Genomic DNA, 1,153,433 nt, shown 5'->3' with positions numbered 1-1,153,433 from the left:
AATGGACACAGAAAAAATCGCCTCAACAAAAGCTTGTGCTCTTTAAAAAAGCAGGAAGGGTGCAATATAGCAAGCCAAATACGCTTTAGAGGATAACTGCTCTATTTCAGCCAAAACCACAGGAACAACTGTGGCCCTCTCCCTACCCATTCCAGCAAAGTTTGGGTGGCTAGCCTAGACTTCCACTCTTTTGAGGCTGTAAATAGGCTCTCCAGTTCTCCCTCCAGGTGGTGTCAGAGGAGGCCCAGTATGCAGCCAAGGCTTTCATCCTCTCCAGCTGGTAACAAAATCCCCCCTCGTGATGTCAGTGGAGACTGTGAGGAGCCTGGATTACCACCTAAGAGTCATGAGGTGATACCAGCCCCCACCTCACTGGAGTGGTGTCAGATAGGACCTAGTGGGAGGGTGGAACAACCATCCCACCCTACAGAAACACTGAACACCACCCTTAGTGACTCAGTGAATCCTGAACGGGAATTTGAACTTTTACCTGCATCTGTAGTCCGAAAGAAGTGTCCCTCCTTTCCCGGCCAGAGCAGAAAACAGCTAAAACAGAAAGTTTAAATAATATTTCATTGTATAATACCCAAATATCCAGGTTTCAATGGGAAATAATTTATCACATCAAGAACCAGGAAGATGTCAACTAAATCTCAAAAGATCATCAATAGATGTCAACACTGAGATGATAGAAATGTGAGAATGATCTGACAAGGATTTTAAAGCCATCATCATACAACTGCTTCAACCAGTGATTACAAGAATGCGAGAAACAAATGAAACATAAGATATAAAGAAGAACCCATGGATATTTAAAAATTTTAAAATATAGTAGCTAAAACACAAGACCCAATGGATGAATTCAACAGCAGAATGGAGGGAAGAGAGCAAACAGTCAGTGAACTTGAAGACAGAACAATAGATATTACCCAATCTGAACAAAAAAATGAAAATAGACTGAAAAAGACAATGAATAGAGGCCGGGCATGGTGGCTCATGCCTGTAATCCCAGCACTTTGGGAGGCCAAGGCAGGCGAACCATCTGAGGTTGGGCGTTTGAGACCAGCCTGACCAACATGGAGAAACCTCATCTCTACTAAAAATACAAAATTAGCTGGGCATGGTGGCGCATGCCTGTAATCTCAGCTACTTGGGAGGCTGAGGCAGGAGAATCGCTTGAACCCAGGAGGCAGAGGTTGTGGTGAGCCGAGATCGTGCCACTGCACTCCAGCCTGGGCAACAGAGCGAGACTCTGTCTCAAAAAAAAAGGAATAGAGCCCAAGTGACCTGTGGGACTACAACAAAAGATCTGACGTTTGTGTCAGCAGTGTCCAGCAAAGAGAGGAGATGGGGAGCAGGGCTGGAAAAGTGCTCAAAAAATAAAGAAGAAATACTTCCCAAATGTGGCAAAAAAAAAATAATAATAATAATAAATAAATAAAATAAAATAAAATAAAATAAACCAATCACATTCCAGCAAAATATGTTACAGGTATAGTGAGATTATCCTAAAGTTATATTGAAAAGTTAAGGGAACTAAAATAGCTAAGACAATTTTGAAAAACGAGAAGAAAATGAGAATAAATACTGTACTCAATGTCAAGTCTTATTAGATAGCTACACTAATTCAGGGTGTGACATTGGCAGAGGAATGGACACTTGCATCAATGGAACTAAATACAGAACCCAGAAATAAAGTCTTTCAATGGAAGGGAAGACAACTTTTTCAACACTGCTGCAGCATTTGGACATTCGTGACTAAAGAAAATGAAACTTAATCTAAACATCACAACTTATATAAAAAGTAACTCAAAATAGATGATGGACTGTAAAATGTAAAAATCTAAGACTTTTAGAAAAAAGCTATATGAGAAAGTATTCAGGATGTAGAGCTAGGCAAAGCATACTTAGACTTGATATCAAAGAGCATGACCCCAAAAAAGAAAAAAATTGATAAATTATACTCCAGCAAAACTTTTGCTACATTAAAGATCTTGTTAAAAAGATAGACAACTAAACAAGGGAAGAAAACATTTCCAAATCACATATCCAACAAAGGACTAATGTTGAGAATATCTAAAGAACTGTCATACTACTAGTAAAAACAGAGACAATTCTAATAGGAAATCAGCAAAAGACATGAACAGACATTTTGCTGACAAGACTAAACAGATGGTAAAGAAACATATAACAATATATTTAACATTAGTAACTATTAGGAAAATCAAATTAAAATTACCATGAGATATTGCTACATACCTATCACAATAGCTAAAATAAATAAAATATTTATTTACATATTATAAATAAAATATTACTAATATATTATCAATAAAATTTGCTATATATTATTTAGTAAAATAAATATTTACAAAATGCAAAATTTACAGCCAAAAATGCTGTCAAGGATGTGGAGTAACTACATATCACTCATTCATTGCTCATGGGAGTACAAAATGTTACTCTCTAGAAAACATTTGAGCAGTTGCTTTAAAAACTTAGGCTGGGCGCAGTGGCTCATGCATGTAATCCCAGCACTTTGGGAGGCTGAGGCGGCCAGATCACCTGAGGTCAGCAGTTCAAGACCAGCCTGGCCAACATGGTGAAACCCCATCTCTACAAAAATACAAAAGTCAACAGGGCATGATGGCGTGTGGCTGTAATCCCAGCTACTCGGGAGGCTGAGGTGGGAGAATTGCTTCAACCCGGGAGGTGGAGATTGTAGTGAGCCAAGATTGCACCACTGCACTCTAGCCTGCGGGACAGTGAGATTCCGCCTCAAAATTTAAAACAAATTTAAAAAAAAATAAAAACTTGGAAGGTAACTGCTACATGACCCAGCAATTGCACTCCTGAATATTTATCCTAGAGAAATGAAAACTTATGCTCACACAAAAGGCTGAAAACAAATGTTTACAACACGTTTATTCCTAATAGTGGAAAACTGGAGACAATCCAAATGTCTTTCAACGGGTGACTAATTAAACAAATGGTAATACATACAAACTGTGGATACTCTTCAGCAATAAAAAGGAAAGAAATATTGATCGATTCAATGATCTGAATGAATGTCCAGAGAATTACATATAACACTCTCAAAATGACAAAATCATAAACATGGAATAAAGATTAGTGGTAGCCAGAGGTTAGGGTTAGGAGAAGGGGGTGGGAGAGTGGTAGATTTCGTTATGAAAGGGCAACCTAAGGAATCCCCTTGGTGACGGAAATGTTCTGTATTTTGACTGTATCAATGTCAAAATTCTGGTTGTGATATTGTAGCATAGTTTTGCAAGATGTTATCATTGAGGGAAACTGGATAAAGAGTATAGGAGACCTCTCTGTTTTATGTCTTACATGTGAATCTACAATGATCTCAAACAAAAGCTTTAATTTTTAAAAAGAAGGGATACTCTCCAACTCATTTCATTACTTTGATATCAAAACTAGACAGATTTGGGAGGCAGAAGCAGGTAGATCACTTGAGGTCAGGAGTTGGAGACCATCCTGGCTAACACGGTGAAATGTCTTCTCTACTAAAAATACAAAAAATTAGCTCGGTGTGGTGGTGGGCGCCTGTAGTCCCAGCTACTCAGGAGGCTGAGGTGGTAGAATGTCTTGAACCTGAGAGGCGGAGGTTGCAGTGAGCCGAGATCCCAGCACTGCATTCCAGCCTGGGCAACAGAGTGAGACTCTATCTCAGAAAAAAATAAAAAATAAAAAAAAATTAAAAATTAAAAAAAAGACAGAGGTAGCCTAGAAAAGAAAGTCACTGGCATGTTTAACTCACAAATATATATTAATAAACTAAATCCAGTGGTATATAAAGAAGTTGTTACACCCATGAACTTGAGCATTATTGTTAGAAAATCTATGCAATGTATTTACCATGTTAAAGTAGAAAAACAAATGAAATTTATAACATACTAGAAATACATTTGATACACTTTAACATCAATTAAAGTTTAAAGAAATCTTAATATGCTAGAAGTAAAAAGAAATGCCTGTAAGGCAAGAATTGAAGGGATGACATCATCTGTAAGTGCAAAAAAAGAGTCGTTTTGGGATACTGGAGTGAAAAAACCTTGCTCTTTTAATATATAAAGCACAGATATAGTATATAAAGAAAGAGGTAAACTATATTAGTGGCATTAAAATGTCATGAAGGGGGCAATTGGGGTGGAAAGTCTATGAAGGTTCTTTAGGGGGACAATAATGAAAAACTGACAATTACTGATCTAATAAGATAAAGTATATCTGCAAAACCCTATGATAAAGTATATACTCAACAGGGAAATTTTAGAGTCTTCTGTTTAAAATTAGAAACAAGAACAAGATGCCCACTATCACATTTCAGTCTTGAATGAGAAGACCTAACTAGTAAAATAAGACCAGAAATTAATTTAAAATTTAGAATTAAAAGCTTAAGGATGGGAAGAGAGGAAGTAAATCTTAAATTATTTAATTACTTACAGACATGATGGTCTACACCGAAAGCCCAAAATAATTTACAGGCATATTATTAGAAATAATAGGATGCCTTAGCAAAGTGACTGGATATATGATTAATATAAAAATGCAAAGTTGATTTCATTTTCATGAGCTAGTAACAGTCAACCGGCAAATTACTTTTTTAAAAGGGCATCATCATTCACAATAGCAACAAAAATTACAAAGTACCTAAGAAGATAAAGTAATATAAATGGAAGACCCATATGTATACAATTATAAAACTTTATTGAAAAAAATTTTAACAAATGGAGAGATACCACATGTTCTAATAGAAATGTACGTTATCACTCACTGCAGCCTTTTTATCACACCAGTCCCAAACTTAAAACAGCCAAAATGTCTAGCAACAGGAGAACAAATAAACAATGTTCATGAAAAGAAAGACAAGGTATCATATAAATATATTTTGTTCATAAAATAATGTATAGAGTCAACGTAACTCCAGTAAAAATTCCACAAGTCTTTTTGTGGGATTAAATATGCCAAATCTCAAATGTATACAGAAGAGCAGAGGTCCAAAATAATCATGACTGTTTTGTAGGAGAAGAATAAAGAAGCCAAGTTACGGATCTGTCTTGCCAAATATCAGGACTTAGTAAGTAGCTATCACTATCAGATACTACTACCTAAAAACCAGAATAACTAAAATTTAAAAGATATACAATATCAAGTATTACTGAGGATTTGCAGAAACTGGACCCCTTGTACATTCCATATATAAGTATAAAATGATACAACCACTTTGGAAGACTATTTGACAGTTTCTACTAATGTTAGACATTAGTGAAACATTTTCTATTTGACTATAAGACTATTTCTATAGGACCGTTTGACAGTTTCTACTGTTAAACATTAGTAGAAACATTTCCATAAATGTACATTTAACATTAGTAGAAACTGTCAAATAGTCTTAGATACAGCAATTCCACTCCTAGGTATGTATCAAAGAGAAATGTGTGCATGTGTCCTCTAATAGAAATGTACGTTATCACTCACTGCAGCCTTTTTATCACACCAGTCCCAAACTTAAAACAGCCAAAATGTCTAGCAACAGGAGAACAAATAAACAAATTGTGGAATATTTGTACAATGAACTACGTTACTCAATAAAAGATAATAAGCTACGGCTGCATGTTGCAACAATAAGTGAGTGAAGGCAGACTTAAAAGGGAATATATTGTATGCTCCCATTTATATGAAATTTAAAAACAGAAAATTTTATCTATGATGAAAACTGTCAGGATAGTAGTTATATCTGAGAGAAGGAATATAAACCTGAAAGGGGCTAAAAGAAGCCTTATGAATTAATAGAAATGTTTCATAACTTAACATAAGTGGTGGTACATGAGTGAAAGCAAATGTTAAAGTCATTAAACTGTACATTTTAGATTACTGCATCTTGTGCAGCATATGAATGTTACTCCTTGATGAAAATATTCTAAAAGCTATAAAATATAATAAAACTACAGAAATAAACAAATTGACCAATGAAACACATTAAAAACTCAGAAGTATTACCATGAATATAGAACTTTGTGTGTGTATATATACATAATATATATACACATATATGAATATGTATTTCTCCCATATATATAAGAGAGAAACAATGATCATGTGAGAAACATTTAAATAAAAGAAGTTAGAAAAAAATGTTAATCATATGGGAGAGAAAAAAATTGAAACACAATATTGGTAAAGAATATTTACCAATATTCAGAAGTGAATATTTTCTGATCTTGGAGTACAGAAATACTGGTAAGACAGAACAGAAAGTTTACAGGGTTCAGGAAAAGTAAATTGTTTAGGAAAAAAAAAAATTAATAAGCATTTAAAAAATGTAAGAAAAGTAAATTCTGACTCCATTGTCACAAAGTAGGCAATGAAGAATGAATTTGGAACTTAGAGGCAATAAATTGATAATTTTTGGAACCCGTGACCAAAAAAATATATGAAGAGATATTCAATCTCATCAGAAATCAGAGAAACAAAAATTGAAACCACAGTGAGATGTCAGGTTGCATCCAGCAGGCTGGCAAAAAATTAATGAGTTTCCTTATACAAAGATTTGAAGAGGACATGGATCAACATGATCCACATGGCTGGTGGGGAGGTAAACTGACACAATCACTTTTGAAAATGGTTTGTCATTGTTTTGTTCGGCTAAACACCTTAACACCCCGCAACCCCAGTTTAACCCAGAAGAAAACCTTTCACATGAACACCAGGTGACATGTATAAGAACATTTATTTATTTGTTTGTTTGTTTTTTTGTTTGTTGAGAGACAGAGTCTCACTCTGTCACCCAGGCTGGAGTGCAGTGGCGAGATCTTGGCTCACTGCATTCTCTGCCTCCCAGGTTCACACCATTCTCCTGCCTCAGCCTCCCGAGTAGCTGGGACTGCAGGTACCCGCTACTAGACCCAGCTAATTTTTTGTATTTTTAGTAGACACGGGGTTTCACCGTGTTAGCCAGGATGGTCTCAATCTCCTGACCTCGTGATCCACCCGTCTCGGCCTCCCAAAGTGCTGGGATTACAGGTGTGAGCTACCACGCCCGGTCAAGAACATTTATAATAGCCAAATATCTAGTCCGAAAAGCATATTGAGAGGAAAATGAATAATAAATCACAGTATGTTCACACAACAAAATATCATATCATAGTGAAAATGAGCTACAGCTACCTGAAAGAAATAGAAGATGCTCAGTGCAACATTGAGTGAATAAAGGAAGTACTGAGAAGACTACATATAATATAAAACACGTTTTATAAATTTTACAACCAAAACCAAATGCTGTGCTTTAGATATGCATATTTATGCATTTGTTAAATGTGTGCTTTGTTTAAGCAGAGAATCAACAAAATTTTTGATGCTGAAGGGGAGGCAGAGTAATGGGATCGAGAAAAGCTGATTGGTAGCTATGGGTTATTCTTGTTGCAGTTCTTGGGTTGGATAGTGAGTTCACAGCTGTTCATCACATTATTAAAATACATTTTCTGGCTGGGGTGGGAAGGTGACTTGAGCCCAGGAGTTGGAGATCATCCTGGGCACCATCGCAAGACCTCATCTCCAAACAAAAAACAGACTGGGCACGGTGGCTCACGTCTGTAATCCCAGCACTTTGGGAGGCCACGGCCGGCAGATCACTTGAGGTCAGGAGTTCGAGACCAGCCTGGCCAACATGGTGAGACCCCCATCTCTACTAAAAACACAAAAATTAGCCAGGCATGATAGGACACGCCTGTCATCCCAGCTCCTTGGGAGGCTGAGGTGGGAGGATTTCTTGAACCTGGGAGGTGGAGGTTGCAGTGAACCGAGATTGAGTCACTATGCTCCAGCCTGGGTGGCCAAGTGAGTCCGTCTCCAAAAAAAAAAAAAAAAAAAAGGAATATATAGATGTAAATAAAGATACATGTACTTCAATATATATTTATTTAAATAAACAACATAAAAATGGTTTATGGGTAAATTAAAGATGATAATGTGACATGAAGCAGGCTGATGAGTCATCAATATTACACTCCTGATGTCCATTTAGGAAAAATAAATTCTGACGAACACTTTCCTTTGGCTAAGCCAGATTACATCTGTGCATTCCAGTCAGCTTTCAAAGACATTTCTGGTTTTCTGACAAATGTTTTTTAAAAATGAGAATTTTAAGCAATTTTTAAAGAAAAGTCATAATTGTGTGTCCCGGCACCCCCAGTCAGACACATTGAGATAGTGACAAACTTCCTGAGGTGAGGTGTCTTGGTAAGAGATCTGGCGGCGGCTGGTCTTTTCCTGGATGTGCTCACAGCCTTGGTGTGAGGTATTCCTCTTCTCAGCTTTGCCTTTCCAGATTTAGCTCCATCTGTGCACATGGCCATACATTTTTTTTTTTTGTAATTGATACAGTGCCTGCTAAATATCTCATACATCTTGTTGAGAATGTCTTCACCAGTTATGTTGCCAAAAGTTCTTTTTAAGTTAGCATCTTCACAGACAACATCATTATAGATCTGATAACCTGAGATGAATAAAGCAAGCATATTATTCATGCCCTTGCCTCCAGCCATCTGTAATAGAAGGAACCAGGTCACCGCCAGTCTCTCAACCAGCTGTTTAAATATGTCTGTTGAGCACGTAAAGTGCATCATATGAAAGGGTTCTTTAACAATTGTCTTCTTTCAGCTTAGCAGCCATTTGAGACCCAAAACAGATTCAAGATTTCATCCCATGGTCTCATTTTAATGAGAGGAACCTAAGAGAGAATTGCTGTAACTAACCTTATATGAAGTTAGCTGAATACGCTTTTAAAAGTTGTTTATTTCACGGTACTTCGCATTGTATGGTCCTCATGGAGACTCATCTCTCTTCAGTTTACAAGCATTTTATTCAAAATTAACATTACTCATTTTTACATTATGGGTGTTACGTAGCTAATGATATAGACTTTCTCATGTGTCTTAGTCTTTCACCAAAATTTAAAACAGCATTTTAAATAAGCATCAAAGCACACCCTCCACTTTGGCATCAGCTGCCACCATGATGACTGATTTTGCAGGCGTGGTTGAGAGGTGCTCCCATCTGACTGTCCGGTGAGCTGTGGCCCCTTTGATGACCTCTGATCCAGTCTGATCTTCGGCATTTCCTCTGGGTTCAAGTGAAGGCTTCCAACTCCCTGTTTTTAGCCATAACTTACTGTCTTCATTTGAAAATAGAATTTTGAATGTTATTTCCCTTTTAAAAGGTAAAGAATGACACCAATTTGTGAAGAAGAAAAAAAAAAGCAAAATTTGCTGGTAAGAGGACATTATGATTTGGACAAAATCAGTGCAATAAGAAATAGATTGAAGTACTGTTGCAAGCTTGTCAACTAAACAGCTTATTATAGTCAAGACAAGAGAATTGGGCTGATTCAAGTTGGCCAGTGGCTTTCTGGTCTAATTATATGCTTTGAAAGTCACTTGATTATATAGTGAAAAGTGCATTCAACAAAAAAAAAGCAAAAACCAAACTCTACCTGTGCCAGTGTCTGTGAATGTTGATACTGCAGTCCCTGTTCTAGCGTGCCACACAGCAGCCCACACCAGCCAAGTATCATTCGTCCTTATACCCCTTTGGTTACCAGGAGGGTTAAGAGCACCAGATTTCCTAATAATTCAAAACAGCCAACATTTCCACTCATTCCTCATGAATTATCTAACATGTATAAGTTACCATCTTCTCAATTTACTTGCACATGCATGTTTCAAAATATCTTAATGTCATAAGAATTCAGATCTGCATTTCCCCAAATTGTCAGGTAAAATTAATTTTCCAGGACTATATACCACATCTATCCTGGTACTTTTAGTTACCCTTAGGTGAACTAGTATGAGATGTGCAGGATTAAAGAATCAGACTTAAAGAACTGCATATTCTTTCTAAAAAGTATCATGAAAAAAATGAACACAATGGAGATTGCAAAAGAAAAAATATTTTCAAAAGCTCTGTAAATCCTGAAGTTTAGATTCTAAAACAAGTGTATCTCATCTTATACCATGTATTATTTTTATAAATTTTAAATTTAATTTTGATAAATAAAATCAAATTTTCAATGTACTGAAGAGATCACTCTTTAAAACAATTAAATCCTTTGGTAAATCAAACCAATCACACAACACACTCACTATATTAGTTATCTCTTTTGTATAATGATATTACCATAATTCTAGGTGGCTTAGAACAAAACAATTTATCTCATAGTTTCTGTAGGTCAGGAATCAGGACACTGCTTAGCTGTATCTCCTATTGCAGGCCCCACAAGGCTGCAAGGAAGTTGTCACCAGGGCTGTGGTCTCATCAGAGAGTTGGACAGAAGCTAGATCATGTAGCTATGCATCCCTAATATAACATGGCTGAAATACAATTTCTGCTCTCCCCAAATAAATGGCTATTTCTGTATCTTCCCCAATATAGTTAATGATGACTCAGCTCTTCCAATCACTCAGACTAAAAATGTTAGAGTCATCCTTGACTCTTCCCTTCTTCTTATACCTTCCATTCAATCTGTCAGAAAACCCTATGACTCCACTTTCAAAATGTGCCCAGCATCTGAGCATTTCTCTCCACCTCCACTGATACTATCTTGATGGAAGCCATCATCACTTCTCAAGGGGATTACTGCAATAGCCTTCTAAGTGATACCTAGACCTTGCCCCTTCTATTAATGTTAGGTCTGAGAGTGATCCTGTTAAACATTAGTCATTTCTGTTCAAAACCTTCTAATAGCTTTTGATCTCACTCAGGTTAAAGCCAAGACTTTCAACATGGCTGACAATGTCCCACATTTTCTATCTTCCAACCCTCGCCTGCTCAGTTACCACTCCCACTTTCTGTCCTCCAATCACCTCCCTTGCTCCCACTGTGGGAGATCACGGGCCTCCCTGCCATGTCTTGACTCAACACAGGCTCACCCCATATGGGACCCTTCCACTGGATGTGCCTCCTTCTGCAGCTTTCTTCCCCAAGACATTCCCATTCTCCCCTCTTCTCCTTCGAGGCTTTTTCCAAGTGTTGCCATCCACCTTCTCAGGAAGGTCTTCCTCCGTCACCTTATTTTAAATTGCACCACCATTATGCCCCAAAGTCCCTGCTGTCTTCCCTGCTTTCCTTCTTTTTAGAGCACATATCACCATTCAATATCCCATAGATATTACTTATTAAAAGTTTTTGTAGGCTGGACACGGTGGCTCATGCCTGTAATCCTAGCACTTTGTAAGTGGAGGCCAAGGCAGGCGGATCACAAGGTTAGGAGTTCAAGACCAGCCTGGCCAACGTGGTGAAACCCCATCTCTACGAAAAATACAAAAATTAGCTGGGTGTGGTGGCGGGCGCCTGTAATCCCAACTACTCAGGAGGCTGAGGCAGGAAAATCGCTTGAACACACAAGGCGGAGGTTGCGTTGAGCTGAGATCGTGCCATTACACTCCAGCCTGGGAGACAAGAGCTAAACTCCATCTCAAAAAGAAAAAAAAGCTTTTGTAAATTATTTGTCTTCCATATAGAACCACATAAGGGAAAAAATTTAATTTTGTTCAGTAATGTTTATTCAACATCTAAAACTACATCTGGCTCATATTAGCTACTCAGTAGATTTTACTGAATGATGAGTAAACAGACAGCCCTACAGAACATAGTAGGATGTTTGCTAAACTAGTCAATAGTTTAACTATTTAAATAAATAGTTTTTAAATTTAAATTTAATTAAAATTTAAATAGAAAGCCAAGTAGAATTCTAACTAGGTAGGAAAATGATAGTATTATATTTATGCTTTAAACAAGGTTGCTGTGGTTGTTTTGTGGAGAATGGTTTGAAGGGGTCAAGGCATGGAGTGAGTAAACAGGTCTATTTTAGTAGTCCAGATAAGAGATGGTAGTGACTTCACCTAGGACTGTAGCAATATGGATGGTGAGAAGTCGTTAGATTTAGGATGAATGTTTAATGCTGACCAAAGGTATTGATAGTTTAGATATTGGATATAAAGAAAAGAATGAAATCAAAGATGATTCCTCAATTTATGACAAAAGATTAATGGGGAGAAATCTGTAACATGGGAGGGAAACCAGAAAACTGAGAAGTCTAAAAAAGGAAGTATTTTAAGGAAGGTGAGAATGACCAACTGTATCAGCCACGTCAATGACATGTACAGTAAGTAAAAGAACAGAGATGTGGTCTTGCAGTCTATTAAGATGAAACTAATTGGAGACCTTTGTCAATGATGTTTCAAGGATAGAGTGGTTGGAGTCAACAGTTCTATTGGAGTGGCATGAGACAGGAATATAAAAAGTGAGACAGTAATTCAGTCAAATCTCACAAAAAGTTTTTCTGTAAGATAAGCAGAAAAAATGGGGTAGTGAGTGAGTAAAACACGAGACCAAAGAAGCTTTGTTTGTTTTTTTGAGGCAGAGTCTCTCTCTGTCACCCAGGCTGGAGTGCAGTGGCGTGATCTTGAGTCACTGCAACCTCTGCCTCCCTGGTTCAAGCAATTCTCCTGCCTCAGACTCCCGAGTAGCTGGAATTACAGGCATGTGCCAATACTCCTGGCTAGTGTTTTTGTATTTTTAGTAGAGACGGGGTTTCACCATGTTGGTCTGGCTGGTATCAAACTCCTGACCTCAGGTGATCCGCCCACCTCGGCCTCTCAAAGTGCAGGGATGACAGGCATGAGCCACTGTGCCAGGCACAAAGAAGTATTTTTTAATGGAAGATATGGAAGACATGTCTGTCTGATGGCAGAATCAGGAAAAGAGAAAAAACTTATGATACAGGAGAGAAACTAAAGGAAATTGTAGAGATAAAATTATTGAAGATGGGAGGGTAAACAGGGCCCAAAGTAAAAGAGCAGGTGCTGGCTTTCCATAGAAGCAGAATGCAGCTCCCAGCACAGCGTGTGGGAAAACAAAGCTCTAGGGTGCAGGTGCAGGGTGGGCTGCCGGTACCTTTGGTGGCAAGATGAAGGATTTCTCATCTGAATGCTTCTATTCTGAGAATTGAAGAAGAGGCTTAGAGACTTAAGGAGAAAGGAAAAAAAAGTGTGAAATAGTGACAGGGAGGAGGGATGGTGGGATTTTTCCATCAGCATGGGCCATCCATGTGAATTTATGATGATATATTAAAATTTGACCAGTTGGCCTGGTTTTGTGGTTTTCTTCTGACATATTTAGAGTGCAGGTGCAGGCAACAGAGTAGGGAGATGGTTAGACAAACCCAGAGCTGGAATGTTTCTAAGCAAGTTACAAGAAGGGAGAAAGAGACCAGGGACTAGAGAATCTATGTTGCTAAGTCATGATAGTTAATATGGGTAAGAAGCAAAGTGAGGAGATGAAGGGTGAGAGGGGAGGGGAAGAATCAGTGGGTCAGTGGGCTGGAGGTCTCTGTGCTTGAAAGATGTCTGGGGCAGGGATTCTAGAGGATGTGAGCAGAGTGGTTAAGGGGTAGCAGTCAGAGAGGAGGATGCTTGAAGTCAAGGCAGCTTGCCTTGAGAGACTATTTAAAATAGAGATTCTTGAACCAAACCTTAGAGTATATGATTCTGCAGATCTGGGGTATGGCCTGATGATCTATGTTTCTCATGAGTGACCACAGTGATTGTGATACCATCTGTCCCAAGAAAGGCATTTGGGAATCAATGAGAGGTAAATACGGGAGTGCCCATAAAAGAGTATCATCACGTAGGGCTCAGATGCTGAAAAAGCATTCAGAGAAGAGGTGGGACTTGAGGACAGGGACATATTTGCTGGCCAGCTCATTAATTTCAAGGCAAACCCTTGGGGATGGACTTCTCTGGAAATAAGGATACTGGAGCACATATATCTCTTCAGGAATGGAGAGAAAAAATCAGAACAATGGATAAGAAAAATATATTAAACGATTTGCCCAGATACACTGGATGGAGAGGAAAATTACCACGTAGACACCACTTCAAAAATATTACACAGGAGTGAAAATATCTCAATGGGCATTGGGATTTTGTTCAGGCTGAAATTTTCGTGTCGGTTAAAGATCAATGTTTTCCTCTCTATGAAGTAATTTCCTCCCTCCATATTCAGATGTCATGAAACCTGTGCCATGCCTGTGGCTGTTCTGCCTTACACTGGGCTTATTATTGGGGGTGAATGCCTATACAGGACATTGAGAAAACAGAATACAGGCAGCTTTTCGCTCTCTGCCAGAGTTGAGGTTGGAAAATAATTTTTTTTTCCTGACTCTAACGATACACTTAAAAAAGAACTGCCAGTTTATCAGAAGGGCCAGGTCAATTTGAGAAAATTGTTTGGTGCAGAGTGCTGACTTAATAGTGTCTAAAAGAGGAAAGCAGCATGCCAGCAGGGCTTGAAAGAAATACACAGGTGTTGTCAATGCAGGAATGCATTAACCCTGGAGTTATCAATATTGGCCATTTGGGGCTACTATGAATAGGCATACAAAATTCCAGAAGGATGAGATAACATGAGAGACACAAAAGAAAAGTGAATAAGCCATTTGGAGATGGGACTACACTCACATTTTCTCTAACTGTGGCCAGTGCCCAAACTTTTTCAGTGATAATAGGGGACTGAACAAGGAAGGCAACAGTAAGTGGTGAAGAACTCTTAGTTTCTAAGTTCATTTCAGTCCCTGAAACTTCCTTGCTTTATAACTTGCTTTATAATAGACATTAACTTTATGTCTCATTTTCTTATCAAAAGAAGGTTGATAATCATCATATTCAGCCCATAAGTTTGTATTAAGAAATTAATGAGATAGGCTGGGCGTGGTGGCTCATGCCTGTAATCCCTGCACTTTGGGAGGCAGAGGCAGGTGGATCACGAGGTCAGGAGTTTGAGACTAGCCTGGCCAATATGGTGAAACCCCATATCTACTAATGATACAAAAATTAGCCAGATGTGAGGGCGCGCGCCTGTAGTCCCAGCTACTTGGGAGGCTGAGGTAAGAGAATCGCTTGAACCCAGAAGGCGGAGGTTGCAGTGAGCCAAGGTCGCACCACTGCACTCCAGTCTGATGGCAGAGTGAGACTTTGTCTCAAAAAAAAAAAGAAAGAAAAAGAAAAAAAAGAAGAATTTAATGAGGTAATACATAATACGCTCTTAGCCTAGAACCAGACTCATAGTAAATGTTGAACAAATGCTAAGTATTATGAGGTTATTGTTCAGTTTAGTAACACTCTCACAAATTAATCCCAAGCACATCACAGCAAATTTAACATCAGCATGGTACATTAACATGTGAAAAACAAAGAAGTATAAATAAATGGTTTATCTAAGACTTCAAGAAAAGAATGTGTTTGAGCTGGAATTCAGCAAGACCGAGAAGCATAAACAGAATGCCATTTATGAAAGAGAAGGGTTTTTTAAATATATGAAAGGTGAACAAAATATATTCCAGATTTTTTAATCCAGCAAGTATTCTTATTGTTAGCTGTAACTCGACGACTTAGAGTCCACCAACAATTGGACTTAGAGTCCACTTCTCATCTAATTCAACTTAGTAAGCATTTTTCTACTTTTACTATTATTGTGTCAAAAATTAAAGAAAACACCATAATAAAGTGGGTGGGGGGGCTCATGGGTATAAACAAAAGGGTGTGAGAGAATACAGTGGTCAGAAGTATATATAGTGGGTTCTGGGATCATAATGAAATCAGGCAACTTAACCTAAGTTTCTATTTCCTCATCTACAAAATAAGGATAATAAAGTACTTATCTCTGTATAGTTGTTGTAACGTTTAATGGGATGATAAATCAATGCATTTGCTACGGTGGTAGTGATTACTGTTAATAATGATAAATGCACGTTCTCTATCCCTGTTTTCTTCCCAACTCACTGGCTGTTTCTTCTCTGTCTCCTTGGCTGCACATTCTCTTCCTGACTTCTCTATCCACACTCCCTCTCTAAAGGATCTCATATAGGCTCATGGTTTAAAATACTGTCAATATATAGCATTGAGTCCTAAAAGGGCCTGGGCCAGGGTTAGGCAAGTGAGGCACTAGGCTCAAACTTAAAATTTCAGGGGTATCAAAAAATTTAATAATCACTATTATATAATTGATAATATTTCAATGCAATATTTGTAGAAAGACAATGAAAACCCAAAAATGCATCATTAACAAAATACCTGCATTTTAGAAAAGACAGATAGATATTATTGGTTTTTCCTTCTGCCTCAGGCCCCAGTATGGAACTGTGCTCTGTCCTGTCCTTTGAGCTACAGTATTGGGAATCCCACTGTCCACTAGAAAGCTTCCCGAGCATCTTTCAATGACATCTCAAACTCGACATGTTAAAAACAGCTACTGATTCTTCCCCACTACCACGCCCAACATGCACACATACATGCACACACACGTACATGCTGGTACACACACAGATACACACATGCACACAGACACACACGAACACACACGCACACACATGTACACAAGACACACACACGCATACATGCATGTACACATATGCACAGCGGCACACACAGGCACACACAACCACATGCATACACACAGGCACACATACATGCACACACATGTGCACATACATGCACCCACGTACACACATAAACACACATGCACACATAGGCACACACACGCACACACTGGCACATGCACATGCACACACACAACTCCTAGTTTTCTAGTCTTTCGTATCTCAGAGAATGGCTCTACTATTCACACGTGGCTAAAAAATCTAAAATTAAAATCCTTGATTCCACTTTTTCTTCACTTCCCACATCAATCTATCCTATCAATATCAATTCCAAATGTATCTTGAACCAATTTCTCACATCTCCATCACTACAAATTCAACCCAGGCCACCATTCTCAGGCTGCTGCAGTAGCATCCTTACTGGCAGTCCTGTTTCTACTCGTATCCTCTCATATAGAAGCCAGAATGACATTCTTAAAGGGTCATTCCCAGGCATAAGGTACAAATGGCTTCCCACCGTGATTAGAAATAAAACCCACACCCTGCTCCTCCCTACCTTCTGACCTCACCTTGCACCACTCTTCCCCAACTCCCCACAGTATGACAATACTGATCTTTCCCCTGTGCCTTGAATAGGAAAGAATACGGAGCATCCTCCTGCCTCGTGGGATGTGCACTTGCTGAATGCTTGTCCCCACATGCCTTACTGTTCACTCACCACTCACCCAGGTATCTGCTTAAACGCCATCTCCTGGGATTGACCTCCCTTCATCTTTCTTTTTAAATGCCAGCACCTTATCTTCCTTCCAAATTTATTCTCTCATTTTCTTTCACAGCACTTAGCATTAACTCATATGTTATATATTTCCTTATATATCTGGTAATTTTCTGTCTTCCTTGTTAATTGTATGAGAGTAGCGACGTTGTTGTATTTACTGTAACAGCCCCAGAGCATAGAATAATGACTGTCACATACATGAATACCAGAAGTGGATTTTAAATGAGGTGTTTATTGAAGCTATTTGTAACTATATAAAATTGGAAACAACTTAAAAGTTTGGTTAAATCTCAGGCTTTGTCTAAGTGAGACAAATGTTCAAAAAATATGAATTAGAGTGTATAAATGTACATTTTTAAATGATCAAAAGTAGATTAAAAACCAATATTAACAATGGTTGTCTCTGAATAAAGGAAGCAAAGATCATCATTTTCTCTCCTTTACATTTTCATGTCTCTATGTTTTCTTTTTTACTTTTAGATGTTCTTTGGTAAGTAATTTATCATTTTAAGGCTTTAGAATAGAAAAATGTATCTGATAATGAATATTACTAACGCTGTGAAAGCACAAAGTCATTTTTGGATAACTGAGTAGAACTAGTTAGGTGATTATAAAACACATCTATAATTCATAGTCACTTGTGGTATGTGTTTTTAATCAATCAAAACAGAAGAATGGATTCAGCTATTGATTGAAGAGAGTGGCAGTGTAAGAAGACAGGACAAATTTTGCTCAGGGTTACCATTTTCATGTTCTGTGAGAAAGAAAAAAGGACAGGGAGTAACTGGAAGCGATGGATCAGAATCGCTTCAGAAGGAGCAATATGTTCTTTCCAAGAGATCCCCATGTAGAGTTTCCAGATATTATACAGGATGATGAGTTAAATTTGAATTGCAAATAAATAACAGAATTCTTTAGTATCAGTATGCTCCCAGATACTGCATGAGATGTACTTAAAATAAAAATTAGTTGTTTATCAAAATTCAAATTTAATAGACATCCTGTATTTTTATTTGCTAAATCTGGCAACCCTATTACCAAGCCAGTTTTGAATGGAAAATCCTGTACCATTAGAAGAGGAGGAGAGGAAGACTAAACCTCCAGAGGCCAGGACTTCCCATTCTCTGAAATCCTTTCTACTGGGACCAGGGGGAGGTATACTGGAGATTTATTTATTTAAAAAAGTGGCCGGACACAGTGACTCATGCCTGTAATCCAGCACTTTGGGAGGCCAAGGCGAGCGAATCACCTGAGGTTGGGAGTTCGAGACCAGCCTGACCAAGATGGAGAAACCCCGTCTCTCCTAAAAATACAAAATTAGCTGGGCATGGTGGCATATGCCGGTAATCCCAACTACTCGGGAGACTGAGGCAGGAGAATCACTTGAACTCAGGAGGCAGAGGTGTGAGCCGAGACCACACCACTGCACTCTAGCCTGGACGACAGAGCGAGACTCCATCTCAAAAAAAAAAAAAAAAGTATGACCACCTACCCTGTGTTGGGCATGTACTGTAGATAATGTGGAGAAGAAGAAGAACATGATCCTGCTCTCAAGGGACTTATACTGTAAGTATGAGACAAGGACTCTGGAACTACACTCTGACTGTAATACAATCAACTTATACATGATGTGCTTGATGCCATTACATGCAGATCAAAATCAGGCAAAATAAATGATGCTGTTTGGCATAATAATATATGTTAGAAAATATAAAGAAATGGAAGTGAACAATAAACATAAAATTCAGGAGGCAGCTACCTCTGGAAAGGCAGAGAAAGGGATTCATTTATGCCAGAAAAGAAAGGGCCTTCCACATTATTAGTAATGTTTTCTCTCTCAAGTTGTGTGATGGGAACAGAATTTTCTGTTAAACTATCATGCTTTATAATTGCAATGTGTATTACGTTGCATGTTATTTACTTTTAGGTATAATTTATAGTAGACTATACAAATGTTAAGTGGATGGCTTGGTGAATTTTCACCTATATGCATATCCATATCATCTTCCTTTTGTATCAAATATTTCACAATACAAAAGAAAACTAATTTCGAGTTTATCCATTTTATTTTTGTTTGTTTGTTTGGTTTTTGTGTTTTTTTGTTGTTGTTGTTGAAACAGAGTCTTGCTCTGTCGCCCAGGCTGGAGTGCAGTGGTGCAGTCTTGGCTCACTGCAACCTCTGCCTCCTGGGTTCAAGCGATTCTTCTGCCTCAGCCTCCTGAGTAGCTGGGACTACAAGTGCATGCCACCACGCCCGGTTAATTTTTGTATTTTTAGTAGAGATGGAGTCTCACCATGTTGTCCAGGCTGGTCTTGAACTCCTGACCTCATGATCTGCCCACCTCGGCCTTGCAAAGTGCTGGGATTACAGGTGTGAGACACCACACACGGTCTTGAATTTTTTTTAACCAAGGTTGTAGTTAAAAAATGGTCAATCCGTTAGCATTTCATCCTTTGATCAAAGACAGTGGCTGCTCCAAAAGGAAATCCAATATTTCTGTTAAAATGCCAATGTCGTTTAAGGGTTAAAAACTTAAGAGTGACTTTCTCAGAAAGGAAACCTTTTTCATCCTAAAATTTAAAAGTTGCTTACAAAATACATCATTTAAAGAATGATCTTTCTCCAAGATGGATGTGCCATGTGTTGCGGGAAGGCTCCACAGCAGCCCACACGAGGAGGAGCACTCGAGTCGCAGAAGCCAATGGCTTTTGCAAGGACTATTGAATTTCCATTTCCTCCCACATGTTTCGTACACCCTCTGTGGATGGGCAGACAGGCTTTCTAAATCTCACATCATTCTTAATCAAACACATAGCCATTTAAAAAAAAATACCTACCCATTTCGAGGATACTAAATCCAGCATAAACCTAATTTTTGATATTTTAATGTTTCCTGAGGAAAAGTTAACTAAACTTAACCCCAAATCTTCCATGTATATTGAACTTAGATGGCATAATTATCATAATTGTGCTAGTTCACCTGAAAAATAGGCCGTAACTTGAGCACTCTGACAGCCAACAAGACTCGAAGACAGTCATGGGCTGAGCGATGTGGAGGTGTTGGCAGCCACTGGAGGTTATGCAATGTACAGAATCAGTAGGAAGAAAGTGTAAGTTACTCATGTTTCCAGCGAAATGGTTGTCACCATATGTCAATTGATTCTACATACACAGAAGCCCATCCAACTTTGGAAATTTTTATCATGGAGAAAAAAAGATGTTTTTGTCCGAATGCAGAAGAATGAAACGTTTCTGCTTTATCCTACCACATTGAAACAGGGGCAGACCACCAGGGGGCTTTAAAATCATGTGCTACTCATACCTTTAATTTAGAAAATTTTCATGTACATCTTTTCCTATGAAATGAAGCAGCTTAAATATTTAAGCTGTAATTTCTAAATATCATGAGTTCAAGCTCATGTTTCTTTGTATCCTAGAAAACCACTTTTAACATTCTGTGTGCTCAATAGCAGAGATATGGAATCAATCCAAGTGGTCATCAATGGATGATTGGACAAAGAAAATGTGGTATATTTGCACAATGGACTACTATTCAGTCATAAAAAAGAACAAAATTATGTGCAGCAACATGGATGGAAATGTAGGCCATCATCTTGAGTGAAACCAGCCAGACACTGAAAGTCAAATATTGCATGTTCTCACTCATAAGTGAGTGCCACAAAATGTGTATACCTTCACTTAGAGCTTGGGATGATAGACAATGGAGACTTGGAAGGGTGAGGAGGTGGGAGGGGAGTAGATGATAAGAAATTACTTAATGGGTACATTGTACGTTATTTGGGTGATGGATACACTAAAAGTCCTGACTTGAGCACTACATAATCTATGTATGGATCAAATTGCACCTGTACATCATAAATTTACAACAACAACAAAAACGGGGGCTTAGTAAATATCTTGTTAATCCATCAAGACTGCACTTGTAAATGCTGTCTGCTGAGGGATAAAACTTTGGTCCTATATTTTCTCAAAGAAAAAACACAGGGCAAGGTATTAGGGCACAAGAAAGGAAGCTGACTTGTACTGTCAGAAACAGGCGCCGCGGCAGGCATTTTTCTACTCCTTGCAATTAATTCACACAAGCACAATATGAGATCGGCATTATTCCATTTGCTGTCCTTCTTATGACTCTTGTTTTAGCTGGTAAATACATAGATGTTCAGGCAGCTTGTTAATTATTCCAGGCCACATAACCACTAAATTGACAGGATGCAAACCATGAATTTCTGGCTCCAAATCTCAAGCCTCTGTTTGGTTTGTTTTGTTTTTTCCCACTAAAATGCTTCCTATTTACTATCTGTTTATATCAAACAGCCTGCATCAGAAGACTAACCTAAAATTATATTCTTCTCTGGTTTCACCCAGATAGGTTAAGATTGAGAGATGGTGTGGTTTTATTGCTAGGTTTTAGGATTTCTATATTACGATAAGGTCCTTCATGTTCAACTGTGAAAAGGGACTTCACACAGATCCAACCATCCAGGGCTCAGAGACTTAATTATGAGGCCTGCTCTGTCTGGGATGGATGTCTCAGGAAGAGAGTGCCCAGGTTTTAGATGAGGTTCCGATCCTGGTTGATGGATTTTGCCAAGGTAATGAAGACAGCTATTAAGATAGAGGACTGATTTTATCTGTCTCTTTGCCAGGGGTGAAGATGATTGTTGATCATTAAAACATGAGGCAAAGCAGGGAAAAGACATTAACCCAGGATCACAAAATCTCATCCATAAGAGTTGATCTGCTTAGTGATGCATCTGGCTTACATGCAGTCTTCAGAGATGTCAGAAAGTGCCTGGAAGTAGGGACTGGTCCAAGGAATTTGCTCAGAGAGTAAGTTACATGCGATTAGACCCAAATGGCATGACTGAGTCAGACTTAGGCAGGTCAGAAAGAGTCTTCCTACTTCAAAAGATGAGGACTGCTAAGAAGCCCTATGCCCATCTTTTCCCCTCCTGATGTATGAAATTAGTTGCATTACATCTTCATTTGTTTGTGTTGGAGTCTATCTTTTCCCATTAGGTCTGTTCGAAAACATAATTATCTTGTGAGAGACAGTACGCTAAGTTCCTCACAACGAGAGGAGGATGAGTTTGCCAGATCTTTTCCCCCAACTGAAGGGACAGTCCTCAGATCGTAAAAGTGAAGAAAATGACAGGGGTTAGTGCCTGCCGGTAAACAACTGATTTCCCTGACTTTCCCATTTTATTTAGGGTAGCACCGAATAACAGGTTCTTGGTGCTGGTGGTTGTTGTTGCGATCAAGTTAGCAGCCTAACAGAGCACGCCCCATTGTAATGGAGCATAGCCCTGCATATTGGAGGACACTGGGACCTTGGAATAGGGCTGGGAAGAAGTGTTTCTAGACAAACGGGCTTTTCAACAGAGTCCCTATCACCCTGGGAGCCAGCTCTAGTGAACCCCAAAAGTATCCCTGCTGCCATGTGGTACGTCTGCATCCAGGTACCAATAGTGAAGAGAAATGGTGGTTACACCAGACTCCTCTCTCCTGTACCCTCACGGCTGCTTCTCTGCTCCAGAGAATAACATGTTCTATTACCTCACTTGGAAAAATCTAAAGATCGTGAAGGTCACCACAAATTAAATTAACCTTGGATACACTCTCCAAAAATTGCATTTTTTTCAACTGCAGGATCACGGAATTTTAGAGCAGAAAAGAACCTCAGAGATTACCTGGTCCAGCTGTTCTCATTTCACAAATGAGGTAACCAGCAAAATATTTTAGACCTGTACCAGTCTTCTGACCTTTCAACAGAAATACACACATAAAATTTGTATGTCCTGTTTTAAACTTCTTAGAGAAAAAACAGACAGGGAAGATAAAAGTCCTACATATCCTTACAGAAAAAAAAATAAGTACAAAAAATCATTGTGTCTCAACCAACATTCTATTTTGCATAGAGAAAATCATAACAAAAAGGACTATTAATGCTAAATGCTTGTTTTTCCTAGGCATTTTAGAGCACACTGACACACAGGTCACATGAGTCTCAGCCTTCCGATGGGTTATTCGGATTTGATTCAGGGTCTGAATCAAGCTGATTCAAGGTGTAACATGACTTTGCATTTTGCTTAAGAAACCAAGTGCCTCAGTTATAGCAATGGAAGGATTTGTTCTGCTATCTTATTCTGATTTCCAATCATTGATTCAAGCAAAATAACTACTGTCTTCTCTCTCTTCCCCCTACTCTGGATATATATAAATCTCTCTGTCCACGGATATATATAAACCTATAGCACAGAGACGTGGAGATTTCTGGGTTCACATGGTAGCAAATAAGAAATGCATAAGAGGTTTGCTCACAACTTCCTATTCAAATACCAAGAATATCAAGCAAAGTATGATTCTAATTATACCATAAAATATAACTCTTTTTCTGTGTATATATATAGCCATCAATCCTGTAATCTTATATTAGTCATACCAGAACAGGTTACATAGGTTATACGTGATAACAAATAAATTCAAAACTCAGCAATTGAACACAATAAAGATTTATCACTCACCAAATTAATATCCAGATTGTGCAGCCTTCTTTCATCTTGTAACTGCACCAGCTTGGACACATGGCCTCCAAGATTTCAGTGGCAGAGGAAGAAAGCACTGAAAGGGGCACATGGCTTTAAACTGCCTTGGTCCATAAATGACCCATGTCATTTTCATACACTGTTCATTAGCTAGGGTTAGTCATACAGGATGGACTCAAGTGCAAGAAGATTTGGAAATGAAGGGGAGGACATAGAAATATGGTGAGCACTACTATCTCTGCCACCAACCTTTTAACCACAAACCTGGAGGATCAGAGACTAAGAATCACTCCCACTAACAATCCCTAAGCCTGTGTTCACCAGCCCCACTAACCAACAAAACATATTGTTTTTCTGTGATTCATCTTGCTATCGTGTAACTTATGAATGAAATTTTAAAGTAAATTATCACAACATATCCTACATTTTAAAAGTGGGGGTTGAATGCTGTGGCTCATGTCTATAATCCCAGCACTTTGGGAGGCCGAGGCAGGTGGATCACCTGAGGTCAGGAGTTCAAGACCAGACTAGCCAGCATGGCGAAACCCCATCTGTACTTAAAATACAAAAATTAGCTGGGTGTGGTAGTGGGCACCTATAATCCCAGCTACTCAGGAGGTTGAGGCAGGAGAATCACTTGAACCCGGGAGGCGGAGGTTGCAGTGAGCCAAGATCATGCCACTGCACTCCAGCCTGGGCAACAAGAGCAAAACTCCATCTCAAAGCAACAACAACAACAACAACAACATAAAAGTGGGGAAAGGGAATAGAAAAAAATAATAAAACTAGTTAAAAATTTTGAATATATACGTGGCCAAGCAAGAGATAAAGTATAAATAAATGTTATATCCCTATTTCTGCAGCTGTCTCCCAGGCTGTAATTGGTTTAATGCTTTTCTTCCCCTATTTTCTATTCTAAGTTCCCATTGCCCTCAGCCAACAGCAAAGAAGGTTAGGGTTTTATATCTGGTAGGGAGAACTAACACTTTATTTCCAGAATTTCTGAGCCCCTTGATGGTCCTTCCTGGGTTTTGTTAGACATCAATTAACTTTTCCTCCGTACTTAGCAACACTAAGAATCGCCCAGAGGATCGCCTTTTCTCCTGTCATGTTCTGCTTGCTACCATTGTGTAGGGGCAACCCTATTTCTCCTTGATAATCACAATGAATTAGTGCAATTAACATGGCAACCTCATATATTCTATATTCCTGGTGCATCATAGGAGCCCTATATGGACAGGTAGCAGTTTTCAACATTGAATTTAAGGGAATGTTTGTGATAATACACGGTGACAACATTTATCCCTTAGAAACTAAGATCTCTAAACCAGCAAACTGCCAAGGTGCTCAGGAAAAGGAAGTAAAAGTTTTTCAAGAATAGTATGAAGTGCCTTTTGGAGGCCGAGGCAGGTGGATCACGAGGTCAGGAGTTTGAGATCAGCCTGGCCAACATGGTGAAACCCTGTCTCTACTAAAAACATAAAAATTAGTTGGGTGTGGTGGTGTACGCCTGTAATCCCAGCTACTCGGGATGCTGAGGCAAGAGAATTGCTTGAACCTGGGAGGCGGAGGTTGCAGCGAGCTGAGATCATGCCACTGTACTCCATCCTGAGCAACAAAGCAAGACCGTCTCAGAAAAAAAAAAAAAAAAAGAATAGTATGAAGTACTACTGTAATGTTTATCCCTTGGCTGCACAACCCTTGTATTCTGGCTACAGAAAAAATCAGACACTGTATTGGCCACTAAAACTGAACATACTAGATCTTGGAGGATAGTTCCCCAACTCTAAAAAGAATCTCTTGTTCAGCATTTACTGAAATTTCAAAAAGTCATTATAATTTTACTAAGGACAGTTGTTTATATGGAAAATGTGCCTGGTAAGATCCATGAAATCTGCATGCATCAGCCCGGTGCATTATTTTTTTCTCTGCAAAATTAGTTCCATGGAGAAAAAGTTAGGAGCTCTGCTTGGTATGTAGAGATCTGGAAAGAATATTCATATGGTTTGCATGTTTGTCCCTTCCAAATCTCATGCTGAAATATAATTCTCAGTGTTGAAGGTGGGACCTGCTGGGAGGTAATTGGATCTTGGAGGCAGATCCTTCATGGATGGTTTAGCAGCATCCCCTTGGTGATAGTGAGTTCTTGCACTAGTTCACATGAGAAAGATCTTGTTGTCTGAAAGTGAGTGGCACCTCCCCCCACTCTCTCTTGCTCCCACTCTCACCATGTGACATGCTGGCTCCTTGAGGAGGCCTCACCAGAAGCAGATGGCAGCACCATGCTTCCTGTACAGCCTGCAGAACCATGAGCCAATTAAACCTCTTTTCTATATGAATTACCCAGCCTCGAGTATTTCTTCATAGCAATGCAAAAACAGCCTAATACAAACATCACTCTCATCTTTAAAAACACACACACACAAAGTCTGACAAACAGTAACTTTATGACAATCTATAAGGAATCTGAGGTTGCAAGGCAACCAAACAGTATGAACTATTAAAAAAAAAAAAAAAAAAGACATGTGCTTCAAGGGAAAGATGAAAAATACACATTTGCTTACTTGAGGAAGACACAACTGAAGATTAGTGAGAATAATTTGGATAGAATTGTTAACAAAACTAAAAATAATGACAGATACCAAATCACAGATCTAAGAAGCTCAGAGCATACAAAAAGATTATATATATGTTTAAAACCACTCTATATTCAAAGTGCTAAAAAAAAATAAGAGAGAAAATCTTCAAGGCAACCAAAGAAAAAACACGTTATCTAAAGAAAAACAAAGAGAAGAATTACAAGGGACCTTGTCAGAAACCATGAAACCCACAAGACGACGGAGCAACATCTTTACAGCACTTAAAGAAAAGGAAAAAACCTCCCAACTCAGAATTCTTTCTTAAATTTTATTTTCCTATTATGGGGAAGGGGGAGGGATAGCATTAGGAGATATACCTAATGTAAACGACGAGTTAATGGGTGCAGCACGCCAACATGGCACATGTATACATATGTAACAAACCTGCACGTTGTGCACATGTACCCTAGAACTTAAAGTATAATAAAAAATATATTTTTAATTCATATATAATAATCGTGCATATTTATGGGGTACATGGTGATGTCTGGATATATACAATGTGTAGTGACCAGATACATGTAATTACCATATCCATCATCTCAAACATTCATTATTTCTTTTTGTTGGGAATATTCAATATCCTCTGTCTAGCCATTTGAAGCTATGTATTATTAACTATAGTCATCCTACAATGGTATAAAATACTGGAATTTGAAAGCCACAATTCTATATGCAGGAACCTATATATTTCAAAACTAAAGGAGAAATAAAGATTTTTCTCAGACAAAACCTGAGAAAATTCACTGCCATCAAATCTGCACTACAAAAAAGTTTTTAAAAGGTTCTAAAGCAGATGATACCAAGAAAAAAAAATTTGGATTCACACAAAGAAGTCGTGTCAGAAATGAGGTAAATTAAGATTCAAATAAATTTTATTTTCCATATTTTTATTTCTCCAAAAATAACATTTAAAGCAATAATAGTAGCAATGTGCTGTGTTTTTATAAAATACAAAAAAGCAAAATATATGAAAAAACACATGGATGGGAGAGAGAAATTGGGAATACACTATTATAAGGTCCTTAACTACGCATGAAGCAGCACAACAATATTTGAAGACAGATGCTGATGAAGGTGTAGATTATAAAGCCTATAGCAAACACTGAAAAATCTTTAAAGAGAAATATAAATAATACTTTATTTTATTTTAAATGCAATCATAACGTATCATAAAGAATGTTCCCTTAACCCCAAAAAGGCCAAAAAGAAAAAAATATATTTTTATAAAAACATAGCAAGATGGTATATCTAATGACAAAATAATTATACTAAATATAAATAGTCTAAAAACACCAATCAAAAGATTATTATGTTGGATGTTTTTATAGAAAGCATGACTTAACCGTATGCTGTCTATAAGAAACTCACTTAAACTATAAAGATATAAATTGGCTAAAGAAAAAAGATAGAAAAAGACATGCCATGCAAATTCTAATCAAATAAAGCTGAAATATAAGAAAAAAATAGACTTCAGGGGAAGGAATATTATTAGAGGTAAAGAATGATATTACATAATAATGGAGTTGTTTCCCTAAGAACATTTATTAATTCGAAATATATATGCACCTAACAACAGAGTATCAAAATACATAAAGCAAAAACTGACATAACTGAAAGTAGAAATACAGAAATCCACATTTATAGTCGGAGAGTTCATACACCAATAGGCAAATATCCAGAAGCTGTTTTTACCTAGTAAGGCTGTAAGTACACCTTCACTACCTAGACTCAGAGTTCTGTTTACCCTCTACTGAGACTTGATTTGGTACTTAGGGATCTTAACATTTTATTACATCAGTGGTATCATAAAACCTGGAAAATAAAAAGTAGCAGGAACCTAAAATACCCTAGTAAATCACATGCCAAAAGGTATGAGATAATTTTCTAAAAATTTAGGAGCTTACATGTCCAGTAAAATCGTAGTATTTAAGTGGTCAAGTACATGTTAGGATTTCAGCAACACACTGAACTGGACAGTAGTGGCTAAGTGTGTGAGCACCAAAGTCAGAATACATGGGTTTAAGTCTTGGCCCCACTCCTACTAGCTGCGTGTCTTTGAGCAAGTTCTTCACCTCTCTGTGCCTCAGCTTCCTCACTGTAAAATGGTACTTGTAATGGTAAGTTTAATGACATCTACCTTGTGTTTTCTTTACATGTGTTTTATAATCAAACTCCAATATAATCTAAGATATTACTTCCTTGAAGAAAGATTGAGGTACCTTAACTTTTATGGAACCAAATTATAAAAAGTTGGAATTTTGTACTGGACAAATATACATCACCAAAAGCATCTCATTATTTGAAAAGAATAGGAGTGAGACTAAACTTTTTAAAAAGACTGCAACAACTAAACTCTTAGAACAGCAGTTTTTGAAGCGTGGTCCACAAGCAGCTGGTGATCCCCACAATTCTTCAGGAGGCTTGTGAGGTTGAAACTATTTTATAATAAGAGAAAAAACACTATTTACCTTTTCCACTGTACTGGCCTTTGTATTGATAGTGCAACAGCGATGGTGGGTAAAACTGCTGGTATGTTTGCATGAATCAAGACCATAGCACCAAACTGAATTGGCAGTCATTGTATTCTTCACTCCTATGCACGAAAAGAAAAAGAAAGTTGTTTCCCTCACAAATATCCACAAAGAAGCAATAAAAAGTGTTCATTTGATTTGTTCATGAGTACCTCTTTCTAATATTCAGTGTGACGAATGAAAACAACCCATAAAGTACAGCTATGTACTAAAGTTCCACAGTTGTCTCAACAAAAAGCACCATAGCAATTGCTGGAGCTGTGAGCTGATCTAGTCACTTTTCTCCTTGAATACTATTTTGATTTGAAAGAACAGCTGACAGACAACACAAGAACCATGGTTTTCCAGACTTGGATATTTGACAGACATTTTCTTGAAAATAAGCAAAGTGAGACAGGGACTTCAAGGAAAACAACTGACAGTATTTGTTGCCAGTGATAAAATTAAAGTTCTTGACTAAAAATTAGAATTTTGTAAAACTTGTTTCCATCATCATGAGCATGACAGTTTCCAAATACTTGAAAAGAAAAAAAAAAAGCCTTTTTTGAGACTAGTGAGATATAACACATATTTGGAAGATCTACATAGCTGAGTGAGCTACTGTTTCCCAATCTACCAATACATGATGTTACAAAATAATGCATGGGTGAAAGATCCACGCAAATTTCAGCTACAATAGTAAAATTTCAGTAACAGCATAAAAGGTTCATTAGTATGGTTTCAGATTCCACATTGCAACTAACCTTTAAGAAATTACCACTTCTCAAGTTTCTATATGGTATCAAAGAAGAATATTCACAAAAATGAAAAAGCTACTAAAATAATCCTTCCTTTTCCTACTGCACAGCTTCACAACTTAAATGAAACTAGCATATTGCAATAGATTAAATGCAGAGGCAGATATGAGAATTTGGCTGACTTCTATTAACCCAGACATTAAAGAAGTTTCCAAAATGTAAGACAATACCAATTCTTACTAATTTTTTCTTTTTGCAAAATGGTTACTTATTAAAACTTTTAATTTTTGTTTAACATGGAGTATGTTTATTATTGCTATTTTTAAAATAATAAATACTTTTTAAACTTTTTCGTTTTAATTTCAAATATGGTAAATTCTAAATGTATATGCGCCTAACAGCAGAGTATTTGAAAAATCTGTGAAAATAATACTCAAATTTGGTAACTATTCAAAATTAAACACTGACTGATGAAACACATATAAACAAAGGCTCTTTGAGTTCTTGATAATTTTTAAAAGCATAAAGGGTTCTTAAGTCCAAAATATTTCTCCATCACTGTCTTAGACGGTTAGGTTATAGAAGGAAAAGCTATTTGAAATAAACAATCAGGGACACTTTTTGAAAGAGTATACAAATTTTTTATTTTCTTCTCCCTTTTTATTTTGCCACCGAAACAGTTGGGCAGAAAAATAAAGGTCTGATTGGAACCCAGGGACTAAATTGTAGTGATCAGAACCATTTGTTCAGATCAAACAATGACAGTAACAACAATGACATTTGACAGACACTTGTTTTCAGTCTTCCCTGCAGCTAAGAGTGGCCATATGACACAGGTCTCATCAAAGAGGACATAACTGGAAATCGGCCAAGAGGTTTCTGAGAAATATTTTCTTTTAATAAGAAAGACAAGCCTGCAAGAAGAGTCTGCTAGTGAAGGCTCTGCCTTCCATGTGCTGTCAGGGTTTGATGTCAGCAACTGTGCTTTCTCTCCTATAACCATCAAGGAGCAAGTATGAGGAAGACTCAACACACTGGGATCTTAGAGCACAGTGTTTGAAGAAATGTCAGTCAGTCCTCAATGATGACCTTGGGCTTCTGAACCACCCTTGGAACCACCAACTCTAGCCATCTTGTTATGTTACAGATTCAAATATCTTTGTTAGTTGAGGCACTGTTATTGGTCATTCTCTAATATGTCACAGATATAGACCTCTATGTTACCGAGATGAAAGACAGCACTTAGAAGGTACCAGCTTTCCCTCTGAAAGGTTAAAGTGAGATATATAGATTTGTTAAAAGAACTGAAAGGTAGTACTAAGAAGGTAATACCTTTTTCTTTGAAAAATTAGAATCAGATATATGTGAAGGGGTAGAGCAAGATGGCAGAATAGATCAACTTCAGTGACTGTCCCCTTGCAGAAACGTCAATTTGAACAAGTATCCACAAGGGAAAATAGATCCATAAGAGCTAAGGAAACCAGATGAAAGATCACAGTTCCTGGTTGCAGCAAAATAATAATTTAAAAATACACATTAAGGAGAATAGAAAGGACAGTTTCACATTACCTGCATCACTCTTCCCCAACCCTGGTCAGCACAGTGTGGAAAGAAACACTGTCCACTTGGGGGAAAAAAGAGGAAAGTGAGCACAGAACTTTGTCTTGGACCCCAACACTGGGCCCATGACAGTAAAACTCAGCACCAGGAAGACACCGATAGCCGCACACTCCAGGCCAGTACCCACAGACTAAGCCTGCAGACCTTCCCTGGTGCCAATCAGGACCATGCAGCCCCAGGCTTCAGGCTTGCATAACAGACTTGATTCCAGGCCCATACCACCACTGGGCCTACTTCAGCAGTCCCAGGCTTTGGGAGGTCTCAGCAGCCCTGGGCTTCAGGTGCACAGTGGGCCTGAGGTGGACCTTAGGCTTCTAGTGTGCCCCAGCACTACATTGGCCTCCGGGGAACCTGGGCTTTGGTCCCACCCCAGTGCTGCCCACCACAGTGGCCCTGAGCTTCTGGGATAACCCAGTGCCACATTTACCACAGCAGCCCAAGTCCTGTGGATCACACAATACGGTCTGCCCAGAATCTCGGAACAGGCTGACTGTTGCATTTTCTGAGACAAAGTCAGTCTGTGACTGGAATTAGTACCTACTTCTTCAAATCTGCAGACAATAACACATGACCGCAGGGATCAAGAACAATCAGGGACACATGATATCACCAAAGGGATGAAATAAAGTGCCAGTGACTGACCTTAAAGAAATGAGGATGTACAAAATGCCTGATTAAAAATTAAAAATAACTAACAAAGCTCAGCAAACATCAAGAAAATGTAGAGACACAGTTCAACAAAATAAGGAAACCTGTGTGATCAGAATAAGAAATTTAATAGAAAGATTGAAATAATAGTAATTTAAAAATCAAACAGAAAACCTGGAAGTAAAAAATACACTGATCAAAATGAAATGGACACCATCAACAGCATAATCAATCAAGCAAAATAAAGAATGTGTGAACTCAAAGACAGGTTATTTGAAAATACACATTCAAAGGAAAAAAGATAAAAAAGAATGAAAAGGAATGAATAAATATATAGTATATATGGAACAGGATCAAAAGAGCAATTCTGAGTCATAGAAGTTAAAGAAGGAGAAGAAAAAGATAAAGGGGCTGAAAGTTTAATTAAACAGTAGGCCAGGTGTAGTGGCTCATGCCTGTAATCCCAGCACTTTGGGAGGCTGAGGTGGGTGGATCACCTGAGGTCAGGAGTTTGAGATCTGTCAGGCCAACATGGCAAAATCCCATCTCTATTAAAAATACAAAAATTAGCCTTGTGTGGTGGCTCCCAGCTAATCGGGAGGATGAGGCAGGAGAATTGCTTGAACCTGGAAGGCAGAGGTTGCAGTGAGTCGAGATTACAACACTGCACTCCAGCCTGGGTGACACAGCAAGACTCCATGTCAAAAGGAAAAAAAGAGAGAGAGAGAGAAAGAGAGGAAGGAAGGAAGGAAGGAAGGAAGGAAGGAAGGAAGGAAGGAAGGAAGGAAGGAAGGAAGGAAGGAAGGTAGGAAGGAAGGAAAGAAGGGAGGGAGGGAGGGAGGGAGGGAGGGAGGGAGAGAGGGAGGGAGGGAGGGAGGGAGGGAGAGAGGGAGGGAGGGAGGGAGGGAGGTGAGAGGAGGAACACATTACAAAAAATAATGTAAAAATAAAGGAGACATTACACTACATTACAAAAAATAAAGGATACAAAAGACAAAGGATCAAAAGAGACAACTGTGAACAATTACGTACAAATCGAATAACATAGAAGAAATGGATAAATTCCTTGACAACCTACCAAGACTGTATTATGTAGAAACAGACAATATTAACACATTAATAATGAGTAAGGAGATTGACTCACAGAAATAGGAAAAACAATCCTAAAATCAGTGTGGAACCACAAAAGATCCCAAATAGTCAAAGCAATCTTGAGCAAAAAGGACAAAGCTGGAGGCATCACACTACCTGACTTCAAAATATACCGCAAACCTACAGTAACCAAAGCAGTATAATACTGGTTTAAAAATAGATATATAGACCAATGAAACAGAATACAGAGCCCAAAAATATATCCTTGCACTGATGGTCAATTGATTTTCAACAAAGGTGCCAAGAACACAATGGGAAAAGAACAGTCTCTTCAATAAATGGTGTTGGAACAACTAAATATCTATATACAGAAGAATGAAATTAGACTCTTATCTCACAACATATACAAATATCAACTCAAATGGATTAAAGACTTCAATGTAAGATCTGAACTAAGAAACTACTAGAAGAAAACATAGGAGAATAGCTCCATGATATTGGTCTGGGCAGTGATTTTTTGAATATAACCCCAAAAGACTGGGCAACAAAAGCAAAAATAGATAAATGAGTTAACATAAAACTAAAAGGCTTCTACACAGTAAAGGAATTAATCAACAGATTGAAGAAACAACCTACGGAATGGGAGAAAATATTTTCAGAGCATACACCTGATGAAGGGTTAGTGTCCAAAATTTATAAGGAACTCAAACAACTTAATAGCAATAAAACAAATAACCCAATTAAAAATTGGGCAAATAACCTGAATACACATTTCTCAAAATAAGACATACAAATATCCAATGGGTTTATGGAAAAAATGCTCAAATCACTAATCATCTTTATCAAAAAGACAAAAGATAACAAGTATTGGAGAGGATGTAGAGAAAAGGGAACCCTCACACATATTGGTAGGAATGTAAATTAATGCAGCCATTATGGAAAACTGTGTAGAGCTTCCTCAAAAAATCAAAAATAGAACTACCATATCTAGCAATCCCACTATTAGATATAGTAAATATATCCAAAGAAAATGAAATTAGTGTGCCTATTTCTCTACTACTATGTTTATTGAAGCATTATTCATAGTAGCCAAGAAATGTTGTCCACCTAAGTGTCCATCAAAGGATGACTGGATAGAGAAAACATGGTATATATACACATATTTTTTCCTTCTTTATTCTTTATTTCCTTCTTCTTTTTTTTTTCCTTATTTATTCAGCCATAAAAAGAAGGAAATCCTGTCATTTGCAACAACATGAATGAACCTGGAGGATGTTACGTCAAGAGAAATAAGCCAGGCACAGAAAGACAAATACCACATGGTCTCACTCATGTGGAATCTAAAAAAGCTGATCTCCTAGAAGCAGAGAATAGAATAGTGGTTACTATTACCAAAGTCTGAAGAAGTTGGCAGAGAAGGAGGGGGAATTGACCCAAGGATACAACATTTCAGTTAGATAGGAGGAGTAATCTCAAGATATCTATTGTACCACATGATGACTACAGTTAACAATATATTGTATTTTTGAAAAATGCTTGGAGAGTGAATATGAAGTGTTCTCACCACAGAAATGGTAACCTATGTGAGGTAATGCATATGTTGATTAGCTAAATTTAGTCATTCCGTAAGTATATATAATTCAAACTATCATGTTGTATACAATAAATATATAATAATTGTATTCATCAATTTAAATAATAATACAATTTAAAACAAAAAATAAATTAAATAGAATAAAAATAAAAGTGGATGTAGTAACTTTTTGTCCATTTTGTTAGAGATGAAGACTGGAGAAAAGCCACATGAAAGGACTTGATACCAAGTATTACAGATCTTGAAGAGCCACTGCAGGGCCTATACATGCACTGGAAAAGTTTTTAATCCCCAGGGAAAAAAAAGTTCAAGATAAGTCATTTTCTCTCAAATCTGCCATAGAATCATGAGTAAATGATGTTGGTATTTTGATTGGCTTCCCACTCTGCTTCAATACTGTCTTCCCACCTTTTCTTGATTATGACAATTTTGTGAGAGCCAACCATGTAAGTTTGCTGATAATGAAAATGACCAACTGGCAGCTCTTATGTGTCTCTTGACAAAGGTGTTTGCTGAGCCCTGGTCTCATGAGTGAGAGACAGAATTGAGGAGAACCCTGGTCTTGGGTATCATTGAAATTCACAAAATTACAGCAAGCATCACAGCCTCCCACATTACCCACATTACCTGTGTGGGTAAATGGTACAAGGCGTTATTTCTCAGATTATCTATTAGTCCAACTTCAGTGAGATTTTGGCAGGACAAGATCAAATGAAATTAAAGAAATACAGTTTTTTGATAAAAATAATTACAGTAAAACTAAGACTTTTAGCTCAATTTTCTTCTCTGTGTGAAGAAGAACACACACATGTAGGCACTCGAGGAAACAGGAGAAACGAGAAATTCAGAACATTTCTTTCTCCTCTTCCAAACTCATTCTTTACAACCCTTCCTTCTTAATATGAATCACTACATTTTTAATCCTTTTATTAGTGGTTTTTCCTATGTAATGTCTCATCTGTGGAAACCTTTCACCAATTTCCCCAATTCCTAATCCTCCTCCAGAATCAGGTCCATGTCTCTTTCCAAGGAAGCCTTTCCTGACCCTCCACAGTAAGTCACAGTTCCTCCTTTAGTGCTCACAGGACCCCATGCTTAGCTTTCACACCACTTAGAATATTTGTCATGAAGCAATGCATTCTGTAATGTGTTGGTTAATGTGTGACTCACAGAATGAAATCCCAGGAGGGTAAGAACACTGTCTTATTTACCACTGAATCCTAATATCCTTCACATAGTAGACACTTAATAAATGCTTAGTAAAATCTTGAGTGTGAATGCAAGCTCTCGACAAAATTAAATCCTGTATGGGGAACATCTATATCCCAGAATGGGATATAGCAAATAAATATTATACTAAAATATATAATACAGTAAATGCATACATTAAATATTCATTTATTGCATATTTGAGTCTTATATCAATCTTAGAAAACAAGTAGGACAGGTATCAGATAAAATTCTCAATTTTTAAGTAATGAAATATACTCAGAGGGGGTGCGATTTGCCCAAGTACACATCCCATAATAAGTGGAGGCCAAGCTCACACTGAAGTCTTCTCCACCACTCTTTCTAATGACCTGAGCTCTAAAGAGAGGATACCTGGCATGCCAAAGGAGCCTATGCTTCCAAAGTATCTACTAAACTGAAAAAACTCATCCTAAGCATCTTCAGTGTCTGATCCAGAAGCAGGTATCAGTGCAACTTGGTTTCTTCATCACTGTGGCAGAGGCTGCTATTTCCTATCTAGTATTCCTTTTCCTATCTAGTATTCCTTCTCCCTGTCTTCAAGATAGGACTACCATTAAAATAATAATGGATTCATGGAAAATCTGTTTTTCTCTGGCTGCCAGAGAAAAACAGTGATATATCTATAACAGTGAAATATATATGTGAGATATATATTTCAGTGAAATATATATATAATATAATATATATGAAATGGTGAAATATATATAAGTGAGATATATATTTCACTTATATCTCACCATGACCAGTGAGATATAAGTGAAAGTGATACGTGAGCATTCCCAGGAATCTGCTTAAAGAGAGCTGACTCAGCTGGGAAGAGGTCCCTTTTGTCCTAAAATGCAGGCATGATGACCAGCAGCTGTGTAAGACAATGAGGGGAGTTTAAGGATGAAATGATGTGCTAAGGATGATAGAACAGCACTAGGGTCCATGCAGACTAGTCATCCCTGATGACTGTGGGAGCTGAGCCACCACTTCAGCCCGAAGTGTCTATCCACAAGATTTCTGTTGTGTGAAAGAGAAATACACTTCTAACTTATTTAAATTTCTGTTACTATTTTTATGCAGCTAAACATAACCTTCATTGACATGATCATTTCCAAAGCCATGGGAAAAGGTGATAATAGGGCCCACCATTATTTTTTTGATACTCCAAGTGAGAATCTGAGAAAATGTACAATTTCATAAGATGTATTTTAAAGCCATATCTTGAGATTTTGAATTGCAAATATTGCAACATGTCAGCATCACTAAATGCATGTGACGTATGCCATTTTGGAACTCATGAGAGTAAGATGGATAAGATAATTTGGGGCCACGTTGGTCTGTTTCAAACTCTTTATCAGCAGCATTTTTGGGAGAGACTCTTTAGCAGAATAGTAAGACGTAGAATGTTTAAAGACTTCATTTGTAAATCTATGAATACAGAATTTTAAAGCAATAAGGTGCCTTACAAATCACTTAGTTCATCTTTATTTTACAAGTTAAAAAAAACTAAGGAATAGTTATTATAAGGAGAATTTTAACTACTTTCTCCCTGCTTTACTTTGAGCTCCTCCAAACTCACAAACAAACATAGAAGGAAAAGCTGCAAATTTAATTGATCAAGAGTCCAAGTCATTGATGTGGCCCTTTCTCTGACACATGTTGCCACTATCCACTAATGGCCAAGGTCATTAGAGGTCACTGTGAACTATTCCACCACCTGCCTCTTCTATATACCTTGGTAGGTAAATTACACAAGGCCTGGCCCAACAGGGAAGATCCAGAGACTATCTCTTCCTTCCTTCTTTCTGATGAGGCTATTTGTTAATGAATTTGGAACTACTCTCTACTTTTGGGTGGTGTGGCCTGAATGCACACCTGACTACTGGTGTGTAACAGCTTCCTCCACCACGGATCATCTTGAAGGCAGTAAGTTCCCAAAGTTTCCACTTAGAAGTATGGCAATGTAGATGGTGCCCACGTAGGACCCCAGCTCAAACTTCATCTCCTAACCCAGCTTTTACCAGAAATATTGGGTGCAGGCTTAGCACCTTGATTCTCATTGGGCAGCTGTCTTGAGTGTAGCTCCTAAGACTACTGTGTGCCTCTTGCATGTGCAACTTCTCTTCACACCACATTGACATACCAGACACCACCACAGGCCATTGTTGCAATCCCCTTATGGTCCACTAGCACCATCAACTAGTGCGTGTGTGTATGTGTGTGTGTGCATGTGTGTAGCATGATTTTCAGGTTTCAGTTAATGGGCCAGGGATGGGGGGAGAGTGAAACGGTACAGCAAGAAAACAATAATAATAATAAAAATATACAAACAACACAAAATAACATTTAATAGTAGACATTAATATTCTTTAAAGTCTCTCAGTCATAATCATAACTAGGGATTTGTTTTATCTGCCCCTGCTTGTGTTATTTGGATATTCTCTTACCACACTATGCCTCTCAATATCAGAAAATATGCTCATGCCTGTAATTCCAGCACTTTGGGAGGTCAAGGCAGGTGGATCACCTGAGGTCAGGAGGTCAAGACCAGCCTGGTCAACAGGGTGAAATCCCATCTCTACTAAAAATAGAAAAATTAGCTGGGTGTGGTGGTGTATGCCTATAGTCCCAGCTACTAGGGAGGCTAAGGCAGAAGAATCGCCTACACTTTGGAGGCAGAGGTTGCAGTGAGCCGAGATCACACCACTGCACTCCAACCTGGGTGACAGAGCGAGACTCAGTCTCAAAAAACAAACAAACCAAAAATAGAAAACACACAGGTCACATTCTCTTACTGCTGTGCAATGACACTGAAGTTCAGTAATAGAAAAGCTTAGAGGGAGACCTAATCTACTTGGAAATTTTAAAATACTGCCTAAATAAGAAATAAAAAGAGAAATTATGAACTACAGTTGACCCTTGAACCACGTAAGTTTGAACTACACAGATTCATTTATATGCAGATTTTCTTCTGTCTCTGCCACCCGAGACAGCAAGATCAATCCCTCTTCCTTCTCAGCCTACTCAACATGAGGACAAGGATGAAGAATTTTATGATGATCCACTTCCACTTAATAAATAGGAAATATATTTTCTTTATAGTTTTCTTAATAACATTTTCTTTTCTCTAGCTCACTTTGTCTTAAGAATACAGTATGGAATACAAATGACATATAAAATATGTGTTGATGACTATTTATGTCATTGCTAAGGCTTCCAGCCAACAGTAGGCTATCAGTTCTTTGGGGGGAGTAAAAAGTTATATGTGAATTTTCAACTGTGCAGGGGTCAGTTCCCCTAATCCTTGCATTGTTCAAGGATCAACTGTATTTAGAAAAACCTATGAGTAGCAGCCAAAGCAGCATTCACAAGAATATTTATAACCACACAATGAACTTTTCAGAAAACGTAATAAAAATGTATACACTGGCATTCAACTCAAGAAGCAAGAAAGTTAACAACAAAATAACATGTAAAAAGTGGAAGGAATCAATGGAAATAGAAGAGTCAAATGAGTACATTTAATTAAAGAACACGTGATAAAAGCACAAGCAGTTTCTTTGGAAAGTCCAATAAAATAGAGCTGTTTCAGAAAAAAGAGAAAACATAAATAAGCAGGATAAGAATGGGAAAAATGCCTGAACTACTAGTAGGAAGAAATGCTTAAAATACAGGAAAATATTGGATACAAATGTATAGCAATAGATTTGACAATTTACATGAAATAAACCATTTTCTACGAAAGTATAAATTGTCAAAATTTACTCAAGAGGCAAGGAAACCCAAGTACACCATTATTCATGGAAGAAATAATAAATTAGCCAAAAATACATATTTAAAACCAAACAAATAGTAATTATACACCAGAATCAGGCAGGTTCTACCAATCAATCTAGGAAAAGAAGTTTTTCTATTAATGAAACTTTGTTAAAAATATACCAAAAGGGATAGAAAACTTCAAACAAGCACAAGATAAACTAATTCCATCTTTGAGATGCAAATATATATGCACAATATAGATACAAAAAATATTTTAAAAATTAGCACATCCACTCTAGCATGTACTATGACAGTGTTTTTCCTGCCGAACACATTTCTTTCTCACCACCAACCCCTAAACTTCTTTCTGTAATGCTACTTTCTTTAAGGAATTGTTCTTCCCCTATTCTGGAAGAGCCCACACTACTTCTGCTCAACCATGGAGTAGACATGTGACCTAAACCAGACGAATAAGATTCTCTCTGCTTGAAATTTAGTTCTTGAAAACATCATAAGGTGGTCACTTCTTCTCAAGCTTGGCGTTTGGCTGGTGGGGACCCACACAGGTTCGACACGCGTATCAAGAAGTATTATTTCTGTTTGGGGCCCATCTACCCTGGCCACGGCATGATGTTTGTCCGCAACGATTGCAAGGTGTTCAGATTTTGTAAATCTAAACGGCATAAAAAAGTTAAAAAAGAAGCACAATCCTTGCAAAGTTAGGCAGACCAAGGCATTCCGGAAAGCAGCTGGTAAAGAGCTTACAGTGGATAATTCATTTGAATTTGAAAAAGGTAGAAATGAAATGAACCTATCAAATTCAGTGAGAGCTATGGAATAAAACCACTGATGCAATGAAGAGAGTTGAAGAGATCAAACAGAAACGCCAAGTTAAATTTATAATGAACAGATTGAAGAAAAATAAAGAGCTACAGAAAGTCCAGGATATCAAAGTCGTCAAGCAAAACATCCATCTTATCCGAGTCCCTCTTGCAGGCAAAGGGAAGCAGCTGGAAGAGAAAATGGTACAGCAGTTACAACCAGATGTGGACATGAAGATGCTTCTTAAACATCTCTGTAACCATTTCTTGATGTACTTTTGAAAATGTCCTTTGGAGACTTGGAATCTAACATCCGTAATATCTGATGTTTTGCAGATAGTAATGTAGGAAAGATACATTTTAATCACTTTTCATTTAAGGGATCTTATGTAAAAAATAAACCAATAATTTAGTAGTTCCAAGTCTCCAAAGGACATTGATTTACATAAGTACATCTATCAGTGAAGATTTCACGTGAAAATTCTACTTATAACTATAGAAGTGAATTGTGGATGTTAAATGGTTATGCCATTTGGATAATGGTAGTAGACAGCATTTGTATAATAATGAATGGCAAAAATTCATGGCCAGTGATGTGTAAAATAAAATATTCTTTGCAGTAAAATATTCCCTTTATTAATGTTACAGAAGGGGGGATAAAACAAGGAACTAACAATTTGTATGACAGCATCAAATATTATTGTGATTTTAGAATTTCCTGTTTTGGTTTATTTGCATCTTAGAAGAGCATAATGACATTGCTTGATGAAGCCTAATTATGCTGGACTGTTTTGACCTGGTTTAACCCTTCTGATAGGTAGTTGTGGATGCTGGGGATGAGAACTGAATAATCTTTGCCTGGAATGCCATTACACTCTAGAATTTCCACTTCAGAGAATGCTCGGTTCTAACCTGTGATTCCTGGTAGAACAAACTTTATTTTTCTAGCCTAGCAATGATCTAGAAGCAGATGAATCCCAGTGCCTTTTAAAACTTTATTATGTGGTTTTCCTTTAAAAAGCTCCTAATTGTTTTTGGAAAGTAGAATTTATGGGTACAACATTCTGTTCATTATTTGGACATAAAATGAAACCATTTTAAAAGTAAAAAAAGAAGAAGAAAACATCATAAGGTAATAAAGGTAATTGGAGGAATATGATATGATGGTGTCGTAGGAGCAACGCGATCTGCTAGTTTCTGCTGCTCGGCTCCTCCAAGCAGTCTTGGTTCTCCTTGCGCTTCCATTGTTCAGCTCTTTGTTTCTTCAGAATATCCCCACTATATTTTCAACACACTCCTCTTTTATTGCTATTAAATGCTATTAGTCATTATTTGCCACTAGAGAAATTCAATTCAAATGATTAGAATAGCTAGAAATAGCGATTTACTTACCTGGGCAGAATAGCGTTTTACCTACCTGGGTATATTAACCTGGTAGAAAAAGTATGCAATACCAATAGAAGCAAAAAAAAAGCACTAACGTTTAATGCTTCATCTTTAAAAAAGAAAACTCTTAGTAAAAACTAAAACTAGAAGGCGTTTTCCTTAACTTAAGGATATTTGCCAGAAAACATCATAACTTGGTGGTGACATTTAAAGTAACTTCATGAAAGTCAGGATAAGGCAGCTACCTTCTATCAGTCCTACTACTCAACATTGTCCTAGAGGCCCTGGCCAGAGCCTCTAGGTGCCACTGAGGTAAGAAAAATCAAGACAGAAACAAAATTATCTGCAATTCTTTTAATAACCTTGTAACTAAAGTAATGTCTTCAGAATCATTTAGTACACGATCTTTACCCTAATTGTTGAGGGGCAGATAGGGATAGAGATTATCATTTGATTTTACAAAAAGAAAAAATGCAGTAATATTTTATTTGCAAATAAGATTAATTTTGGGGGGGAGCAGAAAAGATACCAAGTCTTTCCATGACTGCAAAGCCATGATGGAAAAAAAAATGGTGAAAGGTAAGTTTCAAAGGAATTTTTTCTTTTTCGGGGGCTTCAGAAGAAAGGGATGCAAGAAAGCGAAGCCGGCAAATGTCGTCCCAATTTTCCCTTTTGAGCAAGAAAAGAGACAGATATATAAGATAAATGAGGATAAAATTGAGGACAGAGAGGTCTTATGTCTCCTGTTTCCCATCTGCGGCTCTAGGCAGAGTCCAATTCATAGGTTACCTGTATGAGGCCATTCTCACATTGCTATAAAGAAATGCCAGAGACTGGGTAATTTATAAAGAAGAGAGGTTTAATTGGCTCATGGTTCTACAGGCTTTAGAGAAAGCCTGGAGCCACTGTCTGTTCAGCTTCTGGGGAGGCTTCAGGAAACCTACAATCATGGCAGAAGGTGAAGGGCGGGCGGGCACGTTATGCGGCTAAAGCAGGAGCAAGGGAAAGGAAAAGGGGAGGCGCCACACACTTTTAAACAACCAGATCTCGCGAGAACTCGCTGTCATGAGGCTAATACCAAGAGGATGGTACCAAACCATTCAATAGAAATCTGCTCCCATGATCGAATCACTTCCCACCAGACCCCGCCTCCAACATTAGGGATTATAATTGAACATGAGATAGAAATGAGGACACAGATCCAAACCATATCATTACCCAAAACCATAACGGATTAAAACACATTAAAGTGAATTGGAGATACATGCAGAGTGAGGCATTGATAGTTTTCACAGGCCACCATCAACTCCTATCCGGTAGGACACTAGATTCAGAGGCTGGGAACCTGACACCTGAGAGCAGAGGCTGGGAGGGACTATCAAGCCAGAGGGTCAGGCAGAGAATGAGGCTGAGACTCAGGGGTGCAGCCAGCAAGAACTGAAGGAATCGCATGTTGAGAGGTCAGGGGCAGAGGGACTGGGGCCTGTGGGAAGGGGTGAGTATGACCACTGCATCCAGAAGCATTAATAAAGTGAAAAAAAAAAATGAGCTGTAAATTCAGCATCCAGAAACTACAGTACTGAAATCCATCAGAGCAAAGATGTCACCACAGAGAAGACAGAATAAGAGCATTACACCCATCTAAATCCTCCTTCTCATCACCACCACTAAGACAGGGCAATTTTCCTCATATACCCTGACCCTATCTTGGTGAAATTAAAAGGGAACAGGCCAGCTCTCCATTTTGTTTCTTTCCCTGGAGAGACTGAGAACACACTAAAGAGACTACTTCAATTGTTAGATTGGAATACATGACACTGACTGTTTTGTTGTTGTTGTTTGTTTGTTTGTTTGTTTTTGAGACACAGTCTTACTTTGTTGCCCAGGCTGGAGTGCAATGGCACGAGCTCGGCTCACGCAACCTCCACCTCCAGAGTTCAAGCGATTCTCCTGCCTCAGCCTCCCAAGTAGCTGGGATTACAGGAGCCAGCCAGCACACTTGGCTAATTTTTGTATTTTTAGTAGAGAGAGATGGGGTTTCACCATATTTGCCAGGCTGGTCTCGCACTCCTGACCTCAAGTGATCCACCCACCTCGGCCTCCCAAAGCGCTGGAATTTCAGGTGTGAGCCACCGTGCATGGCTGACACTGACTGTTTAATGTTAACTTTTAAATGTTTTTGCTGCTAACTAGCAAGCCAGAAAACCAGATCAATTCTACACACAATAAATAAATTACATTTCCTGTCAAAATAAGTGGCAAGATAATATAAATGTTATAAACCTGGGTCAGTCTACCAAAGAACTACAAGATGATCAACTGGAAAATTGTCTTAAAACAAAGAAGAGAATCAAGTAAGGTGGCCAGATAGGTCTACATATAAAAATCAGAAGTTTTACAATATATTAGAAATAACCAATTAGAAATATAATTTTTTTAAAAAGATCCCATTCATAACATACTCTCCTTACGAGATGTGCCATATCGTATTTAAAAAACAATAAAATATTACTTTAGAGTGTGAGAGAAAACCTAAATAAATGAGACATTGCATGATCTTGGGTGTGAAGATTTTATTTTTAACGTCAAATTTCCAAAACGATTTTTCACTTGAAATTGACAAAATGAGCCTAAAGTTTGTTTGGAAGATTAGTCAATAAAATGCACTTCTTCTCCAGAGTAATGACTAGGAATTTCTACCACCACAGGGAAAGGAGCTACGTATGCCCTCCCATCCCAGCTGACTTTCCAGCCCACCTGTCTCGCCCACCCTCTGGACTCAGCACCTGTCCCTCAGTCCTGCCAAGTCAAGCAGATAACAGTGACCTTGGGCAAGGTTAAACTAATAAACCTCTCTGAGCCTCAATTTCCTCATTTACAAGATAAGGTCACCCAGGTTGCTGGACAAATAATTGAATGAAATATAATTCCATAATTTCAATGTCTGGTGAGATCTCTGGCAAATAATGTGTACTAAATAAATAGATATAACGTTGTAATTATTGTTATTAGTCCCATTATTACTACTATTATTTGGTCAATATTGTTAGGTCTTGCAATAAAAAAGGATTTACTAAAAATAAGATTAAAAATAGAGCTTGTAAAAGACACGAGTTGTAGATTTAATTATAAAAATTTAAACTTCCTATACAGCAAAGAGCATCATAAACAAGGTTAATTCACAGAAAAAAATCTGTGACACATACAAAACATGAAGTCTGCTACCTTAGATATATATTTTTAAAGTCATACAAATTAATAGAAAAAAGATAAAATGTAAAGAGAAAAATGGACAAAAGATCTAAAATGGTAGCCGAGCGTGGTGGCTCACAACTGTAATCACAGCACTTTGGGAGGCCAAGGTGAATAGATCACTTGAGATCAGGAGTTCAAGACCACCCTGGCCAGCATGGTGAAACCCATCTCTACTAAAAGTACAAGAATTAGCTGGGCATGGTGGTGGTGCATGCCTATAATCCCAGCTACTCGGGAGGCCGAGGCAGGAGAATCGCTTGAACCCCAGAGATGGAGGCTACAGTAAGCTGAGATCACGCCCCTGCACTCCAGCCTGGGCGACAGAGCAAGACTCCATCTCGGAAAAAAAAAAAAAAGAAAAGAAAAATCTAAAACGGCAATTCACACAAAAAAAAGAAAAGAAAAGAAAAGAAAAAGGCCAAAAGCCAATGAAGATAGCTTTAGTCTCAATAAGACTCAAAGTACAAATAAAAATGATAATCATGTTCACATACATTTGGCAAACATTATAAAAAAGTTGAACTGGGAATATATCCAATTTGCTTTGGGTAGAATATATTTATGTTCTTTGCAATCGCTTTCTGGTATAGGTAAGTTTTCCTGCTAAACCTTTTCTGGTGTGGTTCATTCCCTGGGATACAACTAAGGCCTCTGGGGCAACTCACCCATATCTTGACACAGGTACTTTGATACCTGGTCAGTTGAGTGTCACCAATTCAGACCATTTAAGAAGTCATTGAAAAAGAAAATGGAAAGTTTCTGAAATCTTACTGCTCATATATGAAAAAAATTCTATATAATTCTAAAAAACATTTTAATAATTCTAAAAAATTTGCAAAACATTGCCAAGAATGAGCTGTGAATCTGAAAGAACATTTTCTAAACTATTAATACAACTTTAAAACTTTAAAATTAGACTTGCCACAGGAAAGACTAGACTATCTTTCTATTCTCTCTGTAAAAATACTAGAAAATTGTCCTACAAAGAGGTAATCACAGAGAATACAGATTAAAAATACGGGAAAGAAATATTAGAGGTGTATCAGGCATTAGATAGTCATGTCGCTGAATATTTGAATATCATCTCTGAATACTAGGACAGGAAAATGTGGAGTGGGGAATTCAACCAGTGCTGCTTTGGGCAAGGAGGTTCAGTCCTCTTTTTCCAAATCTGACTCATTTTTCCACCTACATTTTGAGTGCTAGCATTTAGACTGCCATGACTAGCAAATGGTTCCATGATAAAGGAGCCAAGAACCCAGGTTCTTTGTCTTGGTATTACATCAGAGGGGCAAGAGGGAACCTCAGACCGCATTGGCCTAAAAGAACACCAAGAACACAGGGCCAGCTACCGAAGCAGATGAAGAGTGTACATTTCCTGTGAATGTCACCTTGGCATTGGGCCCTTTGAATTCAGGAATCCAATTATATTGATGCTCAGTACATCCTAACATATTTAGTAGTCCTGAAGGCCATTCTTCTAGTAAAAGAAAGAGAAATTGAGCTGCTAGCCATAAAAAAGGATGAGTTTGTGTCCTTTATAGGGACATGGATGCAGCTGGAAATCATCATTCTCAGCAAGAACAGAAAACCAAATACCGCATGTTCTCACTCCTAGGTGGGAATTGAAAAATGAGAACACTTGGACCCAGGAAGGGGAACATCACACACCGGGGCCTATTGTGCGGAGGGGACAGCGGGGAGGGATAGCATTAGGAGATATACCTAATGTAAATGACAAGTTAGTGGGTGCAGCACACCAACATGGCACATGTATACATATGTAACAAACCTGCACGTTGTGCACATGTACCCTAGAACTTAAAGTATAATAATAAAAAAAAGAAAAAAGAAACTGAGCTAGTAATTTCAGTTTAGCCTAGTCTTTGGCCAGGAAGTTCAGCCAAATCACTTTGGAAGCCATGACGGTTTGTCACTTGAGATGCAGGACATCAAAGAGAGTTCACTTACAACACATCAGAGTGAAAATGCTATTTGCTGCCCAACTGCCAGCAGAGGAGGTGCATTCGAGACTTTAACAGGATTGGAAAAGAAGCTTGCCACACACAATCTATCTTTGCCAATTGTCTTCACGGTTTTTTTCCACAGCTAAGAGACGAGTACCCAGCCTCTTCAAACCCCTTGTAGCTCAATAAATAACATATAAACCAGTAAGGCAGACAGTCCATTTCATTCCCAGGTTATCTGAGGATGCCTATATTTTTATATGTGGGATGAATACAGGAGGATATGATGTTTAGAACTTTTTATTTTGAAATAATTATAGACTTATAGGAAGTTGCAAAAATAGTACATGGAGTCTCATGCCTTCTTCATCCAACTTCCCCTAATAGTGACATTGCAAATAACCGTAGTATAATTAGGATTGCCAGATAAAATATAAGATATACAGTTAAATTTGAATTTCAGATAACAAATAACTATTTAGTAGAAATGTGTCCTGATATTACTTGTTGTTTATTTAAAGCTAAATTTAACTAGGTGTGCTGTATTTTTATTTGCTGAACCTGGCAACCCTAAGATAATGTAAAAACCGGGAAACTGATGTTGGTACAGTATTGATAACAAGACTACAGATCTCATTCAGTTTTCATCATTTTTACATTGGTTCATTTATATAGTTATATATAGTTGTGCGATTTTTTTAAATTTCGAAAACAAAACGTCTGAGAACTTTGCAATGCAGAGCCCACCACAGCCACACCTAATCACTGCTTGATCTGCCATGGAATTGATAATTCACTCAAACCTGGCCAAAGTTACAGGCTATGAACAGCAGAACTGGTGGGAACCCACAGATTTGGGGTTTGCTCTAGCCTAAAGATCTCAATTAGCTTTCCACAGCCTGAGGAAGGTCATCCACTTGAATGGCCTTTGTTTTTATTGTCCCTAGACTGTAATTTCCTGTGAACAGCCACTTTCATGCTTTGTAACAAGAAGATGAGTCCAATTCCTTTGCTTGGGCTGCAATTTATAATCTGCAATCCACAATTCGATATGCAATCTCTTCGCTTTCTTTGTGAGCAGTGGTGCTCAAAATAAGAAAACAAAGTCCCGTGGAGAAAACAAATCCAACCTCACCCTGTCTCAGCCATGCTAACCAGGCAGCTTTCGTCAAGGACCCATGGTCGGAGGCACCATGGGCATCTGCTGTCAGAATCACCAGACAAAGCAAGCAAAGGACTTGCTCCATTGTGAGACATATCCCCCCAGCCCCATGACCTCCGCCAGGCTATTTCAGCCACCTTGGCCTCTCCGAAAGAGCATACTTTAAATGCAAGGGGTGTTGCTTGCCTCTTGAAGAGTTAAAGAAAGAAGATTTTTATTAAAGATACGCAACACTGGCTGGGCACGATGGCTCACGCCTATAATCCCAGCACTTTGGGAGGCCGAGGTGGGCAGATCACCTGAGGTTGGGAGTTCGAGACCAGCCTGACCAACACGGAGAAATCCCATCTCTATTAAAAATACAAAATTAGCTGGGTGTGGTGGCACGTGCCTGTAATCTCAGCTACTCGGGAGGCTGGGGCAGGAGAATCGTTTGAACCCAGAGGCGGAGGTTGCAGTAAGCCGAGATCCCACCATTGCTCTCCAGCCTGGGCACCAAGAGTGAAACTCCGTCTCAAAAAAAAAAAAAAAAAAAAAAAAAAAAAAAAAAAAAAGATATACAACACCAAAATAGTATCCTGAGACACAAGAGAATAAATCCGCAGGAACGTTGATTCGTCTGTGGCTAGGGAGACCAGACAGATCATTGACCTGTACCTAGATTCTTCTCCTGTGTGGAGAAGATTCCTTAGAGTTATTCCCCAGACAGCTACAAACCAATGACCACCTTTTCCTAGGTTCCCATTGAAAAGGGAGGGAAATGAGAATTCAGTGATGTGTTTTTCATAGTTAACTATTTCAATTTAAAGGAGTGACTTTTATTCTACATTATGTTCATTTTGGTTTTTAGTAACAAAATGTCCTGTCTGTTATGAAATGATAGCAACAGTAAGGTTTTCTGTCCTTTGTTGTTCTTCTTTGGCAAAGAAAATGTTAATGTATCTGTCATTTATAGCCACAATAGTTCTATGAGACACACAACCTCCAAAGCTCAGCGGCTTATAAAAATAACCATGTGTTTCTTGGGCACGTCTAGGATTGGCTGGGACACCCCTTTACCACGTGCATCTCAATATCCCGGGTCCACTGGGCTATCTGTGCATCCTCTCCCCACGACAGTGGCAGAGAGAGAAAGAGCCAGCCTAAACATTCCGTTGATCAAAGCCAACGACATGGTTGAGCCCAAAGCCAATGGATGGAGAAATACACTCCACCCTTTATGGGGCTAAGATTGTGAACGTGTAGCGATGCTACAGGGGTGGAGAATGTTGTTGTGACTAATAGTCCAGTCTATCACATGTCAGTAATTACATCAGCTCCCATTTTCTCTTGGTATTTGCTGATCCAGAGAAAGACAGTCGTTTCAGCATCACAGCTTCAAAGGATATCTTTGGCCAGCGGAATAAAAAGCTAACCTAATAAACAGTGGTTTAGAAAAACCAGAAATAGGAGCCATGAGATTGGAATACATCATCATCAATACTATGGGTCCTCATTAGGCAGTGACTGTCCCAGCTGTGAGTGTTCTGTGCTTGCATCTCTCCTTTTGCAAAATATGATCATCTGGGGGCAATCTACAATGACTGTACTGCATCTGTCACATTTTTAAGGCATCTTTGAGATAGTGGTTAGGTGTTTCATTTTGTTGGAACTATAGGAATCAAATTTACTATCCAGAATTCTGTGTGAGATCATAGATCATAGATTAATTCACCTGCCCAGCCTTCTCTGCACACCTGCAATGGATCTCATTTCCATCCAAGGACTTTAATATTATTAGTTCATTATTAATTCATCATCCAAATTGCCACTTAATGACAGATTATACTCCAACGTTTTTTTTTTTTTTTTCCTTTTTTGAGATGGAGTCTCTGTCGCCCAGGCTGGAGTGCAGTGGCATGATCTCAGCTCACTGCAACCTCCACCTCCTGGGTTCAAGTGATTCTCTTGCCTCACCCTCCCAAGTAGCTGGGACTACAGACATGCACTACCATGCCTGGCTGATTTTTGTATTTGTTAGTAGACACAGGGTTTCACCATATTGGCCAGGCTGGTCTCGAACTCCTGACCTCGTGATCCACACGCCTTGGCCTCCCGGAGTGCTGGGATTACAGGCGTAAGCCACTGCACCCGAGTGATACTCCAACTGTTTTTGAGCTTGTTCAGGTTCAGTTTTGCCAATGAAATGTTCAGTGCCTTGTTTTTAATTTTTTTAATTAAAAAAAATACCCTGGAAATCATCATCATGGCCTTAAGTCAAAAATTTTAATAAACAAACATTGACAATTCCAACCGACAGTTAAAACATCTTGAAAATTATCTGCTCGCTTATATTATCATCCCAGCAGAACGAGGGTGTCTGTAATAGTCAACAAAGACAAATGACTTCCACTTTGTTCCGGGTCCTGTCTCTGACTTGTGGCGCTAGAGTGGGCAAGTTGCTTAATTCCGGTGTCTCTCTGGTTCCACATTTACAAACTGGGGGTGGGGATGGGATGGAAATCTGTGTTTGCACATGTTTTGAAGCTCTTTGGAAGAAAAATGATACAAACCTGGAAAGCATCTTACAGTCCTAGGAAGAAAGTGCTGAAGTCTCAGCACAAAGCCAGAGGAGAACAGCTGCCTCTCAGCAGAGATCTAAATATCTTGTTTCTCCTTTCTCAGAAGAAAGCACTGAACATACAGCCACCTGTTTCCTGGCCAGGATGCTGGGTGCAATTGCACACAAGGGAGACAAAGCCCTTTTGTTTTCTAACCGGCTGCATTTGCCGGCAGGTCTGTTAGAGTTCTACAAAACAGCGTGTCACACAGCTTGGTGCTGCGTGGCTGGACTCCCTGGTTTCTCTATTTTAGAACATCCAGGGGTTTGTGTCCCCTTTCAGAAAAGGTCATTTGGACATAATAACATTTGCCACCTTCACCAAGGCTCAATTCAAAGAGGAGTTGGCTCAGTTTGCATCAAAAAAAAAAAAACCTTTGAGGAACTGGGAAAGAGATGGAGAGAGGAGGCAGAGTGGAAGGGAGTGGGGAGCCCTATCATGGTAAGTTTCTGGGCACTAGGGGTTTTTGTTCTGTTTTTCTTCATCAACAGGTGAATTTAGTTCCTCTTATCAGGTGGAACATCATGTAAATATCAAGTCGCTCAAGGTGCTCAGCTGAAGAGGCTGGTGGTACTCCCAGATGCCTAGTCTTCGAGGAGAGAAGAAATGGCACCTTCTCCCAAGAAAGATGAACAGGAGGGAGTGGAAAGTCTCCAGCCTCACAAAAGACAGAAAAGAAGCAGCAGCAAGTGCATCATAATTCTGCAATCTGGGAAATAGACAAGGGAATGGTAAGTGCCTTTCTCATGGTCATATGGAAGCTGAATCCCAGCCAGCAGAGGTCCAAGCCAGGAAGCCACAGGACTGATGTCACGTGGGCTCTTGAGTCTCCAGAATCAGAGGCTTGGAGTATGCCTAGAAGTCTTTGCCTAAAGAAGACTGGGCACATTTGTTTCAGCAAAAACCTAGAACCACAGATATTTCACTCAAGCCCCGTTAGCCAAACTGCTGCCCCTATCTGAACCCAGACAGAAGAGTGGATGTTATTCTCTGATAGCATCAAACAGAGTCTCTTGGATTAGAAACACCCAGGCATGGTGTAAGCCAGGGCTGTGCCAATGAACACAGGTGGTTTAAGCAAACAATCTGTATATTCTACTTTGAAAATCTCCCTCAACACGATCCCTTAGCCCAAGGCTTTCCTCACCCTTTCTAACAGCAAGGAGCTAAATGGGTATCTTTCAGACAAGATACTAGAAGAGTCTTCTCTTAAATGAAAAAATTAAGATACTGAGATTGAGAATTCCCTAAGGAAACAGACTCCCCACCTCCCAGCCCATCCTACAACGTGCCTGCAAATGGGCAACCACCCCACCTGTATCAGCTTTTTAGCGTGACAATTTTAAAACATACGAACGCACAGGGAGGCTCACCAGATGCTGAGGCATAATTTGTAATAAGAAAATAGCAGGAGTCAAAACATACCAAGAGTAAAAAGGAAATTTGGAGAAAACATATACTCAGGGGGAAAAAATAACAACCTCGCAAGCGATTGTTTTTCCATAAACCACTAGGGAAAATGTAGATTGTTTGGTAGACTGTATTGGAAAAACTGGTTTACCATTTTGAGAATTTGAAGTTGGATCACTGCCTAATGCTACAAATAAGGGGAGACGCTAGAAGAATTAAAGGCCTAAAATTGGAAAGTAAAGCTATCATGTTGATATCATAAAACATAAAAGACTACCCCCATGAATTAGGAGCAGGGAGAAACTTATTTAAACAAAATTCAGAAACCATACCTTGAACAAAATATGAAATAAATTGATAACATCCAAAATAGAAATTTCTGTTTAATGGAGGATGCTAAAGATGGTGACCGTGGGAGAAGATATTTTCAATTTCTAAACCCAGTAATGGTGTCTAGAATAGAAAGGGAACTCCTTCAAATGAGCAAGAAGAGAACGGAAACCCCCTACACCCTGTCTCCTACTCAATGACGTCTCTGTAGCAAGAAAACACTTTCCCTCCTGTGCCATCAATGTCACCTTCACTACTGGGTCATTCCCATCAGCAGATGCACATCCTCTCATTTGTTCCGGTTTTAAAACACCCTTTCTTGACCCCGCTTCAACTCAATACTTCTACTTCCCTGCCAGGTGCGGTGGCCCACGCCTGTAATCCCAGCACTTTGGGAGGTTGAGGCGGGCAGATCACAAGGTCAGGAGTTCGAGATCAGCCTGGGCAATATGATGAAACCCCGTCTCTACTAAAACTACAAAAATTAGCCAGGTGTGGTGATGGACATCTGTAATCCCAGCTACTCAGGAGGCTGAGGCAGGAGAATCACTTGAACCTGGGAGGCAGAGGTTGCAGTGAGCCAAGGTTGCACCACTGTACGCCAGCCTGGGCAACAGAGTGAGACTCCATCTTTAAAAAAAAAAAAATTCTACTTCCTTTCACAGAAACACCCCTCAAAATAGCTGTCCACACTCCATGTTTTTAACTGCTCTCATTCCCTTCTTAAGTTCTTACCATGTAACATTTGATTAATGCAAGAGGATACCTGTGAATGATGAAGCATAATAATAAAATGAACACCAATGAAGCTTCTACTCCACTTAAAACTTGGAACACCACCAATTTCATTGCATTAACCTGTGTGTTCCTTCTCTACCCCATCACTCTGCCTTTTCTTCTCACAGTGATAAAGCCACTACCTTATATTTTGTGTTTATCATTCCCTGCCGTTGTATCCCACCTATCTGTATTCCTAAACAATACACATTAAAACTGAGGGGGCTCAGGTTGTGTTAGCTTTTCCTCCATGCTTTGAAGTCATTTTGTATTCAACATGTCCAGAAACTCCTAACCTTTTCCTTCACACTTCCCCCAGTCTCCTCAATCTTGCAACGTCACCCTTCTAGCTGCTCACAGAATTACTTTTTTCACTTATGACTCCTCTATCTTGTCAAACATATCCATATCAGTAAGTCCTGTGGGTCCTCACTTCAAAATATACTCAGCATCCAACCACGCTTCACTGCCACTGCTGTCGCCTGGGTTCAAGCTACCATCGTCTCTCATCTGGATTATTGAAAATTCCACTGATCCGCACGCCTGCTTCACCCTTGCCCTTGCCCCCGCCTTCGCCTGTAGTTTACTCTCCATATAGCAACCAGAGTGATAATCTGGAACTCCACGTCAGAGCACCTTAACCCTTACAACTCAGCACTCTGTAGCGGCTTCGGTCTTAGGCAGAGTGGGAATCTACAAGGTCCTATGTCGCACCCTGGACAGTTCTTACATCCCGCACACAGCTCTCCTGCTGTTTCCCGAGGGTCGCTCCCTCTAACCATCTGGTTCCTTGAACAAGCCAGTGCACTCCTGTCTCCGGGCCTTTCTTTGCTCATGTTGTGTTTTGTCTTACTTGGGAGGCCTTTTTCCTTGCACATGCCCTCTTCCTCGATGGCTGGCTCTCTCTCTCACCTCCTTCTCTTCTTAAATATCATTTTATCGGGAAGACCTCCTCCACTGCTGTTTAAAATAGTACTTTTATGCCCACCAGCACACTCTATCCCATTCTCCAGCTTTATTCTTCTCCATAAACACTTATCACATTCTGACATACTGTAACTTTTGCTTGTTTCTTTATTGCCTAGCTTCTCTCACTAAAATATAAGCTCCTTGAAGGCAAAGGTTTTTGTCTGTATTGTTTAGTGCTCTATCCCCAGCAATGCCTAGAAAATACTAGGTTCAACAAACATTTATTGAATGAATGAATGGATGTAAATAATCTCCTCACTTCCCTCACTTTTGCCAGCTACCATTATCCCATCCCCAACTGCATAACATAGCTCCTCTTACCTATCCCTAAACAAACTCCAGCTCAAGTCAAAAGTATGCCCACGACAGAGCCCCAGTGACTTTTAATGGTAATTACAGGCTCTCTCTCTCTCTGCCTTTCCTCAGAGCCACAGGAGATGTGCTCCAAATTTTTGCCTATTTCTCCCTAACATCCCTGAAGGCTGTATCGTAGCTTTAGAATGTGTTCTTGCACACTGAAGGTAAAATGCTATTTCTCCAAAAGTCAATATCTATTTGTCTTCGATCACTGACATAAGGCCATTGTTGATTATAAGGATATTAAAGCCTGAAGCCTAAAGGCCTACGGGTGAAACATTCAATTTGTCAGTTTTATTTTGTTATTTTAAGAGTCTGTGTGACAGACATATTTGGGCTTAACAGTACACTTAGGAAAATAAAAAGCAAAAGGTCAGATTCCATTTACTATCTATCCTCCCTCTTTCTTGGAAAAATCTCACATTAAATCAGAAAAACCTAAATTACATGAAGTTTACAAAATTAATTGCCTCATGAATAAATGGATTTATTATTTAAGATGCTGAGGAGCACATTTCATTATTCAGTATCCTTGGAACAAAATATTTGAAATGTGGGATGAAAAATTTTCAAGCTGCTTCACTAAAATGAGGCAGACCAAAAAGAACATTCACATATTAACATAAAACATTCATCAGGAGATCAGCCGGCAATGTGATGAAGAGAAGGGGCTACATTTTTTAATTGCTAATCACTCCCATTAAATGTGCAGCTTGTGGCCATTCTTACCGTACTGTACTGTGGAACTCACCTCAGATCATGAAGCCTATATTTAAAGATTTTTATAAACTATGCACTAGAAAGAACTAGAACCTTTTAGAAGTTCTCTCAATGGTGAGGAAGATATGCATGACCAAACATCTTAAAAACCAATTCGTTTCATTACCTGTTTGGTTCAAGAATTGGAGTTCAATATTTCTGTAACTCACAAGTTTCTCACAAATACAGCAACCAAGAAACACTGTTTTCAATTTTTAACAGTCTTGCCCAATTCGTATTTCCTGGCTTATCTCTGAACTCCCCTCATCTGCTCTCCCTAAGCCTGTTTATGAGGCACTGTTTTATCAAGGTCAAATTCCATAGGCAAGTCATTGGCTTCATCGTTTGTCTCATAACATTTTCAATAAATGTTAGACCCTTAGGGTCTTCAAGACAATGTGACATGTATATATATATATAAAGTTTACTTTAGAGAAAAATAGCAGGGGCTTCACATCTCACTGGTTTTAGAACTAAGTATCATGAAGGGAAAAAGTCTTAAAATAATAGGATTTCCAATCTGGAAGGAACATTTTGATTTTTCCAGCTAACCCCTTCCTTTAATAAATAAACTCAGAGAGGTAAAGTGATTTTCTTGGTGTCAAACCGTCAGTTCATTGCTGTGCTAGAGTTGGAGCTGAGGTGTTTGACTTCCAGTCCTTGGTTTTTATCATCATTTTTTGAAGTGGTGATCTGCATAATTTACCAATGTTTTCCTTATCCCTGCATTCAGTCAGGCATCAAATCTTCAATGTATTTATTTTCTGGTCTTTCTTCCCCAGTGCTGGAGCCACGGCCTGCTCCAGCCTGACTGTCCCCTCCTGGATGCTTCAGGGTTCCTCTGCCCGGCTGTCCTGCCACAGACCCCCTCATACCAGCTGCTTCTCCAGGAGGCTGAGAAATTACTCCAGCTAAAAGAACAACTCAGATCATACCTGCTTAAAAACTTCATTTGGCTTCCTATTGTCTCTAAAATCAAGTCCAAGCTCTTTGCCCTCTTGTACAATGTTTTTTGCAGTTGTCTGGATCTCCAGCTCTCCCTATGCCATCCCCACGAACTCTACTTCAGTCTTAGGGAGTATTTCATGTTCCTTTCCCCTGCCCACCATGGTTTTTGACATTCCTTATTGAATTAGCCCGTTCTCACACTGCTATGAAGAAATACCTGAGGTTGAGTAATTTATAAAGAAAAGAGGTTTCACTGACTCACATTCCACATGGCTGTGAAGACCTCAGGAAACTTACAACCATGACAGAAGGCACCTCTTCACAGGGCAGCAGGAAAGAGAATGAGTACAAGCAGGGGAGATGCCAGACGATTATAAAACCATCAGATCTCATGAGAATTCACTCACTATCACAACAACAGCATGAGAGAAACCGCCATGATTCAATTACCTCCCACCAGCTCCTCCCACGACATGTGGGGATTATGAGAATTACAACTCAAGATGAGATTTGGGTGGGGACACAGCCAAACCATATCACTTATCCATCTGGAAATACATCCTGTTTGTTTGATTACTGGGAAATCCGTAGTCATCCTTAAACAGTAATTCACTTCCTCTTAGCTTTTGTAACACTTTGGGAATGTGTCAAGCCCACCTTGGTTCCTTCAGTAATCTCTGCTGGTCCCCAGTCCCTCTCTCCAGTGTGGCTTGCTGGACCACACTTAACTTGCCCTGCCCACTGTGTTAGCGTTAGCTCAGACCTGGCTGTGCCTCCTAGGGTGGTTTTGCCTGTCCAAGACTCAGAATGTTTGGTTTGATTCTCACAGCAGTCTTTTTTCCTAACATTGGGTCTCTATAATGAATCATGAGTTATGACCTCACTTGTTCTCCACCCAAGACTCTGACCATTTGCACCCAACAATGACTTCTTACATTAGGAATCTGCCCCCAAAGGCAGCTCACAGCAGGCAGGACCCATTGACCCAGGAAGATAGACAGTAAAAAGATGTATGTAGAACTTCTCATTCCGTAATGATGCAAAGTGCTTGCATGTTTGTTTACTTTTTTAGACAGTGAATTACTTAAAGTCAGAGACAATGTCTTCTTAATCTTTAAATGACAATGTCTAAAACAGTGCCTGACATAGAGTGGGCATTCAATAAATATATGAATGGGTGCAATTGATAATGATAACACTAGACTCCAGTGAAGTGAACAGAAAGTTAGATGGGAAGTCATTACATTCTTGGACCAAAGAAGTTCAGTCTGAAGAATACATGGTGTAATATTTATGATTTAGATAACAGAAATCAGATTCAGATAATAATTTATTTTATTATAATAAAATGCAATACAGTTGACCCTGAACAAGAGGTTAGGGACACCCACTGCCTGTGCAGTTGAAAATCCATGGATAACTTTTGACTCCCTAAAAGCTTAATTACTGATCACCTACTGTTGACTAGAAGCCTTACTCATAACATAGTCAACTAATATACATTTTATATTTATGTGTATTATATACTGTACTCTAATAAAAAGTAAGCTGAAGAAAAGAATATGTTATTAAGAAAATCAGAGAGAAGAGAAAATATATTTACTAGTCATTAAGAAGAAGTGGATCATCATAAAGGTCTTCATCTTCATCATCTTCACATTCAGTAGGCTGAGGAGGAAGAGGTGTGGTTGGTCTTGCTGTCTCAGGGGTGGCAGAGGCAGAACAAAATCTATGTGCTAGTGGACCCACACAGTTCTAACCCACATTGTTCAAGGATCCACTGTATTTACAAGAATAGACCATTGAGTTGCAAGCTCATTTCATCTGTCTGAATCAGCTAGGTTATGCTGTGGTGACTAAACCCCAAATCTCAGTGGCTTAAAGCAACAAAGATTTCCCACTCATTTTGCACAGCTCATGCGGGTAGATAAGGGAGCTCTGTTTATCAGAGTCACTTTGGGACTCAGTATGATGAAGGCTTTATCTTAAAAAGTGTTTTCATGATGGCTGGAAAGTCGTGGACCAGTGATTTCCACCCAAACCCATTTGCTAAAACCAGTTCCATGACTATGACTCACTTCAAAGATTGCAATCCTAATGCACTGAAAGGAAAGGGAAGCTGGATAGCAATTAAGCAGTCATGTCTACCACATTCCACCCCACGGGTCATTACATACTCAGTTCTTCCTTCTTTGTGCAGAACACACTTGCCTTGTCACGTCTCTGCTCCAGCACTGCACGGTGGGTAAATGTGTGTTGGCAGCAGGGAAGGGAGTGAGAGCTTATCTTTTCAGTTCATAGGAATTACATCTGACCTGACATAGAAACAAATGTTTATTACCCACCTGTGTTAGTTTCTTAGGGCTGCTGTGACAAAGTACCACAAACTGAGTGACTCAAAACAACAGATATGTATTGTCTCACTGTTCGGGACACCAGACAGCTGAAATCAAGGGTCAGCAGGGCCACATGCTCTCTGAAGCTTAGAGGGAGAATCCTCCCTTCTCCCTCCCTGGCTCTGGTGGTTTTCCAGTGAGCCTCAGCATTCCTTGGCTTGCAGCCCCAGCACTTTAATCTCTGCTTTTATTGTCACATGACATTCTTCCCTTGCATCTGTCTCTTCTACTCTTCTTATAAGGACACCAGTCATTGGATTAGGACCACCCTAATTCAGTATGGCCTCATCACAACTTGATTACATCTGCACAGAACTTATTTCCAAACAAGGTCACATTCACAGGCACCAGGGATTAGAATTTCAACATATCTTTTTACTGGACACAATTCAACTGATAACACCTTCCACCTTCTGCTCCCCAATATAACCCCTCATACAGGCACTGTTGAATTTTGAACTCTGTGCCATGACTGGACAAGACTTTTGTGTTGATTCCCTTAGGAATGATATTTATGTATTCTGTATGAATGAAGGAGATTGAGCCAAACATTTGGTGTCTAGAATGGTAGGCTATGGTAGATATTAGAGATCCCTACCAATATTTCCAGTTGTCTTCCATCCAATCAAACAATAGGAATAGACCTCCCTGCTCCCATGAAACCAGATGTAACCATGAAACTTGCTTTAAGCCAATGTAATGTGAGAAGAAGTGATATATTTTATTTCTGGATAGTAAAATTTAAGAAGCAAGGTGTAATTTTCCACTTTTCCTTTATCTTCCACGTTGGCAGGTAACTTTCCAGATTGTGAAAGTTATGGAATAAAAGTCCTTATGTGAAGACAGCATTAAGAATCCTGCCAAACTGACTTGCACTGAACATGTAGCATGAGTAATAAATGAATCCTGATAACAGTAAGACACTGAGTTGTACACGTATACACCCTATGACACAGCAGTTTCATACATACATCAGAAAGATTCTTGCACATGTTCATTAAGGAAACATGTACAAGTATTTTAGTTAATAGTATTATTTGCAGCAATAAAAGACAATTGGTTCAAATGCTCACCAATTGTAGGTTGAAATGAATAAAAAACTTTTATATACATAAACTGAACAACATATAGCAATGAAAATGAATGGATTATAAGCACAAATATCAATATGGGTAATTTTTAAAACATCATATTAAGCAGTTATAGAAAAACTACATAGGTTTGATTGCAATTCTATAATTCAGTCAGAATTAATCAATATATTGTATAGGGATATAAAAATGTATAGTAACAGTGGAAAAAACCAGGGAACAAAATTCAGCTAATTACTACCTCTGGTGGATATGAAGTATAGTGCAATTGAAGAATGCACACAGAGAGCTCCTACAGTATGATCATTCATTTTCTAACATTGTTTGCAGGCACATGATATTTGTTTTATTGTTGGTCTTTAAACCCCACATATATGCTTTTATGTACTTTTTGCAATCTATATTTCACAACTGTTTAAAAGAAAGCAAATCTTAGGTATATATAAAATGTATTATATATAATTATATTAATAATATAATTATTATATATTATAACTGTATATATAACTGCTTAATATATATTATATATTATATAATATGTATTATATATTAAATATATATTATATATTATATAAAATAAAATTATATATTATATATTATATATAATTATACATATTATATATATAAAGCACATTATAGAATGCCCTTGTAGAAGTTGATCGATAGAAGTTAGTTTATAGAAGTTAACTTCTTACAATGTTAATTCATGGTTAAGGAAGTAATTCCATGGTTATTTTTTTCTGTAAAATGTAGTATAATTTTTTGCATAGATAATTATTTTCTCACATCTCACTCTCTGCATCTCTCAGCTTTATTAAAGCAGGGCTGGCCTTTCACTTTGTAAATTTTTGTCCCTTTCCCTTTATGGGATTAAGGAGGAAAAATAGAAAATCACAACTATATGAAGGCTTCTTTTGGGAAAGGGGAATTTTCTTCCCATGCTAGTAAAGCAGCTACTCGATCAGCATATGTCCATTTTGTATCTTTATATGTTTTTATTATTTTAATGGTTTTTATTTAAAATGTTTACAATACTTCCTTGTAGCAAGATCAAAATTAATATCTAATCACCTTCCACAATAATGTTTTAGAACTTTTTAATTTTCATATCTTTCCTGTTGAATTTTAATTATCATATCCTCCCCTGCTCTTTTTAGGAATATTGGTTCACTCCATTTTTAAACTCTATAAATTATATGGACAATGCTAGTATAGATTTACTTATAGGTTTGACAATTCCTTTGCACCCATACTCCTTGGATCTCAGAAAATTCTTCCTCAGAATTTTGATTTCTTTGATTTCTTCCTAAAGCATCATTTGGAATTTCCTTTAGTGAGGGTCTGTCAGTGGTAAACTCAATACATTTTTCTATTTTTGAAAATGTTTTCATTTTGCACTAGGTCCTAAAAGAGATTTCCCGGGCATGTAATTTGAGATTAGTAGTTATTTTCACTTAGCACACTGAAGATATTAATCCATTCTTTTCAAGATTCCATTGTTACTGTACAGAACACTTCTAGCAGTCTATTTCCGTTATCTGTCTTTTCTCCCCATCTGCTTTTATGTTCCTCTCTTTGTCTTTGGTGTTTCATTATAAATCACGAGCTTTTCTTTATTTATTCTCCTGTGTGCATATTGTTCTGGAAATTTTTCAGCTATTGACGTTTCAGATTTTGCCCTTCTGTCATTCTCGCTATTTCCTCCTTTGATGAGATGCCTGTTAGATATTCTCACTCTGTCCTCCATAACTCTTAACCTCTTTTTTTAGACAGTGTTTCCCTCTGTTGCTGAGGCTGGAGTGCACTGACATGATCTTGGCTCACTGCAGCTTCCACCTACTGGGTTCAAGTGATTCCTGTGCCTCAACCTCCTGAGGAGTTGGGACTACAGGCACGTGCCACCATGCCTGGCTAATTTTTGTGTGTGTGCATTTTTAGTAGAGATGGGGTTTCACCATGTTGGCCAGGCTGGTCTCAAAATCCTGACCTCAAGTGATCCACCAGCCTTGGCCTCCCAAAGTGCTGGGATTATAGGCATGAGCCCATGTGCTTGGCCAACCTCTATTTCATATTTGTATTTCTTTTTCTCTCCCTGCTGCATTCTGGGTAAGTCCTTCAGAGCTGTCTTTTATTTCACTGATTGTTTTTTAGCTGTATCTAATATAATAATTGAATGTCTTACTTCAACAATATTTTTAAAATTTTTATTTTGTTATTTTTCCAATCCACCTCCTCATTTTGTAAAGCCTTTTGTTTCTTGCTTATTTTCATAATGCAATCTTGTATTTCTTTAGATATTTTATACATAATTTATATTCTGTGTTTGTTAGTTCCAATATCCAAAGTCTTTGAGACCTAAATGTTTTATATCCCTCTTATGCTGTTTGCCTGTATGTTTGTTGATGAATGACTGTGAGGTAATATTCGGTTGATTTTGTCCATGGAAACCTTAGACGCCTTCTCTCCAAAAGGATCTGTGTTTTCTTCTGCCCAGGCTCTAGGAGAGCATCACTGAGTTACGATCACTTCAGCTTCCTTCTAAGGTTTCAGGGTTAATGTGGAATTCTCTATTTTAGCTCCCCTGTTTTGCTGCTGGCCCAAAGATTAGACTCCTAGTCACAGGGATGACATTGAAATTATCCCTAAAATAATTCATCATTTAAGCCGGGCATGGTGACATGCCCCTGTGGTCTCAGCTACCCCAGAGGTGGAGGCAGGAGGACCACTTAAGTTCAGGAGCTTGTGCTATGATTGTTCCTGTGAATAGTGACTGTATTCCAGCCTGGGCAATATAGTGAGACCCCATATCTTTTTATAAAAACTGTTTAGTTTTGTTTATGGCTTATATCTTCTTTCTCTGGTTAACTCATTTTTTGTTGGGGAAAGTAGGGAACTTTAGAGATGTCTTTAATTTCTTGTAAGCCCCGCAATGAATTAAAAATTGTGGGTTTCTTTTTTGTTTTCTGTTTGTTGTTGTTTTTAGCCCAACAGTTCTCCACAGCAGAGTTTATTCCACTATACTGCTCTCTAAATGTGTTCAGTTTGACTTACTTTTCAACTCTGAAAAATAAAAGAGAAAGCTAGTTTATTTTGCTTAACTTACAAGTATGAGAAAAGCTCATAAATTTCTTGAGTTTTATACCCAAGAGTATAAAATCCAACATGATTGGATTTTTCAGGGGCTATTTAATACCTGCCCTTTGAGCACTAAGATAATCTGAGGGCTGGGCACTTTTCCTGGGGACACAAGATTAGCAGTGATCTAAGCCCCATTAATGTTGGGAAAACATAACATAACAATGTGGTTTAAAATCACAATTTCTAACATTATGACTACCTGTTTTTCTGTCATCACTCACAGATATTGAGACCTTCAACAATAAAAAGTATAGAACTTTTTTTGCTTGCCCTCCCTCCTGTAATTATGCTTTCCAACATCACTTTGGCAAACCCAAATTATAACGAGATGGCAAAAATCTTGAGAGTTCAAACACTACATTAGGCTTGAGGTTCAAGAGATTTTTCTAACTAAGGAAAAAGGACAGCTTCTTTGATTAGTTGTGTGTGTTATATTTATTAACTTGCAAGTCCTCCAGAGCCTTTCCTTGACTTTGAAGAGCATGGAGAGTGGAGTCTGCTCCTCTTCTGAGTGGAGTGTGAGTGAATTTTCCGGAGTGCTTTAGTCCTACCAAATGTACTCCAGTCTTCAATCCACATCATTTTCAGAGCCACTTACTCTGTCCCTCTTCCCTAAATTGGAATCTTTCCTGTGTTCCATGACCATTTAGAGAGACACTCAATTTATAGCTCTCTTTGGTGGCGTTAGCTGCTATTACCAAGGGCAGCATAAGATTTCAAAGATTTAGTGGCATGTTCAGGGCGGATGCCAGAAAAGTTTTTGGAGTAGCTCAAGTTTGTAATTTTAGATTTCCCTTCCTCCCCTGTATTTCTCTCCTCTCCTCTCACCAGGCCTCAACAGTGTAGGCACCTGAGTCCATCAATGGTGTCAGACTCCACCTAGGTAGTACACATGCTCCCCAAATATTTCTTCTTCCTCTCCACCAAACACTCAGTCTTTCCATGCGCAGAGGTGGTATCCCAGAAGAGATGGCATTTGAACTGGATGTTGAAGGATGATTTGGTGTCTGCCAGTGACACTAGGGTAAGGGCCAAAACAGATGGACCTGAATTCACTTAGCAATTACTTTACCCCCATGTGGAAATAACTGATAGCTTTTAAGTTTCCAAAAGTTTTTTTTTTTTCATTTTAAAACTGGGTGCTCCTTACGCTTAATAACTCTTTTGTCAATAGGATTTCAGGATACATGGAAATATTTTGCTTTTTTCCCACTCCTTCACATCCTTCTCCACTACTCTGTTACACAAAATAGGATGGATGGATGGATGTATGGATGGATGGATGGATGGATGGATGGTTAGATAGACAGATAGATAGATAGATAGATAGATAGATAGATAGATAGATACATACATACATACATAGATCTGTAGATATAGATTTAAAAAGAAAAGGAGAAGAATACTGAAAATATTTTAACTAGGTATACCAATGATACTATAATTTAACACAACCTAGAAAATGGAAAGTAAGCAGAAGACCATCAATGACAGCACTTACAACTGGCAGGGCAGGGAGGTGGCTGGGCTATTATAAATTACTCTGACAATAGGCTAAGCTAGGACTTGAATACTAGGTTATAAATGGTTTTCCCTCATGCAGAGGCTATTTCATTATAAATTCAGAAATTGCACTTCTGCACTCATTCTGCCTTGATAAACATTCAGAATCAGAGTGATCTGTCAGAGGGATCAAGGTACATTATTTACTAAGTTGAGAGAGGTCAAAGTCAAATAGATTCATTCTTTAGAAATTACCATCTAAAACAGAGGAGCAAGAGCATGGAATGGTGAACTTTTGTTTATAATATTTAAAAAATCAGCTGAAATATCTTATCTCTCACACTGGGGATCGATGAGATTCATTGATATCCCATCAATGAGTAATTATACTTCCATTAAAAAGAAAATTTAAAAACATATACCCAAATATGGGAGAGGTGCAAAGTAGTTAAACAAAACAGGTTATAGAAACATGTGTGCCCAGACTTTAAAAACAATTCAGAGAAACCTATGAAGAGAGGCTTCCCTTACATTTATTTTACAATGCAGGTATGTGTCCTTAATTCCTAATTAAAACAAGATTTGTATATAAAAGAAAAATTAGTTTTTATTTTGTATTATGATCTTTGCATGTGTTTACATGACAATAAAGACATGCAAAAATCATAGTACATGATGATCAAGTGTGGTTACTTGACTAGAATGCAAGCTAGAATTAACATTTGAAAAAATATAATCCATCACATTAACAGACAGAGAAAAATGGCATGATTATCTCACAGATAAAGAAATTTGTGCATATGACAAATTCCACATGCATTCACGCATGCCGGGAATAGAAGAAAAAAAACTCTTATCAAATTAGGAATCTATGGGAATTCCTAAACCTAATAAAGGACATCTACCAAAAACCTAGAACAAAGATCAGCTTAATGCTAAAATGTTGAAAGCAGTCCCGTTAATTAAAAAACGTAAGCAGAGGCTGAGCGCGGTGGCTCACGTCTGTAATCCCAGCACTTTGGGAGGCCGAGGAGGGCATATCACTTGAGGTCAGGAGTTCAAGACCAGCCTGACCAACATGGTGCAAGCCCATCTCTACTTAAAATACAAAAATTAGCTGGGCGTGGTGGTGGGCACCTGTAATCCCAGCTACTCAGGAGGCTGAGGCAAGAGAATCGCTTGAGCCTGAGAGGCAGAGGTTTCAGTGAGCAGGGATCATACCACTGCATTCCTGCCTGGGCAACAGAGTGAGACTCTGTCTCAAAAATAAATAAATAAATAAAGCAAAAGACAAAGACGTCCTCTTCAACAAAATGCTAACGGACCTAGTAGTACAATAAGAAAACAAATAAAAGATATTAAGATCAGAAATAAACAAAACTAATATTTTTACAGATTAAATTATGGTTTATATAGAAAGTCCTAAACAGCACTACAGAAGTCAACTGTTAATAACAAAACCTAAAAATTTAAAGATCAATGTTAACTGCACTGCATTTCTATACTACATCAATAGTCAGGAAATGTAATTTTTAGTTTGTCATACACAAAAGCAAGAAAAAATTTGAAATAAACCTAACCAAAGATATGTAAAGCATTTATGAAAACAATTTTAACTTTGTTACATTTTCTTTTATTCTTTACATATGCATTTAAAACATTCCTTAGTAAAATATTTCATAAAATGTTTTAAATTATTATAAAATTACTGTCTATTAAAGCTGTTATAAATAAACTTACAAAAATATATAGGTAACAAAATTTTATTTGGAACAAACATATTCATTTAAGAATGTGATCATGTAAATTATATCTGTTTATACACAGAAGTCTGGAATTATGTAAACAAAAATTTTACCTGTTATTTTTCTACCTAATTTTTTCACAAAAATGTGTTATTTACTATATGGCAGACACTATTTTTTATAAGTACTTTACAGATATTAATTCAGGTAATCTTTATAACAACTCCATGAGATACATACCATGATACCCATTTTACAGATGACTCAACTGAGGTCCAAATTAATTGATTTGCACAAGGTCACACAATTATCAGATGGTAGAACCAGGATTTTTTTTTTTATTGTACTTTAAGTTCTAGGGTACATGTGCACAACGTGCAGGTTTGTTACATACGTATACATGTGCTATGTTGGTGTGCTGTACCCATTAACTCGTCATTTACATTAGGTATATCTCCTAACGCTATTCTTCCCCCCTCCCCTGTCCCCACAATAGGGCCCGGTGAGTGATGTTCCCCTTCCTGTGTCCAAGTGATCTCATTGTAGAACCAGCATTTAAACCCAGAAAATTTGACTCCAGAGTCTTAACCACTTACATTAGACTATGGTTTGTGTGGTCATTTTTTATTTCTTCTTTATACTTTGTAAAACCATAAATTTCATAATGAACACATTTCACAAATAAAATCAGATTAAGCCAATCCATTTTGTAAAGCAAACTAATGCATATTTTGGCTTTGCTGTGGGATAGGAAATTTACATAAACATAACATGACAGAAGAAGATGCACAAAAAGCCAATATACTCATTCTGTATTGTATAATTTATATTGCAGCATTAGGTTCTGTATGTTTAAATACTTCCAATGATGCTGCTTCCACAGACTCAAAACATAAGCTGATGTTACATTTTAATTCCCTTTTGTTGTAATTCCATCTTGGTTCTTCCCAAGAAGATATCTGGAGCAAGGAGCCTGTTTAAACTTACTGTATCCTTCCTTCCCTACTAATGTTGGTAACTTCCCAGCAAAACTGTCAGATTTCTTTTTTTTTTTTTTTTTTTTTTTTTTTTTTGAGACAGAGTCTCGCTCTGTCACCCAGGCTGGAGTACTGTGGCCGGATCTCAGCTCACTGCAAGCTCCGCCTTCCGGGTTCACGCCATTCTCCTGCCTCAGCCTCCTGAGTAGCTGGGACTACAGGCGCCCGCCACCTCACCCGGCTAGTTTTTTGTATTTTTTAGTAGAGACAGGGTTTCACCGTGTTAGCCAGGATGGTCTCGATCTCCTGACCTCGTGATCCGCCCGTCTCGGCCTCCCAAAGTGCTGGGATTACAGGCTTGAGCCACCGCGCCCGGCCTGTCAGATTTCTTTACCAGGTTACAAGTAAATTGACTACAGCACTGAAATCTTCAGTTAAAACAGTTAAGATGACCTTCTTTCCAGGTCACCTTAATGCTAAGTGGGAGAACTGAGAGTTTCAAGTCCTAACTGAATAGCTCTACAGATGAGCCTGACAGCACCACAAATTTGGCCTTGATCCAATGCCTGCTAGAGAATTAGAGGCCTCCTGTTAACTCACATAATCTTTAGCTCACTTCCTAGATTTCATACACGTTTTAGTGAATTCTATAATGTGCCAAGGACAGTGCTAGACACCAAAAATATTACAGCAAAAAACCATGGTTCCCTGCCGGGTGCGTTGGCTCATGCCTGTAATCCCAGCCCTTTCAGAAGCTGAGGCGAGGTGGGTTCGCCTCAGGGCCAGGAGTTCAAGACCAGCCTGGCCAACATGGCAAAACCCTGTCTCTACTAAAAATAGTTTAAAAAAATTTTTTTTTAAGACCATGGTCCCTGCCCTCAATAGTAGAAGGAAATGATGGCCCTCTAATTCTGAGATAATAAACTCAAATGCCTACCAGGCCAAGAAGATGGCATGCGTAAGGTTCTAAGGGAGACGGGGAGATTGGAGAGAAATGAATTCAGCAGGCACCAGGTAAGGTGACTGCCATTATTCATCTCCAGCAAATTGGTTTCATGCTAGAATTTCTAAATTTCTAATTTTTCAAAGGAAGCCAGATATTCATATTTTATAAGAAATGTCCCAATTCTTTAATGACAGCAAGCTATTCAAATTTATTTTTTAATAATATCATATAACTCAACAAAATGCATCTTAGGGACAGCTAGGCCCTATGGGCCATGAATTCACAACAACCTCTACTTGGTTTTGTGCCCTTTCACCAAAGAACTTGGTATGTCTCTCTAGGTTCAAATTTCAATAATCTCTCCGATGTCAATCCAGACAAGCTCCCAGGACTCTGGGCCCCCAGATGGTTTCCAGAGGCAACAGGTAAATGCTGCTACCTCCTCCTCATTTCAAAGTATAAGATGCACACACGTACAGTTCTTCGCTTGTTGACAAGATCCTGCATAATCCAGATATCTCACTGACCTTGACTTTTGACACTTTCCCTATTCACACTTCACCTTCCTGCAAAGAAGCCATTCTCAGCTCATGGTCTTTGGATAAAATCATCTTCTGCCTGGAATATTTCCTCTCCCCAAACCTGATTAAGTCCTACCCATCCCTTAGATCACAACTCAAATATCTATTCTTTAAGAAAGCCTGATCACAGCTCAAATGTCTATTCTTTATGAAAGCCTGATCACGCTCAAATGTCTCTTCTTTACAAAAGCTTTTCCTAGCTCCCCAGGATAGATCATGTTGCCCTATAACACAAATCCTGCTAGCCAGGTGTAGGGTTCAAGGGATTTCCAGACTGATCAAGGAGAAGGATGTGAGAGCAATGCATGACAAGCTTTATTGGGCAGAATTGCAAGAGAGTGAAAGTCTCCCATGGCATGAGACTGTCCTGAGACTCACAGCGAAGGGGCCACCAGCCAGGGAGGAGGGCAAGTGAATTCCCAGGGGAAAGGGGATGGGAGAGGGGACTTACTAGATGGTGTTGCTTACCAGTGCAGCAGGGAGTTTCTGAGTCAGAGAGCTCCTAAGGGCAGTAGCAGCTTGGGGTCTCATGGCCACAGGATCTAGTTTCTCAATGGCAAGCAGAAGATCGGTTTCATGGGGTGTGCAAAAGAGGCAGAGTCTATCCAGCTAAAAATCTGCTTGTTGTGTGTTATGTTTAAAACAACTTGATGTATTACAATTTGAGTTTGGCACCAGAAAGCTTTTGAGATAATTAGTCTCACCCTCAGGTGAAGAAACAAACAACTTAGGAGCCAATTCACAGAGGGCATTGTTGACTCGTTGATTAATAGTGGGCAGGGCCACTGATTGTCTAATTGACCTAATTAGGCCACTGACCTAATTGCCTCCCAAAGTTTCCATCTACACATACTATCCCACTGGGGATTAGAGCTTCAAGTCCACTGATAGGCCCAGTAATGGTTGTGGCTAAAGAGTTTAAATGTATTTCTATGTAAATGATACCAAAAGAGTCCAGATTCCTGAAAGTCTTATGTCGAATCACTCATTCTATGACAACCTAAAGCAGTCACATGGATAGGGTCATAGAAAGACACGAGACTCCAAAGTCAAAGGCCTTTGAGAAGTTCAGACAGGGTGACAACTTCACAAAATAGTTTGTCTCCTCTAGTCCAGACTCGTCATTTCACAGCTGATTCCAGACACATAGCCACAGAAGAGAAGACTCTACTAAACACAGAAAGTTGCTCCAGAGAGGAGGGCTGTACTTCTGTCTGTTCCAGTCATTTTACGTCGATCAGGGAGGAGACAGCTACTCTTCTTAGGTCGTAAGAGGAAGCAGACTAGAACAATTCTAGTTCTAAGGCTACAGAGAGAAAGTGAAGAGAATCACAAAACACTGAGCCTTAAGCTGCCTTAAAATCTAAAGCTAACCTGAACAGTTCGGTTTTCAGAGTTACAAGGAAGAGACAGCTATCTATCTAAAAATATTAGAAAGATAGAGATGATTGATTGATAGATAATAGATCAATAGATAGGTAGATAATTGATTTATTTACCTGCATCTATACACTCATACATACCAAAGATTTTTTTTTTCCTTTTGCCCAGTTTTGTTGTTTACTTACTGTTTTAGTCAGCTCAGTCTGCTATAATAGAATACCATAGACTTAAACAGCAGAAATTTATTTCTCACAGGTCTGGAAGCTGGAAGTCTGAGATCAGGGTGCTGGAATGATCAGATTTCTAGCAAAAGCCCTCTTCCTGGTTGACAGAGGCTGTCTTCCCGTTGTGTCTTCATGTGGCAGTGAAAGAGATCATCTGTCTCATGTCTCTTCCAATAAGTACACTAATCCCATCCGGGAGGGTTCACCCTCTGACCTAATTGCCTCCCAAAGTTTCCACCTACACATACTATCCCACTGGGGATTAGAGCTTCAACATACAAATTCTGGGGGGACACAAACATTCAGTCCATAGAACTTGCCAAATATCCAAGCCCCAAAAACTGCACCTGCTGCAACCCCCAAAAGAATAGCATGGGATCATCAGAAGGCAGTGACCAGAATCCAGAGTCTGTCAGTCGAGCAGCTAATGCCCGTAAGTTTCGTACATCCTTGGTGGGGGTAGCCATCTCTCCTGGGTCATTGGTGATCTCTGACTATTCACTTTACTTCCTGAAGCAACACTTCTCAAAATTTAACATGCATTAGGGTCTGATGGGGAGCCTGTTAGACCTGCCATTCTCAAAGTTCTGTGGACTCTGAGGCAGGAGGTTTGAGAACCTTACCTTGGAAATATTGTCCTAAAACATAACTGGGTCAACCCTTGCCCCTCACTGTCACATGATTAGACTCAGGAGTCTCTCTGGGTTCATCTCTAAATTAAGTCTCTTGGAAGAGAAACCAAGGTTGCAACCTCCAGTGTAGCTATGAGAGAATATTGCACCAAACCCAAAAGCCATGTGGCAGCAGGTACAAATGCCTGATGCTGTTTTACTCTATGTTACCAGAGTGCCATTAAGTGGTCTTATCACTGGCTGTACATCACATAGGCAGGCCAAAGGCTAAGCTTCTCTACTCAGTAATAATCTGTGTTGCTATGGGATGCTTATGAATCATTGCTGATCCAGGGGAGTCTAAATTCTCTCTTCCAGGAAGAGATATAAGGGTTGCAAGGACTATTTTACTTTTTACCTTGTACACTTTCCCTTCAAACACTTTAAATTGAGGAATGAAAAATAATCCAGAAAAAGGTAAGTCAGGAGGTTATGGCCACACTTTTATATCTCACATATTAAAGTATTGATTGTTTCCTGTCTTATTACACTATCTGAGGTGATAGAGAATAAGATCATTTTAGGGCAATTATAATAAGAAGAATGCATTACTAATCATGAAACATTATATCTCTTATTCATCAAATTAAGTCATGCATTCACCCACTTCATTTCCTAGACATTTATGTAAACAGTAAAGGAGGAAGGTGCTTTTCAGGCAGCCAAGGCATAGCTCAATTCATAACAATATTTGTGAATTCTTCTTGTATTTTTCTGCATGAGCTAGGCCAACAGACTCATGACCTCAAGAAGCTATACGCCTTTGTTTTAAAACTATAAATGTGGCATTTATTTCTCTCCTCTGTCAAAAACAAAGAAGATGCACAAGCTCTAAAAATGGTAACATTGAATAATTTGATTTCTTGCCTAATTGATGAAAACATTTTCTTTAAACTTGGAGAAGAAATTAAGTGGTTGTGGTAGATAACAGAAACTAAGCAGACACTTACTAAATGTGCTAACAAACGCTTTAGATACAGGGATAAAGGCCCATATTCAGAGTTGGTTAGACAATCATAAAAATAGAAATAAGAATAGAGTGGTTCTTCAATTACCTAATGTTGGTTTTTGCATTTCACTACAAGTTTTCATTCAGCATTTCTTTTCTAAGGTGCAATTCACTAAATAATGTGATATTAATTAGGCACAGTGATAGCCCAGGGAGTGAATTTCCATTTCCTCATTATCAAGCAAGTGCTATCTCCTATGGGCAGTAAGTCATCAACCCCAACATATCATTAGCTTCATCATTTTAGCAAATCAGTTCTGGCTAATAGCTTAAAATTGGTTAAATGGGATGTTCTTTGACATGCAGCCCTGGGAGTGATGAGAAAATAATGGGTCTCTTCTTTAGGCAGAAGAATAATTAGTAATAAGGAGGTGCCCAAGTTCAATTAATTAATGATTTTCCAACACAGTGAATGATACATTAGAATAGTCTAGTTCAGGATTGATCTGTAGCAAAATGAATAAGCAAACCTAAGCAGAAGGATACTCATTAGCTGTTTGTTTGTTTTTTTCTATTTAGTCCAGCCCCAAGGCATTTGTCAATTAAAAATCTTTCCTACCAGAGAAAGCAAGAATGAAAATTCTCTCTGGCTAAAGAGGTGGGTATTTAGACCTTTATAGAGTTTGCAAATTACACAGATTTATTACTACATATATTTTGTCAATAAAATCCACCCTATAAATGTTATATCAAGAGGCATCCTAACCATTTTGAAACACTTGGTTGGGGATTTTTTGTGTGGGTCAGCTGGCAAAGAAGTTGACTTCCATATGTACTTCCCCAGTTAAGGGTATTCCCTCCACCAAAACCATGAGAGCTGACTTAGCGGAAGGCAAGAGTTGACCATAGAAACCTGGTCACTCTTCATCTGAGCATCTCAGCGTCACCAGTTTCTTTGTGTGTGTGTAGATATGGCCTCCTTATTTTCTATAAAGGAGAGAAGTAGGCAGAAGAAGCTGTTTTGAAGATTAAGATTAATGGCATGTATGCCAAATATTTGGACTTCCTGGAAGAAAGATGCTATGGGCCAGTTGTCCCGAAGCCCGGTTCACTGTTAAGAGCATCTGAGAGCTTCTTACAAATAAATTCCCCAGTCCAGAGCTTCTCAGACTTTAATGTGTATAACAACCCCAGGGGACTTTTGTTAAGCTTCAGATTATGCTTCTTTAGGTTTGGGTTGGAGCTTTTGATTCTGTACTTCTGATAAGCTCCCAAGTGATGTTGATGCTGCTGGCCCATGGTTTGGGAATCACTGCTGTTAGCCTTGTTTTGAAATACAATCATTCTTGTGAAAGTGCTTTATAAATGGTAATGCATTACCTTAATTGAAGAATTATAATAAACAGGGATTGTGTTACTAAAATAACCATATTACAGTCCATTTTAGATATGATGTAATATGCATAATATGGCCCTCAAAATGTTTTCTTTTTTCTCTTAATTTGTTAGTTCTTTAAAATCCAATCTATTAGCAAATTCTGTCAGTGACTTTCTGCGACCTGCTCCTTTGATTCAACATCAACTTTGTAAGATTCATTCCTGTTGTGCAGAGCTGCAGGTCATTCACAGAAAAATTATATTTCAATATAAAAACATTAATTTAAATGTCATAATATCACACCCTACACAAACATAAACTCTAGATTGATATTTTTAAACAAAATGTGGGGCCGGGCACAGTGGCTCACGCCTGTAATCCCAACACTTTGGGAGCCTGAGGCAGGCAGATCACAAGATCAGGAGATCGAGACCAGACTGACCCACATAGTGAAACCCCATCTCTACTAAAAATACAAAAAATTAGCCGGGTGTGGTTGTGGGCGCCTGTAATCCCAGCTACTCAGGAGGCTGAGGCAGGAGAATGGCGTGAACCCGGGAGACAGAGGTTGCAATGAGCCGAGATCGTGCCATTGCACTTCAGCCTGGGCGACAGTGAGAAACTACATCTCAAAAAAAAAGGAAAAGAAACAAAATGTGGAAAAAACTTGTCACTCAGAAATATAGAAGAATGTTTTTATAGCTCCAAAATAGGGAAGGGTTTCTTAACAAGACCAGAAAGCACAAATTAAAAGGACAGCACTGTTGGAATTGAACATACAGCAATTTAAATTGTCAGCTGTGATTTAAGGAAAATAAAATTGAGACAAGTGACAATAGTTGCAGTATATATGGCAAAGATTAGTATCTAAAATTCACAAAGAACTCTTACAAACTTCTAAGAAAATGAATGATACAATAGAAAAATGGTTTTGAAGAACAGGTAAATCACATAGGAAAAAAAAAAAAAACTAAATTGCTAGTAAACAGCCAAAGGAGCTCGACCACACTTGGGTAATCAGGAAAAAAAAAAAGTGAGAACATTAAGCTACCATTTCATACTCATTTGATTGGCAACAATTTTAGTCTAAGAATATAAAATGTTGGTAAGAACATCCCTTTTAATGGTGTGGCTATAAATTGGGAATATCATTTTGGAGATCAATCTTGCAATGTCTAGTAAAGCTATGTTGCTCTCCACTCCACTGTTCTACTTCTAGATAGGAAGACTTGTAAATGATTGTTCATTGCAATATTATTTGTATTTAAAAAACAAGATAAGGACAACTATAGTGACAAAAAAAGAACTTATTTACTTGCAAGATAAGAAAAGACAGGTAAGTCAACAAATTGAGTATTTCTCTGGTGGCAGCGGGGAGGCAAAAAGAAGATTCATGGAGGCTAATGACAGATGGAAGCTTGCACTGTGGATAAGGTACAATGACTACATATCCATGCAGAGTTCATTAAAATAAATTAGTAGTAAATGTTGAAAGAGAAAAACATCGTTCAGTATCTGAAACCAAGAAGCAGACAGCTAGGGTGGTCAAATAGCTCATCAAACAAACTTCTCATCTCATAGGGAAAGTTCTTTGGGACGAGTTCGCGTTGAGTAGTAATGGTTACAGAAGCAGGACTGGGTTGGTGTTAGTCTAAGAAGCATGGATTATGTTGGCTACAGAAGCATGCCTTTTGTTAGTTACAGATGTGGGAATAGACATCAGCCTTAGAAGCATATTAACTGGAGTGAATCTGATGCCGATTCCTGGACTTTCAAAGCACGAGGCTGTCACTGATTGGCAGCTTTCAGAGGCTGTATTCACTGAAGTGAGTTGTCATTGATTTAATAAAGAGATTTAAAAACAATGCTGCTGTTTATTTAATATCATAGCTACAGACCTATAACTGATTAATAGATTTAAAACCAGTGCCAATGTTCATTTATTACTTCTTTTTCTTTTCCTTTTTTCTTTTTTTTTTTTTTTTTTTTTGAAATGGAGTCTTGCTCAGGATGGAATGCAGTGGCAATCTTGGCTCACTGCAGCTTCTGCCTCCCAGGTTCAAGCGATTCTCCTGCCTCAGCCTCTAGAGTAGTTGGGACTACAGGTTTGCGCCATCATGCCTGGCTAATTTTTGTATTTTTAGTAGAGGTAGGGTTTCACCATGTTGGCCAGGCTGGTCTCAAACTCCTGACCCCAAATGATCCCCCCACCTCGGCCTCCCTAAGTGCTGGGATTACAGGCGTGAGCCACCTTGCTCGGCCAGTGAAACAGCATTTGGTTTGATATCACCTAAGAAAGGATTGCTGCGGGTACAAAGTTCTTCTTTTATACTTGCATAGGAAAAAATTGGAGATCAAATACATGCTCATCAACAGAAGAATAAACTGTAGTACATTCATATGAAGTATTCTATAGTTGTTAAACCAAACTGAATCCAAATATGTCACAGAAATAAATATCTAAAACAGAATCTCTAGTAAAGAATGAAAACTGGAGAATATAACATGTGGTCTAATATTCGTGTATTTTTTTAGAAAACAGTAAAGTATTGTGTTTATGTGTGTGTGTTTGTAGATTGTCAAATGAGAAAAACATGGACCAGATACACACTAAATTCACAATTACGTCTAACTTGGGCAGGTGGGAAATAGATAGAATCAGGAAAAGAAAAAGAACTTGGAGGAAAATATGAGTTTGGGGGGTATGAGTTTGGGGGGTAATTCATTGTTCTGTGTTTCTGTATGTGGCACATTTCTCTCAAACAAAACCTAAGCTTTCAGTGATTGTTCTACCTTTCTCATGAACAACTAATTATCTTTTAAAAATCTTTCTAAAACCGTGAATTGTCCTGCCTGTAACACAAACGTAAAACAGATTAAGTCTGTACTACTGATCTAAAGCCACGGATAAAGGATTTTTTTGTTTGTTTTTGAGACGGGAGTCTCGCTCTGCCGCCCAGGCTGGAGTGAGCGGCGCCATCTTGGCTCACTGCAAGCTCCGCCTCCCGGGTTCCCGCCATTCTCCTGCCTCAGCCTCCCGAGTAGCTGGGACTACAGGCGCCGCCACCGCGCCCGGCTAGTTTTTTGTATGTTTAGTAGAGACGGGGTTTCACCGTGTTAGCCAGGATGGTCTCGATCTCCTGACCTCGTGATCCGCCCACCTTGGCCTCCCAAAGTGCTGGGATGACAGGCGTGAGCCACTGCGTCCAGCCAAATAACGGATGTTTTAACAAGAAAGATGACCTCATTCCCTTAGTATTTTAGCTCCGTCAAATTTTGACTGGTGCCATTCTCCTCAGCTGCCGTGATTTCCAATTTAGTTGTGATAAACAGTCTTCTCTGAAAGTTTCCTTGACAGGATTTCTCTTTGAAAAAACAGAAGTTGCCGAAGGGAAAAGACCAGGAGTATAAATAAGCCCCTGCCTTCTTGACTGAAATTTTTACTGAGATAATTATAGAATAGATCTGCATACAGTTAGAAGAAATAATACATAGAGATCCCATATGCACTTTATTTTATTTTATTTTATTTTTTATTTTTATTTTAAAAGGGTTTTTTTTTTGAGATGGAGTCTCGCTCTGTCACCCAGGCTAGAGTGCAGTGGCAGGATCTCTGCTCACTGCAACCTCCACCTCCCGGGTTCAAGCGATTCTTGTGCTTCAGCCTCTGGAGTAGCTGGGATTACAGGCACCCGCCACCACGCCCGGCTAATTTTTATATTTTTAGTAGAGACGGGGTTTCGCTATGTTGGCCAGGCTAATCTCAAACTCCTGACCTCAGGTGATCCACCTGCCTCAGCCTCCCAAAGTGCCAGGATTCAGGCGTGAGCCACCGCGCCCGGCCCCCATATGCTTTAACTAGTTTCCTCCAAGGGTAAAATTTTGCAGAGCTATAGTATAACATCACAACCATATTGGCATTGATACAACCCACTGACCTTCCAGCTGTCCCACTCTTACCTGTACAGTAAGTCCTCACTTAACGTGGCATACAGTTTCTTGAAAACTGCAACTTTAAGTGAAACAAAGTATAATAAAACCAATTTTACCTTAGGCTAATTGATACAAACAAGAGTTAAATTCCTACAGTACATTTCTCGTCCCAAAAACATGATCAAACTTCTAAATAAAGACCTAAAACACTCCTAATTAGTATTAAGCACTGGAAAAAAATGTGAACTATACACACATTTAAGACAGATGAATAAAAACAAGTAAGATAATTGGTTACCCAATTTTTGGTGGATTTGTGAATGATGGTGGCTGTCTGGTGGTGAGTTCAAAGAATAAATGTTTGTAAAGCAAACATTTTCTGGGGCACCTCCCACCACCTTGCAGGCCAAAAGCAATTACCTATATGGCCGCTTTTGTCAGGCATAATTTATTGTCATGCATTTGGATGATTATCACAGACTTTATGAAATTTTATTTTATGATAATTTGTATGCATTCATTCATTTTCCAACCTGCTTATTTCAGTTAAGGGTTATTGGTGGCTGGAGCCCATCCAGGGAGCTCAGGTCACAGGGCAGGAACCAACCCTGGATGGGATGCATCCCAGGGTGCACTCACACACACCCACACTGACTCACACCACTGGAACCATGTAGACATACCAATGAACCTAACAAGCACAGCTTTGGAACGTAGGAGGAAACCAAGGCACACAGAGAAAACCCACAGAGGCATGCGGAGAACCTGCAAACTCAACACAGACAGGCCCTCGCCAGCAATCTGTTTTTTTATCAATGTCATAACAAAATGACATTGAATGAAACAATGTTACTGGAAACCTACTGTACTCATGACTCTGTGTGTGTGTGCGCGTGCACGCACGTGTGTGTGAATCAGGTACTATCTACTTTTATCACACATATGCTCATACATCCACCGGCACAGTCAAGATACTGATAAGTTCCAACATGACAAGTATCCCTCGTGTTGCACTTTTATAACCCAACCCAAGTCCCTCCTAACTCCCCTCGCCACCCCTAACCTTTCTAAGGTTTGTTATTTCAAGACTGCTTTACATAAATGGAATCACACAGTATGAAACATTTGCAGATTCACTTTTTCATTCAACATAATTCTCTAAAGATTCATCCATCCTTGTGTGTATCAACAGTTTGTTCCTTTTTATTGCTGAGTTTCATTACTGGGTTATTCCATGGATGTACCACAGGTTGTTTAACCATTTACCCATAGAAGGACCTCTGAGCTATTTCCAGTTTTTAGATATTATGAATAAAGCTGCTGTGAACATTTGTGTACAGGTTTTTGTGTGAACCTAAATTTTTATTTCTCTGAGTTAAATACTTAAGAATACAATTGCTGGGCCATATGGTAATTGCATCTTTAGCTGGGTAAGAGCTGTGAAACTGTTTTCCAAAGTGCCTGTATCATTCTTCCCAGGAATGCAAAAGCTCCATTTTTTTCTGCATCCCTGCTAGGTTTGGTTTTGTCACTATTTTTTAATCTTAGTCATTCCAATAGCTGTGTATTGACAACTCATTGTGGTTTAATTTGCATTATCGTGATGTCTGTTGATGTTGAACTTCTTTTTATGTGCTTATTTTCTATCTGTATATTCTCTTTGGTGAAATAGCTGTTTATGTGTCTTGCCCATTTTCTAACTGGGTTTTTCTTAAGGTTGAGTTTTGAGGTTCTTTCTATATTCTAAATACTAGTCCTTTGATGGATATGTGATTTGCAAAGTATTTTCTCTCGGTCTGCAACCTGTCTTTTCATCTTTTTCACATATGTTCCACAGATAACAAGCTTTCAGTTTTAATGAGACCCAATTTATCTACTTTTCCTTTTATGGATCGTGCTTTTGTTGTCAAGTCTAAGATCTCTTTGCCTAGCCCTAGATCCTGAAGATTTTTCTCCTTTTTAAAAAAAGTTTCATAGTTTTACATTTAAGTCCATGATCCATTTTGAGTAAATGTAAAAGTATTTACACTGAGATTCCATTTTTTTTAAAAACAGTATTTCCTCTACATACACACACCCTAAAACCTTAAATTTAAATAGAGGTTATAACTCAATCAAAGCAGCAAAGAGTCAAATAGTTTCTTTTCATTGTAGAGATTACATTACCAGATAATAAATACCACTTTTTACCTTTCCTCTAGTTCTGACATTTTTTGTTTTGTTTTGTTTTCTTGTTTGTTTGGTTGGTTGGTTGGTTTTTTGAGACGGAGTCTCGCTCTGTCTCCCGGGCTGGAGTGCAGTGGCCGGATCTCAGCTCACTGCAAGCTCCGCCTCCCGGGTTCACGCCATTCTCCTGCCTCAGCCTCCCGAGTAGCTGGGACTACAGGCGCCGCCACCGCGCCCGGCTAGTTTTTTGTATTTTTAGTAGAGACGGGGTTTCACCGCGTTAGCCAGGATGGTCTCGATCTCCTGACCTCGTGATCCACCCGCCCCGGCCTCCCAAAGTGCTGGGATTACAGGCGTGAGCCCCCGCGCCCGGCCTAGTTCTGACATCCTAAAAACCCTCCAATGGGTGAAACAGGAAATATAATAGCAGCCCTCTTGCTTTGGATTTCCGCTTTATATTGAATTAGGGCCTGAACACTCCTTGCGTTAGGCACCATACACCCACACTCTAGAGAAAGCCCAGTGGCTCTTTACTCCTTCCATAGGCACATCCTGGACACTCCCGCTGCCAGGCGCTGGCAGAGATGAAGGTTCAGCTTCTGGCCTCGACGGGGCTTATAGTCTCCGACAGGGAACAGTCAGGGCCCTGAGGATCGGAATACAGGGAGCTGCCTGACAAAAATGAAGTTGAGAAACCTTCGAGACAGGAGGGCCTCGCTCTTTGGTGGGGAGCAGGAGAAGTTTCCCCGGCGGGGAGGAGGGGGTGAGGTGAAAGATCAAATCAGCCTGAATGTGGAATGCCAAGCAAAGGGAAACAAGACAAAAATTCAAAATCTTTGGAAAAACATGGCATGGCTGGAAGAATGGCTGAAAAATGGAAAGAAATGGTGTCGCAGAGGCTCTGGGTGGGGAGTGACACCCATGGAGGTAGGTTGGAGCAGATGACTGTGAGTCTCTCTCTCTCTCTCTCTCTCTCTCTCTCTCATTAACAAAAAGCTTCAGGTCCGCTTTTTCTTTCTTTTTTTTTTTTTTTAAGGTATTAGGTCAGTGCAAAAGTAATTATGGTTTTAAAAGTAGCGGCCAAACCGCAATTACTTTTGCACCCACCAAATACCTTAGGCATACTAATTATATTGAGGCACTTATTTGGATTTAATAAAAGAGAGCGAGGCTAATTGAGACTGTGTAATTGTACAGCCACAGCACATCAGGAGCACTAGACTGGAGTCGGGAAACCAAGGCTAGACTTCCAGGCTGGCTACGAATCTGAAGAAAACACTATTTGGTCACAGGTTCAGGGTTTACAGATGGAGTTAAAATGCCTCTATGGTGTGAGGCTTCATCCATCATTAAACATGGAGTAAGTGGATGGGACTCTTCTAGTCACCCAGTTATCAAAAATAAATACAGTATCATTATCAACAATATGATCATTAAATTGGTGTGATTTTTACCATATAATGAGTATATCAAACACATAAAAATATTATTTTACTCTTTTTAATCCAACAAACAAATTTGCTTTCTTGGATTAAAAAATAAGTACAATAATTGGAGTATAAAATTTTGCTGGTGGTTAGCCAATACTGCTTCACTCAGGTACACATTTACTCTGGTGATTTTTTAAAATTCTGATTAAATATTATGGAAGCTTGTTTATCTTGAACTTATATCGGTACTTTTTTGAACGTATTGGTTGATTCTGTATAAAACAAACAAATTGTTTCCACCTCTGAGGAAAAAGTCACACAGAAAGTGTGATTTGAGGCCAGGCACGGTGGCTCACTCCCATAATCTCACCACTTTTGGAAGCTGAGGCGAGTGGATCACCTGAGGTTAGGAGTTCAAGACCAGTCTGGCCAAAATGGTGAAACCCCATCTGTACTAAAAATATAATAACAAAAAAATCAACCAGGCGTGGTGGCATGAGCCTTTAATCCCAGCTACTCAGGAGGCTGAGGTAGGAGAATCGTTTGAATCTGGGAGGTGAAGTTTGCAGTGAGCTGAGATCGCGCCACTGCACTCCAGCCCGGGGGACAGAATGAGACTCTGTCTCAAAAAAAAAAAAAAAAAAGGAAAGTGTGATTTGAGGCTTTCTAGAAGGTTTTGTCTCTCCCAAATCTTTTCACAAACCTTGCTTACACCCCAATCCAACCCGTCTTCAACTTGCCCCAGCATGAGGTATTAGATCTCAGGGCAACGTGCTTCCAGAGACCCCTCACTCAGTGTTACATCTGATTTAAGCCGGAAAGCGTGAGCATGTAAAAATTCACCAGTTCCCACTAAACCTGAGGTAATTATTCTCATATGAATTGAGGGAGGGGGTTGAGACATTGTAGGAAATTAGAGTTTTGGGAAGAAGGCTAAAGAACCCCAACATGTATTTTTTAAATTCCAAAATATATTTTCTTACTTCAGATTGAGTCTAACACCAAACCTGAGAATTAATTCAATTCACAAGCCAGAGTTAGCTAAACACTAATACTCATACACAAGACTTGCCCTCCACAGACATCTGGATTCAAATCTCCACTCTGTCACTTACTAGTAGATGCAAATAACTTTATCTCTTGGCACTCTTTCATCTTTAGTAAAATAAGGACAATAGTAGAACCTGTCTTATAGGAGTTTGATGAGCACTAAATAAGATAATTTAAATAAAATTTCTGATACACTATGAGGGATCAATAATGGTCAGACTCAGATTAGAAGAATCAGGAAGGGCTCCTGAGAAGAAGTGATGCCTGAATCACATCTTGAACTCTGAAGCAGATTATGCATATGAAGGTCAAAGAACAAGGATGTTCAGGCCTGAGCTTTGCTTTGAATCAGAGGGAAGCATGGGAAGCTGTGGGAAGTAAAGGAGAAGGAAAAGGGGAGGCTAGACCAGGGGAAAGGAAAGCTGGAGATGTGAATGTTCAACATGCTTGCAGCAGAAAGCTCATCTCTGGTAGGACCAAGAAGTTAGAGCTTTCATCCTAAATCTTTGTGGGGTGTCACTAAAGCATTTTAAGTAAGGAAGAAAAATCATCTAATTTGCTTTTGGAACTGTAGTTGGGCAGCCAGATAGAGAATGAATAAGAAGGACAAGTGGAGTCCAAGGTCTTAATCAGGAGACTGATGGGGTACTTCAGGTGAAGGATCATGTTCCCAGCTAAAGCACTGAATTAGTAAGACTCAGGGACTGGCTGAAGGTGGGGAGTGAGGCAGATGATGGAATTTAAGAAGATTCCGGATCGCTGGTTTGGATGACTAAGGTGGATGATGGCATGATCAACTGAAACTGGAAACACAAAATAGGTTTGGGTCAGGGAAAGGGAGAGGTAACAAATCTAGTTTGGTACATGCCTGGTTGTGGAAGCTGTGAAACATACTAATGAAGCTGTTCAACCGGAAGTTGAATATAAGGGTCCGAAACTTAGGATATTGATGCAAAAATGTAGAAGTTTGACACCATGCAAGGTCACACCAGGAGTATATATAACATGACAATACTACACAGGAATAAAAATGTAGAGAAAGACAAGCAGAGAAGTTGGAGTACAAGGAGAATGAGCATGAATTCATTGAGGTGGAGATGTTAATTTATTTGAGATGTTTGTAATCACAAATCAAAGTACTAGACATTGATATAGATTTATAGATGTATAGGTATCTCTACACGCATACTGCAGCAAATTTTAACATCACCTCAGGTCAGTGAGGAATGAACAACAACTTAAAGTTGGAAAACTCAGATAATCATATGACTAAATGTGGTAAACTAAATATGGCATGAAGAACTTACTCTTCTGGGATTTGTAGGAAGTGCTGGTCAATGGATATGCCATTTAGGAGGTTATCAGTGATCAGTGATTTAGGAGATTACTCTGTGATCTTATACACCAAGTTCACCTAAGGTTTTAGATTTAAGGTTTTAGGTTTTAGCACCGTGTATAATTCTTGCTTTCTGATACCTAAGACAGCATTGCGTGTAAAAAAGCCATTAGTGCCTACTCATGCCCCATGTTAATAATATCTGCAAGATCATGTCTATTTCAAACTCTACTGCATTTTCCAAGGGGAGACACCATCTCCAAATGCAATGGATGCTTTTACAAAGAGGATTCTCAGAACGGAGAACACTCCACGGAGCTACTAGTGGGAGACACGCATTCCCCTTTCTCGTGTAAGTGTGTAGCAGGCTGAGAGACTGTGCGATAACTGAATGAATTGATCCAGGATTTTTTACTCCTTAGCTCAGCTAGATCTGCATTCTTGTCTCACGACCAGGAAAAATTAGGCACACAGACATCCAAGAGTGAGTAGAGTAGAATTTATTAAGTGAAAAGGAAAGCACTCAGCAAAAAGATGGGTCCTGAAAGCAGGTTGCTGGTTGCCCCCTTCACAGTTGAATACAAAGGTTTCTATATTCCACTGATGGGGCTGGGTCCCCTGCTTGTGTAAGGCATGAATTCCTCGGAGCTCTACTCCATCCTTCCAGTGCACATGCAGGTCCTTAGTCTGAGCCACTCTATATTGATTTATTTCCCTTACAGAGCGTGTATTAATGGATAGAATTTTTCACCACAGGCAGGTTTAGGCAAGCCCCCTGTGCAGGTTCCCTTATCTGCACAAAACATCTGGTGCAGACACGTGTGGGGCAGGTCAGAGATTCTCTGGGGACCCTCCCCTCTCTGCCTAGGAGAGTTCTCTGCCTCCTGCCTCTATCAAAATGACAGAGTGATAAATGGCCTTGAGCTCCACTATTCCTTTAAAAAGCCCCCTAAGCCCAAGTGTTTCCATTTTTCAAAAAACATTTGGAGGGGAGACAAAGAGAAAAATGACTAGGAACATGAGTTTTGAAATCAAACAGACTTGGATTTGAAATCCTTGCTCTACCTCATAACATTTGCTACTGTTGATTGAGTGCCTACTAGGCTGGGTACTAGTCAGAATGCTTCATATTCACTAATTAAATTGTTTTTTTGGTTTGTGTGTGGTTTTTTTTTTTTTGAGACAGGATTTTATTCTGTTGCCCAGGTTGGAGTGTGGTAGCAGTCACCACAGCCTCAACCTCCCAGTCTCAATTGATCCCCCTGCCTCAGCCTGCTGAGTACCTGGGACTACAGATGCATACCTGGATAGATTTTTTTTTTTTTTTTTTTTTTGTTTGTTTGTTTGTTTGTAGGGACGTAGTCTACCTATATTGCCCAGGCTGATCGTGAACTCCTGGGATCAAGTCATCCTCCTGCCCCAGCCTCCCAAACTGTGGGGATTACAGACATGAGCCACTACACCTGGTTTCACTTATTAAATCTTTACAATAAACCTGGGGGCAAGAACGGGACATGGATGGTTAAGTTAATTACTCATAGCCACAAACCGAGTGCCTGAGCAGGGATTGAAATCCAGATAGTTCAGTTCCACAACCAGCACTCTTAATCACAACATTTTTCTGCCAGGCTATCCATGAGACTGGTGAAGGCACACACTCTTTGAGATTCCATTTTCTCATACCTAGTGAGCCTATCTGATACAGTTATATTGAACATAAATAATCCACATAAAACACATAGTACAGTGCCTAGAATATGATAAGAACTCAATAGATCATAGCTATATTTTATTTTATTATTTCCTTTTAAAAAGGTGTATTCAGTATTAAGAGGGAAAGGCTAAAATGAACAATGCAAAAATAGGTCAAATTCAACCCTTTGCCCCAACCCTAGTAAGGACAAGTACACTTGGTTTTTATATCTCGATATCTCAAGGCTTTAGATTTATAGATGTTCATGTTCCTGTCTCAAGAGCACCTTGCTTTATCCATCAAAACCTGGTGGCAGATTAACTGAGTGTGAATGATCTATCTCAAACAGAACTTGAGCTTCAAACTAGAAGCAAAAGCAAGAAATAAATTTTTAAATTGTGAAAAGCATTCAGATGATCTAATATGCTATTCAAAGCAGTGCTTGAGAGAAGACGTCTCACTGTTGGCTAATCTCCTCTTGTTTTTGAGACAGAATACCTTGCATTTAGTACCTTGTATTCGCAAATACGCATCTGCATTGATATACCCATCACAGGTCAATGTATGCAAACCTAAATTTTAGATACAGCGACAACTGTATGCAAGTCTATAAGGAAAGACCCCAAACCATGTTTCCTCCTGACGTGTAAAGTGGTTTTGATGTATTTTCCTGTTTATGAATGTATTAGAGCCAATCATGTCTCACCTCGAAAACTGTGCATTTTTTAACCCTATTTCAGATTACCTTTCCCAAGTGGCAGTGAGAATTTGTATTCATTCAATTCAATACAACAAGTATTATAATTTAAAAGTCTGCTACAGGCCAGCAATGTGCTACACATTCCCCAGGCAGATAAAAGGAAAAACCCTGCAGATTACCGGTAAGTCCAATTTCTGAACCATGGATGTGAGGGTGAAGAGCCTCGATGCAATTGTTAAAGAAGGGCTGAGGCTACATCAGTTTGGATGAGAGTAACACTGAGGAAGAGAATTCCCACCAGTGTGCACTGCCCCTTCATCAGATGTGTTGTCATTTGACTCCAAAAGCTCAGCTTCCCCAGGTAACGTGAGGCAGTCATGTGCCTGGAAAGCCTGGATTCTGGGGCTCAAGTCTGCCTCCTGTAAAGACTCTACTGTAAGCTCTGCGTGCCACTGAGCCTGGCAGAGCAGGCCCTCAGACATCATGAGCCTGGATTCAAATGGCCACCTCTAAAGGTTAGTCAGTCGTGGCATTTGTTCCATGAACGGTGATTTGAAATGTTCCATCTGCAGGACAGTAACAAGAAAGTCAGTCAGCGGGAAACAATAATAAAATCAGGTCTGAACTTTCATAGGTGAGTAGGCAACTGGGGGACACCAAAGTGGGAACATTCAGTAAGCAGCGGGGTATATGGTCAGGAGCTAGGTCTTGACTAGAAATCCTAATTCAGGAGTTATCAATTTAATTGAAGGCTTGGACATAGATAAGAAGAGAAGAGAGCTGAAGTGAAACCCAGGGAACTACCACATCTGAGGGTCAGGAGAAATGAGAGAAGCTCCTGGAGGAGAGTGAGAAGTAGGAAGTAGGCATTTAAATGTGGAAAAGTCTTGAGATAATCCTGTTCTGAAAATATAGCAAAGTAGATCACTTGAAAGCTTTCTGTTACAAAACACTTGGATAAGAGATATAAAATATATCAAAAAAATTCTAATGCATAGCTGAGCCTCTAATAAATTAAGGAAAATTCAAATACAGAAATAGGAGCCAGATGTGGTGGCTCACACCTTTAATCCCAGCAATTCAGGGGGCTAAGACAGGAAGATCACTTGAGGCCAGGAGTTGGAGATCAGCCTAGCCAACTTAGCAAGACATCATCTCTCAAATATTTTTTAATTAGCCAGGCATGGTAGCATGTGCCTGTAGTTCCAACTATTTGGGAGGCTGAGGTAGGAGGATCACAGGAGCCAAGGAGGTCGAGGCTGCCGTGAGCTTTGATCATGTCGCTGCACTCCAGCCTGGGTGACAGAGTAGGACTCCGCTCTAAATTAAAATAAAAAAGCAACAAATAAAAAAGATAAAAATGAGCAGAGTGAACAAGCGGCAACGGTTCTCTGCCGCGAAGACATTTCTATTCATCTCAGGCACCGAGCAGTTTGGATATTAACTGCCCCAAGGAGATTGGAGAGAAGGCTTTGGACTTTGGCAAGGCATAGAGTTGAAACAGAGACTCTCGTATGAAGCTATAACATTTTATTTTTTTTCTGTGTTTGAAGTTTTCCACAATGAAACGTTATTTTTAAATAAGAAATGGGCACCAGAAGTGAAACCCTAATGTAAAGTATGAATTTTGAGTGATGACGATGTATTGATGTAGGTTCATCAGTTGTAAGAAATGTAGCATTCTCTGCAGATGGCAGGATGGATGCTGACAGTGGAGAAGTCTGTGCATGTGTAGGGAAAGGGTGATGTGGAAACTCTGTACTTTTTGCTCAATTTTGCTGTGGACCTAAAGTTGATCTAAAACTATGAAGTCTAGAGAACAAAAGGAGAAAAAAGAAATGAAGTCCTGGGGTTCCTGGCAGAAGCAGATGCAAACCTCTCCAGAAGACAGATGCAGGCAGCACAGAATTCTCCACGTACGGGGTACTCGCAGTGGTGAAATCATGGATACGAACAAGCAAGCGGCATGAAAATCAACACACACAACAACCAGTGAAATTAGAGCCTCAGAACTCGCAAAAACTAAGTACTTACGAAAGTGTAGAAGTGTTTCATGTTATAAAAGATAAATCAAATCATAAGAAAGGAACTATTGGCTTTTTAAGGGGCGGGGGGAAGCATATTTTAAAGGAAATGACCAAAACTTCCAGAAATTAAAAACTCAGTGAGGGAAAAAATAAATAAATAAATAAATAAACCAAAAACCAATCACAATGAGGCTGGGCATGGTGGCTCACACTTACAATTCCAGCACTTTGGGAGGCCAGGGTAAGAGGATCACTAGAGCCCAGGAGTTTGAGACCAGCCTGGGCAACATAAGTGAGGCCCATCGCCCATCTCTCTACAAAATAATAATAATAATAATAATTAGCTAGCATGGTGGCATGTGCCTGTAGTCCCAGCTACTCAGGAGGCTGCAGTGGGAGGATTTCTTGAGCCCAGGAGGTTGAGGCTGCAGGAAGCCAAGGTCATGCCACTGTACTCCAGCCTGGGTGTCAGAGCAAGACCTTGTCTCTAAATAAATATATATAAAATAAAATAAACTATCGTGAGTGAAAAAGCAGATTAGACACAACCAAACAGATAGTTTTTACACCTTAAAAATGAAAGATCTATAGTTTATCCAGAAAATAGCACAGGGAAAAAAAGATACAGAATGCAGAAAGGAAGAATAGCAGTAAGAATTTTTATATAATGCAGAGGGGAGCAGAACTTAGTACAACCAATTTGTTTTTTGTTGATGGTGTTTGGTTGTTGTTTTTGTTTTTGAGACAGAGTCTCACTCTGTTGCCCAGGCTGGAGTGCAATGGCGTGATCTCGGCTCACTGCAACCTCTATCTCCTGGGTTCAAGCAATTCTTCTGTCTCAGCCTACCAAGTAGCTGGGGTTACAGGCCCCCGCTACCATGCCTGGCTAGTTTTTGTTTTAGTAGAGATGGGGTTTACACCATGTTGGCCAGGCTGGTCTTGAACTCCTGATCTCAGGTGAACCGCCCGTCTTGGCCTCCCAAAGTGCTGGGATTACAGGCGTGAGCCACTGTGTCTGGACAACAATTTCTTATACAATCTGCTTAAAATACCCACCACTCTCTTCAAATCTCCTCTTCTACCCTCACCTTCTGACTTGCATCAGACATTTGCCCCATCATAGAGAAAATACACTCTAGGTTCCTGATCCTCTCTTTAAAGAAATGCACCAGATCCAGCATTTATAATTTATTCTTTCCTTCTCTCATCTAAAGCAAATATCACCTGAACCTATCCCCTCTCACATCGACAACAAGTAACTACATCAATTATTCCCTCTCCTCTGGCAATAGCCTCTTCCTCGTTCCTTGTTCATTTGCATCAGCATATATAGACATGATCTTCGTCCTATCTAGCCATGATCTGACTTTTCTCTTTACAGTCACAGCCAAGATTCTCCCAGTTTTAGTTTACTCTTAGGAGTTCTCATTTGTTTAATTGCAACTATTTCTTGCTGAGATTATTAATAAACTTCCATTTATCTGATTCAAGGAAACATTTCTCAGTTCTTATTTTGAACTCTGTGACATTTGGCAACATTACTCATTTCGTATTTTGATCTGGTTCTTTTATCCCATGGAGTAATATTTTTTCAACATATTTTGGTTCTAAGTAGTTCTAATATGTGAATAAAATTTTATTAAATCGTAACACTTCAAATAAACCTAGAATTACCATCAATGTACACTGAAATGTGTATCAGTGTATACTACGGTGGTTTGCAAACCTAAAGAAGTGATTAAAGCATTTTCTTCAAATGAAAATTTATGCAGAAGTTTGATAGTCATTCATTCATTAATTTTTTCATTTACTAATTTATTAAGTACCTACTCAGTATGTACTCAATGTTCTAGTCAATGAAAGTACAATTATGAAAAAGTCACTTATTGACACACACACACGTACAAACCCATATATATTTGTCTCAAGGGCTCAGTCCTTGCATTCCTTTCCTTATTTTTTTTTTTTTTTTGAGATGGAGCCTTGCTCTGTCACCCAGGCTGGAGTGTAATGGTGCAATCTTGGCTCACTGCAACCTCTGCCTCCCGGTTCAAGCAATTCTCCTGCCTCAGCCTCCTGAGTAGCTGGGATTACAGGTATGCACCACCACATCCAGTTGATTTTTGTATTTTTAGTAGAGAGGGGGTGTCACCATGTTGATCAGGCTGGTCTCATTCTCCTGACCTCATGATCCGCCCACCTTGGCCCCCCAAAGTGCTGGGATTACAGGCCTGAGCCCCGCGCCTGGCCCCTGTTCTTTATCTAAACTAATGAACCTGATGAGCTCATCTAGCCTCAAGACTTTAAAATAAATGCCTTCCAAATACTAATGAAACTTCAATTTTTATCTTTAACCCAGACTTCTCCCTGAACTTTAGATTCCTATATCCAATTGCATCTTAGATGCCTGTCCTTAAATGTGTAATAGGCAACTCAAATTTACCATGTTCAAAGTCAAACTTTTGGGCCGGGTGCGGTGGCTCATGCCTGTAATCCCAACACTTTGGGAGGCCAAGCGGGGGTGGATCACCTGAGGTCAGGAGTTCGAGACCAGCCTGGCTAACATGGTGAAACCCCCTCTCTACTAAAAATACAAAAATTAGCCAGGCATGATGGTAGGCGCCTGTAATCCAAGCTATTGGGGAGGCTGAGGTAGGATAATCACTTGAACCCGGGAGGCGGAGATTGCAGTGAGCCGAGATTGTACCACTGCACTCCAGCCTGGGCAACAGAGTGAGACTTGGTCAAAAAAAAAAAAAAAAAAAAAGGCCTGGCATGGTGGCTCACACCTGCAATCCCAGCACTTTGGGAGGCTGAGGTGGACAGATCACGAGGTCAAGAGATCGAAGCCATCCTGGCCAACACGGTGAAAACCCATCTCACTAAAAATACAAATTTGCTGGGCATGGTGGCAGGTGCCTGTAGTCCCAGCTACTCAGGGGACTGAGGCAGGAGAACTGCTTGAACCTGGGAGGCAGAGGTTGCAGTGAGCAGAGATCACGCCACTGCACTCTAGCCTCTGTGTGACAGAGTGAGACTCCATATCAAAAAAAAAAAAAAAAGATTGTCCAGGACTCTCCTGCCTGAGAGGTTGCGAGGCATTGTTGAGGACTAACCTGGGATCAGAGACAATGGCATCAATTTGAACAATGTTGGGGTTTTCCTCAGAAATCCTTAGCAACATGGATATAGGAGCAGAGATGACAAACTGGTGGGATTGGTCCTCAGGATTGGGGATTGAGCAAAGGAGGGTGGAAGATCAAAGAGATGAGAGTGGTTGAACTGATAAACCATCAGATCTAGAAAAACAAATGAAGATTAAAAAATTTTTACTAACTGGGAGGAAGAAAAGAGGTACTATGGAATTAAAATTTGCATGAGGCTGAAGAACAGACGGTGGGAAATGAGACTGAAAGAGTTGGATATTTGTGAGATTGTCATCAGAAAACATGATGTTGCAGTTCAGATTTTCAGTGATGAGAAAACTCTGGACAGTGATGGAATACAGGGAGTCTTCAGTGAACCCCTTCATCCTTAAGATCCTTCATCTCCAATACTCACCAGAGATGGGGGATCTTGAGGCTGAAGGGGTTCACTGTCTGCAAAGATATTTGATAAGTCATTTAGTTCCAATACACACATTCACATGAGTATTGGCAGGGCCAGAAGAATGGAGACAATTGCTGCTAGGCCAGACAAGCGTGAAAGGATGAGTCAGGGATCAGGAATGGCCAAGCTATTTGGGAGTGCCTGTACAGAAAGAGAAGGTTGCAATATTTACGTGCAATCAAGAGTGTTAAGCATAGTGGGTTATTTGGCCTCAAAGATTGGAATGAAATCTTGTGTACAATCGCTCATTGCCAGCACGCGCTGAAGTCCACGTTTCTGTCAGAGGCCCACTGAGACCTTCCAAATGGAATTTTTGTCAAAAGATGTCTTGCGGTCTTGGCACAGGTTCAGGGACTGGTCCGGACAAACAGGTGAAAGGAAATTGGAGAACCTACTGTGTACCAAACAGTATACTGAGTACTTTGCATAAATTTTCTCATTTAATCCTGCCAACAGTCCTGCTATGAGATAACTATTATTATTGCCTCCGACTGAGAAACAAAAGGAAGCTGAAGCTACTACAATTAAGGGTCCAGGCTTTGAACCAATACCTTTCTATGGGAAAGCATAATACTTTTTCCACTGTACAATATAAGATTCAGGCGATTTAGAGGAACTGATGCCTCCCTCCCCCACATCCATGAATGGGTCCTGACTGGCTTAAGGTAACCCTCATCACCCCTTCACCTCAACCAGTGACTGGCTCCAGGATTGACATGAGTGTGGCTCCAGAAGCTGCTGGCAGGCAGCAGGGGAGCCTGCTTTGATCCCAGAGATAACAGCAGCAAGGGGAATTGAGATGGATCGAGAAAAAGGAGGTCTTGGCCTTTCTTGAGTCTACATCTCTTCCATTATGTGAGCCAATAAACTCTCTTTTGTGATTAATCCAGGTTTGATCGGGATTCCAAACTGATTGAATACCAAAGTACGAAATGTAAGCATTTGCAAACAAACCAAGGCCTTCAGGAAACATGTAAAGAGCAAAACCTGCTTGGAGTACACACCCACCTCCCTTTCAGCGTCTCATTCTTGGTTTCCCATCTGCCTCCTCTGATAATGTCTAAAGATTCTCTAGGTGGTCCTATTCCTGTCTCAGGAATAGGGACATATGCATAAAAAACCTAGCAGTCCTCTTGTTTTCACCTTTGCCAAGCTGCTTCTCCCTAGACACTCACTCTTAGAAGTCTCAGAGTCAAACCAAGAAGAATTCAGGAGTTTCTCTTTGGCCCTGAGCTGACTGCTCGGCAATAGACTCACATCTCTCTGAAAATGTAAGCTTATCACACTGACATAGAGGTTGCTTATTTAGAAGAAGAAGAATAAAGGCAATAATAAAGCTGAAATATGGCCTGGAATAGGGTACATAAGTTAGCTTCATTTGGTGCAATATGTGCTTAAATGCACTGTGTTAATCTTAGATTTAAAGGGAAGGAAGAAAATGCAGGAAAAAGAATCGGGAATTTCTCTAGAAGAATGTTTTTAATCTTGCATGACATTTCTTTTTAAAATCGATACACTAAGGAAGGCTTTTAAATATTCTAAATACTTTATCGCATTTTTGAAAATGTCTATAAATACAGAAATACTCCTACCCCAAATTTTTATTTTCAGAAAGAAAAAGATCACAAAACTGGGTCAGTATTTGTTACTGATTCTTATATTACCTGCCAGATCATCAGAATGTGGGAGCCGTGTTCTGTTTAGTTCCTGGGTTAAGACACAGAGTCCCTCCCTTAAACTTCCTTGTAGTACAATAGAGTGAGTCATTGGGCCTAAACTACATATAACCTTTAGCAACGAAAGAATTATGATAACAAAGAGAGAATTATCTAGTAGGTCAGGAGTTGACTGGCAGATAGCAGATGGAGATCATTTAATTTTAAGGAGATAAACTTGAGCTAATACTTGAAAGAGGGGAATATGACTGGACAAACAGAAGGAAGGCATCTGAAAAGCTGTCACCTTGAGAGGTCGTTCCAGAGGTCCTGGAGGTGGAGGCAGAAATAGGTGTTATTATCCAGTCTCTGCATTGTCCCTCATACCTAGTGCTCTTTTTAAGCCTTCCTATGTCCACCACTCTTGCACACAGCATCTTTTTCTAATGTGCAGACAACCAGCTGACCATCCCGAACTCTACACTGGCCCCTGGTCATATAATCCATTCAAGCAACATCACAGAGAGTGCAGGAGAAGCATCATAAAGGTGACAAAGTGACAAGAGCCCCGAGGCTCTGACACTTAGTAATATAAATATTTATGAAGCTAATAAGGACAGAGATGTACTGATTTGGATAACAAGGTGTCCTGAAAGGAATGACAAAACCAGTTTTCAAAAACGGGGTTCCCCAGAGCCTCCCAAAGCCGCAGAGATGTGCTCAGGCAGCAGACCATGCTGACGACAGCCTGCGTGAAATGCAGGGGCTAGGGAGCCGGCTATTTTTATCATCCTATATTGTTTATAGTTGGCAAACGCTTGATATTGTGTGAGAGTCTCCTCACAGAATTTATGAATCATTTTCCCCAGTCACAATTCTGAAACGAACATGCTCCTACGCGTTTGTGCCAGACAGAAATTTCATTAGAAGTTTATCCTCAGGGTGTGTGCTTTAGACCAGTTTTTTTTTTTACAGGCTCAGATTTGATGTCAGAACCCTGAGTTCTGGTCTCTGCCTCATCTCTTGCTAGCTTATAACAGAGCTGTATCCGATTCTCTGTCTCCCTAGGCAGCAAGAGCATCTGTCCCACTCAAAAGAGCAGCAACAGTCCTAGAGAAAGGAACTCCATTTCTCTCTCATTGTATATACTCTCCATGTGTTTAAATATTTACAAAACACACACACACACACACACACACACACACACATATCAATGGAAACACAAAAAGCAGACCTAAGTTCATTATCAAAATCCTGGCTATGAACTTCCATTTTCTTTCCTGGAAAACATTTTTTGGGGATCTTTTGAACTCTAATGGAAATGTGGTGAAATTCACAATTGCAGTATGTTTTAAGCTGCCTAAGTTTTCTTTGCCTGAAGGCTGATTATCTACTTACTAAGATGTGTCTGACCCCAGATGATGAGAAAAAAAGTACATTAAGTCATTTCTTGTTTTATTTAAGTATTTATCGAACAGTTACCATTTTCATCAAACGCCTTTAGAGCATTTGATGAGCATTTCAAATCTGCAAGTTTTATCTTCTTTGTACAGATGGGATGACTCTACACAGAGTGGTTGAGATAAGCTGACTCACTCCTGTGCCAATCCCTTGACTAAAGTCCTCAAAAAAAAAAAAAAAAAACACCCAGATGGAGTTCCAGATTTTGTCTACAGAAAATAGTTCTGTTGCTACAGACAAAGCCTCAGCATTAAAAATGCCAAACTCTCCCATTCTCTAAAACTCTATATCATTTTTTGTTTTCTGGGTTTAGGTATGACTAACACCTAACATTCACAAAGAGACCAAATAGACGTAGACAGGAATATAGATTAGTTTTAGATGCAGATATGTATGCACAGAAAAGTAAGAGAAAGAATGTACAGCAAAATTGCAATCACCGGATTATCGCTGGGGAATCTCTGCGTGTTGTCATCGGCTTGTGTTTCCTACCTTTTGCTTTTTCTGCTTTTATATCATTTCAGTAAATATATAATTCAGGACATATAATAACATTTTTTACAGTGCTTCCACTTTTCCTTTCCTTCCTGTGCCTTCCTGAACAATGCATCCTCAAGCTATTTATGGAGGTAGAGCAAGACAGGCTTATAGGGATGGGACGGGCCATCGTGCCTCAAAGCAGGTATCAAAGCTCATGTGGGGTGAAGAGGACATGCATGCAGGAGGGATGCCTGGCATGGCGTGTGGGAACCCAAGTGGTAAAGAGGCTGTCCAAGAGGTGGGGTGGCATGGGATGAGGAGTCAGTGTGCTAGCAAGATGAGAAGGGCATGTCTACAGGGGCAGCCTAGTACTGGGAATCAGAGACCAAGCAAGGTAAGGAGTGTGTCTACACCAGGGGGCATGATCAGTGTGAGTTGGAGGGTGTTAGGAGGGCATCCACACACAAGGGAAGCCTGTCATGAGTTGGGGTCCAGGCAGAATGAAAAGGGTGATCATGTCTAGGTGAAGCCTGACAGTGCATGAAAGCCCAAGGAGCTAAGAAAATGCCCATGAGGATAGATGGGAGGCAGGTGGCAGCATAGAACTGGGTGTCAGAAACTAAGTGGGGAGAGAAGGCCTCTATGTAGGTTGTTCTATTTGTCCCTGTCAACCACATAATGTCTTGATAATGCTAATATTTCAGCCTCTTGATTATTTCTCCCAAAAAAAGAGAAAAGATATTTGGGCCCATGTCAACATGACATTGATGACACTGAAAAGAAAGAAAATCTGCCCCTAAAGTCGTTTTGTGTTATAAAAAAAATTGTTTAAGTCATTTGGAAAAAAAGTCAGTCTGTCACTGTTCATCCAATTTTGCCAGTCACAGACTCTCCCTTGTCTTCCTGGGCTTGAAGCAAAGCCTCCCCAGCTGTGTCTATGTGATGAGGCCAGAGAACATGGCTGTATTACTCTTGGCATTCATGCTCAGGCAGAACAAAGGCAATTTGAATGCCTGATGCACCCCCACAGGGCTCTAACAAAGGGGTTAGGCTTTGGAAAAGGGTAAAAATTCAGCAGACACAAGACAAGCATGCTATCCCACCTTGATTCTCACGCCCACTGTAGATACTAATGATTGGGCATTAAATACTCCTTCCCACCAGGAACCCATGCCTCAGAATCTTTTTCAACACAGGACTCCAAATCCCCATTACCAATCAGTAGAAGTTGCTACAAAAGATGAAATATATTTGCCAATCTTGATATAAAAATAATTGAAATTTTTGCTTGATATGAGCTAAATCATATACTGGGGAAAAGAAAATGCAGCAAGATATCAAAATTCACTCAAGATCTATGGGAAAGAGCAAGATGGAGACTGGCAACTGTGGAAACATTTTCAAATCCTAGAATTTGTAGGGGGTAACTTGTCAAATTCAACATTAGCCCTCTGCAGCCCCAAGAAACTCTGTAAGCAACCATTTAGCTTACCTTGCAGGACTATAATAATCAAGGTAATCAGAATCACCTGAAAGCTTCACAGCATGTCAAGAGCAAGACCCACACCACTCTCCCAGAAGCACATGGACCTTTTCTAAAACCAATTAGTGGATAGCCACGCAACACCCAATGAGTGAGCTGCTTCTAGTACAACCGTTTCTTTCAAAGCCTTAGGGAGGCACAGAAGCATCCAGGAGGTTTGAAGGAAGGAAAAGTATAAATCACACAATTTCTCCTTGCAAAATGCCAGAGAATGCATGTTAATAACATTCAAGCTTTGAGTAATCATGGTAATAGCTACCATTTATGGAGAACTTCTAATGGCCTGGGTACTTTAGGAGCATTGGGTCATTTAATACACAATAAACCTTGACGTAGGTAGTTTTAGCTCCATTTTATAAATAAAGCACTACAGCTTACAGCCATAGGAAATTGCTCAAGGTCACACAGAACTGGGATTCAAACTCATTTGGGCTTGCCTGGTTCAGAAGCCTGGGTCCTTAACTTTATGTAAAATTGTTCCTCTACCCCACACAAACATGCAATAAAGAGAAAGGATATTTCGAAGAAAGCAAATGCAGATGACATTTGGAAGATTAAAACTCCATTGCTCACAAAATTGGGCATTTCCCCAGAAGGTCTTTCTTCTCCATTGGAAATCAAATATTCGTTCACGAGAGCCTGTCAGTTGGACAAAGAGAATGACACACACTGTCTTTAAGAAGGAAAATGCTTTCCTGGGGGAATAGAAAGAATCTGTAGCCCACTATAGCATCTGAGAGGTAGGAAAAGTGAAGAAAACTTCAGGATACACTCTCACCTTCTGCTGACTGTCAGAGGCAGCATGGTAACCAGAGCTCCCAAGAGCTATGGGAGAAGTAGTCAGATGGGCTCTTCAACTGACTTAAAATTAATCACAGAAATCTAACAGAGGGGGCAATAGGAGAATAAAACTGCATGTTGACAAGAACAAAGGAATAAACATCACTGTAAGTCTAATGCAACTTCTGACAGATGCAAACCAAAGGCATGATCAGTCATGCTGTGTTACCCCGTGATTCCAAAATGAGAGAGATTTAAATGGCATTATGTTATTGGGTAGACTTAAGTAAAGACAAGAGCCGAAAATACAACTATAAGAAAGAGGAATGAGCAAAGTAACAAGAAGGGAACTGAGTCATTAGGGACAAAGATGGCTAACAGTCCAAGAAGAGAGAGTCAAGGGAGGGCCATTAGAAGTAACACACGATAGCTAATAATGAGGATATAGAAGACAGCATAGTCTACTTAGGAAGGAAAAGGTAGATTGGAGAAAAAAGTAAAGAAGGGGTGGGGGCTGCTATGGCTTTAATGCAGCCACACGTCAAAGAGGAGCTGGTCAGAGTGAAGACTGCAGAGACCCTGTGTAGCAGCAGGGCTTTAAATATTTCAAGATACTATAAATTTAGTGTTTCTTTCAAGAAACATTTTAAGTGCTTTACAAATAATAATTCGTTTGATCCTCATAATAATTCAATGTTATAAGATAGGAAGTATTATTAATCCAATTTTACAGATGAGAAAATTGAAAGAGAGTTGAACTGACTTGCCAAGATCACACAGGTAGAACATGGTGAAGGTAAGAGTTGTGCGCTGGCAGTTGGGGGCAAAGATAAATAATTTAAAAGAAATGACTTGTTTATTACAAAAGAAGACAAAAGGAAGCAACAAAGGAATAAAGAACAAATGGGGCAAATAAAAACCAAATTGCAATGTGGTTGACCTAAATATAATTATGTTAAGAATTACAATTACATTGAAATGCATTAAACATTCCAATTAAAAAAGAAAAAATATTCAGACTGGACAAAACCACCAAAGCCCAATAATATTCTGCTTACAAGATACCTTTTAATTAATTTTAAATAAGGATACCCTTCAATTAAAAGAATGGAAAAATATACAGCATTAAGACTTTACTCAAAAGACAGTTGGTGTGACTATACTGATAACAAAGTACACATTAAGTCAAGAAGTACTACAGTAGAGAAAGAGGGGTACAACAAAGCGATAAAAGGATCATGACATGAAGCTACAGTCCTAAAACTGTACGCACCCAATAACACAAATTCTAAATATAAAGAGCAAAAATTCACAAATAGAAAGAGGCAAATTCAAAATGGTAGTGGGAAATGTAAACACACTTCTTTCAAAAGCATAGAAAACATAGACAGAATATCAGTAAGGATAGAGGAGATTTCAAACATAAAAATAATCAAACTGGCCTACCTGAAATTAATAAAACACTATATCTAACAGCAGAATATGTACCTTTTTGAAGTACATAAGGAATATACAACAAAATAGATTATAAAATGCCATAAAGGAAGTCACAACACATCTTAAAGGATAAAAATAACAGAGTATGTTTTGTGACCAGGGGAGAATTAAGTTAAAAATAAATAACAGAAAGATAACTATAAAAATCTCCAAATATTTAAAAATAAAATAACACTCTTAAAAATAATTAATGGATCAAGAAAAAAATACAATGGAAATTGGAAAATGTTCTGAAGTAATAATGAAAATTCAACACAGCAAAATAGTGTCAAACAATTAAGACAGTATTTAGAGGAAAAATTTATAGGTTTAGATCATATATTTAAAAAGAGTAAGGTTTAAAATCAAAAACTAAGATTTTATCATTAGAAGCAAGAATGAAAGATCAGCAAATGAAGCCCAAATAAAATATGATAAAGAACATAATAAAGAATAATAAAGATAAAAACAAAAATTTATGAAATAGGAAGCAGAAGCAGAATGATTTTTAAACTGGTTTTTCAATAAGAAAAATATAATTGATAAACACTGAGCAACACTGATCAAGAAAAAAAGAAGGTAAATCTAGCAATATCAAGAATTAAAGAATTATCTATAAATCTTATAGACATTTAGAAAATAAATATTATGAGCAATTTTATACCAATAAATTTGACTTCTTAGATAAAATGGTTAAATGTCTTGGAAAACAAAACTTGCTAAAATTAACACAAGAAAAAGTAGAAAATTTGAATTGTCTAACATCTGTTAATAAAATTGAACTTATGATTTAAAACCTTCCCACAAAGAAAACTACAGCTTGAGATGGCTTCACTAGTGAGTTCCACCAAGCTGTTAATGAAGAAATGATACCAAATTTATACTAACTCTTTCAGAGAATAGAGAGAAAATTCCCCAATTCATTTTATTATTAGCAAAGATAAACAATATACTAATTTTAAAAACTCTAAACAGTTAAAAATTCAAATCCAGAAACTATGAAATGGATGAGAAATTGTTAGCAAGTGGGGTAGCTCCAGGTGTGTGCTGCCAGTTTAACACATGAAAGTCATTCGATGTGATTAATTTCATTAGTCTAATAAATATGAAAAATCCTATAACCATCTCAGTATGCAAAACAAGTATTTAATAAAATTTAACAACCATGTAAGATAAAAACTTCCAGAAAACTAGAAATATAAGGAAAACGTATTCACTTAATAAAGTGGTAAAATATTATACGTATTCTTCCTATAGTCAGGAACAAGATAATCATCACATCTATTCAACTTTATTATTATTCCAAGACAGTAGAATAAAACAAAAATAAATAATAAATAAAGGGAAGAAAGTGTAGTAGGTTGAATAATAACAACCCACAGATATTGAGTCCTAATCCCTTGGACTTGAAGAGCCATACCTATGGGTAAGGTGGTTCTCTTCCGCCAAGGGCAATTCCCTGAGAGGGACTCAGCTGAGAGCTATCAGCTACCGACCAACCTATCAGCTGGGGAAGTAAGAACTTCAGTTCTTAAAGGGGGATCTGGAGAGTGGACGACCAGCTTCCACCCTTCCCTACCAGGTCAGACTGACAACAGGCTGTTTCCAGAAGTCCCCTTGAAATCTATTAAATTGTTTGCAGGTGGTTTAATAGTTTAGAAGAAAACAAAGCTTATTCCATATATATTTTACATTAGAAATGTACAAATAAATTAGGACTTTAACAAAAATCTTTTGTATTTTTAATAATGGTTATATCCTTAAATGATCTGTGTATGCTAAAATGGCTGGGTGAATCTCATTGTCTTGGTTAGCATTCAATTACTAGATCCAGGGCATCTTGGCTAATACATTTTCAGGTCACTGGCATATAGTGTCTTATGTTGTTTCATTTATATTTTTCTCATTATTATTTTGGTGCGTTGCATCACCAAATGACAAAAAGGAATTATTGGCTCAAACATGGTGCACTGATGCATGAAAGAAGTGATGAAAACAGAACCTAATTACGACTAAGAATAACAATAAATATTAAGAAGGAAAAGAATTCCAGTACAATGTGTATTCTGAGACAAATCAGGATTTTGCAGCAGCTGATAAACATATGAGCAGGAAATATAATAATGAATAGACAAAAACTGCATTTCTTTGGGTATTTGCTTCTAGTGCTTCTAGTGTGTTGCTGTTATACTTTGTCAAATATTGGCAGAAAACCACTGAAAAAGTGTGTATCAATTTGCAAAGACAGTCCCCTAACTTGTAAACCAACGCGGTTGTCCTGGAAGAATGGTAAATAATGCTTTTCAGTACAAAAATAATGAGGTTAGTCACTAAAAGTAAGGAAGAGAACAAATCCACGTCATCATTTCTAAGTTGCATTTCTTACAGCAAAAATAGGACAAGTTACATGACTGCCAAAAGTCTTATAAAATAGGAGCAGAGTTTATGAAATGATGCTCAAAGAAGATGCAAAACATGCTATTGGCACAAATCCTTTCTGAAATGGAACATCAAGCAAAGAAATGGCCTCCAATGGGGAGGAACTGTCACGTATGTGTGTGCAAGAAAATAATTTGCTCCGGCCAGGTGCGGTGGCTCACACCTGTAATCCCAGCACTTTGGGAGGCTAAGGCAGGGGGACTGCTTGAGGTCAGGAGTTCAAGACCAGCCTGACCAACATGGTGAAACGCTGTCTCTACTGAAAATACCAAAAAAAAACGTTAGCCAAGCCTGGTGGAACATGCCTGTAATTCCAGCTACTTGGGAGGCTGAGGCAGGAGAACTGCTTGAACCTGGGAGGCAGAGGTTGCAGTCAGCCGAGATCGTGCCACTGCATTCCAGCCTGGGTAACAGAGTGAGACTCCATCTCAAGGAAAAGAAAAGTTTGCTTTGTGAATGATGCACAAAGCATGAATCACACTTGGCAAATGTACAATACACATAAGAGGGATACTTCTATCTATTTATTAGTTAAAATCAATACTATCTAAAAATAGCAGCAATTATTCATTGGCCTGATTTTTAATTTGGAAAGATGCATGTTGGCATCATTACTAACAGAGTACCAATCTCCAGCATGGAAAAGTAAGCTTCCTGAATGGGAACCCCTAAATGCCAATCTTTACACTGCTTTATTCACAGGTGATAGTTGGGGGTCAATGATGTGCCTCTGGACTTTGATTCAGTGTTGAAGAAAATAGTGAAAACTGTTGAAGCACTTGTTTTTCCTTAGTGTACATGTTTGAACATGCTGGGCAAAGAAATGGACAGCAAGGATAAGACCCTGCCATCCACAGAGGAAAAAAACTCACATGAACAATAGGAGTTTCTGAAGTTAGCAGAGAAATAAGAAAACATTTCGTTATGACACAGCAATTGTAGTAAAGACTATTTCTCTGATTTCAAGTGACTTAATTGAAGAGGTTAACTCAGCAATACATGCAGGGTCATAAATAATCTGCATGTATCCCATGAGGACTCAAGTGTCATGATTTTAATCAAGATTTATGGCTGGGAGCAGTGGCTCACGCCTGTAATCCCAGCACTTTGGGAGGCTGAGTCCTGCACATCACTTGAGGTCAGGAGTTGGAGACCAGCCTGGCCAACATGGTTTAACCCCGTCTGTACTAAAAATACAAAAATTAGCTGGGCATGGTGGCAGGCACCTGTAACCCCAGCTACTCCAGAGGCTGAGGCAGGAAAATTGCTTGAACCCGGGAGGTGGAGGTTGCAGTGAGCCAAGATCGCACCACTGCACTCCAGTCTAGGAAACAGAGTGAGACTCCGTCTTAAGAAAGAAAAAAGAGATTTATAGGAAGTCCATCTAATGAATTAAGTAGCTGAATTGCTAAGAATTCAACTGTCTCAATAATTGATATTTTCTTTCACTCATTAGAGGAGGAAATTAACCATGGATCATGAAAAGCTGTAAAATCACATCCAACTATTTGAACAAAATATTTTTTAATGTCCAGGACAATTGTAAGTTAGCAATGAGTTCATTAGTAATCTATGTTCCACTGTCTCCCAAGTTATACTTTAGAATCTTCCAGCATTTCATTGTGTCCGCTTCTGAGCACCAACCAAGCCACCAAACACCTACCACCATTCTAGATAATTTATCATTGTGAATTAAGCATTTCTAATTTGTAGAAATAAAAAGTAGAAAAGAAGTTGGCTTGGAATCCACTCTATGGCTCAAGTTATCCACCCTCTAGCTGGATACAATTACTTTGTTCAAAGTTGAAAATGTCATCCCACTCAAAGATTCAGTGAGATTATATTTATTTTATTTCTCTATTTTTAAAGTATTTTAAATATCATTATTTAGATTTTAATATTTTATTTTAAAATTATTTTAAATGAATATTTTTAAATATTATCATTTACTTATATTCCAAATTTGTGATTTTTTAAAAAACATATTTCCCTGAAGTAGTGGTCTATATTTGCTTTAAATTGGCTTGTGTTTGCCAAACAAGAGGTTCCCCACTGTTGGAAGTGATGCTGGAATTATGACGTAAAGGCAGCCATCTTGAAAAAGACCAACCCCAGCCAAGAACAAAAGCCAGAACAAGCTCCTTCCCTCCCATGTGAGTTCAGCTGTATAAATGACCAAGGATACTGCTGGGCACATCATAGGTGCTGAAAAGAAAATCTGTAACTGCCACCTCCTCTCATTCCTAGCACTAATTATCTATCTGGTTTTATTAGAGTTATAAGTGAGATAGAGAACATTTCATTCCTTATTCTAAGGAGATACTTTGCATGGAGCCAATAGTACATGGATCCATAAAAGGCAGAAAACACATCACCTCAATAAGAAGATTCTTTAGTTGATCAAATATCCCATTTTCATTTCCTTCCTGGGTATATGGGAGACTATACTTTCCAACTTCTAAGAAGTGAAACAGGACCGGGCATTGAGATGTGGGTGGAAGTGCTGCGTAACAAAGCCTTTGCATCAATCTCTAGTCTTGTTAGTTGTCTTTTATTTTCTCTTCTCCTGGTTTTAAGGGGCATTTATCGAGGTTTCTATGTATCTGTTATCCCAAGTCATATAGAGAGCACTGGGCATGAAGTATAAACAATAAATTACCCTTGGCTCTGTTTAAAACTCAGATTTGTCTTGTTACTCATAGTGACAAGAGGCAGACAAACGCCGAGTCTGATAGGGGCATGTACCCTGTGGAGCCTCACCTCCAAGCCAAAGACAGTTTAAAGCCTGAACACCAAGCCACAAGTTAAATCCTCCGACCAGACTGACAACTTGTCTTCCTGTTTGGCATGCTTTCCTACAGTTGATCCCCACCCGTCGCCTATTTTACATATACCTACCCTCTGCTGATTGGTTTGCTACACTGTCATGCCCACCTTTGAGTGGTGCCTTCACTGTAACCTTTTTTGCATACTTACAAACAAATCAGCATGCACTCCCCAACCTGTGCCTATAAAGACCCCCGACTCAATTGGTAGAGGGGGAGGCGGCCTGACTTCAGGGAACAGACAACCGGACTTTGGGGAAGATGGCCTGCCCTTCCTGTCCCCTCTCCAACTCCCCTCTCTGCTGAGAACCATCTTCATTGCTCAGTGAAATTCTCTGTCTTCGGCCAGGCCCGGTGGCTCACGCCTGTAATCCTAGCAATTTGGGAGGCCAAGGCAGGCAGATCACCAGAGGTTAGGAGTTCAAGACCAACATGGAGAAACCCTGTCTCTACCAAAAATACAAAATTAGCCAGGCATGGTGGCACATGCCTATAATCCTAGCTACTCAGGAGGCTGAGGCAGGAGAATCGCTTGAACCCAGTAGGTGGAGGTTGTGGTGAGCCGAGACTGTGCCACTGCACTCCAGCCTGGGCGACCAGAGAACAAGAGTGAAACTGCATCCCCCCTAAAAAAAACTTATCTGACTTCATCATCCTTCAATCATCCACGTGATTGCATTCTTCTTGGACACCAGACAGGAGCTCAAGACTCCCAAAAGTGCGGGTACCCAGAAAGGCTGTCACACCAGCCCTTTGCCCTCGCTGGTGGATGGCAGCTGTCATTGGGCCAGCTGAGCTGCTCACACACCGCCGTCTGCAGACGGTGGAACTGAAGGAGCACTGTAACAGTTGCTCACACTCCGCCATCTGCAGACGGTGGAACTGAAGGAGCACTGTAACAGCTGCTAGCACACCGCTGTCTGCAGACGGTGGAACTGAAGGAGCACTGTAACAGCTGCTCACACACCGCCGTCTGCAGACAGTAGAACTAAAGGAGCACTGTAGCACCCCCTCTAGGGCTTCGGGATCACGGGCACCCTTGCCTGGGTGACACAGCATTCCCCTTCAGGCAATATGTCTGGTCTGGCCCAAGCCCTGCACAGAGCTCACTCCTGTGTCAGCGTCCAGAGCAGCCAGCCAGATCCTGCACTTGCCCGCTCATGTGCTCCTTCCCGCAAGGGGTTGAGCACGGTGGGCTGAGTAGACGGGGTGCCTCTTCTGTGAGTCCAGAGAAGGGGCTGAGAAAAATCCTGTATCATGTGGATGGTGGAAATCTACCTTTCCCTAATTATCTTCTTTTGAATCTGCCAGCAAGTTACTTTTTTCTCCAGCTAGGTTCGAGATTCCTTGAATTTCAATTTCCTTATCTATCATATGAAAATGGAAATATTATATAAATACCACTTGAAGCAGCATGGCAGCAAGGAAGGAGCTTGGTCTTGGGCATCAGACAAACTGGCTTCAAACTCCAGTTCATAAGTTCACTCACATTTATTCAACCACAATTTACTGTTTAGAATGGCAGTATGCTAGATGCCAGCTGGGAGGATACAGAGCCACAGGCCATGGTTTCTACTGCTCTCAAGGACTGGTATCTGAGCCTTGTTACCTTCTGCCTTCTTAGCCTACTCCTACCTCCTTTGGAAAGGGCCATCACTACTTATATCTCAGGTCTCCACATAAATTCACTTCCAAGGGAAACGCTGACATTGTCTTAGGAGACAGAATAGAGGCCCATCCTATATGCTCTCTCATAAGAGCAATGGGAAGTCCTGTTAATTTTACCCACCAAAGCTGTCCATTTTCCTCTGTCTCTAGCACCAGCCCTCTGGCCCACATGACTTTCATCTCTTGCCTGGACTTCTATAGTGGTCTCCTAACTATTCTCTCCCCATTCTCTTTTGTTCCTCAAATCTATGGGCTCCCCTAGAGCCAGATAGATCTTTTCAAAAATCAAACATGATCTAATTCCTGTTATTCAGTATGCCACAGTAAGTCTTCACCCATAAAATCTTTCACTGTATTCCCATTGCTCCTAGGAGACAGATCAGAAGCCTTCATGTGACAAAATGCCTGGCTTTAAACATTGCCTCTCCTATCTGCGCCAGCCACACTGACTTCCTTTCTTTTCTCCAAGAAAAGAAAGCCTTCTGCAAGGGGCTTTTTTAATGCAGTATTCAGTCTGCCTAATAGGCTCTCACCATCTACCTCTTCAACTGGCTTTAATCCTCTTTCAATCATCACTTCCTGGAGGAAGGTTTCCCTGAGATCCATTCCCCCAGTATAGGTTCACATAGCCCATGTACCTCTCCTTAGCATTGATCTCTATTGTAATTTTACCTTTTATTTTAAAAAATTGTGTAATTCTTTAATGCATGTCTTTCCTCCCCGCACTCTCATTCTACTTCCGTGTTAAGCTCTGTGGGGTCAAGGACTGTGTCTTTGCTTTTGTTCACTTCAGCTCCTGACAGTGTAGGAGCTCAATATTTGACTAATCAAATAGAAGCAGCTGAAACATTTTTAAGCGCAGTTGGGGTCTGAGGCAGGTAGGATGCCATCAGATTTATTTGGGCTACAGTGGATTGGAGGGTTGAGACTAGAGCAAGAAGGAATGGAGACTGATCCAGATGTTATTACTACAATGAGAGATGATGATAGCTTGTTTGGGAGATGGTAGTGACAGCTAAGAGAAGTGTATGGATTTGATAGCTATTTAGGATCAAAAAATGACAGCACTTGGTCATGGCTTAGGCTATGAGAGAGTGTCAGAGAGGGAGGAATCAAGGATGATGATTTCTAGGACCCTGAGCAATTCGATGGAAGGGGTGTCAAACTTTAAGTCAGAAGACCTTGAAATAGGTCCAGCCTAAAGATAGGTTTCTTTGGGAAGGGGACCTAGAGAAGGTTCTGGGGTTGTCCGTGGACTTACTGGAGTATTTCTAGAGTCAGGTTTAGTATTTTTGCAAGAGATCATTTTTGAGTCCCAGCATAAGGGCACTCAAAATTTATGGCAAGGTCACTATCTGATTTTTTTAAACACCTGATGATTTGCAAAACTGCTCAGAGTCTTAGCAAACAATGCAAATGAGCCTTCAGCTCAGGGTGCCAGCATTTCTTGCCTTAACTACTTTTACATGGAAATTGTATTAATCTTGCACCAACTTATTTGAACAGCTTACTGTTGTCGAGGGCTGTATTCCCAACTCATTCTCCAACTTAAGACTGGGATATTAGATGATTAAGAAGTTTCTGATCCTTCTGTTCCCTTGATGTTTTGATAACAATAATATCTGCTTCTAAAAAGAATAAGCTAAGGTGACCTTGTTTGTAGTATGAGCCCATTGAGATCTGACTCATTTCCTTTCTAATAAACCCAAAGAGCTTCCCACTTATCCACTTAGTTTTTCACTGGTTCTCTCAGCTCATCATTTTAGAGACCAAAAAAATAAAAGGTACATAATGTTTTGTTGGTACAAGGAAAATTTTTGAGACATGTACCCTGTACTCCCACAAGAATTTTGAAATAAAGATGGCTGATTTAGAGTAAAGCTAATTAAAATGAGATTATCTGCTGGTAAAAATAATCGCAGAGATGAGCTGTCAGCATGCAATTGATGAGGCCTGGAATTAATCTCAAGGATGAAATGAGGGACTGTATTAGTTTCCTAGAGTTGTCATAAGTGTCATAAGCTGGGTGACTTAAACAATGGAAATTTATTCTCTCAGAGTCGTGTGTAGTCTGACATCAAGGTGTCAGCAGGATGGGTTCCTTCTGAGGCCTGCAAAGTTTGTTCCATGCCCCCTCCTAGCTTGTGGAGTTTACTGGCAATCCTTGGCATTCCTTGATTTGGAGATCAGCTCACCCTAATCTCTGCCTTCATCTTCACAAAGTGTTCTCCTGCGTGCATATTTGTCTCTGTGTCCAACTTCCCCCTTTTTTATAAGGGCATGGTTGGACTGCGTTAAGATTATTATCTTAACTTGATCATCAGCAAAGACCCTATTCCCAAATAAGGTCGCATTCACAGGCACTAGGGGTCAGGCTTTAACATGTTTTGGGAGGACACCATTCAGCCCCTAACAGGGTAGTAAAGTTTAGTAGGCCAGACGGTAATTCATTGTATCCAGAGTGCCTTACCTGAAGAAAACCTTTGTGAACACAGCAAAATTCAGCCTAGAAAATCAAGGAAAGGTCAACCAGAAAGAAAACATTTGGCAGCAGTGAGGGAGGGGCTTGGGTCAGTGGACTACGTGGAGGATTTTCTAACTTTGTAAGTAGTGGAAGCATTTTTTTTTCCTAATGAAATCTTGAGCAAAACCCCGAATAAATAAAACAAATATAGGTAGAGCTGTTCTAGTGGCACTGTAGGTAGAAGGCCCGGAATTCCATCCACTGAACCTCCTCTCACCCATCAAGGGTAGGTACTCTGTCCCTTTGACAAGTGTATTTAATTAACAGTGGACTCACAGACAAAACTCTCAGAATATGTCACTGACCCAGTCAACTCCTCTTTTTCTGAATACATGTTCACTAAGAAATCTTTTGATTATAACATGTTTAACACAGTCAATGTCTTTGCAGGAAGAGATTGTCCTGAGAAGACAATTCGTGTGTCTAGTCTCTTTAACAATTACATTTCTGCTTACAGAGTAGTATATTGTTTTGGCTTATATGTCAATTTCACATGTATTTATCTATCTTAGTGTCAGTGCCCCAAAGCCCTTTCACCTCTTGGTGCTGTGGTCAGGGCTGCAAAGCAGAGAAACAGACTCTGAAGGCCTCATGAGGCCATAGCAGCCCAGGAGACCTGGCTTTAGTTGCCAGTCAGGCCCCGAACATGACCTCACTGCTCCCCTCCAAATTCCTCCAATTATTAAACTGTATACGATTGAGGCATCCCAATATCTACTCCAGCATCTTTTCATTTAAAACGCTTTTTGTTGTTTTAAACCAATATTTCTCAACCTCAACACTGACATTTTGAGTCAGATACTTCTTTGTTGGGGAAGGAAATAGCCTATACATTGTAGGGTGTTCAGCAACATCCTTGACCCCTACACGCTAGCTACCAGGAGCACCACCCAAGTTGTGACAACCAAAAATACCTCCAGACATTTCCAAATGTCTTCTGAGTGGGTACCACCCCCGATTGAAAACCGCTATTCTGAATGCGGACTCTAGAACCAGGGAAATTATTGCTAACATTGTCTCCAGGGGAGACGGTAGGCTCGAAGGAGAGTTGACCAATATCTGCCACAGATTGCTGGACTTTTTCGCCATGTAACTTCAGTCCTGTGAGGTGTTTCATCTCATTTACCAAAGGGGAAATGTTACTGAAATACCGAGGGTTCAGTCTAGGTCCTGCCACTCACCGCACAGAAAGCTAATCACTGAGATGAGTATTGCCAAGGAAGACAGTTTTAATCGGGTGGTGCAGCAGCCAAGGAGATGGGAGCTCAGTCTCAAATCTATCTCCCTGACCAACTACAAGTAGGGGTTTATATACCAGGGAAGAAATGTAACAGTGTGTAAGAAAACACTGAGGAAGTGAAGGCATCTGGTGCCCTGATCTGGTGAGTTTGAGTTTCAGTTCTTTGATTTTTGTTTGTTTGTTTGTTTTGATGGAGTCTTGCTCTGTCTCCCAGGCTGGAGTCCAATGGTGTGATCTTGGCTCACTGCAACCTCTGCCTGTTGAGTTCAAGCAATTCTCCCTGCCTCAACCTCCTGAGTAGCTGAGACTATCGGCACCTGCCACCATGCCTGACTAATTTTGGTATTTTTAGTAGAGATGGTGTTTCACCTTGTTGGCCAGGTTGGTCTCAAACTCCTGACCTCAGGTGATCTGCCCGTCTCAGCCTCCCAAAATGCTGAGATTACAGGTGTGAACCACTGCACCTGGCCCTTTGATACTTTTTTTTGAGAGGCCTGATGATCCTTTCCTGAGGAAGGCACTCAGATAAAGCAAATATAAGTTTCAAGCTTTAACAGCAGAAAGATCAATTTCTATGATTATCAAAAAGAAAAGTCTATAGAACTATTGGATCAGTTTCATAAATACCCCTCTGGAAAGTGTTACAATATGTGTAAGGGCTGTTTGTTGCCAGAATAAGAAACAGAATATTCACCATTCTTCTACCTATAATGGTCAGAGTAGGCTTCCCTACTCTAGAGGTTTCACATCTAAACTGGATATTGAAGTAAAAAGAGAAGTTTCTAGGCAGTCAAAATAGAAGAGAGGAATGCAAGCAAAAAGGACAGCTAGCGTAAAATACACGGGCCCAAACTTTAACTACTTCCAAAGATAGTTTGATTACTCCTGCCAATTTCAAACAAATCATTCAATTGATCTTTTTTAATGGAATTTTTAAAAAGTCATTCCTAAACAGTATGCCATCTAGCCCTGTGTATTTTCCACATAAAATGGGAGACAAAGTATTATGAATGAGAAGGCATCACTGATACAGTTACTATAAACACAGACTCATCTTCATAGATAAAAGTTGACCCAGGGGTTCCCTAGGCCTTGGAAGGAATTTTTTTTAATGTTGGAATGCCCTAACACCATAAAATGTATGTTTTTAAAAATCACAGTATAGCAATTTTTCTTTTTTCTTTTATATGTCCAAAGCTATACATATTTTACATCTACAGTTCAATGAGTTTGGAGATAAGTATACACCATTGAAACAATCACCACCATCAAGGCCATGGATGCATCCATCCCCTTCCAAAGTTTCCTCCCACTCCATTTCTTTATTTATTGTGAGAACACTTAACATAAGATCTAGCCTCCTAGCAAATTTTAAGGATACAGTTCAGCACTGTTAACTACAGGCACTCTACTGTCTATTTGATTTTCAGAATTTGTCTTTCATAACTGAAATGTACCTTTTGACCATTATCTCCCCATTTCTCCCAACTCCAAGCCCCTGATGACTATGGTCCGACTCTCTGTTTCTATGAGTCTATTTTAGATTCCGTATATAAGTGAGATCCTACGGTATTTGTTTTTCTGTTCCCAGCTTTTTTCACTTAGCATTATGTCCTCCAGGTCCATCTACATTGTTGCAAATGGCAAAATTTTCTCTTTATTGGTTCCATTGTATGTATATATCACATTTTGTTTAGTCATTTGTCCATTGATTCACATTTAGGTTGTTTCCATATCTTGGCTACTGTGAACAGTGCTGCAATAAACATGGAAATGCAGGTATCTCTATAAGATTCTGATGCCAGTTTTTTAGATAGATACTCAGGAGTAGGATTGCTGGATCATATGGTAGTTCTATTTTTAATTTTTTGAGGAACTCCCATACTGTCCATAAAGACTGCCAACTTACATTTCTAGAAAGAATGTACCAGGGTTTCCTTTTCTCCACATCCTTATCAACACTTCTCTTCTTTTAAAAAAAAAGATAATAGCTATTATTACAGATGTAAAGTGATATTTCTTTATGGTTTTGATTTGCATTTCTCTGATAATTAGTATGCTGAGCACCTTTTTATATACCTGTTGGCCACTGTGTCTGTTCAAGTCCTTTGCCCATTTTTAATAGGGATTTTGTTTTTATGATATTGAATTGCAGGAGTTTCTTACATATTTTGGACATTAACACCTTATCAGGAAACATCTTAAGAGTTTTATGAATACTGACTTTAAGGTGTCTTCCTTAATCTAACTGGACTTACTGTTTATTAAAAACATCTGAAAGAATGTATTGTGATCTTCACATGGTATAAGGGAATCTCATTACCTTTTTGCAGTGAAAATCTTAATCAGGGACAAATGAGCTTTCCACTGCAGTTTTAATAAGATAGAAAATAATATCTAGTTTCTGCCTTAGTATGTCTATGGAGCTGGCAATCAAAATGGGACTTCAAGATATTGATTACAATCAAGACTGTGTGCCAGTAATACTGCATATAAGCCATCCTGTCATAAATTTTCTATTCAGGGATGCAAACAACTGCTGCTATTTTTTCTAGAGTACAGCTCCAGAGTGCACAGTGGAAGCACTAACATAAGAATTCCAGAGTCTGGTAGAGTGACCCAGTGCTCTCTTACACTTCCATGCTGCCAACCATCCACAAAGCAGGACCTAACTCTGTAGACTCAGTTCCAGTTCAGAGAGCTGGGCTGAAATACCACCTTTTAGCTAATTTTCTGTGAGAGTCTACATGACAGGACCCCTTTTTGACATTCAAGATGGAGAAGACATAGGCAAGAAGAATGGGCACCAAACAGTTATTTTGAAATTTATCTTTTATTGCCCTATTACATATCAGTAGGAAAGATGAGAGATTGAAAGGAAAGGTTATTCAGGCAACTAGGGCTTTTGAGTACATCGTGAGTTGTAAACTTTATAGATATACTTCTGATTTTTCTAGCTCAGCACTTTTCTAGGAGTGGAAAGAACCTAAATATCATAGTTCTATGCCCAAAAGGAATGAGATTTCTTAACTTCATGTGCAATGTTGGATATAAACTTTGTAAGCGCCATATCTTTCATAAATAAATAATATTTAATTTAGTTGAAATTGAAAAGAAACCATAAAACCCAAGTTTTGCTTTATTTGCTGAAAACCTTAGAAATAAAAATGATGTTGATCTTTTGATAATTAAGCCATGAGGCAGTCATAATTTTTTGTTGTACAGGTTAAGAGAGAATTTTGGAGAGCTCTTCCCAGAGTGAACTTAGACTGCAAAAGCTCAGCATCATCCTCAGAAAGAAAGCCTGGGCCAATCACAACCCTGAGGTATGAAACTCTGTACATGTTGAGGCATAAAGCCACATTATATCAACCCAGCACCAATGTAACAATTAATTCAGACAAAACATTAAAAATAAAAGTTAAGCAGATTGTTTCATTCTTTGAAGACAAAATAAGTAGCTCAGTGAATTATTCATATTAGCTAGTGGCAGGTACATTGTTCTACGCTTGAATTCTCAATAGCTTTGCTGATGATCATAATATCACCTAGTATACCCTCCTTTATCCCCTTTAGGGTCTTCCCCAAAGACAAAGACTTTTATGATGTTCAGCACCTGACACATTGTTTTCCAGTTCCCAATTCAGGACACAAAAGATCTTGCTTTAAATACCACTGTTCAAATGGTCCATTCAGTCTATGTGCATCTCTCTTCTACTAAAAATTTAATTAATCCAGATGCTTAGGTAATTTAACATTTCTAAACTGCGTTACTTCTTATTCCTGTTTACATACCAGGACTTACAAAGGCTCTGCCCTAGAAACAATTTTTCTCTTTGGTATCCTGGAAAGAGAAAGTTCCAATTCAGTCTTCAGCAGCATAACTCCCTTACTGAAGTTCTTTTTTTAGTGAAGGAGCTGTCCAGTGCTGAAATCTTGAAAGCCTTCACCCAACAATATTGAGTTTTAAATATAAATCTAAAGTTTATTCATTTGATTCCCCCTCCCCCATCTCAGTATTACACTCTGGTCCCATTTTTAATTCTTCTCCATCAATCTCTACTTATTCAATGACCTGGCCTGAAATAATTTCTACATGAAAAAGTCAAGTCAGACAAATTTTGGCCTTTTGATTTTTTTTTTGGGGGGGGGCCTTTGCATCCTGTCCATAAACCTCATCTTAGGTTTATAAAACTATGTGTAAGTGAGAGAGCAGAGTTTACTGAAGTTCACGTAGTGACAGAGTATCCTAACTATTTTATGTTTTTAATTCTTCTCTGTTTTAAGTGAAGAATAAATAACTGGGAAAGACCATTATTGTGATGGTAGGAGACTTAGTTTCTTGTCCCATCTACTTGTTAGGTTTGGGAGACTGCACAAGTTATTTAACTTTATTATCTAGGTTTCCTGATTAATACATAAAAAAGAAGGGACTTATAGTTATTTTTAAGGATCTTTCTTGCTTTTTACTATTTTATGAACCCATGAACTTCTTCAGCAGCATCCTATCAAATATTGGTTGATGATTAAAACAAATTGCTGGGAATATTTTCAATCTTTTTAACCAGTGACTTATCTGACATACAAAACACATTATTATTTTTATTCCTGTCTTATAATTTTATTTCAACCAATGGCATCTTGTCAACTAAACTTTATGGGGTATAACTCCACAAATCCTATTGATCAGAGAGAGAATTTTTCTATAAAGCAAAATTTGGATCTTTTCATCCCTCATGTATGAAACATCCTATAAATTTGACAAAGCATAATTGCAATTGAAAGGAGCCTATTTGGCAGATTTTACTGGATGCTGAGAATCTGAAATCATTATACCCCAATCAATAGATAAATAGAAGCTTCATTTTTAAGCTACTGATGAGAAAAATATCATTAGAAACTATTCTGGTTTAAAGAAATGAAGTTACTATTTTTCAGTCTTACCCACATGTTTCAGAAAATCATAAATCAGAAGAAAATAAGAAATACCACTTTATGCATTTGGAGTATATGTAAAAATTCAGTGTCATTTTTATATTCCTTAGAAAAGAATTTTTACTCTCAGGTTTAAATCTATGTTGCTGATTTGTTATTAGTTAGCTACAATAATAAAGACACCAAGAGAATATCTACCATATAGAATATAGTGCACAAATGCTAGAAAGTCCAAGTTTTGCAATCATCATGATTTTTCTGATTACTACTTAGGGTCTTTGGGGCTTAAACCCACAAATTTAATAGTGGTTTTTAAAGATTTCAACTGCACCCAATAAATACTTCTAATAGGATTTTCCCCATAACCTGACAAAGCTACTTCATTTGAAAGTGAAAGCAAGTTTCATTTTAAGAATGTTTTTACAAATGAACAAACGGAAAGGTTGTAAGAATCAATAAAACATTTTTGGAAAAAAAAAGAGAAATAGTGAGTCTACTATGGTATATACTAAATTTCTTTTTCTTTTTCTTTTTTATTTTTCTGTAGGCTACTGGAGTACAGATAGTGTTTGGTTACATAAGTAAGTTATGTGGTGGTGATTTGTGATTTGTGAGATTTGGTGCACCCATCAACCGAGTAGTATATACTGTATCCTATTTGTAGTCCTTTATCCTTTACCTCCCTCCCACCCTCCTAGGTCCTCAAAATCCATTGTATCATTCTTATGCCTTTGTGTCCTCATAACTTAGCTCCCACAGATCAGTGAGAACATATGATGTTTGATTTTCCATTCCTGAGTTACTTTACTTAGAATAATAATCTCCAGTCTCATCCAGGTCACTGCAAATGCTGTTAATTCATTCCTTTTTATGGCTGTGTAGTGTTCCATTGTATATATATATGCCACAGTTTCTTTACCTACTCGTTGATTGATGGGCATTTGGGTTGGTTCCACGATTTCACAATTGTGAATTGTGCTGCTATAAACATGCGTGTGCAAGTATATTTTTCCTATAACGACATCTTTTCCTCTGGGTAGATACTCAGTAGTGGGATTGCTGGATCCAATTGTAGTTCTACTTTTAGTTCTTCAAGGAATCTCCACACTGTTTTCCATAGTGGCTGTACTAGTTTACATTCCCACCAGCAGAGTAGAAGTGTACCCTGTTCACCACATCCACACCAACATCTACTGTTTTTTGATTTTTTGATTATGGCCATTCTTGCAGGAGTGAGGTGGTATCGCATTGTGGTTTTGATTTACATTTCCCTAATCATTAGTGATGTTGAGTATTTTTTCATATGTTTGTTGGCCATTTGTATACCTTCTTTTGAGAATTGTCTATTCATGTACTTAGCCCACTTTCTGATGGGATTTTTTTTTCTTGCTGATTTATTTGAGTTCATTGTAGATTCTGGATATTAGTGCTTTGTCTGATGTATAGATTGTGAAGATTTTCTCCCACTCTGTAGGTTGTCTGTTTATTCTTCTGACTGTTCCTTTTGCTGTGAAAAAGCTTTTTAACTTAAATATATTCCAGCTATTTATCTTTGTTTTTATTGCATTTGCTTTTGGGTTCTTGGTCATGAAATCCTTCCCTAAGCCAATGTCTAGAGGGTTTTTCCAGTGTTATCTTCTAGAATTTTTATAATTTCAGGTCTTATATTTAAGTCCTTAATCCATCTTGAGTTAATTTTTGTATAAGGTGAGAGATGAGGTTACAGTTTCATTCTCCTACATGTGGCTAGCCAATTATCCCAGCACCATTTGTTGAAGAGTGTCCTTTCCTCACTTTATGTTTTTGTTTGCTTTGTTGAAGATCATTTGGCTGTAAGTATTTGGGTTTATTTCTGGGTTCTCTATTCTGTTCCATTGGTCTATGTACCTCTTTTTATACTGGTACCATACTGTTTGGGTGACTATAGCCTTACAGTGTAGTTTGATATCAGGTAATGTGATGTCCCAGATTTGTTCTTTTGCTTAGGTTTGCTTTGGGTGTGTAGGCTGTTTTTTTGGTTCCATATGAATTTTAGGATTTTTTTTTCTAATTCTGTGAAGAATAATATTTCAATGGGGATTGCATTGAATTTGTAGATTGCTTTTGACAGTGTGGTCATTTTCACGATATTGATTTTACCCATCCATGAGCATGGGATGTGTTTCCATTTGTTTGTGTCATCTATGATTTCTTTCAGCAGTGTTTTGTAGTTTTCCTTGTAGAGGTCTTTCATCTCCTTGGTTAGGTATATTCCCAAGCATTTTATGTTTTTTGCAGCTATTGTAGAAGGAGTTAAATTCTTGATTTGATTCTCCACTTGGTTGCTGTTGGTGTATAGAAGAGTTACTTATTTGTGTACATTAATTTTGCATCCAGGAATTTTGCTGTGTTCTTTTATCAGTTGTAGGAGCTTTCTGGGGAAGTCTTTAGGGTTTTCGAGGTAAACTATCATATCATCAGCAAACAGTGACAGTTTGACTTCCTCTTTATCTATTTATATGCTCTTTATTTCTTTCTCTTGTCTGATTGCTCTGGCTAGGATTTCCAGTACTATATTAAAGAGGAGTGGTGAGAGTAGGAGTCCTTGTCTTGTTCCACTTCTCAGAGGGAATGCTTTTGACTTTTCCCCATTCAGTATTCTGTTGGCTGTGGGTTTGTCGTAGATGGTTTTTATTACATTGAGGTATGTCCCTTGTATTCTGATTTTGCTGAACGTTTTAATCATAAAGGGATGCTGGATTTTGTCAAATGATTTTTCCATATCTATTGACATGACCATGTGACTTTTGTTTTTAATTCTGTTTATGTGATATATCACATTTATTGACTTGTGTATGTTGAACCATACCTGCATCCATGGTATGAAATCCACTTGATTATGGTAAATTATCCTTTTGACATGTTGTTGGATTCAGTTAACTAGTATTTTGTTAAAGATTTTAGCATCTATGTTCATCGGGGATACCAGTCTGTACTTTTCTTTTTTGGTTATGTTCTTTCCTAGTTTTAGCATTAGGGTGATTCTGGCTTCATAGAATGAATTAAGGAGAGTTCCCTCTTTCTCTGTCTTGTGGAATAGTGTCAATAGGATTGGTACAAATTCTTCTTTGAATGTCTGGTAGAATTCTGCTGCAAATCCATCTGGTCCTAGACTTTTTTTGTTGATAATTTTTAAATTATCATTTCAATCTCACTGCTTGTTATTGGTCTGTTCAGGGTATCTAATTCTTCCTGATTTAAGCTAGGAAGGTTGTATTTTTCCAGGAATGTATCCATCTCATCTAGGTTTTCTAGTTTATGCATGTAAATGTGTTCATACTGGCCTCAAATTATCTTCTATATTTCTGTGGTGTCAGCTGTAAAATCTCTCATTTCATTTCTCATTGTGGTTATTTGGATTTTCTCTCTTCTTTTCTTCATTAATCTTGCTAATGGTCTATCAATTTTATTTATCTTTTTGAAGAACCAGCTTTTTGTTTCATTTATCTTTTGCAATTTTTTTGTTTCAATTCATTTAATTCTGCTCTGATATTGGTTAGTTCTTTTCTTCTGCTGGGTTTTGGCTTGGTTTGTTCTTGTTTCTCTAGGTCCTTAAAGTGTGACCTTAGATTGTCAGTTTGTGCTCTTTTAGTCTTTTTGATATAGGCGTTTAGGGCTATAAACTTTCCTCTTAGCATCACCTTTGCTGTATCTCAGAGGTTTTGATAGGTTGTGTCACTATTGTCATTATGTTTGAATAATTTTTTATTTCCATCTTGATTTTGTTTCGACCCAAGGATCATTCAGGAGCAGATTATTTAAGCTCCATGTATTTGCATGGTTTTGAAGGTTCCATTTGGAGTTGATTTACAATTTTATTCCACTGTGGTCTAAGAGAGTGCTTGGCATAATTTCAATTTTCTTTAATTTATTGAGGCTCTTTTGTGGCCTATCATATGGTCTATCTTGGAGAACGTTCCACATGCTGTTGAATAGAATGTATATTCTGCTGTTGTTGGATGGAATGTTTTGCATATATCCATTAAGTCCATTTGTTGCAAGGCATAGTTTAAGTCCATTGTTTCTTTGTTGACGTTCTGTCTTGATGACCTCTCCAGTGCTGTCAGTGGAGGACTGAAGTCCCCCACTATTATTGTGTTGCTGTCTATCTTGTTTCTCAGGTCTACTAGTAATAGTTTTATAAATTTGGGAGCTCCAGTGTTAGGTGCATATATGTTTAGGATTGTGATATTTTCCTGTTGGACAAGGCCTTTTATCATTATATAATGTCCCTCTTTGTCTCTTTTAACTGCTGTTGCTTTAAAGTTTGTTTTGTCTGATGTAAGAATAGCAACCCTTGCTTGCTTTTGGTGTCCATTTACATGAAATATCTTTTTCCACCCCTTTAAGTTTATGTGAGTCCTTATGTGTTAGGTGACTCTCTTGAAGGCAGCAGATAGTTGATTGGTGAGTTCTCATCCATTCTGCTGTTCTGGGTCTTTTAAGTGGAGCATTTAGGTCATTTACTTTCAATGTTAGTATTGAGGTTTGAGGTACCATTGCATACATCATGCTATTTGTTGCCTGGGTACTTTGGGTTTTTTTGTTTGTTTGTTTTCTGTCTCTGTTTTTTAACTTCTATTTTTGTTTTATAGTTCCTGTGAGATTTATGCTTTAAAGAGGTCCCGTTTTGATGTGTTTCCAGGATTTGTTTCAAGATTTAGAGCTCCTTCTAGCAGTTCTTGTAGTGGTGGCTTGGTAGTGACTAATTGTCTCAGCATTTGTTTGTCTGAAAAAGACTGTATCTGTCCTTCATAAATGATGCTTAGTTTCATTGGATACAAAATTCTTGGCTGATAATTGTTTTGCTTGAAAAGGCTGAAGATAGGACCCCAATCCTTTCTAGCTTGTAGGGTTTCTGCTGAGAAATCTGCTGTTAATCTGATAGGCTTTCCTTTATAGGTTACCTGGTGCTTTTGTCTCACAGCTCTTAAGGTTCTTTCCTTCATCTTAACTTTAGGTAACCTGATGACAATGTGCCGAGGCAATGATCTTTTTGCAATGGATTTTCCAGGTGTTCTTTGTGCTTCTTGTATTTGGATGTCTAGGTCTCTAGCAAGGCTGGGGAAGGTTTCCTCGATTATTCCTCCAAATATGTTTTCCAAACTTTTAGATTTCTCTTCTTCCTCAGGAACACCAATTATTCTTAGGTTTGGTCATTTAACATAATCCAAGACTTCTTGGCAGCTTTGTTCATATTTTCTTATTCTTTTTTCTTTGTCTTTCTTGGATTGGGTTAATTCTAAGACCTTGTCTTCAAGTTCTGAATTTCTTTCTTCTACTTGTTCAATTCTATTGTTGAGACTTTCCAGAGCATTTTCCATTTCTATAAGTGTGTCCAGTGTTTCCTAAACTTTTGGATTTTTATTTTTGCTATCTATTTCATTGAATATTTCTCCCTTCACTTCTTGTATCATTTTTTGGATTTCCTTGCATTGGGCTTTGCCTTTCTCTGGTCCCTCCCTGATTAGCTTAATAACTAACCTCCTGAATTCTTTTTCAGGTAAATCAGGGATTTCTTCTTGGTTCGAATCCATTGCCAGTGAGGTACTGTGACTTTTTCAGGGTGTTGAAGAGCCTTGTTTTGTCATATTACCAGAGTTGGTACTCTGGTTCTTTCTCATTTGGGTTGGCTCTGTCAGAGGGAAGGTCTAAGTCTGAAGGCTGTTGTTCAGATTATTTTGTCCCACCAGGTGTTCCCTTGATGTAGTCCTCTCCCCCTTTTCCTATGGATGTGGTTTCCTGAGGGCCAAGCTGTAGTTATTGTTTTCTCTCTTCTGGGTCTAGCCACCCAGCAAGTCTACCAGGCTCTGGGCTGGCATTGGGGGTTCTCTGCACAGAGTCCTGTGATATGAACTGTCTATGGATCTCTCAGCCATGGATACCAGCACCTGTTCCAGTGGAGGTAGCAGGGGGGTGAAACGGACTCTGTGAGGGTTCTTAGCTTAGGTGGTTTAATGCTCTATTTTTGTACTGGTTGGCCTCCTGCAGGGAGGTGCCACTTTCCAGACAGCATCAGCTGTGGTAGTACAGAGAGGAACCGGTGTTAAGCAGGGACCCAGAACTCCCAAGAGTCTATGACCTTGGTGTTCAGATACCAGGATGGGTAGGGAAGGTCCATCAGATGAGGGCAGGGCTAGGTGTGTCTGAGCTCAGACTCTCCTTAGGTGGGTCTTACTGTGGCTGCTGTGAAGGATGGGGGTGAGGTTCCCAGGTTAATGGAGTTATGTTCTTAAGAAGATTATGGCTGCCTATGCTGAGTCATGCAGGTCGTCAGGGAAGTAGGGGAAAGCTGGCAGTCACAGCCCTCACCCAGCTCCTACACAATGTAAAAGCTCGGTCTTACTCCACCGTGCCCCCTCTAACAGTACTGAGTCTGCTTCCAGGCAGTGGGCGAGCAGAGCTGAGAACTTGCCCCAGGCTACCCACCTCCCACCTGTGAGTCTGCATGTAGAGTCTGCATCCCTGTACAGTCTGCATGCCCGATTCATGCCCTCCTTTGAGTTTCTGGCCAGGAGGCTTCTTGACCAGTTCAAATTGTTACAAAGTTCAGCTGGAGAGTTCCTTCTCCCTGTGGCACTTTCCCCACGCTTCTGGCTGCCCTCTCAAAGCATCCCTGTGGAGTCAGGCAGGAATGGCCTGCTTGGGGACCCAGTGAGCTCATGGGGCCATTCCTGCTGCTTCCTCTACCCCTGTATTTTGCTCAACTCTCTAAATTGATTCAGCTCCAGGTAAGGTCAGAATCTTCTCCCGTAAAGTTGACCTTCAGTTTCCCCAGTGCAGGGGTATGTGTTCAGGGGCAGAGGATCTCCTTTCCCACTTCCACGTTTTGGGCATTCATAGTATTTGGGGTGTTTCCCAGGTCCTGCAGGAGCAAACCACTTCCTTCAGAGGGTCTGTGGGTTCTTTTGAGTTTCCTGCTTTATTCCTGCAGTTGTTCTGGAGGTAAACCTCACGATGTGAGCCTCCACACGCTGCTCTGAGTTGGAATTGCAATCTAGTCCTGCTTCCCATCTACCATCTTGTCCCTGTTTCTCCAGTATATACCAAAAATCTATAATGCTCTAACTAATGTTAAGAATGTGGTATGAGTACTTTTTTTTATGTTATTATGATTTCAGTACTTTTGGGGGAACAGGTGGTGTTTGATTACATGGATAAGTTCTTTAGGTGTGATTTCTGAGATTTTGGTGCACCCCTCACCCAAGCAGTGTACATTGCACCCAATATATAGTCTTTTATTCCTCACCCCCCTCCCACCCTTCTCCCCAAGTCCCCAGAGCACATTATATCATTCTTGTGCCTTTGTGTTTTCATAGCTTTGCTCCCACTTATCAATGAGAACATACGATGTGTGGTTTTTCCATTCCTGAGTTACTTCACTTAGAATAATGGTCTTCAGCTCCATCCAGGTTGCTGCGAATGCCATGGTGTGCTGCTATAAACATACCTGTGCAAGGTCTTCTTCATATAATGAATTCTTTTCCTCTAGGCAGATACCCAGTAGTAGGGTGTGGTTATCTTTACGATGTTACACAATGATTTGTTGACCAGAATTCAGCATTATACTCTTCCTAAGGGTATTAACATTTGTTTTCAAAGAACACACCTGAAAATAAAATTTCACTTTAATCCTTAATCACACTCATGCACACACACGCGCACACACACGCACACACACACACGATTAATCACTCTTGTATTCTCTCTTCCACATATGAGAAAAATGAGGTTTACCTCGAGGAAAATATTATGAAACTGTGATTCCAAGTCCCTTCGTCAAGCAGAAAAGCATGAAATGTCTTTCAGGTGACTTTAATTTATATTCAGCTTTCTTCTTTACAATACTACACACTCTCTCATTTTGTTTTACAATTCTTTTAATATATTTTCTAATAAAGAAGCTCAGATCTCTTTTTTTCCATTAATAGACATTTCTTCATTTAAATATCTGCCTGTTCTTTTCTTCCCTCTCAAACATGATCTTTTATATAAAAGTGGGTCACAGAAAACTGTTAATGTCAAGTCATGCAAGATCCATTAAACCACCTTCCGGAGTTTAGGAAGCAATAGATAACATTACCAGGAATCCATTTCAGGTAGAAAACACTCCTATTTCTAGTGTACTTCCCTAAGAAAATGATTCTATTAGAAAAAAATAGGTAATGTTAAATATTGCACTTGTTTTCAATGGCTTAAAAATCCCAAAATTTTAGGCTCCCTAAAGATCAAACAAAAGTAAAACTGTATTATATTGTATGTTATCTGATTAACAGTTTTGCAAACTGCCTTTTTAAAACTCTTTAGACCCAGAACGGTATGAGAAAACACAGCATGCATTAAACTTGGAGTTGGAAAATCTAATTTTGATCTCTGATCTGCCCCCAACACACTGTGGTGGGATACGCACTATCTATCGGCTGCACTTTCCTCTCTGCAAAGTGTGGGGTATAAACCAGAGGATCATTTAGGCCCATATAACTCTGTGACATTTCTACAGTTCTCACCAGTTCATTCAATCTCTACACATTTACTGAGTTCTCATCTTGTGCCAGGGGCTGGGGAAATAACAGATGACAGGGTGTATATAGCCATGACCACTCAAGAGCCCAGGGGGACAGACCAGCAGGTGAATCAATATGAACATATTCTGAGATGTGGCTGTATCTGCCAAGTATTATCACCTGGCTTCTATCACTCTCCTCACTTTCTTGCCACACAAATATGCACCTCCATCCACACCCATGTATACACACTCCAGCAGTCTCCCTACCAAAAGAAAAAATAGCTATTAATCCAAGTCAGTGAATAAACATCCACCATATCCTAATTTCATGTGGATAAAGGGTGTCTGAGTGGCTCAATTCTTTGGTATGACCTAGTTGTTAGAAATGTGAACCGATGGCTGAAAACTTTGCATTACGATTATGGAAATAAAAGCAGTTTTAAAATTAAGGGGAGTTGTATATGAAAAAATAAAGACATTTCAGTTGTAACCAAGTCTGGAAGGACATAACCATGTCGCACTAACATGTACCCTCCATTAGTTGCTTCTGCAGTCTGAAATTATTGCTTTGGTTTAAAGTATTAGCCACTGTTACAAGGTAAATCTTCATGGTGTAGATTATATTCTGTGCCTTTTCCAGTCATTAAATGTTTAATGTGAATTAGCTTCTCTGATTCTGTTTTACAGCAAAATGAGAGTAAAATGCTGCTGAAACTGTTCAAATCCCTCTGCTATATGTGAGAGCTGTGGGAGCTGATCTTGGCAGAGGTTCTGGAAAGGGGCTGGACTTAGGACTAAGCTAGGCTAAGGGCTGTGGAAAGTGGAGCCAAGAGAGAACCAAAGATGGTATTTGAGGCAAAGTCAAAGCTGAGACTCAAGAATAGGGCCCTAATGAAATATTAATCCAGAAGGTCAGAAACCATGAGACAAGGCAAGGTGCCAAATCCAGAAAGAAATGCAGCATGGGATTAATAAATTAAAATCAGGGAGGGAGGAGAAATTGGCCCAAAACTTACAGAAATGTCTCAAATATGAGTTAGAGAATCTTTTAATGGAAGTTGAGCTCTTCTGTATGAGATAAAAGGATGAAATATATCAGCAAAGTCTTGCATACAAAGTCATCTGGTCTAGTGCCAAATCCTATCACCCACTATTGAGATGGTACAGGAACATCTGTTGTCTCCTTTTGCCTTTGGTTTCTTTCCTTCCTTCCTTCCTTCCTTCCTTCCTTCCTTCCTTCCTTCCTTCCTTTCTCTCTTTCTCTCTTTCTCCCTTTCTCTCTCTCTCTCTCTCTCTCTTTTTTTTTGATAGAGTTTCACTCTTGTCACCCAGGCTGGAGTGCAGTGGCATGATCTCGACTCACTGCAGCCTCCGCCTTCTGATTTCAAGTGATTCTCCTGCCTCGGTCTCCCGAGTAGCTGGGATTACAGGCGCATGCCACCATGCCCAGCTAATTTTTTTGTATTCTTAGTATAGACGGGGTTTCACCATGTCGGCCAGGCTGGTCTCAAACTCCTGACCTCGTGATCCACTCACATAGGCCTCCCAAAGTGCTGGGATAACAGGCATGAGCCACCATGCCCATCCTGGTCTCATTTCCTACCAGTGCTAGATCTCCACCTTCCACACAAGTCCGCAGAGGAAACAGTCAGGATGGGGACATAGGTTTTAGAGACTGATGGAGCGACTGGCTTAGTAAAATGGCATTTGTTTACCACTCGTTGATCCCCCAAACATCAGAGACGCTGCTGAGTCGAACCCGCCCGAGTGCTGGACTCTTGCTTTCTTTTCCCAAATCGCACCACACTCATGAGATGTCATTAGTAGTGATGTTTTATCTGTCTTCACCTCTACCTAAAAATGTTCCAGGAGGACACGATCTCTCTGTCTGATCTAATGAGTCCCTCACGTCTATCAGAATCTGGCCCTTAATACATGTTTGTGGAAGGTGTTAATGAAAAGAACAGCCTTGTTCATTTTACAGATCAACCACCTAGATTTGATCTACAATGAATAACCACCCAAATCTCTCCAAACATAGGTTTCATCCTGAAGCCACTTTGCCAAGATTAGATACCAGTTCAGGATAAATGTATTAGGTTGTTGCAAAAGTAACTGCAGTTTTGGCTGGTCGCAGTGGCTCACGCCTGTAATCCCAGCACTTTGGGAAGCCAAGGCAGGTGGATCACCAGAGGTCAGGAGTTCAAGACCAGCCTGACCAACATGGTGAAATCCTGTCTCTACTTAAAATACAAAAAATTAGCTGGGCATGGTGGCGCACACCAGTAATCCCAGCTATTCAGGAGGCTGAGGCAGGAGAATCGCTTGAAACCAACAGGGAGGCAGAGGCTGCAGTGAGCCAGGATGGCAGCATTGCACCCCAGCCTGGGCGACAAAAGTGAAACTCCACCTCAAAAAACAAACAAACAAAAAAAAGTAATTGCGGTTTTTGCCATTACTTTCAATGGCAAAGCTGCAATTACTTTTGCACCAACATAATATTTACTTAATAAAATCTCTTTGGCACAGTCATTAAAAAGAACAAAATCATATCCTTTGCAGCAACATGGACGCAGCTGGAGGCCATTATCTTAAGCAAATTAATGCAGGAACAAAACACCAGGTACCTCATGTTCTGACTTGTAAGTGGGAGTTAAACATTGGGTACTCATGGACATAAAGATGGAAGCAAGAAAAACTGGGGACTGCAAGAGGGAGAGCAGGGAGTCGGGTAAGGGATGAAAGACTACCTACTAGATACTATGCTCACTACCTGGATGACAGGATCAGTTGTAACCCAAACCTCAGAGTCATTCAATATACCTATGTAACAACCTGCATGTGTACCCCCTGAATCTAAAATAAAAGTTGAAATTATTCGTTTAAAAAAAGAAAAAGAAAAGTGAGTCAACTTGGCTGGGCACAGTGGCTCACGCCTGTAATCCCAGCACTTTGGGAGGCCAAGGTGGGTGGATCACGAGGTCAGGAGATTGAGACCATCCTGGCGAACACGGTGAAACCCTGTCTCCACTAAAAATACAAAAAAAATTAGCCGGGCGTGGTGGCTGGTGCCTGTTATCCCAGCTACTCGGGAGGCTGAGGCAGGAGAATGGCGGGAACCCAGGAGGCGGAGCTTGCAGTGAGCCGAGATTGGACCACTGCACTCCAGCCTGGGCCACAGAGCAAGACTCCATCTCAAAATAAATAAATAAATAAATAAATAAATAGGTGAAAAATAAAAATGAGTCAGCTTGACACATCTGGATGAGAGCAGTCAGTCAAGTGATTATGATTAAACCAGATCAAACTTTGTTAGGAGGAGGGGGCATTTAGCGGTTTGCCCTGAGGTGATAGTTTATGATTTAGCTGTGGAGGGATTTCCCTCCCAAGCTGAGCATGACTGACACTGAATTGCATGGGTATGGGACCCTTCTAAGAGACCCTGAGGATGTTTGCCTGATATACCCCAATAGGACTGAACTGGAAGGTATTTATGGTAAACAGAATAGAGCTCCCCAAAGATGTCCATGTCCTAATCCCTGGAACCTGTGAATATGTCCTCTTACATGTCGGAAGGGACTCAAAAAATGTGATTAAGATGAGGACCTTGGGATGAGGAGATTACTCTGTATTATCTGGATAGTTCCAATCTAATCACCTGAGTCCTTAGAGGGGAGAATCTTTTTTAGCTGAGTCAGACAGAGATGTGCTGATGGAAACAGGCTCAGGGAGAGGCAATGTAAAAAGGACTTGACCCATTATTCCTGGCTTTGAAGATGGAGGAAGGGGCCAGGAGCCAAGAACTGTGGGCGGCTTCTGGAAGGTGGAAAAGCCAAGGAAACAGATTCTCCCCTAGAGCCTCCGGAAGGAAGCCCTACTGACACCTTGATTTTAGTCCAGTGGGCCCATATTTGAACTTCTGACCTCTTTGCATTGTTTTAAGATACTAATTTTTGGTAACTTGTTATAGCAGGAAAAGAAAACGAATACGGCATTGTCTATGCCAACATCATCTCTTTGTTGTCTATTGCTACTTTGTTTGACACATTTTGTGTAAATAATAAAGCCATAATGTTGGGTTAGCTCCCTAAAATTTTTTTAAGTAAATAAATAAAAGCTCTTTGGGTTTAAGACACATATCCATTTGAGGAGCCTTGCAGCATGAACCAGAAGTTTTCTTTACTAGAGGATAATTTATTTTGTTTTTCTGCCCTGCTAGAATCACTTTCTGTTTACATTCTTTTCTATATTAGCACACAGCTTTATAATGGGAGAAAAGATAAGCAAACAAGGGCCTGAAAAGATTATGAGAAAGCAGTTTTGCTTTGGGTTTTACCTGCTCAGATGGCAATAGACACTTCAGATTAAACTCTGCCTGGAAATTTAAGCTCATTAGTGTTCCATAAGGCAAAAGAGACCTCAACAGAAGTGATTAAAAAAAAAAAAAAAAAAAAAAACAGAATTGGTAAAAATGAGCTATAGAGGAAAAAGAACGCAAGCACTTTTTTCCTCTGAAGGATGTCCCTTGGCGACAGACATGGGTGTTTTCCAATGTCATTTAGAAAGATTTCAATAAATCTTTTAAAAATTGTTTTAAAGTTTTGGGGTATACAGTGTTAAATTCTCGGCCACCTTGAAAAACTCACCATTCAGAATAATATAATCCCCAGGGTTGCAGATGGCAAGTTGTCCACCTAATTCCAAGGCTCTCCCGCTCCTTTCTCATAAACACTGACACTGGCCACAACAAAGGGACAAGTACAGAAGGTAAGTAGATAGAGTCCTCCTATGGAAGTGGCGTAGCTCTGGTGAGTTGGAAGCAAAATTCCTGTGTTTTAGTCCTGTACTCACTAAGGTACAACAGTTTCTGTACTCAATAAGCACTTTCCGTACTCACTAAGGTAACAGCAGTTTCACCTGCAATGCCTATCTACACAAAAGTGATTCCTCTAATGTTCTATTTTCCCCCAACAGGCTTATCCTGTTGGTTACAGCATCTTCTCTGACCTCCGCCCCAGGATCCAAAGAGTCATCAAGTTCCCTACATCAGCCTGAATGTCTATAGAGGGCAAGTGATAAGCAGAGTCCTGGCTCTGGCCCATTCATGGTGGTAATCTCCCCAGTTTCCAAATGCATAGGGATGTAAAGGATGGACTTGGCAAATGGCAGAGTTCCTTAAGTATGAAATAAGAGCTGTCATTAGGAAAAGCCAAGAAGCCACCCAAACTGTCCCTTCCTCTCTCCCACCAAGACTGTGGTGATACCATGTTCTGAGCAGAATGGCAGATTGGTGCCACCCTCAAAGTCATAAAGCTTGCAATGGTGGTGGACCTCATCATTTCCCCCACTTAATTCCATAGTCTGGCCCCTTAAATAAACAGATGGGTCATGGTGGAACATGGTAGGCATCCACAAACTTAATCAAGAAGTAGCCCAGGCCGGGCACAGTGGCTCACGCCTGTAATCCCAGCACTTTGCAAGGCCGAGGTGGGTGGATCACAAGGTCAGGAGTTCAAGACCAGCCTGGCCAAAATGGTGAAACCCTGTCTCTACTAAAAATACAAAAAATTAGCTATGCATGGTGGCAGGCGCCTGTAATCCCAAAGCTGAGGCAGAGAATGGCTTGAACCCAGGAGGCGGAGGTTGCAGTGAGCCAAGATCGTGCCACTGCAGTCCAGCCTTGGTGACAGAGCAAGACTCCGTCTCAAAAAACAGAAGTAGCCCAAGTGTGGCTTCTGTGCTGGAAATGTTATCCTTTCTAGAACAAATCAGCACAGCATCTCACATGGGATGTGTTTGCTGATCTGGTAATTCCATTCTGTTCAATACCCCATCAGGAAGGAGGATCAGGAGCAGTTTACATTCCTAGCCTTGTCCCAGGGCTATTAACACCCCTGTTTTCTTAATAATATTGTCTGAAGAGAGATTTTTTTTTTGTCCACACATTCCACAGAGCAGCACACTGGCTCACTATGTTGATAACATCATGTTCATTGGATGGGATAGGCAGAAAGTTGCAGGTTCCCCAGATGTACTAAGACAAATACAATCCAGAGAGTGGAAGATAAACCTACAAAGATTCAGAGACCTCCCACATTCATGAGTTTTTGGGGATCCAGTGGTCTGGGGCATGCCAGGATATTTTCTCCTCCAAGATAAAGAATGAGTACTACATCTTGCACCTCCTACCACTAAGAAAGAAGTACAATTCTTGGGAGGCTTTTTCGGATTTTCAGGTAGCATATACCAAACTCGAGAATAGTACTCCAGCTCACTGATTAGTAGATTCAGAAATCTGACCATTTTAAATGGAGCCCAGAGCAAGAGAGTCCTGCAACAGGGCCAGAAGATCCCATGGTGTTTGTGGTATCTGGTAGATAAAGACACTGAATTGGGGATCTGGCAACTCCCATGGGAGAATTTCAGGGTGTACTCCTAGGATGTTGGACCACTTGAAAATCATCTTCTGGAAGACTAAGGGGTCCTTTCCTAGAGACTGAGCTCTGACTTTAGATCATCAAGTGGCCATGCAGCCAGAATTTCCCATCATGAGCTGAGCTATCAGACCAATCAAGTCATAAAATCAGGGGGCACAGCACCAATCCTTTGTACAATGGAGGAGGAACACCTAGGATTTGGCACAAGCAGGACCATCAGGCACAAGTAAACTGCATAAACCAGTGACCAGGTTCCAAAATTTCCTACCCGGTTGTATCAGTGCCTCTCTGTCAACATTCACCTATGTCCTAATGCTGTCATGAGAGACACGAAGTGAACTTAGTGTTGGGAGACGGAGGCTGGATGGCCCTCGGGGGCTGACCCACAGGGTGCCAGACTTTGGGATATAGCAGACAGAGCTTGGCATGACTTATTACTCTAGACTGTAGAATCCTGGAAAAGAGCTACCATGCAGCCCACGCCTGGTCGACTGGAGGACCACCTTAGTGGAAGGGGGACAATCAGGGCCTCTGGCCTGCCATGTGCACAAGCATAACAATTGCTTTTGTTTAACATGTGGATGGACTATTTGATCCATTTCAACCAGGCATTTGCATCTTGGTATGCTGTCTTAATTGCCAAAGTTTAAGTTTTTAACTTTTATGATCTTCTAGTAAAATGAATGTTTCCTTTAGCACCTATTTGTATTAGTTTTTAAGCCAGAGAAAGCCAAATACCATTTTACATTTAACAATGCTTTTTGTATGATTTTTATAGTAGATATGCTAAATTTTACCTTTATATTAGTGTGTTATTAATGTTAAACTTAATTTTAATAAAACCTTGTAGACATATTTATCTAATTTTTAATGTTTGACCATAAGGTAACATTTTATAGACTCTTTTTAACCTTTTATAATTTTTTTTAAAGAGCAGGTTGGTGCTTTAAGAAAAACCATTGCGTTTTTACTTTAATGTCCAGTTCACAGGAAAACTGGATGATACCTTTTTAACTTTAGCTAATATGTTTACACACAGAATTTTCTTTACAATTGTTTTAAAACTTGCTTAAACTTTCAAAACAATAATTTTTTCAACCGTTTAATGTAGGTAAAAATCCACATTCTTATGCCTCCTTATAATCTTCTTACCAAAGGTATATATTACTTTCCTTATACACCTTGCACAGAAACTGTTTCTTCAATAGTACTCAGGAGGCCTTATTACTTTTAAATTATACAACATTTTTTGCATAAAATTTTTTATAACATTGTTTCTTTCATGACTTTCGCAGACAATTCTTCCACATGTCTCAACTTTCTGACTTATTACAAACATTTCTTTCTTTAAACAACCAGTTAATTTATTTCAGGACAAGAATTTACCATATAACACTCTTTTTACATAAATTCTGCCTCTCCCCGTTTTTCTTTTTTTTTTTGAAGGTAACCATTCTTTTTTTTTTTTTTTAAAGCTAACTTTCTTTATGTCTGTGGACTAGACTGTCTAAGGCCACAAGATTAGAAGTTACTATAATACATGTTACACTGTTAACTTTTAGCAAACTTTACTTTTGTTGAAAACCTTGTAAGTTTGGCATTTCAATTATCCTTTGCTATTAATAAGACCTTGTTTAGTCTAAATTAACTTAGAATTGGTATAGATGGCTTCTTTTTTTTTTTTTTTTTTTTTCCTTGTCTGTTAGCAAAGCAGCTGCTGCTACAGATTGAATGCATCTGGGCCATCCACGGGTTACTGGGTTAAGGATTTGTGATAGGAAAGCCTCAATGCTTTCAGGATACGCCCTTGTTTACAGTGACAACAAAGCATTATTAGAGTATTACAGGGTTACAGAGAATACCTTTAATTATCAATTATAGGTTTTAAATTTACCTTGGCTTTTAAAGGAATAGGGTATACTGTTTTTTTCTTAACTACTTGTATATTTCTCTCTTTCTCTTTTCTTGACTCCTTGTCTCTCTATCTCTTCCTCTCTGTCTTTTCCTCTCTCTCTTTGCCTCTTTTTCTTTCTGTCTCTTTCCTCTCTCTCTGCTGGTCTTTCCTCGCCTCTGCCAGCCGCTTATGCTGCCGTTCTCTTAACTACTGTGGAGTGGAGGGGAGGGGGTCTAAAACCAGCTGTAATTGTCTGTGTACGGAAACTGGTCTGGGTGCCCTGGCTTACAGGTTACCTTGTGTCATACCTTTGAAACAAGGGACCTGTCCAGGCTTCCTTCTGATGGCCAACCCATCTCTAATGCTGGCCATCTATTTCACACAAAGTTCTAAGTTTTCCTGGTGCCATAGTAACACCATAATCTCCTTTAAATCCTTTCTAGAAATTTTTCAACATAGTTCCTGGTGGGGTGGGCTTACTTTGTGCCTCACCCATGTCTCCTCGAGACAAAACACCATGCTCACACCACATACACACTACAAAACAAAGAACGGGTAAAAAGGGCACACACACACTTTTACAGTTTATGTCAAACCAGAATCAAAACCAAAATCAGAGTATCAGGAAATCCAAGCCAGGTCAAAACCAAAACCAAAGTATCAAGCAATCCAAGTCAAGTCAAAAACAAAAACCAAAGTGCCGGTACAGACATGCCGTGGGTGATCAGGCCACGCTTCCACTCAAATGGATTGGGCAAGTTCCCAAGACCAGTCCTGTCAAGCATTCAAACCAAGTCAAAACCAAAAACCAAAACCAAAGTGCCGATAAAGGCACGCCATGGGTGATCAGGCCATGTTTCCATTCAAATGGAGTGGGCAAGTTCCAAAGACTAGTCTTACAAAGTTTTAGATGTCCGGACTCCAAGTGCCAGTTCCTTCCTGGTGTTCAGCCACTGCATTGATCCTCCACGGGGGCCTGCCACGCACTGCTCTGGCGAGGTGCCCACTGGAGCAAATGCCTACCCGGGAGCTCTCTCAGGATCCGTGTCACTCGGGCTGGCTGGAGTCTCCCACAGGGATGTTCCACAGGGCAGGCTAAAGTCGCCTAAGGAGCTGCCTGGACCATCCGCCAATCACCTCACTTCCCGGTCAGGAAAACAAGAAATGTAGCAGGATGAGCCACAGACAAAACTCAGACACCGAGATAGTGAAGGGAGTGGCTTTAATCAGCTGGGAGCCTCGGCAGGCTAGCGTCTTAAAATCTGAGCTCGTCAGGTGCTCAACTTCTGTCCTTTTTAAGGGCTCACAACTCTAAGGGGGTCCACATGAGAGGGTCGTGATCGATTGAGCAAGCCAGGGGGTAGGTGACAGGAGCTGCAAGCACCGGTGGTCAGAGTGAAACAGAGCAGAACGGGAGGTTTCACAACATCCTTCCATACAATGTCTGGAATCTACAGATAACATCAGTTGCTAGGTCAGGGGTCGAATTTTAACTACCAGGCTTAGGTCAGGCAGGCCCAGGCCTGGTTTCTGGTCTGGTTCCTAGGCACTGGGCTACCCGCCTTTAGTTTCGCTTCTCTTTCCTTTTCTGAGTATAAAACAATATGAGAGGGTCTCTCTTTTCCCTCAGCAGGACTGCCCTCAGATTCCTGGAATCACTCTGAGCACAAATTCAGACAACTGGGTATTTTCCTCCCCCAGCCCCACACCTGGTTGTGAACAGGAGGGTTACCTAGGCCTATGGCGAACTCTGTGACCGTGGAACAGAACAGGGAGACTCTGGGATGGAGGCCCATGTCTACACATGGAAACAGCCTGAACTCATGGCTCCCAAACACCAGTCGTCCATACAAATATGTTAACAGTCTCAAGAAGGGAAAGGCAAGTTATCATTTCTTTTGAAAATTATATACCTAAAAAAGAAACTCTTTCACCAGAGGAAATTGATATATCAATATAACTGTGATTGCTGCCAAGGAGGAAAATTAGCCAAAAAATACTTGTTTTTCAAAGACTTTGCTGTCAAAGACAATGGGGTAAATACAGAGTATATGCTGACATGTCTTTTACTGAACTGATCCAAAAAAATAAAAATGAAACAGAAAAGCAGACAAGGGGACCTTTTATGTCAGATGGAAACAGTTCCTCTTTGTCCCAGAAGCAACACTGGCAATGAGTTGGGTGATTTGAATCCCTCTTTTTTAGGGCCAAGCGCCTATGGACACTGTAAACAATGAGATCGTTCTGCAGAAGGTCTAGCAGTTATCTCTAATTTGCTCACTTCTCTTTTCTCAAAATCTTTCAGTTTCCTTATCTCTAAAATAAACCACTCTGGCTATTTTCTATTTAGGAAGTAGGAGGGGGAAAGATGGCTTTTCTTTATTTATTTGATGATTTATATACCGTGTGCTTCCAGAAGAACCTCAGGCCAGCTCACAGTTTTAACACACAGCACAAAGGCACAACAGGTCATTTAAACAAAGAGAAAAAGGAGTGCATGGAAAAGGAGAGGAAATAATTGGCGCTAGTAGATGCCACAGCAGGACAAATTCCTGCTGTATTACTCCATTTTCACACTGCTATAAAGACATACCCAAATGCTCATGGATAGGAAGAATCAATATCGTGAAAATGCATACTGCCCAAAGTAATGTATAGATTCAATGCTATCCCCATCAAGCTACCATTGACTTTCTTCAAGAATTAGAAAAAACTACTTTAAATTTCATATGGAACCAGAAAAGAGCCCGCATTGCCAAGACAATCCTAAGCAAAAAGAACAAAGCAAGAGGCATCACACTACCTCACTTTATACTACAAGGCTACAGTAACAAAAACAGCGTGGTACTGGTACTAAAGCAAGTATATAGGCCAATGGAACAGAACAGAGGCCTCAGAAATAATACCACACATCTACAACCATCTGATCTTTGACAAACCTGACAAAAACAAGCAATGGGGAAAGGATTCCCTATTTAATAAATGGTGTTGGGAAAATTGGCAGCCATATGCAGAAAACTGAAACTGAATCCCTTCCTTACACCTTATACAAAAATTAACTCAAGATGGATTAAAGACTTAAACATAAAACATAAAAACCCTAGAAGAAAACCTAGGCAATACCATTCAGGACATAGGCATGGGCAAAGACTTCATAACTAAAACACCAAAAGCAATGGCAAAAGTCAAAATTGACAAATGGGATCTAATTAAACTAAAGAGCTTCTGCACAGCAAAAGATACTGTCGTCAGAGTGAACAGGAAACCTACAGAATGGGAGAAAAATTTTACAATCTATCCATCTGACAAAGGGCTAATATCTAGAATCTACAAGGAACTTAAACAATTGTACAAGAAAAAAACAACCCCATCAAAAAGTGTGTGAAGGATATAAACAGATGCTTCTTAAAAGAAGACATTTATGTGGCCAACACACATATGAAAAAAAGCTCATCATCACTGGTTACTAGAGAAATGCAAATCAAAACCACAATGAGATACCATCTCACGCCAATTAGAATGGCAATCATTAAAAACTGAGGAAACGATAGATGCTAGAGAGGATGCGGAGAAATAGGAAAGCTATTACACTGTTGGTGGGAGTGTAAATTAGTTTAACCATTGTGGAAGATAGTGTGGCGATTCCTCAAGGATCTAGAACCAGAAATACCATTTAACCCAGCAATCCCATTACTGGGTATATACCCAAAGGATTATAAATCATTCTACTATAAAGTGACATGCACATATGTTTACTGTAGCACTATTCACAATAGCAAAGACTTGGAAGCAACCCAAATGCCCATCAATGATAGACTGGATAAAGAAAATGTGGCACGTATACACCACGGAATACTATGCAGCCACAAAAAAGGATGAGTTCATGTCCTTTGCAGGGACATGGATGAAACTGGAAACCATCATCTTCAGCAAACACAGGGACAGAAAACCAAACACTGCATGTTCTCACTCATAAGTGAGAGTTGAACACTGAGAACACATGGACACAGGGAGGGAAGCATCACACACCAGGGCCTGTCAGGGGGTGGGGAAAGGGGAGAGGGATAGCATTAGGCGAAATACCTAATGTAGATGGTGGGTTGATGGGTGCAGCAAACCACCATGGCACGTGTATACCAATGTAACAAACCTGCACGTTCTGCACATGTATCCCAGAACTTAAAGTATAATTTTAAAAAAAGAAAAAAAGGAAAAGAAAAATAAAAAGAAACACTGACCACAGGCTAATTCTGGCCGGTTTATAGAGGCTACACACTTCAGTCTTCACATCCTTGCTTCACCTTTTGATGTCAAAGGCTTCATTATAATACATTTAAATGTTAAGTCTCCACCCCAAAGTAACCATAGGACACACAGCATATAACATACATGTTTGTTCAACACACAAGAATAAGGACTCCACTCATGAATACTCATGGGTCCTCCTGTAACCTGTTAAATGTGTGTGTTTATCCTACCTGTTCAACATAAACCCCCGGGCCACCCTCTAATCCCTCAAAGTGCCTATTTCTGGCTTCAGCTGGAGACATCCTTCCCAGCCTGGAGAAACGGCCATGTTGTAGGCTGTAACCCTTTATAAGAAATAGTCTCCTAGGCCGGGCACGGTGGTTCATGCCTGTAATCCCAGCACTTTGGGAGGCTGAGGTAGGTGGATCCCTTGAGGTCAGGAGTTCAAGACCAGCCTGGCCGACATGGTGAAATCCTGTCTTTACTAAAAATACAAATATAGCCAGGGGTGGTGGTAGGCACATGTAATCTCAGCTACTCAGGAGGCTGAGGCAGGGGAATCACTTGAACCCAGGAGATGGAGGTTACAGTGAGCCGAGATCGTGCCACTGTACTCCAGCCTGGGTGACAGAGCAAGACTCTGTCTCAAAAACAAAAAAGAAAGAAAGAAAGAGAAATAGTCTCCTTCCAAATTTATAGATCTCGTGATTTTTCAGTTAACAATAGGATTAACACCCCACCAGTCACAGGCATGAGCTAAGGGAGAGGGCTAGAACCACAGCAATGGCTGTTGTGGGAGTCCAGGGTACCTGCTCATGCAGCTTGCCCATGCCCTGTGGTCCTGCTCATGCTCGATACCAAATGGACCACATCATCTTATAATATATTGTTGCTGGACCCACTCCCCCTTGTGACTTCATGGGCCTGGTAGGATTTAGTTCCTGACAAGCAATTCTGGCCACATGGTCATTTGGTGTCCACAGTCAGGGTTAGTTTTCCATCTCTAGGGCCCAGCAGCAGGCCGGGAGTTGTTCTTCAGAAGGGCGTGTAATTCTCTTTGGGAGATGGTGTAGCCACGTTCCAGAACTCTGAGAGCCTGCACTGTGATGCTGTCTCTGAGGCTTGCCACAGACTCTACACAGTGTCTTTTTCCATCTCTGATACATGGATGGCCCTGTCATTAGAACTGCGTGATCACAGCCTGGACCTGCCCTGGCTCTATACTCAAAGCTGCCACCTTTGTATCATCCAGCGTGGTGTGGATTGTACGACCTTTAAAACGCAAAGAGGCCCACCAGGTGTTCTACTCACTGCTTCTTGATAAGAAATGCAAGGTTTAATTATTTATCTTCTAGTTTAGAGGGAATATTCCAACGTACCTGGGAACCCCAGGTACCTAAAAATGGAACCAATATGGCCACCCCCTCAATCTTAAAAGATTTCTCTCCCACTCTCTGGAGTGCATGTATCTTACAAGGGCCTCCAGCATGTTAGCCACCTCTTGCTCATCCAGACTGGTTGACATCCTCTTTTTCATATAGCGGATGTCCAGATGAACAAGGTCTGTATTGCAGAGGGCAGGAGAGTGAGCACAGTCATGGTACGAACTGTAAATATACACACATATACTGTATAATATACTTATATATAGTGGTCATTCCATTAGATCTGAAATTATTTCAGATTGTCTTTTATAAGTGGGACAAAAATAAATGCACTGGACACATAATAGCCACAAAGTACCAGAGGCTGCATTAACCTGATCCAGTGGAGGTGCCACATTCAGAATGACAGCTTGGATTGGGGCTACAGCTTGGTTGGGCTTGCAGGGTCCATCTAGCTTCCACAGGGCCAGACTGATGAATTCAGCAGAGATATGGTGGGCATCACCCTTGCATCCTTTACATCCTGAAGGTTGATACTAATCTCTTCCATCCCTCCCCCACCCAACACCGGAAGGAGATACGGTTTTAATTTACTTTCTTAACCAGGGACAGTAGTTTTAAAGGCCTCCACTTGCCTTTTGTCACTAAGAAAGCGCTTAGTGAAGATCCCATAAGTCCTTAACAAACCCATGGGGAGCTCCAGAGCCCACTGGTGCCCATCAGAATAGCCCCATGTTGGGCCAAAATAGCCCCTGTGTCATTCAGTCACCTGATACAGGCGGCCCTCGGAAGGGGGAGTCTCAGGCAAGGCAGGTCCAGGTAGCTGAGCAGACCCGGAGAGAGCTGACAGCTGAAGGGTGAGTGCTAACCACGCTCCCCGCAGCTGGGACAACAAGCCCTATTGGAGAGGGAATCCGGGCGAAGTCGTTCCCTGTCTGGCCCGTGTCCTAGGAGCCAAGCTGCTCTGGAATCCCATATTGGGGGGCATCTTCCTGGCCATGGGGCAGCTTGGTGGAAGGGCCACTTGTAAATTTCATCCACAACAACCGCTAAAAGTGTGGTAACCAGCTGCAGAATCCGCCGCATCCCTTCACCTAACACTGTTCAGTGAATCACCAGCCGGGCACTGTTTGCGGCTCTGTGCGTGAGTTACTTCTTTGATTCTCACGGCACCCAACAGAGGGGCTACCCTCACTCGCTCCCTGTTACACAGCAGGAAAGTGAGGCCTAGAAAGTGGAAGTAACTTGCCTAAGGTCAGGCAGCTAATAAAGGTGGGGCTGGGATGCCTTTCCTCTTACGGCTTTTGTAGCATCATATTAATTAAATTTTTCTGCAAAGCCCAAAAGTGAAGGAGCAAACGCACGGTGAAGCAGGAAATAACTTTATATTGCCTTGTATTTGCTTGCTGGTTGATAATGGAAATAACTAGTTCTGCTTTATCATTTTCATTATTTTCATTATCAGTTATTCTTCATATTTTCTAATGTTTAAGAAGGGCCCTGAATCTTTTCTTATTATCATTATTCAATTAGAAACTATGTCCCAGTTTCTATCCCTCAATAAATCCTGGAGTGGTGTCTGTTGAGAACGTGTATGGGTGAGAGAATGACAGCCTCTCATTCTAAAAATACACTGAAGCAGGAGAAATAGGCTGTGCGTTAATTTTTTTTTTCTCTAAAGCAGCTCAAGATGGCACCTCTCAGCTCATTAATTCTCGAAACAGCCCTATGAAGATGGGCACCAAGGAGATTTCCCATGTTTCAGAATAAAAAGGAGGTAAGTGGATGGAGGAAAAGAAATTGAAACACCAGGAAGAGCTTATCTTATTAGAAACGAAGCGTCTGCCAGTGCAGGAGCTAAAATCAGATCTTAATTCAAACCTGTAGTCAGGAAACGATTCCTCTATTCTATGGGACAAGTAGAAAGGGCATGGAAGAAGTATTCTCAGAGCTAACTTGTTTTTAATCTAGAGAGGAGAATTTGTGGCTACACAGGTATTCATTATATCATTATCTGTACTTTTCTGTGTGTTTTGAAACTTTTAATACAAAAAAAAACTTAAAGAAATCTGAAAAAAAAGAGATATGAAGGGAAGGAGGAAGGGAAGAAAAAAGAAGGAAGGACGGAATTATTTTTTCAACACACACGTTTCTTTTTCCTGAAAGGAGAAAACAATTTTCTGAATCAATTTATAAAAATAAGCAACCCCAGCTTTTCTTCCTCTACCACCTTCCAAATTTAAAAACAAACATGAAAAGCAGCATCCCCAAAAGCAGAGTAATAAACTTTAAGAAAGGCCGGGCACGGTGGCTCATGCCTGTAATCCCAGCACTTTGGGAGGCCGAGGTAGGTGGATCACGAGGTCAGGACTTCGAGACCAGCCTGGCCAACATGGTGAAAACCCATCTCTACTAAAAGTAAATAAATAAATAAATACAAAAATTAGCTGGGCATTGTGGCAGGTGCCTGTAATCCCAGCTACTTGGGAGTCTAAGGCAGGAAAATCGCTTAAACCCAGGAGGCAGAGGTTGCAGTGAGCCGAGATCATGCCATTGCACTCCAGCCTGGGCGACAAGAGCATGACTTGGTCTTAAAACATAAAAATAAAAATATAAACTTTAAGCATAACCTTGACCTGATCTTCTTGTTAAGTAGTTTCTTCTTAATAAGGACACTAAACTTATCAACAACAAAGCAGTGGTGGATATTGTACATTTGGGTGGCATGATGACACCGTAAAGCAAAGGCAGTATGGCATGATGGGAAGAAGGGCCTTTGGCTCCAAAGAGACCTGTCAGATGTGCAGCTCTATCATTTACTAGTGGTGTGGCTTGGACAAGTCATTTAATCTCTCAGCACTTTACTTTTCTCATCTGCAATATGAGGATAAGAAAATCTAGCTCCCAGATTGTGCTTAGGACTACATGAGATGATTTGCTATAGTGCCTGGCATAAGCATTAGCAAACCCTCCTGCCTACCCACTCCTTTACTACTAAACAGGCTTAATAAGAGAGTTTTTTCTGCATAAGAAGCAGAGCTCTTCAGGTCATTTTCAGGTGCAGCACTTGTTACATGAACTCTTCTCTGAAAATGAGCCAGGATGGCTTATTCCCGTAAGTCTCATTGGCCGTGTCCAGGAATAGCCAGGCATCTCTCTTCAAGGGTGACAATGGAAGAAGCAAGGTACACACTATGCCCTGACTCTCTAACAAGCCTCTAATTTAATTTGCTTGTCTCTGGGCCTATTTATTGTCTCTGATCTGGTGGTCCCTGAAGCAGCTCTAATGAGGCTTTCACACGCTCCAGACTCCTGAAATTTGGGAGGCAATTGCAGGTAAAGAAAAGTTGGGTAGGGAGAGAGCATATTCACAGACTCGGAATGAAAAGGACAAAGAAACACTCTGGGAGTGTGATCAGAGGCTGCCTTCCTCAGAGTGGAACTCAGCACACAGTGGACTTTCCCTCTGACAGTATTTTGCACGCCCTGCAGAGGCCAGGTTTGCTGTGGACAGAATTGGAGAGAGTAAGCCCCAGTATCTGGAGGCAGGGTAGAAAGACAGATTTTGTGTAGAGCCAAAAGGCTCAGAAATACCCCTGGAGAAAAAGACAAAAGCTTTGTTAAACATGCTGCCTGTTCCACTGTCTCTGTTATGAATGGCCTCTACTCTCCATGGAAAGGAGAAAAGCCACTTTACCTAAAGCAGATTCCACTCACATGGCTCTCACCAGTCCTCACTGCCTAGCAAATTGAGCATGAACAGCTCAGACTTGTTCAATATCACCTCAATTCTGTCTTTTCAACCTTGTCTCCAATCAAAATCCTCTTCCCCAAGACAGAAGAGGATCTTGAGTGGAGACGAGTTTCAAAAGACAGAATTAATAAAAGATAGACTAATTGGGTTTGGTGCCAATACTGCTTACCTCTAAAACATCCTATTGTTTTCCTGAATAGGAATTATGAAAGGGTCAAAACCATTTTCATAAACATAGTAAGATAACATCTGACTTTTTAACTTTCTTTCTCTCACAAGTGTAACAGTGTTTTCCAGAGGTTATATGATATATTCAGAATTATCTGAAAAGACCATTCAAATACTCCTCTCTTTTCTAACAACGTATCTCTGTGAGGGTGAACTTTCTTCCTGCTCTTCAACCAAAGCAACATACTGTAACAGACTGAAGGCAGAAGCGGAATCCAGCAGTCTTCTGCTGAGCCAGACAATAAAGAGATTTGCAAAAATGTAAAGCAACACCATGCTTCTCTAGGAATTTTTTTTTTTTTTTGGTTTGGGAAGATTAGCTATTTTTCATTTATAAATGTTATTTATGCTAGCATTTAATGAATTTATTGCTGCTATTTTAAATAAATAAATGAACATTTAATGTTTTTAATTTTAACATAGTAAGAATTAATAGGGCCGGGCACAGTGGCTCACACCTGTAATCCCAGCACTGTGGGAGGCCGAGGCGGGTGGATCATCTGAGGTTGGGAGTTCAAGACCAGCCTGACCAACCTGGAGAAACCCCGTCTCTACTAAAAATACAAAAAATTAGCTGGGCATGGTGGCGCATGCCTATAATATCAGCTACTCGGGAGGCTGAGGCAGGAGAATTGCTTGAACCTGACAGGTGGAGGTTGCAGTGAGCTGAGACCGTGCCACTACACCCCAGCCTGGGCAACAAGAGTGAAATTCCGTCTCAAAAAAAAAAAAAAAGAATTAATAGCTATGACTCATATAATAGCTATGACTTTAGAGTCTGTGGTTATTTTTAAATGTGTAGATGTCCTAAGACCAAAAACAACTGAGAACAACTTCTCTAGCCCTAAACATTTAGCACTTCCAAATTTTTTCTGCAAGATGAGGTCTCCCTTTCTAGGTAGCTCCCTTGAACATAATATAAAAAAAATATGCTGCATGCCCTTGCGTGACCATGTCTGGCCTATTAAAAATGCTTTGTCTCAACCAATCAGTAATGCAGATCATACTTAAGTAATTTCTTCTTTTCTGCAGTGGCAGGGAAGCCAGCCTACCTCGGGTTCTGCCCCTTTATGCTTCTCAGGGTGAACCAGACACTTCACTATTCCCTCAAACTGCAGGGGACACCTCAGGCTCATAGTTTGAAGGAGAAAGCACCACTCCCAACCTTCCCCATAGCTAGGAAATGAGACCGGGGGCTGTGGCTCACACCTGTAATCCCAGCACTTTGGGAAGCCAAAGCAGGTGGATTGCTCGAGCCAAGGAGTTCGAGACTAGCCTGGGCAACATTGGTGAAACCCCATCTCTACCAAAAACAATTTTTAATTAGCTGGGCATGGTGGCACATGCCTGTAGTTCCAGCTCCTCAAGAGGCTGAGGTTGGAGGATTGCTTGGGCCTGGGAGGTCAAGGCTGTAGTGAACTATGATGGCACCACTACATCACTACACTCCAATCTGGGTATCAGAGTGAGACCCTGTCTTTAAAAAAAACAAAACAAACAAACAAACAAAAAAAGCCTTCCACAGCTAAGGAATAGTGACTTTGACTTTGTCCAACAGCTGTCTCCAAAATTATCTTCCCTCTTCCAACAACTCTCAATTATTTCACATCCACAAACTGGTGACAAGTTTAAGAACACTGTGACTGGCCGGGCGCGGTGGCTCAAGCCTGTAATCCCAGCACTTTGGGAGGCCGAGACGGGCGGATCACGAGGTCAGGAGATCGAGACCATCCTGGCTAACATGGTGAAACCCCGTCTCTACTAAAAAATACAAAAAACTAGCCGGGCGAGGTGGCAGGTGCCTGTAGTCCCAGCTACTCGGGAGGCTGAGGCAGGAGAATGGCGTAAACCCGGGAGGCGGAGCTTGCAGTGAGCTGAGATCCGGCCACTGCACTCCAGCCTGGACCACAAAGCGAGACTCCGTCTCAAAAAAAAAAAAAAAAAGAACACTGTGACTTCTCAACCCTAAAATCTCCTTCTTCTGAACCACTATAATATATAGCTTACATTTCTCTTATGGTTTTAAAATCTGATTTGTTTACAGTTGTTTACAGTCACATATACACCTTACCCAAATAGAATGTAAGCTACTTGAGGGTCTGATTTTTGCATCTTCTAATCTCTAGAACTTAAAAAAAGCAATACTGATTACACATTGGTAGAATTGCTAGAGGCTAATTCTAATTCCCGAAAGGAGATGATCACAAGAGACAATTACTCTCACATGGAGTTCTTCCAAGTTTTTCCGACACTTACTATTTTAGAGTTCTTCCATGTTATTGGTTAAAAAAAAAAAAAGGGGGGAACAATGCCACATCAGAGACTGCCAAGGATGAGTGCTCCATCCTCATCGCTTAAATAAGGATCTCCAATGAGGCTGTGGTGTGATTGAGGAATATCATGAGCCTGTTCCAGTGGATGTGGCTGCAAGTTCAAGACAAATTGACTGCACCCACTTCTACCACCCTTCAAAGCATCCCAGAGACAGCGTCACCACCCTTTCCACACACAGACGTGGGCATTCACAGAATCATACAGCATGTGTGTAAATAGGGCCTCTAGATATCTTCTGGCCTCATTTGCAAATGAGTTCTATGTGTGCTGCTCAAATCCCTGGGTTAGCTAAGGTAGGAACACTCTGTGACTCCTCTGTGCCTCCCAGGCCAGGGCCCTTTCAACTGCACTGATTACACAGGTGTCTGGCTATGATACAGTCATATATCCTGACAGACACGTGGATCAAGTCTGAATAGGAAGATGTCAACTTAAATGACAAACAGAGAGAGGCTTTCCAAAAGAAATTTATTTGGAAATAGAGTGTTGCAATGGAAATATCTGTGCCACAGTAAATTAGGTGTGTATTCAGTATTCAAGGAGATAAAAGCAGACAAATATTTTTAAAGAACAAAATGAGAAGAACTACATAATTATGTTTAAATAATTATCCTTGGCTACAAAGATCAAAAGCTCAATAGCGGCCAGGTGCAGTGGCTCACACTTGTAATCCCAGCACTTTGGGAGGCCAAGGTGGGCGGATCACAAGGTCAGGAGTTGGAGACCAGCCTGGCCAATATGGTAAAACCTCATCTCTACTAAAAATATAAAAATTAGCTAGGAGTGGTGGCGGGCACCTGTAGTCCCAGCTACTTGGGAGGCTGAGGCAGAAGAGTCGCTTGAACCCAGGAGGCGGAGGTTGCAGTGAGCTGAGATCATGCCACTGCACTCCAGCCTGGGCAAGAAAGTGAGACTGTATCTCAAAAAAAAAAAAAAAAAATCAGTAGCATAGGTGATACCAGTCTGAAGTTAGACAGGCAGTTGCTGGAAAAATGACCCTACAGAGTAGTTTTCGTGTAAGCTTATGATGGCCTTTGTGCAAGGCTGTGGTTTTTGTAGTCTTTTTTGCTGTCAGGCATGCAGGCATGAGAGCCCTCTCTTCATGACCTTCCTCGACTCTGTTTGTCAGGGTTTTCTTAACATTAGTGGCTTCATTTTGGTTCTGATAACTTTTGCAAAGAGAAACTTCAAAGGAAAATTTGTAGAGGGAAGGATGGTAGGGAGAAGGGAAAAGGAAACTGGAAATAAAATATAACTATGGGCACAAAAAAAACTAAAAATACATTTACTTTTTAAAAAGAAACAAAACAAAAACAAAATTCTGCCATTGCTCATTCTTTTTCCATTCATTTTCTGTTGCTGCACAGCAAACTTCCACCAATAGCGGCTTAAAATAAGTCTCACTGATTATCTCCATCCTGTAGGTCAGAAGGCCAGGCAGGGCTCAGCCAGCTTCTCAGCTCGGGTCTCGAGAGGCTATCATTGAGGTATCCAATGGGCTGTGCCCATACTTGGAATTCAGTGTCCTTCCTGCAGCTCATTCAGATTCTTGGCAGAATTCAGTTCTTTGTGGTCGTAGGACTCATACCAACTTTATTTCTTAAGGCCAACAAGAGACTATCTCTACTGCTTTGACTCTCTCTCTGACTTCAGAAAGTGCCCAGTGCCACCTCTCTTAAGGACTCATCTGATTAGGGAAGGTCCACCTAGAATAATCTCATTTTTTATTAATCCAAAATCAAGTGATGGGTAACCTAATCACAGAGTCACATCTCATATCTTCATTAGCTCCACCCACACTTAAGGAGAGGGGACTATACAAGGTGTGTACACTGGGGGTAGGATTTTGGAGGGCCATAGTACAATTCTGCTCACCATCATCTGCCCTCTGGCCCAGCGATTTAGGTTTCTCCCAAATACAACAGACATTCACTTCCTACCAAGGTTCCCAAGAGTCTTATTCTATTTATAGCAACAGTTCAAAGTCCAAAACCTGGGTTTGCTTTTCCATGTCTATGGTCCAAATGTTGGTGTCCTCCCAAAATTCATATATTGAAAACCTAATCACCAATGAGATGATATTAGGAGGTGAGCCCTTTCGTAAGTGATGAAGTCTTGAATCCTCATGAATGGGATTAGTGCTCTTATAAAACAGTTCCCAGAGACCTCACTTGCCATGCCAGGTAACAGCAAGAAGGTGTCATCTTGTCATCTTGCTGAACCGGAAAGAGGACCCTTACCAGACACCCAGTCTGCCAGAAATTTGATTTTGGACTTCCCCGCCTCCAGAAGGGTGAGAAATAAATATCTGTTCTTTATAAACTTTCCAGTTGATGATATTTTGTGATAGCAGCCAAATGGACTAAGACAGCCACTTATGGATTTTCTAAAAACGAAAGTAACAATTCTAGGCCACCTGTCAGTTAAACAAAAGTAGATTTATTATTTTTAAACAAGAAATCACTTGTTAGGAATCCCATGCCTGTCCTCAAAGACTGCTCCTGGTTTGCAGACCAGCAGTGGTTTCCCCACCTCTGCACCATCATTAGAGGCATCGAATTGGTGGGAGCACTAGGAAGGGGACTTCAGAAGCTGAGCAACAGAAGTCTCTGGCCCTGCGGTTCCACCACCTGCTTTGGTTTCATAACGTGAGAAACTAAAAGGATGTCATTTCAAACGGTTTCTGGCCGCTTATTCATTGATTAATCTAAGCTTGTGACACAATAGTTCCTCCAGTTCTTAGCATGCAAGAAGAGGGTGGCAGGTAAGTGAGCCAGACAACTGGTTACACTTAAGGCAGCAGAGACAGCCTGGGATTGTCTGCTGCCATTTGCGACCAGTTCAGATTCACGGCAGGCATGGGAGAGAAAAGGGAGTTAATGGGAAAAATACTTTCCTGTGGTTTATCTTCTGCAGACAATGTCTCATTAACTCTCTGGACTTCATCAGTATTTCTTCCTTAAGTATTATTGCATATGGAAGTTTGGAAGATCGACCTAATTTCTTTTCAAGCAATAACTTTCTGATTATTTTTTGTTTTAATTTTCATGGCTGCTATTAAATACATATTTTTTTTTTTTCGGATGGAGTCCTGCTCTGTTGCCCAGGCTGGAGTGCAGCGGCACAATCTCAGCTCACTGCAACTTCTACCTCCCAGGTTCAAGCAATTCTCCTGCCTCAGACTCCTGAGCAGCTGGGATTGCAGGCTCCTGCTACCATGCCTGGCTAATTTTTGTATTTTTAGCAGAGACGAGGTTTCACCATGTTGGCCAGGTTGATCTCAAATTCCCAACCTTAAGCGATCCACCTGCCTCGGCCTCCCAACGTGCTGGGACGACCTAGATTTGGTATATATCTTTGAAAAGAAGTATCAAGTATCACTCATATTCTGCATTTTCTTTTGTCTGTGTAATCTGTCAAAAACTGAGAGTTTATATTATCTACCACAACTATTGTGCTATTACCAATTTTTACTTATATTTACAAAGATACTTACTGGCTTTTTACACTACAAAACTCTGCTATTTGATTTGTAAAATGTCATGATTTTAAAAGCCTCATTGAGGGCTGAACCCCTCATTTTCAATAGCCCTCTTGACTATTTCATATTCTTACTTAGTATTTTAACTGGTGAACTTTTGATCATCATTTCCTTTTGAAGTTTTGAGTTAGTTCATTTTAGCTATGCCTTCTTTAGATGGCACATTGCTAGATGTCTGTTTTTAAGTTCATTCTGAGGAATTTTTTCTTCAATAGGTGAGTTTGCTTCCTTCTACTGTTAAATCAGATTCATTTTGTCATTCATTTCATCTTTTATATTTGTAATCACTGCTTTTTGGATTTTTTGTTTTTGTTTACATTATTCTATTTTTCTTTGCTTTTTCTATAGGATTTTGATAGTTTTATAAGCTGCTGGGTTCTCTGTGGGCTTGGCTTTCTAAATTTAAGTTTTATGTCTGAAGTTGTATGACTAAGTACTTCAACTTCTGACATAGGAGGAAAAGCAAATAAATAACACAAAATTGAGGGGGTGGTTTTCTTTGGGGGTGTGCAGTAGGGTGGCATAGAGTGGAACACATAGGTAAATGCAAATTATAGATATTTGTTCAATATCCTAAGTTGGGTGGTGGGCTCCAGGCATTCATTATACTCATGCTTGCGCTTTTTTTTTTGAGATAGAGTCTTGCTCTGTAGCCCAGGCTGGAGTGCAGCGGTGCAGTCTCAGCTCACTGCAACCTCCGCCTCCCAGGTTCAACCAATTCTCCTTTCTGAGCCTCCCGAGTAGCTGGGACTACAGGCGCACACCACCACACCCAGCTAACTTTCTGTATTTTAATAGAGATGGGGTTTCACCATGTTGCCCAGGCTGGTCACGAATTCCTGAGCTCAGGCAATCCGCCTGCCTCCGCCTCCCAAAGTGCTGGGATTACAGGCGTGATATACTCATGCTTTAAACTTACATACATTTCATTTATATTCTCATGTATATGTCAAATATTATTTTAAAGAATGAAAATATAATTGTCAATTTCATAAGTATTGACTTCTTCCAAAGCTTTTAATGTTTTTGTCCCTATCGGCACCCTCTTCCCTATCTCAGCATACTAGTTTTTCTCGTTATACTCTTGACTTCTTACCCTGTCTGTTTGGGGTAAACCACTATTTTGATAATGTTGCTTTTAGTCAAAGACTACCAAAAGCAAAATGACATGCACGCAATGATTTCAACAATCCTAAACAAGCAAAACCGTATAAAGCATGTAAACAAGGACTACAGAATAAGATACAAAATGAAAATATTTTATGTTAGTGTTGTGAGATTATACATTACAATTTTTCCCTGGAATTGTTCTTTGCTACCTCATCATTCAAATTAAAATGTCAACAAGAAGCAGTAACTATAGCCATGTAGCCTACTTACCTGTACCATGATGAAAATATCCCACTACAAAATTTTTTGTATTTGTATATTATGTTATATTCAAAAGTGTTTCAGATTTTCAAAAGAAAGTTAGAAACAGTCTCTTTAGATGAATGGTTTTGGCAGATTACGAAAGCCTAAAATTGTTGGCAAACTTGAACCTAAAAAAAGTAATTTGATGCTAATTAGCTATTTAAACATGCAGAAGATAACTGAAGTGAGAGAAAGGAATGAAAAAGAAAGTCAGCCTTATCTGAATAGTAACAACACACAGGAAAATAGAATAATTTGGAGCTGGAGAATTAAAATAGTCCTTGTCTCCTCACAGAACAAAAGGAAAAAATACTCTGAAGTCTTTGATGCAATGGTGTGGAAAATTTATGTTTGAAAAAGCTGCCTGTTTGAAAAATTGCATTTTTAAAATTAGTTCAGATTTTAGCCGTTAACTTCAAACTAGCATAAGAGTGTTCCTACATGCAGCAGATTCAATTCGAGGCTAAAGGAAAAGCACCTGACATTTTAGTGAGCCTACGCGGTCTGTCATGGATAAACCTGTAAGTGCCTTTAGGATTTCTGAGGTGTGATAAACAGCTCTGGACCTCAGAGGCTAAGGTTGAATCAGAGCTGAAAGTGGACTTTGCTGATCAAACCTCCGTCAGCGACAGCAAATGTTACACAGACGTTGAGACCACTGGGAGAGCTGAGTGCTTGTGACTGACATTATTTTTATCTGAACCCCCTCTCCAAATACCAGTGGGTCCCTGGGGTTGCCAAAATAACTTAAATGCTCTTTATAGGAAAAGCTTAGGTCATTTTTGTCAATGTGTTCAACTTGCCAGATTCTTTGAAAGCACCAATTCTTGTCTTCAGTGTCATAATGAAGAATCACTTCTAAGCATTTCTAAATAACAATCATCATGTTACTACATCCAAAAAGTTGTTTAAAGCATGTACTTCAGAATAGTCATATTTAAATTCTTCCTTTGACTTCATGTCCCATTGCACATGGAAATGAAAGCTGCCATGAGACACGGAATTGGAGGAGTTTCTGGGAGAATTGGAGGGTAAGGGGTTGACTCTGGCAGTTTCTGGGTATCACTTTCATCTCTCACCATCAGCAAGGAGCGTAAGTAACCCATGGCAGCCTGCTCTGAGAAGACACCATGCAGTGTCTTCATGTCCTGGGCCGCAGTGGGAGCTGTGGGCTTGTGATTCCCCTCCACCCAGTTCACCAAAGCTCAGGGACCAGCCCCAGATGATCTACAGCCACCACGATTCTCTTCCCATGAGCCAGGCTCCATGTTCTCCAGCCACAGAGGGTCAGCACTGCTTTCAGGTGCATGATAGACTCATGGGAAGTGTTGGTGGCCTCCCAGAAAAACACACCACCCTCTTCACTGACAGCAAAGGACCAGGCATAACCAGCATAGATCTGGGGACCCCATCCCAGGAAAGCCAAACCGCTTGGAGGTGGTGGACCATCTCGTTTTTCTGCTCCACATGGTCCAGCCAGCAGTAGTCACCAAAGCATCAGAAGAAGATGTGCTTCTGGGAGTCCAAGACCAGCATGTGGTTAGCTCTACAGGCCACATCTGCACCACCACGTGTGGTACTGGCAGAATCTGCTAATCTTTCTTCTTCTCCATGAAGACAGCCACTCACCTGGACATCAGCTCCCAGCTGGACTCTGTCCACAGCAGTGAGGATATGAACTTCTCATCGTGAGTTGTGTCCCAGGTAACCATATTCAGGGCTCCCTGAGGAACAAAGTTTGTTTTTTTGTTTTTTGTTTTGTTTTTGTTTTCTTGTTCTTGCTGTCCATCATCCTACTGAATTCAGCCCCCTGGGCCATTTTGGTGAATGGCTGGCCTCGTATATCTTCTGCGCAGGGCTAGGAACTGCATCTATCTGACGACCAAGCTCCACCTTCTGCAGCCTGGCAAAAGGCTCTCCAAAGGCAAATGCAGAATCCACTTCCTGCAACACCAGGGTGTGGTTCCACCCACATGCTGCTGACATAGTAGCCCCAGGACTAGGACCCTCTATAAGTCTGGGGGCTTCAGCTTTCTTGGTATCACCATGTTTCAGCTGCCCCTTTTCATTTCAACTCCAACTTCACAGATTCCCTTCTGCGGTAATATGTGGGCTGTAGAAAGCACATGTACCCTACTCAAACCACTGCCTGTACCTGGACCCCCAACAGGAATCCAGTTCTATGAGACACCCACAAATTCTGACTGGGGGTCGTCATTGTGTAAGTACTTTTTCAACCAATCAAGTCCCAGCCAGTTGCTCCCAAAATCAAGGCTGCCATTTGCACTTAGAACCTTCACATTTGCTGCACTCCTTGGTATGTTTGTCTCCATGAGGATGGCAGCTGCGCCTCCCACCTCGTTAGCCACCTGGTCTGCCATGCTGGGTGCTTGCCCCTGCAGGGACCACCTCACGTTCCAAGCTTTCCTTCTCATGCAGCTGCTTGCCACTGCTGCTGCTGCAGCACTTTGTCCTTGCATTGTTAATAATCACCTCCCTTGCCACCAAAGGGTTTATGATGCTTGCAATAATACACAGCTGTGATGGTACAATAATACACAGCTGTGATGAAAACAGACACATAGACCAATGGAACAGAATAGAGAACCCAGAAATAAAGATGCACACCTACAGCCATCTAATTTTTGACAAAGTCAAAAAAAAAAAAAAAGGAATGGGGAAAGTACTTCCTCTTCAATAAACAGTGCTGGGATAGCAGGCTAGTCATATGCAGAAGAATGAAATTGGACCCTTACCTGTCACCATATGCAAAAATTAACTCAAGATGAATTAAAGATTTAAATGTACAACCTCAAACTATAAAAATCCTAGAAGAAAACCTAGGAAATGCCATTCTGGAAGGAATTTATGACTAAGTCATCAAAAGCAATTGCAACAAAAATAAAATTGACAAGTGGGACCTAACTCAAGAACTTCTGCACAGCAAAAGAATTTATCAACGGAGTAAACATACAACTTGCAGAATGGGAGAAAATATTCATAAACTACACATCTGACAAAAATCTAACATCCAAAATATTTAAGGAACTTAATCAATTGAACAAGCAAAAAACAATCCCATTAAAAAATGGACAAAAGACATGAACAGAAACTTCTCAAAATAAGACATACAAGTGGCTAACAAATACATGAAAAAATGCTCCACATCACTCATCACCAGGGAAATGCAAATCAAAACCACAATGAGATACTACCTTATGCCAGTCAGAATGGCTATTATTAAAAGTTAAAAAACCACAGATGTTGGCATGGCTGCAGAGAAAAACAAGTGCTTATACACTGTTGGTGGGAATGTAAATTAATTCAGCCACTGTGAAAAGCAGTTTGTAGATTTCTCAAAGGACTTAGAACTACCATTCGACCCAACAATCCCATTACTGGGTATATGCCCCAAAGAAAAGAAATCATTCTCCCAAAAAGACACACACACGAACATGTCCATCACGGCACCATTCGCAATAGCAGACATGGAATCAATCTAGGTGCCCATCTATGACAGACTGGAAAAAGAAAATGTGGTAGGTATATACTCATGTAGTTTGGATATTTGTCCCCACTCAAATCTTATGTTGAAATGTAATCTCCAGTGTTGGAGGTAGGGCCTGGTTGGAGATACTTGGTTTATGGTGATGGATCTCTTATGGCTTGGTGTTGTCCTTGCAACAGCAAGTGAGTTCTCATGAGATATGGTTGTTTAAGTGTGGGGCACATCACCCACTCTCTTTCTTGCTCCTACCAAGTGAAGTGCCTGCTCTTGCTTCACCTTCTGCCATGAGTAAAAGCTCCCTGAGGCCTCCTCGGAAGCCTAGCAGATGGGAGTGCCATGCTTGTACAGCTTGCAGAACCATGAGCCAATTAAACCTCTTTTCTTAATAAATTACCCAGTCTCAGGTATTTCTTTATAGCAATACAAGAATGGCCTAAAACATATACCATAGAATACTATGCAGCCATAAAAAGAATGAAATCATAACCTTTGCAGCAACATGGATGCAGCCTGGAGGCCATTATCCTAAGCAAACAAGAACAGACAGAAGAATGGAAAACTACATACCTCGTGTTCTCATGTATAAGTGAGAGCTTAATATTGGGTACTTATTGACATGAAGATGGCAACAGTAGACACTGGGGTCTGCTAGAGCGGGAGGAGAAGGAAGGGGGGCAAAAGTTGAAAAACTAACCATTGGGAACTATGCTGAGTTCCTGGGTAACAGGATCTTTCATCCTCAAACCTTAGCATTATGAAATACACTCAAGTAACAAAACCGTACATGTAACCACTGAATCTAGAATGAAAGTTCAGGGCTCACGCCTGTAATCCCAGCACTTTGGGAGGCCAAGGCAGGTGGATCACCTGAGGTGAGAAATTCGAGACTAGCCTGGCCAACACGGTGAAACCCTGTCTCTACTAAAAGTACAAAAAATAAAAAAATTTAAAAAATCAGCTGGGCATGGTGGTGCACGCCTATAGTTCCAGCTATTTGAGAGGCTGAGGCAGGAGAATTGCTTGAACCTGGGAGGTAGAGGTTGCAGTGAGCCAAGATCATGCCAATGAACTCTAGCCTGGGTTACAAGAGTAAAACCCCATCTAAAAAAATTAAATTAAATTAAAACGTTGAAAAAAAAATTGTACGACAAAATAAAATAATACACAGCTCTGGTACAGATGAATTTCTCATCAGGTACAGTCATAGTAGTCTAAAAACCCTAATTTGGGTCAATTTGTCATTGGAGAAAGTGAAAGTAGTTTATATTAATAAAAGAAGCTACAAGCTACCTCCCACGTGTTCTGCAGACCATGGAATTGTATGAAGCTCCTTTAAAAGCAACATGAGTATATCCAGATATAGTTTGATGAGGCAGTAAGACCACTGCCATCAATTACTTAAAGAAAGTCTGTCTGGTGACAGTCATACCAAGCCCCTGAATCCACTTTAATGGTGGAAGTGGACACACAGGCTTAGGGAGTTCAAGTCCTTTATGAGTAACATTCACTTATCATACATGGAATGCAAAATGATGCATTTTTTTTCTTTCAAAAAAGTAAAAGATGACTGAAGCTGCATTTTTGTAAGACTCTCTGAGGTCCTCTTTTATGAGTGATTCAACTTGTCCTGTATGCTTTGAAAGCAGATTTATTCTCTTAACGTTTAACTAAAATATTTACTCATAGTTTACTTACCAACCCTACAAAAGAGTAGTTAACTTGGGCTGCTTGCACTTCCTGCTTGCCTGGCTTCTGAACTTCCTGGGCCCAGAGCAGGCCATGCCATTGGCCAAGCTTGGCTACGGGGGGCTCCCCTGACTTCCTGCTAAGCTGGCCTGGAGTCCCTGGTGTACAGAGATGCCTGAAACACCCTGGAGGCAACGAGGCAGCCCCAGACTCATGCTCCATCTGGCCATGGCACAGTGATGGCCTCCACAGGACCCCTGCCACTAGCCCTCAATCACCTTCTTTGCTGTGGCAGCTGACAAAGCTGAAATGGCTACTCCTTCTGAGCCAAGTGCATTGCCCATTTACATTTTTTAATTGTTGAATAATATTCTTCTATAGATATACTTTTCTTTTTTCCTTTTGCTAGTTGATGAGTATTTGGGTTGTTTCCACTTTGGGTTACTACGGATAGTGCTGCTATGAGCTTTCACATGAGTCTTTGTGTGGACATAGGTTTCCATTTATTCTGGGTACCTATCTGGGAGTGAAGCTGCTGAGTCATATGATAATTCTACATATGGCACTCTGAGAAACTACCAAATTCCTTAACAAAGTGGCTGCATTCGTTTGCATTTCTGTAGGCAATGTCTGGAGGGTCCCTATTCCCCCTCTCCTTGTCATCACTTGTTATTGTCTATCGTTTGATTACAGCCACTCTAGTGAGTATGAAGTTGTATTGCATTGTGATGCTGGTATGGATGTCCGTAATGACTAATGATATGGTACATATTGGAATAGCATATTTTCCTTGGAGAAAGGCTATTGAAATCCACTTTACATTTTAAATAGTTTATATTTTGTTAATGAGCACTATGAAATGTTTTTGTCTGAATAGAAGTTCATGAGCAGATTTATCATTTGCACATATGTTTTGCTTGTGGTGACTTTTCCTTTCATTTTGAAAGATAAATACACAAACGGATAACAACCAGTCTACATATAAAAAGAGAACTCTGAACACAACCTACAACAATCAGTCTGGACTGTCTAGTCTTGATTAGTAACCGACAGCTGATTTAATTTTTGCCTTTACCTCCAACTTAGGACCAAACTGAGAAGGCCAAACATTCACTCTTACCAGGAAAATAGAATATTCGGCTTCTGCTGAGCCCTCCTGAAGCTTCCCCATGTCAAGAGCCTCCAAGACATCTGGAGTCTTGCCTGTTTTTCCACTCTGGAGTTCTCCCACTCCTCTGCTTGCCTTTGAGTCTCCAACAAACACAAGTGATGGTGGCTAATTCCCATGCTAGGGCAAAGCTGGGATACACAGCTTTTCTCATTTTCATTTGTGTGGCCTCCAATTATTTCCACTGCTATTATGGAGGTCCCACTGAGGTATCTGCTGCATTGTCCTCTGCCTTGGACCCTATAGATTGACCAGCACCCACCAAGGCATCTTGTGTCTTCTGTTCACGGCTGCCAGATCAGCACTGATGTGATACATGAGCACTGGTTCTGAATTCTCTGTCTTTGCACCGAGTTCCTTAGGTATCTATTCTGCATTTGGTAGAATAAATACCTGGTTTTGGTTATTGGTTCCTACTTTTTTTACATTCTTGGTGGAATCTGGTCTTCCTGTTTATTCATTTTGCTGTCTCTATGTTACTGTTTTGTTTTGTGCCATCCAAAAGTGTTGTCACAAGGAGAAGAATGAGAGGGTGGAACATAGTCATAAGCCCTCGAAAGCTGTTGTTCAAGCCAGTCTCACACACCAGCGAATTTGTAGTTCTCACTGGTCAGACATCCATTTGGACACATTTTGCTATGGGTCGCCAATGAAACTGGATGAAGTTCTCCTTTCTACTTCCTTCTTAGTTCTGTGCATTGTGATTGCGATCCAGAGAGTTATTTTATTTTATTTATTTATTTTTGGCTTTCCACCTGCTGGCAGAACAGATTTTTGTGTCTTCATTTGGAAGTCACCAACTGTCAGGATGAGGACCCAAGACATGAGGTGCATAAGCATTACGCTCCTACTGCCTGTCACCAGCTCTCATGGGGCTAAGTCTGAATCCTCTCTGCTTCCCAGAAAAACTCCTCCTCCTTGTGTGTACTTTCATTACAATGCTCATTCTTGTGCCGGCCTTTCTAAATAGCGTTACTTCATCAAGAACCGGGCCTTCCATGACCATTCTGGGGAACATTTGCTTTGAACATCATTGCTCATTTGAGAGATTCCTTAAGAAAGAAAAGGAATAAGATTTCTCGGGCCCAATGAGCAGCACATTTTGGTTGGTGTGCAGAAGCTTTCAAATGCTATTCTGAATCAAGAACCGTTTCATTAAAACTTCTCTGGCCAAACCTAAGACACAATTTGACACACTTAAGCAACTACAAACTATTAGGTTGGTGCAAAAACAATTGTGATTTTTGCAAAAGCCACAATTGCTTTTGCACCAACCTAATAGATTCATTTTCTTAGTAAACTCTCTCCCACTTTCTTGCCCTCCAGTTGACCCTTATATCCAGATGTCCCTCTTCCCCTTTCTCATCCTAATCTCTCTCCTTCTGCACCTTCATCCTATTCTCCTTCTATTTCTCATTCAGATCCCAAACCCTCCCCAACAACTCTCCTAAAACTCCAAATGACCAGTTGCCTCTGAAGTTTCTTCTGTTCCATAAACAGGTTTTGCCAGCAACTGTAGAATTTAAGCCTAGGACCCAGCTGGATCAAGAACTACAATTAAAGATTTTTCTTTTTTTTTTTTTTTTTGAGACAGAGTCTCGCTCTGTCGCCCGGGCTGGAGTGCAGTGGCTGGATCTCAGCTCACTGCAAGCTCCGCCTCCCGGGTTCACGCCATTCTCCTGCCTCAGCCTCCCGAGTAGCTGGGACTACAGGCGCCCACCACCCCGCCCGGCTAATTTTTTGTATTTTTTAGTAGAGACGGGGTTTCACCGTGTTAACCAGGATGGTCTCAATCTCCTGACCTCGTGATCCGCCCGTCTCGGCCTCCCAAAGTGCTGGGATTACAGGCTTGAGCCACCGCGCCCGGCCAATTAAAGATTTTTCTAAACCCAGAGAAGTTTAGCAAGCTCCAGAGGAGACCAGCAAATATCCATAGAAGATTATAGAATCCTTCTGAGTGCAGGAGGCTCAGGGTAACCTGATGCTGTAGACCAGATGTTTCTGTCCCCTCCAATTCATATGTTGGAATCAAATCTCTTAAGTGATGTATCTGGAGGTGGAGCCTCGGGAGACAATTAGGTCACGAAGATAGAGACCTCATGCATGGATTGGTGTCCCTATAAAAGGGACTCCAAGATGGCTCCCTCATAGCTTCTGTAATGTGAGGACACAGCAAAAAAGACAGCTGTTTCTGGCTGGGCGCAGTGGCTCACACCTCTAATCCCAGCACTTTGGGAGGCTGAGTAGGCAGATCATGAGGTCAGGAGATCGAGACCATCCTGGCTAACATGGTGAAACCCCATCTCTACTAAAAATACAAAAACTTAGCCGGGTGTGGTGGCAGGTGCCTGTAATCCTAGCTACTCAGGAGGCTGAAGCAGGATAATTGCTTGAACCTGGGAGGCAGAGGTTGCAGTGAACTGAGATCGTGCCGCTGTACTGCAGCCTGGGCAACAGAGCGAGACACCATCTCAAAAAAAAGAAAAGATGGCTGTTTCTGAACCAGGAAACCAGCCCTCACCCGACCACTTGACCTCAGACTTCGCTATCTGTAGAACTGTGAGAAACACATTTCTGTCACGTACAAGCTACCCGGTCCATAGTATTCTGTTCTGGCAACCCAGATGAGCGAACACACCTGACACATCAACTGGCACTCATAACTTTTGGAACCTCTGATGCTAAAACCTTGAGGTCAAAAGGTGATTATCTGACGACTTGGAAATGAATCTGCATGATCTGTCTTTCCACAATAAGCCTGAGAGTCAAAAAAAAAAAAAGTCAAAGTGTCCTAAAAGTGTCCTTCATTCACGCCTAGGCGGCCTCTGTGCAGGTCAGTTGGCCTGGATGGGGCCTGCAGCATCACATGCACACGGCTTTTGTGCAGCTGGAGCCTCCAGAGCCCACTGTGGAGGCAGACAGTGAGGCGGCCTGCAGCCTGGACTTCCCAGGGGTGGTGTTTGGGGGCTCCGATTCCGTTAAATTCTGTGCGGTCATTTCTGTGTTTAGAAAGGCCAGTGGAAAGTGACTGATGTTGGTGACTCATTCTCCTTTTCCAGCTCCTGCTTAATGTCTGGAGACACAGGCATTTCCAGTGCTGGCTCTGGTACAGCTGCTGCCTGCTCCGGAACCAGAGTCACCTGCAGCCCGGGGCCTCCCACACATCGATCCAGCACCACGGCCAGCTCCGGAGCCAAAGCCCTCTGGCCCGGGTCCTGGGACTGCGAAGCCGCAGCCCAGCGAGGCGTTGCCTGACATCGTGGTGTCTGTTGCCCCCACTCGCCTCAACCCTGGAGCTGGAAGAGGCTCCCCCGGAGAGGCGACGGCCAACGGGGCTCCGGCCAGCAGGCCTGGCGCTGCTTTCGGTCCTGGGTGCAGCGAGAGCCGCGGGGGCGGAGAGCAGGGCTGGCGGGCCGGCCCCGAGCCTCGCTGAAGAGCTTCCCGCGGGCCAGGCTGGGTCCCAGCGCGACCTGAACAACGCCTGCTTCTCGCAAGCCGCCACCGGGCTGTGGGCGCGAACTCCACCCGCTCGCCCTCTCCACGTCCCCGCCCGGGCTGCCGTTGACGGGGACGGACGGGGCGGGATTCCAGCAACTCCTCCTCCTGCTCCAGGACGTGGTCTCTTCCTCCAGCGACTGGGACCTGCCCTCAGCTGAGCATCTGAGCTGGGGGCCTCTGATGTGCTGCCCAGGACGGGCCCTTCCTGGCTGGCAGGCCAGTGGGGATGTATTTTCCAAAGGGCACAGGCCCAGGCAGGACCTCGCAGCTGCGCCTGGGGGTCACCATTGCTCTATCCTGCCCAAGGACTTATTTATACTGTTATTCCTTCAAATTTCTATAACTTTTAAATAAAGAATTTGGCTTTTTAATTAAAACTCTCATGCCTTCTTTAACGCCCTAATGTCAGATGGAATTGTTGAGGCTATCATGAAAATCTCCAACAGTTTCCTCCTTTTGTTGTGGATGTTTCCATGAATGAATTGTGATCTGATCAATTGTTACTGTAAACCTTTCAGATTTAGGACAGATTCCTCTCCCAGCACCTGGGGATCTCTGTTCTCTCTGTATCGAGGACAAAGACTAGCTAGAAGGAATCTCAAACCTCCTTTACAAATGCAAAAACAGATGTGCTTTCTATGTGCTTTGCCAAACATAGAGACAGGAGCCATTGAGACATGATGCAAACAGCTTCTTCTGAGTCAGGAGAAAAGAAAAATAAGAAATATGAACAACCACAGTAGGTCCAGCAACCTTTCCACAGAGCCAGGCACTCAGGAGCCACCTGTCATGTCTTAGGCCATTTTGTTCCTACGAGAACCCCACTGAGACTCATCTTACTACTCCACTTTTCAGAGGTGCAAGTTGAGGCTCAGAAAGCTCCAGTGGCATCCCTAGACACAGCTAGTAGGTGGTAGGGTGTGCCGTGAAAGAAACAGACACTCGCCTGCTCAACAGCTGCTCCAGGTGTAGCAGGATGAGCCGCAGACAAAACCCCTCAGACACCCAGTTAAAGAAGGAAGGGCTTTATTCGGCTGGGGAGCTTTGGCAAGACTCACATCTCCAACAACCAAGCTCCCTGAGTGAGCAATTCCTGTCCCTTTTAAGGGCTCACAACTCTAAGGGGGTCTGCGTGAGAGGGTCGTGATCAATTGAGCAAGCAGGGGGTATATGACTGGGGGCTGCATGCACTGGTAATCAGAATGGGACAGAACAGGACAGGGATCTTCACAGTGCTTTTCTATACAATGTCTGGAATCTATAGATAACATAACCGATTAGGTCAGGGGTCGATATTTAACTACCAGGCCCAGGGTGTGGCGCCAGGCTGTCTGCCTATGGATTTCGTTTCTGCCTTTTAGTTTTTACTTCTTCTTTCTTTGGGGGCAAAAATTGGGCATAAGACAATATGAGGGGTTGTCTCCTCCCTTACAAGAACTGTAGGACAGTGGTGAAGTCCCACTATGAGTGTAGGAAACTCCTGAAGGAGGGGACAATTTGACCCTAGAAGGTTGGAACCAGGGACTCCACCAGCCTCTCCCTTGTGCCTGGCTGCGGGGTCCCTCCGCATAGTACAGATCTCCCCAGGTTCAGGGTACACTCATTTTCATACTAGGGAGCACTAGGAAGGACACAGTGACAGCATCATGAGCCACCAGGGAATTGGGATCTGGAGATCAGACTAGGAAGCCTCAGCCCTTCAGGGACTTGTGCATGTGGAGGACATGGGTGTTCATGGTGAAAAAGGTTTTAGACTTTCAATGTAAAATTTGATGGTGGGGGGGAAGATATTCATTAAATCATTAATAGCTTCAAGGCATCATCACAGTATTTTGGCAACTGTGGAGCAATTAATAGCCTTATGAAGAACCTGCATTAATAGCCTGTATGAAGAGCACTATCCAAGTGAGTCCTCAAAAAAAACCACACTCATTGTATAGATGAGAAGACACAGACTTTTGGATGTCAAATGGCTGCTCAACAGCACGACTCAGAACAGAGAATCATCCACAAGGGGGGTTGTGTTAAATTCCCTCTAAACTACCTGAGGCCAAGCCCGCTCCTGCCATAGAGGAGGGGAGCCTTTCCTCTCCTTGTCAGAGACAGCGCACAGGGCAAGACACTCTAGAAGAACTCTTTGGACTTAAAGCAACATAATTTTTCTTCCTTTAGCATTAAAGGGAGTCTTGAGAAACAACGAAAACAATCCCACACCTGGCAAAAGAGAAAATGTCAGGAGACTCCAGGGAGAATGCTCATCAGAGAACCTAGGGGATCTGAGCAGTTGGCTCAGGGAAAAGAAACTCCAAGCAGATATTAAACAAATGGAAGACAACAAACACATCCATTGGGAAACTTGGGAGTGAAAGGAACAATGTGATTGTATTTGCCACACAGACACCAGCTTGGCAAAATATTAAGAGAATGTTAACATCCAGGGGAGGCTGGATGCAGGGAACCAGCTGCCTTCAGGGACTGCTGGTGGCAATGTACCTGCTATAGCCCTTTTGGAAAGTTATCAGACTGTAGCTATACAAATTTGACATATGCGTATTCTGGAGGGAGTTAGTATATGTTATGGGATGAATTGTGTTCCCTCCCACAAATTCATATGTTCATGCTCTAACACTCAGTGCCTCAGAATCTGACTGTTATTTGGACATATGCTCCTTAAAGAGGTAATTAACATGGCCAGGTGCGGTTACGACTCACTCACACCTATAATCTCAGCACTTTGAAAGGCCGAGGCAGGTGGATCACCTCAGGTCGGTTCAAGACTAGCCTGACCAACATGGTAAAACTCCGTCTCTACTAAAAGTACAAAAAATCAGCCAGGTGTGGTGGCACGTGCCTGTAATCCCAGCTACTTGGGAGGCTGAGGCAGGAAAATCGCTTGAACCTGGGAGACAGAAGTTGCAGTGAGCCGAGATCGCACCACTGCACTCCAGCCTGGGCAATACAGCGAGACTCAATCTCAAAAAAAAAAAAAAAATGAGGTAATTAACATAAAGTGGGTTCATTGGGGTGGGCCCTAATCCACTCTGACTGCAGTCCTTATAAGAAGAGGGAGCAAGCACACAGGGAGGCACAAGAGAAGACCTTGTGAGCACAGAAACAGAAGACAGCTGTTTACAAGCAAGGGAGAGAGGCCTCAGAGAAATCACGCCAGCCAAGAGTCTGATGTCAAATTTCTAGCCTCCGGAATTGTGAGAAACTAAATTTCTGTTGTTAAAGCCCTTCAGTCTGTAATACTGTGTCATGGGAGCTCTAGCAAACTGTTGCAGCCTCTTCAGATACACATAAAATGTTCCCTGCAGCCCAGTGGGTCTCTGTGTTCTGTGAGACAACACATGGCAGACAAACGAATAGAATGGCTTCACCCACTCTTTGTGTACAAGTCCCCCTTTTGTACAAAAAAAAAAAAAAAAAACTCCCTAGTAAGACTGATGGTTTGTTTTTGTTTTTTTGAGACAGAGTCTCACTCTGTCACCCAGGCTGGAGTGCACTGGCATGATCTTGGATCACTGCCACCTCTGTCTCCTGGGTTCAAGTGATTCTCCTGCCTCAGCCTCCTGAGTAGCTGGGACTGCAGGTGCATACCACCACACTCAGCTAATTTTTGTATTTTTTGTAGAGGCAGGGTTTCACCACATTAGCCAGGCTAGTCTCAAACTCCTGACCTCAAGTAATCTGCCAGCCTTGGCCTCCCATAGTGCTGAGATTACAGGCATGAGCCACCCCCACGCCCAACCCAGCCCTGGCCAAGACTGATGGCTTTTGTTTTTTGTTTTTTTGTTTTTTTTGAGACGGAGTCTCCCTCTGTCTCCCAGGCTGGAGTACAGTTGCACGATTTTGGCTCACTGCAACCTTCATCTCCTGATTTAAGAGATTCTCCTGCCTCAGCCTCCTGAGTAGCTGGGATTACAGGCACCCGCCACTACGCCCAGCTAATTTTTGCATTTTTAGTAGATTCGGGGTTTCACCATGTTGGCCAGGCTGCTCTCAAACTCCTGACCTCGGGCAATCTGCCCACTGAGATTACAGGCATGAGCCACCACACCCAGCCTAGATTGATGGTTTTTAAGGTTTAGAGAAGGTCTACCGAGGCAATGGAGCTTTGTGCTACACGAGTGAGTTGCGGTGGATAGATAAAACAATAAAAACAGTGACAACATGCAAAAGATACTCGTGGTCTAGTGTAAAGTGCCTGCAAAAGATACTCATGGTCTAGTGTAAAGTGCCTGCAAAAGATACTCATGGTCTAGTGTAAAGTGCCATATGGTCAGGCTTTCGTGAGGACTCTTCTGAGTTGCAGACTTCAGACTTCAGGTATTACCCTCACCTGGCAGAGAGGGAGGAGGGAGCTCTCTGGGGTTCCTTTTATAAAGCCAGTAATGCCAACCATGAGGGTTCTATCGTCAGGCTAATTACCACTCGCCTCCTGATACCATTACATTAAAGATCACAAAGTCAACATTTTTTTAGATTCAGGGGTACACGTGCAGGTTTGTTACATGGGTGTATTGCATGATGCTGAGGTTTGGGCTTCTAATAATCCTGTTGCCCAAATAGTGAAGATAGTACCTTACAGATAGTTTTTCAACCCTCGCTCTCCTCCTTTCCTCCCTCTTTTCAGGATCTCTAGCATCTGTTGTTCTCACGTTTGTGTCCATGTATACCCAATGCTTATCTCCTGCTTAGAAATAAGAACATGCAGTATTTAGTTTTTTGTTTCTGTGTTAATTCACTTAGGATAGTGGCCTCCAGCTGCATCCACGTTGCCGCAAAAGACACGATTTTATTCTTTTATGGCTGCGTACTATTCCATGGAGTATACGTATGACATTTTCTTTAGCCAGTCCACCATTGATGGGCACCTAGGTGGATTCCATGTCTTTGCTATTGTGGATAGTGCTGTGATAAACATACGCGTACATGTGTCTTTCTGGTAGAGCTATTTATTTTCCTCCGAGTATATACCCAGTAATGGGATTGCTAGGTCAAGTGGTAATTCTATTTTTAGGTCGTTAAGGAATCTCCAAACTGCTTTCCACAGAGGCGAAACTAATTTATACCCCGATCAGTAGTGTATAGAATTCCCTTTTCTCCACAACCTCATGAACATCTGTTATTTTTTGACTTTTAAAAAAAAGTTTATTTTAGGTTTGGGGGTACCTGTTAAGGTTTGTTAAATAGGTAAACTTGTGTCATGGGGGTTTGTCGTACAGATTATCTCATTACTCAGGTATTAAGCCAGTACCCAATAGTTATCTTTTCTGCTCCTCTCCCATCTCCCAGTCTCCACCCTCCAAGTAGGCCCCCGTTTCTATTATTCCGTTCTTGTGTTCATGAGTTCTCATCATTTAGCTCCTACTTTTACAAGTGAGAACATGCAGTGTTTGGTTGTCTGCTCCTGTGTTAGTTTGCTAAGGATAATAGCTTCCAGCTCCATCCATGTACCCTCAAAATACATGATCTTGTTCTTTTATGGCTGCATGGTGTTTCATGGTGTATAAGTACCACATTTTCTTTATCCAATCTGTCATTGATGGGCATTTAGGTTAACTCCATGTCTCTGCTATTGTGAATAGTGCTGCAGTGAACTTTTGCACACCTGTGTCTTTGTGGTGGAATGACTTCTGTTCATCCGGGTATATACTCAGTAATGGGATTGCTGAGTTGAATGGTATAATAATTCTGCTTTTAGCTTCTTGAGGAAACTCCATACTGTTTTCCACAGTGGTTGAGCTAGTTTACACTCCCATCAAGAGTGTGTAAGTGTTCCCTTTTCTCTGCAACCTCGTCATCATTGGTTATTTTTTGACTTTTTAATAATAGCTGTTTTGACTGATGTGAAGGTGTATTTCATTGTGATTTTGATTTCCTTTTCTCTGGTGATTAGTGGCAGTGACAATTTTTTCTTATGTTTGGTGAGTGCTTGTATGTCTTCTTTTGAGAAGTGTCTGCTCATGTCCTTCCCCCACTTTTTAATGACGTTATTATTCTTTTTTTTTATTATACTTTAAGTTCTAGGGTACATGTGCATAACATGCAGGTTTCTTACATATGTATACTTGTGCCATGTTGGTGTGCTGCACCCATCAACTCGTCAGCACCCGACGTTATTATTCTTGTTGATTTAAGTTCTTTATAGATTCTGAATATTAGTGATTTATCAGATGTGTAGTTTGTGCACATTTTCTCCCATTCTGTAGGTTGTCTGTTTACTCTGTTGATAGTTTCTTTTGCTGGGCAAAATCTCCTTGGTTTAATTATGTCTCAATTGTCAATTTTTGTCTTTTTGCATTTGCTCTTGAGGACTGAGTCATAAATTCTTTGCCTAGGCCAATGTCTAGAAGAGTATTTCCTAGGTTTTCTTTTAGAATTGTTATAGTTTGAGGTCTTACATTTAAGTCTTCAATCCATCTTCAGTTTAATTTTGTATATGAGAGGCAGGGGTCCAATTTCATTATTCTGCATATGGTTAGCCAGTTTTCCCAGCACTATTTAATAGGGTATCCTTTGCCCGTTGTTTATGTTTGTGGACTCTGAGGAAGATTAATTGCCTGTAGACATGTGGCTTTGTTTCAGGGGTCTCTATCCTGTTAGTCTATGTGTCTATTTTTGTACCAGTATCATGATGACTTGGTAACGGTAGCTCTGTAGTACAGTTTGAAGTTGGATAATGTGATGCCTCCAGCTTTATTCTTTTTGCTTACGATTGCTTGAGCTATTTGGCTCTCTTCTGATTCCATATGAATTTTAGAATAGATTTTTCTAATTCTGTAAAAAATGGTGCTGGTAATTTAGCAGAAATAGCATTGAATCTGTAGATTGCTTTGGGCAGTATGGACATTTTAACAATATTGATCCTTCCAACCCATGAGCATGGAATGCTTCCTTATCCATTTGTTTGTTTCATCTACATTTTTTCTCATCAGTGTTTTGTAGTTATCCTTGTGGAGGTACTTCACCTCCTTGGATAAATGTATTTCTAAGTATTTTACTAGGTTGGTGCAAAATTAATTGCTGTTTCTGCCATTGAAAGTAGTGGCAAAAAACACAATTACTTTTGCACAAACATAGTATTTTTGTGTGGCCATTATGAATGAGATTGAGCTCTGAATTTGGTTCTCAGCTTGAGCACTGTTGGTGTGGAAATGCAATTTATTTTTGTACATTAGTTTTGTACCATGAAACTTTACTGAAGTTATTTATCAGGTCTAGGAATCTTTGGGCAGAATCTTTAGGGTTTTCTAGGTATAAGATCATGTCATCAGCTAACAGAGATTTGACTCCTCCTATTTCAATGTGGATGCCTTTTATTTATTTCACTTGACTGCTATATTGAATAGGAGTGGTGAGAATGGAGAATTTGCTGCTGTTGGGGTCTCGGTTGGAGATGGGTGTATTATAGTTTGCTAAGTCTGCCGTAACAAAGTATCACAATCTGGATAGCTTGAACAAAAGAAATTGTATTGTCTCACAGCTCTGGAGGGTACAAGACTAAGAGCAATGTATAGGCAGGGCTGGTTCCTTCTGTTTCATGCCTCTACCCTAACTTCTGGTAGTTTGCTATCTTTGGCATTATTTGGCCTGCAAGTAAATCACCCAATCTCTGCCTTGATAGTCACATGGCATTGTCTCTGTGTGTTTGTCTCCAAATTTCCCCTTTTTATAAGGACACTAGTCATATTGAATTAGGAGCCCACCTTACCCAAGCATTGCCTCATCTTAACAGTTATTACATTAAAAACTTGTGTCTACAATGACTCTATTTCCAAAGAAAGTCACATTCTAAAGTACTCAGGATTAGGACTTCTACATACGCACTTTGGGGAGACACAATTCAGTTCATAACTCTTGGGAGCTTTGCTTCCAATATGACATTGATCTCCCCAAACCCATTTGAGGTGCCTTCTCTCTGGGACTGTGAGGCTGAATCCACTAATGTCAAGAAGTAGGGCTGGCTGCTATGGCTGATGCTGTTCTGCTGATGTTCTGTAGGTGCAGAGGCAATGGAGTTGGGAGTCAAGAGGCTCAGTTGGGAGGATACAGTGGTGGCTGTACCTGCACCGTTGCATTTGAACTGTGCCTGAGCTCTTGGTGACCTAGACTCCCTGGGTTCCTTCCTGTTCTCCTAGCTTTATTTGCCAATGTGTCTCCAAATTTGTGAGCTATCTGATGACTTTCCTGAAAGTCCTGTTTCACTCCCATTAGTCAGAGTTGGTTTCCATTGTTTATAACCAATACACTTGTCAAGTACACATGCTTCATCATATTTTATATGTTTGGGGTTCATCCTATATTTAAAAATAAGACAATAATTCAATGGCATAAGTTCAGGAAATTCTGTAATTGGATCTTTAATTTTGAACAGCCAATACAATGAGGAGATTCCATTGTATTGGAATGGGTTGTGCTCCTAATTGAGTTTAAGGTAAATAACTTCTGCCTGAGCAAATAAGTCCTATGGTATGATTAAGTAATATACATCACTGAATTCAATTCCAACTGACTTCATTTTCAGATAAAGTTATTGAATGAATGTGACTTACTTTCAATTTTTTCTTCTTCTTAGAACTGGAAAATACTTTCAATTCCTTTTGCTTAAAAAATTTGTCTCCTCAGCAATTATTAATTTAAATTTCAAATCTTATATTCAAATGCACCTGCTCTTGACAAATAGCCAATATTTTATTTTAAACAATTTTTATTATAAAAAGGCAGTTTTATTTAGAAAGACCAACATGATTGTAAGCTAACTTGAATAGCTGGATTTTACAAGAAAGGATTTGATGGTGGCTCATGCCTGTAATCCTAGCACTTTGCGAGGCCGAGGCAGGTGGATCACCTGAGGTCAGGAGTTCAAGAACAGCCTGGCCAACATGGCAAAACCCCATCTCTACTGAAAATACAAAAATTAGCTAGGCATGGTGGCAGATCCCTATAATCACAGCTACTTACGAGGCTGAGACAGGAGAATCACTTGAACCTGGGGGTGGAGGTTGTGGTGAGCTGATTTCACCACTTCACTCCAGCCTGGACGAAAGAGCGAAACTCTGTTTCTAAAAAAAAAGACAAAAACAAACAAACAAAAAAAACAAAAAGGAAAAAAAGGACCTGAAAATTTCCTTTTTGATGTCCTCCAAGACTCGGACTCCATTTATTTGCACCTTTTTAACTTTTTCTTGCCTTAAACCTCTAACTTCAGACTGGAATTAAGCAGAAACATGTTTCTAGTGTTTAAAATTTAAGTTTCTTCATATATAGAAAAAAAGGTTAAAGGTTATGGTTGGTAAAAATTAAAACTGGCACATGAAATTCCTATAGTATTTCAAAATGAGGTCTTATTTTTATTTATTCATTATTCATTTTTCATAGATAACCCTAAGAAGCATTGAGTCTGGCTTATTAGAAGCATTTATAATTGTAATGCAATTATTAAAACATTTACTAAATTTATGTTAAAACACCTTTTTCTCCCACACAGAAAATCCACTGTTTAAGAATTATGATACTATTCCTTAGTGAGATGGATGAGGGAAGGGAAAACATAATCTTATTAATTGTTTTTTTCATGATACTTTATGAGGTAAGGAATTTATAAAATGAAACAATAACAATTATATTTTACATCAGTTTTGTGACATGAATCAGTTGTGTTTATAGATTCAAACCAAGGCTTGAAAAAAACTCAGGAGTTAAGGGGCTGATAACCTCATAAACTGTAAACTGTGTTAACAGCAATCAATTGTGCTCCCTCAGTTCAAAGGGCATTTGATTATACTCTGCACTGTCAGGGCCACTCGCATCGGAGCTCATCTTGGAACGATAAACAAGGCAGATCTGCAATGTACACCAGAAAGTGACAAGACACACCTGTCACTACAAGTTTTGAGACAAAACCGTAGGCACTTGCAGACAGCTGTGTCATCCGTGAGTGAGTCTGCTTGAAGGTTCAGCAACAGGCGAGAAGAAACACCCCCAGTCAGTTCAGACTACTGAGACCGGAGGCCCATGTGCAAAAGGACCTTACACGTCATGGCCAGAGTTTGAACTCCGCTAAAGGCTAGGAGGAACCATCGAACAATTGTATGAAAAGGTGAATATCATTTTCATAATTGTTTCAGATCAGTTATGGGTTGTGGAGAATATAATGGAGAAAGTCAAACACATATTAGGAAAACATGGTAAGAAGCAATATTGTAATTCTAACAAGAAATGACGAACTAAGCAGCAATAAGAATAGAGAGAAAAGGATACATTTGAGAAATAGGACAGAGGTAAATCTAGAGGACCTCCTGTTTGGTTTGAATATGGAGAATAGAGCAAAGAGTTTGGGAATTAGGGGAACACTGATGATGGTAATGGGATTCAGGATCACACTACCATAAAATTCGGCACCTTGGTATTTGAGAAAATAGCAGAAGCAGGAACATCACTTTCACTTCCCCCTCGCCTTCTCCCCTGAAGCTGGTGACAAAACCTAGGAAGATCATTCTCTGACCTTTTCCCACCCTTCTCCCCTGAAGCAGGTCATAAGACTCACATTCAACAGGTGCTCTCTCTAGACCCAGAGGAAAGGAACATCCTCATCTCTGAAGGCACAGGGACACAAAAAAGAATCGGAACAAACAGGTCTTGCTAAGTTCCCCCCAGTTTGTTACCATTAGATCATACTTTTGGAGCCAAACATTCTTCACAGCTATCCACTTCTTCATCAAACCTAGCATGAAAAAGCCACTGGTTGCCCTGGCGTGGTGGCTCACACCTGTAATCCCGGCACTTTGGGAGGCCAAGGCAGGCAGATCATTTGAGGCCAGGAGATTGTGACCAGACTGGCCAACATGGAGAAACTCCGTCTCTACTAAAAATACAAAACTTAGCAAGGTATGGTGGTGCACGCCTGTAATCCCAGCTACTCAGGTGACTGAGGTACAAGAATCGCTTAAACCTGGGAGGCGGAGGTTACAGTGAGCTGGGATCACACCACTGCACTCCAGCCTGGGCGACAGAGTGAGACTCTGTCTCAAAAAGAAAAATAAAGCCACTGGTTTACCTGTGTCTTTGAGTCTTCATTTCTTTATGAAGTTTCTCATGTCACATAAAATATATATTAAGTAAATTTATATGCTTTTCTCTTGTTAATCTGCCTTTTGTTATAGAGGCCTCAGCCATAAACCTGTCAAAGGGTGAGGAAAAGATTTCCCCAATCCCTGCAGTGGTGCAATTTATCACATACAAGAGATTGTCAATAAGATTATCATCAATGGATGAATGGATAAAGAAAATGTGGTATATATACACACCGGCTACGCAGCCTTTAAAAAGAAGAAAAACCTATCATTTGTGATAACATGAATAGACCTGAAGGACATTTGCTAAGTGAAATCAGCCTGACATAAAAGGACAAATACTGCATAATCTCATGTACATGTGGAATCCAAAAATGTTGATCTCATAGAAACAGAGTAGAAAGGCAGTTACTAGAGGCTGGGGTTGGGGGAAGGACGGGGAAAGCAAAGATGTTGATCACAAAATACAAAGTTTCAGTTAGACTGCAGGAGTAAGTTTTAGTGATCTATGATACTGCATAGTAACCACAGTTAATAATAATGAATTGTATATTTCAAAGCTACTAAAATAATACATTGTTAATATTCCTACCACAAAAGAAAAGTTGGTGAGATAATGGATATGATAATTTACTTGATTTAATCTTTTTTACAATGTATACATAGATGAAAAAAATCACATTGTACCTTATATTTAAATTAAATATATTTATATTTAATATTTATATTCACAATCATTATTTGTGAATTAAATAAATAAAATTTCTTTTTTAAAAAGATTAGCAATAGATTTGTCAGCAGAAGCCTTTCAGATATGAAGGCAGTGGGATAATATGTTCAAAGTGATGAAAGACAAAACTGTCAAACAAGAAACCTCTATCTGCAGAACTGTACTTCAAAAATGAGGAAGAAATTTAGACATTCCCAAACAAAAGCTGAGTGTGTTCATTACTAGTAGACCTGCCCTGTAAGAAAGGAGTTGAAATAAATGGATGATAGACAACAACTCAATGACAAATGAAGATATTAAGATCTCTAGTAAAGATAAATCTATAAGCAAACATAAAAGCCAGTAATTTTGGCTTGTAATTTTGGTTCGTAACTCCACTTTTTATTTTCTACAGGATTTAAAAGCCAAGTGCATAAAAATTATTTTAGTTCTATGTTATTGGGCACACAGTGTATACAAAGATGTAATTTGTCACACCAATAACAAAAGAGGGGACAGAGCTATATAGCAGCAGTTTTTGTAGGCAATTTAAATTAACTAGGTATCAATTCAAATTAGGCTGTTAAAAACTTTAGAATATTACATTTAATTCCCATAGTAACTATAAAGGAGTCATAGAATACACAAAAGAGGAAATAAAAAAGAAATCAGGTTCATGCCTGTTATCCCAGCACTTTAGGAGGCCAAGGCAGGTGATTCACCTGAGGTCAGGAGTCCAAGACCAGCCTGACCAATGTGACAAAACTCCGTATCTACCAAAAATACAAAAAATTAGCCGGGCATGGTGGTATGCACCTGTAATCCCAGGTACTTGCGAAGCTGAGACAGGAGAATCGTTTGGACCCAGGAGGTGGAGTTGCAGTGAGCAGAGATGGTGCCACTGCACTCCAGCCTGTGTGACAGAGCAAGACTCCGTCTCAAAATTAAAAAAAAAAAAAAGAAAAAATCAGAACATGTTACACAAAAGTCAACTGAAAACAAAAGTAGGCAGCAATTTAAAAAATAACAGGCAGGCCAGGCACCGTGACTCATGCCTGTAATCCCAGCACTTTGGGAGGCTGAGGTGGGCAGATCATGAGGTCAGGAGATCGAGACCATCCTGGCTGACATGGTGAAACCTCATCTCTACTGAAAATACAAAAAATTAGCCAGGTGTGGTGGTGGGTGCCTGTAGTCCCAGCTACTCAGGAGGCTGAGGCAGGAAAATGGCATGAACCCAGCAGGCAGAGGTTGCAGTGAGCCAAGATCATGCCACTGCACTCCAGCCTGGGCAACAGTGCAAGACTCCATCTCAAAAAAATAAAATAAAAATAATAATAATAATAATAACAGGCAAAGAATCTATAAGACATACAGAAAATAAATAGTAAAATAGCAGAAGAAAACATTTTCTCATCAGTAACTATTTTAAATGTTAATGGATTAAACTCTCCAGTTGAAAGCCAGAGACTGGCAGAATGGATACAAAAATATGATTCAACTATATGCTGTCTACAAGAGACTCACTTGAGGTCTAAAGACACAAATAGGTTTAAAGGATAGAAAAAGATACTCATGTATATATTTTCATGTAACCAAAAGAAAGCAGGAGTGGCTATATTAATATCAGAAAAAAACAGAACTTAACTCAAAAAATGGTTGCAAGGGTCAAAGAATAATATTACATATTAATAAAGGAATCAATTGATCATTTTAAACATATATGCCACAAACTACAGAACCCCCAAATCTGTGAAAGAAATATTTACAGAACTGAAGTGAGAAATAAACAGAGTTCTACAATAATCGTTGGAGACTTCAATAACCTACTTTAAACAATAGATAAAATGATAAGACAGTTCAATAAAAATATAGAGGACTTGAACAACACTTAGAAAATACCTTGAAACGAATAAAAACACAACATACCCAAACTTGTGGGATGCAATGAAAGCAGTGGTAAAAGGAAAATTTACAGTTATAAATTTATGCATTAAAGTAAAAGAAAGATTTTAAATTAACAACCTAATTTGTTAGGTCCATACACCAATTGGACCTGATAGACATACACAGTAGTTTATAACAGCAGATTATATCTTTTTCTCAAGTGCACCTGGAACATTCTCCAGGATGGACCATAGATAAAAGGACAAAACAAGTCAATACATTCTAAAAGACTGAAGTCATATAAATAAAATTTAAAAGATTGAAATCATAAAACTAGAAATCAGTAACAGAAAGAAAATCAAAAAGTTCACAAATATGTGGAAATTAAACAACATACTTTTTAAAAAAAAATTTTTGTTATACTTTAAGTTCTAAGATACATGTGTACAACGTGCAGGTTTGTTACATATGCATACATGTGCCATGCTGGTGTGCTGCACCCATTAACTTGTCATTTACATAGGTATATCTCCCAATGCTATCCGTACCCTCTTCCTCCACCCCACAACAGGCCCCAGTGTCTGATGTTCCCCTTCCTGTGTCCAAGTGTTCTCATAGTTCAATTCCTACCTATGAGTGAGAACATGCAGTGTTTGATTTTCTGTTCTTGCTATAGTTTGCTGAGAATGATGGTTTCCAGCTGCATCCATGTCCCTACAAAGGACATGAATTCATCCTTTTTTATTGCTGCATAGTATTCCATGGTGTATATGTGCCATATTTTCTTAATCCAGTCTGTCACTGATGGACATTTGGGTTGGTTCCAAGTCTTTGCTATTGTGAATAGTGCCGCAATAAACACACATGTGCAAGTGTCTTTATAGCAGCATGATTTATAATGCTTTGGGTATATCCCCAGTAATGGGATGACTGGGTCAAATGGTATTTCTAGTTCTAGATCCTTGAGGAATCGCCACACTGTCTTCCACAATGGTTGAACTAGTTTACAGTCCCACCAACAGTGTAAAAGTGTTCCTATTTCTCCACATCCTCTCCAGCACCTGCTGTTTTCTGACTTTTTAATGATCGCCATTCTAACTGGTATGAGATGGTATCTCATTGTGGTTTTGATTTGCATTTCTCTGATGGCCAGTGATGATGAGCATTTTTTCATGTGTCTGTTGGCTGCATAAATGTCTTCTTTTGAGAAGTGTCTGTTCATATCCTTTGCCCACTTTTTGATGGGGTTGTTAACAACACACTTTTAAACAACCAAGTGGTCACAGAAGAAATCAGAAGGGAAATTAGAAAATACTTTGAAACAAATGAAAACACAACATACCAAAACTTATGAAATGCAATGAAAGCAGTGATAAAAGGGAAATGTACAGCTATAAATTCATGCATTAAAGTAGAAGACAGATCTCAAATTAGCAACCTAATTTTCACCATAAAGATCTAGAAAAGGAAGAGCAAACTTTACTCAAAGCTAGCAAAAGGAAGGAAAAATAAAGAATAGAGTGAGATTAACAAAATAGAGGTTAAAAATCAATAAAGGCTGGGCGTGGTGGCTCACTCCTGTAATCCCAGCACCTTGGGAGGTCGAGGCAGGCACATCACCTGAAGTCAGGAGTTCAAGACCAGCCTGGCCAACATGGCAAAATCCTGTCTCTGCTAAAAGTAGAAAAATTAGCTGGGTGTGGTGCCGGGCACCTGTAATCCCAGCTACTCAGGAGGCTGAGGAAGGAGAATCACTTGAACCTGGGAGGCGGAAGTTGCAGTGAGCTGAGATCACGCTACTGCACTCCAGTCTGCGTGACAAGACTGAGGCTCCATCTTAAAAAATATATATACATACACACACACACACACACACACACCACACATATATATACACACACACACATATATATATACAGATAGATAGATAATCAATGAAACCACAAGGTGGTTCTTTGAAAAGATCAACAAAATTAACAAATGTTAGCTAGATTGACTGATAAAAAAGAGGACTGAAATTATTAAAATTGGAAATAAAAGTGATATAAAGTTTACTACCACTCTTACAGAAATAAAGATTACAAGAGAGTACTAGTAACAATTGTATGCCAACAAATTAGTTAAACTAATTTTGCCGGGCATGGTGGCATGTGCCTGTAATCCCAGGTACATTTTCTATAGCAGAGACAGGAAGTCACAGTGAGGCACACAGATGAGCTGAGACAGTTATTAGACAGTTACTTGCTAAAGCTAGTACAGTCTTAATGGACACATTCCTAGAAGTACACAATCTACCAAAACCAAATAATGAAGAAATAGAAAGTATGAATTGATCTATAACTAGTAAAGAAATTGAGTCAGGACCACAAACCTCTCAACAAGGAAAAGTCTTGGGCCAGATGGCTTCACCTAAGAATTCTGCCTAACATTTAAAGAAGAATTAAAATCAATTCTTCTCAAACTTCTTAAACAATTGAAGACAAAGGCCAGTTCCTAACTCATTCTCTGAAGCCAGCATTACTCTCATACTAAAGCCAGAGAAAGATAATATCGGAAAAGAAAGCTACAGATCAGTATCTTAATAAATACTGATGTAAAAATCCTCAGCAAAATACTAGCAAACAGAATACAGAAGCATATTAAAAGAATTATACACCATGATCAAGTGAGATTTATTCCAGGAATGCATGGAGAACAACCAATGTAATACAGCACATTGACAGAATGAGGGGAAAAAAGCCCAGCCATCTCAATTGATGCAGAAAAGCATTTGACAACATTCAACACCCTTTCATGATTAAAACACTCAATAAACCTGAAATTAAAGGTAACTTCCCTAACATGATAAAGGTCATATGTTAAAAACTCACCGCTCACATCATACTCCATGGTGGAAGCTTTTCTGCTAGATGAGGAAAAGACAAGAACACACGCTTTTGCCATTTATATTACACATAATATTGGAAGTTTTAGGCAGAGCAATTGGACAAAAACGGAAATAAAAAACATCAAAACTGGAAAGGAAGAAGAAAAGTTATCTTTGTAGCTGACATGATTTTACATGTTGAAAACTCTAAAGACTTCACAAAATATTCATTAGAGCTAATAAATTCAGTTGCAAATACAACTGAGCAAATACAAAATAAGTTGCAAAATACAAATTCAACACACCAAAAATCAGTTGCATTTCTGTATATAACAATAAGCAATATTAAAAGGAAATTAGAAAACAATTCCATTTACAGTAACACCAAAATAAATAAAATACTCAGGAATAAATTTAACCAAGAAATCAAAAGACTTGTACAATGAAAATTACAAAACACTATTGAAAGGAATCAAACAAATTAATGAATTGAAAGATATTCCCTGTTCATAAACTGGAAAACTTCATATTGTTAAGATGACAATACTACCCAAAGCAGTCTACAGATTCAATGTAATTCCTATCAAAAAGCCAATGTTATTTTGCAGAAACAGAAAAACCCATCCTAAAATTCACATAGAATCTCAAGAGACCTCTAAAAGCTAAAACAATCTTGAAAAGGAGGAACAAATTAGAGGAGGCTCAACTCCTGATTTCAAAACTTATTGCAGAGCTATAGTGATCAAAAGAAAGCTGTTCTGGCATAAGGACAGACATATAGACTGATGAAATACAGCCCAGAAATAAACCTTCATGTAGATAGTCAACTGATTGTCAACAATGGTGCAAAGCCCATTCAATTGGGAAAGGCTCATCTTTGGAATAAATGATGCTGCAAAAAAATGAAGTTAGACCTTTACCTTACAACACATACAAAAATTAATCTAAAATAGATCAAAGTCCTGGCCGGGCACAGAGGTTCATGCCTGTAATCCCAGCACTTTGGGAGGCTGAGTGGGCAGATCATGAGGTCAGGAGATCGAGACCATACTGGCTAACACAGTGAAACCCCATCTCTACTAACAGTACAAAAAAATTAGCTGGGCGTGGTGGTGTGCAACTGTTGTCCCAGCTACTCTGGAGGCTAAGGCAGGAGAATGGCATGAACCCAGGAGGCAGAGTTAGCAGTGAGCAGAGATCGTACCACTGTACTCCAGCCTGGGCGACAGAGCAAGACTCCTTCTCAAAAAATAAATAAATAAATAAAAGAGATCAAAGCCCTAAATGTAAGAGCTAAAACTATGAAACGTCGAGAAGATTAACATTCAGAACACACAAAGTACTCATAAAACTGAACAAACACAACCAAAACCAAGTAATTCAAAAATGGACAAAATACTTATATAGGTATTTCTCCAAAGAAGATACACAAATGGTAAGTAAGCACATGAAAAGATGTTCACCATCACTAGCTGTTAGGGAAATGATAACCAAAACCACAATGAAGTTCCATTTCAGACACATAAGGATGACTATTATCCTGAAAAAAAAAAAAAATAACAAGTGCTTGCAAGGATGTGGTGAAACTGGAACACTCGTGCGTTGCTGTTGGGAGTAGAAAGTGGTGCAGACGCTGTGGAAAACTGGCAGTTCCTTAAAAGTTTCACAGAGAATTAAGTTAGACTGTATGATCCAGCAATTCCACTTCTAGGTATACACCCAAAAGAACTGAAAGCAGTGGCTCAAACAGATACTTGCACAGTAATGTTCACAGCAATGTTACTCGCAATACCAAATAGGTGGAAATCCAAATGTCCATTAACAGGTGAGTAGATAAAAGAATGTGATTTATACATACAATGGAAAATTATTCAGTCTTTAAAATGAATGAAATCCAGATACATGCTACACTATAAATGAACCTGAAAACAGCGTATTAAGTGAAGTAAGCCAGACACAATAGGACCCATACTGCATGATTCCCATTTCACAGAGTACCTAGAACAGGAAAATTCATAGAGACACAAAGTAAAATGATGGTTACCAGGAGCTGGAAGGAGGGGGTCATGGGCAGTTTTTCTTAATGGGTACAGAGTTTCTGTTTCAAATGATGAACAAGTTCTGGAAATGAATAGTGGTGGTGGTTGCACAACATTGTAGATGTACTTAATGCTCCTGAATTATTAGGAGCATTATTAAAAACTTTTAAAGTGGTAAATGTTATGTATATTTTACCACAATAAAAAGAAAGAAAATATTTTAAGAAGGGATGTTTATTATCTGCACCAAAATGCCAATTGACATTTCAGACAACCAGTTGATTTTCTTTTTTCATTGCTTCTTCCTCCTTTTTTCTCCTCCTCCTAGCTCCCTCCCCCATCCCCATCCCCTTTCCCTCCTTCCTTCCCCTTCCTCCTCCTCTCCTTCTCCCCCTCCTCCTCTTCTTCTTCTCCTCCCCCCCATCCTTCTTCACCTCCCCTTCCTCCTCCTCTTCCTCCTCCTCCTTTTTGTAGAGACAGGAGTCTCCCTGTGTTGCCCAGGCTGGTATTAAACTCCTGGCCTCAAGCAATCCTCCTGCCTCAGCCTCCCAAAGTGGTCGGATTACAGGTGTGAGTCACCACACCCAGCCTTGATTTTCTTAATCAAATCAGATAAACCATCATTCATTTTATTTTTAAAAATATGTCAATAGCCTGAATAGTCAGGGATATAGTTTGGATATCTGTTCCCTCCAAACCTCATGTTGAAATTTGATCCCCAAATTTGGAGGTGGGGTCTTCTGGGAGCTGTTGCATCACGGAGGCAGATCCCTCGTGAAAGGCTTGAGGCTATCGTCGCCATATTTAGTGATTTCTTGCTCTATCAGCTACTGCAAGAACTGATCATCAAAAAGAGACTAGCGCCTTCCTACTCTCTTGCTCCCTCTCTTGCCATGTGACATCCTGGCTTCTCTTTGCCTTCCACCATGAGTAGAAGCAGTTTGAAGCCCTGACAAGAAGCAGATGCTGGGGCCATGCTTCTCATACAGCCTACAGAACTATGTCAAGTAAATCTCTTTTCTTTATACATTATCCAGCTCCAGGTATTCCTTTATATAAAGCAACACAAAAAAGACTAAGCAAGTCAGTTTATTCAAAATACTTGATCCAGTATTTCTGTGTACACAAAGTCTGCATGTGCCAGCAAAATGCCACCAAGATCCAGGGACAAATATCTCCCAATAAGATGACTATCAATGGCCTATACCACTGTAGGACTTCAATCTCAAATAGGCATATCCTACATTTTGCAGTTTCTACAGAACCACTGACAAATCACAGCTCAAGTGTCGGGAGCTTCAGATGACAACTCTTCATGTGATACGATACGGAGAGACTCCTTTCAAGCTGTTCCCTCCTGCCAGCCTCATCTCATGGTCAACATTTTGTACCTTTTGAGGTGTTCTGAGGCCATGTACCTTTCGAGCTCCATTCGAGCGCCTCATGCTTCCTAAGTGTATGTAATTGTTTTATTAAGGCATGAGTATTAACTATCACATGGCACCAATCAGGTACCTAAGGACTCAGGCAAGTGTGATATGTTTCCAAGAGGTAGAAACATGGAGAAACAAAGAAGTCCCATGGGAGAGCCCTGCTGGGAAAGGCGTCAGTTACAAGGAACATGAGAAAGTACCTATGACAAACTTTGCCTTAAATAAAAAGAATCAAAATTCAAGTGCTTGTTCTACCTCTTATTGGCTTTATGAAAATGAGCAACATGGCTGGGCACAGTGGCTCACACCTATAATCCCAGCACTTTGGGAAGCCAAGGCAGGTGGATCATCTGAGGTCAGGAGTTCGTGAGCAGCCTGGCCAACATGGTGAAATCCTGTCTCTAGTAAAAATACAAAAAAATTAGCTGGGTGTCATGGTGGGCACCTGTAATCCCAGCTGCTCGAGAGACTGAGGCATGAGAATCACTTGAACCCAGGAGGCGGAGGTTGTAGTGAGCCAAGATCACACCACTGCACTCCAACCTGGGTGGCAGAGCCAAACTTCATCTCAAAAAAAAGAAAGAAAAGAAAAAATGAGCAGCATCTTCAACTTTGAGATGAAAATAACCTTAGAGGTCTCAGTTCAACCTCAGATTCATTGTAGACGTACCCTCTTCAGCATTCCTGATGGAATGAATTCATTCTCAAAAACTAGGAGCCTACTGGTGCCACACGGTCTTCCAGGGGCTGACAGCTCAACAGTGAACAAAACAAAGTTCCTGCTCTCATGCAGGGTATAGTCTACTAGGGGAGAAAATAAAAACTAGCCAGTAAATACTTAACATATCAGAGAGCGACAAGTATAGAGTGGAAAAAGTGATAAATGATGGAGAATGACAGTGCTAAGCTGAGCAGAGACAGGAAGTCGCAGTGAGGCACACAGATGAGCTGAGACAGTTATTAAGACAGTTCCTTGCTAAAGCTAGTCGTCTTAAATTGTTCACATGGATTAACTTCATTTTTTTTTTTTTTTTTTTGAGACAGCGTCTCTCGCTCTGTCGCCCGGGCTGGAGTGCAGTGGCACAATCTCGGCTCACTGCAACCTCTACCTCCCAGGTTCAAGCAATTTTCCTGCCTCAGCCTCCCGAGTAGCTGGGATTACTGGCACACACCACCACGCCTGGCTAATTTTTGTATTTTTAGTAGAGACAGGGTTTTGCCATGTTGGCCAGGCTGGTCTTAAACCCTTGACCACAGGTGATCTGCCTGCCTTGGCCTCCCAAAGTGTTGGGATTACAGGCATGAGCCACCAGGCCTGGCCAACTTCTTTAATTGTGTTTACTCATCATCCATCTCTCTGAAGGTGGATCATTTCAGGTAGAGGGAACCTGAATTGAGCCAAAGACCCTGCAGTAAGGAAATATCTTGACATGTCTGAGGAATGGCCATGGAGCAAAAGAAAGGGAAGATTTACAGAGCTATGGCCAGAGAAGTGGCAGAGTCAGATCCCACAGTGCCCTGAGGGCCATTGTTGGACACTGGAGTCCTCTGAGTGAAAATGATGCATTTGGAGGGTTGCAAGCAGAAAAGGCACATGAATTGCCCAAGGTTTTGGAAAGACCCCTCTGGTTGTTGGAGGGAGAATGGTACTTGAGGTGAGTGTATTCATTTTCTATTGCTGCTATATAACAAGTGACCGAAGAGGTAGTAGCTTAAAACAATACAAATTCGTTACCCGACAGTTCTAAAAGTTAAAGTTTTGACATGGATCTCACTGCACTGCAGTTAGGGTGTAGGCAGGGACATGTTCCTTTCTGAGTGCTCTACAGGGAAATCCATTTCCTTTCCTTTCCTAGCTCCCAAAAGCCACCTGCATGCCTGGCTACTGTGCCCTTCCTCCATCTGCAGATAAAACAATGGTGGGTGGAGTCCTGACCTCTCACCATTCTGACCCTCTCTTCTGCCTTCTTCCACTTTTAAGGACTCATGTGATTACACTGGAGCAGGCCAAATCATCCAGAATAACCTACCCATCTCAAGGCCTTTACCTCAATCACTTCTGCAAAGTCCCTTTGCCATGTAAGAAAACATACTCACAAGTTCCAGGGATTGTAAGCTATTTCAAGAGCGCAGGGAACTATTGCCTTGAATAATTATCTGAGACATTTATTCTTGAATAATGCACATTCTGCATCCTATATCTATATTACTTCATTTAAATTGTATAAAAACAGTTCCAGGTGGGTATAACCATCATCCCTGCTTTATAGCTGATGAATCTGAAAGTTACAGCTTTTCTAAAATCACACAGCTTCTATGCAAAAGAGCTGGACTTTGCACCCAGACCTGTTTAAAGTATCCCCATGCTTTTTTCTTTGCTTTTTTAAGAGACAGGGGCTCACTATGTTGCCTAGGCTGGTCTCCAACTCTTGGGCTCAAGCAATCCTCCCGCCTCAGCCTTCTGAGTAGCTGGAACTACAGGGGCAAGCCACTGTGCTAAGCTCCCCACGCCGTTTCTACTGCACGATGCCACTGCGATAATAGAAGCAAGAACAAAAGGTAGTAAATTTTTTAAAGGTTTTTTAAATCTGTTGGGATAGAAGAGGTAGGGAAGGCAGGAAAGCCTAGAATTCTTCTGCCATGAGTTGATGCTCCAGCAAGGTTGTAAAGAACAATTTAAGAGCCCTGCAAAGAAATTAACCTGACTTCCCAGCACACTAGACTTCAGACAATTCTATCATGTTTACAGTCATTATCTGCAAGAATCATTGTTATTCACATTAATGCCCTCATAGTAACAGACCACAGAATTAAAGCTTTCTGGACAGCAAGCCAGACATGAAACAAAAATGGGGAATGAAAATATATATAAATACATATTTTCCTTTGACCTATTTCTAACGAGCTATTTATTGGTTATTTCAATAGAAAACTCAATTAAGGATTTTCTTCCCCCACAGACTTTCCATTTTTTTCTTTCTGCCTAACATACCCTTTGACTCTAATTCACTCTTGTTTAATGCATTCAGGCTTCAGTGCTCCCCAAATGAGATCAAATAATGCCTCAATCACTCATTTTCAGAGCCTTCCTAATTAGGACACTTATCTCCTCTCCACAGAAATGCACCATTAGTGCGCTGGTTTCTTTTCCCATCCAGGAGGCAACACAGGTGAGTTTGTGGGCAGTCTGGCCAGAGCTCCAGTTAGATGGCCCCCCAGGTGCAGAGCAACGCAGTGTTCTTGTTTGGAGGACTAGGGAGGGGGCATTGTGGTTTTTCTTTTGCATGACATTGCTTATGCTGTAAGCATACAGTAAAGTTTATGAAAAAGCCCTACCTGTTGCTGCTCTTCAATTTACCTATTTCTACTATACAGAGAATGTGGGGTAAAGGAAGATCTCTAAATCTCAGGGACAGGGGTTCTGTAGTTTGAAAAATCACTATGGGCCGGGCGCGGTGGCTCACGCCTGTAATCCCAGCACTTTGGGAGGCCGAGGCAGATGGATCATGAGGTCAGAAGATCGAGACCATCCTGGCTAATATGGTGAAACCCCCGTCTCTACTAAACATACAAAAAATTAGCCGGGCGTGGTGGCGGGTGCCTGTAGTCCCAGCTACTCAGGAGGCTGAGGAAGGAGAATGGCGTGAACCCGTGAGGCGGAGCTTGCAGTGAGCTGAGACAGCACCACGGCACTCCAGCACAGGCGACAGAGTGAGACTATGTCTCAAAAAAGAAAAGAAAAAAGAAACATCACTATGGATGATTGTGAGAGCCCTTCACTCCTGCTGTAAAGTAATTACCATTCTTGAAAATTAGAGGCTAACTTGATTGAATTCATGGAGATGGGTTCTTTGAGGATTTCTTTCGGGGAGCAAGGGGTCATGATGCAGCATCTCCCTGATGCTGTTACGGAAACAACTTGCAAAGTTTCCCCATCACAGCCAGGGAGGTGCATGGTGTTCCCAGAGCTATCAGAGTGGCCATGCAGAAGCCTGCAGCTCTGTCCCCCTGAATGGCTTCCTTCCTTGATCACGGAAGACACCCCCGATGCTCCAGGTAGGCAGAAATACTGACTCACTACCTTCTCCCCAAAGTAAACTCAGTCTTGAGAAAGACATCAGTCTTCCAAGTTGGACTTAGACCAAACCCTTCTAAAAGGTCTCAACTTTCAGTTCTAAGAAAATGAAAAGCTACAACCTAACAGAAATCTAAGCAACAGAAAAGCTCAACTTTTTGTGTCTTAAAAGAAGTCCTAAGCCCACAACTCACTGGAATACAATGGACTGGTTCTGCTCTGCTCTTCTCTTGTTCGCTGGACTTGAAGAAGGGGGAGAAATGGTAATTGTCTCATGGAGCCTGTGCTTTAAAGGACAGAACTATGTCATCTTAGGTCTGGCAGGAGCCAGTAACAGGCTGCATGTATTAACATATTTTAGTTAAAGGAGATTCCTTCCTAGAGGGACAGCCAGTGGAAAGATGCTTTAACTTTGCATTTTTAATATATGACTGGTTTCCATGGAGACCAAGGTAAAGCTGCTACACAGATTTTTCTTGGAGCAGCCAGGGTGACATCATTATGCCTGAGGGGTACTCTTCCTGCCTCCTTTTCCCTCTACTGCCCTTGTTGCGACTCTCCCAGGGGACAACAGGCACTTTGCTGGAAGCTGAGAATGCAGACACCACTGGAGCAGGGCCAGCCACATAATTTGTGGGACCCAGGGCAAAATGAAAAAGCAGGCTCCCTGTTCAGAAAGGAGGACAAAAGTGCTGTTAAAGGTGCTAAAATAAAAGGCTTTCCCTTTCCTTCCACAGTCTCTCTCTCACTTGTCATGATGCTTTTTCTTTGCAATTGAATTTTGTTGTAAGTAGAACAAAATTGAAATTTCAAATTAAACAGAAGATTCTACTATTCACCTTTATAGAATGCCAGTTTCATGTGGGAACATAAGAGCACTTAATTAAGGCAGAATTGCAGAAATTACCCAATTTCTATTTTATGGCTCGTACATACATAGTTATTTTGTCTTACCAGGATGGTGGTAATGCTGCACAAAGCCAACTCAGCTGTCTCTTTTCCACCTATTGATTGTGCACATATTCTACCAATGCACTCTATCTTCAACTACTGATGATTAAGGAAGAACTGAAAGGAAAAGGAACAGTGGGTTTCTCTACATTTCCTTTTCCTTCCATGTCCCCATTGTTAGCACAAGTGTTTGACTAACACTGGGAAATAACGCAAGCAAGTAAGAACATGATGGGGCTCCCTCGTCATGCTTGTTTCTTAAAGCTCAATTGCCTTTCTACATTGGAAGTAAATTCTGGTCCAAACAGAAAGTGTGGCCTTTTGGGACACTGAGTCATGGACCTTCACACTGTCAGAAAAAAAGGAAACTTCAAAAGAAAAAGTTTAAACAGTGGCCCAAGATGGCTTCAGTTGGGCACATGAGTAATAAAACCTAGGCCTACAAACTAATGCTAACCTCTTGCCTGTATAAGTGAAACCAGTCCATTTTTTCATAGAACTAATATTTATGGTTTTTTAAATACAAATAGAAATTGACCCCATCCTAGAAAGCTTGAAAGTTACACTTGTCTTATCTGAGCTCCTTTCATAGGACGCTGACCATCAGGCTTTCCAGATGGCATCAAAGAACTGAAACTTACCAGCTCACCACATCCAGACAATGGGATGCCAGACCTCACACCCATCATGATGGCCTAACTGACTACCTGCTTCCCATTGACCAACTCCTCTTCCTTATCTCTCCCTAATTCCTGTTTCCCCTACATAGTTACTTTCCTTCCTCATTCTACAAACCCCTAATTTTAGTCAGTTAGACAGATCTGAGATTTATCCCCATCTCCTAGCTGATGTCACCTGCATTAAAGCCTTTCTTTCCTAGAAATATGGCCAGACACTGTGGCTCTTGTCTGTAATCTCAGTCATTTGGGAGGCCAAGGCAGGAGGATGGCTTGAGTTCAGGAGTTCAAGGCTGCAGTGAGCTACAATTGCACCACTGCACTCCAGCCTGGGTGACAGAGTGAGATCCCATTAAAGAAAAGAAAAGAAAAGAAAAACAGAGAAAGAGAGAGAAAAAAGAAAGAAAGAAAGAAAGAAAGAAAGAAAGAAAGAAAGAGAGAGAGGGAGGGAGGGAGGGAGGGAGGGAGGGAGGGAGGGAGGGAGAGAGAAAAAGAAAGAAAGAAAGAAAAAGAAAGAAAGAAAAAAAGAAAGAAAGAAGAAAAGCAGAAAAGAAAAGGAAGGGAAAAGAAAAGAAGGAAGGGAAAAGGAAGGAAGGAAGGAGGGAAGGAAGGAAGGGACAGAGGCAGGGAGGGAGGGAGGGAGGGAGGGAGGGAGGGAGGGAGGGAGGGAGGGAGGAAAGAAGGAGACTCAGTGTCTCAGTGACTTTCTGCGAGACAAGCAATCAGAGGTTGGCCGAACCCCCAGCAATCGGCCATGTAATTGGAGTTTATTAACTATTTCACTGGCAGATACTGGTTGTAATCCTGTTTATCAGATGTAGAACAAAGACTGGATGAAATCAATCACCCTCCACCAGACCCTAAAATGCCTACACAATCATTAACTTTCTCCCTACCCACTCAACCACATAGTTACCTTATTTTATGTGTATAGTCACTGAGCACCGATCAGAATCACAAGAACATAGCTGTGGTTCCGCCACCCACCTTCTGTGCTCCACATATCCCCCTGTTAGAAAACGTCATATGTACACTGTGCCTCATTTAACCTACTTCAGCACACAGTTTCAGCCTCTACTGAGTCTGTGCTCTCAGGTTGAAGTCCTCAAACTCCACTCAGAACAGAAGTGTGATTTCTCTAAGTTCTGGCGTGTTATTCGACTTTAGGTGGAAACTTTTGCCTTGTACTCACTTTGAGTCTCATGAACCGCCATGCTGCATAAGTCAATTGGGGTTCTATGCTCGCACAGTATTGCAAATGCTATAGGCTCACATGGTGGCATACAACAGTGGACATGTGTATTATGAATCTGTCCTTGGTTCATGCTCCACTGTCCCATCAGACTGCACTTACAAAACACACATTCAAAGATAAAACGGTAAAGAATTTCAAGACGGTGTCAGCAGATCATTAAACTCCACTGGTAGAGCTCTTCAGGGCACCTGGCCTTGTTTGACTAGACCAGCCCATGCAAACAGCCCTGAGTTGGGTGATCTGGGCTGTAATTTTGATTCTTCCCCTCACACTTTATAAAGTACCTAATGAAAACTCAGTTTCCTCCTCTGTAATATTAAGGTAGAACATTAGCTCCAAGCTGCCTTGATGTAAAATCTATGCTTCTGGACTGATGGCCAACCCAAGCCTGAGAACTGGTTTAAATGGCTCAGCACAGAGAAACTGAAGGAACCAATGACCTGCACACCGTTTCACCAGCTAGACATCGAAGGACTTGACCCACACTTACGCATTCTCTCCCACAACTCCCAGTACAACTCAGTGTGGCAAACTTGCCAGATATAAGAACCCTCTGGAATATTTGTAGCATCCTGAGCCCCCTTCCCTCACTCCCTATTCTCCTAGGATCACGTTCAATAGCTATTCTTATTCTTAGGCAAATTTCAGAAAGCTGGTCTTCTAATTTAAAAACTCTTGCAGTAAGCAATAGAAAGTTATTGAAAAGACATCTGTTTTAACCAAAACTGATATCTCATCTAACCCAGAGACTGTGATCATTCACTTTGGCATTCGTAGGACCCCCTCGATCTGTGTGATGTGTCGGGCAAAAGAAGACAGGCTCAGGGTGGGCAAAGTCACAGTGGCAGAAATGAGGATCACTTATTTGCAGAACAGGAAGGTGACCACCTGCCTCAAGAGGGAGTTCAAGGTGAAGAAAAACCTTGAACTGCAGTCACAGAGTACGTATCAAACCATGCTGTCACCCAAACTAGCCTCTGGCATTAGCAGTTTAAAAGCCTGGAAAGGAAAGTTGTAATTTCAATTGAAACAAAACTCAAGCGAACTTTCTTACAGGTAAACCTGCTACACGGTCTAATTGCTCAATTTCTTTTCCCCTCTTCTTCACCTACAGTGCAGGCAAAAGCTGCTCTGTCTAAAACTGTCAGGTCGATTCAGGCAAAATTTAAGATCTTCAATGAAGCCAAGTCAGTAAAGTGAGTTGTTTAGTTCCCACGTCTAAAGACTGAGGTTGGTTGACTGAATGTTTCACTATGAAACCAACTGTAGAGACCTCATGCAGACACAGCCTAAGATTTTTCTTTGTTACTACGGGTAATGCCTCTGAAATACTGAAACCTATCTCTAAGAAATCAATATTGAAAAATGAAAAGAACAGTGATGGAGTAGAAAGCATTCCCCAACACACAGTGCCTGATTGAAGTACAGATAGACTTGGAACTCGATCAGCGCTTGAAACAGGATCTGTGGCTACCCAGCAACCCCAGCTAATGATTCTATCTGAAGTCATGTCACAGAAACCACTGTAAGAATACTTCCTACCAACTCGGCAATAGAGATGGTGTTTGTTCCTTACATGAAAAAGAGCTGTGCTGTCCAAGACCCAAGTGTGTGTTGTGTGAGTTAAGAAATGGGCGGGTGGTTGGCTGGGTGCAGTGGCTCACGCCTGTAATCCCTGCACTTTAGGAGGCCTAGGTGGGCAGATCACCTGAGGTCAGGAGTTCGAGACCAGCCTGGCTAAGATGGTGAAACCTTGTCTCTACTAAAAATACAAAAATGAGCTGAGTGTGGTGTGTGGTGGCGGGTGCTTGTAATCCCAGCTACTCTGGAGGCTGAGGCAGGAGAATCACTTGAACCCAGGAGGCAGAGGTTGCAGTGAGCTAAGATCACGCCATTGCACTCCAGCCTGGGCGACAGAGCGAGACTCCATAAGACAGGAGAATTGCTTGAACCCGGGAGGCGGAGGAGGTTGCCGTGAGTTGATATCATGCCGTTGGACTTCAGCCTGGGTGACAAGAGCAAGACTTCCTCTCAAAAAAAAAGAAAAAAAAAAAAAGAAATGGGTGGGTGGGTCATTGAAGAAAAAAACAATGCAGAGAGGGAGGGAGAAAAAAGACTCCCTAAGCAAACTTGGTGTGTCTGTGTGCATCGTGAGGATAAAACTCATGAAGATACAACTCACCCGATGAAATTCTAATTGCTATTATTAGCACAGCTTTACCTTTTACATAGAATGGCAACTCCTTTTGCACCTCTGTGTTTTTTCCTAGAGAAGAGAAAATTAGCAGTTTGCTATCAGAACTACAGCTGCAGCAGTTTTGGTCATTCATGCCATAAGGTTTGACCTTCATTCACCTACGTACCGACTAAAAGCTGAAATGTATGGGAAGCAGGAACTCACAATAAAAAAAGAAGCTTATTTGTATAGCTTGGCTTTATTACATTCTCCAAAGAATGAAAGTTATTATCTCACTAAATTTCTGCAGTTTGGTTTTAGTATTAAATATTAAATAAATATTATTAATTTACAAATACTGATTTTGGCAGAAACTTGCGCAGCCTCAGACTTAGCTTACAGTAAAATCTGCTGATTTTGCTATGAGTTTGTTCTTTTGGAGAATAATGTTACGTTACTGCATTTATTCTATTTCTGGGCTTCTAGTAGCAGCTTCAATCCTTAAAATAATTAAAGTTTAAAGTGTCCTGCCAACAGCTGTAGGATGATATCCCCCACTCAACGCTTGAATTTCACCTCAAGTTCTAACACAGTTTCCTAACCCTGACACTGCTCTTTTGACAATACAGGTGGCTCAATGTTTTAACAAATAAATATTAAGCACTTATTATGTGGCAGGTGCTGTTTTAAAACACTCAATCCTTTAAACAAAGGATAAACAAATTAGATAAAGTCTGTTTCATTCAGTGAAGTGAAATAAACAAGCAAAAACATTGGTTACTTTCAGATAGTCACCAGTGCTCTGATAAAAGTAATATAGGATGATACCTTCAGTGATTCTCAAACATGTTCACATAATAATAATATGCATAAAAATTGATAGTGGGCCAGGCGCAGTGGCTCACACCTGTAACCCTAGCACTTTGGGAGGCTGAGGCATGAGGATCACCTGAGGTCAGGAGTTCGAGACCAGCCTGACCAACATGGTGAAACCCCATCTCTACTAAAATTATGAAAATTAGGTGGGTGTGGTGGTAGGTAGCTGTAATCTCAGCTACTCAGTAGGCTGAGACAAGATAATTGCTTGAACCTGGGAGACAGAGGCTGTGGTGAGCCGAGATTGTGCCACTGCACTCCAGCCTGGGCGACAGAGCAAGACTCCATCTCAATCAATCAATCAATCAATCAATATTGATAATGTCCACAGAGTGCTGGAGTAAAGACATAGGCTGTGGGTAGCAGCTACCCCAGGCCTTCCTTAGGGTGAAGAGGTTACTATGGCAGCATCCTTTTTTCCCACCAACAACACACCAACGTACAAGGTGCTCTGGCTGGAAAGCTCTGCTACAGCAGTAACTAAGCTCTGTTAGATAGAACCGTCAAGGAATGCCTTTCTGAGGAGGTGACACTTGAACTAAAACCCAAATGACTGTTAAAAGATTAGCAAGATCATGCCCGCTGAACGGTATCAGACCAATTACATTGAGACAGAAGTGTTTGCAGCAGAGAAAGAGTTTAATGCTCACAGGGTAGCCAAGAAAGGAGATGGGAGGAGGCCAGGTGCGGTGGCTCACGCCTGTAATCCCAGCACTTCGGGAGGTCAAGGCAGGCAGGTCACAAGGTCAGGAGTTCAACACCAGCCTGCCCAACCAGGTGAAACCCCATCTATACTAAAGATACAAAAAATTAACCAGGTGTGGTGATGCATGCCTGTAACCCCAGCTACTCAGGAGGCTGAGGAAGGAGAATCACTTGAACTCAGGAGGTAGAGGTTGCAGTGAGCCGAGATCGTGCCATTGCACTCTGGCCTGGGTGACAGAGTGAGACTCTGTTGAAAGAAAGAGAGAAAGAAAGAAAGAGAGAGAAAGAGAGAGAGAGATGGAAGGAGGGGAGGGGAGGAGGGAGACAGGAGGAAACCCTCAAACCCATCTCCCTAAGGAGTTCTGGACTGGGGTTTTTAAGGGAATTATAGAAGGCAAGAGGCTGGAAATTTGGGGTTGATTGGTTGGGATAAGGCAGATGAAATCATCAGGATGTGGAAACCGCATCCTTTGGTGAGTCCACTTCTCATGGGGTCCTTCAGACCAGCTGCCATTAGTGTCGCTGGTATGCAGGACCTGAAGGAATATCTCAAAGGGAAAACCTAATATTTTGTAATGTTCAAAATGTTACCTATAGAGCAGTTAAGGGGAACTACAATCTAGGGTCTATGTGATTCTAAGACAATAGGCACCAAACTGCTCTGAGGGAGCAGTTCAGAGAGCAGGCTGGCCTCACGATGAATGTTGAGTGTGCTGCAAGCTGGGTTTATTTTCATTCCCTCTGCCTCCCACCTGCTCCTTCCCTGATTAATTTCATAAAGCATATAGGCATGGTGTCATAATGAGAAGATGCCTATGATCTGTGGGTCCTGGGGGAAGAGCATCCCAGGCAAAGGAAAGAGCACATGCGAAAGGCCTGAGGCAGGAAAGCACTTGGCATGTTTGGGGATAGCAAGAGGCAGAATGGAAGGTGAGGAAGGGAGACAGGGTCAGAGGCCAGCTCACCCAGGGACCCATAAGCCTTGCAAGGACGTGGGCTTGATCAGAATTGTAACCGGGAGCCGCGGGAAGGTTTTCTTCAGGAGACTGACATGATCTGATTTACTTTTTTTTTGAAACGGAGTCTCGCTCTGTCACCCAGGCTGGAGTGCAGTGGCATAATCTCAGCTCACTGCAACCTCTGCCTCCCGGGTTCAAGCAATTATCTGCCTCAGCCTCCCGATTAGCTGGGGTTACAGGCACCCACCACCACACCTGGCTAATTTTTTTGTACTTTTAGTAGAGACACGGTTTCACCAAGTTGTCCAGGCTGGTCTTGAACTCCTGACCTCATGATCCACCTGCCTCAGCCTCCCAAAGTGCTGGGATTACAGGCGTGAGCCACCACACCCAGACGATCTGATTTACATTTTAAAGGGTCGCTCTTGCTGCTGTGTGGAGATGATTCCAAAGGAAGAAATGGAAGCTGGGAGGCCAGTTAGTGAAATAGAATACTCCAGGCAGATTACCTGGCTTTTCATCCTGCCTTGGCTACACAACTTACCTAAGGAACTGGGTCTATGTTTTACAATCTACAGAATGGAGACAATAATTGACTTAAATGTCCAAGAGACATTGTTAGAATCAAATGAAATGATACAAGTGAGAGGACTTTGAAAAATACAAAATGTTTTATGCATCTAAGGATTAAGCCACCCATTTCTAATCTCATATCCGTAAACTGCCCTAAAACACCACATCTGACACTACTTCTTGCTCTATGCCCTTTCAGCTCCCTACTCATTAATTCTTTTGGAGGTGCCATGATGTACTATAACAGAAAACACAGGTTATGGTATATAGTATGGTGCTATAAATGCATAACCACAAAACAGTCCCAATTTGCATTGCTTGAAATATATGTTTCTCTGAAGACGACTAGTATTTGGTGATCTGTTCTCCAAATAGAAACTGTTTGGATGACCCCTCCAAATAGAAACTGTTTGGATGACCGAAAACACCGTTCTGGAAAACACACACATGCATACACACACACACACACACACACATACACACACACACTCATTGCATACACACATTAATATGTACAGAACTTTCTTAGAGGTCAGAAAACATTTCAATTAAGAAATCAGATGACTGGTCTCTTAACCAAAATCCACCTGTGTAAAGAAACAATGTGGCAATCAGAAAGAAGTTCATGAGGACTTTTCCTGGTTCTGCGTCTAAACCACGCTCAAGGTTCACTCATCTGCAAATGTATTCATTCAACCAGCATTAAGTCAGTGCCCATTTTGTTCAGTTTTCTCATTTAACTTCCATAGCACCCTGTGAGTAATTATCATTTCGCCTGTTTGACAGGTGAAAAAACTAAGGCTCTGAGGAGCAAATGACTTACCAAAGTACTACTAGTTAGTGGTAGCAGAGAGCGAACCCAAAGCACGACTCCAGTGTGCAACTCTTGGGGCTCAGAGACCACTCCAAAAGGAAGGCCTGAGAAGTCGCCTCAGAAGCAAATGTTTTTCTCTGACCTTCCCCTGCCTTCCTGTTTCTGGCCCCTACAGCTTCCCCAGAGTTAGCCATCAAAACTAAAATCCCTCTTCCCCAAGGCAGGTCACAGAAACCAGAACTGCTTTTCTCCAAAGCCAGCCATAAAACCTAAAAATATTACTCTAACTGTCCCTCTGTCATTCTATGTAAAAAAAAACTGACCATGAAGAAATGATCTGACCTACCTTACCTGACTGTAGGTCACAAGACCCCCATTCCAGAAAGGGTCCTGCCCCACAGCCAGAAGGAAGGAATGCCTGCTCAGAGAGGCCCGCCCTCTCTCATTCTATTCCAGCATAGAACAGGGTCACATCTAATGCACCCACAGACAAGCCCTTGTGTTTACTGCATTGCTTTCAGTCCATTTCACCAGCATATAAGAGACCATGTGGATGATACATGCTTTCCCCTGTAGTTTCAACTCAAAGACATCATTTCTCAAAATAAATCTAGACAGGCCTTGCTAGGTTTCCCTACTCACTCTATTAGCATTAGATCATTCCCTCTTTATCCAATCATATTTCTATGTGGCTGTTCATACTATGTTGAAACTAAGCATAAAAATGGACACTATTGGTCAGGCACGGTGGCTCACACCTGTAATCCCAGCACTTTGGGAGGCCGAGGCAGACAGATTACGAGGTCAGGAGATTGAGACCATCCTGGCTAACATGGTGAAACCCCATCTCTACTAAAAATACAAAAAAAAAAAAAAATAGCCGGGAGCGGCAGCATGCGCCTGTAGTCCCAGCTACTCAGGAGGCTGAGGCAGGAGAATGGCGTGAACCCAGGAGATGGAGTTTGCAGGGAGCTGAGATCGCGCCACTGCACTCCAGCCTGGGTGACAGAGCAAGACTCTGTCTCAGAAAAAAAAAAAAAGACACTGTTCCCCGTTTTTTGGTCTTCATTCTGAAGGCTCCCATGTATACATACTACATAAATGTGTATGCCGTTTCTCCTTTGAATCTGCCTTTTGCAAGTTGATTTTTCACCAAACTTTGAGACCTTTCAGGGCACCTTGGCCCCCCTCATCCCTCTCTGTGGTCTAGACTGTGAGGTCATTCACTGCGTCTTCTAACTGCTGCTGGTGAGGTTTGGAAGGCAGTGGGAAGGCATGCAAAACTGCATTTGAAAAGAAAGGACAAATTCAGTCCAGACAAAAACTAAGAGAAAAGAGTCAGTCTTTGGAAAACATCGTTGTCTATTTCTCCTCCAATGTGCAGAGAGGTAACTGTAAAGAATCTGAAAATGAATCAAACACACTTGCTCAGCAATAAAGAAAATGTAATTTACTTTATATCTCCTTCACTCTCATTGCAAGTGAGGGGACATGGGAGCAGCTTAGCGAAACAATCCCGTACAATTTAGTTGGAAATGGTGGGTGGATATTAACACAACCCTCTCAGGACGGAGAAGAAGCTGCTAGCTCAACCTCCACCTCCGCCTCCTGGAGCCTGTCCAGGCTCATGCTGCCCTATCCGGATATCTAGAGTGAGCAGCCCACAGGCACAGAGCCAAATCCAGAAGTAAGTAAAGTTCAACTTGAGCGCAGGAGAGGACTGGAAATTCACTCAGAGGGAGGCCTCAGTGGCTTATTACGGCCTAACACATGAGGCCTCAGCAAACCGTCTTTCTCCATGGTCTTTGTGCTCTCTCAGGACTCAGAGCCTTTAGGAAAATGTCCTGCTGGACCCATGTAAGAAAGAAGGACTGCTCAGCATTGCTGAGCCTTGAGAAAAACTCTGAGAACACGCCTCCTGTAAGCGGCTTTAGACGGTGTCTTTGATCTATAGCCTTCCAGTAGCCCACAAGCCAGTAACCTACAAGCGAGTTGTGCTGGAGACGCCCGTTCAGGGTGATAATTCCAGGATTATACAACCCTCACAGTCTTTCCTAACATCTGCCTAACTCTGCCTATATAGTGCCCTTCTTCTGTTCTTTAGAAAACAGAATAATTTTCCTTCCCTCCCCTCCTCCGCCTCCTCTCTCCTTCCTCTGTCTCCTTTTCCCTCTCTCTTTCACACACACACACGCACCCATTGGTGTTGCAAGCCCTTCAATCTGTCCTCCTCCAAATCCAGGACACCCAATTAAATTCCTACAGGCTGGGCGCGGTGACTCACACCTGTAATCCCAGCACTTTGGGAGGCCGAGGCGGGCGAATTATGAGGTCAAGAGATGGAGACCATCCTGGCTAACACGGTGAAACCCCATTTCTACTAAAAAAATACAAAAAATTAGCCGGGCGAGGTGGCGGACGCCTGTAGTCCCAGCTACTTGGGAAGCTGAGGCAGGAGAATGGCGTGAACCCAGAAGGCGGAGCGTGCAGTGAGCTGAGATCACACCACTGCACTCCAGCCTGGGAGACAGTGAGACTCCATCTCAAAAAAATAATAATAATGATAAAAAATAATAAACAATAAATAAAAATAAATTCTTCCAAAGAAGAAGAGAAAAACAGCAAACCATCTCCATTAACTTTCTTCACTCCTAGATTGCACGTGCAGGTATCTTGTAAACCCACATGCCCTCAGAGACAGCATTCATGACTCTGGGCCTGCCAGGAGAGTGATTCCAGCGCTTTAGAAGGCTAGGGCAAGGCTGTCTTTGGAAGTTCACCACACTAACTTCTTGCCTCTGACACGCCTTTCATTGCTAGTACTCAAAGAGGCATTGCAAAGTAAAAATAACTCTGAAGACCTGAGAGGTTGGTAACTTGCCTACTTTGCAGCAATGTGCTGGCCTGGGGATTCACAATCTCTGCTTCTTTCCCAGGTCATTTAAAGGGACACATCTCTCGATGAGAAGATGTACCGTTCATCATGTCACCCGAGACAATCATGGCAGGGCAGTGAGTCCTGTGTATTTGTGTCACTTGTGTGGCAAACATTTCTGGATAATGGATACGATGCCCGGCACTCCTGCCCACCCTCTCTCCATCTATTCCAGCATAGAACAGGGTCACATCTAATGCACCTACAGAAAAGCTCTTGTGTTTAATGTGCTGCTTTCAGTCCATTTGACCAGCATGTAAGAGCCCATTTGGATGATACATGCTTTCCCCTCTACTCTCCGTTCAAAGACATCATTTCTCTAAATAAAGTTTCAATCAGGACAGTGTGCCCCTAGCTACTCGGACACTGTTCCTCGGGCCCTTCTACTTACCCACACCTCTCACCCTGCTTAGCTGACCCTTCCATTCATTTAGCCAGTCATTCCAAGCAGCATTTTATGGGCACTTCCTGTGTGGTAAACGCTAGGCATACCCTGGGCCATGAAAACGAATTATCTCTGCCCACCAGAATGCCAGAGCCTAGCTGGGGAGACGAGTACGAAGCTGTCATAATAACATGACACCTGTGAAAGAAGAAGGTCTCTGGAGACGCTATAGCAGTACAGTGATGGAGAAATTAACAACGTGAGTCAGGAAAAGCCTCTCAGAGAAGGTGATAAGAGAAATGGTATTTACTATGAGACTGAGAAAAGCACAGATGCTTACCAGGTGGAAACAGAGAGGGAATAAGGAATCAACACTGATCAATAACGATGGGGTCAGGCACTGGACACTCACCTAGTAGTTCCAGCATCAGATGAAGCCTCACTCCAAGTCCTTAAGACACTTGGCTTAGTCTCTGTACATTGAGAACCATGCACCTGCCCTTTCTGGGAACCTCTGGTTTAATTAAACTGGAAACCAGTACTCGGCGGAGAGGAGCGGCTTGCTCATCATCATCCCATGAGCGGTGCGTCTTGTTTTTTGTTCTCACTGACTCCACTTCCAAATAAAATAAACCCTTTCTTAAAGCATTCTGATTCTTCATGTTAAAGCTTCCCTTGCCAAAAGAAAAGCATCCAAATGGCAAACACTTGTAGGAAACAATAGAGAGGCCTCACCTCAGCCAGCAATGTGTGTAAGCCATTACTAAATCTCACAGCAGCAATCACACTGGCACAGGCAGAAATAAGGAAAACTTAAATGTCATAAATATGGCTCTTTCTTTTTAGAATTGCTAGTACATGTTCAGTAGTAGCCAACTCATATCATTTAGGAAAACGATATTAGTTCTATCATTTAGGAAAATGACAACTGAATATTATTATTCAATAATTCAATAGATAGAATACCCATGGCTGGAGAGTCAAGATCTAGAACAGTCTCAACATTGACTCCACATGAAAATCCCCAGGGAAGCTCTTTCTGTAAGACTGAACGCTGCAGGCCAGGCGCAGAGGCTCGTGCCTGTAATCCCAGCACTTTGGGAGGCCGAGGCAGGTGGATCACCCGAGATCTGGAGTTCGAGACCAGCCTGGCCAACATGGTGAAACCCTGTCTCTACTAAAAACACAAAAATCAGCTGGGTATGGCGGCACGTGCCTGCAATCCCAGCTACTCAGAACGCAGAGGCAGGAGAATCGCTTGAACCCAGGAGGCGGATGTTGCAGTGAGCCAAGATCATGGCACTGCACTCCACTCTGTCTCACAAAAAAAAAAAAAAAAAGGAATCAATGCTGCAAAGCAATGAAAACCTGTGTCTGGAGGTGGAGCCTGGGAATCTCCCCAGGTAGACCCAGCCTTCAGGCAAGGGGAGAGCCATGAGTCTTAGAGGACCTGGCCCAGGAGGAAGAAGACCAGCAAGGCCCTGGTCGTGGGATGACAGTGAGCAAACCACTCCTCTCTGCTAGGTACCGGTTTCCTGATCTGTAAAATAAGGAGAAATCTGGTTGTTTACAAGATTTTTGTATGAGTCACGGGAGGGAGTTTGGATAGAAATGCTTTATAACTATCAAGAATCCCTTAGAGAAAAGGAAATGGTGTCAATGAATAGCAACCCCTCTAATTGAAGTACTGGGTTATGGGGACATAAAGATTGATATTTCTAGTAGTTGCTTATCTCAAATGCCTTGGAGGGAAATGGTATATTCATAAAAATGAGCAACATGGAGGAGCATGTCTGTGGAGGTGAGTTACCAACCTTGATTTTCACGTGTTAATTTTGAGATGCAGGTAGAGAGGTCCACAAGAAAGGCAGTTGAACAGGCAGAACATAGCTTGAGAGAAATTAGGACTAAAAGTACAGACTGGGTAAATATCTGTGTATAATTTGGGTGACACTGATACTTGCAACCCACAAATCTGCTGCCTAGGCCGGGCGGGGTGGCTCACGCCTGTAATTCCAACACTTTGAGAGGCCGAGGTGGCTGAATCATGAGGTCAAGGGATAGAGACCATCCTGGCCAACATGGTGAAACCTGGTCTCCACTAAAAATACAAAAAATTAGCCAGGCATGGTGGCGCGCACCTGTAGTCCCAGCTACTCTGGAGGCTGAGGCAGGAGAATGGCTGAATGCAGGAGGCGGGGGTTGCAATGAGCTGAGATTGCACCACTGCACTATAGCCTGGGCGACAGAGTGAGACTCTGTCTCAAAAAAAAAAAAAGGGGGGGGCCGGGCTCACACCTGTAATCCAGGCACTTTGGGAGGCTGAGGTGAGCAGCTCATGAGGTCAGGAGATCGAGACCATCCTGGCTAACATGGTGAAACTCCATCTCTACTAAAAATACAAAAACAAAATTAGCCAGGCGCAGTGGTGGGTGCCTGTAGTCCCAGCTACTTGGGAGGCTGAGGCAGGAGAATGGCGTGAACCCGGAAGGCAGAGCTTACAGTGAGCTGAGATCGTGCCACATGCACTCCAGCCTGGGTGACAGAGTGAGACTCCATCTCAAAAAAAAAAAAAAAAAAAAAAAAAAAAATTCTGCTGCCTAAATGTCTTCTGAGCCTTCCAGACTCTCCTTTAATAGTTCAGTTAAAATGGCTCCAATTTCCATGTGCAGTCCATTTGAGATCAACTGTCCTGGACCTTGACTCTCCAGCCACGGGTAGAATATTCTATCTATTGAATTCTTAAATAATGATATTCAACGAATATTATATTCTATGGGAAACCCAGTGCTCCCATTAAGATTTCTGTAGATTCCCAGAACATTAGGGGTGTGGAGTGCAGTTTCTGTTTATTACAGCTTTTCCTTCCACTAAATCTTCTATGTCCTTTCTAATTGGTTTGTACTGACTCCCCAAAGCCCTACGAACACAATGTCCCACCCACACTTTTTTTTTTTTTTTTTTTCTGAGACAGAGTCTTGCTCTGTCACCAGGCTGGAGTGCATTGTCTCGATCTCAGCTCACTGCAAGCTCCGCCTCCTGGCCTTAGCCTCCTGAGTAGCTGGGACTACAGCCCCGCTAGTTTTTGTATTTTAGCACAGATGGGGTTTTACCATGTTGACCAGGATGGTCTCCATCTCCTGACCTCGTGATCCACCCGCCTCGGCCTCCCAAAGTGCTGGGATTACAGGCAGGAGCCACCGTGCCTGGCCCTGTCCCAACTTCCATTAGGTTTGGCAGTAACGGCAGAAGATAAAACCAAGACCAGGAACAACTTCACCTTGGCAGCTGGACATCCCACCCCACCCCAACCTTGGAAAGTTTCTCCTTGAATGGATTTCTCTGCAGTCCTCATCTGCTTCCCTGTTTGTAGTTCCCTTTCCCTACCCTGCCTGCACACTCTGCTCAGAGCTCTCTCATTCTCTACATGTTTCTGCTTTTGCTTTCAGTCCTACTTCCTGAATTGCCCACGGGATCTCAAAATTCTTCTCCCTTTATCATGTAGATGAAGTCAGTTCTATCTTGTACTTTATGTCACCCAAATAGGTTGTGTCAAGGAGGCGTTTCACTTTTTGTCCATGAAAGGTCCTCTCAAGCTGCATCAGCTCATATTCTTAAACAATAGAAATATCTACCCATAAAACAAGTTTTGCTGCTTCTGCAGATGACAAAACCAGCCGCGGTTATCTTGGAAAAGACATATTTCCTTCCTGCTACAAAAAGAGAAGGCTGCCATATTAACAATTGCAATAGCAATCTTTTTTTAAGCATATTCCATGGATGAGGGAAGAAAGAATTGTGGTATGTCTTACAGGCATTCTACTGTTTGACTCTCACAACAAATCCATTTTACAGACAAGAAAACTAGAGTTCAGAGAGATTAGGCAATTTACCCAGGGTGACACAATGCTTGACGGAGACTCAAAGCCTACCATGCCATTCTTCAATGACTACAGCCTCACCACCGCACTCAGTGTGTGCTGACAAACGTTTAACAACCGGCTCTACAAAGACAAAATCCTTGCATTGTACAGTGCCAATTCCCACAGTGACAACATGCCTACCAAGACCAATTTCAAGTTACCAATGTGACATCACTGAACACAGAACTGGGAAGGGATAGACAGCAGCACATCTTTAGAGAGTAATTCTGCTGTACAGATAAAATACAATAGACAAAAAACCCAAGAGCATAGATCACAATAAAACATAGTCCAATCACTAGAAAGTGATGAGTTTGGCCTGGCACAGTGGGATTACACATCCGTAATCCCAGCACTTTGGGAGGCTGAGGTGGGTGGATCACCTGAGGTCAGGAGTTCAAGACCAGCCTGGCCAACATGGCAAAACCCCATCTCTACTAAAAATACAAAAATTAGCCAGGCGTGGTGGTGGGCTCCTGTAATCCCAGCTACTCAGGAGACTGAGGCACGGAGAATTGCTTGAATCCAGGAAGCGGAGACTGCAGTGAGCCGAGATCACACAACTGCACTCCAGCCTGGGCAAGGGAGCAAGACCCCGTCTCAAAAATAAAAATAAATAAAAATTTAAAAAGTGATGTTTTACATATTTATTACCTGTTGTAATATGTTAAATAACATAAACATATATAAATAATACGTAAAGACTATAAGTTTAAGCAATTTTACTTTTTTATCATGGCTGGGTTTCATAACCAATTTGCAAAATTCCTGAAAATTTAACAATTGTTTCCAGCAAGCCAATATAAGCCATCTCTAGCACACATACAACTGCTCCTTGAGTGTGCCATAAATATGATCCAGACTTAGAGGAATTAGGGAAGGAAATAACATCAAGACGGAAAGAGAATTAGAAACGTGTTCCATGAAGAGGGCAAAAAAATTCAAGAAGCTGGGGGCTGGAGATTGGGAAGGATAAATATTTTCTTAAGCAATGTGATAGTGTTTGGAGTTTAGATACATTTGTCATGAGTTCAGAATTCAATTCAACAGATAAAATGGTTAGGGGGCACCATGGCGTTGGTTGTTATTGATCATCTTAAAGTTATAAACAAAACAGGAGCCTAATGATATGTTACAAAGAAAAAAACCCATGAAATCATAATGAATGTCAGTACTCTGGGTTTAGGAAATAAATGCTGGCTTGGTTTGGGGAGCTAAGTTTTTTGTTTTTGTTTTTGTTTTTTTACTTTATTTTAGGTTTGGGAGTACATGTGAAGGTTTGTTACATAGGTAAACACGTGTCATGGGGGTTTGCTGGAGAGAGCATTTCATCAGCCAGGTATTAAGCCCAGTACCCAATAGTGATCTTTGCTGCTCCTCTCCCTTCTCCCCCTCTCCATCCTCGAGTGGGATGCTGTTTCCTTCTTTGTGCTTGTAAGTTCTTATCATTTAGCCCCCACTTATAAGTAAGAACAGGCAATATTTGAGAGCTAGATATCTTAATGCACTCCAAATATCTTTTTATTATTAATTTTAAAATATTTTCCTATTGGAACAATACTCTGAGGATTTCACGCAGACTAAAGATCATCTTCCAAGACTTTTGGCGTCACTCCCATCTGGTGTAGGGGCGGAAGCAAGGCACCCCATATGCCATTCCTGCTGTCAGAGAATGGGGAACAGACCAAGAGAGACTAGCACTGTCTAGTTTGGAGACCTGAGCCCTGGATTCCAGCCTCTGTTTCTTCACTTGTTGACTTTTTGATTTGGGGACAAGTAAATTGACCTTTTTCAGCCTCAGTTGACATGCCCCCCAAATACTGATCATCCCGACTGGCCTGTCTGGCTATTTATCCGCATGATAGTGATGATGATGGTAATCGAAGCTAAAGTACCTGGAATCCAACTCACTTTGAGAAATACTGCCTGAGCACATAACTTCTGGTCAGGAACCAGGGCTAAAATCATAAGCAACAGAGACACAATCTCCACCTGTAAGGAATGTTCAGGGGATTGGTAAAGCAAAGGGTGTTTAGAGAAGCACACGTCTGTGTCCTTTTGTGATTTGCTGTTCACGAATATTCTTTGGCAAAACCAAAAATTTAAAAATAACCCATGGACCTCCAGAACTCGCAGGATTTTCTACACAGCCTCCTCAAATCCGTTCACTGTGACGCCACCATCAGACTGGATGAGCTGTGTTTATATAATTAAAAGAAAGGGACAGAGTTACACTGAGATAACGATTTTCATAATAAAAAAGACCCATCATTAGTACCAGCTTCAAAGCCAAGACAACTTCTCCTTCTTGACAATTTTTTTTATTTTAAGAAACTAAATAGATGGTTTCATCACAAATAGACAGCATATAGAAGATAATTATATGGTGAAATAAAGCCAAGATAAATGCCTGAAAGTTTTTTTCATCCTTCCTTATATGGCTGTTGTTGACAACGTTAGTTTTAAGTTGGACCCAGGGTATTTCACCTTGAATGTCTGGCTTTCATTTGCATAACAATAAGTTCTGGCTATTGTACACTCTGTCCAAAAATCTAAAACTCTATTATTACTGGCTTAATGGCCTGTGTAACCTAATTTAAAATAGGAAAGTGAACTTCAGGTTTTCTCTCTTCAGTTTACTGTGAAGTAGGTATTAGCATATCATTGTCTTCTTGCTATCCTTCATCACTTACTGTGTCTCCAAGTGAGTTTGCCACATCATGAGTTTGATTCAAAGATACTTGATGAGAATGGCTTAGAAGGACACAAGGGAACACAGTAGACTGTAGATAGTGAGGACATGGGCTTTCGGAGGCACAGAAATTTGCATTTCAATCTAGGTTCTACATTTCACTGATGACTCAATGTGACCTTGAGCATGAAGGCAGATATATCTGACCTTCAGTTGCCTCGTCTGTAAAATGGGACAGTGACTGCAGTAGACAGCCTCTGTGGGAGCTGCCCTCTCTGCAAACACAGGGGTATGGGTCCCAAGGGGTCATGACTGTACCAAGTAATCTTCCCACCTGTATTATGTATTAGTCTGTTTTCACACTGCTGTAAAGAACTGCCTGAGACTGGGTAATTTATAAAGGCAAGAGGTTTAATGGACTCACAATTCAGCATAGCTGGGGAGGCCTCAGGAAACTTACAATCATGGCACAAGGTGAAGGGGAAGCAAGGCAGCCTCTTCACAGGGCGGCAGGAAGGAGAATGAATGCAGGAAGAACTACCAAATGCTTATAAAACCATCATATCTCAAGAGAATTCACTCACTATCATGAGAACAGCATGGGGGAAACGGCCCCCATGATCCAATTACCTCCACCTGGTCTCTCCCTTGATGCATGGGGATTATGGGGATTATAATACAAGATAGATTTGTGTAGGGACACAAAGCCTAAGCATATCACCACCCATATGCTACAACCCGACTCAGCCCGAGGTGACACCTGGCCCAATATAAGACAACTCAATTCTCTTTCCTGGAAATTGGATGTTTGTACAGAAAGGCAGAAACCTGAGAATCTTTGCTGCAAAATAATAATAATAATAATAATAATGCAAACACAGATAGGGTTTACTGTGCACCAAGCACTGTTCTAAGCACTCTTTTCTATTAACTTGTTTACATCCTCAGAACACATCTATGTACAATGTACTAGTAATATTATCACCTTTGCTTGCAGATGAGGAAACTGGGACCAGAAAGCTGGAATTGAAGTCATATTCATAGTAACCTTTTGGGGATAAGATGTACAAAGTCCTGCTGCTCAGGTCCCTGGGGCTGCCCAGGCTCTAACCCTTCCTGAATCTTGTGGTCCAGCTGTTAGGATTCTATGGGAGACCTCAATGCTCCCTGAAAAAACACCTCTGGCTAAAGTTGGCCAGAGTCAAGTTGTTTGTAAACATATAAGGCTGTGTGCAAACAAAAATGATAAAATATTTATGAATGCAATACTAACCACTATGGTTTTTAGAAATAGCTTAGGTAAAGCTGCTAACAAGGGGCCTAGCATAGGTACAGGAGAGATTCTAGAAAAATTTTAGCACTGAACCATTACAACTATCCAAGGTCCTCTAGTCCCCATACTGTAGACCATTGGGTTATAGCTATAGCTATAATACCACTAATAATAATCATTGTTGAAAGATTCCTCTGTGCTTGGCCCTGTGCTCTGCCTGCATTATCTCATTTGATTCCTACAAAGCCTCTCTAAGGCAAGCACTTTCCTTCTCTCTATTTTATATGTGGAAAAACACTATTCTGGTTCCCTTCATCACTCCCCTTCCTCACCCCTGAATGGAAGCAGGGTCTAACTTAGTATGATAATAGCGAGAGAGTCTGTGAATGTTAATGTCTGTGAGGATCTGACCAACATCAGCAAGAAAAGTTGGCTTATCTTGCAGATGCTATAATTTACAGAATGGAAAAGCCCTAAGGCCACTCTGACCTACAGTATCTGAATCTAGAAATACTGGTCATCAAGATGGGAAGCACCTGCTAGAGGGAGCTGGGACTCTGAGGTGCAAAGAATGGACCAAGGAAGAGAAAAGATCAGAGGAGGAAGGCAGGGAGAGAAGGGGCTCCCCAGTACTGTTGAAGTCCAGTCTGGGGACTTGATCGGGAAAGAAGGGAAATCCCATGGATGCTGAGGCACCCATCATCGTCAAAGCCAAGATGGTTTCCTAACTGATCATGAACAAGACCTCTGAGACACTATGGGCAGTGTTAGGGGTTTCCATACAAATGAGGACACTTTAGCCGAGAGATGTGCAGTGATCTTCTCACAGTCACACAGCCAGAGTTGGTAGAGGGAGAATTGGAACCCAGGCTGCCTGATTCTGGAGTCCATGTTCCTCACCCACTATTCCACATTGTACCCTCTTCAGCTAGAGGTTGTTCTGGGTTTCACACCTTGGAGCTTTATTTGACCTGCATTTGTTCACATCAATCCCCAAAACCTTTTTAAAATTCCTTCAAAGTCATGCTCAAATGCCACCTTTTCCAGAATCTCCAACCTCAGCAACACTCTCTCATCCTGACCCCAAAATGTCTGTGCCCTCCCCCAAAATTCATATGTTACAATCCTAACTACCAAAGCAATGGCACTAGGAGGTAGGGTCTTTAGGAGGTAATTAGGTCTTGAGGACGGAGACCTCATGAATGGGATTGGTGTCCTTAATAAAGAGACCCCAAAGAGGCCCTTCCACCATGTGAGGACACGGAGAGAAGGCATCATCTATGAACCAGAAATCGAGCCCCCACCAAACACCAACTCTACCGGTACCTTGATCTTGGATTTCCCAGTCTCTAAAAGTGAGAAATAAATGTCTGTTGTTTATAAGCCACCCAGTTTAGGATACTTTTGTTAATTTTCTACTTTTTATTTTTTTGTAGAGATGGAGTCTTGCCATGTTGCCCAGGCTAGTCTCAAACTTCTGGGCTCAAGGGATCCCCAAGCTCGGGCTCCTGAGCAGCTGGGACTTTGGGTATGCCACCACAGCTAGCTAAGGTATTTTTGTTATAGCAGCCCAAACTGCCTAAGACATCCCACAGCACTTTACCTCCCTAAACCTCACAAAATGAATTCTGCTTGCCATGAGAGCTGGGTGGATGTGTCTCATCTCCCCTACTAATCGAGGTCCTCAAGGGCAGAGGTATTTTATACATTTTCTACTTCCCCCGACTCTATCCCAACACACACACCACCACTGTCACCACCAGGACAGTGCCCTGCGCTTGGCACTCAAGAAATAGGTATTGAAGGAAGGCAGATATTTGGAGATTTCAAACAACCACAAACACACCCCAGGCTCAGAGAAAATGTCCAGGTCAGTATCTGCTCCCGCTCCGTCCCTCAAGGCCAGAAGGCCAGCAGGAGTCTTGGAGTCAACTGTTTCTGGAAACTTCTTCCAAAGATAGTGATATGGTATCTTGTAAGTTATCTGTTGACTCTTTATATGTGAACAGTTAATTTGTTGTCTCATTCAAACGCACACACAGAGAGACCAGAAGGAAGCTCCTGTGGTGGAATCGATTGAATTTACCACATTTACTCTGGTAATTTCCCCTGAAGCCCGTTTGATACAGGAAATGCTTTTCTAACCACAGGTGCCTCTCAGCTCCCTGTCCCCAAGCTTCAAGCTGTGCCCAGGGCCCCCTGGTGGTAACACAGCCAGCAGTCGCCCCTGAGGAGCCACCTTCCATGTGGCTGCACCGCAGCTCCTCAAGTTCCACACGCTGAGCATCGGCCTGGGAGCAAACTACCGACTTTGGGAGGTGAAATATCTTACAGAAGGAGTGTGGGAGAAGAAAAGGCATTGTAAGTAAAGACCATCTTAGAACCCGTTTACTCAAACCACCACAGATTAGTGCCAGTGAGTGGTGAGGATGGAGCCTTTAAGAGAAACATCCATAAAGCCTGATTGAAAACAAGCTGGGGAGGCAGCCTGGGCTTCAGCTGACACCTTTGTGTTGCTGTTAAATTTACACACCCATTTGTAGGGGTAATTGCAAAATAACAGAGGAGCTAAGAAGTGGTACCTGCTTTCTCCCTAGTGATCAGGTCTTGCTTTTCTTTGTTGTTTGTTTGTTTGTTTGTTTGTTTGTTTTTGAGACGGAGTCTCCTTCTGTCACCCAGGCTGGAGTGCAGTGGCACGATCTCAGCTCACTGCAACCTCTGCCTCCAGGGTTCAAGCGATTCTCCTGCCTCAGCTGCCTGGGTAGCTGGGATTACAGGCATGCACCACCACACCTGGCTAATTTCTTTTTTCTTTTTTTTGTATTTTTAATAGAGATGGGGTTTTACCATGTTGACCAGGCTGGTCTCAAACTCCTGACCTCAGGTGATCCTCCTGCCTCAGCCTTCCAAAGTGCTGGGATTACAGGTGTGAGCCACCACGCCCAGCCAGGTCTTCCATTTTACAAAAGCGAATAACCCAGGTGCAAGTCAGGGCTGGCCTGTCAGGCAAGTGGGCTCATTCTGCTCACCCTGCAAACCTCCCTAGTTCACAGACTCAACATGAAATATTTGCTCCTGTGGAAGCTGTTTTCTAAGAGCTTAAGGAAACATTTCCGTGTACAAAGTTCCTACATTAGATTGCATGATTGTGCTTTTCTCCCACTTACTTGACAGCTCTCTCATCCTCCTATGTGCTTAGAAGGTGAGCTGCCCTTTGCAACTCACACAGGTGTTAGCCTGTGCTTAGTCCACAGGCTCCACATAAGCCAGCTCTGTATTTCTCTTTTTTTTTTTTTTTTCATTTTTAGACACAAGGTCTTGCTCTGTTGCCTGGCTAGAGTGCAGTGGTGCGATCATAGTTCACTGCAGCCTTGAACTCTTGGGCTCACGTGATCATCCCACCTCAGTCTTCCAAGTAGCTAGGATTATAGGCACGGGTCACCATGCCTGGTTAATTTTCAGAAAATTTCTTGTAGAGATAGGGTCTCATTATGTTGTCCAGGCTGGAGTGCAGTGACAGGATCATAGTTCACTGCAGCCTCGAATTCCTGGGCTCAAGCAATCCTCCTACCTCAGCCTCCTGAATCCAGGTCTCTATTTCATATCTCTTTTGTGCTCTATCCAAAAAGTCACTCCAAAGCCCAGTAGCTGGAATTTTACTTCCTTGAAAATTTTTAGACCCCCATCTCAGAACTACCTAGAAACCACCTCTGGCTGTGCCTGGTGGCTCATGCCTGCAATCCCAACACTTTGGGAGGCCCAGGCAGGCAGATCACCTGAGGTAAGGAGTTTGAGACCAGCCTGGCCAACATGGTGAAATACCGTCGCTACTAAAAATTAAAAAAAAAAAAAAAAAATTAGCCAGGCGTGGTGGCAGGGACCCGTAATCCCAGCTACTCTGGAAACTGAAGCAGGAGAATCACTTGAACCTGGGAAGCAGAGGTTGCAGTGAGCCGAGATTATGCCATTGCACTCCAGCCTGGGTGACAGAGCGAGACTCCGTCTCAAAAAAAAAAAAAAAAAAAGAAGAAGAAGAAGGAGACAGAGAAAGAGAGAGAGGCAGAGAAGAGAAGAGAAGAGAAGAGAAGAGAAGAGAAGAGAAGAGAAGAGAAGAGAAGAGAACTACCTCCCAAACCTAGGATTAGCTGTTGTAACGGTTCTGAGTAAATGCTCTAAAATATACGTTTATTCGTATTGACTATCTGCCTTGTGCCTAGCCCTCTGCTAAGAAGGAAGGCAAACCTAGGTGCAATGATGATGGCAGATGATTCAAGTCAGCCCGCAAGGAAGGGCTAAGCTATAGGTTGTACGGGCTGCAGGATCCAGAAGAGAAAGACAAATAAATGAAGCCAAGTAACAGGGATGCGTAGAGAGAAGATTGGACTTGAGCAGAAACTAGAAGAATGGATAGGCTGTAGATATGCAAAATAGCATGAGGAAAGAGCATTCTAGATAAGGGAAGCCTCAAAGGTGGGAATGAGCCCAGTGAGCTCATGCTGCAGGAGACCCCAAAGAGAACGTTGCCCATCACAGGGAATAAGCTCTGGAAAAGGAACAACATGGTGGAGGACCGTGAAAGGATCTTGAAAACGTGCTTAGTGATTTAAAACTGACACACGGACTTTTCAAAGATTCCTCATCTCTCTACCCAAGTGGGCTAGCTCTGTTTACATTTTTAAATATGCTTTTTACTTAAATACTGCACGCCTCACTGAAGCTTTGGCAAACACGTCTTGAGTGTCAGCTGTGCCAGGGCCCTGAATGGGGCTAGAGAATTGTAGATGAAACTCCTGACCACACCCTCGAGGAGTTCTCATGTGTATGAAGAGGCTCACATCCACATAGTTATACGTAGTGGTTGTCTCTAGGTGGTAGAATTTGGGTGGCTTTTGTTTTCTTGTTTGTAATTTTCTAATTTTTTTCCAACTTTCTTCAAAGAGAAAAGATTATATTTTTATAAAATTAACAATAATGTCAGCTGGGCATGATGGCTCACACCTGTAATCCCAGCACTTTGGGAGGGTGAGGCAGGTGGATCACTTGAGGTCAGGAGTTCGAGACCAGCTTGGCCAACATGATGAAACCCTGTCTCTACTAAAAATACAAAAATTAGCCAGGTGTGCTGGCAGGTGCCTATAATCCCAGCTACTTGGGAGGCTGAGGCAGTAGAACCCTTTGAACCCAGGAGGCAGAGGTTTCAGTGAGCTGAGACCATGCCATTGCACTCCAGCCTGGGTGACAGAGCAAGACTCCATCTCAAAAAAAAAATAATAAATAAAATAAAACAACAATAACAGTAATGTCTATGTGAAAATCTGATGTGACATATAGGGTGGAGTTTAAAAACGGGGTGCTTGGGGAAAGGGATGCTATCTCCCTTGTGTCAAGAAAAAATAATAAAAGCTAAAAAACAAAACCAAACCATTCTCCAGATTATTTTCAAATAAACTCATAGAGAGATACTATATAAGATAGTTCTGAAGTTACACAAAAGAAAACGACAAGGGAAGATGTTCTAAATACACTAAACATACTGTTGGAGACAGTGCCCCAGGGACCAGCCCTCTGATGTATATAACTCTCAAGGCCTTTAATAAAAGGTCCTCTGAGAAGGTGGCATTTATTTAAAGCCAGGGACTCAGTGCTAGTTCCCTTTCTTCTCTTAGTAGCTCTGGGAGTGCCTGTCAAGAACAGCTTGAACCAGGGTTCCCTCCATTCATGCAGTTTTCTACCACGGTCCATGAGCAGACAGCTCTTTAAATCACATCTGCCAAGGTCAGCCAGGCAACACCAGTCTCAAAGGCAGAAGCAATCTTCAGAGAATACCTAATGTTCCCTCAGGTCTGTTACCTGCTCCTTTCACCATTTCCTCTCACTTGCCCTTTCATATGTAACAGATGAGAGGGATCAGAGCTTCCGGTTCAAAGTTGAACTGCTTCAGCTCACTCTGGCTTCTCCCTCTGCTGACTGTGACCCGGAGCTACTTACTAACCTCTCTAAGTCTGCTAAGACACATTTTCACCTTTTGTAAAATGGGCATGTGGATAAAAGGATGGATGGATGGATGGATGGACGGATGAATAGATGGATGGATATAGAGATAGGTGGGTAGCATTTTGGGAGGCTGAGGCAGGTGGATCACTTGAGGTCAGGAGTTCAAGACCACCCTGGCCAACATGGTGAAACCCCCATCTCTACTAAAACTACAAAAATTAGTTGGGTGTGGTGGTGGGTGCCTGTAATCCCAGCTACTCAGGAGGCTGAGGCATGAGAATTGCTTGAACCTAGGAGGCAGAGGTTGCAGTAAGCTGAGATCACACCACTGTACTCCAGCCTGGGTGACAGAGTGAAATTCTGTCTCAAAAATAAATAAATAAATAAATAAATAAATAAGAGATAGGTAAGTAGATAGATTATAGATAGATAGATGATAGATAAAAATTGATCTTCCTAACTAGCTTCCTGCTTCCAGTGCTACCCTCAATCTCATTTTCAATTTAATCAGAATTATACTTTCCTATGCTTTTTTAAAAAATCAAATAATTCTACAAGTCCTCTCACAAAACAATAGCATTCCCCAGTCATTCCTTTACCATCCTACTTCCCCCTCTCTGAAAACAGCCACCTTCAATTTGTTTAATTAATCCATTGTATTTACCTCCATATCTCTGAATAAATTATTACTAGTCAGTTTTTGGCATTATCTATTGATTTGCTGCTGTGGAGAAGGAGGCTGTGGCTTTTGTTCTCTGACTATGCACCTCCTAGTTACCCTATCTTCACAATCCACTAATTTTGATTTAATAATCAGGATTTACATTATTATTACTCTGTAAACCAGTGGTTTTTCTCTCTGGCTCAGCAATGCCCGTAAGAGAAAATTTGAAGTGTGGGGCAGCATTTTGGTTTGTCAGAGTATTGGGTTAGGAGGAGAAACTGGATCCGTGGCGTCTAGTGGGTGAGCATCAGGGATGCTATAAACTCTGCAATATGCAGAACATTGCTGCACAAAATATTCCCCAAATATCAATAAGTCCTCCTGAGAAGCAGTGAACACTATTTACTGCTAATCCATGCAGTATACAATGGTTACCTTTCTTTCTTGGGCAATGTTTTCTTTCCCTGGAGTTAACAACTGCCTTGATGTTTTCATTTTTATCCTCTGACAGCTTTCATAATCATCTCTTTGTTCCTCAGTATTCTGATATTTCACAATGTATGTTAGTATGTTTTCATCCACAGTGTTGGGCATTCAGAGAACCCTTTCAATCTGAAGGTTTCTGTACTTTAGTTCTGGATTATTTTCCAAAACTGTTTCTTGATTTTTTTTTTCCATCTCTTTTCCATGACTCTTTGATTAATTCATGTTATGTAAGTTTTGGAATTCTTGGTGCTCACATTTTCATAATTTTTTTCTTTTTTTCTTTAACTTTTTTTTTTTTTTTGACAGAGTTCGCTCTGTCACCCAGGCTGGAGTGCAGTGGTGCAATCTCGGCTCACTGTAACCTCCACCTCCCAGGTTCAAGCAATTCTCATGCCTCAGCCTCCCAAGTAGCTAGGACTACAGGTGCACACCACCACACATGGCTAATTTTTGTATTTTTGGTAGAGATGAGGTTTCGCTATAATGGTCAGGCTGGTCTCAAACTCCTGGCCTCAAGTGATCTGCCTGCCTCAGCCTCCCAAAGTGCTGGGATTATAGGTGTGAGCTACTGCACACAGCCTAATCTTTTTGTTTGCTACATTTCCAGGAAGATTTCCTCAGTTTTTCCTTTGAATCATTCTACTGAGTTGATTTTTGTTTTGTTGTGATGTTTTTAATCACAGCTATGGCGGTGGGTATAGGTCCCAGGATCTTTTTGTTTTCTAAATGTTTCTAATTTCTAGCATTCTATCCCTGATCCATAGATGCATTATCTTCTTTTATCTTTTCAGGGAAATTAGTATAAATAACTTTTTGTCTGATTTTGCATTTTCTTTTTCTTATAGGGAAATCTCCTCCATGATACTTTGTTCTGTTTGTGCATTTGTTTGGCTTTAATAATTTATATTATAATATAAAAAATGGAGCCCAAATGTCTGGTGATCCTTGGCAGTCTGTGAATAGTTAAGTGAGGTGCTAAAAAGCTGGCTAACTGTGCACATAACTATAGACCTCCCCACAAGGTGATCTATTCAGACTATTTCTTTGGGAATCCTCATGTCAGTATCTGAACTTCTTTTCTTAGACTAGTACAGTTTCCCCAGAAAAAGTTTTTCTAATATCCTGCCTGAGGGTTATAAGTTTTGCTGTCAACTTTCTAAGAACTCATATGCTATGTAAACTTTCATTTAATTTGCCTGTTTTTATTCTGGTACCTCTTCTCCCACTGTGCCTGGGTAACTCTAGAGACCCTCAGTTTTTACCCCTTCAAAGAATGAATCTTCAGTCTTCTGAAGAGGGCAGGAAGGACAGTCACCAGCTGCATGGAATGACAGAATCAATTTGCAAGTCATTTGCTTCTTAAACTGACCATCAACCAATGCTTCAACATTCACCTCGACCTCATTTCCAGAGGCACCTGATCTTGGTGATCCCTGAGCCTTTGCAAGAGCTTTGGAGGGGAGGGTATCTACAGAACAAATCAGAATCTCTCCTTCTCCCATTGTCACCTTATACCTGACAAGTTAGGTTCTTTGTTGGAGCTGACAAATCAGACACCACTCATCCATCTGTTTTTCAGCTTCTAAATTAGTGTTGCCATCATGTCCTCTTTAATTCTCATTGTACTTACGAGTTTTACCATTTTATTTAAATTTGTTAATGGTCATTTTAGTAGGGTGTTGGGGAGAAGCGAGAGTAATGGAAAAATGGACGCACTGTCATCTTGCAAGTCCTATGATTCGGTCCTTACACAGCAGCCAGACTGATATTTTTAAAATTCATATTAGATCCTATTACTACCTGGAACCCAAATTGTCAATGGCCTTTCATTATCATTACAATGTATTTCAAACTCTCTCTGGCTTACAGTTTACAAAACTCTACATTACCTGGGCTCTGACAAATCTTTGGCCTCATTTTCTACCCCCTTGCTTCTTTTTCACTAGATCCTAGTCGCTTTGGCCTTTGTTACTCACGCCACGCCTATTCCCACCTCAGAGCCTTTGCACTTACTGTTCTCCCTGTTGGGAAGCTTCTACCCCCAGGTCTTCCAGCAGGCTAATTTTTTTTTTTTTTTTTTTTTTTTTGAGATGAAGTCTCACTCTGTTGCCCAGGCTGGAGTGCACTGGCATGATCTTGGCTCACTGCAACCCCCACCTCCTGGGTTCAAGTGGTTCTACTGCCTCAGCCTCCCGAGTAGCGGGGACTATAGGCATGTGTCACCACGCCCAGCTAGTTTTTTGTATTTTTAGTAGAGATGGGGTTTCACCATGTTAGCCAGTATGGTCTCGATCTCCTGACCTTGTAATCCGCCCGCCTCGGCCTCCCAAAGTGCTGGGATTACAGGTATGAGCCACCACACCTAGCCCTAGCAGGCTAATTTTTTGTCATCAAATCTCAGTGTAAATGTTACCTCCTCAAAAAGACTTTCCATGATCACTCAATCTAAAAGAACCAGCCAGTCACTTACCACCATATTATCTTGTTTCATTCTCTGCACAGGCTTGTGCATGATTTGATATCATTCTTTTTCATTTGTTTGTTTGCTGTGTTTATTATAAGAATGTAAGGTTGGTGAGAGCAGGGACATTACTTTCTTATTCACTTTATCTTAGTGCATAGAATAATTCTTGTATTAGTCAAGGTTGTCAGAGAAACAGAACCAATAAGCTACATGTGTGTGTGTACAGAAAGAGAGATTAGTTATAAGAAACTGGCTCACGTGATTATGAAGGCTGAGAAGTCCAGACCCAGGAGAGCTGATGGCGACAGTTCCAGTCAGAACCTGAGTCAGAAGGCAGGAGAAGACTGACATCCCAGCTGGAAGACAATCAGACACAGAGAAAGGATTCTTCTTATTTGGGCTTTTGTTCCATGTAGGCTTTCAACGGCTTAGAAAAGGTCCATCCACATCAGGGGGAATAATTTACTTTCCTCAGTCTATCTATTCAAATGGTAATCCCACTTACTGGGTACAATGTTTATTATTTGAGTGATGGATACCCTAAAAACCCTGATTTCACCACTCTGCAATCTATGCATACAACAAAATTATACTTGTACATCATACATTTATAGAAATGTAAAAATAAAAATTAAATTAAAATGTTAAAAATGTTAATTTCACCCAGAAACTCCCTCAGAAAAACATCAATATTTGGTTAGAATATTGTCTAATCGGCCAGGTGCGGTGGCTTATGCCTGTAATCCCAGGACTTTGGGAGGCCAAGGCAGGTGGATCACGAGGTCAGGAGATCGAGACCATCCTGGCTAACACAGTGAAACCCTGTCTCTACCAAAAATACAAAAAATTAGCCAAGTGTGGTGGCACATGCCTGTAGTCCCAGCTGCTCTGGAGGCTGAGGCAGGAGAATCACTTGAACACAGAAGGTGGAGCTTGCAGTGAGCCGAGATTGCACTACTGCACTCCAGCTTGGGCAACAGAGCAAGACTCTGTCTCAAAAAAAATACATATATATATATATACACACACACACACACACACACACACACATATATATTAGACTATTGTCTAACCAAATATCTGAATATTGTCTAACCAAATATCTGAGTACCCTGTGGTCCAATCAAGTTGACACATAAAATTAACAATTATACTGCCTGACATTGTTCAATAAGTGTTTGTTGAAAGAACAAACAAATAAGTAGGGAGAGAGGGCAAGATGGCCAACTAGACACAGCCAGGTGGAAGAGCTGCCACCAAGGGACTGGGTTGACTGGCACACTCCTAAAAGACCTTCAGAGGGAAGGCACTGAGAATGAACTGGGGCTACAGGGGAGGACACAGAAGCTGGGCTGAAGCAGGGGGAAACTGGGAACACTGCATGGGGCTACCATGCACTGGGACTCACTCCTGGCCCCAACAACTCTGGGGGAATGAGTGAGTTGAACTGGCAAGGAGCAGCCCCCTCTCACCACGGGCCTCTGGAATCCCAGCAGAAGATCCCTGGACCACCACGGACACTCGAGTTGGCAGGGAGAGCTGCTTAGAGAAGTGGTAGGAGCAGCACAGTAGCTGAAATCGAGCCCAGAGGGTTTGCTGTGGGAGTATGTGTAGCACAACACAGCCAGGGACACCCATCTCCCTTGGCTCAATTTGCACTCATAGGAGACTTTAACCCTAAGGGAACTGTCAGACCTAAACTCTGCATGGTGGTCTTGCATATCAAATGGGGCCAGTCTGATCTGAACCTGGCCTCCCCCAGGGTCCCGGCCTGGCCATGCCTGCTTGCAAGGCAGCCTCAGGTTCCCTGGGAACTCACATCATAACTTCTGTGCAGGCAGATCCTGCCTGTCCGGTGGACAGCTCCACCAAGGTGGCCCCTATGGCTACTCACCAGCCCACTTGCTCCCTCCCCACACTGCAGCCTTCCCCCGGATCCATGGCAAACCCCCACATCACTTTGCCAGCACATGCGTTCACAGGAAAGTTTTGCCTTCCTTGCCCCACCAGTGCACCTGGGTGCATGCAACCTGCCCTGCCACTGCTGCAGCAGGAGTACACTCCACCCTCACCTCCCCTAACCTGACTGCCATTGCAATTGGAGCCTTGGTGGGCACAGAGTCAGACAGCCCCACCCCCACCAGCACCCTGCCCTTCTGCAAACGCCGCCGCAGGAGCGAAACTAGACGTAGAGAACAGTGCACCCTCCCCAACCCTGAGTGACCACCCCTGCCTATGGCACACAGAGAAAACACACAGACCTGTGCCTGCCAGCACCCTGCCCCCATGCTCACACCACCACCAGCACGACCATGTGCACAGCTGCCATCAGACCCTCCCAACCCCCACAGCCATGCTGCCTCTGCCATAGTGAATGCACCCATGGAGGCAGGCACCCTGGCAGCCACTAGCACCCTGCCAGAGCCATCAAGCATGCACCCCACCATACTGTCACTGCAGGCACATGCAACAAGGATGGATCCCATTGCTACCACATTGCAAAATGCTTTGGCTGACACCATCCATCACAGTGTAGTGCCCAGCAGTCTAGAAGTGCCTCAGCACCCCCAGTCCAGTGAATTCCTAACCTCAAGGAGCCAGAGAACAAAGTTGGGGCCTGCTACAAGTCCCTCAGAGTTAGAGCACACAGTCCAGGAGTTGGGAGCTGAGCACTGGCCTTCTAAAATCTTCCAGAAATGAAGCCAGTCAGCTAAATCCACCTTATACCACAATCAAACCCTCAAGGTCCTCAAATAGGATAAAAGGGGGAAAATCCCACCCGAAGATCAGCAACTTCAAAGACTGAAGAAACATCAGCCCACAAAGATGACAAAGAACCAGTGCAGAAACCCTGACAACTAAAAAGCCAGAGTGCCGTCTTTCCTCCAAATGACCACACCACGGCTCTGGCAAGCGTCCTGAACCAGGCTGAGATGGCTGAAATGACAGAAATGTTAACAGAATTGAGCATATAGATCGGAACAGAGATCATTGAGCTTCAGGAAAATGTTGAAACCCCATCCAAGGAAGCTAAGAATCACAATAAAATGATACAAGAGCTGACAGACAGAATTAGCCCATAAAGAAAAGAATGTAACTGACCTGATAGAGCTGAAAAACACACTACAAGAATTTCATAATGCAAACAAAGTATTAATAGCAGAACAGACCAACCTGAGGAAAGAATCTCAGAGCTTGGAAACTGGCTTTCTGATAACACAGTGAGGAAAGAATAGAGAAAAAAGAATAAAAAGGAATGAACAAAAGCTCCAAGAAATATGGGATTATGTAAAGAGACCAAATATATGACTCATAGGTGTCCCTGAAAGAGATGGGGAGAGTGTAAGTAGCTTGGGAAACGTATTTTAGGATATCATCCATAAGAACTTCCCCAAACTAGGTAGAGAGGCCAACATCCAAATTCAGGAAATGCAGAGAACCCCAGTAAGATATTTCACAAGAAGATTATCCCCCAAGATACATAATCATTAGATTCTCCAAGGTCAAAAAGAAAGAAAAAATGTTAAAGACAGAGAAAGACAGAAAGGTCAGATCACCTACAAAGAGAAGCCCATCAGACTAACAGCAGACCTCTCAGCAGAAACTCTATAAGCCAGAAAAGATTGAGGGCCAATATTCAATATTCTTAAAGAAAAGAAATGCTGGCCGGGCGCGGTGGCTCAAGCCTGTAATCCCAGCACTTTGGGAGGCCGAGACGGGCGGATCACGAGGTCAGGAGATCGAGACCATCCTGGCTAACACAATTAAACCCCGTCTCTACTAAAAATACAAAAAAATTAGCCGGGCGAGGTGGCGGGCGCCTGTAGTCCCAGCTGCTCGGGAGGCTGAGGCAGGAGAATGGCGTAAACCCGGGAGGCGGAGCTTGCAGTGAGCTGAGATAGCGCCACTGCACTCCAGCCTGGGCGACAGAGCGAGACTCCGTCTCAAAAAAAAAAAAAGAAAAGAAATGCTAACTTGGAATTTTATATTTGGTCAAACTAAGCTTTATAAGTGGAGAAATAGTGATCCTTTTCAGTCAAACAAATGCCTAGGGAATTCGTTACCAGAATACCTGCCTTATAAGAGCTCTTGAAGGAAGCTCTAACTATGGAAAGACCATTACCAGCAACTATAAAAACACACTTAAATACATGACTAGTGACACTATGAAGCAACCACATATATGAGTCTGCGTAAAAACCAGCTAACATCATAATGACAGAATCAAATCCACACATATCAATACTAACCTTGAATGTAAACATCAATGAATCCAGGAGTTGGCATTCTGAAAAAAATAAAAGAGACTACTAGCTAGACTAATAAACAAGAAAAGAGGGAAGATCCAAATAAACACAATTAGAAATGACAAAAGGGATATTATCACTAACTCCACAGAAATACAAATAATCATCAGAGAATATTATGAACACCTCTATGTACATAAACTAGAAAATCTAGAAGAAGTGGATAAATTTGTGAACACATACACACACCTTCCCTAGACTGAGCCAGGAAGAAACTGAATCCCTGAACAGAGTAATAATGCATTTTGAAATAGAATCAGTAATAAACAGCCTACTACTCAAAAAAGCCCAGAACCAGACAAATTCACAGCTAAATTCTACCAGATGCACAAAGAAGAGTTGGTACTGTTTTTTGTTTTGTTTTGTTTTGTTTTGTTGTTTTTTGTTTTTGTTTTTGGTTTTTTGTTTTGTTTTGTTTTGTTTGTTTGTTTTGAGACGGAGTCTCAATCTGTCACCCAGGCTGGAGTATAGTGGCATGATCTTAGCTCACTGCAACCTCCACCTCCCAGGTTCAAGCAATTCTCCTGCTTCAGCATCCCGAGTAGCTGGGACTACAGGCATGCACCATCACACTCAGCTAATTTTTGTATTTTTAGTAGAGACGGGGTTTCGCCATGTTGGCCAGGCTGGCCAGGCCAGGAGTTAAAGAACTCCTCACCTCAGGTGATTCACCCACCTCGACCTCCAAAAGTGCTGGGATTACGGGCGTAAGACACCGTTCCCAGCTGAGCTGGTACCACTTCTACTGAAACTATTCTTAAAAAGTTGAGGAGAAAGGATTCCTCCTTAACTCATGCTATGAGGCCAGCATCATCCTTATACCAAAACCTGACAGAGACACAACAAAAAAAGAAAATTTCAGGTCAATATCCATGATGAACACTGATGCAAAAATCCTCAACAAAATACTGATTAATCAAATCCAGCAGTACATCAAAAAGCTTATCCATCATGATCAAATAGGCTTTATCCCAAGGATGCAAGGTTGGTTCAACATATGCAAATCAATAAATGTGATTCATCACATATACAGAACCAAAGACAAAAACTACATGATTATTTCAATAGATGCAGAAAAGGCGTTTCAATAAAATTCAACACTCCTTTCTGTTAAAATCTGTCAATAAACTAGGTATTGAAGTAACATACCTCAAAATAATAAGAGCCATCTATGACAAACCCACAGCCAACATCATACTAAATGGGCAAAAGCTGGGATCATTCTCCTTGAAAACCAGCAAGGATGCACTCTCTCACCACTTCTATTCAACATGATTTTTGGAAGTCCCGGTCAGAGCAATCAGGCAAGAAAAAGAAATAAAGGGCATCCAAATAGGAAGAGAGAAGTCAAAATATCCCTGTTTGCAGGCAACATGATCCTATATCTAGAAAACCCCATCATCTCGGCCTAAAAGCTCCTTAAGCTGATAAACAATTTCAGCAAATTCTCAAGAGACAAAATCAATGTACAAAACTCACTAGCATTCCTATACACCAACAACAGTTAAGCCAAGAGGCAAATCAGGAATACAATTCCATTCATAATTGCCAGCAAAGAATAAAATACCTAGGAATACAGCTAACCAGGAAGGTGAAAGACAAGGAGTGATAAGGAGAACTACAAAACACTCCTCAAGGAAATAAGAGATGACACAAACAAATGAAAAAACATTCCATGCTCATGGATAGGAAGAATCAATATCATTAAAATGGCCATACTGCCCAAAGAAATTTATAGATTCAATGTTATTTCTATCAAACTACCAATGACATTCTTCACAGAACTAGAAAAAACTATTTTAAAATTCACATGGAACCAAAAAAAAAAAAAGAGCTCGAATAACCAAGGCAATCCTTAGCAAGAAGAACAAAGCTGGAGGCATCATGCTACCTGACTTCAAACTATACTACAGGGGTATAGTATTCAAAACAACATGGTACTGGTACAAAAACAGATACATAGAACAATGGAACAGAATAGCGAGTCAAGATATAAGGCTGCAGGCTGGGTGCGGTGGCTCACACCTGTAATCCCAGCACTTTGGGAGGCTGAGGTGGGTGGATCACCTGAGGTCGGGAGTTCAAATCCAGCCTGACCAACATGGAGAAACCCCATCTCTACTAAAAACACAAAATTAGCTGGGTGTTGTAGTGCATACCTGTAATCCCAGCTACTCAGGAGGCTGAGGCAGGAGAATTGCTTGAAGCCAGGAGACAGAGGTTGCGGTGAGTGGAGATTGCACCATTACACTCCAGCCTGGGCAACAAGAGTGAAACACCGTCTCAAGAAGAAGGAAAAGACAAGACAAAACAAGACAAGAGAAGAGAAGGAAAGAAAGAAAAAGAGAAAGAAAAGAAAAGAAAAAAGAGAAAGAAAGGAAGGAAGGAAGAAAGAAAAGAAAAGAAGAAAAGGAAAAGAAAAGAAAGAGGGAGAGAGGAAGGGAGGCAGGGAGGGAGGGCAGGCAGGCAGGCAGGCAGCACATCTTTATCTGATCTTTGACAAAGCTGACAACAACAAGCAATGGGGAAAGGATTTCCTATTCAGTAAATGGTGCTGGGATAATTGGCTAGCCATATGGAGAAGATTAAAACTTGACCCCTTTCTTACACCTCAAGATGGATCAAAGACTTAAATGTAAAATCCAAGACTACAAAAACCCTGGAAGACAACCTAGGCGATACTATCCTGGCCATAGAAATGGGTGAAGATTTCATGACCAAGATGCTAAAAGCAACAGCAACAAAAGCAAAAATTGACAAATGGGATCTAATTAAACTAAAGAGCTTCTGCACAGCAAAAGAAACTATCAATAGGGTAAACAAACAACCTACAGAATGGGAGAAAATTTTTGCAAGCACGCATCTGACAAAGGTCTAATATCCAGCATCCATAAGGCTCTTAAATTAACAAGAGAAAAACAACCCCATTAAAAAGTGGGCAAAGGACATGAACAGACACTTCTCAAAAAAGATACACATGTGGCTAAGAAATATATGAATAAAAGCTCAACATCACTGATTATTAAAGAAATGCAAATCAAAACCACAGTGAGATACCATCTCACGCCAGTCAGAATGTCTATTATTAAAAAGTCAAAAAAAACCAAACAAACAGATGCTGGCAAGGTTGCAGAGAAAAAGGAATGCTTATGAACTATTGGTGGGAGTGTAAATTAGTTTAACCACTGTGGAAAACAGTGTGGCACTTCCTCAAAGACCTAAAAACAGATTCCCCATTTGACCCAGCCATCTCATTACTGGGTATATATCCAAAGGAATATAAGTCATTCCATTATAAAGACACATGTACACATATGTTCATTGCAGCATTAATCACAATAGCAAAGACATGAAATTCACCTAAATGTCGATGGTAGACTGCATAAAGAAAATGGGGTACATATATGCCATGGAATACTATGCAGCCATAAAAAATGAGATCATGTCCTTTGCAAGAATATAAATGGAGCTGGAGGCCATTATCCTTAGCAAACTAATGGAGGAACAGAAAACCAAATGCCACATATTCTCACTTGTAAGTGGGAGCTAAGTGATGAAAATACATGGACACATAGGGGAGAACAACATACACTGGGGCCTACTGGAGGGTGGAGGGTGGGAGGAGGTAGAGGATCAGGAAAAATAACTAATAGGTACTAGGATTAATACCTGGGTGATGAAATTATCTGTACAACAAACCCCCATGACACGAGTTTACCCATGTAACAAACCTACACAAGTACCAGTGAACTTAAAATAATATTTTTTTAAAAAAGAAAGGAAGAACAAATCAATAAATTCCCTGATTTTAACAGTGGTAGACCCTCTTCAGGTATACTTGAAAGTGGATGGAGTCTGTTTCCTTGTGCCTCCACACACCCTACCCACACACACGATGCTTCCACCGAGTATCCCCAGCTGCTTGCAAACTTAGCTCTAAACCTCTGCTTGGCATCAGGGCTAAGACCAGTCTTCTCCCAGCTTCACAACCCCTGCCTTGGCACTGTCATCATGCCACGCTCTTCCGAACATGCTCCAGAACCTGGCTTAGTTAGAGTCTGCTCCTTTTGGCTCAGTAATCCCCTGCCCACACTAGGTAGGGCCCACAGCAATGGAGAGGAGCATGTGGAGGAAGGGCTTGGTACCTCTGAGTTTCAACAGGGGCCTTCTGCAGGGATGGAAGGAAATCTGACAATAGAGGTTTAGAATGACTGAAAATGTCACCTCTGTGCTGTTGTGGGACTTTCAACAGCCCATCCCCACAGCCCTTCCTTGAACCACCACCATAAGCATCTCCCTCCATGATCCATGGGTAAGGGCACATCTAGGACAGCCTCTAATTGACAGGGCAACTCCCTCCTACGATGCTTTCCAACTGATGTGTTACCTATCAGTTCCTTTCTTCAAGCATCTATGTATACAATTCCAACTCCTCAGGCCGTGCCAGCACTGATCAAAGCACTACCATCTAGTTATAGTAGTGACACTGTAGAAGAAATCAAACAGCATCTCCAGCTGCAAGATTGTAACTCTTCATAACTCTTCGGTTCAGCAGGATACAACCTATCACCGATGCAGCGGTTGGTACTTATGTGCTGAGTATTTAATTTATTAACCCACTGTGGCTGAGTGGGGAGAATGGAAGGTTCTGGAGTATGGAGAGAACATCTTGCATGTGGTTAGTGTATCTAAGAAACATGTATTGAAATAATTGGTGACTCAATAATCTTTTCATGCTTTAAATCTGAGTCCAAGGTACCCTCTGTAAGGAAGCTAAAATTCTAGCATTATGTTTCCTGATGTGGAAATATTCCTTCCTGAAGACCCTGGAATTCACACGTGATGGTTTTCTACAGAGGACACCTGTCCTTAAACCTCCTAGGAATAAAGGTCTTTGAGAACCTCCTCCATTGTGCCTTCTACCTTTAGTAGTGCTTTACCCACACCCCCAGCACAGCATTTGCTCCAGTGCTTTCTGGTGAGGTGTCTATTTCTTTGCCTTCCCTGCTAGATGACTAGCTCCTAAGAACACAGGCTATGCCTTATTAACTGTAATCTCCCAAATAAATGCTCAAGAACTCATAACCAATGGCTACAGTGAATCCAGGCAATAACCATAATAAAACCGAGAAGAATCAGATTTCTTGGCCATCCAGAAAGTAGTAGAGAGTCCACTATGTTGTTCATTCTTAGCAATAAGTAGCTATTAAGAAACCTTAGTAGTCATGTGCTAGGCAATGAATGGAAAATTAAAATAGCAATTGTCAGACACAGTGTGTTTTATGAAAAGTTGCTTCAGAATGCATTCAGGCAATTATGGGGATGGAAACACACTGGGGCAGTCACAATTTCAGTGAAGTTTTCTCCTCTGTTCTAGCCTTCCCAGTAGCAATCCTAAGCCACACATTTGAAAGGCTTACAACCATTCCTTTTCTTTTTTTTTTGAGATGGAGTCTCTCTCAGTCTGCCAGGCTGGAGTACAGTGGCAGGATCTCAGCTCCCTGCAACCGCCACCTCCAGGGTTCAAGAAATTCTCCTGCCTCAGTCTCCCAAGTAGCCGGGATTACAGGCATTCACCACCATGCCCGGCTAATTTTTAGAGACAGGGTTTTGCCATGTTCGCCAGGCTGGTCTCAAACTCCTGACCTCAGGTGATCCACCTGCCTCGGCCTCCCAAAGTGCTGGGATTACAGGCTGAGCCACCGCACCCAGACAAAACCATTTCATTATCTCTTCTCACCCTTCCCCTAACCCCCCATAACACAAAACTAATTAGAAGGTATCATCCTCACCTTAGCAACATCAGATATTGTGCAATGGTTGCAGTGTACTTTCCGGTGACTGCACTTATATCCCACTGGGTGCAGAATGAATTCATTTTCAGCCTCTCCCAGATAACTCCTGATTCGGGGCACTCTTTATTCAGCTGCCAGAAGTAATAGTGCTTTTTATTTTAGGAATTTAAGAAGTTTCTTCTTTTAACATCCTCACATTTCACAAATAAATTGCTGAAGGACATTTAAAAAGAATGTCCTATTTTCTCAGCTATTTATTTCCTGCAGCACCTACTTTTTCAGACCTGAAGACTTAATGGCATTCAATCATTCGATATACATCCAATCAAGCTCAAAATCCATGGCAGTCTTAGAAAGGTGCAATTTACCAGCCCCTATCTTGGACCTGGAGTTTACAAATATATAGAATCTTATCTTGTTAAGACAGCTGAGGAGTTTCAAAGGAAAGGTGGAACTTGATATCTAGTCTGCATTTGTGAATCCTACCTGTAAGGACAGTCTCTCTCCTGGGTTGCCGATAAGGCTTTGCCTTGTATTTTGATAAGAAAACGAGAGTACCGGACTTGAACATAAGGGTGATGGTGAAGACTCCTCCTCAGAAAGCCATCTTCAGCCAAGCATGCCTTCCTAAAGTTAGCCAAGGCCAAGCAAGGTGCATTTCAATTTACAAAGAACGGAAGTGGAAACAGTGTAAAAGAGGGTGCCAGCCAGGTGCACATGGTGGCCCACAAGCAGATGAGGAGTCAGACTCTTCCACCTTGCTACTTGTTACTGCTCTTCAGTATCCATACATAGAAAGCGTAGAAGTCACAGATTCTTTTTAAAAACTCTGCTATTTGTTTCATGTCAGACTCCCCAGAACATTTCAGTTAAGTATGACAGCAAAACTTGCTGCTCTTTGCCTCTCCTTTAACCTTTACTCACTGGTGCTAATAAATTCAAAAATAGCCAAAAGGTGAGCTGGAAAAAGAAAACTGAGGACAAAAAAGAGAGTTCAAATCAGAATAGCTGGTTCCTCGGCCCTTGTAAAACTTATTCTCTCAATGAGTGCAGATGCCAAATGACTCTAGACTCATTAACTGAGTGCACGTTGCTGACATCTTCCCTTAGAAAACTCCACTAACATTTCAAACAGTGATGCCCATGAATCTGCACAGGATACTTCTTGTCTTTTCTCAAAGAAAGACACCACTCACGCCTGTAATCCCAGCACTTTGGGAGGCCAAAGCTGGTGCATCACGAGGTCAGGAGATCGAGACCATCCTGGCTAACACGGTGAACCCCGTCTCTACTAAAAATACAAAAAAATTAGCTGAGCTTAGTGTTGGGCGCCTGTAGTCCCTGAGGCAGGAGAATGGCATGAACCTGGGAGGCAGAACTTGCAGTGAGCCAAGATCGTGCCACTGCTCTCCAGCCTGGGTGACAGAATAAGACTGTCTCCAAAAAAAAAAAAAAAATCATTTTTAATCAAGCAAATCTTCTAAAGTCAACCTGAGCCATCCCAGTGTGGATTTCATCATTGACCAAATTTTTCTAACCAACGTAGAGGAGAATAAGCAGGGGAACCGAGGAGAATAAGCAGGGGAACCAAGGAGAACAATCTCTGCCTCCTGTATTTTCATGAAATTAGAGCATCAGTCTCTTTACGTGCTGTTCAGAGATACCCAAAATGACCAGAAGTAGTTTGTTTGCAGAGAAAGATATACTTATCGTGGCCGGGGGGAGGTAAGGGAGAGCTCTCCTTGCAGAACATGCAATTTAAAGGCTAGTTTGCTGCTTGATACACAGAGGACAATCACTCAATAAATGCTATTGACTGACAAATAACCTGAAAAGCAGTCTGAATGCTCCTGGAATTAATGATCTCTTATCTCCCTTCAGCCTGTTTTTATGTTGGCATTTGAAGCATCATCCTCAGGCCTCTGTTTTAAACAAGTCACTTTGGATTCTTCTAGAGCTTTAAGATGCCTTTTAATTTCATGGACCTTAAAGATTTAGGGTCAGACCACCAAAGATGATGAATGTGAATGGAGGAGCCATGGCTTCTATGATTTTTAAATAATCTTTCTTCAAATTGGGCTGACAGTCACTGAGTACACAGAGAACTAAGTCATCTTTCTCCTAGCTACAACTGATGTTCTGGCTGCCCTGGTAAATAGAAGATTCCAGAAAGCATAGACTGATACCCATTTCCTCTTCTCATAGGTGCCTCTACCTGCAGTTTTGACCTGTCACCTCTTAATTTGTAGATGTATTGCGTGATGTCACCAGAAAAGCAACATTACAGCAACTTCCCCTCTTTTACATGTTAAGGTAAATTCTGTCTTTGTGAACTTTCTTGGATGTATGAAAATGTGGTAATAAGTGACAGGAGGGATGTTAAAAGGCATCAAAGCGAGCTGAGTTTATTTACATGGGAAACAGCAGATAATTTTGGGTCAATGAGTATAGACTAGAGACAGAAGGTAAGATGGCAAAAAAAAAAAGAAAGAAAGAAAAAGAAAAAGGAGAGCCACCAGAACAGAGTTGGAAAGAGTTTCGAAAGGGGAAACAGCCCGGGCGCAGTGGCTCATACCTGTAATCCCAGCACTTTGGGAGGCCAAGGTGGGCAGATCACAAGGTCAGGAGTTTGAGACCAGCCTGGCCAACATAGTGAAACCCCGTCTCTACTAAAGATACAAAAAATCAGCCAAGCATGGTGGTGCACGCCTGTAATCCCAGCTACCCTGGAGGCTGAGGCAGGAGAATCGCTTGAACCTGGGAGGCGGAGGTTGCAGTGAGCTGAGATCGGGCCATTGCACTCCAGCCTGGGTGACAGGGTGAGACTCTGTCTCAAAAAATAAAAGGTTGGCGGGGGGGGGGGTGTGGCACTGAGTTCAAATAAGGGAGGAAGAAACTACAAGAGTAACTGTCATGTTCGTGAGTTACTCACAAAGACAGGCAAGTGGGAAAAGATTTTAATAAGCTTGCTCCGTATTGAGAATGATCTAGGGAATTATTCATAGTATTAAAATTGCTTTTCAAAACTCGCTGCTGAATGTCAGGTTGCTGCTCTTGTGAATGCCACACTGTGCTAAGCCTGGGCCACCAGGGAGCTCAGCTTTATAGGAATTAGACAGGTTGTCACAGTTTTGCCCAATTCTATACTCTACAGGTGGAAATGTATGTAAATGCATCATGTTGTTTTACTTGTCTCCACATTGCTTGCTAAGAAGTTCCTCCTTAAAACATAGCGCCACAGAATCTGAGAGCTGGGCAGGACTTCAGAGTGAATAAAAGCAGGCTGAATGCTCAACCCTAATGAACTTAATTTAAAAAAAAGAAAAAGTAAAATCTTTTGTGATTTCTAAAGGTTTTGTTAATTTTAGAACTTGGGATGTACTTGATACAGTTCTTTTTATAATAAACTATTTAAATTCTCACACTCTCAAGTTATTGATTGATATCCTTTTTTGGTAACAGCTTTACTGAGATATAATTCACATACTATACAATTTACCCATTTAAAGTATACAATTAAGTGATTTTTTTAGTATATTCACAGAGTTGTGCAAGCATTACCACAATTTTAGAATATTTTCATCACTCCAAAAGAAACCTCATACTGTTTCACTATCACCTCTGAACCCTGCTATCAGCCTTTTCCATAGCCAACCACTAATCTGTCTTCTGTCTCCATAGAAAACCTGTTCTAGACATTCACACAAATACAATGATAATTTGTGGTCTTTCATGACTGACTTCTTTCACTGAGCATCGTGTTTTCAAGATGTATTCATGTCGTAGTACGTATCAGTGATTTTTATGGACCCTTTTTAGCCACATGGTATTCCATTGTACAGATCTACCACATTTGCTTTATTCTTTCATCAGCTGATGGTCACTTGGGTTGTTTCCAAATTTGGCTGTTTCAGCTATTATAAGTCATGCTGCTATGAACATTCAGGTATAAATTTTCATGTGGACATATGTTTTTATTCCTCCTGGATATATACCTGGAATTGCAGAGTCATTGAGTGACTCTCTGTTTAACATTTTGAGGAGCTGTCACATTGTTTTCCAAAGTGGCTGCACCATTTCCCATTTCCACCAGCAACATCTGAGGGTTCCAATTTCCCCATATCCTCACCAACACTTGTTTGTATCTGACTTTTTTGTTACAGCCACTCTAGTGTGTATGAAGTGATTCATTGCGGTTTTGATTTGTATTTCCATGATGACTAATGGTGTCAAGCATCTTTTTATGTGCTACTAGCCATTTGTTGAAATAACAGAGAAATCTCTGTTCATGTGTCTGTCCATTATTTGAGTTGGTTCTCTTTTTATTCTTGAGTGGTATGAGATTTTTACATGTGCTAGATACAACTCCCTTATCAGATATATGACTTTCAAAAATTGGCTCCCATACCATGGGTTTTTCTTTTATATTATTTTATTTTATTTTGAGATGGAGTCTCACTTTGTCACCCAGGCAGGCATGATCTCGGCTCACTGCAACCTCCACCACCCGGGTTCAAGTGATTCTCCCACCTCAGCCTCCCAAGTAGCTGGGACTACAAGCGCATGCCACTGAACCTGGTTAATTTTTGTATTTTTAGTAGAGACAGGGTTTCCCCATGTTGGCCAGGCTGGTCTCAAACTCCTGACCTCATGATTTGCCTGCCTCAGCCTCCCAAAGTGTTGGGATTATGGGCATGAGCCACCGTGCCTGGTGGGATGTCTTTTCAACTTCTTGATGGCATCCTTTGGAGTATGAAAGGTTTTAATATTGATGAAACCCAATTGATAATTTTTTTAATTGATTGTTTGTGCTTTTGCTCTATTTAGCCATTGCCAAATTGGGGGTCTTGAAGATTTACTTCTATGTTCTCTTTTAAGAGTTGCATAATTTTAGCTCTTACAGCTAGGTCTTTGATCCATTTTGAATTAATGTTTGTACCCAGTGTGAGGCAAGGGTCCAACTTCATTGTTTTGCATGTGGATGGCCAATTGCCCTACCATCATTTGTTGAAAAGACTATTCTTTCCTTATTGAATGGTCTTGGCACCCTTGTTGAACATCAATTACCTATAGATGCGTTGGTTTAATTTCTGGTCTCTCAATTCTACTCAATTATGGCAGTACTCTCTTGATTAACATTAGTTTATAATAAGTTTGAAATCAGGAAGTGTGAGTTCTCCTACTTTGTTCTTTTTCAAGATTATTTTAGCTATTCTGAGTCCCTTGCAGTTCTGAAATTTAGACTCGGTATGTCAATTTCTACAACAAAGCCAGCAGGAATTGTGTTAAATCTGTAGATCAATTTTGAGAGGACTTTCATCTTAACAATATCCCAGTCTATGGCAATGGAATCTCTTTCAATTTATTGAAATCTTATTCAATTTATTTCAACAATGTTTTGTAGTTTCCAGAGCATAGAAGCTTTGCACTTCTTTGTTAAATTTATTCCTAAGCATTTTATTCTTTTTTATGCTATTATAAATGTAATTGTTTTACTTTCCATTTAAGATTGTTTGTTGCAGGTATATAGAAATATAATTAATGTTTATATATTGATATTATATTCTGAAATCTTGATGAACTCATGCATTAGTTTTTAAAGTGTTTTAGAGGATTTCTTAAAATTTTCTACATACATAATTAGGTTGTCTGAGACTAGAGACAGTTTTGTTTCTTTCTTCCCTATGTGGATGCCATTTATTTCATTTTCATGATGAATTGCCTGGCTAGAACCTCCAGCACAATGTTAAATAGAAATGATGAGAACAATATATCTCTGTGGGTTTTTGTGGATGTCCTTTAGCAGGTTGAGGAAGTTCCTTCTATTACTAATTTGTTGACTGTTTTTATCAAGAAATCATGTTGGAGTTTGTCAAATACTTTATTGAGATGATCGCACAGTTTTTGTTTTTTATCACATCGATATGGTATATTACATTAATTGATTGCAAATGTTAAACCAACCCTGCATCCTTAGGATAAATCTTACTTCTCCATGTGCTTAGTTCTTTCTGTATGTTGCTGTTTTTTCTAGAATTTTCTTGAGGATGTTTGCCTCTATATTCATAAGAGATACTGGTCTACGGTTTTCTTTTCTTTCAATGTCTTTGGCTTGGCATTATAGTGATACAAGACTCATAGAATGAACTGGGAAATGTTCCCTCCTATTCTACTTTTTGGAAGAGTCTGTGAAGAATTGATATTAACTCTTCTTTAAGTGTTTGACAGTGATCCATTCATTTTCTTATTCATAAATATTTGTCCAGGGCCTCCTAGGTACAAGGCACTGTTCTATACACTAGGGATACAGTAGTAAATAAGTTCCCACTCTCGGAAGGCTAACATTTTTGCCAATTTTGAGGGTTTTGTTTCAATACCTGAAACTTGAATATTTAGTTTATTTCTGCCCTTCCCTACATTAACTTAAGATTTAATAACAACAAAAGAAGTAGAACATAAGGACATAGATAAATTTAGTATTCTGATTCCCATGGGCTCCATTCAGGATGTAGCATAAAATGAACTCTCTCGCTCTCTTTTTCCTCTCTTCCCACCCCACACATACTCATTTTCTTTTTCCCTCTCTCTCCCTCTCGCTCTTTCTCTCCTTCCTAATTCTAAGCTCTACCTCCTGATCACTGCCCTGCCTCCCTGTTGACACTTACTCTTGCAATCTAATACAGGATTTTTAAAAATATATGAGTACCTTACCTAAAATAATCCCTGCTACTGTGTAAACTAGCAAATGTGTCGTCTTCCTTAGACTTCTCAGTCTTTGAGAAGTGATGAGGATGGCAGGTTCTATGGCACAGGGGAGGCACTCCTGGGTGTGCGTGGAGTGTCGAGGGCTTTCTTTATCACTCTAATCACAGCATCATGACAGTTTCTACCACAGGCAGGACTTGTTCTGACCCTCCCTGTAAAGTTTTCCCCCAGGGGTTATAGGAAAGTTTGTATTCAAAACAAGACGTCTGTATCTCTGCCACAGATTCTGGAGATGGTCAATGCTCCCTGAAATGGCTGAAAGGAACCTTTCAAACCGCGTCCCCAGCAAAAGAACATGATTTTTCCCCATATAAGACGCAGCAGAGAATTCAACCCCGGACACCCACAGTATCCCCTTTGACAGGTTGATTTAATGCTCAAGGAAGATTCTTCTAGACAGTATTATCATCAGTGACTGAGGACAGAAACTTTAGAAGCCGACTCTAAGGAAGAAGCGAATCTCTACAGAATTGACAACTTACTCTTCTAGTGATCACAACCATAGAGCCGGTACAATTCCTTCTCTGGTAATACATTCATTCACAGCCTTCAACAGACATTTGGTGACCACTTACCCTATATCTAGGACTGTGTCAAATAATTATGAAGCTAAGTAAGAAAAGACTCTATTCTCTAAGACTCTGAACTCGTGGGGAATTCCCAGTCCAGTGTAGCATAGGGGACAAAGTACTTGCTCCCAGTTCAAACTCCTCATGCTACCAGAGGACCTGGACAAAAAAACCTTGTAATGGCCTGAGGTTATGAGTTACATTTAAAGTTTCAATACAATGTAATTAACATCATAACATAAACAGGAACATTCCAGGAAGTGTCCACAGATCCCAGAATTCCATAATCAAGTGAATAAATGCCTATGAGCACCTCTTTGTGCCAGGGACTATGCCAAGTGTTAAAACACGACATTGAATAAGACACAATCCTTTGCCTTTGAAAGGGGTACATTTAGTTCAGTAACTCAAATAAGAGAGCAACTCTGTGAAAAGTGATAAACTTCTGAAAGAACCAAAGAAAACTATAAACCACAAGGATTACTGTTACAAAATACACTAAAGCCCTTGTAAGGCACAACTTACTAATTAACAATGTTTTACAAAGACTCAAGGTCCCTGGCAATCTTCAAATCAAGTGTCAGATTACTCTCTTAATTGATTTGTTTTGTTTTGTTTTTCAGACAGTGTCTCACTCTGTCACCCAGGCTGGAATACAGTGGCACAATCTCGGCTCACTGCAACCTCCACCTCCCAGGTTCAAGCAATTCTCCCGCCCCAGCCTCCCAAGTAGCTGGGACTACAGGCCCATGCCACCACACCTGGATAACTTCTGTATTTTTAGTAGAGATAGGGTTTTACCATGTTGCCCAGGCTGGTCTCGAACTCCTCACCTCAGATGATCCACCTGCCTTGGCCTCTCAAAGTGCTGGAATTACAGGTGTGAGCCACTGCAACTGGCTGATCTGTGTCTTTTTAACTGAAAACATGACTAGAATGATACCTTTCCTGGATCTTGGTATCATAAACCATTTAATATCTTTAATAAGGCAGAAAGCAATGTAAAATAAAATCCCCTCTAGGTCAAAATGCATACTTAGCATAGATTTGTGTGGGTTTTTTTCTGATTTCCACTATTAGTTCCAACATTTGCCTTGTACCCACTCTGTAGCAATTGTACTGCAGAGCTGAGGGCTTTATAAGAGGAAGGAAAACAGCCCCGTGATGAGGTCCCAGCCTTGGAGCAGCTCTGGATCCTGCTCCGGGAGTTTATGGTCTAGGATGGGAGTGAAGACACACTACAATATTTTAGGTAGAAAGTGAAGTCCTGATGAAACCCTGTTAGGGCACAAAATTAACAAAGGAAGAAATAAGCTATGACCCAAACCATATTTTTTCTCTTTTTTTTTTTTTTTTTTTGGTGTGTGTCAGAGTCTCACTCTGTCACCCAGGCTGGCGTGTGCAATGGTGCAGTCACAACTCACTGCAGCCCTGAACTCCTGGGATCAAGCGATCCTCCCATCTCAGCCTCCTGAGTAGCTAGCACTACAGGTGTGCACCAACATGGCCAGCTAATGTTTATATCTTTTGCCGAGACAGAATCTCACTATGTTGCCCAGGCTTGTCTCAAACTCCTAGCGTCAAGCAATCCTCCTGCCTCAGCCTCCCAAAGTACTGGGATTCCAGGCATCAGCCTTGTGTCCGGCCCCCTATGATTAGCATATGTTTAGTCATGTATTCTTATTAGTTGAGAACCCCATCTCCTATATCAGAAGACTACATGAAAAAAAGAAGATACTAAGACATACAAGATAAGCTACCAGGGATAGATACACACGTTCTTAGGGCTGCTGGCAGGATTATCCATCTGGGCTCAAGCCAAGCACAAGCTTGGCACAGAGGGACTCCGAAAGGCATCTGGACCAGAAACCACATCCTCGTAAGGTGGCAGTTCACCATTTAGGTGAAAGTAGAGGGGAAAATGTCAACAATGCTAATGATCATTTCAAATGTACAAAGTGCCACTGCTCACCACCCTCCCTTGTTCAATCCCACACACCCCTCGCCCCAGCCACACTGGGACCTTCTGGCTCCTGGATGTGACTAAGTTCTACTTCAGGGTCTCCACATATGCTGCACCCTCAAGTGGAATATTCTTTCCCCTTCTCTCCCTAGGTAATGGCTACTCAACTGTCAGATGTTAGTTTAAATGCAACTTTTCAAAGCTCCTTTCTCTGAGTCTTTATTCTACCAAAAAGTGGCTCTGTTGGCCTCTCTCATGGCATCTTACATACATTTTCTTCAGAGCATTTTTTGCAATCTGTGGTTATGTATTTGTATTTAGATTTTAATCTGTCCCCACTACTAGACTACCTCAGTGAGGGTGGGAATTACATCTGTTCACCACTGTATACCCAGTGCCTACCACATAGTAAGGTGCAAAAACTACATGATCCTAAATGGATTTCAGGTTTGAGAGAGATTTTCATAGGTCAGAGCTAAGACCAATGGAAAGAAGACTGTACCAACACTACAAATAAGAAATTCTTATTTCCTTATTAGCATCATAATCAATATTAAATTTGTAATATAAATTAATTATAATGTATTTCTAAATTATATGCCCTAATCATTATGCTAAGTAAGGGACTTGCCATCCCAATAACTAATGAGATCTCAGACACCAACAGGGTTTGAGAGGAAGCAAGGTGATCCCCTTGATTCTGAAAACAAGGGGGTGTTGGGCACTGCCTATATATCAGCTACTTTGCTAGATGTTGAAGATACAAAAATAAATAAGAAAATATTGATGATCCCAAGGAGCTCCTCTTTGGTGATCATTCTTTGTTGTTGTTTTTTGTTTGTTTGTTTTGAGATGGAGTTTCGCTCTTGTTGCCCAGGCTGGAGTACAATGGCATGATTTCAGCTCACCACAACCTCCACCTCCCGTGTTCAAGCGATTCTCCTGCCTCAGCCTCCTGAGTAGCTGGGATTACAGGCATGCGCCACCATGCCTGGATAATTTTGTATTTTTAGTAGAGACGGGGTTTCTCCATGTTAGTCAGGCTGGTCTCGAACTCCCGACCTCAGGTAATCCACCCACCTCAGCCTCCCAAAGTGAGGGGATTACCAGTGTGAGCCACTGCACCCAGCCAGTGACCATTCTTAAAGAAAACATTTAGACTAGAAGATCTACAATAATGTAGACAGAAATTTGTTGATCAGATTATAGAAGTCACCTAGCAAACTCCATTGAGACTGACCTGCAGATAGGTCCACGGTGATGGTGCAATGAGAACCTTGAAACAGCATCTTCTCGGCTCCCTCGTGCCTGTCCAGCAACAGCACTTTAGGTGGCATGAGTTGATAGATGATCTCTGAATTGAATAAAAGGCATGCATCTGGAAGTAGAGATGGCCCCAGATGAAGCAATTCTGTGAGGAGACCTCAGAGATACAAGACAGTCCTTGCCTTCCCCATGAAGAGAGGGTTCCAGAAAGAGTGTATTAGTATGTAGGGGCTGTTATAACAAAGCACCGTAGCCTGGTGGACTTAAGCAACAGACATTTGTCTTCTCATTATTCTGGAGGGTAGAAGAGTGAGATCAAGGTGTTGGCAGGGTTGCTTTCTTCTGAGACCTTTCTCCTTAACTTGCAAAGGGTCATTTTTTTTCCCTGTGTCTTCATATGGTCTTCCTTCTATATGTGTTCATGTCCTCATCTCCCCTTCTAAAAAGGATACCAGTCATATTGAAATAAGACCCCATCCTAATGACCTCACTTAACCTTAATTACCTCTTTGAAGACCGTGTCTCCAAATGTAGTCATTTTATGAAGTAATAACCCCTAGTAAGGGATTGGGACTTCGACATATGAATTTGTGGGGGAACACAATTTAGCCCATAGCAGCAAAGAAGCAGAATATTGAAGACAAATTGCCCTTATTTCACAATTTTCACGTTAAAATCAACTTAGTCCCCTCTCCTTAGTCCTGTCCCTATTAAAATGCCACTGCCCAGAAAAGACAAACAAAGAAACCTGAAGCAGCAATGAGCTCATACTTACATTCACTAGGAAGGTGGGACACATTAAGCCAGTAGCTCCCAATGCCTGACTCATCAAAAGAAGATCTTAGGATCAATTTTTGTAATCTAGATTACTGGGCCCCATCATGTTACCAAAATGTCAGGGGTTCAGTCTAGGTCCTGCTGCTTGCCACACAGTAAGCCAACCAATCACTAACACAATGAGTATTTCTGAAGAAGAAGGCTTTAATTGGGTGCTGTAGCCAAGGAGATGGGAGATGAGTCTCAATAAAATTAGGAGTTTATATAGCAGGGAAGAAATGTAACCATGCAGGAAAACAGGAAATAGATAGAAGTTAGAACAAGGAGTTGGTCAACAGGAAGCAGGTAGTCAGTTAGGCAATCATGAAGGATGAGGGGTCTGTCATCTCATCATCCAGATGCAGTGATCTGGTAAGTTTCAGTTCCTTGATACTATCTGAGAGGCTGAATAGTTGGTTTCCTGAGAAAGGAACTCAGATAAGACAAATGCAACTTTCTCAAGTTTCAAGACTAGGAGTGCCAATTTCCATGTTTATTCAAAAGAAACCATAAAAATCAGTTCGATGGAGGCCGGGCGCAGTGGCTCACACCTGTAATCCCAGCACTTTGGGAGGCCGAGGTGGGCAGATCATGAGATCAGGAGATCGAGACCACGGTGAAACCCTGTCTCTACTAAAAATACAAAAAATTAGCCAGGCGCGGTTGTGGGTGCCTGTAGTCCCACCCACACGGGAGGCTGAGGCAGGATAATGGTGTGAACCCAGGAGGCGGAGCTTGCAATGAGCTGAGATCACGCCACTGCACTCCAGCCTGGGTGACAGAGCAAGACTCTGTCTCAAAAAAAAAAAAAAAAATCAGTTTGATGGGACAACTGGGTCAGTTTCAGTCATAAACCAATGAATTCGAAATATCTAGTGAATCTGTATTTCTCTAAATCTCCTTGAATGTTTCTAGTAATTAGTAAGGTTTGAGAACCACTGCTTTTGACTTTCTGGCAAAATTAATAATTGTTTTCATGGAAAAAAAGTGTGTCTTGCCACTTCCGTATTACTTCTCTCCCATCCCCCTACTCCTACTAAGAAAATTCTGCATAAGTAAGATATAAATATTTGGATTGAGCTTTACCAATAAGCTTGCAAATAAAGTTAAGACAAAAACTTAAAGAATTTACATGCATTCATCCAATCATTTATTAGAATAATTTAGCCACCAACTGTTGGCGAGTACTTGCCACATGCCAGGCTGGACGCCTCATGCTGGGGATGGTTTGGTGGACACAATGTGGTCCCTGCCTTTGGTCCAGCTCTTGTATGTTTCTGTACATAAAGTATCCTGCTTTCAGAGGAGGCAATGGGATTCTTCAGCTTCTGGCTGCTGTCTGAGGTTTAGACTCATCAAGGTGAGGAATGTATTTGTTGCCAGGCTGGAGTGGGGAGCTTCTCCTGAGGGTTGTGGCCCAATTGGAAAGCCAGCCACAAATCATGCTTAGATTGATAGTGCTCTTAAAAATAAATTATCTCCTGGTCTTATGCTGCTGATGGTGTTGTCAAGAAGGACATTAATCCTATGCTCCCTTTAATCACATGCCAGTGTTGCGTACAAGCCAACTGAGACAAAAAATTTACCTACACAGCTGGATACAGCAAACTGTTTAAATGACAGCCCTGGCTCAAACAGCTTTTCCAGGGTGTGTGTGTGTGTGTGTGTGTGAGAGAGAGAGACAGAGACAGAGACAGAGACAGACAGAGAAAAAGAGAGAGATTCTCACTGGCATTTGCACATACATTTCCAAATCAGTACTAAGGGTAACCAATAGGCCTGGCCTGTTGGCCCAAGCCTAATAGTAAGGACATGGCATTTAACCGAGATTAATTCCCCTGCTTGGTCTCTGGCTATTCAAAGATAGCTCCAGTGTCCAGACTGTAGCAATCTTTGCTCCTTTCTGAATAATTGACAGACTAAATATAATTGTGCCAATAGCCAAGGACACTAAGATATTCTTGATTCTTAAAGACACCAAGCAAGTGTGAAGGGGATGATGAAACACAAATTAGCCTCATCTAGGATACTGCTCTTTAGGCCGGACTTCCTATTGGTTAGTTAGGAGAAAGCAGATTGCCTTGTGGTTTGAGACCTGATATCCAGTCCTGTTGGTGCCTCCAATGAGGCACCTCCTCCAATGAGGAGATTCTTTGGAACTAAACAAATGGCACTTGCTCACTCTTATCTTGACCTCATGTTTATTCCTCAGCTCTTCCCTTGTCATGCAAAGTGGATCCTATTTTTCTAGGACTATATTCCAACCTGCATCTGCTTCAGAACCAAGTAAGTCTCTCACATTCCCCCTCCACCCCTTGCAGTAGTTTTTCTTGCCTCTCTAATGTGCATATCCCCTTCAATTATATGACTGGACCAAGAAAAATCTACTTAGCCTTAAGCCAATGACTCCAGATGATCATAAACAAACAGCAGAAATGCTAAGGTCATCCCTGCATTGGCCAAGAGCTCTTTATTTTTTGCATACTCAATGAAGCAGAGAAAACTGGATTCAAGCCTGGGAGAATGTGAGTGTGACTACTGTTCATTGATGATCAGCTACTGCTCTGTTTTCAATAAAAGGGTGGGTCTCTTCTCTCTGACCCTAGTTTGATTCAAATACTTTTATGCTCTAGTTCAGCAATTTGAATGAATGTCAGCTCCCATATCTGGGGAGAGAATTGGGGCCTGAGATAGATTAGGATATTCAGCTCTCAACTTACCCCAGCAAATTCTGACAATACTGTACCATCAGACGTAAGCCATTTTATTTTATTTTATTTTATTTTATTTTTTTTAATTTTTTTTTTTTTGAGACGGAGTCTCGCTCTGTCGCCCAGGCTGGAGTGCAGTGGCCGGATCTCAGCTCACTGCAAGCTCCGCCTCCCGGGTTTACGCCATTCTCCTTTCTCAGCCTCCCGAGTAGCTGGGACTACAGGCGCCCGCCACCTTGCCCGGCTAGTTTTTTGTATTTTTTAGTAGAGACGGGGTTTCACCGTGTTAGCCAGGATGGTCTCGATCCCCTGACCTCGTGATCCGCCCGTCTCGGCCTCCCAAAGTGCTGGGATTACAGGCTTGAGCCACCGCGCCCGGCCGACGTAAGCCATTTTAAATTCCCACTTATTCTCTGCAGAACCTGACTCTCAACAGTAAATTACAGGAATAAAGAGCCATCCTCTGGAGGTAGGAAGTGGGAGATTAATAACAAACAGAGAGCATAAAGACTAGTTAAATTTATTTATGTTTAATCTAAGTGTTCCTTTTATTATCAGATTTGGGACTCAGGAGAATAAGGAGGTCAAAGAGGTAGAGAGAATACACGTGGCTGAGATTATATAATACCTTTCTAACACAGTGATAAAAGTGTCATAGACTCCCTGACATTTAATACCCTGAAGGACAGCTAGCAATCTTAAGGACTAAACAGCTTAGGAAATTTCCTTTAGAGATAAAGAGTATGTCCTCAATCAAAGGCCTCTGGACTCGGTCACTCCTTCACATTTTATGATGACATAGGATGATTTGCTTACAAACTGAGAAAACAAACCATGTCCGCAAGTGCCAGCTACGAGGCACAACGGGGAAAACAAATCTACCTATATTGGCCATTTGAAATGAAATAAAACCTTTCTGATTAAGGTTGGCGGATTTCTTTCCTTGTTTTCATCACAAAGAAAAGAGAAATGGAAAGGAGGGAAGAAAGGCAAAGCCCACCGCTCTTTGAAATATAGATCACAAGGCCCACAGGACCATATTTTTCTTGGATATATACATTTTTATACAATTAAGCGTTCCTGGAGTTGGGCTCTGTTAGGAAATATATCCAACAACCTGATCGCTAGCCAGAAACCATAGAGTGAATCTTGACGAAGCTGACCCACATATTTCCAAGGTACCTTTAAAATACATCTTTTTAAAGATGATCAGTTCTTCTGGTGATTCACCTAGCTGGGCAGTGGTCCAACTTCACTGTCTAATGTCTTTTTCCATGAACAGTTTCTCAGCAGTGGTCAGGGGAGCAGCACTGACCACTTGATGCTCCACTTGAGTTTAGGACATAGAAAGCCACAAGAGAATGTTACCGCCACCTCTACAACCAGAACAAGTAAGTGATAAGGTCTTTAAGAGGATACCATTTTTCAGCTCCTCGGAGAGCTGAGATTATAAAGTAACCTATTGAATTAAACTCATGCTACTCCAAAGAGAGAGAAACATACAAGTTTTTCATTCCCAACGTAGGCCAAAAGTGGACATAATCTCCAAAGGGGGAAGAACCTGACAGGTTTCATCAACATTTCAAAACCTCTTCTCAAGCTAAATTGATTGAAAAATGCCTATTAGGACTGGGCACGGTGGCTCACGCCTGTAATCCCAGCACCTTAGGAGGCCCAGGCGGGTGGATCACAAGGTCAGGAGATCGAGACCATCCTGGTTAACACGGTGAAACCCCGTCTCCACTAAAAATACAAAAAATTAGCGGGGTGTGGTGGCGGGCGCCTATAGTCCCAGCTACTCAGGAGGCTGAGGCAGGAGAACGGCGTGAACCCGGGAGGCGGAGCTTGCAGTGAGCCCAGATCGTGCCACTGAACTCCGGCCTGTGCAACAGAATGAGACTCCGTCTCAAAAAAAAAAAAAAAAAAAAAAAAAACCTATTAGATGGCCAGGAACAATAGTTCATGCCTATAATCCCAGTACTTTGGAAGACTGAGGTGGGAGAATCACTAGAGGCCAGGAGTTCAAGAACAGCCTGGGCAAGATAACAGACCTGTCTCTACAAAAAATAAAAAAAATAGCTGGGTGTGGTGATGTGTGCCTACAGTCCCAGCTACTCAGAAGGCTAAGGCAGGAGGATCCCTTGAGTCTAGGAGTTTGAGGTTACGGTGAACTATGATCGTGCCACTGAGGTTACGGTGAACTATGATCGTGCCACTGAGGTTACGGTGAACTATGATCGTGCCACTGAGGTTACGGTGAACTATGATCGTGCCACTGAGGTTACGGTGAACTATGATCGTGCCACTGAGGTTACGGTGAACTATGATCGTGCCACTGAGGTTACGGTGAACTATGATCGTGCCACTGAGGTTACGGTGAACTATGATCGTGCCACTGAGGTTACGGTGAACTATGATCGTGCCACTGCACTGCAGCCTTGGTGACAGAGAGACCTTGTCTCTAAAATAAAATTTTTAAAACACTATAAGTAACTTAACAATTATTTATAAATAATTAATCATGACTAGTGTTTAGCATGTTATATGCTAAACTTCATATATTAGGCCTTCTAACTCTTGAATCAAATATTGCCACTGAAAAACTTTTTTAATACATAAATAACCCAAAGCTTAGCAGAAGTGAAATAATTTGCTCAGAAACTATTTTACGAAGCCTTTAGCCCAGACCAGGCTACTCTTCCACTGCTGTTCGTGATCAGAATGAAAATCAGGAGGTGCTTACATTGCTAAAAGTTTCTGAATATCTGAGGCAGATTTTCTTTTAAGTCCCAAGGAATCATTGTGACATTCCCCTTGAAATGCAAAAGCCTGAAGTTTTAAAACACATGCATGCTTTCAATTTAACTGCCCAAATCATCTGAATTGATTATGAAACCAGCCCAATATCCCTATAGAACTGAAGTTTATAGGTTAAAAAAAAATAAACATAGAAATGGACCCCTCTGGTCTTAAAACTTGAGAAACCTACATTTGTCTTATCTGAGTTCCTTTGTTAGGAAACCCACCATCAGGCCTCCCAGATAGTATCAAAGAACTGAAGCTTATTAGATCACCACATCTGGACAAGGAGACGCCAGACCCCTCCCTAATTCCTGTTCACCTACACATAGTTCCTGTTGACCAAGTCCTCTTCCTTACCCCTCTCTAATTCTGTTCTCCAACGTGTAGTTAAATTCCTTCACTATTGTGTAAACCCCTAATTTTAGTCAGTTGCAGAGATGCATTTGAGACTGATTTCCCATCTTTTTGGCTGCAGCAATCAATTAAAGTCTTTTTCCTTGGCAATACTCGTCATCTCAGTGATTGGCTTTATTATTATTTTAATCTATTCATTTTTTTATTTTGAGGCTGGGCTATGAGACTGGCTGATTCTTGGATTTTTGGTAGAGACAGGGTTTCACCATGTTGCTCAGGCTTGTCTTGAACTTCTGGGCTCAAGTGATTCACCTGTCCCAGCCACCCAAAGTGCTGGAATTAAAGGTGTGAGCCACTGCGGTCAGCCCCAGTGATTGGCTTTCTGTGCAAAGAGCAATAAGGCCTAGATCGAACCCCCAACATTTTGTTAACAGTTATTTAAATTCTCAAAGGAATTGTGCAGGGAAATTCAAGTTATGCAAAGACTAAACGTTGCTTGAAATAAACATTTAGATGCCTAAGCCCCTCATTGCATAATCACTCTTGACTTTTTTTCCCTTAGGTGGTATATCTATGAAATTATTATAAAAGATATTATAAAAGTTAGAATTTAAAATGTAAATATTTATTCCATGCATGCTTTGTTCAGGAATGTTACAATGATTTAAAACTAGAATAAGCTACATCATCAATGGTATTTAACACACTACTTATAAAGGCTTAATATTTAGAATTCGACCCAATTTCTATTTCAACACACCAGACTGAGGTGGTATCACTTTCCCTTCTCATTTAAACAAGTTGTAAGAAAGGCTGTTCAAATGGAAAAACATACTTCCTAACATAGATAAAAGAGTATTCTGCGTCTCAGCCAGCCACGGTGGTGGCTCATGCCTGTAATCCCAGCACTTTGGGAGGCCGAGGCATAGGTCACCTGAGGTCAGGAGTTCGAGACCAGCCTGACTAACATGGTGAAACCCTGTCTGTACCAAAAATGCAAAAAATAGCCGGGCATGGTGGCATGCCCCTGTAATCCCAGCTACTCAGGAGGCTGAAGTGGCAGAATTGCTTGAACCCGGGAGGCAGAGGCTGCAGTGAACTGAGATCTTATCACTACACTCCAGCCTGAGCGACAGTACAAGACCCTGTCTCAAAAAAAAAGAGAGAAAAGTATTCTGTGTCTCTGAAACTGTTGTGGTTATTTCATAGCTACATATTTCCATTAGTTTCATACCTGTTTCCCGTTCTTTGCTGAGAAACACGGACTCAGAGTGTGACCACACTGGACCAATCCGGCTCCACTTTTAGGTCACAATGTTGTAGTTGGTTTTCAGTTGTCATGGACCACAGATTGAAGGTCACATAGCCTGAGCATGCCCAGAGGAACCAAGTGTGCAACCACAGGGGAAACCTAAGAGCTCAGACTGAGGGGAAGGGACTGAATTCAGACTGGATACAACACGGTAGGATCTAGGGTCTAATTAGATCAAACTCTGGCATCACCCCATGGCAGGATCCAGACAGATCCTACCTCCCAGCATCATCTCATTGCAAGATCCAATCAGATCACATCTCATCACCTTATGCTTATAAAACCAACCCAGACCCCAGCTCAGGGAGACAGATTTGAGCACGTCCTCCTGTCTGCTTGCCAGGCGACTCGCAGTAAAGCTCTTCTTTTCTCAAAAGCTGGTTCAATGGTATTAGCCTCTCTGCATCTTGGTCAGTGAGCTCATTTACTCAGTAATGAGAGGACTTAACTAAGAGTTACTCAGAGCATGAGCCATCCCTGCCATGAACTACCTAGAAAGATGATGTTGATGGCAATGACGATGATGATGGATAATTATGAAATAGTCACTAAGTGGCTGGCACAGCAGCTCATGCCTGTAATCCCAGCACCTTGGGAGGCCGAGGCAGGCAGATCACTTGAGGCCAGGAGTTTGAGACAAGCCTAGGAAACATGGCAGAACCGTGCCTCTACTAACAATATCAAAATTATCTGGGTGTGGTGGTGGACGCCTGTAGTCCCAGCTATCTGGGAGGCTGAGGCACTAGAATTGCTTGAACCCAAGGGGCAAAGGTTGTAGTGAGCTGAGATCACACCACTGCACTCCAGCCTGGGTGACAGAGTGAGACTGTGTCTCAAAGAAATAAATAATAAAAGTAAATAAATAAATATATAAATATTCACTAAGTGTTTTATGTTAGATTATCTGGTTTAAAAGTCACAACAGCTTTCTAACAAGGATATTATTATTGTTGTTATTCCAACTTCATAGATGAGGAAACAGTAAAAAGATCTAAAGTGCCTTGCCCAGGACCACATAGCTAGAGAGGATTAATACCTAGAGGCAAACTCAATAATCTGATTCCAAAGCCATGTCCTTTGCTCTATTGTGCCTCTGAGCCACTAGAGCTTACCATGTTATACAAAGTCTCTTGAACTCCTAGTCATAACTTGTTAAACGAGACCTTTCGTCTACTGGCTTAAGATTCTGGATTCTTACAAATTCCACCCATGGAAATAAAGTGTGTGGGTTCATAAAATGCATTGGAATACCCCTCACTTCTCCACCATGTCAATGTATTAATTAGCACATGCTTATAGAATGGTGGCAGCCCTTAGCTGGATGCTAAGGAATGCTCCTACTTCAGGTTTTTAGTATCTGTTTAAAAATACTCATTTTACTGGGCCAGGCACGGTGGCTCATGCCTGTAATCCCAGCACTTCGGAAGGCCAAGGCGGATTACTTGAGGTCAGGAGTTTTGAGACCAGCCTGACCAACATGGTGAAGCCCCATCTCTACTAAAAATACAAAAATTTGCCAGGCGTGGTGGTGCATGCCTATAATCCCAGCTACTCAGGAAGCTGAGGTGGGAGAACCACTTGAATCCAGGAGGCGGAGATTGCAGTGAGCTGAGATTGTATCACTGCACTCCAGACTGGGCAAAAGAGCAAGACTCTGTCTTACAAAATAGTAATAAAAAGAAATATTCATTTTACTATTATTCTATAAATTAGAAGTCACTTAGAGATACTTTTTGAAGCAAGTTCTTGTCATCAAAGCAACCCTCAGACACTCGGATCTTCAATGTTAGAATTTTTAAAAACATGACCATGTTCTTTTACAAAAAATCATGCTCAAACGGTTATCAACTGATGTCTGATCTCAATTCATACAGCCAACTACCCTAAACTGCCCCATTGTGGATTATTGTTAAGCAAACCCCAGATATTAAATCATCTCATGTGTAAATAACTCAGCGTGTGTTAACAACTTCAGGAAAAAATTCCACAGAACCAGAATCTCATTATTATACTTCAAAAAAAAGTATTAACTTGTTACTATCAAATATTCAGTTAGCATTCAATTTCTCTGAGTGTGTCCAAACTTTTTTATATACTTTGAGTATCATGTTGTTCTTTACGGTAATTAAAGGTTATCATTTCCCAAAGTGTCTTCTTTGAGATATTAATTGATGTTATGCAATTTTTAAGAAACATCTTGTGGGCCAATGAATTTAGAGAACACTGCAGGAAAACAGAGTTAAACAGATTACTCACTGCAGGAGCTTCTTAAGCCTTCGATACATTGGTGCGCACTGAGACCTTCAACAGACGCACTTGGTCTGCAGCTCTTCCCAAATCAGTTTGAACATAAATATTTTTTTCTGAAACACACCTTAGAAAACATTGCCATGGGCAAGTCACTTGATTTTTGTCTCAGTTTTCTTTTCCTTGTGTGAAATTTAATGGGGTTCGTTTTGTCCTCCTAGAAATCTTAATGGAGACCAGTTTCACCTGTACACAGCCTAAAGTCTGTTAATGAAGGGATTGGTTCAGAACAACGGTTACAGTGTTAGCATGTGAGTAGAGCAATGGCCACCATATTTTCTGCAAATAAAAGTTTAGTACATGTTGGATTGATACATGGTTGGAATACATGACTTAGCAAAAATGCAGAATATTTAAACCAGTGCTGTTCTTAGAATTAAGCATGTGTGTTCAGGCTTTTGGATAAAATGAAGCTGTTCTTTACCAGGGAAACAGCCCATTCTTGCTGTGCAACAACTTGCATAGTGACTATGCTTTCCAAAAACTGATAGAACATATTGTATGAAATGGGATTTTTATATCACAAGGGGCTAGAAGTAAGCGATCTGAGAAAAATAGATTTAATTCCAAAAAAAAAGAAATGTCTAGGACATTTTATCGGTTTATAGAAATAACAAGGTAAAACATTTGAAATTAGGAGTCTCCAAGAGGTTTGAGATGTGCTGTCTTTGAATGAGAAATGGCCGCATAGACTTACCTAGTTCAGACACTGGATTTTCAGTTTCTCTTGAGGTACATGTTCTATGTATAGCACTCACTCCATAATCCTAAAACCGATACCATAGAGGAAAAAGTGGCTCAATTTATGTTTCAAAATGAAAGCAGCTATACTGGCAGAGGACAATTATTTCCCATCTCCTAGCAATGAGGACAAGGGAGAAAATGGAAGGCTGAAATCGTATTATATTAGGATTGCACTCAGTTGGCCCAGGTGACCCTAATGTTTCTGTAATATCCCCAGGATCATACCCTCCACCAGGGCTAGTCTTTCAAATGCCCCCTATCTTTTAATCTAAAGCAGTCACCATGCCTATGTAATGAGATGATGCATATCTACCAAGGACGTTTCCAAAGCCTGTATCTTTTAGGACAGTCATATGAGTGCAGTAGCCCAGGGGTTATGTGTGCTTTCAGGATTTTACTTAGCTAACTTGCTTTCACTTGGGCAGAAACAGCAATCAAATCAAAATGAGTGATGCTAATTGGGAGGCTGGTTGATTTCTTTTCTTTTTTTTTTTTTTTTTTGCATCAACTGCTCTGAGAGCAAAGTTAGAAAAGTTTGTTTTCGCTGGCAGGCGTCGGGAACATGAGTGCAATTACCACCCTCTCATTTTCCAAGCTAAGGCTATAAAGAGTGAAGAATGACAACGTTTTCTTCTACTGCGGCCAAATTTTTTGAATTGCTGGTCTGTGCGAATGTCTCTGTTGCCTCTGGTTACGGACCGGGCACCTGTATTGAGGCATTAGCTCCAGAAACCTGTGGGTACTGGGTTTGGCTACAGAGGTACAGTCAGGCCCTCGACCTTCAGGGGTTTGCCGTCTAACTGGGGAGAGATGGCTAAATTATCAATCATGGAGTGTGTGGTCTCCTTTCTTTCCAACTTTTTATTATGAAAAATGTCAACAGTCAGAAAAGCTAAAGGAATATACTGAGCACCGACATACTCATCCAGTTAGATTAAAAAACTAACAGCTGCCATTAGTTGCTTTATTGCTGTGTGTGTGTGATATTTTTGAACAACTTGAAAGTTGCAGAGATCACGACACTTAAAACCCCTAAATAATTCAGCCACATCTCTTAAAAATGAGAACATTCTCCTATCTAACCAGAGTACTACTATTATATCTAAGCAAATGTATAACTCCCTAATACCACTTAATATCCCATGTATATTCAAGTATCCTAACTTGTCCCCAAAACATCTTTTGGTACTGTGTTGTTCTAACCAGAATGCAATTAAGGTTTATACATTAGATTTGGTTGTCATGTTTCTTTAGTATCTTTTTTTTTTTTTTTTTTTTTTTTTTTTTTTTTCCTGGAGACAAGAGTTTCGCTCTGTTGCCCAGGCTGGAGTGCAAAGGCGTGATCTCGGCTCACTGCAACCTCTGCCTCCTGGGTTCAAGCGATTCTCCTGCCTCAGCCTCCCGAGCCGCTGGCATTACAAGCACCCACCACCACTCCTGGCTAGTTTTTGCATTTTTAGTACAGACAGCATTCTGTCATGGTAGCCAGGCTGGTGTCGAACTTCTGACCTCAAGTGATCCACCTGCCTCAGCCCCCCAAAATTGCTGGGATTACGGGCGTGAGCCACCGCACTCAGCCTCTTTAGTACCTTTTAATCTCAAACAGTCACCACTCCTCTTCTGTCAGGACACCGGCGCCCTGACTTTCGGAAGTGCTCAGGCCAGTTACAGAATGCCCTACTTTATAGATCTGCTTCATTGCCCCTCATGGTGTCCGTTAATGTTTTCCTCTTTCAATGTTTCCTATAAACCAGAAATTATGTTGAAAGTCTTGATTAACCAGATTAAACATGTTTGACAAGAAAACTTAAGTGCAAATATGAGACAGTGCAGCAGTTTTAGAAAACAATCTGGAAGCTCCTCAAAATACGAAGCATGGAGTTCCCACCTGATCCGGCAGTTCTGCTCCGAGATATACACCCAAGAAAAATGAAAACGTGTCCAAACAAAAACTTGGAACAAGTGTTCATAGCAACATTATTGATAACAGCCAAAAACTGGAAAACAGCTCAACTGTCCATTAAATAATAGATTTTTTTTTAATGTGGCATATTCACTGGTGCGATGGCTTATGCCTGTAATCCCATCACTTTGGGAGGCCGAGGCGGGTGGATCACTTGAGGTCAGGAGTTTGAGACCAGCCTGGCCAACATGGTGAAATCCTGTCTCTACTAAAAATACAAAAATTTACTGGGCATAGTGGCACACACCTGTAATCCCAGCTACTCGGGAAGCTGAGGCATGAGAATTGCTTAACCCAGGAGGCAAATGTTGCAGTGAACCAAGATCACACCACTGCACTCCAGCCTAAGTGAAAGAGTTAGACTCTGTCTCAAAAAAAAAAAAAAGATAAAATGTGGCCTATTTATACAATGGAATGCTATACAAGGAATAAAGTGCTGGTATCTTGAGGAACCCTGAAAACTTCCTGGGTGAAAGAAGCCAGTGACAAAAGACCACATATTAATAATATATGATTCTACTTATATAAAATGTTCATAATAAGAAAATACGCAGAAAAGAAAGTAGATTTGTGGCTGCCCAGGGCTGGGGGTGGGAGGAGGGAGATAGAGAAATGACTGCTCATGGCTATGGGGCTTCTTTTGGGGGTGATGAAAATGTTCTAAAATTAGATTCTGGTGGTCATACAACTCTGTGAATATAAAAAGCCTTTGAATTGTATCTTTAAATGGGTGGATTGTGTGATGTATGAATTATACCTAAATAAATCTGTCAGAAGAAAAAGAAAATGTTCATAGATGCTGCTGTGCATTTTGTAGGGTGTCACATCAAGAGGCTCCCAAGTTCACACCATCCCGTTTAATGATGCTCAACCTCTTAGTTGAGACGGTGACCCCAGATCTCTCCAGACGAAAGGTTTGCTTTCCATTTGTACAGAGCGAGCAATCTGTGGGGTGACAGATTGTAAGCACACGAACAGCCTGCTCCCAGCATCTTCCCACCTCATGCTTTAGCAGACACTGCTAAGTCTGGTAAGACACTGCTAAGACTGACAAGTCTTACCGGAATCAATCATTTCACGGGGACTACAGAACGGCCAACACTTCTTCTTACAGATTCAAAAGCTCAGATGGTTTGACAGACTTTCCAGAGTCACTAGACAGGATGGTAACAGAACAGGGACTAGAGCCCAGCGCTCCCTTTTCTAGCCCACTCCTGGTGCCACTGCCTTAGGCTGTAATTCACCTGTGTATAAAGAGCTTCCGCTGCACTGAGGGGCAGGAACGTGCTGAATAAGGAGTATTTGAGTAAGGAGTATTTCAAGGATCTGGCAGCAAAATTATTGCCTCGCAACCTGGAGGAAATCCAGAAAGACTTCCTGGATGAGGTTGAGCTGTTGCTGTAGGCCTTGAAGGTTAATTAAGAAAACACAGGAGGATTCCAGCTGTAGCAGAAGCAAAGAGTCCCGGCAGGGGAAAAACACTGTCAGTGAACAGGGGAGTTGGAATCAGTTATAACCTAGCACTAAAGGGCATGAGCTCTAGAGCCAAACTGTCAGGATTTGAGCACCAGCTCTGCCACTTACTACAATAACCTCTCAGTACCCTGATTCCTTGGTTATGAAAAGGGGATCACGACCTCATGGGGTTTTTATAATAATTAAATCAGTTTGAAAACAGTTCCTAGCAACAGTAAGTTATCAAAAATATTGGTTATCTTTACATTGCACAAAATGTTTGCATGGCAATTTGCAAAGAATAGGAGTGCTATAGAAGTTAACGACAGCCAACTGCCTTTCCTTCTGGAAACATGGCATTACCCCTGCTCAGTAAGCCCCCTTGGGGACTGCTACTGCAAGAGGCAAAGTGGGTTTTAGGGAAATCAGTCAGGATTGAAACCAGGATATCTGGGTTGCAATCTCCCATCTGCCACCAACCACTGAGTGATGTAGAGTGAGTCCCCTGTCTTCTCTGAGCCTGTCTCTACAGTGTAAAATGGAGAGGTTGGACTAGTACATGTTCAACTACCCTTCTGCCTCTGACTTCTGACATGTGATTCTAAGAGTCTTCAGTGGGTATTTCAGCTCCTGCGTCCTGCTCAGGGCTGCTAGGTTATGTAGAGTTGGCTCCTAGAACTCTAAGGCATTACTTCTCTGAAGTCAGAGTTGGTACATCTCAGAGCATCCAAGGTTACTTCCATTTATCCATTTATCCATTTTTCAGAGGGAGTAGATTCTTGCCTCTGTTTGCGCAGATTAGTTCTCTAATCCCCACATATTCCACATTGACCATACTCAAGTCCTATAGTCAGTCCTGTGTACAGAAAAACTTGGTCCTCTATACACATGGGTTTCTTGTCCGTGAATACTGTATTTTTGATCCAAGCTTCATTGAAAAAAATCCACTTATAAGTAGACCCATGAAGTTCAAACCCATGTTGTTCAAGAGTCAACTATAGTTTTAAAAGACTCACCTGAATTAATCAATTCCACAGTGAGTACATAATTTTTTATAGTTACTATTATTGTGAGTCGTAAGTAGCTCGTTGTGTCAATGTCGTAAAAGTTATGCTTTCTTTCATTGTTTTCTACTTTTTAGTCTATCTGCAACTTATAAATAAGCATGTTGGCTAGAAAGCAGAATTCGTGGGGAAAAAAATGTAAATCTTTGTTTGCACAAAGGTTTCTTTCATGCTCATAAGTACACAGCATGAAGCACATCTAAACATGTAAGTTGTATTTATGATTGAGAAATAATCACGTGAAAAACAGAATTCTGGTGTGTCCTCAACTCCACATTCCATATATAATATTTTCCTTCTTTGCATTTTCTGAGACATAGCAGTCAATCAGCAAAGATAACTGATTGACTGATATTATACTCTATAGTGGAGAAAGGGGGCTGTAAACATTTCCAAGCTGGCCCATCCTCCCCGCTCCTCCCCTCAAGACAGGATCTTGTTCTGCCAGCCTGGATGGAGTACAGTGACCCAATCACAGCTCACTGCAGCCATGATCTCCCAGGCTCAAGTAATCCTCCCACCCCAGCCTCCCAAGTAGCTGAGACTACGGGTACATGCCACCATGTCTGGCTAACTTTTATTTTTTTGTACAGATGGGGTCTCCCTATGTTCTCCAGGCTGGTTTCCAACTCCTGGGCTCCAGCGATCTTCCTGCCTTCACCTCCGAAAGTCTCCACCAGCTCTGTCTCCAGGCTGGAGTGCAGTGGCGCTATCTTGGCTCACTGCAAGCTCTAACCCCCTGGTTCAAGTGATTCGCCTGCCTTAGCCTCCCAAGTAGCTGGGGTTACAGGCACGTGCCACCACACCCAGCTAATTTTTGTATTTTTAGTAGAGATGGGATTTCACCATGTTGACCAGGATAGTCTCGATCTCCTGACCTTATGATCCACCTGCCTCGGCCTCCCAAAGTGCTGGGATTACAGGCGTGAGCCACCATGCCCAGCATATATATATCATGAAATCCCATCTCTACTAAAAATACAAAAATTAGCCAGGCATGGTGGTAGGTGCCTGTAACCCCAGCTACTTGGGAAGCTGAGGCAGGATAATTGCTTGAACCCAGGAGACAGAGGCTGCAGTGAGCCAAGATCACACCACCGCACTCCAGGCTGGGCAACAGAGCGAGACCCTGTCTCAAAAAAAAAAAAAGAAAAGAAAAAAATATATATACACACACACACACACACATCTACAAATTCCTTGACACTTTTCCTTTCAAGAAGTAGAACTTAATTACTCTCCCTTTTAAGTGTAGGCTGGATTTCGTGATTCACTTCTAATGAACAAAACAAAGCAGAGGCGTCTGGGCATGGTGGCCCACACCAGTCATCCCAGTGTGGGGAGGCCAAGGCAGGAGGATGGCTTAAGGCCAGATATTTGAAACCAGCCTAGGCGAGGTAGCAAGACCTCATCTCTACAAAAATAAAAATGTAAAAAGTATTAAAAATTAGCAAAAAGCAGAAGTGAAGGCATACAATTTTAGGGACTAGATCACAAAATGCACCACAGTTTTTTCCTCGCTCTCTCTTGAATCTCTCAGTCTGAGTGGAAGTAGCTGACATATTGTGAGCAGCCCTATGGCAAGGCCCACATAATGAGGAACTGAGGCCTCCAGCCGACAGCCATGTACAGGAACCCTTGCAGAGCAAATCCTCCAGCCACAGGTAAGCCTTGAGATGACGGCATTCCCAGCCAACATCTTGACCACAGCCTAATGAAAGACCCTGAGCCAGAACCACCCAGCTAAGCCATTCTCACGTTCCTGACCTTTAGAAACTTTACAAGAAGACAAATGATTGGTGTTGTAAACCACTAAGTTTTGAAGTGATTTGTTATGCAGCAATAGTAACTAATACAGATGCATAAATGAATAGAAAATGTGTTGCACATTTATGTACCCAAAGAATGTTAATATCCAAACATCTTTTTTAAGTTCTCCAATTTATTCCTTTTCTGGTTGTGTCAGTAAACACACAATCCCATGGGTAATTTTGTGGTAGAGCTGTCAAAATAACAAGAAAAATATATTGAAATATATGATCTGATTAAGATCAAGTAAGACACGTGAGAAGTCTAGCAAACTAGAGGGAAAACCCTGAAAAGTCACATTGGCATGAGACAAAATTCTCTGTCTTGTCTTCTCCACACTCATGCATAAGCTGTGAGTCCTCTTTTCCTCCTCTTTATAGGGAATAAAGTTGCTTCCCCTGCTCCTTCCTTTTTGCTTAGAAGAAAAAAAAAAAAAAAAAAAAAAAAAGCTGTAGATTTTTAGCAGCAGCAACCTGCTCTAAAGTAAGCCATGTTGTCTAGGAGAAACAGGAACATTTCAATCAGGGCTAAGATGATTTCCTTAAGGATAAAGGGCCCAATATATCTCAAATGGAATTTTCCAGGAAAGGAACATATTGTGAGTCTAGCTCCCAAGTTAGTCCGCTGGCTAATACACTGAGAAGCCAGGGTTACTGGTTGTATCTTTCCAAACCAGCATGGTTAGTTTGGTGGGTTTCAACATGGCATAAATAAATCCAAACTTCTGAGTTTAGTAATCACAGTATTAGAGGTGACACTGACTGCTTCAACAACAAAATGCACCCCAAAATGTAGAATGACTCTCAACATAATACAAGTTTATTTCTCACGAACATAAAGTCCAAAACACACATTCTTGATCAGTAGGAGGCGCTTATCTGAGCCAGGCACCCAGACCCTTCCATCTTGTGACAGACATATGGCTTCCCATCTGCTGTCTTTGTTCACATGGAAACAGAGAAGGCACACAAAGAATTGCAAGGTAGAGAGTCTGTGGGTCAGGCCGTGAAGTCACAGGCATCACTTCTGCTCAGATTTTATTGTCTAAGCCTCAGTCACTTGGGTTCCCGACCACAAAGATCACTGGTAAGCACAGGAAGAAGGGAAGACAGATGCTTGAACAGTTAGCCTGTCTCTGCCACAGTAAATGGCACCACTTACTCCTGCATGGCCACAGATAACCTCCTCAGCCGTCTCCCTTCCAGAGCCCATTCCATTCTTACCTATACCCCTAACCCAAGACAGATTGAACCTCCTTCCTCTCTGCTCCAGGGAACCTTGCACCCATCTTATCTCCATCATATTAATTATTGCTCAATTGCCATCATTTATGGGACTGTCATTCTACTACTGTGTTAGCATCTGGAGAGCAGAGAGCATGTCTTTTCCTCTGTATATCATGGTGTCTGGCAAAGAGTAGACACTCATTTTAAGAGATAAGCTGATAGATTGAAGGATGAATAAAGTGTTACTCAAAATGAGTCCAGGTAAAATAATATAGATAATTTTGTGTTAAGACTACTCTTTGATAGAACACAAGGTTGGGCCCAAAGGCTCATGCCTATAATCCCAGCATTTTGAGAGGCCAAGGAGAGAGGATCACTTGAGCCTGGGAGTTCAAGACCGGCCTAGGCAACATAGTGAGACCTTGCTTCTACAAAAGAAAAAAAAATTAGCCAGGCATGGTGACAAGTACCAACTACTTGGGAGACTGAGTTGAGAAGATCACTTGAGCCCAGGAGTTTGATGTTACAGTGAGTTACAATCATGTCACTGCACTCTACCTAGGTGACAGAGCAAGAGCTTGTTTCAACACCATGTGAAAGGGAAATATAAGAAATAACAGAGCCATGCTATATTCAAAAACAAGGGCAGCTCTTCTGGTTCCATCTCCTATCTGTGAAGTGCCAAGACAAAAACAAGAATTCTAGCATTTATGACAGTCTGGTCATGGGCCATGCAAACTCTCACTTCAACACTCATGTTTTTAGGGTATCTAGGATGTACTGCCAGGGACCATAACAGGGTGAAAGTTGGACCTGGGCCAGGCACGGTGGCTCACGCCTGTAATCCCAGCACTTTGGGAGACCAAGGGGGGCAGATCACGAGGTCAGGAGATCAAGACCATCCTGGCTAACACAGTGAAACCCCATCTCAACTAAAAATACAAAAACAAAATTAGCCGGGTGTGGTGGTAGGCTCCTGTAGTCCCAGCTGCTCGGGAGGCTGAGGCAGGAGAATGCCGTGAACCTGGGAAGTGGAGCTGGCAGTGAGCTGAGATCATGCCACTGCACTCCAGCCTGGGCGACAGAGCTTGACTCCGTCTCAAAAAAAGAAAGAAAGAAAAAAAGTTGGACCTGTAGGGGAAATGACAGGAAGGCAGACTCAGTCATAATTGAAGAAAGGAAAGGACATGGAGCAGACATCAGATGCTCTGAAGTTCTAGTGTTGTCCCTGGCCTTGACTAGTGGTACATCCTTGGATAAATCATTTAATCTTTCCATGCCTCAGATTTCTTGCCAGGGAATGAATGAAGTTGGATTAATTGGCCTTCCGTATCTAGAATCCTAAGACTCCTCGAACTGGAGCTTGCGAACAAGCTACCTTAGGAGGCCAGTAGCTCCCCATCACTGAAAGTATTTGAGCAAAGATGAGATTACCTTAATAACCATGACAGCCTCCTTTATTCCGTGCTTACTATGTTTCTGGAAGTATGCTAAGCACTTCTTTTTTTTTTTTTTGCATGCTTCCTCTTAAAAATACTATGGAGTAGGTACTAATATCAACCACACTCTGTCTCAAAAAAAAAAAAAAAAATTCTGAAGTCATAAAGCAAAAGAGTGACAAAGGTGGGCAGGCGGGAACTACTCAGCAGTGTAGAACAGGCCCTAGAAGCAAGGATTATTCCCGAGTCATCTGAACTCAGACTCACAGGCATCACGGACTGGCCAGTCCTGCCCCGGCTCAAGCCCTGATACTAGGGGGGCCAGGCTGGGCGGGGGCGGGTGGGGGATGACCCTTGCAAAACAGCCTCTACCCTGTGCAACAGTTTACAATTCAGCAGACAGTGTTTTAAGATATGTCCAGGTAAGGAAACTGTTTATAGAAGTCAAGTCACTTCCTGAAAGTCATTCTGCTGCCCAGTGGTGGTGCCAGGATTTGAGCCCTGACTAGTGTCTTGTTGTGTGTCCGTGTGCTGCACTTCTGTGCTTGAGTTAAAGGTCTGACTGGATGGCCTCATAAGGACAAACTTCCTTTTTTTTTTTTTTTTCTGATATGGAGTCTCATTCGGTCGCCCAGGTGGAGTACAGTGGCACAATCTTGGCTCACTGCAACCTCTACCTCCTGGGTTCAAGCCATCCTCCTGCCTAAGCCTCCTAGGTAGCTGGGACAACAGGCACATGCCACCATGCCCAGCTAATTTTTGTAGTTTTAGTAGAAAGGGGGTTTCACCATGCTGCCCACGCTGGTCTCGAACTCCTGACCTCAGATGATCTGCCCGCCTTGGCCTCCCAAATTGCTGGAATTACAGGCGTGAGCCACCCCACCTGGCTGGGACACTACTTACTTATGGAAACTACATGTTAAGAAATTGAGGGACTGGCCTGGAAGGGGAAAGGGGAAACTCCTGAGCAAACCAATCTCTCCTATTTTTACGATCTTAGCATGTATAATTGCATGCTGGTCATCAGGCACGGCTCCCATGGGCCTAAGCAAGCTTTCTGAGCTGGGAGGAGGAAAGTAAATCAAAGTGTTCTGCCCAGCAACAGCATGTGGGACACCGAGGCTCAGCTGAGCTGAAGCAAATAGAAGACTTGAAATGGCTTTATTTAGTAGGGGTTTGTTTAGTAGTAGTTGTTGTTTAATTTTGTTTCAGTTTGGCTTTTTGAGACGAAGTCTCACTCTGTTGCCCAGGCTGGAGTGTAGTGGTGGTGCTATCACAGCTCACTGCAGCCTTGACCTCGTGGGCTCAAGGGATCCTCCTGCCTCAGCCTCTCGTGTAGCTGGGGCCTGACTAGTTGGCCAGCCATATCCCTCTAATATTTATTTATTTATTTATTTAGGAAGAGACAGGTCTTCCCATGTTGGCCAGGCTGGTCTCAAACTCCTGAGCTCAAGTGCTCCTCTCACCTCAGCCTCACAAAGTGCTGGGATTACAGGCCTGAGCCACAGCAACTGGCCTTGTTTTGTTTCAGTGACTAAAACTGCCTTTTGAGGGAGCTACAGAGGCAATATAGCAGCTTGGAACCCAGGAAGCTTCCTTGGTCTTGTGTTTCTAAGGCTCCCAGGCATGTTGTAAGCAACTGCTCCTGATGGAGGGCTGGCGTGTGAAGAGCTAGGTTCTGGAGCTAGACCGCCTGGACTTCTGTCTTGATCATGTGCTTTTGGGAACATGACCTATCCTGTCAGTGCCTCACCCTCTTCACAGGCAAAGTAGAAACAATGACAGCAGCTGCCACGTCGGGGTTACTATGATGATGGATGTCATGACTTAGAACACATAAGGTGCCGACAGCAGCGGCTGGCGCGTAATGGATACTTAACGGAGCCATTCCTTTCAGGGTCAATGGGGTGATGACGATTTTATTTTTTTCTTTGTTTTTTTGTTTTATTGTTTGTTTGTTTGTTTGTTTGTTTGTTTTCAATTTAAGACCAAGGACTCAAAAAAATTCAGGCCAGACGCAGTGGCTCACGCCTATAATCCCAGCACTTTGGGAGGCTGAGGCGGGTGGATCACTGGAGGTCAGAAGTTCAAAACCAGCCTGGCCAACATGCAGAAACCCCATCTCTACTAAAAATACAAAAATTAGCCAGGCATGGTGGCGCACGCCTGTAATCCCAGCTACTCGGGAAACTGAGGCGGGAGGATCGCTTGAACTCAGGAGCCGGAGGTTGCAGTGAGCTGGGATCATGCCTCTGTACTCCTACACCCCAACCTGGGGGACAGAGCAAGACTCTGTCTCAAAAAAAAAAAAAAAAAATTCTGAAGTCATAAAGCAAAAGAGTGACAAAGGTGGGCAGGCGGGAACTACTCAGCAGTGTAGAACAGGCCCTAGAAGCAAGGATTATTCCCGAGTCATCTGAACTCAGACTCACAGGCATCACGGACTGGCCAGTCCTGCCCCGGCTCAAGCCCTGATACTAGGGGGGCCAGGCTGGGCGGGGGCGGGTGGGGGATGGCCCTTGCAAAACAGCCTCTACCCTGTGCAACAGTTTACAATTCAGCAGACAGTGTTTTAAGATATGTCCAATTGGATATATGGCATCGCTGTGGAAATTGTTTTTATTACCTTATGGAACTACAAGAAAGCCTAGGGATGTATTAATACGTGTAGGGTTGACAGGCCCATAACTATAAAGTAATGGCAGGCATTATCCATATATATTCATGGAAGTGGGAGTCCAGGGGCAGACACAGAACGTTCCCAGAGGGAGCTGACCCACTTTATTATTTTTATGTAGGTTCAGATATTATTTATTTCTCGGGTACAGCATAAAATGATACTTTATTCCATCAACTATAACCCAGGCACACACAGTCATTCCATTTCCCAAAGGAATACAAGCAAATAAACCTTTAGGCAGCAGACGGAAATGCATTTTCTCTCCTCTCCCTGCCTTCTTTTGAGGAACAGAATTAGCAGGTCTACCTAGAGTACACTCCTCTCTTGAACCACATCCTCAGTCCCCAAAGGGGACAGTGAGATCTGCCCCCAGAGGTAGTTCAAAGCTGGGGGCACTTTCATTTGTTAGGATCTATCCCAGCTACTCGGGAGGCTGAGGCAGGAGGATCACTTGAGGCCAGGAGTTTGAGAGCAGCCTGGACAACATAGTGAGACCCTGTCTCTACAAAAAAAAAAAATTTAAATTAGCCAAATGTGGTAGGGTCATGCCTGTAGTCCCAGCTACTCAGGAGGCTGAGGTGGGAGGATTGCTTGAGCCCAGGAGTTTGAAGTTACAGTGAGCAATGATGGCATCCCTGCCCTCCATCCTGGGCGACAGACCAAGAGCCTAGTCCTAAAAAAAATTTTTTTATTTTAAAATTTTTTAATCTTTAAAAATTAAAAATCTTAAATTTTTCTTTAAGATTTATAAGAGGACTCAATAAAGGCTGTGCTGGCATAACATCACACTACTGAATTCTTTGAGAACTCACTGGAGATGATTATTTTGCATGACATAACCGAACATCGTAATGGCTGGCTTAATTACTTAGATGTCGGTCTGTGTGCTTTTGGTGTCGTAAGTACAAAGCTTTAAAATGTTAGTTTTAGGGTCAGGAGCGGTGGCTCATGCCTGTAATCCCAGCACTTTGGGAGGCCGAGGTGGGCGGATCACCTGAGGTCAGGAGTTTGAAACCAGCCTGCCCAACATGGTGAAACCCCATCTCTACTAAAAATACAGAAATTAGCCAGGCATGGTGGCAGGCATCTGTAATTCCAGCTACTGGGGGGGCTGAGGCAGGAGAATTGCTTGAACCCAGGAGGCAGAGTTTGCAGTGAGCTGACACCGCACCATTGCTCTCCAGACTGGGTGACAAGAGCAAAACTCCGTCTCAAAAAAAAAAAAAAAGAAATGTTACTTTTAAAACAAAGTACTAGCTCATCTCTGAGCAGTACTGTTTAAGTAGGCAAGAGCCCCTGGAGGTAGCCTGAACTTTTTATACCCCTAGCTGAGGGGACAGAACAGAAATGATATGACATTTACAGAAACCCTTTGTGGCCTGGCCTCATTGGAATTTTTTCTCTTGTTAAATAAAGATCATTTGTTTTTATTGATTAAAAACAAAATAATTCATGTGATGGGTTCAAGAAAACAAATTATTTCCCTTATGGACAATGTAGGTCAGGACTAGAAGCAAACAAGGATCTATGACCCCTGGCACATCTCAGCACTCAAGCAAAAACTCAAAGAAAACAATGATACTGATGGCCACATCATGCACGGTGCTCACACAAGGATGCCAAGAGGCTTAATATGTGTTCCTTACCTGGACGCTTTTCACTGGGTCAGATACCCAGACGTCTTAGTCTGATAGGCATCCTCTGCTAATGCATTTTAAATGATTGAATCAATAATTCGATGGGCCACTTTTTATAAGATACTACGATACCCTATGAAGCACTATTAAAATATTCATATTTCTGCACACCAGATGTGGCCCGATTGTTCATAACCAATATTGGTTCTCTGGCAAGAGGACCAAAGACAGCCCTCTAAGATATTCCTCACTGATACTCCATTTTTCAGTGGCTAGAGAGACATGAGTAGGAAGCAAAGCTGGGTTCCTGCACCCCTGATCTTGGTGCCAGCACAGTGCCGCTGCTGGCAGGTTCCCGGGCACCATCTGAGACCAACCCCACTGTGAGGCTAAAGGAGGCTGATCAGAACAGTGGTCCTCCACCTCCTCCCTGACTTCCCAAGTCATCTTCTATTTATGTGGAATTATTCCCATAACTGGGGCCAGATGATCCCACCCTGGAAAGACTGGGGAAGTTCCCAGAATGCTGACGTGAAACCAGTTTTCCCAATGTTTCTGCTGTTCCCAGGTCACAAGCCTTTGGGCAAAAATCTCCCAGGCTTGAGAGATTTCAGTCCAGCCTGGATCACCTCCCAACTTCCTCCATCCCAGAGGGAAATTAAAACACCCGTCTACTGTTGATGAGGAGTCCCCTCAGGCCCTAAAGTTTAGGAAGAAGAATCCCTATCTTGTCTTCTTCACTGTCATCCCAGCACATCAGTTACTTAAAACAATCCGATTTCAAGAACTGACAGACCTTCGTTTCTGGACATGCCGAAAACAAGCAAATTCCACAGGACCGGCTTCAGGGTGGCAGAATGGAAGGAGTAAAAGCCAACCACAGGGTCAGGTGCAGTGGCTCAGGCCTGTAATCCCAGCTCTTTGGGAGGCTGAGGTGGGCAGATCACCTGAGGTCAGGAGTTCAAGACCAGCCTGGTCAACACGGTGAAACCCTGTTTCTATTAAAAACACAAAATATTAGCCAGGCATGGTGGTGGGCGCTGGTAGTCCCAGCTACCTGGGAGGCTGAGGCAGGAGAATCACTTGAACCCAGGAGGCGGAAGTTGTGGTGAGCCAAGATCGCACTACTGCACTCCAGCCTGGGTGGCGAGTGAAACTCCGTCTCAAACAACAACAACAACAACAAAGCCAGCCGTGGGATCTGTAGCACAGCTCTCACTTCCACCGTTAGCTCAGCCAGGACTGGCGAGGGAGTTCCCACTGGAGAATCTTATCCTCTGTTCCTTAGCTGTTTAGATGTATAAAGCCAAAGGGCTTTGCACCTAATTAGGGTTTCGGAGCTTTGTTTTTCTCTCATCTAATTACATTCGCCCTGTGGGGAAGAGCCTCTGTCCAGGAGGCAGCCCTCTGAAAATGTCTCAGCCCAACAAAAGGCGCGAGAAGGTGAACAGCTCATCTCCCCACCAGCGTGGTGAGATGCAGAACCAGGCCACGGCTCCTTCTTGCTCCTCTCCTTTCATTATCTCTAACTCCCATGTCAGCCCTCAAGCAGTCTTCTGCTTTGTCACCCTTGGCAAGGTGGGGAATGTTCTCTCAACCTGCAGCTTTCTCCTTCGAGAGCACAACCTCTTAGCAGCTGGCAATCAACCCCTGTGCTCGGGGCCTTCCAGCCAGACCTTCCGCAGTGCACCCTGGTGGGGGGTAAATTATCCCGAGCTTGGAAAATGTGACTGAAATCACCTCCAAGGAAAGGGTTTTCACAGAAGATGTTTCCTCACCTTCAGTTACAGCTCAATTCAACTGACCATTTCCCACTCTAGATCTCAAAAGAAATTTTGGTTTTGCTTCTGGGTTTGGGCCCAGGTGATAATGAAATGTACTTAGGAAGCCGGGCCTAATAAAGCAGCGTAGCCCTCAGAGGGGCATGGCTGACTTGGCTAAGAGTAGGACAGGGTGTGGGGTTGAGGAATCCATGGGGACTCAGGGCATCCTATCGCAGACACAGGAGCTGACCCAGCCACAGGGTCACAGGACAGAGTGCTACCAGCCTGTGTCACCACAGTCTCTGTGCAGAGTCCAGAGTTCACAAAAGAGATAAATGGACATTTGCTGACTGGGGTAACTCAGCATCTATTCACCCTATTTCTGGGAAAAGCCTCAATTTACATGTGGGAATGCACCACCCCCTTATTGTTATAGGAGTTATTCAGAAATTATTTTAGGCAGACAGAGAGGAAAAGAGGTCCTTGGGAAGTTTTTGTTTCTTTTAAAGCAGATCCAGAAACCTTTCTTGTCTAACAGGAGAGCCCCAACTCTAAGAGCCACCAGCAAGCTTTGACATGCAAATGCAGGCCATTAGACACTGGGTCCACCCAAATATGGAGATTCCAGCCCTTTTCTTCCTGGCCCCAACAGGTGCCTGGCAAGATGGCTGCCCCCACATATCCCTACGTGTTTAGAACATCATGGCGCCCTGCATTTGCATCTTAAAAGGCTAGAGTGGGAGTTTTTTCGCAGGCTATGTGAATGACATGCCTGATCAAATCAATCCTCTGAGTTCTATGCAAGTCAGACACCGCCTCCTCCAGTCTCCTCATGTAACTAGCCACTTACACCACAGACACCCCCTTCCCCCCATGCCCCCCTCCCCCCTAGGGTTTTCTCTCTGTTCAAATCCCCTCTCCCTCTCTGTACAGGGAAGCTGTTTTCTTCTTCCTTCCTTCTTTCTTGTATATTAAACTTTTCACTCCTTAAAACCACTCCAGGTGTGTCCGTGTCGTTTTGTCCAAATGTGTGCTAGACCAAGAACCCTGGTGTTCCTCCAGTCATCTGAGCCATATCATTATCTCATTCTATTTTTGATAGCACTAACCACCACCATACCCTGCTCCATCAGAGCACTCATCCTCCCGAGCTCTGTGAATGGCTCAGGATGCACGAGTGAGAGAAAAATGTAGCCAAGTGAGGAGGCAGAGAGAAACTGCCTCCTGGTAACACTGTGTACGCCCCTGGATCAAGCTGTGCCTGAACGCAGTTTATTCTGAACTTTTACAATAAGTGCTCTTTTTATTTAAATCATTTTGGATTGGGTTTTTGTTGACTTGTAAGCAAAAGCACACTATGATAAAAGGGGATACAAGACAAGTATCACAAATCCAGAAATGGGGAGGGCCCAACCCCAGAGCCCAGACCAGTCAGGGAAGTGAAGAAACAGACAGCATCTGAGACGCCTGTGCCCAGTATCCAGGGGCTGGGTCCATGATCTTTGAGCCTTAATATGCAGGAGATCCCTGTGGGGAACTTTATAACATCGTAGATTCCCACTCATCCCCGCAGCCAATTCTGATCCTTAAGTCTGGAAGGGGAACCAGAGGTCTGGTTTTTAACCAATATCCAGGCAATTTGGAAGCAGATAACGCAGATAATACTTTGAGAAACACTTCCCTACACTCTGAGCTGGGAGTTAAAGGACAGGGTTCCAGCCTCTGCAGTGAGGCAGTGGCAAGAGCTCCGTGGGCGGGAAGAATATTAGACCAGAGCTTAGAACAGGACTGCAGAAGCAAGCATGGAATGGAAGCGCATCTGGTGATTTGTCAGACACCGCCTCCTCCTGCAGATCACAGGCAATGATTTTTGGAAACTCATCACACAACAGTTTGAAGCAGCGGGAACAGTGATTTGATCCAAAGTGCCATGTGAACACGTCTGAGTCTACAAATGCTTTCATAGGTCAATCTAAGCTGTTCCTCCCAACCAACTTGCCTAGCAATGAGAGATTAGGAAATTAAAACTCAGAGTGTCTAAATAGCATGCACAAAGCCACACAGCTCACTGCTTCAGTAGCCAAGACCTGGGTCCCGGTCTGTCTGACACCGAACCCCACACTTTTCAAATAATTCTCCCTTCCACTGGGGGAAGGGCTGGGTCTCAGGAAAAGTCTAAGGGACACACAGTGTAGGGATCAGTGAGACCCTGCTCAGCAGGCCCAGATGAGGGAAGGGGGTGTTCTACCTGACTGCGTAGGAAGGCAGGGCCATTTTATTTTATTTTATTTTATTTTATTTTATTTTATTTTATTTTTTCACTTTTTACCATGATATGCAATTACCTTGGTCTAGCACACATTTGGAGAGACAAACTTCTCACACGAAGAGGTTTCAAGTGGATACTCACAAAACATAAGCTCGTGCAATAGGAACAGTAGGTGGCTATGAAATCATTACAGCAGTACAATAGGTACCAAAATTTATTTTATGCAGTTATGATTTAATACTGCCTCTTTACATTTGTTTATATTTCTCTTGACTGTGAATGATACCATGTACAGTCTGTAAGTATGTGTATAAGTTTAGATAAATTTCAACTTTATATAATAAATATATGTATATCTTGTGGTACTATATGATAAAATAGACTAGCATCCACATATATTTTGTGTATTCATCACATACCTAATTTTTTTCTTAATTTCTTTTTCAATATTTCTAGACTATACAGTCAATCTATGAGGTTTTTTCGAATTGTCACAAATCTTCAAAAAATGTTTCCAATGTATTTATTTTTTAAAACCTGTTTATAAAGGAGCCCACACAATTGAGAACCATGTTGTTCAAGGGTCAACTGTATAATCAATTAAAAAAGCACAAGGCTGAGTGCAGTGGCTCACACTTGTAATCCCAGCACTTTGGGAGGCCGAAGCAGGTAGATCGCTTGAGTCCAAGAATTCGAGACCAGCCTGGGCAACACAGAGAGAGTCTGTCTCTACAGAAAATACAAAAATTAGCCAGGTGTGGTGGTGCGCTACTCGGGAGGCTGATGCGAGAGAATTGCTTGAGTTGGAGGCAGAGGTTGCAGTGAGCAGAGATCACGCCACTACACTCAAGCCTGGAAGACAGAGTGAGAACTTGTCTCCAAAAAAAAAAAAAAAAGTACAACTCAATAAAAATGAGCAAATACTAAAAAATAATTCCTAGGGAAAAATGGCTAATAAACCTATAGGAATATGAGAAAACATTAGTCATCAATGAAACACAAAAGTAAATGAGATGCAATTTCAACCCCTCAAATTGGCAAAAGTTTAAAAGCCTGACCATATGGAGCAATGAGAGATCTTGTGTATTGTTGGGAGGGTAAAATTGTGCAGTTGCTCTGGAGAACAATTTGATCTTATCTAGTGATTTGAAGATGCGCATCTTCTGCAATCCACCAATTCTACTCCTCAGTACATACCCTAAAAAATTATCACACAGACCACCATGAGACACGCACAAGAGTCATTGTACTATTGTTAATATCAATGAGTGGTTCATCTATAAAATGGAGATAAGATTAATACCTACTTCATAGAATTGTTGCAAGAAATAAATGAGTTAAGACATGTAAAGTCTTTTTTTTTTTATTATACTTTAAGTTCTAGGGTACATGTGCACAATGTGCAGGTTTGTTACATATGTATACATGTGCCATGTTGGTGTGCTGCACCCCTTAACTCGTCATTTACATTAGGTATATCTCCTAATATCCAGAATCTATAAAGAACTCAATCAAATTTACAAGAAAAAAACAAACAACCCCATCAAAAAGTGGGCAAAAGATATGAACAGACACTTCTCAAAAGAAGACATTCATACAGCCAACAGATACATGAAAAAATGCTCATCATCACTCGCCATCAGAGAAATGCAAATCAAGACCACAATGAGATACCATCTCACACCAGTTAGAATGGCAATCATTAAAAAATCAGGAAACAACAGGTGCTGGAGAGGATGCAGAGAAATAGGAACACTTTTACACTGTTGGTGGGACTGTAAACTGGTTCAACCATTGTGGAAAACAGTGCAGCGATTCCTCAAGGATCTAGAACTAGAAATACCATTTGACCCAGCCATCCCATTACTGGGTGTATACCCAAAGGATTATAAGTCATGCTGCTATAAAGACACATGCACACATATGTTTATTGTAGCACTATTCACAATAGCAAAGACTTGGAATCAACCCAAATGTCCATCAATGACAGACTGGATAAAGAAAATGTGGCACATATACACCATGGAATACTATGCAGCCATAAAAAAAGGATGAGTTCGTGTCCTTTGTAGGGACATGGATGCAGCTGGAAACCATCATTCTCAGCAAACTATCGCAAGAACAGAAAACCAAATACTGCATGTTCTCACTCATAGGTGGGAATTGAACAATGAGATCACTTGGACACTGGAAGGGGATCATCACACACCGGGTCCTATTGTGGGGGCGGGGGAAGGATAGCATTAGGCAGGGCCATTTTAACTTTGCAGCCTCATCAACTCATCTGGCTCAGGAAATCCCAGCCCAGCTTGGGTATGCAGAGTAGAAGACGACAGGAGCACCCTTGGAAGTGAGGACTAAGCTACGATTTTTTTTTTTACAAATTCCCTATCTAAAGGGTCTGGGGAGTGATGCCCTACAAACCATAAATTCTCATCAGATGGATTTTATTTAACCCTATATATTGTGACTTACTTTCCAACCTGACTCTGTCATAACATTATGACACAAAGAAGAAAATCAAAATATTTTACCCCAAAACATGGGGTTTTTTGTACATATCTTGAAATGGCCCTGTCCTTTGTGGGGGAAAATTTGTATCTGTAAAGAATCTGTTAACATAGCTAGATATTTTTCTTCCAGGCCCTCCCAATCCTAAAGAGATTAACTAAAAGTCTAGCAGTTTTTTGTTGTTGTTGAGTCACAGTCTGACTCTGTCACCCAGGCTGGAGTGCAATGACATGATCTCGGCTCACCACAACCTCCGCCTCCTGGGTTCAAGCAATTCTTCTTCCTCAGCCTCCTGAGTAGCTGGGACTACAAGCGGCTGCAACCATGCCTGGCTAATTTTTATATTTTTAGTAGAGATGGAGTTTCGCCATATTGGCCAGGCTGGTCTCGAACTCCTGAGGTTGTGATCCACACCCACCTGTGCTGGGATTACATGCGTGAGCCACCATGCCTGGCCAAGTCTAGCACCTTTTAAAGATCTGAATAGGAAACATTTGTCATCTATTGTCTCTGAGGACAGCCACTATAAGACGTCAAAAGAACCTTGGTCTCCACCATCTTTTATCTTAACTTGAACATTTCCTTTCTATGGATCCCAGGTCTTTAGACAAACTCACTGAAATTTACCTATAGCCTGGGGGCACCCCTCTGCTCCCTCTTTGGTCCCGCCTTTCTGGACCAAACCAATGTTGTTTTTTTTTTTTTTTTTTTTTTTGAAACGGAGTCTCGCTCTGTCGCCCAGGCTGGAGTGTAGTGGGGCACAATCTAAGCTCACTGCAAGCTCCGCCTCCCGGGTTCACGCCATTCTCCTGCCTCCGCCTCCGGAGTAGCTGGGACTACAAGCACCCGCCACCTCGCCCGGCTAATTTTTTGTATTTTTTAGTAGAGACGGGGTTTCACCATATTAGCCAGGATGGTCTCCATCTCCTGACCTCGTGATCCGCCCGCCTCGGCCTCCCAAAGTGCTGGGATTATAGGCGTGAACCACTGCGCCCAGCCCCAATGTATTTCTTAAATATACTTGATTGATATCTCATGCTTTTCTAAAATGCATAAAAGCAAGCTGCACCCCCACCACCATGGACACATGTTCTCAGGACCTCCTGAGGGCTATGGCAAGGGCCATGGTCACTCATATTTGGCTCAGAATACATCTCTTCATATATTTTACTGAGTTTGACTCTTAGTTTACAGGAGCAATGGAAATGATTTTCTTTGATCACAGTGTCAGTTCCTGACATTGGGATGCGCCCATCTGTGCTGTTGACTATTCCCTCGGAATCAGAGAGGGAGACAGCTCCCAGTGTGGTTGGAAGTCACCCCGATCCCCAACAACACAGTGCAGCAGGCCCCGGCTGCGTGCCCATTCCGTTCAGGACAAGTTTTTTGGAGCATCTATGCTGGGCCAAGCCCCGGGCTAGGCCCGTCGGATACTGAGGTGAAATAGAGACAGTTGCTGCCTTTGAAGGGTGTGATTTTCTGGTGGGGAGAAAGGAAGAGGCCCATGAAAAGTTGTGCCTATGGAAGGTAAGAAGGGGCACAACCGCCATGGCAGAGGAGGGGAGTCACAGAGGAGGGGCATTCAGCCCGCTGGGAGGTCCCAGGACTTTCGTGGAGGATCAGTCCCCAAACTGACTGTGACAGGGAGCAATACTCAGATAACAGCAGAGGCCAGAATAAGAAAGAGTCTGTGAGTGAGCAGAATTCCCTCCAGGGTTGTGAGGGGAGCCGACTTCGGATGAGGGCATTTCATTCTTCTCTGAAAGGCAGCTGAGAACTGGTCAGCCTCACTCCCTTGCTGAGACCAATAGCAATCCCTGATGACCTCCCCGCAGGGCCAGCAGGTGCCCCATCCACACCTTGTCCCCTGTCCCTACCTGGAAGCTCCAAACAGGACCCCTCCTGTCTCTTGTTGATAGAACATTGATAAGGAAATAGGACTGAGTTATAAGCTTCTTTCCATGTCAAATATTTAAAGGCAATATAATGTTCATGTTTAAATAATATTTCATGTGTAAACAATCCCTTATTGTTAAGTAGATGGGTTCCAATTTTGAACTACTATAATCTGTGTATGTGTCCTTGATTAAATCCTTAAGAGAAATCCCTAGAAACATTATCTTAGGGTCAAATGGCTTGGCTATTCTTTAAACTGCTGATATACATGGGAAATTGCCTTCCAGGAAGGTTATAACAATTTGCCTCGTCCCCAGCAGCAACAGACTTTACAAAGTACACAGTATCTAATATTTAACTTTGATAAAGATAAGCTTCTGCCTTCTTTTTCACTTAAAATGCTGTGTCCCACCCACTTTTCAGTGTCTCTTCACATGGACAAGACAGTTGGCAAATGCTCACACTTCAGAGCCTGCAAAGCACCTTTATATACTTTTAATCCTCCTGACAACTGTGAGAGATGGAGCTTACTTTATCATCTGCGTTTGCAAATGAGGCCCCGAGAAGTTGAGTGATTTCTGTAAGGTCTCAGAGCAAATAGACACTAGTAATGAGATAAAACCCAAGGGCCCTTATCTTTGGAGCCCAGTGTTCCTTCCACATAGGTGGTTCTCCACCCAGGCTGCCCAGGAGAATGTGGAATCTCCAGAAGTTCTGACTTAACTGGCCTGGTGTGGATGTCTGTGATGGGTGAACATTCCCAGACCCTTTTGAGAACCTGACAACCCACTTCCCAGAAAAAGGGATGCCCAAAGGCACAACAAAATAATTGTCCTGAGTGGGTCTCACCGAATCAAATGAACCCTTTAAATCTGGATCTAGAGGTCAGAGCCTGAGAACGTTAGAGATGCGAAAGAGATTCAGTGCCAGAGAAATGCTCCTACTGGTTTTGAAGATGGATGGCACCCTGTGTCAACAACCCGAGAGTGGCCTTGAGGAGCTGAGAGCACCCCAGACTGACAAACAGCAAGAAGAATATGGGGACCTCAGTCCTACAACCACAGGAACTGAATTCTACCAACAACCAGTGAGCTCGGAAAGAGGACTTGGAGCCCCAGATGAGAAGCAACGCTGGCTACCCCTGATCTCAGCCCTGTGAGATCCTCAACAGACAATCCAGCCATGCAGTGCCCAAACTTCTGACCTATAGAAACCCTGAGATAGTAAATGGACATTGTTCTAAATCACCAAGTCTGTGGTGCTTTGTTACACAGCCATAGGAAGTGAATCGACCTGATGTATCTGAGCACATACTAGGTCATCATTAAGATGACTCTTTGAGGGGAAAAATTATTTTTCAAAATGTTTCTGCCCTACCTTCCATGAGCATCTGGTGATGGATGAACACACACACATAAAGATAGACTGTATTTAGGTGGGCATGGTGGTGCATGCCTGTGGTCCCAGCTACTGAGGAGGCTGAAAGAGGAGGGTCACTAGGACCCAGGAGTTCAAGGCTGCAATGAAGCTGTGATTGAACCATTGCACTCAAACTTGGGCAACAGAGCAAGACACCAGCTCTAAAAAAAAAAAAAAACCAACCTGCTGAATAAGATTAGAACTTGCTCTGCTTCTACAAGACCACTGTCACATGACCACTGACAAACAAGAAGACTGTGAGCTAGTCTCTGCAGGAAGCAGAGGCCTGGGCAGCTCTGGGTGTAAGGATGGGAGTGCTCTGGGGGCAGAAGAGACAGGCCTGGGGCAGAGACACCTCAGGGCATTTTCAGAAAACAGCCAAAGCAAACGTTCCAGCTTGCCCAGGTAGATGGCAAGTCAATGGGAAATAATTCCAGAAAGGTAGGGAAAGGTGGAATTCTGGAGAGCATTGAACCTGAGATTGGGAGTCTGGACATCTTTCCATGTGCATCAGGAAGTCATGGAAAATTCACAGACTGGAGTGGCTTTGGCAAAGGTGGGATTTAGGAAGACTGATCAGGGCACGGGATAGACCCATGGATGAATAGCCTTCTGGTGGGTTTGTCCCTGTGGTTTTCTGTGCTGAAGAGGTGGGAATGTGCTGGGTGAGTGAGCTGTGCATTTGTGTCCCTGCCCCACCTCATTTCCCACGTCGTGGATTTGTTGGCTCATCTGTAGTGTGCTGCCTGAAGAAACACTCCATTCACTCAGCTTGTTTCTAACCCAAAATACTCTGCAGGGCCCATCCTCTTGTCCTTGCCTAGGGATGCCTTCCACCTTAGCACTAGTGGGCTAAATGATGACTGCCTTGCTGTCCCAGCACCACCAATCAAAGGGAACACATCACCACTGGGGCCAGTACAGCCCAAGTGACAAACTCTATTCCCTTCTTTCTCTCCATCCCGTGGACCCTGGATTTGTTAAGCGGAAGACACTTTCTCATGGTTCAACATCACTTAGTCTGCTCAACTGCTTCTGCAGGCTGACTCAGCCAGAGACCCTTGATATCTGGGCAAAAGTGCATATAACTTTTAAAAAGATTACTACTGCTTTTAATATTCCATCTGTCTTGAGTCAGACCACCACCAAGGGCAGATCAGAGTTAATATTATAAATAAAAGTCCTGCCATCAACCTGTAGGGTTTATGACTAGCATCCGTCCACTCCAGAGCTATGAGAACCGGTGGAACTGGATCTAAGGTTTTGAGTTGGCTCTTCTGCATGGAAATTTGATGCAAACACTCTAATTTATTGGCCCTAAAGGGCTTTGGCAAGTCATTTTGGCAAGTCACCCACTGAACACAGAGTGAAATTTGCAGACGTTTCCCCTCTGCTGGAACAGTGGCGTTCTCGGCACGTACAGGGAAGTTCTGCCCCCTTCCAGCCAGGTGAGCTAGGGGATTTTCTCTACCCTTTCTGAACCTCAGTTTTCTCATCCATAAGATGGGAATAAAAACACGGTCCTGGATATATGTCTCATGCTAGGCACCGAGGCAGGGTACTCTCTACCCTGAACGCCTTGCTATTGACCCATCACCAGTAAGGCATGCATTCATTGCACAGAAACTTAGGCATATGCCTACCAACAAGCCCGATGTTCTGTGAGGCCTGACCCGTGTGAGGATGCACTTCCATCTGTGTGAATGGATTCAGGAGACCCGCCCTCACTCTCAGGACTGAGGGCATTGGTGCGCCCATGTGGCTGAATATTGGAATCAGCTGGAGAGATTCTATAAATTACCGGTCCCATTCCACCCCTGAGATTTTGATTTCATTGCAGCCTGGTCGTTGGGATTTTTAAAACTCTCCCTAGGAATTCCATCGTGCAGCTAAGTTTGCAACTACACGGACCAGGTCAGTGGTGCGGTCAGCATGGTGATAATTGGGCTCATGAACCCATGGCCTCAGCTTCATCAGGAGACCTGCTGTAAGTATTGGCCCAACAGGAGGGAAAGGAGCTGAGTCAGATGATCCCACTGAGGGGCACGCGCAAATGAAAAAACAGGAACCCAGCCGTGAAACTGGGCCTGAGTGTTGGAGATGCCACCACAGAGACCCTGGTCTTAGCAATCCAGACTTTTCCCCGGTAGAAGGGAGAGGCAAAGATTATCCTGGCAGGGACTGTGTAAGGCCTTTCAAGGTTGACCGTCCATCTCAGCCTGCTCTGTTTCCCTCCTTCCCTGCAGAACAGCCTTTCACCTGAATGCTCCAGGCTTTTGGTTAACAACCCGTGGTCTTTTATACCCATTCATACTCAAAATCAGGAGGAATTCCTTGAAGTGGTTAAAATGCAAAAGTGATATTTAGAAGCCCTGTAAATGAAACAACAATCCAACAAAAAATTCCCAACACTTTAAGTAGGTGCTTTTCAGGCAGAGCCTTTAAATTGGCACTGTCCCAGAAGCTTCTGGAATCGTGTGTGTGCGCGCGTGTGTGTATGTGTGTGTGCGTGCGTGTGTGTGTAGAGGAACAGATGAAGCACCAACCATAAAGTAGCCTACTTCAGGTCTGGCACCTGTTTTCACTGCTGTCATGCCCTCTTCACTGAGATCCTGACTTAAATATGTACACATATGAATGCTGATTTCTTAGCATGAATTTTAACTCAGCTGCTGCTCGATCATCAATGATTCCCGATTCCCAATTCCCATCAGAGTGAATGGCCCCCTCCTGGTCTCTGCAGTCAGTCCTCCGAAGCTGCTCAGCTGCACCCCTGGGAGCTGAGGGGCCAACTCTGACTCCCAAGGAGGTGACCCCTGTCTCCCTTCCAGGGCCGGAGAAGCAACATCACACGCACACTGCCTTTGGAACATGTGATTAAGCTTTTGGCTGCCAGTAGCCTGACAGCTTCCAGCAGCTTTGTCTGCCACTGTGTCCGCTTCTCTGTGCCAAAGTCGCTGAAACAAAGGGACTGCAGATGTTTCTCTGAAATCCTTCCGATTCTCCAGGACAGAGGAAAGCACTACATTGGTGGGGGTTGGGGGGGCAGGGGGGTGATGGACTGTGGGAAACCTGCACGATGGGCATGAAACAATAAAAATGAAGCTGATTTTCTTCATAGCATTTGCTGCCATGGAGATACATTTGTTTTTGTGTCCCTCTCACTGGACTGTAAACTCTTTGAAAGCAAGGACTTGGCTTATTGCTGTATTCCAAGAGCCTGACGCAGTGCCTGGCACATGGTAGACACTCAATAGATGTTTGAGATATGAAGGGAGAGAGGCGGAAAAGGAGGCAGGGAGGGAAGGAGGCAGGAAGGAGGTAGGGAGGGAGGGAAGGAGGGAGAGAAGGAGGGAGGAAGGGAGGAAGGGAGGGAGGGAGGGAGGGAGGGAGGAAGGAAGGAAGGAAGGAAGGAAGGAAGGAAGGAAGGAAGGAAGGAAGGAAGGAAGGAAGGAAGGAAGGCAGGCAGGCAGGCAGGCAGGCAGGCAGGCAGGCAGGCAGACTGTGGAATTGGATAGACTTGGCTTTAAATCCTTTCTGTAGCAACTCTAACTGTGTAAAAATACATAAGTGAGTCATTTCTTTTCTTTGACTCTCTTTCTTCATCATAGTACCAATTAACAGGGCTGGGGTAAAGAGAGTGATATATGTAAGGTTGCTAGCACTATTGGCAATCAAAACATGAGAGCTACTTATTTACATTATGAGTATTATTACTACTGATATTATTAGTTCTGGACATTACTAATGATGTGAGCACTGGCCTTTCATGAGAGCTTACTGGATAAGGAACATTTACCATCTTGTCTCTGCTCATTATGCTAAGGTTCCTTCTTTATCCAACAACACTTTCTTCTGTTTTCCCAGTTTAGTGAAAGGATTAATCTTTTCACTCTTCCCGCTTTGTTTCCCCTAATACGTGTCCCATCCTTCCTCATGAGATGGGTATCTCAGCAATTGAGCCTGCCCCACCACATATTTGACCCTGATCCAAGACCCTCATTTCTGGGAATGAACCTCAGATCAGCCATGATAGAGGATAGCCTGGTTTTATCCTTTTTGCTTCTGACCAGGATTCAATAACTCTCATAAAATTTTCCCCAGCCTGTTCAGTGGAATTGTCAAAGCATAATTTTCAAAAAGTGAAAACATGATTCTTATATAAGCCTATAGGGAGTGCGTATAAAGATCTGTTTACTTCACAAAAGAAAGAACCAGAGGATGGTAAAGCTGTTTGAAAAGAGAACTGGAAGGAGAAAGATTTGGATAGACCATCAGAAACAGCATGCTGACATAAGTTTGCTAATTTGGAAACCTCACTCATTAATGTCCTGTAGAGCAATAAAATCTTTTTACAGGACAAAAATCATTTGCATCTCTACCAGACAAAAATTAACATGTAACTTGGCAGAGTCTGGGCCCTAATCAATAGTAAATAGTAAGTCAAACAAAAGTACATTCCCTTAGAGAGTTAAAAAAAGCTTTGGTGGTCTGTTAGGCAACCTTCCAGTATGGCATTAGAAAGACGTACAGTCATCCTATTTTTACTTGCAAGTTTGGGATACATTTTTTTGAGATAGAATTTTGCCCTTATTGGTCAGGCTGGAATGCAGTGGCGTGATCTCAGCTCACTGCAACCTCCATCTCCCCAGTCCAAGCAATTCTCCTGCCTCAGCCTTCCCAGCAGCTGGGATTACAGGTGCATGCCACCACACCTGGCTAATTTTTGTATTTTTCAGTAGACATGGGATTTTGCCATGTTGGCCAGGCTGGTCTCAAACTCCTCACCTCAAGTGATCTGCCCATCTTGGCCTCTCAAAGTGTTGGGATTACAGGCATGAGCCACCATGCCTGGCCAAGTTTGGGATACATTTTTAAAATAAAATTGGTCCCCCTCAGCCTGGTGGATGTCCCTGCTGTATGTAAAAATACTATTATGTTCTAGATGCCTTATGCCGTCAATTCTCAATGGCCAGAAGAGGGCATCTGCCCAGATCAGCTCAGGTATCTATCCCGGGTCCCATCGCCTGTGCCCCGGGTAGCATATCAGGTACACAGGGCTGTTTCTTCTCTGCTATTGGTAGAGCAGCTTTTCCAAGAAAGGGATAGGCTGGAATGGAAGAAAAGAGTCCACAGAGGAAGGAAGCATAACAGAAAGAGAATTGCTTTCCTTTCAGTTGTGGGAGCGCCAGTTTAATGCCTCTTTTCCACATTTGCCCAGCAGAGGAAATGTTTGAGCTGAATGACAGAAAACCTAGGGCAGCCTTTTTGGTGCCTCCTGACAATCTCAGAAGCAGGCTGGCATCCCACCCAGATACGGCAGAGCAAGTGAGCCCACCTAGGTGGGAATCCCTACCCTCCTAATCCTGCAGGTTCACCTGCACAATCTTGTGTAGACCTTATACTTAAACCATCATTTAGACAGTTATATGAAATGGGGTATTTTCTGGAGAAACGGACAATGAATGGGTTTTTTTTGTTTTGTTTTTTTTGTTTTTGGCAGAGTCTCACACTGTCGCCCAGGCTGCAGTGCAGTGGTGCAATCTCAGCTCACTGCAACCTCTGCCTCCTGGGTTCAAGTGATTCGCCTGTCTCAGCCTCCCAAGTAGCTGAGATCACAGGCATGCACCACCACACCTGGCTAATTTTTATATTTTTAGTAGAGACAGGGTTTCACCATGTTGGCCAGGCTGGTCTCAAACCTCTGACCTCCAGGTAATCTGCCCACCGTGGCCTCCCAAAGTGCTGGGATTACAGGCATGAGCCACCGTGCCCGGCCAGGGATTTCTAAGTCCACTTGGCTCTCTCCCCTTTGGGCCTCAATGGGCAGCATTTTATCTGTAGCCTTTTTATCTTATAATAGTTTAGCCAATGGATCTATTTTGAGTAAGGACATGTACAAATCCTTTTGTGATTCCAGGAGGAGATGAGAAGTACAAAGTGCAATTATAAAATTATCATTGTCACCATTATCTCCAATCAGCACATCATTTACAGTGACAGTTCTAAGAGCTTTATATGGGAAAAGTGTAATCTATTGCAAATAGAGGGCCATCATTACTGCCCTTAGGCTCCCTTTAGGATTAGGGATGCAGGTTTTCATTTAGACCCTGCGGTCTCCTGGAGAGGGCAGGGAGCACCATCTCCATTCGTTGAAAGAAAGAAATGTAAACATTATGAGATGAGACTAGGGCGATGACTCCCTGTTCTTGAGACAACCAGTCGATTCAGTGTCAAAGAAAAACACAATAAGCTTTGATGCCTTGCTCTTAACCCACAAAATCAGTAGAGCCACAGAAAGAACACGGAGCAAAATGAAGAAACAGTTTAGTTCCTGTAAGGATCCTTTCATACCTACGCATTGCTTAATCCAGATGACTGATTTTTCAAAGAATCTCTTGACATATCTGATTTGAAAGCACACAAACTAGGTGACTACTTCACACCTCATCTCTTGGCTCTAGGACCATATTGGGATCAGGCTTCCGGATCAGGTTCTTTGCAGATCAGAAATGGCATAGGTGAGTGTGCCAGGGGTCAGACTAACCTAAGCACACATCCAGATTCTGCCTTTTTTTTTTTTTTTTTAAAGCTGTGTGGGAAAATCTCTTTTCTACTGACATGATTTGGCTGTTTCCCCACCCAAATCTCATGTTGAATTGTAATCCCCAGTGTTGGAGGTGTAGCCTGATGGGAGGTGATCAGATCATGGGGGTGGTTTCTAATGGTTTAGCACCATCTCCCTAGTGCTGTCTCATGATAGAGTGCTCACGAGATCTGGTTGTTTAAAAGTCTATAACACCCCCACTTTAGCTCTCTTCGTCTTTCTCCAGCCATGTAAGACGTGCCTCCTTCCCCTTCACCTTCTGCCATGATTGTCAATTTCCCGAGGCCTCCCAAGCCATGCTTCCTGTATGGCCTGTGGAACTGAGTCAATTAAACCTCTTTTTTTTTTTTCCTTTTTGAGATGGAGTCTCGCTCTGTCACTCAGGCTTGAGTGCAGTGTATTGGCTCACTGCAACCTCTATCTCTCGGGTTCAAGCAATTCTCCTGCCTCAGCCTCCTGAGTAGCTAGGACTACAGGTGCGCACCACCACACCCAACTTGTGTGTGTGTGTGTGTGTGTGTGTGTGTGTGTGTGTGTGTGTGTGTCTATTTTAGTAGAGACGGGGTTTCGCCATGTTTGCCAGGCTGGTCTCTAACTCCCGACCTCATGGTTCGCCTGCCTCAGCCTCCTAAAGTGCTGGGATTACAGGCATGAGCCACCATGCCCGGCCCACCTCTTTTCTTTATAAGTTACCTGGTCTCAGGCAGTTCTTTATAGCAATGCGAGAACAGACTAATACAACTACTTTGAGTTTCACCTTTCCTTCTTTGGAAAAATATCTCCATTGAAGTGTTATGGTGAAGATTCAATGAAATTAAATGATAAAATATATGTAAAGGGCTTAGCAATAATCCAATGGATGATAAGCAGTCACAAAGTGGTAGCTATCAGTATAGTCAGCCTCTAAGAAGAGAGCACATGCTTATTTTCAAGAAGAATTATGCAGAAAGGGCCACTTTCAGTCTACCATCCCTCCAAATTCCTTGAAGGAAGGATGATATGAGCAGTAAGGGAAGCAAAGAGAGTGGGCATGAAATACTATAGGTCCTGCTAGTAATGAAGTCCCTCTGTGTGTGCCCATATCAATACTTTAAACTTACACATTCATGAGATGCACTGTGTTTATTAGGATGTGCATGTGCCTCCCTAAGAAGCTGAGAGTTCCTGAGAGACAGAGATGGGGTCTTATTCATCTTCTCTCCACAGGTCCTGGCTTACTACCTGGCATTTATTGGGTAATGAATGTCTGTTGAATGCATGGGCAAAGAAAGGTAGGAAAGGTATGAAGGAGAAGATGGAGGTCCCAACCAGTAGAAATCTCAGCCATTCTGCCTGGACTCCATGTCATCTCCCTGCTATTAGGCCCATCAGAATGTAAGCACAAATGCCTAGAGAATGACAAGCTTCTTTGGGACTCTGCTGACCAGACATGACATAAGGCTGGACAGCTCCTGGGGAACCTCCAAGAGCTGGCTCCAGGCAAAGTGACTAATCCTAGGAGCTGCTGGCTTGGCTGTCTCTCTCCCTTCCTTATTTCCAATATTGGTCAGCTCCTGCTCTGAAATAGCAATTGATTTTCAGACATGAGTTGATAGAGCCATGATTTTCTAATACTGTTCCAAAGGGGCTAAAGTACCTCCGAGGAGCAGTGCAGGCTAGGATCAAACTCTCCCTACCTTCCACTCCACTCCCTACCTTGCCCCTTCACCTTTGCCCACTTTCTATGTCCTCAGGCACAGCAGCTTCTACATTATCGATGACAAATTCTGGTCATCCACCTATGGTTGCATTAGGAAAAGAGTGCTGCTACTTTCATTTTCTTTTCTAACCACTGCCCTAGAAGAATAACACCTCACATTCTCTGGTAGACTGAAGCCCGTAGCTGCAATGATGCTCAGAAAACCAGGCTTCTATTCATTGGCCACTTGCTGCACTTTCTGTCCCTCGATCCTTGCAAGGTACCTTTGAGATAGGCAGAAAAATCCCCATTTACAAGTGAGAAAACCAAGCCAGAAGAGATTCAGTTTATTTCGGGCTCAAATGTACTTCCAATAGCTTATAGCCTCTATATCTAGTGTTTGAACCCAGGTCTGAAACAAATAGGAATGAGAAGCAGGGGAAAAGAGGAACAGAAATTCTTTTCTATGAAACAATTGTTTATGCAGCCAGCATTTGTTAAAATCCAGTTTGTGCCTATGGACACAATCTTTGAATTTGCTTTGTTTCCTGATGAATAGCTTGCAAGCTATTCAAATAACTTGGAAGCTTCCTTTAAAAGGAACATCAGGAGGTGATTTTTGACTAACCATAGGTGTACTTTCTGAGCCGAATAGATTTGCAAATAAGAAAATGAGAGGACGTGAGCTTGAGGAAAATGATAGTCATTCCAACCTCACCTGCTTGCTGACGACCTCCACATGATTTCAACAATGATTTCAAATATTTCACTTTAAGTCAGTATGACTTAAATATGAAATTGACTCTCCCTAAAGCTCCCCTAAGGCCTAAACAGTCATCATTACCATAGCTGTGACAGGGAGACTTGAATTTATAATCTATTGGCCATTCACAGCATAGTGATAAACCTAGCTCATGATTTCTTTGCAATAGAAGTGCACTTTTTCATCATATTCCCTTCACAACTTACTCACCAGATCAGACTTTGAGCTCTCCTCCTGGCTTAGCCTGGATCATTTGAAATGGTCATCTATTGGCCAGGCGCGGTGACTCACGCCTGTAATCCCAGCACTTTGGGAGGCTGAGGCAGGCAGATCATGAGGTCAGGAGATCTAGACCATCCTGGCTAACACAGGGAAACCCCGTCTCTACTAAAAATACAAAAAATTAGTCGGGCGTGGTGGCGGCGCCTGTAGTCCCAGCTACTCAGGAGGCTGAGGCAGGAGAATGGCGGGAACCCGGAAGGCGGAGCTTGCAGTGAGCCAAGATCGCGCCACTGCACTCCAGCCTGGGCCACAGAGCGAGACTCTGTCTCAAACCGAAAAAACAAAAGACAGAAAAAGAAACAGTCATCTATCCTTTGGCCCCAATACCTCACCTAAAGTCTATGAACAATAAGATGATTTTCTTTTTTGTTTAATATAATAAGACATTAGATATTTCCCCTGATACGGGGCTCAATCTTTTTCTTTTTAAAGCAATATTTCTCAAAGTACACTTTTTTTCAAAGTACATTTCACAGAACTTAAGTTTCACTAAGTACTTCACTAACAGAAGAATCTGTGATCTAATAAATTTGGAAAATACTGAGAATTAGAGCCCCGTCTTAGATATGTACTGTAGCCACTCAGCTCATTACAGATGACATAAACATTGCAATGTTCACCCAGCTTTTGAATGATGTCTATTAACGTCACCCAGATGAGTATTCCATGGAATGTACATTGGGAAAACCTACTATTCAAAAAAATTCTGGAGCATGAAAACTATTAATAATAAACCCATTCATAAAATCACACCAAATATCCGAAATCATGCCAAAAATCTGCTAGAAATGGGTTGAATTGCCCACTTCAGAGACGAGGTGATTCTTTTGTAATAACGAGTATTGTTAAGTGAATACTTCTTATCTCATTGAATCCCAAGGACTATCTCACAAGGTAAGTATAACTCTTTTCATTACACATGACAAACAAGGCTCAGAGAGGTTAAGTATCTTGCCTAAGGTCACAAAACTGCAGAGCAACAAAACTAGAATTTTGAATCTAAGCTCAAAGGGTCACCAAACCGAATTTGGGTCCACTCACCCAGCACATCAAAGTCAAGCACTGATATCGGCATTGGTGACACAGAAGTTGAGGCATTTATCGCAGGCAGCAAGCAAGGAGTATCAGGCAGCTAATGCTTAAGACCTAATCTCCCTGATGGCTTACGTGTAAGGGTTTTTTAAAGGTGGGAAGGCAGAGGTTGCAGGCAAGGTCATATAATACATGGAGGCTACATATTGGTTTGGCCAAAAAAGGCAAAACATCTCAAAGTGAGGGCCCAAAGGATAGGTGACCATTAGATGAATTCAAAGATTTTCTGATTTGAGATGAGGTGTGGTGGCTCACACCTGTAATCTCAGCACTTTGGGAGGCCGAGGCGGGTGGATAAGTTGAGGCCAGGAGTTTGATACCAGCCAGACCAACATGGCAAAACACCATCTCTACTAAAAATACAAAAATTAGCTGGGCGTGGTGGTGCACACTGTAATCCCAGCTACTCAGGAGGCTGAAGCATAAGAATCGCTTGAACCTAGGAAGCAGAGGGTGCAATGAGCTGAGATCGTGCCACTGCACTCCAGCCTGGGCAGCAGTGAGACTCTTTCTCAAACAAACAAAAACCCAAAGATTTTCTGATTTGTGATTGGTTAAGCTTTGGCTACAAACTTGGGGTCAGCAGAAAGGAACATCTGCTCCGGCCTGTGAGCGTGACTTCCTCCAGGTCCCTCAGGAAGAAATTTACAACAAAGAAGAGTTGTCAGAGTTCAGTCCTCAGTTCCTCCTTATCTGAGATCTACATGTCAACAGGTGGTATTTTCCATTTAGCAGGTCTGGGTTTCTACAAAACAACTCAGGGACATATATTAAGATGTTATCTCTAGTTTCTATAGGAAAACAAACATTTTGTGGCTCTAATTTTCTTGGCTATTGTTTTAAGGTATTAATGCCTTCTTACTTATCAGCGTGCTCATCTACTTCTTGAGGCTAGCCAGGTGGCTGGAATTTTCCTTGAAGGGACTCAAGACTTTCCTTTATTTTTCATGCCTTAAATGGGTCTGTTCTCCCTCTTCAAAGCTCAGGCTCTTAAGGACTATGCTATTGTTGGATTTTTCATATTGGAGAAGACCTTCCCTCCTACTCAAGAACATCCCTTCTTCAGACAGCCTGGCTGGGTCTTCATCCTGGGAGAGCTCATGAAACACAAACCAGATCTTGGCCCTCACATGTGTCTAGGCAGAGCTGAGCCTGGGCAGCACCAACCGTACCCCCGGTTTTACATCCCCCAAGCAACCCAGAGTCAAGATCCATGCTCAGCTCCCTCCCATCAAAGTGCTAGTGATGAAGGATGGGGATCAAGTCAGCAAACTCCAGAAACGGTCTTAGACTAGGAATCAAGCCTTGAGATCCCATCACACACCAGACTCGTTCCCCGATTAGAGCTGCTGAATCCTTTTACTCTCACTGCACTCATACTTAGGTTTCTTCCCTCCAGCCTCCTAACCCCAGAGGAGGCTGAGCCATGATACCCATTGTCAAGCAATAAATATTTAAGGAACCCCTGCGATATGTCAAGCACCATCATAGGTTCTGGGACAAGTGAATGTGACTGGGAAAGTCCCTCCCCTCTCAGAGGTTCTTTTCAAGTTGGAGGACAGAAAATACAGAAATATAGAGCCTAACATAACAAGAGGGGGTAATAAACACTTTGAAGAAAAATGAAGTGGAATAAGAGGGTGGGGTTGCCATAGGGTTCTCCGCGCAGTCTTCTATGGGAAGCCCACTTGTTTGTGCAGAGAGATCTGAATAAAGTGAGGGAGCAGCAAACAAAAGACGTCTGAAAGGAAGGCTATGGGCCCTCCATAAGTGCGCTCTGGTCTGCACACAGGGCAATGGGCATGTACTTTCCTATGATTAAGACCCAGAGTATGTACGATATTACTGCAATAGACCCTGAGGCTGACTTAGCATGTTTCACAGCATCTGAGTTGCTCTGCCGGAGGAAAGTACACGTGATGGGCATTCATTTACTTCCCCTAGCAGACAGAGTCTCTGCCTTTGTCCTTCCTACAAGATTCCCTAGGAAGCCAGGGCGCAGTGGCTCACACCTGTAATCCCAGCAATTTGGGAGGCCGAGGCGGGTGGATCACAAGGTCAGGAGTTCAAGACCAGCTTGGCCAACATGGTGAAACCCCGTCTCTACTAAAAATACACAAATTAGCTGGGCATGGTGACGCGTGCCTGTAATCCCAGCTACTCAGGAGGCTGAGGCAGGAGAATTACTTGAACAGGGACCTGGGAGGTGGAGGTCGCAGTGAGCCAAGATCACACCACTGCATTCCAGCTTGGGCTACAGAGCGGGACTCTGTCTCATAAATGAATGAATGAATGAATGAATGATTCCCTAGGAAGCTGACTCCCACTGAATGTGCCACTCAGGAGTCCCTGCTCTCTAGATTACGGGTGAGTTTGGTCAATGTAGGGCCCCAGCAGAAATGTTGAAAGTAAGAGCAAATATGTAGTTAGCCATTCTTTTTTTTCTTTTTTTCTGAGACAGTCTCGCTCTGTCGCCCAGGCTGGAGTGCAGTGGTGCGATCTTGGCTCACTGCAAACTCCACCTCCCAGGTTCACGCCATTCTCCTGCCTCAGCCTCCCGAGTAGCTGGGACAACAGGCACCCACCACCACACCCGGAGATTTCTTTGTATTTTTAGTGGAGACGGGGTTTCACCGTGTTAGCCAGGATGGTCTCGATCTCCTGACCTCGTGATCCACCTGCCTCAGCCTCCCAAAGTACTGGGATTACAGGCGTGAGCCACCACACCCGGCCTTGTTAACCAGTCTTTAAAATAACAATGGGTGCATCCTTCTCTGGCCTCAGTTCCTGTGGGGAAGCTCTGGTGCCAGTCCCTGGGTGCTTCACCATTTTTAGTTAGTTCCTTAACCTTGTAAACAGACCCTACATTAAACTCTTCCTAGTTAACCCTTTGAGAGTGAAACCATTTCCTGCCAGGACCCTGACAGAAAGAACCCACAGCCAACTGCTGGGTGTGCGGCAGACCTAGTGCATGGCTCCACACTGCCATCTTGGGGGCTGGCACAGGCTGGCACCAAGTCTGGGGAAGGGAGCTGGGGCTGGAGGTGTGGAGGCGAGGACCATGCATAGTTGCTTCCTGATCAGCTTTTTATTTGATTGAGAGTGAGGCAGGGAAGACTAGAGGGAAACTTGCAGTGGAATTTAGGGCTGAGGCTGCTATTCTTTTGCTCCTTGTAACTTCCTACAGTGTTGTCAGCATCCACATCCTTCTCTGTGGGGTTGGTCTCAGAGCCAGGTTACCTCGTCTTAGGTCCAGTGGCACCCTGACTGGCCTGGTGTCCTCGAACAAGTTACCTAACTTCTCTGTACCTCAGTCCCTCAGCTGTAAAATTTTAAAAAAAGAGTAAGAATAGTTACTCTATAGCATTGATTTGAAGATTGAATGAGTTAGTATGTACACAACGTTTAGAAGCAGTGCCTGATACGTAAAAGGCTCTCAACAAACACTATCCTTTACTGATATCCTGTGTGTCTGTATCAGAGTTGGGGGGCGTGGGGGGACAGAAAGAAATGGGAGAAGGGAAACAGATGGGCAAATGATCTCTAAATTCTCTCTGGCACTAACACAATTCTTTATTATGTGTTTTGTCTGGCTCTTTATGTTGATAGCTGTTCCAGAGGCAATCAATACCTATTAGTTGGCTTTATTCTTATTTTTCTGTCTGATCTTGCAGGGGAGCAAACTGAGGCAAAGCATGAACTTACTTCTCAGGAAATTAACCATTATGTTGGCAATCACTGTGATTATTTGAATGGCAGCATCTGGACAAATGTAGTCACCTGAAGTACAGAAGAGAGATTTCTCCTGGTTAAAACGAAGCTCTCTTTATTTGCTTCTGCTAATTAAAAAATCAGAGCTAAAGATACTTAAACACTACAGTTAAAATGCCATGGCTGTCTATTGGCTTAATGAATTCTCTTATGAAATCAACTCTAAAATGTTATCCATTGTAAATCATGAAACACAGTTTTTCTTATTCTCTTTTGAGCTTTACAGTTCATCTTAAAGATCAGTGTTTACGTTCTCTTCTGTAGGTTGTACAATAACCTTTGGCCAGAAGAAATAAAAGTCTGGCTTTCTGACTTACAGGTGTGTTCCCTTTAACAGAAAAGGAAAATATGTCCTCTTTAAAATTGATGATCATTGGTCACCTCAACTTTATTGAAGTTCACTTCTGACCTCTTTAGATGTAGTTCTCTACATAAAACTGCCTACCAGAATTCTCCATCTGAATGCTTCCTCCACAAACAATATTTTCAGAACTAAAATCATCATCTTTCCTTCCAAATGTGTTCTATGTCCCCAGGGCTCTCCATGTGTAGAGCTGAGACCATTTGCCACTCGGTTTCCTCATCCAATTAATTACAAGTCCCAACAATTTTCTTTCTTTTTTTTTTAGACAGAGTTCTTGCTTTGTCACCAGGCTGGAGTGCGGTGGTGCGATCTCAGCTCACTATAACCTCTGCTGCCTGGGTTCAAGCTATTCTCCTGCCTCAGCTTCCCAAGTAGCTGGGACTATAAGCGCGTGCCACCACGCCCAGTTAATTTTTGTATTTTTAGTAGAGACAGAGTTTCACCGTATTGGCCAGGATGATCTCAATCTCCTGACCTTGTGATCCGCCCACCTTGGCCTCCCAAAGTGCTGGGATTACAGGCGTGAGCCACCATACCTGGCCCAATTTTGCCTTTTTAACATCCCTCAGCTCTTCAAATCCGTTTTCTCTTCTCTAACACCTCCTCCATTCCCCAGCTCATAGTGAACTCTTAAATAGATTACTACAATCACCTCCCAAATGGTCTTCCTGGCTCCATCAGCCTTGTGACCTTCAAGTTCATTCTCCACATGGATGCCAGAGTAACTTTCTAAAATGAAAATCTGACCATGTTCCTCTCTTGCCTAAATCCATCGATGGCTGCTGTTAGGAGCAAGTCTAAACTCCCAACCTGGAACATCAGGTCTTTGTGCTCTGGTCACTGCTTCTCTACCTCACCTGCAACCAGCACCACTCCCACATTCATATTCTGCTCACCATGGATCGACATGAACAGAATGTGGGTGTTTCAGTCCCCAAGACGACACGGGGCATTTTCAATCATCTGCTGCTGTGTAATAACCACCCTGCAAACTGACCACATAATTTAATTTTGCCAGGGTTCCTTCCTTGGGCTGTGTTCAGTGAAAGGGTTTACTGAGCTGGCAGGTCCAAGATGGCCTCACTCATAGGACTGGCTGTTGATGGGAGCCTTGATGCTTTGGGGCTGACCCCTTATCCTCCAGTAGGTTGGAGCTGCTTACGGTGGTTTCAGGCAGCATTTGAAGACAGTAAAAGCAGAAGCTCCAAGGCTTCTTACGTTCTAGCCTTGAAAGTCACATTAACTTTGCTTCCTTCATAATTTTTGGCAAATCAAGTTGCAAGACCTGCCCAGGTTAGGGTAAAGAGGCTCCTTCTCTTGATGAAAGGAGTAGTGAAGTCACATTGCATGTCCTTGCAAAGGGACATGCAGATCATAGTAGGAAGAATATGTGTCTGTATTTTGCGATCTGTACCATGGGCGTAAACTAAATGTTTTCCAAAAGGAATGGGGCAAAACCAAAAGGACTTTGACCACTCCTTTGGCCCCGAGTAAATCCAGGAAGCCTAAGAGTATGACTATCCTGAGGTAGAGAGTCACATGCCAGATAAGAAGGACTTGGGCTCTCCACTTACAAGAAGAGAGCATGGTTATATTTATAATCACCATTCCCAACATGCTGTGAGTGCAGGCAGCTACCAGGAGGACAAAGGAAATAACCAGGACAACCATCCACTCTCTAAATCTGTTAATTCAATCACACGGAACACTTCTATTTAAAATTCCTGAGGGTTAAGATGTAAGAATGCTTATCAAAGTAAATGCTGTTCACTTTTTTTTTTTTTTTTTTTTTTGAGACAGGGTCTCGCTCCAGTTGCCCAAACTTGAGTGCAGTGGTACAATCTCGGCTCACTGCAAGCTCTGCCTCCTGGGTTCAAGAGATTCTCCCACCTCAGCCTCCTGAGTAGCTGGGATTACAGGTGTGTGCCACCACGCCTGGCTAATTTTTGTATTTGTGGTAGAGATTGGGTTTCACCATGTTGGCCAGGTTGGTCTCGAACTCCTGACCTCAGATGATCAGCCTGCCTCGGCCTCCCAAAGTTCTGGGACTACAGGAGCAAGCCACCATCCCTGGCCTTGCTGTTCATATTTCTAGAGTGTCGGGCCTAGATCTCTATCCATCAGAAACAATAATATCAATAACAACAACAGCAACATGATGATGGGGCAATTTCTTTTTTTTTTTTTTTTTTTTTTTTTTTTTTTGAGACGGAGTCTTGCTCTGTCGCCCAGGCTGGAGTGCACTGGCGCCATCTCGGCTCACTGCAAGCTCTGCCTCCCAGGTTCACACCATTCTCCTGCCTCAGCCTCCCAAGTATCTGGGACTACAAGCACCCACCACCATGCCCAGCTAATTTTTTGTAGTTTTTAGTAGAGATGAGGTTTCACCATGTTAGCCAGGATGGTCTCAATCTCCTGACCTTGTGATCCACCCACCTCGGCCTCCCAAAGTGCTGGGATTACAGGCGTTAGCCACCGTGCCTGGCCAATGATGGGGCAATTTCTGAATAGCACCATGTATTTTATCGATACATGTCCATTGCAGAAAATCCAGGTGACTCCAAAGAAGAAAATAAATGTCTTCCACAATCCTGTAGCCCAGAGCTAACTAACTACTATGAAGAACCCAGCGTGGTTTTAACTAATGAACCAAAAGATGCTCATCAAAGGCTCTCAGCTTTCCTGAGTTCCAACAGGAAACATCCAGCATCTCTGGTCTCTCCAAGGCTGCAGTTGTCTTTGCCCACAGTGTCTGATTTATGTCAGGGAAAGAATCGACCTGAGAGCCAAGGCCAGGACTCAGGACGACCAAGACGTACTGGACAAGGAGTGAACAAACCCATCCAAGGACACTCAAGGACAAATCAAACACATGAATGCAGGGGAAACCTGCTCATGGTCTGTTTTGCTGCTCAGCGTGGCTGGGAGGCACAGTGGAAGATCATGCAGCCCACCCATGGGACTCTGCCGGAGCCTGAGCGCTCTCTGCTGCCCACAGGCTAGGGGTAGGACAGTTGGGATGGATCCATGCCTTCCAGCTAGACTGTGGGTCCCCTCAGTCTTGGGCATGGTGACAGCCCAGCATCAGACAGAGGTCAACTAGAAAAGTTAATAAATGCTGTCAGATTTGTAGACCCCAGGAAAATGTAAACTGCCAATCATGGAGGGAAAAAATCTCTCAATGATCTTACCTTTATATGAGTCTCTTGCTGCCTGGAAATTGAGACTTCCTTGGGGATAATGTGGTCATAGGATTGGTGAAGGTGGAAGGGAGGCAACCTCCGAAGGCAGGCCCTCTGCTCACCTGAGACAGGGAGGGCAGGAGGTAGGTGTCTGTGGGGGCTGGGCAGGAGGATGGGAGTGGAGCTTCCAGATGTTCCACTTTTATTCTCATTAGATAATAATGAATGGGTGATTTCCCTAGTCACTGCAGTGTGAGGAAATCTACAAAAGTAATTTCCCAATACACTTTATAGATAGGTGAACACCATGAAGCACAACTGCAGTGGGTTATAAAAAATGGCCTTTCAAGTTGAGCAATAAATTCGTTCAAGCAGCCATTCTGAAGGACAAACGTGGCTCTGTATTTAAGAGGGTCATTCCGGCACTTCTCTAGCCACTGGGTTGACAATGACTCACCAAAGCCTCTGGGAGCCACCACAGGACGCCCAGAGCGTATGTTTTAAAGCTGAACACCAAATTGCAGACTTCGGGAGTTAAGTGAGCTGACTGGTTTTTATTGTTTTGCTGCTTTTAACATTACAGTAACTGTTATAGGTTCCAGCAGGCTAAGTGGGTGGAAGTGAGTTTGGTTTCATTTAGTCTCTCTAAAGAGAAAGCAAGTCAGTAGACTAATACCTAATAAAAGCAAAGCTGCCAACAATTGAAATTGCTTGGGCTGCTCTGTGTGCACCACTTGCATGGGTGTGGGTGCCAGTGTGTGCATGTGCGTGTGTGTATGTGTGTGCATGTGCATGTGTGTTGGGATAGAGTGATAAGAAAATGGGAAATAATAAGAATGTTCAGTCCATAGCCTTTCATTATGAAAGGGTGAGCTGTAATAAATACTATTGCCACATTTAGCCAAAACTACTTCAGCTAAAGGTGGTATGTTCATAACATCCTGTGATTACTTTGTTCTTCATCTTTTATATTCTTCCTAGATGGGCTCAGAACATGCAAGAATTAAGCACACATCATATTTTCCAGTGATAATGCTACCAGCAAATTCTGTTGTTTGTATCAGCATCAGCCATGTTTATATTACTAAACTAGTGCTTTGTTTTGTCAATTCAGCAAGAAATTAGACCAAATGGTGGCTTAATGATGCATTGATTTGGCTATCAATTTTTCACTTTTCTGCAAAATATGTAATACGTTATTAAATTGAATTTTGCTGATGCCACGGTTGTTCTTATCTCAATTGTCTTAAAAGTCATTTAATTTTTTTTCCTTTGGCCTTCATTATTCAAATTTTAACTTCAGTTCTCAAGATCCTATTTGATGGAAGAGATGGAGTCCATTACTAAGGACTCCATTGTGCACCATCATGCCAGAGTTGTGAAATAGATCTTTTAAAGGAAATTTACTGTTATTTTTTCTATTTAAGAGCTTCCACTCCAGTTGAGCATATAAGAAAATTATACCAGGAGAATACAGTAAACTCTATGAGACAAGCTATAAACATGTAGCATTGTGATTAGGGCTGGTTCTCCTTCTAGAAACATGGGAGGATTGCAACCTCATACCATCCTGGGAGTTAGGGAGAGCCATATGACTCATTTGGCCAATAAACTATGAGCAGAATGACATGTCACTTCGAGCAGAAGCTTTGAGAATCAGAGAGATTCATACATTTTCCATGTGCTGTAGCCCTGATACCCTACGCCTAGGTCCCAAGTGACCATGACAGGCACAGCTCCCTGTTGAGCCATGGAGATTTGGAGAATGGCTGTTAACACAGCATCATCTAGCCCATCCTGACTAATCCAATATGAACATGTATAATAAAGAATTCTATCAATGCTGAGGGAAGATGATTAGTTAAGATCCTAGGTTGCAAGTCTCAAAACCTCTTCTAAGGATTGTAGACAGGAAATTAAATAACTCCTAATCCCTAGAGTTCCCAGTCTTCTACCATCCCATCCTAATACGACAGAAGTAATTCCTGAGTTGCTTCTGAAACCAGAGCTTCCCTCAGAACTCTTAGCCTGCCAGATTGCTTCTTGGAGAGCCCTCACTCACTTTTCTCCTTCTGCTATTGCTGCTGATTCATTCCAGCTTTTAAAAATTCATCTTTATCCGGGAACCTCACTTCCAGAAAAGTCATACAGGGGTTTCCAGGAGGCTACATGAGCACCCATATTTCTCTAGCCACATTCATTAGACCATTGCAACAGAGAAGAGAAGCCTCAATAATTACTATGACATGGCATGTTAGAATACCAAGTAAATTGCATTTGTAAGATGTGATTTTCTGTTGGTGTTCACTTCTACTCTACTGACATTTGGTAAGTATTATTGATTGACTAATTAACTAATGTGGTCATTAGTCTTCAAAAAGAAAGACTCTCTATAAAAACGGAGGGATGACCTTTTTCTGGCATTTAATACGTAAGAAATTGCCTCAGATAGAAACCAGAGTTGCCTAATTACTATCAGCACAGGAGAAAAGGATTAATGTGCCTTCCTAGTAACAGGTTTTTAGAAAGTCAAATGTAAACAAGCTGGTCTATTTGTGTGTGTGCATGTGGTGGCGGGGAGGGAAGAAGAAAGGGAGAGGGAAAGAAAGAGAAATAAGAACCAAATTTATTATACTGTACTCATGGGGAAAATTGTTCCCAAGACCCTAACAGAAGAGCAAAGTGCCACTGTCAACAGCCTCAGTAGTGTTAGGGTTGCTTTTATTTATTTTTCCTTTTTTTTTTTTTTTGACAGAGTCTCACACTGTCACCTGGGCTGGAGTGCATTGGCGCAATCTCGACTCACTGCAACCTCTGCCTCTCAGGTTCAAGTAATTCTCCTGCCTCAGCCTTCCAAGTAGCTGGGATTACAGGTGTCTGCCACCATGCCTAGCTAATTTTTTTGTATGTTTAGTAGAGACGAGTTTTCACTATGTTGGCCAAGCTGGTCTCAAACTCCTGACCTGGTGATCCGCCCACCTCAGCCTCCCAAAGTGCTGGGATTATAGGCATGAGCCACCCCGCCTGACCAGGATTGCTTTTATAGCCATTTTCCTGGTGCCCACTGTAGGAACAATGTCATTTAACCCTTGGGATTATTCTGTGCTAAATCTGGATGATGACTAATCTTCAATACAGATATTCTCAGCTGAGAAGAGCAACTAGCAAATTCATAAATTAAGTGCTTGCTTTCTTTTCGTCAAATATAAACGTTTGTTAAAAGATATTATTTTGCTTTAAATTTTTTCTCTTGGAAATAAACAGATGTTTGAATTCCCACAGCGCTGCTTGAGCCTCACACCATGTCATCCTGCCAGGCACCCAGATCCAGTTCTAGAGTTTCACACGATCATGAGTGTTGGTTAATAAGTCAATGTGAACTGGGCGGGATATTTTGCAGGAGTGCCACAGTGTTCTCCCTTTAATCACATACACTCCCTGCTTTTATTGGAAAGTGTACAGTGATGTCAGAGTGCCCCAGAATGGAGCTAGTTGGAAGACTGCCATCATAGGGATGCCTTAGTGAACTAATAAGGTTTTCATTTCTGGCTCTCAACCTTGTAGATGCAAAAGTTGGTTTATCAACATGTGAGAAAGGATGAATCTTTCTGGAGGTGATGTCATCACACTCACTAAGCACACAGAGAATAATGTATGGAATCTGAGTGCCATGTTATCAAATTATACTGAGACTCTTGCAGTCACACGGGCTGATATGCAACCATTGTCACGCCTAGTACAGACTCTCCCTGCAGATGAAATTATATGGCATGCTAAATTACAATCAGAACAATGTTTGGTGAGCCAAAACTACAATGAGGGAAGCTAATTGGATGAATTTATAAAAATATGCCTCAGCCAAAATAGCTTAATGCAGTCTCCCTTATCAAAAGAATAATCTTGCCTAAAGGGATAGTAATAGACACTAGGAATGACTTCTGTACTTTGGACAGTAGACCTGCAGGGCCCATTAGGCCTCAATGAAGTCTTATGCAAGACCAGAAGCCAATTTACCATTTTAAGGTGATTCTCCATGTTTCTGCTCTAACTGTGCTTTACAATACTCAAAACACTGAATCAGGATGTTCCCTGGAGGTCAGGGAGCTGTCCGTGGTCCTGAGCAGCTCTCGGCAACCCAAAGATCCTACTGACTCCTCATCAGACTTCTTTCTCACTGGAATTTTACACCTGGGCTGTTAACAACAGGCCAGGTCAAATTCAAGTGAGAGAGAAAAGCTCATTATTAAGGGTAAAATCCAAAACATTATGCATAAAGATATGTATGCACAATTTTTATACATAAAGATTTCATAAAACTAAAAGATCAGGAAATGAAAAGAGCTATAGAAAGAAAAATGATGGTAAATGAGACATTAATTTACCCTTCTAATCTCATATCACAGCAAAAGGTAATCAAAGAATCTATATGAGGTCCAAAAAATACACAAAAATTATGTAGCAAAGCCTATAGCCTGAAAAAGTAAACATTGAAATTTATATGTCCATAAAATGTTTACAAAATTGAGTACATATTACACACACCACCCCAAAAAAATCTAAGCAAAGTAGAGAATGTAGAAATGCTACAGATTATATTCTCTGATTATGACACAACAAAACTAGAAATTACAGCATGGAAATTTAAAAGCTTTCTCTTAAATAATTCTATGTCAAAAAGAAATCCAGGCCAGGTACAGTGGCTCACGCCTGTAACTCCAGTACTTTGGGAGGCCAAAGCGGGCAGGTCACTTGAGGTCAAGAGTTCAACACCAGCCTTGCCAACATGGTGACACCCTGTCTCTACTAAAAATACAAAAATTAGCTGGGCCTGGTGGCGCATGCCTGTAATCCCAGCTACTCAGGAGGCTGAGGCAGGAGAATTCCTGGAACCCAGAGGATGGAGGTTGCAGTGAGCCGAGATTGCACCACTGCACTCCAGCCTAGGTGACACGGCAAGACTCTGTCAAAAAAAAAAAAAAGAAGAGGAAGAAGAAGAAGCAGAAGCAGAAGCAGAAGAAGAAGAAGAAGAAGAAGAAGAAGAAGAAGAAGAAGAAGAAGAAGAAGAAGAAGAGGAGGAGGAGGAGGAGGAGGAGGAGCAGGAGGAGGAGGAAAAGGAAGAAGAAGAGGAAGAAGAAGGAGGAGGAGGAGAGGAGGAAGAGGAGGAGGAAGAAGAGGAGGAGGAGGAAGAGGAGGAAGAGGAGGAAGAGGAGGAGGAAGAAGAAGAAGAAGAAGAAGAAGAAGAAGAAGAAGAAGAAGAAGCAGCAGCAGCAGCAGCAGCAGCAGGAGGAGGAGGAGGGAGGAGGAGGAGGAGATCAAACAAAATTTCCAGAATATGTGGAAAACAGTGACAATAAAAATATTACATATGTGCAATCCCAGCATTTTGAGATATCAGGGTGGGAGGATCGCTTGAGGCCAGGAGTTCGAGACCAGCCTGGACCACATAGGGAGACTCCATCTCCACGAAAAAAAATTTTTTTAAATAGCCAGGTATAGTGGTACTTCCTGTAATCCCAGCTACCTGGAAGGCTAAGGTGGGAGAATCACCTGACCTCAGGAGTTCAAGTCTTTAGCAAGCCATGATCATATCACTGCACTCCAGCCTTCGCAACAGAGTAAGATCCTGTCTCCAAAAAAAAAAAAAAAAAAAAAAAAAAAAAAAAAAAAAAAATCACATGTGGGAAATAGCTATAGCACAATAAAAATGAATATACTAAGTATTTACAACAAAAAAGCTAGTAAAGGTTGAACAACTATCCCTAGGAAAGTAGAAATAATGTGTTAATAAATATGAAAGCAGGCTAGGCACAGTGACTCACATCTGTAACCCCTCAGTTTGGGAGGCCGAGGGCAGATCACCTGAGGTCAGGAGTTCCAGACCAGCCTGGCCAACATGGTAAAATCTTGTCTCTACTACAAATACAAAAACTAACCAGGCATGGTTGTGTACACCTGTAATTCCAGCTACTTGGGAGGCTGATGCAGGAGAATCTCTTGAACCCAGGAGGCTGAGGTTGCAGTGAGTCAAAATTATGCCACTGTGCTCCAAGTGGGGCAACAGACTGACACTCCATCTCAAAATAAATAAATAAGAAAGCAGAAAGTAATAAATTAGAAAACAGAAACATAGAACTAATTTATAAATCAAAGCACTATGCCTGAAAAGAGGGAGAAAACTTCTGAATTAAGGAAGGGAAGAGATGGTTGGAGAGGAGATGGGAGAAGGCAGAGATAATTTAAGGAGCAAAAGCATGTGGAGAAGCAAAGCCACTGGAAGATGAACAGGGCTCTGAAAGAAATGCTTGATTGCTATCTTTTCAAATGACTGTAGTTCCCAGTGACCTCATTTTTCTCCTCCCTGGAAGTCTGAGGGGCAATTCACTTATCTCCTCCTCTCCCCTACACTCCTCACCCCACACTCAAAACCAGTCTATGCTCCTCTCATTCTCATATGACAGATTTCAGATGGCATTCTTATTTCCCTGATTTCTTTTTGAGATAGCTTGCATTTCTCTCCTCTATATAAAACCACCATTTATCAAACGCCTACACGGACCAAGCAGGCCGTAAGGGCTTCACAGATAGTTTCACTAAACTCATGCCAAAACTTTCGGGCTTTTTTTTCTTTTTCTTTATCTTTTTTTTTTTTTTCTGGAGACGGAGTCTTGCTGTCGCCCAGGCTGGAGTGCAGTGGCCCGATCTTGGCTCACAGAAAGCTCCGCCTCCCGGGTTCAGGCCATTCTCCTGCCTCAGCCTCCCGAGGAGCTGGGACTACAGGCGGCCGCCACTGTGCCCAGCTAATTTTTTGTATTTTCAGTAGAGACGGGGTTTCACCGTGGTCTCGATTTCCTGAACTCCTGATCCGCCCACCTCGGCCTCCCAAAGTGCTGGGATTACAGGCGTGAGCCACTGCGCCTGGCCACACTTTCAGGCTTTATACCTACCTTATAGATAAAGAAATTGAAGCTTACAGAGTTTAAGTAATGTTTCCAAAGCCTCGTGGCTAGTAATTCAAACCTAATTTCTGCCTACTCCAAAGTCTACTTTTCCTCATGATACTATACTGCCTCTCCATGGATAAAGACAGCGATCACACATTAATAAAATTTGCACAAAGTTGGCAAACTGTTGGAAGGGAAGGTTAAGATGATTAATAAAATCAAAAGCCAGATGATCTCAACAACCTGAAATAACTGGCTGACAACCAACTTGAATAACTCCCTGCTGGAGAAGTTCAAAGTACTATTTTGGGTTTTAAAAAACAGTTTGGCCGGGCGCGGTGGCTCATGCCTGTCATCCCAGCACTTTGGGAGGCCGAGGCGGGCAGATCATGAGGTCAGGAGTTCAAGACCAGCCTGGCCAATATGGTGAAATCCAGTCTCTACTAAAAATAAAAAATTAGCCAGGTGTGGTGACATGCACATGTAGTACCAGCTACTCGGGAGGCTGAGGCAGGAGAATCACTTGAACCTGGGAGGTGGAGGTTGCAGTGAGCTGAGACTGTACCACTGCACTCCAGCCTTGGCGACAGTGTGAGACTCCATCTAAAAATACAAATAAAATAAAAACTAAAAGTTTGATATATTCAGAATCAGGAGGTCTGTTGGGTGCAATTCATTTGAAAACTTCCTCAGCGTTTTAGTGGTCTGTATGGTCCCTCTATCTGTCAGGGTCCTAGCAGAAAATTGTTGTACTCTCAAAGGGTTAAGTAGAAAGAGTTTGATGAAGGGTCTCTTACCAGGGTTAAGGGAACTACTAGGGTTTGGGTATTTGACCATTCCAAACTCATGTTGAAATGTGATCCCATTGTTGGAGGCGGGGCCTAAGGGGAGGTGTTGTGGGCATGAGTGAGGACCTCTCATGAATGTCTTGGTGCCACCCTTGGTGATGAGTGAGTTCTCGCTCTCTCTCTCTCTCCTCTTTTTTTGAGTGAGTTTCGCTCTTGTTGCCCAGACTGGAGTGCAATGGTGCAATCTTGGCTCACTGCAACCTCCACCTCCAAGGTTCAACCCATTCTCCTGTCTCAGCCTCCTGAATAGCTGGGATTACGGGTGCCCACCAATATGCCCGGCTAATTTTTGTATTTTTAGTAGAGATGGGGTTTCACCATGTTGGTCAGGCTGGTCTCAAACTCCTGACCTCAGGTGATTCGCCCGCCTTGGCCTCCCAAAGTGCTGGGACTACAGGTGTGAGCCACCGTGCTCACCTAGTTCTAGCTCTCTGAATTTCCACAAGAGCTGGTTGTTAACAAGAGCCTGGCACAAACCCCTTCCTCTCTCACAACATGATCTCTGCACATGCCAGCTTCCCTTCCCCTTCTGCCATGCGTAGAAACAGCCTAAAGCCCTCACCAGAGGCAGATGGTGGCACCATGCTTCTTGCACACCTTCAGAATTGTGAACCAAATAAACCTCTCTTCTTTAAAATTACCCAGCCTCTGGTATTCCTTTATAACAACACACACACACACACACACACACACACACACACACACACACACACACACACACACAAGCAGACTAAAATGGGAACTAATTAGAAATAGTGAAGACCCCAGGGACTGGCACCAAGGCTCCCCAACAGAAACTGAAGCCACGGATAGAAGGACACACTCATTGTTATTTTTTTCTAATGGTTAAGTAATTATTTGCTCTTAATTTCACAATTTCTGCCAAGGCCTCCCATGGACCAAACTCAACTGGAATCTAAAAAGCAGAGAACCTGAGTGGTATATTCAGTAGAAGTCAGCTTCCTAGGGAACCTTGCAGGAAGGATGAAGGTAGAGAATCTGGTGGTGAAGCAAATGCCCATCACACGCACTTTACTCCAACAGAGCGACTCAGATGCTATGAAACAATGGTAATTCAGTCTCAGGGTCTGATTGCAGTAACGTACAATCCAGGTTTTAATCACCAGAAATCACATCCTATTGTCTTCTGCACAGACCCAAACACACTTGGAGGTCATGTTCAATATGAATACCTCACAGAGAAGGAAATTTACACACAAGAAGTACATGCAGAGAAAGCCAGCTGGCATGTCGACCATTCAAAAACTCAGGGTATTTAGGATAAAAAAGACTCAGGAAGACAAGTATGAAGCATAATCTGTGGCGTTCCACACAGCAGACATTAGACACATACAGGAGAGTTGTTGGAAAGCGGAATTTATCTTCATATAAATAATACTGAGCTAGATCTTAAATCTCAATATTTCAGATCTCTAGAACTATCCGTCAGTGAAATGGATTGCCAACAGAAAGAGCAATACCATGTCACTTAAGAATACAATCATGGACGAGGCTGCCACCTGCTGTTGGGGGCCACTGCAGAAGAAATTCCAGAACACTGGGCTGTAGAGCATCTCACTTTCCTTACGGCTCTAAGTTTCTGAATCAGTGACCTGGCGTCAGTACCATATACACCAAGACCCACTTACACAGATGACCGTTCTTCACATTAGGCCCATGGAGACAGGGGTAAAATTCTGAATTTGCTCAGATACCTTCTCTGGTACTAACATCTACGCATTACACAATTCATCTCTTCATACTTAATCTTTGAAGTTTGCTACTTCTCAGACAGACTAATGAGTAATGACCAAATATCCTGAAGCTTAGAATGCTTCTAACTCCTCTCAAAACAGAATATTCATCAAAACAGAGCAGTTGTGCACTTAATTTTAGGCCTTGTCTAATGCCTCCTTTCTTGGCAGTAATTGTGGCCAGAATAGCTCTTTCCAGGGACAGAGAAAGGACCTTTTGAAAGGATAGGGTCTCTAGATAGAAAAGCAAATGCCTCATTCCAGAAGGTCTTCAAGAAAAAAAGGCTGTGGTGATAACAAAGATAACTGAATATAATCTATTCTGTTAAAAAAAAAAGTTTATGAAATAGTATATGTGTGTATACAGTCCATAAAAAGCTGAATATATATATGTATATATATATACACACACACACACATACACACACACATTCAAATAAATAATAGTTATCTCTAACTAGAGGAATTCTAGTTGCCTTATATTTTCTTCTTTTTCCTTACTTTATTTTCTACAATAAACATGTATTCTTAACAAGAAAAGTATTTTCTGGTGTGCTTTTTAATTTTCTTTGTTTAACTGAGAGTGAGGCTACATAACTACATGGCTAGGAACATTTTTAGAAAACTTGGCTGCTCTGGAAAATTGACATATCCTGATTTCTTCCATAGCTTGGATCTTGACCTACAGGGAAATATAAAAATGTTGACTTGAACCTGAGGGGTGCCATTTTCACTGCTGAAGCAGTTTCATGGATCATGAATTGGAGAAATGACTTCAGCAACATGGGTGTTAAAAACCGAAAGCACAAGTGACCTACAACAGATGATGGAGAACAAAGAGCAAGCCGGGAAAAGCAGTGGCCTTTAATACACACGCGATTAATTACCCTTTGAAAGGAAGCAACACTCCACTCTGCTCCCCAAACTCCCGTATGCAACTATAAACTTACAATGGCTCATTTCAGAGAACCCAAGGGCACCAAGTGATATGCCAGGGGCAGGGTAGAGGGAGTGGTCAGTCCCCATGGATGCAAGAAAGCACTGTCTGCAGAAAACTGAAAAACAGTCATGACACTGAGTAAAACTGTGTCTGCTTTTGAAAAACCACTATACATCAGCAATGCTACCCGCCCTTGGTACATGGCCAAGGGCACCATAAAAGCCCCAGTGGAGAATTTGCTGATGGAACAAGGGAGTTTCTGCTCCAGTCTTCAAGAAAGTATGATTTTTGGTATACACTTCTATTCCCCCTCTTACTTTGGTATATTTTCCTCCCTCTCTTCTCTTCTTCTGTCTATTTTTGTTTGTTTGTTGGGTGGCAGGAAGAATATACATTCCTTTAACTAGAAATAGAGTCAATGGGGTCACCTGTGTTCCAAAAACCTGAAAAAGGGCTGATTTGAGACTGGACAACTTCTGTTGATTTGTTCCTTTCATTAGCACAACATTCCATTTTAACTGGATTTTAGGGTCATATTGCTTTCTTTTCTATTTAAAGAGTTTGCCCCCCAAGTCCGGGCACGGTGACCCATGCCTGTAATCCCAGCACTTTGGGAGGTTGAGGTGGGCGGATCACGAGGTCAAGACACCAAGACCATCTGGCCAATGTGGTGAAACACCATCTCTACTAAAAATACAAAAATTAGCTGGGTATGGTGGCCCTCACCTGTAGTCCCAGCTACTCAGGAAGCTGAAGCGGGAGAACTGCTTGAACCCGGAAGGTGGATGTTGCAGTGAGCCGAGATTGCGCCACTGCACTCCAGCCTGGCGACAGAGCGAGACTTTGTCTCAAAAAAAAAACAGTTGCCCCTCAAATTTCCTCTGTTCTTTGAAAACCTAGTCGTCTTCTTCTTTTTTCACTCCTATATTTATATGCAACTTTTCTATAAATATTGGGGTTTGATCACCCAAGGACAAATGCTTTTGAGATAAATTTTACTTATTATATGCTGTATATTATTTTTCCAGGTATCTTATAATGTTTTTATGCCATTGTGCTATTAGAATTGTATCATCTTGATATTGCAAGGCTAAGTAATTCTCTGTTGCATCTCTGATTATATAAAGTTAATATGCCTACAGATTCCATAGGGCCTGAAATGCCTTCAAAATTGCAGACTCTCCCTTTTCATTCATATGATATTTTTAGTTTTGAAATTCTTTTCAGGTAGAGTTGAAAACCAAGTACAGAGGAAACATCCAGAGGAACAATCCTATTCTTACAATCCTATCGTTTTAGTTCGACTGGATATATCTCATTTTAACGACAACGAAACTGAGACAGAAAGAGTACTTTTGGTTTGTAGACTCATATCAACCCCAGAATTTACACACCACACAAACAGCAGCAGGAAAGGCCAAGGCATTGAAAATGCTAGAACATGGTTCCAGTAGGACCAGTGTTAAATCATTTTTTAAGAGTAAACTTTATTATTATTATTATTATTATTATTATTATTATTTTTGAGACAGAGTCTTGCTCTGTTGCCCAGACTGTAGTGCAGTGGCATGATCTTGGCTCACTGCAACCTTCACCTCCCAGGTTCAAGAGATTCTCCTGCCTTAGCCTCCCGAGTAGCTGGGATTACAGGCGCCTGCCACCACACCCGGCTAATTTTTGTATTTTTAGTAGAGACCAGGTTTTGCCATGTTGACCAGGCTGGTCTTGAACTGCTGACCTCAGGTGATCCGCCCACTTTGGCCTCTCAAAGTGCTGGGATTACAGGCATGAGCCACCATGCCCCGGCAAGAGTAAACTTTTATAGCACTTTTTTCTTCTGGTATTCTTTAAAGATAATGAGCTAGAATCTCCGTAGTATCGAATGTATTATCAGGTAGTAATGGAAGGTCCTGAAGGGAAGCACAGTCACACTGGAGACATCTAGTGCTCTGAACATGCCTCTTTCAGGTTAACTTATTTATAAAAAATAGCTGTACCATGGGAGCCATATTTTTTCAACAAAGTTATTTAGTACAGTTACATTGTGTGAATTTTTATCAGAGTAGCGAATCACTTAAATGGACAAAACTTCCGATTAATCACAGAAACAAAGAGCGTTTCAAAGATAATCCCCCTTTGACATCATTATGGTTCTTTACATAGCCATATAGAAGTACCTACAAATAAGAATTATTGTTATCATATATGCAGAGAGTAAAATGGTGGGGGTTACCAGAAGCTGGAGGGTGAGGGGATTAGAGAGACATTGGTCAAAGGATACCAAATTTCAGCTAGACAGGAGGAGTAAGTTCAAGAGATCCCTTGTACATCATGGTGACTATAGTTAATAATGATATGTTGTATGCTTGAAAATTGCCAAGACAGTAGAATTTTAAGCATTCACATTTTTTATACTGTCACAATTTATTCTTACAATAATTCTGGGAGGTAAGTGTTGTTAAGCGATTTAATGGTTGAGAAGAACGAGGCATTTTTACCCACGGAAATGCACTTCAATAATAATGGTTAATATTTGCTTTACCTTAAACAGTCTAGTATGAAGTATATTTTATATAATTTGACAAAGCTACTCACCACTAAACATAACCTAGTGACCTACAAAAACATAATGATGTGTTCACAATATGGGTTTACTGAGAGAACATCTTTAGCCCTAGAGAGAAGTTCTCTTTTTTTTTTTTTTTTTTTTTTTTTTTTTTTTTTTGTTGAGACGGAGGAGTCTCGCTCTGTCGCCGGGGCTGGAGTGCAGTGGCCGGATCTCAGCTCACTGCAAGCTCCGCCTCCCGGGTTCCCGCCATTCTCCGGCCTCAGCCTCCCGAGTAGCTGGGACTACAGGCGCCCGCCACCACGCCCGGATAATTTTTTGTATTTTTAGTAGAGACGGGGTTTCACCGTGTTAGCCAGGATGGTCTCGATCTCCTGACCTCGTGATCCGCCCGTCTCGGCCTCCCAAAGTGCTAGGATTACAGGCTTGAGCCACCGCGCCCGGCCGAGAGAAGTTCTCTTATTCACGCTTATCAAACACTCCTTATATAGGACTAGTTTACTTCCAATAAAGAGACTTCACATAGGCATTTAAAAGTGACTTTCCCAAAAGTTACAAAGCAGATCGACAACCAATATTGGAACACAATACACGCCTCCGTACCTCTTATCCACTCTGTAAGCACTCAGAGGAGTCCTGTTTATTTAAAAATTGTGAAACTGTTTTTTTGTTGTTTTTTTGTTTTTGAGATGAAGCCTCGCTCTTGTCCCTCAGGCTGGAGTGCAATGGCGCAATCTCAGCTCACTGCAACCTCCGCCTCCCGGTTCAAGCAATTCTCCTGCCTCAGCCTCCCGAGTAGCTGGGATTACAGGCGCTTGCAACCACACCCAGCTAATGTTTGTATTTTTAGTAGAGACGGGGTTTCACCATGTTGGCCAGGCTGGTCTCAAACTCCTGATCTCAGTTGATCCACCTGCCCCAGCCTCCCAAAGTGCTGGGATTATGGGCATGAGCCACCATGCACGGCCTAAAACTACTTTTAAAAAACTTTGGACATAGTGCCTTAAATTTGTGATTTATATAAATATCTCTTCTATTTTCATAAACGTTACTAGGAAGTAAAGTTCCAGGACACACGAAGAAATCCTCATATAAGTTTCTTAAATCTACGATGGCAGAGGCTACTAGTTGCTTCCCAGTATCCATTCTCTCATGTTTCTTACTAACACGAACCTGAGTTTAGCTGGGCACATGGACATCTGGAATAAAGGACTTATTTCCTAAGATCTCTCACAGTCAGGTGAGGGCCTATGAATAAGTTCCGACTAAAGACATGTAAGCAGAAGTGTTGAAAGAGATTTCCAGGAAGTCTCCTTTACGGATTTGGCTTATCTAGGAAAAGTAGTCTTTTTCCCTTTGGCCTTCCTCATCTTCCTTGAAAACTGCAAGGAAGTCTGTGACGTCTGGAACCCTAACAGCTATTATGAACCCTGAGGTGACCACAGGGAGTAAAGCCACATACTAGGGAGGATATAAGATAGAAGGAACCTGATTCCCTGGTGACTATGAAAGTGTCCTCCTAACCCTGGACTACCTATGTCAAGACTTATTTTATGAGACCCAGAGATAACAGTCTGTTCTGGGAGGCAGAGGTAGAGATTCTGTTATATACAGCCAGCTAACAAATACAACCGTCACCCAAATACAGCTCCCCACCATACTCACCACAGGAAAACTGAACTGATAGGCTATCCCTACAAAAGTCCCTGCCCTAAAAAATGACAAACAGAAAATTAAAGAAGCAGACCTGTAATCCCAGACTTTGGCAGATCACTTGGGCCAGGAGTTCGAGACCAGCCTGGCCAACATGGTGAAACCTGATTCTACTAAAAATGCAAAAATTTCCAGACGTGGTGATGCACGCCTATAATCCCAGTTACTCAGGAGGCTGAGGCAGGAGAATCGCTTGAACCCAGTAGGTGGAGGTCGCAGTAAGCCAAGATGGCACCACTACACTACACCCTGGGTATGAGCAGGAGAAAATTATCAAACTGGAATAGGAAGTCCCCCTCTGTCAATGGTTGATTTAGTGGTCTCAGATCAGTTCACTGACACAGAACAACTAAAAACCCTGGCCAAAAATTAAAAAAAAAAAAAAAAAACTAATTGTTTAAAGGTTTCAGAAACATATGAAGATAGTGAGAATTTGGAGGGGCTAACATCCAGAAGAGGAAGGAATCCAGAAAGTCACATCAAGTGTCCAGGGCCACTTTAAATCTCATTATAACTGGTGATTCCAAAAGTAAAAGCAGCAGCCAAGAAGCAAAGGAACAGAGCAGAGGTATTGGCAATTTCACAGAGCTAAAAACATGAGAATTAGAGTTCAGGGGCCCCTGATGAGGAAAGTCCTGATAAACACCTCAAGATTTTTACTGGAACCCCAAAGAGCTATACCTGGAATAAAGTTCAACTTCAAACAGCCTCTATTCCTGATTCTGATCCTACCTTAGCCTAGTTGATTGACTGATGAATAAGTAGTCAATCGAAAGAGAGAGAGAGAAATTAAGCAGAAGAAATAGATCCCTGGAGCTTCATATATTAGAATTATAAGACTGGCCAAGGAATTAAAGTACAAGACGGTAAATTTTGGCAGAAAACTAAAGAATCAAATGGATTTTCTATAACTGAAAATTTCAATGACTAAAATTAAGATATTACCAGATAGGTTTAACAGAAAATTGCATAAAGTTGGCAAGAAAACAAGTAAACTTGGATACAGGACAGAAGTAGAATAAAAGCACTGAGAAGCAAAGAATGCAAAATTTAGAAAAGAGCTTAAGAGACACATCAGGCATGATAAAAAGGTTTAACAAAGTATAATCGAACTTTCCTAGCTCTATTCACAGAAAGGGCCCAGGAGCAGCGACACCTCAACAGCAATGAGTACACATGCTACCTAGAACTTGGTTTCTAAAAACCATCCTCCTCGAAAGGGAAACAGAGCTCATTGAAGAAACGGTAATTTCAAAGCAAGAGCAGAGAAAGTGTAAGATAAGCCCAGAATATCTTTTTGTACAAGAAAGTAAGAAAATGCTCAAAGAATGATGGAGACATGACCAAAAAAAAGCAGAGAAGCCAACTTGAAAAGATTCCAACAAGCCAAATATGGGACAATTTGAACATCAGAATAAATAACAATAACAGAATTGTAACCCATTGAATAAAGTAGGAATTCATGACACCATATTAATATAAATAATTAAATATATTGAAATGTTTTAAGGGGAATGAGGTATTTATGTAGCCTTAAGGTATCTTCTCCCAAATTATGTATTACTTACAAAGGGAAAAAGTGCAGCTTGGCAGGTGAGAATCTTGGCAGAACCACTTTAATCAAGAGGTTTAGTTGAGCATTATCAGTAAGAGTAAATCAAAATCATGATCCACTTGATAGACACAATGAGAAAATAAAGCATCACTTCTGTGACACCCCTACAAAAATTGTATCTAATAATGAAGAAATATTAGGAAAAAACCAAATTGAGAGACATTCTACAAATAAATTGTCCTGTAATCTTCAAAAATTTCAAGGTTATAAAAGTCGAGAAAAATAGACAATCTTTTCCAAACTAAAGGGAACTAAAGAGGCATGAAATCTAAATGCTTAATTCTGGATTTCATCTTTTTGATATAAAGAACATTATTGAGACTATTGATGAAATTTGAGTGGGGTCTGAAGATTCATTGGTAGCAGTAAGCTCAAGTTAATTTCCTCACTTTGATCATTGTACTCTGATTTTGTAGAATTTCTAATCAACAGGTAATATGAATTAAACTAATCAAGAGTGATAGGGCATTATATCAGCCACTTATCAATAAACATTTCAGAGAAAAAAATTTACTTGTATTGTTATTGCAATTTTCTGTAAGTTTGAGGTTGCCCCCTCTAAAACAGTAAGAATTTTCCAAAGCAAACAAAAGATATCAAGCCACAGATTCAACGTGCTATCAACTCCATGCATGATGAGTGCATTAAGAAAATTCCTACCTAGGTACATCGCAATAAAACCTGACCTCAGAGTTTCTAGCTCTCAAGACAAATTCCTCCCATCCTGCCACTAACAGATTTCTCCAAACATCTCTGCACCTCAGAGTGCAAATACAATGAAACATTTCACTCTATCAAGGCCTTCCTCCTTTGTTGCTTCAATAGTTTTTATGAAAGGAACTTCCATTTTATTCAAAGTACCTCCAAACCTGCAATCCTAAGGTCCGGCAACTCAATCCCAAAAATCCACTGTAGATGCCCAAAGGCTGGGGTGTTTAGTCTTCAACATTTTTGCCTTTATGGCTCCCAGTCAAGATAGAGCTGCACCAAGTCAAATTCCATTCCTCACCACAGATGATTTTTTTCCACTTTAAGATCAGAACTATACAACCTTCTTGCTTTGTGTCAGCATGCTGTTGCACCCATGGGCAAATTCTTAGGTAAGACGAAAACACAGCCCCAAGGGCAGGTAGTAATTTTTTCAGAAAAAGGTAAAGCAATCATTTATCTCAGTCTGCCCAGGACAGTCCCAATTTATATATGTATATTCTCCCAATCAGTAGGCTGTCTTTTCATTTTGTTGATTATTTCATTTAATTTTTTATTATTTATTTATTTTGTAGTGACAGATCTCATTATGTTGCCCAGGGTGATCCTTGATCTCCTGGCCTCAAGTGACCCTCCAATCTTGGCCTCCCAAAGTGCTGGGATTACAGATGTGAACTACCACAACCAGCCAATGCGCAGAAAGTTTTCAGTTGGATGTAGTCTGATGTAGTCTCACCTATTCATCCTTGTTGTTGTTGCCTGAGCTTTTGGTGTGATATCCAAAAATATCATTGCCAAGATCAATATCAAGAAACTTTCCCCCCATGTTTCTTATAGAAATTTTATGGTTTCAGATTTTTCATCCTTTTTGAGTTTATTTTTGTGTATGATGTAAGATGAGGGTCCAGTCTCCCCAGTGGTGGATGTCCAATTTTCACACCACCATTTATGGAAGAGATTATTCTTTCTCCATTGTGTTTTCTTGACGTCCTTGTCAAAAACTAGTTGATTTTTATATGCTTGGGTTTATTTCTGGGCTCTCTATTCTGTTTCATTGCTTTATGTCTGTATTTTCATGCCAGTGCCACAGTGTTTTGATTACTATAGCTTTATTAATATAATTTGAAATCAGAATGTGTAATGCCTATAACTTTGTTTTTCACTCTAAAGATTTTGTTTGTTTGTTTGGGCCATTTCAGGTCTTTTGTGGTTTCATATGAATTTTAGAATAACTTTTTCTATTTCTGTGAAAAATGCCATTGACATTTTGACAGGGATTGTGTTGAATCTATATTGCTTTGGATAGTATGGACACTTTAACACTATTAATTCTCCCAATCCATGAACATGAAATATCTTTCCATTCACTTGTGTCTTCTTCAATTTCTTTCATCACTGTTTTAGTTTTCACTGTGCAGATCTTTCACTTCGCTGGTTAAATTTATTCCTAGAATTTCATTCTTCTTGATATTAGAGTAAATCAAATTGTTTTCTTTATTTCTATAAGTTATTTCTTATAATACTGATACTTCTCAGGCCTCTGGGCCCAAGCCTGCACATATACATCCAGATGGCCTGAAGTAACTGAAGAATCACAAAAGAAGTGAAAATGTCCGGTTCCTGCCTTAACTGATGACACTACCTTGTGAAATTCCTTCTCCTGGCTCAGAAGCTCCCCTGCTGAGCACCTTGTGACCACCACCCCCCCCCCCCCGACTGCCCCACCTGCCAGAGAACCCCCTTTGACTGAGATCTTCCACTACCCACTCAAATCCTATACAACAGCCCCACCCCTATCTCCCTTCACTGACTTCTTTTTCGGACTCAGCCCGCCTGCACCCACATGAAATAAACAGCAATGTTGCTCACACAAAGCCTGTTGGTGGACTCTCTTCACACGGATGCATATGACGATACTAACACTATTATTATTTTGATTTGTCAGATGGAAAAGTGAGGCTTGAAGAGGTTAAAAATAACTTTTCCAAGGTCACAGAGCTAATCATCACAATTAAAACTCAGCTCTAGTATGTGAACAAAGATTTTTTTTATACCAAACCAAAATCATTTGTTTCTACTCCACTATTCTGTCATGGTGAGTTTTAGGTGCTAATGGGAAAAGGTGCTCTATGATGGTGTCCAATAGACAATTAAAATTCAAATCTGGAAATGAAATCTGGACTGAAGATTTTTTTAAAAATTAACCCTCATCACATGCAGTCAGTTGTAGAAATCTTTAGCATGGCTGAAATTTTTCATATTAAGAAAAGACTAGAACTTGGCCAGGTGTGGTGGCTCACACCTGTAATCCCAGCACTTTGGGAGGCTGAGGTGGGTGGATCACCTAAGGTCTGGAGTTCGAGACCAGCTGACCAACATGGTGAAACCCTATCTCTACTAAAAATACAAAAAATTATCCAGGCATGGTTGCACATGCCTGTAATACCAGCTACTTGGGAGGCTGAGGTAGGAGAATCGCTTGAACCCGGGAGGTAGAGGTTGCAGCGAGCCGAGATCATGCCATTGCACTGCAGTTTGGGCAAAAAGAGCAAAACTCTGAAGAAAGAGAGAAAGAGAGAGGGAGAGAGAAAGAAGGAGAGAAGGAGAGAGAGAGAGAAGGTGAAAGAGAGAGAGAGAGAAGGAGAGAGAAGCAGAGAAAAGAGAGAGACAGAAAGAAAAAAGAAAAGAAAAGAAAAGGAGAAAAGAAAAGAAAACAATGAACAAACAAACGAACTAGAAATCGAGCAGGAAACTGGGAGGACGTATTGCTTAATGGGAGGGCCAAAGAAAGTAAGTTAGGGCAAGAGGCCAAGGTATGCCAGAGACCCAGGACAAAACACAGTGCAGAGTGATGTCACAGAGCCAAATGGGAGTGTAATCTATGGCAAGCCCTCCCAAGTATGTGTGGGTGAAATGTAATTAAATTCAGAATCTCTCAACCCCAAAATTTTCCACAAAGGAAGCAGAGAAACAAAACAGTTCATTATTGAATAAGCATTAAACCAGAATGTGATGTGCACTATAGGCAATCCACAAAGACAGAAAGAAATCTCACCTTTTTTGTTGTTGTTGTTTGTTTGTTTGTTTTGAGACGGAGTCTCACTCTGCCCAGGCTGGAGTGCAGTGCCGCGATCTTGGCTCACTGCAAGCTCCGCCTCCCGTGTTCATGCCATTCTCCTGCCTCAGCCTCCTGAGTAACTGAGACTACAGGCGCCCACCACCACGTCTGGCTAATTTTTTGTATTTTTAGTAGAGATGGGGTTTCACCGTGTTAGCCAGGATGGTCTCGATCTCCTGACCTCGTGATCTGCCTGCCTCGGCCTCCCAAAGTGCTGGGATTACAGGCGTGAGCCACCACGCCTGGCCAATCTCACTCTTTTATACAGCCAAGCAGAAACAACCTATTACATACATGTTCTCAAAATAAACAATAACTAGTCCTCAAGCAAGACGAATTGACAGCACCATTTGTCACACATAGTTTATCCTTGATTAACCTGGCAATTGGGGTGACTATCTATGTTGGTTAATTTGCTTTATACAAAGGAAAATAAATGTTTCATATCTTTGTCACAGGAGGTAGTTTTGAAAGTTGGAACAAGGCACCCACTATCACCCAAGCTAGGCGTCTACACTTCCACAGAACCTGGGAGACAGGGGTGCTATTTCCTTTCTTCCTTGATGTTTAAATTCCAAAGAGATGGTTTCCATGTCTTTGAGAAAGACCTTACTCCTGGAACATAAAGCTGACAAAAAGGGCTAGCTAGTTTTCCAAAGGGTTTATATGCATTTCAAAGACAGGAGGGAGAATTTATAATGACAAGTTTTCTGAAGTAAATGCTCTAAGAAAAGGAAGGAGAGAGGCGTGGAAGGAGAGAAGTTCCTTTTCTTATTTTCAACAGGAAAAAAATAAGCCACTTATTTTTCATTTGCATTTGCATTTACATATGAATAGACACCTCCATGCATTCAATCAAGATTGAAACTGAAGTTTTTTTGTTTTGTTCTGTTTTGTTTTTAAGATTAAGCAATGCAATGGGTTGAGGAGTGAGAATATGAGAGATATCAAGGACAGAGAGCCACAGTACTTTGCAATAAGTTTAATCAGAAAGAAAAATAGAGAGATGAGATATATGCTAGAGTATAATGTTTGTAGCACAGACCCAACCAGGTTTATTTGCTAAGGGCGTGGAGGTAGTGGAAAGGACAAGTTTCAAAGACCAGGAAGAGAGAGGCTACCAATGATGGTGAAGAGTTTTGGAGGAAGAAAGAAGATGGATAGTCAAGAGCTGGGTGGAGGGGTTCATCTTGGCCAGGAGGACCCCTTCCTCCAAGTACAGGCGATGGGAAATAAAGGATGAAAGGAAGGATGGGGATGTATAGGTTTGAAGGAAATGGTAGAGGAAGTAGAGAAAGTTTGTATTTAATGGTTTCTACAGTCTCTAGGGAACTGGAGACAAAGAGATCCATTAAGTGGAGAATCATAGTTCTTCAACAAATCTAGGGGAAGGCAGTGTGGTACCTTTCGTTTATGAGCCAAAGAGATGTGAGTGAGTCCAGATTGATATAATAGCATTGTGAGACTGAAATTAGATGATTATAATATGCTCTCTTAGTTGTCTTAGACCACCATAACAAAATACATAGGGTGAGTTAAGCAGTCTTCAAACTTACTTCACAGCTCTGGGGGCTAGAAATCCAAGATTAGGGTGCTAGTATGATCTGGTTCTGGTGAGGACTCTCTTTCTGCTTTGCAGACAGATGCCTTCCTGCTGTGTCATGGCATGGCAGAGAATGACAGCCTCTCATGTCTCTTCTTATAAGGGCACCAATCCCATTCATGAAGGCAGAGCCCTCATGACCTAATGACCTCCCAAAGGCCCTGCCTCCAAATACCATCACATTGGAGATTATGGCATCAACATATGAATTTTGGGGGTTCACATTCAGTCCATAGCATATGCCCAACACCTAGCAAGCAGCAGTCAGCCAGTAAATAGTAACTGTTAATATAACCCAAAGTCAGACAAGCACATGCTAGAGCCAAGACTAGACTCACTGTCCTCTCCTCTGTGCCAGGCTACCTTTTGCCATCTGGGTGACCCAGGCAACTTGTTTACTCTCTGGGTCTCAGTCTCTTGCAAAATTAGAGGATTAACTTTGTCGGTCTAAGTTCCTTAATCCCTTTGCGTCTTTGGCATTGGAGTAGGAATCCATCAGTCAACTGGCATCCAGAACCACTGCAAGAGGGCATGCTGGGGCTCATCAGTCCACAGAATGGAACAAGGAACCAGTAACGAGGAAACCTTGACACAGAAGCAAACTTCGTCAGCAGTTCAGTCCAACAAACTTTGTTGATAACCTACTGTATTCTAGGTACTGTGCTGGGAAATTGCTGTACATCATCTCATTTAATCCTCTTATCCACCTAGATTAGGTTTCATAGTACCCATTTGACAGATGAGGAAATTGAGTCTCCAAAATCATGCAACTTTCCCAAAGTCATGCAGCTAGAACAAGCGGGACCAGGATTTAAACTCAGATATATTTGACTGTAGAATTCAAGATATGTTCACCACTTCAGGCCCAGGAAAGTTTCTTATCTTGTGTCTCTCTGCAGAAAAATCAATCGGTCAAAGTCAAATTAGGGGCTATAAGTGACTCCAGAGGATGGAAAAACACCTATAATAGGCTAGTGCTCTTAATGTGTTAAATTGTAAGAAAAAAATCGAGAAAGACTTTGAAATTTAGTAGGCATCCTAACCATCTCATCCATCTGGGTTATTCCTGCCTTTCATTGTGAATGACCAGACTATTGTACAGCCCTGTGGAAACAGAAGTTACCTGTAGAAACATATTAGTAATCAAATAATTTCTGCCATACAAAGATAAATTCTGTCCCAAGGAAGTTCAATTGGCTTCCCTCCCTCAAGTGGAAGAAGACAGGTTTTTTTTTTTTGTTTTTTTTATGTGCTTTAATGTAAATACATTCAGCATGCTTAATAATAGACTATAATTGCGTCTGCTGTTTGGATTCTCCTTTGAACAATTTGTAACAATTTTCTGGTTCCCTCATTAATTAACAAGTTACATGAAATCTTTCATGTGGGTCCATTTTATATTTGTATGAGAGTCAGATTGTATCCTTTTTTTTTTTTTTTTTTGAGATGGAGTCTCACTGTGTCACCCAGGCTGGAATGCAGTGGTGCAGTCTCGACTCACTGCAACCTCCACCTCCCAGGCTCAAGCAATTCTCTGCCTCAGCCTTCCGAGTAGCTGGGGTCACAGGCGCCCGCCACCATGCCTGGCTAATTTTTGTATTTTTAGTAGAGATGGGGTTTCACCATGTTGGCCAGGCTGGTCTCAAACTCCTGACCTCAGGTGATCCACCCACCTCGGCCTCCCAGAGTGCTGGGATTACAGGTATAAGCCACCACGCCAGGCCTGTATCCTCTTTTAAAATCAATGTGTTCTCATCTTTGGTTGTTCCCAGTTTCAAATAGTCCCATAAGAAGAGATATCTAGCCTTTCCGGGTCATCATCTCTTCCTGTCACAGAAAGTACCCTGCCTGCCCTTAACCTAAGGCATCGCATTGTATGCCTGTATCAAAATAACTCATGTACCCCATAAATATACACACCTGCTATGTATCCATATAAGTTCTTTTAAGTTAAATTTTAAAAACACATGAAAAAAAAAAAAAGACTAAGCCATGGCATGATGCTCATGTTACTGGAAAGAAGGAGAAGATGGAATAGAGGAGGTAAGCCTGACTCTTTTCCCCCGGTGGAGTGCAAAAAGGAACCCGGAAGTAGAGAAAGAACAAGGTCAGACATAAGCAGTCTCCTTTCCTTAGGTCCCTAAGATTTGAACCTCACCTGGCGATGGGGCTGAGGAAATGGTGAGGTAGCTAGAAAAGCATCCAAGAAAACCAGTCTGTTTCCCTGCTCGTGGGTGGAAAGATACTAGCCTCTTCTGGAAACCTCACATTCAGCCTCACAAATGCGCAAGAGCAGGATTCTGGCGGGGAGCTGACTAGGGAGCTGACTAGAGAGCTTCCCGGGGTCTCCTCCAGGTTTCCACATGGTGAGCAGACGAGCCGGAAGTCTGCCATGAGGGGATGCGGAAGTGCTGTGGGTCACCCGACAAAATACCGGATGCCAGGTAAGTTTGAATTTCAGATAAACCACAAATAATAACAATTATTACTGTTATTATTTTAGAGACAAGGTTTTGCTCTATCGACGCAGGCTGGAGTGCAGTGGCGCAATCACACCTCACTATAATCTCTAACTTCTGGGCTGAAGTGATCATCTCACCTCGGCCTTCCAGAGGCAAACAATTTTTCAATATTCGTTTAGCTGCATGCTTATGCTAAAAATTATTTGGCGTTTATCTAAAATTCAAATTTAACTGGTTGTCCTGTATTTTATTTGCTAAATCTGGCAACTCCCAGAGGCTCCACAGCCTCCTCCCTCCTGGCTCCACCATCACGGGTGTCCCAGAAACACACCCAGACACCATCCGGGAGAGGGACTGAGAGCAGATCTGAAAGTCCATGTTATCCTAACAGGATCATCCAAAAAGGAAGAGAGTTTGTTCAGTAATTAGCAAGTTTAAAGTTACTGTTCCCACCCCCTCCTGCAGGTAGGGATTCCTGTAAAAGATTAATTGGATTAGGTGTAAAGAAATCAAGAAGCTGTTTTCCTTTGCACATCTAAACAGTATGGGTGTTAAAGTTTTGACCCTTGCTACGCTGGCTAGAAGAGATGTTTGGGGTAGGTGTATGGATAGGTCCTAAAACACAGGGCCAGGAGAGTGCCCGTCCCCTCCTGAGAGAAGTACTAGAGGTTGCAGCTACATCCAGAGGCTGGGAGCAAATGGCACATGCCCATCCCTACTTGTACCTGTGAGGGTAACTGGAAAGCATGTGGCTCCCCAACTTCCTATGGTAAATGGTGAGAATTTGGGCTTTGTTTTATATTCATTGCTTTTGCTTATGGCACGTCCAGAAAACCACAGGGAAGTTCTACAAACGACTAATGGAGCAATTAAATTATATCCAGCAACTAAAATTTCCCTTAGACAAAAGCACCTGAGCTTCTCTCTCCTGGAAAGAATTACACTTTCTACTTCACAACACTTTTATGAAGATTAATAAATTGATGTTTTCAAAGGTGGTTGAGAACTCTGGGTGGCAGTGTCTACATTGACTGTTTTAGAAATTTATGATAATTTGCATTACTACAGTACTTACTTTTAGACTCAAAAAAACCAGAGTCATGTCCTATGTGGTTAGCACCTTGCCACATGTGGCTATTGAGCACTTAAAATGTAGCTAGTCTGAGGAACTGAATTTTCAGTTTTATTTAATTTTAATTAATTAAAAGTTCAATAATAGCCCCATGGAGCCAGTGGCTACATATTATACAATGCAGCATTAGAACAATAACAAAATAGGAGCATTTAATATTTTAAGGGTCCAGCCCATGGTAAGGTTCTAGAAATAATCATTGCAATGACACATGATTATTATACATATTTTAAACATCTAGACAGAGTTTCCCCAACTGATTTTGCAAATAGCACTTTTCCCTCAGGAAATATTAAGTTTAATAAAACGTTTGATTAAACCAAATTAAGCAGGACTTGTCAGATCCTTTAATATTAATATGCATTATGCATATTATGCATATTTAAACATAAGACATAATATGCAGGCTTTTTCAATGTTTCTTCCAAACTTATTTATTCCCAGAACCTCTTTTAGCCACAGAGGGCCTGTTAACATCTCCTGAAACTTGTGTTTTGGACGTCTTCTTAAAGACAGTTTGGGAAATGCTGGTGTGGAGAAAAGTGATGCAATAAAATTAAAATCTTGAACCTAACAGTACTACTTTAGAAATAAGCCTATGTCAGCATTAGGAGTTGATGCTATTCATTACTTTGTGGTTGATAACCTTTTTGTATCACTTTTTTTTTTTTTTTTTTTTTTTTTGAGAGAGTCTGGCTCTGTTACCCAGGCTGGAGCACAGTGGCGCCATCTCGGTTCACTGCAACCTCCACCTCCAGGGTTCAAGCAATTCTCCTGCCTCACTCTCCCGAGTAGCTAGGATTACAGGTGTGTGCCACCATGCCTGGCTAATTTTTTGTATTTTTAGTACAGATGGGGTTTCACCGTGTTGGCCAGGATGGTCTCGATCTCCTGACCTCATGATCTGCCTGCCTCGGCCTCCCAAAGTACTGGGATTCCAGGCGTTAGCCACCATGCCCGGTCTTTCTATCACTATTCTTACCCCATTCATTGAACCTAAACTGGCCTACATATATTCTGTTGTGGCAATCACTAAGAAAAGTTTCCACAATAGTGTCTAAAACTGTTGTTTTTAACTTATTCTTAAGCATTGGAGCACATTTTAAAAATGTATTCTTACAGAAAATTTGACAATTTCTATACATAATAGATTATGACAGTTATCTTATAAGTATATTTTAGACCTATATATTTACAATGACTTGTAATCACGATAATTAATGAAAATAATAATAACAAAAATTTCAAGTTGGGGGCTATGGACATTAAAAGCCATCTTACATCTTTCTCAGCATATAATTGATTTTGGTGTTTTGTTTTAGTTGTAAAAGTATTAAAAGGTTACCACTTATATGTAGAAGTAATTGAATGTGATAACAGGGCTTTTGTGTATTTTGTTTTGTTTTCTTAGTAGCTGTTTTGCAATTACAGGATACTCTTAGGTTACACATATTTAGCAGAAAAAATTTTTACCTAAAAACTAATTTAAGCTTTCCACTTCTAGCTAAGATACAGTAATATTGACCAGATTTATCTTTAGTAAACAACAACAAAACAGGCAAAGTATATGAAACAATGTCTTTCAGATATTTGACATCAACCAGTACAGGAGAATGATACCTGAGAGGGGCTCCTACAGGTTGAGTCCTACAATCGTCCCAACTTACTGCCCGGAGAGCGTTCTCAGGGTACAACCCAGAGAAGGCAATATCAGTGGAGCCCAGCAGCCTCCCAGACATCAAGAGACAGAACTGGGAGTCCGGCATGCCAAGACAGTGACAATTCACAGGGCAGAGTGCCAAGAAGAGAGAACTGAACAGAGAAAAAATTGAGGAGATCTGCAGAGGATTCCCCCTTGATTGTTTAGCACAGTACTGATACTAATGAGCACATTTGTGTGAGAAAACTACCCAAGGAGTTCACATGGGGCTGGAACTTGTGTTTCCCCAGCCAGAATAGAAAAATCTCATAATTCATGGAACATTGGGTATATCGGTAGGAAAGTTTTGCCTCAATAGAGGGATAAAATTAGCCCTAAAGACTGCTCTGATGCCCCCTAGTGAAAGCAAGCCTCACAAGAATCAATGTTTCTAATTAACTGTATCCAAGAACAAAGCCCAAAAATTTCATAGAAACACAAAAATATTCAGTGCTTAAAAAGGTAACAATTCAAAATGTTTAGCATCCAATCAAAAATTACCAGACATGCAAAGTAGCAGGAAAGTACAACTTTTGAGGAGAAAAATTAATCAATAGAAATAGACCCCAAAATGGCAAAGATGATAGAATTGGTAGGCAAAGCGTGTCAGAACAGTCATTAAAACTATTTCCCTATGTTCAAAAAGGTAGAAGAAAGATGGAGCATGCTAAGTAGTCATGAAAGCTATAAAGATATGTCTTAAGAAGACCCAGATTGAAAGTACAAAATCTGAGATGAAAAATACACTAGAGGGATTAATGACAGATTAGATATTGCAGAGGAAAGATTAGTCAACCTAAAGACATAGCAGTAGAAACTATGTAAAATGAAACACAGCAGGGAAATGACTTAAAAAATGAACACAGGCCGGGCGCGGTGGCTCAAGCCTGTAATCCCAGCACTTTGGGAGGCCGAGACGGGCGGATCACGAGGTCAGGAGATCGAGACCATCCTGGCTAACACAATGAAACCCCATCTCTACTAAAAAATACAAAAAATTAGCCGGGCGTGGTGGTGGCGCCTGTAGTCCCAGCTACTTGGGAGGCTGAGGCAGGAGAATGGCGTAAACCTGGGAGGCGGAGCTTGCAGTGAGCCGAGATCTGGCCACTGCACTCCAGCCCGGGCAACAGAGTGAGACTCCATCTCAAAAAAAAAAAAAAAAAAAAAAATTGAACACAGCATCAGGACAACTTTAAGGGGCCTGATATGTGTATAATTAGAATCTTTAAGAGGTAAGTAGGAGTAATGAAATAAACATTGGAAGAAATAACCAAAATCTTTCCAAATTTGATGCAAACCATCAACTCACAAACCTAAGAAAGTAAAAAAACAAAAACGCCAAAAACCAAACACCAGAAATGTCAAGAAAACTACACTAGTACACATCATAATCAAATTGCTTAAAACAGTGTTACAGAGAAAAATCTCTTGGGAATCCGAGGCGGGTGGATCACGAGGTCAAGAGATGGAGACCATCCTGGCCAACATGGTGAAACCCCGTCTCTACTAAAAATACAAAAATTAGCTGGGTGTGGTGGTGCGTACCTGTAGTCCCAGATTTTTGGGAGGCTGAGGCAGGAGAATTGCTTGAACCTGGGAGGTGGAGGTTGCAGTGAGCCAAGATTGTGCCACTGCACTCCAGCCTGGCAATAGAGGGAGACTTCGTCTCAAAGAAAAAAAAAAGAGAGAGAGAGACAAATCTTACCAGCAGCCTGTGAACCAGGAAGTGAAAGTCCAGCACAAGCTCAAGACAGTGGAGTCAGCATTGCTCCACCTAGGAAGCCCCTTCCTCTTCTCCAGAGACTCCAGAATTTGCTTCACCTCCTCAAAACCTTTCTTCTTACTTGGTTGGGAGGCATTTGACCATAGCAACTGTATCACTCAAGGTCAACCAGAAGCAGAAGCATTAAGAGATTTTTTAGAAGATAGAAATAGAGATATAGATACCGGTGTTAGAGATATACAAATGATAGAGATAGACGAGAGAAACAGAGATGAGATTTTTTAGAAGATAGAAATATAGAGATGAGATGAAAACAGAGATAGAGATGGTAGAGGCAGAGATCATAGAGATAGAAATAGACATATACAGGGTTTTGTTAGAGGTAAGTTGTCAGAATCAAAATGGAGTCGCTTATGTTAAGATAACCTTGACAAATAGAGTCAGGGAAGGACAAGAAGAGAGGATTCTCATGCTTACATGCCTGCTAACAGAAACGACTACCAAAAACAATAAAAACTACAACTTTGCACAAAGGCTGTCACAACCTTACATTAAAAATACTCCTGCAAGGACATCTGCCTAGTGACTGCCTATACACTCTCGGACTGGCATCACCCTTGCTATTGTTCTTTGTAGCCCAGGATAATTATTTCAAAACAATTATGTAATCCTCCTTATTTTTTCCTGTAAAAATCTTTGTCTTCCTTTAACCTCCCTGAATACCAACATAGTTTACTGTTGCATGCATATTTCCTTTGCAGTGCTTTATTCCCAAATAAGTATCTTTTAGAGAGCTTCTCTCTGTTATTTAGGTTGACAGAGGTATTTAACCTTAAGCAATTGTAGGAGCTGGTTAAGTCATCTCTGAAAAGCTGTTTTTGTGTCTGAGGGAAGTTGACGTCTATAGGGTAGGCAGTTGAGAAATGTGTTAGGCTGTTCTTGCATTGCTATAAAGAAATACCTAAGACTGGGTAATTTATAAAGAAAAGAGGTTTAAATGGTTCATGCTTCTGTAGGCTGCACAGGAAATACAGCTCCAGCATCGGCTTCTGGGGAGGCCTCTGGAAGCCAGAGTCATGGCAGACAAAACGGGAGCTTACATGGTGCATGGTGAAACTAGGAGCAAGAGGAAGGGGGGAAGGGCCACACACTTTTAACCAGATTTTGCAAGAACTCACTACGGTGAGAATAGCACCAAGGGGATGGTGCTAAACCATTCATGAGAATTCTACCCCCACGATTCAGTCACCTCCCACCAGGCCCCATCTCCAATACCAGGGATTACAATGCAACATCAGATTTGGGTGGGGCAAATATACAAACTATTAATATATCAGAAAGGAAATATGGATATTAAAAGAGAAAGAGCAGGCCAGGCACAGTGGCTCACACCTAATCCCAGCACTTTGGGAGGCTGAGGCAGGTGGATAGGGAGGTCAGGCATTCAAGACCAGCCTGGCCAAGATGGTGAAACCCCGTCTCTACTAAAAATACAAAAAAATTAGCCAGGCATGGTGGCAGGCACCTGTAATCCCAGCTACTTGGGATTACAGGAGAATCGCTTGAACCCGGGAGGCAGAGGTTGCAGTGAGCCAACATAGCACTACTGTACTCCAGCCTGGGTGACAGAGCGAGACTCCATCTCAAAAAAAAAAAAAAAAAAAAAAGAGGAAGAGCAATATAAAACCACAATTATGAGCTGAGCTGGAGCCCACAAAAGTGGACTGAAGCCCTTTTCAGTTCTTGTTGCATCTGACCTTGATGGTGACCTTGATGTCCTGCAGTAACCAACACCATCCCAGAGCTAAACACATACTCAGGAGTGGGAGAAGCTGAGGCAGGCTTGGGAGGGTGGAGCAGTTGCAGGCCTGACCCCTGCCTCATGTGAACACAAGGTGAGCCAGAAGATGAGTGACAAGGTGTGTGAGCTACACAATGGCTTCAACTTCCCTTGCTCCCCACAAATCTCCTGGAAGAATCGGTTTTGTGGCCCATCCCAACCGAAAACCAATAGGAAAGGTAATTTTGGGAAATGTAATTCAACCAAGCTAAACCAACACATTAAAAAACCATCACAGCAACTGAAATAGTATTTGTGGGATAGCAGAGAATTTCCATTACCCATGTTCTTTCTTCTCCCAATTAGCATTGACAATCAAAAATGTGTCTGTGGGTGGTCTATCCAAGTTTATCACATAATGAATTGTTTTACAATCACCTTTCCCTGTATTTGGAAATCCTGCCAGAACACTGTGATGAATTCTCCACGTACACATAGCTCAAGATGCTTTTTAATGGAGAGGGAATAAAGAGACTTACAGAAGAATACAAACCCACTAAATAATGCTAAAGAAAGATTCCATCTGTAGAGAACTTCCCCTCAATATCCAAGGTCACGAGGAAAGAGGTGAGGGTATCTGCTCTAAGAAAGAACAAGGTTGACCAACTGCAGAATGAGCCAGAATAGAACGGGATAGTTAATGAATTTGAATTTTAGTTGCCTTAAAAGGATGATGAGCCAAGCATGAGCTCTTGAGGTTAATGTAGTCTGATGCAGGAAAGACCTCAGTGGTAACAAATTTTTTTCCTAGGGATGGCCCAGAGGTCATTTTCCATTGTGAGACAGGTAAGACCTGGAAATGGCTTAATTAGGACCCAAAGTGTTTTAGTGGTGCTCAAAACTGGTGAAAGCAGCGGCCAGAATCCTTCATAGACACAGTGGCAAAGGGACTCCATTTGTGAGAACCAGACCAACTTCAATTGATCTCCAGTGGATGCACGTGTAGAGCCATGCCTGGTGGTCTGAAGGGAGAAAAGCAGCATCTGTCAATGGAACACCTGATGAAGACAGGCCTGCAGCAGAGAACAGCTGGCAGCAGAAGGGGCTGGGGGACTTCTCTTTAAGAGCTGGGTTTCTGGAAGCCAAGTAGGAAACAAACGCACCACCACCACCACCATCACCTTCGTTGAAGGGGTAGGCAGCACTGTAACAATAAGGGCTGCAAGTTCTAAGTGTTCAGAAAATTGTTTAGAAGCCATAAAGATGGAACAAAGGCTGGGTGCAGTGGCTCATACCTGCAATCCCAGCACTTTAGAGACTGAGGCAGGTGGATCACTTGAGCCCAGGAGTTTGAGACCAGCCTGAGCAACATAAGAAGATCCCCTCTATAAATATACATATATTTATATATGTAAATATATGTATATTTGCATAAATCTATAAATATATAAATATGTATATTTGTATACATCTATATTTATGTATATTTGAATACATATTTATATGTGTATATAAATACATATTATATATTATGTTTATGTTTATTATATATTATGTTTATAATATATAATATGTAAATATATATTTTTATATATTTATATATAAAAATATAAATATATAAATCTATTATGTATTTATATATTTATATATTATATATTTTATATTATATATTGTATTATATATTATATACTATATATAATATATAATTTATACATATAATTTACATATATGTATAATTGCATATGTATATATGTAAATTATATGTGTGTGATTTACATATGTGGTATATAAATATATATTTATATTTATATATAATATATATTTATATATTATATATAAATTAGGCATGGTGGTACATGACTGTAGTCCCTACAGGCTGAGGTGGTACACATCTGTAGCACCTGAACCTCCTGAGTAGCTGAGGGACTATAGGGAGTCCCGTATTGCCCCAATTGTTCATCCCTCCTTAAATCTATAATTTCTACTGTGTAAATTTGCAGTTCCTTCCACTCAAGATGTAAACTGCCCTCACTCATAACATCTGGCTTGGCCATGTAACTCCCTCCTACCTCAGCCTCCCGAGTAGCTGAGGGACTCCCTGCTGAGGTAGGAGGATCGCTTGAGCCCTGGAGGTTGAGGCTGCAATGAGCTGTGGTCACATCACTGCACCACAACCTGGGTGACAGAGAGAGACCCTATCTCAAAAAAAAAAAATAGGTGGTCCAAGACATATATTGGGTCATTCAAGGGTCATTGAGTTCACAAGAGATGCAAGGAACATTGAGGATTTTGTGCTACTGGATTAAAGGAGAGTTCTACTTTCTCTACCTTAAATTCTGAATATACATGCATTTTCAATTTCTTATTTCCAAGGGATTCAGGGACTCAGATTTCTCCTCCGCTTCCTGATCCCTGTAATAATAACAGACATACCCTTTCCATCCTTGGCAACAGTCCTCTGAAGTGATCAAGGAGGTGGGATTTTTGGAACACTCAAGCTGATAAAAGCAGCCTGGGGATGGAGGCGTGCTGAGGATCACTGTGTGATGGAATAGGCCTGGGTCATCACACGGCATCAATCAAGAATCACAGGCAGCCCGCGTCTTAAGTACCATTATGGACTAGAGACCTGCACTTAAGCTATGCAATGAGCTTTCTGCCTGTTCACATAATTGCCTTTGCCCAGAAAGGACTAATGGTTTCTCAGGATGAAGAAACTGTAGTAAGATGTGAGATGCCCATTTATGGCTAATTGAAGATTAATGAGCTTTTAGTGCCATTTACCAAGTGTTAAATCGCAAACAGGTAATTTCTAGGCAGAACCACATCAGGTCTCGGATTTCAATTCTCCAGGGGAGGTGTGTGATTGTGGGCAGCCACAGCTTTTCACTGCTCACGCAAATCCCACAGAGTTGCAAAATGTGAGGACCGAGTATTCTTTTGTTTACTTTCTGTGTGTAAAACTACAATTGGCCTTCGATATTCTTATATGTGGCTTATGCAAGAATGTCAAATGTTACGAATTATCAAAAGCAGTCTTCATCGGCACAGAGAGCTGGTAATCTGTATACGAAGCCTCCTAATGAATCTATGATGCTGGTAATTCACTGTCACCTTGAAACTGTCCTACATCCCCATTTTCCCAATTCTGCCCTCCAGCAAGTATAAAAAGTTGCTTTTGATCATGAATTTACTAGCAGTGGTAGATTGGACTATTGCCCCCGATTTTTCATCCCTCCTTAAATCTATCATTTCTACCACGTAAATTTGCAGTTCTGCTTAAGATGTAAACTGCCCCAACTCATAACATCAGGCTTAGCCGTGTCACTCCTCTGCCTAAGTGAATGGAGGCAAAAGTGATGGTTTAGCTGGTTCTGTGCATAAACTTTCAGAGGCTACAATGTATTTTCCTTTTCCCTCTAGGGCTTCTGCCATTTCCAGAAGAACACGCCCTAGCTGGCCTGCTAGTTCAAGGGCAATGCAAGACACGAGGAGCAGAGATGGACCCGACGCGTGGCTGACAGCTAACCTCAGCTGCACCAAGTATAGATCAGCCCACGCAGCTGGCTCACAGCTCCTGACCAAAAAGTAAGACAGCTGTTTTAAGCCACTGAATTTTGGGATGGGTCGTAAAGCAGAGCTAACTGATTATTGATTGAACCTCTGTGATATTCTAGCCATGGGTTAGGAGCAGGGCATACCGAGACGTGCAAAACCTAAGTCTTTGCCTCCAGGAAGGGCCAGTCTCACCGGGACATTGTGTCACTTCCCAGTGGGGTACTTCTGACTGGAAGGAGGGTGCAGAGGGCCGGGCTTCCAGACTCGTTTCCAGCATCACTTTATTTCACGAGTTCAGTGTCAGTAACGTAAATGATGACTGTCATGGTGCCAATAGAGAAATCTAGTGAAGAGGTTATGGGAATTCTTACTAAATTTGAGCTTTTGTCCAAACTCCAGCAGCTGCTTTTTCAAATATTTTTTTTCATTTGCCAAAACAAAGTCATTGAAAGATCCTTATAAACCTGTGGTTCTCAAAAAGCTGCCAAAGAATCCCAGGGGGCAGTGAGTGACTTTATTTGGAAATTCAGAATCCTCAGGGATTCCGATTCGGTCTGTCTGGGATGCGAGACTAGAATCGGCATTTTTTTCATGCTTCACTCTTCTCCCTTTACCCAGCAAAACTGTGATGCTGTAAGTCTGCAGGCCACTGTTTGAGAAATTCTGCTCAAAATGGCAAGCTTCCTGGGGATGGTTACCATGGAAATGGACACGAATCTACGGGGGACCTCATCCTGGATTTGTTGGCAGAGCTCTTTGGCTTGTCCCTTCATTTCTGCAACCTTGTTTCCTGATCCCCGCCTCTTGACTTGATCGGCCTGGACTCTAGATATTTCTCTGAACTTAGTAGGTGCCTGCTGTGGTTTGACTCTCTGTCGTCCCAAACCTCGCGTTGAAATTTGATCCCAGTGCTGGAGGTAGGGCCTTATGGGAGGTGTTTGGGTCATGAGGACAGATCCGTCATGAAGAGATTGATGCCCAGGGTGGGGCATGGAGTGGAGTGAGCTCTCACTCCATTAGTTCCCAGGAGAACTAGTTATGAAAACAGAGCCCAAACCAGGCATGGTGGCTCATGCCTGTAATCCCAGCACTTTGGGAGGCCAAGGCAGGTGGATCACGAAGTCTGGCGATCAAGACCATCTTGGCTAACACAGTGAAACGCCGTCTCTACTAAAAATACAAAAATTAGCCAGGCGTGATGGTGCGCACCTGTAGTCCCAGCTACTTGGAAGGCTGAGGCAGGAGAATTGCTTGAATCTGGGAGGTGGAGGTTGCAGCGAGCCAAGATCACGCCACTGCACTCCAGCCTGGGCGATAGTGAATTAAATTTAAAAAAAAAAAAAAAGAGCCTGGCACCTTCCTGCTCTCTCTTGCTTCCTGTCTTGCCATGTGATCTCTGCACGCACCTGCTCCCCTTTGTCTTCCTCTATGAGTGGAAGCAGCCTGAGGCTTTCACCAGAAGCCCAGTCTTCCAGCCACCAGAATTGTGAGCCAGATAAACCACTTTTTAAAATAAATTACCCAGCCTCAAGTATTCCTTTATAGCCACACAAAAGGACTAAGACAATGCCCAACCGATGTTTTTTAAATGAATTAATGAGCTTGTCACCATCTGGATCCAGATGCCTGCCTGTCTGTCCTTGAGCACTGACTGCTCTAGATCTGAGCACTGGCCTGATGCTGTGAGCTGGCTGCCCTGATCTGTCTCGAAGTTCTGGACCATCCTCATTTCTTCCTCCTCCACCCCACATCCACCCCGCTTGTCTTTCTCTGGTTCCCTAATACTCAGGGCTGACTTTCTGAGCTTCATGTTCATCGGGATCTACAGCCAATGGGACATCAGCTGCCAGACCAGCATCTCTGCTATTATTGAGACTGGTCTGAACTCTCAAAGCTTCAACGTAAGGGGGAAGAAAGGTGGAAGGTTTCCATCTATAAATAAGAACTGGCCACCTGTGAATACACTGAGGCAAAACAGAATCAAATGCCATCCCAGAAATGTCACAGTCAGGGCGCAGCAGCCATGTTTACAATGCAGATCTAAATCATTTAGAATTATTGAAGTCTAGTCCAGAATATGGTGCTGCTGGCTTTTTAATAGGGATCAATAAATAATTTCAGCACATAGTGAAATTAAAACTCTGCATTGCCATCTGGAACTTGGTGTTCATATGCTGATTAGAAACCAACTAGCTGATGTAATTCTATTTCTCACAATATCCCTGAGCACAAAGGAATTTTTTCAAAGAAGACACACAAGAGAGAATGAGGTTCAAGTCTGGTCTGCGTGTTTAGGAGCTGCTCTCAGAGAACAGGAATTCGTTTTGTTTTGTTTTGTTTTTCTAAATGGAAGTCTCTGTTTAGTGACCCCTCCAACCTTGGGATTCTGCCTTTTTTAGATGCTGCGTAACATTAATTATCACTTAAACTCATTGTAACTTGGGGACAAATAAAAGGAGGTTATGGAGTGACATCTTTTACCCAGTAAACACATGGCCAAAGGGCTGCATGTAAATTCATTTGCAGTAGGTCAAGTGACAGGTTTGGTTTTGTTTTTGAGACAGAATCTCGCTCTGTCACCCAGGTTGGAGTGCAGTGGTGCAATCTTGGCTCACTGCAACCTCCACCTCCTAGGTTTAAGTGACTCTCTTGCCTGAGCCTCCCGAGTAACTGGCATTATAGGCACCCACCACCATTCCCACCTAATTTTTGTATTTTTAGTAGAAACAGGGTTTCATCATGTTGGCCAGGCTGATCTCAAACCCCTGACCTCAGATGATCCACCTGTCTCAGCCTCCCAAAGTGCTGGGATTACAGGCATGAGCCACTTCCCCTCGCCTCATGACAGTTTTAATTCAATCACAAAGGTTGGCATTTAGAGGAATCCTATGACAGATTCTTTTGTAAAATCAAAAATTGCCTTAAAATATATAGATGATAATAAAAGTTTCATATGGATGCACACAACACATTCCTGTACCTCTCTAAAGGCACATGTAAGTTTTTATTTGTTCTAGCATTTCTATGTAACTCTGTTATACCTCTGGCTAGTCTATTCACTCTTTTAGAATGGGCCTTCCTGATCATTGAATTCTGTCAGCAGCTGTCTCATGCTGTGAACAAAGCAGGCACTTGTTTTTGTTAAATGAGTATCTGGAGGGTGCAATTTATTTTGTTTAATGTGGCAGCCAGGTGACATATGCCTCTCTTTGAAGATGACACCACCTGGAAACTTAAATCAACTTTTAAAAGAGTGTAAACTTCTGTTCAAGAATGACAGATCGATTGATGGTATTATCTAAAATGACATTGCCCAGAATTTTTTAGGACAGCTAGCATTGTCTCATATATATACACACATATATATATACACACATATATATATGTGTGTATATATATATGTGTATATATATGTGTGTATATGTGTGTGTGTATATATATGTATATATATGTGTGTGTGTGTATATATATATGTTTGGTATTTTTTAGACAGTCTCACCTTGTCGCCCAGGCTGGAGTGCAGTGGCGCGATCTGGGCTCACTGCAACTTCCATCTCCCAGGTTCAAGTGATTCTCCTGCCTCAGCCCAGTAGCTGGGATTATAGGTACACACCACTATGCCTGGCTAATTTTTGTATTTTTAGTAGAGACAGGGTTTCACCATGTTAGACAGGCTGGTCTCGAACTCCTGACCTCAGGTGATCCACCGGCCTCAGCCTCCCAAAGTGTTGGGATTATAGGCGTGAGCCACTGCACTCAGCCTCTCTCTTATACATTAATCTCCCTCAATGCCGTTGTCAGAAAAGGAATTCAGTGGTACATAGACCAAGGGTAGGAGGGCAGAAGATGGGGAGAAGTGGTACCCTGACAGAGCTAATGGTCTGTCCTGGTGGGAACTGATCCACACGGTTAGTAACCATCCCCCAAGCCAGACTGGAAGTCAGGGCAAAGCCCCCATTTCATTAAAATCCCAGCCCCCAGGTGACAATTACGGAAACGAAAAGTTAATGATTCCAAATGGAGCTGTTTCTCCTACGTGAACTTATTACTTCAAAAAAGCATTTCAAAATATTTTTGAGAACACAAAAACAAAAGAATTAGAATGAGTGGGTCTTTAAATGTGAAATGACCTTGTTAACATAATTCATGCCTTCGGTGTACATTTTGAACACCTATCATGGGCTTGCCTATAAATCATTCCCAATCTGTGCCCTGGTGAAGCTCACATCCTGGTCAGGAGGAGAATCCAGTGGACAAGTCAGTGCCCTGTGCGATAATAAATCAGTAACATATGTGTACCAATGCAAGGGCGTGGCAGGGAGGATGAAGCATGTTTTGCAGAATGTGGAGAAACAGCAGAAAGGAAGCAGTAGCTGATGTCACTCTTGGTGGAGTGGACATGTCGGCGCCCATCTGTACCCCTCAGATCCCTTTGACCATGTCTAGCACCTCATTCTTGGGGTTCATATTTCTGCTTCTAATGCTACATGTCTCTGGCTCTTTCAGAGCACCGTCCTCAGACTGTGCAGGCAAAGCAACCCCAGCACAGACAGCTGCAAGTACCTGGGAGTTTTAGGATACCCTGCCCCCCAACTGCAAGCCAATGACTGATGGAGTACAAGAAGCATGAAGGTCCAGATCCCTGCCTCAGGGTGGAACAACTCCAGGCCATCGCTTACTCCAGAGCCCCTGCAGGATCAGGCTGCCACCATTCTTCATGGGCCTTCACCTAAAATGCCACCCTTGTTTGGCTCCTTTCCTTTCCCTGTCCTGACTCCTCCACTCTCTTACTATTTTCTCCTAGGAGCATTTCCTTCTTCAATCCCTTGCACGTGCCTTCTCACCTCAGAGTACGTTGTAGGCCACTGGTCTAAGGCACATGAGGAGATTTTTCAGGAGAACATGGAGAAAATAAGGGTGTTCCAGCCAGAAGGAAAAGCACTTGCAAAGGCTTGGGGGCATGAAAGAATTCGAAATGGTGGACTGTGGCCTGGGCATGGGTTGAGTTGGGGGGGGGGGGCAGGTTGGATAAAATAAGAATAAGCAGAACCCTATTGTGAAGAACCCTGTGTACCATGTTCAGAAGTTTCTACTCTAGCTCACAGGCAGTGGGAAGCCAAGGGGGTTTGTAAGCAGGAGACAGAAATAAAAAGGGATGAATTTAGATCTAAGATTTAGACAGATGTCTTTGGTCTGTTACAGACTCAATGTTTGTGTACCCCTAAATCTCTGAGTTGAAGCCCTAACCCCTAATGTGATGGTATTTGGACATGGGACCATTGAGAGGCAACTAGGGTTAAATGAGGTCACGAGGATGGGCCCCTATGATGGGATTAGTGTCCTTTTAAGGAGAGACCCAAGAGGGCTTGTTCTCTTTTTCTCTCTGCCAAGTGAGACCACTGTAAAAAGGCAGCCATCTGCAAGCCAGGAAGCGAGCCCTCACCAGAATCCAACCATAATGGCACTCTGATCTTGAATTTCTAGCCTCCAGAACTGTGAGAAATACATGTCTGTTATTTAAATCACCCAGTCTATGGCAGCCTGAGTTGACCAATATAGCCTTTTGCATCTAAACATGTTTTCCATGCCTACATTTTGAGATTTAAATAGTATAGCCATTATGTAAGTCAGTCTTGTATTTCCTCAAATCTAACAGGCACTTTTAACCTTCAGATCTGACGGTTTCATGTGACTTATAACCCAAGTATAAAATGTGTGGGGTTTTTTTTTTCCCCAAAAACCTATTTAATCAATAATGACTTGTGAGATGAGTCAGACACAAACTACAGATAAAATTTCAGCGTCAGTGGCTCAGCTTGGATAGTGTGTGGATATGACTTATCCTAGAGACTACTTTATATTAGCTTTTAAGGCACTTTTCAGTCCTCATAGTAGATGGTTAACTGAATATACATTGTAGTGACTGAAGATTCCTTTTTCCTTTTCTGAGATGGAGTCTTGCTCTGTTGCCCAGGCTGGAGTGCAGTGGCGTGATCTCGGCTCATTGCAACCTCTGCCTCCTAAGTTCAAGCAAATTCTCCTGCCTCAGCCTCCTGAGTAGCTGGAATTACAGGTGTACACCACCACACCTGGCTAGTTTTTGTATTTTTAGTAGAGAAGGGTTTCACCATGTTGACCAGGCTGGTCTCGAACTCCTGACCTCAGGTGATCCGCCCACCTCGGCCTCCCAAAGTGCTGGGATTATAGGCGTGAGCCACCGTGCCCAGGCAGGAAGATTCCTTTTTGTTGAAATTATTTTAAATCACAGACAGGAAAAAACTTCCCTAACCTTAAACCTCATACTATTCCTTGAGAAATGTATCCCGTTTAAAAGAAGGGTGAAATGAAGCATCAAGGACTTAAAAGGAGGTGAGGGTATTAGTAGACTTTTCTCTAAATCACAGGCAAAGCATTCTAACAAATACGGAAAGAAAGACACTAGTATTACATGAAATATTTTTACTTAGCTGACCTTTCTAGTTGAATTTTGAGTGTGAGCAGTGGGGTTAGTTTGATTTTTGTTTTTTGTTTTTTTTTTTGAGATGGAGTCTTGCTCTGTCACCCAGGCTAGAGTGCAGTGGCGAGATCTCGGCTCACTGCAAGCTCCATCTCCCCAGTTGACGCCATTCTCCTGCCTCAGCCTCCCCAGTAGCTGGGACTACAGGCACCCGCCACCACGCCCAGGTAATTTTTTTTATTTTTAGTAGGTTTCACCGTGTTAGCCAGGATGGTCTCAATCTCCTGACCTCATGATCCGCCCTGCTCAGCCTCCCAAAATGCTGGGATTCCAGGCGTGAGCCACCGTGCCTGGCTGAGCAGTAGAGTTCTTAATAAAATGTTCACAATATGCACACTATTTTTTTTTTTTTTTTTTTGAGACAAAATCTTGCTCTGTTGCCAGGCTGGAGTGCAGTGGCACGATCTCAGCTCATTGCAACCTATGACTCCCTAGTTCAAGCAATTCTCCTGCCTCAGCCTCCCGAGTAGCTGGGATTACAGGCACGTGCCACCACACCCAGCTAATTTTTGTATTTTTAGTAGAGACAGGGTTTCACCATGTTGGCCAGGATGGTCTATGATCTCCTGATGTCGTGATCTGCCTGCCGCGGCCTCCCAAAGTGCTGAGATTACAGGCATGAGACACTGTGCCGGGCCATGCATGCCAATTTTACACAACCCAAAATAAGGCTGAACAAGGAAGCTCAGGAAGCCAACCAATGCATAGCCCAAACTTTTTCGTTAAATGAGTAAACTCTGGCATGAGGTGTGTCACTTGATATAAACACCAGCAAGTATAGGAGGAATCTGGGCTGCGGTCCCACCTGAGGCCAAAGGGACCACATGGCCATGATGAAAGTGAGGGAGAAGAGATCTGTCGAGATTTAATTCTCAAAAATGAATGATCACCAAAGACTCCGAGGTCATAAAAAGCAAGGAAAGACTAAGGAACTGTCAGATGCCAGAGGGGCCTGCAGAGACATGATGTCTACATGTAACATGGCATCCTGGATCAGATCCTGGAACAAAAGAGGTTACAAATGGGAAAACTGGTAAAATCTAAATAAAGTCTATGGTTCAGTTAATAACAACGGACCAATGTCGGTTTCTTAATTTTGACAGCTGCATCACCACGGTAATTCAGGATGTTAACAACAGAGAAAACTGGATGAGGGAGTATATAAGAATTCTCTGTACATCTTCACACCATGTCTATACATCGTAAGTTATTCTGAAATAATAAAAAGTTGACTTTGAAAACACTGATAAGTAGCAGGAGAGGGAAAAGAATACATTCCCTCATCCGGCTGTTGGGAAACACAGAAACTTGCTCCATTCATTCATCTGTCTGTGCATTTATTTAATAACGTCCATGTACTCGGTACTGTTATGGGACTGTAAAAACAGCACTGAATAGGCCGGGCACGGTGACTCACACCTGTTATCCCAGCACTTTGGGAGGCCGAGGTGGGCAGATTACCTGAGGTCAGGAGTTCAAGACCAGCCTGGCCTACATAGTGAAACCCCGTCTCTGCCAAATATACAAAAAATTAGCCGGGCGTGGTGGTGGGCGCCTGTAATCCCAGCTTCTCAGAAGGTTGATGCAGGAGAACTGCTTGAACCCAGGAGGTGGAGGTTGCAGTGAGCCGAAATCGTGCTACCGCACTCCAGCCTGGGAGACAGAAAACAACAAAAACAGAAAAAATCAGCACTGACTAAAGCACAACTTTTACTCTCTTGGAGTTCTAATTATTATTATATTCACCTTGTTGTTCTATCAAAGATTGCTAATGATCACCTAGGCACTGATAACTGTAACTCCTGTCTTGAAATACTTCACCCTGCCTAGCTCTCTTTTTAAATTTCTGCCTTGGAAATATTTCTGGTGCATAATATATAGAGCATAATACATGCTAGTCAATGTGCTAAGGTTTTACTGCATTAACTTTTTTTTTAAGAAAATTTGCTCTGTCATCCAGATTGGAATGCAGTGGTGCAATCATAGCTCACTGCAGCCTTGAACTCCCGGGCTCGAGTGATCATTCCACCTCAGCCTCCCAATGAGCTGGACTACACCATGCCCTGCTAATGTTTTCTTAATTTTGTTTTGAGACAGGATCCCACTATGTTGTCCAGGCTAGTCTTGAACTCTTGGCCTCCGGAATCAAACATAATGAAATATTATTCAGCCTTAAAAAGAATGAGAATTTGATACCTCATGGATGAACACTGGTAGATGACACTATGCTAAGTGAAATAGGCCAGTCACAAAAGGACAAAGATTGGATGATTCCACTGTTGTGATGGACCAAGAGTAGTCACATTTACAGGGAGAGAAGGTAGAATAAAGGTTACCGGGGGACTAGGGAATTGTTTATTTTTCAGCATATTCATACTTTTTATTATTTATTTATTTATTTTTGAGACAGAGTCTGTGTTGCCCAGGCTGGGGTGCAGTGATTGCAATCTCGGCTCACTGCAACCTCTACCTCCTAGGTTCAAGCAATTCTCCTACCTCAGCCTCCCAAGTAGCTGGGATTACAGGTGTGCGCTATCATGCCTAATTTTTGTATTTTTAGTAGAGATGGGGTTTCACCATATTGGCCAGGCTGGTCTTGAACTCGTGGCCTCAAATGATCTGCCAGCCTTGGCCTCCAAAAGTGCTGGGATTACAGGCATGAGCCACCATACCCGGCCCATATCCACACTTTAGAATACTGCTCAGCAATAAAAAAAAGGAACAAAGTATTACTCAAAAGCATAGATGAGCTCAAAAACATTACTGCTAAGTGAAAGAAGTCGAAATCAAAAGACTCAGACTATATAATTCCATCTGTATGAACTTCTAGAAAGGCAAAAGTATAGAGACAGAAGATCAGTGGTTGCCCTTGGCTGGGGCTTGCAAAAGATTGATTGCAAAGAATTACAATGAAACTTTATAGGGAGAAGGAGCTCTTCAGTATTTTGATTGCAGTAGAAGTTACATGACTGCACACAAGTATCAGAAGTCATCTAACTGGGCCGGGCACAGTGGCCTATGCCTGTAATCCCACTTCTTGGGGAGGCCGAGGTGGGTGGGTAGCTTGAGGACAGGAGTTCAAGACCAACCTGGCCAATATGGCAAAACCCTATCTCTACTAAAAATACAAAAAATTAGCTGGGTGTGGTGGCACAGCATGTAATCCTAGCTACTTGGGAGGCTGAGACACAAGAACCACTTGAACCCGGGAGGCGGAGGTTGCAGTGAGCTGTGATGGCACTGCTGCACTCCAGCCTAGGCCACAGAGCAAGTCTCTGTGTAAAAAAAAAAAAAAAAAAATTAAGGCATTGAACTGTATACCTGTAATTAGTAAATTTTATTGTATGTAAATTATATCTCAATAAAACTATTTTAAAATTATAAAATTTGGCTGGGCATGGTGGCTCACGCCTATAATCCCAGCACTTTGGGAGGTGAGTCGGGTGGATCACCTGAGGTCAGGAGTTTGAGACCAGCCTGGCCAACATGGTGAAACCCTTTCTCTACTAAAAAATACAAAAATTGGCTGGGCGTGGTGGCACTCACCTGTAATCCCAGCTACTCAGGACTCTGAGGCAGATGCGCCTGTAATCCCAGCTACTCGGGAGGTTGAGGCAGCAGAATGTCTTGAACCTGGGAAGCAGAGGTTGCAGTGAGCCGAGATCACGCCCCTGCACTCCAACCTGGGCAACAGAGCGAGACTCTGTCTAAAAAAAAAAAAATTATAAAACTTAAAAAAATAATGTTAATGATAACAGAAGTTTGAGAATCAGAGATAAACTGTTTGTGTAATGATTTTAAAAACAGGTGCCCAATTTTTTTATGGTTCAGTTTCTAAAACAAGAATTATTCACCTGTAAGTCATTTGACCAATGGAGAGATAATTTTTTAGCACTCTTTCCAATTACTAGCGTGTGTTTTCTTTGTCCTAAATCATGTTTAACACATCATTTATACTAAAAAAGCTAATTAAAACAATTATGGCATACTTCTAATAATGTTAAAAATGAGTAACAATACTTAACCTAAAAGGGTAAATTTATAATAGTACAATTTCAAGTTTCAGAAACCAGAGAGGGAAGAATATTTCAGGACTGGAAAGATTCCTGCCATTCCTTAAATCATATTCCTCAGCATCCATTCATTAACAAATATTAAAGACCTGCTACACTTCAAACGCTTTCTATATGCTTCTGATCCATCAATGAGCAGAAAACACAGATATGTATCAGTTAGGTTAGATGAACTATTGCACAGTCTCAGCGGCTTCTAGCACAATAGTTCATTTCTGACCCATGGGACCTGATCATTGCTGGTTAACGACAGCTCTGCGACAGATTGTCATCCTTCTGGGACCCAGCCTGGTGGAGTAGCCATTGTCTGCAACTCTGAATAAACACATCGTAGTTCATTCACACTTTGGAATACTATTCAGCAATGAAAAGGAACAAGGTGTCAAACTCAAAAATGGGTGAACTCAAAAATACTACTGCTGAGTGACATAAGTCAAATGCAGAAGGCGTTATGGCAGGATAAAGAACATGGTAAACCACATGCTGGCTCCTGTAACTTCTGCCTACAAATGACAATGCTTTTGCTTACATGTCAGCAGTCAGACCTGGTCATGTGGCCATGTCCAAGGCCAGTGGGTGGGGAAAGAATAATCCTACTGAGAGGGTCAGAGTATGCATTTGAATAATAGCGCAGTTTACTGGTTTCCTATACATAACAACATAGAAGGAAATAAGGGTCATAGAAAAAAAGAATAGGGCATGCAGGATTGGAATGCAATGATATGGAGCAGGACATGGGGTTAAACAGTTCTCAGTTCTTCAAACCCTGAGAAGATTTGAAGGAGGTGAGGGAGTTGGCTAAGCAAAATATGAGGAAAGAGCATTCGAAGAAGATGGAACATCGAGAGCAAAGGCCTTGGAATAAGATCGTGCCTGAGATGTTGGAGGAACGGTAAGGAAGCTGGGTGGCTGGAGTAGGTTAGGATCATGTAGTAGCTACTCCTCCTACTGGAGGTAATCACAGCAATGGGGTGGGACAAACAAAGAGGACTTTGTCATCATCATAAGAACTTTAGTTTTTACGCTGAGTGAAATGAGCTAGTACAGGGTTCTGAGCAGAGGCTTATTATCTAAGTCACCTCTTAAAAGATCACTCTGGGATGGGCACAGTGGCTCACGCCTGTAAGTAATCCCAGCACTTCGGGAGGCCGAGGCAGGCAGATCACAAGGTCAAGAGATCGAGACCATCCTGGCCAACATGGTGAAAACCCATCTGTACTAAAACTACAAAAATTAGCTGGGTGCGGTGGTGGGCGCCTGTAGTCCCAGCTACTCGGGAGACTGAGGCAGGAGAATCGCTTGAACCCGGGAGGGGGAGGTTGCAGTGAGATCTCGCCACTGCACTCCAGCCTAGTGACAGAGTGAGACTCTGTCTCAAAAACAAACAAACAAAAAACATTAGCTTAGGCTGTGTGCGGTGCCTCACATCTGTAATCCCAACACTTTTGGGAGGCCAAGGTGGGCAGATGCCTTGAGTCCAGGAGTTTGAGACCAGCCTAGCAACATGGTGAAACCCTGCCTCTACAAAAAATACGAAATAATTAGCTGAGCATGCTGGTGCCTGCCTGTGGTTCCAGCTACTCCAGAGGCTGAGGTGGGAGGATCGTTTGAGCCCAGGGAGGTGGGAGTTGCAGTGAGCAGAGATGGTGCCACTGCACACCAGCCTGGGTGACAGAGGGAGACCCTGTCTAAAAAAAAAAAACTCTGGCTATTATACTGGGGACAAAGGGAAGCAGCAGGGAGACCAATTAGGAGGCCATCACAAGAATCCATGCAAATGTCAACGGTGATTCAGACCAGGGAGACAGCTGAGAGAGTGGTGAGAAGTGGTCAAATTCTGGATATTTTTAAAGGTCAAGTCCATGGCATTTCATGACAAATCGGATGTGGGTGTGAGAGAAAAATAGAGACAACGATGACTCTAAGGATTTTGTTTGTTCGTTTATTTGCTTACTTGGGTAACTGAAAAAACAAAGTTGGCTTAAGGACCTGAAAACATTTCTCAGAGACGACACCAAAATGTCCCGTAAGTACATGAAAAGATGCTGAACATCACGAACCTTCAGGGAAATGCAAATCAAAACCACAATGAGATGGCACCTTATACATGTCAGGATGGCTATTATAAAAGACAAGCCATAAGAAGGGTTGGTGAGGATGTGGAGAAACGCGAACACTTGTAAGCTGTTAGATGAAACAAACTCGTACCCCATTATGAAAAACAATATGGAGCTTCCTCCAAAAATTACAAATAGAACTATCATAAGATCCACCAATCCCACTCTTGATATATATCCACAGGAAACAACATCAATATCTCAAAGAAATATCTGTACTCCTGTGTCCATGGCAGCACTATTCACAATAGCCAAGGTATAGAATCAACTTGTCTGTCAACAGATTAATACAGAAAATGGAGTATATATATGCAACAGAATAATATTCAGCCTTAAAAGAAGAAAATCCTATCATTTGACACAACATAGATGAGCCTGGAGCACAGTATGCTCAGTGAAATAAAGAGTCAGAGAAAGACAAATACTGGGTGACCTCACTCATTTGGAATCTAAAAAAAGTCACACTCAGAAGCAGAGATTAGAGATGTGGTTGCCAGGGGCTGGGGAGTGAGAGAAATGGAGAGAGGTTGGTCAAGTGGTACAAACTTTCAGATAGAAGATGAATTAAGTTCTGGAAATCTAACGTACAGCATGGTGTCTATGGTTACCGATTATTGTATACTTGAGATTTGCTAAGAGAGAGCAGATCTTAAATGTTCTCACCACACACAGACACACACACAAGGTATTCGTACACCAAAAAGTATCTGAGACAGGCCTCGATCAATTTAGAGGTTCATTTTGCCAAGGTTGAGGATGCACTGGCAAAAAGAAACACAAGTTACCGTGCAATCTGTGGCCCATGTATTTTCCAAAGAGAGTTTTGAAGATTTCAATATTTAAAGGGGAAAGAGCAGCAGGAGGGGAAAAAGGAAAGAAAAGATAGATAGCGAGATAAGTGGTTATATTCTTGTGAAACTTTCATTAGTGCTTACTGAATTCACATGTAACATGTGAAAGGAGGGTGTAGAGGAATAGTCAACTATGCATTCTTGTCACCCTCAGTAAATCTGCATTTTACATAAGATAAAAATACACAAAGAGAAAGAAGTCAAATATGCATTTGTAAAGATAAACTCTTATTTATTTTACATTGTCAGGGTGATCTGCTTTGGTTGTGTCCCCACCTAAATCTCATCTTGAATTCCCACATGTTGTGGGAGGGAGCTGGTGGAAGGTGATTGAATCATGGGGGCAGGTCTTTCCCATGCTGTTACCCTGATAGTGAATAAGTCTCAAGAGATCTGATGGTTTTAAAAAGAGGATTTCCCCTGCACAAATTTTCTCTTAGCCTGCTGCCATCCATGTAAGACGTGACTTGCTCCTCCTTGCCTTCTGCCATGATTGTGAGGCTTCCCCAGCCACGTGGACCGGTAGGTCCAATTAAACCTCTTTCTTTTGTAAATTGCCCAGTCTCAGGTGTGTCTTTATCAGCAGCATGAAAGTGAACTAATACACAGGGTGAGGGAAGCCACCTGGAGAGGTATGTGGCCTTCTATCCTGCAGCTATGAGTTTAGGAACAAAAGGAAAGCAGTTTTGGTTTTTGCTGCTGTTGTAGTTGTTTTTTGCATGACTCAGCTCCCAAACTTAACGTTTCCCTTCGGCCTAGGGGGTTTGAGGTCCCAGAGATTTTATCTTCCTTTCACATAACCATAGAAGGCAAGGGATCTCTTAACTCACTTGATTATGGTAATCATTTCACAATATATAAACAAATCACATTGTACCCCTTAAATGTATATAATTGTATTTGCCAGTTATAGCTCAATAAAGCTGGGGGAGAAGAGATTTATCAAAAACACATTAACAAAAGGCATTGCTGTAACTGAGGTGGGGAAAGCTGCAGGTAAAGTGGGCTTGGTGTAAGATGGGAGATCAGGGGTTGAATTTAAAACATTGTAAGCCTGAAAAGTCTGTGGGATACATAGGCAGATTCCCAGTGCACCTTGGATGAAGTCCGTCTCATCTCCGCTTCTCCCGTGTCACAGAATGTCCTCTGGAGCCAGAGTCAGCAGATCCAGGTGGTGATGCTGGCCTCACCACAAAGAAGTGGGGAGGTCACTAGTGTACTCCATCTCTCCTCATCTGTGCAGTGGGTCAGTAAAACATGCCAACAGAGTTATTCTGAGCATTCTGTGACATAAGTATATGGCAGAGCTTTGCCAATTAAAACATAGGACAGAAAATGGCCTGGCTGCCGCCGCTGCTGCTGCGGTTCACAGTAATGATCTCATCAAAGAGGTCAGCTGGCTGCTTTGGGATAAAACACAACAAAAAAGTGGATCACATTCTCCTAGAGTCTCACGATCCCAGGTATCCAGAAACACAATTTGGAAACACTGAAGTTATTTAATTTTTCTTCCTTTGATGTGCTAATTTTTCATTCCAGCCTACTCCACTCTGGGCAATTCCCTGTAGAATTCCTTGAGCAACATGAGCTCTTTTGCTGACTCAGATAAAATTGGACATTACGTAAGGTCCTGCGACCCTTACCTGGAAGCTATCCCAGCTGGCTGCTGGGGTTGAGTCAGACCCTTAGGACCAGGCTGACCCTGAGACCTGGCGACTGCCGAGCTCCCTGTTCAGTGTCTGGAGAGCAGCGAGCACAGGTGGGAGCCGGACCCTGCGCGGTTTGGAGCAGCGGGACACTCACTTTGAGACAGACAGGCCTGGAAGTGAGCAGCCACTTTCCACTTCACTATGTGGCATATGATGGATGTTCAGCAACAAATATCAGCCTCCCGTCTTCTCCGGGCCCCGCCCCTGGCTCAGGCGAGTGGTGAGTTTCTGCCAATCCTCTCTGATTTTGGGCTCACGGGAGTATAGTGCGGAGCAGCACGTGACTGCTTTCCAGCTGTCAGCCCCAACACACCCCAAATCCTCTTCATTTCTCTGGCAAAACATTTTGACTCTGTCATACATGGGTTACCTGGATTCTTTTTCAAGCAATTCAGCAGGATTTCATAGAGCCTCTTGGTGAGGGGATGCTCATACATTTCCTGTTGAAGCATCACATAATTCTGCCCACTGTTTTATTTAAAAAACCACCTAACTCAAGTCTCCAGGGATTTCCTTTCCTCCCGGTAGCCTGGGGTTTGGTGAACTCCTCAGGCTACCCACACTTTGGGCTGTGTTCTTCCTCCATTTCCCTAGATGTGCAGCCAACAGTTATAACTGGACAGTTGCAGACACGGCCTGTGTATTGATATTGACATTTATAGCAGGTTATTGCAGGTGTTTGTAAGACAGCCTTAATTATAAGCTTCTCATTAGGATCTTAGCGTCTAAGAGAAAAAATATTTTCATGTATTTTTTTTTTCTTTCTCCAAATCCAGTGAGGGTGAATCATGGCTACTTAGAGAATCCAAAGTTGAAAATCGAGATAAAATATTGCAGTTTAGACCAGGCATGGTGGCTCACACCTGTAATCCCAGCGCTTTGGGAGGCTGAGGAGGGTGGATCACCTGAGGTCAGGAGTTTGAGACCAGCATGGGCAACATGGCAAGACCCGGTTTCTACCAGAAGTATAAACAATTAGCTGGGTGTGGTGGTACAAGCCTGTAATCTCAGCTACTTGGGAGGCTGAGGTGAGAGAATCACCTGAGTGAGCCTGGGGAAGTCAAGGCTGCAGTGAGCCATGTTCACGCCACTGCACTCCAGCCTGGGTGATGGGAGTGAGATCCTGTCTCAAAAAAAAAAAAAAAAAAAAAAAAAAAAAGATGCAGTTTAGGCAACATATTGTCCTAATGAAGCCCTTGCATCATCACTATCCTTATAATGCACACTTACAAAATGTAAAAGGGGAAAATGCCTCCTTTTTGCTTATTCCATTAAGGATGTAATAACCCTAATGGCCTTTCATTAACAGCATGTTCTCCAAATGCATCGCATCTGGACACTCCCGAGGGGCTCTGGAATGGATTTACTGCTTTCTCTGAAAACTAGGACATGGCCTATTTCATACAATATTATTTGATTCAAACACATAAAAATAAAAAATAACTTCTAGTGCTAAAAGTCAGCTACCCTGATGTACGGTTTTGCTCCCCGAGTGACGAGATGGGAACAACACATAGATTTGCTTGTGTTCTCTTGTGTGACTGAAGAAGGGTAGAGCTGTAGGTTTTTATTTCACACAACCCAGGAGATGGCTCCTATTTTCACAGGATCGACCTGGATGGCACAAAACTTATGGCCTGGCTCCTATCCTTGGTCCATCTCTTACTCTAGCCACTGCTACAGCAAGCAGCTTCGAGCAGATGGGACCTTCCCACACCGCCCCTCTGCTGCAGCATCTCTCTTGCTTTTTGACACCACAGCACGGAACACCTGCAGCAAGCAGCCCAGCATTCACGCAAGCGTCATCCCAACGCACAAGAGAATGAGTGCCCCAAGAGCACCCCTTGAAGAACTGGAGCTGGAAACTGATGAATCGAGGCTCCCTCTGTCTTTCAGGCGCACAGGCAGTCCATTCTGAGGTGCATTCCGTGGCTCATTAGGAGCCCCTGGGCAGTCATGCCCCAGCTGCCTAGAGGAGTGACCAAGCTGAGACTGTACTCTTATTCGCCTTCCCTCCTTCCCTGTGCCACCCTTGCCAATCCCTCAATCTTGTTTTCTGGGAACACTTTCCCAACTTAGAAAATTCTGGAGGCCAATTAAGGCAGTAAGCCAGGGAAATGTGTTATGTAACCCTGTGATGAACTCACAAGAGATACTTGGATACTTGGAGAAGTCCATATCCTGTGTCTAGGTGAGACCACAGCTAAGTCACTGACTGAAGGAACTTTGTATTAAAAAAGAAAAAAAACTTAGAAAAATGAAATTCCAAAATCACCATTAGTAATTCTCTTAGGTATTCAGATATTCATCGAAATTTTCCTGAATGCAAAGGAGGAGATACAGAGGTCTGAATGTTGGATGTAAGAACTCACATCTGCAATTGCAGGAGCCAAAGAATAAGCTTAATGGATCTAGATTCTGTGATTTTATTCTTTTCAGAAGTGCTAGTTCAGTTTCAGAAAAGTTCAGTGCCATTTTTTTCTTTTACATTTGTCTCCATCAAGTTTATGACAAGTAGATCCAACGATTTACTCTCGATCAGAAATACTGGAAATTTACTCTCAATTTCAGTCCTTTAGCTGATTGGTATTCTTTAAACATAATGAAGGGGAAAAGGAAATATATCTTAAAACATTTTTTTAAAGTGTGAAACAATTCAGGTCTTACAAAAAACACAGAAAATGATAAATTATGTGGTATACCACCAAGATCAAACAGCTATTAATATTTTATCTTATTTGCTTCAAACCCATCTTTTCAGTAAACAAGCGTGCTATTTATTTAGTAAACAAAATATCACAGTCCAGCTCCTGCCTCACCCAGTGTGCATCACCCTCTCTTTCCCCCCATCCCTGGACATAACTCTATTAAAAAATTAGTGTGTATCGGCTGGGCGTGGTGGCTCACACCTGTAATCCCAGCACTTTAGGAGGCCAAGGCAGGTGATCACCTGAGGTCAGGAGTTCGAGTGGCCAACATGGTGATACCCCGTCTCTACTAAAAATACAAAAACTAGCTGGGCGTGGTGGTGGGTGCCTCTAATCCTAGCTACTGGAGAAGCTGAGGCAGGAGAATTGTTTGAACATGGGAGTCGGAGGTTACAGTGAGCCGAGACTGCGCCACTGCACTCCAGCCTGGGTGACAGGGTAAGACTCCATCTCGGAAAAAAAAAAAAAAATTAGTGTGTATCATCCCCACATCTACTTTCCTACTTCTTCTGCATAAATATACACCCATAAACAATATGTATTAGTCATCTGCATTCTAGCTTTTTTTTGTTGCTGTTAAGAAGTCTAGTTGAAGTTCTTGGTAAATAACCTTTCAATCATCTGACATATAATATTGTAAAGAGAGAGGCCGATTTTTATTAATGCCTCATCAAAAGTAAGTTTTTCACCAGGAATATGCTTGTGAATGCAACATTAACATTTATAAATGTACCATTCGTCAGTTTTCTTTCCTCATGGGAATAGCGAAAAAAAAAAATAGAATTCATGAGAACTCCTGTGCTTCTTTGGCACAGACTTACAGCAATACAATAAATAGCAAGCACACCTATGTGTGAAGTCTTATTTTGTACACCTCAACTATCAAAAACAAACTTGATCAACTATGCTGGAGGAAAGACCGAGTATCTTTCTCTTCTCTCCATGGAAAATGATATTACAAAATTGTCATCACATATTGAGGCCAGCAAAGAGAATATAGCCCGATGACACAGGAAATGACATTTCTCAAAAGAAGACATACAAATGGCCAATAGGTATATATATAAAAAAAAAAAGTTCAACATCACTAGTCATCGAAGAAAGGCAAATTAAAACCGCAATAATATATCACCACATACCTGTTAGAATGGCTATTATCAAAAAGACGAAAGATAGCAAGTGTTGGAGAGGATATGGAGACAATTTTTATTTATAAGTTTATATAGTTATTTATATTTCAACACTATTGCTAGAAATATAAATGACTATGGAAAACAGTATGGGGATACCTCAAAAAATTAAAAATAGAACTGCCATGATACAATCATCCCATTACTGGGTATCTACCCAAAGGAAATGAAATCAGTATGTTGAAGAGAGATCTGCATTCCCATGCTCATTGCAGCAGTATTCACAATAGCCAAGATATGGAAGCAACGTAAGTGTCCAGCAACAAATGAGTGGATAAAGACAATGTGGGATGTACAGCATATATACACAGTGGAATGCTATTCAGCCTTTAAAAAAAAAAAAAAAGGGAAATTCTGTCATTTGTGACAACATGGATGAACCTGGAGGATTTTATGCTAAGTCAGATAAGCCAAGCACTGAAAGACAAATACCACATGATCTCATTTATGTGTTGTAACCAAACCCAGGTTCAGGTACTCACCAAAAGTCAAACATGAGATACAAGAGTTGGTGGCTGGGTGTGGTGACTCATGCCTGTAATCCCAGCGCTTTGGGAGGCTGAGGCGGGTGGATCACTTGAGGTCAGGAGTTCGAGACCAGCCTGACCAACATGATGAAACCCCATCTCCACTAAAAATACAAAATTAGTCAAGCATGGTTGCACGTGCCTGTAATCCCAGATGCTTGGGAGGCTGAGGTAGGAGAATTGCTTGAACCTGGGAGGTGGAGGTTGCAGCAAGCCAAGAGATCAGATCTCGCCATTGCACTCCAGCCTGGGCAGCAACAAGAACTAAACTCCATCTCCCCCCACCCCCCAAAAAAAAGCGTTGGTGGGACAAAAGCCAGGTTTATTCACAGAGCTAGTAAACCAAGAAGATACTAGCATCCTAAATTGCTGTCTTAAGTCAGGACAAATTACAGTCTCTTTTTATGTTAAGGGCAGAGGAAAGAGGAGGGGCTTGGGATCAATAGGTGACTGTTGACTACAGACATCTGGGTGCCAGTAAGGGTCCTAGAAGATGGGGAAAGTCTTAGCTTTTAGTCAGGTCACATGCTCCTATAAGTCTTTTTATTTTATTTTTTAAATAGGATCTTGGTCTGTCACTCAGGCTGGAATGCAGTGGCATGATCATAGCTCACTGCAGCCTCAGGTTCCTGGGCTCAAGCAAATCCTCCTGCCTCAGTCCCAGTGGCTGGGACTATAGTTACACACCACATTGTGTGGCTAATTTTTCCATTTTTTTTGTAAATATGGGGTCTCACTATGTTGCCCAGACTCGTCTTGAACTGAACTCAAGTGATACTCCCACCCAAAGTGCTGGGAGTATAGGTGTGACCCACTGTGCCCCACTCCTATAAATCTTTAAAAAAACATAGTTTACATACTTCTCCTTTAATCTCAGATGGTTGTTTTTGTGTTTTATCTCAGTGCTCTAAAATTATCCCAGCCTATGTGCCAGAATGGGTGAAGACCACTTAAACAAAAATGGAGTTAGTTATGTTCTTTTGCTGTTTTGCTGTTATATTGAAAGGACACAAAGATAGATGTGTACCCGCCCCCCTCGCTACACCCTTTGTTCTGCTCTCTAATCTTTGCACATACCAGAGATTTTGTTTTGCACATACCAGAGATTTCGTAAGTTCTGTGAGTATCTGTTTTTCTGCACGTACCAGAGATTTTGTAAGTTCTGAGGCAAGGTCACAAGACGTGTTTAAGTAAGATAAACTCTTGCTGCCATAAACCTGCTCTCCCGCCTCAAAGGTTGAACCAAAATATCAGAAATGGCGGGAACCAATCATAGTTAGCCAAATCGCCTTGTTCAAACACTAGCCAATCATATATCTGATTTGTATAATAACTCTATGCCCACTTTTCTTAGACTATATAACACTGCTCGGAGCTCAGTGGGGGAGCTCTCCTGCCCGTCTCGTTTCGCGAGCGAGAGTTCCAGGTTCGAACCTGTAATAAAGATCCGTGCTGCTTAGCTTTGACTCTGGACTCTGGTGGTCTTCTTCTGGGAATAAACGGTCTGGGCATAACAATATAATTGAAATCTAAAAATGTCGATTGCATGGAAACAGAGTAGAGTGGTGGTTACCAGGGGCTGGGTGGTTGGGGAGATGTTGGTTAACGAATACAAAATTTCAGTGAAATAGAAAAAATAAGTTCAAGAAGTCTGTCATAAAGCATGGTGGCTCTGATTAATAACAATATATTAGGCTGGGCACGGTGGCTCACACCTGTAATCCCAGCACTTTGGGAGGCAAAGGAGGGCAGATCACCTGAGGTCAGGAGTTCGAGACCAACCTGGCCAACACGGCAAAACCAGGTCTCTACTAAGAAAAAAAAAATACAAAAATTATCCAGGCATGATGGCACATGTCTGTAATCCCCATTACTCGGGAGGCTGAGGCAAGAGAATCGCTTGAACTTGGGAGGTGGAGGTTGTAGTGAGCAGAGATCGGGCCACTGCACTCCACCCTGGGTGACAGAGTAAGACTCCGTCTCAAAAATAAAAAAAAAAAGCCAACATATCGTATTCTTAAAAATTGCTAAGAGAGTAGATTTTAAATGTTTGAACTACAAAAACATGAAAAGTATGTGAGGCAAGGCATATGTTAATTAGCTCGATTTAATAACCATTCTACTATGTATACATATTTCAAAACAACATGTTGTCAACAATATACATAATTTTAATTTGTCCGTTGAAAATAAATTTTTTTAAATGCAGGAAAAATTGTAGAGGTTTATATTTCCTGGATTTGGTGATGTTGTGGCTTTTCTCCCCCCAGCTTTTTGAAACTTTTGGTTTGTTGTGATTTCTTGTCTCTTTCTAAATAAATATTCACTTTACTGACAGATTTTGTATCCATACTTTTGTATTCTTTGTCTTTTAAATGGCTTCCTAAATGGTAAACATCATCAGGCCCTCAAGATGTGCTCCACCCGCTTTGAACTGTAAAACCCCTGGGGACCCTAACCTGAACAGCTCCCACCCTCCCCAGCACTCTGGAGCTGGCTGTGCCCACAGGCTTTCTGCAAACGCCCCAGGCACCGAAAGGAAGGAAGCCAAACGCTCCACGCTGCTGGGTATCTGACTCCTGGAGCCGCAGCTCCCACGACTTTGCAAAGGGCATGCGCCACGCAGGGCATGTACCCCAAGCACTAGGCGTTACTCGCTGCTCTCTTGGCTTTCGAAAACGAGACAGCAGGAAGTGATGGCAAGCACTGCGGTCATCGAATGTGGATGAACTGAAAATTTGTTAACCAAATGGAAGCACTCCGGGGAGTGAAAGTGGGGGCACTATTCTTTTTTTTTTTAAGTCGGGATCTCACTCTGTGGTCTCAGCTGGGATGTAATGATGTGATCAGGGCTCATCGCAGCCTGGACCTCCCAGCTCAGGTGATTCTCCCACTTCAGCCTCCTAAGTAGCTGGGACTGCAGGTGTGTAACACCATACCCAGCTAATTTTTTGTATTTTTTGTAGAGACGGGGTTTCAACCATGTTGCCCAGACTAGTCTCAAGCTCCTAGACTCAAGTGATCCGGATGCCTAGATCCCCCGCCAAAATGTTGGGGTTACCAGCGTGAGCCACTTTGCCTTGCCTTCATTTGCCAGATTGTCCCAGGGAAGTGACCTTGGCTGAAACCCTGGCTCTGCTTCTTCTGGCCGTGGGGCCAGAAGTGAATTACCAAATCTGCCTGGGCTTGTGTCCTCACCCCAAAAAATGGCAATAAGAACTACCTCACAGGCCAGGTACGGTGGTGCACACCTGTAATCCCAGCAATTTGGGAGGCCAAGGCATGAGGATTGCTTGAGCTCAGGAGTTTGAGACCAGCCTGGGCAACATAGTGAGACCCCACCTCTACAAAAATCAAATTAGATGGGCATGGTGTCTCATGCCTATAGTCCCAGATACTTGGGAAGCTGAGGTAGGAGGATCATTTGAGCCCAGGAAGGTGGAGGCTACACTGAGCTATGATCACTCCACTGTACTCCAGCCTGGGTGACAGAGCCAGATCCTGTCTCTGAAGAAAACGAAAAAAAGAAAAGAAAAAGAACTACGTCAGTATTTTGTTAAAGGTTAAGGTTAGATTACCTAGATATAGCCTCTCTTTCTCTCCACATATATCTGTGTATCTATCTATATACACATATATATTTAGAGCTATGTATATATACACAGAGATAGGTATAGCTGTAGCTAGATCTATATAAATATATATATAGATATAGAGCTATCTCTTTACGTATGGATATATATATTTATGTATCAATCCGTAATTCATAAACTTGGATATGCACAAAATACCACATTTTCTCTAAACCAGCTTAATTTTTATTTCAAACGCCCCTTCACAGGAGGCTGGGAGGATGCTTGAACTCAGTCTTTTTGAGGTATCTCACTGCCTCCTCCAAGATACACTACAAACTCCCACACTCTGTCAAGCTCTGCACAGGAGTTACCTTGGAGAGCCTGTTGTCCTGGGAGCCTGACCCGGGAGTCCTAGGGGTCTCTGCTGCTTCCATGTGGACATCAAGTCAAGGGGCCTCTTTCCCAGGCTGCCCAGACACACTGTGCTGCAGCTTTTCCTTGGTATGTTGTCTCCCTAGTGACTCTGCGGTGACCCGTCTGGGGACCTAGGATCCTCATTTTTTTAGTGTGGAAGAAATCCTTTCTTCACATTCAGCTAAGACATTCTATCAAAGCCTGAGAATCTGCTTCCTTTTCATTTCTCTTAAAAAATCATATACATTCTAGGTTGGGCACGGTGGCTCACGCCTGTAATCCCAGCACTTTGGGAGGCCGAGGTGGGAGGATCACAAGGTCAGAAGATCGAGACCATCCTGGCCAACATGGTGAAACTGTCTCTACTAAAATACAAAAAATTAGCCCAGTGTGGTGGTGCATGCCTGTAGTCCCAGCTACTTGGGAAACTGAGGCAAGGGAATTGCTTGAACCCTGGAGGTGGAGGTTGCAGTGAGCCGAGACCATGCCACTGCACTCCAGTCTGGCGACAATGTGAGAGTCCACCTCAAAAATAAATAAATCAATAAATAAATTCATATACATTCTACTAAGGGCTTTGGTCCTGAAAATCTCAAAACCAGTGAGAACTGCAGTTGAGTTTTGCTTTCTACCCTGCCACATCTCTCCTTGCAGTGCATGAGCAATTGGGTTGGCCAAAGGGAGAAACATGGGGAAAACAAACTTTCACAATACTGCACTGGCCATACAGCACCTGCCATAAAGAAGGGGTTCGGTAAGTGCTTGGCCCTTTTCCTGGAAATGATACCATAATCACCAGGATATACTGATCCAGCCGGAACCACTGGCAGCCTTTACATGGGCAGAAGTGAAATGAGCAAAACATTATGGTGAAGCAATAAGACTGAACATTTCTGGGAGAAGCAGTTGAAAAGAATAACTTCTGGACAAAACAGTGAACACCTGGTAAGTCACCCATTAAGCAGGACAGGAAGAGAAGCAGAATTACTGACAAATAAAGAGCTAACAAAACGTTTCTTCCAGAAATCTGGGGGAAGAGAGTAAAGAGAATAGCTGAAGTCCACAGAATAGCCACTAATAGCAAAGAAGATAACTTAGAGCTCAACCACTCAACATCGTCCCCACCCCATTTTACAAGTAATGAGGCTACAGCTGAAAGCACTTGCGCAAAACCAGTAACACATTAAGTTTAGCTGCAAGATTCCTAACTCCACCAATTGGTTTTTTACTCTAATTACAATATGTTGTCTTTTTATGCCTGAAAATAGAGGATTGAAAAAGTCAGTTGGACCAGGGTTAAGATTTTGACTCTCTCACTTACTCTGTAACCTAGAGTCTCTTCTTTAGCTCTAGCCTCTACTTCTTCTGTAACATAGGACTAAGAATTCTTGTGTAAGAGTCTGGGTTGTTGTGAAGATTAAATGAGGTACTGAAGGACCCAGTACAGTGTCAGCACATTGTAGCTGCTTGTTTTAGAGTGGCAATATTAAGATTCTTTCCAGTTCTTCCAGTATGATTCATTTTGATAAACTAAAAGTCTTCATGAGAAATATCCCATTTGCTTTTTTTTTTTTTTTAAAGAACACATATCCAAGATTTTATTTAACCTTTAATTAATGAGGGAACCAATAATATGTTAAAACCAACACAAAGGAAAATCTAGAGGACACGTAGGCAAGGAGGAATGCAAATAAATGCAAAACTGGCCACTTTCATGGCACCGTAATTGGTTGTGTCTACACCTGACATGTATCCATTCCCACAGTGTTATAAAGAAATACCTGAGACTGGGTAATTTTTAAGAAAAGAGGCTTAATTGACTCACAGTTCTGCATGGCTGGGGAAGCCTCAGGAAACTTACAATCGTGGCAGAAGGCACCTCTTCACAGGGCCACAGGAAAGCGAGAATGAGTGCAAGCAGGGGGATTGCCAGACACTTATAAAACCATCCGATCTCGTGAGACCCACCCACTATCACGAAACAGCTTAGGGGAACTGCCCCCATGATCCGATGACCTCCACCTGGTCCTGCCCTTGACACGTGGGGATAATGGGGATTAGAATTCAAAGTGAGATTTGGGTGGGGACGCAGAGCTAAACCATATCAAGATGCATCATTCGTTATTTTCTTTTATTGTTAACAGCTTTATTGAGAGATAATTCACATACCTGTTATAAGTATATATGCAATAATTTACCTGTTGTAATTGTACAATTAAATGGGTTTTTTTTGGTGTGTCTTTGAGATGGAGTCTCGCTCTGTCACCCCGGCTGGAGTGCAGTGGCACGATCTCAGCTCACTGCAACCTCTGCGTCCCGGGTTCAAGGGATTCTCCTACCCCAGCCTCCTGAGTAGCTGGGACTACAGGCACGTGTCACCAGGCCCGGCTAATTTTTGTATTTTTAGAAGAGATGGAGTTTCACCATGTTGGTCAGGCTGGTCTCAAACTCCTGACCTCATGATCCACCCACCTCGGCCTCTCAAAGTGCTAGGATTACAGGCGTGAGCCACCGTAGCCAGACAATTCAATGGTTTTTAATGTATTTACACAGTAGTGCAACCATCACCACAATCAATTTTGAATCTTTTCATGACGCCAAAAGGAAACTCTGCCTTTTAACCATAACTCTTAACCTCCCACTTCTACTCTCACCTCCAGCCATAGTCAGCCCCTAGTCTATTTCCTGTTTCTGTAGATTTTCTCTCCTGGACATTACATGTAAATGGAATTGTACAATATGTGGTCTTTTGTGGCTGGCTTCTTTCACTTGGCATACTGTTTTCAAGGTTCGTACTTGTTGGAGCATGTATCAGTGCTTCATTTCTTTTTATATTTGAGTGCTATTCTACTATGTGGTTCATTTTAAAATACTGACTGTGCATTTAGTGGGCTTTCATGAGAAGCAAAATATGGAGAACTCTTTTTTTTTTTTTGAGACGGGGTCTGGCTCTGTTGCCCAGGCTGTGGAGTACAGTGGTGTGACTTCGGCTCACTGCAAGCTCCACCTCTCAGGTTCACGCCATTCTCCTGCCTCAGCTTTCCGTGTAGCTGGGATTACAGGCACCCACCACCACGCCCAGCTAATCTTTTTGTATTTTTAGTAGAGACGGGCTTTCACGTGTTCACCAGGATGGTCTCCATCTCCTGACCTTGTGATCCACCCACCTCGGCCTCCCACAGTGCTGGGATTACAGGCGTGAGCCACCGCACCCAGTCAAAATATGGAGAACTCTGAGATCTAATAGATTAGAGCTTTCAGTTTCTCTCCAGGAGAGCAGATTCCTGATACAAATATCAGTTTCTGCATCCAAGCCATGAGGTTCAGTACTTTTGTCTTCTGGCTCTTTGTTTGAAATTTATATTTGCTTTCATACAGCTTAGCACAACCCGGCTAAAAGTAAATCCCACTCAGGCCACTGGCCAGTTTTCCATGGTGGCAGGCCCCGTGGACTCTTCTAGGAACTGCATGTCTGGAAAAACAACATAAAACAAAGGAGTCTCTAGAGAACATCAGTCAAATATTATAGTTTGATATGGTGACCTGAGGTCTGATCTGGGGGCATGTGCTTAGAAATATCAAAAAAAAGTAGGCAGCTTCAGTTCCTCTCACCCTCTCGGCTGTTCCCAGCAAGCTGTGGATGAGTTAAGTTTGCCTCCCCACCTTCCCACTCACCCATTGTCTGCCCTTTTACCTGCTAGCACTTGGTGTCCTTCAGGGCTGTTGCCACTCCTTCCAATGAGGGAACATCTGACCAAACTACTGAATTAATAAGAAATTGCTGATTCGGCAGGAACTTTATATTTCCAGAGAGGAGGTCAAGGAAAGGGCCATATGATTTGTAGACAGAATCTCTAACAGAATCTCTGAAGCCTTTTCCTTCAAAAATAAGTGCATAATCTTTTTTTCTTTCTTTCTTTTTTTTTTTTTTTGGAGACAGAGACTCACCCTATTGCCCAGCCCAGGCTGGAGTCCAGAGGCAGGATTTCGGCTCACCACAACCTCTGCCTCCCAGGTTCAAGTGATTCTCCTGCCTCAGGATCCTGAGTAGCTGGGATTACAGGCACCCACCGTCACGTCGTGCTAATTTTTGTATTTTCAGTAGAGATGGGGTTTCACCATGTTGGCCAGGCTGGTCTCGAATTCCTGACCTCAAGTGATCCACCTGCCTCAGCCTCCCAAAGTGCTGGGATTACAGGTGTGAACCACTGTGCCCAGCCCCAAGTGCATAATCTTAGTTCAGACACAACTGAGATCAGAATTCTGCTTGCTCCTTTTAATTCACCCATTCATCCATCCATGCATCCATCCATCCATCCATCCATGCATCCATCCATCCATCTATCCATCCAACACACATTTATTCAATACCAGTTTGGTCAATCTTTAAGCCTAGTGTTAGGTAGAAGGGAGCAATCTGGGCTGAAAACTTTTTCACAAATTGTATTTAAATTATGTATTTGCATCTTGTGGTAGTGTTTTAACTTTTTCTTCCTTAAGGACAAGGACTGTATTCATTCCTATGAATATATAGATGATGATTACATAATATTCTTGATCATAGAGATACTTGAATAAATGACCACATATATGTTTGGTAGTCAGCCTAGTGCTCGTCTGTTGGTGGTGTGGATAAGGAAGGCTCACTGGGAACCAGGGATATCTCCAAGTGGTAATAGACTACAGAAGCCAAGCTGACCATAGTCTGTTAGCACACTTTATTACACCTGCTGGAGCTAAATGAAAAGGAATGCAGTTCAACGATGGCCCTTCACGATGACCATTGTTTGCTTTTGTCCTGTGAAAGTCAACTTCTTCCCTCTGAAGGCTGCTTGATTCCTAGACTGACACTGGAGAGGAAAGCAGTAACTTTGGAAAAGTCACGGTGACACTTCCTAGTAAGAGGACGCTTTGGAGAGCTAAGAATCAGTACGGCAATGCAGGAGAAAGAGGTGACGTGCTCCCCAAAAAGCAGTTCGAGGAAGTAATTATGTGCATCAAAGTTATAGACAACTATCCGTGCCATTTTAACATGGATCAACTTTATTGAGAAATAGTTTACATTTGATAAAAAGTATCATTTTAAATGTACCTGGTGAGTTTCATGACATGTACTCCTGTGAATAACTGTCGCCATGCCCAAAAAACTCGCTAGTGGCCGGGCGAGGTGGCTCAAGCCTGTAATCCCAGCACTTTGGGAGGCCGAGATGGGCGGATCACGAGGTCAGGAGATCGAGACCATCCTGGCTAACACGGTGAAACCCCGTCTCTACTAAAAAAATACAAAAAACTAGCCGGGCGCGGTGGCGGCGCCTGTAGTCCCAGCTACTTGGGAGGCTGAGGCAGGAGAATGGCGGGAACCCGGGAGGCGGAGCTTGCAGTGAGTGGAGATCGTGCCACTGCACTGCAGCCTGGGCGACAGAGCGAGACTCTGTCTCAAAACAAAACAACAACAACAACAACAAACTCACTTGTGATTTTTTTGTAGGCAATTTCCTCTCACCTCCCATCCCCACTAGCACTCATCTCAGTCACTATCAGTGTTTTGTCTTTTCTAGAATTTCACATAAATTGAATCATCAAGCATGCCCTTTTTTGGGTCGGTTGCTTTAGCTCAGCATGTTTTTGAAATTGGTCCATGTTACCGTGTGTGTCAGTAGCGTGTTCGTTTCTATTGCTGAACAGGATCTCATTTTATGAATGTTTCACTATTTGTGATGCATCCTATTTGGGATCCATTCACTTGTTGGTGAACACTGGAATGCCCAGTTTCTGGCTATAACAAATATGGCTTCTATAAGCATTGTGTACGGGTGGTTTTGTGGACATGTGATTTTATTTCACTTGGGTAAAATACCTAGGAGTGGAAAGGCTGGGTTGTGTGGTAGGTGTACATTAATGAGGAATTTCTAGTTTTCCAAAGTGGTTTGACCATTTTTTCTTTGTGCCTTTTTGAAAACACTGTTCATATTATGAAGTCTTATAGGGCAATTAAAAATATAGGATAAATTTTTTTTTTTTTTCTCTTGAAGGGAAGACTCTGGGCTATAACCACAGACAGACTGGTAACAGGCAGCAGACGTGGCAAAGGTCACAGATCCTCCATATGCTGGACATAATGGTCTTTGCCAAACAGTTGAAAGTCTTGGCCATGAAATGCTGCTTTTCATCACTGAGTAGACACTACTGGAAAAGCAAGCAGGAACCAGAGCTCCAGAGACTTGGGTGCAAACATTACCATGAAAATAGCACAAAGAGACTTTGTGTGTTTATTTCGTGTCAAATTTGATGGAAATTTTTCTCATTCAAGAAAAATCCAACTGTCACTACCCTTGCTCATTATTGCAAATTGGCGTAGGAGCCCCCTACACTTTTTACTGTTTTATCTCTAAGTGACAGGTTAAGACCATGCTGCTTTCTGCCTTGCTACACTCCAGCCACTGTTTGTCCTGAGAGATTTCCATGGTCATGTTCTGTTAATCCAAGGGGTGGTTTTTTACTCCATTTTATTTGGCCTTGCTCAGAGACAAGTGTTGTAATAAATAGCTTGGGAGGCAGCTCACTGGTCACATAGCTCTGATGTGGACTCACCTGAGTTTCTATTGGCAGCCCTGGGTTTTCATCTCTTTAAAACAAGTGGAGAGTACAGTCAGCTCATAAGCTGATGTGGTTCTTCATAGCATTCTTCTGGAAGCACCCAACATCCAGCTTTCAAGGAGACAGTTCATTATCTCTTTCAAAGAATGTTTCACCTAACAGACATTCCTAGCATTTGGTCATTGCTTGTCATCAGTAGAGAAGTTTACTAGGAGAAATGTCAGGATACCCAGCTCTAGAAGTTCTACTCAAAAGCAGAGGAAGGGCCTGGTGACCTCTTCGGGTCTGTGGTCACGACACAAAGCTGTAAAGGGTGAATACAAGTCACTTGGTTTGTCCAGGCTCTACCAGTTGTTTGCTGGGTGACAGCCCGTGGAGAATGGTTATAAAGAGTTTGGATTTCCAAGTCAAATACATGTTGATCAAATCCCAACTGGGCCGCTGCCTCCGTTCCTTCATCTCTAATGTAGGAATAATAGCTTATTAATGAGTTGTGAGCATTAAAAGGGACAGTACATGTAAAGCATTTATTATACTGCCTAGAAAAACAGCCCCTCCCTCCTTGTTATATTTGTTTCAATTACCCTAAATATGACATTGCTCAACTAGTGTTGAGCATTTCTAGAGCTAATGTACTGTGCCTCAAAATTTACAGAATTTTTCATCTTTCAGTTCAAGGTTAGACCTCACAGTAGCAGTAGTAAATTACAGTGGTAATAACTTGAAAATATTTTAATTAACAAAATCTACAAAATATTTGTTGTACCTTGCAGGATGTATAAGAGTTAAAGAGAATAAGTTAAACATTCAACAAGAATCAGTTCCAGGTGATGAGGTGTTGTGAGAGACAGAATGTGGCTGACGGGGAACTTTTCCTTATGGTCAAGATTCAGGAAAAGAAGCAACAAGTGTTAACAGTGAAACAGCAAAAGGACTAACATAACTAATTCCATTTCCGTTTAAGAGGCCTTGACCCATTTCTGCACGTAGGTTAGGATGCTTTTAGAGCACAAAAGCAGCAACCATGTAGTTTTTGAAACTAACTGCGATTAAAGCATGTAAACAACCACGTTCTGTTAAAGACTTACAGGAGCAAGCAGGCTTGGCTGCTGTCACATGGGAGACCATTACTCAAAGACAAAGATGTTTCATAAACCTCCCCCCCAAACCCTTGCTGGCAGCCAGATGTCTGTGGTTGTTGGCCCCCCAGCCTGTCCCCCTTACCTAAACCTAGAAGACCAAAAAAAAAGCCTGCATTTGTCTCCTATGTGTAGAGATCCCATTCTACCTCATCTTAGAGTGAATTGTTTACACAGCTATCTCCCAATAGACTTTCTTGAAAGTGAGTACATACATCTCAATTAATGCCGATTCTATTAAATACATTTTTATTTTGGTTTCTAAGAACTTTCTGTGTTATGCAAACACAAAGGGGTTATGCAAACACAATGAAAGGAAGATCATGACAAAGAATCAGAAAAAGCTTTTTGAAGGAGAACATTTCATACAGTCATAGACAACTTAGGCTAAAAGGGACTTGGATAATAACGGTGATGTCCTAATTTTGCAGATGAGAGGGAGGAACGCACTGATAGCTAGGAGGGAGTGGGTCTGGATCTCAGACTTCCAGGTTTGGTTTCCTTTCCAAGTCTGAATCCTTTCAGGCAGAGACGTGGCAAGCAAACCCAAGGAGATGAAGGAGGCAAAATGGCACAGATGTTTCAAAGCAAAGGGACCATCCAGGAAATGAAGATTACTTTAGTTACCAGGGAAGAAACGTGTATATGTCATGGGGGAAGGGAAGAGAAAATGCACGTATGTGGCACAGCCCTATGTGGTGCGGTCATGTGAAGGAAGCTGTATGAAGAAGTTGGTGGGACCCTGAAGAATGAAAGGGCTATGGGTAAGCAGGAAGGAAGGGGAGGAAGATACAGGGTACAGAAGGATGAAAAGCTCATGGTGGTCAAGAAAGTTGTAAATGGTGGTAGATACTATAATGGGTCACACAGATATGCACAAAAGAAAAGGCCAGAACACACAAAGTCTCAAAAGGTTAAGCTGTGAAATTTATAATTTTGAATAATACTGAGACATTCAAGATTCTTGAGCTTGAGTGATAGGATAAAAAAGAAACAGTATAAATTGATAGTTATCAAATTTAAGATGACAAAGGTATTTTAAATTTCTACTTTATTCCCAATATAGATCACTGTCATAAAGCTTTCTGATGATCTAAAGCTGGTTAAAAATGAAGACCTTGTATAGGCACATTACTTTAGGACATTAAGCTAAGTGAATTATATTGATCATAATCTGCTAAGACAATTTTTTTCTTTAAATAGTCAAACTAATAAGAGATTTCACAGTAACCACATATTAGTAGAACTGGAGGATTCTTGCTTTTGCTAAGCCTTGGGAAATGGTTTATAATCATTTGATAAGTTGATGAAGTATTAGCAAGCAAGATGGTAAAAGAAATAAAATATACAATCATTGTATAAAGTTCCAGAAACACTTTATTTAAAAATGGAGTTGTAAATGCATAACAAAATAACATAAGTAATAAATGTAACAAAAATAAATAAGGAGGATAATGTATTCATACAAAATAAAAATAACATAGTAAAAGGCCAAATGTTTATAATTGAACCAAACTGTGTAAACACTTAAACAAGAATGTAAGCAGATTCTAATATTTTCCTAAACTCCTTACCTTCTACTTCCATGTGGATATAATCAGTACCCAAATATTAAATAAAAGAGGGAGCAATGCTGATTATTTTGTCCAACTTTTTCTTCAAATGGATTGACCCTGTTTTAATGTTTCGTTTATTCCTTCAAAGCATTTGTATCTTTCCATTTATGTTCTTTAAAACCTTTTTTCAGTCTTCCTTTATTAGACAGAATGGGGAATTTAGCTTTACAAGGAGAATAGTTCATTTACCTTTTTTTTTTTGAATTTAAAGAAAAATAGGGGATCCATTATACTTTTGTTTTTACATCTCTATAAAAAGTTTTTTGCATCTTTATTAATTGATCCAACAATACAGGATTTTAAAAATCCTGTAAAGTCTTGAAGTGTATAGAGTTACTTTGTTTCTTAAAACAAATATAGCACAGGATTATTGTGGAAATATTAAAGACCATTTCATAAAAGTTGCAGTTTAACCTTAATAGACTGATGGGGTCAAGGGGGAAAATCCAGGTCTACTAATAATATTTAACTGAATTAAGATACACTCCAATTATAGTGTTCTGGAAACACAAAGGTAATTACTTTCCTTTTTTTTTTTTTAAAGTTATCCAAATGTCAACTTACTGGAAAGAGAAAAAACAAGTTTAAAGAAGAAATTTTTCATAGGCTTCTTGTTTAGTAGCACAGGCCAAAGGCCTTTGTCGTCGTCGTCTTGCAGGGTCCTTATAAATGTGTAAGACAGACAGGATTTACTATTGAGTCCTACAGGGAAACACACAGAAGCAATTCATTGCTTGGGAGTGAAACTATCAACTAATCTTATGACTACTGGTTCTCCAAGTCCCCTAATGAAGAAAATTTTAACCTCATGATCATTTCAAGAGAATTTTTTTTTCAACTGTCACATATAAACTTGGTAACACAGGACCAATATACATGTTCTGAGTTTTAAAAATATACTCCACCTAAACTATCTGTCTAGTTTAATCTTTCTAGTTATCATTTAACCTAAAATGAGAGACCAAATCTTATTTCCATTAAAAAAATGAAAAAAAGTGCCAAATTGATCTTTTTGAAAGTGGAGTAAAACACTGTGGGGTTAAAACAAATACAGTATTATCAATCTCCTATGTACAAAAAAGACGGTTAGTCCTTATTGATATATAGATATGTCCACCTACCACTCCCAGCAAATCTTAGTGCAAACATAATAGTTAATTTCCGTAAACCCCAAGACAATTTATGTATCAACAAAGTTATATAAATCACATCTATGTTGGAAAATTTTAGGACACAGAGTGACTGTTGTGGAAGGTCTGCTTTACTGTGGAGAGTACTTCTGTCATTGTGTCCAATGGTAATGAGTACTAATATAAATCCTATTATTAAGAAGCAAATAGAATGGTTTAACAAATCTGTACAGATGAAGAAGTCCATTTCAGGGAGCAGCTTGGCACAGGAGACACAGGGTTTCAGAAATGTTGGCTATTTAGTTTGCTTGTAGGTCACAGCATGGCTTAAAAAAAAGAAAAAAGATCTATGAAGGGAAAGGGTGTAATCATAAAATTCAATTTGAAAATCATAAAACCACAAAAGGTGACACTGCCACAATCTGCTTTTTCCTATTTGTGCATCAAGTGGTTATCTAAATGGTTTGAAAGGATTGATATACTACATTGTAAGCCAAAAATAAATAAATAAAATTAAGAAGACAGGGATTCCAAGATTGTAGCTGACCAAGCTGTCTTGTTTTGTGTACGTCAACACTATGCTGCTTCCAATATTCCTAGTCATTCCACAGGTAATGATTTTTCAACACTCAAGAGAAAGTCATTCATGTACTGTAACATCTTCCTCTTCCCCATCGGGGTTGAATCTATTGAAATGTATACTGAAATCAGCCTCAGATTCAGCATTCTCAAATTCAGCTGAGACTGAAATAGCAGCAGGATGAAGAGCCCTAGCTTCTGGTTGGCCAAGTGTTGGTGTCTGACCCGGGCTGCTATGGTTATTCACAGGGCTGGACTTCTGTTTTGGTGGAGATGGCAACATAGCACTGGGAAATCCCATGTTGTTCAGAGCCTCCAAAGTTCCATCAGGATCAATCATAGCGTTGATTGCTAAAGGGAGGGAAAAGGGAATAATTCTAGATGCAGTTACATTCATGTATAAACACTGTTGATGATTTGGATAATACTTAAACTATCAGCGCGTATGTGATCTTAAATGTGGCTAATCTTCCAATATTATATTTAAAACTCCATTCTTAGTTATTCTGTAGTTGTACTGTAAATTACCCAGCCCTGAATACTTTCTCTGGGTCCTTTGATGTGTCACTTACGGGCATTTCAGAGACTTGTAAGTCTGGTATTTGAAGATGTAGAATTCAAGAAAAATCTTGTTGAAATTTGTCTTCATTATTGTGAGAGGATAGAAAAAATACTGAATATGATTTTTAATAAATATCTAAACCCTATTTATCACTCAGATAACTGAGGAATTAGCTGCTAAGTCAGGGTTCAGAGTAACCTCAAGGCTAGAGAGGCCAGAAGAACATCAGCATACTTTGAATACTACCACAGAATATGTCATTTAGCCTGGCCAGAGTGCTAGGGTATCAGCTGTATATACCACTGAGATACAGGGGTTCCCTCAGAGCCTACAGACTAATATTGCAGGGCAGTTTGCAAAGCCAAACAAACTTGCTGCCTGTATGGGAGGAGTCAGTTAAAGATCAGCTTTCAATCCAAAAGATCTTTGGGTTGACATGGAAAGTTCACAGGCTGTGATTTTCAGTTTGGCACTGGGCAGAGTAGGGAGTTGGGAGAAGGAAGTAACACAGATGTAAGAATCATGTCGAAGGTACTTTTAAAAGTATACCCCCAGTCTACCAGCTAAGAAGCACTGTGTTAGCAAGCCACTTTTACTCATGGGGTGTATCATAACCCTTAGGTATGCTGGGGCTGAATAAAGGTTAAAAATCATTTTGATAGGATCCACATATGTACCTATGATTATTCAATAGATAAAGACTCAGTAGAATCAGCAGTCGACTATGGAACCTGCTTGTTGTACCACTGGGGACTTCTAGGTCAAGAGATACACAGGCATTAATGTACAATCCAGCTCTGACACAAACCAAACAACGTCCCTTTCACAGTTTAGAGGGCAGTCTCTTTCATTTTCTCCTCTCCTTTCTCTTCTGGTCTCTATGGCCAATATGTACTCATTTCTTGTTAACTAAGCAACTATTATTTCTATTAGAATGTAAGTTTGTTTCAGGTTACATACACCACCAACATAATTTAAGAATTGTCAAATCACACAAATAATGCTAATTAACACAACTTTATTATATATTTTTCACGTATTATTTAATACATAAAAAATGTCAATTAGTTTATGACATCTAGCCTATTGTCAAACCTATGAACTAAAATATGCCCCACATATATCTTTATTATATTTTTAATTTTTACACTGGGTTTAAAAAATTCCTTTTTATGAGTAATGTGAATGTATAGAACTCTATATTTTATGTATGTCATTACATTTAATCAAATAATATGCTAACAATAAGAATATTTTAAGAAATACCACTTAGAAGGCACTTATTCTAAATTATTAGCTCTCTATACTTAATTCAGTAGTCTATTTACCTTGTAGCTGTTTTTCTACTCTTTTCAGTTCCTGTAAGATAGAAGAAATCTCCTGCAGGGAAAGCAATAACAAAAATTAGCCTCTACTTTAGCTAAATGGTATCCGTTTACAAGCAATGAATTTCACTCTCATTTTATTTGGAACACTTAATATTATCTACATGGTACTTATTACATTAATAGCAACATGATATGAAATAATTATATCTACTAAACAAGATTCAAACTAAAATATTTAAATTACAATGAAATAGAATGATTTTTCAGTGAGATGATTGTAGCAGATGAAAAGTTTAAAGTCATTTACTACTATTTAAGCAAAGTTTTTTTTTTTTTTTTTTTTTTTTTGAGACTGAGTCTCACTGTTGCCCAGACTGGAGTGCAATGGTGCAATCTTGGCTCACTGTAACCTCCTCCTCCCAGGTTCAAGTAATTCTCTTGCCTCAGTCCCCCAAGGAGCTGGGATGATAGGCGCCTGCCACAATGCCTGGCTAGTTTTTGTACTTTTAGTAGAGACAGGGTTTTGCCATATTGGCCAGGCTGGTCTTGAACTCCTGACCTCAAGTGATCCACCCTCCTTGGCCTGACAAAGTGCTGGGATTACAGGCGTGAGCCACTCTGCCCGGCCGCAAAGATTTTTAAAAATTCTTATTAATCAACCTTGCAGTGACTATGTAAAAATGCCTTCAAATTATCTTTGTAAAAACATATAAACTGCAACCTCAATATTATAATTGTATTCTGAGCAATGAAAATCTCTACAAATTCTTTTAAAAAGATAAGTATTACATTAAGTAAATGGAAACAACTTATGTCAACTTAATATTTTCAAGTTAAATTTGGTTCTCTTTAAAAATTTCATGTTTCTAATGTTTAATTATTACAAGAAGAATATATACTAGTAAGAAACACAAAAGGCTCCTCCTTCATACCCTCTGCAACTCTGAAACAATCAACATTTTAAACCTGTGAGTCAGTAGAAGCAATACAATTTCCCAAAAGTTTGCATTTATATATTCTTTTGAAAAAGCAAATCAACGAATAGCTCAAAAATAAGGGTATTTTCCTTAAAATAAAACTCTACTAAAATGTTTTGATCTTCAAGAAAAATTACTATACCATGCTTGAGGTTTTCACAATAGGGACTTCACTTTCGGCTCTTAATTTGCTTTCTATGTCATCCCAATTCCGATCTTTGTCTTTAAATAATATTCTATAAATCAAAAAACATAAGCATATAACTTTTTATATTTTAAAAACTTATTACTTTTTTGTTAATGATACCAAAACAACGTATCTTTTCAAAGGTACATGAAGAAAAAAAACCCAACCATTGCATAAATTGAGAATTAAAATACTAAGCCAACAATACCAATTAATGAATGTGTATGAGCTCCAATTGAATGCTTATTAATACATGAATACATTTTTTACTGTTTATCTTATTCTTTATTGAAAACAAAATATAAAACAAATGTAAAGATGTTATGACCTCAAAACTTTAATATTTATAATTTACAATACAGTAATGCCCTCTTATCTACGGTTTCTCTTTCCAAGGTTTTAGTTAGTGGCAGTCAAGCGTAGTCCGAAACTATTACAGTATTTCGGGAGAGGCAGAGGGAGAGAGAGAAAAAGACCACATTCACATAACTTTTTTTTACAGTATACTGTTATAAATCTTCTATTTTATTATTAGTTACCATGGTTAATCTCTTAATGCGCCTAATTTATAAATTAAACTTTATCATAGGCATGTATGTGTAGGAAAAAACACAGTATATTAGGTTTTAGAACTATCTGTGGTGTCAGGCATCCATTGGGTGTCTTGGAACAACATGTATCACCTGATTATAAGGAGAAACGACTGTGTAACTGTCACTTATAAAAAAAATGCAATTTTGTTCAGAGAGAATATATGAAGTATAGGAATAAGTGAGATAAACAGATTGAATTAGGTATAAACAATTGTGTCTGTAAAGACTTCTTTATATAGGAATAAGCACCTTATTGATCAAGAAAAGTGTGTATATTATTTTAAAGACTGAAAATTGGGAGTACTTACTGTGCTTTTCTTTAAAAATTGTTAATACGTGTTAGTATATTTGTACATAATAACCTATTAGGAATTAGGATGCTATTCTTTTGATAAAAACAATTGCCGATAAAGATAATTATTCTATCATTACCCTAACATCAAATAACTTATAAAATAAAGGACCACAACATTTTGATGTGTCTTCCAAATGTGGGACATTTTTCTCTCTAACACTTTAGAATCTATCAGACATGATTCAGCAGTTTTAGAAAGATGTAAAATACTAGCTACTTTTTTGGTTTCTTTTAAAATTTCTTCAGTACGTCTGGAAATCTAGTGTAAACACTATAAATCTCATGTAAATTTATTACTACTGGAAGCTGAACAGCATTTAAGCAGTAAACTAAGTGAATATTTGTGCTGGTATTTCTTCAAAGATCAACGTACCAGACTTACCTTATGTAAAATCACGAAATTCATTAACATCACATCGAGTCTGGAACATTTGCTTAACGTGACAATGGGTCTAGAATCTGGTATAAGAATATTCTTATTGCCTACTTATTAAATTTTCTAAACTCAAAAAAAATAAACACCCTTGCCAGCCATCTTTTCTAAACTATTACGTTCTTATAAAAGAGTCCTTGCAGCATTAGGACTGATGGAGAATAAGGAAATAATGACTATTTCATGGACCAACTTAGAACTTTAATGGACTTACACAATAAAGAAAGTTTCTGTTTAGCCACACAGTGCTAAAAATTCAGTGAATTTTTCCAGAGGATGGCTACTGAGTATAGTGTTTGTGGATCTAAAACTGTTAAACCATAGACATTTCACCTTTGGTGAAAATGGGTTAGAATAGTTACCTATGGTCCCTGAAAAAAAAATGCGCCACTGAAGAAATAAAAGGTTTATTTTAAAATACAGTTTGTTGGCCAGGCACAGTGGCTCATGCCTGTAATCCTAGCACTTTAGGAAGGCAAACTGGGTGGATCACTTGCTGCCAGGAGTTCGAGACCAGCCTGCGCAACATGGCGAGACCTCGTCTCTATAAAAAATACAAAAAAATTAGCCAGGTGTGGCGCAGATGCCTGTAGTCCTAGCTTCTAAGAAGGCTGAGGTGGGAGGATCACTTGTGCCCAGGGAGGTCAAGTCTGCACTGAGTGAGTGAGCTGTGATCATGCCACTGTACTCTAGCCCGTCTCAGAAAAAAAACAAAAACAAAAAACAACAAAAAAACAAAACACAAAAAACAATTTGTAAATATAATGGTACAGATCTAAGAAGTCAAACTTGCCTTTTTTTTTTTTTTTTTTTTTGAGACGGAGTCTCGCTTTGTCCCCCAGGCTGGAGTGCAGTGGGTGTGATCTCGGCTCACTGCAAGCTCCGCCTCCCGGGTTCACGCCATTCTCCTGCCTCAGCCTCCTGAGTAGCTGGGACTAGAGGCGCCGCCACCTCGCCCGGCTAATTTTTTGTATTTTTAGTACAGACGGGGTTTCACCGTGGTCTCGATCTCCTGACCTTGTGATCCGCCTGCCTCGGCCTCCCAAAGTGCTGGGATTACAGGCGTAAGCCACCGTGCCCGGCCCAAACTCGCCATTTTGACATTATGAAATAAACTTTAATGTAATATTTAAATACTAGAGAATCAGAAAATTAGACCAAGAAATTAGTTTAGACCAGGCTATAATGATCAGAACTTGTTTTTGTTCAAAGGTCCTTATCAGTTTTAAACTGAAAAATCATAGCTTTCAAAGTCATATTCAGATTACATTATGGATTTAAAATAAGCTAAACTTCAGCATGAAAATACATAAAATTCCAAAGCTCATTTCATTCAATAATTTAAGAATTAAGTTAGGATACTTTTTGATAAAGCCATTGGTTTTAGGGAAAGAAACAAACAGAAGTCTCAGGCTCCTATCCTACGAGCCAGAACCAATTCTCTAGTACTAGCCATTAAAACATGCAAACGCCGAGTTGTGCATTGATGGCCTACCAATGCAAGGCCGAGCGACACAACCTAAGGGTTGCGAATTGATGGCCTACCAATGCAAAGCTGTGTGACACAACCTAAGGGGGTCATTTTCACATGGAATGCGATGAGAATGCTGTACATACAACAGGAGTTCCTATATAAATATTTAACAATTGATTCAGCAGACAGTGTTCATACAATGTAAATATGCGTGCCTCTAGGATGAACCCCAGTAGACATCTGAGGTTATAACTCCTGACACAAAGCTTAAAGACCAGTTGATGCTCAAACTACCCTGGCACTTTTCATGCAGAAGGCCCAGGTCTCTACCCCTTAGGTTTGGTTATCACAACTCAGGTCTACCTTTGAACAATATCTTCTTCCCAAAGCCTTCTCTAATCATCCTAGGTGAAAGTGATCCTTTCTTTGCCTTTATATCTCTAACTGAGCACTAATCTGTTTTATGCTATCTTGTACAATAGTTGATTTTATATGCGCCTCACCTTGCCAATTATACTGGAAACGCTTTAATAATAGAAATGGTTTTATCCTCATTACCTTCCATAAAACCTGCCATAGTGTCCAAACTCAACGCTCAAACTGAAGGCAATTCCAATACATTAAACATTCTGTATTTATGTATAACTTTATTGAGGCATTTTTCTGCATCTTTTTTTAAACTTCATAAATTCTGTCACTTTCTGAGACAATACAGTTTATCAATCCATCAGCAATGTGTTCTTTGTTTTCAATTTTAGTTCAATGTCAAAGCTATAAAAAATATTTTTCTTTGGGGGAAGACTACAGAACGTAGGAAAACTGCTCTGTGGTAAGGAAGAGAATGGTACAGGGCAGGTAATCTGTGAACATCTGCTGAATAAATGAATGAGTGGTTAAGAATCCAGTTATCAGGGACGACGACCTATACTTCAGCAGGTAGGATGAAAAAAACATGGTGTACTTGTTTATAGGTGAGGAGACTCCAGGGTTTTCCAGTTACAAGCCACATGACCATACAAGACTCTCATAATTTTTTTATGGGTAACACTGGTGTATCAAGAGGACCCATATTGGATATATTAGCTTCCTAAGGTTTATAATGATAAAATCCAAACTACTTAACAAATTCTGCCAAAACAGATTCATCCTCATCTCTCTAGTGTCATCTCTCACCATACTCTGGCCCTTTCACTTCACGTAATTTTTGACTAACTCCTCTCCTCATCATTCAGGACTTAAACTGCATGGCAATTTCTCTAAGAGCCCTTCTCTGAATTTCCAAAGTGCCCTTGCTATGGGCTTCCATAGTAACCATCATGTATTTCCCTTAACACACTGAACTGTAATTACCTGTTTACCTGCCTTCTACACTAAAATGTGAGGACATCAAAAACAGTGCTAGACAAATAACATATAATCAAAAATCATTCAATGAATGAATGAGTCTGGAGACTTTATTCCCACATAATATGATCTTAACCAATGTTTATTTCATTTATTTATTTCTTTGGTTAATAATCCTTCCATAATGCCCCAGGTCTAGAAAATAATTTTAGTGGAACTAAAATAAAAATGATAACAATTATATATTACATTTAACTACAATGAATGCTTGAGCCAAATCTGAGGCATGAACCATGGTATTAATAAGCAGCTGTGTGATTGAGGCCTACAGATTTGTTTATTCATGTGTAATAACTAATAAGTTTAAAATTTTTTTTCCCTACAAATTTCAGTTAGGCTTTACCCCAGGGAATGGTGGACTTCATTTGTCTCTGGTCATAGGATATATTAGCAAATCATAGGTGAATGAGTTGCACAGTGAAGGAGATTCTTTTACTTGTGAAAGAAGTAAACCTGGGAATGATGGAGTCACAAGGGGAAAACATGTACTATATCTTACATAAGACAATAATAGGGTGCTAATTACTTAATCACTGAGTGTGAGTAAAAGAAAAACAATGGACTCATTTATAAGCCCTATCAGGATTTATAAAATGTGGTATTTATAAACAGCATGCAACTACTTTAATTTCTCTAAAATCAGTTATAACCCTTAAAATTTCTTAGTTAATAAGGTTCCAGTTTATACCTGAAACTAATATTGTTCTTATACTTTTTATCTCATCAATATAAGCAGTGATTTTAGTATTAAGAAAAAGTTAATGCAGGTAATTGGGCTTCAAGTGGAAACAGAAAATGTGAGTAGTAAAATACAGGGAAAATCAAGTGAAATAATGAAATTAAGTCAAATCGTGTTGATAGCAGAAATAGCTAACTTAATACAAGCTGATTGGTTTACATGGTATAGAATGTAAATTCCATGAGAACAGGGGTCTTTGTTTTGTCAATGTCTAATTATAAAGTGACTAGAATGTACTTAATACTTATTTGTTAATAAGTAAATATTAAAATATTATTCTGTAAAAATTAAGTCTGTTTAAAATTCATAAGAATATATAGGATTTGATAAAGGTAAATTCTCTTCAAAAAAAAACAATGGATAGGTATGTAATGGCAGTCATTAAAAACACTTTCGACATTATTTATATGTACAAGGTACTCCTTACGAAACGCCAAACATTAAATGTTCTATTGCTTTTTTTTTGAGATAGGGTCTTGCTCTGTTGCCCTGGCTGCGGTGCACTGGCACGATCACAGCTCACTGTAACTCTGAACTCATGAGCTCCAGTGATCCTCCCATTTCAGCCTCTCAAGTAGCTGGGACTATAGGCATGTGCCACCATGCCCAATCAATTTTTTTTTTTTTTTTTTCATCTCACTATATTGCCCAGGTTGGTCTCCAAGTCCTAGGCTCAAGTGATCCATCTGCCTTGGTCTCCCAAAGTGCTAGGATTACCAAGCATGAGCCACTGCACCCAGACTCAGCTGTTTTTTCACTAGACAGCATGCCTCATATTCCAATCAAATATGGAGGGGTCTGTCAATACATTTCACTCATACTCTTTGGGAAAAGTAAAGATCTAATTAAGAGAAAAGATCAAGGTACAAAAGCAAATAAAATATGATCATATTTGTATAAACCTTTGAGAAATGAACCCAGAATGGGGAAACACACCACTATTAGATATAATATACATTTTTTCTGGAAGATTTATATTTTTTAACCATGTTCATGTATTACTTTTTCTAAAAAGACACACATTTTAAAATAAATAGAAAAACGGGACAAGACAGTGCAGAGTACATTATTTTTAACATAAGGAATTTTAAATTAATATTCTTTTAGGAGGCAATAAAATGAAGAGAAGTTCTCGTACACCTTTAAGATTTTTTTTTTTTTTTTTTTGAGACAGAGTCTTGCTCTGTTGCCCAGGCTGGAGTGTAGTGGTATGATCTCGGCTCACTGCAAGCTCTGCCTCCCGGGTTCATGCCATTCTCCTGCCTCAGCATCCTGAGTAGCTGGGACTACAGGTGCCTGCCACCATGCCCAGCTAATTTTTTTGTATTTTTAGTAGAGACAGGGTTTCACCATGTGAGCCAGGATGGTCTCCATCTCCTGACCTCGTGATCCACCCACCTTGGCCTCCCAAAGTTCTGGGATTATAGGTGTGAGCCACCACGCCCGGCCACCTTTAAGACATTTTTAAGATACAGGCTCAAGATAACTTAAAACACATTGTTTTAAGCTAAACAGACTGTTTTTAAGAATACTTTAAGTTTTAAATGGTGTTTTTGAAATTATTTTTGAAAAAATTTAATGGCTTCTTGGTACTCATCAAACGCTGATAAAATATATTATTTCAATATATAAGCAATATAGAATTATATTTGTGTGGAATATTACAATTCACAAACCATGTTCAAATACTGTTTCATTACATTTTAAATTTTAATTATAGGAATCAGAAATAAGCAATAGCAGCATGGATTTCTGAAGTACTGTTAAATAAAATCTGTAAGTCTATTTATGTTTTGAATTAGTAATAAATTTAAAGTTATAAAGTAGTACTGGATAGATTTTTACTTTGGGACAAATTTTTCCAAAGGTAAACACATTCATTCTGACGATACATTTTTAGCCTTGAGAAAAAGCAACAAAAAGCAAAGTGAGGTGATATTAAAGTTAAAAAAACATAAGCTATATGTATATGTACCTGATCTTTCCAGCTGTCTTATCTATAGATTGTCTTATCTTCTTAGAGAACTGAAAGACAGATGACAGCAGCAGATTATCTCCCATGACCTGCAACAGCCAAAGAAAAAAGTAGATATTAAAATATTACCCCTGTATTGTATAACTACTGGGATCACCAGTCATAAGTCACTATAGTTAGGGGCAGTTAGTATTCATGCTTATTTTAATTATAAACCAATGAAGAATATAATTAATACGTAACTAAAATGAGAAAGTGAAAGAAACACTATTAGCAAAGGAGTTCTTTTATTAAATAGCTTGTCAAGTTTCCATGTTATTTTGGTCTTATCAGTTTCCAAACACAATCCATTTTATCCTCAGTTTATCGTCAGTTACTATCATGATCCTGTCTCTCTTACTTCCGCCTGAAGTATAAAAGAGAAGATACAAGTAACTTAGAGTACTAAGTTTATTATTTATTCTTTCACCAAGTAATGTGAATACAGAAATCAAGAAGAGTACAATCCTTGTTCTCCAGCAAAGAGTCTAGTGGGAAAGATACATTTTTAAAAATTTACTCAAAATAGTAAGTTTTTATACGGGGTGTTGGTATTACTCCAGCTGAGATGCATGGGCAAAACCAGGGGTCACCAACCTCTGTAAAGAGCCAGAGGGTGAAGGTTTAGTCTTTGAGGGACATAGGGTCTCTGCCACAATTCCTCAAGTCTGCCTTTGCAGTGTGAAAGCAGCCATAGATAATGAGCAAATCATGCATGTGGACATAGCTGTGTTGGAACAAAACTTTTACAAAACAAGTGGCAGGCTGGATTTGGCCTATGGGCTGAAGTTTGCCAAGCCCTAGGCCAAATCATGAAAGGCAAAGCTAATGAAGCATGGTAGAAAAAGGACAAAATGTGAGTCTAGATCTGGTTTTCAAAATCAGCTCCTTATATTGTCAGTACTGTATCTGGCGTCTGAAAGAAAACAGAAGATAAGGCCCTAGATGGCAAAAAGGTTTAAAGATCACTGGGGGAGATGATGGTAATATACAGGGAATACGATTACACGTTTTATCAGAAAGCCTAAGGTCTACAAAACAAGAAGAGACGTTCAGATAAATTTTGAGATTCGGTGCTGTAAGAATTCTAATGAGGCCGGGCACAGAGGCTCACGCCTGTAATCCCAGCACTTTGGGAGGCTGGGGCGGGTGGATCACAAGGTCAGGAGATCGAGACTATCCTAGCAAACATGGTGAAACCCCATCTCTACTAAAAATACAAAAATTAGCTGCCCATGGTGGTAGATGCCTGTAGTCCCAGCTACCTGGGAGGCTGAGGCAGGAGAATTGCTGGAACCTGGGAGGCAGAGGTTGCAGTGGGTGGAGAGAGCGCCACTGCCCTCCAGCCTGGCGACAAAGCGAGACTCCCTCTCAAAATAAAAAAATAATAATAATTCTAACGAAAGAGAGTTCATTGATGAGTGGCATAAATAAGGAAGTGATCATGGAAAAATGTGAACTAACTTCAGAATGACAAGGATTTGAATTTAGTGGGCAATAAAATGTTACTTAGGTTGTGAAAAGTAACATTGTCAAGGAAAGGATAAATAAGCAAAATGGTTTTTGTGGGCCTTAAGAAAACAATCAAATAAAGATGGAAGACATATACAAATTAGGAAGGCATGAGAAAGGGCAGGAGAGTCTAAGGAAAGATTGCAACACAGAATAGGATATTTCTCTTTTCTTTGCTCATGAAGTTTAGCTTGTTGTCACAAAGCATTAAATAAATTCCTGATATCAACCTTGAGATAACTATCAATGTAGATGTTTCCATTCTCTTTAAAAACATAAACTTCTTCCACATAGTTTTATTACGTTTGGAGAAATTTGTCTTCCTAGACATCAGGACAGAATGAGTAGAATAAGATTAGAGAATGGGCCCTTTTCCTCACACCAAGAACAAATCAACTATTAGGCCAGGACAGATCAAGTATGCTTTAAAACTTTTTAGTATACGTCAATTGTAACTTTCAGGCTAGTTGCATACTTTTCCACCAGGTAGATCTTTTTCTACTCAGTACCATGAGAAACATACATATTCTTACATAATAATCTCAAGATCCTATTCCTAAATCCAGGGATCCACAAATATTAATCTATCATCAATCTCTTCTTGTCAACTGTTTCTTTCTACACTTTTCCTGTACCTAGCCCTTAAGCATATACCACCTCTGTGTGTTGTTCCTAAATCACCTCTTTCCATAGTAGTATTTGAAATAACCACTCTTTGATGAAGGAACTCCTTTATATCCTTGAATTTTTTATTACTCTGTAATTGTTCAATCTGGGAATATACCAGTTTATACATTCACTTTTCAGCTGATGTAAACAGTTTCCAAGTTTTTGGTATTGTCAACAATGTTACTATAAATGTAACTTCTACTGTCAATAGGAAGGGGTTTTTCTTGTACATACACTAGCAAAATTGCTAGGTCATGTGATGTCTTTATTTTCAACTTTAGGAGATAGTGTCAAACTGTTTTCCAAAGCCACAGCACCAACTTAACCTCCACCAACCACACATAAGAAAGCCTATGTATCTACATTTCCTCCAGTACTTAACATTTTAAGACTTTTTAACGTGCCAACAATTGAAGGATTATAATCTCACTGTAGTCTTGACATGCATTTTTCTGAACACTCGTTAAGTTAAACATCCCTTTATGTTTTCTAGGCCTTCAATATTTTCTCTTTTTTTTGTCATTTTTTTTTTTTTTTTCGGAGACAGAGTCTCACCCTGTCACCCAGGCTGGAGTGCAGTGGTGTGGGTTCAGCTCACTGCAACCTCTGCCTCCCAGGTTCAAGCGATTCTCCTGCTTCACCCTCCTGAGTAGCTGGGATTACAGGCACGTGCCACCATGCCTGGCTAATTTTCGTATTTTTAGTAGAGAAGGAGTTTCCCCACGTTGGCCAGGCTGGTCTGAAACTCCTGACCTCAAGTGATCTGCCCGCCTCGGTATTTTCTCTTTGGTGAAATGTTGTTCATGTCTTTTGCAGATTTTTCTATTGTGTTTTTTAATTGATTGGAGGGAGTCCTTTATATATACTGTATACTAATCTTCATAGGCTTTATGTTTTGCAAAAGTTTGTAACTTGTATTTCTACCTTCTTTATTATTTATAAAGAAAAAGTCCTTAATTTTAATATACTCAAATGTATCAATTTTCTAACGCCAAAACTTTTTGTTTCTCTTAAGAAATCACTCCCTAGTACAATATTGAAAGAAATTTGTCTGTATTTTTTAAGTAAAAGTTTTACAGTTTTTCTTGCATTATTTAATAACTAAATTCGTTTGGAGTTAATTATTTGTATATGATGTGATGTCATGGTGAAATTTCATTGCATTTATTAAGGAGAATCACTTTTTCCCCAGCCCTACTTACTGAATGGTTCCTCCTATTCTCACTTACGGAACATGCTTCTTCTGCCGTATGTTAAAATTTATAGTTTACTTACTTCATCCCTGCTCCAGGTTCTCCGCCTTGTGATTGTTAAGTGATCAGGAGGCTCTGCTGCTTGAGGTCTTGGATCACCAGATCGACCGTTGTTTCCTTCTGGTGTTTTAGAATGAACTAATGGAGGAATCTTTCGGAAGTTGAGGCTTTCATCAAAAACACGATCAACCAACTAACGGGACAAAAGCAAACCTTTATGAGAACACAGTAATTTGAAAAAGTACCAATACTGGCATTACAATTTTTATGATTAGACAGAAGTTATTCCATTCTCAAGTAGTAACAGAGGCATGACATCTTCAATAAACCAATTACTCTTTCTTTTTATAAGCACTTCAAAGGTATTTCCTTTATAAAATCGAGGTTCATCTACATAGGTTTTATTTTCAAAATCTAAAATATGTAACTATGTTAAATTTAATTCTTCCATGGATAAGATTTTCTCCAAATGGAAAACAGACGGTAAATAGAAAAAAAGCTGAGCCACGTAGATGGACAATGAGTTTCATTTTACACACATTGCCTTACCAGTATAAAATAATGTTTCTTTTTCTTTTAGTTTCCTATCTTGTTTTTCCTTTTTTTCCTCCCCAAATCCAGGTGTCAAATTTCTTCACAAGATACATAAATTGCAAATTCCAATTAAGTTTACAAAAGGAAAATATTTTTTTAAACCACAAAATAAATATTTTGGTCTTAGTCAAATAAACTTTTAACAATGCTACAGAAATTCACATTCTAATAAAAATGATATACTGCCATCTACAGTGCAAATCACAGACATACAATGCTAAGTAACTCGGGTTTACTGAAGAGGGAATCAACCTAGTACAATATTCTGAAATAAAACAAACAAAAAAAAATGAAATTTATTCAATGGAATGTTTAAGTAATTTTACTGGGTCTGAGTGAATGTATAATCATGTTAGGTAAAATTTAGTTAGAAAGCTGAGAAAATAATATCTTCATCATTTTAAATGTACCAGAAGAATTGTGTATGTCTTGCCACCAGGACGATCCTTAAGGTTTTCATCAATAACGATGATTTCATATACAATTACATTTGATCAATGTGGTAACAAAACTCTACACAGATTGATGAAGTATCATTTAATAAGTTAAACAACACATTGAAGGAAAACAAACAAAAAAGTGACCATTAAAGAATCAGATTAAAGAATAAATGTGACAAAAAGCAAACGAAGAAAATAGTATTAGCACAGTTTACCACAATTAAATTTGTCAGAAAGGCTAGCCATTTTTGCCTACTATTTAGGATTATCTTGTAAAATTGAAGAAACAGAACAATTAGTATCAGGGGCTGGCAAACTTTTATGCACAAAGAGACAGATAATAAAAGTTCAGGCTTTGTAGCCATACAATCTTTCTCTCAACTACTCAGTTCTGCCCCTGTAGCAAAGACACAGCCATAGATGAGAGTTAAACAAATGAGTGTGGCTGTGTTCTCATAAAACTATTTATGAACACCAAAATTTGAATTTCATGTAATTTTCATGTGGCAAACTAGTGTTCTTTAGATGTTTTTTCCTGCCATTCAAAAATGTAAAAATCATTCCTAGTTCTTTGGTCTGCATTAAAACTGGCAGCAAGGCCAGTCTGCCAATCTCCAAACACAGAAGTTCATTCTTTTAAATGCCAATCCTTTGCTTACATAGCTGTCCCAGATCAAAACAGCCAACATGGCCAAAGAGTACCACTAATTTTGTATTATATGTTAAAGGCGCTGTCTGGAGCAATGTTATGCAAATGGCGCCTTCTGGAGTTGTACTGTAAGAGGCCCTGATATTGATATTGGATGGGTAATAGTCTATATATGCTAACTTGTATTCCAGACTTTATAAAAATGTTCTGAATATGTATTTGTATGTGTGTATATTACATACATATTTCAATTTTTCAAAATATCTTTAAGTATATGGGTATTTATCAAAAGAATTATTAAAGCAGTGAAACTGTAGGATTTTTCTCTTTCTTTGTTATCGGAGTATCTTCTAGATAACTAGCAATGAAAATACTTTTAATTGGAGCATTTTCATAGTCAAACTTTATAGAAACTTTATACAATCATTTATCAAATTTTGGGTTGCTTTTCAAGGTACCATTTATATTCACGTTTCAAGTGAACCTATGGACCAAGAATTAGCAGGCAAAATGCTGTTTCTAAAGAATTTTCCAGCTTCATGTTAATAGTAGACCAAATGTTAGCCTTCACTAGTTTTGTTACAAAAACATAAAATAAACTGTTAAAGCAAAGTTGGAAAATGCAGAGCTTCATGCAAACAGGGAGGGTGGACATAACTAAAATAAACTAAGCAAAAAGCTAAAAGCAAAAGAAATAAAGAAAAGAAAGAACCTTATGCATTTCTCCATGAAGATCTCCTACCTCTTCTCTAGTGTCTATGGCAGAGCCAGGGGTGGTGGCAGCAGTGCTTACTGTGGTACTAGGGGCAGTGCCTGATGAAGTCACTGAATCTATCTCTCCTGCTACATCGTTGATCTCCCGAGCAATGAGAGCAAGATCTTGGCTGATCCTGGTAATAATTTTAGAAAAGAAGTTTAATCCCTTTTAAATAAACAGCTCTAGAAACAATCATTTTTGAGATAATCAGTCATGTAAGTTGTATATCTAATTAAATATTTGTACCCCAAATTAACTATTAACTATTTTATAGTTAATATAATCAAACTCTTAAACCTTAATTCCAAAATTAAGATTGATGAAACTAAACTCCAAATAACCTACAAGACATCACCTTGATAAATGTACTTTAAATACCCTTGAGTAGAGATATGCCCTTAACATACACTGTTAGTGTTAATGACTAGCATTAATATATCACAGGGGTTCTTAAACTTGGGGAATAATGGATAGAATTCAAGGAGTTCATGAACTTAAATGAGAAAAAACAATTACAATATCATTTTCACTAACCTCTAAGTGACGTTTAGCATTTCTTTCAATTATAAATACAGGCAACAAACCACAGTGGTATTAGCAATACTGGTGATTTTTGTCATCAACAGAGATCACATTATAGTTGCTACAGGTATCTTAAAACATCATTTACAGTCATCACTACTTCAAAATTAGTGAAGTCATTAAACACACAACAATAACATTTTATTTAATGTTAATAAAGAACCATAAATTACTCTACTACTTTCAAACATTTTCATAACTGAATTTCAATATAATTGGATTTCTTTGTAATTCTTTTATGTTCACACCTCAGAAGGGCTCTACAAGCTTCACAAGATGGCCAAAGGGGTCTACAGTACCAAGAAATTAAGAACTCCGCACTCTTCAGTAGAGCACTTCACACTGTGCACAGCACCTTCTAGTACATGTTATGTCACTGCACAGCACCTTCTAGTACATGTTATGTCACTGCACAGCACCTTCTAGTACATGTTATGTCACTGCACAGCACCTTCTAGTACATGTTATGTCACTGCACAGCACCTTCTAGTACATGTTATGTCACTGCACAGCACCTTCTAGTACATGTTATGTCACTGCACAGCACCTTCTAGTACATGTTATGTCACTGCACAGCACCTTCTAGTACATGTTATGTCACTGCACAGCACCTTCTAGTACATGTTATGTCACTGCACAGCACTTTCTAGTACATGTTATGTCACTTGAGGCCCACCAAGTTCTTTTGTGGTAGGATTTATCTGACTTTATCACAATCTCAGAGAACCTGAATGGCTTGCTCATGATCACATATTTAGACGTAGCTAAGGCAGGACCGGATCCAAGCTTTAGTGCTCATTTCCATAAAGCCATTTGTATTTTTACCTACATGGACTGAAGAACTAAGTAACTGTTACCAGTGATAATCAAAGGGGAAAACAGATTTTTCTTTTAGATTTTTTTTTTAAGAGGGAGAAACTTACAAAACCTACCACTGATATTCCTGTTTTTTGAGAAACATTTCGTTTCAGTAAGATATTAACGTTTTCCAAGTTGCATCCACTGCCCATAAACTCAATGTGGCTATTTCCACAGAAAAGGTTTTGGAATGACAGAATATTATTAAAAGTATATGTGAAAGTTTCTGCAACTTCAAAATCCAAAGGAAATAAAAAGTAACTTAAAAAAAAAAGAAAGAGCCTAGGAGGTCTGGCTATATTGCCCAGGCTGGTCTCGAACTCCTGAGTTCAAGCAGTCCTCCGACCTCAGCCTCCCAAATAGCTAAGATTACAGACATGTGCCTGGCTTAAAGTAACGTTTTTTTTAACTTACGAAAAATGTAAGTTTGAAAGACTTTCAAGCACATTAGTAATTACATAAAAATTTAGATTTAAAAAGAGAACTAGGTTGAAGTTATGGACCAACAGAAGCAATTTATGGTCAATATATAAACTTTGTAAGAAATGACAGTTAATTCCTCATTTATTTATCAACACAAAAAGGTAGGAAAAACACCAACAAATATTTACTGATTCCTTATTATGTGCCAGGCACTGTGCTAAGTCTTAAATACTACAACAATGAAGAAGCAGAAAGGGTCCTTGTCCTCATGAAGCTTAGAATAAATAGAAGGCACCCTTATAATATAATGAGTACATTACAAAGCAGCTTCATATTCCTCAACTCATTTAATTCCCACCACCACTCTGTAAGAGAAGTATTAATCATCTTGTTTTCCAGATAAGGAAAATGAGACACAGAAGAAGACGTGACCATTTTTTTGGCCAAGGTCACAAATAGTTAAGTGCCATAAATCTTTTCACTATGCCATGCTATATCTCACATGATCGCTCCATATATAATTTTTAAAAACATATTAACTGTTGATGTGATTCTTTTGAAAATGTGTTTAAAGTGTTCCCTTATATAATATAGCAAATCCTTGCAATTCCCCAAAATAAATGAACTAAGATGAGAAACAGAATAATGAAGCTTAATGAGATAAAATACAGATAAGCATCAGTGTATCCAAAACACTATTTTTCATTAAAGTTTTTTTATGCAGATGATCTGTACAATGAAGTTTCTAATATTTGTGGAAAATAGTATAAATTAATTAGAAAAAACATGGACAACAGCAATCTCCACATGTGATACGGTAAAATATGTATTAAAATGAGCAATTCTCAATGTATACACAACATATATTGTTGATTTGAAAACCTAATTGATATTTTAACATTTAATTCCACTTTATTACAAAATTTAGATAAGAAAATAGCACCAAAGGAACAAAACAGAAACTAAGGGTTCAGTTCTCTAACATTAGTCCAGTCTTTATGTTTTCCCGAGTGTCAGAACCACTGACTCAGTTTCAACAATTCTGTAGAAGTATGCATTATTTAAGAAAAAAAGGTGAGATAACATGATAAATGTACTTTAAGTCACAAAGTTTGTAATTTTTCTATGTAAACTATCTCAGTCATAACACTTTTTTTTCACTGAAAGGCTGTACACTGGCAAAAATAATTGTACATTTTGGGTATATTGGAAGATTAAAGGATATATTAAAAACTACAGTTCTCGTGATATGCATACCCAACTAAACATACAATCTTTGCAAGATTATATATCATTACAACCACAATAGAAACAAACTATCATACTTTACTGATTTAAACTGCCAACAAAATATTGTTTTAAATTAGCTATTTAAAAATTTGCCTTATTTATTATTATTTTTTGAGATGGACTCTCACTCTGTTGCCAGGCTGGAGTGCAGTGGTACGATCTCAGCTCACTGCAACCTCTGCCTCCTGGGTTCAAGCGATTCTCCTGCCTCAGCCTCCAGAGTAGCCAGGATTACAGGCATGCGCCACCACGCCCAGCTAATTTTTGTATTTTTAGAAGAGATGGAGTTTTACCATGCTGAACAGGATGGTCTTGATCTCTTGACCTTGTGATCTGCCCATCTTGGTCTCCCAAAGTGCTGGGATTACAGGCGTGAACCACTGTGCCCAGCCAAAAATTTGCCCTACTTTTTAATAGCACATTAGTTTTCAAAAGTTTTTACATGTAAAACTTTCCAGAGGATACACACATGAACCACTGGAATTAAGTTTCCTTTGACATTACTGGAAAAAAGCAACTGGTTGGCTATTCATGAAGTATACTAGCTTTAGAATCCTAAAACCAAAGCTAATGACAGCAAGTCAAACCTCCTGTTACTTTAACATTGGCTAAGAGATCATAACTGTAATGACTCAGCTTTTAAGAAATAATTTAGTCTAGTTTGTAAATGACCAGAAGTGTTAAAATGTAAAAAGAGTTTAAGGACAGACATTTAAGGGTCGTTGCAGAAAAGCTCATGATTTCCACACAATCTAGAAGAGTTTAGTAAGAAAAAAAAAGTTTTGTAAGACGAAAAAGGGCTAGCCAATTTTCCCAGCACCGTTTATTAAATAGGGAATCCTTTCCCCATTTCTTGTTTCTGTCAGGTTTGTCAAAGATCAGATGGCTGTAGATGTGTGGAAAACAGTGCGGCGATTCCTCAAGGATCTAGAACTAGAAATATCATTTGACCCAGCCATCCCATTACTGGGGATATACCCAAAGGATTATAAATCATGCTGCTATAAAGACACATGCACACGTATGTTTATTGCGGCACTATTCACAATAGCAAAGACTTGGAATCAACCCAAATGTCCATCGGTGACAGACTGGATTAAGAAAATGTGGCACATATACATCATGGAATACTATGCAGCCACAAAAAAGGATGAGTTTGTGTCCTTTGTAGGACATCGATGCAGCTGGAAACCATCTTCTTAGCAAACTATCGCAAGAACAGACAACCAAACACCGCATGTTCTCACTCATAGGTGGGAAATGAACAATGAGATCACTTGGACACAGGAAGGGGAACATCACACACCAGGGCCTATTGTGGGGAGGGGGGAGGGAAGGGATAGCATTAGGAGATATACCTAATGTAAATGATGAGTTAATGGGTGCAGCACACCAACATGGCACATGTATACATATGTAACAGACCTGCATGTTGTGCACATGTACACTAGAACTTAAATTAAAAAAAAAAAAAAAGAGGAAAAAGGGGATATCAACTGAAAGGTACTCAGGAAAGCTGGAAAAAGAAAATATAAGGAAAAAAAGTCTAAGGTCAATTATTCTAAGTGAAGTAACTCAGGAATGGAAAATCAAACACCACATGTTCTCACTTGTAAGTGGGAGCTAAGCTATGAGGATGCAAAGTTGTAAGAATGACAGGAATTAGCTTTTAATCCTTGTATCAATTATGAACCCGTTTAGAACATAGGCTCTGTGTTTCAGGTTTTTTTTGGCCTCCCCAACAGTGGCAAATATGGTCAGCGATTCATAAAAAATATGATTGATAATAGGATGCACCAGGGAAACTTTGAATCTGAATAGAGATCATGGTAATGAGATACGGGAAGAACAGAGAAGAAATTAGTGGTCCCTCTCCCTCCCAACTCCTTGCAATGGTATAAAAGCCAGTCAGCCAAATAATAAAGAGCCGTATTATTTTTGCTGAGTCAAGGATCCTGTATCGGGCCCCAAAACTTCAAAGGTAAGTATAAAGTAAAAATTCATAAGCATGTGGCTAAAAAGTTTTTTATTTCCATAGGTAAAAACAAATGTTGTTTCATTAAGGATTTGGTTTAGCTTGCATTTTTCCTTCTAAGTGATTAGCTCACTCACGCTCTCCCCTGCACCTCAAATAGAACAAGTATAGTGGTTTAAGGTTTACAAGGCACGGGAAGGAAAAAAAAAAAAACCTGAGATATTAGCAAATTCACTTCATTTCATTTAAAATTCTCATTGCTTATACAACGCAGGAAAAAGTACACTTGTAAGAGACCCTGTAATAGCACACAGAGGGGGTAAAAAGTCAAGCTAGAAGTACATGAATGCTGGCACCAACTGGACCTATAAAATAGGACATATAAGGTTTTTACTTTGTGTATGAGCAAAAAGTTCTAGATGTTCCCTAACCAGTAAAGACCAACTGTGAATCCCCTGTCTAGAGGCAATCCAGATGGAATGCTCAGTATCACTGGCTACGCAGCACGAACGCTTAGTAAGGTCAAATAGATACTTGGAAATTCTATCTCAAATAAAAGACAGAATTCTTATTACTACACTGCCTACAAATAAAAATACAGTACTTGTTTTTGGCATACAAAAAAGTACCCAGATGAGGCTTTAATGTGATAAGGCTGTAATTTTAAAAAATGTACATGCCTTGTAAATACTTATAACTACATTTTCCCCTGAAGGCTTTTCCTGGTTTTGGCCCATCATTCAAGATTATTTTTCTCAGCAGTTAAAAGCAATGAACATAACCACATTTATGCGATTCTGTCATTAACTGGATCTCTTCTTTCTTTTTTATTAGACAGCACCTAATTTTAATACAGCCTCTGGCTTGTGGTAAAGCCACATCTGATCTTCAGTTCTTCTTGACATGCCTTTCATACAGATGTGTTACCATTGTAAACAGCTCAAGCTGATCCTAAGAAATTCACCTAAGGTTTCCTAGAAATGTCATTCACATGAGTTCTGTATTTTAAACCATGACTTTGAAAATGAGCTATGTAAAAATCTTTAGAGTTTGACTTAAAAATTTTCAAATTGGAATCTTAAGCATTTAAACTATTCACGGCCTACTGATAATGAGCTAGATTTCTTTTAAAAAACAAAAGAGGCCAGGCACAGTGGCTCACACCTGTAATCTCAGCACTTTGGGAGGCTGAGGCAGGTGGATCACTTGAGGTCAGGAGTTCAAGACCAGTCTGGCCAACATGGTGAAACCCTGTCTCTATTAAAAATACAAAAATCAGCCAGGCATGGTGGCGGCGCCTGTAGTCCCAGCTACTCGGGAGGCTGAGGCAGGAGAATCCTTTGAACCTGGGAGGTGGAAGTTGCAGTGAGCCATGATCACGCCACTATACCGAAGCCTGCGCAAAAGAATGTGAGACTCTGTCTCAAAAAAAAAAAAAAAAAAAGAAGAAGAAAAAAATCCAACAAAACAACAACAAAAAACAAAGGAGACACAGACAAATTTGGGAAGACTCCAGGCATTATTTATTCAACAAAATTTATTTGGTATCAGTTGGGCGTGGTGGCTTACCCCTGTAATCCTAGCACTTTGGGAAGCCGATGTGGGCGGATCACCTGAGGTCAGGAGTTCGAGACCAGTCTGGCCAACACGGTGAAACCCCATCTCCACTAAAAATACAAAAAAATTAGCCAGGCGTGGTGGTATGCACCTGTAATCCCAGCTACTCGGGATGCTGAGGCACGAGAATTGCTTGAACCTGGGAGGCAGAGGTGGCAGTGAGCTGATATCGTGCCACTATACTCCAGCCTGTGTGACAGAGTGAGACTGTCTCAAAATAAAATAATTTTAAAAATTTATTTGGTATTTACAAAGCAATGGTTATGAATGATTTCATGATCTCACTGTACAATAAAGAATAAAAAGTTCAGTCAAGAGGCTTAAAGATTAATTTATGTATCGATTAACTCACATATTTGACTTACATATCAACTATAAGGAAGGTTCACAAAAAAGTCTCCTAATGAAAAGGAAAGATCTTTCTCTTCCATTAGTGGAAACTGTCAGTTAATTTATTAGACGTTAGTGGCATTGTGATTCAATAATAGAAGACCTTAACGAAAAAAATTTGGCAAACCCCATTCTTTATGCAACAAAAGTATGGAGAACTGGGACAGAGTTACTCTGAGCCACAAAAGGTTTAGGATGGGATAATAATGAATTGAAATTGGAGGTTTCTTTTGGGCAGCAAGAGCAATTTAATGAGTGACCTGATTACAAAAGCAGAGTTCGAACAAAGTACATGGAGTCTACTAGCTATCAAGAGACAGGGATTTAATTTTTTTTAAGGCACCTCAAATTATTGTCAATGAAATGTTTATCACTACAGATAAGTTACATTTGGTAAAATGTAGAAAGATTCTAGTCTCGAAACTAGACTTATGAATGTGCTTCAAATAAGCAGAGAAAGTCGCAAATAAAGAGGTAATTAAGAGGGTAACTTTGCAGGTTTTAGCAAACCCACGCTATCTCCACCAATGACAAAATCAGTAAGTTAAAAGAAGATGGTCTGATGTCATCTGACAGGAAAGTACTTAATAAACAAGACTCGAGATAGCCAGAATATTTTTAGAAACCCGGGTAGAGACTATGAGCAAGGAATAATGAAGTTTTAGGAAATGTGGGAAACTACAGAGAAATTGAAGAATCATTGTCATCTGAACCTATGGGCAGATGATTTATTTCCCTACTCTTGCTCTTTGGATCTGAGTAGCCCAACAAAATAACAGGGCCTAGACTTTAGATATTATGAATCAATAAATTATGTCTTAAAACTGACTTAGCAGATATGCCTTATTCCTTGATTAAGGTAGTTTTCATTTCCATAATATTTTCTCCAAAACAAAAAACATTTTGGTATTATCAAAGCTCACCTCCACTCACAACTCCAAATGTAGTATATCCTTCAATTATATTATAATTAAAGACTTGTTAGCTAAATTGCAATACACAGAAAAGCATTATATTACCTTATATACAATAAGAAAACCCATACCATTTAATTCTGACAACTAAATTGGTTCCTACCAACAAAACAAACAATAAAAGCACAAAGCTTTTAATAATGTATTAAAATTACAAGTAATTTGGTTTTTTACTGTTAAGATTACCACTCATTCATAACTGTAACTGCAAATATTTTAGGCTTGAAAAACATAAACCATAGTCCTATTTTAAAATGTTTTCAAAGAATTTGATCAGTATTCTTTTTACTTGAATTTCACTAATAAAATTATGTGTAAAAGACTCAGTAATAATAAAAGCTTTTTGTCTTACAATGCCAAGTGAGTTTCATTTGGGGTCAACAAACCAGGGAATGGGACTGATAGGTGTTCTGTGATACATTTATTTTTTTTTAGACAGAGTCTCACTCTGTCACCCTGGCTGGAGTACAGTGGTGCGATCTCGGCTCACTGCAACCTCTGCTTCCCGAGTTTCAACAATTCTCCTGCCTCAGCCACCCGAGTAGCTGGGATTACAGGCACCCACCACCACACCCAGCTAATTTTTGTATTTTTAGTAGAGATGGGGTTTCACCATGTTGCCCAGGCTGGTCTCGAACTCCTGACCTCAGGCGATCTGCCCGCCTTGGTCTCCCAAGTGCTGGGATTACAAACGTGAGCCACCGCGCCCAGCCGACACATCTATTTAATGATCACTTTAATATTAAAAAATAAGCCACTTACATACCACTGTTTTTACTAAGAGGACAAAAACATTTGTAATAATTAAGTTTGGACTGAAAATCTGAACAAAGCATTGGCTAGGATTCTTAAGCACAAATAAGGTAAGCCTAGCATTTTATAAACTGTAGGAATGTAATGCTGATTCTGAAATTCCAAGTATATCTGGATTCTCATAAATTTAAATATGTGAGATCTACAGAAAATTGAAAACTCCAAATAAAGTTCTAACTATAATCATAAACCACTGTTTTCTCTGTATCCCTCTTAAATATAACTAACATTTATTGACTACTGACTATATGTCAAGCACTAGGTTAAGTATTTGCATCAACTTGTCACCTCTCTCAGGTTGGCACCATTAAGTCCATTTTCCAGATGAGATCACTAGAGCACAGTTAACTCACCCAGGGTCACAGACCTTGTGGTCGAGTTGGGTTTGAATCTCAGAACAAGAATATGGTCTGAGTCCACAGTCCATATTCTTCACCATTCAGCTACACTGCATCCCTGTCACTGAGGTTATCTCAGAGTTCAGCTGCATTTGCAGCTCCCTCACCATTCCCTGGTGACACCATTTACTGGCTCCAAGTATTTACTCTTTGCGAATGACTCTACATCGATGAGTCTAGCTCTCACGGCTTCCTGTTTCACAGCCACGGTTCAACTGTCTGCTAGATTTTTTCACAGGGCTATCCTTTAGGCATCTTGGTGTCAGTATGACCAAAATACAACCTATCTTCTTTTTCCATACCTTCTGGGTTCCCTACTCTCACCAATCTCCCATCTGATCAACCATGGAACCATTTTAAATTCTGCCTTACTATTCCAGCAACCATCAAAAGCTAGGCCTCTTGTGCCACACAGCCAAGTTGTGGATGCACAGGGAAAGTTCTTGAAGTAAACTAAAAGTGCTACTCTAGTGAACACAGGGATGATGTGAAAGCAAAACAGCCTAAATAGCCTAATGCTGATATGGACAAAGTCTGAGTGTCCGGATAGAAGATCAAAACAGCCACAACATTCCCTTAAGCCAAACGAATCCAGAGCAAAACCCGAACTCTCTTCAACTCTGTGAATGCTGACAGAGGTGAGGAAACTGCAAAAGAAAAGTTTGCAGAGGTCGGTTCATGAGGCTTGAGGAACAAAACCATCCCCTTAACATAAAAGTGCACAGAGAAGCAGCAAGTGCTGATACAGAAGCTGTAGCAAGTTATCCAGAAGATCTAGCTGAGATAACCGATTAAGGTGGTTATAATAACAACTGGTTTTCAATGTTGATAAAACAGCCTTTTATTGGAAGAAGATGCCATCTAGGACTTTCATAGCCAGAGAGAAGACAATGCCCAGCTTCAAAGCTTCGAAGGACAGGCTGACTCTCTTGTTAGGGGTTAATGTAGCTGGTGACTTTATGTTGGAAGCCAACGCTCATTTTCCATTCCAAAAGTCATAGGGCCCTTAAGAATTATGCTAAATCTACTCTGCTTGTGCTCTACACATGGAACAATAAAGCCTGGATTACGGCATATTTAACAGTGTGGTTTACTAAATATTTTAAGCCCACTGTTGAGACAAACTGCTCAGAAAAAAAAGATTACTTGCAAAATATTACTGCTCATGGACAATGTACCTGGCTACCTAAGAGCTCTGACTGAGATGTACAAGGGGATTAGTGTTGTTTTCATGCCTGCTAATATCCATTCTGCAGCCCATGGATCAAGGAGTCATTTTGACTTTTTGTTGTTGTTGAGGTAGAGTCTCGCTCTGTCCCAGGCTGAAGTGCGGTGGCACAATCTCGGCTCACTGCAATCTCCGCCTCCCAGATTCAAACGATTCTTCTGCCTCAGCCTCCCGAGTAGCTGGGATTACAGGCGCATACCACCGTGCCCAGATAATTTTTTTCTATTTCTAGTAGAGATGGGGTTTCACTGTGTTAGCCAGGATGGTCTTGATCTCCTGACCTCGTGATCTGCCTGCCTCGGCCTCCCAAAGTGCTGGGATTACAGGTGTGAGCCACTGCGCCTGGCCCATTTTTGTCTTCTAAGCAGAAAATGTATTCCTTTATTTAAGAAATACATTTTGCAAGACTATAGCTGTCATAGGTAATGATTCCTCTAATATATCTGGAGAAAGTAAACTGAAAATCTTTTGGAAAGGATTCACCATTCTATATGCCATTAAGGACATTAGTGATTCATAGAGGAGGTAAAAATATCAAGATTAACAGGAGTTTGGAAGAAACTGATTCCAACCCTCATAGATGACTTTGAGGGTTCAAGACTTCAGTGGAGGAAGTCACTGTAGATATGGTGGAAACAGCAAGAGCACTAGAAGGACTAGAGGTACAAGTGGAGCCTGAATATGGGACTGGATTGTTGCAATCTCATGATAAAACATTAACAGATGAGAAGCTGCTTCTTCTGGATGGGAAAAGAAAGTGGTATCTTGCAATAGAATCTACTCCTGGTGAAGCTGTTGTGAGCACTATTGACTTGACAACAAAGGATTCAGAATATTACATAAACTCAGTTGATAAGCCGGAGGCAGGGTCCGGGAGGACTGACTGCAGTTTCGAAAGAAGCTCTACTCTGGGTAAAACGCTATCAAGCAGCATTGCATTGCTACAAGGAAATCTTTCATCAAAGGAAGAGTCAATCAATGTGGCAGACTTCACTGCTGTCTTATTTTAATTAAGAAATCGCAGCCAGGCACGGTGGCTCACGCTTGTAATCCCGGCACTTTGGGAGGCCGAGGTGGGAGGATCATGAGGTCAGGAGAGCAAGACCATCCTGGCTATCACGGTAAAATCTCGTCTCTACTAAAAATACAAAAAAATTAGCTGGGCATGGTGGCGGTCACCTGTAGTCCCAGCTACTCGGGAGGCTGAGGCAGGAGAATGGCGTGAACACGGGAGGCAGAGCTTGCAGTGAGCCGAGATCGTGCCACTGCACTCCAGCCTGGGCGACAGAGTGAGACTCTGTCTCAAAAAAAAAACAAGAAATCGCCACAGTCACCCCAGCCTTCAGCAACCACCACCCTCAAATAAGTCAGCAGTCATCAGCAGGGATGTAAGACCCCATGCCAACAAAAAGCTGATGACTTACTAAAGGCTCAGATGATCACTGGTGTTTTTAGCACTAAAATATTTACTTGTTTAGGTATATACACTTTTTTAAGAAGCAGTGTTACTGCACACAGTATAGTGTGAACATAATTTTTATATGCACTAGGAAACAAAAAAAATTATGTGACTTACTTTATTGAGATATTTGCCTTACTATAGTGGTCTGAAACCAAACCTGCACTATCTTTGAGGTGTTACTGTAGATAATCATCCAGTATAATTTTTTGGTTAAATATATTTCATTTGGTCATCTGTAAAGCTGGTATTATAGCTCTATTTACCCTAATATTCATGAAAGTCTGCATCATGTCTTATATTCCTATTAGATGGAAGTTAATATCTGTATTCATAACAGAGAAACTGAGGCAGGAGCTAACAAAGCACATGCATCAGGGATACCTGAAAGAAACTTTCCCTCGTCAAACTGAAGACCAAATATGCCATATCTCGCTTATATACTTTATATTCTAAATGGAGCTTGCTTTTGTGCTTTAAATTTAAATGCAGGTAAACAGTTACTATGTAAGATTAACAAAGTGCTGATCAAGTGAAATAGTCCTAAATTCTAAACAGAAAGAGTATGCTAAAGCATAAAACATTTTTATAATACATTAAAACTCACTATTATATTTTTCAAATAAAAGTGTCTTTACTACTCTTCAAATATTGCTCTTAGCACAGGAGTCTTCTAGGTGACAGTAGTAGTTCATGTAAATAAATAAAATTATTTCTCATATTCTACTTAGTTTGTGATTCACAGCCATTTGAAAATGAATTTTCTCACGCTAAGCAAACTTATCACTGCCCTATAGAAAATTACATATCAACATTTCCTTCCATATTTTGTATTTTTCCTTCTTCCTTCCACTACCCTCCTTTTTTCTCCATATAAAATAAAACAAAAAAACCCCACTTCTCTAGCTTTGAGATATATGTCTGGAAAGTGTATCTTGAAAAATTAAAATCCCAAAGTCAAGTTTTATTAGCATAGTGCTACTGACAAACTAGAGGGATAAGGCATGAACATCACTGGAGGTTAAATAGCCTGGCCTTAAAGTCCTGCCATAGATAATAAAAAGTACACATTGATAATAGTAACACTATGCACATAGCAAAATAGAACCAAGTGAAAATACAGTGTATAACCCTTATTCCCTCTTCTGTTTGTATTACAACTATTTTTTTATTTGAGGGTAGGGAAGTGTATTTGGCTCAGAAGAAGGGTTTTAGTCTTTCTAGTTTGGGGTAGAGGGAGCTTGAGAGAGGAGGCCTCCTGCCAGGAGGCATCTAGACATACAGGCACCACTGGATCTTTATATGGACGTCTTTTTCAAGGGAAGGGGAAATATGATGAGACAAGAGTAAGACCTGTGGTTGCTAGCTGAGCCTGGAAGTACAAAAAATGTGTCAAGTTGCTCTCTCTACAAGCATTTTGTCGGCCCATAATGATCCATGGATGCCAAAGCACATATATGCCTTTCCTCTAACTAGAACAACTGGCTTAAAATGCTTCAGTAATTACTCTACTAAAAAGCTATTTGTATGTTAAAGCAAAAATGTTTCAAGCAGCACAATGAGATTAGAAAGGCATGTTTTCTCCAAGAATAAAAGCAATGACAAGTGAATAGTCTTTAAAAATAAAAAACTAAACATCAAACCAATGAGCCAGAAAAAACACAATTCACAGAAGTCAATGAAATAAAGAAAAAAAAGATGAACATTAAGATAGAGTAAAATTTTGTTGTTTTTTAAAACCATCTATGAAATATTATGTATAAACTCTTTAATAATGTTCTCAAGTATACAACTTGAAGATTAAGGTCTTAAAGACAGAAGTAAGCTTAGTATGTACACAGTGAAAATGTTTAGGTAACAAATGGTATAGTGCAATAAAATTTAACATCTCACAAACTTTAAACAAAAAATCCTTATATTTTAAGTACTATAACATCTGCTTGAGTATAATCTCTCTTCAAAGTTCAGCCATAGTAAGTTATTAATTATGTTATTAATTAAAAATCATCTGCAGCATAAATTTTATTTTTTGTACATAATCTAAATCTAAAAGTTACTATAGACATATTTATTTAATCTTCAAAATAATCATATTTTGTTTTACTTACTAAAGGGTTGAACTGACCATACTTAATGAGCTCATAAAAGTATGAGTGAAAATCTGCTTACCCTAATTCTCTCCAGAGAGCATTAGCCACATCTCTAACACGTATACTATTACATCTTTGGAAGTTTAAAGGAAAGTAATCCATAAATTGCCTGCACAGTTCTTAATTATGTAGATCTGATACTGCCTCCCTTTCAAAGTTATACTTACTTATCACCATCTATAAAAGAAACTCTTAAAAAGGGAGGAGAGGGGAGAGAGAAAAGGTCAAAATAAATCAGTTCTACAATATGTTAGTGGCACAGGTATAGAAAAAAAAGGAAAAAAGTTGGATAGAGAGTAATACTACTGACTAAACAGAGTTCACAGTTATCTGTGGATTTCAGTTCTTAGACTACTAGTACAAATGAAGTACAAGCTAAACTCTGTTACCAAGTTGTAACGTTCTTAGAAATTTTCAGTTCTTAAAGGTAAGTTCTGAAAACCAACCTGGCTATCTCTTCTCGATGAGCAGTCCAATCTCGGATGTAGTCTTCCTGCTCTTTAATCCGGTGCTTGAATGAAGAACTAGTAGGCATTGCTGATCCAGCGCTCTGCAAGCGAGTGGTTTTCAGGGCTGGAGAAGTACGTAGACGGGTATGTTTAGGGGAATTACGGTTTGATCCAAATTCATCTTCTGAGGTGGAAGCATAATCAGTAGGAAAGCGCCTCCATCTTGAATTTACTAAATTAGTTTAATTATTAAAAAAAGAATTATTATGTTATCATTTAAAGGAGGTAAAAGTCATGACTTCAAAACACCATGAGAGCGCACACACAGCACAATTTTCAAAAACTGACATACACATACCTCACAAAAACCATAAGTCTACTACTCCTTAGAGATAGAAACATTACACTTTGGTGAATTAAAAACAATGAAGAATCAAAAACATCGAAAGACCATGTTTTCCATAGTGTGGTGAATAAACATTCAGATGAAAAATTTCACTAATGATAAACAACTAAGCAAGCTCTATCCATCGATGTTTAACTGGAGCACTTTTCAATTGCAAATATTTCTTATTTGAGTGAAAATATGAATTTTTCCAAAAAAAAAAAGACAGTAACAACATCAACGACAACAAAAATAAAAACAAGGGAAAAGATTTCCTCATGCCACATGGACTTTCAACATGGAGATGGTAAAAACTCTCTTTTCCCAACACACAGACGTGCATAATTCCGGCTGTGGAAATTATGCCTTTATGGCAGAAAAAAAAACATTACCTCTGTCATTCAACATCCTGTTACGCTATGGTTGGAAAAAATCTTTTTACATGGTAAAAAACACAACAAAGCATCTTCAGTACAACTCTCTGCTGCTTTGACACTGAAAGCATATGGTGAAAATAGACAATGGCATAAAATCTACAAAAAGCAAAACTCTACAAGCTTTTGTCACAACCATTGACATTGAAGGCACAGGAGATACTGTGAAGAGTCACATTAAAGAAAGTGGCAATCACTTTCTTATTTACAGTTAGTAAAGACATTTAAAAAAATGGCATTGCTGAAACATTTAAAAAATCAGAAGACAAAGCAGACACTTTACTACTGTTAATATGAGAATCAAACATACAAATAATTTGTGAAGCATCAATAGAGGTAAAAAAGAGAAATAAAGGCTAATTCCTGGTAAACTTCACAAGGGTAGGAACCATGTCTGTTTAATCCAGTAACGTATATCTAGCACTTAGCTGAGTGTTGGCTAGCAAATTTTTAACAAATATTTTGGAAAAAATGTAAGACTTCCTGGATATAAACACTTACTTTTCCGAAACCTAGTGAAAAGCATTAAATGTTATCGGCATTTTAAAGTAATAAAACCTTAGCATCTTTTTCCTTTTCAATAGAAACTGACCCTAAGCTGCATAGAACCCAGAATTTCCTCCACTTGAATTTTATGCCTTTTATATCTTTTCCTCCAAAAAGTACATTTTTACCTGGGGATCTCTAAGGCTGAGCTTGCTCTCAGATAAAACTGGCATACATTGCCACCAGAACTGGCTTAAGAAACAGAGAACTCTATAATGAGGAATATGCCATAAATTAGAGCCTATCGATCTGTCCTCGTTCACACCCCTATCTGGAGATCCTGATGTTTGGAACGACATTCATTCATAGATATGAGAGAATGAACATATGCAGAAAGTTCATGGCTCTCTGTAAAAGTGTATGCAAATGCATATACTAGGTAATTAGTCATAGATTTTTTTTGAGGAGCTTAAACATAATTTCTGATTTTAACACTGTAAGATAATTTATTAACATAGATACTACTTTTACCATGGTGATAATGTACTCATTTCTAGATATAAAAACTTCCATGAGTTGAAGTGATCCTGAGACTTGAAACCAATTTTAGGAAAAGTTTAGGAACAAGAGTAGAGAGGTTTAGAAAGAATTAGAAATATGGCAGGCAAAATCAGAAATACTGTAAACAAATCTGTACTTCTCAAAAAAGTGTTTCATTAAATGCTAAATGTGTGTTTTTTTGCTATCTTACAATAGTGTTCATAAGGAAAAAAAAATCCATTGTTACATCAAATTTCCTGATTTTTGATTAGGCAACTATGGTCACCATACATATGATTGGAAACTAGAGAGAAGAGAAAAGCAATTAACAAAGAGCTTTAATAAACTGGAGAACATATGAAAACATAAGTATGATAAAACTAAGACAGTTAATTTCGAGGTAACTTAGAAAGAATGGCATCGATGGCTGACTACATGAAAGCAGAATGAGAGACTGAGTGCCAAGTACTGTTAATATATGTTAAATGTCAGGTGACCACATATAAGCAGAGCCATGCTAGAATTAACTTTAAATAGTCTGAGCTTAGGATCAAAAAGCAATTACATTTTGAGGAAAAAAGTAAGAGAAAAACTTCCTTTTCACAAACTTTCCATCTCTTTTCATAGGTTGGTCTACCTAGAAGTCAGTAAGAATAGTAAAGCTACTAATAATATCTTTTAAAAGCAATCAGAGGCCGGGTGCGGTGGCTCACGCCTGTAATCCCAGCACTTTGGGACACTGAGGCGGGCGGATCACAAGGGCAGGAGGTTGGGACCCTCCTGGCCAACATGGCGAAACCCCATCTCTACTAAAAATACAAAAATGAGCCAGGCGTGGTGGTGCATGCCTGTAATCCCAGCTACATGGGAGGCTAAGGCAGGAGAATCACATGAACCCAGGAGTCAGAGGTTGCAGTAAGCTGAGATTGCACCACTGACTCTGGCCTGGTGACAGAGCCAGACTCCGTCTCAAACACAAAAAGAAAAGCAATCAAAAGAATACAGCATATTTTAAAAAGTAAAAGGTAACATCTTTAGGTACGTTCTTTTAAAATCAAGGAGGAAACTGGATAAAATAATCAGCATATAGCACAGAAATAAAAATGTGATTAAAAATTATTAAGTAATTAAGAGCTCCCTTTGCCAGTGGAAAACATATCACACACGGTGTACTATGAAGAAAAGCTCGTTACCTCTGGACACACTGAGTCTGTGTAACAACGAACAGCAGAGCAGAGACTGAGTGAAATGATGGCTACTGGTGGAGAAGGAACTGGGAAAGGGAGTTCAATGCAAGGCCCTTTAACCTATTATTTCTCAAAGAATTAATTTCAAAACTTTTTGCTTTCTTAACATTTGCTTCCAAACTATACCAGCTACCCAACTTTTTTTTTTCCCTAAATTCTCTACCACCCGCTAATTAACACCAAAGAAACTTCAAGTTAAAATATTTTAACTTTTCCCCCATCTACTTATTTCATAGAATTTTGGAACCGAATGACCTTTGACATGAGTCTAAATTCTTCCATTTACAGAGAAGAAACAGGCCCAGAGAGGTCTTACCTTGCTAAAATCACAGTATAAGCCAGGTCTATGGACTCCCAGACTTCAAAACTAATTCTCTGAGATTCCAAGTGTTGTATACATTCTACACTTTTGTTTCCAGTAAGTTTTTTTTTTGAGATGGAGTGTCCCTCTGTCACCTGGGCTGGAGGGCAATGGCGCCATCTCGGCTCACTGAAACCTCCACCTCCCAGGTTCAAGCGATTCTCCTGCCCTCAGCCTCCAGAGTAGCTGGAATTATAGGCACCCGCCACCATGTCTGGCGAATTTTTGTATTGTTAATAGAGACGGGGTTTCACCATGTTGGCCAGGCTGATCTCGAACTCCTGACCTCAGGTAAACTACCTGCGTCAGCCTCCCAAAGTCCTAGGATTATAGGCATGAGCCACCGTGCCCAGTCAAGTTGTTTTAAAAAGACAATCTAAATTTCTGATGTAATGATAGTTTTTCTAATTTCTGATTTCTACCTGTGTTGAAGAAAAACTTTTTCTTTCTCTTGAATTTTATTCAGCTTAAGTAACAATTTATAAAAATAAATTAGATTTTCTTAATATATTATTAGGCTCATTTGATGGGTTGATATTACTAAGGCATTTAAAGGTGTTTGAAATGCCAATCTCTAAGAGACTTATTGGTTAGTAAAGGCCTAGACAGCATATATATTAAAATGAAAGTTCCAAGATGGGCTTGATTAAGCTCGTAGCTAGAGCTACAGCATTCATTACAAAATTTAGTTTTTAATTATAAAATAGGCAACATTCCCTCTTGTGTTGTAGTACTAAACTACTATATTCACTACAAAAACATACTATCATTTATGATGTCTAGAGAATTAAAAAGGAAAAAAAGAGTTGTTAGTATCGTATTTCTGTGACTGTTCCAATTTCTTTGTTGGCATTAAAACGTGCAACTATAGATTTTGCAAACACACTTCAGAAAACACACATTGCATCTTCATACTATATCAGAATATTTTAGTGGAAAATTACCACAAACATGTTTTGCATGTATATTTATGAGCATGCAGCAATAAGATCAGTTGGGGAGAAAAACTGCTGACAATGCTGTTTTGTCCTTTGACCTGGAGAAAGAGTTAATTCAAGCCATGCATGTCCAACATTTAATTTCTACTGCCTATAAACTGTGAAGATTAGAATTAAAAAGGGACAGCAAACAGTCTAAAAAAATTTTTAAGGATATTAACATAATGTTTTTATTTTCTAAAATGTGCACTTAAAACATAATGAAAACCAAGGGCTTTATTTTGATAGTTCAAGGTCTTTAAATTTAAATATATCTTGCCAAAATAAATCTGGATATCTCAGTTACAACTAAGTATCAAGAATCACTGAAGGAGGCCAGGTGCCTGTAATCCCAGCACTTTGGGAGGCTGAGACAGGAGGACAGATCAGCCTAACCAATATGGTGAAACCTCATCTCTACTAAAAATACAAAAAATTAGCCGGGCCTGGTGGCACACGCCTGTAATCCCAGCTACTTGGGAGGTTGAGGCAGGAGAATCACTTGAATCCGGGAGGCAGAGGTTGCAGTGAGCTGAGATCATGCCATTACACTCCAGCCTGGGCAGCAAGAGCAAGACTCTGTCTCAAACAAACAAACAAACAAACAAACAAAAAAATCATTGAAGGAATGTTTTGGGGGAAAAAAAACTAGTTAAACTCCTAGAAGCAAATTGCAAATTACATCAGAGAAACATAACAGAACTCTTCTCTTAATGCTAAATCTGAGATTTCCAATCTTCTATTTTTATTACACGTTACTTTTAAAAAACTCTCTCTCTTTTTTTTTTTTTTTTTTTTTAATGGAGACAGGGTCTCACTTGTCCCAGGCTGGAATGAAGTAGTGTCATCACAGCTCACTGAAGCCTTGAACTCCTGGGCTCAAGTAATCCTCCAACTTTGCCCTCCCCTAAAACACTGGGATTACAAGCAGGAAACACTGTGCTGGCCTAAAACTATTTTAAAAACATCATCTAAAATATGGAATTGGAAACATTACAGAATTATTTTTACATATCCAATTGGGACAATATCAAAGGTGCTAAGTTCAGATTATTTCCAAGGTCTTTAAAGTTTATACCGTGCACAGCAACACTGATCAGTATGATTTAACATTCTTTTAAGTCATGTTTCAAAAGATAAAAATTTTCTTTTTTTTTTTTTCCATTCAAAATAGTATAATTATCTTAAACAGAAATGTTATAATATCAAAGGCACCTAAATTAGCAAAATCAAACAGGTATGTTTGTTTGTTTGTTTGATGACCTTCTCCATACAGCTATTATAGTATGTTCACACTGAATGAAAGATCCTGGCTACTGTCCTAGATAAGATGTAATACTATAAATGGGTACCTTGAGAGAATCTGAATATACAATCCCAGATTACAATGTGGCTTTATGCTCATAAGGTGGAACAGAGAATATAAACTGGGTAAAACATCAGAATTGCAAAGATTTTAGTAAACAATACCAAAACCTTTATATGGTATATTGACCTTGCATATACTCCTGATAATAATCCAGTAGATTCCAGCTGTCTTCTGGAAGCTTGCATACAAGTAAACACTCAAACTATTTCTTAGAGCTAGAATAAATATGGCAGAACAACAACAGGCTGGGGATTAAAAGCCTTTGATTCTCATTCCGCCCCTGCCACAGCCATGTGCCCAGGGCAGGTTATTTCCTCTCTTGGCCTCAGTTCCCTTAAGGGAATAACTCTTCTAACTCTTAAATTCCATGATTCTCATTATTTAATATACTGCTAGTAAGTATGAAAAGACCAAAATCATATACTTCAATTTGTCCTAGGGAATTTCATATACAATTCAAGGTTATTTTTGGACACAGAAAACTGAATATTTATCAAGTTCTGTATTCAAAGAAGCAGAAAATGAAATGTAGCTTTATATATAGCATCTTACAGTTGTTTCTTAGACTTGCTGAAGTAATCATATTTAGCTTGGATCTCAAGCCTTATCCTAAATATCAAGGAATAAAACCACATCATGTGTTAAGAGGTACTCCAAGCTACCTGGTAACACAGAAATTATGTTAAGACAGGAAAATACACACATATCTTAATGGAGATGAGGTGATAAAACACGGAGTATAGCAGAAGAAATTTCTTCAGGAAATGCAGCAGAGATGAAATGTGAATTGAAGAAGTAGAGCCATAAGCAACAACAGAATGAAAAAAAAAACCAAAATAGTTAGTTTTAAAATATTTGGCAATAAATTTATGAACCACCAACCAAAGCTTCAAGTGTGGAAATGAGGACTGGGGTAATAAGGAAAATGTTGTCTAATTTTTTTTTGGAATCATGATTATATGTTATCCAGCTTCAGCCTACATCCATTTCTACCATAGACAGTGACCATCATTAGCAAACCCACTGACCAGCAGAGAGAGAGAGGTGAATGGAGTGGAGGAAAGCAGCAGTGAAAAGAGGAAGAAAAGTGAAAACAGTATCATATGCAAAGTACCGTTCCTTTAGGGTCTTGTAGGATATAGTGTGGTAGATGTAAACCAATCAAAAATAAAAAGATGAAATTTCCTATCAACTTCCCCTCCACTTTTAACTCAAGACTTAGGGCTCACTGAGATGTCTGCCTACTGAAAATCATCACGCATCTGCAAGCCTGTTATAACAGCTGGCCTCCCACACTGGCCTTTGCAGCCACGCCCACATAGGAGGCTCATTATGAAGTAATGAGAACAGGCTTACAGGATACAAACAAATATCCACCTCATGACTCTTTGGTCACACATGTCTCTCAATGGCTTCAGCTCTGAACACAAAGTATGTAAGCAAACAAATATAACAACATCAGTTAAATTCTGGTGGAGAGTAAGTAGTTTTTGTAGTTATTATATTCAATTACACCTAATTACTAGAGTTAAACAATGTAACAGCACTTTTTGAGATAATGCTCATAACCAGTTAAATTTCTACAGCCCAGTTTGGCCAATATATGCTGAGTGATTCCCCATGAATCCATCTTCTTCCACTGAAATAAATTAAGGGTTAGTTTTCACCTGCTCCAACTATAAACAGATTTAACTTTAAAAAGTATAGGTAAAGTATGTGAGACATTTCAAAATAGGTAGGGAAAAAAAAGAACAAAACATTGATTATTTAACTCTGAAAGAAGTAATAAAGCATACGCTGCTTTTCTTCAAGTTCTTAAGGGCTTTGAAATACGTGAGGATATTTAAAGGTTAAACACGCTTTTAGAAGCACAATGTTAATTCCTATACTTTAAACCAGATAATGCCAGATAATCTAATTTTGACACACACACATCCAAATATATCACCAACTGGAGAATTAAAACTCCTAAATCAGTTCAATGAATTCCTAATTTTGAAATCACTATTTTGCCCCAGGACTTTAATTGGAAGTATATATAACTTCTGACTTTTCCATTTACTATGCTACATAAAACTATTTCATGGAACCTCCCCCGCCACCTCATATATCATAACTTTTGTTTTGAACGAGTATCTTGGGAAGACAACTAGACACTTTTTTTTTTTTAAAAAGGAACCCCAAAATATACAACATGCTAATGCTATTAGAAATCTGGATCCAATTTACCTGAAGCAGAGCCATGAGCTGAGGTCATACTTTTGACCTTGGAGTCTGAGAGTCGAGAGATACTGTTAGCTCTAATTCTAGGAGAAAATTTATCTGATGGTACTAATCTGGCTCCACTTCTAATGATGGCTTCTGCGGTCCTCGAAGAGGCACTACTTCTAGAAATTGTTGCTTCAGAGTCACTACGAGCTGACAGTGAGCCAAGTCGTGTTCTACGAGGCTGAGCCAATAAATCAATCCGAGAGATGTTACGCCTTCCTGTGGGAGGTTTTGATGTAGAACTTGTTGTGGATACTTCAGAAGCAACAGATGCTTTGTCAGCATCGGCAAGTTCACTGTCTGAAGCTTCACCAAGTCGTGCTCTGCGCAAGAGGGAAGTCCTGGTAGGTCGTGGCCTTGGAAGGGTGGTCGATTTACTGGATGAACCAGATACTACCGGAGAAGTCTTAGATTTCGTTACTTTACTTCCTTCCAGTTTGGAATGTACATGCTCATCAGCTGAGGTAAGTGGAGTCCGTCCATGAGGTTTACAGGAGTAAGTTTCTTGATCAGATGACATAATATCAGAGATGGCAGAATGAGGTACACTAGAGGTTTGATCATCATCGGTTAGGTCTACCGAAGGCTGTCTTATTCTCCCACTGGATTGAACAAATTTACGACCATCTGCTCTTGAACCCACATCTGTGGAACGACTTTTTGTTTTCTTTTCCATTTTTTCCCTAGTACCTGAAGATGACGATTTTGTAACATCTTTGGAAGGAGAACCTGTGGAACACCTATCTTTATAGAGGCTAGTGAAACTCTTTCGCTTTTGGGTTGATTTTCTTTCAGTTTCTCCAGTAACCAGACTGATTGTACTAGCTGTATCTACATCAGATTCTGGTGAAATAGAATTGTCTCTATTATAACTGGGAGTGTCTGGTCCTTCATCAGTTTTATTATCTTCACGTAGTTTAGCTTCTAGAAAAGCCATGACTGCTTCTGTGTCTTTTAGAATAAGGGTTGTGTCCATACTAGAATCAGGATCTAAAGACTCACTTCTTTCTCGTATTCTACTTGCAGATGTTAATGCTAAAGAAGAAGGAGTAGAGGAAGTCTGTTTATTTATATGAGGAATAAGTTCTATGGGTATGTTTGGGCTGGGTTTTTCTATAGTGAAGCTCCCTTGTCGCACTAATGACTTGGAGGATTCCTTCTTGTCTCCTCCCTTTGGAGTCTGACTTTTCAGAATTTCCTCAGCTTTTCTTCTTTTGCTCTCACTTTGTGCCACTCTGTCTCCTTTGCCTGTAGAATGTCCTGAATTTTTTTCTGGAGGTTGTGATTCTTGTTTAAAAGGTTCCTCCCTACATTTATCTGTCTGACCTGAAACATTTTTGGAAGACAATTTAGTAGGTGTCCACTGAGCCTCCTCCCTTTGTTCTTGTTGTTGAAGTTTTGCTAATGTTTGCTTTACCAAAGAAGTTTCCTTATCAGGTTCATTTTTCTCCTTTCCAGGAGCAGAGCTGCCTAAGTGAAGTAGGGTTTTATTATCTCCACCAGTTTTGAGAGTCTCTCCATTTACTGCCCTGTTCATTTTACTCAAGGGTCTGTCGGCATCTTGTTTATCTTTCTGGTATACCTGTGTAGGTGCTTCTTTCTCCTGAAGTTCTGTGTCTTGTTTTTCTCCTATCTCTGACCTCTGTGTTATAACCTTTGCTCTGTGGCTCTCAAGAGACTTTTCTTCATTTGGAAGCTGGGGAAGAGTTCGTCTCCTTCTCTCTCCCTGGCTAGCCAAGGAAGTTGCAGAGCCAGTACTTCTCACTGTCATGCCAGACTCACTGATCTCTGTCTCTATAAAATAAAAACCACAAAGAAGGAATTGGCTAAGACAAAAAAATAAAAATAAAAGGAGCACCCTACAGTTGTCTGTCAGTATCCACAAAGACTGGTTCCAGACCCCTTCTTCCCCCAGGATACCAAATTCCAAGGATGCTTAAGTACCTTATATAAAGTGATGTAGTATTTGTATATAACCTACTCACACCCTCCCATATACTTTAAATCATGTCTAGATTATTTATAATACCTATTACAATGTAAAAGCTATGTAAATAGTTGTTAATACTGTATTGCTTAGTGAATAAGTACAAAAAATAAAGTCTATACATGTTCGGTGGGGACGCGATCATTTCTTTTTCCCTCTCAAATATTTTCAGTCCTCAGGTGAATTCACAGATGCAAAACTCACTAATACAAAACCTATGGATGCAGAGGGCCAGCTATATTACATTACATTTTGAGATGTAATTAAAAATGACTTAGCCTAAAAAACAAGTGAGCCAGCATTGTGACTAAGTAGTTTAAAAAGTAAGTACAATTTCAAGCTGCACAAAAAAGCAATTCCTAGAGGAGTCAGGAAGACCAATTGTATGAGATGAAAATTAGAGTCATCTGATCATTTTTCTCCTTTCATATATTTAATTTTCTATTTATTAATTGACAAAAATTATGTATCTGTGTGGTGTATAACATGATGTTTGGATACACGTATGCCATTATGGAATGGCTAAGTCAAGGTAACTAACATATCTATTACCTCGCATACTTATCCTTTTTGTGGTGAGAACATTTAAGATCTACTTTCAGTTATTTCAAATATACAATGCATTGTTACTAACTACAGTCATAATGGTATATAAGGGTCATCTGATCTTAAACCTAAATATATTGCTCTTCTTTCCTCTTAATGTGTTTTATAGAAGGAAAGTTCACTGTGTTCATTCTTGCTTTTGTAACCTTCCATCCTTGAGGTTTGCTCAAAAAGCCAGAATCTAACTATTGTAGATGTATACAGAGAATGTCAAATAAACATTGTTTATTTTCTGTATTTTCAACTGCACAGTAGAGAAGAACAAAATATATAGTTTTTAAAAAGTATTATCTACTTCAAAGAATGACACTTTTGGATTTCCTAAGTAAAATGAAAAACACAGAGCTTTAACATTTCAAAAAAATCTATAGCTGATTACAAGAATTTTAAAAATTATAAGTATGAAATAGCAGAATTTTCATAGGACACAGCAAAATTTTATACATTGAGGAAGTTTTAAATTATAGTCTTCTGGTTATTAATGCCACATATGGAAATACAAAATCCCTTTCTTTTTTTTCAAGTAGAAGCCGATGAGAAAATATATATTTTGATTTTTCCATGAGAGAATCTGAGAATATTTAAGGATTTTCCTGACTGTTAAAAATGGAATGTATTTCTGAGAAAAAGGAGACATCTTTTCAGGGAAATATAAATTAACATATAAAGCTTCCTAATCCCTTAGGGATAAATGGAGAAAAGATACTAGATACAGCTTCCGTGGGTCTTTTTTTTCTCTTTATAATCCTAAAAGTTCAGCATTTAAATATCGTATCAATACAATGGTTATGATGGAGGAAAATCCTTACTGAACTGATAGATTTAACTTTAATTTAGTCATTAATCATGTTATATCTTGTTTTGTTTTTTCTTTCATATGTCTTATCTCCTTAGTACTAACTGAAGCATCTAGAATGTAATGGCTACTTTACCCTTTTGTATTTTTCTAGTATTTCTCATACTGCCCCCTCCTCATATACATTCAATATGTTTAACAAAAACATTTTACGATTTAAGTGGATTTATCAAGCTTATGTAAATAAGTTCATTTAAATATGATGAATAGAAATGAGATCATGAAAGCTAAGTGGTCTATTATTTTTTATAACAAGGGTAGAACTTTGCTTTTCACAGATAATACTTAATAATTTTATAACAGATTCTTTGGTAAATTTATCTAGCCTTCCGTCTGGTTTCTTTGTTTCCTAAACACAGGGTATATGAAGCAAATGACTCTGTTCCCTCAAAAGAATTTTTGGTAATACTATCAATAACTTCTAGATTCTAATATAAATAAATGATGTAGCTTTTCTAGTACACTGCTATGTAGCTTCCTCAAATACTTGTAATACTTACAAAATTCTTAAAACAGATTTTTGGGGTGCCACAAGCCTGAGACAAAACAAATTTCCATTTGCAACCAGAACAAAATTAAGAAAACAGATAAAAACCACGTACAAAACCTCATCGAGGGTCTTTTTGTTTTTTAACTGTAAATGGGTATTTATTTTTCAACTTGGATAAGTTTTTTATTTTGATTTTTTATTGTAAGTTGACAATGTATATTTGTATATGTTTATCGTGTATAAAATGTTGACCATAAATACAATGTGAAATAATTAAATCAAGCTACTTAGCATATTCATCACCTCAAAGAGTAAACATTTTTTGTGATGAGAACATCTAAAAGGTGCAATACTACATTATTAACTATATTCACCAGGCTGTGCTGTAGACCTCAGGAAAAAACAAGCTGCTTCCTCCTGTCTAGCTGAGATTTTGTACCTTTTGACCACCATCTCCTCATCCCCTTTCAGGGTCTTAACTAATGAACAAAATGCAATAATGAAATCCTTGAAGGCAAACAATTTCATTTTGTTTAAATAAATTTCATTTTGTTTGTAATAAAAATCATACTACATAGATTTGTAAGATTATTAATTTCTTTTTCATTAAATGTATCACATGAAGTAGGCACTCAATAAATACCTGTTGTATTTATGAATGAAATCATTTAGACCTGTCTTCAACTTATTTTTAAATTTTAACTTATATATACAATATATATATGCTTCATCTACATATGTAATATATATACACACATATATATTATGCTTCATCTACAAATTATTTCCTTATCTTCAGTTAAGATTATACTTTAATGAGAGCTGCATCATTAGTCAAAATCATATCTTAAGATATCAGCATATCAGAAAGAGTAGGAAGAATTTTTATTTAAAAGTAAAAACACAAAATTTAAAAACCATTCTTATTTTCAACAGCAGAAATTTACAACTAAAAGGAAAAGTGCCTTGGAATGAACTATTAAATCCAAGCTGGTGTCTGTTCACCTGTCCTTAGAAGTCTCAACTTATGAAGTCCACAGAATTTCTCAAAAAACAGTTTTATCACTTTGAATTTGTCCCCTGCTTAATATCCCTCAAAATATACAATATCTAATAAAAATCAGCGTTTTACTTATAAAATAAATTCATGTATCAGCATGAGAATATGTGAACTGTTTATTTAGGTTTAACTTCCTTCTTACTATATAGATTTGGCTTGTTTTTATAATAACAACTGATATATGATTCACAAAAAACAGAAGGAAAGAGTAAGAGAAAGAGAGAGAAATGGCGAAAGAGAAGAAAAAAGGGATAAAGAATGAAAGGGAGGAGGAATGAAAGAGAGAAAGAGAAAGAATACCATTCTCTAAAGGAAGAGGTGCAGAAAATTCCATTATCCTTTCTTCTTGATCATGCCTTGTATGATTGGCAGCCAAACTAGCCCACTGTGACACCCAACGCTTGCTTCCAGATGAAGATGTGCCTTCCTAAAGGGGAAAAATAAGAAAACGAAATCATGCAGCCTGGTCATATCTGAGTCTCATGAAAGACAATTTCATTTAGTCACAGTAACTTGTCATACAAACCCATAAGTAAACCTCACCTTGCTATATTATCATTTATTACATTTTCTCTTACATAAAATAAAAATTCTCTAGAAAATAAAGATTTTCTCTGAAAACAAACTATGTTACTAAATGAAACTGTTTTGTTAAATTCTCAATGAAAAATCTCTAGAGAAGCCAAGGCTTCATATGAAAACTGTAATGACAACTAGGGAGTGGAAAGCTATGACGGAAACTTTATTTTGAACTAGTCAAAACAAATATTTCATTGAAAGTGTCAGATTTGGGCCGGGCATGGTGGCTGACGCCTGTAATCCAAGTACTTTGGGAGGCTGAGGTGGGCAGATAACGAGGTCAGGAAATTGAGACCATCCTAGCCAACGTGGTGAAACCCTGTCTCTACTAAAAACACAAAAATTAGTTGGGCATGGTGGCGCATGCCTACAATCCCAGCTACTCGGGAGGCTGAGGCAGATGAATGGCATGAAACCAGGAGGTGGAGGTTGCAGTGAGCTGAGATCACGCCACTGCACTCCAGCCTGGCAACAGAGCGAGACTTTGTCTCAAAAAGAAAAAAAAAGTGCCAGGTTTGATAGATTAATAATGACAAGCTAAACACTGAAGAAGTGAAGACTTCAAATAGATAAATCACTACATGATTTCAAGAATAGTATGTAAGAATAGTAAGTATAGGCCAGGTGTGGTGGCTCATGCCTGTAATCCCAGCATTTTACGAGGCCAAGGCGGGTAGACCACCTGAGGTCAGGAGTTCAAGACCATCCTGGCCAACACGGTGAAACCCTGTCTCTACTAAAAACACAAAAATTAGCCGGGCGTGGTGGCATGCACCTGTAGTCCCAGCTACTTGTGAGGGTGAGGCAGGGGAATCTCGTGAACCCGGGAGGCGGAGGTTGCAGTGAGTTGAGATTGTGCCACTGCACTCCAGCCTGGGTGACAGAGCGAGACTCTGCCTCAAAAAAAAAAAAAAGAAAAAAAAAAAAAGAATAGTAGGTATAGAGAATGACACACATACAGTGAAGCCTCCTAAGGATACTAAAGCCTGCTGCATCCTTAATCCCACCCAAGGTTTTCTGTTACCTGCCCACATTTCTGAGTAGTGAAGGTGGTACCAGAGCCATGTGGACCATGTTAAGAATACCAACAGTATGAGTGTCACTGACACACGCTTATGTAAAACCATTCTGTGAAGTATTCTAAATGGCCTGTTAGGTAATTCCTACAGAAGAACTTACTAGGGCTATAGCTTTTGCTTGGCAGGGGTTCAGGGAATAGAGAAGAGAGAAGAGAGTCTATTTAAATTCACATTTACCAAAACCATTCCTGGGTTACTCAGAATGGCAACATATTGCCTCAAATAACTATCACCTGCTTTCAATAAGTAAATTACACATCTCATAAAACAGGAACCAGAATTAAAATTCTCCCAATCATGGGGAAATAATGAGCCCTAAAATACAGTAATTGCTTTGACAGTTTTCAGGAAGTAGACCATATAAAGAAACAATTTTAACATTAATAAACAAACATATAGGTCTATTTACCTGTATGTAAAAAACAAATCTTATTTATACTTAATACAAATGTTAACATTTTATTTATATTTTCTTTATTTATACCTTAAGATTTTCTTTTATATTTCATTTTTTTTCTTTTATTTTCCATTTTATATTAATTTATATTTGTATGTTTAATTAGCTTATTTCCTGAGAGACACTATAGCATGAGTGAGAGAATGAAAGCTTCCATTTAATGCTAGTTCTTATTATCTGAGTAAATAATAATTAATACTTCTGCCTTAGATACTTTTTTTTACATTTCTTTTTGACACATCAATGTGGTATGAAATTCTTTTTTTTTTTGAGACGGAGTCTCGCTCTGTCGCCCAGGCTGGAGTGCAGTGGCCGGATCTCAGCTCACTGCAAGCCCTGCCTCCCGGGTTTACGCCATTCTCCTGCCTCAGCCTCCTGAGTAGCTGGGACTACAGGCGCCCGCCACCTTGCCCGGCTAATTTTTTTGTATTTTTTTTAAGTAGAGATGGGGTTTCACCGTGTTAGCCAGGATGGTCTCGATCTCCTGACCTCGTGATCCGCCCATCTCGGCCTCCCAAAGTGCTGGGATTACAGGCTTGAGCCACCACGCCCGGCTGTATGAAATTCTAATATCATTTCTGATAAAGGTAAAAAACATTTGTTAAGTGCATAAATCTCAGGCAAGTAATACGCTGGATGCTTTATATACTTCATTAAATTCTCTGTAAATAGATTTTATCAAAAATGCCATTTGTGTAGATGAGAAAACAGAAGATAAGGGAGAAGTGACTGATTCAAAAGCTCTGAGCTAAAAGTGGCAGCTCTGGGTCAGATCTTTCTAGCTCTACTATACATACTGACTATAATTATCATAACCAAGCAATCCTTAATTAGTTTCATATTATTGTAAGTATATCCTGGGCTGTACTGTATTTGCAGTTACTGAGGTATATAAATTGTATCTATTAGGCAGTGCCCCAGTGCATGTTTCCTGGTATGATATATAGGAAACATATACTTCCAAGAAACCATAAGCAGCATATGTTTCTTGTTTTATCTCATAATGCCAATCAGAACTATGAGCATATAGCTCATTAACTGCTTACTGAAACATAGTATTTTCCTCATTGACAAAATAATATTTTTAAAACTTAATAAAAATTAAAGTTGAATTATTATAAAATTGCTTTAGGCTTTCATTAGAAAATAAATTTGTAAAAATTTAGTTCTTAGAAGCATTTTATAAGGAGATACATTAATTGCTTAAAATAATGTAATTTACAAATGATAAGAATTCAGGCTGGGTGCGGTGGCTCACGCCTATAATCCTCACAATTTGGGAGGCTGAGGTGGGTGGATCACTTGAGGTCAGGAGTTCGAGACTAGCCTGACCAACATGGTGAAACCCTGTCTCTACTAAAAATACGAAATTAGCCGGGCATGGCAGTGCACATCTATAATCACAGCTACTTGGGAGGCTGATGCAGGATAATCACTTGAACTCAGACGGCAGAGGTTGCAGTGAGCCGAGATCGTGCCATTGCACTCCAGCCTGGGCAACAGAGTAAAACTCCGTCTTGGACCAAAAAAAAAAAAAAAAAAAAAAATAGAATTTATACTTTATGCATACAATAGGTACACAGAACAGATGTATACCTCTGAGTGGTGAAATCCAGATGTAGTTAGTGGTTTTCTTTCTTCCATTACTGCTGCAGCGGAACTGAGAGCCCAATCTTTTATTAGATCTTTATGTTTTTCATTGATAATAGGCCTATTATAATCCTGATTGTCATCTACTCCAAACACCTAGAGGGAAAAATTATTTTATAAATGAAAATGAAAAGTCTGAGCACAAGATTAATATGTGAATAATATAATTAACTTCAGAGGCAAATAAAAATATTCTAAATTAATTTTAATAGTTAATTTCAAAACTAAGGAAAACTTCTTGAATGACAGTAACAGCTAATTGTGATAGCTGGAAAGGAAAGCAGGCAGACACAGCTTATGTGAAAGTAATTATCCTTTTTCCTTTTCTCTTTTTTTTTTTTTAGACAGAGTTTCACTCTTGCTGCCCAGGCTAGAATACAATGGCCTGATCTCGGCTCACTGCAAACTCCGCCTCCAGGGTTCAAGCGATTCTCCTGCCTCTGCCTCCCAAGCAGCTGGGATTACAGGCGTGCGCCACCACACCTGGCTAATTTTGTATTTTTAGTAAAGACAAGGTTTTTCCATGTTGGTCAGGCTGGTCTCAAACTCCAAACCTCAGGTGATCCGCCCACCTTGGCCTCCCAAACTGCTGGGATTACAGGCGTGAGCCAACGCGCCCGGCTGAAAGTAACTATCCTTTTTTTTAACATTTAGCAAATGTCCTGTTTGATTAAAAAAAAAGAAATATTCAAGACATATTTTACTTGTTAAAAGATGTAATACGCTGGGCGCGGTGGCACACACCTGTAATCCCAGCATTTTGGGAGGCCGAGGTGAGCAGATCACTTGAGGTCAGGAGTTCCAGACCAGCCTGGCCAACATGGTGAAACCCCGTTTCTACTAAAAATACAACAATTAGCTGGTACCACGCGCTTGTAGTCCCAGCTACTTGGGAGGCTGAGGCAAGAAAATAGCTTGAACCCAGGAGGCAGAGGTTACAGTGAGCTGACATCAGGCCAATGCATTCCAGCCTGGGCGAAAAAGTGAGACCCTGTTTAAAAAAAAAAAAAAAAGATTTAATAATGTTGTTAAACACTACAATAATGCAAAGAGTTAGAAATAAGAGTATCTCTTCCGTTTCTTTTCAGCTTCTTTGCTCTATTATTTTTGTGATACCTGTTGGAAAACTATGAACATGTGGCTCATTTTATCTGTTCCTTCCCCATCAGTGTTTACCATTTACATATCTGAGTTACAGTTACACATATAATTTTCTAAGATGCCATTTTATTATATAATTGCAACATAGTGGATAGCATAATTTTCAAACTGTATTTGCCTAACAATCACTTAAAGACCTTTGTTTGAAATGCAGATTCCAGGCGTATTCAAAATTAACTGCTTAAAAAAGCAAGTTGTCAATGTCCAACACTTTTGAAAAGTTCTAAATACAAAGACAAACAATGGTGTGCTTCTCTTTTACGGGCAGGACCTAAGTCTTACTCATTTCCTGGCACATAATAGGCCCTGGATGTCGTAGAACAGATTGGAAAAATTTTAGGCATATAAATTTTAACATTCTATTCTGCTATTAAATCTCCACTTTGTTCCCAATTTTTATTCTTTATAGTTATTGTTTGTGGCTCTGATTATTACAATCTAGAAAAATATCATGTGTTTGAATGAGCAATTTGCAGACAGGATCTTTAGGATATAACCAGAGAGCCTTCACTTTCTATAAGGAGAAACTACCTCAGGCTCAACTGTTTTCTGGCATAAAGTTTTAATGGTCTTATAGTACAGCTATCTGATAAGCTCTGAAGTTCACATTTAGTGAAACAGATATCAGACTTTCTCATTCATTAAAACTTGAAAATTTTACCACTAGATGGCCTTATTACTTAATATTTAATTCTAACATAACCATAATTATCAAGAATTATGATTTAATATTCCTTGAACTCCTCAATATTTAAATTATCTTTGCTTTAGGAGCAAATTACACATTATTTTAAATCAAATATGAATTTTAATACATGGAAGCACAGTGTACACAAGGTAAAAAACAAAAACTGCTTAGTTTTGCTTAACATTAGGGTGACTTAACAGCAGTGAAAAAACCAGAGTATAACCTGTGTCCTCTACCTTTATCCCCCACGTGCACAGAAAGCAAATTATAGCTATTCAAGTTATTTGTGTCCATCTTTAAAAATGTTAATCATTCCTAACTCAAGTCATTGAACTCCAATTTTACTGGTTTATTTCCTTATTTTATAATTACTAACAAAAATCTAACTCAAGTTTGAAAGTAAAAATAACCACATAAGTACTTGCATTTTTGCATCTCTTTGACATGTGATTTAGAAATTACCTTGAGTGATTTTCTGATTAATATTTAATTCTAATCAACACTAAAAACTTGATTTCCTCAAACATCTAAGTACCAGCAGTTTCAAATAAAATATCATGAACCTCTCTAAATCACTTCTGACACCACTTTGAAATGACAACAAAAAACACACACAGAACTAATCCTGTGAGGAAGTGGAGCTGAAGTTAGACAGAAAATACTTGGATGACGCTCAACAGATTCCTTTTAAAGCATATAGAGACAGCTATACATACATTATTAAGTAACAATTATTTCTTCTCCAAACAAGTGGTAGGGCCTGACCTATTACGCTGTGGGGAAAGAAGCCTTCAAGTTTCACATCTGTTTTGATAATGTTTTGAAAAATTAATGATAGCAATGACTACCAGTCCAGATTGAAATCCGTATCTATTCGTTTCTTCGTCTAAGAAGAAAAACATCCACTTGTGACAACTTTTATGTGAAAACAAAGACATAAATTTTATACTGTCTATATACTTAAAGTTAGTGTACTTTTCACACTTATAAAAGATACCTACAATCTGAAAAAAAAGGGCTGATAATTGTACAGAACTTGAGAGCTCCTCAAAACCAAGATCAAGTATACTAGGTTCTCTCACTTTTCATTCTAGATTCTGGTCCTAGGTGATTTCACCTAGGAACATGCAAGGCTTCACTTCAATTACCAACTATAGATGTTGCTTACTGTCATCCCGCCTGCTGGAAGGGGCTCAAAGATATTTCTTTTTTTTTTTTTTTTTGAGATGGAGTCTTGCTCTGTTGCCCAGGCTGGAGTGCAGTGGTGCGATCTCGCCTCACTGCAAGCTCCACCTCCTGGGTTCCCGCCATTCTCCTGCCTCAGTCTCCCAAGTAGCTGGGGTTACAGGCGCCCACCACCAGGTCTGGCTAATTTTTTGTATTTTTAGTAGAGACAGGGTTTCACTGTGTTAGCCAGGATGGTCTCGATCTCCTGACCTCGGGATCCGCCCGCCTCGGCCTCCCAAAGTGCTGGGATTACAGGCGTGAGCCATGACGCCTGGCCTCAAAGGTATTTCAAACACAGTATCTCAGCTCTAGGCTCATGATTCTCTTCTCTGGTCTGGTCTCAATCAAAATCCCAAATATGTGATAGTACAAAATCCAGGTCTTTCATTCAGCTAGAACTTCTGTAGGCTAGAAGTCCACAGTGGGGAAGGAGATGAGATACCTAATATTTATGCTTGCACCCCAAGTTTGTCAGTCTCTAATTCTTCCAGAGTAGGATCAAAGGCAGGAAAATAGGACAGGAGTAGAAAACTTCTTTGTGAACTTGCACTTGCCCGCAGAGCTGTCTGGGCTTGGCAGACAGACAACTCGTTTGTACTGGGGGTAGGAAGTGGGTTTCACATGTTCTCTCCTACAGTTCCCCCGATCTGAGTAGACACATCTCTATTTGTGGAATGAGCCGTGACCCCTCCCCCATGGCCTCTAGGTTTGGGGTAAAAAGGCAGTACCTCCCTCCCTTTCCCACTCCAACAACATGAAACAATCTTTTCTTCTGAATACATTTGTGGATTTGGCATTTCACATCCAAAGCTCCGTGGCTACTGTAAACAATTTTAACAACCTGTTACTGAGGAATGGCACTTACTCTCCGCAGGCAGGCTACTCGGCCAGTCACTGCAGGGGATTACAAAATCTATGACGGTCTTTGCTTTTGAGGAGGTTAGGTCTAATAAAGGAGCTTATAAAAAGAAGAGGATGTCACCTGAAAGAACCATGCAGGAATATTCTGTAATTAAAACCAAATATCCATAAGAACCAAACTAGATTTTTAGATTTTAGTTTTAAGTTTAAAGAGACTAAACATTCTCCAGATAACGAACTCGTACAATACAAACCAAACCTATGAAAAGTTTGATTCTGATTTTTTTCACTAGCATATTATGATCATAGTCATTATTATTTAAAAGCTCAGTCTGTGCAAAGAAAGTCCACAGTGTCCAATTCTGAAATCAGAATGGTGAGGATGGGGGATACAGGGTCAATTTTCGTGGTGATAAATATCCTACCTACTGAATATTTGCAGAGAGGTCAAAATTTACATTTAGTAACATCAGATACAGGAAGCTTGCTGATTGTGACAGAAAACAGAGATCACTGTGCACGAAGAGAAGTGCCGTGGGGTAAGATGTAGGCACAGAAATATAGTAATACAACATAGAGCAAAACAATTCAATAGCAATAGTGCTAATTTATTAGCTTAAAAAATATCCAAATTAGTTGGAATTCAGAATTCATCTTTCCACAGAAATGAGAAATATAATGGCAGATTAAATACCTCACTTCTACAGTCTTATTTTAAAGTAACAACAGAATAATAGTATTGCATTAGTATATCAATCACATCAAGGTGTCCAAGTAAAAATGTAGTCAAGTTTCAACCTCAGATAACCAGAACATCTTTCTCCTCAATGAGCAAATGAGCAAAGACTTCTTGGGTAAGGAGAACAGGGTCTCTGTTAGATCAAACCAACAGTAGAGGTTCCCATGGCCCATGAAAATAATTTAACACATAATTACTTTAAGAATTATGCAGAATTCTAGCCACTAGGGTCAAAGAACTAAATCAGGATGATTTAAGAGGAGAATTTATTTTTGTAACTGTCCATGAAAATCTAATTTTACTTTTAAAAAGAAAAATCCCTTAAAATTCAATGGAATAAACTATTCTGAATATGAAACACTGTGATTTTTATCGCATATTTGTAATCAACTTTTACATGTAAAATTCAGACAGAATTATTAGAAGAGCACAGAAAGGGAGCCAGGAGAGACATTTTATCATTTATCCTGGTACACAAATAAATAGAAGTACACACACATTCAGAGCAGTGTTACAACAGCCAAAGGAAGAAGCCACACAATTATCCATCTGCGGATGAATGGATGAAGAAAATGTGGTTTATGCACACAGTAAGATATTTATTCAGCCATAAAAAGGAATGAGCAGGGCGTGGTGGCTCATGCCTCACTTTGGGAGGTCGAGGTGGGTGGATCACCTGAGGTGAGGAGTTTGAGACCGGCCTAGCCAACATGGCGAAACCCCCTCTCTACTAAAAATACAAAAATTAGCCGGGCGTGGTGGCATATGCCTGCAGTCCCAGCTACTAGCGGGGCTGAGACAGGAGAATCGCTTGAGCCCGGGAGGTGGAGGTTACAGTGAGCTGAGATCACGCCACTGCACTCTAGCCTGGGCAGCAGAACAAGACCCTGTCTCAAAAAATAAACAAAAAAAAAAATTAAAAAAAAAAAAAAAAGAATGAAGAGCTGATACAGGTTACAACACATGTGAACCTTGAAAACATTATTCCAGGTGAAAGTAGTTGGTCACAAAAGGCCATATATAGTATGATTCCATTTATATAAAATGTGCAGAATAAGCAAATCCATAGAGACAAAAAGTGTGGGTACCAGGAGGCCGGGAGAGGAAGGAATGGGAAATGGCTGCTTAATGATGAAGAGATTTTGTTTCGCAGTGATGAAAATGCCCTGAAATTAAGATAGTGCTGATGGTTGCACTCCCTTGTGAATGTACTAAAAGCCACTGTATTGTACACTTTAAATGGCTAAAACAGTTAATTTTATATTATACGAATTTTACCTCATATTTTCTTTAAATGGGACTCTATGTTTTGTTTTTTTTTTTTTTTGGGACAGGGTCTCATTCTGTTGCCCAGGCTGGAGTGCAGTGGTGTGATCTCAGCTCACTGCAACCTCCACCTCCCGGGTTCAAGCGATTCTCCTGCCTCAGCCTCCCGAGTAGCGGGGATTACAGGCTCATGTCAGATGCTCTGCTATATTTTTTGTATTTTTAGTAGAGACGGGGTTTCACTGTGTTAGCCAGGATGGTCTTGATCTCCTGACCTTGTGATCTGCCTGCCTCAGCCTCCCAAAGTGCTGGGATTACAGGCGTCAGCCACCGCACCCAGCCTCTATCTTCTTCCTTTGCTCCTCTGTCTGGGTGAAAACATGTTCTTAAATCTTTGTCTTCCCTCTTAACCTAACTTGTGTCCCTGATTCTCCCCACTCCTTAGAAGTCTTACATCCATAATCTCTTCCCTCCCATCCCTTCCTACATCTTTCTCAATTTGCTCTTTATTTAATATCTTCAAATTATACTTAGATCTCATTTAATGCCTCTAAAATTAAAATGTCCAATTTCTCTTCTCTTTATGGTTCATTCCCTTGTCATGCATTTCCTCTTATAGTCTCTACAAGCTGGCTGTTCATCAATAATCATATTTCTCTTTCCTTGCCAAGCAGATTTTCCAGCTGGAAGCTGCCAGGTAGGTATTGCTAGGAACTCAAAGGTAAGTCTAGTTTTTTTATCACAGCATCTCCCCAAAATTTATACATTTCTTTTTCTTCTAAGACTATCTATCTATCTATCTATCTATCTATCTATCTATCTATCTATCTATCCATCCATCTATCTATCTTTGCAGCTTTCATACTTAATATTACAAAGCTAAGTTTATAATACATAGAAGGTTTTAAACTATGTATTTTAACAAGTTATTTTGGAATCAAGATATAAACTAGTTTCAGCATATAAAAATGCAGAAAAATTTCTTTGTGGGGCCCCGGTTGGATTTAATCAATCTATAAATTCATTGAAATAAATTAGCCAATATACAATGAATCATATACAAATGCTAACAAATGAAAAAGCAGGTCACAAATTTTTCTTTCTCATTCATTCACATTCAAAAGATATTTATTGAGTGTCTATTACATGCCAGACACTGTTCTAGACACAAGGGATACAGATGTGAACAAGACAAATAACATCATCTTAGAGTAGACAAACAGAAAATAAACCAGATGGAAGTGAGTTCTATAAAGAAAACAGAACACGGTAATCTGATGGAGAGATATAAGCAGTGAATGATGGAGCTACTTTAAATACAGTGGTGGGTAAAAGCCACTTCAAAGTGAATTATGACATGAGTATAGAGTTTCCATTTTACAAGACAAAAAATTACAGAGATGGATGGTGGTGATGGTTGTGCAACATCATAAATGTATTTAATAACACTAAACTCTACACTTAAAAATTGTTAAGATGATAAATTTTATGTTATATATATTTTCCACAATAAAAAGATGGAAGGAATAAATAAAATGAATTATGAGAAGCTAGGCATGCCAAAAACACAAGGAAGAACTTATTAGATTGAGGGCACAGTAAGTGGAAAGTTCCTCAAAGAGGAAAATAAACAGAATTTCATACAACAAGAGAGAAAGGAAAATGAGGGCAAACCTATTATGTTAGGCCTGTGACTGAATAAAAGGTGAGGGTTCCCTCGTGAAGCTTTGGAAATTAACATCGCAGAAGAGGGTTTCTTATACCTAGGAAGGAGGCGGCAGAGGTCAAGAAGGTTTGGGGAGAATTGATCAGAGGAACCAAAAGTAAACTTTCCTGGTATAAATTAAAAAGAAAAAGTTCTCAATATAGAAAAAATTGCTCAGTCAAAAATAAAAATGCTGACTCTTTTATCAAAGTCTTCTCCTGTTGTCCAAGGCTCTTATTTGATCTTCTACTCCTTGAGTTCCCATGCACATCTAATTTTCTATTTGAGTGGACTTTGGACATCCTGCCTTTCTCTGAGTTCTATGTGGCACTGTCTACATAGATTTTGATTCTAGTTTATCATCATTTCCTTGGGTCTTACTTGGATCTCATCTTAAATCTTGCTGTGACTTTCAGGGTTTGGAATATTTTCCCAGGGTCCAGGTCCTCAGCACCGACTTTCTTGAGCTGTTTGACTCACTTCTGTAAAGGTTCTTCCTCCCGTGTTTCTAGTTTTGTTACAGGTCTCCTGGCTCTAGATTCTTCCCTACCAACTGTTGCCTATAGAACCAGCAGTGACCAGGCCCTATGAGGGAAGAAAAGACGCTAATAAGAGGCTATGTGGGGGAGATATATTGACACAATGAACAAGAATCAAAACTCGGGACAAGAAAAGTATCTGGCAGAGTTGTCTATGGTATGAAATTGATGAGAAGAAATATCGCTTTTAAGAAGATAGTTCCTCAAGCCCTCCACAATGATCAAGATTTTTTCTTGTTCATTTAATGTTTAGCTTTCTGTTCTTACCGCAAGTTTCTCCTATTTAGCTTAGGAGGCTAGGAAGTAACCCTGACGAGGTCCTCCTCTTGCCTCAGTGGTTATCTCTTTTGATGGAAGAGTGGAGAGAAGAAACTGGTACTGTGATGGGAAGGTAGTTATCAGAGAGGCCAAAGGAGAGAGGGTTGGGAGAGATATTACTACTATGAGAGATAAATGCCTTTAGGCGGTCAACAGCACTTTCTTATAGTGTATTTCCATGTAAACTTAGATGTAAAACTTAAGAGGTCTTTACCAATATCAGGTATTTGTGTTAACATTTTAAAGGTGAATTTGATGACATGCATAAAATAAGGTGATCTATTGACAGAGACAGCCCCAAAATACAAACCCAAATGCTGTAATCTCATAACCTGGCGACAGAAAAAGAGGGTAGCTCACTATCTTTTAACTACTACCAGTACAGAAAAATAAGGAGACAGCAGTTTAATTTGGTCATCTCTTTAAAGAAACCCTATTTCAATGTTACACAACTCTTCCCAAGGTAAGATGCGAATACATGGTTTGCTCATCTTCTTTAGACCAAGAATAACAATGTATTTTGGAGAAAAACTGAAAAGGCATATTCTGTGCTCATCATAGTTAACATCATTGTATCATGTGATACTGTTGCTTACTGGCTTCTCTTCACTCTGCTTTTGATTCCAAGGTGCTACATATTCCTTTGGTTTTCTCTTATTCCTGTTTGATACTTTCCACTTTCCTTTGTTCACTTTTCTCCTTTGTCCATCAATGTTGGTGTTGCTGAGATTTTCATACTTTAGTTCCTCTCACCCTACACGTTTTCTCTGATTGATCTCATCTCATATTTTGTATTCAATTACTGCTATGGTTTGGATGTGGTTTGTCCCTGCCAAAACTCATGTAGAAGTTTAATTGAAAGTGTGACAGTGTTGGGAGGTGAGGCCTATGGGAGGTGTTTGTGTCAAAAAGGCAGATCTCTCATGAACATATTAATGCTGTCTTGTGAGTTCGTGTTCTCATGGGAATGGATTTGTTCCCTTCATAGTAGACTGTTATAAAGTGAGGCAGCCCCTCGTTTTGCCTTTTTGCGTATGTCCACTTCTCCTCTGACTTTCTCTACCATGTTTTGACCCAGCATGTAGCCCTTAACATAAGCCAGCCATATGTGCAGCTATGCTCTAGAATGTCCCAGCCTGCAGAATTGTGAGCTAAATAAACCTCTTTTCTTTATAAGCTACCCAGTCTCAGATATAGTAACACAACACATACTAAGACAGCTGCCCTCTATTGTCTAATAATTCCCAGATTCCAAGATCTGGGCTATTTTTAGCCCAGACCTCTTACCTAAGATCTAGGCATTAGCTGATTGACTACTGGACATGACAGCAGCTTTTAGATTGCCTTCTGTGCTTCTGGCATTTCCAGTGTTCAATCCATACTTCACATTTCTGACAGTGACTTGACCATATCATTGCCCTACTTAAATGTTTTCAATGATTCCCCACTGCCTTTGGCATTAAAGTCCTTAGTATGATATATAAGGAACTTCAACACCAAGTCCAATCTCATCTCTTCAAAAGTAACTTGGTCCTCTGAACAAGTCATGTGTGCTCCTGTGCTTTCGAATAGGCTGTTCCATATTTCCGGAAAACTCTACCTAGCATGCCTGTTATGGGATTAATTACATATGTTTCACCACTAGCTCAGCTGGCAATATTTATTGAGGACATTTTATATGCTGACACTAGGTTCCTACAGTGATGGAGTTTACATTTGTTTGTGTCTCTCTCCAATGGGAGTGGGGAGGCAAATGAATAAACAGTGAACTAGTGAAGCAGTAATAAAGTTTATGATTAAAGTGAAACAAGTGGATGACAGTGACTACTTTTTTTTTTTTTTCACTGGATGACTAAAGACTTCTCTGAGGAAGGAATGTTCTCTGAGGCAGACCTGAGATCTCCTTTTGGAAGCTACTGGTAGCTTTCCTCCAACAACTTTATTTTTAAAGTCTTGGTTTTTGTCTGTGTATATCTATTCCAGTACACAGCCATTTCTTGAGGGAAAGAGCTCAGTCTTTTCATTATGACTCACCCTCTCCTAGACACAAAGCCTGACACATAGTTAATGTTGCATTAAAGTTGCTAAATAAACGAATCAATGAAATAGAACACATCTCAAATGATGACGTGAAAAAGAAGAGTTAGACCACATGAACGTTTCCAGGACAAAAGAGCATTTAAGTTCAGACAAACAACAGCTGATGGCCCCAACTTCCATCCCACACACCCAAACTTCAAAATGGAGAAACTGGATGACAACACTCGTCCAGGCAACTTGATATGATGCCTGTATCTACTCCTATCCTCCCAAAGTGCTTTTTCTGCCTTCCTTCTGGCTGTTGTTGGTCTTTGTTTTCTTCATACCCACAGGTTACTTCATCTAACTCAGGCATATGATTCCTGGTTCTACGCTTTTGTTTTCCCAGAGCCTGACTGTAATTAGCCCGAATATGGCTTTGAGCTTTATGTGGATTCAAGCTAATGGAATCTTAGCTTTTTTTCTTTGGTAGTCACAAGATAATGTAGTGAGCTTTGTTCTTCCCAGCAATATGGTCTCAGCTTCATTTTCTGGTTTATACAAACTAAGAAAGTCTTTGAACTATGTACCTGGGCACCTACTATCATTACTCCTTTAAATGACTCCTGCTCTAAAGCCTTGGGTTTCTCGATCCATAGTGAGACCATATAATTTGCTGTCAAAATGGACTCTGAGAATAAAAAATGATGCTTATGACAATTGTAGGCAACAGGTGTAAACCAGGTTTTGTGGCCACCCTCTCTATCCAGCAGTTTCCGAAGAGTTTCATCTGCTACAATGACTTCTTTCTTGGCTTTCTGCTATCCTGGTCAAGCTAGGTCCTCACACTGTCACTTCCACTGTGGTTTTATATTTGACTCTTTCAGTGCTGAAAGAACATTCTGGGATTTGTTAATACTTGATGTAGAGATTCAAATGTGGAAACTCCTAATAACAGTAATGATAAAGTAACACTTATACAGCAATATAATAAGATGGGTATTGTGATAAGCCTTTTATATGTTTTATTGAATTCTTTTTATAATCTAGTGATACCTCCTCTGTTTCAGAGATAAAAGAAACTGAGGCTTAAAGAGGTTACTTTACCCAAGGGCACACACTAGCACATGCAAAGTTTATATTTAATCCCAGATCTGTCTGCTTACAAGTGTTCATGTTCTTAAATTGCACGCGCTCTCTGTCTGTCTGTCTGTCTCTCTATCTATATATATAATCCTTCACTGCAAAATAATCTTTTAATGGGAAAACATCAGCCATTATGATCAGTCATTAAGAAACATTAGATGTTTCTTAAACACTATACTTCTCTTATTAACAACTATAACATTGCTCACCTATTTCCCAGACAATGGGTCTCCAAAAGTTTGGAGTTGAGCAGCCCAGTGGTAAACTTTAAGCATGTACTCCACAATAAATGTATGCTTAGAAATTATACATACTCTTTTACAGTGTAGTAAGAGATTTTATACACTATAGGACACAATCCAAAATAAAAATTAAAAATATGAAAATAAAAGTAAACATAAGCTTTAATATTTTTCCTGCATCCCAAAGGGTTATCTTAGCTTGCCCTCCTCCCTGAGAGGCCATTCCAGAAACTTATCATCTAAATAAGTGCATCTCAAATGTTAATGTGCACGTTAGTCAACTGGAGATCTCATTTGTAATGTAGATTTTGACTTGGTATATATAGGATGGGCCTGAGAAACTGCATTTCTAACAAGCTTCCAAGTAATATTTATGCTGCTAACCCATGGAGCAGATTTGAGTAACAAGAATTTAAACAAAAGATTAATGTTAAGCCAAACGGATACTGCTATTTTTCAAGAGGTAATATCAGGTTGGTGCAAAAGTCACTGCGGTTCTTGCCATTGAAAGTAATGGCAAAAACCGCAGTGACTTTTTCAACTACCTTGGTAGCGGATTCTAAAGTCAACCTTTCATGACCATTGGCAAAACCGAGAAAAATTACTTTTTAAACCATGCAACAATCCTTACACATACTAACCAGTAATATCAAAGAACATACTTGAAATGTAGATAACCATCATGACTGGGCATATACTTGGCTAAACCAGTAAACTAAATCATAACCAACTGATTTTGTTTTCATATACTTCTATCACCAATGACAGCAGTGAATACAAATTAAGAAAAAATACAGACAAAGAACAAAGCTAAAATATGGATTTTCATCTGCTTCCAACATGAAATCAGTAGGCGGGAAATCTGTGGTTAACTGTCATTGGCTAATATCTACATTTATGTTAACAGAGTTACAGCAATGTTTGTTGGTTGGTTGCTTCTTTTTATTTTTAAAATAAATGCAAAGCAAGAACGTCCAAAGCATAATATTTTTAAAACCTATCTTTAATTTACACAAATTTAAAAGGTCCAAACCTTTTAAATGTACAGAGCTTTATGTATGAAACTCAGGCAAATGCAGAGTATCAGCAAATAAAATCACAAAGCATGTTGGTCTTACTGTTAGTCTTGCAGTTCCCTAACAAAACCCTAAAATTCACAAACCACTGACTTCATGACAACATCTCATGCTGACTCTCCAATAATTTCCACCAGTCAAATACACCGCACAACGACTAAGATCACACTCAAATTTCAGTTATTTACCTTGTCAATCATTTTTCTTGCTTCCACTTCCTCACTGTTGGGATTCTCTAACTCAATGGTATAAGTACCCTTGTCACTTTGGTCATCATCATTATCCTTTTCAGAAGTAGCAGAAGTTGCTTGATTTTTTAACATTTTATCCATCTCCTGGCTTGGTCTGTGCCCAAGACTCCCTGAACTTCTTAACAATGCAGTTTGTAGGAAGGGTATTGACACCGATGGCTCCTCTGATTTCTGTTTTAACAATTTCCCATGTGGAACACCATGCCCCCCTCTGTGATGCGCAGAGCTAGTCTGTAAAGACAAAGAAACCACTTTGGCATCTGCTGTTGGAGATTTTGCTTTCTCAAGTTTTGTATGTGGTGGTGAATATGTAGTTTCCTGACACAAGATTCCCGCACTTTGAGTAAAAGAATATGACCTTCTTTTTCTGGGATTGTCTTCATCAAAGAATGCAATCATAAAAGCAGTTTGACTTACAACAGCTTGGTCTTGATGCTTTTCAGTAGCCTGGACCTTCTGTAGCTTTTTGTGTTCTGAATGGTGGCGTCTTAAGTGTTCCTCAAGAGTTGCACGTTTGCTACAGCGCCTGTGAGCCCCAGCATTCTCTGAATCACTCTGCGTACCATCATCATGTTTATTTCCTGGATACAAAAAGAAACCAAACAATAGAGAAGGAAAAAATCCCATGTAGAAATTTAGAAGCATACACAAAAGTGCTATTTGTTTTGTTCCCCTCCTCCTTTTCAATCCAAAGTCATATGTTCTCTTCAGTAACAGGCTCTGCAAACTTGCTCAATTGCAATGGTTACATTCAAATTTATCAACTAACAATGAGGTCCTTTATAAATGACTGAATAGGATCGCCTTTCTTTCTGCAAATTTTATAATGTTTCATCAATGTCTTAATAGATAATCAATGCTCTATTTCTGTGATATTTGTATTCCTAACATCAATAAACATTAATTCTGCCTTCAAATTATACACACTATTTAGCAATAAAAAATTTGACTCTAGCATTAGAGATGAAAAAAGACAAGAAAAAGGGTAACGTCACTGAAATGCTTACTGTTACACAGGAAATGAGAACACAAGTATCGTAAAAATGTGATGAATCTTAAGCTTCACTGATGTTCAATACTTTCAGAAGCTCAGCATATTTTTTCCTTTTTATTAAAAAGATTCAAATTTGTAGTCCCCAATAATTATTGCACAATTTTTTCCAAATATCTTTCCAGTAATGAGAATTTTTGAAAACTGTATTTGCATTAGAAACCCTAGTGGCTTCAAAGAGTTAAATAAAGCATGCTGAGAGGTCTATCAATGCAAAGGGTCATCTATGAAATCTCCACCTAGATCTAAGGACCCACTGGGCAAACAGCATGGTGCTAAATATTACCAGATATCTTCCCCATGAAGCATATCAGGTTAGAATATATTTGAATTTTGAAAGATCACCTCTTTAACAAAGGTTATTCTATTTTAGAGCAAGTAAAAGCCACTAAATAGTTAGCCTTCATGGTTCTGTTAGGTTTTGGATGTGATGACACAAAAATTACCTTTTTTTCTGATTTAAAATTCTCATTAACTAAGTAATAAGTATATGATAAAAATAATCAAATGATATTGTATTATTATAGTACGAAATTATTAGAAAGTTGAGTTATTCTATGCATGTTTTAAATGGAATCACAAATCAGAGCTTAAATTAATTTAAACTTCTTTAGCTATAAATGAATTTAGTCAACAAGATACATTCTAATGCTTCCAGGACTAAATCTGATTTTTACATTTACCTGGGCTACAAATTTTAATGTGAACGCCCACTGAATAATATGGTTCCAAACAAAATTATGATCAGACCTGAAAGACCTGGGGGGTGGGAGAAGCAAACAACCTATGTCTAGGGAAAAAGTTGAGTGTTAATGTTTCTAGGTTGTTCCTAATGAATTTAGAGATTACTAACTGGTCCCAATGATTTAGCACAGAAGCACTAGTTATAAAAATGTGGTGCATAAAAGGAATGAGAAGACACAGAAGAGAGAACTACAGAACACACAGAAAAGGGTCACGTATTGGAAAAGTAACAGGCAATGGAAACAAAGGGAGTAAGATCAAAAGGAAGGTGATTTGGAGATCACGTCTATCAAAGTAATAGTGATTAATACTATAAAAATCATATATGACAACAAATCTGAAGATCTTTCTTCAAATTGTTGACTATTCAAAATGCAATCTGAAAAGAAAAAATGAGATTAATTAATGAAATCCCTGCCTCAGGTAATTAAGCTAGGAATAACAGATAGCAGATGAAGGGCAAGCCCAAACAAACTCACTAGTTCAAATACAGACTTCATTAAAAACACTGGATTTTACAACCTATTTCATTGTTGTATTGGCTCTATTGAAAAGGAATCCAGTTTCTAAGAGCTGAAGATAACTAAACTCCAATATTTGCTGCACCATAAGAACAAAGAATAGATCCTGCACATACTGAACAATCTTAATGAAAATACCATCTTCACAGAATTTAATTCTGATTCTAATACATAAAATTTGGCACTTAGTGGTGTCAGGCCCTTTCAAGTATCTTTCCTATAACTTGTAGTTCAAAACTTTTCTTATAAATTAGTCATTCTCTTTTTTGGAAAATTACCATGCCCTCTTGTATTTTGTTGGTGTTATACAAGTCAATATCTCATCGCAGTTGCAATTTTCTGTTTCTACTCAATAAAAAGGTCACTAGCAAACAGTCCTCACCAAGTTCTTTTCTTTCCTTTGCTTATCATTAGCCATGCCTAAGTATGTTGAAGTCCTTTTAATATTTTTAGGGTAGGTTAGCTATAACAAGTTAGTGGTGTGGCCACAAGAAGTGGCAACTCTCCTAAAGGGTCAAAGTGTATGGGCTTTATTTTCCTCACTATCCCAAAGCCCCTGCACTTCACTCTTGTAGGAGCAAAGTTTTTGTTTTAGTTTTGTTTTGCCTACTTTCAATTCTTTGATCTAAACAGTTGCTGAAAACCTAATTTTTGTAAAATTTTTATTATTTGCTATAATTACACTTATTTAGAGTCCTGCTATATACTCTTTTATATCCTAAATCATGGAATATTGTTATCTAATGATGGAAGCTCTGACTTTTGGAGAAAGTCACATGTCATTTATACACATGTCCAGAAAAGTAAAATGAATCTATCTTGGATCAAAAATGAGTATTATTCACAAAAACACTACCTTGAATGGCTTGTAAAATGGTCTGAAGGCAAATCTAAAAGAAGAGTTCTCACACTGCCACCATACTGGAATATATGTCTACCTATAAATCAACTTTGAAGGACAACAGTAATATGATTACATAATTTCTAGTAAGGGCTTAAAATATCTAATCATTAAAATACAGATATAGTATACATGTGGACATTAATCCTTCTATTTGGAATTAGGTCCACAAATGGGTCTTGTGAGGAGAGAATGTTTTAAAATAATGGCTTAAAAATAATAGCCAGTACAGAAAAAAGTTATAATGACTAAGTTACAATATAAATGGGTTTAATAAAGATATTTTTAAAATGATTATCTTTTAAAAGGATATTTTACCTCAGTTTTTGTTTATTAAGAGTGGTTTTAAAAAGTCTAAGTTATTTCTAAATTCTCAAGGTTCAGCTACCTCTTATACTGTACTAGGATATCAATATTATTTATCCATTTCATATAAACAGCCTATTTATTTGTGACTGTTAACCTATATAAATATAAATAAAATGTCTCAACTATGTATTGTCTAGAAGTAAAAGGTCACAGTCATGTCTAAAAAACACATATGCCAGGTAACTGCTGATAACTATAATTAAATATTGTAATAGGCTCCAACAAATAATTAGGTAATCACATCATCTCACTGTCCTGAAATGTCTTAGAAGCAAATCAGAAATAAGTATGCAAATACTATTTCTTCATTACTTGATCAGAATGCCAGGACATAAGATATAGATTAAATCAGGGCCAGTCTTGTCATTGACAGAGAAATCACCCATTGCTTATTCAAATTAGTACCTATCACATGCTCGAGTACTAGATGAAGTGTTAGGAGTACAAAAACTCCTAAGATAGTAACAGAATGCTCAGATAAACATGTAATCACAATTTGTTCTAAATCATTTTCCTTATAGATAGCTTATTAAATAAAAGTAAGACAGAGTAACATAAATCTATATTCAATTAATTCTAAAATAAACTTAATTGGCAAAACCAATGAGAAAAAACTGATCAGCTGATACATCAATGTACAAATATCAAATTTTACTAATTTTGGCTAAGTTCTATACAAACAAAGTATATATAACTATTTCAAAAATGAACATTCAACCCTAATGTTCATAAAGTCCTAATATTAAAAAAAATATAAACTTGATTAACAGATCCTACCAAATATTTCTAAACCAAAAACCTTTGTTTTATGAGTAACCACTGAGAATACTTTGAAGCACTCCCTTCAGTGATGTGACTGTATTATCCAAGTGGAACATTTGGCTCATACCAACTTAAAATGTCTTTCAGAATCTAGGTATTAATGATAATAGAGAACAGAATTGAACACAGCTTTTCCTTAAATCAAGAAAATGATGGAACTCATCTGCTAGGGAATCCTACTGGTGAACTTAACAAATTTTGTATTTCTAGAAGAAAAAGAAACATGTTTTACAGCATAAATATAAGTTCATAAAACCAATCTGGTTTTGTCAAGAAAATGAAGAAAGACTAATTTGAGCGAGGAAGTTGGACATGGGTGGTGTGGCTTCCTCTTGAGTTTTAAAATTAAATATAACCTTTGAAAAAAGCAGAATGTTTTCTACCATGTAAATATCTACTAGTAGTATAGTAACTGCAGACTGGATTTTCTTTATCATAAAATAGGAAGTTCTGAATGATCAAATCACTTTACCTTTCAACCTTTTCAAGTACACTGGAACATCACTTTTAATGCTTTTAGAATCCTCTTCTGTTCTTTCCCATAGCATTTGAGGAGGGTTGTTTTGTGCTAGCCAGTCAGCGACTTTGTTTTCGGGCGCCATCATTCCTGTTTGAATCCCCGGCAAGTCCTGAGTTCCAGGAGAAGACTTCTTGGACTTGTGGCGCTGATCAGAAGTAAACTTTGTCACATGGTCTCTAATAGTTACCTTCCCTGGGGTACTGTCATCAAATTCAATGGTAAATGAAGCATGCCCTGCACCTGTTATATGGGAACTTGGTGTGTCTTTTGTTGGGATTTCATGAATAGTGCTTTCTGTTATTTGTGATGGTTGCTGGAATTCTTTTGTAGGGATTTCAAAATAACTTGGTTCCCTACAGAAAGGAAAAAGTACTTCTTCATTTGCAGCTGCAGATTGTTCCTCAACTTGCTTGGCATCTATGCTGCACCCTAATGAGAAAAATAAGAGAAAATTCAAAATATTTGATTGCTTCTGGCACTTGAAGGAGTCTGGTAATGGCCATGTGTACTACTCCGTGAGAACTAGAAGGCAGATCACAGTCTGGATGAAAACCAATGGCATTTATATTACAGAACAAATGTCATAGAGAAAAAAGAATCTTGATTATAAACATGCTATTTGATTACCAACAGGGGATGCAAGATAAGCAGCAGCAATGGCAAATGAGAGCAAAGCAGGTAAGAAATGGATCTTGCATGGCTAAGTCCATATTTTTTCCAACTTGGATCTAGAATTCATTAAGGTCCAAAAGAATTAAAATAAAATGTAGATGGAGATGCATGTTCAATGTATACATAAAAAGTGACAGAAAAACTATGAACTTCCTTCTCAAGTCACCAAGATGAGATATGTAGCACATGTAGTGCTTCAAAGGAGAACAGGTACTCAAATGAGAATATAAACATGAAGTAAATATGTAAGTGATCTTCTGGAAGTAATGATTCCACTTACCATTCTTCACCACTACATTCAGAAACATTACTTTCAGAATGACAAAGATATTGCTGAAGTGCGATCCTTGCAAGAAGATACAAACTTTTTATAAAGACTAAAACATGTGGTTTGCAATCCAAGCAGCAGTGTGAAAGAAATAAGGTTAAAATGGGAAATTCAGTTTCCAGACAATGACTCTGGAAGAAAATCAGTTTACTTTTCTATACAGCAGAATATGCAAAAGTGTCAAAAATTCTTGGAGGAAAGCTGAATTGTAAACCTCAGATTAACATTAGTTGGCAGAAGGAGCAAGTAACTCTGGAACACTATCACTACTCTTCTATCGCCTCAGAGTCTAATACAACAGTCTAAAAACAGATGCATTTATGAATAAAATACATGAATAAAATGCATTTATGAATAAATGAAAATGACAACTAAAATGTTTTTGGCATGTTATTAGGTAGTGCAAATGCAAAAGAAAAAAATTAAAGATGATATTGTCCTGTTGTTGAAGAAGCAAAGCATGTCCATTATCAAGATGAAGAGCAAGTTCAAATGAGATATATTTCCCTAAAGCTTGAAAATAAACTCTGCTTTTAAACAGATTAATAGAAAAATCATTTACAGACAATTTATTAGGAAAACAAGGCAATACAGGGAGACCAGGCTGTTTCCAAACATTTTCTAAGTAAGTGAAGCATCTGATCTTTTGAAACATCTTTTCAAAGATTAAATTTTAGTGGGATCTGTCAGGTACTATAATTGGTTTCTTGACAGCAGTCTGAATATGAAATAATAAGAAACCTGACTGCTTTTAGGTTACAGAAGAATGATATAGTAACATCCCTTTTCGTAATCAAATGTGTGGGGTAGGGCACTGAAGACAACAAACTCCATTTTCACAATAAACATAGTAATAATAAAGTGTCAAAAAAATCTAAATAGAAGGCAAGGAGAACATGTAATATGAAAGATTATAATTTTCACTGTAAAAAATTACCCTTTTAAAATCTACTCAGTTTTCCTATCACTGAACATGAAAGAATAGTATTGGAAAAACTCTACATTATCAGAGAAATAATCATACATTTATATGACACGACCTAAAGTTTTAAAAAAGTTTGATTAAATAAAGAGTTAATTTATCTTTTTCTTAAAAATAAAATGTTCAGCTGGACTTTTGAGTGTTTACTCTGAAGTCATGTTAGTTAAAATTTCCATTAGAATAAAATATTAACTACTCCTCATATATTAATAGTTCATTAATGTTATTTTTCTATTTTTTCAGACAGTGATTTTTTTTAACTATGTACAATGTACTGTACTTGATCATAAACTTGTTCATAAACCTGTCCTCTCTCCCTCCCCCCATACAGACATATACATATAGTTTGTTTTTGCTTTGCTCATCCTTCAGGTGACAGAACAAGGTTAAGATGGTAGTTTCTAATACCACTACACAGAGAGCCAAGTCAAACTGACCCACTACACAGGGAGCCAAATAAAATTGATGTGGCTCAGCTATGAAGCAAGTAACACAAAAAAGCTGGCCAGGGATATAGCACTTATCAACCACTTGTTGCTCATGATTCAAAGGAATATTATCTCAATTTTCCTCCCTTGCAAAAAAAGTTCACATGCTAACATTGACATGTTTCAACATGTTTCATGCATTAAGACAGCTGAGATCAACAACTGCACTGCATTGTTTTGGAGGTTACCATTCCCAAGTTAGTACTACTTCAAACTCGCACTTACTCAAAGCTAGAAACTTGAGACTTACACAAGTTAATAACTAATTCATCTAGAAATCAAGCACCTAACCATGTCACGCAGCACAACAGAGTGGAAAGGCAGCATGTTATGATCTGATGATCACAACCAGGCAGCCGGTTTCGTGCAAAGCCCAGACAAGATCTGAAATCACATAAATCTTATCTCTAATCAGTCTGCAATCCTCATTTTCCTCATCATAAAGTGAGAAAACACTATCTTCCCGTAAGATTGTTGTGAAGATTTAGTGGGATGAGTATTAAGTGAGATCATGTAAGTTACCCAGAACAAAGCAGATATGCAAATAAATGCTTCTCCCTCAACTTTCAAAAACAGCTGAGAATCAGGAAGACAAAAAGCTAATACCAAAATCTAACTTTAAAAAACCCAAGACAGATATGACAATGCCTATCCTTAAGTATTCATAAACTTTACTAACAGTTAAGATCTTCACTGAGAGATTTTTACTATTTACTCAGATCACATGTAGCAAATCTTGGGCAGGGTACAAAAAGTGAGGATTAAGGACAGACAGACTGCACCAAGTGGTAGAGATAAGATGAAAAACAAGAGCAGACAAATGGCCCCAAAAACATGGTAGTCCAGTACCATTCAGTACATAGGGCAAACAGTCTTATATACTACAGTCTCCTGAGGACATTATTGTAAGGCAATGTCAGTATTATTATATTATTAATATAATTGAGTATTGATATCGATATTGCTCTTGATATACATGAATAATAATAGTGATACTGATATTGATGATTAATGATGATTCTGAGTCATAAGAAGAAGTTTTAAATTATACTGAACCTTCTCTGCTTAAGAAGGTGGTAATGGCCGGGCGCGGTGGCTCAAGCCTGTAATCCCAGCACTTTGGGAGGCCGAGACGGGCGGATCACGAGGTCAGGAGATCGAGACCATCCTGGCTAACATGGTGAAACCCCGTCTCTACTAAAAAGTACAAAAAACTAGCCGGGCGAGATGGCGAGCGCCTGTAGTCCCAGCTACTCGGGAGGCTGAGCCAGGAGAATGGCGTAAACCCGGGAGGTGGAGCTTGCAGTGAGCAGAGATCCGGCCACCGCACTCCAGCCTGGGTGACAGAGCGAGACTCCGTCTCAAAAAAAAAAAAAAAAAAAAAAAAAGGTGGTAATATGGGTAATGAATTTAATAGAAACTTAGGAAATGGTTAAACTTTAAAAAAAACTATCAACTGTAAAAGTAAAGTTCAATTATCTGGAAAATTCATTATGTGGAAAGACTCATTTCCCTAAAGATGATAAAAACAGATGAGGTGTGGTTCAACTACACTTGAGAAGTACCTAATAGAAAAACTATGAGGAGTCTTCTAATCAACACAGGAAAATAAAGCACCTTTCCTCCCTCAGAACACTGACAGGACATATTCTGGAATTTAGAAATTTAACATTCATCTATCTTCAAAACTCATTTTGTTATACCAAATTAAACTAAATAATAGAGTAAATACTTGTTTAGACTAATATTATATTATTAACCTCAATTACTACATTTAAAAAATTATTTAATGACTATGCTGTAATTAATTCCATATATCTACACCAGAAAAGCAATTGGTGATAATCTGCTTATGTTCTTAAGGTACTTTATGACTGTGTTACCTTAACACAATGTATTATAAGGGATACTTATACTTCATCCAGAATAAATGTTCTTTTCATTCTTCTGTACTAAATTCAATGAAATATTAAACTTATTTGAGATGACAAGGACTATAATTATAACAGCTCATTCTGCTTAAGACATCCATCCAACCTAGTCTGTTCAAGTATGTCAAATTAAGAAGACCTGAGAAGCTCCTTTTGCTTAGAAGGAGCTACGACTTGAACATTTCCAAATTTAGTTTCACTGGATTAAAAATCAATATAAGAGAGCCAAAAATCTACGATGCCCAGTTGTACATGCCATTTCAAAATGTGTGCAACAGTCAAAGGCCTTTAATTATAACCTAAATTAATTGTTGAGACCAAGTTAGGAGGTAGAAAAGCATAGCTGTAAATAAATTGAGGACAAATTTTCTGTCTTAATACGATTAAAAATAGTCACACATTTCTGAGAACGAAATTGCTCTAAAGTAAATATCTGCTTAAACCAGGGCTTTTCAAACCATATGGCAAGTCTTCCAGAGTTTCTGGATATATATGAACCCTCAGAGAGGGACGTTAAAAATTACTAGGTAGCAAACACACTATTATACTTTCTGGAATGTAACTCTAAAAATTAATAACTAAGAAGCAAATCCCTTTTTGCTTTCACTAAGAGTATGCTTACAGGGTAAATTATGAAACTAATCACGTATACTCCACAATTTGAAACTTAAAAAAGAACGTTTAAATTTTTAAAAATACCTTAATTTCAAAATGATCAAATTAAAGAACACTTGATATACATTTCAAATCCGATTCTACAATTTCTGCTGGCGTCAAATTATTTCAAGACAGTAATCTATTTCCCTCATCCTATAGTTTAAAAAGCTGCAAATGATAAACCTGAAACAGTAATATCCTCATACTAACATAAGAAAGCAAGTGAGAGTCTCTTAAGGCTATTACTAATCAGACAGGGCACTTTAAGGAATTTGACACAAGACATAAATCACTGAATTATTACTCAAAAAGAATGCCAAGATTATGAGACAGCTTTTGTTCATCGAGCAGAAAGAGCACACAAGCTGAGAATTCAGTTACATTCATAGAGATGAAAGTACTGCTGGATGCTTCACATTTGAAATTTATTTTATTATGCTGAGCTATGAGGGATCAATTTGTATGGCTATTTGATTTTGGAGTGTTTAAGTATCTGTACCCTATGAAGTATACGCTTTTAGAGTGGTTGTGTTTACAAGAATAATGATGGCTGAAATATTAAAACTTCTGCTTAAGAGCATGGACTCTGGAGTCAGGCAATCTAAGTTCAAATCCCAGCTCCATTATTTGTAGTTGGGTGACTCTGACAAGTAAATTAATTTCAGTATGCCTTAGTTTCTTTATCTACAAAATCACAGTAACTACACCTTTAAATACTCCTGTGATGATTAAATAATTAAATGCATACAAAGCACGTAGAAGAATGTCTGGATAAAGTAAACACTACTGCAGTGTTAGCTATTACTGTAAATCATGGTTATGCCTGCTGTATAAAGATTACATATACACTTCATTGTATGTTAGAAGTTATGTGCTTCAGATTTCAAAAGCTGTTTTGTGTGTGACAGGGGAGGGCTAAAAATGTTAATGGCAAGATAAAAATTAGTGATTTTCAGAGTTCGGTGATAATTCTATTCAGCTATGTTTTCTTAATCACCTAATTGGGAAATCTTTTCCCCTCTCAGTAATAGGTGGCTCTAGGGCACAATGACAGTATATTATGTGGTACTTGAATAAGACATGTATAGTTTAGTTGTGGGGAGGAGGCATACACACAACATACTGAATGAAACTGTAAGGTATTGATGATAAATATACAGACATCATTTAGAATGTATCTCTTTATCATCTAATGTATGTGTGTATTTATGTTTGTGGGAAAAGAGCAGGCAGGAATTAGCATAATTTATGGGGGATGCACTGGGAGAGAACACTCAAACAACTGGTAATGGGACGTAAACACTCAAACAACTGGTAAAGCGACCATGGAAATTGGGACAAAATTAGAAAACTTTGACATAGAAAACTTAGTTTAAAATCTATTTGGCAGGCAAAAGACAGTCATTGTAGTTTCTTAAGCAAAGAAAATAAAGAGCAATTTAAATGTACTATACAAAATAAACTGCAGGAGGGTTGAAACCAGGAGGTTGGTAGCCCAATCATGACTCAGGACGGGGGGCAGTGTGGGGAAAGCAACAGACCTACAGACCTAAGGATTACACAAACAAGGTGAAGGGAAGGGAACACACAAAATTTACAAATAAAGCAGACATCCTTGGTTTTCTTTCCATATCCTTTCCCTGTTCTTTCCTCCTCAAAGGACTCCAAAAGTCTCTGATATCCACTCTTTCCCGACACAGATCATGTGGCTTGGGGGAAAACTAACACCACACACAGCTTCAAGGTGGGCAAGACTGGTTTAAGGATAATCTAACTTGCCTTGCCAGGGACTGGTTCAGAAATAAGCAGGTGACCCTCTCCTGAACCTGTGAGAGGTCAATGAGATGAGAGAGATGTTGAGAACTTTTGCCAAAGTTCTTCCAAATTCTGGAAGGTCTTCTGGAAGTAACATTTTCGCTTTTCTGTTGCATGTGATCAAAGCAGCATGTACCCCTTGCTGCTACTGGCAGGCAGCCTATGAGAGTGAGGGTAAACTCCTCAGTCTGCAACCACTATGAAGAGCAAGACTGAGAGGCAGAGAGAAGCTAGCTAGCTGATGACGACATTGCTGAGATGCTGAAGTAAACAACCCTGATGGGGTTCAGTTATGTGAGCCAGGAAATTTCTTTCCTGTTTGTCTCAGGCAGCATTTGTTATTTACATCTGAAAGCGTGCAAAGTAATACTGTTTCTGCGCATGGGCATGATGAAAACTGCTGGTGACAGAAACAAATAAAGCTGGGATGGGAATTTATTTGCAAAGTTGACAAATTCGGCCTTGGGCACCGTAAGATCAAGTTGACAATGCTTGCTTTCTTAGACTTGTATCCATTAGAGCATACCTAAAGAACCAATGTTCTCATTCTCCAGCTAAGAAAAATGTACTATTTATTTTGTAGAATTAGGGTGAAAAGTAGAAAATTGAAAAGAGTTCTCATGAAATTTATCCTTGTTTCAGAGCCAGACTTAGTCTTCCATACTGAGCCCAGGTGCCTGTTTAAGTACAGGATTTTAAGATCCAGTTCTGGATCCTTATCTGCTGTTATCTCAAAAACTGGCTGCTCCATCTTTCTGTTCTCATGTCTTTGCAAGGTCCTTATGTGGCAACTGACACCTCCATTTATTTCCTGGAAGTCTTGATTTTCTGGTTTATGGACTGAACCACTCCATTAACAGTATCAGAAATATCAAACATACATTACTTGACTATTACTCTGAGAATCTGACCCAGAACTATTTTTTCATGCTGGCTGCCAAACTCAACTAATCCTGTTGCTGCCATTTCTCATCACAATGAGCACACTGAGGTTTTGAAGAACTTGTAATTTCATATCACATTTCTGAACAAAGTGGAAATTGCTCAATTAAAAATATGACTAAGCTGGACATGAAATGGTGTGTGCCATAATCTCAGCTCCTCAGGAGGCTGAGGTGGGAAGATGGCTTAAGTCCAGGAGTTCAAGACTAGCCTGGGCAACACAGTGCGATCCCATCTCAAAGAATAAATTAACTAATTTATTTTAAAAATATGATTACATGCTGGGGATCTAATAAAACACAAAATTAGTGCCTACTATTTTGGTCTAATTGATATATTTTAATAATTATTCTTATATACTTAAAATGCCTAGTTACATCATTAATCTGCTTTCCAAATCTTAACTTCTCCTTTCAACTGTAAAAAATATTTTAAAGGTGCTTTATAAAGATATTAAAATTAATACTTTGCTTATAATCACTCATAATTTTAAATTTTACATTAAAATAACAAGGCCATTAAAACATTCATCAATTAAAAAACATCAAATTATAGAATACTAGAGCATCTCTTTTCATGGTAGACAGCTGTTTGCTTAGATTACATATGCTTCCCAAAATATCCATTTAATGTCACAGTGATTGAGATTTTTTACCTGATGTTCCAGCTTCATGATTTTTTTCTTCAGGTTTGCCATTTGTCTTGAAAGCTCTTTTTTCATCCACCTCATCATCCCCCCACCATGACGGTTGCCCATATAATGGAGTACCACGGGGCATGGCAGAAATATCTGGAAAGAGGTGGGAAAAATCTGTCTAGAGCAGATGAAACAGAAAAAAATACGCTTTCGCAGAATGCTAGAACTGCCTGGTTGATTACTTAAATTAAAAAGCAAAGTACAGTCTTGATAGCTAAAATGTAATCTATCCTGAATAGCTTTGTATTTGTGATAAGATCTTATCCAATGTTGGACATAACTAAATAAATACTATTTCCACTGGGTGGTATCTAAGTCAAACAACGTGCTACATATCCCAGTAGCTTTTTCTTCAAGTGTTATGACTTGTTTGGTATATAACTGAACCACTTGTAACAAATGGCATTTTACTTGAATTTAGACAGAAAGTGACCTCAGAAGAACAAGTTTGTTGAAACTAGGCAATAATTAACTAGGGAAGAACAAAACCAGTCTGATCAGAAATGGCTCGTTAAGGTTAAATGTAAAAGACAAAGCTAAAGTAAATGTTGGCATGAGCACCCATTTTCTAATTTTTTTCAAGCCCAAGGGCACACAAACTAGTTCTTAACAGAACTAACATATTTTTGTTTGAGCAAATGTAGTAATACCTATCCATTTAAAAACTTGTTTCTGTTTGAATGGGATTATTTATGTGAGGCATTTTATAACATTCCGAGAATTATAAATTATTATATGATGATACAGCTACATTTGATTTTTAAAAATTTCCTTTTAATTCATTTTTGTTGTTATGCTGCAGAAGAAAATGCAGACGAACATGAAATAATAAAAATACTGTAAGGTAACCCTCGGAATCTGTAGGTATTCGGCATCCATGGGTTCAATTAGCTGCAGATGAAAAATGCTTTGGGGAAAAAAATTCCACTAAGTTCCAAAATGCAAGACTTAAATTTGCCTTATGCCAAGTACTACTACACAAATGAAGTGATGTGTATGCATTGTATTAGGTATTAAAGTGATCTAGAGATGATTTAAAGTATACAGGAGGAGACGTGCATAAGTTATGTGCAAATACTACACCATGTTACATAAGGAACTTCAGTATCATGAATTCTGGTATTCATGGGAGTTTTGTCCTGAAACCAGCCCCCATGGATACTGGAGGATGACTATATTTACTTCCCTTAAACATTTAAACATATTAAGCACACCTATATACAACTGCCATATATAATTATGTGTTTTATAATGTTTCCTAATGAAAGCACTGGCAGCATTAAAACACACTCTGAAATTATCACTATTATACATTATTTTTATATGGACATGGCCAACTTTCTGAGAACAAAGCATGCAGTGTCTTCAAGATCAAGTATAAAGACGGTCTTCAGAGAGAGGCCAGCTTACCCATGGCTTTCTCCTCGGATTTCAGTGCTTCGGTAGCTTTGTGCTGCACTTCAATGGCAGCGTCTGCTCCCTTTGAATCTATGCTTTTGGCACTTGCAGATTTGGATAATTCTGATTCTGAAGATTTTTGCGACAACTGAAGCTGAATGGTAAACTTCTCATGCTGTAAAACATTTAAAAATGGAAGTGAAACATCAAGAAGTAAAATCAACCATAGTGAATAGTAGATTTGCAAAAGAAGTTAAGTAAAAACTGTTACCTTAAGAGCTTCTTCGGGGACCCTCATTTCTCCTTGTACTACAGTGAAAAGATTTGTATGTAAACGGGGCTAAGGAAGAATATAACCTCAAATTTCTTGTAATTGAGCTAAAAATGATCATCAAATGTAATTTGGAAATTGTTCTATTTCAACAGGCAATTACAGCAGAATTATTATATTTCCCCTGAATAGTTAAATCTTAAAATATGCTCACAAATATAAACATTTTCATTTAAACATACTAAAAACCTTAAGATCCAGCAAGTTTTCTACTTTTAAGTAAAGGTGGCCCTCAAGAAGCAAACAACTGGGCAATTAATCAGAGCACAGAGACATTTTCAATTTTCACTAACAATAATAGAACCACAATGAAGAAAATTATGTGAAAACATATACATAAGAAAACATGCATCAAATTATATTGATAGCTAATCACAAAAACGTAAGGAAATATCTCATCGAGGATTAATCAACAGCAATTCCTAAAAGAATTTGATTACTCAAACTTCATAAGCATTGATAAAAATATAGTTCACTTTGCAAGTACAAAAGAAATGCTATAATTAGGGTCCTTACAGCGACCACAGCCATGACTGTTCCCCATGAACTGCAATCAAGGTCATATTACATTATCAAACAATGGATTCTATACCAAGATTAGATTAGAACCAAGTGCTAGATATAATGAATGCCTTCATTATTAAGCCAAAAAGAACAATGCCTCTGTATATTAAAAAGATCTATTCACTAAAGAGTAGAGGTCACATTTCCCACCATTACTTAACTCTGTAATGAAAGGACTTTTATAACCATGTACTAAATTCTATTCTTTGCCAGTTCAGAGCACTTATGACTTCAAGGGTAGAAAGCTGTAACTATCATGACTACTTGGGGAGAAAAAGATGACTTCCCAAGCATAAGGGAAGTGGGAAACTTGTGAGTATTTACTCTAGGTTTCTACTTGTTAAAATAATAAAAATTCAGAATTGTAAATATACAGAGTTTTGGGAAATATTCTGTTCAATTCCATTAATCCTTCCGTTTCATAAATACAGAACTTGGGCAGTGGACGGACAGAAACCAAAACAAGAGTCTAGTCAACCGAATCCCAGGCCAGGGCTCTCCTATTAATCTACATTGCTTTTTCCCATAGCCTTGAAATATTAAAATTTTCCTTTTTGTCACATTCATACACTGGCATATATTTGCTGGTACATATGGAAATACACATCTCATAACTAAGTATATTTAATAAAAGATAATGTCTAAATTGCAAACATATGGAATCAATCTAAATGCCCATCAACTGATAAGTGGATTAAGAAAATGTGGTATATATATATACCGTGGAATACTACTCAGCCATAAAAAAGAATGAAATAGTGTCTTTTGCAGCAACTTGTATGGAACTGAAGGCTATTACTCGAAGTAAAGTAACTCAGGAATCAAAAACCCAAATACCGCATGTCCTCACTTCCAAGTGGGACCTAAGCTATGGGTACACAAAGGCATATAGAGTGGTATAATAGACACTGGATAATCAGAAGTGGGGAAGTCGGAAGCGGGATGAGGGATGAAAAACTACCTGTTGAGGTACAATGTATACTACTCAGGTGGCAGGTGCACTAAAATCCCAGACTTCACCACTGTACAATTCATCCATGTATCCAAAACCTCACTTGTACCCCTAAAGCTATTGAAATTTCTTTAAAAAGACAAAAAATGTGATTAAGCTATTATAAGAAAAAACCTAGAGTTTGGTAAGTATACATACATTCACATATTTATATAATATATAATATGAATTTTATATAAACACGTATATATAATGTAGAAAAACACTGGCACGACTACTGCAGATATTATTGAAGTTTTTCATTCTCTTCTGAAAATTGCTCTTTATCTAATGTCGTTACAGATGTGAGTTCCCTGAAGCAATATTATGGTAAAAACTTTGCTTTAAATATAATAATAATATGGTCTAGTAACTTTGTTTTATCCCCCAAAAACTCATAAACAGCTAGAGAAAATTCATAGCATTCCTACTTTTTTTTTTTTTTATGGGAAAAGGCATTAAAAACTGACAATCATTACCGTTTTTTCCATGGAAAACACAAGTGATTTCAGCCTGTTGTGAGGGTTTTCGGGTGCTTCAGGCTTACCTCCTGGGAGTGCCCAAAGGCCATCTCCCAGGGCCCATCTAAGGTATCCTCTTTAAACCTAGACACGCTTCAGGTCATGGAGAGCTTGAGAGGAGTCATCCTTCTAAAGTTCAAACATTTTACCTTCCAAAAAGGTTTCTGTGTGTGGAAACGAAGAAGACCTCAAGAAGCCTCATTTGGGTCATTAACTCATCCGGGAACTCTGGCGTAACGGTGAGATCTGGAGACTGCTCTAGCCCCAGCTTTTGACAAACTGAGGTACAATAACTTATGGTATCAGTAAGCTATAAAAAGTTTGAATTCTTATTTATTAAAAATCATAATTTGATAGGTTATTTCCCCATTTCTTTATATAAGACTATGACTGCTATTCTAAGCCATCCCCCTGTATTGACCTAAGTCAATTTATTCAAGAAATGTTTATCTAAAAGTAGGACTGTGGACACTCCCCTGAACACTAGTAATGTGTTCTTAGATATGGTTCCTCCCACTCTTTTATTTTAATGACAAGATTAAAAACAGAGCAAAATTTTAAACAGCGTTAGTCATTCCAAGGAGTATGACCTAAAATATGAAGTGTCAGATATCACTGTAAACATGTCTTTCAAAAATCATGTCAGATAAGTAAGAATACTTGAATAAAATTATTTTATACAAGGAAAGATCAGAAAAACCTATTTTTCAAAACTAATATATTTTATACATGTGATTTTAAAAAAAATGTAATAAGGCTATCCCTAGAAATTCTTGAGTTACCCAAAACTGTTTCCTTTTCATTAAAAATATGGAAATTTTCCCTCATTTAACAATAATTGATAATAAAACATACAATTATGCTAAATTAGAGTCCACAGAGTATTAGTAAGGTACGTCCTAGGAGACAATAAGAGTTTAAAAGAAAGTTAAGAGCAGGAAATTTTCTAAGGAGAAAATTTTATCTATTTGTTTAATTTTGCCTATACCTTCAGAAAAATGTATCATTTTATTTTAGGAGATGACTATCTTTCCAACTTGTACAAGACCCTGTTCTTTAAAAACACAGTTTTCAAACAACTGATTTAAACTTCTCTATCACTTCATTCTTTCATCCAAAAAACCTCATTTCCATAAATTTTAAAAATTTAGTTCTTTTAAGCTTTGAGAAATGTCCTCTATTTTTGAAATTTGAAAAATATTAACATGTCCATGTTTTGTTATGGATATCAACCACATAAATAAGGAAAAATCTTAACTTCTCTTAATGAAAGTGCTTAATTTTTGCTTACGTTTAACTTCCCCTTGATCATTTCAGCAGCCATTATCTGGACAGCCCACCAAACAGTGGTACATATAGTGCGGGAAGTACAGATTAATTATAGTTTTAGACGCTATGACATGTGTTGGAGTTTTCTTTAACCTGGTTTCCAATATGATTAACCCAGTCATTTTGTGGGCCATTATGCAGGAATATAAAACTTCTTTGGGAAAATATATAAATCACAATTTTAAAATACAAGGTACTGGGTTCTTACTTATGATGACTTATACTATTAAAATGATGAGGCGGTGGATCTTGTGATTCAAGATATTTAAGTAATGTGTAAATAATTTCCCATGAAATGTGGAAACCATACTGTACTCTGCTTTTCCTCCTAGCACATTAGTGGTTTCTTCTTAGTCTCTTTTACTGGTTCCTAATCTCACCCATCTCTTAATATTGGGAATGTACCAGGTGTCAGTCCTTGAACCTCTTATCAATCTATATTCAGTCCCTTAATGATCTCATTCAGTCTTATGGTTTTAAATATTATTTATATAATAAAAATCCCCATTCACATCTTTAGCTTCTACTTCACCCCTGTATACAACCTTACATTCAACATGCCCCAAATCAACTTCTTAAACTTCTGGATAAGATGGAGTAAAAAGAATTGGATTTATTCTCCTACATTAAACAACTAAAAGATGGGTAAAACACATGACACAATGTTTTACAAGACAATTGGCTTCAGGCAACAAAAGACAATGATCTCTGAGAGAAGGGCAACAAAGCAAGAGTCCAATCACTGCCCGAACTCACTGCCCTGTGAAAGTTTCTAGGTCACACTGCGAGGAAGAATAATCCAGACAGAGCCTGGCAGACTCCCTGAGTTGTGGTGGAAATGAAGTCAACAGTCCAAGCAAATCAACATTACCGGAATTCACAGGACTGAGTACTGAAGAGAAGCCTGCACAGAAAGAGAATTCCAGACATATTCAGTCTCTGGAAAACAATATTAGAGATAATAGTACCCAGTGCCCACACAGGGCCAGGAGTACTACCTACTCCCAACAGCCAGACTGTAAAACCTCATGCATGATTCATGAGTCACTGGGTAGAGCACAAGTCAGCAAACTTTTTCTGTAAAGGGCCAGATAGTAAATCTTTCAGGTTTTTCAGGCCATATGATCTCTGCTTCAGCTACTCAACTCTGCAGTGCAAAACAGCCTGAGGGCCAGATTTGGTCAATGAGTTTACTGACCCCCTCCCATAGAACATACAGAAAGGTCTTGCCTCAGTTGTTGGTAATAATTAGCCCAGAATAATCTTAGAAGCCTAATAAATCTTAAAGACCCAAAGTGATAAAACTGTTTCCAAGTAACTTGTATTCCAGAACAATGCTCAAATAATATTGATACAAATACTAAAATATGCATATAACACTCAGCAAAGTAAATTCACAATGCCTGCCATCCAATAAAAAATTACTGTGAGTGTAAAAATTAATCAATGGAAATCAACCCAGAAGAGATGAACAAACTTTAAAATAAATAATGGTGGAGATTTTTTCTAAATTTGATTGAAACTATAAAGCCACAAGATTTTAGAAGGTCAACAAACCCCAAGAGGGTAATAAAAAGCAACAAACAAAAAGAAGAAAGAAGGAAGAAAAAAGAAAGAAGAAAGCTACACCAAGACACATCATAATCAAACAGTTCAAAGCCAGGGACAAAGGAAAATAATGTGAGTGAGAATACAGTGGAGCAACATCTTTAAAGTGCTAAAAATAAGAAAAAGCCAACCCAGAATTCCATACCCAGCAATAATATCTTTTTTTTTTTTTTTTTTTTGAGATACAGTCTCACTCTTTTGCCCAGGCTGGAGTGCAATGGCGTGATCTTGGCTCACTGCAACCTCTGTCTTCTGGGTTCAAGCGATTCTCCTGCCTCAGCCTCCCGAGTAGCTGGGATTACAGGCGCGTGCCGCCACACCTGGCTAATTTTTGTATTTTTAGTAGAGATGGGGTTTCACCATGTTTGCCAGGCTGATCTCAAACCCCCAACTTCATGATCCGCCCGCCTCGACCTCCCAAAGTGCTGGAATTATAGGCATGAGCCACCGTGCCCAACCAATAATATCTTTCAATAACTAAGGTGAAACACTTTTCTAGACATATAAAAGCTGACAGAATTCATCACCAGCAAAGCCATAGTATAAGAAATGTTGAAGGAAGTCCGACAGGTAGAAACAAACTGACATATGAAAATATGGATCTATACAAAGGGATGAAGAGTACCAGAAACTGAAGCTTCATGGGTATAAGACATAAGTACAAAGGGTATAAAAAATGTATTTCAAAATACATATTTTAATTATTTAAACTTCTTTAAATGACAATTGACTTTTTACTAATAACAATGTAGTATGAGTAGGACAAAAGAAAGTATACTGCTTTTTCTTTTTTTTTTTTGAGACAGAGTCTCACTCTGTTGCCCAGGCTGGAGTGCAGTGGCGCAATCTCCACTCACTGCAAGCTCCGCCTCCCGGGTTCACGCCATTCTCCTGCCTCAGCCTCCCGTGTAGCTGGGACTAGAGGCGCCCGCCACAACGCCTGGCAATTTTTCGTATTTTTAGTACAGACGGGGGTTTCACCGTGTTAGCCAGGATGGTCTTGATCTCCTGACCTCGTGATCCGCCCGCCTCGGCCTCCCAAAGTTCTGGGATTACAGGCGTGAGCCACCATGCTCAGCCCCAAAAGTATTTGTAACGTCCTTGCATAATATGTAAAGTGGTATAAATGTCACTTGAAGATAAAACTTGAAATTAAAGACTAATTTTAAGTCCTAAAGCTACCACTAAAACAACAACAAAAAATTATTGCTAATAAGCCAACAAAGGAGATAAAATGAAATAATAAAAACTATTCAAATAACTCAAATGAAATCAGAAATGGAGAAAAAGAAAACATAAAACTAATGGGCCAAACAGCATACAAATTTCAAGATGATACATTTAAACCTAACCACAGCAATTATCACATTAAATGTGAATGGCCTAAATCACCAAATAAAGGCAGAAATTATCATATCAGATAAAAAAGTAAGAACTACATGCTGCCTACTTTATATGTAAAGACAAACAGGGTAAAAGTTAAAAAATGTAAATAGACAAAAGAAAGCTAGAACAACTATGATATTAAGACAAACCAGATTTCAGAGCAAAGAATCTTATTATGGATAAAGTAGATCATTTCATAGCGATACAGGGGGATAATTCATCAAGAGAACATAATAATCCCAGTTGTCTATACAACTAATAAAAGAGCTGCAAGTGACAAAGCAAAAAGTTCTGCAAGAAGGAGGGGCTAACTTGGAATTATAGCCTGAGATTTCAATACCCCCTTCTCATTAATTGAAAGAGTAAGAAGACAATAGATCAGTAAAATACAGCAGACCTGAACACCCACCAAGCCAACCTGGCCTAACTAACATTTATAGAACATTCCAACCCCCAAAGAGCAGAATGCATATCCTTTTTAAGTACATATGGAACATTTACCAAGATAGAACATATTCTGGGTCACAGAACAAGTCTCAATGAATTCAAAAGGATTTGAGACATACAAAGAATGTTCTCTGCGCAAAATGGAATTAGAAATCAGTAACAGAAATATAGCGGAAAACTCCCCAAATATTTGGAAACTAAACAAACATATCTATGACTCAAAGAAAAAATCAAAAGGGAAATTAGAAACATTAAAGTAGAAATTGGGGTAAAATTGATAGCTCTAAACACCAGAACGAGAAAAGAAAGGTCTCAACTGAATGGCCTCAGCTCCTATCTAGGAGAAAGTTTAGAATAAAGATAACAGAAATCAAATAGAAAACAGAAAAATTGTGAAAACATGGTTAAGCCTAAAGCTGGTATTTTGAGATGATTCTTCCCATATTCTCCACAAAACCTGCTCTGCTACTGAGTTCTCTATCAGTTATTAAAATGATGCCTTCCTCTTTCATATTGCTTAGGCCTAAATTCTGGTTCATCCTTGATTCTTTCTCTTACTCTACATCCAATCTAATCAGAAAATTTTATTGGCTCCATCTTCAAAATACACACTGAATCATTTCTACCTCCAGATATATCACCCTGGTCCAGACCTCCTTTATTGTTCACCAGAACTACTGCAGTAGCCTCCTAACTGGTCTCTCTTTTCATACGCCTGCCCACTTCACCCTTAGTTTTCTTTGAACAAGAGTAGCCAGAGGATCTTTTTACACATATGTCATTTATCACTCCTCTGATAAAAAAAAAAAAACAAACCTCCAAAGACTACCCATTTCACTCAGAATAAGTCAAAATCCGTATAATATCCTATGACAACTGATATATTCTGACCCCTAATATATGCAAGTTCTTTGCTGGCTCCGACCACGCTGGCTTTTCAACGCTATCCTCCAATACGTCGAACGTGTCTCTGCTTCAAGCCCTGTGCACTGTACGCTCATCTGTTTGCAGGACAGTTTCTCCACATGTCCACATGGCTAACTTCTTTACTTTCTCCGCATCGTTGCCCCAGTGCTGGCTTCTCACTGAGGTCTTCATGAATATTCTTTTCAAAACTCTAACTTCCCACTTAGCAACACTAGCGCTCTGCCTCCCCCTTTCACACGCTTTTCCACAGAACTTACCATCCTCTAATACCCTCACTCTTAGTGTGTGTTGTCAGTCCCTTCAATCCCATTAAAGTGTAGGCTACAGGAGGACAGTGACTATGATCTATGTTATTCACCATTATATTCCCCCAAACCACTGGGACTATGCCTGGAACATAAGGGACATTTAATAAATAATTAGAAAATGAATAAACTTAGGTTTCCTTATCAGCCTCATTTTTGGCTACCTGAAGATGACCACTTTCTGGTTTTTCTTGATTACTGCAGCATTTTAGTACTCCTCATGAGTTTACTGTCATTTTTAAAGCTTGTATATTTCACTGAGTATGTGTTTCTCCAAATCATTTATTTCTCCAGTTAGAAAAGAGACTTATGTTGCCTAATTCTAGTCTCAATCCATGTTAAATTGCTCCTTCTAGTGCTGTAGCATTTTATTTTATTTTATTTATTTGAGACAGAGTTTCGCTCTGTCAACCAGGCTGGAATGCAGTGGCACAATCTCGTCTCACTGCAACCTCCGCCTCCAAGGTGAAGCAATTCTCCCTGCCTCAGCCTCCCAAGTGGCTGGGATTACAGGTGCCCGCCACCACGCCCAGCTGATTTTTGTATTTTTCGGTAGCGATGGGATTTCGCCGTGTTAGCCAGGCTGGTCTTGAACCCCTAACCTCAGGTGATCCACCTGCTTTGGCCTCACAAAGTGCTGGGATTACAGGTGTGAGCTACCGTGACCGGCCTGCTGTAGCATTTTAATTAAAATCGTTTTTCACTCCAAAGTATAGCAGTTTATAGATTGCCTATTAAGATTAATTTTAATTAGAATAAAGTACAAAAATGTCTTCTAACTAGTATAGCTAAATACAGACACAAGTAAATAAAATCTGCTTTTAAAATTACATATATAATATGATTTCTGCCACTATAACAGATCCTATTTTAAAATAATAAAATTATATGAGCCTCCTCTGGGCATCCAGACAGTAGTTATGGCTCAACATTAAGTGTACAACCCTAAGAAAGTCTTTGGGACAAAACATTTGTCCCAACAATTTTAGACAGACATATTATGACCTGGTATGTAAGAGAAAAATGTCAGTTTGCTGTTAAGAAAATGGTATACTATGTATAAAAGCATGAGGTTTCTTCCTCAATAGTTTCTTCTTGATATAAAATTCAAAGTTAACTTTACAGAGTTTTACTAAAACTTGAATTTCCTAGTATTTTCTCATGATTCAAAACAGTTGATGCCAAATGGATTAAAGGAGGTACCTAAATTCAAAATACACTTCTATTTGTTCTTGATGAAACTTAGGCTGGTAGAAAATGACAACCATTCATTAAGGCTTTAATGCTAATTCTTAATTATTTCACTGACGCATATTTTTTTAAAGACTTAAAATATACACAAGTATTACTATTTAATGGTTTGGCTTTTTGTATATTCCTTTGGCTCTATAAGCGTGAACATTATAAGGTATGCTACAAAACTTTCTTAGATTTAAACTTTAAAAAGTTGTAATATTATTTTTTGTAATTTTTTTGGGTTTTTTTTTTTGAGATGGAGTCTCGCTTTGTTGCCCAGGCTAGACTGCAGTAGCGCGATCTTGGCAAACTACAACCTCTGCCTCCTGGGTTCAAGCAATTCTCCTGCCTCAGCCTCTGGAGTAGCTGGGATTACAGGTGCGTGCCACCATGAACGGCTATTTTTTTTTTTTTTTTTGAGACGGAGTCTCGCTCTGTCGCCCAGGCTGGAGTGCAGTGGCCGGATCTCAGCTCACTGCAAGCTCCGCCTCCCGGGTTCACGCCATTCTCCTGCCTCAGCCTCCCGAGTAGCTGGGACTACAGGCGCCCGCCACCTCGCCCGGCTAGTTTTTTGTATTTTTTAGTAGAGACGGAGTTTCACCGGGTTAGCCAGGATGGTCTCGATCTCCTGACCTCATGATCCGCCCGTCTCGGCCTCCCAAAGTGCTGGGATTACAGGCTTGAGCCACCGTGCCCGGCCAAGAACGGCTATTTTTAAATTTTTTTTTGTATTTTTAGTAGAGACAGGGTTTCACCATGTTGATCAGGCTGGTCTCAAACTCCTGACCTCATGATCCACCCGCCCGGCCTCCTGAAGTGCTGGGATTACAAGTTTGAGCCACAGGACCTAGCCTATTTTTCATAAATTTCAAGGAACAATTTCATATAGTGTTAATACATTTACTTTGGACATCAACTCTATTTAGCTGAGACTACACTTTTTCTGCTACAGTGACAAAAGTCCATCCAAATTGCTATGCTTAATACATTCTTTATTACCAAAGTCCCAATAAAAGTAGTAATTCAAAAAAACTAAAACTCAAAAAAAAAATTCAGCATAATATGGAATAGCTGTATTTTAATTAAATGTACATAAGTCCTTTTTACAAAGCTTCTTGCCTACTATGAATGGAAATGTCTTCCTTCTTCTGCAATCATGCTCCTTCCCTTCACTAGAGATTCTTCACGCTACCCCATGCAATTTAATACAATCATGTTCTTGTTCAATTATTAGATTCCTAATTTTAAACATAAGAATTTTAAGTACACACTAAATGCATATTGTGGATTAATCAGAGAGTGTAGGTCTTTAGAAGACACAGGATATTGAAAAGTTTGTATTTAATAGGCAATATAGCTGTGATGCATAAAACAGTAACGGGAGAGATGGAAGGAAAAGTAGGTTTAAATTCTTACATTCATCCCAGGAGGCTGATTCATGCATCATGTTCTACCTGAAAGCAATCCCTAGGCCGGACTAAAATTAAACATTCCCCTGTCCTCTCCCCAGTTACATTCTTTGATGCTCAAATTATATATGCAATAGCACTTCAGTGAGACTGCTGCTGAAACTATATAAATAGAGAGAGAGAAAAAAAAAACAAAAAAACAAACGCTGAGTCCACCAACTTTTCCAGGATTATTTTTAGGAACAGGCATAATAACTAAAAATACATATGTATTTTAGTATAGGAAGGCACCCAATAAATAGAAATTCTGGCATATCTATATTGTGAATTGTGTTTCAAAAATGTTAATTTACACCACAGTAAACATATTTGAATAAACTTAATAAGTACATAAAACCATTTAAGGATATCATATCCAAATCTCAGCTTATCTTCAAGTTTCAAGGTGATATAAGTCTGTTCCGGAATCCTTACATCATTCACAAAAGTCTACAAGGAAACAAAAAAAGATGTTAGGTTACATATGAGGTATTAATTCTTACATTTTAGATAAGCAAATTCTCAAATCTGAGAGTTAAAAGTACGTATCATATGGTGGCTAATATAGCCTGAGTATCATAAGATGTGCCATGCAGCCTGTAGGATGAGAAATGATTTTATACTAAGCCTTTTATCTCTATTACTGGTAACACACAAAGAACCCAGTGCTGCCAAGATGAATTTAGGCATTTAGAATAGTTCCTAAAAATGGTGCCAAGAAAAGCTCCTATACTAAAGCTGGCAAACCGTAAAGGGTAAAATATTTAACTGTTAATATACCATCAGGGTTTGCTCGACCCAATTTTAGATTTTTGAGAAATTCTGACTATGTGTAAGCACTGACATTTCACTACTTTTAGTTTTGGAATTATTATAAAGAAGAAGAAGAAAATTTACTTTAAGAAAATAGAACAAAACTGAATTCAGTTTGCAAGTGTCATATGGGTCCTTTGGATCCTTTTAGGAATCTGAGATACATTATAAGGTTTCAGTGATCTTATTTTTCCGATATGTTGAAATTCTGCTATTTTATCATCCTAGTAACTATTTAATCTTTACTCATCAATTATTCCTAACAACGCTAAAAGTGACCCAAATAATAAGACAAAATAACAGAAGTAATAACCAACAAAAAATGTCGTAAGCCACATTTACTATTCTTTCTTCTCTCTCTCTCTCTCTCTCTCTCTCTCTCTCTCTTTCTTTCAGGGTCGCAGTGGTGCGATCATGGTGCACTGCAGCCTTGATTTTCCAGACTCAGGTGATTTTCCTACTTCAGCCTCCTGAGTAGCTGGGACTACAGGTGCATGCCACCATGCCCAGCTAATTTTTGTGTATTTTTTTTGTAGAGACAGGGTCTCCCTATGTTGTTCAGGCTGATCTCAAACTCCTGGGCTCAAATGATATGCCCATTTTGGCCTCCCAAAATGCTGGGATTATAGGTGTGAGCCACCATGCCTGGCCAAATTATATTTTCTAGTGGGCACATAAAAAAGGAAACAAGATAGAGGTGAGATTAGTTTTAATAATATATTATACATTTCACCTAATATATCCAAAACAGTACCATTTCAGCAAATTATCAATATAAAAACTAACAAGATAGTTCACATTCTTTTTTTTCCTTTTTTTGGTACTACATCTTTAAAATTTAGACTACTCCACATTTCAAGGGCTCAACAGGCACCCATGGTTAGTGGCTACTGTAGTGAAAAGCACAGACCTAGAAATATGATGCAATAGTGAAATAAATCACTATTTCATCATTCTTTAGTTATCTTACTGCAGTGGCCAAAATATTCATCATCTTTCCAAGAAGATATAAAAGACATCTGGAGCTACAATCTTAATACATTTTGGGGTTTCTTTTTTCACCTATTAAAGAGCACAGTTGAAAATTCAGAATTTCTGATTTAACATTCATAAAGGCAAAGAGAAGAAAACAGACAGGAAGATATTTCATAATTATAAGATAAACACAAGAGAGTGGGATTCTAGACTACGATAATGATGATAAAGCTGACAGCATAAGCAAAATTAGTAGACTCTGTGTCTTCAGATGAAGACAGTCACAGACACATTTTCTCTAATGCAAGAATCAATGAGAAAGAATGTTTCCACGGAAAAAAAAGAAATTTTCATCCAGTTAGTCATTCAGTAAGAATCATGCAGTATTTTTAAAAAAGAATACGAATGATTTTGGGTTTTGTGGGGATTTTGGCGGTTTCGTTTTTGGGGTTCTTTCTGAGACAGGGTCTCGCTCTGTCACCCAAGACGGAGTGCAGTGGCACGGACCATATCTCATTCTGAAGCCTCGACCTCCCAGGCTCAGGTGATTCTCCCACCTCAGCCTCCTCGGTAGCTGGGACTAGAGGCTGGTGCCACCATACCCTGCTAATATTTAAATTTTTTGTAGATGGGGTCTCACTATGTCGTCCAGGCTGGTCTTGAATTCCCGGGCTCAAGCAATCCTCCCGCAGTGGCCTCCCAAAGTGCTGGGATTACAGGCATAAGCCACTGTGGCCAGCCTCATTTTAAAAGAAGTGTCATATTTTACAAGCAATACTGACAGCCTTCTTTCTTTTTTTCACATCTGTGTTCCAATACTTATTTGACATAGTATGTAAGTGGACATATTCTCAACACAAGTATCTATACAAAGGTCACTAGAAGGAAAGAGATGATGTAGACATAAAATTACTGGATTGAGCTTCTAATTATTGTTTATAAATCTAAAAATAACAAATGTTTTGCAGTTATGGAGGAAAAAAAGATGGCTATCCTATTAACAAAATTATAAGCTGTTAAGGTTTTTTTTTTTTTGAGACGGAGTCTTGCTCTTGTCGCCCAGGCTGGAGTGCAGTGCGGATCTCAGCTCACTACAACCTCCGCCTCCCAGGTTTCAGCCACTCTACTGCCTCAGCCTCCCAAGTAGCTGGGATTACAGGCGCCCGCCACCAAGCCCGGCTAATTTTTGTATTTTTAGTAGAGATGGGGTTTCACCAGGTTGGCCAGACTGGTCTCAAACTCCTGACCTCAGGTGATTCACCTACCTCGGCCTCCCAAAGTGCTGGGACTACAGGCATGAGCCACTGCACCCAGCCAAAGTTTTTAAAACACTGTGTTTTGACCATGCAAGAACAAGAAGAACCAGAAATAATACACTAGAATCAACTGAAGACACACAGTACTTGAGATCTGGAATCAGCATTTATAAGACGGATATATGTTCCAGGTGAATACATGTCAAATGATGAGCAGTTAGTCGCATTCAAACAACACTGCCCATTTTGGGTAGTATATACCTTTAAACACCAGGGAAACATGGAAGAAAATTTGAGTATGTCATGTCTAATTTTTTATTAAAATTTCAAGTTGTTTTAATTACCCTTTTATTCTTAATTTTGTAAATTATTTGTACAATGTTTTTATTCTTTTGTAAATTATTTATACAATATGTTTTTATTCTTTTGTAAATTATTTGTACAATATATTTTTATTCTTTTGTAAATTATTTGTACGTATGTTTTTATAAAAAGGGTCCACTGGATACAGATGCTAAATGGTGATGACTATCTTTACTGGCTTACTTAGAGTTAAGGCCCTAGAATTTCCTCTAGATTTATAGAATACAGAACAAAAGTATGCTTAACTGCCTGTGCAGACATCAAATAAACACCCAACAAGTTTTTCTTTGATAAACTGAAATTTTAAAAATTACTTTATTCTTTCCTTTTTAATTCCAATTTTCCTTTTTAATTACTTTATTCTTTCCTTTTTAATTCCATTTTTATCATCTTCTCGATTACTAGATTTGAGATGGCCATAATAGCTTATTTGAGAAAACTGCCCTTCCATGGTGAGGAAGTGACAGTAAAATACATAAATGGATTAGGTTATTAAATCCTCAAATTCCTATGCATAAATAGCTCTTTGTAATATGCCATAAAATAACAGTTTTAAGTCTACAAAAGAAATTAGAAAAAGTTACAATCTTAGTTTCAAGCATATATATGGAGATAGTGGAATATCATGAAGACTCTAGATTGTATCTTAGAATGAGTTATGAGTTGTCCTAAATCACAAGCTTCCAACATGTTTTACAGAAAGGTTGAAACTGGAATACAAAGAAAATTCAAAGGCTTCTGAGACATAAACTCTAACTTCAGGTTCATTTCCAAAATGAAGATTTCAGAGTGTTTTCAAACTTATGTCTTGAGTTTACCAAAGTATTCGGAGGATACAGTCATGCATTGCTTAACAACGGGGAAACATTCTGAGAAACGCATCACAAAGTGATTTACTTCACTGTACGAACATTACAGAGTTTACGGTACTTCCACTAACCTAGATAATATAGCCTACTACACACCCAGGCTGTGTTGTATATCCCATTGCGCCTAGGGTACAAACCTATACAATACAGCATGTTACTATACTGAATATTGTATGCAATTGTAACACAGACAGGAATTTTTCTGCTCCATTATAATCTTATGGGACCACTGCTGTGTATGTGGTCTCCCATTATGGGATGCATGATTGTAATTACAAAACAGGAGAAATGAGGAAAATGATGAAAAAGGATGAAAGAAAATGTTAATTTACTAATGTCTGCTAGGCAAAAGATAAACAACTAGATACAGTATTGAAGAGGAGTGCTACAGCTCTGAAGTTCTGAGCCAATTTTATTTGAAACTATCTCTAATAACCGAAAACACCACATTCATTCAAAAGGCCTACGATGACCTAGAAGATCCATTTAAGTTTAAGACTGCATAACTCTCTTAAATATTAAACACCTGTTGCATGTTGAACATGTGTACTCGGCACTTTCAGAGATGAAGAAACATATAATTTTAACATGCTGCCATTTATGACAGAACTATTCCCTAAAGTCTAAAAAGGCTTAGGAAATATGAGCCAGACAGAGTTTCAGTTCACAAAAATGCAAGTGAAAACATCTGTGAGGAAACAGTCTCCTGAAGGTCTAAAATCACCATTGGAAGAGAGAAAATTTCAAAGAGCAAGAGGAAAAATCATTTAACTACAACAAATTTTAATAGCTTAGATACGGAAAAAAAATGAGTTTTGTTTCTTTGTCAGTGCCATTTGAACACACCTCTACCTGGTGGTGAGGAAAATGAGGCAAAGAGAATGAAGTAATCATCAAGAGCTTGGAGTACGGAAGTGGCAATGTTGGGATTCGAACTCAGCTCTCTGAACTACAAATCCTATGAGCATTCCACATCAAGAAAGATTAGGTGCCCAAGCTAAACCAGCTCCCCAAATTCCTCCATTCAAACCACTAACCCCACAGAAGCAAACCAAACTTAAATAAATACCTATTTAATTTACATACAACTAAATGACATAATTGATAGTATAAAATCATATAGCCAGCACACATTACATTGATGATCTGGGAAAGTGAACAGAGTACAACCACCTCAATCTCTGTGCCACCTACAAAAGCCTCCTTTCCTTCCCTAACCTTTCCTTTCAACCTTTAGTGAAGACCATTCTCTACTCTATACCACACAGGTCTGATGCTGGCAGGAACTCTAGTGTGCAAAGGGGACACAGTGTGGCTGGAACACAGACTGCTGATGGGGGCAGTACAGCAACAAATGGCAGGCTTGGAATGGCACAGGAAGGGTGTGGCAGAGGCCATGGTGGCTACCAGAGAACTGAAGGCAAACAGGGGTTCCCAAAGAAAGAGAACCTTCAATGGGCTTGCAGGAAAATGGCCCATGAAAATATCAGCAACAGAACCGACTGCAGCTTTCTCAGGCAGAACAACCTCATTTCCGGCGGCAATTCCATAAATTGTAGATCTAGGTCCCTTGGGAGTGTGTTCTGGGATAGGGTGAAAGGGGACAGCAGTGCAAATGATCATCTTTACGTTGAATTTAGTTGGTAAGTGATTTTTCTAAACAGTAACAGTGAATTCTTTGAAAAGTGTATGGGCTACAGGGTGCTAACCTTGTCTTTGCTGCTTTTCTTACCATGATAAAAATAACTTACACTTACTGAATGCTTACTATGTACTATTGTGTTTAAAATTATTAGCTTATTTATATCTTCACAACATACACAACACACTCACACAACCTGTGAGTACCATTTTATTATTTCTATTTTTAAAAAATTGAGGAATAGGGAACTTAGGTAACTTGTCCAAGGTGACGTCAAAGCTGGGTCCATAACCACTACACTGTGTCCCCTACCTCCAAAATTTATACTTTTAACCTGATACTTAAAGTTCTAGAATAACATGGATAAGAATAGTAAATAGTCTGTGAATAATAGTCTACAAGTTCTCTTATGACTAAAATGCATGACAGTTGGTACTTCCTAGACTTTTGACATGCTTTGGCGGCTAAAGGCCTTTATGGCATGTTTCTTAGGCTGTCATTTGGGTAACAGTATATTTGTAATTTATGTAATGCTTTAAAGTTCTACACTAAGCACACACTCAAATGTACTGTTACATTTAATCCTTATAACAACACTACAGAACAGGAATTATTTCATCCCTTAATAGCTGAAGCAAGATTCTGCACTGCATCTTTGCTTTCATAAACTTCAACTCGTAACACATTCACACACTTTGGAAGGGAGTATATATGAGGAAACTGAATTTCAGAGAGATTAAGTGATTTGTCCCAGGTTACACTGCTGATAAATAACATATCTGAGTTTCAAATCCTGGTACTGATTTCTAACTCAAAATGCAGATGTTGCTCTCCAGGAGTTAGTATCTTTCACAATATTATTGAGTATAATCAAATTATAAGAAAGATATCATTCATATTTCACCTGATTATTTTTGGAACCAATGCCAAGTAATTTCCATATTTGATCATAGTCTTTTAAAAGACTAAAATGCTGATGTAATTCCCACTTACTATTTTCCAAAATAATAATGTAAAGACATACAGACTACCACTGTTCATCTGTCGTCAAGATGAAACTTTCTAGACTTAAAGACAATATAACATTGTTAAAATAATCCACACATAGAAGTTAAAATTTTTCACTATAAATTCTTCAAGTAGAAAATTAATTCAATTCCACTCAAAGCAGATGGACTGGGTCCGTGCACTGTGCAGAACTCTCTGCTGGGCACTGTGTTCACGGGAGCAGAAGGCACAGGAACTTATTCAGCAGCTCCTAATTCAGCACAGCTACAGAGGTATAAAAGTAGATTTAATACCAGGCTCATCAAGCACACAAAGGCTTATGGGTGTGAAGAAGGAAGACAGAAATTCTAGCAAAGAGGAGTTGAGAATCAAAATTGCTAACATTCATGCCTAATGTTACAACAGTTTCTACCTACTTTGCCCATCTCTGTTAATTTTAACCCTTTCAACATGTCAACATCAGCAGGTTAAAATTCCTAAGTAAACGGGCCTCTGTTTCATCTCTTCAAAAAGAAGTCGAATTTGAGCTTTACTTTAAAAAATGTGTACAACTTTTATGAATGGCAAGGGAGATGGGAGAAATAGTAGACTGAAGAAAATCTAACAAGTTATTTGAAGAAAGACATAGTATAGCAGGAAGACTGCTGTTTTGGAAGAAGAGCAAGGGAAAATGTAATGATGGAGCATCAATCTGAAAAGGAGAATAATGCCAAATGTGAGAGTTCTCAAGGCAGACATGAAGAACGTACACTTAACTTTATGTGCTTTGAGAAAAAAAAAAGGCTTGAATAAAACAAAGAAAAAAAAAAGTCTTGAATAAAACCAACAGAAAAACATGCCTACAAAAAATTTGTATTTATCTCAAAGAATAAATATAAAAGTCCTTCAGTAGCAGGTCAATTCAGAATTGGTAAAAAAAAATGTATTACCATATTTGCCACATTTCTGCATATTCTTGTATACAATGTTTGATGCACATTTGAAAAGCATGAGTAGCCTGAAGCAGTTGGGATACACTTATTTCTGTTAAATTCACTTCAAGAATTTCAATAGCACAGACATGAACACCACAGTATTTGCTTGTGTTTGCAGAACCATAAGAAAATGAAGAAACTGAAATAAGAGAAATAATTCAATACTTTAGCATTCTTTTTAGTTTGTGGCTACTTATATTATGCCAAATTTAGAAAGACCAAATGAAGAAATAAGAAAAAATTCACTTCAGTAACACAAAAATATATTCAAAGTATGAATTCCAAGAATAATGAACACTGGTGTTTAGATAATGTACTGTATTTGTGAAGGCAAATGGTTGTGTTTCACCTTTTTTACTCTAGCAGAGAAAGCTGTCTACTCTCCGGCACCTTTCCATCTTTCTTTTCTTTTTTGTTTTTTTTTTTTTTTTTGAGACGCAGTCTCACTCTGTCACCCAGGCTGGAGTGCAGTGGTGCCATCTTGGCTCACTGCAACCTCTGCCTCCTGGGTTCAAGTGACTCCCCTGTCTCAGCCTCCTGAGAAGCTGGAACTACAGGCGTGCACTACTACGCCCAGCTAACTTTTGTAGTTTTAGTAGAAACGGGTTTCACCATGTTGGCCAGGATGGTCTTGAACTCCTGACCTCAGGTGATCTCCCCACCTTGGCCTCCCAAAGTGCTGGGATTATAGGTGTGAGCCACCGCGCCTGGCTCCATCTTTATTTTCTAAAGTTAACCACTACGTCTCTGTCCTTAAGAGTACTTTTTTGCATTCTTACTGCCATGACTTTGTACCGTTTTCCCTCATATAAATTACAGCCATATAGTGAAGTCCAGCTTAGGTTCCAGCTTCTTAAAGAAGTCTTCTTTAGCCATCACAGACAATGACAACCACCTTCTGGACTCATCTGCTTATACAGTTTCTTTGGAATATGGGCTAGTTTCATATTCTACTGGATGGCCCCCAAAGTGCTATGTACCTGATAAGCATTTAAAAATAAAATACAAATTAAAGATAAAGAAAATGTAGCTAGGAAATGTAATCTGATTTTTCTTCTTACAATATTAAACAAATGTTCAAAGACAACAAAAAATAAACCCTTAACTTACCCCATTTAGACTGCCCAAATCTTTCACTAAATGTTCATCCGTAGAGGCATCATAGTTGATGACAGCATGTTGCTTATCCACACTACGAGACTGAAAGAAATTTTTTAAGTTAATAAATACAAGAAAATACTAGAATAAATACCAGTCACATTTTGGCTAGATACTAGCATTAAGAGAACAGTAAATATACAGAAATATCAAAGTTAATGTGGATTAAATGATATTAAAATAGTGCCACTATACAACAAAAATTTCTAGCATCACTCCCCAAAGAGGAAAGCATTGAATTTGAAAGATATTCTTTTCTACTAAATTCACATGTTCTACTATTGAGAATTTACATCAGCTGACTTTGTTGAATGTATTAATTTTTTAAAATTTAAAACAGCTATAGAGAAATCATGTGAATTATAATTTTACCATGTTTTATATATCTTATTGTAAAAAAATTTACCTTGTAGGATTTTCTTCTTTCAAAACTAAAAATGAGCATAAACTATATAAAGAGTCCAAAGACTTAGAGGAAAAGGGACACACTATGATATGTTTCAGAGCAGAATTATCTTCACTTAAAATATGGGTTCTAAAGCTGGAATTCACGGGACAGCTCTAAGAGGGAAAAGGACTGGAAGTCAAAAAAAAGTATTTTAATGGCAAACTGTGGTTTTTGAAAATTGCTTTTAAGTTTCTTTTAAAGTTTTCTCTGTCTTTCTCTAAGCTCTGGTGCAGATGGAAGCACCCGAAAGAAGAACTATAAGCCTGTGGAAGCTGGTATTGAAAGGAAATATCATTATAGTCACAGAAGAAACAGTCTGTGAGCCAATGAATTGGAACTTGATCACCGTGTATTACGGGGTTACTGTGTGAACCCTGGTATACTAAAAGCAAAGGGAGTATCAAAAATGGGGAACAGACATGACTTCCAGTTTCTGGTTCAACATGCAAAGAATTTGAAGTCATCACTCCCATCTTCCTAGTAAGAAAAATGTTGAACAAACTGAAAACCAAAAACTCATCTTAACTTTTATCAGAGACTTGAGGTCACAAGGCAAACGATCACCCTGAAAAGTAGAGAGACAAGCAAATACAGAGAGAATCACAGCTTGCCAGGAGCAGAAGCCACCGTGAGACACAGCAACCAGTAGGCCAACTTAAAGGTGAAGTGATTAATTGCTGAAGACTTGAGGGTGGACCAACTTGAGATTTTAAAAAACTCCTGCATTAAATCTAAAAATTACTTAAAATTCATTTTTGCCTTGTTTTAAATTTTTTTTTTCTTCTGGTTAAGCTAATGAAATACTAAATTCAGTTCTTAAGTTGGTAAGAAGCAACATAGCACCACTCAGCAAAATAATTTCACCACATTGTTGATTTATCAAGTTGATCTAGTCTAAGGATAAAACCTCCAAATGTTGTAAGAGAAGTGAGATTTCAAGTACATGTAGGCTCTCAATAAATACTTAATGGATCCTCATAAATAATCTGTCTCTGAGGAAAAGAGTACACAGAAAAAGGGCAGAAATCCTTTGGACAATGGACTGAAATTCAAAGAAAAAAATCAAATTAGAGTTGAGAAAAGGTAAATTCCAAAGTAAAGAGAAACGTTACTATTAGATACAAGAATAAAGGAGTCGAACGGCTGCTCATGGAGCCAGAGAATGGTGGCTTTCAAAGGAGTGTGATAAACACAGATCAGGGATATTGAGAAAAAATGATTTGGGGAGGATACTTAGGACAGGCTGCTTCGCTACGTCTACAACTTGTTTGAAATCTGGAATATCCTTAATCTACAGTGTACCCTGCCCTCCAACTGCTTATGGTGAACACTGACAGTACATAAACACCTACAGCAAGAGATAGAGCACTCTTACGACAAGAGAACAACAGAGTCCACTGAGTCGAGTGAGACGCCATTACAACTCCGGGGATTAGGGAGTGAGGAGTGGGCCTGTTATGTGGGATCCCAAGAATACATCGTTTGTTTGTTTAATAAAGACAGTAACAACTTTTCAAGAAGAGTAGTCAGGAACTCAAGGCAAAGAAGATCAGTTTAGTATTCACAGAATAAGACAATCCCATTTGTGTAACTATTTTTTAAACTAAGCAGCCAATGAAAAAAAAAATCCTATGTTTTTAGTTATCATGAAATGTATATAAAGTATCAATGTGTTTCAGCACCCACCACAGGAATTAAGCAGAAGACCAAGATTACAGAACATAATATGTAGTGACTGGGTCAAGGAAAACTGAGGGAACAGGAAGAGTATATAATGGATATCTAACCACTTAAGCATTAATCTGTTTTCATTTCTACATAATCAAATTCACATTTCCTCTAAATTAAGCTGAACCAGAAGGTGCATGACAACTTGATGTTCACAACCCATTTGGATATTTCAATGAAAATTTAATAAAAATCCCTCAGAAATATGTAATTTAAATCCTAACAGACTGCTAACTTCATCACGTTTCTGATACTAACGGGAAAATCTTAGCTGATCTGAGCGTAAAACTGCAAAGACAGACAATTTTGACCAGGCCTTTTTTCCTGTTAAACTTCTGGCCAAGAATGAAAGACTCTAGTCCCTGTCGTTTTATAGCAGGGGTGTCCAGTCTTTTGGGTTCCCTGGGCCACAATGGAAGAAGAAGAACTGTCTTGGGCCACACATAAAATACACTAACAAGAGCTGATGAACTAAAAAAAAAAAAAAATTACAAAAAAAAACTCATAATATTTTAAGCAACTTTATGAATTTGTGTTGGGCCACATTCAAAGCCATCCTGGGCCCAGGCTGGATGAGCTTGTTTTATAGTGTTTTCCCTGAAGACTATGCCTCCTCCGTCTGATTCTAACTCCTAGAGACCCTCTTCCTGAGGCTGTGTACTCTTGAGGATCTATTTTACTTGGAGTAACTTATGGTAACTTTTATACTATCTGTATGTATCACATAACATCACATTGTATACCCTAAATATACACAATAAAATTTGCTTTTAAAAATAGTCAACAATTTTTACTTATGCTTGAACTCCTGGCAGGCATCATAATGAACATCTCTAAAAGTGCTGAAACTAATTTCCTTTATCACTGAAGTATCAGTGATCAAAATTCAGTTTTACTCCATGCTGTGCTGATTTTTGCAATGTCTTATTTTAAAAGTGTATAATGTGAAACTTTCCACTTACTAATAAACTTCCTTATTCTGAGAACTTACTTTTCAAAATAGAATCCTCAAGACTTAGAACTTTTTTTTAGATGGTTCAAGGGGACAAAAAATTAATTAGAATGATAGCTGGAGCTAAAAGGAGAGAAAGTTCAAATCTAAATAGCACTGTTTTCTAAAGGAGTAGAAAAAGATTATATACCAATCTCAAGTTTTGAATAAACACATATAGAGAAGGCTGACAAAATTACCTGCAACATGAGCTCACAGTCATCTCTTCCAACAAAAATCATTTCTCGCGGCAGCCTGTGGCGAGTGCCTCCACTGCTCACCAAAAACCAGGATGTTAAGCTCATTTTCTGCTTAGCTTCTAAGTCTTTGGCAAAGCTACGTCATCCTGAAGAGAAACATGAAGAAAAATATACATTCAGATATTTTCAGCTTTAGTGGGCTATTCACCAAACACTGGAAGGCCTAAGAATAGAACTGCATTCATTCACATTTATACTAAATGAACTGTCCACAGGTTCCAGGAAATATACACATATATACTAAATTCTCATCAGTGAAGTAAGCCCACAGAATTGACTAAGAGTACAATTAAAAAGGAAGAGATTAAAGTAATAAGTAGGTTATAGTTTTCATACTTCTGAAAGCCTTTTAGCATAGTTTATAAAGGTCTATAATCCTCAAGTAAATGCTCATGTTAGCATCATGTTAGCATCAGAAAAACAGCAATACTGTACCAATAAATGTCTTAGGTATAAATGGTTTGAGAAAGACACAATGAATTCAGTGAGTATATATGATACCTGATTAAGAACTACGTTGACCAAATAAACTGCTCCTTTGTCTACCAAGTGTAAACTACAGAATGCAATTTCAATTTCTTTTTCCTCACGTGTACTTTATTTTCTTAATACATTTTCCTAGGGCAGCAATTCTGAAACATTCTGTTCTTGGGACTCTTTTAAACTCTTTAAAAAATGAACTCTAAAGAGCATTTGTCTACATGAGCAATACACACACATACATATATATATATTTTACATATTAGAAATGAAACTGGTATTTATTAATTCATTTAAAATAACAATAATCCAATTTCATTTTAAAATTACTAACATTTCTATGACAAAGTAACCATATTTTCCAAAACAAAAATAAGAAAGGTAGCACTATTTTACATTTTTCAAATCTCTTTAATGTCTACCTTAAAAAAATAAAACCTGATATCAGCTTTGAATTTAATCCATTGCCATATACTGCTTAATTTAATGATATATAAAGAAAACTTGGCTTCATACAAACAAGCAGGTGGAAAAGGGAGAGGTATTTTAATACGCTTTTCAAATAATTGTAATTATTTAGTAATTTCTTTGATACTACATAAAAATTATACAAGCAGTAGTTTCTTGAAGGTTATTTGCAATATGGAATCTGAAACCATATTAATGAACTTTTCACACAATTTTATATAAAAATCCATCTCATGGCTGGGCGGGTGGCTCATGCCTATAATCCCAGCACTTTGGGAGGCCGAAGTGGGCAGATCACCTGAGGTCAGGAGCTCAAGACCAGCCTGACCAACATGGAGAAATCCCGTCTCTACTAAAAATACAAAATTAGCTGGGCGTAGTGGCGTGAGCCTATAATCCCAGCTACTTGGGAGGCTGAGGCAGGGGAATCACTTGAACCCGGGAGGCAGAGGTTGCTGTGAGCTGCAATGGTGCCACTGCACTTCAGTCTGGGTGACAGGGCAAGACTCCGTCTCAAAAAAAAAAAAAAAAAAAAAAAAAAAGAAAGAAAAGATAGACAAATAGATCAATGGACCAAACACATGGATAAAACTGAAACCTGGTTAGTAGTTTCTTCAGTAGCCAAGGCACATGATTCAACTCAGGTTCCTCTAAATGGTGGGAAAGGAGCCTTTGAGTTTCCAACTTGTATAGAATATGACCAAGGTCTTAACCAGATGTGATAGCAGGTACATTTCTTTCCAGAATTTCTGGATTAGTCAAATAGACATGGGTTTTAGAGTATACTTCCTGAGTTAGATTACCAGTCCCTCATGCTTTCTAAATGACTGCAAAAATATATGCATTATGTTTCTGCATTTCAGGTATCCCACCTGTAAGAAAAAAAAAAAAAAAAAGCCAAGAAGATATCATCTAAAGATGCAATTGACAGAAATCATCTGAAGTGACTATTTTGGAACTCTGGCATATAGTAAAAGAGGGTGATAAATGTCACGGAATTTCCATCTTTCATGGTAGCAGCTATCACTCATTCCACAGCCACAACCCCAACAGCTCCATGAAGCAGCCTGGAGACAGCCTCCTGCATTCCTAGTGTGGCTTCCTGGAGCCAAGGTACACAAAAAGGACCTAGTCTTCCAAATACTGGATTGCATGATCTCATTGCTGCTTTTGATTACTGAGGAACCAACACAACAGCAGGCCACCAGTACTTTAATACCCACAGGTCTAAGAAACTTCCAAGGAATTTATTATATAAAGACAATGTATGTGTGTTTTGTTTTTCTTTCTCCTTTTTGAGGTCAGATTTTTTTTTTTTTTTTTTTTTTTTGAGACGGAGTCTTGCTCTGTCACCCAGGCTGGAGTGCAGTGGCCGGATCTCAGCTCACTGCAAGCTCCTCCTCTCGGGTTCACGCCATTCTCCTGCCTCAGCCTCCCGAGTAGCTGGGACTACAGGCACCCGCCACTTCGCCCGGCTAGTTTTTTGTATTTTTTAGTAGAGACGGGGTTTCACCGTATTAGCCAGGATGGTCTCGATCTCCTGACCTCATGATCCGCCCGTCTCGGCCTCCCAAAGTGCTGGGATTACAGGCTTGAGCCACCGCGCCCGGCCCGAGGTCAGATATTTAAAGCAATATTTATTAGGTCAATAGCTGACCACAGAGGAAACACAAGAAACTTCAGTGCCCACATATAACAAAAACTACACACCTTGCAAAAACTGTTTACAAAAGTCACAAACAGATAATCACTTCAACCCTGAACAAGTAAGATTCAGCAATCCCTGGAGAGTGCAAGAATTACATTTCTGGATGTACTACAACATAATTTTTAAAAGGTCTAGTTCCCACCAGGCATGGTAACCGATGTATGTAATCTCACCACTTTGGAAGGTGGAGGAGGGAGGATTCCTTGAGCCCAGGAATTCAAGACCAGCTTGGGTAACATAATAAGACCTCACATCTATGAAAAATTAAAAAAAAAACAGCTGCGCATGGTGGCATCCAAGAGGTTGAAGCTGCAGTGAGCCATGATCAAGCTCTGCACTCCAGTCTGGACAAAAGAGTGAAACACTGCCTCAAAACAAATGAATAAATAAAAATAAGATAAAAAGTACAGTTCTCAAAAAATAAAAAATAACATAACGAAAATAAAGAAACAACAAAAAAGATTTGATAGAATCTCTCCTGTTAACGCCCATTGTAGTTATTAGTCGAAGGTGTTACATCAACTATCTACTGTCTTAAATATGTTGAATGAGCTAAAGAAAACCATCAACAAAAAAATTAGCAAAACAGCGTATGAGAAAAATGAGAATATCAGTAGGAAGACAGAAATTATGAAAAGGAACCAAACAAATTCTGGAGCTGAAAAGCAGAATAACTGAAGAAAAACTCATTAGAGGGGCTCAAAAGCAGATATGAGCAGGAGTTAGAAAGGTTCAGTGAACCTGAAGATAAGAACACTGAGGTTGTTTTATCTTCAATATGAGAAGTAGAAAAACAAATGAAGTAAAATGAACAGAGCCTGAGGCACCAGCAGGATATCATCAAACATACTAACATATACATTATAGGTGTCCCAGAAGGAAATATGACAGAAAAGTATTTGAAGTCTTAATGGAAAAATACTTCCAAAATAAATCAATACATACATCCTAGAAGCTCAATAAACTACCAGCAGATAAACTCAAAGAGCTCTACACAAAAAACATTACAATCAAATTGTCAGAACCTAAAGAAATAGAAAGAATTTTGAAAACAGTGACATAAGTGACTCTTCATGTACAATGGAGCCTCAGCAAGATATACAGCAGATTTCTTCTCAGAAACTATGGAGACTAGAAAGCAGTGGGATTGACAGTGGGAAAGGAGAAGAAAAAAAGACTGTCAACCAAGAATTTTATACCCAGCAATACTGTCTTTCAAGCATATATATATATATATATATATATATATATATATATATATATGTTTTAAAGCAAGCAGAAATTAAGATATTTCTAGTGAAACAATAGCTGACAGTTTTTGGTTTTTTTTTGTCAGCACAGTGCCCTACAAAAAATGTGAAAGACATTCCGGCTGCAATGAAAGGACACTAGACAGTAACTTAAAACTGTGATAAAAATTTTTAAAACCACCGATAAAGGTGTCTATAAAGGTAAATGTAAATCCACTGTTTTCATACTTTTCATATGGTTTGTAACTTCTGTTTTTCCTATATGGTTTAATAAGCAAATTCATAAAGCAATAATTATAATCTGTTACTGGAAAGGGAATGTATAAAGGTGTAATTTGTGACAATTATAATATTACAGGGGAGGAACGGAGATGTACACAAATGAAATATTTGTATACTCTTGAAACTAAATTGATATATTCAAACTAGGCTTATAAGTTTAAGATATTAATTGGAATTGCCAAGGTAACCACTAAGAAAATACATTAAAAATATACAGTAAAAGAAAGAAAAGGGAAATCAAAATGATACACCACAAAAAGTTAAATATTTAAAAAGACAATAATAAAGGAATAAAAGAAAAAAACACATAACATACAGAAGACAAACAGATCAATGACAGAATTAAAACCATCTTTATGCTGAGTGTGGTGGCTCATGCCTGTAATTCCAGCACTTCATTTAAAGTGATTAATAATATAACTAAAGCAAACCCCCAAATTTTTCCATTTTTCCATATCAGCAATCCTCACTGTCTTTTCTTCTTCTTCTTCTTTTTTTTTTTTTTTTTTTTTTTTTTTTTTTTTTTTTTACTGAGACAAGATCTGGCTCTGTATTGCTCAGGCTGGAGTTTGGTGGAAATATCTCAGCTCACTGCACCCTCCAACTCCCAAGCTCAAGCTCCGGACTCCCACCTTACCCTCTTGAGTAACAGGGACTACAGGTGTGCACCACCACACCCAGCTAATTTTTGTATTTTTTGTAGAGACGGGGTTTTGCCATGTTGCCCAGGCTGGTCATGAATTCATGAGTTCAAGCAATCCACCTGCTTCAGCCTCTCAAAGTGCTGAGCTTACAGGTGTGAGCCACCATGCCTGGCCTTCAGTGTCTCTTCTAATACTGTAGTACTTATTCTTGAAAGCGGACTAGCCATAATACAAAATTTTATCAGTCTCTATCTTCTGTGCTTATTAATTTAAGCATTTAGGAAATCTCAAAGAGTATGAGAAGGTACAAAACTAACAGATTTGCTTTTCAATAAGTTTATTCCCATTCCCCCAGGGCACAGTTAGCCATTCTTGTCTCTGTAATCCCACAATATTTTGTTCAAACATTTATTATGCTAGAATTTAAACTATGATTTTTTGCATTAATAATTATATACTGTAACAATATGATTACACCTCAAGTTGATGAGCTCTTTGAAGGCAGCACAACTGTCTTCCTCCATCCTCCCTTCTTTCAACAGCTATTGAGAAGCCTGCAGAATCCAGGCACTTTTGAGGATCAAGGACACACAAAGATAAAACAAAAAAATCTTGCCTCAAGGAACTCACTACTGCAGGGAACGGTAGTTAGTAGATGCCACGACAGAGATAAGCCTAGGGTGTTACTAGAACAACAGGAGGTTGTCATTACTCCGGACATGGATGGTGACAGTAGGGATGGTATCATTCTAAATCAGCACAGAGTTGAAATACAGAAACATTTTTTCATCACTGTATCCCTTGAGCCTACCCCAATGTTTCATCTACAGTGAGCATTTGACAAGCTATTTTCAATGAATGAGTAGCTTTGGACCAGCTACAAGTCTTGAAGTGAGGATAACCTAGAAATCTCCAGGGGCAGGAGGTGAAATTAATCATCTAACCTTCGACAGCAATTAAATCTAGCCATTAAATCCTAGTTATAGTCCTCTTCGGTTGTCTCTTTCTTATTCTTTATCTTTCTGTCACATAAAGCTGTTTTCACCAGCGATCTGAGAAAAGTTTAAAGCTCAGACACTTGGGTGTCAGACAGATGTGAACACTGGCCCAGTATCATAGTTCCATTTACGTGGAACTATCATTACATTTACATTTAAAGCTATCATTAACTTTAAAAACTGACTTTCCTGCTAAATCAGAGTTCTTTTCATGATTTAATGGACTAAAATGTTAATAATCTAAGTTTTACATTCTAAATAAACATGAAACAAAGAAAAACTCTGCAGTTATTGAGCAGAGCACACAGGTTTCAAAAATATGTACATTTTACAGCAAATACTTTAGGCTGGGCGCGGTGGCTCACGCCTGTAATCCCAGCACTTTGGGAGGCTGAGGCAGGCGGATCACGAGGTCAGGAGATCAAGACCATCCTGGCTAACACGGTGAAACCCTGTCTATACTAAAAATACAAAAAATTAGCTGGCACGGTGGCGGGCGCCTGTAGTCCCAGCTAACTGGAAGGCTGAGGCAGGAGAATGGTGTGAACCTGGGAGGTGGAGCTTGCAGTGAGCTGAGACCTTGCCACTGTGCACTCCAGCAGGGGAGACAGAGCGAGACTCCATTTCAAAACATAGATATATATATAAATATAAATATAAATATAATATTTACATAAAAATTAATATATAATATATATATTTAAAACGTTGTTCCTAGTCACATATCATTTAAATTGAGGAACGATGGCAAGAGGGGTCTGAATGATGTTAATTACTATAATACTTAAGTCAAGACAGGCAATAATAAACAGTGCACTTGATATATGACAGCATTACAAGAGAACTACAAAATAGTGCACCACATCACCCATAAAAAGAAACTGGTTTACTCAGATTATTAAGCCTCAGAAAAAATCATTGTTATATAAATGACAGTCAATGTATACAATCACTTGAGCTAAAACACATGTTAAGGGCAGTCTATCCTTATGCCCTGGCAATTGGCTGGCTGATTCATCACCAGATGGCTTTACAGAGAATAAACCTCCTCTTACCCCACAACTCCTGCTATTGCAGAGAAAGAAATAGCTGGCCTCACCTTAGGACTCTGAGTCTACACAGTAGAAAATGCTTTCCTTTAGTCTATGCATTTCTCATTTTAATAAGATACTATCTACTTAGGCATCCATGTGACAACTTTTCTTTTGGTACTAACAGGCATGAAAGGGTGACAATAATCTCCATGGGGTTGGCCCAGGACCTAGCTTTGTTTCCTGAAAGAATAAATTGTAGGAGAAAGAAGATCTGGTTTTCTTAATAAAATCAATGAAAATATAAACAAAGGGGGGGTAAAAGTGATAAACTTTACCTTACAAAATTGTAATCTGAACCAGCAGTAAAGCTTACCAACTAAAATAAACACACTAAGGGTTTGCATCAACTGGCATCTGTAATTTTGCCATGTCTTTTTACTCCATCATACAAAGTATCTAAAAGATACAATTTTAAACAAATGTATAAATTCAGGAATCCTATTTCACATTTTCACCCCTAAAAAGTCCCTAATAGAAAATATATCCTCAACACCAGAGGTCTGTCTTTTGATGCCATGTACTTCTGAAAATGAAGGAAATAATTTGGGGTGGCATTTCAACTAAGGATTCATTATCAAATAAAGTCCAAACATATGTCATAATAACTCAGGATCAAAAAAATGCAAATCATGTATTATAAAAGCAAATGATTTTATTCATAATTGGTAGCATTTATTGATGACTTAATATGAGTCAGGCACTGTTCTAAGAATTTCACATATATGTGTGTATACACACATAATTGTTTTTAGCTTCAAGTTTTAGAAAATGGACATAAACATTATATACTGATTATACATGAGAACCCCATTTTATAGAGTACTATAAAATAAAACCCAGTTTGTTTCTTCATTCACAAGTCGTAAGCACCATAAGATACTGGGGAAAGAGAGTGGATCAATATAGAAAAATTTCTAATCTCATAGAAACAAAATAAACAAATAGCTAAATAAATGAATAAGAAAACTTCAGGGGCGGTGGGAAGAAAGAAACATGAAAAAGCAAAGAGGACAGGATAACTCAGGTGGTGCTGTTTCGGCTGGGGTGGTCTAGGGAAATATCTTTGCAAAACTAACGTGTGCTTAGAACCCATTCGAAAATTCAGCTCTGCTGTATAATTAATTTGATCTGGCACACAGGATGAAATACACTCTTGGAAAAAAATTCATTTATTTTAAATCTCCACCCTTATTTATATAGCTACTCCAAAAGAATAAATCCACAGCTGTGCTTTTTTTGGATACTTACCAAGATACTTGTTTCATGCTCATGTGAACAAACTCATTACTGGGAAAATTTCTGCTTTCATATGCTCATGATTATTCTGGAATGACTACTCTAAATTTTACCTTTATCATCTGCCATATATATTATTAATTCTTTTGTAAAAGGCAATTAAAGCAAATAGGTATAAAGAAAAAATATCAGCTGCAACTTAAATCTGAAATAGCATTAAAACTAAAAAAAAAAAACACAAAAAAAACCACACTTCTCACAAAAATAAGTGAAGATGACATTCCAAATACCAAGCCATTCTGTGTCTGAGTTTATTACATATTTTTAACAGAAGACTTAGATTTGACAGGAAAAGCTAGCAAGCCAGAGATTTATAAAAGATTTCTTCATAAAAAACCATTCAATAAAATGCTTAAAAGAAAATACCTAAGAAAAAATAAGTTATACTTTTCCATAAATTATCTAGGCATTAATAATTCTTGCTAGGTTTTCCTTGCCAATTTATGAAAAATGTTAAGTATGACTTGTTTGCTTTTGTAAAACTGTACTACCCTTAATAAAGCATAATTGTGTTGCTTTACACCAAAAAATCAATTAAGACTTAGATTCAGACATTTATCAAGTACCTCCTTTGTGCCAGTAACTGTGCTAACTGCTTCTATTAATACTTGCATTCTTTCATTTAACTCCCAAAACAAGCATTCAAGAAACATTTTTCCCTTAAGAAAACTAAAGTTAAAGGCTTATTCAAGGTTACAAATCTAGTATAAACACCTAGATTCAAATCTGGACCTTCAGCTACCAAATACGGGGCTTTTCCCACAAATCACTATCTCCTTTGTATTTTTCTTAAATATACCTTAAAATGATGCAGGTGATTATGCTAGTCTCGGATATGGCTACAGTTGGAGTATGACTGACAAGGAATATATTTTAACTTAACAAGAAGTTCTCTGACACTCTGTTTGGGCAATAAATGCTGACAGTTCATGTAAATTTCCGCCTACTTTCAATCTTCTCAGCTTCCTGTTTGGCCACCAGCAGGCTCCAAAATTCTCTCCTTGAGAAGTTCCCAGACAAGAAAGAACCAATCAGTTATTAAAAACAAAAACCAAAAATCAGCGGACCAAAAATCAGCGGATCAATCTAGAGAAATGAGGCAAATTTAGTAAACTGGGGTACAGCATGGATTAGAAACCTAGAATCTGAAAGAATAGTAAACTATCTGCAGGTTCACTAAATAACTATAAATCTGAAAAACTGCCAGATCATAGAGCACTAGGAGCAGGAAAAGACATACAAAGCCATTTCAAAGAGCTGAAACTGTCTACAGGAGGGAGTGACACTGGGAAGAAAGCAGTCTGAGTTTAGGGTCTGTAAGACCCTGAAAGCCAAATGCTTTGATTCACTGTTCTTAGCTCACTCATGACAACCATTTCTCTGTCATGTGCCTGTAATTAATTTTAGCATATCGCTAATTCTTGTGCCGTTTAAAAACAGTTTCTGTTCATCTTCAATACCTTTTCTGATTCACTATACATTAACTATCTGGGAGGTGGGTACAAATCATTTCCATCGCAGCTTCAGTATAACATATGAAAACTGAATGGAAACTTCAAAGTGTAGAAAACTGAAAAGTCTCAGGGTCTATTTTAAGCAAGAATGTATTTAGTGAATATATCACTAACACACTTTACTGTATAACAGTAAGTTGCTAATTACTAGCCTAAATTATGCAGTTTTTATTTTTATCTTCATGTTAAATTATAATTTTTATAAGTATCTCTATACCAGCATTGTGCAACAGACTGTGATGATGGAAATGTTCCTGTTCAATACATTAGCCACAAGCCATATATTAACTATTGAGCACTTGAAATATGGCTAATACAACTAAAAAGATGAATTTTAAATTTCATTTAATTTTAATTAATTTAAATTTACATATTCATACGTGGCTAGTGGTACTCTAGCTAGTTCAGTTCTCAAACCAACAAATGACACTATTATTTACCTTAAGGATGGCTTTCGTTAAATATCTCATACTTACCGTATATAAACATGCAGAATGGCTGATAAAATAATACATGCGGAAAAGAAAAATTTAATCAAAAGAAAATTAAGTGCTCTTGTATTTTAATTTAATTAAGAGAGTATCACTATAGGCCAGGCATGGTGGTTCACACCTGTAATCCCAGCACTTTGGGAGGCCGAGGAGGGTGGGTCACCCTGAGGTTAGGAGTTCGAGACCAACCTGGCTAATATGGTGAAACCCCATCTCTACTAAAAATATAAAAAATCAGCTGGATGTGGTGGCGGGTGCCTGTAATCTCTGCTACTGGCGGTGCTAAGGCAGAAGAATTGCTTGAGCCTGGCAGGTGGAGGTTGCAGTGGGCCGAGATTGCGCCACTGCACTCCAGCCTGGGCAACAGAGCGAGACTCCATCTCAAAAAAGATAGCATCATTATGACTTTCATACACATTAGAAAATTATATAAACAATCGGGTCTATCTTCTGTCTAAAATTTTTAAATATTCATTGCACTGGCAAGACTGTTCTTTCATATACTGTAATTCTTAGGCTACGGATGTTTAAAGTGATTAGGTTTATCTTTACCAGAGGTATGTACATACCTAGGGCTATTACATACCTCTACGCCATGAGGTATGTAATAGTTCAATGGAATTTCTTTGTAGTTTGATTGAGAAGGTGAAATACAAGAATTCTCTTAAGGGAGGGAATTGCTAGGCATAGCCAGCCTAAAGAATACTGAACCCTGGGAGGCCGAGGTGGGAGGATTGCTTGAGCCTAGGAATTCAGGACCAACCTACGCAACAAAGTGACACCCTGTCTCTACAAAAAATTAAAAAAAAAAAAATTGCCAGGTGTGGTGATGCACCTGTAGTGCCAGCTACAAGGGAGGCTGATGCAGAAAGATTGCTTGGGCCCAGGAGGTCAAGGACACAGTGAGCCAAGATTGTGCCATTGTACTCTAGCCTGGGCAACACAGTGAACTGTCTTAGAAAAAATAAAAATAAAAAAAAAAAGAATATTGATATATTTCATTTAGAGAAGAGCTTCTGCAATTTTGAGGGTAAAAAGAAGCTAACATGGATAAAAAATTATTGGCATTAATAGTCAACAAGTGGAAGTAACCCAAAACCTAATGGTAGATACATTTTTTAAAAGTATAAGGCCGGGCGCGGTGGCTCAAGCCTGTAATCCCAGCACTTTGGGAGGCCGAGACGGGCGGATCACGAGGTCAGGAGATTGAGACCATCCTGGCTAACCCGGTGAAACCCCGTCTCTACTAAAAAATACAAAAAACTAGCCAGGCGAGGTGGCGGGCACCTGTAGTCCCAGCTACTCGGGAGGCTGAGGCAGGAGAATGGCGTGAACCCGGGAGGCGGAGCTTGCAGTGAGCTGAGATCCGGCCACTGCACTCCAGCCTGGGCGACAGAGCGAGACTCCATCTCAAAAAAAAAAAAAGAGTATAATTTTCCTCATTATGTTTAAATTTTCTTATAGTAAACGTACTAGAGTGTATGGTGTATATACATGTATTAAAGAAAAACTCAAATCACCTAATCAGAAAGTAATTTTATAACAGAACTCAGTCCACATATTAGTAAATTTGAATTTCTGAAGTCAAAGTAATTTTTAGAATTTGAACTATGGTGTTAATAGTTCATGGTTGAAAATGTCCTCCTAATTGTTAAATCTAATGATCTCTAGTATTGCTATCTTAAATTACCTCTCAATATCTTTGACCATTCTTGCCTTCTACAAACATCACTCTGGTTTCCTCTCACTTCTGTGGGCACTCCTCAATCTCTTTTAAAGTGTCTAGTTTTTCTTTAAACTCTGTTTTTAGGAGGTTACTCCCCTGTACATAATCCCTTTGGGACTTCTTTGAAAACCCTGGGCTTCCAATATTGCTTATTATAATGTCACACATATAATGTCAAGTCAAAACGTTTTTTACAAGATCCAGACCTTCCCTCTAACTGCTTACTAGTCATTTTCAGTTCAAGGTCCTCAGATTTAATTTTTAAAAAACAGAACGCTTTCATCTAAAGAAATATGCCTTTTTTCCTGTTCTCCCTGTCTTAGTGAATGGCATCACCAACTGCCCAGATATCTTATCTCCCACTCCCACTTTATTTAGGTAAGTCATTATGTCCCTTTGATTCCACCTCCTAAATATCTTTCTTGGTGCCTTTCCTCTTATTCCACTGGTACTTACCAATAAATTACTGCAGAACTCTTTTACCTGAATCCCTTGTCTCTAACCTCCCACTCTCCAAATCCTTCCTCTATCCAGCTATCAAAAGTACATTTATAAAAGTAAATCTAATAATTTCACTCCCCAATTTTCAATAGCTCCCTGTAGAGTTCAAGATAGAATTCAAACTCTGTAGTTTTGAGTAAAAAGCCCTGTTAGCTCCCCATGTTACTCTGCCCCTCCCTTGTGTTCCATGTTCAACTGAATTTGAAAGTGAAAGCTCTGTGCAGTCCCAAGACCTTTCATAGTGAGCTTCTCAGCAACCACTTCCCCCAGGAAAACACCCATAGAATTCCCAGCCTCCCAATTCTCACCACCTATGCTGCCCTTCACATACACCTACAGCAACTCCTAAACTTCTTCGTACAAAATATACTTGTTTTTGTCTATTTTCCCTTATAAACTGAGTTGCTTGAGTAAAGTGACTATTAGTAATCCTGGTATCTCTTGTACCTTGTATGGATGCCTGAAACTTTAGTAAATGTTCAGCAAACATTAATAGGTAGTAGTGGCACAATACAAACTTGTTCTGGTGAAGTTTTATCAAGAGGCCAATAGCCATATTAGAAATCTGACATAAAATTCATTGGGAATTTTCTGATTACTTAGTAATATGAATACAATCTGGTCGACCGTGGTGATGGCTCACCCTGTAATTCCAGCACTGCGGGAGGCCGAGGAGGGTGGACCACCTGAAGTCAGAAGTTTGAGACCAGCCTGGCCAACATGGTGAAACCCCGTCTCTGGTAAAAATACAAAATTAACCAGGTGTGGTGGCACATGCCTGTAATCCCAGCTACTCAGGAGGCTGAGGCAGGATAATTACTTGAACTTGGGAGGTGGATGTTGCAGTGAGCTGAGATCGCACCACTGCACTCCAGCCTGGGCAACAAGAAACTCTGTCTCAAAAAAAAAAAAAGAACACAATCCATTTAATATAAAATAAATCAGACTAGAATTGCAATAAGCAATTCATAGGATCAGTTTCAATATTCATCTCCTCACTTTGAAAGTTAAGCCGTTCACCACCACTGTGAGATGTTCTACCTTATTTCCTCAGAAGAACACCCTTGGTTAAGGAGATCACCTTAAGCTAATGGCTCTTAGACCTAGAATCACTTGTGGAGATTTGTACACACAAGCACACTTTTATGTGTGTATGTATTTATCAATGTCTAGGCTTCATACTTGAAGACTTCAACCTTATAATCATAATATAACTGGTAAGGTATAGGTATCTGTATTTTTTTTTTAATTCTGTAGACACTACTGTGCACAGTTTAAGAGGCACTGATTTATGTATTTATTTATTTTATTTTATTTTTTTGAGACAGAGTTTTTGCTCTCTTGCCCAGGCTGGAGTGCAATGGTGCGGTCTCAGCTCACTGCTACCTCTGCCTGCTGTGTTCAAGTGATTTTCCTGCCTCAGCCTCCCAAGTAGCTGGGATGTCAAGTGCCTGCCACCTTGCCTGGCTAATTTTTGTATTTTTAGTAGAGACGAGGTTTCACCATGTTGGCCAGGCTGGTCCTGACCTCTTAACCTCAGGTGATTCTCCCACTTCATCCTTCCAAAGTGCTAGGATTACAGGTGTGAGCCACCACACCCAGCCAGAAGCACTAATTTCAACAACAAAGTGCTTAATATTCCATTTTCACACTATGAAAACAAAGTTCAAAGTTTTAATAATATCTAAATGAACAGGGAATTGCAGAAGGCAAATTTTATTTTGTGTAGGAGGGTACCTCTGAACACAAAAATGAAAAGTTAATGAAACACAACTTTTTGCATGAATTATTTAGAAGTACTAAGGAATATGAATATTTTGAATCGCAGATTCAGTTCAGGCCAACTGGTGCAAACTACAGGTTTGCTCCCCATTAAGACTACAGAACTGGCCGGGCGCGGTGGCTCAAGCCTGTAATCCCAGCACTTTGGGAGGCCGAGACGGGCGGATCACAAGGTCAGGAGATCGAGACCATCCTGGCTAACACAGTGAAACCCCGTCTCTACTAAAAATACAAAAGAACTTAGCCGGGCGAGGTGGCAGGCGCCTGTAGTCCCAGCTACTCGGGAGGCTGAGGCAGGAGAATGGCGTGAACCCGGGAGGCGGAGCTTGCAGTGAGCTGAGATCCGGCCACTGCACTCCAGCCTGGGTGACAGAGCGAGACTCCGTCTCAAAAAAAAAAAAAAAAAAAAAAAAAAAAAAAAAAAAAAAAGACTACAGAACTAGAAAGTGCAAAAAACCAGGCACTAATAATTTAATTGCCTTATAAAACAATGTTAACAACATCCCTTCCTTTACCAAAATGCCACTACAACTGAAATGACTGCTTTGTGAATGAAAACATAAGAATGCTTCACCTTCTATAAAGGTATTTTAAAATATAAAAGAAGGTAATGATATGATGACAGCTATAAAGAAATTATCCTAACTATATCAAGAAAATGTAGGCCGGGAGTGGTGGCTGACGCCTGTACTCCCAGCACTTTGGGAGGCCGAGGCGGGTGGATCACCTGAGGTCAGGAGTTTGAGACTAGCCTGACAACATGGAGAAAACTTGTCTCTACTAAAAATACAAAAATTAGCCAGGCGTGCGGCGGGTGCCTGTGATCCCAGCTAATGGGGTGGTTGAAGCAGGAGAATCCCTTGAAACCGGGATGCAGAGGTTGCAGTGAGCCGAGATGGCGGCACTGCACTCCAGCCTGGGCGACAAGAGCAAAACTCCATCTCATTAAAAAAAACCAAAAAACCAAAAAAACCCCAAAAGTATATTTTCTAATCTCTCAAATAGACTCCTTCAGCTTGGACTGCATGGGCTGACAATACGGGAGGTAGGCAGAGTGGGCTATGAAGCTGACTAGGAAGATCAAAAAAAAAAGAAACAGAAAAGATATTACAGCACAGGAAAAGCATAATGTACTGATTTAGAACGCAGACTGGAGGAGGTGACTACAAATTGGGCCCAAGAACAAGAGAGAAAGGAAAGTCAAACATCAGAAATCTTAGTGGCAAGAGCAGACATCTGAGAGGTAGATGAAAGCAAATGGTTGTCAACACAGCATTCTTTGATGAACGATTCCTACCCCTCATCTTATTATATTTGAAGGGCAGGGGATGTTAATTTGGAATCAACCCAATATCCACTAGGAAAAGGTGCCAGATTCTAGTGATGAGTTATGTGCTTTTTTTTTTTTTTTTTTTTTTGAGACGGAGTCTCGCTCTGTCGCCCAGGCTGGAGTGCAGTGGCGCGATCTCAGCTCACTGCAAGCTCCGCCTCCCGGGTTCACGCCATTCTCCTGCCTCAGCCTCCCGAGTAGCTGGGACTACAGGCGCCGCCACCGCGCCCCGCTAATTTTTGTATTTTTAGTAGAGATGGGGTTTACTGTGTTAGCCAGGATGGTCTCAATCTCTTGACCTCGTGATTCGCCTGCCTCAGCCTCCCGAAGGGCTGGGATTAAAGGCGTGAGCAACCGCGCCCGGCCAATGAGTTATGCTCTAAATGTTACTCACAATAAACACTAGACCTGCTGCTTCTAGATACCAAACGGTCCCATCCCCTTGTCCCCAGCGTATGGTACCCTCCCTAAAGCTCTAAATTTTACTTTAATTACCTTTCACCAAGTTGGATTCTATTTGTTCCTACCTCTCCAATTTATAAATTTTGAACTTTTTTTCCCCCCTCCGAGATGGAGTTTTGCTCTGTCACCCAGGCTGGAGTGCAATGGCACCATCTCGGCTCACTGCAACCTTCCCCTCCCGTGTTCAAGTGATTCTCCCACCTCAGCCTCCCAAGTTAGCTGAGATTACAGGCATGCACCACCACGCCCAGCTAATTTTGTATTTTTAGTAGAGACGGGGTTTCTCCATGTTGGTCAGGCGGTCTTGAACTCTGGACCTCAGGTGATCTGCCTGCCTCGGCCTCCCAAACTGCTAGGATTACAGGCATGAGCCACTGTGCCCGGCCCTAAATTTTGAATTACTGATTCTTTATAGTAGATCCTTAACATTGCGGAATTTGTTGTACACCACTTAGAATCATAGGGTAAAGGCTAAGTGAGGTGGCTCATGCCTATCATTTCAGTGCTTTGGGAGGCCGAGACAGGAGGATCGCTTGAGCCCAGGAGTTTGGGGCTGCAGTAGGCTACGATTATGCCACTGCACTCCAGCCTGGGCGACAGAGTGAGAGGGAGGGAGTGAGAAAGGAAGGAAGGAGTCATAGGGTAAAACTTCAAGCAAGGGCTCTTATTTTTTACTAAATGGCCCAACATATAATTCCTTATGTAAGTAAAGAAGGGTAGGGGGATAGTGGAAGTGGAATGTAGTAAGATATAAAATTTAGAACGAATAATTTACTCCTGGATTAGATACTAAAGGGTAGAACCTCTGGATTAGAGAAACAACATAAGCTTCACTAAATAGCTCTTTAGCTTAAAAAACAGAAACAAAATTCAACTTACCATATTTATTTATTTATTTATTTATTTATTTATTTATTTATTTGAGACGGAGTCTTACTCTGTCACCCCGGCTGGAGTGCAGTGGGGTGATCTCAGCTCACTGCAACCTCCGCCTCCTGGGTTCAAGCGATTCTCCTGCCTCAGCCTCCTAAATAGCTGGGACTACAGCTGCGTGCCACCAGGCCTGGCTCATTTTGTATTTTTTTTTAAAGTAGAGACAGGGTTTCACCATGATGGCGAGGCTGGTCTCGAACTCCTGATCTCGTGATCCACCTGCCTCAGCCTCCCAAAGTATTGGGATTACAGGCAGGAGCCACCACGCCCGGTCATCATTCCTCTTTAAAAGTAGATACCACACACACACACACACACACACACACACACACACACACACACACGCCCTACCCCCGAAAGGAATAACTCAATGTCATCTGTGTCAATGTAGTTAGCTAGCTGTTTACAGAAACACCTACTTCACCAAAACTACTGGAGTGAAAAACAGTATGTTCATTTTTTAACTGTCTTTTTTAATATAACAGTGATAGGTTGGAAAATATTTCAATAGTACATTCAGAAAATGTAAAACTGAAACATAATTAGCCTCAATTAATTTAAGAGTACTTTAGTCAGACACACACAAATGCTAATATCTGCAATTTACTTTGAAATGCATCAAAATACAAGATACACTGATAAATGGAATGATGAATAAACGGCTAGTTATGTGATAAAACTGGTACTGTGTTACTGGTAGAATCAACATGGTGAGTATATGAGTGGTCACTGTCAAATTCTTTCAACTTTCCTGTATATCTGAGAATTTCCATTTTAAAAAAAGAAAAAATCTAGAATAACCACCCCACCAAAACAGAGAGCTCCTTGCATCTCACACTCACCCTCAAAAATGTATCTCCCAATTTAATTCTAGTGAAAAGAGGAAATTAAAAAACAAATAGTTTAGAAAGTAAAAACTTTGGGCCAGGCGTCGTGGCTCACACTTGTAATCCCAGCACTTTGGAAGTCTTGGGCACGCAGATAGCTTGAGCTCAGGAACTTGAGACCAGCCTGGGCAACACGGTGAAACCCCATCTTTACCCAAAATATGAAAAAATTAACTGCGCGTGGGGGCGCGTGCCCTGTATTCCCAATTACTTGGGGAACTCAGGCAGGAGGATCACTTGAGCCCAAGAGATCCAGGCTGCAGTGAGCCGAGATCCCCCCTACTGCACTCCAGTCTGGAGGACAAAGTGAAACAAAAGAAAAAAAAGAAAAAAAAGATAGTAAAAAGAAAAAAGAAAAAAAAAGAAAGTAAAAACTCTGGGGAGTTATACAATAAACTGACACAGCAGGCTATATATGACTAAACACATTCAAAAAAACATTATCAATTAACACATTTGTATGTAAAAATTCAAATCACAAATACGACAGGCATGAATTTAATAAAATTTTGGGTAGTGAGATTATTTCATAAGAAAAAGGAAATGAGAAATTTGATTATACACATGTTAAAATCTTTGTTGGGTAAAAATAACAAATTTAAAGGGCAATGACAATCTGGGAAAAATTTTTTACAGTATCTATTACACAAAAGCTGTTACAAGTGAGGGTAGCAGGGTGATACAACAGAAGTATGGTGATCCTAGAATCTGTCACAAGTGAATATAATGATGGACAATCCTTTAGAAAAACAAGCAAAAGGAACATACACAAGCAATTCAGATCAGAAATACAATGGCCAATAAGCATATTTTTTTAAAATGTTAAGTGTTACCAGTAAGAGAAATTTAAATAAGAGTTTTTTTGGTTATTGTTTATCAAAGTGGCAAAACTGTCCAGATTGGGTGGCTCATGCCTGTAATCCCACCACTTTGGGAGGCTGAGACAGGATGACTGCTAGAGCCCAGGAGTTTGAGACCAGCCTAGGTAATAAAATGAGACCTTGTCTCTGTGAAAAATAAAAAAAAACTTGGCCAGTGTGGTGGGTGGCTCACGCCTGTAATCCCAGCACTTTGGGAGGCTGAGGTGAGCAGATCATGAGGTCAGGAGTTCGAGACCAGCCTGACCAACATGGTGAAACCCCATCTCTACTAAAAATACAAAAATTAGCCAGGTGTGGTGGTGTGCGCCTGTAATCCCAGCTACTCAGGAGGCTGAAGCAGGAGAATCGCTTGAACCTGGGAGGCAGAAGTTGCAGTGAGCCGAGATCGCGCCATTGCAATCCAGCCTGGGCAACAGAGCGAGACTCCGTCTCAAATAAAATAAAATAAAATAAAATAAAATAAAATAACTTAGATGTGCATGGTGGCCCATGCCTACAGTCCCAGCTACCTGGGAGGCTGAGTGGGTAGGATCCCTTGACTCCAGGAGGTAAAGGCTGTAGCAAACCATGATCACACCACTCCACTCTAGCCTGGGCAACAGAGCAGGACCTTGCCTCAAAAAAAAGAAAAAAGAAAGCAAATTTTTAAAAAGATATGCAATATTCAGCACTGATGAAGGGTTGAAGGAACACACAGTTTCATATGCCAGTGGTAGAAGAATAAACTGATATAAACTGGAGGGGGTAATTTTATTGAAGTTAGAAAAGGTTTAATTAGTAGAATTCTGCATTTGTATCTGCATTGTATTTTAACCATAATTTGTTGAAATCAAAGAAAAACATTGATTTGCACAGAAATTCAGAGTTAGAAATGTCCATTACAGTGTTGTTTATTTTATTATTATTTTTTTTTTTGAGACAGAGTCTCTCTCTGCTGCCCAGGCTGGAGTGCAGTGGAGCAATCTTAGCTCACTGCAACTTCTGCCTCCTGGAATCAAGCAATTCGCCTGCTCAGCCTCCCGAGTAGCTGGGATTACAGGTGTGCACCACCAAGCCCAGCTAATTTTCGTATTTTTAGTAGAGACGGGGTTTCCCCATGTTGGCCAGGCTGGTTTTGAACTCTTGACCTCAAGTGATCTGCCAGTCTTGGCCTCCCAAAGTGCTGGGATACAGGCATGAGCCACTGCGCCCGGCCTGTTGTTTACAATTTTAAAAATATCTTTAATTTTCATACATTGTATGTAAGTAGATGATATGTTTCAGAAGACAGACTCTATACCACCATTAAAAGTTGGAGCCAAAAAGTTTAACTTCATGATAAAATGTTACCAAATTAAACTGGAATAGATAAGATTATATAACACGGCTACTGGCTAGTGGGATTATAATAGTACTTAATGGTAGAAAAACTTGTTTTCTAAATTTTCTGCCATGTATTAGGATTAGATTTTTAATATAAAAAAGTATTAAAAAATAAAAGGGCCTTCAATTTGCAATGCATTATATGCATTTCTTTTTATCCGGGGAGAAGTATGTAATGACCAACCATAGCAAATCATATTATATAAGGTTTGCAAGATACCTAAATGTTGTGCAGGTATAGCCCCACTGCCTCCAAAAGCTGACTGCAGAAAGTCCTGTATTTGCGATGCTCCTTTTTCACCAAAATAAGTATTTTGCACTTAACCCCTATTATCATCAAGGGGACTCATTTCTCCTACCCTCCTGTTTCCTCAAATCAGTTTCTAGCTGGCTGCCAACCGTTCAAAACCCCTAACCAGTCCCTAAGCTTTGAATGTGCACTTTTTCTATTCCGTGTAACGTGACAAACCAGTACTGAGTTGAACACCTTCCAGAAAAAAGTTGGTTAAAAGAAGAAAGTCTTCCTGGCTGGCCTAGGGAAAAACCGTAAGCAAGTCTTTTACATTGCTCACTTTTCCACCTAAAGTCTCTTTATCTGGACAGTTTAGAATTAAAGGATGAATTCAGGATTGGGGAAAAAAGCTATTATCTTAAAACTTGTTTTTTGTTTTTTTTTTGAGATGGAGTCTCACCCTGTTGCCCAGGCTGGAGTACGGTGATGTAATCCTGGCTCACTACAACCTCCTTCTCTTGGGCTCAAGCGATTCTCCTTCCTCAGCCTCCTGAGTAGCTGGGATTACAGGCCTGCGCCACCACCCCTGGCTAATTTTTGTATTTTTGGTAGAGACAGGGTTTCACCATGTTGGCCAGGCTGGTCTCGAACTCCTGACCTCAGGTGTTCCACCCGCCTCGGCCTCCCGAAGTGCTGAGATGACAGGTGTGAGTCACTGCGCCCGGCCTGGTTGTTTTTATCCTCTTTCTAGCATCAAGCCCTTTCCTCTACCCTCAAGAATATTATAAAATGATGTGCAAATCTGCCTATGGGGATAGAATGCAGAGGAAGTAAAAAAAACATTCCTACAGACTCAAAATGAAAAATATTTTTATTTGCCAACATACATAGTTCTTCAAATCTAACACCATCAAGTTGGTACCACACTTGGGGCAGTAAGGGAAGGAGACCCCTACCTGCAGTTATACCTTTCATTTGGCTTTTACATCCACCTCATTTGGCTACCACAATAAAGCTCTGAGGTAGCTGGCCTATCACTAGCTTCCTGAAAAATTCTTCCCATGCAACAGCATCGCTTCTCCTGTTCAAACATAGAGGCAGCAGCAGCGGCCATACCCATCCATGTAGGAAACAGCATTGGCCTCTTCATGAGTAACACTTTGTTCAGGGCTTTAGATTTCGTAGTTTCCCGGGAAGAATAACTGAACATTCATGTTGATAAACCAGATGGAAGAAAGGAAATTGCTTTCTCAGAGACCATTCAGAAAGAAAGAGGATACTGCCTGATCTCTTAGGAAGTATTTAGGTGATTAAAGGTGATACAGGTCACTCCTTATCTCTAAAAATACTTCCTTTACTTGGCTTGTGGGACAATATACTCTTCAGTTTCCTCACACCTCACTGGCCACTTTTCAATCCTCCTCGATGGCACCTTCTCTTTTGCTCAGCTTTCCATGTGGAAAGTACAAGTTCTCAATTTCTGGATCTCTTCTCCGTCTAACTCCCTACCCAAGAGATCCCTTTAAGTCTACTGGTGATGCTTAACATTTAACTATCTTCAGTCCAAACCTCTCCTCTGAATTCTTGACTCACATCTCCAACTGCCTACCTGAGGTGTCCTCTTGGGTGTTTAACAGACACTTCAAACTAACATGTCCAAAACGTTTGACTCTCTAAAGCCAGAACCTAATAACTTTCACTAATGCCACTACTGTCGCTCTACTCTAAACCATTAACGTCTCTTAAACCAGATCATTCCAGTCATTTCCTCGCTTATCTCATGGTTCCCAGTGGCTTAAAGAATACCCAGAGCCATTCTTTAAAAATATAAACCATCTTTTGGGCTGTGCTCAAAATCCTCCAATGAACACTCACAGTACTTAAAATCAACCAATAAAATCTCTATGCAACCTCATTTCCTCCTATAAGCACCTTTTCCTCACTCACCTTCAGCCACAGTGTTCTCCAAATTCACTTATCCCGTTCCTGCCTCAAAACCACTGCACCAGAGTAGAATACTCTCCACTCAGATACCTACAGGCTTGCTTCCTTACCTAATGCAAGCTCTCTGCTAAATGTCACCTCAGAAAGAGGGATTCCCTAACCACTCTAAAACAGTTCTCAAGGTGTAGCATAGTGGATAAAGAGGCTATTTTTTTGTGTCATATAGGGGACACAAAATATATATTTATATTTGCTTGAGGTGAAGAAAAATTCATGGCCAGGCATGTTGGTTCATGCCTGTAATACTAGAACTTTGGGAGGCTGAGGAAAGAGGATCACTTAAGCTCAGGAGTTCAAGACCAGCCTTGGCAACATAGTGAGACCTCATCTCTACAAGAAATTAGCTGGGCATGGTGGCACATACTTTAGTCCCAGCTACTCAACAGGCTGAGGTGGGAGGATCGCTTAAGCCCAGCAGGTCGAGGCTGCAATGAGCTGTGATCCTGCCACTGCATCCCAGCCTAGGTGACAGAACAAGACTCTGTCTCAAAAAAAAAAAGAAAAAAAAAAAAAAGGTCACTGAAGAATACGTAAGAAATAATAAAAATAGCTACTTACTGGATTGGCAAAAGTGGTAACTCAGCAGATAAGATGTGGGGTGAAGAGGTTTTTCATATTATTTCTTTTCAACATATTATTTGAAAACTACCTGAATGAACACTTGAAAATAAATTTAAAAGAGCAGTCCTCCATCACTATCTCTTTACCTTGATTAATTTTTCTTCATCGCATCTATCCTTACGTGACTTTATATCATAAAAGAATTATCCATATCCTCCACTATATTGTAAACTTCATCTAATTCCTTTACTACTGGAGGATATAATGGTTTTCTCTTTAATTTAAAAAACAAAAGAAGGTCAGGTGCCGTGGCTCACACCAGTAATCCCAGCACTTTGTGAGGCCTAGGCAGTGGATCATGAGGTCAGGAGATCAAGATCATCCTGGCCAACATGCTGAAACCTTGTCTTTACTAAAATACAAAAAATTAGCCAGGCATGCCTGTAGTCCCAGCTACTCGGGAGGCTGAGGCAGGCGAATAGCTTGAATCCAGGAGGCGGACGTTGCAGTAAGCCGAGACTGCGCCACTGCACTCCAGCCTGGAGACAGAGCAAGACTCCGTCTCAAAAAAACAAAAACAAAAACAAACAAACAAAAAACCCCAAAAAACAAACAAACAAAAGCCATCCAAATGGTTTTCATTATTTTTGTGTCACCTTTCTTCCCAGCATCTTTTATTTACGTAACATGTATTCTATTTATAAATGTGCATGGCTTCGTCCTTGGCTATATTAAGTATATGGCCAGGATGAAGACATAAGAGTTTCGCCTGTTAAATTTATAAATGTCAAAAAGCCAGGAAGGAAAGCTAATCCCTTGGATGAACGAATCATGATTCAAGAAGATCCCAAGTTTTAACTATGGCTACGTTCACGGAGATGAAATTTAATAGGGTGCAATGGTAAAATACTGCTTTAAAAACATCATCAGTGTGTATATACACAATGGGAGAGATCTAGCTACGTGTAAAAATGTTGATTTATGTTGACTACGTCAGTGGTTTCCAGACCAATTTTCTAGAAAACAAAGTAAGAATCAACATAAGGCTGCCAACTTTTTATTGGTTAATTAGGAACACTAAAAGAAAACAAAACCCCATGACCAACATCAAAAGACACTTAACACCTATCATTAACAGGTGTTACTAACACTATCATTTAATAAAGGCCATTTATGAACATTAGAAAAGGAGAATAAAATCTCAAAAAATAATCCCTTGAATTACATAACTATAACTTGAGAAGCCATGTAACGTTTCTCTCTCTCTCTGTTTTTTTGCTTTGAATTAGCAGAGATTACTGTTGTTAAAGAGTTGATACAATTTTAGACTTTAAACACAAGTGTGTATGGCTTGAAATAAGAAAAGGGACAATTTCACTGCACTTTGCATTCAGACCCTAACTGCAGAATTAAATATGGAAACAAGCTCAGAACACAAAGAATGGCACTGACAGAACTGATTGAATCCAACTTAGAGATGTGAGGGATGGCAAAGGAAATTACATGAAGTTGGAGGTGTTGTTAACATTTAGACAAGAGAAAATCTAGTTAATACACTGAGAAAAACCTTACTTCATCTTACTTCTAAAGACTGAATTGCAACCAATGGGAAGAAGTTATATAGTAAAAGTAGCTACTAGCTCAATTTAAGTAAGATCTTCCTATTACACTTTTTGGAAGCTAAACAGGCTTTTCTATGTCCAGGGAAGGGTTTGTGGAGAAGTTGGACCTAATAACATCTCAGAGATATTAGTAGTGGGTGGCACATTGTATGAGCTGACTTCTAAAGTTCCCTTGAATTCTAAAATTGTATGAACCAGAGTAAGGAAACAAGTGGTACTCTTTAACTTACTAAGATGAGTAGAAAGAATTTTGGCTTTAGCCAGAAAGACAAAGGTTCAATTATAGGCCCTATCAGTTAGGAATGTGTAACACAGAGGCAAAGTTATTCACTAACTTTATGCTTCAAATTTTTTCAATGTGTAAAACTAATACCTTAATTTAGAAATTTGTTGCATAAATTAAATACACACACATCACAGACACACTTCCTGGCACTTAGGAGATGTTCAATATTTAGTAGGTATTATTCAAGTATTCAATAAATATTGTGTTTCAAAGGGTAATATTTTCTATATCATTTATTAATTATGGATATACCTAAAAAATGACTTGTTCTCTGCTATGTGTCATTTGTTTTTCAGACCTCAACAATGCATGCTTGGGATTCTTCTCCACTTCTATACTTTGTCACAATCCCTGTTTGTATGTAAGTAGATTTTATGAGGTTTTCTTTAACTTTGCTTTTGCTGTTTTGTTTCTGCACCTTTATTTGATCCAAAAGTGGGCTTTACTGGTAACACACATTGGCTATGTCACTGGCTTTGGCTAAAACATTTCTGCTAAACTGTACAATATATCCAGTTTAATCAACCACACTACCAGACAGATGTTTTTTCTCTCTCACAATGGCTAACTCACTGCTGAACAATCCTTCATGAAATATTTGAGTAAGTAAATCAAAACCTAGGGTATTTGATTAGAAATTTTGGTTATTAATGAGATAAAGATGGTCTGATATTTCTTCCCATCAAAAGTATCCCATTTCTTAATGAAACAGATCAATATTGAATGCTTCAGTCAATATTATCTACTCACCAAGCATTCTTCAAATGGCATGTAACTGCTCTTTTGTTATACTTCCAGAATAATTTGCAACTGTACAGATATTTTAGTTAGCAATTAAATATCAGGTTGTCTGTCAGATACTTAGTTGAAAAGTACACTGCTTAACATCCCAGTGTTTGGGACAGATAAGAAAGAAAAGTCTTTACATATTAATTAGTATAGAAAAAATATTTTTCAGGAATAGAATTTTGTGGAATAAAAAAATTTTGACAAAAAAACTTAAGCATATACAATATTTAGTACTAGATGAGCATTATCTAATTGCAATCAGATACAATAATAAAACTAGTTCTTTTTTTCAGTAGATAAAAAGGAACAAGAAACTGATACTTAGAACAAATCAAACAAATCACGAAGCACAGAATTTTAAAAAGTACCATAGCAGCATTAATATGCAGAATGTATGCTAAGGTTTACAGTATAAATTTCACTATTCTAATGTTAAAATAGGGAACAGGCAGATTATTTCCATACAAAATAATCTCAGAACACAATGAAATTTACCAGTAAAATACATTTAAAGCATGATTGAATATAATTCCACACACTGAAATTTAGTTACACATTTTTTAAAGTTGAAATTTAAGATAAATAATAAATCCTTTAAAGAAGTCTATTAAAATGCAACATAAAATTAAACGATTAAAATTATAAGGCAAGAAAAGAGCACTTTATGGCAAAATCAACCCAATAAAAAACAAAGTCAATATATCTTAAAATGTAAATTCTAGTTTAAGTTGAAAGTAATCACTAATAACTCATTAATGATTACAACTCATTAACTGTGGTAAAATAAACATCACAGGCTCTTGTTATGCAGAAATTTTATTTTTAACACAGCCTATAGAGTTGATCATCATATTATTATAAAATACTATTGATTTTCAAGAAATAATACTAAAACCTACCATTAAGTAGTAGGGAAAACACTGCAACACTTCGTTTTTATGAAAAGCACATGTTAGGACATCTTTCCTCATTTAGTAAGTTACTTTATACAACTAAAGGTCCATTTCAGAAGAATTACTACTTTTACATCGCAGAGGCAAGAACTTGATTAATAACGGTGAGAATCAAGTTCAGTGATAGTCACAGCCTGCTCAAGGAGAGCGTAAAGAAGCTTTCCATACATTTTCACAGGGTAAAAGGGCTGGGGGGACACAGGAAAGATCACTCTGCAGAATGGACCTTGAGTTTCATTTGGCTCTGCCTTCCATTAACAGTCTGGCTTGGGCAGACAAGTCAGTTAACTTTCTGAGTTTTAGTGTCTTCCTCTGTCAAGTGCACTTGGGCTCTTCCGTGTTACCTACAAAGTTAGGAAGAGCTAAAGGCAGCCCTAGTTTTACTTTTTAAAAAATAATGACAGAAAAATACGTAACTTGCTATTCATCAGTGTACTGTTTCCAGAGCTGAATTCCTAAGTCTCTGAAGCATACCCAGCTAGGGTTATACCAGTGAAGATCCAGATACTATAGTCAAAATGTCACTCTCTCCTCTCCCATTATTCCTCCACCTGCTCCTCCCCATCCTGCGTTATCCTCTCTTCTGGTGTGTTTTAAGAAGCAACGCCAGCAAACGGCTGTATCCATTGTAAACTTGAGGATGAAATCGTTTTAAAAGATGCATTTTCAATCAAATGTATCATCTGCTTCGCCAAATTCCTCCCAAATGGCTAAATTTTCATTAATACAATAAAAATGAGGTAACAACTTCGGAAACAGAAATGACCTGGGCCAGTTGTTTTGTTTGTTCTACTTGCTTAAAAAATAAAACGGAAAGATGTATCTATTCCCTCAGGAACATAAATGCATTACCCGCCCATTGAAAAAACAATTCTGCTGGTTCATTTCCCTGACACAACAGCTTCGTTGTCAGGCCCTCTCCAGCCCAGGCTCCAATGTCACCTAGTAATTTTATATTGATCACCTTGGCAGTGCTTGGACTCCAGCAGGCATAGTCCCTGTCTCCCTTACATTCCTCAAAAATAAATTAAATAAATAAATAAAACTCTACGAAACGCCACTGAACAGAGATTCTGTGACTTAGTAGACAAATCCCACGTCTTCCCGCCCTGTGTTAGGCAGCTGCAAATGTTATTTTTTCATCGCTTGCATAAAATGGAAGCGAAACGTACCAAAACCCTATATTTGAATCCTAGGACAATGAAGCCGACAGGAAGCCACTCTCTCCTCCCCCGGGTTTACTACGGAGCCAGAGCCTCCGCGGGGTGCAGTCGCCTGGCAGGGTGCATGACAGCGCGTCTTCCACGCCCTCCCAACGCGTCCAAAAGGCTCCTCGCCTGACCTCGCCAACGGCCTCACACCTCAAAACCAACCACACAAAAGGGATCGGCCCGCGGAACTGCTCCAATCGGGGAAAAATCCCTTCCCCAGCGACAGCGCAGCCATTCCCTCCAATGCTCCGCCCGCACCCCTCGCAAACTGCTACGGCGGAAGGGGGAGGGCTGCACAAAGCCAGGAGAAAGCTGAAAATGAGTCAATGCACTTAGGGGACGCGGAGGCGGCGGCAAGGGACTCGGGAAAGCCGGGGGGCCGCAGGACTGGAGCTCCCGAGGGCGGCGGGTGGGGGATGGGAAGGGTGGTCCCGTCCAGACCCCGGTCCTGGGCGGGCAGAGGGTGGGGGTGGCGGCGCCGCGCGGAGCATCCGGGAAGCGCCCCCTTCGCGGTCCAGCCCCGCAGCCCCGCACCCCCGCCCCGCGGCGGGCCGCGCCCGAGTCCTCGCTGCAAACCCGAGGAGCAGGACGTGGAAAAGCAGCCGCGGCGGCGGCTGCGGCGCCTACACCGAGCAGCCGATCGCATCACTTACCCCTCACAGTGGCGAGAGGGACCGGACGGGGGAGGCGGGGCGCGTCGCGTCCCGTGAGTCTCTCGCACGCCGTCCTCCCCCCACCTCGTCGTCGTCGCCGCCGCTGTTGTCGTCGCTGCCGCTGCGGTCGAGCTCCGGGGCCCTCAGCTCCGCTGGGCAATAACGTTATTCCACACACGCCCCACACATAGCGGTAACGGCAAAGAGCGGCTGCCTAGTGCGCAGGCGCCTCGGGAAAGGGCGAGGAGCCGGACCCTATCCCCTCCTCCTGCCCAGTTCCAACGATTCCTTACTGCGCAGGCGCCAGACACAGACAATGAAAAGGGGTTGTGCGAGGGTCTCACCCACACGTTTTTCCAGCTTGCCCACTGCGCAGGCGTGCCCCGAAAGACCAGCTAGAACAATGAAGAGGACCTCGGAGTTAGGTGGGACCGCAACCAACAAGGACTACAGTTCCCAGCGGGCAGAGCGCCAACTCCAAGTGGAGGTCCGGTTACTGGGCATGCTAGGAGTTGTAGTGTCGGCCGCCTTTACAATTTAGGCTGTTTGGAGGATTTAGAGCTTCTATTTCTTGAGGATTTATTCGACCGTTAAAAAAAATACCGCAACCGAAGCAGGGTTCAGAGGTTCCTCTCTGCGTCCTTGAGTAACCTAGGGATCAACTGCTGCATATTAGCAAATTCGAAGCGTCAAGGCCTTCAGTGAACCCTTTCTGTCATTTGGGGTGGTCCAGGCGGCAGAAGAGCGGGATGGAGGCGGGACTAAACCAGGCTGGGCTGGAGGAAAAGGGCGGGGCCTGCAAGCCTGTCTCTTGGCAACAGGCTCTGGCAGCCCAACCGTCCGAGCTAGCGCTTGGTGCGCAGTGGTCTCTGGGAATTGTAGTGTAGCTGGAAGGCTCTAAAGATTGTCGAGCTTGGAGGCGCTGAACATGAGGACTACAACTCCCGAGGTCCAACGCGAGGGCCAGTGGGTGGGAAGAGCCCCCACGAGCTTCGTGCGGGATTCTAGGCTCCCCTGTGACAGCCGCGGCAGGAAGCAGGCCGGCGCTCCGCGGCCACAGGCCTGCTGTTTTCGGAAGGGAGAAAGCTGGACATTTCCCCACGTAACTCCCAGCTCTGGGCCTAGAGTGTGTGCATGGCGAAGTCCCCGGAGAACTCTACCCTGGAGGAGATTCTGGGGCAGTATCAACGGAGTCTCCGGGGTGAGTTGCTCCAAACCTCTGTCCCTAGCCCCGAGGTGCCCAGGGCCTAGTGGGCGGAAGCGGACCAGGTGCGTCTCCTAACACCTGGGTCTGCCCCATCCAGGCTACAGAGGAGCAAGATGGATGTTTGCTGTGGTCTTCTGAGGAGGATGAAGTAGTTTGATTTAGTTTTTACAGTTAAGCAACGATGTTTCCTCAGATTCCCTTAGTTACCTGAATCAACTCCTTGATCTTGGCATCCTTCTCAACCAGCGACAGCAGAGACTCTTGGATAGCTCTATGTCATTTTTGCCCAGTTCCCATACTTTGTTGTTTAATCCAATAAAAGTCTGATGCACAGTTTTTACACATTTAAATTATGGCATAGTGGATTGAATGTGATTTATAGGATCCGTGGGGGGAAACACTAATAATTATTTTAATCACAACAGCCCCCATTTAATTGGTCTAGGCTATTTGCATACAGTAAATCATCTGCAGCTTACAACAGTTGTATGAATATTTTACACATGGGGAAATCGAAGCTCAGAGAGGTTGAATTACAGGCCACAGCCCACACAGCTGGTTAGTTGCAGAGCCAGGTATTATCAGGCTTGTCTGTCTTCAAAGCCTATCTAATCAAGCCATAACTACTATTATCAAAACCTTATTAATTCAGATTGTCTTACCACATTACCCTATGAGCAAGTATCTGTACAAGTAATGTCTGTATTTATTTTCTTTTAAGCTCTGTTGGACTTAATGTCTGTACTTTTAGATGGCGCTGTCACCTTGGACAATATATATGACATCTAGAAATTTCGATTCTCTTATAATGGAAGTTATGGAATTGTCCATAGGGTTATTGTGGGGAGCAAATGAAATAATCCCATAAAGCAGCGATTTTAAGACTCCTTAAAATGTTTACCTATAGTAAGAAATAAATTTTATATGGGACATATGTGTACATATAAACTATAAGTTTCAGTGAAGAATTTTTATTCTACTAAATATAATAAACTCTGCTTTCTATTCTGTTGCATTTTCATAACCCTCTAAGTCATGACTGTTTAGGACATTTGGAATACTAAGTTATGAAGCATATGTTGTTCTGCATAATATGCCTACTATGTGTCAGTGCCTCCTACTATGTGTTAAGCATACCAGGTGCTAGACAGGCAGTAAGAAACAAGACAAAGTTCCTATCCCCATGGAGCTTCTAGATTACTTGGGGAGAAAGACAACAAAAAATTGTAGATTACTATCATAGAAAATAAGGGTAAACATCACTGCTTACTAGACAAGCACTCATTAAATGTTAGTTGTTATTTATACTTGTTACTTAGAGCAAAGTGAAGGTTTTTCAATATTAGAAAGTTTACCTTTCCATGACTCTAGATTTTATAAGGGTTACTATGCATTGTTACATCGGTCAATTGTGTTACAAACTGTCAACATTCTCAGCATTCAAACTGCAGGAGTAAAAAAATTGGTTTTAATGAACACCTTCCTCAAGCTACTGATGTTTCAAGAGCTGTTAGATACAAAATAAACACTTGTAACTTTTCATTTGGAAGCAAGAAAAATACTGTGCACAATGATATGAGTAATTTTAATTTTTAAGATTGGCAAACATTTTTTGTTTTCATTGAAAGTTTTTCCTGATGCTTCTCTTCCTTTGACCTTATTTTAAGCCTTTATATAATTGTTGGAGGCTATTTAACATTAGGCATTTTAACGCAGTAAAGGGGTTCCTTTTAAATTAATGTTATAGTAATATGTTTAATACTAGTGGTACTGCTTTCAATAATTACAGAATGAAGAGTTTTCATTCAAGGATAATACATTTTAAAATTAGTTTGAAATAAAATTTAAATTTAGTGTGATAACAATATAAGGTAGTGGAAACGTTTCACCAGGAGCGAATACAAGGGATAGAAAAAGTTAAACAACTTTTAAAAAATACATAGTCATAATTTTAACAGTGAATCGAGAAATGTAACCTGAAATGTTTATGGGCTTTTCAGGACATATCATTTATTTAGTAGCACTTTTATTTTTGTATGTTAGCTTGTATAACAGCTTCTGGAAGGAAACAAAGCAGAATTAACCCTGAACTTGAGTACAGTCAGAAGTTCTTCACAAATATAAATTGCCGTTTTTGAGTAGTATAATGTCATTTATTTATTTATTTATTTATTTAGAGATGGAGTCTCGCTCTGTCATCCAGACTGGAGTGCAGTGGTGCCATCTTGGCTCACTGCAGCCTCTGCCTCCTGGGTTCAAGCAACTCTCCTGCCTCAGCCTCCCAAGTAGCTGGGATTACGGGCATGCGCCACCATGCCTGGCTAATTTTTGTATTTTTGGTAGAGACTGGGTTTCGCCATGTTGGTCAGGCTGCTCTGGAACTCCTGACCTCAAGTGATCCGCCCACTATAGCCTCCCAAAGACTGGGATTACAGGCGTGAGCCACCGCGCCTGGCCGATAATTCCCTTTAAAGTAAAATATTCTGTTTCTTAATAAACAATGCTGGAGTTATGTGGAAATTCCTTATTTTGAGTGTGCCTAATAATTTAAGAATTGTATTACTATGTAGTAAGATAAAATGCAGTTTAAAGTTCTATGCCTTAATTTGTTTTGGTTTTGTTGGTTTGTTTGGTTTTGTCTACCCACCATTACTTCCCCAAAATGCCTTGCATAGTTTATGATTAATGGAAACTTAATAAACAGTCTGGTCTTTCCTCACCGGTTATTCCTCTGGCTTGTAAGTAACTGCACATGTAGTCACTACTAATATCCCTTCATTTGATATTTAGCTAGGAAGTAGCTGCATAAAAATGCAAAATGCTTTTCCTATTTTCCGTGATTGTACTTCCATTTTAAAAAAATCTTTTCCTTATTTCTTTAATATTGGTACTATTATGGCATATCAATAATTTGAAGTTCTAATGTGAAAACTGAGTCAGCGTTTACTTTCTTGTTTTTAAAATGAGGTCGGGCGCGGTGGCTCACGCCTGTAATCCCAGCACTTTGGGAGGCTGAGGCGGGTGGATCACCTGATGTCTGGAGTTCGAGACGAGCCTGAGCAATATGGAGAAACCCTGTCTCCACTAAAAATGCAAAATTAGCCGGGTGTGGTGGCGGGCGCCTGTAATCCCAGCTACTCCGGATGCTGAGGCAGTAGAATTGCTTGAACCTGGGAGGCGGAGGTTGCGGTGGGCGGAGGTTGAGCCACTGCACTCCAGCCTGGGCAACAAGAGTGAAACTCTATCTCAAAAAAAAAAAAAAAGAAAAAAAAAAGGTCTTTTCCGCATTTTTAAAATTTTGGTACTATTATGGTATATCAAGAATTTGAAGTTGTAATGTGAAAACTGAGTCAGCATTTACTTTCTTGCTTTTAAAATGAGATCCTTGCCTCATTTTGACCCTGATGATCTTGGAGCAGCTCCACGTTCACCTTTCATCCATTCCCTTAACACTTTTCAGTGATTTGCTCTTTGAGTTCTCTAAAGATACCTCTTGCTTTGGGTCGCCTATGCCCTTTTACAAGAAATTGGAGACGTTTTATGATTCTTCTTCAAAACGAGAGTTCTGGCAGAAAAACCGGAAGGTTTTGTTGCCCCCACGTATCTGTTGTATTATTTCCTACATAGTAAATGGTCTGAAAGTTTCCAGTGTGGTTAAAAGTGGATATATACTGGGTATCCTGGGAACCACAGAATTTAATCTGGAACAGGGAGTGATTTGGGAGGTCTCTTGGCAGTATGGTTAGGTGTTCATTTATTCTATGGGTAGTTATAATTCAACACCCACAGAATGGCCGAGAACTACATTTGTAAGTGGGCAAGATAGCACATGCCCCTTCTCTAAATTCAACACATCATTGTATAAAGCCAAGAGGTATGAAATAAACTATTTCACAGCCAAGAAAGGGTGAAAAAAGCCCCAATCACAGGCAATCCAGGCTCTATTTTAAGTACTGCACACTTGAGTGAAAGGAGAAAAATTGCTAGAAATGCAGTATCCTAGCCTTAATAGCGGAATCATGTCTCATCTCTTGCTACAGCATTGGGAATAGGTAACAGTTTTATCAACATCACCTATATACATGACTCACCTATTCGCCTAATTCCTAGCCACCTTTGGTTGGGTGAGTATAAGGAAAAATGAAACAGACTTCTTGTATGACAGGAACTCATAATTTTGTATATACATTTTGCGTTTTGGTTTTACCCTTTCAACATTTTGGTGTTTCAGCCTTTAGATAAACTTGTGGCAAGAGTGTGGTGGAGTCAGAGGAGAGGATGTGGAACTAGAAGCCAGGTCACTGAACTAACTTTTGCTTTGCTGACAACCATCTGTGTAACCTTAGGCAAGTGAAAGCAACTGTTCTTGGATTCCCATTTCCTCATCTGTAAAATGAAAAGTTTGGACTGGATGTGAGAATTATTGCCTTTAGGTGCCAAGCAAATGATCAAAAGGTATGATGGAGTCAGTGCAAGACATTAGAGAAATGATGAGGCTTATGGCCAAATTGGGCAATTTCTGCTTTTTCTCAAAACATTTCAGTTTCTTTCTTGCTCCCTCCCTCTTTGCTTCCTTTTTTTTTTTCTTCTCTCTTTTTCCCTCTTTTCCTCCCTCTTTTCTTCCAAGAAGGAAGCCAAGCGAAACACACCCAGAGCCTGACTCCCCTTTAGACACCACTCTCTGACGCTTTGATCGTTAATGTTCTTCCCTTTAGCACTTGGTTGGATCAGATGAATGATAAGGGCTGTGTTTTTGTCTTATGGAAATGAGAGTAAGGAGTTGAACCAGGTACACAGAAAGTGAGCGGATGAATATGGAAGAGAATATACAATCTCGGGGATGGGCTTTATCTTTATGAATTGATGTAGTTCAAGAAAACCAAAGATAAGGTTGACTTTCTATGTTTTTCTTGTATATAATTAGCACATCTATCCAAATCCTGCAAAGTGGCTCACAATTGTAGAAGGGCTGTGTTAGTCTTACTGGCCAACAATTTGGTCAGTGTATTCGCCAGCAGTGATATCATCTGGCTGTCTTAAGAAAACGTGTGTAACTCAAATAAATGTTCGTGTTTTCTCAAAAAACTTGTATTTCTTTTTTCTTCTTTTTTGTTTTTCTCAAATGTTTTCTGGATTTTTAAATATTGTTTGCCGTAAACACTATATATGAATATATACACATAAACATGAGGGGTTTTTTGCCAATAAAATTCAAATTACACATATTCATTTTTTGTTTTATATACTCATGTGGCTTTTCTCTCTCTCTCTTTTTTTTTTTAATCTCGGCTTACCACAACCTCCACCTCCCGGTTTCAAGCGATTCTCCTGCCTCAGCCTCCCCAGTAGCTGGGTTACAGGCACGTGCCAACACGCTCGGCTAATTTTGTATTTTTAGTAGAGATGGGGTTTCTCCATGTTGGTCAGGCTGGTCTCGAAGCTTCCAACCTCAGGTGATCCACCTGCCTTGGCCTCCCAAAGTGCTGGGATTATAGGCATGAGCCACGGTGCCCGGCTTTTTTTTTCTTTTGAGACAGGGTCTTATTCTGTTGCCCAAGCTGGAGTGCAGTGACGTGATCTTGGTTCACTGCAACTTCTGCCTCCTGAGTTCAAGCAATTCTCCTGCCTCAGCCTCCCAAGTAGCTGTGATTACAGGTGCCACCACCACGCCTGGCTAATTTTTTTCATTTTTAGTAGACACAGGGTTTTACCATGTTGCCCAGGATGGTCTCGAACTCCTGGCCTCAAGTGATCCACCTGTCTTGGCCTCCCAAAGTGCTGGGATTACAGGCCTGAGCCATTGTACCTGGCCTCATGTGGCTTTTCTTAGTACTTTTAACTTTATGATCTTTTATTTTACTAGAACTTAAAAGTACAATCTCAAGTTTTCTTTCCTACTACTGATGAGATAAAATTGACAAAAGACAGGATTTAGCAATCAGAAAAGAAAGGAATGTTCTATAAGTAAATAGTTATCCCTGGAATAATCTAAATCAAAGCTATGTTTCAGTGTTAGGAGATTATAAGGGTACTTTTGCATGTTCTTTGTCAGAAATAGGAATAGGGTAAGTTTTTTTCAAACTGTTGAGATATGGGGAGTAATAATATTCTCTCTTGGGATGTTTAAAGACATCCCAAGATATTGCCAGTTTGTGCTAAGGTTTTCACCGTTTTACTTGATGATAACTCTTCTCAGAGTCCAAAAGTAGACAAGGTAGCTAGAAATGCCCTTGTGCACTGCCTAAAGCAACCCTGATGATGGCGGAACTTCAAAAAAGCCCACTGGATACTTAAAGGGATGGCCTGAGGGCAAATATTGCTTTTAGGCCCTGAAACAAAATTAAGCTAAATATGAATTCTGAGCTCTAGCTTCTGATGGATGTAACATCTATTCCTGACACCGGATCAGGTGTGTCCCATCGCGGCACTGTCGGTCTCAGGCTGTGCCCTCCCTACCAGCGCTCCTGTGGCAGAATAGCTCACTGTCACGCTCATTTTCCATCAAGAGGCGGCAACACTTACAATGTAGTAATGTGGTCAGTGTGATAGCAAGTCTCCCCTCAACACTGAAAACTCTTGTTTTATTGATCTTGTTTCATTGACTTGAAAACTGTCTTGTTTAATTGATCTGGTTTTATTGATTTTTTTTTATTGTCACAATTGGGGGTGGAGATGAGTGCTGCTGGCCTCTAGTAGGCAGAAGCCAGGGATGCTATTAAACTGACACAACACAGCCCCTTCCAACAGAGAATTATCAGGTCCAAAATGTCAATAGTGCTGAGGTTGAGAAATCATGATCTAGAAGTACAGGTTTTGCTCGTAGACCTTGCTCTGCAAGAATCCTACTTTACAGTAATTACAAGTAAGGATATACAGATTGTATTTGCTGGTGATTTTACCTATGTTCTTTGCCAGCCTAGCTAGGTTTACTCCTTTTATCACTGGAAAGTGACAGGTGCATCAGTCCTCCCCGCTGGTGCCAAAGAAATACCAGGTGGATCCCTCAGCATGCATATAGCCAATCTCCTGGATTTGCCACCACCCATATATCTTTAATGATCTTCCAGATGTTGCTTTCTTAAGATGTTTACATTCTTTATCAGATTATCTTTTACCCCTGGCGCCAAGCACTTTAGCATATTTTCAGATATCAGAGTCTTAGGATAGTATTTTCTTTGAGATTTAAACAAAAAAAAATTCTACATAGTACTTGTAATCTCTTTCACAGTTGTAATTGCCTTTCACAAAGCTGACTTTGTCTGATTTTTTGCTTCTGCTGTTTATATCTTGGTAGTGCTACTTGTTGGTTCCTTCATAAACAGTGACAGCAATCTTCTGAACTAGGCTGAGGCCCAGTCAAGTGTGGACAGACATATGTATCTCTTATCTCACTGTGGTTTCATTTTTCTGCGTGTCTGCCCTAATCTAAGCTTGTACTGGGAGCTGCAGTGCATCTCGTGTCTCGGCCTAGGGAGGAATAGTTCATTGCATATTTTCTCAGAGACAGCTGGGCGCTTCGCAGGGAGTGGTCCCCCCTCCCTGTCACCAGGGCAATCTCTTTCACATCCCCCAGGACAGATGGAGAATGAAGAAATTAATAATTCACAGTGTGTATATAAGTGGTGATTCGTCCTAGACTGAAATGTACTTGCATTTTGTTCAAAAACATCTTGATGAAGAGAGGCCCAATGGTGAACTAAGAGTTAGAACATAGGAAGTAGGGAAACTCTACTAAGAAAATGGACAAGACAGGCCAGGCAGGGTGGCTCACGTCTGTAATCCCAGCACTTTGGGAGGCTGAGGCGGACGGATCACCTGAGGTCAGGAGTTTGAGACCAGCCTGACCAACATGGAGAAACCCTGTCTCTACCAAAAATACAAAATTACCCCGGTGTGGTGGTGCATGCCTGTAATCCCAGCTACTCGGGAGTCTGAGGCAGGAGAATCCATTGAACCTGGGAGGCGGAGGTTGCAGTGAGCCGAGATTGTGCCATTGCACTCCAGCCTGGGCAACAAGAGTGAAACTCTGTCTCAAAAAAAAAAAAAAAAAAAGAAAAAAGAAAATGGACAAGACAGACTGAAATTAGCCAGCAGCCATTAGCTCAGGTACCGTTTAAGTGCTCATTGTACTGATTGATGTTTGGATAGTGCATTAGCAGAAATATTATTTACTTGCACTTACTTTCATGTGATCTGTAGGACTCGGGGTCCTGTTTGTGTCTATAGTCATAGTTAAGTTTATAGTCAGTTCCTGGTTGGTGCTGGGGAAAAGAAATCAGGATGCATTCATCGTGAAATACCCTTACTCTCCTCTCAGGAGAGAAGAGGAAATGAGCGTGTTCTCTCTCTTGGTTAGAAACAGATAAAACTGTGTCCCATTAGCAATTGGATAGGAAACGATAACTGGAACCTTCTGTCTAATCTGGTTTCCTTAAATGTACGGAGCAGATAACCATCTGGGGAGTAGTGCTCTTAGTAAGGGTTATGGGGGCTTCAGTTGCAATGGCTCCAGTTGAAGAGCCGTGGGATTTTCATCTGTCCTGAATCATCTGAGTGTTATTCTTCTTCAGATTAACTGGGTTTATCTGTTACAGTATATAATTATGTTGCTTTGTTATATATTTGAAAAGCACTTAGCATGTTTTGAAATGTAGCGCTGAAGTGACTTTAAAATGTCAACTCTGTAGTTTTAGTTTTAGGGCACAGTTCTTGCAAATTCCTGCTTTTCCTCTCTGTCTCTAGTACCTCTGAAGTCAGTAGTTGCAAACAAACAACCTTAAAGCCTTTTGTATCACTTTTCTTTGGGATAGTTGTTGAATTCAATAGTTCATTATTTCACATAATATTGTGTTCATAGTACAATTTAACATGTAGTCTTTGAATGTTATAAATTCTAAAAGATTAAACAAGAATATTAGGAAAGGAATGAAAAGTGCCCTTAAAATGCTGCCCTAGGCTGGGCACGGTGGCTCACTCTTATAATCCCAGCACTTTGGGAGGCCAGGGTGGGCGGATAACCTGAGGTCAGGAATTCAAGACCAGCATGGCCAACACGGTGAAACTAAAATACACAAATTAGCTGGGTGTGGTGGCAGGTGCCTGTAATCCCAGCTACTCAGGAGGCTAACGCAGGAAAATCGCTTGAACCTGGGCGGTGGAGCCAGCCTGGGGACAACAGTGAGACCCCCTCTCAAAAAAAAAAAAAAAAAAAAAAGAAAGGAAATATACATAATAGGAATTCCAGGAATCTTATGGATTCTTCTTTTTAAGGTCCCGGTCACCGGGCGTGGTGGCTTATGCCTGTAATCCCAACACTTTTGGAGGCTGAGACGGGCGGATCACCTGAGGTTGGGAGTTTGAGACCAGCCTGACCAACATGGAGAAACCCCGTCTCTACCAAAAAAATGCAAAATTAGTCGGGTGTGGTGACAGGTGCCTGTAATCCCAGGTACTCGGGAGGCTGAGGCAGGAGAATCGCTTGAGGTTGTGGTGAGCTGAGATTGCACCACTGCACTCCAGCCTGGGCAGCAAGAGTGAAACTCCCTCTCAAGAAAAAAAAAAAAGTCCCAGTGAACTGTGGGCACAATGTAACACTTACACGCTTAGGCTGAGTTACTCTCTGTACTAGGCAGTCATGTGCATAGGTTCCTTTGTGTGTTCATGGTAATTGTTCAAATCTTGGATCCTTGGCGATCCTTAGAGCCACTCAATACTTCTGCCCCAATTTCTCAATTTCAGCCATTACACAATCAGTTATCCAAGGGATACACTTGGCATACAGACAGTCCATCATTGACTGCACTAAGTCCAATTTGACTTGTATGGAAAAGTTGATAAAGTTGGTATCAACGAGGATGTGGTAAGGTGGACCCAGCTGTGTATTATATTGGAAAAATAAGCAGGAAGGGTGTTGGGGAACTTCTCTTTCCTTTAACGTGCTGGGATCTTTCTTTTCTTTCTCTTTAGGTTTTACTCTGTCCTTTTCTTTAAGCTTCCGATCTCTGAGACTAAGCATTCACTTCATGGTTGCATAGTTCCTTTTTTTTTTTTTTTTTTTTTTTTGCTTCCTCATGGTGATGCCACACTCCTGTTTCATCCATAATCACCAACGGTGCAATACTTTTACCTGGTATACATTTTTATGTTAGTCAAACTGTCTCTGTCCTTTCTAATAGATTCAATAAAGATAAGTGTTTTATTCGTGGATTTAAGGGCATAAATCTGAAGCTACATGAACTGAATTGCTTATCATGTAACACTTGATTTTCCTTTTGCATGACCAAATCTCTTTTCTACTCTATTTTCTAATACTAAGTTATTGTAAAATTGTCACGGTTTCATATATTCCCAAAACCAGGAATGTGTCTTATCTGAACTTCCTTAAACTCATGATGAGTCAGAGGAGGCCAGTCTTCATTAGTAATCAGCACCAAATTCATTTCAAAGAAAGATCTGTGTGGACATAGGATTGGTATGGAGAAAAATATGGTGATAAATTAACTGTGTCTCTTGTGTAGTTGAGTAATAGAATTTCATTGTCGAACCCTGACCTGAGATACATGTTTTCTTTTATCAAAGTAGAAAATGAGTTGCTGTAAGTAAAGAAACTGTATTAGATATTGTGTAACATGGAGATTTTTTTTTTCTATTAAGTACTAATATTGCTTTTGTTTCTGTTCCAAACTTTGAAATCAATGCACTTGGAGAAAATGGAAACTACTTTTCAAGGTCCTACAGAATAGATGTTTATGAATATATTTTCATGCATGATTGGTAATGAATCAGGTCTCTTTCATGCCATTGCAGTTAGAGGGCCTCTGGTGCTAGAGTCCTCTGGAGGACTGGGCTGTCGGAGTGGGGGCAGTGGGGTGCGTGCGGGGAGGGCTTTTCTCTTTCTTCACGGGGTCTCAGGGCCTCTCGTTTCCTCTCCACGTATGCTCTTCCCAGGTCTCTCCAGCAGGGTAGCCAGGTATCTTACATAGGGCTCCCAAAAGCAAACATTCCAAGAGGAAGCAGGAGCTGCCAGTCCTTTTAAAGACGAGGCCTGGGTCTGACATGGTGTGACTTTTATTGCATTCTATTGGTTAATGCAGATTACGGGCCCCGTCAGTTTCAGATCAGAAGACAACAAGGGAATGAGGCTGGGTTCCTTGGAGGCTATTTGTTTTTTTTGAAACAGAGTCTCGCTCTATTGCCAGGCTGGAGTGCAGTGGTGTGATCTCGGCTCACTGCAACCCCTTGGAGGCTATTTTTAGAGATGAACTATCACAGTAATATACCTTAAAAATGCTTCATTTTAGACAGTTTTTGTGTGTTGTAGGGGTGGTCAGTTGCGCTAACCAAGAATCTATGAGGTGTGGTTAGCCAGCAGTATATCAGAAGAGCTGTACTACCGGGGCTGCCACTCTAAGCACTTCAGCTATGCAAATTTTGATCAAAACTAAGCCAGACATGTGGATGTTTCTTGGTGGGGGAGGAATTTCCTGTCCCCAGGGACAATGAGGTTTCCCTAGGTTGGAACTGGGTGTGATGCAGCCCCTCTTGCTGGCTCTTCCCACATCCCCACTGCTCCTCCCGTCCTCCTCTGTCTCCAGGTTGGTAGAGGAGTCAGGCATGAGGGGAAGGAGAGCACTTCCCTTAGCAAGTTATCGTTTAATGGGAGCTGGTGGGAAGAGTTCTATCATTTAATACTCCTTGCTGGTGGTGCTATATGTAGTGAAATCAACTGCGACAGTGATAGGGACCTTAGAGATCATCAAGTCCTACCTCTACACCATGAAGTTAATCTTCTCTCACCATCTCTGGCACATCCCTCAGCAAGCTAGAAACAGAACTCTGCGTTTTTTCCATAAAGTATGAGAAATAATGATTTCACCTTTAAAAACTGCCTTCTTGAGCAAGTGTCCATTTGGTCACCCAGATTTCATTGGTCCTAACTTTCATCAGGTTGTTCTTGCAGAACGTGCCAGTAGAAGCATTCACCAACTGAAATGTGCCCTGAAAGAAGGTGATGTCACTATTGGAGGAGATGCACCAAATCTTTCTTTTAGCACCAGTGTGGGAAATGAGGATGCCAGGACAGCCTGGCCCGAATTACAACAGAGCCATGCTGGTGAGTATGAAAGTCAGTCCTAGCCTGAATGATGCATAGTGAATTTTTTAAACTCCGTAGAATAATAAGTCCTTTCATTCTTCGTTCTGCTGCTATGATGTTATTCCTGAAACACAAATCAGATAATTTAATTCCCTTGCTTAATCTTTTTTTCTTTGACTTCCCAATGCCTATAGGCGAAAGTCCGAAATTCTTAGTTACAAAATAACAGTGTTTTCCTAAGATAGCTCCAACCTGCCTCTTTGGCTCATCTTTGTGTACTTCTCATGTTAATCATCCATCTCACAACTCATATTCTAGTTATAATGACCTCCTCGCTATGCTTTTATGCTTTGACATGTGCAGTGCCTTCTAATTGGAATTTTTCTTATCCTTTTCTGCTTGGTGAACTCCTTCCTGTTCGTCCTTGCAGTGTTATCTCCTCTGTGAAAACAAGCACAATTAGGTGCTTCCTCTTCTTGTAGCACAGTGCACAGCTCTAGGTCTACATACAAACTTATTTTATATCAGTGTCTCTGTCTTCATTGCTAGATTCTTAGCACTTAAGGGGTAGAAATTCTTTTTTTTTTTTTTTTCTGATGTTGGTCTTTGTATCCCCAGTTGATAGCAGAATTCTTGATGCATAATATATATTTCAGCAATTTTTATTAGTTGGAAAGATGGATGGGTGGTAAGAAACCATGGATCTCAAATAAGGTTAATAACCCCTCTGCTTTTGCTCTATAGTTAATCAGCTCAAAGATTTGTTGCGCCGACAAGCAGATAAGGAAAGTGAAGTATCTCCATCAAGAAGAAAAATGTCCCCTTTGGTAAGTATCAGCTTTTCCAACTTGACAAAGCATTCCTATGTTTTACTGTACTGTGTCATTTTGTAGTACATGTTGCAGAAAAAATTTAAGCATGGCATGCTAATAGTGAAAAACATTAAAAGTAATTCTTTTCCCTCTGATGATTTTGGCTGAAAAAATAGATTTCCATGGCAGAGGGAATCTTGATATTTTTAATTTATTATTCACTTGGAAAATGGGAGCAAGGGAATAGTTGGGAGAATTTATTTTGCAACTGTTAGCAAAATATGTAATACAAATATATAATATATAATAAATTAATATAAATTATATAAGTCAAAGGAGAATATATGTAAAAGATAAACTAATGATTTTAGTAATTTCTTTTTTAGAGGGCCATATCTATCATCCATCATTTTTAGAAGTTACTTAATTATAATTGTAGCCCACCTTTGTAATATTTAAAAATTTTGAATGTCAAAATAATACATTTTGTTTTTAATTAATTAATTTTTTTGAGAGGGAGTCTCATTCTGTCGCTCAGGCTGGAGTACAGTGGCACGATCTTGGCTCACTACAACCTCTGCCTCCCCGGTTCAAGTGATTCTCCTGCCTCAGCCTCCCTAGTAGTTGGGATTACAGATGTGCACTACCACACCAGGCTAATTTTTTGTATTTTTAGTAGAGATGGGGTTTCACCGTATTGGCTAGGCTGGTCTCAAACTCTGAACCTCAGGTAATCCACCTGCCTCGGCCTTCCAAAGTACTGGGATTACAGGCATGAGCCACCACACCCGGCCTCAAAATAATACGTTTTAATATGTAATGTTCTTCTATATGTTAAAATATATGGTTATAAAATTGTATGATATATAAGAAGTGGTGCTGTATTTCTTCTGAGGCTGTTTTTTATTGCTTTGACAGAGTATATTATTCCTGATTAAAGCATTTTATATGCTAAAGGCTGAGATAGATGTGAGTGAAAGAACTCTGAACCAGATTTAAGTGGCCAAAATAATAGTCAAGGGCTTAGTTCTATCTAAGATCTATCACATACTCTCTAGGATATTGTGCCTGTCTCACGGAGTTTTTGGAATAACAAGATAAGGTTACATACTTAAAATTCTTTAGAAACCTATGAAGTGTTACACAAACATAACATGTCAGAGCAGCAACCTCGCATTTTCAATGTGTTTTATAGTTCAATACAATGCCTATATGCTGAAAAGTATGGAGACATGTTACTTTCTTTTCTTCACCACTGAAATGTCAGAATATCACTCCCATAAGAACACTTCATTCCAGGCTGACACAAACTTTTAAGCTTAATTCTAACTTTAGAGAAATGTACTTCATATGCATATTCAATATTTATAGATATAGATTTTATAATTTTAATAAAACATCTCATTATTTAATGAATTTATTACTATTGACGTCTGGTTTCTAGCATGCTCTTAAGCACACACTGGTGGAATGCTTTTAAGTCTACCTAGATGCAGTTGCTTTTTCTGTTGAATACTCAGACATGCTTATTCGTTTTTTAAAGCATGAGCAAGTGATATTATGGAGCTTATTGAATCCAGGCAGGCTGGAAGACCTTCATTAAGAGAATCAGTTTAGTACATACAGAGTACACTTTAAAATATACAAGTCTATTTATATGGAGCTGTGTAAAAGAATGGAACTTAGACTCTAAATGTATATAGCCTACATGTAATAATTATAAACCATAATAGTAATAATTAGCTTTTAAAGATTATACCCTTAGAATGCACTTTCATAGCCAGTATAACGTATTAGAAATACATGCATATATTGAGAGTAAAACTGAGGCACTATTGAGATGGAAAAGAAGTTATTACTTACTGTCTTAAAATGTAGATATCCAAACTAAAGCCCTTTAAAGTAGACACAAATGATTTCAGGTGAACGTTTTTCATACAATATTAGCTTGAGCTTTTTATTTTTCACATTGACTTCCTGCTGTATACTCATAGTAGTAATTTATATTTGCTTACCTTCTGAACCTATTTCTATTAATGGAGGATGATTCTAATTGTTTGATTTCTACTCATGACAGATAATTCATTTAATGAGAGTTACTTTGGTTTTTAAATATCTTCAATACACCAAAAAGCAGAGCTCTATTTTATTTTATTCTGCCATGGTAGCTGGTGCTTGGTTATCGTTTACAATTTCTGCTGTGCTGAGAAAGAGAACAGCTGAGAAGCAGACACTGTGTCTCATTTCAAGCTTTCCTCTGGGTTTGTTTAACTGGGTGACCCTTGTTTTCCCTTTTCCTGATTTCCTCATCCTTTTAAAAAAAAATCATGTGATGTGTATATGATTTTACAAACTATATCACAGTCACTTTAAGATAAGGTAAGATATACATTAGCAGTAAGTTCCAGGAATGCTACAGAGCTAAAATAACATTAGTGTTTTTTTTGAAATCTCTTCATTGGACCCCTCAACGAAAAAAGTAGTCAAACTACTTCAGGGCTCTACTCCTGGAGGTTCTATGCTCCAGAGCGGCATACGCTTGAATTGCCTTCAATACTAGAGTCAAAAATCGAAAACTATGTTTTGCTAATGTATCCTTTTTGAGATGGAATTTTATCGCATTGACACAGGCTTGGCATCAAAGAGTTCCTAAAGAATCTCTCCCTCACGGAGCTGCTGCAGTTTTAGCTAGCAAATCCTCTTCCATGGCAGTTTCTTGGAGAGAGTTGTCCCTTGTATCTCAGCATTACTGAATGGAATGTTGTTTTTCCAATTTGTTAAAATCGTTCATTCCAAGCCAGTTATACTACTGCTACCCCAGCATTTTTCCATTCACTATATGTGCTTTTTATAACCACTTTCACCATCCATCTTAAAAAACAAAATGATATTCACGTCCGTGAATCTTGTGTATTTGTGGAATTTATAGGATAGAGAAGCAAGTATTTGTGTTAGTCCATTCTCGTGTTGCTATAAATAAATACCTGAGGCTGGGTCATTTATTTGAAAAAGAGGTTTAATCAGCTCATGGTTCTGCAGGCTGTATAGGAAGTGTGGGACTGGCATCTCATTCTGGTGAGGGCCTCAGGATTCTGCAGGCTGTATGGGAAGTGTGGGACTGGCATCTCATTCTGGTGAGGGCCTCAGGAGACTTTCAGCCGTGGTGGAAGGTGGAAGGGGAGAAGGGCTCTGCAGGCTGTATGGGAAGTGTGGGACTGGCATCTCATTCTAGTGAGGGCCTCAGGAAACTTTCAGTCATGGTGGAAGGTAGAAGGGGAACAGGCTTTTCATGTGGTGAGAGCCAGAGCAAGAAGTGAGGAGAGGTGTCACATTCTTTTAAACAACCAGATCTCACCAAAACTCAGAGCAAGAACTCATTATCATGAGGATAGCACCAGCACCGAGGTATTCATCCATTCATCATGACCTAAACACCTCCCACCAGGCCCCACCTCCAATGCTGGGGGCTGCATTTCAACATGAGGTTTGTGGGGGATAAGCATCCGAACTATATCAAGACTGTAAGCTACATTGCGATCAATTATATGTTTATATCACATCAATGCACAATTGAGTATGGAGAAGGTAACAACTGATTCTTTGCTAAATCCAAACATGCTTAATTTTGCTTTTTAAAAATTATATATGTATGTATGTATGTATTTATTTATTTATTTATTTTTGTCATAGAGGTCATTAGAACATGAGGAAACCAATATGCCTACTATGCACAACCTTGTTCCTATTATTAATGACCAGTCTCAATATATTCATCATTTAGAGGCAGAAGTTAAGTTCTGCAAGGTAAGTTTCTCATTAAGAATTTAAAACTAAATAAATTAAAGCTTATATTAACTATACATTGTATACAAATTTGCTACTATAAATCTTCATGTTTGTAGCAAGGCAATGACAATTGCTATTCTTACATGATTGAGAGACTGATGTGTCACAAGAGCTTGTCAGACTTGGGAATGATGCTCTTGACCATACCATTTCTGATTGCTTGATTTCGCAGTAGTTCATTACTATGTCTAATGATTTCATAATATGCTCTCATATTTCAGAAGTTTTCCTTCTCACCCCACTTGCTGTAACCCAGCAAATGGCAAATGCTTTGGAATACAAATAGCAATCATTCTCCCGCACTTGTCAACCTGTTGGGGCAGGGGTACAATAATCAGGGATTCTAAACTGGCAAGACCAGTGCTTCTCCACTGTCAGTATTAGGCTCTTACTTTGACTTTGAATGAGAATGGTTCATAGGGTACTGACAGTAGTGATCAAGAAACCAAACACATCATATATAGCTTGTGACACTAGAGGGTTATATGCTCAACTGTGTGCAGTTTACTAATGTCATTAATGCTAATAGAGCCTTTTCATCTCCCCAAAGTATGTCGTGTTTTACTTCTTTTCTTTCTCTCCCTCTTTCTTTCTTTCTAGTTTCAGTGTATTAGATTGTACAATATTTTTATAGGAATTACTGATATCTCTTGTATCATGTTTTTACATATAGTGTATGATATTATGTATTATATTGTTGACATTTTAGGATGATGCAAGGCCAGTATGTAACTTAAGGAGGCTTTAGATGTTTCACTCTCCTGATTTTACCAGGGAATTTCTGATCTTAACATGTAATTTCCTGTTCTTGGAGGACACAGTCATTAATATACAGGTGGTCTTGGATTACCAGTAAAGCTGAAATAATATCCTAGGAACTATTTCATTAACAAGACTCTATTAATCCCTAAGATGTTGTGGATAAAACTTGAAAGATATAAAGCAGAATGTATTTACCATCTACTTGAGAAGACAGAACTATTCCCTATTAACACCATAAGCAGCACATTAGAGAATATAGTATAGGCCTTTACTTCTTGGTATAAGCTATAATTATAATAAGAGAAGAAAGTTAGGAAAAGCTAATGTCTTTGGGAATGTTTTTATGGGAGAGAGAGATCTTGAACCGGTCTTTTTTTTTTTCAATTTTTAAAATTTTACTTTATGCTCTAGGGTACATGTGCAAAACGTGCAGGTTTGTTACATATGTATACATGTGCCATGTTGGTGTGCTGCACCCATTAACTCGTCATTTACATTAGGTATATCTCCTAATGCTATCCCTCCCCTCACCCCCCACCCCACAACAGGCCCCGGTGTGTGATGTTCCCCTTCCTGTGTCCAAGAGTTCTCATTGTTCTCCATATCCTCATTAGCATTTGGTGTTGTCAGTGTTTTAGAGTTTAGCTGTTCTAATAGATGTGTAGTGGAACTTCATTGCTGTTTTAGTTTCAATTTCCTGATCACAAATGACGCTGAGCATCTTTTCATGTGCCTATATTCCACCTATATCACATCTTTGAGTGAGGTGTCTGTTCAGGTCGTTCACCCATTTTTAAAATCAGGTTGTTCGTTTTTTTATTGTTGAGTTTTAACAATTCTTGTTGTATTTTGGATGCCAATCCTTTATCAGATATGTCTTTTTCAAGTATTTTCTCCCAGTCTTTGACTTGGCATTTACTTCTCTTAACAGTGTCTTTCAATGAGCAGAAATTTTTAATTTTAATGAAGTTTAACTTACCAATTTTTTCTTTCATAGATTGTACTTTTAACTTTGCATTTAAAAATTTATTACCAAATCCAAGTTCACTATATTTTCTCCTTTCTTCTTCTAGGTATTTTATAATTGCTTATTTTACATTTAGATCATGTTTGAAGGACAGTTGTCCATATTTTGGGGTCTGTTTCTGGGCTATCCTGTTCCATTGATTTACTTGTCAATTCTTTTGCCAGTATCACTCTATCTTGATTACTGTAGCTTTATATTAAGTCTTGAAGTTGGGTAATCTCAGGACTCCAATTTTATTCTTCTTCAATATTGTGATGAGTATTCTGGGACTTTTTTGTCTCCCTGTAAACTTTAGAATCAGTTTGTTGATATCCACAAAATAGGATTTGGATTGGAATTGTGTTGGATCTATTGATCAAGTTGGGAATAACTGGCATTTTGATACTATTGAATATTCCTATCCATGAACATGGAATATCTCTATTTACTTAGATCTTCTTTGATTACTTTAATCAGTGTTATGGTTTTCCTCAAATAGATCTTCTACAAATTTTGTGAGATTTATACCTATTTTATTTTATTTTATTTTATTTTTGAGACACAGTCTCGCTCTGTCATCCAGGCTGGAGTGCAATGGTGCAGTCTCGGCTCACTACAACCTCTGCCTCCTGGGTTCAAACAATTCTTCTGCCTCAGCCTCCTGAGTAGCTGGGACTACAGGCATGCGCCACCACACCTGGCTAATTTTTGTTATTTAGTAGAGATGGGGTTTCACTACGTTGGCCAGGTTGGTCTCGAACTCCTGACCTCATGTTCCACCCGCCTCGGCCTCCTAAAGTGCTGGGATTACAGGCATGAGGAACTGTGCCCAGCTACCTATTTCATTTTTTAGTGTAAATGGTATTATGTATTTAATTTCAAATTCCAATGATTTATTGCTAATATAGAAGAAAACAATTGACTTTGTGTATTGACCTTGTATTCTGCAACCTTGGTCTAAGTCACTTATTAGTTCCAGCATTTTTTGTTGATTCTTTGGGATTTTCCTCATCAACAAGCATATTATCTGCAAACAAAGACAGTGTTATTTTCTCCTTTCCAATATGTTTAGATTTTGTGTTTTTTACATTTTTCATTTATTTTTCTTAATTAATTGTTTTGAGATAGGGTCTTGCTCTGTTGTACAGGCTGGAGTGCAGTGGCATGATCATGGCTCACTGTAGCCTTGACATCCTGGGCTCAAGTGATCCTCCTACCCCAGCCTCCCTGGTGGCTGGGACCACAGATGCACACCATCATGCTTGGCTATTGTTTTATTATTATTACTTTTTGTAGAGTTGAGGTCTCATCATGTTGCTCAGGCTGGTCTTGAACTCCTGGGCTCAAACAGTCCTGCTACGTAGGCTTCCCAAGGTGTTGAGATTATAGGCTTTAGTAAATGTGCCCAGCCAGATTTTATTTTTTTAATTGTCTTATTGCATTAGCTAAGACTTTTGGAATGATGTTGAATGGTTGTGAGAGGGGCCATCTTTACCTTGTTCTTGATCTTAGTGGGAAACTGCTTTCTTACCATAAGGTATGTTAGCTATAGGTTATTTGTAGATGTTCTTTATCAAGTTAAGAGTGTTTCCCTCTATTCCTAGTTACTGAGAGTATAGATGCCTCTCGACTTACAATGGGATTGTGTCCTGATAAACTCATTGTAAATTGAAAACGCATTTAATATACTATAGAATATTGGTTGTTTACGCCTGTGATTGCACGGCTAACTGGGAGCTACAGCTCACTGCCACTGCTGCTGCCCAGCATCATGAGAGAATATTATACTGCATATTGCTAGCTTGGGAAAATATCAAAATTTGAAACTTGAATTATGGTTTCTACTGAATGCATATTGCTTTTGCAGCATAATAAAGTCAAAAAAATCATAAGTCAAACCATCGCAACTGAGGGACCATCTGTGTTTATCATAGATGGCTGCCGCATTTTGTCAAATGCTTTTCCTGCATCTACGGTTAAAATTATGATTTTTCTTCTCTACATTGTTGATGTGACATTAACTGATCCTCAAATGTCGAACCAATGTTGTGTAATTAGAATAAATCTTACTTTATCCTGGTGTAGAATTCTTTTTTACATTGTTGGATTTGATTTGCCAGTATTTTGTTGAGGATTTTTTCATCTACGTTCATTAGAGATATCGATCTGTAATTTTCCACTTGTTTTCACTTGGTTTGGGTATTAGGTTAATGCTGGCCTCATAAAATAAGTTAGCAAATACTTCCTCTTGAATTTTATGAAATACGTTATAGATAATTGGTATAATTTCTTTCTTAAATATTTGGTACAATTCACTAGTGAACTTATCTGGACCTGGTGCTTTCTGTTTTGAAAGGTTGCTAATTGTTGATTTAATTTTCTTGATAAATATAGGTTTATTCAGATTATTCTTCCCTCTGTGAGTTTTCATGGATTGTGTCTTATAAAGAATTGGTGCGTTTCATCTAGGTGACTAAATTCATGATCATGGAGTTGTTCATGGTATTTCTTTGTTATCCTGTTTTTTAAACATTTCTTTATTATCCTTTTAATGTTCATGGGATCAGTAGTGATAGCCCCGTTTTCACTTCTGATCTTAGTACATGATAGAATCTAATTGGTATTTTCTCTTTTTTTTTCTTAGTTAACTTGTATAGAGTCTTATCAATTTTATTCATCTTTTCAAAGACCCAACTTTTGATTTTGTTGTTTTTCTCTAGTGATTTTCTATTTTTAATTTCATTCTTTCACTCTGATTTTTACTATATGTTCTTTTCTGCTTACTCTGGAATTAATTTGCTGTTGGTTTTCCAACTTCTAAAGTAGAAGCTTAGATTATTTATTTGAAGTCTTTCTTCTTTTCTAATTTTTTTGCACTCCTTTTGCTGCATCCTTTTAATAAGTACATAGCTTTTTATCAGTTGTATTTTAATTTTTACTTAGTTGAAAATATTTCTAAATGGATTTTGATACGTCTTGGATTCATGTGTGTCATTTAGAAGAGTGTTGTGTCATCGTCAGGTATTTGGGGAGTTTCGCAGCTGTCGTTCTGTTACTGATTTCTGGTTTAATTCCATTGTTGTCTGACCGCATACTTTCCGATTCCTTTAAATTCGTGAAGGTTTCTACATTGTAGTCTGCCCGGGTGAATGTTCTGTGTGAGCCTGAAGAAAACATGTGTACTGCTGGTCTTGAATGAAGTAGTCTGTAAATGTCACTTAGATCCAGTTGATTGATGCTGGTGTTCATTTCCATTGTGTCCTTTGTGATTTTTATCATTTCTGACAGGGGATGTTGAAATTTCCAACTGTAATAGTGGATTCATCTGTTTTCCTTTGCCTCATACATTTTGATACCCTTTTATTAAGCACGTATGCATTAAGACTTGTTACATCTTCTTGGTGAATTGACCTCTTTATCATTATGTAATGTACCTCTGTATCCCTGATCATTTTCATTGGTCTGAAATCTGCTTTGTCTAAAATTAATATTGCTACTCCAACTTTCTATTGATTAGTGTTAACATGATATGTTTTTTTCATTCATTTATTTTTAATCTATCTGTGTCTTTGTATTTATAGTTGGCTTCTTTTTTTGTTTTGAGGTTTTTTTTTTTTTTGGTTAGAGATGGGGTCTCACTATATTGCTCAGGCTGGTCTTGAACTCCTGGGCTCAAGGGATCCTCCAACCTCAGCCTCCCAAGTAATGGGATTACAGATGTGAGCCACCTTGCCCGGCTATTATAGGCTTCTTGTAGACAACATATAGTTTGTTGTTCTTCTTTTTTTTTTTTTTCGAGACGGAGTCTCGCTCTGTCGCCCAGGCTGGAGTGCAGTGGCGCGATCTCAGCTCACTGCAAGCTCCGCCTCCCGGGTTCACGCCATTCTCCTGCCTCAGCCTCCCGAGTAGCTGGGACTACAGGCGCCCACAACCGCGCCCGGCTAATTTTTTGTATTTTTAGTAGAGACGGGGTTTCACCGTGGTCTCGATCTCCTGACCTTGTGATCCGCCCGCCTCGGCCTCCCAAAGTGCTGGGATTACAGGTGTGAGCCACCGCGCCCGGCCTGTTCTTCTTTTTTTAACCACTCTGACAGTCTCTATCTTTTACTTGGTATATTCAGACCATTATATTTAAAGATATTATTGTTATGATTGGATCAATGTATAACATATTTGTTACTATTATTTTCATTGTCTTTATTTTTTGTTTCTTTAAAAAATTTTCACACTTTTTCTGTCTTCTCTGGCTTTTTTTTTTTTTTAAAGAGATAGAGCCTTGCCCTGTTACCTAGGCAATGATGTAACCAAAGCTCACTATAGCCTAGAACTCTTGGGCTCAAGCAGTCCTCCCACCTCCTCCCTGCCGAGTAGCTTGGACTACAGACTTGCGCCACTATGGCTGGCTAATTTTTATGTTTTTTGCAGAGATGGAGTCTCACTATGTTGCCCAGGCTGGTGTCAAACTCCTGGCCTCAAGTGATCTTCCCACCTCAGCCTTCCAAAGTGCTGCACTTACCAGGTGTGAGCCACTGCACCTGTCCCTTCTGTAACTTTGATTGAGCATTTTATATGATTGCATATTATTTTTTATATTTGGAGACAGAGTCTCTCTCAGTTGCCCAGACTGCAGTGCAGTGACACCATCTTGGCCCACTGCAACCTCTGCCTCTTGGGTTCAATCAATTCTTGTGCCTCAGCCTTCCTAGTAGCTAGGACTACAGGCGTGAGCCACCACAACCAGCTAATTTTTGCATGATTGCATTTTTCTCCTGTCTTAACATATCAGTTGATCAACTGTACTTCTTCGTCTTTTTTTTTTCTTTACTGGTTGCCTTAGAGTTTGCAGTAAATATTTATAACTAACTTTACTTTCAAGTAACCCTGTGCCACTTCTTGAATAGTACAAATTCCTTATGACAGAATTCCCAAGCCCTCTCTCATCCTTTATAATATTTCTGTCATTAATTTCAGTTATCTATAAACTACAATTACTACAAACACTATTGCAATTATGATGTTGAACACAAAGTGTCATCTGTCAAATAAATTAATAAGAAAATATTTTCTATCCACTTACTCCTATTTTAATACTCTTTTTTTCTTTATGTAGATGGCAGTTTCTCACCTTATCATCTTTTCTCCTTTCTGAAGAACTTTTTTAACGTTTCTTGTGAGGCATATATGCTAGCAATAAATTCCATCAATTCTTGTTGGTCTAAGAAAATATTTTTCTTTCTCTTTTGAAAGTTAATCTTGCTGAATCCAGAATTCTAGGTTGGTGTTTTTTTTTTTTTTTTTAAACACTTTAAATATTAGATTCATTTTATTCTCTTCCTGTTTGCATGGCTTCTGAAAAGTATTCCCAGGTAATTCTTATCCTTCCTTCTTTATAGGTAAGGTTTTTGTTTTTTTGTTTGTTTGATTTTTGTTTTATTATTATTATTATTTGAGACTGAGTCTCGCACTGTCACACAGGCTGGAGTATAGTGGCGAGGTCTTGGCTCGCTGCAATCTCGGCCTCCCGAGTTCAAGCAATTCTCATGCCTCAGCCTCCTGAATAGCTGGGATTACAGGTGCCCACCACCATGCCTGGCTAATTTTTGTATTTTTAGTAGAGACAGGGTTTCACCATGTTAGCCAGGCTGGTCTTGAACTCCTGACGCTCATGTGATCTGCCTGCCTCGGCCTCCCAAGGCATACATTCCCTGTATGCTGGGAACACAGGCATGAACCACCGCGCCCAGCCTGATTTTGGGGTTTTGTTTGTTTGTTTGTTTACTTTAGCTTATTTTAAGATTTTTCTCTTTGTCTTTGATTTTCTGCAGTATGAATATGATATTCTTCAGTGTATTTTGTGGTGGTATTTATCCTGCTTGGTGTTCTGTGAGCTTCCTAGATCTGTGGTTTGGTGCCTGTCATTAATTCAGGAAATTTTTCAGTCATTATTGACTGAAATATTTCTTCTTTTCCTTTTTTGTGTTCCTGTGGTATGTATGTATTTATTACACCATTTGTAATTGTACTGTAGTTCTCATATAATTTTTCTGTCTTCAGTTTTTTTCCTTATTGCATTTCTTTTTTGGAAATTCTTATTCACAATTCTTAAAGTTTACTAATGCATTCCTCAGCTACGTCCAATCTACTGATGAGCCTTTCAAAGGCATTCTTCATGTCTGTTAATAGTTTTTTTATTTTGAGCATTTTCTTTTCATCTTTTTCATAGAGTTTCCATCTCTCCACTTATATTACTCTGCTGTTCTTGCATATAGTCTATTTTCTCTATTAGAGACCTTAGCATAGTAACCATAATTATTTTATTTATTTATTTATTTATTTATTTATTTAGAGGCTCAAGTGCAGTGGCGTGATCTCGGCTCACTGCAACCTCTGCCTCCTGGGTTCAAGCGATTCTCCTGCCTCAGCCTCCCAAGTAGCTGGGATTACATGCATGCACCGCCACCCCTGGCGAATTTTTTTTGCATTGTTAGTAGAGGTGGGGTTTCACTATGATGGTCAGGCTGGTCTTGAACACCTTGGTCAGGTGATCCTCCCACTTGGCCTCCTAAAGTGCTTGGGATTACAGGCGTGAGCCACCGTGCCTGGCCTTAATTGTAATTATTTTAAATTCCTGGTCTGATAATTTTAACATCTCTGCTTTATCTGAGACTGTTTCTGATGCTTGTTAAATCCTTTCAAACTGTGTTTCAGTCTTTTAGCATGTCTTGTAATTGTTTGATGAATGCTGGCCATGACATATTTGGTAAAAGGAACTGAGATAAGTAGGCCTTTAGCATGAGCTTTTATGTTTATCTGGCTAGAAGCTAGGCTGTGTTTGCTGTCACTATACATGTCAGAGGCTGAAATTTCCTTCCATGTCCTGGTCTTGTCTCTTCTGTTGTCTCTTCATTACCCTAGTGAATTCTTCCTAAATATAGTCTGAGATATGCAGTTCTTTCTGTTGAATTTCTCTGTTAGTATACAGGAGCCCTAGTGATGTGGTCGTTAGATGTGGGAGTAGAGGGAAGCGTTCAATAGGCCTATGACTAGATCTGAGTCTTTTAATAAGCCTTTGCCTTGGGCTGTGACATTCACAAGTGCTTCTCAGTCTCCCCTGCCCTTTAAGGTAGACGGGAAGGCTAGAGGAAGCTGGAGGCCCCTTCTCCCACACTGAATGCAAGAGGGGGCTGGAGCTGGATTTCTTTATTTAGGCCAGTTAGGTGACGGCAGCCCCCCAGTCAGTTCGGCTCCGGTAAAGTCGTTTCCCTCGAGTCAGGCCTGTGACAAGGAACACAACGTGCTGAGCATATTTCAAACTGGCTGCTTTTCTTCTTTCTTTAGGTTGCATAAGGGGATTTTTCTCTAGTTTTTACTGTGAAAATCTGGCACTGTCCTGGAGATAAAACTGGGGAAGCAGGGCAGTCCTCCTATGACTGGGTCTTCCTGGAATTTATTTATTTATTTATTTTGAGATGGAGTCTTGCTCTGTCACCCAGGCTGGAGGGCAGTGGCGTGATCTCGGCTCGCTGAAACCTCGACCTCCCAGGATCAAGCCATTCTCCTGCCTCAGCCTCCGAGTGGCTGGGACTACAGGCGCCGCCACCACACCCGGCTAGTTTTTGTATTTTTAGTAGAGATGGGGTTTCATCATATTGGCCAGGCTGGTCTTGAACCCCTGACCTTGTACTCCGCCCACCTTGGCCTCCGAAAGTGCTGGGATTACAGCCCTAAGCCACTGCGCCCAGCCCGGAATTTTTAACTCTCAAACTTGTTGACACTGAGCTTCCAGCAAGTCATCAATTACAGTTTAGATTTTCTACCTCCTGCAGAGGTTTCTGATTTCCTCCTGTAAATTCTGTGTCTCAGCGACCACTCGTCTCGTCAATTTTGGGGCAGCAGTTTTCCCTGTGACTTCAATTATCTGATGAATCTAAGAAGAGTTGTTGATTTCCAGTTTGTTCAACGTTTTTCCTGTTGTGAAGATGGGAGTGAGCTGTTCCAAGCTCATTACATTCCAGACTGAAAAATGAAAGTCCATAATATTTTTTTAATTTCAGCTTTTAGTATAGCTTTGGGTTTAAAAATAATAATAATTGAGGGGAATTTTCACATGTTGTACAATAGCTTGTGATTACACTAGTAATGAATATTAGGTTACGTATTATATGATTGATATATTGATGTTATTGAATTGTTTTTCCAGCGACTGAGGTCCACTCAATAGCTATTCTAATTATTGTTGACCTGTAATTTCTTATGTTACATCCTGTAATTTTAATTGTTATTGATTTGTTAATTCTTTACATTACATCCTGTGAGGCCAAGGAAATACTCTTTCAGAATTCTCCATGAAATGTTTTACTATAATTCTCTCCTATCTGGCTACCATTTCATAGGTAATCATCACGCCTGTCTATGCGTTTCTGTCTCAGAGCCTCCCTCTATTTAATCTTCCATCAGTTTTTAACAAGTTGATGGTATTTGATCATTAGTCATAATATGTCTTAACTCATTTTTCAGAGTCTACTTCTTTAAAATCTCTTGGATAACTCTTTTAATTAAGACTTTTCTTTGAGCCTTGATTCCTTGGAGAAAAGGAAATTGTCAGAAACGACACACTTTTGTGATATGCCACCAGCAGGCCCATTACTATATACCTTAGCCTTCTCTTTGGTATCTAGCTAATATTTAGGTTGCCTTGTTTGTCTAAATATAATTATATTTCAGGAAAAGGAGAACATAAGTCTTCCATACTTTATATCATGCTGGTCCTCTAATCAACAAATAAAAACACTGCTTAATAATGCTTAATGTATTTGATGTTGCTTATTATAGGAGGAACTCTCTGGATTGAAAAATAAAATACAAGCAGTTGTGCTTGAAAATGAAAGCCTCCAGCAAGAGCTGAAATCTCAAAGACAGGAGGAGACACTAAGGGAACAAACACTTCTGGATGCATCTGTGAGCATTCTTTTAAAAAATCATACATTTTATTTAGTGTGAATATTCCCTTCTGCCCTCTCTCCCCGCCTTCTTACCTGCTTAGTTTTTCTCCTTGAAGTGTGGCCAAAGTACTATGTTAGTATTTGTTTGAGACCTCAAATACCAGATTTCACTGTGGTAGAATGAATTCTCAAGTGAAATGATCTTGTAATATTTGCTATGGTTTCCTGAGCGTACCATTTCTGCCTTACCATATGGAAAGAGCAGGTCTGAAAGCAGGAAACGTGTTATACAGGAAGGACTTTGCTGAGTCTAGAAACCATTCAGAACCTTAGCTTAGATTTGTGCTGGATTTCTCTAAATTGTCCTTGATATCTGAAATCTGAGAAGCCTAATTAGCAGCATGATATAGCAGAAAGAACATTGGCCTTAGGGTCCAAGAATCAAAATGTTAGTCTTCCCATTGTCCCTAAGAAGGCTGGTGTTTAGCAAGTAATTTTAGAAGGCTTTACATAGCTTAATCCCGTATGTCCTTTATTTCTTTATTGTTATTTTGAGAAGATTCACATATACCAGGAGTTTTCAATGCAAATTCCTGGACTCCAGGCCCTGTGAGTCTGATTCACTTGGTCTGGTTGGCCCCTGGGAATCTAAACTTTTATCAAGTTGCCTAAGTGATTCTAATGTCAGTGGCCCAGAGTTTGAAGAACGTTGGGTCAGATTATCCCTATAATTCTGTGACAGAGAATTATTGTGGTGACTTTTAAATGGTGCTTAAACCACTTTCTTATGGCTTATCAGAGTACTTTTGTCTTAAACTTTTTAAAACTGTTTTTCTGTAAGATATAGTCACAGCTGCTTCTGCTTTTTGAGACAAATGCAACTTTCCACGCGGAAGTTTTCATGCTTGCCTATTCCAGCTTCACTTTGCAGTTTACTTTGGTGGTTTGGACTTTGTCGTCATTAGTAAATCAGCTGTTAAGAAAACATGAAAGTCTTGATGTTTGACTGAGATATCCTCTAATTTTCGTTTTTGAAGTCTTTTTTTTTTTTTTTTAACCTGAATTGATAGCTTGTTTTTAATCCTGGAGTTGTATATGTTAGAGTCTGCTATTGAGAAGTATAGGAGTATATTAACTCTGATAAATGAAGTGGGCTAATTAGTATTTCAGTTTAATTTTCTGCAGTTGCATTTAAGTTTGTGATCAATTCTCTTCTCCTCACTATATAACTTTTTCCTGAAGATTTATATAATTATTAATGGTAAAAATTCCATCTTAGTTGCTTATTATTTTAATGTCAATTTGAAGAAGATATCACCATATATGAAATATTTAGAAGTAGCTTATTTTAAAAATATTCATTTGCTTTTCTTCCAAATATGTAGTCACTTAGCAAGCAGTGATTCAATTATTCATAGTCTTCAGTATTTATATAACGGCCAAGAAGTGGAAGAAAGGGAAGTGAAGTGAGAAAGGAAATTAGGCAGACGAGTGAATCAGAGGGCAAGAGAAATGAGTAATGCAAAAGGGGAAGGAAATGATGGTAAGAGCACACATGCCTTGCTGCATGAGCAAAGAAAATGTGCTAAACAAAACTACAGTCAGAATCATAGGAAGGATAAGGTTTTAGAGAGGTTTTGTTGTTTTTTTAAACATTCATGTGAGCTAAATGTAATGCAGATATTGAAATGATTACTGCAGATATGCCAGATGACCTTGATATCTATTTTAATGTTAGTCTCCTGTTATTTGTTGTTGTCGAATTGTTACCCCCACATTTTACCTGAGTAAGTGAATTGAAACATTTCAAGGCCAGATACAGCGTCTTATGCATGCAATTTCAGCAGTTTGGAAGGATGATCATGTGAGTGGATGGATCACTTGAGCCCAAGAGTTCCAGACCAGCCTGGGCAACATAGTGAGATTCCATCTCTCCAAAAAATAAAAAAAATAAAAAAAATTGCCAAGCATGCTGGTGCACACCTGTGGTCCCAGCTACTTTGGAGACTGAGGTCAAAGGATCCCAGGAGGTCAAGGCTGCAGTGAGCCCTGATCACGCCACTGCACCCCAGCCTTGGCAACAGTGAGTGAGACCTTGCCTCAATAAAAACAAGATGAACAAAAAACAAGACATTTCAGCAACACGTGCATTGTGCTGTGGCAGAAGTTATAACATGAATAAAAGTGTTTAGGATATCTTAAATATAAAAAAAGTCAAGAAATACCTTCTTTTGGGGGGATGGGGTTTTTGTAATGAGTCAATTAAAATATTGATGCTAAATCTTCCCTTGCTGTATTTAAATTTGCTGATTTCACCATAGATTTTCAGTGTTTCATAATGCCTTTTAAAAAAGATAATTGAAACATTTATATGGTTTATTAGTCAGGGTTCTCTCAAAGGACAGAACTAATAGGATAGATATGTATAAAGGGGAGTTTACTAAGTAGTATTAACTCACATAATCACAAAGTCCCACAATAGGCCGTCTGCAAGCTGAGGAGCAAGGGAAGCCAGTCCGAGTCTCCAAGCTGAAGAACCTGGAGTCTGATGTACAAGGACAGGAAGCATCCAGCACGGGAGAAAGATGTAGGCTGGGAGGCTAAGCCAGTCTAGCCTTTTCACGTTTTTCTGCCTGCTTTGTATTTGCTGGCAGCTGATTAGATGGTGCTCACCCAGATTAAGGGTGGGTCTGCCTTCCCCAGCCCACTGACTCAAATGTTAATCTCCTTTGGCAGCACCCTCACAGACATACCCAGGATCTATCCTTTGCATCCTTCAATCCAATTAAGTTGACAGTCAGTATTAACCATCACATACAGTAATAACTAACGTTTATTGATGACTACATGGTTATGATGTGCCAGGCACTGCATCAAACACTTTATTTACATTATATTACTTCAGATTTGCGATAGCCACACAAGGCGGGTGTTATTATCTCTGTTTTCAGAGGCGTAAATTAAGGTACACAACTGTTAAGTAACCTAAGTAATTGGCCTAATGTCACAGAGCTAGATAATGGCAAAGCAGGGACTCAAACCCAGGACTGTCTAAATCTCTAAATACACCCAGTAGAACCTTACATTATACGGCTTTTCTGCGTAAATTAGGAAGAGCTCGTCGACAGTGAACCAAACCATCTTTGTTTGCAGAGGATAGAAGTTTTCCCTGGCAGAAAAGAGAAGAACCTCCTTTTTATTGTCTCCTGCTTGTAGCCCTGGACCTGGATGGTAGCCTGCAAGACTTTCAACTTTTGGTCTAGTTTTTGACCTAGAAGTTAAAGAAGCAAGCCATTCAAAGTATATTTCATTGCTGTCCTGATTTTTCATCACTTTCCCTTCTCATAAAATATTTCCTCATGGAAAGCTTTTCTCTAGAGTTCACAAAATCACAATAATACAAAAACAAGTTATTTATTCGACATTTTGTCATGTGTCCTCCTTTAAAGATCTAGGATTTTTTTTTTTAAGGAGAAAATTTCTGGGCCAATTTTTTTTCATGTTTGTTTTCATCCCCTCTCTTACCACCACCCCCCACCCCGTCCAGTTAAGAAATCAAAGGTCTTGAATGATCTTCAGGGATTTAACGTACTTAGATTTAAAAAAAAAAATCTTGGTTAAGGAGCATTCAAGTTTTTTAAAGCTATGTGTGAAAGAACAAAATATCCATTAGACTAGCACTTCTTTCCAAAGAATGATAATATTTTATATCGTAAGTCAGCAATCTGTGGTCTCCATGCTTCCTCCAGTTTCTCCATAGAACATTAGTACCACCCTCCTTCACTGATCTCAAAAACAACTTTAAATGCAATAATATCTTAGGGGATTTGGCCCTGCCTGGAGAATCAAGTGCAGACTCATTCCATGGTGTGGTATACTCTCAAGTCCCTTACTTGATTCTGTAGCTTCATCTTCTGACATTCATCACCTTATATTTTGACCTCTAGTAATGTTGAATTGTCTAAGACCTCCCTGCAGGCACCATGCTCTTCCATACCCCTGTGACATTTGTCGTGAGGTTCTCTCTTCTTAGAATGCCCTTTCCATCTAGCTTACCCTTACTTATCCTTCAACGTATCACACCAGTGTCAATTTTTTTCTAGAAAACCTTCCTTGGATTGCTGGGTGCCCTTAGTATCCCTCCTGTGTTTTGGCAGAGGCCCCTGTGCACACCTTTAGCCTAGCACTCACATTATTATATTGAAAGGACCTGCCTAGCTGTGTGTCTCCCTTATTAAACTGTAAACTCCTTGGAGCTAAGATTGATGTTGCTCATTTTTGTCCTCCAAGCTCTTAGCACAGTGTCTGAACACCGTAGGTGTTACACAAATGTTTGCACTAAACTGAACTTCCAGAAGAATATGAAATAGAATTCAGAGTACTACTTTAGGTGAATGTAGTTTACCACATTCTAGCATGATGTGACACTGCAGTATAGTTCAGTGTTTGGGGACCTGTCCTCTCTTGTGACTACTACCATATCCTTTGGCCCTTAGCAAGTGTTCAATAATTATTTGTTGGATTAAATTAATATAAGTATTTTAATCCTTCTTGTGCACATGAATTCCCCAGATCGTTGGGCTGCTTACTACATTGAATGTTGAGAGGGTGACAGAGGTTGCAACTAACAATGGGTACACTAAATTCAACTCAGGCATGTTTGGTTTGTTTGATAAATTTTGAGCCAGTATTTAATAATGTTTCATATGAAGTACCAGGTATCTGGTAATATGAATTTTCACTCCCACATGGCGATGATTGACTGGAATTGAGTAGCGACTGCTTCCTTGGGATAGTACACCTTTCTGTGGCTTGTCACAGTGCCTACTCTTCTTCCTTTTTGAATCCCTGGCATGCAGGCTGCATGTCAACTCTGTTTATCACTGCACATGCACTGTTTCTTTTTACTAAAGATAAATATTTATCTTTCGGAAAGGCAGAAGATCAGAATAATATAGGACATTGAAGGGAAAAAACTGTTCCTTTTTCTCATAACGCTTCTGACACCAAATGTTTGGGACTGTTGTCTCCTACACCTGGCCATTCTCCATTTCTCTGTCGATACCAACTAGGTGTCCAGTGATTCAATTCAATTCTGACACTCACTACACAGTTAGTATCAGACCCACAGGTAAAGGGCTCAGTCCCACATGACTACCTGCTACTTTAGATACCAACTGCAAATAGTAGGTCTGTTGGTTATCCACAATTCTGTCTGATTTGTTTGTAAATTGGGGGTTCCTACAATAATTTGTGATAATTTTCTATAATGGCTCGCAAAATTCAGGGAAACACTCTACTTGCTATTACTGTTTTATTATTATATAAAGGATATAAATGAACAGCCAATTGAAGAGGCACAGGTCCAGGCTGGTCCCAGGTAGAAGAGCTTCTGTCTGTGGAGTTTGGGTACACCACCCTCTTGGCATGTGGATGCATTCACCAATGCAGAAATTCTCTGAACTTCATCATATAAGATTTTTATGGAGGTTTTATTACATAGGCATGATTGGTTAAATCACTGGCTGTTGGTGATTAAGTCAATCTCCAGTCCTTTCCCCGCTTGAGGTGGGAGAGTGGGGCCACAAGTTCTAATCTTCTAATCATGGACTCCAGCCACCAGTCATCTTAATAGCATACCAAAAGATACTCTTATCACCATGGAGATCCTGTAGTGTAGAAGCATATGCTTTTTCTCTAGATAAGAATCGGTATTCACAACCATATACAACGAAGAGTCACACTTCCAAGAAGAAAGCCAATGTCCCACTTCAGCATCAAATCTAAGACACTGCATTTCGCTTTCTCTGTACCAATGTCATAATTTGTTTGTTAATCTCTTGGTTTTATTTCAAAAACGAAACTATATTTAGAGAGGAAACAAATTCTACCAGCTGCTGTTGGATGCAAAAGATCTTTTTCTTTCTTGAATGGTTTATATTTGGACAGAGAAAGGTACATATTTGAACCATATGTGAATTCAATGTAATGTATTAGCTTTGATTGTGCCAGAGTTCCTAGAGGGCTCCAGAAATCAAAGGATGTGGCTGGTCACCCTAATTTTGGAGACTTGAATGCCTTTGTTCATAGTAGGAATCCAGAACAGAACGTAGCAACTTCTGTTCCTCATGATTTCATATACTCCGTCCATAATCATCTGTCCTAATTCCAGATGCTAGTTTGCTTTACCCTATGGTAGCAAAATCAGTCAGTTTTCATTTTCTCAGGAAGAGAGGAGACTACTGGCAGGAGGAAGTGGAAGGCAGAGTAGAATGATAAAACCATGTGTGTGAAACATGGCTGCTTAGCCCAGTACTAGCAATCGCAATCATTTTGCTCTCTCTCTTCCATGTCTATTAAGTGAGAGTTTGGCTTGGTTGATTTCTAAGATCTTTTCTATGTCTGACAGGGAGTAATCTTATCAAATTATTGAATTAGGCCTATGGTTGTGAATACTCTTTCAGCTGGCATTTTATACCCTAATGTTAGATACTCAGTTTTTATTGGGGAGCATGAATTTGGGTTATGAGGCAAATAAATAGTTGCTCTTAATGCCTGGAAACAGATTGAAATGCAGTGTTATAGATCTTACAACATTTTCCTACAGAGGTTAAAAATATTCAGAGATTCCTGGATTTTAGTCACATGAAGTTTTGTGCTTATGCCTTTTTCTCAATTTTGCACATATAACCAAAGAATAAATGAATGACTCTAAATTAATGACTCTAGAAGGTTTCTAGACATAGTACCTTATTGGATCTTGATGCACATTAGGCTGAAAAAACTAAGCTAAAGTAGAGAGTTTTGTGATTTTCCAACATCAGTTAACTAGTGATCAGCAGCGTAGGGTCTTAAATCTATGTTTTTTGTCTCTAAATGTCATGTCTTTTGATTTAAGATTTTTGGCCATATAGATTATGAAAAAGAAATGTTAAATTAAACAGTGGAACCACTCTATTTCTTATTTATAGTTTGAGAAAGATTGACTCTCCTGGAATTTAATTCTCAATGTCTAAATTTAAGATCAAGATTTCTAATAACGTTTTATTTAAAAAAAAAAAGAATCGGTATTCTATTGGTAAAGTATGCATGTTTATTTAAAGTTGAATTCAGTTGCAATTACTGGCACATTTTGTTTTAGGGAAACGTGCAGAATTCTTGGATTACAACAGGTGAAGATTCTGGGGTGGGTGAAACTGCCAAAAGACCATTTTCCCATGACAATGCAGATATTGGCAAAGCTGCATCTGCTGGTGAGCAGCTAGAACTGGTGAGTATTTGGGTGCTTTTCTCTTATACATCTTTTTTCTTTTTCTCTTTTGTACTTTTTTTTATTCTGGTAAAATATATATAACAAAATTTACTATTATAACCATTTTAAGTGTGCAGTTTATCTGTAATAACTACGTTCATAATGTTAATCTTACCGTTATCTGTTTTCAGAAGTTTTTGATCATCTCAAAAAGAAACTCTGTACCTATTAAATAATATCTCCATTCCCCTCCCTGCCAACCCCTGGTAACCTCTATTCAACTTTCTGTCTTTATAAATTTGCCTATTTCAGATATCTGATATAAGTGGAATTAAACAATACTTGTCTTTTTGTGTCTGGCTTATTTCCCTTAGCATAATATTTTCAAGGTTCTTTTTGTTGTAGCATGTGTCAAAATTTCTTTTCAAGACTGAATAATATTCCATTGTATGTATATTACCAAACTTTATCCATTCATCTATTGACTGACATTGGGGTTGTTTCTTTTGACTGTTATGAATATTTCTTCTGTGAACATTGGCATACAAGTATCTGTTTGAGACCCTGTTTCAACTATTTTAAGGATATACCCAGAAATAGACTTGTTGGATCAAATGGTTATTCTTCATTCTTTTTTCTTTCTGCTCCTCAGACTTGATCATTTTAATTGTCATTTCTTAAAGTTCACCAATTCTTTTTTCTGCCTACTCAAATTTGCTCTTTAACACCTTTAGTAGATTTTTTGTTTCAGTTGTTATACTTCTTAGCTCCACAATTTCTGTTTGGTTTCTTTTTATAATGTGTTTTCCTGATTTTCTTTAGTTGTTTGTCCATGTTTGTCTCTTGGCTTTTTGAGTGTATTTAAGACAGTCATTTAAAAGTCTTTCCCAGTAAGTCTGATGTCTGTGGTTTCTCAAGCATAGTTTCTGTCAGCTTATTCCATTCCTTTGAGTGAGCATGTTTTCCTGTTTCCTTGTATTCCTCGTTATTTTGTTGTTGAAAATTGAGCATTTCACTATCATGTGATTACTCTGGAAATCTTTAACTCCTTCTTTCCTAGGATTTGCTGTCTTATTTTACTATTGAAGGCTGTAGTAGTCCTTTTGTGTTGAGACTTTTTCAAACTATTTTTGCGAAGACTATTCCATGTCATGTGTGATTATTGAAGTCTGCGTTCTATTAGCTCATGTTCAGCTAATGTTTGACAGGGATTTCCTTGAATTCCCAGAGCTGAAAACAAATACCCCCCACTCCCCTCCAAAGGTGGAGGCGAGGTGGGGAGAGAGAGAGAGAACAGCCCACCTCTCCCAGTGTTTTCAGATTGGCTCTGTGCTGGGACATTCTTTTCCCATTTAACCAGGCTTGCTCTGAGCCTAGGGATCAGCCATAGGTGAAAGCTTACGGTCTTCTCAGAATGTTTCCGAGTGTGTATCTTTCCTAGGCATACTGTGACTTTGTAAATTCCCCTGTACACACAGCTGCTTTTGAATGTCCTAATTTCCCAAGGTGTCAAAAACAATTCTATTTTAAGACCAAATAATACTTTTCAATCCTTTGATGTATTTAACAGAACTTTATTCTTCTTTTGGTAACCTGAAGTTTTCTTTGCATTAAATGTGACATGTCAGAGTTGATCAACAATGATGAAAGTGTGAGATTAGCACTGTAAATGGAATGTTCCAGAGGAAGATACAGTGAATCATAGTTCAGGTTCTCGTTATCGTCCACAGATGTTACTAGTTTTCTAAAGGTTCTTTCTGTCCAGTCGCCCTCCCCTGTCTTAGTCCCTAATCCAAGCTTCATTCTACTTGGGAAAGAGTACCCTTCTTCAAAAAAGAAAATTGGAAAGACTAAGTAAATTATATCTTTTTTTCCTTCCCTGAGTAATTTACAGTAGCTATTTAATGCCCGTAGGATAAAGACCAATGTCTCAAGTCATCCACAATTTCTGTCAAACTAACGTTCGAGACTAGTTTCACACTCTTCTCCTGTCTTTTGTTTTTTGTTTCTTTTTGAGATGGAGTCTTGCTCTGTCACCCAGGCTGGAGTGCAGTGGTGCCATCTCAGCTCACCACAACCTCCGCCTCCCGGGTTCAAGCAATTCTTCTGCCTTAGCCTCCAAAGTAGCTGGGACTACAGGCGTGCTCCACCATGCCCGGCTAATTTTTGTATTTTTAGGAAAGAGACAGGGTTTCAATATGTTGGCCAGGCTGGTCTTGAACTCCTGACCTCGTAATCCACCCACCTTGACCTCCCAAAGTGCTGGGCTTACAGGCGTGAGCCACTGCGCCCAGCCTCACTCTTCTCCTGTTACAAATCTTATCTGTAGGCATGCAGACCATTCTCCAGTTGCTACTTCATAAATTTATAATCCACTTTCATTTCTCTTTGAAGAACTGGCTTTGGTTTATGCAGCCCTCCCTCCCCAAAATGTTCCCTTCTTACTCTCTACCTATTGAAATGTTTCCAGCCTTCAGGGTGTAGTTGAAATGCCCTCCCACATTCTGCTTTCCGGAATAGCGTGCCTTCTCTCTTCCCTTTTCTGCATTAGAATTCCTTTCTCTTTCATGCCTCCCCCTAGCACTGTGTTTATGATTGTTGGAGACTCATCTATTTTCTCTGTTTGTGACAAAGGTCCATTTCTGCATTTGTGTGCTCTACGTCACAGATGTTTTTCACTTTTTTCAAGGGTTTCATCCTTGCACTTTTCTTTCTCTTGTATCTTTTCCCTCTCAGTGGTTTATTCTTTTTATTTAATTTAGTGTTTTGAGACGGGGTCTAGCTCTGTCATCCAGGCTGGAGTGCAGTGGTGCAATCTCAGCTCACTGCAACCTCCGTCTCCTGGGTTCAAGCAATTCTCCTGCCTCAGCCACCCGAGTAGCTGAGACTACAGTCATGCGCTACCACACCTGGCTAATTTTTGTATTTTTGGCAGAGATGGGGTTTCGCCATGCTGCCCAATCTAGTCTCAAACTCCCGGCCTCAAGTGATCCACGGTCCTCAGCCTTGCAAACTGCTGGGATTGCAGGTTTGAGCCACCACGCCCGGCCAATGCTTTATTCTTAGCAGAGTGCATTCTTTAATAGCTCCCATAAAGCAAACAAACCCAAAATATATTCTCCTGACCCTACATTCACTTCCAACTATCACCTTTCATCTTTGTTCTCCTTTTCATACCAAAATGTTTCCAAGCAGTTGTCTATGTTTATGTCTCCACTTCTTTCCCTCCCATTCTTGTTTCAGTATGCTTCAGTTGAGTTTCGCCCCCTATAGTCCACCCCAACTGCTCTTCTTCCAGCTATCAGTTCTCATTGCTATAAACCTTGTAGCCGCTCTGTGTAACGTGGACATTGGTTGACTATACCCTCCTCCTTTATATTTTCTAATGACACAATTTAACATAACATTCAGTAAAGTACACAAAACAAAAATTTACAGCTCAATGATTTATCTGTAAATGAACACCTATGTAATTATCACCACTTTATGCTTCCTGCTGGTTACTGCTCCTTCGTGCCTTTAAAGCTAATCACTATCCTGAGTTTTCTGAAAAATACCCAAGTATGCATCCTTAAACATTTTAAGTTCTCTTTTTTCAATGTTATGTAAGTGGAATTGTAGAGTATGTATTCTTTTGTATCTGGCTTCTTCTGTCCACCATTATATTTGTTAGATTCATCCATGTTGTCGCATTGGCTGAACTTTGTTCATTTTCTTTGGTGGGTCTGCTATATGAACATATGACTTTATCCATCCACTGTCAGGGAACATTTGTGTTGTTTCCGGTTTGCAGCTATTGTGAGCAGTGTCGCTATGAACATTCTTTCATCTACTGGTGTGTGTTACACAAATTTAGGCTGCATATGTATGTTGGAGTGGAATTTTTGGTCTCAGGATATGTCTGTGTTCAACTTGAGTAGGTAATGACAACCTTCCAAGGGGGTTTTATCAGTTTACACTTCTACCAGTAGTATATGAGTGATACGTTTGCTCCATGTCCTTACTGACCATATAGTATTGTCGATTTTTCTGGTGAACTTAGAGTGCTGTCTTGTGATTTTCATTTGCATTCCCCTAACTACTAGTGTGATTGAGTATCGTTTCATATATTTATTGTCCATTTGATGCCTCTTTTGTGAGCCACCTATTCAGATATCCTTATTATTTTTTATTGAGGTATGTATCTGACATATTTATTTAGGGAGTTCTTTATATATTCTTGATGCAAGCCCTTTGTCAGTATATGTATTATAAATATATATTCCCACTCTGTGGCTTCGCTCGTAACTCTCTTGATAGTTTGCATGTTGCTTGCTTTGATGGCTAGAACTTCAGCCATTTGTTTTCCTTGATTATGTAGTTGTTTTCTATGTCCTTTTAAAAAGTTTTTTTTCCAACCACAGTCATGAAGATATTCTCCTACATAATCTTCTGGAAATTACAGTTTCTTTTTTTTTTTTTTTTTAAGACGGAGTCTCACTCTGTTGCCCAGGCTGGAGTGCAGTGGTGCGATTTCGGCTCACTGCAACCTCCACCTTCCTGGTTCAGGCAATTCCTCTGTCTCAGCCTCCCGAGTAGCTAGCATTACAGGCACATGCCACCAAGCCCAGCTAATGTTTTTTGTATTTTTAGTAGAGACGGAGTTTCACCATGTTGGCCAGATTGGTCTCGAACTCCTGACCTTAGGCAATCCACCTGCCTTGGCCTCCCAAAGTGCTGGGATTACAGGCATGAGCCACCGTACCCTCCCCTGCCTTTTTTTTTTATTTTTATTTTTTGAGATGAAGTTTCGCTCTTTTTGCCCAGGCTGGAGTGCAATGGCACGATCTCAGCTCACTGCAACCTCCGCCTCCCGGATTCAAACGATTTTCCTGCCTCAGCGTCCCATGTAGCTGGGATTACAGGCACACGCCACCATGCCCAGCTAACTTTGCATTTTTAGTGGAGACTGGGTTTCACCATGTTGGCCGGGCTGGTCTTGAACTCCTGACCTCAAGTGATCCACCCTCCTCGGCCTCCCACAGTGCTGGGATTACAGGTGTGAGCTACTGCTCCTGGCCTACGGTTCCACTTTTTGCATTTAGATCTGCAACCTACCTGGAATTTATTTTTGTATATGGGGTCATAGTTTGTTCTTTTCCTATGTATTTATACGTCCAAGTGCCATTTCTTGGAAAGGTAGTCCTTTGCCTTTACGATAGTACCTTTCTCATAAATAAGTTGTCCATATATATTTGGGTCTGTTACTGGACTGTGTTTTAGTTCATTGTGCTAATACTATACTATCTTGATTGTTAGCCTGATATCTGGCAGACCAAGTCTTCCAACATTGTTCTTTATCCTTTGGCCTTTAGTATTTCCAAATACAGTTCAGAATTGTGAAGTTCCAAAAGTCATTTTGGGATTTTGATTGAGATGACTTTAAATTATAAATTATAGGTCATTTGAGAATTAACGTTTTATGATATTATCTAATCCTTGTAAACTGCATATCACTCCACTTATTTGAGTCATCTTTAATTTTTGTCAATAACCTTTCATAGTCTTCTGAGTAAAGGTTTCATACATCTTTAATTAGAATTATTCCTTTTTATTTTTTATGCTATCATAAATGATACATATTTTCCAAATTTTTATTTTCTAACCCCTCATTGCCAGTATAGAGAAAACACATGAGTTTTATATTTTGATTGAATGTCACTTTCTTTTGACTAGTGTTAGCATGGTATATCTTTTCCCTCCTTTCACTTTTAACTTATTTGTATCTTTATATTTGAATTGGGTTTTTATAGAAAGCATATAGTGGGGTTTTGCTTTTTTATCCAATCTGACAATATTTGCTTTTTTTTTTTTTTTTTTTTTTTCCTGAGGCAGAGTTTCGCTTTTGTTGCCCAGGCTGGAGTGCAGCGGCACAATCTTGGCTCACTGCAACCTCTGCCTCCCGGGTTCAAGCGATTCTCCTGTCTAGCCTCCCAGTTAGCTGGAATTATAGGCACATGCTACCATGCTTGGCTAATTTTTGTATTTTTAGTAGAGACGGGGTTTCATCATATTGGTCAGGCTGGTCTCAAACTCCTAACCTCAGGTGATCCACTTGCCTCGGTCTCCCACAGTGCTGGGATTACAGGTGTGAGTCACTGTGCCTGGCCATATTTGCTTTTTAATTTGGGTATCTACACCACTGACATTTATTGTGATTATTTATACAACTCAGTTTAAACACACCATCTTGCTATTTGGCTTCTTCTTTACCCATCTCTTATTTATTCCTCTTTACCTCTTTTTCTGTCTTCTTTGAATTATTATTATTATTATTATTTGAGACGGAGTCTCACTTTGTTGCCCAGGCTGGGGTGCAATGGCATGGTCTTGGCTCATAGCAACCTCTGCCTCCCAGGTTCAAGCAATTCTCCTGTCTTAGCCTCCTGAGTAGCTAGGACTACAGGCGCTTGCCACCACACCCAGCTAATTTTTGTTTTTTTTTTAGTAGAGATGGGGTTTCACTGTGTTGGCCAGGCTGGTCTTGAACTCTTGACCTCATGATCCACCCACCTCGGCCTGCCAAAGTGCTGGGATTACAGGTGTGAGCCACTGTGCCCAGCCATGAATTAATTATTTTTTATGATTCCCTTTTGCTTTTTTTGTTATTGGTCTGAAAAAAAATCTTTAGTACCAGTATTCACTTGATTGCTCACTTCAGAAACCCGGGATTGTTTTTGGTGTATTTTTCTCCCCTATATCTATTCTGTCATAAAATTCTGTCAGTTTTTCTCTTAAATATCTCTGTACTAAATCCTTTCTTTTTAATTCCTACTGCTTGATTGCTTTTGTTCATGTGCTTATCTCTTACCTATGTATTTGTAATTACTGGTTTCCCTTTCTTCACACTTCAATTATGATTTAAGACTCAATTCTGATAAAAAGTTTTCAGTGGCCCTCCAGTGTTTCTTCTAGGGGGAAAGTACAGGAGACATGTGTACCAAATAAAAGTCTTGATATTTTTATTCTTCTTGTGGCCCACCTTTACCTACTTTACCCATCTCCAACCACCCCTCCACCTCGCATTTTACATTCTAGTGATACTGATCGACTTACTGTTCAAACATATAGCATGGTTCCTTCAGCCTCTGTGCCTTCTGCTCTACTGGAAATTATCCTTCACGACTTAACATTTCCTCTGTGAGGCCTTCTTTACTTCTCTTTGGCTGAATTAGGAGTTCCTGCCTCTCTAAATTTTTCAATTTCCATATACTTCACTAGAGCAATTTATGAACAGTTGACCCTTGAATAATATGGGTTTGTATTGTGTGGGTTCACTTATATGTGTATTTTTTTCAAGAAATATATCAGAAATTTTTTTGAGATTTGTGGCAGTTTGAAAAAACTTGCAGATGAACCATGTAGCCTAGAAATATGAAAAAATTAAGAAAGAGGTATGTCATAAATGAATAAAATATATGTAGCTAATAGTCTGTTTTATCATCTACTACCATAAAATATACAAATCTATTATAGAAAGTTAAAATTTATCAAAACCTATGAACACTATCACTTACAGACTGTACATGGAGTCATTCTCAGTCAGGAGGAATGCAAAAAAACATAAAGATGCAGTATTAAATTATAACAGCATAAAGTTAAATGTAGCACATACTGTACTACTATAATAACTTCATAACCATCTCCTATTGCTATTGTGGTGAGTTCAGGTGTTTCAATTGTCTGCTTAAAATACCATGTGACACTAGTTATCTCTGTGTAAACAGTTTGTCTCTTCAGTAAATTGCATATTACAGTAAAAAGTGATCTCTTGGCAGTTCTCGTGTAGTTTTCATCATGTTTAGTGTGATACTGTAAACCTTGAATAACACCATGAGGCCCATGCAAAGTGCCGCTAGTGATGCTGGAAGCGCTCCCAAGAAGCAATGTCATGACATTACAGGAAAAAGTTACATTGCTTGATACGTTCCATAGATTGAAGTCAGCAGCTGTGGTTGCCCCATTTCTAGATAAACTAATCCAATATGAGGACCATTGTACAAAAAGAAAAGAAAATTTGTGAAACCATCACTGCAGCCGTGCCAACACGTACAAAAACTTTATACTTTTGCCCAATGCCTTTTTATCTGTCATGGAAAATGCAAGTTTTATGTGGGTACAGGATTTCTGAAGAAAAGCATACCTGTAGACTCTAATATAATTTGAGAAGAAAAAAAGAAGTCATTTTATGACAACTTAAAAAAATAAGGAAAGTAAAGGATGTAAAGCTGGAGAATTTAACACCAGCAAAGGATGGTTTGATAATTTTAGAAAGAGATTTGGCTTTAAAAATGTCAAGATAACAAGAGAAGCAGCTTCTGTTGACCAAGAGGCAGCAGACAAGTTTCAAGATGCCATTATGAAAATTATTTAGGAGAGGCTGGGTGTGGTGGCTCACACTTGTAATTCCAGCACTTTGGGAGGCTGAGGTGGGTGGATCACCTGAGGTCAGGAGTTCAAGACCAGCCTGGCCAACATGGAGAAACCCTGTCCCTACTGAAAATACAAAAATTAGCTAGGCATGGTATCATGTGCCTGTAATCCCAGCTTCTCGGGAGGCTGAGGCACGAGAATCACTTGAACCCAGGAGGTGGAGGTTGCAGTGAGCCAGGATCGCACCAATGCATTCGAGCTTGGGTGACAGAGTGAGACTCTGTCTCAAAAAAAAAAAAAAAAAAAAAGGAAGAAAATTATTTAGGAGAAATGATATCTACCTGAATAGGTTTTTAATGCAGATGTAAGTGCTCTATTCTGAGGGGGAAAAAAATGTCACAAAGGACTTTTATTAGTATGGAAGAGAAGTGAGCACCAGGATTTGATGCAGGAAGGGATAAGCTAACTCTATTGTTTTGTAAAATGTACTCAGGTTTATGATCAGGACTGCCCTTATCTACAGAGCTCCTAACTCATGAGACTTGAAGGGAAAAGATAAACACCAACTGTTAGTCTTTTGGTTGTGCCACAAGAAGGCCTGGACAATAAGAAACCTTTTTCTACACTGGTTCCACTGATACTTTGTCCCTGAAGTTAGGAAGTACCTTGCCAGTAAGAGACTGCCTTTTAAAGTTTCTTGATATTGTACAATGACTCTGGCCACCCAGAACCCCACGAGTTCAACACTAAAGGCATCAAAGTGGTCTCCTTGCCTGCAAACACGGTGTCTCTAATTCAGCCTCAAGATCCAGGGAGTCATAAGTATCTTTAAGGCTCATTACACACGGATACTCTATGGAAAGGATTTTCAACACAATGGAAGGGAACCCCAGTAGCAAGAACATCATGAAAGTGTGAGAGAATTACAGCATTGAAAATGCCATCATTGTTATAGAAAAAGCCACGAAAGTCATCAAACCCATAACAATGAATTCCTGCTGGAGAAAACTTTGTCCAAATGTGGTGCATGACTTTACAAGATTTACAGCAGTCGGTCAAGAAAATCATGAAAGAGATTGTGGATGTGGTGGAAAAGGTTGGGAGTGAAGGGTTTCAAGATAGGGATCTTGGAGAAATTTGAGAGCTAATAGACACCACACAAAGGAATTAACAGAAGATGACTTGATGGAGATGAGTGCTTCTGAACCAGTGCCAGAAAATGAGGAAGAAGACATAGAAGAAGCAGTGCCAGAAAGCAAATTGACATGAGATAATCTGGCAGAAGGGTTCTGATTATTCAAGACTGCTTTTGACTTCTTTTATGACATGGACCCTTCTATGATATAGGCACTGGAACTAAAGCAAATGGAAGAAGGGTTGATATTGTGTAGAAACAATTTTAGAGAAAAAGAAAGAGCATAACAAAGTGAGACAGAAATTACCACGTGTTTCCATAAAATTAAGTTCACCTGCCTCTCCTGCCTTCCCTCCCAACTCCTCCATCCCCGAGAAGACGAGATCACCCCGTCCTTTTCCTCCTCCAACTCGGCCTACTCTGTGAAGATGGTAGGGTGAAGGCCTTTATGATGATCCACCTCCACTTAATGAAGAAAATACCACTTTCTTTGCCTTCTGATTTTCCTAATAACGTTATCTTTTCTCTAGATTACTTTCTTGTAATAATACAGTATATAATATACATAGCATACAAAATATGTGTTGTTTATATTATTGGTAAGTCTTCTAGTCAATAGTAGGCTATTAGTAATTAAGTTTTGTGGGAGTCAAAGTTATACATGGGGCCAGGCTCAGGGTCTCATGCCTGTAACCCCAGCACTTTGGGAAGCTGAGGCGGGCAGATCACTTGAGCCCACGAGTTTGAGACCAGCCTGGCCAACATGGTGAAACCCCATCTCTACTAAAAATACAAAAATTAGCCAGGCATGGTGGCATACACCTGTAATCCCAGCTACTTGGGTGGCTGAGGCACAAGAATAGCTTCAATCCAGCATGTGGAGGTTGCAGTGAGCCGAGATTATGCCACTGCACTCCAGCCTTGGCGACAGAGTGAGACTCTGTCTCAAAAAAAAAAAAAAGAAATTATACATGGATTTCCAACTGTACAGGGGTCAATGCCCCTAACCTCCATGTTATTTAAGGGTCAACTGTAATTGAAATTCTTCATTTTTCTATTCCTTTCTGGGATATTTTATAAGTTCCTTGAAGTCCAAGCCACCGTCATCTTAGATACACAATAAATATTTGTTGAATGAAAGAATAACCGGATACCAAGAGGCTTGTAGGAGTTAGTCTATCATCATGTGATTTAAAACTTTACTTTTGATCATTCATCTAGCACATATTTATTGTATGTCAAATATTCAACAGCCACAATGAAGGAGTCTAATAAGATCTGATCTTTGCCCTAATGGACCTTATGGGTTACAACTGTTTTTTTCCCAGAGTCACACTTTTAGGGATAAGACCTGATATATGCAATTTTGAAAGAAAAAGAAAATCAATTTTATGACTCAGCAGTTCTTTGCAGGCATTCACACAATAAAAATAGAAAATTTGGGGTGGACTAGGAAAATATTTTCTAGGAAGACATGTTTCCCCCACCTTGGGTAAAAAGGAAAAATTGAACTTAATATTAAAAATTAAAGTTTATGGGTGGGCACAGTGGCTCATACCTGTAATCCCAGCACTTTGGGAGGCCGAGGCTGGCAGATCATGAGGTCAGGAGATCGAGGCCATCCTGGCTAACACGGTGAAACCCTGTCTCTACTAAAGATACAAAAGAGCCTGTAATCCCAGCACTTTGGGAGGCCGAGACGGGTGGATCACGAGGTCGGGAGATCGAGACCATCCTGGCTAACACGGTGAAACCCCGTCTCTACTAAAAATACAAAAAACTAGCCGGGCGAGGTAGCGGGCGCCTGTAGTCCCAGCTACTTGGGAGGCTGAGGCAGGAGAATGGCGTGAACCCAGGAGGCGGAGCTTGCAGTGAGCTGAGATCCGGCCACTACACTCCAGCCTGGGCGACAGAGCGAGACTCCGTCTCAAAAAAAAAAAAAAAAGAAAAAAAAGATACAAAAGAATTAGCCGGGTGCGGTGGCGGGCACCTGTAGTCCCAGCTACTGGGGAGGCTGAGGCAGGAGAATGGCATGAACCCGGGAGGCAGAGCTTGCAGTGAGCCGAGATTGCACCACTGCACTCCAGCCTGAGCAACAGAGTGAAACTCCATCTCAAAAAAAAAAATTAAAGTTTACTTATAAAACACAGGACATGGAGAAAAATATACTTTTATTTTTCTTTTCTATAGGAGAAGCTAAAACTTACTTATGAGGAAAAATACGAAATTCAGGAATCCCAACTGAAGTTTTTGAGGTAAAGTGAAATCTTCCATTTATAGTCATACCAAAAGCATAATGATCTTAAAATATATTTGAATGTTTGCTGAACTTCTAGTTTTAGTCATTATCAAACTTACTTGCTGACATTTTATATATAATTTAAAAACTTTCCTCAGATTATTAAAGGATAAAATGGCCTAAAATTGAGTTATTTTTCAAATCACATTCCTATTTCTTCATCAGTTGTAAAATACTTGTGTTTTCTCATAAAAATAAGAATCGTGGCTGGGCCTGGTGGCTCACGCCTGTAATCCCAGCACTTTGGGAGGCCGAGGCAGACGAATCATGAGGTCAAGAGATTGAGACCATCCTGGCTAACATGGTGAAACCTTGTCTCTACTAAAAATACAAAAATTATCTGGGCGTGGTGGCACACACCTGTAGTCCCAGCTACCTGGGAGGCTGAGGCAGGAGAATTGCTGAAACCCGGGATCACTTGAAACAGGAGGTTGCAGTGAGCTGAGACCGTGCCACTGCATTCCAGCCTGGTTACACAGTGAGACTCCGTATCAAAAAAAAAAAAAAAAAGAATCACTAACTCACTAACTGCTCTTATAGAAATTATGATATTCAAGTAAAATAATAATGAAAAGAAAGCACTTTAGTTTTCAAATTATTAGTATTTTTCTCTGTAGATAGTCTTCATCTAATTTTAAAATTGTAATGATAATATAATAGTTTGAGTATTTGTATGCGTCATGAATTTGAGTGTATATGATGAATCTTCACATAGTTTTTATAGAATCTATTTATTAGAGATCCCAGTAAGACCTATATATTATAGATTAACCATTAGTGATTTACATATAATGAGTAGAAAAAGACAGCAGGAATTAATGTTTTTGTTGTTAAAGATTATTTTTAAATAGTGGTAATGAAGTATTTTTAAATCAAATAAACTTTCAAATACTGTTTATCATTTTATTTTAATAAGTCCAATTTGAAATAAATTTTAAAATCTTCCAGGCCATATCTATCTAGAGACATAACTAGAGTAATACTAAGAGCCAGAACTCAGCCGGTTGCAGTGGCTCATGCATGTAATCCCAGCACTTTGGGAAGCCAAGGCGGGTGGATCATTTGAGGTCAAGAGTTCGAGACCAGCCTGGCCGATATGGTGAAACCCTGTCTCTACTAAAAATATAAAAATTAGCTGGGTGTGGTGGCACACACCTGTAGTCCCAGCTACTCAGCAGGCTGAGGCAGGCTCACATGAACCCAGGAGGTGGAGGTTGCAGTCAGCTAAGACCACGCCACTGCACTCCAGCCTGGGTAACAGAGGGATACTCCATCTAAAAAAAAAAAAAAAAAAAGCCAGAACTCATGGCTTTCATTGAACGTGCTTGTTTATTTTTTAAATATTCTTATGTTTTTCATAGATTACCCTGATTAGTTTTAGGATTTCTCTAGAGATTTCGACTTTTTGTTTTTACAAAGAAACATAACATTTAAAAATTACTCTAATTTTTGCTTTCTTGCTTTTTGTCCTACTTTATTTTATTTTGATTTTTTTAATGACTTGATTCTTCAGTTTTTAAAGTGATATGTTTCTAGATCATTGTACTTAGGGGAATGTGACTTATTTTGTCTCATTCAGAATCCAGATATTTCATCTTTAATTACATTAAAATACCGACTTGCAATGAACTAGACTTTGTTCTCCGAATCCTTCTGTTTCTTCATTTTCTTTTACTATAATTTAAGATTCTTTAAAGAGGCATTTTCTTAAATAAAATCAGTCTTCTTTTCAACTTTCTCTTTTGCCATTGCCAGTAACCAAATCTACTTGAGTATTTTGAGTTTGGACCTGACCGAAATTAGTAATGGGGACCCTTTGAGTTTGGAATGTGCTTCCCAAGTTCTTTTTATAAAGCCTTTGAAAGTCAGACATTCTCTACATGGTATTGAAAAAGAAAACTTACCACGTTGGTGTTATTATTTTGGGGATAGGGTAGAAGCGGCTCCTTTTTTCCCCTCAACTTTGGAATGCCATTAGATTAGCTTTTTTTTTTAACCCTTAGATTGCCTGTGGGTCTTTTCTGCCTCTCCTGGGTTGCTTGACAACCCCCGAAATCTCAACAATTGTCTGACAGCCAGGCTGTTGACTTCTTCTCTGTGACAGGGAGCCAGTTATGATGGCCATAGCCCCTGAGCACGGAGACTCTGACAGTGACAGTAGGGAGTAGACAGAGATGGAGATAAAGTTCCTGCCTTCAGTAGTCTCATTTTTCAGCTTGAAAGTTTTGTTTTGTTTTTTTTTAAATAAAAATAATAATAATAAAAACACAACAATGGTACAAGAGCCACCTAGGCAAGGAAGCTCAGTCGCCAAGTTGACTTTAGCGCAGCTTTACTAGGATAAGGTAGGAAAATACAACCCATGCACAAGTCATTTAATCCTTAAAAAGTCACCTTGAAGAAAACCTCATCCAGAGGTGAGCTGATAAAGTAAAAACAAACAAAAACTGCACCCACACCCGCACTCACACCTCCCCACCACCCCCAGCCCTTTCTTTAGCAGCCTGTGTTTCTAGCTAATGGCTACTACCCCTGAAATCTTATGACTGGCAAGTTCTATGTAACTTCCTTCTGTAACTTACTTTCTTTTGAAACAGATCTTTGTAGAAGTTTGTTGTTAGATAATTATCTATCTAATGTTTTCCTTCTGAAGAAAAATGGGCAGTAATAAACTAGTCAAGGATAAAAATCCATGTTTTTTTATGTGAACTTTTAAGGTACTCTAAAAATTTTAAGAGGTTAATGCTTGAAAGAGGTTATTTTCGTCACCTCAAGTATGTTGCCTTGTATTACCCCACCTCTTTTTTAAGAAAAACTATTTGGGATTTATATTTGGAGTTTTATTTTTGTTTTGTGGTTAATATAGCATTAATGGAGGTTGGATCCTGGAACAAGAGAGCCAGTATTGGGCAGACTCTAATCTAATATTAAAATCTTACAAGAACCTGAGCTAATTATTTAATATATTCAAATCTCGTCATATTCAACGTGTCAATTACAATCACCACACCAAAAGTTTCAGGGTCATGGTAAAAGTTAATAAGGTATTGGATGTAAACTAAAGCATCAGGTGAATGCCCATAAATGATAGTAGTAGTTAACATTATGATGATTCATTTTAAAGTCACGTAATTTTACCTGGCCATTTTCTAGAATTTTTTCCCCCTCTTTTTAGGAAAGACTTAGCTGAATATCAGAGAACTTGTGAAGATCTTAAAGAGCAACTAAAGCATAAAGAGTTTCTTCTGGCTGCTAATACTTCCAACCGGGTTGCTGGTCTTTGTTTGAAATGTGCTCAGCACGAAGCTGTTCTTTCCCAGACCCATAATAACGTTCACATGCAGACCATTGAAAGACTGATGAAGTAAGTATGCTTCTACATACGGAGTCTTTGGCAATATGGAAAATTCTGCCTTTAAAGGAGCATTGTGTTATTTTAGCCCTATGCTAAATCACATGTGATTATTGTTAATCTTCAAATACAATGGATTTTAAAAGGTTCCTTCATTGTAGTTTCCTTGAAGACAAATGGGTAGGTTCTGCCTTGTCACCATGTCGCTTTGAACAGAAACCCTGTCACTTTGAACAGATAATAGTATCTCTTGGTTTCAGTCCATCTTCAAGTGAGAGAATTGAACTAGACAGTCTTTACAATTCTGTCCGGTTCTGTGAATCTATAATTACAAATTGAATACTATTCTTAACAAAAGTGAGTGTAATAGAAATTCCTTTGGTTTTGCCATATCTTGAATTTTTCTGCTGTACTTCAGATGGAATGAGTTATTACCACGTCTTTCTCGTGTGTCTGTTGTAAGGAATATTATGAGGACCCACTGTGTCCCACTATTGATATTTGAGGGTTAACTGAGAACAAGTTACAGATGACCTTTTGTGTTGTCAAAGTTTTCATCTAAACTGAGTGAAACAATTCTCTATGTACATCTGTTTTGTTCTGTTTTCACTATTCCAGAGGGAACCTTTTCCTGTGAAAATTGTATTCAGTAGAAATTGAGAATTATTATGTAATGTGGAACCCAGTGGCAGTTTATAGTGTATGTTCTTCTATGCCCCCTACTTTTCTGTGTGCTCAATGTCACCTCTCTCTGTCTGCTACGCTCACTTAAATAACCCCAGATCACTTCCTTTTAGAAGAAGTCTCTCACCAGCCCTGCCCCATTTTGTCCTCAACTGACTTAGGTTCCTTTCTTCTGTGATTTTACAATATATTGTGTACACCTGGAGGCAGCAATTGTGTTTTGTTTATTTCCATAGCCTTTGTTCCTAGCAGAGTGTCTGGCTGGCAGTAGGCACCCAGTAAATGTTCGCTGTTCATGTGACAAGGCATTTTGGCATTGACTGCTCCACAGTCAGAGATCCTCCTGCTGGAACTGCTGTGGAGAGGTGGCATGACTGTGGTCATTAAGGTCAGACCGATTTTGCTCCATGTCCTGACCTTCAACAAATTACTTTTCTTCTCTGAGCCTGGAGTCTTCTGTTGTTTGGAGGAATAATACCTGCTTCTTGAGATTTAAGATCTTTTTGGGATTTTTACTAAGGCAGGTTAGCCTGTGACCAGAAGTACTGCTTTTGAAACTGACTGCTTGGGTTCATGTTCTGATTCTACTGCCAACTCACCATGGAACCTTGCAAAAGTTACTTAGCCTTTTTGTGCCTCAATTTTCTCATTTTTAAAATGGTGACGTAAGTACCTAACTCATAGAGTTACCTTGAGGGGTCACTAGAGAAAACCTATGTAGTGCTTAAAACACTTCCTGACATATAGTAAGTGCTCAATAAATATTAAAACCATTCTGTACCTTCCATACTCCCAAGAATGATCAATATGTCTTGTAGCTGTGGTTTCCACACATGGCTAACCCCCTGGGGTCGGGGGCAGGTTGCTGTTGATTTTGAGTTGGGGTCTCACTCTGTTGCCACGGCTGGAATATAATGGCACGATCATAGCTCACTGCAACTTTGAACTTCTGTGCTCAAGTGATCCTCCCGCCTTGGCCTCCTGGGTAACTGCAGACATGTGCCGCCACACCCAGCTAATTAATTTTTTTTTTTTTTGGTAGAGATGGAGTCTCACTATGTTGCCCAGGCTGTTCTTGAACTCCTGGCTTCAAGTGATCCTCCTACCTCAATTTCCCAAAGTATTGAGATTATAGGCATAAGCCACCACACCTGACCTAACCTACTGATTGTTATATGAACAGAATTTCCAGTGTGGACTGGCTGGTAGCTTTTTTGTTTGTTTGTTTGTTCGTTTGGTTTTTGTTTTTTTTGAGACAGAGTCTCTCTCTGTTGCCAGGCTGGAGTACAGTGGTGCAATCTTGGCTGTCTGCAACCTGTTTCTTGGGTTCAAGTGATTTTCCTGCCTCAGCCTCCCAAGTAGCTGAGACTATAGGCACCCACCACCATGCCTGGCTGATTTTTGTATTTTTAGTAAAGACAGGGTTTCACCGTGTTGGCCAGGATGGTCTCGCTCTCTTGACCTCGTGATTCGTCTGCCTCGACCTCCCAAAGTGCTGGAATTATAGGTGTGAGCCACCACGCCTGACCCGACCAGTAGTTTTTATGATCTATACTGCTTGGTTCTGTTTTTGTTAAGTATTTTAAGTATTAAATATGTTGTTAATTTATTCATATATGCTCAATATAACTATTAAATATGTATTAACTATTTTCAGATACAACTAACAAATGTAGTAAACATTTATTGTATGTCAAGGACTGTGCTAGGCAATTTAAGAACATAATTTTTAAAAATCTTAAAGCATTCATGAGGTAGATATTATTACCCTCGTTTTAAAGGTAGGGAAATTGGGGTTCAGATAAGTTAAAAATTTGCCTGTTTATATTTGAAAAACAAGAACAGAACTGTACCTTACAAAAATAAATTCACGGTGGTTTTGAAGGTTCAGATATAATTCAGACTATAAAAGCATTAGAAATAAATATAAAAAATATCTTATAGTTGTGGGTTATAGTACTAAGGATGACATGAAAAGTGGAAATCATAAGGGAAAAAAGATACATTTGTTTCTATTAAAAAATAAATTCCCTTACAATAAAACATTACATATTCAGTTAAAAGGCTGAGAAAAAAATATTTGAACTATACATGACAAAAGACCGATAGAATAAATTTCCTTTGAAACAAACAAAAAGGACAAGCTGCCTAGTTGCAAAGTAGGTAAAGAATAGAAATCAGTGAGCAACAAAAGAGGAAGGTGTCAGCATATCAGAATGTATTTATTCTGTTAGTATTTGAGGAAATACAATCAAAAAATAAAAAACCAATCCATCAGACTGACAAAATAGAACAAGATTGATAATTTCAAGAGTTGGTGAGGTTATGAGTAAGCAAGTATTTTGATATTCTGCTGGTGGGTTCATAAATTGGTGGAAATACTTTGGAAGTAAATTAGTACTGTCCATTAATATTCAAATTGTGCATTTCACTTTTCAAAGTCTACCCTCAAGAAAAAAAACTCATGTACATGCATAATGGGGTATGTATAGGGAATGCTTTTTGCAGCATTGTTTATAATTATATGAACAACTTAAATATCGTTCAAAGGAGAGTAACTAAACATGGTTTAGATAAACTATGACATTTTGTGCATAGTATGAAAAACGGAAGTAGTTCTATGTATATTAATGTTGTACCATCTCCAAAATACATTGTTGCAGGAAAACAAAACAAAATGGCTAAAGATACATCCAGTATGAAACCTTTTGTATTTTTTAAGTCCATATACAACTATACTACATTTTTCCCCTTCAAGGTTCATAGATATGCACAGAAAAATATTTGAAAGAGTAAGCACCAAATATTTAATAGAGATTACCACTAGAGAGGTGGACAAAGGCAATGAAGTTGAAAGGGTGTCAAATAGGCCTTTAAAAATATTGGTAACTAATTTTGCAAGGAGAATATAGTTTAAAAATTAATTTTAGAAAGAAGAAAGCATATTAAAAGTTGCACATAAAAAGAGCCAGAGCTTAAAACTAGGTAGTCTAGCAAAACTAATAAGCCAGGCACAGTGGTTTATGCCTGTAATCCCAGCATTTTGGTAGCCTGATGCAGGAGGATCGTCAGGCCAGGAATTGGAGACCAGTCTGAGCAACATAGTGAAACCCTGTCTCTACAAAAAATTTAGAAATTAAAAAAGAAAAAACCATAACCAACAAATAACAGGTTATTATGTTGCCTTTTATATTATCCTTCTAGATTATGAAAAAATATTTTTAAAGGAAGCTGTAATGTTTCGGTTACTTCTAAGCCTGGCAGTCATTCAGAAATTAAGATTCTTGATCAGTTATGTATTCCTTTGTCTCTATCCTAAATTTAAGCTCGTAGCCTCTTGAAGTAAATGTCAATCTACTTAGTTCAATTTTCTGCCTTGTTAGCAGAATATCATTGTCTCATGTTCTGCATTAATATCGGAAAGGATATTAAACCTATTAACACTGAATGGTTTCTGCTTTTATTGTCAATTAATTCTTTTTCTGTATCGTTCTCTTGGCCTAAGCTGGTGTTCAGTTTCTTTAAACTTACTAATGCAGAGTGCTGAATATTGAGTCCTATGCTAACTTTGAAGAGTGTCCAGCACCTTTTGGGTTTGGATTTCTAGTTTTATGTATAGTTAGAAGCCTGACCCCTCCGTAAACTGTTATCATATTACCTGGATGACTTTAACATAGAATGTTTAAAAATGATACCTTAAATATGATAAATCAAAAGTTTCCTTGTAAATGTGGTATTGTGACAGCAGCTTTCAGCTCCTTTGTTGCATCCTTTAGCATTTACTATTTTGAATATATATTCTTGACACAAGAATGGTTTGATGGCCAGGCATGGTGGCTCACACCTGTAATCCCAGCACTTTGGGAGGCTGAGGCAGGTGGATCACTTGAGGTCAGGAGTTCGAGACCAGCCTGGCCAACATGGTGAAACCCCATCTCTACTAAAAATGCAAAAATAGCTGGACATGGTGGTGCACACCTGTAATCCCAGTTACCTGGGAGGCTGAGGCAGGAGAATTGCTTGAACCCGGGAGGCGGAGGTTGCAGTGAGCCAAGATTGTGCCATTGCACTCCAGCCTGGGCAACAGAGGAAGACCCTGTCTCCAAAAAAAAAAAAAAAAAAGAAAGAAAGAATGGCTTGTACAGTTGACAGGGAGGAGATCAGGCATGACTTGGAGACCAGGCCACCCATATGTTTCTGGTGGTTTCTGGTTTCTTAGGACTCAAGGACGTTTTGGAGAATATACTTAACAACTGTCAATGACACTGGATATATTTTTTATGTTGACTTGAAGTCTTCATATTGTTTATGACCTTTCGCCTTTCACTTGGCCTCTTTATGCCATAAGGGAGCTAAGAGTAACAGTAACCTCTTTTTCTTGCTTAATGATCAAAATACCTTCACATGGTAATGAAGATGGAACTGCTTAAATTCTTTTCTGTAGCTCATAGTACCTTGGAGAAGTTTCATGGTACTTTTCAAAAAAGAGAAACGATTCCAAGGGTACTTTTCTGGGGCTTTAATCCAGCTTGTGATTTTGGAGTGGATCGTTGGCCATGCTCTGCATAGTTGGCTTTAAAAGACGACAGCAGGAACTTCCCAGAATTGAGGAACAAAGAAATGTTGTAGTCAGCCTTCTAGACTTTCTTTGTAAAAACGGCATAGTAACACTTATTAGTGATGCCTACTAATGCTTAAAATTAATGGTAACTGGAGTAATTTAGAAATTATAAGACATTTCTTAGCCACTCCACATTTCAAGATGAAGCTCATGCATATACATTAGACCAACTCTTTTGCTTAAACACTTGGCTGAGATTGTTAAGGGACTTTCTCAGTCCTTTTGGCCCCGATTGCTGCGCTAAGGTTCTTAAATATTACATGCTCATTAGTGCATGTAAGTGCACGCTTTTCACCCCAGAACACTCGGGATCTTTACGTCATCTTTCTGCCTCAGCTGCTCTTTCATCTGGATCATGGAACGTTGCAGGGTTAACATGGTGTTGCTGGCTTTGCTTCAAGAAGCTCCTTGATTACATTGATCGCCACATCCACAAGGTGTTTCCAAGCACAAGCACTCACAGAACGTTTGCTATGGAAGATGGTAATTTGGAGAACTGCCCTTTCCCTTTCACACTGATATGCCATGTGTATCTGTACGGCTTCCCACTGTGAGAGCCTCATTCAGGTGTGGCTCTGGGCCGGTCCTGTGGACTGCGGGATCTGGAGCAGGACTGTAGCTAACTGGGCAGTTACCCTGGGTGGCTGGAATCGGCTGTTTCTGAAAGGCAGATTATATAAGTAGCACTGTCAGACCCAGGGGATAAGTGTGGGGCTAAAAAGGGAAAGCTCAGACAAGATGAAGCCAGATGGACACAGGAATGGAGCAGGAAGCAAGGTCTTGTGTTGAGGAGAGGGGACTGCCAGCCCAGGGCTCTTTCGAAAAAAATTATTTGTGGGGTTGCTTGCTGCTATTTGGTATGTGGACTGGCTGAGTCAAAACCAAACCAAACCAAAACCAAGATTTAGTAACACCTGAGTGGATGATTAGATAATCCTAAATTGCCAAAATGACTACCTACCTGCAAGCTTCCCAGGTGGGCTCAAAGCTACCTTGAAGCATGCGTTGCATTTGCCTTACAGAAAGGTGGAGTGTGTCAGCCCAGCGGTTACACGGAGTTTGAGTGTAATCGTTTTGTGGTCTCACTGTCGAATGATGGGCTTAACAAGCTATCTGTATATTGGAGTTTTATCTTTGATAATTTTCTGTGGTTCCATAGTCTAAATTTGGTGAGTTAATATTCTGAAACACTTTTGAACCAGAGCAACTGAACTCTAGTTTCTGATTCAAAATAGGTAATGTTTTCAGTTTAGATCATGAAATATTAGAACTGAGAGGGAGCTTTACTTCACGTCTTTTGACACCATCCTATAGCAGACTCTTTCTTCATTTATTTGTTTTCTTATTGCTTATTCTGTTGAGCATCTACTGTGTGACAAACACTACTCCTGACAAGAGCATATTCTGAAAAGAGATAAAATCTATTAGACATAAGTTTCCCATAAGCAGCAGGTTTGTTAGATTTTTATCCTGTTGTGGATCTGTCTGTTTGCGTACTTACAAACATGGAGCTTTTTTGACCATTCTTTTTTTTTTTTTAAATGGAGTCTCACTCTGTCGCCTAGGCTAGAGTGCAATGGCACGATCTCAGCTCACTGCAACTTCCACCTCCCAGGTTCAAGCAATTCTTGTGCCTCAGCCTCCCGAGTAGCTGGGGCTACAGGTGTGCACTACCACAGCCAGCTAATTTTTGTATTTTTAATTGAGACAGAATTTCAGCATGTTGGTCAGGCTGGTTTGGAACTCCTGCTCTCAAGTGATCCGCCCACCTCGGACTCCCAAAGTGCTGGGATTACAGGCGTGAGCCACTGCGCCCGGCCTTTTTTGTTCATTCTTTTTCTTTGGAACTTTGGCTTTGGTGATTGCATGGTATCAGAAACAGATAAGAATCTCATTGAATAGTTACTTTTGCTCTTCATTAAGTCTTAGTGATTTAAGAAAGGTGACTGTAAGATGCCTATATTGACTTGCTGTCCTTACAGAGTGAATTTTTCTTTTCTTCTAGAATCATAGGTCCTAACTGGATTGCATATCCTTGATGAAGCTAGACCCCTTTTATGTTATAGAACTTTTATGGAAATATAAATAGATACATACTCAATTTTGCTGGTGTTTATTTTTTTACTTAACTAGGATAATTTAATCTTGCCTTCATTCTTCCACTTTTTTACATAGTAACTGTGTTTGATTATATTCAATTAAAACAATTTACTTCTTTTTTCATTTCCTTGGAAGAAAAATTACTTTTACCAATTTAAAACAAATCAGGAAATTCTAAAGTGAAGATCACTCTGCTTCCATGAATTTTATATTTGTAGCAATTTATTCTTTTTTAAATAAAAAAGACTTTTATGAAACTGCTAATAATTGTAACTTTGTTCAGTGTTACATGTTTCTTCAAATGTGGCTGCTTTCCAAATACCACAAATAGTTTATTTTACCTTTAAGAGATGTTTTAAATTGAATCATTGGTTAATCCTGAAAGTGATTCAAGCAGAGTTTATAATCCTCTAAACTATGACTCTTTAAAACTTGCTAATTTAAAAAAAAATCATAGTTGGATCTTTTCTCATAGTTTAAGAACTTGGCAATGAAAAGGAAACTGCAAGCATTTATTTCAACTGATTTTGAAACCGTGGTTTAGTCTTCAACTCTTTAACAAAATGGGGAATACCATATGTAACAGTCCAACATACATTTTTTGCTTTTTGTGTCTTGAAAGTTTCCTGCCTCACTTTCTCTTTGGCGTACTGGATATTTTTATTCAGTCGATAAATTGCAAATATCCTAGAATATTTTATATGAGACTTATTTAATCTATGAGATTGTATCCTTGCTATTTTACATGCCAGAGCATTTTGGCATTTGGTTCACTTCTACCCTCAATAAACAGCTTAGGATAAAGTACTTCTGAGAATTGCTGAAGAGGGGTGGGTCTTGGCAATGATCAAACCCAGTGGGATAAGATTGTGTTAAATTGTGAATATTATATGCGTAACCAGGAGATTTGAGGAGTTCAGCAGTACTAATCATTGAACAACAAGTGTTCATAAGTAACTGAAAGAATGTAATTGAAAGAGAAGCACAAAAAAGAGGATTGTGGAGAAAGATAAAACGGAAAGGACATTTATTTGTTCAAGTAAATGAGAGGAGAATCTGCTGCATGGACAAAGCCTCAGTCCTTTCTTAAAATGTTGACTGCTACTTTGATTTACAATTCCTACCTTCCCTACTTTGCTGCATTTTTCCTTTCAGCACCTCCCCCCCACCTTTTTTTTTAATAATTTTATTTTTTATTATACTTTAAGTTCTGGGATACATGTGCAGAATGTGCGGGCTTATTACATAGGTAAACACATGCCATGGTGGTTTGCTGCACCCATCAACCCATCATCTACATTAGGTATTTCTCCTAATGCTATCCCTCCCCCAGCCCCCACCCCCCAACAGGCCCTGGTGTGTGATATTCCCCTCCCTGTATCCATGTGTTCTCATTGTTCAACTCCCACTTATGAGTGAGAACATGTGGTGTTTGGTTTTCTGTTCCTGTGTTAGTTTGCTGAGAGTGATGGTTTCCAGCTTCATCCATGCCCTGCAAAGGACATGAACTCATCCTTTTTTATGGCTGCGTAGTATTCCATGGTGTATATGGGCCACATTTTCTTTATCTAGTCTCTCATTGATGGGCATTTGGTTGGTTCCAGTCTTTGCTATTGTGAATAGTGCTGCAATACGTTTTATAATTTTATTTCATATCTCTCTTCTGATACCCTCCACCACTCCTGTTTCCTTTTGAGAACTGATGCTAAAGACAGTCTATTCTAGTGGTTCTCTACTAGAAGCAATTTTTCTCCCCTGCTGCAGAGACACTGGAAAATTTCTGAAAACAGTTTTGCTTGTCACAACTGGGGAGAAGGGCACTACTATTAACCAAAAGGTGAAGTCAGAAATGTGAAATGGCCTACAGTGCAGAGGAGAGCACCCACAACAAAACCCTAGTCTACCCATTTATTACCTCTTTTTTTTCTCCTGAGAAGTCACCACTATCAGGAAGTTGGGGTGAATTATCTCCCTGGAAGTTTTCTTTTTTTTTTTTTTCCAGGTCAACATTTATTCATTCTGATGAATTCTGTCACACATATTTAGCATTAAACAGAAGCAAACTGTAAACCACCAAATATTGGAAGAGAGGTATTTACTTTTCTTGGTTTTTCATTAAAACGGCAAGAATGCTATAAAGACTCCCTATTCACAATAGCAAAGACTTGGAATCAACCCAAATGTCCATCAGTGACAGACTGGATTAAGAAAATGTGGCACATATACACCATGGAATACTATGCAGCCATCAAAAAGGATGAGTTTGTGTCCTTTGTAGGGACATGGATGCAGCTGGAAACCATCATTCTCAGCAAACTATCGCAAGAACAGAAAACCAAACACCACATGTTCTCACTCATAGGTGGGAAATGAACAGTGAGATCACTTGGACTCAGGAAGGGGAACATCACACACCGGGGCCTATTATGGGGAGCGGGGAGGGGGGAGGGATTGCATTGGGAGTTATACCTGATGTAAAGGACGAGTTGATGGGTGCTGACAAGTTGATGGGTGCAGCACACCAACATGGCACAAGTATACATATGTAACAAACCTGCACGTTATGCACATGTACCCTAGAACTTAAAGTATAATAATAAAAAAAATGAAAGACATCAGACCACAGACAGCATTCTATGTCTTATAATGGCCAAACCTTTTGAAACTAGTAAAACGTACAAATTTAAGGGAGCCTCCCCCCAACGTTTAAAAAACTAATTTGCTCTTTTCTGGGCTTTCCCCTGCAGCTATCTCCACAATAGATGATTGTCCCACACAGATGCAGTCCTGCCACGAAGGCTCTTGGCCTTTCCGGCTGCTCTGCCTGCCGCTCGCCAAGTGAGGACAGAGGGTCTTTCTCTGGGGTGTGCTTTATTTAATATGTGCTCAGCCGGCCTACTCTGGCTCTTCTAATACATATTAATGCCTTTTCCTCCCTGACTTATGAAGACATGATCATTTGATCATTTCTTGTTCTGAATGTTCTTTTTGTGCGGACAGAGAAAGAGATGACCTGATGTCTGCACTGGTTTCCGTAAGGAGCAGCTTGGCAGATACGCAGCAGAGAGAAGCAAGTGCTTATGAACAGGTGAAACAAGTTTTGCAAATATCTGAGGAAGCCAATTTTGAAAAAACCAAGGCAAGTCTAATAAGATGCAAATAAAAGCGTCTTTTTTTTTTCTTTTTTCTTCTGAGTATTTATTTGGTTATTCTTCTGTAACTAAACTCTGTTTTTCAAACACACAAAGTGAATTATCAATCTGTTAATGTTGACTTTTCTGAATTAAACAAATTTGCTATTTGGAGAATTCTTATTCCTCGGCAAATACTGTTGTATCACTGTTCAGAGAATGTAGTACAGTATAATACTTTGAGAGACCTATATGCTTAATCTTTTTATTTGCTGATAATTTGCAATGCTGCAAAAATCTTAACACCCAGGCATTAGTTTATTTATGTTCATATATGATTAAAGACAAATGTTTTTCCTCAATAATTGGTAAGTTTTGAGAAAATCCAAATACACCAAAGATAATAATATGTACATATTTAGTAGCATTTCTTTCTTTCTTTTTTTTTTTTTTTGGAGATGGAGTCTTGCCTTGTCACCCAGGCTGGAGTGCAATAGCATGATTTCCGTTCACAGCAACCTCTGCCTCCTGGATTCAAGTGATTCTCCTGCCTCAGCCTCCCACGTAACTGGGATTACAGGCATGGGCCATCATGCCCAGCTAATTTTTGTATTTTTAGCCGAGATGGAGTTTCACTATGTTAGCCAGGCTGGTCTCGAACTCATGACCTCAGGTGATCTGCCCACCTCGTCCTCCCAAAGTGCTGAGATTACAGGCGTGAGCTACCACGCCTGGTCTTAGTAGCATCTTTGAGTCTGGACTTACTGTAAGGTAACTCAAACATACCTAAGGAGAATAACAGTTTATACTTAGTGATCAGATGGTGTTAAAGGCAGTTTGAAGAATAGGAGGTTACTGTTGATTCATTACTGTATTTGGGGGCCACACTGTAATCCATTAAAGTTGCATGTATTTTCCCTAGACACACTAGCATACAATTCAAGTTCTTAATGGCCACATGTAGCGAATATTGGACAGTGCAGATATAGAGCATTTTCATTATCATGAAAAGTTTTGTTGGATAGCACTGGTCTAAACCATATACTAATCTCAGTGTTTTATTAAAATGTTAGGGCTACATTACTGAGTATATGCCCAGAGGAATAGAAATCATTCTGCCACAAAGACACATGCACGTGAATGTTGATTGCAGCAACCTTCGCAATAGCAAATGTAAACGATGGAATTGATGAAATCAACCTAAATTGACGGAATCAATTCTAAATTGATGGAATCAATCTAAATGTTCATCACTGACAGATTATATAAAGAAAATATGGAACATAGACACCATGGAATAGTATGTAGCCGTAAAAAGAATGAGATCAGATCTTTTGCAGGAACATGCATGGAGCCAGAAGCAATTATTCTTAGCAAACTAATGCAGGGACAGAAAGCCAAATACTACATATTCTTACTGATAAGTGGGAGCTAAATGATAAGAACTTAGGAGCACAAAGTAGGAAACCACAGATAGTGGCATCTCCTTGAAGATATAGGGTTGGGGGAGGGAGAGGAGCAGAAGAGATCACTACTGGGTACTGGGCTTAATACCTGGGTGATAAAATAATCTGCGTAACAAACCCCTGTGACATGAGTTTACCTATATAACAAACCTTCACATGTACCCCCGAACCTGAAATAGAAGTTAAAACAAAATTAGGGCTATTCAATTCTGCATTAAGCCTCTTGTCAGCCATTGCTATGTCCATTTGTCTTTATACAGTTCATCCATAACTCTTCCCATTTGACCCTCATGCCTTCTGAAACTTAGGTTCAGTTATAACCAAACTCCCCACCATATTGTTTCCTCAAACTCTCCTGTTTCTTCATTTGTTCTGAGCTCTAGCTGTCCCTCGATATCATGACTTTCAAAACCTTCCGCGAATGCCATTGTGTCAGTCAAGTCATCTCATGTGAATGTGACGGAGGAAACCGCAGTTCCTTCACTCCCGACTGCCATTTCCAGGGCTTTGTTTTGACACTTACTCTCAGGTCCTATTCCTCTTTGAAATTAAGCTACCACTCTGTGTTAATCTGTTTTGCATTGCTATGAAGAAAGAGTGGAAACTGGGTAATTTGTAAAGAGAAGTAAGTGGTTTATTTTGGCTCATGTTGTGCAGGCTGCATACGAAGCATGGGACCAACATATGCTTCTGGTAAGGCCTCAGGAAGCTTTCACTCTGACAGCAGGCAGAGGGGAGCAAGCCTCACAAGGGAGCAGGACTGAGCGCAGAGGAGAGGGGCCAGGCTCTTTCTAACCATCAGACCTCAGGATAACTAATAGGGCACCAAGCCATTCATGATGGATCCACCCCCATAACCCAAACACCTCCCACCAGGCCCCACCTCCAACACTGGAAGTCACATTTCAACACGAGAGATTTGGAGCGGACAGGTATCCAAACCATATCACACTCCTCTTTGAAATCAGTGTTGTCTCTCTTCTCCCTAATCAATAATATTTCTCAATCGAGAAGGTGCTCTTTGACCCTTTCTATTTTATTTTAGTTTTATTTTTATTATCATTTTTTTGAGACAGAGTTTCATTCCAGCCCAGGCTGGAGTGCAATGGCACCATCTTGGCTCACTGTAACCTCAGTCTCCTGGGATCAAGTGATTCTCCCACCTCAGCCTCCCAAGTAGCTGGGACTACAGGCATGCACCACCATGCCCGGATAATTTTGTATTTTTAGTAGAGACGAGGTTTCACCATGTTGGCCAGGCTGGTTTCGAACTCCTGAGCTCAGGTGATGCACCCACCTTGGCCTCCCAAAGTGCTGGGACTACAGGCGTGAGCCACCGCGCCTGGCCCCTTTTTAAAAGTTTTAACATCTGACCCTTTTCCTCTTCATTCTGTCTCTTTTGTCATCCTTAAATGTTTGAATTTCCATGTTGTTGATACACAAAACACTAATACTCTTCAGCTTCCTTAACTCTACTACCTCCCCTACTTCTACGCCAACCTCCCGCATGAACTGAAGTGCCCCTAAGATCTCAAACTCTGAAACCACACTCTCTGACTAGAGCCTTCCCTCTTCTTTCCTCCCTGTCAAAGTTAAATCTGCTCCATGTCTTCATCTTCGCCTCTAGTTCTTCAGCATTCTTTTTATCTCTCATTTTATCTGTTGTGTCCAGGCTGGTCTTCTTTTCTTCCCATTTAAATATAAATTTTACAATCTCAAACTGAACTCACATATTCACTCTCTCAAATCTGCTGCCCCTTCTGTATTCTCTTACTGGATGGCACTTTTATCCACTAACATGCTCTGATCAGAAAACTGGATTGCACACTGTCCTTCACCCGTAACTTTTAACCAGTCACTAAGTACAGATCTGAGTTTCTAATGTTTTCTTGAATTCTTTCCCTCATTAACACTTTTCTTATGGAAGCTGAGTAATCTCTGGATTTATCTACTACACTTCTTCCTAGCTTGCCTCCCTCCTTCGTTCCACTCCCTACACTGCAGCCAGAAGCGATCTTTCTTAAAGACACATTTGATCATGTGACTCTGATTTAAAATCCTTCGGTGAATTTTCACTACCTTCAAGACAGTCTCCACATTCTTTCCCATGCCCGTGGTCTGTCATAATGTGGCTCCCTTTTGTCCTCCAAGGCTGCTGCTGCTTTCCTCCTCTCACACCCTATCCCCCAGTACACTCAGCTGTCGTCAAAGGCAGGAGCGTTTAGGGAGTGAACATGGGCTTACTAGAGTTAGCCAGACCTAGATTCAACTTGTGGCCCCACCATTCACTCGCTATGTGACCTTGGACAAATTACTTTAACTTCTCCGTGCCCCAGTCCTTCCTCATCTGTAAAACGGAGAAATATGTGACTCGTAGAATTGTGAATGAGGACTGCATTTTAAAATGTATATTGGTTATCTTATACAAACCCAGGCAGGCACAAAATATTTTCTCAATAAATAGTGGTAGTGGTGAGAACCCTGCTGATTATCCCATCCTCTCTCTAGCCTCTGAGTCTTTGTATGTGCCATACACATTCTTCTCCACTCCACTGCCTGTATATTTCTCTAGCCTTACCTGTCTTAGCCCACATGGTACTCCCTCTAGGAAACCTCTGATCTCCCCTGCCTAGATTTGATGTACCCCTAATACGCCTTTATAGCAGGGTTTTCAACCTTGGCGCTATTGACATTTTGGGCTACGTAGCTCTTTGTTTTGGATGCTGTTCTGCACATTGTAGGATGTTTAGAAGCATTCCTGGCCTCTACCTGCTCAATTCCAGTAACTTACCCTCCTCCCCCAAGTTGTGACAACCGAAAATGTCTCCAGACATTGCCAAATGTCCTTTGGAGGGCAAATTTGCCCCCATTTGAGAACCACTACTTATTAGAGCATTTATCAAAATGTATTATTATTGCTTATTTGTCCGTATCCTTCATTAAACTTTTTAAAAAAAATTTCAGCTTTTATTTTCGATACAGGGGTACGTGTGTAGGATTGTTACATGGTGGACCCAGGTATTGAGCATAGTGCCCAGTAGGTACTTTTCCAGCCCATGCCCCCCTCTCTCCAACCCCAAGTTGTCTGCAGTGTCTGTTGCTCCCATGCTTATGTCCGTGTGTGCACGACGTTTAGCTCCCATTTATAAATGAGAGCATATGGTGTTTGGTTTTCTGTTACTGCATTAATTTGCTTAGGATTATGGCTTCCAGCTACATCCATGTCACTGCAAAGCACGTGATTTCATTCTTTTTTATGGATGTATACATTCCCTGGTATATATGTACCATGTTTTCTTTATCCAGTCTGCCATTGATGGGCACCTGGATTGATTCTATGTCTTTTTTTTTTTTTTTTTTTTGGAGACGAAATCTTGCTCTGTCGCCCAAGCTAGAGTGCAGTGGAGTGATCTTGGTTAACTGTATCCTCCGCCTCCAGGATTCAAGTGATTCTTCTGTCTCAGCCTCCCGAGTAGCTGGGATTACAGGTGTGCACCATCACGCCAGGCTGATTTCTGTATTTTTAGTGAAGACGAAGTTTTGCCATGTTGGCCAGGCTGGTATTGAACCCTTGACATCAAGTGATCCCCCCGCCTCGGCTTCCCAAAGTGCTGGGATTACAGGTGTGAGCCACCATGCCCAGCCTCCATGTCTTTGCTGTTGTGAACAATGCAGTGATGAACATTTGAGTTGATGTATCTTTTTGGTTTAATGATATATATCCCTTTGGGTATATACCCAGGAATGGGATTGCTGTGTTGAATGGTAGCTCTATAGTAAGTTCTTGGAGAAATCTCTGTTAAACTTTAAAATTGTCACCAAGCCAAGGGCTTGCTTCCCTATGCACATAGAAGCCAATGCTATGGCCCTGGCTTTTGAGAAAAGAAAAGGCTTTCTTGCAAGTTGACTGGCAAGGAGGTAAGAGGCCACACTCAAATCTGTCTCCTCATTCTGCAGCAAGATCAGGAAGATTGGTCTCAGAGGCATTTCTGAGTAGCCCCAGGTGATACCGGTGCAGCCAGTCTGCCAGGCTGGTGGTATTCACAATGAGGAGGTTAAACATCTCATGTACCCCACAAATATATGCATCTACTATGGACTCAACAAAAATGTAAAATAAAATAAAAACAATTAGGAGGTTAAAGCTTTTTCCCATTGCACATGCCTGGACTACATGACTTGCAATTTTGGCTCAGTGCTATCTGTAACAACTTAAACAATGGTTAATCAGTTTGCGCTAGTCCCTTGGTTACGGAATTTCTCCATCCTGATCACCATTAAATCCATAGCATCTTGCATAGATCTCAGCACATAATAAATTGGTACTGAGTAAATATCCACTGAAGAAGGAAATTGCAACTCAGTTCTCACTAGCACTCTACAATTCCTTTATTCTTATCTTTCCAGCTTACCTACTTTGCCAGCAAAAGTACCCAGTGAAAATTAGGCCCAATCACACCTTTTTTTTTTTTTTTTTTTTGATGACTAGTTTGAGCCTTCGAAGCATTGCTGAAGGAAGTCATTTAAGAAAGCCACTTAATAGCTGGGCGCGGTGGCTCATGCCTGTAATCCCAGCACTTTGGGAGGCTGAGGTGGGCGGATCACGAGGTCAAGAGATCGAGACCATCCTGGCCAACATGGTGAAACCCCGTCTCTACTAAAATTCCAAAAATTAGCTGGGCGTGGTGGCATGTGCCTGTGGTCCCAGCTACTTGGGAGGCTGAGGCAGGAGAATCGCTTAAACCCGGGAGGCGGAGGTTGCAGTGAGCTGAGATCATGCCCCTGCACTCCAGTCTGGCAACAGAGTGAGACTCCATCTTAAAAAAAAATCTACTTAATGAATTCCACTGAAGAGTAATCCTAGTCACCTTCAGTGGTTGTAGGTACTATTGAACAATTCTTTTCTCTGCAGTTGAAAACCTTATATGCTCCAGCCAGGAACTCCACTTTCCGCACTTCCAACTCCACTGCTGGCACCTGACTTTCATCAGATGACCTGCTTCACACTTGACTAAGGACCAACTGACAAGAGCCTCCTCAGCATCTTCTCATCCCTCGAATGCCTCCTCTCCTTATTTCTCCTTTCTTTTCTGGCCCTGTTATCTCCCAAGATGAACATCTTTCTCCCCATTTTTGATGTCTCCCACTTCTGTGTCATCACATTTTTCTGGCGTCCTTTATCCTTTCCTCTTCACTGTTTTTTCCTCTCATCCTGCCCACAGCCTTCATTTAAGTAAACAAAAAGCAGCTTTGCTGTGATCATCTTTCACTCCGTTTATTACTGTCCATTCCTCATTTCACTGGCAGACATCTCACAACAGTTGTCCACCCTGGTAGTTTTCCTTTCACTTCTGAGCACATCGCAGCCAGGCTTTGAACGAACTGTAGCCTGATTTCATGTTGCTGAAGTGCTCACTTAATGATCACTGGTCACTTCCTGATTGCCAAACCCAGTGACCTCATCTCAATCCTCACTGGACTCAAACTCTTTAGATTTGGAACCCTGTTAACTCTCCTGTCATAACATACCATCTCTTTCCCTTGATTTAGCTGATACATTACTCTCATGGGTCCACATTGTACCATTCTTGTCCACTCTTAAGTCTCTTTTAACTTGTTTCTTGTTTTCCACAAGTCTGAAGTGTGGATGTTCCTCAGAGTTAGTTCCCAGCCCTCCTCCCATGTTGCCTTGACTTCCTGGGATTCATTTCTCCTCACGTGGCCAAATATTACCAGTGAATATGCCCACATTATGCCTTTAGCTTTAACTACTCTCCTGAGCCCCAGCCCTAGTGTTTTACAGCTACTAGATCTTTTTTATGGATGACACACTGCTGGCGTCTGAAACTCTACACAACCAAACTGTTCATTGGCTCCGCCTTCCCATCTACCACTCCTTTTCCTTCTACCATTTTCTCTGTGATCGTCTTCAAACGAAGGCAGCACCATCTTGACCGCAGCCCTGGCTTGCATTCTTTAAAACATCTTGGTTCTTCGCTATGCTTGCTCTTGACATTCCATCAGTTCCCAAGCTCGCTCGCTCTCTCTCTTCAGAGCCAAATTTCTATTTAACTATGCATACCTTTTCATTCTTACACCACTGCCCTGGTTCAAGTCTTCACATCTTCACATGCTCTTTTTTTTTTTTCGGAGACGGGGTCTCACTCTGTCACCAAGGCTTGGTGGTGTGATCGTATCTCACTACAGCCTTGCACTCCTGAGCTCAACTGATTCTCCCTCCTCGGCCCCCCCAAAGTGCTGGGATCACAGGTGTGAGCCACCGTGCCCAGTGGTATACTTCACGTATTCTTATACCAAGTATGCGGACAGTTACACTAGCTTTCTAATTGGTTTCCCTCAAATTTCATCTAATTCCAGCATACTTTTCACAGTGCTTGCATAACATTTGTAATTCCTGAGTTATAAATCTCCCTGTTTAGGTAGCTCCCCTCTTGCAGTAGAATAAAAGGCAAATCTGGCCCCACTCCAACTTGGCTCGTCTTCTCTTTCGCTCTCTACTCTTTCACTCTCTACTCTTTCACTCTCTTCTCTTTCACTCTCTTCTCTTTCACTCTCTACTCTTTCACTCTCTTCTCTTTCACTCTCTACTCTTTCACTCTCTACTCTTTCTCTACTCTTTCGCTCTCTACTCTTTCGCTCTCTACTCTTTCGCTCTCTACTCTTTCACTCTCTTCTCTTTCACTCTCTACTCTTTCACTCTACTCTTTCACTCTCTACTCTTTCACTCTGCTCTTTCGTACCAGCTTCACTGTGGCCAGAACATGACCTACATTTGGCCATTTGCATTCATTTGCTCAAGGTGTATTTTTCTGCCTTGTATTAATCTGTGAAATATCTATTCCATCAATGAGGCTCAATTCCAGTGGCAGTCTTCCCAGAAGTTTTCCCCAGCCCCTTCTTGTTTGAATTAACTTCTTTTTCCTCTATATTCCTGTTGATGTGGTGTATAATTTTGGTAGTTGTTTACACAGCTTTCTCTACCAGAAGACCTTGAAATCAGGTCTGTGACATCTATCATTGTATTTCACACATGACCATTTACGTCTTAATTAACAATAAATGTTTGTTGAATGGAAGTCAATTATTATTAATGTGAAGTTTTGTAATTAATTTTTTTTTAAAATGTAATAGCTGAGAGCAAGCAACGCTATTGTTCGTTAGGAATCTGTAGCATTTTCAGTAAATTAGTAATAATGAATGCAAAGACAAAATGTATTGCAAGTCTAGTAGTTTTTATCTGGAAGGTATGTTAAAACACATTAGAATTTTTGCTTTCTGAGTGTATTAAAAAGTCAGATGGCATACATATTTTAATTTAAAACCCTACTACTTACTGAGCGATGAAATGGTTACTTGGTTTAGTTCCTTGATGTTTGTTGCCATCTAGTGTGACATTTGGGTATCACATGCTAAGTAGAAGGAATTACATATTTAACATTCATAGTGGCAGTGAAAATGCCTAAGAAAATAAATACATAACTTGAGAAGTGTATAATGCCATGCATAGATTCTTGTGTGGAACTATCTTGGATAAACTCCCTACTCTTCCACTTTCTAGGTCTCTGCTTTGGGCAAGTTACTGAATATCTTGAAGTGCCAGTTTCTTCAATTGAGTGATAAGAACCAATTAAAATGTATTTAGAGGGTTAAATAATCCATATATGCCACTTAGCAAAGTATCTGGCACATAGTAGGTGCTCAATAAATGTTTTTGTTTGAAAATGGAAGTTGTCTCAATTGGTGATAATTTTAAAAGAGGAAAAAAATTCACCTGGGACTAAATAGAAAAAGTAGAGGCTTTTGCAGTGACACCTTGATAAAGCTACAAGACACCTTGATAAAGCTACGAGAAGCAGATAAAAAGGTTAACCATGCCTTAGGCCTGCCTGCTTGTGTTGGGAAGGGAAATTGTTGAGAGGTATGTGGAATGGCCTGAAGGTACAGGCTGTGGCATGAAGTTACCATAAGCATATCTATAATGACATAACCCTCTAAGGAAAAAAAATTTTTTTTTCTTTTTTACTCATAACAACTTGAGCAAAGTATTTATTTCAAATTTGCTAAGACCTATCCTGCCACATACCTTCATGGGTAAGTGGTGTGAACTTTTTTAAAAAGTTAATTATTATGTATACATAATAATTGTACCTATTTATGGATTACATGTGATATTCTGAATATTAGTTTTTAAAACAGCAACCTGGTAGGTTGAACAAATATTTACAAAGACTTTTTTCCCCCTTTTGAAATATCCAAGTTATTCTGTTTCTTGGATTACAGGGAGTCAGAAAGGCAGGAATTAGAAACCTGGATTAAAAATAAAATCAGAAAAGCACTGAGTTGTAGTCACAAGTATAGAAAACAAAACTTCTTGATAGGCATGTTATCTGTCACAAAACAAAAACAAAGTATTAAGTATCTTGAAAAATGGTACATAGGGATAGACTGGTAAATTTCTGGTTAGCAAGGGTTTATAAATTAAAATCAATAGTTTGCATTATTTGTAAGTTAGATGCTTGAAATGTGTTAATCTTTTTAATTTTGTGGGCTTTATTATTACGTAAAAATAAAAATGTTTATAAGCCTTAAAGTTCATGTTCACAGGTGTGAGCTGTATAATTTCATAAGATCTTAATTCCTTAGTTATGAATTATTCTGTCACAAAGATTTCTTGAAAACTAACCCTAGCAGTTGGGAAGGACTTTTATATGGTCCACAATAGGTCTCCTGTTTTAAAATTTTAGTTGACTAGATATAAATTTTGTTTTTGAAAATGTTTTGACTGCCTAAGATAGTAGTGCCTACCCTTTGGTTTAATAAAACCAGGACTGGGAATATCAAGTCCAATAAACTGTGTTTGAAAAAAAAAGTTAATATGTCAACATAGAATGACCACCGCTAAAGAAATTTCCCAGAAAAGAAAATGTACCTTCAGGAATGAGTCTGCTGGATGGGGGGGAATGTATAATTCCCCAACTTCCTGAGACCTACAGCCATTTCCACCAAGGAAAGGGCTGTGTTCAGGGAAGGGAGAGAAGCCAGGACTTGGGAACTACTGAGAGAAATAACAGCCGCAGGCCCCAAATTAACTTTGTCACCTGTAAAGATCTATCATTTAATGGCAATTGCCCATGTATAGCATTCAGTTACTATAAAGATCCATCATTTGATGGTAGTTGACTTTTTACTGACTTAGCCTTTGAGAAGTCGGTTACTATGTCTTTACTGAATGGTTATTGGGGTACTCAATCGACAGGGATTCTGGAAAATAGGAGAAGAAACTCTAGAATTAAGAGAAAGCTTTAATGGAAATAGTGTATAAATATTTGTTTACTACACCCAAATCTTTTAGTATGTGCGGTCCAGTTGAGTTATCTTTAGAAAGAATAAATCATTTTTCTGATTCCAAGTGTTACTACGCTTTTCTATTTTCTTCATTGTGACGGAGCATATATGTTAAAATCAAAGCAAATAAAAGTAAAAGCTATTTTTTGTTTGTTTGTTTGTTTTTGAGACGAAGTCTCGCTCTGTCACTCAGGCTGGAGTGCAGTAGTGTGATCTCGGCTCACTGCAAGCTCTGCCTCCCGGGTTCATGCCATTCTCCTGCCTCAGCCTCCCGAGTAGCTGGGACTACAGGCACCCACCACCACGCCTGGCTAGTTTTTTGTATTTTTAGTAGAGACGGAGTTTCACCGTGTTAGCCAGGATGGTGTCAATCTCCTGACCTCGTGATCCGCCTGCCTTGGCCTCCCAAAGTGCTGGGATTAAAGGCGTGAGCCACCGCGCCTAGCCTTAAAAGCTATTTGATAATATGGAATTGTTGGTTACACGCTAAGAGACGTCAATAACCAGTTTTTTGTTTGTTTGTTTTGTGTGTTTTTTGGGGACCAAGTCACGCTCTGTTGCCCAGGCTGGAGTGCAATGGCGCCATCTCGGCTCACTGCAACCTCCGCCTCCTGGGCTTAAGCAATTCTCCTGCCTCAGCCTCCCTAGTAGCTGGGACTACAGGCATGCACCACCATGCTCAGCTATTTTTCGTATTTTAGTAGAGACGGGGTTTCACCATGTTGGCCAGGCTGGTCTCAACCTCCTGACCTCAAGCAATCCACCCGCCTCAGCCTTCCAAAGTGCTGGGATTACAGGCATGAGCCACTGCGCCCGGCCAATAACCAGGTTTTAACCTAATATTTGTAATCAGTGTTGTGTTGCTCATTACTCATCCTCAACCATTGGTGGTGGCTAGTCCTAATACAGAGAAGACCATCCACAAAACCAAGGCCTTAGCAGTGGTTTTGTTTACATGATTTTACAGCTTCTCACTTTGTGCTTTTCGCTGTATCATCCTATCTTGGCATTACACCTCTTATCGTGCCAGGATTATTTACTGTTGCTTGTTCCTTAGTTGATTGAGTTCTTTGAATTGATTCTGTAGGTGCCTTTCATGGTAGCCTGGTTTTAGATCTTCAGTCTCTTCCGCTGTTCCTATACTTAATGATGTTGACTCCTGAGTTTTTGTTCAATTGAAAACTTTCTGATTGGATATATTGGTTTATATTAAGTAAGCATTTTGTCTATTCATACCAGTAGTATTCATTATATCAGGGAGAGTTATGAACATTTACTAGATTCATGTGAAAAATTTCTCAAGAGCAATTACATTTCGAATCACAAAAGTAACTAATTCATATTTCAAGCTCCAAGGGCTTAAATTATAGAAAAAGTATGCCTTTTCATTTATTTTAATATCTAATTTAAAATTTCCTTTTCCAGGCATTCTCAGCTGGAATTTGGACTTGGGACTAACTCCCTAGAAGAATCATTTTTACTCATTGCATTTGTTTATTAGTTAATCTGAGACAATTGAATTTTACCTTTACATTTTATGCCTGGGAGCATAGAAACTTTTCAGAAAGACCAAAAGAAATCAGAGTTTAATGCTTTCCAGATGAAAAGAGGAAAATTCACATATCCTAGATATTTATTGTCTGAATTTATTACAGCTTTCACCAGAGGGAAGCATAACTATGCATAAAACTTACAGTGCTTACTGAGGCCATTTCAGTCTCCATTAAAATCAAATGTGACTATGAAATTTATAATCACGTAGCATGTGAGTTATATGAGACCTGGGGTTCTTTCTACCATTTCAGGAGAAAAGAGAGGTTGTGTAAGGTGGATATCGTACATAAGGGCCACTGGAATAAGACTATAAGATGCTATAGTACCTTACTTTTATTAGGATTTTTAAAAATTGGGATTTTACTATGCAATCTATGTATGTAACTAAATTACATTTGTACCCCATACATTTATACAAAAAAAGACCTCTCCAAATTGGGATTTTTGAAGTCATATTTTATTATTGGGTGTTATAAATAAAGATATGGTAAAAGTGGCCAAAATGAAGTTAGAGAGTTTTTATTTCTGGAAATGCAGAGTGGGAAATTTACAGTAAAGGACAGTTATGAACTTTACCAGAAATGGAAGATCCTCATAAAACTAAGTAGTGAATACTGTCTTGAGTCTTTCCATTTAACTTATGATTATTACATAATTTTTACTTCAGTTGTATGTTTAAGGGGAGTGAACTAAATTTTCTCTTGGTTATATTTAAGGAAACTTGATTATTATATAGTATTAAACAAAAGATGCCTGTGTGTAATGATATATTCAACATTTCATTGTAGTATTTTGATCTATCATTTGAAGTATTCCAATAATTTTTATCCATGAGCAAATAAGAAATGAGTTAAGTTGGATGCTTATGTATTTCTTGTAGTAGAAACATGATATGTAATTGAAAATATTCGAGCGCTTAGTTTTCCTGGTTCCCTTTTTTAAAATTCTGACTCATCTGTGGCCTTCATCAAGGTTCATTACCTGAATTTTGTCATTGATTAATTAATATGGCTTTAATCATGAAAACTGAACTATGTCAATACATGTAACATTTGGATACTCTCTTAGGTCAATAAGTGGTATTGATAAACAAATACAAAATTATTCTAATAGGCTTTATAGTGAATGTTAACTATTTTAAATATACTTAAAGCTTAATTATCTCATTTTCCCCATATTTTTTCCAAATTCTAAACTCCTCTTTCAATCTCTTCTATCCTGGCAGGCTTTAATCCAGTGTGACCAGTTGAGGAAGGAGCTGGAGAGGCAGGCGGAGCGACTTGAAAAAGAACTTGCATCTCAGCAAGAGAAAAGGGCCATTGAGAAAGACATGATGAAAAAGGAAATAACGAAAGAAAGGGAGTCCATGGGATCAAAGGTACTTAAGGACTCTGCTGTTATCCACATTGCAGAAGAAAGGTTTTTTACGATGCCACTGATGATTCCTTAGGCTGGAGTTCTTGAATGAACCTTAAATTTTAAAATTGTTATTATGTAAGTAGTTAAATTTCTTATAATTTAGAGTTCATAAAAATGTTTTATCATTTCATATATTTCTCAATAGTTTGTGTTGATCTTTTCAGATAAAATAATCAGTTAAATTCCATAAAATGAAATTACAAAATTTACTGTAAATCCTGCCATTCTGTTGGATTCCCTCTGTCATGTTTCCCAGAGGCATGCTATGAAGATACCCAGATTTTATTTCAACCTTGGCTAAATCAAGGAGAGATGACTCCCCTGCTTTATCTCCTACCCCTAAATTAAACCTGCAGAAGATGAAAACACTTGTAAGAAACTGAGTAACCAAGAAAAAGTGATTATGCACTCTGTCTGAAATCAGTTCTGACAAATTACGTGATGAATAATGATGGTAACCAGATGAAGAGAGAAATTTAAGACGAAAGGAACAGATAGCATGAAATGAGCAGTCTTTGAAAAAGAGTTCACAAACTAGAATACAGAGTTGAGTGGGACCTAGCTTTAAAATTGCTGACTAGACTCGAATTGAGCAAGTTGTGGTCCATCAAGTAACCAAAACAACTGCGTTACATGTTTGTTTTGAAAAGTGGACTCACAGCTTGTACTCTAAATTCTATGTTGTTATAAGATTCCAATGTATGATAATTAACTCATTCAATCAATATATACTGAGAATGTACTGTGTGCAAAGCAATGTGGAGGCCTAAAGATATGTATAGAGAAAAATCACAACTTCTGCCCTGTGAGTTTTAAGTCTTAATAAGAGTAAACTCAGGCATTTTCTGTAAATGTCCTTGTCTTCTTATCCATTTTTTAAAATTGTGTCTGTCAAAACCCTACTACCTACCTTCTCTGCCCTGGATTGGTGATCTCAGCTGGTAAAAATCGCACAGCCTTGCAGATGACACAGCTGTAGACTCCAGGTCTTCGGTGTCCATGGTTCTTTCAGTGCTTTCTAGCAGTCCTCTTATGCCTTCCTCTCTCTTCTTCATTCCACACTCAACAGATATTAACTGGGGGAGCTGGGAATGTTGTAGTCACAGGAACAATGCAGTTTCCTCATGAAGCTTACAAACTCATAGGAGAAGTAGACATTACGCAAATATTTTCATAAGTGAGTTTTCGATCATCATTGCAATAAAGCCATAAGGTTCAGTTTAGGATACCGTGGACATGTGTAACAGAAATCTGACCTCGTCTAGGCAGTCACGAAAGACTTTCCTGAGAAAGAGATGTTGAAAATGAGACCTGAAAGCATTGATGAGTGGTCAGGTGAAGAGGGGAAGAGGGTTTCAGGCCCAGGAAAATAACATACCCAAGACTCTGGACCTGGAAAGGATCGCACTTTCTAGGAATTTGGAGAAGGCCCTGATGGCTGGAGCATAGAGAGAGAGGAGCAGAGTAGTGGGAATGAGTTTGGAGACTTACGTTGGGATGGAATCATGAATGGCTTTAAAATCCATATGAAGGATTTCAGTTTTGTCGAAAAAGGGATGGAAAGCCATTGAATGGCTTTAAATTTGTCAGTGTCACGATGCCATTTATATTTGAGAAAAATCATTTTGTCAATGGATTGGAAGGAAAAGCAGAATCGATGCCTGGAGATCAGCTGGAGGTGATTCTCGTAGTCCAGGTCTGGAAGTGGTTATTGCAGTCCCGGTCTGGAGGTGATTTTCACGGTCCCGGTCTGGACATCACTTGTCTTCTCAAATTCTCTATAATACCACTTTTCCTCTTATTCTCAGCAGAGAGCCTTACTTCCCTAACACAGAAAATTAAAGCCACTGGGTGATGACCACCTCAACTATTTATCTTCCCCATGCCTTAAAATAAATTTTCACCTGTATTCCAACCCAGTCTGAATGGCAAAGGCCTCTTCCTAATCCTTTCCGCTTCCCATGGACGCCGTTTCCTTCACCCCCTCGAACTCATTCCATTTGTTCCCTCCACTTTTCTGAATCAATCTTTCCTTCACTACAGTCTCTTTCTTATCCTCAGGAAAATACTTTCAAATGTCTCTTACTGTTGAAAGAAACAATCTTTCTTCTAATCTGTGGTTCTTAATTTTTGCTACACAAGAAGTTCTAAAAATCTGATTGTCCAAACAGTACCCCAAGCCCATTACATCAAAATGTCTGAGAGTAGCATCCAGGTGTCAGTATGTTTGAAACCCACCCAGGTGATTCCAACGTGCAGCCAAAGTTGGAAACCACTTCAGTAATTCCATCTCCCTCTTTGACTCGTTCTCTTAATAGTTGAGTTTCTTGAAAGATTTGTCCATACATGTTGTCTTTATTTTGTCACCTCTCACTTACTTCAACTTCCATGCCACAGCCAATGAAATTACCATTGCTATGTTCACTGAAGATCTGTTTGTGCTATATTTACTGATTTTTTTTCAGTTTTATTCTCCTTAAAAGATTCTCTTTCCTTTTATGATTTCTTTGAATTCAAATTCTTGATTTGGGAGAATGATGATTTGTGCTTTTTACATTACTCTGAGTTTAAAGTGCCTTTGAGGCAATAAAGAAGACACATCCAGAAAGCAGCTTGATAGGAGGTTCTAGAGTTGAGCAGGGAGCTAAAGATTTAGGTGTCTTTAGCAGTACTGTGGCTTGAGTTCCATGTATATATAGCCTTAGGACCTAAAGCTTCAGGACTAAAGCTATTTGATTTCTAAATCCTTAACTGTACACTGAGCTCCCAAACCAGCTTTACTTTCTACCTTCCCTATCTCAGTGGACCAACTGTTTATCCAGTTATCCAGCACAGAAATCTTGTCACCCTTTTCTCCCCCATCTTTCTCACCCCACACATCTCATCATCACCAGGCTCTAAGACTTAGGCCCCTGAGCATTTACATTGCCCTGTATCTCCGTCCTACTGCTACCCATATCTCATCCTTGGCTGGTTCCTGTAGCCCCTGTGGTGTCCTTGCCTGCAGTCTCACCTCCTTCCTATCTGTTCTCCAAACCGCTGCTGGGACGATCTTTCTCAACATGTCAGGCTCTTGCTTTGAAATCCTTTCACGTCTCCCTGCAACCTTGGATAAAATTTAGAATCCTTTATCATAGCATGAAGACTCTACAATATTCTTCCTCTCTTTGGCTCTCAAGTCTTATGTTCCTTCATTTTTCTTCTTTGCACCCTCACCACACTGACCTACTTGTACTTCCCCAAGCATGCACATATGCCTATCTTCCATACTGTTTTTTTCAGTGCAGGATTTTGCGTATGCTTTGCCCCCTGCCTAGAGGAATCCTCCTCTGCCCTCTTTCACTGATTCTTCAGAGTTGTTTGTTTGTATTTGAGACAGGGTCTCACTCTGTCACCCAGGCTGGAGCTCAGTGGGGTAATCACGGCTCACTTAGCCTCAACCTCTTGAGCTCAGGTAATCTTCCCACCTCAGCTTTCCAGGTGGCTGGGACTACATAGGCGTGCCACCATGCCTGGCTAATTTTTTTGTGTTTTTTGTAGAGAGGTTTTTGCAATGTTGCCCAGGCTGATCTCGAAATCCTGGGCTCAAGCAATCCACCCTCCTTGGCCACTCAAAGTGCTGGGATTGCAGGCGTGAGCACTGCGCCTGCCCAAGAGTTTTTCTTGGTACCATCTCCTCTCAGCGCCTCCCATAACTGAATTGGGATGGTCTCCTGTGGGTTCCCATAACTCAATTCATTACAAATTCATGTTGAATAGTTTGCTTCCCCTAGTTCAGTGAGTCCCTTGCATGTAACATCCTCAATGCCTGGCACATTCCTCTCATATAAAATGTGCTCAGTATATATTAGATGAATGAAGGAATGAATTACAAGGAAAAGAAAAAAGTCCCTATGCCATTGAGAAGTTATGACTAAAATGCTGAGAGTTCAGAGGATCAGAACTGATTGTCTGCCAGAGATCGTGGAAGGCTTTGTGGAAAAGATGGCATTTTAATTGAGCTTCCAAGAATAGATGAGATTTAGAAACACAGAGTATGGGGGAAGGAACGCCACCTGTAACCAACATGAATAAGACATGGAAAGGAGATGAAGTTGCGAATTGAGTGTTGTGTAAGAGAGAATGGTATCAATAGCAAACACCAGCTATTGTTCACACCTAGGAAATTTGTATTTTTTGGTTGTTTGCTGGAAACCATTTGCCTTGCTGAGTAGTTCTACTGTGTAGAAGTACATTGATGAGAATTCCTGATAAGAAAGGAAAAATGAAGGCTGAAGTATGCCTGGCAATGTTCCAGGTACCTTCATATGTAACAACCTCTCTCTTATGCTGACAGTTGTTTCATGAATAAAGGTGGTGACAGAAATGCAGCACAGTTTTTATTTATCATTTATTTATTTTTAACTTTTAGATTCAAGAGAGTACATGTGCAGGTTTTTTACTTGGTTATATTGCATGTTGCTGAGGTTTGGTTTACAAATTATCTTGTCACTCCCTACATGAACAGAGTACCCAATAGTTAGTTTTTCAACCCCTGCCCCGCTCCCTGCCTCTCCTCTCCAGTCATGCCCAGTTTCTGTTGTTGCTATCTTTATATCCGTGAGTACCTAATGCTTAGCTCCCACTTGTAAGTGAGAACATGCAGTATTTGATTTTCTGTTCCTGCGTTAATTCACTTCACACTATGGCCTCCAGTTTCATCCATGTTCCTGCCAAAGACCTGATTCCATTTTTTATGGCCGCGTAGTATTCAGTGGTGTATATGTACCACATTTTCTTTATCCAGTCCATTCTTGGTGGGCACCTAGGTTGATTCCATGTCTTTGCTCTTGTGAATGGTGCTGCAGTGAACATGTGAGTACATTTGTGTCTTTTTGGTAAGACAATTTGTTTTCTTTTGAATATATATCCAGTAATGGGATTGCTGGTAGAATGGTAGTTCTCAGTTATTTGAGAAATTTCCAAACTGCTTTCCACTGTGGCTGAACTAATGTATATTCCACCAACAGAGCAGAAGTGTCCTTTTCTCTGTGGCTTCTCCACGGTCTGTTGTTTTTTGACTTTTGAATAACAGCCATTCTGACTGGTGTGAAATGGGATCTCATTGTGGTTTTGATTTGCATTTCTGTGATGGTTAGTGTATTAGTCTCTTCTTGCACTGCTATAAAGAAATACCTGAAACTGGGTGATTTATAAAGAAAAGAGGTTTAATTGGTTGATGGTTCTGCAGGCTGAACAGGAAGAATGGCTGGGGAGGCCTCAGGAAACTTATGGTCATGGTGGAAGGGAAGCAGGCATGTCTTCTGTGGTTGGAGCAGGAGGAAGAGAGAGCAAGGGGAGGTGCTACACACTTTTAAACAGCCACATCTTGTAAGAACTCACTATCATGAGAACAGCAAGGGGGAAACCCGCCCCTACGATTCAATCACCTCCTACCAGGCCCCCCCTCCAACAATGGGGACTACAATGTGATGTGAGATTTGGGCTGGGCAGAAGTCGAAACCATATCATTCATGAGTGATCTTGAGCACTTTTTCATATGTTTGTTGGCCATTTGTGTGTCTTCTTTTGAGAAATGTCTGTTCATGTCTTTTGTTCATTTTTTAATGGGGTTGTTTTCTGCTCTTTCAATTGTTTACTTTTTTTTTTTTTTTTTTTTGAGATGGAGTCTCGCTCTGTCGCCCAGGCTGGAGTGCAGTGGCGCGATCTCGGCTCACTGCAAACTCCACCTCCCGGGTTCACACCATTCTCCTGCCTCAGCCTCCCGAGTAGCTGGGACTATAGGCGCCCGCCACCACGCCCGGCTAATTTTTTGTATTTTCGGTAGAGACGGGGTTTCACCGTGTTAGCCAGGATGGTCTCGATCTCCTGACCTCGTGATCCACCTGCCTCGGCCTCCCAAAGTGCTGGGATGACAGGCGTGAGCCACCGCACCCGGCCAATTGTTTACTTTCTTTATGGATTCTGGATATTAGACCTTTGTGTGATACATAATTTGTGACTATTTTCTCCCGTTCTGTAGGTTGTCTGTTTACTCTGTTGATAGTTTCTTTTGCTGTGTAGAAGCTCTTCAGTGTAATTAGGTTCCACTTGTCAATTTGTGGGTTTTGTTGCAATTGCTTTTGAGAAGTTAGTCATCAGTTCTTTCCCAAGGTCCATGTAGGACTGAGTGTTGTATAAGAGAGAATGGTATCAATAGCAAACAGCAAACCTAGCAAACACCAGAATATGGTGAAGGGTAAGAGCCCAGTTTCGTTCTTCTGCATATGGCTAGCCAGCTATCCCAGCACCATTTATTGACTAGGGAATCCTTTCCCCATTGCACATTTTTGTCAAGTTTGTCGAAGATCAGATGGTTGTATGTGTGTGACTTTATTTCTAGGTCTGTATTCAATACCACACATTTCTGAGCTAGAGTCATTGAAGATGCTTTTGTCCCTAGGAAGCCCTGACATTTGTCTCAAGGTCCTGCTCTAAATAAAGATGTGTGAATAAAGAGCTGACAGTGGTCCTAGCACTGAGGTTCCAACTCTCATCAGGAAATGGCAGAAAATGGTTTTGAAGTAAAAGGATTTAGAGTTGAACCCAGCTTGACCTTTCTGTGACCTTGAACAATTCACTTAACCTCTCTAAGTTTCAGAGGAGTAAATGAAGTTAATACATCAAGAATTGATAGAATTAAGTCAGATAATGTTTAGAAAATATCTAATATAATGTCTGACTTACCATGGGCATTTAATAAATTTTAGCTTGTGGCTATTGTTTTAGAGAAAGAGAGAAGGAGCCTTATTGGATAGAATTCTTGGCCCTTCATGTTAGTAAAAGCAGACAGACTTTTATATAAAGCCCAGCTTTACCTTTTACTTATTAGTTTGAATGAACTTGAGCAAGTTACTTAGTTTTCTGGATCTCATTTTTTCAAATAAAATTAATTCGATATAATTCCTTCTCTAGGGGATTTATTTTTTATTTATTTATTAGAGACAGGGTCTCACTGTATCACATAGGCTGGAATGCAGTGGTGTGATCATAGCTCATCATATCTTCCAACTACCTGGCTCAAGCAATCCCCCTGCCTCAGCTTCCTGAGTAGCTAAGACTACAGGCATGTGCCACCGTGCCCGGCTAATTAAAAAATAATTGTAGAAATGGGGTCTCATTATGTTGCCCAGGCTGGTCTTGAATTCCTGGCAGTCCTCCTGCCTCAACCTCCAAAAGCTGTAGGATTCCAAGCATGAGCCACGCTGCCCGGCCTTTCTAAGGGGATTTAAAGAGAGAATGCATATCACACTGCCTGGCACAAGAACATAATGACTAACCAATTAATTATAACATTGTAAGTGCTAGGTAGTTAAAGTTAGTGCTAGAACAAGAACCTCTGCTTTCCTAACAGTAGGAATACTTGTGAAACTTACAGATTTTCTTTCTTTCTGTTTTGTTTTGTTTTTTTTTAATTCCTCCCTTACTTTTCTTTTTTAAAAAAATTCCATTTGTGTGGGAAACTGTAGGAGAACAGATGCCTTCTACCTAGACAGGTTTGAATCATTCCCCATCAACGGTACTTGCTGTGAGTTTGTGTGTTATCTTCATTAATGGTCCTTGGTTGCACTGAGCACTCAGCTTTGTTAGTTCATTCAGTCATTGATCATTTATTTATTGAGCACCCCCTGAGGTCCACACATTTTCTCAATTGCTTTCCTTGACAGTATCCATTGTTAAAATCCTTAATTCTTATCTCTTGCATAGGGAGTAGAGCTTCATACCATGTTCAATACACTAGGGACTGCTCTGCAGAAATTTCCATCAACCTCTCCCAACCTGGGTGTCCTTGTCTCTTCCTTGCCCCTGTCAAAGTTTAAAGGACTTACCTGATGTCAACGTCCTGGACATCCAGCAGTGTTGCAGCTGTGTCTGTGTTACTTCTGGCTCTGCAACAGATGTGGATGGAGAAGCTCCTGCCGTGTAATGTTGACTTCCAGATGGTGGGCGTGGGGAAAAAGAAGGTGTGACAACAGGAGGGGAGACCTCAGAAAGTGCGCGACAGGAGGTAGCAGACAGGTAGTGGGCAAAGTAAGGAAATGACGGGTGGCAGAGGGAGGAATCCTAAGGAACGGGAGAGATTTGTGACATGCCTTAGAAGAGAAATTGACTAGAATTTATAATTAGCAAAATAAAAGTATATTTACTTCAAAAACCATACGATGTTAAGATGTTTACCGTCAGTTATATATGTCCACATAAATAAGTAAAATATGATTTTTAGTAGCTGGTAATTGAAGTTTGTTGCTGTCATATGGTTCCAGAAAAGCTATAATTACACATTCATGATATGTGTACTCGTGAACTCAAAATTTTAAATTAAGAAATTAAATTGATATTTTTGATTTGTTATATTTAACTTCTTTTCAACCTTAGGTTTATATTGTAATGTGCTCAAGAATATTTTTTTAGTTTGTTATTAGTAAAACTAATTGTATGTGAAAATTAGATTTGTAGACAATCCTTTGATGATAGGGACATCTAAACAACCATAAGTCAAATATACAATTCTCCACTACCTTCAGAAAAGTTAATTAATATATCTGCCTAAATTATTTTCATAGGGTAAACTTTAGCTAGTTCTGTAGTTCAAAGGCAGACACCTGTCTTTCTTTGATTGATCTAAGGGTCTTAATTTACTACAACTTTGGTTCAATGTTGATTTTTATTTTTATCATAGAATTTTAGTAATTGATTTAAGTTATAAAACTGAATTCACACCCATGTCAGCATACAATGGTGAATTTCAAACATCATTATTTAAAATGTGGGACCAGTTCTTGTTTTAACAGATAAAAATTGATAGATATTCCTATATATTTTGCTGCTTCTACGTTTTAAAAACTGCCAGTACAGTAAGAAATTAAGAGCCTAGAAGAGCGACTTCCTGGAAAAGAACAAAACGTAATTGGAAACCAAAAGCTATAAAAGATAAATCTAAGATCTAGAAAGCATTTCTAATCTTGAGAAGAAAAACTGAGAACCTAATATCCATGGAGTCCATTGGAAAGCCATTTATTCTAATAATTTATTCATCAAATATTCGGTACCTCTTGAGGAACTTCTACTCTAATGAAGAAGCAGACAACTAAAAACAGTGGGATGAGTACTGTGGTCGAGGTACACAGAGGTCGTGGTGTGACGGAGGTATATATACTGAGATTGTAGGAGCACATGCCATAGTGATATTCCAAATATTAATCTCTACAGTGTGGGAAATAGTGAGAGTGGACACAGGCTACAAACAACAGGCATGACTGTCCCAGTGCACACTAGCTGAATATCAACCCTGAACATGGGAAGGGTCACCTATTTTGTGCTGGAAACTGGAGTCAAGGAAGACTTCCTAGAGGAGAGGAGATAATGGCTGAGCTGAAACCTATAGGAGAAATGAGGGAGAACTAGATAATAGGGGGTCGGTTGGGATTTTACCAACAAAGGGCACTGCACAGAGCCTTGTCTTTGTTGGTTTTGGGGGAAGGGTAGTGGGACCCACAGCAGACCAGTTGCTCTCTGTAAAGAACTTCCTCCCTAACTCTCCCCATCTGTCCTTTTATACCCTCCATGTGGAAGAAGGGTTTAAGAGTTGTCTGCTTCTGTATCTCCTCTGAATGTATCTGTGGCACGCTGTTTCATAACTTAATTGGGTGTTTGATATCTGTCACCTTAGGGTTTCAACCAACACCTTGATTTTATCACCTTGTTATACATTTTTCAAACTAAGGTTAGAGATCAAGGGGGATGAATAGGAGAGAAGTACATATTTCAGTTCACTGGGCATAGGTGAATAGAGGAAGGAGAAAAATGAACATACCCAATCCACAGAGAAATGGCTCACAGAGCCCAGTGACTATGCTGAGATGCTATTAATTCAAGAAAGTTTTGGTATTTGTTTTGTCAAATGACATTATTGTTTAGGACTTTTATTTTCCCTTACAGATGTTGATCTTGTCTCAGAATATTGCCCAACTGGAGGCCCAGGTGGAAAAGGTTACAAAGGAAAAGATTTCAGCTATTAATCAACTAGAGGAAATTCAAAGCCAGCTTGCTTCTCGGGAAATGGATGTCACAAAGGTACAGAAAGAGATTTTAGTGTAATTGTTACTTAAGGAAATATTTTCTTTGAAAAATGTTTTCCTAATGTACAAAGCTCTTACTGTTATCAGGAGGAAGTTTGGAGTAGAAAAGTTTTGTGATTTCAAGAATAATAAAAGGCCACCTAACAGTTACTCAGCAAACATTCAGTTACTGTATGCAGCCCCTTAATGGGTATTGCATGTACAAGGATGAATTAGACACACGTCACGGCCTTGAAGAGCTTAAGGGTTGAGTGGCGGAGACAGACTTACAAATAAATAAGAGTTATATTACTTCAATTATTGAATATTTGATAAATCTCATTTTTCTAAATTAATTAGCAGTGCCTTGTTTTTACCATAGATAGCATAGGGTTGGTGTTTACAATAATTGCCAAAGACATATATTTACAACTTAAAAGGTGTGCTTGACATAAAAAATCTTCCACTTCCTACTCCTTTTCAGACTTGGTCATTAAAATAAAGATTCTAATACTACATGATCTTATTGTATTGGTGCTTAAATTTATACTTGAAAATACTACATTGTCTGTGCTATGGGCGTCACTGGTTCGTGAATCAAGAACTAAAATGTTTAATGGTCTTTACTGGCAATGATTAAGATACATATTGTAAGAAATACTAGTAGTCCATCTAGATTTCAATAGTTAATTGCTTTAAAACAAAGAAACTAATAAAATCAATTTATTTTTTACCACTAAATATATAGATAATTTGCTTAAAATACTCCTTCCATGTTGCCTTTTATTCCTCAATGTATTTTCCAAAATTTTGACATATTTGTAATGCCATTGTTGCTCTGTAATTCAGTAATTAAAATTAATTTTAACATATATTAGGAAAGGGAGCCATTTTCCCCTTTTTCTTGAGTTTCTAGAATTCTCCATTTGCTTTTTAAAATTCCTATTAGCTAATGTACAAGTGTAAGAAGCTCAAATTTTTGTGTGGAGATAGGGTGGAAGTGAAGGAATTAGTTCAGAAGGATGGGAGTGCTTAACCTAGATTTACAGGTGAAAGCTACGCTGAGACAGTTTTCAGTTGTTAATAGAGAGGCAGCTTTCTGTTGAAATCCGTACAGCAGAGAGAGAGTTCTCTGTCTCAAGAACTAGCTGAAAGGACATATGAGTGCATCAGAAGAGTGATTAGACTAAATCGCCTTGAAGTTGCTTCCAACGTGGAGATAATGTAGTTCTGGTTCAATTTAATGTGCTAATTTATTTGAAAAAGAATTTCAGTGTTGTGGATAAACGTAGCAAATGCTGAACTGAAAGTAGTAAAGCAGGGAACCGTAGGAGTAAAATGAAGGGATAAAATAATTTTAAATGTAACCTGATGCTTAAACAGTTTTTACCTAACAAGTTTGTATTGGTGTTGGGTTTTAAACATCATGGTTGTATAATCATTATCTTCTGACATTATCAATTCAGGGTTTTATTCCATTTTATTCATAGAAATAAATAGTAATAGTGAACAAATGGGAAAGAAAATAAAATATGGCTCCTCTCATTTTTTTTCCTGTCACTCTGAATTTGTAATTTTTATTTAGGTTTAAAATGAATAGTTTTTATAAATTTATAATTTTTGAAATGGGAAGAATAAACTCTCGTACACTGAAGGCATTTGAACTTTCAACAGAATTTTTAATAAGTTCGTTATTGTTCTAGCTTTCTGAGGGCCACTGGGGAGAAGCCTGTTGACTTTTTCTTCTGTCTTGTCACCATAGCTTTTAAACGTAGATTATTTTTAAAGTTACTTTTTAGGTTCTGTTTTGTTTATTTGGAGACAGGATCTTGTTGTATTGCGCAGGCTGAAGTGCAGTAGCTATTCACAGACACTAGCACAGTACATCGCAGTCCTGAGCTCCTGGGCTCAAGCCATCCCTCCGCCTCAGCCTCCAGAGGAACTGGGACTACAGGCATGCGCCACTATGCCCAGCTTAAATGCATATAGGTTTTATACCTTAGTCTGTTCTGATACCTCAGTAATGATGAAACTGATTTCTAAAGTTTCCAAAATCGTTATTTTTGGAGAAATACCAAATACTTGAAAAGTTTCAAGAAAGCATAACCATGAGATAATATATTAAGAGCCATATATTTGTAAATTAGAAGCCAGCTTAGCTGACTTCTACATTCACTGAACTTTCCATAGGTTCTCAGTTCTCTCAAAAGGCCCATAATCTGCTTGTTTAGATTTATCTGCTAATAACACCTTTCAAATATATTTCCGTGTCTGTAGCAGCCCTAGATTGGAAAAAATAAATAAAACAAAGTTCTTAGTGTTAAGTATAGAGGATGATACGCAACACTTTTAAGATACTATGTATGTTCATTATTGATGCTATATTACAATTATTTCCTTTTATATTGAATGTTACAGTCGTAAGTGCATAGTCTGCTTAGTTCCAGTCTATGGCTTTTGCCAGAAAATCTTCCTTAACTTGAATACCTGGCATTGTGTATGATAAGATGACATCTGCAAGCCTTGCAGTCAATAGTGGATACTACAGACCTAAATATCAATAGTATGTCTATCAGCAGACAAAAATTCCTGTATACGTTTCCTTTTAAAGAGCATAACTGATGAAATCTTTAAAAGAAAACTTTGTCATATAGAGTGAATGTTTAACTGTATCAATGTGAATGAATAATAACATAGCTTAACATTTTAACTGCTAACTTTACCTATTTAAGGGTTAGATGATAGTGCATTTTGGTTGATAATATGCAATTGAAACCGTTATATAAAATAATCTTGGGCACATTACTTAAATTCCTTAGTTATGCATTTATTTATCTATAATTTCAAGTTGTTAGAATTAATAATCCCTGGTGTTGCTTCTGAATCTTAACAGTCTACGTTGAGTATTCTAGTAGAAAATGGCATTCTTAGAAAAGTTTTGTTGTATTTTATCCATATGACCTCTAGGGGGCACCAAAGGATCTAATTGCAGGCATTGCCTGGAAGATTCCAGCAGGTAATCATCCAGTTTTTACAATCTAACAGGTGTGTGGAGAAATGCGCTATCAGCTGAATAAAGCCAACATGGAGAAGGATGAGGCAGAAAAGGAGCACAGAGAGTTCAGAGCAAAAACTAACAGGGATCTTGAAATTAAAGATCAGGTAAGAGAGGACACAGCATAATTGCAGCAATTATAGATATGAGTAACATTCTTTCTCAAGTTGATGTTGTTTTATTCCTAAGTTATTTATTTGTATTGTTTCTAACTAATGGGATGATCCAGTTTATACTGTTAGGAGAATTTCTTTTATAGTTGCCTAAAATTATCACCTTTCACATGAAATGGTGAGAATACAACAGCAGGCATACACAATTCCAATCTGACAGGTCATAAATATACATTTGGATATGTGTATCTATTACTTACAAAAGTAAAAAGAAATGTTCTAATGCACAGTTTGAACCTAAAATATACATACATAAAGTTCTTGAAAGATGCCAACTTGAATCCAATTTTAAATGAAAAAGTTTAAAATTCGTAAGATGAGATGAGTTGATATGTAAATATGTCAATCAAATTGATTGTTGGCAGAGTGAAACCAGTTTTAACTGAGATAACCATGAATACGTTTGTTCATGAAGCCTAAATACGGTGACATTAGAAATGTTAGTGGATAAAAGCTGCGTACTTTAATTTCAGTTTGAACAGATGTTTTATGTTATATCTTTATTGAGATGAAGTAGATACTCGAATTTTAGTTGACAACATGGTTAAAGTTTTTAGAGAGGCAGTTCTAATAGGCTGACTTTTGATTTTCTATTTTTGTGTTACAGTACAGGACCTTGAAGGTTTTCATTCTTTATGTTCAATGAAAGCAGGTTGTTTATTCAATGAAAATACTAAGACTGGGTTCTTAGGGTCAATAGTTTAAAATAATTGTTTTAGAATTTAGAAGGACGTTGCTCCAAATAAATTTTTTTCAAATATGTTTCTAGTTCGAGGTTTTTCATCATATTTTCCAACATATTTTCTCTTTTGAGCCAATGAAGTCTTTACAACAAATGACGCAAAGACAATTGGGAAAAGTATTGAAAACAAAAGTGATAATGAAGATTAGTACAAAAAGCTTTTCAAGCTGAAATCCTTAGTACTAAATTAAAATCTTGGCAACCAAAGTAAAATTCTGCATTTGAACCACTATATTTGGTGTTGTGGTAATGGGTTTTAAATTTTCAGAAGACTTTTAATTATTAACATGTGCAAATAATGAAACATTTTATTTCATCCAGTTGGGGGCGTGCCTGATAGTGGAATGGAAAATGCTTTCTATCAGGGACTGAAGGCCTAGGTCTACTGAGTTTATCACAGATAACTTTTCTTTCCTAATATATTGTAATTTTTTTAAAGGAATCATATTGGCATACTTTTGGTCTTTTGTATTATTTGAGAGCATTTTGACAGCATAATATTTTGGACTAACTGGAAAAATACGTCAGGAAAGAGTCTCAGTTATTTAAAATTCCATTATAATTTTCTAGAGGAAAAAAAACCCATCAGGAACAATAAGAGTATAATATCACTTGTAAAGGAATAACTTGTTTAGAAGCATTTGCAATATTAGAAGTATTTGCAGTATTAAATCTCATTTTAATTAATCCGTGATGGTATGGAGGCTAAAGTTGCCGGATTTACAAGGAGCAGTTTTCATTTGTAAACATTTTCTGATAATAGTAGTTTTCTGACAATAGTAGTTTTCATAATGACATTTAGTGGGTTGTTTTTAGATAGAGACTGCCTTTTTAGGAGAGTCACAGCTTTAGGAATAAGACCTCTGAACAGTTACAAGATGTTTGTGATGTGATGTGATGTGATGTGCTTGTTACCGTTTTTTTCCCGACAGAATGTGAGGAAATCTTATAGGTCCTCTTTTAACTATTTTGTATTGAACAGACAGTTTCAGAAAAGAAAGTAGTGGTGTCTCATTCCATGGATGATTTGGAGGAGCAAAGCAGCAATTGTTCTTTGGTCTTTCAGCCATGACCTGACCTTCTGTCTGTGAGACCAAAGAACTACTTTGCTTGGCCACCATCTGCACTCAAGAGAGAAATTTACATTTAACTTTTAAAAGCGGGGCATGTTGAGCATTTATCTGAAATGCCTACAATAATAGAAAGTAGATTAAATGTTGAAGTGTTGTGCATCTTACAATTCCGCATCACAAGCAGGCTATCTGTAGGTTTGCAAACAAGGTGTTCTTCATAAATATAGTCATTTTATTCATGTTTTAGTTCATCTGACCACTTGATACATTTTTTAAGTAGATGGGAAACTGTGAGATTGGAATGTGTGAGAACAAGAGCCTTTTTGATGTATACAAAATAGGGCAAATGGTTGACCACCAAAATAATTTTCCTTGTGACCTGAGCCTTGGCTCTGGCATAATTAGAAGGAAAGGTTAGGAGAGTAACAATGGCAGCCTCTTCCACCCACTTTCTTCTTTTCTTCGTTATATTGTGTCAGGAACCGATGGGCGGGTTATCCTTCCCATCAACTCCTTTGTATCTCTTCAGCTTAGATAATTCCTGTCAGCCTCAGAGGATGCTTCTTGCACCAGAAAAAAAAAGGCATTTGGTATGAAGGAGAATGTGAAATATGCACTGTGATTTTTATTAGAAAATTTTTTAGGCAATGGTTATACACACACTCGATCAGGGGAATTTAAAAGCATATATGAGGGTACAGGGAATATTGTAATGGGTCCTCACATTTCCATCACCTACACTCATCATTTTTCCAATCCTCTTCCACAATCCTATTCCATCTATCTTACTTTTTTTCTCTCCACTTCTGTCCTCATCGTCACCTTCATCTTCTTTGTCGTGTTTTTTCTGTTCCACCTTCTCGTCTTCATCCTCTTCCTCTTTGTTTCTGTCTTCTTCCTCTACCTCTTTTTCTTCTTTTGCAGAAGTATTTTAAATGGATCTCAGACCTTATGTTATTGTACTCATAAATACCCATGTGGATCTATGAAGGATATTTTTACATACTATGTCATTATCATACCTACCAATGTTAACAATACTTCTTTAATATCAAATAACACCCAGCCTATATTCACATTTCTTTGTCTCAAAAATGTTTCTTTTACAGTTGGTTTATTCAAATTAGGAAAACAAGTATGTTTTTGTGTGTTAGAATGATCTGGTGTTACCCTTTTTAATAGGAAATAAACAGAACTCTTAGTAAAATTTCATCTTTCTTTGTTGTTGTCTGTTACATTTTGTACATAATATTTTGTGCTTTATTTTTATAAAATGGCTCATTATCATTCTAAAGAGGCATAAATTAATCCTACAGCAAACTATTTGAAGGAAATGGCTACCACGCGGCATTCCTGATAATCACATCCCAAAAGGAGCTTCCTAGCATCTGAAACCCCAAATTCCTCATTAATTTCAGTGCCTTGTATTTAAGATTTGGAAATGTTGCAGGAAGCGCTAACGTTGCCCAGATGAGCTGACCTGAAATCAGTGATGCATACATAGAGTTTTTTGTCAACTTCCCTTTTGGTAAATGAATCTCAGAAAATGATTCTTTATAGCCCCTAACCTTTGATTAGGACCCAGTGCAAAGTGAAAATACAGGACCCTTTTGTTCAGAAAGCAGGAAAGAAGTGATAGTAAAAAGAACTAAAATATAAAATATTTTCCTTTCTTCTTCAGTCTGTCTGTCCTTGCCCCTCCTCCCTCACCAACCCAGGCTGGACATGCCTCTTTTTATTTGCTATTTGATGTTAGGCTTCTTCAGCATAGGGATGATAGTTATGGGGGAGTGCAGACCCCACAGGTGCCCATGACGGGCTGTGCACATGTGGCCTGTCAGCTTCTGGGTTCTTCTTTTCTCTAGCCACAGGATCTATACTATGTCCCAGCATAGAGCAGGGGCTCATTCTCCCCCGCCCTGCCCCCGCAAGGAAGTCAGACAGGCGACCCCTGAGAGACTGCAGTCTCCATACTGCAACACATTTGCTGTTTGCATCAGGGATGGATAAGAGGCTCTGCACAGAATCCACTGAGTGTGCTGTGGTACTGCCAGCTTGGGGCAGGAATTCTTACCTCCCTGTCCGGCTCTAAGATGCCAGGGATGGGCACACTTGACTCAGTCCTCTCTAAACACACATTCAGGATTCTGCCAGGGGCAAAAGACACAGCAGAACACACACCTCCCCCAGTGACATGCCCTGGTCCCACCCTGGGTGGAGGACCCCACCCCAGCAGCAGGGCAGGGCGGGATAAAGGAAGCTAGAGAGGAGTATATTTCTGAGAGCTGCCTAGGGCTGCACTGAGGCAGTGGAAAGATGAGACCAGATATAGGAGTTCAGTCTCCATTGTTCCATCAGAGTACACCTACAAAACACAATTCTAGGGGGGCAGTGGCTCACACCTGTAATCCCAGCGCTTTGGGAGGCCGAGGTGGGCAGATCACCCGAGGTCGGGAGTTTGAGACCGGCCTGACCAACATGGAGAAACCCTGTCTCTACTAAAAATACAAAAAAAACCCAAAACAAACAAACAAAAAAAACTAGCTGGGCATGATGGTGCATGCCTGTAATCCCAGCTACTCAGGAGGGTGAGGCAGGAGAATCGCTTGAACCTGGAGGCAGAGGTTGCGGTGAGCCGAGATCGTGCCATTGCACTCCAGCCTGGGCAACAAGAGTCAAACTCTGTTTCGGAAAACAAAAACAAAAAAAAACACAATTCTAAGATAAAATTGCTGATAATTTCAAGACATTGACCACAGAGTGTTAAACTAAGTGCCCTTTGAAACAGCACGTGTGACTGCACTGGTCACGTGCCCAAGAAACTGCCATGACCAGGGGGTTGGGCAAATGGAGATTTTGCATACTATTATATGTGTATATACTCCACTTACATATACAGGCACATATGCATATTCAATATGCTAATGTGCCCAGTATTCATAAAAATGTGTTAGCCAACTACAGCTCATAGGTCAAATCTGGCCTACTATCTATGTTACAAATAAAGTTTTATTGGAACTCGGCCATATCTACTCATTTGTATATTGCCTATTGCTACTTCCTGCAATAACAGCAGACTTGAGGAGTTGTGGTAGAGACCATATAGCCCACAAAGCCTGAAATATTTACTGTCTGACCCTTTACAGAAAAAGTTGCCAATCCCTACCTTGAGTATAGAAATACAACTGTATTTTTTAAGTTTCCTCTGAGTTACTAGGATGCTGAGCTTTGAGTTTGAAGACCCATGTGTCTTAAATAATAATAATGGTTTTAGAGTATTTTGCAGTACAACAAATGTGCCACATCTTTGGTCTCTTAAAAATCTAATGGCATTACCAAGTGAGTGTATCACTGATAATCATGGCATTCTCTTATTAGTGTCATATGACTTACTAGGAGCTTGGATGGGAGTGTAAATACAGTATTATTTTATATTTGATATTTACAATTTTGTTTTTAGGTTGGTTCTTATTTTTCTGAGATAAGGCTGATATAGAAAGCTTTTTTTTTTTTTTTTTTACTGGTATTGTATAAATTATAATTTTGGAGTTGTGGCTACTATTTAGTAGAAAACATCAAGTTTGAAATGACTTTAATGGAGCAATCAAAGCAAATATTTAGGGTGGGGTATCTCTACAAAACAAATAGATCCAAAAATTTTGGCCGGAAAAATGAGGGCAAAAAAGGATTTGAGGGTTGCTCATATCTACAGCAGTGATTCAGCACTTGGACACTGACATGAAGGATGGAGTATAGCGACACAGAAATTATCACCTAAATTCAGTTGAATTAACTAGACTGTTGGAAGAAGTGCATCTATATTGTATGGCTTTGTGTAAGGAGAAGAAGGCCTGCCTCCAAGCACCTAAAAGTCAGTCCTTTTTTCTTTCTTTCTTTTTTTTTTTTTTTTTTTGAGACGGAGTCTCATACTGTCGCCCAGGCTGGAGTGCAGTGGTGAGATCTTGGCTCACTGCAACCTCTGCCTCCCAGGTTCTAGCAATTCTCCTGTCTCAGCCTCCCGAGTAGCTGGGACTATGGGAGCACGCCACCATGCCCGGCTATTTTGTTGTTGTTGTTGTTGTTGTTTTTTAGTAGGGACAGGGTTTTACCATGTTGCCCAGGCTGGTCTTGAACTCTTGAGCTCAGGCAATCCACCTGCCTCGGCTTCCCAAAGTGCTGGGATTACAGACGTGAGCCACCACTCCCGGCCTAAGTCAGTCCTTTTTAAAGTTAGAGAAATATAAAAGCAATAAAGAAAAGTTGAAGAATTGTACCTTTTGCTTAGAGAAGACTTCAGCATTGCTTTACGTCTTCAAGGATTTGACAGATTATTTCAAGGAAAAAGTTAAACACCTGATTTGAGTCTTCAATATGGACAGAACAAGAACAAAGGGATTTAACTACAGCAACTACAAATCACAATAGCCTGAGACAAGAATTTTCTGACAGTAAGAAGATTGAAATTGCTGCAACAGGCCATGGAACCTTTTCCCTGGAATTTTTAGTTTTAAATAGTAGCAGCAATATGATTTACCCAAAGACCCAGCTTATGGACCTCTGAGGTCCAGTCTTCTATTTGATTCTGGAAGCGTCCTAGAAAGACATTGTTGTGTCTTTTAAAAGTGGATAACAGCAGTGTTAGTCTTTTCTACTTGAAACCTAGCACTTACAGATTAAAGTAAAATCCTCTTCCGTTCTATTCTCTGCTTTGTGTCTGTAAAGCTATGTACTCTTTTTCAGAAGGTTTTTGGGGAATATGCTAAGATAATGGATGACTTCTCAAGAGCCAGACTTCAGAAACTTATCCAAGTACCACCTGCAGTCTCACTTCTCCCTCTACAAAATGACTGGGAGAAGGGCCATTTGGGCCTGCCTTTGGTACATGTAATCACTCGGTCCTGGTGATGACAGAGTTGCTCTCCAGTATTCTTCACACCCTCTTTCAGTCTGTAGGCTTAGCACATTCTTGTCCCTGCTCCTCACGAAGACAACAGCAGTTCCAGAGGGCTTGGCTTACCCAGACCAGTATGCTAGACACTGTGGGGGTAATAACTAGGAGACCCAGATCCTACCCGTAGGGAGTTTATATTCTAGTTGAGGAGTCAGAGTACACATTCGAACATGCCTTAAGAATACTTGCAAAGCAGCATATCGACAAGTGCAAATTAATGTAGTGTGAACTTCATGCTGGCTACAGCCCATGAGAGGGAGAATCTGGTTCCATGTGTGTGATGCAATAAAGCTTTTTTATAGCATCTTCTCCTAAGTATGCCCTAAAGCATTGTTCAGCATACTTAGATAAATTTGTGTTCTTATCACAGCCTAACCAAGAATTCTGAGAAAATTCTTCAGCCTCACATATGTCTAATAAATCAGCCTCTTTTGTTCTTGTCCTGGATGATGCTTGAATGGGAGAAGTAGGATTTATTGGATTATGCAAATAATTTAAAATATGTTCATTTAATAAAAGTCTAAGTTATTGATTGAACTTATTTTTCTAAAACACTGTGCTGAATTACTTTCTTCATTTAAAATCATCACGTTTTGGTAAAATCACAAAATTAGCAGTAAAAAATATAATTCAATTTTTCTGTCTAAAGGAGCAGTTCCAAATCAATCCAGCGAATAATACCGAGTTGGAGATCATTGGGGCATTTAATATTTAGTCACTTTGTTAATGATTTAGGCAGTTGTTAGTTCTGAGGCTGTGTAAGTATACCTCATTCATACACTGTGTTTTCAATTAACATGCTCAAAAAAGAGTCTATTAATTTCTACTTGTCATTTGATTTTCCAACAAAGATGATAATGCTATTCAACGTAATAATTTTTTAAAAAAAATCAAATGTATAAGCAGAGACATTACATCTGAAAATAGCAATTTAGGTATATTTAGAAGATAAGAGTACAAATAGCAAACAAAACCAGCTTTCTTAGAAGTAATATGCCTTATAGGAGAAACATTAAGAAATAAATGTTTGCCTTTGGATGGGAGTAGAAAACTGTACACTGGACTCTAAGAATATTCCTGTGTGCCCTGAAGAAATATAATGTTTGCTCTATTTTCAGTTTCAGTGGATGACATGTATTTTGGTTCTTTGAACATTTTTTTTCATGCTTGTTTTGACTGTAAAAGTTGACTCACCAGCCAACTGCCAACTTTGCAAAGTGCCTTCTCAGGTACCAACTCTGCAGTCTGGTAGCTACCAGGTAGTGGCAGTTCTTTGAATGCATCCCTGCAGGCCGACAAGCTGGGAGACTTTAGAGATAAGACAACTACATATGCTTGCTTTTTTCTTATAGTCCAGAAATATTAGTACCAATATCCAATATGAATATTACTAATTACTACATATGTATACATTTAAAAACATTTATTATATAAACATAACCACATTAACAGAAGCCAGTAATTCCATCACCCAACAGTGCAAATTGTTTTTATTTTTCTGTTTTACCTTCCACTTTGTGTACATATGCATCTATAATATTTGCAAATATAAATAGATTCTAGTTTTGGTTTTTGCATTTTTCATTTAACATTATCTTAACCATTTTTTCTGTGTTGCTCCTTATTCTTCATAGTGATCACTTTACTGTGGCCATTTACATGTACTTTTAAGGGAAAATGATAGTAAGTTAGACTTTGAGAACAGCCACTATGACAGATTTAGAGCCCTTTTGCCCTAAACTTCGTATGTTGCTTTAATTCAATAACCATATATTATGTGCACTCTACTTGGCTATAATCAATTTCTGTCAGAAAGGAGTATGTAAGCCAGGTATGCCAATAAATATACGTCAAAGAGAACATAGTAACTATCAGCAAAATGCAGAGGGCATGGGAATTTGGGAGGGAAAGAGAACATCCTTGCAGGATGGTTAGAATGTTGCCCAGGACCAGACATGGTGGCTCATGCCTGTAATCCCAGCACTTTAGGAGGTCAAGGCGAGCAGATCACTTGAGGTCAGGAGTTCATGACCAGCCTGGCCAATGTGGTGAAACCCCGCATCTACTAAAAATACAGGAATTAGCCGGGCATGGTGGTGTGTGTCTGTAATCCCAGCTACTCGGGAGACTGAGGAAGGAGAATTGCTTGAACCCAGGAAGCGGAGATTGCAGTGAGCTGAGATTGCACCACTGCCCTCCAGCCTGGGCAACAGAGCAAGACTCCATCTCGAAAAAAAAAAAAAAAAAAAAAAAAAGAATGTTGCCCAGCATGGATAAAAGAAGAAATTCATTTGGTTAGAAGTTTCAACATGGCAGCTTGAGCAAAGGAATGGGGGTGAGAAAGGAGGGTGCATTCAAAAACATATGTGTCTTTTGATTCCATAGCATTTTTGTATAACTGACCTCCATATTTCAAGTGCCACTTCTCTGCTGTAATAGATTGCCCATAGAAAAAAGGTTTCAGTAATACTCAGAATCCCAATATAATTGTCTACTTATAATATACCGCATGCCCTGCAGTCAGGTATAGAAGTCATGTTATCATTTGGGAATGGATGCATATGTATTTCATTTGGTTTGTAGTAGTTTTTACATAATGGAAAAATCTTAAGATTTTTCAAATTTCAGATAACATAAATAAAATGGCATTTTATTTACAGTGTTACAGTCATATAGGATTGTTTTTGTAGAAATAAAGAATTGACAATTATCTTGATTTGTGGAAGATTAGCACATGACTGTTGATGAAAGGTGAAACACAGATCATACAGGGCACTACTTTGCCTAAGGACTGTGAGTGCAAAGACTTGACTTTCTGATTTGGCTTTTCCAGCTAACTTCCTGAGCAAGCCTCTTGGAGCCTCAGTTTATTTCCCAGTGAAGTGAGAAGCTTTGGACAAGTGGTAGCAAAGGTTTTTCTCTAACTCTAAATTCTTACGTTTCTAGAAACACAGGAAATATTTCTTTGCTCCTCTTGTGAATTCAGTATTCATAAAATCAATAGAAATTGCATGGAGCCTCAAGTTTTCTTCTGTATTTTCCAGTTATTCACTCTCATTTTATAAACATGACACTTTTGTTAAGATTATAAAAATGAATTTTGACTGTCATCTGTAGTTTTAAATATTTTCGTTATGATTGGTAATAGAACAATAAATGTCCAGCTTTGTAAAGAGTTAAGTTTACTTACAAGACAGACATCATCTAATTTGCAACAAGGATTAAAACCCCACTCTAAATTAAAATTTCAGTGCTATTGGAAGGATTTGAGGCACCAGCAAAGTGTCAAAGGTAGTATTGTGGGGGAGTAGCCAGCTTTTACAAGACCTGTGAAAGTAAATCTCTTCGGCCAGCGTTTCTCAGGTATGTGAACTTATGATGATCAGGAATACATTGGTGGATTCCCGCTGGAGAAAGCATTAATAGTTAATGCTTTCACTTTCTGTTTTCACTTGGTGCCCTCATAAATGCAAGCATGCAATGAAAAGCTGTGGCAGTTCTGGACACAGATGACCTAGAATATGATCATCTTAAGATTTTGCTGTGGGGGTTCTTTTTAAAATAAATCATCAAAATGAAACCAGAAACAATTTTGCAATTGTCTTAGAAGTTTTACAGATCCCCGGCATGTTTTCCTGACCCTCACTGGAGTTCAGTGTGAGACAGAACACCCTACACAGAGATTCCTGATCGAACTCTAGGCTGCTCATGAGTGTTAATGAATTGCAAGGTGTTTAGAGCTTTCATATTACTCTTCTTAACAGATGGTCAAGTTAATTTAACTCTTTTTGGTGTTAACATCTGTACTTCAGTGGATTTGTTACACTTACATTTAGGAAAAAGACAAGAACGCCGCAGGGTCTTTATTTCTGGTCTGCCTTCTGCCATCCCTGAAAATTTCTGGAGTTCCCTATAGGAATGGAAAATTCTTCTTTGTATAAAATCTCTCTACTTATAACTGAAGTCCTGATACCTTCTCTCTCTCTCTCTCTCTCTCTCTCTCTCTCTCTTTCTCTCTTTCTCTCTCACACCCTCTTTCCCTGGCAATAAATTATACAAGTAGTAGTATTAGCCTTTCTTCATGAGTCAAGCTGTCAATGAAAGTTCCCATTAAAGTGCAAGGGGATGCTCATATCTTTATAGAAAGTGTGGCTGCCAAGGAAACAAGGGAGGTAAAAATAAACTTTTAAGGAGATCTTAAGATGGAAGAGAAAGAATTGTTCTACTCGAAAGATCATTGCAAATGCTACCTTTTCTGTTGGACTCTTCTCTCTTTCTTTCTTTATTATTGTTATTTTTGGATTTGGGGCTTCACCCTGCTGTCTAGGCTGGAGTGTGGTGGCTCGATCTCGGCTCATTGCAGGCTTCCCCTCCTGGGTTCCAGTGATCCTCCTGCCTCCACCTCCCGAGTAGCTGGGACCACAGGTGCATGCCACCATACCCGGCTAATTCTTTTTGTATTTTTTGTAGAGACCAGGTCTTGCCATGTTTCCCAGGCTGGTTTTGAACTCCTGAGCTCAAGCCATCCCTCCATCTCTGCCTGCCGAAGTGCTGGGATTACAAGCCTGGGCCACTGCACCTGGTGTGGACTCTTCTTTAGCTTGCTTAGAATATTCTGCAAAGAAATCTGAATTCACTCATATGGAGAGGTGATTGTCATATCCTAGTTTGCATTAGAAACTTAAGGTGTCATTTTCAACTAAATTTATCATAGAACTGTAGGAGGATCAGTGTTTCTTCTCTAATTTACTGAAGGTCCACTATGTGTATAGCAACTTAAGCTATGCAAGGTTTTATATAATAAGCACCAGACATGTTTCATTTTAAAGGCGGCATCAACACAGACTAACAAATGGATCAAATATCTGTATCTATTTTAAATCCATATGTAGATATATATCTTTCTATATATCCTATTAATCTATAACCTTAATGTGACTTACTGATGATTTTTCTTGAGCAGAACATGAAGTTTGAAGTATCTCAGTGCTGAATTTGACATACCATAGACTTATTTCAATGGCTAGGAGAGCAAGAAAGATGCTAGGATTATCCTTAGTTATAAAAACAAGAAGAGAAAAGAAAAGTAGCTGGTTGTAGGGGGGAGTGGGGACGTGGGAAGAGAAAATGGGAGAGATTTTAGAGGAAGACATTCTAAAGGCATTTATACTAAGAAGAATTGGACTTTTTTTTTCCCCCTGTTTACACTGCTTCACCTTAAACAATAACTCAGAAGAGGCAAACATGACCGCATATCCATCAATATAATAATACATCAGGATTTTCAGAAGGGAACCACGATAATGGATTTTAAAAAACTATTACTGGTATGAAAATCCTTTTTCCCTACAACCACTGCTGATTGTCGAGAATAACTTCATGAGAGACATGGTGGCTTATTCCCGTCATCTGAGCACTTCAGGAGGCTCAAAGCAGGAGGATCGTTGAGCTCAGGAGTTTGAGACAGCCTAGCCAACATGGTGTGACCCTGTCTCTACAAAAAAAAAAATCCAAAAATTACCCAGGTGTGGTGTCATGTGCCTGTAGTTCCAGCTACATGGGAGGCTGAGGTGGGAGGATCACTCACACCCAGAAGGTCAAGGCTGCAATAAATTGTGTTCACGCCACCGCACTCCAGCCTGGGTGACAGAGCGAGACCCTGTCTGAAAAGTAATAATATATAATAATAACTTTATGTACCTTGGCATTTTTCAGAAGATGCTTCTTATCCACATAGCAATGGAATTTATGAAAGTAACTTTTGGCGGTGGCTCACACTTGTAATCCCAACACTTTGGGAGGCCGAGGTGGGTGGATCATGAGGTCAGGAGATTGAGACCATCCTGACGAATACGGTGAAACACCATCTCTACTAAAAATACACAAAATTAGCCAGGCGTGGTGGCACGCGCCTGTAGTCCCAGCTACCCGGGAGGCTGAGGCAGGAGAATCACTTGAACCTGGAAGACAGAGCTTGCAGTGAGCTGAGGTCATGCCACTGTACTCCAGCCTGGGCAATGGAGCGAGACTCCATCTCAAAAAAACAAGAAAATAAAAATAAAAGGAAGTAACTTTTGTCTTTAGTCTTTCCTATTTCAATGGCCTGGAAGGAAGGGCCTCACATAATAAAGAGCAATGGCTTGGTGGGCACCAAGGGTCAAAAAGACTTTAATAACTTAGTCCACCCCTCCATTCTGTAGATGATTAGACTGTGAGTCAGCTGGGAGTAATTACCTTATTTCCATGCAGCCATTTATTTAACTAATAGTTAGTGATAACCTATTATGTGTTACAAACACATAGGCACGGGGATTGCAATGAAAAATATAAATCTATTTACTGCTCTTAACAACTCTTATAGTCTGGTGAGGAAGGTAAATGTGCTGGGGGTTCAGCGAAGGGTGTGGCCTACTGTGGTGGGAGAGGGTCCAGAAAGATTTTACACATTTACAGCCAATTGATTTTCAGCAAGGGTAATAAAACTCAATAGAGAGCAAACAGACTTTTCAGTAAATGGTGCTGGGAAAACCTAATACCCACATGTAAAAGAAAGAACTTGGGTTCCTACCTCATAGTGTAGACAAAAATTAACTCAAAATGGATGAAAGACTAAATGTAACAGCTAAACTTATCAAACTCTTAGCAGAAAACATAGGCATACATCTTACTGACTTTGGATTAGGTAATGATTTCGTAGGTATGACACCAAAAGCACAAAGAACAATAGAAAAAAATCGATAAATTGAATGTCACCAAAATTAAAACTTTTGACCTTTAAAGAACATTATCAAGAAAAAAGACAACCCACAGAAAGGGAGAAAATTTTTGGTAACTCCTGTATCTGATAAGGAACTTGTATCTAGGATATGTAAGGTACACTTACAATTAATAATAAAAAGACACCCCAATTTTTAAATGGGCAAAAGACCCTAATAGGGCTTTTTAAAAGAAGATATGTTAATAATAACTGCATTATTAACAAATGATTAATAAACATGTGAAAAGACGCTCAACATCCCTAGCTATCAGGAAAATGCAAACCAAAACCAAGATGAGAAAGCATTTTACATCTACTTTGGATAAGTATAATAAAAAAGACAGATAATAACAAGCATTGGTGAGGATGTAGAGGAACTGGAACTCCCCCATACGTTGCTGGTAGAATTTAAAGTCATACAGGCTGAAAAACATTCTGGCAGTTTCTCAAAATGTTCAACATAGAGATACCATGTGATCTAGCAATTCCAGTCCTAGGTCTATACTCAACAGAAATCAAAACATGCTACTCAAAAACTTCTACACGGATGTTCATAGCAGCATTATTCATAGTAGCCCCAAACTGACAACACCCCAAATGTCTATCAACTGATGAATGGGTAAATAAAATGTGGGGTGTGTGTATATACATACTTATTACATGGCAGTAAAAAAGAATGAAGTAATGATACATTCTACAGCATGATAGACTCACAATTGAAAACATCATGTCAGGTGAAAGAAGCCAGTCACAAAAGACAACATATTGTATGACTCAATTTATATGAAATGTTTAGAATGGGAGAATCTATAGAGACAGAAAGATTAGTGATTGTCCAAGTCTGAAATTGGGGACAAACGGGAGGGACTCCTGAGGGCCATGGAGTTTCTTTTGGGGTAATAAAATGTTCTAAAATCGATTGTGGTAATAGTTGCACAACTCCATGAATGTACTAAAAACCATTCAATTGTATACTTTAGGTGGGTGAATTCTATGGTGTGTGGATGATGTTAATAAAGCTGTTATTTTAGAAAAAAATATATATCATCCGAGTCATATTTTAGCCCAGTCTGGAGGGAGCACGAGAGTGGGAAGTGAAGGCCATTCCAGCAAATGGGACAGAGTCACAAAGGCACTGTTCTGTGTGTACCTGGAGGGCACGAGGGGTGCAACAGATGAGGAGGGAAAGACAGAGCCCCACAAAACTGAAATGATGTGCCAGAAGTGGCTGTAAGGTCCTTAAAGTCCGGGTCTTAGCTTACCTTTCATCGTGTGTCCGGTACTCAGCATAGAGGAGACCTACTGCAGATATTTATCTGTTGATTGAGTGAATGCATAGTGAGCTAAGAACAAACCTTAAGTACTTAGTGATAGTACCTAAATGAGATGACTGGGCTTCTCACTCCTAGGTCAGTCTTTGTTGTGCTATGTCTGATGGAAAATTTTAGAATCAAGATGAGAATAACTCCTTTTATAATGATATTCATGTATTAGCAGTTATATGTGTTGAAAATGCTTGATCAGTCTTTTTTATATTTAGTTGTTCTAGTACGTATGTAATGGTATCTCATTGTGGTTTTAATTTTTATTTCCCTAGTGATGAATGGTACTGAGCATTTTTTTCAGATGCTTTTCTTCTGTCCGTATATCTTCTTCACATATATCTACTGCTACCGTCTAGTTCAAGGTACTGTCATCTTCAGCTGTGTTATTGCAACAGTCTCTCTTTTTTTTTTTTTTTTTTTTTGAGATGGTGTTTCGCTCTGTCGCCCAGGCTGGAGTGCAGTGGCGTGATCTCGGCGCACTGCAAACTCCGCCTCCCGGGTTCACACCATTCTCCTGCCTTGGCCTCCCAAGTATCTGCGACTACAGGCACCTGCCACTACACCTGGCTAATTTTTTTTAAATTGTATTTTTAGTAGAGATGAGGTTTCACTGTGTTAGCCAGGATGATCTCGATCTCCTGACCTCATGACCTGCCCACTTTGGCCTCCCAAAGTGCTGGGATTACAGGCATGAGCCACCACGCCTGGCCAGCAACAGTCTCTTAACTAGGGTTCCCTGCTTCTCACTATCTAGCCCCTTCACAGCATAAGGGCCAGAGAAATTCTGTTAAACCTATGTCAGCCGGCCAAGGTGACTCACTCCTGTAATCCCAGCACTTTGGGAGGCTGAGGCAGTTGGATCAGGAGGTCAGGAGTTCAAGACCAGCCTGGCCAAGATAGTGAAACCCTGTCTCTACTAAAAATATAAAAATTAGCCAGGCGCAGTGGCAGGTGCCTATAGTCCCAGCTACTCGGGAGGCTGAGGCAGGAGAATCGCTTGAACCTGGGTGGCGGAGATTGCAGTAAGCCGAGATCGTGCCGCTGCACTCCAGCCTGGGCAATAGAGTGAGACTCCATCTCAAAAAAATAAAAAATAAAAAATAAAAAATAAACAACCTATGTCCAATCTTGTCACCCTTCTGAAACTATCCAGTGGTTCCTACCTCAGTAACAGTCAAAGGCAAAGTCTAACAGTGACCTCCAAGGTGCTAACCAGTCTGCCCCCACAACCACTTCAGAGCCTTTGGACTCACTCTTCTCTTCGCCGGCTTCTCTGGGCTATCCTGTGGATCACAAGATTAACCCTTCAAGTCATCGCTGAAATAATCTCTGTGAGACTTTCCTGACTACCTTGTTTTACGTTGTAAACCAGTTTCCAAGTGCTCCTGCCCCCTTTCTGCTTCATTTTACTCCATATCTTACTCATTTGTTTATCATCATCTTTCCTTATCACAACATTAGCTTCATAAAGTTATGCCCTCTTTAGTTCATACTCAGCACATTCGCAAAAGCAAAATGTGAATTGCATTGCATTGCTCTTCCATTTAGCAGTTTAGAATGGCTTCCCATTTGCATTTAGAAACACGAATCCAAACTCCTTTCTACAGTTTACAAGGCCCTGCATACTCTCCCCACTGCCTGTCTTTCCACCCTCTTCTTTTTTTTTTTTTTTTTTGAGACGGAGTCTCGCTCTGTCGCCCAGGCTGGAGTGCAGTGGCCGGATCTCAGCTCACTGCAAGCTCCGCCTTCCGGGTTTACGCCATTCTCCTGCCTCAGCCTCCCGAGTAGCTGGGACTACAGGCGCCCGCCACCTCGCCCGGCTAGTTTTTTGTATTTTTTTTAGTAGAGATGGGGTTTCACCGTGTTAGCCAGGATGGTCTCGATCTCCTGACCTCGTGATCCGCCCATCTCGGCCTTCCAAAGTGCTGGGATTACAGGCTTGAGCCACCGCGCCTGGCCTCCACCCTCTTCTCATGCACCCTTCCTCTGTCCATGCACTGGAGCCTCTGTGGTTTGCCTTTAGCCTCTCAGACATGCCACGGCCATTGGACAAACATCTTCCACATATATTCTTTCCCACTCTTCCTTTGCTTAACCAGCTCCTTTTCTTTCTTTTGGTTTCCAATTCCATGTCTCTATTTCACTGGCTACTAATGTATACTCTGTTATTCTCTCACAGCGCCTCATTCCCCTCCATCATGAAGCTTATTATAAGTTTTTTATTATTTTATTGTTCATTTGCTTTTAAACAATCAGTTTCTTCCATTAGAATGTAAGTTGTTTGAGGACAGAGACTTTTACTTGTCTTACTCTCTTTTGTATTCTGGTGCTCCAGTGCCCTGATTGCAGTTAGGGTCACAGTAATTGGATGGATAGGTGGGTGAAGAGATGGCCAAGTGACTGCCTCAAGTAAATTTCTCATTTTACTACCCACTACTTGCTGAACCTGAACAGGTTACTGAAAATGTGCAAGCTTCAGTTTTCCTCTTTGTAAAATGAGGATAGATAACAATTCCTACCTTATAGGATTTTGTAAAATTTTAGGTCATCTATGTTAACCTCATAGTACAATGCATGCCAGATAATAATTGCTCAATACATACTGATAATTACTAGTTTTACTAATGTTGTGATTCTTACCTTTTCCACCTTCATCTTTGTCCCATCCGTGTCGCATTTTACCACATTCCTTTCCAGAGTCGCGATGATTACTGAACATGAGACTGCGGTACGAACCGCGCAGTGCATGGCGGTGGAGGTATTGCCTAAGCTTACGTTCATCTAGCATCAGAGCCAACTAGCATTTACCTTGTTGTTTATCGAACATGTCTCATTGTACATTCTTACTGAGCTTAAAATTCAGTTAAAACCCCTCATGGCACGTATCTACTGACCTACAACTGGGCAGTGAGTATAGACATTTGCATTTACCTGTCTGGAACTTGGTCATTTTCATTTGGGCCTGTTGTGTCAGCTTGTCCAAGCTCTCTTGGAACTTCTTTTCAACATCTTGCCATAATAAATTATTCCTTTCAGGTTTATGTCACAGACACACTTGGTTAGCACATCGGTGGCATCCTCATTAAAGTTAGTGGTCTAAATAGTATAGCACAGAAAGCATCGCAGAGCCTATGACCTATAGCTTCCTTATAATTTGATATTTGCTGTTCTGTCTTCCATATGATTTGTTCTAATTGATGTTTAAGAACCAGGTCATGTTTGTTTTTCTGTTTAAGAACCAGACCATTGCCTTCTTCAAAATAATTCTAGTCAATTAAAAAAATTATTTTTATGCCTGCTATGTATAAGTAGTTTGCTTAGATAGCGATGAGCCATGTGACAGAAGCTTGCATTGATGGCAGGTAATGAAGAAATCGGGCGCGGATGGCTGAGAACTCAAAGTGCCTTTGTAAATATGGAGCAGATTTGTAGTTCGGCAGGATATAAACCCGTGCTGGGAAACTCCCAATGAGAGGGCAAAACTGAAATGGGTCTGCCTGAAACTCCGTTTGGTTCATCTAGATAACCTGGATAAATGGGCTAAATTGGAAATTTGGGTCTTTAAAATCATTTTTTGAGATTTTCCCTATTCATTCTATTGACTTACTCTCCATTTCAAAGTGTTTTGTCCTAATCATTTACCCTATATCTCTCTGTTCTATGCCTATTTTATTTTTCTTTATGAAAATGGGTGAAAGCAGGAATTATGCTAGTTTTCTAATTATCACAGCATGTAAATTCAGTAATGTATATGAAAGTGTTTTATAAACTATGAAAAGCTGTATACATACATAGGAATAGAATGGATGGTCAGTAAATTGAAGAGATGAGTTTACCCCTTTGTATGTGGAAGCTGTTAATTTGAAAGAACACACTCAAAATATTAGCTAAAAATCTACTTCACATTTTGGTGCTGCTTGCTAAAATTAGTTAGAAAGTATAGGTTATTTTTGAGTTAAAACCAAATTCAATAAATTCTTAAGTTCCTCAAATAGAATTTTACAGAAATATTTACATAACCCACAGCTAAAGTGAGTTTTCTAAAAACTCCCCATAAGGTGAGATCACGTACACCATGTCTCAGTACAGAAGGATTTTTTTTTTCAATCAGTTATGTCTCTATAAATAAAACTAGTTTTGTTGTTAAAATTGCTGTTTCCTCTTCACATAAGAACATTTCATTAATTTTGGTGAAAACCTTCCAACAAAATAAGGTTAAATTGTCCAGTTTTCCAGTGGAAGAGGAATTATTTTGCGTCACCAACAAGCAGAGTAACAGCTTAAAGGTAAGTTGAACACAGACATGCTGTTTGGGTGGTCAGAATATTTTGCATCCAAGCATAAATGTTAGTAAGAGCCTAAAGGTGAGAATGCTTTAGGTATGTTTTTGGTAATACTTTACCTCTCCTGCTCTCTTTAGGATTTGGGAGCCAGAGCATTGATACTGATGTTCTCTGTAATTAGGTACACCAAGGAGTAACAGAAACTGGGTAGCTAGGTAGGTAGGAGAGGTGACCTCAGCTAGAGCCGGTGTGTTTGTGTAGGCAAGAAGAGGAGCTGTATTCCATGGTCTAAAGTGTTAAGTGATCCAGAGTACAAGAATATGACTTCCTTTTCTCAGTTATTTGAAGTTCATTTAGTGAAAAATTAAAATACCGTTTCCTACAAAACAAAATCATTTAGTTTGAAATAGAAGGCTGGGAGACCTTTAATGGGTACAACAAATATTTGAGGTTTTCTTGGTTTGAGAGAAAATAAACATTTTCTTTTGTCCTAGCACCTATACCAGACAGTAATATTGACAAAAACCAAACCTAAGAAAATGCATTTTTTTCCCTCTAAATTAAGAAATAATATGTATGGCTTTAAGATGCTGCTTAAAAAAAAAAAGAGTAAGTCTTAACATTTGTTCTACTTGTCAGAGATTGACAGAATAAAGAGAATAAAAGAGCAAAACGTAAAAGTTCTTGTTGATTAACAGTTGTCTGAGGAGAAACAGATGATATGTTTTCTTTATTGCATTGAAAAGTTAATTATTGCCAATAGAAGCTTATTTATGCTTGTAACTGAGTTAGCATTGTGGCTTGGCATTATTCCACATTTGAAGGGAAATGGGTATCGGCGAAGAGTCTGGAGCTTGAGTTCTAGTACAGTTCAGTGGGCTTAGTGAGTGGTTTAATTTCACTGGGGTCCCACGTTCCCACCTGTAAAGGGAGGGGATAGATTAAGATGATGACTGAGGTGTCATGTATCCCTAACTGCATGTTTTTTTCCTAAAGGCCTATTTTGTTTTTTATGGAACAAAATATTTTATGTTCGCATGGCAGTTTACTCCCAAATGTTTTTGGGACCATTTAGATAGGAGGACACTTTAGAAAAAAAGATAAGCAGCACAGTATTTAAAGAACAGGAATTATATTTGCTAAATAAATACTGTGCATCAAAGTCTTAAAAGTTAGGTACAAAATAACCCAAAAGTTTCATTGTATATTCCCTTTAGCAATCAGAATATTTGATTATTTTCTAGAGAGTTTCTATAAGAGTACCATTTAGTATAGGAGTTTTAATTTGTGATATTAGAAAAAAAAATGTGTGCACCATCTAAGAGACAAAATAGTTTTGCCAAAAATTTCCTATTGTTCTGGTTAAGAATAAATGGGCCAGTTTCTTTTACACAATAATTTTTAGTACCAGATACCATATCTAAAAAACTATATTTACTATGGCAATAGTAGCAGACTAATTATCTAGCTTTCTTTGGAAATTGTGGCTTTTGTAGTTGTCAGTACTTTTATATCTACACTAAAAAGTTTTTGGCTTTGAAAAGTATGCCTGCATATATGTTGGTTTTCCTGTAATTTTAGTATCTGAGAAAGTATTACATCTGAAGCATATGTAGAAGTATAGAAAATTGTTGAAAATTCCATATTGAAATGACCTTTAGGCTGCTATTCATTTAAGGTAATAGTGTCAATTTTGAACAAACTTTTTTAAAAAACTGTTTTTTCAATTTAGGATTATGAATGGCATCCTTGTCGGTTTTTAGGTATTTTTAACCTCATGATGAGAACCTGAGTGCATTGTAAATACATTTAATAATGAAAAAGATATTTTGTAAACTTGAAGTCAATAATACATTAACTTCTTGCATTTAAATTGACTTATGAAGTTTTCTTAAGGCAAAACTGGTTATAAGTTTACTAATAGCAATATTTTCAGTTCATTTAAGTTTATTTTACTTTTATAGATAGTGAAAGCATCTTTGTCTTATTTGAAAGTGCCTGTCATTCTTATTGATTAAAACTGCTTTAGTGTGGTTTTTATGTTTAGTCTTGCTTTTTACTTGTGTTTAGCCATATTGCTATACATAGGGAATGGTGCAGGAGCTACGCCACTGTAATTAGTAGTGGGCAATGTGACCAGGTTTTTTTAATCTTGTATTTCAGTATAATTTCAATGCAATTACTCTATTGAGTAATTAATAGCTTTAATGTTTAGACAGAAGTAAATATAATTAGCCCAAAATATAACAACAACATGTGAAAATGATGTTTGGACTTCACTTAGTATGAATCCTGAAGCCCTAATATTAATACTTATAATTTTCTGTTGTAAATTTTTATGAAAACTAAATAAGAGTAATATAAGAATTTCTGTTATTTACTGTAGCCCAGATGATTGTAAACTTGAGGAGGAAATGATGTAACTTAGATGTATCATTGGACTTGCACTTCTTTTTTATCAAAATGATAGAGAATCAATTAATATTTTAATAGTTATGAAATAAAATAAAGTGAAGAGTGAAATAGCTTGGATATTATTCATATATAGTATATATAGTGTGTATATGTGTGTGCATATATGTATATGTAGATATCTATAAAATTATCTGGCCATCTGGATTCATATATATATATATATTTAAAATGTCTGGCACATTGCACATAGCAGGCACATAGTGTGTGCTCAGAAATATTTATTGTATTGAATTGAGAGCTTGGGAAGGAATAGTTTAAGGGAATAAATTAACAGTTTGCTTTCCTAAACTGGAATTATTTTATTATATTTTATTTTTGCTTTGGATGATTTTCTCAGTTGGCAAAAAAAAACTATTTTCAAATGGTAATAAAAGTCAATAACTGTAATGAATATTCTTTTTATTACGCTTTGATGTGTCTTCCTGCATTTTGGGTAACTGTTTAAAGATTATTTTTCTTTGGTAATTCTTTTATCTACCAGCTTTTGTACTTTTTAGATTTTTTGTTTTTATTGGCCATTGGAAAGACTGCTTTTTCTATATGGAGATGTCCCACCAGAAAAGATGTTTTCCTGTTTTTTTGCAGTTCATTTTGAAAGAAACAACTCCAAGTTTATTTTTCATTTGAATACCGCTAGTATAGCAAGAAAAAATCCTTCTGAAGTGCTTTCAAAAGGATTAGGTCAGGGTTAGGTGTAATTTTTTTTTTTTTTTTTACATTAAGTAAATTTAGAGTTGCTATTTAAAAAAATTGTGCCAATTTGTTAACAAACACAGGTCAAAGGCACCTTTACACTGGTGACTCTCACCTGAGAAATAATGGGTGTTCTTCACCAGCTACCCTCTTTCTGCTTTTCTACCTAGGATCATGGCTTGATCGCAGGGAAGAAAAGCAGGAGTCTCAGTTTCTTCCTGGTACTTTTGTTTACTAATGTACCAAGGGCTATTTTATTAAATAGCATTATAAGTCAACTTGAATATATTACATATATTTAATATATGCATCTATATATAATATTAATATATATCTTAAAATAGATGCATATATCTAAATATTATATGTAAATATACATGTATATAAAATTAGTCTTATATATTAACATTTTAAGTGGAAAATAATTTTTTCTTTCATTAAATTGGAATGTCCAGTACATGGCTGACATAATTGTCTTCTAGAAAATGAGAAGCCAGCTAGACACATTGGCTCATGCCTGTAATCCCAACACTTTGGGAGGTCAAGGCAGGAGGATCTCTTGAGCCCAGAAGTTCAAGACCAGCCTGGGCAACATGACAAAACCCCATCTCTACAAAAAAAAAATACAAAAATTAGCCCGGCATGGTGACACACACGTATAGTCCCAGCTACTTGGGAGACTAAGGCACGAGAATCTCTTGAGCTGGAGAGGTTGAGGCTGCAGTGAGCTATAATCTCACCAGCCTGGGTGACGCTAAGACAATGAGACCCTGTCTCAAAAGAAAACAAAAAGAAGAGAAAAGAAAAGAAGGGCCAAACTGTTACTTTTTTGAGCCTTTCTTTCTTTAGAAATCATAACATTTGGGTGGTCATAGCATATTAAAGGATTCCTTTTATAGGTATACCAAGCAAAGGAATATAGGTCTACATTAGTCTTTTTAGTTATGTTCTCTCCACAACATTATGAGACCATCATATTTAAATGTCCCAATACAGCATTTTGTAGTATGTGCAGTAGAATAGATGCCATAGGATTACCAGCTTTGCAGAACAAGGAACTGCCAAGTATCCAAAATGTTTTGAGTTTATTAACTTCATTAACATAGCTCTTGTGATGCGGCTCCGAACAAAACAAACATTCTCTTGGATGCTACTTCCTTTAGGTGGATTTGTAAGTGATTGAGCACCACTCCCGGGATGTTTTTCCTACAGATACAGTAAACATTGTAGTCCTCCAGTAGTCAGGTACTAAAAACAGTCAGCCCCCAGCTGAGTGAGGGGGAAGAGCGCTATTAGGAAGCCGCTTTCAAAATCTTTACAGTGATATCAGACCCTTGATATTTGTAGGGACAAATCTAAGATCTTCACAAGCGGAGGCAAAAACAATGAATTTCTCCTAGTAAGTGTAGTAAGGTATAACGGGTCCCTTCCGTCTCCAGAATGTTTATAAACATAGAATAAAAATTATTTGTGAAGCCAGTGAAATAAATCCTACCAGTAAGATAAACTCAGTGTATTTCATCGCAGTGGTGTGACATTTCAGGAGGGGGTTATGTTCCAAGTTCAACCTAAAAGGTTAAATATTGCATGTGATCAAAATTACTTTAAAACATCTCATCCGTTCCTCATAATTTAATAGTCTACATGGATTTGTCTATACTGATTTTATATGCATTTAGAGCCATATATTCCTGCCACATTGGAGACATTCATACCCTATCTCAAAGATTTTAACCCATATCATTTTACTTTCATTGTTGGGATAGATTGCTATTTAATCAAATGGGGAGTCGATAAACAAGTTGACTTGTGTTTGGCAATGTTTGTGCTTTGTATGAAAAATATACCTGTTTCGTAGACGAAATTACCACATAGTGTTGTCGGATGGTCATACTATGAAAGGTACACATGTACCGTGACCCACCAAGGGCTCAGTGGATTCATGTCTCACTCTTCGTGCTCACCCCAAGGCATTCACTCATTAAGTTGAATGGTGGGTGGAGTCACCCATACTTCTTCCATTTATCTCTTTCTGTTACATGTTGCAGCTATACTACATGTTCCTATTGCAGTAACTGTGAACCATCTGATTTTATGATCATAATGTTTGAAGACAAGGATGAAATGTACCACATAGCAGGGTGATAAGAGATTGCATCTCTTGGGGGCCATTTGCATCAAACTCAAGAGCAGAAACAGGGGGCCTTAAAAGTAAGAAATGAAGGATACAACCTGGGCAAGGGACAGGTGTGCTTCTGAAGTGGTAGGTTCTTTAACATTGTAATTGATGGCTGTCTTTTACAGTTCAGCTCTTGATACATTTTCTGGTATTGAACCAATGCAAAACTTATTGTCAGACAATTTTAAAACTCCACACCATTGACAGCTGATAACTAGTGTGGTCAACAATTAGGAGATTTATATATTTGACTCCTTCATTATTTTAAGACTTTTCTATTTATTTCAACATTGTCTTCTTTCACTTTACCTCTTTTTACTCACAATTTTGGGTTGTCTTTATCCATTTCAATCTGTAATCTGAATCTACCTCTCCCAGTTACTCTTGGTGATATTCACAATACCTTAACAACTCTTTTGCAATGTATCATTTGAAAAATGTATCACCTCTCTTTTATAGCTTTACAACAATCACATCTTATTTCAGATTTTTCCCTCATCCAGGGCTATCTTAATGTTCCTTTACAACTTTTATGTCTGCTCCTAGCATCAGCAGACATAAAAAGTCAAGATCTCTATCTATGTATGCAAATATGTCAGCATACAATACCTTGAACATTGTTAATGTTTTAGTCATTTAGAACACTGAAAAAGCATGATAGGATTGGGGCAAAAAAGGCCCTATATTATTTTAAAGAAAAAAAATTGCAGATTTAACAAATGGCCTGATATTTTGTTTATGATGATCAGAAACTTACATTCATAGGAATGCAAAGCAAGTTTTTTTTTCACTTTTAGCAAACATAAAGTCTTTATTAAACCTGTCCAAAAAAGTAGAGCTATCACCTGAACTCATTTTTGTAAACTGACCACAGAGTTGTAGTGATTCTTTTGCCACGGAATCTCCTGGCATGACAGAACAGTGGTGTAAACTTGGCTTAGTCAAAAAGTCTGCTTTATTGTCACAATGTAATACAGTCAGCTTTATATCAGATGTCTTAAATTCTTCTCTTCTTTAGACACATACTTTTAGAAAGGCACTTCTTTCCTGCCATAGTTCCATTTCATCTGTTTTGAACACTTGTTTTGGCTGAGAGCTACGTTAGCTCTGAGGAAGTGCTTCTGAATTTAAGTGATCAGTTGATGCTACTTCTGTTAACATTATGCAAAGAAAAAAGAAGTTTCTTAAAATTCCTTCAAGAATATTTGCTTAGAGTAAGGATTGATTAAATAGCCACATTGGAAGCAATTGGAAAACTGAAAATTCCACAAAAATGTTGCATATTTTGTTGGGAAGGCTGAGGGTTAAGTTGCATGTTGATTCTTAGGCTGGCATGGAGTTCATCATGTTGTAAAAGGTGTAGACAGTGGGACCTGAGGCTAAACAAATCCAAACCTCAGGACGTCTTCAAGTCACTAGCCCTAAAGTCTCCAGGAGAAATGCTTTCTCAGAGTGAACCAGGCCCAGGGCTTTGCACATTGAGATCCTTGTGTTTGGTAGCATGATATTTGATCCGTGTCATCTGAGCTGTATCTTCTCCAGTTGTCTCTGTGCTATTTGTGTCTTCCACCTATGTCACATTATAGGCCAAGAGGTTTTAGAAGGCAGACTGTGTCATTTCCTCTTTATTTTCTGTTAGATCTAGGATTGTTTAGGGAGACAATATGGTGTAGTAGAAAGATTATAGGACTTGAAATCAGACGAACTCCGTTTTGAATCTCAGCTCTGCCACTGTATAATCTTATGTAAGTTACTTAACATCTGTGAGCTTCAGTTTTCTCATCTGTAAAACAGGAATAGGATACTTATTTTTATGTGGTTGTCATGAACACAGAATGGAATTTTAAAATATAAAATGCTAAGACAGTGCCTGGTACATGGTAAGCACTCAAAAATGTTAATGGGTATCAGTGTTACTATTAAGTCCACAATAAAAGCATTAAGTCAGTGTTATGTGCAATCAACAATGGTAACCGTGAACAGGATTTCTAGAATGGTATCAGCAACCTTCTACATCTTCCACAGTGAAGAGGACAATCATTTTTGGCTGTTTCCAAAATGAGTTACTATTTATAATATCCTTTTGTTCACATAGGCTGGTTCCCCAAGTGTCTAGCTTGGAAAATGAGTCTTAGAAATACATTTGGCTATATTCTAGACCGGTGCTATGCCAAAAAATTTTCTGTGATGATGAAAATATTTTAAACCCGCACTTTCCAATATGGTAGCCATGGAATCACCATGTGGATACCAAGCACTTATACTGTGATTAATGAAGTAAGGAACTAAATTCTTTATTTTAATTAGCTTAAATTTAAGTAGCCAAAGCTAGCTAGTGCAGCTGTAGACAAAAATTTACTAATGATTTGACAAAATCAATCTTAACATCTGTAAGTTAATAAAAGTATGAACTGGTAAATACTAAATTTCCAACGAGTACATTTTTTTTTACACACACAGAACTTTATATAAATGATTATTTTCTCCCAAGTGATAGGTTATATGTTTCAAAATTCAGTATTATGTACTACCTTGCTTTTGGAAATATATTCTTTGAATTCATCCATTGGCTTCTGAGTGATAAATTCACATTGTCAAAATTTGTCAGCCTCAAATCTACCAGTTCCTTCTTTTGACTTGTGAGGGTTTTTGGATCTAGTCTTCTTACTGTACTGTAATTTTTTTTCTCCCCATTCTCATCTTCTCTTACACAAACAAGTCACCCTATATTAAAGATGGAAAAATAATTTTTAAGTCACATAATGTTTAGTAGCAGGAATAAATCACTACCATTGAGGTATTATAGTTTATGCTTCTTTTCTTTCCAGGCAAAATTATCCTTTTGAATTAAGATGTTGTATAATGTTTCAAATAGGTTTTACATTCATTTCTTTGGATATTTTTTCTTAGGAAATCAGGAAAAATGTATAGTAGAATTTCTTTTAATGAAACTTTTTATTTGATTCTATTAATTTATGTAAAAATATATTTTAATTATCTGAAGTATAGAATGCTTCTCAAATTGTAGGATTGTGAAATCAATTTTATAGATTGAAGCAGGAAATTTTTTTTTAAAGAAGTGGAATTGGCCAGGCATAGTGGCTAATGCCTATAATCCCAACACTTTGAGAGTCTGAGGTGGGAGGATTGCTTGAACTCAGGAGTTTGAACCAGCCTGGGCCATATAGCGATACTTTGTCTCCACTAACAATTTTTAAAAAATTATCTGGGTATGGTGATGCATGCCTGTAGTCCCAGCTACTTGGGAGCCTGAGGTGGGAGGATCACTTTAGCCCAGGAGGTCACAGATGCAGTGAGCTGTGATCACACTACTGCACTCCAGCCTGGGTGCCAGAGTGTCTCAAAAAAATAAATAAATAAATAATAAATATGTAAGATAAGATAAAAGAAGTAGAATAAAATAAGATGGAATAGGAAATGTCAGAGTGTGTGACACATCATAAGAGTTAATATTGTTTCATGAAATGCTTCTTACATTTATATGTGTGTGTGTCTCTGAATTGTGATTTAAAATGAATTTTTTACTATGGATCTTGGCCAAAAAAATGTTTGAAAGCAACTGCATAATTTATTGTATGGTGTGGTGAAGGCAGTGAAGTTAGAAGATCTGGTTCAAGGCTTGGGTGTACTGCTTTAGACAATTTTCAATGTCTTTGACCCAAAATTTCTTATATGTATAAACAAAGATACCTGCCCTGTAGGTTTCATGCAATTGTTTCAAAGATCAAATAAAATTCTAAGGTCATGTATAGTTGTAACACTCCTTGTTCCTTTCAAGTAATAATTTTATACTGACAAAACTCAGTGGCTTGCACCAACAATCATGTATGTTTGTATTTATGAGTCTGCAGGTCAAGTAAGATTTGGCTGATCTGTGCTCTATTTGACTGGGTGTTTCTGCCTCAGGTTGTGGGTTGTGCGTTGTCTGGGCTATGGTTGGGGTTTGGGTTTGATCTCCATGTATTCTTTCTGCGGGCTAAGCTGAAGGGGCAGCGGCTACCCAGTGCATACACTTCTCTTGGTTAATCACCAGAACATGAGCTAAACATAAACATATTTATGATTTTTGCTTACCTTATGGCCATGCAAATTCCACTGGCCAAATGAAATCATATGGCTAAGCCCAGAGTCCCTGGGGAGACGTAATGTATTCCACTCTCAGTGGAAGAGAGATGGGAGTGAATATTTGCTGAACAACAGTCTAAATAAACTATCATATTACCCCCAAACTATTAAACCCACACGTTTATTAACTGCCTCATTCTTAAATATAAAAGGATAGCCAAGTATTACCCTGTATTTGAGGAAAACCTACACCATAATGGAGAGTCCAAATCAGATAAACAAGAAAGGAACCTGGAGGAAACTGAGGCAACATATAATGAGCAAAGGAAAACATTTAAATACTGTATATTCTAATAGGTAAGATATTATATTCATAGATTAAAATTAGCATGCTATGTCAAAAAGTGTCAATAAAAAGAAATAGCTCATAGAAATACAAAAGGAGTAGAAAATTTTCTTAACATTCAAAATGAGGTGTCATCAGTCAAAGAAATCTTTCAGAAGTTACAATCAGAAGACAGAGATGGAAAAATATAAGAAAATGAGATAATCAATCCAACAACTAATGTCCTGGAGCTAAAGTGTATGGCATCAAAATATTTTAAAATAGTAGAAGAAAACATTCTCAAAGTGAAAAAAAAATAAGCCTTCAGATTGAAAAGGACTCACTGAAAACTCTGCACAAAGAATGAAAAACAGCTCCATTCCAGGATTCAGCATTGCAAAATTTCAAAATGACAAGGAAAAAGAGATGACTGTAAAAGTTTCCAGAAAGAAAAAAATATAAATCATAGACCAGGTACTAAGAATCAGAATGGTACAGGGTTTTTCAGTTGTACTATTAGGATCTAGAAGACAGTGAAATAGTTATTAAAAATCCTGAATGAAAACTAATTTCAAAATAGAGTTTTATACCCAGCCAAACAATCAAGTGTATGCATACAGTAATAGCATTTTCTGGCATGTGAATACTCAAAAATGTGTTTTTCGTGTACTTTTTCTTATGAAAGCTACCTGGAGATAGCTTTCATACCAAAAAAGGGAATAAATTGAGAAACATGATGACTTATGACCCAGAAAACAAAGAACTCTAAAAGAGTATGGAGAAGGCTTGACACAAGATAGAGATCAACCAGGCCATACATAAGGTGCCAAGAGGGATATATCCAGAAAATTTTTTTTAAAAGAACTTATACTTTATCTAATATGTTTGGTTATTTGAAAAAAATACTGTTGATGGTTGTTTAACAGATATGTTTGAATATTTGGGGAAAAATGTCAGTTATCTAGAAAAACAAACTATTAAAAAACTAGGCAATTAATTCTAGAAATAATAAAATGATATGTAAGAAAGTTAATTTAAACAAGAGAATGCTTTTCTCAGTAGTGAGCAAATTTTTCATAATCATTATAATGTAAATGAACTACTGACTAATGCTTTAACCAAAATCATTATATGGGAGCATGAGGTGGGTATGTAGGGTGGGTGGTACGAGACCTAAATTGTCACCCTTCTTCCCATAAGAAAGGTCTAATATTGAAAACTTAAGAAATAGCAATATAAGTTTGTCTTTTAAAAATATGAAGATAAACATCAGAAGAGCTAATAGTGTGTGCCATTGGAGATTAGGTTTGAAATAGGGAAGGTAGGTCATGGGCACTGCTGTTCCTTGTTATGAGCCATTTAGTACTATGTGACTTAAATTAGGTACATTACTTTGACGGGCAAATTTAATCAACAATAAAAATAAAGTTACATATGCCCATGATTAAGAAAAAAACTTCCTACAATGTGGAGGGATATAAATGAACAGCATCAAGTCTCCCCTTTTCCACATTTGATCCCCAGTACTGTTTTCTAGCAGTGATCACTTTTAATAGTTTCTACTTTGAGTTGTTCTGGTGGTTATAGTCATGACTTGAAAGATATCTTTTGATAAGGTGTAAAGCTAGCTGGACCTGCCTTTGCCCAGTTAGCCAAAAGATGGCCACATCAAACTGCACTGTAGACATGCAGGTTAATAGTGTGCTTTGAGAGTAATGTACGATTGGCCTATGGCTATGGTTGGTCTTTCATCCCCAAGCTACTATATACAGCCAGGGAAGCAGCTCTGACCTAGTTGGGTGAGGCAAAGGGTTATCCTGCCAGTGGGAGCATGGCATTTCTGGCAAGAGATTTCTCTTCTAACGGTCGGACTTGGTGCCATGGCAGATTTTCCTGACTCAGGGAGTAAGTGTTGAGCCCTGGTCCAGCTGGTTAGATTATTTGTTGATTTTGATTATCTGCACCAATAAGCTCTTTCGCTGGCATGGATAATCAGAAGCAGGCAGTGATTTTCCATCTTCCTAACAAAAATGCATTTCACATTTTGAAATTACAATAGATGAAGTTTTATTCAGTTTTCACCAAAATACCGCTTTATTGAGAAGGGGGAAGTTTTATGAATTGAGGACTCTTTAGAGAGAGTCATATATTCTTAGGTGGGTCATTTTTTCTTACCACTTTTCTGTTCTTGAAAGACAAAGGGAAAAATCAGTAATAATGATATTCGCTGTCTTTTATTCAGCTTTTACTGTGTGCTAGGCACTCTGCTAAGAATTCTCAGCCTAATTTAATCTTCACAACAGCTTTAGGAGCTTGTTATCACTCCGATTTTGGAAGGAAGAAACTATATAATAGTCTAATGACTTGTCCAAGGTCACAGAAAAGTGCCAGAGCTGTGTCTGGAGCCCTGATCTGTGATGGCTGTTAGACCCATGTTCTTTACCTCTGTGTTTGGACTGTCCTGCAATGCAACCCTTGACTTTTTATTCCATGAGAAAAAGAAAGCAGCTAATTTTACTTAAAATCTAATTCCAGTGTAAGGTACATACGTTGTTATTGTTGCATAGTGCTTACAAAAATTGTATCTTTTCTTTTTAAAAAAAAAGTTTGGAATTTTATACATTTTCTGTTTCTGTCATTCTTTTGTCTTCTCTCAATTCAAAATTCTGGAGTCATCTTTGGTCTTCCGATTCCGCTCCTTTTACTTCCATAAAATCAACATATTCTCTTTGTATTTCTGTTTTAAGTCCTTCCACTCCTCATGTCTGGAATACTGCAATTATCTTTTCATGGTCTTCCTTCTGCCATTCTTTGCCACCGTAAATTGATTGTACACATTGATCCAGTTTTCTCAAGCTCAGCCTCTGTCATATTGCATACCTGTTTAAACCATTAATGTCACCCTATGATCTATAAGAAAAAGGTAGTGTTATTAATCTACAATTAAAGAGCTTTCATGTGATCGAAAGTATCACTCCAGAGCTTTTGTGCCCTCACTTCTTTCTCACTTTTCTTGTTCATGCTAATATATCCCTCATCTGGCTACTGAGGCATGAATTTTCTCTATAACTCAGTTGGTGTTTTTATATGCTTTGCATTTTGATAGTCTTCTTGTGTATATATGTCTCATTTACCCAGATGAATTATAAACTACTGAATTTAGAGATGGGAACTCTGAATTCATCATATTATTTAGTATAGTTTCTTGCATATAGGACTGTGTAAGAAAATTAATGAATTAATTTTTGAAGTTTTAAAGTTAGCATATCTTTCCAATTCTATAGTTCTTTGCTTTTGTTAATTTTATAAAGGTTAAACAATACACATTTAATACTCTTTATTTATTTTTATCTCTTTAATTATATTTAATTATGAAATTGGGAATATATGGGTTTAACTTTAATAACACAATATTTTAAAGAAACAAGTCAGTTTAACTTAGTATTTCAATTGAAAGATACAGAAAATCTACACTGAATGAAAATGATATAATTATTTCATAGTTTTTCAAATAAACCCATATTTGAGAACTGTACTAAGTTATTATATTGTTGGTTAATGTATGGTTTTGATGGAGATAAGCTGAATATTTATACTGTTATGAATACAAGAAAAAGTGTAAGTGAATTATTTAATTTATCCTACATGATGTATTAAATGCAGTTGGAGGTTGTTCAGAATATTGAATAAGGACATGAGAAAATTTGGAAGTTTATTTAAATACTAAGTTTAAATCCCTCTACTTACACATAATTTTGTTTTCCAAAAGGAGGTTGCATTTTTTCTGTATCAAATTTGTTTCTTGCTTTCTGCTGAATTTGAAAATATTTCTGCCCTTTCTTTTTTTTTTTTCTTGTTTTAATAGCCTAAATATTTTTAAAGGTTCATCTTTTATTTTCTTTGACTTAATTTTACAGATGTTCTATTGATAAATAAATATTTCTACTTTAATATATAAATTATTTAAAATTATGGCCTATATAAGGTATTTTTGCTTTGAAATATTTGAGTTTCAGTAAGATAAGGATAATTTCACCCTGAAACCAAAAAATAAACCTTCATATATTTTCATATTTATTAGTCTTAGAGTGTTCTTGTTGACTTTTAAAATTACAAATTTAAATGGAAATATTATTTTAGCTCAGAAATCTCATACACTCTCAATGCTTAAATTTCTCATGCTGTTTTTTTTCCTGGATTATTTTTTCCAAGTAATATTGAACATCATAATCATGCCATTTTTTACACCTCACAATTTTCTAAAAATCTCTTAAATTATTTATTTTACCTTTAATTTGGGTTTCAAAACACCCAAATGGAGCCATAAATTTATCTTTTAGAATAAAAAGTACATACTTGATGTAAATCACTGCATGTGTCTGATTGAATCTCACACAAAAATGTTACATTTTAAAGGTAGTCACATTTTAAGTAAATATTACTTTTTAAAGGGAATAACTCTTAGAGTGAAAGTGCAATTATCCAATTTGACTGCTCTCATTTAATCATTTCAGTTTTAAAATTAGACTTCATTTTACAATCCAAAATAAAATCTTACTCATGTGCATTTTTGGATGTGCTAATTCCTTTTGTCATAAAATGGAAGCTAGCCTAAATTTTCTAATAATTTTTTATCACATTGAAATTCATGGCAAAAAACTAAAAATGAGCTAATTTTGAATTCAAGTGCATGTATTTTATATGGATGCTTTTCCCCTTCTCTCTACCTAAGGAAATAGAGAAATTGAGAATAGAACTGGGTGAAAGCAAACAACACTTGGAACAGGAGCAGCAGAAGGCAGCCCGGGCCAGAGAGGAGTGCCTGAGACTAACAGAACTGCTGGGCGAATCCGAGCACCAACTGCACCTCACCAGGTACTCCCTAATCCCATTATGCGCCATAGCACCGATTTCATTCCACTGATTTTTGCCACAGGCTTCCAAACAGTTGTTAGAGTTAGTCTTAGTCATTCAATTCACACATAGCTTTCAGGCATATTAAGAAAAGTGGAGATGTGGTAAGCAAAACACCCAGACATGTGAATGATAAGTGTGGCAGGGAATTACTGATAGATTACAAAACCTTTCATCTACAATGCTCAAATATTTAGGTGATTCTCTATCAATATAAGCAAAATGACATATTTCTCCTACCACCACTACTACCTCTTCTGCTAATTCTACGTCTAATAAAAATCTTGAACTGAAGGATGTGAGGAATTTATTTAGGAAAATAATAAATACTCTCGGTGAGAGAGACAAAGTAAATAAATTGTAAGATGCAAATTGAAATGGAACTGATACGAAATAAGGAATCTGCATCCTAAGGAGGTGTAAAATTTCGAGATGAAATAGATTGGCACTGCTCATGTTCAAATCATTATTATAACTGGGCTTACACCATTGAGATTTTAGATTACTTTGTTTCCATCATGAGATTTTGTGATGTGATCATCATTGTCATCAACTTTAGTAAATATGTAGCTCAGCCCTAAATTACATTAAGACTCTTTAGGTTGTAAGCATTGTGAATTTGCTGCATTGGAAAAACATACACACACACACACACACAAATACACACATAGAAAGAAAAATTCAAACAGAGAGAGTAGATATTTCACTTTATCATATGTGGTTTCTTTTCACTTTGAGTTTTATTACGATTTTTCAGTGTTCACATCAAGCCTTTGGGGTTGCTCAGTTCTTAGAGTTTTTCAGTTTTTAGAGAGAACTTTGTTTAAATAAACATGTAAGTTTATGATATTTGGTTTGGTTTATAAATTAGAAAAACACTGGTCTTCCAATCATAGTAATATGTTGAATTTAAACTATGAAAGGGGACTGATCCCTTTTACATTAAATATGACAATGTAATTCTGAGCACGGTATGCTAACAGATGGAGAAAAGCACCACTTGAACAGCCTGCATTTGGAGAAAAAAATATTCTAGAGGTTGGTGAACCTCCCAAAGTTTTGGGTGAGTGTTAAGATGCCTCTGGTTCTGTTAAAATCAAACCTTGTACGAAACATTTTGTTATGATAATATTCCAAATGATTTTACATCTTCCCTTTTAAACAATAAAAGAAAGAGGAAAGAAAGAGAAAGCAAAGAAAGAAAATACATTATTTATACACGTATGGTATCTAGAAAAAAATCCTAATAGATGAAACATATGAGAAAAAAATTGCTTAATATTGCAGAATAATAACTGTTCTTTTAATGCTCATTTAAAGTATTGTCATTGTAGAACTGAGAACCTAATGTTAGCATAATTCCTGTGGTTATTTAATCTTACAAGCTTCAGAATTGAGCTTCATCATGGTAATGTTAATAGTTTTTCTCTTCTGTCAGACTTCTATTCAGAACCAACCATTTGTGTGCTAAGCACTGCTAAACCTCAGAACTAGGACGGCTTTTAACGTCTCAGTGTGGCTGGGCTTCAGTAAATAAATATTAATGCTGGTTTTGCCCCTTTTGCCATTCTGTCTTATTCAGAGAGTTAATTTCTGAAGTCAGAGTCCATAGAGAGTTTTCCCGTGTAGTATCAATTTGTAGTGTTTGACAAGATCAATTTCTTGCAAGTAGAGCATATTAAGATGCAGCAACTGCTGAAAATGGACGAGTGGTAACTAATTCCTTTGTTCTTAAGAAAAACGGTTTTGCTTGGTTCCATAGAAAGCTTTTTTTTGTTGTTGAGCTTTATTTAAACCAATTCTACAAAAATTTAAGCGTAGTTTTACAGGAAATAAAAATTATTTTCTAAGTACGGTACTCTTTTGTAAGCATTTTATGCTGAGTCTGTGTTCATGTTTTATAAAATCCACATTCATAAATTTAAAGATGACAATTAGAAATGCAAGGAACTGTGTATATCTCCCCTTTGCACTGGCAATGTGACTTGGTTGTTGGGCTATTTCTGCTATATAGCACTTTTTTGTCTTTTTGTTTTTTGTTTTTTGTTTTTTAAGTTTGCCACCCCTCACCATGCTTTATTGATTCAGTATACTCAGGTGTGTGACTGAGAAATGTTGTGTCGTTCTTTTTCAGTGTAGATCAGCTGAAATACATAACTCCCACACAGATAACACCTTACCACACAGTCTCAACTTAAACACTTCAAATGGCATATTCTAAACAAAGTTTAAAATTGAATATGAAAACCATGTTTAAAGTAATGATGAAATGAGGATCCAAATCTTTAGAGGCAAAGAAAATTCAAAAAGTGTAGTAGAAATCTGTACATCAACCTAAAAGAAAAATAGCCTACCACTTTTTTGGTGTTTCTCCTTATTGGATTTTAAAATAGTAAATGGAGGCCAAGCGCAGTGCTCACACCTGTAAATCTAACACTTTGGGAAGCCAAGACAGGGGAATCACTTGAGGCTAAGAGTTCGAGATCATCCTGAGCAACACAAGGAGACCCCATCTCTACAAAAAACAAAAAATATTAGGCAGGCATGGTGGTGCACCTATAGACCCAGCTATTTAGGAGGCTGAGGATGGAGGATCACTTGAGCCCTGAGGTTCAAGGCTGCTGTGAGCTATGATTGCACCGCTCCACTCCAACTTAGGTGACACAGTAAGACCTTGTCTCAAAAAAAAAAAAAAAAAAGGAAAATAGAAATTTAGCATTAATTAAAGGACCCAAATGGGTGAGTATAACATTCACTTAGTCAACAAATATTTATTGAGCACCTACTATACTTTGCTTGGTCCTAGGCATAGAGAGAAAAAATAAAACTCAGTTTCTGCCCTTAGATTGCTCATACTCTAGTAAAGAAGCCACATCTGTATATTCAAATATAATGGAGTGTGACAACAGTGCAATGATAAAAGTGATGATTACCACAGGAGCACATAGGGAGGAGGTCTGGCCCAGTCTGCACCAGAGGTGAAGGCAATAGTCAAGGAAAGCTGATATCAGGGAAAGCTGACAGTGAGAAAGGGATAGTCAGGGAGGTGGAGATATTTGGCAGCAATCTTGATTAGTGAGTTCATGAGTAAGAATTCTGAAAGTGGAAAAAGGTGGGTTGGGGACCCCAGGTAGAGAGACCAATAAATACAGAGACATAAAGATGGGAGAAAACATAACTCTACTATCAGATTAGGTGATTGGTAGGAGATAAGACTGGAAAGGGGAAGCAGGGACCAGCAGAAGAGCCTTAGGGGCCATCTCCGGAGTTTCGCCCATTCTCAGTTGCTCTTGATGCATTTTAAGCAGGGGTGTCAACGTGATTGAATTTCTGGGTTGGGAGCTTGACTCAGAGAACAGTGTGGATAGTGAGCTTTGAGAGTTGATCTAGGAGACAGAAAGACCAGTTAGCCCAAGGTCAGCAATTGCAGCCAGTGGGCCAAGTCTGACCTATCGTCTGTTTTTGTGTGACCATTAACCAAGGATGGTTTTTATATTTTTAAGTGGATGAAAAAAAGGGAAAACAATATTTTTTGACACATGAAGATTATACATCCATAAGTAAAATTTTATTAGAAAACGCCACCATTATCCTTCATTTATTATGTATTTCTCTACCACACTTGGGTTGAATATGGTCCTCAAAGCCTAAAATATCTACTATCTGTCCCTTTACAGAAAAAGTGTACCAGCTTCTCAGTTAGGAGGCTGTTAGTTCAAGTAAGAAGTCAAGAGGGCTTGAATAATGACAAGATTCAAATATGTATTTAAAGAAGGTAATTGAAGAGCTTTGTGAAAAATGGATGGGTTGAGAAGAGATGACTGGCAGGGACCCCAATTAGAATATAAGCACCATAGTCCAGAGGGAGAGTAATGAAGCCCTTGGCTATGGCTGTCCTGTGAAGTGGAAAGGAAGTCGCATCTTTAGGAGGTATTTGGAGTCATGAATAAGAGAGGACAGAATTAAAGGTGGCTGTAAGTTTTCTAACCCAAGTTGACTAGAGGATCTGTTAAGCCAACTGAGGAACTTAAAAGAGGTAGCTGAGGAAAAGAATACCTTTTATTGTGCAACCCCAGTGGAGATGTCCAATGTTGGCTTGGTGTGAGGAGAAAGGTCATGACTAGAGGCTTAGATCTGGATCCCCTTTTACATAAATGTATTCATTGTAGCTAAGGGAGTGGTTAAAAGCACATAGAAAGGACCATGTTTTAAAGTACAATGGAAGAACAGCCACCAGCCAGTAAGACTGAAATGGGGTCTTTGGATGTATAAGAAAAGAATAAAGAAGAATGATTCAAAGAGTATTTTTTGGGGGGTGGGGGGTGGTAACAATTAAAACCGTATGCTTTCCCAGACAGCCTAGGATTGAAGAAACTTGAATTATAGTATCTTCTCTAGGCATTCACTCCAGGATTTCTTTGCAACTTTTGAGAAATTACTTTAACTCTTTGGGCCTGCTTATGTACCTATAAAATGAGGTGGGACTAGATGATTTATAAGTTTCCTTCTAGTTCTGATAATCAATGATTCAATCATGATTTAAGAGAACCCATTATTAACTTCCTATTTCTAGACGTTAGGCATTTAAATTGCTTGGACGATCTTTTGTTTAAGTTATTTTCTTAGTTTGAAGTTTAGAAAGTTCATTGAAATGACCCTCAGACCCACCACTTAAATTCATTGTAACTTAGGTTCTGCTGACCTCTCACAAAGGTTATCAAAATTGTCTCAACACTCTTCCAGTCTCTTTTGCTGACCATTGCCCAGTGAATATTCATGAGCCTCTGCCTTGACTCTGTTACTTACTATACTCCGAAAACCTTCCATGGTGCTGCTCTATTAGAGAAAGGCAAATGACAGCATGGCATGCGAGGTCATCCTGATAGGCTCTCAACCTTCCAGTCTTATTTCATCCAAGATGAAACCCTCTTACCTGCTGATTTCCAGACAAATGTAAGTACACACAGCTCCCCTTGCACTTTTGGAGGGCTTTTCCTCCCATTTGCTGTTCTCTATACCTAGAATACCCCTCTGACCTTCTCTAACGCTATTACTAAGCGCTACCAAGGTCTCCCTGAAATCCTGATTTTTCTTCTTACCAAGGTCTCCCTGAAATCCTGATTTTTCTACCTAGGCCTCCAAATTGATTCTTGTCAGAGGGAGCACTTCTCCCCTTGAATCCTTCTTCCCACTTTGAGCTGATGACATTTGAGCAAATGAATTACTCGAAGGAGGAAAAAGCAAAATCTGGGAAAAAAAAAAGAATTAATATTTGGAAGTTTTTTGTGTACTTGCTATTTTTTGCTTCTGGAATGTGTTATTCTTCAAGTAGGAGAGGTCTTATCAGTATTACATTTCCAAGAGCTCCTAGCTCGCCACTTTACAAAGAGTTGGAGCTCAATAAGTCATTAATAAAAATGGCGAATATATTCCAAATGTATGACTATTCTTTCAAGCTCAGTACTGCTATACAAACAAATATCTTCTCACATATATCAGAAGAAAAAGTATAAGAAGGTGATAAGGCTAAATTTTTTTTATTGGGAATTTTACTTGTCCCTATGATACTGTATTATGATTTTGTAATCACTTTTTATTTTTAACTTTGCATAAATATATATGTTTAAGTATATCAGAATGCAATGATAATCATTCTAACAATGCAAGTAGGTTTAGTAAACTGCACCAGGCCTCTCACTTACATGTACGTGTTTAAAAACCACACACACACACACACACACACACACACACACACACACACACTCTTAAACTAGACTTCCCCGTAATTAAAAGATGACAGTGGAAGTCATGTGCTGTAGTGCACACCTGCAGTGCTAGAAATTTGGGAGGCTGAGGTAGGAGGGTCACTTGAGCCCAGGAGTTCAAGGCCAGCCTGGGTAACATAGCATGACCACATCTCTGGGAAAAAAAGAAAAAGATGACAGTGTTTGAAACAAGTGCCTCGTAAGCATGAACGCTAAACATATCTAGCCTAGCATGTATGAAAACAAAGCAAGGTTGCTTTCTTCCAGTTATTACTGTTAATATTACTCAAACAACTTCTTCCTTTTCCATAACAGACTTTCAGGTACATTTAAAATTGTTCATCCATTTATTCGCCCATTCTACATGAAGCATTTTCTGTCGTAAGACGCTGTGCTAGGGATGATGGGAGATAGAAATATAAAGTGGACTCAGCTACTGCCCTTTAGAAGCTTACAGGCTAGCAGGGAAGAGAAGAAAAGACATGAGTAGATCGGGTGTGGTGGCTCACGCCTGTAATCCCAGGACTTTGGGAGGCTGAGGTGGGCAGGTCACTTGAACCCCAGGAGTTTGAGACCAGCTTGGGCAATGTGGCAAAACCCCATCTCCACAAAAAATACAAACATTAGCTGGGCATGGTGGTGCGTGCCTGTAGTCCCAGCTGCTCTGGAGGCTGAGGTGGGAGGATGGCTTGAGCCCAGGAGGTCAAGGCTGCAGTAAGCTGTGATGGCACCGCTGCACTCCAGCCTGGGCAACAGAGCAAGACTTTGTCTCTAAAGTTAAAGCAAAAAGAAAGAAAAAGAAAATACGGCCGGGCGCGGTGGCTCAAGCCTGTAATCCCAGCACTTTGGGAGGCCGAGACGGGCGGATCACGAGGTCAGGAGATCGAGACCATCCTGGCTAACATGGTGAAACACCGTCTCTACTAAAAAATACAAAAAACTAGCCGGGCGAGGTGGCGGGCGCCTGTAGTCCCAGCTACTTGGGAGGCTGAGGCAGGAGAATGGCGTGAACCCGGGAGGCGGAGCTTGCAGTGAGCTGAGATCCAGCCACTGCACTCCAGCCTGGGTGACAGAGCAAGACTCCGTCTCAAAAAAAAAAAAAAAAAAAGAAAAATAAAATACACATGTAGTTGGTAAGATAAATGATAAGATCTAGAAGGGAGGTTCTAGAAAAGGATTACAGGGAGAGAAACAGATTACTTCTTATTGATTTTGGTAGGATTTGGATGTAGGAAAATGGGAATGAAGGGCGTTCCGTGTAGGGGAATTGATGGGATTTGGGAGGTGCGCATGTACGCATAAGAGTAAGTTAAGTACAGGACACACAACGATCATACAGACACCTAACGGTATCACCTCGGAGTAAGAATATATTCATCTTAGGCCAGGCATGGTGGCTCACGCCAGTAATCCCAGCACTTTGGGAGGCCGAGGCGGGCAGATCACGTGAGGTCAAGAGTTTGAGACCAGCCTGACCAACATGGAGAAACCCCGTCTGTACTAAAAATGCAACATTAGCCAGGCATGGTGGCACAAGCCTGTAATCCCAGCTACTCGGGAGGCTGAGGCTCGAGAAGCGCTTGAGCCCGGGAGGCAGAGGTTGCAGTGAGCTGAGTTCGCACCATTGCACTCCAGCCTGGGCAACGAGTGAAACTCCGTCCCAAAAACAACAACAACAACAACAACAATATATTGATCTTAGTATCTGTGTGGTACCATGCTACATGTAGCAACTCTTTAAAAAATAGAGTTATAGCTAACAGCAGTGGCTAACATTTGCTGAGCCTCTACTATTCCAGGAACCAACCTGAGAGCTTCTCATATAATCCTATCAATAGCTCTATAAGGTACAGATTCTTATTTTCTCTAATTTACAGCTGAGGCAACTAAGGCACAGAGAAGGAAAGGAATCATCTAAGGTTACACAGCTGATATGTTATCGAAGCAGATTTTGAAACCCAGTAATTTGCCTGCAAAGCTTGTACCCTTATCCATTAAGCTGTGATTCTATGTAAATTACTAGAGAAATGGATTAATGCAATTGTTCTGAAAAAGACAACTTAGAAAATCAGTAACATTAATTTATAATAGAAATAAATGTTAGCTGCTTCTGGCCGGGCATGGTGGCTCACGCCTGTAATCAATCCCAGCACATTGGGAGGCCGAGACGGGCAGATCACGAGGTCAGGAGATCGAGACCATCGTGGCTAACATGGTGAAAACCCATCTCCAGTAAAAACACAAAAAGTTAGCTGCGCATAATGGTCCGCGTTCGTAGTCCCAGCCACTCGGGAGGCTGAGGCAGGAGAATCTCTTGAACCCGGGAGGCGGAGGTTGCAGTGAGCTGAGATTGCACCACTGCACTCCAGCCTGGGCGATAGAGTGAGACTCCATTTCAAAAAAGAAAGAGAGAGAGAGAGGGAGAAAGAAAAAGAAAGAAAGAGAAAGAAAGAAAGAAAAGAAAGAAAGAGAGAAAGGAAAGGAAAGGAAGAAGGAAAGAAAGGAAGAAGAATGGAAAGAAGTGTTAGCTGCTCCCTTATGCGTGATGCATGACGGTGAATTTTGGCTTGAATTTTTCCTAAGAAACCTAGTTTCCTTTGGCCTATTATTTGCCATTGTCATTTAAACATGTTATAATGCAATTGTCATTCTCCTTTACTTCCTTACTTAATTTTCACGCAAGAAGAAAGAGAGGCTTTTATTAAAAAGTAGAAATTTTTCAAGTATTTGTTTTTGACATGTCCAAATAGATAAAGAGCTATAGGATTCAAATTCCTCTCATACGACTACCATTTACACACACGTGGTCGGGTTAATTTACGATATGGCTGAAGAAAGCAACCACTTCTTAACATTTATGTGACTCTTATTAACTGCTTACTGAGACATTCTTTTCCATACCTTTTGCCCATGTACTGAAACACATTTTTTTTAAATCCTGCATTTTTTTTTTCTTGTATCTGATCTTTAGGGGAACTACTGCAGGAAGCTTTCTTTTGTTTATTATCCAGAGAATTTAGAACTCGGATTGCCCTAAGTACAAAATCTTAAAAATTCTTATTTCTCCTTTTATATAAATGATCTTTTTACTAATGTATATGTACTTCAAAGAATTTCTCAGAGCAGGAATCTAAGTGAGAGTCCACCAAACAGGTATTATACTGTGACCTACTTTTGTGATCCAAATGGGAAGATCTGGCCTGTGACCTAGAGAGACAGCAGCTCGACCTATAGGATTTGTATCTTTTTGAAAGTGAGAAAAGGGTATAGCAGAGGAGTCACTAGGTTACCCTATTACGATGGATAGATCATGTGGGGAGAGTGATAGAGGCTGCCTTGCCAGGGCTTTCAGTTTCCACATAGTAACTAGTACAGATTTTTTTTTTTTTTAATTTGAAGCAAGAGTCTTGCTGTGTTGCCCAGCCTGCAGTGTAGTGGTGTGGTCTCAGCTCACTGCAACCTCTGCCTCCCAGGTCCAAGCAATTCTCGTGTGTCAGCCTCCCAAGTAGCTGGGATTACAGGTAGGCAGCACCATGCCCAGCTAAGTTTTGTATTTTTAATAGAGACAGGGTTTCACCGTGGTGGCCAGGCTGGTCTCGAACTCCTGACCTCTGGCGATCTGCCTCAGCCTCCCAAAGTGCTAGGATTACAGGTGTGAGCCACTGTGTCCAGCCTCTAGTACAGATATTTTCTTGAAGTTAATTGTTTGACTTCCCAGCCTGTCAATACAAGTCAGGACTTTTAGGGTTAATTGAAATCCAAAAAGGATAAAGTGATAAATTTTTATAACGAGACCATGTACAATCCAGGTGCAGCTGGCCTCAGTGTTTCCTGGAGCCAGCATGCTATCATATTCTCACTTTCCAGAACAGGGCTCAATTTCTATCTGAATTTTGCTCATTCTTTCAGATTCTTCCATACCATGGAGTAAAACATCCTTCATTCTGAAATTGATGATAAAGGAAATACCCTTGATCTCAAACTGTAAGAATGTGACTTCCTGGCTCCTTCACTTCCAATTTCAAAACCTTTGGTTAGGATCATCCTTGGGCGCACCCACGCACTTTTGGGTGCTGTGGCTGGTAGCCCCTTCAAAACCACATAGAATAAGGAAAGAAAGTTGTACTAAGTAAGGGGAGGTGCTCTTACTAGGGGAAGGGTGTCAGGGGTCCTGGGTGAGTAAAACACCAAATGTCTGCCCTGTTGCCCCTTGTTGTCTTTTTAAAAATATAATCCCTGGTCAGGTGCCGTGGCTCACGCCTGTAATCCTAGCATTTTGGGAGGCCAAGGTGGGAGGATCACTTGAGGCCAGAAGTTCAAGACCAGCCTGAGCAACATATCAAGACCCCAGCTCTACCAAAAAAAAAAAAAAAAAAAAAATTAAAAAAATTGGCCAGGCATGGTGGTGCATGCCTGCAGTCCTAGCTATTGGGGAGGCTACATGGTGGTGCGTGCCTGAGTCCTGGCTACTTGGGAAGACTGCTCGAGCCTGGGAGTTTAAGGCTGCAGTGAGCTTTGATTGCCATCGCACTCCAGCCTGGACAACAGAGTGAGACTCTGTCTCAATAATAATAATAATAATAATGATAATAAATGAATAAAAATGCAATCCCTGATTTTTCATCTAAGAAATGGTTTGAAGTGGAGAGAGGGGAGCGAAGAGCACATTTTTGTCCATGTACATTGGAACGTGATACTCTCCACTGTCAACATGTGATAGATCCAAAGAGACATCATCAGTTCTTCACAACAGGTTCTCCTTGTTGTTTTACTTAGAAAACTCTTAGAATATAAAAAGAAAGATGCACGGCTAAATCTCCAGCATGCACATATACTGTGCTTGGTCTCTGCAGTAGTGCTGTTCCAGCTGTGGCCCATGATGGGCTGCTTGTTAGTGTCTATGACAAGATAAGTACTGAAATCTATAGAAGTCTTTGGCAAATTTTATATCAATTTTTAATTGCCACAATTTTCAAGTGCATGATCAGTGAGCTTTTTTTTTTTTCTGGTATCTTTTAAATTTTTTCTAGTAATTCATTTTTATTGTGTTTTAGAAAACTATTTGCAAAAGATTCGAAATTAAAACAAATATGCTGATCATTTACCACAAGAAGCTTGAGATGCTATGCTTCTCACTGCTTCCAGCAAACCTAAGAAAAAACAGTCCTCTATAGATGAGGAAGCCGAGCCTCTAAAGGTGAAGCTTGAGGTTGGGCATCCAGGAGGGAGGAGAGTGGGCAGGGGATGAAGGGCCAAAGCTTGTTTCAAACTGAGATAGAAATACTTTCGGTGTTGTACAATCTCAGCACCCAGACCAGGAACCAGGGCTCTTTGATCTCTGTGCCCCCAGCACCAAGTTAGGCACTGAGTGTTTAGCAGGTTTTCTATAAACATTGAATAAAGTTGCCTCTGCTCTTTATTGTTGGGAAAATGTAAAAAAAAAAAAGGGGTGGGGGCGGTGGGGAACTGCACTCATCTTAAGATAACAACAAACTTAGGTCAAAAAGCCAAACTCATTCTCTGTTTATTTGAAGAGGATCTTATAACACTGATATATATTCTTGCTATTTTACAGTGAACTTTTATCTTTTTTTTTCTCCTGAGTTTTATTCAAGAATTTTTAGCCTAAAGTTTCCATTTCAAAGTTAAGCTCAGTTTTTTTCTTGTACTCCTTTCATGAATAAATTAAGCAGAGAATGTGTCAAAAATAATTTTAAATGGATATATGTGCAACCAACATCTTCAAGGCTTGAAATAGATGGCCTTGGTGCTGTTTGAAATTGCGTCCTCTTTTCCTTCCCCACCCGGTATCAGATAAAACAGGCTGTCAGAGAGCCAGGAAAGAAAAGGCATTTCATTTTGCTCTGGTGGACGCCGCACCGCCTGAGCCTGCTCTGCTCCACCTGTTTGAAGGGCTAAGAACCCTGGTCTCAGTGTGGCCCGGGGCGGGAGAGGTTCGAAAGTCAGGCACTGCCAGGAAATGTGTGTTTGCAGGTTCTGCTTAACGTTCCCTGGCTCGCTCCTCTCAGTTCTGTGAAGCCCAAATGTGAATGCAATGAAAATCTCCACTGGGGATGCACTCATCTCCCCTGCCACATAGGCCCACAGCCTGGAGCATGGTGGCAGCGGCAGCCAACTCATTTCCTGAAGAAGCCCAGAGGAAGCCGAGAATGTATTGCCCACACCACTTGCCTGACTCAACAACAATGAGCATCAGGTTCAATGAAAATAGGAAAGAAAAAGCAAAAACAGAGAATTGTTCTCATAGTAGCCCTAAGCCAGAGTATGTCTCTAAAAGAAAGTTCTGCTCTCCAATATTATTTTGAAATAAAAGGAATATAACAAAAGCCCATCAACTTGATGTTTAATTTCTTTTGGTGAATTTCTAAAATTAATTAACATATATATATATATTTTAGAGGCGCAGTCTCGCTGTATTGCCCAGCCTGGCTTCCAACTCCTGGGCTCAAGGCGAACCTCCCACCTGAGCCTTTCAAGTAGCTGGGATGACACGTGTGTGCCACTGTGCCCGGCTTTGATACTTAGTTTCTTCTCAAACACCTCCTCCTAGTGAACGTGTTCTTTACATCAGTTATTCGGCATTACTTCCCTTAATGTTTCCGTAATACCCACAAAGTATGTGGTGGTTTGTTGATTGATACATCTTGGAATTAAAACTCATTTTAAGGATCCTGAGCAAGTGAGAGGCTTGGGGAATATTCAGTCTCCTCAGTGCCCTCTCCCAAGCCATGTCTCATGGGAGACCAGGGCCCGCTTCAAGTAAACACATTGTCATTATGCTGCAACTCTGTTAGAGCCGCCAAGCAAAGGATGCAGTCAATCTCGGGAGCTCAGAGTAGGCACCAAACAGGTCAGAAAATGTTTGGAAGCAGCTTGCCATCTAGCTGAGCTAAGACTCTGTTCCACCTTGGCTCTATGTGGCCTCTCCCCAGCAGGCAGGGTTGCCTGTGATAGGGCTGAGCATCTCCTGCCTTGACCAAGCCATGGTGGGTAGGGAGGGAGAGCCACAGGCTGCTTGGGTTTCAGAGTATCAACGGGGTTCCTTCCCCAGGGTGGGCACCCGTGAATAAACAGGGCATCCCTTTGACACCCTTCCTGTGTCTAACTTCAATAAGCCTATTCCTGACCAGGAGATTCACCAAAAGAATGAACCCAGTGTTGAGGAAATAACCATTAGAACCATATGAACAAAAGAGGTAAACAAAATAAAGAGCAAGTCTCTATTGGAATGTATGCAGGAGATGGGGGTGATAGGTGATCAAGGTGAAGCATTCACCGTGGGTTTGGGCAGTGGTTTGGGCAGTGTTCCAGATTTGCCCTTTGCCCAGTGGCTCATCTGAAGTGTGGTTCACCAGGCTGGACGTTGCTTGATCTTGACACTTGTCCTAGTTCTATTTCTGATTTTTTTTTGTCACCTTGGGGAAAATCCCCTATTGTACTTGATTTCCTGCAGACCTTAACTGTGATTTTATGAGGATATATATGAGTATGCAAAACCTTTTTAACTCATTCAACGTTTTGTAAATCTGAAGTATTGTTTTTCTTTTCAGGCACTCCAATGCTTTTAATATGAGTTCGGGTAAAAAATGAGTAGTCAGTGTATTGATCAGTCTAGAAAACTTTAGAGCAATTAAGGGCATGATCACCTGACTGAAGCTCTTTATGGCAAGGCTATGGTGCTGAAAAATTTGGGGCACAGAGTAATATATTGTTAAATATATTATTTCTGACTTTCTACATCTTAAATGATCCTCTTTGTCTTTAGAGGGCAAACTCTCTTGCCATTCCTGATATTAACTCTTTGTCAAAACAATATCTAATGGAAGCAGCTCTGTAACCTAGGGGCTCTTTCAGTTCTGCTTTGTGGCACTGATGGCAGCTCTCTATTCTTAACCTATTTCTGAAGTCAGGCATTTATTCGGAATCATTCACTATTGAATTAGTTAACGATGTTTGGTTTGAGGAAAGATGGTAATGATATTAAGGAATGATAAAATCCATCTACAGTGAACATCGAGACCAAGTCAGAACTGTGGAGGAACCCCAATTCAGATCCTGCACTCAAACTGATTTGCACAAAGAATTATCTGTTAAAAGTGGGAAAAAGAATGGCAGCATGAGACAACTCATGTAACTAATAAACTTTTTAGATGCTGTTTCATATGTTTGCTTTTCATTAAATGCAGGAATGGTTGCGACTATGTTGTTGTGATTCAGTCAACATTTATTCCTATCTGTTTTTCATATACAAAGGCTGAGGGATGCCAGAAAATAAACTGTTAACGGAGAATTAACTTCTTTGGCATGCTTTCATACTTATCTTCCAAATTAAAGAAAATGAAATGGGCAGAAACAGAGTGTAGATTACCTCCTTTTTGTCAAAAATGGTGGGAATTTGAAAATTAATAATAAAAAAGGGAACAGATGCAGTAACATGCCAGAGGGAGATTAATGTGGAGAGTAAAATCTGTGAGCAACAAAACTGAAGCAAACTGAATCAGTGGGAGGTGGTTGTACAATCAAAATCAGGATAAAAGAGAAATTACAAACAACCCTGCACTTGTCAAAGTAGTAGTAATGAAATCCTGACTCTGCCAGCAGTGAGAACCTGTGTTAGCACTTTGGGGTAAGGATGGTAGCCGGGTGCCAGGTAGGAGGGCAGTGTTAGGTTGCTGGGCAGCAGCCATCTTGTGTAGAACAGATGGCACCGAAAGCTGGCAGGGGAGGGGCTCCTTAGCAGAACTAATCAGACAGTAACAGATAGGGCAGCTGGGAAGACTGACCACAGCGAGGGAGTCTGCGGGATAGCCGAGTGCCATGATGTTTGCAGTGGTGTGCCCATTGGTCTGAGATAAGACCTTGCAATGTCTTTCCCATCTACAGAAGAATGGAAACTTTGTTCAAAAAGGAAAATTGAGTTGAACTGTGTCAAACTTGGAGGGTGGGGGTGGGCATTGGGGTAGTGACTGAGAAAGGAAGAATTGTCCATCTCTGAATTTGTCCTGTGAGTTTTCAGTCCCAGCTACCATGGAACCTTGATTTTTGCTGTTTGTATGGTTCTGCCAATCTAACGTAGACAGTGTGGCACATGGAATGATCACTTTATACATTTTATGCATCAAAGAGTTTGCAGTATCAAAGCTATAGTTAAAATTAGAAAAGGTTTTTTGATATGCTTTCTACCACATATGTCTTTCACAAAATGAAAAACTAAAAAGAACCATGTGATACATGCATTCCTACTTAATAATTTTTCATAAGCTCATTTAAGCTGTGTTTGATTCAGTCACTTGCCCTTCTTTTTTCCCCCATGTAACTGTCAGTTGAACATCAAAATATAAGCATAATTCAGAGCCAAAAACCTTAAAACAAAAATCAAACCAAATCATTCTGCAAATAAAAGAGAAAACTGACCTGTTAAAATTTGATAACTTATTAAGGAGTCATGGTTCTTGAAGTATAGAGTTGGGACATTTTATTAAAATGATGACTTTAACAAAGAAATGCAGATCTCCTACATCTGCCTTTGAACTTGTCTATTTCTTTTTCTACAGAAGGTTTATAGCTTGGCTCAATTCATTCATTTGGGAGGGGGAGGGGAACCTTACAGGATTTGAAATAGGTGGTATAACATAGCCATATGCTATTTATGCAGCAGTTTCTGCAATAAATCTAATTTGGTGCTGTCAAAAAATTAGACTTATTTGATATAGCAGCACATTAGTAAATGATTGTGGCAGATTTAAAGTTGTCATTTAGTCTCTCCTTACTCTTAACAGAATCTCGCAAATCCATTTTCCCCCTTGATCAACTCTATGAAAATATCCCAGTTCTTTGTCCTGCAGCCCTGAAAATATTTCCACATCTGAAAGAAGGTCTTGCCTTAAGGTAATTGAGGAAGGGGGTGGAAAAATGAATATCCTCTGTTGTTAAAAGACTTCATAAATATATAGGCAGAAAAAAAATAAACCAGAGATAATTACAGTATTTTCATCATTTGCAGTTCTTAGAAAAGCGGAACTGCAAGTCTCATTCAGAATGTAGATAAATTAAGGTCAGTTCTTTATTAAGGAGTTTAAATATTTTACCTTCCATCCTACGTCCATATGCTGTTTTAGGAAAACTGATATTAAAGAATGTGAGTGACATCAGCTCTTCGTCTTCACCTAGCAGTGCCCTTAGAAACGGCTCTACTCTTCGGTAGTGTAACCTGGCAACATTGCTTCAATGCCTCTTTTTCTTTTTTTTTTTTTTTGCCCTGTAAAATTTGTGTTTCCGGTGTTAGTATCAAACTATCTAAACTTTTTCCTAGTTTTTCTGTTTGAAAGATAAGATAAGCAATTACGCATTAAGCAGGTAAATATTAACAATATTCTCTGAATTCCTAAATCAGTCCATTTATAAAAGTAATGATTTCATTTCCCTTTTCTTTTTCTTGCGTGTTTATGGAAGAGAAAAGTGTATGTGTGTATCGCATTTATGCGTCTGTGTGTGACTGGAAGTGATGTTAAAACTGATTGTTTTTCATTTGTTTATGTTCGTATCGTACAAATTATCCAAAAGAAGGCTACTAGTGTGTTTTTGAAACGCAGTTTACTTAGAGTGAAGAGTTCCTTCACGGTGATTTAAGCAGCCTCTATTAAACTAGCATCTTGCAAATGCTTCTTTCTTTTATATAGCAAATCAGACCATGGAAGTGATCAAATTACCAGGATTCTTTCAATGCTATTCAGAAGCAGGGATCCAGGTGACCAAACTACTGTCAAGCACAGATTACACTAAAGGAAAAAATATCCAGAAAAGCTTTAACAAACTTGCTGGGTAAACTTAAGCAATATTTTTGAAATTTCCTCCACATGAAGAGAAATTATTTAGAAATGAGGTTTTAGGAAGATGAAGAAGAAAACACCCCCTAGAATTCATATTTTGAGTATAAAATCCATATATTAAATTACATTGTATATTACATGAGAATGATTTATATGACACTGGGTATTTTGAAAGTCAGCAATAAAATTGAAATTATAGCTAAGAAGCATGTCTCAGTACTTAGATTTTAACCTATCCTTTTGGTTTTGGTTTTGTTTTTAATTTAGCCTCACAATTTTTAAAAATATGTCTGAAAAACTGCTTTGATAAAATCCTTTTTATAAATTATAAATGTTTAATCAGAACTTTAAGATTTAAATTTTAAATTCCATGTTTTCTCCACTGCTTTTGTTAATAAAATTGACATTCAATTTTATATCAATAAAAAATATTTAATTTTTATTTTTTCTAAAAATTTAGAAAATTTTACAGACTTGTTTGATTTTACTTGATACAAGCATCTGCCATAAGATTAAATCTTAGGATAATCTTTCAAAATATAAAAGCAGCCTTGTGAATGAAGTGCCATTTAGGTTCACATTTAAGTTCACATTTATAACGGTGTTACTTTTTGCCATGTATTTTCTCCTAAAAAATGATCTTCCATTTTCTGATAAGAAATTTGAATTGAGTCATTGGTTTGCCCTTTTCCTAAAGAATATGATATCTAAAATACTAGTAAATAATTCAACATTGAGTGATTTCGTGTCTAATTTATGAAGGGAGAGTAAATACTTGATAGCTATCGTTGCCACAAAATAAATTCAATTGAGAGTGTAATTTTCACCTAATTTCTATGAGTTTATTTTTTTCACAGAACTAGACTATTGATACAACTTCTATTTCTTTAGATAGATTATGTGTTTGTTTGGCAGCATATATTTAAACTTTATTGAAATGGAACTTTGTTTTTTAAATGATGGAATTTATAATATACATGAATTGATTTGTATATTATGGGTTAAGTTTTTCAAAGCAGTAATGGAGCTGTGTGTTAATATATAGCTTATAATTGAAATGGTACATATTTGTACATTTTAAGCCTTTCAGTGTAAAATTTCTTAATTGGAATACTCTCTCCCTTGGCTAATTCATTAGTGAAAATATTTATTCCTCAAGTTAATGCTATCTAGTATGATGCAATTTTTACATAGTGTAAACTTGTTTATGATATTTTGATTTCACTTTAAAACTTTTATTTTGCTTCTTATACATATAGTTCACATTCAATATAATGAGAAGTGCAGACACACATGAAGAAAATACTTATCAGCTGTCTGGTTTTACAAATGATCATTAAAACACCATGTCTTACTACTTTGACTCCAAATTATTGTCTTCCTGAACCCAAAAGTAATTTTCACAAGTACATTACACAACAGAACTTCATCTTCTGCTGGTTAGCAGTAGAGGATTTAAATCCATGCCGACAGTTCATTTGACAATGACCTTGAGGGGCTTTGCTTCTTGAAGAAGAAAGCAGAAGCTTGCGGTAAACAAAGTTCACTTCTGACAGATGGATTGAATGACAGAAAGGTTGCGAGTGCCAGAATAGCCCTGGCAGAGGAGGAAATGTTCAGTGGAATCCAACAGGAGAGGAGGTGTGAACAGGTGCAGGGTTGCTGACGGAAGGGGAACCAGATGGAAGGAGCCAGAGCCAGTTTATTTAAAGGAAAAGGCAGAAAACATTGAAAGGCTGTGCGATCAGTGGCTAAAAGTGTTCATAGAGGAAGGTAAAAATTCACAAAGCAAAACTGCACAGTGGGGTAGCTAACACTTAGCATAATGGTAGTAATTTGTGAGTTTAGTTTGGAAGTTGCAATTGAAATACATTCATCTTGGCTCTTGACACCATCAAGTATAGATATTTGAAAGTTGTTTATTTTTTTTAAGTTTCTAAGCTTTTTAAAATCCATCCATTAATTTAATTTTTTCCAGCCAGAAGCTCCATTATGATAATACTAAAATTGTGTCGTCAGCTAGGAAAGAAAAAAATTTAAAGTGAAGGTTAACGTTCCATTCAAATTTATCTTGTGATGCCTCAGTTTTGTTCACATATGGGAAGCAAATGCATGCACTGTTGGGTGACATCTGTAATATCTAAGAAATTTGCAGTGTTAGAATAGATGCTGTTGGTTGCTTTTGTTGTTTTGGATCTCTGTTCATTTTGTTAAGTCCGGTTTGATTGTTTCAGTAGGAATAATGCTCTTTAAAATACACATTTGCCTGCCACAATCTGCAGGTGAATTTCTGCTGCTGAGGTTGACCTGATTTTCATTGACTTTCAGTGACCTGCCTTTGGGCAGACACCTGCAAACCCAAGTACGATTTACAAAAAGAACAGTATACATACAGTGAAGCAAGAAATGAGGACTTTCTTGTTTTCTAAGACCGATTAAAATGTAACTTTCTCCTCTGCAAACCAAAGATATCCCTGCTAATACTCTGTGTGGCCAATTCGTACATACCACTTATGCGGGCTCTTGTCTACCACAGTTTTCCTTGAAAATTTTACTACATTACATTTCTGACAAAGAGACGCCAATAGAGGAGGAGCTATTAAGAAGCTATCACCAGGAAACATGATGAAAATGCACAATTATTTTGAGGTTTTAAAGATCTCGTAAATAATCCACAAAAGTTTCTGCACACTGTTCACAGAAATTAAAGACACAAAGCAAATGAGTACTGTATTGACATGCCTGGTTTCAGAACTGGCCGGATCAAATAGGTTATGTTTGATTAAGGCTGGATGTTTTGGGATGTTCTGAGTTTACAGAGAATGTCTGTGATCTGTGGCATGCTTTTGTCGGTAAATACAAAGAACTGAAATTAGATTAGCAGTTATAGAAGATGTTGATTTACTCCTATGCTGTATATCAAGATCATCAATTTTGGTCTTTTTTTTTTTAAATCTGGATGAGGCAATATACAACTATATTTTGAAGGAAAAATGGTAAGTGATTTCTTCTAGTAAATGGAAGTTAATGACCTGTATTTTAAAATCATCTGCAAAATGTACTTTTTTCTCCCACTTGTTAAGGAATTCTTCTTATTAATAACTTCTTATCTAATAACTTCATATTAATTATCTAATAACTTATTAATCTAAAATTTTATGTAAAATTGATGGAGTAGCCTTGCTTTGGTTATAGTATACTGATTTTGCCATCTCTTCCATCATAATTACCAAATTTATTTATATAATAATGCTACCAGCATGGTGCTGCTTTGTAAAATAGTAACATAAAACTCAGCTGAACTATGGGATTCAAACTGAAAGGCAGTAAAAAGAAACTGCAATGATCAGTGTCATCATTTGACAGTCGTATCACAAATTAAATTGCAAACTTCTTACAGGTAGAACCAATAGCTTCCCAGAAATATGTAAATTTAGTTGTGCCTAGTAAAGTGTCTTATGTGGTACGAGTCTTTAATTTTCTTGAATGAAGGGATAACAAGTTGATTGCTGTTAAACAGGTGTTCAGTCAACATTTATTGAGCACATGTTCTGTTCTAGCTACACTAGGCATTATGTAAATTTTCCAAATAAAGAGTCCATGATCCTTTTTCACAAGTATCTTACAACCTACCAGACAAGGTGTATGTAATTACATATACACATACGTGTGTGTGTGTGTAAAATCTAGAAAATAGTATATAAAGTTATAAACTTTCTGTGACTCATGATCATCTTAAATGAATTAATGAAACTCCCATCTAGCCCAACACTTATAATGTGTGAGAACATTGAGAGAAGCTAAGTGATTTGCCTAGTACCAACAGTGGGTGAGTGACAGCAAAAAGTGGAGTGAATTTCCTTTCACTGAGTCTAGTGCTCTTCCTGCATCCCACGTTATACTTCTTTGTTCTCATTGATGATATGACTTGTCTGAGAAACCCCATTAAAATCCTTCAGTGCAAGACTTTCACAGCCTGTTTTGGAAAGGAAAAAAAAAAATTAATTTTGGATTTTGGCACACGGTTACTGGTTCTTGAAACAAACAAAACACAAAGGTTCTTTAGCTTGCAAACAGTAATTACCAAGTTCACTTCTTGGAACTTTTTTTTTTTTTTTTGCTGGAGTCTCACTCTGTTGCCCAGGCTGGAGTGCCGTGGCGCGATCTCAGTTTACTGCAACCTCCGCCTCCCGGGTTCAAGTGATCCTCCTGCCTCTCCCTCCCGAGTAGTTGGGATCACAGGCGTGCGCTGTCACACTCGGCTAATTTTTGTGATTTTAGTGGAGACGAGATTTCACCATATTGGCCAGGCTGATCTCAAGCTCCTGACTGGGCTCAAGTGATCACCCGCCTCAGCCTCCCAAAGTGCTGGGATTGCAGGAGTCAGCCATGGCACCCAGTTACCCTGCTTCTTGGAACTACTTCTGGGAGGGGTAGTGAAGATAACCTCCCGCATACATGCTGCTTACCCTGTGATAGGCACATTCTATACCCTAACTCACTTAATCCCCACGTAACCCTTCCAGGTAGATTCTGCCATAAACCCCATTTGACCGATAAGAAAACTGAGGTATTCAGAGGTTAGTACCTTGACCCAGGTCACAGTGCTACTAAGTGGTGCAGTAGGGACTTAAGCCGAGGCAGTTAGGCTCCCACCTATGATTTTATCCGTTACACTATATTGCCTCTGATGGTGGATGTTGTGAAAAATAACTTCTGTCTCCAGTTCCTTTTGGAAAGTTGTATTCAACAGGCTAAACCAGGTTTCTTGACAGTAAGGGCTTCTCAGCACTTTTAATATGTTAGTGCACACTGTGAGTCTCTTAGAAAGGAATTTAGGTTTCAGGGTTTCCCAAATTTATATGACTTACGGAAGTTTTTCTATCAAATCTCCACACATCTTCCAGGAATCAGGTTTTTAGGAATACACTTGGGGAAAAACTGAACTGAATTAATTTGTAGTAGGACTGCTGCAAACTATCATACGGGGTTATTCGTTATTGTATCTCATCAGTATTGTATCATCGTTATTGTATCTCATCATTATTCGTTATTGTATCTCTGCAACACCCTACTCCATCCCGCCCTGCCCTGCAACTTCACTTTCATTAGAACACAGATGGCTCATGGAAAGAGTAGATAGGTTGGTAACTTTCAATTTTCGTTTAGTCATTTCTCTAAAATGGGAGTGTGGGGTGGGGAAGCATCTTTGACCAGACTTCAAGAGTAGCCAGACAGCTGTGCCAGAGTCATGTTCCAAGTTCTTCCATATCTTACTGTCCCAACTTTGCCTTTATGTGATAATTCTATTTATTTTAAATTATGTGTTTATTCTAGAAAACAAATTTGACAATTACATAACTAGATTGCCAGTCAGTTCATTGAAGTCAGACGCCTTTTAAAGCATGACTCTTTGAATGAGATTTCATAGAATCGGATGGTATTGTGGTTGCTCTCCTGTATAAACGTTTTAGACAATCTCCTGCCAGGAATTATTGGCACAGATTTGAAGTATGGGCCCCGAAGTCAGACTCTGCACTAGATTTTATTTTCCTTCAACCCACGATATGGCAATATTCCTCCCTTTTATGTGTATTCTTTCCTGTGTTAGGAAGAAATAGAGCAACTCATGGGCAGTAAGCTCTGGAAGTCGAGAAGTTTAGCACTCATAATGTGCTAATTTTTCTGTAAATACACTTGGAGGTGCCTATAAATTATAATTATGTCAAGCAGTTTCTACTGGTGAGGTTTTCTATAAATAACCGTCTTGTAACGATAACGACTGGAATTGTGATTCTCATGAAGACTTACTATGTGTGGTCCTAGCTTTCCCACCCCCCCCCCACCCCCCGCTCTCTGGGTTCTCAAATTACATTTCCTTCAACAAATCAACTCCAGCAATTTTTATAAAAGTTTGAAACCATTCACTGGCTTATTTGTATTCCTCAAGGTGCAGAAAATGTTTGGGAATAAGCGAAAACTACAAAGGCAACAGATTAACTCCCCAGGCAGTGGGATAGCTTCCTAAACTGGCTGACACATTGATTGACAGGCTAATACGACTGCAAGGTCCTCTCGATGAACTTTGAAACTAGTCGTTTCTTACTAGAAACAAGTAATGAATGATACAAGGATGATTCCTAGAGATTGAGTAAAGAAATCCACGGGGAAACATTTCAGAGAATCTATTCGCCATTTAAAAATTATAGAAAGACTATCCAATGATGAAGATTTTCCAATTTTATTTACATTCACTTATTAGGAAGGAGTCTGCGACCCAGGTACATAACCGAACATTTTTAAAATAATTTGCCAGCTTGGCTGTATGGATTAACTTTTTCATAATGCTTTGTAATTTAATTTTAAATGTGAATATGTATTTTGGGAGTTGCTTCAAACCAAATCAGATTTGCAAAAAAAAAAAAAAAAAAAAACAAGGATCGTTTTGGTATATTATGGTGACTACTTCAGCTTCTGTTGTTCTTAGTGTTCTATCAGAATTCTTCTCCTTTGTTTCTCCTTTCAAATAATAGGTGAGTGGCTGAATTAAATGAGAAATTTATCAAGGTTAAAAAGGGTCATTTTAATAGTTTTTGAAAATTATGAGTTTTGATATCTTCATGAGGCACTTATGTTTAGTAGTTTTGGGCACCTGGTTATTTTTATTTGTGGAATCAGGATTTAAAATGCTGCTTTGCTATAGGGTGGTAGACAAAGGAGTGGCACTCGGACCAGTGCTGTCCAATAGAAATACAGAGGGAGCCACAAAATGTAAACTACACATGTCATTTAAAATTTTCAAATAACCACATTTTAAAAAGTAAAAGGGGGCCAGGCGCAGTGGCTCACAGCTGTAATTCCAAGACTTTAGGAGGCTGAGGCGGGCAGATCATTTGAGGTCAGGAGTTCGAGACCAGCCTGGCCAACGTGCGGAAACCTTGTCTCTGCTAAAAATACAAAAAAATTAGCCAGGCATGATGGCGCACAACTGTAGTCACAGCTACTCAGGAGGCTGAGACAGGAGAATTGCATGAACCCAGGAGGCAGAGGTTGCAGTGAGCTGGGCAACAGGCAAAACTCTGTCTCAATTAAAAAAAAAACAAAAAAGCAAAAGGAAACAGGTGAAATTAATTTTAATAACATAGTTTATTTAACCCAATGTATAGAAAATAGTATTATTTCAACATGTGATTTATATAACATATTATTAATGACATATTTTAAATTTTTTTCCTAAGTCTTCACACCCCTTTGTGTATTTTGCACTTACAGCATGTCTTGATCCGACCTAGCCATATTTCAAGTGCTTACTAGCCCCACGTGGCCAGTGGCTGCCACTCCAGATGTCACAACCTTACACTTTTGTTTCTCACTTTTCCAGCTTTCCCACGATGCCCATCAGAGATGCAGTTAGATTCCCATGAGCTTAAACCCTGAATTGTTTCTACAAAAATAGGAACCATTTTATTAAAACAAGAAAATCATGTCATCTTTTTCTTGAATTTTGGAGGCAGTAGCCAGTACTCATATTGATTAGTCTTTTTCTGAAGAACTGCCACTTTGCGGAGGAGGAGGAAGACAGAGGAAGCTACCGCTTACTGGCCATTACTTGAAGAGCAGATGAACGATTAAATGTACAAGCATCACATTATAATAAGTTCTTCTATATCTTACTGTCCCGTCTTTGCCTTTATATGTTGAAGAGTTGTTGAAAATAAATTCGACAATTAAATAGCTAGATTTAATTGTTAACTAGGATTAACAATCTGTTGTTAATCTGTTAACTGGATTTAGACAGTTTAGGAACCTTTCAAATGGTGATCTGGGCTGGACATTGCCAGTTGCCTTATGTGGAGCTTCTCACATAATCCTGATAATATCATTTGTTTAATGAGAAAAGTGAGGCTTAGACTGAGATGAGGGTCCGCCTTGACGTGACACACCTAGCACACGGGGGAGCCCGGGCTGGAGCCCAGCCCTGTGTGTGCAGTGCTGGCCTATGCTGCCTCCCACTGTGGAGCTTATGTCAGTAAATCAAGGAAAATTTTTATTCTTTCCTCATGGCTGTCTTTGAGATAATTATATTGATTGTTCCAGTTTGAGTAGTCATCTTCTAGGAAATAGTAAGGATGACAATAATAATAAGTACTATTACTATTTTTTAACTTACTATATGTCCGTGCTGTACTAACAGTATTTTATACGTAATATCCTCATAGTCCTATGAGGAGAGGTGCTGTTACTAACCTTATTTTTCATTCAAGAAAACTGAGTCGTAGGTTATGTGACTTCCTTAGAGCAGGAGTTCCCAACCTGGGGCCACCTGAGCTCCACCTCCTGTCAGAGCAGCAGCACTGAATTCCGGTTGGGGCACTAACCCTATTGTAAACTGCGCATTTGAGGGATCTAGGTTGTGCGCTCCTTATGAGAATCTAATGCCTGATGATCCGTCACTGTCTCCCATCACCCCCGATGGAACTGTCTAGTTGCAGGAAAACGAGCTCAAGGCTCCCACTGATTCTACATTATGGTGAGTGCTATAATTATTTCATTATATGTTACAGTGTAATAATAATAGAAATAAAGCACACAATAAATGGAATGCAGTTGAATCATCCCCACACCCCCACTCTGGTCCATGGAAAAATTATTTTCCACAAAACCAGTCATTGGTGCCAAAAAGGTTGGGAACCACTGACTTAGGGCACACAGCTAGTAAATGGAGGAACTGTGACTTTGATGGTAAGTCTAGCAGACACCAAAGCCTGTTCTCTAAACTTCTGCCTCCTTATGTACAGGTGCCCTGCTGGCAGTGGAGCTTACATGCGAAGGGATAAAGGCTGAAAGTATCCTGTTGTTTTTAGGGGTATTTTAGGATTTCAGTTGCTTATACTTATTTTCTCAGAGCACAAAGTCCTCTGGTTTGAATATACTCAGGGCAGGCTACCTTGTGGAAATTAGTTTGAAGATAGATTTAGAAGGCTGGAAGAAGCAGGTCTCCAGGAATGGAAAGGGCAGCTCTGTAGCTACAGGAATGGTGAGGATGAATACTAAGAAATGGCTAGAGGAAGAGAAAGATCCAGCAGATACAGGTTATTGAAGCAGAGGAAATAATTAAGGATGTAGATAAGAATAGTTTCAAGCAAGTACTACAAAGTCAAATAGAAATAATGTTAAATCATAAAATGACTAAAAGTCAAAATGTTTTGTTGAAGAAAGTGACTTAATTATTGTATCAAGAACAAGAATTTTCTTATTTAGAAGAGTGAGAATAGTGGAGTAGGAATCAGAAAATTTGGGCTCGGGTTGGTTTTTTTCTTCTGTAAATATAGTGCTTTTTACCTCTAGAATTGTGTGCAAAGATGGAGAGGTTACAGAGTTCTCAATCAAACTTTAAAAATGGACTACAGTGGTCTTGTTGCCAAGTCAAGGTTACTAGTCCATAGAATACAGCTGTAATTTCTGTATACATGCCTGTTGGATGTTTGACCAAAGGCACACCGTCTCAGCAATAATGAAAATTCTACTATGTTTATTACAGAAGTTCCCCACTTACTCAAACTTAGACTTCTTTTTCTTTTCGTTCTGAGACAGAGTCTTACTCTGTCTCCCAGGCTGGAGTACAGTGGCACAATCTTGGCTCACCGCAACCTCCGCCTCCCAGATTCAAGCGATTCCCCTGTCTCAGCCTCCTGAGTAACTGGGATTACAGACGCGCACACCACACCTGGCTACTTTTTGTATTTTTAGTAGAGATGGGGTTTCACCATGTTGGCCAGGCTGGTCTGGAACTCCTGATCTCAGGTGATCTGCCCGCCTTGGCCTCCCAAAGTGTTGGGATTACCAGTGTTAGCCAGCACGCCTGGCCCAAACTTAGACTTCTGGCTAGTTTGAAATATAGCTGTAAATTGAGGCATACATTTAAAAGCGCTTTTAAGAAGCAAGTAACGATCACAAAGCCCTTGCACTTGTCTGTGCAGCATCTGTGGAACTATCATGACATACTTCTAGATGTTAAAAAGCAAAAAGGGAAAAAATTAAAAACAAAACAAAAAGCATGGCAGCAAATCACAGCAAACCAACCAATAAAAAATTATAAGAAGACCAGTATGCTTTTGGTTCTTTAGAATAACATCTGAGACCTTTCTTGCAATGAATATTATTGAGTGCCTTCTGTTTCTAGCCACTCTATTAAGCACTTAAAGATCTGGCAATGAGCAATGATCCATAGGCGCTCACTAGCAGAAGGAATAGCGACAGTACGTAGGCCTGCCTTGTTTTAAATTATGAACGTTGTTTATTAAGGAGAGCTTATTGTATTTGGTATAGTTTGCTTAAGAAAACAGAGACATAATTAACACATTTTAGACATATTTCTACTGCAAATGGTCAGAATTCTATGGATCTAATACCTGGAAAATTCTCGTATGTGGAACATATTCTCAACATTCTAGATAAATGATGCATTACTCTGTCATACTCATGAGATAAAATATAATAAAAATATATAAATATAATTCTTACTATTATACATATTTCTGAATAAATTTTATAGCCACAAGGGAGCCAACATGTTCCCCATTTAATAAGATGTCCTAGAAATTAATTTGTAAAACATTTTAATAATAGAAACTTTTCAGTTAATTATGCTACAATTTGATAATAATGAATTTCCATTGACATATTATAGAAATGCCACTAGAATGCATATTGATCCTGCTGATACCTGATTTGAAGTTACTCATCAGAGGGATTAGTTACTGGGAATTTGTAGATCAAGTGATATTTTTCAGAGATGAAAGCCAAGAATGCATCAAAGTCATTAGTTCATACAGACAAATTGAAATGGAAAACATGAATTTTTGAAAATATGAAGATACAAAGGCAAAATCATGATCAAATTTATTTTAGGTAGTAGCGTATTTGTCCTTATCATTTAATCGGGCACCGAGTGTTGTACAGTAGGATATGGTGGTGCTTTACTCTCTCAGGATCTTTGCCCCATGCAATCACTTAATGCATCGGGCACCCTGAGCTATTGAAAACATTTGAAGACTGAGAAGTAATGAAGTGTGCATTATCAAATGCACTGAGGCTGTTCAGTCTCAGTATCTACCTGTGGTATCTACCATATCTAAAGAAACTATTATAGAAATTGCTCTTACTATTGCTGTAGTAATAAGTGTTTTCTCTGATTCTAATGTTGTCCCTTCCCCATCTGTTCCCCACACTGCAGCCAGAGTGATCTTTCTAAAGCATGAGTGTGATCACAACACTCCGCTGCTTAAAACCCTACATTGGCTCCCTATTTCCCTCAGGACGAGGGCCTTAAAAATAGCTTCATGTTCTGGCTCCTGCCTACATCTCCAAGTCTCATCTTTCTTCAGTAATCTCCCCTCCACCAACTGCGCACTGCTGCCCCACAGCATATATCCTCCAGCATCCAGCCATGTCAAAACCGTTCGCAGCATTCTCGGGGCGCCTGGTTCTCTCTCCACCCTGAGTCTTTGCACAAACTGTCCACTTCACTTGTAATAATCTTCTTTATGTTCTTTGTATAGCAGGTTACTACTCATATTTTAAGCTTCTGATTTTTTTTAAGTTTCCTGAAATCCTTCCTCCCTGTCCCCAGCCACTCCCCACTTCCTATCCTTTCCACCTGTATAATGGTAGGAATTTAGCCCTACTTTAATATTTACTATACCATGAGTTGTTTTTTCCCCCCAAAACTTGTTTATTTTGTTCACTAGACCATAGACTCTTTGGGGCCGTGGTCTACATCTTGCACACTGATGCATCCCCATACTTTTGTGCTTGGCACAAAGTAGTTGCTTAAGTATTTGTTGAATGGATGCGCAATCCACTGTTTGATTAAACAAACCCCATGTGAGGCAGTGCCATGGAATGGGAAGAACACTGGACTTGGAGTGAGAAGACAGAATTGGATTCCAGCTTTGCTACTTACTAATACTGCATGGCTTTGAGAAACATCTCTTAATTCCCTGAGTTTGAGACGCTTTATCTATCAAACAGGAATATCTGTTCCATCTCCCTGCCCCATAGAGATGTTATGAAGAATAGCGAGGTTGATGCATTTGAATGTGCCTTTTAAAATAGAAAGTACAGACATGCAAAGGATGATGCGATAGTAACTGGAGTTGATAGTAAGAGTCTGCGGTTTTGTTTTAAAAGTTAATGGGATTGTGCATATGTAATAGAAACAGGCAATAGCTAGTCTACTGTACTGTCTTTTGCCTTGAAGGTAAGTTTTCAAATTATTTTGGAGATACTGTAAGAACATTTTTGGAGGGAAAATTATTTTTAGAGATGTTTCTGTTAAATATTTCCTTCCTTTTGTGTATATTCCCTTGAAAGAAGTTGACCTCCTTTCTGTTTCTGCTTTCTTCCCTAGACATGACTCATTCTCTGATCTGATAACTCATCTTTCAACATTGTGCTTGAAGTTCTGACATACTTTGCAGTGAAGAAAATAGAAGTAATTTACTCCAGGAAATATGTATGATGCCATTAAGTCTTTTGCATACTTAAGGAAGTAGAGATTCCAGAATCTCATTCCTGTGTTTTCCTTTCTGTTTCTTCTCAGTAGTTCTACATTTGCTCAAATAAGAGAATATAGCCCCTGTTAGCTGTAAATAAGCATAGAATTTTGGGTTCTTCTCAAACATGGAAGACATCATGCTGTCTACCAATTTTATTATTGTTTTTGTTTTGTTTTATTGCCGATAATAATAATAATAATAAATTCTTGGCAAAAATAGGGATTATCTTATCACATTCTCTGACTGTAGTCAGGAGACAGGGTGATATTTACCCCTGTGAGGATACTTAGTACTTTCCGTCTTTTAGTAGTTGATCATTCATTCATTTGTTTATTCATTCATCAAATGTTCATTGACCACACAACTGGATACCAGGCACTATTCCGGATTCTGGGGATAAATTAGTGAGCAAAATGAAGGTTCCTGTTCTCCATGGACTCAATTTTGATGCACATTCCAGATTGATGCACACGTCTCATCTTTTCTAGAGTCTGTGGCCACTTGAGGCAGGAGATGTGTTTGTGGTACCTTTCAATGTTTTTGCAAAGCTGAATATATGTCTTTAAGAAGGACACAACTAATTGATGGTGTCATTGTAGGAGAAAGTAATCTAATAGCTTAGAGGACAGCAGGGAAAGAAGAAGGAGAACTAGTTGCTTGGGATTTGGCTGTTAAGATGGATAATATGGCTATTAAATGGCACACTCCCATAGAGATAATTGAAATAGAAACTTGTTATCCTTTCACCCTTCTCTCATTTCTCTACATCCCTGATAAAAGAAGAGATTGAAGCATAGTGATTCACCGTGGAGTCAGAGAGCCCTGGATTTCCTGACTATAACCTTTAAGAACTAAAGAACATGAACATACTGTATAACCTCTCTAGGCCCCCATTTTCTTACCTATAAAGTGCAGATACTAAGAGAACCTACTTTCTATGGTTGGTATGAGGATTACATAAAAGAATGCATGTAAGGACCTTAGCTTATGTGTAAACATTAGTAATTGGTAGCGTCTTAAAATGATTAGTCCTTTAAGGTTGGATTTTTTGTTCTGCTTGAATGAAGAACCCCAGGATTAAAGGATGAAAGTTATTTGTCTATAGTCACACAGGTGATAAGGTGGTGGATGCCATACTCTGACCGTCTAGCTCTGTGAGTTTTGGCTGTACTCCATTGCCTCTCAAGGTGCCATCTTCCCAGAGCACAAAGAGAATAAACTCAAAAAGTACCTATACATTTGTTTAAAAAACAAGGCAAAACAAAACAAAAGTATAAGCAAATATTTAATTCTAGTTGCTAGTAGATTTGCTTTCCATAGATTATTAATTTTGAAACTACTTTCTGTGTATTCCAAGTTTGAACAAACAGATAAGTATGTTGAGGATAATAGGAACCAAGTTTCTTACTACTGAGGAAAAAATCACAATTATGGAAAAAAGGGAGATAAGGTTCTGTGTATGTTGTTGGCTTGTAATTGGAAAGACCAGTATGAATGTGTATGCATATATTCATATAGGATACAGATAAACATTTATATTTATATTCACATTTATCAACTTATATGTATATTCATATCCAGACTTAGTCCACCAAGGTGACCTAGAAGCAATGATTTTGCAGTAGCAATGAGCACCACCTAGTGACAGATCCTGGTTTCTAAATACCATTCTCCATTAAAGGCACAAAAAGAGCTGCTTGTTCAAATGCTGATTCCAAGACTGGTACAAGGACATTACAAGACGATCCTGCAACATTTTGTGGAGATAGAAAGTCACAAGAATAATAGAGATATGTCACATAGGAACCACCTTGAAAGGGTTCCCACTGGCAAAATTCAGGATAAATTGAGCATAAAAATAATCATCATAATGGATTATAACCCACTGAATATGATATGAACCCATGACTTCATGCTGATATTAATGAATTAATAAATGATAGAGAAGGGAAAGCTCTTTCTTATACTACAATGTTAACTAAAAAATAGAGAAAGAATGATGGAGCAAAAAAGTCACTTTTGGATGTAAAACTATTAGGTGAGAGCTCGCTGAAGAATAGGATGTTTGCGTAGTCTCGGCATCTCCCAACAAATTACCTCTTACTTATTAGGTTGGAGCAAAAGTAATTGTGATTTTTGCCATTGAAGGTAATTACTTTTGCACCAACCTGATACAAAGAGGAAACATAATTTTACGGTAGAGAAGCCTGCGAGAGCTCACCTAACTACTGTTTTGCTGAGTCTGACTTGTACCAGCTCATGAGAGCCAGTTATGTGTATTTCTTCCCAACTTGGTATTCAGGGATGTCACTTCGGTAGCTTAAAATAGAGCATGGTGGAAGTGTCTACACTGAAAATTGGTAAATACTACAAAAGAGGGATTTCCTGTCCCCCTGGAGGCCAGTCATTGAATATCATCTGGTACACCAGTGATGTTAATCAAGCTATCAAAGCTAATAGCACCAATATTGGGACAAATGTACATTTTCTGTCTAAACTCACATCAGTACCCAGCACCTCCCTGCCCCTTCTGTCTGTATTCCTTAATGATTTTCAGCCAATAAGCATGTTATAAATTCTCACAAGTTTTTTCATACCTAGATGCTACTATCACAAAGCTCAATATTTTATCTTAAAAGGGAAACACCTTTTAACCAAAAGAGTTGTATGTCTCACACTGGAACTTTAGACATCAGTAAAAAGGTGAATAGGAACATGGAAGGTGGGATTGGTGCCCCAACCCCACAACTACCCAGTCCTTGTTCCCAGACTTGAGCCTTTCATTGTTTCTGTCCCAGGGTCATTGTTGAGCTAAATTTAACGTCATTAGAAAATATACTTTAAAAAATCTGTTTAACAAATCATTTTTGCTCTGTGACATGAACATTTTTTAAATTGCAAGATTTAAAATAATAAATGATATGAAAAAGTTGAGTATCAAAAATATAAGGTTAATGCTTCAGTCCCATTTCTAAAAAATGGGATGGTAAATATCATTGTGACTATTTTCAGAAAATGCAATCAACCAGAACTATAATTGGTAAAAACGAGTGACTATGCCTCCATGTATATGTAGTCTGTATTTGAGGCCTAGCCAGTCCTTGTTCACTCCTTTTAATTCTGAATTTTTGTGAAGAAAACATTGACATGGCCCACACATGCCTGGATTGCAGGTGATGTGAATAACTTGGAGAATAAAGGTGGATGTTCCTATTCTAGATCATTTGCTCCTTTAATTAATTAATTAATTAATTAATTTTTTGAGACAGGGTCTCACTCTGTCACCCAGGCTAGAGTGCAGTGGTGCAGTTATGGCTCACTGTAACCTCTACCTCCCTGGGCTCAAGTGATCCTTCTGTATCAGCTTCTTGAGAGCTGGCATTACAGGCACACAACACCACATTTGGCTAATTTTTGTACATTTTTTTGTAGAGATGGGATTGCACCAGGTGCCCAGGCTTGTCTTGAACTCCTGGGCTCAACGCTCAAGTGATCCACCTGCCTCAGCTTCCCAAAGTGCTGGGATTACAGGTGTGAGCCACTGATTTGCTCCTTTTAAAAATCGGCTTTATTGGGGTAAATTTAAGTATAATAAAATATCACCAATTTCTAACTGTGCAGGTAAAGATGGTTTGACAAATATATAGAATTGTGGAAAGATCATAGTCATAACGTAGAAGAACATTTGTATCAACCTAAAACGTGTCCTTGTGCCCTTTTGCTCCCTGGTACCCCTCTCCTACTTCCAAATCCTGGCAACACGGATCTACTTTCTGTCCCTTAGTGTTTACTTTTCTTGAATGGCCTGTGAATGACATCATAATATATGTCTTTGGTGTCTGGCTTTTTAAACTACGTGTACTACTTTTGAGGTTCAACCAAGTGCTGTATGTAGCATTGTTCCTTTTTATTTCTACTCTTCCTAGCCATGGTAAGACTATACCACAGTTTATCCGTTAAACAGTTGATGGACATTTAAGTTGTTTCTGGTTTTGAGTGATTGTGAATAAATATTTCAGCTCCATAACTAACAAGAAATTCTTTTTTACTCAGTGTTTTGAGTGGGAATTACAGCAAACCAATTGGAGAGACTGGCTTGACTCTCCTTCACCAGGCTCTCACACCCAGCTGGATTTGACTCGCATTTTGTTATGCTTTGGTAAATTTTCCCCCTTGTACCTTTCTTACCAAGTATTTTACCATCTACTTTCTCTTTGGCCACGTTGAACTCCCTGCTAGGGGCAAGGAGCATGTCTTCTTTGTTTGACCCGGTGCCTAGCAGAGTGCCTTTCACATAAGAGAGGTATGATACCTCTTTAATGCATTGATTTACGTTCTTCTCTAGTCGTTCCCTGAATGCCTAAGTGCTTTTGACAATTTTTTGAATCCATTATTGTATTACCTCTCGAGCAGGTGTGGCCAATCTTTTGGCTTTCCTGGGCCACACTGGAAGAGGAAGCATTGTGGGCCACACATAAAAGACATTAACACTAATGGCAGCTGATGCGCTAAAAAGGAAAAAAACAAAAAGGCCCGTGCATAAATCTCATAATGTTTTAAGGAAGTTTATGAATTTGTGTTGGGCCGCATTCAAAACCATCGAGGCCGCAAGCTGAGTAAGCTGTCCAGCTGGCGGCCCAGGACAGCTTTGCATGAAGCCCCATACAAACTGTAAACTTCCTTAAAACATTATGAGATTTTGTGTGTGTGTAATGCTCTTTTCTTTTCTTTTCTTTTTTTCAGCTCATCAGCAATCATTACTGTTAGTTTCAGTGTATTTTATGTGTGGCCCAAGACAATTCTCCCAGTGTGACCCAGGGAAGCCAAAAGATTGCATACCCGAGCTCCAGAGTATTATAAAATTGGTTTCCCTAGATAAAAATATTTTAATCCTACCTCTGCCTTTAAATCATTTGCTGTACAACCTATAAGCAGACTTCAAATTCTTTGTGACCCTTGGGGATTTTTTAGTAGGTTTTTTTTTTTTCCAACTGTAAATTGAGAGGGTTTGATGAAACACATTTGAGGTTCCCTTTTAGTTCTAACATTCTGGGAATTTATAAAAAGCCTACCAAGTCAGAAAGAACCTGCAAGAGGGGAGAGAAGGCAACATAGGAAAGTGGAAGGGGAAAGGAGGTTGGAAAGCAAGACTGTATCATGTTTCTAGGCAATGAAACATAATGTATAGTTTCCCAAATAGAGGGAAAGTTGGGGAAGGATTCAAGAAACATCAGTTGATGTGTAACTCAACACTTGTTTGTAGAAGTCTGTTAACTTGTTTTATTTTATAGAAAGGACTGCAATTATGACAGTTCTTTTCTATAGTCAATTTATTTTTTATTTTTATTTATTTATTTTGAGACAGAATCTCACTCTATCACCCAGGCTGGAGTACAGTGGCACAATCTCTGCTCCCTGCATCCTCCACCTCTTAGGTTCAAGTGATTCTACGGCCTCAGCCTCCCAAGTAGCTGGGATTACAGGCGTGCACCACCACTCCCAGCTAATTTTTGTATTTTTAGTAGAGATAGGGTTTTGCCCTGTTGGCCAGGTTGATCTCTAACTCCTGGCCTTAAGTGATCCACCCGCCTCGGCCTCCCAAAATGCTGAGATCACAGATGTGAGCCACCGCGCCTGGCCTATAGTCAATTTAGAATATCGGTAATTAGGCAGCCTATTCTGAAAACTGATGGTGAGATTGACAACCCCTTTACACTGGGGAACTGTAAGTACCAGTTTGTGATGGGTAGTTTCAGTTATGACTATTATCCTCATATAATTATTAGTAGTGCCCCTCTCACTCCCAGATGGGTATTGGTGTTGGAGAATGCATTTATGTCACCCAATTGTTAGGGGTTGCAGAGCCCCAGGTTTCTATCTCTGTCTCCTGCCCCAGCGGGGGGTCTGACCTGGGGATGGTTAGAGTCCACAGGGCTTTTTTTAAGCTGATTACTTTAGCAGCATGGTCTCCAACTGGCCGAGCCATTAGAACCATTCTCTTCCAAGCAACTTTTTCTAACATGTCTGAAAAGTTTTTGCCTCCTCATGTAAGACTTAAGCAGATTCTCCAGCTACACATAAAGATAGCAGCCTTCCTTTCCCCTATGACAAGAGTATCACAACATCCAATCCTGAAATATTCACTGCCCACTTTCTGTGTGCCAAGCACTGAGCTGGGCCGAGGGTATAGAGACAAAGATGACAAAGGAAGTAGGCATGTAAAACAATAACTAAAGTGTGATACATACTATCTTTGTACATTGTACACAACATATATTGAGGTCATTGCGGGAAGAATAGTTAATTCAGGAGGGAGGAAGGAGAGGGGAAGAATTTTGAGCTAGGCCTGAAGGGGGTAGTGGTATGTATACATCTTACAGGGGGATTGAGTGGGCAGGTGGCGGAGCTTTCCGGGAAGAGGAAGAGACATATGCAGGGATCCATGACCAGAAAATACATGGTGTGACTGGGGAGGCAAAACGTAGCCTAGTCTGACTGTCCATTTGTTGTATATACTAGTTTGGAACTGAGTGCGACGTAAGACCGTGGACCACATCCCGGGGGGAGGAGGTGTTATTAGAAGTACCAGACAGGACCTTATTTCACATTTAGCATGGACCCCCGATGATTCCATTTGAGTGAGGTGTGGGTGTATTTTCATTCCAGAATTTTACACTACAACATTACCACATGCATTGACCAATTTTAATACAGGCTTTCCTTATGTTGCTTTATAATTAGAAGCCAGTGAATTGAAGTTCCACAGCGGTACATAGACTAGTAGTGATAGCTTTATGGAATTGTTTATTTTTAGTTTGGCAAAGGCTAAGCAGTAAATATCTCAATTAGTAAACTAAAGCAGCATGGATGAGAAATGCCCACAAGGAGATCAGGAGTTAGAAATAACTAAGTCAGTTAATTGAAGGAAACCCTCATATCACTTACCCCATATTTAGAGTTTGAAGAACCATCCTAATATGTGTGTGTGTGCGTGTGTGTGTGTGCGGGGGGCGGGACATGTACATGCACACACACATTGTCAGTATCCACGGTGCTGCCAGCATTGAAGTCCTTTGCATTCCCCAGATTCTAATTGTTTAGGAAGTTTCTCTCTTTGGAGCCACTGTGCTTGGTTATTGACCCAGTGGGATAGGTCAGTGTCCTATCACAGTACGATGGGATGTTGTCTGACTACAGAAGCTTTTCATCCTGCAATTTCTTTCACTGTGACCCACGAGGGATTTTCTTATGAAGTGCTGGGGGAAGTTATTCATATTCATATTCGTATTTATATTCACATTATATGGCCTGATGTGTGAAGATATTTAGTGAAAACATGCATGTGGCACTGCAGAATCATTTACTCGCCTCTAGATAGAGGCTCCTGCATTATGTTTAAGATTCCATTTTAAGTTTCGAGTGAAAACAGAAGTGGTCTACAAAGCTTAGTTTTAAGAATTTAAGTTTTGTTTAAGGATCGAATCATGCTGTTCCTAGAGTTCCAGTATCTCTAGGAAATATTGACCACTCAGAAGATGAAAGATTCATTGGTAGTGTAAAACATTAAGAATGTTAGAGAAAAAAGGTTTGTGTTTTAAAGTTACAAAGTACCGTTATTTAGTTGTTATGATTTTTTGACACTGCATACTGTAGTCCATTTGCATTCATGACACATATTTAACATTGTATGGAAGGTTGTTTGGATTTTCCCTCTAAAGTGGGGGAGGGTCAATAGAAAGGTCATTGTCTTCTTAGGCTTAACAATTTACTACCTATCAGCTCTCTCTGGTCTATAGGGGACATGATGGGGGTTTGTGCATCTGCAGATTAAATTTCTGTATGTCTCCTCTCTGTTTTGCAGACAAGAAAAAGATAGCATTCAGCAGAGCTTTAGCAAGGAAGCAAAGGCCCAAGCCCTTCAGGCCCAGCAAAGAGAGCAGGAGCTGACACAGAAGATACAGCAAATGGAGGCCCAGCATGACAAAACTGGTAGGTGGTAGGGAAAGATTAGAGCCTGGGCACTCGCTCACAAGCCAGGCCCACGCCTTACTGTGAAATGACATCAGGAACACCTGTAACCTTTGGCTGGCCGAAGGGAGCAGATGCTAACTACACCGGAGATTCTGAATTACATATTAGTTAGCGTTTAAAAGAGAAAATGGAAAGTATTGCCCACTGTCTGTTGATTTCAGAGTGCTGCTCTCACATCTGTTGCACCATCTGGATTATGAGTTTATTTACCTGTGTTCAAGAAACGTAAAGCTGAGAGAGACCACAACAAAGTAGAAAAACAAAGGGCTTGTTTTTGGCTGGGTTTTCAGGCACACATGTTATATAAAGAAAATAGCATCAGAAGCTCTGCGGGAAATGCTCTGAGCTTACAGTTAGAGTCTCCTGAATAGCATTGAACAGTTCCCACAGTACACACATTATAGCTACTCTAAAAGCCTAATGAGTTTGCTTCAGCATCCAAACTGGAGAAAAGCTTTAGCCATTAATCGGTTCTTAATTCACTGTCGCAGCTGGATGTAATTCAGTGGCTCCAAATTGATATGTTCCTTTATTTAATCTTTGCAGCTTCGAACATTTTTAGCATTTGTATGATTTCCCCACCTCCCCCAACCCAATCTAGAGTGATGTTTAATCCTTTGCATTCTTCAAGTTCTCACAACTGCTGTTAAAATTCACTAATACAAGGCATTGACCACAGCTGGCAACTTGGCTAAAAATTGCCATCTTTCATCACATTGGCACTATTCTGCAGACTGAGTTGGCCAGTAACTCTTTACCTTTAATTTGAAAGTAAAATGCACTTTGAAAATAGACAGTTTGATTTGTTCAGTCAGAGCATTATGTAGTTTCTTTCACTTTTGAGTTGTGTGTTCACAGACAGTGTTAGTCAAAACAAGACAGTGTCAGTCATTATAATTCCACGCCACATACTCCACACTGATTGTACTATTAAAACAAAAGTTTAATTGATCCTGTCTCTTCCAGAAAAAATGTTGCTTAATTTTAGTGCCTTGATTTATTTTGATTTGTATGCTGTATGCTTTTTGCCAATCATTGGCTAAAATTGAAAAGAAATAAAGGACTCTTAAAACTTATGCTTAGAGGTAATTTTCATATGATTTAATGCATTAATATATTGTATTTGATGGTACGGTAAAAATTATTTCTTATCCTATAGGTGAAAAATTGCTAACATGCAAGCCTTTAAATAATCTATTTACTTATGAAGAGGCAAATGTCATATTGACTCACATAATTCCCTCTAGCACTTTCAGTAGAGATTTTCTTCTAACAGCATTTGGCCAGAAGAAACGAAAATTCACCAGGTTTAGTAGATGTTTCTCCACTAAAAACAAAAAGAGGAAATTGGAGGATAAATTATTGTTCGCCCCCACTGCTAGCATGATCCTAGTGATCAGAGTCTTGGGCAGAATCTCAGCACTAGATGAGAGTGTATTTAACTGTTAAAACCACCTTAAGAACATTTCCTTTTGTACACACACACAAAATCACACCGTTTTCAATTTCTTTGACCAGATCTCCATCGAAGCTCATGCTGTTGACAATGAAATTGAAATTCTAAAGAAAATACACATTTTTACCTTCACAATTAGAGAAGTGTATGCAAGATTGGGGGGGGTGGTGGTGGTAGTAAACCATGTGTGCAAATATGAAACAAAGCATGAATTACAGTGTAGAAGAGAATTCCTCGATGATTTTAGTTTTGAATTATCTGGTTGTGAGAATTTTTGACACTCTGTTTATAGTAAAATTGTCAAAATTAAAATATAATATCTTGCATATTACAAAGATATAAGTATCTATGCTTCCACTTGAGGTATCTGACACTTTATTAACATGTCAAAATGTTACACCAAGCTGGTCTGATAAAACATGTTTCTGGTGTATACTTATGTTGAAAATAAACGACTCCTAAGATTGAGTGTCTTTCCAGATGATAAGTCCTTTGACTTAGGACATTGAAGGTGATGTAGTGGCTTATTGGAAATGTGTAGGGGTCTAAGCACTTTACCACTCTGTGTATGGAAGCACTGCAGAGCGACAACCATAAACATCTTATGTTGGTGGGGGTTTATTGTTATTTCTAGAAAATGAACAGTATTTGTTGCTGACCTCCCAGAATACATTTTTGACAAAGTTAAAGGAAGAATGCTGTACATTAGCCAAGAAACTGGAACAAATCTCTCAAAAAACCAGGTAGGTGATGTTATAGAATACTTTCAAGAGCACTGTTTATGTGATTACTCTAATTTTTCCTTAAAAAACAGCATTTACACTGTTTTATAATGTCAAAATTAAGTATCTGCTGATGTTTTCTTTGAAAATATTTTCTACATATGGACATTTTCTTAATTGTCCATACACTTTTATGTTTTTTCATGATGATGTGTGTACTATTATTTGACATTTTAATGTTTAGAATTGAAAACTGAAATTTCAGGAAAGAAAATATGGTAATAACATAAAGATGCAGATAAATCAAGCAGTTATAAAATCTTACATTGGTATGGTTAACACATTTTAATCTATTGTTACAATTCACCATGAACACAAAAGCTATCTTTAGGTTAAATGATAACAGATGAAATGTGCATATATAAAAATGAAAGTAGATGGTACTTTGAAATAAACACACCAAAACTATTCTTCTCTTCCCTAAAATTGTTATATTTTAATAGAACAGCCATCATTCATTTTATAGGCATACTACTCTTTTATAAATCCATTGATTGGAATCTTAATGACTTTTTTCTACACACTTTCTAGTCAGATTATCTCAATGAATAAATTATTTTATATTTTAAACTGCAAGAAGCCTGACTCCTCATCTCAGCTCCGACAGTAACTGAATCATCTTGGACAAATGTATTTGACGTACTTGGACTATAGTTTCTTCTTTTGTCAATGAATAACATTGGACAGAATCACTTGAAATTGAACTATAGAAGGCAATATTCACATAACTGATACGATGTCAAATATTACTTTATATGATAATGAAAAAATAGCCTGTGTGTCTTCTCTTCTGTATTTTTCTGAAACTTACGTAGATCTATTGAGAGCAGGAAATATGTCTCAGCAAACAAACTGCTCACCTAGATGTTTCATTCGGAAAGGATTTCCGGGAGGATCAGGGCATATCTGATCACTCTGAGCTCCATCTTGGGATCCTGCATCAACAATCTGTCTTAGCTGATAGAATCCCCATCCCTGAATCTTTTGGGGAATCAGAGGGCTCGTGCATCCAACTCTCCCTGCTCACAGGAAGGCAGAGGCTCCTGTAACCACCAAGAATGTACTCTGACATGCGCACCTTCCTAGCACATACTAAGATTGTATTTTGGTAGGGGAAAACCTAGGTGCCAAAATACCAGATATTTCAAGGAGATTTGACCATGAAAACTAAATGATTTGGTCATGAAAGAGACCCATAAAATATCTACAGTAGCTATTCTTAACCAGAAATACTTGATTTGCACCACATAGGTCCAAAAGTAATTTGTTAGAAGCAAACAAACCAGATTATATCATTTAGGGATAAAATGATACTAATCTGGGTTTTATATAAATGTGTTAGGTCTAAAATTGGTTTGTGAATGATGACTGATCTTGCTCTCCAAGGAAACGTAATTAGGGAAATTTATTATATAAAAGAGACAAAAAGGTGCTTGGTATGTATTATTTAATTCTCACCACAACTTGAGACAGAAATTATTATCTTCCAGATAAGGAAACCAAAACTGTTTAAATAACTGGTGAGTGGGAGAGCTAGGGTTCTAACCTAGATATTTCTGGTTCCAAAGTATATGTTCTTTCTTACAGTAATTATAGTATTTTACATTTATTGCTAAAGAAAATTCAAGTCATAGTAGTTATGATGAGAAAGTTTGGGAAGGAAAAATTAACCTTTAAATTTCCGTAGAGAAGTAAGCGTCCTTGGCATGTAACAGTTAACTTACTCTTTGCCCCTAGGCCCTCTTTTTCCTCCTCTAGATCTGTCGTCTTGGCCTGTACTGGTCTAACTCAGCACCTCTACTGCTTCTCCTGCTTCTCATTCCTCCAGCTCCTGAACACTGCTTTGTAAATTGGATGTATTCTTTTATATCTGACACATAGGTGGCACTTAATGAATAAATGATGAATGAATGAAACAAATAGGTGTGGTGCTATTCGCACCTCCTGATCTGACTTTTGATGCCAGTCTGTTCCATTGTGGATGACTGGCAGTGTGCAGTAAAGAACACGTGGCAATTCAGAGGAACTAGATTTGAATCTCACTCTCCCACTTGGAGCTTTGTAACCTTGGGTGCATGGCCTCATCTCCCCAAACCCCAGCTTCTCCTTCTGTAAAAACATTTCCAAAGCCACGCTGCAGGACTGTTATGGGAATTGGAATTATATATGTAGATACACGTACATACACGTTATCAAGTGCCTAGCACAATGCCGGACACATTGTAATACACACTAGCTGCTGTTGTTTTCACAATAGCATTTTTAAGGGTCTTGACTGGAATTTGGGTATCACTTGACATAGCTGTTGTCTTTGCCGGGGAAAGTCTGACTGTCATTTGCTGATGGACAGAAGTCTATGCCACAGTGAAAGCCTTTTTAAAACAGTCAGATCAGGAAAATGTGGATCTAGTTGTATTTTGTAACTCTAATGAATTAAAACAGGCACCTACTCTAACTTTACAATTTGTCTCAACCAAGGCCTGGCAAGTAGTAAACACTTGATAAATTGTTACTTCCTAGTTTTAAAACTCTTAAGCGCCCCTAAAACTTACGAAAAGTGCATTTTGTGCACCTCACAAGAGAGTAGTGAATAGGACAAATTGTGATTTTAGGGTTGTTTGTTCTTAATTTCTTTTAGTTCCGGTTTCATTTCTCCCTGGCTTCCTACTCTGACATTTTCAATAACTCATTCATGTTAAATTTAACATTCCATGTTGATGTTACCTTCTGCTTTGAAACCACCTACAAAACTTGAAGGGCTCAAACTGCTTCTTTTAAAATACAAGTTATTAATGTAGTAAACCCTGAAGAAGCCCTCCAGGAGTGTGCCTCTGCATACCCCATGCCAAACTATTGGGCTAAATAATTTTCCCTGTGCTTTGAGGTAAGGAAAATCTTGGAGTTTCCAAAGTTTTGTCATTGTGGAAACTCAGTCTCCAACTTTATATTTATCCAATCTGTATGGTAATTTTGGTCCAGCTTTTCCTCAGAGTATTGCAGTAAAATTTTTCTTGAAAGTAAGTGTATTTATTTTGTATTGAACAATAATTAAGACATATTTTTCCCTCTTCTGTTACTAGCAACATTACTCTAAGAGTCTTATGTTATTCAAAATGCCAACTAAACAAGCGGATTCCTACCATTTAAAACAGGTCTAGTCATTTGACTGGAGCCCACGCGGAATGACGGGAAAGCTGGCCGCGCGGGCTCGGTGGGCACGTACGCCCTTGCTCTGCCCCAGCCTCATGCTAGGCTGCTCCGTTGCTCTGTGAAAACGTTTTGAAATGGTACCTGCTTGTGTGGGTCTGTTGCATGTGTTTTCTCCCCAAGTAGATCGTAAGTCGCATTGTGGCAGTGATGACTGCTTCTGTTTTCTGGAAGCCTCCATAGTGATTAGCACAGTAGTTTGCGCCCTGAGTGTACTCCACACTGCACGTAGTGGTGTCTGTAACCCTGGCATTTGTGAATGGCACGTCCCATTTTAAACTTAAAGTGAACTGCCGATTCTGTGCATTTTATATAGCTTGTTTTTGACCATCAGGCAAGAGAATTAATTCCATTTTGCTTTTAATTGGCACCAGGCAGACATTCTGGCTGATTTTAGTCGAGGCTCACATAAACTTTCGCTCTCCTTCCTTCTGTATTCCCCAGTACTCTGAGAGCTTGTTACAGTTATGGGGTTGTTTTTTGAGGGAGGTACACGGAGCTATTTAAATAGCTTTGGTACAACTGTGATTTTTCTTTATCAAAGTGAAGGAAGCGTTCTCTCTCCCCACGCACTTAGATGAATCAGCAGTGAAACGTTGCAGTGCGGTTTGCAGTGCTATCTAACACCTGGCCTGGGAGAGCTTGGAAGGATTGGGTGCTGGCAAGGAGTGAGCCTCTGCCAGCCACAGAGTGGAGAGAAGTGTGTGCTAGGTTTTAGCTTCCACCACTTGCACATTGAAAAGAACCGGATAGAGCGTAGAACCAGGGTCTATGTGGATTTGCTGCTTTCTTTTCTGTCATTGCCACTTTCTGGGTTGTGAGGCTTGTGGACTGATGTCTAACACTGCCCATTGTGTATTTGTGATTTGCGTTTTGTAATTAAGAGGAACAATGGGAGTCCATGGGGTCTCGTTATATATAATGGTTGGTTTAATTTGTTTCACTTCTATCTTGTTAATTGTAAATTGATCATTAAGATTTGAATTCTAATCTGTCACCAGGGTTGTGAGTATTGAGGCTAGAGCAATGATCCTGGTTTTAATCACTGATGATGAGAAACAAATTTTATAATTTTGGTACATATTGCAGTTCATATATTTTAACACTATACTTTATGGTGTTATAAATATTGTTAAATGACTTTTAGTGTAGTTTTACTGTGTGGACTATAATGTATAAATTATATTACTGTTTTGGCAACAGTAGGTATCCAACTGTGTGAGTTTAATTGAGGTGAAGAACACACACCCGGTTGAACTGTTTTTTTCCTTTGCATGTTTACATGACGTTAGGTTGGGATACTATAAAAATTATATTTTCTACAAGAGGAGACTGATATTGGCCTCTGCTAATTGTTACCAAAAGTCAAACTAGAACCTAAAAGAATAAAAAATTCAGATATTATATTTCCCTTTGAAAGCAATTATTTTAATCTGAATTGTAGTAGTAAAATATATTTCATGCAAATGCAATTATACAATATAACTGGTATATAAAAATACAGGGGAAAGTTCATGCTTCTGCAAAGCCAGAAATTGCCTAAATTTTCTGTGAAAATGAATTAGAGTCAATTATCCTTTTATATGACACAGGATACTCGTGCCAGAAATGTATCTCCAAACTAACAGAAAACTTGTTAAGTTTACTCTTTGAGCTTTGCAGACTACTGTTCTAGGAATATATCGTGAACTCCAGACAGAAAAAGGATGGCGTGCAGGCATATATGTCAAATTTTTATTGAGAAATGGAAGTTGGTAGGCAAATTACAATTATAAATAAAGAAAAAAACAAAAATATGCGAAGCAGAAAAAAAGATGGTTGCAATAACACACTTGATAGTGATATGTTCTTTATAAATAACATTTGTATTTTTGTGGTTATGTAAGACATCCTCAATGCAGGGAATTTGGAAAATACAAAGAAGAATTAAGGAAAATTTCCTGCCACTACCATCTAGAGATAACTATTCTTACCTCTGACATATTTCCCTTCAGTCATTTTTCATGTGTATGTATGTGTACATTTATATTGTAATTGAGATTACACTGTGTATACAGTTTTGCATCTGCTTTTTCATTTGATATCTAATGAACATTTTTCTATATCAGTAAATACTCTGAAAACAGAACTTTATTAAATGATTTGCATGGATAAGAATTATTAGGCTCTTAAGATGCTTCTAATTTTTAATCATTATGACTAATAATACAACAAAAACTTTGTACCTAAGTCTAAATTTTTGATTGTTTCCTTAATTGCTAGTCCAAGACTATGAATCCTTTTAAGGGTATTAATGTGTTTTACCTTGCTTAAGTACTACACTAACTTCTAATCACTGTATATGTAGCCATATTAGTAAATAACATTACAAAGAAGTGAGATTTTTAAAAAAAGGATGAGAAGCAATATTGCGCAGTGGGTGGAACGACCCCTTTAGAGGTGGACTGAGTAGTATTTGTATCTGGGCTTGCCTACTTGGATGACCTTAGGCAAGTCATTAAACTTCATATTTAACCTCACAGAGAAAAGAAAATAAACCCTTACAAGTATCTTATAGGATTAATTGAGATCATGAATGTAAAGGATGGATTTCACTATTTGTTATACAGTGGCATGCAGTAAATATTTGGTGGTAGTATCTGGTTTTGTTGTGCTATATTTTGAATAATAGTGAAATTGAATATGTTATAAATAGTATTGATCATTTATGTTTCTTCTGTAGATATTTTAAATATTTCTTATACTTTTCATTGGAATTTTGATGGAGAGTGCAGTTAGTGTTTCATTAAATGATGCTTTTAATGTTTGTCTTATTTTGTAAATAATTTCCTGTTGTTTACATTGATTTTAATTAATAAGCTTTATTTTTTAGAGCAGTTTTATTTTCATAGCACAACTGGACAGAAAGTACAGAATTCCCATATATTCCCTGTTCCTTCCACACACAACCTCCCCCACCAGTGACATCTACATTTTGTTTTATTATGATTTTGTTTCAAAATCAGAATTTTTAAAAAATAAAATACATAACTATTTTACAAATTTAGAAAGATGAAAAAAGAACAGAGAAAACATTCCTGATCCTACCATCCAGAAATAATCAGTATTAATAGTTGGTATACATGTCAAAATATTTTTCTAAATTATAAAATGAAATCACATCATACATGCTGACTTTTAATGTTTTCTCTTTTTAACAAATATGTCACAGTTTTAGATCAATAAATATCACTTATAAATAGCCGCATTATCAGATTAATAAGTAACATAACCAGGCTCCTGTGGATAGATTTCTTGGTTAAGTTTCCAGATTATGGGTTGCAAAGAAAGGTTGTTTCTAGAAGCAGTGCTACAATGAATACTCTCACACAAACCTAGGATATATTTTAAATATATGATTTTTTTATGTGTAAAAGTTTTGTATTTTTGTATTGTAAAATCTATTTTTTTCTTTGTGATTTTTCTTTTTAAAAGTGCCTTTTGCTTGGAAAGTGCCTGAGAAAAGATCAGTGTTCTGCATTTTTTTCTAATCTGGTTTAAGGATTTTTTTTTTCTTCTTTTGGAATTTATTTTAGTGCATGGTATGATAGGAGATACGAATCTTGGAAGGGATACCAGATCAAAAATTTATTATAACTGCCTCTAAATTCTTTTGTATTGTATGTGATTCTGAAAGGAGAAACATAAGCCATTATTAACTCCTTTTGGACTATTTCAAATATGGGTAGATTCTTATTAGGAGAAGCAAATGTAGATTGAACACTTGATCTGAACTTGAAAATGAGATAATCCATGCTCTCATACAGAATCTGGTAGGAAAGACAAGGCACAGAGCACAATTTAAAAGAATAAATTATAAGCTAATGTATGCATAAAGGCTAGAGGTAGCTTCAAAAAACGTGCTGACATATTGAGAACTGCAAGGTATTAATCAGGGCAAGCTTCCCGTGGGATGACATTTGAACCAAGATGAAAACAAAATGAAGAATGAGGTGAACTCAAAGCAAGAGTTTTTGCCCCATACACGTGAGCAGCCTGGTCCTTGGGATTAACAATTTGTAAAGTAAAATTTCCCTTAGCAAATCCAAATCCTTTCCTGACCAGGAAGAAAAGGCTATCTTGCCTACTGGAAGAATCCTTTCTTTGAAGGGAATTAATTTTATGTCAGGAGTCTTCAGGAAACAAACCAATTATTAACCTGAAAACGACTCATAATATACAAGAGTTTTAAACTCTCCATTCTAACTGATTAGGCATTAGGGCGTGAGGAGATGGTGGCAGTAGGCAGAAATTTAGAGTTTACTTAATACAAGGAAAGGAATATAATTTTTCTTGGATAAACATCTTTCTGATCTTCAAATTTTGAGACTTGGATTGTCATTTAAGACACGAACAACAGGATATTGCCATTTTGCTCAGGAGAGGTCAATCTTTTTTCTATTAAGACCTTCAGTGGATTGGAGGAAGCCCGCCGAGGTGGAGGGCAATCCGCTTTTCTCAAAGTCTACTAATTTAAATGTTAATATCATCTAAAAAACACCCTCACAGAAATGTCCAGAATAATGTCTGGTCAAATGTCTGGGCACCATGGCCCAACTAAGTTGACACATAAAATTAACCATTAAAGAACTATTTTTATTTTAACCGTGTGCCATTCAGCTGGTTATGCTAATTAAAAGAAACTCTGTGATAGAAATTAGGCCTAGGGTTTCTTCTTTGACAGCATAGTGTTTGGCCTATAACAAGCACTCAGTAAGTATTTGTTAAATAAATGATAGTCTTTTAAGAAAGAGATTTGATCATTATCATTTTTGTCTTGTTCCTTAGGGAAGCCATTTCTATTAGAATAAGTTGTTATTCCTTTTTCTGTCTAACACGTGAGTCTCTACAATGTATCTTGCCATTTCTGAAATATTTTCTTTTGCAAAGGATGTCGTTTTCATTACACTATTATGTTTAAGTATGGAGTTTAAGATAATGTTAAGGTTATAGAATAACAATATGCCCTAGTAATAAGAACCTTTAACATCTATTATTTTTGTGTATTTCTCTAGATCTGAAATTGCTCAACTCAGTCAAGAAAAAAGGTATACCTATGATAAATTGGGAAAGTTACAGAGAAGAAATGAAGAATTGGAGGAACAGTGTGTCCAGCATGGGAGAGTACATGAGATAATGAAGCAAAGGTAATCAAGGCTTCACGATCAACTCACGTGTCGCGTATTGCGTGTGTTTGGTTTACACGCAGAAGGGGGGCTGCTGCAGAATAAGTAGGATTCGTCATCATGATGCCGCTCCGGACATGCCCAAAATGTGATACTTTTATTTTACGTGTTTCTGCTTCCTTAATTTACATTGTTCTTATCACATAGAAAGAGGGGAGTACATCCTCTTTTTGTCGGTCTCTGAAGACATAGAATTAGATTTAACATGGAAGAATGGAGGAAAGCCATTTTCCTTTAAGACGTAAGTTAGTAATATTGCAATATGGAGGAATTTCAAATCATCTTTCCTAGAAATTAGGTTTTATATGCTTTTTGTAAGGTTAAGCACATAGTAGGTCTAAAGAGGTTAAACATCTTATCAGAGGTTGCACTAATAGCATTGCTAGAGTCAGAACTTGGCTACAAACAAAACCTTTGCTTCTTTCTAGTGGCGTTACTTTGAGCAAGTCACTTAAGTTCTCTGAGTGACTGTTTCTTCACCTATATATTGGCACTGATCATATCTACTTTGCATTTTGATAGAAAGATCGAATATAATATAGTAAAGCACATGGCTCATACAGGCCACCCACTAAATGTCATCAATGATTATTCTCTTTTTCTTGATGAAGAAATTCAGCTCAGAGAGGCTAATAGGTTTGCTCAAAGTGACAGATGGAATAAGTGGTAGAGTTCAGACTTGAATCTTGATCTTTTGACTCCAAATCCTTTCCTTTTTGTGCAGTATTGGGGATTTTTTTTTTTTTTTGGCAATAAGCACAGCCTCTTATTATTTTTTATCCATGTGCCATTTCTCATTTCTGTGTGATAATGGATTCCCTGGGGAGAAAATAATCTCAGTATTTCACAGCAGACAGTGAATAGGTTTCTGTGGACTTGGACTTCCACGTGACAACCGCATGCTCAATGATAGCAGTCACCCTTCCAGGGGACACAGTTCGCGTGGCCTCCAGCTCTGTATCCCCACACCAGTTCCCAGTCATCCCTGCCTTCTCTGTTTCAAAAACAGTTCTTGATATAATTGAAGGAAATGAAAATATTTATAGACTCCTTGTATTTTTTAAATGTAAAGTAACATATTAGCCTGGGGAGGGGGGAGGTATTTTTATGTTGATTACTTGCTTTATTGAATGGAAGACAGGCAGTCAGATAATGGCACTGCTTGTCAGTCATCAAAATACCAAAATATGCATATATTTGCAAAGTAATAATTATTCATTCACTATTAAAATATTTACTTAAGCCCAGGCACTTCTGTAGGCCAGGGGTCTGCAAACGTTTTCTGTAAAGGGCCAGAGAGTAAATATTTTGGACTTTGCAGGCCACACATGGTCTCTGTGGCATAGTCTTCCTTGTTTTGTGTTTTTTACAACCCTTTGAAAAAGTAAAGACCATTATTAGCTAGAGGACCAACGAAATGAGCCAGCGAATTTGGCCATTGGGCCAGCCTTTGCCCCAGTCCTGTGCACCTGGGGCAGCTTTCCATTTATTTTCTTACATTTGTGTATTGCTTTAGAGTTCTCAGAATGCTCTCACACTTGTTACCTTATGTACCTTGAAGCAGCCTTGAAAGTAGCTGTATTTATCATCTCCATTTCCAGATGGAGAACTAAGCCTAAGAAAGACAAACGTGCCGAATGAAGGTCAGGTAGCAAATTATGATTCATTCATTCAACATTGATTGATTGATTGAGTGAGTGATTGCTACTATGTGTCACATTTTCTACCACATGCTGGAATAAAATAGCAAAGTAGATATAGTTCCCACTGTAATGGAGCTTACATCCTTATAGAGAAGATGGATGTTAGCAAAAGAATTTCACAACTGTCTAATTAATTATAGTTGACCCTTAAACAACACAGATGTGAACTGTCTGGGCCCACTTACACACAGATTCTTTTCAATAAATTTATTGGAAAATTTTTTGGAGATTTGCAACAATTTGAAAAAACCTGCAGATAAACCATGTAGCCTAGAAATAATGAAAAGAAGTTTTAAATTTAGGTATGTCATGAATACATAAAATATCTGTAGATACTGGTCTTTATCATTTACTACCATAAAATATATGCAACTCTATTATAAAAAGTTAAAATTTATCAAAACTTACACACACAAACACAGATCATACATGGTACCATTTGCAATTGAGAGAAATGTAAAATGTAAAGATGCGGTATTAAATCATAACTGCATGAAATTAACTGTAGTACACACTGTACTACTGTGATAATTTTGTAACCACCTCCTGTTGCTATTGCGAGGAGCTCAAGTATTGTAGTATCCACTGAAAACCCTGTGTGTACTAAATCATCTGCATGTGAACAGTTTCTCTCTCCACTAAATTGCTTATTGCAATAACAAGTGATCTATTGCAGTTCTTGTGCATTTTTCATCATGTTTACTGCAATACCATAAACCTTGAATAACACTGTGGGACCCATACGAAATGCGGCTACTGATGTTGGAAGTACTTTCAAGAAGCAGAGAAAAGTCATGACATTACAAGCAAAAGTTGCAGTGCTTGATGTGTAGCTTAGATTGAAGTTTGCAGCTGCAGCTGCCGTCATTTCAGATGATTCATCTTGTAAACAGACAGTATAAACTTATCGCATCAATATATAACAGTGCAGTACTGTAAAGGTATTTTCTCTTATGATTTTCTTAATATTTTCTCTAGCTTACTTTATTGTAAGAATATAGTATATAATACATATACAAATATGTGTTAATCAACCGTTTATGTTATCAGTAAAGCTTCTGGTCAACAGTAGGTTGTTGGTAGTTGAATTTGAGAGGAGTCAAAGTTATGCATGGATTTTTGACTGTACAGGGCGTTGACGCTCCTAACCCCCATGTTGCTCAAGGGCCAACTGTGCAATCATGACCAGTTCTATGAAAGAGAAATACATTTGGTGGTACAAGAACATTTAATAACGGGACTTGTTTTTTAAAAAATTATTTGTAAGAGAATATCTCACTCTGTTGCCCAGGCTGAAGTGTAACCTTGAACTCCTGGGCTCAAGTGATCCTCCCTCCTCAACCTCCCAAGTAGGTAGGGCTACAGGTACATACCACCATGCCCTGCTAATTTTTTTTTTTTTTTTTGAGACAGAATCTTACTCTGTCACCCAGGCTGGAGTGCAGTGGCACAATCTTTCGGCTCACTGCAACCTCCATCTCCTGGGTTCAAGCGATTCTCCTGCCTCAGCCTCTCAAGTAGCTGGGACTACAGGCACGTGCCACCATGCCCAGCTAATTTTTGTATTTTTAGTAGAGACAGGGTTTCACCATGTTGGCCAGGATGGTCTCGATCTCTTGACCTTATGATCCACCTACCTCGGCCTCCCACAGTGCTGGGATTACAGGCATGAGCCACTGCGCCTGGCCCTTTTTTTGTTTTTGTTTTTGAGACAGAGTCTCACTGTGTCATCCAGGCTGGAGTGCAGTGGCACGATCTCAGCTCACTGCTACCTCCGCCTCTGAGGTTCAAGCGAGTCTCCCGCCTCAGCCTCCAGAGTAGCTGGGATTACAGGTGCCCGCCACCACGCCCAACTAGTTTTTGTATTTTTTAGTAGAGACAGGGTTTCACCATGCTGGCCAGGCTCATCTCGAACTCCTGACGTCAGGTGATACCCTTACCTCGGCCTCCTCTGGGATTACAGGCATGAACCACTATGCCTGGCCTAATTTTTAAAACTTTTTGTAGATACTAGGTCTTGCTATGTTGTCCAGTCTGATCTTGAACTCCTCACCTCAAAGCATTCTCCCACCTCAGCCTTCCAAATCTCTGGGATTACAGGTGTGAGCCACTGTCCCTAGCAGGGCACTTAACGTTGATTAAGAAAAACTTCAATGGAACATGACATTTCAATCGGTAAGCAGTGGGGTTAGATGATTAGCCTTTTAGATCAGGAATTGGCAAACTATCTTGCTGTCTCCTAAAAAATTTTACTGACTCCTGTTCTAGAGAAGGAAAATCTATAAAATGGAAGTTTCTAAGATAAGAAAGCATAGTACTTGAAGAACACCAAGAACTGTGTGTCTAACATAAAGGGAAAAAGAAAGTGTGGCATACAATGAGGTTAGAGAGGTAGGCAAGGGCTGGACCTAAAGGCAGGGTCTTTATTTTTTTATTTATGTTTTATTTTTATTATTATTACTATTTTTTTTTTTTTTTTTTGAGACGGAGTCTTGCTCTGTCACCCAGACTGGAGTGCAGTGGCAAGATCTCGGCTCACTGCAAGCTCCGCCTCCCGGGTTCACGCCATTCTCCTGCCTCAGCCTCCTGAGTAGCTGGGACTACAGGCGCCCGCCATCACGCCTGGCTAATTTTTTGTATTTTTAGTAGAGACGAGGTTTCACCATGTTGACCAGGATGGTCTGGATCTCCTGACCTCGTGATCCGCCCACCTTGGCCTCTCAAAGTGCTGGGAGTACAGGCGTGAGCCACGGTGCCCAGCCAGTCTTTATGTTTTTATCATGGACCTTTTATTTTGTCTTGTTACTAATGGGAAGAAAATGAGGCCAAGGTGGGTGGATCACGAGGTCAGGAGTTTGAGACCAGCCTGGCCAACATGGTGAAACCCCGTCTCTACTAAAAATACAAAAAGTAGGCCGGGTGCAGTGGCTCAAGCCTGTAATCTCAGCACTTTGGGAGGCCGAGACGGGCGGATCACCAGGTCAGGAGATCGAGACCATCCTGGCTAACACGGTGAATCCCCGTCTCTACTAAAAAATACAAAAAACTAGCCGGGCAAGGTGGCGGGCGCCTGTAGTCCCAGCTACTCGGGAGGCTGAGGCAGGAGAATGGCATGAACCTAGGAGGCAGAGCTTGCAGTGAGCCGAGATTGCGTCACTGCACTCCAGCCTGGGCGACAGAGCGAGACACCATCTCAAAAAAAAAAAAAAAAAAAAAAACAAAAAGTAGCTGTGCATGGTGGTGAGTGCCTGTAATCTCAGCTACTTGGGAGGCTGAGGCAGGAGAATCTCTTGAACCCTGGAGGCAGAGGTTGCACTGAGCCAAGATGGTGTCATTGCACTCCAACCTGGGTGATAGAGCAAGACTTTGTCTAAACAAACAAACAAAAAATAATTAGGGAGCTTTTGGATGATTGCTCCCAATTAGGCAGCAATGATGATGCTTGGACTGGAGTGCTAATATTGGTGACAGAAATAAACATTGGTGAAATGTATAGGAAGTAGAACCAGCAGGAGTTACTTGACTGGCAGTGCTGGGTGGAGAAGAGGAGCATGTCAAGGATGACACCCATATTTCTGACATGCAGTGGGTGCCTAGTGCTGCTACTTACTGAGAACTAGGGACCACTCTAAAGAAGCAGGTTTGTGGCTGAGATGGCCTGGGTTTGGGATGAGATCAGGCGTTACGTTTTGGCCATGAATTTAATGTGCAAATGCATTGTTCAAATGGATAGGTTGAATAGCAGTGGATGTAAGGATCTGAGCTCAGGAGAGAGGTCTGGACTGGAGACAGAAATTTCCTCTGGCCTATAGAGGATATTTGTAACCTTGGGAGTAAATGAAGTCACCTAGAGTGAAAAAATAGAGTAAGAAGAAAGGAGGGCTTACTGACTCCTAAAGAACACTAACATTTTTAAAGGAAACGTAGAGGTTGGCAACAGGAACTGACGGAAAGCACCCTGAGAAATAAGTGGAGACTGAAGAGCAGGTTCTGATGCATGCTGGAGGATGGAGATGCCTCGGGAAAGAGGAAGTCCTCTACCAGATGTGCCCAGTGATTACGGAAGACTGAAAATGGCGCGGTCATCACTGGTGACCTTAACCAAAACAGGTTTAGTTGAAGAGTCGGTGCAGAAACAAGATGACAGTGGATTGAAAAGTTAGCAAACATAAACCACTTGTTCAGGAAATTTGGCTGCAAGGGAAAGCGAGAAGTAAGAGACACCAGTGGTGGGAATGTATTGGGAGGGGCATTTTGGAGCAAGGAACATTTTATTTTAAGTTGGAGTAGATGTGAGTGCATTAAATTTTGATTGTAAAGATCATTCAAGTTATAAAAATGAAGAAAGTTAAATTTTCAACTGGTGGTTTGGAACCCCCAGTGTTCACAAAGGCAGTCCAGGGAATTCACATTAAAGATAGCAGTGCCTTTTTTTTTTTTCTGTTATTTAAAAGTAAGTATCAATTCACATATTTCTCCATAGAAGATAGAGCTGTGTGAAAATCCCCCAGTGTATTCAGAGTGGACAAGCCCCAGAGCCAGTGGAGCCCTGCTGAGCACCTGCGTCCTCTCATCTGGGTGTTCACTGTCACCAACTCCCAGTAATCCCAGGTGTTTCATCAATTACACAGTTGTACAGGAGTTTTCCCCACTTTTGTTTAAATTATATCCATAAAAACCATTGTCTAAAAACACAGCTTCTGACTGTAACAATCTAGTAATGAGTTTAAAATAGGTAATTCTTCTATAAACTAGATTCAGGATGATCTTTACCAAATCCGTAAGTTCTGTGTTTGTGACAGAAATCTGATTCTTCAAAAGCCAGTGTTAAAAATACAAAATATAATATTGATTTGTATGTAATTAGACATTTTAATTCAGGGAATTAACACTATTTACTATTTTCAGAAAAGTGCTTGAAAATAGAAGCCTGAAATCTTAATCTTAATCTCATAATTTAAAAACAAAGAGAGTCCTTTGCAGGAACATGAATGGAACTGGAGGCTATTATTCTTCAAACTAGTGCAGGAGCAGAAAACCAGATACTGTGTGTTCTCATTGTAAGTGGGAGCTAAATGATGAGAACACATGGACACGTAGAGGGAACAGAAGATACAGGGGCCTGCCGGAGGGGAGGAGTGGAAGAAGGGAGGGGATCAGGACAAATAACTAATGGGTACTCGGCTTCATACTAGGGTGACAGTTAGAATCTCTTCACACTCTCCCATGATGCACATTTACCTCTATAACATACTGCAGATATACCCCTGAACTTAAAAGTTTAAAAAAATGGGAAAATTTTAAAAAGAAAGCTGTAATAGTAGCAGTTGAATTTTACATTCAAAAATCAAACATTTCAAAACAGATCATGAAATTGTTTTTGTTATTGATTTTATAACATGGATTTAATTTCAAATCTATGTTTTAGAGTATCTTGTGGTGTGAAGACATGTTATTAGCCAATGGTGCCTTTTTCTTTCATAATTAATTCGCTATGGATTTAATTTATGTAAATGAAATAGTGGCTTATTTATTGCACAGGAAAATTAAAATTTTATTTTACAAAATTCAAACTTATGCTTATTTTAAATTTAATGCTTTTACTTAAAAAGTTCCTCTTTATTATATATAGTAGTGAGATGATTTAATAAATTGCATGTGTTTCTGTGAAAGGGGTTTGAGAGGCAAAAGAAATTTGGAGATGCTGAGGTAGACAAAGTGCGGCGTATAAGGTTCCTGAGAAGAGAGGTGGGTTGGGACACCAAGCGCTGAGCAGAAAATGATAGTGAACTGGGCAAAGGGTCACCTGCCCCGTTGCCATCGCAGCAGCTGTAGCAGAAGAGATGGTATGAGCTGATAAATGCAGGCTTATGGATACGGTGCTGGAAAGGTAACCTGAGGCCAGACTTAGTTTATTCCGTGTTTATTGGGCATCTGTTTTTTACCATTCACTGTGCTAGGTCTGGAGACACAAAGATGTAAAAGATACACTCTGCCTGGGAGAACTGCATGAACTCGGAGGGTGGAGGTTGCAGTGAGCTGAGATCGCACCACTGCACTCCAGCCTGGGCAACAGAGTGCAACTCTGTCTCAAAAAAAAGAGATACACTCTGCCTCACTCCCGTGGCTGCAGACTTCCTCTCTGTTTGGGCTGGCCTAAGTATTGCAATTCTGCAGTGCAGAGTAGCCACGGCAGCACCTGCCATCTCCTGGGAGGTCACTCCCAGCTGCTGCCATGCCTCCAGAAACGGAGATGCAAGGAGAAAGGCTCTCCTGAGGAACCAGCCTCCCTTGGCAAGCTAGACAGGAGTTGGCTGCCCTGAAAGTGTGTATCTGTTTCAATCTCCTGTTCTCTGTTATATATAAACCTAAAGGTCTGTTACAGAGATTTGGGTGTATGGTCAAAAACTTCCACTGCTCCTGGGGAAATGTCTTGAGTTGTTCATCCTTTGCTTAGAAAAGTGATCAAGGTGTAGACCCAAACTCCCGGGTAGTGATGAGCAGAAGACTCACCCCGAGTTATAGGTGTTTTTATCAGTTCTTACGGACAGTTTCAAAATCTATTAAGTAAAAAATTTAAAAGTACTGAAATTTGGTTTCTATAAGCCAAAAGAACTTACTGAGAATGCTAATGCAATATTCTACTGGCCGCCTCCACACCCAGCAGAGCTTGTGCGACGTAGCCTGAGCGCTGCTCGTTTGACTAGTGATGATTTGCGGAAAGGATTCTATTACTATGTTATCAGCGTTGTTCCGGGGCCGTCTTCATTTTCAAATGCTGCTCTTCTTGCTTACTTTAGCTTCATCACAATAATTTAGTTTGTTTTGGATTGTTTTGTTAACCCCCTACAGTGCAGTATTGCATACTTGCATCAGCAGTGTAATGGTTTCCTAATAACTACGTTTTAAGTCCCGTATGACTTGTAATTCAGAAATGAATCACCCATTATCTGTTTTGCTAAAGCAGATATATGATCCCCACCTCCTGCCACCACCTCACCAATTTGCTGTAGAGAGGCACTCCTTTGATTTGCTGCTTGCAAATCTTTGTTTTTAAATAACTGCTATTAAGAGCAAATTAACAAAATTAGATTTATATGCCATTATTTTATAATATAAAATTATACTCTTATGAAGAAATGGTAAGAGATGTATATGTTGCTAGAAAAGAATCTTATTACATCTTGTTTGTTTTGAAATGTTCCTGTTATCCCTAGAGTTTGTTTCACTGGACCATTGACATGTTTGGATTAGGGAGGCTGTCTCACCTGAGGGGTCTAACTACAGACAATCTGAGAGGATCCACATAGAAGAAAGCAGGAAGCTGCGAATACTGGAAATCACTTAGGAAAGTTTATCCTTTTTCAAATTATTCAAAAATTATAAGCCAATTGGGGTTCAAGCCATCCCTTTATAATAAACCAGTTGTATGCATTGAGAACTCCCTGAGAGGACTGGAAGACACGTTTGTGTATACTGTAGTGGGAAGGCCAGATCAGACTGCTGCCCTCCCAATAAGTTGGGAGCTTTGCCACTCTGTGGGAGTTAGAATTTTGATCTGGGAATGGATAATGAGTGATTTAAAGCGGGCTGTGCAGTTCCCTTAGCCGGGACAAGGCAGCTGCTGGGACTGATTACCAGGGAGAACATTAAATGGGAAAAGGAGGCAACAAAACAAAGTTGGGACAATGCCAAAGAAACTATAAGTTACACTTTTGCCTAGGATAGGCCCACTGCCCGGGAAGAAGAAAAAAACACCCTTTGATGTATTCATCAAATATTTACTGAGTGTTTATACACTGCTGATGTGCTTGGGATACATCAGAGGACATGTAGACAGCCTTGTCCTTATGGAACTTACATTCTTTGAGCTACCTTCAAGATCTAGTCCTTTGTTTTTAAGACCTAAAGCCAAAAGTAGAGAGAGAGTCTGCATCATACTTAACAGCATCCATCCTAAAACCGAATTCTCTGGACTCTCCTCAGTTTACTTCTTTGAGGCTGCTTTGTAGCTCCATGAGCTAATTCCTTAATCTTAAACTTCATCTTCCTCACTTTCTTGATCTCCAAAATACTACCTTGTAGGGTTGTGAAAATTGCCTAAAATAATCCCTGAAAAGGTCTTTAGAATAGTTCCTGGCACAACGTTAGTGCTCAACAAATGTTTCACATTGCTATTCATTCATATCCTTCACTCAACATATTTATTAGACCGTTAATACATGCTGAGCTCTGTTCTGGATTCTGGGATTGCGTCAGGAACTTCAGAGACTTAGATTCTAAATGGTTGTTTATTTATATTATAGGTTAAATTGACTCTTGTGAGTTAGTCTGTGAACCAAAATACCATGTTTACATAATGTTATTTCTAAAGCAAAATGCCTTTTGAATTTTCAACAACTGATTTATGGAACGACATTTTGGACCACAACTTGGGGTATGCCTATGATGTTCTAAGTGTTTGTGAACATGTGAATGTGTGTGTCGTGTGTGTGTGTGTGTGTGTGTTTGTGTGTCCTCTATTTGGTGGTGAAAGTTTTCAGTCTGAGCCCCAAATAAAATTTCAAGAGAGATACATCTATCTGGCTGCTTTTTTAAAATCATATTTTCAGCATAGTTAGGAATAAGAAACACTCCAAAAATTTTTTTTACACAAATTTTAGGTTCACAACAAAATTGAAAGGAAGGTACAAAGATTTCCCATATACCTCATACATGCATAGCCTCCCCCATTATCAGTATCCCCCACCAGAGTGGTATAATTTTTACAATTGATAAGCCTTCATTGGGACATCATAATCACCCAAAGGCCATAGTTGATGTTAGGGTTCAGCCTTGGTTTTGTACATTCTATGGTTTTGGACAAACATATGATATATATCTATTATTGAACATGCTCTGTATGATATCATATCATACATATCATGATATATGATATATCATCTATATATCATGATATGATATCATACAGAGCATGTTCACTGTCCTACAAATCATCTGTACTCTGCCTATTCATCCCTCCCTGACCCCATGCCCTGGCAACCACTGGTCTTTTTACTGTGTCCTTAGGTTTGCCTTTTTCAGAATTCTCTATAGTAGGAATCATATGGTATGTAGCTTTTTCAGATTGGGTTCTTTCACTTTGTAATGTGCATTTCAGTTTCTTCCATGTATTTTCATGGTTTGATAGCTCATTTCTTCTTAGTGTTGAATAGTACTTCAGTGTCTGGATGTACCACAATTTATTTATCTATTCACCTACTGACAGACATCTTGGTCACTTCCAAGTTTTAGTCATTTTAACGAAAGCTGCTTATAAACATCCATGTGCAAGTTTTAGTGTGGATGTCTTCAACTTTCGGGGGAAGTCCCGAAGAGTATGATTGCTGATCTGTATGTTAAGAATATGTTTAGTTTCGTTAAAAACCACCAAACTGTTTTCCAAAGTAGCTGTTTCATTTTGCATTCCCACCAGCAGTGAATGAGAGTTCCTGTTGCTCCACATCCCAACCAGCATTTGGTGGTGTCAGTGTTCTAGACGTTGGCTATTCTAATAGGTGTGTAATGGTATCTTGTTGTTTTAATTTGCATTTCCCTGATGACATATGATGTGGAGCATCTTTTTTTATGCTGATTTACCATCTGTATATCTTATTTGGTGAGGGCTCTGTTAAGGTCTTTGACCATTTTTCAATCAGGTTTTATCTTCTTACTGTTGAGTTTTTAGAGTTCTTTTAATAACTTAAATAACAGTCCTTTTATCAGTTGTGTCCTTTGCAAATATTTGCTCCCAGCATGTGGCTTGTCTTCTCCTTCTCCTGATACTGTGTTTTGCAGAACAGAAGTTTTTAATTTTAATAAAATCCAGTTTATCAATTTTTTTTTTGAGCAGTGGCAAGGTTTATTGTGAAGAACAAAAGAACAAAGCTTCCACAGCATGGAAGGGGCCCCAGGTGGTTTGCCCCAACTTTTTTCATGGATCATACCTTTGTTGTTGTAGCTATAAAGTTATTGTCATACCTGTGGTCACCTAGATTTTCTGATACGTTATTTTCTATGAATTTTATAGTTCTGTGTTTTACAGTTAAATCTGTGATCCATTTCAAGTTATGTTTTGTAAAGGGTGTAAAGTCTGTGTCTAGATTCATTCTTTTTTTGCATATGGATATCTAGTTGTTTTAGAGCTGCTTGTTAAAAACTCTATCTTTGCTCTATTGTACTACTTTTGCTGTTTGTCAAAGATCAGTTAACTACATTTATCTGAGAGGAACACTCTTTTTAAATTCCCAATTGTAACTTCATTAAGTCTTTAGGAACAGAAAAATAAAAGGCTAGCAGAGTTTAACTTCTACTTCTGGGAGGGAAAATTTTATGTTAGTACTAGGAAATAACTAATGCCTGTTTGGAGGCAAAAATTCTGACAAACCATTTATAACCTGCCAATTTTAATATTTTTATAATATTTGTTATTTTTGCTTTTTCTACAATTAACTCTGGATAATACAAAAATATTCAATTAATAATGCTTGCTACACACGTTAGCATTGTACAAAGAACCACAAGAGGCTATGACTATTAAACATCTATCTTTAGAAAGGCCTTTTGCCAAAAGACAGAATAGGTAAATTTCTGTTCTTATATTAGAGGGGAGAAAAGGTGCATTTCAGTGCTGAAAGTCCCTGAAAAATTTCTTCCATATATCCAATGTAAACCTCTTTTAGTCAATTCACTCTCTAAAGCTGATTTTCTCTCTTTGGTTTATCTTTTTGGTAGATCTAGAACTTCTGATTAGAATTTTCATTATCTTAACTCTTAGACTTAAAATTTAACTTAGAACTTTTAAGTTAAATCGGATTTTTCATTTCTGTAGTTGTGTTTGTTGCTTTGCCTTAGACTCTATAATTTTAAACACTGAATTTTAAATTTGAAAACCTAAACTAGATTGCCTGGCTTTTGCTTTATTTTGCACCTTCTAACTTATTAATATATCCCTATATTTATTAACATGCATTCAGCACTAGGTACAAAAGGAAAAAAGACATATTTACCCATTAGAAGCTTCTAATCCAGTGCAAGAGGTATACAGTAATCATATAGGTGTTATAGACTATGGTAAGAATAAACCCAGGATGCTGTGTGTGCCCATCAGACTGGCATGTCACCCAGGTTTAGAGGTACAGGGCACAATTCTTTTGAGAAATAATATCTATCGTGAAATCCTAAAATGACATGGAAGAATTCTTTTTTTTTTTTTGTTTTTCGTAACGGAGTCTTGCTCTGTTGCCCAGGCTGGAGTGCAGTGGCACGATCTCGGCTCACTGCAAGCTCCGCCTCCCGGGTTCACGCCATTCTCCTGCCTCAGCCTCCCGAGTAGCTGGGACTACAGGTGCCTGCCACCACACCTGGCTAGTTTTTTTGTATTTTTTTTTTTTTTTTTTGAGACGGAGTCTTGCTCTGTCACCCAGGCTGGAGTGCAGTGGCCGGATCTCAGCTCACTGCAAGCTCCGCCTCCCGGGTTTACGCCATTCTCCTGCCTCAGCCTCCCGAGTAGCTGGGACTACAGGCGCCCGCCACCTCGCCCGGCTATTTTTTTGTATTTTTTAGTAGAGACAGGGTTTCACCATGTTAGCCAGGATGGTCTCAATCTCCTGACCTCGTGATCTGCCTGCCTCAACCTCCCAAAGTGCTGGGATTATAGGTGTGAGCCACCGCGCCAGCTATGACATGGAAAAATTGTTAACAGGAAAAAAGGTGTACATGTTTGAAGATCTTGGGGGTCAAGGAGAACATGGTCTCTTCAAGAACTCACTATTGCTTTAAAACATAAAGGGAGAAGGACAATAAATGAGGCAGAGACAGTAAGCGGGGGTTTAATCTTCCTATTGTCTTTCTGTTCTTCTGGGACTCCAGTTATGCATTAGAAAGACTATGTGATGATGTCCTACATTTGATGTTGTCCCACAGTTCTTGGATGTACTGTTCTAGTCTCTTCCCCACCCCCATCCTCAACTTCTTTCTCTCTTCTTTTTATTTCATTTTGGATAATTTTTATTGGTCAATCTTCAAATTTAATGATTTTTTTTCCCTCTGCTGAGTCCATTCTGCTGATAGACCCATCATGGGAATTCTTTATTTCTGATGTTGTATTCTTTGTTTTTTCATTTGTAGCATTTCTGTTTCACTCTCATCACGGCCTGTGGTGGGGCTGGGGGTGGGGTTTCCAGCCATTTCCACAGTGTTAGATACAGTGGTTTGCTGGAGCTAAATATTAAACTTTTAGAAATGTGTGAGCCATTTGACATCACATTGATAGTTTAAAATTGGCCATGGCAGAAGTAGGTACACTACAGAAATTTTCAGACACTATGAATCAGGACTTATTTTTCCCCAGAAAGCTGTTTTTTTGTTTGTTTGTTTGTTTTGTTTTGTTTTTGAGACGGAGTCTCGCTCTGTCGCCCAGGCTGGAGTGCAGTAGCACGATCTCGGCTCACTGCAAGCTCCGCCTCCTGGGTTCATGCCATTCTCCTGCCTCAGCCTCCTGAGTAGCTGGGATTACAGGCACCCGCCACCATGCTTGGCTAATTTTTTTTTTGTATTTTTAATAGAGATGGAGTTTCACTATGTTAGCCAGGATGGTCTGGATTTCCTGACCTCGTGATCTGCCCACCTCGGCCTCCCAAAGTGCTGGGCTTACAGGCATGAGCCACCGTGCCCGTCCAGAAAGCTGTTTTTTAAACATTTAGCATCACACCACTGATGGATTTTGCTTTTGCCCTCCCTCAGTGACAGTTCACATTTTTCCTAGGATCAGGGCAACAGGTTTCCACCCATTTCCCAGAGGAAGACAGCTTTTGCCTCTCACCTTCCCCTGGACACAGTGGGCCTTTTCCTGAGAAGGTTTCTTGCCGCTCCCCCAGGAGCTTGAGGCTTTTGCTTCATGTAAAAAAATAGAGTCTAGTCAGTGGGCAGTGGGAGTGCTCATGTCCCATCTCAGAGTGGGGAAGCTGCCCGCGGGTTTTTTGCCCCGCCTCCAGTCTTTCCTGTGTGCATCCAGTGGGAGGAAGGCTGTGGAAAAGTTCAATAATGAGTGCAGGTTTCTCTTGTCCTCTTGTGTTTGGGGCTCCCAGGGTTCCAGGCTGGCACACTAGCCCACACTCTAAGAACCCACTAAAATGTTGGCTGCTTTCCTTTAATCTACTTTTACAGTGGCCTTTTCCCCTTTCCATTTCCCCTTTCCATGCCATGCCAAAGATAAAACGGTTCAATTGTTCTGTCTTCAGAGAGACATGTCACCTTTTGGAATTTACATCAGCTAGTTACCTTGCACCTCAGCTGTCTGATTGGCTCAAGAAAAAAATATGATTTTGAAGATTATCTGGCTTTTGCTCATTGTTAGAGTGGGAGTGATTGTGTGTATGTGTGTGCGTGTGCGTGTGTGTGTGTGCGCGCGCACACGCCTTCCTACCTCCTAGTAGGAGGTAGGCCCCTCAGAAGTTAGACCTGGAAGTCTTTCTCTTGAACCATGTAAAAATGTTTAGGATTTCTTCTGAGCACTCTGAGAGGGTCCTTTGAAGGCTTTTAAACAGGGGAAAAACGTTTCTGTGATGTTAGCGTTTTCAGTACCATGAGGCTTTTCTCATCCTTGGTGAGCCGGAGTGGCTCCTGATAACTTTCTGCTGATCGTGGCCTATCTTTAACTTTGAAGTTGGTTTCTGATCTCTGAGTTTATTGACATTTTTACCAGTGATTTTGCTTGCATTATCCAACTACTTCCATTCGTATGACATTCCTCTGGTTTGTATCTTTCCATTTCTGTTTTAAGATATGTTAACTAACCAAGTGAGTGACTTCAATGAAGATTCTGCCAATTCCTTCATTCCTACTGTCTTAGAACCTGCACAAGGATTGAATACGAATGCTTATTTTGGTTGCAGTCCCTGGGCAGTGAGAGTGAGGGTACGGAAGGTGAGGTGTGGAAGAATGGAAAACAATGTGTGGTAATGTGTTACAATACTGGTGACTGCTGCTGCTTTTATTTTTACGTTATTTTATTTTTTATTTTTTGAGACAGGGTCTCACTCTGTCACCCAGGCTGGGGTGCAGTCGTGCGATCGTGGCTCACTGCAGCCTCAACCTCCTGGGTTTAAGCGATCCTCCCACCTCAGCCTCCCAGGCAGCTGGGACCTCAGGTGCATGTCACCGCACCCAGTTTACCATTTTAGATTTAATCATGTGGCCGGCTGCAGTGGCTCATGCCTGTAATCTCAGCACTTCGAGAGGCCAAGGCAGGTGGATCATCTGAGGTCAGGAGTTCAAGACCAGCCTGGCCAACATGGTGAAACCCCATCTCTACTAAAAATACAAAAAATTAGCCAGGTGGGATGGTGGGTGCCTGTAATCCCAGCTACTCCAGAGGCTGAGACAGGAGAAACAGTTGAAGCCAGGAGGCAGAGGTTGCAGTGAGCCAAGATCACGCCACTGTACCCCAGCCTGAGCAACAAGAGTGAGACTTCGTCACACACACACACGCATGCACACACACACACACACGCATGCACGCATGCACACACACACACGCATGCACGCATGCACACACACACGCATGCACGCATGCACACACACACACGCATGCGCGCACACACACACACACGCATGCGCACACACACACACACACGCATGCACGCATGCACACACACACACATCCCCAGCCTGAGCAACAAGAGTGAGACTTCGTCACACACACACACACACACACGCATGCACACACACACACACACGCATGCGCACACACACACACACGCATGCACGCATGCACACACACACACACATCCCCAGCCTGAGCAACAAGAGTGAGACTTCGTCACACACACACACACACACACACACACGCATGCACACACACACACACACACGCACGCATGCACACACACACATCAGTGGAGCTGTTCTGTAGAGATAGTAGTATTGCCTTCTGTTTCTAGAGGGGGAAATTGAGGCTCTGAGAAGTTATATAACTTCCCCAGCATCACATAGCTAATATGTGGCATTGTTAGTCTAGGAATGCAGGAGTATCTGAGGTCAGAGCCCATGCTTTTAACTACTGTACTGCAGTGCCTACCTGAGTTTCCCCAGCAAGCCAGCATCTCAGCGGGGCTTGGACTACAAGCCGCCTGACTCCCAGTCCACGAAGCTCTCTGGCAGATTTTCCCATCCCAACTTGGTAGTGACAGTGTTTGTTACATCTAAGAGTCAAATTCTTTCTCTACTAGGGGCCTTTCAGGCTAATGTGCCTTAGAAAGCTTCCCAGGTTATAGCAAGACTAAATGAGCTTTTAAAAAGACTTTTTAATTGCTAATGGAGCATATGGTGCATAATGGTTAAGAATATGCAGTTTCCAGAGCTTTCTGCCTGGGTTCTAATGCCAGTCCCACCACCGAACCTGCTGTTGACCTTGCGCAAGTTACTTCACCCCTCAGTGAGTCAGTGTCTTCATCCACAGGAGAGAAAAACAGAAAAGTTCCCACCTCGTAGGGTTATGAGACTTAAATGAGCTTAGAGCTTGCCTGGCGTGTACAAAATAATGTATGTTTTTGTTAAATAAAATAAGTTCTTCGGTTTTATTCTGCAATTCAAACTTAATAGTATATCGTTATTAAATTAGAAAAAAAAAAACAAAGGAAAAGAAGAACATTAAATAGCAGGTCTTCCTTTGAAGCTAAATAAGCTCTGCTGCTAGGCAGGACCCCACTATTGTCTCAGGAAACGCTCAATTTCAGGCTGCGTTTCAGAGGTTTGGTTCCAAGGCAGACCCTTTTCACCTGACTTGGGAAGGGCAGTTCAATTTGCCTGTCAGAAAGCCTGTGGATCAGTTCCAGGAAGAATTCCAGGAATTCTGGGAAATGGATGGAAGGCATTGACATGGGGTGGGAGCTATGTGTAAGGCCCTGTAGGCAGCAGTGTTCCAGTTGTGCACTTTTGATGTTGCACAAAAGATTGAAATCTAGACTCAATCAAACATGATGAATTAACTGCTTTGTGGGATACCATGGCTTTTTGACATTTCTTTGGTAATGTTGAACAAAATAACTTCTGAGGTGATTGCATAAGGAAAGCAGTGCCTTTAGTGCTTTTGAAAAGTGTCTTCCTGTGTTGAGCTGAATGTGCATATTTAAGGGGGAAAAGCAATTTTGTGTATTGTTTTGGCCATGTGTAGCATGCAGTCTGCTGGCGGTGGGAATTTAGCAGATTAAAGTAAATGTTTGGTTTTGTGATCATATCTTGATGATATTTAGTGATATTTTCTGGACTTTTGTTTTCTAGAAATTAATTGGTTTAAAATTTTTCCATTATCCATAAAATAATTTATTTTGTATATGAACATGGGCAGAACCATTTTCTCCTTCTTATCTATGGAAAATATTCAGCTTTAAGGAGCGGGTATTTTTTTTTTTTTTTTGCCAAGTTTTCTTTTTATTTATTTATTTATTTATTTATTTATTTATTTATTATTATTATACTTTAAGTTGTAGGGTACATGTGCACAACGTGCAGGTTTGTTACATATGTATACTTGTGCCATGTTGGTGTGCTGCACCCATCAGCTCGTCATTTACATCAGGTATAACTCCCAATGCAATCCCTCCCCCCTCCCCCCTCCCCATGATAGGCCCCGGTGTGTGATGTTCCCCTTCCTGAGTCCAAGTGATCTCATTGTTCAGTTCCCACCTATGAGTGAGAACATGCGGTGTTTGGTTTTCTGTTCTTGTGATAGTTTGCTAAGAATGATGGTTTCCAGCTGCATCCATGTCCCTACAAAGGACACAAACTCATCCTTTTTGATGGCTGCATAGTATTCCATGGTGTATATGTGCCACATTTTCTTAATCCAGTCTGTCACTGATGGACATTTGGGTTGATTCCAAGTCTTTGCTATTGTGAATAGTGCCGCAATAAACATACGTGTGCATGTGTCTTTATAGCAGCATGATTTATAATCCTTTGGGTATATACCCAGTAATGGGATGGCTGGGTCATATGGTACATCTAGTTCTAGATCCTTGAGGAATCGCCATACTGTTTTCCATAATGGTTGAACTAGTTTACAATCCCACCAACAGTGTAAAAGTGTTCCTATTTCTCCACGTCCTCTCCAGCACCTGTTGTTTCCTGACTTTTTAATGATCGCCATTCTAACTGGTGTGAGATGGTATCTCATTGTGGTTTTGATTTGCATTTCTCTGATGGCCAGTGATGATGAGCATTTTTTCATGTGTCTGTTGGCTGTATGAATGTCTTCTTTTGAGAAATGTCTGTTCATCTCCTTTGCCCACTTTTTGATGGGGTTGTTTGTTTTTTTCTTGTAAATTTGAGTTCTTTGTAGGTTCTGGATATTAGCCCTTTGTCAGATGAGTAGATTGCAAAAATTTTCTCCCATTCTGTAGGTTGCCTGTTCACTCTGATGGTAGTTTCTTTTGCTGTGCAGAAGCTTTTTAGTTTAATTAGATCTCATTTGTCAATTTTGGCTTTTGCTGCCATTGCTTTTGGTGTTTTAGACATGAAGTCTTTGCCCATGCCTATGTCCTGAATGGTACTACCTAGGTTTTCCTCTAGGGTTTTTATGGTATTAGGTCTAACATTTAAGTCTCTAATCCATCTTGAATTAATTTTCATATAAGGAGTAAGGAAAGGATCCAGTTTCAGCTTTCTACTTATGGCTAGCCAATTTTCCCAGCACCATTTATTAAATAGGGAATCCTTTCCCCATTTCTTGTTTCTCTCAGGTTTGTCAAAGATCAGATGGCTGTAGATGTGTGGTATTATTTCTGAGGACTCTGTTCTGTTCCATTGGTCTATATCTCTGTTTTGGTACCAGTACCATGCTGTTTTGGTTACTGTAGCCTTGTAGTATAGTTTGAAGTCAGGTAGCGTGATGCCTCCAGCTTTGTTCTTTTGACTTAGGATTGTCTTGGAGATGCGGGCTCTTTTTTGGTTCCATATGAACTTTAAAGCAGTTTTTTCCAATTCTGTGAAGAAACTCATTGGTAGCTTGATGGGGATGGCATTGAATCTATAAATAACCTTGGGCAGTATGGCCATTTTCACGATATTGATTCTTCCTATCCATGAGCATGGTATGTTCTTCCATTTGTTTGTGTCCTCTTTTATTTCACTGAGCAGTGGTTTGTAGTTCTCCTTGAAGAGGTCCTTTACATCCCTTGTAAGTTGGATTCCTAGGTATTTGATTCTCTTTGAAGCAATTGTGAATGGAAGTTCATTCCTGATTTGGCTCTCTGTTTGTCTGTTACTGGTGTATAAGAATGCTTGTGATTTTTGCACATTAATTTTGTATCCTGAGACTTTGCTGAAGTTGCTTATCAGCTTAAGGAGATTTTGGGCTGAGACAATGGGGTTTTCTAAATATACAATCATGTCATCTGCAAACAGGGACAATTTGACTTCTTCTTTTCCTAACTGAACCAGGAAGAAGTTGAATCCCTGAATAGACCAATAGCAGGCTCTGAAATTGAGGCAATAATTAATAGCCTACCAACCAAAAAAAGTCCAGGACCAGATGGATTCACAGCTGAATTCTACCAGAGGTACAAGGAGGAGTTGGTACCATTCCTTCTGAAACTATTCCAATCAATAGAAAGAGAGGGAATCCTCCCTAACTCATTTTATGAGGCCAACATCATCCTGATACCAAAGCCTGGCAGAGACACAACAAAAAAAGAGAATTTTAGACCAATATCCCTGATGAACATCGATGCAAAAATCCTCAATAAAATACTGGCAAACCAGATTCAGCAACACATCAAAAAGCTTATCCACCATGATCAAGTGGGCTTCATCCCTGGGATGCAAGGCTGGTTCAACATTCGCAAATCAATAAACATAATCCAGCATATAAACAGAACCAAAGACAAGAACCACATGATTATCTCAATAGATGCAGAAAAGGCTTTTGACAAAATTCAACAGCCCTTCATGCTAAAAACGCTCAATAAATTCGGTATTGATGGAACGTACCTCAAAATAATAAGAGCTATTTATGACAAACCCACAGCCAATATCATACTGAATGGGCAAAAACTGGAAAAATTCCCTTTGAAAACTGGCACAAGACAGGGATGCCCTTTCTCACCACTCCTATTCAACATAGTGTTGGAAGTTCTGGCTAGGGCAATTAGGCAAGAGAAGGAGCGGGTATTTGAAAGGCATTTTGTATGAATATAGAAAAACAGCATTAAAGTGGCTTTTGAGTCACTCTTTTCCACTAAATGTAAATTGTAATATTTCTATGTTAGGCAAATGTGTCATTAAAAGAAAGTAGGCATCCATCTAGCTGATGTATTGCTGACCCTGGCTGCTAAGTGAAGCTCACACAGTCTTCTGCAAATGTGGGTACGGGGGACGGATGGGTATTAAGATGCCAAATGTGCTGTTCATGCTGAATTGTTTTCTAACCAGCCCATGCTACTTCTCTGCTATTTCTTTATCTTTTTCTTTGTCTGATACACCCCTCAATTTTACATTACTTTCCTGCTCTCTTTTCACAGTCCTGTTGCTTTGGTTCTTCATTTCTAGAATACCCACTTCATTTCTAGAAGGAAATCTGGTCAGAATGTATACTCTTCTACAGTAAAATGGTAAATGGTGTGCCTAGGAGTAGCATTTTATTCAAATTCATATGGCTAGACTTTGTTATCTAAAATCTGAGATGTGCTAATTAGGGAACAGAGAATTTTAATCAAAAATCTAGTTGTCAGAAAACTCTAGGTTTGTTAAAAAATATATATGTAAATATAGGTACAGATATATCATACAGACTTTGAACTATCTTAGCATTGGGATTGTTTTATATGAGTCAGATCAGAACATAGGAAGAGTCACAACTGTCATTGATCATAATTTATGACCCTTTCTAGACTTTCTGAATGTTGTTATAGAAAGAAATGTCTTATATTGAGCTTGATTCTTTAGCATCATAGAAATTCATTCAGGAAAGTTTGATGAATAACAGAAGAAATCCTTATTCACTGGCCCAAAGCTTAGTTTATACTCAGTGCTGTTATAACATCTGCATGTGTGTCTGCATTAGTACTGTCAGTTTTCCATGGCAAAAAGAGACTCTTTAAAGATGGAAATTATTATAATAAGACTTTGTATTTTTATAAAGTACCTCTAATTGGTAGCATTCAAAATGAATTCATGTTGGTTAATAATGAGGCGTAAACTTTGCTGTATACGTGAATAGTTCATCATATTACACCAACAGGTGATTTTTACATCGATATCAACAGTGTTTCTTGAGATTGAGGAACTGTGGAAAGGATTTTAGTAGAAGGGTGGCGATTTGCGGCAGATGTGTATCTGCACCTCTGGTCTCACTGGTTGTAGTGGAACAATAAAAGTGTAGCAACCGTCTGGGTGGCAAGATGGCTAAGGTCGGCTCCCGCCTGTGACAGTAAGAATGGAGGAGATTTGTTTGACGTCCTAGACTCCGGATTATAAGAAGGAGACATGTCAAGCAGTAACTACGTGGCATGTGGCTGTGATGCGTGTGCAGCCAGCCTCCTGGTGTGGCCTTCCCAAAGACAGGGAAGCGTTCCATTCAAGTGTGTCTCAGCACTTGCATGACACAATGCCGCTGGATTTGACGTCAGTTCTGCCTTCAGGGAAAAGCCCTGATTTTCATAGGTAACCTAATCTGTAGGAAAAAAGAACATCAAAAAAAAAATATATATATAGCCACAAAAGTTCTTTCCACTCGTATGTGGATCTTTCCAGTTTTTTCAGACAGAACCCGAACGACAGCCTCGCAGTCACAGAATCTTCCAACACTGAAAGTTAAAGCTGATTTCTTCGTCATGGAGAAAAGCTTACAAACCTTTTCAGACTACTTTAGGACCAATTCTTGGAACCACATCTTCTTCCTGATTTAAATGTTTGGCTGTGTACCTCCAGCTAGAGCTATTAGAGTTTTTGCTGATTTGCTTGGCATATCTCCAGCAAAATAGTCCATTAAAATTCAAATCCTTTCCCAATAATTGAGACAATCAATTTACATTAAACAAGGCACAAATATAATTTTATGTACAATTTAAATTCTATAGAAAATAATCAGTATGCAATACAGAGGGACACTTATTTTGATGCAAAGAGATGTTTTTATAGTCTGCATTAAACAAATCTTTCATATTTTCAAAATAGTGCCCTCATTATCTTTGCGTAGAGGAGCTCTATTGTGTTTTATTTTAATGTAGGAACAAGTGTGTGTCCGTGGCTGCATGTTTGATAAGCAATGTAACTTTCTCTCCGTGACATGTAAAGGGAAAGGCTTGAGATAGAATAAGGAAGGTACTTGCTTGCTATTTAACTTGGAATAATTCTTACAAAAAGGGCAAAGAGGATGCGTGGAGCTTTTATTGCCTTTGTACCAGCATTAATGAAATGGGCATCGTTTGTTCGTCTTCACCCTTTTAGGACAGACCAGGTAGTTGTTGCTCTGCCAGAGGTTGTGTTAGGTCCTAGGCAGATCACTTAATGGGACTTGGGAAGGATGCATAGGATGGGGGGCCATGTGCACGCACATAATTGTGTGCCGTAGTGCAGAAGGTTCCTGGGAAAGTTTTAAACCCCCAGCAAGTAACCTCGCAAGGCAGCTAGCCTCCACCAATGTGCCTGAATCCTCCACAGTTCTCATTTGTAAGCTCTGAATGAGACCGGTATTGTCGGTCAGGAAATCTAGAACGCTGGAGAAATATTATTAGGAGGAATATAGTAAAAATAATGACAAGATCGAAAACAAATCCTGTCAGAGCCCAAGAATAAATTTGGCTTCCGCTTGCTGTGTCTGTCTGTTTCCATAACGGTCCAGAATAGAAACCGGATGTTTAAAATCTCTCTCCTTTTCACATGCTCTCCTCCCCTCCTGTCTTCCTTCCTCTTCAGTATTAGCAGACTTACTATTTTTATTATTTTTTATTTATATTCCTAGTTTTCAATATTTGCCATTTGTGTGGATAACACATTAATTTTTAATGAAATATTTTCAGACTCTTGGAACTCTTGGAATAGCTGAATCATAAAAAAAAAAACTTGAAATGGATATAGATTCCAGGGCAGCACACAAACTGAATATTACACTTGTTTTAGTCTTCCCACTGACAAATGACAAATGGTTATTCGAAAGGATCATGTGTACTTAGATTTAAACTTCTTATGTTTCTATATGAGACTAGTTTGTATAATTTTTGTGGCACAGAAGGTAATTCAGACACCATTTTAATTAATAATTAAAATGAAAGAAACAGCAAAACAATATGTTAGGTAGTGAGCTCCAATAATTTTCTTTTTATCTAGAAATACTTATTTTTGACAAGCCACATTGCTAGTAAGGGAATTCAGATGTGATTTAGATTAAGTCTTAGGCTTAGCTTTATTTTAGTTCTGTTGTAGAACTAAAGTTGTTGTTTTTGTTTGTTTGTTTGCTTGTTTTGGGGGTTTTTTTTGTTTGTTTTTTTGAGATGGAGTCTCTTTCTGTTGCCCAGGCTGGATTGCAGTGGCATGATCTTGGCTCACTGCAGCCTTCACCTCCCGGGTTCAAACGAATCTTCTACCTCAGCCTCCTGAGTAGCTGGGACTACAGGCACACGCTGCCACGCCCAGCTGATTATATTTTAGTAGAAACGGTTTCACCATGTTGCCCAGGCTGGTCTCAGGCTGTTCTCAAACTCCTGAGCTCAGGCAGTCCGCCTGTCTCAGCCTCCCAAAATGCTAGGATTACAGGCGTGAGCCACCACGCCAGGCCAGTTCTAAAGATTTTAAAGTGGCATTTGTTTCTTTGGGTAATTTATTTCCGCCAATCAATAATTGTTGTTAGTGAAATTAAAGTTAATACTGGATATTATTTAATTTTATACTACATGCCTTTCCCAGAAATGCAACTTTGTAATCTACTTTGGAACTGTAAATTAGTAAGAATAGTTTCTTCTAAAAGTTTGTTTGTTGTTATAGCTAGCATGGACATTTAAGATATAACATCTTTTAGATCTTTTCTTATTCTCAAATTATAAGGATTTCAATTTCTATTTTATGTTGGTAAGTTATATCTTATTTTAATCATTTATATATGTGGTTACTTTTGTATTTTCTTCCTTTTAAATTAAAATTCCTAAAAAAGTTTACTTATCTCAAGTAAATTTACTTATTCTCAACATTAATAACAAATATATATTTTTCCAAATGTTATTTTCTAATGTATTTCTAAAGACTAATAAATGTTTAAGGAGCTCTGCCTGCCTTATATGACCCAAGTTATATAGAATGGCATTTTATAGAATCAGAAGAGACTTGAAAGATTATCTAGTCCAACTTAATCTCTCATCATCTACTCCCAGCCTCCATACCCATCCCCATCCCCAGCACCACATTTTATAGATAAGAAAACGGAAGCCCAAAGAATCCAGGTCATGACTCGAATCTGTTTTCTGACATCAGGTCTAGTGTTTCTACTATACCCACTCAATAACTTACATGCTTCCAGAAATAGGGAGGTGGACTAGTACTAATGATGAAAGGAAAATATAAAATGGACATAAATAATCAGATGTTTACCAGAAGCTATTTTGTCCAGTGACCTTGAGAACAGAAGTTGGATGGTTAATCGAAAGGTCAAAAAATACATGACAGGTGATGTATATGTGGGGCTAAGACATATTTTTTGTGTGTAAGGATCACCTGATTTGGCATGCCATGTCATTTGCCCTGGATAAACAACGCCCAAAATACATCTTTTATTGCACCCAATTTTGATTTCTCCAAACCAAATGAGGACGTGAAGACACTTGGGAAACAGCCTTCATGCAGAATTTCCTGTTTTAATGGCCTTGCCCACCAAGTCTTTTACATTTATTTCAGGCACACCTAATTGGACAAACTTTTTGTGTGTGGGGGGGTGGAAATTCAGCTCTGTTGAATGTTTCTAAATCATTCCACTGTGTTTTCATAGAATCAGCAACTCTTTTTTTTAACACTCATATTTCTGAATTCATCAACGATGGAATTACGTTTATGTAAGCAGCACACATAGGCTTGGGAAGAAACACGGCTGACTTTAGGAAGTAGAGCACAACTGGCGGGAACATGAGCACCCATTTATGCTGGAGAGCAGCAGTCATTGGCCATAGTACTGAGTGTGCCGTGGACATCTTTCATGTGTTTGACAGAGGGAAAAGGAAAGGGTTTGCTGTTGGATGATCAGGGTAAGTGGTGCTCCATTTGGAGAGCTTCTCCTGTCCTTTGGAAGGAACTACCTGAGTCAGACAAGTACAGATGTACAACATAAGAACTGGTTAAGAAGAATCTGCATTGCATTCTCCATGAACTGCCTTTCCTCCTTCTTTTTTTAAGACAGGGTCTCACTCTCTTGCCCAGGCCAGAGTGCAGTGGCATTATCTCTGCTTACTGCAGCCTTAACATCCTGGGCTCAATTGATCCTTCCACTTCAGCCTCCCGAGTAGCTGGGACTATAGGCATGCACCACCATGCCAGCTAATTTTTGTATTTTTTATAGAGACAGGGTCTCACTTTGTTGCCCAGGCTGGTCTCGAACTCCTGGGCTCAAGCCATCTGCCCACCTTGGCCTCCAATTGGGATTATAGGCATGAGCCACTGCACCTGACCAATTTTTTTCTTTGTGTCAGAGAAAGGCCAACTTGGAGGCAGAAGAAAGGGAACTTTATCTGTTCCCTTTCTGCTTTCTCTGTTCCTGGCTTAAGAACATCAGCCTCACCCCACCCAGAAGCTGGGCCAGTGGAGCTTTTATATACTGAGCAAACCATCCATAGCTACGTGGCAATAAAAGCAGTGGACACTGTTCAGCCTGGAGAATATACCTCATGTACGGGTTGTCAGGCGACCTGCTGCCCAGTTGGGGCTGCCTGGGGCTGCAGCCTGCTTTCTCAGATGGGGAGCTGATCTACTCCTTGCATAAAAGTCATGGAAGAACTACTTTCTTAGAAGACTGAATGGCTGAAAATACAAATAACTTCAAATGGGTTTGGGAAACTCTTGGATTAAGAACCCATGCTTGGCCAGGCACGGTGTCTCACGTCTGTAATCCCAGCACTTTGGGAGGCTGAGGCGGGCGGATCGCCTGAGTTCGAGTTCGAGACCAGCCTGGCCAACGTGGCAAAACTGTCTCTACTAAAAATACAAAAATGACCCAGGCACCGTGGCACGTGTCTGTAAGCCCAGCTACTCCCAAGGCTGAGACGGGAGAATCACTTGAATTCAGGAGGCAGAGGTTGCAGTGAGCCGAGATCGCGCCACGGCACTCCAGTCTGGGAGACAGAGCAAGACTTCATCTCAAAAACAAAACAAAACCATGCCTCATTCTTAAAAGACATTATGAATGCATTAAGACTCATTGCTAAATGAGGAATACACAAATCAATAGGTAATGGACAACTATTCTCTCTCTAAATTGGGCGAATATAATCCTTCCACTTTTCCTTTTATTTTGGGGGGAGGAAGGGGATCTGAGCATCCATTCTATTTTTCTTCCTTAATTAGGTCTTAGTATCTATCAAGATGGTGATACATACACTGTCTTAAATAACTGCCTGCTTACTCCTTTGCTACACTGCTGTGACCCAAAGGGGTGGGGCAGCACTGTTGCAAATGTGTTTTATAGACAATCCGCCCTTCACAGATAGTCTTTGAAAAAAGGATTGCATGATATCTTAGTTTTGGGACATACTGCATAAGCTATCTACTTTTTAGAGAGTCAAAATGTACATTAGGATATTAAAAGCATTGATAAGTCTTCAGAATTATTAACTATTTTTAAAATTTAAGTTATAGTTAAAATAATATAAATAAAAATATTTGTAAACATTTAAAACTTTACAAGAAAGGTAAGAAGATATGGCGTGAAGAGCTTCAAACTTCCCTGGGGGGTGGTTGTTGGAGACATGTCACCTAAGTAAGCGTGTAAATGGCTCCCTGTGGCATTTCTTAGAGGAGCTAGTTTCTGTGTGGCCTTGTGATCATCTTTCACCCTTCCTGTCCCAGCCGTGGCTTTTATTTTGGCTTTATTTCCCTGATACCATAGTGTGTAGCAGGATTCCCGAGTCCTTGCTTCCTAACTCACGGGCCAGGGGAGCTGCTCGTGGCTGTAGCTGCTGCAGACGCCCGCATTGCTGAACAATGGGAGGTGCCATCCACAGGCGAAGCTTGAGGTGTGGCTCATCCAGGCTCCTGGGACCTTGTCAAGGCGCAGATTCAGAGAGAAACAGGTCCTCCAGGGCTTGGTTATGTCCGTTACTAAATCTGGCTGTAGCAAACAAGGAGAGTAAACATCTTTTCTTTATAGTTCATGGGCTCTGAAAAGGGATTTTCTGTTGTTCTGTTCTTCCTTCTCAGGAATCTAGAATCGTGTGTGAATAGAAGTAGAGAGGTGGTTGGTGTTTGTTCGTGTATTTGTTTTATTTATAGTTCTTTCACTACACATACATACATTCTTCAGATATGTATTGCGTTCTAACAATGGTAGCAGGGGTCTGTGGTAGGCTTCGGGGTTGAAAAGATATGTAACACTTAACCCTTGTCTCTGAGAATTCACAGTCCGGGTGCTCTTGCCTGGAAGACCTTTTCCTCCCCTGCCTAGAGACCTCTTATTGCCCAAGACCAGGTCAGCTGTCACCTCCAGTACAGCCTTCCTGAACGCCACTCTCTGTGTTACTCAGTACTTCATTCAGACAGCAGTTTGCTCAAACGTACAGGACATGATAATTATTCTTTGACTGTCCGACTTGTTTAGACTGTGAACTCCTGAAGGACAGGAACCATACTCTGGTCATCTTTGTACCTCTTGCCTGTAATTCAGATCCTGGCCCTTAGAAGGCATTTACTAAATGAATTTATAGTCCCTTTTTATCTTCTTTTTTAAAATCATCATATTTATATCATCCTTTTTATCTCCTAAAATTGTAGAAGGATAAAAACGAGACAAAAGCAGAACTTGATGTGTATGTGTAACATTTAAAAAATATTTTATAACCTCTCATGTATATCTTCACGTTTGGAAAACCTACTCAATATATGTGTGTCTAATTACTATTATTAAGTAATAAAAATCTATAGTTTTATTGTATAATGATGCACATCCAGTGGACACTCAATAAGTATTAATCACACTATTAACTATGCTTTGATCTCATTAGAACAGGAATGGCTCCCTTGCTCTAGTTAGGCTATTTAACAACTCGTTGTGTTATTAGTTGATCCTTGTTTTTCAAGGTTTGTAGGTCATGTTTAATGGAGCGACTTGCTAAGGTTGTTAGCAGTTACATAAATGACTCTGACTTCACAAATTTTATGATAGCCATTTGGAATGAATTACATATTTTCCAAGCTTTTGATTTCCGCAGCGGCTGATACATTAAAGAATAATTGGTAAGTTGCAAAATTTGTGACAGTTTTGTTTTTAAAAAATCAGCTAAATTTGGCTTTTTACATATTGCTAGTGATTTCTGTATCATAGATGAAGGAGATAGCATAGACTTGAGGCTGGGAAACACGTTTCTTCTTTCACATAGCCAGGCAGAACAGCCCTTGGAAGACGATCCTTGGAAACACATTATCATTTCTTGTTCAAACCAAATATACTTAACTTCTGTATCTCTTCCACTTTAAAATCATTATTTTTGTGACCGATGTCTGGAAGTGCCCCAGTTTTTCCACATGGCCCTTAACACAGAGTGTTAGTGTTGCATTTCGTAGTTCTCATTTTGAATTATGCCACTGTATTCACTAGCAGGGTTACCTCCTGTTAGGCCCGACTGGACCATGGAGTCCTGGACTCCTTTTGGCTTTTTGCCTAGAGTAGGGAGGCCTCAGTGACTGCAAATGTGGCAATTCAGACAGTCCCTTGGCCCTTTCCCCTTAAGTCCACACTCCCATCTTGGGATTCTGTCTTCTCCACTTCAATAAATGGCTCCAAGGAAGAGCTTGAAAATGTGTTTGGATCTGATTGCCAAATTTCTCACCAGAACTATTCTTTCAGGGTGGGATTTTTGAGGTTGGGTAGGGGCAGGGTTAAAAACATGAGCTTTCTCTAGAGGCCAACATTCCCTGATTCTAGGCAGTCAGTCAGTCCTTTTCCCATGGTAAATGTCTCTGTTTTCTAGCTCTCAGAGCACTGTATTCACGGCACTCAGTGTCCTCTCATTAGATTGTGAGGTCGTCAGTGTGAACCATGTGTTATCAATCTCTGAGGTCCCAGTATATGAAACTGTATTGAATTAATGAATGATTCTGTAGGAACAGACGTTGTTTTCATTTAAAAGTTCTTAGATAGTGGTTAGGATTAATATAGGCTGATTCCATATGTGTCCTCAGTTCTTTCCAGCACGCCATTAGGGTTTGAACTCCCCTGGCTTCATTAGCTATTTTGCAACTCCTTTAAGCTACTGTATAGTTTGGTTCTTTTGAAACAGAAACCAGCGAAAAATACAAAAGTGATTGAATACCTATTACATGATAGGAATTCTGCAGACCTTGGAGATAATGGAAGATGAATCAGTCACTGACTTCCAGGGATTCTCGTCTGGTGGGAAAGCAGGTATTCTAGCCTTGCCAGCCCCTATTTTAGCAGAGATATGTGTGGACAGCATAGGGTATGTATGACCTGTTTGTGTTTGTTCGTTTGTTTTGTTATATAACCTGTTTTTTTGCTTGTTTGTTTGTTTTGAGACAGAGTCTTGCTCTGTTGCCCAGGCTAGGAGTACAGTGGTGTGATCTTGGCTCACTGCAACCTCTGCCTCTCGGGTTCAAGCGATTCTCCTGCCTCAGCCTCCCGAGTAGCTGGGATTATAGGTGTGTGTCACCACACCTGGCGAATATTTGTATTTTTAGTAGAGACGGGGTTTCACCATGTTGGTCAGGCTGGTCTCGAACCCCTGACCTCAGGTGATCCTTCCGCCTTGGCCTCCCAAAACGCTGGGATTACAGGCATTAGGATTAATATAGCATTTAATTCTAAAATGCTGCTGAAATGACTTGTTGAAAAAAAAGTTTATTGATATGACAAAATGTTCAAAATATATCCCCTAAGGGGAAATAGGATAAAAGTAGTATACTTTATTTCATCTTTTGCACACACAGAAGGTATATAGTTATAGATCTCTAGATGGATATGTACCCCAAATGTAACATCTTCTTCATACTCTAGCTTGTGTATCTCACACATGTAGACTCAAATTTTGCCCCATGTCAGTTTGTACCTAGAACTCAGCATCTCCTTGAGTTTCCCAAAAGATTTCATAGGCACACGTGTACTGCTGATCAGCGTAGATTTCACTGAAGATATTATAAGAAGATGGAAAACATTCATGCTATATACCTCCCTTAGAAACAACATAACAATCTCCCTTAATACTTAGTTCTCCCCTCCGTAGTCCTTTCCTGGTTGCATTCCCAACTTGGAACTTTTTTTTTTCCTATCTCCCAGTTTCCTTAACCCTATAACTTTCTAATTCTTTGCCTTCTCATATTTCTAGGAGCCAGACATTCCTCACCCCCTTCTATTATGCAGAACCATCCAGTTCTGCCACAACTCTTGCCTTAAATGTACATATTCAGAGTAGCCTGCATCTTGAGTAAGCACACATTGTACACACATGCATACGGACACTTACATATATATACTAAAGGAAATTTAAGCCAGGCCCAATGGCTCACGCCTGTAATCCCAGCACTTTGGGAGACCAAGTTGGGTGGCTCACTTGATCTCACAAGTTCAAGATCAGCTTAGACAACATAGAGAAACCCCGTCTCTACAAAAAAAGAAATACAAAAATCAGCCAGCTTGGTGGTGCATGCCTGTAATCCCAGCTACTCAGGAGGCTGAGGTGGGAGGATTGTTTGAGCCCAGGAGGCAGAGGTTGCAGTGAGCCGAGATCACTGCCACTGCACTCCAGCCTGGACAATAGAGCCAGACTTTGTCTCAAAAAGTAAAATAAAAAGTTGACTGTGGCCTGCTAAAGTAATTTTGTGACCCACTAAAGGGTCATGACCCATAATTAAAAAACCCTTCCATCAAAGACCCTTTAGCAACCACACAGCTGCTGAATAAAATTGTCTCCCTCTTGTTACTTCTCGTTACACCTGCGTGTGCATGCTCATGCATTTCCATGTGTGCACACACACAGAGACAAGAGGCCACACACTGGAAAGGAATACAGGCGTGCTCTCTGGGATTACTGGTGTGCCTCTTCCACTGCACTTTCTGACCATTTCTAAGTTTTCTGCACTAAGCATGTGTTACTTTGTAAAAGGAAATGCAAACAGTAACAGGCTCAGTTGAGGTTTTTCATCTTCCCCTTTTCACTACCTCCCCTAGTAACCCTTGCAAACAGAGTTAGACTCCTCTCTCTCTCTCTCCATCGTGCCTTTTTCACTTCTCCCCACCCCTGAGATGATCTTTTTTTTTTCTTGAGACAGTAGCTGGCTCTGTTACCCAAGCTGGAGTGCAGTGGTGAATCACAGCTTACTGCAGCCTCAAACTCCTGGCCTCTAGGGATCCTTCTCCCTCAGCTTTTTGAGTGGCTGACACTGTAAGTGTGCACTATCACACCTGGCTCTCTCTCTCTCTCTATATATATATATAAAAATAATTTTTTTTTTTTTTAGAAATGGGGTCCTACTGTGTTGCCCAGGTTGGTTTTGAACTCCTAGACTCAAGTGATCCTCCTGCCTCACCCTCCCAAAGTACTGGGATTACAGGTGTGAACCACCGTGCCCAGCCTGCAACGAGATTCTTATACTGAAATGCATAGATGGGCTGTGAACCTTCAGAAAATGTGTATAAAACTTAATGTTTACTCATTTCTTTTCTGAGAAGCAGATCCAATTATTCCGTGAGGGCTTCTGTTGTGCTGGGCAAGGTTCTAGGTCTGATCCTTTAGCAGCCTCTCAAAACACTGAGGAACTAAGTGACTCCCCTCACTCTGTTGCTTTCCTTCTTTGTACTGTGAGTGCCACGAGGCAAGGACTTCATCTGTCTTGCTTATCACTGGTTTCCTGCTGCCCGGTACAGTGACTGGAACATAGTAGGCACTCACAAAGTGTAGTGTTCTGAATGACTAGGCATTATGAGGTAGAAAATACATTGATCTTATGACTCTCCTTTTCCGGAGTTGATGAGATATCATGATGTTATTTGAGGGTGCATGAAGTAATCAAAAGTATTCTAGGACTCTGGGAATTCAGACTGGGGATCGCAAAATTTGGAGCAGGTTTCGATTGGCACTCAGGTGGGCATCTGTCTCCCTGTCCCACCAGCTGTACTCTGCAGTCACTTGTAAATTACCCTCTTCTTGGTGGGCTTGAGGCCCCAACCCAAGACTGCAGAGTCAGTGCAACATAAAAGTCCAGGTCTCCTGATTCGGAGTCGAGACTATGGCAGCACTCCTGAGCTTGACTTTCCCTTGGCTTCGTTTAGTATGGTTCATTTTGTTTTTGAAGGTAGTTTGTTCCACAGAAACCAGACAGGGTGCTGTTTAAATAGTAGGCTGATGTCTCAATGTAACATATTGGCCCACTGAGCTCTACAAGAGTGTGAATCACAAACCCGCCTCTGTACATTTCTGATACAGTGTGAATGTTCTGGATGTAAGAAAATCCCGTTACGAATGATCAGGTTATCTCATTTTGCCATCAATCGTTATCTTGAAATGTTAAGTTGATAGAATAACTGCTGTTCCTGGCTAAATAGTTTCTCTCAACTGCAGCAAAATATTTTTAAAATCAGGTAATTCAGCCACTAATCCAAATTTTATTTGGTTTATTTTCTTCAGACTGTGTATATAATACTGGGACTGAGTGTTTAAAGTTCAGCTCAGTGTGTAGTATTCCTGTGATAATTTCAGCACATAAAATAAGATGTTTACAAAAGCCAACCTGAGACCGATATTCTCCAGCAGTTTAGCAGCAAATTCCTACTCTGGGTATATAACAATCATTGGGATCTTTCTGTTGGCTTTACATAAACTCAGATTAGTAGTAAAATCTAAGTACCATCCCATTTGGCAAACTCTTAACTTCAAGCAGTCACAAATTTGCTTCTGATTGTGCTTTTCATTCGCACCTAGCTCAGATTTTTGCCTGATGCTTTTTTAAATCCTCTAATTTACATACTGTGGTAAATTTAAAATGAGAACAGATGAATGCTGCTAAACTTTTCTATTTCACTGATGAATATGGTATTTTGCTTTAACTATCTAGCTGTTATATATTCAATGACCTTTAAAACATGAAATAGATACTTCTTTTCATATATACTGTGCAAGATGAATTATTAGTATTGTCTTCCTTTGAAACTATGAAACTGAGACACAGAGGCCAAGCAGAGCATCTGGGAACTGATTTCCATAGGACTAAAATCAGAGTTTCCTATTCCCGGGACTCACACCCAGTCAGCTGGTCAGAGAGGCCTGGTTCACTCACGTTTGGTTATCTTGGAAGTGTGGGAGGTAATGCATCTACTCTGAACGCACTTCTTTCCTTACCCTACAGCCCCAGCACACCACAGTCTACATCACTGTACCCGATTGGGCATGTTGGAACAAGTACGAGTAAGGGAAGAGGTCACAGTTTTTGAGTGGCTAATAGGAATTTGGCTGCAGCTAAGAATATGTTATCTCACATATTGTTGTTAATAATAATAATAATTATCGTGTTCTCCAAAGGAGCTAAAGGAGAGTTGGAGAAGTTAAATTATTCAACAACTGAGATATCTAAAGCCCGTGCTCTGTACTATCTTCTGTTTGTCCCTGTTATCTTGTTTAGTGAGCAGCATAGCATTTTGCAAGAGTGGGCCATTCACCTGCTCAGGATTTCAGTCAGCGTAACAAATGTGCCATCCACTGTGGTGGGTGTCTGGGGTAATCAGAGAAAACTTCCCAGATACGGTGGAAATAAACTGCTTGACAAAATGAATAGAATCTACCATCACATAATTTTCTAACTGTTCATTTGTTTTCAACAACCAAAATCACTATTAATTTTGAAACTATATACACTACTTAGGATTAAAATGCCGTAATTCACAAGACAAGAAAAATCTAGGGCACATTTTAAAAGAAAAGTGTAATTTTGAAAGGAGGAAGTCTATTTCAGAATGAAGAAATGAAAACTTTTGAAATCTTTAACAAAAAATTCCTAGGGAATTTTGAAGTTTTATTTTGCCCTAACATGAAAAAAGTAGGCCAGTTGCTCAACATTAATTGCTTTACTTCCATCTATCTTTATTTGCATTTGTATTTTTTGAGATGGAATCTCGCTGTGTTGCCCAGGCTAGGGTGCAGTGGTGCTGTGTCAGCTCACTGCAATCTCCGCCTCCTGGGTTGGAGGAATTCTCCTGCCTCAGCCTCCCAAGTAGCTGGGATTACAGGTGTCGGCTACCATGCCCAGCTAATTTTTGTTTTTTTAATAGAGTTGGGTTTCACCATGTTGGCCAGGCTGGTCTCAAACTCTTGACCTCAAGTGATCCGCCTGCCTTGGCCTCCCAACGTGCAGGGATTACAGGCGAGAGCCACCACGCCTGGCCTACTTCCATCTATCTTGATCACTCTTGATCATGCTGAGAGACTAGAGGCTCTGAAATTTAATAAATGACCCTAATTCAAAATACCTTACTCCAAATTCAGCTTGATAGAAAGCCAAACTGTTGTCAATATATCTCACTTTTACGAAACCCAACATACATATTTACAAAATAGATTAGTTAAGTAGTCATTCTTCACTTAGCAACATAATTCATTGTAGTAAGTTCCCCTTGTAATGCATATAAATGTGATTTAGTTTATTAGAACCCTGTGTAAGTGCAAAGTACATTTGATAATGTTATTCAACAAATTAGTTTCTCATTTATCCAAATATTTGGTTGGGCATTGTTGTGGCCCCTAAGGAAGCAAACAAGTGGGTCAGGACGGCCTCTGGATCGGAGGGATGCGTGTTCCAGGAGCAAGGACTGTTGGTGTGGGCTGATCGCTGGTCTACAGGCTATGGGAGCTCGGAGCATGGACCCAGTCAGTTCCGTCTCCCTCATCCTAGTTTTCTGGATCTTCCAACTCCTTATTCATCGAATGAACCAGGAGCATGCAGAATTTATCTTGGTGGAAAGCCTTTCTTCTCAGTTTTCTCTCCCTGTTTTGGTTTACTGAACAGGGAAGCCTGACATAATTAGGTCTGAGAAGAGTCATCCGGTTCTGCTCTCATCCTTGATCCTGCCCTGGTTGGCAGGGAAATTCTCTTATTAATTCTGTGGCTGGCTTGGGTCATGCAGATGACCCAGGGCCACTGAGCTGTTCAGGTTGTCAAAAGCTAAATGACGTGGGACCCTTCTGGGGATTAGTTTAATGAAGCTGCACAAATATAGTCAGATGACAAATTTGGAGATGAAGTGGCAGAGTAAATAGTATTTTTAAAAAATGCATGTCTCTGAATGTAATAGTAAACCTGTACGGGAGGCTCTGCTTAGAGAGAAATTAGAGTGAGCTATTAGCTATGCCTATGTGTTTATTTTCATGTAAATACATCAAGAAAGCTAGATTTTCTTGCTTTTATTTTTATGCCAATATGCCTAGGTTAAAGTGGGTCATTCCCAGCATTTAAAAAGGGGGTAGAGGGAGGGCAATTTACTTGGTTTTGGTAAAGGGGTTGGGGATTATTTTATATTTTATTTATGGGGCAATCTTCCATCTTTATCTCTTCATTCTTACTGTGCTTTTCCTGGACCTTGTAATCTGATCATACTTAACTTTCTTTTGTAGAATTGGGGTGGAATACCTAGAGTTCAGCTTGAAAATCTTTTGGTAGATGCTATATCTTTAATAAATGTTAAATACAGGCATCACACTTTTAAAGAACATTTGTTTTTTAAGGGTCTTTGTGCATTCATCTGAGGAAAAAGCAACCAAATCTGTTTTATTCAAATTCCAAATTCTAGGGGAGCAGATTGTCACAGAATACACAGTGATAAACTTCCAAAAAGGAAAATGGGCGGAAGATCGTAGGTATTTATCACGCATGCTAGAAACATTAATGCTTTGTGAGGAATCAACAGATCTTCCATTCTCTTTTGGTTGAGTGCACCTTATTTTGTAAAGAATTAATTTATTGATTATTTCCTATTTTTTTCTTTAAGGAAAAATCTTATAAATATTCATATTCAGAATAGCATGTGTCTATTCTGTTGATCCTGAAGCCATAAAAGAAGTTTCATTCTCAGTGTCATATCGACAATGAAAATTATCACAAAACCAAAAATAATTCATGTAAATGTCCGCATTGTTTCATCATTGGTTTTAGATCCAAAGCATCATTCTTTCTGTTTAAAGTGGCCATTCGGAACTGAATGTTTTAAATGACTTATAGGAGCCCTGTAGAAAATATACAGAAAGAATTCACCTTTTAAGTAAAAATATATTTGCTTTGCTTGGCCTGTCAGTTTCCGTATTTGCAGTGGCTTCCCATTATTGACTAGCATCACGCATTGAGGATTAGGCTTTCAAATGCCGTGTATTTACTTCTGAACTTCTCTGCTGGTAACAGTCTGTGCATACGTGACATTTGTGATGCTGATGGTTGATTTCAAAGTATGGTATCTAAGTCCAATTTTTCATGCATTTTATGAAGCTTTTGTCCTTAACACATTGATTTAAGTCGCTCAAAATTGATTCTTAAAAGAGAGATCATTTCTATGTTTACATAATTGCAACCTCAAGCATACTTTGCAGATTTTAGCTGCCACTCTCCAATCCCTCTGTTAAGTGGTTATCAAGGGTGGTTATTACCATATACAATATGAGGAAACCAGGAGACAGGGATTTTATTGACTTACACTGTAAGACAGCATTGCTGCTAGTCTGTTAATATGCGTTTTCTTCTCTTTTCTAAACAGATTTTAAAATTTGGCTATAATATGCAAGGCATCACTCTCTGTCAGAAATTTAATTGTCAGGTGTCCTGGTATGGAGAGAGGTCCTGCAGAAACCTTCAGGACCCATCCCAAAATGAAGAAGACACAAGATACAGTTATATTCTGTCCTCCTCTTGACTTCTGTGGGGGTCAGAGTGAGTTACTAGTGTTCTCGTGAAGACATCTGACTATTCAGCACACACAATCTTAAGGTCTTTGCTGTAAGAAGCTCAACCATCCTTTAGCCTCCCTGGCCAGGGATCCTGGCCTCTGCTTTTGTGTTGCAAGAATTCTTGGTTCTGGCCCTTTCCTTGATTCCCTAATTTCCACAGTTTGACAGCACTGAATGTTGTGTTAAACTTCTTGCTACCATGTAAAAATTTCCTGACACCGCTTGCAATAATTGTTATTATATAATATATAATTATGTAAGATGTAACAACTATATAATAATCATCATTGTAATTCTTATCACTGTTGTAGCAGCAGCTTAGAGGGTGCTTGCTGTATACCAGCTCCTCTTCTAAGCACTTACCTTTTAAACCCACTGAATTTTCATAACCACCACGTGAAGAGAGTACTAGCAATATCCCCATTTTAGCAATGAGGAAATTGAGGCACAGTGAGGTTAAGTAACTGGCTGAAGGTCACACAGCTACTATGCGATAGATGCCGAACTTGAACCTGGGCAGTGTTGCTGCCCATTCTGGGAAGAAGGGATGCTGATTTGAAGAATCTTAGCAATACTTTAGCTCCCATAATAGTAAAAATTTTTAGAAGCTCTTCCTGTGATTACAATCAGATGTGGCATTGTTTTATATTCCCATTCTCTGTGATCTCTAAATGGCATTCCTGCCACTAAACTGCCACTGTTTTCCTACAAGGGACATCTGATCAGTTTCTGAATTGAGTCCCAGGATACGTGCCTTAAGCTATTGCATGAATCTCCTCTATGTAGGAAATTCTTGTGTTCTGATAGATGGAGAAAAATGTGGTGGAGATAGTAAAATATTATCAGTTTCAAATGTGTTTATGTTACCTTAAATTTGAGGCAGATTATGGACAGTGAGAAGAAAAAGAAGAGGAGCAATAATTTGAAATAGAAGAGTGACAGAAAGGACAATTTGGTAGAGCCCTTCCTTCCCGTAATGAAAAAAGTAGTCCCTAGTTATTGACAGTTCACTCAGACGTTACTGTACTTTACAGTCGTCTTTCAAGGTTTCCAATTTATGACTGGGGAGGTGGAGGCTCGGAGGGAGGAAGTGTGGCCACAGCTGCACAGGCCTAGGAGGGAAAGCTAGAATTTAAATAGGTTTGCCTGACTCAAAAGCTTGTGCTGTCACTGAAAGACCATAGTATCTTTCTGCCTCTAAAGAGAAGATGGTCCTGTTGGACCTGGAAAATCAGTGGCTAACATGGGGCTTTTCAAGATGCAATAAGATGGAGGAGGCCGGAGGTTCAGCACATGCTACCAGAAACAAGTCACTGAAGAATGGAGGCATATTACAGAGAGGCTTGGGGGTGGGGGGTAGAAAAATTGTACCTAAAATGAAAGAAAACACAACCTTTTGAGTGAGTGGGAATGGAAGGTGATACTAAAATATTTAGAAAGCTAAAAAGTTTTTGTTTTTTAAGAGACAGGGTCTTACTCTGTTGCCCAGCTTGGAGCGCAGTGGCACAATCAGAGCTCATGGCAGCCTTAACTCCTGTGCTGAAGTGATCGTCCCACTTCAGCCTCCTGAACAGCTGGGACTACAGGCGCACCAACACCCTCAACACCGAAAAATGTTTTTATGTTTTCGGGCGATGAGGTCTCACTACATTGCCCAGTCTGGTGTTGAACTCCTGGCCTTAAATGATCCTCCTGCCCAGGCCTCAAGAAGCTAGTAAGTTTCTCCTCAGTTTGCACATGCTTCTGAGTATGCTAATGCTTTTTTTTTATTACCACTCAGTGGTAATAAATGGTGATGTGGTAATTCCAAGCTGTTTAGGAAAATTTGTACTACCAAATGTCACTGTCACTCAAGGGATTATTGCATATAGGTCTTATTTTGTTTCTTCTTTTTTAAGGCTTTCTCTGCCTTTCTCCCTTCTGTTACCATGGCAGTATTAATGTTATTGATCTGAGTAGAACATGATGTTATTCATCAGTGTGACATACATTAGATTTGTAAAGAATCTATGTATTAGAGCAATTTATCAGGTGTTAATAATTCTCATACATTGTTTTATTTTTTGGTCACCCAATAAGAAGCCTCTATTGAGATAAAGAGGCATGATTTTTTCTCACAAAATGGATGATTTCTTATTTTAAACACAAAGTGTGTGTAGCGAGCACTACTTTCTCTAGGACGATCTATGGGAGGATTCCGGTGGCAAGTTGGTCAGCCTTCCCTGAGGTGACCCGCGGGAATGGAATTGGTGCCAGCAGGGAACAGTCATGCACAGGCCACCCAACTCACAACGTGACTGATCACTACGCCAGCCATGTCAAAACTGGACATTTCCTGTTCGCAGAGAGTTGAAGCAGGTCCATCTTGAAGAACATCTGACTGGACATTTAAAAATGGATAAAGATGATTCAGAGGACAAAAAGCCCAATTTTCCATTTTCACGAGCTATAGGTAGAGCAGCCCTAGGTGACGAGAACAAAGTGTGACCGAAGCATGTTTATTATTAAGAAAGAGATGGAAATACTGGAGATGGGCATTGGCTTAAGTCTATTTCAGTAATGTTGTGGTCACACCAGTAAGTCCCCAGCTTCCCTCTCCCCTGTGTAGCTTTTTCTCCTTTTTCTATTTGTTGCACCTGTGACGGCAGCGTGTTAGGCCTGTTCGGTTTCTCAGGTGGTGGAAGTCTGTGGCCTCTTAGCTTGTGCCTCCCAGCACACCTGAAGAAAACCACAATTCCCAGAGAGGCACTGATGCTTGTATCTTATTGCTTAATTATTATACCTATTTAATGCTACTTAGAACATTGTCAGCTGTTGAGAAAAGGTAATTATCACTAGTCAAATGAAAAACACTTTTTTGGCTGCCTTACGGATACACATTTTACTGGTACCTTGATACATAATGAAGCCTGATAGCAAAACTTTTGCTTGTCTCTTCTTCAAGCCACAGCTGTTTCCCTGCTAAATTCATCCCATCTGTCTTCCCTTCCGTAAAGCTGTAGGCAGTATAGCATAAGTACAGAAGCAGTTCAGTGCTATTTTGGATAAACATAGCTGAAATTTGAATCTTTGCCATTTGCGATGCACACATTTTGTTTTACTGCTGTAAAGAGAGCTGTCAAAATACAACTACATGGATAATTTACTAAAATGCAGTCAAATATAAGGTTGATCAGAGGGAGAGTACATTGGGTCACTCTGACTATTGCAGTCTGTGCTCGGAGAGGTGTCACTGGCCTCGAGGTCCCCGTGGATTCTGTTTGGGGAGAGTGAGCACGTGAAGTCTCGCTTTAACCCTGCAGCATGGTTTTGAGGAGTCACCAGTTCCCTTCACTGTGCCTGTGGCGTGACTTTCAGAGTCTTTCAGAGGCTTCAGAAGTCCATTTTCTTCATCTTCAAAAACTGTGCACTGACGAGAGACGTTTTTCTCTTTCTTGGCACAGCCAGACGGGGCTGAGCTACACGACCGTTCTGCTGAGTTCCGACATTTGTTTCATTGGAGCCTTTGTTACCACTGAGGCGGTCTGTTTCGTTCTCATCCCATTCCTTATTTCTGGACAATTGGTGCATCTAAGTGTACCATGGCACATTTTTACAACTCAATACCAGACAGTGCTTTAGAGTCGAGGGACAGGTTTTCTTGAATGAATTCCTCTTCTGAATTCTAGGAAGATTCACCTGGCCCACAGCCCTCACACACATATTTACTGCTTTTCCCCATGTGCAAAGGTCTTTTCCAAGCCCAAAAGGGTCATGACCTCTTTGAGGGCAAGGGCTAATACCTAATATATTTTGGTAGCCGCTGTGGTCAGAGCTCATAAGAGGTACTTGGACTTCAGGTAAGTGAAACACAACATCTTTGGGATGAGATCTTATCCCACTGGTTCTTTACTCTAAGATTTCACTTTATCTTACCCTCTCTCCACCACTTCTCAACCCTGCATCAGTGTAGCACAGAGGGAATGAAGGGGGCTGCAGGAAAGGTGTGGAGGCCAGGCCAAGGCTTGGGCCCACTACTTTCTGCCCGTCCCCATTTGCCAGAACTCAGTCACCTGGCTCACCCAGCTGCAGGAACTGGGATGCATGACCTAGAAGAGGAGGAACCTGTGGAGTGGTGAGCTCCAGTGTTCTTGTCCCTATCATCCCTGCCTCTAAAAATAACCCTTCCTAAACAAATGATAGCAAAAGTCATCTCGTGCATATAAAGACATGACAGAAAGCAATATCTTTTTAGGTAAGGGGCTGTGTGGCTATGAAGGTAGGGACAGTAACCAGTGAGGTTTCGCTCCTAACACTGTCATACACACATCTTTTTCACAAATGTCATCTTGCTAACGACTCTGCAACCTCCTCGGAGTGCAATCTTGGCTGTCTTTTTCTCCACTGTATCCCAGCGCCCAGTAAAGAAGACATCGTAGGTGCTCAGAAAATACTTGCTGAGCAAAAATGAATGCAGTGAATGCATGAATAGTAGAACAAATTTACATTACATTTTTTTTCACATTATCTTAAAATTCCTACCTTTGGTACAGCCAGAAGACACCGGCATCTATGTGTGCATTGCGCTTCAACAGCTTTAGCAAAATCACAGTGCTGTCGGGTCTCCAGCTGCTGCCCGTGAAATTGTTTCCCTAGAAGGTCCCCAAGGCCTTTTCTGCACCAAGGCATTTGCCTTCTCTCATCTAGTTTTCTTTTGGCAAAGAAAAAAAAAACCCTAGGCTCTTGGGAAGATAAAAAAAAGTATATGACTGCCACACATGCAACCAACTCTCTGCTTCAACCAAAGGTGGAAATGGTTTTGTCAGCGGTTCTTTGAAAGCTGTTTATTTTAAAAGATAAATAAGTCTTTCCCCTTACCCTGTGAGGACATCTGATCCAGGGCCAACAGGAGCTTTCAAAACACAGTCAAGTCCACTGATGCTGTTCTTAAAAATACATTCTTTCATTCAACAGCCGCATGTGTTGGACCCTGTGCTGGATGCTATGGGTACCAGCAGGATTCAGTCCTGACTCTCAAGGAGCTAACATTTTAGTGCAGGAGGCAGACAGTCATAGTGCACTGTGGTAAGAGCCATGTGTAGGGTACAGAAGAAGGAACAGGTAAGCATGAGGAGACCAAGAGGGGCTCTGTAAAGTGGCGACACTTGATGGCTAGGGAGAGGCAGTGTATGCAGAGGAGATTAAGGCCCTTTCTCTTCCGATATTTTTTTGGATTGCACACTTTAGAAAACGATTTTAGACTTAAGACCCAAAATGAGAAGAAGCACATGACTTCTGGCTGACAGCCCTGACATCCCCAATATGAGGGCATGATTCTGTGCCTTGCTGGACCTCCTGACTGCCCAGCCAGCCAGCCGGGGCTGCTCCTGTGTCTGTCCAGCCCCAAGACCAACCTGACAGAGCCGCTTCCTATAATGCCTAATGTAGCACAACCCACTCACAGTATGGGTCTAAAGCCAGATTTTTATCTTGGGAGGGAAAAAATAATATATGTGACAAAAATGTTATCCATGGTAATATTACTCATTAAATTCACCATATGATTAGTTTTTTGAGTTTTTCAGTAATCCACTGACATCTTTGCCCCGTCTTTGTGACAAGTCCAGAGCCTGTGCCTTTGACTCTGTTTGCATAGGTGGTACTCCGACATCTTTGATAGGGAGGGTAATGAGACCGTTCTGCCAATAGGGCACATGGCCACATAGACCGTTTAAATAATGAAATCTCTTGGCAATACCTATCCAAGGGGTGGATGTGAACTCTCGGTGTTCCTGTGAGAGCCAGCAGGGGTAGGTGCCACTGGCTAGAGAGAAGGCTGAAAATAGCCCCTCATTCAGAGCCTTGTGTAGAAAGTTGGGTTGTTGTGCTCATGTCCTCTTGACCCAAAATTGTTAACATGGTTGGATGAAATAGTGTTCCTAGACAGGAACAGAAGTGGCTATCAAAATTAACATGGCCCTGTTTGACACCTGATCCTAAAAGTGATATTTATTTTTGTAAATTACAGTTGGAAGCTTGTGGTGGCATTGATGGTGCTTTTTCTGAATGTTGTACACTTAGGTTTTCCAGTTACACGAATTGTTTTGGGGGAGCTTATACATCTGTTCCCATCCTCTAGGGTGGGCTAGTTGCTATGTTATGAACCTTAACCTTTGCATATACCTCTGTTTTACATGGGAGGTCACAACTTGGTAATTCTATCTGATATTCAAGCAGATTATTACAAGTGCTCAGAAGACTAATATAGTTAGCATTTGATTTGAAAGGGACAAAGACCAATTAATAGTTTTCTGAAACTATACTTAATATTTCATCAGGCAAGTAAGGTTGCTGCCACTTAGTTAACTGGGATGCCAAGGAATTGCTAAAAGAATCAAATTAGTACACATTATTACACATATTTACACACATTGAACTATTTCAAACCAGTATTGCTGGAATAAAGACAAAATAATACTGTGTATTTACATAACACCATAACACCTTTCATCAGAAAAATCTCAAGCCTTCGCAAACGAACTGAGCTGCACAACACCCTGTGAGGTGTGTAGGAAGTAAGGTAGAACAATAAACAAGAAGTTGATGAAGGGAAAAGGCAGGCAGGCAAGCGTGCTTGCATAGGGTGAGCGAGACTCCTGCTGGATGACCCACTGCATTCAGGTCCTGGTCGCCCCATCCTGAGGACACCTAGATTGAAAGCTCCAGTACCTGTCACAGCTGATTATAGACTTGAGTATTCTTCCAGGTGTTGTTTTTCCATTCTAATGTCTGCATTTGCATTGAATTGACTGGACAGAGATACCGCATTCCTCCTCTAGGGGGCTGTAACAGTGACTCCCAGTGTGACTGATCATTTGATCATTCTTTCACTTTCCCTAGGGCCGACTAAATACAGTTTCCTTTCTTTTTCCTTAGCCAGATTTTTTTTTACTAAAGTGTGACAGTTTATTCTCTAGAAATGCCTAGAGATGGCTGGGTACATGCTAGTCCCTGGGAAAGGCACGGGTGAGTCATGGTCTCTTTTGGGAGGGTCAGGGCTGGTGGGAACAAATTCATGCCCAGGCCTGCCTCAGTGGCTGCCATGCCCAACGCCTCCCATGACAGGTCTGGCCTGGCACCGTGACCAGAGAGAGCTGACCAGGCCTTCTGTGGAGCATCTGAGACAGGCCTGGAGCTGGAGGCAGTAGCGTGCCAGGAGAACCAATGTGAACACAGGAATAGCAACAGGCCAATGGGAGTCGTGAATTTTGCTGTTAGAATTTTGGAAGAGCATACATTAACATCTTTAAATCAATTTTGAATGGACTCTTCTATTGGATATTCAAAAAGTTTAGTCCTGAAACTTAGTACTCATTCAGTTATCCCATGCAAAGGATTTATTCACCTCATCCTTTGAGAAAAAGAACTTTCTGTATGTTAGTCTTTCACACAGCCTCTGTTTCAGCTTCACCTTTCAGATTTTCCGATAATTTAGGTGTCACAGATACCCACGATAGGATCATTTTTCAGACACTATAATTTAAATGTCTCTGAAATGTAATAAATAGAGCTTTGTCTGGGTTTTGGAAATAATATTTTCTTCCCAAACAGCTGTTCATTTGTATTAACAGTTTTTTCTGTCTCTAACAGAGAGGCAGCATTTCTTTTTTATGTTTAATCTCATCTGCCTTTTCATCATGTTAACTGTGTTCAGTCTATTGTCGTGGTATTATTTTAATATCCTGGCGTACCACAGGCAGATGACTAGCATGACCTCAGGGCTTTCTGAAGACAAGATACCCCTCATTTTTCCATAGCCTGTTCTAGGGCCGACTATCACTCTCTCTCTTAGTGGGGTTGGCTAATTTCATTACCTATTCAATTCTTCTGAGAACATTCTGGTAAAAGCATTGCAGTAGCAATGCAGTAGGAGCAAGTCTTTGCTCCTGTATTTAACTGGCAAAGCAAAGGACTTTGGTTTTCATTTTGGGGGCCCAAGTTAACACCCAAAGGATGGCAATTTGTGAGGCTGTGATAAAGATGGTGAGAACTGGCATTTGATATATAGCAACATTTGATTTATTTGATATCTGTGATCTTCTAACAACCTTGTGACGTAGGTAGAAGAATTATTGTTAAAATTAAATTTTACTTTGAAGAAATTCAGGCCCAGAGAGGCTAAATGTCGCAGATTCCCGTGGCTGGTAGGCTGGGCCTCATACCCTTTCCTACTTAATGCCTCTGAGACTCATCGAAGAGTAGTTAACAGTGCGGGTTCTGAACCCAGACAGTTTAAGTTCGAATCCCGTCTCTACTATTTCTGTGCTATGCGATTTGAGGGCAAGCTCCTTAACATGGGTGTCAACTTCTTCCTTTCTAAAATTGTAACAGTTGTGTTACCTGTGTCACAGTCTTCTCTCAAGGACTGAATGAGTCATTACACAGACATGTTAAGAACAGTGCAGGGCACATAGTAAGTACTCAACAAACATTAGCCAGGTGAATTGTTTCCAGTGTCCAGCACAGGAAGCAGCCCGTAATAGGAAATCAGCCTGTGTTATGCCTGGGAGGTGATATTCCACAGGTCCTATTCAGTATAGACAAGCTGACTAAGGAAGGCGCTCAAGTCCGGCAGGGAAAGTTCATTCTGCCCGTACTGTTAGCAGAGTTAGAATATAACAATACTTCTGTTTTTGCGGTACAACCCAGGACTATTCCAGCCTATTAAATTAATGAGAGGCAAATAATTGACAGTGTCTGCCATTGGGGAACCGGGTCTCACTCTGGGTGGAGCAGTTAATATGCAGGTCTCCACTCTGGAGGGATAGGAGTGCCGCTTCCACATGTTGCATTCCAGAATCCTTTCTAGATGCCTTCAAGATTTATACCCTTAAAATTGGAAACCTGTGGGGCGCCTTGTGCCCAGACAGCACTAAATTCCAAGTAACGCATCTCCATTCACAACCTATTGTGTGCAGACCCTCCTGGACACTGCTGTTGACCGTTGACTGATTATGTGATCAAAGATTGGTGAATCTGGAAGCCCTGGAGGGGTAGCAAAGGCTTTCATTTTTTTGTTTGTCTTTTTACATCCTGTTCCATGTTCCACTTTGAACTGGATTGAAGTCAGCAGTGAAATCAGGAGTGTGGAAGCTGTGGTACCAGAGGAGAAAACCAGTGAGAGAGACTTGGCTTATGGCAATCAGTCCAGCTCCAGTCAGATTAAGGAGACACCAGTGAGGGAGTGAACAGAATGATAGAGAACAACCCAGCTGAGATTCCAGCATCCTTGTCTTCTGTCATCAGATACAAGAGGAGAGTTCACAAGAGAAGCCCAGTGGCTTCATTCAGAGAGAGTTGTCTGGTTAAGCACATATGTACGCCACAAATCCACATTTGAGTTCCACCGGTTTACATTTCTTCATGTCAGCATCTGATCAGGAACCTTCAAATGTTCTAGCCTCCTGTGCAAATAATTTTGATTTGGAAGCCTTCTCTGGATAGTTCACTTTTTCTGAAAGACTATTCTCTTGATAAGAAATTTCTGACAATTTTAGTGATGTTAAATCAGATTCCACATATATAATGACAGCTTTGTTGGTGTGTATTCATGTGTGAAACATTGAAACACATGTCATGTCCTGCCATCTTATAAAGAACAGTGCCTTAATGTTTAACTATGCTGTAGGGAGCACCCAGCATTCATACACATGTATGAGTGTGTGTCAACATACATAGGATGATTGAACCATGAACTCTGTAAAGTTTGGTAGCATACACAGAAATTTAGTAAGGAAAGGATTTTTGTGCTACAAAACTTCCTTGTCAAATGCCCAGTAGCTTTAGATGAGTTCCACCCAAGAACATTGTTGTATGGACAAAAGAGAACAGGATTTTCCAGCCATTGCTACAATAATAGGTTTAGAAGACAGATCTGCAATCGTGTTCCAGCTTTACCACTTAGTACCCGTGTGAAGTTAGGCAAGATATTGTAGCATCTTCCAGCCTCAGTTTCCCAGTCCATAAAATGAGGATCATAATATTATCAATAATATCTTCTTCAAAGGGTTGGTGTTAATTTTTTTTTTTTTTTTTTTTTTTTTTTTTTGAGACAGTCAGCTCTGTCACCCAGGCTGAAGTGCAGTGGTGTGATTTTGGCTCACTGCAACCTCCACCTCCTGGGTTCAAGCAGTTCCCCTGTCTCAGTGTCCCAAGTAGCTGGAACTACAGACGTCCACCACCACGCTCAGCTAATTTTTGTATTTTTAGTAGAGATGGCGTTTCACCATATTGGTCAGGCTGGTCTCGAACTCCTGACTTCAGGTGATCCACCCGCGTCGGCCTCCCAAAGTCCTGGGATTACAGGAGTGAGCCACCATGCCCGGCCTGATGTTAAGATTTTAAAATGGGGCCAGGTGCAATGGCTCATACCTGTAACTTGGTGCTTTGGGAGACCAAGGTGGGAGGATCACTTGAGCCCAGGAGTTTGAGGCTGCAGTGAGCTGTGATCACGCCAGTGCACTCCAGCCTGCATGACAGAGGAAGACCCTGTCTCTAAAAACATTAATTAATACAAATAAAATGGCTGAAAAAGCATTTAGCACAGTAACTGCACATAGAAAGGGCTCAATACATGTTGTTTATTGCTTTTGCTATTTTTATTACTGAATCACAATGACCTCATTCATTAGATAGAAGAAATACTTCCTACGTAACAGAGCTGGGTGTCAGAGTTGACTGAGCTAATGTATGTGAAAAGCACTTTGTATATGCTCTGAAGCACCCTGTGAAAATAATGGTTGTATGTTTATTTACTGAGGATCTACTAAGCACCAGTCACTTTATATACTCTCCAATTCTCACAACAATCTTGTGAGAGATATAGTATTATTTTATATGGCAAATGGGGAAACAGGCTTACAAGGATTTGCTTAGGATCATGCTCAGATTTCGACCCAGATCTGTTTTATTTTAAATTCAGATTCATCCTTCTACATAGCCACATATCAATAATGATAACCTTGAGAATTGCTAATAATAGTTTCTTGACTTTATTAATGGTTGAATTGGACTCATATTATCTATTTTAGGCTGATTTGTCATTTTTTTGAGTAGTATAGCATCCGATGCTTGCTTTTTTTGTTAAAATGTATGATTTTGATGAAATGCACTTAATACATCCTCACTCACAAATTGTGTATGTAGCTACCTACAAAAAATATTTGTAGCACTAAGTCCTTGGCTATGAAGGCAGTTCCAAATAAAAGAACATGTCAGCAGAGTCCTAGGCAATGGCAGTGCGGTTGAAATACACATGCTGTCCTCAAGGTGAATAATTTGAAGGGCATATTTTTTGAATGGATAAATTCTGATTTTTATTATAATTTTCAATGCTTTTTCAGTCACTCCTCATGTTTTTACATTTTAGTTACATGAATTTTCATTCATATTGTGGATTACAAGTAAACTGAATTTACAATTTGATGCCCCTGCCTGCATACTAATGATAACTAGCTTATTGCTCACCAGCTCACAGTGATCTGCTCAGATTGGCATATTGGACCCCGGGCATATTCATGAGGTAATGTATCTGCCTGCGAGTGCATGTGTGCATCTGGAACCTAGCGTATTGTAGGGAGATAGGCATGGCCTTTTCGGTGTGGTCCCTTCCTAGCTACAGGGCTTTGTGAACGTGTTCTTTTTTTTTTTTTTTTTTAATCTTCTAAGCCTCAGTCTCCTCATCTATTAAATTGGAATAATGATACCCATCTCTCAGAGTTTCTTGGCAAGTAAAGGGTACTTCAGATAATGTGCACCATACTCAAAACATGTAACTTCCCTTTCCACCCTTCTTTGTTACAAAAAACAAACAAGTATAGCAACAGTAGAATATTTGCTTTGCTTTTTCACTGGATCATAGTTCCACACACATGAAAAACCATGTCTGGTTAACCAACACAAGGTCTAAACAGATTTACAAGGGGATCAGATGCTTCCCCTTTCACCTGCCTGAGATGAAGGCACCAATGAGGCTGTCCCATGTGTGCAGTGCCTTCTGCCCAGATGTGGCACAAGTGCTCCAGCTGCCCCTGACGGGACTGGGGCCTCAGAATCCCCTTTGCTCTGCCTTTTGGGTTTTTGCCCCTAAAGCATCCTGGTCATCATCACTCACATGTGCTTACCAGGTTTCCCTTCTAGTTCAGAGGAAACCCATACTTTTCACCTGTGTCTTTTTGATCCCTGGCATTTTTCTAATGCCCCCACTTTTCCCAACTGCTCTTAGTTACAAATGGCCAGATTTCAGTCATTAGGAGAGTAGGAATTTTTTTCTTTTTCTTTTCCTTTTTCTTTTTTTTTTTTTTTTTTTTTTGCAGCCTGTCTCACTGGGGGCTGGATTCCAAGGAAGCAGCCCGTGCACTCACAGGCCAGGAGAGCCAGGATTTCAACGGTGTCAACAATCTTTGCTCATCATACCAAAAAAGCGCTGTGTCGGTGCCGACTCATTAGCATACAGCCGTGCTGTGCTTGCTAACAAAGCAGGCTCTGGGTATCTGCTAGTTTCTCAGCTTGTCTGTCTTCCTTGACCGAAAAGAGGAGAAGAAATAGATTCAGGCAAGGGTGCTGTCCCCCTCCTGTGGCAAGAAAGCATCACAAGGATTCCCAGAGAGAGCGAGCTTTGAAGTGGTGTTAAAGTCACCATCCTTGGGAGAAAGGAGACTGTCCACCCTTTGTTTTTCTGATCTTCTTTTATAGCATCAACAAGCAAAAGAAAAATCGCTATGTTCTCCAGTTAAAAATGATCGAGCCCTGCATGCTTCCTGGTCGTCTCTTTCGTTGTTGTTGTTGTTGTTGTTGTTGTTGTTGGAGTGCATAAGAAGAAATATCTGTATAGGCAGAGGTACACAAGCATGCTCTCCCCTCGGTCTGTCTCTCTATCCCTCTTTTGTTGGGGGGATGGAGGGAAGAAGAAACGTACAAGCAGATGTGCTGCTAGATCTACAGGCTTCTGCCAGCCATATGGCATCTTAAGGAAAGATGGTTGGAGCGTCTGGATTAGCAGAGTCGGGATGGGAAGCCATGTGTCGTGTTGGTACAGGCAGTTGTTTGAGCTCTCTCTAAATGGCTTCAGGAGATTGTGTAATGGAACAAATGGTCCTGCGAGCCCAGGAACAGCCTTGCCGCTGCTGGAGAGGCAATTGGCCCTCGGGCGGGTACTGCTTCCCTTTTTCCCCCAGTATTATGTATTCTTCATTTAATGTTCTTCGAACTCTGAGACTTGACTCGGAACTTTTCAACTTATTACGTTCGTGGGTTCTGTCTGCTCTGTGTCTGCCTGAACTCTACTCTCTCCCTAATCTGGTAATTAATAATGCCCCAGTCCTCTTCTGTGCCCTCTCCCTCGGCCCTCCACAGGGGGTCTGGGCTCAGCAGGCCAGCCTTTCGTGCCTCTTGACAAAGGCCTTTTCGGAGGAGGCTGCTCTGCTATTAGGGGTTGGGGAGTGGAGGGAGGATGTATCCACCCATCAGAATTCCCGGAAGCTTCAGGAGATGGAAAATCTTCCATTTCTTAATGAGTAAACTGAGAGCGTTATGTGGTCCCAGGTGTTAAGCACATGAGAAATATGTACCGTCACTATTTTGGACCTCATGTGTGGCATTTAAAAAATTATTCTAATTTCATACTAGTGAAAGCATTGAACTATTAGGTCACACGTGCCATTTACTCAGCAATTGGAGACCTCAGGACTCTACTCTCTAATACATAATTTAAATACTGTATTAATATACTGTAAATTGGAGAATTGAAACACTGTGAGGCTGGCAACACATGGGCAGTATTTCAACTGTGGTCAGGTTCTCAGGCCATTCTTACTTGGGGAGGCTGGAGGTGAAAGGAGCAGTGAGACCTCACAGCTAGAACAGATCTGGTGAGTTTCTTCTCTTAGGAAGGCTCTTTGGACATTTCAGCTGCGTATTAGGGCAAACAGATCTTGTTTTGTTGGTGTTTCAGGGTCATTGCATATGCAGTGCAGTGTCTGTAGCTGCTAAAATAGTTAGGTCTGCCTCCTCCCTGGGATAGATAACAACGCCTGAGGCTCCAGGTGTATCATACGTTGTGCTTAATGGAAGATAAAATGGCTAGTTGACTCAGTCAAAGAACCCGTCCATTTATCTGACTAAATCATCAAACCAGTTTGAATTAAGTCATCAGTTTGAGTCCCTGAGAGTAGCTGGTCAGTACCTGGTGGGCGTTTTTGTTTGGTTGTCTGTTTCTAAGTCCAGGACTGGAGAAAGAGGTCAGTACCTGGTTTGTGCTGCACGCCATGGGGGCAGAGTGCCCTTCTTCCTTTCTCACAGGCAATGACCCCAACTGCCCAGGACCCCAACAACGGGAGCAGGTAAGAAGTGCAGCTTCCAGGTTAAAAATCAGTTCACCTGTGGTCAGCTGTGTCCAGGCATCCAGGTTAAAAATCAGTTCACCTACGGTCAGCTGCGTCCAGGTTAAAAATGAGTTGCCTGTGGTCAACTGTGGGAGATAGGAAGCTGTCATGCCTATTGCAGCTTCCCTCAAAGGTACTTTGAGCAATGAAAATACATTCTCATTTATTTGCTGTGGAACAATGCAAAGCCTTCCCCAAAAAAAGAAATGAAACCTGGAGAATGTGTGACTGAACTCTAGTAGGAGAAAAGGACACAAGTCTAGAAATCTCAAGTGTCTTCAAACTGTTATTATTTGTATGGACTTGTGACTCCAGCAAACAACTTTTACTATCTTAAACAAGGTCATCTGAAAATCATTTGAAGATTGTTACCAAATTCCTTCGTAAATATTTTCTACAAGCATAAATGTCAACCAGAAATTTCAGATAAGGTACTATTTCTCCTGTGTGAATTCTTTGTGTTTAAAATTCATCTCATATACATAGGTTTTAAAACACGTTTTTAAATTTTCAGAGCTCATTTCATGCTGAACATGTTAAGTGCTAGGATATTCTTACTTTGTCTTCCGAGTTTAGGATCTGTGCGGGGGTGAGGGGGGTATCTGTAGAAAGCATAATTTTGATTGTTATCCACCAATTGGAAGAAATCACTACTTTAATCCCTTTTACCTTCCAAGTGTACATGGTCCCAAATTTGTCAGTCTTAGAATTTCTTGAAACAATGCAATTAAACTGCAACATATTTCCTAACATTCTTAATTAAGACAGTGACTGAAAAATGTAGATTAACAGAAGTTACTGTTTTTATCAACATATTTTCTCTCTCTTTCCCGCCACCATCACATCCCCCTCCCCCCACCCCTTTTTGCTTTAAATGTCTGATGTCAGTTTCATCCACATGTACATTATGCACATGGCACTGAAGAAACAAAGTAAAAAATTCTCTTTTAATTCTGAGCTGCATGCCCAGCGCCACATGCACTGTCTGTTACATGTCGCTTCTTATGAGGTTCATGCTGGGAAGTTTCTTTTTAAAGGCGAAGTGTTTCTGAAGGAAAGAGTTCAGGTTGGGCAGATTGTGTTAGAAAAATCTTACTGTCTCCGAGTGGAATTAATATACTGATTATTCTGTGCAGGCTCAAACTGGCAGCGTGTGCAAAAGTTCAAGAGTGTCTGGGAATTGAAATATGGAGGAGAAAGCGGGAGAGTGAGCAGAGACAAAGAATTGGAAGTAGGGCTCAGAAGTGAAACTAAACGGTAACTTTGTAAAGAGGGGAAGGGAATTCAAGTATGAACAACTGTCATGAAGCAGTACTGACTGAAAATATTTTTATGGATTCAGGAAGCCCCATTTTCCATGGCACTTTTTAGGAGTGGTCTTAAAAATGAGTTTGGTTATTGGAGAAGAGTTGACGGGGGCGGTGGGAGGGGGGCAGAAATACTTCTCTGAGTTCTGAAGGTCCTTGCCAGTTTCAATTAAGTCACATGAGAAGCTTAATCACTAACATAGAAATGTCAACGGGTTGCAGTATTTCTTTGACCTGTTAGCCAAGATTTTTTTTTCCTGTTTATTAAAATTTGAGTCCTCCATGATCACTGACAAACAATGATTCATTTGTTTACAAATAAGGAATTAAAAGGTAAGAAAAGCAAATGCAATCACGCAGCACCTTTCCCATCGCGGGGAAATCAACCTTTTTACTCATTGCCTCTCAGGGGAAAGAACTTGGGACGTGAGCATGGAGTTAATGAAGCTTTCACCCATCTCCTCCTCTCAACCGTCATCCCGGTTTAATCCTCTCCTTCTGCCAAAGTCCAGAGGCCCTGCGAGCCCCCGCGGAGTCGCCTGAGCCAGATGCTCCGCACCCAGCCTCCCCAAGCCCCGGCCGGCTGTCCTCCAGGTGCGGGCTCCGGGCCCTCTCGCGCGGCTTCGCTGCTCGGCGGAGCCCGGGCCTAGTATCCAGAGGCGAAGCAATCGGGAGGTCTGGGTGGGCAGGGAGGCCGAGAGGACCATGCACCGCCCGGTGGCGCTGAGACCTGGCTGCCTAGGCCACCCTGCCCGGCGAGGGAGAGGGATATCTCCTGCCTGGAGCGCTCCGCGGTGGCCCGAGAGCAGGTGCTGGCGTGCGGGAGGCGCACGTGGAGCCCTGCGGTCTGTTCCACCTGCAGAGGCAGAATTGCCCAGCGTGGGGTGGAAGGCGGGCTGGGAGCTCCCGGGATGCGGCGTGGCAGCGGAGGGCTCGGCTAGATGCGCTCCTCGGACTGGCTAAGTAAAGGAGGAGGCTCCTCCTGAGCGTGCACAGCCGCTCCTAACTCCCTCAACGGAGTTTCACTCAACTCCGAGACTGCAGCATTTTATTGGCAGCATTTAGAATGGGGGAAAAATCTACCTTCTGTTTAGCAGTTGCTCTTTTCTGAAGCAGAAAATATCTCTAGGGATGACATAGTAATAGGGGACCCCATTGCCATGTGGGTCAGGGATTGGGAGAATGTCCGGATCCTGCCAATGCACCTCTGTAAAAGGTGGCATTCAGCCTGGGAGGAGAGGAGCTGGCAGGGCAGGCCCCTCCCAGACACGCACAGGCCCTAAGCCCTGTCCTAGAGTCCCTCTCCTGTTGTCATTTGCTATCAGGGCAGTTCTCCTGCCACTAACCCTTGCTTCTCCCAACACAGCCAAGAGACAGGCATATAGCAGTGAATACTGTCTGGATGATTTCGCATGTCTGGGTCTGGGGTCTTTCTATTGCCTGCAGGGGTTTCCTAGTCTACCCAGCAGGCGCTCACCAGGAGTGGGGGCTGTGACTGGGACCCATGGCCTGTGCTGTGAGGGGTGAGGGGCCACTGTGTACTGTCACCGGGAGCAGCCCCGAAGAAGGCCCCTGCTCCCGCTTCCTTACAGCTGGCTCTTCCTCAGGAAATCTTAATGTGGGAAGGATGTGTGTGGGACTCCATAAGCAACACTAACCCAGTCCTGGGGAGAGACAAAGCTCTTGCCCTCTATCAGACCATCCTCGGAGATCTCTGGGGCCTCTGAGTTGAATCCCAGGCCCTCCCCTGCTTTCGCGAGGATGCAAGGCTTGTGCACATAGAGGGTTTCTGATTGGAACACCTAAAAGTTGATTGATGACAGAGAGATGGTGCTAAACTGGCATATTCCAATCTTGGTATTTGTTCTTTGTCACCTTCCTCAAGGCTCAAGGTGCTTTTTGGGCTAAAATGGGGCATTCTGTGAATGTGTGCTACTTTTGAAAAATAGAGGAAGGAGTGTTGGAAGCCTAGACTGGTTCTCTTGCCACTCCTCAAAAAGCAAAATTTTGCAGCCCAAATATTAAAAATTGACTCTGCATATTCCTTCTCCCCCACAGTGGCACACAACTGGGCAGGCTCCATCTCGTCTGCTGCTGGAGCCCACTAGAAACCAAATGAGCCCTCCAGCAGGCCTAATCACTCTGATCTGTCATGGACCTTCTAGCTGGAAGAGTTATGCCATCATATTATCCCAACACTCACCACTGTGTGGAGGACCCCCTTTTACTAAATGATTTATTGCTCTTTGCAGAATTCCTTTGGCTGCAGATTTTATTTCTGAGTCACTGTGTTCAGCTCAATTGGTCGCCTTCAGTTACCGTGGCAACCAGCAGATGGGGTTCTTTGACAAGGGTCAGCGGGGAGGCTGCCTTGGTTTAGACAGAAGAGGAGCTAAATAAAAAGCTTTCAGCATTGACAGTTCTGTAGTGGATGGCCAGGAGTTGTTATCAGATTACTTGCATTAAAACCTAATTAAGATGTGTGCCAATAAGTGAGCTGTAGTGATTGAATCTGGTTACTTAGCTGCCGTGGGCCCAATCTTATTCCATCACACCTCTGTGGCTAGTTTGACTATCCCAAGAATGGTCAGATATGAGGGAAATTGAGGAAGATCTCACCACAGTGTGGAACGTGACATACTCTGGGACCACAACAGGAGGGTTTTAGTCTCTGGGAGCACCAGGAAGACCCCATTCAAACAGAAACTTCCTGAAAACACAGCAGTGTGTCCCCCAAACCCAAGATGGCAATTGAACAGGACCTCCATGCGTCTGATAGTTCCATGTCTTCCGTTAAGACTATTGGTGATTTAATTGCAAATAGCATTCAACAAAAAAAAAAACTGGCCTGTAATCATTCTGGGTTAAAGAAGTCTAAATAGAGACATGCCAACTAAGTATGAAGGATCTTTTCTGGAGTGGGAAGAAAGGAACATTATTGGGCCAGTCAACAAGATTAGAATCCAATTCAGTAGGTTGGATGAAACTATTAGGTCAATATAAAATTGACTGTAGTTGTTAATATACTGTGGTTCTCTAAGAGAATACCTTTATCCTTAGGAAATACACACTGTAGCATATAAGATAAAAGGGCAATGGTGCATGCAGCTTACTGTCAACTGGTTCTGTACACACACACACACACACACACACACACACACACACACGGAGAGAAGGGAGAGCATAATAAATCAGATGGGGCAAAACTATTACAATAGGTGAGTTTGGATAAAGGGTATGTTGGTATTCTCTAATATTCTTGCAACTTTTTATAAGTTTGACATTATTTCCAAATAAACCAGTTTTTAAGGACGGCTTTAGGGTGAGGTAGGGTATGGTGTGCATGGCAGTGTGGGTTTTCCTGCTGGTGCTTCTTTATGGCCTTGAGCTACATGCAGCATAGATATTACTCTGCAAAGATTCTGATTTTCAACCATTTCCATTCCTCTGTCCCATTTCCTTTGCACAGTGGGGCTATCCTCACCATGACTCTGTTCTTGCTTGAGACAAAGCTGATTAAGGTAACTCTTGCTTCAGGCAGATGGTCTTCTAGGTTCTTCAAAGTCTAAGATTCATAACGTGTCAACTGCTGTCACTCTTGTTTCATGGTGTCAGGATCCTTTATTCATGCTCAGTCTTCCAAAGGTGTTACAAACTCAGCCTTGGTTAGATAGCACTTGTATTTTAAGAAGGTTACAAGGTAGTGATACAACAGATCTAATGGACCTAAGATGAAACTCTGCCTCCTTTTTGGTAGAAGCACTGTTTTAAGAAGTTGGTCTTTGACGAGCTTCGGTGACATTGTCAGAGGCTTTAGGGTCCTGTCGGAGGCAGCAGTGCTGGAGCTTGAAGAGCTGAAAGTGTCCCCTTGGCCATGGGCCCATTCACTGGGTATTCACTGGGGGCCTCTGTGGCACTGTGGGTTTCCCAACATGGCCTTCCAAGCTTCTGGCCTTTTTTGCATCCTTCGTGCCAACACCAGTCTATGGATGAGATCAATTGTGTCTCAAAGTGTGGTTTCCAGAGTACGGTCCTCAAACTGTTACTGGTCTGGGATGAGGCAAGAACTGAAATTGCGTCAGAAATTTTCCAAGCAATCAAACACTGCTTCTTCCTTTTTCTTGTACTCCACAAAACCATTAGACTGCAATAGATTGGAAATTTTAAAAGAATTAAAATCAAATTGGGTTCTCCTCACTGAGCTCACTGGAGAAGCCCTGGCCTAGGGATTTCTCTCTCCTCTGGCCCCCAGGCCTCGGAAAAGGAGCTGGTGTCAGCTGCGCCCGGAAGATTGCCCCGCGCGTTCTGTCTCTCAGGGTCCTTCCCTGAAATTCTTATGTTTCACATGGAATAGAAGAACGTCGGGCCTTTCAAAGAAGGATTTTGAGATGCTGCAAAGCTCACTGGATTTGGAGTCAACAGATGTGGGCTGTAGCGCCAGATTTACTACAGACAGGCTGCCTGACCTCGGGCAAGTCACTTATACTTTCTTGGTTTCACCATAATGGGCTGAACTGAGTGTTCTCCAAGGTGCCTCTCAGCCCTAACATAATATGATTCTTTTGATGAGAAGAGCAGGATTTGATCTCCCCCATCACTTGGGGGCATCCCCAAGGAGCCCCCTGTTCTTCCTCTGCAGGCAGCCAAGGCTAATTAGGAATCTGAGAGAATGAGCCAGGAAAGGGGCAGTACAGGACATACATGCTCTTCATTGAAGGTGGTTACCCCATCCTGTACTGCACGATCCTCAGGAAAATTCCTCTATTGAAACCATTATCGAACAGGATAGATTTAGGCAAAGGAAATGTAAACAGCAAACCAGCCACTAAAAGTGCCTTAATGTGACGCCTGTAATCCCAGCACTTTGGGAGGCTGAGGTGGGCGGATCATGAGGTTAAGAGATCAAGACCATCCTGGCCAACGTGGTGAAACCCCATCTCTACTAAAAATACAAAAAAAAAAAAATTAGCTGGGCATGGTGGCGTGCACCTGTAGTCCCAGCTACTTGGGAGGCTGAGGCAGAAGAATCGTTTATTTGAACCCGGGAGGCAGAGGTTGCAGTGAGCCAAGATTGTGCCACTGCACTCCAGCCTGGCCACAGAGTGAGACTGTCTCAAAAAAAAAAAAAAAAAAAAAAAAAAAAAAAAAAAAGTGCCGTAATGTTCTGAGCGAGAGTAATGGGCTAGAGCGTGTTCCAGAAGCCTCAGCACACTGCTTGTTCTCGCTGATAGGACCTCGTTCATGAGATGGAATTATGTAAAATGCCACAGCAATGGTTAAGTGTTAGAACAAAGTAATACAACTTTACATTAACATGGTTTATTCACTAGAATTAATGACCTAGAGCAGTAATCGTGTTTTCAAAACTTCAGCTTGCTGACTAGGTGTATTGCTATGTAAATAGCTAGCGATATTTGAAGATAGGAACACAGTAAAATCTGTAAAGTAATAGGATTGTAGAAATATGGAGCTGGAAGAGAATGTAGTCATCTAGCCCCGAGGCTGGCAAACTTTAAAAGGTCAGGTAATAAATATTGTAGGCTCCATGGCCATATGGTCTCTGTCGCAGCTACTCGGCCGTTATGGTGCAAAAGCAGCCATAGACCAAACGTGAATGAATGGGCATGGCTGAGTTTCAATGAAAGTTTATTTAGGGGCACTGCAAGTTGAATTTCATGCAGTGTTCACATATTATACTCCTTTTGATTTTTAAAAAATCATTTTAAAATGTAAAAATCACTCTCAATTGGCAGATCATACAGAAACAGGCAGTGGCCTGCAGTCTGAAGTGTGCTGACCTCACTTCTAGTTTTCTCCTCTCATTTCACATGTGAGGAAACTGAGATTCAAAGTGATCACAGGATTTACTTAAGTTCTCATGACTGATGCCAGAGTATTTTAGGAGCAGACTAGGAGAGTTTTCATATAGACAGTTGGTTGTTTTGATGATGAAAATTGAAGCCACACAAAGATTATTCTCCAGAAGAACTCATTTTGTATATGTGATTAATACTGTGAATTAGAATGTACCAGTAGTTCTCATGCTTAAGTATTCATCAGAGTCATCCAGAGGGCCTTATTAAAACGCATGCTGCTGGGCCCCACCCTCAGAGCTGATGGTTCAGAAGGTCTGGAGATTACTTACATTCTTAGTTTTACAAATGGAGAACCTGAGGTTGAGAGAGACATTCAGTTTCGGGCTTAAGGTAAAATAGCTAGCTTGTGATAGGGTTTTGAACCCATGTCCCCCATTTCCAAGTTCAGCACTCATAAGATTAGGATTAGAGCTACAGGTAATCATCAAGCAGAGAGGCAGGACTGGAGTTTTGTTTAGAGAGATCCTTCTAGTCTAGCTGTTGTGGGGAGTATGGATTACAGGGGGCCGTGTGGAAGCACACAACTCTATGAGAAGGCTGTGCAGGAACCTGGATGTGAAGTGCTGGCAGCTGGACTTCAAGAGTGAAGGTCATGGAATGGATGGGTGGGATGGATGGGTGGATGGATGAGTGGGATGGATGAGTGGGATGGATGGTGGGATGGATGGATGGATGGATGGTGGGATGGGTGGATGGATGGGATGTGTGGATGGATAGGTGGGATGGGTGGATGGGTGGGAAGGGTGGATGGATAGGATGGATGGGTGGATGGGTGGGATGGATGGGTGGGTAGGATGGATGGGTGGGACGGATGGATGGGCAGGACGGATTAGTGGGATGGATGGATTGGTGGGATGGATGGATCGGTGGGATGGATGGATCGGTGGGATGGATGGATGAGTGGGATGGATGAATGGGGGATGGGTGGATGGATGGGATGTGTGGATGAATAGGTGGGATGGGTGGATGGGTGGGAAGGGTGGATGGATGGGATGGATGGGTGGGATGGATGGGTGGGTGGGATGGATGGGCAGGACGGATGGATGGGCAGGATGGATTAGTGGGATGGATGGATCAGTGGGATGGATGGATCGGTGGGATGGATGGATCGGTGGGATGAATGGATGAGTGGGATGGATGGATGAGTGGGATGGATGAATGGGGGATGGGTGGATGGGTGGGATGGATGGATGGGTGGGATGGATGAATGGATGAGTGGGATGGATGGATGAGTGGGGTGGATGGATGAGTGGGATGGATGGGTGGATGGGTGGATGGATGGATGGGTGGGATGGATGGATAAGTGGGATGGATGGATGGGGGATGGATGGGTGGGTGGGATGGATGGATGGATGGATGGATGGATGCATGGATGAGTGGGATGGATGGATGGGTGGGGTGGGATGGGATGGGATGGGAGAGGTTCAGAAGGCCTAAAGGGCTCATCTATGGAACCAGGAGACTGAGCCGTGGGGATGGTGACTAGGGGTGGTCCCACCCACATGAGAGGGTCACAGAGAGAGGAGCATTGAGAGATGACTCCACTGTGTCAGGTGGCGAGTTTGAAGCGGGCTTGGAAATGCAGGGAAGAGGCCCGAGGCTGAGATCAAGTGCTCAGGATCCTTGTCCTCTCCACTTGGAGTCATGAGTGTAGATTTTAAAAATCATGCAGGCAGAACGTTTCCAGTCAGGAGGGTGCTGACCCCAGCCCTGGGTCACACCAGCATTTGAAGGTCTGATGGAGGAGGAAGAGGTGCCTGAGACGATGGGACCAAAGGGGAGTGAGAGACCAGGACAGAGTCTAAGAAGGAGAGTGATGAGTCACACTGTGGGCCTTACTCTGTGGCCTTGGTGGCTTAGGTAATCCTGGCTCTGCCTTACCTTGTGTGCGCTTGGGCAAACGATCACTTCTCTGCACCTTGCTTCTCTCATGCATAAAATGCAGATGATAAATTAATGCATAGTATTGTTATGAGGATTAAATTAGTTAAGGAATGTAAAATGCTTACAATGTGGGCATTTAGTAAATGCCCAGTAAACATTAGAGGAGGCCGCTGGGAGGAGTAGAAAAGTGAGTGCATATTTTACAGTTCATGTATTTGCACCTTTGAAATCCATATGTTGTTTGAAAAATGTTCTTCATTTCCATGAGGAGGACGCCACTCCCAGGGAAATAGTCTAAGCACTTTGAGAACACTTATCTAAGAGAAAGGACAATCTTTGCTGTAGTCAGAGGGACCACAGGGAGGAGGCTCTGGTCTGAAAACATTTCAGAACAAAAGATTTTACCATTACCACCAAAACCAAAACCAAAACAAAATCCAAAACAACAACAACAACTAAAACCTTCCACTGTAGTCTGTAGGTAGCTCCCAGGGGGAATTGTCCAGTGAAGCAAAAAACTCTCATTGAAAAACATATACGCATGAGGATACGGGCCCCCTCTGGGGAAGGAAGGGGCTGGCCTGGAGAAGAAATCCATTGGTAGTGGCCCTGTGGGGCTGGTGCTAGGTTCCCAAGTGTTCATTTGGTTATTATACCTCATAACTTATTTATACAGTGCATATATTTTGTATGTATCACATACAACATAAAAAAATTTAAATATATGTATTCACTTGCTTTCACAGTATTCATAGCAAATGAGTGTCTGAAGCATAGGACCAGAGCTGGCAGCTTGCACTGCTTCTGTTTTGCATAAGATATTTTCCCCAGCCCACTCAGCTCTATAAAGTTGTTTTGTATTTCACCACTTGCTCCATCTTATCTTGAAGCCTTGCATATTTTTTTAAATGCTGGTTCTGATCATGCTTGCAGGGTGTGGCTCAGAGGATCGCTGTTGGACCAATGGAGATCTGTCTGGGCCCAGCACACTTATGAGTCCCCTGTGATTTCATCAGCATCTGCCTTTAGAAACCTGGGCGTGTTTGTTCCCATGGTAACTGCTGCCCCTGACACGCCCGAAATTCCTGGCGATGCCCTTGTGTGGAAGGGGAGCCCGTGATGCCCATTCTACCCCTGCATAGGGCAGCTGCTTTTCTCCACCAGGGTCCCCAGTCCTGCCCAGGCAGGGGTGGCAGTTGTACATCTGCAGATCCTGAAGGACATGGACCCTGTGCCTGAGACGGCCACACTAGCCTGGGTGCGGGCTCCCTCAAGTGTCCTTCCTCATGGACCTGCGGGCCCTACCCTGTGTTGTAAGGGCCGGGGAGCACGGGGGCTTCCTGGGAGGAGGACCGGCTTCCTGCCCCTGATGGGGCCCGGCCACAGCTCCCAGGGCTCCATGACAGCACAGTGAAGATACCAGCCACATCCTGGGGGCCCTGGATGCAATCCCTGCCTGTTGTAAAGATGAGATAAAGGCGGGGGGAAAGAAGGGTCTGAATTAGGGGTTGAGCTCTGAAATCTGGCAATTCTGTGTTTCCTGCCGCATGGAGGGTGTGTGGTTCGCAGGCCGCGGGGCGCTTCTGCCAGCGGGGGCTGGTGCCTAAACACACTCCGCAGACCCCATGATGGCAAAAGCCCCTCGCCCTGTTCATGACTTAATGCCTCCTAGAAGAAAAGGCTAAAACCAAGAAACACAGAACAAGAAATTGCACCCTCAAAGCGACAGTTGCTCTGAGACTGGAACGCTGAAAGAGGTTTCCAGGCCGGTGGCGATGGTGATGGGGGTGAAGGTCGCAGGTGGAGGGCACGGGGCGGCGGCTGCGGAGCCGGGGGAGGAGGCGGCGGGTGCCCGGGTCTTCCTCGGAGCGCGCCCCCTGGGCTGGGCGGCTGTCCCTGCCTCCCACCGGCGCCCTGGTCCCCGCAGCAGCTTCCCCGCCGCCACCCCGCTGCCTCGTCCCCTTTCTCAGCAAACAGCGGTGCCCGCTACGTGGGGGATCCTGGAGGCTGCTGAGCAGGAGCGCCCTCCTCGACCCGCCCCTGCTCCTGCCTCCACTCTTGCCTCGGGGGGGAGGGTCTCAATCTTCTGCCTAAGGCGCCCTCCTCCCTCGGGAAGTCCGCTGTCCTCTGCCGTGAAGATTGCCCCTCTCTCCTCCAGGGCCTCCTCCCCAGCGGCTCCCACCCTCCGCACCCCATCTTGCGACCTCCCCGCCAGCCCAGCCCCTCACCAGAAGAGCCTCTCTCTCTTCCAGCCCCTGAAATCTGGCTTCTGCCCCAGCCAGGGGCCTGTGCAGGGCGCTTCGCCACCAGGTGGCATTTCCCACAAACCGGCCACTCTGCCCTGACCCCTCTCCTCCCTGGACCTCCATCTCCCAGTTTTCCTCCCTCCAGGATCCCACTCTCAGTGTCTTGCCAGATTCCTGTCCGCTGCCAGCCCTTGAATACCGCGGTTCCTAAACCCCTATCCTGGGGCGAGCCCTGCCCTCTCACTGTAGAAGAGCTTCTCAGCCAGGGGGTCTTGCGGGCCGGATGTCTGCATTTTTAACAAACTCCCCACACTGACAATCTGTGCCAACCCTTCCCAGGCAAATCTTGCCCCCGCGTTCATGGCCTCACCTCCCAGCAGGTTTGGCCCACTCCGCTAGAGCTCCAGCTCGGCCCTTCTTAAGCCCCAAGCTGCATAACTGCCTGGTGGGAGCGTGTTCCACAGGTACCTCGGACTCGCCCTGACCCCAGAACTTCTTTTCTACTCCAGGCCGGTCCCTCCTGCCATCCTCTGTCTGGTAAATGGCACTGCCATTGCCTGCAGGACGAAGTCCATACTTGTTTTTTTGGCTACAGAGTCCAGCGTCACCTCCCTCTGAGCAGCCTGCAGCCTCTGGTCCAGCCACACTGCACAGCTTGCAGTTTCCAGATAGGCAGTGGCCTTTGCACTGCCGGCCCCACATGGGAAGGCCCCGCCCCTGGCCCTGGCCAGAACAGCACCCACTCATCCTTTCCCATCCCAGCTTGTCCGCTGAGTGACTTTGAATGAATAATTCATGTTGCCTGTGCCTCTGTTTCCTCATCCTTAAAGTGGCATAATAATTAGTTCCTGCCTCATGGAATTGTGAGTGCCAAACAGTAAGTCCAGTGCCGGACATAGTAAGTGCTCAGCATATGATGATGATGAGCCACGTCTAAGCAGGCGCAAGCCCGCCCAGGCTTCTCATCTGCAATATTGGCCATTTCTCTTCATGCCTCAGTGTCCTGTTTGAGTTGAGCATGTTTTTTTACAAGTGAGTCTCCTCCATTGGCCAGGAACCGTCCGAGAGCTGGGAGCATTTGTCATTCTTGATGGACTCCCAGGACCTAAATTAGTACTTGACCCTTAAGAGGTGTTGGCTGGGTGCGGTGGCTCATGCCTGCCATCCCAGCACTTTGGGAGGCAGAAGTGGGCGGATCATGAGGTCAGGAGTTCGAGACCAGCCTGGCCAACATAGTGAAACCCCCGTCCCTACTAAAAATATAAAAATTAGACGGGTGTGGTGGCATGCACCTGTTGTCCCAGCTACTTGGGAGACTGAGGCAGGAGAATTGCTTGAACCCAGGAGGCAGAGGTTGCAGTGAGTCAAAATTATGCCACTGCACTCCAGCCTGGGTGACAGAGCCAGACTCCATCTCAAAACAAAACAAAACAAGGTGTTTACCAAGGGTTGGTTCATTTAGTGAATTAAGTGAGTTAACCACCATTAACAATGGTTAAGGACACCTGGGCACTGGCTGGATTTGACTCCAAGCTCTACCGATTACTTGTGTGACTTTGTGCAAGTTAATCAACATCTCAGCTTGTTTTCTCATCTGTCAAATGGGGATGATACTAGCATGTACCTCCCAGGACTGTAGTGAACTTTTAATTAAGATAATTATTGAATGTAATAGGTAGTTTATTGATTAATCAATTAAATTTACATAGGTCATTGTGGCTCAGTGAGCCCAGGGGCTCAGTAGGTGTTAGCAGTCATCAGAGGTGCTATTTGAAACTGTGGGTGGATGAAGAGGTGAACTCAGGACCACGAATATGAGAGAGCAGTAACCACCATGGAAAAGAAAAGAGAGCCTAAGTGTCTAGGACACCCCAAGCAATCTCTTCTGAATGACAGCAATGAGACATCCATTAACAGAGGGGTAGGCTGGTTTGTGCAGGGTTGGAGGCTCTTCCAAAAATAAACAACTTTAAAAAAATCTCCCCCGGGTGCGGTGGCTCACACCTTTAATCCCAGCACTCAGGGAGGCTGAGGTGGGTGGAGCACGAGGTCAGGAGTTCAAGACCAGCCTGGCCAAGATGGTGAAACCCTGTCTCTACTAAAAATACAAAAATTAGCTGGGCACGGTGGCAGGAGCCTATAATCCCAGCTACTTGGGAGACTAAGGCAGGAGAATCGCTTGAACCAGGGCTGCATAGGTTGCAGTGAGCCAAGATTGAGCCACTGTACCCCAGCCTGAGCGACAGAGTGAGACTCCATAAAAAAAAAAAAAAAAAAAAAGTCTCGAGCCGGGTGCGGTGGCTCACGCCTGTAATCCCAGCACTTTGGGAGGCCGAGGCGAGGGAGTTCAAGACCAGCCTGACCAACATGAAGAAACCCCATCTCTACTAAAAATACAAAATTAGCTGAGCGTGGTGGTGGATTGCTGTAGTCTCAGCTACTGGGGACACTGAGACAGGGGAATTGCTTGAACCCAGGAGGAGGTTGCAGTGAGCCGAGATCGTGCCATTGTACTCCAGACTGGGCAACAAGAGCACACCTCTGTCTCCAAAAAAAAAAAAACTCTTTTCCCAGTATTTGTAATATAGGGAGTCTTCAAGTTGGTTTAAAAATGGAGTCAATGGGAATCCATCCTCAGCTCTTAGCTGTGAAGGGAGGGCTGTCCCTCCTCAGGGATCTCACTCCTCACAGCAGGGGTGCTTCTGTGGAAACCTGGTCAGCTGGTCCCCTGCTGTCCTGCGGGGCTCACACCCAGGCACTTGATTCAGCGGGTCTGGGTGGTGTCTCCTTCCTCCTCCCCACCCCAGTAATCTCTATAGCTTTCCCAGGGCCCCAGGTTGCAAAGCACTCTGGACTAAGCCTCCTCCAGGTTCTGAGGGCTCCATAGGAGGAAGGTCTAGGCCGGAACCGGCCTAGAACCCCCGTCGCTGAAGGTGGAGCCAGGGTGGCCTGCCATGCCCGGCGTTTATGCTGTGAGAGCGGCTCTGGCCCTGCCCATTGCCCTGGATGGGCTGCCATCCCTTTTTAGGAGTTCAAAACCACATACCGAACCCATTGGTCCAAAGGACCATCATCCTGTTTGATCCTAGCACAGGGCAAGGGGCCACATGGACAGTGGCTGCTCGTGGCACCTTCTTGCTATGCAGTCATGTCGTGGTGTCATTTGTCACGTTTCTGTTCCATTATTTTCAAGCAAGCAGGAAGCCACGGGGCTACCACCTCAGTTGCTCTTAGCCAGTGGCTCTCTCCACAGGTAGGCCTTCATCGGAGGGGAAAAGCCACCTTAGGGTTCTAGAGCTCAAGGGCTAGTGATGTATTTCACCTGCTGATTTAAATACGAAGCATCGGATTGTCTGCTTCTCAAGGAAAAGAGCTGTTACCATCTCTGTCTCTTCAACGGGACCCACTCCTGGGCCCTACAGCAGGGCAGGTGCTCAGATGAATCGTGGCCGCCGGCCTGTGTCAGAGGGTCGGCCTAGGCAGGTTCCCCAGCCCGCTGGCCCGGGACGTCCTCCTCTCTCCCGGCCACTCGCTGCTAAGGACAGCCCGGGCTCCCGGGGCCATGCAGGAGAGCTTCTGTGATCTGCTCCAGGGCGGTGGCTTTGAGAGTAGCTCCCAGGAAAGGCTGCCTCAGCCCCAGCGTGATGGGGACGGGTAGGGGCGGATGAGGCTTCCCAAAGCAGCTATGGCCTTAGGTATCGCCAGAAGGAACCTACTTTTCCTCCAAGATCAGAGGGAAGGATGGGGTAGGATGAGGTGGGATGGGATGGGATGGGATGGGATGGGATGGGGTAGGGTGTTGGAGCATCACCATGTATGTATGTCACACACACAGGGAAACACTCCTACTTGGATGGAAGATCTTTGCTGTTCTGTTGAGGCCAGCCTGATCCTGGAGGCAGGGCAAGGCTAGGCTGTTGTCCAGGCTTGAAAGAGGCGCCAGGGCGTCCCTGGGTCCTTACACTTTCCCCAGAACCTGCGGGCAGCAGGAGGCCCTTGGCTGGGTAGGGAGGGGCGGCGGTGGTGCGGATCGTGGGCGAGGCCACTCGGAGGCGCCCAGCCTGGGGGGCGGGGCTTCCTGGGAGCATGCGCAGTGCCGGCTCTGCCCGGGCTGGGGCCTAGACTGCCGCCCCCGCCTCCCCGGCACAGGTAGGGCACCCCACAGACCGGGCAACGCTGGGCATGGCTGAAAACGGGGAGTCCCGGTGCGTTCTGGGGAAGGGCCAGGGCTGGGGGCTCGGGCCCCTTGACCAAAGCCTCCAGCCCAGCCCAGCGGAGGCTGAGAAGGGCGGTGGGGCAGGGCCGGAGTAGCCGTGGGGAAATGGGAGGGCGCGGGCCGAGCAGCGCTGCGCGGGAGGAAGGTGCCACCATCGCCGGGTTTCCCAGAGGGCAGTGGTTCCTGTGCCCGCATGTGCGGCCTTTTCTGTGAAGGAACCTATCCCAAGGCCCAAACATGTGGCCGTGTCAGTGTTTGGTTGTGCTCGGAGCCCCAGGAGAAGCCGAACTGAGGGCAGCCAGAGGCCGGTGTCCGCAGAACGGCCCCCGAGGTCTTCGGCTCATGGGCCTGGAGTTTGAAATGCACCTTGAGCTTTAATGGCCTTTTCCTTGTGCGACTCCGAGTTAACGTGGCTGCTGGTGCTTTTGACGGGTGAGGACGTGAGGCAGGCCACACATCTCGCTGCTTTCCAGAACACTCTGGGTCGTCGTTCAATTCCCAGTTTAATCCAAAGCCAGCAGTTCCGTGAGCGAGTGTGCTGCTGGCTGTAGGAAGCCGACTGTGGACAGATGAGGATAATGGTCTGAGTGAATTAGCACGTCTGGAGAGGAGCGCCCATCAGCAGAATGACAAATTTAGGATCTTTAAAGACATCTGGTCAGCGATGCCGGAGCTCGTGATTGACTGAGTGATTAATAATGGAAAACCCTTACTTCAGTGTTTCCACGGCCCTCACCCACGTCCCCAGCCGGGGCGGCCGTCCGCTCAGCCTGCCAGAGACCTCGCCAGCTGAACAATGGCGGCAGTTGGGCCCTCATCTTTGACCTGTACTTGTTAGTTCAAAGTTTCCTTTTTTCTTCTAGTTACCCCACTTATCTGCGTGTTTTCTCATTGATAGTGTACTGAGATGGCTCCCAGTTCCCACGCACATTTGCTAGAATGTTACCTTCACACAGTGCTTACCAAGGGCCCACTGCTAGCCAGAGCCTGGCACCTCAGGGTCACCTTGGGCGTCCTGCTTATGGTTCCCTAGCAGGGGCTTCCCTCAGATACACACAGCCCCTGGGCCTGTTGAAAGGCTGACGTTATCCCTCTTTAATTCTGCGGTGGATTTTTCTTCAGGCTAAGGCAGCTGGATAAGCACAGCCAGGCCACAGCCCAGCAGCTGGTGCAGCTCCTCAACAAGCAGAACCAGCTTCTCCTGGAAAGGCAGAGCCTGTCGGAAGAGGTGGACCGGCTGCGGACCCAGGTACTGTGCAGAACGCGGCGCAGGTGGGAGTCCTTGGGCGGGCTCAGCCCACCTAAGAACACGCGGGAGTCTACAGGTGGGCCTTTTATGCAGCTCAACAGGCCGGCTTTCCCACGGATCACATCGGTTAGCAGTAAGCTGGGAGGGAGGTCCTGACGACTGTGCCGGGCAGTGCAGGACCCAGAGAAGCGGAGCCATGCGCCCGTCCTGGTGAGGGGGTTAAAGTCTGTCAGGTGAACAGACCCAGGCCCGCGAATGAACGAACCACACCAAGTGCCAAGCTGCGCTGTGCAGGCCGCGGAGGGTGCGAGAGCAGGGAGAAGCGGGAGGACGGCCGTGGCCGGCAGAACAGGCTTTTTGGAGGAGGGTGGCCTTGAGCTGCCTCTGGAGGTCGTGTATGGTTTGAATTGGTTGAGGAAAGAGGTGTTCTCAATTAGCAAAGTCGTCTTGAATGGAATGCAGGCATCTTGTCCTAAATTAGCTGATTACTGGGCTACTATCTGGAGTGCTTGCAGAGCACCCGGCAGTGTCACACAGCATGCATTAATTCCCTTTACCCTTGAACAACCCGGCGGTGCTGACATTATTGTCTCCATGTTTTAGATAGGGAAACCAAGGCCCAGACAAGCATTACAGCTGGTAGGTAGGGACACCACAAATGGAACCGGAGCCTGACTCCACAGCCCAGGCTTTCCCCATTCAGGTGAGATCCAGGGCCACCAGCAGGGAAAAGGGAGGAAGGAAAGTGTCTGGTGAGTTTTGAACGCGGTATGAAACCTCTTGTTTTCTAAATCGCTTCTCTGCCTGTTAGAGAGGCTGTGCATTTTGCCCCATCAAGCAGTTTGTTAGGATAATGAGGCGGTCCTGGGCTGACCACGGCCTCCGCCTTTCATTAGGATTGCACCCAGGTGCTCTGTGAGTGCCCTGGGGACTTCAGGCAATACACGCTTGGAGTGATGAATAGGAAAAATGCATCTGGAAATGGAAACGAAGAGGAGTCTCATTCTCCTTACAAAATGACCCTGTGCTCAAGGAACCTGTAAGTACTGTCTTTTCCCACTCAGCCCAAAATCCCTCTGCAAAACATGTGTTCACAGGCAGTAAATGAGCACAGCCAGGCGCCAGGGAGCTAAGGCCTGGAGGTGGAAACGCCTGTGTGTCCCCATGCAGTCCCGGGACTGCTCACCGGGACCGTGGGGGGAGCAGGCCGCTCAAAGTCCTAGCCACAGCCGCACTGCCACTGCTAAGCTAGGAGGCGAGGCCTCGCCCGGCGTGCTCCACAGCAGGGTCCTGGAACCCGAATTTCGCCAAGCTGGTGGGGTGATTCTGGAGGACACTACATTTTGAAAACCTTCGAAGTGTTTGGAGCTGGAAAGAACAGAGAATTATTCCAGTCTGTGTCACTATGCTGAAGCCCCCACCCCCGCTTCGGACAAGTAACTTAAGCCTTTTTCCAGCCTCAGTTTCTCCTCTGCACAGTGGGCATGGTGCACGCCTGGCTTCACCGGCTATGGGTGTGCTGAGTGCAGGCGGGATGCCCCACAGGCCCTGGGGCACACAGGCTGGACATGTGAGGGTGTTTCCTTTCTCCCTCATCTTCAGAGGGTCCTGGGAGAGGTTCAGGGAAGGCAGAGGCCTGCAGAGCAGCAGCCGTAGGACCAGCGCCACTCCCCTGTCCTCTGCTTTCAGGATGACCCCCTCATCCTCCACCAGACCCAGCTCAGAACCCAGCCCTGTGGGCAGGTCCCCAGGGAGGGCCCCAGCGGCATCTGCTTTAGGCCTGGCTAGCCAAAGGTCAGGGCCACTGGGGCCACTAGGTCTCCTGGCAGGTGACTAGGCTCTTGCCACATAGGAGGGAGGGACCGTGACTCCTGGCATGCGTGAATCTTTGGCCTCTAAAGCCAAGAGCTCGGTCAGACCTCAGGTTGTGGGGAGTCTTCCATGGAAGCTGAAGCACACGGGCAGCTTCCTTTGGGCTCTGGACTAGGTCAGGAGAACGTGGGCTTTGCCTTTTAACTCCCCATCTGCCTGCTTTACAGCACACTTAGATCTTAACATGGATCACCGATGCTTAGAAGCCTCTTCCAGGGCTTTAAAAATCTGGTTATGCCAAGTGAGTTGCAAAATTTTCACAAAATGCATTTAAAAAACCCCGAACCTCAAAAAATCCTCAGAAAAACTAGCAGGTCTTTCTTCTTTTGCCTGAAGCAACAGCAATGATTTGCCCATCCTGTGCTATCCGATACTGGCCCATCTGGCTCATCTCTAAAGCGGCCTTTCAGATTCAAATATTACACTTGGAGTTATTTTAATATGAACATGACAAAAGAAATTTGGTAGAGGGAATGTTGGCTTTCAGTTGCAAATACTAGTGGTCAGAGAGGAGGCAGGGATCCAGGTTTGGAAGCGCTCTGCGGAATATCTAAACCCAGAGCCCGCTTTTTCTGGCTGAGCCTGGCCTTCACCTCTAGGTAGGGGCTGTCAGTGGGCTTCAGCCCCTGCAATGCCTTTTTGTCACGGAACCAGCTTGTGAGTGAGGCTTCTGCTGAGCCGTGATGTAAGCGAGGCTGCTGTAGGTTCAAGCAGGTATTTTGGAGGAGGTGCCGCCTGCGGGCTCTGGAGTGCTCAGCCAGCCTGTCTGTGTTCCTGGAGTGGCCTGCAGGTCCAGATCCTGGGCAGCTGAGGGTAGAGCTGTCCTCATGTCCGGGTTAGAGATGGTTTAACTAAAGGCTTCCATTTTCTCAGCCTGGATAAGTTAAGCTTAACTTAATTTTGCATGTCTAACTCTAAACATCTCTGTCCACTTAATACCCAGAAGAGAATGGGTCGGGCAGCGGTTCCAAAGCAAAGTCCATCCCTTTCCTTCACTCCCTGTCCTGGGTCCTGAGCCCTGCTGCCCCTGGTGGTGGGGCTCAGGCTGGCCTGTGGCCTCTGACAGCAAGTGTCTAGCCTGTTAGCAGGCTTCATTATTCTAACTTGTTTCTGCTTGAATTCTGAAATACTCAAAACGACATGGCTGGCAGAGGGAGCCCCTGGTAGTGGTATCTGCCACATGGATGCTTTTGGCCACGAGACCTGCCACCCTTCCCGCTCCCCTCCCCGGGGCCGTCTGCGGTGCGCAGGGCTCAGGCCACTGGCTACAGCTCTCGGCTCATGGCTTGGCTTGTGCTTTGTTTTGTTTTGTTTTGTTTTTTGAGACGGAGTCTCGCTCCATCACCTAGACTGGACTGGAGTACAGTGGTGCTCTCTCTGCTCACTACAACCTCTGCCTCCCAGGTTCAAGTGATTCTCCTGCCTCAGGCTCCCAAGTAGTTGGGTTTACAGGCGCCCACCACCATGCCCAGCTAATTTTTTGGTATTTTTAGTAGAAACAGAGTGTCACCGTGTTGGCCAGACTGGTCTCGAACTCCTGACCTCAGATGATCCGCCCACCTCAGCCTCCTTTTAAAGGGCTGGGATTACAGGTGTGAGCCACTGCGCCCGGCTGTGTTTCTTTTGAGATGAGTTTTGTTCTTGTAACCCAGGCTGGAGTGCAATGGCATGGTCTTGGCTCACTGCAACCTCCGCCTCCTGGGTTCAAGCGATTCTCCTGCCTCATCCTCTCAAGTAGCTGGGATTACAGGCGCCCACCACCACACCAGGCTAATTTTGTGTTTTTAGTAAATACTGGGTTTCTCCATGTTGGCCAGGCTGGTCTCGAACTCCTGACCTCAGGTGATCTGCCCCCCTTTGCCTCCCAAAGTGCTGGCATTACAGGCGTGAGCCACTGTGCCCGGCCTCTTGGCTTGTTCTTAGTTTTGGGTGACTACAAATAATGGCATCATTGATCTCCTGCCTCACCCGGGGGAAACAACTTCAAGAAAATGGCTTTTAAATGTCATGAAATGGCTCGCTCTTCTCCTTGTGGAGAACAGACATTGAAGCATTTGGCCAGCTTTGCCTAGACGCAGTTCCCCGCACTCTATTGCGAGAGGGTCAGGGCCTCCAGGGACACACTCTGGCCTGTGTTTTGTTTGAAACTGGGTAGTCACACTCTCACCTCTTGTTGAGAGGCGGCCCTGGCTGGGGGAGGCTGAAACCTTGGTGGGGGCCGGGAGGGAGGGGATTCGGGGTGAGGTCAGTGGGTCCTGGGGGAGTTTGGGCAGGGCCTGACAGCTTGGAGCAGGGTCAGGGGTCTGCAACCTAGCGCCGGGGGCTCTAACATCTGGCTAGGAAGGTTGGAGCCGGCTGGTGAGGAAATAGGAGTCTTGGGGAGAATGGCATCTGGGAGAGGGGAAAACAGAAATTATCTGTCCACTTAGAGGATGGTCTCAACCATCAAGCTGATTTTCTGTGTCTGCGTGCTTATTTGGTAATGAATACGTCTCAGCTGACTTGCATTTTCTGATGGCCGTCGTATCCTAAGTAGGCTGTTTGGTTCTGTCTGCAGTGTTCAGTCTGGGGAGTGATTCCCTTTTAGTCCCCTCATATGAATCACTTACAGTTTAGAAAACAGAGTCGGAAACTGACTTGTCAGTGGTTAATCAGTTGGCCCTATGACTTTTAAGCATTCTTGGCAGTGAATTTACTTTCTAATTTGATTTAAACTTGTGCATGGATCCAGCAGCCATATGTGATTATATTCAAGATCATCGACATTATCTCATTATACCAAAGGACTCATAGAAGAGAGCCGAAAACAAGCAGGGGACGCAGAGACACAGAAGATGATGAAGGAGGAAAGGCCCATTGCGACTGCAAGCAAAGGGAGAAGGGAGGCTCTAGAAAAGTGACAGCTCCAGGGGACCAACACTCCCTGCTGGGGAGGCCTGCCTGCAAGGCAGAGCTGCTGCAGGCTGCCCATGTTAGGCCTTGGAGGTGTCACTTAATTTACTGTGGTCCTTCCAGGAGCCCTGGGGGCCTCGCCCAGCTGACTTAGGAGCTACCACAAAGTTAGCTACCTGTAAGACAGATGGTGCTTGAATAGAACAGCAAATACACTGAATAAAATAAATTAAAAAGCCTCCTCCTGAACCAAGATTTTTTGGAAAGAATTCTAAATAGATGAAAACAAACAATTTGATTTCAACCAAATTGTTGTTTTTTTGTTTTTATCCTGATTTTCACCCGAATTGTCAGTCTCAAAAATAAACACTGATACATTCCCAGAAAATATTTTTCAAATAAAAACTGACTCTGTTAAAGTTTGCCCTGATTCTTTCAAAACTGTGTACAAGACACTGTCAACCAAAGTGACTTGCATATTTTTTTAAATAAACTTGAACATATGCAGCTAAAATGTCATTAACTCCCTGCTGCCTGAGTGTGTTTAAAGAATGACACGAGGCCCCGGGTGCTGCGTGTCTAACATGAGCATCTCGCGACCTTCGGCGAAACTTCCCCAAACACCTCCAGCAGCAGAGAGTCAAACTTCGTGTTTTTTTGACTGAGCACCCTGTGTCTAATACTGAAAAGCGCGCAGGGCTTCATTTTAGCCAGACTTGCTCTTCCGTTAGCAGTTCACTTTGTCCAAGAGAGAGTACTTTCAGAATGAGAATCATGGGAGAAAAGTGCATTGAATTTTATATTCCTTCAGATACATTTGCTCTACTTATTGCTTCCTGAGTCAGACATTACATTTTGCAATATAAATTCACAATCAAGATTTTAAAGGGAGCTAAATATTTTAATCCAATTAGACAAGTGAACAAAACACTGAATATTACATGTAGTGTAGATCAGTGGTTCTTGCCTTTAAAAGACTGTAATTCCGTCACATTACAACCCCAAATGTCAGTGTTGTCTTTATTTTTAACACTTTCAAACATGAGGCAGCCAGAGGCTCCACTCTCTGCTGTTGGTGACACTGTCTGTCCTTTGGGAATTCTTAAAATCTATTTACCATGGAAACATGGTTCATATAAAACACAGACCTGCCTGTGTGGAGAGGAAGTTCTGATGACTCAGGGGACTTGAGAAAGCTGGAAGATGACAAACTCAGACCCCATGGTTAGGAAGGAACCCCTGGGCTTGGGTGCACCCTGGGGAGGCGAGCGGCACCTCAGAGCCAGGACCTCCACCCCAGCCTCCTGTGTGCTGGGGCCTCCCTCTCCCCCTCAAGTCCAGCTAGAGATGCTGTCTTATGGAAGTCCCACTTCGTGTCTGCAAGGCGGCCTTCTCTGTGGCTGCCTTACCATTTCTCTGGTTTCTACGGCCCCGTTCCTTTCTCGGAGCCCAGAAGCAGCAAAGCCAAGGCCTGCAGTGGAAGGAGGGCTTTGAACTCTGACTGCCGTGTGGCTGTTGTTGTCAGAGGCCCAGCTGGGCAGCCAGGAGGGAAGAGTGGCCGCTGCCCTGGGATGGTTTTAATCATGAGCTCCTGCCCTGCTCTGCAGCTGACAGGGCAAGGTTCCTGGACAGGCCTGACCTGGAGGGGATGAGGCCCTCAGCGAGAACCTCAGTCACTGTGCTGGGGACAGCAGGGCCGCGGGGGCCTGAAGGTGGCCGACCGCCCCTCAGCTCTGTAGAGGAATACTCCCTTCTAACAGGTGGGCGGTCCTGCTCGAAGGCTGTGCTTCCACAAGGTTCTGCCCAGCATGCTGAGGGCACCTCCTCACTGCACTGGTGGCAAGCCAGAGCTCACGTGGCTTATTTCATCCAGGTTTCCTGCCCAGTTTGGCAGGTTAATTCCGTAGATATCAAACTGGCTCCCCCTCATCTGCTAGAGCAAGCGGGAGAGTCCTGCATGGGAGTCTGGACTTTGAGGTCAAACTGCCTGGGTTCGAATCTCAGCTCTGCGTCGCCTCAGAGACATGTGTTAGCTTCCATGTCACTTGATTTCTGGCAGAGAAAAAGAAAAAAGAACCAGCTTCCCTTTAAAAGGAAGTGCCTGATATCACCCAGAGCCCAGCACGGATGGTTATGAAACCAGCAGGATTAGTGCTGAGATCATTGTGGGTTTGAAAGGGCCATTTGAGATAAATAACCATTTTGTACATAGAAAAATAAGGCTCAGAGAAATGAAGTGAATGGAATTGGGAAGTGGCTGGGCAGGGAAATGAACTTCTTCTCAGGCCACAGGATGTGTGGATGGGGGCAGGTACCCGAGCGGGTGCGGGCGGAGCCGGGCCTGGCTGGAACAGCTGCCGAGCCCTAGCTCTGGCGCCCAGAACACGAGGCGGAGGCGGGAGGCGAGCCACCAAGCGAGGCAGGGGCTGCCCTGGAGCTCTGTCAACTCAGGGCCAGCTTTGAAATGCCCCAGATGGAGATGGGGGAGGGGTCTGCCCTCTCCAGTTACAAATGGATGCTTTATTGCCAGACACACAAGGAACCAGGACCATGTTTTGACTTGGCCAAACAGAGGCAGCACGCCAGTGACAGAGCAGATAGCGGGGGGGAGGGGATGTTACCTTCAGAAGGGCTGGCTAGAGCCACCCACAGAGAGAATGAAGTGGGAAGCCCGGGCAGGTCTCCCGTGAGCAGGGGCGAGGGGTGCCACCATCTCCCCGGGCTGCCACTTCTGGCCTCTCTGGCTGGCTTGGGAACAAAGCAGCAGAAAAGGCTGGCTGGACCCCACAGCGTGGTTGCCCGGGGAACAGTTCAGGTCACCCAGAGCAACTCATTTCTTACACTCAGAACTTAACAAACTTCAGAAATGAACGAGGCAGGGTTTGTGGAGAGAAGACTAAAACGAGAACAAAGAAAATGGGTTAGCAGCTGTGTGCCCGCAGCTGGGGGTGCATTTCCGCCACCTGTGGACAGCACGGCAGGGGAGCCGTGGCCAGTGTGCTGCGGGGCAGCCACAGGAGGGCCACAGCAGGGCCATGATGACAAATGGAAGGGGCAGAAGGATGGGAGACACTGGCTGAGGGCTCAGGTCCCGCTGGCATACGCACGCGCTGCTTTCCTGGACAGCGAGACCACGGCCACTGCGGTGCTGACGGCAGGACCTTCTGGAAATAAGCATCATGGATATCCCTAACGGCAGATAAGCCAGATGTGGGCAGAACTACGACTTCTGTCTCGGGACATGCTGCAGGGTCAGAGGAGTGTGTGGTACCGAAGAGTCAGCAAACGGAGGCGACAAAACGGTGAGCTCCTAGGATAGATTATCCAGCCCCCCAGTGCTGACTGAACGCTCTCCATGGGCCAGGCACGGCTGCAGGCACGGGGGCTTGCGCAGCGGACGGTGAGTTTGACAGTGTGAAAGTGGGGATGGGTAGAGAGCTTCTCACCTGAGCCGCATGAAATTCAAAGCCCATGCAGACGGTCACGGCCGGTCTGCCGCAGGAAGGAATCAGGCTGACTTCTATTAGTTCCTGGTGAGGCCCACACATCTGTGTCACTCCCGTGCAGGCCCACGGAATGAGGAGGTCACCTGAGTGCCAGCAGCGAACAGCTCCGATACTGACAAATTGCTAGGTGGCCTGGGAGCCCATAGGCATTATGTAGACTCACCATGAGAATTGCCTGTTTCCTGGAGCTTATCAGAAAATTCCGCAACACGTTTTACTTTTATTTCAGGTTTTCACGCCTGTTCTGTATTGTGTGTGGGGGGGTGTGTTTTCTACCCAAAATTCAATTTTTTTTCATTTTTTTTTTTTAAGAGACACGGTCACGCTTTGTCACCCACGCTGCAGTGCGGTGGCATGATCATAGCTCACTGCAGCCTTGAGTTCTGGGCTACAACAATCCTCCTGCATCAGCCTTTTGAGTCCCTGGGACTACAGGTGTGCACCACCACACGTGGCTAATTTGTACAATTTTTCTGTAGAGATGAGGTCTTGCTCTGTTGCCCAGGCTGGTCTCCAACTCCTGGACTCAAGCGATCCTATTGCCTCAGCCTCCCAAAGCGCTGGGATTACAGGTGTAAGCCATTGTGCTAAGCTGAGAGTTGGGCTGTTTTTCTTTTGAAGTGTTATCTGTTGGGATTTATGCTTACCCTTTTTGTATTCAGAGTCATCCTAGCATTTCTAAGGTTAGGAAGCCACTGTGTCAAGAGCGAGGCCACCAGGCCACCTGCCCTACGTGGCCAGTCCATGGAGCAGGGGTGGAGGGCCATTCAAACCAGTCATTTAGCAGGACTGTGCTGGGTCAGTTCGATCCGCTGGCCTGGAAGGCAGGTCAGCTTGGTGCAAACCATGTGTCTGACGATCAGATTGCATTGGTGGCAGTCTCTGCTGTGAGTATCGCACAGAGGATAGAAGGGAGTCCCCTCTGCAATGGCACGGCTCTAGGGCATAGCGCACGGGGTGGACTCCCCATGGGCCACTCAGAAAGGGCCTGGAGAACAAGGCACCCTGTGGGCCCAGGAACTAGTTCACCTGGCTCCACAGGCTGCGAGGGCTGTGCGCATCGGATGGCAGGTTTACCAGGAGGAGTGAGGCCTCCTGCCAGAGCCCCACCTGCATTCAGCCCGAGGCCAGGCCCCCCAGCTACTCTAACTACCCTGCTGAGACCCCCCCACTACTCACAGACCTGTTCAAGAAAAAGCTGTCCTCAGGGCCTCTCACACACTGGGAAATCTACTTGAAATGGAAACATTACTTTTTCTCATTTCTTGTAAAAGGCAACGGGCTGATGTTCGTATATTTCTCTTGAATGCAGATTCGGTTTCACTCATTGTCCTGTCTTGGAAATCCCCACATAATGACGGCTTAAAGTAGGTTGACAGAGTCCTCCCTTGGAGTCTAGCTTGGAAAATCCTCACTGGGGAGGAGCAGGCCCACTTCTCTTTTTGGCAGATGGTTCCTAACTACGGAGGGACCAGATTGGGCGCCTGGCCCTGCAGTGCGTGCCAGTGTAACTGATGCGGAAACCGGGATTTGGAAAACACCGTCTTGGCTTTCCCTGGACTTTACACTCTAGAGGGCGAGGACTGTGGCCCAGTCACCTTCCCACACAGTGCAGAGCAGAAACTCCAGCCATGTTGTGTGGAACAGAACCCTTTCCAGTGGCTTCTGACTCTAGTTCCTGATGTAGTTTAAACTAATTTGGGCAGCCATGGCAGCAGAGGCCAGGAACAGTATTCAATACTTTCTGAACTTGCGATTCTCCCTCAACCCAATTCGCATGAAGCAGCTTCGGAACATTTGTATCTGTGTAAAACTGAGAGACCTCAGTACACCCAGTCCCCTCTTCCAACACATGGGAGGTTCGAGGTTTCCATGTGAAAATACTTTTTATATGTGACAATAAATCATTTGCAGCTATAAATCTGGAGATGTTTCAGCTTGTTTTGTTTCAGGAGGAATTTCTTAGGGGCACTTGGCCTACACCCTGTTTTTCTTCTAGAATTACCTGCTGTAAGGTCTGAAAAATTTTCAGTAAACAGATTCTGGCACAAATCAATGTGTCCTTTCCTGGAGAGGAGAAGAGATGGCTCTCTGGCCATGTCCTAACACCAGCCTGTCCTTATTTAAGAGGCACGAGTGTGTGTAGTCTAGGTTGTTTTCAAATTTAACCCATTAAACCAGTTAACCTTATTTCGTATGTGACAAGGGCTTTGATGTGGACAAGATGAGGCACAAACTTTTCATATAATTTCCACATTTTTAGCAACAGGTTTTTTTTCTCCAACAGTTTTCATCATAAAAGGTGACTAAACCAGCAAATGAGAAGACAAATCACATTGAAGAACATGAGCTATTGAAACTTACTTTTTATTATTTTTTCCAGTTACCCAGCATGCCACAATCTGATTGCTGACCTGGATGGAACAGAGTGAAATAAATGATTTACAAAGAGATATTTACATTCATCTGATTTAGATTGAATATGCCACAACGCACCACGACCTTCCCCGGGTGACACCGCCTCAGCCTGTAGGGGCTGGTCCTCCTCAGCACGTGCGCCATCCCTGCACGCAGCCGGGCTGGAGCTGGAGTCTGACTCCAGATGAGCAGAGCTCCTGGTGTATGTTTTCAGAAATGGCTTGAAGTTACGTGTTTCAATCTGCTCATTCGTATGCTAGGTTATACATATGATTTTCAATAAATGAACTTTTTAAAGACTTGAGTTGTAATGTTTCCTTTTTATCTTGTAGTGATGAACAAAACACACCAAAAAGGCACATATTTTAACTAGGCCAAAGTATATTAAGGACCAAACTTTTTTTCCTGCCATTCATTTTTCTTTTCATGATCTATATATCATCCTTCACCTTTAATCAATGTCCCATCAGACTCCATTTTATTTATTGTCCTAATTTGTGTACAATCAATCAATCAGGAGACACCAGGAAGCACTATGCATTACTCTTTCCATTCTGTTAACGAAAACAGACAAAAAAGCATCTTTGGCTCGGTGGTGTCAGATTTTTTTTCTTCAATATGCAGTATTTGAGAGGAGCCTAAAAACGTACTTAGTGAAATTAGAAAATTTACTTAGAGTATATCAAATATCTGTACACAGATAATTATTTGTCTAAAATAGTATTTCTACTATACATAGTTAAGCCCTCAAATGCTTTAAAGTAATAAAAATGGACACTGGACATACTGTGTTGTATCTGGGAATGACAAACACTAAAGGCAAGGCTGCAGTTGGGACAGGTCCCTGACCTTCGGCTACCCTGCTTGGCCAGCGAGCCGTCATCCTCATCCCCATCTCAACACAGAGCGGATGTCACCACACGCTCAGCCTTGCCTCTCAGAAGTGGTGTGGACTAGGCTTTGGAGGCGGTGGCATGATCTACACACACAGACCATTCGAATCTCTTGAGCGTGTAAAAGGCTCAAGCCTGAAACAGTAGAACTTCTATTCAGATTCAGAAGTTTTTCATCAAATGTGCTAGACATAAAGGCTGTCACATAAGATATTTTAATTGTCCTTAATTCTGTTTTAGATATACTGTGAATAAATTATACAATATTCTAAAAATAGCACCTTTAAAGAATTATAGAGGTCACTTTATTTTAGCCTCCTGGATCTGTCAACCCCAGTGGTTTTGAGAGAAGAGCACATGTGAGAATGCTCTCAAATTTGGCTGTGTGACGTACACATACGCGCTTGACTCACTCTGGTCCCAAAAGCCATTCCTCTGTCTGGCTTCATCACAGGAGCAAAGCCAAGTTTCTACAATAGTAGCTTTATGAGGTAAAATCAGAAAAAGGCCCCATCCAGAATGATTCAACGTGAAGTCAGACTGCAGTCCAGCCGTCCTACCCATCTACATCACCCGTGTCGAAGTTTGTTAATTTGCCATGACGTGTTAGAAATACACTCTAAGAAAGGAAGTATGCAGAGCAGTACATTATCAGGAAGACATTAATGACAAGCTACATTCCTTCAGATTCTGGGTCCAAACCATGTGTTGTATAGATGATGAGGGTCTGAATGTCTCCAAGGTCTGAGACCTCCTCCATCCCTGGCTTCACAGAACATCCGTCCTAAATCCAGTGCTGAGAGTCAGCGTCTCCCCTCGGAAGCAGCCCTTCATCAAAGTTTGCGTAACCGCACTACTACCATTCCACTGAAGTAAAAATGATCCCCTATGTGTGTGGGAGCTACAAGGAATTTGTATATTTTCCTGTCACATTTTATACAAGGTAGGTTAATACCAGCTGGGGCTATTAAAAATCTGTTTTCATTAAAGAAGATTTAATTTGGGGGGATTATAGAACCACATCCAACAACAATAAACAGAGAAGTAGCAGATTGACATAGTGCTTTATTTAAGCTGTCTGCACGAAGGAAAATCATGTTCATCCCTATCATATACGTGTAAAAATACTAAGGATGTACAGTGTACAAAAACAGTTTCTCCTAGTTATTTCACATCCTCGTGGGCCATATACTTAAGGAAATAGACAGTTTTAGTATGACCAACAGTAAGAGTAATACAGTTTCTTGGGTTTATAGTTGCATCTGCTTAAAATCCTTAACCAGATGACTAGATCTTGCACAGATCTAATGAAAGAACTAGCAAGGTCAAGAAATGTCACAAACTATAAAGCTACAGGGAGGTAATTCAATTACCAATTTAGAGGTTTTCTTTTTATTTAAATAAATACTTTACATTTCATGCTTGCCTGTAATGCACTACCAGGAGCAAGATGAGGAAATTCTACTGTGGACAGTACAAACAGTAGCAGCAAAGTGTGTACGTTGAGGTGTAATATAGAGACCCTGCAGTTAGTAAGGAAGGCCCTTACTTTTGTCCTCTAGGAGAAGCAAGTGGCCCCTGCAAGAACAGTCAGCTTGAAGAAGCTGGAAATCAGGGATGGGAAATGGAAAACAATACTTGAATAATGCTATGTAATTAGTGTAGAAAGCAAAGCTGAGCGTGACCCTGCCAACAATCCAAGCAGAAATAGCCAATTTCCTCCAAGATGGCTGCATTACGACAAGAAGTCAAGCTTCATGACAGTTAGTATGGGCTGGAGTCTGCAAAGTATGAACTGTATTCTCACAGAATGATTCCAGGTTTCAGGGTGTTCCACCTGCCAGAACCCAAAACTACAACTATGGGCGACACAAGGGAAGTTTTAGAAATCTCCCTGTACACACATTTCTGGTTTTCTATTATTCCTCCATGGCAGCTGACAGATCTGGAAGTGAAAATAGGGGATTCTCAAAATCAAAGCCAAGAAGACACCTTGTGTGACCCCAGTGGAGTCTCAGAGGCTGGAATGGAAGTGACTGAGCCCCAGGCGTGGCTGGGGACTGAGAGCCAGTGTGAGGAGTGGCCCGACTGGGGCAATGTCAGTGCCAGTCATTACACTTTAGCAAGTGTCCTTGGCCAAGGTCACGGGAATCACTTTAAGATCTGGGGGAAAAAACCAAAACAACACAAAGCTATGTGCTTAGTGTACGGCGCCATGCTTTCCCTCCAGAGGAGTGAGTGCTCTGAACATCAGCCAGTCTCAGCTTTCTGCTCCTCCTCTCACCTGTTTCTTTCTTATATAATGGATGCAAGACAACTTAAAGAACATACCTTCTAGTCTACTTTTTTGTCAAAATGAAACATTCAACATAATTCCAAGTGAAAAAAAAATTAACTGTGTGTAAGTAAGAATGAACTACCATTTACTGTAACTTCCTACTCAATACTAAGGATGAACTTCACTCAGGTAGAAATATGAAAAATAAGGATAACATTGATGTCTGAATATGTCTTAGCTGCCTTAGTAAAATGCCCTTTAACCCCCGTCAGTCCCAGTGGCCCACCCACTGCCAGCAGTGGTTTCATAGCTATAAATCCACACTTCCAGCGTCAAGAGGCTAAGACATCTGCATATGAATATGATTCATCCTACTTAGAAAGTCACTTGCTCTTTCATACAACGCAATCATAATACTGCATCACGCTGTCGTCTTCCATTTGGGAGCTGTCAGAGAGTTTAACTAAAATCCATTTCCATGATCACTCCACGGAGTGGGTGGCCTTCTGCTTGCCGCAAGAATGGCCCCAGCCCCTAGGACTTCATAGGCTGCTTTGGAAATTGTCAGCTCCTAGCACCAAAGGGTTTAATCTGAAGATCATCATTAATGAAGGAGAAAGATGAGGTTTGCATACATGCCCCCTTTCAGTGAGAAATGTTGGAATCTGGGGACATGAGTATATACAGAAAAAGAAAAGCTGGAGGTGTTCTCTTTTTTTGTTGTTTTTTCCCTGATGGCTTAATTCAGTGATAAATGTACCATGATCCCAAGAAACACACCAGGTTCTTAGCCTTCACTGCCCACTTCCTAAATCCTCAAGATGTGTTCATTTTGCCATGTAAAGATCATTTCTTATCATCACTCAGGTCTCAATTTTCTTCATTACTTTTTGTTGCCAGGTCATCATCATGTTTCAATTCTTCAATGAGCAAACGTCAACAGCTATTTGTTTCATTAACCCCTTGGCATGGATAGTTGGGGATTTTCTCATTTTCAGTACCAAGGGGTTAAATGACAGCATCTCTTCTCCCAAAGCCAAATTCTAACCAATATATTCCATTTCAGAGCCTTATCGTTTTTTAACAGAGGAGAAAAAGTGCATGATTCTCATCAGCGTGTACAATCCTTGCACATGGGTCAAAAGAAACTGCAGTAAGTCTATTTTATATAGGTTGGAGCTGCGTTTGCTGACATGACATACAATTCTCATCACTAAAAAATAAATACTACTGCAATATAAACAAAATCATAAAAGGACATTCAAAGTTTTAACATCTGAGAAAAAGCTAATTCACGTAGAACTGAAAGTAAAAAATTAAATAAGGCAAACACCTGTTTACCTTGGTGTACAAATTTTGGTGAAAAGCAGTATCATTATACCTGTCTACATTCTTCAGCCATCAGAGGTGATAAATGTCAAGAAGGAAAAAAGGTTTCCAAGCACGGGGGAAAGATGCTCTCTGGCGCAAACTGTTTCATAAGACCCTGTAAGTGACCTTGGCTGTGCATGTGCCTTCGTTTCTTGGTAGAACAGTGTTCACTGGCTCATGATTGCCCGGGAGTCTCGACATCCACATGTGATATGGGCTTCTTCTACAGTATCCACCAGGAATTTAAAAATATATATATATATATCTATATATCCCAACAGTTGTTCAGTCCTTCTACCAAATGCTTCCTAATCAATTCCAGCCACAGCTTAGTGATATATACCTACTTCACGCATGGATCTGATGTGCTTTACATATGCACGCCACCACCCTTCCACAATTGCTTGTTCTGAATTGATAAACTATATCTTCTTAGTCTAGTTAGATTTTCTCTTCTAGAAAGTTAAAAAATGTACCTAGAATCAGTGTATCTCATTTAGCCTTCACTGAGGGAAAAACTCAAAGATCAAAAGATGACAATTGGTGCACAAATGAACAATGGTGGGCTCATGACTTCCAAAGGCTGGAAAATTACTTCTGAAAGTTGCTATAATAGTAAGACAGTAGCAGCAACAGCATGAGACCTTAGACTGAGATACAATTTCATGCAAAAACAAAAACTGGAGTGTATTTGCGTGTATGTGTGTTTTCATGAGGGTGAAAGGTGGCGAGGGGTGAAGACCCTTGGCTGGTCTGGGATGTCGGAAGGTGCCCCTGCTATGTGTAAGAGCTAGGACTGGTGATGTCCAGGAATCATTTTCAGTAATAAATTGAAGATGACAGTGAAGTAGCAGAATGAGAGAGACTTATTCTCGTCCACTTGCAGAGTAGGAAAACTGAGGGAAATGCGGCCGCCTCTCATTGTCCATGCAGTCCATACCATCCTCATCATCTGTGGGCAGGAAACAGCTATTTTAATTTTACATTTATTTTTTGCAACATTATCTCTGGTCTATGTTTTGTAAACTCTGAACATAGGAAAGATGAACAGAGGCAATAGCTCCTATAAACTTGTGTTTATCGATAAGCTATACAGTGATTACACTTCCAAAATCATCTGATTTTCATAAATACATAGTCTATGAAGAAATAATACTGTAGAATCATCTCTAAGACATCAAAATTTCAAGACTCAACTCAATGAAACAGTGAAAACAATGGTATTGAAGAAAACAGAGTGTTTAAGAAGGAGCAGTCTTCAGTAACCTTTCATTTCATGTAACCACATATATCAAAATTGCAAGTCAGTGAAACCCACAGCATCCAAAGTCTGTACAGAATCCATCATCAAATGTCTTCAAGTGCTTGTATTTTTTCTTTGTGAGGCTTTAAGTGCAATTGTAAAATAAAGCTTCCTATGAAATGTTATTCAACATCTAACATCTGGCTTAACTCACCTTTCCCAATTGCCCTATGTGAAAACTTGAGCATGAAGGGGCTAAGTGAAAGAAAAAGAGGGAAAGATGTCAACGTCTGAGGCCTGGCTCATCAGGAAACAACCGAAGAGACTTGAAAGGCATCAAAACAGGCCGCTTACAATCACAGTGTTCCTCCTCTCAGCTTTCCTGGTTTTCTCTATTTCAAAGATCACAGATGATCAGCACCCTCTTCTCCTAAGTGTCCTGTGATGACAGTCCTGTGCTGTCGGAAGCTCTTCCTGATAATGTGGCCACACGGTCAGCCACTCAGTCAACATGCACTCCCACACATCTGCTCTGGGCTGAGCACCCATCAGGCCCATGGACCGCAGAACTCTGAACAAAGTTCCCAAGGACCCCCTGGACTCACAGTCTCCTGGGGGAGGTGCTCCACTTTAAATCCCCCGTGCTCTCCTCTAAGCTTAATTATATGCTGTCCTGCAATGGAAATCAGTGAATCTTTCCAATACTCAACCCTTTTCTCTTCAAGCAAAATAATTCAGTTTCCTCAAACCCATATAGGAAGTACATTACCAATTTTTTTTTTAAATATTCTAACCTCTCCAGGGAGCATCAGCTGGACGTGGGTGTAAACAAAGAAAGCATATAGGCCAGATCCCACTGCACTGAGGCTCTGACTCTGTCACCCTGAAGAGGAGGATGCTCGGCCTTTGTCTGAAGAATAAACACTTCCATTCTTGTCTCACTGTTTTTCTTTTCTGTATCCCATTCTTAATGCAGAAGATTCTAAGAAATGGGATTCAAGCTGGCATTAGCCCAAATGTTTGACCTCTAATGTATCAGAAGATATCCTTGCATTAGGTAAGATTTGGGGCTCCCTGCTCTGTGGAAGACACTGAACTCGGAGGCCCTCTCTCCTTCAGCAAACAGACCACTGGAACTGCAGTCGGCATTGCTAGAAGGTATTGAGGTTTGAGGAAATCTCTACCTCCTTATAAAGTTATTGGTTCCAATATTTGTACCAAGCAAGTCACATGCATCTTTTAGATCAAATACCTTCAGCAGTTTTTTTAGCTACAGTAGAAACGGAAGGAGCTGGGAATGATGGTGTATCCGTGGTTGAGCCACAGAGTATAAACACTCTCTAGAGAATACAGGCAGCTAAAACCTTCATGTTCAGATTCTGACATGTGCCAATCACATTTCAAATAAACAATTTTCCTCACCAACAGCTTTATTTTGCTCAGTGTTTCTGCACAGCAAACATGCAGCTGGCTCTGGACAGCAGTGGGGAGCCTGGTGCTTGTCCTGCTCAGCCAGGAAGGGCAGGAGAGCTGCCTGGGCTCCTGGGGCCATGACCAGGACTCACTCTAGCCCGGCGAGGTTCAGCATCCAGGTTAGCCAGACGCTCCACAGGGGCAGGTGCTGGACACTCTTTTGGAAGAGGAGGGACTCTTGCTGGGTGTCAGCTAAGAATTGAGAGACAGCCTTCACTCTCACTTCAGTAACACATTCCTCGCAATTCTGAATCTAGGAAATTTCACAGATACCCTGAGGGCTCCAATCCTTGATATTCTTTAAAGCCAATGATCCCCCTCCATCATTCCAGCCCTTTTCTGTTGGCAGGCTTGGTAACAATGAGGTGTGAACATCTGATCATGGCCCTAAAAGAGTTGAGAGCCTGGGCAGGATGGTGGGAGGGGAGCTGGAGGAAGTGGCAGCTGACTCTGAGTCGGAGCCTGTCAATGTACACAAGTTAGTTCCTGCTGTGAGAGGCTGTGCATAGGGAACAGTGATGATAATGAGCATGAACTATGTTTTTCAAAAACACTTATCTGGAAAAAGAAGACCATGATCAACTCTACATGAGGAACATCAGTTGCCTGATTTTCTTAGAACATTTAACAAACGTCATTATATGGCAGTAAAAGTGACCAGATCTCAAAGAAACCCTCTTTTTCTGTAAGGGGAAGGCAGAGGACCATCAATGGCAATAACGAAAGATGACACATTCCCAAATCTGTTCCATTATTAATGCCAGTGAGGACAATCTGGCATGTCACTGCAGCTGTTTGTAGAAAATGGGACATTTTGCCTTTCTAACTGCTGATGTGTTCTGAACAGTAACTGTACTCTGTTTTATACAAGCAAGGTGGCAAGTGGGAAGACAACTGCTAACGACGGTGCTACCCTGGACTTGCACCAATGAAACTTCTGTGTGTTAGCAGTTAGGGAGCTGCAATGGTTTCTTACCAATTAAACTATTCAAAGCAGCAAGAAAAAGGTTATGTTCAATGTAATCACCGTTTTAAGGTTTCACTGATTCTCATTTTTATCTGCCCCTTAAGGGAATCTAGGATGGATCCAGGAACTGTCAAACTAAAAACACCGCCCCTTTGCCCTAGAAGAACCTGCAGTTCACCACCATCGAGGCTGCTCCCCTAAGACAGGAAGCCCAGGGCCCCGTGGCCCCCAGTGCGGAGCGCTGCGCGGTGCCGAGCCACACACACACACACACACACACACACACACACACACCCACCCACACCCACACCCACACACCCACACACACACACACACACACACACACACCCCCACACACACACACACACACACACACACAGACACACACACACACACACACACACACAGACACACACACACACACACACACACACACACACACAGCAGGAGCGGCTGCTGAACAGAGGTGCCTACAGATGCGTCGATGCTGGTCTTTGCCTGGGCACACTCTGCTGAGCTCTGTCGTCTGACTTTCCTTTCTACAGCGGTCCTGAATTGGGAAAAACACAGGAAGTCCACAGCGCCCTCCCCACCCCTCAATTGTGGGGTGCCCTGTCAGACACAGATGACACTGCTGGGCTCTCGTTGCCATACTGTCCGGGGCCCAGGGGCAGGGCAGGACCACACCCCATTTCTGACACCCACAAAAGCCAGACTTTTCTTTAAAGACAGAGTCTTGCACTGTTGCCCAGACTGGAGGGCAGGGTTGTGATCTCAGCTCACTGCAGCTTCTGCCTCCTGGGTTCAAGCGATTCTCCTGCCTCAGCCTCCCGAGTAGCTGGAATCACATGCATGCGGCCCCACGCCTGGCTAATTTTTGTATTTTTTTGTAGAGAGGGGGTTTCACCATGTTGGCCAGGCTCGTCGTCTCAGGCTCCTCCTGACCTCAGGTGAGGCGTGCACCACTGTGCCTAGACAAAAAGCCAGACTTCCGTGGGCCGACAATTGCAGGCGGATTTTGATAACCATCTTGGAAGTTACTACAATGTACAGGCTTCGTAGGTATCTCTGTCTCAATCTAGAAGTGAACCTATGATCATTTAAAGACACCAAGGTTGTAGGGCTTTTACAGCATGACCCATGTCTGAAAGGACATATGTTATTTAATAATGGAGTTGCTGTTAGTGGTAAAATATGACATGCCAGGAAAAACATTCTTGATGGCTTTTATATTGCTGATTAATGAAGCCAAGGAACTAGGTTCAAATTATGTTCTAGAAACTGTGCTGGGGGACTTCTAACACTTTCTAACATTTCAGTCTCATTTTAGAAGTCCTAGAAATTGAGCAATAAAATGCAAACTAACGACAAATTCTCATCAGGACAAGTGCCCCGTGGGTGTGGTGTAAGGAATAAGGCAGGTAAGATGAATTTCGCAGAGATTCTGGTCCTTGAAAGCTAGGGCTTTGAAATTCAAGTCAATCATGAAAAAATAACTAAGAGGCATATACAACAGTTTCTAATTGACCTTATTTGTAACCAAATCCATTTTGATTTGCTCTGGTCTTTCCAGTCCCACATTTCCGAGCACAGCATTAGTTGGCCCTGTCCGCCGGCCCTCCACTATGCCAGCCCTCCACTACGCCGCTCCTGCAGCCAGGTGCTCGCTGGGTCGGGCCTATCGTCCCCCGAAATGGACTGGACCACAGCACACAGTAATACTATGGACTAACCAATCTGGTGCTTGAGCAGAATTGAAAATAGGGTGATTCAAATTTGCAGAACTCTCAGTGCCTCTCCTAAATTTCTCAGGCACACAGGAGGACAAAAACAGGCCACCGAGAGAGTATCAGCCCTGCTCCCCGCTTTTGCAGAGGACAAAGTGACCGGCCATCGCCCAGAGCTGTAAGGGGCAGAGGCAGGACATAAGACGGGTTCCCCAGGTCTGAGTCCTGGGCTTTTTCAGCCTCACTCTGGGTCCCAAATTGGGATTTCACTTTTAGCTTTCTGAAGTAAAATATCTACTCCTGATATGTTAGAGCCTTCCTATTTCTACGACTTCCAAAATAACGTCTTTACTTGCTCTAAAGAGTATGCAAATGCCAAATGCTCTATTTAAGAGCAGAAACTTTCTCAAAGAGGCTGAGACTGAGGACAGAGGACTGTCAGGACCTCCCCAGTGTCTGCTTTGGCTATTCAGAGGGGAGGCAAACCCGGTGTCCTCCCAGCTCTGAAGTTCCTGGGCCCTCACCATATTCTGTTTATTTATGCACCTATCAAGTATTATTGAATATGCACACTGTGCCAGGCATCTAACCAGGAGCTTGGGCTAACAACGAATGAGACAAACTAGATCCTTCCTCTCCAACCCACTGCACATTAGCGGTAGAAAGAGACACTAAGCAAACAAACAGAAAAATACCAGCAAGGAAAGGTGCCAGTGTAGAGAATGAAGGGTGGGAGGGAGTGTTGTCAGACTGATGTTCTTCAGACTAGGAGGTCAAAGAAGGTTCTCTGATGGAATGACATGCAAGCTTAGAGCTGAAGGACAAGAAGGAGCCGTCCATGTAAGATCAGGGAAGAAGAGCATTCCAGGCATGGACACCATAAATACCGTACCCAGAGCCTGAGGCATGGTGACCTGTGGCATGTTCGAGGTGTGGCTGGAACCCAGGGACAGTGGAGGAAGATGGAGCAGGAAGAGGTCAGAGAGGTGGACAGAGCCCAGATCAGTCAGTGCTGTGCAAACCAGTGTGAGCAAATTGGATTTAGAGTGCAATGGAATGGCACTGGAAGGTTTTAAGCAGAGGAATGGTGTGGTCTGATTACAGTTAGGATTATATCCAAATGAAAGGGCCTAGCAAAGGCTCTATGGCAGGAACTGCCCATGGGTGGATCCAAAAACTCACTGGTGTTACCCAGCATTTTGGACAATTCTAATGCCACAGTCCATGCTGGGGACAGAGGCCAAGGCCTATGCCCATTATTTCTACTCAGCCCTGAGCGACTTGCCCATGACTCCACAGGCTTTCCAACACTGTCTGTCAGTGACTCTTAGTGATTCTAAAATTCTAGCAATGGCACAAGACTGAGTGGAAACTCTGCCTCACCACAGGATAGACCATCAGTAGCTCACTTCAATGTATTGGTATTTCACAACTTAGACTAGACATCGGTCAAGTTGGTAAGCCCTGCTCCCTGACTATGGCTGATCCAACTTCAGGACCTGGAGCACCTTAACTTTATGTGAATCTAAAGAAAGAAAAGCACACACACACAATTATATCTTCACTTTCAGGGTGTTCACAGTCCCCTTGTCGCCAGACCATGGTCCCCATATTAAGACCTCTTGGCCCATATGACCCCTTGTTTGCCTCTTGACAGGAGAATCTGTCACCTGTGACCATGTTGGGCACAGCATTAGCCTCCAACCTCCCCTCTCCCGGACACTGAGTCCACATCAGCACTATTGATGAATCTGCCTCCGAAAAAGGAATGAGAAGAGAAGACATATAGGAAAGGAATCGAAAAGAAAAGGAGAGAAAAACTATGATGTGAACCAAAAAATGTGTGACTTGAAGCATCCTTGCAGCCCTCCAAATATTGCCCCGAAACGCAATCGTATTCGCATTCCTAAGTTAGTGATGATACACACAGACCTCTGTCAGCATGAAAATGTTTATCAATTATGTCTGATCACCTTTTCCCTCATTACAGCTCCACTGATTTATGGAATTTCTCTAAGTGTGAGACATACTAATGTATATGAATTGACTTGAAGTGGTACATGAACACATAGTTTTCATAAATATGTAATTTATATGTATTCAAAAGAACCAGCAAACTAAATTATGTCCTCACAGATAATGCTATTTAAGAGAGAGCTAAGTAAAAAGGAGTGACTCTAAGTGAATTTTAAAACTATTAAGTAAGTAGGAGGCCAGAATTGGCAAAATTCTGAAGGTGATGTGGGAATGAACGAAGTCTAGGAAAGAGGGGAGTCTCTATTTCACAGTCCTTTCAGTTGGTGTCAAAAGAATCTATTGGAGAACAGTAAGGAAGGGCTAGTCTGTAATTTCATCTACAATTTCTCTCTATATAATTTATCCTACCCAGAAAAGCATTTCTTGCAGTCCTTTGATATTACCTGTCTTTTGATATTTCCACTGGGAACTCAATGTTCTTAAATTCAATTCAATATGCAATATTCTTAAATAGAATGGAGTAAGTCACTGTGGAATTTGATCTTGAAAATATCAGATGAGTTTTTAGAAGACTGTTTTCTTCAATTACATTAGAAGAAATTATATTAGAAATTTATCAATTGCCTTCTAAATTTACTTACATTTTTCAGGTGGTGTTATTGTAATAGTCTGAGCTGTAAATTCTTCATCAAAATATCTAGTATCTGTCTCAGATGTTACTTGAGGTTTAAAAGGAGGTACAAGCTGTAAAAAGAAAGAAAAAGAGTTTTATTAACTGATTTCAATTCAGGAAAATTCCTTTCTGGGAAAAATGCAGAGAGCATGTAGTTAAATGAACAGAACAAAAGTCTACAATGCTGAGTCGCTGTGTAAGGGGGACATGGTATTTGGCTTCCCAGTCAATAGTCTAAACAAACCGGTGGGTAATTGGTGGTTCTGTATAAAATGTAATGGATCACGAAAAACAACAAAGGAAAACCACAGAATAGGACGGGAGAGGGATATTGAAAAATCTGTCCTGGTTTTTTCCCCCAATAACAAACATACATGCAAAACCATATTGACAGGGAGCAGTGTGCCAGGACGTGGGCTCCTCTCCGGGCAGCCTCTTTCTAGTACTAGCTGAAGAAGGTATTAACAAAGATACAACTTAATAATACAGCTACCACCAGGGTACGGATGAGAGTGCTGCCTTTCCCTTCGTAAAGAACTACAACTTTGGACTTTGCCAAGAATTTGCTGATAGGAAGTGGGCATCGATGCCCGCCCCGCTCTGGAAAAGGGTTTCTTGGCAGCCCCTGCAGTTACACGCAAATTTTTGCCCACAGCTTTCATCAGATCCTCAAAGGGGACCACACCCCAGAAGAGATTAAGAGTAGCTCCTCTGGGATTGACAGGGCAGGAATCATCTCATTCAAGTTGCACCTGTGGCAGGCATGGGGGTGGGGGAGGCGGGGGTGGAAGAAAGTCTTGGGGAACCGGAGGTCTCAGGAGCCGGAGCCCTGTGAACCTCTGCTGGTTGGGAGGGAGAAGAAACTAACATGAGGCTTCTGCGTCTCGGGGCTCTAGCCTTCAGGGATAGGTGGAACCCACAGGTTCCTTCTAGCACAGGATGCCCAGAGCCAGAGCATTAGGGTCAGAGTATGTGCTCTGCAGAGCATCATTCAGAACAGGGGATGCTGCTTTAGAATACGGTTCTCATGGGGATAGGAACATGGCAAACAGAATGACAGAAATCAGCATGTTTTATACAAATTTTACAGAAACAAATACACAATTGGCTTGAGATCAGTGCATTTTCCCACTCTTTCTGTCACCAAATTTATGTTAAATAATAAGGCGAAATCTTTAAACTATTCTCTAGACAGAACTATATTTTTAAGAATGGTGGGATGAGCAGAATTAAAAGCAGGTTTTCAAAATAAAGGACCACATTTCAGTTTATGGTGCATGCTACAAAGCATTCTTAATCTCTTCTTTTTAAAATTCTTTGTTTGCCCCCAGCACACAGCTATTCTAAGGTCTTCATGACTGTCAAGCTTTGAGGATGAACCAACTCTACATTCCACTGATCAGCTGGTAATGGCTACTAATCCCTGACCTGAAACAAACTCCTCTGCTAGTGGTAAGCAGAGCCTGCCATGGTGCCAGACCAAGTTTCTTTCTAGCTGCTCTGCTGGCTCCCTGGACATGAGCAAGCAGGTCACTCCACTGCTAGAAACCCTCCCTCTGAGTCTCGGGCTACGCGCACTGTCTTCACCGGCATCACATATCACTGCTAGAAACCCTCCCTCTGAGTCTCGGGCTACGCGCACTGTCTTCAGCGGCACCACATATCACTGCTAGAAACCCTCCCTCTGAGTCTCGGGCTACGTGCACTGTCTTCACCGGCACCTCGTATCACTGCTAGAAACCCTCCCTCTGAGTCTCGGGCTACGCGCACTGTCTTCACCGGCACCACATATCACTGCTAGAAACCCTCCCTCTGAGTCTCGGGCTACGCGCACTGTCTTCACCGGCACCACATATCACTGCTAGAAACCCTCCCTCTGAGTCTCGGGCTACGCGCACTGTCTTCAGCGGCACCACATATCACTGCTAGAAACCCTCCCTCTGAGTCTCGGGCTACGCGCACTGTCTTCAGCGGCACCACATATCACTGCTAGAAACCCTCCCTCTGAGTCTCGGGCTACGCGCACTGTCTTCAGCGGCACCACATATCACTGCTAGAAACCCTCCCTCTGAGTCTCGGGCTACGCGCACTGTCTTCAGCGGCACCACATATCACTGCTAGAAACCCTCCCTCTGAGTCTCGGGCTACGCGCACTGTCTTCACCGGCACCACATATCACTGCTAGAAACCCTCCCTCTGAGTCTCGGGCTACGCGCACTGTCTTCACCGGCACCACATATCACAGGCACGTGCACGGGGAACACCAGAGGCAACAGAGGCTGGAACGCTTTTTGTTTGTTTGTTTTTTAAGAAAACCCAGGGGTAACTGCCCCTGTCTGACAGGAAACTGGAAGACTGGAATTCTGGTTGGGTTTTTCTGATTTACTATTCTACAGATGTTCACAAAATAGGTCTTTATCCATCCAATCAAAAGTTAACCACAAGAAATTCCTGTGGCTGGAATCGGCTTCTCTTGGGCACTAGGAGTAGGTTTTGCTGACCTCTGCTCCCCCCTTTTCATCTGGTTCTTTGTGATGTCAGAAATTTAAATTTGCCTTCAAGTTAGGGGAAACTTGTCCTTTTAGATGGGAGAATGATCATCTGTAACTTTAACAAACTGAAACCTATCTTAACACTTTTCAAAAGATTACAGGAGAGCTTAAAATAGTCTCTGTTTCAAATGCCACATGTACTGAGGACTTTCCTGACCACCTTCTTATATTAAACAGCTATCCTCCCCTTCACTTTCTATCTTCACATTGCCTTTTCTTCGAGACTTTGCAACATCTGATACACAGGCACGTATACCACATATGATATACGTAGATTTGTTTGTTACTGTCAATGTCATCATCAATAAAATAAGTTCCACGAGGGCAAGGACTTTAAAAAAAGTTTATTGATGAGTAATTAACATACACTAAACAGCCCACGTTAAGAATATACAACTTGGGCTGGGTGTGGCAGTGTGTGCCTGTAGTCCCAGCTACTTGGGAGGCTGAGGTGGAAGGATCACTTCAGCCCAGGAGGCAGAGGTTGCAGTGAGCCAAGATTATGCCATTGCACTTCAACCTAGCCTGGGCAAAAGAGTAAAACCCTCTCAAAAAAAAAAAAAGAAAAAAAGAAAAAAGAAAAACAGGCAGCTGATATGTTTTGACATATGTATATACCCATGAAACTGTCACCAAAATCAACATGGTGAAAACATCTACCACTTTAAACGTCGTCTCGTGCCCATGTGTGCTTCCATCCTCCCACCCCTGCAGGCCAACATCTACCGCTTTAAACGTCGTCTCGTGCCCATGTGTGCTTCCATCCTCCCACCCCTGCAGGCCAACATCTACCACTTTAAACGTCGTCTCGTGCCCATGTGTGCTTCCATCCTCCCATCCCCTGCAGGCCATGACTGGCATACTTTCTGCCGTAACTGACTTGCTTGTATGTTTAAGAATTTTATGCAGATGAATCATATAGTATGTACCCTTTGTCTGTCTCGTTCATTTAGCATGATTACTTTGATATTCATGCATGTCACCGCAGGTATCAATAGTTTGCCCACTTTGCTGGGTCATATTTCAGTACACAGATGTATCACGATTGACCCACTCATCTGTCAATGAACATCGGGGCTGTTTCCAGTTTGGGGCACTTACAAACAAAATTGTTATTAACTTTTACGTCCAAGTCTTTGTGTAGACATATGATTTAATTTAGGACAAATACTAAGGAGTGGAATGGCTGGGCCATATGGTAGGTATACATTTGACTTTTCCAGAAACTGTCAAATTGTTTTCCTTTATGTTAAAAAACAATTCTAATTCCTAATTCACTCAGAGCGTTTCATTTTTTGTTTAAATAAATTTTTAAAAGGATGAATTTTTCTTGATTTTTTTTTTGCATCATTTGATATAATCATTTCCTTCTTACTCTGTTAATAGGTGAACTATAGTGATTGGTTTTGAATGTTATATTCCTAGAATATATTCCTAGATATTCCTTATATTCTATTCTTATATTCAATCTTATATTCCTAGAATAGACCACACTGGTAGTGGTTCTTTGTATCTATTGTTAGATTTAATTTGCTAAAATTAAATTAAACATTTCAGCATATATGTTCATTAAGAATATTGGTCTATAGCATTCTTTTAAAAATCTTTTTGCAGGCCAGGCGTGGTGGCTCAGGCCTGTAATCCCAGCACTTAGGCCGAGGCAGGCAGATCACGAGGTCAGGAGATCGAGACCATCCTGGCTAACACGGTGAAATCTCCGTCTCTACTAAAAATACAAAAAATTAGCCGGGCGGGTATGGTGGCGAGCGCCTGTAGTCCCAGCTACTCAGGAAAATGGCGTGAACCCGGGAGGCAGAGCTTGCCATGAGCTGAGATGGATGGTGCCACTGCACTCCAGTCTGGGCAACAGAGTCTGAGACTGTCTGAGACAGACTCTGTCTCAAAAAAAAAAAAAAAAAAAAATCTCTTTGCATACTGATGTCAAGTTAGTACCTGCCTCACAGAATGAACTGAGAAATATTCTCTCATCTTCAATTTTCTGGAATAATTTGTATAGAATTGATAATATTCCTTAAATGTTTGGTAGACTTCATTGGTGAAAATATGTGGGTCTGGTGTCTTTGTCAGAAGGATCTTAACCACAATTATAATTTCTTTAGTAGGTACAAGGCTATCCATGATATCTATTTCTTCTTGGTAATTTGTATCTTTCAAGATATGTGTCCATTTTAGCCAAAGAGTTGAATTTATTGGCATAAAGTTATACATGTTTCTATATTATCCACTTAATACCAATATAATCTGTAGCAGTGTCAACGTTTATTATTTGTCTTCTCACTTTTCTATTCAGTCAGGTGAGAAATACATCCATTTTAATGATCTTCTCAAAAGCCCAGTTTTTCTTTCATCAATTTTCTCTATGATTTTTTGTTTCTGTTTCATCGATTGCTATCCCAATCTTTATTTCCTTTGTTCTGTTTACACTGCATTTAATTTGTTCTTGTTTTTATAATTCCTTTTTTGTCTTTCTTAGAGACAAAATCTGACTCTGTCACCCAGGCTGGAGTATAGTGGTGTGATCATAGTTCACTGAAGCTTCAAACTCCTGGCCTCAAGCAATCCTCCTGCCTCAGCCTCCTGAGTAGCTATGACCACAGGTGCGCACCAGTATGCCCAGCTAATATTTTATTATTCAGAGATGGGATCTCACTATGTTGTCCAGACTAGTCTAGAACTCCTCTACCTTGGCCTTCAAAAGTACTGAGTATAGTTGTGAGCTACTGTGCCCAGTCCTAGTTTCTTAACATAGAAGCTAAGGTCATTAATCTTACACTTTTCTTCTTTTCTAATATTTAAAAATATCTTTTAGTACTATAAATTTTATTTAGTACTATAAAGTATTGCTTTAGCTGTATATCACAGCTAAACATGTTGTGTTTTCATTTTCAGTCCATTCAAAACACTTTCTAATTTCCCTTTGATTTCTTCTTTGATCCATGGATTATTTAGTATTTAGTTTCCAAGAACTTGGGGATTTTCCATATATCTTTCTGTGTCTTTTTAATTTCATTTCCTTCAAAGAGAATATGTTTTACAGTAGCTAAATCCTTTAAAATTCATGGAGTTGTTTTGCTCAACATAGGGTAGACTGTGGTAAATGATCTGTGACCTTGAGAAAAATAAGTGTTCTTATGTTGTTGGGTAGCATGTTTCATAAATGTCAATTAGATCAAGCTGATTGATAGTATTGCCCAAGCTGTCTATAATCTTACCAATTTCTCTCCAATTGCTGTATCAATTATTTGAAGATGGGTATTGAAACGTCTAATAGTAATTGTAAATTTGTCTATTTTTCCTTATAGTTATATTAGTTTTTGCTTCATATATTTTGAAGTTTTGTTATTAGATGCATAACTAAGATGGTTAATACTTCTTGATGAAATGACTCCCTTAATTATTATGAAATAATCCTCCTTTTCTCCAGCAATATTACTTGCTTTGAAATCTACTTCGTATGATTTAATATAGCACTCTAGTTTTCTTTTGATTAGGGTGAGCATAGTATATAATTTTCTGTTCTATTACTTCTAATCTACTTATATCTCACATTTAAAATTGATTTCTTATAAGCAGCATATAGGTAGTTCTTGCTTTTTACCAAGTCTAATCTCTGTCTTTCAATTGTGGTGTTTAGAACATTTACATTTAATGTGATTATTGATATAATTAAGATTAAATTTACCATCTTGCTATTTGTTTCCCACTTGTCTCATCTGGAACTTTGTGTTGCACTAATGTGGTATTCCCAACCCCTAAAACAGTCTTTGCCACATAGTAGCATTCAACAATATTTGCAGAATAAATGAATCAATCATTAAATCTTGGAGTGGAGTAAGATGTCAGTGAGCACGTAGCATATCTTTTTAGAGATTAGGAAATTAAAGCTGACACTGGTTAAATGGCTTGCCAAAAATTATACAAATAAGAACTGGAGTGGCAAAAACCTAGGTCTCTTGATCTCAAGGTCTTTCTACTGTAGCATTTACAATGTGAAGGCTTTGAATGAAAACTACTTTCGCTTTTGATTGTTTCTCTACAAATTAGTCAGTCAAGATATTCATTCTGGGAAGCATTATTCCCCCTTCCACTCCCCCTGTCCCTGAAGGTGAAGACAACTCAGTGTAATATAAACATTTGTAGAGGAAGCAAAGACCCTACATTATGTATATGGGGAACGTTGTGGGGTAGGGCTTGTAAAAGACTGCCTCAGTACGGTTGGGCATGGTGGCTCACGCCTGTAATCCCAGCACTTTGGGAGTCTGAGGCAGGCAGATCAGGAGTTTCAGACCAGACTGGCCAACATAGTGAAACTCCATCTCTATTAAAAATATAAAGATTAGTTGGGTGTAGTGGCACATGCCTGTAGTCCCAGCTACTTGGGAGGCTGAGGCAGGAGAATCGCTGGAACCTGGGAGGCAGAGGTTGCAGTGAGCTGAGATTGTGCCATTGCACCCCAGCCTGGGTGACAGAGCAAGACTCCAACAAAAAAAAAGAAAAAAAAAAAATTGCCACAGTACTTGAACAGAAGCAGTCCCGTAAAAATCATCAGGATGCCCCAACTTTAGATTTCATTACAAATTTCTAGAATATATAATATTCCTGAGTAGTCTTCATAAAGTTTATGGAAAATGTGTATTATGAAAAAACCATGCACAGATTTCAAAAAATTTCTGCACCAAAATTAACTCACACTAACTTGTTGTAACATGTCTGTACAGGATCAAGTTTGAGGCACTAAGAAGGATAAGACGTCAGTTTGGAAAGAGCCCCTGTAAGAGCAACATGAATTCTAAAATCAAAGCAAGAACAAACATTAAATTCGTGGTGAAGCTTGGGTGGAAGAATGATTAAATCACTGATGCTTTATGAAAAGTTATGGGAAGTATGCCCCAAATAAATCAGCAGTCTAAAAATGGGTAACTTATTTTATAAAGGGACAAGACAATGTGGAAGATGAAGCCCGCAGCGACAGACCATCCACATCAATTTGCAAGGGAAAAATTAATCTCGTTTGTGCCCTAATTCAAGACGACCAGTGATTAACAGCAGAAACAATAGCCAATACCATAGACATCTCATCTGGTTCCGCTTACAGAATTCTGACTGAAAAATTTAAGTTGAGCAAACTTTCCACTCGGTGGGGGCCAAAACCGTTGCATCCAGATCGGCCGTAGACAAGAGCAGAACTTTCAATGGAAATTTTAAACAAGTGAAATAAAGATCCTGAAGCATGTCTTTGAAGAATTGTAACGGGAGTTGAAACATGGTTCTATCAGTATAATCCTCAAGATAAAGAAATGGGTATGAAGAAGTGGCAATGGTCCAGTCAAAGCAATATTGGACAGGTCAAGGGCAAAGGTCATGGCAATAGTCTTTTGGGTGCTCAAGGCATTTTGCTTATTGACTTTCTGGAGGGCCAGAGAATGATAACACCTGGAGAAAGTTAGCCAAAGCTTTAGCAGAAAAACTTCCAGGAAAGCTTCACCAGAGAGTCCTCCTCCACCCGCATAATGCTCCTGCTTAATTCCTCTCATTAAACAGTGGTACTTTCATGAGCTTTCATGGGAAACCATTAGGCATCCACCTTACAGTCCTGATTTGGCTCCTTCTGACTTATTTTTCCCCTAAACTTAAAAAAGCTTTTAAAGAGAACTAGTTTTTCTTCACTTAAAGACTGCACTGACATATAGGTAAATTACCAGGACGTTCAGCTCTTTAGGGATGAACTAACTAGCTGGTATCATGGCTTACAAAAGTATCTTGAACTTGATGGAGCTTATGTTGAGAAATAAAGTTTATATTTTCTGTTTTTCTCTTTTAATACCATTTTCCATGAACTTTTTGAAGTCCCCTCATATTTACTTTAAATAATAGCTGAACGAATTTCAAATATTATATTATTATAGGTTGAAATGTGTCCCTCCAAAATTAGTATGTTTAAGCCCTAACCCCAAGTACCTCAAAATGTGACTCTATCTGGAGATAAGGCCTTTAAAAAAGTAACTGCATTAAAATGAGATATAAGGGTGTGTCTTAACTCAATCTGGTATCTTTACAAGAAGAGGAAATTTGGACACACAAGTAGACACACTAAGGAAAAACCACATGAAGACACAGGGAGAAGACGGCCTTCTGCAAGCCAAGGAACGACACCTCAGAAGAAACTAACCCTGCCTGTACCTTGATCTTGGACTTTAGCCAGAAATGTGAGAAAACGAATTTCTGTTGTTTAAACCACCCAGTCTGTGGTATTTTGTTATAGCAGCCCTAGCACATTAATACATTAATTTCCTATTTCAGCTTTAAACCAGAATCTTCATCTCTTCTTTTTCTCTAACCACATTTCTCAAAACATTTCTGTATCAACAGAATGTAAATTCCCATTTAGAAAGGATAGTCATAAATATTTCTGTAAATCTCAGCTACTTTTATGGATCAACTCAATGAATAGCTATAGTGTCATTAACTGCAAACAACGTATTTTTCTGACAAATGCACTAAACTTGAAACAAATCTTTATTTGAAAAACAATTTGCTTTCAGAAAATGTGCTATCCAGTGATCTTAAACAAGACAATAAAGTTTCTGGGTTCAAGACATCAATTTCATTTCACTGGAAATATGCAACTTGAAGTCCATATGGTGACAGCAAAGTTGAAGCACCCTAGATCCTTTCCACACTGATCTTTTATCAAACTTTAAATGTTATGAAATCACTCTACCATTTACTATCTTCCTAAAAGTGTCAATGAAAGAACAGAGAGAATTTTCTGAAGGTTGTTAGAGTAAGTCACATTTGGTATTCCTGGTATGGCTGGAATGACCACACGAGGGTATATAGGAACACCAAGGTCTCTGAAGGTAAGGGACTCCACAGACCTTTCTTAGCAACAGGTCGCGTGCTACTATCAGATATCTATATTCTTTCTTCTATTGTTCCTTCCAGGTGCTTAAGAAATAGAGTGGAGAACTTGAAACTTTCTGGGGCAGCTGATGTAGACAGTGATTATGGTATCTTAATTGCCTTAACAACTGTGGTTATTTCCACCACTTTGTGTTGGCTTATAGGGTTCAAAATCAGCGAAAATAGATGTTTGCTGTAAAGAATTGCCAACACTATTGCATGTTTAGATCTCCCAGAGATAGTAATCTGGTGCTGTAATTTTCACTTCTCTGAAACAACATGAGAAAGTAGTCAATCACAGGTGGAGATTCTGGCTTATTTAATTTCTATTAAATACTGGCTTCACGCTTTGTGTATATGTAGGTGTGCACGTAGTGGAAAAGCAGGAGTATAAAAGAGGATTTATTTCTAACAAAACTAATGGATATATGGCATACATTATTTAGTTACATTGTATGCTAAGCTGTGCCATACCAGTGAATTCTTCTTGACATAAAACTAGACACGATAATTATATTTCATTTTTACAAAACTACACAGTAATAATTGAAGCTCAAGCTGTTAATCTTGTGCCTATATAAAATGTACCAAGGGGCCCAAGGTATATAACAAATTAATATACCACTATTGTATCATCATAGACCTGCCAAAATGAGTACTTTAGCTATAAAAGACATTAAATGTTTAATTAATACACCTGCTTTCCTTGCTGGAATTCTGAAGCATTTGTTAACACATGATATGGATGATTTGCATTACTTTAAAAAGTAATCCCCAGAAATTGGAACTTGTATTTTCTTTTCGGTGATACATTTTTCTCATTCAAAAATAACTTCATAAGCACTCATCCTACTGATTGTAGGTCTATGCACAGGTGATGTTATTCACAAATATCTATAGCTATGATACATTATTTGAAGATCTGTTATACCTGGAGAGGATTCACCTATAAATTACAATAAAAGAGCTCTCATTAGTGAAACACTGGGAGCCTTTTTAAAAGGCATGAGAGGGGAACAAAAATACTTTGCATTAGTAGTGTTTCTGGACAAGTTGCATCTATTCTAACTATCGGAACTTCACTAAGAGCCTAGTGAAACAATCTACTTTCTCCCTTCTTCAGCTGATTTTATAGGCACTGTCCAACATCAGCAGTGTGGCAGCCATTAATCACTATTTCTCATGAGAAATATTCAAGAACATGAGCAAAAGTTGAATAAGTATGTAAACTGGGGAGAAATGACATAAAGGCAATTTCCAACTTACAAGCTAATTTTGTTATAAAAGCCTATATAGGGAAGGCTGGGCACAGTGGCTCACATCTATAATTCCAACAATTTGGGAGGCCAAGATGGGCAGATCACTTGAGGCCAGGAGTTCAAGACTAGCCTGAGTAACACAGAGAGACTCCATCTCTACAAAAAAAAATTTTTTAATTACCCAGGTATGGTAGCACATGCCTGTGATCCCAGCTACTTGGGAGGCTGAGGTGGAAGGCTGAGGGTGAAGTGAGCTGTGATTGCACCACTGCACTCCCCTGGGTGACAGAGAGAGACCCTGGCTCAAAAATTAAAAAAAGAAAAGAAAAAAAGAAAAATGCAGCCTACATATAAACTGGAAAAAACTTGGGACCTGTTTCAATAGATACACACACATACACACAAACGCTATATAATGTAGGTAGGTAACTACGCAGTAACATTAAGGTCTATTAAACCAGAAATATATAAAAATATAATACTAAAGCTTCTAACAAGTATCTATTATTTTTAGAGAGAAATTCATATTATATTTCTGTAAAGATGATGTAACCAAGACCCCCCCCCTCTCTCTGTCCAGGTTCTAGCACTGACAGCCCCAGCCACTCTCTTAACACCACATCAGATGAATGCTGGAGAGACCCAGTGGCAGGGAGCGTTTGGGTTGGGGGATGAATTTGTGGTGAGAAGGAAAGACAGGGGCTTTAAAAGCTGAGGAGGAAGAGGTAGAAGTTCAATTTCAGGCACGGGGCAGGCAGCAATTTCTATGTTCGGCAAGAAAGCTACTGGGGAAAAGAACCCTTATTTATCCGGAGCTACTATGCCCAGACGCTACTATGCCCAGAAGCTCTGGCTCCAAACAGGGGTAAAAGAATAGCAAGGGGGGCAGATGAGGTTCTAAACACACACACACACACACACACACACACCCCTTTCAGAACCCCAATTGGATATCCAAGGCTTCCCTTGCAGGTGTGTACTGGGCAGCTAAACATCAGAACAGGAACAGGCAAAGAAATCACAAGGAGTACTTCCTGTTAGCCTGGTAAACTCTCAAACAGGACTTTAAATGATCTGAAATACTCTATTCCCTAAAAAGAAAAAATAAGTATGTTTTTTGAGCATCTCTTCAATGTGTCTTTAAACAAATGAAAAAATAGTCACATTGAAAATAATCTTACAGATCTAGTCCAATCCCCTCATTTTAAGATGAAAACACTGAGGCCCTAAATATTCACACTAAAGTCATCCTAAAGCATCACAGTATTAACTACCGCCCAATTAATTTTAACCCAATCCTAACTGCAGCCTCTGTAACAGGTCCTTTACTCTTAAAATCTGGGTCAGGCAACCTCTGAAATACTTCTATCACCTCTGAAACACAACCCACATCACATGAAAATGTAAATCGCCTGCTTATTTATGTCTCTTCTACTAAACTGTAAGCAACTTGAAGACAGGGACTTTATCTTAGCTATCTTTGCAATGCTAGCTGTTGGCATAATACTTACCACAAACTACAGTTTGTGGTCACTTAATGACAGGGATCTCTTCTGAGAAATGCATGTTAGGTGATTGTGTCATTGTCAAACATCATGGAGTGTACTTATATACAAGCCTTGATGGTGTAACCTACAATACACCTAGGCCATATGGGATGGCCTTCTGCCCCTAGGCTACAGCCCTGTACATGCTACAGTGCTGAATACGGTAGGCAACTGTAACACAATGGTAAGCATTTGTGTATCTAAATGTAGAAAAAGTACGGTAAAAATATGCTATTATAATCTTATGGAACCACTGTGGTATATGCGGTGTGTTGACTGAAGCATCGTCATGTTGTGCATGACTTAACAGATAAGCACTAAATATTTAGTGAGTAAACACAGTAAAATCTTCACAGGAGGTTCTTTGGTGTTTCGGCCATTGATGCCTACTCACCAGGCATCAGCCTCTGCTGACTCCTGAACCATGCATGCACAGGGCAGCCTCCAAGCTCCCTAGTGAAGTCTAAAAGGCATTGTCAAAAGGTAATGAAATTACACGTTCTCTAAAAAGAGGTCTGAATTTGTGACTGAGAATTGGGACAAAAGAGAAGGGGAACAGCCACGAATTATGTTTTGGCTGCACTGAACTAACCATAACATTCACTGGTAATTCGCACTGTTTAAATAAGCTCTCTCACACAAGCTCTTTAGAATGTTGCACAAATGTGAACCTGTGAGATATTTCCTTGCATGAATACAAAACATTGCTGTGTCACATGAAGAAAAGGTGTACATCTGGCATGCAATAATGCATAATTAAGAACAAATACTCAGTTTCACTTCCAGTCATGGTCAAGCAGCTCCGACTGGATTAACCCTCCTGCATGTAACTGTAACCTCAGGAAAAAAACATGAAAACAATCTAAGGGTTCTGGGAAGCAACTGAAAACAGGTAGGTATTAAAGGGGAGGTGGGCATTAGGAATAAGGAATGGTACCAAATGAATTTCTCATTTTTATGGCTTTTGGCCTGAAGGTGGGCCCCAGCTTATGCCATTTAGGGTAAAAATCTTAAATCAGACACCCACAGTTCTACTGCCATGAACGATCAGAGGACAGAGCTTGAACAAGTACAGCAGCTTTAAAGTGAGGGAGGTGAAATTCCAGAAAAGAGGCAGCCAAAGAGAAAAAGCCCTAAACCCTCAGTATAAAGTCTGCCCAAATCTCTGCTGACTCCTAAACTACACATGCACAGGGCAGGCTCCAAGCTCCCTCGTGAAGTCTAAATAAACAAACCTGAAATCTTAACCCACTGGAAAAAAGAAAGCATTTGCAGTTTGAGTTCATCCATGATGACTGGCCTAGGAAAATACAAAATTCAGTATCTTTGCTGCAACCTAACCGAATTCAGAGGCACAACATACCAGTCACAATGCCCAGGATCCATTCCAAAATGACTCAGCATTAAAAAAAAAAAAAAGAAACAGAACCCATACACTAGAAAAAGATACCAAAGGAAACTGATGCTCTGATGATCTCATGTTGAAATTAGTAGACAAAGATTTTAAAGCGACTTTATAATTACCTTCAGTGACGTAAAGTAAAATATGTTCATGAGTAAAAAGGTTGAAAATCTCAGCAGAGACACAGAAACTATTAGGAAAAGGACCAAATGGAAAAACCTAAAATAAAAAAAATAAATAAAATATCTGAAATAAGAAATTCTCCCTATGGGCTTAGAGCACACTGGAGATTATGTAAGAGTCAGTACACTTGATATACCAGCAGAGATTATTATCCAATTTGAATAGCACAGGAAAATAATATGAAAAAACAAACAGAACTTTATACGTTTTGGACAACTTCCAAAAGTGAGAAGAAAGAAAGAGAGAGAGAGAATTAAGGGGAGAGGGGAGGGGAGGGGAGAGGGGAGGGGAGGGGGGAGGGGAGAGGGGAGGGGGGAGGGGGGAGGGGAGAGGGGAGGGGGGAGGGGAGAGGGGGGAGGGGAGGGGAGGGGGAGGGGAGGGGGGAGGAGGAGGGAGGAGGAGAGGGGAGGAGGAGAGGGGAGGAGGAGAGAGGAGGAGGGAGGAGGAGGAGGAGGAGAGATAGATAATAAGACAGAAAATATATTTCAAGAAATAATAGCTAAAAGTTTTCCAAAGTTAAAGAAGGATATGCAAGAAATTTAAAAAGCTCAGGCAACTCCAAGCAGAATAAATAGAAAACCTCACCTAAACACATTATAGTCAGAAGGCTTAGAACCAGAGTCTGTCACGGTTCCGTGAGAGAAGCAGAACTACTCTGTGTGTGTGTAAAGACATTACAGGGAATTGAATTTACCTGATTGTGGGAGCTAGTTGTGTTGTCTCTGTAAGGCTGTTGTCTCCAAGTTCACTGCTGGGGTTTGATGTCCACAGGACAGTAAGTCGAGAAGGGAAGATACAAGCAAAGCCAGGAAAGATGAAATGAAATCTAGAAGCACAAGCTGGAGCCCAGGAGGATACACTGAAACCCGTGTTAATTCGTACTGCCTGACCTTGCTGGTGTGGATATCCTGCAAAAGCTGGGACCCTCATCATGGAACTAAACACACACCCCAGCCCAGAAGGAGGCTCCACGGATAACAGGATGCAGGAGGAGGTGGAGCTGATGCAGGCCTGACCACTGTCACGTGACAATAAGATGGTCTAGGAGACAACATGAATGAGCTACAAAATGGCTGTTCCTTCACGTCTATCCTCCAGATCTCCTGTGAGAATCTTAAATAGCAAAGGGAATCCTGGGAAATGTGGCTCAGTCTAGTCAACTGACATATTACAAAGCCATCACACAAACAAAAATATCTTGAAAACAGTCAGTGAAATATACCACGTAACTTGCAAGGAAGAAATACTTAAATATGTACTCACTAAACTATCAACTCACAATTTTATATTCAGTAAAAATATCCTTTAAGAATGAAGGCAAAATAAAGACATCATCCCATAAAAGAAAACAAATTTTTTTGCCAGCTGCACTACAAAAAATGGTTAAAAAAGAAAAAAAGACTGAACGGGAATTATTCCAGAAGAAAAAATGTATCTTCAAGAAAAAAATGAAGAAATGAAAGTGTTCTGAAATTAGACAGTGGTGATGGTTGCGCAATCCTGTCAAGACCCTAAAAACCATGGAAGTGTATACTTTAAAGGGTGAATTATCTCAATAAAAAATTAACAAAACAACAACATTGGAAATAGCAAATATCTAAGAAAATAATAAATACTAAGAGTCCTAACTTAGAATCTGGGACAGATATGAAGATTAATCTTCAAATAGAAACACAGATGTTTAATGAATAAACCAAAACACTTAAAATTAATATAGTAAGGTCTGGAAGATTCACTTAGGCCCTTTCAGAGGAGACATTATTTCATTGAGGGCTCTCTGTGCCTTGCACATGACAGATAAAAATATTACTTAATCAGTTGCCATCCCATTGAAATGAGTATCAACCAAGTGACCAAAATAAACTATAAAGTACCTAAATTACTCTCTAGAGGCAAGATTTTTCTTCTTTTCTGAAGGAAATCTCTGAAGGATAAGTAGGAATGCAGTAAGTATTAAGATCCATTTCACCATAAGCCAAACATTCTAAATCAATCTTCCTGGAATACCTCTTAAATCTTTTCTGTTTTAAGTTGTGCTTTATATAATACTTATATAATTATGTTTTATAATCATTATAATTTTTTCTTTCAAGGAACAAAGCTTTAGCAGTCAGCGTAAAATTGAGCTTTGGGATTTTCAACCTCAGCTGGGCCTCCAGCAATCTATACCTCTTCATTGGTCCCTACTTGGGTTTCTCTCTAGCTCCCTCTGAGCCTCTCCCTAAATGTGACAGTCACTGTCTTAAAATTTCTAATATCAACCATAAAACATTCTTCTCACTCTTAATAAGAAGGCAGAACTTCTGCCATAAAGATGGTGGGACTTATACCTATAGTCCCAGCTATTCGGGAGGATCCCGTAAGGCCAGGAATTCGAGGCTGCAGTGATCTGTGATCCTGCCACTGCACTCCAGCCTGGGCATTACAACAAGACCCCATCTCTTAAAACACACACATACACACACACACAGAGAGAGAGAGAGAGAGACAGAAATTGAGGCCTTCATTCAGGAACTACCATAACTTTCTGACTAAATGCTTATAAACACATCTGCTCTGGTGGGCATCTTACTTCTTTCCAATTGATGTCACTACAAGGGTATCCCACCTTTCTATAGGTTAGCTACGCTTCAGAGACCTTACATCTTTTTCTGTATTTATTCACTTTACATCTCACTATCTGTATGTTTTTATCTTAAATATTACTTTTTTCTATGTAGCTCCAATTTTACACTCCCTTTTGGATCATTCCCCTGAGTATGAAATAAATATCACCCATTCTATGTGTTCCCTTTAGCTACTGCTCCTTCTTTCTTTACTCTTCAATTTTCTCTATTCTTTAAATTTTAGGTTGAGTGGCACACATGTAGGTTTGTTATATAGGAAAACTGCGTGTCTTGGGTGGGGTTTGGTGTACGTGTCGTTCCATCACCCAGATAATAAGCACAGTACCTGATAGGTAGTTTTTTGATCTTCACCTTCCTCCTGCCCTCCACCCTCAAGTAGGCCCTGGTGTCTGCTCTTCCTCTCTTTGTGTTGATATGTACTCAATGTTTAGCTCCCACTTATAAGTGAGAACATGCAGGATTTTTTCTGTTCCTGTGTTAGTTTGCTTAGGCTTATGGCCTCCAGCTCCATCTGTTTTGCTGCAAAGGACATGATCATGTTCTTTTTGATGACTGCATAGTATTCCATGGCATACCTGTACTACATTCTTTATTCAATCTGTAATTGATGGGCATTTAGGTTGATTCCACGTCTTAGGTATTATGAACAGTGTTGTAATGAACATATGTGTGCACGTGTCTTTACGGCAGAATTTACATTCCCAATAACAGGACTGCTGAGTCAAATGGTAATTCTGCTTTGAGATATTGCCAAACTGCTTTCCACAGCGGCTGAGCTCATCTACATTTGCACCAGCAGTGTATAAGTGTTCCCATTTCTCACAACCCTGCATCTGTTATTTTTTGACTTTGTAATGAAGGCCATTCTGACTGGTGTGAGATGGTATCTCACAATGATTTTAATTTACATTTCTCTAATGATTAGTGATGTTAGGCATTTTTTCATATGCCTGTTGGCCACATGTATGTCTTCTTTGGGGAAGTGTCTGTTCATGTCCCTTTCCCACTTTGGAATGGAGGGTTTTTTTGTTTTTTTTTTTTTGTATATTTGTTTAAATTCCTTATAGATTCTATAAATTCCTTATAAATTTCTATAAATTCCTTATAGATTCTGAATATTAGACCTTTGTCAGATGCATAGTTCGCAACTATTTTCTCCCATTCTGCAGAGGTCTGTTTACTCTGTTGATAGTCTCTTTTGCTGTGCAGAAGCTCTTTAATTAGGTCAAGTTTTGTTTTTGTTGCAATTGCTTTTGGAGTCTTTGTCATTAAGTCTTTGCCAAGTTCTATGTCCAGAATGGTATTTCCTAGGTTATCTTATATGGTATTTTTTATGATTTTAGGTTTTACATTTAAGTCTTTAATCTATCTTGAGTTGATTTTTTGTATATGGTATAAGGAAGGGGTCCAGTTTCCACCTTCTGCATATGGTTAGACAGTTATTGCAATATCATTTATTGAAGAGGGAGTCCTTTCCCTATTGCTTCTTATTGTTGACTTTGTCAAACATCAGATGGCTGTAACTGTGTGACATTTCTGGGCTATTTTTTCTGTCCCACTGGTCTATGTGTCTGTTTTTGTACCATTACCATGCTGTTTTGGTTACTATAGCCTGTAGTATAGTTCGAAGTTGGGTAATGTAATGTCTCTGGCTTTGCTCTCTTTGCTTAGTATTGCCTTAGCTATTCGGAATTCTTTTTTGGGTCCACATGGATTTAAAAATAGTTTATTAATTTATTTTTTTTTCTAATTTTGTGAAGACTGTCATTGGTAGTTTGAATAGGAATAGCACTGAATCTGTAAATTGCTGTGGACAGTACGGCCATTTCAACAATATTGATTCTTCCTATCCATGAGCATGGAATGTTTTTCCATTTGTTTGTGTCATCTCTGATTTCTTTGAGCAGTGTTATGTAGTTTTCATTGTAAAGATCTTTCACTTGCCTGGTCAGTTGTATTCCTAGGTATTTTATTCTTTTTGTGGCTACTGTGAATAGGATTGCATTATCGATTTTGCTGTCAGCTTAGATGTTGTTGGTGCCTAGGAATCCTGATTTTTGTACATTGATTTTGTATTCTGATATATTGCTTATGTTAATTTGTCAATTTTTGTTAAGTTGTTTATTGGATTATAGAGCTTTTGGGCAGAGAGGATCGGGTTGTTTAGGTATAGAACCATACTGTCTGCAAACATGGATGGTTTAACTTCAGCAAATTTTAAAAACCTGAAATCATACCAACCATACTCTCAGACCACAGCGCAATAAAAACAGAAATCAACACTAAGAAACTCTCTCAAAACCATATAATTACATGGACATTAAACACCGTGTTCCTGAATTACTTTTAGGTAAATAATGAAATTAAGGCAGAAACCAAGAAATTCTTTGAAACGAATGAGAACAAAGATACAACATACCAGAATCTCTGGGACACAGCTAAGGCAGTGTTAAGAAGAAGTTGATAGCACTAAATGACCACATAAAAAGTTAGAAAGATCTCAAATTAACAATATAACATCACAGCTAGAAGAACTAGAGAAACAAGAGCAAAGCAACCCCAAAGCTAGCAGAAGACAAGAAATGACCAAAATCAGAGCGGAACTGAAGGAAATTGAAATGCAGAAAAAGTACAAAAGATGAACAAATCCAGGAGTTTTTTGAAAGAATTAACAAAATAGACTGCTAGCTAGAATAACTGAAAAAGAAAGATGATCTGAATAAACACAATCAGAAATGACAAAGTGGACATTACTACTCTTCAATTTTCTTGAGTAGCCTAAGGTTGGTGTTCTATTTCTTTTAACTTCCACTTGAATTAAAAATTAAAAAAGAACTATTTTAAGCATTAGGAATAGAAAATAAGATAATCAAGTCTAATGGATGTTAACATTGGACCATATGTATTTTCAAACATGTTTTTTTCAGATGTAAAATAGTTACTGCTAAATACTAATTTCTTCCTACTCATTGATGTTCATTCTATCTATCTATCTATCTATCTATCTATCTATCTATCTATCTATCTATCTATCTATCTATTTTTTGAGACGAGGCCTCGTTCTGTCACCCAAGCTGGAGAGGCAGTAGCGTGGTCACAGATCATTGCAGCCTTGATCTCCTAGGCTCAACTGATCCTCCCACCTCAGCCTCCTGAGTGGCTGAGACTAACAGTCTTGCACCACCATGCCCGGCTAATTTTTTGTGATTTTTAGTAAAGGTGGGGTTTTGCCATTGGTCTTGAACTCCTGGGCTCGAGGAAACCTCCTACCTTGGCCTCCCAAAATGCTGGGATCACAGGAATGAGTCACTGCACCTGGAAAGGTTCAACCATTTTAACCTGTGAGAATGGCAATCACCTATGATTCAAGCAAATATTGTCCTGAAGTTACTTCATATCATTTGCATGCAATTTTTTATACTTTTCTCCCATATATATATTTGGTCATAAATACAATGCTTTTTATGGTGCATTTTCAGTTTTTGTAGTATGGTATTCTATAAATATCCTCAGTAATTTGTTTTTCTGTGTTTGTTTTTAGAGATTTATCAATATTGATACTTATAAATTTGAGTTACTCGTTTTTTTATTCTTGAATAGTATTCTACCATAAGAAAAAACTGCTCTGAGTCTGTATTATCATTTTGAGTACTCTCATCTTAATATTAAATATCCAATATATAAACATGAGATGGCTTTCCATTCATTTATGTCTTCTTTTCTTTCTTTCAGTAATGTTTCGTAGTTGGCAGTGTACAAGTCTTGCGCCTCCCAGGTTAAATTTATTCCCAAGACATTTTTTGATGCTATTTTGAATGAAATTGATCTTCCTAAGTTCCTTTTTACATTGTTGATAGCTAGTATATAGAAATACAATGTATTTTCTAGCTTGCTTTTGCATGCTGCAACTTTACTGAATGTATTAATTCTAAGAGAGCCACAAGTGTGGCATGTGTGTGTGTGTGTTTTAGGGTTGTCTACATACAAGATCATGTCACCTATTAGTAGGGGTAGTTTTATTTCTTCCTTTCAAATTTTATTGCTTTTTATTTCTCTTATTTAACTCCTCTGGCTACAGCTTCCAATGTCACATTAAACAGAAGTGTTGAAAGTGGGTATCTTTGTTTTCTTCCTTATCTCAGGGAAAAAAATTTCAGTCTTTCACCAATGAATATAATGTGAGCTGAGGGTTTTCCAAACTATTGAAATGATCCCTTAAACGACAGTCTTTCCAAGAGTTTTTAATATATGACCTTTATCATGTTGTGGCAGTTTCCTTCTATTCCTAGTTTTGTGTGTGAGTGTGTGTGTGTGTGTGTTTTTATCATAAACCAGTGTTGAATTTTGTCAAATGCTGCCCATCAGTTGAAATGATCATGCAGGTTTTCTCCTTCATTCTATTAATGTGGGACATTACACTGATTAATTTTTATACGTTGAAACATCCTTGCATTCCTGGAATAAATCTACTTGGTTAAGGTGTACAATCCTTTAATTATACTGCTGAATGGTTTGCAAGTATTTTGTTAAGAAAGTTTGCATCTGTATTCATTAGGGACACTGGTCTGTAGTTTTCTTTTCTTAAAATGCCTCCGGTTTTGACATCAGGATAATAGAGCAAGTGAGAGAGTGTTCACTCCTCTTCAAATTTTTTGAAGAGTTTGAGAAGGACTGGCATTAATTTTTCTTTAAGTGTTGAATAGACTTCCCCAGTAAAGCCATCTGGCCCTGGGCTTTTCTTTGCTGCGAGGTTTATGATTAGTGATTTGATTTCTTTAAGAGTTATGGGGTCTATTTGGATTTTCAATGTATTCTTAAGTCTTTTTGGTGATTTGTGTATTTCCAGAAATGTGTCCATTTCATCTAGGTTACTCAGCTTGGTGGCATATGGTTCTTCAGAGTATTCTCTTATAACCCTTTCTATTTCTCTAAAGTCAGTAGTAATATCCTTTTTTTCATTTCTGATTCAGTATTTCATTTTTCTCTTTTTCCTCCTTAGTCAATCCATTTAAAGTTTTGTCAGTTTTGTTGATTTTTTCAAATAACCAGCTTTTGGTTTCAGTCACTATTCTCCATTGCTTTTCAATTATCGATTTCATTTATTTCTGTTGTAATCTTTACACCAATAAATTGGTTAACCAAAATAATGAAGAGGTAAAACTACCAAAAAGATATAATAATACTACAATTTTGGTACATCTAAACATGGAACTAAAAAAAGGTCAAAACTGATAGAACTATAAACAGAAATAGTCAACGCCAGAATTATAGTTGAATGTTTCGCTTCTCTCTTAGTAACTGATAAGAGCAAGCCATTAAGCTATCAGTAAGGAGGCAGAAGACTTAACACTATTAACCAACCAATTCTATCATTGACATTTATAGAATATTCTACACAAGAACAAAGTACCCATTCTCTTCAAGTGCATATGATTCAACAGTATAAACTATATATATATTTGAAATGGAGTCTCGCTCTGTCACCCAGGCTGTAGTGCAGTGGTGCCATCTCGGCTCACTGCAAGCTCCGCCTTCCAGGTTCACGCCATTCTCCTGCCTCAGCCTCCCAGAGTAGCTGGGACTACAGGCGCCGCCACCTCGCCCGGCTAATTTTTTGTATTTTTAGTAGAGATGGGTTTCAATGTGTTAGGCCAGGATGGTCTCGATCTCCTGACCTCATGATCTGCCCACCTCTTAAATAAATCAATAAATTTAAAAGATCTGAAATTATACAAAATACATCGTCTAATAATAGCAGAAGTAAAACAGTCATCAAAAACAGAAAGACAGCTGAAGTATCTGCAAATATTGTACATCAAACAAAACACTGCAGTAATTCATAGGGTTAAAGAAGCAACTGCCAAAAAAATTTAAGCATTTTGAAATAAAGTTAAATCAAAATACAACATATCAAAATTTACAGGATGCAGATAAAGCAGTGTTGGGAGGTAAATATATAGCAACATATGACTCTATCATAAAAGAATTCAAATCACGAACACAACTTAATAAACAAAAATAAATAAATAAAAAGCAGAAAATATAGAAAAAACAGAAAAATAAAACAGAAACAAAAATAAATGAACATAAAGTCTAGTTCTTTGAAAATAATAAAATCACTTAATTCCAATAAATCCAGCAATGACATAAAATTTTCAAATTCCTTGAACTACACACAGACTACCAAATCTCATTTAAAAAAAAAAAAAAGGATAACTATAATTACCCTACATCCATTAAAGAAACTGACTTTCTTTCGTTCTGACCCAGAAGGCCTCACAGGAGAATTCTGTCAAACATTTAAAGAAGAAATACATCAAGTCTATGCAATCTCTTCCATAAACCAGAAGAGAAGGGAACACCACTCATTTTATGTGTCCAGCATTATTGTGATTCTAAACTCAGACGTATAAGAAAAGTATAACACAGCATCTCTAATGAACATAGATGCAAAATCCTCAAAATAGTAACAAATCAAATTTAGCAATATATAAAAAAGATAATATTCTGTGACTGTTTTCTTCTAGATATGCAAGATTAATGTAATACTAAAAAATCAATGTGATACACTGTATTAACCAATTAAAATAGAAATAAACATAAACATAAATCCAGAAGCCATTTATAATAAAAGTGCTCAAAACACAGGGAATATTGGAAAATTTTGTCAACCCAAGAGATGGCATGTATTAAAAACCTACAACTAATGTAATACTCAATGGGGGATGCAATGTTTAATCTCACCATTTTGAAACAGCATGGTTCCAGTAATCCTGATCAGTGTAATAAGGTTAAAAAAAAATACAATAAAACTCAGAGTGGAAATAGATGAAATAATCATCTATGCAGACTATATCCTTAAATTAAAAAAAAATGGGTACTAAAATTAGTAAGTTAGTTGAGCTGGCTAAACTATCCAAAGACATATAAAACCTCCACTGGAGGGCTATTTACCTCAGTGTCTTTTACCCAGTACTTATGTACATGTTCAACCAAAAATTACATAGCATACTAAAAGACGAAAAGAAAAAAGTTTAAAGCACAAGCATCAGAACCAGATACAGATATGGAATTATTAGACTAGGAATTTACAGCATCTATGATCAATATACCAAGGGTTTTAATGGAAAAAAGTGGACTACATGTAAAAACAAATGGGTAATGTAGGCAGAGTTATGGAAACTCTAAGAAGGAATAAAAAGGGAATGCTACAAATAAAAAAATTACAACAGAAATTAAGAATGCCTTTGAAGGACTTATTTAAATAGACTGAACATGGCCAAAGAAACAATCAGTGAGCCTGAAAAATTATCAATATAAATTTCCAAAAATGAAACACAAACAGAAGAAAACAATGAAAAGGCAGAACATTCAGAAACTTTAGGATAGTTACAAAAGGTAAAATACATTTGCAATGAAAATATCAAAATAGGAAGAGAGAAAGGAACTGAAAAAATATTTTAAGCAGTAATGACTCAGGATGATTTTTCAAAATTAAGGACAGTCTCCAAATCATAGATCCAGGAAGCTCAGAGAAAAGCAAACACAGGCTGGGGGCAGTGGCTCACGCCTGTAATCCCAGCACTTTGGGAGGCCAAGGCGGGCCTCCCAAAGTGGTCAGGAGTTCGAGTGGTCAGGAGTGGTCAGGAGTTCAAGACCAGCCTGGCCAACATGGTGAAACCCCGCCTCTACTAAAAAAAATACAAAAATTAGCCGGGCTTGGTGGCAGGTGCCTGTAATCCCAGCTACTCAGAGGGCTGAGGCAGTGAGTCGCTTGAACCCGGGAGGCGGAGGTTGCAGTGAGCCGAGATCAAGCCACTGCACTCCAGCCTGGTTGACAGAGTGCGACTCCGTCTAAAAAAAAAAAGAAAGAAAGAAAAAGCAAACATAAATACCTAAAGTCTACACCCGGACACATCATTATTTGAACTGCAGAAAAATCAGAGACAAAGATAAAATCTTGAAAGAAGCCAGAAAACAACAACAAACAACCTTACTTAAAAAGGAACAAAGAATTAAATTGGATTTCTCTTTAGAAATCGTGCAAACAAGACTAAAGTGGAGTGAAATATTTAACAGCATTGAAAGAAAAACCCACCAACCTTAGAATTCTGTATCCAGCAAAATCATCCTTCAAAAGTCAAGGAAAAACAAAGAATTTCTCAGACAAAAACTGAGGCAATCTGTTGCCAGTAGACTGCCCTGAGGGAAATGTCAAAAGAAGTTTATCAAAAAGAAGGAATATAGGCCAGGTGTGGTGGCTCACATCTATAATATCAGCACTTTGGAAGGCCAAGGTGGGAGGATCCCTTAAGCCCAGGAGTTCAAGACCAGCTTGGGCAACATAGTGAGTGAGACCTTGTCTCTACAAAAAAATAAACAAAATTAGCCATGCGTGGTGGCCTATGCTTTCAGTCCCAGCTCTGTGGGAGGCTGAGGTGAGAGGGTTGCTTGAGTCCAGGAATTTGAGGCTGAAGTGAGCTGAACACTCCAGCCTGGGCAACAGAGCAAGACTCTGTCTCCAAAAAAAAAAAGGAAAATAATATAGGTTACAAATTTGTATCTATGTGAAGAAAGGAAGAATATTAGAAAAGGAATAAATAAAAGTAACATAAAATTCTGTTCTTACTATTCTTAATCTAAGATAACAGTTTGCTCAAAATAATGATAGCAACAATGTATTTTTTGATTACAGCTCATGGGTAAGTGAAATTTATGACAGCAGTGTTGTAAGGGATAGGCAGGAGGATCAGGGAATACTGTTATATGGCACTTGTACTATCTGTGAAATGTTACAGTGCTATTTAAAAGAGGACTTGAATTAGTTATAAATGTATACTTCAAACTCAAGGGCTGGCAGTTAAAAACAGTTTAAAAAGTATAATTTACTCAATTAATATGCTATGAGAGGGAAAAATGTTGTCTTATACAATGCTCAATTAAACCAGAGAAGGCAGAATAAAAATGGGATACACACACAGAAAGAAACAGCAAGCGCAATGAATAAAAAACTGTAAGAAATATGGTAGATATTAATCCAACTGTATCAATCATCATTTTTAATGTCAGCAGTCTAAAGACATCAGCTAAAAGACAGAGACTGTCAGAGTAGATTAAAAAAAACAAGATCTAACTATATGGTCTACAAGAAACCCACTTTCAAAATAAAGACACTGCTAGATTAAAAGTAAAGGGATGGAAAAAGATAGGCACACACAGTAATTTAAAGAAAGTGGGAGGAGCTATGTTAATTTAAGACAAAGTAGGGCAAGGAAAACTATCAGAGATAAAGAGGGGCATTACATAATGGTATCCGGGCCAATTCTCCAAGAGAACGTAACGCTTCTTAATGTGTATGTGTCCAGCAACAGAATTAAAATATGTGAGGCAAAAACTGATAGAACTGGAAGGAGAAACAGATGACACTACTATTATAGTTGGACACATCAACATGTCTCCCCAGTCAGTTAAGGACATAACTGAACTAAACAGCACCATCAATCAGCTGGATTTAATATCAACATTTGTGGAATATTTTATCCAAGAAAAGCAGAATACACAGCTCTTCTCACACAGAACATTCATCATGATAGACCATGTTCTGGGCCATAAAATGCACCTTTAACAAATTTTTAAAAATCATGTAAAAGTATGGTCTCAGACCACAGTGAAATTAAACTGGAAATCAGTAACAGAAAGATAGTTGGAAAGCTCCAAAATACCTGTAGACTAAACAATACATTTCTAAACAACATACATATTAAATAATTCAATAAAACTTAATACTATTTCTAACTAAATGAAAATAAAACATCAAAATTTGTGAGATACAGTTAAAATAATGCTTCGAGGAAAATTTATAGCATTGAATGCACAAATTAGAAAAGATCTAAAACAAATAATCTAAGCTTTCAGGTTAGAAAACTAGAAAAAGAGCAAATTAAATCCAAAGTAAGGAGAAGAAAAGATATAATTAAAATTAGAGCAGAAATCAATGAAACTGAGAACAGAAAATCAGTGGAGAAAAACTAACAACAGCAAAAGCCAGATCTCTGTAAATATCAATGAACTGATAAACCTCTAGACATGTTAAATAAGTGTATTTCTATCAGCTGCCTTGCATTAAAATTTTTAATATGTTTTAAAAATTTCAATAGCTTTAGGGGTCCAGTGGTTTTTAGTTACATAGATGAATTGTACAGTGGTCAGCTCTGGGCTTTAGTGTACCTACCACCCAAACAGTGTACGTTGTACCCAGCAGGTGACTTTTCTTCCCTCGCCTCCCTCTTCCATCCTCCCCTCATTCTGAGCCCCCACTGTCCACTCTACTACTCTGTAGACCTCTGCATACACATAGCTTAGCTCCAACTTCTAAGTGAGAACATGCAGTATTTGATTTTCTGATCCTGAGTTACCTCATTTAGGATAATGGCCTTCAGTTCCATCTAAGTGCTGCAAAATACATTATTTTGTTCTTTTTTATGGCTAGTGATATTCCAAGGTGTGTTTGTGTGTGTGTGTGCATTCCATTTCCTTTATCCACTCACTGGTTAATGAGGACTTACGTTGATTAGCTATCTTTGCAATTGTGAATTGTGCTGCAATAAACATATGAGTAAATGTATCCTTTTGTATAGAATGACTTCCTTTCCTTTGCGTAGATACCTACTAGTGGAATTCCTGGATCGAATGGTACATCTACCAGTAGTTCTTTGAGAAATCTCCATACTGTTTTCCATAGAGGTTGTATTAATTTACATTCCCACCAACAGCATGTAATCATTCTATTTTTACTGCATCTACATTAACATCTATTGTTTTTTGACTTTTTAAAAATGACCATTCTGATTGGGGTAAAATAGTATCTCATTGTGGTTTTATTTTGTAGTTTCCTGAGGATTTGTAGGGATGTTGAACATTTTTTCCTATGTTTACTGACCACTTGCATATATCTTCTTTTGAGAAATGTGTATTCATGTTGTTTGCCCACTTTTTAATGGAATTATTTGACTTTTTTGTTGCTGATTTGAGTTCCTTATAGATTCTGAGTATTAGTCCTTTTTCAGAAGTAAAGTTTGCAAATATTTCCTCCCAATTTGTAGGTTGTCTATTTACTTTGTTGATGATTTCTTTTGCCGTGGAGAAGCTTGTGAGTTTAATTAAGCCCCATTTATTTATTTTTGTTTTTACTGTATTTGCTTTTGGGGACTTAAGTCACGAATTCTTTGCCTAGGTAAATCTCCGGAAGAATTTTTCACAGGTTTTCTTCTAGAATTTTTTATGGCTTCAAGTCTTATATTTATGTCTCCAATCCATCTTGAGTTAATTCTTGCATTTTTAATAGTGTTTGTTTTGTGTATGTAGATGCTGTTATTTGGTGCAAATAAATATGTTTCATCATTTATGCTACAAATGATCTACTAATCACATTTAATATCTGAAATCTACTTAGCCCCAAATTATTATTGTTGCCTCTGTTTACTTTTTGTGTCATTTGATTAAGCTTCTCCTCATTATTTTTTCCAGTTTGCTGTGTAATTTTATTCTAGGTGAGATTTTGTAAGGAAAATCTAGTTGTATTTCCTAACCCAATTTGAAGGCTTTTAAAGCTTTACCTGTATACATTTCATGCCAGAAATAACACTGGTTTTGACAGCTGTTTGTGTTTTTATATCCTAAGTACAATGCCTCATGACCAAAAGAAGACACTAATTAGAAGGGCTAGCCAGCAGAATGTCTAGCAGATATTTGGAACACATCTTTCTTTGACCCAAAGTTTAAAAGTGGGCCATTATTTGATTGTGATAAGGAAAATATCAAATAGAAACCTATTTTCAGCCTTTTATTTCTCTTCCATTGGTGCATCTGTTCTACTCCTCTGGCCCTGCTTCACTTGTAAAAGCAGTAGCTTACAATCATTAACCTCTGCGTAACTGCCATCAATCACCAAGCTCTTCAGGCTGAATATCTCAACCAGAAAGTAGAAAGTCACGACTCAGAAAAGTTCCACTTCAACTTTGGCATGATGCTTCACAAATGATCTTGATACACTTTGCAAAAATGTGTCCCCAAACCAACTTCCATTATTGACCATGAATATTTTCCAGCACTCAATCCCAACCTTCCACGTTCTCATTGCTTCCCTCCTTCCTGACTCCCCTTTCAAATCTTCTCTTCCCTCTCTCCTATCCATTTCCTTAGCCCTCTCCTCCTTAATCATTTCCACAGCTCTAATTAAACTCTGAATTTCCAGACATACATACTTCCATTCTCACTCCCAAAAGTTAGTGCTATATTTCTAGCCATTAGACAACTCTATCTGAAATTAATTACCAAAACCAACTATAATCCTCTTCCTTAAACTTTCTCCCAGTATTTTCCCCAGTATTGCTAGACTTAAAATAGGAGTCCTCAATTTCTTTATAATTTCTGTGGAATTCACACTTCCTTTCCCTTCGTTGCCTGTGTTCTCCTTTATTAAGGGCTCTGTCACTTAACACTGTATTACTGCAGTAGTCTCTTAATGAGATTCCCTTTTCCAGACTCTTCTCCCTACGAGTCTATTCCAACAAAACTTGAAAAAAATCCAGTTACCGCATGTCATTTCCTTACTTCAGCATCTACAGTTCTGGTAAGTAGATCAAGCAAACATACGAGGTCAACTTTCAAGAAGCCGCACTGTATTCACGGGCCACCTGTCCGCTGTTTACATCCAGATTCTATCCACCACAGATTCCAGTTCCTCCAGTCAGCATATCTTCATGCACTTCTCTTGTTACTACTTTATTTTTTTCTCACATTGTTTTCCCATTCTGAAATGTCACATTTCCTTCGTTTCCCAATCCTGTATTCCTTCAAACACATTTTCCCATGAAGGTTTCCAAACCCAGGGAGGTGGAAGTGGAGTTAAAGGAGCCTTATAGTAAAGAAAATCAAGAAAACAATGATGGCAGATAGAAGCATAGTCTATATAAAGGAATGGAGAGTGCTAATAATGGTTAATGTGTAGCATTTTCAACCACTTTAAAATATAATTATCTAAAGCAAAATCTAATTACCATTACCATGTATTGTGGTGTTTATTAACATATGTGAAAGTAAACTGTAAGCAAATAATAGCCTAAAGAATAGGAGGAAATAGAAATACGCTCTTGTATGTAAATTGGTTATGACTGAAGGTAGACTAAGTTAAACATGTGTACTGCAAACTCTAGAAACAACCTCCAAACAATAAAACAGACATACAATGAGACAATAGCAGTGATAAAATGGAACCATAAAATATTCAACAAATCCAAAAGAAGGCAAAGAGAAAAAAAGCAACAAAGAAAAAAATAAACAAACAGCAAGATGGTATATTTAAACCCAACTATGTCATTAAGTGCATTAAATGAAAATGGGCTACACATTACATTAAGTCATAGTTTCTAACGAATAAGAAAAAAAACAAGAATCGACTACATGCTGTCTAAAAGAATATCCACTTAAATATAATTGGCATAGGATAAAGGTATAATGATGGGAAAAGATATATTACACAAAAGCAAAAGAAAGGTGGAGTACTTATATTAATATCAGATGAAGTAGATTTCAAAACAAAGATTGCTGCTGTCTATACAGAAGAACATTTCCTAAGGATAAGGAGGTAAAGATGAGTGCAGTGATGTATGCCTGCAATCCCAGCTACTTGAAAGGCTGAGGCAAGAGGACTGCTTGAGCCCAGGAGTTCAAATTCAACCTGGACAAAATAGCAAGACCCACATCTCTTAAAAAAAAAAAAAAAGAAAAAGAAAAAAAAAGATGAGGTAAATTCACCAAGAAAACAATTCTTAATCTATATATGTATGCAACTAACAATGGGGCTTCAAAATACATGAGGCAAAACCTAAAAGATAAAGTTCACGATTACAGTTGACAATATCAACAATCCTTTTTCAGAAACCAATAGAACAAGTAGGCAGAAAACCAGTAAGAATATAGAAGACATGAACAATACTACTAGCTGTCTTGACCTGATGAACACTAGTAGAACAATTTATGCAATAAAAGCAGAATACAGCTGACCCTTGAACAACATGAGTTGGAACTGCATAGGCCCACTTACACCCGAATTTTCTTCTGCCTCTGCCACCTCTTGAGACAGCCAAGTCCAATCCCTCGTCTTCCTACTCCTCCTCAGCCTACTTAACATGAAGACAATGAAGAGGAAGACCTTTATGATAATCCACTTCCACTTCATGAATAGTAAATATATTTTTTCTCCCTTATTTTATTAATAATATTCCTTTCCTGTAGCTTACTATATTATAAAAATACAGTATATAATACACATAACATACAAAATATGTGTTAACTGTTCATTAAAGCTTCTGGTCAACAGTAGGCTACTAGTAGTTAAGTTTCTGGGGAGTGAAAAGTTACTGGGTTGAGCATGGTGCCCCTAACTCCCGCATTGTTCAAGGGTCAATGTAGAGATTCTTTCAAGTATATATAGAATATACAGCAGCGTAAGTCATTTTCTGGGCCATAAAACAAATCTTCCAAAGTGTAAAACAATTAAAATCATATAAACTGTGTTCTCCAACCACAAGAGAATTAAGCTAGGAATCAGTAACAGAAAGATAACTGAAAAATCCATATATTTGGAAATTATGGAATTACGGAAAATTGGAAATATTTGGAAATTGGAAATTAATCAACACACTTACAAATAACCCTTAAGAAGGAATCACAAGGGGAATTAAAACTCTTTTGAAATAAAAACACAGCACATCAAAATGTGCAAAGCATGACTAACAGTCCTTAGAGAGAAACTTCACTTAGATGACAAATTCCCTGAAAGACACAAAGAGCAAAATTCATCTGAGTAACAACAGATAACCACAACAGCCCTGCAACTATTAAATAAATTGAATTCACAGTGAAAAACTTACCAACAAAGACAAAACTCCAGGTCTAGGGAGAGCTTCACTGGTAAATCCCACCAAATATTTTGTTAATAAATAATACAAATCCCACAAAAACAATTCTATAAAATCAAAGAGAAAAGAGAAGTACTTCTCCTTTTGTTTTCAAAAAGCAAACATGATCCTGCAGTGAAAATTATACAAAGACATTTCAGGAAAAGAAGATGACATAGTAATATCGCTCAGGACTTCAGGATACAAATAGCCTTAGAAATACAATGTGCCAATGCTCGCAATATATAACAACACGTCATGAACAAGTGGGTTTTTCAACAGAATGCAAGGTTCACTCAACTTTGGAAAATCAATGTTAATTCACCATTTTAATAGGACATAAAAGAGAAAAGTCATATGAGCATTGCAGTAAGTGCAGAAAAAGCTTTAATAAAACTCAATACCCATTCATGATTTTAAAAACTCTCAGTAACCTAGGTCTAGAACTGCCTCAATCTGATAAAGGAGGTGTAAAACACCTATATTAACATCATGTTTTTATAACATATTATATTCAAATAATTCTGGGCTTAGAGAAGACTTACAAAAATATAGCACACATAGTTACCATATACCCTTTACCCACCTTCCTCTAATGTTAGTATCTTATATAGCCACAGTATGAATATCAAAACAAAGAAATTAACATCAGTACAATACTATTAACTAAACTACCAACTTTATTTCGATTTCACCAGTTTTTCTACCAATGCCCCTGCCTAGTCCAGGACCCAACCCAGGATCCCACATTGCAATTAAGTCTATCATGCCACCTTAGTTTCTCCAATCTATGAGAGTTCCATCATCATTCTTTGTCTATCACGAGGTTGACACTTTTGAAGTTATCAGGCCAGGTATTTTGAGGAATGTCCTGCCATGTGAGTTTTTCAGGTTTCCTCACGATTATATTGAGGTTATGCATCTCGGAGGAGAGCACTTCAAAAGTGATGTGCCGTTCTCAGAGCATCTTATCATGGGTTCCATGAAGTCAGTATCTTACTTACTGGTGATGTTAACCGTGATCACTTGGTTAAAACTGTGTTTTCCAGATCTCTCCACTGTAAAGTTAGTCATTTTACCTTTGTAAATGATAAATATTCACAGGGAGATATCTTGAGAGTATGGAAATATCCTCTTTCCTAAACTTTTGCTTACTAATTTTAGCATTCATAGGTGAATCCTGAATGAGCAATTTTCACTCAGGAGTTTTAATGGTAATTTCCTACTTTCCTCACCTCTTTTACATTAATTGGAATTCATCTGTAAGGAAGACATGTCCCTCTCAACACTTTATTTATTTAGACAATCAATCACTTATTTATGCAATATAGACTCATGATTACATATTTTATCCTTTGGATCATAAACTAACACTATATATTTTATTACTGAAATTGTTTCAGCTTTTGCCAGAGGACTCTTCAGGTTTGGGTACTTTCTATGTCTTGCCCTTTTTTTTTTTTTTTTTTTTTTTTAAGGCTCCCTCCTTACTTTCTGACATCACAAAATTCTCCAGGCTCATCTTTTTTTCTTCCCCCATAATAGTGCTGAAATCAGTCACACCCTCAAGGAGCCTTGATTCCTTTTATTGGAGAATAATATTTAGAAACCCAGATCTGGCTGCTAGATGTGCTCATTAACATCATATTTAATGGTGAAAGGGGCTTTTCTCCCTAAGACTAGAAACAAAGTCAGGATGCTCACTCTTACCACTATTCACATTATATTGAGGGTCTTAGCCAATACAGAAAGGCAAAAGAAGAAGAAAATGCATACAGATTAGAAATGAAGTAAAACTTTATTTACAGAAGATATGATTGTCTGTGCAGAGAATTGTAAGTAATCTACAAAAAAGGTTACTACAACTAATTCTTGCAAGCCTGCAGGAGAAAAGGTCAGTATGAAAAAACCAACTGTATTTCTATATAGTGGCAGCAAAACAAAGTGAAAATGAAATTCTAAATATCATTTCCCTTGGAAGACATGAAACACTTAAGGATAAACCTAACAAAATTTGTGTAAGACTTAAACATTGAAAATTACAAAACATTACTGAGAGAAATTAAAGATGACCTAAATAAATGGAGATAAATTGCATTCATGGATCTGAAGACTCATTGTTAAGATGTCAGCTCTCCCTAAATCTATCTACAGATTCAACACAGTCTCACACAAAATCTTAGCAGACTGACAGAGTGTAAAATTTATGTAGAAATCTATATAGACATTAATCTAGATAAATTCATGCTACAAAACACCCTGCTAGAGAATCTTAAAGCTTGAAGGTACTTAAAGAATCGTATCTTTTGCGTGAGTAAATGACCTGTCCATGTCCACAAAGAAAGCAAGAAGCAAATCCAGGACCAGGATCCAACTTTGTTCTTTCATGTTTTGATACTGTGCTCTTTAGAGTGGAACATCACGCTACTTGTAATTCAGATTACTTCACTTTTTACTTTGCCTAGGAAGAGATTCAGACCTCCTCAACAGATGCCAGAATCTCTAGATGTGCCATCACCTCTTGATGTGCAGCAATAAGTAGAAAAATAGCCAATAATTATGTGATAATAAATTAACAAGAATAAATTTACCAAAACTTATTAATAAAAATGTAACAATAATCCCTGATCTTAGGAATTAATTGACTTTTACAATAAATTACACATTTTAAAGATATAAGGACTCCATAAAAATGTTTTATTTTATAAATGATTTAGTAATTTACACTGAAACACTGAAATTTTAACTGAATTCATTAAAACAGCTACTAACGTCAGGCTGGTTCTCAAAATTAATTTCGTGTTCATCTGTGATATGATACAAACCCAAATAGACTCAATCACATTTTCCTTTCAGAAAGAAACTGAAATTTAAAAGTGCTGCTATAATAAAGTTGCTCCTTCAAGTATGTATGGGGCTGCAGAGAACACCAGAGCCTCGGGGGTCACGCAGGATGCCGTGAGTAAGCCTGTAGATGGCATCAATCCACGACCAATCTATTATTTACAGAAACAGTCATTTTTTGGTTGTGCTTCTTTATGCAAGATATTTAACACTTCTGCTCAAATTAAGTGGCACCCATTTAAAAAAAATAATTATAACAACTTGAAGGAATTTATCTACATACGTCATCAGAAGTTGTTTTGGCAGCTCCTCCTCCCTGCCAGAGCTGCTGGCTCCCCTAATTCCATTCCCACATGGTAGCTGCTGGCTGTCTTACTATCACCTTTACACTGGGCGTGTCTAGCCCAGTGGAGCTGAGACAGGATAGGCCTTGCTTCCTTACTGGTACACTGGTTGGGCTCTCAGAGCTTTCTCCAGGTGGGGCCAAACTCTTATTTAACATGAATAGCTGAACACTGAGATAAGGAAACTTTGTAGCTAATCTTATTGTCCTCACAGGACTAAGGAGGTCCATATTTTGGCCCTTCTTTGAATTTACAGGGCCACATTGGTACCCCAACCACTGTCTCTTAAAGAAATGGTTCTTTTCCTCTTCTTTTTTTTGGAGTAAGTCCTCCTAGAAGAGGGTGTCTAGAAGGGATGATATTTAGTTGTAGCTTATTATTAGCTATTTATTAAAAATAAAACCATGCATGATTTCTGGGAGACACAGCAAGCCCTCATCTCTTCCAGGTTTTTTTGTTGTGTACTGACACGATGAAAACAGTGCACAGCTCATTAGGGGCATTCCTATATATGCATGCAACTCATAAGGAACATCCTCAGTGAGACAAAGTGGATGTAAAATTGTCTATAAGAAGATAATAAACATTTAGCACATTTAAGAATGCTCAAATGCTTCTCATCAAAGTTGTGAAGGATTCAGTACTTAACATGGTACTTTAGACATAGAAGAAACTCAGGATATGTGAGTTGAATCGAGTAGAGGTGTCTAACATGAGGCACCTATTTTAAATTCCTAGTTACAAGAAACAGATCGAAAATCACCACACTCCCAGTGACCAATAACATAATACAGACATGAAGTGCTTGTGTTACTTCCTCCTAACTCATCTAATTCATATGACATAATTCTATCTTTACCTTAAGGCTTAACGGAGAAGAACACCTGGCACATAATAGACCCGAAATAAATGTTGTTGACTAATAAATGTTTCAGAGAAAAATATGAAATGTTGGAATAAACTGAAAGGGATGAACTAAAAATAATTACAGAAAAATTTGGAGTAAATTATTGAATGAAAAATATTTCATAGTAAAAATTTTATATAAGCATCTGAAAATCAAAATATCAAAATCAATGAATGTACTAACAATATCTGAGGTGGTTTAAAAAAAAAAAAAGCGGGTAGCGGGGGACAGACATAATAATATCCCGTTCCTGAACTCAAGCAAAAATTGCAGTATTTAAAACAAGAAGGGTGGGTGCAGTGGTTCACATAATCCCAGCACTTTGGGAGGCCAAGGAGGGAGGATTGTTTGAGCCCAGGAATTCAATATCATACCAGGCAACATGGCAAAACCTACAAAAAGTACCAAAAAATTAGGCAGGTATGGTAACTCACACCTGCAGTTCGAGTTACTTGGGAGGCTGAGGTGAGAGGTAGAGGCTGCTGAGCTGTGATTGTGCCACTGCACTCCAGCCTGGCCAACAGAGACCTTGCCTCAAAAAATACATAAATAAATAAAAACAAGTAATAAGCAGATCACAATAAAACTAAACATATATAATTAGTAGTATTCTTTTTTTTTTTTTTTTTTTTTAAGCGATTGGGTCTCACTCTGTCATCCAGGCTGGAGTACAGTGGTGTAATCATAGCTCACTGCAGCCTCAACCTCAACCTCCTGGGCTCAAGCGATTCTCCTGCCTGCCTTAGCAGCCTCCTCAGGAGTGTGCCACCACGCCCAACTGATTTTTTTATTTTTCTTGTAGAGATGGGGTCTCACTGTGTTGCCCATGCTGGTCTCAAACTCCTGGCCTCAAGTGATCCTCCCACCTCAGCCTTCCAAAGTGCTGGGATTACAGGCATGAGCCACCATGCCTGGCCTAGCAGTATTCATTTTGTGGGCAATAAAGTTCTGTTTCAAATGACAGAAAAGTCCAAAATAAGACATTGTGTTTACTACTTCATTAAATATTAAAAACAAATTTCTTTAAATTCCTTTTAAAACAAAGATTTGTATAAATGAATCTGAAGTGTTTAAAATTAAAGACATAAGGGCAAATTAAAAATTTTTAACTAGTTTTTTAAAGAAAAAATAATACTGGGTATCTTTTTTAAAATTAAAGAAATAACGAGAGGCAAACTAACAAATTATTATGGGAAAAAATAGAAAAATAAATTCTGTGATCATATTGAGTAAAATTTCAAGAGGCATTTAGGGAGTCAAAATTATAAGTAAAATTTTGTGCACAGAAGTTCAGTAATCACTTAAATGTCGGTAAAATGGAAAGTATCATTACATCATTAACTTTTAATCACTTAAAGTATTTTTACTATAAATTCATTTTAGCAGTGCAGCCAAAATATATACACACTATGCCATAAAGATATCTTACCTTTTTATCATATACATCTTGCCAGTTTACTCCAGAAAAGAAACTGTGTCTCATAATTTCTTTTGCATCATCTGGTCCTCCACCAAGGCTATGAGAACAGAAATAAAATTAAGTACAAAACATTTACATAAGCTCAAAGCATAACAAAAAAAAAAAGGTTTTGTGAAAGTGTAATTTTCTGCACAATAAATAGTTCTTGGGATAAACAGCTCTAAAAGTAAACAGCTTTTGCTGTAAGTTCTATTTTTCCTAATATGGTTATAAGAACTAGCTTCAGAAGAGTATAGTATTTGGAAAAGAGCAGAGGCTTTGGAGATAGATCTGGAAGAAGCAACCATCTCTGGCACTTATGAGATGTGTGACAACAGAAAAGAGGCTTAACCTCAGTTTTCTAATCTGCAGAGTGAGGAATAATAATATTTGCTGGTGGGTCACTGCAATGGTTAGAAACAACATAGGAATGTTGTTTGGCTGTGTCCCCACCCAAATCTCATCTTGAACTGTAGCTCCCATAATCCCCATGTGTCATGGGAGGGACCAGGTGGGAGGTAACTGAATCATGGGGGCGGGTTTTTCCCATGCTGTTCTCATGAGAGTCAGTAAGTCTCATGAGATCTGATGGTTTTACAAAGGGCGGTTCCCCTGCACATGCTCTTGGGTGCCGCCATGTAAGATGTGCCTCTGCTTCTCCTTCACCTTCTACTATGATTGTGAGGCCTCCCTAGCCAAGTGGAACTGTGAGTCCAATAAACCCCTTTTTCTTTATAAATTATGCAGTCTCAGGTATTTCTTCATAGCAGTATGAAAATGGATTAATAATAGGTAAGGAAATTCTGGTGTTTTCTGGCTTATTCAATTTAATATAGTACATATTACTAAGAATAAAGGAACTAAAAGTGAGAAATAGAAAGAACAGGAGGAAATGAGGGAAAAAGAACAAGAAAAGGAAGAGAAAATAAACCTATATATCTGAATTTAATATAGTTGGCTTTATTTGGACTTGTTCATTATTAGAAATGATATGTACCGGTAAGTGCTTAACAACCAGCTCTCTGTGAGCAATCATGCATTTATACAAATATAATTTTTTTTTTTTTTCCAAGGGCATAGTAGATACCAGGTGCTCAGAGCAGAGCAGCCATGGAGCTGCTGAGACCGAACCTTGCCTGACCTAGCCACAACCACACCCCAGACATAAAAATTTAAATTTTACTGATATAAAGAATGCAAAACAAAATTTACAAAGATCATAGAATATACAATGTTGTGTATTGTAAATTAGTCACCTGATTCTCACAGAAAACTTGTTAATTTTTGTTGTACTCCAAAGCCACTAATGGATGCAACTTACGATTAGTTTCAACATGAATACTGGTTGACATTTCGTTTATGCTAAAGTCAAAGCTGAAAGTGATACAATGGAGACTTCAGAACTTCACTTGTCAGTTATGTGAGTGACTTCTTTGCTAAATGGTTAATAACTTTGGGACAGTGGAAGAAGACTCACTTTTTGGTGCTATTTACAATGTAACGAATATGGACACAACAAACTTTTAAATTTAATCTGCATTATTAACATTTTCTCTTAAGTCTAAACAATCAACAAGACCGTAAGTCCAGCCCCAACTCATACTATTTGCCAATTCTGGTGATATAAATTCTCCCACCGTGGCCAATTTTGAGCTACCAGTAAGATGTCACTGAACACGTAGGCAGAAAGAGACGCATCGTAGAAAACCATTATATATTATGTCCATAGAGATACAGCAGACATAACTAATCTCAAAAATACAGATAACAGTGAAACTTAACAAATTAAGGAGTAATGAGTTTTGAGTATCTATGACCTTTGCTTTTCCTATTCTTAACTAGTAAATTTATATAATTTTTAATAATGACCATAATCTACAACCAGCTCACAAAATTGGTGAAAATTTCACAGTTGGTTCTTGAGAGCCGGTATATGCTAACTCCAACACACCACTGGGTTGGAAGAAAACCAAGTAGGTCACAGAAAACAAATACAGATGCTCCTAAACTTAACGATGGGTTATGTCTAGATAAACCCACATTTCAACTTAAGATGGGTTTATCTGGATGCAATTCCATCATTAGTTGAGGAGCATACTAAATACGCATCACTTTTGCACCATGATAAAGTCAAAAAATTGTCAAGCCGTCGTAGGTTGGAAATCATTTATAATTATACAATTCTAATGACTTCTGGTTATTAGATCTAAGAAACACATGACTGGGAAGAACCTAGGATCCTTTGACACACAGTCAAAATGGAAAACAGTCAACTGATACCTGAGTATCTTTAGTGATGATAAATGATTCACATCAGCTGGGTCTCCAACTCCCAGATCCTTATAAAATTCTCTAAATGAACTACACCCCAGAGATGGGACTTGTAGGTTTGATCATAATAGTGCTGTTTGATGTTTGCATTTGGAATTTTCAGACTGGTAGTTCTGTATTCAGTGAGAGCTCAGCATTTCAGACCCTGCCCTCTTTTTCATTCTATTTCAATTGTGTAGGGTTTCTTCCCCAGGAGACTGCAAACTCCTTTGAAGACAAGGAGAGTGCTGGATTATCCAAAAGGCATTCTAAGCTTGTGCTTAGGGAACCAGAGAAGCAAAAGCACCAAAACACGTTTCTGAAAAGCATTTAATATTTTCAAGCATGCATCAACATAGTCTGCATGAGAAACATCAAAGCTCCATGGCATTTTCTTACACTTATGTTATAGTTTATTTCAATACTGTTTTCATTTGAATTGTACTTGAGATGGGAGTTGGAGTGGAGAATCATAATCATTTTGTAAATAAAATGTTTTAATCCAGCTTTAGTTATCCATTTTTGTAACTCCTCAAGTTTTCTAGCAATACTTTGGTTTTGAACATAGCCAGCATTTATTCTATATTTATCAAATACATGTAAAACTAAAATATCAGCTATGAATACTATGCAAAGTCTGAGAATACAATCAGACTTCCATTTTAGAAGCTAGGAGAAATTCTTTAACACACTTCCTCAATGTGTGAAACTGTCAAAAATTTCAGTGTCAATGACTCTCTAATATACAATTTAAGACTTCAAAAATAATAACAAAATATGCTTTGAAGTAAGATATTTATGTCTAGAATACTAAACTCCAGTATCAGAATGCCAAACTAAATCCTCAGCTACTATGAATTCCTTTACTATTAGGAACATCACAGAATTCACATTTTCCTAATGTTACTGAATACATGAGGTCATGTTTTTCCTATCAACTCTGCATAGGAAGATAAAGGAGGGGCTAACAGAATGAACATAAAGGATGGAGAGTAAGAAATAAAAGCAAAATGATAGTTGACCCTTGGATAGCACTAACAGCAATTCAATAAGACATACCAGAAAAATTCCAGTAGTATTTAAAATAGCTGTGTAGAAAAAATGAAGAGTTGTATTATAATGCTATCATTACTTATGTTTCCAAAGACTTCAAGATCCTTGTTAGTTTCCTTTTCTTTCTGCCCCTGAAACTGAGGTTCCCTAAGATTCTGTCCTGAGGCCCTCTTCTCCTTATCCACTACCCTCGCCACTACTAACTTGGCTCTAGCTACCTCCTAGATATAGTTATGGCTCCCAATCCATATAGTCAGTTACTGTGTTTTTTTAAGCATTGATTCTATTATTTCCAGCTGCTCACTTGACATTTCCATCTTGGTTTTATATAGAAACTTCAGACTCAGTGTACCCAAAGTTATTATCAACATCTACCCCCATCAAGTCTCGTTGGTTTGCATACCCTGTCTGTTAATCACCCTAGCTGGAAACCTCAGAGGGATTCCTGACTCCTCCTACTTCCTCACAGTTTCTAGTTAATCATAACCTCTATCACTTGTGTACTACTGCTTCAGGTAGGACTCCATCTATTATCTGAACAATTCCATAAATATTCTTTAAAAAAAAAAAAAAAAGACAGGGACTCACTCTATTGCCCAGGCTGGAGTGCAATGGTGTCAACTTGGCTCACTGCAGTCTCGACCTCCTGGGCTCCAGCCATTCTCCCACCTCAGCCTCCCAAGTAGCTGGGACTACAGCATGTGCCACCTCACCCAGCATTTCTTTTTTAACAGAGATGAATCTTGCTATGTTGCCCAGATTGGTCCCTGAACTCCCAACCTCAAGTGATCTTCCTGCCTCGGTCTCCCAAAGTGCTGGGATTACAGGCGTAAGCCACTGTGCCCGGCCCAATAAACACTTTTAACTGCTCTGCCTGCCCCTGGATCCTCACTCATCTAATCTGTCCATGACAAAGATGCCAGAGTTACCTTTTCATGACACAAATCTGATTATACTATCCCTTGCTCTAAATACTTAAGCACTATCTCATCCTCTTCTGAATAAAGATTAAATATTTTCTAAGAAACCTAAGATCCTTATTATCTAATATCAGCTTCATTTCCCAATGTTACCCAACTCATATTCTACACTCTAGTCACTGAGCTTCTCAAATGCCATGTTCTTTTGCAATCCTAGCTAAACTCTACATGTAAATTTCTGTGCTTGAGTGCCAATGCAAATTCGAACTCCTTTCTGATTCAGCTCAAGTCCCCTAATCCCCTAGACAAAGCCAATAATTTCAACAGTACTTTGTATGTAGTTTGACCTGAGCATCTGTGAGTACATGTTTTGTGCCCCAGATTATTCTATGAACGTCTAGAGCAGAGACTGGTTCATCTCACTCATCCTTGTATCCCCTGTTTTTGCTGCAGCAGTGGAGGGGTTGACACATCTATTATAAAAGAAATTATTAGATCGTTGAAAATACTGCATCTTCTCATTAGATCAATAACAACCTCCTGGTGAACAAACAGGAATTATTCTATTAATACATACCAGGCGGCTAACGTTCTAAGAATTTGCCTCACATTCATTCAGTAGTTCCTAAGTACTGACTATGTGCTATTCACAGAGTGGGCTGACAAATTAAAAAAAAAGAAAAAAGAATGAGACATACACATGAAAACCACAAGTAAATTTTGTTCTACTAGCCATTTATATAGAGGGCCACAAAGTAAAGGGTGGTCAAAGTTGCCTGCCAGAATAAGAAAAGGATGAGATAAAAATTCACTGCCTTGAATACCAAGCCAAATATTAGACCAAAAAATCAAATAGATAAAAGTTGGCTGGACACGGTGGCTCACGCCTGTAATCCCAGCACTTTGGAAAGCCGAGGTGGGTGGAACACGAGGTCAGGAGATGGAGACCATCCTGGCCAACATGGTGAAACCCCGTCTCTACTTAAATACAAAAAAAAAAAATAGCCAGGTGTGGTGGTGTGCACCTGTACTCCCAGCTACTCAGGAGGTCAGGAGGCTGAGGCAGGGGAATTGCTTGAACCCAGGAGGCGGAGGTTGCAGCGGGTCAAGATCGTGCCACTGCACTCCAGCCCAGATGACAGAGCGAGACCACCTCTCAAAAAAAAAAAAAGAAAAAAGAAAAAGAAAAAAAAAAGATAAGTCACTACTCTGTTTAAAGGTTACCTATCACCAGGTGCTGCTCCTTACTTAATTGTAAAAGAATGCTATTAAACGGAACACATTTCAAAACTTGAACTAAGAAATTGTTGCATTGTAAATAAGATACATACGAAATACCAAATAGGCACCGAGAAACTTGATTTCTACTCTTGGTCTGCACGAATGTTCTGAGAGACCTTGAATAAATCACCTAACCCTCTCTGGGCCTTTGTTTTCAACTCAATGAAATGGAAATGAGAATAGTATCTCCCCTATCCACCCACTGAAAAAGCCAGGGAGTTAATGTATGTGAAAGTGCTCTGAAAAAGAAAACAAAATCACTTTACACATATAAATAATGTCTGTAGCTAGGATTACAAAATGATTCTTGAATAATTCTTCACAAAGCAAAAAGACAGTATCTCTTTTATTATGTTTGCTTATTTCTGCTGAAGATAAAGTCATGCTCCTTATAAGGTTAAAAGCTAGAAGAATGCAATGAAAACCATTTCTAAGATAGAGTTAAAAATCCAACTTTTTGGCATTCACTCATTAATCCAGTCAGTATATACATATACATATACATATATATATGAGCATCAACCATAAATAAAACATTTTCATAAAACCCTATGTGAGGTATTATAAAAGATTCAACAATATGTGAAATCATCTATGCTTCAAATGAGTAGACTCAGAGAAATACTGATATGCATAGATACCTAGATGGGAAGGCAGATATATACATATACAAACACACATATTAAGAGACATTTTGAAAATTAATAGTCATTTCACATGATTTATGAATTTATAAACATGAATGAATGTATAAACATGCATACAAAATACTGTAGTTCACTGAACAAAGCAGCAAGAGCCATAGGATTCTTCAAGTCATAGCCATAGCTACAAAAACAGAAATACAAAGTGTGTACAGTTTTTTTGCCATCAACCCTTTCAGCTATGCATAGAAAAGACTATTTTCAAATGACAAAAAAGCAGTTAGAGGCCGGATGTGGTGGCTCACGCCTGTAATTCCAGCACTTTGGGAGGCCGAGGCGGGTGGATAACTTGAGGTCAGGAGTTCAAGACCAGCCTGGCCAACTTAGCAAAACCCCATCTCTACTAAAAAGACAAAAATTAGCCAGGTGTGGTGGGGGTGCTTGTAGTTCCAGCTACTCAGGAGGCTGAAGCAGGAGAATCACTTGAACCTGGGAAGCGGAGGGTGCAGTGAGCCAAGATCGCGCCACTGCACTCCAGCCTGGGTGGCAGAGTGATACTCCGTTTCAAAAAAAAAAAAAAAAAAAGCAATTAGATATGTTAACACAGGCTGCGGGTGAGAGGAGAGTATTGAAAAATAGGTCTATTCCTTTTATAAGAAATACAAAGGCCCAGAGACTGAAAGAAAAGGGATTCTCCTATCCCCACAAGATCAAGTAACAGAGCAATTAACAAATTTTCACTCATAATATGGATAATGAAACTCTCAAAATCCTTATTTGGTAAATCTGCATAAAAGTTCCAAGTTAGGAAAGAGTCGAGAAAAATTTTTAAATGTTCTATATTATGCAGTTAAAAATAAGTCAGGATCTCAGTGGGAAGATGTCTACACCAAATACATTGCTTCTTGGAGTTAGTTATATTTGAATTAATTTCCATATCTCAATTTTTAACCACATTCATCAGTAATTCGCTGAGCGTCAAGGCTTACCGTTTATTTGGATCCTTTATCAAGAGCCCTGAAAGCAATGATTTTGCATCTGAAGAGAGTGTTCGAGGAAACTTAATGTCTTCCATTAATATTAATTCAAAAAGTTTCTCATGGTCCTGGTTGTAGAAAGGTAACCTCCCACACATCATTTCATACATGACAACCCCTAGGCCCCACCAGTCTACTGCTCGGCCATAGTCATTATCTTCTAACACCTAAAAGTGAAATCAGTAAAAAGATTAATTATTATATGTTAACTTTTAAAGCATTATTCATAAAACATAAGATTTTTATATAAAAATGAATCTTAACTTTCAAAGCCTAGGTAGTCTATTCTGAGATCTTGACATTTAAACTGTGAAGCATCCTACAAAAAACACAAATCACATCAAATATGTGGAACATTCAATATATATCCAGAAATGGCCAGTGTACAAAAAAAGGGGCAGGTCGTACAAAAAAAAAATCCCAAGTACATGAATATACATAAGGATCAAATGAAAAACGTTAGCTAGCATATTTACATATTTTTTCTTAGGCCTAGTGACTTTTTCATTCTGGTTCCACCCATGTGGACTTTAAGTAACAACTCAGAGCTAGGGTGTGCTGATTATAGAGCATATAACATGCACTACACATTCTTGCTTTAAGAAGAACTAAGTAATACAAATTAAACAGTGAAAGACAGTAGTAAACAAAGGCAATGTAATGGAGAAGTCTACAGGGCAAGACAATCATTAAGTTTGAAAACCTTTGGAGGTCCCTGTATGTTTCAACTCTTTCTGGAACTATTTAATTGACAAAGTGAATATAATAGCTTATGGTATGAGGTGTAATAAACTTTAATAGCCACAGCTTTGTACCTCACAACAAAAATTTGTTACAGCAAAAAAATGGACTTAATATCTGTGTGGTATATGTCCTTAAATTTTTCCCAAAATATATTACAGGCAAAATAAATTTAGTTAGAAAAGATATAAAAGTATCCGTTTGCCTATGTTGGAGCAATGTGTTCAAATGGGAACATGGTAACTTACCATTTGCCCCAGGAAAAATTTGGTTTTATCTTTTTATCAGATTTGTTCTTCATCCAATGGAATATTCCTCATCCATATGCAACTTTGAATATTTTATTTTAAAACTGTATTTGATAATCTTAAAGCTTACTTTATTTGATCCTCTCAGCTTTGGAAAACCAGATCAGGAAAACCACATATATGAATTTATCAATTTAAAAACACTTACAACCGATTACAAAAGAGAACATTTGATAAGGACAAAGTAGTACTTGTGTTCCAAACTTCCTTGGTTCAAATTAAATATTTTCTGGAAGATTACTCTTACATGACTTTTATTTAAAATTTATCAATAATCTCACAGAATTACAGGTGATATTTTTGACAGTTACATTATGATTACCTAAAAATACTACGAAAGGCACTTTGGTAGGGTATTTAAAGACAAAGGATATAATTTATAAGAAAAAATATGTTACTTAAAAGATCTATTCAGTAAGCATTTCTATTATGAAAAGATTTTTAATTCAATTATATCAATGTTTGCTTTACGGCTAAAAAACTGAAAACTTCACTGGTAGGATATGAACACAAGTTTAGATCCTATGCTTTTCTAGAATGTTTTGTAAATCACAAACTAACAAAAACATTTTCTGGAAGAACAACAAATTCTAGTTTTCATCATTAGCCTAAAGAATGTATTTTTACTTGTTTGAAATGAGTAATCTGAGAACAAATAGAAAACAAAAAAATAACCTGAAAAAGCAGAAGAAATTCTACTTACATATTTATGTTAAAGGAAATGCTGCATATATTATTTTAAAATACCAGTGACTTCTGATGATTCAAGGATCTATCTCATGGCCAATTAGTAGAATGCACTGTTTGTGGGCCTTTATCTAACTGACACAAGATTTTAACTAATAACAACAAAAAAATTTAAATCTAAGTAACCTTTAACTGCATTCCTACAACACCAATAAAACAGTGGCATATATGGAAAGGAGCCAAATGTGGTTTTTAACCTCTTTTTTTCATAAAACCATAAAAAGCATAAAAGCTGGATTAACTGCCTCCCGAACCCACATTTCACCAGCCGGGTTCTCATCCCCAGCTGGCAAAACTGGCAATCCTTTATTTTTTTTTAAATACCTGGTTTGCAGCCAGAAGGGAAAGTGAGTACATAAAAAAAAGGGATTTTTATTTTTGAAGAGAAATAAGCAACTGAAAAATAAAATTGCATTGTAAAAAAATCTGTTTGATAAAATAAATTTTATTTAGCTTTGTAAAATGAATATTGATTCTTAAAATAAGTGATTTTGCCTCTGAACATACGTGCTTTAATTGATCTACAGATACATAATGCTATAATTAGAACTGTTTGCCGTATCACTTTGTATTAAATAAAACTGACGTAACGTATTGTCTTCCTGACATGTAAACTTAAGCAATGCTGAGGAGAAAACACCCTAACAACTAAAATCCCTCTTTACCTAAGAGATTTCACTATCAGTTAGAAAGATTTTTGTTCAAATCCTATCTCCAAACAGCTATAAGATGAAACATATATAAATAAAAATAATTACACTATCTTATATGTGGATATATATGTTCCCACTATTCAAACAATATCTTTTCTCTTTCCTGAGTCTACATTATTTCAAAACACAATACTTTTAAATACTCTGGAAATCCCACAGTCAAATTAACCAATTTGAATCCAATAACCTCTTTCAGATTATTTTAAGAAGACAATTTTTCTCCCTCTACTCAAAGCACTTATTATTCTATAAATACGTAACATATACAATTTACATTTTTTTAACTTAAGGATTGCAAAGTCTTTCTGGCTACCTCTGAGAATTTTTTTTTCTAGCTAAAAGGCTAATTTATTTCATGGTTATTGTGAGGGCTGGCTGAAAGGTATGATAAACAGTGGTATAACGGACAGGTACAACAACGGTAGAGCATATTTCAACTTCATTAAAAGATAATTTCTCATACAATTTGGATATAAATACAGATCAAAATATGCTCCTGAAAAATCCAATGAAAGATTTATCTTGAAGAAATAAACTTGCATCTCTTTTCCATAAAACCAACGTTACTGACTTAAATGAAACCCAAACTTTAAATAGGAAAGCAGACATTTGGTATTTCCTCTACCCCTACAGTCCTTTATAACCACAGATGTAGTTGTACTTTATACCTACCTTCAACACAAATGCCCAAACAGAGATGAAAGAGGGGATTTGGAACATTAAAAAAAAATGCAATTGTTACAGACTGATGAGTGGTCACATCAAATGAAAACTCAAACAGAGCACAAACTCTAGAAAATAAGGCTTTATTTCTAATAGGAGCCAGAAATTGCTTTACTTTCTGATATGATAAAACCTAAGACTCAAGGAGGTTACAGCAGATACAAACTAACATTAAATACCCTGGAAATATCTGATCAATATTTGATGAAGACACTTACATTTACAAAACAGCCAGGTGAGTTAATAACAATTCAAGAACTAATGTGTTTTAATTTCAAAGAATGATATTGAATGAGAAACTACATATTTTTAAATGATACTATCAATTCAAGTTTCCAATGTAAATATTTATTTGGCTAATGGGCCTTTTAAAAAAAAAATCTATTCATTCCAATATTCTTTTACCAGGAGGATTTACTAGGAGGTTAAAGGAACACCTCCCTCAGCCTACCCACCAGGCCACACAATGCACCCAAGGCAAGCAATTATAAGGAGGCTATGTATGCCCTGGAGTGGCTTACTGCTCAATCAATAATCCTGACAGAACAGATGGGGGAAAAAATTAAACATCTAAACAAACTGTCTGCACACCTATGTTGTGAAAGTAAACTGCGAACTTGGATGAACCAATTTACCACTAATTCAAAAAAAAAAGTTTTTTCCAGTAGTCTTACATTTCAGGTAACTGATAGATGTGTGTTTTATACCTAAACACACATCTGTATCATTTATCATTTATGGGAGCCCTTCATATATTCTTAACATCACAGGTATGGGCTAAGAAAAAAAGACCTATAAATCTTCTCATTCAGATTTTAAAGTGAACTGCAGTTTCAGGAAAAGTATCCATTTCAATACATAAGATTATAAATTCTACAGTTGCTTGGTATTTTCTTCATAAATACATATTTTATAACTATTTCTCAACTGCTTTAATAATTTTTAAGCGACAGCAACTGTCAATGCCATTTGCTATGAATTGTATGAAGGCTGTATGCTTTATGGCCACCTCTCCTAGCACACACAAATACTTGTACACGGTTAACATCGTACTTTCAAAAGCAAACTCTGGCTAGCACAGGAAAAATCCTACGACAAGAGAAAGGCTAAATGGATACAATAATGATGATTAGATCATACTTACACATATCTTCCAAGAGATTTCTATACTTCTTTTTTATTCTGAAGCAATAGACATTATGGGATTCCAAGAAACTGAGCCTTTATAACCCAAGTAACAATAGCCATTGTAAAATACTATAGGTAATCACTAGTGTTCCCAGTTAGGGTTAGTTTTGTATATGTTCTCATGGTACAGAGAATTTAAAATTAAACTTTGTGCTTAAACTAGAATCATACCAAAGTACTGAATGCAAATATTCTGTTAAAGCCAAAAGACCATATAACATTGAAAAGAAGTTAGGGCAAAAAATAGCTACTTTAAGAACTGACAGACCTCTAAGTAAGTACAAGATGCCACTTATAAACATTGAGAGGCGTTAATTCCATTTTAGTTCATATTTAAACAATGTCTAATTATGAGATAAAATGGAATGGCTTGTAATATTACCCAGAAAATCATATAAAATAGCAACATACTATAGAAAGAAATTAAATATATTCAACTAAACAGTAAGCCAACTCATATGAGAGTTAGAAGTTCTTAAATATGAATTCTAACTATAGAGCAGACAACTTCTATCTGAACTCATCCCTCTACTCCTTTAATGTTCCCTTTAATCATGGTGATGAGATCTTTTCTGAATTACCAGGAATATTAAGGTTTTCAAAATTACCCCAGGTGGATAGATATCATATGAATTATTAACAGGTAAATAAAATGCTAGGGTTGTCCACAATTTTAGAAAGGCTACTAAAACAACTCTTTCTTTTCACAGAAAGCATAGAGATTCTAAGACTAGCTTTACAATCTGCTGGAATATAGTAGAACTTTGTGCAAAGACTAATCAGAATGTAACTACATGTGCTACTATTTTTACCTACAGATTAAATGTGCAAACATATGTAACTAGCCTCATACATTTCTCTTCAGACCTCCTAAAAACAATATTGGCAGCTCCCACAAAATGACATATTTTACATTTATTCTTTGTTGGATTTAAAATAAAGAAAATTCTATTTAGTACATTTCGAGAAAGTTAGCTTCTAAACATTTCCCACACCTGCAACACTAGTCCACGCCCTGGCACCTCCTTTATTACCTTTTCTGGAAGTTAATCTATATCTTTGATTTTTAATTTATATACAATTTAATCTCCATTTGTACTATGACCTAAAACGATGACTTTGAGCAAATCTTTGTATCAAAATAGTTATCAAAATATTCTCATCTATTTCAGCTATTTTAAAAATGTTACATTATGTTACATTATATGTAAGATATTAAAGACAGTAGGTTTCAAAGAAAAAAATCTGGAAAATTAGAGCAAGTGAAATGTTTTCTAAGAATGGGATTCTAAAAAACTAAAAAGAATGCATCAAATACTGCTTCAGTAACTGGAAAAACAAATCATTTTACATTTAGATGAAATAAAATTATATACATTTTTTTCTCAATAGCAACCACAGCTAGATATTATATATTTCCCAACAATCAAGTCATTTTTTGCAATCTTTGTTAGTTCTAACTCGATTATCAAATAATTTTTATTTTTACACTATTACAGAAGTGCATTTCTCTAGGTTTCCAAAACCACCTTATTCAACCTTCCCCATCTGTCACCATCTGCTTCTTTTTAGCATGTACTTTTTGTGTGATCACATAAGCATGTGAAAACTAACTAACATTCAGATGATTATCTGCTGGTACATTTGAGGACTGGGCATAATAAAAGTGAACTGCCAAAACGCACTTAACACTTTTAATTTTGTTGGGTCTTGCATGTAAGCTACATTTGATTTTCAAACTGTTTTACAGTTGGAAAGTTGATCAGGTACTGCTAACTCAAGAGCAAAGCTGAGACTCTAAATAATTAGCACTGCATAAAATGGTTTGGATTCAATAGAAGCCAAATCAAATAATAAAATTTAACAGTAAGAGTTTATATGTGATTTCTAATTTCTTTTATAATTTCTAGGTGTGAAAATACAGCACAGATTATAAAAACAAAATCCCCTCAAGATATCATATGATCCATAATTTACTATAAGTTTATTTCCTTCTAATGTACAAAAGAGCAAAGGTACATTCATTTAAAGCTACACATGCAAATGCAGTTTTCAGGACGTAGCACACTAAATGCATAGTGCATATGCCAGCTAGAACTGAACCTCTGTAACCTGTTAAAAACACAAAACAAAACAAAAACTAGCCTTTTCTACATTAACAGTATTGTTAAATTCTTCCCAAGCTGGAAAACTGCATTGTAAGCTGCATCCTTCCTCAAAAGAGATAACAGAACAATACCTTAAAAATATTTTTTTCAACAAATGGCACATTTATACTGTAAGTTTTATGTTTTCCTCATTTGCCACAAGAAACAAATTAAGTTCACTTAAACCTAAGTTTATTTTAAAACCTGCCATGTATCTGACATTGAACATTTAATAAACTGGCTTTAAACTGATTTTTAACACTCTTTGTGAAGTATCTTCAAAATACCCTTCACCCGTCTTCATACCAGATTAAAAAAACATAAAAGGTGAAGGAACACTATTGCTAGGTGAAGTATAGGTTGCAGCAAGATTCCTACATAATGTGTAAACAAATCTTCTGTAAAGACAGAAGGGATAATGTTGACAGTGAGTCATTCACAAGAGAAGCAGTAGTCAAGAATGTATTACAGATTTGATACACAACTACTACTCCTAATATTGTCACAAAAAGCCCAGCATTAATAATGGTAATGTACTAGAAATTTCAAGGACCAAAAAAAGTGAGAGACACCATCTGAGGTAAAAAGAAGAGGCTGGCTTCAGCTCCTGCCAATCCCTCCCTAACACTGACCATGTAAATCTGATCACAGTATCGCCTTGCTCTCAATTCACAAGTGATTTTCCCTAGCCCACAGGATCAAATCTAAAACTCTGTTACATTTCAATCCCTATCTATGTGTCCAGCCTCCTCTCCTGCTTCCCCTTTTCCGCTGCCGGACCCTCCCTGCAGGCTTAAGCACGTTTCCTCTTCCTTCCACTCCACTGTATGGAACTAGTAAAACAGTTATTTTCTTGCACAGTAATAACTGTTTTCCATAACTTATCACCTTAGTAAACAGCAAGCCACTTGAGGGCAAAAGACATTTTCTACCATCATTGTATTCCCAGTACCTAAGGTAATGCCTGATACTTAAAAAATATTCAATAAATAATTATTTGATGAATGAATGAGTGTTCTTCAGTAAAATGGTGCCACTGAAGACCAGAATAAAGGAATTAATTCTTATTTTTTAAGGGTAAACACAGTCAGAGTTTAAAAACGCAAGATGTGACACGACATTTAAAATATAAAAGCTACAATTTCATGTTGTTTCAAGATTTCTCATACTCAAATAATAACAACAATAATCATTCTTCCCTATAAAAACATGGTGTCAAGATTTTAATTATGAATCACTGTGTATCAACCAAGGATGGGTATATAAACTGTTTTTAAAGATCAGACTTTTGAAGTATTAAAAAAGGTATACATAAATGTTTTCTTGTCTTTAAAGAGAAACTCATAATTTTGTGGGAACTATAAACTTTCCATACAGAAACAAGTGTACTCTTCTTGCATTAAATTCTTAATTTGTTCTTCAGCTAATGACATTGCGTAGGAAATAATATCTTTGTTTCTCAGATCATCTGCTTCTTAAATGAGATGTATTCATCTTCTTTAGAAATAATTTACCCTAATTGTGACACAACTAATTTTGTTATTCTAAATATGGCATATCTTTTTCCATAGCAAATTTATAGCAGGGGTAACTGAACTCCAGAGAAACAAATAATTTTTTTGTGACATTTATAAAAACAATTCTATTCTAGAAAATATTTTATTTGAATAAACAAGAAACAGTGTTACTAAAGTTTTACCTAATTCAACCACAAAAATAGAGAATTCTAAACTACAGATTTTTAAAGAGAGAAAATTATATTTTTGGCAAGAAAATAGTAGGAAATTTATTGTATTTTAAATAGTAGCACTTATTTACAATAATTTAACATTGTTGAAATGTAAATGTAATCCCTAGTTGAAAAGAACTATTAGAATAATAGACTAGCATGAGTTACTATATGTATAAGGAATGCGAGCATCATTGGGGATTTTACTTCCTAATTTCTTTTGATTACATTTTCCTGTTGGGCAGGAAATTTACAAAGTATTCATTTAAAAATTATGATTATTTATATTTGTAAGTGGTCTTCAAATTAGGATTTTTTGAGGCCAGGACATATGTAGTTTAAAAAGTAAAAGTGGGCTTTATAGTCAGACAAACTAATTAGAATCTTCATTACACTTCCACCACTTCCCGGTTGTGTACAGATAACATTTAAACATTCTGATCTCATGTTCCCTCACCTTTAAAAAAAATTGTATTTGCTACCTATCATCAAAGATTATTCCAAATGTTAAATGAAATAGATGTAATGCACTTACACAGCATGTGGCACATAGTAGATGCTCATTAAATAGTTACCCTCACACATCAAGTATTAACACCTCCCTATTTGCCTATAGCCACAAAAACTGTATTGGAGTTTGAGGGGAAATGGAGCACTAGCTCCTCTCTTTGGAAAGCTCTTCCCTTTTACCTTTGCGATAGGTACCATCTCTTTCCATCAACCATCACTTTCCCTGAACATACTGTCTGTGAAAGATGTTATTTTCCAAAGATGGCTGTGGCAGTATCTCCCATCTCACATGCTCTTCTGCAACGTAAAGGTGTGGTCTCTGTCTCCACCACTTAAACGTGTGCAGGCTTACAACTGCTTCGGGGAGTAAGGGTATGACAGAAATGATGTTGTGTGACTTCCGAAAATAGGCCATAAAAGGAGATGCATAAACAAATGTTCAGAGCAGCAGCATTATTCACAGTAGCCAAAAAATGGATGCAACCCAATGTACATCAGCTGCTGAACAAATAAACGAAATGTGGTTTATCCATACAATGGAATATTATCCAGCCATAAAAAGGAATGAAATAACAATAATATGCTAAAAATGGGAAAGAAGCCAGTCACAGAAGACTCCATACTGTATGATCCCATTTGTATGAAATGTCTACAACAGGCAAATCTATAGAGACAAAAAGTACATCAGTGGTTGCCTACGGGGGAAGGAAGAATGAGGAGCTAATGGGTATGGGGTTTCTTGCTGGAGTGATGAAAATATTCTGGAATTGGACAGTGGTGATAGTTCTACAACTCTGTGAACGTACTAAAAATCACCAAAGTGTGTATTTTAAAGAATAAGTTTTATGGTACATAAATTGTACTCCAATTATAAAAATATCTGTGAAATCAAACTTTTAAAAAGTTAATAGTCTTGATGGTTTACTAGGTGGAAACAAAGGCACCATGCAGCTTCTAACGTGTTCCCCAGGACATTTGCTTTTAGCGCTCAGAGCCAAAGAAGTCTGACTGCATTGAAATTGTCATTATGAGGAAGTCCAGACCCATGGACAGAAGGGCTACATATAAGTGCTCCTGCCAACAGCCCAAATAAGTTACTAGTGGACGGCCGGCAGAACTGTCAGACATGTGAGTGAAGATGCTTCCGGATGACTCCAGTCTCCAGCCATAGAATCCTGCTCTCACTGTAAAGTCTTTCAGGCTGAGACCTCATACGTAGTGGAGCAGAAATTAGCTGTCCTTGCTGTGCCCATCTGCATTCCTGATTCACAAAATCCATTATTTTATAGAAAATGGTTGTTTTCCACTGATAAATACTAGGGTGGTTTGTTACACAGCATTAGTAACTGGAACACCATCTACAACAGCCACACCACACCCTTACATTTAATCGTGCTTTTTTTTTTTTGTTTATGAAACTTAAGACATTATGTTATTTCTTTTTTTATTTTCATTGTCTCCCTCCACTGAAAGCTAAGTTCCCTGAGACTAGGATCCTTTTCTGTCTTGCGCCTGTAACCCCATTATCCAGAAAAGTACCTGATATACAGCAGATATACAATAAATATCTGTTGAATAAACAAATTAATAAATTATTGTGGAACCCTTAGCACAGGGAGGTTACCACTTTGGAGCTTCCTTTGACATAAATTCCAAAATGTAGCTACTGTCATTTCAATAATTTTCCCAATAAAATAATTTTAAATAAACCCACAATACTATAAATTAAAAATCACTGTTGTTTCTAAGGAAAGTCCAAGATGGTTTATAAAAATATAAATATTCTTGCTGAAATCAATTATTCTATTTTAATAAATGAATCAAAATGGGTATAGCCAAGATAAAATGGATATGGCCAAGATATAAAAATTGATTTAATCGACTTTAGTTAGTACCTTTGTGCTTATAGTTTATAAAATTAATTTCAATATATTCTTGGTCCTACAATATCCCATTATAGCAAATTAAGAACAAAAAAATTTTGATTCAGGTTGAAATATAGATAAAAGTAGTAGACACTAGAGTTAACTTTTAATGCTTAAATGGTTTACTTTACAAAACATTATGTCAATGTTACTTTCCTATTAGTGGAGCCGAAGCCTACCTCTGGTGCCAGATATTCTGGAGTGCCACAGAACGTCTTCATGGTGGCTGCATCTGTGATCCCTTCTTTGCAAAGTCCAAAATCTGTAATTTTTATGTGGCCATCTTTATCCAGCATTAGATTCTCCAACTGTGTATTAAGAAAAATGATATAATTTGTTCTACAGTCTTCAGCAACAGGAAAATACCATTTTGAAAAACTACTGAATGCTGAGTAAGGTATTTTTGAAACAGGACATAGTTGTTGTAGCTAATAGAACTTTCAGTACTTACAAACCCTGTTGTTTCACGTGTAAAAAGAAACATGTTTTATCAAACACTTCAGGATGATAAAATTTTCTATTTTTAAACCAACAGGAATGAGTGATACTGCTTTAAGAGCCATTATTTTGTAAGTTCTGAAAATTAAAGCCTAGTCAACTTTTCAAAGTAGACATCAATCCTCTCTTTTTTAAAAAAAGAAAATGTGATCTAAACAATCCCAAAGAGATGAGCATCCTCTTCTAGATATTTACAGATGGTTTTCAACAATTTCTCCTGGGAATCTATTGCTATTATAAAATATTCACTTACAGAAATGTTTTTTGGTGGTGCTTGTAAATCAAACCTAAATCTTATTTTGTAAGGTAAGGCGATATCCTCTTTTGCAGTTCTTTGTAATTAAGAAATACCAACCCTTTTAAACATAAAAAGAAAAAGAACATCAAAGTCAAACATTCAACAGTTAATAAAAATATATAGCATAAATGTTATAAAGTTGGACTCTCTTTGAATCCATTAATTCAAAACACCAAAGAAATCTTAAAGATTTAACCAAGTAACAGGATCATGTGGCTCAAGCGGAAAATTATGAAACGTAAAAGAGGAGGAATTTGTGCAAAGCCAACACAATTAGAAATAACAATGTAATCAGCCAGTTCCCCTTGAGCTAATGTGAACCTAAGATTATGATTATCATCACACAAAGATACAGATGAGTTCTGAGTTGGATCATACAGCCTTATGTATTCAGGGCCCATAAAACTTTGCCTACTCATGTAGATACAACCTAAAGGTATTTCTTTGGTCATACAGAAAAAATATATAAAATGTGAAAAGTATATTAACAGGATAAATGGTAGTTAACTTTCATTTAAGGAATAGATTCTTATTCTACTCCTTAATGTGATGACATTTGAAAGAATGTACCTCGACTCTGACGTTAATATCGAATTTAAAACAGATCTCCACTTAAGAACATAAACAGATTATCAGTCATATAAAATATGTTATCATACTCTCTGCCATATTGTCAAATGTCTTATAAACCAGACACTAACTACAGTTAGGCAAGTTGTGTTCACTGAAGCAAAGATCAGAATAAACAAAAGTCCTTTTTTATAGTACTTCAATGTGTTATGTAACTAAACCAAACGCTTGATACACATTTCATGTATACCATATCTCACAGAGGTAAGTCTGGCTTCAATTTTTTTCTACAGAAAGCTGAATGAACCCTAAATATACTGCTGAACCTTTTTAAAAAAAATTTTTTTTTTGAGACAGAGTCTCTGCCACCCAAACTGGAGTGCAGTGGTGTGATCACCTGAGCCTCCTGAATGGCTGGGAACACAGGCACGTGCCACCATGCCTAGCTAATTTCTTAATTTTTTATAGTGACGAGGTCTCACTTTGCTGCCCAAGTTGGTCTCGACCTCCTGGGTTCAAGTAATCCACACACCTCAGCCTCTCAAAGTTCTGGGATTACAGGCATGAGCCACCATGCCTGACCAAATCAAAATTTTTTATTTTATCCAAACTCAGTTATCTTGCATCTTCCTAATATTTCTCTACCATCCAGAACCTATAAATCAAGCCCAATTTGCACAAATGACAGTAAGTCTTGTATACCGAAACCAATCAGAAACATCAAGAGTCTTCATCTCTCCTATTTTCTCTTTCTGCCTTGGTCTGTCTCTTCTCAGCCTCTGGTTTCTCTCTTTTTTCCACCTCTTTCAAACAACCTCTCTTCTTCCTCCCTCCCACTTCGCCATATTGAGAAACGTTAAGTATATACTAAAGCTTCTGTTGTTTTACTGAATAAAAATGTATATGCCCTGTTATTAATTTTTAAAAATATGCTTAATATATAAATATAGCACATAAAATGCTGAAGATCTTTAGTGAATACTCTTTTACTAATACAATACCTTAACAATTCTTGTAAAAATTCCAAATAATACATAATATTGAACAAAATGTGAATGTACTTTCTACACCGTTCCATCCCCGTTAGTTTGGTGTGTAATCTCCTCACATGCTCTGTGTGCATGGGCAAGTCTTCATGAAAACACGACAGACAGGATGCACTATTTCTCCACATTTTCTCAAAGTTATTTCTGAAGTGGCTGGATACAGAAAGACCAAAATGTATAAACACTGCTTTTTAAGACCAAGCTCTGTGTGTGTATGTGTGTGTAAAATTCTGACTTGCATCTAATTCTGTAACCTCGTATTTCATCTCTGAGCCTCAGATCATGGTTGTGAGATGAAGAATGAAATGAGATGCAAGGATAGGTTTGGGTAAGGAATAGGCTGAGGGTGACCAACTCCCAGTTTGCCCAGAAACAAGGGGTTTCTCAGAATGCAGGACATGTAAGTGCTAAAACTGGGCTGTCCTGGGGAAACCAAGACGGCTAGTTACCCTACTTGTTTTACAAAATAGCTTTTAAAAACGTTACAATGACATAGTAAGAAGTAAGATAAGCCTAAGGGATGATTGTGAGAGATGCAGTAAGGGTCATGGCCATGGGGAACGGTAGTACACTGTCTGGGAGGCAGTGGAGAGGAAAATGGATAAGACTATGGGTTTAAGTCAGAGGGTTCATATTAAAATTTGAGCTTTAACCCTTATTCACTGTGTGACCTTGGGTATATTATTAATTTCTACATGCTTCAATTTCATCTATAAAACAAAAGTAAATAACAGTAACAATCCAACGTGATAGTTTTGAAAATTAAATGAGACGTTAAAGGCAAACTTAACATCCTATAAAAACTGAATAAATGAACTGATCTTTCCCTAAAACATGGTTTATTTGTAAATTGTCATGATGTGGGCTCTTCTAAACAACACTGTATTTTAAAGAAAACAACAAACTTCAAGAGTGGAACCCCATAAAACATTTCTGTCAGCCAAATGACTGTATTAAAAATATTTTTCCATATGCAATAATTTATTTTAAGTAACAAAACACAGGCTGGGCACAGTGGCTCATGCCTGTAATCCCAACAATTTGGGAGGCTGAGGCAGGCAGATTGCTTGAGCTCAGGAGTTTGAGACCAGCCTGGGTAACATGGTGAAACCCCGTATCTACCAATAATAGAAAAAACTAACTGTGCGTGATGGCATGTGCTTGTGGTGCAAGCTACTCTGGAGGCTGAAGCGGGAGGCTCACTTGAGCCCCAGGCGTGTGGGGAGGTTGTTATATGCAGAGATGGTGCCACTGTACTCCAGCCTGGGTGACAGAGTGAAATCTTGTCTCAAAAAAACAAAACACAAATGTTTTATAATTTTCTTTCTTTCTTTTTTTTTGTTTTTGAGACAGGGTCTCGCTCTGTTGCCTAGGCTGGAATGCAGTGGCACAATCACTGCTCACTGTAGCCTCAACCTCCCAGGCTCAATTGATCCTCCCGCCTCAGCCTCCTGAGTACACAGGCATGCACCACTACCATGCCCCGCTAGTTTCTGTTTCTTTCTTTCTTTCTTTTTCTAAGAGATGGTATTTTGCCACGTTGCCCAGGCTGGTCCCGAACTCCTGGGTTCAAACAGTCGGCCCACTCTGCCTCCCAAAGTGCTGGGATTACAAGCTTGAGCTACTGTGCCCAGCCTCATAATTTCTCAGTTATTTTGAAGAAGTGTCCACATTCTTCTATCAATTATTTTGTGTTCTCTCACCACCCTAAAATGTCATTTTGCTGAGCATGAATAACTAAAACTTGTCCACCAAAAATATGAAATAGAGACGCATTAGCTTAAAAAACAATATCCCCAAATCTAATCTTGTATAAAGATAAATCAGGAGATAATAAAATGTCCAGTTCTGTTATACAATACATGATAATTTTACTCAATATGCATTAACAGAGTTTCTGTAAAATACAGGAACCATTAGCAGGGTGATTCGTAAACCTGCAGACTGCACAGAAAGTCTTTCCAAAGCGTATCAATGGCCTAGATATATCAGTAACATCTGGAAATCACTGTGTTGGTTCATTTAACACTAACATAATGTAAGCAGTGTTTACATTATTTACAGTAGTCATACATTTTTAGGAATCTTTCTACTGTTTAAAGGAGGAAGAAAAAAATTTACAAATGATCTTTCTTTAGTCTTCTAAATCACTTTCCTGTTTCCCTTTGTTAGCCACATAATATGTAATGCATATTGTCACTGACTGCTCAGGTACTCTAAATTTATGAAACTTTACATGCATCTGTGTGATATTCACAGTCAATCTTAGTTTCCAAGATGTAGAGTAGGGCAGCATGCTTATGCTTATGGATGCATCCACTAACAAAAGTAGTGATGAAGTCAAATATGAAATCATAAGAAACAAGACTGTATATTAAATATCTAAGTAGTGCTTACTATTTCTATCAGAGGGTTGTTATCTAAAAGTTCATGTTTTTGAGGAGAGAAAAAAAATCAGACATAGAATTTGTCTGATTTTTTCTCAAATTCTCATAGACGAATTCCTCATAGAATTTCCACCAAAAAAAATGGCAACATTTTTGGTCCAGCTGAAGTGGACAGGCATTATTTGACAGAAGGTCTGGATTCAGTGCATATATGAAGAAATGATAGATTTTAAAACCTTTTTTCCTGGGCTCAGTGGGCACAAAATTGTAACAAAAATTACTATGTTTCCTCCTGTTCTTGCTGATGGCTAGCATACAATTAAACTTTAAAAATCCTAGCTGTCTTAATACAATGCTTCCCAACCTTTTACATTTCACAGTAAAATACAGATTGAAAGTGGTGGGGCATACCAGGTTCACTGGACAAGATGCTTGAAACCAGAACTCGCTGGCCTGGAGGCCTCTCTGCCAAGGCTCAGTTGTGACCTGTTTGTAGCGCCCAATCTGAGAAGCTATGCTTGAATGTAGGCCAGACTAAATATTTCAAAGTTTAAAAACACCATACATATGGTATCATTTTAATTAAATGACTGACATTGTGATTAACCAAAGGAATGAAAATAGCAGTTCCTGAGGGCTCCGATGACTACTGCAGCAATAGCAATAAACAATTCCTGTCACTCACTCTTAACACCGCATCTGAGCCCACATACATCAAACTCAGTTTTAGGCACCAAGACTCACTCAGGCCCAAGAAGGCAGTAAGGAATTCCTACTCGAAAATTGCAGTTTTAAGTTTAGGGGCATCCAGTGCCAAAATGTCACAAGCTGACCTGCAGAAACTGAATGACCATGGAATGAGGAAAGTGTGCTGAAATTCCGAAAGAGAAACGTTTCTTCACTTCAACCTCTTAATCCAGAAAAGGACTCATCATGTAAATCGACCCCAAATAGGTTGCCAGGCTATTTACAAATTTATTATGAATAAGGAACATAGTTGAATACCAGTACAATTTGATTGTAGAAGTGGAAGGAATGAAGAGCAGTGGCTTAAGATTTCTATATAGGAGGAATCCAGTGACCGTCTGGTTAGCAGTGGGAGCTGGGGAAAGTGTCTTGAGACTCAGCAAGCAAAGCAAGGATGCTTTTCCCATCCAAACTGCATTTATTTGAGGTGAACATGAAGGAGCTGACGAGGTCGAGGAGGGCTATGGTAAAACTCCCTGAAGTCACCCCTTCGTGCCATTACTAAGTGTTAGAAAGTATCTAAATTTGTTTGGTGCTTTCTCATATTAATACCGTAAATGGTTAACTATTCTCACATTAGGTGGGAAACAAGATTAAGTGTTCTACAAATAGGATATAGCAACAAGTTATGTATTATTTTCTCCCATAAACTAGCGAGAAATTAATTCTTAATGAATTCCAGTATCGTTATATTCACCTTTGCAAATGACCCTGTTCAGCCTACGCTGTGCTTAGATGGCCATGGTCATTGGTTGTATTTGTAAAATAAGCTAAGCAGAAAAGAAGATTTTAACATACAATTTGCACTACTGAAGAAGTCTTTGAAGAGATTTCTTCGAATTTTTAGGCAATCATGAAGCAACAGAAGTTTTCCTTAAGTAATCACAAGGAATTTGGGTCCTTAATAAAAATAAAACTTCATTACATGATGTGTATTGACAAATTAAATGAACTTACTTTCTAAAGTACAACGAAGCTTTCAATAATTTTTCTGTTGCTATAAACACTAATTTATTAGGAAACAGGAACTGATAAAAATATCTTAAGTTAACCTGCACATAAAAGAAGGCTTTGTCTCCATTGCTGAATGAGACAGTGGCAAACGGGTATGGATTTACTTGAGAAGTGCTGCTACTGCAGGCATAGCAATTGGATTTGCATTTGAACAAAGTCAAAGTTATTAGTAATGAGAACAGAGACAAATCTGAGACTGATCAAAGTGAGTACCTAAATCAGTTCGTGATAATGTTCTTTAATACATCTGGTATAAATATATTTGAAACACTCATTCTCTTACCTTCTGCAGTTTAATTTGCAGTTTAGGCTTACAAAGATTCCCAAAGTTAATCCACTGCATCCCCCCATATGCATCCCCCCACTATAATTTCATTTCAACTCTAGAAGTCAGAATGATATAGTGACAAGAACACTCAATAAGGAGCTAGGATTCAAGAGTTCCAAAAATTCTTACTGCTATCAACTTAGGTCATTACTTTTAGTAAGTCATTTACTAGGCCTCTAGGTTTGAAGGACATCACCTATAAATTAAAGACCAGCTCGAAATTTCTGTGATCTTACCTAAAATACATCATTGTATTATAAATAATCATGTTACTATGGATACAAATCCATACTATGGATACAAATAACATTTGTGTAAGTTTTGGATGTTTGATTTCTTATGTTACATGGATTTTTCTAGGTGTACCTTTACAGTTTCTGTCCTATGCTAAATATATACTTAGATCTTTAAGTTGAGGCTATTTTTTTTTTTTAAGAAATAAACTCAGGGAGCAGAGACCACTTAATTGTCAAGTAAACTTGGTGAATTGTGCATTTGGTAACTAATTGACTGATATTCATATATAAAGTAAGTACTTTATATTACAGTTCAACAAATATTTTATATTACAGTTTAACAAATTTAGTCTAATTCCATCATCAGAAAGAATGGGGCAGTGGAACTCACTTAATGAGCTTCAATATACCAATATGTTGGCTGGGCACGGCGGCTCATGCCTAATCCCAGCACTTTGGAAGGTTGAGGCGGGCGGATCACGAGGTCAGGAGATCAAGACTAGCCAACTCGGTGAAACCCCGTCTCTACTAAAAATACAAAAATTAGCTGGGCGTGGTGGCATGTGCCTATAATCCCAGCTACTCAGGAGGCTGAGGCAGGAGAATCGCCAGAACCAGGGAGTTGGAGGTTGCAGTGAGCCAAGATGGCACCACTGCACTCCAGCCTGGTAACAGAGCAAGACTCCATCCCAACAACAACAACAAAAATACATACACACACACACCCCCCCCAATATGTTGATTCATTTGATCAGAAATGATTAAAGAAATACTGACCAAGACCATAATCGATACTGCAATGAAATGAATATTCTCTTCTTTAGCAGTCTTTAAGCTAATAATTCAATCTTTTGAATTTAAGCCTTCTGGATGTTACCTATTACTTTAAAATTGTTCTAATTGCCCTAAATCTAAGCATCCCTGTTTCTATCCTTCCCCATTTCACCCCTACATATAAGATTCATAAAACACGTAGTGGGAATGCGAGAAGTGGACTCAGGAAGAGCAGAGCTAACTACTTCTAAGTATATTTGGAAAGTTAACACATATTTTGTCATACCACATAACTAATTCCTTCAAAAAAATCGATATTTAAGACATTTAGACAGTATAGGATTATCTGGCCATGCAGATAACACAAATGCTGAATTCTGCCATATTCCTACTTATAAAAAGGTTCAGGCTAAATACAATCAAACTACTAATTTGTATTAATCTGTAGCCTGTTTTGGCACTTAGACATTTCTGGTCATCTCTGATCTAGATGTTTTATAGGTACATAGTTCAGTTTTTCCTATAACAACATCTTATAGCTTCTATATACCTCATTTCAAACAAAACAGAATTTCATAAAAGCCTCATGTAACTTCTGTTTCTACCAATCATTATGTTACATGAAATAGTATTTGATCAATAAGGCAATTCTGTGTCAAATTTTATATACGATTTGCTTGTTACAAAAGTAAGACTGTAACATCTAGAATTTATTCAAAATGTGTCCTGGCACAAATTCCTTTAATGTAGTCAACCTAATTCATAACACTGTCATGAGAATTACTATTACCTTGTATGAGTTACTCCAGGGATCAACAAATGACAACCTGTGGACTAAACTGAGCCCATCGCCTATTTCATTTACTGGAACATAGCCAAACATATTCATTTACATATTATCTGAGGCTGCTTTTACCCTACACTGATGGAGTTGAGTAGTTTGCAAAAGAGATGATATGAACATCAAAGCCTAAATTATTTTATCTGCCCTTTACAGAAAGTTTGCCAATCCCGAGCTATCCTAAGGGTCTCATCATAATGGAACTCAGAGCAGTCAAGACACTATTACCAACAGAACAAATAGAGTGCTTTCATAAATAAAAAACTAGGCACATTAATAATGGTTATTATGTTAAAACGCTTCAGGTATTTAAAACCACCCAAAGTCAATGTTAAAATCAAAATGAATATGTTCCTTCCAATAGTCTTACTATGCTTCTTCATAAAACATTTCTGTAAACATAATAAAACTTGTTTTAAATGTAACTTGTAACGTTATTTGACTTAATCATGTTTAACATTTTTATTTGATCAGAGAGCAGTCGAGTAGAAATTATTTTGCAAATCAAAAACTCACACATAAATCAACCACATACATGTTAGTGAATAAAATTTCCTCCAAATGTAGTGAACTAAATTTTTAAACATAGTGCTTTTTTCCCAACTAAAAGCTGCTTTTCTCAAAACTGTATCACTTTGTAATTACTTTATGTTTGTCCCTATAGTCTCTGCAAAAAAAATTTTTGATTCCTTTTTTTTTTACCTTGAGATCACGGTACACGATCTTTCCGGAATGTAGATAGTCCAAGGCAGAGACAATTTCTGCACCATAGAAACGTGTGCGGTCCTCAGAGAACACCCGCTCTCTCGACAAATGGAAAAACAGCTGCAGGGTAAACAGCAGGGACAGGATTGTAATAATTACTGATTTAGTGGGGGAAATTAACGCAAACATAAAACACCTCTCATCACCATATTGTGATGATAGATAGTGTACTCTCAGTGGACACTGAGCATTCCTAGACAGCAGCTGGCTTATCTTTTCCAGGTTTCCAAGGGGAAACTGCGAGCTGTTAAATCAGCGTTTTAATCAATATACCAATCTTGTTTAAGGCATTCTGCTTGCTACCCATTTAACCTTCAGTTACCAGAGGAAAAAAGTATGCATCATCAGATTGCAATTTCCCTCTCACTATACTGTTGCTTCACTCTTCAAGGATTAGGTATTGAGACATTACTAAAATAAATGAACACAAGCATAGACATATTTTCTACTTAATTATTTGATTTCAAAGACAAGACTGCCAATTTGCTGAAACTGATTTACGTGAACTTGTTATATTCCACAATTTTTGATTCATCATAGTATCTCTAGAAATATTTTCAAAGTCAAAGTCAAATTATTATTGAGAAACTTTAAGGTTTTATGTTTTTAATTTATTTTGGTAATGCCCAAAAGGAACTGAGAAACATCCATTATTCTCATCACGGTTCTCAATGTATGTTCTATTTTCAGTAATAATTAGCTACAATGCCAATCCTTTCTCATGCAATCACTTAAAACTATAAGCCCATCCATTTCCTAGTTAACTACTTAAAACATATACCATTCGACAGTCCACAAACATTCACTGGGTGCTTACTGTGACCAAGCACCCAGCTCTCCAACAGGCCACTTCTTCATTAAAGAAACTATAAATATTATCTCTCAATTGGACAACATACATAAAGAAAGACCAGGTTTCAGGCACTAGGAACTGACTATCAATCTTAGTTGTTGAAACATGCTTAGAACAACGAAAGATCATTCACAGTGCTGAGTAAATTGTCAGGTATCACAGTATTAATAGATACACAATACATGTCTGTGAAAAAAATGAACCAGTCAATGCACTCTTGACTGCAAGATCAGAAACTATTCCCTTACATGGATCATTGACTCATAATGTTTCTACAATATTGATGAAAATTATGGTTAACTAAGATTTGTTCTGCACACACCAAGTCATTATTTCAGGTAACATAAAACAGGTTCCCTACAAATTTATTCTTCCCCATTCCCACCCTCACCTTCGCTTAACAGCGTATTATTAAGATAAGCTTTATGCATGACCCACTGGCATAGCAAACAGAGAGAGAGAGAGAGAGAGAGAGAGAGAGAGAGAGAGAGAGAAGATCTCATCTATAGCCCCAAAAAGTGTAGCACAACAATAATTATATTAAAACTAAAATATTTTTGCAGTCTCTAAACTTTAATGCTTCCTACTATATTACTGTATTTTATCAAATCTCATATGCTACCAATTGGGATTGCATCATCATTTTATAAAACACCAAGGAAAAAAAGGTTGTCAGTTAAAACTATAACACATGATCTATTCTAAAAGGCATTCTGGGCCGGGCGCAGTGGCTCAAGCCTGTAATCCCAGCACTTTGGGAGGCCGAGGCGGGTGGATCACGAGGTCAGGAGATCGAGACTATCCTGGCTAACATGGTGAAACCCCGTCTCTACTAAAAATACAGAAAACTAGCCGGGCGTGGTGGCGGGCACCTGTAGTCTCAGCTACTTGGGAGGCTGAGGCGGGAGAATGGCATGAACCCGGGAGGCGGAGCTTGCAGTGAGCCGAGATCACGCCACTGCACTCCAGCCTGGGAGACACAGCGAGACTCCGTCTCAAAAAAAAAAAAAAAAAAAAAAAAGGCATTCTGATTACAGAAATTTTAAGTATGTCTTCCAAATAATCAATATAGTATGTGAAAAATCAAATCATTTATACAATTACTCAGGGATAGTTTTCAAAATTCATTCATTTTATATATTTAGACATACACTATCCATTACCAGCCTAACAAGGATAGAAAGTAGAAGGAGCCACGTTTTCCAGGTTAAAATAATTTCTGCCATGCAAAATATCACTAACTTTGATGAAAAGATTGTGTGATCTCTATGTGGAGTTGTGGTAGACTTCTAACGAGATGAAAATAGTAATTAGGTTTCTAAATTTTCTTAAAAGAATGTCAAGTCCACTATCTACTCATTTAACTTTACAAAAAATATGGATCCTCCCTAAATCAATATAATATATGCAAGATTCTAGATCTTTATTTAGACTATGTATCTTCAATGTGTCTGCCAGCCAATTTCTATAAAAATATCAGCTAAAAATTATATTTAAGGGAAAGAATTTACTTCACAGTCTGCTATCTGATGTGTACCCTTACTACTTTATGGAACTTATTCTTAAGATAACCAACAACCTCTTAATCACCAAATCCAATAATCTATTTACAGTCTGCACTGCTTCTTCCAATTCTGAAGCTTAGGACATCACCTACTGCCCTCTTTCTTGAAACACGTTTGGGCTTTGGTAATACGACTCTCTCCTGATTTGCCTCCTCACTTTCTGGATAATCCTTCTCGGTTTCTACTTTGGCTCTCAATCAACTTTTCAATTCAGCATTCATTTAGTGAGTATCAATTATTTTAAAGTCACTGCTGGGCACTGGAAAAGAAAAAGAGGGAATACAATGATAAGAGGAATCTCTTATGTTTACAAGCATTGATTGTGGTAACGTTCTCATGAGTATACACTTAACTCCACATTCATCAAGTTGTTTCCATTAAATATATATAGCATTTTGTATATCAATCATAACTCAACAAAGTGGTTTAAACAAAAGACATAATTCCTGCCATTAAGCAATACGAATGAAGAGGACACAGGTATTGATTTTAAAAAAAAAAAGAGGGTTGTGATAAATTTCATAACTCAGATATTAAAAGTACTTTGAAGGCAAAGAGGGATTAATCTATGCTGGCATCATGTGAGGAGACTTGATAGATAAGAAAAAGCTTTACTTAAGTTTTGAAGAATGGGTTTTTCATAAATGGAAAAGTTAAGGGAAAAATCCCCAAAAAAGTGCTCTTCAAGTTTTATTCATTTGTATTTCCAACACAGCCTAGGACAGTACCTGCACATAGTAGGTGATTAATAAAAATTTAGAAAGCATTAATACTAAAGAGGAAAAACAGCAATGGCAAGAAAATACATGTAGGGAACACATGTATACAAAAAACAATATACAGTCAGATAAATAATAGGATTTCCGGGAAAAAAAAGATGAGATCAGACTGGTTAGGATCTTTACTAACATGATATAAGCAAGAATTTTTTTTCTGTAGATGAGAAGTATGAAAGAATTTTAGGTTAAAAATTAGCATAATTTGGTTCCACATACACAAATCAATGAATGTAATTCATAACATAAACAGAACACAAAAAACACATGACACAGAAAAGGCCTTCAATAAAATTCAACATCGCTTCATGTTAAAAACTCTCAATAAACTAGATATCGAAGGAACATACATCAAAATAATAAGAGCTACTTATGACAAACCCACAGCAAATATCACACTGAATGGGCAAAAGCCAGAAGCATTCTCCTTGAAAACCAGCACAAGACAAAGATGCCCTCTCTCACCACTCCTACTCAACATAGTTATAGAAATGCTGCCAGGGCAATCGGGCAAGAGAAAAAAATAAAGAGCATTCAAATAGGAAGAGAGGAAGTAAAACTGTCTTTGTTTGCAGATGACATGATCCTATATCTAGAAAATCCCATCCTCTCAGCCCAAAAGCTTAAGTTGATAAGCAAATTCAGCAAAGGCTGAGGATAGAAAATCAATGTGCAAAAGTCATAAGCATTCCTATACACCAACAACAGAGAACCAAATCATGGATGAACTCCCATTCACAAGTGCCACAAAGAGAATAAAATACCTAGAAATATAGCTAACAAGGGAAGTGGAGGACCTCTTCAAGGAGAACTACAAACTACGGCTCAAGGAAGTAAGAGAGAACACAGACAAAGGGAAAACATTCCAGGCTAATGAATACAAAGAATCAATATTGGGAAAATGGCCATACTGACCAAAGTAATTTACAGATTCAATGCTATTCACAATAAACTACAATTGAAATTCTTCACATAATTATAAAAAACTATTTTAAAATTCATATGGAACCAAAAAAGAACCCGTAGAGCCAAGACAATCCTAAGCAAAAAGAACAAAGCTGGAGCCATCACACTACCTGACTTCAAACTATATTACAAGGCTACAGTAACCAAAACAGCATGGTACTGGTAACAAAAACAGACACATAAACCAATGGAACAGAACAGAGAACTCAGAAATAAGACCAAGTATCTACAACCATTTGATTTTTAACAAATCTGACACAAATAAGCAATAGGAAAGGACTCCCTATTGACTGATTCATTGATTGACTGACTGAGACAGAGTCTTGCCCTGTCACCCACGCTGGAGTGCAGTGGCATGATCTCAGCTCACAGAAACCTCTACCTTGCAAGTTCAAGCGATTCTCCTGCCTCAGCCTCCTAAGTAGCTGAGATTTATGGGCATGTGCTACCATAGTGGGCTAATTTTTGTATTTTTAGTAGAGATGGGATTTCACCATGTTGGCCAGGCTGGTCTCAAACTCCTGACCTCAAGTGATCTGCCCACCTCAGCCTCTCAAAGTGCTGGGATTACAGGCATGAGCCACCGCATCTGGCCAGGACTCTCTATTTAATAAATGGTGCTGGGAGAACTAGCTAGCCATGTATAAAAAACTGAAACTCCCCTTACTTATACTTTATACAAAAATTAACTCAAGATGGATTAAAGACAAATGTAAAACCCCAAACTATAAAAACCCTAGAATAAAATCTAGGTAATACCATTCAGGACAAAGATATGGGCAATATTTCATGACGAAAACATCAAAAGCAATTGCAACAAAAGCAAAAATTGACAAATGGGATCTAATTAAACTAAAGAGCTTCTGCACAGCAAAAGAAACTACCATCAGAGTGAACAGACAACCTACAGAATGGAAGAAAATTTTTGCAACCTAGCCATCTGACAAAGGTCTAATATCCAGAGTCTACAAGGAACTTAAACAAATTTACAAGAAAAGAACAACCCCATTCAAAACTGGGCAAAGGACATGAACAGACACTTCTCAAAAGAGGACATTTATGTGACCAACAAACACATGAAAAAAAGCTCGACATCACTGATGATTAGAGGATGCAAACAAAAACCAAAATGAGATACCATCTCACACTAGTCAGAATGGTGATTATTAAAAAGTCATGAAACGGATAGATGCCGGCAGGGCTACAGAGAGATGGGAACGCTTTTATGCTGTTGGTGAGAATGTAAATGAGTTCAACCATTGTGGAAGACAAGTGTGGCAATTCCTCAAAGACCTAGAACCAGAAATACCCTTTGACCCAGCAATTTCATTACTGGGTATATACCCAAAGGAATACAAATCATTCTACTACAAAGATACATGCATGCATATGTTCATTGCAGCACTATTCACAATAGCAAAGTCATGGAATCAACCCAAGTGCCCATCAATGATAGATGGATAAAGAAAATGTAGTACATATAATCCATGGAATACTATGCAGCCATAAAAAGGAATGAGCTCATGTCCTCTGCAGGGACATGAATGGAGCTGGAAGCCATTATCCTCAGCAAACTAACGCAGGAACAGAAAACCAAACACTGCATGTTCTCACTCATAAGTGGGAGCTGAACAATGAGAACACATGGTCACAGGGAGAACAATACCACACATTAGGGCTTTGTGGGGCGGAGCCAGGGGAGGGAGATCATCAGGAAAAATGGCTAATGCATGCTGGGCTTAATACTTAGGTGATGGGTTGATAGGTGCAGCAAACCACCATGGCACACATTTACCTATGTAACAAACCTGCACATCCTGCACATGTACCCTGGAACTTAAAAATAAAATGAAATAATTAGCATAATTTTAAAAAGGCAATTCAGGTGAAAATGAGAGAATCAACTAAAAATGCCTGAGACTACAGCCTGCTAAACAATTTTTAAACTACAACAAAAAAGTTACTGACACCACTGTTGTGAAAAGCTGCAGACACAATGAGAGAAAACCGTACCAATCTTTAAGGACATCACTGTCTGGTTACAAGAGCCAGATACATAAACTTTTCTACTGAAATTAAGGTAATTATTATAAAGTAGAGAAGACACTTAAAGAATAAGCACGTTTGGAAATATCAGAAGTTATATTTGAGCTCGCAGAGAGCTTCTGAGGGACATCAGCTAAGGTAGTAGTAACAGACATATAAGGAGAATCAATATGCCAGAGGGAACTAGCTTTTACCACTTGGGTCAAGGGAGAAATCAACAATGTTGAGGTTTTTCTATGGCTGACTGAGTAGATGCTGATATAAAGGAAAAGAATGGGAATGGGGACAGAGGAGCAATGGGTTTTATTTTGACATGCTGATATCTAAATAGGCATTTGATAACACAGCTTTGCAAGGTCATGAAGGTAGATATGGGAATCATTCATAGAAAGGAGACTGTTAAGACTAAGAAAGCAAAGAATAGTCTAGGAATTCAGTAAAAACTGAAAAGATAAGTGAAGGCAGAATCTTAGGGTACTACTATACATAGGACAGAAAAAAGAAGCAAAACAGGACATTGACGTGGAATACTAAGAGATGTAAAAAAAGGAAGCAAGAATACAAGAAGTGAAGGGAAAATAAAGTTTCAGAAAGACAGGAACATTTGCTGAACTTAGGAATTAGGTCATCTGTTCCTTTTCAAAGGTAAGTTGTCATATTTAGGTGGGCTGAAAAGAGAATGTGAAGGCAGAAATAATACACCATTCCTTTAGAAAAAACTGAATGAGGTGAGCTAGGGTATTATTGAACCAGAAGGTTTTGGTGCAACATACTGAATAGCGCCTTCAAGAAAAAGGTTTGTCTAAAGAAACTGACCTATATAACTACAATTCATATGGAATAGGCACACAAATTAAAGACCAAAGAAATAACGAAGCAAGGAACAGGTTATTTTAGGTTATAAAATTTAATACCGAATACTTGAACATGACAATATATGATAAGGTATATGGGAAAATGACTAATAAACAGTGCAACAACAATTAACTCTGAAGAAGCATAAAATGTAATTTTCACCTCATATCATAACAAAATTCGTATGTATTAGTCAAACATAAAATTAAAAACTAGAAAACATGTATAAGTAGTTATGAAGTCTCAAGATGAAGAATAATTTTCTAAGCATAAAAGAAATGGAAGAAACAGACTTTTCGCTTTTCCCCAAGATGGTGGATTGGAGGCTTTCTGCATGCCTCAGCCACTTGGACATAGCAAGATAAAGATAACTCTGTGAGCTTTAATTCAAGAAGGGAAACAGGAATGTACTGAAATCATGAAGTACACGTCAGATCCCAGAGAGGAGAAGGCTTGCAAATAGCCCCAGTGATGGCATCCAGCTGATAAACGTGAAGTGAAGTCCCAGTGCATGAGAGAGGCAGGGAGCCTCCCTCTGTGACTCACCCTTCCACTGGGGATCCAAGCAACCCAGGCCAAAGGAGAGCACTTCATTTCTCTCAATCCTGGAGCTTACCTGGGGAGTGGCTTGGAGTCACCGTGAGGGGAAAAGCTGCAGGCATTTTCCCAGACCCGGGAAAAAGAGCAGGACAATGTTTTTAATTTGGGCACATAAAAAGTCAGCCATTCCTTGATGACCCAGCAGTGTGGCTGCACAGGCATGTTAGTCTTGGACCAGAGATTAAAACACCTGCTCTGGAGTGGGATAGGGGCTTCACAGCCAAAACTGGAAAGTGCCCCAACAATAGGGCTAGAATTGTGCTTTCCCAAGTTGCAAGCCTGGGGCAGCAGGAGAGCTGCTAAAGCTGCAGTTTCTCCTGGGCTGCAAAACTTGCAGTCACGACCAGGTTGGCAACCTGGAACAGATTTGCATGTGCCATTGCTGGGTACCCCACTCTGTTCTCCTGAGATCATGGTGCAGTAGGGCCCTTTCTGCTACATCTCCAAGCTTATCTCCGGCATCCAGAGTAACCGTTTGCCTAGTTCAGCAGCCTAAGCCACGGCACTCCTCCTGGACACAGGTTATGGTAAAGCAGAGCTCTCTCTGCTCCATACCCAGGAAGATCTCTAGGCATGCAGAGTACCTCCTTGCCTGCTTCTGGAGTTCAAGTCACCCCACCCCCTCCTATGCAGAGATCTTGGTGCAGGGGGCCTCTGCTCCATGCTCTAGGTATCTCGAGCACCTACTCTCCTGGACTAGAAGTTTAGACCATCCCCTATCCCTGTGCAGAGAACTTGGGGCTGAGGAAGTTTCCCAGCTACACTACTAGGCACATCTCTGGGCCCTTGGTGGCCACCTACTGAATTCTCCATTGGCACTAGTGCCTGTGTCTGTCATCAGGGGACCTGTACGTGGACCTGTCAGGTCTGGCCCTGCCATTCCTGCCCTCTGCCAACCCCCCAACCCTGGGGCTGGGCAGTGAGCTCAGACTATGGTACATTCCATGAATTGGCCATTGCCTATGGCAACAAAGAGCTTCTGCCAGTGAACAAGTATCAACGTATACACTAAGCCATGCTGGCTGCAGTTGGCTCTTACCTCTAAGTGCCATCTACAGGCTTGCAGGTTAAATGCCACAGCCCAAAATAAAATTGGCCAAAAGAAGCACAGACAACTAAAGAAACAAAGTCAAAGACCCTACCCAGAATTCTCTATGGTCACATCCTGAAGGGAGGGGAAGAAAAGGGAAAGGAGAAAAATATATAATAAAATTACAGGGAAAGAAAGGAAAGAAAAAAATCCTACCCGCATGAAAATAATTACAAAGTTACAAGTGTTAGGGTCTCCAGATAAGAAAAAAGCAGCATAAGAATTCCAGCACTATGAAAAATCTGAATGTAGTGATACCACCAAAGGATCACACTAGCTCTTCAGAAATGGTCTCTAACCAAAATGGAAACTGAGAAATGACAGATAAAGAATTCAAAGTATGGACTGCAAGTAAGCCAAATGAGATCCAAGACGAGGCTGAATATCAACCAAAAAATACTTCTAAAGTAATCCAGGAAATGAAGGAAGAAATAAGCATCTTTAAGAGAAATCAATCAGACTTTCTGGAATTGAAAAAAATCACATAAGGAATTTCAAAATACAACTGAAAGTTTTAACAACAGACTGGACCAAGCAGAAGAAAGACTTGCAGAGCCTGAAGACCAGTATTTCAAACTAATCCAGTCAGACAAAAATGAAGAAAAAATAATTTTAGAAAATGAATAAAGCATTCAAGAAATAAGGGATTACAAAAAGTGATAAAACTTACAAATTACTGGTATTTCTGAGAAAGAAGAAGAAAAAGTAAACAATGAGGAAAATATATTTGAGGAAACAACTCAAGAAAACTTTGGTAATCTTGTTAGGGAGGCAGATATCCAGATACAAGAAATCCAGAGTACAACTGTGAGATACTATACAAAATAAACATCACCAAGGCACACTGTCACCAGACTGTCCAAGGTCAACACTAAAGAAAAAAAAAAAATCTTAAAGGCAGCTAGAGAAAAAGGGCAGATCAAAGGGAATGCCATTAGGCCTACAGTCAACTTCTTAGCAGAAACCTTACCAGCCAGGAGAGATTGGAGGCCTATTTTTAGCATTCTTAAAAAAAAAAAAGAAAGAAAGAAAAAGAAAGAAAGAAATTCCAACCAAGAATTTCGTATCTTGCCAATCTAAGCTTCATAAGTGAAGGAGAAGTAAAATCTTTTCCAGACAAACAAGCACTAAGGGAATTTGTTACGACTAGATCAGCCTTATGAGAGATCCTTAAGAGAGTTCTAAATATGGAAACAAAAGAAAAATAAATGCTACCACAAAAATGCATTGAAGTATATAGCCCACAGACTGTATAAAGCAACCACACACTGGAAAGTATAAAGCAACCAGCGAATAACTTCATGATAGGATCAAAACATCACATAACAGTATTAGCTTTGAATGTAAATGGTCTAAACACCTCACTTAAAAGACACAGAGTGGCATGTTGGATAAAAAAACAAGACTCATCCCATCTGGCTGTCTTCAAGAGACCCATCTTATACATAATGACACCCATAGGCTCAAAGTAAAGGTTTGGAGAAAGAGCTACCACACAAATGGAAAACAAAAAAGAGCAGGAATCACTATTCTTTCATCTGATAAAACAGACTTCAAACTAACAGCAGTAAATTAAAAAAAAAAAAAGACAAAGAAGAGTATTACGTAATGATAAAGGGTTCAATTCAACAAGAAGACTTAACTATCACACATATATCTATCTTCTCTCTATATATATATCTTCCATATATGTATATATCTTCCATATATACATATCTCACATGTATGTATGCACCCAATATTGGAGCACCCAGAGTCATAAAACAAGCACTATTAGATCTACAAAAAGACATAAATAGCAACACAATAATAGTGGGGGAGTTCAGCACCCCACTAGCATTAGTGAGATCGAGGCAGAAAACTTACACATTCTGGACTTAAACTCAACGCTTGACCAACTGAATCTGAAAAAGATCTACAGAATACTCTCTCCATCAACCACAGAATATATATTCTTCTCATGTGCACATGGAACAATACTCCAAGACTGACCACATGCTCATCCTTAATTTAAGTCTCAAAAAAGTTAAAAAGAAAAGAAAAGAAAAAACAACAACCCTGAAATCATACTAACTATACTCTTGGACCATAGTGGAATAAAAACAGAAATCAACACCAAGAAGATATCTCAAAACCATGCAGTTACATGAAAATTAAACATCTTGCTCCTGAATGTCTTTTGGGTAAACAACAAAATCAAGGCAGAAATAAAAATGTTATTTGAAATAAATGAAAATAGGTACACAACACACCAAAATTCAAGAGATGCAGCAAAAGCAGTGTTAAGAGGAAAGCTGAAAGCACTAAATGCCTACCTCAAAATAGAAAGTTCTCAAATTAATACTCTAACATCACATCTAGAGGAACCAGGAAAACAAGAACAAACTAACCCATAAGCTAGCAGAAGAAAAGAAATAACTAAACTCAGAGCAGGATGGAATGAAATTAAGACCTAAAAATACACATAATGAAGTGATGAAGCCAAAAGTTGGTTCGTTGAAAGGATAAGGAACATTGCTAGACTGCTAGTGAGATTAACAAAGGAAAAGAGAAGGTACAACTAACCACAATCAGAAATGACAAAGATTACATTACAACTGATCCCACAGAAATACGAAAGGTCCTCAGAGGCTACATGTCTACACAAACGAACAAGAAAATCTAGAGGAAATGGATAAATTCCTGGAAACACACAATATCCCAAGACTGAATGAGGAAGAAATTGAAACACTGTGCTGACCAATATCGAGTTCCAAAATTGAAATAGTAATAAAAAAACCTACCAGCCAAAAAAGTCCCAAACAAGACGGATTCACAGCTGAATTCTATTCGAGGTACAAAGAAGAGTTGGTAAAAATTCTACTGAAACTATTCCAAAAATATCATTTTACAAAGCCAGTAACATCCTGATACCAAAACCTGGCAAAGACACAAGAAAGAAAATCACAGGACAATATCCCTGATGAACATAGGTGCAAAAATCCTCAACAAAATACTAGGAAACTGAATTGAAGAACACGTCAAAAAGTTAATTCACCATGATTAAGTAGGTGTCACTCCTGGGATGCAAAGGTGGTTCAACATATACAAATCAATAAATGTGATTCACCACATAAACCAAATTAGTTTTCAATAAAATCCAACATCACTTTATGATAAAAACCCTCAACAAACTAGGCATCAAAGGAACATACCTGAAAATAACAAATGCCATCTATGACAAACCCACAGGCAACATCATACTAACAGGCAAAAACTGGAAGCATTCCCCTTGAGAACTGGAACAAGATATGGATGCCCACTCTCACCACTCCTATTCAACATAGTACTGGAAAGTGCTAGCCAGAGCAAATCAGGCAAAAGAAAGAAATAAAAAGGCATCCTAATGAGAAAAGAAAAAGTCTAACTATCTCTCTTTACTGATAATGATTCAATACTCAGGAAACCCTAAGGCCTCCACCAAAAGACTATTAGAACTGATAAATGATTTTTGCAAGTTTTCAGGAGAGAAAATCAATGTGCAATCAGCAGCATTTCTGTATACTGGTAACATCCAAGCTGAGAGCCAAATCATTTACAATAGCCACACACACAAAAAAATATCCAGGAAGACATCTAACCAATAAGGTAAAAGATCATTACAAGGAGGACTACAAAACACCATTAAAACACCATTAAAAGAAATCATAGATGACACAAACAAATGGAAAAACATTCCATGTTCATGGATTGGAAGAATTAGTATCAGTAAAATAGCCATATTTGCCTGCCCAAAGCAATCTACAGATTCAAGGCTATGCCTATCAAACTACCAACATCATTTTTCACAGAACTGGCAAAAAAAAAAAAAAAAAAACTATGCTAAAATTCACAAGAAACCAAAAAAGAGCCAGAATAGCCAAAGCAATCCTAAGCAAAAAGAAGAAAGCTGGAGGCATCACATTACCTGACTTCAAACTATACTGTAAGGCTACAGTAACCAAAACAGCATGGCACTGTACAAGAAAACAGACACAAAGGCCAATGGAACAGAAATAAAGCCACCCACCTACAATCATCTAATCTTTGGCAAGGCTGATAAATATAAGCAATGGGGAAAGGACTCCTTATTCAATAAACGGTGCTTCGACGGCTGGTGAGCCATATGCAGAGGAATGAAACTGAACCCCTATCTTTTACCATACACAAAAATTAATTCAATATTCATTAAAGATTTAAATGTAAAACCTCAAACTGTAAGAATCCCAGAAGAAAATCTAAGAAACACCATTCTAGACATCGGCATTGGAAAATATTATATGACTAAGTCCTCAATAGCAATTGAACAAAACCAAACATTGACAAGTGAGACCTAATTACACTAAAGAGCATCTGTACAGCAAAAGAAACTATCAACAGGGTAAACCTACAGAATGGGATAAAATATTCATAAACTATCTGACAAAGGTCTAATATCCAAAATGTATAAGAAAGTTAAACAATTGAACAAGCTAAACACAAGTAACCCAATAAAAAATGAGCAAATGACATGAACAGACATTTCTCAAAAGAAGACACACATGCAGCCACCAAACATGAAAAAATGCTGCACAACAGTAATCTTCAGGGAAATATAAATCAAAACCACAATGAGATATCATCTCATACCAGTCAGAATGGTTATTAATATATCAAACAATAATCAGTCTAATAGTACAATAACATGTTGATAAGGCTGCAGAGAAAAGGGAATGCTTGTAACACTGTTGGTGGGAATGTACATTAAGTCAGCCACTATGAAAACCAATCTTGAAATTTCTCAAAGAACTTAAAATGAAGCTACCATTTGACCCAGCAAACACATTACTGAGTGTGTAACCAAAAGAAAACAAATTGTTCTGTCAAGTAGACACATGGACTTCCATGTTCCTCACAGAACTATTCACAATAGCAAAGACATGGATAGACTGGATTAAGAAAATGTGGTATATATATATGCCATGGAATACTACACAGTCATAAAAAGAACAAAATCCCGTCCTTTGCAGCAACATGGATGCAGCTGGAGGCCATTATCTGAAGTGAATTAACACAGGAACAGAAAATCAAATACTGCTTGCTCTCACTTATAAGTGGGAGCTAAATGGACATAAATATGGTAACTATAGAAACTGGAAACTACTAGAGGAGGGGAGGAAAAGGGTGGAAAAACTAACTGTTGGGTACTATGCTCAGTACCTGGTCATGGGATCATTTGTATGCCAAACCTCAGCATCATAGCTGTATACCCAGGTAACAAACCTGTACATGTAGCTTCTTGAATTTAAAATAAAAGTTGAAAAATATAAAAAAGAAATGGAATAATAGAGGGAAAATCCAGTAGATTTAGCCATATAAAGTAGCAAAGATAGAAATAAAATGGAGTATTTATAACATGTGACAAAGCTCATATCCTTAATATAAAAAAATTAAAAGACTAAAACACAAGAAAATGGGTAAAGGTATAATTAACCTGAGAGGGCTACACATTTTTAATGTATATGAACATAGGCCACCTTATAATAATCAATGCAACAGAGACAAAACTTAAAAAACAACAATTTTAAATCCATGAAATATTTGCATTGTCAGTGAAAGTGAAGTGAGATAAGCATCTTTATACACCGTTGGCTGGTATGTAAACAGATACTCTTTTCAAAACAATCTGGCAATAGATAGCAAGATAATTTTTAAAGTTCAGTAGTTGCTCTCCTAGAAATTTCCTTAAACAAAAAATGAAAATATACGCTGGGTGCAGTGGCTCACACCTCTAATCCTAGCACTTTGGGAGGCCGAGACAGGCGGATTGCCTGAGCTCAAGAGTTCAAAACCAGCCTGGGCAACATAGTGAAACATGTTTCTACTAAAAATACACAAAAATAGCTGGGCGTGGTGGTGGGTGCCATAATCCCAGCTACTCAGGAGGCTGAGGCACAAGAATTGGTTGAACCCGGGAGGTGGAGGTTGCAGTGAGCTGGGATTACACCACTGCACTCCAGCCTAAGTGACAGAGCAACACTCTGTCTCAAAAATACATACATACATACAAACAAACATACATACACACATAAAAATATAGAAGCCATCTTCTACACAATGATATTCTTTTCAGAAGTATATATAGAGAGAAAAATGTGAAAATAGCCTTCCAACCATGTTGAAGAAAAATTAGATTTTTATCTCACAATATAGTACGATAAATTTCAGATTTTTTTATATTTTAAATTTCAAATTTTTTATATTTTTTAGTTAACTACTAGTTAAAAATCAGAATATATGAGTGAAAAGTCAATGGGACTGAACTTACCCAACTGCCCTAAACATTTGATAGGCATATCTAAAACAGAAAATGAGAACTGAGCAAATATATAATAGAACACTCATTAGATACTGGACAACAGAAAGTGCATGATGATGGTCCCTGTTACAACAGAAACAAATGAGGTGAGCCATATGATTATCCTCCTTTTGTCTGGGGGCACTTTCTGACACATTATTCAGGAAGAAAAATCATAAACCTAATTCAAGGGTTTCACTGCTAAAAAGATAAACATCAGATTTTCAGGATGATGAGGTAGATGCCATTTGCAGGACAGAACACTAGCGAGGAGGAAGCTATACAGAATCTGCACAGTTGAGTCTGCTGTTGAATACTAAGCAGTGCATGTGTGGGGTTAAACTTTATGAAAACAAGCAGAGAAGGAATGGAAAGCTGTATACATGTAATAGTTCCTAAAGCTCACATAGAGCTGAGAGACATTCAATTTCTATGCAGTCAGAGGAGAGTCATTACTGAACTCTTAGGCATTCAGTATATATCTCAAAAGAGTCAGAGTGAAACCTGAACTTACACGAACAAAACTAACATCAAGACTGAAATATCAATCATATTTGTAAATACTGCCTTCCAGAATAAAAACTAACACTCTGACAGAAGAAAACAAAATTCAGTAACTCATGTAAAACTCAAATTATCTAATCAATGGAAGAGAATCACAAGCCAAAAATAAATCCATGCCTATATGGTCAACAAACATTTGACAAGGGTACCAAAAATACATAAGGGAGAAAGAACAATCTCTTCAATAAATAGTTGTAGGAAAACTGGATATACACATGCAAAAGAATGAAACTGGAGCCTTATCTTTCATCATATTGAAAAACCAACTCAAAATTGATTAAAAACTTACACGTAAGACCTGAAAGTAGAAAACTTCTAGAAGAAAACATACCAAAAAAAAACCTCCTTGATATTGGTCTTGGCAATTATCTCCTGGATATGACACCAAAAGCACAAGCAACAAAGGCAGAGAGAAATAGGTGTGACTACTATTTATCTCTGCTTGTGTGAAGCAAATAAAACAATCAACAGAGTCAAAAACCTATGGAATGGGAGAAAATACTTGCAAATAATATATCTGATAAGAGGTCAATATCCCAAATATATACAAAACTTGGCTGGGCACGGTGGCTGACGTCTGTAATCCCAACACTTTGGGAGGCTGAGGAGGGGGGATCATGAGGTCAGGAGTTTGAGACCAGCCTGACCAACACAGTGAAACCCTGTTTCTAGTAAAAATATAAAAATCAGCCGGGTGTGGTGGCGGCGCCTGTAATTCCAGCTGCTCGGGAAGCTGAGGCATGAGAATCGCTTGCACCCGGCAGGCAGAGATTGCAGTGAGCCGAGATCGCACCACTGCATTCCAGCCTAGGCAACAACAGCAAAACTCCATCTCAAAAAAAAAAAAGAAAAGAAAAGAAAAAAGAAAAAAATCTGATCAAAAAATAGGCAAAGGACCTGAATATACTTTTCAAAGAAAATATATGAGTGCCCAAGAGATACACGAAAAGGTGCTCAAGACAGATCATTAGTCATCAGAGAAACGCAAATCAAAACCACAATGAGATATTACCACACACCTGTTAGGATGGCTATTATAAAAAAGATGAGATAGCAAGTGTTGGTAAGGATGTGGAGAAAAGGGAACCCTTGTGCACTGTTGGTGGAAATGTAAATTGGTATAGCCATTATGGAAAACAGTATGGAGGCTCCACAAGAAATGAAAAATAGAACTATCATATAATCCCACAATCTCACGTCTAGATATATATCTATCTGAAGGAAATGACATTAATATTTCAAATAGATATTTGCACTCCCACATACACTGTAGCATTTTTCACTGAAATTAAGGCAGGACTGCAGGTATCTCTATTCCAAGAATGGAAACACTCTCTCTATATATAGATTTCTTGGATACGAAGAAGAAACATCTATCAGCAGATAAATGGATAATGAAAATGTTGTATATTTATACAATGGAATACTCTTCAGCCATAAAAAGAAGGAAGTCCTACCATTTGTGACAACATGGGTGAACCTTGAGGGCATTATGTTAAATAAGATAAGTCAGAGATGACAAATACTGTATGATCCACTTATATGTGGAATCTAAAAGAGTCAAACTCACAGAAACAGAAAGTAGAATGATGGTTGCCAGGAGCTGGGGTAGGGAAGGTAAGTAAAATGGAGAGATACTGGTCAAATGGTACAAACTTCCAGTTATGAATAAGTTCTGGGGATCTAATGTACAGCATCGTGACTATAGTTAATGATACTGTACTGTATATTTAAAATTTGCTAAGAGAGTAGGTCTTAGGTATTCTCATCACACATAGCGAAACCTGTTTCTACTAAAAACACACAAAAATAGCTGGGCGTGGTGGTGGGTGCCATAATCCCAGCTACTCAGGAGGCTGAGGCACGAGAATTAGTTGAACCCGGGAGGTGGAGGTTGCAGTGAGCTGGGATTACACACACACACACAAAGGTAAATGATAGGTAACAGATGTATTCACTAATTCAATTGTGGCAATCCTTTCAAAATACATACATGCATCAAATCACTACACTGTATACCTAAAATTTATACAATTTTATTTGTTCATTATACCTCAATAAAGATGAGAAAAAATTTAAAAAAAAACCCAAGAACAAGTGATTTAACATCCAATCAACATTTACTAAACACGACAAGATGCAAGAAAATATGACCTATAACCAAGAGAAAAATCAGTCATTAGAAACATACCTAAAAATGATAGAGATGATGGAATTAATAGATACTGACTTTAAAATAGTACATGAACATAAAAAAGAGATAAAGGGAAACAGAAACAAATGAGACTGTAGAGACTAAAAAAAAATCTAAAATAAAAGATTCACTAGATGGAATTAACAGATTTGACACTGAAAGAGAAAGGACTTAGGAATGTGGAATCATAGCAAAATAATCGATATTAATTATAACCATGAAAAAAAAAGCCTCAGTGACCTGTTGGACAGTATCAAGGAATCTAACACATGTGTAATATAAATTACTGAAAGGAGAAAGACATTTGAAAAAGAATGCCCGAAATTTTCTAAAATTGGATAAATAACTAAATGCACAGATCTGCAGTTGCCCAGGAGAAAAGGGAAATGAATAAGGTGATAGATATAGTTACTCCAGCTTGCTACCTGGAAACAATGTCCAGGCTGTAACACAGGGAGAGGAAAAGAAAACGAAACAAAAAGAGCCTATGAGGATCCTCGATTTAATGATACAGAGTTCAGAGACTGGGGAGACCAAGGTATCTATAATTCATGAGACACGTAACTAGAAAGAAGACAGTACCAAAGACAGAGCTCAAGAGATCTACAATGGATTGCCTTGGAGTCTCATTGAGCAGCACCTGTATGTGGGGAAAATACTAAGGCTAGGGAAAGAGCCACTGAAAAAGACTAGATGAAACAATCACTCAGCTCACACAGAGGTAAAAATATTTCATGTTCTCACACAGCAAAATAGAAAGATCTCCTAAACACTATGGCATCTAATAGAGTTTTAAAAATATACCGCCTCCTTAGTGCAGCCATGTTAGTGCTAGAGCTAAGGATATTCCGGACCAGTCTTACTAAGCTTAAAAGCAAGCACTGATAGGCTCATACTGTTTATACATAAGAATAATGCCTAAATATATTTTTTAATCACCAAATTTCCAGCATCCAACAATGTAAAATTCAATGTCTGGCATCCAATAAAAAATTAAAGGACATAAAAAGAAAGAGGAAAATAACCTATAATCAGGAGAATAATCAATGAATAAAAACAGACTGAAAAAATGACACATAAGATATAATTAGAAAAATATCATGATAAAATAGCTGCTGAAAATATAAAAGTTCAAAAGGTAGAGGGAAGCACAGTAAGATGAAGATGAAAAAAAAAAAAGTCCCAAATCAAATTTCAAGGGATGAAAATGTCTGAAATAAAAAATATACTAGATGTTACTAGACACTGGAGAAGAAAGTATTAGTAAACTTAAAGATACAGGGGGAAAAAAAAAACAAAATTAAAGACAGAGAAAAGACTGAAAGAAATGAAGAGACCATTAGTAAACAGTGGGATAACATGAAGATATCTAATATGTATATAAGTAGAGTCTCAGGATGGAACAAGAGAAATGAGTAACAAAATACTTAAAGAATGATGTTCAAAAATTTTCCAAATTGAATGAAAACTATATGCTTACAGATCCATGAGGCTTAAAACACCCTAAGCCTGGCCGGGCGCAGTGGCTCACGCCTGTAATCCCAGCACTTTGGGAGGCCGAGGCAGGTGGATCACGAGGTCAGGAGATAGAGGCCATCCTGGCTAACACGGTGAAACCCCGTTTCTACTAAAAATACAAAAAATTAGCTGGGTGTGGTGGCGGACACCTGTAGTCCCAGCTACTTGGGAGGCTGAGGCAGAAGAATTGCATGAACCCAGGAGGTGGAGCTTGCAGTGAGCCGAGATCCCCCATTGCACTCCAGCCTGGACAACAGAGCTAGACTCCGTCTCAAAAACAAACAAACAACAACAACAACAAAAACACCCTAAGCCAATGAACTGTGAAGGAAACCATGCCAAGGCACATCATAATCAATAGCTGAAAGGAAAAAGCTTAACAGTGACCACAGAAAAAAAGACACATGAAGCATCAAGGAACAAATCAGACTTCTTGACAGAAACTGTATAAGCCAGAAGAAAGTACAATGATATCTTTATAGTAATGAAACGTAAAAATGGCAAATTAGAATTTTATACATAGCTAAATGTCTTTCCAAAAATGAGAGGAAAATAAAGCCATTATCAGACATGCATGTTAGAGAACTCACCACCAGAGACACTGAACTAGAAATTGTTCAAGAAAATGTTTCAGAATGAAGGAAAATGTTCAGCCTAGGCGACAGAGTGAGACTCTGGGTCTATATAAATAACCATATGATCATCTCAATGGAGGCACAAAAACCTTTAAAGAAAAGTCAAGGTCCACTGATAGTAAAATCTTCTAGGAATAGGAGAGAACTTAACCTAATAAAAGGTATATATGAAAAACTTATGACTAATATCACACTTAATAATAAAAGATTGAATCTTTTCCGAGATAGAGAACAAAAACACAATGTTCACTACTTCTGTTCAACACTGTACTAGCAGTCACAGGCAGTGAAAGACACATAGACAAATAGACAATTAAACAGACAAATATATACAAGCCATACAAACTAGAATGGAAGTAAAACTGCCATTATTCACAAAGAGCAAGACTATCTACATAGACATTTCAAAGAAATTTAGAAAAGGGTTTCTAGAACTAATAAGTGAGCTTAGAAAGGCCATGGAATACAAGGTCAATACATAAAATCTAACTATATTCTTATATGCTAACAACAAACAAGTGTAAATGGGAAAAAATGGGAATATGTAAAGAATAAATGAAAAATTATACAAACCTATACACTGTAACTACAGTGCTTCAACAGACATTAGAGAAATCCATAAGCAAACAGAGTGTGTGTCTGTGAATTAGAAGACTCAATATTTTTAAATAGATTTACTGATTAAATGCAATCATAATCAAAGTTACAGCAGGCTTTTTTGTAAAAATTAACATGACAATAAATTTATATGAAAATGCAGAGGACACAGAAGAGTCAAAACAATTCTGAAAAAAGAACAAAGTTTTTCTCTATTTCAAAATACATCCCCAAAGCTACAATTATCAAGTTAGCATGGTACTGATGTAAAGAGAGACTCAAAGATCAATTAAACAGGATAGACAGTGCACAAACAGACCCATATGTGTGACAAACTGATTTTCAACAGAGGTACCCAAGTCATACAATCAGGAAAAAATGGTTTTGACCCAAGTTATACAATCAGGAAAAAACAGTCTTTTTATTCTGAGACAGGGTCTTGCTGTGTTGTCCAGTCTGCAATGCAGTGGTATGACCATGGATCACTGCAGCATCAACCTCCTGGGCTCAAGCAATGCCCCCAATTCTGCCTTGTACCACCAGGCTGGGCTAATTTTTTAAATTTTTTATTTTGTAGAGACAGGGTCTTGCTGTGTTGCCCAGGCTGGTCTGAAACTCCTGGACATAAGTGGTCTTTCTGCCTCAGCCTCCCAAAGTGCTGGGATTACAAGTATAAGCCACCATGTCTGACTAAAGGACAGCCCTTTCAATGAAAGATAGTGAAAGAACAAGATTTCTGTATGTGAGGGGGGGGAATGAACCTCAACTCTTAGCTCACAGCATACCTAAAAATTAAAATGGATCTCAGACCTATACATGTAATAGGTACAACTTAAAAAGTTTTAGAAGAAAATACAGTCATGCACTGCTTAATGATGGGGATACATTCTGAGAAATGTGCAATTAGACCAATTCATCATTGTGCCAACATCATAGGGTTTATTACATAAACCTAAATGGCATCGCCTACTACTTCTAGGTACAGAACTGTACAGCATGTTACTGTACTGAAGACTCCAGGCAGGTGTAACACAATGATATCTGTATATCTAAACACATCTAGAAAAGTACAGTAAAAATAGGATATAGAAGATTTAAAAATGACACACTTGTCTACTGCACTTATAATACTATGAATGAAACTTGCAGGACTGGAAGCTGCTTTGAGTGAGTGGTCAGTGCATATGAAGGCCTAGGTGATTACTGCAGACTTTATGAACACTGTATACTGTATAAAATAATTTATGAAAATTATTTTTCTTTCTTCAGTAATGAGTTAACCTTTGCTTTCTATAACTTTTTCACTTTATAAACTGTTAAATTTTTAAAAACACCTTGACTCTTTTATAACAGTTTAAAATATGAACACACTGTACAGCTATACAAAAATATTGTTTCTTTACATTCTTTATAAACATTTTTCTATTTTTTTTTAACATTTCAACTTTTGGTTAAAAATGAAAACACAGCATATACATTAGCCTAAACCTACACAGAGTCAGGATCATCAACATCACTGTCTTTCACCTCCACATCTTGTCCCACTGGAAGGTCTTTAGAAGCAGGCATCAAGTTGTCATCTCCTATGCTAACAATGCCTTCCTTTTGGAATATCACCTGAAGGACCCACCTGATGCTGTTTTACAGTTACCTATTTTTTAAAAATAAGCAAAAGTAATACACTTTTAAAAAACAATGGAAAGTATTAATATATAAAATACATAAAGAAGTAACACAGTCATGTACTATCACGATCAAGTATTATGTACATAACTGCATGTGCTATATTTCTATACAACTGGCAGGACAGGTTTGATTACACCAGCATCACCAAAACATGTGAATCATGCACTGCTGTATGACTTACAACATTTACATCACTAGGCAATATGAATTTTTCAGCTACATTATAATCTTATGGGATTGTCATATATATGGCCCACTGTTGACAGAAACTTGTTATATAGCATGTGACACATAAATAGGAGAAAGATGTGTGACCTGGGGTATACAAACATTTCTTGGACAGTACACAAAATAGTGAAAACCATAAAAGGCAAGAATTGATCAATGAGACATCAAAATTAAAAACTTCTGTTCCTCAAAAGACATCACTGAGAAAATGAAAAGGCAAGCTACACTCTGGAAGAAACCATTTGTAATACAAATATTTGGCAAACTATTTGTAACCAGAATATCCAAAGAACTCTTATAATTCAGTAAGAAGATGTACAACCAAAACAGGTGAAATATTTGAATAGACAGGTCACGCAAGTATATGCAAATGGCAAAAAGTATGAGTAAAGACATTTACTATCATTAGTCATAAGATCAATGCAATTTAAAACCACAGTAACATACTTCTACATACTCACTAGAATGACTGAAATGAAAAACATTGACCACAGCAAGCACTGGTGAGGATGCAGAACACCTAAAATTCTCATTACACTAACGCTAAGAATGTAAAATGACACAACAGTTTTAAATTTTTGTAAAATGTAAGCATATGCTTACCATAAACCCAACAATCATACTCTTCAGTATTAATTAAAGAGAAAAGACACAGGCCTATCAGCTTTTTTCATATTAGGCAATGACTGGAATTAATCCAAATGTACATCACCAGTGGAAGAGATTAACAAATGGTGGTATAGCTGTGCAAAGGATAATGACTTCATAATAAAAGAAATAAATGAGAAATGCAACAAAGTTAATAATCTCAAAAACATTACGCAGAATGAAAGCAGCAGATATGAGAGTATATATTGTATGAGTTCATTTCTGTGACATTTTTTAAAAGATGAATCAAATCTTTAGTGTCTGAAAGCAGATCAGTGGTTACCTAGGGCCATGTGTGGATGTACTCCAGGTACAGGGAAGACTGACTGCAAAGAGGCATGGCAGAATGTTTTGAGGCAATGAGAATGTTCTATATTTTTATTGTGATGGGGGCTACATGCATATATATGTTTATCAGACATAATATAATCATATACTTAAAATGAGTTCATTTCATTATATGTAAATTATACTTAAGTTGACTAAAAAATGAAAACAACCTAGATGTTCGATGATTTGGTAAGGTTTTAATAAATTAAAGCATATCTACATAATTAGTAGGCAACAAGTATATATTTTAAAACAATAAAACTGAAAATATTTATACAGTATAAAAAGAAGAAATATATTAACATGGTATTAGCAATTATTTCTAGATGGTAAGATGTACAGTGGTTTTTATCTTCTCTTTTATACCTCAAAAATTTTAATTATTTAGTATCCATTCCCCAGAATACTAAGCATTTTTTTTTCTTTTTTTTTTTTGGTGACAGGGTCTCACTCTGTTGCCAAGGCTGAAGTGCAGTGGCATAATGATGGCTTACTGCAGCCTCAACCTCTTGGGCTCAATCTTCCCACCTCAGTCTCTCGAGCAGCTGGGAGCACAGGCACTGGCTACCACACCAGGCTAATTTTTAACTATTTTGGTAGATACAGGGTCTCCCTATGTTGCTCAGGCTGGTCTTGAACTCTTGGGTTCAAGTGATCCTCCTGCCTGGGCCTCCCAAAGTGCTGGGCATGAGCCACTGGGCCTGGCCTATGTATGCCCTTCTTAAATGCAGAGATCATCTGTCTTTCTCATATAGTATACTAAGCACATAGCACAGTGCCTGCCTCGAGGACAGCAGCATTCAATAAGCACTTTTTTGACAGAATTAAAATAATCTTTTTGACTTTTTGAAGTTCTCTGTAATGAACGTACATTATCACTTTTGTAATAGAAAAAAAATTATTCAAAGATTTCAAATAAATGTACTAATAATTAATGTACTGACTTATGCTTATTATAAATTTAATACTCTATTTTTTTTCTTGGCAAAGGCATAGAAAAATGAGAAAATTATAACAGTACACTATATCTTTGCATCTTCAGCACCATGCCTAGTATATGACACATTATATTCTTCATAAATACGTATTGCAAATAATAAAATTAAATTCAGAAATACTTCTCAAAAAATTATAAGAAAAATCATCCTTAAGGTTTTTGAGGTAAAATATTTTCATCAGAAGTATTAAAAAACATATATAATAGTTGAATAATCTTGTCTTTGTTCAAAAAGGAAAGTGAGTTATTTGCTGCTAAAATAGGGAGCTTATCTTTCTCAAGTTAAGTTCCTTTATAAAGGCAGAGACTACATAGCTTTTTTCTTTTATTGTTAAGCTTAGCCATGCTATAGGAATACAGTAATGTAAATGCATTAACTCAAACTACTAAATATACAAGCGTATGTCATCATTCTATTAGGAAGAAATTTTCTCCATAACTCTCTCTCATAATAGCCTAACAGGAACTGCACTAGAGTGCAGCTGAACTCCCACAGTTTAGAAGTGGACAGGTATTCAACCCATCCTTGCAAAAAGATGACTGCATGTATAGCCATGCGCTAAAGTCTCATTCTCAACAGGCTTTTCTCATCAGAGCACAGGAAGTTCCTTCCCACATACCCTTCAAATGTCAATCTAACACTAATTCCTCAAAGAGAACTGAATTTATAGTAGGTTCTCCATTATTCTCTCTCATACTACAGAACTCTGTTGCCATTGTATTTATTGGGTTTATTTTATTATTTTATAGTATGCATCTCCTTCTAGAAATCATGACTGTTTTATTCATCTTAGCGAACTCTATGACTCAGACACAGTAAGCATTTAATACATACTTTTGAGTGAATGAACTAATCTTATTTGGAGAACATATCTGTCCTTCAAGATTTAGTTCAAATGTACCTTTCCTCCTAAAATCTCCTGTATAGGAGAACATTTGTGGGGATGTTCATTATTTTTATTGTGGTGATGATTTCAAGGATCAAAAGTTATCAAACTGTACACTTTATGAGAAAATTATTTATAATTTGTTATTACACTCAGTAAAATTGTTTTAAAGAAAGGGAGACATCTCAAGACAAAATGTAGATTTTCTCACACAAACAAAAACTAACAGAAGTTATGGCTATCAGACCTGCACTACAAAAACAAATGCTAAAGGAAGTTTTTATGCAAAAGGAAAATATAGTAGATGAAAATGTATACCTACACAAAGGAAAACAGAGTGCTTAAAATGACTACTTTATGAATATAAAACATTTGTTCGTATTACAAATTATTTTAAAGATAATTGCTTAAAGCAAAAGCAGTGTATTATAAAGGTTAAAAAATACATAGAAGTAAAATGTCTGAGAACAGCTGCACAAAAGAAGGCAGGGAAACACATGTATGCCTTTTAAGGTTCAGATAGAAGGTAAGAAAATAGACGTATGCTATTATAAGGTTCTTACAAGTAAAGTGACAGCATATTGTTTGAAAGTCTACTGTGATGAGAAAAGATACATATTCTGAACCCTAAAGCTACCACCGTAAGAACAGAACAAAGAAGCAGAGCTAATCAAACTAAGATTATTTAAACTCATCAAATTACGAATAGAAATTCTTCAACTTAATAAAGAGCATCTACAAAAACTCTATAGCTAACATCATGGTTAATGGTGACAGTATGAATGCTTTTGCCCTAAAATTAAGTATAAAGCAAGGATATTTGCTCTCATCCTGCTCTTTAATACTGTTCTAAAGGTCCTGGATAGCTTAATAAGGTAAGGAAATGTACGCATATTAGAAAATAGGAGTAAAACTGTCTTTGTTCTCACCTGACATGATCATCTACACAGAGAAATCCAATATATTTACAACAAAAGACTACTAAAACTAATATTAGAATGGCTAACAAGTAAACATCAACTGGATGTCTATATATTAGCAAGAATCAATTACAAATTGAAATTTTTAACAATGACTGATAAACCGTTTATAACACAAAAACATAAAATAATTACAAAGTATCCCTAAGGATAAATTTTAAAAACTTTCAAGACCTGTACACTAAAAACTACATAATATTGTTGAAAGAAATTAAAGACTTAAATAATGGTAAAACATATGCCATATTTATGAATCAGAAGACAACACTGTGAAACTGTCAATTCTCCCCAAATTGATCAACAGATTTAACACAATCACAATTAAAATGCAGTAGGCTTTTATGTAGAATTCAACAAGCTTATTCTATAATTGATGTGGAAATGCAAAGGAAATTGGATAGCAAAACCAATTTTAAAAAAGAATAACAAAATTGAAAGATTCTAGCTGCCCGACTGTAACACTTATTCTAAAGTAAGTGTGTGGCATAGTGAAGATAGTGTGGCACAGGTTTCAGGATAAAGATATAGACCAATACAACAGAATGCAGAGTCCAGAAATCAACCCACACATACATGATTGATTTCTGACAAGGGTACCAAATCATTCAATGGGAGAAAGACAGTCTTTTCAACTAATATGCTGGAACAATTAGATATAATTTTGCAAGAAACAAATGAAACATGACCCTTACATAGCAGTATACATTAAAATTAACTTGAAGTGGACCATAGACCTAAATGCAAGTGTTAAAACTATTAACACTTCTAGAAGAAAGCATAAAAGAAAATCTCCCCGACCTGCCGCCACCCAACAGGTCTAGCTTTGACTTTAGAAAAAAATCTTAACAAACTTGAGTTAGAAAAAGATGTTTTAAAAATAAAATGTATAAATCATACGAGAAAATAACAAATTGTGTTTCCTCTAATTTAAAAGTCTGTCCTTCATACTGCTTGGAAAGCCTATCAGTGATTTTCAGGTTGAGAGTGATGCAAGAGCATTGACAATAAAGAGACATGCGAGGCTCTGTTGTGATAGAAACATTCTAGATCATGATTGTGGTGATGGGAAACTACTTTATACAGCTGTCAAAACTCACTAAATTGTACAGTCAAAATTGATTAATTTTACTGAAGGCAAACTATGCATTAAAATGCTGATTACAATAGATTACAACAAAAATATATTTTGGAAAAATTCCCCACTATGAAAAGACAAACTATAAAATGGGAGAAAATATTTATAAAACATATATATGATGAAGCACTTACATGAAATAAAGAAATCTGACAACTCAATATTAAGACAACAACATAATTTTTAAAATAGACAAAATATTTTAACAGATACTTCAAAAAAGATGATGTTTAAATGGCAAATCAGAACAAGAAAAGAAGTTCAATACCATCAGTTATTTGAAAAATTCAAATTGAAGCCACAAAATACCACTATACATCTACCAGAACGAGTAAAATTTTAAGACTATCATGCCAAGTGTGGTGATATTGTCAAGTAACATCCTGGGAATGCAAAATGGTACAGCTGATTTTGAAAAGAGTCTGCAGTTTTTAATGAAGTTGATCATAACAAATGACACAGAAATTGCATTTCTATGTATTTACCCAAGAATATTAAAAATACATATTCACACAGATTTGTACTGGAATATTCACGAGCTTTTATTCTAATAGGCCCAAACTGCAAAGAACCCAAACATCTATCCAGTGGCAACTACATAAACATACGACTGTACATCATACAATGGAGCAAAGCCATAAAAAGAAACAAACTACTGATATATGGAACAGTATCTATAAATTTTAAAAGTATTATGCTAAGTGAAAAATGGAGAACACAAAAGCCTATAAGTATGTTTTTAAATTACAGTTTCTCATATTTAAATACTGTTTTGTGTCACTGTCCTGTTTTTCCTCCTCAAGGATTCCAATTATACATACGTAGCTTCTTCTGTTTTCCCTCCCTTAAAATACCCACTCTGTGGTAAGCCAGCCTTTGTATAAGAAGTCTGACTACCCTGAGATGGCCGTGCTCTGCCATAATCACATGGAAAGGAATCATGTAAATAGACAGATGCCTGGTAGGCCCCTGCAGTTTCAGCCACTTGATCTGAGATTTTAGATTTGTAAGCAAGCATGTTACATGTTCAGGCTTGTCACATCTCCTAAGAACTATATTCGGTGCATTCAATTACATTTAATGCAGTGAGACACTGGTTTAACAATTCATTCTTTTAAAATGTCTTTGAATTATAAAATTATATACTAAAAATGCTTCCCAACTTTATATTGCCCTAATTTAGACGCTAATGTAAATATTGTAATGCATCCTTCTTGACTTGGGAATTTTGAAAAAGCATTGTGTGAAAGACAGGATTCTGATATAACCTACATAATATATTAATAACTAAAATAGTTGGCAAAGAAATTAGCTTGTCAGACACCTGACAATAAAGATGTTTATATACCTGAAAACTACGTAAAATTTTAAAAATCACTATGAATATGAAATGATAATTAAATTAATTTAAAAATCACCCAGATCACACTTCCGTAAATTAGTAAGGAGAACTAGAATGCTGACTACTGGTGCTTTTGTCTTATGTGAATTTAAAATGAGATAATTTTGGTTCACTGATAACAAAATGGCAGCCAAATGAGAAATCTGAATAACCATGAGAATCTCAAGAAAGGCATGAAACTGAAAGCCATATTGCAAAAAAATCAAATACACGTTTTCAAAGAAATTAATATAGAGTTTACAACAAACTAAGTATGGACAAAAAACAGTAGCACACAACTGAAACTGTTAGCCTCATTACAACCTACATAAAGAAAATAGAGGAATGTGAAGAATTTATCAGATGAATAGCATTTCTACACAATGATTTTCCTTTACTCCCCTAATGAATCTTTAACTTCAGGAAATTTCAGACTTGAGAGAGAACTGCAGAGGTCCAACAAATAAGCCTGAAATAAATGAAGCTAAGAATAAGATTTTGGAAACAAGTCCTAAGTACAGATTCCTAAACCAAAGGAAACAAAAACACCTCCTTAGTCAATTTTGTCCACTTTATTCTCCCAGGATATTTTTCTGCTTCCCATGTAAATTTAGTAACATTTAAGGAATAAAAAGAGAGCTGCTTGGATGTATTAGCAGTATGATTGGTCATATTACTAGACAGATATTACAATCAGTTCTACAAATGCCCCCACCGAAATTGCACTGAACTCACTCTTACAACCTTGTTCTACTGGGCTCCAAGCCAACCCTTGTATATTCTGTACTACAGCCAAGGTGCATACCTTGGACCAACCCAGAAAAGAAAGAATCCCGGGTAGTCTCTCGAGGAACTATTAGATGTCAAATCCAATGGGCAATTCTCAGTTATCATCGTACAGGATTTCATATACTCTGTTGTACCTAATCTCTCCTTAACTTCTAAGGCTTCTCTTGTCTGGCTCCTCCTGCCCAGGATCCTCCTTAGGCTTCTCTTGCATCTGCACCTGTGGACTAAAGTCTCACTGCATCTATAGCTGTGTCCATAGCGTGTCTTACTCTGGCATTTCCAGGCACCATTCTTGGCCACTGATGTTCTAACTGTACATACTTTCCTCACATTGGGTATTTCCTCACTTCCTGGGTTTTATCATTGCTCATGATGCCTATTTGTATCTCTGACTTAACTCTCCCCACTCCTTGGTTGCCACACTAGGTGCTTCAAATATAGCAGGATCTGCATAAGAACTCATTCTTCTTCCTGCGTTCTCTATTTTTATAAATACTCCAGTATCCACAATTCCCCAAGCAGCAAACAGGAAATCGTATGATACTTCTCCGTGTATTTATTCATTAAATCCTGGTGATTCTAACACCTAAATATTACTAGAATTTGATTCCTTCTAACACTGCCTCAATTAATAACCTTATCTGTTTATTTTTTTTTTTTATTTATTTTTCTGAGATGGAGTTTTGCTCCTGTTGCCCAGGCTGGAGTGCAATGGCACAATCTGGGCTCATTGCAACCTCTGCCTCCTAGGTTCAAGCAATTCTCCTGCCTCAGCCTCCTGAGTAGCTGGGATTACAGGCATGCACCACCAGGCCTGACTAATTTTGTATTTTTAGTAGAGACGGGGTTTCTCTATGTTGGTCAGGCTGGTCTCAAACTCCTGACCTCAGGTGATCCACCCACCTCAGCCTCCCAAAGTGCTGGGATTACAGGCATGAGCCACCACGTGCGATGACCTTATCATTTTTATAACTGAATTACTGAAAACCTTCTAACTACAGCAGCCTCCCAAGTATTTTCCTTGCTTCCACTTTTGTCCTCTCTACTTCAAGCTTTATACTGCTAAGCATTCTTTCTAAACATTTCCCCAAAGAAATTCTTCCATGATGCTCCACTGCCTTCATCTACATGACTTGCGAGTGAAGATCTGTCTTAATGTGATTCTGACTACCTGTGCAGACTCTCTGGCTTTCCTCTGCAGAACTCTATCCATTATCCATACTGTGCTGTATTCGGGGAGTGGGAGAACCTGTCTGCTCCTGTGTACTCTACACATGCCATTTTACCTGTGTAGGAATGCTCTCCTTCCCAACCTTAGTGATATAACGTGTAGTTATTCTTACGTCTTAGCTTAGCAACCACTTTTTAAGAAGAGTTTCCTACTCTGGCACCCTTTGCCTTCCTTTCCTCTGCTCCTTGAGATTCATTAAAGTGCTCATTTTCCCCATGCACAGTAACCAGTATTATCAGAGCAATCATGTCACTGCAGCGTATACAAGTATTTTCTCATCTATCTCCCCAGTTAGTCACTCATCAAAGGAAAATACTAGGTTTTCCTTACTTATGAATCTTTGAGGTCTAGCCCACAGAAGTTGATCATTAAATATTTAATAGATGAATGAACTATAATATACTAGATTATAAAGCTAATCATAAAGTATCAAAAATAATCAAATCATTCCCAAACATTCCTTAGAATGGTATTACACTGGAGACCGACATACTGTCGTCTCTTGACATAGGTAAACCCAGGACGGTTTTCTGTCTTTGGTACAAGAATACAGTCTTTTTTCTTTTCTTTTGAGACAGGGTTTCACTCTGTTGCCCACACTGGAGTGCAGTAACACAACCATGGCTCCCTATAACCCTGAGTTCCTGGGCTCAAGTGAACTTCCCACCTCAGCTTTCCTGATTAATTTACTAGGACTACAGGCACACATCACCATGCATGGCTAACTTTTTTTTTTTTTGACATGGGATCTCACTATGTTGGCCAGGCTGGTCTCAAACTCCTGGCCCCAAGCAATCCTCCTGTCTCAGCTGCCCAAAGCACCAGAATTACAGGCATGAGCCACCAGGCCTGGCCAGAATATAGTTTCTCTAAATGAACACCTGCAGTTACAATGCACTCAATGACATTTTATGAAAGCTTTGTATTTTAAAACACCAGAGTTTATATTCCATGAAGCTCTATGCATAGAAAGTAGGAAGTAACAAGGAGTAAAGCATAGCAAATTTATATCTCTCATCCTAAGGTCACTCTGTAAATATACTCATCGAGAAGAAGAGCAGAATAATCACATCATTTAAATCAACTTATCTATCTCAGCTATACCTTATTGAGCCCACTTCTTTGAATTCACATAAATTACATGCAACTATGATGAAATTCCATTGTACCAATACGACTGTAAGAAGTTAAGGTTGATTTTTCACAGCCAACAATTCTCTTACAATCCACTTCCATCAAGAAGTTTTAGTGCTCTAAATACAGTCATGCATCACTGAACAACTGGAATATGGCCTGAGAAATTTGCTGGTAGGCAATGATATGGTTTGGCTGTGTCCCCACCCAAATCTCATCTTGAACTGCAGTTTCCATAATCCCCATGTGTTGTGGGAGGGACCCAGTGGAAGGTAATTGAATCACAGGACTGGTTACCTCCATGCTGTTCTGCTGACAGTGAGTGAGTTCTGATGAAATCTGACGGTTTTATAAGGGGCTTTTCCACCTTTGCTTGGCACTTCTCTCTCCTGCTTCCATGTGAAGAAGGACATGTTGGCTTCCCCTTCCACCACGATTGTGGGTTTCCTAAGGCCTCTCCAGCCCTGCAGAACTGAGTCAATTAAACTTCTTTCCTTTATAAATTACCCAGTCTCGGGCAGTTCATAGCAGCATGAGAACAGAGAACAGACTAACACAGTATGTTGGTACCATGGAGAGTGTGGTGCTGCTGTAAAGATACCCAAATATGTAAAAGCGGCTTTCCAACCAGGTAACAGGCAAGGTTGGAACAGTCTGGAGGGCTCAAAAGAAGACAGAAAAATGTGAGAAAGTTTGGAACTTCCTAGAGACTTGCTGAATAGCTTTGACCAAAATGCTGACAGTGATATGGACAATGAAGTCCAGGCTGAGGTGGTCTCAGATGGAGACGAGGAACTTACTGGTAAGTGGAGTAAAGGTGACTCTTGCTATGCTTTACCAAAGAGAATGGTAGCATTTTGCCTCTGCCCTAGAGATCTGTGGAACTTTGAACTTGAAGGAAATGATTTGGGGTATCTGGCGGAAGAAATTTCTAAGTGGCAAAGCACTGAAGAGAATGCAGAGAAGTAAAGTTTGGAAAATTTGCAGCCTGACAATACAATAGAAAAGGAAAACCCATTTTGGGGGTCGAAATTCAAGCTCACTTAAATTTTGCATAAGTAACAATTTGCATAAGTAACAAGGAGCCAGATGTTAATCACCAAGACAAAGGGGAAAATGTCTTCAGGGCATTTCAGAGACCTTTGCAGCAGCCCCTCCCATCATAGGCTCAGAGGCATAGGAGGGAAAAATAGTTTTGTGGGCCAGGGCCAAGGCCCAAAAGTAGGGCCCCACTACTGCACTGTCCCATGTGCAGCCTTGGGACATGGTGCCCTGCATCCCAACTGCTTCAGTCCCAACTGTGGCTAAAAGAGGCCAATGTACAGCTCAGGCCATTGCTTCAGAGGGTGCAAGCCCCAAGCATTGGCAGCTTCCATGTGGTGTTGGTCCTGCTGGTGTGCAGAAGACAAGAATTAAGGTTTGGGAACCTCCACCTAGATTTCAGAGGATGTGTGGAAACAACTGGATGACCAGTCTGCTGCAGGGGCAAAGTCCTCATGGAGAACCTCTGCTAGGGCACTGCAGAAAGGAAATGTGGTGTTGGGGCCCCCACACAAAGTCCCCACTGGGGCACTGCCTAGTGGAGCTCTGAGAAGAGGGCCACTGTCCTCCAGACCCCAGAACGGTCATCTACTGACAGCTTGCACCATGCACCTGGAAAAGCCACAGACACTCAACACCAGCCCATGAAAGTAGCTGGGAGGAGGGCTGTACCCTGTGAAGCCACAGGAGTGGTGCTGCTCAAGGTCATAGGAGCCCACCTCCTGTATCAGCATGATCTGGATGTGAGACATGGAGTTAAAGGAGATTATTTTGGAATTTCAAGGTTTAATGACTGCCCTGTTGGATTTGACTTGCATGGGATCTGTAGCTCCTTTGTTCTGGCCAATTTCTCCCATCTGGAGTGGGTGTATTTACCCAATGCCTGTACCCCCATGGTATCTAGGAAGTAACTAACTTGCTTTTGACTTTACAGGCTCATAGTCAGAAGAGACTTGCCTTGTCTCAGATGAGACTTTGAACTTGGACTTCTGGGATATTGATGAAATGAATTAAGATTTTAAGGGGCTGTTGGAAAGGCATGATTGTGCTTTGAAATGTGAGGATATGAGATTTGGGAGGGGCCAGGAGCAGAATGATATAGTTTGGCTGTGTCCCCACTCAAATCTCATCTTGAATTGTAGCTCCCATAATCCCCATGTCATGGGAGGGCCCTCGCAGGAGGTAATGTAATCATGGGGGTGGTTACCACCACGCTATTTCTATGATAGTGAGCGAGTTCTCACAAGATCTGATGGTTTTATAAGGAGCTTTTCCCCCTTTGCTCAGCACTTCTTCCTGTCACCATGTGAAGGAGGACACGTTTGCTTCCCCTTCCGCCATGATTATAAGTTTCCTGAGGACTCCCCAGCCCTGCGGACCTTTGAGTCAATTAAACCTCTTTCCTTTATAAATTACCCAGTCTGGGGCAGATTTTTTTGTAGTGTGAGAACTAATACAGGCAATTTCATCATTGTGTGAACATCATAGAGTGATTTACACAAACCTAGATGACATAGCCTACTACACACCTGGGCTATATGGTATTATAGCCTATGGCTCCTAGGCTACAAACCTGTGCATGTTTGTCTTATGGGACGACCACTGTGCTATCCATCACTGACTGCAACATTGCTACGTGGCATGTGACTAATATTGACAAACACATAAAAATCACAAGCATAATCAAGAGCATGCTAAACCCCTAACTCAAATTATAATTCAAGGTAAACTTTCTAGAGCACAGACTAAAGCAGCTCATCTTAGGGCAAAAACTTGATATAAAAAGATTTGAGTGTGCTGCCATTTGGGTATTATGAACTTACCAGAGCTTGCTTACAAAAGGCCAATATTCTCAGGCTCAAGTCCTTAGATGCCACACAGATACTATCCCACTGGCTAAGTCGTGGTATTTGTGTGGATTGTGCTAGTGTGAAGTGTTTATGTGTGTTTATTGTTTCCCTTACTTTAATCCTCTCTATTTCAATCCTATTTCAAAAATATAACTACTATGTTTAATACTCTTTCTATAGCAACTAAGTTATCTGCATTTTTTTTTTTTTTTTTTTTTTTTGAGACAGAGTCTTGCTCTGTCACCCAGGCTGGAGTGATCTTGGCTTACTGTACCCTCCGCCTCCTGAGTTCAAGCAATTCTCCTACCTCAGCCTCCCAAGGAGCTGGGATTACAAGCACCCACCACCACACCCGGCTAATTTTTTGTATTTTTAGTAGAGATGGGGTTTCATCATGTTGGCCAGGCTGGTCTCGAACTCCTGACCACTCCTGACCACTCGAACTCCTGACCACTTTGGGAGGCCCACCTCAGCCTCCCAAAGTGCTGGGATTACAGGCGTAAGCCACCAGGCCTGGTCGTTTTCTGCATTTTTATAAGGCATCCCTGGGCAGAATAAATGGCAAGGTGAACCCAAAGCAAAACCAACATTAAAAAAGTTGCCACAAGGATAAACACATTAAGCATAGATTTCCTCCCCAGCCGTGATAAATCAAGAATTGAAATAATCCTACTATACTCCAAGAACTAAATAACTATTTTAAAATATATCTAATAATCTAAAAAAATAAAAAATTACGAGGTTAAATACACACAATTCTATTTCCTACTAAAGTTATTAAATATAGATAACTTTTTATTTTCTCTCTCTCTGTGTGTGTGTGTGTGTGTGTGTGTGTGTGTGTACCAACACTGTAATTACCTACGCATGTTAAAACTATATACCACATACAGGGAGGCTGAGGTGGGCACTTGAGGCCAGGAGTTCAAGACTAGCCTGGCCAACATGGCCAAACCCCGTTTCTACTAAAAATACAAAAATCAGCCAGGTGTGGTGGCACACACCTATAATCCCAGCTACCCAGGAGACTGAGGCACGGGGATCGCTTGAGCCCAGGAGGCAGAAGTTGCAGTGAGCCAAGATCGCACCACTGTACTCCAGACTGGATGATGGAGTGAGACCCTGGAGAATCAGTTCACTTGCTTCAAAATATTAAATAATATAGTACTTATCTACAGCCCAATCCAAAAGAGAAATTCTGAAGAAAAAAAAAAAGACATGCTAAACAAGAAAAATAATGTAGGAATACTAATGCTAAAGAAAATCATCTGGCTAATCTGAAAATCTGCTTTTAGTGTAAAATTTTTTCAATAATCATCAATTAATTCATCTCAAAAGTCTCTGGGTTTAGAAAAGAAGTGCAGATGCGAGGTAGCACCCTCTAGGAAGCTTTCCTTCATTCCATCAAAGTCCCACAATCTATCTATTATGATAGAAGTGATAATTATTTCACACTCAGTATTATTTTTGTACCCTATCTTTCTCCAGTAGATTATAAAGTCTTTCAGGGCAAGATCTATATTTAATTCAGATTTCTATGCCCTAGATATCTACCAGAGTGCCTTCCACAAAGACTTAATACATATGTATTTTATAAATACAAAGATATCCTCTCCTAAATTTACACTTTCAGCTTTTTTAACAAAACAAACTGTATACTACCTCACTTTCTATTTTTCTTCCTAATCCTCAGTAGTTCCTGTTGTACCACTTTTAGCTAACTTCTCTTATCCCTAATCCCTGAGGGAATGTTCATCCATTTGTTCACTTATTCATTCAAATAATCCAATGAATATTTGTCAAGCACCAACTATGTACAAGTAGTGAATAAGATGCTAGAGTTATACCGTGAACAAGCCTCTTAGGAAGTTAACACTTTGGTGGGAAAGATAGACAAGTAAATAGGTAATTGTAAAACAATGTGAAAATTGTTACTATAGACATGAATACATAATACTGTTTAAAAAATAGAGACACTTAAGAGTGTTTTTCCAAGTTTTTGTCTGCGGACTGTTTTATCTGTCTTATTGTTTCCCTTGGTCATCCATTCATCCCTCCGTTTGTCTGTCTACTTTCAACTATTAGATAATACATATATGTGGCATAAAACACAAAAGATACAGAAAAATACAAAAATGAAAAGTCTTCCTCCATCTTATCCCCAGCCACTCAGTTGATTTTCCCAAAGACAAGCACCAATATCCAGTGAATAATTTCAGAGATACTCGATGCATAGACAAACATATATACACATGTTCACGATCTAATTTTACTTTATTTTAACACAACAGAAGTATGCTTTTTACTCTGTCTGCACCTAGTTTTTTTTAACTTCTATAAATGCCCATATTGAGCTGTCTCATCATTGTTTTAGATGGATATAGAGATTCCACTGCATCAATGTAACTTTATTTAAGCAGACTCCTTACTGAATGCTCATTTAAAGTACTACAATGCTGCAATGAGTATACTTATTTATATATCATTCTGTGGTGCATCTGTATGTCTGCAGGACAAATTCTTAGAAATGAAATTGCTGAGTCCAAGTATAAGTGCATTTTAAAATTTTGATAGATACTGACATAGAGGTTTCATCAATTTCATTTCCACCTTCATAACTTAAATTATAATCTTTAAGGGAATGGCTGCCAAAACTGCATCCACAGTTCTGACTATTCACTCTCCATCATAGTTCCACATACATATTACTTTAAAAGTTAAGGAAAAACTTTTTCAAAACCAAATGTATAAGGTTAACATGTTCTTCGTAACTGCACTGTATCTGCTAAGGCTCCCAAATTCCAACCAAAAATCACTTTTCATTGTACCTTTTTGTTTCTACCAAGATCTAATTAATTGGTCATTAAGATGTAACAATATGGCCAGGTACGATGGCTCACGTCTGTAATCCCAGCCCTGTGAAAGGCTGAGGTGGGTGCATCATTTGAGGCCAACAGTTCAAGACCAGCCTAGGCAACATGGCAAAACTCTATCTCTACAAAAAAAAATACAGAAATTAGCCAAGCATGGTGATGTGTGCCTGTAGTCCCAGCTACACAGGAGGCTGTGATGGGAGGATTGCTTAAGCTTAGGAGGTGGAGGTTGCAGTGAGCAGAGATGGCACCACTGCAATCTAGTCTGAATGACAGAGAAAGACCCCATCTCAAAAAAAAAGATGTACCAATCCTACAGGTTCACAACATCCATTTTCTTCATATTTTCTCAGACATCTTACTGCAAGGGCCCAGTTCTGTATGCCTGGGTTATTATTATCTAATTATCTTGTCCTATCACCCACCAGTGATTCTCCCCATTCCATCCTCTCTGCCTGAAACAAGTTCTCGATTCAGTTCCCTGGGTGAAATCTCACTAAGCCTACCCTAAGTGCTAGATCATCCACAAAGCATTTTCTTTTATGACTTTATTAGAACTTAAGTCTTTCACTACATTCTAATTTGTAATACACTAAGGAAATTTACATACTCCTTCACAGCAAGGATAATATCTTAACACATTTTCATAAACCCATACTGCCTAGGCACTCAAAACGTGTTTACCAAATTAATGAATTAAGTTTTGGGTTTTGATTTTTTTTTTTTTTTTTTTTGAGACAAGGTATTGCTCTGTCACCCAGGCTGGAGTGCAGTGGCATGACCACGGCTCACTGCAGCCTTGACCTCCCAGGCTCAAGTGATCTTCCCGCCTCAGCTCCTGAGTAGCTGGGAGTACAGCAGCTGCGAGTGTACCACCATGTCCAGGTAATTTTTTAATTTTTTGTAGAGACAGGCTCCCACTAAGTTGCCCAGGCTGGTCTCAAACTCCTGAGCTCAAGTAATCCACCTGCCTCAGCCTCCCCAAGTGCTGGGATTACAAGTCTGAGCCACCATGCAAGCCCTGAGTGAATGAAGTTTTGCAACAAACAAATTCCTGCAAATCAGATAATTCTACAGGAAAAAAATTCCCTAAAGGATATTTAATTATTTATTTTGGAAAATAAGAATATTTTAACTTCATGAGACACAGACCTTATTTAACAACTAAATTTATTTCAGAAAGTCCACAATAAAAATATTTCCAGTTAGTCTTTCCAGTAAATTTACTTTTCCCTCACATTGACTGTGATCAAAACCAAGGAAAAGAAAGGAAAAGGAATAAAGGAATGAGTGAAATGTGCTAATAAAAATTATAAAATTTATCTCCAAAATTGTAAGATATTGTCAGTCTCTTAAATATAGTCATGGTAGACCGGGCGTGGTGGCTCACACCTGTAATCCCAGAACTTTGGGAGGCTGAGGCAGACGGATCACGAGGTCAGGAGATCAAGACCATCCTGGCTAACACAGTGAAACCCCATCTCTACCAAAAATACAAAAATTAGCGGGGCGTGGTGGTGCGCCCCTGTAGTCTCAGCTATTCAGGGGGCTGAGACAGGAGAATCGCTTGAACCCGGGAGGCAGAGGTGGTAGTAAGCTTAGATTGCGCTGCTGCACTCCAGCCTGGCAACAGAGCGAAACTCTGTCTCAAAAAAAAAAAAAGCCTGTAATCCCAGCACTTTGGGAGGCCGAGACGGGCGGATCACGAGGTCAGGAGATCGAGACCATCCTAGCTAACACGGTGAAACCCCGTCTCTACTAAAAAACACAAAAAATTAGCCGGGCGTGGCAGTGGGCGCCTGCAGTCCCAGCTACTCGGGAGGCTGAGGCAGGAGAATGACGTGAATCCGGGAGAAGGAGCTTGCAGTGAGCCAAGATCGCGCACTACACTGCAGCCTGGGCGACAGAGCGAGACTACGTCTCAAAAAAAAAAATATATATATATATATACACACACACAAACACACACACACACACACACACACACACACACACACACACACACAGAGCCTGGGCGACAGAGTGAGACTACGTCTCAAAAAAAAAAAAAAAATATATATATACACACACACACACACACACACACACACATATATATTTAAATATATATTTAAATATATATATTTTAAAATATATATAGTCATAGTACTCTAACTACTGTAAACAAGAAGAGAAAACTCAGCCATAATGTGCCCATGGACTATTGTTCCACTGAGTTTAGAATATGGGTAAAATAACTTTTCACAATGTTTGCAGCCTACTTGAAAAGAAACTTTGTAAAACATAATAAATCTCTATTTCTGGTTTTCAAAATCTAATAACATGATTTCAAAAATCATACTTCTGTTAAAACGTTTTACATTTAAAAACACAGGAAAAAGAATATGATTATGCTTTCCAACATATAAATGTAGTTATATAAAAACAATCATTACATCTCATCAGAAATAATTTCCTCCCATCCATTCAATAGTATTAAGAGCTACACAAATTCCTATCAAGAAATGGAGAACTACTATATTAAACTTGCATTTTAAGTAATGTTTTTAAAATAATGAAAACACTACCATGCAAATACTGGATTTACTTATTGACTCACCTCGCCCCCATTAACATATTCCATCACAAAACACAAACGGTCTTTTGTCTGGAAGGAATATTTCAAGGACTTGAAATAAAAAAAAAAGAAAAAATGTTATATTATAACCCTGTATTCTTATAATAATAATTGTACTAAAAGTAGAACACTTAGAAATAGTAAGCACGATTGATGAAAAGAATTGTTATTGTTTCTTAAGAGTTTATTTACTACTTAAAAGTGCTTAAGAGTTTATGAGAAACATAAAACAAATGTTTAGTTCACAATAGGTATTATTACAATAAAAATTAAAATTAAAATTTCAAGTAAAAGTAAACATAATTGCAACAAGCACTTCTCAATCTAATGTGCCATTGATTTGAAGCTGCGTTAGTACTCGAGGTGCTCATCCATGCAACCTCACAGCATGGCCAACAAATTGCGCTAGTTGAAGTTCCTTAGGAATCTAGCTACAGTTGTTATACTCAGGTTTCTAATACAATGACATCACTTTTTGCATATTGACTGCATAACAGAACCCAACCCAACAGAGTTGGTTTATATAATTTTGTAGGTTATATATAGGTTATTAAAAAATACCAAAAGGCTATCTTATTACACTAGACAATAAATACACCAAAAAAGGTAGCAAAGTAAGTCTAGGTATCTACTGACAGCTCTGAAAATGTCTATTTCAGATATTCCAAATAGTGCAAAGGGTTCCACTTTTGAAAGCCTAGCTATTATTTTTTAATCTCAATATAGTTCATTGGAACCAGGAAAATACAGAAACTTTACCAATTATCCCTATATTACAAGGAATCTAAGAACAGAACTAAAAAATCCAGTTTCTTTCAAAACAACTACATTGTAGGCATATCATATAATCACAGTTTATTCTTTGTCTCATGAAAAAAACATAGCATGGCTTATCCCCCCTCTAATGTATTTAGCATTCCCATATTTCTTAAAGTACTCTATCCCTCAAAGAAGTCTCATTTCTATAAAATATTTTCAATAAACATTTCTGCCTTTCATATTTGAAGAAATGCTTCTGATCATTAAAATATTTATCAGAAGCCAATAAAACAAACATAAAATCTTTACACTTAAGAAATTTTTAAAAATCTGTCATCTCCTCAATAGTCTCCTTAAAACGCCAGAGGTAATCTATTAATTCTATGGTTTGTTTTTGTTTTTAAAGGCAAGAGATTCGTGGGAGAAAAAAAATTCTCAAAAAAGTAATAAATGCATAATGGGAAGAATTATCAATGCATACATACTGTAAAAATCCATACATTCTAATAAGTTATAGGAAATTTGACTTACAGTCTTTCCACAAAGAAAATGGGATATCTAAATGAATAGTATTTTTCACAATTTAATTTCTAACACAAAATTCCTTAAATTTCAAATGTTATGATTATAACATCTGTCCTCTAGTCACTTACTGTTAAAAAGGGATGTCTAGTGTTCTTTAATACTCTGCTTTCAGTAAGAGTGTGTGCCACTTCATCCTACAAAAGAAAAAAAAGCAAACCTTCAATATATGTTTTGAGAGCACCGATAATAATAATTTCACTATTTCTCTAAAATTGTAAGCGGTTAAGCCCAGAGATTGAAAAGGATTTTAAAACACAGTGGCATGCTTCCTTTACCACTCAGCATTCTCTCCACCAAAATACAAAAAAACTCAAATTAATGATTTAATTAATATGGCTGTATAAGTTCATATAAATTCAATCATACTTAATCAAACTATATCAAGAATGTTATAAAAATCAGCCAGAAAATTATCAGGGAGAATTTATCAACTAATATTTCAGCATGAGGTAATTTAATATCTCCATGTTTGTAATACATTTTATTCAGGGGGATGAAAGGATATATTTCACAATAAATATAGAATCTAAAAGTCTCCTACTTTAAAGAAATTCGTTATTAGAACACAGAATACACAAGCAATATTTAGTTCTAAATTACACATTTTAGAAATAGAAAGGAACAGAGTATAAAAATATATACCTTTCTGCTTGTGGCTTTTTGCTTTTTTATTTTGTTTTTTAGAGACAAGTTCTTGCTCTGTTGCCCAGGATGGAGTACACTGGTACAATCATAGCTCACTCTAACCTTGAACTCCTGGACTCAAGCATTCCTTCTGCCTCAGCCTCCTGAGTAGCTGGGATTACAGATGTGAGGCGCCATGCCCAGCCTTATGCACTTCCTTATTTTTTTAGAGATAGGGTCTTGCTATGTTGCCCAGGCTGAGCTCAAATTCCTGAGGATCAAGCAATCCTCCAGCTTCAGACTCCCAAGTAGCTGAGACTACGGGATTTTTTTCCTTTGGTTGCAGGGGGGCGGGTGTTACACTTTTTTTTTTTAATTCCAATAGGTTTTTGGGAAACAGGTGGTGTTTGGTTATAGGAATAAGTTCTTTAGTGGTGATTTCTGAGATTTCGGTGCACCCATCACCTGAGAAGCATACACCATACCCAATGTGTAGTCTTTTATCCCTCACCCGGCTTCCATCCTTTCCCCCAACTCCCCGAAGTCCACTGTATCTTTCTTATGCTTTTTCGTCCTCATAGCTTAGCTCCAGAGAATACAAGTTTAATGTGCATCTTTTTTTTTTTTTTTTTGAGACGGAGTCTCACTCTGTCGCCCAGGCTGGAGTGCAGTGGCGGGATCTCGGCTCACTGCAAGCTCCGTCTCCCGGGTTTACGCCATTCTCCTGCCTCAGCCTCCCGAGTAGCTGGGACTACAGGCGCCCGCCACCTCGCCCGGCTAGTTTTTTTTAGTAGAGACAGGGTTTCACCGTGTTAGCCAGGATGGTCTCGATCTCCTGACCTCGTGATCCGCCCGTCTCGGCCTCCCAAAGTGTTGGGATTACAGGCTTCAGCCACTGCGCCCGGCCAATGTGCCTCTTTTTTTAAAAAAAAAAAAAAAAGAAAAAGAAAAAAAGGCTCACAATCCTCCTACTGTAGGTGATCATTTTAAAATGTAAGTATATTTCAAACCAAAAATAAACTAAGAATGTTTTCCCCAACTTTGGGCATAATCTCATATTGCTATCAAAAGCAAACTAGTGTTTTCTCCAACATATGGAGAACTGGAGTTAATGTTTCATATTTCAGAAGTAACACTATCTTAAAGAAGAAACGAAAGGAAGATAACTGCTGAAGCTAACAGAGCATCTCTGTTCTTCAATTTTGGCAAGATCTTAAAGCCCTTGCTGAATCAATTTCTTAACACTATCAGAAAATCAAAATTAGATATAAGAAAGACATGAAAAGCAAAACATCAGGACACTGCATTATATTTGTTATCGTTATAAAAATATTTGACCTTAAACTCAAAAGATAGTAACTACATTAATCAAAGAAGCTAAGATCCTACAACCATTCCAGGAAGGTCACATCAATTGTGTCTGAACAGAAAGTATAATTAACAACAAGTGAAGGAAAGTATAAACATGAAATCATCTCAGTCTTAGTTGTTTTATAGGAGTCAGTTTTAAGTGCTCAATTTGAAAGCCACTGTCATATCTTACTATAGTTCGTAAGTTAATTAGAGTAGCAAACATTGCAAAACAAAATAAATCAGAAGCAGAAATGACACGAGAACTTACTGATTTCCAAATATACTGTGCCTAACATGATGGTAAGCATACAGCAGATACTTAATACATGTCTATTGAACTGAATTGTGTATCATAGGAAAGAATTCCAAGATGTCAAGTGTGCAAGAGTTCATTCATCCATTCATCCGTCCAGCCATCCAGCCACCCACCCAACTCCTTCAACACATGTGCAACGAGTATCTTCTGGGTATTCATCTGCATATCAGAGACAGGACACTGAAAAAACAGACAAAATTCGCTGCTCTCATGGAGCTTCAATTCTACCTACATGGTGATCAGTGTTAACGGGAAAAACCAGAGAAGGGGATACTACTGTCAGTGAGCATCACAGAGGGAGTATGAAATACATGATTAAGCATTATACAAGTGGCTATTTTGTGATATACTGAACCAAGTCCATTCACTTAAAAAAAAACAACTGCTGATGTGCACTCACTAATTGCTAAGAAAAGTGCTGGTATAAAGTAACTTAATAAAAAGATAAGATTCCATTGCTCATGGAGTTCACAGGCTAGTGGAAAACACAAACAAGTAAATTATCCAACTTAAACAATTACTCCTTCTGATAAGTGGTATTAAGGAAAAAGTGGAGGTTATCCACTATTGTCAATGGGGCTGTAAGGGAAAACCAATGCTATTGGAAGAGTGTAAGTTGGGTATTGTGATGGTGTGGGACATGGAGAAAGTGATGGGGTGTGGGTGACATGTTTGTAAAAGTCTATTCATGTTCTTCTAAGAAGGATCAATTAGGAAAGTATTACAGTACCCCAAGAGAGAAGTGAGGATGGCTTGGACTACTATGGTGGCAGCAGGAACAAGAAAAAGGGGATAGTTTTGAGATATCAAGTTAACAGTAATAATATAAAAGTTATATGCCTCCAACATGAGAGTAAATCATAGAAATTTGTATAGGCAGTTCAGAAAGAAATTCAGAAGATAACATTTACATGTTATGGTTTAAGATGTTAAGTAATCTGGGTCAATAAATTAGGAAAAGACTAAGGAAAAGTATGTATGAAATTTATTTGGAAGTAGAAAAGATATTCTAGTGCCTTGAAAAATGTCAGTGAGGTATTACATTCTATTTTGTTAAAACAGCCTTATCACACATAATAGTTATTTCTCTAAATCACTTAGTAAGTTTCATAAGGGAAGACTTTTTTACCCCCTAAATTTGTAATCTGACCACATGCAAGGAACCACGTAAAGACGTATGGAGGCAAAAGCAAAAACAGTATTTCTTTGTTATGAGAATGGAACTGGAATGAACACCATGTACATATCAAAATGTATTTTGTAACATATTTTACAGCTGATCAGATTAGAATTTCTTCCCATTAATGCACATTTAATGGTACTGTATTTCACATACTAATTAGTTGCTGCTATGAAGATAAGGTATGCGCAAGCTAAAAAGTAAACACAGATGCCAATAATTTTTAATTACAGTTAAAAGCAACATGTCAAAACAAAAAGTTAAAAATAATAGTAGTAAAACAGTGACTAAAACAATGTGATGCCTTTCAAAAAATCCATTTGTTGATCATAATTATAAAGAGTTCTAGCAATGCTTGGGTATACAATTTTTTTTTTCATGGAAAAGCTTTTGAAATACAAATTTACATATATTATCCATGATAAAATACTATATAACGAACTTTTAAATCTAATTTCTTTCATGGAAAGAAGCATTAGGGGAAATGGGATTTTATTTCTTGAGGCAGAGGAATAGTCTTCCTTTTAATATTTATTTTCCCGATCCTCTCCAATTTATCATTCACCCTCTACTACACATGATCTAAAGTTCTCCTTTCATTTGACCCTCTCAATGTTTTGTGGTAGTTAGGTTATTTGAGGGAATGAGGTATAGGAGATGGCAAAGAGGAGGAGAAAAAGAAAATTTCTACTCTTAATTATCAAGAACACCATGAGTGTCATCTCCTTTAATCCCTGCACCAACTGATTCCACATCTAAGTTCAACATTAAAGGTCATTTCTACTGCAAAAAACTGCCTCCCATCTTCAAACAACCTACTATCTACTTCACTAGGTACTCTGCTCACATTATTTTCTCCCAAATTGACCACAAATCTAGTTGAAATCAAGACACATTCTGTCTAAACCATTTCCTTCATCCACCCAGAGCTATACTTGAGACCTAGAGGAAGACAGGAATCAGGTGGGAGAAACAGGAGGAAGAGGGTAGAGAAGTGTTACTTTGGCACATATTTTTTGATACATAATAGTTGTATACATTTCGGAGTTGTTTTATGTTGTTTTGACACATTTCACATGTGTAATGACCAAATCAGGGTAATGGGGATATTCATCACCTCAAACCTTTAACTTTTCTTTATGCTGGAGACATTCAAATTCTTCTCTTCCAGCTATTTTTAAATACACCGTAGATGGTTGTTAACTATAGTCACCCTACTGAACTATCTAACACTAGGTCTTATTAGAACTGTACTTCTGTACCTATTAATCAACTTCATCTCCCCATCCCTCTGCCATTCCCAGCCTCTAGGAACAACCAATCTACTGTCTACCTTGATGCAATCCCATTTTTTAGCTCCCACATAAGAACAAGAATGTGCAATACTTGTCTTTCTGTGCCTGGCTTATTTAACATAATGGGTTCCATTTCCATCAATGTTGCTGCAAGTGACACGATTACATTCTTTTTATGGCTAAATAATATTCCACTCTGTATGTTTATCACATTTATCCTTTCAGTCACTGATGGGCACTTAGGTTGATCACATATTTTGGCTGTTGTGAACAGTGCTGCAATAAACCTAAGCGTGTAGATGTCTCCTCGATATCATGATTTTGTTTTGGATATATATATGGTAGTTCTATTTTTAGTTTTTGAGGAACTTTCATATAGTTTTCTACAGCTGCTATACTGATTTACATTTCCACCAACAGCATAGGAGAGTTCATTTTAGCATCCGTGATTTTTTGGTTTTTTTGGATAAAAGTCATTGTAACTGGGGTGAGATGATGATATGCTCAGGTCCCCACCCAAGTCTCGTCTTGAATTGTAATCCTCATAATCCCTAAATGTTGAGGGAGAGACCTTCTGGGAGGTGACTGGATCAGGGGGGCAGTGTCCCCCAGGCTGTTCTTGTGACAGTGAGTGAATTCTCAGGAGATCTGATGGTGTTGTAAGTGTCTGACAGTTTCTCCTTCACGCACTCGCTCTTTCTTCGCCTGACACCACGTAAGACATGCCTCTTCCCCCTTCCACCATGACTGTACGTTTCCTGAGGCCTCCCCGGCCATGCAGAACTGTGAGTCAATTAAACCTCTTTTCTATATAAACTACCCAGTCTTGGGCAGTTCTTTATAGCAGTGTGAGAATGAACTAATACAGATGATATCACATTGTGGTTTTGATTTGCATTTCCCTGATGATATGACACACTTTTACAAATTAAACTACAATGATTACCAGTGATTATTATTTACTTTTCCACTGTCTCAACAAGCCATATGTTAGCAACCTATACTTTTTTTTCCCCACCAGAGGAGAGATGTCACACTTATCAAGCTCTAAATTTTGGATTCTAACTTTTGTTTCTTGAAAACTTGAGTACTGGCCCAGATAATGACTTCTAATACTTCTTCCATTCACCAACTGTCAGACTGTTTTCTGTTCCTTGATTTCTATTCCTTTTTTCGAAGACTTCTCACCTTGATGGAGAAGATGAAAGCACCACTGTTCTTTGTTAACTACAAACATTATTACACCTTTCTCGAGCATTGTGTTTGATACTTTGTTCTTGATGCTCCTGTTCCAAATATTCCTTAGACGGAGGGCTACATGAACTCCTTTGACTTCCATCATGATATAATCACTTTGGACTCCAGTCTTTCTTCTGACTCTCTCATTCACAGTATTGGGACAAGTTCACCTCTACCCTCTTAACTCTGTAGTTCACATCTAAAGATAAATTTACACAAACATATTGACTAACACTATTAGAATCTCCCACCAATCTCAGTTGAATCTTCTGAGGCCTCTTTCATCCACTGCTACTTAGGTCATTTTTCATTTTCTCAGGATGGCTGTTTCAAATATTTCCCAGGCCTTCTCCCTTGCCTGGTATGTATACTTAAATGTACACACTAACCCTTACCTAGTCAAGCTACTAAGCTAAGACTAGAACCCAGGTCTGTGCTGACTTCCAAGCACAGAAGCTTTTCATTTATTTGTCTCTCTTTATCTCAACCTCACTCGTTCCCACTTTCAAAATGCGATCTTACTTCTTACTGAGAAGAGAAGCCATAAACATAACATTTAACACATTTGATCCCTCCTTCCTCCTGAAAACAGGTTCTTCTCTTGGGTCCCAGGACATCCTAATCTCTTCATTTTCCTCCTCTTCAGTGACTGTCTTTCCTCAGTCTCAACTGCTGTGTCCTTTGCTCTGAAACCCTTATTCTGTAAGCATCTCCAGGGCTCAGTCCTCAGAATTCTCTTCACTGGGTACACTCTTCCTCTGGTGAACTCATTCAGACTATGGCTCTAATACAGGATATATGCTGACAGACTACCAAATTTATACCTCAAATTTAGACTTCTTTCCTAAACTCAAGAAATGCCTATTTGGCATGGATGTATAATCAATGACATAAACTGGAGTATCTAACGAAAACAGCAAATCTGACATGTCTAAAACCTAATTCCAAATCTCCCTTCAAAAAGTTTCTTCTGCAATCAACTTCATTGCAGTGAATGGCAACACCGTGCTTTCAGTTGCTTAGACCAAACGTCTTAACAAAGATCTCCAACTCCTTTTTTCTTCCACCCATACTCTACATTCAATCTGTCAGGCAATCCTGTTGGTTCTTCATCAAAATACACCCAAGATCTCATTATCATCACTACCTCCACTGCTACTACCCTAGTACAAGCCACTATCATCAATTATCTAGATTACTGCTGTAATTCGCAAACTATCTGCTTCCAATCCACAGTCTATTGTCAACACTGCAGCCAAAATGATACTGAAAACTAGGTTGTGTAACTACACAGCATAAAAATTTCCAAAGGCTTCCCACTTGATTTACAGTAAAACCCAATATCCTTACAAACAATCCTATACCATTCTTGTTCCACACCATGCTAGACTCCTAGCTATTCAAAGAATATGTTAGAATGTGCTAAGTAAGCTCCCTTCCTCAGGGCCTTCTCAATTGCTATTTCCCCCTGCTGGAACATTCTTCCTTCAAAATATCTAAAGGACTTGCTTCCTGATCTCCTTCAAAAGCTTGCTGAAATTTCACCTTTCACTGAGCCCTTCCATAATCATTCTATTTAAAACTGCATTAAGTCCCAAAAATCACTACCATCATTATTCCTTATTTCCCTACTCCAGTTTTCTCTGTAGTGTGGATTAGTTTCTTACATACTCTATGGTTTATTTATTTATCACGTGTATTATTTATTCTCTAATTCCTGACTTGAATATAATTTCCCACAGGAGAGGAGTTTGTCAGTTGTATTCTTTCAAATGGTCCCAGTGCCTAGAGCAGTACCTAGCAAATAACTAGGTGTTCGACATATATTTATTGAAATAATGAGTGAATGAACTAGTAAATAATGAATGATCTTGTTACATGCTGCTGAAGAAAAGAAGCTACACGAACTGCATGAAATAATTCTAGAACATAAATCAATGAAATCATACTCCCAATAGAACAATGACAGTTGATGAAGGTATAGCAGATCAAACCATTATCTGCTTCTTACAATAAACTACAATCATTGATGCAATGTTTAATATGCAGGTTCAAAAGATTATGAAAGAAGAGAACAAAGTAACTGGCTGATCACGTTAAGAGATTTTGGTTAAGATTCACCAGTAAGAACTTAAGAGTCCAAGGAAAAAGAGATGCCAGTAATCAAGCAAACGCATTGGGCTGTTATTTTAATGGCAGAAAAAGGGTAACACATCAGGTCTGGGTTGCCCAAACTCTACATATTCCCAGAAAAGTCAGTCTTCAGAATTGGCCCTTGGCCAACTCCTGGGAAATGAATTCTGAGCCTCTGAAATATTCTGCCTGGTCAGCGTATTTTTGTATGCTGGAGTTCTTGGGCCACATGGTACCAGTTTGACTAGATAGTTTATGCTAACAACAGGATGCATGTTTAACACTTCGTGCCTGATTTTGCTCTGAGAGGTTGGAATCTGAGCATCTCAGGGCAGTCATGCAGCTACTGCTTGCCTATGTGACTGACTTCCAATAAAAACCCTGGACACCAAGGCTCAGGTAAGCTTCTTTAGTTGACAACACTTCACAGCTGGGAGAAGTAAGTGCATCTGTGATAGTTAATTTTATGTGTCAACTTGACTGGATTAAGGAATACCTAGAGAACTGGTAAAGCATTACTAATAGATGTGCCTGTGTTTCCAGAGGAGACTGGAATGTGAATTGATGGACTGAGTGAGGAATATTCACCCACAATGTTAGCAGACAACATCCAATCAACTAGGGACCCAAATAGGGACTAAAAAAGCAAAGAAAAGGTGCTCTCCTGGAACTGGACACTCTTCTTCTCCTGTCCTTGGACACCAGAACTCTAGGCTCTCTGACATTTGGACTCCAGGATTTATACCAGCAACTCCATAGTTTCCCACCAAAACCCAGGTTCCCAGCCTCAGAGTAAGAATTACACTATCAGCTTCCCAGGTTCTGAGGTTTTGGAACTTGGACTGAGATACGTTACCAGCATCCCAAGGTCTCCAGCTTCCAGATGGCCTGTCTGGGGAATTTTCAGCCTCCATGATCACATAAGCCAATTTCTCAGTGAATCCTCTCTCATATATGTATATGTATCTGATTGGGTCTCTCTGGAGACCCTTGACTTCACCACATCATCCATGTGACTCCACTGGAAGAAGATACCTTAAAGCTTGCACTTGGTTTCTCCAGGATTTTGCTCCATGTGGTTTTCCGTTTGCTGATTTTAATCTGTACCTTTTCACTATCATAAATAATAACCATGAGTCTTTTCTGAGTCTTGTGAGTCATGACTCACTGAGCCTGAGAGTGGTCTTAGGGACAGCTGACACAGTTGGCATCATAAGTAGGACTCATTAAAGCATGGCAAAAACATTGTTTCGAAAAAGGAAGAATGACAGGGCAGACAATGATAAACTGTGATGCCTAAATGGGTATACAGTCACCAATGGCATGAGACGGCAGCTGCACTGTGCTAAGTTACTACATATAGAAGTTGTCAATGGAATTTAGAAATGACACACCAAAATCTCAAGGACTTAGATCACTGGATACACAAAGAAATGCAAAATGATGAGAAACAAGCTAAATACACAATCCACTGGTAACCTGTATTTTTTTCCCCACATGTAAGATTTTTATTCCAATTTGATTTGCATTTCAAAGGAAATTATAAAATGTATCCACTTTTTTTTAAAGACAAAAATTTAATTATAAAACATGATAAACTTCCAGGTTAAAATTAGGCTGCTTGGAATAAGAAACTCTTAAATCACCATTTTCCACCTCCACACCAAGAATAACCATCTAATCAACCATACTGTAACAGCAAGAGAGCACTGAGACTTGAGTAAATAGGAAAACTAAAGAGCTCTTCCAGCCCCAGACCATGAACATTTTTATGCCTTCTTATAGTGAACGGCAACCACATCATCACCAAAAGTTAAGTCATAACCATTTCACCATACTTAACTTCTCTTATAAAATATGTTTCTTTGTCATCCCATTTCTGTATGTGAATGAGTTTGTCTCTATCCAGACTAACAAACTTGCAGTTTCTGTCATCTGTAGTGGTTTTATCAAACTCTTCTCCCAGATGGAAACTAACTTCTGTGTTCTTGAACATACTTCGAATCCTGATCACCACCTTTTGTCTCCTTCTTGACTGATAATTACTGTTGGTTTGTTCACATTTCCCACCTGCCTAGTGACAAAGCCCATGCCTAGAGCCTTCTTCATGTACTCATCAAAGTTCTGTCGGCCAGCTTCCAAGTATTACAGAAAGCCTCCTCCATCCTTGCCCTTTCCCCACTTTAGAGACAGAAGTGAGGAGCTTCTGGTCTTATTGCCACTGCAGTCTGTTTTTTTTTTTTTCTTTGAGAGGGAGTCTCGCTCTGTCTCCCAGGCTGGAGTGCAGTGGCATGATCTCGGATCACTGCAACCTCTCCCTCCCGGGTTCCAGTGATTCTCCTGCCTCAGCCCCTCAAGTAGCTGGGATTACAGGCGCACGCCACCAAGCCAAGCTAGTTTTCTGTATTTTTAGTAGAGACAGAGTTTCACCATGTTGGCCAGGCTGGTCTCAAACTCCTGGACTTGAGTGATCCACCCGTCTTGGCCTCCCAATGTGCTGGGATTACAAATGTGAGCCACTGCGCCTGGCCCAGTGTACCATATTTTAAAACAGCTAAAATGAAAGTAAAAGAGAGTGTTAAGGAAATCCTGATGCTCAAAAAGCTCAGATTTTGGTTAAGCTGAGTTATGACTGTTAGCCTCCAGGATACAACCCAGTGGAAAATTATGCTGGAAAAAAAAACAGACAGCATTTCTATGGCCTTTGACTACCAGGAACATTGTCCAAATGGTGGGTGACAAAACCATGATACTACTGGAAGCAGGGATTATGTGTGAAGGAGCTATCTCGCCTTGTGAATTGGTATTCATCGGGTTCCTGAAAAACAATTAAGAAAATAGATAGTGAGAGTGACTAACTTGGAAGCAGTATCTTTGATTCTGAATGTTGCAGAATGAAGAAGTCTACTTGGGATTGATGCAGGAACCACAACTTACTACTGAACAATCATAGATGGTTGTACACGATCCAAACACACAACAGATTGTTCCTAAAGGGACAGCTAGTCGGGTGGACTGGGTAAAAGCCATTGTAAAATTTGTTTATCCTGAAAAGGGAAATGGTCCTTCCCCTCCTTTAAATGCCAAGTGGCACTCCATACATGACATAGCTGATAAGCTGCATACGCAAACCATGCTGGATTAACTTCATGGTCATCAAGATGTTTGTTCATCCTTAATATGCCCTTTAGATCATGGTAAATACTGTGACTAAAAGGGCCCCTCTATGACGGCATCTGATATAACTGCTGCAAAATCTATCAATGATCCAAGAAATGTGTTGGATTTGTTGTCTCAGCTTCTTACTATGGGTCTTACAGATGCTAAGAAAATAAGACTGAATCACAAGTGAATGGGTAAAGACAAAACAGACAGTCAAGGAAGTCCCAAGCAGGATGAAATTTTAAACGGTTACTAAGAGATGGGATGAATAAAATGGACACTGATGTTAACACAAAGGTCTTAATGCTGCATTATCAGAAGTTAGGCTTACCAATGGGAGCTCCTCTTAGTCCCCCAACACTGAAGGGCCCTAAACAAACACACTCTATGTACCCTAATTTCAAGCAATGCACCAAGCTGGGAGGCAAAAATGACAATGAAGAACCTCAGTTCAAATCATCAGAGGTGATGGGCTACCAAATTAATCAGGATGAGGACTGACACAGAACCAGGGTTTTTTTTTTTAAAGTAATCTCCAAGTAGGAACTGAAGGCCATAAGCACACCTGTAGGTACAATAGAAGGTAAAAAGGAAAGCTTCCAGGGGTTCCTGACACAAAATTCAGTGCCTCTGATTCCAAAACCTATTGGTAAAGTCCTAGCAGGGGCAATAATTAGAAAGACAGGATATGAAGATGAAATGGTTGACAGGATTAAATTAAAATTTGGATGAAAATTAGTATGTTTGAATGAATCATGTGAAGTACTTGCATCCACATTACCTGAGTATGTTTTGGGGAAGGATATTATTCTGACCAGGGAAAGCTTCAGCTACTATACTGCAGAAAGCTTGCTAGTTTTCCCTTCAGTCAGAACATGCTAAATGAGAATCTATGGAACTTCCCCAGCTCACATAGGTTGTTAATTTGAAACAGTATCATGGTTGACCAAAAGAGATTTAGCACATTAATTAACAACACGTTCAACACTGGAGTGCTATTACCAACAAATTCTCTGTGTCGTGCATGAAAAAGGTGAATGGCTCATGAAAACTCACAGCAGATAATCAAGACTTGAATAATGTAGTGTCATCTACAGCATCAGCAGTCTCTGACATGGTTTCAGAAGTTCTCAAAATAAAACAACCTAAAAGAGACATACTCAGCCAGACATAGTGGCTCACACCTGTAATCCCAGCACTTTGGGAGGCCAAGGCAGGAGGATCACTTGAGTCCAGGAGTTCGAGACTAGCCTGGGTAACAAAGTGAGACCCTGTTTAAATTTAAAAAAAAGAGAGAGAGAGAGAGAGACTGATTGTTGTGCCAATACTTTTTCTTGGTCCCAATCTCAGGAAAAAACCAACTGCACTTTGCCTTCAAGTGGGAATGATCCCAATTTACACTTACGGCACTGCTACAGGTTTATCTGCATTCATCAGCTTACTATTATAATTTGTTTTGAAGGGATTTTGACTTGATACAGGTCCAGAATACAATAATATACTACAGTGATGACATGATGACAGTACCGGAAACCTAAGAACAAGCTAGGGCTGACCTGAAAATAGTGGTGGCTCACAGGAATACCACAGGCTAGAGGATAAATCCAGCAAATACCCCAGGGTCTACCAAACTGAAATTCTTACGAATAACCTGGGCAGGAACCACCCATAACATTCTACAGGCAACTAAAATTAAATAGCTGTTATTACATAACCATGAAAGTAAGCAAGAAGCATCCACTGCACCTGGTTTGTTTGAGTTTTGCAGAAGAAAAATTCTGTATCTGGGGACTAGTGCTAAATTCAATCCGTAAAACTACCTGAAAGGACACACATGAATGGAGACCTAAACAACAGCAGGCTATTATCTAAGTTGCAGTGGATCAATTAATGCCTTTGGGTCCTTATGATACACACTCAGATATGATTTTAGAAGTATCTGCAACTCATACTTAAACAGACTGGAGCTTATGGCAAAAAGCTCATGAATGCTGTCCAGCAGCAACCACTGGGATCGTGGGCCAGACAAGAAAGTATAGAACACATCATTAGAGAGATGATAAAAGAGAACACATCATTAGAGAGACGATGCTACTGGGCATTAACTGAAACTGTCTTTATGACTAAAGGATATAACATAATCTTAAAACTTAAAATACCCATGTCTTGGGTAATGTCAGAGAAACACTCTAACGAGTACCTATAACAAAATGAAAATGGCTTAACAGGAATGTGCTAAGGAATGCAAGAAGATACTTACCATATTTGATAGAAGAAAACCTTTTTTTTTTTTTTTTAAAGACAGGGTCTCACTTTGTATCACCCACTCTGAATACAGTGGGGGCAATCACAACTCACTGCAGTCTTGACCTCCCAGGCTCAAGCAATCTCACATCTCAGCCAACTGAGTAGCTAGTATTACCAGGTGCATGCCACCACACCTGGATAATTTGTATTTTTTGTAGAGATGAGGGTCTCACTATGTTGCCCAGGCTGAGTCTGAACTCCTAGACTCAAGCGATTCTCCTGCCTTGGCCTCCCAAAGTGCTGAGATTATAGCCATGAGTCATCACACTTGGCCTCCTCTTTTCTTCTAGACCAACTTTGGAACCATCTGTGAAGCTACCAGATCCTATTGCCACATCCTACTTTTCAAATGTTAGTGTCTCACAAAGAGCTCTCACTGACCACCAAAAAGTGGTTTGTTTTACAGATGATGGCAGTTCAAAGGTGATCAGCCAACATCCTGTTTGGAAGGCTGTCACACTATGACTGACTGGTGTGAAACTGATCGAAGAACAAATCAGCTCAAAGGGCTCAGTTGTACACTGTTTTCCTTGCAATGATGGAAGAACTAAACAAACATAACCCTGATGTGTGGATGTACACCCATGAATGGGCTGTGGCCATTTGCCTGGCCATATGGTCAGGCTGATAGGCAGTGAAAAACTAGACTATTAAATGCATGTGCCAGGCATGGTGGCTCATGCCTGTAATCCCAGCACTTTGGGAGGCTGAGGCAGGTGGATCACCTGAGGTCAGGAGTTTGAGACCAGCCTGACCAACATGGTGAAACCCCGTCTCTACTAAACACAAAAAGTTAGCCAGGTGTGGTGAATGCCTGTAATCTCAGCTACTTGGGAGGCTGAGGCAGGAGAATCTCTTGAACCTGGGAGGCGGAGGTCGCAGTGAGCTGAGTTTGTGTCACTGCATTCCAGCCTGGGCAACAAGAGCGAAACCCCATCTCAAAATAGATAAATAAATAAAATAAATAATAAATGGATGGATTATTAATAGGAGAATCTCTTGAACCTGGGAGGTGGAGGTTGCAGTGAGCTGAGTTTGCGTCACTGCATTCCAGCCTGGGCAACAAGAGCGAAACCCCATCTCAAAATAGATAAATAAATAAAATAAATAATAAATGGATGGATTACTAATGAGGCATGGCTCTATGAGAAGCATTATGGGAATTTAAGGAGTGAATTAAAGTAGGACATGCTGATGGTCATCAAAACAACTTCTTTCAGGATCAGGAGATGATTGGAACCAGCAAGTGGATGTCCCAGCATGCTTGTCTGAGGTGGCTATCTGGGTCCCCAAAATGAGTAGATATGGGAGATATGCAGCAATGCAGAGATGGGCTGGCCAGTGATGTATTCCTCTTGTACCCTCTGATGCACAAAATTCCAGAAAGAGCCATCCTGTCTGCCAGAAAGGGAGAGAGAGACTGCAGATGACTATGGCATATATTCCCAAGAAAAAAGTCCCCCCACTCCCATACATAGTTGGCAAGTACACTACACTGAGCTACTGCCACTATCCCCAGGAGACTATAAATGGTCATTCTTGGAAAGAGACATTTACACTGGATTGAGCTTTGCATAACCAATGGTAGATACAAAAGCTCAAAATACTGTAAGATGACTGGAACAGAAGGTACTGCGCCCCCACCAAGTTACATGTCTTCAGACCAAAGAACATACTTTATAGCCCATACTATCCAAAAACAAGCAAAGAGGTTATCGTATCAAATAGACGTATCATGTCAGATATCATCCTCAGAGTAACAGTCTAATAGAGAATAGGAATGGGAAATAGAAACATTTGTTGGCTAAACAAATGTATGCTTCACAAATGTATGCTCACACTCAACCTGAGGATGGCTAAAGGAAGGTCCCCGCTCCATAGATTCCTCCACTTTTCTGGACATGGGGAAGAAGGGGTGGAGGAGCATGATGTTATCACTACAGAATTCTTAGCTACATCACCTCAACTTTCCTTTCTCCTACATAATGCAGTGGTCCTGGGAGTGGCAAGACAATTGTGGATGCCCAAAGCAGGAATGATCCCTAAGCAAGAAACTCTAATTAGACTTTCAACCATTATTCCAGAACTCCTAAGGGCCTAATGGGATGGACTGTGCCTTCACCCCATGTGGAGCTGACAGTGAATGCAGCTGCACTGCCTAGTAGTGAAGAGAGTCCTCTAGCTCGGTAACCATGCAATTCAACTCTGAAAGAGTATGAAGGCACTGGGGAAGAGGCACTTAGTAGACTACTATTACTGTAGGCAATCTGATTCAGATATCCCTTCCAAAGGTGGAAAAGTTCACATTTCTGGGTACCTGACTGTATTCATTTCCTGTGGCCTCTATAACAAAATACCACCAAAACTTGATGGCTTAAAACAACAAAAAATTGGCCATGCGCGGTGGCTCACACCTGTAATCCCAGCACTTTGGGAGGCTGAGGTGGGCAGATGACCTGAGGTCAGGAGTTTGAGACCAGGCTGACCAACATGGAGAAACCCCATCTCTACTAAAAATACAAAATTAGCCAGGCCCGGTGGCACATGCCTGTAATCCCAGCTACTCAGGAGGCTGAGGCAGCAGAATCCCTTGAATCCAGGAGGCAGAGGTTGCAGTGAGCCGAGATCGTGCCATTGAACTCCAGCCTGGGCAATAAGAGCGAAACTCCATTTCAAAAAACAAAACAAAACAAAACAAAAAAATCACAAAAAATTTCTCATAGTTCTGGAGACCAGAAGTACAAAATCAAGACTGGCAGAGACATGATCCCTCCAGAGGCTCTGAAGAAGAATCCATTCCATGCCTTTCTCTTAGTTTCTGGAAGCTGCTGGCAGTCCTTGACATTTCCTGGCTTGAAGCTGCATCACTCCAACCTCTGCCACCTTTATGTCACCTTCTCCTCTGTGTAGGTGAAATCTCTATCTGCATCACTCCAACAAGGATGCTTCTCATTAGATTTAGGTCCCTCCCAGATAATCGAGGATGATCTACTTAAGATTCTTAACTTAATTTTATCTGCATAACTATATATGCATATACCCTTTTTCCAAATACAGCAAGAGTTCATAGATTCCAGGGAATAGGATGTGAACATACTATTTTAGGGGCTACCACTCAACCCACTATAGTTCATTCCATCCTAACATTCACCCCATCCCAATATCCCCAAAAGTCTCAAAAGTCTCAACCAATACAGTATCAAGTCTAAGTCCAAAATCTCATTTAAGTATCATCAGCTCACAAGTCCCAAGTGTTATCATCCAATCAGGAATGGGTGAGACTCTGTACATAATCCATCCTGGGACAAAATTCCTCTAAATCTGTGGACTTCTCACACTAGAAAACAAGTTATCTGCTTCCAAAACACAATGGTAGAAAGGCCTAGGATAGATATTCCAATTCAGAAAGGGAGAAGATGGAAGAAATAAAAACATCACTGATTCCAAGCAAGTTCTAAACCCAGCAGGGGAAATTCGATTTCAAGGTCTATAACTAATCCTCAGTAATTTGCATTTCTATCCTCTAGGCCCATGGTGGCTCCATCAACTTCTGCCTTTGCAACCCTGGTGGCTCCATCACCCTCTGTCTCTGGCCGCCAATTCATTCTTGTTGTTTTGTTTTGTTTTTTTTAAACTATAACATGCTTTCAGCTGACATCCATCAACTATACCATTTCTTTTACAATGACAGGGTTTTTAACATTTTCCGTCTGTTCTGTAACCATACTTGAGTCTTCGGTGCTTTGTCTTTTGATAAATTCTAAAAACTGAACACTAATTTGGTGTTTGCGATGGTATAAGTAAATGAATATTATTCATGGGACAACCAAATAGCATGGTCAGACCTGTAATGAAGGAAAGGTTACACTGCATCAATAGACCTGGGCTTCTCAAGAAACAATGTTTCATGTCTCAACCAAATAGCCTTTTTTTTCTCCCCCATACAGGCATACTTCAGGTTTCGTTCCAGACCACCACAATAAGAGTATTGCAATAAAACAAGTCACACTAACTTTGTGGTGTCCCAGTGCATATAAAAGTTATGTTTACACTACACTATACTGTAGTCTATTAAGTGTGTAACAGCACTATGTCTAAAGAAATGTACATACCTTAATTTAAAAATACTTGATTGCCAAAAAAGGCGAAGGGTCATCTGAGCCCTCAGCAAGTCGTTATCTTTTTGCTGGCAGAAGGTCTTGTCTTGATGCTGATGGCTGCTGAGTGATCAGGGTGGCAGTTGCCAAAGGTGAGAGTGACTGTGGCAATTTCTTTTTTTTCTTTTTTTTTTTTTTTTTTTTGAGACGAAGTCTTGCTCTGTCACCCAGTGGCACGATCTTGGCATTCAAGCAATTCTCAAGCCTCAGTCTCCCAAGTAGCTGGGATTACAGGCACCCGAAATCACACCCAGCTAATTTTTGTATTTTTAGTAGAGACAGGGTTTCACCATGTTGGCCAGGCTAGTCTTGAACTCCTGACCTCAAGTTATCTGCCTACCTTGGCCTCCCAAAGTGTTGGGATTACAGGCATGAGCCACCATGCCCGGTGTGGCAATTTCTTAAAATGAGAAAACAATGAAGTTTACCATATTGGCTTTTTCTTCCAAGAAAAGTTTCTCTTTCTCATGCCATGCTGCTTACCCACAACAAAACTTTCTTCACAATTGGAGTCAATCCTTTCACAACCTGCCACTGCTTTATCAACTAACTTTATGTAAGATTCTAAATCCTTTGCTGTTATTTCAGCAATGCCCGTGGCATCTTCTCAAAGAGTAGATTCTATCTCAAGAAACCAGTTTATTTGCTCAACCATAAGAAGCAAATCCTCATTTGTTCATGTTTTATCATGGACCTGATAAAATTCAGTCCTATCTTCAGGCCCCACTGCTAATTCTAGTTCTCTTGCTATTTCTACCACATCGGCAGTTACTTCCTCCACTGGAGTCTTGAACTCCTCAAACTCATCCACGAAGATTGGAATCAACTTCTTACAAACTCCTATTAATGTTGATATTCTGACCTCCTTCCATGAAGCCTGAATGTTTTTCAAGACATCTAGAATGGTGAATCTTTCCCAGAAGGATTTCAATTAACTTTCCCCAGATCTATCAGCAGAGGAATTACTATCTATGGCAGTAATTACTATCTATTACAAAATGTATTTCTTAAATAATAAGACTTGAAAGTTGAAATAATGGGTTGCAGAATGGACATTGATAATGAGCTGCAGAACTGACACTGGGTCAGCAGGCATAAAAACAACATTCATCTCCTTGTATATCTCCATCAGAGCTTTTGCATAACTGGTGCATTGTCAATGAGCAGTAATATTTAAAAAGGAATCTTTTTTTCTGAGAAAGTCTCCACAGTGGGCCTAAAATATTCAGTAAAACATACTGTAAGCAGATATGTTTGTCATCCAAGCTTTGTTGCTTTACTGATAGAGAACAGGCAGTGCAGAGTTACCATAATTCTTAAGGGCCCTAGGATTTTTGAAATGGTAAAGGAGCAATGGCTTCAACTTAAAGTCACCAACTGCATAGCCACTACTGAGAGAGTCAATCTGCCCTTGGAAGCTTTAAAGCCAGGCACTAACTTCTCCTTTCTAAGGAAGTCCTAGGTTCATCTACGAGGAAAATCTGTGGTTTTGTGTAGTCATCTTTACCAATTATTTAGCTAGATCTCTGGATAACTTGCTGCAGCTTCTGTGTCAGCACTTGTGGTTTCACATTGCACTTTTATGCTATAGAGATGGTGTCTTTCCTTAAACCTCACACACCAACCTTTCCTAGCTTCCAACTGTTCTTCTGCAGCTTCCTCACCTCTCTCACCCTTCACAGAATTGGGAGAATTAAGGCCTTGCTCTGGATTAGGCTTTGGCTTAAGGGAATGTTGCAGCTGGTTTGATCTCCTATCAAGACCACTCGAACTTTTTCCATATCAGTAAAGAGTCTGTTTTGCTTGTTTATCATCAAATACAAGGGATCCCTAATAAGATTATCGAAGACTTCTCATCAGAAACACTGAAGGCCAGAAGGCGACTGGTTGATACATTCAAAGTGCTGAAGGAAAAAAAGTAAAGCAAGAATCCAGCAAAACTATCTTTCAAAAATGAGGGAGGTATTAAGACAGTCCTAGGTAAACAGAAACTGAGGGAGTTCATTAGCACTGGACCTGTCATACAAGAAAAGCTATAGTGAGTCCCTTCAGGTTTAAATATAAACCTGTGACTTTAGACAGTCACTTAAAGCCAGATGAAGAATTAAAGATCTGGTAAAGCTAAATACATAAAAATTATAAAAGCTAGTATTACTGTAAGTTTGTGTTGTAATACCACTTTTTGAGTTCTACATGATTAAAGAGACTCACGCATTAAAAAATTAGTTGTCTCGTTTTTGGACACACAATGCATAAAGATGCAATTTAAAGACACCACCAATTGAAAGGAGTGAGTACAGAATTGTAAAGAAGTAGAGTTTTTGAGGGTTAGTAAAGTTCAGGTGGTATAAATTCAAATTAGAGTACTATAACTTCCACCAATTGAAAGGAGTGAGTACAGAATTGTAAAGAAGTAGAGTTTTTGAGGGTTAGTAAAGTTCAGGTGGTATAAATACAAACTAGAGTACTGTAACTTCAGGATATTAAATATAATCTATACAAAGAAAATAGCTACAGAATATACACAACAGGAAATGAGAAGAGAATTAAAATGTTTCACTCAAAAATCAATTAAACACAAAAGAAGGCATTTATGTAGAATCAATTAAACACAAAAGGACAAAAAGCAATGAGGCATATAGAAAATAAATAGCAAAAAGACAGAAGTAAGTCCTTATCAGGACTCACTTTAAATGTAAATGGATTAAACTCTCCAATCAAAAGAAAGAGACTGGGAAAGTCGATTAAACAAACAAACAAAAAGCATGATCCAACTCCATGCTGTCTCCAAAAGCCACAAACAGGGTAAAAGTGAAAGAGAAAAAAACAAATTTTCCATGAAAATATAGCAGTTCCCCTTATCAGTGGAGGATATGTTTCAAGATCCCAGTAGATGCCTAAAACCATGGATAGTACCAAATTCTATAAAGTCATTCCTTGATATCCATGGGAGATTGGTTTCAAAATCCCCCTGCAGATAATAAAATCCACAGAAGCTCAAGTCCCTAATATCAAATAGCATAGTATTTGCATATAATCTATGCACATCTTCCCATATTATTTTTGAGCATTTTAAATCCACATTGGTTGAATCCATGGATGTAGAATACGGAGCGCCAACTGCATATACCATGTTTTTTTCCTATACATACTACGTATGATAAAGTTTAATTTGTAAATTAGGCACATCCTTTATAAATGGATATTAAAGTAGATTAACAGCTACTATTAAAAGTAAATTAACAACAAAATAAAACAGAAAAATTATAACAATATATTGTGATAAAAGTTATTGTGATGTATGTGGTCCCTCTCTCAAAATATCTTATTTTACTATACTCATCTATATTTAGGCTGTGGTTGATTCAGGATAACTTAAACTATGAAAAGCAAAACTGCAGCTAAAGGGGGTTATACCATAGTAACCAAAAGAGAAAACGGGTAGCTATATTAATATCAGACAAAACAGACTTCAAATGAAAAGGCCAGAAAAGACCAAAAAATATTATTAATAAAAGAGTTAATAGAGCAAGATATAACAATTATAAACACTTACATACCTAAAAACAAGACCATCAAAATATATGAGGCAAAAACTGAAAGAACTGTAGAAAGCAATGACCATTGTACATTAATAGTTGGAGATTTCAACACCCTACACTCTCAATAATGAATACAACAACCAGACAGAAATAAGTAAAGCAACAGAAGACTTCAACAACTCAATGAAGCAATTAAATCTAAGAGATATACACAAAATGCTCTATTAAAGACACACAAAATCCTCTACCTAACAACAGACTCTACAGTATTTTCAAGTGCACAGGGGACATTCTCCAGGATAGACCATATGTTGGATTACAAATTAAGTCTCAACAAACTTTAAAAGACAAATACAAAGTATCTTCTCCAACTACAACATGAAGTTAGAATAATATAAAGAAAACAAGAAAATTCCCAAATTTGTAGAAATTAAACAACAGACACAATCAATGACAAAGGAAATTAGAAATACTTTGAGACGAATGAAACACAAACATGACAGACTAAAATTTATAGGATGCCGCAAAAGCAGTGCTAAGTGAGAAATTTAAAGCCATAAATGCTTAAACTAAATAAGAGAGATCACAAATCAACAATCTAACTTTATAACTTAAGGAACTAGGAAAAAAATAAACTAAACCCAAAGCAAGCAGAAGGAAAAAATAAATAAATAAAGATTAAAGCAAAGACAGATAAAATAGAGAAAAATCAACAAAGTCAAAAGTTGGTTCTTTGAAAAGATTAACAAAACTGATAAACCTTTAGCTTAATTGACTAAGAATGTATAAGGAATGAGGAAAATAGAAAATCACCATTAGAACACAACAGTAATAAATTATTATGGGCAAAATCCACTGATATGGATGTTAAAATTAGTACATAAAAGTTTAAGAAAAAATACGTTATTTATATAGTCTCAGAGTATTTCCTCTAAGATACTACTTAGTTTTGAATGGAAAAATAGCAACTTTAAAGTGAAGAAACACAGTAGACACCACTGTAGTCAAGCAATCAAAGTTAACATCACCAGTAAAAAGGTATCAACATCATTTCTTCCCTGATATGTTGCTCTGAGAAGGGCAGGCACACCAGGAACCAAATCCCAGGTGTTGTCACACCCCACATCTTCATAGTGTTAATCATTTTGCTATAAATGAGCATATTTTCTTTCAAGAAATGATAAACAGATTTGTTGGGAGAAAGCAGCAGGGTACTACATCAATCAGAATAGTCTATCATTTGTGAAATATACCCAATTCTGTAGGGTTACTCAGAAAAGTTAAGTAGTGAGATAAGACAGTGTCTAATAGGATATTCCCCAGTCTGATGAATAGAAATTAAATAGTGGGATACAAGTGTGGCTAGTATATAAAAGAAAAAAACAGAATGGAACAGATATTTACTGATGCTTGATACACAGTAGGTAGTAATAATACACAGTAGATATTAAATAATTATAGCAAAAATTTATAACAATACCATATTTTAATTTCATTTGATTTGTAATTTAATTTGTTAAGTTTATTTAATAGTGATGGCATGTACTATTACATTTATCTATTCATTTAACCCTGAAAATAACCATATGAGGCAGGTACTACTATTAGCCCCACTCTATAGATAAGAAAATAAAGGCATGAAAAGTTGGATCACTTACTAAGCGGCAAAACCTACCCGACATTATACTACCTCCCAGAAAATATCACTTAATTAATAATAAGTGCCAGCTAGGATGTTAAATACCTTACATATCCTAATCCTCAAAATATTCCTGTCCAGAGGTTTTATTATATCAATTTAAATGAAAAAAAACTAAGGCTCTGATTGGCTGCCCAACACACTGCAAGGTATTTAGCACATTTGGCTTCTACCTGGTAACTGTCAGAAGTATCCCTCCTCCTCAGTTACTGTGATAAGTGAATACGTGCCCCCCGTGAACATTTCCAAATGCCCCTAAGACAGCAGTACTTCCCCAAAGTACTGCTTTAAAAAGTACTGGTTGTTAAAGACTATTAGGTGAGATGTGAACCTAGGTGTGTATGACTCCAAAGTCAATGTTCTTTCCAATAGGGCTACTGACTTGTAAAGGAGTTGATGTCAAAACAAATGTACAAAGATGGGGAAACAAAGTTTCACAAAGTGTATGGGGCAATACACTCCAGATGAGGAAGCTATAGTTGCAAATAACTGGAAGTTAAAATAGTCCATAAAGTATAACAGTAATTTATGTCATTTGTTGAATTAAGTAAGACATAAAGCAATTTGTAAAGTATATCTCCTGAGGGAATTGGGATTTTGTTCAGAACTCTGAGTGAGAACTGACATCATTAACATGCTATTTATTTAAAAACGTCTAAGCTGAATAAAGGTATGGGGGTGGGAAGTAAGTCTTCCTAAAATAATTTAATTTCACCATTCTAGTATTTTCAAATCTATTTAGTATGTTTTTCCATTCGGTGTTATATAAGCTTTAGAATTTATTAGTAAAAATCATCTACACTACTCTAGTCAATCTTAATAAGAAATTCAGGACAATAGGGGAAAACATTAAAAAGCAACCCTAGTATAATTATGATATAGACCACAAAACATTCTCCCAAACACGCAAACATAAACATTTCTATTTCCTTAAGAGAACAGCTTTAGTATGTAATACACAGATACTATAAATGTCTGAAAACTTGTAAAATTACAAATATGAATACACAAAAATTACTGTAGCAGTAGTCTACAACCATATTTTGGTTGTTTAATGGAACTTGCATACATTAGCATGTAAATTCATGAGCCCACAAACACATGTACACTGCAAACAAAAATTTAGTGATCAACTTTAATAATCAGTTACCTTTGCAATAATGACTTCTTTCTTCAGAATCTTCATAGCATAATATTTTCCACTTGCCTTCTCTCGAACCAAAATAACTTTCCCAAAAGTGCCTTTACCTAGTAGTTTCAAATAGTCAAAATCATTCATTGTCTGAAAAATACAAATTAAAAAAATATAATATGAAGTATTTGATGCAATTTATTTGTTAGCATATAAGTATGTGTTTGCAATATCCACTCAAAAACAAATTTTACCAATTTATAAGTACATTTAAATGAAAAAGAATCAGACTGGCATTGGCTGTCTCATTAGCAACCATGGATGCTGAAAATAATTTAAGCAGTTCTCAGATGTTGGAGAAAATGATTTTGAAACTAGAATTCCTCAGCCAAATTATCAGTTATGTAAAAGGGCAAAGGAGGAAAAAAATTATTTTCACTCATTTTTAAGGACTCAAGTTTTCAAGGATTTAGTAGTGCTGCTACCCCCAGAAAATGTGATAATCAAAAATGTTCCACACAAACATTTCCAAATATGCCTAAAAAAGCAATGCTTTGGAAGGAGCTATCTGAGAGTTTACTCTAGCAAAATAAAGATAAAATCCAAGACAGAGAGAAATATAGGATATATTTATAAGAAATGTGGAGAACTTCGTATACTTCAGTTAAAATAAATCAAAGAAAGCAGTTGTTATTCCTGAGAGAGTACTTGATGCAATTCAGAACAGCAAGGCAGGGAGCTCTAAGAAGAATATCTTTAATTAATCTGCCTGTTTTCAGTTTCACTTCTCCTTCTTAAGTCAGGTAATTCTGAGGATTTTGCCAATCACATGTGCACTTGTTCTCTACAGTCTCCTCTGTGTACTCTTTTCCCGCTCTGCTCTATCAACATTCTTCCAGAAACTTACAAACTTTTGAAAGCACTGGTGCCCTAAAGCCCCTCCCCAACCCAGCTTTTCATTTTTGTGGACTTGCCTCCTTTTGAAATTCTTTTACTTTCATATTAATAGGTTTTTGAACAGAAGAAAAGGTGATTGTACATGATCAGTTTACTTAAATTTAAACTCAGTTTAGAGGTTTATAAATATAAAAACAAGTATTTGGGTTTTATCTTGAAATTACAAGTCATTGAAAATTTTAGTGCCTTTTATAACTTTTTTTTTCTGTTTATCATTTATCTAAAGTAAACGTGAGAAATGTTCCAAATTAATGGCTTCAGCTTCTACCTTAACTTAAAAAAAAGCAAGTTAACCCAAAAGAATTAGAAGAAAATGATAAAAATCAGAGCAGAAATCCATTAAATTTTTAAAAGAAAAACAGTAGAGAAAAAAATCAGTGAAACCAAAAGCTAGTTCTAAAACATCAGTAAGAATTGATAGGCCTCTGGCCACGTTGGTCAGAAAAATAAAGAGAGAAGACACAAATTACCAATATCAGGAATGACAGAGGTAGCATCACTACAGATTTTACAGATATTAAAAGAAACTAAGAGAATATAAATGGCATTTTGACAATAAAATTGACACCTTTGATGAAATGAACAAATTGCTAGAAAGTCTCAAGCTATGAAAGCTCACCTAAGAAGAAACAGATAATTTGATAACCCCATATTTATTAAGAAAAACTGCGTTTGTGGTTAAACACCTTTCATCAAAGAAAACTCCAGGCCCAGATGGTTTCACTGGTGAATTCTACAGACATTTAAAGAATAAATAACACCAATTTTATACAAACTCTTCCTGAAAATTAAAATGAGGAATATTTCTCATTCATTCTGAGACAAGCATCATCCTGATACTGAGATAGGAGCGTGGCAGGTCTGGTTTCGTAAGATGCAGGACACAAAGACCCTGCTGGAAAAACAGGATATGGTAAAGAAGCCAGTCGAAACCCACCAAAACCAAGATGGCTATGAAAGTACCTTCTGGTTGTCCCCAGTGCTCATTATACATTAATTATAATATATTATCTTGCCAAAGGAACCTCCCATCAGTGCCATGACAGTTTACAAATGCCATGGCATCTCGGGAAGTTACCCTGTACGGTCTGAAAAGGGGGGAAACTGTCAGTTCTGGGAATTCCCTGCCCCTTCACCAGAAAATCTACCCCTTGTTTAGCACATAATTAAAAAATAACCACAAAAATAGCCAACCAGTCAACCAGTAGCCTTCAGGGCTGCTCTGCCTATGGAGTAGTCACCTTTTATTCTTTTACTTTCTTAATAAACTTGCTTTCACTTTATTCTGTTGCTTGCTCTTGAATTCCTTCTTGTGTGAAGCCAAGAACCCATGTGGTCTCCCAGGCTGAAAGCCAATTTTTTAACAATACCAAAATTAGAGGAAAATAATGCAAGAAAACCACATCCCAGTATCTCTCATGTATCATATATACAAATTCTTAAAATTTTAGAAATTAATGCCTACATTTACTTTCAACATTTTTTGCTGTTCATAATTTTGATAATTTTCCCCAAATGTCAAATTACAGTGTCTTACATTCAATAATATCTCTAGTTCAAAGGAAAACATAAAGTAGCAAAGAGACAGCAGGGAAAATAACAAGATATATTAATTCAACTAAAAATCAAACATGTAGCTCTAAATATCAAATATAGTAAATCAGCTAGTGTCATTTGAACAAATAATAGGTAATATTAGATAGATTTAATTGCATTAATAGAATGGAAAAAATCAAGGAATACTACATAACAAGCTATTTATGCTAGGTAGTCTGCAAAGATGGCTGCCACAAATTCCAATTTCTCCCTGTATGCACATTCTATTCTTCCATAAAGGGGTGGAGTCAACTTTCTCTCTCCCTGGGCTATCTCTGTATCTTGCTTTGAACACATAATATGATCAAACTGATACTATGCCAGTAACAGACAAAGCCGTTAAGCCTGGCAGTTTATGCGTTCTCTCTCGGAAAGCTCTAGGAAGTCAGCTCTAATGCTGTTAGTTAGTCCACGTTATCCTGGAGAGAGAGGCCATATGGAGAGACCTTGGAAGAAAAATTACCACTCCAAGAGAGAGGCCAAGTGGAGGAGAACCAACACACCACAACCAACAGTCAGCACCAAGGCCCCAGACACGTAAGGATTGTTGGATTTTCCAGCCCACCCATGTATCAGCTGTAGGCAGCTGCCTGAGAGCCATGCATGCAAGAACAACAGAATGGCCCAAACTACAAAATCATGAGATATTTACATGGCTATTGTTTTAAGACATTAAATTTTGAGGTAGTTTGTTCCACAGTGTGAGGGTTAATACCGAGTGTCAATTTGATTGTATTGAAAGATGCAAAATAGTGATCCTGGGTGTATCTGTGAGGGTGCTGCCAAAGGAGATTAACATTTCAGTCAGTGGGCTGGGAAAGGCAGACCCACCTTAACCCGGGTGGGCACCATCTAATCAGCTGCCAGTGTGGCTAGAATATAAAACAGGCATAAAAATGTGAAAACACTAGACTGGCTTAGCCTCCCAGCCTACATCTTTCTGCCGTGCTGGATGCTTCCTGCTCTCGACTCCAAGTTCTTCAGCACTGGGACTCAAACTGGCTTCCTTGCTCCTCAGCTTGCAGATGGCCTACTGTGGGACCTTGTGACTGTGTGAGTTTAATACTCCTTAATAAACTCCATATATATATATATACACACACACACACACACATACACACACACACACACACACACACACACACACACACACATATATACACTATTAGTTCTGTCCCTCTAGAGAACCCTGACTAATACATATGGCAAGTAACTCAGAAACATTATCTTCATAACCAGGCCAGAGTGTCAATTTATTGCTCAAAGTTTCACTTGGACAGTATGTTCCTCATTTTTTATTTAAAAGCACTAGAAAATAATACTTGCTGTGCCCTATTACTAAAGAGCATAGAAAATGAAACTGAATTATTGGGGAGGTAAAAATTAGAAAACAATTTGTAAAATCCTTTATGACATTTTCAGATGAAAGGCAATATTTAATTATAAAATTTTACTATATTTTGTAAGAACTGCAATTCTTGACTGGGTGTGGTGGCTCAATTTGAAAGGCCACGGCAGGGGAATCACTTGAGGGCATGAGTTTGAGACCAGCCTGGGCAACATGGCAAAACCCTGTCTCTACAAAAAAATACAAAAATTAGCCAAGTGCGGTGTCAGGTGCCTGTAGTTCCAGCTACTTGGGAGGCTGAGTTGGGAGGATCACCTGAGCCTGTGAGGTCAAGGCTGCAGTAAGTCATGACTGTGCCTCTGCACTCTAGCCTACGTGATAGGAGTGAGACCTTGTCTCAAATAAAAATAAATAAATAGTAGTAAAATTGCAATTCTTAGGGCAATGAGGTTAAAAAAGAAAAAAGTATGACAGCCTTCACTTTGAACTTCACAGCTTGTCAGTTTGACTCTCAATCTTTTTTTAGAAAAAGGGAATTAAGGGAACTTACATAGAAATTATGATTAGTTAAAAAGCACTGTATGTGATAAAATCAGAAACAGATTTCACATCTATTTTGAGAAAACTTGAGGAAATTAAAAAGGTAAGGTATCTTTGCTATCAAATGCTCATGTTCAGAATGGTACACACAATAATTGTGTAGTCTTTACAAATGAAATGTAAGCTATTACAAAATGTTTTGTTCTTCTGAATGTTATGGAAAAAGATACAGTAAGTCTTTAATGAAAAAAACAGGAGTATGAATACTCTCCAGAAAAAAAAAAATCCTCCTCCAAAGCCTGATCTTAAGAATTTATTGGGGAAATATTTTACAGTTATACTCTTCCCTTTACATGTTTACATGGCTGTTTTAGGTTAAGAGATATAGGGGTGGCCGGGCGCGGTGGCTCAAGCCTGTAATCCCAGCACTTTGGGAGGCCGAGACGGGCGGATCACGAGGTCGGGAGATCGAGACCATCCTGGTTAACACGGTGAAACCCCGTCTCTACTAAAAAATACAAAAAACTAGCCGGGCGAGGTGGCGGGCGCCTGTAGTCCCAGCTACTCGGGAGGCTGAGGCAGGAGAATGGCGTGAACCCGGGAGGCGGAGCTTGCAGTGAGCTGAGATCCGGCCACTGCACTCCAGCCTGGGTGACAGCGCGAGACTCCGTCTCAAAAAAAAAAAAAAAAAAAAAGAGATATAGGGGTATACATAACAAGTGCTTAATAAATGTGTTCAAATCAGGCACGCCAGAATATAAGACATTGTCTAGACCACAGATTAGATTAAAAATAAACATATAATCAATGAGGAACATAAAGAACTTTTAAGAATACCACAGTATTAGCATATTTGGTCAAAAAAGATAAATTCCAGATACATTTACAAAGTAACAGCAAAACCAAGTAGGTAAAAAGAGAACAGCTCTGATGAAGTTCACTCCTCTGCCTCCATCTCTGCCCACTTCTTCTGGTGCTCTTTCTCATGAGAAGAGGTGGGGCTAATGTTATTAGTTAACTTCTACATTGGTTATATCACTTCTCCCTTTTAAATAAGCAGATTCATGCAGTGTGAAATCATGAGATTTCAGCAGGTCTGGCCATTGTCTTTTTTTCCTTCTCTTTTTCTCTGGATACTAGCCACTGGTATGAGTTACTGCAGCCAGGAATTAGGTGATACAATCCCAAGAACTGGAGTCAAACTTAATGGGAAAGCAGAAGGCACTGCTTATACTTTAAATGTAAATCATGAGATTACAGCCAGTTGATCCCAGAGAGGCCTATGCTAGTCAGTTAAAAATTAAGCAGAACTTTGACTCTCACTTGGCTTTTTATCCTTTGATGCTGTGCCCCTTCACGTACTTGACAAGGCATACGAGAATGGTAGCTTGGCTGACCAAGATTAGGAGACTTCTGGGTTCTCTAATCAAATTCCTTTGAAACACTATCTTTTAATTAAAACATAGAACCACATTTTCTTTTAATTCAAACACAGAAGAGCACTTAAATCTGTCTGTGAGGCCCTTGCCTCTCTATCTACTACCCAACATCCTTCCTTTCCAAGTGAGTTTTTAACTGGCAGAGCAGACACTGTGGCGACAAACTACCACTAAGGGAGGTAATGAACCCTATTTCATGCAAGAAATAGCAGTCTGACGACTCTCACCATAGTTACCATAATCAGTACCTATTTTTTAAATCCTATGCCATTTGACAAAAATTAAAGAAGGAAATATATCCTATAAATTATTAGAACAATATTCTTATTTCAGAATGTGTGGTTAAAGTATTAAAAATAATCCAAACTTCTGCAATTCTTTGCATGATGATTGATATACATAAGGGTATAGTTCTAGAATCATTTATGTTATGAAAATGACAGTAATATTTTACCACTTGAGGCTAAGTCATTAGGACCATTATGGAGTTAGTAGTGGTACAAATGTTCTATTTCTGCACTAACTTCTGCAGTAATTTAGAACTATTTTAAATTATTTCAAAAAAGATAACAGAACTTCAAACATTTAAGATCTTTTAATTGTATACTGTAACACGTCAACATACAGCTTCTTTCTTTTTCTTGGTTCATGTATCTTGAGCCTCTCTAATCTCTATAATTGTTATGCTTATAATGAAGTTATATTAGAAACAAAATTATGCAGATATTCTCTTATGATTATACTGTTTCTCAAAATATTATGAAAAACTGTCCTTATATGACATTTGGATATTAGTTAATTTCAATTTATAATAAAGCTTGTAAACTCTTGGAAAAATCAGTAGAACTTTAGTATTACAACATAGTGCTAGAAACTGAGGACTTTAGATCTTACTGCCTGGGTTTAAGTACTGGTTCCCACCCTGTGTGTAATTATGGGGAAAATTTCCTAATCCTTCCATCCTTTATTTCCCTTAACTATAAAATGGGAAGAATCATAATGGTACTCAACTTATAGTTGAAGTTCAAAATGAAAAAAAAATGTTTAAAGTATTTATGTAATATGTGCTCAATAAATATTAGCTATTAAAGTTAGCTACTATTCCTTGTCCACATAAAGATTAACCATAAAAATCACTCTAAAACAGATTCTCTTAGAATTTTTTACTCCAACTGAGTCTCCAAAAATAAAAACTCGTAGAAGTATTTTGAATTTGAGGTTCAATTACTTAACCATATCTGATTTATACTATTCTTGATTTCATTTCATTTTAAATGAAATAATTTACATATGTACAAAAGAAGCTTTCTTAACTCTGAGTAGGTAGGTGAGTGTAGCTAGACTTTGTTTTTCTTTTTGCAATGACAGAGGAACAAGGCAGGTTAAACTGACATAAAAGAAAAGAGTGAAAATTCAGTTCAACAAACAAATAGAGAAGAAATCTGCAATGAAGACAGAAAGGGATCTCAGACATTTGGCCCAGATGAAGTATAGAATGTTATTCTTATTCACATAAGGAAAGGATAATTAACTTTATGTTGTGACTGTATAACTTCACCAAGTCCACAAGTTTAACGTGGAAAAGGGAGGATATGAACTCAGGCAGTCTATCTCCAAAGGGTTCTTAATCACTGTGCTAATACCAAATTTCATGGATAATACCTTGAAAATTTGTATTTTCTTACCTGAAGATTAATTAACAATCTATTAAACCAAATATATTCTAAAGTTATAAACGGCAAGCTTATCTCAACACCTCTATCTTTAGATTAATCATGAAAATATCATTTTTATAATAAGGAAATTGCTTTTCAATTTTCTATAGCAATGAAAAACAAAATTTATATTTCTCATAAAAATATAAATTGGTACTTATTATGCTGGAGCACTGAGAGAAGGAAAAGTCTATTTCCCTACTGGCTCAGAAGCAGCCATTAAATAAGAGTTATTATTTCCAAGACTGTTCACTTTCCTGCTGACTTTACTATGACTGAGGGCACCAATCAGGAAGTACACCTGAGCCATTATTGCTCATGCTTTTCAGGCGAATATGAAATGCAAAGTGGAAAGGAACAAATCATCAGGGAAAACATTTTATTACAAAGTTTCTAAAACTGTATTAAAAATAATAAGGAACAAAGCAAATTATAAAGCAGTATGATGGCACATCAGTCACACATGTGCCCTATCAGCATTCAGCGCTAAAGTGCTGAATCACTGAAACGATGTTCTCCCTGAAACGATGTTCACCTACTTGGTTTTAAACAACAACAAGTATTTCAGATTCGTGTGAATGAAACCCACCAATACATTTATGTATCATAAGAAAATTGGCTGACATCTTTCTGCAAATGGTAGTTTTTAGTATGTTTCTTCCAGACAAATGAATGCTGTGCTGGGAATAAGTTATTATTTTCTACCTTTCTTTTATGATGGGTTGTAGAAGCATCCATCTCTTCCTCTCCTATATTATCAATTTGTGAAGTTGGACTACAATTCATTCTCTCCTCTTCTTGCCTCTGCAGTCTGTCCGCTACAGCCTGGATAGCTTCTGTCCATTCTTCCCTACAAAAATGAGTAAAATGTCCCATTAATAGATGATGGCAAATGATTTAAATATTTTCCTTTTATAAAATATGAAATAAATACAAATGAAATCTATTTGGAGATCAAACACACACAACACACATAAGCACACACTCCCGCCATCACCCCAAAATGAAAATAGTCCTAAGAGCGTTTCACTACAGGCCTAAAGTCTGTAGTAGCATTTTGTGGAAGTATGTTAAAGAAAAAAAGAGAAGAAAAAAACTGTTGAAAACTCGAGTTAAAATCATTTACATGAACAGTTACATTTTATTTGTCTGTTTATATCTATCCTACTTTTTTTTTTTGGAAACAGTCTCACTCCGCTGCCCAGGCTGGAGTTCAATGGCATGATCTCAGCTCACTGCAACCTCCACCTCCTGGGTCTAAGCAATTCTCCTGTCTCAGCCTTCTGAGTAGCCAGGATTACAGGTGTGTGCCACAGTGCCCGGCTAATTTTTGTATTTTTAGTAGAGACGGGGTTTCACCACGTTGGCCAGGCTGGTCTCGAACTCCTGACCTCAAGTGATCCTTCCACCTCGGCCTCCCAAAGTGCTGGGATTACAGGCGTGAGCCACCGCAACTGGCCAATCCTAACTATTGAGTTGACCCCCTAAAAGTTTGCTGCAGTTTTTTGCTTAGCTATTTTAAGTCCATCATTGACATCCTCAAGATTTTTATCAGGTCCAACAGACATTCCAAGGAAAGGTTTCAAAGCCAAAACCTTTAATTGTTTCCAGATTATAGTAAATTTCTAAGGAAAAAAAAAAAGGATTCAGCTTGTAGTTTGAACAATCAGTCTCAGGAGCACTTATGTCAATTATTTTTAGACATTTGGCTATCAGACCAAGGATCATTATTTTTCCAAATAAATTTTAAAATCAGCTTGTCTACTTCTTAAAGTCTATTTGGATTTTGACTAGAATTGCATTAAATCTATAGATAAATTTTGGGAAAACTAATATCTTAATCATTTAAATCTTCTAATCCATGAACATGGTATAGCTCTACATTTATATAGGTCTTTAATTTCCCAATGCAATGTTTGTAATTTTCTGTGTAAAGATCTTTCACATCTTTAACTGAATTTATTCCTACATACAATCATGCACCACATAACAATGTTTCAGTCAATGATGGACTGCATACACAATGGTGGTCCCCTAAGATTATTACACTGTATTTTACTGTACCTTTCCTATGCTTATATGTTTAGATACATGAATACTTACAATTGCATTACAATTGCCTATAGTATTCAGTACAGTAACGTGTAACAGGCTACACCACATAGCCTAGGTATGGGGTGGGCTACACCATCTAGGTTTGTCCAAGTAATATGTTTACACAATGTTGCCTAATGACATGTTTCTCAAAACATATCACTGTCATTGACACAAGACTGTTCTTTTATGCTATTGTTGAGGGTTTTATTTCACTTTCTAATTGTTCTTGTTAGTATTTAAAAATACAATTGATTTTTGTATACTGACTTTGTATACTGCAACTTTACTAAATTCATTTATTAGTTCTAGTAGCTCTTATTTTTCTGCATTTTCTACACATGCAATCATGTGGTATGCAAACAAGAGCAGCTTCACTTGTTTCCAATCCGTACGCTTTTTACATCTTTTTCTTGCTTTATTTCCCTAGATCAGACCTGCAGTACAAAGTTAAATTAAGGTAAAGAGAGCAGCATACATGCTTTGTTTCACAAGTTAGTATTTAACATTGAGTTTTCACCCCCCTTGAATATGATGTAAGTTGTAGTTCTTTTATACATACATTTATTTAATCAACTGAGTAAGTTCTGTTCTATTTCTAGCCATCTGCATACTCTTAATGAAAGTTTGTTGAATTTTTGTCAAAAGCAGGTCAAGTGTGGTGGCTCATGCCTGTGATCCCAGCACTTTGGGAGGCTAAGGCGGGTGGATTACCTGAGGTCAGGAGTTCAAGATCAGCCTGGCCCACATGGAGAAACCCAGTCTCTACCAAAAATACAAAAATTAGCTGGGCGTGCTGGCAGGAGCCTGTAATTCCAACTACTCGGGAGCCCAAGACATGAGAATCGCTTGAACCTGGGAAATGGAGGTTGCAGTGAGCTGAAATCACACCATGGCACTCCAGCGAGGGTGACAGAGCAAGACTCTGTCTCAAAAAAAAGAAAAAGAAAAAGAAAATAAAACTCTCAAATGCAATATCTCTATAAAATGATCACGCAGATTTTTACCTTTATCATATTAATACGGTGAAATTAGCTTAATAGTTTTCAGATGTTAACACAACTTTGAATTCTTGGGATAAGCTCCATTTGATCACATAACTTAAGCTTCTATCCTTTTTACCTATTGTTTAATTTGTTGATACTTTGTTAAGAAATTTTGCATATGTTCACAAGTGTACTGGGCTATAGTTGTCTTTTCTTAAAATAGTTCTGTCTGATTTCTGAAATGAGGGTGACAGTGGCCTTATAAAATAAGTTGAGAAGTATTCCCTTCTCATTATTTTCTGAAACAGCTTGTAGAGGATTGGTCAAATTACTTCCTTAAATGTTTGACAGAACTCACCGACAAGGCTGTCTGGGTTTGAACCTTTGAGGAAAGGTTCTTAATTACTAATTCACTTCCATTCATTGATACTGGGTTTTCTAATGTTTTCTTGGGTCAGTGTCAGTAATTTGTGTCTTCCTTCTTTTTCTTTTTCCTTTAACAATACCCCAAAACGTTTTTCAATTCTATTTTTTTTCAAAGAAGTAGTTTTGGTTTTATTAATTATTGTCTACTATTTCTCTGTTTCCTATTTCACTAATTTCTGAATGCTATTGTTTCCGTTTTCTTTGGGTTTATTTTTCTGGTTTCTTAAGACAGAAGCTTAACAATGTAAGAACTTTCTTCTTTTCAAATACAGGTATTTAAGGCTATAAATTTCCTTCTAAGCACTCATTTAGCTACACCCCACAAATTTTGATATGTATTATTTTCATTACTGTCCTTGAAAATTACTTTCTAATGGCTCTTGTGAGGTTTTTGACCCAATGATTATAAAAATTATGTTAATTTCCAGTAATTGGCATCTATTGTCTTAATGCTGATTTCTAATTAATTCTACTGTGATTATAGTACACTGTATAACTTTCATCTTCCAAAACGTACTCAGAATCATTTATGACCAAGAATATGTTTATACACACACACACACACACACACACACACACACACACACACTTTAAGTTCTGGGGTACACATGCAGAATGTGCAGTTTTCTTACATATGTATACACGTGCCATGGTAGTTTGCTGAACCCATCAAACCATCACCTATATTAGGTATTTCTGCTACTGCTATCCCTCCCCTAGCCCCCCATATCCCGACAGGCCCCAGTGTGTGATGTTCCCCTCCCTATGTCCATGTGTTCATTGTTCAACTCCCACTTATGAGTGAGAACATGTGATGTTTAGTTTTCTGTTCTTGTGATAGTTTGCTGAGAATGATGGTTTCCAGCTTCATCCATGTCCCTGCAAAGAACATGAACTCATCCTTCTTATGGCTGCATAGTATTTCATGGTGTTTATGTGCCACACTTTCTTTATCCAGTCTATCACTGATGGACATTTGGTTTGGCTCCAAATCTTTGCTACTGTGAATAGTGCCACAATAAACATACTTGTGCATGTGTCTTTATAGTAGAATGATTTCTAATCCTTTGGGTATACGCCCAGTAATGGGACTGCTGGGACAAATGGTATTTCCAGTTCTAGATCCTTGAGGAATTGCCACACTGTCTTCCACAATGGTTGAACTAATTTACACTTCCACCAACAGTGTAAAAGCTTTCCTATTTCTCCACATCCTCGCCAGCATCTGTTGTTTCCTGACTTTTTAATGATTGCCATTTCTAACTGGTGTGAGATGGCATCTGATTGTGTTTTGATTTGCATTTCTCTAATGACCAGCGATGATGAGCATTTTTTTCATGTTTGTTGGCTGCATAAACGTCTTTTGAGAAGTGTCTGTTCATATCCTTTGCCCACTTTGTGATGGTTTTTTTTTTCTTACAAATTTAAGTTCTTTGTAGGTTGTGGATATTAGCCCTTTGTCAGATAGAAAGATGGCAAAATTTTCTCCCATTCTGTAGGTTGCCTGTTCACTCTGATGACAGTTTATTTCGCTGTGCAGCAGCTCTTTAGTTTAATTAGATCCCATTTGTCAATTTTGGCTTTTGTTGCCATCGCTTTTGGTGTTTTAGACATGAAGTCTTTGCCCATGCCTATGTCCTGAATGGTATTCCCTGGGTTTTTTCATACTATTTTTATGGTTTTAGGTCTTACGTTTAAGTCTTTAATCCATCTTGGGTTGACTTTTGTATAAGGTGTCAGTAAGGGGTCCAGTTTCAGTTTTCTGTATATGCCTAGCCAGTTTTCCCAATACCAATTATTAAATAGGGAATCCTTTCCCCATTGCTTTTTGTCAGGTTTGTCAAAGATCAGATGGCTGTAGATGTGTGGTGTTATTTCTGAGGACTCTGTTCTGTTCCATTGGTCTATATCTCTGTTTTGGTACCAGTAGCATGCTGTTTTTGTTACTGTAGCCTTGTAGTATAGGTAGAAGTGAGGTAGCGTGATGCCTCCAGCTTTGTTCTTTTTGCTTAGGATTGTCTTGGCTATGCGGATTTTTTGGTTCCATATGAAGTTTAAAGTATTTTTTCCAATTCTGTGAAAAAAGTCAATATTAGCTTGATGTTGATAGCACTGAACCTATAAATTAATTTGGGCAGTATGACCATTTTCATGATACTGATTCTTCTTATCTATGACCATGAAATGTTTTTCCATTTGTTTGTGTCCTCTCTTATTTCCTTGAGCAGTGGTTTGTAGTTCTCCTTGAAGAGGTCCTTCACATACCTTGTAATTTGGATTCCTAGGTATTTTATTCTCTTTGTAGCAATTGTGAATGGGAGTTCACTCATGATTTGGCTCTCTGTTTATTATTGGTGGATAGAATGCTTGTGATTTTTGCACATTGATTTTGTATCCTTAGACATTGCTGAAATTGCTTATCAGCTTAATGAGATTTGGGGCTGAGACAATGGGATTTTCTAAACATACAATCACGTAATCTGCAAACGAGAAAATTTGACTTTCTCTCTTCCTAATTGAATACCCTTTATTTCTTTCTCTTGCCTGATTGCCCTGACCAGAACTTTCAATACCATGTTGAACAGGAGTGGTGAGAGAGGGCATCCTTGTCTTGTGCCGGTTTTCAAAGGGAATGCTTCCAGTTTTTGCCCATTCAGTATGATATTTGCTGTGAGTCTGTCATAAATAGCTCTTATTATTTTGAGATACATTCCATCGATACTTAGTTTATTGAGAGTTTTTAGCATGAAGGGGAGTTGAAATTTGTTGAAAGCCTTTTCCGCATCTATTGAGATAATCATGTGGTTTTTGTCATTGGTTCTGTTTATGTCATGGATTACATTTATTGATTTGTGTATGCTGCACTGGTCTTGCACCCCAGGGATGAAGCCGACTTGATCGTGGGGATAAGCTTTTTGACGTGCTGCTGGATGCAGTTTGCCAGCATTTCATTGAGGATTTTTGCATCGATGTTCATCAGGGATACTGTCCTGACATTTTCTTTTTCTGTGTGTCTCTGCCAGGCTTCACCAAGGTTAAAATGAAGGAAGAAATGTTGAGGGCAGCCAGAGAGAAAGGTCGGGTTTCCCACAAAGGGAAGCCCATCAGACTAACAACGGATCTCTCTGCAGAAACCCTACAAGCCAGAAGAGAGTGGGGGCCCATACTCAACATCCGTAAAGAAAATATATATATATTTTTTTGAGACGGAGTCTCACTGTTGCTCAGGCTGGAGTGTAGTGGTGCAATCTTGGCTCACTGCAACCTCTGCCTCCTGGGTTGAAGCGATTGTCTGCCTCAGCTTCTTGAGTAGCTGGGAGTACAGGCGTCTCTCACCATGCTTGGCTAACTTTTTTGTATTTAGTAACATTTCGCCATGTTGACCAGGCTAATCTCGAACTCCTGACCGCAGGTGATCCACCTGCCTCAGACTCCCAAAGTGCTGGGATTACAGGCAAGAAAAGAATTTTCAACCCAGAATTTCATATCCAGCCAAACTAAGTTTCCTAAGTGAAGGAGAAATAAAATGCTTTACAGACAAGCAAATGCTGAGAGATTCTGTCACCACCATGCCTGCCTTACAAGAGCTCCTGAAGGAGGCATTAAACACGCAAAGGAACAAGCGATACCAGCCACTGCAAAAATATGCCAAATTGAAAAGACCATCGACTCTATGAAGAAACTGCATCAACTAACAGGCAAAATAACCAGCTAGCATCGTAATGACAGGATCAAATTCACATGTAACAATATTAACCTTAAATGTAAACGGGCTAAATGCCCCAATTAAAGGACACAGACTGGCATATTGGATAAAGAGTCAAGACCTATCAATGTGCTGTATTCAGGAGACCCACCTCTCATGCAAAGACACACACAGGCTCAAAATAAAGGGATGGAGAAATATTTACCAAGCAAACAGAAACCACAAAAAAGCAGGAGTTGCAATCTTAATCTCTGATAAAACAGACTTTAGACCAACAAAGATCATAAGAGACAAAGGCATTGCATAATTGTAAAGGGATCACTGCAACAAGAAGAGCTAATTATCCTAAATATATATGCATCCAACACAGGAGCACCCAGATTCATAAAGCAAGTTCTTAGAGACCTACAAAGAGACTTACACTCCCACACAATAATAGTGGAGACTTTAACACCCTACTGTCAATATTAGACAGATCAACGAGACAGAACTCAGCTCTGGACCAAGGGGACCTGACAGACATCTACAGAACTCTCCACCCCAAATCAACAGAATATACATTCTTCTCAGTGCCTCATCACACTTATTCTAAAACTGACTACGTAATTGGAAGTAAAATACTCCTCAGCAAATGCAAAAGAATGAAAACCGGAAGTCTCCCAGACCACAGTGCAATCAAATTAGAACTCAGGGCTAAGAAACTCACTCAAAACCACACAACGACATGGAAATTGAACAACCTGCTCCTGAATGACTACTGGGTACATAACGAAATGAAGGCAGAAATAAAGATGTTCTTTGAAACCAATGAGAATGAAGACACAATGTAATAGAATCTCTGGGACACATTTAAAGCAGTGTGTAAAGGGAAATTGATAGTACTAAATGCCCACAAGAGAAAGCAGGAAAGATCTAAAATTGACACCCTAACATCACAATTAAAAGAACTAGAGAAGCAAAGGCAAACACATACAAAGGCTAGGAGAAGGCAAGAAATAACTAAGATCAGAGCAGAACTGAAAGAAATAGAGACATGAAAAAACCCTTCAAAGAAAAAAAACCAATGAATCCAGCAGCTGGGTTTTTTTAAAGGATCAACAAAATAGATCTAGCCAGACTAATACAGAAGAAAAGACAGAAGAATCAAATAGACACAATAAAAAATGATAAAGGAGATACCACCAGAGATCCCACAGAAATATAAACTACCATCAGAGAATACTATAAACATGTCTATGCAAATAAACTAGAAAATATAGAAGAAATCGATAAATTCCTGGACGCATACACCCGCCCAAGACTAAACCAGAAAGAAGTTGAATCCCTGAAGAGACCAACAACAAGTTCTGAAATTGAGGCAACAATTAATAGCCTACCAACCAGGAAAAGTCCAGGACCAGACGGATTCACAGCTGAATTCTACCAGAGGTATGAAGAGGAGCTAGTACCATTCCTTCTGAAATTATTCCAAACAACAGAAAAGGAGGGAATCCTCCCACACTCATTTTATGAGGCCAGCATTATCCTGATAAGAGTATGCTCCAATCTGATCAATGTACCATGTTTACTTGAAAATAATGTCTCTTCTGCCACTTTTGAGTGTAGCGTTCTATAAATATTAGGTATACCAAGGTGGTTGATAGTGTTATTCTATGCCTTAGCTAATTTTTTGTGTAGCTGCTCTACCAAGTGCTGCGAATTTTTAAATCTCCAAATATGGTTGTGGAATTGCCCATTTTTATCTCTTTAATTCTGTTATATGTGTTGATGACTGCTATATCATCCTGTTCAACAGACATTTTTCTCATTATAAAGTATCACAGTAATCTACGGTAATACATTTAATTTGAAATGATATAATACAGCAATCCATCCTTCTTATGCTTACTGTTTCCATGATCGATCTTTTTCAATCTATTTATTTTCAACCTATATCTTTATCTTTTTCTCCTTTCCTGCCTCTTTTTAAAATTACTTTACATTTTTTCAAAGTTCCATTTTAATTTTCCTGTTGGCTTTTCAGTCATCTTTTTTGCAATTACTTTTATATATATCCTTAGCTTTACATGGTCCACTTATGTAATATATGCCAGAATAATTTTTTTTCTAATTCCATTTCTCCTCCAATTAGCCTGGTAGCCGTCTAGTTGTAACTGAAATTATAATATTTAAATTTGACTTCAAAAAGTCTAATATGTCCATACTTTTAACTTGTACCAGAAAATAAAGCAACCTCACAAAAAATTAACCCCATTTTTGTCAGGACCTCAATTTACGTTATTACATCAGATATTTTTCATTTATATAATTAAAGCACAACATAAATTATTTAAAAATCAATGTTTATTTTTATTGATTGATTTAAGCATTTTGCTTTTCATTCTATTCTGTATTTATCCTTCAATCAGAGATTATTCTTATTGTGTCTAAAGAATACTAGGACGGGGGGGCGCCCAAGATGACCGAATAGGAACAGCTCCAGCCTCCAGCTCCCAGTGTGAGCGACACAGAAGACGGGTGATTTTTGCATTTTCAACTGAGGCACAGACCGACACCTCACACCTCACACGGCTGGGTACATCTCTGAGACGAAGCTTTCAGAGCAAGAATCAGACAGCAACACTCGTTGTTCAGCAATATTCTATCTTCTGCAGCCTCCACTGCTCATACCCAGGCAAACAGGGTCTGGAGTGGACCCCAAGCAAACTCCAACAGACCTGCAGCTGAACGTCCTGACCGTTAGAAGGAAAACAAACAAACAGAAAGGACATCCACACCAAAACCCAATCAATACGTCACCATCATCAAAGACCAAAGGCAGATAAAACCACAAAGATGGGGAAAAAGCAGTGCAGAAAAGCTGGAAATTCAAAAAATCAGAGCACATCTCCCCCTCCAAAGGAATGCAGCTCATCGCCAGCAACGGAACAAAGCTGGACGGAGAATGACTTTGACGAGTTGAGAGAACAAGGCTTCAGTCGATCAAACTTCTCAGAGCTAAAGGAGGAACTACTTACCCAGCACAAACAAACTAAAAACCTTGAAAAAAGAATGGATGAATGGATAACTAGAATAATCAATGCAGAGAAGACCATAAAAGAACTCATAGAGATGAAAACCATGACACGAGAACTACGCGACAAATGCACAAGTTTCACTAACCCACTTGATCAACTGGAAGAAAATCAGTGATTGAAGATCAAACGAATGAAATGAAGCAAGAAGAGAGGTCGAGAGAAAAAAGAGGAAAAAGAAATGAACAAAGCCTCCAAGAAATATGGGATTATGTGAAAAGACCAAATCTACGTCTGATTAGTGTGCCTGAAAGTGATGGGGAAAATGGAACCAAGTTGGAAAACACTCTGCAGGATATCATCCAGGAGAATCTCCCCAACCTAGTAAGGTAGGCCAACATCCTAATTCAGGAAATACAGAGAATGCCACAAAGATACTCCTCAAGAAGAGCAACTCCAAGACACATAGTTGTCAGATTCACCAAAGTTGAAATGAAGGAAAAAATGTTAGTTAAGGGCAGCCAGAGAGAAAGGTCGGGTTACCCATAAAGGGAAGCCCATCAGACTAACAGCAGATCTCTCGGCAGAAACTCTACAAGCCAGAAGAGTGGGGGCCAATATTCAACATTCTTAAAGAAAAGAATTTTCAACTCAGAATTTCATATCCAGCCAAACTGAGTTTCATAAGTGAAGGAAAAATAAAATCCTTTACAGACAAGCCAATGCTGAGAGATTTTGTCACCATCAGGCCTGCCCTACAAGAGATCCTGAAGGAAGCACTAAACATGGAAAGGAACAACAGGTACCAGCCATTGCAAAAACATGCCAAAATGTAAAGACCATCGATGCTAGGAAGACACTCCATCAACTAACGAGCAAAATAACCATAGTATCATGATGACAGGATCAAGTTCACACATAACAATAGTAACCTTAAATGTAAATGGACTAAATGGTCCAATTAAAAGACATAGACAGGCAAATTGGATAAAGAGTCAAGACCCATCAGTGTGCTGTATTCAGGAGACCCATCTCACATGCAGAGACACAAATAGGCTCAAAATAAAAGGATGGAGGAAGATCTACCAAGTAAATGGAAAAAAAAAAAAGAAGCAGGGATTGCAATCCTAGTCTCTGATAAAGCAGACTTTAAACCATCAAAGATCAAAAGAGACAAAGAAGGCCAACACATAATGGTAAAGGGATCAATTCATCAGGAAGAGCTAACTGTCCTAAATATATATGCACCCAATACAGGAGCACCCAGATTCATAAACCAAGTCCTTAGGGACCTACAAAGAGACTTAGACTCACACACAATAATAATGGGAGACTTTAACACCCCATTGTCGACATTAGACAGATCAATGAGACAGAAAGTTAACAAGGATATCCAGGAATTGAACTCAACTCTGCACCGAGAGGGCCTGATAGACATCTACAGAACTCTCCACCCCAAATCAACAGAATATACATTCTTCTCAGTACCACATCACACTTATTCCAAAGTTGACCACATAGTGGGAAGTAAAGTACTCCTCAGCAAATGTAAAAGAACAGAAATTTTAACAAACTGTCTCTCAGACCACAGTGCAATCAAACTAGAACTCAGGACTAAGAAACTCAATCAAAACTGCTCAACTACATGAAAACTGAACAACCTCCTCCTGAATAACTACTAGGTACATAATGAAATGAAGGCAGAAATAAAGACGTTCTTTGAAACCAACAAGAATAAAGACACAACATACCAGAATCTCTCAGACACATTTAAAGCAGTGTATAGAGGGAAATGTATAGCACTAACTGTCCACAAGAGAAAGCAGGAAAGATCTAAAATTGACACCCTAACATCACAATTAAAAGAACTAGAGAAGCAAGAGCAAACACATTCAAAAGCTAGCAGAAGGCAAGAAATAACTAAGATCAGAGCAGAACTGAAGGAGATAGAGACACAAAAAATCCTCCAAAAAATCAATGAATCCAGGAGCTGGTTTTCTGAAAAGAGTAACAAAATTGATAGACCGCTAGCAAGACTAATAAAGAAGAAAAGAGAGAAGAACCAAATAGACGCAATAAAAAAAATGATAAAGGCGATATCACCAGTGACCCCACAGAAATACAAACTACTATCAGAGAATACTATAAACACCTCTACGCAAATAAACTAGAAAACCTAGAAGAAATGGATAATTTCCTTGACACTTACACTCTCCCAAGACTAAACCAGGAAGAAATTGAATCCCTGAATAGACCAATAGCAGGCTCTGAAATTGAGGCAATAATTAACAGCCTACCAACCAAAAAAATCCAGGACCAGACGGATTCACAGCCGAATTCTACCAGAGGTACGAGGAGGAGCTGGTACCATTCCTTCTGAAACTATTCCAATGAATAGGAAAAGAGGGAATCCTCCCTAACTCATTTTATGAGGCCAACATCATCCTGATACCAAAGCCTGGCAGAGATGCAACAAAAAAAAGAGAATTTTAAACCAATATCCCTGATGAACATTGATGCAAAAATCCTCAATAAAATACTGGCAAACTGAATCCAGCAGCACAGCAAAAAGCTTATCCACCATGATCAAGTGGGCTTCATCCCTGGGATGCAAGGCTGGTTCAGCATACACAAATCAATAAACGTAATCCAGCATGTGAAAAGAAGCAAAGACAAAAACCACATGATTATCTCAATAGAGGCAGAAAAGGCCTTTGACAAAATTCAACAGCCCTTCATGCTAAAAACTCTCAATAAATTCGGTATTGATGGAACGTATCTCAAAATAGTAAGAGCTATTTACGAAAAACCCACAGCCAATATCATATTGAATGGGCAAAAACTGGAAGCATTCCCTTTGAAAACTGGCACAAGACAGGGATGCCCTCTCTCACCATTCCTATTCAACATAATGTTGGAAGTTCTGGCGAGGGCAATCAGGCAAGAGAAAGAAATAAAGCATATTCAGTTAGGAAAAGAAGAAGTCAAATTGTCCCTGTTTGCAGATGACATTATTGTATATTTAGAAAACCCCATTGTCTCAGCCCAAAATCTCCTTAAGCTGATAAGAAACTTCAGCAAAGTCTCAGGACACAAAATCAATGTGCAAAAATCACAAGCATTCTTTTACACCAGTAACAGACAAACAGAGAGCCAAATCATGAATGAACTCCCATTCACAATTGCTTCAAAGAGAATAAAATACCTAGGAATCCAGCTTACAAGGGATGTAAAGGACCTCTTCAAGGAGAACTACAAACCACTGCTCAGTAAAATACAAGAGGACACAAACAAATGCAAGAACATACCATGCTCATGGATAGGAAGGATCAATATTGTGAAAATGGCCATACTGCCCAAGGTGATTTATAGATTCAATGCCATCCCTATTAAGCTACCAATGACTCTCTTCACAAAATTGGAAAAAAACTGCTTGTTCATATGGAACCAAAAAAGAGCCCGCATTGTCAAGACAATCCTAAGTCAAAAGAACAAAGCTGGAGGCATCACGCTACCTGACTTCAAACTATACTACAAGGCTACAGTAACCAAAACAGCATGGTACTGGTACCAAAACAGAGAGAGAGAGAGAGAGACCAATGGAACAGAACAGAGCCCTCAGAAAGAATACCACACATCTACAGCCATCTGATCTTTGATAAACCTGACAAAAACAAGAAATGGGGAAAGGATTCCCTATTTAATAAATGGTGCTGGGAAAATTGGCTAGCCATAAGTAGAAAGCTGAAACTGGATCCTTTCCTTACTCCTTATACGAAAATTAATTCAAGATGGATTAGAGACTTAAATGTTAGACCTAAAACCATAAAAACCCTACAAGAAAACCTAGGTAATACCATTCAGGACATAGGCATGGGCAAGGACTTCATGTCTAAAACACCAAAAGCAACGGCAACATAAGCCAAAATTGACAAACGGGATCTAATTAAACTGAAGAGCTTCTGCACAGCAAAGGAAACTACCATCAGAGTCAACAGGCAACCTACAGAACGGGAGAAAATTTTTGCAATCTACTCATCTGGCAAAGGGCTAACATCCAGAACCTACAAAGAACTCAAACAAATTTACAAGAAAAAAACAACCCCATCAAAAAGTGGGCAAAGGATATGAACAGACATTTCTCAAGACATTCATACAGCCAACAGATACATGAAAAAATGCTCATCATCACTTGCCATCAGATAAATGCAAATCAAAACCACAATGAGATAGCATCTGACACCAGTTAGAATGGCAATCATTAAAAACATCAGGAAACAACAGGTGCTGGAGAGGATGTGGAGAAATAGGAACACTTTTACACTGTTGGTGGGATTGTAAACTAGTTCAACCATTGTGGAAAACAGTGTGGTGATTCCTCAAGGATCTAGAACTAGAAATACCATGTGACCCAGCCATCCCATTACTGGGTATACACCCAAAGGATTATAAGTCATGCTGCTATAAAGACACATGCACACGTATGTTTATTGTGGCACTATTCACAATAACAAAGACTTGGAATCAACCCAAATATCCATCAGTGACAGACTGGATTAAGCAAATGTGGCACATATACACCATGGAATACTATGCAGCCATAAAAAAAGGATGAGTTCGTGTCCTTTGTAGGGACATGGATGCAGCTGGAAACCATCATTCTCAGCAAACTATCGCAAGAACAGAAAACCAAACACCACATGTTCTCACTCACAGGTGGGAATTGAACAATCAGATCACCTGGACACAGGAGGGGAACATCACATACCGGGGCCTATTGTGGGGAGGCAGGAAGTGGGAGGGATAGCATTAGGAGATATACCTAATGTAAATGACGAGTTAATGGGTGCAGCACACCAACATGGCACATGTATGCATATGTAACAAACCTGCACGTTGTGCACAAGTACCCTAGAACTTAAAGTATAATAATAATAATTTAAAAAAAAATACTAGGTTAGTTATTTCAGGTGTGCTAGTGAGAAATCCTATCAAATTTTGGCAGCGGGGCGAGTGAGGGGAGTAGAGACAGAATCTCACTATGTTGCCCAGGCTGGTCTTGAGCTCCTGGGCCCAAGTGATCTTCCTGCCTCAGCCTCCAAGGTGTTGGGATTATAGGCATGAGACACAATGCCCAGCCTCTATCAACTGTTTACTGAAAATATTTTCATTTTACTTTTATTCATGGAAAAAAGTTGTTTCTTAGCATTCACTTTCTTTCAGAACTTTGGGGATATCATTTCATCATCTTTGGAAATATTCCATTATCATTCCATTATTTGGGAACATCATTCCATTATATTTCATTATTATTCCATCCCACATATTGATACATTACCTTTTGGTCTAGGTGTTGCTGCTCTGAAAGCAAAGTACATTTTTTCTCTATCTATATTGGGGATTTTCACACTCTGTTTTTGAATAGTCTAATGAGATTAGGGATTTGCTTCATATTTTTCCTACTTGAGATTTATAGGACTTTTGAAACTATGGTTTGACATCTTTAGCCATTTTTTAAAAATTTCAATCATATTTTCAAATACTTTTTGCTCTATTCTCTCCTCTCCTTCTGAAGCTCCAATTATATATATGTAAGACATTCTCACTACATTCTTTTTATCTTACATTCTATTCTTACTTTTATTTTCTATCCTCTTATCTTTGCATGTTTCATTATAAACGTTCTGACGTAGTTTTGAGTTCACTAATTGTCTCTAATGTGAGGTCTACTTTGCCATTAAAGCCGTCTGCTAGAACTCACAATTCCAAATGTTTTGTTTTCAATTTTAGAATTTCTATGGGGTTCTTTCTTTTTAATTTTACCTTGATTACAAATCAAAGCTATTATCCATTTGTTTCTTTTTTATACTTTCCCTCTGCAGAATCACCCAATCTTAATATACTTGAACATACTAATTAATGCATAGTTCTTTTATCTAGAGTTCCTATGAATATAATTCTATTGTCTGTTTTTCCCTCTGTTATTTTGGCCACATTGTGTTGAATTTTCGTGTACTCATTTTTTAACAAGTCCTGGACGTAGCACATGAAAATTGAGGTAATGTGAGGTCTAGGAAGACACAATATTCTGTTAGAGAGAATTTACATTTGCTTTTAGCAAGCTCCTAGAAAACTAGCAAAGTTGAATCACCTTCACTCAATTTCAGGACTGAAATAATTTATAATTATATGTCAATCCTCTCAAAGCAAATCTATTTCCAGTTTACTCTTTCTTATAGGGCACAGTCCTTTAAGCTATCAATACCAAAATGTAGTGGTTTACCATGTCTCCTCTTTGGTAGATCCTAGATTCCAAAATATCACTCCTAGCTCTGGGAGCTACTCAAAAGGTCTCCATCTCCAATACTACTTCAAGAACTAACAGGTAACCCAAAGGGAAAAGTAGGTTCATTCTCTGGGTTTCTTTTCTCAATAAAGTTTTGGCCCCATAAATCTTAGCCTTATCAGCTCTCTGGTGCCTTTTTAAAAAACAAAAACTAAAGTCTTTTCCAGCTTTACTCATGGTAGTTAGCTGGACTACTGACCCAAATTACCTAATTCATCATAATTCATGATACTTAAACTATAACCCTACACCATTTGATGAGGATGGAGGGGTATGGGGGGTAATTCCTGCAAAAGAGTATCAGGTCAAAGTACCTGACTAACTGAAAGTGGGCATTCAATCTTCTAATTCCTAAGTAATGTGTAAAAATGTAATTAATTTGAAAAACATAATGGAGACCCCTATGAAAGAAGTACATTAATATTTTAAAAGTACATATACTACTTACGCAAAAATCAAACAATTTTCACCAACTGATTATTCATTTACTAATAAATATTTAATTAAATGTCTAATACATGTGTGCTCCTAAAGTTTAAATAAGGAATGGCTTAGGAAGAACTTACAGTCTGATGGGGGGGGCCTTGGTATTATGAGGAAGTATAATAAAATGTTATGGGTAAAATGATACAATTATACACTGAGTACAGTGGTGTTCTAACAATAATAATAGTTTGTGATGGGGACCCAAAGAGAAAGGTAATTCTTGAATGTAGATGTGCAAAATGAATTGGTACTGACCAGGATGAGCAAGAGACAAGCAAAGGATATGAGGTGTTCCTAGCAGTAGGGGCAAAAGGGCAAGAAGGAAAGAGCTACAGGTAATGTAAGAGCACAGTATAGCATTAGTACCTGGGAAACAACAAAGAGTTCAATGTATCTGGAACACGGTGGGGGCGAGGTATATGTGTACGCGTGTACATGTGTCTCTGTATGTGAGTGTGAGTATAGTGGCCATGGCTGTGATAGTGAAGGTAGTTAGCTGTAAGAGAGAAAAATAATCTTTGTTTATATTGTGGATGGTCATGTGCAGCATAATAAAGTACATATACAAATCATATTTAACAGTAAATAAGTGAAGTGTATCCAATAAAATAAGGAAAAAAGGTATATGTGCTATCATCAAAATTATTAAACATTGCTTAAAAACACAGAGAAATAACACATAAAACTATCAGAAATGAAGAGATAAAATTGTTATTGTCTGCAGACACTAGATCTACAAAAGAATAAATGTTCTGGGTTACTTAACCCCAAAGGTGATGGTATTAGGAAGTGGGCCTTTGTGAGGTCATGATAGAACTCATAAATTAAAATAGAGCATTTATAGAAAAGTCCTCAGAGAGTTCCTTTGACACTTTTACTAGGTGACAATACAGGGAAAAGACACCTTCTATGAACCGTGAAGAGGGCCCTCCACAGACACTGAATTTGCCAACACCTTGAACTTAAATACCTGGCCTCCAGAACTGTCAGAAATAAATTTCTATGGTTTATAAGCTACTCAGTTTATGATATTTTGTTGTAGCAGCCCAAAGGGACTAAGGCAAATACCATTTACAAAAGCATCAAAAAGAATAAAATACTTTAGGAATAAAGTTAACCAAGAAGGTGAAAGATTTGTACCCTGAAAACTACAAAACATTGCTGAAAGAAATGAAAGGAGACACAAATAAATGGAAAGATATCCCATGTTCATGCACTGGAAGGTTTAATATTGTTAAGATGTCAATACCGCAAAGTAAGCTACATATTCAATGCAATCCTTTTCAAAATCCTATAGCATTTTTGCAGAAACAGAAAAAACAATCCTAAAATTCATATGGAAACCATAAAGAATCCCAAATAGCTGAAAAAATCTTGAGAAAGCAAAAAGCTGAGGGCTTCATACTTCCTGACTTCAAAATGCATTCTAAAGCTTCAGTAATTAAAACAGTTTGGTACTGGCATAAAGACATATAGACTAATGGAACAGAACAGAGAGCCCAGGTAATAAAACCATATATATATGGTCAAATGATCTTTGACAAGAGTGCCATGACTAACACAATGTGGAAATATATTGGTGCTGGGAAAACTGAGTATCAACATGCAAAAGAATAAAAGTGGAGCCTTATTTTACACACACAAAACGAACTCAAAATGGATCAAAGAATAAATATAAGACATGAAATTACAACCTCCTAGGAAAAAACCACAGGAGAAAAGTTTCATAACTTGGTCCTTAGAAATGATTTCTTGATGCTGACAAAAGCAATAAGAGATGAGTAGAACTACATCAAAATAAAAAGCTTCTGCACAGCAAACAACAGAACAAAACAGCAAACAACAGAACAAAACAGCAAACTACAGAATGAGAGAATGTATTTCCAAACCATATGTCTGATAAGGACTTAATATTCAAAATGTATAAGGAACTCCTACAACTCAATAGCGAAAACAAAAAACAGAAACACAAGTAAAAACTTGGCAAAAGACTTGAATAGACATTTCTTCAAAGAAGACATACAAATGATACACAGGTATTTGAAAAATGCTTAGCATTATGAATTATCAGGTAAGTTCAAATCAAAAGCACGATGAAATATCACCTTACACCTGCTAGGATGGCTGTTATTTTTAAAAAACAACAACATAAAAAATAAATAAGTATCAGCAAAGATGTGGAGAAATTACAACCTTGTACACCATTGTTGGGAATGTAAAATCACGTAGATGCTATAGAAAACAGTATGGAGATTCTTCAAAAAATTAAAAGTAGAACTACCATATGAACCAGCAATCACATTTCTGGATATTTATTCGAACAAAGTTAAATGAGGAACTTAAATAAATATCCGCCCTCTCATACTCATTGTTGCATTATTCACAATAGACAAGAGGTGGAAGCAACCTAAATATCCATCAGCAGATGAATGAATAAAGAAAATGTATTGGCCAGGAGTGTGGCTCATGCCTGTAATTCCAGCCGAGGGAGGAGGATTGCTTGAGGCCGGGAGTTCCAGACAAACCCTGGCAACATAGAGAAACCTTGTCTCTACAAAAAAAAAAAAAAAAAAAATTAAATTAGTTGCATGTGCAGCTGTAGTCTCAGCTACTGGGGAGGCTAAGCTGGGAGGATCCCTTGGCCCCAAGTTCCAGGCTGCAGTAAGCCATGATCACACCACTGCACTCCAGCCTGGGTGACAGAGCAAGACCCTGTCTCAAGAGAAGAAAGAAGGCAAATGTGTTACATACATACAATGGAATATTATTCAGCCTTAAAAAAGAAGAAAATCCTCTACTATGCTGCAACATGGATTAACTCTGAAGACATTATACTAAGTGAAATAAGACAGTAACAGGACAAACACTGTATGATTCCACTTATGTGACGTGTCTAAAGTGTCAAATTCACAGAAGCAGAAAGTAGAACGGTGGTTTCCAGGGGCTGGGGATAGGGGAATGGAGAGCTGTTGTTCAATGGGAACAGAGGTTCAGTCATGCCAGATGAAAACGTTCTAGAGATCTGCTGTACAACAATATGCACATAGTTAACAATACTCTATTATACCCTTCCAAATGGAAGAGGATTTCACATTGTGTAATTTTTTACCATAATTTTTTAAAAGAACGCACTAACGTAGCTAAGACCATTTTTATTAAAAAAGAAAAAAAAGGGATATGTTGCTATATTAACAGTTAAAAATTTTATAAAGTTTATCTAATTAAAGCCATGTGGTGTTAATGCTAGAATACAGAAAGGTCAAAGGGGAAAAAAATACTAAATCCTAAAAGCCCAAATATGTATATGTGTTATCCACAATCAGTGAGAAAAAAGTGGATTATCTAATGAATGGAGATGAGACGATGGGCTTGCCATTGAGAAAAAAATAAGAGTCCAACCTTATATCATGTACTGAAATAAATGTAAGATAGGTAAGAGATATACATTTAGTTTACGACAGGTAAAAATTTTAGACTGGGCAGAATACTAAAAACAGAGAGTTTTTTCTAACTCACACTAACCCTAAGTCTTCAATGATATCTAGAGTCATATAGAATTTCCAAACACCAGATTCTAGAGGTATACAGAAATGCACAAACTAATGGCAAATATAAGTATGTTGTTTTTCATTTGTACTAAATACTGTTTTTTCTTATAGTTATAAATGCAAATGAAAACTGATGGTTCAGAATAGTATATTATTACAGGAATAGCAGAGGACTTTAGAGTCTTAAGATCTGACAGAAATCCAGCTTTGTAAACACAAATGGCAAAACGAATTGTGCTTCAATAGATGTTAAAAATCCACTAAGAATAACATTTTCAAAGAATATATATTGACATGGGAAAAGTTCCATTCATCCAGCCGGTCAATAAATACTGTGTTGGGCCATGGACTATGTGTTAAGACTTTTTAAATGAGCAAGGAAGCCATGATCTTTGCTATCAAGAATCTTAAAGTTTAGTGAGAAAGGCAAACAAGGATTACAGTTATAATATACTTGATAGAAAAGGTACAAAGGAAAATATCTAAGTACCTAGCAGGGGAACCTGCCTAGTCTATAAGAGTCAGAGGTTTTGTAGGAAAAATAACATTTTAAGTTCAGAACTGAAAAGATACATAGGAATTAGCCCAACTTAGTGGCTATGGATTATGGGTGGACATATCAACAAACTGAAAGCTCAGTATTAATTATCAAGGGAGAAAAGGCCCAGGACCAATGGTGGGGAGGGGAGGGTGTACAGGGAGGGGAGGGTACGCGGGGAGGGGTGGAGCTCGGGGACCCATACCCAGAACGGTATATATACTAAAGGCCTAATAACATCTGCACAGAATAAGATTGGAAGTACACAAAAGAAAATATTATCAATGCTTAACTCTTTTCTATATTTCTTAATCAATCATACATTACCATTTACTCTACTGATCAAAAGGGTTATTAAAATAATACTTTACCATTGTGCTTTTATTAAAATTTTAGACAAGACTGTTAAAACTTAATGTATTCATTTGGCAAATAAGGCTAATAAGACTTAACTTCACAAAGCTGCTGATTAGGATCAAATATAACATGTACAGGATAACGGTTTTGTGACTGTGGTCGCTGGACCTGGACCTAACTCAGTATCAGAGTGAGCGGATATAGAATTGGGAAGTAGTTGTAAAAACTGATAGATCAGGAGGATAAAAACGTGGACCCGATGAAGTTGATGAGTTGGTTACTACAGTGTTGTCACTACCCACTTTAGCAATAATGACAGTCAATGTTAATTAATCCTCCCTCCCGCTCCTTAGACCCAATCTCAGAATCCTTAGCAACCTACTGCTCCAGGCAGCCACTTGCAATTAATTTAGAATGGCATGTTAATTGCAATCTTTTGCTATCACTAGCCTCAGAATTGCAAGTATGAATACAATCATACAATTTTTTAAAAAAGGTAGTTTGGCTATAAAAATGTCTCTCCTTTTTGAGACAGAGTCTCGCTCTGTCACCCAGGCTGGAGTGCAGTGGTGCGATCTCGGCTCACTGCAAGCTCCATCTCCCGGGTTCATGCCATTCTCCTGCCTCTGCCTCCTGAGTAGCTGGGGCTACAGGCGCCCACCACCATGCCCAGCTGATTTGTTTTGTATTTTTTTAGTAGAGACGGGGTTTCACCGTGTTAGCCAGGATGGTCTTGATCTCCTGACCTCATGATCCACCCGCCTTGACCTCCCAGAGTGCTGGGATTACAGGCGTGAGCCACCGTGCCAGGCCAAAAATGTCTTTTTAAATGTATATTTTAACATTTAAATGTTCTGTTTCTCTGAAAGTATATCTTCTAGCATGCCCAGAGGTTCTGATGTATTAAATATTATTTTGTAAGCCACCGTTATTCATGTATTATGCCAGAAACAAGAATTTAGAGACTATAGCATTTAAAAAATATATTTACATATATTTACAAATAATAAAGTCAGACACAAATACATTAGATGGAGTGTTGCTTTTTCACAAATGTTGCTTTTTCACAAATGTTGCTTTTTCACAAAATGAAAACAAATGAATTTCTTACCTTTCCTCTGGAGTATCTACATGAAATGTTCTCTCTATAACAGTGGTCCACTGGAGACATCTGATTATAAATGTGTTTGGCTTTGGTCGTTCTGTTTTCATTAATTGGCATTCTAAGAATAAAATAAAATGTTTCTTTAAATATGGATATATTTAAACCAAGAAGTAAATAATTGAGAACTACAGAGCTCTATTTTAAACAAAACCCAGTGTGAACTCACAGCTTTCTATGGATCTCCACTCAGTATTATTCACAACCTGACCTTAGTCTTCCTTTCCAATCCTTCACCCATTCTGGCCACATTAACCACCTCAACTGGACTACATAATTTTCCCCAAACACATCTTACCCTTTCCTCTATTTATGCCTTTGCTCCAGCTGTTCTTGTTATCTGAAATACTTCCCCCACTTATTTTATCTCTATCCATATGCATCGCCTGCAGTCACAATAATTCTGATCCTTGAAGGTCCAGATCAAACATTATTCCTTCCATGAAACCTTCCATAACACCTGGCCCTAGATTGGCCATTTCATCCTCTCAATTCTCATTACTTATTACCATATCCCTCATTTGTCACTTACCATAGACTATCTTACAGTATTACTTATCATTTTAAGAAAATTACAAATATCACTTATCCTTACCTAGATTATAAGCCCTTTGACAATATAAACTGCCTGCAACTCTTACTATCCACAGCCCCGAGAGCTAGTCAGTCTAAATGTGATTAAATTCTGTTAGTGAATAACTAGGAAGATGTCAAAGAACATGAGCCTAAAAGTATGGATTCTGACACTGGTGTGCCTGGATTCAATTATATTTTCATACCATTAACTATACAAACTTGGACAAATTAATTTAACTCTCTAGTCTTCAACAGTTAAGTGGGAAACAGTATCTACATCATAGAATTGACGTAGGAATAATAAACTCATGTAATATTAGCATAATATGAGACCTGTAAGCTTTCGACAAACATTAACTATTATTTGGCATATATCTGAGCTGGGTTTTAAAGGATAAGTGGTATTGGACACCAAGAAAAAAATAGGGTAGAGTTGTCTGCTGACTCTGCTCTTTTCAAAGAAATTAATTTATCTCCATTGAAAACTTCAAGTCTTTTCTCAGTGCTTATCTGCTGTGTCCTATCTCCATCATTAGCAACTATCAACCACCATTTCTGTCTTTACAGTTCCAATTCATTACTCAGATTAGCTGTGGTTTTTTCTTTTTCTTTCTTTTTTTTTGAGACAGAGTCTCGCTCTAGTCACCCAGGTTGGAGTGCAGTGGCGCAATCTCAGCTCACTGCAACCTCCGCCTGCTGGGTTCAAGTGATTGTCATGCCTCAGCCATCCAAGTAGCTGTGATTACAGGCATGCACCACCACATCCAGCTAATTTTTCTAATTTTACTAGAGACGGGGTTTCACCATGTTGGCCAGGCTGATCTCGAACTCCTGACCTCCAGTGATCCACCCGCCTCGGCCCCCCAAAGTGCTGGGATTACAGGCTTGACCCACCGTGCCCAGTCCCAGATTAGCTCTTTACTGGCCCTTTACACGGAGAGAAATCATTCACCCAAGGGTCTCTGCTCAGTTTTCTTTTCTAACAGTTTTCATGTTTTCAGTAATCATCTCTCACTTTACCAGTATCAAAACCCAAGCTTTTTTCACCACGGAGTTCTACTTTAACACACACATGTCTAAATACGTAGTGAATATGTCTACCTGGTTGAATTACTGGACCACCCCTGAAACCAAACTCAGTATTTTCCCCCTAAAATGCATTTCTCCTCCCGGTTTGCATAATTTTTCCATCACCTAGGCTGAAAGATAAAGTGATCTTCCTTTTTTATACTATTTGTCATTACAGATGCTCCTTGACTTATGACTGTGTTACATTCCAATAAATCCACTGAAAGTCAAAAATACTGTGAGGAAAAATGCATTTAATACACCTAGACTACCCAAGATCATAGGTTAGCCTAACCTACTTTAAACACGCTCAGAACACTCACATTAGCCTAGAGCTAGACAAAATCACCTAACACAAAGCCTGTTTTGTAGTACAGTATTGAATACTACACATAGATGGATGTTTTGTCGACATGATGAGATGTGAAAACACAAAAAATAAGAGCATCCAGAAAAATGCTGGCAACACAGTACACTGTAGAGTATCTACTGTGCATGTTGTGATCCCGTGGCTGACTGCGAGCTATGGTTTGCTGCTGCTGCCCAGCATCACTAGGGAGTATCACACAGCAAATTACTAGCCCAGGAAAAGACAAAAATACAAAATTTGAAATACAGTTTCCACTGAGTGTGTATTGCTGTCAGGAGCATGGTAAAGTAAAAGACATCATTACACTGAACTACTGTAAGTGGGAGACTATTCATAACCGGTTTTCCACTGCTGTAATTCTAGTTCAGATTCTCCGTGCCCAATGCCTAAACCTCCCAGCTGCCCTAAAACCAGATTCTTCCTGTTTAGAGATGCTGAGTGACTATAGAAGCTAAAGACCGAAACTGTGCTCTGGGAGACATCTGAACATGTCCGAACGTGAACTCTTGATCTCTCTCATCCCTGCTCCTCCTTCTGCCAACCTCTACTATGGTTTTCTCTAGCTCACACGACACCTCCATCCTTTCAATTGCCCAGGCTGAAAACCCAAGAATCCCCTTCAAGTCCTCTCTTCTCTGACATCACATTCACTCCTGCAAATCCTGGTGTTTCTACTTTAAAAACATAACCTGCTTCTGATAACTTCTCACCACCTCCACTACCTCAGACTAAGCCATCACTGTCTCTCACCTGATGATTCCAAAAACCTTAGAATAGCTTTCCCCTGCCCCTCACTGCGGTCTGTTCTCAATACAGCAGCCAGAAATCTTCTTAAAATGAAGATCTGCAAAAAAGTTCTGCAGTGTTTCAGTTCACTAAGAATAGAAGAGTAGGCCTTTAAGTGATCAGCAGGTGTCCTATGTGATCTGACCCTCCCACCAACCCTACTCAAGTTTCTGACCTACTTCCCTAGTACTCTCTTTTCAGGCTGCTCTGCCAGCCACCCTGGCTTCCCTGCATTTCCTCAACAATGCACTACACTCTTTCTGCTTTAGAACTTTTTGCCCTCTGCCTAGCACTCTTCCCACCCCACACATCCACACAGCTGCCTACCTTAAACATCCTATTTAATACTGCAATCTGCACCCCTTACCTAGGACTCTCCCTCCATCTTCTCTTACCTGCTCTATTTTTTATTTTCCATAGCATGTTACTGTTTTCTAACATTTGATATGAAGTTTTTTAGTATCTTTTTTGCTTACTGTCTTTTCAACTAGATTGTAAGCTCCATTCACATATTCTTAGCACTTGGAACTATGCCAGACACACAGTACTCAATAAATATTTTCCAAATGAATGAATTCTGGTAGTAATAATCCAACAAAGAAGGTAATTTTGATGCTACCAAATGATAATTTCTAAAGCAATGTTCCTACAGAAGCAAGAAGGGATTAAATTTGCTAGACAAGTAAAGGGGTAGCTCTAATCAGGAGTATAAATAGTTTAGTAATGAAATAAGAGAGAAGATATAAGGGCCCAAAAGCAATTAGGAGTACAGAAGCAAGTAAAAGCTGGTAGAAATTATTTTCTCACTGCTTCTGTTTTTTTTTTTTCAATGAATTAGGATATAAAGCCATCGGGAATAGGTTGCAAAAGGATTCATTGGGCTTTGAAGAAAAAAAGATATGAAATAGCACTCTGGGAAAACCAAAGTACAGACAGACTAGGGAAATCTACCATGACGGCCAAGAAGGATGAAGGACCAACCTGAATTTAATAATGAAGAATTTAAAGTAGTAACAGAGATCATGGTTTGTGTATTTTCTCTCAAATATATTCAGCTGCATGTGTACAGGTGAGGAACACAGAGTAATGAATTTAAGCAAGGCTGTATTTTAACCAAGTAAGTTTGTCAAAGCAAGAAAACAGAAAAGAATTGAGAATCCAAGGCAAGGGAGCAAGGCAAGGGAGTAATTACGATAATCAACTAAGAAATTTAAAAAGGGTATGGAGGAAAGTGAGAACCTGGGGATGTGCAAAATAATGAAAAGGTGGTAGAATCAACAGGTCACAAAATCTATTATATCACAATTCAACTCTGTATAGCAGCATTACATACTTTTTGAAATATAAAAGTTAAAAAATACAAAATATAGTATTCCATAAAAATAAGCAAAAACAGTGTTCATTTGAAAGATGTAAGTTTTAAAATACCAAAGACATTATACTAATTTGTACTAATAAAGAGCCAACCAATTCCTATGACTGACTCTGCCCATCAGTCTGATTCTCTTTGAAGCCAACTGTTACTCCCCATATCCTTCTTTTCAAAAGTTCTATTAAATTTCCAGCCAGTAGTTCACGAGCTAACTTACTTAAAAGTTAGGAAATGTGTGCACAGTTCTTCTTATAGCATGTAGGACAGTGATAGGACATAGGAGTATATAATAAATACTTGATGACTGGGCAACTGATTGGCTTTAAATGTAAAGAATGGAGGACAGACACTTAAATGAGAGGCGTGCCCAAGAGAAATACTATGGGGTACAGAGAAATACAGCACAGAAGCAAAGAAAGAATGCCCAGTTTGAGGTTCACTATTTCAGTTTTACTTCAGATTCCCATTATGGTGATATAAGGTAATTAAGATAATGGACTTTGCAATCAGAATAAGAAATTCAAATCCAGGCTCTAACACAATCAGCGGTGTGATCCTTTTGAAAGTACTTTACATCTAAGCCCTCAAGTTCATCATCTTTAAAAGCACTATCATGAATTAAAAGCACATTTTCAACACCATATCTAAATGAAGTTTAAATGCTATAATTTAAAGAACTTCTCAACACCAGACTTTTAGGAGCTAAAGTGCCGTTATCAGATTCCAAATATCAATTACCATAATTTATAAGGCTGCTGAAAACAATAAAAGACATTACTTTAACTACCATTCTCAAGCAGATCACTGAAAAGGAATGGCTTAGAAAAGAATAAAATTCTTGTATTTATGTATGCAGTGGTTTGGAAAAATATTAAAAGAGTAACATAATGACTAAGTAGTTATGCACAACTTGACTGTTTTTACTAAATTTGCTAAGTATCCATGAACCAAATGATATATATGAAATGTCAGTTATGGGCCAGGCACTATGCAAAATGCTGGGCACACAAAAATGAATAGGAAACTCTATGAGCTCATAGCACACACCATACTACTAATCACTCTACCCATGTAATTATAAAGTACTATTTCATTTATGATATAAAGGATTTGATCAGGTCCTCTGAACCCTCTAGTCCAACAAAAATAATGTTACGTGTAATTAAAAATAAATAGTATAATAGAAATAAACCTGGATTTTATAGATCTCAGTATGAAATACTCTACAAACACATTCAATCTGTATACCAAGATATTCAAGTGGTAGTTGGATGACTACCAAGAGAATATCACAATGTCTTATGGTTTGTTGCTGTACAAAACAAATATAATTTAAAAGCTGAATCCAAATTCAAAAAAGTTAAAACTCTAAATTACCATGTTAAAACCAGTGATCAAGTAAATAGAAAAACTTCTGAGTTCTTGCATGTTCACAATAAGGAATCAGAAACACATGATTCTTAAAGGAAATGGTGGTTAATACATGGATTAGCCAATACTTCTTTAAAAGAGTATTTTCCTTTTATTCCCAAAGCAAGGTAGGGCAATTTAAATTTTAAAAATCAGAAGTAGAGTTCTTTGTAGATTCTGGATATTAGCCCTTTGTCATATGAATAAATTGCAAAAATTTTTTCCCATTAAGTTGCCTGTTCACTCTGATGACAGTTTCTTTTGCTGTGCAGAAGCTCTTTAGTTTAATCAGATCCCATTTGTCAATTCTGGCTTTTGTTGCCACAGCTTTTGGTGTTTTAGACATGAAGTCCTTGCCCATGCCTATGTCCTGAATGGTATTGCCTAGTTTTCTTGTAGGGTTTTTATGGTTTTAGGTCTAACATTTAAGTCTCTAATCCATCTTGAATTAATTTTCATATAAGGAGTAAGGAAAGGATCCAGTTTCAGCTTTCTACTTATGGCTAGCCAATTTTCCCAGCACCATTTATTAAATAGGGAATCCTTTCCCCATTTCTTGTTTTTGTCAGGTTTATCAAAGATCAGATGGCTGTAGATGTGTGGTATTCTTTCTGAGGGCTCTGTTCTGTTCCATTGGTCTCTCTCTCTGTTTTGGTACCAGTACCATGCTGTTTTGATTACTGTAGCCTTGTAGTATAGTTTGAAGTCAGATAGCGTGATGCCTCCAGCTTTGTTCTTTTGACTTAGGATTGTCTTGACAATGTGGGCTCTTTTTTGGTTCCATGTGAACTTTAGTTTTTTCCAATTCTGTGAACAAAGTCATTGGTAGCTTGATGGGGATGACATTGAATCTATAAACTACCTTGGGCAGTATGGCCATTTTCATGATATTGATTCTTCCTATCCATGAGCATGGTATGTTCTTCCATTTGTTTGTGTCCTCTTTTATTTCGTTGAGCAGTGGTTTATAGTTCTCCTTGAAGAGGTCCTTCACATCCCTTGTAAGTTGGATTCCTAGGTATTTTATTCTCTTTGAAGCAATTGTGAATGGGAGTTGATCCATGATTTGGCACTCTGTTTGTCTGTTATTGGTGTATAAGAATGCTTGTGATTTTTGCACATTGATTTTGTATCCTGAGACTTTGCTGAAGTTGCTTATCAGCTTAAGGAGATTTTGGGCTGAGACAATGGGGTTTCCTACAAAACAATCATGTCATCTGCAAACAGGGACAATTTGACTTCCTCTTTTCCTAATTGAATACCCTTTATATCTTTCTTCCACCTGATGGCCCTGGCCATAATTACCAACACTATGTTGAATAGGAGTGGTGAGAGAGGGCATCCCTGTCTTGTGCCAGTTTTCAAAGGGAATGCTTCCAGTTTTTGCCCATTCAATATGATATTGGCTGTGGGTTTGTCATAAATAGCTCTTATTATTTTGAGATACGTTCCATCAATACCAAATTTATTGAGAGTTTTTAGCATGAAGGGCTGTTGAATTTTGTCAAAGGCCTTTTCTGCCTCTATTGAGATAATCATGTGGTTTTTGTCTTTGGTTCTGTTTATATGCCGGATTATGTTTATTGATTTGTGTATGCTGAACCAGCCTTGCATCCCAGGGATGAAGCCCACTTGATCATGGTGGGTAAGCTTTTTGATGTGTTGCTAGATTCGGTTTGCCAGTATTTTACTGAGGATTTTTGCATCGATGTTCATCAGGGATATTGGTTTAAAATTCTCTTTTTTTGTTGCATCTCTGCCAGGCTTTGGTATCAGGATGATGCTGGCCTCAAAAAATGAGTTAGAGAGGATTCCCTCTTTTTCTATTCATTGGAATAGTTTCAGAAGGAATGGTACCAGCTCCTCCTCGTACCTCTGGTAGAATTCGGCTGTGAATCCGTCTGGTCCTAGACTTTTTTTGGTTGGTAGGCTATTAATTATTGCCTCAATTTCAGAGTCTGTTATTGGTCTATTCAGAGATTCAACTTCTTCCTGGATTAGTCTTGGTAGGGTGTATGTGTCGAGCAATTTATCCATTTCTTCTAGATTTTCTAGTTTATTTGCGTAGAGGTGTTTACAGTATTCTCTGATAGTAGTTTGTATTTCTGTGGGATCTCTGGTGATATCGACTTTATCATTTTTTATTGCGTCTATTTGATTCTTCTCTCTTTTCTTCTTTATTAGTCTTGCTAGCGGTCTATCAATTTTGTTGATCTTTTCAAAAAACCAGCTCCTGGATTCACTGATTTTTTGGAGGATTTTTTGTGTCTCTATCTCCTTCAGTTCTGCTCTGATCTTAGTTATTTCTTGCCTTCTGCTAGCTTTTGAATGTGTTTGCTCTTGCTTCTCTAGTTCTTTTAATTGTGATGTTAGGGTGTCAATTTTAGATCTTTCCTGCTTTCTCTTGTGGACAGTTAGTGCTATACATTTCTCTCTACACACTGCTTTAAATGTGTCTCAGAGATTCTGGTATGTTGTGTCTTTATTCTTGTTGGTTTCAAAGAACGTCTTTATTTCTGCCTTCATTTCGTTATGTACCCAGTAGTCATTCAGGAGGAGGTTGTTCAGTTTCCATGTAGTTGAGCAGTTTTGATTGAGTATCTTAATCCTGAGTTCTAGTTTGATTGCACTGTGGTCTGACAGTTTGTTAAAATCTCTGTTCTTTTATATTTGCTGAGGAGTGCTTTACTTCCCATTATGTGGCAACTTTGGAATAAGTGTGATGTGGTACTGAGAAGAATGTATATTCTGTTGATTTGGGGTGGAGAGTTCTGTAGATGTCTATTAGGTCCGCTTGGTGTAGAGCTGAGTTCATTTCCTGGATGTCCTTGTTAACTTTCTGTCTCATTGATCTGTCTAATGTCGACAGTGGGGTGTTAAAGTCTCCCATTATTATTATGTGTGAGTCTAAGTCTCTTTGTACGTCTCTAAGGACTTGGTTTATGAATCTGGGTGCTCCTGTACTGGGTGCATATATATTTAGGAGAGTTAGCTCTTCTTGTTGAATTGATCCCTTTACCATTATGTAATGGCCTTTTTTGTCTCTTTTGATCTTTGTTGGTTTAAAGTCTGCTTTATCAGAGACTAGGATTGCAACCCCTGCCTGTTTTTGTTTTCCATTTGCTTGGCAGATCTTCCTCCATCCCTTTATTTTGAGCCTATGTGTGTCTCTGCACGTGAGATGGGTTTCCTGAATACAGCACACTTATGGGTCTTGACTCTTTATCCAATTTGCCAGTCTGTGTCTTTTAATTGGAGCATTTAGCCCATTTACATTATTATGTGTGAATTTGATCCTGACATTTACAAGAAAAAAACAACCCCATCAACAAGTGGGCAAAGGATATGAACAGACACTTCTCAAAAGAAGACATTTATGCAGCCAATAGACACATGAAAAAATGCTCATCATCACTGGCCATCAGAGAAATGCAAATCAAAACCACAGTAAGATACCATCTCACACCAGTTAGAATGGTGATCATTAAAAAGTCAGGAAACAACAGGTGCTGGAGAGGATGTGGAGAAATAGGAACACTTTTACACTGTTGGTGGGACTGTAAATGAGTTCAACCATTGTGGAAGACAGTGTGGCGATTCCTCAGGGATCTAGAACTAGAAATACCATTTCACGCAGCCATCCCATTACTGGGTATATACCCAAAGGATTATAACTCACACAGATGTAAAGACACATGCACACGTACGTTTATTGCAGCACTACTCACAATAGCAAAGACTTGGAACCAACCCAAATGTCCAACAATGATAGACTGGATTAAGAAAATGTGGCACCTATACACCATAGAATACTATGCAGCCATAAAAAATGATGAGTTCATGTCCTTTTCAGGGACATGGATGAAGCTGGAAACCATCATTCTCAGCAAACTATTGCAAGGAGAAAAAACAAACACCGCATGTTCTCACTCATAGGTGGGAATTGAACAATGAGATCACTTGGACACAGGAAGGGGAACATCAGACACTGGGGCCTATTTTGGGGTGGGGGGAAGGGAGGAGGGATAGCATTAGGAGATATACCTAATGTAAACGATCAGTTAATGGGTGCAGCACACCAACATGGCACATGTATACATATGTAACAAACCTGCACATTGTGCACATGTACCCTAGAACTTAAAGTATAATAAAAAAATATTTTGCATATATAGGGTTAAATAAAATAAATTATTAAAATTTTAAAAAATAAATAATCAGAAGTAGAAACTTTGGATAGAGATTCTAAGAACTATTAACCAACTGATTATCAGTAAAGTAAATGTGCTTATACAAAATGCCAGGTAGCTAACTTTTATTATAACATACTTCTCAGTGTTATTTGTTACACCGTTACTTGTATTAGATAGTTATACACTAGTTAAACTCTCCTGAGCAACATGAACCACAAACTGAATTTTAAATGTTCTGCTTACTTTACACCATTCTGAGCCACAGATGACAAAGTTTGTTCAAAGCTGTAATTACTCTGCAAACCTGAAAGCCAATTAGAAAGACTGCAACATGTCAGATCAAGAAATACATACACCAAAGAAAATTTTTAGAGATCATCTGTTTGGATTTTATTAAAATGTTTAAAAGTTTCATTTCAACCAACCTCTTTAGCCATTTAAACACTAATTTTATTCTTTCTAAAATAACATCCAATGTGAAAAACAAAGGCATAATAATAGATTCCATTTTTCATTAAATCACAGAATGAAATAATGCTGGCTGTGAGTTACGATGACTATAAATCAAGTTTATTGTTCAGGTCTTAAAATTGTGATACACCATGGAGGTTCTTTGAATGGGACAAAAAGCATTTCTATCTTTTGTTTAATGTTTTCACTCTCTAGGGGCAAAAAAGCGTAATACCTATTTAGGATTCAATACATCAACCTTTAAGAGATTCATTTAATCCACTGAGCGAAGGTGACTCAGGTTAGGCAGGTGTCCTGGTAGAGAGCAATTCCAGCAGCAGATAACTGTGGAGCGATCACTACATTCCAGGCACTGCACAAAGAGTGGTGTACAAATGTTACTCATTTAATCCAAAGGAAAAATCTAAAAGGTGTTATTACCTTCCAATTTATAAATGAGCAAATTTAAAAGACTCAGGCAATCTAAATAACTTGCCCCAAAACACACAACTGTGAGTCATTATATAAGGATTTATTCCAAGTCTATCTCAATCCCAATCCCATGCTCTTCTGAAGAGAATATACTGCTAGGAAAAGTGCCTTAAAAATCAGTAATCATCTATCAAAGCCACAGTACTGTCTTGTTCCCTCTTCTATACCTTCTCTATACCTTCCCTGTGCTTGGCCCTTCTCCCATCTATGACACATTTTCTCATATAAGGAAATCCAGGATAAGTTTCAATTGATAATAATGTTTGAGCTGGTGAGGGCTCCAATGTGTTTGTCTCTGGTTCTCTCCACCGTATAGGGATGGACAGAATGAGGATTATCTCCTAGCAGGATGCTGATCCTTGATATCTCGTTTCTCCAAGTAGGAGTAATGAGAGGTGGTTTAGAATGAGAAGCTGAAGGGAAAGAAAGTGGTAAGGATAGCAGAAAGGAAGGCAAGAGAGCCTTTGGGCTCTTTCGCTGCTGGCTCTCACATTCTCCAATACCAATGAAGTTAATGATTAAAAAAATGTTCAACTACTAATAATGGAAAAGTGATCTGCAGACTCACATCAATCCAACTCCACATTGCTAGTTATTTCTGTCTGAACCATTTGCTTATTTATCACCCAGACTCAACATATCTCTCTCCACATAAGCCAACAGGATAGAAGACAAAGTTATTACATTTGATTCCATAATACAAGGGGTTCAACAAATAATGGGAGTAAGATTGGATTAGTAACATTACATTTCCCTCTAGAAGATGTTTTTCACTTTATCATCCACATTCCAAATTGTGACATTTTAATTATCATAAACCACCACTTTGGAATTAACATGAAATACTATTTATGAACTTGAGTTGAATTTTAAGTCACGATATGTTAATGTGAACTTCTCCTAACACATTTTTCTTTTTTGAATATGGTCACTACAAATACTATAATTTACCAAAAGCACATTTACAGAGCCAGTATTTTCCCCATCAATATTTCTCTATCTTGTTTACCTACCGAATACTGCCTCTAATTAAACAAATACACACCTCAAGAATCTTCTAGAACAACTGTTCTTTGCATACTTTTTGCCTACCTGAAATTACAAATAAACATACTGTGGTCATTTTGAGACAACAGTTAAAATATAAAAACGACATAAATCATTTACTAAAAGAATTATAAGAGGCATGCAAAAATCTAGTGGACTCAAGGAATTAGGCATGTTGGTTTTTTGGCTTTGATTTTAATTTTTCCAGTATAATAGCCATGGACTTTTTTAAAAGGTAGTAAAATATACATGACATAAAATGCACCATTTTAACCATTTTAAGTACACAGCTTGGTGACATTAGTAAATTCACATTGTTGTGTGGGCAAGTTGGCTTTCAAACATATTTCTTGATTTACTTTCACTGTATAAATCATCCATGCTTAATACAGAAAACCCCATAAATAAGTATAAGCAAAATAAAAATATTCATAATCCTACCATTCAGGTATAACCATTATTAGTGTTTGAATACATACATTTTTAGACCTTTCCTAAGCACTTTTTAAAAATAAAAATGAAACCATGATTGATGATATTATATGTTTTTGGGTATTTTCCATTTCAGTAAATAAAGATCTACATCATTATATTTAACAGTGGCATAAAACTCCATTGTACTCATACACCAGAATAAGCAGTTTATTTATAGTCATAATGCATGAAACAGAAGTAAATCATTCAGACGTACACAGGATATCTAACCATTCATTACATAACATGCTACTGAATAACATGGTAAAATCTGAAAAATAATTATGAGTTTGTTTGTTTGTTTGTTTTGAGACAGAGTCTCACTCTTTCACCAGGCTGGAGTGCAGTGGCACGATCTCAGCTCACTGCAACCTCTGCCTCCTGGGTTCAAGAAATTCTCCTGCCTCAGCCTTCTGAGTAGCTGAGACTACAGGTGTGCACCACTAGGCCCAGCTAATTTTTGTGTTTTCAGGAGGGACGGGGTTTCATCATGTTGGCCAGGATGGTCTCAGTTTCTTGACCTCGTGATCTGCCCACCGCAGCCTTCCAAAATGTTGGGATTACAGGCGTGAGCCAACGTGCCCGGTCTATTTTTAAGAAAAGCTATTTATATTTGAAACATGATGAACTGGGATTTAATAACAAAATATTTAAACAATCCAACAAGAATGTACATTAGATTGAAAATTCCCTTAGGGGAAGGTCCATACTATTTGATTTCTGGTACTATGCCTAAACAGGGCTGGTCTCAAATAAATAAACAAACAGAATGACTAATACATTGCCCCAATTTATCTGTGCCTTGGCTAACTGAAATCACATGTTAAAAAACAGCTAAAAGATAATCTACCCCTAATAAAATAATTAATTCAGGCAAAAATCACCAATGGTAAAATCATTTGGTAAATAAAAATTAAGACTAAATATTGCATAGTGCCAACATGTCAAACCACAGATTATCTGGTAACCACAAGAGGAAAACTTAAGTTTATAATGAAGAGACGACGCGGTCACTACCATAACCCAGTGAACAACGATAGCATTACTAATAGCTGGTCAACCAAATACTAGGTACCTCTAGACATAACGCAATATGAAGTACACAGACTCACCAAGGAAACAATCTTGATAAAAATTCTGAATATGAATCTGATGGAATCCTTAGATCTAACTTCATTTTACAGTAAATACAGAGGTAGAGGAAAAGTTAAATGACACCTTGCAGAAACAATCAGAGAATTCCAGAAGAGAGAACTTTCATAGGATAAATGACGTAGTCTCTTTAATAACTGAATGTACCCAAAAGTGGGGTGAGGAGGGTATTCTAATACTCTGCTGGACTACTAGGGACTTAAAAGATTTATAAAAACCAAATGCAATGCGTGGTCCTCCTTAATACATTTTGGTCTAAACCAGTTTCAGGCAACAAGTGGGAAATCTGAATATGAATTTGTACTCGGTAATACTAAAGATTAGTTTTATTAGATATGACTATGATACAACTTTTTAAAAAATTTTAAATTCATGAAGTACATGTGCAGGTTTGATTCATGAGTATATTTTATAAAGCTGAGATATGGGCTTCTAGTGAACTCATCACCCAAATAAAGAACATAGTACTCAACAGGTAGTTTTCTGGTCCTTGTCCCACCCTTCCCCTTTTTGGAGTCCCCAGGGTCTATTATTTCCACCTTTATGTCCATATGTACCCACTGTATAGCTCCCACTTACAAGTAACTTACAACTTAAATGCCTCGAGATTTCCATCTGTACCAACGAGACAATTTCTACTCACATAACTTCAAAGTAGCTTATCAGTGCTTACATACCACAGTGAAATAAACAATAAACATATACAAAGACCAAGATGCAGATCCAAAGTCACTTTGTTTTTTTTTTGTTTTTTTGTTTTTTTGAGATGGAGTCTTGCTTTGTCACCCAGGATGGAGTGCAGTGGCACAATCTCGGCTCACTGCAACCTCTGCCTACCGGGTTCAAGCGATTCTCCTGACTCAGCCTCCTGAGTAACTGGGATTACAGGTGCATGCCACCACGCCTGGCTAATTTTTTGTATTTTTAGTAGAGACGGGGTTTCACTGTGTTGGACAGGCTGATCTCAAACTCCTGACCTCAGGTGATCAGCCCGCCTCTGCTTCCCAAAATGCTGTGATTACAGGCATGAGCCACCACGCCCAGCCTCAAAGTCACTCTTTAAAGCACTTGTATTAAATGCTGCTCCTCTTCCCCCTAATTGCCCCATTCCTCTCCTTCATTTTGCTGGTAAATCACTCAAAATAATCTACAAAGCTGGCCATTGTTACCTATGCCTTAACCAATTAGCTAAATTCTGGTTTCTACCACTCTACTGAAGTCTCTTTTTCATCAGATACATTTTCTTGTTCTCATTTTCATTTCTTTGCAGCATTTGATGTTCTTGGCTCTCTATCCTTTGAGTCCTTTTTCCTTGACTTCCATGACACTGACTTGCCTGGTTTTACTACCATCCTATACCATTCATTAGTTTTTCTTAGGGCCTCTACTTCCAAATGGAGTTGCCCTCTTAGGCTCAGACCTTTCTGTTATGTTTTTATTTTTCACATTTTTTTCCATAGTAAATCTAGACATTAATTACACAATATTTGTTAGGTACCCACAGCATATCAGCCAGTAACCTAGGCATTGAATAGTGATCTCGTTGGAAAGCACTCTCTAACTTCTTTAAACTGTAAGGGGAAAGTATAGATGTGTTTTACTTGCGTTCAGGAATTCTGACTCCAAATAAGGTAACCTGGCTTTGAAAGATGGTTCCAACCACAGACATAAAGAAGCCTCTTGGGTATTTACTACAGCAACAACAACAACAACAACAAAAACACTTCATTTTAAAATCTGGTTTGATAGCAAGCTATATGAACTAAAGTAAAAGAATCAGTTTATTCACTGATCTCTAGAAGAATAAGGGGGAAAATCTCATCTTAAATCTCTGCCAATTTAAATCAGTAGGAAAACTTTGCTTTCTATTATATCTTTCTCCAAAATTTATTTTTTAAATAGTAACTACTAAATAATTATCTTAGCATATTATCAATTGCTTCACTACATTAAGATTTCACATACGTTATTTCTCAATTAATCCTCTCAGTTGAGTTCTAAAGTATGGTCATTTCCAGTTCAAAATTTTTTTAAAAAGAAGCTATTTAATGTTTAAATCACTTATTCAAAATCATCAAGCCATTAATGTGGTAAAACTGAGTCTCAAATCCAGGTTTTCTAGCTCCAAATTCATGTCCCTTTTTGTATCACATACTGTTTTTAGGATGTTGGTTGTTAATGAAAGGAAGTAAAGTTTTCTTTCTTTCTAATAACCTTCACACAGATGACTCTCGGAAAACACAGGTCTGAACTGCGCAGTTCCACTTACACATGGATTTTTTTCAATAATAGTACACCAAGTGTGCCTGTCTCTCCTGCCTTCCCCTTCCACCTGCTCCACATCTCTTCATCTCCGCCACCCAAGACAGGAAGACCAACGCCTTCTCTCTCCTCCTCCTGCTCCACATCTCTTCATCTCCGCCACCCAAGACAGGAAGACCAACGCCTTCTCTCTCCTCCTCCTGCTCCACATCTCTTCATCTCCGCCACCCAAGACAGGAAGACCAACGCCTTCTCTCTCCTCCTCCTGCTCCACATCTCTTCATCTCCGCCACCCAAGACAGGAAGACCAACGCCTTCTCTCTCCTCCTCCTGCTCCACATCTCTTCATCTCCGCCACCCAAGACAGGAAGACCAACGCCTTCTCTCTCCTCCTCCTGCTCCACATCTCTTCATCTCCGCCACCCAAGACAGGAAGACCAACGCCTTCTCTCTCCTCCTCCTGCTCCACATCTCTTCATCTCTGCCACCCAAGACAGGAAGACTAACGCCTTCTTTCTCCTCCTCCTCTGCCTACTCAGCATGAAGACAATGAGGATGAAGACCCGCTTCCACTTAATGAACAGCAAATGTGTTTTCTCTTCCTTATGACTTTCTTAATAGCATTTTTCTAGCTTACATTATAAGAATATGGTATATAGTACATGTAATACACAAAATATGTATCAATTAACTGTTTAGGTTATTGGTAAAGCTTCTGGGCAACAGTAAGATATTGGCAGCTAAGTTTGGGGGTGTCAAAAGTTAGAACATGGATGTTTGACTACACAAGGGTAAACTTTGCACTGTTCAAGGGTCAACTGTATTTCACTTTCTAGTTTTATGCAAATAAATTGATACAAACAGGTGACAGAGAACTGAAATATGTTTTCTCCCAAAGAAAACTGACCAATCTTTTATTTAGTATTCATGCATTTAAAAATAGCTGCCATCTTCACTGACATAATATTTAAAAGCACCAACAAGCCCTGATCACATGATAAGACAAAGTTCTGTAAGTGACAGATAAGCTGTCAAGTATTATTATACTGCTTCAGGACTTCTTTATAGAAGTTTTATTTGAATAATGTCTTTCTGTCAATACCAGATTATTGGAACAAGGCTGAGAGCACATTTAAAGTGCTCATTGGCCAAAATGTTAAAAACCTAACATGAATTAACATGTAACTAAAGTTGCCAGGAGTCTAATATCGGAATTTGTTCAGGCTTGTCAGTCTAAGCCAACTTTGCTGATTCCTTAGTCATAATAAAATAATCTGTCGATAAAAATAAAGACTCATCAATAAGTAAAGAATAGAGATGGAACTTCCTAGAGGCACAGAAATATCCAACAATTTATGAGGCAAACAGTAAATCTGTAAATAATAGTTTAACACAAATATTGTAATAAAATGTTCCACAGGACTAAGGTGAAGTTCAAAGGAAACAATGCATATGGAATAATGCTGTAAAGAGTATTAGATGTTTATTTTTAATTATCTTATAAGAACACCCTACAGAGACAGAAACTTTATCAGTGTGCTTTTGGAAGCAATAACTGTTGCTGGTTGGATGATTCAGTTATCATGAACTATTCTGGCAGGTTTCAAAAGCAGTGCCATTTTAAAACATTAAAAATGTCTAAAAATGCAACCATAGTAATAGATTCTGAGTGCATGGGTTGGGGGGTGAGGGAGAAAGACAATGACAAATTGGTCCAAAAGGACACTGAGACTTCATAGTTGGAAGACTATTGTGCTGACAATTAGTAACAGAGGAAGCAGAGCACAAAACAAATGAATGAAAAAAGCTGAACTTGCAATGAAAGACCTTATTATAGTTCAGAAACATTATTGTAATAAAGGGGCAATGTACTCTCCTCTATAAAACTTCCAAACAGGCACCCTAGTCTCTTTTCTCTTCCCCTGCATTTCATTTTTTCATTAGCATCTGCTTGATTATGTATTATTTCCAATCCAAAAGAACGCCTCTATATCTTTCCTAAATTCCAAGGCTTGAAGGTCCTTCCTCCCAACGCGGCCTTAGGCCTCATTTAACTTTACTCAAAGTATAATAAATGCTTTTAAATTAAAATAAAGATAAAGGGGTGAAAAAATCAGAAAGCCAGTAATTTAGCATGTATCAACTCAGAGGAGGCAACAAAACACGTCCCTCAAGTTCAATTTGTTAAAAATGCAATGATTATATAACTTACGGCAAATATTCAGATGATTCTGCCTCTTAAGAAAATCAGTGTCTCCCCTATGGCTTCTATGACTTAGTTGGAAAAGCAAGGCTGAAATTTTCACATACTAGTGAATCATCTACATTAAGGTGCTGTGTCCCTAAATGGAATTATCCAAAAGCTCTCAAATACATCTTCATGTACTAGTCAAGAATGACAAGATCTGATCCACGATACGGATAGAAAGACTAGTCTAGAGGCATGGAAAACCCATATCTTCCGAATTGCCCACACTAGAAAACCTCTCACCTCAAGGCCCTAATGTAAGGTAGTCAGAGATCCTTTAGTTAAGTAGGAACATGGAAAAAGAACTGGTCTGGAAACTTGAAAGCTGCGGGTTTATCTCCCAGCTCCATCTCTGAAAGAATTGCTTACCACTGGGAAATTCCATGAGCCTAGTTTCTCCAGCTATAAAATAGACTGTTTGTCCTCCAAGGATGTTAGTAAGACTAAATATATCTTACTAATACACACATGTATGTGTATGTATGTACATATATGTATGTATGTATGTATGTATGTATGTATGTATGTATGTATGTAAAGTACGAGGCAGAAGGTACTCAACGAGTGGTAATTTATTACTATACTACTCCTCAATATACTCAATATTTCAAGAAATTATTATCTGCTGCTGATAGGCAAACCACTGAATTTAGAAGAAAGGACTTTAGAGATCCTTCACTCTAACTCCCTCACCCTACAGATGACAAAATTCTGAGTCCCAGGATGGTTAAGTGACTGGCTCAACATTACATAATAAAACTCTATCAAATTTATCAGCCACCCATCTACCACATCTATATTTGTTCCTTTGCTCTAGCAGAAAGAAGTATCGCTATTATATATAATACAACTCTTGACAACAATGAGGGTCCACTATTAACCCACTGGGTGACACTCGGCATAGCACAAAAGTTCCGTGGGTGCTGACTATGTATTACGTGAAGAGAGGTGTCATCTCTGAACCCCATATATGACTAAACACATTCAAACCAGGCGTTAGATTAGAGTTCAAATCACAGTTCTGCCATGTACTTGCTTTGAGGTTCTGGGAAAGTTTTTTGGTCTCTCTAGGTCTCAGATTCATTATCTAGTTTTTTTTTCCTTTAAGTAATATTTATTACATGTTTTTCATGTGATGACAAAATGCAATTACACAAATAAAACACCCTGTAAAAAGCAGGCTCTTTAAAAATGTTAATTTTCTTCCCTTACTTCCTTAATTGCCCTCCTAATTTCTGATGTATTAATTATAAAATGGGATTAAAACACCAAATATAATGGGCAAACAATCATCTTTCTAATTACAATTTCAAAAACTAATTACACACAATCCTCTTTCTAGAAACTAAACATTTAAGTTTAAAATGAAACACTAAAAAAAAAAAAATCAACAAATAAATCAAGTAGTTACCTACATTCAACTTAACCAAAATAATCCATACATTTAATAAGGTCATTAAAAAAATACAGTAAATACACTGCAGTTGCCTTATCATCCACAGGCTGCAGGCAGTGATCCTTCTACTCCACCCTCCACCTCCCATCCACACTGCTCCAACTTCCCTACATAAAACAAGGCAAATTTTAAAAATTAAATATATAAAGAGATAATGTACCCCTTTCCAAGCTTTCTAAATTTTAAAATTTAGCTTAAATTTTAAAAACTCTGTAGGTAGGATTTTAAAATGGAGTGTTTGTCAGTAAAATTATTTTATATTCTACTAGGAGAGAAGATGAACAACAATGTTACTACAGAAACTACAAATAAAACACAAGATAAGCTAACACACAGGGTAGCTACTGCCTAACTGTGGCCCCGAGAAAACAATGTCTGACATGATTAGGGCATTCTGCTAAGTATTTCAAATGCCATATTTATTCCTATTACTTATTCTTTTTCCTCATTTGACATTTTTCACTCTATACAGGGATAAGGAAATAACATACCATCTGGAGCTTTCATTCATTTCTGAGGATTTCATACCCACTTACTTCGACAAGATGAAAAGAAATTCAGCCAAAGTTTCTCAGAAATAATTTTTCAAATTAATGCTATTCTTGTTACCTAGAAAGTAACTTTATCTTTTGAAATATTACCATTTCTCCAATCTATCTCAATTTCCAAAGAAGCTTTTCTTGATGATCCCATCTTTAATGATACCTCTTTTTCCTAAATTGTAACTGCATATATTAATAGCAAAACTCACTTCAGAACTTAGCCGCAAAACATCTCAAAATACCAATTCCTAGGGTCTGTGGCATATTTTTGCTACTAGACTATAAATTCTTCAAAGCCAAGGGCTAGATCTTGTATCTATGGAATAAGAAAATGAACACAAAACTCTAGGTTCACTCTGTTAGACATGGGTTCATGCTGTGGGCTCTGCCACTTGCCAAATAGTGGCCTAAGCAAGTCATATAACCACTCTGAGTTTCTTTAAAATGGGGAGCATAATACGTACCTCACAATGTTGTGGTGAAGATAAAATGAGAAAACATATGTGAAAGGGCTTGATACATAGTAACGCTCAAAGAAAGGTTGGTTTCCTTATTTCCCTCTTTTTTCCCCTCAGTACCACGTGCAATGTTGAGAACACAATAACCCTCAATAAAAACTTTCTAAATATTCATTAGAATTTAGACTTCCTAAAAAGTATATTTAAACATTAATTTTGACGACTCCTATGTTTCCATTTTGTGTTACTTTAATTCAAACACATACACACAAGGTAGAAATCTTCAAAATACAATAGGTGCAAATGGTTGTTATTGGAGATGAGTAGAAAAGAAAATCAAGGAAGAAGTCAGAAGTACTTAAAAAATAATTGAGTGATACTAATGATATGTAGAGTGTTCCCTTACTTAAGCACCTATCAACAAGTAAGAGTTGATTGCTGACCTTCGGAAAAGTTGAGTGAGAGAGAAAAGGGGGAAGGCAGATACAGAGGAAAAGAAGTAGGGAAAAAGAATGGAATAAAGGAAGGTGGTCATGCTGGAATCTCTTCTATGTCCTCAATATAAACTACTGAACCTGGTAACTACCTGCCTGTCTTCCTTTAAAAACAATCTCCATTGCATCCTCCACCTTTCATAAAAGCAATAATCTAGGAAGCAAATTACCTTTAATTTTTCCTCCAATGGATGGGATCCTCTTCAACCAGTCAGAAAAATACTGAAGGATTTTATTACTTTAAGAGAAAAACAACTTCTGACTAAAAAGGGAATAGCAATAGTCGCACGGGTCTTTCTCAGCCTGCAGCAGCTTTGTCTTCCAATGCCCAGGGTTTCAAGAATTTGGTCTATACCCCGTTCCTCTTGCCCTCACCCCAAACTCTTCACTCTGATCCAATGGTGTGAGATCTTATTTATTTATTTTTTTTTTTAGCAATCAATATATGTTAATTGAACACTCTTTTTTTGTATTAACGTTTTTTACATTTTTTTATTATACTTTAAGTTGTGGGGTACACGTGCAGAACGTGCAGGTTGGCTACATAGGTATACACGGGCCATGGTGGTTTGCTGTATCCATCGACCTGTCATCTACATTAGGTATTTCTCCTAATGCTATCCCTCCCCTAACCCCTTACCCCTCAACAAGCCCTGGTGTGTGATGTTCCCCTCCCTGTGTCCATGTGTTCTCATTGTTCAACTCCCACTTATGAGTGAGAACATGCAGTGTTTGGTTTTCTGTTCCTGTGACAGTTTGCTCAGAATGATGATTTCCAGCTTCATCCATGTCCCTGCAAAGGACATGAACTCATCCTTTTTTATGGCTGCACAGTATTCCATGGTGTATATGTACCACACTTTATCCAGTCTATCATTGATGGGCATTTGGGTTGGTTCCAAGTCTTTGCTATTGTGAATAGTGCTGCAATAAACATACGTGTGCATGTGTCTTTATAGCAGAATGATTTATAATCCTTTGGGTGTATACCCAGTAATGGAATTGCTGGGTCAAATGGTATTTCTAGTTCTAGGTCCTTGAGGAATCGTCACACTGTCTTCCACAATGGTTGAACTAATTTACTTCCACAATGGTTGAACTAATTTACTTACACCAACAGTGTAAAAGCATTCCTATTTCTCCACATCCTCTTCAGCATCTGTTGTTTCCTGACTTTTTAATGATCACCATTCCAACTGGTATGAGATGGTATCTCATTGTGTTTTGATTTGCATTTCTCTAATGACCAGTGATGACGAGCTTTTGTTCATATGTTCGTTGGCCACATAAATGTCTTCTTTTGAGTAGTGTCTGTTCACATCCTTTGCCCACTTTTTGATGGGGTTGTTTTCTTCTTGTAAAATTGTTTAAGTTCCTTGTAGATTCTGGATATTAGCCCTTTGACAGATAGACAGATTGCAAAAATTTTCTCCCATTCTGTAGGCTGCCTGTTCACTCTAATGATAGTTTCTTTTGCTGTACAGAAGCTTTCTAGTTTAATTAAATCCCATTTGTGAATTTTGGTTTTTGTTGCCATTGCTTTTGGTGTTTTAGACATGAATTATTTGCCCATGCCTATGTCCTGAATGGTATTGCCTAGGTTTTCTTCCAAGGTTTTTATGGTTTTATAGTTTTAGGGTTTTTATGGTTTTTTGGTCTCATGTTTAAGTCTTTAATCCATCTTGAGTTAATTTTTGTATAAAGTGTAAGGAAGGGGTCCAGTTTCAGTTTTCTGCATATGGCTAGCCAGTTTTCCCAACACCATTTATTAAATAGACAGTCCTTTCCCCATTGCTTGTTTTTGTTGGGTTTGTCAAAGATCAGATGGCTGTAGATGTGTGGTGTTATTTCTGAGGCCTCTGTTCTGTTCCATTGGTCTACATCTCTGTCTTGGTACCAGTACCATGCTGTTTTGGTTACTGTAACCTTGTAGTATAGTTTGAAGTCAAGTAGCATGATGCCTCCAGCTTTGTTCTTTTCACTTAGGATTGCTTTGGCTATATGGGCTCTTTCTTGGCATTCCCTTTGAAAACCAGCACAAGACAAGGATGCCCTCTCTCACCACTCCTATTCAACATAGTATTGGAAGTGCTGGCTTCCAATCAGGAAAGATAAAGAAATAAAGGGTATTCAAATAGGAAGAGAGGAAGTCAAATTATCTCTGTTTGCAGATGACATGCTTGTATATTCAGAAAACCCCATCATCTCAGCCCCAAATCTCCTTAAGCTGATAAGCAACTTCAGCAAAGTCTCAGGATACAAAATCAATGTGCAACAATCACAAACATTCCTATACACCAATAACAGACAAACAGAGAGCCAAATCATGAGTGAACTCCCATTCATAATTGCTACAGAGAACAAAATACCTACGAATACAACTTACAAGGGATGTGAAGGACCTCTTCATGGAGAACTACAAACCACTGCCCAAGGAAGTAAGAGAGGACACAAACAAATGGAAAAACATTCCATGCTCATGGATAGGAAGAATCAAGATCGTGAAAATGGCCATACTGCCCAAAGTAATTTATAGGTTCAATGCTATCCCCATCAAGCTACCATTGACTTTCTTCACAGAATTAAGGTGTTACTTCTTTAGCCATAGTGACATCTTCTTTTTTGGTCAGAAGAAGGCCGTGAGCAGGGTTTGGGAATGTACCTCACTTTGTTTAGTCGTAAGAAAGAATAGCCCTGACTAATCAAAGTCCTAGGCATTAAATGAAACTAGAAATTTTCCTTCAACCAAACAATAGCATTTGGCCTCAACTGCAAGAGATTGTTGTAAGCAAGTTCTCTAAAACCTTTAAGACTTTTTAAAGAAAGCTCAGTAAAGTGGTTTCCTCCTCACTCCAACGTAATTTAGCTAAAGAAGGAAGAATGATTGCCAGTTAATTTAGCAAACGTTACTAACTACCTTCTATCTTATGTTAATACTATTTGGATAGCATTTTACAATGTACAAATTGTTTTCAAATATATATATATTTTTTGAGTCAAAGTCTTGTTCTGTTGCCAAGGCTGGGGTACAGTGGCACGGACTTGGCTCACTGCAACTTCTACTTCCCGGGTTCAAGCAATTCTCCTGCTTCAGCCCAGTAGCTGGGACTGTAGGCGTGCCCCACCAAGCCCGGCTAATTTTTTTATTTTTAGTAGAGACAGTGGTTTCATCATGTTGGCCAGGCTGGTCTCAAACTCCTGACCTGAAGTGATCCACCCACCTTAGCCTCCCAAAGTTCTAGGATTACAGGCATGAGCCACACCACCCGGCTATATGATCTCACTTGCTCCTCACTGTAAGCCTGTAAAGAAGGTATTATTAGCTTCATTGTTCAAAGATGAGCAAAATGAAAATTAGAGAAGTTATGTGATTTGCCAAAGATCACATAGCTAGTAAAGCAGCAGAACCAAGTCCCAAAGTCAGGTCTTCTGACTACGAATCCAATGATGTTCCAGTATACCAGATATTGTAATAAATGCTGTGAGTTTTTTAAAATGAGTATACATGGTCACTGTCTTCTACAAGTTTACCATTCCCTTTGATTCTAAATAAGCTTCCACATTTATTCTTATATTCTGATGACAGAGGCTCAGCAAGTAAAGACTGTAACTAAAAAGATTAGCTTGGGAATACAAATCAGGAAAGGGCTGGGAGATCATGGAAGCTACCAGAGAAGAGGAAGCAGGCTCTAAAACAGAAATCTGATCAGGTCACCTGTAGTGTTATAAGGAAGGAACTATTAAAATAGTGAGATTATTTAATAAGAAACTCAGATGACACACACGGAAAGCTATGATTATAAAGGACTTAACACTGATGAAATCTGTCAGAGATGCAGAGGGCTGCTTTCACCCTAGCAGCTGGATTTGAAACTCTTGACTGCTGCAATCATTTCCATTAAGATGGGATACACTTTTTCTGTTTTTTTTTCTTTCCACATTTGTTGGGTAATGCAAGGAAAAGGTAGGAAAGAATGAACATTTTGTTGAATTTCTGTTCTTTTCAAATTGGAGTATGATTTGAATTGGAGCCTGAAGGAAATATGTGACATTGTTACATTATAATTTTCTTAAAAATGATCTCATTTTAAAATAATTTTTACAAAGGTTTTCTCCATTCCCAATTCTAAACTTGGTTTAAGGTTAAATTCTGCAAATACATGAACATAACCCCACCTATGAAAATAGAAGCGAGAAGCAAAATTTGATTACATTTACGGTAATTCACTTTTTAAGATAAGGCAACTATTCCTTACAGTGGGATACACCGGTTAACAGACATAACTTTCCATTTGTCTAAAAATTTGATAGCATAAAGAAAAAACAAGTATCTAAGGTGACAGATTTATCAATTACCTTGATTTCATTATATGAATATATCAAATAATCACATGTACCTGAAAATATGTACATCTAATACGTATCAATTAAAAATGTTTTTTAAATAAAGTAAATCAAGAAAAAAAAGAAAGCACCAAATCAAATGATTAAATGATCTAAAAATCATTAAAAAACACAGGGTTAGGAATTTTGTATGTAATTAAACCGGACTAGAATATAGCACTGTATGTCAAAAAGAAAATGTATAGAACATTAAAAAGTAACAGAAAAAAAAGAATAAAAGGATACAAGGTATAAACATAGTTATTATTTGGGCAAGCGTTTAAATTGCGGATATATATTAAAAAATAATTCAGCTTCTCCTTGTCAAAAATGGAGAACATCTGAAATTTTTCTAAGCAAAAAGAATGGTATTTGCAAAGGAACTTTTTTTGGAGATGAATCTATCCTATGTATTGCTTCCAAATATTCCAGAAAAGATAATATTTGAAGGTAAGAGCTTGATTAGGAGACTTAACATAATCCAGTAAGGAAGTGATGAAGAACTGAGCTAGGATGGTGGCAGAGAGACTGAAAAGGATGAGGACTAAATAGTATCTTGCTGACTGACTCACGGCCTCTTTGTTTAAGGATGTATCCCCTCCACTGCACACTATAACCAGATAGGTCCTTTTAAAAAAAAAAATGAATACTGATTTGGAAACCAGATGTTCACAAATTTCATCATATTGAAATTCAAGACTTTCCATAATCTGATTACTAACTCTCTAACCTGAGCTTTTATTTCCCTCCAACATAAATTCTCCATCCATCTAGGATATTGCCTATACTATTCACAAAACAAGCTACTCCTTAATACTTGCCTTCATTTGTTTGCTTTTGTTGTTAACCTCACTGAGAATGTCCTCTGTCTTCCAAAAACATAATCAAATCCTCTTCTTCAGGGCTCATGTCAACCCCATCTCATGAGTAAATTCTTAGCCACCCTCGCTAACACTTACCTATTGCTTCTCTCAACTTCTATGGCAGCTACTTTCTACAGAATTCATTTTGGCAATTAATCTCATTTTTCCTCCCATTGCTATATGTTCTATGTGAATGTCTTCCATAGTCAATGACAAATTCTCACATATACAAATTTTATTATATACTCCTTTCACTATCAGGTATGGGTATAACGATCAATCAACACTTCAAAAGTGAATTATTCTGATCTCTCATAATTCATGTACATTTATATAGTATATACTTACATAGCTTATAGCTTTTCTAGAATTACAAGGTTACTATTCTAGGTTGTATTATCTGTTACACAAGACTAAGAATCAAGTCGTAAGTTTTTCCTCTATCCTCATGTATTAGAAGCATTAATAGGAATCAACTGATTTTTCTACATATTTAAAATCTCTGTAAATAATATTTATTCAAAGATTTTTTTTTTTTTTAAAGGCACAGGGTCTCTCTATGTTGCCCAGGCTGGTCTCAAATGATCCTCCCACCTTAGCCACCCAAGTAGCTGGGATGAGATAAAGATGTTCGTTAGTAGGTTTAAGTCTCATAATTTCCTTACTTTCAAAGAGAGAAAAGTAGGTTAGAGAGTAAATATTTTGGTCATGCACAGTGGCTCACGCCTATAATCCTAGCACTTTGGGAGGCCGAGGTGTGGATCACTTGATGAGCCCAGGAGTTCAAGACCAGCCTGAACAAAATGGTGAAACCCTGTCTCTATAAAAAATTGGCCAGGTGAGGTGGCACGCAGCTGTAGTCCCCACTACTCAGGAGGCTGAGGTGAGAGATCACTTAAGCTTGGGAGATTGAGGCTAGAGAGAGCTGTAATTGTGCCACTGTACTCCAGCCTGAGTGACAGAGTGAGATCTTGTCTTAAAAAAAACAAAAAAGTTAAAGAAGAAAGAAAAAAAGTAAATATTTCATTTCGTCTTTTAAAATTGGGCTTACAAATGCAGAATGACCTATATTTTAAGAAGGGACTGAAGAAAGGTTTCAGAGAAGAAAAGAATATTGTCAGGGTGGGGCAATATTTGCAGCATAGAATAAGGTAGAACTCTAGGAGAGGCTTCTTACGACACAGGCTGGCACTTCTCCCATCCCACCACAGAGAGTAAGAAGGAATGCATCAGAAGTAGGATAAGCCCCAGACATACGGGCAAATGCACATGTCCTCCATGTGGGAACTATTCCCACTTTGGCACTGAGCAAGCTAGTAAACTCAACAGAAGTTCACATAAATTGTCAAAATGTTAGCAAGACCATGACTCCAGGATAGACAAACTGTTTTACTCAAAGTAAAATAAAATGCAGCCCTGAGACAACGTATGTATCCTGTATTATCTTTTAAAGTGCATGTTTCTTGTGTATAGATTATCTCAATCCACAATCCTCAGAAATCCATCAAACACTAATTTTGATTAAAGACGTACTATGCTTGAAAACCCTTGTTTTTACTTACATTTCTGTAGCATTACATTGGCACCTACACATGAATAGTTCGTATGTGATCCACCCAAAGAAGGGTGAACATCAAATACTGCTATCCACATTCTGTAGGGCTTGTGGAGTTTCCATTCTCCACGCCAAGATATCTAGTAATTTAAGTGTTGGAAATGGGACCCAAAATCAGGTCTCATCACTGTAAATCTACGGAAAATGTCATAATATGGGGGTGGGGGAGGGGAGTAATATTTAAATGATAGTCAAGACATGTGAGTTTTATTCTTTTTTTTTTTTTGAGACGGAGTCTCGCTCTGTCGCCGGGGCTGGAGCGCAGTGGCCGGATCTCAGCTCACTGCAAGCTCCGCCTCCCGGGTTTTACGCCATTCTCCTGCCTCAGCCTCCTGTGTAGCTGGGACTACAGGCGCCCGCCACCTCGCCCGGCTAGTTTTTTTTTTTTTTTTTTGTATTTTTTTAGTAGAGACGGGGTTTCACCGTGTTCGCCAGGATGGGTGAGTTTTATTCTTGATACTTAACTACCACTACCTAGTAAGGCAACCTTAAAAAGATCACTGAATTTCTAAAGGCTTCATTTTTCTCATCTAAAAAAGGAGAAATCTGGACTAGATGTTTCACACTTAAAAACAGTTATTAAGTCATAAAATACAGGCACTAGGAGATATGAGATAAGTAAGACTAAGTTCTTTCCCCTAAAATAACTTGCTGGTCAGTGAATGACACATGCACAGGAACAAGATAACCAAGAAACAACGTGTTAACAACAGAAGACAATAGATTTAAGAAGGGCAGAGAGGAGTAATTTAGCAAGGAATAGGGACGGGAATTAAAATCTGAATTAAGTCTTAGAAGACAGAAAATTATCCAGGCAAACAGAGGACCAAAGGACATTCCAATCAAAGGGAACAGCATAAACAAAGCCTCAGAGTGGAAAAGCAGCATAGGTTGTAAAGGGAATTATAAACAGTTCAGTATTGTTGATACAGAATTGTAGAGCAGAAGAGAGATGTTGCAAGAGTTGAAAGTAGAGGCAGATTGAAGAGATCTATGATGTATTAAGGAAGCTTAACTTTATCCAGTAGGCAATGATGATCCAAGGCAGGGCTTTCACAGGGGAATGGCATAGTTATGATATAATTTTAGAAAGATCACTTTGATACCCATGTGAAGAAAGAGTATGAGTGGTACAAACTAGAAATAGAGAAGCTAGTTAAGAATCTACAGCAGATATGATGAGGCCTCATTCTGGGGTGATTACAGAAAAGGATAATAGGTTCAAGAAATATGCAAAATCAGCAGGATTAGAAATGGATTGGGACTGGGGTAAAGATGTGAAGGAGAAAAAAAGGCATGGAAAGCATCCATGTTTTTGATCAGGCAGAGACAGAACTCAGATACTGAGTATAAAGGAAGAAACGGACAAAACTATCTTGAGTTTAGCTTAGGACACACCCGGTCAAAAAATATCTAAGTATAGATGTCCAGCAGCCAATTGAACAGAGTAACCTAATGCTCAGGAGAGAGGCCTAGTCTAGAAATTTAAGTGTGGGAGTAAGCTGCAGAGAAGGTTGTAACTGAAATCCCAAAAGTCAAGGTGTCCGCGCAAGGGAAGGTACAAAGTGTGAAGGGTCTTCCACCAGAACCCTGATAAATACCAGAATTGTGCATTAGCCTAAGGGGTGGGGGGGAACAGGAGAGAGGTATACCCCAGAACACAGCGGTGAGAGTGGTCACTCCAAGAAGGAGACGTATATCAACAGTATAAAATGCAGCCCAGATACAAATCCAGGAAAAATAAGAACTGAAAAATGTCTACTAGACTTACTGACAGGGTTCATGACATGATCTCCCAAAAGACAGCACCTTAGCATTTGAGAAAACAGCAAAAGCAGGAAGGTCATTCTTACCCTCCTCTCATCCTTCTCACCTGAGACAGGTCATAAAACTTGGCAATAATTTTTTTACCTTCCCCTGAAATAAGTCATAAGATCCCCATATGAGAGATACCCACCCTATACCCAGAGGAAAGGAATATCCTTATTTCTGAAGAAACAGGGACAGAGAAAAGAATCTGACAAACAAGACTTACTAAGTTTCCTTCAGTTTATTACCATTATAATGCCTTAGTCACTGTGACTATCCACCTCTTCATCAACCCTAAGCATAAAAATACACAAGTTTGGCCAGGCATGGTGGCTCACTCCTGTAATTCCAGCACTTTGGGAAGCTGAAGCAGGTGGATTACCTGAGGTCAGGAGTTTGAGACCAGCCTGGCCAACATGGTGAAACCCCATCTCTACTAAAAAAAAAAAAAATACAAAAATTAGCCAGGCATGGTGGTGTGTGCCTGTAATCCCAGCTACTTGGGAGGCCCCGGGCGACAGAGTGAGACTGTCTTAAAAAACAAAACAAAACAGTTTATGTGTGTTTGTTTGGGTCTTCAATTCCAAAGGCTGCATTGTCACATAAAAGTTTTATTATTGAAATTTTATATTATTCTCTTGTTAATCTTCCTTTTGTTATAGGAGCCTCAGCCATGAACCTAAAATGGGAAGAAAAGATATTTCTCTTCCCCTACATTAGCAATTAACTGGTCACTCAATAATTTATTATAAGTAGTTTCAATCAAGTGAGTAAGGGAGGAAGCTAGACTGCAGTGAGATACAAAGTGAAAACAATGAGTATAAGACTAGCTTTTTGAAAAACTTAAATCAGGAGGGAAGCAATTCAAAATTTAATTAAGATTGAAAGTTCTCAAGCCCCTTACATTTCTCATACTCCGTTTTTTTCCATATAGATAAAAAGCCTATTTTTGTAAAATTTCATTAAAACCCATATTGATTAAATATGAAATAATATCTTTATTTATCAGAAAAACAAGGGACTCGAACTGTAGCTAGCAAAGGGATATATATGTATATACGTATATACATATATGTACATATACGTGTGTGTGTGTGTGTATATATATAAAACATTTCCCAACATATCTTAGAAATACCTTGTAAAATTATCTTTTTAACAATGTACTAAAGGGGGCTAGGGCAAAGGGAAAAGCAATGGTGAAGTAACCCTCTCTTGCACCAACTGTTCCTTCTTTAATTCCTCATAAAGACATTCTTCATTGCCCTCTGCCTGGAATACCCTTCTTCTCTGTTTTAATTTGCTTAACTCCTACTCATTCTTCAAGGACCTGCTCAAAGTCCACCTCAGAGAATCACAGAATGTCAGGGACAAAAAGGGCCTTACAAATCCACTGAATCCAAATGTGTCTAACATGCTGATGAAGAAACTAAATAAAGATCAAAGTTTCAGAGAATAACCTGCCCAAGGTCCTATTACTTGTAGCTTAAGGCCAGGGTGGAATTTGAACTTCTTCAACTAGTACCCATTTCAGTAGACCCATTACTTCCTCACGTAATTGTTATTTACAGAATTTAAGACTGCAGTAAGTCAAGCGTTAGTGATAATCAATTTTTAAAAATTTATTTAGTGTAAGATCCATGTTACTAATACTTTTGAAAACTAAGGAGCTGACCTACAACTTACTTGTTAGTTTGAGTCAACTACCTACAGCTACTTGATTATACAAGATTACAGATGTCAAATAATATTTATTTCATGGATAAATAAGCTGATTGTCAGTCACTAAATAGGATCCTTCCCCAAGAGTGCAGCATTTATTTCAGCCTCTGCCAGTGGAAGTGTTGGAGCAGATGTTGGCAGACTGTGACATACAGTATGTCTTTAAAACTCGTTGGGGTGTGAAATTTCATAAGGTCAAAAAATGCTGCATTTTGATCAGCAGATACAAGAATTCTGTACTTTTATAAATTATTTCAGAAAAACCAATAACATTTGCTAGTAAAATAGATAAACTAAAAAGCTACACTGGTTTTAGGTAGGGCATTGAGATAATATATGCTGCTTATGTTCTAAAAGCTAATTTCTATCACTTTAAAGCAAATGCTCACCCAAAAAGTCTTTAAAATGAAAATGTGTTCTTAAGTCAATACAAAATACAATATATTATTTCAGTTGACAATAGGGTTTAAAAAATAATTTTCTATTGAAAGAAAGCCATTATTATCTAATGAGCATTTTGGTGGAAAAGAAGATGTTTTTCTTAACTAACACACATACTTCACAGTGATCTCACTTAAAAAAATATCTATATAAGAATCCACTGATATAAACAGAAAAAGGTTTTTTTTTTTTTAAGTTAGTATCCATATCATTCAAATGACTTCACAAATCTTTTAACCCTTTGGTTGTTTTATCTTTTTCTTAAAAAAAAAAAAATACAGTAGCCATTCTAACCCACTAACAAGGGCTAACCTGAATAAAACAATAGGAGTAAAAAAAGATCAGGGCTTTTATAATGGTAAAATGAAATTTGTAATATTCAAAGACTTATTTTCTTGAATTTTTTTGTTATATTATTGCACTTTTTAGCTTCAAATATCCCTTATATTTTTTTCCCCCAAATGTGGCTAATAGATAACATATAACCAAAATCAAAATTAAGGATATTGTCTCATTAAGATTTTAGCTTATTAATACAGACTAGCCAGATCTTAACACAAGTTTATTTAACTTAACGTAATTTAAAACACTTTAGCAAAGTGTTTTAACACTTTAACAAAGAACACTTTAACAAAGAAAGATTCTCTCATTGATTAATTAGTAAATTTGAAAAGTCGGAAGAGCCTGGTAATAACATAACAATAATAATCATTGTCATTATCATTGTCATGTTTCAGTTTATTTTGTGCTATGTTCATGCAAATACAAAATTTCTAAGTAAGTTTTAAACATTTTTGTTAGATATTTTTAAGGAAGAAAAATTTAACTACGAACATAAAATCTACCCAGAAGATGATTTCTAACATAAATCACCTGTTTCTCATCACACAATCAAAAGAGCTAAGATTATGACAGGAAACTGATTAAAATGCATTAAGTACCACAACATCTTATAACCATGCTAAATCTAACAACCAAGTTCAAAGGTCCTTGTTTTTATTTTATAAAGAAAAACTTGAAGTATATATTTGGGGAATTATATTTATCACATTCAAGTTCTACATAGAAATATTACATTCTATTGCATTGTATAAGACCAAATATTATCGATAACCTCTATGGTAAGGAACTGAAATTCTATCAAAGCTGAAAATTTCTCTATTAAATATAAACCCAAACTTTTTCACAGGTTTCTCATATATCTTAAGATATTTGACACATAAAATCATAAAAATAAATAAATACAAGGTGAATCAACAATTATAATTAACTTACTTGCCACTGAAAAGTTGTTGAGGGGATAAGGTAAATCCACATCTTGAGGTTTCTCTTTATATCCTATGAATGAGCCATCTGTCTTCAAAAGGAAATATCTTGGCCTCCAGTTTTTTATATATTCTCCTACATGAGGAAAGCACGCATGTTAATGCTGAAAAAAATGAACAGCAGCTTTTATGCAAAAAATAAATTATGGTACAATATATGTCCTACAACACTGGCCTCCAAAAATTTAGTTACGCAATTTTCTTTTAACTTAGCTTACAAAAGAAAATACATAAGCCTACAATTAAGATTCAATAAAAACCCAAACATGCTTTGTTTTTAATGATTTCACACTTTGATAATTCATTTGCACCATTATTCCTTCAGAGAATCATCTGAGTACACATTTTGTTCAGTTTTTCATTTTATCAGATGGTTGTCAGAGCATATTTTCAGCTGCTTTACAAAGCCTTGGTAAATCATCCACACAATATCAATGAATTTCCATTAAAAACACTTATCATAAGAGGGGCAAGAAATAGATGTTTCTCTTCCACTAATTGTGCCTTTTTTTTCAAAAAAGAAAGAAAGAAGTCTATTTCCATTAATAAATCTAGACTATAACTTGTTTAAGCAACATTTTATTGTTCTTCATAGAAAAATAACCTTTTTGCAATGCTGTACTTAAGAAAACGAAAGCACATGGGTTAACAGGGCTTTAAACGATATGCAAACACACACACAAACATAATAACTATTAATATATGGTACAGTGTCAAGTACATAATAGTCAATAAATGTATACTTTATTAGAACTTAATATAAGATACCACCTAGCCACCAAAATACACATTTTTAGCAACCACATTACCATTTGCTTACCTACTAAAGGACAACTTCTAATTTTAAGCAACAGAGGTGCTCCATGATGCTACAAGAGCTAGAAGGCTATCTGGTATTGATTCAGTTCTCTACTGGTTATTTCTACCTGCTGATTAAATCTCAAATGCTTAGGCAAAGAATTACCAAAAAATTGAAAACAGTTCAATTTTCCCTATAAATCAGCTTCTTCCTGTGACCCAAACTCAAACCCAACATCTGACGGCTCCCCTCATCACAGGTCAATACTGCCATCAAAAGTCTCTCTGATTGAGCCCAATCTAATTGAACCCTTATTATATTATATCTACCCTTCTGTTAAAACTGTTTTTCCCCACTCCGCTCATTCCCCACTTCCATCCTAATGTATCTATCACCTCCAGATTAATCTTGTGTGTACCACTTTATCACTTTTCTGCTCAAAATATCCTGTGACTCCTTACTACTTAAAGTACAGTCTCTTACCATAAAGTGTAATCCAAATATTTTACTATAAAAGGCACTCTCGCCCCAACATGTAATTCAGATGTGGAATCATTCCTCTCAATCAGCAATTCTTAAACTTCTTATCTTAGAACCTCTTTATACCCTTAAATATTACTTACAGCACCAACAAATTTTGTAGATTTTTATCTATGTTTACTGTATTTGAAATTGAAAAGATTTTATAAATTTTTACTTCATTTGAAAATAAATTTATTACATATAACAAATAATACATTTTTATAAAAAATAACTATTTTCTAAAAAAAAAAAGAAAGAAAAACGCAAAGACTGGCACTGCTTTCCATTTTTACAAATCTATTTAATGTCTGGCTTAATAGAAGACAGCTGAATTTTCTTAACTGTTCCTGCCTTCAAACTGTTGCAGTATGTTGTTTTGGTTTAAATTTAGGGGGAAAAATCTGGTTCAAACAGATATGAAGCTGAAAAAGGGAAAAATATTCAGATAGTTATGGATATCATTCTTTGATACTACACCAGAATTCAACAAGGGATAATTTCTAAAAGGTTAGTTGCAACGTAGAATTTGAAACTTTATCAATGAACTTTCTGTACTGTTATGTGAAAATCCATTGATCTATATTGGACTTTGAATGAATCTTTAACACTGTATATAATTTTATAACATTATGCATTGGTCACATAGAAAACACTGGCTTATCGTGCTATGCTGATCTTCCTAATGTTGACACATTTCATTATACAATCACATTTGTTATCAATACCAGTCTCACGAAAAAAGTAAACATTGGAAAGCTGACAAGCTCATGACAACAGATCTGTTTTCCCAAATTTAATCTTTGCTTAAAAGCTCAATTTCCATCAGTGACAGCATATACTGTCAGTTGTTTTCCTTGCAGTGATAATTCTCTACATGCCCAAGCTGGTACCTACCACTTAATGCTCACTCATGATTTATTAAACAAATGAATAGAGGATATGTAGATCAGTGTCTTCCACATAAGTATGTAAGGGCAAAAATTTAAAGAAAAAAGAAAAAAAAGTGATGCCCCTCTTCACTTCATTTTACTGAAAAAATACGGCCGTAATATTAATAAGCACATGACTTAATAAGCCAAATTTATAGAACTAGAATGCCTAATACACAATTACCATGTTGAAAAATAAAATAATTCCTAATTGCTCTTATTTTTCCATTTCATTTATTCCTATATAAAATTCAAAATCATTAGGTATTAATTCTCCAATTAATGACATATTTAGACTTCAAATGTTCTACAGCAATAAGAGATTTATACTGGTACAATATGCTTTAACTCTGTCAAGGTAAATAACAATAGTTTAATAATTATACCAAAGATAAAATGAATCAAATCCATTTGAAAAATATAAAAGAAAACACGGAGTAATACCATTTATTCTTATTTTAAAATAGTACTGAACACACTTATTCAAGAAATGTAAAATTAAAAGAAATCAATCTTTCAATTCTAAGCATAATTTTCCTCTATGTACATCCTCAGATGAAAAACACAAAAACGTCATTATATAAATCTTATATCTTTTTTATTAAGCCAATTTTTTAATTTTTAAAATATTTTCTGTGATCTATAGCAGGACTTCTGGTTGCCAAAAAGCTATTTAAAAATAAATGTATTATGCATCCTTTAAACATAATACAGTATGCCAAAAGAGTGATATACTCACTCACATAGAAAAAAAATTTAAAGGTAAAAATTTCCCTTCTTGCTTAAAAAAAGTATTATTTCTCACAAACTTTCAAATAATTTTAAGTTGAGTCAGTTAATCAACAATTATACTGTCATACTAAGCCAGAAACAGATCTCAAACATTCAATGAAGACTCCTGAATCTATTTTCTTGTCATTTTTCATCTATAATATGAATGAATTTTCTGAGAAGATGCTTAGAATGCATTCATTATTAATTTGTTACAGAGGCTGGACCAAAAAAAAAAAAAAAAGACAACTTAATAGAGCTTAATTCAAGTATTATACCAGGTTTCAGGTGCCTAACTGTTCAAAAAGGAACTGAACACTTTCGTCTCTAGCTCAGAAGTTGAGGCAGTGAGAGTTCAGATGAGGCACGTGTTGTCAGGATGTTCTAAAATATGGACAGAAAGTCCTAGCTTTTATGAGGCTAAGTACCCAGAACAAAGTACCCTCCCTGCCACCAATCCTTTTAAGACGGACTGCTAAAAGTCAATCTTATATTTTAAACACAGAATTTGCATCTAAGTTTACACATGATGCATTAAACCCAAATTGCATTGTACTTTTATGTTTATGGTCCATAGGTTTCAACTAATTTAAAACACAACCTGGTTATATGGAAAGTCTTGCCAAAAAAGAAGGATTTATGATGTGCCAAGTATCCCAAAGAGATTGTTCTATCGACATCCAATATACATCTAAATAGTAATGGATAGTCAAGATAAACCTTCAGCATGCACTGCAGTCACAACTGGTTAAGACTTTCAACCCAACCTCTTCTACTTTATATATATATATGTATCTTAATGGGTGCTTCCACTTCCTTCTCACACTCTTTGGCTGGAAGCTATATCTATGTTGAAGTATGCTGTTATCAATACCAAAACAAATACGTTTCCCAACAAGGATTCTGGTATACTGGCTTCTGGTAGTGAGCTGAATGGTGGACCATTGGTTGATGTATATACCCTAAACCCAGGACCTGTGAATATTACCTTATGGTAAAAAAAAGAATGAATATTACCTTATATGGCAACACACGTGATTAACGATTAAGGATTCTGAGAAGAGGGGCTTCCCCTGGAGAATTACCTGGGTAGGCCCTAAATCCAATTACAAACGTCCTTTTAAGAGTAAATTGAACACACAGAGAAAAGGAAGGGGGAATGTGGCCACAGAAGCAAAAATCGGAACTATGGGCCAAAAGCCAAGGAGCACCTGGAGCCACCAGAAGCAAGAAGAGAAGATGAGTGGGTTCTCCCCTGGAGGCTTCTCAGGGAGTGTGAACCTGCTGACACCTTGATTTGTAACTTCTGGCCTCCAGAATTGTGGCAGAATAAATTTCTGTTGTTTTATGCCACGCACTTTTTATTAATTTGTGACAGCAGTCCTAGGAAATACAGCTCCTAAAACTATGACCAATGGCTTTCTAACAGAGCCAAAAACTACTACTTATTCATCCTTCTTGGCATAGGACATGTACAGATTCACAGTTAGTACCTTCTGAATGCAAAGAGGAAAATCCACATCACTATTTTAAATGGTACAGAATCCTATTTGTGAATTATGAGGGCGGAAGAAACTGTTTGCTAGAATTCATGATTTTACTTAGTCCTAATTAACTTCAGATTCTGGACCTTTGCCACCTTTCTTACTTCACTTAATAACGTATTTCCTGTAGTTTGTTAAAACAAACGATCTCAATGGTTTTGAGTAAAATTTGGCCACAGAAAACATCCTGAATTTGCACAGCTGAGTAAAAATACTGCATTATTTTGGAACTCAGGCTTAGTCTTTTTTTTTTTTTTTTTTTTTTTAGACAGAGTCTTGCTCTGTCACCAGGCTGGAGTGCAGTGGTACGATCTTGGATCACTGCAACCTCTGCCTCCCAGGTTCAAGCGATTCTCCTGCCTCAGCCTCCCAAGTAGCTGGGATTACAGGTGCACACCACCACAACCACCCATTTTTTGTATTTTTAGTAGAGACGAGGTTTCACCATGTTGGCCCGGATGGTCTCGATCCCTTGACCTCGTGATCCACCCGCCTCAGCATCCCAAAGTGGTGGCGTGAGTCACTGCGCCTGGCCAGGCTTAGTCTTTAATAACAACCTGACATGGGACCTTGTATGAGTTTAGATTCATGCTCACTTTCCACCTAAAAGATCTGAATAGGATATTCAAATAGATCGTCTTTATCATGGATTATAAACATTCAAACCAGAGCTCACCAATAAAGTTTACAGTGTTCACTTCCTACCATTCACCTGATAACAAAAAACTGTATTTTTACTTAATAATCTTCAACCTAAATTAGTCCATATGTAAAGATTTTATTTCATTGTTCATCAACACTCTACTGAGAATCACATTTTGATTTTTTAAAAGCTGAAGTCTTAAGTGCCAAAGCAGAAGCCAAAAGTGTATGTCTCTGGACTAAACAGTGATTGATTAAAATGTGCAAATAGTCTCTCATCTAGACTGACTAAGGAATATCTAGATTTGTTCAGACATGCGAATGGAAAGACTCTCAGAAATAATTCAGACTGGTGACCTCACAAACAGATCATGTTGATGAATATTTGATTTCATTTTAAGGCTACATTGTGTTCCAGAACCTAGTTCTAATTCTAACTTCATGAAAGGTAGAAAGATGTGAGGTGAGCTGGGTACTGGTTGAGAATACTGAAGAAATACTCATCTCTACCTTCAACTGTCATGGACTATGCTGAAAACACAATCAGGTAGATTCACTGAGATGTAATTAAACAAATATAGATACAATCCAATTGAAAAGAAATCTATAAAACCATAGCACTGTTTTTCACAAATCCCATAAAATTCATTTGAAATTCATTTAGTCCATTTAGAATTCAACTAGAAACAACACAATCACCATTTTAAAAATATGCTTCTTACCTAAGATAAAATGCAAAAAAAAAAATCAAGACCCTAATTACCAAGAGTTGTTTAGCAAACAAAAATTCTAATTTTCCGATACAGGTGCTAGCTTTTTAAGATACCACTCATACTTGTTGTAACAGGCTTCAAAGCTAATCACTGCATAAGGAAGACGGTGGGAGCCTCCTCACATGTATGTCAGAAATAGATGTTACTGTTTTATCATAAAGCTAAAACAAGTATAAGCTTAGCTTTCCTCAGAATGCTGTATTTTAAATATTTAATTTTCATGTTTAATCACAATCAAAGTCACAAAGTTTTTACCATGTATGATTATTTGTCCTTATACATCTCTGAGGAAAAAAAAATGTATAGTTTTACGATGTATGATTATTTGTCCTTATCCATCTCTGAGGAAAAAAATGTATAGATTACATCTATACTTAATGCCTATGTTAATGAAAAAATCACCTCTTTCGCAATCTTTATTATTTACAGAGGGAGAGAGTCATAGAATTTATGCAAAAAAAAAAAAAAAAGAAGAAGAAGTTGGCCATACTGTCAATGTGAAAAGCATGTGGTCACATTTTCAGAACAAAATAAATTTTAATTTAAACAAATGCTATGTTGTGTAACAAAAGGTACAACAAATTGTCGTGATCAATATGAGGTCAACAAACTTCTCAAATTACCCTTCAGTTTTTTTCCCACTCAAGCTCATCATTAAAATGCTCTAGGTAGAACAATGTAATGGTTAAGAGAAAGGATTCTGGAGTCACACAGCTTGGGTCTGAATCCTAATCATATCATTTATTAGACGCATGAACCTAACCTCTCCACATCTCAGTGTCCTCATTTGAAAAAACAGAAATCATAGTTTTTATCCACCGAAAGGGTTTTTGTAAGGACATAATGTAAAAGCCCTTAGAACATTACCTGGCATATTTGAAGTATTTGATTTGTTCGTTATCAAATGATACTAACACCACTTATAATGTAATTTATAATCCATCTACAAACCACACATTAAATTTTCTACTAATCATGATTGCACTTATTCAGAAGTATTTACATAAATGAGGCAACAATTAATTTTTTAAAAAGTCTCTTTGGCTAGTGTCAGATATATAAAACATGTATCTTATGTAAAGAAATGAAGAGGTTCTCCAACATCTAAACACAGTATTAACTTGACTAATACTTTTACTTCTTTTGGATATCAGAGGGGTAAACTAGTCTTCCAAAGAAAAGAGCAAAAGTCAGATTCTTCTGAATTTTTATAAATGATACACACAAATGTACAATACCATAAAAATATAAACATTTTATGATTTTCAAAGAGCAGCTTTAAATCAAAAAAAGGCAGTTTTCAGTAAAAATAAATGTACATGCTTTAAGAAACTATCTTTGGCAATATTCCTTAAATAAAAGTCTTCATAAGTCAATTTTTACCTAAGACAAAAACAGATATAATGTTAATTTCAGCATAAAATCTATTTAATTTCATAATTCACAATTTAGTAAATATTTAGTTGCTTGTTGACAGACACCAAATTTTCACATATGAACTACCTAAAAGAATATGGCAAAATCTTTTCTACTAATGGATTTCATAATATTAGCACAAAAAATACTGACTATCTAGTCCATAATTATGCGATATATCTTATCAGTAATCAATTATAGTTACTGAAGAAATGCATGATGATAAATATAAAACATTTGCAGTCTTTAAAATTACCAACTACAGTTTTATACAGAGGAGTACAATTAGCTCTAAGTGGAAGCTTATTCATGTCTCTTGGGGAGTCAAAGAAATGTGCTTCTCACTCAACTTATCATAACCTTATTTTATTGACGTCTTAAAAATAATCATGGGCCAGGCGTGGTTGCTCACTCCTGTAATCCCAGCACTTTGGGAGGCTGAGGCAGGCAGATCACTTGAGGCCAGCAGTTAGAGACCAACCTGGCCAACATGGCAAGACCATCTCTACTAAAAATATAAAAATTTGCCGGGCGTGATGGCAACCGCTTATAATCCCAGCTACTCGGGAGGCTGAGGCAGGAGAATCGCTTGAACCCAGGAAGCAGAGGTTGCAGTGAGCCAAGATCACGCCACTGCACTCCAACCTCACTAACACAGTGAGACTCTGCAAAAAAAAAAAAAAAAATCCTGAGGAATTTTGTTTCTATTATCTACATTGCAATCAACTAGTAAGTTTTCAACTGCACAGGGACAATATGAAATGTAACTTTTTAAATAAAAGTGGGTCAGGCACGGTGGCTCACGCCTGTAATCCTGGTACTTTGTGAGGCCGAGGCAGGTGGATCACCTGAGGTAGGGAGTTCGAGACCAGCCTGGCCAACCTGGGGAAACCCCATCTCTACTAAAAATACAAATATCAGCTGGGCGTAGTCGCCGGTGCCTGTAATCCCAGCTACTTGGGAGGCTGAGTAATGAGAATCGCTTGAACCCAGGAGGCGGATGTTGTAGTGAGCCGAGATCACGCCACTGCACTCCTGCCTGGGAGACAAGAGAGAGACTCTGTCTCATAAAAAATAAAAATAAATAAAGTGATTTTGCATATTATAGGTACTTATTCAATATATATTGATTAGCTTTTCCAACTCCTGAAAACCTGAATTTTTAGGTTATCATTTATCTTTTACTGAGTCTTGAAACACGTTCTTTCCTTGCCCTCAGGCAACTTAGAGTGTTAAATTCTATTCTGATGTCTACACAATGTCTTCGACCGCTTGTCATCAAGCAGCTTTGGGTGTGTGTTGATGCTCTGTGAAAACTGAGCAGTGTCTAAGCATTATGAACCCCTGCCCAGCTTGCTCATTTTAAGGTGCTGCTGCTCAAGAGCACCTAGATCAAAAAAGCCACTTTAAACATCTTCACTTAGATTTAAGGAAAACAGGCGAATAGTTATTCAATCAAAAACACTCAGTGAGTGTCAAAATATATACAAGCACTAAGAAGGCAGCAATAAACGATACAAGCATAGTCCCAGCCCTGGTGGAGCTTAAGTCTAGAAGGCAGCTGTGAGAGGTGGAGAAGAAAAGGGGATGAGTTGACTGACTAAAATTTTAAGTGAAAATTTCTCCCATTTCTTTAACCATTCTTAGTGATCCGTAATGTCATACTAGCGGATGGCAACAGCCCCTATTCCTTGGCATTTCTAAATAGCATCTCAGGTGGATTCAGAAAAAGGCAGTCGATGATATTTGTTGGTTTGACATATAACTGTGGGGAAAGGACTGGGAAGAATATCGGCGTAGGTTTCTTCAGTTTGCTGCTATGTTGATTCCAAGATGAGGCACTGCACCCATTCCTCCTTGAAGCCTCATGGTAACACAAGCAAAAGCATGGTAATAGGTTTATGATGCTTTCATCTAGAATAATAAATAACACATCTTTACGTTTCAGGTTTTAAGATATTGCCCATTCTTGTCTTTCTCACCGATTTCCGCATAATACTGATTAATAAGGTCAGATTTTTAAACACCTGAATTTCTCTTTATGGTTATTTCACCCAGGTGAAATCTGGGTCATTGAGATGTTTGTCTGCTCTTGGACTGGTCAATGTTGCCACTGCAACTGGCCACATGGAAGGTGTTTACAATTTTTGTGATTTTGTGTTGTGCTTCCAAGATGCCTTAAAGGCTTTCCAGATGTACCCACATTCCTCTGCTTTGCCACATATGTTCCTTCATGATTATTTTGAAAAGTATATTATAGTCAAGAAATTCTTATTCTAATGCATAATGCATGAACCTGTCATTTTTACATTAAGTATAGTTTTCACTTGATCTTAGCCAAAAGTCCAAGAAGCAATATTATAAAGTATAGTTTTCATATCTGCTTCCTAAAGAAAGCTGGTGTCCATGTTTTGCTTTGAAGCTGATGAGATGATGGGAAAAATACCTATGCATTGCATACCAACCAAAAGATGTTAGAATGCCAACTTCTCTAAGATCTCAGTATGGCTGGTTTGTTAGTACTTTTAACTGCTTTACAATTTTCTTTGGTTTTCCAGAAAACTGCATCATTACCATCTACCCTTAAGTATTCTGGTATTTGTTTCATGATATCCAGTAAATTGGTTAATCAAATCCTTGTTCCAGTTGTTTTTAGGAAACATTATCTTTTTAACCAAAGTGATGCTTTTAAATTATTCTCTTAAACACAGTAACATCTTAATAGAGTTATAGTACCCAGTTTTACTCTAAGAGAAAAGCAAGGTGAGTAAGGAAGGCACAGGGGCGTTGGGTGGAGACACAGAGAACAAAGCGTGCCCACGGACTAGCCAACAGAAAGCATCCTGGCAATTTAATGAAGAATAAACCGTGACTGTAGTTTATCCAGCAGTAGATATGTTGTGGAGAATTACTCAATCTGTACTCAGCTTTCTGCTGGGTTAAATGTGAGCTAAATTATTATTTTGCTTACATTTACACCCTTGTAGGTTGTGAAAGCAGAGCTTTCTTTTTAAAAAATCTGTTTTCTGCATTATAGCAAAGTTTCCAGTTCCACACACCGGATTTAACACAAAGTCATTCTTACACTATTTTCAAAAAGTATAGTCGCAGAATTTTAAACTATTATAAATATAGACCAATTTAAAAAGATAATTTCATCAGAAACTTTAAAACTTCCTTATTGTAAATATTTCCCATTTTACCACCTATACTATCTAAATATAATATCATACATGGTATATACACTGCAGTAAATAACCTTAGTGAATACCAGATGTGGAAGCAGTGAGTCCATAACGCAAGCAACTACCACAAAGGTGGGCAATAACCATTAATTCAATGACTAAATAAACCTACCATCATTTGAAATAAAGACTATACTCCTGTCAGAAAAGCTCTCTCAAACAGAGAAGTCTCTCTATAACACAACCTCGTATGGCTCAATCCACTCTTCTGTTAGAACACACCTGATGGATATGACAAGTAACAATAATGGTGCCTCACTACAGCAGTAACTGGAGGTTTGCAGAGAAGGCAGGGTGTAGTGCTTGCGTATCAGGAGGTGGCCTGTGCCATCTGAAAAAACTCTCAGGTGGTTCAACCCACCCATCCCACTCCTATACTAACATCAATGCTCTACAGAATAAAAACTAATAGGATTTTATCTTAGACTCTTGCCAATGAGTTTTTCCTCTACTAAAAGTCTAGTAGTATGGACCCTAAAATGACATTGCATCAAACCGAGAGCTTCACTATTCTGAGGATGAATCCATGCCCTTCAAAACTCCTCTCTTCCCTCCTTTGTTTTCCTTAGACAATGTACTGACTGAGACTTTTGCCACAGCATGTTAAGTGGTGAAAGGAAGAAGTGGTAAGAACAAGGAAGAAAAGGAAATGAATGTCCTCAGTCAGGCACTGTGTTCAGGCTTCACTTACAGAGCCCTCTTCACGCAACACTGAGAGACTGGTGCTGCAGTATTCTCACTTTTCACGGTTAGCCGTGCTGAGGCTCTGAGACACTGGCACAAGCTAGTAAAGGACAGAGTTAAGATTCCAACAGTGGTTGGGAGTGCACACTCTCAAGCCAGACTGCCTAGGTTCAAATGCCAGTTCTGTCACTCACTAGTTGTGTGAGTGAGAGACAGTGAATGCCATTGAACCTCTCTGGGTCTCAGCTTCCTCTTCTGGAAAATGGGGACAATAATAATGGAGAAATAAAGTTTGTAAAGCATGTAGAACAACATCTGGCTCACAGCAAGCATTATGTAAGCATTTAACTGAATAAAACATCTCAGAGTGAGGCTAAGGAAACCAATCAAAGAAGAAAGGAGATTTAGTGAGTACGTAATATGCACAATATGTAAGACTACACAAAAGTAACTAGAGTGTTTAAAATAAAATGGAATTTATTTAATTTGTCTAGACTATCACTATTGCACATTAGCTGAGCAAAGGAGGTATTGATTTTTTGTGGATAAAATTTATATTTTTGCTATTCACTTTGCTTATGTCCTGTCCTCATCCCTCATTATTACTAAGAATAATGAACTGAGTGTCACTTATGTTTAACTAATTGAAATATCTAGTGAAAAACTGACAATACAACTGTCACAGAAATCATCTTTCTTAATTCAACAACAAGTAACCATAGGGCAGACAAATCAAAAGCCTTCTACTGAATTTACTACTAAACGTTTCAATGTTTCTTTCAAATTATAAGAAAGTTACTCCATACAGAAAGAAAAAAGGACACACCTCATTACTCCGTTTTTTTTTTTTTTAATTTTAGATTCAGAAGGTACATGTGCAGGTCTGTTACATGGTTATACAGCATGATACTGAACACCTCATTATTTTGACATCAGGCCTTCCCCACTCTTCCTTTCTTATTACAAAAATTAATCATCATTTAATCCCCAATACTCTGAATTCAAAGAAGTGTCAAGCCACACATCAATATTAGGCCTTTACCTCTATTTTAAAAACGTATGCTTTTATAAGTGCACAGGAATAACAGTATATTTCAACTTCTAGTATATTTATATATAGCCATTGCATATACAGCAAAGTAAATTACTCTTGATTCATATTATATTTGAAAGATGCGATTATGCTTAAGTTTTTAAAACTGAAGAAATCTATGCTTCCATTTTAATGAATACTGCTCTATATTCAAAAGTGTGGTTTCAAATAATTTTGAATACTAGAATACCTGCTATCAAAGACAGAAAAAGTAAAACACACTCGCCAAGTAAAATCATCTTAACTTTTCTAGGTAATTTTCTTATACTCTCTTTGAACCCACCTAATTGGACAATTTGTGGCCAGTCATGTTAACATTTTCTTAGAATAGAACCGAATGTGTTTAAATGATATCGTCGAATTGAAGGGCATGGATATATCTAACATTTTAAAAGTACAGAACAAATCAAAGAAATGCAACCACAAATCAAACACTATTCAATTACTCAAATAAATAATTTTGAGCACTCCCCAAAGAAAGCTTATAGATAATATCAATAGAAAAGCTGCTCCTCAATGTTAAAAATGAATTTACTTACCTTGGCCCTCTGAGGGCAGTATTACCTAACACATAGACAGAAATTTCAGAAAACAATCTTTACCTATCATTCTAATAAAAACAAAATTTTTAAAATGAAATGGGCATATTTGCTCATTATATATACATATTTCTTTCCTCATCATTATCTGTACCTCAATAAGCATAATAATGCTGTTTTCAAATGTTTCCAGTGACTCTGAAAGGAAAGATTTTCTTAAAACCAAGGCATCAGGAAGGAAAATGCATGGAAGCATCAGTATCATTGAAGTCATCCAAAATACAATAAAATTAAAAAGTATGTAAGAATTTTACATTGCATAAATATTCTAAGTTCCTATTTTGCTCTCTGTAGAATAGTTTGTTTTTAAAAACTGCAGGACATCAAAATATACAATCTTTCAGTAATGACAAAGTAATTTGAGGAGAATAACAATTTAGTTCCAAAGTGTCTTATTAAAAGCAGTTAATACCAATACACTCGTTTGTTACAAATCACTCATTTATTAACGAAATATAATGCAAATGACAAATTGTGGAGTTGAAGCACCCACTGAGTTTTCATAACTGATTCTTACACTAAGAATCTTTATGTAGCATAAGAATTATCCATTCTAGAATCTAAATCAATCAGCGTACACTGGGTGTTTTATTCCTTTTGTTATTTCACAGAAAGGAAAAGTTTTCTAGCATTCACTTATCAAAGTTTTTTTCTGATATACAAAACACTGAGTAACTAACCCTATATAATCCAGTGGCATGATAGACCTTCAGTTTAAGAATATAGAAAGTGCTAATTTTCATGTCAGAGTTTTACATATAAGTTAATTAGTAAGTATCCAACTTTCCAGGTTCCACCACTTCTCCCACATAGAAAAAGAAAAAAACAAAACCTAGCATTAAAAGAAAAAAAAAAAGAGCCTCTATTGAAGGAAGACAGAAATTATTACAAGCAGGTAAACAGCAAATTTACTTTCAAACAGCAAGATCTCACATGGATGACACTGATTGCCATTTAGTAAAAATGTGTTTTTTTAGGTTTTGTATTTACTTTTTCAAAAAAGTCCTTGCTTCTATAATTTAAAGTATAGTTCTCCACTCAGGAACTATGCCATTATCTAGCAAAACTTTGAGTAAATTAGATTTTTTAAATTTGAACTACTAGAATTAAACAGTTTTATTCTTTTTAAAGTATATATTATGGATATTTTAAGATCAAAACAATCTAAATTAAATTTCATATCCTTTTTTACTAAAACAAAAGGTAAAAGGAACTAGCTTAACAGTTGAAAATACTACAAATTCAGGGAAGGGAAAGAAGGTCATTTGATAAAATTCTTTTCTATAATAAATATATATACTTACATTTAAATATCTCTTCAAAAAGATGCCAGGAAACAACAGCTGCTGTTCTATGCATTCTTGCTTAAAAGTATAAAATTACGAACTTTGATGTGTTCCAGTCTCAAGCAAATAAATAAATTGCTTGGCAAAAAAAACAGACAAATTTCACAATTTATGCTTTTCCTGCCTTTGTATCTTAATCATCTTCTGTTCTAAAAAGCGCTATCATGTTTACTCACATCTTTAATCAGACTTTTTTGAACTAACACACATTAAAAAATTTAAGCCAAAACATTTAGCAAGATGCCTCAAAGAATATGTCAGACAGTGAAATACTCTGTTTTCAACACACTGGCCAATATTTTTAAAAATTACTATTCATGCAGTATTTTGACGAGCCACAATTCAAATATACATTAAAGCTAGAAGTTTCTGAAGTTTTCTGAATTATCCTGAAGACATACCAAGTACGGTTCACTTATTTGTGAAAATGTTCTCACAGTTTCATCCTCATTTATGATACATTTCATAGGCTATGGATATTTCCACTTCTTTGCTACTGTAAGTTTTTTTTTTAATAAAAAACAACAAAAATTATTTGTTTATAAATTTAGACTGTAACACTTAACTATCTGTCTAGAAATATTGGCATCCATCACCATGTGCCATTAAACATTAAAATATCCTTATATGAAGCTACTAGCACTCCATTCAAAAGTGAGGGTTATTTTTCTAGTATAATCAATTTATTCTTTTAAATCAAAATAGAAGTTCTTAGTCACTATACCCAGTCCTATGAATGACTCTTAAATACTAAATTAGGTAGCTCTCCCAGGTACAACATCCCTTGACTCATCATCCAGAATTATTAAGTAATATTTGCTAGCGTGAATGCCAGATGAAAACAACAGTTCGAAAAGAAAAATGTGAAGAACCACCACCTACATCTGTATGGGAATTAATCATACTCGAGTTTACTGACTTCCTCATGTCGACCAAAGCCATATCCTCTTTACTTCTCTAAGAAAACACTTTTGCTTATCTCAGCACTTTCATCCCTATGTGAGCTTGATTAGTTTCTTCATCTGCAAAATAAAGAGTTGTGACAATCAAATAATGCTTTAAACCTCCATGAAGAGAAGAAATGTTATTTTTAGCTATGTGTTCCAAAGTCTCGTTTTAAAGATAATAACCCAAATACAGCTTAAGCATTGTCCATAGCAGAGAAAAATTCAGCTCCAAAATAAGTTGAGGTTACTTTTTTAAGTAGAAAAATAATTTTGTAGATTTAAAATGTGAAATCAGCTGGCCAAGCACAGTGGCTCACGCCTGTAATCCCAGCACTTTGGGAGGCCAAGGCGGGTGGATCACAAAGTCAGGAGTTACAGACAAGCCTGGCCAACAAAGCGAAACCTTGTCTCTACCAAAAATACAAAAATTAGCCAGGTGTGGTGGCACGTGCCTATAGTCCCAGCTACTCGGGAGGCTGAGGCAGGAGAATCGCTTGAACCCCTTGAACCCAGCAGGTGGAGGTTGCAGTGAGCTGAGACCATGCCATAGCACTCCAGCCTGGGTGACAGAGTGAGACTCTGTCTCAAAAACAAACAAACAAAAGAACAAAATATGAAATCATCATCACTAAGTAACCACTAATACCATACATCCAAAATACTTTTATCCAACTGTTTTTTTTTTCTTTAATTTCCCTACATATTTATAAAACAATCATAAATCCCTAAATAAACATAAGGTTCCAAGAAACAACCTTCTATCTGTGACCATTCTCTCAAACAGCTCTACAGCTTGGTATTCTTATTCTATAACAGTCAAAGCATTACGTAAATTCTCCAATTGTAATAGCTACAGAGCTCCAGACTTGCACATAACACCTAATAAAAATACTAACAGCTACTACTGAATTCATTCAAGACATTCTAAATATATTATCTCATTCTGTCTTCACAAGATCCTTGAATAGCACTTATTGTTTCCTTCTTTCAAAAGATGAAGAAATTCACATTTAAAGAGTTTAAGTGACTATGAGTAAATTCACTCATCTAAGTTAAGTGATATTTAAATCTGGTCTTTGTAACTTCAAAGACATTCTGCCTTTAATATTTCAATCACCTTAACATGTATACTTTCCTGTACTACTAAGATTTGGCAAATGGCTCTGAAAGAATTAGAAGTAACATATGATTAATAAAGCAGAGACCTGCAAGTTTGCTTGTGTATAGAAGTTGGTATAAGCTTGCTTTTCCCAGTCACTCATTAATATCCTGACCACTGGCAAACCATACTCTCTCACTTTAATAACAAACACCTTCTACTTAAAAACTGGCATACTACTTGCCTCCAAACTTAGTAGGGATATTAGGATTGACTATGAAACTATAAATACATGGACATAATCCTACACACAAATATGGATATATTCATGGCCACCTATATAAAAGAAATAAATACATGAGACAAAGGAGAGGTCAGGGTGGCTGATGATTTTCTATGCCTTTTCAGCAAACACGGATTAGTCACTTGAGTAAAAACTGACGGTGAGAGAGAAAGTTTTTCTAGATAGACCTGACCTCTATTTCTTTATGAAAAGTAGAAAATAACAGATAACCTTCCTTTAATCCCTTCAGAGAGACATTACTCTGGACACAAAGCTCCGTCAGTACATTGGCCTTTCAACCACGCTTTAGGCAATTTCTGCTTGATAATTATGCAACAGAACCTTAAATGTTTTAAGAAGGCATGAGTTCCAAAAGTCAAAATAAGCACTTTTTAATTCTCCACACACATTTTTTTTGAAATATAAGTCCACATTGGGCAGAAAAAAGAAAAAAGGAGAAAAGTCAAGAGTTTCTCTTTTTTGTTTTCTAGTTATTCTATTCATATTGATTGGTTTTGAAATGTTACAAAAATTTTTGTGTTCTAGAAAATAAGTAATGTGGAAGTTTTACCTAAGGTTACTGTTTCTTCTCAATTATTTAAAGTGAAAGTAATAAACCAGACATTTAAGTAAACATACTCACTTCCATCTAAATATAAATGTTATCATAGCATTTGAAAACATTCCAGATATATCAAATCTCTAACACCTAATTATTAGACAAGAATGTATCAGAAGGAAATATACAACCAACTCATTAATGCTTGATAAAAATGCACGCTTGCCATTTATAGAATCCATGACAACCATGAGAAAGGTATGTACTGATCAAAAAGGCCAGGTTACTATATAACTTTGTTTCACAACTAAGGACATTTAAGTTCAAAGTATTATGGAATTACTTACAAAATAAACTGGGTACTCTCTACCTCACCCCTAGTGGTAGGCTATAAAACAAATCGATTCACTTTAAAATAGTTTATGTGCTGACTAGTGTTAAAACGTTCATGTATGCATTAAGATCATACCAAATCACCTGACTGATTTCTTAATCAAAAGCTCCTCTTGTCAGTTAGCAGTTCACACCTAACATTAGCCAAATAGGTTATCTACCATCAACACGGAGAAATAAGAAAGTTTGTATTGCCATTTAAAGAAGTTGCTTTCTAAAACTAGACATGAATAAGGGAGAGAAGAGGAAGTATTAAACCCCTAAACTAATTAACAAAATAAGGGAGGGGGGATGCAGGAAAACAATGATAATTAGTATGTACCCCTGGTTAACCAAATCCACACATACATTCATTCTGTATATGCACAAACATCAGCAGCATCATAAACCGTCTCAAGTTCTAGCCATTATTCAGTTCGACATCTGCACATGTTTATGCGTCTCTCCAAACAACCTCTTGAACACCCTGCTGGAGCTGTCATTTTTTTCTTCTCCCTATCTGGCAGATGGCAAGTCAACAATCGGCATCAACAGCAGCCGAATATCTCCCCCTCCATCCTACCCCCCTAAACAGACACAATAATAACTTCTTTGTGCTTCCCCACAATGCAGCTGCTTAAACCATTTCGCTACAAGGCTGCTTTGCCTTAATAAAAAAAAAAAAAAAAAAATCCCTTCTGTCAAGTCTAAAAAGCAGCATAATGTTAAGCAAGCTAAAGCCACAGCACAGCTGCAAACGGGCAGACACATTGACAGCTCCTCCCTTAACAAAGCCCTGTGAATTGAAGGGGGTTCATCTGAGGCTCACACAGTAATTAGTATAAAAAAGTCCGACAGCCTCTATTATGCTAAGGGAAAAAAAAAACTGGACAGAACTGGGCTGCTGTTTTGCGTCAAGAGTTCTGCTGCAGAGTAGATAAATCATGTTGGGTTTTTTCCTCTCTTTTTAAAGACAGTAATAAGGAGGATGAGAGAAGCTAATTTGAAAACTTGGACACAGTAATTGTACCATATGGTGAGCATTTATCCTTTCTGAAATGCACGCTAACAGTCACTTACATGCACACTGCTTTGTTTTACAGTTGTTATTCTCTCTACCATATTCATAAAATGGATTTGAATATGTGATACTCAAGAGAAGTTGTGTGTAATTAGCAATAGAACTGCCTAGGTTTAATTTATTGGCCTTGCACTGCAATCTAGTAAAATGCAAAACAAAATTAAACAATGTGTCCACTTTGTAAAAATATTTTTTCTTTAACTCAACAAAAAACTAATGAACACAGGTTCACTGGAGTGTTTCTAAGTTAAGGTACAGTATATTTTGAAAATTCCAACAGAATAAACTATAGCTGTTGATAAGATTTCTACTGGCCAATTTCGAAGATTATGCCACCATAAGAATAATTTTTCAGAAAGATCACCTGGTTTAATTTCGTATTTCACTGAAGCAGATGTAACTCTTCCTCATATATATCAGTAAACCTAGATGCAACAGAATTTCCTTGCATGTGTCCTAAAAATTTGAGGACAAGAAATTCTGTCATTTATTAAATAATTATTAAGTACTATGTGCCAAGCACCTATATGGCACAGGGAGGAGAATATAGAACAGTTTTCATCTTTTTTAAAATCTAAACATAAATTGACTGATTTTGTCTACTTCAAAATTCTATAAAAATCTGTCTACTATTTGAAGAAAGACTTTAATAACACTAGTAGTATGCTGGTCATCATGACACAATATATATCAAAATGACATTTTTCTGAGAGAAAAGTCATATAGGGAACAAGATTAGTTTAATTAGAAGTAAATTCACTGTAATGACATCTGTGTGCCCCTTTTAGGTAAAATATTCTGTGTTTCCTCAATATAAACTATGTTCTAAAACTGACATACTCAACTAGAACTCATATGAACCCTTAAATTTCAAGTGGAGTAAAATCACTGGTCTGAATTTCTACAGCTTCCATGTGACCACAAGTATCCTTCTGATCAATATTTTGGGGACATGAAAAAGCAAAATATTTTAAGGTATTATTAGTTCAAGACAGAACTAAGCGTCCCTACTAAAGCTTGAAGTAATCTGTCTTTAGAAGAAAGACTGTGACTCCACTCAGGAAATTGGGCATAATTACATTAAGAAGGAATGGTTTCATCCAAAAAGTACCAGTAATAATTTTCTATAATAAATCTCCATTTTGGCTTAACAGAAATAAACTTTGTCACCCACTACTAGTATAGTGGCTTCCCTCTATGCTACTGGTATTGGGCCATATGACCAATTTACACCTTGGATAAAAATATTCACTTTTGTATACAGATTTACAGTTTACTAAATATTTTTAAATACTAACATGGGTCTTAAAAGTTCATTATACTGGGTTGACTTTGGTTTTGACATAGACAGATGTTTTGATTAAGAAATATGTGACCAACGACACAAGTCTGATTCTGCATACTTTGAATCCTACTGTATTAACAACGTCATGATACTATCTGGTGTTAAACAAAAAATGGGATCATTCATTCTCTACAAAGTAGGGGGAGATCATTCTTTTTCTAAAAATTTTCAGAAAAACATTACATAATAACTCTTCTTGTTAAATGAGGGAAAGAAAAAAGTATTTTTAGAAGAGAAAAATTTCATTATTTTGAAAACAGGTTCAAAGGTGTTACCAAATGACTTATCTTTTTATCACATATGAATAAAAAGTCATTCTTTGGCCTTTTGGCTAAGATCAAGTGTAAAAAGTCATTCTTAGTGGAGAAAAAAAATTGTTTCCATTTAGGAAAATCAAGTTGAGGATATGTCTGTAAGCTGAATACTCCATTTAGTGATAATACTTAGGGTAAATGGGATGTGAATATAAGATCTGAAAATTTAACAGAATAATGATGGCTTTGACTTCAGGAAAGGTATTGTTACAGCATTTGATCAAAAGTTTTTCTTAGTTAAATCTGTCAACAAATTCTGAACTACCTGAAACCATTTTGATTATATCAATGACAACACTGCAGAAAAATCTGTCTATAAGGAAAAAATTAAGACTTTTAAAAGCTTCTAATAAGGAATATTTGCCAAGAATACATGATTTTTAAGAAGAATCCTTCTTCATATAATCACAATTCTGATATCCTTTACCTAAGGGAGAATGGGGATAATTAAATTAGAACAAAGCTGTAAGAAAATGTTGATAGATAAGAATTACAGAACCAAATGATCCTGGTGGGTCCGGTAAACATATTTTAATTAACCTACGTTGCATCTTTTAAGAGCTCATATGTGCCGCAAAAGTAACAAGTTGCTGTTTTCTTATTAAATGTGAATAGTTCCTCATAAGGTCTAGCAGGTACCAAATACAATTTAATTTATAATGCATGGGGTACTATTAAATACTTGCAAATATTAAGTCAAAGACTGACATACCACTAAGAAAATAATGCAGTGGTCTATTGATACACTAACAATGATGGCAAAACCTAATCCAAGACTTTGAGACGCAAAAAACCTAACATATGGATATGGACTTCCTCAGCAGAAATTCAAGTAATGCATAGTTTAAAACAAACTCTTCATGTCTATAATAAACACAAATCAAGCAATGAGAATACCTAATATAGAATTTCAAATTCAGAAAGACAAGAAATTAAAAATGAATGATTACTTCATATTTTATAACGATGATGTGGAAAAAAGAATGAAAAGAGGAGAGGTCATGTCTAGAATAGCATTCAGAAGTAGGCCTCAGCCAAATATTTACCCCTGATTCTTGTCTTTAACCCTAGTGCTCTATTAGAGCTCTTTCAGTTACCAGGAACAAAGATCCACTGAAGCTAATACAAGAAAAAAATGGGTCATTCTAATAATGCTAACATTTCATCCAAAGAATATAGAGTAGCCCTTTTGCAAGTTAGATCTGGAAGGTGATTAAATCATTTTCTTTTATCTTGTTAAGGGATTGTGTCAAGTCTGGTTTCTGTCTCTGGTCTCTTTCCCATTCGCCTCCCAGGCCTGGATGGATCTCAGTCTGTCTGCTCCATCTTCCACACTCTACCCACCAGCTCCTGAGCTTACTCAGAAGTTTTGTTCCTTCATAAACTCAGCTTGCTGCTACCTCTTACAGGCAATGCTACCCATGACACATAATACATTAAAGAATGTGGTTTAGTGTTACTTTAGAAATGTTTAAGTAACTTCCATATAATTTCGATTTGTATTAAAGTCTTTTAGTTACTATTATTGTATACTAGGTAATAGAAATGTCTTCCCAAGAAGAGTCATGCCCAGTGGCTTTTAAATTGTGGGTCATGATTTTTAATTTTCAAGGACTAGGTAGTATCAAAAATACTGGAAGCACTGGCAGACTTCACCTAATAAATAGGCTGGGTTCCAATGGTCATTACTTTGTCAGAGATTTAAAATTCAGTTTATCATTTTAAAAAATTATAATACAAATGGTAACTAGTTCCTACATGTCATTAGTTGAAAAAGCACTGTATATCTAAATACTACTTGATACTTTAATAATTTGCTTTCATTCTCCTTACTTCGTATGAGTGAGATAAGTCAGACAGTAATATTACCATCAGTATTCTATGCTCAAGAGTTTCAAAGCTATAAGCACCTGATTAAAGAATGAGACATTGAGCATCCTATCATTGGATGGCCACATATGAAAGATGTTATCAAAGAAATTTGAGTTTTGAGTTAAAGGTGTTATCAAATTGTCCCATAGGTTACTTTTGATACCAGGATTCTAGTATACTGGAGATTTTACAGATTAGGAAACCAAGATTTCAAGTTAAGAGATATGTTATGGAACCAGTTCTTTTGACTTCAAGTACAGCTAATTCCGATCATAAAACATACGTTCTACATTATACTTGTAAGAAATCCTGGAATCTAAAATCCCTTTTAATAGTACTTTTATTTTTAAAATAAATTATAAGTTAGAATCCAGTTATGCTGAATATGCAACATTTCTATGATTACACCTATTAAAGTATGGGAATAAGAGTAAGGTCAAAGAGAGCTACATTCATTTTACATTGGATGCTATGCATAAGAAAACAGAGGACCTTTCCTCTTCAGTTAGAGGTAGCAATTGCTTCTAAAACACCACCCAAGGCTTAGTTGAGATGGTCTCTTACCACTTGTTTAGAATGGAATCTGATCTTTAGCTGAAGCGATTATGAACAGGAGGTAAGAAAATCCCCATGTCTTATAACCATTTCCAACATATACACAACTGGGGACATGGGTGTCCATAAGTCAATGATTGTATGTATTCTCTGTATTGTTGTTTACATAGGAGATGAAAATTGGAAACATCAAGTGAGACATGTAGTGTATTTTTAATTTATAATTATTAAATCTTCACTTTAAAGCATTAAAATAAAAAAAAAAAGCTATCTAAAGCCACAAACATTTTACCTATCTACTGCTTTGTTGTTTTTTTCAGACAGTTGCGCTCTGTCACCCAGGCTGGAGTGCAGTGGCATGATCTTGGCTCACTGCGATCTCTGCCTCCTGGATTAAAGTGATTCTCCTGCCTCAGCCTCCCAAGTAGCTGGGATTACAGGCACCTGCCACCACACCTGACTAATATTTTTTTTTTTTTTGGTATTTTTTTTTAGTAGAGACAGGGTTTCACCATGTTAGCCAGGATAGTCTCGATCTCCTGACCTCGTGATCTGCCTGCCTCAGCCTCCCAAAGTGCTGGGATTACAGGCATGAGCCACTGCGCCCAGCCTCAGCTTCAATTATGAAGAGTAAATGCTAGCAAAATGAATTGATGAAGTTTTTTCTTTTAAAATATTCTATCTAATATTTTGCATGTCCAAAACACTAGGTAAGTTCCACCTATATTTAGGTGTTGTGGAAGTTCAACAAACTGGATTTCATATATGCACAAAACAAGTCATAATCCAATTATTTTCATGGGATAAGTCATTCCCTAAGAGAATGACTCATTAGGGAAATTATTCAAGTAATGAATCTAACTACCAGCAAAGAAGATATATAGGTATGCAGTTGTATTCATTTAAACATTCCACCTTTTTCTAAGTATCACGTATGCCAAGACAGTAACTGCAAAAACATTTGCAAGCTGCATGTGGAATGTGGCAAAATTCCTTTTCAAAAAAACCAACAGTGTTTAAATCCTATCCAACTCTCAGAGACTTTTCTTATTTCATAATGCTCCCTACTCCAACTCCCCAAGATTACTCTAATTTATTCATGCTATAACTCTGCTAACTTTGTTTTTTTGTATCAATTCCCTAATAAAACATTCCAAATTGTTCTCATTATTTTTTATTCATCTCATCAAGTTCCACACCGAGTCTTCCACCAATTGGAGTCACACCCCAACTTCTCACTCCTCAGCTCAACTTTAGTTTTCTTGACTACCAATTCCAATTCCTAAGAAATGAGAAGTACATTTTGAGTAAATTAAATTACGTACTCAAATCACTGTTGAGTGTATCAGTGAAGGTAATGCTGGCTGCTGAGAGAGGTAAATCATGACAACCTAGTGCTTTACTACAATCAAAGTTTGTTTCTGGCACACCTAAGGTCAAAACAAATGTTTCCTTTCAATGGTAGTGGTTGAAGGACCTAGACTCCTCCCTTTTAAAGGCTCTTCCATCTCCTTGGTTTCATGACTGCCATCAGAAGGGAAAGGAGAAAGAACACTGAACACAGATGTTTATGACCCAAGCCTAGAGGAGGCATGCATTAATTCTGCTCACATATGAGTGGTCAGAACTCAAGTCTTATGGCCACATCTGACTTCAAGACAGCTGCGAAAAACAGTCTAGATTGGTGCTAGGGCAGAGTAGGTGCAGTATGTGCAAATGGATTTGGCCAATCTCTGCTACACTGAACATCTCTTGTAGGTTCTTAAATACTTATTTAATAACCTTGGTGTTAAGAGAGACATGTAAGAAATGAAAGCAACTCTGTATTTAAAAATGGTGGCCAGGCGCAGTGGCTCACACCTGTAATCCCAGCACTTTGGGAGGCCATGGTGGGCAGATCACCTGAGGTCAGGAGGTTGAGACCAGCCTGACCCCATCTCTACTAAAAATACAAAATGGGCCAGGCATGGTGGCACATGCCTGTAATCCCAGCTACTCAGGAGGCTGAGGCAAGAGAATCACTTGAACCCGGGAGGTGAAGGGTGCAGTGAGCCAAGACTATGCCATCGCACTCCAGCCTGGGCAACAAGAACAAAACTCCAACTCAAAAAAAAAATTAAAAATAACAATGGTTAAAATGGTAAATTTTATGTTACATACATTTTGCCAAAATAAAAAGGATCTTAAAATCTTTTTGATGAGACCAAAAGAACTGGTGAAAAAAATATATATATATAAAAAGTTCTAAATCAAACATGAGCAAATGTCAAAATATAATTAAAAACTAAGTATAATATAATCTTCATGTGTTTTATCAATACTACATAGTGTTCTATTTTTATCATAAATAGGATCTCAGCCTGACTTGGCCTGTCTGCTCTGGTCTAAAAGATGTGAGGAGAAAAAGACAGACTTGTTAATATCACAATATTATCTTAAACCAGTAATTTGAAAGAAGAGATTTCCTCAAATATTAGTATCTTAAAATTATAAAGTAGATAAATATTAAGCATTAATGCAATTTGGAGCCAATCAAAATGCAATAATCTCTTGTCCTTTTCCTTTTATTTTTTACGTATTCCCAGATGGTTCAACTATTCCGAAAAGCTCACAGTATACTCTTGGGAAAATGAGTATGTAAACCATTCTTTTAAAGTACTTGCCACACCATATTCCATTGGCAAATGGGGCTAATGCTGGAGCTCAGAGAGCAATACTCCAAAATATGGCACTTCAGCATGCAAAGTGTTTTGCACTAAAGGACACTGGAAGGCATCAGAAGCAGCCTCAGAACCCAGATCTCTCTCGTCTTCTCCTGCCCTCCTGCCTCTTGCCCCTCATTCTCCCCGGCAAAGCAAGAATTCCTCCTCACCAAAACAGGTAATAAAAACTAGACTCTCTTCTCCAAAGCCAGCCATAAAAACTACAATTACTACTCTAACCTTCACCTCACCTTTCTGTCTAGGAACTGGCCTAGACAGAAATTCTGTCTAGAAATTCTCGGCCGGGCGCGGTGGCTCAAGCCTGTAATCCCAGCACTTTGGGAGGCCGAGGCGGGTGGATCACGAGGTCAGGAGATCGAGACTATCCTGGCTAACACAGTGAAACCCCGTCTCTACTAAAAATACAAAAAAAAAAACTAGCCGGGCGTGGCGGCGGGCGCCTGTAGTCTCAGCTACTCGGGAGGCTGAGGCAGGAGAATGGCGGGAACCCGGGAGGCGGAGCTTACAGTGAGCCGAGATCACGCCACTGCACTCCAGCCTGGGAGACACAGCGAGACTCCGTCTCAAAAAAAAAAAAAAAAAAAAAAGAAATTCTCTGACCTACCCTTGTCCACTAACATAGGTCATAGGACCCTCATTCCAGAGGGGTGCTGTCCCATAACTGGGAGGAAGAAACATTACACGAGAGAGGCCAAGAAGAATCCGGACAGACAGGTCCTGGTGAGTTTTTACATGCAGTCTATTCATGTTAGATCATAATCTTTTTGTCCAGTCCTATTTCTACGTAACTGTCCGTTTTTCACTGAACCTAAGCATTGAAAAATGGATAGCTGTCCCATATCTTTGGGGTCTTCACTCTGAAGGCTCCTGTGTCACGTAAAACTATAATTAAATAGATTCGTTACGCTTTTCTCTTATTAATCTGTATTTTGTTATAGGAGCATTGGCCATAACCCTTATGATGGTGAGGAAAGGGAGCATTCCCCTTCCACCACTATACTACCAAATATAAACTAGTACTGCCTTTATAATTCTTATATTTTCTTACTGTTTTTTACATAATGGAGAGAAAAAGAAGTTAATAATCCTGGGAAATTTACCATGCCAATGTAATCCTACCTACTTTTAGAAGGTATCAAAATATTTGTAGAATTAAAGAATGTCACTGCTAAAAGGAAACAAATTTGTATAATATTAGATAACACTTCTGTTGCTCCCAGACAAGGCACATCAGAGGTGAGATTACCCTGCAGATAACTTTTTTAAGAAAGGATAAAAGTAACCTAGGTATTATAATTTTCTAGATAACTTTTAAGTCACATAAGCATTTTGATAATTTTCAATTTTTATAGCAGATTTAAATTTCTACATATTATATAATAAAATCTCTAAAGGAGCCAAGCATAAGATATTCCAAATAATTTCCAAACACATTTTGGTTATGAATACATTTTAATTTTACAGTCATTAAAATTTACACAGCTTAGTAGAGGTCACAGCAGGTGTTACGTTATTCTCACGAACAAAAGTTTAACATTAAGAACAATTCATATGTTTTGACACATCTGCTATATTCGTGTTGCAAGGACTAGACTGTGAGCTTAAGGTTTTATTATATTATGCTTACATTTGAACTGGTTATCATAAAAAAGAAACATTATACTATAAGACTTCAGAGAAAAAGATATACATTAAAACAGCAACAACCTAAATGTACTTTATAATATAAAGTTCCATTAAAGCAGCTCCATCTAAATTTTCACACTTCTAAATATTCTGTGCATGCTTCTGAGGACATGCATATGAATAAAATGCTAAGGGGAAAACAACATAATTGCCAAATTTTATAAAAGGCATTTCCCCCATCACAAAACTTCACCATTTCTAGTGATCATCACACCCCGAGACCAAAGCATGACGTTAAAGAAGGCCCTTACAATACACATAGAAAGTCAACAACTTCCTTCAGACGAAGAAGAACAAATTCTAAACTAGAGAACCCTGGATGAGAATGACCTGCCCAATCCCCACTGAAAAAGATGGAAAATTTTTTCCTAAATGGAGAGAATCACGTAACAATTCATGTCTTCAGTAAAACATCAACTAACTCAGAAAAAGAAATACCATGGCAAATTACACCTCAAATATTATGTTAGACATGCGCAATATAAAAACAACTATCACCGTAAGAAACTTGTCTAGGAAGCAATTAATCTTTCTCAAGAAATGCAGTAAGTCTGGTCACCCATTTTCAAAATTATCAAGGCCACTTTTCATTTAAACATTAAGATTTATTATTTTCATTTAAAATGTTCAAGGTGAAATTGTTAATATGTGTTTTAATATATTTGTTTATAAGTAATAATAAGGTCTGAAAAACAATTTATAGAAATGACTGTTTTTCAGACCTTATAAATCATAAATACTTTTCCCAGCTCACACAGGCCCTTTATCTGAGGGATTATTACAAAGCAACTAAAAACTCAATCACAATATAACGAAAATAATGTTAGCTGGCATAGGAGTGTGTTTTGAAGTGCTTTCTGAATACCTCAGTCTCACACTCAAATCAGGAGCATCTGTCCACCAACTGTCAAGATAACGTCTAGCCTAAGAGTTTTCCTGAATTCATCACTATTCATAGATGCCTGTTGTCACTATTCAGAAAAAGAAGAAAGAAAGTGCCATACTTTCGAAGCTATTTTCTTTTTCTATATGTCCTAGTAGAGGCGAATATAGAATTTATCACTTTGAAGCCAATGTAGTCTGAATCAGCCGGCCCTCCATCTCCAGATCTAAGAATGCAAGTTAAATGTTCTCTAGAAATTATAGATAATTCACTATATCACATTAATACTTCTCACTTATATTACTACTGATTCAAGGATCTGACCCCAAGACTCAAAGCCTTTACCTCACCATTACTTTCACAACTACAAAGTACAATCCAGCCACCAACCCCTATGGAAAATGGCACAATCAAGAATAAAGTGTTTCCACTGAGGCCAAGCACTGTGGTTCATGCATATAATCTCAGCATTCTGGGAGGCCAAGGCGGGAGGGCTTGAGGACATGACATGAGGTAGAGCCTGTCTCTACAAAAACCACAAAAAAAATTAGCCAAGAATAGTGGAGCCTGCCAGCAGTTCCAGCTACTTGGGAGTCTGAGGTGGAAGATCATCTGAGCACAGGAAGCGGAAGATACAGTAAGTCACAATGCACCCGTGCACTCCAGCCTGAGTAATACCTGTCTGGGGAAAAAAAGGTGTTTTCATTGGCTTCGTTTTAGATGCTGCTGCAAAATTCAAGTTAAAGCTGTCTCTCTCAAGAAACTTCATTTAAAATGAATTCCTATGAAATTTACATCCTTATTTTCCGAGTCAGATACAACAAATTTAATTTTATAACAAACATATAAATAATCCTCAAGTTACTCAGAAATGCTTTACTAACCCACTGTAACAATGCTGTGTGATACAGGAGAGGAAAACAAGACCCTCATCTCCACAGTCCTCAAAAGAAAAAGTTACACCAAACAAACAAATGAGATAATACAAAGTAGGCCAAAATCTAGAAAAATTGAGGAGAAAAGGAAAAAACAAAGAATCCAGAAAAAGGTAAGACTACCCATTACTGAGTGTGCAGTTGTACCATTTTCTGCTTTACGTACTTATTAGTTCAGTCAGTAATATCTCTATTTTTAATTCCTTAAACCTACATACATCAGAGAACTATTAGGTGAGCAAATCAGTAATAAAGACCAAAAACTGAGAATCAATAAGGAAGTTAGTGTCCAAAGACATATTTTTTTCAAATGCAAAAGGAATTTTTTTCTACATTATAAGACTTATGGTATCTTAATGTTTATTGATTTCCATAATAATTTAAGAGAATGAGTCTTAAGTTTTCATGTAAATATGACTTACCATGTTACTTAATACAAATGCATCCATCTTCTAGGATCCAGACCTACCAGTTCTAATTTCATTTTCTGGAAAACTACATTTTTACCAAGGATTAAGGGGGTTCTAATACAGGTGGACTATCGCCTTCCCTTTAAGAAATACTAACTTAAGAGCTGAGTATCTCCTGGGAGAAAAAACTGAATTTTAAATTAAAATTATTCTTAAATCATTCAAATCTCTGGCCAAAAAAATACATATCCGTTTCTGAGGGAAAAAAAGATGAAGAAAAGGCAACTACTGTTATAAAATATCCTACGGTATAGAAGGAAAATCAGGTACACAAGAAACAAAAGTAGGGTTGGGCACAGTGGCTCACACCTATAATCCCAGAACTTTGGGAGGCTGAGGCAGAAGGATCACCTGAGGCCAGGAGTCCAAGACCAGTCTGGGCAACATAGCAAGACCTTGTCTAGACAAAAAAAAAAAAAAATTTAAATTGGCCTGGCATGATGATGCACGCCCGTACTTCCGCGAGGTTCGCTCGAGTCCAGCAGTTTGAGGATGCAGTGAGCTACGACAGGGCCACTGCATTGCAGCCTCAGAGACAGAGCAAGGCCTTGTCTTTGAAGAAAAAAAAAAAAAAAAAGAGAAAGAAATGAAACTGCAACAAGGGCAGTAAGAAAAGTTCTGGAAAGTGCTGACAGTTTCAGAGGGAAGAGTTTACTTTCAAATGGTGACAAGGGAAGACAACATAAAAAAGATGAAACTTGAGCTATAACTTGAAGGGTTGATGAGTAGGACTTCCCCAGTGACTAGAGTGAGTGAGGTAGTCCATGGGGGTACCATGCAATCTGCAAAGATGCAGAAAAAAAAATTATAACACCACTCTCCAGGAATATGTGACTAATCTAGCAGGATAACAGAACAGAACTCAGCCGTTTGTGTGTCTCTACTTCAGAGACAAGAATAATATACTTCAACAGTAACACTGCTCACTGCATAAGGAGATTTGCAAGGGTTAAGGGTCAGGGCATAACCACCCAAATAAAGTCCTTGTGACAACTAAATAAGATAAAATATGTTTCAGATCATTACATTCCTTTTGAAGGTCACTTTGACTATTTCAATACACAGTTCAAATATATTTAATTCTTCCAAAACACCATTGCCAAGAAAAATTAGTGAAAGTGATAACTGGCTTATATAATTTGGCTGATTTAATGAAAAAAATACATATGCCACATATACGTGGCTAACAGATGTCAGAGTTGATTCAAAATGGATAAGCAATATATATGTTGTTACAATTTTCAAAGTAATAGCTAAAAGTACGCACAGAAAGGTGTTTATGCACATTCACTCATTTATCTGGCACTTCATAGAATAGGAAAGCTATTGACCTTTTTAAAAGGTTAGTTCTCATAAATGCCTAGTGCAGGCAGATCTGGAATTTAATACTTCCAACATTAATGTCTAGTGTGCTGGTGGGTACTACTCATCTTTTCAAATCTGTTTTAATTATTCTGTTGCTGGGCATTATAACGGATCTTAAGTTTGATAAATTTAGAGTTCCAACTGGAGGATAACCCACGCCCCAATATGTAAGCCAAATCCATTTCAATTATTTATGAAAGGCAGATAATAACAGAACAAGACTGATTATTTAGGTATTAAAGGATGTATAAGTAAATTCCAGTGATAAAATCTGGGAAAATTATCAGGATGAAGAGTCAGGTGTTTTTTAACCTGTCGGAAAAAATTGTGGGGTTAATATTATTTGATCTACCTACTAAATGTAAAAATATTTTACACCTATAAAGTGAACTCAATGCAGGGAACAACCTAAAATATGGCAAATATTTAACATGGTTGTTTGGTAATATTTAAGTTCAGTTTCTATAACTTACAACAGTAAATTCTCAAAAGAAGTTATCAATTTTCCTGAAAATCTTAGTCTGTAGCTTCTCAACTTATCAACCAACATTCTCTTTTTCAACCCAAGAGAAAGTTCTTTATCTACGAACAAGCACTCAGTCCCACAGCCATGACAGTTGTCAAAATAACAGGAAGAAAAATGGACCAAGGATATATAAAGCTGAAAATGGGTCAGAATGCTCAAATTAAGAATCAAATTTATATTTTTATTTTTCTTGCTTTTTCTTACAAGCCAGGGCATCCTCATAAAAAAAGCAGGTAAGAATATGGCAAGAATAGGGATACAAAGTAAAAAGAAACTTGTTTTCCCAAACATCTGGCATCCTTCAACAAACTCTAGCAATGAAAAGTCAAAGCAAAGCAGATAAGATTCTGCCAATCACCTTCTACTTAGGCAGTGGCAATAGGTGGCCTAGCCAAGGCTCCCTGCCTGAGCTGAGAAGAGGGATGTCAGTATTGTGGTAAAGCCTACCTCCTTGGTCTTCAACAGATTCCTTCCATACCCCTAGGTTATGACAGAAAATGAGCAATTCACACAAATATAAATGTGAACCATTAACATTTAAAAGGAGCCTAACCTACATAATAAGTGCTGAGGCTGAATACACACTGTGGGTCAAAATCAGGACAAGGCAGCTTGACTTAGCATCTGTTAAGGGAAGAAAAATAAAGGGCAGACAAAAGACAACATTTAATCCTAGGGTCAGCCTTCATAAACCAGCCTACAATACCAAAAGTAAGTTAGTTGGTTGATTGATTGAGACAGGGTCTTGCTCTGTTGCCCAGGCTAGAGTGTGATGGTACAATCTCAACACAGCCTCGACCTCCCGGTTCAAGCAATCCTCCAAAGTATCTGGGATTTCAGGCATGCACTACCATGCGTAGCTAATTTTGTTCACTTTTTGTGGAGACAGTGTCTTGCTATGTTGCCCAGGAAGGTCTAGAACTCCTGGCCTCAAGTGATCCTCCCACCTCAGCCTCCCAAAGTGCAGTGGTGTGAGCCACTGCTTCCAGCCCCAAAAGTTTATTATTATAAGGACTCTCACTCTTCAAATTTATAGGTTGAAATCCCAAAACTGAAAACCCTATTCTTGCAACAATAACTTGGGGTATTTAGAACTCATGAAACCAAGTGTCACATCCTCTTTCTTAAGTCTACAGAAAAGGAACCTCCACCCTTAGAGTTCAAAGTCTTTCTAGCAAAGAAAAAAAGAGAACTAAGAAAAAAAATCATAATTATTTTGTAAGTATCAAACTAAAAAATTTGATATAATCTTAGTAGTTTACAAAAATAATAATACTGATTTCACATTTAGGCATAGAGAGATGTTGGCGTTTTATAAGAATTGACCTAACTATAAACAGCACTCAGCTACATCTCTCAAAAATAAGTGAAAGCTATTCTAAGAGCTTGAAGTATTATGTTGTAGTCCTATGATATTAATAGTTTAACGGAAACCACATACAACTTGAAGACTAAAACTACCAACTCCCTAAACAACTCACAGTGTACACTAACATGACTTGACTATTCAGAGAGCCTCACCCTGGCAAATGGTTTGATTGTTCATTACAGCAAACTCCTGAAACACACATCAACTTTTCAATAGAAAGCCCCAACAGCATGTAAGATTCTTTGAATCCCTTGCTGTTGCATAATGGTCATCATCCAATCCTAATCAAACACATACACACCCAATATTGACTCAACCTCAACCAAACTTTGATTCTCAGTACATACTATCCTTGCTTTCTTTCCTCCAAGACACTGCCAAAGTTCTAACCAGGTGGTGTTTGCCCTCTCTGTGACAGGAAATAGACTCCTATCTATAGGTCGTGAGGGAGACACTTGGGCAGCTAGAACTTGATACTATGCCAGTTTAAGTTTTAATCATTCGGGAATATAATGCAAGGAGTTCTTGTGAACTTACAGCGTGCTAATGCATCATACTAGCAATTGTGAATTTAGATCATACAACTTTTTATTTCACCTAACACTTTACGGGAACAGATAGGACAAGACAGGCAATACCAATGCTTTTGCAGAAAAACTGTCTGGTCATATGCTATCCGTTCTTCACGATTTCTAAGAATAACCACTTGAAAGAAAATTTTCAAAAATCTAAAGCCTTAATAAAACTAAGATCAATGAGTTTTAAAGTACATGTCACTAAAAGCACAAACTCATTTGCAGTCTTGCAGTCTACAGACTCTGCGGCAAGAGTCATATGCCAGACATCCCAAAAGAGGAAAAGAGTTATCAGAGACCAAAAGGACTTCAGGGAAACTTAGTTCTTCCTTAGAGAGAGGAGTCCTAGATGGAGTCACATGGCTCTCCAATACGCAGGCATCAGGTAGTGTATCAAGAAATGATAGGCCGGGCGCGGTGCCTCAAGCCTGTAATCCCAGCACTTTGGGAGGCCGAGACGGGCGGATCACGAGGTCAGGAGATCGAGACCAGCCTGGCTAACACGGTGAAACTCCGTCTCTACTAAAAAAAAAAATTCAAAAAACTAGCCGGGCGAGGTGGCGGGCGCCTGTAGTCCCAGCTACTCGGGAGGCTGAGGCAGGAGAATGGCGTAAACCCGGGAGGCGGAGCTTGCAGTGAGCTGAGATCCGGCCACTATGCTTCAGCCTGGGGGACAGAGCGAGACTCCGTCTCAAAAAAAAAAAAAAAAAAAAAGAAAGAAATGATAAAAGATCAGAAAGGAAGAGCCAATGAGTTAGGAGAAACCAAGACTGGGTTTCGAGAATTGAGTTGCTACTTGTGCTGAATGATATTAAGAGATGGAGAAAAAGAAAGAGAAAAATGTTCACGCAGATGTCAACGATTTTTACTAGACTCTTCAGAGGGTAAGAAATCCAAATAAACTAGAATTTAGAGCAGAAAACTAACTACAAGGTGAGAATATGAAAGATGCCAGTGGGGACAAACCATGCAATAAATTTTATTAAAAGGAAAGCAGAAATAGAGGCAGCAGTGGAACGGGAAGTAATGTGTCAAGAGGGGGCTTTTCTTTTTAGGATGGAAGATACTATTGCACCTTTATATGCCGGTGTGAACGATAAAGCAGAGAGGGATAGACTGGTAACAAGAGAGGGAATAATTAAAGTTGAGATTTTGAAAAGATTAAAAGGATGGAATTCAAAATACTAGTGAAAATAAGAGCATATGCACTGAGTTTAAAGCATGAGAATATGGTGAGAACATAAATTGGTACAACCTTTCCAGTAAAAAAAATCAAGTGCCTCATAGATTATAAACAGACATGAAAGTAACCATATCCTTTGAGCCAGTAATTTCACGCACAAAAGTCTACCTTAAAAAAAGATCTGAAATCTATCTTAACTGTCTAATAATCAGGGAGAACTGTTAGGTAAATAATTATAAAATGCTATTAAAAGTCCTTAATGATATGGGAAAATGTTTACAATATTAAGAGAAAAAAAGCAAGATATAAAATTCCAAATGTTTGATTTTAAAAATATAAAAATATCTGCATAGACAAAAGATTACGGAGACATAAAATATTAGTAATATCTCTGGACAATAGATTATAGATTATAGTGTTCTTCTTTATGTATATTTTTCATTTTCCCTAATGAGAATGGGTTATTTTATTACCAGAATAATTTACTTTCATCTTGCCTGTATTTTCCAAGTCTCTCTACTGACACCTTCCTAACAGCTTTAAATATTTGTGTATTTCAGAAATAAAATTGTGATAGTGGCAAGAGGCAGACAAACTCCTAGGCAGATTGGGACAGGTCCCCAGTGAAACCCAACCTTCAGGCCACACACAGCATGAAGCCTGAAAACCTGGCTGCCAGTTCCAGGTGGAATCCACAACCTGGAGGGCGAATTTCCTTTATGTCTTTCAGCCAATCAAATGGTATTTTTTCCAGGTCCACCCATGGACCACTCAGCACACACGTCCTCCTGCCCGTGGACCAATCAGCACGCACTTCCTCCATTCAGCGCCCATAAAAACCCCAGCTTCAGCTGAACTCAAACACAAGTCAGGAACACCTTTAGGAGCTGTCTGTCCTCTTTGGGTCTCATCTCTGCAGAGCTGTTCTGTCACTCAGTAAAACTTCTCCACCTTGCTCACCTTCCAGTTGTCCACATAACCTCATTCTTCCTGGACAAAGGACCAGAATTCAGGACCCACCCAACAGTGGGCATGAACAGGGCTGCAACGCTTGACAGCTCACCGAACTGTGGGTGGTGACATGCTCCCATTTGCTGGACTGCAGGAGTGAAGAGCAGTGACATTTCTGGGAGCCCAGACCTCAGGATTTCCTGAGCCAGAGCTATAACACTATAGACCTCCTGCCTTCTGCCTGCATTGGGCAGCTGCCCCATGTGACAGGAAGTGGCAGTGGAGCTGGGCCAGCCTGGGAGCCGCTGGCTGGGGTGAGGTGGTGGGACTGAACAAGCTGAAACATGCTCCCCCTGCTCGCCAAGCCGCGGGTGGTGAGAATGAGAGAGCATGCCTCACCCACTCCTTGAGGCTCTGCAGTTGCTGGCATCCCCAAGTTGGTGGGTGCCACCACATCCCCCTCTTCCAGGCAGCAGAAACTGCACCAGAAACTGCGTGTGGCACGCCTGGTCCAGCTGCAGTCTGGCAAGGAGCTGGCACCTGTGCCAGCACCCAGAGCTGCCCGCCCCACCACAGCAGCCAGCACGCCTGGCTGCACACTGTGGCCGCACCCTGTGTTAGCTCTCTCACACACCCTTCACTGCTCTGCGCCTGGCTTGCCCTCGTCAGGCATGCGATCCGGGTTGGGCAAACTGAGTGCAGCCTGCCGGGCTGAGTGGGTGGAACGAGCACAGGGGGAGTGAGCGAAACTCAAGCAAGAGCGCCACAGGCCACAAAGGTTCCCGGCTGGCAAAGTGACACCTGAAGGATTCCATGACATTTCGATTATTTCTGCTCATGGTATAAAATCTTATATGCAAGCATCTACCACAAGCCAAAATGAAAGCAAAAAAATATATAATAGCCTGCTGTAGATACATATTATGATGTTGTAGCAGTTCATGTTTTCTACCATCCATACTTTTAAGATAAATGGCATGCAGTATCACCAATAATAAGGCAACAGAGAACAAAGAGTCTACAAGAATTTAGAAAACACTTGGTTTGATATACAACAGGAACTAAGGGGCAAGAAGAGGTAATAGCAAGCTCTGAGTCACTCTTACTGGATGGTCTCAGTAGAGCAACAGTAACTAGGATAAGCCAAGGCGTCCTCTACGCACATAGTGAGGCCAACTTGAGACAAGCAAGGACATAGTTGCAGACTTGGAAACTAACCACCACAGCTATTTAAAAATCAATAGAGAGATTATTTTTTAAACCCTCTTTATCCAAAAAGAGTGTTCTGTGAAGAGAAATAGAAGGCACTAGAAGTGAAGCACTGAAAAGTCTCAGTTCATGGAATGATCGCATTTGTAAACTAATAGTTTGTGCCTCTTTTTAGAGTCAAAAGTCAGTAAGTTCAAGTCAGTAAGCTCAAGTCAGCAAGCTCTGGGTTGGAATTCTAGCTCCTGTTTATTAGCTGCGCAACCACGGACCAATCTACTTCGCTAACCCTCAGAATCCTCATTTATAATTTCAGGATTATGATACTGTACTTACAGAGCTTTGAAGAGGATAAAATGAAATAAAATGGGAAAACACTCAGTGAAATGCCTCATATGTAATTACCATGTAACAGTTTTTCCTTTCTTCCTAATTTCATTTACCACCTTCACAATTTGTGTTATATTCACATGCCATCTACATTATTTACTTAATATTGTTCTTCATATAGATTTACATTTTTTTCTAAATAAATTTCACCTCATCTTAACAACACTACCCACTGAGAGGCTGAATATAAAATGGACAGCAGTGAGATCATGTATAACCACAGAACTCTGAGCCACAACCTTTGCAACCAATGCAGGATGGCAAACCACAAACTCTGCAGCCAAGAGCCCAGAACAGTCAGGACTTGGGCAATAACAACCCAGGACCAAGCAGAAAAAGCTAAGATGCTCCCCAGACCAGTCACACAAGATACCCACACCTCCAGCTTTCCCATGCCAGCAGCCTTCCAACCAGAGCATACCTAAAGCTGCCTCTTTTTCCCATTAAAAAGCTTCCCCACTCCCTTGCTGAGTCTACCAAAGGGAAGAGATGGTGGCTGACTGGATGTTTCTCAATCTTTGGAATTACTAAATACAGCAAATGGGTTTTTAAATAATACCCTGAGACTCTAGGTAGTCTAGAAATTTACAACACTGCTTCTCAGTGATGACAGAGTTGTTATATAACACACTGGTTTATTTAGTGAGTTTGTGTACTGATAATAAAAATTTAACTCATGTTGAGAAAAATAAATAATAAATACCAATGAACAAACAACAAGCACTCTCAAGGACTATATGGTGACACATCTATTGTTACGTGCATTTGCCTATCAGTATTGTTTTGGTTCTACAAGAAACCAGTGCAGCAGACTGTAGCTCATTATGTACATTCAAGTGATTAGCAAGCACTTGTTGCCTCTTTCACACCACCCTCCAAACAGCAGCCTTTGAGAGGAGAATAGACTGCAAATTTATTGAGAGAACACTGTTAATCCTTTGGGGAGAATGTAAATGTAAACAGGACTACTCTACATCAAGGTGCTTTGACAACAACGATCATCTGCATAAACACATGCTCAACAACAAACAGGTGTTCTATTTCACAACTAGCACCCATTTGATGCTTTCAAGTAAGCATTATGCACAAACTGTTAGAAGTACTTTGAAACCAGCTGCAATTACTATAATTAGCTGCTTTCCTATACTTTGTTTCCTTTTACCTGTTCAGTACTATGCTATGCCAATTCATACACTCCAAGTAAAATGACCAGTTCAGGACTTTTACTGGTAAGGTATGAAAAGCTCACAAACTAGACTCAATTTAAACTAACTCAACTGGAACTTTCTGCAAAATATCACAAATACTAAAGGCAAAATTCAAATACTTCTATTTTAAAATATACATTAATGAGACAAAAGATTGTTCTTTTTCAAAGCTGTTTAAAGTTTTGAGTCATAAGAGACCTCAATTATTGTGGTATTAACTGACTAGAAGAGAGAAAGGGGAAATAATCTAAAAGTCTATCAATTAAAGAATAAACAAAAAGTAGTACTACATATTCAAATGGAATACTACACAGCAGCTAAAAGGCATAACTTACCAATAGCTTTAGCTACAGCTGTAACTACATTGCACACAGACAGAGCACAAAAACAATACTAAGTGAAAAAAGGAAACTTTCAGAATGCCAATAAGTATAACCTAACAATCATAAACATATGTAGTGACCAAATCAAAATCTGTATACAAGTTATATCTCAGACAGCTTCTGGGTTCAGTTACAGACCTCTATAATAAATATGGCAATAAAGCAAGTTACATGAAATTCTGGTTTCCCAGCTCATATAAAAGTTATATTTACACTACACTCTAGTCTATTAAATGTGCAACAGCATTATGTCTTTTAAAAAGTACGTATCTTAATTAAAAACTTTTTGCCAAAAATGCTAATGAAGTGAGCATATGCTGTTGGAAAAAATGACACAGACAGACTTGCTCAACAGAGTTGCCACAAACCTTCAATTTGTACAAAATGCAATATGTGCAAAGTGCAGTTAAACAAAGCACAATAAACTGAGTACACCTGTAACCATCAGTCTAATTCTAAAACCAAGATTTTCAAATGTATTAATATAAATCTCAGAAAATCCAAAAGTCAAATATGGCATGAACTCTCAACAGAAAAAAAGTAGCTAATTCTCTTAAATCCAATCCAATGATAAATGCACTGTCAAGTCCATCAGGGCTGTGACTATTTCAGCACTGTGTGCTGCTGTATCTCCTGTACCTCACTGGCACTTCCAGTAAATAATATTTCATCAATAAAGAATTTATGAAAGAGTGAATGAATGTATGTATGAATGTGTAAATGACTGCACAAATCGAAGTTCACAAATAAACTGAAACGCTGAAGTACTGTTTAAAAATATACAGTGTGAACTATGAAAAGGAAAAAGAATACCAGGTCACATTACTCCATTACACTCAGGCATTGCTTAATGATGGGGATACATTCTGAGAAATGCATCATTAGGCAATTTCCTCACCAAGTGAACATCATAGAAACACCTAGATTTTAGGCTACAAACCTGAACAACATGTTACTGTACTGAATACTATAGGCAGTTCTAACACAATGGTATCTGTGTATCTAGACAAATCTAAACAGAGAAGGTACAGTAAAAATACAGTACACAGGGTTTAAAAAAAAAAGTGGTACACCTCTCTAGGGCACTTACCATGAATGGGGCTTGTTAGGACTACAAGTGACTCTGGGTGAATCAGTGGGGAGTGAATATGAAGGTCTAGTATATTACTGTAGACTACTGTGGACTTCATCAACACTGTACCCTTAGGCTACAATAATAAAATATTTTCTTCTTCAATAATAAATTCATCTTAGCTTACTGTAACTTTTTTACTTTATAAACTTTTTAATGTTTTAGCTTTTTGACTCTGGTAATAACACTTAGCTTAAAGCACAAATACACTGTACAGCTGTACAAAAATATTTTCTTTCTTTATATCCTTATTCTATAAGCTTTTTTTCTATTTAAAATTTTTTGTGACTTTTTTGTTAAAAACTTAGATATAAACATACATATTAGCCTAGATCTACACAGGGTCAGGATCATCAGTATCACTGTCCTCCTCCACATCTCGTCCCAGTGGAGGACTTTTGGGGGCAATAATGTGCATGGGGCTGTCATCTCCAATAACAACGCCTTCTTCTGTAATACATCCTGAAGGACCTGCATGAGACTGTTTTACTGTTAACCTTTAAAAAAGGAAAAAAAAGTAAGTAGAGAGAGTACACTCTGAAATGACAACAGTATAATAAATATATAAACCAGTAACACGGTCATTTATTATCATTATCAAGTACTGTGAAATGTATAAAATTGTATGTGCTATACTTTTATACCAAACTGGCAATGCAATAGGTTGGTTTACACCACCATCACCATAAAAACATAATGCACTGTGCTATGATGTTATGTCACTAGGCAGTAAGAATTTTTTAGTTCCATTATAATCTTATGGGATCGCTGTCATATATGCAGTCCATCGCTGACTGAAACATCATTCTGCACCACATGACTATTTTTCAAGATGTTTCTAAAAATATCATCTAAGTATGATATTTGAAACTTTAACAACAGGCTACTCATACCAAAAGCAATTTGTAACATTACTTTATACCCAGAAAAATATTTTGTTGTGTTTCCTCTCATAATGTTTTTCACCATTTTTCTTTATTAGAGTCTACTGTGGTATACCTAGCAACAACCGTTAGCATGAGTTAGCATCCATCATTTTATTAGACAGCTGCAAAAATGGGTGCATGCTCGCCACAATCACCTGTGGGAAACAAATGTAAACCCAACTAATGGGTCAAACTGTAGAGGAGAGAAGCCAATGACAGGTGTTTGAGACAGTGCCATGGAAGAATAAATAGAATGGGAGAATGAATTTGAAGTTCAAAGTAAGTATTTCAAATATAATTAAAAAGTAAAATTACTTCCTTTTGCTAGTGCTAAACACAAAATACATCCTAAATAAATATTAAGTACAGTGGTAAGTAATTTAGGGGGAGATGCATTTAGCCTTGGTTATATTTAGCCTAAACCATCTGCCACATACTTTTTTTAATCTGTAAAAATAAGAAAATGCAAGTGCTAGACAGAAAGCTCGAGATGGGGGTAAAAAGTATATGCTCTGTAGTCAAATACACGGATTCAAATCCTGGCTCTGTCACTTATTATCAGTGTAACCTGGATAACATTAATCCCTCTGAAACTACCATTTCTTTCACTAGAAAACTGGATGATAATAGTTTGGTAACACCTACCACAGAAAGTTGTTATAAAGCTTAAGTTATTTTATATAAATCAATTAGCATAGTGCCTGGCACATACCATAGTAAGCAATCAATGTCAGAAATTACAATTGCCGATCATTATCAGTAGTGATAAATCAACATTCAGATTCCAAAAAACTGAGGTCAAGAAAAACACAAAAGGCCTTAAATGGCTGTACTTGATGCCCAATGTTAATGGAATTTACTAGAAAGAAAGGAACTAAAGAAGGCTAAAGGAATCATAGTCCTGGAAGAAAATGAAAAGCAAGAATTAGAAAAAAGAATGGCTCTACCAATAAAGGTTTAAAAGTCAGAAAAATAACAACTATAGGGATATTTTGTTCTTAAAGCTGTTTCAAAGGCAAACCAAAACAAGAATGAAGTGAATGGTATTATACGGCAATCTTAAAGAAATTAGGAGCCTTGCAAGTACTAAGCTCAAAGATAAGGAAATGGAAGCTCACAACAAAATGAGAAAGTCAGGGCATATGCTGATTTGAAACAAAACAGACATACTAAGACTTTGCTTAAGATTCATCTACTTTAAAACACCTCAAAGTCCAGATGTATGCCACCCCTATTTTGCTATTTTCTTTCCACCTTCCCAACAGATAACAGCCATGTAACTGGCATTTCATAGACACAAGTATTTGCTGAATAAATGAACCATCACACACAAATAACATATGTAAATTATCTGAACACAGAGTAATCTTTCCAGCATCATTTCTCACTAGTCCCTTTCTCACAGAATCCCTCAAACCCTACTAATCTACTTTCACTTCCAGAAAGGTGCAAGAGTCCTTTCGGTCACACATTTGCTGGTCCCTCTTCCCATAACCTGCTTCCATTCCCAGTGTACCAGGCAACTCTTACTCTACCTTTGGATCTCAGCTTCACACTCAAAACTTCTAGAAAGCCTTTCTTGGCTCTATCATACACAAAATGTGAGTTTGGATAAGTCACTTTATTTCTCTGTGCCTCATACTCACCTGCAAAATTGGGATGACAGCGCTTTCCTCATAAGGTTGCTGTGAGAATTAAATGAGATTAATTCAGGTAAAACACCAAAAATAGTGCTTGGCATGTAGTAACAGCTCAGTAAGGCACGGGTGTAACTGTTATTCCCTGACTCCTAAATCCAGGTTAGGAGCCCCTTCTGTTACTCCTTCTTCTTCTTACTAGTATTATTTCCCTTTCCCTACCACAGCATTTATCAAAGTGTGGGTTCTATAATGTTTTGCTAAGAAAGATGAAAAGTAGAAAGAACTAAGGAAGAAGTAGAAAGCAAAAGAAAAAGTGAGCACTCAATGCAGGGATGAACAAACAAAAGAAAGTGAAAAGGAGAAAAGGGACAGGGTAGACTTCCATAAGATATCAGTAAAATAAAGCAATTCTTGTTTTAAGGATTTCAACAGCTTTCCTCTTCAGCCAAAAATTCTACAATAAATAGGACAACTTATGAGAATCCACTAGGAGAAGTCATTGGATGATAATGATTAGAACGATATTTTGTTATAAATCAGATGAAATAAAATCAAGAGCAAAAAGGATTTCCCATCTAATCTAGAATAAAAATCACATATAAAATTGATCTAGACTAAAGTAGGATGCACTTATAAATTATGAAAAGATTCCAAAACATTGAAGTACTGTGGTCTCTTCCTACAAATTAACTGTTCATTTTAAAGTAATATAGGGTAGCATTATGACTGAAGATAACTAATATACTCAAATTGCACCAACTACATCCCTGGCCCAGAGAAGTTAAAACAGAAGAAAGCAACAATGACTAGACTCTTCACCAAAAAAGAAATGTTTGTTTTTGCAGGTTAGCTCCACCATTTTTTTCACATTTGCATCCTAATAGTTCTACTTGGTCTCTCCATTATGCAACAGTTCTTTACAATACAGCCAGCTACCCTGACAACTGGGTTCCTTTGCCAGGGTGGCTTTGTCTAAATCCTAAAGCTGTGCTTGGCTTTGCACTGAGCCCAGTGGCTGCCTGTGATCTGAATGCCAATGAAGAGTACAGACCCTGTTGTCTAACAAGCCAGAGACTAAAAGGTCTCTTTGGGGTCAACAAACTGTCTCGACTACTTTCATAAGCTTAAGAGACTGGAAAATGAAGCTAGAAATGCATCTTATTTCTTAGGAGGACAATGGAGGAAAGTATTAGACGTTTAACATTCATCAGATACTGTTAGGGCTTCAACTTTAGGGAGGGGTCTAGTAAACCGTCACGTGTAAATAAAGTACTTGTTCTTTTAAGAAGGAATAAGCTTCACCTTAAAGAAAATGTAAATAAATTTTATATTATCAAATGTGAAAATGTTTAGAGAATTTATGTGCTCAAAAGTATACATAAACATCTCCAGTCCCACTTCCCACTTTGTACTGGCTGAGGATGACTAGATACTGACACGGAAATAAAGACGGCAAACCGTTATGTTGTAAAATCTAGTGTTCAGTTACAATCTAAGACATGCAAAATTATATAACTCTAAGGAAGCAATTAGTAGGTAGTATATACTAAAAAGCAAACATTAAAAATGCTAAAATCCAATGGTAGAAGAGTACTGTTTTAACTACGTTATTTTAGTTTGTCAATAAAAAATAACGTACGTTGTTTTTGTTTGTTTATATATCTGAATCTGCCATTCCGCTACCATATATTTTCTTGTATTTTTGTGCTTGGAGGTTCCCTTTTCCTTCCTTGTAACGAATTCACCATCTCTCTCATTTAATCAAATGGCAAATCCTGTGTTTTATTTCCTAGATCACTCCCAAATTCACCCACCTTATGCTGCTGCCCCAACCCTAGTACAGATCATGGTGATCTCTCATCTGGATTCCTATGAGAGCCTCTGAACTGGTATCGGGCCAGAGTAGTCCAATAAGACACATAATGTGACACATACATATAATTTTAAATTTTCTAAAAGCCATACATAAAAGAGCAAAAAAAAAGAGTAAAATTAAATTGAATAATGTATTTTACCAAATACATCCAAAATACGATCATTTCAACATACAACCAATAGAAAAAATTGAGATATTTTACATTCTTGTTTTTTATATCATGAACTCAAAATCCAGTGTGAATTTTACACTATAATATAGGTCAATTTAGACTCTAAATTTTCAATAATAATTTTCAATAATAGTCCAATCAAAATACTAAAGTTAAAGGAAAACATATTGCCCAAAATTGTAAGTTAAATTTTTAAATCAAAATTAACTAAACTGTAAAACTCGCTCCTCATCACACTAGTTACCTTTCAGGTGCTCAGCAGCCACTTTGGCCCATGGCTACCTTGTTGAACAGTACAACTGTAGGTCTTCAATTTTTGCCTCTTCTAACCTAGACTGAATATATTCAAAAATAGAGATCATTCACATCATCTTATGGCTTTAAAGCCCCTCAACCACGTCCCACTGATCTGACAAAACCCAAGTGCTTACAGAGGTTTTGCAACCGAGGCTCCCTCCTCCTTTTCCAGCCTGAGCCATCTCCACTTTCCCCTTACACTCTGTTCCCCAGGTAAAAGATGCTTTCTCCAAATCCCGGAACATGCTCAACTTTGTCCCCTTTGGCATGTGCTGCTAGTCCCTCAGGTTTCGAATCAGAGATCACTTATTCTTTTTAGAGCCCTTTCTGTTACACAGCACAAGCTCTTGTGAGGGTAAGAACTGGGTCACTATTGCTCATTATGGTATCCCCAGCATTTATCCAAATACCTCATACTTTGTAGGCACTCAAAAAATATGAATCAATCCACAGAGTAATCTGAGCTACCCAAAATATGCCAAAGGCAAGTCCTCATGTCACCATATGTGGCCGGAAGAGAAGGGTCTTCCCGGGAGCTCATTACATGGTTTTACTAGCACTAACCAAAAAATAAGAGAAACTATGCCAAAATTAGCACCAAAACACTGAGACTTTCAAGTTTGGAAAATGCAGTACAAAGTAATACTTTGTGTTTTATAGGTTCTTCTGAGTCCACTGGAAGGGCAGTATACCTGAGCAACAGAGTAAATTCTAGTGTCAAGGGACTTGTGAGAAAAGCATTGGCCCCACTTCTTACAAGGAGAGCTCATTAGTATTATTTCAGGTTTCTTTCTCTCCCTTTACTCCCTCTAATTCTGGTAAGATGGAGTATTTTATCTGGTGAAAAACGGGTGAGGAAAAATCCTTGGTTTGCAGGATTCTGCTGGGCCCCCGTTTTCCTGCTGAAACTAGTAGGCTGCAGAAAATGCAAATGTGCCTTTTTCTTCTATGCAAGAGATCAGCAAACTACAAAAGGCTGATGCCTGTTTTCCTAAATAAAGTTTTATTGGAACTCTCATTAGCTTACCTGTTGCCTATATATTTTCTTGCATTACAATCACAGAGTAGCTACAATTGTAACAAAAACCACAATGCCTACAAAGACACTTACATCTGGCCCTTTACAGAAAAAGACCCCTGCTCTATGGCACTGTCTTATTTATGAAGTGAGATTTAAAAAGTTGGCCTGGTTCTGCAATTCAATCAGCAGGTCATTTGGCTCTCAAACTAAGACCTCCACTTGGACTTTTATCATTAGTAGGTACGTTCCAGCCTCTATCTTTGCTCTTCATTTTGTATCTGATATTGTACAAAGGCCAGGTAGGAAAGAATGACTTACACCATGACCTCTAGAAACCCCAATCCTTCATCTACATAAAATTTCCAGGCACATTTATTAAGTTCTAGGGTATAAAACTTGAGTGGAGGGGTCTCATAAAATAATTGTTCAAGCTATGAAACACCTGGAAATCTGACTTTTGAAGGAAATGTTAGCCCTACATCTGGGAAATGTGTATCATTAATGTCCATTTCATCACATATATAACTGTATGTTCCTTATATCGTCAGTAAAGAATACTAGCAGTATAAACTCCAGCCTAGTTCTTCAAAGACTTTTAGTATTTTCATGATAGGACCTTTGTTTCATGCAAGCAGGTACCTGTATTCTCTGCAGAAATTTTGTTACTCTTTGTTGATTTTTGTTTCCTTGAGTGTTTCTCTGTTTCTCTCTCAAAACAAATCCACATGACCCAAAAAGTGACACTAAATCACCCATTTCCAGTAACACTAATAAATAACTATTTCAAAACTTTATTAAGAAGCATTCATCTGTTTCTCATGCCAATATTTTTAAAAATAAAACTTTTTTACAGTGACAATTCTATCATACATATTTGTAAAAATATACATGTAAGAATATTATTCTTGGCAATAACTATAAGGAGTTAAAGAGAGGGAATCAAGATTTCCCTTGTAAGTTTATAGGACATAGTCCAACAATAATCTTATATAAGCTATTTTAATTAGGTCAATAAGAGTGTTGCATATTTTCATAACATGCTTTTTATTCACTTCAATTTCTTAACCAGTTTTGTTCCATTTAAGATCATTTCCTTGTGCTAAACATCTCATATATCCAAATTTCCTATAATAAAAAGTTGCTTAAGTAATTTAATAGAAGAAGACTAGCAGACATGATAAAATGTAAAATACTTCCTACCTTGGTACAAACTCAGGCTTACTTTTGGTTGCTGGGAATTCTTTCTAAAATGAAACCAAGTATAAGAAACAGCTTTTCCAAAAAATTACTTTTGTGCAAAGAATTAGAAATTAAAGATGAAAAGGACTTTATTTTTCTAAATATTTTTATTCCAATTAGACTGTGAGTAATCTGTGTATTAACACTATTCAAAAAAATACCTGTAAACTAAAGTATTTTTCCATAATCCTCAGTTTGTGATAGGCCATTCTGAACCCAAGTTTCTCATCCACAGATTCAAACAACTACAGATAGAAAATTTAAAAAAAAAAAAAAAAACAGTAAAAAATAACAATAGAACAATATATGCAAATGTTATGCCGTGACTTGAGCATCTTTGGAATCTGGTAACCCCAAGGGACCTAGAACCAATCTCCTGTGGATACCAAGAGGCCACTACAGTCTGTGTCATATGCCTCTCTGATAGTTACCACCTTCCTAAATTGAATTTTTTTTAAAAAAAAAGAAGCAAAACTAGTTAATATCACTTTAATGTTATGAAAATAATCGGATTTCATGTAAACAATAAATATACTCTGAGGTCAGGCATGGTGGCTCACACCTGTAATCTCAGCACTTTGGGAAGCTGAGGCAGGCAGATCACCTAAGGGGAGGAGTTCAAGACCAGCCTGGCCAATATGGCGAAACCCCGTCTCTACTAAAAACACAAAAATTAGCCGGGCATGGTGCTGGGTGTCTGTAATTCTAGCTACTTGGGAGGCTGAGGCAGGATAATCGCTTGAACCCGGGAGGTGGAGGTTGCAGTGAGTCGAGATGGCACCACTGCACTCTAGTCCGGGCGACAGAGCAAGACTCCATCTCTATTGAGTAAACAAACAAACAAACAAATAAATAAATAAAACTCTGATAATCAGAAATCTTAAACATTTCTTTTTGTTAAAGCTTTCTTCTCATTTGGTAGAATGATAAAACAAACGTTTGTCCTTTTTCATTTTCCCATCATAAACCGACTTCTCTTTGTAAGCATATTCTCCAAACCCTAGTATTTTTAAAAAGCAGCACTCTACTCCCAAAAAATTATGGGCATAAAAATATTTCAGGGACTCCAGTGTATCTTTTTTTTTTTTAATGTGTAGACCATTTACTAAAATGAAACTCTATCAGGTCATTTAAAATTGACTGCAACAACAAACACTAGCTTAATACATAAACTTTAGAACATGTACATGTTCACCAGTGCAACAGAAGAGGTCAGAAGGAGGTAGCGCTTAACTGCCTCAGGCCAAAGTGACACATACTATTTTCACTCCCAATCCACTGGCCAGAAATTAGTCACAGAGATCCAAAGGAAGTGCACGGAAGGCTCAACAATGTAGGAACACAGAAAAGTTGCTCTCCATCTCAAAAACAGCTCTAAAACACTGTTCAAGAATCTTCCCAACTCTGTGTTCAACGATAAGGTTGTAATTGGCCAGTTAACCTAAAATTAGGCAGATCAACTTTTAATTATACCCTCTGCAATGCCTAACAATTTTACCCTGGAAGGAAAAACTTTGTATATAAGGGACTTGACCATCTGGGCAAAGAAATTCTCTGGAGAAGACTTCCCTGGAAGGAAAAACTCCTGTTTGTTTAAACCACTTCATTTTTTCTAGTCTTGTTTTAAAAAATTACTATCAATAAATAGTTTTAATAACACTTAGAAGGTAGCATTTGAAATCAATTTCATGGTTTGAAACACAGTTTTATTAAGTAAAAAAAAAAATTTCGAAGAATTTCACAACTTATCAAATACCGAGACAGACTGAATGATTATGCCAAATGTTTTAGAAAATAACTAATTTATAACATCCCTTCTTAATACAGGAAAGTTTAATATTTTAAAGTGCAAGTGTCATAAAATTTTTTTAGTACTCCAAATGAATAGTAAATACATGAAAAAGCGTTCCACTTCATTAGTTATTAGGGGAATACAAATTAAAACCACATTACTGGCCAGGGGTGATGCTACACCTGTCATGCCTGTAATCCCAGCACCTTGGAAAGATTGCTTACACCCAGGAGTTTAAGACCAGCATCGGCAACCATAGGGAGAGGCACATCTCTACCAAAAATGTCACCAAGTGTTGGTGAAGATATAGAACACATGAAACTTATAAACTGCTGCTGGAATACAAAGAACAAACACTTAAGGAAAGCATCTAACAGCATCTACGAAAGTTGAACAAATGAACATTCTATCATCCAGCAGTCCCACTTCTAGGTACATAGCCAACAGAAATGTGTATGTATGCACACCTAAAGACATATACCCAAAATGGGAAAACAAAACAAATCCAAAAATAGAACAGATAAATTGGGGTCTAGTCGTGTAGTGGAAATATAATACAGCAATGGGCCTGAATGAACTGTTAGTACAAACAACAACATAAATAAATCTCACAAATAAAATTTTGAAAAAGCCGCTATATGATTTCACACTCAAAAGCAGGTAAAACTAATATATGCTGCAGAAGTCATCCCGTTTGCTTGGTGGAACATAGTGACTGGAAGGGTAGCGGAGGGGAAGGCTTATAAGGTAGCGGTAATATTCCGTTTTTTAAATATAGGTGTTACATGGTGTGCTCACTTCATGAATATTTACAGAGCTGTATTCTTGTGATTATTTTACTCTTATGTATCTCATACTTTAAGAAAAAGTTTACCTTAAAAAATTATTACACGTAACAGAAACAGGCTCTTTTGATTTATCATATTTTGCACCACCAACTATTAGTTCCAGTATTCTTTACTATGTTCAGCGATAATTTCTGAAATGGCTATTCTCATCACCATGAGGGGATCTCATTTGTGATCACTGTATTCATGAGTCCTTGCTCATTAGAAAAAAAAAAAAATAGTGTTTTAATTTCTCAAAAAGATGTTCTTTTACAAGTAATGGGGGAGGTTTTTTTTTTGTGGGGGAGGCTGAGGCAAGAGGATCACTTGAACCCAGGAGTTCAAGACCAGCCTGGGCAATATGGTGAGATCCTATCCTCTATGAAAAATTTAAAAATTAGCCAGGCGTGGTGGTGTGCACCTGTACTCCCAGCTACTCAGGAGGCTGAGGTGGAAGGATTGCTTGAGCTCAGGAGGTTGAGGCTGCTGTGAGCTATGATCATGCTACTGCACTCCAGCCTGGGCAACAGAAGGAGATCCTGTCTCAAAAATAAAAGTTTGGGCTTATCACTTTTTAAGAAAATTAGATAAGACGTCAAAATTATTTATTTTAAAATGATCATACCATACTAAAACATGTACGGATTTAGAGATGATTTTTGGTCAATCCTTCTTATTTTACAAAAACAGGAAAAGTGATTTGCCCAGGGTCACAAAAGTATGTGGTAATAGATGATATTAGTTAGTACTCAGCTCTCTGGAATGAGAATTTGTCCCTATTCCCTTTAAACCAAGCTTGTCCAACCTGTGACCCTCAGGCCACATGCAGCCCAGAACAGCTCTGAATGCACCTCGACACAATTCACGAACTTAAAACATTATAGGATTTATTTTGAGATTTTTTTTTTTAGCTCATTGTGTGGCCCAAGACAATTCTTCTTCCAATGTGTCCCAGGGAAGCCAAAAGACTGGACACCCCAGCTAAACCATTCTGCTGCTCATTTTATCACTGGCACTAGATATGGAGGTTTTATTATGCAAAGGAATTTCCGATACATGCCTTTGAAGTTGGATTTAATTAATTCAAGACACATAATTATATAACGTGAGCATCTGCAGTACCCGTAGTATTCATCCTGAAAATAGTTTCCAAAACTCGATGCATTCAGAACTTCAAAAAAATTAATGTAGCAAAATCTGCATTAACTCTAAAATACAGCTTTAATGCAGGTATCAAAAACTTCAAAAAAAGAAATTCCCCATGTGGAATCAAAAAGATCTTTCAGGTTCATTCGATAATTTTTTTTTTTTTTTTTTTTTTGAGACGGAGTCTCGCTCTGTCGCCCAGGCTGGAGTGCAGTGGCTGGATCTTCAATGATTTTTTATTTTGCTTTGTTTCTATTTCCATTTAGCCCTATTTCAATGCTTATTTTACTAAACTCAAACATAGGGAGTACTTTATTTTCTAACATGTTTGTCTCCGTATATTTTTTTTCAATAATTTAACATCCATTTCTAACTTGCCTATCAGTCCCAGGTCTTTTTAGATCTTTCTCAATTATGGTTGTTATTCTCACAATATCTAAATCATATCATAAGTAACTGTTCTATTAAAATGTATTCTGTCTTTAAAATGAGCTAAACATGCTTTATCTTGAGTGATGAATGTTTTTTCCCCTAAATAATACCAACATAAGCCTATACTTGATACAGCCAGTTAAAACAAAAACTTGAGAGAAAATTTCTGGTCAATTAGTGTGTCACTGAGTTAATAAATCATTTAATTACCACTTGCTTGGGTTATCTGTATCCTCATTTTATCAATAAAGAATATAGTATGACATTAGAAACTTCCAAGTTTAAAGTCACAGCCAGGACCTCTGATTTCTAATTTACCTGAAACTAACATACTCTACAGAAAAGATGAGGGATCTCGTAACCTCTGCATATTCAATGCTTTGATATTCAATTGTTTGTTTTGTTTTAAAGAAATTAGTTTATTAGAGACAGTAAAGCATGAGACAGACAGAGAGAGAATGAATCTTTCCCTTGATAATCTCCACTAACTTTATAAATATGCTCAGAATGGAAATGAATGAGAAGAAACAGAGGATGAAGGAGGCATCAGAAATTTTCAGCCCTGTGTTTTACCTCTGGAGAATTCTTATTGTTATGAAGAACATGAACACGGGGGGTGGGGGGCAGTACAGGAAAGGAACAACTGCAAGCTGCCATGCTGAGTTTAACAACAATCATCAAAAGGGGCTTTGGGAGCTCACCAGCTGCAAAGTTTTTGTATTAGGCTGTGATTCCATTGAGAGGATGGGAGCCCCTAAATAATGATGTCAAAAGGGTTTTTACATGCCCAGGAAGCTATTTCAAGCAAACAAAAATCTACATTTGTTCCTAATGGAGGTTAAGGCCTTTGGGGATTAGAGACAGAGAGTGTAGATGGCTATTATCTAAATAAACTTATTGTTCCTAGCACAACAAAGGAACATATTCCTAAAAAGAAATACAGGGTATCTTCACTGTGAAACTGCAAAGAAATGAACATTTTTTCCAAGAACAAGCAAAAACGCCAGAAGTTTCATTTTGAAAGTTATATAGCAAAGTGAATTTGAGAATTAAAAGGGAATTAGAGGATAATTTCAAGAGGAATTTCATTAATGGAGATTTTTGCATCATATTTTCATGCTTTTTTTTAATTATAGAGTGTAATTCTTAATGACTGCTTCAACAAAATTTGGGGAAAGTAAAATCACATTGCCACTGCTGCTAAGTTTTAACTGATCTTCTCTCTTGTACTTGTATTCTACCCAGTACAGCCCAGCAAATGCAGCATGTTCACGTTCACTTGTCCAAAGCAAAATGACTTCTTTCCCAAGAGAAAATGAAGAGATTAAAGGGAGATATCTTCAATGAACAGACGAAAATGTTACCTAACAACATGCAGTCTTAAAAAAACAATAAAAACGTAAGTTTTTTCTACAGTCAAGGGGAAGTCTGACAATTCTCAAAGCAAGTTGCAGTGGCATCTTCTGTCAGTTATTCCAAACAACATATTTTTTTCCTTCATTGTAGCTTACCAAGTTTGTGCCACAGGTTTTGTTCCTGGCTACTTGATGCGAAGTGCTTTCTTAATATTTGTTTTTACATAGATTATAATCATGCTTAGTAAATAGGTACTTTTCCAAATGAATTTCTTAGTATTACATTGGGAGTTACCATAGAAAACCACATTAGGCTTATTATAAACTGACTTTATCCACAAACACAGAAAAATATAAAAGGGATAAATTTAAGACAGTTCACTTAAGACATAGTATAGGTTTCTTGCAAACACGGCTAAAAATTACTTAAGATCATAATGAATCACAAGGATCGGTAAGAGTCAGTAATGAAATGATGTCTGAAGCAAGCACTGAAATATATCTAGGCATAGCACATGCAAAAAATGTGATACTACGCTTTTTCCACCATAGCGACCTGCAAATTGTTTTACGATAAGGCCCAACAGTTCTAGCAATGCTGTATAATCTCACATCTTTCCCCTGTCAAATGAAGAAAAAATTAAAAGAAGATACACAAACATAAATATATCTTCTAAGACATATAGTATGCCTGGGTATTGTTTATATGTTTCTGGACAAATCAACATGGTTTGTTGGTGTGTCTGGTTTTTTGCATTTTGTTCAATAATTATATTGCATAGCTATCCAAAATTGTTCAGAGGTTTTGAAAGAATCAAGTTGTAAAAAATTGTGGATAGGCAGGAATTCTGACAAGCTTTCTAAACATGACCCTTTATTTCAACATGAAGATAAAGAGGCAAAGCTATACCGATTGGGTAGAAAACAAGAATGGGACTTAAAAAAAAAAAAAAAAAAAAAAGAGCTGGACAGATAGTGTTCTTCCTTCTAGTTGATAGGAAGGCCACACAGAGTAAAACTATACTCACAACTTTGGTGTTCACATGCACAATCCTGACCACTTAGAAAGAAGCAGCTTTACTAGTGCTTATAAAAATTCATTAGTCCCTATAAAACCAGAACCAATTCAGCAGACAAGTAAATAAAACAATATAAAGAAAATAACTTCACAAACTTCGATATAGAATTTCAGAAAATGTTAAAGTTCACTGAGAAATACTATTTAGTGTGATTAAGATAATGAAAATAAATCAATAATGCAAAGACAGTATCAATCACTTGTTTTCAAATTTGAGGGTTTTTGTTCTAATGAAAATATTCTCTCAAAAGTAGTTTAGTTACATGAATAAGATTTCTGGATAACTGATCTGCATAGGCTATAAAAAATTGCCTGTTTATACAGGTCTGACTTTCAAAGCCCCAATCTTGAGTACGTGGTCAAGGTTAGCCTTACCATACGAATCAGAGTGACATCTAGTGGCAACTCCATTGAAGTACTTGGTACTTCATCTGCTGTAAATACAAATGAACAGTACCTAGCACATGGCAGGCCCTCACATACTGTTGCATGAATACTTTAACTTCAATATTTTAAGCTAATATTATAATTTCCTCAGTTCTACTGAACTTCCTCCTTCCTTTTCCTTACCACTTCTAGTCCTTCATTCTCTCCCTATTTTCTCAGTTGAAAAGATCCCTTCTACTTGTCTCATTCTCTCTATGGAATCCCTGATCATTCTATATTTTTCTAACCCATTTTTTCTTTCAGTATGCACATCTTATCAGTCTCCATCCTAGGTATATGATATAATCTATTTTACGTGGAACTCTTCTGAATACTGCTATACTAAATCATGAAACTAAACCAAATAAATCTATTGTCATTCATGCAAACCTGGGAAATTATTTCATTCATCTCTAGTTGACTTGATCATGACTGTTTTCTAAAGGAACCATGCCACATCTTCTTTACCCCTCTTCAAACCCCTATCCCCCAACCCCATCTTTCTCATTTTTTAATACCTTTACTTCCTAGAAAACAGGGAAACCATTAAATGTGAATAACTTCAACTTCCCAGCTCTCTACTTGAAACATTCGGAATACCCCCTTATACCAAAGGAAGTCTCATACATTCTACTTTTCAAGAACTAACCCCTCTTTCTTGTGTCCCATCTTCATTGTCATCTAAGATTTGATTATGTCAAATGATGATCTCTCTCTTGGATCTTTTTGAATTTCCCTCTGCATTTTGACTCCTTTCCTTCAACCAATGAACATGCTCAAAACACCCAATCCAAAAATCATCTTTCTTTGGCTTGCTGTAATTTATTTTCTTTCATCAAAAACAACTCAGAAGAAAAATCTATGATGACTGTCTCCATTTCTTCAATATCCATTCACTTTTCAACTCCTGGCAATTTGTTACTTACCATCACTACTACTGATCTCCAAAAAGTCACCAATGAGGTTATCAGTGGCCCCTTCATAGGCCTTGTTGTCCCTGAATCCTGAAATAATGCTGTAATAATTGCTCTTGCTTGGCATCTAAAGTGCAGCGATCTTTTTATTCTCTTCCAATCTCCCTCATAACTCCTTCTCTCCTTTCTTCTCCTTCTCATACAGGCTAAATGCAATATGGCCTCGTATACACTTGAGCAAATAAAGAGGCGAAGTCTTGCTTTTATAAAGAAAGTGCTTCAGTTTCTAAATAGAAATTGATTTGCCTATGAATTTAGCTCAAAATTATGAGCTGCTTACTACCCTCCTTTCCTTCAAAGTAACGCTTGAACCCTTCTTTGTTTAAATTTGTCCTAATTATTTCCAATCATAATTCACTGTCCCTAATAAACCAAATTTTATCTTGCATTAACATACATTTTGTATCATCTTTAGATGTGTCCTGAGGTTTTTAAAAATTCTCTATTATGTTAACCTGCAACTACTGTATGCCTCCCTCTCCCACTTTCTCTCCCTTCTCGTATGCATATACATACATACACACACACACACACACACACACACACACACACACACACACACGGTATCTTACAAGGACAGCAAGCTCAATGCCCTTGTCCTCCACCCACTTCTGGGTATTTCTTCAAAATGTTTTAAATCTGAATACACTACTCTTTACCGGTAAGTTATTAGTAAACACTTGGTGATTAAGGCTAATCCTTTTTTTTTTTTTTTTTTTTTTTTTTTTTGAGACAGAGTCTTGCTCTGTCACCCAGGCTGGAGTGCAATGGCGCAATCTCAGCTCACTGCAACCTCTGCCTCCCAGGTTCAAGCGATTTTCCTGCCTCAGCTTCCCGAGTAGCTGGGACTACAGGCGCCCGACATCACGCCTGGATAATTTTGGTATTTTTAGTAGAGACGGGGTTTCACTATGCTGGCCAGGCTGACCTCAAACTCCCGACCTCAGGTGATCTGCCCGCCTTGGCCTCCCAAAGTGCTGTGATTACAGGTATGAGACACCATACCTAGCCAATGAAGGCTAATACTTCAATAACTGTTCATTAAAAAGAAATGATAAAATAATGTTTTTTAAAAGAAAAAAACTGACTTTTGTTTTAGCTTTTTGACTGATACTATTAGTCTATAAACACTATAAACACACAGAAAGTGAGATAATGCTTTGGAAAAAGATTAATTTTCTAATTCTGAGCTAACTGGCCCAATTTTACTTGTGAAAACTGCTCTGTAATTTGTCACAACTCTAATTTACACCAAACTCAACATAATTTTTTTAAATGCTTCTCAAAAAAAAAAAAACACTCTGAAAGAGAAGGATGGACTTCTGGAAAATTAGCAGCACAGAATCACGAAGAACAATATTTGAAGCATCTATACAACTTTTATAAAACATTTGCCACAAGGCAAGTTTTGGTGTGTGCAAAAATCCATTTGTAGACCAGCTGTGACAGACTCTTTAAAGCATATCCAAGGCAATGATAAATGAAGCGGACATTCATGCCAAACGCTTGGATTTAGATTTACATATCAAGAAAGCATTAATAAGTAATCCTACAAGGAGTACAGTTGCATCTACATTTTATGTAAGTAATAGTTGCTCATTTCTTTTTAGGGGAAGGGGGAATGCTATATTCATCTTTTAAAATGATAAATTCTTCATTTTTGTTTTGTTATTTTCTTTTTCTCCTTAGTCTAGTGAAGAGAGAGTCAGACAGGATATTCTGCTAGAAGGCCCTGGCAAATCTACTCCACTGTTGTGGGGAGAGGGGCACTTTGATCTGGAAGATACATAGGGACTCAGATTTAGAAATGTAGCCTGGAAAAAGCATTCTATTGCTGAATGGACATTTGTCTACAGGAATAGTTCCTGAGACACACATGGAAGAGCTGAAACAGGACCCAGCCCACAGGGGAACAGAGCTTGCAGGGAAGGTGGGGAGGGGGACACAAAAGTAGGCTGTAGCTATTCCAGGTGAGTTCTTCGATATCAAGAGATTTTAGGGAGGTTGGATGTCCTCCAGGAACTTCAGTTCTGGAGCCTACAACTATCTAGGACCATTTTAATTAGCTAATCTGCTATTCACATTTATACCCCACTCAACCAAAACTCCACTAGCTTCAGGGAAAAGTGGAGGACACTACAGAATTGGTACTCTGATTGTCTAGCCAATCACAGTCAGCTGTTGAGCTGGGTTAAATGCTATATACAGGGTCCAAAATAGTGCAGGTTGGGCGACCTCTGTTTTATTATTTAAGATAACTGAGTTTCTTTGCTTTTGATACAAAACCAAAAATCATTAAATGAGAGAACATTTTTAACTAAGAAAAAAATTTTTATACTGAAAAGTACAAAAAATATATTTATCCAAAATCAGGCATATATGCATCTGAAAGGTGTATCTACTAAAGTGATATGACATAACAATTCTAAATAGTCCTGAAATGTTGAATTAATTCTAGTAACCATGAGCAGTGCTTTCCGAACAGCTTTGATTCTGAAATGAACATTCTTTGTATTTGATGACACTAATTCAGCCTTTTTGTGGTCGATGCTATAAATGTTACGGAAATTATGTACTGCCCATGTTCATTACCTAAATTTCACATAATAATAGGTTTGTTAAATTAATTTTTCCCTAAAATAGATAAAACAATTACTCCTTATTAAGGATTAATCACTTGCCAAATTTAATTTTCTAAAACAACCTCACTATTTCAATTACACAAAAGTCTTAGATTTGGTTATTTTCAACTTTTCATTTTATTTTTTCAAATTCAAGTAGACTTTAGAGTTTAAAATAACAGAAACACTTTGCAGGTAGTCCCTTGGTTTTTAAGTGGTATGAAATTCACTGTAGCTTCTGGGTACTCTAAATGCTTTGCTCCAGAGAACAAATATATAAATAGTTAACTCTGAGGATGCTGTCATAAAGGCCTATTAGCTTGGTTTAACAGTACTAGTTATACCATTAAATCAGCTCTAACTCTAGGCTCTTGGGATGAAAGCATGGGGGAAAGGAAGTTAAAGTTTTCATCCCTTTTCCCAGGCACAGAATTCGTCCTAAGCAGACATTTGAAGTAGGCAAATGGAACTTTGGCATAATTCCTACCTCCTTTCCCAATACATATTCTTTTCCTACATCCTTTTGTTGTTTCTACCAGTTGCAAGGTCTTCATGCTTCCTCCATCATGTTATGCCATTTAGATTTGCCTTAAGTTCTCCAAATGGCCCATATTTCAAAATTTAAGCCCTACATCACCATCCGATTTCACAGGCAACACAAAGAATGCCAACTGCTTCTAAGGAGTAAGTGAATGAACATGCCTAAACCTTTTTAAAAATAATTAAGTACCATGACTATGAACTTAAATAAATATAAAATCTATGGGATCTTAAGTAGTGTAAAAAATTGAAGTAAAAGCAACATTTTAAAAAGAAAGCTAGGGAATATAAAGCAAGGTATTTGGATGCAGAAAGTTCCTACGTAAGCAGACTAGCACTAACCTGAAAGCGTATGCTTTTTCACTTTCCTACAGTTTCTTCCCTCCCCTTTTCCCCCTAAACATACAGTTTCTCAAAATCTAGTATCTTCAGAATTGATCCTAAAAGTTGAAAGAGAAACAAGCCAACAATGTCCACTTAGAGAGAGAGAGAGAGAGAGAATGATCCTAGGAAATCTGTTTTCAATAAAAAAAACTTACAGAATTTGGTTTAAGAAAGAAATGTTCTTTCAGTATGTACATCCGATAGTCATATAATATTGTTCTTTTGTACCTTATGCTGATCAAGGTTGGTAGAGAAATGAATGTTTCTTGTATGAGTTGTAACCATTTCATCATGATATATTCCTCATCAAGACTCTCCAGTTGCTCTCTATTGTCTGCTATGTCAAACACAACTCTTGAACAGGTTAGGGGCTTAGGTAGTAGAGTGTAAAATAACTGAATAGGAATGTTGAGACATTTTATGGCAAACCTCCAGAACTAAATTGAAGAGCTGGAATCCCATCTTTTCCCATGAAGCCTTCTATAAAGCAGAGATGGAGAAGTAACATCTTCTCTTCTAATAATGTGAAGATTATTAGAATCTCTCTTCTGATAATGTGACATAAGTTAGCACTTAATGTACATACCGTCTTGAATTATTCTCTGTGTGTTTCATATATTGGTCTTACTCTTTGAGTAGATAATGAAAGCATGAAAGTAGATTATGTAGAATTTGCCTCATCTCTATGTATTGTCCCAGTTTCATTACTAATAGAGTACTCTATCACTCTCAAAAGGGTACTGGTTTGGAAGATACACAGCCAGCTTATCCTTAAAGTAAAAGACCACATCTTAAGTTTCTTTTCTCATATCAATCAAATACCTACTATATACTCAAGAGAAACTTTGATTTGACTGAATTCCAAATTCATTATGGAGTCATTATTTTCTTGGTTACAGTCTCATGGCCCTCTGTACTTTCCATAATTAGCATTTATCACAGTTGATAATTACATTGAATGATTAGCTGTAGAATGTCTGTATCTGCATTTGGTTTTACCGTGAGCAGTGGTACTCAAAACCAGGAGTAGTGATGTGCTCCCCACCTCAGCAGACATTTGGCAACAGAGACATTCTTGGTTACTGCCAATGTGCTGAGGGATGGAGAGACAGGAGGTGCTGTTATCGAGTGCAGGGTCCCCCACCCCTGGGCCGGAGACTGTGGCCTGTTACGCAGCCAGAGGTGAGCAGCAGGTGAGCAAGCATTACCACCGGAGCTCCACCTCCTATCAGATCAGCTGCGGCATTAGATTCTCATAGGAGTGCGAACCCTATTGTGAACTAGGCATGCGAGGGATCTAGGTTGCACGCACCTTTGAGAATCTAACTAATGCCTGATGGTCTGAAGTGGAACAGTTTCATCCCCAAACCATCCCCCCTCCACACACCACCCAGGTTCATGGAAAAAATGTCTTCCACAAAATCCACCCCTGGTGCCAAAAAGGCTAGAGACAGCTGATCTCATGGGTAGAAGCCAGGGAGGCTGCTAAACATCTTATAATGCACAGTACAGCTTGCTATGACGAAGAAGAATTATCTGGTTCAAAAATGCTGAAGTGAAGAAACTATTCCATGAAGTCAAGAACCCTGTCTATTTTGACTCACGATCTTCCAGCAGAACACCTTGATATGTATGAAATCATCAATAAATATTTGCCAAATTAATAAATGTATCACTCAAGTCCTTTTTAATTTTTTTTTTTTTTTTGAGACAGAGTCTCGCTCTGTCCCGCAGGATGGAGTGCAGTGGCACAATCTTGGCTCCACCTCCGCCTCCCGGGTTCAAGCAATTCTCATGCCTCAGCCTCCAGAGTGGCAGGGATTACAGGCAGGTGACACCATGCCAGGCTAATTTTTTTTTCTTTTTTTTTTTTTCAGTAGAGACAGGGTTTAGCCATGTTGCCCACGGTGGTCTCGAACTCCTGAGCCTAAGTGATCTGCCCGCCTCAGGCACCCAAAGTGCTAGGATTACAGGCATGAGTTGCTGCGCCCGGCCTCCTTTTTTAATTCTTATACTGGCTCCTTTTTATCTTGCCTGTCTTCTGTCATATGTGCAAACCCACCTGAAGCACTAGAAATTGAGGGTTTAAAGTGTAAGCATATTTTTGAAATTCTCCAATTACCAGTATACTGATAGATTGGCTGATAAGAAAGCAAAACTATTAGCCAAATTTACAGCTTCATGTTAATCATGTTCTCCATGTTACAGAATTATAAATAATAATAAATTACAGAGAAAACTCTCAGGAGTCCCCAGAGTGTTTTCTTATCATCTTATCATAACAAGCCTTAAGTTAGTCATAAGTTTAGAAAACAGCAAATCATAAAGACCAGAATAAAACTCTAAGACTCATCCACATCATCAAAAATGGACAGTAAAAGAACCCTTTTATCATAAAGCAATTTTACCTAAAGTTCAAAGCATAAGCTTTGGTGGGATATGGGAATCCCCAAAGTATGCATTAAAATGTGAAGACCTTTCTTTTCTTAAGTATTTAGGCATGGCCAAAGTAAGTAAGAATCCGCTGGTACTGAAAGGGGAAGCTAGGAGAAAGGGTCAAGCCCAATCAAGGAAGTGACCACAAGAAGTAGTGGCCAGCATGATTGAGAGATTGGTTATATACAGGAGATGAACCATATAAGTCATATACTGTAGATAACTGAACCCCCGTTTCTCACTGGAAGTTACAAATATAAAAAGGATAAAGCTAGAATGAACTCTTTGGTGTGAGACAGAAATTGAAATATCAATGCAAATTCAGTTTTTAATATACAGATGCAGAAATCATAACCATAAGTGAATATGTCATATAATTATTTCCTAATTTTATTTTTAAGGAAAGAGCTTGACAACAGTTACACTCAATACAGGGAACACAATTAATACCCAGATTTAGAGTTCTAAATATCATTCTCCACACAAAAAGGAATCAGGATTCCCTGGAAAACTGCAGATTCTGGGGCTGAAGCAGGGATATCACAAGCAGAGCCTGGAACATCTTATTGTGCCAGAGAGTAAGAAGGTGCTCAAAGAATGATGGAGACATGTTAAAGGACATAGAAATTTGAAGGGAATCCCACTGGCCAAATCTGAGACAATCGGGACATCAAAATACCTAACACTAAAACATTATGACTCATTTGTTGAATAAAACAAGAATCCATGAGCCCATATTGATATAAATAAATAATGAATCTATGAATGGAGAGATTCCCTATAAGAGAATCCCAACTAATGAATGTTGAAGAAACAACAAATTAGAAAGTCACCATTTGACATTCATCTTAGTCACAACTAAGTTAGGCAAGAAACATCAATAAATGCTAAAACTAATGAGTGAAAGAGAAACATAATATTTACATAGTCTCAAAGTACCTCCTTAGAAAATAATAACAAAGGACAAAAGAGTACCTCTACAGTGGAGAAAACTAGTAGTCACTACCTTCAGGCGATCAAAGTTAATATCAGTAAAAATGGAATAAACCAAAATTGAGTATCAACTCAGAATAAGAACAAAATATCACTTTTGTGATATTGCTGCCAAAAATGTACAACCTACATCTAATCAGGAAGAAACATTAGACAAACCCTAATTATGGGATGCTCTACAAAATAACTGGCATGTAATCTTTAAAAGCATAAAAGTCGTAAAAGTAAAGACTGTGAAGCCATTCCACATGAAGAGACTAAAGAGCCCTGACAATCAAATGCACAGATCCTGGGTTAGAATTTTGCAATGAAAGACATTACTGAAAGAATTGGCAAAATCTAAATGGGGTCTGATGATTAGATGGTAGTGATTGATACATCACTTTTAATATCTTGCCTTAATAGTTATACTCTTTTTACATAAGAGAATGTCAATGCTACAAAAATGCACCAAAGTAATCAACAGTAACGGAGCATCTCACTCTCAAATGGTTCATTAGAAAAAGCATTACTGAGCAAAACTCCGTCTCAGAAAAAAAGAAAAAGAAGAAAAAGCATTATTCTTAGAACTTTTCTGTAAGTTTGAAATTATTTCAAAATAAAAATAAATGCAATGTCAAAGTTCTTACATTTGCAGTCTCTACTTACTTTTTGATACAGATTTATCTAATTAATACTTTTGGGTTTTTCCCCCCATACAGAGTCTTGCCTGTCACCCAGGCTAGACTGTAGTGGCACCGTCTTGGCTCACTGCAACCTCTGCCTCTAGGGTTCAAGTGATTCTGGTGCTTCAGCCTCCCGAGTAGCTGGGACTACAGGTACACACCACCACGCCTAGCTAATTTTTTTCTATTTGTAGTAGAGACGGAGTCTCACCATCTTGGCCAGGCTGTTCTCAAACTCCTGACCTCAGGTGATCCGCACGCCTCGGCCTCCCAAAGTGCTGGGCTCACAGGCATTAGCCACCACACCCAGTTATCTAAGTAATACTTAAGGCTCTTAAATAGGTTATGGTAATAAATTTCATTCATTTGTTACTCACTTGACAAATATTAAGTGTCAGACTCTTTGACTGGCACTGGGAGGATGGTAGACAAAAATCACTGCTTTCATGGAGTTTATATTTCCATGAGGGAGAAAAAAGGTTATATAGTATGAAAAATGCTAGGAGAAAAACATAGCAAAGAAGGGAATAGAATACTTTGGGGAGGACTAAAGTAACCAAGGGAAGTCTCATTGAGAAGGTAACTTTTAAGGAAAATTAAAACAATGTGAGGAAGCTCGATGTAGATATATGTGGGAAAGAGCTTTCCTGACATAGTAGCAAGGCTTTAAGATGGAAAATGCCTAACATGTTCCAGGAAGACAAAAAAGCTGCAATGATAAGAGCATGAAGCAAAGGGAGGAAGTAGTAGAAACTCAGATCAGAGCGGTAATGAAGAGCCAGATCATCTAGAGCAGCAGTCCCCAACCTTTTTGGCACCAGGGACCAGTTTAATGGAAGACAATTTTTCCATAGACCTTGGAAGAGGTAGGGGGAGAAGGTGTCGGGCTAAAACTGTTCCACCTCAGATCATTAGGCATTAGATTCATTAGATTCATTAGTTAGATTTAGTCCAAGGAACGTGCAACCTAGATTCCTCGCATGCAGAGTTCACAATGGGGTTCGCACTCCTATGAGAATCTAACACCGCATCTGATCTGACAGGAGGCGGAGCTCAGGGGGTAATGCTCCCTCACCTCTTGCTGTGTGTTCCAGGTCCTAACAGGCCAGGGACCAGTACTTGCCCACAGCCTGGGGGTTGGGGACACCTCATCTAGAGTCTATAGATCCCTGAAAGGACCCTTGGCTTTTACTGAGATGGGATGCTACAGGAGGTTTCTGAGCAGAAGAGTCAAATCATTCTGACTGAAATTAAGTAGGATCAGTGGGGCTGCTCCCTGAAAAACAGAATAAAGGCGGGTGGCTCATGCCTGTAATCCCAGCACTTTGGGAGGCCAAGGCAAGAGGATCACTTGGGTCCAGGAGTTCAAGACCAGCCTGGGCAAAATGCCAAAACCTCAACTCTACAAAAAAACTACAAAAATCAGCTGGGCATGGTGGTGTGCAACTGTAGTCCCAGATACTCGGGAAACTGAGGTGGGAGCAGAGCTTGAGCCCAGGAGGTCGAGGCTGCAGTGACTATGATTGGACCACTGCACTGCATTCCAGCCTAAGCAACAGAGTAAAACCCTGTCTCACCAAAAAATGAAATAAAACAAAACAAAACAAAATAAAATAAAATAAAATAAAATAAAATAAAATAAAATAATACACAAGGACAAATTCGATGAGAGAATGTCTCAAATTTAACTTTTTCATGACAGCCAATCCTGTATTATAAAATACAATAAAAACTTAGGTGAAAGCTAAATTATTAAACCATATTTTATGCTATATCTTTCCAAAATAACATGATGAGTAATGAATAATTTTATGAATTAAAAAGAAAAAAAAATAAAAATTCATGGTCTTGTTCCAACGTCCAGATTTATTTTTAAAATCAATGAACTTATTTCTTACATTCTTAATCTGAAGGCCATATCTTAGTGTAAGTCTAAGAAACGTACTTAAATGAGAACAGTTATTTAATCTTATAACAACTGTAGTAAATGCTTCACAAACCTAGGAAAGGAGGAGGAAAAAGAGGAGATGATAATATGAAAATCACAAGGCAGGAGAAATTAAAATTAAGAAGGATAAAAGGAAGGTTATGCTTCTGTAAATATCAGATTAAATAATTGAGATGAATACTCCACTGAGAACAATTTAAACTGTAAGACAATATTAGGACTCTGATAAATCAATTCCCACATTAAGCTGGAATCACAAATGGCTAATCGTTAATGTCAATGGGGAACCAAAAAATACACTAAATCTTGCACAGATCTACACCTTAGATTCATGTCAACTGAGTAGACCACGAAACTTTAGGCTTTAAACTTGGGTTAGGCTACTCCCGGACTGCTAATGCCTCCAAAGCATCCAGCAGATACAGAATGAAGATAACTTTACTCAAGGTTTCATTTTGTTTTCATCTTTTTAGAGACAGGGTCTCACTCTGTTGCTCAGACAGGAGTACAGTGGTATGGTCTTGGCTCACTGCAGCCTCAACCTCCTGGGCTCAAGCATCCTCCTATCTCAGCCTCCCAAAGAACTGGGACTACACGCATGTACCACTACATTTGTGTGTGTGTGTTTTTGTTTTTGTTTTTTTTTTTCATGGAGACAGGATATTGCTATGTTGCTCAGGCTAGTCTTGAACTTCTGGGCTCAAGTGATCCTCCAGTTTCAGCCTCCCAGAGTGCTGGGATTACCATGGGAGCCACCATGCCCAGTCCAAGGCTTCATATTTCTACAAATAATTTTCAAATACCATGTCCAGCAAACACATTTAATCCTCATTATTCATGGATTCTGTATTTGCAGATTCACCTAGGCACCTAAAATTATTTGTGATAAAAAATCTGGGTGCTTTAGGGGTCATTTGCAGGCACAGAGCAGCAAAAAATTTGAATAACTTGATGCCCATGTTCTCACATGAGGTTGAACAAGGTGTCACACTCAGCCTTCTTGCTTCAGCTCTCCTATTACAATGTCCTTTTCACAGTATATTTAGTGCCATGTTTTTCATATTTTTGTGCTTCCTGTTGGTGATTTCAGTTTAATGGCCCTCAGGTATAGTGTTGAAGTCTCATCTAGTGTTCCTCAGCAAAAGAAGGCTATGATATGCCTTATGGAGAATAAATGTTTGTTTAAATAAGCTTCATTCAGGCATGAGTTATAGGGTTCATGGCCATGAGTTCAATGAATAAATAATATTAAATAAGATGTCTTTAAACAGAAGGACGCATAAAACAAGGTTATGTAATTGATCAGCTGATGAAGATGTGACCAGAGACTTGCAAGAACCTAGCCCTGTATTTCACCTAGAGCAATGGGTCAGTATCTGTGGCCCCTTTATGTAACAATAACTAATATGAGTAATAACCAGCATGGCCAGTATTTATAACCAGCATCTAATAAGCCAAGACACCAGAGCAGGGACTTCAAATACTGAAAGTATCAGACACAGAGTGTCAATGAAACAACTACATTTACTCTATGTACAAGAAGACAGAAGCCAAAGTTGAAATTTTCCTCAGTGAAATATAAAACTATACAAGAGACATGTCTAATTTGGAAGAGAAACAAATTTTGAGAACTGAAAAATACGATGTCCAAAAATAAAGACTCAATGGACAAGCTAAATATCATAATTTAGATAGAGGAATGTTATCTTCGGTGAATAAAAGAAAATAAACCCTGACCTAGAACTGTCTTACTCAGTAAAAACATCCTTTAAAAATATGGAAAAAATAAATACATTTCACACAAATAAAAACTAAAAGACTATCAATGGATAAATGGATAAACAATACGTGGCATATACATACAATAGAACATTACTCAGCCTTACAAAAGAAATTTTGACACATGGTACAAAATGGGTGAACCTTAAAGACATTAAGCTAAATGAAATAGGCCAGTCACAAAGGGAAAAATACTGTATGACCCCACTTACATGAATGACTTTACTCTTAACCATTTAAACACATAGAAATGATAACTACAACCAAAGCCCATAGCACCATGTTTGATATTCAATAAGAAGGAAATGTTAGCTTGGGAAGAGATACCATTAACTTAATGATGTTAAATTTTTTAAGGAAAAGATGAATGTACTTTTAAAAATATGTACACATTTTAAGAAATATAATAAGTATTTTCTTATTGAAGCAAAAATGCACAGAATTTTGGTTCCTTTATCCTGGAATCTCTCTTGTCTCAACGTTGCACTGTCACTAATCCAAATCCAGTACCTCATAAGAAATTAGGATGCTAGGACAATTTCTAAAAGTCAGAACAACAGATTTTGGTCAGGATACCTGGCAACTGTAAATGAAGAAAAACATCTACAGTTACCCCCAAATTTCTGAAGAATATGTTTAATAATATCTTCTCAGTAATTCTGAGTGTCTAAGAAATTCTGGCATGTATTTAGTGACTAAATCATGTGAAATGGATACTTAAATTACGTTTATTAAAATTATCTTTCATTCCTAGAGGGGAAAAATAATCATTTATTCTGTTTAGATTGCTGATCATCTGTTCCTAAATTTATGTCAACAGAAAATACTAAAAATCATAGACAATAAATTTACTATGTAATATGCTTATTAAATGCCCCCTCTGAAACTCCTTTGTAATAATTTGATCAAGCTCATACACATTTTTCAGAAGCAAGGTATTTCAGGAAGAAGAGATAATGTCAAAATTATCTTTTTTATCTGACTGATGTATAATCAATGATCCACCCTCTACAGATGGCTATGAAAGCATCCAAAAACTGTTTCTATGTGACAGAGTGCATCATGCTCCAAACGGACTGTTTTCCGTACTATTAATAAGACTATTAACATACTTTCTCTCAAACCCTTCATTTCAATCGTAAGTCCCCCTTCAAGACTCATGAAATAATTTCATAAAATAAATAAGACATGTGAATGGTTAAAACACTGACCTAAGCACATCTGGCAACACAATTTATGCATGGCAAGGTAAAGATCACTGACACTGTATTTAAAATGTAAATCTTCTAATCTCCCAAAATCATGTACTCACTGTTCCAGAAACATTTCTAGAATGAACCAGAGCTTTCAGGATTAGGGCCAAGTATATTATAGTGAATTTTAATGTTGGCTTATGGGTCTGATATCTGTCATTTACTTACTTTATGACCATAAAGACAGACTTATCTGAGTAGAAAATATTTTAACAACTTATGAAAGCAAAAAATTGATATTTCTAAGTATAATTACTCAACTATGAAATCAAATCAAATATCAAATTTTTCTAATGAATGAAAAATTATCCCCTCATTCTCCATTAAGTATTGCCTACTAGCTATACAAAATTGTACAGCTTATTACTCTAACAAAGAAAAATGATATAACGTTTATTTTACTACTGTTAATTAATAAACTAAAACCAGTTTCTAAATCATTTTATTCTACTGAAATTCCCATACATTTTTAAAAAGTGAATAAATAGCCTACTCAGTAGAATTTTTGTTTCTCAAGATTCTAATAAGAACAATCTTATCAATTAAAAATGATATAAACTTTACAGTCTCAGAATACATCCCTCTAAAGTAATTTTCCAATTGGTAAGCTGTATTTCAGAGAACCCTGCCGTCTTTAAAATCCTAATTATATAATAATACAAATTTTATCAATTGTATTCAATGAATGAGAAGCTAGTGCTTTACTGTGAATCACTTGGAAGTTCGCCTTAATTTTACCTTTAGGCTTGAGCTCAAAACCCATTCAGGACAAAAGACTCTAGCAGCCCTTCATGGATATCTGTTTATCACTATTGGCTAAAAGCATGCCAACTGACAGGGGCAAATTTTGCAACAGATTTAAAATAAGGAAGGAGTCACAGAGCAGATGTACACATCAAAATTCTTCATAGTATAGTCAAGTTTAAATGAAAACGACTACAATAATGTCAAAAAAAGTTTAGTAAATAAATTTGGGACGTTTCTGTACTTATCAGAACCTCATAACTGCATATAATTTTTAAGTATATTCAAAATTACAGTTATTACTGACTAGTGTCTTTGAGTAAAAAGCAAAAGAAAGTTATTTGCTTACTAATTTCAGAATTTAAATATCGTATTTCCTTTAAGGTTTAAAAGTCTTTTCCTTTTCTGTTTATTTCCATTTTAGACACGAATAGTACTTTTGCTTTAATTTCAAAAGACTTGTGAATGGATGGTCTTCACTTTTTCATCAATCTAATCAGCAGAATACTGAGACTAAGAAGTTAACATGAACACCCTCCAGTGGCTGACTCTGCAGCACAACAAAAACATTTTTACCCTGAACTCGGATTTCACTGTGGATATTTCTGAATGATAGAAAATTTGGGGCTTATACAACAGATTACAATCATATAAATTTTGGTAAAATTCCAACCTTTAAAAATAAAAACATAAACCGTAAGTCGCTACTTTATGCCTCTATTTGCAAAATTCTCACATCAAAATTTTCTCTACCAAGGTGTTAGATACTATTTTAATAAGATATAAAAATAATTTTAATTCCCTTTTAATCTGTTGTCATTATTAATATTCAGAAACTGAAATAAAACTATAAAGTAAAAGGGGCTGGAAGAAAATTAGTCAAAATGCAAATAATGAATCCTTGTGGGAAAAAATACATTTGTGCTGTGTATCAAAAGTAACATTTTTAAAATCCTCATTCAATAGTAATCTGAGTGAAACACTGGGTACTGAGAATACAATTCTCTATACATTTGATTTAATCTTAAAAGTGTAATACACAAATATGTTGGTAGGAAATAGCTGTATTTTTAAGAAAACTTTCACTAAAATTTATTTCCATTTCAAAGAGAATTACCATATTCCTATTAATATTTTAAATATAAATTGTTAAAATCCCAAGTACTGACCTCTAGTATAGGAAACAAAATTGGTTTAAAAATACACAGTAACAAAGAATGGTAATGAAATAAATGAAACCAAAAAGTCTATATTTAACTGGCTGCTCAGTCATTAGAAAGGTGCCCCATAACTACCATATGTTACTCAAATATGTTATCACACCTACAATCTCATCATATGTCTCCCAAGAAATTAATTAGCTCTAACTTTTTCAACTTTGACAAAAACGTCTGCATCAGTCAGATTACTAGCTGTTGCAAACATTTCAAAATTCAAAGCTTTCTTCAGCTTGTATTTAACCTTTTAATTACTATTAATCATTTAGCAACATTTAGAACAGCATTCATTAGACAGATGTCTAATTCTAGAATTCTGAATAATGTAAATTCATTTATACATATATTTACTTTTGGTGCATATTTATTGACATTAAAAATAAAATTAATCCAAAACCACTTATTGATACATCATTTCACAGCTGTATATTTAGGGTAAGGAGAAAAATACCTAAAATTTTTGCTTTTTCTAAAAATCTAAAAAGTCCTAAGTATTTGAGATTATATGGCTTACAGTAATACATTTAATGAGTATAAAACTTATTTAAATTTTAAAAAGAAACAAGAGGACATGTTAATTTTAAAAGCCTTTATAAGTTACCAGCAGTAAAAAGAAACAGAAGTGGCTAAGAAGAGAATTTTCATAAATATCTTCCTTACCATCAAACTTTCCAAAAGAAAAGAAAAAAAAACTACTACCATTCCTGTTTGATTTTGAACCACAAGCCCAGGCAACCCTCAACCATGTAAACCAGCTTCCGCCTCCACCACTTTATTTAAACTACCCTGGTAAGGCTACCAATGACTTCCTAAGTATTCATTTCACAAATATTTATTGAGCAAAGAACAAAATTCCCTTCTTACAGAGTTTATATTCTAGCAGGACTAAAGAGAAAATTAACATGATAAATAAGTTATATGATGTATTAGTGCGAAGTGCTAATGTCTCCTGATTCCCTCGTTAACCAAGCAAAAATTAAATGATAAAGCTTCAACTGGCTTCAGTAAAGTCACATAAAACATTACTAAATTCTCCTTTCAATTATCTCTGCTAACAAAATAATGGATAATCTAAAAATAATCTCTATTTAGTAAGGAATTAGATTTAAGTTCCAAAGTTACTCCTCAGGCTGGAGTAAACATTCAAGTTAATCAGAATGAGGGCAGCCACAGGAACAGCCAAAAATACCCTGCTGGCAGCTATCTGTCTTCTCTTTGCAGCTACCCAGGTTTTTACCTACTGCCACAGAAAAGGGCACCTGTGAATTATACAATTTTTTGGCTGAAAAGAACCTTAAAGATACCAGGTGTCCTCTACAAAGTTTTTCTTGGCCTGTCCAAGAAGACTTAAGCATTTCTTCCTCTTTATTTCCAAATTCCATAAAATGCAAAAATTGTGTCTTTATCTGTGCCTGTATTCCCAAAACTTATTGTAAGTCTGGCACAGAGTAAGTTTGAGTGAACTTTTAAAAACACTATTTTAGAAAGATCAGTCTGGTAGCAAATAGAGCAAAGGCTTAAGGTTTGTAATCATTGTTAAATGATTTGTATTACATATATGTGCACTGCTCTCAACTGGTGAGGAGGGGCATCCATTCATATTCAATAAATATTTACTAAGGTCCTACTGTGTGTAAGGCTACCATTACAGAGGGTATTCTGGGGGAGAAAGAAAATAAAAAAGAAAATTAATAATAATTTTAAATTGCAATTAGTCCTATGATGGAAATGTACAGGATACTTTAATAGAGAGTCTACTGTCTTCATTGGCTTCACAAAGAATTAAGATTATACATAATGTTCTGCCAGGGAAAAGCAAGAGCTTAGGTAGATATTGCAGTAATACAGGTAAAGAGATTAGGAGTTCAACTAACATTTAACAAGCTTTACAATGTCTCATGTTCTATGGCACAAACATAAACAATACCCAATCTCCAATCTCAGCCACTCAAGAGCTTGAATTCAAACGAAGAAAAGACACATAAAGATATTATCTTGATTGTGGAGAACACACAGACTTTATGGAATCACAGAGATGAACATTTAGCCAACCAGAGTAGTGAAGAAAAGTTTCCTGTAAGAAGAAAATGCCTAGAATAGGCAATAAATGAAAACATAAATAACATATATTTTGAAGGAATAATTAACAGTAGAAGATAATAGCACATGCACAGGAGATTGAAGGAGGTGGAACATATGAATATTTCTAGTCTGGTGATTTGTCAGTAGAGGAAAGCTGAAAGGGAATTGATATTAATGAAAAAGAAGATAGTCTCAGTTTTTAAAAATCTGAACTTATGATGACAATGGCATATCCATAGGGAAGTTTTTTTCAACTACAACACTAAAGTGAAGTTCTCTGATTTGTTATTTTAATAAGTACCTGGAATTCACTGATACACAAAGAAGATTTGTAGCCATGACAGCAGAAGAGCTAAGAATTTGCAGAGAGCAGAAAAGGCTCAAGAACAGAGTAAGGATGAGATATAGTCACATTATGTAGGTATCAGAAGAAAATGTGTCAGTAAAAGAGCACACTCCAATGGAGGGATGAACCAGGAAAGCCAAACATCAGGAAAGCCATGGGAGATGAATGTTTCAATAAGGAGGGGGCAATCAATAAATTAAATGATAGGCACACCCAGAAGGCAAAACAGAGTTAAGGCCATTGGTTATGATAAAAGGAGATAATTAGTGGCTATAGAGAAGAGTTTTATCATGCCTATGGTTTCATTAATCATAATCACAAAGATGAGCATAGACTAATATATGAACCACATTCTCATAACCTCAATTATTTTTATAAACATACCTAATATGTATTAGAATGGATATATAAGCAAATAAAAAATTATATAGAGTATTTCCACTAACAGATAACGTTTTAAATAATACTTCCTCACAAGAAAGTATTTTCAAGTTAAAAAATACCCAATAGTATATTTTTTTAAAGATTTGTCATTTAGAGATAATAAAATTCACATATGAAATGATACAATATCTGAGATTTGCTTCAAAATAATCCAGTGGGTAAAGGAGTAGGTGGATACATAGATAAAATAAGATTGGTGATGAGTTGAAAATTTTTGAAGTTGGTGATGATTACATGGATGCTGATTATACTTGCCTCTCTACTTTGGTATAAGTTTGAATTTTTTTCTTAATGTCTTATTGCCTACCGGGAAACAAATATTTTAATTTTCCCTACTTATATTTACTATTTGTTTACAGGGTTCTGAAACTACTCTCAAACTGTCAAAAGTAATGAAAATAGTAAAAGTTCTATAGGATCAAAGGTTAGAAAACTGCCTTATAAAACATATAGGGGGGGAAAATCAAGCATAAACAAATTCAAGAATTTGGTTCTGGTTTCAAGAATATTTAAAATTACAAAATGCCATATACTATAATTTAAAAATATTTAGAATCAAAAAATAAATGCCCTGTTTTACCCAGAAGCTAGGAGATACACATACATATATATATATATTCTATAACAAATATTATATTGCTATGGTTCTCCATGGGAAAATTACACTACTTAAGGCAAAAAGTCTTTGACAAAATCTTACATAGCGACAGAAGTAGAAGCTTATACCTGTTACAGCTAAAATTGGCTTTCAGCTGTTAACTAATACATTCTTACATGTTTCCTCATTTCCATTGCTAACAGTTTTTTCACATGAGTAACTCCAATTCATTTTTCAGGTCTCTGTTGAAATATTACTTATTTCAGGAGTCTGCTGTCAACTTCACACAGTAGGGCAAATGTCATTCTGTATCCTCCTACAGAACCCTTTTCTTTCCCTATCAAAAATAGTTCATTTTAGTTAGGTGCCACATCTTTTAAAAAACTGAGATATAGGCCAGGCGTGGTGGCTCACACCTGTAATCCCAGCACTTTGTGAGGCAGAGGTGGGCAGATCACAAGGTCATGAGTTCGAGACCAGCCTGATCAACATGGTGAAACTCCATCTCTACTAAAACTACAAAAATTAGCAGGGTGTAGTGGCACATGCCTCTAATCCCAGCTACTCAGGAGGCTGAGACAGGAGAATCGCTTGAAACCGGGAGGCAGAGGTTGCAGTGAGCCAAGATCGCACCTCTGTACTCCAGCCTGGATGACAGAGCGATCCGCCTCAAAACAAACAAACAAACAAACAAAAAATATATACATATATAATTCACATACCATAAAAATCACCATTTTCAAGTATACAAGCCATAGTTTTTATTGTATTTACAAGGCAGTGCAACTATCACTACTAATACCAGAACTTTTCATCACCCCAAAAATAAATCCGGAGCTCATTAGCAGTCATTCTCCATTCCCTTGTCCCCTCATCTCCTGACCATGAGACTACTTTCTGTCCCTATGGATTTTCCTATTTTGGACATTTCATATTAATGAATCATAAAATATTGTAGCCTTTTGTGTGTAGTTTTTTTTTCACTTAGCTGAGCTTATCAAGGTTATTTCATTTCTTTTCTGTCTGAATAATGCTCCATTTTACGGATAATCATAATTTGCTTATCCACTCTACAGCTGATTGGACATCTGTGGGAGGCAATTATGAATATTACTACTACAAACATTCACATACAAGTTTTGTACAAACATACGACTTTGATGTCCTTAGAAATACACTCAGGTGTAGACTGCTGAGACCTGTAACTCTTATGTTTTAAGTTTTTGAGGAAATGCTGTTTTCCAGAGCAGCTATACCATTTTACAAACCTACCAGCAGCGTATGGGGACTCCAATTTCTCCATATCCTCACCAACACTTTTTATCATTGCTTACAGACATGCTAACAGGTGAGTTGATATCTCACATGATTTTAATTTGCATTTATCTGATGGCTAATGATGTTGAGCATCTTTTCATGTATTACTGGCCATTGGATTATCTTCTTTGGAGAAAAATATTCAGATTGTCTATTCAGATTTGTTAATTGGGTTGTCTTTTTATTGAGATGTAAGAATTTTTAATATATTCTGGATACTAGGCCCTTATCAGATTCATGATTTACAAATATTTTCTCCCATACCGTATTCTTTTCACTTTCTTAAAAACTGTTGTTTGCTGAAGACCTTTTCACTTTCTTGACAGTGGCCTTTGACATACAAGTTTTTTATTTTGATGAAGTATACTTTCTTTTTCATTGACTGCTTGTGCTTCTGGTGTCAAATGTAACAAATCATTGCCCAACCCAAAATGACAAGGATTCTAAGAGTTTTAGTTCTTATAATTTAGGTGTTTAATACACATTGCATTAATTGTTATATGTGGTGTGAGGTAAGGGGTCCAAATTCATTCTTTTGTATGTGGAAATTGGGTTGTACCATCATCATTTCTTGAAGACTATTCTTCCACACTGAATCACCTTGCTATCCTTGTTGAATTACCAATTGGCCATATATGTATGGTTTAAATTCCAGATTCTCAACTATCTTCCATTGATCTACATCTCTCCTCTACGTCTCTTTTTGACTGCACCTAGCACAGGGCCTGAAGGTGGGAAGCACTCAATACAGATTTGTCAGCTGAACAGCCAACTCCATCAATAATAAAATGACAGAATTTCTGAAGTAGGAAAAGCCTTAGAGGGTGTTATCCTATCCCATTATTTAATAAACAGGAAAACTAAAATCTAAGAGAAGTTAACTGACTAGCTCAAAGAGAACAAATTAATCATAGGTCAAGGTAGGACCTGAATTTCAGTCTCCTAATTCCAATCCAGAGCTCTTGCCATAATATCATGCTGTTTTTCAAGTAAAACTAATTGCTTTAACATCCACCAATGTGCCTGTCCGGGAGAAGCAGCATGTATATGAGAAGACAGAGATAGGCATGTATATGTAAGCTCAACCAGAGTGGAATCCTTTGTATCACCAAAAAGCCTTACAACCACAATGTGCCAGAAAATAGTATACCACAGAATACAATGTTCCTTTCCAGAGAGCTGTTTCCTAACTTCATTTTGTGTTTGAGAGATACCTAGTCACACTTTTAAGCCTGGAGATTATTCTAAATAGAAGAAAACCATTTTTGTGACAGCAAAAATGATCAAGTGTTCAGGGACCTAATTCCATTACCCTGTTCTCTTCCACATTTCCCACCACCGTTGTCATTCTTCATTCATTACTGTTTTAAAGATTGCAGAAATAGAGTTTGCCTGCTTTCAAAAGCCAGAGAAATTTAAAAGCTAGAGAGCAGAGAACTAAAGGGAAACAACTGAGAAGCTCTGAGAGAAGTCTTCTAAAAAGATATATGGGGGAAGGAGAATCTACATGATTACGTATGATTTCAGGGGAAAAGGAAGAGGCTAGATGTTCAAGCGAAATACTGCATTCATATGTACATGTGAGGGAAATGCTGTATGTGCAAATGTTGTACATGTAAAATGTACAAGAAGACCATGAATTTTCTCATAGTCAAAATATTTAAGTCTCAGTTTAAACTACAATCTCTTCTCTGAATCTTTCCCAGAGTCCCTCAAACACAGTTAACTATTCCTTTCCTATAGCCCCCACTCTTCCTACTACACACCTCCATTACTATGATTATTAGAGTGCATGCTATTAATTACATCATGTGTGCCTCCCTCCTAAACTACCTTCTCATAGAGGGCACAGACCATGTGTTTTCCATGTTCTATTCTGTGCAGAACCTAACACAGCCCCGGCACATGTAAGTACTTCATAACTCTTTGTTGAATGGATATTTTAAGACTGCTTATAATACTGAATACATCCATTCTAAAGTGTTAATAAATTTGTTAATTCTTGCTGTGATAATTCCAAACATTATTCACACATAACTTGCCAATACTTACTTGCTCTAAGTACAAACTTCAGAGTTAGCTAATCTGCAAAAAACAAAACAAAACAAAAACCTAACAATATATTTAGAACTGAATATTGTAGTTGTCAGTCTTTTCCACTAATAAGGCATTTCTATATGCTCAACTAAAAATACCACAAAAGGCTCAAGTAAGACTAATCAATGACAAGCAGAAAGGTCTCATGTGGTGATTCAAAAAGAAACTGGAGAATCATCTCTTTAGAGGCATGTAAAGAAATTCTGGAGGGTAAAGATACTGTCATGTTCACCAAGTATGAGTAAAACAGAAGAATAAAATAACTATGAAATACTGGCTTGGTGGTAAAAGTAGAGGCTTTGAAATCTGAAATTCTGATTTTAACGATTTACCTCCACTGTGACCTCTTTAGGAAGGTCACTTCATCATTCTGTGCCTCTTTTAGTTTATCTCTTATAAAACTTGAATAAGCTGTAGTCCCAGCTATTGGGGAGGGAGAGGTGGGAAGATAGCTTGAGTCCAGGAGTTCCAGGCTGCAGTGAGCCATGACCACACCTGTGAGTAGTCACTGTGCCCCAGCCTGGGCAACACAGTGAGACCCCATCCCCTCCTCAACAAAAAAAAAAAGTTTTTAAAAATGAGAATAAGAATGTCCTACTCACAAGCTCATTGTGAGAATCAAATTATACTATGTATGACCTAGCACAGATACCCAGACACTAGCATATAATAAGCATATAACAATGTTAATTTCCTTCCCAACTGACAACAGGTTGTAAATTAAGGGGCAGACTCAAAAAGCTCTCTTCTCTATAAATATCTCCCCTAATGGATATCCATGTTTGAAGTTGTACCATGAGAAAATTGTTTGGACTTTCAAGAGCCCCAATTAAATGTGAAACAATCCAACAATACTTTAGTGTGTTTATTCATCATTTTAAAGACAACTTAACAAAACCTACAGGTCCTGGAGACCTCTTTCGAACACAGTGAACAGAGAATGATCTATGTATGGTGACCACTACCTGAGGGGTTTGAAAGAGCAAGTAAAAAAAGGCCATAAAAGGGTCCTAGAGACAAACTTTTCCTACTTTATAGTATTTCTTACAATTAGCCCCACCTAACAGAATAACCTCTAAATAAATTCACCAAAACTTCATAAATTCATTAGTAAACCAGTATATCAATTTATTTTTTACACTGCGAAATATAAACACCTGCCATAGTTCCACACACTGCAAACTTTTCCCTTTTTCATATAGTTCCACATTTGCAGGCTCCACTCTTTTCACAACGAGAATTTTTCCTGTGTTTATACCATTGCTACAATACTGCTTTGTGTATAAAATCACAGCTTTGAGTTAATGTCTATAACGTTGATCTTGGGCACAGATCATTTTTCTTGTGAAAAGGTTTGTCACCTGATGGTTATTTTATGTTCATGTTAATTAGAGACTGTCTCTCCATAATTGTTTGTATGTTTTCTCTCAAGTTTGATTTCTGTGGTTCCAGAAGCATACCTGCCTACTTATCACAAGTAAAATAGTGTTTATTAAGAGTTGAAATTTTTGTTATTTTTAAAAAAAGCCCCAAACCATAATATAAGGATATCTTTTTAACCACTACAGCCAAAGAAAAGATCTAGTTAGGATACGCTATTTGCTCTAGCTCTGTGCTCTCCCGGACTGTCAACTGCATGCATTGTGATAACATCCTAGTACATACAGAGGGCATGAGCGCTCTGCCATATAAATCATTAATAAAATTAACATAAAGGAAAAACTCAAAACCATTACATTGTTTACAGATTTCACCAAGACAATGTAATGTCCAAATTTCACATTTTATTCCAATTATTATTATTGAGACAGGGTCTTGCTCTGTCACCCAGGCTGGAATGCAGTGGTGCAAATATGGCTATCTGTAGCCTCGACCTCCCAGGCTCAAGGGATCCTCCCACCTCAGCCACCTCAGTAGCTGGGACTACAGGAGCGTGCCACCACGCCTGGCTAATTTTTGGTTTTTTGTAAAGACGAGGTTTCATCATGTTCCCCAGTACGGTCTCACACTTAGGGACTCAAGCAATCCTCCTGCCTCAACTTCTCAGAGTGCTGGCATTACAGGCGTGAGCCACCGCACCCATCCTTACTCCTATTGTCTGTCTGTCTGTCTGTTTTGAGACAGAGTCTGGCACTGTCTCCTGGGCTGGTGGGCAATGGCGCGATCTCGGCTCACTGCAAGTTCCGCCTCCTGGGTTCAAACAACTCTCCTGCCTCAGCCTCCCGAGTAGCTGGGATTACAGGTGCCTGCCAAAACGCCCGGCTAATTTTTTCGTATTTTTAGTAGAGACGGGGTTTCACCTTTTTAGCGAGGCTAATCTCAATTTCTGGACCTGGTGATCCGCCCGCCTTGGCCTCCCAAACTGCGGGGATTACAGGCGTGAGCCACCGCGCTAGGCCTATTCCTACTATTAAGGAGCAAGCACTACTACCTTTTTTTTTTGAGATGGAGTCTCGCTCTCTCTCTGTCATCCAGGCTGGAGTACAGTGGCGCGATCTCGGCTCACTGCAAGCCCTGCCTCCCGGGTTCACGCCATTCTCCTGCCTCAGCCTCCCGAGTAGCTGGGACTACAGGCCCCCACCACCACACCCAGCTAATTTTTTGTATGTTTAGTAGACACGGGTTTCACTGTATTAGCCAGTATGGTCTTGATCTCCTGATCTCATGATCCGCCCACTTCGGCCTCCCGAAGTGCTGGGATTACACGCGTGAGCCACCACACCTGGCCAGTTCTAACCCCGATTCTAAGTCACTCACCCACCTGCCATCTTATGAATCCTGTGTGTAGGGTCCAGTCCCACAAGATCGGTGGGTATTTCTCCCCTTGTGCGGAGATGAGAGATTGTAAAAATAAAGACGCAAGACAAAGACATAAAAGAGAAGACAGCTGGGCCTGGGGGACCACTACCACCAAGACGCGGAAACCGGTAGTGGCCCCGAATGCCTGGCTGCACTGATATTTATTGGATACAAGGCAAAAGGGGCAGGGTAAGGAGTGTGAGTCATCTCCACTGATTGACAAGGTCACGTGAGTCACGTGTCCACTGGACAGGGGGCCCTTCCCTGCCTGGCAGCTGAGGCAGAGAAAGAGAGGAAGAGAGAGAGAGAGAGCTTACACCATTATTTCTGCATATCAGAGACTTTTAGTACTCTCACTAATTTTGCTACTGCTATCTAAAAGGCAGAGCCAGGTGTACAGGACGGAACATGAAGGCGGACTAGGAGTGTGACCACTGAAGCACAGCATCACAGGGAGAGTTAGGTCTCCGGATAACTGCGGGCGGACTTGACTGATGTCAGGCCCTCCACAAGAGGTGGAGGAGTAGAGTCTTCTCTAAAACTCCCCCGGGGAAAGGGGGACTCCCTTTCCAGGTCTGCTAAGTAGCAGGTGTTTTTCCTTGGCACTGACGCTACGGTTAGACCACGGTCCGCTTGGCAACGGGCGTCTTCCCAGACGCTGGCGTTACCACTAGACCAAGGAGCCCTCTGGTGGCCCTGTCCAGGCACAACAGAAGGCTCACACTTGTCTTCTGGTCACTTCTTACTATGTCCCCTCAGCTCCTATCTCTGTATGGTCTGGCTTTTCCTAAGTTATGATTGTAGAGTGAGGATTATTATAATATAAGAATAAAGAGTAACTGCTACAAACTAATGATTAATGATATCCCTATATAATCATATCTATTATCTATATCTAGTATAACTATTCTTATTTTATATATTCTATTATACTGGAACAGCTCGTGTCCTCGGTCTCTTGCCTTGGCACCCAGGTGGCTTGCCGCCCACATTGTGCTTCCTCCCCACCTGTGGGATCCACCAAAGAGGACTCTATAAAGCAAATGTGGAGACAATTACTGCCAAAAATGAAAGAATATGAATTCTTAACATCTCCAGAAAAGCTAATAAAATCAGTCCTGGACTCATTAACTTAGAGAAGAAAAACTCTAAATTCAAAGGTTAGAGAACAGAAACTGATTATAGTCTAATTTTAAAATACCAAAATATATTTAAGATCCAAAATATTTGATACAGAGCTTTACAAAATCCAGCAAAATAAATTTAGTATTATTTATAGACAAAGATCAAAATGGTACTTCTGCTTTCCCAGGCTCACTGAAAAACCCAATCTATCAATTAAATCAGAGAAAAGAAAATAAAGATTTGAATAAAAACAAATTAAAAGACTGCATTTTAAAGGCCACATAGATATAAAGAACACTGAAGCATCTCTTTTCTTCTATTCACAGCATTCTGAGGATTCATCCGTAAACCTGAGGTTGACAATCTTCTTCCCTATTGATACAGTGAAGAAAGCATCTCTCCGCAGCATGCCTACAACTCTCCCTTTCTTCCCACACTGCCCTTCTCAATGGATGTCACCACATACCCTCCATCAATGAAGAGCAAAATCACCAGATTGGTTCTAATTTTTCTCCACTATCCCATATGCAAAATTTTAGGCCAAGTCAAAATGATGATGATGATGATAGGTTAAATAAAACATTTTTATGTTAGAGGCACACTGCTGAATGCTTTCGATAAATTAATTAATCCTGCTTGTCTGTCCCCATTAAAGACTGTAACAAAATCCGTATGTTGAAGCGCTAACCCCCTAGTGTGATGGTATCTGAAATGAGGCCTTTGGGAAGAGATTAGAGTTAGATGAAGTCAGGAGAGTGGGGCCCTCACCCTCGTAAGATTAGTGCCCTTATCAGAAGAGACCCAAGAGAGCTTGCTCACTCTCCATCATGTGAGGCACGGCAAGAAGCCAGAAAGAAAGCCCTCACCAGAAAACCATCATGCTGGCACCTTATCTCAAACATCCAGCTTCCAGAACTGTGAGAAAACACCTAGACTAGGAAATTTTGTTATGGCAGCTTGAACAGACTAATTCAGATAGAAACTATTATTTCCCCCATTTTACAGAAGAAAAAATTACAGCTTACACAGACTAAATAACCTCCCTACACTGGATCCAAGAGACAGTGATAGGGCCAGAATTTAAACCCAGCTTTTAACCAATACTGTTCCACTGATGTTTCTGATATGATTGAGTACCTAAATGTATCATGAGTTGTGCTAAGTGCAATTAAAAAAAAATAATAATAAGGTGTCCTTAAGTAATTCATACATCTAATGATAATTAAGTAGCATAGTCAAACATATGAACTGACCAAGAATGACTTCCTTGAGGTCTGGCACCTAAGAAATGTTTGGTGAAACATTCAATAAATGTTTGGTTTGATGGTGAAATAAACAAAAAACCATCAGACAGTAATACAATGTAGTAAGTGTTATATGAGTGGGTTACATAAAGTAAAACAAGGGTTTCCAGGAGGAAGCAATTGTGGGTGTGATTAAGGCAAACACTGTAACAGCAGTCCTCAACCTTTTTGGCACCAGGGACCGGTTTCATGGAAGACAATTTTTCCATGGGGTTGGGGAAGACAGGGGATGGGGAGTAAGGATGGTTTGGGGATGATGCAAGCGCATTACATTTATCATTAAATTCTCATAAGGAGCGTGCAACCTAGATCTGTTGTGTGCACAGTTCACAATAGGGTTTGCGTTCCTATGAGAGTCTAACGCCACAGCTGATCTGACAGGAGGTGGAGCTCAGGTGGTAATGCTCACCTCCTGCTGTGTGGCCCGGCAGGGGGCGGTGGCCCGGCGGGGGGCGGTCCTAACAGGCCACGGACTGGTACTGATACCCCACTCAGGGGTTGGGGACCCCTGCACTTTAAAACAGGTAGGGTATGAGAAAAATTGTAACAGAAATAAATACAATGCAGTCAGAACAGGATACAGTTAATAACATTTGGAAGGCATTTATCAGGGATCACTAGTGGAAGTAACATATAAGTTGTCTTTCTCATGACAACTTGAGATGACTAGAATCTCACTGCTTGAATGAGACATAATTCTAGGTTGAAGGGACTATCTGGTCAAAAACATGGGATTTGGAAATGTGGCTGGCTGTTCCTTTTTTGATCCCATATTCAACACTGTACTTTATAATATAAAATATATTAACAGGTGCCCCATCTCTCATCTTTTTTGGAAGACACTACACAAAGCATAAAATCACCCTGAAAGGACAGATACTGATTCCTTGTTCAAAAGCATTAAATAGTCCTACTCTGCCCACAAGATAATATTTAAATTCAAATTCCTTAGACTGGAATGTTAGACCTCTCACAATCTGTCGCTGTTTTTCCTTTTCTCCCTGATTCACCTTGAGGCATGAATCCTTTATACTCAAGCTATCCCCACATTATCTGGGGCTCCTAAATAGGCCCTGTTAGAATGTTTCCATCCGGACTCTGGCACCATCTTTAAGATTTATTTCAAAGACTGGCTTTCTTTGAAAGTATGACCTTGCTTATTATACTCCGTCTTATGTCAGTTGCATTCCTGCATGTCTCCATTAAAGACTATAAGCTATTTGAGGCATGGCACCTACCTTGCAGAAAAAGACATCAAAGAACATACATTAATGCTTTTCTACTGGGAATACAGTGAAAAAAATACACTAAAGCAAATCTTTGGGCATCTATGTCTAAGCACAAAAAAGAAGCTAATCATTACAATGCAATATAAGAGCAATAATAGACAAATATACAAAGTATTATGACTGAATCACCCAACTAAGCCTTGCAAGGGTTGAGGCCAGCTTCCCAGAGAAGATGACACAAACTGATTCTTAAAAGATATGAAGAAGATATAGGTAAAGCATACACAAATGTAAAACGGTACCACATGTGGAGAACTACTACTAGAAATTCAGTGTCACTAGAATGTAAAGGATGAAGCTGGAAGTGGCAGAGTATCATCCTATAGAGACAGACAAAAGGCTTTCCATACTATGTTAAGAATACTGTGCTGTAGGCCAATGGTTTAGAGGTACAAAGTTTAAGTGTGTGCTGTGTCAAAACTAGGCTTAAGTTATACTGGAAATCATTTTTTTAAATTGAATTAAACAGATAGTATATGTCAAAAATCAAACATTAAAAAGGTATACAGTAAAAAGTCTCATCACACTCATCCATCTGCCCCGCTTAACCCCGCTTTCTGGATAAAATATTAGTTGTTTTTCATTCCAGAGTTTATGACAATATAAGCAAATACAACTATATCATCTTATTTCCTCTCCTTTACATAAATTGAAGTGATTTTTCCATGATTTTCCATATAAATACTATTCTTCCTATTCTTTTTTTTTCTTGTCACTGAATGGACCTCATCCTACTATTCTTTTTCAACTATGTAATATTCCATTGTATTGCTGTACCATGATTTACTTAACCAATTTCCTATTGACATTTGGGCTTTTTCCCTACTCTGCTGCTGTATGTTGTCTTGGCATATATGAAGAAAATCCAGCCACATGCAGATATGAATAGAAAAAGGGAGAAAAATGTTAACAAGGATTACTGTTGATAATATTCAAATCTCTTGCTGTTACACACAATAGTTGTAGGAATCACCTTGTATATATCACATAACAAACATTTCCAAGTTTACCTACAGGATCCACTTCCAGAAATGAGAAGATACATTTATAAGCTTGATATATATTGTCAAACTGTCCCTAAAATTTGTAGGGATTCCTACAATGTAGATTCTCCTCCAGCAATATCTGAGCAGTGACAATGCCTGGTTTTCCAGAGCAAAAAGAGAATCCTAGGGAACGCTAACCTTTAAAAACCTCATCCAGGAAGAATTCAAAAGAAGACTGAGAAGAACATTCAAAGATGTCAAAAAGAAACAGGAGATCATGAGATTCCAGGGGACAAGCAAGAGTGGTTGCTCAAAGCCAAAATTGACAAATGGGATCTCATTAAACTAAAGAGCTTCTGCACAGCAAAAGAAACTACCATCAGAGTGAACAGGCAACCTACAGAATGGGAGAAAATTTTTGCAATCTACTCATCTGACAAAGGGCTAATATCCAGAACCTACAAAGAACTCAAACAAATTTACAAGAAAAAAACAAACAACCCCATCAAAAAGTGGGCAAAGGATATGAACAGACATTTCTCAAAAGAAGACATTCATACAGCCAACAGACACATGAAAAAATGCTCATCATCACTGGCCATCAGAGAAATGCAAATCAAAACCACAATGAGATACCATCTCACACCAGTTAGAATGGCGATCATGAAAAAGTCAGGAAACAACAGGTGCTGGAGAGGATGTGGAGAAATAGGAACACTTTTACACTGTTGGTGGGACTGTAAACTGGTTCAACCATTATGGAAAACAGTATGGCGATTCCTCAAGGATCTAGAACTAGATGTACCATATGACCCAGCCATCCCATTACTGGCTATATACCCAAAGGATTATAAATCATGCTGCTATAAAGACACATGCACACGTATGTTTATTGCGGCACTATTCACAATAGCAAAGACTTGGAATCAACCCAAATGTCCATCAGTGACAGACTGGATTAAGAAAATGTGGCACATATACACCATGGAATACTATGCAGCCATAAAAAGGATGAGTTTGTGTCCTTTGTAGGGACATGGATGCAGCTGGAAACCATCATTCTTAGCAAACTATCACAAGAACAGAAAACCAAACACCGCATGTTCTCACTCATAGGTGGGAACTGAACAATGAGATCACTTGGACTCGGGAAGGGGAACATCACACACCGGGGCCTATCATGGGGGGGGGGGGGATTGCACTGGGAGTTATACCTGATGTAAATGACGAGTTGATGGGTGCTGACGAGTTGATGGGTGCAGCACAGCAACATGGCACAAGTATACATATGTAACAAACCTGCACATTATGCACATGTACCCTAGAACTTAAAGTGTAATAAAAAAAAAAAAAAAGAGTGGTTGCTCACCAGTGTCAAATACATAGAAATACTTAATAAGATAAATAATTAACCAAAATACAAAACCTAAATTATTAAAACAGTACAGTACTCGTGCAAAAATAGAATGGATCAGGACAAGATAGGGAAAAGAAAAACACTGTATGAAGAACAAAAATAATTAAGAATAAAAGAATTAAAAATAAAGGAAAGTTAATACTATTCTCTACTAAGAAGAACCAGAGCTCCCTAAAAAGCTGCTTCTAGAGCTAGGAAAGTATATGACGAGCGTGGAATATCTTGTTGTCCCAGCAAGTCCTCAAAAATTGATGGAGACATGTCAAAGGAATTGAAGAGCTAGCCTGAAAGTGCTTTCATGGGCCCAATCTAGAATCATTTAAGCATTTCAAAATAAATGATGATAGTAAAAGATTATAGCCCATTGAGTAAGACACAATTCATGAGAAAGAAATTTCCTCCTTATAGTAAAAAGCCAACTAAAATGAAAAAGGAATGTCAGAATTAGAAAATTACCATAAATCATTAATAATGTATTCAAGTAAGAAACCTAAATGAATGCCAAAATTGGAGGGCCAACGTTTGAGGAACAACCAGATATTCTCAAAGAAACCACATAATCTCAAAGAATCATACTACAAGATTCCTATTAATTATAAAGAAGGAAAAATAATAACTTTATAATGAAGAAGAAACTTGGTAGACACTACTGTAACCAGGTGATCAAAGTTAACATTACTAGGACTAGGACAAAGCAACATGATGTACCTCCTGATTAAAGATGATTAGAAAGACATGGCAACTGAATTCAACATATGACTCATGATTATTTTTTGTAGAGTGAGAGCTATAAAGGTGATTATTAGCAATATCTGCATAACCATATTATATCAATGTTAACTTCTTGATTTTGGTAACTGTAATTATGTAGGATACCACCTTTGTTTCAGGAAACATGCACTTAAGTATGTAAGACTAAAGGAGGCACCATGTCTCAGATTTACCCTAAAATGGTTCAGGAAAAAATTCTATATATTTGAACATAAATATATTTAAGTATTTAAAAATATGCCTAAAATCTATATAAATATATTTAAAATATATACAGAAGGGGAGAGAGACAGAGAGAGGGAATGGAGGGAAGAAAGGAAGAAGAGGAAAAAAGATAATACAACTGTGGAAAAATGTTAAAATCTGAGTAATGAGCATATGAACTTTGCAATTGTTCTAACTTTTATATACGGCTGAATTATGTCAAGATAAAATTTTCAGTAGATCTGGAATTATAACCTAGATTGATTCTAACTCCAATTTCCATCAAATATTCCTCTGAATGAATCCTTCCACTGAGTGAAAAATGTTAAGAGCACAATTGTTCCTTTCTAGAGATTACCACTATTTAAAACAATAAGTAAATAAACTTATGCCTAGGGAAAAAACAAACACTAAGGGGAACTACACCAAAAATGTTTTATATTTAATTGCAAAGTAGGGCATAATTCTTTTTTAAAAATCCAGATAATAGAGTTAAAGTCTCTTCTCTGGAATACTCCTACACTCTTGGTAACTACTGTTAATAGAGCTATATAGCCTTCCAAACTTTTTTCCTATGGAAACAATTATGTACATATAATTTTCTTTATAAACATGATACCACATTATATAAACTATTGTTTCACTTACATTTTGAAAGTTAACCTTAGCACATCTTTCATGTTAGCACATCTTTTTTTTTAATGGTTGTTTAGAATTCTATAGCATGAATGAATTCATTCACCCATTCGTCTTTTGTTTAGTACTTAAGACTGTCTCCAACTTTTTTCATTTCATATACAATGCTGTAAGAATGAGGAAGCACTGGTTCATTTTGTTTTACTTCACATTTTCCTCCTCTTTTTAGCCATTTCTACTTAGTTAGCCATTTGTACTTCCCTCTGTCGAATGCCTCTTCATATTCTTTGTCCTTTCTTCTACTGGTCATTTATCTTTTTCTTAATGATTTATAGAAGCACACTGTATAAGAATATTAACCCTATTTTTTACCCAGTATATACCTTTTGTTGTAGAGATGATTTCACTTTTACAATATCAAATCTTTATGGATTCCTAATGCCACAATAATGTTGATGTTTGGGTGATGGGCCTATGGATTTTTTAACAGTTTTTTAAATGTATCTAATACCTTTAGTAAGTATCTATTACTTTTTAAGTTAAAAAGGTCATATTTTTATGTTCCATAAAATAAGCAAAATTCCAACAAGATTTTTGATGAAACCTGGAAAACTGATTCTAAAACTCATATGGATTGATGGATTTATTTAATCATTCCTTTTTTAGACAGGGTCTTGCTCAGTTGCCCAGACTGGTGCACAAGGGCACAATCACAGCTCATTGCAGCCTCGACCTTCTGAGCCCAAGCAATCCTCCTCCGACAGCCTTCTGAGCAGCTGGGACTGCAAGTGCACACCACCATGCCCAACTAATTTTTACATTTTTTTGTAGAAGTGGAATCTTGCTATGTTGTTCAGCCTGGTCTCAAACTCCCCGACTAAGTGATTTGCCTACCTTAGCCTTTCAAGGTGCTGGGATTACAGGTGTGAGCCACTACACCCAGCCAACTAGTCTCTCTTAATGGCCCTTTGGAGACAAGAGAACCAAGCCAAACATGAAGAACAAAAAGGGTGAGACTTGCCTTACAGAGATCAACACTTATAAAGTGGTATTGGCATAAGAACAGAAAAATAGGCTAAAGGAAAACATCTTAAGTCTGCTTGGGCAACTATAACAAAAATACCATAAAGTAGGGAGCTTATAAACATAGGAAACAACTTACTTATTTCTCACAGTTCTGGAGGCTGGAAGTCCAAGTTCAAGGCACCAGCAAATTCAGTGTTTGGGAAGGGCCCATTCTTCATAGATGGCATCCTTCTTGTTGTGTCCTCACATGGAAGCAGCAGCTAACTAGTTCACTGGGGTACCTTCTTGCCCCATTTATGCGGGCAGAACCCTCATGACCTAATCACCTCCCCCAAAGCCCCTTTTCTTAACACTATCATATCCGGGATTAGGTTTCGACTAGGAATTTGGGGAGGTAGGGAGGCACAAACATTCAGATCATAGCAGATTAGTATAGAGAACTCAGAAGCAAACCCATATACACATGGAACAATGGTGATGAATTATTTAACAAATGGAATTGGGACAATTAGCATATCTCTGAAAGAATAGTAAGATTAGATTCCTTTAACACCATACACAATACATGTATGGGCGCTCATGCGTGCACACATACACACCCCATTCTGGGTGGATTAAAGAAGCAGTAAATGTGAAAGAACTTCAGCAATTTTATAAGGAAACATGAGACTCTGGTAGCTACCCTCCAAGATGGCTTCTAACGATCCTTACACACTGGTATTCAAGCCTGTGATATTGTGATATTGCAAGAAACATATATTTTTATCTTCCTCCCAAGCTCCTGGGTCCTTAGCACAGAGCTCCTAAAACTCTTCCCGCTTCCTGACTGATAAAGCATCTTTTGTTATAAATGGGGTCTCAGTCCCCAGTTCCTAATACAAGAGCTTCTAAGAATTTCTGGAGTGACAAGAGTGTTTTTTGTATATCAGTGAAGTGAACTGGTGGGCGGGGCCCCTAGATCAGTTCAGGATAATGGCCAGTGACTAGAAAGACTAAAGCTTGATTAGAGGGTTAGAACTTTCAGCTTCACATCACCCTCAACCTCTAGAAAGGAAAGACGAGCTAGAAATTGAGCTGACCATCGATGGCCAGTGATTTGATTAATCATGTTTACACATAAAAGCCAAAACCATGGGGCTTGAAGAACTTCTGGGTTAGTGATGGCATCCATGTGCCAGCAGGGTGGCACACCCTAACTCCACAGGACAGAAGCTCCTGTGCTCAGGCCCCTTCTGTACCCCACCCTATGTCTTCATCTGGACTAGGTATACCTCTGGGCAAGTAGGGAGAAAAGAGGAGTAAGATGAGAGAAGAATGCATAAACTTCAGTTACTCAAAGTGAATTTAAAAAAAAATTAAAAATTTGTAAATTAAAAGTTAACAAAATAATTTTTAATTCTTCATTAAAAAAAAAATCTGGTGACAAAATATGACAAAGCTAGGACATGGGTACTTTGGTGCTCATTTTATTCTTCTCTATAGTCTTCTGGCTGCCTGAATAGTCCATAACAAAATATGTTTAACCAAAATGAATGGTAAATAATAACTTAGTCAACATTTTCAGCAGAAAAGATCCAAAGATTTTATACAATTGATAATAGAAACCAGTACCATACACAAACACAAAATTAACAATAAGAAATTATGCTAGTATTATAAACACATGAGAAAATGTACAAATTCCAGCTCTTTAGTAATTTTTCATCCAAAAAATACCTGTTGAGTGCTAATAAGTCCAGGTATTATTCTAGACTCTGGGAAGAGAGCAGTGAACAATACAGCTCTCATATTAATACATTGAACTTACATTCTAAAAGGCAGAGACAGCCAACAAAAATATAAACAAAAAAGTAAGATGCTGATAAATGCTATGAAAACAAAATGGATGATGTGACAGAGATGAGGGAGGGAGAAAAGATACTTTAGATTGGGTGTTTTAAGACTCTCTGAGACCTGTCCTGAGAAGTACATAATGAAAATCCTTCAAAAAGCTAAGGAAAGAGGAGCCCAGGCAAGTGCAGAAATCCGGACATGAGAACAAACATAATCCACTTGAGGAACAGAAGATTAAAGTGCCTAGACTGCAGGGAATGAGGGGTGAGTATGAGACAAGATTAAAAAGGCAGACAAGGAAATCCAGGGCTGAATTCAGGTTTCAATGGAATTTTAAAGCTTATAAAATTTGGGGAAGACCCCTCTTTAAAGAAAGGGAACACAAAACCATAAAAACAAATTCAGGTCCTAAATTGAGTATTTATTCAGAATAAGAAAGGAAACGACATCAAATTACAGATTTTTAGAAGCTGCCAACCACATTAAAAAACACTAAATAAGAGTCTGGCCCCTCCAAGTTCTGGCACCAGGCAAGCTCACACCCACAGCCGGCACACCAACATCTCCTTCATGCTGGGTGTTATGCCAGCTCTCCAGGCGCCATGATCTCCCTCACGCTGGGCACTGCTCTCTGGGCACCACCATAGCCCTCACCCTGCACACGCTCTTGACCCATGTACAGTAGCCACAGCCACCAGGGCTGGCCTTCACGGCCTCCTGTGCTCGCCTTCCCACCCCTAGGCTGGGGTGCAGTGGTGCAATCATAGCTCACTGCAGCCACAAAGGCCTGGGCTCAAGGGATCCTCCTACCTCAGCCTCCCAAGTAGCTGGGACTACAGGAGTACACCACCATGCCTGGCTATTTATTATTATTATTTCTTTAGAGACACAGTCTCACGATATTGCCCAGGCTGGATTTGAACTCCTGGCTTAAGTGATCCTCCTGCCTCAGCCTCCCCAGTAGCTAGGATTACAGGTGCAAGCCACTGTCCAACTCAATTTTTTTTTTTTAGATGAAATCTTGCTCTGTCGCTCAGGCTGGAGTGCAGTGGTGCGATCTCTGCTCACTGCAAGCTCCACCTCCTGGGTTCACACCATTCTCCTGCCTTAGGCTCAGGTGTGAGCAGCTGGGACTACAGGAGCCAGCCACCATGCCCGGCCTTTTTTTTTTTTTTTTTTTTTTTGTATTTTTACTAGAGACGGGGTTTCACCGTGTTAGCCAGGATGGTCTCGATCTCCTGACCTCGTGATCCGCCCACCTCGGCCTCCCAAAGTGCTGGGATTACAGGTCTGAGCCACCGCACCCAGCCCCAACTCAATTTTATAATATACTTTTCTACAGACAGAACACAGAAAATAGTTCAGTCTTTTGTTTACAATAGAGAATCAATGTTTATTTTTTACTACTTATAGTTTAGGAAAGTTTCAGCTTCACAACTATTAGTGATGCCACGTAAATGTCTCAAATTACTGAATCTGTGAAAACCTCTCATGTTTCTTTCACATGTGAGTTATAAGATTAGAAGAATATTTTTAAAAACTTGCAAAAAGTCAATCCTGGTTTCTCGTCCATTACCCACAGTCTTCCAGTGTTGGCTAGATGTGTCATAGGATGCATTCATATTGCTATGCAAACCTTCGGCCAAGCACCCTCTGACCATGCCAGCCGCACTGGCAGAGTGCACAGCCAGAAAATTCCTGGAAGCTGTTCTTACATGGAGTCAGCTAGCAACAACTCAACTTTAAAATGATTGCAGTCACATAAACATATCCCACTCATCTTCTCCTTAGGACTCCAGAATTGCCTTTGTCCAACCCAAGACAGCCTGAAAGGATAAGGTGTGTGACAGGAAAGAAGACAAAGTGGAAAACTACAGTGGCCTTAACCAATTCAGTCCAGCTTCAGAAAGATACTATGCAAGTGAGAGAGGCCTTACGCTTTATGAGCTTCAAGGTAAATACCTCTGTCCAGATCATTCTGAGCCTTAAAGATCATCAAGAACAGTTAGGATTTTTTCTTCTTCATGAGACAAGAAACCACTGGAGGGTTTTAATCAAGGGATCTGAACTATGTTTTATCAAAAACACACAGGGAAATGCACTGACCTAAGGCTATCCTCTAACCCTGATCAAAAAGAGGTACTCAAGCTCAACGTAGAACAAAGTTATGCTTCCCTCTCCTGAAAGTCTGGGGTTCCTCTTTTTCCTTATCTCTGGATTATAGATATACACAAATCCAGTCATCCCATAATTTTCCCAAAGACTTCTAATTGAAAATAGAAGCAATAATTTCTCAACCTGCAAGTTTATAAAAAAAAGAACAGCAGTCTTTAAAAGCGGGATACTCAGTGACTAAGTGTTGTTGTACAGCTATTTCAGGAATGGCGGTATTGTTGTTCGTAGCTGTGCAGCCCCAATCTTAACAGCCTGGCCTTCCCATCAGCTCAGGAGACCACAAATATCTTCAATCAATTCCTTTTATACTTCAATTAGCAAAATTTAACTAGTAAGTTCATTTTTACAAACAATTAAGAGCTCTGAATCCAACAAGTATGTAATAAGCAAATAATAGTAAACCAGTCAATCATGAACCCTGAAGTAAAAGCACAGGGGGAGGGGTGGGGTGGAGATGGTAAAAATGATTAGAAGCTGTTGAACCAGAAATGCTGGAGGGTGATGGCATTCCTCAGCCCTTCCTACTCACCCACAGGTCTCTTGTTCTGCCCTTCCATCCATGTTTGGGGAGAAGGGTCAAGAGAAAAGCACACAGAAGCTTCTCACCACACAAAGTAAGCCCTGCTACTGACATGCTAAAGAAGCTGTGAAGAAAAGGAAATTAAAGAAGACAAAAAAAGAAGAGGTCCAAGTAAGAATTGACCTGAGAACACAGTGTGTAATGTAACATGCACGGAAGAGCATAATACAGATACAAAGTTTAAAATTTAGGAGTGGGAAACACAGAATAAAAGGTCTGTAGGATTAGGTTAATCTAGACAACCTTGGTCCCACAGTGGTTGGTGTGGAATAACTGCCAGTCATCATCTCATCCATAAGATCTTTGTAACTAAATCATAAAGGCAACGACAAAGTGAATTTACATTTTTCAAATCCAATTACACACTGTGAAACTTTAACCTAGTAAGACAACATTTCAATGAGAAGCTAAAACAATTGTAAAAATTTTGATCTAGAAAAATATCTGATAAAGGTAAAAATAAATGTTACCCATGCACATTTTTTTTAATTAACTAGATCTACAAGGCTCGTTATGAACAACTAGTCCCAGCTCCCTCTCCAATATTTCCTTTTCCCAAAAGCTTTCCTTAGTCTAGTCAGTGACTGTCGGTTGAGGAAGTCTGAGATATAGTTGTTTCCTGGTCCTGGCATCCTCCACACTTCCCACCCCTGATGTCTCAACACAATCCTAACTTTGGTTAGATCAATATTTAAGGCTTGTATCATTATAACTACATAAGGTATTCAAAGTTGAACCAAGCAGTAAACAATAATTACTTTTCTTTTCCTTCATAACATTTTGTTTCCCTTGCAATAATTGGTTTCTCATTTATTTAGTTTTCTACATACTTATCTACCATACATTTATCCCAATTCACCCCAGACTCAACAGCCTGACAAAGCTCCTTTGAGTACATTAATTTGCCTCAGGTTTCCATCAATGGTATCTTCTGGAAGAAGTCTCTCCCTGTCTTCAGACTTGCTACCGTCTGGACTGAGGAACCTGGGCCAGGCACACAGCTACCGTCCTAGGTGTTCCTCCCACTACTCTCCTATATTAATCACCTTCTTCCTAAAAATACCACTGCCACTCTCTCCCCCACCTCCATTCCCCTCAGATCGCACCACAGAAGTTTCATGAGAAAAAAAAATGTGTCGACAAAGCTTGGAAAACCTTGCAACATATAGTCACTTTCTGGAATTCCCTAATGTATACATTTGAGAACCCTATTCTAAAAAACTTTCAATTTTGATTAGTACAGGTATCTCTGAAACTTAATCAGAGACAATACTCTGTTTTTGAGGAATACCTACCTGCTAATGATGTACACTCTGGGAAATGGTACGTGGATGGTAAGCTACTTGAAGGCAGGGAATATAGTTTATCCTTTGCAAACTCATGACATCTAACATGGAACAAAACATAGGAAAAACAAATACTGAAACAAACACAGGTTTATGTAATAGTAGATGTCACATATCTTGGTCATATTCTAAAAACTATTCCAAAATACCAATGATCATCCTAGGCATATTATAACAACTCTATATACATTTCATAGAATCTCCACTATCAATTCATTATGTGTGAGTGCAGCTATCCCCGGGTATTCGTGAGGGACTGATTCTGGGACCCACTAAGGATACTAAAATACACAGATATTCAAGTCTCTTATATAAAATGGTATAGTATTTGCATATAACCTACACACATTATCCTGTATACAGGCATACCTTGAGACATTGCAGGTTCTGTTCCAGACTACCATAATAAAGTAACACAAATTTTTTGGATTCCCAGTGCATATGAAAGTTACGTTTACACTATACTATAGTCTTCTAACTGTGTAACAGCATTATGCTTTTAAAATGCACACACCTTAATTAAGGATCATCTGAGCCTTCAGCAAGTCATAGTTGTTTTGCTGGCAGAAGGTCTTGTCTTGATGGCTGCTGACTGATTGGGGTGGCAGTTGCTAAAGGTTAGAGTGGCTGTGGCAATTTCTTAAAATGAGACAATAAAGTTTGCCATATCAATTGACTCTTCCTTATGAAATATATCTCTGTAACGTGTCTTACTATTTATCCACAGTAAAACTTTCTTCAAAACTTGAGTTAATCCTCTCACACTCTGCCATTGCTGTATCAATTAAGTTTATGTAATATTCTAAATCCTTTTGTTGTCATTTCAACAATGTTCACAGCATCTTCTCAAGGAATAGAATCCATCTCAAGAAACCACCTACTTTGCTCATCCATAAGAAGCAATGCCTGGCCAGGGGTGGTAGCTCACACCTGTATTCCCAGCACTCTGGGAGGCCGAAGCAGGAGGACTGCTTGAAGCTAGGAGTTCGAGAACAGCCTGGGCAAGAAAGTGAGACCCTGTCTGTACAAAAGATATTTTTTGTTTTTTAAATTATCCAGGCACAGTGGTGTGTGCCTGTAGTCCCAGCTACTCAGGAGGCTAAGAAGGGAGAATCGCTTTAGCCAGGGAGTTCAAGGCTACACTGAGCTAGGATCATGCCACTGTATCTGCTCCAACCTAACAGAATGAGACTTTGTCTCTAAAAAAATTTTTTTAATAAACAGATAAAAACAGCAACTCCTCATCCATTAATGTTCTATCATAATACTGCAACAATTCAGTTCCATCTTCAGGTTCCACTGCTAATTCTAGTTCTCTTGGTATTTCTACCACATCTGCAGTTACTGCCTTCTTTGAAGTCTTGAATCCCTCAAAGTCATCCATGACGGTTGAAATTCAACTTTTTCCAAACTCTTGTTAATGTTGATATTCTGACCTCCTCCCATGGTTCATGAATGTTCTTAATGGCATCTAGAATGGTGAATCCTTTCCGGAAAGTTTTTCATTGACTTTGCTCAGAGCCATCAGAGGAATCCCTGCCAATGGCAGCAGTCATACCCTTAGAAAATGTATTTCTTAAATAATAAGACTTGAAAGTTGAAATTAGTCCTTGATACCGGGGCTGCAGAATAAACGCTATGTTAGCAGGCACGAAAACAGCATTCATCTCCTTGTCCATCTCTATCAGAACTCTTGGGTGACCAGGTCCACTGTCAATGAGCAGTAATACTTTGAAAGGAATCTTTCTGAGCAGTAGGTCTCCACAGTAAGCTTAAAATAGTAAACCATGCTATCAACAGATGTGCTGGATTCCAGGCTCTGTTTTTCCACTGATAGAGCACAGGCAGAATACAGATTTACTGTATTTCTTAAAGGCCCTAGGATTTTTGGAATGGCAAAGGAGCACTGACTTCAACTTAAAGTCACCAGCTGCATTAGCTACAACCAAGAAAGTCACTGTCCTTTGAAGCTTTGAAGGCAGGCATTGACTCCTCTCTAGCTATGGAAGTCCAGGATAACATCTTCTTCATCAAATAGAAGAGTGTTTTGTCTACACTGAAAATCTATTGTTTAGTGTAACCACCTTCATCAATGATCTTCGCTAGTTCTTCTGGGTAACTTGTTGCAGCTTCTACATCAGCATTTATTGCTTCACCTTTTGCATTTTCATGTTACAGAGACCGCTTCTTTCCTTAAACCTCACGAATCAACCTGTGTTAGTTTCCAACTTTTCTTCTGCAGCTTCCTCACCTCTCTTCATAGAATTAAAGAGAGTTAGGGCCAGGTGAGGTGGCTCATGCCTGTAATCCCAGCTCTTTGGGAGGCCGAGGCGGGCCAATCACAAGGTCAGGAGATCGAGACTATCCTGGCTAATACGGTGAAACCCCGTCTCTACTAAAAGTACACAAAATTAGCCGGGCCTGGTGGAGGGCATCTGTAGTCCCAGCTACTCGGGAGGCTGAGGCAGGAGAATGGCGGGAACCCGGGAGGCGGAGCTTGCAGTGAGCCGAGATCGCACCACTGCACTCCAGCCTGAGCAACAGAGTGAGACTCCGCCTCAACAACAACAAAAAAAGAGTTAGGGCCTGCCTCTGGATTAGGCTTTGGTTTAGGGAAATATTGTGGTTGGTCTAATCTATCCAGACCACTCAAACTTTCTCCTTATCAGCAACATGGCTGTTTCGCTTTCTTATCATTCAGGGGTTCACTAGAATAGCACTTTTCATTTCCTTCAAGAAATTTCCCTTTGCATTCATTTGGCTCAAGAGGACTAGCTTTTCGCCTGTCTCGTCTTTTAACACAACTTCCTCACTATGCTTCATCATTTCTAGCTTTTGATTTCCAAAGAGATGTGTGAGTCTTCTTTTCACTTGAACATGTAGAGGTCATTGTAGGGTTACTGACTGGACTAATCTGAATATTGTTGTGTCTCAGAAAAGAGAGAGACAGGGGTACAGCCAGTTGCTGGAGCAGTAAGAACATACACATTTATTAAGTTCATCACCTTACATGGGTAAACGTTTCATGGTGCCCCAAAACAATTAAAACAGTAACATCAAAGATCACTGATCACAGGGCACCATAACTGGTATCATAATAATGAAAAAGTTGAAATACTACAAGAATTACCCAAAATGTGACACAGAGACACAACATAAGCACACGCTCTTGGAAAAATGGCACTGACTCAAGGTTGCCACAAATCTTCAATTTCATAATTTCACAATTCAAGTTCATAATTTAACATGTTTATTACAGTATGAGTGCATATACTTTATGTTAACGACAAAAATTTAAATGAGACAAATGATAAGTGGTGAAGAAATTTTGCCCCCTTCCCTCGTAAACAATTCCGGCAAACCTAAATAAGGGGAGTCACTTACTCCAGTCCCCTTCTCTCAATAAGGAGGACAGGAAGAGAAACCTTCTGCCCCTGGGCGGCATGAACAACACACTGTGCTCCTGCAAGCTTCATTCAGCAGCTCTGGACCAAATGAATCAACATGTTTATCTGCTAATACAGCTGAGCTCATGGTAAAGTGTTATGCACTTAAAAGGAAACAAACTTTTTAAAAAATGAAACTAGTAAAAATTAGAAACTTTTTGTTGTTTCAGCAAATTTAGTAATGTTGTTTATGAAGACCAAACATTAACAGAGTAAATCTTCCATTTTGTCAAAATGTTTATTCTCAACTGAAGAAGATTTAAGGAAACTCAGGCTGGAAAACATTTGATCTAGGGGTCAAGGACAGTCTGACTTCTTAGTTCTGCCAGCAGTTTTTTAAAGCTGCTTCCTGTACTAGGGAACGTTCACTGTTCTTGCACAAACAATAATAAAAGTCATTTATACAAACACCTTCATTATTCTTTCCTTCTAAATTCACTGTTTGGTAATAACAAAGGCTACAATCATGATTCTAATAAACATTTTGAGCTTTTATTTACCATTAAATTTCTATTAATGTATTATTTGTGGGGAAACAAGTTATTCACTTATTCAAAAATATATCCCCAATGCTGCTACTCATGTGCCTGACACTGTGGATAAAAGTCAGCAAAAGAGATGCCACCACTGCCCTCCCAGAGCTTCCAGTTTTGCTGACGAGATATTATGAAATTATACACACATACATAACCCAGACTATGAAAAGGGAAAAATATACCATGAAAGCAAACAATATGATCTGGCCCTGGGGGTCAGAGGATTCCTTTGGCAGTGATAATTAAGCTGAGATTAGCTTTACAATCGCTAAACATTTGAAACACACACATTCCAAATCATCCTAGGGGTAAGAATGCTTACAGCTACGTGGGGGAGGGGAGAAGCGTTTATAGGAGCCAAGGTAAAATCCATGACTTTAAAAAATAAAGGTGAGAGCTTCATGTGTACAACACCAAGAGATCACTTATCTCTGTAGGAAGAAAAGCAATGGCCACTCCTAGCATATTTCCACTCAAAAATAGATTTCATAGCTAGAACTATTTTCCAGTAATAAAGCTAAACATCAGCTATCAATGTAATAATCTCCAATAATCTCAAGTCCTTCAAACACATTAAGATGAATTTATAACAGTAAATGTATTGCAAGCCTCAACACCCCATATAAACCCAGTAATGAAAAAAGATGTCTTAAGCTTCACATATCACAGGTCACCTAATGTTAGAACAGAAACAAACTTCTAGAAATCATCTTGTAATAAAACACTTTCCACTGTGCAAATCAGGAATAACACCCAAAGTGAAGAAGGAGCATGTATAACGTCACACATCTAGCTCATAGTAGAACAGGAGGTTAGCTAGAGCTTGGATTGCCTGAGTCCACTCTCTATGCTTTTTCTACCAGCATATAACAGCAAATGTATGACAAGAAACACACGTTGCAAATAAATAAGGCAGAATTTTAAGACACAAATTCCATTTCAAAATTTTTATTTTTAAATTTTTAAAAATATTTTTAGGGACAGGGTCTCGCTGTGTTACCCAGGCTGGTCTTAAACTCCTGGCACAAGCAGTCCTCCCTCCTCAGCCTCCCAAAGTGTTGGCATTACAGGCATGAGCCACTGTGTGTAACTCAAAATTTTTATACATTTTCAACTGACCCGCACATGCTGTAGGCTCTAGAAAACAAATGCTCCCTCTTACCACATACCACAGAAGAGTAAAATTGAAAACAACAGCTGGGCACAGTAGCTCACACCTGTAATCCCACATGCTATGGGAGGCTGAAGAGGATCTCCTGAGGCCAGGGGTTCAACACCAGCCTGAGCAACATAGTGAAACCCTGTCTCTACAAAAAAATAAAATTAGCCAGACACAATGGTGCACACCTGTAGCCCTAGCTCCTCAGGAGGCTTAAAAGGGAGGATCCCTTGAGCCCAGGAGATCAAGGCTGCAGTGAGCTACAATCACAACACTGCACTCCAGCCTAAACAACACAATAAAACTGTCTCTTTAAAAAAATAAAAAAATAAGTGAAGAAAACGACTATTTATTGACTCCCTAGGGTCTAGGAGCTCGATTGAGTGGCTTATCTACTTTAATTTCCATTAATCATCACGGCTACCCTCTGATTAGATCTTATTCTCATTTTACTGAGACCCAGAAACATTAAGTAATTTACCTATGGTTACATAGTAGAAAAATGGCAGAAGTAGGATTTGAATTCAAGTCTAAATCTAAATCCATGTAGCCATTTTACCATTAAAAAGCTTTTTTTCTTTTTTTTGAGACAGGATCTCATTGTGTCACCTAGGCTAGAGTGCAGTAGCACGATCATGGCTCAGCTCACTGCAGCCTCAACCTCCCAGGGGTGGGTGATCCTCTCGCCTCAGCCTCCTAAGTAGCTGGGACTACAGGCGCACGCCACCACTCCCGCCTAATTTTTCTGTAGACGTGAGGTTTCACCACGTTGCCCAGGCTGGTCTCAAAGTGCTGGGATTACAGGCATAACCCAGCCAGTGTTTCTTCATTAAAAAATACTATACAATGGGGTTAGGTTTCCCTGAGAACTTAAAAATGCCCATTTAATTGCTAATGAAACATCTTTTAAAGTTTGGTCTAGGATAACTGCAATTTATAACATTATATCAAAAAGAACTACCAAGTTTTAAACAACTACTTTACAAACAAAACTTGGAACATATTCTCAAGTTAAATTTTATTCATATTTTCCTTTATAACATTCTTTTCAATCCTGCTGTCAGTGCCACCAGAAACGGGTGTTATCTACACCTATGAAATGTTGGCTCAGACACAAGAAGAGTATAATGCATGACTGCTTAAGAGAACCATAAAAATACAAGAACTATATTTTAATCATTCTGATTTCTCCATTGGTGGACAGCCCATTAACAGCTTCAACTGGGAGAGAGCATACTGCTCAAAAATAAGAACCGAGCAGTCCAAATAGAGCAAAGCACATCATTAATTAAAAGAATGCCAATTTTTACACAACTACCCACACCATAGGACTGTTTCTGCTTTCTCAGCTCTGCTAAATTCTGTTACCACTCACGCACCAGGTTCTCAGCTTCCAATATTTAGTTGACGTTGTTTGCCTGCTGTCATCTCTCATCCGTTCTCTTTACCCTCATGGATTTCTGCTTTTATATGTGTTCACTATCATTTTAGTGGGGAGGGAAATACATGTTTCTCTGATAATACTGGAGATTTTTAAAGTTTTCTTTTGATCCCTTATGGTATCTGTTTTCTCCCAGTGTTCCAAGTGTCACTCCCTCTTCTACCTCTCTATGTCTTCTGTTTTTTTTTTAAATGTTGGAGTCTTCCCCAAAATGACCAACAGTCTTGGATTATTAGTTCGTATTTAAGAATAAGCCCCTGAAAAGAACTGACTGGAAGATCTGTGTGGGAGAACAGGGCTTAACAATTGGTAGAATTCACTTAAGGTACACTCAGCAGAAAGCCTATCAGTATCTGAAGATGCTGTTATCTTCAGTCTTCCACAGGAGAAGGATGGGACAGGCTTGACTGTGGAGTTCTGGAAGGAGAACAGAGGAAGACAGCTAAGAGTTCTACAGTTGAGGCATAGGTTTCCCTTGATCTCCTTGTTTTAAACCAAGCAACAATCCACTGCCCCTGGTTTCGAAGTCCAGACACCTCTTCATGAATTTTGCAAAGAATAAACCTTGTTCTCCTGAGGCCAGGGAGTTGGTAGTGAAGGAACTCACCCAACTACAAGGGCACATAGGGAGAAAATTGTAGGATTCCACCTGTCAGTGTACACAGATTTTCTGACCAGCTTCCCTGTTTTCAGCTCCATTTCTGACCCCTATCTTCCTTAGTATCTGGTGCCTCCAAATACTGAGCCTCTTGGAAGCTTTGGACAAACACAGTATTGCACTTCTTACAGGTATTGTTGTGCACTTACAGGTACTGTGTGATTCCTCTGCAAAGTCAGTGACCACCTGTCCATCTGCTTATTTCAAAAAGGTATAGCAGCGTCTATCTCCTGTTGTAACCTCTCCCAGTCTCTCTGTTTTTTCTTCCATTTAGGCAGGGATTAGGAAAGGAGAGGAGATACAGGTGTAGCCAATCTGTCATTTTTGGTCAGAAGCCCTGAGAGAGCTCTTCTGAAATCAGCTATCTCAGGATACTGACTTACGGACTAAATTAGTATTTCTCAAAGTCCGAACACAGATCTGCATTAGAATCCACAAGGATGCTTGTCCACATAGCAGTCTGGGTGATTTTTGCTTTCGCTGTTACATGGAAATCAGATTAAGTCACTAACCCACTTAAAACTTCCTAATAAGCAGCTTCCCACTCCACTTAAAAGCCAAGGTCTTTCAAAGCCTAAAACGATATGGCCAATGTATGTCTATCTCTGATCCCATTTAATACCATTCTTTCCAGCCACTTTCTCTACTATTAATATATCCTGACCACACAGGCCTTCTGTTTATTCCTTGACCAACAGCCAGTTTATTGCTATCTCAGGGCCTCTCCACATGTTCTTTCCTCTGCTTGTAACATTTCTTCTTCTAGTTCTTTGCATGGCCCCTTCTCATTCTTCAGATCTCAGTTCAAAGGTGGACAGACAAAATGTGGTACATTCATTCCATACATACTATGGAATGTTATTTAGCCTTAAGAAGGAAGGAGATGCGGACATGTGCCACAGCATGGATGAACCTCGAAGACACTACGCTAAGTGAAATAAGCCACACAAACACTGTACGATCCACTTACATGAGGCACTAGAGCAGTCAAATTTATAGAAACAGAAAGAATGGTGGTTGTTAGAGGCTGAGAGGAAAGAGAAAACAAAAAAAAATACTGTTTAATGGCTGCAGAGTTTCAGTTTTACAACATGAAAAAAGTTCTGGAGGTAGATGGTGGTGAATGGCTACACAACAATGTGAATGTACTTAATGCCACTGAAACGCACATTTAACAATGGCTAAAATGGTAAATTTTATGTTATACATATTTTACTACAACTTAAAAAATACTTTGTTTTTTTTAAAAAAAGCAAGATAAAAAATAAGAGTTATCTCTTCAAAAGACACTTCCCAAGATTACTCTATGCAAAGCTCTCTCTCCTTTCCCTTGCCAGGTAATTCTCTGGCACGTATCATGGTATACTTTCTTCACAGAATACCACTATATAAAATTACCCTGTTTGCTTATTATCTGTCCTCCAATTACAGAGTACGATGTCTTCTAACACTACCCGCACAATATGGTAATAAATACACAATAGGAAGGCACTCAATATACATTTGGAGGCTAAATGAATTAACTGGCTTCTAGGTCAACCCAGATCTACTAAACGAGAATCTTGAGATTCTCAGACATTGCTTTATTGGAGAGAAAACTTGCTATTTATGACCCAAACAGCACCTCCCAATCCCAACAGCTAGTTAGGACAATTTGACACAAATGGCACTTAAAATAGATATTCTCTGTTCTTACTACAGAGTATGTGCTTTTGATTGGAGGGTTGAACAGTGGGGAAGGTATAGATGAAAGAGGAGCTTCTAACATTTTCATATAGGAATGCCTGATAACATGACAATATAGTTCCTTCAATTTAATTATTCTTAAATGATTTAGCATGTATACCTATTAGAAGAGCTTCCACATAATAAAATAGATCACTAAACACCTTTATGAAGTAATTCAAAGTTAGGATGAAAAAACAAAGAAAAAGGTTTTTTTGAGATGGAGTCTCGCTCTGTCGCCCAGGCTGGAGTGCAGTGGCGCGATCTCGGCTCACTGCAAGCTCCACCTCCCGGGTTCACACCATTCTCCTGCCTCAGCCTCCCGAGTAGCTGGGACTGCAGGAGCCCGCCACCATGCCCAGCTAATTTTTTGTATTTTTAATACAGATGGGGTTTCACCGTGTTAGCCAGGATGGTCTCGATCTCCTGACCTTGTGATCTGCCCGCCTCAGCCTCCCAAAGTCCTGGGATTACAGGTGTGAGCCACTGTGCCCGGCCTTTTTTTATTTTTAAGACAGGGTGTCACTGTGTTGCCCAGACTGGAATGCTGCAGTGGCATGACCACTGCTCACTGCAGCCTGACTTCCTGGATTCAAGTGATCCTCCCGCTCAGTCTCCTGACCTCCCACGTAGCTGGGACTACAGGCATGCACCACTACACCTGGCTAATTTTTAGGTTTTTTTTTTTTTTTTTTTTTTTTTTTGTAGAGATATGGTCTCGCTATGTTACCCAGGCTGGTCTCAAACTCCTGGGCTCAAGCAATCTGCCCGCCTCAGCCCCCCAAAGTGCTGGGATCACAGGCATGAGACTTTGTGCCCTGCCTTCTATTTATGTTCTTGGTATTATCTCATTTTCTACAGGATTTTGTTCTTATATCTTCTCTCTCTTACCTTTCCATCTCACCTGGACAGTTCTATAGCTCACTCGTAGACAGCAAACACACACACTTATCTCCCCATTCTAAAAAATATTCACTCGCTCTTACTACACATTCAACCTCTAATTTTCTCTATTCCTCTCCACAACATCCAGCTTTTTTGAAGTCTACTTTCTCATTTCCCATTCACTCCTTAACCCTCAACTCCACAGTGGCAAACATGGTCATCAACCCTTTAACACAGCAGTTGCTCTCTCATTAGTCACCAATGAGTTCCTTTCTGTTACTCATCATACTTCCTTCACTGTTTTAATCTTGCTCCTCCTTTTAGATGACTTAAATTCTGTTCATCCTTAAAGTATGAGTGGAAAGTGGGGTAGCAAACCCAGACAAGATAGGGTGTGGCCCTGGCTTCAACCGTTATTGCACTTTTCTGAGCTGGCTGACATAGGACTGGTCTGTCTTCCTAAGGGATAAATGAACTAGGGCAGGCACTAGATCCTCATTCAATCTTTACATCCTTGAGCTCTTTATATCTTTATATACTGTGTGCTTGGCACATTAAGTAGACACTCAACTGGGCTGTGGAAGGCAGGAAAGAAGGAAAATGGGGAGGGAATGGGTGGGGGAAAATGCAGGAAACAATTTTACTCATCTTTTTATCCCTAAGTACAAAGTAGAAAAGTTAACCATAATAGAATCTCAATTAATGTTTGGTGACTCTTACTGAATATATATATACCACCTATTGCAATGAGATTTGGGTTTTGTTTAATTTCATTGAACATTTACATTTAAAACTCTGTGAACTGCACATTTACCACAAAGCTATGATTATAAAAACTATACTGTTAATTACAGTTATAGTTGCTGACTCATTAAGCAAATTCATAGTTTTAGAAACATAGTTTTAGTCAATGAAGCAATAAAATATACTTTAGCATTCTTCAACATTCAGACTAGGGGTAGAGGATGATAGAGAGAGATAGTGAAGTATGAGGTAGAAATAATAAAAACACTGAAGTCTGGCCACGGGGTGGTCAAAAGGCTCTATAACTTTCCTAAAATTAACTTTCAAATCTAAGACAAAACTATCATAAATAAGTTAGTCTAGGTTTAAAAAGCTTTTTTGAAAGTCTGACTTCTGTTACTTAAGAAAAATAAAATGTCTCTAATTTTTAAACAAAGCACACATAAAGGAGCTGATATCAATAAATGCTCTTTTACTGTATTTCACAGGAAAACTATCTAGCACTTTGGGGCACTTATTAAACAGTGAAAAGAAAAATATTTCTTTCCAGTTGAAAAAGGATGAAGACAATTCTTGGGGAGCGGGGGGACCCAAGTAACTGAATTCTGTATATAACTTAAAGTTCATTTTTTTTTTTTAGCTCTTATTCTCTGCCTCATTTCCAAGTTTCTATTTCCTTTACTTGCTTTTAAATGTCAGTATTCTCCAGAGTACTATCCTCTCATCCTTCTCTTAAACATGTTCACTGAGCAATCTCATCTGTACCAGAAAAGCACACCGTTTAGGAGTATACCTTCTAGGACCAAATGTGCTTGTGTTTGAATCCTGACCCTACTACTTGCTAGGTGTACAATCTTAGACAAGTTACTTAACTTTTCTGTAACTCAGTCTACCCATCTGTAAATCAAGGATAAACCAACCTTACAGGGCTGCTGTGAGGCCTGAGTTAATATACATAAAACGCTTACAATGCTGCCTGGCACATAATACGTTTTCTAACTAAGAGTGCTAGCTATAAGACGACCATATAATTTACCCAGGGCACTTCTAAGATTTAAAGAAAAGATTATGGGCCAGGCACAGTGGCTCACGCCTGTAATGACAGCACTTTGGGAGGCCAAGATGGGCAGATCACGAGGTCAAGAGATCAAGTCCACCCTGGCCAATACGGTGAAACCCCATCTCTACTAAAAATACAAACATTAGCTGGGTGTGGTGGCATACACCTATAGTACCAGCTACTCGGGAGGCTGAGGCAGGAGAATCACTTGAACCCGGAAGGCAGAGGTTGCAGTGAGCCAAGATTGCACCATCGCACTCCAGCCTGGTGACAGAGTGAGATTCAGTCTCAAGAAAAAAAAAAAAAAAGAAGAGATTACGTATTAATAATCACACTGGAGCATCAAGAGTAAACCAGAACTATCTCAGGCAAATTAAGACAGTGTCACTTAACTAGTTAGGATAAGCCATAAAATACTGTTGATATGCACCATTTCTGCCCTGTAAATATCACATAACTAACCTAACGATGTTCAGTTCCAGTTAATGAAAACCTAGCAAATACTTAACTATTATTTCTGAAAGTGGGTTGAATAGGGATGATGGCTGAATAGGTCAAAACACTTCAGAAACATCAAGTTAAATAAAGCTAAATATGTTGGAAAGATGAAGTTTACCATCTAGCCTACCCAAAAGTCACTGGTGTGCTAATTGACTTTATAGCTTAAATTTATTTTGCAACTACAAAGTTATTCTGAAATGAAATTAAAATGAGCTACTAGCTTTTTAAAATATAAGATATGTTATCTATGTTAGTCCTCAGGACCTATCCCATAATGAGTATTAAATAAACATTTCTTGAATGAATGAATGAATGAATACTAAAAACAATTTCTATTATCTCTGAACTATGAGAGATATGGAAATTGTAACAAAGAATGAAATCCTTAAAAGAAAAAACGATAATTCAAATTTTCTTGTTCACTACTTAAAAATCATTAAAACCCATTTTTGACCTAATAATTCCATCAACCCATGTATTTCATATGTAAATGATGAAACAGGACTTGCCATACCATGGATAAAGTTTTAAAAATGGTAATAAAAATCTTTTCAGGGTTATTAAATATTTTATTTAAACACTACTGATGTTTATCCAGCCAACAAAAAAGTATAATAGGGCAAAGAACGCCTTCTGAATACTCCCTAGAGGCCAATCAGCCAGGTGTGAGAATTCTGAGGTTAGGGTAACTCTTTGAAACAGAGTTCAAGAAGAGCTACCTAGAAATAAAGAAAAAGGCCGGGTGCTGTGGCTCAAGCCTGTAATCCCAGCACTTTGGGAGGCCGAGATGGGTGGATCACGAGGTCAGGAGATCGAGACTATCCTGGCTAACAGCGTGAAATCCCCCTCTCGACTAAAAACTACAAAAAAAAACTAGCCGGGCGAGGTGGCGGGCACCTGTAGTCTCAGCTACTCGGGAGGCTGAGGCAGGAGAATGGCGTAAACCCGGGAGGCGGAGCTTGCAGTGAGCTGAGATCCGGCCACTGCACTCCAGCCTGGGCAACAGAGCGAGACTCCATCTCAAAAAAAAAAAAGAAATAAAGAAACAAATTCAGATCATGATAGCCATAAAGCAGACTTTGCAGAAGGGAGCATCAAAAAACCAAGAGCAGTTTTGCATATTTACCAATTTAATCAACTCTTTCAAAAAAGCTGAAGCAGTAGTCTTACAGTAGTGGTCTACAAAAATTACCCAGCCACATTTAGTTAAGAGCAAATATCCAATGGAAAATCTAATGCAATTTTTATATGGATGCTACTGGAATCACATCCAAAAAACTGAAGAAGGCCAACCGAAACCCCAAACTACAATGTTATTGTTTATGATCTTATGTTAATTCCTGAAATCTGATATGAGGAAAAATATTCCTATAAGATAAAAACAATAGTGGGGGCTAATATATATGGAAAGTACTAATAAGTTTGCGTACATTATTTCCTTTGGTTTTCACAATCATCTTAAATAATACCTGGCTTGACTGTAGGAATCTTGACTGTGGCCCCAAGGTCACAGCTCATTTCCAAATGCCTGGTCAGAATTTTTCTGTGGGTAAGTTTGTATACTTTTTTGCTGGCATAATTTCTCTTTCTTCAGGTATACTCCAACACAATACACTATGAAGCCTAACTACTGGTAAGGTAGGGTCAAATTTTGTTATGAAAAGGTCCATATGAGCCCGCTACACTACACAACTACATGGTAGCAAATGAAACCATGACAGGCAGCTGTGACTAAAGCAGCTATACATATATAATTTAAAGCAATACTCCTGGCTAGAATTTATTGGAAAGGAAATATCAAATATTGGAGCTAGAAGAGACTTTAGGGACACTAATCAAAACGATATTTTATTGAACATAAGTAAGATGCATTTTTATGGTAAACTTTCCAGTCATTATTGTTGTTCTTAAAGAAACAGTTTAGCAAGTTTGGGAAGAGAAGCTAGAATTCTTGGTTTTACATCAAAACCAAGATCATTAATTTTCTTACAGTATACTAGGATTCATTCAATTCTGTATTTTTCTGTAACCCAAATTACTCTATTAAATAGTAGAAATTTAGAGCTAGACAAGATTTCTAATCCATCCATTTTTTACAGGCAAGAAAACGAAGGCCCAGTGTGTCAAGTAGTTTTCTATTTTGGTTGCATACAGTTGGTCACCAAAAGAGTTAGGACTAAAACCCAGGACTTGATTCACATCCAGTGGTTTTCAGCATCACAAAAAAGTCAATGCTTATCAGTAAGAATTTTAACAGGCCAGGCACAGTGGCTCATGCCCATAATCCCAGCACTTTGGGAGGCCAACATGGGAGGATCACTTGAGGCCAGGAGTTTAAGACCAACCTGGGCAACACAGCAAGACCCCATCTCTACAAAAAATTTTAAAATTAGCAGGCATGGTTGCATACACCTGTAGTCCCAGCTACTAGGGAGGCTGTGGCAGGAGGATGTCTTGAGCCCAGGAGTTCAAGGTTGCAGTGCGCTACGATCACACTCCAACCTGGGTGACAGAGTGAGACCCTGTCTCAATAAATTTTTTTTAAAAATTATAATAACAGCTATCACTTATCAAGCACCTATTATGAGCCAAGCACTACTATATTAAGGAGTCTATGTATAATTATCTCAAATCCTCGCAACAACGTTAAAAGTCCAGATCTATCTGCCTCCAAAGCCAGCTGTACCTTCCCTTCCATCATACTGCTTTCACAATCCAAGGAGAAATCCAGGTTGGTGGGGCAAGTGGGGGACAGGATGGTTGTTTTGTTTCTTTCTGTTACTACTGAAGTTATCCATGTAGAGTTACTTCATTTCTGTGAAGGACTTACAAATATTAGGTTATGTACTTGAAAAACATTTTTACTTATAAAAAAGAAAAGGCTTCCACTGTATCTTTACGAAAATATAAACCAAAAAAGTTATGAAGACTCACTTATATAAGCAATCAAAGACTAATTCCTTCCCCTAAGGAATGTGATTTCAACACAAGGCTTTCATTTGACCACTTGATTTATTACAGAACAAAGATGTACATGTACATACAAACACACTATATATAGATATACACACATGCACACACACACTTATATACACATATATATACACACACATATATACACATACACACACACAGACATACATAAGACTTAAAGGAAATGTGCCAAAAATGTTAAAAGCCACTCCTCCCCTACAACTCATAATCACAGTGACCTCCTTCAAGAAATGAGCACATACCCCAGGATCCAGACGATCAAGTTTGCCGTCCCCCTGACTCCTGGCTACCGTGATACATTAAGGGATGAAAAACTGACTTAAGGAGGAACAGAGTCACCTCTGAAATTTACCATATAACTGGTGAGAAGGAGTCTATCTTCCTTTCAGACAGTGAGCTGTGATGATGCTGCCCTGAGGCTACAAGCACACAACAGAAGCCTGCTTGAGAATGAAGTCACCGCAGGTGGAAACAGAGCCAGTCCTCATAGCGGAAGAGGATCCTTGATATCATCATCGGGGTTCTAGACCCACACATGCCTGAGATCAGTCCATCTTGGACTCCCATTTACTTAATCTAATATATCCACTGTGTCTTAATTTTTTGCTTGACTGCTTAAGCTTGAGTTGGATTTGTGCTGCTTAAAATTTTAATAGTACTGACTATTCTCAGAGAGAAGTCCTCAGTTAAAAATAACACTACAATGCAAAATTCGAAACATTTTAAAATTAGGTCAATTAATCATTTTGTCTATCTAAAATATACTTTTAAATCACTGTAACAAAACTTTTGAAATTAAACCAGTAATACATTTAGTGTTCCTAAATAAGCTTATTCTAAATATTAGCAATAACTGCACTTATTTACCACATACAACATGATGTTTTGAAGTATATACACATTGTAGAACAGTTAAATCTAGCTAACAAATGCATTACCTCACATAGTTATCATTTTTGTGGTGAGAACACTTAAAATCCACTATATTTGCATTTTTCAAGAATACAATATACATTATTAACTGTAGTCACCATGCTGTACAACAACTGCATTTTTAAGTAGTAGTAGAGTGTTACAGTGTCTGGTATTTTGTTTGTATTAACATTTTTCTAAAGGTAGAACATACCACAACTCTGCTCCCTTGGCTTTTCATACTTCTGCGAAACCACTCACCAACTATAGGTTATGTTAGGTGGGTGGAGATTTCTTCATTCGCACTCCCAGGATACACAAATAGAAGAGGAAGTTCTAAAACTGTGATGATTTTGCCTTCTCCAAATTCACAGAGAACATCACAACCATCACACAGAAGCTTCCTCTTTTTTCCTCTTCTGTTTCTCAGTAATTCTTCCTTCCCTCTGCTCATCCCTCATGCTCACCTTCCCTGTGGACCAACTGGGAGTTTGCCTCTCCTCCTTTCAAAGACTAACCACGTCACCTATGTTCTCATCTCCTCCCAACCTCCATTCCATCTTATTCTTTCTCTGCCAGCTATAGTATTTCCTACCACACTAGCACGTTCCCCTCTGCTATCACATATACAAAAATTTTCTCTAACTTTAAAAAAAAAAATTCGCTGCTCACTTTATTGCTCTCCTACTTTCCACTGACAGATTTTTCAAATGAATGGTTTAAATCTGATATTTAAGCATCACTCTTTCCTTATTCCCCAAAAGTCTAGCTTCCTCCCTCCCCTCAAATCCCCGAAACTGAATTCATGATATTTCTTTTACTGTCAAATCCAATGGCCCCTTTAGCTTTCATTTCCTCGTGCACACTGCTGTATGTGGCGTTATTTCACTATTCTCTTGTAAAATCTTGCCTGCTGGTTCAATGACATTATAATCCATTTTAGCTCTCTTGCTTTTGGACTTCTCTAAAGAGGTCTCCTTTTCCTCTCATTCCCTGAATAAAGTATGTGTTTCTCATGTTCATTCTTCAGTCCATTCTTCAATGTTCATTTTCCATATGCTTTCTCTGAAAAATTGTATCTACCATTAAAACTGTGTTGTTCTCCAATATAAGGCAAAATTACAACACACACACAAAAGGCTGAATAACCATTTTCCCTCCCAAATTATGACTACTCCCAAATTTTCTGAAAATGGCATCACTTGTCTCCCCTAAAACCATGGCATGCACACACACACTCCTCAGCACGCTTCCTATTTTCTATTGCTTAAACACCCTTCTTCCTTTCTCACCTGAAAACATTCCTATCTGTCTCAAATGCCCCTTCCTCTGTGAAGCCTTTCCTGCCACACACCCATCACCCAATGAACATGACTTCCTAGTTCCCCATTCTATAGAACCATGGCACTAAGTAGATACCTTTACTATAGCACTTTTTAAATGATTTTAGATTCCTGTGTTTCTCATCTCACCCAATAACTATGTCCAGGTGCAAGGAGCACGTTTTATTCTTTTTGTTTCTTTAGTTGCTGTAACATGACAGGCACACACTTGGTAAGTATTTATTAAGGAAAAAAACGCTCGAAAGGTCCGAGTTCAGAATGTCAAGACACTTCATATACCTGCAGTGCTTTGCACGCGTCAAAGCTGAAAGTGCTAGCTTTGTGAATACCAAAAGCGTTAACTGACTACACCAGTCATTTAGCATTTTGGTATCCTGCCACAAATATTCTTCCATCTTTACATGCATATGTGTCTTATCTTCTTACATGGGTAAGGACTTGCAGACTAAAACTTCTAATGTTAAGTACATTATATTATCTAGTGTGTTTCCTTGTACCTTAGTAGGCTCTCAATAAATATCACATAGCTATTTGATGTGTCTCATTGTTAGGAGTTCTAAAACTATCTGAGAGATCTGTCATTAACTTAGTGTTTTACATTAAATCAAAGTTTTTCAAAATTACTCATTAAGGAAAATAAGCATACATGGAACTCAAACAACAAATACCTTCAAATCCATGATCCAAATATGCATTAACTTCTAAAAAGAAAAGGCAAGAGTGGGTTCTTTCAGTGGTAGTAATGCATCTTTCCGTGCAAATATGGATCTCAAATATGGATCTCTTACATACGGCCATTAAAAAGCAATTTCCCTATAATTCATAATATAAAAACTGATTCAGGCAATACCATCAATGGAGGTAAAAGGCTATTGAGAACTATCATCCCACAGATTTATAAATGAGAAAAATGTATCTTTACAGTGAAGAGATCCAGCAATCACCTTCTTAAGTATGTATCATGTATGTAGTATTCTCACCAAAAAAGGTTCAACCTGAATCTAATAATGAGGAAAAATTGGACAAATTCAGAATGTGGAATATTCACAAAACAACTGATATAAAATCCTCAAAAAAATTAGAATCAAAATCTGGTTCAGTGTATATTGCTTGAGTGACGGGTGCACCAAAATCTCACAAGTCACCACTAAAGAGCTTAATTGTGTAACCAAACACCACCTGTTCCCCAAACGCCTATGGAAATAAAAAAAAAGAAGAAAAGTACATAATAAAAAAAAAAATTAGAATCAATGTCATAGAAAGCAATATAATGTTAGATTTTTATTTTCTGGAATAAAACAGTCTCAGGTGACACAACCAAATATATGGTAAGGACCCTGAATTTAAAAAATTTTATAAACTTTTACGGACTACTACATTAGGCATAATTATGAAATATGTTTTTTCTTAGTTGTGTTAATGATACTGTAATTATGAATAGCCTATCCTTGGAAATACAGGTTAGAAAAACTTAGAGATAAAGTGGTATCTACAGCTTCCATTCAAATGATTCAATTAAAAATTTTTTAAAGTATATGAACTGGGCACAGTGGCTCACAACTGTATTCCCAGCATTTTTGGAGGCCAAGGCAGGAGGATCACTTGAGCCCAGGAGGTCAGGATTAGCCTGGACAATCTAGTGAGACCCCATCTCTTAAAAATTAAAACATTAGCCAGGTGGTGGTGCACACCTGTAGTCCCAGATACTTGGGAGGCTCATACAGGAGGATCGCTTGAGCCCAGGAGTTAGAGGCTGCACTGAGCTTTGGTCCACTCCAGCCTGAGCAACAGAGTGAGACTCGGTCACAAAATAAAACAAAAATTTTAAATATATGTAAAGCAAACGTGACAAAATGTTAAGGATGTTTTTGTGCTCATGTACACAATACATTCAGCTTTTCTATATATTTTTAAATCTTTAAAATAAAAAGTTAAAAGTGAAGGTAATTTTCTCTTCTTTCTAATCACTGTAAATACTAGTAAGTTGATAGAGGGGTTCATCCTGAAGAGATTTAGTTCAGATTAAGTATAGAACCCTACTATATCTAACATTTATTTTAAATATTTTTACAAAATAAATAAACTAACTTGAGAATATAAGCTATGTAAACATAACTTCACAATCTAAGTATAAAACAAGTAGAAAAAATTCTTCCTCATTCTACACATAAAATTTTGTAGCTCTTAGAAATAATTATTGGTCAGAAAAATAATCATAAAACTCTTCTTACCAATGTTTTTAATAGAACATATATTCATAAATATTCTTGTGTTTACATCTTCCAATGATACACAGTCACCCCATGATTCTAACAAATCATGACCTTTGGAATCAGAGATCTTACTTTTACTCTGCATCAAATGTTCTCCTGCAACCCCACTACCTGCCTCTGTTGCAAGGCTGCCATCTTATCAGTCTCCCAAATTCAACTTAACTGTCACTCCATCAGCTATCAACAGATTACCACAAAATTTAGTGCTTTAAAATAACAATAAGGCTTTACTATCTCACAGTTTCTGTTGGGCCAGGAATTCAAGACAAGTGATGCAAAAGGCATAGGAAAACTACGATCAGCACTCCTGTTCAAACAAAGGACAATTAGGAGGTGTGTGGGAGTCACTGACCCATAGCAATTCTGAAATCCAGTAGGTGTTTTGAGGCAACACCTTGGATCTTTCTAAGATCTTAAAGGACTTTAAAGTCACATCTTCAAAACACCTGGATATTTCTAAGGTCGTAAAGGACATTAAAGTCACATCTTCAGCTTGATCTGTAGATCATGTTTTCCCATGAGTGTCCTAGATTGGATCTTTTCCAGAATCCATTTCTCAATTCTAGTATTAATGATCATATGAAGAGGCTGGGAATTTTCCAGCCCTACAGTTCCTTGCTCTTTTTTGTTTAACAGTATTTCATTTTGCTTCTCTCTCTCCTTTTACATTTTATATATAAGCAGCAAGAAGAAACTAGGTAGCTTCTTCAACGTTCTGATAAGAAATCTCCTTAGCTAGATCACTTATTCATAGCTTACATTTTTCTATTTTCCATCTTATTGCACATGACAGAGTTGCTAAACGTTCTGCCACCACAGAACAAGGATTCCCTTTCCTTGTGTTGTTTCTGTTAATATTTTTCTCACTTTCCTTTAAGCCCTCAAGCAAAGCCTTCTCAAAGGCTTCTATTTCTACATCAAACTTCTACTAACAGTCAACTCAAGGCTCTACATGCTTTCACTAATGCTTAAAAATCCTTCAAGCTTGTAGCCACTTCCAAATTCAAAAGACAGTGCTCCATTTTCGTTACAACAAAACAAAACCACTCTGATACCAAAATCTATATAATATCTTTTTTTTTTTTTTGGCAGGATCTTATTCTGTCACTTAGGATGGGGGGCAGTAGCACAATCTTAGCTCACTGCAACCTCCACCTCCCAGGCTCAAGAACTTAGAGATAGCGATCCTCCCACCTCAGTCTCCCAAGTAGCTGGGACCACAGGTATGCACCACCACGTCTAGCTAATTTTTGTATTTTTTTTTTTTATAGAGATGGGGTTTCACCATCTTGCCCAGGCTGATCTCAAGCTCCTGAGCTCAAGTGATCCACCCACCTCAGCCTCCCAAAGTGCTGGGATTACAGCTGTGTGCCACTGTGCCCTGCTCAAAATCTCTATTATCTATTGCTATAATTACCCCCCAAAATTAGTATTTTCAATACAATGAGGTTTTATTACACAGTTTCTGTGGGAAAGGAGTGGCTTAGCTAGATGGTTCTGCACCAGGGTCTGTCATGAAACTGCAGGCAATATGTTAGCCAGGGATGCAGTCAGTCATCAGAAGACCCTATTTGGTTTCTGCTATGGCTTGCTCACATGATGGAAAAGCTCATGATAGCTTTTGGCTTACAATTCCATTTCTGGTGGGAATAGGAGCTGAATGGCCATTCCACCTTTACACGGGTCAAGATGGTGTTTTTCTAGGTCACACAGTAGTTTGAATTGCTCTTTGAACTAGCATATCAACAGCTTATCTTCCACGTTTTAAATCACAACATTTGAGTAATTCATACTTTCACTAAAACACGTAAAAACTCAGTAGTGATGATCAAAAGCTGAGGGTATCTCAGGCAAAAGGGGATATCTGGTCATTGTCCACTAGATCCCTAAACCAAAGACACAGGGTCTTAATGTCACTAACATAACATGGTAGGCAGCACTCTACTGTTTCTGACACTACCTTTAGTTCTACTACTGCACCTATTATTTATATTCTGAGAAAAGATTTTAAATGCATTACATAAAGTTAAAATTAAATTATATCAAGAAAAGGCATCTAAAATGTAGGATACATGACCAGTAAACTAGAAAAGATAAGAAAAACACATAGGCAAAGTAAAACAACACAAAGGCAGAACAAAAATCCACTGTAGAAAGAAACAGTTTGTATCAAGAGAATAGAAATCTGAACCAGTGAAACAGAAAACAAACTACAAATATTCATGGAAAATTAAGGAAAAAAGATAAAAAATAAAACTTATAAGGGGAGAAAGGGCAGATAAGGAGGATAGGCTACAAATATCTAACCAAAGATAACAAGGTGCTATGCTATCATGGTGGATTAAAGGAGGCCACACATTCCTTATTATTCTTCCTATGAGGAGATGGTCTCCATTTTTCCTCCTCTTGAATCTGAGCTAGTGAATCTTGTAACTTGTTGCACAAATAAAATGTATTGGAACAATGATCTGCCACTTCTGCAACTAGTCTTTAGAAGAGCTGGTGGCTTCTATTCTTAGAAGTTAGTAACATGCTCTAAAGTAATCCAGGCTGTCCTGCTAGAAAGAGGTAACATGGAGGAGAACTGAGGCACTCTGAGCCAACATTCAAGCATCAAATCTGGGAATAAAACACTCTAGCATCTTTCAGTTCAGTCCAGCTACCTTCTAAGTGCAACCATAGGAATGACTCTAGGTCACATCTCCAAGAGAACCATGGACTCAAACCACAGAATCATGAAAAAAAAAAAAAATTACAGTTTTAAGGCAATAAACATTGGGGCAGTCCATTATACAGCACTGGTAATTGATGTAGCTACAATGATCTACAACAACACAACACTGCCAAAATACAAGAATAATATCTGTAGTCTGTAGTATAAGATACTTGTATTTCAAGACCCTGCTAGAAAATAATATTTTAAACTGTTTGAGGCGAGGCATGGTGGTTCACACCTGTAATCCCAACAGTTTGGGAAGCTGAGGCGGGCGAATCACTTGAGGTCAAGAGTTTGTGACCAATTTGGCCAACATGGTGAAATCCCATCTCTATTAAAAATGCAAAACTTAGCCAGGTGTGGTGGCGCATGCCTGTAGTCCCAGCTACTGAGGAGGCTGAGGCAGGAGAATCACTTCAACCCGGAAGGCAAAGGTTGCAGTGAGCCAAGATCGCTCCATTGCACTCCAGAATGGGTAACAGAGCGAGACTCTGTCTCAAATAAATAAATAAGCAAACAAACAAACAGTTTGAAAACCCAGCCTGTTTCAAAAACCTAGCTGAAAGTAACAGCTTTTTCATTTCTTAAACTATCTTCCATTATTTACTTACTTGAAAAAATATTCTAAATTCTATCCATGAATTAACTCAGGCATGGAAGATAAATGCTAAATTGTAACATTACATCTTCCAATTTTATTGACACCTATTTTAAGATGTTTAAAGAAGCTGTCTTAACAATCCCACTTAGGTAAGTATATTCTCATTCTTTGCTTCATTCGTTCATTCAACACTTTGTGAGGACTTACTATGCACAAGGAAACTATGAAGCAGGATTGAGAGCAAATTAAAACTGGATCACTTCCCTAACTTTCTAGAAAGTCAACTGCTGCCTAGTTTGCACTTCCACAGCACTTTATACAAATCTCAATTTTGTAGAAATAGTAACAGCAGCCAACATTTATGCAACACTTACTATGTACCTGGCAAAATTCTAAGTCATTATTACATAACTTAACTCAGTTACTCCTCACAATAACCTTCATGAGATAGATAGGTGCTATTACCCCCATTTTACCAATGAGGAGACTGACTCATCTTGAAGTCTTTTTTCCCCACTAGACTCTAGACTCCATGAGGGCAAGTGTTTCCTCATCTAAGTATCTCACACATCCCAGTTTCTGGCACGTATTTCGCTAGAAGTAAACAAAGAAATTAGTTTGTCCAAAAACTAGATACAAATATGCTCATTTACTTTACAAGAACAATTTTTTACTCCTCAAAAGTATAAGGCAATAACACTTTCTTGGACTAAGAAAAAATGGCTTGGTGTTGAATAAATATAGTATCTCTAACTGGTAAGAAAGATTAACATAAAGTTTACCCAACAATTGATGAAAACAATTAAGACTTAAATTTTTTAAACAAGTCTAATTTGATAATTTTATTCAGCAATATGTTATGCAGAAGTCCATAAAAAACACAATGACAGGGGCCAAGATGGCCAACTAGAAACAGCTGCGGCCAGAGGCTCCCACCAAGAACAAAAACAGCAAGTGAATCCTGCACCAGCAACTGAGGTATCCAGGTTCTCTCACTGGGACTGACTAGGCAGTTGGCGCAACCCACGGAGAGTGAGGAAAAGAAGGGTGGTGCAGTGGCCCACATGGGAGCCACAATGGAGCAAGGGGAGCTCCCACCCCCAGTCAAGGGAGGCAGTGAGTGACTGTGCTACCCTGCCCAAGAAACCATATTTTTTCCACAGATCTGTGCAACCCACGGATCAGGATATCCCCCTTATGAGCCGATGCCACCAGCGCCTTGTGTCCCAAGCACAGAGCTGTGCAGATGCTTGGCGGCCACTCAACTGGAGAATACCTAAGACTACCAGATTCCCAGGGAAAGGGGCCATCGTCACCACTGCGGCTGCCTGCTGTTCAAGACGACTAAGCTCCCCAGGGAAAGGAGAGCAGCCATGACTGCAGCTGCCCGCTGTCTAAGATGACTGAGCTCCAGAGGGGCAGCAGCCAACACTGTAGCTCCAGTTTGCCGTTTTTTCCCTGCTGGTGCCAGGGAGACTAGAAGGTTTGAACCCAGGAGAAATTCCCCACAGCAAAGCACAGTGGCTGTGGCAGATCATGGCCAGACTGCCTCTTTAGGCCAGATCCTGACCCATCCCTCCTCACTGGGCAGGGCCTCCCTGCAGGAATTTTAGCAACTCCAACAGGGGTTTAGGAACAGAACTCTGCTCTCCCTGGGACTCAGCCCCTGCGGGGAGAGGCAGCTGCTGTCTCTGTTGTCTCTATGGATCAGCAGACTCAGTCTTTCCCCTGCTGGCTCTGAGGAATCCAGGTAGTCCAGAGGAGTGCAATAATCCCTAGCACAGTGCATCCCCTCCGCCAAGGGGCAGCTGGACGATTTCATTAATCAGGTCCAGGATCTGGTGCCTCCTGACTGAGAGAGAACCGCCCGACAGGGGCCGCCAGATACCTTATACATCTGACCTCATGATCCGCCCGTCTCGGCCTCCCAAAGTGCTGGGATTACAGGCGTGAGCCACCGCGCCCGGCCCTAACTGTTAAAAGAGAAACAAACAGAAAACAACAGCAGCAGCATCAACAAAAAAGTCCCCACAAAAACTTCACCTAAAGGTCAGCAGCCTCAAAGATGGAAGCTGGATAAACTCATGAAGATAAGAAAGAATCAATGAAAAAAACATTGAGAACCCAAAAAGCCAGACTGCCTCTTGTCCTCCAAATGATCACAACACCTCTCTAGCAAGGGCACACAACTAGATGAATGCTTAGATGAACTGAGAGAAGTAGGCTTCAGAAGATGGGTAATAACAAACTTCACTGAGCTAAAGGAGCATGTTCAAACCCAATGCAAAGAAGCTATGAACCATGATAAAATGTGACAGGAGCTGTTAAGCAGAATAACCAGTTTAGAGAGAAATGTAATGACCCAATAGAGCTGAAAAATACAATAGGAGAACTTCACAATGCAACCACAAGTATAAATAGCCTAAGAGACCAAGTGAAGGAAAGAATTTCAGAGCTTGAAGACTATCTTCCCAAGATTAGAGAAAAAGGAATGAAAAGGAACAAAGAAAACTTCCGAGAACTATGGGATTATGTAAGAAGACCGAACCTATGACTGATTAGGGTATCTGAAAGAGATGGGGAAAATGGAACCAAGTTGGAATATATACTTCAGGACATCATCCAGGAGAACTTCCCCAACCTAATAAGACAGGCCAACATTCAAATTCAGGAAATCCAGAGAACCCCAGTAAGATACTCCATGAGAAGATCAACCCCAAGACACATAATCATCAGATTCTCCAAAGTCAAAATGAAAGAAAAAATGTTAAAGGCAGTCAGAGAGAAAGGCCCGGTCACCTACAAAGGGAAGCCCATCAGACAAACAGCAGACCTCTCAGCAGAAACCCTACAAGCTAAAAGAGATTGGGGACCAATATTCAACATCCTTAAAGAAAAAAATTTCCAAACCAAAATTTCATGTCCAGCCAAACTAAGCTTCATAGGCTAAATAAGAAAAGGAAAAACTATTACCAGCCACTGCAAAAATACACTGAAATACAAAGACCAATGACACTGAGGCAGCTACATCAACACGTCTGCAAAACCACCATCTAACATCATGATGACAGAATCAAATTCACACATAACAATATTAACCTTAAATGTAAATGGGTCAAATGTCCCAATTAAAAGACACAGAATGGCCAGTTGCATAAACAGTCCAGACCCATTGGTGTGCTGTATTCAAGAGACCCATCTCATGGGCAAAGACACACATAAGCTCAAAATAAAGGAGTGGAGGAAAATTTACCAAGCAAATGGAAAGCAGTAAAAAGCAGGGGTTGCAATCCTAGTTTCTGACAAAACAGACTTTAAACCAACAAAGATCAAAAAAGACAAAGAAGGGCATTACATAATGGTAAAGGGATTAAATCAACAAGAGCTAACTATCCTAAATATATATGCACCCAATATACGAGCATCAAGATTCATAAAACAAGTTCTTAGAGACCTACAAAGAGACTTAGACTCCCATACAATAACAGTGGGAGACTTTAACACCCCACCATCAATATTAGATAGATCATCAAGATAGAAAATTATCAAGGATATTCAGGACTTGAACTCAGTTCTGGATCAACTGGACCTGAAAGATATCTATAGAACTTTCCACCCAAAGACAACAGAATATACATTCTTCTTGGTGCCACACGGCACATACTCTAAAATCAATCGCATAATTGGAAGTAAAACACTCCTAAGCAAATGCAGGAAAACTGAAATCGTAACAGTCTTTCAGACAACAGTGCCATCAAATCAGAGCTCAAGATTAAGAAACTCTCTCAAAACCACACGACCACATGGAAATTGAGTAACTTGCTCCTGAATGACTCCTGGGTAAATAATGAAATTTAAGGCAGAAATCAAGAAGTTCCTTGAAATCAATGAGAACAAAGAGACAATGAGACAATGTACCATAATCTCTGGGATGCAGCTAGAGCAGTGTGAAGAAGGCAATTTATAGCACTAAATGCCTACATCAAAACATTAGAAAGATCTCAAGTTGACAACCTAACATCACAACTAAAAGAACTAGAGAACTAAAAGCAAACAAACCACAAAGCTAGCAGAAGACAAGAAATAACCAAGATCAGAGCAGAGCTGAAGGAGACAGAGATACTACAAACCCTTCAAAAAAAAAAAAAAAAACCTATTCCAGGAGCCGGTTTTTTGAAAAAATTAATAAAGGATAGAACGCCAGCTAGATTAGTAAAGAAGAAAAGAGAGAAGAATCAAGTAGATTCAATAAAAAATGATAAAGGGGATATCACCACATCACCACTGACCCCACAGAAATACAAACTACCATCAGAGAATACTATAAACACCTCCATGCAAATAAAACTAGAAAATCTAGAAGAAATTGATAAATTCCTGGACACATACACCCTCCCAAAACTGAACCAGGAAGAAGTTGTATCCAGGAATAGACCAATACAAGTTCTGAAACTGAGGCAGTAATAAATGGCATACTAACCAAAAAAAGTCCAGAACTAGATGGATTTACAGCTGAATTCTACCAGAGGTACAAAGAGGAGCCAGTATCATTTCTTCTGAAACTATTCCAAACAACTGAAAAAGAGGGACTTCTCCCTAACTCATTTTATGAGGCCAGCAACAACCTGATACCCAAACCCAGGAGAGAGAAAACAAAAAAAGAAAACTTCAGCCAATATCCCTGATGAATACCAATGCAAAAATCCTCCTTAAAACGCTGGCAAAGTGAATCCAGCAGCACATCAAAAAGCTTATTCACCATGATCAAGTCAGCTTCATTCCCAGGATGCAATGCTGGTTCAACAAATGCAAATTAATAAACATAATTCATTACATAAACAGAACTAAACACAAAGCCACATGATTATCTCAAAAGACTCAGAAAAGGCCTTTAATAAAATTCAACATCCCTTAATGTCAAAAACTCTCAATAAATTAGGTATTTATGGAACACAGCTCAAAATAATACAAGCCATTCATAATAAAACGACAGCCAGTATCTTACCGAATGGGCAAAAGTTGGAAGCATTCCCCTTGAAAACTGGCACAAGACAAGGATGCCCTCTCCCACCAATCCTATTTAACACAGTATTGGAAGTTCTGGCCAAGGCAATCACACAAGAGAGAGAAATTAAGTGTATTCAAATAGGAACAGAGGAAATCAAACTGTCTCTGTTTGCAGATGACATGATCCTGTATCTGGAAAACTCCATCATCTCAGCCCAAAAGCTTCTTAAGCTAATAAGTAACTTCAGCAAAGTCTCAGGATACAAAATCAATGTGTAAAAATCACAAGCATTCCTATACACCAACAACAGACAAGCAGAAAGCCAAACATTAATGAACTCCCATTCATAATTGCTACAAAGAGAATAAAATACATAGGAATAGAGTTAACAAGGGAAGTGAAGGACCTTTTCAAGAAGAACTACAAACCACTGCTCAAGGAAATCAGAGAGGACACAAACAAATGGAAAAACATCCCATGCTCATGAATAGGAAGAGTCAATATCATGAAAATGGCCCTACTACTCAAAATAATTTATACATTCAATACTATTCCCACTGAACTACCATTGACTTTCTTCACAGAATAATAAAAAACTACTTTAAAATTCCTATGGAACCAAAAAAGAACCTGAATAGCCAAGACAATCCTAAGCAAAAAGAACAAAGCTAGAGGCATCACACTACCTGACTTCAAACTATACTACATGGTTACAGAAACCAAAACAGCATGGTACTGGCACTAAAACAGACACATAGACTAATGGAACAAAATAGAAATCTCAGAAATAAGACCACAGGTCTACAACCATCTGATCTTTGACACACTGACAAAAACAAGCAAAGGGGAAAGGATTCCCTATTTAACAAACGGTGCTAGGAGAACTGGCTAGCCACACGCAGAAAATTGAAACTGGGCCCCTTCCTTACATCATATACAAAAATTAACTCAATACAGACCAAAGACTTAAATGTAAAACCCAAAACTATAAAAACTCTAGAAGAAAATCTAGGTAATTCCATTTAGGACATATGCATGGGCAAAATTTTCATGATGAAAACACCAAAACCAATTGCAACAAAAGCAAAAATTGATAAATGGAATCTAACTAAACTAAAGAGCTTCTGCATAGCAAAAGAAACTATCATCAGAGTGAACAGACAACCTACACAGAGAAAACTTTTTGCAATCTATCCATGTGACAAAGGGCTAATATTCAGAATCTACAAAGACCTTAAACAAACTTACAAGAAAAAAAACAACCCCATTCGAAAGTGGGCAAAGAACATAAACAGACACTTCTCAAAAGAAAGCAAACATGCAGCCAACAAACATGAAAAAAAAAAAAGCTCAACATCACTGATCATTCGAGAAATTCAAATCAAAATCACAAGGAGATACCATCGCATGCGAGTCAGAATGGCAATTATTAAGAAGTCAAGAAACAACAGATGCTAGTGAGGCTGTGGAGAAAGGAACACTTTTACACCACTGGTGGGAAAGCAAATTAGTTCAACCATTGTGGAAGACAGTGTGGCTATTCCTCAAAGACCAGACCTAGAACCAGAAATACCATTTGACCCAGCAATCTCATTACTAGGTATATATCCAAAGGAATATAAATCAATCTATTATAAAGATACATGCAGGTGTATGTTCATTGCAGCACTATTCCCGACAGCAAAGATGTGGAATCAACCCAAAAGACCATCAATGATAGACTGGATAAAGAAAATGTGGTACATATACACCATGGAATACTATATAGCCGTAAAAAGGAACAACATCATGTCCTTTGCAGGGATATGGATGGAGCTGGAAGCCATTATCCTCAGCAAACTAACACAGGAACAGAAAACCAAATAACGCATGTTCTCACTTCCAAGTGGGAGTTGAACAATGAAAACACATGGACACAGGGAGGGGAACAACACACACTGCGGCCTGTCAGGGATGAGGGGAGAGAGAGCATCGGGATAAATAGCTAATGCATGTTGGGCTTAATACCCAGATGATGGGTTGATAGGTGCAGCAAACCACCACGGCACACGTTGACCTATGAAACAAAACTGCATGTCCTGCACATGTACCCCAGAACTTAAAAAAAAAAAACACAATGACAACTATTCAAATCTGCATCATAAAGTATTTTGAAAGGAGTCAGTGACAGAGGAATAAGAAAATAAGGGATAATAACCATTAAAATACATGGATTTAAGAAAATCCAAGTAACTGTAACACCTAATACTTCAAACTATGTAATTTGGATATTTTTGGCTGACCATTATTTGGGTTGGTAGAGGTGGAGTCATAAGCTATAAAACCTGTGACTATCCATTTCATTGCATACTGTAACTTAAAAACAAAAATGAAAACCCTTACATAATTGACTTGTTACATTAAAAATTCATAATCCTCAGATTACTGGCTAGAAACAGGAATTTGGATTCTACAAGCAGAATAAAACTAATTGAAATAATTTAACAAATGTACCCCATAATTCATTATCACTTCAGGATACCAAAACTATCTTTTTTTTATGAAGGGAGCATAACCGGGCACAGTGGCTCATGCCTGTAATCCCAGCACTTTGGGAGGCCAAGGCAGGCCTGAGGTCAGACGTTCAAGGTCAGCCTGGCCAACATGGCGAAACCCCATCTCTACTAAAAATACAAAAATTAGCCAGGTGTTGTGGCGGGTGCCTATAATCTCAGCTACTTGGGAGGCTGAGGCAGGAGCATCACTTAAATCCGGGAGACAGAGGTTGCAGTGAGCCAAGATCGCACCACTGCATCGCCAGCCTGGGCGACAGAGCAAGACTTCATCGCAAAACAAACAAACAAACAAACAAAAAAAAAAAAAAGAAGGGAGCATAAACCTAGTACTCCTAGGACCTAACAAAATGGCTACATTTCAGAATAACCCCCAACAAGAGTAAATTTTAGAGAATGTTGGTGTGCCAAATTCTCAATCTGACCTCTGGAAAGACTACTGTCTCTCCTGGATGTCGGATTGAGAGCTGAAGTACAAACATCAGTTATATTTACCAAAACTTTCTGTAGCAGACTGCTGATTGTCTAACACAACATCAACTACCAAACCCCCTTTACTCTTGCCATTTCCCACTACAGAAATTGAAAGCCAAATATTCACTTTCTAACACCTAGGAGTGGCACATAACCCAGTTCTGGAAAAGTAAGTCTGATAGCGAGCTTCTGAGAAAGCTTCTGCATTCCAAACAAGGGACAATGTGGCTGACGCCAACCATCTCCCATTTGACTGCCTTGAACAGAGATGTAATGCCCATTATTACTACAGCCATCTTGAAACCTTACAGCAACCAGTATATGAAAAGCAAACAAGCTAACGGTGATGAACCAGAGATAGCTTCAATCTTTGACGATTCTATCCTGATCTGCTAACTATAACTGCCCACCTATACCCTTGTTGTTACTGTTGGCTAGGTTTTCTGTTATTTTCAGCAGAATGCCAACCTTACTAAGCATGCAAAGACTATGATGTACAATTCCTTTAATTTAAAAAAGTTCTGGTAATTGTACAATAAAAAGCAAACATTCTGGTACCAAATAAGTGTGACAAATTAAACCTGTGACAAATTAAATTAAATGTTAGGAAGTCCTAAAAAACTTATCTTAATAATTTTTATATAAATTAATAAAATGCATGCATTTTAGAAATTTTACAAAATACAAAATAATATAAGGAAGGACTCAATACTCAGAAATAACCACTTATAATATTTTGGTATTTTTCCATCCAATCCACTTTCATTCATACACCAATATATAAAAGTATGCTTTTATGTTTATAAACTGGAATCATGTAGGATGTTTTATTAACTAATACATGTAGAAAGTGTAACAAAAAAAAAAAAGCATGTAAGACTCAAAAATAAAAGTATCTCTTCCACCATTTCCATACACACAAGACCACATATACACAAGCCCTCATTCTCCATTTCACTTCTCAAAAACAGCCACTTTTAATACTTTTGGCATTGTGGATGTTTCTTGATTTATCACCTATTAACCACATCAACTGACTTCTTACTATAAAGATTGAGAAATTAAGATACCCTTGCCCTTTCTTCCCAATTTTTGTTACTTTCATTTTCATTTTTAGCTTTTCTACTGGTTTGTATTCTACATTAAAAAAATACACTTAAGCCTCTATTTCTTGACCCAGGAGTTTTAGATGGAATGTCTTAGCTCCCAACTGTGTAAGATACGGAAAGTAGTGTTCTTATACAGCAAGCATTTTTAATCATAAAGTTTAACCAAAGACTTAAAATATGACTATTTGGCCTTACCTAATCCTGAATGAGAGGAAAAAGATGTATGTATGTACTTATTGCTTTAGTACTATTTAACAAAAAGTGTTGAAAAATACAGGAGCAGTACCATAATGAAGACCAAATCTAGAAAACAACTATTAGAACTTGGAAATCCTATAATGAATTTTTCTAATTACTACAGACAAACATGAATTTTTAAAATATGAAAAATGAAACCTGAGGAAGAGAGTACAACATGAAGGCCAGTTGACAGGAAAAGAATACTGATTAACTCCTCTTTTACAGTGGTCTTCTCCAAAGAGAAATATCATAATGAAGACATTGATATTGATAGTTAGCATGCAGCTTATCACTTTGAGTTCCAGTCAGCATCAGTGATTTTTGAGCAATGTAAAGCATCTGAAGGACACTTTTTTAAAAAAAAAAAAAACTTAAAAGGGCAAGTATCCTGACTGTCTATGTAGAAGAACGGGTGAGTTAAATACTAAATATTAGTAAAGTTGATGTCAAACTAGTAATATTCTACAGATTATTAAATAATTATTTACTATTTAATATGTCCCATGCAGTTAGATAAGAGTTAATCGCACATTATGAGCTTTGATTCTTACACCTACATAAAGTAGGCACTTTCATCATCTCCATTTTACAGATGAGAAATTTAAGACAGATGAAGGATTTTGCCCACAGACACTAATAAATGGCAAAGCCAGGATTTGAAACTCAGTCCCATCCTCTTAACCATTACACTCAAATGACATATATAGGTACCGCTGACCCTTAATAACATAGGTTTAACTGAATGACTCCACTTGTACCTGGATTTGCTTCTGCCTCAGCCACGCCTGAGATAGCAATACCAACCCTTTCTCCTCCTCCTCAGCCTACTCGACTTGAAGACATCAAGGATGAAGAGATCCACTTCCCCTTGATGAAAAATAAATACATTTTCTTAATAACATTTTTTCTCTTACCTCATTGTAAAGATACAGTACATTACACACAAAACATATAAAATGTGTGTTAACAGACTATGTTATCAGCGAGGCTTCCAGTCAACAGTAACCTATTAGTAGTGAAGTTGTGAGGGAGTCAAAAGTGATATGCGCATTTTTGACTGTGCAGGTGGTCTGTGCCCCTAACTCCCGTGTTGTTTCAAGCATCAGATGTACTTTGAAATTGTAGATGGACAAGAAGTAAGAATAGATTCACTAAAAGCAGGTTAAGTCAAACTAGTCACTTTTTTCTTTTTCGAGTTCCAGGTTCCAATGGCATGGATAAATCTCTAAGACATAGTGATTACGATATCATTTATGTAATGTGAGGCAAAACACAAAGATGCAATGTTTATACCAAATAAAGTGTAAAAGTCTCATTTCCTTAATTATCCCCGTTCCAGTCCCTGCCTAATCTCTTCAATCTGAATCTCTTGACAAGGGGTAATATTACCTATAGTTTGGCATTTTCTTCTAGTTCTTAAGTACTTTTTAAAAATTTTAGCTTTATATTGGCATGACATACTTGGCAGTGGTTATTTCTGAGAAAGAATATGGAAGTCACACCATACCCTATATATTTACTGCTTGGCTCTTTTAAAGGAGAATACATTACTTAGATAATACAAAATGTTTTCATCATAATGATGCTCAAAGGAAAAAGGTGAAGAGTTTATAAGTATGACCTCAATGGTCTCCCTGAGTGGGAAAAGTGTGACATATTAAACTACTTAACAACTAAAAAATTCTACAAGGCAAAAATATACCATAACATTAAAAGTTATATTCAAACTAGAAAAATATTCACAACAAAAAAGATTAATCAAATAAAGGTATTCTCGATACACAAAAAGCTCTTACGAGTAAATAAGAACATAAAATTTATAAACCTGTTTAAGGATAGGCCTCATATTTAAAACTTAAAGAACAAGAATAATAATCATTCATTTAAGCAACGTTAAACCTCAGTAACAAAGAAATGTAAAATAAAACAGCAATATGATGGCAAAAACTAGAAAGAGTAACACCCAGCAATGGCTACGGTATAAGAAAGTAGAAACCTTCACATATTAGTGCTAGGAATGTAAACTGGTAGCGTCTGGACAATAAACTGACTTTGTAAATGATTTATATAATCAAAATATAATAAAAGTTCCCTTAAAGAGTAAAACTGAAAAAAAGTGGTTGCAGCCTTTAACTGCACTGAAGGCCCCTGCAGTGACAGACTATGAGAAGAGGCTAACAATCTCACTGCGCTTTCTCCCTGCACCGACCACATCTGCAGTAACACATTCACTTCTGGGCACTACATTGTAAGAGAAACACTGACAAACTGAGCTATTTCCACAGTAAGACACCAATACAGTCAGCCCTCCATATCTGTGGGTTCCCCATCTGTGGATTCAACCAACCACAGATCAAAAATATTCAGGAAAAAGAAATCATCTGTACGGAACACCTACAGACTTTTTTTCTTGCCGTTATTCCCTAAACAGTACAGTGTAACAACTACTTACATAGAATCTTTACATAGAATTTACAGTGGATTAGGTATTGTAAGTAATTTAAAGATGATTTAAAGCATACAGGAGGGTGTGTGCAGGTTGTAGGCAAATACTACACTATTTCATGTTAAGGGATTTGAGCAGCGGCAGATTTTGGTATCTCCAGGAAGTCCTGGACCCAACCCCCCATGGATACTGGGGGACAACTGTACTATGTATGAGAGGGCTGCAAACCCTGTCTTATAATAATAAACACAATAAAGAATTGAGAACACTTTGCTTAGAAAAAGGGATTTTAGGGAAGACATGATAGCAATCTCAAAAAATCCGAAGGCCTATAAAATGGAAAACAGAACTTGTTTTATATTGCTCAGGAGAGCAAAGAAAGATCACCAGTGCTCAGAGCTGTTAAATAATGAAACAGATACAGTGCAACTTTAGTTGCCCACAATATCTAAGTGATCCATTAGAAACACAGTACAAAAGATTCTTCTTATAGGCTTAGAAAGTTAGGATTCATGAAATCAGAGGTACTTTACAGTTCTAAGAGTAAAGCAAAAATTATCCTTAAAATACGCATTAATCTTCCAAACCATAAACACTACAATATTCTCAATCTTTTATTCTACTTACCTAATTTAGACACCTTATTTACTAGTCCATTCTGGGACAATCAGGGTACAACCCATCATCTTTGTCAGGAATAACCATTCAGTCAAATCTACCAATTCCTACCCTGTCAGTTCTGTTTTATTACACACAAAAACTTGACAAATACACAACATGGTTCTAGAATTCCAGTGCTGCCCTTACCAAAATTCTCTCCTGAACATTAGGCTGCTTTCATAACTGTAATCTAGTCTGTGTTTCCTACCCTGCCTCAGCTGTCCCAATTCTAGTTCCTTGCCCTAGTATCTGTGGCATACTGGTATCTGAACTTCTAAAATTGTTATTTTCTTCCCCATTCTTGCATCACATACTGATTAAGAGACTACTGTGCTCAAGATAATGAACTGTATTTCAGAAAGAAAAGTATAAACTGTATAAAATATAAAGTTGCATTAGACACAGTGCTGTCAAGGAGTTTACAACAGAAAGGAGAAATAACACATCTACGTAATAAGGCAATAAAAAGTCATAAGGAGGTCAAGACAGGAAATTGTTGCAATATTATACAGACAAAAGAAATAATTCTAATTTTGTAAGACCATGATCTGGGTATAATTTGGCTTTGAAGAACATAGGAGATTTTCACTTAAAAAGAGGGGAAAAAACATGCCAAGCAGAAAAACTAGCATAACCAAAAACAGAAAATTGGTGGTAGGTGCAGGGCTATCACACATCAAAAGGTAATGTGACTGATTATAAAATGCTAACACAAACTAAAGAAAGTTTCTCTATGTCAAAGGATATAGTAACTATGGAAACACTTACTCAAAGAGAGAAAACACACGTTCAAGAGGTACAGCTTCTCTGCATTCTCCACTGGGAAGTAGAGCAGTCAATAATATTACTCAAACAGTATGAGGATTCCACAAGGTGGAAGATACTCCCCCTTTTCCATACTCAGAGGATTTTAAATCTTTCCACCTAAAACTTCTGAGCCCCTCCCCAACAAGATACAAAATATTTTTTGAAGAAATCCAATCTATTTCTAAATGTCAAGAAAGAAACAAAATACGAAGTACCTAAGATCAGCAATAAAGAAATCTCAGGTAACTAGTCCTGGCTCTATACCTAACTTGAAATATGGCCTCAGTTTTGAAATCTGTCAAATGAATGGATGTAAGACTAGAGCGGCCACCAACAGTGGCTCCTGCCTGTAATCCGAACATTTTGCGAGGCCGAGGCATGAGGACTTCTGAAGGCCAGGAGTCTGAGACCAGCCTGAGCAACACAAAAAGACTCATCTCTATTAAAATAAAAAATAAAAAATAAATAAAAAAAGGCTAGATAACTTTTAAAATCTCTTCTAGCTTGAAATTCTACATATGAGCTTAAGAAAAAGCTATCTTTCTAGGTAAGTGATTTGAACTCAGTTGTTTTAAACTATTGGTTTCATACTCCTTATAACTTGTAGTCCTCATAATTTGATATATTTTTATAACCTGCATTCCTACTTCTCATAAACTTCTTCTCATAATTTAAGCATTAAATTGGAATACAACAGTATGTGAATCATGAAGCTTAAATAAATTTGTGTATCTATACATCAAAACACATACCTAGCAAAATTTCACTTCCAGTAGTATAGTAACTTGTATCAGACTAACCCTCCTACATATAAAATTATGAACTCTGTATAAAATATAAAGAATGACAATTTGAAGGCAGTAGAAAAGCTGCAAAAGCAAGCAGAAATCGAAGGAAACTGACTGTAAAGAAGGGAACTCCAAATGAGATTCGCACTGATACGGCTTTTTGCTCAAGGCGCTCTCCCATTCCTTGGAACTAGAGTGGAATGGCTAGAACTCAGAAAGCCACAGTCTTACTAGTTTGAAGAGACAGAGTTCAGAGCTGCCAAAATAGCTGGAAAGTGAGAGGGAGATCTCAGTACAGCATGTTACTGTACTGAATACTGTAGGCAACTGTAACATAATGGTAAGTATTAATGTATCTAAACATATCTAAACATAGAAAAGGTACAGTAAAAATATGGTATTATAATGTCATGGCACCACCATCATTAGCAATCTGTTACGGACCAAAACATCATTATATGGCTATATTAGTCCATTTTCATACTGCTATGAAGAACTGCCCGAGGCTGGGGCCAGTGGCTCACACCTGTAAACCCAGCACTTTGGGAGGCTGAGGCGGGTGGATCACCTGAGGTCAGGAGTTTGAGACCAGCCTGGCCAACATGGTGAAACCCCATCGCTAATGAAAATACCAAAATTAGCCAGGCACAGTGGTACGCACCTGTAGTCCCAGCTACTTGGGAGGCTGAGGCAGGAGAATTGCTTGAACTTGAAAGGCAGAGGTTGCAGTGAGCCAAGATCGCACCACTGCACTTCAGCCTGGGTGATAGAGCAAGACTCTACATTTAAAAAAAAAAGAAAGAAAGAAAGAAACCTGCCAGAGACTGGGTAATTAACAAAGGAAAGAAGTTCAATTGACTCACAGTTCAGCATGCCTAGGGAGGCCTCAGGAAACTTACAATCATGGCAGAAGATGAAGGGGAAGAAAGCACCTTCTCCACAAGGCGGCAGAAAGGAGAAGTGCCGAGTGAAAGGGGAAGAACCCCTTATAAAACCATCAGATCTCATAAGAACTCAAGTCAGTATCACGAGAACAGCATGGGAGAAACCACCCCCATGATTCAATTACCTCCACCTAGTCTCTCCCTTGACACATAGGGATTACAATTTTTTTTTTTTTTTTTTTTTTTTTTTTTGAGACGGAGTCTCGCTCTGTCGCCCAGGCTGGAGTGCAGTGGCGCGATCTCGGCTCACTGCAAGCTCCGCCTCCCGGGTTCACGCCATTCTCCTGCCTCAGCCTCCCGAGTAGCTGGGACTACAGGCGCCCACAACCGCGCCCGGCTAATTTTTTTTTTTTTTTTGTATTTTTAGTAGAGACGGGGTTTCACCGTGGTCTCGATCTCCTGACCTTGTGATCCGCCCGCCTCGGCCTCCCAAAGTGCTGGGATTACAGGCGTGAGCCACCGCGCCCGGCCAGGGATTACAATTTTTAAGATGAGATTTGAGTGGGGACACAAAGCCTAACCATATCAATGGCACATGACTATATAAAGAAACAGTAAGTCAAAATAACAACAGGTGACTTTTCATCAGAAACAATGGCAGCCAGAAGAAAATGAAACGACATCTTTAAAATGATGAAAAAACACAATTATCAAATTAGAATTCTACATACAATTTAAAAAGTCCTTCAAAAATGAAGATGAGCCCAGCCACAGTGGCTCACACCTACAATCCTAGCACTGTAGGAGGAAAAGGTGGGAGGATCGCTTGAGGCCAGGAGTTTGAGACCAGCCTGGACAAGATATTGAGACTCCATCTCTATAAAAAATAATTTAAAAAATTAGCCAGACACACATATGATTTTTAAAATTGTATATAGATTCCAATTTGATAGTGTGGATTCTAATTTGAGCCCCTGTGGCTGAGCTCATCTTCATTTTTGAAGGATTTTTTAAATTGTATATAGGATTCTAATTTGATAGCTGGTGGGAATGTAAATTAGTTCAGCTGCTGTGGAAAGCAGTTCGGCAATTTCTCAAAGAACTTAAAACAGAACTGCCATTCGACCCAGCAATTCCATTATCAAAAATGTGACCAAAGGAATATAAATCATACATGTATCATAAAGACACATGTACACCTATGTTCATCACAGCACTACTGACAACAGAAAAGACACAGAATCAACCTAAATGCCCATCAACAGCAGATGAAAATGTGGTACATACACACCATGGAATATTACACAGCCATAAAAAAGAATGAGATCATGTCCTTTGCAGCAACATGGATGGAGCTGGAGGCTATTACCTAAGTAAATTAATGAAGGAGTAGAAAACCAAATACTACATGTTCTCACTTGTAAATGGGAGCTAAACACTGAGTATACATGGACAATGTATACTCAACGTTTTGAGTACACGCTGAGAGTGTACTTTGTGTACACATTGAGTACACATTTGAGTACACACTGTCCTTTAGGGAGTATACACGGAGGGTGCATTTTGAGGGTGGAGGGTGAGAGAAGAGTGAGGGTCTTAAAACTACCTATAAGGTACTATGCTTATTACCTGGATGATGAAATAATCTGTATACCAAACCCCCTCAACACTCAATTTACCCATATAACATATAACCCATCGTGTATTCTGGAAATTAAAAGTTTAAAAAAAATGCTAAGGAAAAGTTTTTCAGGTGAAAAAAAATATCAGACAGAAAATGGAATCTACAGGAAAAAAACTTTTTAACTGCAAATAGGTATATAAGTGTGAAAGACCATACTTTTCCTGCTCTTCTTCAAAAGACGTATGAATAAAGCAAAAAATATGTAACATTATAACACAGAGTTTATAACATGTTGATATACTATACAGGAGAACAACAGCACAAGGCACTCTCAGAAGTGGAGGCAAATATAAACATAGTATTGCAAGAGTCTTATATTTTATATGGAGCAGTAAAATACTAACCCTATATAGACTGTAATAAATTAAGAATGAATATTGTAATCTCAAGAACAGAGTTCCTAAACCTTAGCACTACTAACATTTTGAACTGGAAAATTTTTTGTCGTGGGATACTGTTCCATCCATTATAGAACATTCAGCAGCATATCTGGCCTCTACCCACTAGATGCCAGTAGCAATCCCACCCGCCCATCCCACCCCGCCACGTCTCCAGACATTGCCAAATGTCCTCTGGGGACCAAAATCACCCTGGCTGTTCTTTAGAGAGTACACACTAAGGATGTATTTTGAGGGTAGAGGGTGGGAGACAAGTGAGGATCTTAAAACTACCTATAGGGTACTATGCTTATTACCTGAATGATGGAATAATCTGTACACCAAACCCCTACAACATGTAATTTACCCATATAACAAACCTGCACATGTATTCTGTATTCCACTACCTTAGAACCATACCTAAAAAAGCAATGCAAGCTAAAATGACGACAGAACTGTTTATCAAAGTTTTTTCCTTGGCTCACCTAAGGAGCCTCTTTAGAAAACTCCCTCTAAATCACTCCGTTCCCCACCAAGAAATGTTAATACCACAGATATATCTGTTTATATAATGTGATTGGAGAGCCACAAACAATTGTAGTATAAAAGGATATTCTGTACCCTCTTCCAAGAACCAATGATTGCCCTACAGGAGAGTTACCACTCCTGTTGAGAATGCATACTGTTAGTGGAATATACTGAAAAAAATTCAATTAACTCAAAAGAAGACAAGAAAGTGTGAACAGAGGAATTTTTTTTAAAAAATAACAATATGCCTAAGTTCAACCACACCAACAATAACATTAACTATAAATTTTTAAATCGCTTTAAAATAAGACGCATAAATAACACGCCAATAGGGGAGATAAAATAGGATACTGAAAAGATACTAAAACCTAACAAAGGCAAAAAAATAGGAAAAAGATACAAAGAACACATGACACAAACAGAAAACTCAATCATATCAATAATTACATTAAATATGACTGGCCTAAAAACTCCCATTTAAAAGGTAAAGATTGTCAAATCAGATTTTTTAAAAAAGGCAACACCCAAACATATGCTGTCTACTAGATAAACAATTTAAATACAAAACAAAGACTAAATATAATAGGATATTTGAAAAGATATAAGATGCAAATACTAATCATAAAAAATCAGGAGTGATTATATTAATATCATACAAACTGAATTCCAAGATAAAGAGTATCACTTGAGAAAAAGGTGAACATTTCATAAGGATAAAAGCAGCAATACATCAAGAGGATATAATAACAATAAACGAGCTTCAAACAATAATAACAGAGCTTCAAAATATATAAAATGTAAAAAGTAGACTAAAGAGAGAAATGGATACATTTCACAATCATAGTTGGAGACTATAACACTAAGTGACAGAACTAGAGGGAAAAAAAATCGGTGAGTAAAGACATAGAAGATTATGACCCATTACCAATCATCTGGACTAGACATTTATAACACTATACCTCCAAAAAATAAAAGACCAAATGATAGACCACGTAATGGATCATTTTTAAAAATCATTAAAAAGTTGGCTGGACGCAGTGGCTCATGCCTGTAATCCCAGCACTTTGGGAGGCCGAGGTGGATGGATCACCTGAGGTCAGGAGTTCAAGACCAGCCTGACCAAAATGGAGAAACCCTGTCTCTACTAAAAAGGGAAAATTAGCCGGGCATGGTGGTGCATGCCTGTAAATCCCAGCTACGCAGGAGGCTGAGGCAGGAGAATCAGCTTGAATCCAGGAGGCAGAGGTTGCAGTGAGCTGAGATTGCGCCACTGCACTCCAGCTTGGTGATAGAGCGAGACTCTGTCTCAAAAAAAAAAAAAAAAGTTTCATAAAATGAATAAACTCCTAGCAAGATTATCAAAGGAAAAAAAGAGAGCAAGTACATAATTTACCAATATCAGGATTTAATAAGGAGATATCACTAAGATCTTACAGACATTCAAAAGATAAGGGAACCTGTAAACCCAGCACTCTGGGAGGCCAACGTGAGAGGATCACTTGTGCCAGGGACGTCAAGGTCAGCCTGGGCAATGGAGCATATCTTGGCTCTACTAAAAAAATAAAAATAAGGATAAGGGAATATTAAAATCTTTACACCCAGTAACTTAGAGGAACATCTTGGATGAAAAGGAAATCCTTAAAAAGTACAATTTACCAAAAATGACACAAGAGGAAACAGAAAATATGGATAACCTTGTATCTAAAGAAATCTCATTTATTATCAAAAATCTTCCCACAAAGAAAGATCCAACCCACATGGCTTCACTGATACATTTTGTCAAACACTGAAGAAAAAATACAATCCACCTTATGAGAAACAAGTGCTTCCCAACCTATTATATGAATCCAGCAAAACCATTACATCAAAACTGAAAAGAAATTTACAGATCGATACTCTTGTAAATGCAAAACACCCTTAGCAAAATATCAGTAAGTCCAAATTGGTAATATATTTTTTAAATACATCATGACCAAATGGAATTTATTCCAGCAATGAAAGTAATTACCATATTAACAGAATAAAATGAAAAAAATCAAATGACCATTTCAATAGAAACAGTAAAATCTTTAGAAAAACTGACCACCCACTCATGATAAAAACTATCCAAACTAGGAATAGTAAAGAATTTTTTCAACCTGATAAAGGGCAGCAATAGAAAAGGAACAGCTAATGTGACACTTAAGTGGTAAAATAAATGCTTTCCCAATAACATGAGCAATAAAACAAAATATCCACTCTTACCACTTTTATTCAACAATGTACTAGAGGTCCTATCCAGTGAAATATGATTAGAAAAAGAAATTAGAGGCATAAAGATTGGAAAGGAAAAAGCAGAACTGTGGATGTCTACAGATAACTTGACCATCTATGTAGAAAATCTTTAACATTAATAAGTGAATTTCATGAGACTTCAACTTACAAAATCAATACATAAAACTTGATTGTTGATTGAGAAGCAAGCGTGTGTGTAACAGCAACTTTACAATTCTATAAATAACTCTAAAATGCATATGAAAGCTTATTTGATGGTTTGTTCCATGTGATTCTATTGGTTGAAACTTTCAAAAATAATATATTGAAACTCTAAGAAAAGCTAATTTCACAGTATTGTAAATACATTAGTTAAATCTCAGAGTTTCAATACCATTAGAAAATAAATTTAATTTTCTTATGTTTACTCTCCACGTATAACCTCAACAGTCAAAGTGAGCTTCTCTAACGTACCATGTGGTTTACACAGTCACTACCACAGCTCTTTACCCTCTATGGAAAAAGCTTGCTGCTGGGTAGTAAACAGGAAATCACACTGTCATTTTCTTTCTACTAATCATTTTATAATTTATTTCTAAAGTCATTTTGTGAATAAAAAACGAACCAAAAAAACACATGCATGTACAAAATAAAGGAGAAGAAAAGGCCCCTGGACTTAGATAAACACTCAAAAATGTAAATTTTGCTTTCTGTAACAACTTGTTAAATTTGACTAGATAACAACAATCACATCTTACCGCATAACCAAGCTCACAATCTTTATGTTGCTGAAGTATATTTTGTGCAGCGGAATTAAGCTATCTTGTGAGACAACTCACAGACATAAAATTTTTACCCTGGAATTACCAGATACCAACACTGTAGTTCATCTAAATAAACCATTTCATGGAATATAAGAAAAATATTATTCAAAGGACAAAGTCAGTACAAGGAAAACTAAGGGAAAAAGTTATCTGAAAGCCAAAACTGGTTATACATAGAGAATACAATATGAAAGTTCAATCTGTTAGATACTAATACAAAAAGTAGAATAAAATAACACTTGCATGCAGCATTTTCATCAAAATGCTTTTAATGACAAAAACCACCTCTTAGATTTATGCCAATCTCAAAACAGTAACATTATGAATTGACTAGTTGTATATTATATTTTAACTTATTATCAAGGAACTAGCTTTCCACATTTATAAAAGACTACTTAGGTTTCTATGAAAGTTTTATTAAGCAAATGAAAGTTAATAAATTATAATAAGCCCTTAATTAATACCATTGCAATTTATTTAATTCTATAATTTAGACCTTTAAAACTGGTTAAATTTCCTACTTTATTAATACACTAAACACCTTCATAGCAAATATTACCACTAGCTATAAGGGAAACAAGAGAAGTGCTGAAATCGAATTTGGAGATTTAGAGTCACCTAGAACATACGTACAGGCTCGTCTTTGAGCAAGATAATTTGGTAAGTATTTAATATACACACAAATGCCTCCCATGTTGATGTGCAACCAAGTTGTAAGGAACTGTCCTGGATCCATCGAGGAGGAAAACGCAGACAATACTTGATGTTTGCTCCATGATGTTTCTTTTACTGCCATTTCTAACACTAACAATACTATGGTAATGTGTTATCTCAATTAGTACTTATCATTTTCCACTGTCCAGAAAAGTCTAAAAAAAGGATTTCACTATTAATATATCACTAATAACCAAGGTTAGGAAAGCATTTACCCTATATAATAATGAATATTTACCATTCAGCCCGTTTTTTTATTTTCTAAGAAGATACTTACTGAAAAGCAACTTATTCACATTAAAAGTACAAATCAGATTATATATCTGGAAAGGAGATAACAAGAATTGATGTCTAAATGTAGTCTTAAGAAAAACGACTAATATTCAAAGTAGTAACTATATTATAACTTTATTACATCAATTTTTTTTTTTTTTTTTTTTTTTGAGACGGAATCTCGCTCTGTCGCCCAGGCTGGAGTGCAGCGGCACAATCTTGGTTCACTGCAAGCTCCGCCTCCCGGGTTCCCGCCATTCTCCTGCCTCAGCCTCCCGAGTAGCTGGGACTACAGGCGCCCACCACCATGCCCAGCTAATTTTTCTGTATTTTTAGCAGAGACGGGTTTTCACCGTGTTAGCCAGAATGGTCTCGATCTCCCGACCTGGTGATCCACCCGTCTCGGCCTCCCAAAGTGCTGGGATTACAGGCATCAGCCACCGCGCCTGGCCTATATCAATATCTTTTATTGAGCACATAATTTTAAAACACTCCTCTATGCACATTATCTCATAAAGCTTAAAACCACACTGTGAGGTAAAGAAGGCAGATCTTATCTTATTTATTTTCAGATGAGTACACCAAAGTTCAAGTGATAATATTCTGCCCAGGATAAATTAGCAGTCAATAATAATGCTATTCTGAAAGAAATTCTTTGAACCAAAATTCAGCCAAATTACAATGAACTATATAATCAAGTTTAGCTGACTAAAATACAAAATTATTGTTAAAATAATACTGAAAATCTCTAAAGAAATAAAATAAAAATAGTGGAGGAAAAAAATGTCAAATTTAGTTTCCCCTAGTATTTCAATGAATGCTTTCAAGAGTACGGTTAATTACTACCATCACAAATCCTCATTCAGTGAATCTAACTTGTTATAAATTCAGGCAAAAATAAAAAAATAGAGGGTACTACTAGTGAATCTAGTACTTTTCATAAATGTACAGGCAAACAGAGATTACCAGACATGTGAAGAAAACACCACCCAGAAAAGAAGTGTAACAAATTGAAAGAGTTATTCAAAGAAGAGAAAAAAATGTGAAATCTATGTAGTGTCCCAATATTAAAGCTTACATCTATAAGATAAAAGCAGATAACTATGAACTAGAAAAAGTTCCCAGAAATATAAAGTAACAGCTGAAATAAGCAAATCAGTAAAGGGCTGGAAGAAAAAGGAAATCTCCCATTTAAAAAAAGAGAGAGAGAAAAGGAAAAGACATGGAAAATGAAAGAAAAATTATACCGAAGCTCCAGAAAAATAAAAACAGAGAAGGTACAAGGAAAGAAGTAATCAAAGAATTATAGAAGATTTCCCAGAATGGAAGAAAAACCTAGACTTTCATATTCAAAGGGTTCACCAACATTTATAGGATGAATATAAAAAGGACTACAGCCTGTAGTCCTACCTCAGGGAGGCTAAGGCAGGAGGATCTTGTGTACAGGGGTTCAAATCCAGTCTGGGCAACACAGCAAGACTATCTCTAAAAAAACAAATTTTTAATTTCAAAAATAAATAACAATTTTAAAAAGAATTGTAACTCATCCTCCTTAAATTTTATAATTCCAAGGGGAAGGAGTCATCAACACAAAAAGCTTCTAGAGAACAAAATCAAGTTACCTACAAAGAAATGGTTCATAATAGCATCAAATCCCTTATCAGTAAAACTGATTACTAAAAGGCAGCAGAATGAATGCAACCTTCAAAATTCTAAAGAATTATTTTAAACTTGAATTCTATACCCAGCCAATGTATGTATCAGGTGTGAAAGTGAAAAAGACGTTTTCAAACATTACATTGACAAGCACCCACACACATTCCTCCTGAAAAAGTTACTTCAGGAAGTACTCTAGAGAATGGTAAAACAAATCGAAAATGGAAAGATGTAAGATCTAAGAAAGTATAGAATTTGTCCAAGAATTAAATCAAATAACATGATGTTAGTTGAGCATCATATCCAAAAAGAAGTAACTTCATACTAGAATTTCAACAAACAGTACAATTAAAAAGCTGGACAACCAGGTGACATAATGAAGGCATGAACTCTTCTACCAACAGGAGGCAAATGTGGCAATTAGAAAATACAGGATGTGAGCTGAGATTGCACCAATGTACTCCAGCCTGGGCGACAGAGCAAGACTCCATCTTTAAAAAAAAAAAAAAAAAAAAAAAAAAACAGAAAAAGGAACTGGTGCGGTGGCTCACGCCTGTAATCCCAGCACTTTGGGAGGCCAAGGCAGGCAGATCACGAGGTCAGGAGATCGAGACCATCCTGGCTAACTCGGTGAAACCTCGTCTCTACTGAAAATACAAAAAATTAGCCAGGCATGGTGGCAGGTGCCTGTAATCCCAGCTACTTGGGAGGCTGAGGCAGGAGAATCGCTTGAACCTGGGAGGTGGAGTTTGCAGTGAGCCAAGATCACGCCACTGCATTCCAGCCTGGGCGACAAAACGAGACTCTGTCTCAAAAAAAATAAAACAAAAATAAAGAAAAACCAGGAAAAATAGCCACAGTCCAAACTAGAAACCAAATTAAAATATGGCAGCTCTGGAGTACAAAAAGCGTGTAAGAAATCCATTTGTTCTCCAACGAGAACACATGGACACAAGCAGGGGAACATCACACACCAGGGCCTGTCGGGGGTGGGGGGCAAGGTAAGGGAGAGCATTAGGACAAATACCTAATGTATGGGGGGTTTAAAACCTAGGTGATAGGTTGATAGGTGCAGCAAACCACCATGGCACATATACACCTATGCAGTAAACCTGCACGTTCTGCACATGTATCCCAGAACTTAAAGTAAAATAAAATAAAATAAATCCATTCGCTCTCTAAGAATCTCATCATACCACTTTGTTTAACCATATTATTTATATAATGTAATATTTTAACTGCTTTTCAGAATCAGCAAGTATAACTATTATAAATCTTGACATATAAAACAGATGTTATAGTTGACAATCTGGAAAGGGAATGTGAGGAATTCAACGGAAAGATGAGGAGGAAAGCTAATTTTTTTTACAAATTATGAAGTGACAAGTTTAGAGACAATGTCTGAACACTCTAAAGTTAACTGTCAAACAGCTGTAAGTTTAATCATAAAGGCAACCAAAAAATAAATAAAAGGAAGATGGTAGAATCAGTATTAAAAGTTAAATCCTTCTATTTTTCACAATGGGGAGATATTAGGTTACTGAAGGTTAAAGTTTACTATATTATATTAAAAATTGGCATAATGATAAGATTAAAAATAGGAAAAAAGTTCTAAAATAATTATCTCTGACAAAGGAGGTAGAACAGATAGGGAGTAGATTTTTTATTTTTCATTTTATACCTTTGTGTATTATTCAAATTCTTATGTTTATGAGACTATTCATCTCAAAATAAACACACATTATTAGAACCCCTTTCCCTGACTACTACAGGAAAAATGATGAGAAATTCTTATTCATTTTTTGTCCATAATCCATGGACTAAATACTTTCTATTATGGTATTTCAAAGATATAATTAATTAAACAGACTCAAGAATCACCCTAAATCCTTGATAAACATGTGGAGATAGCAACAGCTTACACTGTGTTAGAACTGTCAAAATACATCCACATCCATCATCTCATTTAACCCTCAAAACAATCTTGTGAAAGCAGATTTTAGAGATTAGTAAACTCAAAAAGGTTCAAGTGATTTGCCATCCCCCTCCAAAAAAAGTAGGAAAATAATATAAATATGATTAAAAAGTAAACCAGAAAAGCCTTTATAAAGCACTAAAATCTGAAAATGCTTTCCCAATTTATAACAGGAGAATGACATTGAAAGAAATTACACTTGACAATACAAATAGTCAGGCACATCGGAAAACAGCTGGGCAGTTTGTTAAACATACACTTCTTATAAAGTTAAACATACACTTACCATATGACCCAGCAATATCATTCCTAGGTTATTACCCAAGACAAATGAAAACACATTACACAAAGACATGAACTCAAATGTCCAGACTCTATTAATACTAACCAAAAGCTAGAAGCAGCCCAAATGTCCACAAGTGATTAACAGATAAACTGTGATATATCCAGACCATAACTACTACTCAACCATAAAAAAAACTAATGATGTACAAGACATGGATGAATATTAAAAGTATTATGCTATGTAAAAGAAATCAGCCACAAAATAACTATGTATTGCATGAGTCCATTTATATGAAATTCTAGAAAAGCAATTATAGTAACAGCAGATAAAGTGGTTGCCAGGGTTAAGGGATGAGGACTGGGCTGCAAAGGGAGAACAAAGAACTTCTTGGGGTAACGAAAATAACCACTATATCACGATCAGAGTGTTTGTTACACTACTGTATACATCCGGCAAAACTCATCAAATTATAACTTTACATTGCTTAATTTTATTACAGAAGTTACAACTCAATAAGTCTCATTTAAAAAATAATTCATAATCACATTTAACTATGACAACAGCTTTTCAGCATAGGTATTTACTATAGCCCATCAAAGAATATTAAAATCAATATTTAGGAGGGAACTTTTAACCATGCAGTAGATATACAGGAACTAAAAAGTTCTGAGAATGGAACAGTCCTCATCCTACTCAACTTGGCCATGTGGATAAACAGTAGTTGCCTAGCAACTAATGTAAACTCTAAATTTCTAATAAATACATTGACCACATAAGCAGGTGATCTCACAGATGATAAACCAAGCTTTACATAGAAGGGTTCTTCCTTTAATAATAAAAAATAATAATGTGCTTAAGTTATTTATCTAAAGTAGGAGTAAACAAGGTATACTAAACCTAGATAATGAAAAATAAAAATATGAAATTAAACATAAACATACACACACACAAAATCCTTGTCCTCGTTTGGCCTTTTACGTCAGGACTTTACTTACCTAATTTATGGGATTCATCCATGAATTTGTGGGTGAACCCTTTCCCCTTTTCTACTTTAAGCCACTCCCATACAGCCATTCAAACTGGCTTAATTCTCTTATTTACATGTGATTAAATGCATACAGGATAGTACTTTTACATATATTAAATGATTCTAAAGGTATCTCTCCAGATTATAGAACCTGTAGACACCACAGGAAAATACAACACTTTCTGTAACATGCATACACACAACATACCAGAAAGTCAAACCTAACTAGATTATAAATGTGCAAAATCAAGAATTACAAAGAAATCCCTTAATAACAAGCAAATTCCTAACACACATATTAAATATATCATTTCTCCCTTACTAGACATAGCATGTCACAGTTTAACAGCATCAGAAAAAAGATCAACTTCTAAGACATCACTCACTGCTAGCACTCTTACCAACCATATTACTTTTGGTTTGTGGAGCACTTACCCCTCTTCTGAACCCAACCTTCTTTCACAATGGTAACATCGCTCATGATGACTCCCCTCTGAGCCCCCAACTTGGAGAAATGGTACTTTGTGATATCAGCTTTAGGGTTTGGATTCTCTGCTGCTGCTGCCCTTCCCACTCTCTAGTGATGACTCAGCCTGGAAGGAAGTATTGAAGAAAGAATTTCTTTTTTTTCCATTCTTGCAACTCACAGAGCAATAACAAACAACTAATTCTTTGTAAATGTCTTCAACTGGCCTGACCTCACATAAAAGTCTAGCTCTTCAAACTGGGGAACTTATTTGTTAAATAGTTCTATAATGAATGCAATTCCCTAGTCTTGTGACCAATTTCAAATGATAGTGAAACTTTTAACCTAAGAGGCTGCAACAAAAGTTTTAAGAAAACCAGTCACGCCTACCCAAATAATACAGAAAATTTGTTTGGTGATGTGTATTTGAGCTAAAGAGGGAAGAGAATAAAAGTTAATAGCCCTAATTGTGAATACTTTTTGTTGTTTTTTGAAACGGAGTCTTACTCTGTCACCAGGCTGGAGTGCAGTGGCACGATATCTGCTCACTGCAACTTCCGCCTCCCAGGTTCAAGCGATTCTTCTGTCTCAACCTCCTAAGCAGCTGGGACTATAGATGTGTGCCACAACACCTGGCTAATTTTTGTATTTTTAGTAGAAATGGGGTTTCACCACATTGGCCGGGCTGGTCTCGAACTCCTGACCTCGTGATCCACCCACCTCAGCCTCCCAAAATGCTGGCATTACAGGCATGAGCCACCACACCCAGTCGTGAATACTTTAACTGATATAAAATACCCAATCATCATTTATGTATTCTTACTCTGCCTGTTCCAAGAAGTATTTTAGGGAGATTAAAAAATAATTGATTTCATACTATGTACTTATAAAGTGAAACAAAGGGAATATGAAAGTAGAAAAAAATATTGAGTATTCAAGATGTGCCAAGAACCGTTACAGATGCTTACATCTATTATTCTTATGTGATCTTGATAACCTTATGATGATACTATTAATTCCATTTCACAGATAAGGAAACTAAGGCTCACACAGATAAAGCAACTTGCTCCATTTCAACACACCTAGTAAATGTGGAGCCAAGATCTGAAACCAGGCTATCTGACTCCAGAGCCTGCATTCCAAAACTACACTGCCTTAAGATAAAAAGAAGTCAGAGTAAAGGCACACATATTGGGGAAAGATAAGCCACAAATTTGGCACTGAGTTCTTGGGAAGACAATGCAAATAATACAATAGGTTCTCCTATTTACAGTATCCAAAAAAAATTTTTTTTGAGATGGGGTTCCCCCCCATCATCCAGGCTAGAGTACAGTGGCACAATCATAGCTCACTGCAGTCTCCACTGGGGCTCAAGCAATCCTCCCACCTCAGCCTCCTGAGTAGCTGAACTACAGGCAGGCATCACCATGCCTGGCTAATTTTTTAAAAAATTTTTTGTAGAGATAGGGTCCCCCTATATTGTCCACGCTGCACAAATTTTTTTAAAAAAGGAAAAAAAGTTCCTCAGAAGAAATACAACTTTTCCTGGGACAAAAATCAAATTTATCCCAGGGGTCTTCTTCATAAGATGCATGCAGGAAAGTCCTCAAAAACATCCTCCCATAACAGCAATGAGTTTTACAGGGTCATTGCTTATTGTCGCTCTCAAACTAAAAAGGAAAATGCCAACATGACATGAGTAAATCCATTTGCACCAAAGGGGACCAAAAAATGTGGTCCAGATACACCAGTGTTATGTGGTCAAGAATCATATGCATAAATTTTAGATAACTAGAAAAATGAATAGATGGACTACACAAACATACTCTCTCAACTTGGGTTGTGATAAATGATACACAGCAGTTAAGTTCAGTGTTAGACTCCCAACCTAGTGCTAAATTAGATAACAGGTCTTTCTTCAATGCAAATTAAGTGTGGAGCCTAACCATTTAGCAGTCAGGAATCAAGACTAAACATTCTCTATATAGCCTGACTAAATAAACTGACAAAAGCTATGTAGCTGAAAGCAAGATCACCAGCCTCATGTATTATGAGGTCACAGGCAGAACCTATAGGTAAGGCTGAGACTCCTCAAAATCACCATGAGTCTGTTGCTGTGGAGAGTCAAAAAGGGATATTAGCTTGTAATCCCAGCACTTTAGGAGGCCAAGGGAGGAGGATTACTTACGTCCAGGAGTTCAAGGCAAACCTGGGCAACAAAGTGAGACTATGTCCATACAAAAAAGAAAAAAGAAAAAAAAGAAAAATTTAAAATGAGCTGGGCATCAAGGCATGCACCTGCAGTCCCCGCTGCTGGGGAGGCTGAGGTGGGAGAAATCACTTGAGCCCAGAAGTTCAAGGCTGCAGTGAGCTATGACTGCACCAACACACTCCAGCCTGGGCAACAGAGCAAGACCCTGTCTCTTTAAAAAAAAAAAAAAAAAAAAAAAGGAATATCAGAATCTGGAAGTATTTTCCCAAAATACATTTGTTTGACAGAATACTAAATTAGAGAAATTCTAGAAAAATAATGAAAATAAAAATGAAAAAGAGAAATCCTGTGGGCTAGTAAGTGGGAAATTCCACAAATCGTATTCTCTTGAAACATCACTATTGGCATATTAAAGGTTCTAAAAGAAATATGTATAACTTTACCTCAGCAAAGCCTAAATTTATTACTGTCATAGGAAATGGCCACATAATAAGACTTATTTCACCACACGTTAAAAAAAAAAAAAAAAGCCAAAAAACCTTCAATAAAGAATCTAAACAACATTTTAATTTGATGTAACATCCTAAAGAATCCAACATGGCCAACTGCCTACATAATATAGAGCTACATAACTGAAAAGGTTAACTACTTACACTGCATAAAGAATTATAAGTCAAATACCGGCAGACACTGGTGCATGATATCTCTAGAAGAGCTGCACTGTAGCCCTTCTCTTTGGTAATACTTGTAGCAAGGGGCTCAACATCTATTAAGGCCATTCTTGGTTTTTTTACTATAAAGCTATATAACATGAGTAAAAGACAATTCAGATCTTACTATTCTTAGAGTGGAAATGAGAGAGAGATCAGGGTAATAATGAGTAATAACAAAAAATAATATATATCCAATAAACATATATAAAATACATACTTTCCTATCAAAATGGCTTGTATTACAGTATCTTTTTAAAGAACACTAAAAAAAAATTTACAAAATTGATTCTGTATTTCGAAGTGAACATTTTATTATCAGAATGTTAAAGCTGGAGCGACCCTCATTTTATAGCTGAAGAAACAGAGATCAAGACAGATGAAGTAACTTGACCAAAATGAAACAGTCACCAAATGGCCAACCGGGACCTGACAATCAAGCATATGCTCTTTCCACTCATATTACTTCTTCAGAATAAAACAATACACTGAAATATCCAGACCAACCCAAAAATCAATGAATTTTGTTTTGTAACGAAATTGTTTCTAAAAATTAGTGTTTTAGATAAATGTTTTTATCAGTGTTCATATGCGTAAGATTAAACTGTGAAAATGTATGTTAAATCAACAGGACAGAATTTATAATCTTCATCAGAGGCAGTGAACCCAAGCATACATTATAGAGATGGCTTTACCCATTTTCACTTAAAACTATTATCAAATATTACCCATAATTTTCAGCTTTAAAAATTGCCCCTTGGTCTTTACTGGCTAAAATGACACATTCTTTGAAAATAACTTAAAAGATGTCATAGGTACACTACTCTGGAATTAAGGTAAGTTAGAAATAAACAGTTCTATTGACTAGTAAGCAGCAAACCATGTTCTTTAATTTTCCTATAGCAGCAACACTCCTGCACAACAGCATACATTGTCCCATTCAGTCTTCCATATTAACTAAAAACACTAATCCACAACACGAGCTGGAACTCTGTCATCTGTTTCCTAGGGTAGACAAAAGTTCACCTCCTTCTATATTCCTAACTGTTCTACAAGTGTGTTCCATCCAACAAACTATAACATAATTGGGTTTATTTTTCTTTTAAGCTTATTGCATTAAACATTTCATTGCTAATTTAATTTTTCCCATTCTTATAAAGTTTCACACAAAATTCTTGACAGATTCCACTTAGATTTTACTCCTAAAACAGTTACACGAAAGGTATCTTCATTCAGAACTGACTGCTTGAGAATTTGATAACAGTAATAGCATTTGAATGTCATTTTATAATTTACAAAACATTTTGCATATTTTACTTCATTCAATCACATTATAATTTAGTAAAGCAATCTGACACTGCCTAGCACTTACACATGCTGGCAAATATGGAATAAATGAATGAGTGGATGAATGATGAAGATGCAGCCTTAGATAACTAACAAAGAACAGGCTATGCAAACAAATATAAATTAGTAGAGAGAATGGTCTTAAGCCATCTTAAAAATGAAACTGAATTTAAACATTAAAGAAGCACTTATATATAAATTATAATTAAAATGATAATAAATACTGTGCCCTATTCCTTAAGGTATGTTTCCTATAGACCTCCATTAATTACAAGGACTAGAACACAATAAACGTATCCTTTTTTTCTTGATAGCTTTTCACCATTTTTGCTGAGATTGTTTCAACTTCAAGCAAAACCACCATCAATATTATAAATACATATCGATATATTATGAATATATCGATATATATTATAGCATTAAGCTAACCAAAATGATCAATTATGGGAAGAAAAATGGGAAAGAATGGCATATTTTCTTAATGATACTTTTAAGAATTTGTAAAAGACACGTTTGCTTGTAGTAACCAGCCATTCAATTTTAAGCAAAAAGTAAATTTCTTCAAACATCTTTTGAAAATATTAACTCAAAAAAATATGTAACATACATATACTTATTCAGTCAATAAATTATGTACTGATTGTCTACTCCATGACAAGGGCTATTACAGGTTGGTAAGAAAAACTAACTGGTTTCTTTAAAAATCTTGTCCAAACTTGTAACTTATCAAAGAGCTTTCACATATATCAATTCATTTGACTCTAAAAAACAAATCTGTGCTGTAGCTATTACAGTCACAATTTTGAACCTGTGACCAACCAGTAACATTACTTCCCCTACTTACAATAAGTTAGCAGCAAATAAAAAAAGGGACTACCTGCAAGTCTTCCATCAATTTGCTATGTTTTCTACCAAGTAACACAATATGAACTCTCAAAAACATGTAATATTTGCAAATAGTTCTGAACATTTTTTCTGTATCAGATTTTTCAAAAGTCCAAAAAGTAAAACATTTTTAAATAAATTAAAAATTAAATATAACTAAGGCATCACAAATGAAGTAACAGAAGACTAAAAGTAGGTTTACATAAAGTTAAAAGGCTCCCAACTCTTTTTTTTACGAATAAGGACAACATTCATAGGTTAATAATTTCCTATAAGTGAATTTCTAAGTTAAACGCCAGAATACAATTCAATAATACAACTTTCTCTAAACTCTTTGTAATTAATACTATGTAGAATATATTTGCTTCCTACAATTTTTTAATATTATGTATGATAGCCAAACTGAATTAGTAAAGGACATCTGAAGTTCAAATACAACAGAATGTTGCTAGTTTGAAAAACAAATGATGGTCAAGGGTAACCACAATATAATTCTATGGCATTTTCTGATTTCAAGAAGTAAGTGAAACTAATATATACCATAATAAATACATAGGGCTATATCAAACTTTTAGAAGGATCTGAGGGTAAGAAACATTCTGAAATGTAAAGGAAATTCAAGATAATTTGCTCTGTACTTCAAATAATTCCAAGGCAGTCTGTCCCTATTTTCAGAGTTGTTATCCTGTTTAAAAAATATATATCATATACAGAAAGTGAGCCACATAAACAATATACTTTGGATATCTTTTCTCTCTAAAGAGCACTTTGTGGGATTTTCTTAAAGCTCTTTCTATAGATAACTTCCCTGAGGTTCAGAATATGGCAAAATACCTGAATAGGCAAAATTTCCAACTTTCAAACAACGTATCAGTTCTTCCAAACTGCCAATTCTGAAAAATCGATTTTATTAACTTTAAAACATTTCTACAAAAACATGAAGCATTTTCCTGGCCGTTTCCCTACTCCTGTTTAGGGCATCTGAATGCCATTTCAATCAACACGATTATTAAAAATAAAAAAGCACCTTGTACTGCGTGATATACTTAATATTTTAATTTGAAACTAATAGAAAAATGCTTATTAGATTCCTGTTTCACCTAAATCACTGAACAAGCTATTGATAAATTATTCCCTCCATTTCTCATGTAAAGTGTAGGCTGCCTCTATGTGAAGGCATCTATAATACCATGGACAGGTTGGGGACTGCTACTAAAAGAACTTCAGGTGGCCAGGCATGGTGGCACATGCCTGTAATCCTAGCACTTTGGGAGGCTGAGGCAGGCAGATCACTTGAGCCCAGGAGTTCACAACCAGCCTGGGCAACATGGCAAAACCTATCTCTACCAAAAATACAAAAATTAGTTGGGAAGTGGTGGCAGGCACCTGCAGTCCCAGCTACTCAGGAGGCTGAGGTGGGAGGATCACCTGAACCCAGGAAATCTAGGCTGTGCTGAGTGGTGACCGTGCCTGGGTGACACAGCACAGTGAGAACCTGTCTCCAAAAAAAAGAATTTGGTTGCACAGTTGGTCATATTTTTCTAATATACATGTAAAACAATTTTAAAATTTGTCTTGGGAGACTAATTATAAATTTTTAAAAATCCATACATATATATAAAATGCAATTGATATATGGTCCTTTAAATACCAAGAATCAGCTTGACAGAATTTACCCCCAGATTAAACTGAGCTAACCAATAGGTATGGAATCCTATAACAAGGTTCATCACAATGGTGCATTAGGAAGAGCACCAGAAAGACCAAGAAACTTGAGTCCCTGCCCCACCCAGAGTGATGCTGTATAAGGTCACTTTAATTATCTGTGCCTCAGTTTCCTGAGCCATAAAAATAAAAGTGTAGCATTAGATGAACTCGGAATAGCTTTATAGCTCTTCCAGAGCTAATATTTATGATTCTGCAAGTTAAAATCTGCGGAGTATCTACTTCATATATAGATGGCATCATAAGTGAAAGACGTGATTATACATACATAGTTCATGTCCTCAAAAGTTTTATAATTGGAAGATAAAACATTGAAACAGCATTTCAATTAAGACAAAATTTGGGCTAAGCTCCGTTATTGGAAAAATACTATCCTCCTTCCCCTCCTCTCTCTAGTCCCCCAAATATAGTCAGAGGTTTTCTTATCTAATATAGATTCCAATATACATGTAAAATCCTCCTAAAATCTGTCTTGGCAATCTCCCTAATTATAAATTTTTAAAATCCATCCATATATATAGGAATTATCTAATATAAGGAAGAAGAATTCTCATTTGAAATTCTAGTGTTTTCTTCTAGTAAATCTTTTTACTTTCCCCTCATAATATTTAGAAATGAGAAATATCTATAGTTGGTGATAGGGTACTGAAAAGAAACAGAACTAAAAAAACACATCAACAAGTCAAGAAGCATATATTAATTTTATCTACCCATTAGTATTCAAGGATTACTTGGCAAAGAAAATGAGTTTACATCTAATTTGATGAAAGACTATGATGCTATAATAAAGTATGTAAACATTTGAGGTATCTAATTTGGCATTTTAAACAAATGAAAGGGGATGTTAATGGGCCAGTCAATACACTTTTATTAACTTGATGCTATGGAAATTATTGTAACAAATTATGCAAATTTAGAATTGTCACTGTTAAGTCTAATAATAGGTACAAACAAGAAAAACACTAAAAGTGTTGTAAAATTAGGGAAGTTTAAATAACAGGTATTTTTAGAATGCCACAATAAGTTCTTCTTATGTGAAAATCACTTTCAAAAGTGTAGCAGGGGTTGTTTGAAAGATTAAATGAATACAGGTAAAGCAGGTATCACAGTGCCTGGCACATGGCAACTGCTCACCAGGCATTGGTTAGCAATAACTCTAAACTGAATCTAATCCTGTCACATGTAAAAGATCAGGGCAAAGTATTTGTTGTCAGAAGATTCAGGACTATCTTTCCAAAAGAAGGTATGCTGTGTGACCAGGATTTAAAATACTGATGCAGACGCTGAAACCTGGAGTAACACAAATCTTCTAACAAAAATTGTGTGTATTATTAATGCATATTAACTTAAAAATAAAAATGCAAGTCAGATTACAAGACTGATTTGCTCAAAAAAAATGGAAATGGTTTTGCAGTTCTTGCATTTTGTTGCTCAAATCTAAGATAGTCTTAAATTTTTCTTTTTAACACTTTAAAACTTAATCACACTATAAAAACAAGCTCCTATCAAATCATGCTAAACATCCAATTAACAGTGGTTAACAGTGATTGCCTTATCTTCCCAAGGACAAATTCTTGAACTAAAAGATGTAATAACAAAAGAAAGCATGGCTATCTTTTCACGAAAATACACAAAGTTTAAGTAAAGGCTAAACTTCCACAAAATCAATTTGTAAAACAGGTTCCTCATTTTAAAGAAACCCAGACAGCTGGAAATTTCCACTGAATTTTTATAAGAAAATTTCTCATATGTTTACACCAAAAGCTACAGTTTAAAAAATAAGTCCTTACTTTCCACAAGACTCTACCCTAAGTTCATTTGTTCCCTAGTAAGTTTAATCAACACATTTATTTAGATTTGCAATGATTCTGAAAACAAATTCCTTCTGACAGCGATTTTCTGAATGAAATGTAAATATTAAAAGTTTTTAATTAAACCAGCACAGTTCACACTCCAGTATTTGTTAAATATAATCTTATTTAAAATATTTTACATCTATAAAATTTTTTAAAAGTCCAAAGCAGAACCTTAAAAGTACTCTGATATATACAACTTAGAGTCAATGTCAAGATTATCAATCCGAAAATTAATTTTAAATTGGATAACAATTCACTCAAGTAATAATTATGGAAAGAAAACCAAATGAATACAAATAATAATTTCGTAATTTTTGCAGGATTACTTTGGACTATTTTTAAAATGCTAAGAAAACATGCTGCAAATCCACAATACAAACACACATCTGGAAACTAAAACCCTACATTCATCTAAATTTCAACATTGTCTCATTCATGTAATATTTGTTCTCCCTCACTTTAAAATTGGAACCTAAAGCCAATCAAAGATATTGGGGGTCAACCCCAGTAAGGAAAACAAAAAGATCTTCAAGTGCTATCTCCCTGTAAACTTTCAAGTACAATCTCCTTGGTAAACTTTCCAAGTCAAGATAATGTACTGGCAAAAGGAAAACAATTACAGTCCGGATATATATCTTGCATGTGATTGTGCATTAAATCATAAACCTTGGAAAACTAGTAATTTAGTAGTAAGTTGCTATTTTAATTATAAAATATTTTCATATTTTAGACAATCACCTCCTGGAATGTTTGTATTCGTTTATACATATTTTGCAAGTGATACTCGAGTTCTGAAGACTAGTCTTCATTTCCTACACCATCTTTATTAGACTCTTCCACCTTCGGTTTCCTAAGTAAATATATAAGCTAAACCAATGAGTTTCACTCATTTGTCAGTTTCAACCACTGACAAAACCCAGTGGTTGCCTAGTGATTTATAGTACTAAAAGATATATACGACCATGCTTTACCAAATATGGAACACATGTCTAAACTGTTGACTTGAGACAACTGTCGATGTATTAACTACAAAAAGCCATTATATCTTCAGCTTCAAATAAAATCAAAGTGTGAACATTTTATTAGAGCTAGAAATTACCCAATACAGATGCATAGATTTTACTGTTGACTTTCTAATTGGAAACTTCATCAATTGCAAACTACCAGGCTTTCAACCAAAATGCCACACTGGTGAACTGAGTTGGTTTTATTTTCAAAACAACATTATTTTGATGGAAGAAATGTCAGCATCCCAGCTTTGACTTATGGGTAAGCATTTCCTCTGCTTTCAGAACACAAAAAGTAAATACCGGTATTGGAAAAACCTGGCCCCAACGAGATTCTTTATCTCTAGGCTAACTGTAGATTCCGGGAAATCCCAAACAAGGGGCGACCCCGCCTCGGCGTCAGGGTCAACACAGCAACCAGCTAGACTTCAACTTTGGGCTCTGAAGGGCCCCACCGGCATCATGGCTGATGCGGACCGATGCGCCGGAGGAGGTGGACAAGGAAGAGGCTGGTTTGTTTACTTGCAGCCAGAGCTGCCGCCGCCGCCAGCAGCGACAGCATCACTGGATCAGCCAAACCCAGCATCTTCCGCACATTTCTATTCTTAGCACACAACTCCCAAGCGGATCAAAACCCCACTACTATTAAAAACACAGAGAAGCACGTTACCCACCTCCCACACACACACACCCCCCACCCCACCGGTGCCGTCTTTTCCTGCGCGCCAGTGGCGGGGAAGGGTGGGGAAAGGAAGGAGACCCCAGGGACGCCTGTGCATCCTCGCTTTCACCCCACCCCACGCGCAGACAGCCTCAGCGCCAGGGCGCGCGGCAGACGGCTCCCTCCCCCCAACCCAAACACACTGACACCGGCGCTCCACGCGTTATATAACCTCGCCGCCGCCCCCGGTCCAGGCGGGCGCCCCCTCCCCACGCCGCGCGGCCCGGGCGGGGAGGGGAGAGGGGAAGGAGCGAGAGTTGCGCAGACTGGAGGCGCCGGGCCGGGGCAGCCCAGACACAGACGGTACCGCTAGGCCGGGAACACCCCTCCCCCGGCCCGCTGCGCACCGCCGCCCCCCACCTTCCCCCGGAAAGCTGGGGGTGTCGGTGTCAACCGCGCTGGGCATCCCCCGGCCTCCACACCCACACCCACGCCCGAAGCCTCCGGTGACCCAGCCCCCGCCCACGCCCCCGGCGCGGTGACAACCCAGAAGCCCCCGCCTCACCCCACCCCGCCGCCATCCCCAGCCTGAGGGAGGCAGGGAGGGAGGACCGGGGCCCGGGGCCCGGAGGGAGTGGAGGCCAGGCGGGGAGGGGGCGAGGTGGGGGGCGGTGGCTGTTACCTGCAAAGGCGGCGGCGGCGGCGGCGGCCCCGCAGCTGCTCGGGCGGCGGCGGAGGATGGAGCCGGGGGGGGCGGGGGGAGGAGAGGGGGCGACTCGGGGGTCCCCCCTCCCTCCTCCTCCCCTCCTGTCCTCCCCCCACCCCACAGAGCCTCTGGCCTCTTGGAGCCCGGTGCGGCCGGCGGGAGGGCAAGCGAAGGGCTGCAGGGGAGGGAGGGAGGGAGGGAGCCGGCCGGGCCGGGCCGCGGAGCTGGAGCGGGAGGCGGCGGCGGCGGGAGGGGGAGGGAGGAGAGAGGGCGGCGGCGGGGAGAGGAGGAGGCGGAGACTCTACATGGGAATCGGATATCGGCTACAAATTCATCACCAGAAAACACCGCTCGGGCGGGGGCCGGGTCACGCCGGCGGGGCGGCGGCTCTGGGCCCCGGGGCGCGCCCGGCGCGGGGAGGGGGTCTGCGGCCTCCTCCCGGGCTGCGCCTCGCTGAGAGGACCCCCGCCGCCTCCCCGCCCCCTCCTTCCTCCCGCTCGGGGCCGCCGCCGATCGGTTCTCGCCGCCGCCGCCGCGGGGCTTGTTGTTGACTTTGAGGAAAACTCCTGACGTCAGGGGCTGGCTCTCGGCGACTGGCGGGAGCGGCTTCCCCGCGTCCCCGGCCCTGCCCGCCGCCTCTGCTCCCCTCCCTGCCCGGCCCTCGTCCTCAGGCTTCCCCGCGCCCCCAAACCCGCGGCGCCCCGCGCCCCCTCTCCTCTCGCGAGAACATCCCCCTAGCCAGCCAGAGCCGGGAGCGGGGGCAGTCGCTCCCGGGCGGGAAGTTCTGGGTTTCCCCCGCGCCCGCGTGGCCCTTGGCGGGCACCCGAGGCCTGGGAGCGGAGGCTCCTGGCCCCGCCGTTTCCTCGGCTCAGCCACCCACCCGCCCTGGCCGCGGACGCGCGCGCTGCCAGGCCCCGGGCGTCTCCTCCGGCCCTCCGCGGCCCCTCGGGGAGATGGGCCCGGCGCTAGGGCTCGCACCTGGAAGCCCACGAGGTGGGCGGTGCCCAATGAGGAAGGAACCGTAGAGCGCGGAGCGGTCCAGGCGCCGACCCCACCCACTGCACCTCGGGGAAGAGGGACCCCGGGTCAGTCCGTAGCACGAACCATTCCTGACTATCCCAGGAGACCACTGCAGACCAAGAACACCTCTCCGAACAGCCTTCCGCCCCGCTCGCTGCAAGCATTCGTCCACACACGGTACACAGCGGGCGGATGGTAATCACACCCTTTTTAGGGATATTCGTTTTCAATGACTTTGGGAAAGCCACGAGGTACTACATTGAGTACGAAGAGGCTGTTTCTTTATTTTGAAGTCAGTGACTTCTGAGACTGCATTGGGGACACTTTTTTGCAGAATGACCATATTTTACCATGCAGCGCACTTCAGAAAGTTACAAAAGTTTACAAGTTTTGTCGCTTCTGGAAACACCTGGTCAGCATCCCTATTATCGCGCCACGTGGCTCTAGCCTTGTTGATGTACCTGTTATTTTCCCCCATTGCAACATTTTTGTTAATATCTGTGGCTTCTTTCTGCAGAAGAGTTCCTCCTCCTGACATGCACTTCATTCTGTTTTCTATGTCATGACAACTTTCTGATGGTAGTCATTTTTTTATACTATAGCCCCCCTGGTATTTATGTACTGTGTGGTATTAATATTTATACTTCGAGGTTCACATCTTTTATGAACTGTGCATCTGTTGGGATTGTGGACAGGAGTAGGAAACCAAATAAAAGGGTTTTTAAAAAAAAATCAGTTTTATTCGTTTGTAAGGGAAGCTTGTTTCCCTGACCACCCTGGAGCAAAATTTGCCGTTTTGAGATAACACAGTCCATCTGAGAAAGTCCTCCACCGTGCCTTTCCCCTTTTCCCGTATTTCCCAGTATGCTATGAGCTGATGAATAAACAGACTTCATCCTATTTTCGTTTTATCTATAAAATATACATAGTGTTTCCATAATTATCAGACCTCTCACAGTCACTATTGGTAAAATTACTGGGTTACAGGTTTCTTGCTGTAAAACACAAAAATAGGTCACATTTTTATTCCATAGTACCCCAACTTGCTTTTTATTTTTAAGAAAGTAGTCCCTTATGACACCAGCACTAAAAAGAGTGTCTGAAACTTTAAATACTTAACTTTTGAGAGTCGGGGTATCCAGAATTACTGAATTACTAGATACCTCTTATCAGCGAGATGTTCTTTTGTTCCCAAATTAAGCGTCAATATATTTACAAGAATTGAATGTGTCATATGAGCCATACTACCTCAAAATATTTCTCCCACTCTGGTCAGATTGCATTAAATCTTAGATGGATTAAACCCTAAAATTCAGTATATGAGAATGGATTGTATACTCTCGGCTTCATGAATTTGAAGAATTATAAGTTTTTATTTCTGCTTTATTTTTGCTTGTGGACTATAGTAGTTTCATAAGTTTCCAAAATAAAAGCATGTTTGATCTTATTATCGAATTACTATTATTTAGGACTATTATTTAAATAACATTGTTCTTTCTGTTAGACTATGCCGATATGAATTTGGCAGAATCTGCCGATTGTGGTGTGTCGGTACTCCATACAGAGTGTGTGCTAGATTTCTTCCCTATTTTGTCATCACATCCAATAATATGGAATGCAGCCAGCATATTCATCCCTGGGAATGTCCCTCCTAAATTTTGCAAAGAACGCCTTCATTCTTTATTACACCAAATATTCTTAAGATGAACATTTCTCAATAGTATTTATGCATTTTAAGAAAAATGTTCATTATTCTTTACTACCAATGACCAAGTTTGATACTGAGCTGTTTCTTGGTACTTCCCCCATTTCTTGGGAGTAACTAAAACTGGAAGGATATTTAGAATTTCAGAGCATCTAATGTCTTAGTCCATTCAGGCTGCTATAACAAAATACCATCAACTAGGTAGCATATAAAGAACAGAAATGTATTTCTCACAGTCCTGGAGGCTGGGAAGTCCAAGATCAAGGCACCAGCGGATTTGTGTGTAAAGAGAGTTCCGTTTCCTGGTTTGTAGCTGGTGACTTCTTGCTGTGTCCTCACATTTTAGAAAGAGTGAGGGAACTCTCTTGAACCTCTTTTTCTTTTCTTTTTTTTTTTTTTTTTTTTTTTGGAGAAAGAGTCTCATTCTGTCACCCAGGATGGAGTGCAGTGGCATGATCATAGCTCACTGTAGGCTGGAACTCCTAGACTCAGGCAACCCTCCTGCCTCAGCCTCTTGAATAGCTGAGACCTACAGGCATGAGTTAATGTTCCCAGCCATCTTGAGCCTCTTTTACAAGGGCAATAATCCCATTCTTGAGGGCTCAAACCCTCATGACTTAATCACCTCCCGAAGGCCCCATCTACTAATACACTTTGGAAGTCAGGAGTTCAATCTATGAATTTGGGGAAACACAAAAATTCAGACCAGGGCATCACATAACGAAAATTAAGTTACTGCTCTTCTGTCTTAATAGAAAGGATGTGTTGTCCTAGGAGAGGGCATGGAACAAAGCAGGCACAGAATACGTGTTTGTGGAAGAAATACATGTTCTAATGTTCTAATGAAGGCTCTAATAAATCTGTGTACTATGTACAGTGTATATAGTATTTTCCTCTTGGGATGTAAAGTGATTTATTGGAAAGAACATAGAAGTGCTTTGGAGACTTGCAGACCAGAGTTCAAATCCTCTCTCTGCATAGTTTGTCTCATCTCAGGCAAGTTGCTTAATTTTTCTAAGCCTTAATTTCCTTATTTGTGAAATGGCAGTTACAATTACTTCAACAACTTATGTGAATTACATTTTACGAAATATTAGTATCTAAAACACAGTGAGTGGTCAGCAAGCTAAGATTCCTTTACCATAAATGTGAATATGTTAATCTAACAATAACTGCTACAAACCAAATACAAAAATCTATATTGGCACTCTGCTACAGTGGTTCTGAAATAACCACGTTAAGTCTACAGCTGTAATTAGTGAATATATCCTAGATGATTAATAGAACAATTTCTAAAAGACTATAGCTAAAATTTCTGTTGGTTAAGCCTCCCAGTCTGTTATATTTTTCTTATAGCATCCCGAACTGACTAAGGCATACAGGTCATTACAATAGTTATCAGTACTAATTGTCTTTTTCTCCCTTTCCCTGATTGATGTTTGTTTGTTTCTTTCTTTCTTTCTTTCTTTCTCTCTTTCTTAATTTGTTTTTTGTTTTTGTTTTTGTTTTTTTTGAGACAGAGTCTTGCTCTGTCACCAGGCTAGAGTGCAGTGGCATGATCTCGGCTCACTGCAACCTGCACCTCCTGGGTTCAATTGATTCTCCTGCCTCAGCCTCCTGAGTAGCTGGGATTTCAGGCATGCGCCACCATGCCTAGCTCCTTTTTGTATTTTCAATAGAGATGGGGTTTCACCATGTTGGCCAGGATGGTCTTGATCTCCCGACCTTGTGATCTGCCTGCCTCAGCCTGCCAAAGTCCTGATGTCTTTCTTAAGGCACAGGCCAGGTGCCTGTACAAGAACATGTGAGCATAGCCAAGGGCCAGATATATCACTAATCTGGTGCTGTGGGATGCTTAAAGCCCTGTGGAAACCTCCTTCTTATTTTGTCCTCGGGTTTTATTTTTCTGCTATGTTATTAGAGTATGAATGAATTTTTTTCATTCATATTCTCGCTGTCAGACAGCTAAATCTGTTAGCAACTAAAGCAATCTCTGGACATTACATTTAATATTTCAGGACACTTGGGTCACAGAAAGTTACTGACCACGAATAAATAACTGCTTGTGGAGCATCGAGCTAGAATTCATGTTCTAATTCCAAAGCAACAAGCATACACAATTATTATTCCTGGCTGTGCAGGAGAATTGTGGTATGCGATAAATTAATACATGTTCTAATACTACAGCCTCATTTTAGTATGTAATTCTAACTTCCTGAGGTGGTGTGCATTTCTAGTTGTTTCTGAATCAGCTCTATGGGGATTGGACTTTCCAATGCAACAGCTAGCAGTGAAATAACAACAGTGAATTTCCAACCTTCACCTGGATAATTACCTCAACTTCTTCCTTGGTTATCTCATGTAAATACTGTCCTGTTCCAGAAGGTTTCCCCATCCATTTTAAAACACAGTTTCTTCTGCTAATGAAAGTACTTTCACAATTGACTGAAAAGTTTCAAATCTACATCTCACTATTTTAACCCTCCATGAAGTCCTTCAATTGTTGATTCTGTGCTATTTCATTAAATAATACTGGCTTTTTATAGTAGGAGAAAATCAGTCTCAGAATTTTTCTGTTGACTAGACAGAACTATGACCATTTTCAATTGCAAACACTATCTCGATTCAGTAATTGGATTTGAATCAAAGCTCCAAATTTGATTTAGAATTCAAACTTTGTAGTGGGGAAAGCAGGCAGGCTCAGCTTCTCTATTTCCCTATCTTATTTTCCCCTTCCACTCCACAAGTCAGTCTCTGGGTGAAGGACAAAACAGTTCTTACCCAGCTGGTACCGTTGTCAGCCAGCTTTGCTCTCTCTCAGCCTAGCACACAGAACCAGCTACATGATTTGCAAGGCCCAGTGCATAATGAAAATGCTGGGCCCCTTGCTGGAGAAGAGTTAAGAATTTTAAAACTTTGAGAGCAGAGTGTTAAGCCAAGTACACAAGCCTGTATTCCGTACAGGTAGCACACCCATGAGGCTACTGGCATGTGCTTAACGCTAGCTGTCCAGGGGCTTTTCGGAGAGTTGCTTCTGGGCTACTCTAACTGCAGCCCAGATGTGGGTAATGCACCCTTACCTTCAGCCAGCGCTACTGATTTCCCCTCAGCTTTGGTTTATTCAGTCCTATTGGAGTCTTCTCACCCCTCTGGGAGAAAGTCTCATAGGCGCAACTCCAGATGGCTCCAGGCAAGTTCTATCTCTCCGATAGGACTCTGTCTGGGCCACAGAAACCATTGAAACATCCTTTGCCTAGCAGGCGATTCTCTTCCAAGCAGTTGGGCAGGCTGTTTCCCAATTTTCTGAATGGGAGTCAGATCCCGGTCCACAAAATGCCCCTGCTCTGTGTCCAGCCCCCACTGCAGGAAACACATTCCAAGCTCTCCACACAATCCATGGAAACTCATGGAAGCCCCCGGCCTAAGCTGAAGAAGCATCCTCCATTCTCTCTGCACAGAAGGTGATGAGCGCAAGTCTCCCCTTCACAAACCTCTTCTATCTCGAATTTTCTCAACTATTTTATATGTTTTAAGTGGATGAGAGTGTGTGAGTCATAGATTCGATTTTGAATTCTTTCCTTCATAATAGTGACCAAGCTTGAAATTTCGTACTTTTTTATCTTGAGATCTCAGGTGAAACTTCAATTTAAAATTCCTATTAAAAAGCATATTCTCTGCCGGGTGCAGTGGCTCAAAATGCAGTAATCCCAGCATTTTGGGAGGCCAAGGCAGGAGAATCACTTGAGCTCAGTTCGAGACTAGCCTGGGCAACATAGCAAGACCTTGTCTCTGCTAAAGTTATTTTTTTTTAATTAGCCAGGCATGGTGGTTCACACCTATAGTCCCAGCTATTGGTGGTTGAAGGGGTTGAGGTGAGAGGATAACTTGAGCCTGGGTGGTTGAGGCTGCAGTGAGCTATGATTGCACCACTGCACCGCAGCCTGGGTGACAGAGAGCGTCTCTATCTCAAAAAAGAAAAAAAAAAAAAAAAACTTCTCTGTGCTATAACTATTTTCTCTGATGCTTATTTAGATGTGTGCTCATATGTATTAAAAAATTATCAGCTGTTGGCCGGGCGCAGTGGCTCGCGCCTGTAATCCCAGCACTTTGGGAGGCTGAGGCAGGCGGATCACAAGGTCAGGAGATCGAGACCATCCTGGCTAACACGGTGAAACCCCATCTCTACTAAAAATACAAAAAATTAGCTGGGCATGGTGGTGGGCGCCTGTAGTCCCAGCTACTCGGGAGGCTGAGGCAGGAGAATGGCGGGAACCTGGGAGGCGGAACTGGCAGTGAGCCAAGATCGGGCCACTGCACTCCAGCCTGGGCAACAGAGTGAGACTCCATCTCAAAAACAAACAAAAAAAAAAATTATCAGCTGTTACAGAATAAGATATTTAACAGGTGTTCAAGGCACAAAATTAATTAAAATAGTATCTTCTCTACATGTTTGTATTTCTGGTTGATAAATATGTTCCAACAAATTGCCTTTTTCATACATTATTACCTACATTACTATTAAATATTTTTAGAGACTCTTGCCCTTAGGGTAATTTCTCAAATTTTTTATTAAGCAATTTAAAGTTGGACACTTTGAAATTTTATCTCAGAAGATGCTGTGGTATAGATGCCACAAAATCAAGAATGAAAGGATGAATGTGCAATTTGTGTGAGAGTCAGTCACTTGCACAAAGGTCATGCTGAGCTATGAAAACCTCTATATACAGGTATGAATCATAAATGATGGATTTTTACATACTTTTTTTTTTTGAGATGGAGTCTTGCTCTATTGCCCAGGCTGGAGTGGAGTGGCACGTTCTTGGCTCACTGCACCCTCCGCCTCCCAGGTTCAAGTGATTTGCCTGCCTCAGCCTCCTGAGTAGCTGGGACTACAGGTGTGTGCCACCATGCCTGGCTAATTTTTTTTTTTTTTTATCTCTAGTAGAGACGAGGTTTTGCCGTGTTGGCCAGGGTGGTCTCGAACTCCTGACCTCAGGTGATCCGCCCACCTTGGCCTCCCAAAGTGCTGGGATTACAGGCACGAGCCATCACGCCTGGCCAGATTTTTAAAAAATAATGTAAGACTGCCTTGATTTCCCTTTAATGTCTATGATTACCAAAGAGAGGTGTGCTTTCCTTTGTTCTTTATCAAGGTATTAAAAATTGAGAAAATATTGGACTTTGGGGCCTACTTTAAACTCCTTAACTTTTTCTTTCTTCATTCAAAGTGCTGTTGGGATCCTTGAGTATACAATGTTCAGAGAATAACAATTTACTAAATATGCATGTCATGCTTGCCTACCTTGTCTCTTTCCACCCCTTATCTTTGAAAAGTTACTTCCTTATAGCTGTCTTCTTCTTCCAAATATCTGAGAAAGTCTTTGAGTTATGTGACATCTAGAAATCATATTTATGAGCAGAAGTTTCTTCATAGAATCCATAAGGGAAAAGACAATCTCCAACTTTCGTTACTCTTTATGCACTCTCTCCTTGAAGATGGTTATGATAACCCTCTTTTTCTTAAATCTCCACTCAGGGTATCATAAAACTTATCTGCGTATTTACCTAGTCCCATTGTCTTCCCTGATAAAATGCTTTAAGCCTTAGATCGTACAGTTCTTATTTTGGCATTCACTTCAACTTAATTCCATAAACGTTTCTCGACTCTCTCTATAGATGAAGGTCTAGAGATAGATTTAAGTTCAACATAGAGTCTCCTTCCAAGAAGCTCCAGCTATCAGGGAGACCAACATGAATAAGTGACTATAAAACAAATAAGTGCTATGAGAGAAATATGTATAAAGGGATATGAGAACACACCATTGGGAGCAACTAATAGTGAAATGAGAGAGAGTAAGTCAGGTCAACCTAAAGACAGGTTATTGATATTTTAGCTAAGCATTAAAATGAGGTCTGAAGTCGATCAGGTGGAGGGAGGAGGACATTCCTGCAGTGAAAAGAGCACCCCAAAAAGCACAAGAGGGTAACACTGGGGACTCCAAGAAAATGAAATGGGTGCAGGGAAGGTCTCAGTGACATGAGTGATATGATAATTCAAGTCCAGTTTGAGCTGTCTGTATGAATACAGGAGCAGTGAAAAGGGAGAAGGAAGACTCTCGAATAACTTATGATATAGAATCAACAGGAGTGAGCAATTAGATAGTGGGCAGAAGGGTGGCAAATAGAAGAAGGAGTGAAGGATGATGCCCAGAATTCTCCCCTCCCTGGCACTGGGAGGAGGATTGGACTATGTGTGTATGGATGAACATGCACACACTATGGTTATTGTTGCTAATTTTATAAAGAGAAAAGAAGATGAGTCGTTTTGGACATGTTAAAATGCAAATGCACCTGTGAGACTTCCAGGTAGATAGAGCAATCCACACAATAGCTAACACGGTTGAGTTCTTACTTTGTGCCAAGTGCTCCACTGGGCACTCTATTGATTTAATATCAGGTTCATTTTTGAATATGGAAATGGAGGGGTCTAACTAAAAGACCCGGTCTGGATGTAGGCTTGCATCAGAGCATGGGGTAAGTGGCTCTGAGCAGCAATGTGATATAAGAGCCAAACCTTAGGAAGCACTAACACTGGAGGGCAAAAGGAGATGGAGGAAAACAAGTCAAATAGGTAGGAAGAGGAATAAAATGAGTTATGAAAGCCAAGGTGAGACAGAATGTCAAGAAAGCAGTGGGAATGTTGCACAGAGGTAAAATAAAAGATCAACTCTGATAAGCGCCTACAGAATTTTACAATTGGGAAGTCATCGCTTACCTTGGTTGAAGTAATTTCGTGGTGTAATGGGATCGAAAGCTTCGTTGAACAGAAAATGGCAAACTGAGGAAGAGGGAAACAAGGAGAGATGAGGGGAGAAACTGATTATTTAGGGAAACCTACTGGAAGCCAAGTTCTGTGCCTGCACTTTGCTTACATGTAGCTGCACGTTATAGTAGTCCGGGATATTAACTGTTGTTCCCTAGTTTCTGACTCCCCATGGGCCTTACTGGCTGTTGAGTGAACTAGAACATCCTTGCCTCAGGAAGCAGATGACAGAGCAGAGAGATGAGGAAAGGACCTTTTCTGGCTTTTTAGTTTCAGAAGCCTAGCCCTCAGTGGGAAATAGAAATGACTCTGGGGCTTAAAACAGTGGATGAGGGAGAAGATGTGATGCTGTAAGAACAAGGTTTCATGCACATCACCACCACCACCACCACCACTAGAAAGAATGTCAGTCTAGCAAGAGGAAGAGAGGACAGGAGTAGATGGGTGGGTCTCTGGGGAAGGGTTGGTTCTATTACCTGCCCCATGGGGACAGCACAAGAAAGAGGATGAGTCAACAACCTGACAGGCTTCAGGATTCCCAAAGAAGAGGAAAGTTGTGCTTCCTTTCCTTAAGGGAGCCTGGATGGAAGGAAGGACCAGACGTAGACATGTCCTGATGGTGAATGAAGGCAGTCATGCCCCTCAGGGCATCCTGGAGCCCAGTGCAACCTGGGCAGCAATACAGTAATCCCTGTGTGATCAGGATTTCTGAGTTTGCACAGGCTTTAGGACAATTTCTGAGATTCCATGCCCTACAATGGTGCAGGATCAGCATCATGGTTCCAGCACACCAGCAAATGGAAATGAGGGGACAGAGGAACATATCAGAAGTAACTCTGAGGACCGACAATCAAGGGACAGTCAAGATGACCAATATCTCAGAGGACAACAGTATGAACGGACAACCAAGACAAGTAGCCCTTCTCTGTCCAGATGAATTGCTCGCATGCAAGTCACTCTCCCCACTGCCTTCCCTCCAGAGCACCATCACAATCCCAGGCTGATAGGAACTTTCCATCCACGCAGCAAAACGGAGGCTCAAAATAGAAATAGAGTTGAGTTCTAGAAATAATGTTACATTTCCTACACACCTGAATTTGGGAAATGAATGATAGCCAGGAGGGGATCCAAGGTGATGAAACTTCTTTTTTAAAAAAATTAAGAATGAAGAGCCAGGCATGGTGTTCCAGCTACTTGGGAGGCTGAGGTGAGAGGATCCTTTGAGACCATAAGTTTGAGGCCAACCTGGTCAACACAATGAGACCCCATCTCTTTAAAAAAATTATAAACAAATTTTAAAAAAGAATGAGAGAAACTAGATAATATAAATGGGGGAAAGGAAAGAACTAGTTGAGAGGGAGAGCTTGAAAATTAAGGAAAAAATGGATCACGTACTAAGGAATGATTCTGAGGGATATGGGAGGAAAATCAACAGAAAGGGATACACCTTGAAGGGAAGGCGTACACCTCTGGAAGACAAGAGTGAATGTGAAAAGGATGTGCCTAGATAGAGTTCTGTAGAGAGCTGGGAGAAATGTAATAGGTTTCATGCTTCATGGCGTGGAGGAGGAAGGACCACGTGGCAATGCTTGTTGGATGCCTGTTGGAAATAACGTAGGATGAAGACAGAACCATAACACAGTTGAGTTCCTTAAGCGTTAGGTGGTATATGTCTTGTGTTCGGCTTCCTTCAATGAAGTAGTGGATGCCGCAGTCACTACCCGGATCCACAGCCCCCTCCTTTTAAGATGGAAGCAGCCACTTCGCCAGCTGCTGGAACTGTTGGCCACTGACACTTAAGTCCCTTTTCTAGGAATTGCCATCTACTGAGAGAACCAATCCACCACAAAGTACACCCCCTTCTCAGTGACCGTAGAGTCTGAAGGTGGAAAGTCCAGCCCCCTTGCCTCAGTTCAGGAGGAGTCTGCTGGCCTGTATAGATGGGCATACTGGGCATCGCTCTCCCATCCCCCCAGCCCCGACCAGGAGATCAGCTGGGGTCTTTGTTGTGACTGCACAGCACTTTCCCGCTGCCCAGCCTGCCTTCTTCACCCCCTGACAGGCACTGATTGTGAGAGCACACCCCACAAACTTCCTGCAGCACTGTCTCCATCTCACAGTCTCTCACTGGGAATCCAACTGGAGAAAACACATCAACCTTATGACAGCACCGGCCCCTCAGAATCACAGTCAGTACTGTGGGAAGGAACTCCAGCATGCCTTGGGAAAATCCAAGTTTAAAGAACAGACAGCTCTGCGGTGGGACAACCTCCTTTCCTTCTGCCCTCTTGTTTCCACGTGGATGAAAGTTACATTCCTGGCCCGTGTCATCCCTGACTCCCGCCTCACCAGAGACTTACCTGATGGAGGAGTCCGGGGGAAAGTACTGGGCACTGAGCCCATTCTAGGGCCCCCTATTTGGAAGACAGGTTGGCCCAAATGCTCCCTCCTACCAAAAGAGGCCTGTCCTGTGGGTGTGGTATGTACTGTTCTGGTTCTAGGGGAAAGTGTTTGCAAGCCCATTTGTCTGTAGGCCTAATACACATCCTCCCATCCAGTTTTTACGAATATCAAGCTGCTATTTTCTTTGCCAGTGTCCATTTTTTTTTTTGTATTGTATTTCTCAGTTGGGATCCACATTTACAAGGGGGAGAAAGGGTTCGCTATTTAATTCTCTGAAACCTTTACTATAGTACTTTTGGAAGGGAGGGAAAACACTGTTTAGTATTTGGGTGTCTCTTTAGGATAAGAAATAAGAGTGACAAGGAATGCAAAAAAGAAACATCATACAGACAGAAGATAAAGAAAAATACAGTTGTTTCAACATTTAGAAAATATCCATGTACTCTAGTCCTGTAAGCAGGTAATTCCTGCATGCAGGTAATTCCTGCCTGAGAAGGAGTGGATCGCAAATCTACCCAGACTCCCAGTCATTGGATTTAAATCATTGTTCCTTTATTCTCCAAATGTTTGGCTTTGTTCAAGAGATTCATAAAAAAACCAAGCGTGTTGGCTCTGTTACACAGAAAGACTGCATCGGCTTTTTGCTAAAATCAGTTTTATCATGAAGTTAATGACATTTTATTACCAAAAGATAAGTATGCTAAATGAATCCACATATCACAACATCTATTATAGGTTTGTAGACTTGATGGTAGGGATGGCACTATTGTTATTAATGTCTATTTTTAAATTACCTTAATCTGACCTCATTTTACCCCAAATTACTCCTTGAGATGATTTTGCAGGCTGAGTCCCAAGTTAAGGATGGCTCTGAAATTTTTCTGTAGCAAGAAGTTAGGTATGATTTGGTTTGTTTTGAGAATAAACAAGATTAAGAAAAATTTACATTTTAGACCAGTCGAGTACTTTAGGTGTCGTCTTTTACAGATTTCACATTTAATATAATTCTACTCCTGACATTAAATTTTATTACTCTACAAACTAGCCAGAAGTAATAAGGTTCTAAGAGCTATAAAACATGTGTTTGGCTTTTCTCATCTGTTTGAGGCAATGGTAGAATTTCTGAGGTACCCTGAAGTGTTAATAAAATGAATTCATAAATCATTTGTTGCTTGTCAGTCATATTGCTTAACAATAATGCTATTATCAATTTCCTCTAAAGCATGTAGATTTCATACAAAAATGGAAGCTACGTAACTACAGTTTTTCACCTTTTTAATAACATTGTGGGGTGCAGGAAGTGGAGGCACAGAGGGGCCTTCAACTTCTCCATCCTACTGTAACATTCTCTGGCGTGTCTGGGATGAAGGATGTATCAGAGAACAGGAGGGCTCTGCTCTCAGAGGTGATGATGGGTTTGTGCTGAGCTATCGACACTCATACCTGGGCCTCTTGTGATCAATGACACTCAATTTGGAGACGACTGACTGGGGTTAATGGTGCAATCTGTGGATTTGGAACAGAGTTCTTCTCTATGTGAAACTAATTGGCCCATATGGGGATTAAACTGGTAACAGTGTTGACATTTGTCAACCCATCTATTCAGCTTTTGAATCTAGTTGTGTTTGAGGACCGTCCCAAATTCAGTCAATGTCTTTTCAAATCGTAATACCATGACTTCAGAAAGAGGAAGAGGTAAATTTTTAAATATACAAGTTATTGATCAATCCAATTCACTGTAAGAAAATCATTATAAATTAAATAACAATTATTCTATTGCCAATTATTCTTAAATGAATATCCCTGTGCCATGGGAAACAACAGGAAGCAAGTCTGTTTCCCATTAAATACTTTATTCCAGAATTACTTTTAAAATTTTCAAATCATGCCTTCAGACCCCCACCCCTGACTGCCCAGTGACTGCAGCTACCCCCAGCTCTTTTCCAAAACATCAGATTTTAAGATGGAACTGGGTTTTCCCTCACTTGATCTTCCTTTGTTTCTATGTTCACCAGAAGCCTTTCCTAAATCCTGATGCCAGAGTGCTTTTTAAATCCATTTACCAATTACATGATTCATGTCCTGACTTTGAAATAAAAAAACACACCCCTATTTGCCACATCCTTCAATTCAGACTTAAAGGGCATATCTCAACAATACAACATATTCAAATTCAAAAATTCTTTTTAGATCCATTTACATTTTCTCTCCTTTTATTTCGTAATTAACCTGATGCTTTTCTCCAATTCACCCGATACTTAATATCTAACTAATGCATGTAAAAACAAGCCCCAAATTGTTAGTTAAGTGTGCTGTGGTAGAGACTACAACATGGTAGAAATGAAAAGATTAAATAGGAACCCTAGAAAGGCTGGATAATGATGCACCAGGTGACAACATTTATATTCAGTTGAAAAGCATTTTCATTACCTAACTTTCCAGTTAGAAGCTATTTTTTCCTTCCAAAAAGATTTTTAAAGGAAGTGATCTTTGAGCAGTCACAGAAACAAGGAACATTTCTCACAAATAATAAAGAACCAAACATGAGGAAGTGGCAGAGAAGCGTAGACCAATAAAAGTAAAAGTGTGAGATACTAGAAGAGCATCAGCAGAACTTTGACAAAAAGAGAAGAGTTAAACTGGACTCCAAAAAGAGATTATATTTTAGCCCTACTGGCTAAGAGTTTTCTTTTTTTAAATTTTTCAATGTTTTTAGAGACAGCATCTGGCTTTGTTGCCCAGGCTGGAGTGCCGTGGCATGATCATAGCTCACTGCAACCTCAAACTCCTGAGCTCAGGTGATCCTCCCACCTCAGCCTCCTGAGTAGCTTGGACTACAGGTGTGCACCACCACCCTCAGCTAATTATGTTTAAGAGGATGCCCAAACATCTAGTGAGCATTCTTTCTGGGTGTGTCTGTAAAGGGGTTTCTGGAAGGGATTAACATGTCAATCAGTAGACTGAGTAAAGCACTTGCCCTCCCTGGGTGCGGCTGATCATAGTTCCTCCCATAGAAGGCCTGAATGAAACAAGAAGTGGAGGAAGGGAGGAATCTCTCACTCTGCCTGATGAGCTGGAACTGCCCTTGGTGCTCCTGGTTCCCAGGACTTCGGACTAGGACTAGAATCTACAGGGGTGTCCAATCTTCTGACTTCCCTGGGCCACATTGGAAGAAGAAAAATTGTCTTGGGCCACACACACATAAAATACACAAACACTAATGATAGCTGATGAGCTAAAACAAAACAAAACAAAAATCTCATAATGCTTTAAGAAAGTTTACAAATTTGTGTTCAGATGCTTTCAAAGCCATCCTGGGCCACATTCCGCCCTCAGGCCGCAGGTTGGACAAGCTTAATCTACACCATTGACTCTGTTCTCAGGCCTTCCAACTGTTCTGCTGACATTCCTAGGTCTTCAGCCTGCAGAAGGTAAATCATGGGGTGTCTCAGCCTCCATAATCATGTGTTAATAACTTAGAAAAATATGCTTTTGTTAGAATGTGCAACATACTGTGTTTGAATGAGAGAAAGAACTCATGAGTGAAATAATGTACCCACATGACACTTTTTTTAGTTCTGTATTGATTATTTTTAAAAAATTATGAAATGTAAAATTTATGTAGAAAGTATATAAAACATGTACGTAGATTGGCAATCATCTTTTTTTTTGTTTGTTTGTTTTGTTTTTTGAGATGGAGTCTTGCTCTGTCACCAGGCTGGAGTGCAGTGGCGCGATCTCGGCTCACTGCAAGCTCCACCTCCTGGGTTCAAGTGATTCCCCTGGATTCCCCTGCCTCAGCCTCCCAAGTAGCTGGGGCTACAAGTGCTCACCACCAAGCCCGGCTAGTTTTTTGTTTTCTTTTTCTTTTTTTTTTTTTTTTTTTTTGAGACAGAGCCTCGCTCTGTTGCCTAGGCTGGAGTGCAGTGGCACAATCTAGGCTCACTGCAAGCTCCACCTCCCGGGTTCACTCCATTCTTCTGCCTCAGCCTCCCAAATCGCTGGGACTACAGGCACCCGCCACCACACCCGACTAATTTTTTGTATTTTTAATAGAGATGGGGTTTCACCGTGTTAGCCAGGATGGTCTCGATCTCCTGACCTCGTGATCCACCTGCCTGAGCCTCCCACTGTAATCCCAAAGTGCTGGGATTACAGGCGTGAGCCACCGCGCCTAGCCAGTTTTTTGTATTTTTTTTTTTTTTTTTAATTTTTAGTAGAGACAGGGTTTCACCATGTTGGCCAGGATGGTCTCGATCTCCTGACCTTGTGATCCGCCCAATCCAATCATTTGAAAGCAAACACCTATGTAACTCTTAATATCACCCAGGTCCAGAAAGCAGCATAAGCAGAACTCCAGGACGCACTGTGCTCTTCTCCAGTCATAGACCCTCTTCCCTCAAGAGTAACCACTACCCACTCCTCCATCTTTGGGATAATCATTTCTTTAGTTTTCATCATGGTGTTTCCTCTAATGTATCAGTTCATATGTAAGTTTATTTTTAACTTTCTCCTTGTTCTCAATAGTATGTATTTAAGTTTCATCTATATTGTGAGTGGCTGTATTTTTTCATTTTACTGCTACATGATATTGGATGAATATATCATGATTATTTTAGGAATTTCTCTATTTCATTTAAACTCAAATTTATTGACAAAGATTTTATAATACGTCCTTATTTTCTTTTTAATGTCTAGGAATCTGTAATATCCTCTTTTTCATTCCTGATGTTGGTTATTAGTGCACTCTCTTTCTCCTTCTCCTTCTCCTGGTTGATTCTCACCAGAGGTTTGTCAATTTTACCAGTGTTTTAAAAAATGCAAATGTGGGGTTAGTTGACTATCTTTATTTTATACTTGTTTTGTAATTCATTAATTGCTGCTGTCTTTATTATTGTCTTCTACTTTCTTTGTTTTATTTTGCTGTTCTTTTTCTAACTTCTTGAGATAGATGAATAGCTTACTCACTTTCAGCCTTTCTTCTGAAATAATCCTCCAGCCTTGGCCTCCCAAAGTGCTGGGATTACAAGTGTAAGTTACCGTGCCTGCCTTCTTTTTCAACATATGGATGTACATGTATACATTTTTCTCTAATGACTTATTTAGTGATGTCTTATATGTTTGAGATGTCATATTTTAATTATCTTTTAGTTCAAAAACATTTTTGTGTTATGATTTCTCCTTAGAATTTTATTTCTCAGTTATCCAAAATATGAGACTATGCTTTGCACAATTTCAATCCCAAAATTCATTGAGGCTTGCTTTGTGTCCCAGCCCCAGCTTTTTGTAAATTTGTGTGAATATTCTACATGTGTGCTTGAAAATCACATGCATTCTGCAGCTATTGGGTTTTGCGTTCTATATATGTCCATTATAACATTTTTTAAAAATCATAATCATATTGTTAAAATATTTTATATCTTTACTGATCTTTCTTGGTCTCCATAATCTATCAATTACTGAGAGAGGAATGTTAAAATCTTTTTCTTGACATTTTGTCAATTTTTGATTTATGTATTTTAAGGCAATGTTGTTAGAAACACACAAATTTTGAATTCTTATGGCTTCCTGATGAATTGAACCTTTTATTATTATGAAGAGACCCTCTTTAATAATACTTTTGACCATAATATCTATTTTCATTTCATGTTAAAAACTACACACACATACACGCACACGCACACACACACACAGACATACAGTCATGTGCCACATAATATTTTGGTCAATAATGGACCACAGATATGACAGTTGTCCCATAAGATTATAATACTGTATTTTTACTATACCTTTTCTATGTTTAGATACACAAACACTTACCATTATGTTATACTTACCAGTAAGTCTATGATATTCAGCACAGTAACATGCTGACAGGTTTGCAGCATAGGAGCAGTAGATATGTAGTAGGCCTAGGTGTGTAGCAGGCCATACCATCTAGGTTTGTGTAAGTACATTCCATGATGTTTGCACAGTGACAAAATTGCCTAATGAAAGATTTCTCAAAATATATCCCTGTCATTAAACAATGCATGACTGTATGTGTTCCTGTGTATTTATGTGTGCACACGTGTGTGTGTGTGCATACAGAGAAGAGACAGAGCACAACAGAGCTATACACACATACATGGTTATAAGTACATATACACACACACACATACACACATATATGTATATACACATAATATACATATATATCCGAGTGTGTGTGTATGTATGTGTGACTATATCAGCTTTTGTCTGGCTTACATAGAGCACCCTTTTTTGTCCTTTTATTTTAAACCTTTTTGTATATTTACGCTTTATATGGATTTTTAAAGTGAAGTCTGAAAATTTTGTCTTTTAACCAGAGGATATAGTTCATTTACATTTAATATAACAATTGACAAAACTATGTTTTTAAAAAATCACTATCCTATTTGATAGTTTATATTAGCTCTGCCTATTCTAGACTTTTTTCCTCTCCTGTTAAAAGAAATGGTCCTAATTTTCACCTTCACTTTCTGTAGCTTAACAAGCAGCTCATTTGGAAGAAACTAGCTCAATAAAAGCACATCAAGTTTCCAGAAAATACTATTAGCTGAGTTCCAGAAACCCCTAACCTAAGATCATTTTCTTGACCAGGAAATCTTGACTATTAGAGGGCCTCATTGGTGACCCCTGCCTCCTTCCATGTCCCTCATGAATACATAGAATCACAGAGGACAGGTTCCTTCCGCTGGAGCTCTGCTCCTCAGGTGTGCCTCTCTGTGTGAATACTGAGAAGTGAGAGCCTGGGTGGTATTTTCAGCTGCTGTCTGCCTTCAAGTTTCCCTAATATACCTGACTTTGCATTTGTGTCCTGGCCTGTTAGTGGTGCATGTGCGTATGACCCTTAGCCTGATGCTGTTCTTACCTTTCTTTTGACTGATTTCTTCTTGTCATTTTCTTTCCTCTATGAATTTGGCAACTAATCTCATTGTCTGTTATTTTAGTAATGACTTTAGAAATCACAACATACACAATTACAGTTTTGAAGCCTAAAGGTAATCAGTACCTTTACCCTCTTCCTAGAGTGATGGGAGGGATAAAAACCAACAACAACAAAAATATTTTTTGGTCTCCATAATCATAATGTTCGAACCCTATTATCTCCACACCTACCAACTGAATATATTTTTGCAACAGTGTATCTTTAAATATAATTTTTTTAATCCCCATAAGATATTATTATTAATGTTGATACAGTCACTAATTGTTTTGTTTATCCAAATAGTTACCATTTTCTTTCCTCTCCATTATTTCATGCATCTTGGATCATCCTTCCAGAAGTACCTCCTTTAGTAGAGTGCTTCTTAAATTATCTGTGGTGAAAGACCTGTCTTTTTTTTCTTTTAATCATCACAGCCTAGTATTTTTAAAAAGTACAATAACATGCAATACTAGGGGAAAAAATTAAATGAAAAAAGACATACAAAATACAAACCCCACATGTTTATTTTTGGATTCAACAGACGTAAAAGTACTCTGTCAAACTGTTGTAAAGTTTTCAGAATGCTTCCTTTCACTTCCTGGACTTCTGTCTTCTGGACCGAAAGCAAACACTCACAGGCTGATGTTAATCCATGGACCTGACTTTGAGGAGCACTGCTTAATATTTTCCTTAATGAAAAGTTTCCCGAGTTCTGTGAACCGCTCCAGCAAATTCAGAACGCAGGAGGGGGCTGTAAGAATCCCAATTTATAGCCGGTTAGAAGAGTAAGTGACAACCTACTACTTGTGATTGGCATCTGAAGTTGGGGAAAGTATTGTAGGACCGAACCCTCAACCTAGAGGATGTAATGCTATCTCCAGGTAGACAGTGTCAGAATTGAATTGAATTAGAAGACACCCAGCTGGTGTCCACAGGAGAAGCTATGAAGATTGCTTGGTAGGGAGAAATCTCCACAGATTTCGGTGACCGAGGTCACAGAAATATTCCGTGTTGGTTGTTGAGTGAAAGACTAGGAGAAAACAGTTGGTGTTGTTTTGTATCACAACAACTGGAAACAGAAATTATTATTACTTTGTATTTCATAAGAGGGTCTGTTTTTCCAGGTTGATTAAGAATTCCTACTTAGAAATACATTCAGAACTTTAATATAAATTTTATTAAGTTCCAAATTTGTTTTGAGTATGGGAACTCTGAAGCACATGTGTGTATACATATTTATAAGCATAACAATTTATAGATACATTGTTATATTTGTCTTCTTAATAAATATTATTTTGCCATTTGATAACAACCGCTTTTCCAGTAGCCCACCTTACATTGGTATACTATGGAGGAACAGTGTTTTTTTCTAAATAAGTTAATTACATAATATTTTATGTTTCTCTATTCTTTAGTTAGATCATGGAGTTTAGGAGCTGGGCTACCATGTTACACTTGTTAACAGTATGCGATATAAAAGAGACTCTAATCCTGTGAGCACAAAATGGGGGAAGTCATAAGAGATTCCTAAGAAGAGAAACTTGAACTGGGGAGAGACTTAATGCATTAAAAATGTATTAAATAAGTTTAAGGACTCAAGGGATCTATGCTGATGCTAAGTACAAGACTATTCCTGTTGAACAATAGGAAAAAAGGAAATTAGATGTAGCTCAAGATAACTTGCTCATTAATTTCATCATTGTGTTAAGGAAGGAGAGACTTAGGATTATTAATTTTTTCTTTTTAGAAAAACCTGTTGATAACTATAAAATGGAATGGATCAGACAAAGGATTTGAAAAGTTGAGATTCTGGTTTGAGTCCCAGCTTTGCTATATAAGAGTTATGTGAAATTGGGAAAAATATGTAATGAGACTTCATCGTAAAATTGAGATAACAATAGTACTTAAATCAATAGTTGTTGTAAAGTTAACATAAGAGACGTGTCAGAAAACTTGGTGTGACTATTAATTTTCTGGGTCATAACTGGACTCACAAAGGCCCAGAGAGCTGGTAACACATTGTTTCTGGGTGTGTCTGTGAGGATGTTTCTGGAAGACCGAGTAAAGAAAATTGCCCTCATCAATGTGGGAGAGCATCATTTAATCTGTTGAAAACCCGATAGAACAAAAAGGGTGGAAGAAGGACAAATTCACTCTTCTTGAGCTGGGTCATCCATCATCTCCTGCCCTGGGACATCAGAGCACTTGGTTCTCAGGCCTTCAGTCTCCAGAACTTACACCAGTGCTCCTATACCCCACCCTCTGCTTCCCCAGCCCCGAAACCCCCTTCTCATGCCTTTAGACTTGACTGGGAGTTACATCATCCACTCCCCTGGTTCTCAGGGTCGTGGATTTGGACTAAATTATGCAACTGGCTTCCCTGGGTCTCTAGCTTGCAGACAGCAGACTGTGGGACTTCTTGGCCTCCATAATCATATGGACCAATGCCTCATAATAAATCTCCATATATATATACACACACACACACAAACACGTACATTATACATCTTACATATATATGTATATATTATACATAACATATATATATTTATATTTATATCTCCTGTTGGTTCTGTTTCTCTGGAAAACCTTGGCTACCACACTTGGTAAACTGTAGAGCAGAATTCTGGGTCACAGATGCATGACCTTAGCCTGAAAGTTTTTTTTTGTTTTAATTAAGTGTCACTTTTTTAAACTTTTTATTTTATTTTTAATTTTTTGTTCTGTAGAGAGGACATCTTGTTATGTTGCCCAGACTGGTCTCAAACTCCTGGCCACAAGCCTCCTGCCTCAGCCTCCCAAAGTGTTGGGATGACAGGTGTGAGCCACCACACCCAGCAAATGTCAGAGTTTAAAAATTTGAATTTCTAGCTTATTTTTTTAAAAAAATCAACTTTATTCAAGGATTATTTACATAAGATACAACATCTTATTTATTTATGTATTTATGTATTTATTTATTTATTTATTTGAGACAAGGTCTCACTCTGTTGCCCAGCCTGGAATGAAGTGGCACAGTCATAGCTCCTGCAGCCTCGAACTCCTGGACTACAGTGATCCTCCTCCCACCTCAGCCTCCCAAGTGGTTGGAACTACAGGTGAGCACCACCATGTCTGGCTATTTTAAATGTACAGTCCCAAGAGATTTGTACAAATGTATAGACCTTTGTAACAATAACCATAGTCAAAATAAAGAACATTTCCACCCACCGAGCAAGGCTCCCTCGTGCCTTTTTGCAGTCAACCTCTCACCGGGGAACTGGTCCCAGGGAACTATTTATCTGCTTGCAGTAACTATAGCTTTGTTTTGTCGTTTCTGGAATTTCATATAAAGGGAATCATGCAATATGTACTCTTTTGTATCTGGCTTTCTTTGTGGAGCATGTTGTTTTTGAGAGTCAACCACGTTGTGTGTGTCAGTTATTTATTCCATAATACTGCTGGGAGTCATGGTGTGGATATCCCAAAATTTGTTTATTCATCTATTGATGGACATTGTAGTTATTCCCAGATTTTGGTTATGATGAATAAAACTACTATGCATATTCCCATACAGGTCTTTGGGTAGAAGTATGTTTTCATTTCTCTTTGGTAAATACCTAGGAGTGCAATAACTGGACTATATGGGCCATTTGCTTAACTTTATTCTGTCGCCCAGGCTGGAGTGCAGTGGCACAATCATGGCTTACTGCAACCTTGACTTCCTGAGCTCAAGTGATTCTCCCATCTCAGCCTCCAGAGTAGCTGGGACTACAGGCTTGCTTTACCACACCCAGTTAATTTTTATATTTTTTTGTACAGCCAGGGTTTCACCATGTTGCCCAGATTGGTCTCTGCAAACAAACAAAAAAATTAACTGGGCATAGTGGTGCACACCTGTAGTCCTAGCTACTCAGGAGGTTGAGGTGGGAAGATCACTTGAGCTCGGGAGGTGGAGGTTGCAGTGAGACAAGATGGCGCCACTGCCTTCTAGCCCAGGTGACAGAGTGAGATCCTTTCAATAAACAAACAACAACACCACCACCACCACAAAAAGCAAAAAAGAAATCAAATTTCTAGAAAAAAAGAAATTGAATTTCTAATTCATAATGATGACATATCTCACTGACTTAGGCAGTTTAAATTTTTCCTTAACAATTTTTTTTCAGTTTTCAATTTATAGGTCTTACATATACTTGTTAATTTTATTCTTAAGTATTCCATGGTCTTTGAAGCTATTATAAATGGTACTTTTTTAACAAAGTAAAAAATTTCAGGTGATTTGTTGCCAGCATATAGAAATAGAATTGATACGTGTACATTGATCTTATATCATAGGACTTTGCTAAATTGACTTATTAATTTCTAATAGCCTTTATGTAAGTTCCTTATGTATATGATCTTGTCATCTGCAAACATAGGCAATTTGATTTTTTCTTTCAAATACATATCCTTTTTATGTCTTTTCTTTACCTCATTATTCTGGCTAGAATCTCCAGTATCATGCTGAATGGAAATGGTGAGGGGAGGTGGGGTTTTTCACCATTAAGTAAAATGTTAGTTGTAGTTTTTTCATTGGGGTATTTTATAAGGTTGAGAAAAATTCCTTCTATTCCTAGTTTGCTAAGAGTTTTTATTAAAAATTTATGTTGAATTTTGTTCAAAGCATTTTTTTGCATCTATTGGGATACTTATTTAGTTTTTACTTTTGTTCTGTTAAGATGGTAAATGACGTTAGTTGATTTTTGAACGTTAAACCAACTTTGCCTTCCCTGGATAAATCCCATTTGGTCACAATGTATTATCCTTTCTATATATTGCTGATTTTGAGTTGCTATTCTTTAAAATAAGTTTGCATCTCTGTTCATAAAAGATATTGGTCTATAGTATTCTTTTCTTGCAAAGTCTTGTTTTCAGGGTTATTTTGTCCTCATAAAATGAATTGCAAAGCGTTTCTTTTACTCTATTTTCTGAAAGAGCTTGTGTATAAATGGCATTATTTCTACCTCAAATATTTAATGGAATTCACCAGTAAAGCTCTGTAGGCATGGAGTTTTTTCTCTGGGAAGGCATTGAAAAATTCGGTTTATTTAATGGATATGGAGGTATCCAGATTTTCTATTTCATCTTGTGTCAGTTTTGGCATTTCATGTCTTTTAGTAAATTTTTCTATTTCAGGTAAATTGTTGGATTTATTGGCATAAAGTTAATCATAACATTCTTTTACACTCCTCCTAAAATCAGTATGTTTATAGTGATAGCCCTTCTTTCATTCCTGATACTGGTAATTTGAATCTTATTTATGTTTTAATCAGTCAAGATAGAAGTTTATTAATTATAATACAAATATTATGGTTTTTAAAAGAGAAAAAGAAAAATATTTTAAATATTTTCATAGAACCGTAGAACCATCTTTTGACTTCATTTTCTCTATTGCTTTTCTATTTTCTATTTTTATTGATTTCTGGTCTTGTCTTTGTTATTTTCTTCTTTCCAATTGCTTTGAGTTTAATTTGTTTTAGTTTGTTGAGATGGGAGCTGACATGGTTTGGCTCTCTGTCCTTACCCAAATCTCATCTTGAATTGTACTCCCTTAATTCCCATGTGTTTTGGGAGAGACCCGGTGGGTCCTAACCTCAAGTGATCCACCTGCCTCAGCCTCCCAAAGTGCTGGGATTACAGACATGAGCCATGGCGCCTGGCCAAAAGAAAGAATATTTTCTGTTTTTGGATATATTGTTTTGCAAATGTCAGCTAGGTCAGGTTTGTTGTTAATGTTATTTGAGGCTTCTATACCCTTACAAATTTTTTATCTACTTGTTTTATCAATTGCTGAAAGAGGGGTGTTGAAATTTCCAAATATAATTGGGGATTTGACCATTTCTCCTTTTAGTTATGCTATATTTTCTTCATGTCTTTAGTATCATTATTATTGGGTGCATACACATTCAGGATTATAATGTCTTCTTAATAAATTGATCCTTTATCATTATGAAATGTCCCTTTTTACTAATGGGCATATACTTTTTCATGATGTCTACTACATCTGATATTAGTATAAACATTCCAGCTGCTTCAGGATCAGCATTTGCATGGTATATTTTTATTATTCATCTACTTAACCAATTTGTGTTTTTATATTTAAAGTGTCTTTCTTGTAGACAGCATATAGTTTGATCTTGCTTTTTTTTTTTAATCCCTGTATGATAACCTCTGCCTTTTAATTGGAGAGTTTAGACCAGTGCTCATTAATGTGTAGTCTATGGACTCCCAGAAGTATCCAAAGGCCTTTCAGGGGTGTTTGTGAGATGAAAACCATCTCCAAGATAATAGTAGAAGGTTATTTTCTTTGTTCATGTAGGGACATTTGCACTAATTGTGTAAAAGTGATGGTGGAGAAAACTGCCTTAGCATAAATCAAGGCTTTCACAACAAACTGTAGTGTAGCCAGTGCCATTCAACACATACTTGCCAAAAAAAAAAATCAAATTTCACTTAAAAATCTTCTGGATCAAGGAGTAAAATACTAATTTTATTGAATACATGTCACTTAAATATTCTATTTATTGAGTTGGAAATACACATAAGGCACTTCTGCTGCATATTGAAGTATAACATCCTGAGTAAAAGCATTTGTGGGATTATTTTAGTTGCAAGCTGAACTAGCCACTTTTTAAACGTTTAAATGGAACACCACTTTTACTTAAAAGAACAACTAACAAAAGATGGTAATTCAAACTTGGATATATGGCAGCGATTTTCTCAAAAATCAATGTAGTGATCCTGACACTTAAACGAAAATTACTGCTGTATTTTTTGCCAATGGTAACATTGGAGCTCTCAAGTGAAAATTAGAAGTTTGGAAAAATTGTACTTGTCACCGTGAACTTGACAGCTTACAACAGACGAGATCAGTAATAATATGAACAAGTATATTTTTTCAGTGTTGTATGTTGTAATACGTCAACATTTTGAAGATCTACAAAACTCAGTGAACCAATACTTTCCAAATGATGAATGCATGATGCCATGTGGGTAAAAGAACCATCCAAATTGCTAGATAGACAAATGGATTTTAATGTACTTAACAATGAGAAGTTCAATGGATCTGATTTCATTTCCCACATTGTAATTAACCTTTAAGCAACTACCCCTTGCCAAGCTTTAGTACAGTATCAAATCAAAGATGAATATCCACATGTACACAAAAAAAGATACTAACATATTTCTCTTTTTCCCACCTACATAACTGTGTGAAACCAGATTATCTTCACATACCTCAACCAAAACAACATATTGTAACAAATTGAATGCAGAAACAGACAGGAGTATCCAGTTATCTTACATTAAGCCAGACGTTAAAGAAGTTCGCAAAAATGTAAAGCGATGTTGTTATTCTCCCTAAATATTTTTGTTTTGAAAAATATAGTTATTTGTCCAAAAAGTATGTTGTTTGTGTTGTGTTATTTTATTTGATTTGATTAATTTATTTATTTTTATCTTTTGAGATGGAGTCTCAGACTCTGTCACCCAGGCTGGAGTGCAGTGGCATAACCTTGGCTCACTGCAACCTCTGCTTCCCGGGTTCAAGTGATTCTTGTGCCTCAGCCTCCCGAGTAGCTGGGATTACAGGCTTCTGCCACCATGCCCAGCTAATTTTTTATATTTTTCGTAGAGACAGGGTTTCACTATGTTGGCCAGGCTGGTCTTGAACTCTTGACCTCAAGTGCTCCACCTGCCTCAGCCTTCCAAAGTGCTGGGATTACAGAGTGAGCCACCATGTCCAGCCTGTGTTTCTTCTTTGAATCAAATGTTGTTAACTGAATTTTTCTGGAGGAAAGAGCTTTCTGCTTTTTTTTTTAAATTTCATTATTTTTTAGTTGGATTGCATTATTGTCAGACAATTCTTTGGAATTTGTTGAGGTTTTCTTTATGGCCTGATATGATCATTTTTCATGAGCGTTGATGAGAATTTAAGAAGTAGGTAGTTTCTAGTAATGGACTTGAGAGCTCAATATATGCCTGTACATCTACCTTGCTGATTTGTGTATTCGGGTTTTTGGTGGCTTCACTAAAATTGTTATCCCTGTGATCTGTCTTGGTTTGAGAACTATGTTAAAATTTTCTGTTATTTGTATGTTTCTTAATTCACCTTTTCTGCTCTTTTCTATTGCTTCGGTTTCTTCTTTTGGGTTCCTATTATATGTATGTCGGCTTTTGTCTATCTTCTATATCTATCTCTTTCTTTGAAGACTCTGCTAAATTTTTCTATTATTTGCATGTTCGTTGATTCTCCTTTTCTTTTCTGTGTTCCTGCTCTGTGAAAATTCATACTATTTTATTAGGTATATAACTATCAATAACTATTATATCTTCATTGTGAATATAGCCTTTAACACTATAAAGTACTTTTAACATAATTTGTATGCTATTTTATTCTGGATTTGACCTTGTAAGATCATGATTGTAGACCCTGTCATTTAGTCTCAGTTCTTCCTGTGACTATTTACTTATATAAGGCTCAACATTAGTTCTTGTTTTGATGTTTCTCTAGTCTTTTTCATTTTTTGAAGCTCAGGTAGATTTTTCTGGACGTCCCTATGGGAACAGTATTATGTGAGTTCTTGCCTGTTTGTAGCAATTTACCTGTGACCTTCCTACTTGAAATTAATTTTTCCTGGATATTAAATCCATGATTTACATTTTCTGCTGTTGAAAAGTCTGATGACAATCTGCCTTTTATCCTTCCTTACAAGAGTCTTAGTTTTTTTGTTTGATGTCTGAAGCATTGTTTTTACAAAAAAATCCAACATTTTTACTAGCTGTGTACCCTTTCAAGATATAGTTTCAAGTCGTTTTTTATTTCAAAAAGTTTTCTTGAATTAAAGAAAACTTTTTTTTTTTCTTTTTGAGACAGAGTCTCGCTCTTGTTGCCCAGGCTGGAGTGCAGTGGTGCAATTTCAGCGCATTGCAACCTCCACCTCCTGGGTTCAAGCAATTCTCCTGCCTCAGCCTCCTGAGTAGCTGGGATTACAGGCGCCCACCACCATGCCTGGCTAATTTTTGTATTTTTAGTAGAGATGGGGTTTCACCATGTTAGCCAGGCTGGTCTCAAACTCCTGACCTCAGGTGATAGTCCTGTCTTGGCCTCCCAAAGTGCTGGGATTACAGACAAGAACCACCGTGCTGGGCCTTGAATTACAATTTTTAATATTTATTCTGTTCTATTGTTTTGATTTTCTCTTTCAGGTTCCTATTACATGAATGTTAGCCTTTTGTTTATCTTCTATATTTATCTTTCAAATTCTTATCTTTTCCTTGATTTTTTTTTATTTTTTAAAACTTCTGCATTTCCATTTTCTATTTCTCTTAAAGCATATGTGTGTTCCTTCTGGTTTTCTTTTTATTTCTAAAATTATTATTTTTTTCTAATTCTTTCTTGAGCTCTGTCACCTGTTTTCTTAAATATTTGTTTTCAATAATTATCTGATTTTTTCAAAGTTGCTAATTTTGATGTGTTGTCGTCTAATAATTTTTACTATGCTTTTTTTTAGTTTTTAAAAATATTAAACTATAATTTTCATGGGTTTTTTATGGGCTTGTTTTTGTGGTATGATTTTATTATCTACAGACATGTTATTCTACTCTTATTTTCTTTTTTGTTTATAATAACTTTGTATGAAATTTACTGTAATCTTTTTTCCTATACTTTTAGGAGAAGCGCAGAAGAGATTTTCTTGCTCTAGAGATCTAAAAAATCTGTGTGGGGTTTTCTTCCTCCAAAGTGACCAAAAGTAATTTCTGAGATCTGTCTCCCTTTTCTCCTTTGCTTTCCAGTTTTTAACTAGATCGTCTCTTTATTTGCCTTTGTAGTTCAAATCCTGCCTAATCTGGATTCTCTTTTCAGTAGTTTACCCTCAGTGCAGAATTTTGTTTGTAGGGGAGATTTACTTTGTTAGTTTTGAGAGTTTATGAGATCCAGACTGCTCCATTCGACCTTTTCTATCATTAGGCCTAATTACAACATGGTTCCTGTGAATTTGCCTGTAAGTTCTATCCTCCAGATCCCCCTCTCAGTTTCAGCCATTGTTCTCAGATGAACTTGTCCATAAGTTCTATCCTCCAGATCCCCCTCTCAGTTTCAGCCATTGTTTTCAGATGAATTTGCCCATAAGTTCTATCCTCCAGATCCCCCTCTCGGTTTCAGCCGTTGTTCTCAGATGAACTTGTCCATAAGTTCTATCCTCCAGATCCCCCTCTCGGTTTCAGCCGTTGTTCTCAGATGAATTTGTCCGTAAGTTCTATCCTCCAGACCGTCCTCTCGGTTTCAGCCGTTGTTCTCAGATGAACTTGTCCGTAAGTTCTATCCTCCAGATCCCCCTCTCGGTTTCAGCCGTTGTTCTCAGATGAACTTGTCCATAAGTTCTATCCTCCAGATCCCCCTCTCGGTTTCAGCCGTTGTTCTCAGATGAATTTGTCCGTAAGTTCTATCCTCCAGACCGCCCTCTCGGTTTCAGCCATTGTTCTCAGATGAACTTGTCCATAAGTTCTATCCTCCAGATCCCCCTCTCGGTTTCAGCCATTGTTCTCAGATGAACTTGTCCATAAGTTCTATCCTCCAGATCCCCCTCTCGGTTTCAGCCATTGTTCTCAGATGAATTTGTCCGTAAGTTCTATCCTCCAGATCCCCCTCTCGGTTTCAGCCGTTGTTCTCAGATGAATTTGTCCGTAAGTTCTATCCTCCAGATCCCCCTCTCGGTTTCAGCCATTGTTCTCAGATGAACTTGTACTTTGTAATGAGTACCACATGGTGGTTTTTGTTGTTGTCATGATCTCAAGACCATTAGAAGCTCATTGGTCATTACTTTTTTCCTCCAATGCAAATACGGATACTGCTCACATCCTGTAGGTGACGGTGTTGTGTACTTGGGGGACCACAAAAATACTTGTCACCTAGGTTTCTTGTTAGAGAGCACTCATGAGTCTTCTGTTTCGCTGTTTTAGTTGCTGTTTATGTTTTTCGGGGAATTTAAGGAGATTATACTGTCTTGGATGCCTCCTTCTTACTAATTCTTTTTGATGCCCAATTTGTACCATTTTAAACCTGTGGAACTACATATGATTAGGCTTCTGTTTCCTTTAGACATGATCCCCTTAGTTCTGGATAATTTTCTTACTTTATGGCACAAAAAGATACTAAACGCTTATCTTAGTCATCGCCTGCTCCAGTCTTTGAATGAGCATTTCTACAAAGAGCTTCCATTCTTTTTACCCATCAGACTTTCCTCCTGCCTCAGCCCCCCAAACTGTTGGGATTACAGGAGCATGAGCCACTGCACCCAGCTAAATCATTTCCTTTAAAAACCTAAGCAAAGCATTGGAAAAGGGGCAACTGAAATTTTCAAAAAAGGAAAAAAAAGAATTTTACAAAACCCCCAAAACCTAAGCAAGTCCTCTTCAAGAAGGTTCATAATTGTAGAAACTCTCTCAGTTAAAGCCACTGTACCTTGACCAAAAAACAAGTGTTATATCAAAGAGAAAGGGGAAAACCATGATATAATGGAGCCAGAATTGTGCTTGAAACCCAGGTGAAAGTAAGGATTCATCATGTAATGCAGTACAAAGTGAAAGAAAAACAAGAAGGAAGGAAAGAAATTAATTTTCACTCAGTGTCTGTCATTTGTCAGGTTGAGGGTTGGGGTTTTCACATTACCTTGTTTGACCCTTAGAAAAACTCAGTGGGCATGTAAAGTATAACTATCCCAATTTTACAACTACAGAAACAGAAGTTCAGAGAGTTTACTCAAGGTCATCCCACCAATACACAGACTAGGTAATATAGTAGAGGTACAGAAATATTCGTGTCCTAAATTAGTGGCTTCAAAAATCATTAAAACAAAACAAAACACCTAAAGGTTGTAGTAATTTTACCAGTAAATAGATACATACATACGTATATAAACACACATAGATTTTCAAATTTTGAAACTTTTTATTTTTGAAATAGTTGTAGAGTGATGGCAAATTGCAATGATGGTTCAGAGGGGTCCTCTGTATTCATCACCCAGTTTTCCCTATTGGTTACGTCTTATGTAACAATAGCACCATAGCAAAACCAGGAAATTGACGCTGTCATAACATGCATGTATAGTTCTATGTCATTTTATTACATATGTAGATTCATATAACCACCATCACAATCAAGATACAGATCTATTTCATCACCATAAAGATCTCCTTTATGCTACTGATTTATAGTCACACACACACACCCTGCCTCCCCGCTATCCATAATCCCTGTCAACCATTAATTTGTTCTTCATCGCTATAGTATTTTTTCATTTTGAGAACATTTCATGAATAGAATCATGAAGTATTCCATTTGAGATTTTTTTTTCCCACTCAGCATAATGCTTTTGAGATTTATCCAAGTTGTTGCATGTGCTAATGGTTTGTTCCTTTTTATTGTGGAATCATATGCCATGGTATGAATGTATCAGAATTTATTTAACTCTTTACCTATTGTAGAACATTTTGGTTGTTTCCAATTTGGGGCTATTAAAAAATCCAGTTGCTATGAATAATCATGTATAGGTCTTTGTGTGGATGTAAGTTTTCATTTCTCTGAGATAAATGCTCAGGAGTGCAATTGCTGAGTCACAGAGTAAGTGTATGTTTAGATTTTAAAGAAACTGCTAAAGTGTTGTCCGGAGTGGTTGTCCTATTTTACTTTCCCATCAGTAATGTAAATGTATGAAAGATCCATCTTCCCTGTGTCCTTGTTAGCATTTGATGTTGTCACTATTTTTCATTTTAGCTGGTCTAATAGATACGTAGTGATAGCACATTGTAGTCTTAGTTTCCATTTCCCTAACAGCTAGTGATGTTGACTATCTTTTTATGTACATATTGCCATTCACATATCCTCTTGAGTGAAATGTATAGTCCTTTGTCTACTTTCTAATTGGAATTTTTGCTGTTGTTTGGTTTTGAACCATTGAGTTTTTAAAGAACTGACACATCTTTATATACTCTAGGTACTAGTCCTTTGTCAGATACGTGAGTAAAGGAGATACAGAGAGAGAGAGAGAGAGAGAATGCTGTAAGAAAAATAGATGTGCTTTAGTCAAGAATAGGTCAAGGCAGACATCTGGGCCAGTGTAACTCAGCAAGTTTGGAGCACAGCCGCTCAGCTGGATTGGGCAGCCGAGACAAAGGCTGGCAGAGAGACAACATAATAAAAGCCGTATTTCACCTGCTTATGGCCCCCCGAGTGTTCTTTCAGCTATCCACTACCCATCCACCCACTGGGGCTGGAACCTGAAACTTGGCAGGACACATGCACATGTGCTAGTTCTCTGATGTCCCTTCTTTTTTTCTTGAGACAGCGTCTTGATCTGATGCCCAGGCTGCAGCCTTGACCTCCTAGGCTTAAAGTGATCCTCCAACCTCAGTCTCCCAAGTAGCTGGTACCACCAGTTTGGTGTGCCACGAAACCCAGCTAACTACAAAAAGATGGTTCTTTTTGTAGAGACAGTATCTCCCTAGGTTTCCCAGGCTGGTCTCAAACTCCTGGGATCCAGCAATCCTCCTGCCTCATCCTTCCCAATTGCTGAGATTACAGGTGTGAACCACCACACCCAGCTTGGTGTCCCTTTTTATAAGGACACTAATCCTATCATATCAGAGGCCCACCATTATGACCTTATTTAACCCTAATTACCTTTTTATCTGTCTCATCTGCAAATTCAATCACTTTGGGTGTTAGGGCTTCAACATGGGAATTTTGTGGGGACACAATTTAGTCCATAGCATGATGGATGATCATGGAAGCCCTTAATCTCCTCTACTGGCTTCTAGGCCTCCCCTGACATAGCTCCAGAGGAGAAACAGAGGAGCGTCCACCGAGTCAGGGTGATCTTTATCGACTCCTAGTGCCACAAAGATGATGGGGACAGTTACTCTTGTGAGTATACATTAGGTTTTATGGGACTCTACCTTATGAGAATGGATGAGGTGCCCTGCTGCCCTTGAGAAGCAAGGCATCATGTCGTCAAAAGGCCTGTGAGGGGGCCACATGGCAAGGAACTGTATATGGTCTCTAGGAGTCACGAGTGGCTTTGCTGAAAGCCAGCCCCAGTCCTACAGCTTCAAGGAATGAGAGTGTGCCAACAACCACATGAGACTGGAAGAAGGTCCTGAGTTTCGGAAAGGAATGCACCCCACCCAATGCCTTGATGGCAGCCTAGACCCTGAGGAGAGGACTCAGCTAAGCTATGCCGGACGCCTGCCCTACAGAAACTGTGAGATAATGCATTTATGTTGTTTTAAGCCATTGTTATGGTAATTTGTTATAGTGTGATAGAAAACTAATACAGCACTCCAAATTCCATGACTTTCCTTTGTATCTGTGATCTACTTATCCCCCACCCTACACACTGCACCCATGACATAAAAAGTGGTAACTATAAACATTGTTTGGACATGCTTAATTTCCCTATAGCGAATGTTGACAAAAACTTGATACATTTCTTGCCGTATGAAGTAAGTGGGCTTATTGGAGAATAGTCTTTTCTGCCAAAAGTTGCAGGAAACAACAAAGGGTAATAAAATTTAATATCTGAGGAGATGGTAACAGATGGACTGTAGGCTTTTAAAAAAATGAATATTGGAATCTCTAAGGTGAATGAATCTTTTATGACTAAATATGGAAGACAGGTTTTATAAGTATACAGCAAAAAAATAAAATAACAAAGCAAAGTTGAACTATCATGAAAAAGATGGAAAATAAAAAGTTAAAAAGGCACAAATCTATGATTAGCATAAAAAGTACATCTGTGCCAAAAAGTTAATCAAATAATAAAATAAAACAATTTTAATAAGAAAGATCGTAATAATGAAATGTCTCATGTTAAGAAACGTGAAAATCAAGATACAATCAGTATGGAGCAAATAACGATAATGCTGGCATGGGTGCTAAAATATCACCAAAGAAACAAGTTTTCAGTCCAGAAGCACAAACATGTCAGTCATTTCTTGCCCGTTTCAAAATTCCAAAAGAAGTTGGGTCCAAGATACAGCATGAGTTTCATGCTAGCCAAACATCATATTATTTTCTCCTCAATTAAATCTTCTCGGTGAGCTACAAATGTTTCTTTTGTCACTAACCACTCCAGGTGGGCCTTGTTAGCTCCCAGTTTATTGCCAGATTGCTAAGCCCACTGCTCAACTGAGTGCTGTCATTCCCTCGTCTTCCCACATTTGCTACCTCCACGCTCTTAAATCACAACTGCTTAACACTCCCACTCTTGCCTTATACTTCCACCTCCTCGTGTGCTTCCACATGGCCCTAGATGGTGGAAACAAAATTCTCTTATCCATCTGACATCACCTTTTTCCTACGTATTCCTTCAAAAAAGCTCACCTCTTCTGAGGAGGTGATTCTGAAATGATTTTAATGACAAATTTAAGTAGCACAGAAGCTACTAATAAAAATAGTCTCTCTTTGATCTCAATGAGATCCATACTTCCCTCTTTAAGTGCAACTTCCTCCTTTCCATATGCCCCTGGGTCTTGACTGCTATGCAAATATGAATTACAAGCCCAAGAGGCAGAGATGAAAGCCATGAGAATAAGTGCTAGGTAGTGTCTCCTGTTGTTAGAGAAGAACAAACATAAATTATAGTTGACTGGTAAAGACATTATTGGGAACAGAGCCTCCAGTTTTGAAAATTACATTAGCTGATTGATTCAATCACTAATTCAATAAGTGCTTCTTGTGTGCGGATTATGTGCAAGGTGTAGCTTTGTGCTATATGTACCCTGAGGGGAAACAGAACTACTAGTGTGGGAAGTGATCAAGATTAAAAAGAAGCAAAAATACAAGCTGTGATAAGTATATAGAATAAAATAAAGAGAGTTCAACGATGGGGAACAAGATAGGAAGGGAGCAAGGTAGTCATGGAATGTAACAATTAATTTTATGTGTCAACTTGACTGGGCAAAAGGATGCCCAGGTAGCTGGTCAAACGTGATTTCTGGGTGCATCTGTGAGGATGCTTCTGGAGGAGATCGGCATTTGAGTCGGTAGACTGAGTAAAGAAGATTTGCCCTCACCAGTGCAAGTGGGCATTGTCCAGTTCACTGAGGACCCAACAGAGTAAAAAGGTGGAGAAAGTTAATTTGCTCTCTCTTCTTGAGCTGGGACATTCATGTTTCCTAACCTTGGACATTCGTGCTCCTAGTTCTCTAGCCTTGGACTTGGACTGGGACTTACAAACATTGGCTACCCTGGTTCTTGGGGCTTTGTGTTTGAATTCAAACTATACCACTGACATTCCTGGGCTTCCAGCTTGCAGATGGCAAATTGTTGAACTTATCAGCTTCCATAATCACCTGAGCCAACCCCTCATAATAAATCTCTATCTATCTATCTAATCTCTCTCTGTCATCTATCTAATCTCTATCTATCTATCTATCTATCTATCTATCTATCTATCTATCTATCTATCATGTGTCTATCTATCTCCTATTGGTTCTACTTTTCTAGAGAACCCTGGCTAACCTCACTAAATTATTTTTAGTGACATTCTTGTTACGTGCCTTTAAAAATTTTCGGCCGGGCATGGTGGCTCAAGCCTGTAATCCCAGCACTTTGGGAGGCCGAGACGGGCGGATCACAAGGTCAGGAGATCGAGACCATCCTGGCTAACCCGGTGAAACCCCGTCTCTACTAAAAAATACAAAAAACTAGCTGGGCAAGGTGGCGGGCGCCTGTGGTCCCAGCTACTCGGGAGGCTGAGGCAGGAGAATGGCGTAAACCTGGGAGGTGGAGCTTGCAGTGAGCTGAGATCCGGCCACTGCACTCCAGCCTGGGCGACAGAGCAAGACTCCATCTCAAAAAAAAAAAAAAAGAAGTCTTTCTTTTATTTTCTTTTTCTTTTCTTTTCTTTTCTTTCTTTTTTTTTTTTTTTTTTTAAGAAATGAAGGTCTCACTATGTTGCCCAGGCTGGTCTTCACCTCCTGGCCTCAAGCAATCCTCCAGCCCCAGTCTCCCAGTGTGCTGGGATTATAGGCATGAGCTACCATGCCCCGCCTCTATGTGTCTTGTTTGAGCTCTGCTCTTTGTCTCTCTGTTCTTCACAACTTCCATTCATTTTCCACTTTCACATTTCTAACCCATATTAGTTTCCTTTCCTTCTTGCTCCTCAGAAGACAGTACCTTCCTGCTGCTTATATTTCAAAAAAAAAGAGGCAAATTTGTACCGTGTGATCCTGGACAGAGTGGGCTCTGGGGTCAGATCTCCTGTGGCCTGGAATTCTGGCTCTGCTACTTGCCAACTGTGCGAACTTGTGCAAATTTCCTTTTAGTTTCCTGAGATATAAAATGATGATAATTATGGTTCCTAGATTCTGAGGTAGTTGAGAGAATTAATTAAAATACAACATGCAAAATAATTAATACAGTGTCTGCCATATAGCAAAAATCAACGGATGTTAGCTGTTCCTGTTATTTCATCTTGCCTGCATTTAAGATAAGCTGCCTTTACAGGTATGAGTGTGTGTGGAGGGGGTGCAGATTCATGGTACTTCAGCCGCCGAAGAGCCAAGAATCCCATAAGCATAATTAACTGAGTTAAAAACATTATTAATTTTAATCACATATATTTTTATACAAATGTATTTCTTAATTGCACGGGCTTTGCACACGTGTTAAAGAATAGTGTAGTCAGTTGGACTACACCAGAGTAAAACGTAAAGAAATATAAATACCTAGGCAAATATAGCACCTTTACAATTGATCTATTTGTAATCACAATTTCCTCCAGCCCCAATTTTCCTTTAGAATTTGCAACAAGCAATAGAAGGAAGGAAATCGAACTCAAGGATCCTTAACTCTTTTGGAGTCAGACCACTTCTACGAGAAATCTGAGACTTTAAGCCAGGTTGGCATTAAAAGGTTTCTGGGTTACAAGACTCAGCTTCTCTAATTAAGAGGGGACTTTATTATTCTCTTTGATTCCACTGCACTCATCTGCTTAGGCTTGTGTGAAATATACTTGGGCTTCTACACAGCTCCTGAACCTTGGTGTTTAAGTCCCCACAGACTCTTTCATGGCACGTGTTATGTGTTCTCAATCTGCACATTACTTTGCTACTAAACTGATTCCCTGAGGATTTTTAGCGTCTTTCCCTTCAAACTTCAACTTTTGTTTCAAGAAAAGATTATGGCCACACTATTTTTTGTATTTTTAGTAGAGACGGGATTTCACCATGTTAGCCAGAATGGGCTCGATCTCCTGACCTCGTGATCCGCCTGCCTCAGCCTCCCAAAATTCTGGGATTACAGGCATGAGCCACTGCACCCGGCCTTTTTTTTTTTTTTTTAAACTTGAAAGATTATTTATCATTAGCCCAGCTGCCTCTCTTGTTCTTAACTCTTTGCCCTTTAAAACTAGAGGTGGCCGGATGTGGTGGCTTACACCTGTAATCCCAGCACTTTGGGAGGCGGAGGCGGGTGGATCACAAGGTCAGGAGTTTGAGACCAGCCTGGCCAATATGGTGCAAACCCCGTCTCTACTAAAAATACAAAAATTAGTTGGGCGAGGTGGCGGCGCCTGTAATCCCAGCTACTCCGGAGGCTGAGGCAGGAGAATGGCAGGAACCCGGCAGGCAGAGCTTGCAGTGAGCTGAGATAGCACCACTGCACTCCAGTCTGGGCGACTGAGAGTCTGTCTCAAAACAAACAAACAAACTAAAAACTAGAGGCTTGTAATTTCTAATTTGTGCACAAGTCACTCTGCAGCCATTCCCACATGCTTTTGAAAGCCTTTACCATGATGCTGTTCACACGGCCACCTCTATACTGACGAGTCTCTCTGAAGACAGAGGCCATGCCTTCTTCAGTCACCACAGCACTTACAACAGTGCTGGACACATAGTAGGTGCTGCAGAAGCTTTGCTGAATAAAGAAAGAAACAATGCTTAAGTGGATTCATATACTTGCTGCCGTCTATAATAAGAGCATTTCCTTAACACAGAGTCAGACCTGCTATGCCAATCTAATTAAGTGTAAAATTTGACAAGGTCTGAAAAACAGACGTATAAATGGTTTCACTGTATTTATAGTTTAGTAGATGGTATTTCGATGAGCAGCACAGACTGTCTTTCTTTCTTAAAGGTTGTGTTAAATGTTGAAATGGTTCTCAAGTGTGGTAAGAGAAGGTGCTAGCCTATTTGTAGTCCTGAGTAAATCAAAATATACTTCACTATTTGTATGTCTGGATTATCTATCAAGGTCCATTCCATGTCTATGACTTAATACTGGATTGTGCATGTATAAACACTATAACATACTGAAGAATTGAAACACATATGGAGAAAAACTATTAACAAGATCTAGGCAGAAAATTAATAAACCTTAATAAATATTTTAAAAATACAGTCCATCTGGGAGAAACATAAATTTTATTTTTATTCATTAGGGTGATCCACTCACTGACTCATTGTTCTAACTTCCTTTACTAATTTGGAAAAATTAGTCACTCTAGGTGGTGATGTGAACATTGCAACTAAAGGTTTCTTTATGTTTTCAATTTGCATGATTTGTGAATACTACCTATAAATACTAGTAGTTTCCTCAAAGTTGGAAGTTACATAATAACAAAAGAAAACTCAAACCAACTATCAGGGTAACGTGTAGAAATTTCTTTTAAAGCCTGGCCATGGTGGCTCACACCTGTAATCTCAGCATTTTGAGAGGCCGAGGCAGGAGGATTGCTTGAGGCCAGGAGTTTGAGACCAGCCTGGCAGCGTAGTGACACCCCATCTCCACAAAACATTTAAAAATTAGCTGGGTGTGGGCTGGGCACGGTGACTCACGCCTGTAATCCCAGCACTTTGGGAGGCCAAGGCAGGCGAATCATGAGGTCAAGAGTTTGAGACCAGCCTGGCCAACGTGGTGAAACCCTGTCTCTACTAAAAATACAAAAATTAGCCGGGCGTGGTGGTGCACACCTGTAATCCCAGCTACTCAGGAGGCTGAGGCAGGAGAATCGCTTGAACCTGGGAGGTGGTGGTTGCAGTGAGCCGAGATCATGCCACTGCACTGCAGCCTGGGTGACAGAGCAAGACTGTCTCAAAAAAAAAAAAAAAAAATCAGCTGGATGTGGAGGCACACAACCATAGTCCCAGCTACTTGGGAGGCTGTCACAGGAGTCTGGTTTGTCCTCAGAAGTCTGAGTTTTCAGTGAGCTATGATCATACCACTGCATTCCAGCCAGGGCAACAGAGTGAAACCCTGTCTCAAAAGAAAAAAAAAAAAGAAAAAAGAAATTCTTTCAAAGATCTTAAACAGAAAGTTTTATTTGAAATGAATTCAAGAATAAGAGGCAACTTTTGGACTAATCAGTGTTTTCCTTAACAACATTCTGTATCAACATCCACACTTTTAGTAAAACGTTTACCTCTTCCCCTTACTTGCCCTCCCCAAAATAGACTTCATAGGAAAAACAGTATTCTAGAAACACCCTGCCCTTTTCACACTTCCTGGGGTTTACTTTCTCCCTCTTCCTGCTGTAATTTTATGCAAACAGGTAGTACTTATTCCAAGCCAGAGGCGATAGCTTCCCATATACTTGTTTTTCCTTTGAACAGGTATTCCCCTTAACGTAGCCTTACTTGGGAGTGAGATGGGGTAGGGTAGAGTAGGTTCTAGTTAAAGCTCTTCATATAAGTTTTGACGGTTGAAATATTTTTTCCTAAACTTTCTATCACAAAGATTCCAGAATATTTTCCCTGAAAAATGTACTAAAGCTATCCAATACTATTATTGCCTCTCAGAAGCACTTACTATCCAGAATATCACTATGGAAAGGAACAGAGAGAGAAAGGACAGAGGCGCAAGTTTCACAGAGCAAGTGGGGTACTCAAGAGATTGGGTTTCTGGCAGAAAAAGGAACAGATAGAAATTTTAGACACATCATTGTATTGTGTCTGAGCGTTCGGTTCCATGTGTCAGGCTGCCTGGTGCATGCTTATTTCTCCGCACTGAACCTTAACAGAAGAAAGCTGTTTTGCCTCCTTGCATGTGGAGTGGTGGCATTATGGAGTCTGCAAGAAAGGACTGGTTTACACATCTTCTGAAGATGCTGCGGGCTTGCAGTGAGCCGCATTGCATTATTTCTCTGAGGAACTTTAAAGATGTACGACTGAACTCCTGAGCGAATGTTTCAGTGGTGACCGCCTTTCTCTGTGAGGATAGATCGTATACTGCAGAGCCACGGTGTAAGTTACAGTCTCTGAAAAGCCAGTTGCCAAGAGGCAACTTGCTCCAAATTCCCTGGATTCAGATTTTAGTGCAGAGAGGAATGCTTGAGAATGCATGAGTCATGATGCACTGTTAGTAATTTTGCTAGAACATCAGGAAAGAGGTGCTTGGTGTTGCATACTGCTTGCATCTGGATGGAATGAGAGCTTTTAGCTTTTCCTCAAGAAGGGCTTATTAATAGCAGAGGACTAAAGTAATAAGTGTGTTCCATGTATAGCACTTGAGGAAATGAGCAATGCCAGAGAAGGTTTATCAGGACTCACTGCTGGTTCTTTCTCTACCACTGATCAGATCAGATTTTTTGATCAGATTCTTGCAGAAAACAGATCTATTGATCAGATTCTTGCAGAAAAACAGCCTGTAATGGGTTTACTGTGCTGAGATATCACAGACCAGGAGTGTCTTTTATGATAGCCCAGAAACTATCCTGTCAGAAAGACTTGAAGGGCTGCTGACCCCAGTGGCAAAAGGAAGGCTGTAACACACAGGGAAAGTAAAAGATGTCAGGGTTGATTTCTGGTTTAAATTTTCTTAGCCTGGTAAGTTAAAATTGCTGGCTTTGGATACATCTTACTCAAAATCATTTTATTTCAAACATAAGGAGTCATTGATGAAAATCACCTTAAAGATTAACCACCTTTTCTTCCTTACCTCCCCCCCCAACTAAATCTACAGCACCGTAAAATAGATCAGAAATTAAAAACACTTCGTGCAGCTATGAAATTGGAAAATGAACTACACAAATGCTTAAAGATCGCACTAACTCAATAACAAGCTAAGTGGGCACAACATAAGCCACGTTATGTTTGTATATATGCATAGAAGTTATAACATTTTGGTTTTTTTCCTTGACTGAACCCATACATATGGAAACACACAAGTGGATATCAGTCCAGAAAATAAATGTGTTGACTCATATAATTGAAAAGCTCAGGGAGCTAGCTTCAGGCTGAGCTGGATCTAGCAACTCAATGTTATCAGGATTCTCTTTCTCCACCTTCCAACTCCGGCTTACTCTGTACTGGCTACATTCTCAGGAAGTTCTCCCCATAATGGTTTCTAGCAGTTACAAGTTTACATTCTTAACTTGGTAAGAATGTAAAAGAAAGCAAGTTTATCTCTTTCAATAGTTTCAGCCAAAGTCCTGGAATTAAATTTCATTAGCCTAGCTTGGGGTTAGGGCCCATCCCTGAACCAATTATTGCAGCCAAGGGTGATGGTATGTGCCTGGTTGATCTGGTCTGAGTTGTGCACTCCCCTTGTCCCAGCCCCAGCCCTCCCCAGGCTAAATGGACTGAGAGTGGGTGAGAGGGCCTTTTTTTTTTTTTTTAAAGGAAATCTGTGTACTGTTATCAGAAGAGGGAAGCAGCAGGTTTACACTTCAATTGGTAAATATTTTGGATATGTTTAGGGACATGAAACTCTTTTTTTTTTTTTTTTTTGAGATAGTACTTTATACCCAAATATGAGCAGCCCCTAGAAGAAGCTATATGTTTATTTAAATCATGTTGTCTTTGGCTCAACATATTTTTGGAACTCCTTTTTTGAATTGCCTCCTGACTTATTATTTAAAAATAAAGTAAAATTTTGTCTCATTGGTGTGTACAATTACATAACATTTTACCATGAAATACCCAACCATATTAAATAGATTAGGATTCTTTCCCACTGTTTGAGAATAAATATGCAAAACAATGTGAAAGAAAATTCCAAGAATGAAATTTTTAAAAATGACACGAATAGAAGAACTGTTGGATTAAAACAGACCCTACTTTGAGAGGGACAATACTTATTTGCGTAGATAAGCGATCTTATCATGTGGTCCTTGCCCTTAAAAAAAGCTTAGCTTTACTGTGGTTCTGAGTGCCAAAGGAGCCAGAACTTTGATAAACTTCTTTCTGAGATGGAGTTTCTTCCTGTGTATTTGGAAGAAGGAATGGTTAAATATCAAGGAGCAACTTATCTACCAGCAGAAGCATCAAAAGCACTGTGCTCCCCCATCCTCAATAATGCCAAGATTTGGAGAAGGGTGCTCCTGAGCAGATGGTTTGACAGACTAAAGCATTAGTTTGCTGAGCCTCCGTGCTTGCTAATTAATTCTTCAGTTTACTAGGATTTAAAATGATTGTTCAAAACAAGACATCCCTTAAAATAAATGCTAGGTGAAAGTCTCAACACGGTATTGATTATTAAGGTGGTTATTTCAAACAGATGAGGGTTGTCATTAAATAACAGAATTGCCTTACCTGCTCTGTTGGTTTAATTAAGCTATTTTCAATTTGTAAAAAAAGATTATCTATAGTTTTAATATTTGTATTCACCAGGATTGTATTTTTCCAATTTTTTAGTTAAGGCGATAAACGGAATTCTATGGTAGATTTCATTTTGCAATTCAGATAAATAATATAGTTGACATTTATAATCGGGAAAGCAGACTTTGTAGGACTGTGGCTTGAATAGCCTGAGTATTAAGAATTAAAAGTTGTAAATTCTAGTTTTGACATAGCTGCTTGCTACATTACCACAAATCACCTGATTTCCGTGTATTCCTTCATCCCTGGAAAGAATGAGAACTGAATACTGACCTGTCTCACGCAATGCAATGAAATGATTATGAAGGATATTGAGATCATGTGATATTTTCACTCTCTAAAAGCCTTAGGCTTTTTTTTTTTTTTCTTTTTCCTTTGGAGACAGAGTCTTACTCTGTTGCTCAGGCCGGAGTGCAGTGTTGCGATCTTGGCTCACTGCAACCTCTGCCTCTCAGATTCAAGCGATTCTCCTGCCTCAGCCTCCCAAGTAGCTCAGATTACAGGCAACCACCAGCACATCCAGCTAATTTTGGTATTTTTAGTAGAGTTGGGGTTTCACCATGTTGGCCAGGCTGACCTTGAACTACTGACCTCAGGTGATCCACCCACCTCGGCCTCCCAAAGTGCTGGGATTACAGGCATGAGCCACCATGCCTGGCCTTCAGATTTTTATTGTATAGAATTCTTAAAATTTATTAAAGGGATTTTTGGGAGGGTTCTTTTTATATTGGCATCCTGATATTGAAACTGTGTGCAAATATGAGCCATGCAACTATTTATTTAGAGCAACTGAAGGAATCTCAAGAGCATTTTTGTAATAAGACAGGCTCTCCTTGTATATATTATTCCCTTAGAAAAACGAGCGCATTTTGAAAGATGTAATAATTTGCATAGGTTGCTAGGCCATTGTTGTCATTTGAAAAAGAAGCACCATAATCTAAAGGCCTGAGAGCTGAAAAAATTCAGGACACAATCAATTTTTTAAAAATAGCATCAGACACACATCATAAAACTAGGTTTGTGTGCCTGGGGAATGGGGAGATGTTGGTCAAAGGGTAGGAAGTTTCAGTTAGAAGAGTAAGTTCTGGAGAGCTATTGTACAGCATAGTGACTCTAGCTAATAATGATGTATTGTATCCTTGAAAATTGCTGAGAGGAGATTTTAAATGCTCTCATCACACACACAAAAATAGTAAGTATGTGGGGTGATGGATATGTTAATTATCTTGACTTAGGCATTCCACAATGTTACATATATCAGAATACCAGGGTGCACACCATAGATATATACAGCTTTTTTGAGACGGAGTCTCACTCTGTCGCCCAGGCTGGACTGCAGTGGTGCGATCTCGGCTCACTGCAACCCCCGCCTCCGGGGTTCACGCCATTCTCCTGCCTCAACCTCCCGAGTAGCTGGGACTACAGGCATGCACCACCACGCCTGGCTAATTTTTTGTATTTTAGTAGAGACGGGGTTTCACCATGTTGGCCAGGATGGTCTCAATCTCCTGACCTTGTGATCCGCCTGCCTTGGCCTCCCAAAGTGCTGGGATTACAGGCGTGAGCCACTGCCCCTGGCCACAATTTTTATTTGTCAATTAAAAAAACAGATTATAATAGGGAGAAAATAGGTTAGTGGGTATAAATGAAGTTGAAATACATCGTCGTCTTCTATTCCTACTCCATTTTCCATTGTCATGAGCATCTCTCTTCAGGAGGGAGCTTTAGAGGACATTTGTAAAAGCAGTTGCTTGTGCTCTCTTAATCTGGGAAAGTGCGAGTGGGAATCTCATGACACTATCAAATTCCTAACTGGAGCTAGGGAGGAGAATCTTTATTACTCTTTATTAAAGTGAAAATTGATATAATTTTTATAATTTTAATAAAGCTTGTGTTCCAGTAACTTATGAAAACTATTAGAAAGTTGGGTTATTCATAAGCAGCTAGCAAACCACATGCTATTATCATGTTCTAAAACACTAAATTTGCCTCTCAACTATTCAACACTTTTTTTAATGTTCACTGTGTACTGAATAAGAAGAAACCCTGATGCTTTAACGTTTTATTGTACAGAATTATTAACATTTATTAAAGTGGCTTTTCACTGGGTTCTTTTTATTTTGAAATTTTGTTACTGTGACTGGGCATGTTCGATGCTGTTTGCTTAAGTCTCAAGCTCAGACCTGCCTTGTTTGATCACCTGCTGAATTGAATGTCTTGCATGTACCTCGTACTTCACCTGGCCAAAAGAGAATTCTTCATCTTCTCCTCAAACATGTTCTTTACCCAGGATTTCTCTTTCTCAAAATAACATCACCATCCACCCTGTTGCCCAAATCTGAAACCTAGAAATTATTCTTGATACCAATCTCTGTCAACCCTACTACATCAGCCAGTGTTCTATCAGAGAACAGAACCACCAGAAGATTTGTGTGTGTGTGTTTTACATATATATAAATTTGTAGATAGATTTAAATAGAAAGCACACATATACATACACACATTTTAAAGGACTAGTTGCAGAGATTTGATCTTACATAGTGTTATGATTATGCATCTCTGAAAGGCTATTCTCTTTGCATTTGATGCTGGAGCTTAAAGTCCTCTAAATGGGCAGTCAGAAGGGAAAGGCAGATGTAAAAAGGACAACAAAAATAGCCTGGAACCCATAAACGTGAGCTGGATGCCCCTAGGACAGACTGAGACGGAGTCAGGTCTTGTTGCCTCTGACCGTGGTGGTGTGAGCTGTTGCGTGGACACCCACAGCTAGATCAGCAGTGGGAGAAGTCACAGGAGGTCCAGGAGAGGGTGGCGCAGTAGCAGGCCCGGCCACTACCTCCACCAATGAAGTGTGTGTGAGTTACAAGATGGCTGTCACTTCACTTCCATCCTCCAAGTCTCCCGCCAGAATCCCTCTCATGGGCCACCTTCACGGGAAATATACACAGAAGGGAATTCCAGGACGGGTAGTTCAGCTCAGCCAAGCTGACACATTACAAGGCCACCACACCTACATTGAACCAGTCACCAAGTCCTGATCATTCAGCCCCTTCATCTCTCCATTTCATTCACTTCCCTTACCTCCACTGCCACCATAGATTACCTAAGTTATTCCAATGGCCTTCTAACTCACCTCCCTGCCTCACATCTAACTGATACAAGAGCTAGTTGATCATTAAAAGTAAAATCAGATTCCCTGATTAAAAGCCTTCGCTGGCCCTTAGAATAAAATGCCAAGTCAGTAGCATGTCCCAGACACCCCCAGTGGGTTGACTACTGCCCTCTCCCACCTCGTCACCTGCCACTCACCTTTGGACACTCTAAGCTCCACAGAGTTTATGTTTTTATATGCATGTACCAAACTTTCTCTCACCTTCATAGTTTTATATGTGCTGCCTCCTTTTCTGCTGACATCTTTCTTTGCCTTTTCCCCTTTTCTTCTTTTGTCAAAACTTTCCTGTGGAGCCCTGCTCCTCACTTGGGTCTCATGTGAATATCTGTAGGTTACAACGGCCTTCGCCAGTTGTGCTGTTGCCTCCCACGTCCCCTCTTCTGCCCTTGACGTAACACCCACCACATTGTGTTATTGAATGCCGATTGTCCCTGCCACGCCATAGCTCTGGGAAAGCAAGAACTATGCCTGTCTTGTTCATAGTTGCATCCTCAAAGGCTCGTGCATATAAGTGTCCAGTAAGTATTTGCTCAACAAGGGAAGGAATTAAGGCTGCTAGGAATTACTAAACAAAGCCCTGCCTTCCCGTTCCAGCTGGAGGCAGACTGACTACAAGTTTTTGAGGGTTTACGATGTGCATGTTGATCGCTTTCATGGGAGTTTGTAGAAGGCACTGACCGGGAAACAGTGTTACCGAGGGAAAGGTGTTACCGAGGGAAGAGTGTGTGAGCTGAAACTTGAAAAACGTATTTATCAGGGGGACAAGAGGGTAGATTGAGGCCGAAGGAAGTGTGTGTAGAGTCAGGCATGTGAGAGAGCACAGCATAGGCTAGAGTTCACCTGGACTGGAGTGTAGGCAGAAGCCTCGGACCGGGGAGAAAAGCCAGGGCCAGATGGTATGACATGCTCAGGACTCGAGATATTTGTCCTGTGAGGGAGGGGAAGTTTTAAGGAATTGTGAGGCAGGAACAAACCCCATGTTTGTATTTTGGAGACTCATTTACAACGATGTAGAAGATGGATTGGAAGAGGTCAGCAATGTTGGGCTCCTTAGAGGTTTAAGCAGTAGAACCTTGCTTAATTCATGGGGGATGATTGAAAGGATTCATGGGGAGAGTAGGGAAGACATCTAATCATGTCTATCACTGCACAGCCAGACCTCATAAAACCAGGAATGACGTTGTTCCCGTTTTTCTTGTTTCCACAGCTCTGGCCCCTGTGCTGTCCTATTGCCCATTCAGCTTTGGGCAGTCCCTGGTGCCTCGTCATGCAGAGATGCAACTGCTTTTTGCAGCTTCTTTGTGTGTCTTAGCTCTCCAAGAGGGATGATTTGATTGGCAACCACTTTTAATCCAGTGCAGAGCACCCCCACTGTATTAGTCTATTCTTATGTTGCTAACAAAGACATATCCAAGACTGGGTAATTTATAAAGGAAAGAAGTTTAATTGACTCACCGTTCCACGTGGCTGGGGAGGCCTCACAATCACGACTGAAGGAGAATGAGGTGCAAGGTCACGTCTTACATGGCAACAGGCAAGAGAGCTTGTGTAGGGGAACTCCCCTTTGTAAAACCATCAGCTCTTGTGAGACATATTCACTATCATGAGAACAGCACAGGAAAGACCTGCCCCCATGATTCAATTACCTCCCACCAGGTCCCTCCCATGACGCATAGGAATTATGGGAGCTACAATTCAAGATGAGATTTGGGTGGGGACACAGCCAAACCACGTCACTCACCCCTACCCATTTTTGGGCAGGTCTCTGATGCTGGATCTCCTTCTAGGTCTGCGATCCATCAGCTACCACTGGGGCAGATTCTTCCATCAGCTGTGGCCAGGTGTGGGGCTTGTGGTAACATAACAAGTAATTTGGCTTAAGAATGCCCTAGGAGGAGGGTAGTGGGTATAGCAGGCACTTCGAAGCTTCCCAAAGACGGTGGAGCTGAAAGACTCTCCACCTGGCCTGTGTAGCTCAGGGGCTTAGGCCAGGGGCAGGAGACTAATTGGAAGACTTTTGCACCAGTGAGAGGTGGCAAGGGCCAGAACTGACAGCAGCAATGTGTGTGAAGAAGAAGGGGTGAATTAAAGCATATATTGAGAAGGTAGAATTGGCAGAACTGAGGGACTTGATTGATTGGCTTTGGGACCTAAGAACGGATGACTACTAGGTAGGAACAGGCTGATTTGATCTAGTAATATTTAGTGAGTTAGGAAGCATTGGGAAAGAAGCAATAATTTATCAAGAGAGAAGAGGTCAGTTTGGCTTCAGATATGTTTGTTTTCTGGTATCTATAGAACCCCCAGGTTGATCAGCCAAATAGGCAGTTGATTAACGGGTCTGGAGGAGATCTGGGTTGGCTGTCCAGTCCTCAGCATTCAAGAAAAAGTTCAAAGCAAGAGAATGGATGGATCCCCTAAAGAGAATATGCAGAATGAAAAAAAAAGCAATCCAGGGAGCAAGTCACAGTGGGCAATCCAATGGAGACTGAGATGAAATAACCAGGCAGTTATATCTGAGAAAAATATGAAACAGTTACAACACTAATATTTTAGACATTGATGAGGCAATTTATCAATTAGTCTCTGAATGTATTTAAAAATTAGCACATTTATGTCTTGGATTTTCCTCTGCTGCTTCATGCAATGTTTGGACATATGTCTGAAAACTTCTGTGTCAGATATTTGCATCACCTCGATCTTCCCTTTAGACCGTAAAAGATGTAGTGTGTAAGCATGGCAAATGGAAGCAGAACAAAATATTAAATTTAAGGAATTTTTATCTGTTCATTTTTTCCCACATATACCATCATTTGCTATATAATCAAGGCCTTAAATTTACTACACTTTATATAGTGGTACCTAATTAGAGCTACGCTTACCACTTCCATGTCAAAGAATGTCCCATATTTTCAGATGAGCAATATCTTTCTTAAGGTAGATCAAGCAAAGTACTCTAACATAATTCAGTAATGTCTTTTGTTTTTATATGCAATATACTTCTTGATATTTTTAGCGGCTTACGGAGCTACAGCAAAAGACTCCCAGACTGCTGTTTTTCAAATTGCTAATTGTGACTAACTAGTGGGCTGTTTTAGTTGGCCATATCAGTCTTTAAAACAAATTAAATGAAATAGACGAGAAAATAATACGGTGTATCACATACAGAAAGAGGAAGTTTGTTTTGTAAAAATTTTGTTTCAATTGAGTATGGTGTGCCTGTGTTTGTACAAGTACCTGTGTATGAAGATATGTATATGCGTGTATACAAGTACAGGGTTGAGATATTACATTTATTTCTTACAGTAGATTGTGGTTAAAAAAAAAGTTTTGACTTTGAGAAACACTGGCCTGACCAGTTTTGGATTGATACATGCCAACCTAGATCCCATCACACTGTGAAATCTTTTTTTTTTCACCTTGGTAACCCCAGAATTTAGCACAGTGCCTTGCGTAGGGTCGACAGTCAGCAAACGATGGCCGAGTAAATGATTGAATGAATGTATGAGCCTTAGTGTAGTATGGGTTAATTTTCCCTGAACTCGTTATCCTACATTTGCTGATGTTCAGGATAGGCTGTAATATGGGGAGAAAATAAGGACAAGAAATAAACTCAGTCCCTCCAGGAGCTTTAAAAAAGGAAACCTGATTTAGACAGAAACAATTATTATGCATTTCAGCCTCTCTACTGGGCAGAGAATGCCTAAAACATGAAATGAAAAGGCTATGTGTAGCACATGTATAAAGTTCTGAATATTATCACACAGCCACAATCTTGTTCATTCCACTTATAGGAAACACATCAGTTGTTTTAAAAAATTCTTTGTTCTGTTGAGAAACAATTTATCATGATTCTTGTGCTTCGGTATAAAATGGCCCAGCCTAGTAAATATCTGATGATGGCTAGGAAAAACAAAGATGATATTTTCATATATATTTTTTCTCTTTCCTAAGGAACAAAACTGCAGAGCTTGTATTTCTCAGACACCTAGGTCATGAGACTTTATCCAGTGACACCTTCCCAGTGGGAGCTGTTCTCTCTAAAATGAGCTAAGTTTAGTCGGGCTCTCAGATGGAACTTGAATGCAGAGAAACTCACAGCTAATAGAAATAGAAAACAGCAGATGAATTCCACACCCCTGGCAAAGAGCAACTGAAATCACCAGTGCAACATCTTGAGAAATCGAACCTGCCACCTCCTTACACCTGGGGGAAAATGTCAAATGTCCTCTGTTACAATATCTGGACAGCTTGTGCAATTTTATCAATAGAGAACAATCTGCAGTTGGTTTTTTTCTAGTTTCCTTTCTGTTAGCTATTTAAGTGAATTCATTGTATGATGGTGAGTAACCAGAATTAAGTGATGAAAGTATCAAACCGTTTTTCATCAAAACTCTCACTGATGGCAGAGACTCTCAAAATTTGAAGTCATCCATAGCTTTACAAATAACTGCTCACATACTCTAATTGAAAAGTGCTATTTTGTGCTAGAAAAATAGTAAATAATTTTATTTAAATATGTTTATGTGATCATAGTATCTTCAGGTTGAAAGGGCTTCCCAACTTCTACCAAATATTAGCCCAACAACAGGTGCTGGCCTCAGTGGAAGATTTTCAGGTTCACAATAAAACAAGAACTCTAAGGACAATGTTGTCAGTTCTTCAATAAAAGCTAAAGGATTATACAGATGCTCCTTGACGTATGATGGGGTACACCCTGATAAACCCATCGTAAGTTGAAAATGTTGTAAGTTGGAAATGCATTTAATACACCTAGCCTACCAAAGATCATAGCTTAGCTTAGCCTACTTTAAACATGCTCAGAAGACTTACATTAGCATATGGTTGGGCAAAATCATCGAACACAAAGCCTACTTAATGACAAAGTGTTAAGTAACTCATGCGATTTATTAAATAATATACTGACTATGAAAAAAAGAATGGTTGTATGGGTACTTGAATGGTTTCTACCAAACGGCATATCACTGTCCCACCATTGTGAAGTGGAATCATTGTTAAATCAGGGACTGTCTGTATTTGGACGATTGTTGTTTAACCTGTGATTATACCTATTACACTTTTTCAGTGTTAAGATACCCTTTGCATTTTTTAAAATGAAACGATGGTGATAGCTGATGATTTTTTTTTAACTTGGGGAGAAAGGTTGACAAGCCGAAAATGGTAACTACTGATCTAACCCAAACCTTGATCTAGTATTTGAACCCCCTCCTCCATTCTTCTGTGGTGAGTTCATTTAGTGTTTGCCAGAAAGGAGGAATGGGCCATCTCCTGAGGAGCAGGCCTCTGAAGACAATGCCCTCGGAATGCTGTTTAATGTCTCTTAGAACATTCAAGTACTCAAATACTCTTCACTGAGGATGTCTCTCTCTAGAAATCTCCCTAAAGGTCCTGTTATAAATTTGGTACCTGAGAGGAGGTAATTAACCAGAAAATATGCATTACTGTTTCATTTTTTGGTAAGGTTTTTCAGATATATTCTAGACAATTTTAATCATCCTCTTTACCGTATATGCATTAGAAAGAATATTGTTAAAATGAAAAGATCTTTGTTGAATCAAATTACTTCCTTCCCCTTCTAATGATTTTTCAGTTTTGAACAATTCATCCAATGGAATAAAATCCCAGCAGGAGAAAATTGAAGTGTATTTTGAATTTATTATAATAGTATTAACTGGTGCTTGGGAAAATAGGTTGACAATAATTTAAAGTGGCCATCCTCTGAACTGTGATCCTTAATCCTGACAGCTCGTACCATTTCATAGCCACTGTGTTAAATTATTATCATAGTTACCAATCCCTTGCTTTGTAGAGTATTTTAGTTTACAAAGCTGGTTCACATTATGGTCTCACTTAATCCTGATGATAATCCTGTGATATAGTCAGGAGAGGTTTTTACCTTTATTTTGTAGGTAGTAAACTAGAGCTCAAAATAGTCAGTCACTTGCCTATGCTCCAGCAACGTAGCAGGGCCAAGGTTCAATCCCAGGTCCCCTGATTCCAAATTCCTAGCTTTCCCACCAAACCAGAAAAACCTCTCTCCAGGTACAAGGATAAATACTTTTCCTCTTATCTTCAGGTTTGCTAACATCTGATGTTAAATCCACGAAAGAGAAGGTACATCAAAGAATACATGATCAATGATGAATCTCTGGTAAACAGACTTTCAGGTCAATTTCTTCTATCTAAATAGAGCCAAGCAAACAATAAGATCAGCCCTCTACTGTTCTATGTACACACAAGCCCACAGTAAATATTGTTGACAGGCTGCTGTGACAAAGTTAGCACACAAAACTTATAACTATAAAGACATGATACTTCTGACTTGGTACAAACCCACAAAAGAATCTCAGTAGAAATTCTGGAGATATATATATGTTTATACATTTACATTTGCATCTGTGTGTAATATCTATCTATCTATCTATCTGTGTGAATACATGTATATAGGTGGCATATAGAATTTCTCCCAAGTTAGCTTAGGATTTCGAGTGACCAACCCAGAATGAGCTTTCTCTCATATTTTTTTCTTTCACAAGAGAGATCAGTTCAGAATAGTAATAGCAATTAGTATTCTGTAAGCAGCAACCCATCTTCAGCTGCAGTGGCAGGATCCAAACAGCCTAAGCCAGAATCCATATGACAGGAGCTCAGTTCTTTTTATTTATTTATTCTAAACACATGTGGTCTCTGCAACTCAGTGGCTTGGGATTGTTATTATAAGGGCAGGATGACAATTTCTGCAAAGGAAAATGGTTATTTGCTTAGCTAAAGTTTAAGGCTGCTAAACAGACTACTATGAAATATAGAATTAGCTTATCCTTTTACCTGCTGGTTATAGCAAGTCAGCTATGTTCAACAGTTTCTCAAGGACAAGAGAGAATTCGTGCTGGCTTTCTATCAAGAAGCTAACTCCAAATAGACAAGAGAAACAAAAGCAAGAGCAGGACCAATAGATAAAAGAGCCCTTGTTAGTGGACTAAAGCGGTTGCTACAAATAGGACAGCGGAAGGAGAGTTGGGAGGGGGAAGAGTGAAGCAAGGTCAAAGAAGGATGATATCAATAGAATATCTCCAAATAGCACAGAATGCAGCAAGAAGTAGCAGCAGATGTCAGTCCAGCCCAATGTCAACCCCCGTGGAGCTATGTAGAAAGACTTGGAAAGAAACAGCATCGCTGCAGTTGGTATTAGGAGTCAAGAGACAGCAGATGATACCTTTCTCCCCATGAATTGAAAGCTATGACTTGCCACTGGCCACAGCCTCATCTCCTTTCTGCCTGGCCCCTTTCAAGCTTTTAGGGTATTTTTTTCTTTATTTCAGATCTTTACTCCCCTCCTTTCCTTTTGATTTCTTTTCTTGTTCCAGACTCTCTGGCTGCCAATTCTGATTCCGATCGTCACCCCACTGGCTGTTTCTTGCCTATGCCACCAGGTACCCTGGTTCCAGATGCTTACTCTGGCCTCAGCAACATTCCAGGACTGATGATACATATCCAGGAGAATATATTTACTGCGGCACTCAAAAAATTCCCATCGTGATTTTAGACATTACTGGCATGGATTGACTTTCATAACTGTGGAGAAAAGCCAAAAATGTATAAAGGAAGTCTGTTTTCAGAGTTCATATCCCTTAATTTTAGTGAATGGATGTGGGTGTGTTGAAAACTTAGTTTCTTAAGAACTGCCTAAATTTCATAATTATTTCATTTTCATCCGCTCACAGATGGCTTTGCCCTGGGTGTAAAAATTGAAGAGCCAATATAAAATGATGCTACCTTTACTCTGGCAGTTAAATTTTAAATTTCAAACATTGGTTTTCAGAACCTTGGAGAGCATCAAGCTCAGCCCTCCATTTCCCTCACTGGAGCCAGCTCAAGTGTAGGCTGATTTCTCCTGTAAAAATGTGAAATAAGAAATAATGAGATAAGTTGACAGTGAAGCTAGTAAATTCTGTAACAGAAATGCCTTCCGCAATGACCTATTTTTATAGTTTAAGTTTCCGTTATCTAGTGTTGTGTAGCACTTAGGAGGATGGATGTGGAGCCAATGAGATATGACTCAAAGCCAGATTCTGCCAAATCCTAGTTATATAACGCTGGGCAAGCTGATCTCCCCGAGCCTTAGCTCTTCTAGTCTGTAAAATGGAGCTGCAAAGAGTAGCTACTTCGCAGTGTTGGAGTTCTGATTACATGAGATAATGCCTGTAAAACCTTTTGTACCTAGGTGGCACTCACTGCTTTCTCCATGCCTTCAAATGAGTTGTTTCTAGTCTGCTTGGCAACAGCTGTAGTCACCAGTACTGAGGGCTTGCTGTGGGTGGGGGATCTGGACCGCCAGTAGAGATGACATACCCGGGATGTAAGGAAGCAGATCAGTGCTAGCCTTGGCAGTTTCCACGTGTGTTGGAGGAGGGGCTCCATGCTAACTCGTCCACTACCTGTAACTTTCACTTGCATGCGCTTTCTGGTTTGCCCATGTCAATCGTGTTATTAGCTATTGATAGTGTTTTCCTGCTTTTCCCTGTGTCCCTCCCAGAGACAACTGGATCATACATTCATTTGTTCATTTCACATATATTAGTTAAACATCTACTTAGTGGTAGGTATCATGCTAAATGCTTAAAACTCATTTATGCTGGAGGTTGTAAAATTTTTTGTGTGTGAAAAATCAGACCTTGGCGATGACTTTGAGCAGTAGGATATAAATAACTCCCACAAGCTTAAAGTTCCAATAATGGAATACTAGGCATAAATGGTTAAGATCTGGTGATGAACAAAAAAAAACCTGGCCTTTTTCTTCTTAGGAGGAGATTTCTCACCATGGGAATCTTGGTGGAAGTTAGATCCCACCCTCACTATTGAGGAGCTAAAAGGGTAAGACTACTCGTTTCTCAGTCTTTCTTGCAGCTGGCATCTGGCACATGACCTAGATTCAGCCAATTTGGACTCACCTGCTGCAGATTTCGGATTAGGATCTAGTGATACAAAAATGCAGGTAGAGTGAAAGATTCTTTCTGGTGGCAGCAGTGGTAGCTGCAAAATCCGATTTCCAGGGTATCCAAGAGCGGTGGTACTGGCATCAATGTCCGGTGCCCAGTGCTAGCATTGTTGGGGCTGCAGGCTGCTGCTCATGTCTAACGTGACTGCACATTGGAATCAGCCAGGCTGGTATAGTAGCATGATTGGGCCTGTGGTTCTTCCTGCATAGTCTCCCTTTGTTCCTGTCCACTTTTTTTTTTTTTTTTTTGACGGAGTCTCTCTCTGTTGCCCAGGCTGGAGTGCAGTGGTGCGATCTCAGCTCACTGCACCTCCGCCTCCGGGATTCAAGCAATTCCCCTGCCTTAGCCTCCCAAGTAGCTGGGACTACAGGCGCCCACCACCATGCCCAGCTAATTTTTGTATTTTTAGTAGAGATAGGGTTTCACCATATTAGCCAGGCTGGTCTCGAACTCCTGACCTTGTGCTCCGCCCGCCTCAGTCTCCCAAAGTGCTGGGATTACAGGCATAAGCCACCTTGCTCGGCTGTTCCAGTCCATTTTCTTATGGCTGTTTTTGTAGCCCTCCTGGAAATTCCATATCATCTTTTAAATAATTTTTTTCTAAACCAGCTAGTCAGTTTCTATTTTTGCAGCTAAGAATCTTGACTGCTTTACCAGAGACCCAAATCCCAGATCCATACTTGAAAACACTTGGGCAAGTGACTTATTCTCTACATGCCTCAGGCTTCTTATCTGTCAAATGGACACTATGGCAGGGGAAAGAGTGTACACGAAGTGTTTTCATATCATATCTGGGACATAGTAAGTGCACAATCTATGTTTGCTCTTATTGACATGTTTAAAAAATAATGAGGACAGGACAATTCAGAAAGATGGCAAAACTTGTGAGCAAATCTCTTGACTGTAACATATGCTACTCAAACAGGGAAGAAAATGACCAACTTTATTTTAAATTATTTCAGTAATTGAGAATATGAGTGCTCTATAAGGTGGCAGGCTTACAGTGCTTTAGGCTAATATAATTTCTTTCTCTCTTCATGGCATTAAATGAGGTTTCCAGATACCTGTTTTTTTAAAATCTCAAATAGAGACTAGATAATAATGGCTGACTGAATTTTTAAATTACCACTCAATATTTAAGGATACATATATACAGATGTAGAAGGCTGAGGTATAAGGACCCTCAAAAATTCATCTATTACAAGCTCCCGTGATTAGCTAGTATGGTCCTAAACATTCAGAATTTAAATTTGCCTCTCCTGTTTGCAAATATCTCCATTTATAATTCTCACATTTCCTGAAAAGAACTGAATGTCCACCATTGTTCCAGGGGTGGCTGTGGTAGCCTCTTGTTATTCTTGGGTCTTTCTGTTCAGGAACTTGTGTCTTATATGCAAGCTCAATCTTTTTATAGCTAACAAAACCAAATGTGCTTTGTACTGTTTATTGTCAAAATCAGCTTAAACCAATAGATGGTAGTCTTTTGAGATATTTTGTTATGGAGAACCATGACAGACATGGAGATAGAATTAATATAATAATCTTTCACGTGAAGCTAACATCATTTTCTTTTTTTTTCTCTCTTTCCTTCCTCTCCCTCCCTTCCTTCCTTCCTTCCTTCCTTCCTTCCTTCCTTCCTTCCTTCCTTCCTTCCTTCCTTCCTTCCTTCCTTCTTTGGCAGGGTCTCACTGTGTCACCCAGACTAGAGTACAGTAGTGTGAGGTGTGAACACAGCTCACTGCAGCCTCAACCTCCTGGGCTCAAGTGATTCTCCTACTTCAGCCTCCCGAGTGGTTGGCACTACAGGCACATACCGCCACACATGGCTAATTTTTGTATTTTTTGTACAGACCAGCTTTCACCATGTTGCCCAGGCTGTCTCAAACTCCTGGGCTCAAGCCATGTGCCCGCCTCAGCCTCCCAAAGTGCTGGGATTAGTGAGCCACCACACCTGGCCAGCATCTTTTAATACTTAAAAAAAAAAAAATCCAAACTTTAGTGCAAATTATTGCTTTATGGTTTGATATGGCTGGTTTTTTTTTCTATATTACTTATTAATTCTATAATCTGTATAGCAGTAGTAAGTTGTGCAAACCTTTTGGAAGTTGTATAAGTGCCTCGATCTAAGGGAAAATAACTAGAGTGTTAATGAGCCTGGGAGCATCCTGAGGGTATCAATACCCAATAGTCTTCCCTCAAATTAACCTCTTTTCTGTAACTAGCCACCAAACCAAAGGCGCTTGATTGGGCAAAAGCCCTAATGTGGACAAACAAAACTAGAGCATGAAGATTTAAACAGCTGCCGGAACGGGCTGATTGGAATGAAAGTCCTAGCTTATTGCCTCTGTGAAGACCTTTCCTTCCTTTCCTTCTTTTCTTTTTTCTTTTCCTTCTTTCTTTCTTTCTTTCTTTCTTTCTTTCTTTCTTTCTTTCTTTCTTTCTTTCTTTCTTTCTTTCTTTCTTTCTTTCTTTTTCTTTCCTTCTTTCTTTCCTTCCTTCCTTCCTTCCTTCCTTCCTTCCTTCCTTCCTTCTTTCTTTCTTTCTTTTATTCAGAATCTCGCTCTGTTGCCCTGCTGCCCAAGTTGGAGTATAGTCACGATCGTGGCTCACTGCAACCTCTGCCTCCCAGGTTCAAGTAATTCTCATGCCTCAGCCTCCCAAGAAGCTGGGATTACAGGCATGCACTACCACACTCTGCTAGTTTATTAAAATATATTTTTAGTAGAGATGGGGTTTTGCCACGTTGGCCAGGCTGGTCTTGAATTCCTGGCCTCAAGTGGTCTGCCTGCCTCGGCCTCCCAAAGTACTGGGATTACAGGCATGAGCCACCATGCCTGGCCCATGTGAATTTGTTTCTAATCAGAAAAAGAATGTATTTTTTTAGATCAAGGAGATGGAATGTGAAACAGTATTTGCAACAGAACCAAACATTGAGGAATAGAATGGCAAATAATTTTTTCTTTTTAATTAAAATGAGAGACTTCAGGATAGATTCACATAAACAATGAAGGGTTGCTAAGTAATAAGTTCTTGGGGAAAAAGGTTTCCCTTTAATTAAGAAACTGGTTTCAAGGGCTTCGATCAATAAGAGATTCCCTTCTAACATCAGCAGTTGTTTGGGGTTCTTTAACAAAATCCTATTATCCAGGGAAAAAAAGGTGACTATGGGTCAAAATTGTGTAGGAATAACTGGGTGACGCTTACAGTTTTTATCTTTGAGCACCCTCAAATTATTAGGTTTTTCACTGAATAGAATGCCTTAGTGATTCACATTTTGTAGTTAGGGGTTAGACTATAACTTGACTTCTTATCTGTATTTATTTGAAGTTGTAATAACTTTTATTAAAATTACTAATGGAAATCACCTATAATGAAGGACTTGTATCTGCATATTAACTCCAGTAATTTGTTCTCATAATCCTGAAATTCTCAAAAATAAAGAAAAAAAAGAGTCTTTCAAAGGGGAAAGCCACCGGTTTGAAATCATTGCTTTTCCTGTTTCCTGAACATTTTCATGTCACTTAACCAACTGGAAAAGAATGCAGCCACACTTTCATTTTCCACTTCTAATAAATGTTTACATTCTCATTTTCCTTTTTACGTTATCTCTTGATATTTTTATTCTTTTTGAGATTTATTTTATTCAGGTGCTTTCTTTTACTCCAAAGCTCATTTCTTCTTTTATTCCTGTTATTTGACATTTTTTGGAAATATGGTTTGAAAATACCCTCTTCCTTTAGACAAATTACTTTTTTAAAACATAAAAACTTCAGGGTGCTGACGTGTCAAAATAGTGTGCAGGAGGTAAAAGCTCTGAGGCTGTTCTTTATCAATGGGAACTGCATATCGATTTGTGTAGAAAGATTTGAAAATTACCCCTAAAGAACAGTGGGAGTCTAAGCTGAATACAGATATAAATCCGAGTCAGCATGATTGCTGGGAAAGGATTCATTCAAATGCAATGCTAGCAAGAAAGAAATAAATTTGTATGGCATTAAAAATTTTTGGTAAATTCCCCTTGTTTGCAACTGCCAATTCTGTAAAGCGTATGGAATTTTTTAAAAAATCTTCATTTTTTTCTGACATTAAATATCATAAAATAAGACAAAATAGGAGCTCTGCAAGGTTCCTTGCAACTGTAAGTGCTTGCTTCTTTTTAGGGGACTCGCTCTAGTGGCAAATGGAAATGATACTATATAGTTTGCTATCTGTACTCTAAGTGTGTTATCCCACTCAGCATTCACAACGTGTAAGGTACACACGTTGTTACCCTGTGCACAGCTTAGGACGTTGAGGCTCAGAGACATTGAATAAATTGCTAACATACTATGGTGGGAAGGAAAGGAACAGGGACTTAAATCCAGGCAGGATCTCCTCCCTCCAAAATGTGTATTCTTTCTGATCTGCATTTATTTTAGCAAAGGGACCCTGCATTCCCCAAAGGCATTTCTATTTGTGCATGCCGTATTCTCTTCTGTGACTTCAATTGATTTCCAGTTTTGTGTTTGTGTCACTAGGAGGACGCATTTGTCAGACCAAGCACGGATCCTCTATGTGGTGGTGGTGGTATTATGAGAGAGTGAGGACTCTGTTGGGGGAGAACTGACTGAGCACTCCCCATGAGGTGGGACAGTTTGAGGGATGAACTTGCATTATTTTGATTAATCTTCAAAAGAACTGCGTAATAAGTGGCTGGTTAAGCATTTATTCATTTAATACATTGCTAATGGTCTCTTATGCGATCAACGAATGAGACAGACAAGATTCTTGCCCTCATGGAGCTCACATTCTAGTAGGGAGAAACAGACAAGAAACAAGCAAGCAACTTGTGTGGAAATACAAGTGACAGGTTGGAAAATATGCTGTCGATGACATTTAAGCTGAGGCCCGGAGGATAAGGAAGCGAAAGACACAGGAGGATCTGGAGAAGCCAAAGGAAGCAACAGTGAGTTCAATGACCCCAAAAGGACAGCAGGCCTGGAGGGTTCAGGGACAGAAAGGAGTTCTGTGAGGTTGAGTGGAGTGAACAGGGCCGCAGGAGGTTCCAAGGGGGTAGACTAAGAAGTTGGCATCTGTAACTTACGGAACGTGTTAATGGGGGATGAGAGAAAGAGAGGGAGGAATGAAGAATGACTCCTAGGGATGGGTGTAAGCCACTGAATGGATGATGGAACCTCTATACTGAGATATGGGCAGCAGGTTTGGGGAGGAGAATCAAGAGCTCTGTTTTGGATGGATTAACTTTGAGATATTTATTAGACAGTCAACTAGAGATGATAGCAGAGAGTTGGCTTTATCCATCTAGAGATTGGGGAGGGGGTTAATAGTAAAAATAGCCCCCCAAAAGACAATCTTACATATAGTAATATCTATGGGTCTAATAACTACTATAATTTTGAAATTGTGATGAACATTGTGATGTACTTGCTCTTTGGAGATATCCATAAAACTATAGTGCAATAGCAAAACATCTGTGATTTCTATTACTCAGAGGTAAACGTCTCGCTAATATGACTGTGGTTTGTAGGATTAGTGGAAATAGAGATGTAATATTTTTCCCACCTAAATTCACAAAACATCTGAATTCTCCCCATGAGCCTCTTGTGGGTCTCTGGACCCCAGATTAAGAATCTGGCTTTTATCATTGCTTTCAGTAAACTAACACAGGAACAGAAAACCAAACACCGCATGTCCTCACTCATAAGTGGGAGTTGAATAATGAGAACACAGGGAGGGGAACATCACACACCTTGGCCTGTAGGGAGGTGGGGGGAAGGGGAGGGAGAGCATTAGGAGAAATACCTAATACATGTGGGGCTTAAAACCTAGATGAAGGGTTGATGGGTGAAGCAAACCACCATGGCACATGTATACCTATGTAACAAATCTGCACGTTCTGCACATGTATCCCAGAACTTAAAGTGAAATTTAAAAAAAAAAAGAAAAACTTTAATTAACAATGTTATACCGGTAATAAAAGGGTTAGCCCTGGCAAAAAAAGAAAGAAAAATAGTCTTCAATGTGTGACAGTTCCAACCTCATCACAAATAAATAAATAAATATATCAAAATCCGGCTTTTAAAAGAGCAAGGAAAGATACTTCTTCCATTATAACTGGGGTGACAGAAAAGATGGTAACTGGCTGGGCACAGTGGCTCAGGCCTGTAATCCTAGCACTTTAGGAGGCTGAAGCCCAGAAGTTCAAGACCAGCCTGTGCAACATAGTGAGACCCACGTCTGTATCCCCCGCCAAAATAACCCCAAACAAAACTTAGCCAGGCATGGTGGCACACGCCTGTAATCCTAGCTACTTAGGAGGCTGAAATGGGAGGATTGCTAGAGGCCAGGAGTTTGAAGCTACAGTGAGCCAAGTTTGTGCCAC

The 1,153,433-nt window shown here is 39.2% G+C and overlaps 3 protein-coding genes, 1 non-coding gene and 2 pseudogenes across 42 annotated transcripts; 3 read left to right on the top strand and 3 right to left on the bottom strand.

Moving 5' to 3' along the window:
- Positions 1-301,760: 301,760 nt before the first annotated feature.
- Positions 301,761-303,422, top strand: LOC144340219 (uncharacterized; annotated as a pseudogene). The gene has a single exon (XR_013415973.1). The product of XR_013415973.1 is annotated as an uncharacterized LOC144340219 (transcript).
- Positions 303,423-351,404: 47,982 nt separating this feature from the next.
- CEP170 (centrosomal protein 170) lies at positions 351,405-481,022 on the bottom strand. 18 transcript variants are annotated; one of them, XM_077998185.1, is made up of 21 exons: positions 480,802-481,022; positions 452,342-452,487; positions 448,927-449,016; positions 440,288-440,366; positions 429,095-429,153; positions 428,836-428,998; positions 427,384-427,518; positions 418,866-419,342; positions 414,403-414,566; positions 413,923-414,216; positions 400,694-400,843; positions 397,283-397,409; positions 391,945-393,777; positions 383,914-384,148; positions 369,266-369,443; positions 366,893-367,063; positions 363,398-363,486; positions 356,380-356,473; positions 355,261-355,312; positions 353,596-353,721; positions 351,405-353,117 (listed from the first exon to the last, which is right to left on the bottom strand). In XM_077998185.1, exons 2-21 carry the CDS (start codon positions 452,444-452,446, stop codon positions 353,107-353,109), a joined length of 4,632 nt encoding a protein of 1,543 aa, XP_077854311.1. In that variant the 5' UTR covers positions 452,447-452,487; positions 480,802-481,022; the 3' UTR covers positions 351,405-353,106. The 18 variants fall into 18 exon arrangements, with proteins under 18 accessions (XP_077854311.1, XP_077854313.1, XP_077854316.1 ...); XM_077998187.1 differs by having other exon boundaries at positions 369,296-369,443; XM_077998190.1 differs by having other exon boundaries at positions 369,347-369,443.
- Positions 481,023-481,802: 780 nt separating this feature from the next.
- SDCCAG8 (SHH signaling and ciliogenesis regulator SDCCAG8) lies at positions 481,803-731,314 on the top strand. Of its 19 annotated transcripts, none has more exons than XR_013415968.1 (20): positions 481,803-482,002; positions 493,968-494,120; positions 494,847-494,929; positions 498,605-498,718; positions 509,361-509,486; positions 516,612-516,740; positions 528,460-528,524; positions 531,744-531,932; positions 542,326-542,464; positions 556,068-556,220; positions 566,240-566,374; positions 569,404-569,520; positions 603,208-603,350; positions 640,426-640,553; positions 651,095-651,226; positions 704,686-704,806; positions 705,266-705,450; positions 720,201-720,327; positions 728,218-728,393; positions 730,981-731,314. XR_013415968.1 is itself a non-coding variant. In XM_077998212.1 (19 exons), the coding sequence occupies exons 1-19, from the start codon at positions 481,936-481,938 to the stop codon at positions 731,027-731,029; spliced, it is 2,301 nt and encodes a 766-aa protein (XP_077854338.1). In that variant the 5' UTR covers positions 481,803-481,935; the 3' UTR covers positions 731,030-731,314. The 19 variants fall into 19 exon arrangements, 13 of the variants coding, with proteins under 13 accessions (XP_077854338.1, XP_077854336.1, XP_028705116.2 ...); XR_013415965.1 differs by lacking the exon at positions 728,218-728,393 and adding an exon at positions 642,686-642,794; XR_013415961.1 differs by lacking the exons at positions 704,686-704,806; positions 705,266-705,450 and adding an exon at positions 642,686-642,794 and having other exon boundaries at positions 493,955-494,120; positions 728,342-728,491.
- Positions 571,376-571,434, top strand: MIR4677 (microRNA mir-4677). Its single transcript, NR_128361.1, has one exon. It is a non-coding gene; the product is annotated as a microRNA mir-4677 (primary transcript).
- Positions 730,949-1,092,519, bottom strand: AKT3 (AKT serine/threonine kinase 3). 3 transcript variants are annotated; one of them, XM_028845179.2, is made up of 14 exons: positions 1,092,317-1,092,519; positions 1,081,201-1,081,358; positions 937,226-937,351; positions 904,217-904,328; positions 882,310-882,454; positions 874,028-874,159; positions 849,939-850,004; positions 848,509-848,577; positions 808,043-808,165; positions 798,781-798,909; positions 787,823-788,037; positions 780,596-780,683; positions 743,586-743,688; positions 730,949-736,509 (listed from the first exon to the last, which is right to left on the bottom strand). In XM_028845179.2, exons 2-14 carry the CDS (start codon positions 1,081,244-1,081,246, stop codon positions 736,424-736,426), a joined length of 1,440 nt encoding a protein of 479 aa, XP_028701012.1. In that variant the 5' UTR covers positions 1,081,247-1,081,358; positions 1,092,317-1,092,519; the 3' UTR covers positions 730,949-736,423.
- On the bottom strand, positions 859,662-860,312 carry LOC114678692 (fatty acid-binding protein, brain pseudogene; annotated as a pseudogene).
- Positions 1,092,520-1,153,433: the final 60,914 nt, after the last annotated feature.

The sequence above is a fragment of the Macaca mulatta genome, chromosome 1 (assembly GCF_049350105.2).
Source record: "Macaca mulatta isolate MMU2019108-1 chromosome 1, T2T-MMU8v2.0, whole genome shotgun sequence".
Classification (NCBI taxonomy): Eukaryota; Metazoa; Chordata; class Mammalia; order Primates; family Cercopithecidae; genus Macaca; species Macaca mulatta.
This window is presented reverse-complemented; position numbering and strand designations above follow the sequence as displayed.

What these genes read in the sequence shown, in the direction of transcription:
- CEP170 (XM_015127526.3), bottom strand. Translation starts at nt 452,446, where the DNA reads ATGAGCTTAACATCCTGGTTTTTGGTGAGCAGTGGAGGCACTCGCCAC. An exon ending in ACTGTGAGCTCATGTTGCAG is followed by an intron (nt 449,017 to 452,341) that starts GTAATTTTGTCA and finishes AATTTCTTTCAG; the next exon opens with TCTCGTAGTGTGGATAAGCA. An exon ending in TTCATGGAGAAATGCATAAG is followed by an intron (nt 367,064 to 369,265) that starts GTTCTTTCTTTT and finishes TTGTCCCGTTAG; the next exon opens with TTGGTTGATCGTGTTTTTGA.
- AKT3 (XM_028845179.2), bottom strand. Translation starts at nt 1,081,246, where the DNA reads ATGAGCGATGTTACCATTGTGAAAGAAGGTTGGGTTCAGAAGAGGG. An exon ending in AAGATGTATATGATAAAAAG is followed by an intron (nt 743,689 to 780,595) that starts GTAAGATATCTT and finishes TTCTTTTTACAG; the next exon opens with CTTGTACCTCCTTTTAAACC. An exon ending in AATAACACCACCTGAAAAAT is followed by an intron (nt 736,510 to 743,585) that starts GTAAGTAAATTT and finishes TCCTGCCCACAG; the next exon opens with ATGATGAGGATGGTATGGAC.
- SDCCAG8 (XM_077998209.1), top strand. Translation starts at nt 481,936, where the DNA reads ATGGCGAAGTCCCCGGAGAACTCTACCCTGGAGGAGATTCTGGGGCAG. An exon ending in ATCTTGAAATTAAAGATCAG is followed by an intron (nt 569,521 to 603,207) that starts GTAAGAGAGGAC and finishes TCTCTACCTAAG; the next exon opens with GAAATAGAGAAATTGAGAAT. An exon ending in CACCAACTGCACCTCACCAG is followed by an intron (nt 603,351 to 640,425) that starts GTACTCCCTAAT and finishes TCTGTTTTGCAG; the next exon opens with ACAAGAAAAAGATAGCATTC.